General features: G+C 42.1%; 4 protein-coding genes and 8 long non-coding RNA genes across 45 annotated transcripts; 4 read left to right on the top strand and 8 right to left on the bottom strand.

The window, feature by feature from the left end:
• Window positions 1-3,027: 3,027 nt before the first annotated feature.
• On the bottom strand, window positions 3,028-6,893 carry RTP2 (receptor transporter protein 2). Its single transcript, XM_041731493.1, has 2 exons — window positions 6,627-6,893; window positions 3,028-3,544 (listed from the first exon to the last, which is right to left on the bottom strand). The coding sequence occupies exons 1-2, from the start codon at window positions 6,788-6,790 to the stop codon at window positions 3,028-3,030; spliced, it is 681 nt and encodes a 226-aa protein (XP_041587427.1). The 5' UTR covers window positions 6,791-6,893.
• A 21,234-nt stretch (window positions 6,894-28,127) lies between these two features.
• Window positions 28,128-51,601, bottom strand: BCL6 (BCL6 transcription repressor). 3 transcript variants are annotated; one of them, XM_041731473.1, is made up of 10 exons: window positions 51,457-51,601; window positions 40,765-40,803; window positions 39,760-39,931; window positions 38,015-38,236; window positions 34,979-35,950; window positions 34,239-34,423; window positions 32,625-32,792; window positions 31,403-31,533; window positions 31,145-31,282; window positions 28,128-29,345 (listed from the first exon to the last, which is right to left on the bottom strand). In XM_041731473.1, exons 3-10 carry the CDS (start codon window positions 39,918-39,920, stop codon window positions 29,202-29,204), a joined length of 2,121 nt encoding a protein of 706 aa, XP_041587407.1. In that variant the 5' UTR covers window positions 39,921-39,931; window positions 40,765-40,803; window positions 51,457-51,601; the 3' UTR covers window positions 28,128-29,201. The 3 variants fall into 3 exon arrangements, with proteins under 3 accessions (XP_041587407.1, XP_041587406.1, XP_041587408.1); XM_041731472.1 differs by lacking the exon at window positions 51,457-51,601 and adding an exon at window positions 41,987-44,238; XM_041731474.1 differs by lacking the exon at window positions 51,457-51,601 and adding an exon at window positions 43,395-44,238.
• LOC121477283 lies at window positions 44,499-46,229 on the top strand. Its single transcript, XR_005984172.1, has 2 exons — window positions 44,499-44,673; window positions 45,377-46,229. It is a non-coding gene; the product is annotated as an uncharacterized LOC121477283 (long non-coding RNA).
• Window positions 51,602-51,653: 52 nt separating the features above from the next.
• Window positions 51,654-58,754, top strand: LOC121477281. Its single transcript, XR_005984171.1, has 2 exons — window positions 51,654-52,153; window positions 58,139-58,754. It is a non-coding gene; the product is annotated as an uncharacterized LOC121477281 (long non-coding RNA).
• A 48,693-nt stretch (window positions 58,755-107,447) lies between these two features.
• On the bottom strand, window positions 107,448-119,667 carry LOC121477294. Its single transcript, XR_005984201.1, has 3 exons — window positions 119,313-119,667; window positions 115,321-116,343; window positions 107,448-107,976 (listed from the first exon to the last, which is right to left on the bottom strand). It is a non-coding gene; the product is annotated as an uncharacterized LOC121477294 (long non-coding RNA).
• A 68,686-nt stretch (window positions 119,668-188,353) lies between these two features.
• On the bottom strand, window positions 188,354-191,415 carry LOC121477527. Its single transcript, XR_005984283.1, has 3 exons — window positions 191,234-191,415; window positions 190,445-190,504; window positions 188,354-188,579 (listed from the first exon to the last, which is right to left on the bottom strand). It is a non-coding gene; the product is annotated as an uncharacterized LOC121477527 (long non-coding RNA).
• Window positions 191,416-200,499: 9,084 nt separating this feature from the next.
• Window positions 200,500-202,492, bottom strand: LOC121477526. The gene is made up of 3 exons (XR_005984282.1): window positions 202,288-202,492; window positions 201,983-202,073; window positions 200,500-201,395 (listed from the first exon to the last, which is right to left on the bottom strand). It is a non-coding gene; the product is annotated as an uncharacterized LOC121477526 (long non-coding RNA).
• Window positions 202,493-233,167: 30,675 nt separating this feature from the next.
• On the bottom strand, window positions 233,168-272,100 carry LOC121477525. Of its 8 annotated transcripts, XR_005984277.1 has the most exons (9): window positions 271,486-272,100; window positions 270,687-270,774; window positions 269,763-269,872; window positions 264,998-266,083; window positions 260,397-260,542; window positions 260,078-260,287; window positions 255,608-255,735; window positions 255,166-255,329; window positions 233,168-233,397 (listed from the first exon to the last, which is right to left on the bottom strand). It is a non-coding gene; the product is annotated as an uncharacterized LOC121477525 (long non-coding RNA). The 8 variants fall into 8 exon arrangements; XR_005984276.1 differs by lacking the exon at window positions 233,168-233,397 and having other exon boundaries at window positions 245,815-255,329; XR_005984275.1 differs by lacking the exons at window positions 233,168-233,397; window positions 255,166-255,329 and having other exon boundaries at window positions 255,531-255,735.
• Window positions 272,101-307,405: 35,305 nt separating this feature from the next.
• On the bottom strand, window positions 307,406-371,760 carry LOC121477256. Of its 2 annotated transcripts, XR_005984166.1 has the most exons (5): window positions 371,632-371,760; window positions 313,309-313,438; window positions 311,279-312,189; window positions 308,755-309,003; window positions 307,406-308,206 (listed from the first exon to the last, which is right to left on the bottom strand). It is a non-coding gene; the product is annotated as an uncharacterized LOC121477256 (long non-coding RNA). The 2 variants fall into 2 exon arrangements; XR_005984165.1 differs by lacking the exon at window positions 371,632-371,760 and having other exon boundaries at window positions 313,309-313,446.
• Window positions 371,761-406,123: 34,363 nt separating this feature from the next.
• LOC121477519 (LIM domain containing preferred translocation partner in lipoma) lies at window positions 406,124-1,073,215 on the top strand. 23 transcript variants are annotated; one of them, XM_041731910.1, is made up of 14 exons: window positions 406,124-406,256; window positions 454,720-454,843; window positions 471,166-471,288; window positions 575,653-575,716; window positions 576,727-576,782; window positions 627,424-627,631; window positions 696,659-696,771; window positions 731,923-732,048; window positions 818,307-818,996; window positions 904,504-904,630; window positions 951,047-951,216; window positions 1,049,045-1,049,223; window positions 1,054,894-1,055,014; window positions 1,057,957-1,073,215. In XM_041731910.1, the coding sequence occupies exons 6-14, from the start codon at window positions 627,439-627,441 to the stop codon at window positions 1,058,083-1,058,085; spliced, it is 1,848 nt and encodes a 615-aa protein (XP_041587844.1). In that variant the 5' UTR covers window positions 406,124-406,256; window positions 454,720-454,843; window positions 471,166-471,288; window positions 575,653-575,716; window positions 576,727-576,782; window positions 627,424-627,438; the 3' UTR covers window positions 1,058,086-1,073,215. The 23 variants fall into 23 exon arrangements, with proteins under 23 accessions (XP_041587844.1, XP_041587838.1, XP_041587837.1 ...); XM_041731904.1 differs by lacking the exon at window positions 576,727-576,782 and adding an exon at window positions 566,518-566,649; XM_041731903.1 differs by lacking the exon at window positions 576,727-576,782 and adding an exon at window positions 497,636-497,810.
• On the top strand, window positions 708,184-708,643 carry LOC121477521 (60S ribosomal protein L31-like). Its single transcript, XM_041731919.1, has one exon. The coding sequence runs from the start codon at window positions 708,229-708,231 to the stop codon at window positions 708,604-708,606; it is 378 nt and encodes a 125-aa protein (XP_041587853.1). The 5' UTR covers window positions 708,184-708,228; the 3' UTR covers window positions 708,607-708,643.
• Window positions 895,095-927,669, bottom strand: LOC121477522. Of its 2 annotated transcripts, XR_005984272.1 has the most exons (4): window positions 926,858-926,880; window positions 921,949-922,057; window positions 902,135-902,280; window positions 895,095-895,422 (listed from the first exon to the last, which is right to left on the bottom strand). It is a non-coding gene; the product is annotated as an uncharacterized LOC121477522 (long non-coding RNA). The 2 variants fall into 2 exon arrangements; XR_005984273.1 differs by lacking the exon at window positions 921,949-922,057 and having other exon boundaries at window positions 926,858-927,669.
• Window positions 1,073,216-1,153,433: the final 80,218 nt, after the last annotated feature.

Here is a 1,153,433-nt window from a genome sequence, read left to right as displayed (position 1 = left end):
TTGGGCAGCAAGAAGTGGGAAGGAAGGAAAAGAGACCAGAGGTACTTGGGAAGAACAATCAATAGGACACATTGATCCATTTGTGCAGGGGAGGAGGTAGAGCAGTCAGAGAGGGTCAGGAGGTAATTCCCAGATTTCTGAGAAGAGAGAGAAGCGAGTTTGGATGGCAAAGTGATGAGGTCAGCCTTGGTCATGCTGGGGGAACTCCCAGTGATCAGGTCGATTGGTCTGTAGGCCTGGAGCTTGGTGGCAGTGCTCCTAGAGCTGCAAAGACTGGGAGTTCCCAGGCACGAGAACCTACTATGTGAGCAAGTACTCATTATCAAAGGTGAACAACAGGGATCCTCGAGGAGAACCCCAGCCTGTAAAGGATTGGCGAGAGGGGGAACATCACAACAGAAAGGAAGGAAACAAAAGGGGGACGATGAGGCACACGTGCTGCCATGGAATCTTCCAGGAGGAGTTACAGGATGCAGTAGCCAGAACAGGTGACATACAGGCAGAAAAGTAGCCAACTGTTTGGAAATAGAACATGAGGTGACAGTTTTAGGGACTTGGAAATAAGACTGCTATGAATTAAGGAGCAAATTAGAGTAGAGAAAAATATATTCATTTGAGAAACTTGGCTTTGAAGGAATTTTTTTAAAATATATGGTAATATTTAGAGGGGATGTGGAGTCAGAGAAGGGTCATTTTAGTTAAATATGAAAGACACAGATATTTTTAGATATTCAGACTGAGCTGATGGACCATATGTTGACCTTCTGGATTTTTCCCAGATCTCATCTCATACACTCCAGGCCTTCACATTTTCAGTGTCTTTTCCTCACTTCCATTTTCCATTTTCAGTGGCTTTTCCTTCCTCAACTCCAGGCCGCACATCAGAGGTTCCAGCTTTCCTAACCTACTTAAGGCCTGACCTTCCCCCGACACAATCTCAATAGTCTTCCCCTCTCCCCACAAACCACAAGTTTAATAACAGATACTTCTGGTGCCACTTGATCCCTATCCTGTCCCTTTATGTTCCCTTGAGAGTCCCAAGGTAGACCAAAGCAGGGGGCAAACAGAACTCTGGAGACCATATGAGTCACAGGCTCCTGAAGTTCAACTTCCCAGAAGCCACCACTTGTCTACAGCACCCAATGGGGCACACACTGCACAGGCCCAGTTGAACATTTTCTGTAGCTAACAGAGGTGAACACAACCTCACAAGCCCCCCAGTCCACAAATGCTCCTGTCTATTGTTCTGCCTATACCTCTAGTACACCCAACCAAAGAGAGGTAGATTGTTCCAGATTGCCTGGCTTTCTGCTCCTACAAGTGCAGAGGGGAATCCAGACAAGCCACCAAGACCCTCCCTCTCCACCCCCTCCTGCCCCCGCTAAAGCTGGAAAAGCCTGCACATGCAGTGGAAGGTGGGACACTGTGTCCAAATCAGCTCACTTCTGGAAACATAGCTAGCTGGACGCACCAGCCTCGAACCCCATCTTCAGTTCTCAGGGACCACTTGGGATAGATGCTCTAAAGGTGGGCTATGGAAAGTTGTGAATGTCAGGGAACAATTAGGAGTGTGAGTAGGAGGGTTTCTGTTTCCTATTCCAGACAATAATAAACACAAGGTCATCTCACACCAAACCATGAGTCAAACTACTCAAGTCATAGCTATGCCTAAGGGAATGGGCACAGCAAATGCATTTCCCCTAATGGGCCAGTCTCATGGACTGGGAGAAGAAGATGCTGGAAGACAGGTACTGTCTGCCTCTACAACTTATGCTTCCCCTTGGTCATCACCTCCCCTCAATGGAGACACATAGCCCCACTGTCACATGAAAGATCCACATCCATAGATCTGTCTAATAGGCCCCTTCCCTCACCATCCCCAGGAACAAGAAAGGCCATAGAATCAGCTGCAAAGGTATTTCCATTCAGAATGGCTGAGGAACATCTCCCTGCATCATGTGTGGTCATAGCTCACACATTCCTTTAAAACACAGGAATGTATTCTCCAAGCCCCATACACACACACACACACACACACACACACACACACACAGAAAGAGAGAGAGAGGGAGAGAGAGAGAGAGAGAAAAACAACAGAGATTGAGAGAAAGTGCCATCATCTTGCAGCGAATTTTAACAGGTTCTCCTTCCTAGGAAATAAATTCCAATCAACTGACTGCCAGAAACAGAGGTTACAGATTCATTTGTGTATCTCTAACACACCACATCCCTACCTGCCTCTGCCCCCAGAAAGCTTCATGCTTTAAACCTGTGTCCCCCTCTTATTTTTATGAGTCTGCATCCATTTAAGTGCGAATTTCAAGCCCTAGACTAGCGCTGTCCAGTGGAAATTTCCACGATGATGTTCTATATCTATGCAGCACAACATGGTATCCACTAGCCACGCGTGGCTACTGAGCACTCGCTATGTGGCTTGCACAACCGAGGGACCGAATTTTCGATTTTATTTTAATTAAATTAAATTTCAATCCGCATAGAGCTAGTGACTACCAAATTCGACAGTGCAGCTCTAGCACCGAAGTAAAAACCTGAAACTTTCAGAATGGGGGGAGCACACTCTCCAGGAGAGGAACTGAAAACCAAGAGGCAGTGAGTACTGATGGATAGGGTGGGACCACCGCCCGCTCCCAGGGGAACCACGGCAGGTCAGAGGCACCTGAAGACCACCTTGAGCTGAGGCCAGGGCTCGACAGGACCTACCAGGGTCCTAATGTGGGGCGGGAGATGGACATGAAGCCAAAGGAAGGGTCGCAATGGAGGTGGAGAAAGGGGAGGAGAAGCTACCTCCCCCCCCCCCCCCGGTTTTCCTGCTACCACCAAGCCTACGTCCTCCTTAGATCCTCCCTGTAAATTTTAATGGAAAGACCATTAAGTATCCCCCGCAGCGAAGCCCCCATTCTGCAGAGGGATAACGGAGGCCCAGACAGAGCCGTGCAGAGCACAGCACAGGTGGATCTGCGGAGGGATCGCCCCAGACCCCCCCCCCCCGCAGCCCGGGAGCGCCCCCTACAGGAGCGCAGAGCCGCGGAAGGAGAGCTGCAGGTAGACCAGGAGGAGGCAGACGGAGGCCCCGACCAGGCACCAGCGAAGGGAGAGGAAGCTGTAGCCCGCAGCGTCCCGGGCGCTTGGCCTGGAGGCCCCTGAGATGGCGTAGGCCGAGGCCTCGTCTTCCAGCAGCTTCTCGCTGGGCTTCCAGTGCGCGATGCCCTCCTGGCAGGCCTCGCAGAACTCGGGGCGGTGCGGGCCCGCGTCCGGGCGGCCGGCCACGTGGATGCGGTACTGGCCGCCGTCCTCCTCGTAGCACTGCTCGCGCAGGCTGGTGATGAGGTTGTCCACCAGGCCCTCGATGTTCTCCTCCAGCATGCTCGACTCGTCCAGCCGCGCCGTGCCGCACTCGTGGCACAGCTGCTTGAACACGCGCATGCGCACCGAGCCCGCCCGCTGCGCGCGGTCCAGGTACATGTGGAAGAGGATGACCACGTGGGCCGACTGCCAGGTGTGCCAGCACCAGGAGCAGTGGAACCTGCGGGAGGGGAGGATGGAGATGCTCGGCCTCCGTCCCAGCAGGGGATGGCCAGCCTGCCCTGGAGGAGGAGCCCGGGAAGGAAGGGCCCTGTGTACCTGTGCCTGGAGGTCAAGGCTGCCCGGTCGCTGTCCCCTGGGTTTCTTAGCGCTCCGCAGGCTCTGCCTCCTTCCCGTGCGCTCCCCTGGGCCTGGAGCAGTGTCCTCAGGAGGCTGGCACTGGAACCATCTGGCTTCTAGCACTCTCTCCAGGCTGCCTCGTGCACACTTTCCTGGGGCCGCAGCTCCCCCTAAGCCTAGTGCACTCAGAACATGCACCTGTATGCTTCCCAGGGCTCACTCCCCCAATCTGGGCCTTATTTTTCATCTGTGGATGCAGGGTGATGAGGTCCCATAAGGCTCTTTTCACTCACACCTCCCCTGCCTCTACAGGTCTCACTGATGCATCCTGCCTGCCCTGGGGAGAAAAGGAGATGCCTCTAACTACTGGGCACAGACCAGAAGGTGTGCAAGCACTGGGTGGGGGAACAAGAATTATTCATCGAATAACTGTCAAGAATCCATCATATGAGGGCACCTGGGTGGCTCAGTGGTTGAGCATCTGCCTTTGGCTCAGGTCATGATCCCGGAGTCTTGGGATCAAGTCTCACATCAGGCTCCTTGCAGGGAGCTTGCTTCTCTGCCCACCCCACCCCCCCATGTCTCTGCCTCTCTCTGTGTCTCTAATGAATAAATAAATAAAATCTAAATTAAAAAAAAAAAAGACTCCATCGGATGGACTGGTGGTTGGGTGATGGGCCAACAGGGAGAGGACTGGGGAGTCTGGTCCTTATACCTTCACAAAGAATACTCTGTTACTCCTTGATAAGTCATCCCTAGACCCCAGTCTAACCATGCAATAGAGACTGGAAAAGTGGCTCCTAGTCTGCATCCTCCCCCATGCATACATGCACACTTACATACACACAGGCCGCACTTTAGACTAGTCAGCCTGCTAGAGTCCCAGCCTTAAGGATAGTGGAAAGAAGTGGTCTGAGACTCAAGTAGCCCAGGTCACTCCCTCAGCCCCCACCCAGTGCTTGCACACCTTCAGTGATGGAGCACTCATTACCTTCAGGACAGTTCCTTCCATCCTGAGAGGAACCTCTTCCAGGACCCTGTTATAACAGCTTTACAATCGAGGGTCTACTGGGCCCAGTCTGCCCTCACTGCTGACTCTCTCTGGGTCCCCAGTAGCATGGCCTAAACAATCTCTGATGAGGAACTCGATTCAGTCCAACAGACACCACCTAGCACCTACTTTATGCCAAGCACACACAGTCCAGGCTGTGGGGTAGAGAGGAAGCCAAACCTGCCCCTGAGGCCTGGATCCCACAGGCAACATTAGCACAGAACAGTAGCCAGCACAGTGCAAGTCAGGGTTGGCCAGGAGAGCAGCCTGATTGGTCCTAAGTCAGAAGGGGGTCCCCACTCATGTAAGACTAGAGTTGTGGGGCACTAGGATTGATGCATCCTATGACTTACAGGGACAGTGAGCCTGTGCACAGGAAAAACACAAGAGCAGCCATTCTGAAGGCCTGCCTGAAGCCAGCTGGGGGTCACAGGTCACCAGCCAGGAGTAGGACCAGCTGAGACCTGAGGCAAGGAGCAGCCACAAGCCTGTGGAGCTCAGCCCCTAAACCCCTGGGCCCAGTTCCTAGCGCTTTGAACTCCTCTCAACAGCCAGCTCAGAAGCTTCGTGTTTTCTGTCCCCTCCTTCTACAGCTTTTTAATAAAGCCAATCCAGAGTTCTTTCCTCACCCTCAAGCTAGACTTCAGATCTTAAATTTCAGAAGAGCAGACCTAGTGCAAGGGGACCTTAAGGATCTTCTAATTAACCTTTCATTTTATTGAGATGAAACAGAAGAAGAGAGAAAGAGAGTCATCCATGTATACAAAGCTAGCCAGAGACAGAGCCAGGACCCAGCACCTAACAGATGCACAATAATGTCTCTTGAATTGATCCGAATTGAAATAAACCAACCAGGGTCTACCTCTCTGTCTTTTGTCCCAAATACAAGTTCACTCTAATATTCACACGTCCTAGAACAAGAGTACAAACATAAGCTCCCCACCCCCAGCCTGCCTCCTATTGCCACCCTCAGCAGCTGGCTCCACCATACAAATATGCATGAATCACCCAGTCTGTGTGTCCAAGGCCTGCGTGTCCACACCCCTAGAGCACAGCCACCTGTTGGCCTCCCTGGGGACCTAGGGACTCAGTAGACTTAGGAAGAGGCCTGCACAGGCCCTGAAGATGAGTTTGAGGCAGCTGGGCAGGGAATTCAGTGGTCCTGACCCCAAATCACAGTCTAGAAGGAGAGGCATGTGGCTTCATATAGATATGACCCCTTACACTCAAGGACACTTTGCACCATGGAAGTCATGAGGTTCCTATAAAGTACAAGATGTTGGGCTTTAAGAACCTAAGGGGAAATCATGCCCAAAGCTAAGTCTTTTTGTCACAGACCGTAGACAATAGAGCCGGAAGTGATCATCTAAGGCCAGCTTCCTGGTTTTGCAAGATGTGAAAACTGAGGCCCAGGAAGGGAAAGGACTTGCACAAGTTCATAGAATTAGTTAGCTGCCAAGGCAGTTTCCAGAACATAGCAGATGGACAATAAATGTTTTTGTATTCAGATCAAATGGGACTGAGTTGACTAAACAGACCTAGGACCAGAGCACAGGCTCTAACCCTAAGCTAAAATTTTTCTCAGTGGACCTCATGGCCTCCTCCCCTCAGTCCCTTACGAGGGTTATGAAAATGTGAAAACATCTGAAGTGTCAGAGATTGTAGGGACATTATAGCTCTTTGTTTATTGTAGAAAACCAAGACCCAAAGACAGAGCACAACTTGTGAAGATCACCCAGGGAGCCAGTGGTACAGCTGGGATTAGAACCCATATCTCTTTGACCCACTTGGAAGTTCCTTCTCTGCCCCCTAACTTGAGCGACCCCAGGACCAGGCTCTCGGTATATCTTTGACTCCCCTTGGGAGATGTCCCCAAGGCTGCCTGTAGTCCTCTCCCCCCTGGGCTGCTTACCTGCCTGAGGCATGTTGCTCCAGATACTGCTTCCAGCCAGGGGCCAGCTCATTGGGCTTGAGGTTGGGGTCTATGATGAGTTCCCAGCTGTCAGCTGGCTTTGCCACCTCCATCTTCTCATAGAAAACTTTCTTCCACTCACAAGTGGTCAGGCTGGTACACATGGTCTTGCTGTCAGTGATGGAAGTTTGAATTCACCCTGAATGAGTACACAGAAAGAGCCCAGGATGCAGAGCAGCTCAGTCTCTGTGATCTGAAAATCCTCATCAACAGGACCAGGAAGAAATAGGACCCAGTAATATCCTTTGTCACCCTGGAACCTGTTACCATGGCAGCTGGGCAGAAGCCAAGAGCCAGGCCTGGGGAGGACGGAAGTCCCAAGAGAGAGTTCTAGGGCCCAGAGCTAGGCTTGGGAGGCAGGGCTGGGTAGTGACACTGAGTGGAAAGAGCAGGCAGGGAGGCTCAGGCCCAGATCACACCCACCCAGGCCTTCAGGGGTCTCCACCCTCCTGCTTCAACTACTGCTTCACCCTACTGCTCTTCTAGGCATTTTGCACTTTGTGTGCTATGGTTACTATGACACCCTAGGGAGCCAAGGAGAAACGAGGTCTGAGGAAATGCAGAGCCTGCAGCTCACGCACCCCCTGATGTGTGGGGACCATCATTCACTATGTGCCAAGCACCAACTGTTTGACTTGTGTGCTGGCCAAGGTGGGAATTAGAGCCTCATCCAAGACTCAGATCCAGCCCTTCCGAAACCAAGCTCATTTTTTCATTTATCGCAGTACTACTGAGCTCCTAGCAAGTAGAAATTGAGATAGAAATGAGATGCCCTTTGCTCAGAAAGATCTCAAGCCAGTCGTGAGATAAAATGCAATCTAATACCCTGCACGATGATGATGTTTCAGATTCCTAGAGTCATAGAACTGTTAGAGATGGCATTTGGTTCCTGGTCCCAGGCCACACCAAAGAAGCTGCAGGAGGAACAAGTTTGTTCTGTGCTGCACTGTCTCAGCTACTGCTGAGAGAGGCCAGGAATGGGGTACCCATGGCTCCCTGATGCCCAATACTTTAGAGACTCCAAATTTGCATAATTCTGATGAAGGTATAGATGTGGGAGGGAGACAATATTGGCAAGGAAAGGACCCGGTGGTTTGGCAATTTGTCCTGGTTCTGCAGCATATCTATTCAGCCTCAGAGCCCAGTGGTTTCCCTCAGTGGACTTCTATCTTCCCGCCTGCACAGGGGAGGCTGGCTGGATAATATCTAGGGCCTCTTCTAGTCATGATAGGCTTATGATGCCATTACCCAGAAACCAGATCCCTGGAAAGGTGGAGGCACACAGAAGGAACAGCATGCAGCATGGAAAAGGTTGCTGGGAACTGGAAGAGAATTTTCAGTGTTGAGGTCCAGTCTTGGCACTTGACTCCAAGTGGTTTTTGCATGGGATAAGGTCGAGGATGATACCTCTGCCTCATCTCTTAGAATGGGGACATGCTCTCCACTAGCTTTGTGCCAAAGACTTCAGAAAGGACAAAACTACTTCCTAGAGCCCTTGTTCTAGAGTCCCAGAAGTAACTCGTCTTAGAAACATGATTTCTTCTTTGACTTCTTTATCTCTTAACATTGAATTAAGACACCTGAAGCTCAGAAATGAGAAATTACTCAGCCAAGGCCTCAGGACTGGGCTGCTCACATCTCCCTGGTGTCAGCTACCAGCCTAGGAGAGATGGGGGACACATGGGTTCCCAGGAATTGAATGAATTGAGGAGATAATGGCCCAGGCTGGAGCCACGTGCCAGGAATGAATCAGAGAAATATTGTATCATTGTTCCCAAAACAAATGACAGAGAGAAGAAAACCAAAAAGATAGAGGGTGCAAATTGTCAGGGTTTATCTGTTTGTTTCTACCCAAATGATGCAATCCCCTTAGGCCTAACATCAGGTTTAATTTAGAGTGGGAGCCCTCTAAGCAGAGACCAATGTAATTCATCTTTCTGTGCAATAGCCTTGTTTTCTCAAGAAAAAACATGTGCTTACAATACAACCAATGAACAAAGTTACTACCTCAATTTTCTGCAATGGCACTGGGTTGCTCCAGAAGCCACAAATTAAGAGCTCACTAATGTAAAAATGTGTGCAGCTGTGGCCATATCACATACTGACAGTTTCATTATACATCGCTGCTGTCTTTAATCTAGATAATTTTTTAATAAAGGAAATTTTATTCTTTTATAAAGTAAATTACTATGCACCTGTATTCTATAAAGTCAGTAAAGGGGAGAGGGATAAAAGAACGAGTCTCTTCTCCAATTTGGAATATGGGTTAATAAATATTAATAAATACTTTTGTAATGTGTTCATTACTGAAATGTTACTTATTTGAATAATACAGGAGATGACAATGTGAAGTATAGAATATGAAGGTAATAAAGAGCTGGGAAGGTAAGTAGGTATCACTTGAAGGCTTTTGGAAATTGCATGTAGCCCTTACCCCACAAATTTCAGTACACAGTCTTGCAGGGGGATATACCCCCTCTACCCACTCCAGGCCCAGAAAGAAGCCCTGTCATTGTCATCCATTATTACTGATGGGAATATGTTGTTCCAGAGGTATTTAAGGGCCAAAGAAGAAAAAAACAGTTAAATAAAACTGACTTAGTGGTTTGAAATATTTCTTAACTAAGACACAAATTCAGAGAAAATTCAAGCTATGTCTGGTCTTCCCCTATCAATTCAAAGATCCATGGAAGGTGCTACAAGACAAATCGAAGATTCCCAGAGGATCTTTATCAATGGTGGTTAGGAAGGTCTCTCCATCCTCAGGATGTAGCACGTGGAGGGCAGCATGGCCCAAACTCTACTCTGAGCGGGTATTGACTCTGAATCTCGGAACATTCACACAATCAGAACAGCTCTCTGTGAATATAGTGAAACTACTTTCAGGAAATATTTCATGTTTCTCTTTATCAGTTGGTAGCAACCAGGACAACTGCTGTCAGGCTAGATCCTTTTCCTATTGGAATTCAAAGGTCCAAGTTCTATAGGCCATGCTTCAGACACTCCAAAGTCTGTATTACAAGTAGCCATATCTGGGATCCCTGGGTGGCGCAGCGGTTTAGCGCCTGCCTTTGGCCCCGGGGCGCAATCCTGAAGACCCGGGATTGAATCCCACGTCGGGCTCCCGGTGCATGGAGCCTGCTTCTCCCTCTGCCTGTGTCTCTGCCTCTCTCTCTCTCACTGTGTGCCTATCATAAATAAAAAAAAAAAATTAAGACAAGTAGCCATATCTACTGTCACTTTTTTCAAGATCTTATCCTAGACAAAAATTTTGTGAAGAATTGTCACACTATGTAAGGTAAGTATGTAAGTAAAAAGAGTGCTCCCTGCTAGGAAAAAAAAAGAAGAAGAAGATAGGGGTTGATTAAGTGAGTCAGTGGCTCAGGAAGAAAGAACACAGAATTCTCTGCTGAAGATGTTGAAGGCCTCCATCAGAGTTCCCTAGCTATACTCAGAGCACCTGCTAGTCTCTGATGAGCTGAGGCTCAATACATACACACATAAATAACCATAGCTCCTCTCTGGGACTTTCCCAGGCATCATGACAGAGTGATAAAGGAAGTGGAGAAGCTTATGTTAGTTCTTAAAGCTCCAACCTAGAATGACATCCATCACTTTGCCTCACATTCCACTGGCCAAAGCAAGTGACACAGCCAAGCCTGCAATGGTGCAGGGAAATATATCTTGCCAAAGGTGGAGTGGTGTTGGGAGGTTTAGGGAGTGGCCCTGAATATTATGAACAACAATAAAATCCATCACAGCACCCACCTGAAACAATGGAGCTGAACAGGTTCTAGGGTGCAGGGCTGTTATATATATGATATATATTTTTTAAAAACCAAGAACGTGATTGTCACTATGTCAAGATAGTAGTTAGCTCTGTGCAAAAGGGGAGAGGTGATTGTAATAGGGAATTATTATATATTGTGGATGGAAGGATTTCCAGGGGGCTGGCAAAGATTTCTCTGACAGGAGTGTGTGTTATGCAAGTTTTCAGTGCATAATTATTCTTTCAATTGTATGTATCTGTTTTTTGTGCTCTTCTGTATATATGATCTATTATACAATTTAAAAGAAAATAGATACCACCCCTGCATCTCCCCTTTGATCAGATTGTCCCAAGGTATCGGCATCTAGCAATGACTTGATGGCATCTGAACATTTTCATTTAGATGGTCATAGATCATAAAACTGGAAAAGGCCTAGGGAAACCATCATGTCCCTACCCTGAGAAAGGTATTAGGTAGATGAGCAAAGGAAGGTCAAAGAAAGAAATTAGGAGAGACAGTATCTAGCAATAGTAAGCTCTCAGTAAGTGTCCCAGGATTTTGAATGCATTTCTTTTATAACACCCACCACAAAAATCATTACATTCCCTCCACAAGACCGTCTTACTCATCTTTTATGTTTTCTCTGGTGAATACCGAAACCTCAAATTCATAGTAGGTGCTCAGGTAAAGCCTTGTTTAATGAATGAATAGAGGCGAGATTTACTGTGTATATCTTTTACAATGAAGGCTGACTGTGAACTCTAAAAACACAAGAATCATATAATAAGTCTCCACAGACCCCATAGCATATGGATTGGTGTTGTGAATTTCATGCAGTTCATAGCAACAAAGATTTATTTAATATCCATGATGTGCTAGGATGAACACTAGTGCAGCGAGGGACACATTAATACATGCTCTGCCCATAGGATACCCCTCAAATGCTGGGACGTAAGGGAAATTCCAACACTCCTAGCTTCTTGGAATTAGGTTTACAGTCATATATCTAGCCTAGAATATTATGTTTTCTGGCACTCTAATCTCAACATAATGCCCGTTATCAAGAAGAAGGGAAAACGTTACATCTACCCAAACTTACCCTCAAGGAGGATATCTAATTATTAAATAGACTTCTTACTTCATTCAGACATATCAGACACATCAGGCACCATTTTAAGAAATATCAGAGACCATAATCTGTATGCTAGGGCTGCAGACCAGTCATGCAGTCATGTGCTGGGTGATGCTATTTATTCATAAACCACTTAAGGAGATGAGCTTGAAAAGATATAATTCAATAAGTTATAAGTTCAAACTGGTTTCCAATGGAGTTTTAACAGTATTGCAAAAGTGTTTTTATCCCAACTGTAATTTCAGCATTTTCTTATAAAATGATGCTGTAAATTACTTAATGTAATATAAATAATTGTTTTGTCTCTCAACCAAAAGTTCATTAGCACTAGATCCTACTATTAGCACTGACTGTAAAAGCATTAGATAATTAATAATTAGATTATATCATTAATTTTTTGTATGTCCCACTGATTATGTACACTCAAATCACTTTATTTCAAGTGAAAAATAATAAAGTATTTATGCCTTGGTGATTTAATCACTTGTCTGATATATTGGATGCTTTAGTTTTATTTATAACTATTTATTGAGTACATGCTATGCTTCCATCCTTTTCTAGGTGTGGGGATAACATGGTGCAAAAAAGGTAGAAATCCCTTCCTTCGTGGTGCTACATTCTACTGAGAGAGATAAACAATAAAATAATACTATGGTGGATGCTTATAGGACAGAGGTTTGTTTTGTTTTGTTTAGAAATCAACAGAAGAGGGAAATCCAGAATGTGTGGATGGAGGAGGATTACAGTTTAGACAGTGTGAGAAGAAAAAATGTCAAATGGAAGCCACGTTTGAGAAAAGCATGAAAGAGATGAGAAGGGGAATCCTGACAATAGGAGCAAAGGCATTCCAGGCAGGGCCAACAGCAAGTGCAAAGTTCATGTGCTTGTTTCGTGAGGCCCCTGGAACAAATTACCACAGTCTTCATGGCTTAAAATAACAAAAATTTATTGCCTCACAGCTCTGGAGGCCAAAAGTATAAAATCAGTATCACTGGGCTATAGCCAAGGTACAGGGCTACACTCCCTCCAGAAGTCCTAGAGAAAAATGGCTCCTTGGCTTGTAGTCTCATCACTCCAATGTTCCAGGCCAGCATCCTGGAATCTCTCTCTGGTCTGTCTTCACATTGTCTTCCCTGTGTGTTGTAGAATTGCTCTCTGCCTCCCTCCTACATTATGTGATTGCATTTTGGGCCCACCCAGGTTATCCAGGAAAATCTCCCAGTCTCAAGGTTCTTAACTTAATCACATTTGCAAAGACCTTTTTGCTATGTAACGTAACATCCACAGGTTCCAGGGATAGGGTGTGACTACCTTCAGGGGCCACGTTTCAGCACAGTACAGCCCCTCAGTGGGAGAGCACCTGTGTGTCCAGGGAACAGTGAGAAGGCCAGTGTGGCACACTGGTTTGCTCACAAGCCAGTGTAGGAGTAGGAGAGATGGACCACTGCACACAGGGCAAAAGCCAGACCACATCTGGCCTTCTAGGCCCTTCATGAGAGTTGGTAAGAAGGTTTGGAGCAGCAGAGCAAGGTGATGTAACTTAAAATTTTTATAGAATCACCCATGAGCCAATTTAGGAGTAGATTGTAAGAGACAAGCAAGGACACAGGGGAAGAAATTAGGAAGATTTTTCAGTATAAGAGAAGACAGTCACAGCCAGAGTGACAGAGTGGTGTGGTCGGATACTGATGATGGCCAGATTCTACACACATTTTAATGGGATGGTACTAAAAGACTGAATGTGGAGTATGTGAGAGAGAGGAAAGAGTCAGGGACAACCCCTAAGTGTTTGACATGAGACCTGAGGGGCCATTACGGAGGGAGGAAGGAGGAGGAGCAGGTTTGTAGGAAGATCAAGAGCATGGTTTGGAAGATGTTAAAATCTGAGAAATCCAAGCTGATATGTCAAGTTGATATTCACATGTAGTTTGTTTGATTGATCGTACTATACAGAATACTGAAGTTCTGTAAAATTTCAGAATTTTAACTTGTACTTCTTATATGGCAATTGCTTCCAGTTATTGATTTTTAGTTGGTCACAGCATTCATTTAGTGGGGGGTAAGGAAAGATGCTCAGAAAACGCAGTGTCTCCCCATAGTGATGTCCAAGAGCCCTTCCCACTTGTCTGTAATGACTCAGTAGACTGAGACATTCAAGGTTTAGCTATGGGAATCCTTGCTGCATAAACCCCACCTGTGGCGGGGGTCGTTCACTGTCTGGTTCACTGTCTACGATGGACAAAGACCTTCTAGCACTGCTACTGAGAATCTTGGCAGATGTGGCACCCAGGTCTCTTGGTTTCAAACTTGGGGCAAGCCACCAACAATGTTATAGGCCAAAGAAAATGCAAGACATGTTCTCGAAGCACCCCTTTTCAGATATGTCCAGTTCGGCCTCAACTTTACAAAATCCTTTCTAATCTTGTCTTACTATGAAAGGTTTTACATTATCGTTCCTCCTTTGCAGCCCTACCAAGTGTTTCCTCTGAGCACAGAATGTATTTGGATAAATATGTGTACCACACATGTTTAAAAGAGGCTTCCAGAAGGAGTGCTGCATGAATAAAGCCTTGAAGAATCAGCTATTGCAACTAAACAAAGAAGGGGAATAAATGCATTCTAAGCCAGGGAACTATCAGCAAAGAATTGAAGGATAAAATCATCTAGAATCATTCTAGAAACTCTGTATAAGTTAGTACATCTGCATCACAGAGAGAAGTGAGAAAGGTTGAGGCCTGAGAGGTTCATCGGACCAGGATTATGAAGGACTTTTAAAAAATTTTAATTAAAACAATTTTTTCCAGGTATAGTTGATCTACGTCACTGTATAAATTTAGGTGTACAGCATGACAGTCTGGCTTACAAATAATGTGAAACGATGACCACTGTCAGTTTAGTCAGCATCCATCATCTCATACAGATACAATAAAAAGAGAAGACAAAAACAGGAAAGAAAATTTCTTTTCCTTGTAATGAGAACTCCTAGGATTTACTCTCTTCACAACTTTCCTATACCTTATATTGCAGGGTTAGCTGTAGTCACCTGCTGTCGGTTCCATCCCTTGTATTTATTACTCTTCTGATTGCAAGTTTGTATCTTTTGACCATTTTTCTCCTAGTTCCCCCCTCGCCCCCCACCACCTCTAGTAACCACAAATTTGATCCCTTTTTCTATGAGTTTGTTCTTCTGTATCTGTTGGGTATTTTTAAATTTTTCTTTTTAACGGATCCACATGTAAGTGAAATCATACGATATTTGACTTATCTCACTTAGCATGAGCCCTTATGTTCCATGATGTTGTTGCAAATGGCAGGATTTCCTCATTTTTTAATGACTGAATAACATATTTATATGCCATGACACTTCTTCATCCACTCATCCATTGATGGACACAGGCTTTTTCCATGTCTTAGCTATTGTAAATAGTGCTGCTCTAAACACAGGGATGCAGGTATCTTCCAGTTAGTGTCTGTGAAAGATCCTTAAACACCCTGTGAGGAGTTAAGATTTTGTCTTAAAGGAGATGTGGAATCTCAGATTTGTTTTAAGACTGAAGGTTGTAATCAGATTTGCATATCGGTAATGAGCCATTTTGAGACCTCACTCTGTCTCCCTTTTCCTCACAAATTGGCTGGTGTTCCCAATGCTATTCCGATAACACTCTAGCTCTGAGTTCTGATCTACTCAGTTTCTTGCAAATCCAGACCCCTCTGCAGGAAGGTGCAAAGTGCCTTCACTCTCACATACCAAACGACTCCATAGAGAGTTCTGTGGTGCACAGCCAATTGAGACCTACTGGATTAAGTATTGAGAAAATAAATAAGTAGTTTGTAGTACTTATATTGGAAAGCAATTAATACTCAGAATTTGAATATTAAATGTATTTAATGAGTTCATTTTGTCAATAAAACTTCTATGGACCATTTTCCCTGATGAAGTTCATATGAACAAGAAATGAGTGCACTCTCGCTTCTAAGTCTGCATTTGTCAAATGGATACAGACATCCTTGGGAGATAGCCATCCAATTGCCTTAAATCTCCCACCTAGTTTTTAAAAACATGATACAAAAGGGACAGGAAAATCTTAGGGTGGATTCATGCTGGTAGATCAGGGAAAGAAGAAATTTAAAAAGAACTCAATAAATAATATACAGGAGGGGCACCTGAGTGTCTCAGTGGTTGAGCATCTGCCTTCCACTCAAGTCGTGATCCTGGGGTTCTAGGATTGAGTCCTGCATCCGGCTCCCTGCAAGGGGCCTCCTTCTCCCTCTGCCTATGTCTCTGCCTCTCTCTGTGTGTCAAATAAATAAATAAATAAATAAATAAATAAATAAATAAATATCTTAAAAAATATATATGGGAGAGTATATTCTATGATAACGTAAAAACCACAGTTGCAAGAGGCATAATGGTTACTTACTCTGTATCACTCCTTACAAAGGCAATTAAGCAAAATCCAAGAGGGGGAAGAAACTCTAAGATTCAGTCCAGATGGTTTCAGGGTCCAAGGGGACCTACTGCTGGAAACTGGTCAGAGTACAGCTGTAAGCTCACGGTAGCAGCACTTTCCACCTGGGAGTTCAGGTCATCCTTCCAAGAGACTATATGATGCAAGAAACAGCAGAAACTGCAACCCACTTCTGGAGGCCCCAGGAACTGGGCAAGGAAACAGAGCATTATTTCCTCATCTTAAAAATTCACTGGGAAGAAAATCCTAATAAAACTTTATTGTAGTAAATGCGAATAGTGATAGAATGCTGACTTTGCATCACGAGTATTTCTGAGTACTTTATGTGTATTCATGCATTTTGGCACAAGAGCCAATGGGGTCGACACTGTAATTACTATTCCCATCTTACGGGGGAAGACACTGAACACAGAAAGGCTAAGTAATTTATACTTACTAGGTGACGGTTCCAGGATTTGAACCCAAACAATGTGGCTCACTGACTACATCTATCCACTAAGTTTTTCCCCAGATACAGTTTTAAAAGCAATAAACTCATTGCAAAATTTCAAGCGTTACAAAAATACAGTAACAAAGAAACAAAAGTTCCACCTCCTCTTTGCCCCACCTCATCCTGCCCTTCAGTTTTTGTGTCAAGTTATTATGGGTTAAAAATTTAGAATTTACTTGATTATAGAATAAATTTGATTTAAAAAGGATCATAATGTTTTGGTGTCTATAATTTGCAATGCTATGCAGCATCGATATCTTTTCATGGCAGTACCTGATGATTTATGAGACACAGAGCCTTGTTGTGAGTCTGCATCAGCACAGGGCTCCCAGATGAGGCCAGCAGCACATCTCAGCAGCTGTTTCCTATTGGAGCTCACCTACGGGACTGCAAGGCAACGCCTTGTGATGCCACCACAATACTGTCTCTGTATGAAAGTTATCCTTCATCAAAAGAAGGAGGAAACTGTTAAAAGTTGAAAAAGCAGTTAATTTGTGATGTGAGGCCATGTTTTGGGAACCCACGATGCTCTCTAAATGTGACTCCAGTAAAAACCAGAAAGCCTTTGCAAATACTTATGAGTTTTTGACTTGGGATCCAGGAAAATTGAGGCAGTATCCACTAGGAGGTCTTTTTTTTTTTTTTTAATGGCATCCATTACTAAACAGTTATTGCCTCCATGAATGCAGAGTGTCAGGTGAGACTATTGGGATGACCAAAGCACACTGTCTGCCCTCCTAAACTCAGTCCGGGATGGCACAGTGTCACCTTTGTTTACAGTCTAGAAACAATTGCACCTTTGCCTCATGGCATCCTGCCCATGAACCCTCGCTCCCTTGTGAGGATAAACTCCAATCTTCTTCTCTGACCCACAAATTGTTTAGAGGTAGATTTTTAAAAAATTTATAGACAAATGAAAATTTTCCTGCTCCCTTTTTATTATTGATTTTTCCCTTAATTGCATTGTCTTGAGACAATGTGCCTCTGTATGGTAGCAATCATTTGACATTTTCTGAGGCCTCTGTGGAATTATACTTTTCTGTGTTTAGTTTTTAAAAATTTGCATTGAATCTGTTTAGAAAGGTAGCATAATGTTATAAGAAAAGGTTTAAATTCTAGAGCAAGATATGGATTTTAACCTCAGCTCTGCCAGTTACTGTCTGAATAAAATTAGGTGAATATCTCATCTCTACATATGAAAGTAGGGGTATTAATAGAAATCATTGCAATGAATCTTTGAGGGGATCAATGAGCTCACAGCTGTATAGAGCTAGAAACAATTCCCAGCACACAGTGAATGTTCAATATGTTACTTACATTATTATGCCACTATATTATATTGATATTATTTTTTTAAGATCTTATTTATTTATACATGAAAGACACAGAGAGAGAGAGAGAGAGACATATAGAGAGAGGCAGAGACATAGGCAGAGGGAGAAGCAGGCTCCATGCAGGGAGCCTGACATGGGACTCGATCCTGGGTCTCCAGGATCAGGCCTTGGGCTGAAGGCTGTGCTAAACCGCTGAGCCACCCGGGCTGCCCTATTGCTATTATTACATTCCATGTATATAACAATCTTTTTAAATATTTATTTATTTACTTTAGAGAGAGAAAGAGTGCATGAGCCAGGGGAGGGGCAGAGTGAGAGAGAGAGAGAGAGAGGAAGCAGACTCCTCACTTAGCAGGGAGTCCTACATGGGGCTCCATCTCAGGACTCTGAGATCAATCACAACCAGAGCTAAAACCAAGACTCAGGTGCTTAACCAACTGAGCCACCCAGGCATCCCTCCATGTATATAACATTCGTTGTTTTGTTTTGTTTTGGCCAAGGCATATTCTCCAGTCTTGATTGATCAATCGATCTATCTATCTATCTATCTATCTATCTATCTATCTTTTTTTTTTATCAGTTTCAGAAGTAGCATTTAGTGATTCATCAGTCTTATTTGACACCCAGTGCTCATCCCCTTATGTGGCCTCCTTAATGCCCATCACTCAGTTACCCCATCTCCCCACTTCCTCCCTTCCAGTCACCCTCAGTTTGTTTCCCAGAGTTTAGTGTCTCTTTTGGTTTGCCTCCCTCTCAAATTTTATTTTTTTTTTCCTTCCCTTCCCCTATGTTCATCTGTTTTGTTTCTTAAATTCCACATATGAGTGAGATCATATGGTGTTTGTCTTTCTACGACCGGCTTATAACATTCGTAAAAGACAAAATTATACAGATGAAGAACAGTGGTTGCCAAGGGGTGGGGATGAAGGGAGAGGAAGAAGATGACTCAAGGGGTAGCACAAATCCGTGAATCTACACATGAGTAAAATCACATAGAACTACACACACATACACACACACACACCTATATGCATGCGCACATGTAAAACTGGTAAAATGTGAATAAGATTTGTAGATTTTGCCAACTGTGTCAAGTCCTGGCTTTGATACTGCGCTATTGTTACCTAAGAGGTTACCACTGGGGAACCAGGATGGCAGAAGGATACACAGGACTTCTCTGTGCTATTTTTATAACTTCCTGTGAATCTATAATTATTTAAAAATAAAAATATTTTTTAAAATCCTGTAATACTGTGAATGTTCAAGAAATGCTATTTAGTATTATTATTTTTGTCATAGCAATTTTTCAAGTTTTTATGCACTTCATATGCATTACTTTTGAAATAAAATAGTGATTTTTTTTTTTTAAAATTTTGCTGGGGCTCCTGGGTGGCTCAGTGGTTAAGCATCTGCCTTTGGCTCAGGTCGTGATCCCAGGGTCCTGGGATCTAGTCCCGCATAGGGCTCCTCACAGGGAGCCTACTTCTCCCTCTCTCCCTCTGCCTGTATCTCTGCCTCTTTCTCTCTCTCTCTGTCTCATGAATAAATGAATAAAATCTTTAAAAAAATTTGCCTGAGCAAGGTTACAAATTGTTAAATATATAGGAACTCAGAGCCCCTTGTGAACTGCTAAGTAGGTTGGAGTTTGTAATAACTGGTGCCACACCGTAAGCCCCTTCTGACCTGTGAAAATGTCAAGAGGCATGTATAGGGAAGCCCCAAATCCTGGGTCTCTGACTGTTGGTCTGGTGGATGCAGAAAACACTGGAAATAGTAGATGAGAAAGGGCTGGCCTCCTGCAATTAGAACTCCGTGATCCCCGTGAGTGATTTCTATGCCTGGGACACCACCAGCAAGAGCAATCTCTGTCTCCCAGTTACTTAGGATGGAAAAGGCCCCTTCTAGAAGATTCTGGAGATTATCCTGTGCAGTTTTTTCATGTGTAGTCAGAAACCTAGGACCGGGAGAAGCTTCCTGACCAAACTAAATGATCTTGAATCAAGGCCAGAGCTGCTTGACCAGGGACTCACTGCATGGGGTCCAGGCCAGCAGGGCTTAGATGATGCCCCTCCACCCTCATATACCTAGGGTCACTGAATATGATTGGGAGAGAAGAGTCGAAGGGGCAACACCAGGCCCTCAGCATTAAACAGGGGCGGCAAGATGCTCAGAGCGCAGCCAGTCCACACCTGGTACCACCATCCAGAGCTCCAGGCAGCACTCCGTTGCAGATGTTGAGCTGCGTGACATGCCCTGGTGGCTTCCTCTCCAATATTCAGAATTTGGGGGTTTGACCCAATGAGAACTCCAGTTCTGAAATTCTTTTTATTTTTTTAAAGATGTATTTATTTATTTATTTGAGAGAGAGAACTTGCTTCCTGGCAGAGGAAGGGGTAGAGGGAGAGGGAGAAGCAGTCTCCCTGTTGAGTGCAAAGCCAGATGTGGGGCTTGATCCCAAGACCCCAAGATCATGACCCAAGCTAAAGGCAGACACTTAACTGAGCCACCCAGGCATCCCTCCAGTTCTGAAATTCTAGACTTTCTCCTTAGATTATGCTGTTCAGTTGGAAAAGCTGTGTGCTGGGTGCATGAAGAAAGGGGCCACTTTTTGTTAATTCAACAGCCAACACACAGGTATCGGCTGTGCTAGCTGAGGCCCTGCCTGCAAGTCAGAAGGTAAATGTCCCATCCCTGGCCTCGCCTCTTATTAGCCGTGTGTTCTCAGGCTGGCTGCTCCGAATCCCAGTTCCTTCATCTGCCTAATGGGATCTTTTCTTCCTTCACTGGCAAGGTTGTGGTGAGGATTAAGAGAGCTCTTGGCAGGGAGGTCGGTGGTGATCTGTGCATTCGGTTCTATTTATTGTTAGCATCATCTCAGGAGACCCAGCCTCCCTCCAGAGCTCTATTAGGTCCTGCTTTTGCCTGAGAATTGAGATAGGACCTCTGACCTCCTTTCTCCCCAGGAGAGCTGCAAACCTGAAACAAAGGAATGGCTTTCAGAGTGGAAATTCATACACCCAAGCAGGTCTCAGAGAGAGAGATCTGGGGGCCAGAGGACCTCAAATCACATCCTATAGACCACCAGCCCATTCCATGGGATGGCTTCGCTGAGATGAAGAAGAGGGTTATAGGAAGGGAGCAGCACAAAGGCACAGAAAGCCAACTAGAAGAAATAGCCCTAATCCCATTTACAGCTTCCTACAGCCTTTTCCACCGGAAAGTGGCATCTGAGTGTTCAGCGCTTGGTGTACCCTGCCACCTTGCGGCTGTTTGCTAGACTGCCTCAAAAATGTAGGCCCCTGAGGAGCTCTAAAACCAACTGGAACCTTCACCACACCTCTCTGGCTCCATCATTCAACAAACCTGTACAGATGCACACGGTTGTTTAGGCTGAGGAAATTCGTGGATGGCTGGTCCTGAAGGAGTCCCCAGGGTGGAGTGCTGGGGGAGAGTAGAAGGAGGTAAAAAGACATGCTAAATAGAGGGCGTGGGGTATGCAAAAACTGAAGCCCGGATATGTCCACAATAGCCAAACTGTGGAAGGAGCCTCGGTGTCCACCGACAGATGAATGGATAAAGAAGCTGTGGTCTATGTATACAGTGGAATATTCCTCAGCCATCAGAAACGATGAATACCCACCATGTGTTTCGACGTGGATGGAGCTGGAGGGTATTATGCTGAGTGAAGTAAGTCAATCGGAGAAGGACAAACATTATATGGTCTCATTCATTTGGGGAATATAAAAATTAGTGAAAGGGAATAAAGGGAAAGGAGAGAAAATGAGTGAAAATATCAGTGAGGGTGACAGCACATGAGAGACCCCTAACTCTGGGAAATGAACAAGGGGTAGTGGAAGGGGAAGTAGGTGGGGGGGTTGGGGTGACTGGGTGATGGGCACTGAGGGGGGCACTTGGCGGGATGAGCACTGGGTGTTATGCTATATGTTGGTAAATTGAACTTCAATAAAAGTAATTTAAAATAAATAAATGAATCCTGAATCCTGAACCCTGAAAAAAATCAATATTTTTCCTTCACTTTATTATGTATAAAATATAATAGAGGTAATTATGATACATGAATAACAATATAAACTTACAAATTGCATAAGATGGAATTATAATCTTTATACTATAATGAATAATCTTTATTAATGTGAACAAACAAACAAACAAACAAACAAAAACTGAAGCCCGGTGTGTCTGGGAAGTGATACATTTCTCCATGTGACTGAAAAAGAGGAACCAGGTAGAAGTAGTGGCAGGTGATGCGTGGTTCCACCATCAGGAGATGAAGTGTGTGAAACCCCAATCCAGGGTGTGCTGGGAAAAAAAAAGACATAGACACAAGCCACCCTTGGAATGCAGGTCAGTTCAGAGGTACGGGAGCTGTCCAACCCTACACAAAATGGCCCCAGACCTGTGTGATCATGCCTTTCTTTCCTGAGAATCACAGCAGACCCATATTGCTGATGTCTTCCCATGATCAAAACCAGTTTCTCAATGGAACGGGGCCTGAAAGAACCTCGAGCTTGAAAGGGGACCTTAGAGCCCAACCCTTTCCCTAGGTCAACATCACTGTCCCCTTGTCCTGCATCTTCTGCTCACTCATCTTAGCAGTGAGCTCAGGAGCCCACCCCAAGCCCATTCCATCCCTACACATATGTTCAGAAATCCTTTCTTTTACCCAGTTGAGTTTTGCCTTTTTATAATTCCTACCCATGTGTCAAAGTTTTGCTCCCCTAGGGTCATATCAAGGAAATGATTAGAACTATGAAGATATTTGAGGAAGGCAATCATATATGGGCTTCATTAAAGTTTCTGGAAATAGAAAATCATGGCAACCTAAGGCATTGATTTTAGTGCACTAAGAACACTTGCTTAGGCATTTGGGGAGCTGGATCCTACTCCTCACATAATGTCTTTGCTTAATGTCACTTGGATTTCTTTCATATACGATACAAGGATTGGATTAGATCAGAGATTCTCACCCCTGGCTGTGCATGAGTGTCACTCGGGGAGCAGTTGGCAGTACACTTAAATGCTCCCTATGGCAAGAGCTGCTGCGTTAGACTATTAGTCTCCAGTCCCTGTTAAGGAGCCTTTTCAAACCTGTAGCAGTCTGGTATACACATTCTCAGTAATTCCTATTCCTAAGGTATCTATGTGGATCTAGATTTTTCTCCTTTCTGCTTAACCAAGGTGTGGTTACTGAGCACAATTACTTTGTCCCCTAGAGCTCTTCTGAGGTGAGCCCCACCAATGATATGCAGGACATGGTTGAGTGGAGGGGAAAGAGAAGAAGCATTGCTCAGCCTCAGCCAAGTGACCCAGTCTCTCTGCATCTCATCCTCCTCACCTAAGACATCCCTCGAGCCCCTCTCAGTGGGCTGTAATGTAGGTGACTGAAACCATGAGTGCAAAGCCCGGTGCCTGGCATCCAGAATCTCCTCCAAATCTCAATTCCTGTTGCCTTTGGGAGCAGGGAGAAAGTGCAAAGGGAAGATGGGGGTGGTGTCACTTCCAAGAGCATCTCACCATCCCCTCTCCTACCAACAATCCCTGTCATGGGTTGAACTGTGTCCCCTCAAAATTCACATGTTGCGATTCTAACCCCCAGAACCTCAGAATGTGACCTGATTTGGAAATGGGGTAATTAGTTCAGATGAAGTCCTTAGGGTGGGCCCTACACCAATCTGATTGATGTCCACATAAAAGCTGGACCGTGGGACACAGGGAGAATGCCATGTGAAGGTGAAGACAGAGACCAAGGTGATGCTTCTCCCGGCGTGCCAAGGATTGCCAGCAAACTGCCAGGCTCTAGGGGAAAAGACTGGAATAAGCCCTCAGAAGACACCATCCCTGACAACACCTTGATCTGAGACCTCCATCCTCCATATCTGTGAGACAATACCCTTCTGTCGTCTGGGCCACTCAGTTTGTGTGACAGCAGCTGTAAGAAACTAAGCCACCTCCAGAGGTGGCTCCGATTGGTGACTTCAAGGAGGACAGCTCTTTCTAGACAGGAGGCACTGCAGTCCCACAGGAAGAAGGGAGATGTGGGAAAGCCCTGAGAATGGTGCTGCTTGGCCTCCAGCTCATCAGGTGTCTGCCTCTTACTGCCCTGAAGGAGAAACTTGACATTCTGACAACCCTGCTCAAGCCCCTGCGTCCTGAGGACTGTCACTCATTACCCATAATGCTGCATCTCTTTATGTTTCCTTGTTATGTTACCTCCATATTTGTCCATGTTTTGTTTTCCCCACTTATTCACACACTCTTTAAAGGCTGGGATGATGTTATAAGCCAAAATGGGGTTCAGGAGCCCTCACTGATAAAAATTCTTGGTGTGGGGCACCTGGGTGGCTTAGTCGGTTAAGCATCTGCCTTCATTTTAGTGATCCTGGGGTCCTGGGATTGAGCCCCAAGTAGGGCTCCCCACTCACTGGGGAGCCTGCTCCTCACTCGGCTGCTCTGCTGCTGTGTTCTCTCTCTCTCTCTCTCTCTCTCTCTTTCTCTCTCTCTCTCTCATAAATAAAATCTTTTAAAAAAATTCCTAGTGTGACTTTAGGGATGTCCCTTCTCCCCTCTGCTCCTTCACCTGTCAGATAGGAACTTAATCTCTAAGGCCCCATCTAGTCACAATATTCTGTGATTCTGACTCTTAGCATTCTCATTATTTAACCAACCTGCTTGCTTGGGATGCAAAAGATAGGGAGACCCAGGAAACTCACCTTGAGATATGCCAACCTGCCAGCCATTTAGAATTAAATGTGTCAGACCCATTTAATGAGAGGACTAGACCCCAAGGGCTCAAGGGCCAATATAGTACTGCAGGGGCTCCCAGCCCCACTAGGTCCCCTTCCTAGACTCTAGGACTTCTCTCTTCACCACCCACCTGTCTATAAGGCCTCTCCCTTAGTGATTGCTTCCTTCTCCTTCAGTGACGGAATACTATATGTGCTGGATCCCATGCTCATGGCAGGGCTGGGCTCCCGGTACCTGTTAGAAGTTGCCTGTGGCTGCTTGGGGGGCCTGGAGGAATAAAACTGTCTTTCCAAGTCATTATAGTATTTGAGTAGCTCACTTGTTTTACCTCTGAGGGATCACAACATGCCTCAGCCTCCACTAGGGAGAAGTCTGGACCCAATCTAAGAGTCTTTAAGGATCTTCCTAATGGCAGATACACCAGAAGGCCTGAGCACCTGGGTAAATTGTGCTCTTTTGTTTCCAGGAAACAAGGACCCACGCAGACCAGTCCAAGTAATGGTGGGTGGTATAGCAGTAGAGGCAGGGACCTGATTGAAAAATGGTTATAAAGAGGGATGGAATCTTTTAGAAATCTAAGACCAGAAACTCCCACTCAATGACAAGCTTCACAGAACCAGGTACTAGAAGGTCATTCTACTTCCAAGCTTTCTCTGGGGACCTCACTCCAGTGCTCTGCCATTAAGACAACCCCACTACTCTCCAGGGATCCACTTCTATCAGCATTTCTCTGCTTCTCTTCCCCGTTCCCATGCTCTTAGCATTCTCTGAAGCACGTTTCTAGTAGAACATGAGGCAGTAGAAGTGAAGACACATGAGTGAATATTTTTAGTTTAAATGCGCTTAGCACCTCATTTATTTTAGTTTGTATTTGGGAAAAATGCATATCTAAGAAGTGTATTGATTTAAAGGAAAATAATACATAAATAATCAGGGTGTGATACTATAGCAAAATCATAGAGATGATGAAGTCTGAATCAAAAATGACTGAAGTCTGAGAAACACTGGACTGGCTACCTATCTCCACATTTCTCTGCAAATTCCCAGAACACACAGTCTTAGCGGTGGCCCAACCGATTAGCGCTTCCTATTTACATCACACTTCAAGTGCTGGAATAGGGCTGTCAATCCTCAGGGTGGTGAGGATCCAGTGTCCACCCTTAGACAAATCAGTGGTCAGGGAGGTAGGGTTGCATGATGAGGGTTGTGGCTGCCCAAGTGCTGGCTTTTCTGCAGGGACTGAGGACAAAGGAGTGTCTTTGGGAAAACTCTGTGGGCAGGTACAGCTTGAGGTGTTACTACAGACCTCTAGGTGTAGCTCTGGGGGGGGGCACTGTCTGGGAGTTTCTGAGGTGGGCGTGTGGTTTTCCATTCCCCTGTCACCTTTGCTCTGAGGGGTGGTTGTGAGAATTGAAGGAGATCATTGATACAAAGATACTTTGAAAATTGTCCACACTGGGATCCCTGGGTGGCGCAGCGGTTTGGCGCCTGCCTTTGGCCCAGGGCGCGATCCTGGAGACCCGGGATCGGGTCCCACATCGGGCTCCCGGTGCATGGAGCCTGCTTCTCCCTCCGCCTGTGTCTCTGCCTCTCTCTCTCTCTGTGACTATCATAAATAAATAAAAAATTAAAAAAAAAAAAAAAAAGGAAAGCATTCTTTAAAAAAAAAAAAAAAGAAAGAAAATTGTCCACACAAAGAGAAGGGACAGGAGGCAACTTTCCTCAGCTCTTCCGCCTCCGTCCCTTTGTGGGTCGATGACAGATTTGAACTGCATGATCCTTAGCATCTCATCCCTCCCAGCTCCTTTAGTAGTTCTTGATTCTAAGTTCCCGGTCTCTCCGAATTCAGCCTCCAACCACCAACCTGGTCTGCAGAAACTTTTCCTCCTAAATTCCAATAATAATAGAGAAGAACATCATGAGCCCCCCATTCTATATGTTAGCGTGTTTATAAAACGTGGCATTCATGTCACGCTTGCTTTTGTAATAAAAATTCTGTCTTCCCTTGCCCTAGTGTATCTGGTTAGAGATGTTTGCTTTTTTACTTACTATTGATTGTCAATTGGCTCCAGTTACTCTTTGATCTTCCATTTTGTTTGAACTTGAACGCCACCCACACTGTCTGCCCTGGGCTCCTCGTCTCTATTAAACAGGAATGACACATAAAGGAACCCGGACGCTCTCTGGGAGCAGAGGGGCCGCGGGCCAGCCTCCCTCGGGCCTGTGAATTGTCATTTCTGAAGCTGTCTGTTTTGTAAGTTCTTTTGCCAAGTTTCTATGGGAGCAGAGGGATCATCTTCTCCCTTTTCAAAGAGCAGGGTGAGCTAAGGCCTCGAGCTGGCAAGTCCTCTAAAGTCATTTTCAAAGGAAACCTGAACCAAAAGGCCATGTGGCTGGCAGAGGGTGGTGTGACTTTGTGAGGCTCTCTCTGGGGCTTTGGGTGCTCAGCCCCCACCAGCCTCTCAGCACGTGCCCGGAGCCTGCTGCAAAGGCCCTGCCAAGGCCACCTCTGTCCAACCACTGGCCCGAGGGCCCAGGGAGGGGCTACACCCCCCAACCCCACTCCACGGCCACCCAGGAACCAGAAGAGTGCAAATGTGGACTTTCTCCTCTGGCCAGGGGCCAGAACTGCACGTGTCCTCACTGTTCTTAGGTCTCATCAGTCAAACTTAATCCTTGGGGTTTTTTGAGGTGAAACAAAACTGGGTGCCAGAGCAAGCTAGGGTAAACTTACGTCTGAATCATGGACTCATAAATGATCTAGTTAATCTAATCCTCTCATGGACAGGTTGGGAAAGAGACTCAAAGGGGAAATGTTTGCCCCAGGTCACACAGGCAGAAATGGCTGTCTTCCACCAGGGTTCTTTGGACAAAGAACATTTCTCCAAGGATGAAGGTTTGTGTGACTGGTCACCATTTGTAAAGCTTTGGAGGCTATAGATAACCGTCAATCACGCAGCAGGTACAGAAAGACTCCAAAGGCATCAAGGCTGAAAAATGTGTAATGAGGCCAGACCTGCCTTCATACTGTCCCTTGAACCCCAGCAGAGGGAAATTGTTTATGAAGCCAAGAGGCAAGATAAGCCTTCACAGAATGGGCAAGTTCTCTAAGACCCAGAGAAGGAAAGGACACCTATACCTTTGTGCCTGAAGGGCGAGAACTGAAGTCACGAAGGCTCAGCCTAGAACGCTGAGCAAAAACAGAAAGACATGGGAACCAGCCAGAGAGAGGTTAGAGGTGGTCCATCCCACATCCCCGCACTGGAGCTCTTCACACACCAGGGTCTGGAGGCTGCAGCCCCTCCTGGTCTGGGGGCCCCCCGCAGGACCCTGCCCAGCTCCCTGGAGGCAGTCCCAGCCTTGGCCTGCCCGAGACCCTGGCGGCCAGCAGCCAGCAGCCACTCCTCTCCATGAGCAGAGGAAACCAGACCCATTCAAGTCCTGATCCCAACACAAGGAAAGACCCGTGGAACGAGTTGACTTGACTTTTCAACATTTTATTCTTGTATTTGTACAGCTATATTTTACAACGCGGTAATGCAGTTTAGACACAGCCAAACCCTGTCTCCGGAGTAGTTCTAACACAAGCATGACGCAGAATGTGATGAGACAAACATTCCCAAAGAGAGCTTAGTTAGCGACAACTTCAAGTCCCTGTGTCTGCCTACACTTCAGAAGGGATGGCGCGCTCGTCCATCACTGAAAACTTCCATGAAAAAAGGCACCGTAGGACACGTTGTACAGGTATATACAAACCGAAAACTAGAACAAAACTACACATTTTCCTTCGGCAGCTTTTTTTGTTCTTTTTGTGTTTTTTTTTTTTTTTAATACACACTTTGTAAATTGTAAACCTTCACTTGCAAAAAAATACAAATACACTGAGGCATTTTAGACAAAATATTTTCTTACTTATACAGATGCAATACTTAAAATATTCTCTTAAGTGCTCTTTCTCAATAAAGATTCTCAGATCCGTGTCTGCCTGCAGATACAAAATCGAGCCTTTAACGCAGTTTTATATTTTTAATATATCTTTTTTAGGTTTATATATATTTATTTTATATATATATATATTTATATATTTACAACTCTGCCATATATTCCTTCACCTTTGGTTAAAAAAATTAAAGCCCTCTCTTTGATAACATACCGGAAGTCTCTTCTTTTAAAAGAATGCACATTTACATACAAAAGAAACATCTGTCCCCACCAAACATATACATTCCTCATTTTGCAGACCAAGTCAAGTCAGAACTTTTGCATACTCCCCCACTTTGATATATAAAATGATTTTGCTTTTTGCTGACATGGTTTGCCTTACACATAGGAGAAGAAGCAATATTATTTTCTTAATGTTTTATGGCAGTGGGGGACAGGGAGCTGCTCTGGCCCCCAGTCCCCACGCCCCGCCCCCCACCCCCACCCCCGCTATGATTTGCACTAGTGGATGAAAGAGGCACTACATCATGGGATGAACATTGTAAAGTGTTACAGTATCCTTTGGGTAGATTCTGAGAAGGGACTCGAATGGAAAGCATCAACACTCCATGCTTCAGCAGGCTTTGGGGAGCTCCGGGGGCAGGTCAGTGGCGGACACACGGTATTGTACCTTGGTGTTGGTGATGGCGCCGTGCTTCTGGCGCAAGTGAAGACGCAGCTGGCTTTTGTGACGGAAATGCAGGTTGCACTTCTCGCACTGAAGGAAAACCAGAGGCAAACTGTTAGCTGTCATCAACGCCAGGAAACTGTCACTGCTCAAAGACCCAGAGAAGGCAGCTCTTCCCTCCCGAAGACCAGGTTAAGACTGGAGCACTGGGTGTTATTCTATATGTTGGCAAATTGAACACCAATAAAACATAAATTTATAAAAAAAAAAAAAAAAGAGTTCTGGCTCCAGCTAAGCGGTAAGTAAGCGTGGGGCAAATGTTCCTCTCCCGTTTTCTAAAGCAGTAAAGTGTTGCTCTTGCATTTCTCCACCCAAGCATATCATTTCTCTCCATGGGCCTTGGCTTTCCCTTCTGTAAAGGACTGAGTCAATACGCTCTGAAGGTCACTCTTAACTTGACAGTGGTGCATCTAAACTTCTAGCAAATATTAATTGTATTCTTTCTGTGTGCCAAGGACTATTCTGACACTTGAGTGAATTCGTTAACTGGACGCAACAACTCCACGGGGTAGGTACTATTATCAGGCTCATTTTACACATGAGGAAATAAGGGTATCAGAGAGGAGAACTAATTTGCCCAAGAACAAAAAGCAAGTAAGAAGATATTCACTCAGGGACTGATAAACAGGTGGATGAAAATAACTACATTTTGCAGGTTCGTATTTGTGATACGGGTTAACCAGTCATTGGTTCGTTCTTATGGTCATCACTACCCATGGTGATGCCACAAACTCACCAAAGTCAGTGTCATCAAACACAGTGGTGGTTCCCACACCTGTAAGCCATGGGTCCTTTTTTTCAAATTCAATAGAAACTCAAAAGGTTAAAGAGGCTGCGGGGTTGCAGAACCTCAATGATTGAAAGGGCACAGTTTGAAAATTACTCATCTACAGCATTCTTATCCTTTTACAAAAAAAGAAAATTGTGGTCCACTGAGAGAGGGTCAGGGCTCGCCTGTGGCCCTAGAAAGGGTTGATGTTGGAATGAGAATAAGAACCAGATATCCCACCTGCCCGGCCAGTATCTTTCCCCTCTGTAGCAGAGATGGGAAAAAGGTTTTTTACTGGGAAAGAGCCAGAGAGTGAATATATCACAATGACGATTGTGTCCCTGTAGTAGGAAAGTACCCACAGACAATATGTAAACAAATGAGCATGGCTGTATCCCAAAAAACCTTTGTCTATGGACATTGAAAATTAAATTTTATGTAATTTGCACATGTCACAAAATATTATTTCTCAATTTTTTTAGCCATTAAAAAATATTAAAACCATTCTTAGCTCATGAAATGTTCAAATATTAGCCCACAAGCCATAGCTGGCTGAAACCCTTCTCCAGAACACAATGATTCCAACAGCCTATTCATGCTATCGTGTTGTGTAGCTGGCCACCTGCTTCTTCTTCAAATAGTCTTTTCTCTGTCTTTTTTTTTTTTTCTTAAATCACCACATTTTTCTGATTTTTCTCCCACTCCAATGGCTGCCCCTTCTCAAACACCTTTGGTCCTCTTCAGTAGACATTCTGGCCCAGCACAGAGGCATATTGTAAGAAGCCAGTTAGCATGGAATAAATGAATGACTCCAAAATTGATATGTTTATGGTCCAGACCACCTAGCCCAATACCCCTACTTTACAGATGGACAAACTGAGACACAGCTAATGTCAAGCAGGGTGTGTCTCGCAGCCAAGCCTAAACCCGGTCTAAGGGCCATTAGTTCGGTGGTCATCCCACTGTGTGCTTGAGACTGGAGCAAGGAGTTCTGCTACCTGCCACTTCCCTGCCGCCAACCCCTCCCAGGCCAGCCAATGGCCACAAGAGGCTCACATACATGGTAAGGTTTCTCTCCTGTGTGGATTCGCAGGTGGCTCTTCAGAGTCTGAAGGTGCCGGAAACGGGTGCCACAGATTTCACAGGGATAGGGCTTCTCTCCAGTGTGGATGAGCACGTGGGCACGGAGGTGGGCCACCTGAGTGGAAGAGCAAAGCATGAGAGGTTCTGTTGGGGTGACCTGTGCCCCCCACCTGACCCCAGGAGCCCCTGTCAGCCTACGGAGGCTGATGGGTCTTTTCCCCAGAGCCCTGCTCACTTGCACAAATCGGGCACCACAGGTTTCGCATTTGTAGGGCTTCTCTCCAGAGTGAATTCGAGTATGAGTTTTCAGGTTGGCTGGCCGGTTGAACTGGGCTCCACAGATATTACAGCGATAGGGTTTCTCACCTATTACCGAAAGAAAGGGAACAAAGAAAGCCATATTTGATAGAGGTCTGCACAGTTCCAGGCTCCGGGATCTCAAAGCAGACTGTCTTTCCTGGACCACCTCAGCTTTCTCTCCGCTGGAAGGCGTCCGGGAGAGGATCCCAGGGCCGGCCACCATCCCCCATCAACACACACACCAGCACAGGCTGCGGGCGGTCAGGGTCAAGAAGCAGGCTAGAGAAGAGGGGAACACAACGGTGGGGTCGGAGCGGGGAGGGAGGGAGGTTCCCAGAGGCCTTGGAACCAGCTATGACATTAGGACCTCCTAACTGCAGACCTGGACAAGTCACCCCCCTCTCTGGATCTCGCCTTCTCTCTCTGGAAGTTGAGGGGTGAATTTAGATGACATAGTAAGGCTGTTCCAGCTCTTCCCGTGGATAAGACTGCTTCAGTAATCAAGCCCTTCACCAGGAAGATACGATCAGGCTGCTCTAGTTTCTCTCTTAGAAAAAACATACTTTTCCGCTTGTGGCAACTACAGCTGGATTCCATTTGCAAGAGGGCTGAGGGCTGAGTCAGAGGAGATGCTCGGGCTGCGGAAGCCAATAGAAGGGCTGAGCCTTCCTTCGTGGAAAGTTTCTGGGATAATGGACACTTAAAATACTAAGAGAGAGTCAACTTTGGACAACAATCAGGTTATTAGAAGCTACCTAGGAAAGGAATGTGAGTTGATAAGGTGCAAGCCCTTAGAGGAAATCAAGAGGCTTTTCTTTTTTCTTTTTTTTTTTTTTTCTTTTCTGGCTTTATAAAAAAGATCTACCTTGCCTCTCTCAGCCTTAGTTTCTTTCACTCATGTGTTGGGCTGAACACTCCTGACCCCAGTAGAGAAGCAGGACAGAGCGTCTCAGAGAAAAGACCAAGCACACAGGGAGTGGATAAGTCGCTAAGCAAAGACAGGACAGGGTTAGGCCCACATCTGGTTCAAAGCAGGGCCTGCTCGCTGCCTCAGCCCAATGGGGACCAGGGCCCCACACTGCTTTCTCTAGGGTCCTCCCCTCCATCCCACCCCCAGTAACCCTGGCCAGCTGGGGGGGGGGCGGGCAGGGCCATACCCGTATGGACGGTCTTGTGGCTGGCGAGGTTGCCCTTGTAGCGGAAGGAGGCCTGGCAGCGGTCACACTTGTAGGGTTTGTCACTGTGGGTCTGCAGCGTGTGTCTCTTGAGTGAGGCCTCCTCGGAGAAGCGGCAGTCACACTCATTGCAAAAGAAGGCCCCGTTCTCTGTTGGGGGTGGGGGGAGTGGGGGATACCACAGTCAGAACAGGGAAGGGAGGTAGGGCTCCAAGGCCACTCCCCTCTGCCGCGGCCCTCAGTGCAAGATTGAACGCCCCAATCTCCACCCCAACCGACATTCCTAAGAGCCTGGGGCAAAGGTTTCTGAGCATTTAGAGTCTGGGTCATGGAGGAGGAAGGAGACAGAGTTGAATACTAAGGTACAGAAGGGAAACCCAAACCAACAGGTACCCGTATGGCCTGCACCAGCTTCAGGAACGCTCAACAGGGCTCTTCCTTCTCTTAGAGACCTCTGAGAACTGACTTTTCTTATCAGTTCATTGTTTTATTTACATTCATTCACAGAAGCCCTCAAGCAAGACCCTTCACCTCTCCGAGCCTATCTGTGTCTCCATCTCCAAGATCAGGAGAGTCAACCCCAGTGCTGCCTACCTCACAGGAGCATACTGTGTATCACAAGGTATTGTAGGAATGTAAGATATAAAATTCAATGATACTAGGAGGTCATTAAAGGAGGAAGTGATGGTGAACAGGGTCACCCCATATCTCTCTGGGTTTCATGCCCCCCCCCCCGCAAACAGGCCAAAGCAAGTACGAGATCTTCTATGAGATTGGGAGAGCCAACAAGGATAGAAGTAGAAACGGCAGCCCAACAAGAAGGGACTGGAGGCAGAGACAAGGCAAATGGCCAGGGGGACAGATGGGGACAGTCCCTGCTCTCCGAACTATATGTCCACAACTGTGTGCCAAATCTCACAGGATAAGCAACTGATTTTTCCCTTTTGTTATAACATTTGGAAAAAGACATGTCATGGTGGCTCACCCCTGATTAGGAATGACTGGGCTATCCTACTGCAGCCAGAGATTCAGGGAAAAGATAGACCTTTCTATCAAAAAAAACCAAAACCAAAACCAAACAAAACAAAAAAAAAACAAAAAACAAAAAAACAAAAAACAAAACTGGGGATGCCAATCACAGAGCATCCAAAACTTCAATTTAATCATTCAGTTCAACTAATCAAATTCAGCTAACATTAACTGAGTACCTACTGCATGTTAGAAAGTCCTTAGGCTGTACTGAACCTACACGGGTCAGTACTGGCAGTTGGGTCCGGAGGGACCGAGGAAGCTCTGGGAGTTAGAGCCGGTCCCACAGGCTATCTTTCCTGGAATGCCACTGTAAAGGCTGTTTGGTCATTCTCTATTACCCCAGATTAACTCCAATATCTCATCCCTTGCTCAGGTCAGCCTGGTTCAAGAGGCCAAGGGTGGAGTGACGGGCTGGTGATTTTAAGTGCCAATGACCTTCCAATCAGGGACTTCTCCCAGTCAGTGACAATAGCATAAGTGAAACAGGAATGCAAACCCAAAGGAGCAGAAGGAGGGGCCTTCCTTCTCCCTGGCAAGGGAAAGGAAGGAGACAGAGGGACTCACCACAGCTGGAATCCGAGTACTCAGACTGGGTCTCCCCCATCTCCTCGGGGAATGTGGGCCCAGCGGTGTGGAGGCACATCTCCGCGTGCTGTGGGGACTGCGAGCCGCAGGATGTGCATTTGGGGGGGTGTAAGTAGAGCGGTGAGTGGCTCTCGCTGCTGCTGCGGGGGGAGCCTGTCAGGGACCTGTGGGCAGGAGGAAAGAGAGCTTCAGCAGCTGGAGAGGGTAAAGCACTCTACGCGGCCTGGATGTTGTCCTGTGCTCTGGTGAGCCCAGAGGCTGCAGCTGGACTGCCTCACTTTGCATCTGGGGCCACAGAGTTCTCCTTCAGCCCACCTCCAAATAGCATATGCCCTGAGATCACTGAAGGAGTCAAACTGGACCAAAACCCCAGCCCAGGCCAATTTCTTCCCCTCGGTACTACAGTCTCTTGGCCCGCTCAGGCCAAAGCAAGTACGAGATCACTGATCACTGATCACTGCACCACACCAAGACCAAAGGAGCTGCCCTTGGGATTCCCGGGATGGTCTTTTACCATCGATGAGAGGTTTTTTTTTTTTTGCTATGACAAAATACACAGAAGCCTAATATGCTTCCTTACTGAGGCTAATCGAGTCAATGGGTACTTACTCCACACCTCTAATATACCCAATATTCAGGCAAGAAAAGAACACATCCATCAGAAGCAGTGACCCCGTGGGAACCCCAGAACCCCAGGCCCTGACTGCCTCTGAAAGCACCTGTTGACGATGTTATTGAGCCGGCTGGCCTGTGGGATGGTGGAGTCCTCCCCACTGGCGCTGAGCTTGGTTGGGGACTGGAGGTCGAGGTTCTCGGGCTCCATGGGTGGCTGGCAGGCCGGTGGGGCGGTGTAGGCTCGAGGGGAAAGGCGGCCCAGCTCGGCCTGCTCGGGCCCCTCCGGTTTGGCATTCTGGTTGAGGCTGTTCAGCACAATGAACTTATATTTCTTCCAGTTGCAGGCTTTGGGGTCGGTGGGGCTCTTAGCTGGAGGTGACCCAGAGGTCTGGAGGATGCAGGCATTCTTGCTGCTGCAGGATTCCGTGGGCGAGTTGGGCTGGCAGTCAGACTTCTGGGGGCTCTGTGGACTAACCAGACCCTTGCGGTTCAGGGGTGCACTGGGGGGCTCGAAATGCAGGGCGATCTCATCCTCCGAGGAGGGCCTCTCTTCCTCCTTGCTGGCCTTGTCACAGGGGAAGTACGGGGCATTCCGGGCGGAGGGGACGGCAGGCTTGGGGCCCTCGGCCACACCGTAGTGCATGTCACTGTGTGTCTCCTCTGGGGCTGCCTCCTTGGGTGAGTAGATGCTGCTGTGGCACACACTGGGGGATATCTCCATGGCCGGCCGGCTGTAGTCACCAGGGATGGGCCTGGCACTATCGCAGGGGAGGGCCCGCTCCTTAGGGAAGGGGTTGGCCACAGGCATCCGGGCATCCCGCAGCTCCTCATCGGAGAAGAGGAAGCTGCTGACTGGGAGGTGGCCGTACACGGGATAAGAGGCCGGCGGGGTGGACAGGCCGCTGTACAGGCTGGGGGCAAAGGCTCTGCCCTCGCACCCAGGGGCGTTCCTCAGCGGCAGGTTATTCTCCACCACCTCGCGACCCCGATAGGCCATGATGTCTTGGGGCATCAGCATCCGGCTATTCAGAAACTCTTCACGGGGAGGCTTGATGGCAGGAACCATCTCTGCTTCACTGCAGGAGAAAACAGAGGAGACACAGGCCTCCAAATCAGAACTGTTGAACAGAGAGGACTTTCCAAGTGACACTGGTGTACGTAGCCACATCTGCGCTTGCTCAGCTACACGTGAGGGTTGTGGCTCTGAGGCAGGGAAATACTTACAGTTTATAAGGCTTATTTTGTTTTATTTTATTTATTCATGAGAGACAGAGAGAGGCAGAGACACAGGCAGAGGGAGAAGCAGGCTCCATGCAGGGAGCCGACATGGGACTCGATCCTGGATCCCCGGGATCATGCCCTGGGCTGAAGGCAGGTGCTCAACCACTGAGCCACCCAGGCTGCCCAGTTTATAAGGCTTTTATGCTAGAATCAGAGCAACCTAGATCACAGTGTGGAAGACTAGACTCAGAGAAAGGCCGCCAAGTCAGCCACACAATCTGTGCCTGCTCGTATATGACATCACATGTTTAAGCCACATATGTATATATGTGCGTGGATCTGTAATTCTTCAGATATCACAGAATGCAAAGCTTTCAGAGCCCCTATTTCATCCATGCAAAATCCTGCAAAGGAAGAAAGGTATTACTGTATCTGTTTGACACACATAGAAATTGAGACTCCGAGAAGGAAGAATTTATACAACGCAGACTCAGAGGGTCAGAGGCAAGCTGGTAGCCTCTTGAAGAAAGGACTTGCCCCGTAAGCTGACTGGAGTCATGGGGGAGTTTCCTTTGGAGGACAGTCAAGGTCTGTCAGTCCAGGAAGGCCAGGCTCTGAAGCAGCCAGACCTGGTTTCCAATCCCAGCTGTGCCACATAGCAGCTATGTGACCTGGAGCAAGTTACTTAACCGCTCCAAGCACAAGGCCTGACCCAGAGAAAGTACTCGTAAATGACAGCGATGGTGATCTTGCTACTGTTATCACCCACAGGAGACAACGAGCTCTAGCTGCACATATTTGAAGAGACATTATGTGGGCGAAAAATAGGCCAGCTCAACATGATCACAGTTAAGAGAGCTAGAACCAATCAGGGAAAGGTTAAGGGAGCCAGATTTCAACTTGCCATAAAGAGGAGCTTTCTAACTGTCCAAGGTAGACAGTGTGGCTCTGGGAACACTGGGTTCCTAGCTTGGAGGGGTTCAAACACAGGCTGCAAACCCTTCTGTTTGGTAAGGGAGGCAATCACCCTATGGGAGCTAAATCAAATGGTTCTAAAAAAGTCAAGCCCCGAGTTTCTGCTCCACTTAGCACAACCCTTCACTCGATGAGCTCTCTCAGGTTCTTCCCCTTTCAACGATGGTCAAGTCTGACCGGCCCTCGAGGAAGAGATTAGACCCGGTGAACTCAACTTGATTCAACAAATGTCCTGGAATGTCATGGATGCTGAGTAAAGCAGCCCAAGGCCTGGGAAGGGAACTAAGGCACGTATGTAAATCATTATACAAAAGTCTAAAGGGGAACTAAAACACACATGCAAATGCCTAAGAGAGAAGGAAGGTCTGAAGGACTGGCAAAAGTCTTAGGAATACAGAACAAGAGCCAAGGGAGGAAGAGTGGCAATCGTCAAAACATCCACAGAGGAGTCGGCTTCCAAGCTTGGCCTGGCAGGATGGGTGGGAGGAAAGGGCATTATCAGACGAACGGAAGAAAGCAAGAGCGGAATGCACGGGGCATATCTGGATAGCAGCGTCTGTCTGGTGTGCAAGAACTGAGGCAGAAGCGTGCAAAAACCAGTGGAAAGGGGATCCCTGGGTGGCGCAGCGGTTTAGCGCCTGCCTTTGGCCCAGGGCGCGATCCTGGAGACCCGGGATCGAATCCCACGTCGGGCTCCCGGTGCATGGAGCCTGCTTCTCCCTCTGCCTATGTCTCTGCCTCTCTCTCTCTCTCTCTCTCTCTCTCTCTCTCTCTCACTGTGTGCCTATCATAAATAAATAAAATAAAAATTTTTTTAAAAAATGAAAAAAAAAAAAAAAACAGTGGAAATGTAGGTGGTGGTGCACGACAGTGGATATGCATGCGTTATCAAGGATTTGGGATCCCTTCCACTTCCAGGGGCTTCTACCTCCGTGGCAGCTCACCTGGCCTTGATAAACTTCCGGCAGGTGTCCACCACATGCTCCATCTGCAGGTACATCGCCGTAGCCATCACGGCCATGATGTTGCCCTCCCGGAGATTGAGCCGAGACGTGTACATGAAGTCCAGGAGGATGCAGAACCCCTCAGGGTTGATCTCAGGATCCAGGTTGATCACACTAAGGTTACATTTCAACTGGTCTGTGAAGATGCTGTAGAACAGGCCACTGTAAAACAAACACACGTCTCACTGTAACAGACAGGATTTGTGATCAATTACAGTCAGTGTCAAGGCTCAGCTCCTCTCCCCTGGGCCTCGGTCCAGAATTTCCATGGCCATTAATAATAACTGCCATTTATGGAGAGCTTCCTAAATGCCGGAGAGTCATTAAGCACTTTACATACATTATCCCGTGTTCCTCACAACCTTGCAAGGTAGACATTATCACTCTCCCCTTTACAAATGGGGGGACACAGATCAGAAGTTAAATGATTTTCTCAAAGTCACAGAAGCTATTTTCCTTATAGTTTTAACTGCCTGGATTACCAGAGTGAAATTTAGCACTCATTTGCGGGAACCATTTTTAGTCTATAACTTTGAGATAAGCATTTCTCTTCCTAGTCCAACACATGATCCTTATTTTTAAAATGCCATTGTCTGTTTTTGGAAACAAGTTGGGTATTGATGATAAATAAGTAAAATAGTGCCTATGTCTACAGCCTACTGATTTTCTAAAAGTCTGAAGATTCTCCTAAGGTCATTATTCCTGGGAGACACAAGTCAAACCTCAAGCCTTGCCTCCAGGGACCGTGTTGTCTGGTCGAGGAACAAGTACTCAATTACAAGTCAGGATTTGGGGCTGGCATCTCGATTCTGCTCTTTCTGAACAGGTCGCCAGCTGTGAGCCAGCTCTAACCAGCAAAGTAGCTGTGCAACTTGGGGCAAGATACTTAACTTCTCTGCACCCTGGTTTCCTGAGCAATAGTGTCTCCCTGAGAGGGTTGTGCATGCCTGCCACAGAGGAAGCACCCGGTTAGCATTTTCTACTCCTTTCATATCTCTGTAAACCTCTGTTCGCGCCACTCTTAAAACACAGGTGCTCGCCGTAGATGTCAAGTAAGCTCTCCGCTGGCAATAGAGCTCCCCTGCCTTATATCAGTTCACGGATGTGGGCCTTCATTTTATTGTCTATAAAATGGAAGTAATTATGCCTGCATAACACGGAAGGCCTCTGCCCAGATCCAGGGAGATGATGTAATATGAACCAGCTCCGAGAACTCGAAATACTTGACAAATATGAAGAATCAGCTGGCTCCCTCTCCCTTACTTACACACACACATAGCCTGAGACACCCCTGGAAAGACAGTCACGGGATAAAATACATGCAGTTACAGGCTAAAAGGACAAAAGGTTTCACATTCACTGGCTTACAATTTTGTAAAACCCTCTTTCCCTTCTCCTTTTTTCACTGGTTAACCAAAGTTATTCTGCTCGTCCCAAACACATCCTTTCTCGAGACAGTATATGATTTCTCCTCCCTCCCTTCCCACAGAACAGAAACTCTTTCTCCAAAAGTGTGCCCATCCATTCGCTTCCTGGGAACCTACCCTGCCGGCCATGTGCTGGCCGTCTGGAGACAAGCGAGACGTAATTCCCAACAGAGCAAACGGCCCAGGCGGCCTGCCTTCCGGCCTGCCCACAGCAGCGCTCCCCTTTACACAACCACCTTTCCCCTCCAGACCCCTCACCTGCAGGCCATGAGGACTGTCTTATGGGCTCTGAACTGCTCACGGCTCACCACGATGACAACATCAGTCAAGATGTCACGGCTGCGGAGGCGATTAAGGTTGAGAAGCACGTCACTGGCATGGCGGGTGAACTGGATACAGCTGTCAGCCGGGGAGGCCATTTTGTCTCCACCTGGAAAGAAAAGGGTCAGAGTCTTGTAAGTCATCCAGAACCCGGTTCCTGCTTACCCGGGGTGTGAAACCAGGTGGCGCAGCCCGCTAACCTATGGCATGCGAACCGAGGTCCCTTGTGTTTGGTCTTTGGCCCATCTCTGGGCATTACTGTTCACATCTGTAAGACGGGGAAAATCATCTTTCTCTAACAAGTTGGAATAGAAAGCCCTTTCGGGGAAAGCAGAAGTGAATGAATAGCTGCAGCGTGCCTTTTCCCACATATCGAATACTCTGCCAAGCGTCGAGAGGCAGTGAGTGTGTTACAGGGAGAGAAACCACGTTTGGAAGGTTAGCACGCCAGCTTTATTTTATCTTTTGCTAGCTGTGTGACTCGGGGCAGACTGTTTACTCTTTCTGGGCTTCGGTTCCTCCAAATGGGAGGAGTAATACCTATGTGGTTGTAAAATTTAGAGATCTGTGCCTGGTCCATAGTAGGTTCTCAAAAATCGCAGCTATTCTCGGCAGGATCTCATTTCATTATCCCAGCCACCATCTGTTCTTTCCTCTTTTAGGTTTTAGAATGGTCTGAATGTACTTCGGGCACCTAGCACACTGCTGGTGCACAGTAGGTGGCTACCTCGGATCCGAACTGAGAAACGAGTGAAGGAATGAAAGATCACACAAGAGTTAAGATAGTCTAACACAGGGGCAAAGGGGTGAGGGAGAGGGAATCGGCTATCCTTTATCTCGGCTAATGAAAAGCGGCCAAGTTCACAGCAACACATGCATCGGCAAATTCAAAAGAAACAGTTTGTCCACAAAATTTTAAAGCATATAATTAGATTCACTTACCCAATGCCTTGATTCACAGTCCAAAATTTTGCTTAAAATCTGCAAGGAAGAGAAAAAAGCAAACAGAAATTGATTCCATGAATGTTAGATTGTCCACTATAGTCTTATTTTAGGACACACGTATTTAGTTTTACTTTGATAGCTGCAGTCTGCCAGCTGGAGCGGTTTTGCCACAAGCTAGCAAACATTTTTCCAGCTCTGCTCTTACGGAAACAACAGGCACCCGAGCTATGCAACAATCATGTTTTTGCCCTGAGTACTGGGGACACAACTGCATACATTAATTACAGGTACATATATACATATAGTCCCTTTCTCAAAGTAGAAAAAAAGCATATCATCCGAAGGCCACTTGTGTTTGTGGGAAAGAAAAATATAAGAAAAGTGATTCTTTCAATATTAATGAGAATGATCCTTCGGGGGCCTAAAACTCTGAGCAATCTCCAAAATCTACTAAAATATTATCTTTTAAGGCTTAGAATGATTTCTCGAGGTCTACTGGGTCAATATCCTAATCCCTATTTCTCTGGTGACGAAACTGAGGCTCACGGGTTCAAGTGGCTTGCTTAGGACAAAAAGCCAGGCAGTAATTCCTGACTGTCTGAATATTTAAGACTAAATACAGGATCTGCAGAACAAACCCAGAGATGGCGAGTCTTTGCTTTCCTTGGGTATTTTTGTCTTTTTTCAAAGTTTCCTCTTTCCCTCCTGGGTCTAAGACCAGATACAGTGCCACAAACTTCCAAGCTTGTGCTCCCCCTGCTGGTGAAATATTTAACTGCGCGCTTTAGCTACGAACTGGCCAGGGAGCACTCCTGAAATATGTACCGGCTCCAAATTGGTTTCTCTAAAACAAAATAATTTTAAAGCACAGGTGTAAGACTCTCATTTATGATCACATGTGGGCTGCAAAACAAAACAATATCTGAATCCTCTTCCACCACCAACCCTTTCCTTTTTTTTTTTTTTTTTTTTTTTAAAGCGTAGCCCTTTAGAGCTATTTTCCGGGTAAAGGGGCCCGAGGCCAGGGAGGTCATGTTGGGCCACGTAGATGGTTAGTGGCCCGGCCCTAGGTCTTCTGGCTCAAATTCCTGTGCCTTTTCCAAATCAGCCTACGTGCTGTAGAACATGCAAGACAGCACCCTAATGTGGGTGAATCTCATTTTTAAGTTTCTTCCCCCACACAAACACTTTGCCCCCATTCCAGGCTGCTGAATCTTACCAAATGAGCACTCTAAAATGAGAGGTTTCCTTGAGTCTGTAACCAAACACTCTGACATTTCTCTGTGGTCCCAAGTGCCAGTCACTCAATCCCATCGGCTTCAAGGTTAGTGTGTGCATGTGAGTGAGTGAGGATGAGGGAAGGGAATGGGGGGAAGGGAGAGGACAGAAAGAGACTGAAAGAACCTACTTCCTCCTCTCCCATCCTAACTCAAGATGGGCAAAGAAAGACACACCAGATGGGTCCTAACCAAAGTTCAATGATTATCTCTGTTGAAAAAGAATGCTGAAGACACATGAAAGTTTCATTTATAAACTGTCTCCTCTTCCCCCATGAAAGATATCCCGGAATACTTCTGGAATACCTAAAGCTGTCCTCTAGCCAGCTTCAACCACCAGCTTGCTTGTGAATTCCCAGTCACAGACTTTCGGAACCACAGGAAGCCCAGATTTGCCATTTCACCTTGGCAAGTGGCAGCGACTCACTCCATATTGCAGATTGAAACAAACAAAACATTCCCTATTCCCAGGGGTCTACTTGTCAGCCAGGCCCTGGGGCTGGGCGATTTTCATTCTCAGCATCTGTCCGGCTTGGTCAAAAGCAAAGGCACATACACCGAAGCCCACATCCCTATTAAGTCCACTCCTCCTTCAGCTAGCTCTATCTTAGGAAACCCCACAGCTAGGGAGGGTGTGTTATGGTAGATGTGGGAAGCCATGCCTCCCCCTAGATGCTGCAAGTGTGGAAGCACCTAACAGCTGCCTTGTTTCTCACAGACCACTCAGCCCTTTCCCATCCGTTATTGTATGGGATCCTTATAGCTGCCCTGATTTACTGGGAAGGCCACTGGGACTCCACTGGATAAGCCTTGCCCAAGTCTAAAAGCTAGTCTCCAGCAAAGTCCTGGACAAACTCCTTTACCTAGCTCGAGCCATTCCACCGACGCCGCACACAACACTCCTAACACAAAAACAACTGCCAAGATAACGGAGCTGTCAAAAGAGAATTGACAAGTGCAAGGGCCCAGACCTGGATGGCCCGACCCCAATCCCGCCCCCAGCCGCAGGAACCACCAAGCGACACCTAAACGTCGTCTTTCCGCCCACACACTTTCTCCCCGCTGCCTTTCGGGGAGCTCTGGATTTTCAATTAGGCACCTCGAGGAGAAGGCAGGTCTTCCAAAGGAGTTGGAGAAGAAGAAAAAAAGAAGGAAAAAAAAAAGAGGGACCGTTCCCTCTTTAAAAAAGGCAGAGAGGGAAGAGAAGACAGCAGCAGGAGAAGGTGGAGACAAGAGAGGAAGTGAGGGGGCACGAGCGAGAGCCAGCCGGTCCGAAGGCCCCATCCATCCCTCCCGCACACCTGCAGCCCCAGCCCTGCCCGCGGCTCGCGCGCCCCGACCTTACCGTACCTGCCCGCCAGGGACCGCCCACCCCCGGGCGCAGCCCCCGCCGAGGCCCCGTGGAGAGACCGTGGCAGCCCTTAATTTGGTGACATTCAAAGACAACGTTTCGTGCACTTCGGTAGCTAACATTGTGTGTGCCTTTTTTTTTTTTTTTTTTTTTTCCTGTTACGCTGTCAAGGCAGGGGCTAGTGAGGGGAATGGCACAGCCCTCTCATTCCCGGAACGCAGTCGATCTCAGCTCAGCGGATTTCACAGAACACTCTCTGCCTATCGCCGGCTCCAACGAGAAGTAACTTTCCAGGAAGCTGCCGGCCCCGACGGCCGCCAGGATCGCCGCCTGCGCCGCGAGGGCCGCCGGGGATTCACCCGGGAAGGGGGGGGGGGCGCCCGGGGAGCCGCACTTTCCCCTAAATCCCTCGCCCGCGCGGGTCCAGCTCTCTGCATCCACCCGGCCCGACCCTACCCGCCCCCCACCCCGCAACAGTCTTATAAATGGGGAAACTCGCGCAAGTTAGCAGCCGAGCCAATCTAGAACCCAGGAATCCGGGTCCAACCTGAGGCTCATTTCATGACTTCAAAAATTGCCCAATTCTGGCCTTTGCTCGCCTCGTGAGTCATGTGTTTATTTTTGCCTTCTGCTTGCCTCCGCCCCCTTTAAGAGGGCGGTGAAGCCGGGCGTCAAGGTCAAAAAGCAGCGAGTCCCCGCGCTGAGGGTCTCCGTCCTGCGCGCCCCAGCCGACTTGCAGGAAAACCAAACCGAAAGCCCCTTCCGCCTACGCTGGCAAGTAGGGGAACCCTGCTAGGCTCGGTTTCCGCCCCCAGGTCTTTAGAAAAGGAGCTGCGCGGCCGAACCCGACCAGGTTTCGGGATTTCGGAATCCGATTTCTCCGAAACGGTAGAGACGCTGTTAGGATCCCGCGCGCGGGCGGGGGCGCTGAGCCCAGGGCGCGCGGGGGCTCTCCAAGGATGCCTCGCGTTCTCGGGGCCTGCCTTGGGGCTCTAACCCCCGGGCACCCTGTCCTTGCGGGTGCCGGCCGTGGGCTCCGAGAGGAACCTCCCGGGGCGAGGGGCTGGGAGGACGCAGCGCCTTAGGCCGCAGTCCAGTCCTCGAACTGGCGGGGGCGTCCGAGCGCGCCGCGCATCCCCGCAGCCGCGGAGGCGGGTCAGGCCGGTCGGGGAAGACTGGGCCTCGGCGGCCTCGCCAAGTCCCACTCTGAGACTTCCTCATCCCTTCGCCCGGTGTAATAAAGGTGAAAGCGAAGGCTGAGATTTAATGCGGAGCGGGGTGAGTATCTAGGAAGGGAAGTTAAAATGAAGTACATGCACTTATTGGAAATGAGGGCTCCGTGGTTCCGGGAGCTCAGACCTAATCATGTCTTACCGCGGCTAAACACTAGAGAGAGCCCTCCATCAAGGCTTGAAACCGACAGGCCCGTGTAGCCCCGCCTCTCCTTCCCATTGACCTACTTTAGACACAGTCTCCAGATCTGGAGGACGCCTTTTGCACCCCCCCCCGCCCCCCCACCTTCCCCCGCCCCTTCTCTATCCCGGCCGGCCGCTGGATTATATTGGTAATCTAATAACTCCGATAACTCGCCGAGAAATGCAGAGGAGAACCTGGAAGTGCAAAGCACTGCTGAGGGGCAGGAACGAGGAATTTTATGGGGCTGGAGCTGCCGCGGTGAAACCGGCCAGCATCAGGGCCCCCGCCGGAGCGCTCCCCTTCTGCGCAGCAGCTCAGCTAACGAGCTGCTCCAGGCCAGCCGCGGGGCTCCGGCGCTGCGGGGTGGGGTTAAACCGCGCGGCTCTTTTCGGTTTAAGGGTGAAACGCTCTTCGCTCTCTTGACCGAGGGGCGGGAGGGCAGGGGAGACGGCAACACATGAAAGCCAACTTGATAACGCGGTAGCCTCGGCAGTCGCTCTGGGTGACCGAGGTGTTCGGGGACATTATGTCCTGACTTTATTTCTATCACGTTTCCTGCCAACAGCGCCCTTTCAAGCCTGCAAGCTTCTAGGAAATGCAATAAAATAGAGGGATGTGTTTTATCATCGTGATCTGAAGAGGAGCTGCAGAAGGGACGCTCCCCATGCCCCCGGCTCGCGACAGCCTTCCAGAAAAAGCCGGCAGACAATGCCCGCAAACCACGTCCCCGAGCAAAGCTATCTCGGCCATCCAGGCTGGGCTGGGCTCCGCCTTTGCAAAAAGGCTGCCAGGGGAGGGGAGCGGCATGATGTCCCCAAGCAAACAATGCCTTTAAAAATCCGATCTGGACGAAAGTCAGCCAAGGTCTTTATTCACGTTAATGAAGATGGAAGGCACTAACTGTCCTTGGAAAGCGATGAGTCAAACTTGACCGCTCTTCAAACACATCCCCAGATTCGTTTCCAACCCGAACAGAGGCGCGTTTCTCCGACGCGGCCTCCGACCGCTCCCGCAGTGGGAGAGGCTGAACTGGATTCCCTCGGGCCGGGACGCTGGGGACCGCAGCATCTCCCGCGGGCGCGCGCGCCGGGGCCGTCGCTAGGGGTCGCCGGCACCCCCGTGTGCCTTTGCCACCCTAAGTTTTGAGCTCAGAGAGGATAAAACTTTGCTTAATAAGAAGCTGCTGTGGCCCAAATTCTACGAGGATTACACTCTGCCTGTCCATATGACACCCCCCCCCATACACACACACACACACACACACACATGCACATGCACACAGCCCTGGGGTCCGGCCAAGCCACTAAGCAATCTGGAAGGAAGGGAAAGAAGGTGATTTCAGAAGGCCAAATGTGAGCCTCCTCCTGTGAAGCGAGGTACATCTCTGCAAGTCTAGGGACGGGGACTTAGGTACCTACTAACACCCCCCCACACACACACCCCTCAAAGGCCTGGGACCCCACCGCTCAGCACTACAGTAGGCTGTCCATCCATGCCTGTCACTGAAAATCTTACACATACTTTCTAAAAGTTCTCCAGGGCATCTGGGGAACTGTTTCCAGCTACGCTGACCTGAGACATTAAAATCCTGGCCCTCTCCTACTGCTGCTCCCTTCTCCTAGATACTTCAACGGACTGGAGATACACTAGCCTTTGACTCTAAGTCACTGACCTGGAACTCAGAAAGGCAAAAATCTGGTCCAGGTTAAGGTACTAAGGCACCGGCAACAGGCCCTCCCATCTCATGAGGCCGCCTGTTTCCTCAACTGTAACCAGTTTATATCCTATAGTTCCCCGCCCCCCATGTGTCTCTCCACTACCCACTTCACCCAGGGAGACGCCCAAACGGCAGATTGGGTGTGTTCAAACGGGTTATCTCATTAAAGGTTCTCTTAAGGAGGCGGATGGCCCTCTCTGAGCCTCGGTGGACAGGGCGAGCACCTGGAGGCTTCCTAAATTTTCATCCATCTTACCAAAGTTTTGGAAGCCACGTGTCATCCTCATTGGATGCTGCCCTCTCTTGTCAGCCCTAGCACCCGTGCGTTCGGGATACTTGGAGACCTGGAAGGTGACAGGGTCGGTCCACCGCCCCAGGCAAGGGGGGGGACTCGGCTACGATTTACCACTAGGTGGCAGACTCAGTCCGTTAGAAAAGCACCGCGCAGCCACAGCCTTCCACTACCGACTGCCCTCCGCTTTTTTTTTTTTTTTTTTTTTTTTTTTTTTTTTTTGATCTGTTAGCGGGAGGAGGTTGCCTCTATAGGCAACGCTGCAAAACATTTAATTTACTGGATGCAATTCCGTTCTTCCCGATGCTCACTCCTCTAGCAACCACAGCGCGGTCTCTGGAGCTGCGTTCCTGTATTATACGTTGATTTTTTTTTTTTTTTCCTCCTCCCAGCCCGAAAGGCTGAGGGTATCAGAAGGGAAAGGAAAGGGTGCGCTCGTCTTCAAAACCCAGGATGGCACTCGAAGGTATTAGCAGAGCTTCTTGCCAAGCGCTGGTCGACCAGCAAAGAAAGTCGGAAATAAACTCCTGATGCCCACGGAGAGAGGGCCTGGAGGCCAAGGCAGGGTCCCACCCAGGCTCCCAGCGCTCGCCGAGGCGGAGGGGGGGGGGTGGACGGGAGGGGGGGGCGAGCGCGGTCTTTCGGTGGGGCTGCGGGTTACAGACTGGAAGGCTGCGGGGGGGGGGCTGGGAAGAGCCACTGCGGGCTTCCAGTGGGGCGAAGAGAAAGGGGCCGCCTTCGCCACAACGCAGCAGCCTCGCTCAGATCGCTGCGGCGGCATCCCCACTTGTTGCGCAGTGCAGGCAACCGGCACGCGCACACCGCTCCGGCTCCCGGAAGGCTCCAGACCCAGCTACGCACCAGCCTACGGTTGCCCCGCGCCATCCGCAAACCTCCGTCCCCCCGCCCCCAACCCAGCCCCCATCCACACCACCATCACCGCCAGCAAAACTCCAGGACCGGCGATCACTGGTTTACACCAACACATTCCTTCCTCATCTCAGTGTCAGACTGGCAACAGAATTCGGGTGCTCCGAGAAGTCACGTCCAAGGGGGAAGGTGGCCATCTCCGGCTGGAGAAGTCACCTACTTAAGGCCAACTAGGCAACCCTCCCCACGCGCGGACGCGCGCGCGCGCACACACACACGCTCGGACTTGTCTCTTATGACACTATCCTAGCAGGAAAGCAACCCTTTCCCTCCCCACTTGAGAAATCACCTACAGAGGCCTTTTTTAGAAGTTAGTTTTATCTCCTCTTTCTAAAGTAAAAAAAAAAAAAAAAAAAAAAAAAAAAAAAAAAAAATCCTCATCAGGTCATTTCACAATGTTTTTCAAATATTTGACTTTTGCAAAAGGAGAGTTTCACCCACCAAGGGGTGGCGCTGCCGCACCGCCGCCTCTGCGTCTCCTCAAGTTTTTCACAATAAAGTGGGTTGTGAGTGTGGCTACCCGGCAGGGGAGGGAGGGAAGGAAGGATTTTGACATCTAGTCCTGGCTACCATTTACTCAACCAATAACTGGAACTCTTCAAGGCTCAGCAAACGACAGCTTAAGAGTTCCGAGTCCCATCCCTGTCCAGCACACTCAGAATAAATTGAAAAGTCTTTTCAAGAAAGCATGGGGCAAAACCCTTCTTAATGGAGCACAGAAGAAAAGGCCAATGGGAGAATTCCCCTCTTCTGGCTTCCCTCTCCTTCTAGCTGCCCGGTTTACCAACAGCTTTGGGCCCTTGCTGTCACTATCAACAGACCCTTAAAATCAGCCACTGCTTGGGCCTGCAGTATTGGAAAGTCTTCCAACTAGGATATTTGGAAACTTCTATTTATAAGTGGGGGGGGGGGGGAATATTTCCCATCTACAGGTTTCTATTTCAGCCTGACAACCCAACTGCAATCATTTTAGCGAGGGAATGCCCCATCTCCTGGTGCTCTCTTTCCATTTCCTCCTCCCCCAGAGACAATATTCTTTTCTCCTTAACCAAAAAAAAAAGTATATATTTTAAAGCAAGAATGTGATTTCACCTCATTCCTTTGAGCTCATGTTTGCTACCTCCAGGAATAGCGTGTGGACTAGGGCCAGATGAACTTCAACTTGGGCTGCAGATTTACGAGGTTCTGTTCCAGTGCCAAAGGCTCTTGGTAGTAAATAGTGAGCAAAATAGATACCTGTCTCCTGACAGATCTTGTCGGCCCCCTTCTTATTTTTTTTTAAAGTTATTTATTAAAACCACACACACCTTGCAAAGAAAAAGGGAAACTGGCTGTCTCTGTAGAGGAAGCCGGTGGCATCGCTCAGAGCCACAAACTGTATTTCTAAACAGCCCTTTCCCTGGTTCCCTCTCTCCTGCCCCAGTTTTTTTTTTTTTTTTTTTTTGATAGGGGAAAAAAAAAAGCATCTATTGATACTCACTTTACTCAAAAAAAAAAAAAAAAAAGTAAAGAGTTACAAGATTTTCCTCTTGGAAACTATATACTGAATGGAAGAAAAAAAAATCCATTAAAAAAATCAGTTTCCTGTGGCTGGTGGTGCTGGTGAGGTGGGGGAGAGATGACCAGCTCCCTGCGGGGGTCAGGGACCCAGTACCAGAGCCTGACTTCCAGTTACCCTATTTGGGGTCTTTCTCCCTGTTCATCTGCTGGACCCCCACCACCGACTCTTACCCATTGCAAAAAAGGGGTGCCCCATCAAAGGGGTCTTTTTCAATTCTTTTTTTTCATCGATTGAGTTGTGTTTTTGTTTTCCATGGGGGAGCTTTACAACTCATTGTAACACTAGCTCCATTTTTTTTTTTTTTTCCGCCAGAGTTCCAATAACACGGCATCATAAAGGCAACGCAACCCGCAGTTCCCAAGACGCCGGCCACGGTCACTACATCCCGCAGCGGGGTGGCCCCTAGCACCCGCTGCCCCAGAGCGCGCCCCATTTCCGAGGCTCCAACTCCCCACCCGCTCCCGCCCCGGGCCGCCGCCGCCGCCGCCTTCCCCCTTCCTTACTCCCTCGAGGAGAGCCACAGGTTGCAAATCCAACCAACCTCGCAATCCGTTTTTGCAAAATCACTCACAAAGATCTCCCTCTCGCGCCCTCGCCCCTCCGCCCGCGCCGGCCCCCCACCGGGGCCGCAGAGCGCCCTCCTCTCCTCCGGGTCGTGCACGTAGGAACGCGGGCTGGGGCTGTTTGTCTCTCCCCTCGCCCGGTGCAAGGACCTCGGGAAGCCGAAGCCTGACGTCGGCTACTCTCCCTCCGGCTTGCGGTCGTCCTTTTTACAAAGCTCGCACCATGGGAAGAAATAAAACAAAATTTAGGAGAGGCGGGGGAACAGCCATTGGGAGCTAACACCGAGTCACGCAGCGCCCAAAGCACAAACACCGCGACCGCCACAAATCCCGCCACCTTCCCGCTCGGCTGGGCCGTCCTGCGGAGGCTCCGGAGTCCCCGCACGCTCAACCGCACCGCAGGTGCAAACGCGCACCCCTTTGCCCCCCCCACCCCCAAATCCCTGTCCCGCCACCAGTCTCTCTCCCCAGGATGGGGAGACGCAGCGCGCGGGGCTCCCGACTCCCTCGACTGCAACCAAGAAAGAATAATTTTTCAAAGTATTCAACATCCCCGCCCCCCCCCCCAGGCAAGCTAAACCTCCCCCAAAACGCAGGGTAAGGGGACACCAAAACACTCGGATCTCGGCTCTAAAAGGAAATAGTAGAAACGATACTTCAACTGGGCTTCTGGGGAGGAGAAGGGAGGGGGGGGGGTTGTGGAGGAAAACAAAACCCGAGGAGTTCGCTTGCATTTTTCCTCCCAAATCTCGGCTCGGAGGCAGGGAATCGAGAGGAGCGAGGCCGGTGGAAGGGAGCCAGCGGGGCGAGCGAGCGAGCGGGCGAGCGGGGCAGCCTCCCTCCCCGGCCTCCCGGAGTCAGCCAGGAGGACGCGAGAGGAGAAGGAAGGAGAGGCGAGGGGGAGAGGAGGGAGGGAGGGCGGGCGGCTCGGGGAGGCAGGAGCGAGGGAGCGAGGAAGGCAGTTTGCAAGCGAGAAAAGAGGGGAGAGGGGAGGAAAAAAAAAAAAAAAAAAGCACAGCCGCCCGAATCCAGCGAGATCACAAGCCGTACGCAAGCAGCAGCAGCCAGAGCGCGAGCGCGAGCGCGCGTCCTCTCCGCCGTCTGGGGCCAGACAGCCCCAGCCCGGCCCGCAGCACCCCCGAGCTCTGTCTCGTCCCCTCGGCTCCGGCCGCCCCCTAACTCCCCTCCTTCCTCTCCTCCACCTCCTCTTCCAAAACCAAAACAACACCAGGGAGGGTGGCAAAAAGCCTCCCCAAACCGGCCGATTCACTTCAAAGACAACAAGAATAATAAAAATAATAATAAATATATAAAAATCTAGATCCTAGAGTGGGAGAGACGTGGGACTAATCTTCGGCATTTATTTTAACACCTGACAGCGAGAATAAATAAATATATACATTTATATCAATAGATACACATAGGAAACTTGGAGCCAAAGCATTTGGCAAGAGCGGAAAAAAAAAAAAAAGAATTAAAAGGTAAAATAATGATCATGAGCAGCGGCGGCGGCAGCGGCACCAGCGGCACCAGCGACGGCGGCGGCAGCGGCAGCAGCGGCAGCAGCAACAGCAATAATCACCTGGTGTCCGGCCTTTCCTAGAAACTTCTTGCATCACCACTTCTAAGAACCCCAGTTCTAAGAATCAACAGAGCTCAATTCTCGGAATTTGAGCTGCGGACTTTACCACTGCTACGCGGCAGGGGAGGACTCGGTGTCAGCTCCCCGGGACTTGCGGCCCCCCCGGCCCGCGGAAAGCCCTCCAAGCCGCACCGTTTTCGCAGTTCCCGGGCGACGTCGCGGTCCCGGGCGGCGGGGCGCCTCGGATCTGGAGGTTCCGGCCGGCGGCCCGAGGGCGCAGGCGGCCGCCCCCCCTCCCCGGGCCGCGCGCGGTGGTACGGCCCGCTCCGCCAGCGTCACGTGGGCGCCCCCTCTGTGACGTCGGCGTCTTCGCTGTAGCAAAGCTCGGCCTCTGGAATTCTGAGAACTAATTTGCTATTCGGTGACATAAGAGGGGGAGTGCGCTCTGCTTTCCCGGGGTCTGGGGCGCCTTCCTCCTCTCTCACCCATAAACTCCGCTCCTCGAGCTAAACACACAAAAGGGAGCGAAGAGGTTCGGCCCGTTGGAAAAAGTCTGTTATATATAGTAGCTTTAGAGGCGAGTAAGAAGGGGGAGAAAAAAAAAAAAAAGAAAAAAAAAAAAAAACAATAAACCCCACAGCTCTTTCCAGCTAGAATATTAGGCACCACGAGAAAAATATTTGCCAAGCAGTTTTCGGTGCGTTCATTTGCTTTATTTTATTTGGGACGGTTTGGGGTTTTGTTTTTGTTTTGTTTCCTTGTTGATGTGGTGGCTTGGGATTTTTTTTTTTTTCTGGTTGTATTTTGATGATTTTCGGATTTCTCTCTCTCTCTCTCTTTTTTTTTTTTTTTTTTTTTTTTTTGCTTCTGATTTTTGCCTTTTGCAAGTTTGTGGTGTTACGTAAATAGTAGGATCCCGCATCGGTTGGGTTTTGTTGTGTGTGTGGTTTTTCTTGTTTTGGGTTTTTGTTTTGTTTTGTTTTTTGTTGTTGTTCTATCCCTCTCTAATGTCTCCAGCGTTTTGAGAGAAGAGGTGTTGTTTTCATATTGATACGATTGAAAACAGCTTCGATTTTTGATCGCATGGAACAATCCCATCCCCCACTTTTTGGGGGTGGGGGTGGAGGTGGGGGGGGGAGTGTGCGATTTTCTTCTTCCCCTTGGACTTTGAACGGAGAGGAGGCTCTCCTGCACTTGAGGGACGTGTTCAAAGGATCTGTTTTGGTTTGGTTTGTTTCTTTCCAGGACAGCAAGTGGTGGGTTTTACTCTTTCTGTTATTGTTGACTGTTAGGAAATTTCTTGTTGAAAAGAAACGTGTGTGTCTTTGGGTGTGTGGACGCGTGTGTGCTACAAAATTATCTGAGCCAGATGCATGTTTGTGTTTTGCTTTTTTTCTGAAAGGGCTTGATCCTCCGCGCTCCCCCCCCCCCCCCCCCGCTGGCTTCAAGGTCGTGGTAAAAAATCTCTTCTGTCTGTGTTTAAGAGATGAGCCGGAGGGAATTCTAAAGGCCTGCGTGCCAGTATCACAGATACTGCGTGTATTTAGAACAGCCTGTGCTACAACTACCGCGCTCCGCACGCAGCACAGGCTTCTGAGCCTCGGAGCTCACTTGGGAGGAGGAGGAGGAGGAGAAGGGGGGGGGGGAGATCTTTCTTTCTTTTCTTTTTTCCCTTTCTTTTTAAAGGCAAATGCAGTGCAGAATCATTTCACTGTGGGCCTCGGTTTGTTTATTCAGAACTGCCAGTTTCCCTATTTAAATGTTGGTTGGGGTTTTTTCCCCTCCTACTCATCCCCGAATGAGGGAGACTCTTGTTTCTTTTATGTGTCTCTCTTAAAAGAAGGGTGTGAGGGGAAAATAATATTTCAGATTCCTCAAGAATTAACCCAAAATGTTTGGACCCAGAAGCAGCTCTCAAAGGTCAGGCTGTTCTGAGCCTTGGCTAGGAGAGTCCTTGAGGCGACTCATTAAATTACAGATGAGTTCTTAAAGGTTCCACAAAATTTCTGCATATGTTAATTTCCAAAAAAAAAAGATAACGTCCCAAAACAATCTACCTTTCCCAATCTCGAATTTGGGTTTATTAATGGGAAGTGAGCAGAGCTGTGAAGAGATTGCTGCGGGCCGTATCCTGGGATATTTGGGATCTCTTTCCCCGGGAAAAGTCCGGAAGAAGTTCAGATCTGTGGCTGAAAGTGTTGTTGTCAGTGCACTCCCTCCCTGCCCCCCCCCCCTTTAAAAGTCTGTGTTGGGAATTTTAGAACGGGGAGAGGTCCAAAGGGGTTGATTATTTTCCACCAGGTCTGGAGCTTAGGAAATATGCCTAAGTGTCTGTTCCTATGAAATCTGAATATTTTAATACTTATTGACAGATGGATTACTGCAGCCTCTGCAGAAAAGCCTGTCTTGTAAAGGATTTTTTGAAAAATATACATAGGCCTAATCCTGTCACTGTTGTTGAAATGAACATTTTACCCCCAAAGACACATGATATTGTCAAGTGCAGATTCATTCTGCCAGAAGGCGGACTATCTGCTTTTTTATTGTCTCCTTCCCCTTCCTTTTTAGAGTTTTAAATGAATTCCACTGGATTCAAAATGATACCCCGATTTTGCTGAAGCGATTTTCTCTGTGCATTTATAGGTGCGATGTTTTTTCTGTCTTTGAGAGCAGTAAGGACTGGAAGGCTTCTCAGGTGTATCTCTATATGGTTTGGAACGTGAAATGTATGGCTCTGCCCTGTTAATGATCGTACAATGGAAATTACTTTTATGGTCTTTGGTCACTTTTCTAATCAGAGTTGGCATCCTGCCTCTTTGGTCCCCTTCCGTCAGCCCCTACCCCAACCTTGAGCAGTTTGTCCCTCCTGCGTTCTCTTTGCCACTCCAATATTAGCCCCATGGGGGCGCTGCAGAGCAGAGGGAAATCTGCTCCCACTGGCAGTAGAACCAGCCAGAAGGGGGGATGGGAAGGAATTCGCCCTTCTTGTACCTCAGCCCTTTTAAATTCTTTGCAGGGAGCCCTTGGAGGGAAAACCCACCAGGCCTGCTTTATAGGTAATTAACCCCACCACCGGGGACCTCAGACCTTCTCAGCACATTATTTCTGGGCCCGAGTGCCAGAGTCCCACATTTCTACGACCGACCCGTTGGTTTTGTTTTTGTTTTTGTTTTGCCAAATCAGTGTTTACATTGAAAGAAATTAATCAGAAGGACACCGTTAAAAGAAAAACAATATTGAAAATATTGTGAAGATAGAGACTTACTTTAGGTAGATCCCCTTCTCCCTACTGAATGAACAGTGAGGAAAATTGTGCACCCACCTCTCAATCTCTTTTCAAATCCTAGGAGCGTAACTGTCAAATTTTATGCCAGTTGCATTTCTTCCAGATTGTCCTTCTTTCTCTCATTCTTGATCTCTCCCCATCAGTAGCCAGTTGGCATCACTGTGTGGGCTCCCTCACTCCAGCAGTGCTATGTTATAGGATTAAAGGAAGGATTGACTTGAATATATTCAAATTCTTTTAAATCATCCTTAAGAAGCTCTAAAGAGAGATTCCATGTCTGGGGTCTTATGAGCGATTCCTGTAGACTTGGAGGGACTGTGTGTCAACCAGTCCTATGATTTAATTGTCACTGGCTATTAATACTCAGAGTGGAAGACCAGGCCAGCCCCTTTGCCCAGTGGACTGGGCATAGTAATAGGTTCCTGATCGCAGCTGTGGGGTAAATATAAGCTTTGTTACGAATAAAATAGCCTGGTCCTAATATTACATCTATTTAAGGAAAGGAACGGATTTTGCATCCAGTTCCCCAAAACTCAGTCATAGCTGAAAAGGAAGCTATCCTTGGAATAAATACCATCTTGCCCTCTTTTTAAGGGGGCTCCAAACGGGAAGTCAGTTTTACCTGTCAGGAACCCCTGAAAGTTGGTAGATCTTTTAAGTCATCACTTCTCAGGATTACGGATTTTAGACTGGGAAGGAACCTTGCAGATCAATCACTCAACACCCCCAAGGCTTCCCTCATCAAGAGGACAGGCTGGCCCTCACCAGAGGCCTGTGTGACCCTGGACGCAACAAAATGGATCTGCATTTGATGGTCCAGCGTCATTTGAGAGAATGAAGGCCATCTGACTACCTGGCTTTGGAGGAGGGTGTCCTGTTTCCCGGCAGAATTGGGGAAAGCAAGGCTGCTGCTTTGGGTTCCTCGGAAACTGTAAATTCGTTCTCAGAACGAACTCCCAAGTCATAATGTTACTACTGAGTTTTGATGGACATTCGGGTTTGCTTAGGTTTGTCACCTGTGCTGCGGTCCTCGACACAGCTTGTGATGGGTGTGGGAGATGCTGTCTACCTGCTGTCTACAATTTTACTTATTCCTTTTCTCTCAAATCCTTCACTTAGAGTTTTTGTAAACAGGCTCCCTGTATCATCCTTGGAGAAAGAAAAGAGTTTTCTTGGTATATTTTAGAGAAATCGAGCAGAAAGTTTTGAGACCGTAAAAGAAAAACCAGAAGATGATTTCCAGCTACTACCTTCTGAAAAAGAAGTGTCAACGTTTAATTTTGATCCATATGCTGCCTGCTTTCAGCCTGTTTTATTCTGAGACTTTTTTTTTTCTTTAGAAACCTTTTCAGCCTAGCTCAGAGTACCCCCTCCCCGCCCCAAACACTGATTTTCCACACTTTTCTCACTTTTTTTTTTTTCAAATGGAAATAAATATCAGGAGCTTAAAATAGAGAAGTGATGAGGGGGGCACCTAATCATTTGTTTATTGCATTGGATCACTGTTTTGAACAGCAGGGTTTTCACTTCCTATGAAACTCTAGCATGAAGGAAAGTAGCAGCTGGACCAGGAAGGGATGAAGAGAGGAAAGCACTGGAGTGTTTGTAAACTCTGGGTAGCTGGCCCACCCTCCCTGCGGCTGCCTGCCGGTACTTAGCTGTCTTTACTACCTAAGGCTAGAAGTGGAAAAACTTGATTTGCGTGTTGTGCCTGCATTTTTTTTTTCTCTTCTTCTCCACACCGCCCTCTGTACACCTGACCATGCAGAAGCCTATCTGAAGCCGGCTGGATGGCAGGCAGAGCCGGAGAGCGGAAGAATGTGCGGAGGGAGGGAGTGCTTGGGGCCTGGTACTTTTCCATTCACATCTCCACAGTGGCTTTTCTTGTTTATTTCAACCTCCACCCGCAGAAACCTTTCAGCTGCCTGAAATTCGAGTCATTACACTGTTCCCTGAGGTCAGACTACAGATGCTTGGCGCATGTTTGCTACATGTCAGTGTCTATGTAACATGTACACACGCACACACAAACACACACACACACAAACACGTAACTCTGCAGGGGCATGGTGTGAGGTAGGAAGAAAAAAAAAAAAAAAACCCAAACCTGGATTTGTTGCCAAAAAACCCTTGGCTTCTAATTACAGTTCTGCCTGGAACTCCCTTTTGGAACCTGGAGCAAAACCACTTGTCAGGACTCAGTTTCCTCCGCCGTGTGAAGAAATAGCCCCGATGATTTACATGATGTTTATCTGTCCTAAATTCTATACTTTTATATCCAAATACATATTTTACATAACTTTAAGATGGGAGGGATGGACAGGAGCTGGATCTGTATGTGTACCTGGGATGGGGGAAGGGGTTAAAATTTAAACTAAATAAAGAAGGCAGTCCCAGAATCCTCACCTCTATCAATTTTTAACCAATTGTAGACCAAAGTCTGGGGTTATGCTGAGTAGGTCCAAAAACCAATTGAAGATTTTTAACATTGAGTTGGAGGAGACAGGTTCTAAGACCTTGTACCTTGGATCTCTAGCATTCATAATCAGTTGTGACAGTTCCCAAGTGTCTTTTCAGCACTATCGTTCTTCTTTTTTTTTTTTCTTCCTTCTGTTTGTTTTTGGAAACTGTCCCAGTCAATGATAGGAAGGAGATGACACTTGTAAACTGGGCAGTCTTTAAGCCACTGGGCCCCATGTGGATGTGAAAAATATGTCATAAGATTCACACACACACACACACACACAAGAAGGAAGGAAAGAAAAAAAAAAAAAAACCTAGAGAGAGATTCCTAGTAAGAAACTCAGAGGTAGTTCAGCCATCACTGCCTTAAAGGTAATTATTTGAAGTTAGAGGAAATAACAGATGAGGAGTTTGCCCTTAAAAAAAAAAAAAGAAGAAGAAAAGCCTTGATCTTCCAGAACAAACTTAAAGGCAATAAAAGAGATACTTTCAATCAGTATTTCCTATACTTTTTTGATCTTCATTCTTTTAAAGCAAAAGGTCTAAAGTTTCTCAGACCTGATTATCTAGATGAAATAAGGTCTTTAACAGACCTCAGCATCCTCAGGAAGTAATAAAACAGCTCCTATTTATTAGCAGAGACCTCCCTACCACCACCATTTCTCCTTTGGCTTAGACCCTCTGGGATATTGCTGCCCACGTACCAGCAGACGTGGAGTCAATTACACTCTCAGTGTAAAACTACTGGATTATAATGTGCTAGAACCGAGGGGTCCTTAGCAACAATCCAATCCAACGCTACGGATGTTATAGCATTGAAAACTGAGGCCCAGACAGAAGGCATTTTCCACATCCTCTGAATCCCTAACAGAGTCAGATCTAGAATTCTGATGCCCTGGTTCTAAATCCACTGTTTGTTTGTTTTTTCCATAGCTTATCATGGAAAGAGGAGATAGGATGGGCAGCCCTGCAAAAGAGCCATTTGCTGTGGCCTTATATTCAGAGAAGACTTCAAATTTGGACTTTTGATTTGCTCTCCACTGAGGTTCTGCTTCAGTCTTAATGGTACACGGACAGGATGGAAACAAGACCTTCACACACAAGCTTTGTGTGCAGTACCCACCGTAGGACCTAATGTAGAAGCCCTCACACTCTCCCACAGTGCTATGATTTCATAGTTACTGAATCTAGAATTATCTTATGAATCATGCAATTTTATTGTAATTGTGTGTATGTTGGTATTTAAAATGTAAAGTTTTAAATATATTTGGCCTAGAAGCAACGATACCATAGTAGCAATGAACACACCTAGTGCCCAGATTATACCGTAAAAGAAGGATTTGCTAAAAAGAAGAAGAAGGAGGAGGAGGAGAAGAAGAAAAGAAACCAAACAAGTACACAAAAGATCCCTACATTGACCGGGGGGGATATTTCAGAGATACTAGGGCTACCTGAAGAGCTCCCAATGGTCAAAGCTACAAATTTGAGCAACAATATAGACTAATATTAGATTATAACCAAAAGTATAAAATAAACCACAACAAGTTTACACAGATGAAAATAAATTATGGGAAAAATTAATAAATGGAAGAGAAGAGACAAATTTCTCATGCAGAAGAATTCCAAATAATCTATGTAGCTACTCTCCCCTGAAGGAGGGAGAGTATGATTCTCTTCTCCTTAAGTGTGAGCTGGGCAAAGTGACTTCTTTCTAAAGAGTGTGGTATGGGAAGGGGAGTGGGGAGGTAATTTTACATGGAGAAACCAGACTAACACTACATCAGCCATAATATCAAGGTCAACATCAACAATGATAAACCAAAAACAAAGAAACAAACAAATGATGATAAACCATGTTGATTGTATGTACCTTTGATATAAGGTGGTGAAATCATTCTTTACCTCTGTAGTCTTCCTCCCATACCTCAGTCTGTTTCTGAGAAAAACATTAGACACACCCTAGTAGAGGGGCATCCTACAAAATGCTTGACCAGAACTACTCAAAACCGTCAAGGTTATCAAAAACAAGGAAAGTCTGATGAGCTGCCACAGCCAAGAGTAACTCAAGAAGACATAACTTAATGTAAAGTAGTGTTTAGCCAAAAAAAAAAGTAAGTAAATCTAAACGAATATGAATACATGATGGACTTTAGTTAATAATGTTGTGTCAATGTTGTTTCATCAGTCTTTACAAATGTCCCATACTAAGGTGAAATGCTACTAATGGGGGAAACTGCATACAGGATTGTTCTCTGTACTATCTTCTCATTTTTTAATGTTAAAGATCTACAAATACACACATACACACACACATATAATCTCTTTCTCTCTTCTCCATTTCCTTCCTCCATACGAGAAGCCTCCAAAAAGTGACCCAGGCTTCTCTTGATATCTGAGAGATCCTGCCCCCAAAACAGAGTCTGGAAAATGAGGGAACCTACCTTTATTCTTTTAGTCTACTAAATTGGAAGCAATTTAGCTAATTTCTGTAAGTCATCATCTGGCTAGAGAACTGTCTGGAGACCACTAGAGAGTCATCAAAGGCCAAATGGCATTATAGTGGTAGATGACTCAAGCCACCTCATTGTTCCACTTATTCAACATTGTTCAGCGGAGATTCTTTATGGATACAAGGCCCTGAAAAATCTTTGCCATCAGTCCGTATGGGACATACAGAACTTGAGGATTCATAACTGAGGTTGGGGGAGCCCTAAGAGCTTCCCTGAATGTCTGCTATTTCATTATACAGCTCTGATAGAACTATGGATATCATCAGAGTTCTAACTCTGTGTGTCTAGATAAAAGCAGCTGACTGGACCCCACGCCTCTGTGAATTTGCCTTCCATCATCTGGATCAGACACTAAAATCTCTCCTCAGCCTTCAATCTATTAGTTCTACAGTTAAGTCCAGAGAGGGAAATGGTTTTCAAAGACCACCCCAAACATTAGTGGTAGAGTTGATTCCTGCCAACTAGTCCAGGATGAATCACTTGAATCACTGAATCACTTATTTAGCTGTTGTACCCACTTTAGTAAGCTGAAGGCTGCTACTACATTGACGTACATTACTTCAGGAATGCCTCATTGATTTCTAACCAGTTGTCAGTTACCAATGGTGTCTAGTTTCTATGCTGTACTTGAGTTTTAAGTGTCTCTTCCTTTTTTTTCTCTGTCTTTTCCCACATCGATCAACCTCCCTGCCAAGTGGTTATAAAATCTTTGGACCAATACTTATGTTCACCATGGAGGCCGACATTGAAATAATTCTTAGTGAAATGCAGTGAGATTGAATCCTGTCTTGTTACATTTTTGTTAGCATGACTCTTTCAGTGATCCATTTGCTCACATATCTCAAAAATCACAAACAGTCAGCCCTTTGAGTCAGTAATTCTATTTCTAGGAACCCATCTTTGAGGTGCATACGTTCAAATATACAGGAGGAAAATCTCTGAATGAATATAGGTATCTAAGTGTTATATCTAACAACAAAAAAAATTGCACAACCTCCATGTCCCAACTGATTTGAGGGAAATGGGGCTGGATGGAGAATGATGAAGTATAATCTGGCTAATTTTTAAAAATTGGAATTAGAAAATACTTATGGTAACAGGTAAAGTGAAAAGAAGTAGGATGTGTGTGTGTGTGTGTGTGTGTGTGTGTATGGCTTATACATAACCATGTTTAAAAATATTCTTCATAGAAAATAGACTGGATATAAACAAGAGTACACAATAAATGAAAACTTTTTTGGCTGTCTTAGGATTATAGGATTATGGATACTTTTTTCCTCCCTTTTTCCCCCTTTATATTCCAAATTATATAATGCTTATATATTAGTTTGATACCTATCTACCTACCTACCTACCTAATCTCACAAGCACACACCTAAGACACTGAAAAGTCCTAAATGAAGTCTTTTAAAATACAGTTAGTTGACTAGTTCACAGTTCTGAATGTTTGGTCTCAAGTTAATGCTGCCCACATCTTTAGGACCTATAGCAAAAGTGAGAGCAGCCCACTCACTCTAGAGAAGACCTTTTTACTCTGGGAGACACTTGTCTCCACAACAACAAACATCACCCTTGTTGAACACATTGACCCAAATGAGATTAGGTAGATCTGTAAATCTTTTATCTATCTCCCGCCCCCCTGGGTCTTAGTGTGCTTATCTTGTTTGTTGGTGTTTCACAGCATTTGCAAATGTCAAAGGGTTTCTTGTTACTTTGCTGTCTCTGTGAGGCCACCCAAGAACTTTTCTGGTAGATAGACTGCCTTTGGGATACTTTGGGGGCTATCGGACATTTATTTTTTATTCTGATAACATGTTTGGCTAGCGAATAAGGCAAAAAAACTTTTTAAATGAACTATTCATTTTTTCCCCTCAGGGAATCACAGGCTATCAGGGACTTTGGGGGAGTATACTATTATCTGAATCACTGGTTTTTGGAAAAGGGCCTGGGGGTAGGCATCAGAATCTAGAGGGTGAGGGTAAGGTCCATCCTTCTGATAAGCCCCTCTTCCCTGAAATCACTAATGCCATTCCTCACACTCAGCTCACCCTTTTCACACACTCATTTGTTCATTCAAACAACATGAACGTTCACTGACAGTCCTTTGTGAAGGAGACACTGTGCTAGATGATGGGGAAACAGATATAAATACAGTGTGGGACCCTGACCCCAGAAGGGCACACAATCTACTGAGGAAACAGAGACTCAGAAAAGTGCTATAACTTGCTTTAGGTCATGCAAAAGATAGTCTGGGAGCCAGGACGGAGCCCCAAGTTTCCTGATTCTGAGCCAAACAAAACTCTGTGCCTTCTTCTCAAATGCCATGTCCTAACCTCCCCACTCTGACATCAGTGTGAGGTATTGACATCCCCCTGGGACAGGTCCAGTCTCTGAATTTTTCACCCACTATTGATTAGAACAAGTTATAACCCAGCCATTTCAATGTGCCATCGAGTAATACCCAATACCCAATGCAGGAAGATCCACATGAGCCTGGGCACACACACAGCCTCAGCTACCTTCACTGCTCTAAACAGCAACTTAACTCAGTCTGCAGGCGAGAGCTTGGCCTGGACCTGATTTTTGTATCTTCTTGTACCAGACAGGCTCCACCATGAACAATCAGATCACCCAGCATCATGCTCTTCTAGAACACACAGTCTTAAGTAACATCTGCAGCCTGAATGTTGGAACTCAACATCATGTCTAGTAGGGATTGCACACTTAATAGGAGTTGATGCCTACTTAACTATAAGCCCAAGTTCACCTCAACACTCTGGGCACCCCAGACCTTTGGGTGATAAACAGGCAGATGACATCTCCAGGTGCCAGTCCCACATCCAGAACAGTTTTCCATAGCACTGTAGTCATCAAGACCCAGCACACCTAGGATTAGGCCTATCTGCCAGCAGTTGTCATCATTTCCTCTCTGTGGCCAGGCAAGGATGGACTGGATACCATGCAGTAATACCATGACACCACCAGACAAGATTATGGCAATCTTACAATTAGTCCAGTAGCTTTCACTGTGTAAACATTAGGTTGCCAAGAACAACCTTACTCTTTGGAGATGCTGGCACCACAATGCCAGCAAAATGTTCAAAAGAAAGTGAGACAAAAAAAGATTAATTCTGACATTAATAAAAGCCATACTTTGGGAAGGTGTATTAAGAAGACTTGATGGTGATGGCAAATCAAGAAATCAAGTGCTTAAGTCCCTCAAACCTTTTCTAGTCTTGTCTCCTACGACAGTTTTCTACAGCAGACTCCAAGGACCCAAGCACCTACCTCCACCCCACACCCCTGCCTTGATCTCCATCTTTCTTCAGTAGGCTAGATGCTCCTCAAGGCTAAGAGTAGTTCATTTTTGTTTTGTGAGACTTGTGTCCAACACATTGCTCATGTAGGGAATATTGGTTAAATTAAAGTTAGGTAGAACTGAAAGAGAATTTAATGTGAAATCTGATGATTTGGGTTCCAGTTAAAGTTCCATAACTGAGTAACTTCTGTGGGTCTCGGTTTCTTGTTCTCTAAAATGTTAATTACTGTTAAAGGACTACCTCACAGGGTTCTCATGAGAATCAAGGACAATGGCAGAGAGGGGAAGTACTTTGGATATTATAAGGCACAGTTCAAAGTAGCTGTTGAATGTTGAATGAACAGACACAGACTGATGAGTGAACTATCAGAGTTAAGCAAAGCCTTCAGGTTATTCCCTAACAGATGCTGTGACTCAGATTATATCTGGGGAACAGTGATTTAAAGTGTCCTGTCTTGACTTGGTAACCATCCTTAAATATATTAATTTCACTTCCCAAAATATTTTAACCTTTTAAGTACAGGAAGACATAAATTAACTGCTAAGGATTCATACTGATCCAAAGAGAATAAAAAAGATAATCAGAAAGTCTTTTTGTTCTTGAAATGCAGAATTGGAAATGAACCTTTTCCCAGTAGTGGGAACTGAAATCCAGTATTAGATCCTCCTTTTTGGTACCTTCTTCCTCTTTCTTCCTCCTCCTTCTACCTTAGCCCCTCCCTGCCCCTCCCCTGCACCCAAATGGAAAAAAATCATTTGTTTTAACTTCAGTCTTAGCAAAAGGTATAAACAAAGTCCAAATTTATCAGGGCTGTTTTCTAGGATCAACAAGGTGGATTTCTATAAATTTTTCGAGCAATTGAGTCTATGGACGGGTTACTACAACAAGAAGGTTGGGTAACTTTCTACCTAAGGCCCGATGTGAGCGACAGGAAGAGCCCTGGCCCAACACCAGCCCTGGATTCCTAAAAGAATCCTTACATCTATCCCTCCTGTCCCTGCAACAAATGCAGAGTGGATCTATGGGTGTTGAGGTGAATAGAAAGGGATACAGAGCAAGTTGTTCTTGATAGGAAGGAGGAGAGAAAATATGAGCACGGGTGCTGGAGAGAAGTAAGGCCTTCACTCTAATAACAGAATGAAGCAGGAATTCACCAGATGAAGCAGCATACCTTTGAGTCAAAAACTACTCAAAAGCCCAGATCTTGCTTCCTGCAATCTGTAACAATAGGGACCTATATGGTACAAAATTCCCAGTGGACTTAGTAGAAATAGGTGCTCAACAACCTCAATAGGGGCTGGGGGCAGCAGGTGGTAGTGGCAAGAGAAAACTTTCAGAATTGGGAGTCTGTCTGCCCATACTTGCCAGTTTTGCCAGCACCAAGCCCTTGATCAACAGCTCATTTATTTTTGGATTCCTAGAGGTGGGAAGAAGAGAATACTGGATGTATATGGCATTAAAAAAAAACTCCAACGTGGGTGAGCTGGGACGATGTCCAAGCTGTGCAAGGGCAGCCACCTCCCCCATATGGTTCCTTTTTTTTCCCTTTCCACCCCTCCTGTTCTTAACACCTCTCACCCAACCATACCTGTGGAAGCCACATTCCTGCACAAAGCTAAATGTGTCTGGGGTGGCAGGAGGGAGATAAAGCAAAGGGATAAACAGCAAGATACTTCCCTTCTCAACTCTAAAAACTAGGAAGTTTTAGTAAGACAATGGAGGAGTGCTGGAAGATTCTAGGGGTTAGGAACTAAAAAGTTTCGACAAATAGGACATAGTTGACTATTTTTCATTATTTTATCACTTATTTGGTTAGATTTTTTTTGGAATGGGATAAGCATCGTTGATATTTTCAGGTCTGATCAATATGCAACCACAAAAATTATAAATTCAGCACCTACTTGTGGTAAGCACTGGGGTAGACTTTGCATATACACAGAACAATTTCAGACTAGTCTTTGGAGGAGCCCATAGTCCAGTTGAGGAGACAAGTACTACACAAATAAATCCACACAGGAACATTTATTATAAATTATGAGAACTGAGATGCAGAAAATAAGTAAGGTACTGTAAGGTGGGGGAAGGACATCATTTACTTAGTGTATAAGCCTCTCTATTAAAGTAAGCTTTAAGCTGAAATACAAAAAAGGAGGATGGGCCAGACAGGCCAAGAGGGAGGGGTAAAGTGTATTGGGCAGAGGGAACAGAGGTCAAACAACTCTGTGAACCCATGGTGTGATCAGAGACCTGAAAGAGGCCAGCATGGCACAAGCAGAGAGACTGGTAGAAGATGAATTTGGAGGGGGGCACCTGGATGGCTCAGTTGGTTAAGCTTCTGCCTTCAGCTCAAGTCATGATCCCAGGGTATTGGGCTTCCTGCTCAGCGAGGAGTCTGCCTCTCCCTCTCCCTCTGCCACTCTCCCTGTTTGTGCTTGCTCTCTCTCTCTCTCTCTCTCTGTCAAATAAATAAATAAAATCTCTAAAAAAAAGAATAAGATGAATTTGGAGGGAGAATCAGGAGCTAGACCATGGAGGCCTCTGTGGACCATGGACAGGAATTTAGAGTTTATTCTAAATATGTTAAGAAATCATTCAGATTTTTAGGCAGAGTGATGACATAATCTGATATATTTTAAGAAAAGCACCCCAGCTATCATATGGAAGGTGAATTAGAAAGGGGCAAGAGTAGATTCTTTAAGAGGCTGATAAGAGAAGAAAGGATATAGCAGTGTAGGTAGGGTGGTGTGCAAAGATTTGAGGCATCCTTTCAAGGTAGAATTGACAAGATCGAAAGAAAGATTGGATTGATCAGGAGTAAGGGGTAAAGGAGAGAGGAGTATTAAGAATGAATCTCAAGCTTCTGATTTAGGCAATTGAGTGGAGGTGTTTCCACTTACTGAGTTAGAAATACTGCAAAGTAGAAGTTTGTGGGGAGCAGTTTCCGGGAATCAAGAACTTGGTTTTGAACATGGTATGTCTGAGATGTCTCTGATGTCAAAGTAGGGAGTTGGATATGTTGGATATGCAAAACCTGAACCCAAAAGATAGGTCTGGCTTGGAGATATAAATTTGGGAATCATCAAAATAGACAAAGTATTTGAAGCTAGGAGAAAGAATTGGTTTTCATATCAGGCCAGGCATTCAAAAAATAGAATTAAAAAAAAAAAAAACAGTAATTGTGAAATTATCCTGAGAGGTACTCTAGTCCAAACTAATTTCTCAACTGAGAGCAAACCAGGAGCCAGTGTAGTGAATCTATTGGTGGAAGCAGAGTTGATGAGAGATTAGGTCTTCTTTCTGGACCAGCACTTTCATTTGTTTCTTTTACAATGTTTTGTCAGCATTTGACATCAAAATGGTGGAGACTAAGAAATCTATAGAGCTCTCTAGATGTCTCTCATGGTGTTATAGTCTCACCTGCTGCATATAATCCACCTCACTCTCATTACTAATTTACTCCTCTCTTCCTTTAGTCAACATAGAACCTTTTCTCCTGGTTCCCTACTTATTGAAAAAGAAGGTGCAGCTATCCCAAATGGACCTACCTGTGCAATTTTATATTGAGGAAATCTAAGCCTTAGAGCATCCATTTGGGATGACTGCATCGTCTTTTTCAATAAGGAAGAGAGGAGCAAATTAGTATTAGAGGGTGTGTGGGGAAGGAGCGTATTCCAGACAGAGAAGAGTTGAAAGAATGGCACAGAGATTAGGTGTACACTTAACAGTACTTTATTTTATCTAGAAAGCTGTCTAGTTTGCAAGGAACTTTTTCAGCCATTCCTTAATGTGCTTCTCCTCATGACCCTGTGAAGCCATGATTATTATTCTAATTAGAAAGATGAGTAAATTGGGACCCAGAATGAGAAGGCACCAGCTGGGCTGGTAGCTATAGCTTGAGGTTCAAAACCTGGTCATTTAACTACAGACAAGTGTCTTTTCCCAGATTGAAGTATTAGCAAGTAAGTACATTCATTGCTCCTACTCTGAGCGAGGTCCTGTGTTAGTGTGTTCATACATGTTCTAATTTTGGCCCCACAACAGCCCTGAGAGGAAGGTGTTGTTACATTTCAAAAGAGGAAATAGTTCAAGTCTGCCTCTACTTGACTTTTTTTTTTTTTTTTTTGAGAACACTAGTGATTTCCTATGAGGCATGTTGGTTTTCAGTTTCATGCTTTGCCTAGTCTTTGGTCCCTGGGAACCCCTGAGGACAGAGTATTACCTGTGCATTAACACATGCAGCTTAACTGAGAATGGAAAATCCCAATTAATCTCTTTGCCAAAATCTTCAGTCACTCCTGTTTTTGGCCAACCTCTCCTGTGTGCTGAAAGTCAACATTTAAATATGAAACTCTGCATGGTTTCCAAAAATTTAATTGCATTATTAGGAATTGGTTGAAACTGGACTTTGTGAATCTATGAGGGAAAGGTGGGGAATAAGGCTGACCAGACACTCCAGACTGGCTAACAATTTGGTGCAATTGCTGCAAGGCTCGATGTAATCGGGACTGCACTGGCTGCATCACCAGCTCAGTGCACACTTGCTGTGTAGGGCATAATTCTAGCCCCTCTGGGGGGAGGATAAATCAGTGGCTAGAGAAGGAGATCAGCTTTACCAGGGATCTAGTGACAAGTATGTCAAATGCCAGAGAAAGACAATCAAGCAAGTGATGGTTAAAAATCACAGCCTTTGCCACAGCCTCAGGCACAAAGACTGAATTCTAGGGCATCCGCTTTGTTTGTGCATGTTCAGTCCGAGAACCAGATATGGAAGACTCTGTGTTCAGTCCTGTTGCCTTCTGGATTTGTTTAAGGCTCTTGGAGGGTCACGATCTTAGCCTAGAATGGCAACAGGGACAATTTAAAAGGGACAGTGAAAAGGAGAGATAAGATGACTAAAGCTTTCGGTGCAAGAGGAAGAATGGATGGAGTGAAAATTGGGAAGTTTCCACTTGATTTTCAAGGATGGGGTTATAATAAAGGGCTTTGTTTTTTAACACTGTTGTCAACCCTTTCAAAAGAGTCTTGCCGCAAGCTGGATGCCAAACTGGAGGCCTAGTATGATTTCTCTCGATGCCTCTTGCCCTGGTTTGCTCATTTGTAAAAAGCTACCACAAGGTATCCTTTTGAGGATTAAATGCCATGAAGCATAGTCAATGGCTCATTAATATAAAATGTGTAGAAAGTAGGCTGTTTGATGTACTGTCCAGCTAGCCCAGCCCTATGGTAAAAAAGAGAACTAGACAGTATCATTGAACAAAACCTTAGAGATCATGTGGCCCAACACCAAATATGGTAGATGAGGGAAAGGAAGAAGGCAGTAAGTGCCTTGCTCAAGGGTGTTGAGGGAGTTCGAGGCTGATGGAGTGTTTGCCAGTGTGGGGAGAAAGGAGATACTGAGATCTTCTGTGAACCAGCTACTCTGCTGAGCCCCCTACAAGGTAACCTTATTTCATACTGATGGGAGACACAGACAGGTGTCTTCATCTCCTAAGACAAGAGCCCTAGGTTCCAAATGGAAATAGCCTTCTGAGATCAAAGAGTTAATTCGTAGATGAGAGGGATTCAAATCCTGATTAAGTCAAATCTAAAGCCCATGCTGTTGGCCTTACACCATCCCATCAAGCTCTCTGCTTCCTTGCAAAGACCCATTTTTCTGTGTAGCACCTACCAAGAACAGTGTGGCTAGGGTTTGTTTATATTTTTATTTTTTAAAAAAATATGTTTAAGAATCACTGTGTAACCTCCTTTAGGAAGCTGTCTTGCAATCTAAAATGGCTAAGTGCGCAGGATGACCTAGGCCTCTTTCACCCCTAACAATATATTGGTGTGTTACACCAAGGAGGAAATGGCTCTCCTTTGCCTCCAAATCCAAGTAGTTCTTACAAAAATCACGTATTTAAAATCATCTGTTTACTTTTCTTACGACTGTCTGAGGCCAGTGGAGAGATATGCCTCTCATTTGCTCCCACTAGCATCCAGTAGGTGATCAATAAATTTTCTTACATAAATGTTTATTTTTTTTTAAGATTTTATTTATTTGTTCATGAGAGACACAGAAAGAGAGGCAGAGGGAAGGAGAAGCAGGCTCCATGCAAGAAGCCCGATATGGGACTCGATACTGGGAATCCAGGATCATGCCCTGAGCCAAAGGCAGATGCTCAACCACTGAGCCACCCAGGCGTCCCAGGTACATAAATGTTTAAAGCAAATATTCTGTCAGCATGTTATAGGCTTTTCTGTTTTATTTTTATTATTTTTTTTTGGCATTTCTCCAACTTGTGGAACCAGTATCCATCCATCTGTATAGCCACCACTGATCCAAACAAATTTACATACATAGTTACCGAAACCATACCTGTTACCATGTGTATTATGCATACATACAGAGATACCTGTGTATATTCACTGAACATTGGTTAAGTCCCATTATGTGGCAGATGACAGATGTGTTGCTGCACAAGTGTCACCAGTTAAAATCTAGACTGGGAGAAATAAACCCATGCTTATACAGTCAGTTAATCTACAATAAAGGAGGCAAGAATACACAGTGGGGAAGAGTCTCTTTAACAAATGGTGCTTGGAAAACTGGACAGCTCCATGCAAAAGAATGAAACCAGACCACTTTCTCACACCATAACCAAAAATAAACTCAAAATGGATTGAAGACTTAAGTGTGAAAAGGAAACCCTAAAACTCCTAGAAAAAAAAAAACAACACTGGCAGCAATTTCTTTGACATCAGCCTTAGCTTCATTTTTCTGGATGTCTCCTCAGGCAGGGAGAACAAAAGCAAAATAAACTGCAGGGGCTACAGCAAAATAAAAAGCCTTAGAATAGTGAAGGAAACCATCAACAAAATAAAAAGCCAACCTACTGAAGGGGAGAAGATGTTTGCAAATGATATATCTGATACAGGATTAATATTCAAAATATGTAAAGAACTTACACAATTCAACACCAAAAAACCAAACAATCCAATTAAATAATGGGCAGAGGATCTGAATAGACATCTTTCCAAAGAAGACATACAGATGGCCACAGACACATGAAAAGATGCTCTACATCATCAGGGAAATGCAAATTAAAACTACAGTGAAATCACACCTGTCAGAATGGCTAGATTCAAAAAGATAAAAATATAACAGGTATTGGCAAGGATGTGGAGATAAAGGAACCTTATTGCCCTGTTGGTGAGAATGCAAACTGGTGCAGCCACTGTGGAAAATGGTATGGAGATCCCCCCCCCCCAAATTAGTAATCTATACAGATAGATAGATTACTCAGCCATAAAAAGAATGAAATCTTGCCATTTGCAACAACATGGATGGATCCAGAGGATATGATGCTAAGAGAAATAAGTCAATCAGAGAAAGACAAATACCATATGATCTCATGCATATGTGGAGTTTAAGGAGCAAAACAAATAAACAACAAAGAGACAAACAGAAAAACAGACACTTAAATACAGAGAAAAAACTGTTGGTTACCAGAGGGGAGTTGGGTGGGAGGATGGGGGAAACAGGGGAAGGGAATTAAGAGTACACTTATTGTGATGATTACTGAGTAATGTAGAGAACTGTTGAATCATTCTATTGCACACTTGAAACTAATATAACACTGTATGTTGATTATATTGAACTTATAAAAATTAAAAAAAAATAGAACTACCAAATGATACAGTAATTCCACTACTGGGTATTTGCCCAAAGAAAATAAAAACACTAATTCAAAAAGATATAAGCCCTTTTATATTTATTGCAGCTTTATGTACAATAGTCAAGATATGGAAAGAACTCAAGTATTCACTGAGAGATGAATGGATAAAGAAGATATATATATTTTTCATATATATGTATATATATGAATATTACTCAGCCATGAAAATGAATGAGATCTTGCTATTGTGACAACATGAAAGGACCTAGAGGGTATTATGTTAAGTGAAATAAGTCAGGCAGAGAAAATTAAATACCATATGATTTCACTTATATGTGAAATCTAAAATCAAAACAAATGAATAAGCAAACAAACAAAAAGCAGAAATAGACCTATTAATATGGAGAACAAACTGATGGTTGCTGGAAGGGAGGGGGAAGGGGAGATGGGCAAAGTGGGTGCAGGGGAATGAGAGGTACAAGCTTCCACTATAAAATGAATAAATCACAGGGATGAAAGAGTACAGCATAGGGAATTCAGTCAAAGGTACTGTGATAGTCTTGTATGGTGGCAAGCGGTAGCTACACTCTTGGTGAGCATAATAATAACTAGACTTGTCCAATCACTATGTCTTACACCAGAAATGTTGTATGTTTGGAATGTCACATGGTGTGTTAACTATACTCCAATAAACAAGCAAACAAATAAATAAAATCTGGACTGGGATGCTAGTCATGTCATTTCTTATGCTGCTGCTTTTTGTAGGAAAAAAAAATTTCTGATGCTTAGGAAGACCAGTGGGCATTGTTTCCCTGTATCATTCTTATGCTTTTACTGAAAGCTTACCTCCAAATCTTGGTTTCTTCTAAATAGTTGCCATGCACTGCCATGAGAAACCATTCACAGCACAAGACAGTGGCCTAGAGAAGAGTTTAGACTTGCACTTGGCACATGGACTTTCCTTTTCACTTTTTGAATTATGTTTAATAGCTTAGAGTCTGCTTTCTGTGGGGGCCCCTGATGTTTTAAACTTGTGTGTTATTTACTTGCCCAAATTGAGGCCACTGAGGCAACACTGTCAGCTGTTGAGTTCATAGCATCAAAGTCCCTGCAAAGGCAGTTTATCGAAAGAACACAGAATCTCTTAAAACAAAGCTGATTTCTCTGGACTCTGATATCAAATACCTGTGTGACCCTGGGCAAGTTACTTAACTTCTCTGAACCTAAGCTTTATTATCTCTAAAGAAGGTGGCAGTAATACCCAACTCACACATGTATGTAAGCATGAAAAGAGATATAATCTCCAGGGCCTGGTGCACAGGGAACAAATAGCATCTTATTTGGACACAAGCCATGTCCTCAGGAAGGTACATCTTCCAATCCCTCCTCCCATGTCTCTCCCATATTCAAAAACCCAAATGAAGTATTTCTTGAATTAGTCACCAATTTGGAACTCCCTTTACTTCTTTCCTTGTCACTGAGGTAGATATCTATATGTGAGTCTGAGTGACTATTTCAGTGACATGCTCATGTATTTCACTAATCCCTACTACATGGTCCAGCTTTCAAAGTGTGAATCATTTTCCATCCGTTATCTCATTTGATCTTTACAACAGACCCCCTCCCCGCCACAAGAACACAAGCCAGTGTTGTTTTCCTTCTTTGACAGATGAGCAAACAGAGATTGAGAAAGGTCAAGTGGCTAGTCTAAGGTCACACTTCTAGATTTAGGTCTACGACTCTGAATTCCATCCATGAACTTTCTATTATACCAGGCAGCCATGGGATTTTTCTACATACTTAAAGACAGACACTAGGTGCTCTGGAAGAAATAAAACCAGATAGATAAAGGCCGATAAAGAATAAGGCAGTTAGTCTGGCCCTATTCATCCTGTGGGACACCACTTGGCCTCTGACCAAATGTCTCTTTCTCCTGAGCACCCTGTTGTCAGTCTCTGGTCCTCCGATCTTCCTGTGATTCAGAGGGTCACTCAAACTCAGGTTCCTCCATAAAGCCTTTGGCCAACCACCCCACCCATTTCTTTAACTATTATTTACTGAATGCCAGGCACTGTGCTGTGCTCCCACCCTTTGGAGTTTCCTTTTAGCAGGGAGAAACAGACAATACACTCGAGAGCAAATATATAATTGTTCTGATGATAATAAATGCTAAAAAGGAAAAAAGCAAGGAAGAGCAGCAGGACATGTGTTGGGGCAGGATGCAGTATGAGATAGGGTGTTAGGGAAGGCACCATTAGGCAGGTGGCACAGAAGACTGAGAAGAAATGAAGAAGGGAACCATTTGGATATCTACTACCTCTTGGTAGCAGACGAGGGTACTGTAAGCACCAAGGCCTCGAGCTAGAGCATGCCCATTGTTTGAGGACTAGCAAGGGGGCTGTACACCTGGAGGCTGGCACTCCTGCAAATGGCACTAGAGCAGAGTGAAGGAGGGCAGAGCAGTAAGAGAGCGAGGAAAGGAGAGTACGTTATATAAACTCCATTGGGCGCTGGAAGCATTTTCTATTCCTCTGGATGAGATGGAAAACCATTGACAGCCTGGACAAGATCCAAAGTTTATTTTCACAGAATCCCTCTAGCCACCCTGCTCAGATAGGCAAGGTAGGAGCATAGCGACTATTTAAGGATTTGTTATAATAATCCTGGAGGGAGATGATGGTGGCTTGGACTAGGAAATGATGAGGAGTATTCTGTATATAATTTTTAAGGCAGCGCCAATAATGTTGCTGGTAGTCTGGATGTGGGTTGTGGAGAAACAGGAATCAAGCCCGGCTTCATTTTCTTTGGTCTGAGCAACTATAACAGATGGAATTGTTATTTACCCAAAAAAGAAAGACTGCAGGTGGAGCAGATTTGAAGGAGTTTGGGGCACATCAGGAACTCTAATTTGGATGGCTCAGTTAGAGCAGCCAAATAGACAGTCAGAAAGTGGTGCCTGAGTGGGAGCTAGATTTCTGAGTCTGGTGTCCCAGAGAGAAATCTAAGCTAGAGATAGAAATCCAGGAGTTGTCAGTGTTGAGATTTTATTAAAACTGTGCAACTGAATAAAATCCCCAGGGAAGTGAACACAGAACAAGAAGTCCAATAGCTGAGCCTTGAGACACTCCTCAGTGGTTTGGGAGAGGAGGAGGTGCTGGCCAAGGTGAATAAGACATGGTCAGGGAAATAGGAAAAAAACCTTAATTATCCTTTCTGTGGGATCCTAACAAGACATGTCTATGCTCTTCAGGTCTTGGTTGATGTTTCCTTGATGGAAGCATATGAGAGATATCTTTAGAGTGAGACCCCTGTCAGTTCTCCACTCCGCACAGGGCTTAGCGTCTTAGAGCCCTTCAGTTAAAATTCAAGGGGTTGTCTTCCAACTGAATCATAAAATGATCTAGTACAAGAGACCCAATGAATCATCTGGCTTTGTGATTTCCCAACAGCATTCTTAGGAGCAAGTCAAGGAGCTATTTTCCTTCATCGTTGAAATAACTATAAAGCTGTGACCCTCCATCCCTAAAAGGGCTAATATCACAACCTCCCCCTTCTTTGGTTCTAGAGTCCAAAAGTCACAGTCACAACCTCACCCCTTCTTTCTAAGAAATATTTGTGATTTTCATCAGACCTCAGACATTTCAGAAAGCTCCAAGTGCATGGCTCTAGTCAAGAACAACCACAGGGCAGAGGGGCCAAGGAGAAACATATTGGACTCAGGGAACCTTGGCCTTGTTTCAGACTGATAGGAGAAGGGAAGATACCATCTGCCACACTCCTTTTGCTAAAAACCAACTTCTAGAGGCCCAGCTTCTAGATAGGGTCGTGGAGATCTCTAGTCCAACCACCTCTTAGAAAGATGAGGAACTTGGACCTAGAAAGGCCCCAGGATCATTGCTCAAAAACACACACCAAGGGTATTTGATCCAAGACTTAAAAACCAGGTCTCAACTTGAAACCTTCTGCTCAGATTCAGATTCAAGTAAATTCTATTAGCATTTGCCATATGCCTGGAAACATGCCAGGTGGTTTTACATGTTGTCATTCTTCATTCTCACCACAACCTTTAAGACTGATACTCTTATCTCCCTTTTATAGAGAATACTGATGCTCAGACAGGGCCGTGACATATCCAGGGTCACATGGCTGATATGTTGGAAGAGTAGGCTTAGAGCCCATGTCTGTTTGACTCCTAGTCTTGCACTCACTCCAGGAAATCTTCTGCCTTCATCAGCAGGGCTCATTTCACAAGGTCATGTATACCCACAGTCCAAATGACTGCCCCCCAAGACCCTGCCCTCCTACCAACAGGTGAGGCATCTCCAGCTTGGTATGTTAGTGAGTAACTTAACTTTGAGCCCAGAGCATGGACTCTAGAACCAAACTGCCTAAATTTGAAGCACAACTCTACCACTTGTTAGCTCTGCAACTTTGGGTTTTGTAGCTTCCCTAAGCCCCAGTTTCCTCATCTATAAAATGGAAACCAGGATATACTTACCCCCAGGGAGTTAGGATTAAGTAATGTAATACATGTAAATCACTTACCACAATGTCGGACATGTATAGCAGATGTTCAATAAATGTTAAATGTAATAGACAATGGATGACTTAAAAAAAAAAAAAAAACCCTGGAGCTGTTTGGAAACATACTGCCCAATGCCTCAAAGTTCTTTGTTGGAGTATGTCCAGGTAGGGAAGTAAGTTCCAAAATCCACATCTGACGGGTTTTAGGAGTTTTAGCAATATATTCTGTATCGATCAGCGTTCAATTAAGGAAGGAGAGCCACCACAATGATATGGAATTACACGAATTAGATCTTACACAACTGATAAAAGACCAAAGGTATGTAGTGATGACAAGTCCTAAAACCCATTTAAAATACCAATGACAAAATATTGAAGGCAAATATATATATATATTTAAAAAAAGGACTGGAAGGAAACTCACCAAAATGTTCCCAGTGGATATTTCTAAGTGATGGGATCACAAGAAGCTTTATTTTTACTTTCATTTATTTGCTTTCTAATCTTGTACATTACACTGATATTCAAATCAGAAATTATTTGTTAATATGCTAATTTATTTCTTACTATACCTAACAGCTTTTTTCTCTAAAAAAACCCTTTACAATTATAAAGCTAATTATGAGAAAGAGACGGGGGTGGAAGAAAGAGAATGGACATAGAATAGGAACTGAGAGTAGATAATCTACAGAGACTGGGTTTAAGTTAGTAAACTTACTCCTCTGGACTCTGAGAGTCCTGAACAGAAGATATTATCCAAATGAGAGCTTTAAAAAAATGTATGTGTGTATACACACACACACACACACACATACATACGTATATCCAGCATGGCAACACTATGGTGGAACAGGCACTCAACTGGGATGTTGGGGCATCTGGGCTGGAGTCCAGGCCCATCTGGGACTGACTGGGTCTTACACTCCCCATCTCCCTTTTCTCCTCTCTAAAATAAAAGCCCTCCCTATCAGGGGTTTCCTGTTGTGTCTGGGTGTTTCATTTGCCATAGCTTAAGGTCACTGGCAGAGGGAAGGCCTGGGGTGGGGTGGGGTGGGGTGGGATTGAGCAGGGATGCTGAGTGATCACAGTGAGACCTCTAACTACAATGGGGGAAGAGAGGCCACTCCCCTGCTCATTTCATCCTGGAAATCTTGGTAAGAGAGAGGCAAATCAAAGACAAGAAGCTTGGGCATCTTTTGGCATTCTTGGTCAAGCAGGTTTAGACCAGAATCTGAGATTCTAGGGAAAAATCAAAGAATGCCAGACCTGGAAGTATCAAAGACTATGCAGTTCAACTCTCCATTGGATAAATGGAGATACTAAAACCCATAAAGTCAAATCGTTCATACTTCTGAGACCACACAGAGCCTGGAGAGAAGCAGAGACTTTGCATTCCCAGCTGAGTATGCCTTCCACCATACCTTGATCTCTCTGAGATCTCACCTGGGGTTGATTTTATGATGCTGATAATGAGTGAGAGAGGAGGAGAGAGGGGAGAAAGGGCCTTTAAATCTCATTCTTATTTGGTAGGAACTGGAAAACACTAAATTGGTTAGTTTTATTCAAGATCCTGGACTTCCTAAGACCCAGCTCTGATCAACAATCATTATTTCTTCTCCCAGTATTCCAGAGGTGATCCAAGTGGTGATCAGTTTAGACTCTGCCAGACAAATATTTGGGGCGGAGCCACCTGGCTGATGTCTGTTCTATCTCTTACCCTCTCACTAGTAACAGATATGTACTTGACTAAAGTTGCTACCTGGATCTCAACGGAAACTTTATAACCAATCATTGCTTCCAGAAAACCTTCCTACCAGTAAACTCACCCATAGCTGGCCACTCAGCTAAAGCAAGTAATGAGCCAAAAAGAGTATGGTTTTGATATACAGGGTTTTATTACTGGCATTAGTCAAGTAATCATGGGCCAGTGAATTTTCAAAGCAGTCTTAACAAATAATCCTTTGCCTTGATACTCAGACACTATGCAGAGAAATAAGGATGAGAATATAATCTTTTCAAAGCTTCACTTTCTTAGTTCTTTTGGTAACTCCATAGACCCAACTCTCAAGCCTAAAGGCTTAATCTTAAAAGATTATTGTGTGAGAAGAGGCAGCAAGGTGTATGAAAAAACATGCTGAGCCTCAAGTCAGAAAAAATGGCTCTGTTTGGGGGTTTCTATCTATCATGTATATGAACCTGGGCAAGGCATTTCTCTTTCCGGTCCTGATTTTCTCCATGAAAAACTAGGATATTGTCCATACTTGTCCTTTCAAACCCTGCTGTTCATTCATAGAATCAACACAGTGGATATAAAAATGTTTGGATGTTATTATTCTCATTGATTGTAGTTTTAATGTTAGTTTTCGATAGTCTTCTCCACAAAATGAAATCAGTCTCCAGGTATCAAATGCTTATATTTCTGAATGGATTGGATAAAGAAGTTGGAAAAGAGAAATAAATAAATAAATAAATAAATAAATAAATAAATAAATAAATATCACTCTTTTCCTGGAAAGCTCTATTATTTAATCCTCTTCTTGGAGTGAAAAATCCCAGCCACACTATAAGGAACAGAACAGTCTTCAGTGATGTCACCACTCACCAAGGGCTGGTATCACTTCCCTTCTTTCACTAACAGATTCAAAACCCTTCTGTGTGGGCTTCTCCGGCAAAATGTTGATTAAATATATAAGTCCTTTGCTATAATCTAAACAACCAAAAAGGAAGGCAGAGGTGAAGGGAGAAGAAAGAGGGCAGAGAGAAAGAGAGAGAGAGAGAGAGGACTGGACTCTATGGAAGGAGCATGGTTACTGAGACTTAAATTTTAGTTTAGAGCCAAATAGTTTTCTTCAAACAATGAAGGTCTCAGCAATCCCAGACAGGAGCAGACAGGAGCAGAAACATGAGCCCTACTTTCCAACTAAGGGTGTTACCACCCATTTGTGGTTCTTTAGAGAGAATGCTGGAGTGAGCCAGGCCTTAACACCCTGCCCTGCAACAGCAAGCATGGACCTGGCCTTTCAGGTACAATCCTTCTAGGGATGGGTCTATCTCCCTGGCCTTGGGTTCTTCTGCCTGGAGCTAGGGTGAGTCTCGAAAAGATTCTGAACCCTTCAGATCCACACAGACCAAGCTCCTATGCCTACCAATGTTGGACCGCACTACTCCTTACCCCGGCCAGCAAATCAACACAAACCCTACAGCAAGCAGAGGGAACCAGTAAGATTGGGGGGTGGGTAGGTGGGTAACAGGACCTTCTAAAGAGCCTAAAAAGAGAGTTAGGGCAGGAAACCTCTTCGGTAGCTCCTTTACTATGCCATTTTTAAAAATCTTGAGTCACTATTCACAGCCCACAGTTCAACCCGAGACTCCACCAACTTACCAGATCTGGACAGTGGCTGCAAAGGCTGACCCTCGTAGGACTATGACAGTTTGACACGGTGTTCTCTCAGTTGCTTTTCCGATCTTCCCATGCACCTCCTTTCAAGCGGTCAGTTCTCAGCTGGATCAAGAAAGACCAGCCTGGTATAAGACAAAGCCAGCGATCATTAGCCAGTGTTTAGCCTTAAGCAGTGCATGTGTAATTATACTAATCGGTTGATTGATGCAGGTTCGGTTGGGAAATACTGCATTTTAAGGAAGTGCAACCTTTTAACTTCTGAGTTGGAGCAGGCAGCTTGCCAAAAGGAGAAGGATGAGATTAAATTATAGAATAATCCTTGAGCCATGGGCGCTGAGCTGGGTACAAACCAAGGCGGGTCTGGAAATTCTCAGCGGATCCAGGGAGAAGCCAGCAGGCAGGTAGTTGTCAGGTACTGTAACAACTGCGGGCAAGGTGATCCTGCCTCCTCCTGTTTGCCAGGTCCAGGTTTGGGCATGTCTGTCACCTCCGCTGAACTTTTTTGCACAGTGCTGCCATCCAAATTTAATAAAAATTCATTACCCAGAACCCGATGGCTCAGAATCCTGGAATATTGGTGTCTTTAGCACTAAAACACTCAACTGACTCATGTACAGCCTTCTCTTCCTCAATAGGTTTGAACAACTCCTTTCCCTCTCTCTCTCTTTTTTTTAATATAAACATGAAGGTAAAACCCATCACATGCATTCCCAGAATTGGCCTGGTAAGAGTTGATAGAACCGGAAAAACCATAAAATTTTGGAGCTCAGAAGGTCTTTATAGATCACTCCATAACTGAGTCCTTGACATAATAACACACCTAACAAAGTGTCCATTGGACTCCTAGCCTGGAGCTCTCGGCCTCCCAATGTGGCTCGTTCCATGGTTGGTTAGACTTAGAAACTGGACCATTTAAACTTGGATTTGTTTATTGGTTCAATTGTAGGAAAAGATTCACCACAGCAAAATAACACTTATCAAAGATATTTGGGGCTGTGTGTGACTGGTGACCCCAGTGGTGACTGCACCCCAAATCCCAACACCTACTGAAGGCTTGGTTAGGACTGTGCACAGACAAAATTGTATGCTGCATGTCGCATGCATCTATTGCTAGGTTTAGAGAAACCTTTGTAACATTTCCCTGTCATCCTTAGTCACAAAGAAAGGAACTTGTTCTGATCTACTTTAATTTTAGCTTTTAAGGAACATGTAAAAATCGGTCAATATCACTTTTTCAGACATGAGATGAATAGTCAATCTCTCCCACTACCTTAGTCATTTCTACAGGTTTTCTTCTTCTTGAACCTCTGCCTCAGTCAGAAAATCAGAGATTCCAGTGCCTAAGACAGTTTTAGAACTAGAAGTGATTTCTTCATCTTCAAACTAGGAAACTGAGGCCCAGAGAGAGGAGGCAATTGACCCAAGGTCAAGAGCTCTTTTGAGATGGAGCCAGGACTAAATCACAGGTCTCTCTACTTCTAATTGACTGCTCAACTCTTCATTTTTGATGATACTATGTTGAGTATGCTCAGGGAGTGATGGTGTCTCCAGTGTGCTTTGGAATCACAGAAAGTTCTATGGAACAGGAGAATGTGCCAGCCTTTCTGCAATCCATGTGGCAACCTCGTGGAGTAAGGATTGCTAACATGCCTTTTAAAATATCCATACACTAGACATAAATACACTGCAAACACCACCTAATTACATCTGTATGTAAATATACCAGAATTATCCCCCCTCATAAGAACTGCCCATTACTGAGCATCTACTAATATTCTAATGCTTCCAATGACTCTGTGAGGTTGATGTTGATATGATGGTTTCTCAGGTGAATAAACTGAGGCTCAGAAGGCACAGGACCAAGTGTGGCAGAGTCAAGATTTGGGGCCCAGTCTTCCTGGTTCCAAAGCTAGTGCCATGTTCACGACAGTTGCCACCTTCCTATAGCTTATCTCAAACCCACTCCTGTGCCCCATCCACTGACAAGCCTCAAATATCTCAGATGGCAGCCACTGGTGTGGAATGAACTTGAGATATTGGTGTGGAATTTCTTGACTGTTCAACTTACATATCTCATCAGTCAGTTTGGGAAGTATCTCCCCCATTTCCTGGTATATTCTTCCTATCAAATGCATCTCTTAGAAAACATGGCAAAGGAATACCCTGGCATTTCCTGGTAAGTTACAATGTTTGATATGTAAGCATAAATAAATAAATTAATTAATTAAAAATAACATTTTGAACATATTTATTCATTAGTCATAATTTTTAAAACTGTTATACTAAGACATGTTTCTATTAAGAGACTGAAAATCTTTTAAGTGATAGCCTCTGAGTTGTCTAGTGTATGATTCTTATTCTTTGCAACAGGAATATTGAATTAACAAAAAAAGGAAATCTACTTTATTATCAACGTAAAAAATATATATAGTATGAAAATCTTGTCTTTTCTTTGACAGCACTTCCAAGAAGTTAAGTGTTGTTTTGCTACTTTCAAATTTATGTCTTTGAAATTAATCTTGACTATTTAAGAGTTGCCAGTAGGAGAGCCATTGTTTTATTGATCAAAGCCTATGTAAAATGAGAGATTGTTTTTTGTGTGCGTGTATGATGGGACTAATCACTGAAAAAAAAAAAAACTAACTGCAAAATTTAAAATCAGAACTTTTTTGTAGTAAAGCAAAATCCAGCACTTGGTTATAAATTCTTTGCTTAAATAAATAATTTTAATGCATATATTTTTAAAATATTTTTATTTTTTTAAATAGGAAGAAATACGTGGATTAAGTCAATATTTGCCTTTATAAAGAAAGATCTACTTTCTAGGTTAGAGTAACATTTATATACCAAATATGGAAATCAGATTCTGATAGGAGCCCTGGTCTGGTAAAGTAAAAGAAAATGTAACCACTTGGCTTTAGCAGAATCACTCTGTGCTCTTCTTAAAGTCTTGTGTTAAAGTACACAGATGTGAAGCATCATGATCCATTTGGAGTTCTGCTGTGGGGGACCATAATATGGCAGTTCAGAGAAGCCAGCCCCTGGACTGATGGAAGAACTGTCATCTGATGAATAAAGCTTTCATAAGATGTAAGATGTATGATTTATACTCTTACTTCATACCCAAGTGAAATGTGAGCATCTTCTCTTCTTTCTAAAATTCACTGGGGATTTTTCAGTTCAAATATACAAACAATTAGAGTCAGTGATAGAAGCACAGTAAAAGTAGCAAATGTTTTGTGAGTACTCTCTATGAGCCAGGCATTGCTCTGTGCATTTTACAGCTTCATGAAAGTGGGATCACTATTATCTCCATTTTTATACATGCCTAAGTTTGCAGAGCTTCTATTTGAGGGAGCCTTTGTTCAGGGTGAGGCAGTGCCTCCCAGAGCCTGGGATCCCCTACCACAGTGCTGCACCACCTCAATCCAGCCCTGGCTACTGAACAAGTAGGTCCTCCACTCTACACATGGTAAAGCCCAAGTAGCAAGGGTGAAGCCTACTGTGGTGATTGTTTGAGCAGGATCTTTGTGGTTTCTCCCACCTCAATGCCACCATCTTCTTTATCAGACAGAGCTTCCTATTTTGATAGGTGAGTCATGCAGTTATTCTTCATGATCTTCAGCAGAATTTCCTCTTTAAGGGAAGGCTTCTTCATGGTTGGCACCAGACTTGTCCTTAGCAGTCGCCTCTGAAGTTTATGTTGGTCATCCCCTGAGCTTCAGTCCTCTTTACTCTGCCAATGTCTGTTCTTAGACTTGAAAAACACTAGCAGATTCTCATGGTATCAAAATGTAAGCACCCGGGATCCCTGGGTGGCGCAGCGGTTTGGCGCCTGCCTTTGGCCCAGGGCGCGATCCTGGAGACCTGGGATCGAATCCCACATCAGGCTCCCGGTGCATGGAGCCTGCTTCTCCCTCCGCCTGTGTCTCTGCCTCTCTCTCTCTCTGTGTGACTATCATAAATAAATAAAAAATTTAAAAAAAAAAATAAAAAAATAAATGTAAGCACTCAAAGACCAGGACTCATGGCTGATTTATTTTTTATTCCTACACCATCTACCTAGCACATAGTAGCCTTTTAATAAACCTTGAAAGAATGAATGAATGATGAGTAAGTGCTGAAAGAATGAGTGAATGACTCCCCTTTGAGAGCTTTCTAGACTCAGCAGTCCCCAGACATCTGTTCTAGGGCCGATTACTCAGTCATTAATTCAACAAATGCTCACTGAGTGGCACCACTGGAAAGAGAAGGTAAAGTCCTATGCTTGGAAGAGAATGCTTATGCTTTAATTTCTTCCTTCCTTCCTTTCTTTCTTTCTTTTTCTTCTTCTTCTTCTTCCTCTTCTCTTCCTTCCTTCCTTCCTTCCTTCCTTCCTTCCTTCCTTCCTTTCCTTCTCTCTTTCTTTCTTTGTTCATTTACTCCATTAATAAGTATTTATTAGGTACTTCCTATGCTAATAACATGCAATAATGGAAGGCATATATATGAGAAATGGATTTACACCTGAAATCCCCATTTTTCAACTTGACCAGTTAAGAGCTGAGTGCTTGGGAAGCTTTCTTGACCTCTCTGTTCCCTGTTTTCTCATTTACAAAATGAGGAAAATGGAAGTATCTACATCCTCAGTTAACTGTGAGGATTAAAGGAGTGCTCAATACATCTTAGCCACTGGCTATTATCATTTCCTTGGTAGATGAAATGAAGAATTAGACATAATCCTTCCCAAGAAAACTGAAAAATCACAAGCATATACATTATTATATGAGGCACAAATAAAAATAACTAGGGATGCTCAGATTAAGTAGACATGACTTACAACAAAGAAAATTGGAGATAACTTCTCTCCTGCAGGAGGTTGCATTTCAGCAGGTTTGGATGTATAGCTATGAAGGAGAAAGGCACTCTAAGAGGTAGAAATAATGTAACAAATAAATGGAGATATTAAAGAATAAGCCCATAATCTGGACTCTTGAGTGACTGGGTGATTAATTTGATAGGACTAGAAGAGACATAAAGAGTACACAGAGAGACAATTCTAGAGAGAAGCGTTGGGAAGGACTTTGAAAACCAGTCAAGGGTTTTGAGTTCCATGCTTTGTAGACTGGGTGTGTATCTGTGAATTTGTGTGCTTAATTCACTAGTTTCATTTTTGTTTTCAACTATGGGCGAGTATGGACAGCTGTATTTAAAACTTTACATTTTAACTTATTCCTTTATGTTACAAATTTGATCACATCCTAATGTGCTTTAGCACTTGTCATGTCCCCTGAGTGACTCTGTAGCCTGTGAAGTGGGTCACAGGGGGAGATGAGGAATCTCACATGAACAGGTAGGATAACCTGCTTGTGCCAAGAGCTGCCTGGATGGACTGGGATGTCAATGTCAAGGCTTCTAACTCCAAGACTTTCTGTTTTCTGAGGTCGAGGAATGCAAAGATACTACGAGAGGAGAGCTGAGGCCATGTTGCCTGCATGGTGGAGGAAAGAAATTTTGATGACAAGGGCCCTCCAGCCAAGGGACACTTCTGCCACTACTGGTGCTTTCTTCTGCTGTGATGCAGCAGTAAGTGCTATACAAAGTGATATCAGCTATAGATATTTCCTTTCTCTCCTGGCTTGGCCCAGTGGGTACCTCTCTGCTGGCCCCATCCCAGGTTTCTTAAAAGGCTTCAAAAGAAATTGCTATTGACTGAACTCTGGGGTTATTTATAATGGAAACCCAGTCTCTCATTCCTCCCGTCCTCCACGGAAGAGTTGGGCTCTTAATCTGAACCTTGGGGAATCAGAGGCCCAGTTTGCTTTATTTAGCTTTCAGGACATTGGATTTTTTTCTTTTTCCTTTTTTTTTTTTTTTTTGCCAAGTTCTACTGAAAATAAAAGTATCTATGTCCCAATGTCTTGACCAATTTAAGTAACTCATGTTATTCTCCAAATCCTATTCTTTTGTTTCCCAATGTTGCACATTCTTCCTTATTCCTTTCCTTAAACAGTTGTATAAAAGAGCAGTTCAGATAAGAACCAATTTTGAGCACACCCCAGAGGCAATTTACTTAAGTGGTAAATGCACACTTACACACAAAATAATTCAAGTGCATTTACCTGACAACTTATCTAGACGTTTATGAGGTCCAAGAAGGAGGTTCTGTGATTTTGTGTTCTTATTCTATAGACTTGAACACTTGTCCTTGTACATAGTAAGTGCTCAATCATTTGTTGGCCAATGAACCAGTAGCATGCAATGTCTCTCTATGTGATAAGGTACAGGCCTATACTCTGTGGTCAATTACAGTGGTTTTCTTTAGCTTAAGTTTTCATTATGCTTTTTTACCTGTTTTCCATCCCTTCTGTCTCTTTTATAAACACACACACACACACACACACACACACATTACTAGTTTTAACATTTTGCCTATGTTCTACTTTGCTAGATACTTTGACGGCTAGTGACTCAAGTTTTTGACAAGTTTTATTTTGACAGAAGTGGTATAAAGTAATGTCAAATATATTGTGTGTAGTTCTAAAAACTTGTGTCATTTTCACTTAACAGTTGTGTGACCTTAGTCAAGTCACTTAGGTGCTTTGAGTTTCAGTTTTCCCATCTATAAAATGAAGATAGTAATGGTACCTACCTCTTTATAATTAAATTAGATAATGAGAAATAGAGTATTTGGACCAGTTTTAGGGCACAGAGTATGTGCGCAGTAAATGTTTATTAAGATGACAACAGTTATCTTTTTTTTTTTTTTTGGTCTAGGGAAATGCATGCATGATATGTATGCATTATAAGCTATAAGCCAACTTCTTTAATGGAAAAAGTGAGACAAAAAATCCAATAAAATATTTTAATTATTCATGCCCTTATTATCTTAGACTACCCACTTAATCAAAGTATTTGAGGAGGCTTACAATAAAATAGTGTAAACAATATCATCATTAACCTTTGGATTAAGAAAATCACAAGCCGTTTATTAAAATCAAATAGTTATATGGTTCTTTACAGACTACCTGATGCTTTCTCAAACATTATCCATTCTAATCCTTAATTTTCACAACTCTTGTTATGGAGGCATTATTACTTATCCTGTCTGAGGGGGAGTGAAGTGACTCACTGTAGTTCTTATTGCTTAGTATGTAGTTAAGGGATTCAGAAATGTTCAGGAGTCCAGGATCATTGTGCCATCTCCCCCCCACAGCAGAAGAGCTAGGAGTCAATTACCCCTTGGTATTTACTTAAACCACTGGGTTACCTTTTGCAAGGTCAGAGCTGTGCCGAGGGGGCAATAAGGCAATAATCAGTTCTGGCACTAGATCTGATGCAAATCCTGGCCTTACTACTTTCTAACTGTGTAACCTGGGGCAAGTAAAACAGTTCTCTGAGCTTCAGTTGGTTAGTCTGTAAGGTCAGAATGACACCTTGCCAATTTTTGTGAAGATTATGTGAAACAGTGCTTACTGCGGTGACAGAAATGTGGAGCACAGGTCGCGTGACACCTGGCTATACACAAGCTCAACTTCAGAGTCTCAGTTATCAGAAGGTATGACTCAAAAAGAAGTTTGGGGTGGGGGAGGATTAAGGGTAGGGAAAGTGGGAAGAATGTCTAAACCTCCTGGGGGAGGTAAGAGGAAGAGGAGGGAGCTTATGGAAAGAGTAAGAGCCTGTGGCTACTCATCCCATGGGACCTGGAGGCTAGCCCAAGGGGTAGGGGACAAGAATGGAATGAGAATCAGGAGATTTGAGTTCTAGACTTTTTGTTGCTAATTTAATTGCATGACCTTCATCAGATTGCTCTCCTTTCTAGGACACAGTTTCTAGGAATCAAGGCTTTGTTGGAAGAAGAGAACATGAAAGGGTTGAACTGAGAAGTTGTGGGTATGTCTGTTTTGTTCCTAAATGCTAATCAATTTGAAATATTGAGCACTTTACATTTTGTGTCTAAACACTTCCCCCACCTCCACTTATATTCAAACCTTTAGGAAATAAAGATCATTATTCACCTTCATTCAATTCTATATCCTATGTGTAGCAACAGACTGGGGAAAAAATGTCATCTAAGTCAGGCTAGGGTTAGATCCATTAGCAACTCTTAGCTATCAGGTAATACAATAAGGAAACATGGTGGATCAAAGATTTCCAACTGGGCTGTCACTTTAACGATCAAACCAGATTCAGCTAATTGTGAGAATGTCTCAGTGATGCACAGTGGGGCTCCTACCAAAGCAAAGAGAGAACAGAGAAAAGGAGAAGGAGCAAGGAGAGAGAAGCAGAGGGATAGAAGGAAGGAAGGAAAAGAACGAGGAGGAGGAAAAAGAAGAGGAGAGACAGAAGAACTGACTCACGTATGGCAATTCACAGTTAACAAAGCACCTAAACAAAATAATATCCCATCTTGATCTTCATAATCGCCCTGTGATTATGATACTTTTGCTGAAGATGAAACTAAAGCCCGGAGAACTAAAGTGACTGCCAAGGCTGTGTGAATTGATTTCATTCCAGGGGTCTTTCTTTTGACAAATCTCTTTCTATGTCATATGACAGGTTTTGGGGTATGTGTGTGTGGTCTTCCTCACTATTCTGTGTGAGCACCTTAAGGACAAGACTGGATTACATTGAAGTCTATTCTCCCTACAAAGTCTGCGGTTCAACACCTCCCACATCGTAGGTGCTCAGTAGATGTGTTGTGAATAAATGAACAAATCCCCAAGTACAGAACCTAAAATCTGATGCCATAAGACTGACCTTCCCTGGTTCCCCTCTCTTGGTGATGGGCAGGAAAAGATGGGACTATTTACTTAGACATGCCTATTCGTCTTTTCAGGAATCAGCCTAAGGACTCAAGTAATGGCATTTAGTCATTTATGGAGCAGTTCGCATGGAGTCCTATATACCTAGAGAAGTTCTCACGCTGGTTATATCATGCCATGAGGTGGCAAAGCAGGGATTGCTTGTGACTCATATTTTGCTGAAGAGAACAACTACGGCCTGGAGGAAGTTAAGTGGCTTGCCTGGACTCACTCAGTGTGGAGTGGTTGAGCTCAGATTTGAAATCTCCCACTGAGGCTCTGGGCCCTGTTCTTGGTGTGCTTTTTCTTCTGACACCTCATGACATCTCAGCCAAATGAGCCCAAGCCAGCTGATAATGTGAACATGCAGAGACTCAATAAGACAGCCTTCCTATCTAAAAAGAGATCTTCACATCAGTATAGTAACTTTCATGGATGACACAGTTAGCACCTCTGCCTGTAAAATTGCTCACGTTTCCCAGGAGGACAGATATAAATCAGTTATTTGTATGTCTCTAAACATGATAGAAACAGCCCTGTGACGGGTGACAGGATAGGACTTCTGGCCCTTCAAGTCTCCTGAACTTCATCTAGTTGACTGCTCTCTCGGCCCTTCCACGCTGCCCTGAATTTTGCCATTCTTGGTAATGATCTCAGAGTGATCTTTTTTGTGGTCATTGTTTCTATATCTGAGAAAAAATAAAAATTTTTAGAGATTTTATTTATTTATTTGAGAAAGAGACAGCGTGAGAGAGAGGGAGCATGGGGCGGGGGGAGAAGGGCAGAGGGAGAGGGAGAAGCAGGCTCCCTGCTGAGTGTGGAGCCCAATGTGGGGCTCAAACCCAGGACTCTGAAATCATGACCTGAGCCAAAGGCAGACATTTAACCGACTGAGCCACCCAGGTGCTCCAAAAATAAATTTTTCTTAATTCAAATGATTGTGTCAGAGGGAGAGTACCTTGTTCAATAAAATAGTCAAAACATGAAGAAAAATAGATCACTCTGAATATTTTTAAATGAATATTTATTGAATGCCTACTATATGCCACACATACTTCTAAGCACTAGAGATACAAAATGGATGAATCCAATAGACAAAATCTCTGAGCCCAGAGAGCTGTATATTCTAGTGGGATGAAACGGACAGGAAAGACATGAATAGGAAATATAACAGGTGCTGAGTGCTATGTAGAAGAATACATCGGGTGAAGAGAAATAAGCCATGAGTGCAGAGCATTACTGTTTAGTAGAGGAGAGATTTGAACCAAGGTCTTTAGGAAGGAACACACCTTATTGCCATCTGGAGGGGAAGTGATGAAGGGGACATCTTTTGAAAAGATCTTGTCATGGGAGTGTGCCTGAGAATAGCAGGGAGGCCAGTACAACTAGAGCAGAGTCCATGAGGAGAAAGCGTTCAGAGATGAAGTCTGAGAGGCAACAGGGGAGCCTAATGGCATGCCAGGGCCTGAATGTGATTATGGCTCTGACTCTGAGTGAGACAGGAAGTCACTGAAGCTTTTTGAGCAGAGGTGTCACGTGACCTGACTTAGGTTTTAAATGGCTCACCTAGCTACTGTGGTCAGAATAGACTTGGTGGGGCGGGCGGTAAAGGGAGGTGGACATGAGGAGAAGGGAGATGGATAAATAGGCTATTCCATGAGTTTAAGCTTGAAATGATTGTGGCTTGAACTATAATCGTATATGACATTGGCCCAATATAGAGAGAAATCTCTGGGCCAAATTTAGGGATAATTTATCTTTAAAGACCTGAACGATGAATGAGAGTTCAGGAAAATGTAAACTCAATTTAAAATTATGTGACTCCTTCTACCTCTCTAGAGTAATGCAAATAAATATTATCTTTGCTAAGTATATGGACAATTTTTCCTTCCAACTGCAAAAACTAAAGTAACACTGTATATCATTTTTCTTGGTTCTTGTAGGACTTGAATCATTAAATGGGTTATGAATTGAATAATTTAGCCAATTGTTAAGTAATAAAGAAGCAAAAGAAAATAACTCTCAGGACTCTACAGAAGTTAATGATAATGCAGAGTAACTGTGATCAGAAAAGTTGAGTTTCTCTTGGGAATTTAAGTATTGTTATCTTAAACATAGGAAAGAGGTACCAGTCACTGGCTGTGGAAGAGAGATCCCATTTGTTGATAAAGAAACTGAGACTCAGAAAGAGGATAAAATGTCCAAGTTACAAAAAAGTTACTAAAATTTGGGCCAGAACCTGATCCAAACATGTCTCACATGTTGCCTCCTGCATAAAAAGTTTTCCTTATAAATATACCTTGCTGGTGATATGTAGAGGGGTTCAAGTAGATTATTTATGGCTGCTCCAATTAAGAACCCCAAGTTTGTCCATTTCTTTAGCATCTAACAAGAACTAGCTCCCATCTGTGCTGTCCTGACTGCACCATCTTGGTTCCTTGAGCTCCTCTTTCTTTGACTCACAGGCTTAGCCTCACGTAGCCCCATGGCAATTCAAGTTTTTCTGCTCTGTCTGATTTTCCTTGGGGAATCTGCCTGCCTGGCTTGTTTCCTCTCACTCTACAGAGAGGAAGAAGCTAGGAAGATAGCACCTGGATGTTCAGATGAGTTGGGGGAACCCCCAAACTTTATTCTCATGAAAAGGATTTATATCTTCAAGCCTTGGGATTTCACGATGTGACTTTGCTCTCCCACTACTATATATTCATCTATGCATTATTTTTCTGAGGAAAAAAACACAATGTGAATGTGCATGTCATTAACTCCATAGGATTCTTTCTTATCATGTTTTTTGGGTACCACAACTTTGAAAACCAAATTGAGAACAAGGATCAGTTAACTAGGAAAAGCACTGGAAAGCTGGCTGGCTCTAAGACGCAGTAGCTTTGACACTTCCATTAATGCCATTTCCCCCCAGGGCCTCTGCTTTCTGACCCATGCAATGAAGAGAAAAGGAGACAGGAGCTTTGCTGGAAGGATCTGCTGGGGGATCTCAGAGGCTCATTCCTAACATGACCATGCACCTGCCAGACTTGTTCTTCCCATCTCCCGACCCTTTATGAAGTCCCATCCTCACCCAAAATCCCAGCATCCCCCTTCATAGTTTTAAATTCTATGACTCCTGTTCACACTGGTAAATATTTCTTGAGACCTTCTCTTGTGCTCACTGCTGTGGCGGGCACTATGAAGCAACAAAAAAGAAACATGCCATTTCTTCCTTAAGAAAAACTAACTGGAGGGATGCCTGAGTGGCTCAGCGGTTGAACACCTGCCTTTGGCTCAGGGCGTGATCCCGGATTCTCGGGTTCGAGTCCCACATCGGACTCTTTGCATGGAGCCTGCTTCTCCCTCTGCTTGTGTCTCTGCCTCTCTCTCTCTCTCTGTATCTCTCATGAATAAATAAATACAAATCTTAAAAAAAAAAAAAAAAAAGAAAAACTAACTGGAAAAGAGGCCTTTGCATTAGTGAAAAGGTTGCATTATAGATTTTTTTTTAAGGAATGAAGTTTTAGTGTCTTTAGGCACCTTTAGTAATTCAAAAATAAGCCCAGAAAGTGCTGCCTAGGAAAGCACTTAGAGGAATGCTTTAATTAATCCACCAAAACGCTTTGAAATGAACAAATCAAGGGCTTCTTTGTAAATGGGGGGGGGATCAGAAACTCAGAAAACAATTGATTCTCTTCAATATTTTAAACATTTTTGTCATAGTTTTACAATATTAATTTGTTCTATTACAAGGGAAAAAATAACAGTCTAGAGATTTTTTGAGGGATCACATTTTCAGAATGATTGGAATCTAAAATCTGAATGAGAAGTACAATCCCTCTGCCTGGAATGCTTTGCTGCTCCTTTCTACTTGTCAAAATTCTGATGATCTTTGATGGCTGGGTTCGAATGTTGCCTCATTCAGAATAAGAGTAATTCCGTGTGGTTGCCTATCCATGCTGACTTTGAGCCCTCATGACCTGCACCTTACTTCACAGCAACTTGAGTCCATGCCACCTTTTTGTCCTGAGCTGGCCTCCCCAGACCAGGGGGAATGTCTAATTCACCTGCTCATACCATGTCTTGTTAGTAGCAGGGTTTTTCAATGATGCTGGAGCAGTGGTCTGGTTGCCATTCTGTGATGGATGACTCTGTCATGTCAGATACAGGTTCAGCTGTTGCTAGCAGAGACCTAAAATGATAATGGCTGAAACAAGCTAGAAACGTCTTACTTGTTTATATAAAAAATCACCCACAAGGAAACTAGGTCTAGCCAGGTAGCGCTAAAATATTTGGAAGCCAGGCTCCTCCTATCTTGTTGCTCTGTTATCTCGAGAACGTTGCCTTTATCTATGGCAACATGGTAGATTGGTAGATTATCTACCATGCTTGGATTCCAGGCCACTGGAAAAAGAAGAAGGGGAAGTAGAGGTCCCCCACTTCCATTTAAGGCACAACTGGACAGTTAATAATACAGTGCTTCCACTCATATCCCACTGAGAACTTCATCCTGTGGTCCCACTTAGCTGGGGATGTGCTAGAGTCCACTCGTATGGCATGTGAGTGGCCATTGTGTACTTTTCCTTCCGAGTCCATGTTCAGTGAGTCATGGTTAGTTGCTTAAAATTGGATATGAGAGAATGAACACTACAGATAATAATCAGGGCTTTTGTTTTTTTCCTTCTAGAAGAGGTGATAAAAATTTACCAATAATCCACTGCACCTAGCTGCAAGAGAAGCTGGAAAATATAGTCTTTTCCCCACACCCCCCCACACCCCCCGCCCATGACAGCCACGTTTCTAGCTAACAATTCTATATACAGGAACGAGGAATTGTATTTTGATGGAAGCTACAAAGGGATATTTGGAAACCATTAGAAGTCACTATAAACATGACATCATCTGGAAACAAGGAAAATGAAAATTGGAAAACCTGTTTTTAACTATGAGAGAACAGAGCTGCCTATAGGTGTGCGTAGGTGGGGCTTATCACTGCCATCTCCAGTCGTGAAGCACCGTGCAAGACAGAAGTTCAGGTTATTTGTGTGGACTCAAGTATAGACATCTGGGTGGAGGTTACATGAGTCAAATTCTGCCCTGACTGTTGGCACTGCCCAAAATGCAGCGCTGGTTCCCACCACTGCAAGTGTCTAGGCAGGAGCCGAATGATTGCTTAACAAGGTCTCCAAAGAGATTTCATTTAGAATGGAGGTTATCCTGCCCATTTCCAAGTTCATCCTTCAGTCTCAAGGACATTTCTCCTGATCCCTCAAGTTCTTAGGGCTTCCAGTACTTTCCTTTGGTCCACTGATCACAGTTGCAATTAGGAGCACAATCATTTGGTTCATGTCTGTCTCAACTGGACTGCAGAAGCAGCAACCCTGTTACTCCCATAGCATTGTGTCTGCCACATAAAGCAGAGGACCTGACCACGGAGGCGTTGGGAAAACGTGAGGGGAATGGGGGACACATGCTGTGCTTGTCAACTTGTAAGCTGCTCATGATCATTATTCTTTAAAAACAAGGTATTTAGATATAAAACAGAACAGAAAGCAAGTGAAGGAAGTGGTACCAAATACTACCAGACATTGAGGGGAACTGAATTTGATTCCAAGCTTCCTGGAAACGAAGTATAAAAAGAGAACACCCTGGGCTACTGAATTTTCTTTCTCTAACAGGACAAAACATGTGAAGTCCTCTGCAGAAGCCAAGTTTTCCCAGTGATTGATTAAAATGAGACTATTGTTTGCTCCCAGTTAATGTGTAAGCATGATCGAAGATCTCCTGACTCCAAATAAGACAGAGAAAGAAAAGAAACCTCCCTCCACCCCTCTCAGCAGCTGTCCTACGCACCCCAATTCCTTCCTACACTGTGCGCTGGCTGGGCTTCCTCATCTCCCATTCATGGCTCGCTCACTGCACCTTGCTTCGGCTCCCCCCTCTCCTACCCAAGCTGCCATCACGTCACGATAGGCAATAGCAAAGCTGTCCTGCCTCTGTCTAAACTGCCATCTTGGGCAGCCCAGGTGGCTCAGCAGTTTAGCACCTGCCTTCATCCCAGGGCCTGATCCTGGAGACCTGGGATCGAGTCCCACGTCAGGCTCCTTACATGGAGCCTGCTTCTCTCCTGCCTGTGTCTCTGCCTCTCTCTGTGTGTCTCTCATGAATAAATAAATAAAATTTAAAAAACAATAAATTGCCATATTTATTGCAGTAGACCTTTCTTAATCATTTGAAACTCTTATCCTCACTACATCATGTGTCTTGGTTCTACGACACCAAACTGTACTGATTTTCTTCCTATCATCCTAAATGCTGTCTTAATCCTTGGGAAGAACGGCTTGGGTTCTGTTCCTTTATTCATGTTGGAATGCCTCAGGTTTTCCAAGTTTTTTTCTTTGACCCTTCCTTTCTCACTCTACATACTCTCCCAGGCCAATTTTATCTGCTCTAATGGCTTTAATTACTGTCTAGATTCTAATGACTCCCAATTTTAGATCATCATCAGACTGGATTACCCACCCGAGCTCCAAACCCACATATTTAACTTCCTTGTGGATACCTTGTATGCTCCTCAAATGCAGCATGCCCCAAATCGAGTCAATATTTTCCCTCCTCTTTAATCTTTTATTCTTCCTGTGTTCCCCATCTCGGTGAAGGACCCTGCCTTCTACCCAGATTCTCGAGATAGAAATCTTGTCATCATCTTTAACTCCTCCCTCTCTCTGATTCCTCATCCCCTCACATTCAACCACCAAGTCATGTCAGCATGACTCCACTGATAGCTATCACCAGTGTCATGATCTTAGTGAAGGCCCCTGGGTTTCTGCCACAAATCTTACTTAACCAGCTATGCCCTGGACCTGCCCTCCAAAGTGGTCTTTCTGAAACAACTCTTGGAACTTGTACCTGTCCTACTTTAAACTTATCAGTGGCTCTCTATGAACTTCAGGATAAAGTCCTAACTCCAAAAAGAGGCTTAAAAAGTCCTGCCTGGTCTGGATCCTTCTTATCTTCCAGCCTTACCTCCTTATTCCCACACCCCACTCCTACACTCTATGCTCCTGCCAGCCGCACTGCATCTGCTCTCCATGACACTTGGCTCTCTCTTGCCTCAGGGCCATAGCATGCGCTGCCCCCTTCTCTATCCATCTCTCCACACATATCCTGGGTTACTCCAGTCACTCTTCCACACCTTAGAAGTGACTTTATTCTTTCATGCATTCATTAAATACTTACTGAGCAACCTACTGTGCACTGGACACCATTCAGGCACTTTTAATAGAACAGTAAGCAAGGGACATGTGGGTTCTGTCCTTAGGGTCCTAGCCCAAGAGGCTTTCCTTGGTTTTCCAAGATTGCGTAGGTCTCCCATAGAAACCTGTCCTCACCCCACATGGCACTCTCTCCAGTGCATTTTAATAACTTTTAAACTAGGGTATAAATTAGATCAACACACTTTCTGTAGAGGGACAGATGACGTAATAAGTATGGTTGGCTTTGCAGGATATATAGTCTCTGTCAGAACTACTCAATGCTGCAGCTGTCGAGGGAAAGCAGCCATAGATAATACATATGGCTGGCCCAAAGAGCTAAACTACGATGTTCTTACTCATTTTTGTATCTGCGTGGCAAGCGTGGTGCTAGACATAGAGGCTTTCCTATAAAAGTGTGTTGGACGAATAAGTGAATGGTAAATAAGCAAATTAGGACAGACCTGTTCACTCTTTCTCCTGTGACCATATCTCCTCGGTCACAATATGCTCCACATTCACTCTGTATAGTCAGTGGACCCTCAGCGGGATAGCTTTCATCTGTTGTGCTCAGCTAAACACTCGTGTTGAGCAAATACCGTGCCAGACATTTTGATTCCTTTGGTGGCAGTGGTCAAGATTTGAGTCCTGTGTCACACACAATCACTATTCACAGCACAGTGGATCTTTTTTTCTTTTCTAAATATGAGTTAAATGTTGGGTTATCCAAATACACTTCATCAAATTCATTATAGACTTTAGTCATTTTATTTGTGTATGTGTAGATGTATTCTTTCCTCTGCTCCACAACTATTTATCTAATCCTATATTGAAACTTTTCTGGAGCAAGTTGAATGTTAGAAAAAAATCCAGTTAAATCGATGCACAGAGCATCTATCATGCATAGAGCAGTAGGAGAAGCTTCAGCATGCAGTTGGGGACAAAGATAACTCAGATAAGGTACTGTCACTAAGAGGCTTATAGTATAGAGAAGAAATAGGAAATAAGTAGCTGAATAAATAATTCTGATTCAATATGGCAAGTGCTAAGTTTCCTGAGGAAGGGACCAGCAAAGTGCTCTGGGACTTTCATAAGGAGTAAAATTTCTATCAGCCAGAGAGATCAAAGAAGGCTCTGAGGGAAAAGTGTCTAACCTGGACGTGGAAAGGTAGGTATTTGGATACTGTGAACAGCACTAAAGGGCCTTCAAGACACAGGAAAGTTATAGGCATACCCACAAGTTACTAGAAAGCAAGTTTTAATGAAGCTATGTCCAGGGACTGGCTGATAAAAGTGCAGCCAAACCCCTTCAAGAAGGTGCCAAGTCCATTCTGGTCTGGAATGCATTGATAATTGGGACATTATGCTCAGAGACTGCAAATTGACATTCTGTCGTCATCCCTCTTGGAATAGAAACCCTGATCCTTTAAAGTAATTAGCACCAATTTGGAGCATGGGTGCAAAAATAAATCACAAGTGTCCAAAAACAGATACATTAAGTTCAATGGTTAAGAAGTAAACGTTCTTATTAGCTCCGCCTACGTAAACAAAATCAGAAGCAATTAGCATTTAAAAATAGAAAAAGAGAGTTCACAGTTCCCACTGGAAAATTATTATTTATATAAATGTCCACAATGATGACTTCCACTCGCCCTTCCTGATCTCAGTCATGTTATTTCAATGGCTAAAGGTTCAGTGTTCTTTCCCGGGAATTAGGAGAGAGAACCATGATTCTATGCATGTTTTCCTCAAGAAAACTGAGACGTGTGTGTCTGCTGGCAAACAAACAGGTAGGGTTTTATCTCCTCTGTCCTACTTCTTTTTTTTTTTTTAATATAAATTCAATCAGCCAACCTATGGCACACACTTAGTTTCTTATATAGTGTTCAATAATCCATCAGTTGCATATAGAACTCAGTGCTCATCATATCATGTGCCCTTCTTAATGCCCATCACCTAGTTACCCCCATCCCCTCACCCACCTCCGCTCCAGCAACCCTCAGTTGTTTCCTAGAGTTAAGAGTCTCTCATGGTTTTTCTCCTTCTCTGATGACTTCCCATTCAGTTTTTCCTCCCTTACTCTATGATCCTCTGCACGGTTTCTTATATTCCACATATGAGTGAAACCATATGATAATTGTCTTTCTCTGATTGATTTAATTTCACTCAGCATAATATACCTTCCAATTCCATCCATGTCGATGCAAATGGTAAGTATTCATCCTTTCTGATGGCTGGGTAGTATTCCATTGTATATGATATATTGTATCTTATTTACCATTCATCTGTCAATGGACATCTTGGCTCCTTTCACAGTTTGGCTATTGTGGACATTAGGGTGCAGTTGTCCCTTTGGATCACGACATTTGTATTTTGGGAGTAATACCTAGTAGAGCAATTGCTGGGTAGTAGGGTAGCTCTATTTTTAGCTTCTTGAGGAATCTCCATACTGTTTTCCAGAGTGGTTGCACCAGCTTATAGTCCCACCAACATGTAAGAGGGTTCCCTTTCTCCACATCCTCCCAACATTTCTTATTTCTTATCTTGTTAATTTTAGCCACTCTGACTGGTTTAAGGTGGTATTTCAGTGAGACTTTGATTTGTATTTCCCTGATGCCAAGTGATGTGGAGCATTTTTTCATGTGCTTGTTGGCCATTTATATGTTTTCTTTGAAGAAATGTCTGTTCATGTCTTCTGCCCATTTCTTGATTGGATTATTTGTTTTTTGGATGTTGAGTTTGATTAAGTCCTTTACAGATCACGAATACTAGCCCTTTGTCAGATACGTCATTTGCAAATATCTTCTTCCATTCTGTAGGGTTGCCTTTAAGTTTCGTTGACTGTCTCCTTTGCTGTGCAGAAGCTTTTAATCTTGATGATGTCCCAATAGTTCATTTTTCCTTTTGTTACTTTGCCCTTGAAGACTTCTTGTCCTACCACTTCATTGTCCCTCACTCCATCCTCTGGATGAATGAGAAGAGGATTTGCTGTGTCTTAAGATTGTCAGCAGATCTGCCCCCAGAAGCCTACTTGCACAAAGCAGAGTTGACCTTTGCTAATGAAACATATGCCTCAATTCCCCATCCTGAAGAAGGAGAGTAGTTCCCATGGACTGACCAGTGCATATTCTGGAGTGGCCCTTGACATGCTCTCTATGCTGTCCATAACATGGCATGCCTCAGTCAGGGATGAAGCCTTACTGATGGACCATGGATGTGACTATGGGGAGGCAAACTGGCCATGGAGCAGCTGAGGCACTGAGGCAGAGATATGGGGATATTTGATGAAGTAAATCTCACTGACAGCTGGCTTAACAGGACTCTAGGATGAGCTATGTCACTAACTTGCTATGGGAGCCTGGCAGAGCCAATTGCTCTTCTCGGCCAAATTTTCCCCATCCTTAAAATTAGGGGCTGAACTGGGTTAACTTCTTTCTCTATTCCATATAGTTTTGTTGTGGCTGTTTTCTCCCTTTTAAAGACATAATTCAAGTCTTTAATCTGCCTCTTTCCACCCACTTGCTTAGAAAGATGTGGCGAATGGAAGATTGGGGGGTGGGGAGTAGGACCCAAGTATTTTTCTCTTCTGGATATATAAAATGTGTGAAAATTGCCCCCATTCTTTCTTTCCCAAAAGACTGTGGCTTTAGGAACACAAGCCTGACATGGATAACACAGAAGCTTGGCAGGGGCATAGTGGAACCCACCCCATTGCTATCAATCTGAAAAATAACCATCACATTTAAAGTTGGTGGGACCTTGGAATAATTAAAGGCTAAAAGAGAAAGCATTTGCTCAGAGTGGTATGGTAAAGACAAATGTATTTCAACTTCTTGGTTCTAAATCCTCTTTCCACCATGTCTTTCTTCCTCTAGTTTTAGGATGTCTGATCTGGAATTGCGGTTGAGGGGCTGATAAACATATGTCCACTTCAAATAAAAATATCAGTAGAGTTTTGTAGTGGCTGGGAGGCAGGGAGTGGATTAACTCTTTGACCATTAATTTTTGTTGGGGCTTCACTCACTTTTTCATACTTCCTTTTCCTCAGGTTTTCTCTTTCCCCTTAGATTAATACCAGTTCCCCTGGCCACCTTGCACATATTTTTTTTTTCTCAAAATTTAAGAGCTCAAATATCTTCCCATCTGTTAATCAGTCTTTATTCCAACACCTCATCCATACTTCCTTAAGCAATTTCCTCAAGTTTTTCTAGTTCCCTGTGTACAGGTCCATCTCCTCTGTTATGCTGTAGCCATTTGAGAACTGGGAACATCTTTGTATCCCTATTTCCAAGCCCAGAAATTCTGCTCAGTTGTTTATTGAATAAATTAATGGAAGAAAGAGGCACTTCATCTATATCCAGGTTGTACCCTGGAAGCCCCCTCGGAGTGACGATAAGCTTAGTAGTAGCCTCCATTTTATCCTTTATGAGGAGGAATCAGGAAACATCAGAGAATTGGAAGATCTATCTTAGAAGCACCAGACGTCCTCTCTATGTCTCTATGGCTGTAAACTTGGTGCTCATCCATGACCACTCAAGTGTGATCAGAGTACACAGAGGGATCCTGTCCCAGCTTATGAGATGGAGAAAAAGAGCAAGAAGCCAACTCCTAAACTTTGGGTTGCCAATCTCAGCATGAGGGCATACCAGAGCCAACCCGCATTGGCTTTGGCCAGGGGCCTGAGTCTGTTTTCTGTGCATCAGCATTGGTCAACCTGGCCACCAGCAGGGGATCCTGGCATGGATCCAGCACAGGCATTGTACCTAACACAATTTTGAGTAAAGTGAGAGACTGTATGGCCTCTTTGCTCTGAGGTTGGAGAAGGAGAAGGAGGGTGAGATAATACAAAAAGTTATCTGACTTCTGTCCAATAGTGCAGGCAGGGGAGCAAAGGGGAGCCTTCTAAAATGTTGGTGAAAGAAGAGTTGACATGGGAGTGGGAAGGGAGAGGAAGAGGAAGTCCTTGTGGACAAAAGAGAGAGAAAGAATCTGGACTAAGGGTGGGAGAATGAGAGATAGGAAGGAGAACAAATCAACATGGAAGGAAGGGAAAGAGGGAAGAAAGGAAGGAAGGAAGGAAAAAACGAGAAAAAGAAAGGCACAGACATCTAGAGAGAACATCAGAACTAGACTGAAAATGAGATAAAAATTAGGGGACAGGAAAGAAAAGTGAGGAAGTAATGAAGGAGTGTGGGTACATGCACAAGACATAGATAACTTAACACCAGTCTGACCCTCTCAGCTCAGTAGACTTCCTTTTGTGAGCCTGGCACAGGGAAAATCTGTACACAGAGGAAAATGTGCTGACTCCTGCCCAAGGGCTGTCGGAGGATAGAACAGATCAATTAACCTGGGTGGGGCTCTCCTATGCCAGGCCTGGCACTGCCAGTTCTTCAGTACCTGGCCAGGCCAGGCCAAGGACTCTCACATGATCACTAAGCCATTAAAGGACCATCAGCTTCAGGGAAGAATCAGGTTTTTACTCTGAGAAAAACCCTTTTCCTATGCTGACGTCACCTCCGCTGGCATGGCCACCACCAATCTTCCAGGCCCAATCCTGCTCCTAGTGAGACCACGCCCCTTTAGGGCTTTAGGGAAACTGGTCTTCGGGAATCCAAACAGACTTTGTGGACCATTTGGGGGCCAGCAGAGCCTGGTACATCCAATTGATGGCATGATCCTGGGCATATTTGTGGGTGAAACAAGAGGCATCTGGAGCAGAACGTTCCCACAGATCTTGGGGGTAGAGGGTGGGGAGCATGACTGAAGGGCACATGTGAACACAGCCTTAGAGGTTGAGTAGGATCCACTGGGCCAGCAGAGAAAGCAGAGGGATCCTATGGCATGAGAAGCGCAGGTAAAAGTAGAAAGGCATATAAGTGCAGAAGGCTCATCTGGAAGATACATGGAAGCAGACACACAGGCCAGCAGGAGATAAGGCTGGGATGGTGGTGGGTACAGATAAGGGCAGACAGACATAAAGGCACAGAGACACCCAACATTTCAGCCGGAAGGGAGCCTGGAGATGATACAAATCATTTTTGTCATTTTATTCTTATTTTTAATTTTGTATGTGTGAGTATGTATGTGAAGTAAGCTTGGTTGAACAGTGCCTGAGTTTGGACACAGAGGAAGAGGCATGATAGCAACTCAAATTATTTTGAATGACATATGTTGTTCCTCTTCTCTTAAAAGACTGTTTTGCCTCGTGTGGTGGCCAGTTTCTCTCTCTCTCTCTCTTTAAAATTTTATTTACTTATTCATGAGAGACACAGAGAGAGGCAGAGACACAGGCAGAGGAACAAACAGGCTCCTTGCAGGGAGCCCGATGTGATACTCAATCCCAGGACCCCGGGATCATGACCTGAGCCCAAGGCAGATGCTCAACCGCTGAGCCATCAAGGTATCTGTCTTTTTAGTGGTTTTTCTCTATTAGGGGCCTTCCCTCCCATCTCAAGTTCTCAGCCACCCCTCCAGACTGCCCCCGGCCTAGTCAACTATCTCTGCTGGGCTTCCTCCAGGGACCAGTAGGTAGACCCTCCTATCCTCTTTCCTCAAAAGGCAGGTGTTCGTTTGTGTTTGAAAGCTTCAAGAGACATTAAAAGGTTAAAATTTCCCCTATTCCCTTATGTAGTTTTTTAAAATTGCATAATGAAGTAAAAGTTTCTTTGTTTAGTCTATTAACATTTACCAGTCAGGATATTTTCCTAATTAAATCAAATATATCTCCTTCTACATATATAAGCACGTGTGTTTATACGTGTGTATATATATACACACACGTTTATAGAAGAGGAATTATGCCTTATATATTGATCTGTTTTTTATTTTAAACTACATTGTGAAAAAATTTCCAACTTCATGCCTCATATGTGGTCTAGTCCATCGACTAGATATACCATAAGTTTTCAACTGCTTTTTTGTAAATAGACATTTATGATGATTCACCCTGTTTACTTTTACAAGGAATGCCTCTGCAAACATCCTTGCACGTGAATCCTGACGTACTCTTACTACTATCTCTATCAGATGGATTCCTAGAGGTTAGTTGCTAAATCAAAGAATATGCATATTTTACATCTTATTAGAAATCACACCATTCCTTTCAAAAAGATTGTACTATTTGATACTCCAACAAACAGTTGAAAGGAGTGCCTCTTCCACACTCACCCTCCTGCCCTGGAACTGCCTCATCACTTGATGGATGAAGAGATGCCATAGAGAAAATTGGCAGTTGTCTAATGATACCCACATAGGTATTGGCGACACTGGTACCAAGATTTCAGATCTGTGGTCACTATACAAGATAACGCATGTAAAATACTAAGGAAAGTGCTGGGCACAGTGTAAGAGCTCACTAAATATTGGTTGTTTCTCTTATTAAAACACACTGCCAAGGGATGCCTGGGTGGATCAGTAGTTGAGGATCTGCCTTGGGCTCAGGTCATGATCCCAGGGTCCTGGGATCAAGTCCCACATTGCGTTCCCTGCAAGGAGCCTGCTTGTCTCTCTGCCTGTATCTCTGCCTCTCTCTGTATGTCTCTCATGGATGAGTAAATAGAATCTTTAAAAAATTAAAAATAAAGCATACTGCCACAATAGAGACCTACCAGAAGCTCTAACAACTGGTTCAGCGTGAAAGATGAGCTGGAGAGGAGAGAGAACAGAGGTGGGGAGGCTCCAGGTGGCTCCGCCCAGATTGGGTGAATCGGGGGTTCTCCTTCTGTGCTCCTAGCCCCGTACTTACCCCTTCACATTAAATGTAATCAGTTGATTCATCATCGACCATCATACTGTCCCTGGGGGACAAGAGGTATGTTCTCTGACATCAGATAGTGATGACCTATGGGCTGGGATGCTGGAGTCTCCCTCAAATCCCCAAAGGGAATTTAAAGTGATAAGCTTCTGAGTTTGAGACTCTCTCACTCTATGAATTTTTAAATGCTGAAAGGTACAAGGAGAAAGAGATAGTCATTACACCGTAAATTATGTGAGTCTCCTCTCCTCAATTAGGATGCAGCCTCTTTAGAGGAGGAATCATATCTCAAACTTCTTTTATCATCTTTTCCACCCTGACAACCAGTGTGCTCAGGAAGCGCACAGGACACACACGATACATACGAAGTGGGGAAAAGGAACGGAACTGATTTTTTGGTGTGATTTAAGGAAACCAGTCCCTTTGCTTTACAGTCGTGTGTGCTTCATGTTGATGGGTTCAGTCACCATGTGGCTATTTACCTAAATGGCCATTTCACCTTTGCAAAGTTTTGGCTGTACTCTCAGGCCAGTGCTGCTGGCCTCTCTGCTGCACACACATTCACCCGGGCATGCCCTGCATTTCTTCAGCTGCAAATTGTGCACTCCTGTGGGCCAGAGAGGAATGTCTGGGGAAATGGGATTGTAGAAGGGAACAGCTACTGGGAGAATCTGGCCCCAAAGCTGAGGACTCTTCAATCAATATGCATGACTTTCAGAATTCCTATTTTAATCAGCGAAACGGAAATGAAATTCCAATGTAGCTTTTAGTTAAAAAAAAAATTACAAGTGGTATATGATATTCATGCATACCATTTCCTCTGAAATTCTTTTTAAGAATTGAAGAAAATAACCATATAACATACTGGAAAGAACACTAGCCTAGGCGTCCAGAGATTTAATTTCATGCCCTAAATTTATCACCTAGTAGCTATGTGATCAAAAGCAGTTACTTCCCCCATCTTACCTCATTTCACTCATATATAGAATGAGAGGTTTGATGCTATGGAAGTTCTCCTTGAGCCCTTGTAATAAATGAGTTCATAATTTCCTAATTATTGTTAAGACCCATCTCTACACTCAGCCATCCATTCATCCATCCATCCATCCATCCATCCATCCATCCATCCATCCAACCATCCATTCGTCAATCCACCCATCCTTTCCACAAATATTTATTGAATTCCTACTTGTGATATGTCCATGCAATTCAAGCCTTCTGCTTTGGGTTGGTAGATCATCCCCCTTCCAAGCACCCAGATTCAACATCTTGTGTAAATTCTGACCCTCTTACTGTCTCACCCACTTCACCTCCGACCGGTCTGTAGTGTTTATTCTTTCTCTGTGTATCTCTGGTCCATCCTATTCTTTCCATGCCCACTCACTGCTCCTCTTCCAACTTCCTCAGCTCTCACTTGAGCTGCTACAAAATTTCCTAAGTGATCGCCCAGCCTCAATAATCTTTCTTCCCAATCTACCCTACATGTCATGCCTAGAATTATCTCCAGTCTTTCATTGTAACCAACATCTTTTGAAGGTTTGTTGAATGTAGACACTGTACCTGGACCTTTAAAGAAGCTCACAATCCAGAGAAGAAGGCAGATAAAATCAAAGCGTAAGGACAATACTATGCTGGGCTGCCATGATGGAGGAGCTCAGAGGGCTAGATTTCTTCCTTTCTCCTGGTAAGAGCTTCCTCCTCAGTTGTTCCCTCTTCTATGCATCTCACAGTACTTTTCTTCATGCTTCTAGCCCCCTCACTCATAGCATCCTTTTACCATTCATTCTCCACTGTCTCTCCCTAACCAGACTATGAGCTCCTTGATGGCAGGGATCTAATCAACTGGAGTGCTCCTTCTAAGTCACAAATCTTGGGTGGCTCCCTTTTGCACTCAGCGGTAAGTCTACACCTTTATATTGGATATTGAAAGCCCTTAAATGTTTGGATCTATCTTTCCAATTACCTCTGCTAATCAGCCTATATTCAGTCCTATCCCAATCCCAAACCCTCTTCCTTCCACCCTGACATAACCTCTAGAATTTCCTCCCTTGGGTACATGGCAGCTTGACCACACCCGGTGCTTTCATATCCACTGCTTTTGGATAAGCTGTTCCCTCTTCTGAGAATACCCAATACATTTCTCCCCCTGGTTCCCCCACCTGCAGAGATTTGCCTGGAGGGCCCTATCCTCTCTTTAAGGTCTAGTTTAAATTCTACTTTTCCAAGAACCTGCATAGAATCAGATCTACTCACTCGGAATTTTTACCTGCTTTCAAGTATTTCTTACTGTAAATGTTCTAACATTGAACACCAAGATAGACCAAGGGTGGTCTATCTTCTGCAAAGATTTCTGTGAACCTTTCTGTGTACTTCCTATGTTATAAACTCCTGGGAACAAATGTTCATGTTACTTTGAATGTTGGGATCCTTTGTAGCACAGATCCTAGAACCTGATACAGGCTCACCCTGTACTGATCAGTTGCCATATGCCAGGTATCGTACAGGCTTGATGACATTTCATCCTCACAGCAGATTAGAAAATTGGGCTCAGAGAGAGGCTAAGTAACTTGCCCAAGGTACCAGTAGGTACATGATACAATTTAGATTTGAACACAAGCAGCCTACACTGCTTCTCTACAAGCGGGCACAATAAATGCTGACGGTTTTGTAGTCATTTCAAGGAGGGGTTGAAGATACATTTAACAAGTATATTCTGATTCTCTAGGGAGAATTTTTTTTTAGAATTTAAATTCAATTTAATTAACATATGGTGTATTATTAGTTTCAGGGGTAGAATTCAGTGATTCATCAGTTGCATATAACACCCAGTGCTCATCACATCACGTGCCTTCCTTAATGCCCGTACCCCAGTTCCCCCATCCCCCTAGCCACCTCCCCTCTAGTAACCCTCAGTTTGTTTCTTAGAATTAGGAGTCTCTCATGGTTTGTCTCCCTCTCTGTTTTCATTTTATTTTTCTTTGTTCTTTTTTTTTTTTTAAGATTTTATTTATTTATTCATGAGAGACACAGAGAGAAAGAGAGAGAGAGAGAGAGAGAGGCAGAGACACAGGCAGAGGGAGAAGCAGGCTCCATGCAGGGAGCCTGACGTGATACTGGATCCCAGGTCTCCAGGACTGGAGAGGTCTCCTGGGCTGAAGGCAGAGCTAAAGCGCTGAGCCACCTGGGCTGCCCCTCATCTTATTTTTTCCTTCCCTTTCCCTATGTTCATCTTCTAAGAGTTTTTATTATTATTTATTTCTTGAATGAGTTGGCATCTGATGTTGCCCTTGAAAACTAAATAGAAATTTGACAAAGACAAAAAGGTAAGAGTATTAAAATTTGAGAATAAAATTTGAGCTAAGTCCCTGATAAAGTGAATAAAGAGCGTTTGAGGGGAAAAGATGGGAGCTATTTACTGACTTACATCCACAACCAGACTGTAAGCAGTTGCGGGAGGATGTTCTGGTCTTGCTTGGGGCTATACTTCTATTGCACATGTCAGAGTGCAGAGCACACGCTGAATCAATATTTTGTATAAACGAACCTACTCGACAAATACTATCCAAGCATTTTCTGTGTTCATGTAATTTAAAACTCACTCTTGGCTAGAAGGCTGCACCCCCTCATTGCCTCTGTGAAGGCTTTAAAAGCCCAAACCCAAACTTTCAGACCCTGAAAGTGAAACCTCCAGGCGCTAGAAATTTCACTGACCAACCCAGTTTCACTGACTGAGTAAAAAACAAACATAAAACCAACAGAACGAGCTATGAAAAAATCAAATATGAAAAAAAAAAAAAGTTCAGTTCCAAGAAACTTAGGTATTTTCAGTAATGTGCCTCCTGCAGGGAAACCTGATTGCTTGGGTGGCATGTCAGTTTCATTTCCAGCTTTGACCTTCTGTCTCCTAACGAGAGAGGAAAAGCCCCTCCGCCCAGCAGCTGTGCAGGGGCCCTGGATCTGAAGACACAGAGGGGACTGAGGCAGCATCCATGAGCTTCTCAGCCACTGTACTGTTTTATATTAGAATAAGCTGTAGGCAGGTCTGTGTCAGTGAGCATATTCAGATCACAACATTTGTTGAATCAGTGAGTCAGAAAATGGCTTAAAGCAGAGCGAGTGAGCGGGGAGTTTAGCATGATCAAGTAGAAAATGTGTTCAACTTGGGGCTCACCGAGCCAGTTCCTTCTCCACCACATGTTAGCTGGGTGATCCTGAGCGGTCCTCGCCCTCTTCTGGGCCTCAGTTTCTTCTTTCAGTTCTGACATATTTGGCAGATCTTCATTATGGTAGGAGGGAGAAATGCATGCAAAGCATCTAGAGTTGTTTTTTAAAAGGAGACATTTCTGGAAAGCTCTCTATGTGCATGGGAAACTGGGGATCTGTGGGTTTTCCCCTTTACTCTCACCTGTAAGGTTTCCCAACCTTGGCACAGTTAACATTTTGGGCTAAATACTTCTTTGCTGTAAGGCTCTCCTGTGCAGTGGGGAATGCTCTGCATCATCTCTGATCTCTTCCCACCGGATGCCATAGCATCCACTTCCCTGTCCCTAGCTGCGGCACCTCAAAATGTCTACAGACATTGCCAATTGTTCCCTGGAGGCAAAATCATCCTCTGTTGGGAACCATCCCCCCTGAGTTGCATTTCCAATCCAAACTGACAGATTCCTTAGAGTAATGTAGCTGACAATGGACTGGGGAGGGTGTGGAAACCAGGCACAGAGGCTCCCTCCACATCTAAGGGCCTGGGGACAGGGCGTCCCCAGGAATTCAGGAAAGCTAGAAGTGCATGCGCTCTGGAAGCAGGAACCTGGCATCTGTGTGCCTGCATTATCACTCACCGGCTGTGTGACCTTCTTTATATTGCTCAACCTCTCTGAGCCTCAGAGTCTTAATGGATTCCAAGGAAGTAGTACCTCTCCTTGATGAATCCTCCTGTCATCCAACCCCCCCACCCCCCACACCACTAAAAGGTTGTTAGAAGGGCTGAAAGTAATGTATGTGAAAGCACCGTGGGCTAAAAAACATAAGACAAATACGTATGTCACTCTAAAGACTGTTTTCCTGAGAAAGCACAGAAAAAGAACTTTATTCCTGGATCATTTTTCCATCAAGAGCAGTTGTGGTGATATTGTAGGTACCACCACAGCAGTAATGAAGACACGTAATGGAGAACCTTCTCAAGGAATCTTTGAGTCCAATACCAGCTTTAAGGCTTGATATCTACTGGGCCATGAGTTAGCATTTTTCCAGTGAAAATGAAAGACCTCTTCCAAAAAGGCATTATGCTCTCATTAGGCCGAGGTGAGAACGTGCCATCTGCGTGTTCACATAGCTGGAAGTAACTGAGCCTATGCTAGCTCTTTCTTCAAGCAGGCTGTTGACGTGGAAGATGCCCAGGTGACTCACGTCTGCAGTAACTGAGCACTTCAGAACTATAAGGGGCTTCTGAATGGTGGCTGGTTCCTCAAAGTGGGAGTCAAGGAGCTCTGGTCACCATCAGGCCTAGAGTGGACAGCCCTCCCGACGTCAGATCACTCCAGGTCCAGGGTTTGATCGGTACTCTCCAGTTGTGGGAAGGCTCACACCTAGAGTAACATCCTCATAAGCAGATGAAGTACCAGGTCAAGGGGCTGATGACTGTCAGGATGCTTAATTAGCTCAGAAACAATCCAGAATTTCAGATCGGAAACCTCCAGGGTCCAAGGAACAGGCACAAGTTAGAAGGAATAATATAACTCACATTTGTAAATGGTTTGGTTTACGGACCACTTCTTCGTCCCATGAGGGTAGTACAGAGTAGTGGCTCGGGGCATTCACCTTTGAGCTCAAGTGTGTGTCCCGGCTCTGCTCCTTGCTAGCTGCATGACTGTGGGCCCCCAGCGGGTACAGTGCAAATGCTAGCTGTACATTCGACGTGCCACACGACCGCCCTCTGAGGTCAGTGATGTAATTGCCCTCACATTCAGATGTGGAATCTAAAGTTCAGATAAGAGCATCCCCACACAGCACCCCCATACCCCTTTGCCCCACTCTTTCTGTTAAGTCATTCTTCCTTCTGACTCTGCCACCTAAATGCCATCGGTCCCTGGAGTCAGCTCAAATGCTAGCTCCTCTACTAATTCGGCCTCCAGATCAGAATTCATCTCTGCTTCCTCCAAGCTCCCTAGCACTCCGTTCGCATCTCTGTGGCACTCAGTGGGCCGCACTAGGCAAGAAAAAGGGCCAAGTAAGGACATGACCATGCCCCACTGTAGACTGTGGTAAAGACCAGCAAGAGTCACAGGCGACCAAGGCAGGTTTCCTCCCTACAGCAAGCATCAGCGGCTACTCCTGGCCCACAGTCTAACACATGGTGAGACCTTTAAAAGCCCTCACCACACTCTGATTCCAATCAATGCTACCTCCACATATGCTCCCCCTTCCCAGACGTAGCTCAGTGGGCGGAACAGCGCAGGGCCACCTCGGCACCTGCCCCAGCACACGGCCCCGGGCTGCCAGCGTGCCAGGGCGCTTAGGGTGCTGAGCCTGGAGCCGGCTGACAGTAGAGCTGGTGCTGCGTGCCGCAGCGGAGCACGGTGACGGGGGGTTACCTGAATCGAAACCCAGCCGGCACAAAGGGTAATGTGTGCACCCTGTTTCACTATGACTTGAGTGACCAACAAGGGATCCACGAATCAGACCTAGAAACGTGGCCCACTCGCGGCTGGCAAACTGGAAAGAAACAGAGAATGGAAAAGGCATATGGGCGAGGCCTATCTTATCAGCTCCAGCCTGATCTATAGATTAATGCAGCTGTGGCATGTGGAAATACTGTTTTCCCTGCTGGTTAATAAATGTAACTTAAAAAAAAAAAGATGTATTTATTTGAGAGAGAGAGAGAAAAAGAGAGAGAGCATGAGAGAGATCACCAGCAGGGCCGAGGGGTAGAGGGAAAAGCAGGTTCCCCTCGGAGCAGGGAGCCCCATGCCAGGCTGGATCCCAGAACTCCGGGATCATGGCCTGAGCTGAAGGCAACTACTTAACCAAAGAAGCCACCCAGGTGCCCCCAAAGTGTAACTTTTTAAATCATTGAAAACTCTACTGTTACTGTTCATTGAGGAAGATAGAGAAAAAGTCCAAAGGTACAGATTTAAAAAGCCATCTCATCCTGACCAGTTACATTTCATAACAGTTCCCTTGTCCTACCTGGCTGATTTTACATAGTTGGGATCAGTCTGACCCCATGTATCTCACAATATGCTTTACTTATTTGTGAATAAATAACACATGCAGAGAGGACAAAGCTCAGAAGGTACCAAAGAGCAGGGAGTGAAAAGTCTCTCTCCCACTCCTGCCTTCCACCACTCAGCTTTCTCCCAGGTCCTTCAAACATCCTTCCAGAGGAGTCCTATGCTTAGCTCTGGACAGTTTTTGAATGAGTTGGCAGCCCTAATTGATCATTTAAGCTTCTCAGGAACCAAACATTGTCTATAAGTACAAAGTGTGTCTGTAATGCTGCGTCTCTGTGCTGATAAAAGATAAAATTTTGGAATGCCTGGGTGACTTAGTGGTTGAGCATCTGCCTTTGGCTCAGGCCATGATCCCAGGGTCCTGGGATGGAGTCTTGCATCAGGTTCCTCACAGGGAGCCTGCTTCTCCCTCTGCCTGTGTCTCTGCCTCTCTGTGTGTCTCTCATGAGTAAATCAATAAAATCTTTAAAACCAAAGATAAAATTTTACTACCTCCATTGCATAACCAGAATTAGATAGTGCATCTCCTTAAAAAGAGCATTCTTAGTTGACAGAGGTGGTTGGAGGTACTCAACCAAGACACAACCCTTTCATAGGCGTCTGTCCCAAAGATTCCCTGAGATGTTCCCAGTAGCCCCTACTGGTTTAAAAAACATAAAACTTGACATTGGAGTCTGCATGTGTCTGAGTTGCAGTAGCTAAGAAAGCCATGAACGCCAGGCCGTGTCCCTAAAGGCAGGCCTCTCCTCCTCCCCAGACCAGACCTGGCAAGGACTTCCTCACTTTGTCCTGCCCTAGGGTACTAGGCTGCGAGATGCGGGAAGAGTGGGTGGGGGAATTCTAGTTCCAATGAAGCCGTTTAAAGAAAGTCATTTCCACAAAAACTAGCTGAAAATAGAGAAAGCCCTTCTATACTTACCCAAACTTTGTCCTCTTCAAACTCACCTCCCCGCTCCACACACAAGGAAGTGGAGGAGCGGTTCCCAGGATTTTCCTTGAGATCTGGTGCCGTGTGCTGCCCCGTGGGCTCACATTGTCACAAATCCTCCTACTCTGAGCAAGCACCGCCCACCATCTCATTGTGGATCGTCTTCCCCGTAGGCAGTTTCCAGAGTTTTTCAGGAATCAGACTACAGTTTGGAAGTTTATTTACCAGTGAAGTGAATTTCTATCTGCTCTCCTTCCTCTCCTCCCAGTACCCATCTGAGGAAGTTACAGAAGGCATCTCGGATTCACAACACCCCCCGCCAACCCCCCACTGAATAACACGTCGTCTGGCAACAGGAGGCGTTTGATTACATTTGGATGGAACGCCTGCATCAACTCCAGTTGTCCCCGAATTGGAACTGATGGGACTCACGTGCTGCAGCCAACAGTTTGCCTTCACCCACTCCCCTCTCCGAAATGAACCTTTCTCTGGGAAAACAAGAAACCTACGTGCCATCCTGGGTGAGAGACGAACAAGAGCTGTGTCCCAGCGTCGCATCCCAAGCATGGCAGGCAAGAGCGCACTGAGGGGTTTCCAACAGGGAGCTGTGCTTCAGGCATCTCGGGAGAGGCCTCCGAACCAGAGGCCACAAATGTTCCCTCCGGGGCACTGCAGTCTGTGTTTAATTCAGTTCGTGGGCATAGAGCCCTCACTGTGCGCAGTATAAGGTGCCAGGCCACTATCCCCTTTAGCGAGCCTCCCTAACCTTCCTCCCCACACTCCCCCTTTGCAATGTCCCTGCGGGAGGCAGAGTAATGGCTCCCCCAACATACCCACATCCTAATCCCCAAGCCTATGACTATGTTCTATTACCCAGCAAGGGGGGACTAAAGTTGCAGACGGGATGAAGCTTGCTGATCAGCAGACCTTCAAAAATAGAGACTATCCAGGATTATCCATGTGGCCGCAGTGGAATCACGAAGGTCCCCACACAGGGAAGCAGGAGAGTCAGAACCAGAGTGGTGACATCAAGAGAAAGACTGGACCTACCATCGCTGGCTATGAAGATGTACTATGGAGCCACGAACCAAGGAATACAGGCTGGAAAATCGGAAAAAGGTAAGAAAATGGCTTCTTCCATAGAGCTTCCTTGATATGAGCTCAGTGGGGCCTAGTCAGACTTCTGACCTCTAGAACTGTAATATCTGTGTTGTTACACAGCAATAGGAAACCCAGACAGTCGCTGTGGACCTGCCATGTGCCAGGCCTGGGACCAGATGCCAAGGGAACATCCCCGCAGCATGTGGTTTGTACGGGTACCAGTCATCAGGGTCCAACTGGGGAAACAAGCCACTCTAAGAGTTTAGACACACGGAATCTAATGCAGGTCACTGGCTATAGAGGTGATAGAAGAAGCTGAAAAGTCAATCCATCTATTAGCAATTGCAGGGGTTGCTACTAGGCTGGGCTGGAGGGACGTAGAGAGGAGGCCATATTACCAGAGTGCAGAGGTCGAGGGCACCAGTGGAAGCTGGACCACAGTGGGCCTATCCAGCAGCTGGGAGCCATGGATGGGGAAGAGACCTGACGTATGTGCTCCTGAGGCTCCCCTTACCCCCTTTCTCCTGCCCTCCACTCTCCTGCTACGGCCTCCCATTGGCTGTTTCCAGGCAGAAGCTAGCTGACATGGGAGCTTGGGACACACAGGGGTCAGCCCTCCTGCAGCATGGAGCAGAGCTGGGGGTGAGCAGTCAGTGGATTAATGGATTGGAGGATGAATAAGCCCTAGACACCTCCTTTCCACATTGATTACCATGAATCTTGAAACATAATTTATTGTTCAAAATCTAAATTTTTTACCTGGCTTCTGAGTACCTGTGTAATCTGGTCCATCTGGAGCTTCTCTGTCCTCATTCTCTAAAGTTCTCCCTCATTCACAGTGCCCCCACCACATCGGCCTTTGCTCTATTCTCCACGCACCAGAGAGTCTCACCTTGCACTTGTTTGTTATAGCCGCTGCTGGAGAACAAGAAAGTATTATGTTTGGTGTTGAGTCATTACATTAGCCGATCCGAACTCAAAACAGTTCCCAGTGACAAAGAATTCTCAATGCCTGTTCCATAATTAGCCCTCAATCGTTATTAAGTGACTGAACTTTAGATACTCAATAATTATATGTTCAGGGATGCAGTGTCTTTTTCTTACCCTCACCTCTTCCCCCCACCAAGCTCCCTGAGGAAAGGGAAGTGAAGACTTACGTTCATCTCTGTACTTTCGGTGACTTTCCTTGGGCTTAAACCTTAGTAGATGCTCAAGGGGTATGTGTGGCTCTGAGTCTCCAGGCAACGTACAGGAAACATGACTGGCACAGCAAGAGCTAGAAGTGTGACTTACAGAAGTAGTTCAACATCGCTGTAGCTACCGTTTGTGCAGCTCTTTTTTTTTTTTTTTAAGATTTTATTTATCTATTCATGAGACACACACACAGAGAGAGAGAGAGAGAGAGAGGCAGAGACACAGGCAGAGGGAGAAGCAGGCTCCATGCAGGGAGCCAGACATGGGACTCGATCCCGGGTCTCCAGGATCACAGCCCTGGCCGAAGGCGGCGCCAAACCACTGGGCCGCTGCAGCTGCCCTGCGCAGCTCTTTTGAGTTGACCAGGGGCTCTCTGCTTTTTCCTTATACCAACTGTAAACAACAATAAAAAATTACTATTATGATTCCCACTTTCCAGAAGATGAATCTGAGCTTACAGGGGTTAATTATCTTGCTCAAGATCTTACTTTTTCAAGCGAGGAAGCTGGAATTAATTCATTATTCCAAAATATTTATGGAATGCCGGACAATGTGCTAGCCCCTGGCTCAATCTTCTGCACTTAGTAGGGGCTCAGAAAACACAGGAATTGAGAATTCCAAAGACATTGGAACGACTTCCCAGGAGATAAAAGGGAGCCCCCCCCCTTCCTTTCTGGCCAAGGACCAAAGACCAAGAGGATTGCTTGTCTCCTGCAGCTGGGGGTTTAGCTGGGACGCTGCTGCTGCTGTGTTGTGCCTTAGCACAAGTTTCTGGGTGGTCGGCCAGACGTGCCTGGAGGCCACAACATCACAGCAAGCCCTCTGCAGCTCTCCCACTTGCCCAGGCTAACAGCTCTGGCCTTCTGAGCCGGCCCCCTTCCATATATTCTTTCCTCTTTCCTGTGCCAAGATTTCAAGAGACGATTTACAGTGGGTTCCAGACCATTTAGCTCAGTCAAAAATGTGGGTGAAAGTTTCCTCCCAGCCATCCCAGGCCACAAGATAACCCATCAGGGTGTGACAGCCAGGGTGAAGGAGGGCGGGGGGAGAGAAACACCAGGGAGATTTTTCGGTTACAGGATTGGAGCCGGAGTCTCTGCAGCTGCTGCATTTGTCCGCTCTCTTTCTGGCCGAACAAAATGTGTCCGGAATGGCTTGGTTGGAAAGCTTAGGATGAGATGCCGCAGAGACAAATCTTGTCTAACTAGAGACGACAGAGGCCCTGGAGGGTGGCCCCCAGGCCAGGCTCTCGCCAACACGAAGGGGGCCAGCGCGGGTGTAGGAAGGGGCAGGTGGACGAGCAGAGAGGAGGCTGCGTGGCCTGGTCCTGCTGGGGCCCGGCCTTGCCCAGGCTGCCGACACCCCTCCCGGGCTTGGGCGCCTCTCTCTGTCAGCAAACCCAGGCCGCTCTTACGGTGCAGGATGTCCCACATACCGTACATCGGAGGTGGGGTAAAATACAAATATGCCTTTTCATAATAGCTTTACACCTGGAGCAGCAGAGGACCGGTTTATTACCTTGGTAAACAAAAGTTAGAATTCAAGCAGAGTACAAACTTTGCCCAAGGCACTTCTGACCGTGCACTTTGTGTTTGTGAAGTGAACTCGATATATATACAGTGTGAGGCAATGGAAGGCTGAGCTTTTTTTTCTTTCTCTCTCTCTCTCTCTCTCTTGTCTGATTTCCAAGGTTTAAAAGTTCATGTGAATGTGATGGGGGGGGGGGGGTGCAGAGAGAGAATTTACTTTGGCTCTGGGTTTTTTTTTGTTTTTTTTTTTTTTAGCATTCTGAAACCATGCTGTTTGGTGTGAAAAAAAAAAAAATATGTGAGCCAATTTATATTGTTTTCCAAAGAGAGCGTACTCCTTGCTGCTCTCATGGTGACAATTAGGGTTTGTGGGTGGGAGACAGGGTGAATCAGTTTGGGGAACACATAAAGGAGCCAGGATTTGCATTGAACTTAAACATTAAGGGGCAATAAATATTTATTCAGTGCCTATTTTGTGCCAAGCACAGAACCATCGACTTTTATAAACACAACCTCAGGGAACAGGAATTATTGATCAAAATGTCCACTTTACAGGTGAGAAAACTAAGGCTACAGTTGCTGAAGACATTCAAACCCCAGTCTCCTACTTTCAAATTCTGGGTTTTCTGTACTGCCCTCCAGTCTCTATTGGGGTCACAGACTATATCCTGTCCTGTCACTTGTTTTTTTGTCCTTCTCGTGCCCCTATTTTCCTGCCTCGTTCTCCGCCTGTACTTGGGGAACTGACTGATCTCCACTCTCGGATGCATTTCCGCTTGGAGGATTCTCCTACTATTTAGCAGCCACCTGGCCATCTGGACCACCCTCTTACCAACCAGCACCTCCATGAGTTCATGCGCAAAAGATATAAAACATGTGGACTAGGTTTCTCCTCAAAACGCACATAAGCTAAAACGTAAAGGTGGCAACGATGAAGCAAGAACACACCTCATGTTCTGTTGGCTGCATGGATGCCTCTGTGTTCTCCCATCCTCAGCTTGAATAATCAGATAAAATTCAGCAAAACCGTCTGAACTTTTGCAGTTCTTTTCCAAAACAAGCTTCTGAGCCTGAAGAACTTTGCCCATCTTTGTTTGCATGTTCGCTTCTCAAACGTTCAGCAGGGGCTTGCCTGTTGCAAAGCTCAAGCCAGGGAAATGTTAACTCTTTCCTCCACAGATTAATTCCTCAGCCTTCTATAAGCAGAGTGAACTCATTGGGCTAATTTTTTAAAAGAAGTCCATATGAATATATCAACTTGTGCCTGTCTTCACAGATGAAGGATTCGTTGCGGGAACATATTAAACTGAGGTTATAGAGAGGTGATGTCATTAAAGGCATTGCCAACTCAGCAGTTCCAAGGCGTCAGAGTTATGGCTGCTTGTACCTAGCAGGGTTTCAAGGGGAAGCCCGGTCTTCTTCTTCCAACTCCCCTCTACTCCTAACCCCCTATCATTAATGCATTTTTAATGGCAGCCACTTGAGGAATGCTTTTGGCTTCACTTAGTCTAAGTTTAAAAAAAAAATTATTGGAACACAAATACTCATTGCAAGGAAACAGATTTAAGTTGCAAATGGACTAAGCACAATCCCTGTGCTGGAGCCCTGGAGGGAAAAGACATGGGGGTCTCTGGCCGTGAGACAAAGCTTGGTAAAGGATACTTGCTTCAAGGACCCTGCTCTGAGAACCCAAATAAGCCAAATAACAGAATGGTAGCCCTTAAATGAACTTTAATGAGCATCTAGCCTAACCCCTTTCCCTTACAGAGAACACCGAGGCTCAAAGTGGACTCCCGGCCAGAGCTCATGTCTCTCCCCCATGCTGCCTTTTTATCCTGGCAGAAAGTGAGATTAGATAAAGACAAAACCTGGTCCTAATCTTGGCCTGGATCCACTTACCCTGGCTTGTCATCACTGCTTGTCAATAGTCAATATATGTCCGTATATTGAGTCTGTGGAAAGATGATTACCCTGAGAAAGAAGGGAGACAGGAATACTTCTGAGACACTGGTTGGAAATCTTTTTCCAGGTGAAGAGAACTGAGCATATCCTTACATGGTTATGATTATAGACCAGATAAGCGATGCTTAAAAGAGTTTATATTCCTTTCTACTTTAGTTTCATTCTCCTTGGCTTTTTTTCTGACTCTCTAGCTAGTGATCCTAAGTTGGCGTGGGTCCCTGTCATTGGGAAGTGTAGTTAGTCCTTATTGAAATAACTCCTGGAAGGTCACACCGTTAGGGCAAGAAGGAAGCTTAGTGATGCTCAGGGCCATATTCCTTGGTTTACAGATGAGTATGCTGGAGCTGAGGGAGGGCAACTGAATCATCTGGGATCACGCCACACCTTAACGGACTATGACCATGGATTCTCTCAACCACACGGAAGGAGGGTCCCTCCATCTGACTAGCACAAAGCAGCTTCCTTTGTAACACTCAAGTATCTTTTATGAATAATTGATGGTTTGCACCCAACTCTCGGGAGCTGAATGCTTATTGCAGCCTGGGTCTGACTAATCCACAGGCACCTCCATGAAGTAGGGATCAGGACTCAGCCTTGCCATCTATGTTTCATGGAAAGACCAGTACGCAGAAAAAGAAGGGAGTTTTCCAAGATTATGTGATGAGTCAGCAAAGGCTCTGAGACAGCATGCTGTTACAGGATGAGGAATCAAAAGACATAAATTCCAGTCCTCACACTATCTCCATCCATGTGAGAGATCATGGGCAACTCATTTCTCTTTCTTCGCCTCCGTTTCCCCATTCATGGAAGGGCTTTGCTGGACAACCTCTAAGAACATCTAGTGCTGATGGTTTGTGGGTCTAGCAGACAAGGCTCAGAGCTACTTCATGCCTAAAACATGACTGTGCAAAGTGGGAAATTGACCGTTATGATGGCATATCCCTGGGCTTCTCAACCCATTAGAATGGGTTCTGCCTCCAAAACAGAATTACAATGTCTTTTTGTATGGAATTTGTATGGAAAAAAATAATAAGTTCAGTTTCCTTTTTTTCCCCATGACTTTTTTTTTCTCAATCTCTTCATTCCTGTTATCACTTATCTGCTTTCAAGAGCAAATATATAACACAATAGACTAAGGACAGACAAACAGCAATAGGAAAACTTAGAAAGAGGTCTTTGTCATTTTCATGTTTTGAGGCCTAGTAAGGAAAATAAACAATATTGAACACTTACCATAGTTTATGAATGCCGTCTTGCTTAAGAGTTGTAAACAATTAAAAAAAAAAAGAGGTGTAAACAATCAATATTATCATGCCCCTTTTACAGAAGAAGGCACTGAGGCCCAGATATGAAACAATGTGCCTGGTATACACATACTTGTTAAGAAGTAAAGCCCATATTTGGAGATTCCAAAGCCCTCATTTTCCAAATTCCCAAGTTGTGAACATAAAACACAGCCGCGTTGTTTGCTAGCAAAATTACTTGTCCATAATAGAGGGAAAATTAAATATCTCAAGATTTTATTGTGTTTCAAAAAGACCAAGCCCATGGCTTCCCTGGGCTCCAATGTCTGAACATGTCTGAAAACAGGCAAAAAAAAAAAAAAACCATAAGGCATTAGTTTGACTTTCTCCAATAATTTTGGAGAGAGGAGATAACTATGTCTAGGAAAGGTCCAGTCAGGAATATTTATTAATATATTCAGAGAATTAAAGATTGGGTGGCTATTTCTTTGTTTAGAATTCATGTTACCTCAAAAAAAGAATTCATGTTACCTCAAACAGGCAGTTCTTGACATTCTCCCTCATTAATTCAACCCTGTAATCCTCCCGGGGATACAGGACAAGATTCGAGTGGGTTTGAGGAACCTGTTCTGGATTCAGAGTCTCCCCTATGAAGGAGTCTACTTGCTATCTCCCGAAAGCGGCCCGCACACCAATGCCAAAACTATGGAGCAACCAGGACCACTCTCACAGGTTCATTCATCCAATATTTACCCGTAGCTTCGGATGCTCCTGACACAATGCAAGGCTAATGCTACCAAGACAAACACAACTGAGCCTTCACTTGGCCTGGGACACCTGATCATCCCAGGCCTACGCCCCAGGAACAACCACGGGAGGCCACACTGTCCTGTACCTGCTTCCCAGATGGAGCGATCCAAGTCAGACGATGTGGCAAAAGGGTCCTGCATTTTCTGTTTTGACTTTCACTAGAATGAAAATTCCTGTGGCCCTTTTGTCTCCTGGAAGTTGCTAGAAAATATCAAGATCTGATATGACTTTAGAGATTTGGCTATAACTTCAGTACACATCCCTCCTTTTAAAGCAGAGCTTCCAGAGGGTGAAATTGTTGTCTAAGCCCCCCCCACTGAGAGTGGGACACAGAGGCATAGGCATCAACAGGCAGTCTCCTGGCTCCAGATTCAATACTCCTTTCACTGCTGCTGTCTAAGTGCCTTGATGCTGGCCAAGACATTAACCTGGAAGCAAAAAGTTCAGTCTTTGCTTCAAGAAAAATTATGGCCCAATGGATAGAGAGATCTGTACTTCCTCAAGCTACCATGACTTATGGTTATATTGGGCTGATTCCATGGCCTCATAAGATGAACACTTTATGCTGCAGTCACTACAAGCATCCTAAATACACCAGACCTATTCACAATCTACACACTATTCCCCCATTCTGGAACATCCTTCTCCTTTCTCCTCGTTGCAAATACTAATGCTTTCAGACCCAATTCCATCACTTTCTCTGTGGAGCTGCAGTGGATTTGTGCTAGGTCAATTTAGGTAAGCTGGGACTGTGTTCCCCAGACTCCCTTTCCCCGCATAGTTCCATAGCCTCATTGGCCACAAATGACATTTTGCACAGCATTTGGATTAGAGAAGCCTAGCTACTATGTTCTAATATTTAGTGGCTCACTGTGGGGCACAATGGGCATCATCACACGTGTTGTCCCTGATCTGCTGGCTCACCTGTTGTGATGGGGCAGCAGCTGAGCCCTCAGCTCCTGTAGGTCACACCGGACCTCTTCTGGCAGCTCCTCTGAACCCTGGACCAACCTGTGGACAATGTGGGAAGGACTGCATGTCTTGCAGCTCATTAGCATCATCATCTGGAGACAGTGAGAGGCAGAAGCGGGCTCTGGTTTGCCCTTGCTGGTTGCAGTCTGTCATCTGTTTCCCCACTTTATGTCCATTTCTCCCTCCTTACTGCCCTCCCTGCTGACTCCAAGCCCAGCATCAACTGTGAAGCAACAGCCTTGCACTGACTGATGAGCAGAGCTGGTCCCTATAATTGAGAGCCTTGAGCCCCGAAAATAAATATCTGGTTCTATATCACACGCAGTGGTTTTGCTCCTCTCACGGAGCCCTAACTGATGAGGAGTTCTCTGTGAATACCCCAGAATCAATCATTTCCCAGGTGTACCCTTCTATTAAAGCACACAACGTACTTGTTTGTGCTTTAATGATTGACAACTCTCTCTCTCTCATTAACGGAGAGAGCTGACATGTATTGCGTGCTTACTTTGTGCCAGCCACTATTTTGAGTTCCCATTTAATCCTTACAACAACTTGATGATGTTAGTATTGTTACAATTATTTCCATTTTGTAGACAAGACAACGGGGGACAGAAAAGTGAAGTGATTTACCCATGCCTCCACAACTTGGGAGAGGAAGACCCAGGACTCAAAACCAGGCATCCTGGTCCAGAGCTAGCTCTCCTACCCTCCCTTTGGCAAGCTCTTCAACAAGCAATTCCCATCCTATACCAAACCTTGGCACCAGAATGAACAAATGAATGAATGACCCACCTACTTCATCTGAAGAGAAAATGACTTTTCTACAAAGTCACTGGAAGGTTGATGAAAGTGGAACCTTGGAATCTAGGATCCTTAAATGCCATCCTGTACCTTGAATGCCATCCTTCCCAGACTGGAAGGAAAGATTCTGAATGGTTCATAGTCAAGGTCTTGTTAGTGGACAAGAGACCTAATTACACACCAAGGAGGTATCACCCAAAAGCCATCAGCGTGCTCCCTGGAAGCAATAAATACTGGCAATGCAGTACACCACCAGATGAGCCTGCTTTTCTCCCCAGTCCAGGCCGATGCCTCACCCAGGGTGGAGCCCTCTCTGCCCTATGAGTTTCCCTGAGTGGCTGAGCCTGGCTGGAGGGAAGAATTCCCACACAGGTGCCAGGCACACAATTAGTGTTTAACACTTCACTTTTTATATATAACGATAAAATATGACCTCAAAACTGTCCTTTTTTGGGTAGTAAACATGAGCTGGGACTCATATTTAATTTTCAGTGTGATTGTCAGCATCTAGATATCAAACTGGAATAAATATTCAAGTTTTGGATTTCAAACCAGAGTGTCTTGAGCAGAAGAGTCCATTGTTCAATACGAAGTTGAGTGTTGCTTCATCCCGTATCTGGAAGAGATACAGGGAAAATTATGGCCTCTATCTTATGTGTGACACACCAAAAGTGTAAAAAAGAAGAAGAAGAGGTAAAGAAAGTAGGAAAGAAAGGAAGGCAAAATAAATTGAAATATGTGAAGAAAATGGTAAGAGACAGAAATCAGTTGCAACAATAATTGCATCAAATGCCCATACTGCTCTTCCAGGACACAGAAGGAAGGCAGGTAAAGGTCTAGAAGCTCATGCAACTTGAAGTGTTCCACCATTCACAAAAGAAGAGCAAACCCTCATGAGTCAATGCATCATTAATGTCCAATGTCAATATTCTGTACATATTCTGAATTAGCCAAACCACAAGAGAGTTTGTAATTCTCAAATTCACGTCTTTTTCTTCTCTTTTTCTTTTTGTAGAAAGCATCTTTCTTTCTTTAAAAAAAAAATTCAATTAGCCAACATATAGAACATTAGTTTCAGATGTAGAGTTCAGTAATTCATCAGCTGCATATAACACCCTGTGCTCGTCAAATCACGTGCCCACCTTAATGTCTGTCACCCAGTCACCAGATCCCTCCATCAACCTCCCCTCCAGCAACCCTCAGTTTGTTTTCTGTAGGTGAGAGTCTCTTATGGTTTGTCTTCCCCTGTGATTTCTTCCCATTCGATTTTCCCTCCCTTCCCCCTTCCTCGTATATTCCACATATGAGTGAAACCATATGATAATTGTCTTTCTCCGATTGACTTACTTTGTTCAGCATAATACCCTCCAGTTCCATCCACATCAGTGTAAAAGGTAAGATTTCATCCTTTTTGATGACTGAGCAATATTCCATTGTGTGTGCATGTATATATATATCACATCTTCTTTATCCATTCATCTGTTGATGAACATCTGGGCTCTTTCCATATCTTGACTATTGTATATTGCTGCTATAAACATTAATTCTGCCTCAGGTCTTTACATTTGTATCTTTGGAGTAAATACCTAGTAGTGCAATTGCTGGGTCGTAAGGTAGCTCTATTTTTAACTTCTTGAGGAACCTCCATACTGTTTTTACCAGCTTGCATTCCCACCAACGGTGTAAGAGCTTTTATTCCAGCAGGATTAGACTTGGAAAGGACCTCTGAATTGATCTAGTCCAAAGCTTTCATTTCATAGGTAAGGGACCTGAGGCTCTGAAAAGAGAGATCCTCCCATTCTCACCTCCTACTAGCCACTTGAGATGAGGCCCAGAGCAAAGTCAGTCCTGTGTGGAAGCAGGGGAGTCAGCTGAGACCCAGGGCACCAGCCCCAGCACAGCACTCATCGTCCTTGCACAGGTTTCACTAAGCCCCATGGCACCAGGCCTCATGGATTCAGAGCGTGGACCCAAGGCCCTGCTGGAAGTAAGATCCTGTCACCCAGCCCACGGCAGGTCCATTATAATCCTCTGCCATTTTAGCCCATGCTCATAAGTCCTTTTCATACTTCCCATTCCTTCTGAGAGCTAGCTTTCCAAAACAGTCCCTGCCCCAGCCCCAAGTCCCTGAATTGGGACCTCACAAGAGCATCTTTTTCATGTCACATCCAAACAGGAAAAGAGGTCCAACGGTTGGGGACTGAATCTCTAAGATTTATTTTCGTTTTCCTTACAATTCCTCCCCCCATCCAGGAATGTTGTTCTTTAGAATAAAATACCACTAACTCAGAGGGCCGTTAGAGCATTCTAGTCCAATTCATTCCTTTATTGGATGAAACTGAGTCCCAAAGAAGGGGCATACCCTGCCTAAGGGCCTGAAGAGAGTGCAGCTTGCTGGGGCTGGAGGAGGCCTCCTGGGGCCTGGGCATGGCTCATCCTGCCAGGTGCAATAAGCCCAGCACGGGGGTGCATGGCCATGTGTGTACATGCACGTGCATGTGAGCGCAGATGTGTGCACAAGCATTTAGTGCCAGAAAAGAAGATTGCACTGAGAAATTTTTCTATATATCAGGGTGGGGTGGGGAGCGGAGGAGAGAAGCGAGTATGTTTGCAGATGGGGTCAAAACAATTTGCATATGGCGATGCAATTTCTATCTTCAACTGAACCAAAAATGAAGAGTCTGCCTCACGATTTTGCCAGCTATGATATTTGGAATAGTCATTAACTTAAAAGTAATATATGTTTATAATAGAAAATTTAGACATTAAAAGAAATGGAAAGGAATTAAAACTACCCATAATTCCATGACCTAGAAACAACCTTTGTCAAGGTTTTGGTTTACATTCTTCAGGAACTTTTTTAGATAACTGTAATTATATGGCATGTTCTATTTGGTAATCTAATAATTGTGTATTCTAATGAAGCTTGTTTCCTCCCAATACTAAATACAATAACAATGGGATTTTTTTTTCTTAGGACTTTATTTATTTGAGAGAGAGCAGGGAAAGGGAGAGAGAGGCTCAAGCAGACTCCTCACTCAGCATTGGCCTGAGCTGGGCTCCATCTCAGGACCCTGAGATCAGATCTGAGCCAAACCGAGAGTCGATCATTTAAGTGACTGCGCCACCCAGGTGCCCGTCTGTGGGATGTTTTGAATGGCTGCCTGACTATTACATTCTACTGGTACATCCATCCCTTCTACTCATTCCTTACTGTTGGACATTTTTGTAAGTCCTTTATTTTTTTTCCACATCACAAGTGATAGTGAGATAAATGTCTCTGGGTATCTGGTTATTTCTGGATGAAATTCTTAAAATAGAATTGGTAGAACTAAGAAAATGACACTTTTAAAATCTGACATATGTATTTCCTAGTCATGTTTTAGGAAACTTGGGTTTATTTACATTCCTAACAACAGCATAGTACATGAGCATTTGTTTCTCTATTACGTTTTGCTTATCATTTTCTGGAATTCCAAGGAAATTTAGAAATTATTTTAATCACTGGTGGGCCACCATTCACTGTTTTCCACTTGTTTTCTTCTCTTACAAAAATCGTAAAACTAAACAATACTACAAAATAAGGAACTGACCTACTTCTATGTTTACATGGTTTGAACTTGGTCTTTCTTTAAAAAATGAGTTTTCACTGAGTTATAACAAAATATATATAGGCAACTTAGCAGCCTTTCATGTAAATATTACTTTAGAATATTATAATGTGCATACTTGACATTTTAGAAGTATAAGAGATCTTTGAAGCACTGTAACGATCCATAGTGTATATATCCTGAGGTTTGGTGAGCCAGGACTCTATTTTGAGGATTTGAGTTGTTTTCAACCCAGTCTGAATTAACAGGTAGAGAGTATGAAGACTTTGCTAGTTCCTGCTGTGAGTTAGTATCTCACATTGAACTGTGCTCTATGCATCACTGGGAATAAAACCAGCCTCCATTATTGCTTCTAGATGCCAATTTTTGCAAAATTTTTATTTTTATACGAATTAACATTTTATTCCCCCCATCTCTTTTACAGTTTACTGAGATCATCCAAGAGGAAATTTTTTTAAAAAACATAAGGAGGTATTGAAAATATAGTTATGTATTGATAGGTACATTTTGAAACTTTAAAATTATATAACTAATATATGTTTTATGTAAAAAGTTACAGAATAAAAAAAAGGAAGAAAATTAAGTTAACATATAATCACATCATGCAAAGATAAGGCTATTAATGTAACAACGTTAATACCTTTCCTGCTTTTTTCCTACACACTGTTCATACTGCTTGCTTTTCTAACACACAATGATGTATTGTGAGAGTATTATTTTTCCAGTCTGCTAACAAGTACATACTTTTAAACAGCTTCCTAGGGGCACCTGGGTGGCTCAGTGGTTGAGTGTCTGCCTTTGGCTCAGGGCGTGATCCTGGGGTCCTGGGATCAAGTCCCACATCAGGCTGCCTGAGGGGAGCCTGCTTTTCCCCCTGCCTATGTCTCTGCCCCTCTCTGTGTGTCTCTCATGAATAAATAAATAAAATATTTAAAAAATTAAACAGCTTCCTAGTCTGTGCCAGGTACAGTGAGATGCAGTTATAAGCAAAATATGATCGGGTCCTCAGGGAGCTTACAGGCCAAAGTAGAAGTGGAAGAGGGGAAAAACACAGGCATTCTGAGCCCAGGTCTAGCAGCCTTTCTTCTGGTTTATTCTCATTACTAGCTTACGCTTATCTCCTTAGCATTCCTTTATTTTTTTAAATAGTTTTAACAATTTTAAATGACAGTTTTCTTTAAATTGTCTTTAGGCTGGGGCAGCCTGGGTGGCTCAGAGGTTTAGTGCCGCCTTCAGCCCAGGACCTGATCCTGGAGACCCAAGATCGAGTCCCACGTCGCGCTCCCTGCATGCAGCCTGCTTCTCCCTCTGCCTGTGTCTCTGCTTCTCTCTCTCTCTCTCTCTGTCTCTCGTGAATAAATAAATAAAATCTTAAAAAAAAATGTCTTTAGGCTGCAATGTCCTACCTATTTACTTTTGATCCATAAACAATTAAGAGTCCTGGTCACACTGCCTTTTATATTCAGTGAGTCCCAATACAACACGGCAGAGCAGTTCCCAGAGGTTGTGGAAGTACGTCTTTCGTGGCAGGTGCTGCCAGCAGTGTGACACCAGAAAGAGATCCTTTTTCTTATAGCATCTCTGTAGCAAGACAGGGACTCTCCTGCTTTCACCGAGGGCTTGCTATCTTTAACACCAGCCACAACCTGCACATGCTTCTGTGGGGTGGCTAGAGCTCTCTAGGAAGGGAAGCTGAGGCTCAGAGAGGGAGTGACGTGACTGAGGCCTGGCCCAGCAGACAGAGCAAGGCCAAGATGAAGCCTAGGCTTTGCGATGCCAGCACAGCACTCTTCCTACTTGACTCTTCCTTACTTCCACTAAAGGCATGGTTGACTTGACTGAAGATCTGAACAGGTCAAAGATAGGCTGCTGCTGTCTGCTCATCTCAAGCACACACACATGCACATACACACATCACTGAAACAGACACATGAACACACGTAAAACCAGGCAATCCCAACCAAGATGCTCCTGGGCATCTGTAAGTGCTCCCACCCTGGAAAGATCTGCCTCGTCTTGTGGTCCTTGCACCATTCCTGGAGCCTGATTCATACTTAACTATTGTTTTGACCAGACCACCCACAGCAAAAGGCCATCTCCAGACAAGCCGTGATCTCTTCCACTGGGAGTTTCCAGCCTTGCCCCACACACACACCCCAGGGGCATACTTTCCCCAGCAGGTGAGGGAGTCCCAGACAGCAGACTCTCGAAGAGCAAGATGCTGAGCTAGACTATGCAAAGAACCCTGGGACAATATAACACTCTAGAAAGTACTCCAAATACAGTATAATAATATTATCACTCCATGTGTGAGGCATTTTCTCACTTGCATAAGCTCTGCATGAAGGATATGTTATTAGTTATACTCAACAGACAAAGATACTGAGGTTCCAATAGGCTCTTATTGGCTGGCCCAGATCAGAGAGTAAGTGGCAAAGCTTGGACTTAAATCCCATTTCTTCTGACTCCAAAACCAATGTCTCCTCCAGGCCTCTCAAACATTGACCTCAATATGTTGCATGATTCTCAATTCTCTCTGTAACCCAGGAGGTCAGTTTGGTGAGGCTCCCTATCCTTATTTACCAGGTTTGGAAATAGGCTCTAAGAGGTGATGGGGGTTAGCCATGGTCACTAGGGGCCTTCTGATTTCATGTCTGGTGTTCCTTCCTCCTTACCTGGTCCTTGGTGTGGAATAGTTCCCCAGAGACCAGGAGATTGTGGACAGAGCAGTAAAAACAGAAATTCAGAGCAGACTACAAGCTCCCTAGAAGGTTTCAGGCAAATGTTAGGGGTTCATTTGCAGAGACCTGCCCTGGGGGAGCCTAATCCTGCCCTAATCCCTGCCCTGGGGGGCAGATGTAATGTATTTTGAAGTCATATACGGCTCCTCTGCTGTCGCCTGTGATCTTTCCTCTGACGTAGGCCAGGATGCCACTTTCTGTTGACCAAGCATAGAGTTCTACTTTAGAATGTCTAACTGTTATTCAGCAGTGTGGTTTCTTTAAAGAAAAACATGAACAGAACAAGGTGAAGATGAGGTTGGCAAGTGAGGACAACCACACATTGGCATTGTCCACTGTCTGATTTTGGAAAGTGTTGTAGAGCATTTGACATTGGCCCTGGCCTTTTCCTTTCATGATGTATAGAGCAGAGTTGGACATCACCCTCTTCATTTTATAGAGATGCTGGTGGGTGGGAACAGTTGGGAGACTATCGCAGAAACCCCATGGGATGTGACTGGGACTTAAAAGTGGCTTTAGGGTCAGTAGGTAGACAGAATGAAGAAAGATTTCAAAGAAAGAATCAACCAGTCTTAGGGACTGGATGGTAGAGAAAGGAAACTGAGGGAGATGGGCTTAGGATGACTTCTGGGTTTCTAAGTTAGGCATCTAGGAAGGTAAGCATGCCATGAATAGGGCTGAGGACCACAAGAGGGTACACGTCTGGAGAAGATTCTCATAAAGTTGGCAGTAAGGGAAGGTGCTCAGAAAGAGGTCCTGTGACTCCACCCTAGGAATTCACAGACATTGCTACAATTAACACTGGACACTGCAGACCTAACAAGGAGAAACTGAGGAAGGACTGGGATAGAGTGGGTTATGTTTATAGAATCCATCATGAATACAGGAAAGATACTGAGTAGGAGCAAGTAGGTTTCCATGATTCCCTATAGCCCATGATTTTCATGGATTGTTTGGTTGACAGTACTGGTGTCACAGTGGGAGTGTCTTAATGGAATGATTTGAGAATATTGAGTCAGAAGGCCTGAATCTGGTGTTATAAATTATTGGTTGTGTGATCTGGACAAAACAGTTATCTCTACTGGAATCTTCCTTCCTTCTCTATAAAATGGTTGTCTGGTGAAAATGCTGTGTAAATTGTAATGGGTTGTTCATTGGTAGATTATCAGTTTAATACGTCATACCAATAAGCAACTAATTTTATAACTGAAATTAAATGCTTACCAATTGGAGAAGCTGAAGCTTTAAGGAGGAAGTACTACCAGGCTGGAAAAACCCAGTGAATTTTTCAGGCCAAATTATTGGAAACCCTCAGAGCTCCAGTATCCTATAATGATGTCATTAGGGAAAGGAAGACTCAAGAATGGAAGCCAGGGGATGTCCTGCCAGTCTCCTCATCCCAACCCCCACATCACCAGTAGTGGTGATGTTTATATGGGATATTAATCTCTTTTCTCTTGTGGGTGCTGTGTTTGCTGTTGTGGCACAGCTGTATGTAATTCTGTGTATATCCTTGGGTCTCATACAGGATTTAGTTTGTCACCTTCTGGGGCGCCAGCTGCTTAGTATCACTCATCAAGCAACCACTTTAGCATTAACTCTTGAGGCCAGAAAAGGGGTATAGGGCATGTTCTTCAATTTAATTAAAAAACTGTTTATTGACTTTCCAGGCACTGGGCAAAATTATGGAGATAGAATGTTGAACCACACAGGCAAGGTCTCACCCTCATAAAGCTTTTATTCTACCAAATGTCAGAGCTGGAAGAGATCTTAGGGATTGTCTGGGTGGATATAATGGGAGAAGAAACCTGGGCTGATAAATAGAGGTCACACACAACCTATACAACTTTGGACAAGTTTATGTCACAGCAAAGTGAAAATGATGATAAAAATAAGAACTATCTTCCCTAAGTGTAGTGTGGAGGGAAAAAATGGTAATTCACATTATAATCAGCAAAATATTGAACAAATAGAAATTGCCAATTAGATGTTTTATTAAAAAAAAGAAAAGGAAGGGATCCCTGGGTGGTGTAGCGGTTTGGCGCCTGCCTTTGGCCCAGGGCGCGATCCTGGAGACCCGGGATCGAATCCCACATCGGGTTCCCGGTGCATGGAGCCTGCTTCTCCCTCTGCCTGTGTCTCTGCCTCTCTCTCTCTCTCTCTGTGACTATCATAAATAAATAAAAAAAAAAATAAAGTTTAAAAAAAAAAAAAAAGAAAAGAAAAGGAAGGAAGGAATACACTCAGTGCTGATGTGCATATCTTGGAAAAATACTAAATGCCTACCAAATTCTTTCTTGGTTTTTCTACCCTCTCTTGTCTCTCTATTCACACTGGTATCCTTTTACCAGCCAATGAATCAGTCAAGATGGTAATATTATTTTGTGCAATATAACCCAACACTGCTTTGAAAAGAGAGGGGATTTTCTTTGTGAACAGATATATTTTGATTTTTGTTACAAAATTATTGATAAGATTTGAGAGACTGTTTTCTCTAAAAATTCCATTAACTGATTAAATTTACTAATTAGTTTAAAAAAAGAAAAAAGAGAGGGGATTTATTTTCTACAGACACTTACATTACAAAAAATATTTCCAAGAAAAAGAAAACCACATAGGCATTAGAGGTTGTTGCTCTCATTCTTTTTTTTTCTTAATTTCAGGTTTTTATTTAAATTCTAGTTAGCTAACACATATGGTAAAATTGGTTTTAGGTGTAGGATTTAGTGATTCATCACTTACATATAACACCCAGTGCTCATCACAAGTGCCCTCCTTAATACCCAACATTCACCCACCTTCCTCCATCAACCCTCAGGTTGTTCTCTATCTTTAAGATTGTTGCTCTCATTCTTATTTTTATTAACAGAGTACCGGAGTGAGTTTCCTGCAGTCTGCTGCTTTCTGGCTGCTTCCACAGCCCAGTCACAGGTTGGGCCGAGAATTCTGATGTGAAAAGCCTGGAACGATCAAAGAGTGAAAGGTGTGTGAAGATAATAAGAAGGTACAGGACAAACAATAACATTTGTGTTCACTCAAGTCAGCAGATAGTAAATTCATCTTGTGGACAAAGAAGAGTGATTGTTTCAAACGAAAAAAAAATACGTGCAAATATATTGACAATAATTTTCTCCCGTGCATCTGAAAAATATCATGCATGCTTTGCCAATTTGCATGCATACAATTTGCAAATAAGTACGCCTTGTTTAGAATACCATAAATGAGAACATGGATTCTAGTAGCTTTCAAGTCATATTACTAAGGCATATTTTTCAACCTTATGCTTACATCTCTTGGCCTCATATTTGAGAAAATAAAATATATAGGTATGTTGTAAGAAGATAAAGGAAGCAAGTGATGTTTACTGACTACCCACTAAGTGCCAGGCACTACAGGATGCACTTTCTACATACATTATCTCATTACCTCTTTAATTCTCCCCCCAGGCTCTCTCCCATCTAGGTCTTTAAACATAGGACTCTCTATGGCCAGCATGTTTTTCTGGATCCCTACTGCTCCCTCAGTGGCACTTGGCTCTCTCACTCCACTCTTCTCCTAGACACATCTCCCCCTTCAAGATTCAGCTCGATCTGAGTCTGTCTCAGTTTTCCCATTGCACGTCTACTCAGTCTCCAGAACTTTGCTTTGGCATGCATGATCACAGACTGTAACACCGCAGCAGTCTACTTTCCTCATTCAAGGGCAAGTTTCAAGAGGATAGGGGCCATGGCTTTTTCACTGCAATGAACCCAGGGCACGAGGAGGTTCTAACCATACAGATTGCCTGGTTGAAAGAACAAATGAATGAGTTATTGAGTGAGCTAAATATTATTAGCTCCCAATATTTAGATACGAAAAATAAGGCTCAGAGAGGGTAAGTGGTCACACCATAGAGTAAATGTTTGATGCAGTGGGTCTAGGATTTGAACCACGTTGTCTGACTTGTTCTTACTTTCAACAAAAGTGGTGGAATCCTGAAGTCCCATGCTCATTTTCTCTAACCTCACTTTGTGGGTCTACAGCAAGAAAGCTCTACGGAAAAACCAGAGTCTCAAAGCACGTATGTCCATTCCATGGTGCAGAGGCTGGAAATTAGCTTGGAGCCCAGGAGCACCCCCAACCTCTGCTAAGGACAGAGAGTTGATGTTCATGATATTCAACATGAATTTTCTGAGGGTGTACCATGCGTTTCACCATGCTGTAAGCTGTGGGGAGTTTGGAAATAAGCACAAGATAGGGCCTGACCCTCAGCCTGCCTACCAGCTCTCCAAGGGTACTGAAAGGGGATACATGTGAATGAAGTAACCTCAAATCAGAGGAGGCAGATAAGTGGAAGAGAAAAGCCCCTGGCTGGAATCGGAAGGCCTGCCTCTGCCTTTCTCTCCCCATGACCTTTGGAGAGCCACTTATTTCCCTCCTGGAGTTTCAGTTTGCACACCTGCAAAATTTAGCAAATGGACTAGCATCAGGCCAGAGGTGATTCCCAGGTTTGTTTTTTGTCCTGCTTTGATGTTAGGGATTGAGTTGTGTCCTCCCAAAAATTCGTATGGTGAGGTCCTAATCCTTTGTATCTCACAGTGTGACCTTATTCAGAGATGGGGCCTTTACAAAGAGAATCAAGTTAAAATGAAATCCCTAGGGTGGGTTCTAATGCAACGTGACTGGTGTCCATATTAAACAGACATGCATACGGGGAGATTCCATGCGACCTCGAAGACAACCACCTACAAGCCAAGGAGAAAGGCCTGGAACAGGGCCCTCCCTCTCAGCCCTCAAAAGAAGCAGCTCTGCCAGGCCCAGTTGTCTGAGCCACCTTGTTTAGAATCCTCTGTGAGTTTGGCAGCCCTGACAAACTCACGTACTTTTGTTGCTGCTGATGGAAATGCTTTGTTTTTTGTTTTGTTTTGTTTTGTTTTTGCCACAATTCTCATCATTCTCCATGTTCTTCTACCCAGCTACTTGACCCATTTACTTTATCAACTGGTTCTTTAGGCACTTCAGTTTATCTCCCCTGGATAAGACCATCCCAAAGTCCTCCTTGCTTGCTCACCCTTCAGGACAGTTCTCTGATGTTCAAAACTAAGAAGCCAGGGTCATATCCCACAAGAAGTCTACTTTAGGACCTGGTAAACCAGACTGCATATGCCCAAGCCTGTGGCATTTGATCAATTCTCCTGGGGGAAAAGGAAAGTCCTAACTTGTAGGATCTGCCAATTTCCCACCACGGCCAATTTCAAGCCTTCTACTTGAACTCACTGAAAGTGGAGCTGAGGGATGCTTGAGTGGCTTAGCGGTTGAGTGTCTGCCTTCAGCTCAGGGTGTGATCCTGGAGTCCCGGGATCAAGTCCCACATTGGGCTCCCTGCATGGAGCCTGCTTCTCCCTCTACCTGTGTCTCTGCCTCTCTCTCTCTCTCTCTGATTAATAAGTAAATAAAATCTTAAAAAAAAAAAAAAAAAGAAAGAAAGAAAGAAAAGAAAGAAAGCAAGCAGAACTGAGAGGTGTGTGCCTTTGACTCTGGGAGATGATAGGGTGACTCCAGCGTGCTACTGCCACAGCTCTCCTGGCTCTCTCCAGTCAAACCCAGGGTCCTGTGCACCCGATGACCTAATAATGTCTGAGCCCTTAAACCACCTGAGTTGAACATCAGGAACCAAGGTCCTAATCTGTCCTCTTCTTTTGATTCACTAAATGATTTGGGATAAATCTCTAGGCCTCAACTGCTATCATTTCTAAAATGAAAATGAACAAATTAGGGGCTTCTGGGTTTGGTAGCTTGGTCACTGGTGTGGGAGGAGGCAAGCAAACTGGGCCCCCATACCCCACTTCAATCAAAGGCACTCTGCCTTTATATACTGTATATATTGGAGATATAGGTCCGGTGTGTTTGGAGGATAAAAGGGAGGAGGTTTTACAGCTTAGGGAAAAAAAAAAGATGACTTTTGAGTTCTTTCCTGTTGAAATGTTTTGTGCTCTTTCATGATTTCTAGACCAAACCCCTCAGCTCCAGACTTGGAAAAGAAGTAAAGAAAGAGACAGTTGAGGGAAGAACAGTCAACAGGGTGACCAATCCCAAAGAACAAGGTACTTTCTCTCCCCATGACCTTTGGAGAGCCACTTATTTCCCTCCTAGAGTTTGGGACAGGCCAAAATCACTAGATGGGCCACAGTGATGCTGCCTATTTCTTGAGCATGTTTCTTCCAAACTCTGACAATTTATATAAAGGGAGGAATATTTTTACCTGCCCTTGGATGGCATCCAGGTCTGGGGTGGAGGGTGGCAGCTGTTTAACAGCCCACAGTAACACTGCACAGCAATTAGGGCAGGAAGTGAAGAAGGCTGCATCGCCCAGGTGGAATTGAGGTCAAGAGAATGCAATACCTCAAAACTGAATTCAGTCTCCTGCCCAACTGGATGTCCTCCACCAATGACTGGGGCATCTGGGAGAGCAGGGGTGGTTTTCTTAGGAGGAAAGTCCTTAAGGCCATGGCCTGGGGTAGATACTGGTGTGCAAGAACAGGTCAGGAGCAAGACGATGCCAACCTCACTGTGCTTGGGGACTGCATTTCTGGTGGTAAGCGAAGAGAAGGTTGAGGAGGGATTTCTGGGTCAGGGGAACCAGGTAGCTGATTATTAGGATGGTCCAGGGAACAGATCATAGCCATTTCCTTCAGTCAGAAACAGTAGCAAGAACAGAGCTTTTTCTCAGGGGACCAGGCATTTCACAGGGAGTCTACCTTCTTGCTCAGAATTCCCTTTCATCATCACTTCTAGCCTCACTATTGTCCTTCTTGGGTAGCCTCTGGGCTTGGCAGTTCTTCTGATGGAGGGAAAGAGCCTTTTCTTTCTTATTTCTCTCATTTTGTATTTACACTTGGGCATGGAACAGGGTTGAGTCAACATCACCCCATAAACCTTGGGCCATAGAATGGAAGTCAAGGGACTTCATATTCATGTCAAGAAACAGAACCATTGAAAGAATTTGGATTTATTTTTAAAAGTAGCACAGTTGTCTCTCTCCCCATGCTTAGTGGGAAAGTTTGTGGAGGTGATGAGGGATTGTAGTGCAGTCAAAGGATTTTAGGGCTGGAAGGGGCCCTAGAGATTGCATTTGGCTTAAGGAAATTGTGCTGGCTCCACCTTTGAAATGCATATCCGGGTCTAATCACTTCTCACTGCCTGTAGCTACCCCTCCCTGGATGGTTGCAATCACTTTCTACCTGGTCTTCTTGCTTCTTCCCTTGAGCCTCTCAGTATATTTGAAACTGAGAAACTCAGTATATTTGAAACTCAGAAGTGAGAATGACCCTTTCGAAATGTACATCGAATCATTTCACTCCTCTGCTGAAATCCCTGCCTTGGTGTCCATTTCTCTCAGAGAGAAACCCCGATCCTCAAAATAGCTTACAAGGCTCTGCAGGGTCCCTCTGACCTTAGCTCCTGTAACCCTCCCCAGCGCCCGCGGATCACCATGGCTGGCCTCCTGGCTGTTCCTAGAGTAATTCGCTTCTCTCTCCGGGCATGCTATTCCCATCTAGCTGCTTCTAAATCCCCTCCTCTCCTTCAAGTCTACTCAGATTTCACCTTCTGTCTCTCTCTCTCTCTTTTTAAAGAGTATTTATTTACTTATTCATGAGACACACAGAGAGAGGCAGAGACCCAAGCAGAGAAAGAAGCAGGATCTCTGCAGAGCCAGATGTGGGACTCGATCCCAGGACCCCAGGATCACGCCCTGCGCCAAAGGCAGATGCTCAACCACTGAGCCACCCAGGGGCCCCCAGATTTCATCTTCTTGATAAGAACTTCTTTGACCTTTGATAGGTCAACCTGCAAGTCCCTCCCCTACCGCCCCAAACCTGGGACTTCTGCTCCCCTTCTGCTGCTCTACTTCATCCCCTATTAGACTTAACACCTAATACAAAAGGCGCTCTTCATATTTCTTGCATTGTTTAATACTCGTTTCTGCCTGCCAGGACATAAGCTTTGCAGGGGCATAGACCTTCCTGTCTTATTCAACGAAGTATGTCTGCCTCGTGGCCAAGCTGGCTGAATTAAAGAGGGTACAACTTTTTTAAAAAACATTTTATTTTGAAGCAATTTCAAATTTACAGAAGGGTCACAAAAACAGCACGAAGGAGTCAAACATACCCTTCATGGAGACAAGTTAACATTTTACCATTATGTTTCCTTCAAGATGTTTAATGATATGAATATTAGCATTAATCATGGTAAGAGTACCAAAATTCCTATGTTGAAATCATAGCTCCCGAGGTGATGCTATAGGGAGGCAGAGCCTTTAGGAAGTGCTTAGGTCATGAGGGAGAAACTCCCCTGAATGGGCCTAGTGCTCTTACAAAGGAGGCTCCAGAGAGATCTATCTCTTGGCCTTCCGCCACGTGAGGACACAGCGAGAAGGGGTCAGCTGTGAACCAGAAGGTGGGCTCTCACCGGACCACGACCACGCTGGTGTCTCGATCTTGGACTTCCCAGCTGCCAGAACTGTGAGAAATAAGATTTTCTTCCTGATAGGCTCCCCAGTCTGTGATGTTTTGTCATAGCGGCCTGAACAGATTAAAACACATGAGTAGAATTCTCTAGGTTTGCCAAGGGCTTTTTTTTTTTTTTTTTTAAATGCATTAGCCTACTGACTGCTGCCTATCTCCAAGCTATGGCACCTATAAATGGATGAGAAGGGTGCGGCTCATCAGGTTCAGGTGAGATCATGCTTAAAGTCACAGCAGTGGCCAGGGCAAGAGCAGAGCTAGGAGGAGAGCTGCTTTCTCATCTCGCAGCAGGCACCCTCACTTTTGCCCAGGGCCGACTGGGTGAGGCCCATCTCGCCCTCCTCTGCCCTTACCATGCCCTTACCATGTCGGCACCCTGGGGCAAGAGTGACTCTCTGACAAAGTGAAGTTAGCAGCTGCCTCCTCCAGGCTGGGGTGCCCCTCAGACAGCTGAGAACAATGCCACAATGTGGGCCTGAGTCACCGCATTCTTTTCCCTCCACCGCACGTGCTGCCTTCACTCAGTCCCTCTGCCCTGTGCCCGTGGCGTCCATGTAGGGGATGGGCTGCCAGCCTGGCACTGACCGCAGGGTCCTCAGGCGCCCTCCAGCCTGGTGACTGAGATACCATCTGGCACCCGTCGCAGCTGCAAGGCCTCTGGTCTGGCCCCAGGAAGCAGGAGGACTGGAGCATAGTAGAAGTCTGGAGAAGACTTTCTGCTTCTGGTCCAGCCTCTGTCACTTCCTAGAAGGGACAAGGACAAGGTCATGGTCCTCTCCAGGCCTCAGCTTCCTCGGCTGTAAAATCGAGAGAACAGATAGTTCTGAGACTGATCATGATTGCTTGATCCTGAATTGTCTCAACCCATGATTCCTATATATTCAAGGAAGACGTTTCAGGCCTTGATCCCCAAATAGGAACCCTGCCAAGCATGAGGATGCATCCATAGAGACAAAGGAGGGACAAGAAATATCATAAGGAAAGGGATCTCATATAAAAGCTATTATTAGGATTAAATGAGTTAATATGGGTAAAGCATGTAGCACCAGAGATCAAAATATATTTGCGATGATAGTGGTGAGAAGAGCATCTGCCGCTGAGTCTCTTTCTGTGCCTGCCGCCCCCCCCCCCCCCCCACCCCCACGCCAGGCTTTCATGTTCTCAATTCTGAAATTCTGCAGGGGCCTCCAGTGTAATCTCCTGGTGATGAGTACCTCCCCTCTCCAACCTAACCTGCATACTGCTATCTGAAGGGTTTCCCTAAAACACTGCTGTGTCATGCGTCTCTCTCCTGCTCAAAACCCTTCAGTGACTATGGCAGCTTCTTGAGTTAGGTTCAAATGACTCCTCCTGGAAGTCAGGCCCCTCAACAAAGTCCCAGACTCTCTTTCCAACTATCCCCCTACATACACATACACACTCATCTATCCAGGGCTTCGGTAAACCTATGGCCCTCCAGACAAACTGCCCATCCCTTGCTGAGAGAGATAAGATGGTATAGTAGTTAAGAATTGGGCTCTGGGGTCAGAGAACCTAAGTTTGAGTAGCTGTGTGGACTTGGGTAAGTTGTATGACCTCTCTGAGCTGCAATTTTCTAATCTGTAAATGAAGATGTTATAACGGCACCTCTTGAGGGATGTTTGTGAGGATAAAAGAAGTATGGAAAGCAATGGATATAGAGTAAATATTCAATAAAGGTTTCTTATTATTTTATCCTTGCACTGAACATGTCTTCTCTACTGCATGTCCCTTGTCTGCTAACATCTGCCTGCCTGCCTGATGAAACTCTCCTCATTCCTCTCACTCACCTGAGCCACTCCCTTCTTGCCCTTCAAAAGGTAACAGCTTGATTAGGCTTGATTTCCTCCCTGTAAAGTCCTTGGGGGCAGGGAAGAACCTGCCCCTCAGAAGTCTCTGGAAGACGGTGCCCAGCACCCAGAAGTTCTCAATAAGGCTCTGTTGGGTGACAGAATGAAGGGATGTGATCATGAAGGCTCAATGATGACTAAAGTCATGAACAAGTGAAGTCTGGGGAAGCCAACACCCTGATGTACTGGGGGTATATGCAACTTCCCAAACTGGGGACTCAGGCTGGCTGAGCATGGGCTCTGAGTAGGAATGCTCCCCTTTCATCACTGTCCCAGAGGTAAAGCTGCTCGAGAGCCCAGATCCAAGTGGCCTTCTCTGCCCAGGGCCCTCTTGTGCCAGAACAGGTGCAGGGTGTGATGGACAAGCCCTGGAAGAAACAGTGCGGGGGGCTGTCAGATATTGGGGCTGTACTCTGACACATCTCTAACTTGCTAAGGCAACTTGGAGGAATCACTTTTCCCAGCTCTCTGAAGGGGAAATTTGGGCCAGATCATGGTTCTTAAAGCTTATGCTGCAAAACAGCAAAATCGGGGTCCCCCAGGAGCTTGTTAGAAATACAGATCATCAACCTCACCCCAAAATTCTGAGTCGGCAGCCCTGCAGGGCCATCCAGCCATTTGTGTTTTATCCAGCCCTCCAGAAGATCTGAGGGCCACGCAAGTTTGAGAAACACCAGGCTGGACCAGTGGCGGCTTTCGAGGCTCTTCGCTAGTTTCTATTTGAAATTGTCTGTAATTGCAGTGGACCCTGTTTCTGTTTGATTTGTTTACTTCGTGTTTTCATAATGAAATCTCAGGCAGATGCCCGATATGTAAAGCAGCCTAGAGCAGAGCCTCCCTCTGGTTGACTCTCTGACTCTCTCCCCGCTCCGACTCTCCCCGTTATGCACACTGTACCCATCTAGCAGGCCTCCAGCCAGCTGAAGAGCACAGGGGTTGGAGTTTGTCAAGTGCGGTGGTGCCGATGAGCTGCACCTCCCGAGAGGGCACCCCCTGCAGGCTCCCTGCTCAGGGCCCCCAGTAGGCACTGCTGCATATCCAGAGGACTGATGTGGAGTGGGTCCCAGGCCTTGGGGAGGGTGGCACTGAGGCATGAGGGAGCCCCTGGTCAGGAGAGTGGCTGAAGCTCAGTGGTGCTGACCAGGTAGGCATCTGTCCTGTGACTGCTGAGCCCCATTTGAGCATGTGAGGTGGGATCCACCCTGAGGGGGATGGAAGTCATACTTCACTTCCTCGCTGGCTACTTTGGGAGACAATATGGTACTGCTCAGATTTTTATATCTTCCCTTTCATGAAGCTCAGCAGAAATACTCCTCATTCTACAATGGTTTCTGTACTTTCTACCTCTCCCCTCTGGCTATGAGGATAGATGAGTCACTTGAATTCTTTATTTCATTTTCTGAGGTAAAGATGATGGTGGGGGGTGGGTGTGGGGGAAGCCCATGATCAGAGTACTTCACATAAGAGGCCACACTGGTGGAGAAGCAGAAGGGAGAATGCTTCGAGGACTGTTATAAAGGGTAGATGATGGCTGGGATATTCTCTAAGGGCAGAGATCCAGACAGAGGCCAGAAAATACTTCCCTGATGTAAGGTGGCATCAGAGAATGCCTGCTTTGCTCAATAGCAGCAGGGGATGGGGAATGGGGGTGTGCAGTGGAGGTGGAGAGGAGAAAGGTAGGTGTTGGGGCTCCCCAGTTGATGTGAAAGAGGCCATCTTCCTGATTCCGTCCCAGAATATGTGTGCCTGGTGCAGGTGGGCAGAGGAGATCTCTGGTCTGAGGCACTGACCCAGACAGTTATGTATTGGTGGTGTTCTCAGAAGGAAAGAAAGGGCCATGCCATGGGCAGCCACTGAAGTCCTCCCAATGTAGAGAGACCTCTTCTTTTGGTCCCAGCACTACAGAATGGGACCCACGTCCCTTCAAATCACCGTACTTTGGTTTCCACTTCTGGAAATAGAGAATAATTGTAATATCAACTCACATCTGAGAAAACACATAAAGCAGGCGCGATCATGTTAGCAGCTACCGTTTGTGCAACGTCACCAGCTACAGCATGCTTCATATCTGTGATCTCATGTGGTCCTCCAGTCAATCCTGGGTGGAAATCGTCATCCTCGCGAGGAAACGCAAGACTTGGAGAGGTTGCGTGTTCTCCCAAGATCCCAGAGCAAGTCAGTGGTGGCACAGATTTACTGATTCCCAGTTCCTGGTTTTCTCCTAAGGCCTGCTGCTTCCCTGTTTGTGAAATACGAAGACCTTTCAAGAGAAAGATTACTCCTTAGTTGTGCCATTATGGTTTCCTGTTGCTTCAAATGCTTGTGATCTTCACAAACCATATTACATTTCCCCCTCCCCCACCTCAGCCTTTTCTCTCCATGAAGACTGGCCCCATGCTTCCCTGGGACAAGTTGGCAGGAAACTTGCCTGTGACTTTTGCCCTTTTTACCCCTTAGTCTAGACATAATTCCTTAGGATTCCACGGGGCTCGTTCCATTTTCTAGTCTCAATTAGAGTCAGTGGGAAACATTACTTTCCTATAAACTCCATTAAGTTCAAAGACTATTTAAACATTGAGATTGTATGACTTTATAACCTAGGAGGGTTAAACAAAGGTGTTCTGGGGGGCGGGGATTATTGCACGTGGTCATAAATCACCGAGTTAAGATGAGAAGTGTGTAGGCTCAGGAAATGGGCAGTTCTGTAGCTGGGGGCCTCTTCCCACCTGCTCACGTGATGGCAGGCCCCTCACCTGTCTCTGAATTCCCTTTTCACCACATTTCTGAAATAGGGGTGGTAGCAGCTGTCTATGAAATGCTTTGTGACCAGGCAGCAGGCGTTGTACTGTGGCCAAGTATTATGGAACAGATGAGCTTTGTCTGAACCCATCTCCCAAGGCATTCAAGTGTGGAATATTTGGAGGAACACAAAATGCCATTGCTGGAAGGGGGTTTTAGCAGTGACCTAGCCAAACCAACCACTCTCTAAATATATGCTCTTTACACTACTCTCATGGGAGGATGATCCAACCTTTGCTTGAATACTTCCTATGACAGCAAGCTCACTATTCCGTTTCTCTGTTGTCTATCACTGTTAGGAAGAGGAGTTTCAGAAAGATGGTTGTTTTAATTTCATTCCTTGCCTCCAGTCTGTCCTCCAGGAATACCCCAAATGAAATCTAGTTTCTACCTCCACTTCCACTCTTTTCAGGCACATGATGTCCTTGAGGATGGCTTCAGTGGTCTTTCCTTCAAGAGCCCCTTGTTGCCGTGTGGGCACCATGTTTGGTGGAGGTGGAAAAGGTGACATTGAGGCATTGGGCTCTGTCTTTGTCTCTTCCAGCCTTTGAGGACTAGGAACAAGGCCCCTCCTATACAGTCTCACATCTATGACTCCACTGGGTGCATGGCAGCCAGGCCATTTTACTATGTAGCTTATCAGTCAGAGTGCTATTTCTTGCCCCTCCGCATAAGGACACAGTCAAACATTAATAAGAAATTTAAAAAGGAGGAATGGATTAATTGACTGAGTGGAGGATGAAATATTTCTATGATGGTTGCTGCACTGAGTTGGAAAAGAAAGGCGCTTGCTCTGTGGTGCACACCTGTGGCCCTTGGAAGGGATATTGATCACAGATGGACTGGACTTCTGTTTAGTCATCTAGGGATTAGAAGCCACTAGTCCCTCCCTACCATGCACAATCTTCAAGACTGCAGGCTTACACAGGACAGCATTTAAAAAAAAAAAAACTGAAAAGGAGATTTATTCTACGTCAATGGCAAAGAGTTTCTGATAGCTCAAATGTTTGACATTCTAGGCTTCATTTTCTATCTCAGGAGCAGAGTGGAGAAAGATGAAGGGATTGGAGTCTAAAAGCCTGGGTTTGGGTAGGGGCTGTGTCACTGCTTGGTTAGGTGATTATTAGGCAATCATTTCACCCTTATGAGTCTCAGTTTTTGAGTCAGTAAAATGGAGAAAGAAAAATTCCTCAACTGTGGGGGAGGATGTGTGTGTGTGTGTGTGTGTGTGTGTGTGTTTGTATGTGTGCATGCACACATTATTTTCAGGATTAAATGAGTGGAAATTTCTTCTGTATACTTCATTAACTACCGTCACCTTTAGAATAGTCTGCCTAAAAGTCCCTTGCCAGTCATCCAAGATATCAAGTGCTTCTTTGTAAGGTGACAGCTTTTTACTGCATTCGGTCTTCTGGAAAGTTGGATTATATAAACACAAGCTTGAATCTTTACCATTCAGTCAGCATATATTAAAGAATATAACATAACTCTTAAGTGGTTCTACAAATGTTGGGAAATGGAAATTTTGTCTTCTATTTTGAAATCTTTGTCATATATTATAGATCCAGTCTCATGTATCTTTATAGTTTGTCCATCAGGTCACTAGGACAATGTCAATCATAAAGGAATCATACCCGGTCTAGGACCTTTGTTTGTTTGCTTTCCACCCACACATTTATTCATCCATTAATTCATCCACCCAGTGACCATGTTTACTATGTCTCTGCTATGTGCTGTGAAGGATCCAGTGTGGTCCCTTGGCCAAAGAGCTCACAGTATATCTGGGGATATAAGAAGTATGCACACATAACAGCAATATATGGCAGGATGAAGTAAGTCCTACATGTTATCTTCAAACAAGCTGCTGTGGAAACTTGAAGAGGAAGCAGCTAAATCCATCTCCCGATGAGTAGGGAGAGGAGGATGGTTTCATGTTAGCTTTACCTGTCAGAACAAGTAAAATGAAATTGAAGCACACATACAATGAAAGAGTGTGGGGCTCTGGAGGTTCCTGTCTCCCTCATTTCCTAACTGTGTGGCTTTGAGCAGTTCTGTCTCTGAGCTTTCTCATAATAGTATCCATCTCCTAGAATTGTTGTGAAGGTTAAATGAGATAATATGCTGTCTAGCATGTAGTAAGAGGCCGAGAAATGTTAGTTGATATTGTGATTTCACACAGGAGGTGGAGGCTGAGGTGAGACTCTATAGAGGAGTTAAAATTTTGAAAGAGTAATGGAAAGCAAGATGTTCCAGACAGAGAGAACAGTCAGAGCAAAAGGGGAAGAAAGTTTTCAGAGAAAGATGAGCAGCCCTACGTACCACACAGTGAGGGGCCAATCATCAGAATGGGTGGGATTGGTGATGGTTGGAGGAGATCGCCAATCCTGGAAGGCTAAAGAATCTGATCTTAGTAGGTAAGGAGTTTCTAATGAGGTGTGCGTACTTCCAGGAGAGTGTGTAAATCATACTGAAATCTTCATTTATATATATGTTTATTTACATAAGAGAAGTTTAAAAGTCCTATTATTTCCTATATGAATTATTTACAGGATGTTTGTTGGGGGTCAGATGACTTTATGTCACATCTCCAAGAAGCCTCCAAGAAGGCTCCAAGAAGCCTCCAAGGCTCCAAGAAGCCTCCCTCAGGCTTCTTCTGAGGGATGGGTGGTGGTTCTAAGTCCCAGAGAGCCCAGGAGGTATTCGTACTGACATTTTCATTTAGTTGGTTTCTTAAATTTTTGGATTCTTTACCTAGATTTAACTAAATAAACCCTGACAAAATGGACAACTGCTTTTAAAAAAATTCCTGCAAAAAAAAACAAGCAAACAACAAGAAAATGGCAGAGATGACTTTTCTCCTATTCTTGGTTTTCCACTGGTCACATTTCAGGGGTTAAAGCCAATGATGACCTAATCAGATGTAGCAAGCAATAGGCAAGAAAGAAAGAAAGAAAGAAAGAAAGAAAGAAAGAAAGAAAGAAAGAAAGAAAGAAAGAAAGAAATTCTCAGGAAGAGTGCTTGAAATATGGGTTCACATTCACTGTTACTAATTCACTGTTATTAATGATGAACTCTGTCTGGAGTGTTGATTGTGTCTTATGATGGTAGGAAAGATAGTATGATATTATGAAGATTAGCATACATTGTATTCTCTGTTTTATATTTATATCTTCTTTTATAATTGGTTTTACTTTATTTTATAGGGAGGAGGAGTCTGAAGAGAGCCATTAAACAACTTGGTTCTTCTGCTTTAAAAATGTTCTCTCTTTCCTGCTAAGGTAAACTGTGGACCACCTCAAACCACCAGCAGGAGCTATGATAGGATATGTTCTCAGAGCCAGGCTTTTCTCTGGCTGCCTGCACAGGAAGAAGACTGCCTAGATCATCCATCAGCTCACTTCCAGTCCTCTCCAGTTTCTACTTTCTAAGAAGCCAATCCTAAGCCAGTCCTCAGCTTTGACTCACAACTGAGGTGACTGAGCTTGTCATGGAGGTTCCAGGCTTTCCTACCTGAAGGAAGCAGAATTCTAGAATCATCAGAGGCATGAGCTCTGGAGTCAGGCAACCTATGTCCAGCTCTTCTAGTCATTCCTGGATGCACCTTAGCTCACCTTACCTTCATTATGCCAGTTTCCTCATCTGTGAAGTGGGGATAACCATCATACCTGGGCAGTAGTGTTGAGGAGTAAATAAGATAACGAATGTAAAAGACAATACAATCCCTGGCATAGAATAAATTCCCAAAGAATGTGAGTTCTCATTACAAAGGAATGAATTGGAGCATGGTCTGAAGGGCCCCAGGGAAAAAAAAAAGTGAAGGAGGCTTCCAGGAATACAGATCCTTTAATCTCCTTAAAGCAATATCCAAACAAAAGTATAAATCTCTATGGAAGCCAGCAAGCTCAGAGATGCCAGTTGGGGAGGGGGGGTTGGGATGGTTGCCTCTGAGTCATCTGTCACTTCCGTCATCTCTGGCTATTGCCACAGTTTCTTGTGAAAAATTATGAAATAAATGGCCTGAGCAGTAATGCCTGGGTGAATAGGTGAACCACGGGTGTGTGGCCAACCCTCTGTGCACTTTAAATATTCTTAGGTTTAGTGGACACTATGTGATTTAATTTCCTTAGAGAAAAGAAAGGCTAGTAATCCTGCTCAGGAGGCCTTACAAATGCAAAGTGAACATTCCAAAGCCTTAAGTACCGGGTGGGATCTATGGGATGAAAAACAATGGGGTGGGTGGCAGGAGGAAAGTCCGCTCAGTTGTAGGCACACCCTTTTGTTTCCCAGATGTAGGAGCCCAGTAACAAGGACAGGTAATTGTGGGAATAATATGGTTATCACACCAATAACTTTGCTTCTTTATACTGGGCCAGAGAATTCCCGAAGTGCTTTCGTATGTGATGACATCAATGAGGGTGATGATAAGAATAAATTCTTTCACTTGGCCCTTTATCACCTTCTTTCTCTTTCAATCTCCCAACAGTTCCTGCAGAAGTATTAGGATCCTTGTTTTACATGTGACAAAACTGAGCCCCAGAGACTTTGAGGAACCTGATCATAATCATACAACTTTGAAGTAGTAGAGTCAGGTAAAAACCCAGGTCTTTAGGTGAAGGCAGAGTCGTCTTTCTACCTTACCACTGCTACCTCCCCATTCTGCTCACATAATCTTCCTAAAATAGGCCAGATCCCTTCGGTCTGGAGGGAGCTTTCTTGTTCTATTGGACATTTTACTCTCACAGGCAGATCTGACCATTGCATTCACGTCGCTTTGTCAATTCCCCTATGACAGTGTGCATTACACCATATGGTGATGATCTTCTTATGAGTGTGTCTCCCACAGGACTGTGATCTCCTAAAGAACTGGGATGCAACCTAACTCTTCTGTATGTGCCCAGAACCTAGCTTGGAGTCTGGAGTGTGGTAGTTGCTTATTGATTGGATGATGCAAAATAAATGCCTCCAAACCAAATGTCCTCCTTACCTTTTCCTCCCTCTTCTATTCCTGTCTGTCCTTCTAGCCCCAGCTTAGGGCCCATGATGTGATCCATTGCTTCTGAACCTCTATGGAATCAGAGACTCTCAGCTGTATTCTTAGAGCATATGTATCTTATCTCTTCAGCCTCCAGAGTTCTTGAGGGTAAAGATTACATCTGAGTGTCCAATAGGTCCCTTATGGGATCTAGGCTGGTTCAAGGTGGAGTGGGTGTATGGTAAGTGTCCTTGCCCACATTCATATGGTTGCCTGCACTTTGGCAAGAGTTGGTGGGACAGGTTGGTGGCTGAGCCCAGGATGCCTTGGCAGAGACCTAATTGGTAAGGGATAGAAAAAGCAGATGGCCAGGAGCCCAGTCTTTACCTGGCTTATCAGTATGCTTCTTTCGCAATTACTGAAACTATGTCTCATGGACACTTTTGCAGATGCGGAATTCCTTGAAGCCAGACAATAGATCGCTAAAGTGATCAAGCTTCAGGGCAAAAAGTTATCACTGCAACTTATTTGTGTAAAGGAGATGTGTGAACCAGACATCCATTGTCAGGAAGGAGCATATACAAGGGACCCAGTGCACCAGTTGGATGTGAACAGAAACAAACCAGGGAACTGGGATGCTGTGCTAGTTAATTAGTGAGTTGGTAAACTAGTAAGTTAGTTTGCTTAAATGAGGAGGAAGACTGTGTTTAAAAATAAATTAAAGGAGGGTAACAACCAACAATTTCATCAAGTTGACCCAACAATTCCACTGTTGGAGATTTATTTTAAGAAAAAAACCCAAGACTAGGAAAAAGGATGGCAGAAAAGTGGCCAAAGCAGTATTATTGCTAATAGAAGTGAATTGAAAATAATGTAAATTTCCCATAATACTGTTGGAATGCTGATATAAGTGACATTATATTCACTAAAGTAATATTTTAGGCCATTCAAATAGGTCATTTGAAAGACCACACTGGAATTGTCCATTGTATGATGCTTAAGGAAAAGACTAGAACGCAAAATCATATTTGTGTTGCATGTCCAACTCTGTGAAAAAATATGCTTTTTTGGAAAAGAAAGAAAAGAATGAAAATAGATGATTTTAAAGATAGTAAGTTTGTGGGTGGCTTTTTATTTCCATAATCATGGTATTATGTTTTTGTATAATATAAAAAAAATTTATGTTAATCAGATGCTTAAAAGAAAAATACCTTAACAAAAGGTGTGTTGCACCCAGCAGTCATGTCAGAGAAGCTAAACATTAGACATGATCCTTTTTGTACTCTTGTCTTCAAACACGGGTCCAGTTTAGATTTCTTTTACTGGTAACAAGTTTGAAATTGCATACTTGAAAATCTGAAAGACTTGGGACAAGTAGTTATAGATATGAATATGGAGATGGAGATGGATACAGATATGGATATAGATTTAGTTTTCCCTTGAAAGACAGACCTCGTGAGCCCTCTCATGTATCACATGTCTCACGCACAACGACGCGTGTATATGAGAAGGAGAAAGATTATGATGTGCACATTTAATGCCCTTCAAAATGAATGAGAGCTTAAAAATCAGGGACACAGTGTTTAAGGAATCCAAGTGGGAAAAAGTTCTGGTCTTGTTTTCAAATGTTTGCCAGACACCCAGTCACCACCTGTCTTTGCCATGTAGGTCTCCCTGTCGATCAGTTCTGGGAGTTAGCCCTGCAGAGCATCTTAGCAGTTGGAAGACCCAGACATCTTTGAGTTCACAGAAGATTAGTGGTCTGGGTTCTGAGTAAATATCAAAGTCGACAATACGTCATGATAAAATGATAAACACTCCTACCATCCTAAAACACTTCGATGTGGGTCTTTCGGGAATCCTATTTTTCTAGCTCTTGGAAAAAAATCCTAGGTCTTCCCACTAGATTAGCTCATTTGCCCGCTTCCCTCTGACAGTAGCAACTGGAATTGTTAATAAAGTTATTAAAACAATACTTCAATTAAAAATGAACCAGTAAGTTTTACATACGACTTTTTAGCATTTTTATGGATCATATATTATGCAGTATCAATATCACAGAAAGTGATTACATATCTCTATTCCCTATGTCACAATTTTCACAGGCATTCAAAGTTCTAGTGCAGGCAGTATTTCTTAAGTTTTCCTCCAGTATTTTTTTTAAAGCTAGAATATTATAGCAAAAAAAATGAATACAGCAGTATATTGCTCGATTTATTGCAATTTTTCTTTAATAGACACCATACCTTGAACTATTACAGCCAGAAAATGGATTCCATAGTTAGTTTTAGCGTTATTTATATATGAATCCTCTCTCTCCTAATTTTCTTCTGATTTTGCTATATTTTATTGGAATATAATTTATATTGCATATTGACACAGTGGCTTTCAATTTAGAAAAACTGTTTTCTTCAAATAAATAAATATACCTTTAAAAGTGAACAGGTCAAACTTTGATCTGTTTTGTTATAATAGTTTGCTAACAGTATTAACAGCAAGCAATAATTCACACCCAATAACAGGAGATCAGGTAAATTCAAAATTAGTTTTATTTTTCTCCAAAATTAATTTTATTTATCTATGTCTAAAGTGTCAATCTTTTAAATAAATGACAAAAGCTGAAAATTGCTTTCTTAGTTTTTTACTTAAGTCAAAACCTGTTCTTTTTCATAAGAGATGTAAAACCAGTTAAAATGATCTTGACATTCTTGTTTTCCTATCCAGTATAGTTCAATGACATAAATAGCCATTGTGCAATATACTTGGAGCAATCAAGTTGTACTGGACAATATTTACATTTAAAAACTTTACATTTTTTTTGTACTTTATTACCCATTTAGTTAATAGTCTCATTGTGAAATTGCCATCCCAAATAATAAAAATTCATTCTGTTACTTTTTATCCGTGTCCATGTTTGGCACATTCCAATACCTCATTCCAAATAATTTCTTCTAGATCCTGAAATTTCCCTGAAAAGATTGCTCCATTTGTGCCATGAAAAGCATCATTACATTTGGCTAAGTATTGGCTAAGTAATAATTTTCTCAAAACTTCATATTAGCATTCAAGCATTTGTTTTGTCTTTTTTGTATCTTACCAATTGTTTTGTGGCTTTTCCCTGCAGTTCACATAATCATGCATAAGTATTTTTGTTGCAAGTCAGTTTGTTCACTTTCATGATTTCTATCTTAAAGATTTAAGCAGGTCACCTCTTTATTTCTCATATCTTCAATCTTTCTTATTTTCTTAGATCTTCCCATTGCCTTTTCTATTATCACCTAGATTTATTATTTTCATTTTCAATGATTTAAAACCGTGCTGTCCAATGTAATTGTCACTAGTCACATGTAGATATTTAAATTTAAATAGATTAGAATGCAATAAAAATAAAATTAATGTTAAAATCCCTCAGTTGTACTAGCCACATTTCACATGCTCAGTAGCCACATATATCTAGGACTATCGTTTTGGCAGCATGCACTGAACATTTTCATCATAGCAAGAGATTTTACTGGACAGTACTGATCTAAAGATGATAAAACAAGTTATTCATTTGCATTCAAAGTGTATAAAATTGAATATATTTCATTAAAAATGTAAACAAAAGTAAATGTAAAAAAAATTAAAATTAAAAATACTTTTCATTTTCAAAAATATTTCTTCTAAAATACTTTAAATATCAGAGTACTAATTAATGTATAAAAGGAAACTACAAATAAGTTATAATTAACATATCAACATTTTAAATAAAAATTATTTCCATAAAGCTAATTTTTTAATTTACTTTTTAAAAATTAATTAAATCTTACTTATTTGTTTGAAAAGTTAAACTATTTATGACAGCTTTTAATGCCTACTTTGTTGAAAATGTTATGTATCTGTATTGCACTTTTCATATAGATTATGTCTCAACCTATGTATATACACATTTAAGAGTAATATGAGTTGTTTTTAATTTTGCAAAATATTCCTCAGCTGCCATATAAAACAGCTGGAAATCCACGTTAATTGAAGATTATCTCCAGAGTCACGAACTAGAGCATAAAAGGAAGCAAGTAAATGGACACTAAGCACTACATTCTTATCAAGAATCTATTACACTTACTCTGTGTGAGAGGAAGGGATTCAGCATGTGAATTGTTTAATTTCTCTTACCTAAGTGCTGTAATGATTCAAATCCTCCCTGTTCTCCAAAGCAGTATCCATATGCAAAGTCTATAGTGGAATGACCCCCAAATTATATAACATCCAGATACAGTTGCCTTTTGTTTCAAGGACCTGGGGCAGAAGATCTGAAGATCAGGGGGCCTAAATGGTGCTCCTCACAAGAATGGATATATTTGGTTATCGTCTTGCTGTGCCAGCTCTGAAAACTGGATCTTGAATAACAAAAGTGTCCATGCTTTCTTTTTCAGATTTCTTTGTTTTCATGTTTATGGTATGCATCGGTGACCATCCTCAAAGGTAAAGCCACCGGCCCTCTGGCCTGGGCCTCAAGGCCATGTTAGTCAAGAGCCAGCCACATGGGTGTGTTAAGTGACAGGGCTGGGGAAAGCCAGCTGGACAGGCCTACAACATACACAATTGATGAAGCACTTCCAGGTACTACAACTCAGGTACTCTGCAAGGAAGCCCAGGGAGAAAGGCATTATTATCCTTCAAGCCCATTTTACAAAGGGCAAACTGAGGCCATAGAAGAGGGAAGTCACTTGCTCAAGACAACAGAGCTGATAAGAGGTAGAGCCAGGGTTCAAAACCAGGACTATTTGAAGTCAATGCTCTTTGCCTAATCCCTCCACAGTCTCTCCTAATGTGGACAGCTGGCTGAGCTGTGGTGGGGTGGGGGAGAGCCTTGGTTCCCTGGAGTCAATCCTCTGAAGGGAAGCCAAGAGCTTGGTGCTGAAACTACCTTCCTTTTAGGCTGAGGATAGACCTGAAGGCCACTGAGTTGAAGCCTAAGTGTGGATCCCTGGCAGGAAGGTGCTTGGGGGAGAGTTGTTGCCACCAGTACATGGGTCTACTCACATCTCTACTCTGCCCAGAACTTGCGATGGGCACCACGGTGCCTTCTGCACAGGCCAAATTCCATGGCATCTTGTTAAGAACATTTTCAGTCTTGCCCCAACCAACTTATTCCACAATCTCCCTTCCACCCCCACTGGCCTCCAGCACAGAGCCAACTTCAGTCTCCACGCACTCGGTTCTTTTGCCCCTCCTGCTTTTGAATGAACTGCTCCTCTGCCTAGAATGCCCTGATTCTTCTCACCTGTCAGGAGATACCTTACACATCTGTCGGGTTATACTTCAAACATCACTCCTTGGTCACTTGTTCCCAGATGCCCACAGGAGTTGGGTCACACCCTCCTTTGAGGCCTCTAGAACTTCATTCTGAGCTAAGTCAGAGCCCCATCCATCATCACAGCAGATTTTGTCCATATATCCACTAGACAGTGAGCTTCTGGGTGACAGAGGCTGTGTCATATTGATGTCTTCATTCTCTCCACCCCCATCCCATGTTCTAAGCACCAACCCTAAGATATAGCAGCCTCTTAGTGAGTATTGAGTGTTGAATGAATGAATAAATAAGAGCCAAGGGAAGATGACCTTGAGGGCTTGGTTTCCTGGGAGGAGATTTTGCCCTCAGCACCCACAGCCCCCTTTGAGCAATGTCCCATCCATGGCATTGAGCCACTATCTGGGGCCATTGCACCAGCAGGAGCTTAGGGTGGGGCTGATGTGAAAACAAACAGGGAAGACAAAAACAAGGGGTGTGTTGAAACCTTGAAAATGTTCTATTCCTTGGTGTTCAACCTTGCCACGCCTTCTAAGTCAGGTGGGTTCTTCGTCCGCTGCCCTGAGAAGATCCATTGTAGCTATGGGACTTTGGGATCAGAGCTGAGGGGGCGAAGGAGAGACAAGGGAATGTGAAATTGGCTTCCTTGTTTAGCTTTTCTCATTGTGTGAGTGTTTGTCTTTCCAGACAGAAGAAACCCTGACCTTCCCCGGCTTTAATTACCTAATTATTTTGACACCTTGGGCTGTTGCATCACCATAACACACTGCTTTGTCAGGGACACCGCAATGGGGTGTATCTACAGTTTGGGAGATGCAACTGACAGGAAACGAGTTTTGACAGTCTGGGAAATGTTGGGCAGAGGAAGGGTTCTGGATGGGGGGGAGCAGAGGAAGAGATGGGGGTGGTAGAAAAGGGAAGAAAGAGGAAGTGTTCGGTAGGGTGGGAAGAGAACATTCCAGGAAAGGGGGCAGCAAAGTTTGCAAAGCTAGGTGTCTCTGGACGATTTTTCAGGTAGAGCTTCAGGGAGCTGGTGCGCAAGCAGGCAAACTGTTGTGCTACAGGTCTCCGAAAGGAACAAAATTAGAGAACCCACATTCCCATTCTAGGGGCGACCTCTGGTTGAGTTTTCTTTACCCGAGACCTCAGTTTCCTCTCCTTAGGAATAAGGCCAGATTTGGACTTTTTCCTCACAAGCCCAGAATGCTTCTTACTGAAATATTCTTGAGACAAAAATGGAAGAAAGAAAACAGAAAACTTGACAAGTAGTACTATTCAAGCAGCTCATATTGAAGCTTCTGAAGACAAACATGGTTAGAGCATTTGTCAGAATTATGAAACACGGCCCCAGCCAAGTTCAGTCCCAGCAAAGTATTGGGTATGGAGGAACCAAAGAAGCACATGATGTAGAGAAGCTAAAAGACTGGAAGATCCAAAAACTTGAGGACAAAGCAGTGCGTTTCCATGGTCTCAGCCTGGGATGGGAATCAGGAGATCTGGGTTTTATTACTTTACATATGTGGATCTGAATCTCCCAACTCTAGAATGAAGGGGTGAATCCCTGTGGGGTTTCTCTTCCTCGGACTAGGGTGCAGGGTTACGTAGCAAGGTACTGGAGGCCAGTTAAGTATGACACATCTTCCTGGAACATCAATTTTACCTGATGGCAAACATTTTAAAACATTGTTTGTCATTCAGAAATCAATTTATGTGCTCGATAAATATTTATTGAGCCTTGGCTGTATGCCAGTTACTGTTTTAGGCACTGTTTTAATATCAAAGTAAATATGGGGAAATGTGCATAATTTATATGATCTAAGGTAAACAAGGGTCCCTAAAATTATTTTTTCACATGCAGGGGCACTTCTGGCTGTGTACATCTACCCTTAACCTCAAGAAAATCATACATATTTGTTCTTTGCCCCAGGGCACAGTGCAATGGACAGGTGTGCCTGTGGTCATTAGCCCCTGTCTGGTAGATATGGCCAGTACTGTTCTGACCACCTGAAAATAAGAAAAGCTTTCTGTTGGACAACAGGCTGGATGTTCATATCCAGCAGACAAAAGTAAGGAAAAGTAACTTTTAATAACTACCATCACCTGCCTATAGGTAGTAAGTGTATTAGCCTTTTTAAAACAATTTCATGTAACCTTCATAACCGTCCACCCGCAAATTCAGTATCGCTCTCCCCATTTGACATCTCAGGAGAAGAAACAGAGGCTTGAAGATGTATAGGAATTTGATCAAAGTCTCAGGACTAATAAATGGAAGACACAAGATTCCATCCTGCTTTTTGGCCTGGCTCTAAGCTAATCCCCTTCTCACTCTATGACCCCATCCTCTGAAGGTGACAGTGATCCTATTGTCTCTCCCCTTGCTCTCTCTCTCTCTCTCTGTATCTATCTCACAACAGGGCAATGTAGTCCTAAACCCAGATGCCTAGGATGCAGTATTAGAGAGAAAATGCACACGACCCCATCCACAGAACCACCAAATCTCAGAATTGGACAGGATTGTAAAGGTTGTCCAATATCCTTGTTTGCAGGGAGGAAACCTGGGGTCTGGGCCATAAAGCGAACATTTGTGAGAAGAAGCTCTGATGCTAGCAAGACTTATATCAAGGTTCAGCACTACACACACACCTCATCCCCGGGACCCTGAAGTCCCTTAAATCTCCCAGGATTCACTTTCCATCTCTATAAAATGAGATGAAAGAGTGAAATAATGCACACTCAGAAGGCTGTTGTAAAGCCTGTATAAAATCATGGACATGCACGTATGCCCTCAAGTACAGATGTATCTGGCTCACCTGATTCTCCCAGCACAGACCCAGTCCTCAGACAAAGGCATCCTGACTCCCAGTTAAATATCTCCTACTGACCCCAGTGCTGGAGACCATCCATGCTAGTTTTTTGTTTGTTTGTGTTGTGTGGTTTTTAAAAGATTTTATTTGTTTATTCATAAGAGACACACAGAGAGAGGCAGAGACATAGGCAGAGGGAGAAGCAGGTTCCCTGCAGGGAGCCCGATGTGGTACTCGATCCCAGGACCCCGGGGCCAAAGGCAGATGCTCAACCACTGAAGCACCCAAGCACCGCCCCCCCATCCATGCTGCTGCAAAGAAGCTGCAGCCCCCCGCCCCCCAGCAACAGGCTGACAATCCTTTGCAAAAGAGGGATGAGTGCACACTTTTATAACCCGAGAAAACAAAGCCAGCAGCGCACGGTCTGTCCTTACCCTAAGATGCTCCTTGTGGGAGGGCAACACACAACATAAATAGCATGGTTAAGTGCCTGGAGTGAGCTGGCCACTGTGCCCAGAGCAGCCTAGCTGAGGTCCTTCTCCTTCAGGAGCAAGTCCTGGGGGGCGGGGGGGGGGGTGAGGGAGTTTCCCCAGAGGAAGTGACTCACTCAGGGAGTGTCCCTTTGATAAGGCATGAGCCAAGCCAAATCTGTTTTGATTACTACAACATCAAGTAATATTGATGCGCCCCCCCACCCCCGCCGCCACCACCCCCAGTTTCTCCCCAGGCCCTCTCCTCTGAATCCACAAGGTAAATTTATGGGCAGAACATTCTGCAGGGTCGTGCCAAACCTGGAAGTGCCAGCTCCTCTGGGGTGCCCTCTTCAAAGTTTTCCAAGTGTGATCCTGCTATCACCACATCAGCCCCGAGAGGAGAAACGTGGGAAACATTCACCCCTTCGGGATATCACTGGAGAAACTAAAGCCCAGAAAAGATTCATTGTCTGCCTGTGAATCAGTATTGGAAAATACTGGAACCCAGGAATCAATCCTGGTTCCTGCTTCTCAAGCTCAGCCACCAGGCCCTTCCCAGCCCTTGCTTTGTGGCCTCCTGGGGAGCAGAGTCCAAACCTCCATCGGCTGTGGAAGCCCCGGCACCTGCCTGCCACCACGAAGGGCATGGCACATAATAGGCACTTGGCACAAATGTCGCTCAGCGACCAAGACGTCAACTCTTCTGTGAAGCTTCCTGGTACGCTCATCTGTAAAGCGTCGGGGTTATATTAGATGATCTCCGAGACACCATCCATTTCTAACTGCTATGCTTAGGCCAGCTGAGCACCTTAAGTTTGTAAATGGGAATAGTGCAAAGCATCACGATGACGAAAGGAGGTTGAGGGCCGAAGGATGGATGGAGGACCTACCGCTGGACGTGCAAGGGTTAAAAAATGAGGGCGAGGTATGAGATTCAAGCCCTGACCTCACAGGGCCCACAGCCTGGGGCAAGATGACATCCTTGCCAAAAATGAGATTGGCAAGCAGGGCTGCTCAGTGGAAAGAACCTCCCTAAGTTTGGGAGTCAGGAGACCCAGCTGCAAAACCTTTGTTTTGTCAGCAGATCCTGGGAAAATTACTTCCTTTCCCTGGACTTCTTTGGTTTTAAGTCATAACTGCCCAATCTTCCACAACGTCATGGAAGGGAGATCTTCTCTCTCTCTCTCTCTCTTTCTTTTTTTAGATCTTCTATCTCTTAACAGGGAGGAGCAGAGAGATCCGCCTTCCTACTACCTGGGATTCTTTCTTCAAAACATGGGTCACATGACTGACATTGCTCATGTTTACATGGAGATTCTTTGGAGCAGACCTCACCATGGTCCTAACCCCATGTGTAGAGAACTGTGTAGAAACCTGAGTATGTTGTAGACCTTGATCTCTAATTCCTCCCAACCTAGTCCCTGTCCCTTTTGTTTGTTAATATCTTAGCTCAGACACCTTGTACAGAGGAAATAATGGACTCTCTGGGCTGGAGGAGACCTTCAGGTCTTTCCATCTTAATCTTCTTTTATCTTGACATCCACACATCCAAGCTCTGCTGAGCATCCCCAGAAGCAAGGATCTCACTGTCTCCCATGACAACTAGTTGCATCTGGGACATTTTTATTTATCAGAAAAATTTTCAAAGAAAAGCTGACAGCTTCCTTATTTAAAATAAGCTTCAGTGCTGTCGGTGGTCAGTTCACCAGCTGATTCCTTGGGAGCTGTCTCCTACAAAATATTTGGGTGTTCTCCTAGAGGATTATCCTTCCATATGGATCATAGTTACAGAACGCCTTGGCAGGTGTTCCCACCTCCCGCCTCCCATGCTAAATCTTTGCCTTTACACGTTAGGCTTATTTTGACCATTCACAAATCCCATAGTAGCTTGTTGCTTGTTAAATAATGTCTAACTTAAGGGTTTGTTTGGTCTTTTTCTACTCCATTTTCTTTTGTTTTTTAAAATATTATTTATTTATTTATTCATAAGAGACAGAGAGAGAGAGGCAGAGACACAGGCAGAGGGAGAAGCAGGCTCCATGCAGGGAGCCCAACCCAGGACTTGATCCCAGGACTCCAGGATCACGCCCTAGGCCGAAGGCAGGTGCTAAACCGCTGAGCCACCCAGGGATCCCCACCACTCCATTTTCTTTAGGATAGTGTAACTCAATGGTTAATTCCATGAGCTAATTTCATACAATTGATTAGGTTTAAGTTGACCCTGGTCTTAGTCCTGGTGCCCTTGGTAGTGGTGTGACCTAGTCACATTACCTACCTTCTCTCAATATCCTAGTATGTAAAAATCAATAGTCCTTACCTCACAGGTTGTTAAAGGAATGAAATGAAATAGTACAGATGAGGGGTTAGTCCTAGTAAGAGGTCCTGTTAAGGAGACTTAATTTTCCCTATTTCTCATCTTTATGTAGAGTCTAAATCCACCTTGCGATAGCAATTACCACCTTCTTGGTCCTAATTCTATCCTCTGGGATGATGCAAAATAGACAGAAATCCCTCTCTCAAGTGGCAACCCTTCAAATATTTCCATTTCACCACAATCCCTTTACATGGCCCAGGGCCTCACCAGAGAAACTGAGGTGGGATAAAGCATGTCCAGGGCCTCACCACAATCTGGAAGGAGAACCAAGAAATGCTGACTTCCCAGGCCTGGAGTGACCACTCCAGCATCTGCCTCCAGGAAGAGCGGGGTGAGCCAGGGCTCCTGGAACACTCGATTCTGGCAACACATGATGTTGAAGTGTTGAAACATGCCACTTTGATGTGGCATTAGCTCATGATATTGCTTTATTTTCTTAATTTAGAAGAAAAGCACAGCTGCTAGAATTTTTAATGTAATAATAAGTATGGTGGTGCACCAAAGATTTTCAGGAATTTTTCCACAAGAGCACTGCACCCAGTTGTGTAATTTTTTTTATATCCATGCAAATTTGTTTTTTTCCTCTTATGCAAAGACCTTCATTAAATTGTTTTCTAACCTCCTGACCTTTAAACTATTGAATCCTTGAGTGACTAATGTAGCCTGTCTAGTTGAAACAATTTCTAGAACAAGAAAAGTTTAAATAAACAAATAGCCAAAATAACTTGCTCCATTTGTTAAATGAAGATCTTCAAAAATCTATTTGATATATTTTTACCTGTTTGGCATGTGACCATGATTTGATCTCATGTTTTAAACTCCTTGAAATGAAACTACTAGATACATGCAAAATATTATTCTCATCAGCCAGTCCTGTAATATATTCCACAGGTGATTTTCCTGTTTCTTCATATTGTCCAAGCTTGGACTGCTATGATTACAATTCCAGGGTTCTATTATGTTATTTTCTGAATACTGGAAATTTCTCTATCCCATGGTTGACAGCCTGGTCAAGGTAGAGCCAATCAAAACCATAATAATTCTTGCAATTATTTTTTATTTTCCAATCTTAATGCCTAATTCATTGATTATCATGCAGAATAAATCTGTTAACTGTTGTTATAAATCATCTTTCCCTATCTGTAAAACTTCTCACAGGGTGTTTGCCCAGTGGGCTCCAAGAGTGTCCAGAAATTGATCTTTTCAGTCTTCTGACCTGGCGTAGTTGGGGTTCTGAACCAGACTCCTCTGGTAGCAAGCAGCCTTGTCTGTTTGCCCCATTATAACAAAGAAATACCATCAACTTCTTTGTGTGCCGTCTCACGGGAGGAGTTGAGAAACACTGAGCTTCACTGGAAATTTTAGGCCTTTCAAAATATATAGTATAATTTTAATACTGTTGGTCATCCATGCCTGACTCCATTTGCCATCTGGAGAAGAGTAGCTATATGTAAGAAGACTTTAAAACCTCAGGAGCTCCATCACATAATATGGGCCAAATGTTCTCCCCGACACACTTCCCTCACTGCCCTGAAATAGGCTCCTACCTCAGATCCTCTTCATGCAGCTTGGATGCAATTTCCTCCCAGAAACCTTCTCTGACTCCTCACATTCCAAAGCACGAGTTAGAAATAATCTCTCTATTCTCTGAATCCCCACAGCTCTTGTTCTATCCTTATCTTACAACGTTTAGCAATTTTTCAATCAGTCGTATGATGATAACTCTTCTGGAATGTAAACTTTTGGGAGGTGGTATCTATGTTTTATTTTCAATACCCCTTAAAACATTCTTGACAGGACTTGAATTACACATGAAAGGCATTCAACCAGCTGAACAGAAGACAAATTAACTTGACACTTCTCTCTGCTTTGGCTGTGAGCACTTATATCCGATTAATTTGGAAATTTGAGTTTCTTAGGAAATATTATGGGGAGCATATGGAGGGGGCTTTCAAAAAAAATTCTGGAAGTTTATGGCAACTTATTTTTAATAACACGATCTAGACAAAAACAAAAACACATGGAAAGCATTAAACTTTGCTATTAAGCAAAGAAGTACAAATGAAAACAAATTTGAAGCACTATTTTTTTATATTAAAGTAGGAAAAAAAACTTCAAACAGTCAAAACTTGGAAGAGTTGCGGTTAAATTGGCTAGTGGCACTTTAAAATAAAACTTTTATTTTTAAATAGCAGCCAACAGTCATAAAGATGCCTGGTTATATTCCCCAGTCATGCCACTCGTAGGAATTTTAGAATTCATGCAAGGTAACCATTCAACAACAACAACAATAACAACAACAAATAAAATATGCAAAGTGCACAAAGATGCACATGACAGCATTCACTATAATAGCAAAAAAAAAAAGCAAACAAACAAGAAAAAATTTGAAGACAGTGCAAATATCAAAAAGTAGGAGGATAATTTTATTAATTATCATACTGTATCCAAAATTAGATTGTCTATTCATTAAAATGCAGACTTTAAAAGGAAAATGCTTATTATCTAATGTTAAGTGGAAAAAAATCAGGCCATAAAATGAAATGTGCATTATGCATGCATGATGATGACAACAGAAATAGGCAAGAATGTGCAAAAATACAAGTAGTTGAATGTGGTGTAAGATTTTGGCTTGTTTTCTGTTTTAAAGTCATTACATCATCTTTCCAATGACAGACTACATTTTAAGTAATTGAAAACAAAGTCTCATTAGCCTTGTCCTTGTACAAATGCCCAGAGAGAACACATTATTCTTACTCATTTCTACCTCTGCTACTTGTCTTTGATTTGGACCTGATCTATTCTCTTCTCCTACTCCTCAGTCCCACTCACTACATTAGGAAATGTCCCTCACCAAACAAGGAAGCAAAAGGCACCAAGCTTAGCAGAAGCAGGGTAGCCAAATCCACAAACATCAGAGGACAGGATCTGATAACTCTTCCCCGTCACTGCAAAGGCAGATCTAGATTCTTCAATGACCACAAGTGGCCTTGGTTTAACAAGCCTTGCCAATAAGGCACAATGTCCCTGTCCTCAGAAATAGTCCGGGCAGAGCTTCCAGGGGCCCATAAAAGTCTGCACTCCTGGAGGAATGTGACAATCCTGGCATCAAACACAGATTTGTCATTTTCTATAATAAGAGAATGTCCAGTTGTATCAGGCTTTTTTAGCAGGGCCAACACTCAGTAAAATGTTGAGGTTGGCAAAATGAACTTTCACCCAGCCTAAGATTCCTTTTCCTGCCGTCAGGTAATTCCTGCCTTCAGATGATCAATAAAATCACCTCACGTTACAGTTTACAAAACCCTTTCATATCCACTTTTTCACTTGAGTCTTGCATCAGCCCAGTGAGGTCAGTGTTCTTGTTAACTTCACTTTTCAGAAGAGGACATGAAGCTCAGAAAAGTGAAATGACTCCTCTAGGTTCACACAGCAAGTCAAGGATGGAATGAGAACACAAACCCAGCCGTGATGTGGGCTGGGTGCTCCTTCCACGCCACTTGTGTGCTGCCCCTTTTCTGCTCCAGGGGAAGAGCTGACCTGGTGCTTCACCCACACTATCCTTGGCATGTTGCCATCCCTAGAGATCTAGGTGTGAAAGAAGGCAGAATGGGAAGGACAGTGTGTCATCTGTGAGAAGGAAAGTTGAAGAGTTTCTAAGAAGATGCTGGACTAGCCTGAACTACTGACTCCTTCCCCCAAGATCAACTCTGGGGAACTATATAGGAAAAGCATTAAGTTGCAGAAAAAGCTGTGAGAACCTCCATGGAGAGACAGAAGCAGATTTTATCTGGCACGTATGTGTGTCTGGAATGATCCCAACCCAGGGCAGAGGCTATCCGGGTTGCTGCAGCAGGATAAAACAAGAGGGGAACTGTTGCTTCTTAGGGTCTTCATCTCCCCTCACCCATACCCACTCCCATTGCCTTGGGAGAGACGGGGATGGAGCTTAGGCCTCTTGAGTAAGTGCTCCTCAGGTGTGGGAACAGGGCTGTGCAGAAGTCCTATGCCCCAGCGGTGAGGACAACACATGCAGATTGACTGGTCTCAGGTGGTGACTTCTCTTTCCTTCCAACCACCCAGGGCCAATGGATTATAATCTCCTCTACTAGATACTAACTCTTCCTAAACTGAAGAGCATATTTGGTGGGGTGAGGAGTGATTAGCTCTGATTTTCTGGTGCCTGGACCCTGCAATTCTAGGTTCATCCCTCTCTTTGAACACATAAATGTCAATGCAGATGGGAGTCTGGCCTTCTGCCCTTCCACCATCAGCACTGCTGGATAGAGTAGTTCATAACCCCAGAGGAATAGAAGTTCATGAGTGAAAAGAGAAGTGCTCACATTTCCAAAGAAAAACCACAAACTAAGTTACAGATTCCAAAGGAAGCAGAGGTATTAGGACTGACAAATCAGGAATTGGTGTGTATTTTTAAGAATTTGTTTAATTTTTTATATTTAAAAAATAAAGGATGATATTAGCAATATGTAATGAAAATAAGAAACCACAAAAAAGAATTGAGTAGAAATGTTAAGTATGAAAATATAATAGTTGAGATAATGAATACAATAGATGGTAATTAGCAGAATGGATTTGCCTGAAGAATGAATTCGTGAACTGGGAGATCTGATGAGGAATTCTCCCAGCAGAAAATTATTTTAAAAATAGAAAATATAAAAGTTAAGCTAAAAAAGGCAAAAGTAGTCCCAGAAAGAAAAAAAAATAGATACAAAGGGAGAGAGGAAGTAATTGAAGGAATAATGGAGATAATTCCCCCAGAATTAATGAAAGATAAAAGACTCAGATTGAAAGGAAGCACAGACAGCATAAGAGGAGATATAAGGAAAAATCGTACTCCTTGACATAAATTATGTTGAGATTAAGAATATCAGAGATAAGGTAAAGTTGTAAAAACTTCCAGAAAGAAAGAGAGAAAGAAGATCACTTACAATAGAATAATACTGATATCAGATTTTTCAGTAGGATGCAAGGATACAAGAAAGCAATGAAGTCTTTTCAAAATTTGGAAAGTACAGAATTTTGTATCCAGTTAAATCTTTATTCCAATGTGAGGACATGAAAAATAATCTCAGACATCCAGTCTCAGAACATTTGCCACCCAAAAACCCACATATAAAACATTTTTTAATGATGTTCTTATATAGGTAGAAAAAAATCTAAGGGATGATGGAAGAAATATGTGAAGTAAAGGTGACAAAATATCTTTGTAAAGTAAAATATCTTTGTAAAGATAAAGTAAAATATCTTTGTAAAGTTTGTGATTGTCTTAAAAAAATAGCTAGAACCAAAGAAAAGAGAAAGCAAAAGCATATCCATAAAAAAAAATCAGAATTTGAGGTTGAGATGAACTCAGGATGGTGAAGTAGGGGGAGGCCAAGGGACATCAGAGAATATTAATGTTCTTGTCTTGTAGGAGAGAGAACACAGACAACTTTAAAACAATAAACAAAGGAGTAAAGAGTATAGAAAAAGGAACAAATTGAAATAAACTAACTTGCCAAATGAAAACCCAAATCCAAGCATTTGGTAGACATATTCTAAGGCAACATTGATGCACAAAATGAAAACAAAAGATGAAAATGATTAATCAGGCAAGTAGAACAAAATGAAGTTGATGTCAATGTAATAGTATCAGATGATATGAAGACCACAGCCTTTATGCCCAAAGCAGCCAAGGTCTGAGGTCTGAAGGAAAGAACAATAACATAGCTCTGCCACTTATTGTTATGGCTGTACAAATTCCAAATAAATTTTTAATAAATCAAATGAAATAGTTCATTAAAATTATCATACACCACACTGAGCTTTTCCCAGGTACATGAGGATAGCTTTTCAATTAAAAAATCCATAAACATAATTTACCAGATCAGCTAAATATCGTTAGCTCAATAAGAAAAGAAATTGGAGGGGTAAGAACTGAAAAAGAGGAAATAAAATTAGCATTGTTTTCAAATAATGTGATTTTTTTGGACCAACTTTCATAGTTGTTTTTGGTGAGAAAGGTAGTCATGGCTGGAACTGGAAGTTTGTAAAACCACTTAGACACAGTTTGATCTTATCTCATAAAATTGAACTTTACGGACCCAAAACTCAGCAATTCTCCTAGAGCTGTGCTTAGGAGAGGGCTTGGCATGGTGTATGTAGAACATAGAGCTACGGATGCTCAGAGCACTGCGGTTCATACTAGGAAACAAACCAAATCCCCATCAACACAGGAGCTGATGAATAGGTTATTGTGTATTCAAATTAAATAGACTCCATCAAGAAGCAGCCATATGGACAAGTCTTTCCAATATGATATTAATTAAAAAAGGAGAAATATCAAAACTATTTGTGCATGTTGTCCCATTTATAATATTAAGAACAACATTAATAAAATGTACCTCTAATGGAACACATCCTGATGAGATAAAACAATCTTAAAAAGAAAGGAAAGAAATGATGAACACAAGATTCATGATGACGGTGACTTTCGGTTGGGGGGGGGTCTCAGGGGTGGAGCAGGGCAGACCACAGAGGCAGAGGCAGATGTGGTCAAGTGACTGTCAAAGTCCTTGTTGCCACATCGAAGGGCCATTTACGAATGCTTGTTACATCAGATTGACTACGCAAATAAATACAATAGTGTCATACATGAAACAGGGATTATGATTAATCCAGTTCTAAGTCTCTGAGATAGAAAAAAAAAATGTTTCAAATGGGAAACTTCAGGCATTGAGGCCCTGGAGGTGATTTCTTTGAGTAGGAGAACTGTCTGAGTCATGCATTTTAGTGGCCATTTGTTCCATTAGCCCTGGAGGCCTGCCTAGTTCCTTAAATATAAGTACCAAGACTGCTTTAAAGATCATGGGCAAAGACCCTACATTTCCACACTCAGATGCCCTGACATTAGCCAGAGGCAGGCATTTGCTTCTCCATAGTGGTGGTATCTTGACCTTCTTCCCGCCTAAGCCCCGCCCTCTCTCACTGTTCTGCATACTGCCTCCCGGAGGCTCAGAGACTCACTGATAAATTGCAAAGCTGACCAGGCTTCTTTTTTCCTACATCACTATCTCTGGAATCAAGTCTTTGGCTGGGTCTTGTAGGACCTCAGTGATTTCCCCCCCAGGAAAATAACTCAGCATTACTCACCAATCCCTGAATATTTCCTGCAATTTCACACCATCCTGCCTTTGCTCATGCTGTTCAGTCTACCTGAAATGCCCTTACCCTCATCTGTTGACATTCCATTCCTTTTCAGATCGGAGTCCCTTCTTCCTATTCTGTGAAGATCTAGAGAGAAGGGGCAGTGGGTAGGAAGAGTGTGAGTATCCAGATGCTGAGGGATAGCTATAGCTTTACCAGGGACAAAGTATAGACATTCAGAGTCAAGCCAGTGACAGAGCCTGCAAATCACATCCAGGTTGCAACTGAGGCCTCATTCTGATGAGGTCCACCTCTGGCAGAAGGGCCTGAAACTCTGATCTCTTTCCCCGTCTCCCAGAGATGGTATCTAGACTACAGCATGGAAAGAGCTTGGGCTTTGGAGTGAGACTAACTCGAGTCATTCTGGATCTATCCTTTAAAGTACATCAAATCTATGGGACTTTAAACCTTAATGAGCATGAGCTGATACACTAGAATCTGTTGCTTATGTAAAACTTCATATTTTATTCTTTACTGACAAATTAAGGATTTCCAAGGTAATTTTGACTATGAGCAATGTTTACCGTACTCCCTCATGTTGAAGTCCTAGTCCCTGGGTGAGATGCTCCTCTGCTGTAGAAGCTTTGTGACTTTGAACAAGTCCCTAATCTCCCTGAACTTTGATTTCTTCATTCTTAAATTCTTCTGGAGTGTGACAGGTATATTTTCCAGACATCTGCCATCCCATCTGAGCTCTCGTCTCATAAAAAGTTGGATCTGCATTCCTTCCCCTAGAATATGGGTGGGCCAGTGACTTGCTTATAACCAACAGAGTAAAGGAGCACAATGTAAACTCGGAGTAAGGTCACAAAAGGTGACCCATATTCTCCCTTATGTTCTGTTTTCTGGAACAGTTGATTTTGGATCACTCAACCTCCATATAAAACATTCATTTACTCTGAGACCACCATGCTATGAGGAAGCACAGGCCACAGAAAGAGGCCGCATATAGGTGCTCCCATCCCAATAGGCAGTTGGCACTGCCAGGCATATGATGTATGATGCCTCCACGCGATTCCAGCTCAGAGCTGGTGAGCCCGCAAGCCTTTGCACCTTCCAGCCGAGGTCCTAGACATCATGGGACAGAAGCAAGCTGTTCCTTTAGTGACCTTTCTGAATTCCTGACCCAAAGAATCTATGCTTATAATAAAATGGTTGTTTTATGCCACTACGTTTTGGGGGTAGTCTTTAAAGTAGCAATAGAAACTAAACCAAAGATTTTTCTGAGGACTGACAAAAATAATTTACGTAAAATATCTGGCATAAAGCATGTGCTCAGAAAATAGTGGCTACCGCCAGTCTTGTGTCTTATGCCTAGTCTAGCAGCATTAGATCAGCATTCTTGTTTTTCTGTTTTTAGGAATATCTCTCTGAGTAACTCCAAAGTTTGTTGTGGGCATCAAATAGAATGATGGATGTGAAAGTATTTTGGAAACTGTAATGTTGTGTACAAATCAAAGGAATTCTTACATTTATATTATATCTGTCCAGTAAAAGCTCAAGATAGGAAACACTCTAATAATCTTTCAGTGGTAGTCAGTATCTGAAATTCTGAGATCAAAGGACCATGGCCTGAAGTCCCACATTTGCTCCCTATTAGAGATCATTAATTTCAACCATCCATCTAATAAAGCGGGCAAGGAGGTTGTGTCACATTTATTGGCTTCTAACAGTTAAAATGTGACACGTATAGGACATGTACAGGATGTTGAATTCAGCAACTCTGATGCAGAAATAAGCCCATCAACCATACTTCCTTGCAATGGCCTATGGGGCCAATTTTAGGGATAATAGAATAAAGGAGATCTTAGAAAACACTCTTGAGTTGTAACAAACTGTCACAAGTTGAGAGTTGTCATCTCTTTACATTTACAGGGTTGAGCGATGGCACTCCGCATTCATATAAATCAATAGGATAAGTATCACATTCAATCTGGCCTCTGAGATCCTAAGATATAGTTATGTCACCCAGTGCACTGATGATTTGGGGGGGGGGAGCACCACATAATAAGATTTATTTATTCATTAAATGAATTTTGAGAGATGATTATGAGTTACCTTTGAAAAGGATACGATGATGAACAAAGATTTTTGCCCTAAATGAACTTACATACTAGCCAGGGAGATATGGTACATAAATATAATTGGTCTTCTTTCCCACTGCTTCACTTTACAGCCTTGTGCTCTAGCCCAAAAAACTACCCATTCACCAGTCACCAAACTTTATGTGGTTTCCCTGCCTCTATCTATACTCACAGAATTTACTCCAACAGACTTCCTCTTGTCTCTCTTGACCATGTGTTTCCCCAAACCAAGTGCAAATTCAAACCTTCCCATGAAGACTTTCCCAATACTCCAAAGAGTAAGTGATCTTTCTCTTCTCTAGGGTTCTTTGTATTGGCTTTAAAATGTGATAATTCATGTTTGAGTTATTTATTTATATTCATATCTGAACTGGTAGATATGAACTCTGAAGGCAGGATTTGTATCTTTGAAGTTGCCGATCCAATCATGTCTCCCACCAGATTTAATCAAATGCAATAACATTGTGATATAGCATGGTTAGTTTCCATAGTAAGTGTTACTCTTATCTCTTCCTTCTTCTTTCTGCATATGAAAATTAAAGTGTGATTATGCTATGAATACCTGAAATAGATCCTAGGAAATATGATCCCAAAGTACAGGACACCATAAAATTCTTATGTTTCTTTTCTAATATTTGTTTTATGAGCCTAAGACCTGCAAGCATTCCCAGGCTTCCTGTGTCAAAGATCATCCCCCTAGTCTTTAAGCAAAGTCCTGTAAAGAATAGAAAAATTGGTCAATATTCTGCTATAAAATGTTGGAGCTTGAAGATCCTTTAGGGATTATTTAGTTTAATCAACTTGTTTTAAATATGGGGTAATTGGGCAGCCCGGGTGGCTCAGCGGTTTAATACCGCCTTCAGCCCAGGGCGTGATCCTGGAGACCCGGGATCGAGTCCCACTTCAGGCTCCCTGCATGGAGCCTGCTTCTCCCTCAGCCTGTGTCTTTGCCTCTCTTTCTGTGTCTCTCATAAATAAATAAATAAAATCTTTAAAATAAATAAATAAATAAACAAACAAACAAATAAATAAATAAATAAGGAGTGATTGAGGTTAGGAAAAATGATGAGGCTTGTCCAAGGTCACAAAGTGATTTGGGGACCAAACTAGACCTAGAATATGGTCTCGGGGTGGCCACAGCAATATTCCTGTCTATATATAAGACCAAGTTAACATGCTGACCCTGCTCTTGTTCAAAGTCTGTCTGAAAATTCTACCCCAAAAGAGCCTAGTCCGTTATAAGCATTACAACAGGCCTGCCAGAAGCTATGCTGAACAGATCATTTGCCCAGCCTTGCATGAGACTAAAGACCTTGAAGTGAGCTGGGCATGACTTGTCTTTAAGAGTCCCCAAAGAATCACATGGGGACCAACATAAGACTAAGCCCAAAGACAGAAGCCAGAGCTTGGAGGGAACTATGTCTTTAGAGTGCCAGACTCTTGGAACTGAAAGAGCCTTGGAGATCATCGACCAAAGGAAACAGCACTGCAACATGAAGTAGGGGTCTTGTCTTCTAGAAATGACCCTGTTATTTACTGCCCCTCTCCAGTCCTCAGTTTCTAAGTATACAAAACAAACAGGTTAGGTTAGACGATACCAAATGTCCTTTACAAATCTGATACTTTTCTAGTCTACAGAACATCCCATTTCCTAGTCTGACTGGTGAGGAAAAGGAGGCTTATGGAGGATCAGTAACTTGCCTAAGGTCACACAGTGTATTATTGGTGGCACAGTGGTGACCACAGCCCAGGCCAGCATTTTATCTATTGCCCCATTTAGCTATCAAGAATCACCCTTTCCAAGCTGCCCTGTGGCCTTGAGGGAAATTGTGTAATTGCTGTCCTAGGGCTGTTGCAATTGCCCTCTTCTTTATCCCCTTGAGACCTCTGGCCACATGCAAAGGGCTTCAGGAAAGGGATCTGAGCCTTCTCTGCCCTGGAAGTAGAGCAAGAATCAAATCAGTTCTTTTCTCCCTTTCGGTAAAAGGAAACCAAAACTAAGCTCCTTAACTGGGGGCAGAGTAGCTCCTGAAGAGGTGCCCTTCAGCCTCTGCTTATGCAGAGCTCTGGCACCATGGGCCTTGAGTGTGAAAGCCCTTCTGGAGCAGGTGGAGCTCCTGCTTGAGTCTTTGCAGAGTGAAGCCAGATGATAAGTGAGAATCAGAGGAAGACACTTGACCCAGGAGAAGCAACACTGGGGCCAGGATGTAGAAAGACCTCATCTAGCATGGCTCAGAGACTTATTTCTGAGTGACTCTGAGTCACTTCCAATCCCATCCAGAAATGGGGAAGGAAGTAGGCAGAAGGAAAAAGAATCATGCTTTAAGACTTACATTACCTTTGAGACTTACAACTGCTCTTGGGGCCAGAAACAGAAACCATTTTCCTCACCTATCTCCTTTGCAATACATTAGAAAAACTTTTTAAAAAGGGTAATTGAAGTGGGCCAGCTCTGAATATCAGACATGATAATTAGAAAATCTGATAGCTTTCTTATCTTAAAGACACATGTAACCTAGGTCTCCCACTTCTTCCTCAAGAGGAAGCCACAAGTCTTAGCAAATCCTCAAGCCAGGAGAACTCTAATTGATAATCCTGCTTTTGATGTGACTTACTCAAGGTCACAGGAGAGGCAGTAGCAGAAGCAAAAATTACATACAGATTGCCCGTCTCCCCGACTCCAGTTCTTGTTGTTGGAGGGACACAATGAAACTAAGAAAGGAAGCAGGTCTCCAGAGAGATATCATGCCTCTTCCTAAGTCTTTTTTAAAAAATAAGCTTCAGATAACCAGAAGTTTGAGGTCAGAGGATAACTTAAGGCCATCAGAAGTTGGCCAGATTGGACTTGGGGCCTCTAGAGAATTCTGTCCTTTTGGCAGTCAGATGCAGTGATGGACGCCAAGCCAGGCCTGTGATTTGGGCGCAGCTCCAGACTCCAGCCCCTCCAAGCCTGGGCTCCAATGAGAGAGCTCGGCAGCAAGCAGGGACCATCCCTGAACATACGCTTTTGATCAGAGACATTGGGACCTGGATGGGACCTTAGCATGATTTAATTCTTCTCACTTTGCAGATGCAGAAATTGAAGGCCAGGCCAGGGGACAGGACATGGAATGCTTGCACAAGCTCACATGACAATTTAGGAAACCACATAGTAGGTTGGAAAGGGGAATCTTTGGGGGGCTAACCAGGTTCCAAATCGCAGCTCTGCCACTTATGAGTGAAGATACCCCGGCTGAGTCACTGGAGCTCCTTGAATACCAATGTCTTAATCTGTAAAATTGAAGGGGCATAGCTACGTTGCCAAAATTACAGGACTGTTAGGATAATTAAATGAGTTGAAAAATATCAAAGTGATTCGTAAACAGGAAATCATTATTCATACTTTAATGTTGGTATTAAATTATAATAAAACACAGCCTGATAACAATAGTGCGTCCTCTTCTGAATACCCACCACATGCTAAGTACTTCACACACATCGTTTCTTTAATTCCTCAGAAGACCCAAGAAAGATTTTCATCAGTAAGTATATACTTGGAACAGAGTTTAAACAAGGTCATACAAACATAATCTCTCACACAGGACCTTCAACCCTGGGCCCATTCCCAGGCCACTCTTGGCTCCCCCTCCTCTCATTCACCCCCACTCTGCTGAATTAGCGGCTCTTCAGCGTTGAGGGCCGGATGTCTCCTCATGATTTTTAGCCCCAGGAGATATCCCAGTACTTTATACAAGGTAAATATCAGTTAAAAATAACTAAAATAAAGAGCAACCTGATAGATAAATTAACATTTCTTTTTTATAAATAGCTTGATGGAGGGATAATTGAAATGGAAAGGGTCTTTGGTTTTTATCCAGAATCTACCAACATTTGGCTAAGCCAGGTGGGGGGGTGGGAGGAGAGATCTTCCAAGATAACTGAGCCATATAGAAAACCTGAGCTTGTAAAAGTTTTCAAACAAGAAGATGAGTCTATAAGATATAATCTGGCAATTTGTAAAGAATGCATTCTGTTCACTTCCATAAACATCTTCTCTGTTAGCTTTTTGGCAAACTGATCAACCTACCCAGCTGTAATTTCAGGTCTTCCTGAGCATGCCCCCATCCTTCGTTAGGTCCTAGGACTTTGCTAGTATTTTTCAGGCTGTCTTTATGAGGAACTTGAGAGTCAACCAGAGACTGTGCTTTCTAATGAACAGCCTTGCTGCAGGAATAATGCCCCCTCCCGTCCCAGGGTTTGAGATCTTCCTTCCGACAGTGTTGCAGTCTTCCCTTCTTTGGCAGACTGCATATTCTGAAGATGGCTGCAACAATCTCTCCCATACCACCTACTCTTCCAGAAACTTGTCATTCCTCCTATCACATTGTCGGATCTGAGTCTCCTTTTGAATCTGGGTGGGGTTGTGACTTGCTTATAATCATTTCAATACAGTGTAAGTCATGCTGAATGATTTTTGAAGCCACATCATAACAAGTGATGAAGCCGATTTCTCTTTGCTCGCATGGAGTCCTGAGCTGCCGTGTAAGCAGTCCAGCTGCCCTGAGGCTGCCATGCTGTGAGGAAGTCCAATGTGAGCCACACAGAGGGATGATAGGAAGGAGCCCTGAGAAATCCCTGGCCTGTTCCCAACTGCTCCAGTACCCCCCTCCCAACTCTTCCAGCTTCAGCCACTGTCTGCAACCATGGCAACTAAGCCACTGAGCCAGAGAGACTTGGCCCAGCCCTCTTAAACTCTTAAACTACAGTTTAAACCACTATGTTTTGGGGTGGTTTTTTGCAATCCAAGTACCTGGAACACACCCTTTTCTCCATCCTGCTGCCCAATCTGATTACAGCAGCATAGACACCTGCCAGGGCATTGTTATTATCAGGAAAAACACTCAGTCATGCTCCTTTCATCTGCTCTTTGTTAATAGTAATGCATTTTGGCTCCATCATCTGCCACACGAATGCTCTTAGGACATCTCATGACATCTCACACCTGGATTCCCTCAATGGGAAAAGGGGAATAAGAATTGTTGCCCATGAGGATAATCTGAGGGCTTCACAGATAATTATTTTTATTACATTCTACAACACTCTACATTTTCCTGAGAATGTCCACATATACTGCCTCACTCTAATCTTTACACTTTGTGAGGTCACTGGGAAGATGTCACTATCCCTCCGGTTCAGTTAAAGAAAATGATATTCAGAGAGGCTGAATGACTTACATGGGTCTCAGGAGCAGCTGGTCCAGTTGGAAGCAGAGTCCAGATCTGTGTTTCAAAACCTGGCCCTGGTCTTATGTAGTATCAGGGTTTCTAGCTGTATTGGTTTCTTCTCCAGTCATATCCTATTTTGTTTCCCTAGGACTCTGCCCCATTTTTGCCTGATGCCCCTAACCATCTTCTCTTCATCTTTAGCTCTCTCAGTTTGGTATAGACTGAGTCTTTCATAGCTTCAAGGTGTCTCCTTAAATCATCACTCTCAAAGGAACATGAGATAGATCCTCTTGGGAAGGAGAGTTGGATTGTTTTGAAATCTCCACCAGTGAACAACAGTTTAGATTTCAGACAGTCAAAGCCCAAATGCGTTCAGAGCTTCCTTCCTTCATTACCTTCATATATCTGGGATTTAGTTCAACTCCACTAAACGGATCTCCTGGAAGTGAGAAATCCAGCCCTGGAAGGTTCTCTAGTCCCACTCCTGGTTTGCCCACAATTGTATAGTAAGATCAAGCAAAGTCTGTAGTCTTAATCTCCAATGGGTCTTAGCCTCCAGGAGTGTGGCTTCAAAGCCAACACTTGTTTAACTCCTTGCATTGGGCACAGGGAACAACTTTGCAAAAGCTCTGTTCACCACTCCCAGTGGATGCTGATCATCATAAAGCAGAACCTGGCAAAGAGTCAAGGAAAGGATTCCAGCTTCCCATGGGCAAGTCACAGGTCTCAATATACTCAGAACCTCAGGTATACACCTGAGAAGTACCACATCAAGTGTCCAAGGAAGAAGGCCCTGGAGTGCTATTCAGTTCTCTGGGGCTTGGAGAGTTCTGGAGTAACTTCAAAGGGGAGAGTCCAGACCAGTTATGTACTGAACCTAAATTGCAGAAGTTGTAGGTGCACTAAGCAAATGTATGATTTCAAAGCAATCAATTCCTCTCATTTTCCTTCCTTTGTAGTGGGATGAACGAGAAATGGTCTGGAAAGCCAACTACCACGTTCTACTCTGATGAGAACACAGATGAGCCCCAGCTTCCATATCTGTAAAATGGGAAAAGCAGCTATATAAAAAGTACTGAAAATTAAATTGGATAGTATGTATGGGAAAGTGTAGTCTTGCATCTTAGACTAAGTGGATGATAAATGTTATTTCCCTTCCTCCAGCTCCTTAGCCCCTGCATTCTAATATTCTCTGCTCTTTTGACCAAATTTACCAGACGGTTGCTTGATTTTTTTCTGATCTTAATCAAGTCAGAGAAGGTTAGTGAGGTCATGGTGCATAAACCATGCTGAGGGTCGAGGGCAAGTTTTAGGTAAATTGTGGTTTTAATGTATGAGAAAGAGCCTGTAACTAGTGGGGGTTTCCATTTTTCAGTGGTAAGATGCTGCAAGCATGGGTTTGCAGTAATGCAGAGCTCCTCTGCTCTCGGCAATCTTGTGGCTGAAAGATGTTTTAAGAGCTCCTGTGTTCAGATGACCCTGTTACTGATTAGTAAAGTGTCATTTCTATTTTTAGTTCCACAAAGAGAAAAGCAAGTGAAATTTTTCCCACTTCACTATCTCCAAATGGGCAATATTACTGAACAACTATTAACGTCCTCACAACATCTATTTTCAAAAATATTTTTAGGTCCATATTGAAACTGCAAGTTCATAGATAGTCCAAATATCCAAAAATCCAATGCCCAGTTGGATAGTCTCCATACAAAACTTTTTTCTCCTTGTCTAGAGTTAGTGTCTGTCACTTGCCACATATACCTGTTGAATGAAGAAGGGATTAAACTGGAAAATTCTATGTTTCTGAAATAATACTGGTGATGGTAATAGGAGTTCACACTTGTAGAGCATTCTACAGGTGGCCAAGAGCCTTCATTGCTGTCATTTTTCTTGAGTGTCCCAACCACTCTGTGAGGTATGCATGGAAAGAAATTTTATCCCTAATGACAGATGAGAGAATAGAAAGTCTGGGGTTTAAGTGATTCATCCAAAGTCAAGCTGTATATCCTGAGCTGGAGTGCCTCAGGAAGACCTCTGGTCAACTCAAGGCATGGAGCCAATGAGGTCATCAGTTATAAATCCCAGTAATGCATGAGCACCGTGCTGGCCTTCAAAAGGAGGGGAGCAGGTGGAAGAAGACTTGGGCACAGACCACTAGCCTACAGAGAAGTTACATGTAAATTAGGAGGAAGAAAATAGACTGGGAGTGGGGAGTACACAGGACTGGGGAGCTCCAGGTAGAGGAGGTGTGTGGGTTTCCTGTTGCTGCTGTAATAAATTATCACAAACTGGATGACTGAATGTAACATAAAGTTATTCTCTGACAGTTCTAGAAACCAGAAGTCCAAAGTTCATTATTCTGGGCTTTAAAATCAAGCTCTTGGGGGTGGAGGGTGGTTCTTACGGGGGCTCTAAAGGAGAATTTTTTTCCTTGCCTCTTTCAGCTCCTAGAGGCCACTTGTGTTCACTTGTGGCCCCTTCCCCTTCTTCAAAGAGCATCGCTCCAATCTCTGCTTCCACTGTCACGTAGCCATCTCTCTGGCTCTGCTTCTCCCACATCCCTCTTACAAAGACCTTTGTGATCACATTGGTCGCAAGCAGATAATATTCCCATATCAAGAGCCCTAATCATATCTACAGTCTCTTTACCACGTAAGGCAACAATTTCACAGGTTCCTGGGAGTAGGATATGGGCATCTCCAGAGCCATTCGTCAGCCCACTGCAGGTGACAAGGTGACAGGTGGATGGTGGCAGCCGTTTCTTTTACTGGTAAATGCATCACTTGCATGGCCGTGTTTGCCTGTCTGAAAGCCACACTCCTTGCTGCCACCTGATGTGTAGGGGCCAAAATAGAACACATATCTTCTATTCCAATTAAAGTGCTCTTTCAGGCACATCATACCCGCCATCTCAAAACTATATTTACATTCATTTTTGCAAATAGTTCACCGTTGTATAGATGGTAATTAATATTTGCATAATGCTTTAGAGTTTATAATGTCCTTTTTTATTTACATGAAGTCATTTAAATCCCTACAATAACCCTCTGAGACAGTTATTATTAACATATTTTACATATGAAGAAGCTAAGGTTAGAAGGGGTGAAGTGATTTGTCCAAGGTCACTCAGCTGGAAAGGGCAAGACCATAATGCAAATCTCAAAAGTTTCATCATGTGCAGCTCTAAATAATGAGTCTATGCTTAAGTCCACTTTACTAGAGGTGGTAGTTTATCTTTTGGGGATACTATAAAGGTGACTGGGATCTCCAGTGTGTTCTTGAGAGAAAATGAGTCAATAAATGTGAAAGTGCTTTGTAGCAGTATGACTCACTACTACAGAAAGTTATTGGTGGCATTATTATCGTCACTATCATCATCATCATCATCATCATCATCATCATCTGCCCTGGAGACCAAGGGAATTCAAACAGCTCAACACCATTAATTGCTGTGTTTAAAACACTGACCCCAACTGTCTCATAGTCCCTGGGGATAGTGTCATAATAACACATCTCAGGGTTCTGTGGTTTCTTAGCCACTGTGCAGGTGTAGCTAGTGGGAGCAGAGTCCCAAATGGATAAGCCAAATTCTCACACCTTGATGGATAAACATTGCTCTACAGAGCAGGAGTTCCCAGAAAAATCCACTTTGTGAGAAAGGACCTAACCCTTCCAGGTGCATGGTAATATTTGATAGCTTTTACTGATTTTTGCTTTTTTTCTCCTGTCTTTCTTCCTTTGTTTTGATGAGGCCATTTGCTCTGCATTTCAAATATGTCTAATTTGATGGGAAGGAGGGGTTGGGAGGTCATTGGTAGGGAGAGGAGAATGAGAGCAGAGCTGCTGCCTAGATCTGCCCATCTCTGGCAGGTGGAGTTCCATTTCTCCTCATTCTGTCCTCCCTTCACCTTTTTTGAAGAACAGCAACCAGCTTCTAAAATTTACAGCTTCAAAACCGGACCAGAGGCCTATTGAGAAGGAATAACCAAGGCATCCTCCAAGGGTGGCTGAGCAGTCAGCCGGGCCCCCACCTCATTTGAGTGAGACCGCCAAGAGCCTTCACGTGGGGCCTGGGCCGCAGGACCACAATTAGGAAGCACTCCCTGCTCCTCACAACGGCCACCCTCACCAAGCTGTGGCGGTGGTGGGGGGGAGCGGAAGAGAGGCAGGTGCATTCAAATCATCCTGGTTTGACCAAGGGAAATGAAGCACTAAAACAGCTTGGTCCCACAATGAGTCAGGATGGGGGCAGGGAAGGACATGCAGAGCCATCTGACCCTCCTTAGGAGCTAGTCCTGCTTATGGTTGCCTAGCCCCGGCAGTCGGCAGTCGGGCGTTTAAAGGGAATCTCAGTTCTTGCACTCCATTGCTACTGGGCAAGAGGCACTAAGCTGTCAGGGTCTCTTAACATCTGGTTCCACCTGTAAACACAGTTGCTTCTCGGACAAGTTCTCCCCACCTGAAATGTGTCCCTGTCACCAACAAACACCTCTGCCTGCCCTAATGCTACTTATACTTCCTGCCTAGATACCACCTCTTCCAAGAAGCCTTCCCTCATGCCTCCAGCAAAATCTAGAAATCTCCTCTTCCTGAGAACCATCACTATCCCTTTTCTCAGATACTTACGTATATCATTTTTTAAATGAAAATCTCTCACCTATTAAATTTCACACCCTGCTAAACACTTTCACACTTACTGTTTAATTTTCTGTTTAGATTCCCTTAATATTAGACAGAAACTCCTTGAAGACAGAGATTCTGACTCATCACTCCATCCAACCCCCCTTCCTTGCCCTATACTTTCAACCAACAGTTATTGGGTTAATAATTTTAGAAAATTATTTGAAAAAGTTGTAAATTAATAGAGACTTTGAAGCAAGCATGAATGACCGATTTGTCCACATCCCATTCAAGGAAGCCAGAGTGACCAGTAAGAACCTGCCTGAAGGGAACTCTGGCTGCCTATGGGGCTCAGGGTCTGAGAAGGGCCTGTAGAGTACCCATGGGCTATCTTGGGTCTTCATCTATCCTACCGCCCCCACAGAGTTCCCTGGGGACTCACTTGGTTCTAGAGTTTTAGGTACCATTGATATTCTAAAGTCTCCCGAATCTCTATCTCTAGCCCCTACTTCTTGTCACTACATTTGTCTTCCCAAATACACCTTACATCTCCAATGGGATGTTTTTGCCAACGTTTAAACTAGCATATCCAAAAGGAATTCACCTCTCCCACCTCTCACTCTAGAATGGCTAAGCCTGGTCCATGTTTTTTGTGTTCAGCTCCATTGATAGCATTTGCATCCTCTCTGCCTGGAGAACACAAAGAACACACATGAGTCTATTTATCTTAAAGCTGAAAATCACCAGGGCATCCTCACACACTTCCTTGCCTCACCCTCCACATGCAGTTATCCTAGGAGCTTCTCCTCAGAAACTCATACTCCTCTCCCAGCCTCTCCATCCACAAAGATCCAGCTCTCCTTAGCTTCCAGCAGGACCATAGCAACATCCGCTCTCTGTTCTCCATGTCTCCTTGGGTTTCCTTTTTCAAAAACAAATCTAGCCAAGATATGCTCTCGCTTAGAAATCCCTCCTGATGATCTACCACCTGTAGAATTGAGACAAAATCCTCAATGGGGGCATGTGATAACCTTCACTGTCTGATCCCAATCTTCATCTCCTGCTTCCTCATCCTACATGGTCACCTTGAACTTGCTCCTCCAACATACTGACATCTTTCACAATTTGGGGTTTTTGCTCATGCCATTCTCCTTTTCTGGATTATACTTTTTCCTTTCTCTGATTGGAAATATTCATATAGTATATAATATTCAAATAGTCATATTTCATGACCCAGCACACATTTTAGCACATTTAGATCTGTGAGGTCACCACTTACTTCTTCCAGACAGAACTTTTTGCTCTGTCCTGATCTCCCACTGCACTTGTTTATATCTCTGTAATACCACTGACCACACTCTACTGTAATTTTTTCTTCTCAGGTGTCAATCACTCCATTATAATTTAAGATACAAGAGGTTAGGAACCTGCACTTACTAATTTTTTATACCATTAAGATCTAGCTCAAGATCTGCTCATAGTGGGCCCCTAAACAATTATATATCAAATAAATCATTGAATACACTCAAAGGTTCTCTAGGCTAAAGAAAGCGTTACACTGAAGTGAACTTAGTTCTGGATGCCAGTCCCAATCAAAATGAAGATGGACTTTGAAGTCAAAGGTACTGGCATTCAAGTCTCACCTCTACAAATCACAAGCTATGTGATCTCAGGCAAGCAACTTCCAACTCTGTGTCTTAGTATTTTCACCTCCAAATGAGGATCACCACTACCTCAAAACATTGCCAAGAATTATATAAGAAGTTGAATGTGGAGTGTTTGGTACAGCATCTGGTACTTAACAAATTGCCTGAATGGCAATGATTATTACTGTGAACTAGCTAAACTGCCCTAGGTCAGCCCTTGCCTCTTCTCAGGTCTCCTTGGAAATCTTGTATGAGATGAAGATTTAAATGGGCATGTGTGAGGTTCCTTCAAGCACCATCACTGCAAGGCTTTGTAGTAGTTCAGATATACAATGATCTGCATTCAGCCCTGAAACTACCTTGCCTAGAAAGAAGGACTCTAATCATCTCTTGGGTATGAGCTTTTTCACTGCACTCAAAGTCAAAGTCATAAACCATACTGGAGACCCTTAAAGGCACAAACTACTGCCTTTGCTCTCCTGGAGAATCTGGCTCAGATTTGGGCTCAGAGAACTTACTCCAGTCTACTCAGAAGAAGCAGTGACAAGAAGAGGGCTAGTCTCTGTGAGGCCAACCAACACTGATAATAGGGACAGGGTAAGTGCAGATTTCCAATCACACAGTGTGCTTCTCACTTAAATGACTTCATGAACTTCTTTCGCAACCCTGTGTTTATCCCCAGTTCATTCTTATTAATGTCCTGTTAACATCTTAATTTGAATTGTGGCCACTGCATTTCACACAAAGAACACACATGAGTCTATTTCAAGTTTTTTGGATTCTCCCAGACAGGAGGTGTCTTTCTCCCACATTTGCACATTTAAAATTTATTTTTGACATCTTAATATGATTATTTTTGTTCTTGTAATGTCATGGAGTAAAAAAGAAAAATAGCTGGTTGGGTTTCTTTCCCCAACATTAAAAGCAGGGAAAATAGCCAATTCTTTGGAAGCCAGTTGTTTGGAGTAAGATTTGAGGTCTTGCTGAGTGAAATAATTAGGCACTTCTAAAGAATAAAGTAGCAAAGCATTGTGGGAAAACAGCACACTCAGGCCATTCAGCAGACCACGGGCAGCTTTCCCGCTCCAGGGCAATAAATATCTCCAGAGAGCCACCCAATGTAGGGGAAGGAACATGAGCATTGGGGGTCAGTCAGACCTGGATTTAACCTCATCCTTCCCACTTGCCAGTTGTGAGATTCAGACAATTTCTTCGCTTCTAAGAGACTCAGATTCCCCAGGTAAAATAAAGATAAAAATAGTGCATACCTTATGGTGATATTGAGAGAATCGAAAGAAATGTAGAAGCCTGTAGTGGATATCAGTAAATATTGGTTCTCTTCTATGCTTTGAGCATGGTACAAGTGGAGTGAAGCTACTTACCTTTTTACCCTACCTCTTCCACAAAGGAATCAAGACAATTTGTATGGATGCTTCTAGTAGAACAAAGTGAAATTAATGCAAGAAAAAAAAAAAAGACAATGAAAATGAGGCAAAGCAAAGTATGGTGATAGAGTAAGTTGTACTCAAGAAATCAGGTTGATTTGCAATATGCACACAGAATCCTGAGGCCATGACATAGGTGTGCGACAAGGTTCAGCAATTGCGACATAACCTGTCACTCAAGAAAAGTCTGGTCCCTCCTCACTGAAAAACAAAAAAACAAAGAAAGACTTTTTTCTTTTCCTTACAGCAAATGAGCAGCACTAAGAGACAAAAGACCTAATTTCCCTTCTCTCCTCAGCAGTTATTTTACTATGTGATTAGATACAAACCACATTACTGATCTGGGTGCCCATCTCCTTGTCTGCACCCACAGAAGGGTGAGCTCCAAAGCCCTTACTAACCCCTACATTTTATGACTTGACTCTCTTCTCAAAATGTCTACAGCTTCCTCATCTGCACATTTGCAATTCATGTGATGTTCTCGTTGAGATTCTTTGGTATATTCTGACAACACTCGTTCTTCATTTGGAAGTTCAGGCTTATTTCCTTTCAGTTCTGTCGTGAGAGAACTGCCGTTCTCTGTGATAACTACTTGTTACTTCAGTAAACCTTATAGTGGAACTATAAAAAAACAGTTAGTGCTAACCTGGCCAGATCTGGGTTTATTCAGAGTCCAGGTATTTTATTCTCTGCCTTCTCCATTCTCAGTTCCTAATTCTGTCAACTTTTCCTTAAGTATTTGGTATGAATTTTTCTGATAATTTCCTTTGTTCTCATTGGGAATGTCTAAAGAACTGATAACAGCATAGGAAGCAGCTGATGAAGTGGCTACTATACACTTTGCTCATGAAAATCAGTTGCTCAGAGGATGACTCTGGTCTGGCTCTTTAGCTGTAGCCCCTTGATCTGTATTCTAGAACCTAATGTCAACTCAGTTGACCTGGGTAAGGAGAGCTAGATGGAGAGGAGAAATATTTTGGACATTAGGAAAAGTCTATACTCTATAACATCCACTTTAACTACCACCTCCTTTCTGTCCTTTCTGAGACTGCCCTCTTGTAAATTCCTAACTTCTCTCTACAGGAAAAACTATGCTTCTCACCCACCGCCCCCCTTTCCTGGCACTACTTCTTTCATGCTCCCTACATTCCACCAGATTCTGTGTGCTATAGCTCAGGCTATTCCTCAGAACCGGTAGATAACTTACCCAAGAACATACAGCCACTAGAATATTGAACTGAGGTTTAAATTCCAATTCATATAACCCCAAAGCCTGTGATTTAATCTTCATGGTTAAACTGAACATCCGATAGAATTTTATTCTAAATTTTTCCATGAAAGAGTTCTCAACTTCTCTATTAAAATGTTTTTATTTGTTTATTTATGTGTATGTGCCTCCCAGTCCTTTGGGACATTCTAATGTGGTTTGTCCTTTAAAATCACCTGGGAATCTTTTTAAGACTTCTGAAGCCCAAGACTTATCCCAAAAGAATTAAATCAGACTCTCATCTCTGAGGGGATAGAATACAGCTTCTTAAGCTCCCCAAGAAAGTCAATGTACAGACAAATTTATACTACTGGTATACCTGGGTAGAACTCAGCCCTGAATGATAATTATTATGATTATAAAATGTAAGATACTTGAGAGCAGAAATCTTATTTTATTCAAACTTATGGCTCCCATAGGACCAAAAAAAAAAAGGAGTAGTAGCTCAGTGAATACTATTAAATAGTCACATTTGTCCAATTTAGGTTCTATCAATTTAAACAAACATGGACAGATCAAATGACAGGATTAGAAATCTCTGATGTTTTGGGATGTTTCCTGAGGTGAAAAAGGCCAAGGTGTTGTGACTGCTTAGGGTAAAACTAGAGGACGTTGTTAAGGTCCTTAACAATTTTCTCCAATCACAAGAAAAGTAGGAGATTGATGTGTCTTTGTTTTTAATCTCTGCTAAAGAAATGGGTCTCGGCTGCCGCAGAAGTTGAGTTGGTAAGACCTGAAGAGCCAACTCTCAATGCTCCAGAATGGAAAGTTCTAGTATGGTACCAAAGAAGTTCATAGACTTGTCTTCTCAAGAGGGGTTTAAGTCAGGATGAGACCACATATTGCTTTCAAGTTGTAAACTGGAGAGTCTGGATGAAACTTCTACCATGAACTACAAAGAGAATGTTATTTTTTCAAGCTGGCAATGTGGTAAATTCCTGATTCTTTCTGGGGATTACAAAACAATCCATTGTATGGGGCCCAGGCTATAAATTCAGGGTTGCAGATTGCTCAGAAGACAGTTCGAGAAAGCAAAAGGCAGATTGTCCAATCTGGCTGCTCTGTGTGCCAGGAGTTATTAATTACGTCTGTTCTAATAACAAGAGCTGGGAAGCAGCAAACTCAAAACATGCGGGGAAAACAAAACAAAATAAGATGGTAGTTTGCCTTAATGAGAGGAAGTGAGAGGCAGCAGCTATGGCAGCAGGCTTGGTAAACTGGGTACAAGCCCTGCCAGCAACAGATTTTTTAGCTGCAACTGGACATGATCACTAGTAGCTACAGAGGTCATGTAATCCCAATGGATTCTCTGACATCTGCCCAGTGACCGATGAGGTCACCTTTTCTGTGCTTTTCTGGGATGGGTGAGGGATGATGGGAAAAGTCATTGAGAGAGACAGATCAAGATCTGCTGTTCTGTGCATCATAAGTCATCAGAGTTGGAAAGGACATTACAAATCAGATAAATAGTCTAACCCTACCCATTTCTACACATGAAGAAACTGAGTTTCAGAGAAATTAAGTGACATAATCCAGGTCACCCAACAATGACAGACCAGGACCAGACTTTTCTCCATTCAGTTTCTTGCTGGTTAACGATAGGCTCCCTTTCCTCCTACTTAAGAAATTGACTTTCCTAAGACTTCTATCAGCTCCTTGAATAGCTAGCAGTCTCAATAGCACATTTGCCTGAGTGTTTAAGCCACCATCATAGGTGTGGTCCTGGGTCTGCTCTGCTCAGTCCTTAGAACAGTTCTCATGATCTAAATCTCAGAAATTCAGGCTCAGGGATGCTTTGACATTTCTACCAAATATTATATGGTAGTTTCTGCTTGGTAGGACAGTCATCATTTCACCAATGAAGTGTGCATAGGGTTGTTTGTACCAAAGGTCATCAGATTTTCCTGAAGGTGTCATCACCTGACCTACCCACCAGCATGCTGCCTGAGAGCTCTCTAAGATGTGGACCTGAGAGGCCTGTGCTCCTCTCTGACCCACTGGATTCTGGGCATAGTGAGAGCAGTAACTTGGCCTTACTCGTCTTCTGGAAGATACTCAGTATGTTTTAATAAGTGAATCAATCCAACATTTAAAGGGAAAACTTTACAAACTAGAACTCGGAGGAAAGCAATGAGGACTGTGAAATTTTGAATAAGATAAGGGATAGCTTAAAAAACATAATATTGAACTTGGAGAAGAAAATACACACTGGAGAATTCATTGTCATCTTCAAATAGTCAACAGGCTACCTTGGAGTAGACAAAGAATAAGACGAGCTACCTGAGTGGAGAATGACTTCAGATGAACATAAGCAGCAGCAGCTTTAGGAAAGGTAGTCAGCATCCCATGTCTAGAGAGGACCATCTCTTGATAAAAAATTTAAGGAAGGAGAGAATCCATAAGGGAGGGAGCTTGGTCCATGACTTTTAAGTCTAGGAAACCATGAACAACTTGAAATAGAGAATATTCGGTGACACTTTCATTAGAGGAACATTGAAGGCAAGGGGTATGTCTCTGTTGTAAACTGAACTGGAGACCATGGTAGAAAAAAATTGAGTTCAAGGGCAAGAAAAGTGCGCTTGGCCCTCCTAAGATCCCTCGTTTTCTAATAATAACAATACTGGTTTTTGAGTGCTTCTATTCGCCAAGAGCTGTATTACACTGTTAGCCTGACTAATGATAATTCTGATACAGCAACAATCAAGAAGCCCCATTTCATACAACTTCAACTTGAAAAAATAAAGGAAATTGATTTTTAAAAACATGCTGGCAAGGTTTCTGTGAAACTGGCACACTCAGTGCGAGAAACACAAATTGAATACAAATTGAAACAATCCTTTCGGAGAGCCATTTGGCAATTCTTCTCAAGAACCATAAACTCATCTAATAATCCCACTCTGAGGGATTTACCCTGAGGAAAATAACTCTGAAAAAGGAAAAAAAAAAAAAAACAACTTGTGTGCTCAAAGCCCTTTAAAATATCAAAGCTGGAAAGAATCCAAAGTCCCAACAATTTAGGAATGGTTAAATAATTTATGGTATGTTAACTCCATGAAAAATTATGTAGCCATTAAAATGATAAATGGGAAGACTTTGTGGCAACATGAAAGGCATATAACAAATAACGTTCAAAGATAAGAGTGGAACGCAAAATTGTACATGTGCTCTGATTATAACTCTGTAAAAATACTTATGAGTAGAAATTGAAAGGGACAACAGAGAAATATAAAAACTATTGTGTTTTATGAGACTTTGTATATAATCACTGTATACTTAAAAAAATGAAAACAGAGAGGACTTCTTGCTCTAGCTCGAGAAATCTGAGACTCACAGCATGTTAGTTAGAAAGCATCTCATGGGTCCTTGGCTAACACTCTCATTTTACAACTAGGGAAATTGAAGCCCTGAGAAAGGAGCCTGTCTGTCCCACAACTTTAGGGGCAGAGCTGGAACTAGACCATGGACGTGCAAAGTAGAGGATCCCTGGAAGTTATATTTCAGAGACTGATAATTTGTGGAAACACATGGAGTGACAAGGGCAAGAGGAAAAAAATAGGGTCACCTGTCATAAAAGTTCTCAGATGTGGGTAGTAAATTCAGTCAGTTGAGCACTTCCTCTGTCTACTGAAGACCAGCTACCATCTATTCGTTAAGTACATAATGGATCTGGGAAGGGAGGATGTTTTTCTGCCTTTAAAGGCCATCTCCTCTCCATCCTCATTACCACTTCCAAGGGTCAAGGTCTCATCAATCATTCTGTAAACTTTGTAGGCACCTGTTATGTCCCAGGACCTGTTCTGAACCTGGAGATACTATGACTCAGAGAAAAAAGTGGCTGAGAAAAAGACTCAGAGAAAGACTTTTGATAGTGCTCTCATTTTAGAGTTGGAGACAGTCAATTCACATGCAAACAAATAAATGATTTAATACCTTAATGAGTACTATTTAAAAAATAACAACAGGAATTTGTGATGAAGAGTAACCGGGCGGGGGAAGAGTCCTAAGCAAGGGGTTGACATGATCTGATTTATAGATTTGAACATTCACTGGCTGTCCTGTTCTTCTGGGACAATTGCAACAGACCCTCAGTGATCGTCTCCATCTCTTCTTACTGTGGCCAAAGAGGTCTGAAAAAGATGTAAATTTGATCTGACATTGCTCCATCTGAAAACTTTCAAAAGCTCCTTGTCATCCCCGAGATAAAGCTCCAGTGCTCCGCACAGCTATTGAGGTCTCTACGACAGGCTTCTGAAGTCATGTTTAGCCAGTCATTGCACATGTCCTGCACCCCACCCCATGCAGCCGCCTCCCGAGTCCTGCCGGACGTTCACTGGCCTCTTGGCATGTTGCCCACTCTCCTGAGACTGGGCATTTACACAGGCTGCTCTCTCTCTTTGACCCCTCTTCTCCCTCTTTGTTTGTAGAACTCTTCCCCTTCCTTTAATGTTTGTTTGAATGTCTCCTCTTCTTAAAAGTCTCCCCACACTCTTCCTGGCAGAGGTCAGCCACAGCCTTGCATGTGCTCATAGCATGCTCTGTTCACACTTGCATTTTAACACCTCACACTGAATCATAATTATTCGTGTATGTATGTATGGTGAGTAAGGACCATGTCTTAGTTATGTTTTTATATCCAGAGCCAAGCACAGGCTGGGCACCTAAGTGTAAGTGGATATCTAGCAGATGAGTTGGTTGATAGATCATTGGATGGAAGGATGAATGAATAGACTCTATTCCCCTCATTTTAAAAGCAAGGCAACTCTGATCTGGTTCATCATCTGCGAAATGAAGATGATGATTTTTAAGGTTACCTCCAGCTCTGATGTTCCAGGTTCCGAGAGTCCATAAATCATGACTGGTTATTGCCAATGGAATCAGAGAGCCCTCTTGGCGTGGCTGCTTGAGAAAACTCGAAGGGCTCCCAGGTTCATGATTAAGGATCAAAAAGCCTGTGGAGCCCTGCTGCACTGGGATAAATAAAAACTGGGCACGAGCTGGGTGTCCTCCTGTCCCAGTTGGCAACACTCACCATTACCCCAACATACCTGCTGAGGGAAGAAGCCTCAAGCAAAACAAGTTTCGAGCCGGCTCGGCAACAGCATAGCTATACATTCCTGTAAATTTCCAGTGCCATGCAAGGGCCTGGACAGGCCAGTCTGTGCCGCTATGTTACATAGCTCCAGTGGCTACCTCTGCTTACTGCATAATCTGTGGGTGTGGTTTTCAGGATAGACTTGTGTAGATTTAGGTCAGAGGTGAGGACCGAAATAATCCCAAACTCAGCTTTCGATGGAGGAGAAAAGAAGGAGTATACACTGTTCTCTCTCTGTCAGGCTAGAAAGAGTGTCTGGACATTCAGTTCAAGGCACAGGACCCATCTTGATGCCAGCCACATGTCCGGCCTTATGTGAGGTGCCACAAGGAATGTAAAGAGGGATGAAACGGGTCCTGTACGCATGGAGTCTATGCTCCAGTGAGGGAGATCAATAATCCAGTCAAGGTGGCACGGGTAAGTTCTTTGCAGAGCAGAGAGCAAAGAAAGCCCTTGTGGACACAGGTTTGATGAAGGAGGGAGGCAATATCTCACAAAGGAGGAAGGGTATTCAACAGACAGACATGGGCTTCACTGCATCGGTCAGGAAAAGTGCTTGGACACAGGTATGGGGCAGTCCGAGGGCAGGACCGTGGAGGAAGGTGGGCAGTGTGTTTGGCTACTGCGGAAGGTGTAGAAGAAAAAAGAAGGGGGATTTTTCACCATGCTGGGGAGGGGGTGGGACAGAAACAGCCAGCCAGGTCTTGAAGACCTGCCTCATTATTTATTCAAACATGTTTCCCCAGTGCCTCTCTTTGCCACGCCCTGTTCCTACCTTTGAGTGCATCTCCAAGGCTTAGAATGCATCCTCTGGGCTAAGGGGTGTCACTGGAGAATCCTGAGAGGCGACGAGGTAGACAGATGAAGAGCTTTGCTCTGACTGCTTCCCTTTCTTACTTACATGACCTCTGGCAGAAGTGGATTGGTAGTGACGTCACTCCAGCCTCACGGCAAGTTGACACATGACCTCACATGATCCCTTGATGGGAGCTATTGTAATCAATTATCTATTTGTAATCAGCACAGAGCTTTCATAGGAAATATCAGGCTAGCCTGTGCACACACGAGCACCCAGGCACAGAGAGAGATCACTCAGAGAAGCCTCTGGAGCCAACGGGATGTCATCTAGACGTCCGCGTATCAAAGGCACCTTTCTGGCAACAGTAATAGCAGGGGTTGGGGCCCTCGGAGCCAGCCCAGGCCCAGTCTCACGTGAGATTTCCCCTTCACTCCGGGAGGCAACAGAAACCCCGGCCCTCTGTCTTTTGTTCTGTGCAAACAGTGGATTTCCAGGCCCGCGATCCAAGGTAGGATGAGGGCACTCAGCATGATGAAAGGAAAAGAGACAAGTCAGAATTTGAAACTGCAGAAAAGAAAACACTTCTAAACCAACAGAGCAGCTCATTGGAAAGAGACCGAGTCCTGCCCTTCAAAAATGCAATCGGCATTAAAATCGTTGATTTCCTTCTTCCCCTTCCTACACTGGGAGGAGTTTACCGTAAATTAATTTGGAAGTTAAGTGAGTACAAACGTACCTGTGCAAGCACCGAGAGCAGAGAGGGGAGTGAATCCAGCTTAGAGCACAGGCAACGCAAAGGAAGATGCTAGGGATTGAAACCCGTCTGGTGCCTTTTTATGAATTGACTCTTGCAGATGTGGGGAGTTGTAGTGGCTCTTTGCTGTTTTTGAAAAGTTTTTATTTTGACTGGATCCTGGGGACTCCATTCGTCCTGTGAACTGTCTCAGAGCCTGAGCCTGGGCTTTCATACAGAAGGGGACTTTCAAACGGTCTTTGATGACCTTCAAGCAGTATTGATAATTGTGAGTTCCCAGAGTGTCTGCGCAAAGGGCATGTTTCTTCTCCATCTCTATTCCCCGCTGTGCGGAAAGTGCGTAATGCAGGAGTCAAACTGTTAAAAATCGCTCCAGCCTGAGCCCCAGTTGTTGAGTGCTCTCCCATCAACTCTAACCCTTAGCATCCACGAGACTGTGGCAGACTCCACACTCCCCTCTGGCCCTTCGTTTTCTTTTATAAGAATCAAGGGAACTAGGCTTGTTATTTCTGTGGCCTGGAAAGAATTGAACCATGAATTGAATTTGTTCAGATGCTAAACTGACCAATTAAATGAATCAGAATTCTTTTTTTCCCCTGATGTCCTTGAGGGGGAAAAATGCCAAAACAATAACTTACCATACGCCAGGTACAATGCTAATACGTTTGTTAATTATTTCACTTGCCAACAAACATATATCAAAGATGGAGTGATTCAACTAAACCACAGCCACTCCAGTGGCCTGGTTGGGAGTGACGATGGATGCAGCCCAATTTTCCACACCTTATGCATTTCCACCCAGGATCCCAGAAAAGGAGGTTACAATCTTAATGATGGTATTGGATGCTAATAGATCCTAAAGTATCTTACGAATTATCAAAAAAGAAAAAAAAGCTTAAACCATACCAACATATGATGTTAGTGTTCAGCAAAGTGTGTTGTAATTTACTTATTTGGGAACTATGTACCAGTAAATGATATAAATGGTAACCAGATGAACCAGAATTTTCCATTGCCCAGAATACCCCAGTCCCTAGCCATCTTAGGTAAACAGGAATTTACTATGGCATTAAAATAATAATAGCCTCCAAGGACTAGATTCTGGTAGTCTCAGGCTTGCCAACTGTCCAGCAATGTGTCAACTGCAGAGAACACTGTCCACTCCAGCTGGGCATTACCGGTACCCAATCAGACTCCATTTCAGAAATCATGGGCGGTGTTTCCATGGAGCTCTGCCCGAAAGGAGGTGATCTAAATCTTGCATGAGAGATGTACATCAACAGGGAGCTTTGCCTAGAACACTGTGACCTAAAAAATCATATTAAGGAACTCAGAATGCAGAGTCAGTCTCAGAGACACCAAGTGACCTTGTGCAAGGCACCTTGCAGATTGCCTTGCCTACTTGACTCCCCTAATGAATGGTGACTGCCTCTCTGAGTACCTGGGCCAGTGACACGCCCCAGCCAGGGGCAAATATTCTCATTTTCACTGCCCTATTTTTTTTAAAGGCAACCTGCTCCTTCTATTAATCATCTTGCTGTTTGTTTGTTCTGGGAGGCAAGCACTGATTCAGAGGAAAATATCGCCTAGTGGTTAGACTGGAACAGTATCTTTGCTGCGTTTCCTTTTGGAGCTCCTGCACATTTTATTTTTTGATATCTCTTGAATAAAGATGCCCATGATACATGTAAGAGCTCAGGGCCAGGAAGTTTGGGTTCTTCCCCTGCTCCCCCATTCCATGGCTCTTTCTCCCTTTACTACTCCCTTTTACTAGCACTGTGTAATACAGTGCATTTCCCTTTTTATCTAAGCTGCTGGGAAGCTCAAAGTCATGCTATACGCCTCATTAAAATTATTCTGCTTTTGAGTTTTCTTCCCCTTCACTGTCCTCTCCTCTCTTGATCATGTCTTTACCCTTTGTCCATGCTTTGCTGAAACTATCATCTCTATATCTAATAAGTTACTTTAAATACTTTTGGAAGTGGCAAGAGAATAAATCGATCATGTGGACTGCATGTTTCATTAAGTGCCTTGCAGATGGGAAATTTTGGAAGATTATTGGTGATCCTATGATGAAGTCTGAAATTTCACTTCTAACAAAAATAGAGCTTAATGTGGTCATAGCTATGAGCCTTTGTCTAGCCCTCACCATCTCTAAGGTGAGTGCCTTCAAACATGTGCTCTCATTTTGTGATTAGTGTTCACGTTTTACAAGTGAGAAAACTGAGGTTTAGAGAGCTTCAGTGGCCCACCAGAGGTCCAGAATTCATAAACGCAGATCTTTTGACCCTAAGCCAGGTCTTCTGCTGCTGCACCCCCAGCATCCTCTTGTTTCTTGACTTCTCACGTGAGCCAGTGTTCTTCTCATTGTCCTCAAACAAACTGCATTTTTTTTAAATGTGTCGATCTGATTGGAGCAAAAAGTCATCTTAGCGGTTATTTCTCTGCTGTGATGAGCTGCAGAAAGTCTGGAAACTACTGATTTAAGGTAAAGGATCAAGCTTGAAATGGTCATTTCTACAAGATTTGAGCCCCTTTTCATCATCCCAAGTTCCTTGCCTCAGTTTGACCACCACATCACCTGCAGCTGTATTTGAGATCTAAAGAGACAATAGGGAAAGTATGAACTCTAATATACCTTTCTTTTTAAATAATTTATTTAAATTGCCTCTTCTTGGCATCTCCCCGTACTTGACGGGCACACAGAAAGAATACCAAATCCACAGATTGTTGGGACGGTCAGGAAGAACAGCTCATTGCTTCTTAGAGCTTGCTGGAGTGAAAGCACACGATACCCTTTACACGCAGCCTCACGGTCATGTTGTTCCCCCAAGTGGGTCAGTCAGCCAACCTGCTTTAATGTGACTGTGAAAATAAGGAAAGCGCTGCATTTGTGTTTTGCTTTTCTCCCATTTCAGACCGCCCACCTACCCTCAACACTGCAACTGTACCAAAAAGCTTAAGGGATAGTTTATCCAGAAGGTCTGTTGCCTGTAGAAACTACCGGAAGGCCAAGCCTTCTAAAAGAGCTGTGCATCTAACAACCTTCCCTCTGATTTCCTTCTCCAGGTTTGGCCAGACTCAATTCTGGTTCCCCATTAGGCCTTAAATTCTACCCACAGTCTGGGGGCTAGAGAGGCTAATCTCAAAGGGCTAGAAATGAGTCAGTTTCCACGCTCAGCTTCAGGTGTGCGGCTTCCTGAAGCACAGACGAGGAAGCTCTAAATTTCAGAGTGATTGTTTTTTCTTTGCATACCATATCCGGAACTGAAACCACCAATTCATTTCACTTAAGCCCTCATATACTACACTCAGATCATCAATAACATTCCAAATATAAGATGCCAAGACTTCATCAACCAAGTCATTCTGTCTCTTCTGCTCTCTCTTCTTTTGGTGATGATCTTATTAGCCTCTTCATTTTCTTCTTCTTCTTTTTTTTTTTTTTAGTCCTGACAACACAGGATTTGGAGGCCTTTGTTTTCTTCACAGGTGTTTGTGAGAATTAGCAGCCAAATATCTAAAACTCTGCTAAGAGTTTGGCCTTACTCATAACTTTCTGCTTTCCCTGGCCAGTCAACTTGGCTGCGTATGAGTGTAAAGTCATTGATTCCACGTCCCATTCTAGGGGACAAGTGACTTTGCCAAGAGCTTCCACACATGAGTCACCACATTAACCCGTGAAAGTAGATAAAAGATGAGACCTATGGAGATAGTGATGCAGGCCATCTTCATGAAACAGGTGAGCAAAGGAAAAATCCATTCATCCTCCTGATGACCAGCCAAAGCATCAACACTTTAGGAGAAGGAAGGGCCTCCACCATTTATATAGTGCCTGATAATTTATAAGCCACTTTCACATCCTTTCTCTCTCTTGATTCTCACCAGAACTTGTGAAATCAGCCAGACAAGCATTATCCTCCCCAGTTTAGAGAGCAGAGTGCCCAGTGTTAATAAAAGTGGAATAATGGACCCAAACAGTGACAATGGGGAGGACAGAAATCCCCAATACGAAGTTAGGTCCAAGTCCAGTATTCCTGTAAGTCACATCTACCCTTATGTATAATATAATATTACATCAAAATCCATGACTTCATGCTACACAGTCATTCTTTGACATTTTTAAACTTCAGGTCTTTTGTAGGTCAGGGTCAATGGCTGTTGGTCATTACTTTTATAGAACTCCCTGGGCCTCGGCTTTCGTTATTTAAAAAATAGAGGGATGACATTAAATGCTGAGTTTCTTTCAGTTCTAACAGTCTGTTGGTCCCTGCATCAGTGACTGCCAAATCCATGGGATGACCCAAAGATGTTATCCAGAGTACTTGTTACAGAGCATTGGTCCCCAGGATGATAGTAGCATTAGATTAAAATGGTTGCCATGGCCAAAAAAGTTAGAAAAAAAAGCAAGATTATTCAAAATGAAACAGTTGCTTTGCTCCAGCCATCCTCGGAGCTTTTGCATGCAAATCTTCAGGGGAAGGGGGCTATGGATATGCAACAGTCCTCTAAGTTGGCCATAGAACATGGATCTTATGCAATTAGTATTTCATGGAGTGTTTTAAGAGTGGGACACTCTACAAGGATCCCATTGGTCTCTCAAAGCACCAGCACAAATATTATGAAAAGTTTTACAGCCACCTCAACATCACCACCCTCCACTGTGGTCCACACCAGTACTGTACTTGTTAAGCTGCGGAAGGTAGGCCTCCAAGCCCAGTACTACCTACCATTGGACAACCCAGCTGCACAGTCTGGATCACATCACTTTAGCCATAGAAGCCTTTGTACTGAAAAACAGAAACAAAAACAAAAGCAAAAACCCCTAATTCATCTGAAAGCAAGGACTTCCACATGTTGCCTGAATATAGAACTAGCAGCAGTTCCTTTTATTGCCTTGGAAAGTTGTTGCCCTTTCATTTCCCTGTGAGCAGGATCCCATTATTGTCCTATGATGGGAAAGAAAGGTGAGGCCGCTCAAGGATTTTCCATTCTGCCCTGCCCATCGTCTTTCTGCCTCCTACGACTCCCCCAGAATCTTTGCTCCATGGGAAAAGGAATTCTAGACTCTTGGAGAGACTTTTCAGGTGTGGCTGACCACAAGAGGCCCTATCTGGTCTGCAGCCCCTCTCAGCTTGACTCTTCTCCTTCAGCATCCCCCTCAATAGCCTCTGTTGAACGGGGGCTGGAGTGAGGAGCTTTCTTTCTCAGAGGCAACCTGACTCCAAGCTTGAATAGTTCAGATTGCTCGAAAGTTCGGAGCCACACTCTGTCTCGTGGGAACTTCTTCCTGTGGTTGACTCCAAACATGTCTTATCCTGCTTCTACAAGCATGAAATATGTCTTGCCAACCTTACAGGTGACTCTACTTGTCTTAAATCCAGATCTAAAAAGTTCCAAGAGCAGCGTGTACTTCCATTCTTGAGCCCAATTTATCTTGTGGATTAACCTTCAACCACCTCTCCCAGTCCCCCGTGCTCTAGAGGGAAAGCCTTTGTGGTGCCAAAGAAATTATTTACCTATTTGACTGGGGATCTTGTGCTCAGAGTTTAGACTTCCTGCCCCAGGTTTAGGTCAGCAAATGCCACCTTCAAGTTTAGTTTAGTGCTTCTGCTTTTGATCTCAGCCACACTTGTGCTCGTTTGAGAATTGTTAGCTGTAGGATAGACTGAGACAAATTATCTTCAGTTCTACAATGACATGAAGCTTCCTAGTACTGAGCTATGCAAAAAAATGAAAAAACAAAAACAAAACTTCAGGCTGAAAGAAGACATAAAGGCACACAGACAATTAAAATGGCCTTGGGACTTCTGTTTTATTTGCAAGAAGAAAATAATTCTTTGTTTTCTTTTGACTGGGCTAGATGTTCTGTAGTCTTTATCAACCATCTAGTTAGTGCTTTAAGATTTTATGTGAATATTTCACATTCATTATCTTATTTATCCCCATAACAATCATTTCAGGTCAGATACTATTGCATCATGTCATTACACTTCGTGAGAGTTGCTGGTGTTTCTGAGGCTGTGGTTAAGCGCTAGCCTTTTAATCTTTTGTTCTATTGCTAGAATCCTGGACTGCTGCAATTCAGAAGTCCTGGGTTCTAACCCCTGTATGACCTTACACAAGTCACTTTCTCTCTGACCCTCAGCTTCTCCAGTTGTAATATGGACGTGTGGGCAGGGTGAACTAGGTGAGCTCCAAGAACCCTAGTCCTGTTCGGCCTCTTGCCTGTGCTTATCCTTGTTGACAGTGTGAACAAAGAGAGACTAAAACCACAGCTGGATCCACGAAGGCAAACCTTTGCCCACGATTTGCCACACTCACGGTAAGTGAGAAATAGTGTCTCATTGTTTTTAAAGCTAAAAGGATAACATGCCCACAATCCTTAATTACAACAGGCACAGTAATGATTATGTTTTAATGTAGAAATCCTGCTTGACTGAAGTAAGAAAATTTCTGAGAGAAAGTTCAAGTTTTGAAACTGCTAATGCCTTCCTGTGATGGTATGTGGGACGCGGTGGGGGTGGGGAGCAGTGAGCCAGACAGTTCGTCTTAGGGATAACCTCTTTGGTTTATGTAAAATATATGAGTCAAAGCAAATTTATTCTTGTAGGCTGCTATGCCTGAAAGAGAATGAAGCCTCGCTCAAAAGAGACTGAGCCTTTCATACAATTAATCAGCCACATCTCTGTGCCGTATGTTGCAATGTCTACTTTCCAGAGGAAAGATTATTCTCAAACCACATAAATGATGATGCTTTTGGAAAAAAAAAAAAAAGAAAAGAAAAGAAAAGAAAACCCACCTCTCTTAAATGATATGAACTTGCCTATTGTTTTTATTTCCCACCCACAGTCTTGATGCCTATAATCTCTAAAATCATTTCAGTTTCCAAAAATCATTTGAAACACTCCTACACCCGGGGCTTTTGATAAACAGTCCAGCTTCTAAAAAACAGGTGTGTGTGTGTGTGTGTGTGTGTCTGAGATTGAGAGCCAAAGAACGAAGAGCAGTGGAGGACGGGGAGAGGAAGCAAGGGCACAGTTGGAAAACCGGGCTGCTTGGACACCTGTGAACACCCAAGTAGCCTTTACTATAGCAACAAAAGTGTTCTGTGAGCTTGGGTCTTCCCTCCACTGATCTCTCGTTAAAGACTGCAAGAAATTTTTGGGTCATTTTACTCCAATGTTAAGAACAAAAATAATGACTCGTGTTTTCGAGTGCTAACAATGTCCCAGGAACCTTTCTGAGGGCTTTAACACATATGAACAAACTCATGTAGTACCCACAACAAGTCTATGAAATTGATACAATTATTATCCCATTCTACAGATGAAGAAAAAAAAAAAACAAAAAACACCAGGATCACAGAGCAGTGAGCTCCCCAGTCTTTGGCTCTTTAACATTGAAATAAAGTCCCGCTGACCACCATGAAGACTGAAGGTGTCCCTTCCTCTGGGAAGTACTTTCAGTAAGATGGACTCTTACTCTCCTTTCAGCAACCAGAGCTTTCTCATGGCATTGAAGCCACTACCGTAAACTATAGTAATCTGTGCGCACGCCAGATCATCTCTGTAAGACTCCAGGCTCCTTATGATCAGAGTGATAGTAAAATCATCCCTGTTTTCCCACAGCCATAACAAAGTACCTTGCACTGCAGAGACACTTAGGAAATATCAGTTGAGTAAGTGAAGGAAGAGGCCCAAGTTTTAGATCTGAGTTCTCATAGCCATGTTAGAAAAATCATTACAGCCAGGTCTCTAGGATCAAAGCCAGCTGAATCTTGAGACAACTACCTGTGACTTTAAAATAAAACATTCTATTGGTTTCCAACCCTCTCGAGTTCTTTTTTTTCTGAATTCATCCTCACCTCTTGGATGGTTATGGCATGTGATCTGTCCATCTGGCCTGGCAAGTGGATTTCAAAAAAAAAAATTATAATGAGAGAGAAAGCTTAAGTCAAGTTTTGAGTTTTGTTGTATTCTCATTGCTGATCCTGAAGTTAACTTCAAACATGTTAAATGGATATGGCTCATCTTAGTTTTCAAGGAGTCCCTCATTCTTTCAGAAACAGAGCAGAACCCTCTGAGAACATAGGCCAAAACTTACTTCCAAAGCAAAGCAAGACCATATAGAAAAACTGAGATGTAGCGGGATGACTCTGGTAAAGGTACAATCTTATAAGAAGTTTGTGAAAATAATCACCCAAAAGTTACCTACTGTAACCCTCTCATTTGGCAGATGGGAATAATGTGGCTCAAAGAGAAAAAAAAAGAAAGAGTTATCAAAGTTGACAGATCAATTTAGTAAAAGCAGAGGGGATAGACTCAGGATAGGTAATTCCTAAATGAAGCAACTGTCCCTATTCTATTTTGCCTGCCTTTATGACTAGATTACAAGTAAGCAATTCTTAAAATAAAGTCTACCAGTTACATTTGGGGTAAAAGTTTGATCTGGGTTTGAGAAAGTCCATAGGCTCAGGCAAAACCAATTTTAAGGGATTGGATGATGGGGGTTGGTCTCTATTTTTGATCACATACTAAACGTTCATACCTACCAAGCCATGGCATGAAAAATTAGTTGGTTGGCATCAAAAGTGCATGAGTCACTGTTCTCACCAGCAATAAATCCAATTCTGGCACAGAGTGGATGAAATGCAAAATGACAGCTGAGATCGGAGCATGTTGGCCTCCCTCCATCCAGGGTTCTTTAGTCCGTGTCTATGCTGGAAGAAAATGTTTCATTGTCCTCACAATGATAGTCAAGAATTTTGAAGTAGTTATGACCTCTTAATGTTGCTGGTGGCTAAAAAGCCAATAAAAATAGACAATGCCAGAGCAGGTGGCATTGACAAGAGGTGAAGTCCCAGCTTTGATCCTGACCCTTTACATGAACCTGGACATGCCATATGTCTCTGTGAGCTGCATTTTCCCCATCTGAAAATTTAAGAGGTGGGCCATGAGATTTGTGGGGTCCCCTCCATTTCTAGGATTCAATGTGAGTCTAATTTATAGGTATATATATATATGTCTTCTTTCTCTAGTGTGGTTCTGTCCTGGGTGAACGGCAGCTGAGAAACTTGTCATTTCAGCTTCCAGTAAAGGACATTTAGAGGCTAGGAAGGCAAGCCAATCTAAGAATCAAAAGAATGGGCTTAGTCTAGGCTGTACACCTAGGCGATCTTGAGCAGTATCAATTCCCTTTCTGCATCTCCAGTTCTTTTGAAAAGTTCAAGTAATAATACCTACCTCACCGAGCTGTCTTGTGAGTTAAATGAGATTATGGATGTCAAAGTGCTTGTAACCTGGAAAGCATATGGAGCTGTGTGGGTGAGGACAAAGATGAAGATGTTGATGAGGAGTTAAGAACACTTTTTGATTTTCCACAAAGATACAAAGATACTATAGATTTAGATTTCAGGGTCAACAGATAAGGGTAAGGAAGGAAATATTCTCTCTGAGTGTCTGTGCTCTGCTCACCCTGAGAATTACACATTTCCTTCCTTCCTTTCTTCCCTGCCTCCTTCCTTCCTTCCTTTCCTCCTTCCTACCATCCCTTCACATCTCCCCAGGCCAATAGAAATCATCACCTGTCTTATCTCGGAGGCCTCCATCCTCCCCCCGCCCCTCCCTTCTCACTGCAGACCCAGCTGGAGTGTCAAATCAAAACCTCTGTACAGATATTTCACCCTCACTTCTTTAGTCCTCTAAATCATCTAAAAGAAAACAGCAGAGGCACTCCCTGCACCCACGCCTTTCCCTTTGTTTTGAGGGCCAACAGAGCCTGGCCTCCTCACGGCAGTTGGAGCTCCTGTTCCATCTCCAAGTCCTCTTGCCACCAGCGTTCTGGGTGCTCAGCAGGCTACCTGGCATCTTGCAGGTGGTAAAGCATGATGGTATCTGATAGGAATGACACACAGATTTTCACATGGATCCAGCCTCTTCCAGCACTGCAAAGGACATTAGGAATTCCCAGGTTCAACCCCTCATTGTTTACAGATGCACAAACTGAGCCCTAGAGAAGAGAAGCAACTTCCGTTCAGGAGTAGTGCTATAAGGGTGTTTGAAGGACATCTAAGCCAAACTCCCCTTTGGCCAGATGAGGGAACTGAGGCCCAGTGATGTTAACTAACTTGCCCCTGAGTTAAAGAGCTAGTACTAAAACACATAACCTCTGATTAAAAGTTCATATTTCATTTCATGATACCACATGTAAGGTACATACTGCAGAAACCGGGCACATGAAATCCAGGCTCCAAGGATACGAACACAAAACAATAGATTATTGCCTTTATGTAAATTGAGGTAAATCAAATTATAGCCATATTTTGGAATTCTCATTTTACTCTGCAAGAGCTGCATCATATATTCCCGTGTAGAGGATGTGATGAAGATAATAATTAAACCTGTGGTAAGGTTTAGGATATACGGGTATAGGCATAAAAGAACTTATTTTCACTCCAACCCCAAAGCCCAAAAGAGTTTAATGAAAGTCAATTTCCTGTCATCAGGAAGCAGCTTACCTGCAATGGCCCAAAGCAGGGCCCTACTGGAAAGCTAAATCTGGAAACAGCAAAGTCCATGTGTGTGTTGGGCCCTAAGCCTATTACTTACTGCAGCATTGTCCGACTTTGGGGCCAGGCCAGCGGTGTGCTGGTAAATGCTTAACGAGTGGCTCTACAGGGGGAGGGCTATGGTGAGGGGAAGCCCGCGTTTGTTGTGCTTTCCAATATTCTCTGTATAAATATTCCCATAGTGGCCACATTCACACTAGTCGTGCCACCTGGCCAAATGCAGAGTTCGAAAGAGATGCACAGAAGCACAGCACGATGGGATATTTCTAACATACAGATACAAGAAATACTGATGACCTCAAGAGCATATACAATAGAATGTCATAAAATAAGTAGGAAGTGGTGAATTTTGAGTATTTATTACCATTGCTTTTACTAAAATTCATTTGTATGTTTACATGATTTAATATTTAGTAACAGCCGTCCTTTCAACCAGTTCACAAAATTCCTATAATTAATTTGTTTTTTTTTTAAGACCTTATGTATTTATTTGAGAGAGAGGGCAAGTGCACGCACGGAGGGGAGGGGCAAAGGGAGAGGGAGAGAGAATAAATCTCAAGCAGACTCCTCATTGAGCATGGAGCCTGATGCAAGGCTAGATCCCAGGAACCTGAGATCTTAACCTGAGTTGAAGTCAGACACTTAATCAACTGAGCCACCCAGGCGCCCCACAAAAGTTCCTGTTAATTTAGCAATCAGCTCTTAAAAGCTGGAAAAAGTCAGCTCCCAGCAGAACTCTGACCCCTACAGATCTGAGTTTGAACTCTGGCCTATTTTTCTGCCAGCTATGTAATGTTGGCTGAGGTTTTGAATTTCTTTGAGCTTTTGTTTTTTTTTTTTTTTTTTTTTTCAATTCTGTAAGATGACATAGTAACAGTAACATCATGGGTTCACTACTGATGCTTAAATGAGATAATGCTTAGCAGAGTGGCTATACACAATAAATGCTCACCAAACCACTATTAGTGCTTCCCAAAGCCAGATTCTCTCACTTAATAAGCATTTTGCAGGAATGTATTTTACAGGTGCTTTCTATTGTATGTCGTCTCCAGTAATAGGTATTACACCTAAGCCTGGTAAAGAGTGCCTCAAACGTTATTCTTGCCCCACCCTCTATGAGTTCATGGTCTAGTAGAATAGGATATAAGACATGAACAGCCTGGGTGGCTCAGTCAGTTAAGCATCTGCCTTCTGCTCACGTCCTGATCCTGAAGTCCTGGGATCGAGCCCCACATCAGGCTCCCTGCTCAGCAGGGAGTCCTGTTTTCCCTTTCCCTCTGCTGCATGCTGGCTCTCTCTCTCCAATAAATAAATAAATAAATAAATAAATAAATAAATAAATGTTTAAAACCTATTAAAAAAAGACAGGAACACCAAGTAGGCATAGTCCAGAGCAAGTTATGATCAGCTCGTGAAAAAGCAAAGAGCTTGGGAAAGGCAGGAAAGGAAGAGAAGGGGGATTCATGGCCTTTACGTGTGAGCCATAGATTTCAGAATAGACTTGGCCATGCAGACAGGTCTGGGAAAGGGTGTCCCAAGAAGAGAGAGTAAAGGGAGCAAAGGCATAAATAAAGGAACATGGAGGCATACACCTGTAAGATATGTTGGAACAAAAAGTATAAAAATGGTGTTGAGGGGATTTTTGGAAAGGCAGGCACCTTCCAGGTCATGTTAGCCTTTGATGCTGAGGAATTTAGTTTATGTTCACTCGGTTAATGGTGGGCCTGGCGAAATGTCTTCCTCTGGTGAGTGACACACATCAGATCTTTTGATTATCTATCACATTATTTTAAGTGTTTGTTCACTGAATGCATTTTTATGGCCTCCGCTCTCTCCTTCAGCAGGAATAGTTAGGAGTTAACTAGATAGTGCAATATATTTTTAAACTAAGTCAATTTCCCCTGTGGAAAAAATTCCTGTGCGCAGGGATAGAAGGTGGCATTATAATTCCCAGTTGAAAACAAAGTCATTATTTAAAGCCTTTGATAAATATTAGGAGGGCTCAAGCCAGTGGCAGTATTTCATGAGTTTTGAATTGTCTACTGCATCCCTCTTGCATTATGCTTCGCACACAAAAAAGTCATATGACCTACATCTTTATCTGCTCCAGTCTTAAGCTTCTATATATAGGCTTCGGTTATGAATGTTTTTTCCTATGAAAAGGTCAGACCTTGCACATGTACCACCAATGCAAAGCCCTGCTTATTAAAAAGCAGGCAAGCGAGTTTGTAAAAGTCATTGAAATATTATTGATGTGGGGGAAAAGCTTGGCAGTTTGCTGAAAAAGAAATGGTCTGCAAACAGTCTCAGAGAGAGGACGGGGAAGCCTCTTTCTTGTGATTACAGAAGCACTTTCCTTCTGCCTGGCGAGACCTGTAGCTGTCTGCGGCACACTTTTACAGAAACAGGCTGGGACACTCCCGCCCCCGGCTCTCTCGTGCATGCGGGTGCACACACTCGCCTGTGTCAGAGAGACAGCAGGCTCTGTTAACTCCTCCACCACACCTCAAACCCCCATGGAACATCTGGAGGTGGAGCTGAGGAAGGCACCTCGGCTAGATAGATGCAAACCCAATTTGGGGTTTCCGGTCGTCCGCAGAGTGTGGCAGCCACCTTCGGCCAGCATTGCAGCACCAGAGAGAACGTGGGGACTGTTGAACTCTTACTTTTAAGGCAAAAGTTCACAGGTTCAAATGCCCCTCTAATGTCAGCTGTTCCCCTAGGGCTGACCTTCCAGTTTGAATGTTCTGAAAAGAGCAAGCCGCCTCAGGAAAGAGGCCTGTCGATTTAATTTGGATGCTCTCTCCCTGAGATCAAGCTCTTTTGCAGCTTGAATACGTAACCATTATGTGAACCAGACATGATACTCCCTTGCTTTAAGGGATAAGAACCTGACGTTCAGAGAGGTTAAGTGACTTGCTCAAGTTCACTCAACAAGTCGGTCTCCTGTTGATTCAACATGTGGTCAAGGAGTCAGTGCGGGGATGGGCAGTGTCGTCACATAAAGCAGTAGATGCCTTTGTGCCTATTCCCAATGGGTTAATGTCTATCCGCTAAGACAAGCCTCACAGGGGACCTTACAAAATAGGGATCACCGGGTTATAGTGAGTGAAGTAGTAAGTTGATGGTCAGAAGAACCTTGTTACGGTTTTAGATCAGATGTTATCAGATACTTATTCATTCACTCATTCATTTATTCATTCCATAAATATTTGTTGAGAGCATGCCAGGCCTCATTCTACACACTAAGGGTACAGTGTGTGAAAAAACCAGATGCGGTCCTGATCCCCTGGAGCTTAGACTGGGGAAGGGTCTCCTATGTATACACTGCAGATTCTTTACACATTTTTTTGCTCACTCCTTTTATCTGCTCTCCAGCAAGTGAGCCCCTCAGAAGCAGGATACTTGTCTAACCCACTTGAGAATCTCACTGCCTGGTACCCAGTGACACTGGTGGTGGTAGGGATGATCTATGAGATTTCCCCACTCATTCCTGGATCCCACTCCTTCAGACCCCCCACAAAGTTCCCTTGTTGACAACTAGGACAGGTTTGAGGCTGTGGGGGTTACCAACATGGTGATATGAGATAAAGAAATGCTTAAATTTGAATAAAACAGTGTGAGCACTTGTGGTTAAATAATCAGAAAAGCAAAGGAAAGGAAAGGAAAAGAGAAAAATAAAATAAAACAAAACAAAGAAATTCATTCTTGCAGTTGGAGCTGTCCAAAGATAACAGCCTGCTTCATGGAGTAAAGATTCCCCATCACTGGAGGGGTCCATCAGAGGACTCCACTCCAACAAGGAAGTGAAGACAGTCAGTCATGGGATGGGAACACATCAGTCCTGACTGGGACCAGCTCTCCATTATTCACCATTTTGAGTATCAATGATGTCCTAAATCCCTGAAATTTCATCCCCTTTTCCCAAAGAGGTCCAACTTGAAAAATTAACTTTGATCTAACTTTATCTTTACCAGTCCACAGACTATGGTAACCGTGCCCGGTCCAAGAAAAAATGGCTTTATTCTGTTTTATTAGCTTAACTCTCTTAAAATTCCACTTTTGATGCACCACTCACCTGCTCCAAAACCCTTCATACTTCCCTATCGACTCCAGGCTAAACTCCACCATTTCACCCTGGCATTCAAGATCCTTCACCACCAGGCTCCGAAACCTCTCCTTCTTAACCTTACCTTGAACTTCTCTTTATCCACTACTTAGTTCCTTAGTCTGTTACATGCAGAGCCTCTGGAACACTCCTCCTCTTTTCCATCTCCACATTTTTCTTTACATTATTCCAATGCCAGTCATATTTGTGGTATCTATTTCCTTATTCCTTGGAGTCTTTCCTTATTGGCTTATGCTTCTGTGTCTTCATCATCATTGCCCAGTGCCCATTCTGGCTCTCAGGGCAAGTTTATTGGCTGGAATTAACTTGGATTAGAAAACATTTTTCCATGCGGGGTGGCCGAAGGACACATTGGTTAAAAGCACAGATTCTGCAGCCAGCCACTCCGGGTGTGAGCCCTAGCTTTGCCACTTACTGGTGGGGTGACCCCAAGCGAGCTCCTTAAACTCCCTGGGACACAGTTTTTTCATCTGTAGAGAGGGAAAAAATAATAGCCCCTACCTCACTCATGTCAGGAGGGTTACATGACTGATTTTTATGAAGTGCGCACTTCAGCGTCTGACACACAGCTATTCACCTAGGTAGTGCCTATTCATTCTTTGAGGTGCCCTTTTATTTCTTCCTCCTTCATGAATATTAATTCTATTTTCCATGTATAAAGCACTTCAGAGTTTACAAAGACCTTTCATATGTGTTTTCACATTTAATCATCACAGTAATATGTGAGGTAGATGCTGCTATCCCCGGAGAGTTGGGGTGACAGGTAAAAGCAGGGGGCGGGGTGGGGGGGGTAGTGACAGGAACTCAGAGCTTCTGCTTCTCTGGCCCGAGGGTGTTCAGACACAGCATCTTGCTCCCAGCCTGGATCAGTGCGATTTACTGGCCTCACGCACTCCTGTAGGAGGCTTGGTGCTTGCAGTTTACCTCTGCTGCAGATTGTTCTGTGACTTTTTGCTCCATCTTTGTGTGCAAACCTTCTTCACTACAGGACACCAAATAAATGTAACAGCAGAACAAAACAATCAAGTGAGAAGGGATCTTGGACATCATTAAGTCCCATCCCCGGCCCCTCAAACCATTTTATAAGTGAGAACACTGAGTTCCAGGAAAGGAAATTATTTTTCTAAAGACCCACTAGTGTACTCGCTCCTCAAGATAGGGTCATGTTCAGGCACTGGAGAAATAGGGCAAGACTCTGGCTCTCAGGAAAAACATAGTCTAGTAAACTCTGTCCTACACATCTTATCTCAAATGTCTAACTCAGTGCCTAACACACATAATAGGTGCACATAAATGCCCCCCAAATAAATGAACAAATGAATAGGTGATAGATGAATGCCACTACCCGGTCACTGACTGAGCTATCCCTAGACCTTGGGCTCCAGGCTATCACCAAGGGCTCCCCACTGCTCCTTCCTTCTGCCTCCCCTACCCAGACTCACTTTATGGACCAATAGCTACAGACCTAGGACCTGCCCTGTGCTAGGTCAGTGCTGCCTAAAATGTTCCCGTGTCTTTGCTGTACAAACAGAAACCAGTATGTGATGCACATCAGCTTATGATGGATACCTTAACATGCTTCACATTTTTCCTAATTTTGCTCGTTTCATAGAATGTCCAAGCTGGCAGGTGCCTTAGAGATAATCGGGCTTAGTAATTCCTTTATGGGAGAGATAAAAAATCAAGAGTCAGAGGGGAAGATTGAGCAGCTCATAGTCACACATCACGTCAGCAGCCCAGACTAAACTTGCATGCAAGTTTCCTGGCGTCCAGTGAAGACATTCTTCCCATGCCCTATATTGCTGGATTTGGCATTGAGCCAGCAGACTGCACTAGCGCAAACTTCTCAAGAGCACAGGTTCCATATGACTTACCTTTCTGTCTTGCACTGTTGGCTGTTGGCATAGTGTTTGGCGCTTTACAGAAACTCCTTCCCTGCTCAGCACTGTGGAGTTCTCAAAGAGCTTTCATGCTTATCATGAGTCCCATTTTACAGAGTAGGGAGCCGCAGGTGGCCCAAAGGGACTAAGGACTCATGGCCTCAGAGACGTGGTAGTAGAACTTGAACCTCAATCTGCTGACAACCAGTCCATGCTACTCCCCACCCTCAACACTGCATAACAGTCCAATAACTATTTGATGGCCAAGTGAATGAATAATGGCAGGATGGGTGAATAAATGAAAGACTGACAAACATAGGAATCAATCACTTACTCTTGAGAATCAGATTTTAGGAAAATAATTAACTCCAGAGCCTTATTCTGCATGGATCCATGATGACCTGTTTCAGCTCTGTTGCCTGTGTTTCCTTCTACTGGACACCTGACACGTGTGTTTAAGGAAAAGGAGAAAACGAAGAACTCCAAAAATCTGTGTTCTTTAAGAGACACATGTCTCTGATGTTATCATATCCAGTTTGGATGATTAAAAAGAGATCATGAAGAAAGAACTTCAAATGACCCAATTACTATCCAGAGATTATACCAGTAGTTAGTATTTTATTGACCATCCATCCTTTTTTAGTCTTTTTTTTTTTGTCAAAGTGTATATATAATTTGTTCAATGGATTCATACTGAATTAACTGCTTAGTAATCTGTCTTTGGTATTTCATAATAAGTCACAAATATCTAGTTGGGCCATAAGTGGATCAAGAAGGAGAATGAGCCTAATATTTTGACAACATTTGATCTGTTAACACATAGATGTTGAGATCCCCAAACACTGCTTTCTAATGACTGTTTCAAGAGTCCAGTGAAACCATTTTACCAACCCCTGAGCTTTTCTGTGTCTAAGATGGCCATGGCTGTACCATTGTTAAGACATAGAGTAATTAAAAGAGTTCAGAGTAATACTTTTCAATTTGCTAATCTCTTTTATCCACACACATACACACACTCATGCACACTGGCACACACTGTTACAAGTCAATCAGCGTGTTCAGTAGGCAAAGAAGGAGACATCACACATCTCCTACATTCCTTATAACAACCCTAGAAGAGAAGCAAGGCTCGTGTCATTATTTTAAAGATGAAGAAATTGAGCTGCCAGGAGGATTACGCATACATGCCTTGGATTTTGTTTTGTTTTTTAAAATAACATCTGAAGAAATAAAATAAGTAAACCAAAAACGAGCCAGTGTTCAAAGAGGAGTTCTTATGGTTGAAGATGAGTAGAAGGTTTTATCCGTTCATGGCATGATAGAGACTTGAGCCCATCTTTGGTCTTCCACTCCAGCCTACTCTATCACGCCACACAGCCTTCCTGACTTAAGACACATTCAAAGTTTTGGTGATTTTAGTTCATTTCCTGGGATAGATATACACACACATGAACCCGCCCCGACTCCAAGAGCACGAGTGCTGACCGTGCATTCTGTGGCCTCTCCAGATGGGCTGACGGCCTGTCAGGTCCGTAAATGAGGTTTAATTTGATTAACGTGGGCCACTGGTCAGGACAGCCTCCCCCGCTCAGTGAGGCGCGGGCCACCCGGCACGGCTGGCTGGAGAGTCAGAGAGTGGTTGTGATTCATTTCTGCCCCAGGCACCCACCTGGCCGGCCTGGTGCAAGGGCGATGGGACCAGGGGAAAGTGACAGGCTGCAGGCACCCTGCCTTGTGAGCTGGGCCTTGGGAGTAATAGCGAGAAGAGGGGTGAGAGTAGCAGCTGCTGAGGTTGATATTTATATTTGACTCTCTGTGTTCAAGGCAGGAAGTGAAACCGAGGTTGTGCTGAAATACTTTCCTTCCCCCACACCGCTGCCCACGGGTGGCTCCAAAGGGGTGACATGGGGAGAACCTGAGCAGGGTAAGCCCAAGTGTGTGTGGAGACACGCCAGGCCCCAGGCCAGTCACTGGGATGTCACTGCCGAGGCTCTGTCTACTGACCCCAGGGGCTCCTGTCTCTGAGGACACTCAGCCTTCATGCCCTCCTCCATCCTCCCAGTTCCCTCTCATGATGAGGAGAGCCCTAATGTTGCTCTGAAGCTTCGCAGGAATGCTGTGAGGGTACAGAGATAGTATCTGTAAAATGCAGGGCCAACCATGCATCTCTGCAGAATTAGCATTAAGCTCTTTGTTGCTTTTCTGTGACTATTTCCAACACCATCACCCATGGTTTCTGCGGACGGTTGTTCCCTGACTTTTCTACCTGCCTCAAGTCAACTTTCTGCATCGCTCCTCTCCTTGCCTTTCAAGCATTAGTATCTATCTATTCACACTGCCTCAGGCTTCAGACCCTATCTCCGTACCAGTGCCCACCTTCCCTCTTGCTTAAGCCCAGGCTTAGAAATGCTATTCTTACTTGTCTACAATAAAAAGGTATTTTGATCTAGAGGGCATGCCTTCTAAAGAGCTTTTCCTATTCTGCTTCCAACCCTAGTACCGGAGACTATTTGCATCATGGTGGGGGGGTTCACAGTAAAAAAAAAAAAGTGAGAGAGACCTTAAAAATAATCCAGCTCTCTGCTTGTCAATGGGTGAAGGGCCAGCAGTAGCAGTGGCACCTAGGAGCTTGTTCAAATCTGAGGACCCTTTCCAGATGCACAGAATCAGAATCTGCATTCTCACAAGATCTCTGGATGATTCACATGAACGTTACACTTCGAGAAACACTGCCTTGGTCCAAGATGCTCATTAGCAGATGGAGAAAATAAGGGCTTAAAGAGGGAGCTAGACCTGCCCAAGGTCATGCAGCAGGAGAACACCATCGGGATGGAACTCGGTAGTCTCTATGGTTGAAGCCTCTTCTACATGAGGCCTTCACAGTCTCAGGCCAGCACTGTGAAACAAGCAGGGCAATATCTTCCTCCTTTTCATTTTTCAATTTTTACTCAATTTCATTAATGGGTATTTTTGCAATTTCATTAATGGGTATTTTTGCAATTTATTTGACAAATAGAAAATCAATACAAATGGTTTTCCCATACCCCCTTTGACCTCTTGCCTGGTCTCAGTTGCCATTCTAGTTGCCAACTTCCACGGAGCCTCTATGCTTAATTAGGGGTGTTCAGAATTTATTTGAAGGAGAGCCTCAGAATGCTGGTGAGGAAAAGGAATTGCATTATCAGATGTTTCCATGACCCCGGCATTTCTCTTTGAGGACTTTGCCACAAAGAACTATGCGTGATGGCATGTTTTGAATCACAGAATGACAGCACTGGAAGGGACATTAGATATCGTTTCATCCAACTCCTTCAAGTTCTGAGCCATAGAGAAAAATGACTTTCTCAAGTTTATCCAACAAATCAGTAGCATATTTGGATCAAGAGTTCAAATCTCTTGCCTCTCAAGTCAAGCCTCCATGCTATGTGGCTCCTCCCCACCACCTACCAACTAAATGGAATGGGCAGCCTTAAACAAATCAGATGGTTTTTAACCCCAGAATTCTGAAGTAAGTAATGGGTGGAAATGTGGAGCTATTGTTCAGACTGTATATATCCTCCTTAGATAGAGAGTATTATTAACTAAGGGGTCTCCAGAATGTAGAAACCATGGATTGGGTTTTCCTTCATCCATGTTTTAATCAAAGACATGGAAAAAGGGACACTAAGTAGGGAAACCTCCACTTTTATAAATGTCACTGAACATTTCTAGTCATCATGGTGCCTCCTTTTCAGACCTTACTGGTTTCATCATTAGTATTTTGCCAGATGCTCAAGGTGCCCCTGTGAGATATGCAGAGAAAGGTCTATTGCCCCTATTTGATTTTTTTTTTTTTTTTGCAATTAGCAAGAGGGTTTATTGAACGTTTGCGCAAACGGGCTCTCCGCCTCGCCTCCGAGGAGGAAGAGAGCCCCGATTAGCAATTACAGGTATCTTTTAAAGGTAAAAGAAAAAAAAAACCCGCTTAAAGACAAAAGAACCGCGGGAGTCGCATAGCATCCAGGTTGATTTCTTAGAAGGTCAACAGGAACCTATTCAGGGACATTCCAATCAGGGTGTGGGGGGGAAATGGTTTTCTCCTATTTGATTTTTTTAAGGATTTCATTTATTTATTTGAGAGAGATATAGAGCACAAGCAGGGGGAGCACAAGAGGGAGAAGCATGGGGCTTCATCCCAGGACCCTGAGATCATGACTTGAGCCAAAGGCAGACCCTTAACCAACTGAGCCATCCAGGCACACTCCATTGTTCCTCTTTGAGACCAGGAACCCAAGCCTCAGAGAGCGGAGTGTTTAATCAAAGCTTTCATCATTTCAATCCCAGTTGGACTTTACATCTAATGCTCTTTCCACTACATGGTATTGCTTCGAGGTAAAGAAACAGCACAAAAAAACAATAGCTTCTACTATCTGCCCACTCCTTCAGAAGTTGCAAAACATTTAGATAACTCTGTGATTTGGGGAGGAACACAATTAATTGTTAAGAATGTGGTGTGTGACCCCCAGGGGCTATCTTAGATGCTGTGCATGGTTGTTTCGTTGAACTATGGCAGTGATTCTTTGAAGTGGGTGTTTTATTTTCTATATCTATATTAGGAAACCAAGCAAGATTAAGCCACTCATCCACAGTCAGAGAGCTAGAAACTGATGAAGCTAGGATCAAATCCTCAGTGGATTTGAGTTCAAAGCCTGTGTTTTCAGGTCAAGTATTTCTATTATCTCAGTGTTACAGTAGAGGAAATGGACTTAGAGATGTTAATGACCCGAAATCATAAAGCTAATAAGTCACTGAGAAAGAATACAAACTGGAGTCCCTTGATTTTAAATCTCAGGACACAGAGCACTCAGGAGAATACCAAAAAGTCACAACAAAGCTTAAGTTTGGGCAAATACAAAGCACTGCTCTTGAGTATAAACTATACTCGTCTCTATAGAATGATAGACTCTGGTGTATCACAATTCAGGAAATGCATTTAGGTTTATTACCTTTCACTTACATAACCAGGTACTGAACATACTTTCTTGAGTCTCTTAGCAATTTTTTAAAGTATCATTTTCCTCTTTTTTGCAAAGGAAATGACTTGTCCAGGGTCACGCATAGTAAGTGGTAGGGCAGAAACTGATATCAGCTCTGACTGAACTCTGGGAGCTGCTGCCGCTGAGGTGCTGGTGGGAATGTTGGGTCTCACCAGAGTGAGTATGGTAATCAGATGGAAAGGCATTATCCCCCGTTCAAATGAAAGCAGTGTGTGGGCTCAGGAGAAATGTAGTGGTTCTATTCGTGGACCTTCAAGAAGAACTCAGTGGAATTGGGGGAAGCAGGGGAAAGACAGAGAATTATTCAAATCATCAATATGACAGAGTTTGTTGGAAAAGGATAGACAACAAGATTAGATTTTCTTAATCAAAAAAAGAGAAGACTGGGGCAGCCCCAGTGTCTCAGCCATTTAGCACCACCTTCAGCCCAGGGCATGATCCTGGAGACCCCGGGATCGAGTCCCACGTCGGGCTCCCTGCATGCAGCCTGCTTCTCTTTCTGCCTCTCTCTCTCTCTCTCTCTCTCTCTCTCTCTCTCTCATGAATAAATAATAAAATAAAATATTTAAAAAAATAGAAGACCGGAGAGATATGACAATAACTTGATAGAATGGAGCTATGTGCTTAACCAGCAAATCTCAGAAAAACAGAACTTTCCCAGCCTCCCTTACCCCATAGTTTAAAGGAAATAAAAGGAAGTATTACATTGCATAGTAGAGAGCAAACTTTTGAACCAAGCGATAGTCACTGTTTGGGGGTGCAGAGGCACAAAGGGGTTTAAGAAAGAATTATTTGGTTGCCATAAATACTCATAAATTACTCATGGGTTTATTAAAGACATGTGAGATCTTAGAGTCACCTGACCCAAACTGCTACCTCATGGATATCCACTTGCTCACTTCTAGTGATCAAGAGCTCACTCCCTCAGGACAAATCATTCCAGCTATTGACAGCTTTGCACAACAAAATGGTCTTTCTTAGTTTTTTTATTTTTATTTTTTTTAAGATTGCATTTATTTATTCATGAGAGACACAGAGAGAGAGAGAGGCAGAGACATAGAGGGAGAGGCAGGCTCCTTGCAGGGAGCCCGATGTGGGACTTGATCCCGAGACCGGGATCATGCCTTGAGCCAAAGGCAGACGCTCAACCTCTGAGCCACCCAGGCATCCCTCTTTTCTTAGGTTTAAATAATACTTCCTTCTGTTTATTATATCCGCATTGGCTCTATCTCTGCCTTTGAGATTTCACACAATAAATCTGAAGAGTCTTCCTTTTTACACCCCTTCAGGTATTTACATCCTGCTCTGAACTCCTGGAGTGAAGAGCCACATTTAAATACCTCAATTAGTGGTTGAAGTCAATGTCATGAGCAGAGAGATCACATTTAGCCAACAACTATTTTAGGGCGATTTTCAAAATTCTGAAAAAAGAATATACTGTGGCATGTCCAGCTGTGAGAAGGCTAAAGGAACAAGTACTGGCTGGAAATCAGGAGACCTAGGTTCTAGTTGGGTTCTGCGACTTTTTATATAAAGACTGTGTTACTGTATCTGCTACCAATTAGCAGGTGGATATCAGAGGCCAGAGACCACACTTTTCTAGACAATTTTCTCTCTCTCCCTTCTCTCCCCCCACCCTCTCTTAACACCCCCCTCCTTCCCTTTCCTTCAGTCATTTTTAATTGCCTCTTAGATATCTTTATTTTCATACCAAACGGAAAATTTATACTCAGTATGTCCAACACCAAATTTACCCTCTTCCACCCCCCCATGCACCCTGTTTCCCCAGCTTTATTGAGGTATAATTGACATATAGTATTGTGTAAGTTTGAAGTGCTGATTCCGTACACGTATATATCACATAGTGATTACCACCATAGCGTAAGCTAACACCTGTTGTCACGTCACATAATTATCATTCCTTTTTGTGGTGAGGACATTTAAGATCTAGTCTCTTAGCAGCTTTCAAGTATATAATACAGTATTAACTATAATCACTATGCTGTACAGTAGATCTTCAGAACTTACTTGTTTTAGAACTGGAAGTTTATACTTTGACCAACACCTCCCCTTTTCTCCCATCCCCCAAACTCCAGTCTCTGTTTTTATAAATTGGCACTTTTAAAAGATTGCACATACAACTGAGATCATACAGTATTTGTCCTTCCGTGTCTGACTTATTTTCCTTAGCATAATGCCCTCAAGGTCGTTCCATGTTGTCACAAATGGCAAGATTTCTTTCTTTCTTCTGGCTGAAAAATACTCCATTGTATATAAATACTACATTGTCTTTATTCATCTGTTGATGGGCACTTAGGGTGCTTCCATGTCTCGGCTGTTGTGGATAATGGACCACAGTTCTCTTAACTGTAGGATTAAAGAGGTTGAACAAAACGCTGTTTATTCTCCTCTGTGTCTACAATTCTCTGGCTTGAACTTAATTAACCAGTGGTGATTCTGACACCCAAATCCACTTCTGCAACTCCCTTCAACATACCGTCCCTGGAAAGGAGTTTTACCAGTTACCCTTCAGATGAACCAATACAATTGGGTAGAAATTTCGTTGACCATGATTATTAGTCACTAACTCCCCCACCCCCATTCTCTGTGAAAGTAGGTTCATCTAAGGACAGAGCAGATTTCATCAGAATTTTGTTCATTTTCAGCTAAGCTGCTTACTGATAGCCAGAGGCAAGTTAATGAGTAGAAAGCAAGCAACGAAGGAACAGTTTGAAATTTAGTTTCAGATCTTGAACCTGATCCATGGGACAAGGACCATTTGATAGACATTTTGGCAGGGTCAGTGACCCGGATCTTGACCCTATATGTGTGGAAATTACATGAGCGAGGTTTCTTGTCTATGAAAAACCGTAGAACATTGAAACATAGCAGATCCCCAGACATTTGTGCTCAAGAAGGTCACACTAGCTAAGGAGCGGTGCTGGAAAGCACTTAGGTTTCCAGAGATTTCCAAGGTCTCCCAGCTGGCTAATGGCACCACTAAACTAGAACAGCTCCTCTCGCACCTGAGGTTGTGAGAGTTCTGACTTTGTAATTTATTAAGCAGCTACTACCTGCCAGGCACCGTGCTAAGCTTATGAACACATGCTATCCCATTTAATCTTTATTAGAGTTTATATAATACAAACTCTGAGGGAGCAGAGACTTCAGCTGTCTCGGGCATGGTTTTATCTCACTCTCTAGAGCATCACCTGGCATGTAATAGAAGCTCAAAAAATATCTGTTCAATGAATTTGTTTTTTTAAAGATTGTATTTATTTATTCATGAGAGACACTGAGAGGGGAAGAGCCACAGGCAGAGGGAGAAGCAAGCTCCAGGCAGGGAGCCTAATGTGGGACTCGATCCTGGCACTCCAAGATCACGCCCTGAGCCGAAGGCAGGCGCTCAACCGCTGAGCCACCCAAGCGTCCCCTGTTCAATGAATTTAAATAGGCAAATTAATAAAGTAGATTTTAATATCCCCATCTTAAAGATAAAGAAATTGAGACTCAAATAGATAAATTGACTTGATGATAAAAATTTTAAAAAGGGTTTGGAAACAGCAGAGCTGGAGATTGCAACTAGGCTTTCTGATGTCAAGGTTAGCGCTCTTAGTAGAGCATAGCTGTCTCCCAGCTTAATCACCTTAAAAACCTAAAATAAAACTGGGGTTAATCTCTTTGAAATACAAGGGGACCTGGGTGGCTTAGTTGGTTAAACATTTGCCTTTGGCTAAGGTCATGATCTTGAGGTCCTGGGATCAAGACCGGCATTGGGCTCTCAGCTCAGCGGGGAGTCTGCTTCTCCCTTTCCCTCTGTGTTCTCCCCCCACCTCAAATAAATAATTTTTTAAAAAAAAACTTAAAAAACATCTCTTGAAAACAAAGTTAAATTTGTGGAACAAGCATACATTTCTTAATGCTCATCTTTTTGCCATTCAAATCCTTCACACGTAAGAGATGACTGACTGTAAGTTTTCTGCCCTCAAAAGCAACATTAGAGAGATTTAAAAGATCTCACTAAACTTAAAAAAAAAACAAAGCCAGGTTGCCCAATTCATGGAAACTGTGAATGTCTCTCTTATGGAGGACATAGTCCCCCCAGAGTTGTTCCTGTGGCCCCAGCAGAATATTGGCTCGGACAATGAGCAGAATAAAGACAGAAGCTGACCTGAAAGATGAGGTGGTCAGGAACAAGGGCCAGCATGTCCCATAGGGTACCCAGGGGTACTCAGGCTCTCTTCACCCACATGGGTCCTTCTCTTCCACCTCCATCTTGCAAGGGGATAGGAGGCAGCACTGGCCCTCAAGTCAGGAGACATGTGTTCTGGCCAATGTCCCAATAGTCACTGACTGTGGGACCGTGGATAAGCCCATTCCTCCCCTGACTTTAGTTCCCCCACATTAAGAGAAAGGAGTTAGCCAACATGACACCAGGTCCCTTTCCTCTCTGACAATCTCTCATCACGTTATTCCCTCTTTTCTTCCGTACTTAGGCACGAGCAGCACACTGGTAGCCCAGAGTGGCTTTGGGGACTCCCCACCACTGCCGCTGCTAGAGCATCCCCGGTGCAGCTGTTCTGCTGACCGCTCCCATTTACCTATGCAGATGAGGCTATGAATAAACACAGTCTGCCAAAAGTAAAAAGGTCCTCATTTTTCACATTCTCTTCAGCCTTTCACTTTCCTTAGGCCAAGAGTGGCCGAAGTGAGACTCCCTTTCCAATCTGACCTCCCTCCCTTAGGGACTCAATCCTGCCTTCCACCTACAACAGGTAGACTCAGTTTGGATAAGAAGGAAGTGCTTTTCATTTGCCAATAGGGTTTTCCTTTTCACAGTTTTATTTTAGCCTTCCTGCTCACCACACACACACACACACACACACACACACACACACACACACAACTGTGGGGCTTTTTTTTAGTTATTCTAAGACCTAAACACTGATCATTCAGTACCCATTGGTCTTGGAAAAGACAGGCCAGCCTTGCTCCCTAACTCAGTATTGTAGTCCCCTGTTCCCTGACCCAGTCAGGTTTGCCTGCCTTGCACAACCTCCCGGCTTTAACACCTTGTCACATACAACTTCTGGAGACCAATAAGAACCTGGCTCATTCTGGAAGCCTCTGCTTCATGAATGTGTTCTCCAAAGCATCTTCTGCATCCCTGTCTTTGCTTCTCCCTTCCCTAACTTAAAATTACCTGTTGCCTCTTCTAGAGGGCCATGGCACATGTTATACACATTCTTACACACATGCACACATTTGACAAGGTTCTCTGTCACGATTATTTGCTACCATGCCATCTTTTACCAAGTAGACTGTGAACTTTTAGGGAGCAAGAATTGTATCTTGCCCACGTTAATATTCTTCACTGGACTGACTCAAGGTAAATACTAACATGTGAATGAATTCAATAACTCTTGATGGTCAGTAGTGTGTTAAGCATTTTTCTTTCCATGTTTCTACTGTGGGGAAGACATATGAGGCCATTTAAGGGTTAATTGGAAGCCTTATGATTCATCTGGTCCCACCCTAAGATGCTTCGTCCAGCTTCTGTTGACTCCTCCTGTTACCAGGCATAAAACAAACACTGTTGTTTCCCTCATTCCTATTTTCCTGGTCCCCTGGGTTGCGCTTCTGTACCAGGCTCTTTTCTTTCTGATTCACCTTTCTTTGAGTATATTTATTTGCATTTCCCTCACCACAACACCATCAGTTTAGCTTGGTTTAATGGTGGACCCTATTTGAAGCTTAGAAGCTGGAGCTCTTCTGTCTCCTGTCCCAGCAAGCAATCATTCGCTTCTGTCTTTATTAATTCATCAAATAACTAAAAAGCAGCCAAGACACTGAGGAATACAAACTTGAAAATGATCCCTTTCCCCGACTGCAAGGTGATCTCAGTCTAGGGGGGAAGATAAGACACGCAAAGAGATCATTAGAATGGTAGAATACCAGGTAGACGGCAATAACAGAGGAGTCCAGCCCATCAGGTATGATATACGCTGAGACGTGAGGGGTCACTCCAGTGGGAGAGGGGAAAGGGCAGGACCAGGAAAGACGTCCTAGGGGGAAGTAGCATTGAAGTGGTCCTGAAAGAATGAAGGGGGATTTGCACTCCCAGGGGTAGTTAAGCAGAAGGGGGATAAAAAAAACACACCACCACACCAGCAGAGCCTGGAGATGGAAAAGTACAGGAGCAGGCAGTGTGAGTAGTTCACTCATCTGCAGCGCCACATGCTCAGGTGGAGACGTATGGCTCAACAGGTAGGTGAGATCCCTGTGGGGGTGGAACGGAGCAGGAGAGACTGGAGCAGGACTACGGGTTGAGAGGCGTTTGCAACCTTCTGGGTGAGAAGCGAGAGGGTGGTGGCAGTGAACGTGGAGGGAAAGAATGGGAGTGAGAAATATTTCAACAGAGATGCTTAAATGCCTCCAAATCTCCTTGACTAATTCTCCTCAATAACTCATACACCCATTTTCATGGCAGACGTCATATGACCTTCCCCACCCCCTCTTTGGAAGCTTATCTTTTTATCTTCCAGGTGCATGACTTTCTGCCCAATTACTTGTCTTCAACCCATCAGAGCAGGTCAACCGTGCAGCCCAGTAGTCTCACTGTCACACTTGGCCTATGTTGCTCCTGTGCATGTCTCGTCCTCTGCGTACTCTGAGGATAATTGCGCTAAGTCTCCCGTGGCCTCCCCTGGATGTTCAGTCAGACATTGAGACCCCGACAAGGGCTATAGCTCGGGATGGGGGAGGATGTGCAGAGGGGTAAAATGCAGCCCTTAGAGGACTCAGTTTCTCTACATCCCTCTCCTGGGAGAAGACCGAGTGAGGACTAAGATGTCAGAGCCTGGGCAAGGAAGCGAGATTGGGTGGAACCAAGAGAGACTCATTTGGGCCCGGGGAACCTACCCAGGTGTGTCTCTACCTCTGGTCCTGGGAGCTGCTGGCAGAGAAAACCAGGACTGGAAATGCAAAGGCAGTGCTTTGTCTCTATGAGCAAAGTGACCTTGAGTCTCTTTCTCTTTCTGAGCCTCAGATTTGTCGTCTATAAAATAGGAATTATGACATTCACCTTATTTGCCCCCATTGAGCTGTTGGTGAAGCTAGAATAAGGTGAGTATGGAACCACTATGAATATGTAAAACAAGATTTCATGGGTTTATTCTCATTCACATTCAACTCCGATCCCATTCATTAGGACAGGTAGAGATAGAGAGAAAAAAAAATACAGATGCCCAGAAAGGATGGCTGCGGGGTCCTGTTTTCCACATCAGATCTAAGATGACTGGCCATATGAAGCATCTAGATCAGTCTCCTCCTTGGGCAAATGAAGAAACCAAAGCACAAAGGGAAAGACTGAATGGTCTATGGTCTCAAGGTGAGTCAGAGGATGAACCCAGATCTTGAGGATCACAAGCCAGACCTTCTTCCACTCCACATCCCTGATTCTCCGAACTGAAGCCAGAATGGAAACCACTGGCCTGGATACTGGGCTTGCCTAACCTCTATATTACTGGTAAAAAGTTCCATAATCGGAACTAAGGAAGAACTCAGTGTGGATTGGATCAGACCCCATTTCTATGAAAAATTATGTTTAAAATCTTAGATAGTCATTTCCTAAGGTCCAGGGCATTCATGTCCTCAAAAGAAAGACTCAGTTCCAAATGTGGGATTGCCTGTCGCCCTTCTTGCTTTTCCTCGGGCATCAGTGGTCTCCATAGAAGAAGAAAGGTTGATTCCCCCTGCTTGCTAGCAGCTGACAAGTGTCAGGGGCTTTGAGGTGCCAATTCTCCAATAAATATTTACATACACCACACCTTATTTGGTCCTCATAACAACCCAACCCTAGGTGGGAAATAATCTCAGTATCCTCACTTTCAGGTCAAATAAAAAAGAACCTGAAACTCAGATAAGTCAAGTGTCTTTAGTCATCAGCGAGTGCCAGGTTCGTGTAGAGTCTTTTTCAACCACAGGGATACTATTCATCAGGGAGCTGCCTCCTCTGCTCCATATCCTTTTTGCATGGCTCCTGCTAAGTATTAGAACTGTGCAATGCTCCTTTCACTCAGGAAAGTCTATGAAATACACACTGTCTCTCTGCTTCATCCTCCAGCTCATATGTTCTGTCTTCCTCTTCATCACCACATGAGCATTTTCTGACGATGGCACTGTGCTGGAACCGGGGGAACTGACACACACCCTTTCCTTCGAGATTTTGAAGGCTGGCAAAGGTGAGGGTGGGGGGAGACACACAGTCAGACAGCTCTAATCAAAGAAAGACAGTTGTGTTGCCAGAGAAAGACACAGATGTGTATCTGGTGGTGTAGAGACAGGAGGGTAGAGAAGGGCACATGTCACATAACTAGGGGACCCATGGGTTCAGGGAAGGTCAAAAGGGATAGACAGTCTGGGCTGAGGGTAGGATGCAGGATGAAGAGGGGCTAGAGTTCAAGCCAGGAAGTCTGGGACTGATGTTCATAGGACTCTAAGGGACTTCTTTCTTCTGAGAGTTTACCAGTTCCAGATCAGCCCAGATGTGGTTGGAACCCATTTGTGGGGAACCTCAGTTTCTCCTTCTGTACAATGGAAGCCATGAATGTTGCCTATAAGGGACCTGTGTGAGGGTGGGGCAGGGGGGAAGTAATAGCAGAATGCATTGATATCCTCTAGGGTAGGGTGGAAAGGAAATGCAAATCACAGATATTTATAATTGCAGCAAACTGAAACCCAAAAGATATTGCTGTGGGCCGCCAAGCATTCCCGCTGGAAATCCTGAAAACCTGCTACCTTGAGGCTGTGCCCAGATCCCAGCTGGAAGTAGACTTATCTCTTCTCAGCTCCTGCCAGGCTGTTCCTCATACAACAAACACGAAGCTCCCTGCATAATTCTACCTACAGAGGAGGAAGCTCCGCACCCTTCTGTCTTCTCTTTTCAAAGAACTAAGCTGAGCCCTAAACTCTCAGCTCATGGCAAGCTACTGTTTTGTCCTTAGTGCCTTCAAGGCAGCCATGTCAAGGCTAGACCCCCAGAGTTGGGAGTTGCCGACTTGGGAAATATTGTGAGGTTCCACTGGTCTCCTGACATGGCCAGTGATTTATGGGGCGTCTCCTGTGGCAGGCTTGTGCTAGACCTCCAAAGAGCTCAGGGGAATGGCAGGCGGGCAAGGGTCTGGCCTTGGAAGGAGAGGTGGAGAACAGAGTCTTAATCTCAGCACAATTTCCTTTTCTACCAAAGGGAGGGAAAGACCACATTGATTTCGACCTTTTTCTTCTTTCACAAACATCAGCGGACCCCTTTTTCACATGTTACCTTTTTTGGGACCCCGTATATATAGCCAGAGAACACTTATGGGTGACCTCTTCAGGCATTTCAGAGGGACTGTAAAATAGTGCTTCTCAGACTTTAATGTCCACGTGAATCTTTGGTGGATCTGGTGAAAATGCAGATTTGACTTAGAAGTCTGGGGTAGGACCCTGTTGACGTTGATGCTGGTAATCCATGGACCATACTGGAAATAGCAAAGGTCTAGAACTCTAAGAATTGGTTGCAAAACCACTGATCTGACATTGAGACATTGAGTCTCCCCATACCTTACCCCTGGAAATCTTAAACCAAAGCTTCTAGATTAGATTCTCCTTCCTGGATTGAACTCAGCTTCTGCAATCAACTCCAAATCAAGATTTTAGGATTACCTCCTCCTTACTTCCCCTGGCTCTGGGTGCCTACCATCTCTACAAGGCAGTCTGGGAGCATTCCTGAGAGGTGTGGCCATGAGGAAGAGTTCTAAGCCATATCATTCTAACAGAGAAGTACAAAGGGTTAAGGTAAATCCTCTCCAACCCACCAACCACCTTAATACACAGAGGGATCAAGTCAGAGTTCCCACTGGCTCTTGAAAAGGATGGCCTGTGACAGCCACTTTCTCCCTGCCCTCTCATAACCCCAGCAGATGAATGATGGAAGTCATTTTCCTCACACAGTCCCTGTCCCTTAGGCCCAGCCCCCTTGGGACTGAGATGCTCCCACTGAAGTCAAAGGTATTTTTAGCTCTGCTCATGTGGGACCATGCTTGGCCAATCCTCCCTGGACCTCAATCTTGGATTCCAAAAATGCCAGCTCTTCTAATCCAGGAGGCACAGAGGCGACAGAGAAATCTGAGTGCATTGGAAAATGAAGCACATGGCCTTTTGAGGATTTTGTCCATATGCTGGCATATGATAAAAACAACAACAGTAACACCTAATGCTCAGAAAGCCACTTCCACTGGCAATTGCCTCATTGATCTTCCCAAGAGGCTTATGGGAATGATAAGGCAAACATGATTCTTATTGTATGTAAAGGAAGGGCCAAGTGACCTGGCACGATGACAAAGCTGGTAAATAGCAACATTGGGTCTTCAGTCTCTGGGTCCAGACTCAGTGCCCTTTACAGGACCCCCATACAAATCCAAACTTTTGCTTCTCCTGCTAGCTTTGTTTGGTTTTCTGATTAAATATTGTGAGGAGCAACATCTGCAGACTTTCATGTTGAAAGCTTGTAGTCAGAAGTGCTTTATAAAAAAATGGAAGACTGGAAGCAAGGAAGAATGAGACGTGTAGTATCAGTCACAGTCCTGGAATGAAGCAGAGGACACCCTCAAGAGAGGGTGACCAAAGACAGATTAATTAAAGCATAATTTATACAGGTGTGGGCAGGGTTAGGGAAAACCAAGAGATGGTGATGCACACTGGGGCTAACAACACCTGGCAGCTGCTACCGGTCCATTATCTGAAAAGACAAAGGGAGAGGCAATTCCCAGTATCCAACAGCCATGCTGGGAAGCTGCAGGAGAGGCCTACCGCTAGGAGCTATGGCCTTTGGGAGTAACATGTAGTCACTGGTAATATATAGCCAGCAGAGAGGGGGATATGGAAAGACAGATCCTCACTTCTCTCTCTTCCTACCCTCTGATCACCTAATTAGTGAGTCCAACCGGAAGCCAGAGAGCATGGGAACCTACTGATGTCCACAAGGTCAGCCTCCCAAAGACGGGAGATAGAGAAGGAGGAGGATGGATTTGGAAGGTCAAATAGAGAACACCAGGCATGCAGCTACTATAAGCAAGAAATTGGTTTCAGTGAGGGTGGAAGAAGGGCAAAGTCTGAGAGGTTGGATTTTGGGAGGCGACAATAGCCAGGTCCTCCCAGAGTAGAGTTACCCCAGAGCCCAACTGTCACTCCCTCGGGCCAATCTGGCCCTGAGTCTCAAGGGAGCACGCACACACACACACACACAGCAGACTAATAGCTCCCAAGAGGTCCCATCAGCCCCACAGGAAGGGTTGGTGGCCATCAAACCTGGGTTTAACTCCCAGTTCCTCCATTTTGCTTTGTGTGACCCCAAGCAGTACATTTAATGTCTCTGAGTCTCTGTGCCTTGCCTGCGACGCAAGTGCTGCCTGTCCCAGGACAGGTTGGCACCTCACACACTCAGAAGCCATGTAAGGTAAGGATGTGAGAATGTGGTTAAGAACACCACGTGATGCAATCATGTAAGAATGCTGTGGAGTCCAAATGGCCTGGACCACCCATGCTTCATTCGCGTTCTATAAAACCCGGCTCCTAATACCTGGACTTGGGACAGGTTAAAGCCAAAGAAGCCCCAGAATCACTGTGTCAACTTTCTGCCATATTAAAAGAAGAAGTGAGAAAGAGGTGGCACAGTTGTTGGCAGAGATGGGACCACAAGGTGTCCTCTTGCGGCCTTGTGGTGCGCCCCCACTGTCCTTTCCCCTCACACACGAGAGTCAGTGAGACAAAGGATGAGGAAATATCTTGTCAATTGTACCAGTGGTGGTGTTCATTACAGTTAATAGCCATCTTTCCCTTATAAACCTGTCCCGGTCTGGAAAAGTCCCATCATTTACCATGTCTTCCAGGGCACTAGAAAGTGTGATTAGTTGCCCAGGGTAAAGCACATGAATACCCAAGAGCACACCATCAGGGGTGTTCATCTGAGTAAAGATAAATGACACTTAGCAGAGGATGGGATCCAGAGGGCACAGGTAAGGCGTGATGGGCAGCAGGTGGTACAAAAGACCAGAGCTTGATATGCTCCCTACAAAGGAAGGAAAGCTCTGGTGGGGACCTGATAAGGGACATAAGAGTCCCAACCCCAACTGGGTAGAGGGGAAGTTAGGGAGAGGAGGAAAGCCCAGCCCTGAGCAGCTGAGGGCCTCCCCAAGTCATCCCTGACAGCAAGAAGAAGAGGGCCCCACTCTCAAGACCCTTCTAAAGCAGGCAGACCCTGTTGGGCAGGCTTCAGTAGACACCTCCATCCGTGGAGAGTTGTTACAGAGTGATCACGTGCCACATTGTGGCTTTTAATCCAGAAGCCATTGGTGCCTGGCTGGTGCAGTGGGTTAAGCACCTGACTCTTGGTTTCAGCTCAGGTCATGATCTCAGGGACATGAGACCAAGGTCTGCATCAGGCTCCACGCTCAGCGCGGAGTCTACTTAGAGTTTCTCTGTTCCTCTCTCTCTGCTGCTCCCGCTTGCTCTCTCGCACTCTCACTCTCTCTCTCAAATAAATAGATCTTTAAAAGAAATTTTACAAATTATTATTAGTTTATTTTATTTATCTTTTTACAAATTAATAAAAACCAAAATCTTAACTCCTAGTGAAGACCTCTAGCTTTCAGAATGTCTGGACCAGCTCACACCCCACGGAGCTGATTCAATTCTGCTTCTCTCATATTACCCATCTCTTCAACTGCTCCTCTGCTCCACCACTTTCAACTCTTCTTCTATACATTCTTTTAATAAATATTAATTGAGCACCTACTGTGGGTCAGGCACAGTGCTTATCACCGAGGATTATAATGAGGAACCCTATCTGTGGGGAACTGACCATCCAGACTTTGCTGAGACAAATGTGGGAGCAGAGACTGGCTCAGTCGAGAGTTCTGTGCTGAACAAAGCCCTCCGCTGCTCCTAGAAGGACCATAGTTAGCACAAATATTCAAAATAGTATATCCAGAGAGGCCGACCCTCTCTCTGTAAGGACAAGGGTAGTATAGGTTTGTGTCTCAGAACATGGGAGATGGTTGAACTCCCCGTGAACAGTTCCCAGCTCCACAGCCCAGTGTATGACCTTGGGTAAGTTCCTTAGGCTGTCTGTCTGAGACTCCTCTTCCTCCTCTGGGTAATGGCAGTAATCATAGTGCCTTCCTCATGGAACCACAAGGAAAATCGGGGTAATAGGACTCAAGCTCTGAGAACAGTTCCCAGCATGGCAGGCACTCAATAGTCACCATTACAGGTGACTCGAGGCCAAGGTGGGGGGGTGTCCGTGACTCACTGAATGTCTCTCGCCTAGTTAAGAGCAGATGCAGGGTTGGAACCCAGGTGCCCCGGTACCAGGCCAGTGTTCTTTCCACTACATCTACTACCTTCCCACCACGGAATCCACACATGAATTTAGCTATATCCCATTTGAATGTTTAAACAAACTAGGAAATTTGAGCTTGTATTTCCATACAGAGCCTTTCTTATTTGGGCCACTAGAAAGATTATATTTCTTCCACTCAAGTAACCCCATTGCCAACAGCCAATCATCTGCCTCACCCTCCTTGCTAAGGAAACTGAAGCCTCTGACTCCATGGCCAGCACTTAGGGCCAAGTCTTTCCTGTCGGCCACATCTCGCTGAATCACTGTACCCTTGTAGTCCAAATCTTCATGGTTACTTCCCCATCTCACTTCTTTGCTTCGATTGAGCACTGTTCTCACAATCCCACTGGGTAGAGGTGGCAAACAGGTGCAATATCTGCGAGTCCCTGTGTGAAGATCTGGGGCCCCGCAGTGGGTCGGTAGATCCACCCAATTCACGGTCAGGGTGGTGGCAAGCCAATGCCCAAACTCAGTGAAATTAACAGACGTAGGGGATTTGTGTCACAACAGCCCACTGATAACTCACAGCCTAAGCCCTAACCACTTGCTGATTCCACTGAATCACAAAGTGTTAGAGCCTGGTGCAACTTTAGAAATGATTTGCTCTGATCTCCCTTTCTCTTGTGGGCGTGCCTGAGTCTTAGCTTGGAAATTAGATTAAAAAGTAACCAGATGTTGAGGTGCAGAGTTTGGACCTGGTAGCCAAACTACCGAGGCTCAGTTCTGGTTCTAGCCTCTACCTGAGGCCTTGGCCAACCTACTTCACATCACTGTGCCTCATTTTCTCATCAGTAAAATGGACCAAAGGTACTTACCTTACAGGACTGTTATGAGAACTGAATAAATTAATAACTTACAAAGTGCTTAGAATAGTGCCTGGCACATATGTTTCTATAATTAATACACTAAGAAGACAGGACCTTCTGTGAGTCTCAGTCAGTTATACTCCCACTCTGGGCACTGTCAGATTGAATTAAAGAGTCTCTAGGAGCCCCTTTATTTTTCTACGGTGGTGATGGCATTCCGTGCTGGGATAGGTGGATCTGGAAATCCCATCCTGTGCCGCTAAGAGCATCTAAGAGATGACAAAACAGCTCTTGGGAAGCACCAAGGAGAACATGGTTGCAGAGCTGTAACTCACCTGGCTGAGGCAAGGATCCCTGTGGCTTTAGCCAAAGTCATTGCAGGAAGCTCCTCAGGAACTGGGAATGGAGACTGTGCCACTTGCAGTCTCACAAGGCTTAGGTCAGAAATCACTGTGCTGGCCATTGCCGGGCTCTTCACGGCCTGCCCTCCACCTTGTGTCTCTGTGATCCACCTGCTGTTTGATCTCTTGATGGTGAATGGGGACTCAGAATCCTCTCTTTGGTTCCACTCAGACATTCTCCTTCAGAGCCGGTTCCATTAAAAGAACTCTATGATTCATTTGTTCTGCTGCTTTGAGGGGTTGGGAGCGGAGACAAGAGAGTGATGGAGAAAGGGTGCGAGTTGGATGTGTACAAAAGGCCTGAATTTGGAGGATGCTCTGCTCAATGTGGATGAGGAAAGAGTGCCAGTCACTGCACTGGTGCCTGTCATGGACCTGAGCGACAGGAAAGCATCCCAGATGCCTGCAGAACCTCAGAGGAACACAGGCTGTCTTCAGACACCTTATTCTCTGTTTACTATGCCTTGATGGTGACAGCAGGGAAATTATGGACAGGTGTTCAGGCTCAAGTTGCTCCTCTCCCCCTCACCACCCCCCACCCTGACATAGTAAACTAACTAACTCCCCATCCTATAGCCGAGTCTCTCAGCCCAACCACTGGCTGTCATCCCACCTGCACTTGCTGCTAAGTTGAAGCCAGCTTCTCATTGTGCCATTGTCCTGCTCAGATTCTCCATCTCTCTGCAGCCTCCAGGACAAGGTCAAGCTCCTCACTGGCCCTAAGTCCCAATCATCTTAACCCCGTAGCTGCCCTGTCCAAACAAAACTATGCAGTGCTTTGCCACTCCAAGCTGTCATTGTTTATCCTATAGTGAGAATATCTCACCCTCCTACTTGAGTATGGTTTCTACCATGGGCTCTAATCTTCTATTAGCTGGGTGGCCTTGGGAAAGTTATTTAACCTTTCTGAGCCTCATGTTCTTTATCTACAAAATGATGCTATCTAAGAGGTAAAGGCTTTCACGAAGAGGAACTATGATACTATACAAGGGTTTAACACAGTACCTTGAACATGGTAAGAGCTCAGTTAAAGTTGGTTATAATAGTGACCATAGTAACAAAGATGATGGGCACGATTGTTCTCTATCTCAAGTCATCACAGCCTTCTGTGAGCTCCCAACCCAGTGCCACTTCTCCTTCATTTGAAGTCTTTCTGAATGTGTGACCATCTTCATATTCTGCATGGTGTTGTAGTGGTTTTCCCTATCTCTCCTTTTGGAAGCAGGAGCTATGACTGACCTCTGGATCCTTTGTCTTGTCTGAAAATGGATCCTGGTATTTAGTAGGTGCTCAGTAAAGATTTTCACTTGGATGTTCCCCTGGCTCTGGAAGGAAGGCCGGAGAAAGTCATTAGCGTTCCTGAGCTGCTCAGAAGCAATGAGTCGCTCTTTAGAAATGAGACAGAGTCACTCACTGTGGGACTCTGTCTGCAGGGACACGTGGCACAGCCTGGGCAGCCACTGGGACTAGCTCGTGAACTTCGCCCTCATTCCCCACACCCTACTCTTCAAAGCCTGGACCAGGGCTGTGGTTGGTCACCAGAAAGGTCAGGGGGAAGTATGTGCAAGAGAACAAGTGCTTTTCTCACTGAGAATCTGCTTGGGAAGTGGGAGAAGTAGAGGGGAAAAGTGCCTATGTTCTGAGACTCGCAGAAGGAAAATGGAAGTAGGGAGGAAGTGACTTGTGCTGTCCCAGGCTCAAAAGGAAGACACTGCTCCTGTACCTGGAGCTCATCAGGGAAATTCTCCTGAGTTACACGGAGCTCCACAGCTTGATGAGGGTGACCTCGAGGGCTCCCAGCTCTCTGATTCATCTGAACCTCAAGCCTTGGTTGGCAGGCACACACAGTTGCCTCTGCCCCAAGCTGACCTTGTTTGAAATTCCCCATGTTGCCATCATGGCCTGAGCTAAAGCCTGGTCACAGGACTTGGTCACCCTGGGCTGTAGGTCAGTTCACTCACACTAGCTGTCCTCTCTGAATTTCAATCTGAAGAGACAGGCTGGCCGTCCCCCACTTCTCGGGAGTCTGAAACCAAAGCTAGTCCCAGGGATCATGCAGTCTGGTCTGACCCCAGCTCTGAAAGAGAGGGTCACACCACTGGGTAGGGATGGAGCCAGGGCTCGAACACAGGGCTCCAGAGCCCAGTCCAGCCACTTGCCACTCCCCCAAGTTGCCCCTACTGGCTCTTCACTCTAAGGACATACCCCACGAAGAACGGAGGGGTTGTGAAATAGTTCCACTGGAAGCCTATGGCTGGCTGAAAGCCCAGATGGCTTTTTCTCATCCCTCCTAACCTAGTCTGAATTCTGCAGTTTTCATTTCACTCATTTGTGTTAACTCTTCTTCTCCATGAGGCCATGGCCTACCTTCCAATGAGCAGCTCCTGAGAACAGCTGAGCTGACTTCTGCTTGCACCTTCCCGGACACCTCCACTGGCAAGACCTTCGCATTGAGCAATCACCTTGTGCAAACGGACTCTTCCTTGCCCTTCATAATTACTCGGCAACTCTGCAAAACAGTAACTCAACTGTTTGTGTTTCAAGCTCAAGATTAAAAAGCTAGCTTTATATTTCTTTCTTTCCCTTGAGGAAGTTACTAGGGACCTAAGAGATTTCTAGTCTTTGACTCCTAACTAGTAGCTTAACACACCCTAATCTTCTTCTGGTCCCCAGTCTGTGCCAGGTGACACAGGAGGTGCCGGGGAGGAAACAAGATATTCCTCCAGAGGGAAGATGCCCCCAAATGGAGATTTACCATTCACTCACTACCACCCCCAACCACTCATCCCAATGGCCACCAACTGACTCTTGTTTCCATTACATCCAGCCAGCCTGGTGCGTTTATCTCCAATGTTTGTTCTAAAGTTTCATAGTTTACGAATCACTTTAGCCTCATTGCAAGTCATGTCCAGGACCTCTCTGAAGGATAAGCAGTGCAGGTTCTCACATTCGAGTAAAGTAGACAATCCTATATATTTATGCTTATATCTGGAACCGATCTGACCAAGTTTATGTGGTTAGAAAGCAGTGCACTCAGCCTCTGACCCCAAGTACACTGCCCATGTGGTCTTTCTTTTCCCAGCTGCTCCTTATTATCCATCTTGCATATCCAACAAAAGGAGCTTTCTAGAATCCCAGTTTTCTCACACTACCCTCGCATTCACAAAGGTTCTGAGACTCCTAACTGCCTGCAGAATAAACTTGCGATGATTCAGCTGGTCTTTGAAAGCCCTCCACGCTGTGACTCCAAAGTGTTTCCTCAACACTATTCTATGGCTTAAGCTTGGTGGATCTTTCTGAATTTCCTACAATGCCCTGTGTACTTTAAACCTTTGGGCCTTTATCCTGCTGTTTCTCTAGACCTCCCCATGCTTCAACCCAGATTTACCCTCCCAGATGCTGCTTCAGTAGGACTTCTTGCTGGAACTCTCTCCTGGATAGCCTCAGCCCGTAGTGAACACTACCTTGTGAAATTCCACAGCCTGAGTCAACCACACTGCTCTCTGGACTTAGGGAGCAAACCTGCATCAGATAAAAATTGAAGCTTGACTCTACCATCTGTCTCCCACCTCAGCCCCAGGCTGGGCTTTGAATGCTAGAAAAGGATCATCACACGCATCTTTTGATGGTTATTTATTAAATATTAGGTTCAAGAACAGTCTGGGGTAGGGTCTCCCTTCTTGTGACTAAACAGGAAGCACAATAGAAAAAAAAATTGGATCAAACATTTAAAAAGAACCTTCTATTCCATCACTAAAGTATTAAAGATGCACTTCTTTATTAAAGAAGGAAGAAAGAGAAAGGGAGGAGGAGGAGGAAGGCATAGAAAGGGATAGCTCAGGTTCAAGGAGCCTGAATCCCATCTCTGGTTCCTCAGTGACTTAAAATAAGCATAGAGCACTGGGAGTAGAGTCCTTATACCATCTCACATCAGAGGGTCAGTTTCCTCAACTGGAAAATGTGTGTGATTGCCCCTGGTCAGTCCATCTCCCTAGGTGACAGATATAAATGTGCTTTGTAAGTGTATCAGACCTATAAGAAGGATGGTTAATTTGCAAAGTCCAGGCCACTCCCTTCTTTCTAACCCTGTCCAGTGTCTTTCCTCTGCTAAAATCCACGAGACCATTTGGGTCCATAGAGGAATGAACACTCCCTTTTGTACCTATGCTGTTGACTGATGGCTGCCTGATGCTGGAAATGTCCCATGACCCTTGAGCTATTATTAGGGCTGGTTAAATTGGCAGAGGGAGAATATAAACAGGCAGCATGGCCATCACCAAACTTCTGGTTTCCCATTTCAGGAACCAGTTTCAAAATAAAACCTTTCCTTTAAAAGAGAGTGCGTTTTGGTAGTTCTTCCCAACAGACTGAAAGGAAAGGGAACTGTACTTTTTAAGATTAGGGAATTTGTCTTTCTTGAATTTGCTCACCCTCAGTCCTTAACCCTGGAACATTTGTTCCAAACTGCTACTTGAGCCTTGAAGTTCCGCCAAGTTGGGTGGACATCAGGGTGCCTTCATTGCCAGCTTGTCTGAACCTCAATGCCCTGCCCTGGGACAAATGGCCATGACTCCAAATGGGGCAGATTTTCAAGGAACAGCAATGAGGTTAGGGAGGAAGAAGTTTGGGAACTGAGGGGCTCTTGCTCCTGAGTCCATGCCCACCTCCAAGTTACCCATGGGAATGTATGTGTCCCATATTCTCATCTGAATACCCTTGGCTTTCAGACTCCCATGGCCCTGCAGGCTGCATTGAACCTTCTACATAACTTTTCCCCTCCCCTAACACACATTTGCAACCTCGCTTCATTTATCACCCCCCCAGCTCCTCTAAAGCAGCCAAGATATTTTAAAACCCTTGTTTTGATCTTCTTTGCATATCAGTTACACTATTTCTGAGCGTGTTTATTTTTATTTTTTTTTTCCGGTGGTGAGCCCGTTGCTTTGAGCCCTCCACTCGCACGTTTCCACTTCCTCTCACTTTCCTGCGCACTATTGTGGCCTCCCGGTGTGTGGCTCAGGCTAGGCTGGATGGTTCTCATGGGTCTGTGGCCTTTGATGGAGCCAAAGGATATGGGTTCCCCTACTACTGGTACTCTTTTGCTCCTAACATCTGCAGAGGCGGGATGAAATTTCAAATTATGTTGTCCCTGCCTCACTTCCTAAGGATGTAGCTCTGAATACCAGTTGATAAGGAGGGTGCCTGGACTGGGCATGAGGGAGAGCAGAGTTTTAGTTCCAACTTGGAACTGACCTTGAGAAAATCCTCTACCCTTTTCAGGTTTGACTTAAAATTTCTAAAGCTCCTCTGCCTCTAACTTTATAGGATTTTAGCCAACATATGGATACTGCTCTATCAACTAACAAAATAAGTTATTTATTGAGGATCAGCTTAGGGCCAGGTTCCAAGATGGACATAATGGATATAGGAGAATGATTGAAATATCCCACTCTCAGGGAGTGATGATTGAGATTTGTAGAGACAGCATCCCCTCACAATAGGGTCTTGTGAAATATATGTGATATGACTTGTGAGAAGCCCAGGCTAAACCCTGCCCAGTGAGTCATTACGTATGCCTAAGCCCACATGCCTCCCAGCATTTTTCATATCACAGCAAACGTAGAAAATGGTTATTATTTGTACAGCATACTAGGCAAATGAATAAGACTGCTCTTGCCTGGTGGCAAAAAAACCATTAATCCTGGCTGTACTGGGCCTTTCTTGGGGAGAAGGAAAGTCTGGGGAGACAATATTTGGGAAGCTTTGGTTCAGAGGATTAAGACAACTCTTTGTTTAACCAGAAAAACAATAGTGTTCTGACCTATAGAAAAAAAAAAACAACAACAACAACACAGAATTCTAGAGAAGACAAAACAGGTAGGAAGGTGAGTTGTGAAAGCAGATCATGGGACTCAGGTAGAGAATTCCACATTTGCCAACTCTGCTCCCTTGGGAAACACTAAAGCTCAGTTTCTCTGCCTTGGAAATGGAAATAATAGTATTCGTAACCTCTATAGGACTACATAAGGTAGCACACCTCAGTACATTATTACCTATTATTATTAAGGCTAGCAGAAGACAGGAAATTAAAGGTCACCTGATCCAATCTTCTCATTTGAAAGAAGAGGAAACTGGCTTGGCCAAAATCGTGCGACTTGTTAATAGTTGAGCTGAGACTACAGTCCAAGTCGTCTGATTTCAGTCCTGTGCCTTTAAATAATGAAGGGAATGATATATCACTTTGTGTTAAAAAGCACCTGACTTCCAAAGTATTTAGGGTGGGTTTTCCTTTCCTGATGACATTTTTAAAGATCGGACTATTCATATTTACTTCAAATGCATTTACCAGTGACCCTGCCTTAGGGGCTGGCATGAAGGAGATGACCTTCTAAAGGTTTGCCTCATGTTCTGAGTCAGTAGCCAAGGGCAAGGCTTCCTTGACTTCAGTAGTAATGGAAATGGGAATGGCTACACATCTGGCATCCAAGTGCCAAAAACACCAGGTCATCAATCCAGAAGTTCCATTTAACATGTGAACATACTGAATCTCGGTTCACTCAGAGCTGTACAACATGTTCAGCAACAAAACAAAGTCTAGAACTTGGATCTCAGACTTACTGCAGGTACTCTTTCCACAGAGCTCAAAATGGGAAATAGGATTTAAGACTCATTGTCTGTATGCACTGATCATGTCACTTAAACCTATAAACAACTGACTTGCCTTGCTAAGTCAATTATTCATTTAAATGTGTTTCCTTCCTTTCTTTTACTACCAGCGACAAAGGATTGAGGCAATTTATTGGAAATACAATAATGAATAATGAAGTGTGCATAAAAATAAACTCTAGTATCTTAGACCAGGATATCCAGGTCAGTGCTGTCCAATGTAGTAGCCATCAGGCAGGAGTGTCTGTTTATATTTAAATTAATACAAATTAAATACAATAAAAATTTAGTTCCTCGGCTTCACTGGCCATATTTCAAGTGCTCAGTAACCACGTGCGTTTAGTGGCTGCTTATTAGACATTGCAGATACAGAATATTTCCATGATTGTAGAAAGTTCTATTGGACAAGACTATGTAGACAAGTAACCAGGTCCTATATTCCTACACATTTGCAATCAAGCTAAACATTTGGCTTTGAGCTTTGTGCTATTAAGCCAAAAGAAAGAGAGAGAGAGAGAGAGAGAGAAACCAAATTGAAGTCAATTGTGTCATTATCAGTTTCTCAAGGGAAGCAGATCTCTTCTAGCTCTTAGATCTAGAAGAATTTCTCATACAGAGCTTTATAGAAAAGATTACTGAGTGACAGATCACATAATGTCTTCAGAAACCCCAGGGGACAATGTAGTCACAAATTTCAACGTCAATTTTCGTACTGATTCACCACTAAAGTTGAGGATATAATTCACTAGAATTTAACCGAAGGAAAACACTCCTCGGGGGGGGGGGGGGGGGGCGGGGGGCGGGTAGGGCAGGGGTAGAGGTGGAATACTCATTTACTCTAGAGAAGAAAACTTAGCAGTGTTGGTCTGGTGAATTTTGTCTATAGGAATGACATTTGCTCTGAGGTCAGAAGGACAAAATGAAGTAGTCTTTGGAGATCTGAAAGAAGAACATCCAAACAGAAGGAAAAGCAAGTGCAAAGGTCCTCAGGTCGGAAAGTTTTGGCAGATCTGCAGGAGGGAAAAAAGCCAGTGAACATTGTGGATGAAGCCAAGAGTGAAGGGAGATGATGCTGGACAAGTAATCAAGGTCCAGGCCCTGTAGAGTGTTAGAGTGTTATAACTTGTGGTAAAAGAGTTTAGCAGAGAGGTGACATTATAACTTACAGTCTTAGAAACACTATTCTGGCTACTGTGTGAAAGAGGAGTATAGGAAGCAAAAATCTGGACATGAGCAATGTGATGATAGCTTGGAATAACATGGCTAGCAGTCAAGATGATGAAAAATAATCTAAATTGATATATATTTTAGATGTAAAGTCAATAGGACTTGCTGACGGATTAAACATGGGGTTTAAGGGAAATAAAAATAAATTAGAATGACGCAGGTATTTTTTTCTGAACAAATATGTGGATGGTTCAGGACAACTTACTCCAATAAGGGAAGACTTGGAGAGGAGGAATTGGATGTGGGGGAGGGGCACATCAATCGTTTGGTTTGGGTGGTAGTTTGTGTGAAATGCTTATTAGATATACAATTACAGTTATCAAGTCCGGAGCTCAAGGGAGAAGTCTCGTGGAGATAGAGATTTGGAGTTATCTGCATATAGATGGTGTATTAAAGCCACGAGACCCAATGAGTTCATCTAGGAAGAGGGGAAGAGTATAGACAGAACAGAAACAAGAATCAAAATTTGATGTAGAAGAAGAAGAGCCAGACAAGGAGACAGGAAGGTAAGGTCAAACCAGGTGAGACTGGAGTCACAGAAGCCCAGAGAAGGAAATGTTCAAAAAAGTACCAGGGATCAACCATGTTCAATTCTACTGAACAGTCCAAGGAATTGAGTTCACGTGAGCTTTGGAAACAGGTAGATCATTAGTGATCTTGATAAGAGCTGCTTAATGTAGTGACAGGATCTGAAAAAAAATGGGAACAGTGTTGAGAGGATGGAGCTGAGGAAGAGGAGACAGGGAAAGTAGATCTTACTTTTGAAGATCTTTGTAAAAGCACCAAAGAAAGGACTGAAAGCTGGAGGATCAAGACAAGTAGGATCAAGAGAGAGTTGGGGTTTTTTTTTACGGTTATTATATAGGCATTTTTAATGTCACAGGACAAAGGAAAATGATGTTGCTGGAGAGAAGTAAGTTAAAGGAAGTAGAATCCAGAACACCAATGGAAGAGTCACCTTTATTTAGAAACAGCGCCACTACCTGTGGGAGGTAGTGTGGGGGGGTACAGATGCAGGTAGGTAAAGATGTTTGGTGATGGAAAGATGGAATAACTGTCCTGGAATAACAAGGGAAGTCATCCTCCTGGAGGATGGAAAGAATAAATCATATTGGAGATTTAGGGAGGGGATAAAGGTGTGAAAGTGTTGATTCAGAGACTGAAAGAGCAAATTTGCCAGAAGTGTTACAGGGCCCATTGGAGGGCTGCTGTCATAAATTTAAAGTAAGTGGCTTCCAGCATGGTATACCTTCTTAGCAACAATTTTGCTGCTTAGATACAAGCAAAGGAGGGGAGGATGGTTACATTTCACCAGTACTAGGGCTTTGTCCAGTGAAGGGAAAAGCAGCAAGGGGATCTAGCATATTGGCAAGAGAATAGTTATGGTAGAGCAACAGGAGTTAGAGTTGGAATAGGGGCCAAAGCTGGTCAGTAACACCACCTCACTGGGCTCCACCTAACTCCAAGTCATCTCCATTCTGAATGATCAGAATGACAAGAGTTACCCTTCCTCCAAAAAGGGAGCTTGTCACTAATTTGCTTTTGCCACACCTAGAATCCCCCTTTCAGGTGATGCTGAGTGTTGGGCGCCAAATTGGCTGGCAGAGTCACTCCCAAGCACAGAGGAAGCCATGCTCCCTGCTAACCTACATTGTGCAGCCAAGTCTCACCACATTGCTTAGACCTAGGGGACAGTGTGGCTGGAGGGAAACCAGCCCAGACCTGCAGAGAGAAGACCTGTGTGTTGGTCTGTGTCTGTTCCCCTTACCAGGGGAAAAGATTTCCCCACACCCCAATCCTCGGATCCCATTCATCATAACACTGGCCGTGCCTAAATCACAACCTGTTTCACAGATCTGATGGGATGGTGAGTGTAAGAGCATCTTGAACGTAAGGAATTCTGGAGAGAAATCACATCGTTATTAAGATTCTGTAAATTGGTCTGTAAAGGTAGGTCATCGTGGCTTGTAAGCAATTTGCCTTAGAACTGGAAACTGACGAAATGCTTACACTGAAAGGCAAGTGCATTTCAAAACAGAAGCAATGGGAAGCAACTCTCCTTTTTTGTGCAATATCCTAAGAACTCGTGGCTCTCACAGTTCAGGATGTTGCTGCAGCCCACAGCCCAGTGTGTTTGGAACCGCACAGGACTAATTCCTGAGTCAGTCTGTGATCCCGAGTTAGTGACTTAACCTTTCGAAACTCGATCACCTTCTCTGTGAAGTGGGGAGAATTGTACTGCCGCCCTACTCAGCTTACAGGGACATCAGGAAGATTTGAGTGTTTTTTTTTTTTTCTTTTAAGAAAACAAATAACTGGAAAGTACTCTGGGTTACTTTGAGCTGAGGTTGGTATAAATGTGAAGTGTCACTATTATTAAGTGTGAGGCAATCCTTCCCACCCCCAGCATGTCCCAGGGCTACAACGTGAGCTGTGTGACAGGCTATTTTTAAATCCTCATCTCTGGAAGCATATGGTCCCGCACAGTGCCAAAAAGAGAAAACTGACCTGCTTCTTGTTTGTTTGCTTGTGTGTTTTGACATGATGGAGCATTTTCTATGTTCTGGTAAAGGATTGTCTTTTCTACTCTAAACTTTTAAAGTGAGTGCTAAAGTTTTTCTGTAACACTGCTGAAACGGATCATGGCCACTTAACTTGCTTAGACAACAAGGAAGACCATCCTAAGATAAGGGTGTATTTATACAGATCTCCTTCCCCCCATATCAGTTTACAAGTTTCAGGGTTTTCCTGATTGATTATTATTATTATTATTATTATTATTATTATTATTATTATTTTGCATCTTATTAATATCAACTACTACTAAGCCCTTTTTTCCCTTAAGTATACACTCTTTCTTCATTTTTGCCACCTCTTCTAACTGACCTGACTCTGTCCACTCTATTTGCAATTTGGCAAGGCTCTTCTGAATCTGGTCAAACTTCTCATTCATTGGATTTGATTCCCGACACCAAATTCTTGGAAGATATCCAGTTCATCAGTTCAAAAAGGAAGGAGATGAAAACACCTATTTTACTAGTTCACGGGACCTGACTTTTGTGCAAGGTCCCCTCCCTCACCCCCCCCAAAAAATCCCCCAATTTACTTTCCTGAAGTAAGGAAAGAAGGATCTCACAACTAAGTCCTATTTGTTTATTTTATGTATTTATTTATTTACCTACTTACTTATTTATCCTGTAAGATCCAGAATCTATTGTCTTTGAGTCGAGTGATAAATAAAAACAGAAATGATGAGATTTTACAGCATTTTATTAATCCAATGTAAAAGGTAATTTATAAATGAGGTTGATGAGATGTATTTGGGAACACATCTTCGATCAGGCCTATCTCTTCAATTAAATGGCTGAAACCAGAAGATGTGAAAGAACTTTTAAATGTTCTCTATCTCCCTGGGGGCCAATAAGACAACCAGTCAGGGAAATTCATAAAAGTTCAAAATAAGAATATTGTGAAGTTGTAGGCATATCCAGTCCTGGGCAGGTCTTCTTCAAGCAGAAATAAACTCCCTGGATAGAAAGGTTTGAGAAGAAGAATGAGCATTTGCTGGAGATACTGGAGCAGAAATTCTGACATTGACCACCACGTGACCAGCTAAACTTTACGGTCCTCTCCAACTCTGAAAACCTGTCATTCTATGATTTAACTAGCAACTTCAAATCCTTTTCAATGGGTAGACAAATAGACACTGTGAGATCAATCTGGGTTTTCAAAAATCTTACAATATACATATAAAAACACTCCCATCTTTTGCCGCTCCTTGCCTAATTTAACTCGGATCTCAATGTTTAGACGCAAAGAGAAGATAAAGGGTTAATAACATGACTTCTCTCCCTACAAACAGGGTTATCTTTCACTTACATACATTTTTTTCCTCTTATTATTTCCATTGGTCTGGTGCAGAAGCACATCATCCTCCTGTTGTAGTCCCCTTCCCTCCTCTATCTCTTTACACGTCCCTCCTTCACATGTGAGGCCTCCCCAGTCATCATAACCTATGGTTGACCTGCAAATTGTTCTGACTTTCCCTTTTCCACAACTCTCCTCAAATACTTAAATCCATAACTCCAGCTTGACTGGGAGGTCTAACTCTAAGTAAATTGATTTACCAAGAAAACCCTCCATTAGTTGACTCAGAGGTGCCACACCCATAAAGATCTTCTCCATCTTCTCTATCTACTTCATCACCCAACTCAAGCCTTACCTCCTCCAAGAGGCATTCCCAGCTTCTGCAGCCTGTTAATGATCTCCACCTTCCGTACTCTTCTAGCGGTCTCAGAGTCATTAACTACCATTGAAGTAGTAAACACAACCTTGCATCTCTTTTTTTGTTTGGATGTGTCTTGGTTTCCCAACCCAGGCTTGTAAGTTTCCGGAGGGTAGGGACCACCTCTTACGTTTCTTCTGTAACCCACCTGGTGCCTAGTACACTGCTGGGCGCAGAGTGGTAGCAACAACCTTTCACCCTCCTGGCCGGCTTTAGAATTGAAACAGCATTTCCACATGTCATTCATTGGATACTCACAGCAACAAAATGAGGTCCACCAGGCAGATAATGGATAGTTTCATATGGGTGAGTAAACTGAGGTACAGAGAGCTTGTTATACCAGCAGAAGATTTCTAGTTCTGTGCTCCCTTAATCATAACTATTAGGTGAGGAAATAAATGAACAGCTCTTGCAGTTCAGAAGTTGTGGGTAGCCAAAGGGAAGTGACCATGTATTGGGCAAATGTCTCACTCTGTTGATGTAGGCTGACCTCCAAAATAGGCCAGAGAATCCACTTTACATGGATGAATTCAGTTGGAGAGACAAATGGCCCATGTCTCTTTGACTTTGGTTGTGTTCTGCTAATGAGAAGAGATCGCAGTGAGAACCACAAGTGTTTTGGTATGTGTTTGCATGGGAGCCTAAATGGAAACCAGCAACCTCAGACATTGCTCTGGGAAACCTCTGGGCCTGCCCACCTTGAGGCTCCTAGGGCCTTGTGACCAAGGTAGACAGTAGAGACCTGTCCAGAAGAGGCCTCAGGCACCAAATGATCCTTAGTGCCCTTCACTCCTCTAAAGACTAAATTCACCCAATCACATTTTAATAAATTTTAGAAGTCTTTGGAAATGTGTTCCCCTTCTTCCAGAAATTGCCTTTAAATTTTCTAGTAAAAAGTCTTCCAGCTTCCTTCAGCCAAGTTCCTTTTCCCCTTCTTTTCTTTGACAATAAAAGCAACTTTGGCTCCAATGCTCAGATCTAGCAGGTGTTGGATGACACATGTTCTATGATAAATGTTTATTATATAAGTTCATTCAAGCTAGCTACCATTGCTCTTAAGGCACCACTGCTGCCTTTATAGTCATAAAACTCTCCTTGAAAACCAGTAACCCAAGATATTCAATAAGGATCTATTTTTTTTCTTTCTTCTTTTAGATTCTCAGTGTTCTCTCCACATGTGATGCAATGGAGATAGGAGACAGGAGAAGTCAGAAGATAGGTGATTGAACCCTGATTCTGCTCCATGCTAGCTCTGTGACCCTGGTGAAGTCACCTCTAGGCTCTAAGCCTTAGATATCTGTTCCGTACAATGAAGAGGTGAGAGCAGGGACTGCCAAGGTCTCGGTAAGTTCTGACATGTACTGACGAGAACAAAGTGATGGGAAAAAAAGCTATTTCAATCAAGTCGAAACACATACTTGCCTTTCCTCATCCAGGATATGCTTTACATAACTGAATTTGCTTCCTTTTTTACTGGCTCATTCTCTATTCAGGAGCAGGGGAACAACTCTGCCCACACAGCTTGGAGAGGATGAACATGTGGGAATATATGTGGGGAGGGGGCTATGCTGCTGAATCCGGGAGATGCAGACATCACTAATACTTCTTCTTCATCACACTTCTTACTTCTGGGATTATACTATACTAGAATTACAGGACCTTCAGTATATTTAAAGTATAACAACTTGAAGGAGAAACTATTAAGAAATTTCCGATCCCACCATTGCTCCTGAAAAGGCATTCAGAAAACTAATTCTGCAAATTAGATTATTTTCTGGGAGGGAGGGGAGGTGAAGACAAGTTTTTCACATCAAGAAGAAAAAAAATGTCCCCTTGATATTCATTACCCCAAGACTTTCAACTAGCCCATGTAGAAGTATACTGTAGGTCTTTCCACGCATTATAGTTTGTACCAAAAAAAGTTCACACGCATTATATCACTTGACTTTTGAAACAGCCCTCTGAAAGAAAGCATTTTTCTTCTGTCTCCATTTTATAAGTGAAGAAACTGAGGCCCTAACAGGTCTAGCAGCTTGTTGGTGTATTCAAACCCTAGGTGGCAAAGTTGAGAGTTAACCCAGAACCCCTGCCTTCTGATCTGGAATTCTCTCTGCTAAGGCATTCTTCCACACTGTTGCACACAGAGCTCTTTCTGGCCTCAAGCACAGAGGTGAGTAATTATCTACAGGCCTGGAGCAGGGGTTTGGCTTTGTTCTCCAAAGGGCTGATACAGAATCACGGGTATCAGAGCGAAGTTCCCCCTATGTATCACCCAAGCCTTTTTCTTCAGCTGAGTACCTCTCTGGTACTCTAGTACTCTAATACTCTAAGACAAGTTGGTGGCAAAATCAGCCCTGAAATCCTTTCATTCCCTTCTTAGATTCTTTGGTATTAAAGAACAAAGTGATTCAGCAGACTAATCAACAAACAGAAGATCAAGAATTATGTTTTCAAGTCACTTGAGAGTCCTCCTGGTTAAGGTTGGAACAGTTAACTTTGACCTCAGTTTCTTCAATGACTTCCATTAACCAACTTCCCCGATATAATATAGAGGGGCTGAGGCAGAAAGAAATGTGACTGCCCATGAGTCATTAATTCTTGACCTTCAGCATGTTTTGAAAATGTGTTGTGAAATGCTTACCAATCAATAATTCCATCACCGGGCAGTAGAGAAGCTGCGAGTTGTGCAAGAGGGGAAGCAGGGCATTAATGCCAGTCACTTAGGAGGCTCCCAATTCCTGCTGAGGGCAGGACTTACAGCAGGACCCAAAGACACAAAGTCCCTATAACAATTTTTAAAGGAATCAAAGACAGAACCAAGGACAAAAGGGGAGTGAAAGTGGACTCCTTTCCTTGCACAGGATCAGTAAAGTAGGGCTAGCAATTGTTTGAGGACACTCCCAAGCTGGTATGTCTGTCCTTTTCTGTTAAGGTACAGCAACAAATGTTGTACCCCAGGCTACTGGAGGCGTCCCTTCTCTTTGCCCCAGACCAGTAGCCTGAGTTGCAAGTATTACAAGTATCACGAGTAAAGGAAGGGCCTAGTACAAGGGGAAAGATAACAAAACAAGGAGGCAAAAGACCTAGTCCAAGCCCGTGGCTACCACTTGCTAGGCCCGTGATTCTGGGACCAGTCACATCATTTATCAGATCTTCAGGCTCTTCCTCTCTAACAAGATGAGAAGGCATCTGTCCCCTAGACCATGCAGAGCACAGAAATGATTAGGGATGTGAAAACATTTTGCAAACTATACAAATCTGAGAACCTATTAGTAGAAACCCATCCATCTGATTTTGCAAGCTTGGACAGAAAGGGCCTCCTATTTAAGGAATGGCATGATCCCATGAATGGGGTATGACTTGTGGTTAGAAGAAAAATCAGCATTTGAAGATGGTCCCTCACAGATGACAGAGGAGAACTTCCGAACTTCTAGTTTGAGTCAAGTTACTATTAGTTGTAAGCAGTGATGTGCTGGTAAATGTTTAATGTCTGGTTCTCTGGGATGGAAAAGCCCTGAATTGTAACATTTGCTGACTTCCATGGTCTAGATTCTTGCGCCATGGCTGATTTCAAGCTAGCAATGTGACATCACTAAACCATGAAGTAAAGAAAAGATGCCTACCACTGGCTTTCCCTAATGGGTGCAAGCCAGCTACAGCACACCACAGAAACTTTGCTGACAGCTTAGATCAGTATGATGAACTTGGAAAGCCTTGTTGACACACAGGACTAAAGTTTTAAGAGAGCCACAGTGTCTGCTCCTCCAATAATTCCAAAAATGAGAATTCTTATTTTTATTTAAATTCATACTTGGCATTTTTATAGCAAATCATGAATTGTAAATTTCTTTACAGACATTGGTGAGCCCTCAAATATGGTTCTATCATTCTTAGTAATGTTCCTCAACTTTCCTATCCGATAACATAAGAGATCAGCGAGCGAGCAAGGCAGAATGGAATGTAGCATAAAACAGAGTGAGAAAACCTGACATCAAATGGTAGCAATTCCATCTGCGTGAACTTGGACAAATCACCTTGCTGCCTCCTCTGAGTCTCAGTTTCTTCCTCTGTAATATGAGAATAGCCCTGTTTCACAGGACTATTGTGAGATCACAGGAAATAATGCAAATCCAAGAGTTTTGAGAACATCAAAATCCTATGTGGCTGTGAATGATTTTTATTTATTTTGAATAGTGATTTGCTAGACATTATTTTTTTTTTTAGATTTTATTTATTAATTCATGAGAGACACAGAGAGAGAGAGGAAGAGATGTAGGCAGAGAGAGAAGCAGGCTCACCGCAGGGAGCCCAATGCGGGACTCCATCCTGGACCCCCAGGATCACGCCCTGGGCTGAAGGTGGCGCTAAACCGCTGAGCCAACTGGGCTGCCCTAGACATTATTATTATTATTAATTATCAGCTATGCTGTGCTGGCCAAGTCTTGCACAGGAGCTAGCATCTTCCATCTGAACAGCCTCTTATGTCTTTGCCAAGGACAGCCACACTCAGGTGAGGCCTTTGTGGTACAAAAATACTGCCCAGACCTGCTGGGGTTGCTCAGCTCTATTGCACCAGGCCCAGGAGCATTGGAAACTAACTGCTTGTACCCACCAACCTCTCCACCAAATGGCCCATGGAGGTTAAAAAGCAAGATCGAGCCCAAGTTCTGCCAATGTTGAGCAATAACAGTACCACCAAGGAGCTAGGCAAAGGGGCTTGCTGGAAAGATTTTCCCAGGCAACTTTGAGAACATCTTCAAGGCAGGGGTGTTTTGAGGGGAGAGCAGGAGGAAACTGGGGAATCTGCATTTTAAACAGTGCCCCCATTAATTCAGGTGCACTTGACAAAACTGTCTATGATGTGAAACATGATGGAGAGAAGCAAAGAACAGGTTCTCCACTGATGGCGTGCCAGGTGCTTGATAGAAAGCAACTTCTCTTAAGGGAAACCCTGGGTGTACAAGGAGACACCCTTATAATCCATTTCTTGGTTGGACTTCTTCCTTCCCTTAATATTACTGTCCCTACCCACGCACACACATACACACACACACACACAGGATGATCAAGGTATGCGGGTCACCAGGTCAGGCACACAGTAGGTCATCCACTGAGGGCTTTGCAACAGCAAAATCATTCATTGTCTGCCTCCAGAGCCTACAATAGATTACCACAGAGAGATAGATGATCTCAGAGAAATTTATCTGAAACGCAGTCCATAGACCTACTCCCCCAGATATCGTAAAGGGAGTTCTGTTGATCCCAGAGTCAACAAACACATCCTAGACTCTGCCTCAGGGTTCTATTTCTCCCTCCACCCATTTGGTCAACAAATACTCATCAGACTCCAACTGTGTCAGGCCCATGTACAGAGCTGGAAATCTAAGATGAGTGGGATTCCATTTCTGTCTTTAAGGATTTGGTATTGTTGGAGGACTCAGGAACTAAGCAGTTACAGCAGCACGTGGTAAGTATAAGTAAGATATCCCAGATGCTGAGGGCTTCAGCGGGGACAGAATCTAACCATGGGGATTATTAAAAAGGGATGAGAAAAGCTTCCCAGAATGGAGGACACCAGATTTTCAAAGAAGGGGAGGATTTCTAGGAAGAAGGAATAGCCTGTGCAAAGCATAGAGATGTGAGCTGGGGGAGAGGAGAGGTGCCCTGAGGGAACAAATGGCCTATGTTAGAGACTGGGTATGAGGTGTGGCAGCAGCGAGGGCTGGAAAGTAAGCATGTGGAAAGCCTCATCTGCCATGCCAGGCGTTTAGACTTCCCCTTGAAGACAAGGTGCAGCCTTGGCAAGGTTTTGAGAAAGATTAGGTTTGCATTTTTTATATATCAGTCTCTAGACAGGCATTGTGGAGAACAGGATGGAATAATAAGAAGGCAAGATAAGAAGCCATTGCAACAGCCCAGATGAGAGATGGGGTGCCTTGGCCCAAAGTAGTGATGTTGGAAGTGGAGAAAAGAGGAGGGATTTAAACAAAATCAAGGACACAGAGTCCACAGGAGTGACGGGGCATGGGCTGGAGGTTGGGGGGAGGAATCATCTAAACAAGGGGACATTTGCCTGGCAAGGGCAGCTTGTACATGTGATGCTTTACCAGAGATCATGAACACAGGGGGGTGAACTAATTTCGGAAAGAAATTAACAAGTTCGGTTTGGAAGATGTTCAGGTGACTCTGGAATATCTAGGTGAAGAAATTTCATCAGTATTTGTAATGAGCCTGGGGTTCAAAAAGGGAAATGAGATGGAACTATAAGAACTTTCCTGCATTAGCTGTAAAACTCTTGCTGTAGACATATTTATGACCCTGAGGGTTGCCCAATATTAAATTCCTTTTCAAAATTGGTACCAGAAGAAAAAATTCCATCAGGATACCCCTTTGAATCAGAAAAGGAAAATTATGTAAGTCATCATGTTTACTTTCTTGTCCTGCCTGCCAGGAAGCTCAGGGTTATATTTAATGATCAAGTGCAATAACTATACTAACTCTTATAACATATTTGCCTTCTCGCCATCTTTATGGCTTTAATTTTTAATTACAATGTAACATTCTCAGTCTATTTTCCATGTTATAAGTCGTCTCTACTTCTCTTGGGAAATAAAAAGTATATTTTCACCAAGGTTGGGCCCTTTCCACTTCAATTGTGTTTTAAGCTCCTGGAAAGGAGTTTTTCTTTACAATGAGAGTAACTATTTTTCCCCAGGTACAAGAAAGAAACCAAAAAAAAAAAAAATGCCCTCTTCAGAAAGGGAATTGGTCCTCAGGGACCAGTTAGGGCCAAGGGGCCCAGAAACTTACAAATCATTACAAAAAGCTAGAGCCACTGATTCAAAAAGAGCACCCAAAAGGTATGAGGAGTAAACCAGAGCAGACGAGTTCCAGCCCAGCCCTTTCTCACCGTTCAGCTAAGTGGCACTCTTCACTCCCAGCATGAGGCAGGGCCACAACACAAATAGCATCATAGAGGGTTTGGACAAATTCCTTTCAGGTTATTAAGGGCTACCTCTAGCCTTTGAGGAAAAAGAATATGTCATAATAATAGCAACGGTTATATTTTTTAAATGCTCTTACATCATTATCTAACTTAATCCTCTCTGGTGTTCTGACAGGCAGGTAGGGCAGGAACTGTGGTTATTCACACTGTTACAGCTTTGTGTCCTCTTGCATAATGTTTCTTGGAGCCACTTTTAGGAAAATAACACTGGGCTGGGCTTACTTCCCTCTGCTGAGACCATTCATAGTGAAGGCAGGATAATAACAGGAGTAAACATGATGATCCCTGATTTTCCCCCCAGCACTTTCAGCTTCCAGAGCACTGCCACCTCCGTCATAATAGTTGACCCTTAAACCACCCTGAAGTAAGCTGGGAGGGGCTTACTGTCTCTGCTTTGTAGATACAGAAGCTGAGCCTCAGAGAGGTGCGCTAGTAAGTCATGCTCTCTCTGAGCTGGATTTGTAGCCCTCAGGGGAGGGCACTAAGATCTTGAGCTGCTGACATGATCCCTCCCCACCCCACCAGTCCTCTGAAGCTTTCAGGCTTCAACAACTCATTTACTGGCATAGTGAGATGCTGATGATAGAAACCACCAAATGGACAGTTCTAGCTCATTTGAATTCCCTCTTCATTCATGAGTGCAGCCACTTGGTCCCACAAAATTAGTAGTGGGTTAGGACCCCTTCTTTCCTTCAGATAAAATCACCTGCTTCTGGTTTCACCAGATAACAGGCCTCAGAGTGGTCAGGCAATACAGGAGCCATCTAAACAATTTTCAAGGAGTCAATAACCATCAAAACCCTGGGAAATAAGTAAGTCTCACTGGGCCAGGCTCAGAAGATCTTCTTAGCCAGATGGCCTTAAGGCAAGTCACTTCACCTCTTTGAGCCTTAGTTTCATCTGCAAAATGGGTCAATAATAACCTCAGTTCTTCCTCAGCTCATAGGTTAGTTGTGAAGATCATAACTGTGCATTAATAGCATCTTATAAAATAGGAATATGACAGCTGCTGAATCTTCTCCACGCAGGAAGCTCTAAACCTGCAACTCAAGGGGCAGAGAGGTAGCATAGGAAGTGGGTAGTATCAGGTGCTGTTAAGCGTAGCATGAGCAACATGACTACATTAGTGAGAAGAGAGACTCTGGGGCAACACATGCAGTGACACAGTGACCCTTTCCACACACATCCAAGCTGACAGTCGTCATTAGAAAATACAATAAAAAATTCCTTTTAAAGAATCAGTTAGTGCAGGGGTGCCTGGGTGGCTCAGTCAGTCAAGCATCTGCCTTCAGCTCAGATCATGATCCCAGGGTCCTGGAATCGAATCCTGTGTCCAGTTCCCTGCTCAGCAGGGAGCTTACTTCTCTCTCTCCCTCTACTGCTCTTCCTGCTTGTACTCTCTCTCTCAAATAAATAAATAAAATCTTTAAAAAATTTTTTTTAAAGAATTAATTAGTTCAACCATTTTATTTGACGGAGGAGATAGAAGCTGTACACTTTCTACAACCAACTAATCCCAGAAACTTCTTGAAACTTTAGTTAGAGAATTTGCAAGATGCTAAATAATACACATTTAAAAAATGTGACAGACTAGAGGTGGGAAGGAAACACTAGGCCCTCTAATATACGAAAATGAAAACATCATCCTGGTGTTTGAAAGTTGTAAGGAACTATCAGTTTTCTACAAGGAGACCAGAGTTAAAAAATCACAGACAAGAGAGCCAGAAAACCTCTTAGAGGCCATTTTTCTCATTTATCTTCCTCCACCCATTTCACAGAGAAGGAAAGTAAAACTCAGAGAGACATGACCTGCTTCCAGTCACACTCAAGGTTAGAATCAAATAGGAAGCATGAAATGTGTCCCTTGCTGCATTGAATCCAGCACACATTTATGAAAACCTACTAAATTCTTGCTTGGGAAATGAGGGTGAATAAGCCAGAGAATCTACTTCCAAGAAATTGAGTCCATTAGGGGATATAAAAATTGAGCAGCTGATTCCTGCTCAAAATGCTACACGTGATATTAACAATGATCAGAATGCTATGGTGACACAGAATTCAGAGCACTCGGTTCTGCCTGGGGTTATCAGAGGAGGCCCCCACCCAGGAGTTGGCATTTGAGTGTATTGAGTGGAAAAGTATTCCAGGCAAAGGGAACAGAGTGAGCTAAGGCAAGGGGCTTCAGGAAGAACACAGCATACGCTGAGAGCCACACACAAATAGTTTGAAACAGCTGGAGGGTTTATAGAAAGTGCTTCAGGGCAATCCTAGGGGATGTCAACAGCTCTCAGCTGCCCTGCACCTCATTTGGCACGCTCCTGAGTTTGTGGCCTGTGTCCACCTAATGGGCCAGTACAACACCTGGCCAAGTGCCGATGGCATTGTGGGGCTTAATGAATTCCCTTTGAAGATGAGAGGACTGTGAGGGAGAGAAGAATTTGCCACTCAAGTGAGTCAACTGAAACGGAAGGTGTGTCTAGCCACTCAGGCCCAGCTCTCTGGCTAGTCGACCGGACAGCCAGGGTCACCTCCCCTGGGGCCGTGGGGTTCTACTAGGGAACATCAAGTTGTTGTTCTTTTTTTTTTTTCACCAAGTAGTTCCTAAGCCACAACACTTCTGGCTCACCCTTGCATTTGTAGTTTTACCAACATAATTGATCCCAGAGCTCAGTTTCTGCCATACCCATTGGTTTCCTAGGGAGTGATGGTATATTTAGGCCCCCTTAGAGCATCAGCACAGCCTGGCCCCCTGGGGATAGCATGGAGGGACATGTAAGATGCAGACATAAATAGTCCTGAGCTATGTAGTCATCCTTTTGGGTGCTCTGAGCTTCCTGTCCTAAGCTAAGTTTTTTCTCTTGGGGTTAACTGAGGCATTGAGAGATAAACAAAGCTTTAAAGGGACTCTCCCCATTGGAAAGCCAAAAGCATTTCTAAGACACTGCTTTGCCCTACCTTCTGATGAATGTGTCCAGCCTTCCCATGAGTACGCCCTTGTGAAGACTCTCTGAGGCATGTAGGGGGGGAGAAAAGGCCACTTGAGCATGAAACTTCTCTAAGGTGCCCCTCTTCATATGTTGTGTCTACAAAATGTCAAAAGAGCCAGGCAAATCATGCCAGGGTTCATCCTGGCAGTGGGCAACCAGTCACCCCTGATATTCAGTCTTGAGCCATTCAAACAACTCGTAGTGACTAAGGTTTTTTTCCACTTACACCAGATTCTTTTGCTCCCACCGCACAATTATATTAGCAAATGAGATCCTTGAGTAAGCAAAATAGGCCTTTCACAGACACATTCCTTAGCCTACTACAGGTAGCTTAGAGTCAAGGAACATTCATTCACATAAGCTTCTCAAAATACACCCCCAAGCCGTTTTCACCATGCAGTTGCTGTGATCTCAAAACTCAACTGTGTGCAAAAGCAGGCAGCCAGTAGCTTTGCAAGAGAATGAGAACTGGGCAATGAACAAAATTAACATTTACAACTTGTGTAACTGACAAAGGATTAATACCCAGAATATGGAGAGAGAGGGGGATCCATTAGAAGATGAAAAAAACAACAGAAGTACATTAGCAGACTATATGAACATGCACGTTGCAGAAAACAAAATGATCCTTAGCGTATGGAAAGATGTTCAACTTCACTAACAATCAACAAAACACAAATTTAAAAGTTAAGATGTTGCCACTTCACTCCTATCAGCTAGGCCAAAATTTTTAAGATCTGACAATATGAAGTGTTTATGTGAAGACATAAAACAATAGCAAAGCACAATCACACTGATGGTAGAACTGGAGAGAAATCTGGCAATTACTTACTAAATTTGAAGCTACATATACCTTATCTCACAGCTATTCCACTTTCAGGCATACTACTGAGAGAAATTGTTACACAAAGAGCTTTACACAAGGATGTTCACTGCATCACTGTTTATAGGAGAGAAAAAGAAATTTAGAACTTTGTTAATAGAGAAATGCTTAATAAATTATAACACATACATAAAAAAGGAACATGACATTGAAGTTAAAGTGAATGAAAATGTACCAATACAATTACACCTAAAACAAAAATATTGAATGAAAAAAGCAATTTGTTGAATAAATTGGTATTCTGTCATTCATGCAAATTTTAGACATGGAACTGCACTCTCTATTGTCTTGGACATATACTTAAGTACCAACCATGGACAAGATGGAGACATAGCATACCATCTTTGGAGTGGTAGCTGTTCTGGGAGAAAAGAAAAGGTGCTGGGAAAAATGAGCTGCAAAAGGACTCAGTTATCTTTGATAACGTTTGTTTCTTTAAAAAAGCTATTTGAAGGGGCATTTGCACCCCAATGTTTACAGCAACAATGTCCACAATAACCAAACTATGGACAGAGCTCAAGTGTCAACTGATGAATGGATAAAGAATATGTGGTATCTATATACAGTGGAATATTACTCAGCCATCAAAAAGAATGAAATCTTGCTATTTGCAAGGGTGTGGATGGATGGAACTAGAGGGAATTATGCTAAGTGAGATAAGACAGTGTCAGAGAAAGACAAAGACCCACATGATTTCACTCATTGTGGAATTTAAGAAACAAAACTGATGGATATGGAGGAAAGGAAGGAAAAATAAAATAGGATAAACCGAGAGGAAAACAAACCATAAGGGACTCTTAACTACAGAGAACAAAATGAGGGTGACTGGAGGAGAAGTGAGGGGCATGCGGTAACTAACTGGGCATTAAGGAGGTCACCTGATGTAATGAGCACTGGCTGTTATATGCAACTGACAAAATGCTAGGTTCTACCCCAAAATTAACAATACAGTACATGCTAACTTGAGTTTAAATAAAACCAAAAAACAAACAAATAAAATAAAAAGCTGTTAGTATTCTTAGAAGTCAGGGTGATGGGAATATGAATGTACAGGTCAGAATAGGTACGATTTTGCTACAGCAACAAAACCCTTAAATCTCAGTGACTTTAAACAACAAAGATTTCTTTTTTGCTCATACATGGTGGATTGCCAGAGGGGCTACGCTTATTGTTGTCACTCTGGAACCAAGACTGAGAGTGGCCAGTACCTCCTTGCTGTTGGCTATACCAGGGGGAAGCAAAGAGCAATTACATGGCCCAGCCTAGACGTGGCACAAGTTACTGCCTCTCACAACTAATTGGCCACAACTAGGTATATGGTCCTACCCTTCCCAAAGGGCCAGGAAGTATAATTACACAGTGAGCCCAGAAGTGGAAGAACTAGAAATTTGGGGGCCAATGACAGAAAGAGTTATTTTGCAATAGGTATTTGTTATCGTCCTCCTCATCTCTTTTTACATGTTTGAATTATGTTTCATATTTTGCAAAAGCAAGGTCGGAGGATGCTTTGACTTGGGAATCAGGAGGCTTGGGCTTCGGTGTGAGGACTAGAAGGCAAAAGAGGCAAGGTGGGGGAACAGAGATAGTATGACTGTCAGCTCCATATTCCCAGACCATTTGACATGATTCACCTACCCACCCTGATACTGCAATTATCCCATATTCAGAAAAGGACCTCCATGTAGATGACCCTGAATAGGTTGACCTTCCTTGCTTTTCTTTATTTCCATGAAGATTGAATAGGCAACAGGAAGCCTGATACAAAGAGATGCAGTGCATGGAGTATGGATCGTAGAGTCCAAAGTCTTAGCTAAGTACTAGGTCTGCCACTCACACACTTCCTGTTACCCTGGGCAAGTTACCATACTTCCAGGGTCTATTTTCCTCATCTGTAAAATGGGCATAACAATAACACCTACATCTTTGAATAGCTGTGATAAGCAAATGAGGTATGTAAAGTGTGTTGTAACTGTAACGTGCTGTGCAGACGTTCACTATTATTAATGACCTAAATTTTGCTGCAAGGGAAGCCTCAGGCCCGATTTACATTTCTGGCCGACAATGACTCATACAACTTCCCTCACTAGAGCCACCTGGTTGACAAAATGGGCCCAGGCATCATCCTGTGGTCCAACCGCTTGAAGAATCTATTGATTTCCTCTTGTGAAAGTGAGTGTGGGAGCAGGGATTAAGCATTATTGCAGATTCCCTAGGGAAAGGAAGGGGAAGGTATGATTCCTAGGAAGGGGAAGGTATGATTCCTAGGAGCAGGGCCTGGTTGGGAAGAGGTTGTAGGCCGAGATGGAAACCTGGGTCCCTGGGACTCATTGAATATTTGAGCTAGAAGAGTACAGGTAGAAGAGAACAGCTCTTTCAATCCCCTCATTTTACAAAAGAGCAAACTGAGGCCAGGAAGGCAGAAAGGATGACCCTCTTCTGACAGCAATGGAGAGCCAACAGAGCTGGCATTCACGCAGGGTCTTTAATTAACTCAGAGTAACCAGGGCAAGCTCCTCATGTGCAAGATGACGCATGAACCTTACCTCCCCAGTTATTTCTAATGTCTGTTGTTTTAAGAAAACTCAGTTCTATCACTTATGAAATGCAGTATAACTTTCCCTAAAAGTGAGCTCTAGGCTCCCAGTTATTGACTTTGCAGATCAGGCTCATAGGAGTTATCTCCTTGTCTCCCCACATATCCTGAATACCACCTGTTGGGCCTCCTCCTATCTTGCTAAAGGACTCCTTCTTGGTGTCTTACCCAATTTCTGTTAACCCTTAGAGCCTTGATGCTCCTAATTCTACCCTTACCTAACCAATATCCCTACCTGTTTGTGTTACACGTTCTAGGGATTGAGCCAGAAAAACCTTCATTGAGCTACAGAGAACATAGGACACAACTCAGGAAATAGCTCGTGGGCACCCGGGTCTGGCCCCAGAAGTCCCTCCCGGAGGATGCTTTGCACACCAGTATTGTTGCTGATAACACTTCCCCAGAGATCACAGGAAGCTATATAGCCAGATGCAAGGGTAAATCTGACCCTATAGCAGGTGCATCCTGCTCTGACGGCAAAGTGAACTCCACAGGAGGATCTCTCACGCCACATTACCTGGGACCTTGCCTCTGAGGCCATCATGGGCTCCTCCCCATGGTTGCTAAGTCATTCCGCCAGCAATTCAGAAGACCAGAGAAAAGACTGTTATCTCCCTCCATAGGAATAAGAGGTGGCCATTACACCTGAGAGGCACTTCACCTGTGAGGTACTTCTCAGTCTGCAAAGCACTTTCACACCCATTAGCTCATTTGATTTTTTTTTGAAGAACTGAAAGTCAGCTAGAGAAAGGATTATTCTCCTGTGTTCTAGATAAGGAAGCTCATGTGAGGTCCAGAGAAGTTGAAGGACTTAAGGTCAGATCTTTTGACTCTGATTCTCATTCTCTCTTTGTAGTACAATTAAAGTATTATCGTGATATTATAACATTCTATTAATGACCAAGCCAGAGGGCCAGTATTTAAATCACTTTCAAATATAAAGGCTCTCCTCGGCTTGCTTCTGCCCTTCAATAAACAGTTCAGGGGGAGAAACCATTTGTGAAACCAAAACGCATTTACATTGCGGTTTGTGCTTTATCTGGTTTCTAGAAGCCAGGTCTTTAGTTTCTTTCTGCCCCGTGTCCACTTTCACCCTCTACCTGGATTTTTATTTGAGTCAGTACAACTGAGGAAAGGATGATGCAAAGTAATTACTCACATGAGCCTCACTTGCAGGACCACTGGTGTGTGTGTGTGTGTGTGTGTGTGTGTGTGTGTGTGTGTGACCTTAGAATGTCAAAGGGACGTGCAAGGTGCAAATCCTTAAATCCTCAATGATTAAAATCCTCAATGATTAAAATCCTTAAAATCCTCAATGATTCCCTGTTGCTCAGGGTGGTCCAGGGATCAGCAGTGTCAGCATTATTTGGGAGTTTACTAGAAATGCATAACTTCAGGCCCCTACCCCAGACATACTTCATCAGAAACTGTATTTTAATAAGATCCCCTGAGGTCTGCATTAATTGTTGAGAAACACTGATGTAGAGAATATGACCCACATCACTGACCCCAGGGGTGAGGTCCTTACTCATCCTGGCTGCCTGAAAGCAACATTCACTGGTACACACACACACCCTCCCACTTCCCCTCTCACCTTGGCTCCTGCAATGATCTCTTCCTCTGGTGTTCTCTTGAACCAAATCCTTCCCATCGTTTGAAATCTGGCTTGAAATCCACCTCCTCCAAAAAGCCAAGCCTGATCATTCCACCAGGGAGTGATCTTCTCTCTTTCTGAACCCTAATACCCCAGGCCACACACTTTCTATCTTGAATTAAAATTTCTTTGAGCACAAATTCGCTCTCCAAATTATGTGCTCCTCAAGGTCTAGATCTGGTCTGATTCATTTCTATATTTCCCAAAGCCACACGTTACTTTGCAAAGTTTCTACCACAAACTGATTCTTTAATACATTTGTCTTTAATGTTTCTTTCTGTCTCTAATTGAGGTGTCCAGAGCGATTAAGAAATTCACATTATTGGGTGCCTGAGTGGCTTAGTCAGTTAAGCATCTACCTTTGGCTTAGGTCATGATCCCAGGGCCCTAGGACTGAGCTCTGCATTGGGCTTCCTGCTCAGCGGGGAGTCTGCTTCTCTCTCTCTCTCTCTCTCTCCCTCAGTCCCATCCCATTGCTCATTCTCTGTCAAATAAGTAAATAAAATCTTCCAAAAAAGAATTTCCCCGTATTATTCTTGTTATTTAGACAACCATTACCACATATGATTATGATCTAGACTTGGAAATGTTTGCCTAAAATATTCAGTCACTGTCACCCAGCATGTACACAAGCACACACATCCGCCCTGCTCCCAATGCACACGTACTTGGTTTACTATTTCACTTGTTCTTTACTGTAAGAAGAACAATTGGCCAGAATTTATCAAGGTAGCAGGGAAATGCCTTCTCTACACCTGATGTGCCAATTCCAGACTGATTTAGAGTCCTTCCAAAAGAGGAGAAAGAACGTGATCCTATTACACAATGGAACATAGTACCCAGATCCCAAAGTCTCTATCAGGACCGCATTTGGGACAAGCAAAGGTCCCCTGGCCCTCGTTCAGTAGCTTAATGGAGAAGACTCCAAAGACAGAATGCCACTGGTGTTCTTCCAATTATAGAGTCATCTGATTAGAATTACAGTAAATGCATAGCTCAGTTTGCATTGTCCTGAGGTGAACCGGGAACCAAGCTGCTATGGTTGGAGCATCTCATGGTACTGATCTCTGAAAGTCCACTGTCTCATCACAGTGGGGCACTCATGCAAGCGCTACCCTGGAAAGGGAACAGACACAAGTTAGGACACTCCGTTTCTGGGGACCCTGGAGCTCTGGAGACCAGAGTTAGATATATAACTGCATTAATGTTTGAGAGAAAAACTCCGCACACACTCCAGACATTAAACCAACCGAGACCTTTGGAAAAAAGGCTTGCCTTTGGGATAGTTTTAGAATTAATTGTTCCAGTTTATTTCTAGCCCGTTAGCATTGAGCCTTGAGAGGTGGTCTACAAAGTACAAGTTTTCCAAACCATAACATACTATTTTGGTCCATGCTAAGGGAATTTTCTTGTTCTGTCTAGCTGAAGAAGACGAGGCAGGCATTCTCTAGAAGAATCACAAACCCATCAATCCCCTTTCACCTATTCCACTTACAGTGTGAGGGCTGGGAATCGTCAGGGTGTCAGACCAAACCTGATGATTGTGTTATTGTTGCTTCTAATTTAACTACCAAACTGTTAAGAATTACTGCCCCAAACCCAGCTGGAGGACTGGCACCACGCTTTGAAGCCACCAAGTCAGAGTGCTATTGGATGAAACTCGGCTCTACTGGACCATGAAATGAGTTTTCAAAGGGACAGAGAATGACAGATGTGCAAGCCGTGACTAAAACTGTCTCACCAGAGTGGTAACACTCATAATAGGGCAAAAAGAAGCACCACCACGTGATGGGACTCTACCCAAGTCCCAGGTCTACCTGGGAAAGCCAAATCACAGACCAGAGAACACCTTGGAGATTAGCTCTGGAGCCTCTGTTTCCTCATCCACAAACCTCGCTTCACATGTGCACCGTGAGAGACTTAGGCAATTACATAGTACTCTTTTTTGAAGGTAGCCATTGAATCCAAGCACTGAAACGTGCTGGCTGGGTGACTTTCTGGGCCTCCTTTTCCTTGTCCACGCCCTCCCACCTCCCAGGGCTGTCATGCTCATCCAAAGAAAACGAGAGGAGTTGGAGGTTGCCCTGACTCAGGCTTTCTACTTTCTTACTTTCTCAAGCTCCTTCATAGAGGAGAGTTAAGAAAGCTCCCCAATACTAGGCTTTCTTACAGCCTAAGGCTTTTGTCAGTCTCCTTTCCTAATCTTCACAAACCCCTGGAATCAAAGATGTATCAAAATCAAGGCATACACAGGAACCAAATCATAGAAGATACTCATGCACACACCTGCACACACAATTGTAAATGTATTTTTAAAAGACTTTAACAAGCACATTTAACAAGCAAACTCTTAACTATCAGGAAAAATCCTGTTCAATTAGGAATAGGGAAGGAGACCATTGGGTCATGGGGCTGAAGGGGAAAGCTTTAATTACAGGTTGTTTGGAGAAAACCGCTCTGTTCATCCCTACCCTGGCTATTCCTGATCACGCTATCCATCACTCTCCATTTGGCCTACCCTGATTGATCACTGCACTACCTGTATTATAAATCAAACTTAATTTGGCATCAGTTCAGACTCACTGGGCCCTCACGAACAGAAAATCTTGAAAAGATGTAGAAGCCATCCACAAAATGCTTGTACTGAAAGCGACGTGGAGAAAACTTATTTGCAGCTTGGGATTGGGCAACAGGACAATGGCAAGAAAGAGAGTGGGTCCTTCCAGACTACAAATATAGGCAAACGGTGATCCAAAACCAGGTTAAGTACTACCCAGGGTCTTCCCGTGACGGCTTCAAGTCCCAGAAATACATCATTTCAGGCTGCGAGGACCCAGAGATCTTGGATCAACCACCTTGTTTTGGAGGTGAGGAAACCGGGCCTCAGCTGGGGGGAGTGGCTGTGCCCACGGTCACACAGCCGCTATGTGCCAGAATGGAGACTAGAGACCAAAATGCCTCCTGACATTCTGAAGACTGTCCCTATCTTTCAGGCTCTCAGAGATCAGAACTTATTAAATAGCATAGACATATTTTCTGATTTCCCTCTGATTCCCCTCTGAAGAATCTGAACATTCTCAGCCTCTTGTACGACAAACCAGAAAAGTCTGCCAAGGCTTCAGCTCTCGGAAAGTAGCAGCTCAGTGTTGCAGAAATCTGAATTCTACTCTCAACTCAGACATTAATGCTTGTGTCTGATGTGCTTTGGCTCCAGACCAAAGCCCCTTTGTAACGTAGGGAGAGGGTGCTAGAAATAAGGAAAAGGAAAAAATAAAATAAAATTTAAAAATAAAACTTAAAAAAAAAAGAAATAAAGAAAAGGAAGGGAGCTGTCTCTTCTCAGGGGCACCCCTAGAAGCACAGTGCCGGTGTCGGTACCCTGCATTTGTCTATTCAGAAAGCCCTCCTCTTCCTTTAGAGATGGGTAGAAACGGGAATAGAAAGCCACAGCTGTCTACTCAAGGCTGACAGTGCTAAGTCCTGTGTTGCATGCGTGCATGTCTGCGTGTGTGTCTGACGGACACCCCAAAGCTCTGTGCTGATCTTTGACCTCTTCTTCAAATTGTTAGTCCTTGAGAGGATGCCTGTAGATGACTTGGGTTTTGCCATTTCTTGTTAGTATCAGCATTCTGAAAGGTATGTAGGTGTGCGCTCTTTCACTTCATAGATGAAGATGTCGAGACACAGAGGTCACACAGAGAAAATCAGAGAAAATCCACAATTGGACGTGCTGAAAGATCCAAGTCCATGCTCAGCTGCAGCTTCCCAGGATGTGCACAAGGCTATGGGTTTGATAACCCCAACACGGTGCCACCAGCTTCCAGACCACCCTGCACTGTTCTTTTGCTGGAATGCTTATTATAAACATAACAAACATTGGTAGAATGCTTGTTATTTTGCTAGGATGCTTGTCTTCTCTTTATTAATGCCATCCTTCCGGGACAATATTCCCTGCCCTCAACACACACACACACACACACACACTCGCATTCTCCCATGCACACACTCAGCCTAATTACTTGTATTCATTTCTTCAGATTCGGCTCAAGTGATATTTCTTCAATGAGGCCCTTCCTTACCACTCCCCAAAACAGGTCTCCCTATTGCATGCTCTCTCATACCATCTTCTTTTCCTTTCTAACAGTCTTCAGAGATCCACAGAATTGTGACCGTCTGATCTGAGTCTCTAACCTTCATGTCAGCGACCGCTCCTGCATTTTCCTCTCCATCTTATCCCTGTATCCCCTAGATGCCCAGCACCTAGTACTGAGGAAGCAATAACAGGGGTGAATGCAATCAAGGGCTGATGGGTCAACAGAAGAATATACGCGTAGTCAAGGCTACAGTAATTCATCTCTTGCTAGTAGTGTTTTAAAAGCTTCTCTCTGCAACCCAACGACAACTACCCAACATCTCTTGCAATTCAACTACCCAATATCTGCCAACCCATGCGACTTCCCCTTTATCCCTTCTGTTTCCTGCAGTTGCTCCCACAGTATGCTTACAGTTCTTACAGTCCTCACTTCCCTTCCCCAGATTCAGCCTTCAATGTCAGCCTGAAAGTAACTCTGAGAAATCTTCCTTGAACTCTTCATAGAATATGAAATACTCCTTTCACTGTTTAATCCCTGCATCCCGCGATCAGTGTTGGAGCGTGCTAGGGCTGACGCTCTGAGTTGCCTATCTCCATAGTCCCCAAGGCTCTGCTCATAGCTGGTACTCAGAAAATACTGAAGGAATGAATCAAAGGATCAAAGTTTTCCAACATGAGATGTCATGTTCTTGAGAGAAGAATGCCTCTATTGGCTACTTCTGGCATAGTGTTTTGCACATAGTAGGCACTCACCAACAAGTTCGCTTCAATGCCATCCTCCCCCAAAGATAACACAGAGAGCAGAGCAATATAGAAGAAATAGTATGAGCTGTAAGATAATTCAGATATACCTGCTATGTGACCTTGGAGAAATGCTTAACCTCGAGAGCCTCATATTCATCTGCCCCCCACCCCATTGTGATGGAGAATGGATATTAACACATCTGGCATTTGCCTGGCACCCTAAAGTTGTTCCTTTTCCCCCCTTCCTTCCTGGGAGTCACTGAGACTGGCCAGCCTCACTCCTTCCTCTGTCTCCTGGGAAGAAATGGTGGTAAAGGGATTGGAACCCAGAGTCTAAGATACTTCCTCTTGTCCCCATCTGGCCCCCTATGCCCAGAAGCTCCTGCCCCAACCCTCTCTGCCCTGATGGAGGGAAGGTGATAGGAATAGGCTCAGTGGATGACTCAGCTTCAGTGACTAAGGCGAGGAGGTGGGGGTGGTAGGAAGGGCACGGGGGCTGGAGAGGAAATAAGTGAACACTCCATCTGATGAAGGATGACTCCAAGATAAAGAGGTTTGGCCCTGCTGGGCTCCTGACTCTGACACAAAGCAGACAAGTAAGGGCCTGAGTGCCTTTCCGGGGCACCCTCTGTTTCATTTCTTGGCAAACTCCTGCTGGCTCACAAGGGACCTTCTAGAACAAATACTGAGCATTTTTCTGTCTTCTGGAGCTTTTCAGCTCGAGTACTAAGATACATTTGAATATCATTCTTGATGAATTGGTTTTCAGATAGGGTTCCATCTCACCAAAATCAATGTGCATGGGTTATAATTCTGACAGCTACCTGACTTCCAACCTTGGCCTCTCTCCCGGGCTCCAGACCATTTCCTTCATCTGCACCACCACTTCGACATTCTCAAACATTAAACAAGATCAGGTCTAAAACTATATACATAATGGCTTCTGCATCTGCCTCCCTCAGCTCCTCTCCTGGTTGACTGTACCACCATCTACCCAATCACCAATCTTGGTGCTAAGACATCCTGCACCCTTCCTCCACCCATACTCACCATTGCTCCAGTATTCATGTTCCTGCCAGGTCCTGAATTTCTCACATCCATTTCCTCCTGCCCGTCCCCACTTCAGCTGGAACTGGTCAGGCCCTCATCATCGTCCATCATGACTCTTTCTGGCATCTTCCAGCTATCTCCTTATCTCCAATCCATTTTCCAGTCTGCAGAACAATATGCTTAAGCCTTACTTTGAATCTTATCACCCTGCTTAACATCCTTCAATGCTTTCCCAGATCCTATAGGAAACAGTCCAAACTCCTGAGTCTGGCATACAAAGCTCTTCTTGATCCAGCACCCCCCTTCCCCACCTTCTGGTTTTGCCTGTTGACCCCACCCTACAAACTCACGTATACAGAGACACACCCTAAATTCCAGCCACCACTGAGTCCCATATCACACTGTGCTCTTCTCACCTCTGGGTCTTTGAACATGTCGTTACCTTCTCATAGGTAAGCACTTCTGTGTCTCTGGAAAATTATTTTCTTCCCAGATTTGGCTCAAATGTCATCTCTGATGTATGGCCCTCTTAGACACCCGGAAATGAGTTGGTAACTCCTTCTGTGAGCTCTGTCAAAACATAGTCACTCATATTAAGCACCTAGTGGCATTGTGACTTTTTGTTTTTACATGTCTCTCTCCACTAAACTGGGAAATCCTCAAAGGTGAGTCCTTCCACAGAATGTCTACTCAACAAATATATTTTTTTTAATAAATGAAATATCAAAAATGGGTATTTAGTAACAAAAGTACTTTTGTCCCTTGATCTTCAGTGTTTCCATCCATAAAATAAGTCTCTGAACCAGATACATTACAATTCTACTAGCCGCAGATTTCATACTGCATCATCCTTCAAGTATACAGCTCATATCCTTGGCCCACTCAGTAGTAGTAGATTTTGCTGAGTTATTTTTCCCAAGGAAGGAGTGGGACTGTGGGTTCACCCACACAGCAAAATGGCTGGTCTCAGTAGCTCCGATTGAAGTCACAGAACTGCTCAAAGACAGGGCTCCACATAGAGACCCAGAAACCCAGGACCCACGCTGCCACAGGCCAGGACTCTGGCCATGTCCCTAGCACACTCATGGTTACTGTCCACCCACATGTGTGCTTGTTTGTGGGCACTCACGCAGGCATTGTCACAGTCCTCGGGCGGGCACAGAGGGTGACGCATCCGTGCAAAGGAACCACCCACAGAGTCTCACCTCCCCCAGGTCACCATCCCCAATGATCCCCACACCTCCAGCACCGCCTACACACTCACGTACCCACAGGGCGTTGGGTTGTCTGTCTGCAAATCTGGAGTTTTATACATTGGACCACAATGTCTTTCAGCCAGTGGAGACAGGTACACCTACCTATGTGCTGATGACTCTCCTCCTCTAACCTCCATCAGCACCTTGCCCCTCAGTATACAGCTTCTGCCGGTGTGCTGGCATGAGCACATCTGCATTCACCTCCCAGGTTTCTCTGGGAACATTAGTTTATCCCCCTGAGCCTCAGTTTTCTCACCTATAAAGTGGGACTAGTGGCCCTGCTTACCTTCCTTACATTGGTATTACCAAGATGCAATAAACTAATGCACATGAAGGTGCCTCATGAGCACAGTCAGGCACAATGCAAGCATGTAAGGTTCACAGGAGTCACAATAGTGGTAGACACTAGGTTCTGCTACTAAGAAAAAGCCCCTTTCCAAACATAAGGGCACAATTCAAATCCAGATATTCCTTGAGTGTATATTCTACGCCAGACACAGAGCAAGAGATTGTTGCCAACATTAACCATAACTATTCTATCACTGAATTTGATAGTGTTTTGGCTTAATACTTATATGGCTGAAGTCATATGTTTATTTTGAGGTTTTAATATTTGCACATGTTCATGAATTTTACACATATCGAAATAGAAACAATAGATAAACAGAGAGGTGTGTGTGTACGCATGCGTGTGTGTTTGAGAGAAAAGAAGACTTTCCCAGGAGTTAGGAATGAAGTATAATGAAAAAAAAAAAAAAAGTATAAGTCCTGGAATAAGACATTCATACATAGGTTCAAATCCTGACTATGACTTACCAGCTTTTTCTTTTCTTTTCTTTTCTTTTTTAAGATTTTGTTTATTCATTCATGAGAGACAGAGAGAGAGGCAGAGACACAGGCAGAGGGAGAAGCAGGCTCCACGCAGGGAGCCCAATGTGGGACTCGATCCCGGGTCTCCAGGATCACGCCCTGGGCCGAAGTCGGCGCTAAACCACTGAGCCACCCCGGCTGCCCGGACTTACCAGCTTTTTGATTCAGGAAAAGTTTTGAATTCACTGAAGCCTCAATTTCTCCACATTACAAATGGAAATAAGGAAAACTCTCTCATGGGTCTGCTGTGCAAATGAAATAAAATCCTGCACACAAAATATTGAACTGTGTCTAGCACAGAGAAGGCTCGAGAAATGTCACCACCCCTAGGAGGGCTGCCTTTCTTTCAGGCGCTATGTGACCTGGGGCAAGTCACTCAGAGCCTGCACATACTTCTCATCTATAGAAGGAGAGGGATAAATGTGACAATTCCACGGATTCCTTCCAGCCCCAGGATGCCAGTGTCATATATCAAATATCTATTTCACGCAAGTACGTGGATTTAAATAATGAGCATGGCCAAGGGGAAGCCCTTTCAGCCTGATGTTTGCTCCATTTCCAAAGCGTTTCCTTTCTCTGAACGTACCATTTGCTGGCTCTCATATTTTCAATACAGAGCCCATTGATGGCTAAGAAAAGAAATGTCCAGCGCAGCTGCAGGTCCACTTGAGCCCTCCCAGCGAGCGCCCTCAAGCCCACTCTCTGTGAGCTCTGTGTTTGCAGAGCCTGTTGTTGTAGCGATGTCTGGAATCCTCGACACCTGCACATCAGCTTCCTGGGCATTTCCACTCCCCTCCTCCGCCCCCCACCCTCGGCTTCCATTTGCATCTGAAATGCAGCTGCTGGGGCCCTAAGGAGGGGAGCCAAGTGGACAGGACATCTCCTTGTCTGCTCTCCCTCCCTTGAGTCAAACCGAATCTGAAGCGCCTCTGTGCGAGGGCTTTTGTTGCCTCGTCATTATGTTTAAATGAGCCTCATCTGCAGGAGCATTTTTTTTTTAAATAAAATAAAATAAAACCACCACAAAAGACCAAAGCAGATGACATCTGTTCTTTCGATGAAAGCTTTTTTTGTCCTGAATTAGACTAAAAAAAGAAGAAAAGAAAAATTGAAAGGGGCTGGGCCTCATTTGTACTGTTCCTCCCCCCTCCCCAAAACAAAACAAACAAAATGAGTCTGTGTGGGGGGCAAAGGGGTGTTGAATGGATAAGAAGCAGAGGAGAGACAAGGGCAAATAAAAGAAACCCTCCCCACTGCTCCAGCAGTTTTGCCATCACTCCACACTAGGAATATGCAGGCACCATTACTTTAAGTGCCACTGATTTTGGAAGGTGTTCAAATTTCTGTTCTCCGTGCTCATTTCATGTGCAAAATATTTAACAACTCTTTAGCTGCTATCCCAGCCTTCTCCTGTAGTCTTTGTTTATTATATACAGCAGGTGGGTCTGATGCAGGTGGTACCTGGGATATAATTTGAGAAACAGTGATCTACATCCCGATAACCCCTAAATCTTTTAGTTCTTGTCTATAAACTAAACCATCCACCCAGCTCTCACATTGAACTTCATCCTTTCTCTGTCAACACCTGCTTCTTGTTCACTGAACCCTACCTAGGCCTGAATCCTGGATTCCTTGACACCTCCTTTTTCCACAAGCACACCACATCCAACCCATGGCCAAGTCCTGTCAATGTTTCCCCAAAACAACTCTGATCCTTCCTCTTCTCTCTGCTCCATTGTCAATGCCTAAGTCCAGGCCACCTTTACCTCTTGCTTAACATGTGTCAAAACATGCCCCACCCAGGAGCCAACCTTGCTGATTATGATCACTCTTCAAGCAAAACACTTTATGATTCTTGGATAGGGTTTAAATCTTTCATCTTGGCTTCCCAGAAAGTTCATGAGCTGGCCCTGCCTACCTCTCTAATTTCCGCCTACTGCCCTCTATCCCACCCCAACCAAGCTTCCTCAAGTCCTCAACCTTACTTCATGCTCTCTCACCTGGGGCCTTTGCACATGCTGGTTTTTCTACTTGGAACACCCTCTGACTCTACATGTAGACTTGAGGTCTCAATTTAAATGCCATTCTTCTACGAAGCTTTCCCTGACCACATCTGGCCACCTCCCACCCAACCACCAAACTAAGTTAGTACCCCAACTAAGTATTCTCAACACTGTGTAATACCCCTCTCAGAGCATTTGCTCAATTCATTGTGATTACTTATTCAATATTCTGTCCTCCCCATTGAAAAGTCAGCAACAATGGAGTGGGTATCTCCCTTATTTTGTCAAATATTAACAGATAAACTTCAATGCAGCTTCCTGCAGCATGGCTAAAAAGACCACTTTCTACAAAAGGCAAATATATAATTCTGTAATAGAATTATTCCTTTGGGATTTTAAGTGTATTTCAAAATAGCACCATAAATCCAGACTCGAAAGGTTGTCCACAGCTTCAGTTTCATTTCCAGGCCTTAGTCCTGCACAACCAAACTTTGTTGTAAGTTCCAAAGATAAGACTCTTTCATGGACAAAATTAACCTGATAAACCTCCCTCTTGAAGTCTCTAAGACCATTTCCTCCTGAAGTTTTCTCTTTCATCTTCCTCAGAGTCCCTGATGCTTGTCAGGCTCCTTCCATAGCAAAGAACACAGAGGAATATGGGAGGCAGGTCAAGGAATGGAGCCAACTAGCCTTGACTGTTGACCAAGTGCCAGGCACTCTTCAATGCCTTCCATGCTCTCTCCTAATAGTTCCATGAGGTACACACCATCTTCCTCCACTCACCAATATGAAAACTGTGGCATAGGAGGTGAAGCCACAGGCTGTGGTCACAATTCTGTAAATGGCAGAGCTGGCACATGAACTCAGATCCACCAACTCAAATTAGTCAACTCTTCGATTCTAGGCTGGCACCTTTCAAGGAGTAGAAATCTCAGAAGAGGAATCTGGCACAGAGTAGTAAGTTATCTCCCAGCCTGAGAATCTAGCAGAACCCTACAGTGCAGACATGGGAAAGAACAAAATTAGCAGGGCCAAAAACTATTTCTACTGGAAGGCACACAAATTTGAAAAGAACAGACTAGAAACCAGGAGGTTCTCTCACCTTTTTCAGATGTTGCCAGCCTGGTCACTTCTCCCAGGCAGGCATCATACTGTCCAAGGCAAAGCATCAGTCTTCTATGAGTATCTCTCCACATCCTCATCCACTTAGCTTCTTGTGGGGGTAGGGACCTTACTACTTTAAGATAACTGACAAAAACAAAACAAAACAAACAATCAAAAGCCTCCATGATTGACAACCCAACCATTTTGTTCTTCAGGCCAACATAGCAAGCTTAAGATTTTAGTTTGATGGTAGGGTTTGTCCATAGTTAGGCTGCTGCTTGTTCCCTTCTGGTCGTCTCACATTCTTTCTAGGATTTTCTCCCTTAGGAAGTGGAAATGAAGCATGTTTGCAAAATCAGAAAGTGGGGTGGTTCTACCAAAGACTGCTTTGTTCACTAGACCGCTAGTTATGAATGAGTGGGGGAGATTGAATTTGCTTACCATTAAAACCCCTCCGCATACTGGAATTCTAGAGGCTGAAATCCAGCACATACACAGAGCTGAGATGGAAAATCCTATGTGAGGTCAATGCTCCTCAATGATTCATCTACTAAACACAACACACTTTCCCACTTTCTTGATGAACAGGTGGGCCAACTGTCATGATACTCTTTTCCCATCCTGGGCTAAAGGAATCTCAGAGTAGAATCTGGAGTGACCAAAGAAGGGTAGGGAGAAGTGAAAGTGGTAGATAAATAATAAGTGGACTTTGACTGAGCATTGAGTATCAGATACTGTAAAAATACTATTATATATGTGATTTAATTTAGTCTTAAATGCACCTTCAGATTGATGGTTTTAGCCACATTTCATAGATAAATCAAAGTTCAGAGATATTCACTGGTTTTCTGGAAGACATGACTCCTTGTGTTCTCACCTTCTTTCAGATTTCTGTATCCACTCTGGAGGAAATATTTGGACTGAAAAGGAATCAGAGCCATAGGTTTGGTAGGAACATACCTGAAAAAACTTTAGGCTCTGGCCTAGACTGTTTCAACATCTCTTTTAAAGTCTCCAAGATTATTTAGGCAACAAGAAATTCCTAAATAAAGGGAGACTTGTGAGGAGTGAACCTTGAATTGTTGATATATGTATTCCCTGTGATTTCCCAGGCTGGTTAAAAGCAGAGACAATGACTGGAGGGGCTAAAAGAAGGGAGATGCAGCAGAGATGCAGCTACCCTGGCCTGGCATGGGAGGAAGAACAGGGGCTGTGTCTAATCCCTAGTACGCAAGCCACTGAACTCTGAATGGAGGGGAAAAACAAAAAACAAAACTCCTGGTCTCACATTCCTTCCATGGCCAACCAATATCCTAACATCTCAAAGTTCTGTGTAAAACAAATGTCAAGTTGAATTCCATAGCTAGCTATTGAATAAAGATGACTATTCCCATTCTGTGGCTAAGGAATCTCAAGTATTATGAAAGTCAATGCATTGCCCATTCTTTCTTTCAATAAATATTAATTAAGCTCCTACTATATGCCCAGAACTGCGTACAGTGGCAAATCAAGCGGACATAAAGCTTATAGAGTAGTGAGTAAACAGTCATTAAACAACACTTTAGTAGAAAAATAAATATAAAATTACAAATTATCATATATTCACGAAAGGGAAAGCATAGGGAAGTGTGAAGAGACATAATAGAAAGAATGGCATAGTTTTCATCGGTGGGTCAGGAAGGGCCTGACGGTACAGGTGACCATTACTCTATGAGCCAGGATGGGAGCAGAGGAGCAAAATGCAGAAATAGCCTTTGCAAAGCTCCTGAGGCTGGAAAGCAAGTGGCCAATGTAGTAAGGGGGAGGGGAGAGAGAGAAGGTCAGAGGGCAAGAAGGGAGCATATTATATAGGTCTCATAAACCATGGCAAGCACTTTGAACTTGGTGCAATTGGAAGCCATTGAAAGGTTTTAAACAGAGAAGAGATGTGACCTGATTAGCGTTAAGAAATATCTCACTAATCCTGGCAAATGGATCAGATGAGGATGAGAAACTATTGCTGAAGTCCCTCTAAGTGCTGATAAATTAAGCCCAGGAAAACATAAGTCTTAGACCTTTACCCAAAGTCTTCTTTAAGAAACCATTATTTATTATTTATAGTCTCAAAATATAGATATCATTTTATTAAACAGAATCATACTTTTTCAAATTACTTATCAACTAAAATGATCTAAAGGGGTTGCTTCAGGGCAATGCAACAACTAGCTGGCTTCCCTGGTCACCTTTTTCTACTTTTCAAATTTTCCAAGAATAGAGATTGAGGAGGGTAGCCATAATTAAGGAATACATCTATAGGTCATTTGCATCTCATTCTCCTACTCAGCCTCAACTACATTACACAGCAGCAGCAACAAATGTCAGGGGCAGGAAGTACACAACAAGAAGAATTAACCACAATTTTTTTTCTTCCAAACTTACACACACACTATCACACACACATACAGTTGGTTTGAAGTGGGGTGGGGGGAGGTACCCAGCCTTCTCACATTTTTAACCAATAGGATCTCATGGCAGCCATCAAAACAACAGCTTTTCAGTCAGTTGACCTTTCGTGATGGAGGGTTTTGCGGGGAGAGGAGAGAGAAAGGAAAGAGAAAACTTGGGCTTTGCGTCATTTGTCAGTCTCACAGTTGAACACTGAATCAGTCTTATGTTAGACACATTAATTTGATTAAGATACAATCCATGGGTCATTTGGGCATATAAAGTACGCCTGCTTAATTGCAAAATTAACAGTGAAATAAGATAAATCATTACCAAACTGGAGGTTATTCTGGGACTCCTGGATTGCTCCCCACCCCCCAACACACACACACACACACACACACTCAATTCATTTTCTCCATCTATTGTTGTTTTTGACACTTAGAAGGAAAAATTCAGTCTAAGGCAACAGAACGTGGCATGCCAGCAGTTAGCTCCTAAGGCTTTGGTTGAGGGAGCTAAGGCTCACTCAAAACAGGAACTACTGGTAGACCCATCTCCCAAAAAATTCCAAGAGTCCCTCCAAAGTGTGCCTAACCATCTGAAATGCGCAGGCACTGCAGGAAGTTATCTGTAGCCTCAAGAAATTCAGTTTGCAATCTGAGGGCTGAGATCCTGGTTTCCATATTTACTACATTACTTCTCGCCTGCCATTTTGTTTCTTTCTAGAAGCAGGCTGATTTTCAGGCTCTGAGCAACTTCTGGTCAATTATCTGCCAAATATCCACTATGAAAATATAAAAATGAAGACTTGATCCTGCATCTGAACAAGCTTTCCCTCTACTTGGTCACTGGGTTTTGTCTCCCCTGTGACTCCATGAGACACACCTGGCTATGGCTTACTGCCCACTGACTTGCTGTAGTGAAGACATGAAAAGCACCGTGGGACATAGAAAAGGAAATTAATCAGATAGCATGTGGCCTTAAAAGGAATTAGGAGGAGTTGGTCATTCGGAGAAGGGGAGAGGAGGGCATTCCCAGCAGAGGGGACAGGATGAATCAAGGCAGGGAAGCCTGTGTGCACATGAGGTATGTGGTCATTACTGTGGTGTAGAAAAGCAACAGCCAGGTGTTTTTCCCATCTTGAAGGAAAGCATTAGTGGCCAAACATATACTCCAAATCTGGGAGAATTAAGCCCTTGTCCCATGCAATACAGAGGAAAGAATTCTGGGTTGGAACTCAGGAGACCCATTGTTCCTGCATCTAACATATATGTGACCTTGAGCTGGGTGTTTCACCTGTCTGTGGCTGGATTTGGCATCTGCAAAACGGGAAGAAAGATCTCTTTCACAGGGTCTTTTTGAGGGTTAAATGGGAAAATGTACGTGAAAGTTTAACTCCCAAAGTGTCAAATCCTTTTCGACTAGAGGGTAAATCATAGATACCAAACTGAAGAAGTTATTACTCTTATTTCCCATGGGCAGTGTCATGACACATTCAGAGATCAGCAAGCCCTCCAGTGGCTGCAGCATAGGGAGCATGGCTAAGGCCGGCTCAGACAGACTCTTGAACGTGTGTAGATTTTGTATCTCATTCCGTTTGGAAGCAGGTTTATCCGTTATTATAGTCACTTAACAGATAAATAAAACTGACTCTTACAAGATATGCAAAGTGAAAAATAGAACCAATCATCTAAACTACTTATTCCGTGCCCTTGCAAATGACCCTATCACAGCTTCCCCGTTCCCTCTCAGCCCTAGTGCTTCTTAACTATGCTGTACGTGGTGCTGCAGCCAGACCCCAGTACATACACCATTTCTGAGTTCCAAGATGCCAGAGTCTGGGCAATCCCACATGTGGCTCAAGGAGACTGGTGTTTATGTTATGGCGCTGACTGTAGACTATACACTCCCTAGAGACTTCATGAGATAATGCAGGGACATTCCTAGAAGAGCTTTCTGATGGAACCCCAAGCAATTTGGAGCAAACCAAAGAGAGAGAAGCAAATTTGCCACCCTGTGGAAGCAAAGACTTAGCAGTGTGTGACACCCAAGATTACGAGATGATGGAGAAAAGAAAATTCTAAAATCGTTGACTCCCCTCCGGCACTTTTATCGTGAGGCTGAAAACATTTTACAGACGTGGATGTGCACTTTTTTTCATCGGCAGCTTACTTCATCCTCCCAGAACGGCAAAGCTTCCCCTTCTCTCATTTTTAAGACATGTCGACCAGATCAAGTGAGAAGACCTTTGAAAACTGCCATGCCTGTGGTCATCATCGCTTAGAGACAGAGACAGAGCAGGCCTTGACACTTGTTCCGTTCATCCCAGATGGCAACTACATCTCTCTGTTCTCCTGCTATTACATGGGAAAGAAGAGATGGATGTGAAGGTGTCAGCTCTGCTGTGTGTCCTTGAGCAGATTAATTTACATTTCTGGCTTTGGATCTCTTTTCATCATTATCCTCACAAGGTAGACATGACCTCTAATGTTCCTTCCATTTCAAATACTTCACGAAACTAGGACTCTTCCAACTGTGCTCTATTAGCAGGGCCAAGAGCCACGCAGAAGATCATAGCTGGCACCTCTGCTTCCTCACTTCTAAAACGAGGGTAATAACACCTACCATGCAAGGTGGCTGGAAAGATTAGATATAATATATGCAAAGCTGCTAGCACAGGGCCTGGCACCCCGCAGGTGTCCTGTAAGAGGAGGTTTTTAAATCAAAACTTAAGGATTTCCAGGATGTACCTCTCCCAGCCTGATCTCTGTGGTCCCAGGTAGCTTGGTGGCTTGAGCACATGGCCCCTGACAGACTCTTGGCCACAGGGAGTCCCAGTCCAAACAACAGAACAGTGTTTTAGGCTCTTCTGTTCCATCTAGAAGCCCCATGGAAAGCCTGCCAAGTTTTCTATTTCCTCTGGCTGGAACCTTGTGGCCGTGACTGCAGGCTAGCTCCAAGTGTCTGAAAGGGAGGTTTTTCCAAAGGCCAGCCATTTGCTCCACTGTGCTGGAGCCTGCAAACGCTTTCTCCATCCCTTGCAATCGAGAGGGGAGGGAGTGCAGGGGACTGGGAGCCTGAAGCAGGACCCAGGACGTCCTTCTGTGTCTGCTTTGCCCAGTTGACCTCTCCTGAGCTGCGAAGCACTCGAGAAGGGTTAAGTCTTCCTCACGACAGTGACGTTGTCGGAGATACTGTGCAAACAAGAAGCCGTAGAAGTATGTCTCACTTGCTCCGAGTCCCCAACCACTGCAGAACCTGAAAAAAAAAAAAAAATCAGAAAATTCCACTTGCTTTTTCCTATTTAATGAGGTCGAACATTCTTAAGGAATGAAAAGCACAGCTCCAGCCTAGCTTTTAATTAGCTTCAGGAGCCCTTGTTTCAAACTAGCCTCGTTCCCAAAGCTATTCTCTCTCTGCTCTGAATGAGATGGAAATTCAATTGCATCCGCCTTGTCAAGTCATAATAAGATGCTCCCCCCACTCAAGGGCACATGGGGAAAGACACTCAGTAGCCAGACAGACGCTGTACTTTTTGACCTCAGCAGGGCACCAGAACCTGAAAAAGGGCACTTCAAAAACTCTAGTTTATACCAAACTTGGTGTTGTTTTCGTAACCCCATGATGTGAACTTGGGCCAGTTTTTCCACATGTCCAGGGGGAAAACATGGACTTTAGAGCCAAACAGACCCAGAATCAAATCCTACCCTCTCATCCAGGTGTCTGTGCCAGTTAAGTAAGCGCTCATAGCTCCTGTCCCCCTTGTTTGTGACACAGATGTTGCTGTTTGCCTTGCGAGATGACGGGAGGGACCAAATGAAATATTGTGAGTGAAGCACAATGCCCTGGATGTCATCGGCACTCAAACACTGCTCTTCCTCTTTCCTGCCATCTATAGAACAGGATTAATCGCCCCCACTTTGCCTGTTTCGGTGGGTTGGACTAATGACTCAAAGGGAGTATATGGAGAGAGGGTAGAAGCCTGGGTTTTGTACTCAGAAGTGAGGGGTCAAACCCCAGTCCCGCTCCCTGCTATCTGTGCCACCCTGGGCAAGGTCCAGGGCCTCACCGTCTGTTCTCATGGCAAGTGGGGTACATCAGTAGCTCCTCCCCGGGACCACTGCAAGGACTAAATGAGATAGTATCCAAAAAGCCCTTGCCTAGTGCCTGGCACAGGGTGAGCACGCAATAAGTATTAGCTGCTAACAGCCACCACCGCAGTCGAAGTACGCTATAAAATTTAAAATCCTCTCAGATGCCCATCTCAAATCCTTTCTGGAAGGGATGTGCCAGTGTTACCGATGCTTATGTAAATGTAAGTGGTTATTATTTATGTAGGAGAACATTACTGAGTCTTATTCAGGAAGAGGGAGAGAACAATGCAGAGGAAGGAAAAATTTACGATGGTCTTCAAAGGGGAAAGAGAAGAAAATCACTTCTCACCCAGCACCGTAGCAGCAGCCCCATATATTAGCTCAGAGCTGCCTGTCTGCAGAAGTTACATCAATAGAGTCTCCTCTGAAGAAAGAGAAAAGGGAGAGGGAAGGAATGGAAAAGAAAGGGAAGAAAACCTCATCCTATTTTCTCTGAAAGTCACCCGAAGGCTGTATTTATCCAGCAGAATCTTGCTAAACACCCACCTCAGGGGAGATGCTGTGCCCTGAAGCCCAGCTCGGGCCCTCGGGGAATCTGCAGTCTAATGAGAACCTTACAACAAGTACATAAATAACTAATTAAAGGTAGAAAGTGAAGTGTCATGAATCATTATCATCATCATTATTAGAAGTCGCTTTTATGGGATTCCCTGTAGTTGGTATGCCATCCTTTTTTCCAAAAAGAATTTGGGGCGATTTGTGACATAAAAGAAGATATACACTGAGCAGTAAACAAAACTAGAGCAAGAAACTTGGATTAGAGCGAAAAGAAATGGCAAGGCTAATACAATTGTTGGGTGAGGCATCAGATTCAGCTTCGGCTCTGAGCTTCCTGGGAGTCAGGGCAAAATGGGAAACTCGTTCTTATAATTTATCATTTCTTCAATGCGGATGCTCTCTTAAGCCATATACAGAAACCTACGCGAGGCCTACTTCACCAATCTTGTACTTTCTATTCAATCATCAAAATGCATGTCTGTGTAATTTTGAGACGTTCAGGTACGCCACTAATCATTATCAACATTTAAGACTATGATTTGGAGTGTGAATTACTATTTTGCTGCAGTTTCTCATTTCTGCTGGGACCATTTCTCAGCTAGCAGCTATGCAGGATGCAGGCTGTTTCCCTCCGAAGGTTCATAAGGAAAAACATGTATACTTTAAAACACGGAGCAATTTTTGTATCATGATGCTAGGCCCGCTAATTTTATTTTCAATGAGATTTCACTATTCCAGAGGGCTTTGATGTGTCACAGGACTCTCTTGGCTTAATTGCTGCTGTTCTCAAGTCATGCCCACTTAGACAGGTAGGTGGGAGTGAGTAGAATTAGCCAACTGTACAGAAAAATCAAAGACACTTGCAAGGGTACCTAGTTCTGAGAATTGCCATGAATTTTGCATGCCACTGACTAAGAAAGGAAGGAAGGAAGTGACATCTTGAAGGCCCCCGGTTTGGGCGGGCTGCGGTGAAGCCGACCAGCTGTTACTCTTTTTCTGGCTGGTTTCTGGCCCGTTGTGATGTCTTTTACTAACCTAGGAGAACTTGAACTTTAAAATCCGTTTTTAAAAGATTCTGTTTTGCCCTCTTTTCTAAATGCGATGCATGAAAGTCTCGTGAGTTTGATTAATGAGAATGAATTGTTTTTTTTAAATAAGAAACAAAAATACAAGGCAAGTAACAAAGAAGGGGAAGAGGTGCTGCACCAAGAGAGATCAATAAAGAATAGCCAAGAGGAGGAGGAGGAGGGAGACAAAGGCAGTCAGAAGGCCATGGTGTCTGGCCACTTCTCTGCTCGGGCCTGTCCTTCCCCCTGACAGGGAGTGCCCAGGCTTCGACCCTCTAGAGAGAGAGCCCTGCTCAGGGACAAGGCTGGACAGAGAGTCTGGTCACACGTGCCGGCCAATACCACACACATCTGTTTGATTTGGCACTGCTCACCGACCAGCTGCTGGCACAGAATCAGAAAGGGCAGGTGGGGGCGTTGGGGAAGGGGCAGGAAGGGGAGCAGGGATTATGCACAGTTGTTCCCAAAAGGAGAAAGGGTAGGGGGGGTCGGGAGGAATGAGTAGAGGGGCCCGGGGGCAGGCAGGGGCAGGAAGCCCACAGCTGTGGTGGTGGGCACTGCTGCTAATCGCCCTCTGCAGCAGGTGAAGTTCCTGAGTCAGAGTCCGCAGGCACTGGTGATGTGGCTTCAGTAGAAATTCAGGCACTAGGCCAGGTTTGGGCAAAGTGTCAGGAATGCTTTATCACTCTCCCCTTTGACCCATCTACTATCTCACTAACGGGGAGCCTTCCCAGGCTTCCAAACAAGCTGCCGTGTTGTCCCTCTTTTGCCTACAAGGTTAAACGTTTTGTTTCCTACCTCAAGCGTTTTGTTTTGCTTTTTCTTTCTAAGCTCACAAAGACTCACTTTCTCTAAGCTGTTAAGATCCTCCCAACTATCTAGAGAGAAAGCTGGAAAGAATAAGCCTTCCCACTTAACGGAGGCCCCAGAAGTGTAAGCAATATTCCTGAAGTCACCTGGCTCAGCCAATGGAAGAACAATTTAGGCAAATGCTGACTCCTCCACCTCAGCACCATTTGCTCTGCCAAAATTTGCTCTGGTCCAAAGTTTCAACCATGTGCCAAGAGGTTGAGTTGGTGAGTGGTGCATGGACTCACCGGGGGGGGAGCTGTATTATTATGTAACCTCAGTGCGAAATCTTCCACAAGCATAAATTCTTTGTTCACCATTTATTCAACACTATGTGCCAGAAACCATGCTGACTCTCAGGTAACTCACCATCTGGGCGATCCCTTTCCGGGTCTCTAACCAATGTCCATTATCTGAAGGGAATCCATTCTGGTAACTTCCGTGGGTTTGATCATCTCACACATTCATCACCTTTGTTTCTGAAAAAAAAAAAAAAATTCTTTCCTACAGTTTGCATCACATGTGACACAAGAAGCAGGACATCACATTGCAGCTGAGATTGATGACTGGGTCTGTTCACTGGAACAGTACGATCTGTTTACTTTTAGGACGCTCTCAGCACTCGGAGGTCAAAATAGCTTGAGATAGAATTACCAATATTCAATCTAAATGATGTAAAGGAAAGACCACTTCATATGGTTTGCCCTAATAATATAGGTTCTGGCTCTGAAGGGTGTCCAAGGTTCAGGTACTCCCTTTGCCACTTATTAGCAGGGTGAAATGAAATCACCCATGCAACGGCACGGATTTGGGCTACTAGCACCCAAGAGTGAAGAGGGAGGCTCGTCCCCCATAGATGGGACATCCATAATGACGGCAGCCCACCTCAATCTCCCATGGTTTTCCTTTATATAATACCCTAATTTTCCACTTTGTGCCACTGCCATTTAACACAAAAACACTAGGGTTAGGAGGTACAATTAAACTCTTCAAGTTGGGAAAGGAGCTTCAAAGCATAAACTATCTACAGATAGGCAAGAGTGGTGAAGTTAAGTCTAATTCCCCAGTGACCTACCACCAGTCAGGTTTCCCTTTCAAGCTTAGCCTCACATTAAATCCCTGGAGGTCCTTTAGATCCTTCCAAAACTGGACCTTCTTGATCCTCCAAAGGGAAGGTGATCTTCCTCTGGTTTTCTCTAGCACGATTTCTTCCCTCTCTCCCTCTGGATCTTATCCCTTATCTCACCAGCTTCTGGACATTTTGTTGTAGCCCTCCCCCAACAGCTCACTCACCTGGGCCTCCATCCTCACAGTGGCTGCACGGCTCCCCTCACCCAGCCTTCATGCCTTCCACAGCGCACAGCTCACACCAGCCTCTACTCTGCCAGTGAGTCACATAAGGTCACAAGTAATATATTAATTAAATGCATATTTGCATTTTCAAATTAGCTTCCATAGTCTGTATGATAGTTTTGAAGCATTGTAGACACCATATTGATATAAAACACAGATGTCCATAGTTATGTCTCACGTAGGGCCCTTTCTTGGGGACCCAGCTACCACAACCAGGACTGACTGGTATTTAGCTCTGCTTCAGGCTGGAGGCCATTTCTGTGAGCCTCCTGAGGTCTGTCCTCTCTGACCTCACACCCTAGGTCCCCCGATTCATCCCGGATGTTGAATCCCTGATTCCACAATCACCAGTGTCCTCATTCCCAAAGAGCTGTCAAGCCTCCCCAGGAACTACCAGCAGCCACCAGCAGCCACACATCCTGTCTGATTTGACAGCATAGTGGAAACAGATTCCAGATTTGAATTCTAACTCCACCGCCTCTTACCCAAGCAGCTATTTGATCTCTCTGAGCCTCAATCTCCTCATCTGCAAAATAGGAGTAAAAATACCCTAGCAGAGATGACCGTGAGACAACTTGTGACAATGCACAGGGCTAATCACAATGTCTCGCCCAGGGAACAGTAGCTGTTTTTCTTCAGATGACCATCTATCACAGCTGGCACGACGCTGACTGCCACCTGGCCCGTCACCTCCTGCAGGTCTTGGTATGCTGCTGGCGCTGCCCACACCCACACCTACCTAACAGCCTCGTCTGGTCTCTGAGTTCCAATTCTTCCTGCTTCTCTGAGTGAGCCCCGCTGTGTCTGTTCTGACTCCTGGCCGGTGGTGTGCTGGTCCTTGGCAGCTCTTCCAAATGCCACACTCCGTGACCGTCATGTTGGTAACTTGAACTTGGCCGTAGGGGGACTTTTTACATCAGAGAAATCAGCAAACCCTCCAATGGTGCCCTTTCCCCCTAAAGAGTCTCTTGTGAAGCATTTGCACCCACACTAGCATGGACCCTTCATCCTTTCAGTACCTTCTTGAAGCCTGATTGTCTGACCTGAACAATCACGTTGTAGTCTTTTTAAGGGCAGACCTCAGAGGTTTTCTTGCATACACAGACTGGCCTCACCTTTCAGCGAGAATGCTGCTAAATCCATGCCAAAGTCTACAGAGCGACTCTGGGCTTAGGCATGGAAACATGACACCAGGAAACAAAAAAGTCTAACAAATATACATTAACCTCAGGATTGACCCCACCACTAATGAGTTCTGCTCAGCACGGCCAAAGCGTTTTCTTCCTGCGGGGCTCCCTCCTGGTGATGCAGGCTCCAGGGGCTGAGGCCTTCACCTGAGCTCTCTGATGGAAACCTTCCAGGCCCTAAATGACCATGCCCTTCACGCCACTCCCTGAATGCTTCTGGCTTGGAAACCCTGCTGTCCTGTCACAAAGACGGTGCAGCCGAAGCTGAATCCTTTACAGCTAAAAAAAGAAGCCCTGCCTTTCCTTCTTGTTTTGAAGGCTCTAAACCACACATGTTTGGTAAGGTGTGGGAATTTTGAGGGCTCAAATCCAGTTCCAATGTCTGTTCCTCAGGCCTGAGCAAGTGTTAAGTTCAGATTTGCTGCACCTAGGACCACTTTTGGAGATTGTAATGGTTACTTAGTGCCAGGCCACACCTACCTATATATGCCCTTGAAGCAAATGGTGGGTATTTGTCATTTCTAATGGCTGAATAATATTCCATTGTGTGTGTGTGTGTATATATATATATGTGTGTGTGTGTGTGTGTAAGAAAGAAAGACTTATTAAGAAGATAAACATGCGGGTGAACATGCTGCAAGATGGGGTAGAAGAGGGAATTTTTTTTTTTTTTAGAAGGAAATGTTTTCTCATGGATTTCAGAAAACAAATCATCATCTGCTGTAGCAGAACCCTCTCCATCTAGGTGACTACCATGAGTCTCCTTTTAGCAATATTTTGTTCCTGCCTGTACTTGAATGGATTCCCACAGCCCACGTGGGGATATACCCCATCCATCTGTCCATTAAAACTTACGTCCTCTTTTCTCCTCACAGGATTTATAAATTCTACCCATTTTCCTCTCTTCACAGTTCCAGACCTACCAAACACAAAACAGTTCTGACTAGCCCACTTCCTCTATATACCTACCCCTTGACTTGCTGCCTCTTAAATAGATTGAGAGACCATGCTTTCACACTGACGTCTTTAATGATGATCTTCGTAGGAATATCAACAGAGAGTGACAAATGTGAGGGAGGAACAAAAGTCCCAGAATTTTCTCCTACATTCTTCTTACCCAGGTCTCTGGTGTACACTGAAATGTGAAATATAAACCCATCATTCTACTAACCCATCTTTGTCTCTTTCTTTTTCTCTCCTCTTGTCTCCAGGGCAAGGCCTCCTGTTTCATCTATTTATGACTAGTGTGCTTCTAGGAATGACAGCCATCATGATCTTAGTGAGGTACTTCCTAGCTTACAAGTCACTTTCTATCCACTATTTTGGTGAACCGCGGAACCTCCTTGCGACCTAGGTGTTGGTGTGACTGCCTCCATTTTAATGGATCAGTGAAACAGTAGAGACAGAGTGTCTGATGGATGCCTGGTCCAGCCCCCTGCATCTATCTCCCCTCATCTAGTTGCCACACAAAGAAATACAGTGATTAGGCACTGATTATATGTGACCCTTCAAAAGAATCTGATTCAAGAGATTTTTTTTTTCAAGGAAAGTATTCCCAAATTATGTTTCAACTCTATGTAATGAGGAAAGTCCACACATGTTTTGTTTTCCACTCCACTGGCAACAGCTTCTTGGCTAATGACCAGATCCCTCCTTTTGTTTTGACATAGTAGATCAGGGTGCTGCAGACTGGACATCCAGGTGACTTCTTACTGTACTTCCAAAATCAAGGTTTGAGCCAGATCTGGATCAAGATGAAAAATTGCCATTTTTCCCTGCTGTCTTTTTATTTCTTGCTTTATCGTTCCACACTCTCTTCCATATCTTCCTCCCAGATGATCTAATACACACGTACTCCAAGCCACAGAAGGTAAGACTTTCTTAATTTCTTTTCCTACTCTCCAGTCTAAATTAACTCAGAAGCATTTAGTTCTTCAGATACAAACTATCTACTCTTTACTCCATGTTGGAATAACCCAGAACTTATTTTAAACAATTTATCATTTTCACTAATTCTCACTGGCCTAAAGGAGCTGGCTTTTCCGCTCCACATAAATGGCTATCTCCAGTGCCTTCATCATGTTGACATTAGATTATAACATGGAGAGGACCAGGGAGCTGCTCAGGTCCAACCTTAAGGGGTCATCTTATTAATCAATTGGAAAGAAGATTAACTTATTCATTCAACACCTACTTATTAATCACTTAACCTGAACTCCTATAGTACTTGAGGTCCAATAGCATATACTTGTTATGAGTATCTTATCCACGCCTCCCAATTAGACTGTGAGGCCATTCGGAAGAATCTGGTCTTGGCTTGCCACTACCTGTCTTATGACATTGGGAAACTCACTTCACTTCTTGGGGCCTCAGTTTCCCCATTGTGGGAGGTGGGTAAACAGCATTCTAAATCCACTGACTCACTTTCTTCCCACACCACTCGGCAAATATGAGTGGAGTGCAAAACATAAGAGTTACCAGCAGAGCTCAAAGAAGGAAGGATCGAGTGCTATTTAAGAGAAATCAGTTCATTGTTGAGGCTGGGAAATGGTAACATAGAAGTTGGCTATACAGCTTTGTCTACTTTTTGTACACACTTGAAAATACCCTTACAATAAAAGAACAGAAATGTTAGAAGGCAACCTAGCAGGCTTCACACAGCAGGTAGCCACTGCGCAGAGTTGAAGCATGGGTAGGATTTCAATGAACCGACACTGGGTCAGGGGCCATTCCAGGCAGGGCACATCTTGAGCCAAGGCATAGCGACTGGAAAATACAAGGTGTTCACAGAGAACTGAGAGTAGTCATGTGTGGCCACAGCCGAGGGTGCACGAAGGGAGTGGTGGGAGATGGGATGGAAAGGTATCGTGGGGTCAGAGCCGGAAGGGCCTAGAGAGGCACAGTGCTGGATTCAGAGGAGCCTGTGCTGGATTCAGTTCCGAGGGAAAGTGAGCTCACTGGTTAAGGCCCAGCTGGCCCTACCCCTCCTCAGTGGCTCTGGGTGCAGGCCCAGGAGAGGGCATGTGGCAGAAACTGGCAGAGGCGCATGCTGGCAAGAACCACCCGGCTCGTTTCTTCACCAGGAAACAAGGTTTCCTGTAACTCAGACCATGAATCAGCATTTCCTCTGTCAATAATACACAGCAAGAAATGCAACAGCGCAGGGCTTGGGGGGAATGGAAGAAAGGAAGGAATATTCCATGACACGCTGGGCCCTGCTCTCCTTTCCCCTCACGAAACACTCCTGATAAGTTCCCAAATAACACTCGGGTTTCATGAGATAAGTCTCTCAGACGGCCTCGCAGTATCGTGTGAAGATTAAGGCCCACAGGATACCCAGCTCTCTGGTCATATTTTGTGTTTCTGACACCACTAGGACAAGCAGGGGCACTCTCTGAACCCCTTGCTTTCACGACTAAACATTGCTAAGGCAGTGCTTCATCCCTGCAGAGGCCTGGGTGTGTGTGTGTGATTTGCCTTGTAGTTCTTACACATCCCTGTCCAACATTTTATTTGATTCCCGTAATAATCCTGTGAGGGACACAGGGAATATTATACCTATTTCCCAAGTACAGATACCGCAGCGGGGACATGAGATGTCTCCTCCCATCAGATCTGTTTTGAAGAAGCCAGAACTGACCCCAACCCTTCAAACTCCAGTCCAGGCTTGTTTTCAAGGTCTTCATAACACAATAACACAAATAAAAAAAAAGACATAAATAACATAAATAACATAAATAAAAAAAAAACACAAATTAAAAAAAAGTTAAAAAAAGACACAAAAAAGTTTAAAAAAGTTAAAAAAAACACAAATAAAAACACAAATAAACACAAATAAAAGTTTAAAAAGTTAAAAAAAGTAAAAAAAAAAAAAGAACACAAATAAAAAAAAAAAAAAAAGTCCAGGCTTGTTTTCAAGGTCTTCATAACACAATAACACAAATTAAAAAAAAAGACATAAATAACATAAATAAAAAAAAAACACAAATAAAAAAAGACATAACACAAATAAAGCTTATAATACTATATATTACATAGATAAATAGATATACACACATACAGCGTATTTATTGAAAAGATAAGTATGGTCTCAATTCAATGTATCAATTACTATAGTATCTTTTTAAATAAGGTATAATATTTAATATAAATAATACAGCATATTTATTTAAAATATACTTAATTCTAATTTAATCTTAATAATTCACTTATCTAAAATATTAATAATAGGGATGCCTGGGTGGCTCCATGGTTGAGCGTCTGCCTTGGGCTCAAGGTGTGATCCCTGGGTCCTGGGATTGAGTCCCACATTGGGCTCCCTGCATGGACCCCGCTTCTCCCTCTGTGTGTGTGTCTCTGCCTCTCTCTCTGTCTCTCATGAATAAACAAATAAAATCTTAAAAAAAAATAAAGATAGACTAAAGTATTAAACATATATAGCATATATATATATGTTCTACCTAACATCTGAAAGAATGTTATTCACCCCCTCATTCCATTCATTCATTTATCAAATATTTATTGTTACTGTCTGCTCTCTGCCAGGCTCTGTTCTAGACACATTCTATACTGAACCAAACAGTCAAAAAGCCCTGCTTTCATAAAGTTTACATTCAGTTGTGGAACTCAGAAAAGGAATGAGATAAAAGTAAAATACAGAATGTTGGGAGAATCATATATGCTTTGAAGACTAAAGGAAAACAAGAAGAGGGTAAGAAGTGTTGGAAGTAACATAATTTTTTGTAAGATGTTCTGTGACAGTCTCCCTGAAAATGTGATGTTTACATTAAACCTGAAGAGATGAGCAGGCCAGCCATGTGGATGGATCTATGGGGCGGGGAAGCCTGCAAAAAAAAAAGAAAAAGAAAAAAAAAGTAAATGCCAAGGCCCTGAGGTGCTGACTCCTTGCCACGTGCAGGGAGTAGTGAGGAGCCAGGTGTGGCTGGACCTGAGAGAGAGTGGGGAAGGGCAAGAAGTAGGGGCTGGAGGCTGGGGACAGTCATGCAGGCCATTATTCACACTTGGAATGACGTAGAGAAATTGCTGTCATTTACTCAAAATGCAAACCAAACTGACCAACCAACCAAATGAACAAACAATTAAAATACAACAAGCCAAGGATGAAAATGTGAAATAAAACAAACCAACAGCAACAGAAGCCTTATAGAGGGTTAAGACAAGGAAAGAAAAAGCAAGAGACACATAGAAAGAAAGAGTAAGGGAAGAAGTGACCATATACTGTGTGTTTGTGTTTTACTTATTTCCTCTCTCTCTCTCTCTTTCTTTCTCTCTCATCTGAAATCTAGATCCAAGATCCAGACTCTGAAGCCAACTGTCATGGCCACTTCCCGAGGGAACCAGGCAGTGGCAAAGTCAGGCAGAGGAGCAAAATTACCAAAAGCTTGGGCCTGGGCCTCAGACCTCAGCTAGATTCCTATTGAGCCAGACAGCTAGCACTCAACAGGCCTCCTCTTGCTCAGGCTACAGGCTGAAAGCAGAACCAAATTCTTCTACGCCTCTGCTCCCCAGGCCTCCCAGGGACAGAGTGGCCTTCTAAGCAGAGCTCCCTCCCAAGCAGCAGGGACAGACCATCCAAGCTATCAAGCCCAGCTCTACAAAACTCCCTTTCTAACTCAAGAGTCCGTCACACACTTGCTTTTGACCCTGGCTCATCCTTGAAAATGGAGTATACACATGGCAGTAGACAGGGGTGTGAAGGAGGGAAGAGAATGGCCTTGCCCACACTCTACAAGCCAATGTTCTCTTGCTTTTTGTTCTTTCTCTTTATTAGTCCTATGGGCTTAGTGGGCAAGCTCATAAGCAGCTCATGCCCATAAATGCTCCACTACCACCTTCCCACTGCTTTGGAGAGTTTTAGAAAATTTCTTGGTGTAACTTCCCCAAACTTTATCACTCGGATCAATGATAGTTCAGTCGCACAAAGCCTCTTATAAATGTGTCCTTGACTTCCCTTCAGAAGCCACTGAGGCAGATCAGAATAGGACTATTCTCCAAGTCAAACATGGACACTAGGTGAAGTCCCTCACCATTCTTATCAAGTAAGTGAACAAACAAGAGTGATGCTATCACTCAGAGACATGCGAACAACCTCGGTCAACCAAGGCATATCATGATCAGGGTGGGGGGGAAGATAGCTAAAAGAACTCTCTGAATTTTTTCCCTCGTTCATGCCTTTCTGCATCACCTACCTCCTTCCAATACCATCGGCATCCTAGTTTGAGTCTCTTCTGAGCTTTTACTTTAAATCAAACTTTTTAGAGGTACTAGGAGTTGTAAGAAATAATACAGAGAGGAAAAAAAAAAAAGAAATAATACAGAGAGCCTGGGTATCCTTTGCCCAGTGTTAACATCTTGCAAACCCATAGTACAATATCGTAACTAATATATTGGTATTCCTACAATCAAGACAGAGAATTTTTCCATTACCCCAAGGTTCTCTGATGTTTTGCTTTATGGCCAAACCCACTTGACTCCCTCTCCCATCGCCTCCTTAATTAATCTCTGGTTAGCCATTTCTAAAATCTTATCAATTCAAGAATGTAGAATAAATGGAATCCTACCACATGTAACCTGTTAAGATTGGTTTTTTCCTATGAGGATAATCCTTTGAGGAGATTCACTCAGGTTGTGTAGGTATCAAGTTAGTTCCCTTTTATTACTGAGTAACGATTCCGTGCATCACAGCTTATTCACCCACCAAAAGACATTTGAGTTGTTTCAAGCTTGGAGCTATCATGAGCAAGCCTGCTGTAAATACCTGTGTACAGGATTTTGTGTGAACATGAATCTTCATTTCTCTGGAATAAATGCTCAGGAGTGCAGTTGCTGCAAGTATGGTGTTACTTGTTAACTTTTTTTTTTTTTTTTTTTAAGATACTGCCAAATTGTTTTCCAGAGAGACTATATATCACTTTACATTCCCACCAGCAATAATGTACCAGTGAACCAGTTTCTCTGCATACTTGCTAGATCTTGTTGTTGCTATTATCTTTCGTTATCCTAGCCATTCTAATAGGTGTAGTGATATCTTATATGTTTTTAGTTTTCAATTCCCTAAGCACTAATGCTACTGAATATCTTTCTATGCATTTACATGCCATTTGTACCTACACTTTGGTAGAAGGTCACCTCATGTATCTTGCTGATTTCAAATTAGATGTTTTTTAACCTTTGAGCTTATATATATATATATATATATATATATATATATATATATATATAGAGAGAGAGAGAGAGAGAGAGAGAGAGAGAGAGTATCTATCTATATCTAGATCTTAATTTTTTGACAGGTATTTTTCATTATCTGACAAATATTTTCTTTCCAGTGAGTAGTTTGCCTTTTAATCTTTCTGTAGAACTCTTTTATGGAGCAATTTTTTAAAAATGTGATGACGTCTTATCAATTTTTTTTCTTTTATAGATTATTGCTTTTGGTGTCAAGTCTAAGAACTCTGCTTAGTTCTAGATACAGTTCTAAATACTAGTTCTAGATCTAGGAGATTTCCTATTTTTTTCCTAAAGGTTTTTATAGTTTCATGTTCTACATTTAAATCCATGGTCTATTTTGTGTTAATTTCCTTCCTTATAAGGTGTGAGACTTAAGTTGAGGTTTGTTCTTTTGTTTGTTTTTTTACTTGTTTTTCTGTTTTTGCCTTTGGATGTCCAATCGCTCAAGTACCATTTGTTGAAAAAGTCTATCTTTTTCCCCATTGAATTGCTTTTGTACTTTTGTCAAGAAACAGATGGTCATATTTGTGTGAGTCTATTTCTGGGCTCTCTCTTCTGTTCTATTGATCTGTGTGTCCATCTCTCTGCAAATACCACACAGTCTTGCTTACTATAGCTGTATCATGTCTTGAAATGGGGTGGTGAGATTCTTCTCACTTGATACTTCTTTTTTCAAAATTGTTTTAGTTATTCAAGTTTCTTTACCTTCCCATATACATTTTAGAATAATTTTATGAATACATACCAAAAATCTTACTATAATTTTGAGAAGGATTGTGATAAATCTGTACATCAGTTTGGAGGAAATTGACAGCCTTACTAGTATGGTAGACAGACTAATAGCCCCTCAAAGATTCCTACATCTCAATCCCTGGAAACTATAAATATGTTATTTTATATGGAAAAAAAAAGGCTTTGCAAATGTGATTAAAGACCTGGAGGTGGGGAGGTTCTTGTGAATTATCCAGATGGGCTCCATGTAATCACAAGGTCCCCATACAAAGGAGGTAGAAGGATCAGAGTCAGGGGAAGAGACATGTGATGATGCAAGCAGAGAACAGAAAAAGGAATTGGAAGGTATATGCTGCTGGCTTTGAAGATAGAGGAAGGGGCCATAAACCAAGGAATGCTGGTGTCTTTTAGAAGCTGACAAGGCAAGGAAGTGAATTCTCCCCCCAGGTTTTCTGGAAGGAACCATCCCTGACAATACTTTGATGTTAGCCTCGTAAGACCCAATCTTAGACTTCTGAAACCCAAAACCATAAGAAAATAAATTTGGGTTGTTTTAAGCCACTAAGTTTGTGGTAATTTTTTATAGAAGAAATAGAAAACTAATGCAACTACTTTGAGGCTTCTAATTAATGAACAGAAGTAGTATGTCTCTTCATTTATGTAGATATTCTTTGATTCTTTCTTCAGCATCTTATACTTTTCAGAGTATAAGTCCTGTACATGTTTTGTTATATTTACATCTAAATATTTTATTTTTTGAATGATGGTAAGTGATATTAGATTTCAAATTTCAATGTCGATGTGTTCATTGCTAGTATAGAAAAATACAATTGATTTTTGTATGTTTGTTTTATATCTTGCAACCTTAATGAACTCACTTATTAATCTAAGAGGGGTAGTTTGTTTTGTTTTCAAATCCTTGTAATTTTCTATGTAGCTAATCATGTCATCTATAAATACATTTTTTCTTTCTCAACTTTTTCCCTTTCATTTCCTTTTCCCAATGTATTGCATTTGCTAGAACTTCCAACAATACAAATAAAAGAGATGAGAGTGAATATTCTTGCCTCATTCTTGATCTAAGGGACAAAGGCTTCAGCCTTTCACCATAAAGTATAACAGTAGTTGTAGGATTTTGTAAATCCTCTTTATCAAGGTGATATTTTCCTCTAATCATAGATTTCTGAAAGTTTTTATCATAAATGAGTGTTGAATTTTGTCATATGCTCTTTCTACATTGACTGAGAAGATAATTTGTTCTTTCTTCTTTAGACAGTGAATATGGTAGATTAACATCAAACAACTCTGTGGTATTGGAAGCAGTCTGGCATCTCTGGAATAAACCTTACTTGGTCAAGGCATGTAATTTTTTCATAATTGTCGAATTCTACTTAATATTTCATGTTTTTTTAATAAATATTTTCCCTCTATATTCGTGAGAGCCATTAGTCTGTAGTTGTTGTGATTTGCACTGTTTGTGTGGTTTTAGTATCAGGTAATTCTACCTTCATAAAATGAGCTGGGGATTATTCTTTTCTATTTTCTAGGAGATGTGTAGGATTAGTGTTAACTCTAAAGTTTGGAAGAACTCTTCAGTGAAACCGTCTAACACTAGATACTCCTTTTTGAGAGTTTTAAAAATTATGAATGCAATTTCTTTAGTAATTATAGGGTTATTCAAATTATCTGTATCTACTGTTTAAGTTGTGGTAGTTGTTGGAGGATTGGTCCATTTCACAAAGTCAAACTTTTGTGTGTAGACTTGTTGTATATGCCTGGTGTTTAAAGTTTTCTCTAATCCACCTTTTCAATCTTCTACCCCTCCCTTTCACTGAGGCCAAGTAGATCTTTATGAATTGGGATCTCAGTGAATTGGATTCTTCTGGGATTCCTCACACACTCCGTGCTTTTTCACTGCCGCATCTTGCTATTTTCATTCTCTATACCCGGAATACCCTAAGGTTTTATTTTTAATTCCTTCTCATTCAAGAGCCACTAAAAACTGAAGTCTATCTTTTCTATTTCCCTTTGAACTTTCCTGGCCTCTATTATCTGTGACAGTTTTGTGGTGTGAACCAGGGACTGCCTTGTATAGATGTTATTTGTGAGCATTACCTCCAGTAAGCTATAAAGTCTTTAAGGGATGGAACCATGTACAATTCTTCTTGGTTTCCTCCCTAGGCCCTGGCATGGGGAATGGCACAAAATACATGCATAAAGACCATCTAAGAAATTAACTCCTGTGGGTCCTCACATGAGAGTCCACCTAAGAAGTCTCTTACTTTCAGGTTTTTAGAGAGCTATTTCTTAGCTATTTTTCTGAGACATACACTTATTTATTTATACATTTAAATTTATTTTTTAAGGTAATATCTACACCCAGTCTGGGACTTGAACTAACAACCCCTAGATCAAGGGTCACATGCTCTACTGACTGAGCCAGTCAGGTGCCCTTCCCAGCTGCTTTTCTGAAACAGGGATTGACCTAACATTTGAGAGAGCTAGTCTCTTGAGTACTTAAAGGGAGTCTCTTGAGTATTTAGAGGGAAAGAGTCACTCTCAACACCAATTCAGATCTCAAGGGAAAGACACAACGTGTTTTTCAGAGTCCTGAAGACTGTCTCACAAAACTACAGGTTCATTATGAAGAGAAGGGACATAGCCAGGGATCCGGAAATCTACCAATTTACAAAAAGAACACCTTCTCCTGCCATCCAAATTAGTAGTTCAAATTCTCCTTAGCAGCACCACACAAAATGGACATGTATTAAGGAAGTGAGATGGAAAAGTGATCTCCATCTATTCCCAGCTCAGCAGGCATCTGTATCCAACAGTATTATTGAGAATGACTTTGCATCAAGAGGCCCAGGCTGGGAATGAATATTCTCCAGGGAATCCTCCCACCATCCCAAAATAGGAGCAGGTGAAGTGGCTGGGAAGGGAGGCAGAGGCAGGGATGAGACAAACTAGAGAGAAGGGGAAACATCCTCCACTCTTCTTCCTGTCGAGATCGAACTCTTGGTGATCCCATTGTCCCTCTCCTAGTTTGAGCCTCCTATCACATCTGCTGTTGTATCCTCTCATAGGATCCCTTAGTCTGTTTCCCTGCATCTGTCTGTCCTAAATACAGCAGCAAAGTGACCTCCCTAAAACTTAGCTTTGATTGTACCAGTTATATTTTCCAAGAAACCTTCACACAATCCCTAATGTACATAAATAATGTGACGTGCCTTCATCAGGCATTCAAGGCCCTCTGCATGTTAAAATTCCCTCTGCCAGCTGACAGTAAGCAGGCAAAAGCAGAACGGAAAGAATATAGAGTCTAGCATTAGATCTGAGCTCAAATCTAGCTGTTTTATAATAGCTTCATGAGTGGGGTAACTTATTTAACTTTGATGAGCCTCAGTTTCTTATCAAAAAATTGTTTAAAAATGATAATAACTCCGAAGTTTGCAGTGAGAAATAAATGAAGCAATGAGTGTGAAATACATAGCACATAATTGGCATTGGATAAATGGTAGCTATTTTGACTATGCTGAAGGACACTTAGTAACTTCCCAATTGCTATAACTTAAGACCCCTGAGTCTTCTCTCAGACAGAATGGCCCTGATAAGGTCATCAAATGTCCTTGCACAACGAGTAGGGATTGTCCACAGATGACAGTTGGGAATGAGGGAGCAGCCACATAAGGTAAGCTGCCCATTATTAGAAAGAAGCAATGACTTATTTCACTCAGCATAATACCCTCCAGGACAAACACTATATGGTCTCATTCATTTGGGGAATATAAAAAATAGTGAAAGGGAATAAAGGGGAAAGGAGAGAAAATAAGTGGGAAATATCAGAGAGGGAGACAGAACATGAGAGACTCCTAACTCTGGGCAACGAACAAGGGGTGGTGGAAAGGGAGGTGGGCGGGAGGTGGGGGTGACTGGGTGACGGGTACTGAGGGGGACACTTGATGGGATGAGCACTGGGTGTTATGATATATGTTGGCAAATTGAACTCCAGTAAAAAAGAAGAAAGAAAGAAAGAAGAAAAGAAAAAGAAAGAAAGAAAGAAAGAAAGAAAGAAAGAAAGAAAGAAAAAAAGAAAGAAAGAAAAGAAAGAAAGAAAGAAAGAAAGAAAGAAAGAAAGAAGAAAGAAAGAAAGAAAGAAAGAAAGAAAGAAAGAAAGAAAGAAAGAAAGAAAGAAGAAAGAACAGAGCTCAGAGAGGGGGCTGTGTATATAGCACAGGTGAGAGGGCAGGTCCAGAAATTCCTAATGGTCAGGCAGGGTCCAGCAGTTTCAGCACCTGGCTTTCTTCCTTGAGCCTCAGAACAAGCCTAGGCCTGCTTTTCCACAACTAAGGACACCTCTCCCATCTCTTCATGCAGCTCTATTTTCTGTGCTTTTTTAAGAGACTTATTTGAATGCTATGTGGGGCATGGAGGGGAGGCTGGCAGTGGGCAACAGGGCTGTAAATCTGAAGTCTGTTCACTATGGCTTGTATAGCTATCGTACCCATTATGTATGTGTGTTATTATAAGGGGCTCAAGGAAATAGTGTCAAGAGACTCACTTCATAAGTACGTTTATTATTATCTCCGCTGTTCAAGCCACACAAAATAAATGTCTGGCATTTCCAGAAATTGCTATCGATTCAGCAGCAGATTTTACAAGGCCAATCAATAACAGTTTCCTCTATACCCCCTCCCCCAGTGTGTATTTATTTGTGATCAGGCTTTCTGTTCCTCCTGTGCTTTCTAGTGCTTGTAATTGGTCCAGAATAAATGGATGATTTCATCTTTTTCCAGGAAAAAAAAAAAGAGGGGGTAAAAAAACTCTGCTATTAAAAATATCTCTCGCCCCTATCCAACAAAAAAAGCTGTGCATATATGTATATGTGTGTGAAGGAAAAGAGAGCCTGCATTCAAACCCACCTGCCAAAATAAGACCCTCAACACATAAACTATGGTGTATGGCCTCTTTTCCTTGCACCTAAGCCGTGTCGTATTAGGAGGTTAGGGACCCAGAAAGCCACACAGACCCTTCTGGTCATGGGTTCTTCTAACATGATGCCCTTACACCTTACCGTGTCACCAAGTGTATAGCAGAGTCTCAGAACAGGCTAGAACTTCAAAGTTCACCAGCCCAACCCCCTCTACTAAAAGATCAAAGCACAGAGGCTCAAAAAAGGAAAGTGGGCCGAAACTCAGGTCTCTTGCCTCAAAATGTGACCTTCTTTGGAGATAGAGTCTTTACAGAGGTCATCAAAATGAAGCTGAGTCATGAAGGTGGTCCCTAACCAATATGATTGGTGTCCTCATCAAAAGGAGAAATTTGGACGCGGATAGAGACACACATACAAGCAGAATGCCAGGTCAACATGAGGGCAGAGATCAGGACGATGCTTTTTCAAGCCAAGGAATGCCAAAGACTGCCAGTAAATCGCCAGAGGCTAGGAGAGAGCCACGGAACAGATTCTCCCTGACAGCCTCAGAAGGAACACTCTGATCTCAGACTTCTAGCCTTCAGAGCAGTGAGACAATAAGCTTCTGTTGTATAAGCCCTCCCGTCTGTGGTGCCTTGTTACAATGACCCTAGCAAACTAGCACACTCCTCTTCCTCAACAGCGACTGTTCAGGAGACCCAGGACAGAAGGACCCAGAGGTGAAAGTCAGAAAAATATTAGAATTATACAAGAGACTCAGAAACCATCTTTGATAACTTTACGCCAAATAAATACAGCATCAGGAGAGGGTACAGATGTTCATGGAGAATACACACACCCAAACTTCTACATAAAGCTACATAAAATCAGTTGTCTCTGCAGTAAAGTATAAGTCATGCTTCAGTTTGTTCTATGATAGGGTAAAGAAAAAATATGTGTCCTTCAAAGTAAAATAGAAAACTAAAGGAAATTGGGGGACCCTTGGGTGGCTCAGTGATTCAGCACCTGTCTTCGGCCCAGGGCTTGATCCTGGAGTCCTGGGATTGAGTCCCACATCGGGCTCCCTGCATGGAGCCTGCTTCTCCCTCTGCCTGTATCTCTGCCTCTGTGTGTGTGTGTGTGTGTGTGTCTCATGAATAAATAAATAATAGCTTTAAAAATAATAAATAAATAAATAAATAAATAAATAAATAAATAATAAAATTAAAAACTAAAGAAAATCTATGGCACCTTGGTGAAAAAAAAATAATGCTATGGGTTCATAAGGACTATTTCCCTTATCACTTCCTAGAGACACAGGAGGACATTAGTCACAGGAGTCACCCAGTCACAGGAGGCTGGGTGACTATATAATTCTGACCAGTGGACAGTAGTAAATGGAAGCAGCATAAGTGGAAGCACAGAGGCGTTTATGCGAACCTTCCAGGCTTTGTCTTCCCTCATCACAGAGGCCCTGGACATCACCTATTAAAAGAAGGGAGGCACAAAGTTAAAGTAGACCAGATTTCTAAGCCGCTCTTTGGAAGGGAGCTGCCTTAATGTCCACAATAGCCAAACTGTGGAAGGAGCCTCGGTGTCCATCGAAAGATGAATGGATAAAGAAGCTGTGGTCTATGTATACAATGGAATATTCCTCAGCCATTAGAAACGACAAATACCCACCATTTGCTTCGGCGTGTATGGAACTGGAGGGTATTATGCTGAGTGAAGTAAATCAATCAGAGAAGGACAAACATTATATGGTCTCATTCATTTGGGGAATATAAAAAATAGTGAAAGGGAATAAAGGGGAAAGGAGAAAAAATGAGTGGGAAATATCAGAAAGGGAGACAGAACATGAGAGACTCCTAACTCTGGGAAACGAACTAGGGGTGGTAGAAAGAGAGGTGGGCGGGGGGTGGGGGTGACTGGGTGATGGGTACTGAGTGGGGCACTTGATGGGATGAGCACTGGGTGTTATGCTATATGTTGGCAAATTGAACACCAATAAAAAGTAAATTTATAAAAAAAAAAAAAAAAAGGGAGCTGCCTGGGAGAACCATCTGGCCTTCAATGAAGCTTTTTGCGAGAAAGAAAAAAGACTGATACCTTTGAGATTTGGGGGAATAATCTAACATGGCACTATGACCTAACTCAGATCATGATGGTCTTCATCTCTGCGATCTGTATTTGACTAGCATACTATTCACAAACAAAATGAAGAATAAGCTATTTGAAAAATATTAGCTTGGATTTTCTCATGTTTCTTGTTACTAATAAACAGCCATTGGTAGACAACCCACCCCAAATATGTCCATTGCGATTTCCTCTGACAACACAGACCCTGGGCCCCACAGTAAAGGAAACACCTCCTTGGCATTCCTGACTACTCCTCCAGTGGGAGCTTGGACCATTATGGGTAGAAAAGCATTTCCCAACTCACAAGGCAGCCATTCTTGGCACAACTCTGATCGTTAGAAATTTATTCCCTAAGATTATCTATAATCAGACTCTCTGTTACTTCTACCCACTGACCTCAGTTCTGAAACCCTCTAGAGTTCTGCAATAACTAAGAACAAGTCCATACTTCTCCCTAGCTGCTCTTCCCCCAGGCTGCTGTTTTAATCAAAGGAGATTTCTTTCCAGAAGCCATGTTAATCAAACTATCACTAATAAGTCAAATCCCAATAGAATGTAGGCCCAAGCATTGTCCCAATTATTTTGTTGTGTTAGGATTTTATGACATCAAAAAAATATTTGAAATAAATGGAATTCCACCTGGGGCCTAACATTCTTTCAGTTATAGAAAGATTTGCATCACAGCAATATTTGTTTTATTGAGATTTAACCTGTCCGTTGTTCTGCTGAGTGCCTGAGTAGGAATGTGGGAAATAGCTTTCTATCACCATAAGCTCAGAAAAAATGTCAGTGAAATGCAGGCAAATAGATTATGATTGCATCGACAGCTCTTTTCATAAGCTAATGGGCTGTCTAACCTATTCATGCCTGCTGTCCCCCATAGGGTCTTGTAAGCACACTGCCAAGGAGCTTGTTGGATTTGGCAAATTGATACACTGGGCTTGTTTGACTTCTCATTTCTATGAATGATCGTTAGGTATTTTAACAATATGTGAATGTACTTGGAACGCCTAATGGGGCATTAGTTAGGTAAATAAGCGACTCAGTTGAGAGCTGTAGTGTTAACATAGACAAAAATCTATTCTCCTTTTTCTTAATAATGGATTCCCTTCATGGTTTAAGTGGAAAGTTTTAAACGCATACATACGCATGGTGTTGCTTAGTCCTGTTTGATCATCGGGACTCTTACAGAAGACGTAATGCACAATTTTACTTGAAGATCTAAAAGAATCAAAGCAGCATGAGGGCTAAAAAACACTAAAAAACTAGAACCTTACTAGGAAAAAAAATCTCTCTCTTTTTTACATTTTAAATTAGAATATCTAGCATTGGCATGGCTGCGGAAAACACTTTTATACACTCCTTGTGGGAGCATAAATTTAGACTGTCTTTCTGAAACACAATTTGGCAAACATAACAAAAGCCTTTAAAGTGTGCATACCCTTTGACCTAGACCCAGTGATTTCACTTCTAGGAATTTATTCTAAGGAAATAATACTGGGTGTGTGCAAAGATTTATTTACAAAGATGCTTATTGCAACATTATTTACAATAGCAGTAATTGAAAAACCCAAATAGCCAATAAAAGGAAATTGGCTTTTTAAGAAACATGATACATTCACTTACACAATGTTACATTGCACGGGCCTTAAAAATTGTGTTGTAGAAGAATTATTAAAATGAAAACGGAATCACAATATACTGTTAAGATGTTTTTAATACAAGTTTCAAAACCATATTTTTAGGATATCAGTTTTGCAAACACTTTTTAAACAAACATACCAAAAAAACATATGAAAGTGTAACAACGTTTATGTCTCCAAGTTGGGATTATGGATGGTTATTATTTCCTCTTCATCCGTCCTGAATTTTTCTAAATGTTTTATAGCGAACTCATAATATGTTTGATGTACAAAAATATTACAATGATATTGAATCTTATATGTAAAAGAGAGTCTAATTTTTCAAGATGCTGTTGTTACTAGGAAATCAGGCACATTTTTCCTACAGGCTTAACTCACAATGCCAAGTGAAACTTTCTTTGACGTTTCTAACTAATACAGAGCCAAACAATCTTCAACTTTTAAAGCAAGTTTGAAAACCAATCGGCAATTCCACAATTAGCCAAGATATCTAACTCAGATCTGAAATAAACAGATGTGGGGAATTTTTAAGCTAGAAATGGAACATTGTCATCACCCAAGAGCACTAGATGTGGAGTATCAGATGTAGAATCCCTGAGATCACACTCTAACTCTGACATTATCTGGTGACTCTGAGCAAGCCTCTTTGTCCTTCCATGGGACTCTCAGACAGGAACTATACATATAAATATTTAAATTTATTCATTTATAAACATTTAAATATATAAATATTTAAGAAACGTGATACTTTCACTTACACAATGTTACATTGCACGGGCCTTAAAAATTGTGTGGTAGAAGAACTATTAAAATGAAAACGGAATCAAAATATACTGTTAAGATGTTTTTAATACGAGTTTCTTACTCTCACTATAGTGAGGTTTTTTAAAGGAATATGGTCAATTTATGCACAATACTCCCAAGGCAGTCCCACCTTATACATTGCATAGCTTTAGCCAACTCTAGCCTATACTCCCAATAACTAACAACCAATTATGGTTCAAATGACACAAAGGAAGGACCTGACTTCTTTTCTTTCTTGACTTTTTATTTGTTTGATGTGAGTAAAATAAAGCACACATTAGTGCACAAAGTGCATGGGTCATAAGTGTACAGTTTAACAAAACATTGTAAAGTGAATCCCTGAGGAAGTTCCACTTATGGAAAGAAATGACCAATACCCCAAAGGACTGCATATGCCCTTTCCCTATCACACCTGCTTTTTTTCTCTCTCTAGAGTCACTGCCCCCCTAATTTTATTGTGATCATTTCCTTGATTTGCTGTATGGTTTTACCACATAAGTATGCATCACTACACACTATAGTTTGCTTGGGTTTATTTTTGAACTTTACATAATTAGAATCATACAGAAAAAAATATTGCCATGATAATGGATATTAAAAATTTTTATAAAGTGTAATGTATACACAAGTGAATGGTATCATTAGTAGTAATCTTATCAAGTAAAGACAGGGACACTGAATTTCAACGTTCCACAGCAGGTGGCTGGTTTCATGATTTTTGTGTCCAATAATTTCCAGTCAGGTTTAGACCACCTCATCCTTCCAGATAGTCAGCACAAGCTCACATTCAAGGACTCATCAGAGCTCTGTGTTTGTGACTTCTTATACCACCTGGATGGAAAAGTACTCACCGAAGGCTGAGGGGGTCTGTCAATACATGCTTTGTTCATAAATTAGCAGGCTTCCCTCTGTTGAGTGAGTTCCCCAGCTATTATCAAGGCTCTAAGGTCACATCTGGTTAATCGTTGGCTAGAAATCAATACAGAGAGAACGATGGTTTATGATAAGGGCTTATAATAAGCAAGTTCAAGTTCGAGAGATTGGCTGTCTTTATGTTTTTAGATGCTAAAAAGAAGCTGTTAATCCCCTTCCCTGCTGGAAAAAAACATAACCCCACTTACACTGTTACCTAAATCAAGAACTATTTAAATGTTTTTCGTAGGTCCCTTTCCCTCTTTGGCCAATTCATCATGTCCTTAGCTTCAGCTGTTCAAATACCATCTAGAATTTTTTTCAGTCCCAAGGAAATGCATCAACTTATTCTCTGGTGTCACAAGACCTCAGGGTCACAGCTACCCTTTGTCCCAGTTCTGGAACAATCCCGACACTCTTTGATGTTAGCGGCTACCTTGTGAACTGATCCATGGGGCTCCCAGTGCCTGAGGCTCAGTACTGTGGGTTTCCCAGCTGGCATTTGGCCAGTGCTTGCCATTCCTCCTGTGCAATCACCCATGCATGTGTACATGAGCACATGCGTGTATGAATGAGTGGGTGTGTTCAAGCGTGTGTAGGCATACTATCTACTCATTCCACGAGTAGACAGCATTACCACGGATTGTAGCAATAATGTAAGAATGCCTTTCATGTAGTAAATGTTGGGTGAATAAGTGAACAAATGAGCAATGCTCCACCTGGCTTCCTACCCCAACATTCCTCCTCTTTTCACAACTGAGGCCACTCAAATTTCACCTTTGGAATCAACACTGTACCATTCCTAGGACCAATTTTGGACTTAGTCAAACAGAATTTCAGGGGCCTTATTCCAGATTCTCAAAAGACTCAGAACTTAGTATACCTGGCCAATCCTCCCACAGTGATAGGAATCCATATTTGGATCACCACCTTGTTTCTCTCCCATAGTCATGCATGTGCACTCCAGTTTTAGTATCTGGGGGACTTGCTATGTATCCCATATCCTTACCAACTGTCTCCACTCCAACTAGAGGCTGAATGTTCCCCTCCAGTATCCCAGTAGCCAGGACCATACTTCCTGACCTCTTATGTTGCTCAGACCCTGCTGAATCTACATGAAACATTGTCTCATCACTGGTAGATTTTCTGCTGGAACCTCCACCATTCCTTGGTCCTTCCTGATTTTGAACTACAGTCACCTTTCACCATACTCCCTAGATGCCTATGTCTATCTACTGAAATTCATCACCCACTGACGGCTGGGTCTGCCTCCAGCTTACTACGATCATCATCTCTGATCTCTAGTCCATTCTTTTCCTGATCTGCCCTGTCCATTGTCTATGGAAAGGCCTTTCAATTTTTAGATTAAAAATAACAACAAATTTTAAGAGTGAGACATTATTAAAGTAAGCAAATAAGCAAAAAGAAAACAAACATAATCTAACCCCCAAACTTGGTTGAAACTTAATACCAATGAGGAAATATACCATATTCATGGATTGGAAGACTCAACATAGTTAAGATGTTAATTCTTTATGAACTGAAATACAAAGTTAATAAAATTCCAATCCAAATCCAAGCAAGTTTTTTTTTGTAGATACAAAGAAGCTTATTATAAAGTTTATATGGAAAGACAAAGGAATAGAATAACCAAAACTAATTTGAAAAAGAATAAAATAAAAGGATTCACTCTACTTGATTTCAAGACCTACTATAAAATAATCAGACAGTGTGGCATTGGCAAAAGGATAGACACAGAGATCATCGGAATAGAATAGGGAGGCCATTAATAGACTCACACAAATATGGCTAATTGATTTTTTATAGAGACACAAGGGCAATTTAATTTACTTTCAAAAACTCATGTTGGAATCATTGAACATCTATATGCGAAAATATGAACTACTCAACCTAAACCTCACATCTTACAGGAAAAAAATAGCTGAAAATGGATTTCAGATGTAAATATAAAATGTAAAATTGTAATGCTTTTATAAGTGAAATAAGATAGAATCTTCATGAACAAGGAGTAGGCAAAGATTTCTTAATTATGACACTAAAAGCAAAATACATAAAAGAAAAAAAATGGTACATTGATTAGACTTCCTAAAAATAAAAACTTTTTTTAATGAAACATATTATTAAGAGAAAGACAAGGTAAAGACTGGGAGGATATAATTTAAATAATATATCTGACAAAGGATTTGTGTGTAGAATGTATAAAGAGTTCTTAATAATAAACCATAAGAAAATACACCATCCAATTTTTCAAAGTGGATGAAAGATTTGTATAGACACCTCATCATGGAGGATATACAGATGCAAATAAGCACATAAGGAAATGTTCAACATCATTAGCCATTAGGAAATGATAATGAAAATCAGGATTAAGATGCCACTACATATCTATTAGAATGGCTAAAATAGATAAAAACAAAATAGAAAACAATCTGACAATAACTCATACTCGTTACCACTCATACTTTGGAGTAGGGAAATATAAAGGTAAAACACTGTAAAACAGTTTGGTAGGTTCTCATAAAGAAAAACATACACTTACCATATGACCTAACAAAACATATGTTTACTGAAAAATCTGTACACAAATGCTTATGGCAGCTCTCTTTATAGTGCACCCAAAGTGAAAATAGCCCAATATTCTTCATCATAAGCATGAATAAACCACTGTGGCACAGCCATACAATGGAATACTACTCAACGATAAAAGAAAGAAACTATTAGCACCACACCTTAAAGGCATCGTGCTAAATGAAAGAAATCCATTTTTAAAAGTCACATCCTATATCATTCCATTTATATGACATTCTGGAAAAGGCCAAACTAGGAACAGAGAACACATTAATGGTTGCCACAGATTTGAGTGTAGCCCCAAAGAACAGCACAAGAGTGTTTGTTTGTTTGTTTGCTTGTTTGTTTTGAAGCTACAGAACTGTCTGTCTGGATTCCTGTAGTGTTACATTAGACATGGTTAGAAATCATAGAACTATACTTTACAATATGTGGCCTTAAAAACTAATACTGAAAAAAGGTCTTAGCACACTTGGCAAATATTTTCCTATATGCGTGTACATTAATAGAATAATTCTGTATTAGATAACACTGTATAAAATTTTAATTTTAAAACATTGTAAATAAGTTGCAATGTAATTAAGTGTGTGTCTGCATATCAGTTTTTAATGGTTGGCTTGTATTTCATTGAGTGGAAATAATACATATTATGTAAGCAATCCCATGTTGCTGAAAATTTGGGCATTGTTGAGTCTGCAATATTAGAAATCATACTGTGATAATCATTATTGCAATTAAATATTTGTACAAATCCTTAATTATACTTTAGATAAATTTTTAGAAGTGAATTTGTTGGGTCAAGGTGTGAACTTTTTAAAGGTCTTTGACGTGTTTGTCAAAATCTCCTTCAGAAAAGTGATACCCAAATGCTCTAGCTCCCAGGAGACAATGAGGGTGCTCATTACCCCATAATACTCCCCCTATAACCTTGCTCACATGCTGCTATTATATTATGTCGAGGTAAAATTTCTTCAGAGTCCCCCTACTTGGGCAGCCTGGGTGGCTCAGTAGTTTAGCACCACCTTCAGCCCGGGGCATGATCCTGGGGACCTGGGATGGAGTCTCCCTTTGGGCTCCTTGCATGGAACCTGCTTCTCCCTCTGCCTGTGTCTCTGCCTCTCTCTGTGTGTCTCTCATGAATAAACACATAAAATCTTTGAAAAAAAGTCCCCCTACTTACATTATATTCATCTTTGAACAAAACAACCCACAGAGCCTAGCACATTGCCTGGCACATACAAGGCACTATTTAATATTTGTATTTGTTTGTTGGCATGAATAAATGGATAAATTAGTGATCTAGCTTTTTCTTTGGTAATGAATTTTCTTACTTATCACCAAATATTATGGAGTTACTTCACGCAACAATCATTAATTTAGCACATACAGCATAAACTGCGATATTTTTTTTTTAAATCTTTATTTATTTATGATAGTCACAGAGAGAGAGAGAGAGGCAGAGACATAGGCAGAGGGAGAAGCAGGCTCCATGCACCGGGAGCCCGATGTGGGATTCGATCCCTGGTCTCCAGGATCGCGCCCTGGGCCAAAGGCAGGCGCCAAACCGCTGCGCCACCCAGGGATCGCGCGATATTTTTTAATCAACTCTTACAACAAAAAATTTTAAACATTCATCCCGATATATTTATTTATATTTATATGTATAGACTCCTGTCAGTCTATACATTCAAGAATAATAAAGCTTTATTTCTTACGTTGATTTAAAGATAAGCATAAATGAGGCTCTAATATTTTCTTCTCACTCTCCAGAATGTTCTTTACATCTCCCCAGGCTGCTCACATTTTGCAGATCACTGCCCTAAAGCACCTAGATGAGCAGGGTTCTGCACTGACCACCATGAGGAGTACAGCAATGGATAACAAAGTCCTGCCCTTGGATTTCACAGGTAGCCTAGGAACAAATGCCATGAGAACTTCACAGATAACCAGAACACCTTATGAAAGGAGAGGAGGGAGAAATTTCTCCCTATTAAGGAGTTGGAGAGGAAGCCATGGGGCAGGTTACAAAGTTTACGTTCTGTACCCTGAGGATGCTCCACTTCGCCTAACTCCTACCCTGACCTCAGCAACGCTGCAGGATGGCAGGGTGGGGGAGGGCTGTTGAGTGGGGAAGAGTCTGTACACCTGCCATGTATGGCTGTTGGTGGGTTTTTGTTTGTGCCTCTTTTTCCTGTTTGCTTAATGTATATTTTTTCCCCTTGCCTTCAGGACACAGTGACACATATTTCAGTTTTGGCAAGGGACAATGCCAGAGGAGTGTAGGAAGAAGAGCCCCTGCAGAATTGTTGCCAAACTTTATGTCAGATGCTACTTCATTGTCTCTTTATTTTTAATATATAACAGAGTTCTTCTATGAATTCTCCATAGTAGCATTTAAGGCACTTCAAATTCTGGCCTCAACCTGAACACCTGTTACTTCCCTCCAATCTCCTGCCAGATACACCAAACCATATGCTCCTCCCTAAACATGGCTTTAGCCCCATGACAGCTCAGCCAGTTGTCACCCTGCCTTATCTAAGTCCCACTCACCTTCCTGTCCTAGTTCAAAAGTCATCATCTCTGGGAGATCTCTCCCTTCAAATATTCCATCTTCCCAGGCAGAATCAAGTTCATTCTCCGTCGAGTTCCTATCATTAGTTTTTTTCCACCATCATGCTTTTCTCAACCTGCCTTGGATTACAGTAATATGTGTCTGTTCCTGTCTCTTAGTTAAGACTAAAAGTTCTTAAAGGATGGGGTAAAAGTTGAATTATCTTTTCCTAGTACATAGCATATCACAGCAATGAAAAGGCAGGATTGCCAATCTGCTTTAGTAAACTGAGGCAATTTTCACCTCACCTAGAAAGCTGCTCAAATTTTCCTAAATCCCAGAAATTTACTTCAAGCTTGAAGAACAAGTTGAGCAGGATAAGAAGGCTTCAGAGTTTTATTTTGACTTCTTGGATTTAACAAGCTTGTGGCACTTTCAAATGGTGATGTCCAGCTGTTCAGACATACCTGGCTGGATCTGAGAAAAGGTAACAATTCATTATTCATCAGTATGCAGATGATAACAAAAATGATGAGCATCTGTGAGATTTCCCAGACAAGGTATAAAGTAAGAGGAGACGTATGCCAAAGACAGAACCTTAAGGAATACCAGTATTTTATAGATGTTGGGGGTGGGGTGGGGGAATGCCCACAAAGGAAAGCAGGAAATTGTAATAAAAAAAAAGAGATAGAAAGAAAACCAGGGATTTGAAAGTTTCAAAAAGGAAGGAAATAGGAAACGAACTGTAGAATGATACATAAATCTAATAAAGTAAGAACTGAAAAGTGTTCTTGAACTTTGGTAGTTGGAAAGGCCTTAATGATCTTAATGAAACAAGTTTTCATTATGGTTAAATTATCAATCAGTGGGATGCCTGGATGGCTCAGTGGTTAAGCTCTGCTTTCTGCTCAGGGCATGATCCTGGAGTTTAGGGATCGAGTCCCACATCAGGCTCTCTGAGGGGAGCCTGCTTCTTCGTCTATGTCTCTGCCTCTCTCTCTGTGTGTGTCTCTCATGAATAAATAAATAAAATCTTTTTAAAAAATTTATGAATCAGTATTAAGCTAACAGGAGGAAAACTGTTTCCAGAACTTGAATAAAAATGGAGTAAAGAAATGGGACAGTGGCTTGGGAGCATAGGACCCACGAAGCAAGTTTATTTGGTTCTCTGTTATTATTGAAAAAAATTGAGCACATTTATTAGCTAAAGAAAATAAATCAATAGAGAAAAAATGTGGAAGATACAAAAGAATGAAGGACTCTAAAACATAAAAAGAATCATACACCATGACCAAATGGGATTTATCCCAGGTATGGAAGGTCATTTCAGCATATGAATATCAATGCACCTTATTAATAACATAAAGGGGGGAGCCTGGATGTCTCAGTTGGTTAAGTGTCTGCACTGGGCGTGGAACCTGCTTCGGATTCTCTCTCTCCCTCTCCTCCTGCCCCCCTCCATGCTTTCTCCCTTTCTAAAATAAATAACATATAAGAAAAAAAGGATAATATGCACAAAAAAATCACTTGGTAAAATCTAGCACCACTTCATGATAAAGACATTTAACATATTAGGAATAGAAGATAATTTCTCCAACCTGATAAAGAGCATCTATGAACACCCATAGATAATAACATCATACTTAATGGTCAACGGCCAAAAGCTTCCTTCCTAAGTTGAAAGTAAGACAATAACATCCACTTATCACTTCTAATCATTGTAGCAGTAGAGATTTTAGGGGAAAAACTAGGCAAAAAAGAAAAAAAAATACAGCCAGACTGAAAAGGAAGACATAAAGTTATCTCTAGTCACAGATGACATGATCTTGCATAATGAAAAACCTAAGTAATCCACCAAAATACCATTAGAACTAATAACAAGTTCAGCAAAGTTGCAGGATACTAAGTCAATATACAAAAATCAGTTCTATTTTTATAGACTAGCAATGAAAACCTAAAAATAAAATTAAGAAAACAATTCCATTTTAATAATATTAAAAGAATAAAATACTTAGGGAAGAATTTAACAAAAGAAGTACAAGACTTGTTAAATATTATTAAAAGAAATTAAAGAGAATCTAAATAAATGAAAAGACATTTCAGTTATTAAATTCATAGATCAAATATTAAGAGGGAAATAGCTCCCAAACTAAGCTACAGACTCAATGAAACTTCTATCAAAATCCCAGATCACTTTTTTGCACAAATTGGTAGTTGATTCTAATATTCCTATGGAAATGCAAGGAATCCAGAATAACCAAAACAATGTTGAAAAAGAACAAAGTGGGAAAATTCACATGTCCTGATTTCAAAATCCCACTACAACCCTACAGTAATCAAGATAGTATGTATTGTCATAAGCAAGACATACAGATCAGTGGAACAAATTTGAGAATCTAGAGATAGTGCCTTATATTTCTGATCAGTTGATTTTTAACAAGAGCATCAGGACAATTCAAATGAGGAAAGAATAGCCTTTTCAACAAATAAGGCTGAGACAACTGGATATCCACAAAGAGAATAATTTTGGACTCCTAACTTACGCCATATATGAAAATTCAACCAAAATGCATCCTAGACCTAAAGATAAGAGAAAAACTCTAAAATTCTTAGAAGAAATATAAAAGTAAATTTTTGTGACATTGGATTAAGTAATGGTTCCTCAGGACACTGAAAGCACAAGCAACAGCAACAAAAATAGATCAGACTTAATCAGATTTTAAAACTTCTGTACTTTTAGAAGCAAAAGAAAGTAAAAGTGAAAAGACAAGAAGTAAAAAGACTATCCACAGAATGGGAGAAAATATTTGCAAATCATATATCTGAAAAAGGACTAATATCCAGAATATAGAATAGAATAGAATAGAATAGAATAGAATAGAATAGAATAGACTAGAATACAGTTTATCCAGACCTACAACTCAATAATAAAAAGATAAAGACTGACTTTAAATTGAGCAAAATATCTAAATAGACATTTCTTCATAGAGGATATACAAATAACCAATAAGCTAATAAAAAGATGTTTGGTATCATTAGTCATTAGGTATCTACAAATAATCAATATAGTGAGATACCATTACTCACCTACTAGGATGGGAAAATTTAAAAAGACAGATAATCACAAATGTTGGTGAGCATGTGGAAAAATTTAAACCCTCATGTATCATTTATAGGAAGGTAAAAGAGTGTAGTTGCTTTGGGAAGCAGTGTAGCAATTGCACAGAATGTTAAATATAGGGTTACCCTATGACCCCACAACTTCACTCCTAGGTATATCCCCAAGAGAACTCAAAACGTATGTCCACAAAAAAACTTGGGCATGAATGTTCATGGCAAAGTGGAAACAACCCAAATTCCATGAACTGACACATGGATAAACAATATATATTAGACTATTATTCATCCATAAAAAGGAATGAAATCTGATACATGCTACGTACAACATTGACTAAACCTTGAAAATGTCATGCTGACTGAAAGAAGCCACTTAGAAAAGATCATTGATTGTGGGAATCCTTTTATATGAAATGTCTAGAATAGCAAACACTATAGACATGGAGAAGAGGTAGGTGGTCACCCAGAGGTGGGGGGGGAGGGTAAGGGTGGAGAATGCAAATGACAGTTGACTACTAATGAGTGTCGAGTTTCTTCTTGTGATGACAATGATATTATAGGATTAGAGGTGCCTGGATGGCTCAGTCAGTTGATTCTGGCTCAGGTCATGATCTAAGGGCCAGGGGATGGAGCCCCCAACTATGTTCAGCGGGTAGTCAACTTGAGATTCTCTCTCTCTCCACCCTCACTCTCTCTTTCAAAAAAAAAAAAAAAGATATCATAGGATTAGCAGTGCTGATTAATTCAAAACTTGGTTGACAAATTTAAAAAACTGGATTTTATACTTCAAACGGGAGAGTTTATGGTACGTGCGATGTATCTCAATGACACTGTTACTGAAAAGAGGGAGGACGAATTTTGAGAAGAAGACCCAGAGCACATAGTAAAGATTAAACATCTGTGTCAATGGAAGACCTGACTTTGAGTGGCTCTAAGACAGAGAAAGAGGGGGGATAGGTGTGAAGTCGGGTTACTGGGGTGGGGGTTGAAGGTAGGAATCCAAGTGCTCCATTTTCTGGAAACAAGAAGTGATCCTGACTCCTGCAAGCAAGAAGATGGGAATTCTGAAGGGAACTTGAAGAAAAGATGATAATTCACAAATGTAGTTGAGGCCCTTGAGGACAACGCAGAGGAAGAATTAACAAAGGAAGGAGATTGGTATTGGCTACACCTTTCTTCCAAGGGCATCTGGCCTCCAGGTCAGGTCCAATTGTTCTCCTTTTCTTTCCAGCACCTCTGTGAGCTCCATGAGAGCCCGAGGAAGATGGTGGTGCCAGGAAACCACTCAAACAGGCCTCTCTGTCCAGCACCTCAGGCCTACACATGACCCCGTTTTCAACATCTCTTGCCAAAGGGCAGCAAAGCCAAGTACTGTGAATATTTGTGACGAGGAGGATTCTTTCCTCCAAAACTTGCCATGAGATTGTTCTGCAAAATATAAATATTAGATCAGGGTGATTGACAGTAACTGAAAATTCAAACACAAGCACTGCAGCCAGCGTCCTCCGTGATCCCAGCAGCAGGGGAATGGTGGAGTCACCACCCAGCCGCCATCTAAGAGACAGACTTCTCCCCCACCCATGGCTGGGATGGCCCAGAGGGTAAATTCAGTCCATGCCCCCCTAGCTCACTGCTTGATGAGCAGAAAGCTTGTCTTCAGCCACCCCTGTGACCCAGAAGCCTCCTCCACACCAGCCCATAAGGTACCTAGTGTCATATGAAGGAACACTAGACAGTGTTTTTACAAATGTTGATGGACGCACCGATGTCTCCGGGCAAAGTGGCCTATTATATGGTGTAGCAGGCCAAATAACTGCCACCCAAATATATCAAGTCCTAATGCCTGGAATTTATAAATGTTACTTTTTTGGAAAAAGAGTCTTTGCAGAAGTAATTTAATTAAGTATATTGAGACTAGGAGATCTCTCTGGATTATCCAAGAGAGCCCTGAAGGCCTTCACAAGTGGCCTCTTAAGAGACAGGCGAAGGCAGATAAGGCAGACAGACACACAGGAGAAAGGCCATGTGAATACTAATCAGAGAGATGCAGCCAACAAATCAAGGATTGCGGACAATTGCCAGAAGCTGGAAGAAGCAAGGAACAGATCCTCCCCCTAGAACCTCCAGAGAAGCACGGCCTTGCTGACACTTTGATTTAAGACTTCTGGCCTCTTAAACTGTGAAAGATTACATTTCTGTTGTTTTAAGCCACCCGGTTTGTGGCAATTTGTCAAGGTAGTCCCAGGAAATGAATACACCTGGCAGCTGTGTTCTCTCGGCAGCCCTAACAGTGCCTCCACCTGTGATCATGAACCTGCAGAGAGTAAAAGTTGGTAAGAGTCCGTGGGTGTATCATCTCATTTCAAGAGGTTTTGCAATCTCCTTTCTGGTGAATGCTGCCCCCACCCCTACGCCCACCCGCAAGATCCCACCGTTACTGGAAAAGAATATGTTAATCGGTTCTTATCTAGAACTCTTGAAAATTCACAATCAAGGTAAGAGAAACACCCAATTTGAAGTCAGAACAGGTTGACTGAGTCCTGATCTGCCACTTACTGGGTCGCTTTGGTCTTGGGCAGTTCACCTCTGGTTCACCACCTGAAAGTGGCAGTTGTAATTCCTACCCCCAAAGAATGACTTTTTGTGAAAATCAATTAAGTTCACGTCTGTTTCTTCACCTGGGTTGTCTAGGAAAAACCACATGAAGCAAAGCTTATATTAAGCACACATGCTGATGCATGCTTTCTTGCGGATGGGAGGAGGTGTAATAGCAAGATGAGGGGAGAAGACAAAGAGGGAAACAAAGGCCAAGAAGGTGAGCACCATACTAGCCACAGCATCACCACAAGATACAGTCAGTGATTTGTTTTATGATATGTCTCTGGGTAGGCGTGATGGAACCTTGCTATGTGACTACCACTGGGGCAGGAAGAGGACAGAGAAAGAGCAAGGGGATAATAGTCACTTCCCTTCCACTTCCAGCCTCTCAACGATCAAACTTCACCCATGGAGAATGAACTTGCCTGAACTCCCAGGTGATATCACCCTGACCTTCTGGGCAGCCACTGGGGTTCTGGGATCAGACTCATCTTTTAAGCCAAGAAACCTTGAGAGGAGACAAGCCTATGTGGTCCTGGTCCCTGGAGAGTGACAGCGGGGTTCCCACGCATTGAGTACGATAGAGGCCAAGCCAGAGCCCAGCTCTGGTGTGAGGGCCCCCGGAAGTATCTAAGGAAGCTGGCAGGGATAGGAAATGTGGAGGCACTGCTGTGACATTGAGAGCCCAGGGAGACACGTAGGGCCAAGCAAATGGAGCAGCACAGAAACAGGGTCAAGTGCTGCATGTGAAATGGATTTGGAAAATGTCACCTGCTACATGACTACTACTTTACCTATTTTCATTGCCTTCCTTTGTGACCTTTATTGCCTTGAGTGGATTTCAAGGAATGATCCACCATTGTCTCAGGTGCACCACCATGTCACCTATTTGGCTATGATTTGTCTCAACTTCAAGTACAGGAAGCAAATCTAAATATTTCTCTTTTTTTAATATTTTATTTATTTATTCATGATAGACATAGAGAGAGAGAGAGAGGCAGAGACACAGGCAGAAGGAAAAGCAGGCTCCATGCTGGGAGCCCGACATGGGACTCCATCCTGGGACTCCAGGATCGTGCCTTGGGCCAAAGGCAGGCGCTAAACCGCTGAACCACCCAGGGATCCCCTACAGGAAGCAAATCTAATACAAGTCTTTGGTGGGAAACTAGTTCTCACCTAGGCAATATGGTGACTGATTGTGGAGGACAGGGCCAACTAGGGTTTTACACATGTCATCCTAGTGTTCCCTGGGAAACAGACTCTGAGAGGGGACTTTGTGAGCAGGGAGTTTAGTGGGAACGGGAAAGGAGCAGGTTGGATAGCAGAAGAAAATTAAATGGTAGGCAAGGTTGGTCCGGAGCCAGCACAGCCCTTGACTGAGGCAAAGGGCAGGACTTTGCACCCGTATCATCTAGACATTGGATATGAACCATCTGAAGGATGGACATGTTGCCCCAGGTGAGACAGGACAATTCCTGGGAAGAGACTCAGCTCTGATGCCAGCAGTCCTGGCTGGAAAGAGTGCCTCTGTTCTGAAGGGGGTTGGGGAGGTGCATCCCAGCATCCATGACAGATGTACCTCTGGAGGGAGCAGGGGTGGGGGCAGGGGATGGGGAACATTGGCTTATAACCTTGGATTTCTTTTGTGGACTGATTCCTTTTGTTTTGTTTTGTTTTTTAAATATTTTATTTATTTATTCATCAGAGATACACAGAGAGAGAGAGAGAGGTGGAGACACAGGCAGAGGGAGAGAGAGAGGGAGAAGCAGGCTCCATGCACCGGGAGCCCGACGTGGGATTCGATCCCGGGTCTCCAGGATCGTGCCCTGGGCCAAAGGCAGGTGCTAAACCGCTGCGCCACCCAGAGATCCCCTTTGTAAGGAAAACCACGTCCACCATCCTCACGTATGAGGGGGCTTTCACCCCCACTTCCCAGTTCTCATTTCAAGGTGTGGATCGGACACTTTCAGGTGTTTCAACATCCCTTACTTTTACTCCATCCCCACCTCTAACTCCTACTGTCCCCATGGAGGAAGTCCCCAGGAGCCAATCTGGTAGAGGCCGTGTTCCATGTGGGCAGACTCTCTGGGCCAGCATGGCTGCCTGTGGCCTAAGGAAGGAATGGCTGGTCCTTGGCCTGTTGTCTCCTCACCACTTGCCTCCTTGCTGCAAGTTTCTTCTAGAGGTGTGTCTGGCCCCTCTCCCTTGGCCAGCTTCTGTGGCTGGGTGGGCCACTCAGGTGACCTATGACCCGTGAATTGCAGGGATGGAGTTGGGCGCCCCCACAGTAGCCTCACTTCCAAGCTGCTAAGCAGTTGACAAGTTGCGTATTAGAAATTACCAAACAACTGACAAAACTGTATTTTAATCTTCATTTGACTAGTGACCTATGTATCTGTTTTCAGCAGTTTTTATTCATCTAACACATACTTATGGAGCATGTATTATGGGCCAGGCCCTGTGCTAAGTGCTGGGAAAGTGGACTACACAGTGCAGATAAAATCTCTGCTTCTACAGAGTTTACATTTTACTGGGCACAGAGAAACAATAAATCAGCAAGCAAACAAACAGACCATGTTGTATCTTGGAAATTGCTTTCCAGGGACAGAGAGGAGTGGGCTGGGCAGCGTGCGGTGGGGTGGGGCATAAGACCACTAGATCTGCCAAATAAACGTTAATGTACGGAAAGAGTCAGACAAGTGGGGGAAGCATTCCTGGCAGAGACAGCAGCCAGTACAAAGGCTCTGTAGCAGGAATTGGTTTGGCAGGTTTGAGGAACAAAAATGCCCATGAACCTGGAGGCTTGTGAGCCACAGGGAAGGGGGAGACCATGAGGCAGAGAGAAAGACATGGGCCACATCGTAGAGGGCAGTTACGCAGACCCAGTACTTTCCGCAAAGTGCGACTCATACCACCAGCACGTACAAACATTTGGGGCTGGTGTACATGCACATATTTTTATTGGAATCATTATGAATTTATTTTTAGAGTATATGAGTACATTGGACAGATATAATTAGCACATCAAAACCACAATCTCCCAGATACTATTCACATGAAGCTACATTAAAAAGTGATTTGATTTAAAGAGAGTATTAAGTCCATCATAATACAGGGGGGTACGGATACAGCCGCATTCTCAGAAGTGGTACGTGCAGCATTCAAGTTTAAGAAAACACTGCTTGCCACTTAGAAACAGGAGGGGACCCCATTCACAGCCTCTGACACCTGATGGCTCAGACTCTAGGGGGACTCGAGAGAAGTTGTGCTGGTCGGCAGGGATGACCTGCTTCCCTCCAGATGTCCCCTCACTGTATACAGCTGTTCCCAAGGGGTAGCAGAGCAGCCAGGGACTGGACTGTCCCATTCACGTTAGTGTGAGACGATGCAACAGGCCTGGTTCTCACCGGCGGGATGCGGATGGTCTCTTCCAGGCAGACCTCTCTGCCTTTCCCAGCCTCCTGCACTGGGCAGGCCACCAGGAGAGAATGGACCCCACCTGCTCCCCAAGAGAGCATGCAGATCCAGGTGAGCGGGGACCTGGGATCCCGAATCACCATGTGGAAGAAGAGCACCTGTTGGCCAGGAATGGTCATGTAAGGGAGAAAGAAACTTCCTTGGTGTTAGGCTACTGGCATTTCTGGTTGGCTTGTTGGTCACCCAAGTTAGTTAACCCTTTATCTGGAATCTCTGTCTTTTGAAGGCACCACATCCAAAGAATATGACAATAGGACATAAGAGATGGGATGATCTGCAGGAAAAAAGGAGTGGGATGGGATAGAGTAGATGATGTCTTCTTCATCCACTCAGAAGGCCGTCTGCAGGGGAGGGTTATGTACCACATTCTGAGCAGGCCAGTCACCAGGAGTTACAAGAAAGCAGCTTCCATCATTATGCAGAAGACAGTTTGGCACTAGCACAGGACAAGATGGCCCGCACAGTCACACAAGAAGCATATGGAGTGTTCAAATGAGGTCTAAGAGACTGAAGGACAGGAAAGCCACCGGGGGTGGGCGTGGGTGGAGATTTAGCATTGACCAGAAGGGTGGCCCCAGGGCTCTGAGAATCTCCCAACTCTTCTCCTGCAATTCTGAGTCTCCCCATCTCCTCCCACTTGGGAAGGGAGGAGAGGAAGACCGAGGGAGAGGGTTTGATGGGGAAGCCCACCTGAACTGTCCCCCCTCCTGGAGCTCTGCCCCTAAGGTGACTGACCCACAATACTGTGAGATCCCAGAAGAACAGGCAAGGCGGGCTCGTCTACACCGAGGAGCCTGTCTTCCCAGATCGCAGGCTCCACAGCTGTTTTCTTCTGAAAAAATATGACCAGAGCCAAGCTCAGGCCCAACAGACCCACTGACAGATGCACAACACCCACGTTTGGTGACTTCACACCAGGGGCAGTGAATCCAGGGAGAGTAAGGGATGAGAAAGAGGCAGGCTTTGAGCCCAAGGAGGGTGGTGGCCCAGGCCCAGGAGTACAGCTCAGAAAGACCACACTGTCCCCAGACAAGCCTCAACTGCTGGAATCAAGATGGAGAGGCCTCAGAGGAGATCTCAGCCAGAGACTCTCAGGCACAAATGCCCTCAGGTCCAGGCAGGCAGATCAGTGAGGTGGGCCAACAGGAAGTGACAAGGGAATGTAGCAAAATAAAAAGTCAAAAAGCAGAAAGCAAGAGAAGAAAATAGAGGCGCCCACCTCAGTAGGCCTTCCATTTGGGAATGAGAAGGCAAAGACTCAAAGAAAGGATGGTCTCCCTGGTGGTCCCTCTGCTTTGAGGATGGTGTGAGGGCAGGGACTCAGGCCTCCGCTGTCCAGGCCAGCAGAGGTGGGGTGCCGGGCACAGTCAAGGCAGGAGTTGGGCAGCCATGGTCGCAAAGAGAGCCGTGATGGGCTCAGGCCTTAGGAAACTCGGACCCCGCACCAACTCTGCCCCCAACTCAGCAGCTTGGGGAGCAAATGCCTTGCCCTTCTCTGGGCCACAAAGACAGTTGAGTGTGTGGTCTTGAATGTCCCTCCAGCTCTGACATCATTCCTGGGAATGAGAAGCTCAAGTCACCAGTGAGACCCTCCTTCTTCCACCCATGTTTCTGATCAGACTCAAAACCTTTGGAGATTCACTTCTCTGTATCTCTTGAGCTCATCCTCTGCTTCTCACCCTCGTGGCCCAGCTTTGATAGAATCCTCATCCTCTCTCTCCTCCCAGGTGACAGCAAGAGCTTCCTGACCACCCTCCTTCCTCCTTGCTCCTTCCCATTCCGCTCGTCCTCAGCTGTCAATGCTACCTCAACAACAGAGTTGATGACATCACGCTCCTGCTTACCACCCTCTATGACTCCCCATTGCATTCTAGAAGCAAACCCAGACTTAACGCGATTATCTTGGGCCCAAGGAATGAGGCTTCATTTTCACTTCTCCTTCAGCTCTCCTCCAACTATCCCATGCCTCTTCAGACCGATTGCTTGCCATTCTATTAATACTTCACACTTGCAAGATTTTGCATATGCTGTTCCCACTGCTTTGAATGCCCTTCCTCATTTTGTATGCCAGGGAGAGGAGGAATCTAGCCCAGTCTAGGCAATAAGGGGGTAAATTAAAAAAAATAATAATTATTGGAGTTCAATTTGCCAACATATAGCATAACACTAGTGCTCATCCCACCAAGTGCTCCCCTCAGTGCCCATCACCCAGTCACCCCAACCCCCCACCCACTTCCCCTTCTACTACCCCTTGTTCACTTCCCAGAGTTAGGAGTCTCTCATGTGCTGTCACGCTCACTGATATTTTCACTCATTTTTTTTCTCCTTTCCCTTTATTCCCTTTCACTATTTTTTATGTTCCCCAAATGAATGAGACCATATAATGTTTGTCCTTCTCTGATTGACTTACTCACTCAGCATAATCCCCTCCAGTTCCCTCCATGTCGAAGCAAAAGGTGGGTATTCGTTGTTCTAATGGCTGAGTAATATTCCATTATATACATAAACCACATCTTCTTTATCCATTCATCTTTCGATGGACACCGAGGCTCCTTCCACAGTTTGGCTATTGTGGACATTGCTGCTAGAAACATCGGGGTGCAGGTGTCCCGGCGTTTCATTGCATCTGTATCTTTGGGGTAAATCCCCAGCAGTGCAATTGCTGGGTCCTACAGCAGATCTATTTTTAACTCTTCGAGGAACCTCCACACAGTTTTCCAGAGTGGCTGCACCACTTCACATTCCCACCAACAGTGCAAGAGGGTTCAAGGGGGTAAATTTTTGGTAGGAATTTAAAATCAGTAACAAACTAAGTGAAACTCAGCCTTCTTTTTATTGTCACCTTGCAACTAGCAAACAACTACAGGGATAGAACACCCGTCCTCACCCAGGCAGACCACTTTGAACAACACACTCCCGTGGAGCATCACTGGAACATGGAAACCTCCATCATCCTTCAAAATCCTGCATCCTTAGATTTCCTTGATTCTCCACCCCAGCCCTTCCTTCTCTACCCCCCAGAGGTAACACTTCTCTCCTCTGGACTGCCTACTATCCTGTGTCACATTCTTATTTTGCTGCTCTCATAATGTCACATTTCCCTTCTGTTTACCAGTCTCTCTGTCCCAGGAGATGCTGAATTCCTTGAAGACAGTGGCTATGATATATATATGCATTCCTGAAAGCTTAGCACAATGCCTCGGATATCCCAGGGGCTCAGAAAAGAGGTAATAAGCGAACAAAAGAGTGCAGTTTGAGCTCTCCGAGCACTGATTTAGGCATGATGGGTTTCCAAGTCACCGCCCAATTAAAAGGCTCCAATTTATGCTTAGAATGTTGCAGGTCAAGTCTTAATGTGCCGGCTGGAGCTCCTCTCCTTGCCGGGACACGACAGGAAGGTGTTTGGGTGGTATTGAAATGACTCATTGCCCCGGTGGCTTAACAGGATTACCAAGGGGCTCACATCGCTCAATGAAGCATGGTGGGAGCCCCAGCAGTGCCAGCCTGGTCAGAAGCTGAAGCTGTTATCTCTGTCGCTGCTTCTCTGCTGCCTGGGGACAGAGGAAATTAAAAGTCACCGCAGTCCGCTAGCTGAGAAGAGAAGGGTTCCAAAGAAGCTCAGGGAGTGCCTCCTCACCCTCACCCTCACTGAATTTCATCCCACTCTCTGTCCTCAAGATCGCAGAAGGCCTTGCTGGAAGGGACTTTGGATAAAATCTGGGTCAATCTCCTCTTGCAGATTGGGGAGCTAACATCCAGAGAGAGGCATCGACTCCTCAAGGCCACACAGCTAATAAGTGACAGGATTGAGAGCTGAGTCTGCACATTTTTGTTCCCCATCCGGTGAAGGAACACCGTGACCTGGAACCAGGCGGGGAAGTATATCTCGCAGGAAGGGTAAATTCATACCTGGCTGTGTTGGTTGATTTGGTTTTCCGTTTTGTTTTACTTTATTTTTTAATGGAAGTGGAAGTCACATAACATAAAAAGGACCATTTTAAAGTCTACCCTTTAGTGGCATTTAGTAGATTCACAACACGCAATCACCTCTATCCAGTTCTGAGATAGTTCACCCTTCCCCCCCCAAAAAACCCCTTACCTGTTGATCAGCTGTTCCCCATTTCTTTGTCCTCCCAGACTGGCAACTGCCAGTCTGCACTCTGTCTCCACGGATTTGCCTTTTCTGGACATTTCATATAGATGGAATCGTAGAGCATGTGACCTGTGGTGTCTGGCTTCTTTGACTTCGTTTAACGTGCTTGAGATCCATGAGCCAGCACTTTATTCCTTTTTTTGTGGCTGAGTAATATTCTAGCGCCGGTATGTACCACATTTGTTCTTTAAAAAACTAGCAAAAAAAAGATTTTACCTATTTATTTGAGAAAGAGAGAGAGAGCACGAGCAGGGGAGTAGCAGGCAGAGGGAGAGGTAGAAGCAAACTCCCCGCTGAGCAGGGAGCCCCATGCGGGGCTCGATCCCAGAACCCCAGGATCATGACCTGAGCCAAAGGCAGATGCTTAACTGACTGAGCCACCCAGGTGCCCCCACATTTGTTCTGATTCACACATTTGTTCTATCACACGAGGTCTGGGCACTGGGGTCCTAACAAGTCCACCAATTTAGTCACATACTAAGGGGTACGCTGCACTCTTGGAAGGCAGGCACAGAGCAAGGGCATCATAATGTCAACGGATGCCTGCCATGGGTAAAACTGCGTGAGGTGCCCACACAGATGGCCTGGCAGTGTGATGTGGGAAAGGACACACATGGAACCCAGGAGAAATCTAGGTTCTGGCTCTAGCTCATCAGATAATCAACCGAGTGTCCTAACACAGGCTCTTCCCTGCCCCCAGCCACAGTTTCCCTCCCTGTAAGGCAGGATAACAATGCCTGTCCTACTGCTCCTTTGTCAGGGTCACCAGGAGGCCTAAGTGAGATATCTGCAAGTGCTCTGTAAACAACTGGTCACTGTGTGAATTTTTATCTCACTAAAACAAAACAAAAACAAAAACAAAAACAAAAACAAAAACAAACAAAAACCACCTCCCCACTAGCTGCTTTCATCTTCCTATAAGGGCATGGTTATTCATAGTGGATGGAGACTTACCCGCCAGCACTCCTTTAGGGTGGGTATGTATTTACTTGAAGAAGATATCTGCACGGGCACAGAAGGGGCTTGAATATGGGGTTACTTTTCTTAGGGGGACTGGGGGAAATCAGTTGCTTCTTGCTCAGGGCAATGAGGCTAAGAAAGAGGGGTGGGAGTGGGTGTCAAGGAAGCCAAAGGCTACCCAGTCCATGATGAGACTCATCGAGACCCTTCGTCTTAAGGAAAGTTACCAAACTCACAATGTTCTGGGTGCAAGGGTTTTTTTGTGAAGACCAAGGAAGGAACTGGGCTTTGCTCCTTGAATTGCTCAGGACAGAGCTGAACATCACACTCTGATGAGAGGGCGTGGGGTGGAGAACACACCTGTGGGCACCCGTGGAAATGGGGCTCCAGAAATCAAAGCTCTTCCGAGGCTTGGCACTGGTGTTTGGGTCAAGTTTAATCAGATCTCCAAGGGCCTTGGCCAACAACTGGGTTGCACAAAATCTATCCCTGACATGAAGGCTGTGCCCATGGGCAGTGCCCTCGATGAGGGCCCTGGTGTCCTTGCACCAAGAATACAGTGACTTGCACCCTAGCACCTCCTGCGGCCCTCACCACTGCAGCCACAGGATAAGAACTGGGAGTTCAGTACTGGTTTGCTTTTGCCCCCAAACAATTGTTGGCTCAGAGGCCCTTATATGACAGCCACAAATGAACAACCTTTGCAAATAAGGCAGGCCCCTGGAATGGCACCCATGTATATTCTGCTGTCAAAAGTAGAGAACTTCTACAGTAATAGGTCTCTCTCTCTCTCTCTCTCTCTCTGGGCCTCATAAACCTCTGCTCTTCTGCTCAGTTGCCAGGTGACATGCTATTTACTGGCTGAGAGCACCAAGCCAGTCAGATCAGTAGGAGACGTAGAGCCCTGTCTGACACAGTTGGCTTTGTACCAGAGGCAACGCTGCTCCTCATGAGGGGGTCCATACCCTTTGGCCAAGTCATCTCCCTTCTTGAATTTGATTCTAAAGAAATCAACAAAAGCACAAAGCTAAATATCCTAAAATGTTCTTTGCAAAATCATCCATAACACTAAGCAGCTGGAGACATAAAAATTGCAACAATAGGTAGAAGCAAGAAATGTATTGTGAATCACCACGATGGCATTTCTGTGGCCATAAAATAGAAATTGGAGCAATATGGCAAGTGATTACAATATTAAACAAAAACACAGATTGTGGATAGTATGTGCAATATGATTGCAGCTACATAGAAATGTGTATGGAATGTGCACAAGAAGATTGAGGGGCTATGGAAAATAAAAATTGCCACAAAAGATGAAAGGACCACAGGTAACTTTTTCTTTAATATTATCTTCTCCATTATCTTCTTAGTGTTTCAGTAGCTTCACACCTGTATTCTTATCCAGCTGTTTATCTACATCTGCTTTCCCCGCCCAGCTAGATTTCATACATCTGTCTCCATCAAGACATTTATGGTTCTGTTTGTGCTGACTTGTTCCTACCTCACTTACCATGTAGATCCTTCTGCAAGTGAAACCCACATGGTATTGGGCAAGAAGTGCCCAAACAATAATGTTCCAGGGTGCCGTTGCTTGGGCGATGTTTAATTGATATTGTCACTGGGCTTGCAAATGCAGGATCCATTTTTCAGTTTGGACTCTGATCAGGAATAGACTCTTCCCACCAAGGAGGTTTTAAAGCCCTTCCCAGCAACCAGCGTGCAGAGACCAGAGCTGCCACAACTGATGACTCCTCGCTGGAAAGAGGCAGCTCCAGCACCATCAGTGAACAAGTCCGTGTCCCTGCATGATAAGTGAACAAGACAGACTCCCTGTGTGATCAGTGAGCAAGGCGATACTCCAGCATGATCAGTGAGCCGAGCAGTGCTCCAGCGTGATCAGTGGGCAGCTGCGGCGTCAGTGGAGCTGTCAGTCCCAGGGTGAGCAAGCACAGACTAAGATTGCCCTGTGATCAGTAAGTACAGGTCGAGAACAAGTGATGGGCATTTCAATTCAGCTCAGACCATGAGGAATTGGAAAAGTATGGCCCAAAGAAGAGGAGGCTAACCCCACAGAGATTCTTTCTTTAGCCCTAGCAACCTATGTGCCAGATGCCCCTTAGAGACTTCCTCATCTGGCACCTGAACTCAGAATTCAGGCTCTGTATGATTTGTTTTCTATAAGATCATGCAGGGGATGGTACTTAAATCTCATTCCAGAGAGTGTACTCAGGCAGCTTCGGCACATCGTCATGAAGGGCTGGGCTCCACGACATCAGAGATCACTCCATGGACACCAGGATCAGGTGAGGTCTGACATCTAGAATCAGCTTCAGCGTCCCAAGCCAGCCAGCCGGGGATAGCAAGTAGCCTTCGAGAATTTTGATTGAACAGGCCTGCCTCTTTCTGAATCAGCTATGCGCACTGGAAGAGAAAAGTCCTTATGGAAAGGCTGCAGAGGAGATTTGCTCATATGGCATTTCTCTGAATTGAAGACTGAACCTCAGCGATGATTGAAGTGGTGGTAAAAATTAAAAGGTATAGGGAGAGTCCTGCTTCATGTCACAGGACCCTCCGCATCATCTAAATCCAATATTTGAAACTCACTTTTTAGAGTCCAGAAAATCTCTCACCATAAATTGCTCACATATGAGCATTTAAACAGGAAGCAATCAATTCACGCTCATCAAATTGAGCTCATCACGCTCAATTCACAAATTCAAAATGAACTCCACCTACTGCAGGGTCAAGAGAGCAGTCAGTGCCCACTATGACTGGCCCCAACAGCACTTGAAATCCTGGGATCTAGGTGGCCATGTGGAAAGCTGGGCCTCCAGACGACCCTGGGAAGGGGAATGTGAACCACCTCCCCACCCCCCCACCCCGCCACAGCTCTGCTTAGGGAAGGAGCACTTTCTAGGAAGTAGAAAAGGATGCCTCTGCCTCCAGTCCCTCCTGCACCTGCCATCAGGTCCCTCCTACACCCACTGTGAGGTCTCGCTGAGTGAATCACAGCAGGGGTCACAGCTCTCTGAGGCTTGGACCTTCGGTGGCTGCTGGCTCTCTTGCACTTGAATCTCCTCTTCCCTCTGGCATCCAGAGCCTCTAGACGCTGGTGCTAAGCCATCTTCCAACCTTAGCTCCCTCCTGTCCCAGCTCTACACCCCTAGCCGTGCCCATCTCTCCACAGGCACCCAGCAAGGCCCCAGCTTTCTCATCATCCTGGGCTGGCTCTTGCCAGCCACTCCCCCATTTTCCAAATGTCACTCTATCAACTCAGCTTTGCTTCACCCCAAGTGCCATCTCTTTGATAAGACATTTTCTGGTCCACTGTTCTCTGTGTACACCTCTTCAAGAGGACTGTCTCTCTTGCCTCCACCCTAAGAGCATCTTTTCTGTGTTTTTGCCGTGACTTATTACTTTCTCCAGATTTGTTCATCGTGTGCTTCATAGAGCTTTGCCCTGGACAGCACCCTCGGTGGTGGGGGCGGGGGTGCTTGTGGCTGACACGCAAGGGGTCACCTGTAGATGCTGGAGACTTACTTGAGGGAGCAAGTTCATGGTCACTAGGAGAGCACCGCCGGGCTGAAGGTTGGCCACATTTCTTCCAGATGCAGAGCTGGCCTGGCTGACCTGTTTCCTTGTAACTCCAGGGTTTCGTGTATCTAGGAGTCTATGAATAGGCAAAGCAAAAGGCCACACTAAGCATCTTTTCTGCTCCTACCATAATCTCGGGTTCAGGGACATCCCTTAGGGACCAATGCTTTAAGTCAGCCCTCATGGCATGCTGTGGGAAGGCGCTCCGTCCAGGAGCTGACTAATGCTGACAGTCTCTTCTGTTGTTGCTTTCTGGGCTGCCTGTGTTTTTCCTCTGGCTCTGCTGCGACTCTCAGGCCCTCTGGCCTGCCGGACACAGGTAAGGAGTCCAAAGAGAGTCGCCTGTCCCCTGGGGGTGCCCTAGCAGCTCTTGCCCTCCAGGAGGGAGGTAGAAAAGGCCCCCCACGAGGCTTCCTCCTTGCCCCGGTCTCAGATCCTGCCTTTCTGCCCCGGACAGGGCCCAGGGCTGGGCGTCCTGTGGTCACAAGGAGGAGGAGAGGGACGAGGGTGCAGGGAAGGGAAAGAGAGCAAAGAGCGATCTCTTTACTCAAGCATCCTTCAGGGAACAGAGACGGAATTTGGCTTGAGCCTGCTTTCTGGGTAATCCGGCATCAAACAGCAATGAGGCCTGGGACCTTGCCAAGTCTTTGTTTTGTTTTGTTTTTTTCCTTTCCTCCAATCAGCCCAGGGCAGTGGGGAGCGGGAGGGTGTGGTGGGGCAGGGGGGCCCGCAGGCCCTGGGGGCCGGGGGACCGCTGAGCCCGCAGGAGCGGCCCCTCGAGCCCTCCCCGCCGCGCAGGGGCGGGTGGCACCCGGGCCCAGCACCACAAGGGCAGCTCTGTCCTGTGGGCACAGGGCTCCGTCCCAGCCCCACTGGCGCAGGGAGAACAACATTTCCTTATAAGGCCCCGCGCGCCTTGCCAAGGCTGGACGCTCCGACAGACTGTAGCTTTCCATTCTCCTTGCCCGGCTCCACTCGAGGCCCTGAATGTAGCCCTTGTTGTCAGGCCCCTCCTCTGCTCGGCGGCCCCCACCCCACCCACTTCCACTCCCTGCCAGGGCCGGCCCCACCGAACAGGATAAACAGCCCGAGGCCTCTCCCACGCAGGCCTGCCTCAGCTCAGGCCGGCTGGAGGCAGCACAGGGTAGCAGAAGGAGCCCCGGGCCCCAGGCTCAGAGGCCCTGCAGGCCCCTCGCCGGCGGGGCCACAGCCCAGGTCCTGACTCCTGCGGGCCGTCCCCTCGGCCTGGGAAGCACCCATGCCAGCCGCCACAGGGTCTGAATTCTTTGCATTGCATTCAAAGCCCTTTTGAGTCAGGCTACCTTGGCAGCTCCCCCAGGGCCAGGTCCCCCAGACTCCTCCCCTCGCCCCCTGGCCCCCTGCACCGTGTTGGCTCGGTGCAGAGGGAATGACCCTGTTCCATCCTTCCCAGAAAAGAGGAGTCCTTTCTTTCTCTTCCCAGGTCCTGTGCACCACTCTTAAAGGCTTTCCGTTTGGCAATTACAGTGATTTGTTTACTCGCCTTTCCCTTTATCTGATGATAAGCTCCTTGAGGCTCAAATGGTCTCTACTTCCTCTTTATATTCCTGAGCTCTCTCCCACACCAGGCTGCGTGCAAGGTCATTGTGTGGACGCCTGCATATGTACCGTGTTGGGCAAGCTCAAAAGAGACAACCGATGTGCAGAGACTTCGTAATCAATAAGGTGTGGAGGTGTGGTGTGCCTGTATCACGCTACCCTCTACCCCAAATTCTCCTCTTTATTATCCCAGCATAACCCCTTTCCCTGTCTACCCCGTTCCACATCCTGAATTCCGTGCTCACCGTAACTCCTCTGGGTCTTAACATCTGTCACGAAGACGTGACTGCCTCTCCATGCCAGTGTCAGGCCTAGAAGGGCCTTGGGAAATTACCCAATGGTCTCTACACTAACATCTACACGGATGTCACCTGGCCACACAAATGGATTAAGTGAAGGGGATCCGAGCCCTGGACCCCACTTCTTTCACCATTTATACATGCTAGGTGCCCACGGCATTCTCAGAAAAAGGAATCCAGTAGCCTTAGAAGTTAGAAGTACCCTGATTAATCCAATCTCAACATTCGACAGCTGAAGAAACAGACTTCCCTAAAAGAAAAGTGGCTTTCCTGACATCACATGAGTCACACACCTAATCCAGACCACACTTGGGGTCCCTAACTCTGGCCCACCAAAGCCCTCGCCCCCCTCATACGTGCCTACTTTGGGCAGACTGATGATGAAGGAAGCTACAAATCTTGTCAAGCTGAGTTCTTATAAGTCTGGGATGTGTCGCGTTCCAAATAAAGAATTTCAGTCTGAACCAGAACAAATCTTTCTGAAATGGAGATTCGGCAAATTTTCGGGTCAGTGATTTGCAAGCACAGCGCTGTGAAGTACTATAGTGAGACTCTATTCCCCATGATCCTAGCAACAATTTTAAAGAGAAAAATCTTATCCCAGGATGAAATACCGTGTTCTCCATCCACAACTCATTTTCTCAGAAATGGTGCTTGTAGAAGGAAGCCCATGGTTGATCACAGACTGCCTTCTAACACTGTTTGATACAGAGCCAAATTCAGGAAATAAGGTGGTCTGCCCTGGGCTCATCCAAGAAGACTGAGTTTCTTGAATACTAAAAAAAAAAAAAAAAAAAAAAAAAAAACCCTCACTATAATGAGGCTTCTCTTAGAAGATGCCCAGGGGTAGACACTGCCCAGAAGCAAAGTATACAAGGAATACTGGGGCCAGGGGATGGGAAACCAAGCTCTGCTCCCAACTGTACTGACTGTAAAACCGAGAGCAAGCCGGCTGTCTCTGTAGGGTCTTACTTTTGTCCCCCCAAAATGGGAGTAATGGTGTCTCCAAGATCATTTCCAAAGGCAATGAAAATTAGATCAATTACAATTATGAATATGAAAGTGCTTTATGAATGATAACAAAGAAACTATGTACCTAAATAAAGGCCAGTTATTAATAGGCAGTGCTTCTCCCCTTGAGGTTGTTCTTATGGGTAGAGAAGAGAAAATAACTTCCTTTTCCAGGATCCGGTAATGTTTGCTCCATCCTCCAGCTCCCTCATGGCCACTGGCAGCTACACTATTGCTGATCACTTTCCAGGAAATCAAGAGAGGGGTGGGGCTGCTCTTGCTAAGAAGTTGCTTCGAGAAGCTGGAAAGCAGACAAAGGGAGCCATTCTCTCACCCTGTGTATTCCCCTCCCCTTTCTTCCCAGGTACAAAGAGAAAGGTTTTGCCAAGTCTAGGCTCTGGACAAACTCTGGGTGAATTGGAGAAGTCATTTCTCTTCTCTGAGTCTCCATTTCTCTGTACTTAAAATGAAGAGGTAGGATAGAATGGTATTAAATTTAGGGGTAACAATGTAATTTATTGCCAGAAAAGAGAGACTTTTGAAAGTGAAGAAAATGTATTATTAATAATTATACCAGGATGACCACAGCAAATAGGACTACTCCAGGCAAACTGGATGTACAGATATTTTATTAAGACTTGTTTCAACTTGCACTATTACCAGGAAAACAAAATGCCCTCAAGAAGAAGAAATTTCAGTTCCCTTGGTGTTGTCTTGGCCACATTGAACTTCTGACTAGTTCTACTGGTTGTTTTTACACTGTTCTCGGTCACCAAGGGCAAACTCAGTAGGAAGTCACATATATAAAAGAGCCTGCATGTCATAAAGCATTTCTATATCCTTTATTCTCCATGCAACAGCCTTATGAGGCAAGCATACAAAGATGTCAATCCCATTTTTAAAGAGCCCTGAAGAAAATCAAGGATTTGTTCAAGGTCGTAGCACAGAGGGAAGCAGAGCCTTGTCCTGGACTCTCAGCCCTGTGCTTGTTCCACTGGGGCCAGGTTAGGAAAAAGGGCACTTAATTTGCAAATACTGACTGGCGTTAGGTTGGCCACCTTCCATTCAAAAAGTTCCTTCTCTATCTATAGCAGTGATACTGAAAGTGCAATAAAAATTTCAGACTGCCCCCTGCCCCAACATTCTAGAGCTTGAGATTTAAGAATCAGGTAATTTTTTTTAAATTTATTTATTAATGAGAGACACAGAGAGAGGGGGGCGGGGCGCAGAGACATAGGCAGAGGGAGAAGCAGGCTCCATGCAGGGAGCCCGACATGGGACTTGATCCCAGGTCTCCAGGATCAGGCCCTGGGCCAAAGGCGGTGCTAAACCACTGAGCCACCCGGGCTGCCCAAGAATCAGCCAAATTTACAAATGAGAAATCCAAAGTCCAGAGAGAGGGAGTTGCTGCGATTACCCATCATCCATTTGGACCTACATCCAAATGGAATTGAGATCCCTACGCTCCTCTTTTAGCATTCTTTCCATACTAACTAAACACAAATATGCTTAGGGAAGTAAACATAACTTAAGTCCCTTCACCACCTTCCACAACTCATGAGTTACCTTTAGGTTTTCTCATGTGGAAAATCGCAGGCTAGCCTTTGCTTCCTCTAGCTTGGAGAAGTGAGACTTAAGAGTATATAAGTCTTGGGCATTGCATCAGCCGCTTATTTCCCTTCCCTGCATTTCCAGTGAAGATCAAATTAAAGGAAGCTTCTTCACGGGCAAAGCTTGCACAATTCAAAACATTTACCGGAGTCCTGAGGGCAAAACCAAAGGGAACTTGCCCTGTGGGGAAAAGGGCCTGGAAAATGAATAGGAGGCTTGGATTTGAATTCTGGCTCCGCTATGACTTTGCAGGACTACCTTGACCAAGTTATTTCCCCTCTCTGGGCCTCAGCTCTTCAGCTGAGAAATAAAAGAGTTGGATTAGGTAATGTCTAAACATCCTTCCAGCTCTAACAAGCTACAAGGATCCAAATTGTAAATGTACATGTTTTGGAAAGGAGGGCTGATCGAATTCTTTTCTGTCCATGAGCCTCAGAAGAGTCACTGCCCAGGAGAGGTTTTGTCATCACTTCTTGCTGGTGGGTATTTCCTGCCCCTTTGCCCTCTGCCCTTTGCTTCAGTGCTGATTAGCACAAGTAACTACTGGCGCCAGCTAAAGGTGGCAAAGGGACTAGTAACCCTCTCCAGTACCAACCAGGGGTGCTGAGTTAAATCAGATGTATTAGCCAAGTTGCCTAATTGGCTGGGTCCTCATAAATTAATACAGCTCTGGCAAACTTTGCTCAAGCCCGATCATTTCTTTCCTAATTTATTACCTGTGTTGAGATCATTGCTGCATATATTTCTCTAAGGAACTGTAACTACAAGGCAAAATAATGACTCCATGACATTCATTGATGTCACTGTTTGAGTCCAAGTGTCCCTGAAGATGGAGGTAAACTTTCCGGAAGACAAGGCTTGTTTATGATACTGACAAGCGACAACACAGCTTTTGATTCTGAGCTGAAGGTCCAGAGCCAGGATGCCCATTCTGTCAGTCTTCTTTTTAAGTGGGAGGTGAAGCTGCTTGGAGTCAAATTCTCTGTTTCTACTTGCCTAGCACCTGCTCTCTTCTCATACAGAAAGTTCTTATTCAGTGCAAAACCCATCCCATGTGTTATGTACAAGACACTCTTCCCACATAGCCAAAGAGGCAAGCATTTATCCTGGGGCTGGTCCCCATGGAAAGATGAAGACTACAATAAAGGTAAATGTGAGACCGAAGTCATTCCAATTCCTCATAATGACGTTTCCACTTTCAGGAAGGATGATTGCTTTTCCCTGTTGGGTTTACATAGTTGATAGGATGTAAGTCTTACAGGTGACTATCTGCCCATATATGGAGGGAGCTGGAGAGATGGAAACTTGATGATACCCTCTGAACCCCTGGATACCGCTAGGCCTAATGCAGGGCCACTCATAGACTTTTTGATTACAAAGCTACTAAATCCCCTCTTTGGTTTAGGCTGGTTTAAGTTAGGGTTCTGTAATTTGCAACCAAAAGGAATCCTGACTCGTATTAGCTTTGTATTAAATTCTGCATAGAACCTTTTACTCTCAGAGCTAGAAGAACTACTAATGCATTCAAGTCCATTGTTTAGAAAAACTGAGAGAATCTGCTCATGGTTACTCAAGAAGTAACAGGACTAGATCTCTGAATCAGTCTAAAATATCCCTCAGAGGTCACTGAGTCCAATCGTCACGTTGACCCAAATGTCAGTTCTACAGGATGAAATGCAGAAAAGAACATGAACTTCAAGCATCATTCTTTTCAAGAGTCTTAGGAATGCTGGAGCCTTGAGCCTCCCCAAAATGCTCTGACCCTACATTTGTGTATCCTTTAATTTTTTCATAGTACTTTTATTGCTATTACATTTCTAGAATGAAATGCCTAGCTTCAAACCTCCTCCACTGGTTACTTACAAATTGTATGAACGTGGACAGGTTACTTACGACATTGCGCATCTATTTCTTCATCTCTGAAATGGAGATGGTAAAAATAGTGTTCACTTCATAGATCTAGTGTAAGCACTGGCAAAATTTAGGTAAAACATTCAGCCCAATGGCTGCCATACAGAGCTCAAGAACTGTGACTGTTACTATTAGCTTATGATTTTTGAAACAATACTAAAACAAGAGATCTAGATAAGAAAGTCAAGGACCAGAGAGTAAAAAGGACATGCCTTAAGGCAACACAGTAGTTACTGAAAGAAGCCCCAACTTACATGATTCTTACTTTGTTCTTTTCTGGGATGGGGGAGCAGAGGGAGAGATAGAGAATCTTATGCAGACTCCCCACCCAGCATGTGAACTCATCATGCGGCTTGATATCATAACCCTGAGATCATGACCTGAGCCGAAATCAAGAGTCAGACACTTAACCCACTGAGCCACCCAGGCACCACTCATGCTTTAAATTGTATTCCATAAACCAGTTGGTCATTTCAGATTATGTTCACTTGTTCACGCATTCATTGATTCTTCTATCGTTGCTTCATGTGCTCATTAATTCAGCAAATATTTCCTGAGAACCATAGGTTCTTTCCAGCCTTAGGCAAAGGCAAGGGACTTCTTGTTTTTAGGTACCAGTTTCCTCAAGAAATTGGTCATGATATTTCTATCTCGGCTCCTTCCATAGCAAGCTCTTATTTGCAGTCCTGAGTACTACATGCATGGAGGGTACAAGATGTGGTCATGTTGCATGCCTAGAGGGGTCCACAACCAAATGAGAAGAACAAATACAAATGATGTGTACTTGCTCTACCATGCTGGAGTACAACACATGTCACTTGAACAATGTTTCTTAAATAAATTCGATGTGGCTCCCACATGCCAGGGTTGATAGGAAAGTTGACCTCTGGCATATTCTGAGGGGCTCTCTCCCTGCCCTCGGAGAGATGACCATGTATAAGAGCTTCAAATAGAGTTGCACACTGGTGGCCCTTGGGCCCAATGAAGCCTTGCAAGTGTTTTGTTTGGCCCACAATGTTGTTGTTTTTTTAATAATTAAGTCAACTTTTAGCAGCTGGGAAGTTTCTCATTAAAAGTCAGTCTCCTCTTGAAAAAGCATAAGATCGAGCAATGCTGGCCTGACATCTGTACAATGGCAACTGACATCTTAGAGCTTTACTTTTTCAGAGGGGATGCATTTTTCCCCAATTAGAGGTCAACCTTTGACTTTATCTTTAACTAGACTGTATGAATTCAGGGAAAATGTCCATCATGGCAGCTTTCCTATCATGTGAATTTTTTCCCCCAAATGTTTTGGGGGAGTCTGAGAGAGGAACCGAATATTTTTTTGTAATAACCTGAAAAATACACTTTAGATTTGTAAATGTAAGTTTCTGGCCTTTAATTAGGTATTAATCTTAGCCTAGCCAGGGGCCAGCATGCTTTGATATTTCACTGGGAGAAATGTTTCATTTCCAGACAGAGACAAATCACTTACATATGTTATCTTCTTTTCCCCCAAAGGGCATTTGAGTTTGTGACTCTGGATCTTACTGTGATGTACTAGTGACCTGGCTCTCTGAAGAAAAGTGTCCTGATGTGCAGAGTTTGCCACATTCCACGTGGAGGTATGCCAACCATGGCCAAATGCAAGAATGGTCTCCCAGTTGGCTAGCAACGTTTCTGCAATTTTAGGAATTGGCCAACTGGCTCTTCTGACCCAGTATAAGCAAACTCAGCACACTAGGTCTATCTGATTCCAGAATATGGGAACATGAAAATGTTGTTACTTTCCTCTCTGAACTCTATGGAGGAATCAGAAGAAATAACGAAACATGAGCCATGCCTGCCTTGAGGAGAGTTTTGGTCTAGTTCAAGAGACAAAGCTAACACCTTAAAAAAACTTGTTTTTCGAAAAGAATCAGTGCCTTCTCCAACATTTCTGCTTGAACATCCAATAAGAATATCAAACTCACTAAATCCAAAATAGGTTTTTTAGATTTCTTCTCCAAGCTGTGCTGTATTTCCCCAATATCCTCATTTCAATAACTACTTCCACCCAGTTCTCACGCTAAAAGATAAGGAGTCACCCTTGATTCCTTCTTATTTCTCAACCCCCTTGTTCAACCCAGTCTTATATATCCACCTCCAAAATTTGTTATAAACCATTTACTGCCCTGCATCCCCCTGCAATAACTCCTCTCCAGCATCCACCCCTTTTTTTTACTTCTGCCCCCAGGTTTCTAAGTTCTCCACTCTCTCTCACCACCCACCCATGCCAGTAAATTTTTCTTCTAAATCCCCTGGGCACTCCCTATGGTTAGCTCCTTCTCATTCTTCAGAGAGCTGTTTGCATGTCACCTCCTTACAGAAATCTTCTCCTCCTATCCTACCCTATCTAAAGTAGCTCCCTCCCTGACCAGCAATTCCCCATTCCATTGATCTCTTATTTAGCACATACTTTGTCTACTTGTTCATGCCTGCCCCTTCTTGACACACACAAATGTAACTTCTATGAGAATAGGAACCTCTAATGCCTTGGGGGTTTTTTGTTTGTTTTTCTTTTTTGGATTTAGTTGATTTTATTTACAGCTTCTTTTTTTTTTTTTTTTTTTTTTACATTTCAGAGCATTACACAATTACATTTTCCCATTTTCTGACCTGCAAACAGATACCTTAAATGGAAATATTTTTTTAAAAATTATCAAATTAGGTACATCCAAAATGCAGTGATTATACATATGACAATTCACAAAGTGTAATTTACCAGGACGCATCCTAAGAATTTAGTAACAGCCAGTCAGGAGAAATCTGACCAAATTTAGCAATCCACTATTTACATATCCAAAGACAAACCTACCTAAACTCCCAAACCAGAAACTTGAAAGTTTTTGTTAAATCCCCATTGGACAAAAGAGAGTGATGCTTCAAACCTTGTCAGCCTTACAAGTCTTAACCCCAAATACCGGGCTATTTCCCCAGTTTGCACCTGAATAGCAAGCATCAGTTTGTCAAACACCTAAGTATCAAAGTCTTGCGCCATTATGCACATAGAAAGGCTAAGTGTTCATTAATTAAAAAGCAAGTAGTCATTAAATATCCACACTAGGTCCCTAATGCCTTGTTTTTACTTTATGTCTTCTGCCTAGCATAGTGCTTGACACATAGTAGGCATTAAATAAATATTTGTTAAGTGGATAGATTAATAAGCAAATAAATGAATCAAAGAGAGGAGGTGAGAAGATTGACATTTCAAAATTCCCTTTTGGCTCTAACATTTTGGGAATCAGTGGACTTATGATTGTAATTTTGTACCTTCTGATGTGGGTCCAGCTCTTGAAGTAGAGCAGAAGTTAGTGAGGAGGCAGATAAATAAAGGCACCAGCAATCAGCAGTAGTCAGAGGTGACTCCCTGGAAGAAATGGCAGATACACGGGGCTTTTCCAGCCTTCATAATTATACCAAAAAAAAAAAAAAATCTGTCACTTTACAAAAATTTCACCTTAATCTTTAGTTTGATTGTCAAGTACTCTATTTCAAATGTGACCATATTTATAAAAACTTGATGGACACACTTTTCAGGAACATCTAGTTTCTAAACTGTCCTGTCCTTAAGTGTGTGTGTGTGTGTGTGTGTGTGTGTTTATTTGGTTTAATTTGACACAGATAAGAACACGCAGAATTTGCCCAGAGGCCTGAAGACTCGACCCCCCTAGCTGGCTTGATATCTGAAGGAAGGATCTGTTCCACACCTCAGAGAAGACCCACTTAGGACAGGAAGTGAGTCATCTGTGTTCCACAGAGGACCTATCACAGTTTGGATTATACTAAATGTGAAACAGATTAAACTGGAACGAAATCATGACATATTTGCTCCCTCCCACACTGTGGGATATCTCATAACCTCCTGGTACTTTACCCTGATACTTTCAAGGCTGGAAAGGTCTTTAGAAATCACCTGTCTGACCCTTTTAGTCCATGGAGGTAAACTGAGGCCCAGAGAAAGGGGTGCCTTGTCCAAGTTCACACAGCATATTTAGAGCAGAGCCAGCATCAGATTCCTGTCCTGAATTCCTGTCAAATGTCTTATAGAAATGTATACATACAAGCCGGTGGTGGTGTTGTTGTTGTTGTTGTTGTTGTTGTTTTTTAGAGATTGAAAGAGCCAAAACCCATGAGTGGTGGAAGGGGTTGGGGAGGGGCAGAGGGAGAGAGAGAATTCCAAGCAGGCTCTGTGCCCAGTGCAGAACCCCACACAGGGCTCAAACTCATGGCCCTGAGATCATGACCTGAGCAGAAACCAAAAGTCAGATGTCTAACTGACTGAGCCACCCCAGCACCTCAATTCAAGCTGCGCTTTTAAAGAGAAAACTTATTGTAGTCTTTGGTTTAACCATTACTAGTAACTTGATGAACTATCTGTTGACTATTTGTAATTGAAAAATAAAATGGTACCTAGTGACCTCTAGTCGTATTGGGTCCTGAGACATCCCAAAGGAATCTGACCAAAAACATTAAAGGAAGTCTTCATATGATGAAATATAAAACAATACACACAAATTTATAACAGGAGGTAAATGTTAGTTTAACTCTCAGCAAAGAACTATGTCATTTTAAAAAACAACAAAAAGAACCAATTCTTTTCATTTTAATCTCTGTAGTGGTGATTTAGAGACCATCTCTTGCAGTTTCATCACATTTGTTGGAGGTGTGAAAGCCATGGAAGGACACACGCCAACCTGTTGAACTGTTACACATGAACTCGCAGAAACTGCGGAGTATCTATAATCTGAAGAAGAGAGAACGGAGCTTGTGTGAGTTTTTTCATCTGTCAGATGAGCAGTTGGAGTTTAAAGAGTCACAGAGTTTCAGGACACATACACTTAAGCATCTTGGTACCTGACAGGCAGACAGGAATCGCTTATTCAGTCCTTATATTTAGTCTGAAAAGATGCCTCCTGGCTCTCTCACACTGCAGGAAGAATTGAAAACACAAGCTCAAAAAAAAAAAAAAAAAAAAAAAAGGAAAAATAAACACAAGCTCACTCTTCACAGTCCCCCAAAACTCACCCTCCTGGATCCATCTTTCACCACATCCCCAGCATCCATGGGCCCCTGGTGTCATAGAGAGAGCCCTGAGCCTGGAATCAGGAGCCCATCCACAAACTCAAATGTGAATCAGCATCAGAACCTCAGACCGGTGTTTCTCACACTTGAGGTGTCTAGGAATTGCCTGGGGTGCTTTCTGAAATGTGGACTCCTGGGCCTACTTCCAGAGCATCTAATCTCGTAAGTCTGGGATTGCTCCCAAGAATCAAAATTTTAACCAGCACTCCTAGCTGATCCTGATACTAGAGGTGGAGCAAACATACCAACACCCTGCCAGCTGCAAGAAAATCTTCCTCTGTTCTCTGAGCCGTAATTCCCCTTGTGTGGAATGAGGACGCTGAACAAGCATCATGCCCAAGATCTCTTCCTGGTTTAGACAATGGAGATCTTATGACTCGGGAACCAGCTGGGCTCCTGCCTTGTTTTGGGTTACCCCAGTAGCCCAAACGGGCTCCATGCTTACACAGCATTTAACTCAGTATAGGTGTCCATTCACACTGAGCATAGAGTGAACCGTAAAGGGGTTCAGGGGCTCCCTGCTACTTCCTCCCCACCATGCCATCCACAGTGCGCTCTCTGTGACTCACTCCCTTCATGACTGCAGACCCTCAGATGGTACCTCCCCACCACACCATCTATCCTCAGGCAGGAATGTCTAGGAAGTGCCTAGCTCTCTATACCCCCTTTCTTGCCTTGGATCTAGAGCCCATCGCACCCACCCCCTCAAGCCCACTACGAAGGATGATGCTCCAGATTAACCAAACTGAATGACACAGAAAAAACAAAAATCGAAAAGAGAGTGATTTCTTTAAAGACAAGGGATGCTAGGCAGAGGAGATTTGGTTTTTTCTTTAAGGTATTCTAATGACTCCCTAAAGCCAGTACAGAATTTTTCTTTAACATTTGTAAACCTTCAAGACTGAGGACACAACTGTCATAGTTTGGCCCCAGAAAGAGGTTGTTCCCAGCCTCTGGCTCTCCTAGACAATGGATCTTCTAGTTCTTTCTAATACCCTGAAGCTATGACACTCTCTGGCCATAGCTTCTCCTACCTATAATTGTAAGTTCTTCCCCACTGGGCTCAGGTGTACTCACCAGACCCTCCCTAAGGTCAAAAGACTTCCACAATCACCTAATTACTTCTACATCTTAACTCTGGATCCTTCTTTTAACCCACTGAGCCATCCACGTGCCCCATTGGACCCTTCTTTTGAAGATCTCTTGAGTCTTGCATTTTAAGTTCCAGTAAGTTACTCAGCTTTGTTTGTTCATCTTCTCTCAACACTTTACTCCCATACACTTTCAGGTGTAGGTGGTAAAGCTCTTGACCGGAGCATAGAGCTCAAAAAGAGCACAGTCAAGACAAGTTTATTTAGCTCTTATCTGCTAAGAGTATACACTAGCCCTCCAATCTCAGGTAGAATTATTTATGATATGGTCTATCTATTTATCTATCTACATATAATATGACATGTTTTAAGGGGAAAAAAATCTAGAAATTAGGGTTAAAATGAATCAGCATTGTTAATAATTAACCCTGGGGTTAAATGGGGGTATACCAGAAATTCACTTTCATTTCCATTGTTTATGAGTCAAGGAGCTTCTAGTCAACAAGAGATATCCAGTGTTCCCAAACTGAGCTGATATAATATCAAAAGGAAAAAACAAAACAAAACAAAAAAAAAAACAAACAAACAAAACTGGACATGTTCATCAGCTTCTTTGGCTTTAACATTAATTAGTAAATGGACGCTTTCTGTTTGACTTTTTGAAACTGAAAATGTTTTGTTTGGTTTTTTTTAAGATTTTACCTATTTATTTATTCATGAGAGACACAGAGAGAGAGAGAGAGAGAGAGAGAGAGAGAGAGAGGCAAAAACGCAGGCAGACAAAGAAGCAGGCTCCATGCAAGAAGCCCGATGAGAGACTCGATCCTGAGTCTCCAGGATCATGCCCTGGGCTGAAGGTGGCACCAAACCGCTGAGCCACCCGGGCTGCCCGAAACTGAAAATGTTTTAAAGACACACTTTGTTGGTTTTGCCATGGACATCAATTTTCCTTCTTTCGGTCACAGCACCACTCCATTTCTTTCAGCAACACCATTCACCATCCCAGTTCCTAGACCTTTGCCAGCTCCAGGGGTAGGCTTAGACCAAAGTCAACCAGAGACCACCTCCCTTTCAGCCACCTAAATTGTTAACTGACACTGACCTTTGAGAGATAAGCCCAGTACTCTTGAAAAAGTTAGAGAAGAAATGGGTCTTCATGTACCCTTGGGTTGCCACCAGTCATATGGCTGCCACATGGAGGGTGCCTGAGCATAGCTCCAAAAAAGAGGGAAACAAAGATGAGAGATGAGGAGCAGAAGTGACAAATGCTCAAGTCCCTTGGTTGTCAAACCAGAAGCAAGCTCTTTCCCCAGTAATACCCTCCCCCCCTTTATTTTTGCTTTAGTCTGAGTTGGGCTTTTTGTCACTTGCCACCAAATGACTCTACTTCCTTCTCACCCCCTTACTACCTAAATAGATCTCTGGGCTCCAGAAATCCCTGGTTGGGAATCATTAACCAACTACCAAGGAGATCACAGACATGTGTCTGTTAGAGCTGTACAATCTAAATCCAGATCTAATTCAAATTGGCTCAACCTCAAATTCCTCAGGTCACTGATTCGTGTTTATTAGCACCTACCATGTACAAAACTCTCTCAGGATCTGTGGCAGCCAGAGGACAGCCAGCCTCCACCATCCTCAAAAGCTGGTATGAAAACTAAGAGGAGGACCGGGGAGGGACAGAGTCTTCTAGACAGGAATCTGGGAGAACTTCATAAAAGAGAATTTACTGGAGCTGAGTTTTTTTTTTTTAATTTTTTTAAATTTATTGAGAGACACAGGGGGGCGGGGGTGGGCAGAGACACAGGCAGAGGGAGAAGCAGGCTCCATGCAGGGAGCCTGACGTGGGACTAGATCCCAGGTCCCCATGATCAAGCCCTGGGCCGAAGGCGGCACTAAGCTGCTGAGCCACCTGGGCTGCCCTGGAGCTAAGCTTTTGAAGGGACTGAGCAAGTCACAGCTGATCTAGACCAGAACTCAAGTTCTGCCTCTGGGTCCAACATTCAACTTGAACCCAACAGGGGCGAGTACTACTGCAGTCTCACACCTGGAGGACTGCGCTGCTCCTATTGGTCCTCCAGGCCCCACTAATGGATATGTAGGGGCCTTGGGTGGAGATTGTGGCTCAGGCCACCCAGAGGTACATTGGGGGAATCATAAGACAAGGGCTGTGTGCCTGTAAATTCACTTCAGAACATCCAGGAATTGTCAAACAGTTGGATATCATAGAATGACAAAATGTCAAAGCTAGCAGGGACCTTAAGAATTAATCACCCTGCTCATTTGACAGATAAGAGACAGAAAAATGGAATCGGTTAAGAACTTGTCCGAGAACTCTCCTGCAGAGTCATTCCCAGGCCCAGGGCTCCAGGACTTTGACCAGCTAAAAGCAGATATCATCATAATTTTGATTCCATCCCTGCAGGAGTGAGAGGAGGAGTCTGGAACTGAATTTTGATAGAAGCTGCCTTTTATCGCAGATGGCTTCCTGTGCCTTGCCTTGCTTCAGCATATCCCTTCATTTTACCGTGGAATGAGCCTCTCCTGGGACTGAGTCATGGAGGCCGAGGGAACTTTCACTGGCTCTTATAGCCAATGATGGTGTTTCTTAGGCTTTTTAGCCAATAACTATAACATCCCCCATTAAAAAGTCCCAGCTGGGGATGCACTCCTCCCTGAGCTCCACAGGGGCTCCTAGTGAAATGTGGATGCCATCCTACAACGGTAGCTTGGGGATCAGGTCCCATTGCTTGCCAAGACACTCCTCCAGAGTCTCTGAAACATAATACATCAAAGAAATAATTATTCTAAATACAAAAAGGAAGGCAGGGTATACGCCTATGGGAAGGCTTTTAACCAAAGCACATGAAGGGCCCTAGGGTAGGGTGAAAAGGGAACTGCTTTATTTTCTAATAGTCTTTGCTTTCCATGGTGCATTTTATCATTCATATCCATTTTCATATGACTCTTTTAAAAATCTTGTGAAGGAGGCAAGACAGAGTTATATTATCTCCACTTCTCAGATAAAGTAACAGACTCAGAGCGGAAGCAACCTGTCCCCTGTCACCTAAGAAGTAGCAGAACCTGGGTGGTCACAACCCAGCCTGACTCACTAGCAGTGGGCACTCATTTTACAACATCTCCTTTCTTTCTGGTCCATGGTCAGGTCTGAGTCACCACCAGGGCTGACAAAGGATAAGAAACCTGGAGCCTTTGCAGGAGTAACAAAGGAGCTGAGACGGGAGGGTCCCTTGTCCTGCTTCATGGGCCACGCCTCATACTCAGAGCAAAGCTACTCCTTTTTTAAATCTCTGATCTTAGTAACAGGCCTGTCTAGAGGAGGTAGTGTTATATAATGGAAATTAGCAACAGACATTGGGTGATGAATGAATGAACAGATAAACGAATGAATTTGCTCATACATTAATTTAGTGCACAAATTATGCTGATTTGCTTCAGCCAGGCACTGAACCTGGACCTGAAACCACATCTAGGATCTGGGCTCTGCCCCAGGGAAACACACATTCTAGTAGGGGAAGAAACAGACATGCAGACACACCATGACGGAAGCCGGAGTGGGGAGAGGTAGATGCATCAAACCTGCAACCCTCTCTCGGCATGAGCTCCCCTAGGGTGTCAGGGACCAGCGTGACTCAGCTTCTGGTCCCTATCAGACATTACACTGGGAGCATCTGATATCACCAGTCAGTGCTTGCTGAATAAATTCTCCTAGAGGAGTTGTGAAAGATTCTGCAGTGCAGGGGACCTGTGCCATGTGACTGAGTCTGCAAAGCCTTCAAGCCACCCATCCAAGGTGGGACAAGGACCCCAGCCATTATAGCCTTCCCTGGGCGCCATGCTAAGATTCATCTGGCCCCCGAGTCCTCTCTCACCTGCCACAGTTATCTTAAAAGGTGGAGTAAGATCAAGGCACAAGGAACATCACAGTCACGGTAGCCCTGCTCATCCATCAAGGCTGGAACACTTCACCTTGAACAAGGGAGATAAGAAAATAAAATAACGCCTGACACAGCCTTATCACCTGATAATACAACCTCAGTTTTTTCCATTAAAATAACTGAGAGCCATAGTCCTGTACTTTGACTGATAAAGAGATCACAGGAAACAAAGCTATTAATTTTTATCTCTGCTGTGCAATAGCACATTTGAGTGAATACAGTATATCCAAGGGGAAAAAATACTTTTTCTGATGGCGGAAGTTGGATATGAATTTTTCCTCCTCCCATCTTTCATTTCTTTTTTTTCTTTTAAGATTTATTTATTTATTTATTTATTCATGATAGACACAGAGAGAGAGAGAGGCAGAGACACAGGCAGAGGGAGAAGCAGGCTGCATGCCGGGAGCCCGATGCGGAACTTGATCCCGAGACTCCAGGATCGTACCCTGGGCCAAAGGCAGGCGTTAAACCACTGAGCCACCCAGGGATCCCCCCATCTTTCATTTCTCTCATATTCTTCATCCACTAACCTCCGGGAATGTTTAATCCCAATGGCTCTGGCTATGCTGTAATGTTATGTCTCTGTCCTTGCTCTACTGCCATCCTTGGAGGACTGAGTACAAATATTTAGAAGACAACTTAAGGAACTCAAACTAGTTAATTGCCTCTCTGGTCCTCAATAGTCCCATCTGTAAGGTGAGGACTTAGACAGTTGGCCTCTGGGGGTGCCTGGGTGGCTCAGTTGCTTAAGTAATCCTGACCCAGCTCAGGTCTTGATCTCAGGTAGCCAACTTAAAAAAAAAAAAAAAAAGACAGTTGGTCTCCATAATCCCCTCTCAGCTTCAATACTTCAGTATCCCATGACTGAAGGGGACATAGAACATGTTAGTTTGATGACAAGCGCAGTCTTTCTAAGCATGAGGGTTGCCAGGTAACAGTAGAACCAAGCAATTGGTACAATCCATGCCTCAGGGGCCCAGCTTGGGTCTTTGCCATTGGTGGGAAAGTCCACAGGGCCCATGAACATGTGTAGCTGGAGCCCACATCTCCCTTCCAGAGCAAACTCTGGGTACCTGGGACCCTGAAATTTCCCACGCAAATGATCCAATATCTTTTTTCAGGCCCTCCTGTTCTCTCTTTTGGTTCTTCATCCCCAACACCTATCACAGTCCCAGATGCACACCCATAAGACTAGGGTGTGTTCCAAGGAAGGGGGCGTGCTTGATGCTCAGCCTTCACATCTTACTCTTCCCTGCCTTCAGAAATACTTGAGTAGAAAAGTTTACAAAACACTTGTCATTGGTGTGCCAATATCCACCAATGCCAGTGTGTAGCATTGCCGAGAATGGAAGAGAGTGGGAGGGTGGGGGTAGGACCAGAAGCCTCCATTTGCACTTTACCTGGCCTGCAAATGTTGGAGTTGGGGCTGGCTGCTGTAGCACAACAGGCTGAGAAGGACCCATGTGGGGAAGAGGGTGGGAGGAAGAGTGGGTGCTCTGTGGCCACTTTTTCTAAGCAGGAGCTGTCTAATGGGACACTTCACAGGCTGATGGGTAAACCAGGCTTCTTCCCAAACTTGCCTTGGGCATCACCTCTGTAGGAACTTGATTTTATATTTTAAATGTGAGTCTTAGTATCTTTTCCATTTGCTTTGGAATTAAACCATCTCAAAATTGGCTTCCTTGTCATTGATACCCTGTATCTATCTAAAAAACAAAAACAAAAAACTGAAGAAGGCTTAGAGTAAAACACCAAATGATTAAATATACAGACTTACCACTGTATGAGTGAGTGGAATTAATCATGCCAGGAACACCCAGCACCAATGGGTTAAGTGGTTTTCCCACAATTACCCAGTGGCAGAGTTAGGACCAGGACTCCTTCCAGCCTGCTCATTGAGCCTCCTGACTGCCAAGGCAAAAATAGAAAGTGATGTGCCATCTGGTTTTTATTATGTGATCAAAAGTACAAATACCTAATTTTCAGAGGAGATAATCTTTTCCTAGGCAGGAAATTTGAGGAAGAGGTTTATCACCTGTATGCTTATTCAGAGACCGGATCTTCAACAGTGATTTTGCAGGCAACACAGAATCAGGCTCCCTGCAACCATTTATTATATTGACACTTGATAAAATCTGGAGCCATGATATTTTTAAAAAATGAGGAATCATTGCTACAGGAACCTGAGTTGATGCCACTTAACTGACCAAAATAGGCATAGGAACATAACTCAGAAAAATCAAAACAGTGGACTAGTCAGACCAACACTTCTCAAACTTCTTCACCCAGTGAAGAGAAAAATGAAATTCTACCCTCTGGATTTGGAGATAGAGGGTCAGTCATGTCCCCCTCTACCTCTGGGCCAAGGTGAAATTTATCTTTAAAATGTCTTCACTTTTAGCTTGCTACTTGGAAATAGATTTGTGCTTTTTTTTTAAAAAATATAAAATGAATTTCCCCCACATCTGTGCCAAAGTTGATATAACTATGGCTTTGAGTATTCCCTGGCATTATCAAATATCCCAAATGTTTGGAAAACCATGGCTGGCTTATATTCTCTCTTATTTGTTCTTTATAATAAACTAATGAGAGTGATATTACCCATTTTAATTAATGGGAAAATTGAAGAACAGAGAGACTAAGTAATTATTCCAGTAGCCCATGGCACCAAAATACATAATACTTGAATGAAACACAGATCTTCTTACTATAAGGCCAGTCCTTTCTCCCAGCTTCCATAATGTTAATTTTATCATTTGGGAAATAATCAAGGAGTGAATGGGATAGTCCACTAAGGTTTCTAATGTTCATTACCGGAGCACAATACCCACTAAACCTGTAAGGCCACTGTACCAAGTTTCCAATGTCCCCTCATATTCCACTCTGGCATCGATAAATGTTCCTGACTCATTGCCAGATTCCTCCAGGGGATGAGTCAACCCTTGCTCAAATTTCTCTCTGTAATCAGTTCATACATCATCAACTTCATGAGCCCGGAGCAAGAGAGAGGAGTCGTTTCTCCCAGGGCTCCTCAGCAAGTATCCCAAAGTTTACAACAGTGGTGGTAAATCATCTCTTCTCCATAAAGCAGATCTTCCATCCTAAAGCTACATGATGCAAGGAGCAGGCTGGAAGACCAGGAGTCTGGTAACCTGGGTCCTGGTCCTAACTCTGTCACTGGGTAGTTGTGGGAAAACCACTTAACCCACTGGTGCCAGCGTGCCAGGGAATAATAATGAGAAACAGTGAGATACTGTCTGGGAAGCCCTTTGAGCTCCTCAGTGGCAAAAGGCTACATAAACACAAGGTGTTATTACTTCTTAGCCAGCATCAACCGAGGCCATCACAGTTAAGATTCCTGCAGAAATCTCCTCTCTCCTCACACAAGAAAGGACTGCCTGGTCCTTTGGCTTCTCATCTAGCTGAAATTCCCAAGCTCTGCAGGGTGTGGAAGGAGTTGACCATCTGGTTACAGATGAGGAGAGTCACTGAAGTGAAGACTTAAATCTTGAAATCACAGACCTTTCCGACTGAGAAAAGAATATTAGCAATTCAGCGCACACCCTTGTTCAGAGAAGAAGCTGAGTCCAGAAAGTTTCCTACATAATTCACATTCCCTGGAGGTCAGCTGGACATGAGAAAAGAGCTGGGAAAAGCAGTAGACCAGGATCTGGTCTTAGACTCTACAGAACTCTCCACCTAGCAGGGAACACAGTCACATTCATGATTTATGGATGATGTGATATGAGCAGTATCGCAAAGAGCCACCAGTACTGTGACAAAGACAGTGCCAAAGCTGTCCTGCAGCCACATGGACTTGGGCAAACCATTTCAACTTTGAGCTTCAGAAAAATGGAGGCAAGAGCAATGACATCACCCTCCAGCACTCCTATTATGTCTGACAGCAACCTAATAACGCCCTGATGACTGGCTGATTTCATCCTTCTGAGAAAGCAGAGAAAGAAGCATTGGGATTCTCTCTCCTGAGGGTTTGAGAGCTGGAATCCCAGCCATGTGGCCCCAACCTGAGTTCCGGATGGGTCACTTGGAAAAGAACTAGGGAAGTAACTAGACTGCAGCCCCCAGTGGCCTGCCTCTGTGCAGGTGAACATCCGGGGTTGAAAGGTCTTTAACAAAGGGTTGAAGGCTACCTGGTACTGAGGAGCTTTGGAGAAGTATTTGCTGTGATCAGAAAACCATAAAAGGAGTCCACATTTTTTCTCTTTAAACTCAGCTACCAATAAAACATTTCTTAATTCAAATGAGTTGACACGTTTTAGTAAGAATCTCATGGTATTTTATATGTTAATATTTTGAATTACACAAATAGAACGTGACTATATTTTTACTGCAAAAAAATTCAAATATCTAAAAGCAAGCATCATCCCTTTCATGGTCCCTCCTGATCCCAAACCCTCCTCTCTGCTAACTCCAAACTCTTCTGCTCCTCGTCCTCACACAGCACTTCCACTGTCAGCACTTATCATTTCAGCCTTTCACCCAGGCATCCATAAATGTGCACTAATTATATGTGCATAGAGAACTACCTCGATTCATTTTGCACTTTGTTTCTCACATAAATGGTCTAATGTTATATATATTGTGCTACAACTTTTAAAACTTAACACATGGTGAAAATCTAGCTATGTTCGCTGCCATAGATGTACTGTCTTCACTGATATTTCAGGATATCAATACACTACAGTTAAGCCATTCCTCTATGAATGGACTGTAAGTAGACTATCTTTTTCTCTATTACAAATAATGGCACAATGGACATATTTGTATGTGCCACTTTAGAATCACCCCCACACACATACTTTATATTGAATTACAAAAGATAATTATCAAATTTGTACTGATTTGCAGATTGGCCAAAGGTATACAAAAGGACTCATTTTTTTTATACCCTTGCTAAAACCTAATATCGTCACTCTTTCTTTTTCTTTTTCTTTTTCTTTTTTTTTTTGCCAATCTGATAGAATTACATTGTTGATACTAATTTGCATCTCAAATATCTTTTCCTTTAAAATGGGAAATAATAAAGTGTTAACACTTTAAAATGGGTTCATCTTCTTCAGAGAAAACATGACATATTGAAAGATAACAGTCTCTGGGGTCAAGGGACCTGGATTGGCTTTGTAGGCCTGCCACTGACAAGCCAGGGGGCCTCTGGCAGGTTGTTCAACTTCTCTGGGCTTCACTTTCCTATTTGTAGAATGGGGATAGGCCGTACTTTGCCTTCATCCATTGTCATGAAAGTCCTTTTAAGTGGTTAGCTCTGTGCTAGTTTTAGATTTTCCTGATTTTTATCAGGTGAATAAACTGATGCTCAGTGAGGTGGGTTGCATATTCCCAAGCATCAAGAAATTTCCTCTTAAAGCTGCAATAGCCCTGTCTTATGTTGAAATATGTTTAGTCAGACTTTCTTAGCAATCCGAAAGACAGGTCTGTTGAATTTTAGTTTGTTGGTTGGTTGGTTGGTTTTGACTTTTGTTTGTTTGCCTCATGTTTTATTTAACAGAAGCACATGCAGAACAAGACCTGGGGTGGCTAATGAACAGGAGGGTATCATGTTACCTAAACCCCAGCCCTTGGCTTCACCTGAGCAAATGTTCCACCCTCTTCTTCTTTTTCTTTCTTTCTTTTTCTTTCTTTCTTTCTTTCTTTCTTTCTTTCTTTCTTTCTTTCTTTCTTTCTTCTTTCTTTCTTTCTTCTTTCTTTCTTTCTTTCTTTCTTTCTTCTTTCTTTCCTTCTTTCTTCTTTCTTTCTTTCTTTCTTTTTTTAGATTTTATTTATTTATTCATGAGAGACACAGAGAGTGAAGAGAGAGAGAGAGAGAGAGAGGCACAGGCAGAGGGAGAAGCAGGCTCCATGCAGGGATCCCAATGTGGGACTCGATCCCGGGTCTCCAAGGTCATGCCCTGGTCTGAAGGCAGCGCTAAATCACTGAGCCACCCGGGCTGCCCTGTTCCACCCTCTTCTAAGTTCATGTCTACTACTGCAACCACATAGCTAGCTAGATAGCAAAGTGCTCCCCAATTCAGAGAGATGGAAGATTTGATAAACCTAAGACACACTCAAATTCATAATCATACCTAGAAGCACTGTGGAGGCACAGAGGACATTTTTATTTATTTTTTAGCCATTGAGCCCCATTTCCTTTTCCTAGTAGCACCCCCACTGTCTGTCCCCAGGGTCTGAGCAGCCCGTCCCCAGCCGAGGAGTGGACCAAGAGGCTCAGGCCTACATCAGTTAGAACTTCAAGATCTCCAGCCCCAGGGATTGGCCAACATCAGAACATGTGCTACAAGACATCCAATCAGAGTGATCCTTGGGAGTTTTGCAGAGAAGCTGAGACAGAGAACTTTGATGTTTTCCCATGGTGAATGATCATGAAAGGATTTAGCCCTGGAAATTTCTGGCAACATTCTTGTGGGAAGAACGTCTTGGAATGGAGGTGATATCAAGGAAGAGGACCTTAGTGATGGAAAGAGTGAAACCAGATCCTATGACTCCTTGCCATGGATGGATAGCTCAGCTGTATAAGCTAATAAGTGCCTCTGTCAGGCATGTACTCCCCCCCCCCCCCCCCCGAACCTGATGTTCTGTCATTTGTAATAACCGGCATGGTGGAACCAGACACACACATTCATGCTCAATGCTTCTTTCCATACATGGAAGGCAGGATGATGTCTTTGCAGAAGCCCAGATCTGGAAAGTGGGAGATCTAGGTCTGTCACTGGCTTTTGTCTCTTTGGGCTTCAATTTCCACAGCTGTGAATTGAGAGAGGTAGACAGATAAACTCAGGACACCTTTCTGCTCTGAAACTCTCTGAATCTATAAATCTGCAACTCTTGATGCTCCTGTGACCATCGGAAGCTGAGATTGTCAAATGCTGACTCTTTGAAGCATTTCATTCATTGTGTTAAAAGGAGGGCTTAAGTGGCCACCAATGAAGGGGATCTGAAGAACATAAAACAATTAGGTTCTCTGTATCTCCACCAGAATTGGCTACAGAAGAGGCTCAGGCTTTGCAAAATCAGAGAATATTCTTCCCTCTGGGCGCCTTCGGAAAAGCTCTTAGCACTATGGAGGGTGTTTCTCGCTATTCATGGCTTGCCAGTGGGAACAGCCAAGGAGAAGAGGTCACATGGCCAGGCCTCCTGCTGGCACAGGATGTTCTGTACCGCCAATGGCTGGACAAGGGAGAGGATTGCCCAATCCCCTACTGAGGCTTCCTATGAAAGGTGGGCCCCAGAGTTGCCAACATTTAATCTGCAATGATCTCTATAAAGGTTCCTATAAAGCAGGATTCATAGTCAACAATAGTTGATTGTCCTTACTATATGAAGTATTATGCTAAGCATTTGCATAGTCATCCTTTTTTTAAACCTCACAACAACCCTACTGCACCCTGGTATCACTGGTAGTTTATAGCTGTAGAATCTGAAGCTCAAAGAGATGAAGTCGAGGTGACTTGCCTAGGATCCCACAGCTAAAGAGCCACAGTTAATTTCACCGAGGACAAGATAAGGGTCGGTATGGCTGCTTTTACTTCACCTTCTCCCACCCCTCCACCATAAACAGGACCTACAAACACACAAGCCAGAGCATGTGTTCCAGTCCCTGCCCTTCTCACAGCTGCCTTTGTAAACACTCTGAGACAGAGTGTTCTGGTCATTTGTGTGCATGTCACTTCTTTGACCAGGCTGTGAGTTCTTCATCAGGGCCTGTGTGATCCTGTTGGTGGCTCCCACAGTTCCTTGTACAAAATAGGAATAAGAAAAGCAGCTCTTCCCTCTAGCCAGCCACTGGCCCCAGGGGAAGGTTGGATCCAGCCAAGGGCCACGAATTGGATGTACTTGGGACAAGCAGACAGTGGAAACAGAAGAAATTCCAAGCCAGGTATGAGAGAGTAGGGAGTGGTAGGAGACTGAGGGAACAAAACGTGCAGGACCCGCCTAAGGCATTCAGTTCCCAAAGTTTCAGAGACTACAGCCCAAAAAACATGCAGCCTGGGCCACAGAGCTAATGGTTATAGCACCTACTATGACTTCACCTTGACATTCAGCTTGGCAAGGAATTGATGTGCATGTTGCCCGCACTGTAACACCAGTCTTTCAAGAGGGAGACTATGGTTGAGAGGTTTCATACATGGTTCTCATTTAACATAGTGTGCAGCAGACAGTGGACATTTAATAAATGCTTGCTAAAGAAACTTTAAAAAATCAAATTAATGTTTACCCAAACCACTATAAGCCTCACCAAGCCAACACTCTATAAAGGAAACTATTGAATCCATTTCCACTGGTCTAGGAACTAGAATATTGATTATAGCGTTTGGGTGGGGGAACCACCCATACCCTGGTATGGGGAACCACCCAAACCAGGGATTTATTTGTGCCATAATACTTAGAGGAGTCCTTTAGGACAATAAAAATGATTCATTGAGTGGTCCTTATACTTTAAAATTAAAATAGATATGCAGTTCATGATTCTATAGGATATCCAGTCAATCATCCATTCACTCAACAATTATAGCACTAGAACCATAATGGCAAGCAAAAGAGGCACAATGCCTTTCCTCGTGGAACTGATGGTCTTGTAATCAGCTAATAACATAAATAAATGTAAACTCACAATGTGGCAAGTGCTCAGAAATATACAGCACTTTCAGTGGCCTGGCCTGGGAGAATCAAAGAAGTGATACATGATTTGGCTAAAGAGGGGAGAAAACAGCATATGTAAAGGCCCTGTGGAAGAAGTGTGGCAAAGAGAAGGATGAATGAGCTCAGACTCATCAAGCAGAGTAGGGAGCATATGGTTTAAGAGGTTGATAGAAGTCAGACCACTCTAGTCTTGTAACCTATATAAGAATTTTTATCTTTATCTATGATATTATTTACTCTGCTAGTGGAGAAAATGGTTGCATGATGCCATAGCTCTCCATTCCTCTCACCTACACCCTCTCTGCAAAGGCTGATTGTTGCCCACTTATTTTTATGGGATTTGAGGCAAGGTAGAAGAGTTTTAAGCTCTTTGGGATGGAAAAAATTATTTCACTCTTAGAGTCTCAGCTGTAAATGAGATTTCTCCTTCTAGTGTACCGTGACATTGCCACAGTAACACCATTAGACACCCTCTGGCAGCAGGGCCTCAGAACCCTGCTGTTAGTTTCACATAACCAAAGTCACATAAACCACTGGTCTTTCACCTTTTGGATTATGCAGATCGCATTTTAACCTGAAAAATACCACTTCTACTTGATATTAGTTTATACCTCTAAAATTAATGACCCAATCCCGTTTACACTGGCACCAAAAAACCTGAAATATTTAGGTAAACATTTAACAAAATATGTACTAGGTCTATATAAGAACAACAACAAAACTCTGATGAGAGAAATTTAAGATTTAAATAAATGGTGAACTATCCCATGTAAGTGGATTGAAAAATCAATATTGTCAATATATCAAATCTTCCCAACTTGATCTATAAAGTCAATGCAATCTCAGTCAAGGGATTAGTGATCCCAGAAAGTTATTTTATGTATATCAATTAAGTAATTCTAAAATTTCTGGAAAGTCTAAAGACCCAAAATAACCAACACAATATTAAAGAACCTAATGGGAGGATTGACATTACCCAACTGTAATACGTACTATAAAGCTACAATAATGAAGACAGTATGGCACTGCACCAAAAAAATAGACAAATATACCAATGGTACAGAAGAGAGAGCAAAGAAATAGGCTCACACAAATATAGCCAGCTGATCTTTGACAAAGGAACAAAAACAGTTCAATGGAGAAAGGAGTCTTTTCAGCAAGTGGTACTGGAACAACTGGATTTCCACATGCAAAAGGAAAAAAAAAAGCAAATTAAGCCACAAGTTTATATGTTTTACAAAAATAAATTCAAAATGGGTTATAGGTCTAAATATAAACCCAAAGTAGACAACTCTTAGCAGATAACATAGGAAGAAATCTTGGTGACTAGGAGCTTGGCAATGACTATTTAGAAACAGCAAAAGCACAATACCTGAAAGAAAAAATTGAAAAATTGGACTTCATTAAAATTAAAAACCCCTGCTCTGTGAAAGACACTGTTTAAAAGAATGAAAATATGAGCCACAGACAGAAAAACCCTTTACAAAACACGTATCTGATAAAGGACTGTTATCCAAAGTATATAAAGAACTCTTAAAACTCAGCAGTTAGGAAACAAACAACCCAATTTAAAAATGAGCAAAACTTCTGAACAGACACCACACTAAAGAAGATATATAGATATAGATATAGATATAGATATAGATATAGATATAGATATAGATATAGATGATATAGATATAGATATAGATAGATATATAGTGAAAAAAGTATATGAAAGAATGCTTAACAACTTACATAATAGGGAATTTCAAATTAATACAATGAGATACTGCTATATACCTGTTAGGATGACCAATATCCAGAACACTGAAAACACAAAATGCTAATGAGGATATAGGGCAGCAGGAACTCTCATTCATTGTTGGTGAGAATGAAAAATGGTACAGCCCCTATGGAAAAGAGTTTGTCAGTTTTTTACAAAAATAAATGAACATGGATTTACCAGAGAACCTAGCAATTGCATTCCTTGGCATTTTCTCAGATGAGCTGAAAACTTATGTCCACACAAGGGTCTGCCCATGGATGTTTATAGAAAGTTTTTCATATTTGCTAAAACTGGGAAGCAACTGAGATGCCCTCCCATAAGGGAATGGATAAGCAAACTTTATGGTGTATCCATACAATGAAATATTTTTCAGTGATAAAAAGAAATGAACTTTCTCCAAGTGACGTATTTCACTCAGCATAATACCCTCCAGGTCCATATATAAAAAATAGTGAAAGGGATTATAGGGGAAAGGAGAGAAAATGAGTGGGAAAAAATCAGAGAGGGTGACAGAGCATGAGAGACTCCTAACTCTGGGAAATGAACAAGGGGTAGTGGAAGGGGAGGTGGGCAGGGGAATGGGGTGCGGGGGACAGGGTGACTGGGTGACGGGCACTGAGGGGGGCACTTAACGGGATTGAGCAATGGCTATTATACTATATGTTGGCAAATCGAACTCCAATAAAAAAAAAAAGAAACGAACTTTCAAGCCATGGAAAGATACAGAGGAATCTTAAATGTATATTGCCATGTGAAAGAAGCCAATGTGAAGGGGCTAATTACATTCCAACTGTATGACATTCTGCAAAAGGCAAAACATAAAGACAATAAAAATATTAGTGGCTTATGGAGAAGAAAGGAGGGATGGATTGGTGGAGCCCCAAGGATTCTTAGGGTCATGAAACTATTCTATATGATACTGTAATGGTGGCTATATGTACACATATACATTTGTCAAAACCTGTGGAATATATAACACAAAGCATCATCGCTAACGAGAACTATGGACTTTATTTAATAATAGTGTATCAATATTGGCTCATCAACTGTAACAAGAAATTAACAACAGGGGAAAACTTGAAGGGGGAAGGGCCAGGGGGTATATGGGAACTCTGTACTTTCCACTCATTTTTTCTGTAAATGTAAGACCACTTTTAAAACCTGTGTGTTAATTTTAAAATTAATAAGCATCACATGCACTTGAGAAATATGAGTACATATGAGTAAAATATACCTGTCTTTTATAGTCTCTAGACAATCTTGTTTTCTTTTTTTCTCTAGACAATCTTGAGCACACACTGATTCAGAGATTCTTTTGCAGTAACTCCACAGGCTTAATAGAATCCAGGATCTGGGAACCGTTGCTGAGGAAGTCATAGACATTTCTCAATTTCTTAATTAATTAATTAATTAATGAAAGCTGCTCCCTTGGAAGAGAAGGAGAATGCTAACCACAGGTCAGTGCTGTCTAGGAGACCATAATACCTTTCTCATCATATAGAAGGGAGGAATAAGTAAGAGACTATGTGTAAAAGCATCTAGCATGGTACCTGGCACATGGTAGCTGCTCAGTAAACATTAACCAAATTGGAATCTGGTGTTATAAATACTAACCATCAAGTGCTGGACTGGATTGGCTCGCATCCAATGTCTCTTCCATTTGGATTTGTGACTCAGGCTCCACCCCCTTTTTAATACTTTGGCACCTCATTTTTATTCTAGGCCAAAAGTTTTGTCACTATGAGACTGAGTGTGGGGAAGAGCTACAAATAGCATTAGGAAAGATCGTGGGATGGCACACTATCTGAACCACTCTCCAGTTTGGCCTCGCGTCCCATTTTGTCATATGCTCCGAAAGTATGAGCTCCCAAAGGCAGAACTTTGGAGTGATTCAATATATCTCAGTGTTGAAGAAGAAACTAAAGCCTGACCTGTCTCTCCATAGTGATATAGCACCTGAAAAAATATTAAAGGGCACTCCAAAATCACAGTATTCTGGAGGAAAGAAATATATATTATGGACAGCAAAGTTTTAGCTGCACTTATTAATCCACAGTATGTATTCATTCAGCTCCAGCTGTGTGAAAGACACCAACTGTGTCACATGTTGAACTAATTGGCTCTAGTCTATGTGATGAAAATGTCCTTTTCATGCTGTTCCTTGTAAACTTGAGTACACAGAGATCTAACCGTTCTCACTCTGCTCTACCTCTAATCCTAAAGCCTCTACTTCCCCTATTTCTTGGTCAAAACACCGATTCTACCTCTGGAATGGTGAAAGGTCTGTTAACAGTGCCATGAGAGAAATTAAAGGAACTGAGAAGTTTAGGCTGGTAATGAGAGAACCCACTAGAAATGATCCTTAATTTCATAGATCTGAAGGACCATCATAGGGAAGGAGGGTTGGATTTTGTGTGTGTGTGTGTGGAGCCAGGAACCAGAATTAAAGAAAAGTTCTAGAAGTGACATTGTCATGGATGAATTCACTGATGACTGTCACTGATGTCAACTCAGCCCGAGAAAGTACTTTTTAACAGTGAGAAGTTTCCAAGTATGAAACAGACTGTATCAGTAGAGTGTGTGCTCCCCATTACTAAGATGTATTAAGAGGTCAGTTGATCAACAGAGAATTTGTAAAGGAGATTTTTTTTTTTTTTTTTTACCAAAGTTAGAAGTAGTGGAGCTAATCTTAATGACTTTACTTCTCAATCCAAATCTGTTTTTTATGAATGTTGGTTGTGTCCATTGATAGCTGCATTACAGATTGGATAATTCTCTACTTCACTTCTTTTTTATCTACACATTGCTAGAGTTTAGACTGTGCTTTCAATTACATTAACTCCTCAGGACTCATATTGAGAAAATTAATAGGATTATTACATTCATTTAATAGTTGAGGAATCTGAAGAAAGGAAAGGCCAACAGAAGCAAATCAATGATAAAATCAGAGGAAATTATCAGACGCTGATGGGGTTCTATACTCTTCCTACCATGGAATCACAGTTCAAGAACATTCATGTCATTCTCAGAATGAAGAGATGAAGAGTGTCAGAATCCAGACAAGAAAGGTATGTTTTCTGAAGGGGCTAAGAAGCTGTCACTGATATCCAAGATTGGGCATGACAGAAAGCAGAAAACACTGAGTCTTTGAAAGGAATGGATCAGCTTCTTCTCATTCACATCATGCTCCAGGATGAGATGATGCTGACCATGGACCAGGTGTGGAGCAAGGCTTTTGCCTCAAGAGTGGGAAATAAAGAAGAGAGAAAGTAGTAGTCTACAAATGATGTGAAGTCAGAAAGTCCCAAAGAATGGGCAGGAAATCAAGAACCACTTGTTTCTTCCTGTAAGAATGTGTTGCATCTGGGAATGCAGTCAACTGTCCCCCAAAGAGGGTACAGATTGAACAAACAGAGAATTCCCAAAGGCTGATGAAGGGATTAACTCCTGTGTAATAATATTGTTGTGTTCTTCTCCAAGGTCTTTCATCTGTAGATCTCAGCAGAGTTTGAAAATATCAATTAAAAGTTACAACATTCCTTTGAAGTGAGTATTACTAGGTCCATTTTCCAGACAAGAAAACTGAGAGTCTAAGGGGCTTGCCAGGGGCTACTCAACCAAGATTCTAGGAGGCCAAGTGCTTCCGATTTCACCTGTGCAGAGCTCTGGGTCTCACAGAGAGAGAGAGAGAGCCTGAGACAGTCTGCCAAAGTTGTTCCCAGGCTCTGAGAAGGAAGACCCTAAAGAAGTATTCCCCACAATGCTTCATGAGCTCCGTAAGAACTTTTCCCTTGTCAAAGGGACTGGCTCCAAGAACCGCAAGACTCCATGAATCATTTCTCAGCCTTCTAGTGGGATGTCATTTCTCCTCTTCAAAGCTGTCAAAAACCATTGTTGTTGCTTCTTTTATGCTCTACCTTGGGTTATAATTATTTATGTTGGCATCTGGTTTTTCTCTTAAGACTTCAGACAAGGATCTTACATTATCCCTTATGCTTGGTACATAGTACAAGATAATAAGTAAATATTTTTTTTACTTTATTTGAAGTGTGGTTGGTAGGGGGCACCTAGGTGGCTCAGTGGTTAAGCATCTGCTTTTAGCCCAGGATATGATCCCAGGGTCCTGGGATCGAGTCCTGCATCAAGCTCCCCACAGCGAGCCTGCTTCTCCCTCTGCCTATGTCTATGCCTCTCTGTGCGTGTCTCTCATGAATAAATAAATAAATTTTTTTAAAAAAATGAATTGTGGTTGGTGGGAAAAAGTCAGAACTGCAGACAGCTTCTGCAAGGTGAAGGATCAAATTGATGACATTTATTTTCCCCAGAGACAACAATAAGGCCTGTCTACAACCCATATTCTCATGTGAATAAAGGGACTTCTGGGTTTTCATGACTTCCAAAATCTCTATTTTTACCCTAGGAGTCAACATTCAATTGGGATGTCCAAGCCTGTTCAAAATTCAGGGAAGGGGCCTCATGGAGGGCCGAATATGTGATAATCATATGTGGTAACAGACTTTTATATGGGCATCATGTTTTACAATTTTTACAAAACATTTTTATAAGCACTTTCAAATTTGGTTCTATTAAGACAGTATACAGTGGGCAGTAGGAAGGTCATTATCTTATTTTATTGACCAATTTGATCAATAAAAATTGCCTGCTCTCAGTCACACAATTATTAAATAATAGAACCATGGTAGGAACCAAGAAACCTAGAGAAAGAGAAGAATGGACAACTCTCTATAGTCCACAACTTCCTTTCCCTTTTGGCCTCTCAGAACTGGAATTTTCTTTGTGCTTTCTTCTTTGAGCACCTCTGATGTTTGCAACCTGTATCTCAGCAAGGTCCATTCTAATCCACTTGTGGTCCTTTAAAGCCCTCGTCACCCTTTGGGCAGTGTCTCTCCAGCTGGAAATTCAAAGCTCACCTGAACATGATTTGATTTTCAAGGAAGGGTGGAACAGAAGGTGTGATTTTGCTCCTTGAGGAACCCACTCCAAAAAAGATGAAAAGGAAGAATGTCTCCATAAGAACTGTCATTTAAAAATATTTGGATATTTTGATGCAGTTGACCAAGCCCAAGATAGAGACACTCAAGAGTTTGGTTATAGTCCAGGTGCCACCAACCAACTGTGAGTCCTTATTTTCATTTCACAGATATTTAATGGACACCTACTATATGCTAAATATTGTGCTAGGTGCCAGGGATACAGAAGTGAAAAAGATTTGTTTCTTGCTCTCAAGGAATGAATAGTGTATTAGACAAGACAGACAAGCAAGGAGACCAAAACATTACAATATGATGTATACTTTTATGAAGATGTAACACTGCTGAGAATCTTCTCAGAAGAGAAAATCCAAGCCAGTGTTGACCCCTTCTGAGTGCAGGGCAGGGCACCATGGGACTGAACGGTTTGCACAAGGTCCATCCTGCCAACAGAGATCCTTGGGGTTGTATAGTTTCTCTCTTGGGGGAAGTGTGAACACAAGTAGGAATAATTAGTGGTGCAGAGATGGAGTCTTGCAGAGACCCAGGAGTGAGCTGAAGCCACCAGACAGGAGAAGTCATGGGACAGGAGAAAGGTAGAGTAGGAAGGCCATCAGACGCTGCAGGAAGAAGTACTGGCCACAAGAACAAGCTAAGGTACAGGGGTGCCCACGACGGGAGGAGCAGCAGTGGGCCTCCATGGGCAGTGGGATGGCCAGAAGTCACGGTGGCTGTTTTGGGAATGACAGCCCACCTTTCCTAATAATCTGAGACCCAGGCTCAGAGTCACCAAGAGGCCTTACTCTTAATTTCTCCATCATATTCAACTCCCGTAACCTGAGATAAACAGCATTTCTCTGACTCTGGCAAACTGGACAGAATGAATCCAAATATATAAAAGTGTTTTACATACTTATAAAACACCATGCTTTATGCAAGCGACACTTGCAGCTGAAAGACTCCACTAGCAGCCAAAACAAAGACAAAATTAGTCTTGCAGGTGGGTGAGGATGTAGGCATGGGCTACTCTTGACTGTGCTGTCTGCACCTTTCAGACACTCCTCCAAAAGTACAATCGTTGCACCCTCAAGCCCCTGCCCACTCTTCAGACACTGCCTCTGTTAAAACAGGAAGAAGCACTGACTACTTGATAATTGCATGGTGATAACCCAAGGGTTGGCCAACCCACTCCATGTTATTCCACAATAAGCTTTGCATCCTAAGCCTTTGGGCCAATCTGCTTTATTTTTCTCAACTCATTAGCATGCCATCAATAATTACAGATTAAACATCAGCAGTTTTTCGCCCTCTAATAACCCTAATATTCTAGCTCTCTACGAAGATAATTAACCTTTGCAAAGGAAAGTGCCCCAGGAAGTTTTCCTCGACACAATAGACAATTACCTTTGTTAATCACCTTTTCCTTTTATTCCAGTGTTAGTGTTCGGGTTAGTCCTCCTGTACAGGACAGTGATGGCTGTTCCCTGTGACGCTCTCACCATCCTAAATCTCATATGATAGTCATTATCGTCCCCAGCATGCCTCCAAGAAGTTGCTTTGTTCACGCTACTTGGCAAGCAATTCCAGAGACCTCCCTGGCAGCAAACTGCTCACGAGCCTGTCAGGAAGATCAGACGTGCCTCTCCCATGTTCTGATGAGAATAGAAGGAAAGTGACCTGGCCAAGGTCTTGGAGAAGGTGAACTCCCTCTCTTCAGGATCTGACCCACCCAACTATACTCCAGACACAATATGACTTAAATTTTCTCCAAGATGTTTGCAGAGTGCCCCCCAAGTACTGGTCCTCTGCTAAACCCCAGACATTCAGACAGGAAGAAAAGGAAAAAAGACCACACCAAGTTCCCAGCCAAGGCCAGGTTCAGCTACCCATGCTGCTAAAAGTGATGCTTTTGTCTGCTCATCCGGGAAGTATCTAGCAGAAACCTGTGTTGGGCCCTTTAAGGCCCATCCCCGCCCAGGGGAATTAAACTCTTCTTCAACAAACAGTCCTGTGCCCTGCAAGAGTCTGTCCACACTTCTGCCCTTCATCAGAATCACTTGTATGCTGTAAGGATATTTCTTACCCAGATCCATAGCCGCAGCAACAGTGCCAGGTACACAGGAAGCACTTAGTCAGTCTTGTTGAATTAAATAAATGCAAGATGTATGAGACACCTGATAGGGAGAGGTGACATTCCTATTGCCTATGGTCCTGGCTATTCGATAAATAAAAATGATTGAAACCAACAATAGCAAAGTAATTGCTCCTAAAACCTTTTGGTGTCTGTGCATCTCCTAAGACCCAGATTGATGTACTTGTGTTCTCGGGCTCTTCTAAGCAGGGTCACACTCCTCCTTTCCTGTTTGGATAATCTCACCATTGAGCTCTCACATCTATCCTGTTATCTCAGCCCCTCAGAAAACCTACGAGATAGGCCGAAAGGATGCTCATCCCAATTTCCCCCCAGAGGAGACAGAGAAGTGACAGGGAAGAGTTAAAAAATGGTCGAAAACCTGGGCTTAAACTCTCCATTCCTGGTTTGGAGTTCTTGGCATTGACCACACCTACACAGGACTACAAATCATAATAATTAAAGAGAGCCAAAAATCAACAGAGCTGCCAGTAAAAATGGGCTTATTTTTACTGTCAAATATTTTTTTTGGTAACTCCCGTATTGTAGTTGATTTGTATAGCTCTAAACTGGGCTGTATATTTGTTAATAGTGTAATAAACAGATGCAGTTGCACCACCATGCAAAGAACACAGGTGAGGAAGGGCTTGCTGGGACTTATTTGCATTTCGTTATCAAAATAAAATATGAAAAGTACCTCACGGGAGAAATCAGAACTTTTGAACACTGATATTTCACAGGTCAGTGAGTCCTAATAATTCTAGAGACATCGATGTCGGTCTGTATCTGCAACTGCTCTTCACACACACTTATATTTAGTTGGAGGCACGCTGATGGATAAATAAAAGCAAATTGCAACTGACACATAATATGGGTTCAGGTTTATGCTCCAACAGCTTGAAGACACTTTGTGGCCAAGTTTCTTTTATTGATCATGTCAAGTCTCCAATCTATTTCAGATTAGTGGAACTTTGTTGTTCAGTTCTTCAGCATGCCAAAAAAAAAAATTAGAATTGGACATGCAAACAGGTAAGCTATTGCATTTTAAATGAAATTAGTGAATATCATTTATAACTTTTTATAATAATCTGAAAGCAGGTAAATACAGGAGCAAACCCTTGATTAACATTAAATTCTTTCTTTCCCACTAGAATGTGTTGAGATTGATATGTGTTTTGGTCCCATTTCCCTCTCATTTCCTATCAAATTTAGAGGATTGTTATCTCAGTGTGAACTGCTAAGACAGTTATGGGCTAGAATAAATTTCCCTACCATATGTCTCTTGGGGGAGGGGGGGGAATCTTTTCCCTACTCTCCATTCTGATGGTTCCTTCAGTCTGGGGAGCTACAAAGGCAGGATACACCTGGCCTCTCCACACCCTTACCTGGGTAGAGAGAACCAGAGTATTCTGTGCTGGGCCTATGCACCTTCTTACTTCCCTTCCCTTTACAGCCTCTCCTCAAAGAACATGTGTTCTTGATTGTCCTTGTCCTGTTGTAGGCATGGCAATCAAGGCCTTGGACACATGGGAGGTCTCTACTGGTCCAACATTGCTCGGGGGAAGACAGATAAGTCAATATAATCCTGGGTTCAGAATTAGAAAGTCCACTTGCCCATGGGCATAAACCAGACTCTTCAAGGAGGTGAAGTGACACAACCATGGAACCCAGCAGGTGGGGCCAGCTGTCTCATCAGACCCAAGCTCCTGCTCCATAAGATGTGGACATCACTCTTTTTTTTTTTTTTTAAGATTTTTAAAATGCATTTATTCATGAGATACACAGAGGGAGAGAGAGGCAGAGACACAGGCAGAGGGAGAAACAGGCTCCATGCAGGGAGCCCAATGTGGGACTCAATCCCGGGACTCCAGGATCACACCCTGGGCTGAAGGCAGGCGCCAAACTGCTGAGCCACCCAGGGATCCCCATCACTCTTAATCCTCTAGCACCTACTGCCAGGCTTGGCACACATAGCAGGCTTTCATTATACAGTTAGTGAACGAAAGTAAAAGTCAGGGCAAGAACTTAAATGCTTTAATTTTGGCCTCTTACACCCCACTGGCTGCTGTGATCAGCAGGAAACACACTCCAGTCTGTCAAATACCACAAGCATGCCACAGGTATGCCACCTGGCATGCCACCTGTGGCACATTCCCACTTATGAGGCTCCGGGTTCATCCCACCCTCTTGTATGAACCAAAATGGCAGCCATGGGCTGTCTTCTCCATAAAGTTTCTTCTCTCATAGAGGAATTTTATATTTACCATACCTTTCCATTCTTCCTTTCCCCATTTCCCACTGCGATGGTGCTCATGGCTCTTTTGCATGCACAAACACAGCCTACCTGACCATCTCCTGTCTCTTTTTCAGCTCTTCCCAATGTGCCACAGGAAAATCTCTCTTTTTCCTTCTTTCTCCTTCATCAGCTCTAGCATGAATCCTAAACCACTCTCAGACTGACAGCCCTAACAGTAGAACTAATGATACCCCAAGTTAAAGGCAAAGAAAGACTTCCATTTCGTAGCAAAATTAACATTACAAAGAACCTGTTTCATCAGCCCCTCAAAGTCCTTGAAAATGCCCAGAAGTTACTTTGAGAAATTCTGCAAAAATCTCTATCAACATTCTCATGTTCCATTTTCCTCAGTACCAATGTGCCACCTAAAAACTCAAACAAAACTACCTCCCTGTATTTTAAATTACTAGAATGTGTTTTACTATTTTTAACACAAACATACTAGGCTTCAGTTCTGTTATGAGGCCCAGAGACTTTAGGGAGATGGGCTGGGGCTCTACTTACTATTTAAAGCACTATCTGATAGGCATGGCCTGAGCCCCAAAGAACCAAGTCAGGGATAAGCTGCTCATGCGTAGTGATCCTCAGAGAATTCCTCAAGGAGTTCTGTGATGGAGATGCAAAAGGAAAATGTGCAGGCTAATCATCTGGAACACTTTTGACCCTTTTTCCTAAAGACAGTGAATTATCGAATTTAAACAATTTTAACCAGTGTAGAGTATACATCTTAGAAGACCTTTAAATTGTCACATTAGCCACTGTCTTCCACTCTGATCTGGGTGTTCTCAGCCTTCCTCTCTAAGGGGCCAGGGTACATCTGTCAGGCCGTCGGCATGCCTGCCTTCCCACCTCCCTGGTCCGAGTAACGGCCTGGTAAATCTGCATCTGTGATGGTTGTGCACTAGGGGTCCTTTGTTGGCACATCTGTCATGCAGTAGGGCTCAGGACATGGTGTGGGTTTCTGAACAGAGTTTATCTGGAAAACTCCAAAGTGAAGTTCAGCAATAGGAAGCACAGGAACCAATCTCTGACTTGTCCATGGAGAGGCATTCTGGAGCCAAGGTACCGTGCTGGATCTGCCAATAGCTGCCTGTTCCTTTTTAAAGGTCACGCTTGAGAGCATACTTAAGCAGGTGGGGAACTGTGGATTGCATGGGTGCCAGGCTGTCTGGCTTTTATATTCCAGTGAGTTTCTATGTTTATAGGAATTACCTATGAAAGCCAACTATCTAGCACCTGCAAGCCCTGGGGAATCATAGGAACTCGGGTTCAGAAACAGACCCTCCCACCCCGAAGAGGAAACCTCTTGGCAGGTCTCACCTTCCAGTGGGTGCAGCTCCTCCTGCTGGGAGAAAGGGAAGCCTTTGGTCCAAAACAATTAGTTGTCCAGGGAATCCAGAATGTGCTCCCAGGGACAGGCTTAGACAATCCTGCTTGTTCTACCCAAGTTGGACACTGGAAGTAGTAAGAAATCTAATACTTGCCAGGCCCTGTGACTCTTTCATTTTCAAAGTTGCCTTTGAAAGTCATTGCATCTGCATTACACTATACGGCTCTGTCTTCCTGGCCACTCCCTCCCTCATATGTTTGTTCTCCCTCATTTGGCCCAGTGCACTCTCTCTTAACTCTTCGTCCTGCCTCTAGTCTCACCAAAACCACCTTTCTTGCACATCACACCAAGCTTAATCCTCCTAAAGTACAACCCTGACCTTGTTACTTGCATCAGTCAGGATAGGTTAGGCGGTGCTGCAGTAACACACAAACCCAACCGTACAGTGGCTTCAAACTTATTTCCCACTCTCTCTACGTGTCCATCACTTGGCAGCTAGGCGTTCAGTTCCATGTCATTATCATCCACACTCTGAGACCAAGACTGAGGGACCAGGCACTGTCTGAAGCATTGCTGAAGCTATAGAAGAGAGAAGAGAGAGAAGAGAGAGTTCTAGAGGATCTCACACTGATAATTAAGCGTTTGCCTAGAAGTGACAAAAGTCACTTCTGCTCACAACTCATTGAGCAGAATTGGTCTCATGGCCCCATCCACAGGTGGTCAGGACATACAGTCCTATCACACGGTCAGAAGATGTGGATGCAGAAATATTGAGTGAGCAACACTAATGACTATTGTGTTACTCTTTTGCTTAAAAAACAAGCAAGCAAACTGATAACTTCCCATGTTTTTCAGGATAAAGTCAAAATGCCTTAGGCGTTAAGATCTTCCACCCTCTCATCTAACCTCAGGTTACTAAACCAGCAATATCTCCTGCTTCCTACGCATTTCACAAGGAAACAACTGCTCACATTTCACTGCACAGATGGTCCTCGTACATCACTGCCCAGCACTCCACACCTTTGCTCCTGCTGTTCCTCTCATCAAGTTCTAGCCATTTCTCTAGGCCAAAGTCAAAAGACATTCTTTCTAGGAAGCCTCCTACGTCCCTCCCAACCAGAAGCAACCACTTCTCTATGCAACATCTTTAACAGGGCCCAATCTGTGCCTCTTTGTGGTAGTTAACACCATTTCTTTTCTTTTATAATGAAGAATATTTATAATTTAGTCATGAGGCTAAAAGGGACTTAAGAGACTGTCTAGTTCTTAAACCTTCCACACACCACAGCCAAGTCTTCCATCATCTGTTTAAAACTCCACAGTTTGGGAGAACCCACTACCTCCCACACAGCCCATTCTACATTTCTAAACTTGAACCGCTCTGATTATTTAAAAAGCAACAATAAGAGCACACTTAAAAGCCCTTTGTCATGTGAAGCTAGTACCTACATGTCTCCTTTCCAAACAAGGAAACCAAGGCACCTAAGAGAATAAAACCCTTTCTCTTAAGTAGCAAAGGAGAGTTCTGGTTTAATTTATCTCACTGTGCTGCTCAGAGGCTTCTCTGCTTCTGGACTATGATGTGGATAATCTCCTAAGAGACTGAGAGGGATGGAAAGACACCAAGGCAACCACCCTGTCTTGTTTACCAGAGAACTCAAGGGTGCCTTTTGCACAGCTGTGCCGAGTGGAAGTGTTTAGATAGAAGACTGTGTGGTCCTGGACAGATGTGGCTGGGCCACAGCTCAGTGTCAGACTCTCAACCTGAACTGCTGGGAACGCTGTGCAACATGCATCCGGAGCAGAGCCATGGAGGAAGCCTGCAAAAGACACTCCCTCCTTACTGGGCAAACACAAGGACGAAAGCCCACCTAGCATGCTGCACAGCCTGACTGGCTTCTGGTGGCAAAAAAACTCCACCTCTGTCTAGAAAGCATCCTTAGAATATTCTGGTCCCTTCTCCAGTTGTCCCATGGAAAAACACAACTCTTGAAAAAACGTAAACTTTAAAATCACTGCTACTCACTGTGTAGCACTAGACAAGCCACCTCACTTTTGTGAGTCTCTCCCGTAAACTGGGACAAATAATACTTTCTCAGAATATAATAAGGATCAAATGACCAGCAAAAAAAAAAAAAAAATGCCTTACTAGAGCAACCCAGGCCCTTGACCTGGTTGGTGTAGCAGGACCTCGCATTTTCAAAACCCTAGGCTGGCGCATCTCCAGGTGTTCTCCTCTCCACTCGGTGAGGCATCCCCAGGCCTAGGGGACATGCCCACCCAGAGTCATGATCAGCTTCTAGGATTCCGGAATTCCTTGTCCACATGGCTGTGACCCGCACCTAGGATTTTTGCTTCTCCAGGACTGAACTGTGAAGGGCAAAACCCGATGATAGTATATGTACCTCTAGGCCAAGGGACAGCTGAGTACAGTATGTAGCGATGGGCTGCGGTGGGGATTGGGTTACGGATGGATCTTTGTCATGAGGCTGGAGCTCACATGCATGAGTGTCAGACACTTATAATTCATTGGCAAACAGGGCTGGGGAAAGAAGGCAAAGCCGTAAACCGGGGACCTCATGTTGTACACTTGCCTTGGACTTCACAAATGTTAGGGACAGACCTCGTTCCCTCTCTTTTCATCATTCCTAATCCCTATCTACCCTAATCTAATGCACATTATTAAACCACAGCACTTCTCTCCTTTTTATGGCTGCATAATATTCTATCATAGGTATATGCCTCAGTTTGTTTATCCATTCATCGACTGATGAATACTTGGTTGTTTCCACCTCTTAATTATTGTGAATAATGTGGCTATGATCATTGCACAAGTATCTGTTTGAGTCCCTGCTTTCAAATTTTTGCAATATATACCTAAAGGTGAAATTCCTGGATCATTTGGTAATTCTACGTTTAATCTTTTGAGTGATCACCAAACTGTTTGGCAAACAAGGGGCTGCACCATATTACATTCTCACCAGCAATATACAAGGGTTCCATTTCCTCAACACTTGTTATTTTCCTTTTATAAAAGCCATTCTAGTGAGTGGGAGGCAGCATCACATTGTGGTGTTGATTTGAATTTCTCATGTGACTATGATTGAGCATCTTCTCATGTGCTTATTGGCTATATCTTTTTTGGAACAATATCAGGGATAACAATGAGGTAACTAACATTCTAAGGATAATGAAAGGAAGAAAGCTAAGAATAGGTTAAACTATTACTAACACCCAGAGTACTTCTGGGGCATCTAACTTGCTTTTAGCCTGTCTCCGTAAAGCCAGGGTAGCAAACTTCACACCAACAGAACAATCAGGCATCTCTATGCCTTACAGTCTGGGCCCACTATATACTACTTGCTCTACACAACACATAGAACACTCCACATACCCAATACACATAAACACACCCCTATTCTCATTTTCACCCCAGAAGGACATAACAGCAATTGGGAATTGGAGTCCCTTTATAGGATAGCCTCCACCCTCAGTGTGTGGCCTGGTCCAAGACCCCACAAAACTATTTCACAGGATGTACACTGCTCACTCTGCAGAGGCTGGAATACCTAAGGCTGGGGAAGTGAGGGACAGCCACCTCCCATCCAAATGGGCTGCCTCAGGCTCAGCCCTGCTCCTTTGAATCTGTCCACACATAACTTCTGGTACAGAGAGAAAGTGGCCAACACCCCTCCCCTATCTATTACCATATGGAGACACTGAAGCTCAGAGGGTGAAGCACTTGCCCAAGGTTCCTGTTCAACCCAAGTCTATAGCTTGGGTCCCCAACTTCCCAGGTTTTGCTCTTATTGCACACTGTGATACAACAAATGTATAAACATCCTATGCCAACATCACCAATTCGGGTTATGATTCGAGTCAATATTAATTTATTCTGTGCGTTGATTTTCTCACTGCAGTAAGAAACTTCCAATACTGCTCTAACTAATAAAGTGTGTGTGTGTGTGTGTGTGTGTGTGTGTGTGTGTGTGTATGCTTTGAGCTCACCGGAAGGCAGTAACTATATAAATATATGTGTATGTTTGTACTTACACTTTTTTTCTTCATGACCTAGTTGAGGTGGAGAAACATTTTGGGACTAGGTGAAAATGGCACATACTAATTCTACCTGTTTATTCCTGCATGATCTAGTCTGGTGTTCCCAGGTAAAACGGGTCCCTTTGCTCTAAAAAAGGAAATCAATTTTGTTCTATCAGGTGCACTCAAACCCCCAAGGGTGGGAGCCCGCCGCTGCAGTCTACATTTGTTACTGGGGTTATGTCCGTGAAAGTGACAGCAGAGGGAAAACAACCCGGCGACCTACCAAGAGCCCTTGATGGGCTCCCAGAGCCCAAGGTTCAGGGGTGAGTGGGCCCCCAAGAGTTGGAGTGGAACCTTGAACAAGTGACTTCCCTGCTTAGGGCCTCAGCGCTTTCATCAGCAAAATGAAGGCATTAGACTGGATTGGCAGATTTCAATTTTTTAACAGTGAGATCCTCTTTAAAGATAAAATGGGGGGCACCCGGGTGGCTCAGTTGGCTCAGGTCATGATCTCAACATGGAACCCCGTGTCGGGCTCCCTGCTCACGGGGAGTCTGCTTCTCCCTCTGCTCCTCCCCCCTGCTCCTGCACACGCTTTCTCTCTTTCTCTTTCTCTCTCTCTCTCAAATAAATAAATCTTTAAAAAATAAAATAGTAAAGATAAAATGTCACACAGATCTCTAATGTATTAAAGCAGATAAAAATGGAGCTGCTCTGACTGACAGAAACCTCCTCCTTCCCCATCCTCATCCCCACCGGATCTATTTGCTCAGCCTCCAGCTTATTGGAATCAAATTCTTCTAACTAAAACGTTGTATGGTTCTATGTCATGAGAGGAACCGGTCAGATGTAGGAATAAAAGAAATAGTCCAAGTAGGGAAGTAGGATGATAAGGACAGGGGCTGGGGAGGGAGGTGGGGCAGGTGGAGACAGAGTGGGAAGGGTTTGGGCGTGATGGTGTTCTTGGAGAGCAGCCTGCTTTTTCACCTCAGATTTCCAGAGAGGAAACTGAGGCCAGACAGCTAACATACAAACTTTGTAACTTTTTGACCCAGGAAATGTTGAGAATCATAAAAAGGAAATGATTATAGAGTGCTTTGAGCTCCTCAGAGACAAGCACTATTTAAATACAAGGTATTATTACCTCTACAGAGCTCTTTTGATTACCACTGTGCTTGAAAATGTGGGCAGACCACTTTTATTTTTCAAAACTCAGGTGTTCCAAAAAATATTCACATGTACAATACCTACCCTCTCCCCCTTATAAGCTAATTCTCAGCTTCCTTGTCACTAGATAATTTAAATGTTCAAAGAGATATTATTCTAGCTTTATCAGCTAAATTGGCAGTCCCCTATTAGAGACGTCTATCCCTTGCAGCTCACTCTCCTCCCATTATTCGAAGGACTGTTAAATTAACGGTGAAAATCATATTATATTTGGAATTTTAAATGTCAGTACCAAACATCATTTAACTGATACACTGGTAGGAATTTATCTACAAGAGACTGAATAAATCAGGTTAGCGCTGGGATATTTGGTTCCTTGAGAGGGGGCCTGCTGTTGAACCTCAGAAGTCAAACCCTTAAAATTCAGAATATTCTTTCGGGACTGAAAGGCTTAAGCACTCAGCTTGCCCTGGAAGAGCACAGGACTCCGAGTCAGGGGGATGTATGGTTCAAGTCCTAGCTTTACTGTGCATGGGCTGGTTTGACCTTGGCAAATCATTTCACCTCTCTGGTCCTCAGTTTTCTCCTCTGGAAACTCAGGTCATCTCCCTGTCCTGCCTGCTTCATTCGTAAGGCTGCTCAGAGACTCCACATGTGACGTGGAAAGCCCCACGTAATCAGCATGAGTGGAGGCTAAGGGCACAGGCTCTCGATGGAATCTGACAGACCTTAGTTCAAATCCTGGTCCTGCTACTTACTAGCTGTTCGACTTTAAATAAATTGCTTATCTTCTCTGCATTTCAGGTTCCTCATCGGAGAAAGGAGACAATTAATAGTATTGTTCACATAGGGTTGTTTTGAGAATGCAAAGCCCAAGCCTGGCTCACAGTCAAGGCTCAGTCGGTGTTGGAATCATCACAAAGCTGAGTCCTCCACGTGCCCAAAGGGGTTATTGTTGTTCCTCTTTAGTTCCGCTTTCGGTGACAACAGACCTAGAGATAACCATGCATCTCTTGTCTCTGAACCGCCTGGGTGCTCCTACTCGAGCAAAAGAAAAAAGGAAATACACTGTGGCCCAGAATGGGGCTCCAGAGAAATCCAAAATGAGCTGTGGTCTAAAAGCGACTTCTCTCCAAGCCTATTTTTAACCAGCTGTGAACTTCTCTAATACGTAAAGGGTGATGCTGAGCTCCCTGAATAGCTCTGCTGACGAGCTGCTGCCCGCTTCTGCTACTATGTGAATTTATGGAGTTCTGGTCTCACACTTCATTAAAGAAATATACGATGGTGCTGAGACAAGGGGCCAGACACCTCTAACTCTGGTCCCACTCTCCCAGTAGTAAATCTCAGTGCCTCACTCACCAGAGAGGAGCTGCTGAAGAGATGTCATCACCTGTTCCTTTGTGGTGGGCTCTCTTTCTGTAAGCTGTTTGCCACAGACAGTTCTATTAAGAGCTCACCAAACAAAAGGCCTGGCCCAAAGCACACCCCCGGTTTTGTTAAGAATGCTTTCAGTTGCATGTAACAGAAAACACAACGACAGTGACTCAAACACAAGGAGGTTTCTTTTTCTCACATTCGACTGAGAGAGGAAGAGGATTGAGGATGCCAGTGTAAAGGCAGTTCAGTTAAGCTGACGATCTCTGGGCTTATTCCTCATGGTTACATTTTGACTGCTACAGCTACAGCCATCATATATATAATCCAGTGAAAAGAAAGAAGGAAAATGGTGACATTGTTGTCAAGACATCAAAACATTTCTAGGACTCTGGCAGCAGTTTATTGGCTACCAATGAGTCAAGTGGCCACCCTTATGTGGAGGGCCACTAGGAAAAAGGGTTGGAAGTGAAAGTTGTACCAACCAAGAGTGTCTGTCACAGGAAGGAACAAAAGCGAATGATTGGATTATCACTAGGGAAACGGAGAAATGAATGTTTGACGCAGAGACCTTTTCTTAGACTGAGTCAGCCTGCCAGTCATCTTTTCTTGGTCCCCTGGGCAGGTATCACACATCCCCACCCCACTGCTAGCCCCAGGTTAGTCCCATAGTATCTTCTTTCTCCTATATTTAATTTTCTACTCACATATCTGTTTTATTGACAAGTGCTTAATCCCCTTAGTGGCAAAGTGTATGTCCCACTCACTACTAGCACAGTGCCTGGAATATACTACTTAATCTATAAATAATTGTTACTGTATGTGTTGAACACTTTCTCAAGAAAAATTTCAGAAAATGTAAGTGACTTATTGCTCAGCACACAGATATATATAAAGCCCTTCAAATCCCTCTTTTGCATTGGTCTATCTAAAAAAAAAAAAAAAAAATAGAACCAACGTTGTTTAAGTGCCATAACCAATGAAGCAATAGAGTATATTAGGGTAGTTTCCCATATTAATCAAAGAATTCACAGAAATTATTTTTATCCTGTTTAGTTTAAAATATTAACATATTGATTTTCATCATTAAATCTGTTTCAGGTTCTGAAGTCTTTGACCTAAACAAAGATTGATGTATTAAAACAAGAGAAGTATGCTAAAAATAAAAATTCCTAAGAACACTATAGATAGTGTGTTAGAGAGAGGAGGGTAGGGACGCCTGAGTGGCTTAGTGGTTGAGCATCTGCCTTTGGCTCAGGGCATGATCCCGGCGTCCTGGAATGGAGTCTCACATTGAGCTCTCCGTAAGGAGCCTGCTTCTCCCTTTGCCTGTGTCTCTGCTGCTCTCTGTGTGTCTCTCATGAATAACTAAGTAAAATCATTAAAATAAAAAGAGAGAGAGGAGTGTACCCAGATACAGCAAGGGATCCCTAAACTGACTGTTGACTGAGCTCCTTGTTTACCTTGTGATAGCCTCCAACCCTTCTTTCCAATTTCTCACTGACTATATTTCTCCCCCCTAGCTTAGTAGGTATCTTCACTACATTGGGCCTTGGAGGATAACTAGTATTCCGATATGCACATATGTAATGGGGATAGCATGAGGAAAGGCATGATAATGGGGATAGCATGAGGAAAGGCATGACAATAGGAAAGAACAGAATTAGAAAGGTTATCTGGGACTGGAGTACATAAGATGGCAGGGAGGCAGGTGAAGTAGGAGATAACTCAGGGGAACTGATCCTAATTAACCAGGGCTTTAAATTTGTAGCTAAAGAGTTGAGATGTCATTGCATGAGCAATAGGAAGCTACTTTTGTTCATAGAAACATATAAACTAAGCTATAGTTTTATAAATGTTCCTCTGGTAATAGCTGTGCATATGGAATAGTGGGCCAGGGAGATCCATTTAAAAGGTTTTTGTGATAATTGAGGCAAGAGGTCAAGTAGATCTGAACGAAAGCACTGGTAACATGAGTGTGGCTGGGGGGACAGCAGGAGAGTATATTTTGATGTAAAAGTAAGATATGTAACTGGTCACTCCACCAGGCATGCAAACCAGGCCAGCTGAAGTGCTGGCCAAGCAAAGGGAAATCTAGAATGAGTGGTTAAAGAGAGCTATAAGGAATGTAATTCTGGCTGGACCATCTTGAAAAAGACTCTGACTGGTTGAGCTTTTATCTCCCCTCATAGAAAAAAAGTGAGGGCATCTTATTTTTTTTTTAAGATTTTATTTATTTATTCATGACGGGGCGGGGGGGGAGGCAGACACAGGCAGAGGGAGAAGCAGGCTCCATGCAGGCAGCCCGATGTGGGACTTGATCCCGGGGCTCCAGGATCACATCCCGGGCCCAAGGCAGCACCAAACCGCTGAGCCACCGGGGCTGCCCGAGGGCATCTTGTTCTTTCACAGATTACTCCCTCTTGCCATATGAGAACCCGCTGTCCTAAGGATAATGAACAGATCTGCAAGGGATGTTTAGCAGTTGTCTAATACAGTCCACCCCTTGCACTAGGGTGGACCCTCTTGGCTCCACCGTGTTTCTTGATTCTGGTGATCTCTATAGGTACACACTGACAGTCTCCTGTTCATTCACACTGCTCGTCTCCCACCCTGGGGCTTTCTTATTAACACTGCTGCAGGACCAGGTCGCTATTGCCTAATATGCATGCATGACCTAGAAGTATGGGGGTAACACCCAATGGTGAAGCTACGGGATAAACTCCTCTTTTCTCTCCTCATTAATGGATACTCTTCAGATGCAGTTTCCAAGGCTGCTTAGGGGTACAGACTCACTTATTGAGCAACCAGTATCACTTAGTAATGACCAACTCAATAACCATTTTTATTTATTTTATTTTTTTTTAATAACCATTTTTATAATGACTCCCTCCTCCTTCTCTGCTTTGCTCCCATTTTCACTCATGTTGGCTAATATGGGATTCCTTAATAAAGTAAAATGATGTAATTGTTCTGACTTCTGGGGAATGTGGGCTAATACAAAGATTACCACAGGAAAAGTACTGTTCATAACATACACTAGGGGGATAGTCAAGGATATTTACTGCAGGGTTGGTTGGAGTGAGGGGAAGAACAAGGAGGAAGGGGAGATCATTTAAATGTCAAATGATTAATTCAATAAATATACATTCATTCAACTATTAGAAACAACTAAGTGTGTGTGCATGTGTAAGGCAGTTGGAGCAAGAACGCAAATTGCATAGCAGAGTGATCCTGCTTGTTTAAATAAGATAAGGATATGTACTTTCAACTAATATAATACCTGTGTCTATCTCTTGCAATTAAGGGTATCCATGTAATAAAAATCTGACTGATGGAATAGAAGTAGAAGTGTTGTATGGTAGTTCCTGGTAACCTGGCTCAAAAGACAATGAGTGTGCTCTTTTATATTTTCTGTTATCCCAATTCCCGGAACAATAACATGATGGCTGGAACTTTAGCCTTTATCTGGGACCATGAGTATAAGGTCCATGCTTCAGGGATGGCAGAGACTGAAGATGAAGGGCACAAGAGCTCTGAGAACAGGGCTTTTGTCCAGCTAAAGCAGCCTGCATTCCAACTTAAATGATTTCATTTGCCTCTCTGTAGGGGTTGGCTTCAGGTTTCACAGCCTTGTGTAAGGGGGCTGCATGTCAGGAGTGATGCACACCTGGGCTCCACAGTAAGTCTTTCCAAATGTGTGTCTTCTCTCTGCATCTTGAGTGCAATATACTCCTTCTTTTAAAGGATAGAATTTTTTTTAGAAGAGCCTACGTTGTGGCTCTTTCTCTTCCGCCATCTCCAAATGAGAAGTCATTTCAGGCTTGGTATGCATTTGTGGGCAGGGTAGAGCTTTCCCTCATGTTCCTCTGATAGTCTCGCGTCCCATTAAACTCTTCTCTAACAACCTTTGCTGAAGCAGCAGTGTGTCTGTGCAGTGTAAATACCCCTCTTGGGCCTGCTTTTGAGTTCTTCCTCTAGGGTGAGCACACCCCAGTGTGTTGAGAAGGAAACTCCTGCTTTTGCCACCTGGCCATCTCCCCATGGAAAGGAGGAGGTATTTGTTGTTAATCTGACATGGTCTACATGTCTTCACGGGCCAGAGTCTAAGCCACAGTTTTAAACAGGACCTCTCCTCCATCTGCCAGTGACTCAAAAGAGAAAGATCTGTGGTGCCCAATAATTCATGGTGTGGCCAGTGTTCCTAGAGTAGAGGATCACAAATCCTTCGGTGTGCCTTAAACTGCCTTTTAACCCACAGTTACTCTTTGCTGAAAATGGGTTTAAGATGAACACATCAATAGTGAAGCATCCCTCACTTAAGTGTTGTTTCAACAATACACGGTGTAAAGAAGAATATTACAATTATATAAGTATACTTTGGCCAAACAAATGGGTAGATTCCCACTGGTCCGCCTTGTGGAAAATCTGTAACAAATGCTTCTTTCCAAGCCAGTTTCTTTCCCATCCCAAGCCAGCTCTGTGCCATGGCTTCAGTAGATGCTGGTGTATGATTGGGGATTATCCACTATTTGTTGTCATTTGTTATATTTTTGCCACCCTCCTTCTGCCCTCTCTCTGTGTGCCGAGTGGGAAATTAACTATGATACTATTTCTACCTCTCTTTCCTGCACCCCCACAACATCCGCTTCAGAATGCCACTGTGAGCCCGACTCTTCTGCCAGAATCGGAAAGGAGAGCCTCAAACTCTCTCTAGGATGCTAATTTGGGCAAGGCACTCCCTACTCCCACTGGAAGGCAGGTCACCTGCCCGTCACCTTCTCTGCTTTCTGTTCCTCCTCAGAGTGGCAGGCAAGAGAGAGGTCATGGCCCTGCTCAGCTAGTTCTAGCTAAAGAGATCAGAAATGCCTTTGGAAGCTTAGGGGAGGCAAGAGAAAGGCAGGCTCCTTTCTTTGGAAGGATGCTAATGGGAAATGAAGCTTGACATGGGAGTGTGCAGTAGTAATAAAAAGAGATGAAAGGTGAGACGGACCAGTTCGCTCTTCAACTTCATTCTTCATCTCTAGACCTTGTTTCCCTCCAGTGGCAATCTAGCAGCTGCCTTTTTTTCCTCTCTCTCCTTCATTTCTCTTCTTTTCCTGGAACATATCTTAGAAAGAGAAAGACTTTCTAATGAGGGAAGACAAGCAGACATTAGCCCCTAGCACCAATTTTAGCACGAGCAGTTGAAAGCATCCCGGTTAGGCAGTGAACACTACCTGCAGGGCCCATCTGCTCGTCTTTTGAAATGTTTGGCCTTTGCATTGAAACTTTTTTTTATATAACCAAGCATTCTCTTTATCAAAAGGACTCTCTTGGGCAAAGGCAAGAGGTTGCGCTTTCTAAATATTCGTTTGCTCTGGGCAAAAAAAAAAAAAAAAAAGGTATACGATGTTTCCTAAATTTACAACATGAATTCCTCTGGATCATCTAGTTCTCGTGCCGTTCCCTTCCTGAATGTGGGAGATGTCCAAGGTGCTGGAGGGTAGAGACACAGAGGTGGGTTAGACACAAGCTAGTACTTTAAGAGTTTAGTTTGGGTGAGCAGAAAAAGGCACACACACAAATAACTTTAATGTAAGGTAGAAAGTGATTGCTACAGCCATCACCAAGGGGCAGTGGCAAAAGAGATAAGTACCAAGGCATTCTTTTTGGAATCATTTAAAGAGATTTTCAAAATATGTCAATCCCCTTTTTCACTTGATATTCTTATTCAGAATGATTTTTGTTTATTTCTATGTTGACTGATTGGTGGATGGGTGGGTGGGTGGATATGAGGAGCTTCAGTGCCTCTTGACAGATAGCCAGCTAGCTAGCTAGATAATAAATATACATATTTCTATATCTATGAAAACATAGATATTTGTATAAGCATGCAAGTGATATAGATATGGCCAGGCAACCACAGGAACTAACCAAGTGATATATTCATTCAGTCAAGAAATATTTCTGGAATGCCTACAATATGCCAGGCACTGTGCCCTGGTCATAAAATGGTGACCAAAAAGGACATAGACCGTGTCTTCATGGAACTTAAACAAAGTTTGGAGAAAATAGAACTTAGCCAAATAATTATGCAAGTAAATATAATTCCAAAAGAGAAAAATAAAATCCCAAAGGATCATATGGATATAGGGGAATTGTTCCCGCCTAGAATACATGGGGAAGGGTATCAAAGAAGATTTCATATATCAAATGCCGTTTGTGCCAGTTTTCTAAATTGTATAAGATTTGATATTGAATAGTGGTAGGAGAAGGGTGTAGTGTGAATGCTGGAAAGAGCCGGGTTGACTATGTTCTAGAAGAATGGAGAGTCACTGAAGTCTTCTGAGTGGTGGAATGATTAAGCCACATTTTAGAAAGTTCGTTTGACAGCATTGCAAGAAAGAAGGGAGGGACAGACAGGAGGAAGGTAGACCTTTGGGAAGCTACCAAAATATAAAACAGAAGAGCAGTGGCAGTGGAAATGGCAAGAAGGAAATTGCAAAAAGAAGCCTTGCTGATTTATAATCTTTAGGGTTTGTCAATCATTAGATGATGGGCATAGGGTGAGGGAGTTGGAGAGAGAGAAAGGAATAAAAAAAAATCTCAGTTTCTACCCTGAAAACATCGAAGTAGAGACTTTGGTAATGGAGGTGGGGGTAAGGAAGTAAAGTTATGGAGAAATCCCATTTGGGGCATACTGACTTATCAACACAGACACTCAAAATGAAGAAACCCACCTGATGGCCAACCGCTACCCTTATTTTCTGTCTCTTCTTATCTCACTCCTACCCTCTGTGCTCAACATCTGTATTAGAGGTTGTAAGTTGCCACCATTTTTGATAAGTTAGAAAACATATCCCAGAATATGATCAGTAAGTTCATTCCCATCCAGAGGCCAGACTAGCAATGAAAACTGACTCTGTGCAATTAAGCAGCCAACACCCAGCCCAGCACCTTTCGACACTGCTTCCTGCCATTCACCAGCTGTGACCTTGGGCAAGTCCCTTCACCTCCCTAAGCTTCACTTTCCTCATCTGGAGGAAATGGGGTAATTACCACTACTCCGTCTACCTCGAGAGAGTGCCAAAGGCTTCTGGAAGAATCCCGACAAAAGGCGATGAGCCTCTGCCTGCTCAAAGACAGTAGCAATTGGGGCAAGAGCGATAAGCTCTAAAAGGCAGCTAAGGGAAGAGGAATACTGAGAGCATGTTAGACCAGAAAGGAAGAGCAGAAAGACAGGTGGACGTCCCCCGAGCATCTACGTGTTCCTTCACTGTTCATCAAGATTATGTTTTGAGAGTAGAACTCAGAATCTTAAAAATCTTAGAAGGTGAGAAAGACCAGCATGATGGTGGCAGAGTCTGCTGGTAGCCTCTCAACATCCAGTCTCTCCTTTTCAGCAATTACTCTGGTTTTCCACTGAGCACCAAATGAGTCAGCTGGATTTCCCAGCCTCTCCTGCAGCTTGGTGTGCCCAGATGTCTCAGTCCTAGTTAGTGAGAAGTCAGCAAAAGTATGTGTGACTTCCAGAAACTCTTCTTAGAGAACTCTCTTAATCCTTTTTTTTCTACTCAGACTGCAGATGCAATGGTTGGAGCTCCAGCAACCATCCTTGTCCTGAACCTGGCCTTGAGAATGGAAGTCACACAGTAGAGCAACAAAAGAGAAGTTTGGTCCCTGATCCCTGGGATTGTAATTCCTTGTATCTCAGGCTGCCTACCTTAGATATCTGTTAGGTGATTTTATTAGGTTCTTACTGCTGCTCTGACAAATTACCATAATCTCAGTGGCTTAGAACAACATAATTTTTTTAATCTTATGTTCAATGCCTCAGAAGTCTGATAGGGATCTCACTGGCTAAGATCAAGGTGTCATAGGATACGTTCCTTTCTGCAGGCTATAGGGGAAAATCTGTTTCTTTGTCTTTCTAGCTTCTAGAAGCTACCTACATTCATTGGATTATGGCCTTCTTATTCTGTATTCAAAGCCAATTCTCCTCATGCTACCCTCACTCTGGTTCCTTCTTATGATCCCCTCTTCCACTTCTAGGGACCCTTGAGAATACATTGGGTCTATGTAGATAATCCAGGCTTATGTCCATATTTTAAGATCAGTTTATTAGCAACCTTAATTCCACCTGCCTCCTTAAACTCCCCTTTGCCATATAACCTAACATATTCACAGGTTCTGGAGATTAGGACACGGGCATCTTTGTGAGGCCATTATTCTGCCTATCACAGGGGTAGAGAAACAAACTTCTGTCTTGTCCAAACCACTGTTTTTCAGGTTTGTTTTTTTTTTTCTCCACAGCTGAGCCTAACGCGTTCCTGTGATAGGCAATTACTGAATATCCACTCTGTATATGGCATTGTTGTGCATGGTGATGCTACCTATGATCTGATAACCCTGGATGGTTCTGATACCCGTAATCCTCCAGAGAATATGAGACCCACCCCCCAATAACATCCGGCCCCAAAAGCACCCACATGCCTGCGATGATGTCACTTACTACCACAGGAACAGAAAGAGGCTGCACCCCTACCAACTGACCACAGCTCCTGCCCCCCAGCATCTACAGACCTGCCTCAGCACAGTGAAGGAAATTGAGTCCCAAAACCAAGAAAGGATGTGCCCAAGTTCCCACAGCAAGTTCATAGCACTGTCAGGACTCGAACCCACATCTCTGAATACCACTCCTGCATCATATCACTTCCTTTGAGCCAATCCAGTTTTTTCAAGGAAGGACATATTGGGCATACTCCCACAGCTCCATGGCCCCACGTACCCAGGTCACAAATTTTGGCACAAGCCAAACTCCATGTTTACCTTGTCGCAGTGATTCTAATAACACCAAATGTTTACAGCATTTGGTTGGATTTTCTGTATTCTCCTTCTATCTCTGAACATACATAGTAAGATTCTCTATCCATTTTCCTGGTCCTTACACTGTTATGCTTAATTTCTCATATTTGTTAAATAGGTAACATGGATATAAGAAGACTAAGTTGGGACACCTGGGTGGCTTGAGTTTCTGCCTTCGGCTCAGGGCGTGGTCCCAGGGTCCTGGGATCGAGTCTCAGTTCCCTGCCGGGAGTCTACTTCTCTCTCTACCTATGTTCTGTCTCTCTCTGTGTGTCCCTCATGAATACATAAATTAAATCTTTTATTAAAAAAAAAAAAGAAGAAGAAGACCAAGTTAAGGGCTCAGGCCTGGGAGGTTATGTGTCCCAGTGTCATTTCCAACTTTGCCCTCATCTCTCTGGTTGTCAGCATTTCCATTTTAAAAAATGGGAGACAGCCAATGTGCTTCAAAGCAATTGTAAAGAGCAGCTAATAAAACTCATTGTAAAGCACATTAGCACCATACACAGTGTAATCTAACTGCTAGTAATAAAACATTGAGCACTAGGAATCTAACTCACCCATTTGGCTCTGAGTCATACTCCCTACTAATGCTGAGTAAAAGTGAGGGGAAAAGAACCAGGCTAGGACACAGAGCTAGGAGATGCCTAACAGTCAACCTAGCATAGAGATGTACCGGAGAGCCTAGAGGCTGGGAAGACCTTCACGAAGCCACTTGATGAAACCCTTTGCTCTGCTATTCTTAAAGATCTGATTTCCCAAGCCCTCTTTGGTAACTGTTTCTGGGTTACACATCCCGGATAGTTGGAAAGACTTCCCTTATGCAATTTGAGTGAGTTTGCTTTGGCTCTGTCTTCAATGGGAATGGAAAGAAAGCTATTCACACACACCCCCATAACCCCAGCCTTACAGTAATATCCTTTCTGATGCCTGGTGCCTGGTATTGAGGTAGTCTTTCCGTAGCATTTCCCAATGCTTACTGTACATAAATGCAGTGGGTTTGGCATTGTTTTTCTTTTAAAATCTGAGACTTTTTTTTTTTAATTTTTATTTATTTATGATAGTCACAGAGAGAGAGAAAGAGAGGCAGAGACATAGGCAGAGGGAGAAGCAGGCTCTATGCACCGGGAGCCTGACGTGGGATTCGATCCCGGGTCTCCAGGATCGCGCCCTGGGCCAAAGGCAAGCGCCAAACCACTGCGCCACCCAGGGATCCCCAAAATCTGAGACTTTTAACACTCAGTAAAAAAATGCTTGAGTCTGAGAATCTTAGAACTAGATGAAGTCTTAGAGATCACTTCTTCCAAACATCTAGATTTTGCATATAGGAAGGTTGAGGTTCCAATGTGCCTGGTGTTGCTTAAGGTCATGGTCATAATGTTGAGACAAAGAACTATAAACAAGGCCTAAAAAATTTTGATGATAATGTATCACTGAATAATATTTAACATGCTAATTTCTAATTTTTGCATTCTTCACATAATACCTCCTGATATTTGCATGGTATGCTGATATTTATTTTGAGCATAAGCAATCATCTCCCCTTCTTGTATAATAGTTGTTTACTCTTCTTCTGTCAGAGAACTCATTTTCCCTCAATTAAGTATAATCCTACACACCCATGTCAACTTCTCTAATTTAAGGGGTCATCCTGAATTGTAATTCTACTTTATGTGGCTTCATCTAACATATATGGAGCAGCTCCTATAAGCCAGGAACTGTCACATAGGACCTCATTTGAGCCTCAAAAGAGACTTATCTTGAGGATATTAATACTCACATATTAGCGTTGAAATAAAATGTGACACAGGAAGGTGAACCTGCAGATGCAACATTGGCCATCTGCTGACACCTGAGTCTTTTGGTTTGTGTTCATGACATGACATCTAATATAATGTCAGCCATCCCACCTAATTTTCTTATAGTAATAAGTCAAGGAATGATGCTCTTTTTCCATTATCACCACCATGGATATAAATATTAAGTAGTGTAATTAGCCAAGGCTGATACAAAGAGGATGTTACACACTCTTCAAGTTGAAGATGAATGATAGCTTCAACGCTCCCCCAAATGTAGGTCAATGGGAAGAAAGTATTACCTTTTCTTTTACCAGATAGTCACTGATATAGAGGTAAGGCAGAAATGCAGATGGTAGAGTGTGATTAGAGTCTGGACCAAGGAGTGATCATTTCTGAAAGAATTTTATTTTTAATTTTTATTTATTTATGATAGTCACAGAAAGAGAGAGAGAGAGAGAGAGGCAGAGACACAGGCAGAGGGAGAAGCAGGCTCCATGCACCAGGAGCCCGATGTGGGATTCCATCCCGGGTCTCCAGGATCGCGCCCTGGGCCAAAGGCAGGCGCCAAACTGTTGCACCACCCAGGGACCCCAAGGAGTGATCATTTCTAAGGGAGGTTAGGGAAAAATGCCTTGAAGAAAGGGCCCAGGATTCCATCAACGGGAGGATTCAAGGAGGAAGATATTAGAGGAGAGGCAGTTGAATCAGAGGATAGGTACCCGGACCCAAAGTGAAGAAGGATTTGGGGAGAGGAGTGAAATGATACCTAAAAGAAGTAGAAATAATTCACTAGAAAAAAAAAAGTTCTAGGTTTCCATGTCTCTGAAGGACGATCCAATCACAGACAGTAGGACTTGCTCTGTGAACTTAAGATTCTCAATATCAGCTCAGCCACCAAGTCAATAGTGGTCTCAGAGAACCAGGATCACAGCCAAGAACAAGATGCATCTTTTCTAACAATTAGACTTGCTCGATAGTGTCATGGCTTTCTCTTGAAGAGATGAGAATCCTATCAGGGAAAATAAGCTGGTCAAAGCCAGGGAACCCACAGCCCAAGGAGCTGGGTTATAGAAAGTATCTCTGCTCCCCTGTGGGGGTGCGCTTAGATGAACTTCAAGGGCACATCCATTTCTTAATTTCTAAGATTCCAAAAGTCAAGGGACCAAACACAAGAAGGAACTTTTAAGACCTGAGAACTGCCCCAAAGGAGATACATCTCCTCAAGAGGACTGTCCTGTGCCAATGATGCTCTGCCTCTGTGTAGAGAGGACAATTTCTGAGGCATCTTCCAACCCAGGTCTTAAACTAGACCCAAGCAAGTGCTTTTGCATCCTGCATTTTTTATGCCAAAGAATTCTTCAAGAAAAGTCTTAGCATTCTTTCTAATCTTCTATCTTAAATTTGTATGATTGTTGCACTACAGATGGATTTTATACTAAATATATATGATTTGGCTAGCAAACGTGTGCTTTGATTGCATATACTCCAAGCGTATGTTTATTAACTAATTTTTAATAGTCACATATATATAAATTAGCTACTTTTAAAGTAATTATATCTAATCACATTTTTGTAGTCTTGTTATAGTTTCTGTTACTTATTCATGATCTTATTTAATTCCCATGCCATGGCTAGTGTTATTACTGCTCTTAGAATAAGGAGAGCAGGCTTATACTCAGGGCTATGGGAGCTTGAGGTCACCCTAGTGACCTGACATGCCTCCCCATAAAAGTCCCATCTCCTGACACCTGCTCCAGGGCTCCTTACACCCCCACTCTGGGCCTCCCACAGTGACTCAAGGCACTCTAGCATTGCCACAGTTTTCTGAGGAAGAAGCTAAGGGAACAAAAGGTCAGTTGATTGAGCCTAAAGTCACAGAGTTCATTTGTGACCGGGCCAGATCAGCTTTGAAAATGTAGGCACAGAGTCTTTATTTTTGAAAATCACTCATAACTCATTCCAGGTCATTCATCTACAGAGACCTGGAGTTGCAAATTCTCCAAATCCCCTAACCACAATCACTGAGTCCCCCATCTGTCACTCTGAGTACCAGAGATTCCCTACTATTAATAATAAGCCAAAGAATGAAAACCAAGATCCATTTCTTAAGAATATCAGTCATTTCCATATACCTCTGTACTGCAGATTTGCAGATCACACCTTGGCTGGGTTATTAAATATTGACATCCTCTTCCCAAGCATCTTATTTAGGTTCTTTGCTCCTAAAATTAATATTGGGTAAAATTCTCTAGTAAAAACAATAAAGGAAGTCAATTACAATGAAAGCATCTAAAAAAAAAAAACAAATATTCTATTTTTCTAGTCACTTCTCTGAGACCTCCCATCCTTCTGTGTTTCTGAAAAGCAGCCTACCTCTGTGCCCTAAAATACCCAGACTTTCCCACTTGCAATCCTCTATTCATGTAAGTGTCTCAGCCTGGAATGCCCCCTTTTCTGTATTCTCAGTCTGTAAGATCTTACTAATTATTTAAGGGCTGGTTCAGCATCTCCCTGTATGAAGCCTTTCCTAAACTCCCATTGGGATGAATCCCTCTTTTCCCCAGCTCTGACTTCACTCAGACTGCAGAACTGGATTTTCTGTTACATGTCTGTCTCCTATACTAGACCATGCCTTCTTGAAGACCCAAATCAAGTGGGATTCACGTGAGCCGGTGCATGGGCTCACAGCACGTACTTGACATATGTTTATTGAATGAATAGAATTAACATCCAATGCCATTTCCCCTTTTCCCTTTTCTTATCAGACATTCAAAGATATTCAACATCTCGGGTGTCTTCCTGCTTACAATCTGTACTGCCTTTTCTACAAATATTCCATAAGGGGTGAGCAAGCTGCTACTGTTATGAAACATTTGCCAGGGATTGCTAGAAATGGTGTGCAGTTCACTGGTTCTACTGAATCTTAAAGGTTTCCTTTCTTTCTTCCTTTTGTTTTTAAATTCTAATTTAGCATACTCTTTTCTCTCCTTTTTTTTTTTTAATTTTTTTTATTTATTTATGATAGTCACAGAGAGAGAGAGAGGCAGAGACACAGGCGGAGGAAGAAGCAGGCTCCATGCACCGGGAGCCCGATGTGGGATTCGATCCCGGGTCTCCAGGATCGCGCCCTGGGCCAAAGGCAGGCGCCAAACCGCTGCGCCACCCAGGGATCCCCTTTTCTCTCCTTTTTAAACACTAAGGCGAATGCTTGCAAATCAGAAATCACTGACTATCAGAGCCAGAGGAGCAACCGGGAAACTGAGCCTCAGAAAGAGGAAGTTACCTGGCCACAGTCAAGGAGCAAGTTCCTAGAGTGCTGAGACAGGATTGAGATCTCCCATCTTCCAGGCCAATGATCTTTCCAATTCTGGTCATTTGTTATATGGCTTAATTTCTAAAATCATGTATGGCCCCACTCCCTACTCCCAGCTGTGAATTCTGACTCTTCCAACTGAGAAGAGGGAATCTCAGCTTTGTGATGCATCCTCAGCTGTTTGCAAGGCCCTCCAGGGAGCAAGCCTGGCCAGCCCAGACCTCCTGTTGCCCCACTACCCTTTACCGAATCCCTGCCCACATCAGGCGGCCTCTCCTCCCACTGCCCTGACACAGATGCACGCACTTCACTCTAGTCTCTAGTCTCCAGGCCTTATTCTGGCTCCTCTGTTACCAGAAAAGCCCCGTCACTGTGCTTTAAATCCAGCAACTCATGTATGTCTCGCAACAAACTAATGAGGGATGCAGCAGTCTTATCCCTATGTGAGGTAGAGAGAGGTTAAGTCACTTGCTCAAGGTCACACAAGTTGTAAATGGTAGGCCTGCCAGTCTAGGTTGTAAGGAGTAGAAACAAAAAATGAGCCCAGGTCTTCCAGGCTCAAGAGGCCCCCACTATTTCACATTCATTCCATTCTATTAGGAGGTGACATCACTGGTTGCCAGATTTTTCTTTCTTGAGGACATTTGGGGAAACTGGTTCTGACCCTAGAGAGTCACATTCTAGGGTGATTAGAAGTGGCAGAGGTGGGTCTTCTGGTTTGGGAACTTTTGTTCCTGCTAAAAATGGCAAGCACAGTCATGATTAATACAAAACAATCTGTAAATGGTATATTCCCATTTCCTCATTAGAAAAATTCACCTTTAGCATAGAGTACTCTATGGAAAATTCCAACAGAGAAAGGACAATTTCTTAAAGAGCAGTGAGCAATTGCGAAGACGAATTTTGAAATAGGACAGGCATTTGGTAACCTCTTGGTATTTGTTACTGCAAATGCTAGGAGATAATAAGTTCAGAACAAATGAATGTGTTAGTTTAACTTAAGAGGGATTTTGAACTGGCTTTGGGTATAGACTTTCACAAAGAAAAGTGTCTGATGGCCTAGTTCTCTAGAGTTGTGTTCTTAGATGGCAAAGAAGCCAAAGGCGTAATAGAGCATATTAAATTAGAGGATGTATACCAGCTTTTAGAGTGAGGACACTCATTGTGTAATTGATGAACACTTGCTGCCCTATATTGGAAAATTCTAGAGGAAAGAAGGGAGGGAGGGAAAGAGGGAGGCAGAGAAGGAGGGAGGGAGAAGAAAATCACTAAATGCTGTTTCTCACCTCATCCCATTAAAAAATTCTCAACTATTACAAGAATAAATTCTATGTTCTACCCATAATATTAACTTTAGTCACCACTGCTCAAATATCCACACAAAATGAATCCAAGGAAGGATTAATATAGAGAATCACCCAAAGGAAGGCTTAGTCTGTTTCTCTGAAAACCTCACTGATGTTAGTTGCAGCTTACAAAACACCTGCATTTTGCTGTGTGCTTGGGGAACTCTGCATGGCTTCATGGCAGTGCTGGCCCAGCCTGGAGTGAAGGTGGCACTGTGCCTGACAGGGCTGGCCCGTTGTCAGCTCAGCTCTATCCCACAGCACAGGGTACTGTCCTAGAGGGATAGAGGGAAAGAGTGTATCCTCAGTGAGAAACAGGAGGTGAAATGTGAAGCCAATGAGAACACCATGTGGAGAGAGAAGGGACTGAGCTGCCATCTCAGCCACCACTGCGGCCACTGTGTCATTGCAGGAAATCACTGCCCCCCTCAGGTCTTGAGAAAATAAAGGAGCATGACCAGATGGTCCCTGAGAACCTCTCCCAACCCTACCACTCAGTGCTGTTTGTGATTGTAGTCCCATTTTTCCACTGTTCCCTCACCTGTGATGTGGCCAGGTTGGACCAAATGACCTCTAAGTGCCCTCTAGCTCTAGGAATCTGTGATTCTATGGCTAAATCAGGGCTCACTAAACAAGTATAAAAGCAGGGAGGCTGTAATTGCCAAAAGCATAAGGGCTATCAGGCCACTCCCAATGTTCTAGCTCAGCCTAAGGCAGGAGGTTCACTCCAGCATAGGTCACAAGGCAAAAGAATGAGTCTCTTGGCCATGTGAGCACAGAGTGGAAGCTTTCCAGATCTGCAGGCACCCTTGGAGCCCAAAACCCTGGCCTCTAGATCTGCTGTTCCAGCAACCTGCTCACCAGAAGATTGGTAGGCTTGAGTTTCACAAGTCAGGGGCCCTTCTAGGACCTCTGAGATCACTAACGACCAAACCTTTTTGCCTATGTATTCCTGGTAAAGAGTTTTCCAGCCTCTGCCTGAAGTCAGCCTGTTGCATCTTAGGGGGCTTTGACTACAAGAAATATCTTAGGTCAAGGTGTGGGGCAAGGTGTGTCTCCCTATAACATTGATCAGATCTCCCCTCTGAAACCTCCCATGACAAGTCTGTCCTCTCTTTTCCCATGGAAAAGTCACCAAATGTTTGGAGATAACAGCTGAAGCCTCATGAAGTTGTCACCGGGATTGGGGCCTTATTTCTTCCAAATGACATGGTTTTCAGCTATCCTCCTGTCCTAGTCCAAAGATTCTCCACGTTTTCAAGCATGACCTAGACTTGAGAGATAAAAGACCTAGCTTGGAGTTGTGCATCCACCAATTGGGCCATATTCCATCAATGCAGGGGAGTGAAGTTTTTATTTAGGGCAAATAAAATATTGCACACCGAAAGCTTATAAATGATAAAATGTTACATAAAAAATTATTACTGCTACTAGATATTACTCCTAAAAATAGCAGTTGCTCCTAGTAAATCAAGAGCATAATCCAGTTGTCTTCTGAGAGTACAGAACAGGAAAAAGGGATCTCCTGCCCTGATCTGGATATTGCATTCATATGCATTCAGTCTGATGCCATCATGGCTATTTCGGGAGGCTGTGTCTCAGAGGTAGTTCAGCCCGAGCTTATAGACAACTAAATACTACAGATTTATTACACATGCCATTGTCAGGCTAGGTTTTTCCAGCTCCTGTTATTGTAAACTTGCGGAATTTACATTTGTCTCTGACATTTTATCTTGTTGGTTCATTCTTTTCAGACACTTTTGGCCTATGATTCAGCCATCAATAATAGTGCTTTCCAATTCTGGCTTCATATTAAAATCATCATGGAAATTTTTTAAGCATGAATATTTCTCCTGAGCTCTATTTTCAAGGTTTTGATTCATTTGTTCTATGGTAGGACCCTGGAAGCTATATCTAAAACACATATCTTAGGTGGTTATTAGTCAGCACATCAGGCTGCACTTGGAAATCCAGGGTTATACCACAACCTGCCCTGCTTAGTTTCACTTGCATACTTGAGAAATATGATTTTTGGAGGGAACTGCCTGAAGGGTAAGGAGATATCTACATGGAACGGTGGGCAGTGACTTTCCCGTAATTTTTGCTTTTTGTTAATGCTGTTCTTTTTTTTTTTTTTTAAGATTTTATTTATTTATTCATGAGAGACACACACACACACAGAGAGGCAGAGATACAGGCAAAAGGAGAAGCAGGCTCCATCCAGGGAGCCTGATGTGGAACTCGATCCCAGGTCTCCAGGATCACGCCCCAGGCCAAAGGCAGGCGCTAACCTGCTGAGCCACCCAAGGATCCTCATTGCTGTTCTTTTATAAATCATGTACTTCCTCATTGTATAAATCATGTAGCTACAGCAGCCTATAGGTGAGCAGAGCATATGGGTTATCAGAAACACAGAAGCCTCAAAACATTCTGTTTCTTTTCCATTAGGCAACATCCTGCCTGCCCATTCTGGAGTCTACAATCTGACCAAAAGGAGCATCTGATCTAAGAGCCCAGAGAAGCTGCCTATTTCCTTGGTACATCTCTACCTTATTTTCTCACTGTTACCCTCAGTTTGAGTAATAGGTAAAGGTCCAGATACATATATCTTCTGGCTGAGGGATGACACACAAAGCTACTTGCTACTCCAATGCCCGTGACAAACATGGCTAATCAATCACTCTCCTTTACCCAGTGAAGCCCAGGTATGGCCTCTAAATCCTTCTCAAACTGGAACTTAATTCAGCTACTACCAATGTGAGCAGACATGTAATTGAAACTTGTTTACATCCTCAATCTGTCCAGCACTTTATCCTTTCGTTTTATAAGAAAGCCCCAAAGAGATGAATTCCCTTGCCAAGTTCACACCACACCACCTTATCTGAAGTGATCTGGGAGGATTCTTTCTGGAACACAAGAAAACCTATGTTTTCCTTATTCTATTCAGGAGTCACTCACTCAGCACACACATACTGACTGAGAATCCTCTATGGGCGAGGCAAGAACTGAGGACAGAGTAGAGGAAAGAAAGGGAGGAGACATAGTCCTTTTGCTCATGCTTGAAGTCCAGGAAGAGAAGACCCACCCACAACTAATGGCCCAAGGTGGGTGGGGATGGCGACAAAAAAATTCAAGGGAAGAAAGGTTAACGTGATCATCATTCTAAGGAAAAGCGTTCTCCTCTTTCAGTCAAAAAAGCACACACGAATCTGCCATAATATGAAAACATGCTACATTAAATTCACCTCTGTGTCCAAGGATCCCATCAAATCTCCTGCAAGGTAGGGACCCTGTCGCTTTTATTATCTCAATAACACTTAACAAATACTGCGCACACTCAGAATGTCACTCTAGCCTCAGTCTAAATCTTCTTATACTTACGTTCCGGGGGTATAAGAGCTCAATTGTGTTACTAAAGGCCTTTTAAAATGTCTTAGCTCTTGACTACTGGATTTCTTCATCTGTATCTATGTTAAAAGGCTTTTCCCCACATTACTAAGGCTGTGGTCTACTTCTTATATACCTCTTAGACAAGAGCCTCCTTGTTACATAAATCCAGAGATCATTCCTCTGGCTGTTCAAGCCCTTGGAGTGCCACTCTAAGCCCCTGATTCATTGTTCTCAGAAATAGGCATTACTGAAAACAAGTTGCCATTTTGTTTCTGGGGTCAGAGCTCAAATTTTTCTTATTGCCTCCGGTGAAACGATACTCTGTTCTCCTTCCTCCATTTAAGTATAAAACATGCCCTAAAGTATGTGCTAATTAATACATCTGTTTGTCTTACAGAGCAGTTGAAAAGCATCTATTTAAACTGTGATTCACATTTTTCCTTTCAGCCTGGCTGCAGATTTTTGTGCATGAATCAAATGAGGAGCTTGATTGCACTACTATTTTAAAGAGTCAATTAAAAAGTTCATTAAGTGATACTGGTGTGTTTTACTGCAGGTAATAGAAGTGTAAAGTTATACGTGGCATTAACAAGCTGGAAGGTATAGCTGGATTTGATGGCAGAATTAATTTTTTTTCACCTTTCTAAAATAGTCTTCTGGAAGAAAACTGGGTGTCTCTACTGGAGACAGGCAGTGGGGACAAGGCACAATCGGGGAACAGAAAAGTAAGCCATGTCTATGTACTCAGAGAGTTCAGTGACAAAGGCTTATGGTCCTCCCATTAGAAGAAGAGCTAAGCCTAAAGCACATGACTTGAGTTTTGTCACTCACATACTTGCTCCCAGGACTTTGACTCTTTAGTGACTTAGGTCCAAGAGGAGGAAATATTTTCAGGTCAGGCCCTTTAGAGCATCTACACATGGACCAGTCTATTCCTGACGTATGATCTTGGCTACAGGTCATGTTCATTGCCTAAACTCACTCTTTCGATCTCCCACTTATTTTGTCATTCTTCGTATCACTTTGACACAGTGACACTTTCACATGAAATAACCAGAGTCTGTTTCCGTTGTTTACAGTCAACAATCCTGGTAAGTTTTAAAGGAAATGGTTCCTTCATTAGAAAGTTTAACCTAGGGGATCCCTGGGTGGCTCGGCGGTTTAGCGCCGCCTTCAGCCCAGGGCCTGATCCTGGAGATCCCCAGGGATCGAGTCCCACATCAGGCTCCCTGCATGGAGCCTGCTTCTCCCTCTGCTTGTGTCTCTGCCTCTCTCTCTCTCTCTCTCTCTGTGTGTGTCTCTCTCATGAATGAATAAATAAAATCTTTTTTAAAAAAAGTTTAACCTAAGTGAATGATAGAAAGCTATCTTTTATTCAGTTATGGAGAGACTGTACGATGGTATAACTTTATAATCAATTACTATAAAAGAATACGGCCAGCTGCTGCATTAAATCAGTGCATTTCCAGTTGTAAGAAAAGTTGAAGAGAATACAACCATTTGTCAGAGATGCTCTGGAAAGGATTCTTGAATACAGCAGGAGAATGGACTAGAATCTAACCAACAGGTTTAATGCAAATGCCTTCCTCATACTAGAGACCTATAGTCCTTGTCCAGCTCTGCCTGTCAGCTGACTGTGATTCACCAAAGACTCTCAATCTGGAAGGTGAGGGATGTGGGCTGAGCATCAGTGGGAAAGGCTGAATTTAGCATCTTTCTTGGGTTTCCTCGATTGGGTTAAATCTGTTGATCGCTTGATAGTGAGCCCCATTTTTGTTGTGTTTGTGAGCCATTTTGTCTAGTTGGAGGTGCTACTTTCCAGTTGGTTCTCAGTAATGCCTTTTTTTTTTTCTTTATAAAGAGCAAAATCTTACTCTTTTCCTGGGGTTGGAATTTTTAATCAGATAACACACAAGGTAACTAATTCATAGGTATATAGTCTACAAGGTGGGCTAGACTAGCCCAAGGTGATCTCAGAGGCTGGGAGAGGGTCTAAAAGGCACATTTTCAGATCTAACCCTAAAGAACTAAAGTCTATAACCAATGGATGAAAGTCTATGATCATGCACAGGCCATTTTATTAGGTTCCTTAGCCACCTGCCCTCTCACATGCATCCTTTCAGAGCTGAGAAACTAGAGGCCTGGAAGAACCATGTCTTGCTCTCCATCACACTCTGAGCTGGGATTCATGTGAAGATGGTTGTGCTCTTCCTGGCTGTCTCCCATCACATTCTCTGTCACCTCCAGCCCCACCTGGCTGGCCGCTGTCTTCTCAGCAAAGGCTGAGAGGGGCTCTGCTTGCACCCCCTGGGAGAGGTGTCTGTGACGCTCATGTGTGTGGGGGAAGCTCTCACTTCAGTTCCTGCTTATGCCAAAAACACTCTGGGCATAAATAAAGGTCCCTGCTCTAACACCTTCTACTCATACCGAGTATGCACATGGGGAAGAAAAAAAAAAGAGTTTAAAAATAAAACTCACAGAAGTAGGGATTCTCTGCTATTGAAAGAAATTCCTTAACACACATTAGTCAGGTAATATTTGCTTTGACGGATTCCGTGGAAATTTTTTAGAGCTAGAAATAAGACCTAAGAAAGCACGTAGTCCAAATCCCTTTATTTACAAGTGGACAGACGAGCTCAGAGCGAAGGGCATTTGGTCAGCCCAGTGGGCTTTCCACTAAATGAGAACACTGTTTCCCCCTCCTCAGGGACTTCCTAAGGTGGTGAGGCTGTGCATGTACGACACAGATTACGTGGCTAGAGAATACGAATCCATCATTCTTTTGAACTCCCGTAAAGAAACTGAGCTACTTTCCCCAAAGTCTTTCCAGTCAAGTTGCTGGAGTGAAAGGCAGGGGCTTGGGGCCAACTTACCCCTTTGAGCAACGTGACTTCCGACAGTTAAGCTCTCAGAGCTTCAGGTTTCTGCAAAATCGGGAAATTAAACTGGCTGTCTCTATGGTTGTCTGGAAGATTAAAGAAGGCAGCTTTTGCAAAGCCCCAGGCCCACTGCCTGGCATACCTTCAAGATCAGTATAAAGTTCCTTCTCTTCCTGCCCTCTGACACCTCACTCCTCCCCACCTCGGCATATATGAGGGAATGAAAATAGGCGAAACCATGAGGAAATGTTTGCTTCTGTTAAGCCTGTCTCCTCAGAATAGAAGACTTTTGGCCAAGGGTATTCAAGACCCTTGAAGACCCCACCATAAAGACTGTTGGTAAAGCAGTGTGGCCAGAGGAAGGGCCGATGAATTTCGTCAGGCTAACTAATCAGAGCAAATGTTCTTGGTGTTCTAAGACTCCCGAATAAAGGCTTTCTCCTTGTTTGGGGAAACAGATGCAATAGGCCTCTTCTCTGGGGATGAGGTTTTTCAGAGAGTCAATAAAAGCAGTGATCCTCTCTTGAGACCAAGGACTTGAGCTTTTATAAATTTCCTTACAGAAATCTCAGATGTCAGATCATCCAGCCTGCTAATGAGTCCTGAAATCTCATCTGCACCATCCTGGACACCTTCAGGGACAGGTTGTTGATTTTATGACAGCAGTTAGGTTTTTAAAAAGGCATTTTTAAAGAAAAGGTACACTACAATCTATCTCTTACTACTTCTGACTCTTGATCCTGTTTCTGTACCTCAGGAGTCGACAAGGACAAATTTGTTTCTTTTCTGTGCTTTGCTTAAGGAAGAATGCCATTGCTTTTTTAACATTAGGGTGCAAGGATTTCTACAAGAATGTTGAAACACAGGCCGTTTCATTCTCTGAAAATTAAACATTAATCTTGGGTTATGGTGACCATGACAAGTGGGCAATCGTGTATATGTAGCATATAATTTTCCGATGGCTGGGCTTTGACTCAGCAGAGTTATCAATTCCCAGGCATCACTGGCCAGGGTAAAATATCTGGGTTTAGGATTCTTAAACTTGTGTTAGAGCCTTGCCCAGGCAATCTCAAACAGGCATGAGAGTCTAAGTTCCTCATCTGTGGGAAAATGGAGATTATAGTGGAGCTGTAGAGTCTGTGGTAAAGAAGTCTGGAAGTCTGAGTTTACATGTGTGTTTTGGGGGTGGGGATCATTAACTCACTTTAGTTTCTGTCTGTGAATGAACTGTGTGAGTTATGTGAGTGTCATGGCACACGCTTGTAGATTTCCCTCAGATGGAGTCTTAATTGGTTCTTTAATACTTAAAAATTGATAAAATGGAAGGTTGGGGCCACAGTCCCTGATCATTTCTAACTATGATGAAAAATTTGTTTGTTTGTTTTAAGATTTATTTATTTATTCAAAGAGAGCAAAAGAGAGGCAGAGACACCGGCAGAGAGAGAAGCAGGCTCCATGCAGGGAGCCCGACGTGGGACTCGATCCCAGGTCTCCAGGATCACACCCTGGGCTGCAGGCGGTGCTAAACCGCTGCGCCACTGGGGCTGCCCCGATGAGAAATTTGCATTTGTGGCTCTGCTCAGCTTTAACAGTTTTTTTTATTCCAAACCATAAGAAATATTGTAGCTAAAAGTATTTGGTAAACTATAAATTGAACTCTAACTATAAAGATGAGTATGAATCATGTTGAGAAATTCTTTATAAATCCTATATTTATATATCCTATATAGTAAATCCTATATAGTAGTTACATAATCTCCACAAAAAGCCAGTGCCTCTTCAATGAAAATTCTGTCTTATTACATTTTTTTTTTTCCAATATGCACTTGTGCCCACACTCTTATAATGGCCACTTTCACTTCAGATCCCTTTTACAAGGCCTGGAAAGCTTGTTAACCATCTAAATACCTTTACTGCACAAGAGCAGACTTTTCTTTCAATGTAATGCACTATGTGTATTAGCTAGCCTTTGCTGTGTAACAAACCAATCCAAAACTTATTGACCTAAAATAGATATTAGCTCACAATTCTCTTGGTCAGTAATTTTTCTGGGATCAGCTGAGCAGTCATCCCAATGAACTTGCCAGGTACACTCATGTAGCTACAATCAATTGGCAATTGGCTTGGAGCTGAATGGTGCTCCTTTCAGCAAAGCTGTATGTCTCCAAAATCTGTCAAACTAACTCAGTCTTTTCCATAGCCAACTGAATTGTAGACATAGCAAGAGAAAGTAGGATCAGAGGTTGCAAGGCTTCTTGGGGGCCTAGGCTAGAAGTTGCAAAATATTATTTCTGCTATATTCTTTTCTTGGTCAAAGTCATAAGGCCAGCCTAGATTGAAAGGGTGGTTAGTGAAACTCCACCTCTTTATGGGAGGAATAGCAAAGTCACATTACAAAGATTTATGCATACAAAACTGGTAAGATTATTGTGACAATTTTGCAAACATGTTACTGCTAGTAACTAATGCTAGTTTTTGCTTAAAGATACCACATTTGATTTTCTTACTCCCTGATACTTAAATAAGGTAGAGTATATAAGAAATTTAGTTTGGCAACCAAAATATAGACAAGTTGTAGAGAGATTAAAAATAATCTGAGTCCTTAATTTGTCTGTGCTACAAATTAAGATTAATTGATTAAATTATAAAGCTATAATTTAGATTATAAAGCCTAATCTGCCCACGGCTTCCTCATGTCTGGCCTGTGCACTCATGTCTCACTCACCTCAGGCTTGTTAGGATTCCAATTTGTCACATGTTACTGGGAAATGACCAGTGGAAGTACCTCTGCTGGGGCACTCTCAACCCATGCCGTGACATGGCTGGGCCAGGGAAGGCTTCAGAAATGTCCTATATTTACTGCTTGCTGATGGTTATGTGGTCTACGAAGTTTGCCACAGAAAGAAGAAAGTAGTCAGCTGCTACAAAAACATGAAAAATGAAATAATGCACAGAGTAGTATGGATGTTTTGTAAAGATCACAGAAGTCTCTGATTTTTTAACCTAAATCAATTAGTTCCCTTAAATGCCCTGAGAAATATGTAATACAAGTACATCCGTGTAGTATGCTTCATATCTGTAGGATTATGTGTATATTATTTTATATATTCAATTAGAAAACAAATCCTGGGTGCAGACTGTCGCAGGGAACAACAAAAGGTGAAACACATACTAAGTACCAGGCACTCTTAGTTCTTATACATGTTGACTAGTTCAAGCTCACAATAAGCCTATGAAGGAGGTAGTATTTATTCCCCTTTTACACATTAAGTTCATGATAGTAGTTTAAGTGACTTGCCAAAGACCTAACTTGTACATGGCAGAGCTAGGATGTGAGCTCAGGACGGCACTCCAATGCCTGGGAATCTTAACCGCTGTGTTCTACTAGCACAAGAAATATGTGACTTATGCTATAGTTCCTGCCCTTAACACAAATGTCCCTGGCTCTATATATGAACTGTGAGGTTTTTATAATTACAGACTCCCCTTAGATTCTGATTCCATGGGTATAGGGTGGGTATGCATAGAGTGGCAAAGGAAATAAAATGTGAACAGTAAAAAAAGTGTCATTGATTTTTTTAAAATAACAATAACAAAAATATAATAGATGAGGAATAGGAAAGATACTATAGGTATTCAGAAGGGGGAAATATTTCTGGCTGGGGAGCTAAAGATCTAGAAAGATGTTATAGAGGAAGAAAAATGTGATGTGAACTTGAGAAGTTTAGTTGATGTGTGAATATACTGAGTGATCACCTATGGTTGAATGAGTAAAATGGAATGTCTTCATCTTTATGCAGCAGTACTCACTTCTGGACTCTGCTCTGGTTTGGCTATGCCAAAGTGTCAGGAAAGGCCTCTCTTAATACTTCTTAACTACAACACACTTGAAAGTCAACTCAACAATCATTGATGTGAATTCTAGGAGATAATATGGGACTCATGTGTGTGGAAGTCATCCATTAACAGAAAAATTGGAAATAAATGTTAAGGTCTGGGTTATGGTAGATTTTGTGTTTCATATCATCCACAGTTTACAAGGTGGAACTATGTATTTAGTATATTAGCAATAAAATTTCCACCATATTTATTGAAAGTTGGCCATTTCATCAGAGCTGAAAATATACTTTGCGACTAAAGTAGTACTTGCCTACCTTAGAACTAGTGTATGAGAAAATATAATTGTTGATCTTTTGGTCATGATGATGGCTTCCTTCAGAGGCTGAGTCATGGGGACCCATGCACTGGTGGCTGGAAGAAAGGTTAATGAGGACAGCTGTGGCTGCAGAAGGCACATCTCTTGAGAAGGCAAACAGATCAGAGAGGAAGTCTTTGGCTTTAGGTTGTTCCAGAAAGAAAAAAATAATACTATAACAGAGGCTGGATGATGTGAGAAACCAGAAAGAATCAGACTGAGCACTCTGTAAATAATTAGGCATTATTGAAAATTATTGTATTTTGACATTATAATATTTGGACCACAGCAACCAAAGTCCCTACCAGCCAAATTTGGCTTTATCATCATTTTAAGATTATGGAAGGCTAGATTTGGAAGGGGCCTTAGAGAGCTCTTAATCCAAACTCATTTTGTCTAATTTTAGAGCAAACAGTTTCTCTGGAGCTGAGGAAACAAGTTGCCCAAGGTAGGATAGAAAGTTGTTCTAAATAAAGAGAGATACAACATGTTCTTTTGGTGTTTTTTAAAAAGAAACACTTAAGTATTTTCTTGGGATTTCTATTCGTCAAGCCAAAAAAGCTATTGATACTTAAGGCACTGGGTTGCTATATTAAACTAAATTCAAAGCTATGCTACACAGCTGACAAAAGATAAAAGAAGAAATGATATGATGTTTCCCCAATCTTCTGGGCCTTTCAATTCCTAGGACAAATTTTTGAAACATTCTCTTAATTAACTTTGATGCTTACTATTGTTTTTAAAAAAAACACAAAATTCCATGGAGTAAATTTTAAAGATTTTATTGCCTTTATTCAATGATTTGTGAATCAAGCAGCATTGTATCTAGCAGAAAGAAGGGAGCTCCAAGGAGATGTACAAAATGAAAGACTTTTATAGGCACAAGGGAGTGGGCACAAGGAAGTTTTATATGCAGAAAGTGGATTGGTCGTAGCAAGGTCACTTTCTTTTAGGGTGTGAGAGTATCTTCCAGGCAGATTACCTCAATAGTGCTGACCAGGTGATTCCTGATTGACTGGTTTAAAATTCCATTTTTGGGAGACCCAAAACTATAATTGAGTTAAGTATTAAGTCTTGGTTGTGTGAGGTGGGGTTTAGTATAAATGCCTCCATTTGGGGCCTGTTCTCTGTTTTTACAATCCTCCCCTTTTGATCAGACTCTCAACCTCATTGAGAGATGTGATCAAAATTTAAGGCATTAGCGTTACTAGCAGCTACTTCAGTTACTCTGAAATTCTCACAGTTTTTGCTGATCCTCCCTGTGGTGTTCCACAGGTCATGACTTTGGGCTCACATACTTTAAGTCAATTATTTTCTTCATTCATTCTCCGACATTCTAGTCTTAGGGAGATCATTTGCTTGGTGGTTAACAGCTGCAAACATGCATTTATAGCTTTTGAGAGAATACAGCACACCAGCGAGACTATTATGGTTTTTATAAGTAGGATAATTCCCAATGTCTGGAGAGCACGTCAGAGCCATAGCCTCAAGACCCAAAGCAATCCAAATCAAAAAAGTTGAAGAAAGACCCTGTTGAAAGAGTCACTTTCTTAAGCCAAGTGGATTGCTCAGTGATATGTAGCTGGGTTTCATCTTTTCCAGAAGTGTCAATTCAAGAGCACAAGTGGTGTTGGCCATAGCACAAATGCTTCCTTACTCAGCTAAGAGATAATTAAGGGCTATCCTATCATCAAGAACAACTTTGGCCAGAGAGTCTAGGGATCTTTGTTGGGCAACTGTTGCTTTAGCAGTAGATTCTGTGATATCTTCTTCAAGTTAAGAAAAGACTCCTAATCATAGCCTCTTTTATACTCACTCCTTACCAAGGAAGTATGGATCTGCCAAAGGAAGCAAATCCTGAATCATGAATGCCTCCTGGCAGTCTCCTAACTTGCTGATGTAAATTAAGGGGACTTGATCACTAAGTTATCTCAGTTTGATTGAGGACAGATAGGGACACTGCTAGATAACCTAGGAGGCATTTTCCAGTTATGTGCCAGTCATCTAGGCATTCGTAGGCCCAAGAAGAATGATAACCAACACAAAGGTAAATCCTCTCAGAGCACAAACTACTCTTGCTAAGGTGGCACTGTAAATGGATTTATTCATGGAAATTGTTGCGTTTGCCTGTTCAAACCAGAGATGTTTAGGTTTTTAGTGCCTTTGGGAAGTGAACCTCCTTGCTTGAAATAAAAAGTTGTTATACTTTCCTTCCAAAGATGGATGCTGCTGGTAAGATCTTTTCACAATTGATTGGAGGCATATCTGATTTAGATAATCACAGGAATGTGGGGGTGCAAATGTACTATAATTTGCATAGGTATGTGTGTCTATTTGGGCAAGTAAAGTTATAATCAGAAAAAGGTAAAAACAAGACACTGGATGTTCTGGCTGTAAAAGTTGGGCTCTCTAAGTAATTTCTGAAAATGGCCAATTGTAGTTTATTGTAACATCAGGAATAGAAAAAAAAAATGGTCACAGAAAGGATGAGGAAGTCTCTAGCACCATGGACACTTCAGACTTTTTGACAACAAATTCAGCAGTCCAAAAGGTCATCCCCCTTAGCAATGCCCTGGTAGATACATATGATGGTGTTATCTTTCCAAGTCAATACCAGACTAAAGGAAAGAAAGAGTTTTGCATTTTAAGTATAAAGTCTTGATCTGGCATCTTGGGTAGACACAGTCTTCCTTAACATCAGCTACTTATTTTCCTAGGCTAGTTGATGTGGAGTTCTTCAGTGTTTGCACAGGACTAGATGTCAGGAGAAGCCTTCTTCAGCTATGAAACAAGGTCTAATGCCTTCTAGTTTCTCAACAGGGTCATTTGTCAGGAGCTCTTGGTAAGTAAGGTACCTTCAAGGGCTGTCTTCCTCTGGTGACATTTCCAGAAGGCCTACTCACCAAGTTCCAGACCAAAACCAAGAGGATCCTTTGCACTGGAATCTGGGAAATCTTCTTTACCTGTTGAGGACAGGCTTTAGCATAAAATATTAAAGACTTACAGCAGCTGGAAGAGATCAGTGGAAGGTTGTATGCTAGTGGACATTGGCAGAGCAGTGACTGTTTCACAGGGAGTGAGTTCATGTTTCTAAATGCGAGTACTGCAAATAGTCAGAAGGACCAGATGGAGCACCGTAGGCCAGGGGAGTCCAGTCATTTCAGCAAGTTCAGAGTTTTGAGTTTGAGGATCTCATTTTAGTTTTCTCAACTTTGCCTGATGATTGAGCATGATAGCTCCAAAATGTTTGCAAGGTTTTCATCAGGGCTTGTATGATTTGCCCAGGGAAGTGGGTGCCTTAGTCCCCGAAGATTGTGGAAGATATACCCCAAGTGAGAAACACATTTTTCTCAGTTTCTCTGCCTCTGTGAGGGCTGCAGCAAGGGAAGCAAGCAAGGGAAGGCTTTGACACGTCCAGAGAACACACAGACAACAAGGACATGTTGATAAAGCACATTAGGTGGCAACTGTGTGTAGTCCAGTGGCAAAGGCTCAAAGAGCAGAGGTCTGAGGCCTCTGGAAACATATAGAGTTTTCCTGGGATTACCGCCCTAATCGGTGAGATGTTGGTGGTAAACTTTTTACAATTTTATAGAAGTCTCCTCATCAATGTTTGTTCATCATCTGAGTCACCGTCACTGCACCAATGGTGGGTGAAAGAATGTAAAAAACTGAAAGACAGAGTTTGCCAGGAAGCTGGGGAGAACCACCAAGTGACTGTCTCAGGTTTTCCAAGTGTTCCTTGAATTTACAATCATTGTTTGCCCACAGCAATCTCTGTGATGCAGGGGCAGACTGTTGCCGTGTGGCAAGCACATCACGGAGGCAAAAATCTGGCAATGAAGGTCTATATTTTGTAGAAGTAGAATGGACTTCACCCACGTGTCCCACAGACTTTACAGATTCTGTTGCTGCTGCCTTTGCACGAGGGTCAACCAGGGCATTTCCGTATGCTCAGGTTCACTCTTTATAGTGTGAGCATCATTTTTGATGACAGCAGTTTCAAAAGGTAGGAGAATAGCCACAAGGAGGTCGTTTACTAATTGTTCATCTTTGAATGGGGTGACAGTGGACATAGGAAAACCCCTTTGTTTCCATAACACCCCTAAATTCTGGATGGGCCCAAACGCAGACTGGTTGTCGGATAAATATTAACGATTTGTCCCTGTGATAGTGGCATGCTGTGGTCAGGGCATGGAGCTCTGCTTGTGGGGCTGATAGAGCTGCGGGGAGGCTTGCCCTCTCAAGGAGTTCATATCGGGTCACGGCAGCCTTGCCAGCTTGGAAGTTCCCTTTTTCATTTTTACAGTCTGACCCATCAACGTGCGGAGTTAGTTCAGAATTAGTCAATGGGGCGCCTCGTCAATCAGGACCCAGCGTCATGAAATGGGATATTACGACTTCAGGGTCATGGGGTTGACCCTCCTCAGGCAGGGGCAGGAACCTGTGGCAGGAGGAGGTGAGTCCTGGGGTTAAATTCACTGAGGAGCAGCCCAGGGCTTGGTTATCTCGTTCAAGCACACGAAAGGTGAAAGGCTTTGAAGAGTTAGGTAGCCCGAAGGCAGGTGGTTCTTGCAGTGCTTGTTTTAGTGAAGGAAAGCTCTGCCTAACAGATCAACTGGAGCTGAATCACACAGCAAAAAGGAATGTTTTTCAGTGAAACGACCCAGAGTCATTTATACTGGTTGAGATAAAAACGCTCCCTGAATTTTATTAGAGACTCCCACTCTAGAACTTTACTCCAAGGATATATGAGATGGAGTTTAAAGTAGGTGAAGCTCCAGTATCTACCAGAGTTTGGCAAGGGTTTCCATTATGTTTAACTTTAGTTTCCCCTTGGAGTTATTTTAGGAAGTTACTGGTAGCAGTTTGCTGGAGCATCTCTGAGAGTGCTATCAGCTCTGGGGGTGGGGGGGCACTGATGGGGGCCCTCCTTCAAGGATATGTAGCCCTATATCTACCAACATTTGAGTTGATGTTGAAAGATTTGCAGGAGACCTTGGAGGACAATCTTTATTTTTCTGGTGTCCTGTTGGTTACAAAAGAGGCACTCACCCTCTGGGCCACCATTTTGATGCCTAACAATGGGCAAGGCCCAGGTGTTATTTTAGATTTTCAACAGCCTTAGAGCCGTTGAAACTGTAAGGTTAATAGTTTGTCGGACTTTCGTGTGGGTCTTGTTTCAAGGTCCTTTCAGAGTGATCAGCTACGGTCACAAGTTCAGTCAGACCGGTGGCTTCCCATCATGTTTTCTGCCTTTCATCAATCCACTAATCTCAGGAGATAATCCATTTACAAATAGGGTGGCTAGAGCAGGTTGGGTGACATCATTATGGAGCCCAGAATGCCATAGGCCCTGATAAGGACTCTAAATTCTTTTTTTTTTTTTTTTTCTGTGTAGAAAGCATCTTTTTTTTTCTTTAATTTAAATTCATTTAGCCAACATATAGTACATCAGTAGTTTCAGATGTGCAGCTTAATAATTCATCAGTTGCATATAATACCCAGTGCTCATCACATCACATTCTCTCCTTAATTCCTGTCACCCAGTCACCCTATCCCCCTACTCACCTCACCTCCAGCAACCCTCAGTTTGTTTCCTGTAGTTAAGTCTCTCATGGTTTGTCTTCTTCTCTGATTTCTTCACATTCAGTTTTCCCTCCCTTCCCCTATGGTCCTCTGCACTATTTTTTTTATATTCCACGTATGAGTGAAACCATATAATTACCTTTCTCTGCTTGATTTATTTTGCTCAGCATAATACCCTCCAGTTCCATCCACATAGAGTAAATGGTAAGATTCCATCCTTTTCTTTTTTTTAAAAAAAGATTTTATTTATTTATTCATGAGAGCCAGAGAGAGAGAGAGAGAGAGAGAGAGAGAGAGGCAGAGACACAGGCAGAGGGAGAAGCAGGCTCCATGCAGGGAGCCCGACATGGGACTTGATCTTGAGTTTTCAGGATCATACCCTGGGCCGAAGGTGGCACTAAACCGCTGAGCCACCTGGGCTGCCCAATTCCATCCTTTTTGATGGCTGAATAGTATTCTGGTATATCACATCTTCTTTATCTATTCATCTGTCAATAGACATCCAGGCTCCTTCCACAGTTTGGTGGTTATTGTGGACATTGCTGCTATGAACATTGGTGTGCAGGTGCCTCTTTGGATCACTACATTTGTATCTTTGGGGTAAATACCCAGTAGTGCAATTGCTGGGTTGTAGGATAGCTCTATTTTTAACTGGACCTCGAAGTGAAAGATACCTGCAGCTGCAATGCTCTTATTTTAAGATGAAACTGTTCAGTAGTCTCTTCTGAGTGGAAGGGCAATTTAGATAGAGCACCAGTGGAATGTGAGTACTCAGGTAAAGGAGGTTAGAGGGGAGCAGAGGTGATGTCAGTGTTACTGTTTTTTTTTGTTTGTTTGTTTTAGGTACCTCTTGTGTCTTTAGTTTTTCATTAGCCTTTTGCAGTGAATCTTTCAATGAAGTTATTTTGGAATCTTGAAGCTTTGGGAGCTTCTGCACACCAATTAAAATATGTATCCCATTCTGTTTTATTTGGGAACCTCTGCTTTCAAGTGCATGTTTTAAATGGATGAGCTTTTCTAATTGGAACATTCTCCATAATGGCCATTGTAATTTTGGGTTACTTTCAGTAAGAGTTTTCCATTTTTGTAGATATCTATAGGTATAAGATATTTATATCTTAGACATAAAATAAGCAGGTGAGTTGGAAGGTGGTGCACCCAACTCTTTAGAACTTAAGGTTCCCTTGAGTCTCTGGAAGCCAAATTTATACCTAGCAGGGATATGCTGCTGGGTTTGGAATCATGTGGTGTTTACAGTGTACCTTGTTGCATGGAAGTTTTCTTGAGGTTGGCAAGTGACGTAGTGTCAATCTAACCCATTCTGTGACCACCTTATCCTAACAGAGGAGTCTTAGAGTTAGGTGGTGAATGCCCTACAAGCATTTACGTGCTTGACCCACACCCACTAATTTTGTGGCTTTGGCTTCTGAGATTCCCATTAGCAGCAGCCTTTATCTCATGTGCTCACTGATAGAAACCAAGAGCAACCAGGCCTCAAGAAGGCTTTGCATACCCCACCAGCAATCCGCAACGTGGAACTGGAGACTGGGGAAAGGACTGAACCAGCAGACCCCCACAGATGGGGACTGCGGAAGGGGATGCCAATCATGGGAAGCTGCAGACTGAACCAAGGGCTGGGGCTTGGGTTCTGGGAGGAGCCATCTGCTAGCTCAAACTGCCCCACTCTGGACTAGAGAGCTGATTAGATCAGGACCCCAACACAGAGAATGGAGCTCAGAACTGAGAGGAACTTACCTATGGCCCTCAGAAATGGCTAGAAAGATGGAGAACTCAAAATATTCATGGGTATCAGCCTGTGTTACTTATCATGCCCAGAGCTGTCAGGAGTTTCCTTCAGATCCTGCCACTGCTTCCAGAACTGCTAAAAACAAGTTCAACTGAGTAAATCTTAAGGATCTTATTGACTTTATTCAATGATTCATGAATCAAGCAGCATCCCATATGGCAGATAAAAAGGAGTTCTGAGGAGCTGTACAAAATGAAAAACTTTTATAGGCAGAAGGGAGCAGGCACAAGAAGTTTTACTGGCAGTAAGTGGATTGATTGTAGCAAGGTCACTCTCTTTTAGGGGATGAGAGGGGTCCATCAGGCAGATTACCTCACTGGTGCTGACCAGGTGACTCCTGACTGGCTAGTTTAGGTTTCCATTTCTGAAAGACTAAAAACTGTAATTAAGTATTAAGTCTTGGTTTGGTGACATGGGGCTTAGTGTGAGTGACTCCATTGGGGACTATTGTCTTTGTTTTTAACACTATACTCAAGGTGTTTTCAAAAGTCCAAAAGGGCTTGAGGAATTCACAGTACAGCAAAGGTATTAGAATATCACTACTACCATGACCATTATCACACTATTAGTAGTAACAACACTCATAATATGACAATATGAGATATAAAGTGTTAAAGACCTGAAGAGACATACAGGGAGTTGAAGAAGAGTTAGAATGTCACTGGTTCTAACTATCAATGAGGTCTTCATGGAAAGGCGTTGAAGGACTAAAGGATTTGTGCCCATAGACATTTTTGTTAGGCTGGGAGAAGTGGATTTCCCAGTAAGCAGACACTGAGATGGAAAAGTACGAAGTAGGTTTGTCAGAACACGAAGTGCAGGACGGGAACGGTGAGAGATTATGCTGGAAAGGAAGGCTTAGAGAAAAGATACAATTTGCTCTCTTGCTTTGGTATTCCCATAATGCTAGAAAATATTTTTGTTTATTTTTATCATCTATAATAATTAGCTCATTCAAGAAAACTTGAAAGTATAGACATTTTAAGAGAAATAAGAATTTTTATTATTTCATAATTTGCTCTATTTCCTTCCATTTTTTTCCCACAAGCATTTTTTCAAGCTTTGTTCTAATCATACTTTATTGGGTTTTTAAATTATGTTAAACCTTATGTGAGCGATCCATCCTTCAAGAGACATTTCTTATTATTTATTTATTTATTTATTTTCAAGAGACATTTCTTAATGTTCAGTTATATATAGCATTAGCCTCACGAGAGATAAGAAGCCATGTGAAAAGGATAAAAGGACCACTTGGTTCCCAGTGCTGCTGTGAGGCGGCACCAGTCCTCCCTCTTGTTGCAGAGACGTCATCCTGCTTGTTCAGGTTCGGGTGATACTGCCCCTCTCCTCAGGGACCTCCCAGCAAGGTGGGGGTTCTGTTGATGTCTCAAAGAGCAGTTTGCCAACGATTTAAACCATCCATTCTTGAATTCCTCTCTTTGGTTCTGTTTTTCGTCTGTAGAGTGTTTCTCACATGGTAATGTGCCTAGGAATTACCTGGGGATCTGGTTAAAATACAGATTATGATTCAGTAGGTCTGTGGTGGGCTGGGGATTCTAGGTTTCTAATGAGCTCCCAGGTAATGTCGATGCTACCAGTCCACAGACCACACTTTGAGCAGCACGGTCTTAAGAGTATTTTCTTTTCCATACTTAAGATGTCTCTTTGTTGCTTTCATGCAAGTAAAACAAATTTACTTGGTCAAAACCTTTCTCCCACAAATCCATATAAATATTGTTTTATTTACTTTTGAGATTTTTATTGTGGCCCAGACAGCAGAGGTCAATTTTTTTTTTTTTTTTTTTTTTGAGAGAGAGAGAGAGAGACAGACAGAGCATGCACCGATTGGGAAGGGTGGGGAGCAGAGGGAGAGGGAGAAAGAGAATCTTAAGCAGGCTCCGGAGTCTGACGTGAGGTTTGAGCCCACAACCCTTAGATCATGACCTGAGCTGGAATCAAGAGTGGGATGCTTACCTGACTGAGCCACGCAGATGCCCTAAGGTCAATGTGTGATCTTGATTTCTTCCTAGGTAAACTATTTTTGCCACCTCGATGTTTAAGGGATTCGTTGTGCTTTACTTGTATGCTTCAGACATTTCACCCTGATGTGTCTCAGTGTGAATCTCTTGTCTTTGACTTTGCCTTGAATGCAGTGGAACTTTTTGTTGCCGTACTCAGGTAAACTCCCTGCAGTTCAGGAAAGACTCCTCTAGGTATGCTCTTAATCACTGTTTCTGATCAATATTGTTTCTGACCTAAGACCTGCTTTTCCCCCAAGGACCTTCAATAATTCTCAGGTTGGATCTCTGACTCTTGTCTTCCACAGATCATTTTCCCTTTTTATTTTGATCTCTTTAGGCTTTTCTCTATAATCTAAAAAAGATTCAGGTGTATCCTCTGTATAATAGATCAGACTTTTTCCAGGCCATTTCTGCTCTGGTTCTGCCCTCAGTGAGGATGTTAATTTTGCTGTTATACTTTTTAAGTTTCCTAAAATATTTTCCCATTTTATCTATTTCCATTTCTGTTGTTCTTTTGTCTTTTCAAGTTAGACTCTTTCTTTATTACCTCTGTTCTTTCAAAAAGGCATTGCCCTTTAAGGTTTTAGAGACTGCCAAAACTTCTTTATCATTTTCTTCTGCTTCTTCCAGCAAATCATTTCCAGAACATTGTTCTCTCTTTGTATTCCCAGGCTAATGTTCTCTTTTCCCTTGTTCTGTACTGTAACGAACATTTGTCATTGTTTTTTATCTCAGCATCTGAATCTCCTCCTTCTCCCTTCCTATGCTTGGAGAATCTCCCATTTTATGAAGCAAAGCTTGTCTTCTGTATAGAAACTGAAAATCCCAGAAACTCAATGTCTTAGTCTCAGTTAGAATTAGAGGACACAGAGTAGGCTCCGCCTGTTAGATGTATTTGCATTGACTAATATAAGTGGTTCAAAAAGGCAGAGCAGAACTAGCTAATTCCAATTTCCAGAGGCAGCATGATGGCAGTTCTAAAGACAGCACCAAGTGTTGGGGATGTCAGTGGTATAAGCAATAATGTCCATCATCAGCTGTGGTATTAGGAATGTTACCACAGGACCATTAAATGGCTTCATTCCTGGTTGCATAGTCTCTGAATCTGTTCTATAGTCTGAAAACGGGCCCTGAAAGTTCCTCAACATCCATTTGATAAATTTATTTTCTGTTTATATTCTCAGGATCCAATTCACTTCTTATAACTAAGATCCCTGTGTAATACAATAAATATCTTTTATAGAGACCTCATAGTGGTCTTATTTTTTGCTTACTGTTCCTCAAATGAGTGACTATCTTATGATCTTACATGGTAGATTATTGATTCTACTCTATCCATCCAGATCCTGGTCAAACTCATTTCCAGAAAGAGCTAGATGTCATACTCCCTTTTGGCCCAATTCCTGGTGTCGTTAGGTTTTCATTCTGCGCAGGTCTGTCGGTTGGGGCTGGGATTTCTATCTCTGAAAAAGTAAAAATAGAGGTCTAATGGGCAAAGGGATAGTTACCCAGTACTCTGTTGGGTACATGCTTTGCCCAGAGGCTCAGTTTTCTCATCTATTAAATCAGATAGGATTCTGTGATCTCTAAAGGCTCCATACTTGTGCATGCATGCAGGTTGATCCAAAGGTGAGCACACAGATTTAAGAGGGACCAGAGACAGGAACCAAACTCACACACTCCCAGTCCCACTGCTTAGAACAACCATTCTGAGCACCACAATGGGCAGCCCACAGTTGCTCAAGAATTCTCCATGAACTTTGGAGAAAACCAATGTCCAGGGTAGATTGCTTGCTGCCCTGCCACACCCTGGTGCTTTACCCTGTTATTTTCTCTGAATTATGCTCCTTCCATACTTTGGTCCAAATTTTGCTAGCTCCATTGCCTCCTCCCCCAAAACCCATCTTTTCTTATACTCCCCACATTCTATGCTCAAGCCATAATGAAGTTTTTAATTCCCCAATCCTACAATTCTCAGTTTTTCCTTGTGCTATATGCTTTGCCTAGAGCATTCCTCTTTGCCCTACATTTCTTCACCTAATACCTACTCCTCTCTTGGGTTCCATCTTATCTATTGTTTCCTTCAACAGATCTTCTCTGCCCTCCTCTCCCAAAGACCTATGTGTTCCTCCTATGGGCTGACTCATTCTTAACACAAATCACTTTCTATAGTAATTGTGTGTGTGTGTGTGTATGTGTGTATTTATAACCCTGACTAGCCTCTAGCAAACCTCTTGGCTATGTCTTATTCCCTGTTGTTTTCCCAATATTGAGTCAAGTGCCTGCCTTGTAATAGGTACTTGAAAATATTTGTGAAAAAATATAGTATTTAGAAGTAACCTGGAACATGCACAGCACTTTTAAATACAATGACTTTCTTCTTTGTGTAAAGTATTTATAGCATATTAGACTCTGTTCTTTTAGAGTAAAATAGATGACTGGTGCGAGTAAATGCCATGTTCAGGAACTTTCACATTAATAGATACTTAAGAAATATTTGCTTAGAGAAATCTTGTGGTATAGGGTAAGCAATAATAAATACATACATAAATAAAAAAAATAAATAGTCCAAATGGGACCATTCTGAGAGTGAAAAATAGTGCTATTAATAACTATTCTGAGACAATAGGCATAAGTTGGGATTGTCCAGAGCAAGTGGGACAATCACCCTATTTAACTAGCACATCCCTTTGCCAGATCATCAAGAGTGTTTTGTAGAGTTTGATTTAGGATAGAAAGTGTTGGGTCAGGGAGAGCTTCTGGCATTATACCTACATTCTAGGACAAACTCCTATGAAAGATTATTATCTCCTAATCAAACAGCAAGCAGTAAATTAGCAACAGGGACAGATAAAGTGCCCAGGACTTTTGACTTTCTTTATTCTTTACCCCAGTGAATGCTACTTGCCTTTTGATTAAGTGGGGCACATGCAATGGGAGACATTGCAATTTAGATCATTTTTGAACTGTAATAATTAGTCATTATAAAATAGAAGGCAACAAAATCAAATCTGTTTCTTCTTCTTACCTCTGCCACAGTGATCAAGCATAATCCTTTACTTGTAATCAGAGGTGGGAATACAATGTCAAAGCCATAGTGCTTAAAAGAATTTAACTGGAGATCCATCTGTCATCCCAATGCAGTAAACCACTTCTTTCTTTCCGTAAAGAAAAGCATTTAGAGCATTTAGATATAAGGTCAGTGATCCTATATTTCAGATTTGATGCTGAAGAGTCTTTTCATCCATGCTCTATTTGGGGGAAATCAAGGCTCAATATATACTACATTTGGGTCAGTTTGTGGTTTAGTAGATCCACCATGAGTAAACACTGATGGCTGACTTTGACAGTAGTGTTAAAAAGATTGTGTGGAGATGGGAAAGCAATGCTGGGGATTATGAACTCCAGTATCAATAGTGTTACGGGTTGCTTTTATATTCGTAATTTTATTAGACCCATGTCATACAGACACAGAGGAAGATGGACAGTAGATCCCTTTCCAGTAGATGACTGACTGAATGAATGTCAGACAAAGGGCCTGGGGAAAAAACAAGTTCTCAGGGTCATATCTTTATTAGCAGAGTTGGAACTAGAACCCAAGCCTTTTGACGGGTAGTCTGAACATCTTCCACTGTGCTCAGTGATGTGGTTGAGTGCTTCATCTGTAGCATAAGGGACCTACTCGACATTTGTGAATGCCACTAAAAGCATTTGTGCTGTTTGTATTTCTGTTCAGAGTATCCTGCAGGGTTCTGATTCTTTGCCTGGCTGTTTATTAGGCCATGTGTTGTAGGAAAAGAGAAAGCAAATAATAACGTAGTCTGATGAAATGTAGCTAGATCTTTAGCCAGAGCTTTTCAGTGCCCTGCTGGTATTTGAGCCTCTAGGTACACCACAAGGTTGGTTTTGTAGAATCATCCTAATATTGTGTATTCAAAATGATTTGAATTTTTCTGGTGACCATACAGTGCAGCCCCATCTAATGTTAGTGTTAATGAGTGAAACAAAAACACACAGTGGAAATTGGAAATTTTTGCTTGAAATTATCCTTGAAAATACTTAAGAAGGTTCCATGTTGGAGCCCAACACAGCCTATTTTTCCTCCAGCTTTGGGACTAATTGCTGTTTCTCTTTTGAGCACCAGGAGAAGCACCTGGCTTTTAACTGGGGGCCATGTTGAATACAAAATGGGTATTTTTATTTTTATTTATTTTTTTATAGTTAACTGCCTTTAAAATTTTTTTAATAAATAATTTTATTATTTAGACTATAGAATACCCAGTGCTCATTCCATCAAGTGCCCCACTCAGTGCCCGTTACCCAGTCACCCTCACCCCCTGCCCACCTCCCTTTCAACCACCCCTAGTTTGTTTCCCAGAGTTAGGAATCTCTCCTGTTCTGTCTCCCTTTCTGATATTTCCCACTCATTTTTCTCCTTTCCCCTTTATTCCCTTTCATTATTTTTTATATTCCCCCAAAGAATGAGACCATATAATGTTTGTCCTTCTCCGATTGACTTACTTCACTCAGCATAATACCCTCCAGTTCCATCCACGTCGAAGCAAATGGTGGGTGTTAGTCGTCTCTAATGGCTGAGGAATATTCCACTGTATACATAGACCACAGCTTCTTTATCCATTCATCTTTTGATGGACACCGAGGCTCCTTCCACAGTTTGGCTATTGTGGACATTGCTGCTAGAAACATCGAAGTGCAGGTGTCCCGGCGTTTCACTGCATCTGAATCTTTGGGGTAAATCCCCAACAGTGCAATTGCTGGGTCGTAGGGCAGGTCTATTTTTAACTCTTTGAGGAACCTCCACACAGTTTTCCAGAGTGGCTGCACCAGTTCACATTCCCACCAACAGTGCAAGAGGGTTCCCTTTTCTCCGCATCCTCTCCAACATTTGTGGTTTCCTGCCTTGTTAATTTTCCCCATTCTCACTCGTGTGACGTGGTATCTCAATGTGGTTTTGATTTGTATTTCCAAAATAGGTATTTTTAAACAACAGAACTAGGAAGGTGAGAGACCACTCTACAGAAAGCAGGCAGAGATTGGGAAACCCGATGTGGGCAGGTTTGCATCTCACATCCCCTGCTCACAAAAGCCCTGGCGAAGAACATCACTGGCTGGCATTTGACTCCTTATCTCTCTCCTCTCTCTGCTTTTCATGTTGAATTTGTGAATGTTAAACTTATAAGTAAGTGATAGGGCAGCACTTTAATGAGAACCTAATTTCAAAGAAGGGGATAATGGGAGAGAACTTTTTAGGGAAGTATTGACCAGACTTCATAGCTAATAGGAGAGAGGAGTTGGGGAGAGACAGAAGTCAATAACAACCCTGCATTGTGACTGGGGAGGCTGCTGTATCACGGATGGAAACAGGAGGTGTGGAGAAGAGCAGACTGGGGCATGTGCAATTTGAACCCTTACTGAGCTCAAAGGCTCTCAAATAAAGGCAGAATAACTTATACAGGATACAACTTTAATCCACAACTCAAAAGCAAGACATTAAACTGTGAGGATTGTTTATAACTGAGAACCTCCAATTAAAATTAAATTTATGTGCAAAGTAGGAGAAACCTAGTGTCATTCAATTTCAAGTCTATCCCACCCTTCCCCTGGGATAGCACTAACAAAGAATGTCTTAATCTAATTGGGTGAGTGAAGGGCCAAAGGTTAGAAATATGGGTAAGAATCTCATTAAATATTTCAAAATAATATCCCAACACAAACCATCTGGCATGGGTTCCTGAGAAGATTCAATTGTCAAAAGAGGGATCGCAACTTTCCAAAATGTGTTGTTGTTTTTTGTCTTATAAAAAAAAAACATTTTAGGGATCCCTGGGTGGCACAGTCGTTTGGTGCCTGCCTTTGGCCCAGGGCGCGATCCTGGAGACCCAGGATCGAATCCCACATCGGGCTCCCGGTGCATGGAGCCTGCTTCTCCCTCTGCCTGTGTCTCTGCCTCTCTCTCTCTCTCTCTCTCTCTCTGTGACTATCACAAATAATAAATAAAAATTAAAAAAAAAAAACATTTTAGGGGCATTTGGATGGCACAGTTGTTTAAGTGTCCACCTTTGGCTAAGATCATGATCTCAGGGTCCTGGGATCAAATCCTGCATCAGGCTCCCTGCTCAGTGGGGAGTATGCTTTTCCCTGCCCCTTTCCCCTACTTGTGTGCATTCTCTTTTTCTCCCAAAAAAATAAATAAAATATTTAAAAAAACATTTTGTTGTCTTTGTGTTATTACAGACACATAGAAACATTCCAAATGTTTTTTTGTAAGAAACTTTAGATAAGTCAAAAGAAGAAATCATACTACCGTTTAAAAATAACTACTTTTAAAACCTTGGTTCATCATTTTTCAGATCCTTTTTTTTATACATCTGTACTTTCTTTTCCACTTTAAAATATCATGTACCCAAGAGAAATGAAAATATATGTCCACGCAAAGAATCATATATGAAATGTTAACAGCAACATCATTCATAATGTTCTCAAAATGGATAAAATCCAAACATTCAGGAACTGGTGAATGGAAAAACAGATATGGTATATCCATATAATGGAATATTATTTGGCCATAAAAAAGAACAATGTATTAATGCATGTTCCAACACAGATGAATCTTCAAAACACTATGTTAGGTGAAAAAAGCCATATGTGAAAGTTGACCCATTGCATGATTCCATTTATGAAATGTCTAGAATATGCAAACCTAGAGAGACAGAAAGTAGATTAGTGGCTGCCTGGGGCTACAGATTGGAACAGGGAATGACTGTAATTGGGTACAAGGTTTCTTTTTGAGATGATGGCACTGTTCAAATGTTAGAATGCAGCAATGGTTATGTAATTCTATAAATTCATTAAAAATCATGTGCATGCTTAAAATTAGTCAATTTTCTGATATATAAATTATACCTTAACCAAGCTGTCAAAATATATACTGTGGACCTCTTCATTCACCAAAAACTGTGCTTGAAAATACAATTTTTTAAAAAAAGATTTTATTTACTCATGAGAGACACAGAGGGAGAGGCAGAGACATAGCCAGATGGAGAAGCGGGCTCCCTGATGTGGTACTTGATCCCATGACCCCAGGATCACAACCCGAGCCAAAGGCAGACGCTCAACCACGGAGCCACCCAGGTGCCCCTGAAAATATAAAACTAATCAAATCCATATTGTTGGTCAGAGATGCTCTCTCTAGCGCTGATACCTGCTGTGATTTTCCAGAAGTGAGTGGGGCTGTGTATTATAACTATGAATGAGGCAAAGCACACCCTAAGGCCTATCCTCATGTGCCCAGATGATAAAGAACTAGCACACCTTCCTCAGCAGTCACATAACCCCACACAGCATTCTAGGCACCAGTGAGGCCATTAAGACCATGACTGCAGAGATTGAACCTTTGGACAATACCCATTACCTCCTTGCTGTTGCTGTGAAGACAAAAATGTGTGCTCCATGTTTGTGTTCCCTCAACAAGCCCTGGGGTGTATCTCCAGGCCCATTGTTTCTTGTTCCATTGGGAGGCTGTCAGCTGAAATATCAGGTCCCAACCATCCACTGAGAAGTCTCAGCCAAGCTACCTCACTGGCCCTTTCCCTTGGAATTGGTATGACATATTTCTGTGTTGGCACGTAGGATAGGTGCTGTGTCCGTTTTTCTCAACACTGAATTCCTAGACTTAATATAATTAGTAGGTGCAGAGTACACACTTGTTAGAATAAAAAGGTTTGTAAACCATCTCCCTTTATTTTTTGGAGTCTCTAAAACTTCTCATTGATAATGGACCCACGGAGCACTAAAGCACCATCCGTCAGCATTTCAGCCACCACAGACTGGCTCCCAGTCAGACTGAATTGACTGACCTCTGACCTCACTGGCTTCCAGGCATGGTCCCGACTCTTGTATATTCTGGGCTTACCTGAGGGTAAAAGCCAGCAGATTTGTGCAAGGGGCTGAGTCGGGATAGGCCAAATACATTCAGATAACGTGCTCCTGGATCTGGCAAAATGTAAACGTTGATTATGTATCCTACAGCCACTGGCTGAAGGCTAGGTTTGAAAACCGGGTAAAATTGTGCAGAAACCCAGGGGCAGATACAAGTCACTGTGCATCTGTATTTGCTGGATTCCTCTAAGTCAGTAGAGTCTGTGACACTATTCTCCCCCAAGAAAAGACCTGATATTCAAAATAGGGAGAGATACCCATTTAGGAAATCTGATGATATATTTGAGATCATTTTTTCCCTGTTGTACAATGAAGTGTGAAGAACAGAGAGTAAATAAACCTTTTGTAAATGGCTTCATTAGCTTTAATGCTGCATTTATGAAAAGCCTACCACTACTGTTTACCACATCAGGTTTTCATCTCTTTACAAAAGGCTGATGCTAAAAATAAAAAGGCTGATGCTAATATGACCTGGCCAGAGGTCATGTTTGCATTGTGCATTGATACAACGTATTATCCTAGGAAGAGAATTAAGTTCAATTATAGAGCAAGTACATCAAATATTAAAACCATCACTTGTGCCTAGTTTTTCCTGGAAAAGGTAAACTTGGGTGTTCAAGAATTTATGTGATATGAAGTGGTAAAATAACCATTGCTTTAATTCTGTATCTACTGCTATAGTAAAACCCTATCCTTACATAATTTCTATATGCTAAATATGGGAAGGCCTAGATCTGTGCATGCCAGGGCACGTTGTAATACATGAGAATTAACCATTTCCTTCTCCCTCATCCCTCCCAGCCCCTGTCCAGAGTCATGGTCTAAGACAACATGAGTCATCTTCCAGAGAGAAGGCCTCAATTACGTTGCTTTTCTAGCCAAGAGGAAGGATTCACTAATTTGCTCACTGGAGAGCGTTTGGTCACAAGTCCTAACTACTGCCTCGGCTGCTGGGGAAGAGAGATGAACAACACAGGAAGCCTACTGCAAAGGGTTTTATGTTTGAGAGGAAGAGATCAAACACACCTAAAAAATTTTGCAATTCAATGGGACAATCAAATATGTACATTTTCTAGAAGACAGAGCAATGATTTTCATACCAAGGGAATGAGCAACAGGGAGAAGACTGCTTGAGAAGGAACTGGCAAGACAGGTAACATCTGCATCTGTGGAAATGTGCCCAGGAAAAGTATTTCCGGAGGAGGAAACTAAATGAGAAACAGCTGGAAGCAAGAAGTGCAGGAAGCTCTCTGTGCATGTGTGTGTGCGCGTATGTGGTGGTGATGGTGGAGGGCTGGAGATGTGGTCTGTGGAAAAGCCCATTAGGACTTGATCACAGGACCAGGAAGGGACAACTAAAGCATTCGGGTTGAAGATTCAGTTGATATCATGGAACCTTTATAAGTTTCAGAGTATAATGGGGCCTGCTACCATTTGAGAAGATGAATTTGGTCAAGAGGTTGAGAGTAGCATTGAACTGAAGAGCTGGGACAGTGTACGAAGCATATCAAATCTAGAACCTATTGTATGGAGAAAGACATTGAGACCAGAGAGAAAGTGATTTGCCAGGAGGTTGCACAGCAGTTTTAGGGCAAGGAAAGGAGTTTCCTCTCCCGCCAATCCTGGTTCTATTGCCAAATGGTCAGGCTCCGGTTACTTTCTCAGTTCTTCTGGTCCGCTGACATCATGGCTCATCTCTTGAGTTAGACGTCTGACTTTATTTAAACACAGAGGTCCTATACCTCCTCCATCATCTTCTTCTGCGCTTGACCAGGAAGGATGAGGAAGAGGAGGGGCGAAAGCCAGTTGGATGTGTACAGTGATCAAGGCAGGCACTGTGTTAAGGACTCAGAGACAGATTAGCCTCAGTCAGCAGCAGAGAAGGACTCATGACATAATCCAGAGCCATATGGACTGAGGGTAAGCAGAGTGACAGGAACATTCTTTGGGGGTGATGCATCCATTGGAGGTTGTGGTAGGGGGAAGAAAAGAGGTAAAGAGGTGATATCTGGGGGGAGTCCAGAGAGGTTAGGTATGCAGTGCCAGGTGGATGGAGAAGGAAGGGCATGCCTTGAGAAAGAAGAAGCCATGAAAACATGGATGGGCATGGACAGGTAAGAAGTGTTTGGAAAACCACACGACCTCAGTTGGTGGTAGGATGGTGGCATGGGCAGGTCGGGCAGAGCTGAGGCTTAATGGCTGTGCTAACCACACCAAGGACTTTGGCCTGATGCGTTTAAACTGGTTAGAAGCAACATCAGGTTGGTGTTTAGCTTCCACCTTCCCTTGTCCTTAGTATTTCTCCAGTAGCCTCTTCATAGCTATTCCTCTGGGTCAGCTGTGGGAGGTTATGAGTTCTGCACACTGGAGTGCTCCAACTAAGACCAGATGGTCACCTGGCAGCAGGTGAGCTGGTGCCAGGCTGCCTGGGCTCAGGGGGGAGTCTCAGCTTACCCTTGTACTAGCTCTGTGTTAAGAGCAAGCTGCTTAACCTCCCTGGGCTTTACTTTCCTCGTGCGCAAAAGAGCAAAATAGAGACAAATAATAATGCCGACCTTAAAAAGGTTCTTGTGAGGTTAAGTACAATGCATATGCAAGATCTTCAGAATTCCCCTTGCTTATCCTAAACTCGGAGAATGGAGTGCCAGGAGCTACACAGAGGCCTCTGGGTAAGGGGCTGTAGCGGATGGAAGGAAAAGGTGGGATCACAGCCCGCCCTTCCTCAGTTTGGTGTGCCATCACTGCAACAAGGAGAATGCTTTCACAGCTTTCGAGCCACCCGGTGTGTGATCTTTGGGTCACAAGACCTCTGCCCCACCTGAAATCCGGGCTAGTCTCTGAATTGGTAATCCTGTATTTCTCTGCATAGAGTCTGCAAATTTACAACAGGTTTCCTTCTTTCTTAAGCCCCCGGAACACAGCAGGTTTTAATGGGCACATTGAGAAAAGTGAGAATACAAAACAAACCAGATCAGCAAATGCAAATAAGGCTTTTGATTTGGGTTTGCACTGATGACTACACCACAAGCCCTTGGCCAAGCATCCAATTTATGATTTTGCCTCTTATACTCCTGGTGAATGCCTGGTGAGTCGAAATGATCTTTCCTGATTAACTTTATATAATGCGTGTGCTAACACCATGCCCACCTGAGCAATTTCCTCAGTATTTCAGAAGAAGAAACATAGGGATCTTCCCCAACGCACCCATACAACAGTTTCAACATAATTAGTAGCATTTCTGGATCCAACACAACACTCTTATAATGTGTATGATGGAGAAAATAAATGACTCTAATTATACCTTATTAAATCTTATTAATCCTCATTAGAACCTTATTATTCTTTATAAGTGGGTTACTAGGGAAAAGAAAAAAAGAAATGCTGGTCAAGTCCCGTTATATTGGACGGGGACTGAGTGAACCCATCCTTACTTTGAGTGATACCAGTATTTTTTCGTATTAAACAACAGCATTTAGAATATGGGTTTGCGGAAATGTGGAAGACAGACTAAGTGAATTGTATTGTAATAGGATCTGATCTCTTGAAAACCCTAGGAAAAACTCTTTTAAGAGCTCATATTTCCTATTTCAAACTATATGAGTAGCAAAGAAAAAAAAAAAACTCATTACTGCATGGCATAGATACCCTTTCCTTATCTCTGCTTTTTTCGATTTCTGCAGGTGTAGATGGGAAATTAAGAGGAAGAGAGAGAGAGATTAAGTAACGTGAACTGAGGGATGTCTGAATTCAACGGCTTTGCACAAAGAAGGTGCTCAAGAAATGGTAAGTGCAATAACCTGTGTCTCTACGTTCACTTCTTAAATTCGGGGTTGAAAAATATCCCTTCAAATGCAAGAGGAAGCAAGTTCTGGAAGTTTCATGAACAGGTACTCCATCCAGGTCCAGGGATGGGATTTCGGGCCTGCTGGGAGTCAGGGCCTCCTCCTTGGGTGGAAAACACCTCCCCCACTGGTCATGTGACTTGGCTGGGGGGGGGGGAGGTGAGTTCCTGAGCTACCTAGCCCTTTACTTCGTGCAAATCACTTTACCTGTTTTTCATCCTGAGATGATAAAAAGGACTACAATTTATCTCACCTAACACAAAAACCTAATAAACCCGTGAAAAAGCACTTTTATGATGTGCTGAGGTGAGGGATTATTATTTTAGGTACCAGGAGGCCAGAAATAGAAAGAAACAAAGTCTACAGCCTTGGAGTGCCTTCCAGGCACTAGCTGCTGAACATTACAACCTTTTGACAAAGTAAATGGTGGTTTTCATGGTTGCTCATATTTACAAATGTCAGAGGGGGAAAAAAAAATCGTACTCAAACCTTCCAAGAACAGGCTTGCCTCTATTCAAACCAGTTCACCCAGTTTACAGATTTTTTTTTTTTTTTTTTTTTAAGCTATCAGTGCACAGCAAGCTTTCTGGGCTTCCGGACAAGGCTGGGAGGTAAATGTTAAACTGCTGGGGTTCCTGTGAGTACAGGACGGAGAAAGATGCCCCGAAGCAACTGAAGGTCACCGCCACTCAGGGCTCAGTCAGACCCTTCCAGGAACTGGCTGGGGGGCCAAGGGAAGCTGGAAAGCTCTTCACCGGGTGGTCCGCACGGGCCTAAGGACAGGTGGCCTGTTTGGCCCCCGCCCCCGACAGCTCAGTGGGGCTAGGCCCGGCCGCAGCGGCGGGATCGAGGCCGGGGCTGAGCATCCGGGGCCCGCGCCGCGATCCGCGCGGTGTGTGACCCTGGGCGAGTCATTGGTCTTCCCGGGCTTCGGCTCCGTCCCGTGCCAGGTGGGCGGGCTGGGAGGTCGACCTCGGCGGGCTCCGCCATCCGGTAGGTTCCGAGTCGCCAGGCCTCCAGGGCGAGGCTCGGGGCTGGATCGCGGGAGGCGGTTCCGCGGCGGGACGTGCCCGGCTCCGGCTGCGCGCCCCCCGCCGCGCTCCCACGGCCGCCGGGCGCCCCCTCTCCTGCAGCCCCTCGCTCGGCCCTTGCTCCTCCGCCGGCCGCTCCCCCTTGCTGGGTGCAGGCAGAGCCTCCGCACGCCCGTTCCCCGCCCCCGCTCGCAGCGCCCGCGCCCCCCCCCCCCGGAGGCGGCTGCCCCCGCGCCCACCGCCCGCCGCCCGGCCCCCCCGCGGCCACTCGCGCTCCCATACCTTACATGGGCAAATGCGTGCAGGCAAAGTCAGGAATTCAGGCCCCTGACGTCAGCCTCCAGCTCTCAGGGCACCGCACGGGAGCCCGGGGAGGGGGTGGGGACGGCGGGGAGGGAGGAGGGGGAGAGGCACCAACCAGCAGCCGCTCCAGCCCTGCCGAAGTTTCACTTTTTGTCTGTGGGTCCGCTCCCGGGCCCCGCGAGCTCTCCCGGGAGAAGTAGCGCGGCGGGAAGGGGCGAGCCGGGCGCCGCAAGGTAAGGGCGGGCTGCGCGGCGGGGCGCGGGCGCGGGCGCGGGCGCGGGCCGGGCGGGCGGGCGGGCGCGGACAATGGGAGGGGGAGTGCCCGGCGCCTCCTCCTCCGCCCGTGCCTCCGCCTCCGGCCGCCGCCGCCGCCGCCGCCGCCGTCCCGGCCGCCTCCTCCCCGAGGTATTGTTGCAAATCCTCCTTCCCCCCCGCCCCTGCGCTCCGGGCGCCTCGGGAACCCCCGGCCCTGCGCGGGCGCGAGCGCCTCCGGGGCCGCGGGAGCGCGGGGCGCGGGGCGCGGGGCGGCGGGGCCGCAGGGCCCGCGGGGCGGAAGCGCCGGCCGCCGCGCAGTCCCGGGGCGCACGCATGGGGGAGGGGGCCCCCGAGCTCCCGGGAGCGGCGGCCCGGGGCTGGGCGGGGTTGGCGCCCTCCGCCGAGCGCCCCCTGCCCGGGCCTTTCCGGGCGCCCAGGGGGCGGGGCCACACCCAGCCCCGAGCTTTCGCGGAATCTCAGTTGTCACCGTGGAACGGGCCTAGGAGCGCGGTCCCTCGAGTGCCCCCATTTCACAGGCGGCTCAGTCGAGGCCCGGAGAGGAGGAGGGCCTCCCCGCAGGGGCTCCCCAGCGGCCGAGCCTGATGGGCACGGACGGCCCCCAGCCCCCCCCCCCCCCCGGGTCCCGGGCGTGCGCGGCCGGGGAGGCTGCTGGGGCGCAGGCCCTGCCCTCAGGGGGCGCGCAGTCACCCCAGGCGCCCGCGGCGACCCCAGGCCGGAGGCGCGGGGGCCCGGGGAGAGGCGCGGGCGCGGTCCGCAGCTTCGGCCCCGTTGGGGGGGCCGCGCCGGGTCAGGGCTTGGGAGGATAGGGGAGGGGTCTCCTGGAGGCGCCAGCGACGGGAAGGCCCTTTGGCGGGGGGAGGGGGCGGGGGGCTAGAGAATACGACCTAAAACGTGGAGAGTGGAGATGAAACTGTGAATGGGACCGGTTGGGCGGAGGGGCGCGGAGACGAGGTGAGGGGCGGAATGGTGCCTGAGCACCGGACACGGCGACGCCCTTGGGACCTGGACTGCTCGGGAACTCGAGGCCTCTGGCTTCCCTTTCCCTTCCCCGGGATCCCCTGCCTTCCTGCCCCCAACTACAAAATGCAAACATTTAGGGTCATCGCTGAGCTACTTACTTTCCTAAGGGGACTCCCTTAACTTTGTTTCCAGTCCTTTTCAAAGTTGCTTGCCTGCTAGTGAAACTCACTCTCACCAGGTGTCAGTGACTTAATGATGGCTTAGCTTTCCCAGCACTTGTGCCTTTTAAGAAGGTCTCTAAGTACAAGGAGGGAAGGCGCCTAACTGTCCTCCCCCCAATTCCTCACCCTACCTCACTTTTACAGGTAGGAAAACAAACATAATGGCCCAGAGGAGGTGGGTGCTAGTTCTGGAGGTGGATGGTAGGGGGAGGGGCATAACTCAAAATAGGGTTCTCTCCACCCCACAACCAGCCTGCCTTCCTCCCAGGTTAAAAGGGGTCAGTTAAAAGGAAGAGCGCGTTTCTTGCCTTTAATCTTTCCAAGGCAGTCCCCCATCCAAAACACCCAGGCTTTTATGGTCTAGAATGTAGGTTCTAGATGGGAGATGAGTAGTTGGGGTTAGCTGTCCTAAATGGTTGAGGGCACCCCTTTGGGTCAGGCATTCACCCAAGCTCCTGCTCCTTCTAACATGGGTGGGCCTAGAGTTGGCTTTGGGGATGATCGGAGGGAGGAGAAACTGAGTTGCAGAGCTGGTTACCGTGGCTGGGACTGAGTAGGATCCTCTTGGTGGTGACATATTCTGGGGGGGAAGTCACTGTTCTGGGAAGGTGGACAGTCCCAGGCAGTGGTTGGTGGCGAGGAGGCTTCATTATGAAGGGAGTTTGGATGTGACTTGAAGTCCTCTTTTGAGGGTTTTGATCACGCTGGGACATGATTGAGAGGGGGAGGAACTGGCATTGGGAAGCTTCCTGCTGCCCAGTTCCAGCGAGAGGCAATAATTTGGCCTAAGAGAATTCTCAGTGGGTGTTCATTCATTTTCTTGGCATATATTACTTAGTACTTATTATGGGCCATTGGCAAATATGAGAAATTTGTAGCAGGTTTCTGTATTTTACTGAGACAAATAAATTTTATTTCATCAATTCTAAAACACACTTCACATTTTAATATGACTGAAATTGGGTTCTTTTATAATCACAGATGTGTCATAGCTGAGCAGTTTTTCATTCTAAGTTGATAATGGTACATCTTAACAGTTGATGGTTAGATTTGATAAAATTTGTTCATTATACCCTTTATGAATGTGCAAGGCTCTGCACGTTATTAAACAGTTTCCCATCAGATATTCCGTTTCGATATCAAAAAAATCCCCTGAGAATTGTGTCTGGTGACACTCATCTGCATGCGAACCTTTGCCCAAGGTCACACGGCTAATTAGAGTTGTGCTCAAAACTACAGCCCAGAACTTTGACTCTTGGTGTTAATATGTGACTTTATTTTACTGTGAACCTGGCCCCAATTAGTTGGGAACAGGGAAGAGTCCAATTGGATTTGATTTCAGAACTATAGCTTAAGATGCTGGGCTGAGGATGGGTTTTTGGTCAAGACGGAAGATGCCTGGTGACATGGTAAAAGCAGGGGATGGAGCACACAGCTAATTTTTACACAGAAAGGAGAAGAGCAGTGAGTGCATGAGGTTCACAAGTTCTGGAACTGGCTGGCCTGCCCGTGAGGAGCACCAGTGTGTGTATGTGTGTGCACGCACGCGTTTGCACGTGCTGTCATAAGGGTTTGTTTTAGCTGCTCGGCACTGAGGAGGGTCGACTTCAGGGAAACAACCACAGAGGGAGTGGTGTCTGGAGACAATCTTTAGGGCTAAGTAGGACTCACCCGCGTGGAAGAAGCCCAGGTAGGACACAGATGTGTTGGGCATATGCGGTCATAGGGAAGGCTCATGCACGAGGCCTTGTTTTGAATGAGCAGCACGAAGAGGGCTGTGGGAAATGGAAGTTTAAATTTAAATTTAATTTGCTAAGTAGATTTAAATTTATCTTGTAGGCTACAGGGTCATTACATGCTTCTCTAGAGATTGACTTGAGAACAAGCCGGGGTGGGGGTTCTGGAAGCATCCCTGGGATTAGGGATTTGGGTGGTAATGCAGGAAGCACATTTAGTGACTGTTTGAGCGAACCTGAGACTTTGACCCTGTCAGTAATGAGGAGTCCTAGCTGAGTGTGTGCATTGGTGGGTGGGTAGGTGGGTGTGCGCCGGTGGGGACGTCTGGAATGTGGTGTTGGAAGGTTGTGCCTTGCTGGAGGAATCCCAGGTGAGGAAGGAGGAGGTAAGGCTGTGCTGAAGCTGCTCTCTGGGTGGAAGTCTGTGGGCTGGTAATTGTGTGTGAGGGAGAGGTGAGGCAAGGGAGAAGGGAATGGAAGCGTGTTATGGGAGTCTGGTCCACACTTCCTGGATGCGCGGTGCGAGTGGCTGGGGTGTGCGTTCCTTTGCGGGTCACAGAACTGAGACAGAAGGCTGCCTTAGTGAGGAGGACTTCACCTCTCCTCACTTTCTGTGAATAGGGTGAGCGGGTGGCAGGAGGCTTAATGGGATTCATGCTTGGCAGCAGGTAAGCCACAGAATTGAAGCTGGAAAGCGTTAATCTTTTTTTTTTAAGTCATTCTTTCTTAATAATAATAGTAATAATAACATAATAATTATTTTGATGATATCCTGAGTGCTTCCCATGTGAGTGTGTAATTCTCATACTGATTGATTAAAGGAGACTTTATGATTATCGGTCTTATTTTGCAGATGAGAAAATGAGCTTTTGGTTAAGTTAGAGGTCACACAGCTGCTAGTGGCAAGGCTAAGTTGCAAGCCTTTACCTGAGCTATAGCTTCTTCACCATTCTCTGTGTCCATAGAATGGCAAGTGCAAATCAGTGGTGTTTTCCAGGGTTCTTCCTTGGAATACAATTGAGTGCACATGCACTGGGCCCTGTGGTTCAAGTGGAGTTTAAGTGCACAGTCAGGGGTTTAAGTGCATGAACAGGCTTCTCATTTCCCCATGGTGCTTGCTGCCCAGCTCTTCTCTCTTAAGACACTACCATCCCCTCTACCCTTTCGGTGTCTTCTCTCCCCAAACCCAGCCGCACAGAACAGAGCCTCTCTAGCACACCATCTGCACCTCTCCCTACATCCTTCCCTCTTTGGCCCTCTGTCGTATAAGGATTTGATTTATCCCTATAGAGAGGCAGTTGGGGCAATAAAATTACAAAGTAGGGAAGTGAGGGAGGGTCTTGATCCCTGACATTGCCCTTGACCTGTGGCTCCTCTGGATGTCCACAGTGCTGGATGTCCTCTGCACTTGAGCTGAATAGCCCCTGTTGGATCCTTCCTACCCTTCCTTGGGTCACACACACTCCTTCCTGCAAGATGGCCTTCTGGCTCAGGACTCTGAGGCATCGATTCCAGTTCTTCCTGTTATCTACCTGCCTCAGATGGGTCGTTTGCATTTCTGTGACTCAGAGATAAAGGCATTTTTCAGGTGAGGAGACAGATGCTAGAAATGGCACTCGGTAAAGTAAACAGGACCTTGGCTATCTCATCTTTGAACCCCTCTGGTGTCTGGTGCTCTGAAGACGTTCAGTACTGGCTGTTAAATGAATGAACAGCATTTACGGACACAGTGTAGGCACCAGTCACCAATTGACTTTATATGTTTGTTCCACTTTAAAATAAGCTCCCCGAGGATTTCAAGAATGCCTGCTTTGTTAATGGTCATATACCCAGGCCCAGAAGAGTGCCTGTCACATGGTAGGTGCTTTGGAATTATTGGTTAAATGAAGAAAGAGATCGATGTAGTTCACTGCAACTACAAGATAGTAGTGATGGGAGAGAGAGACTTTGGCTCACCCAGAAGCTTGGGCCTGTGGAGTCATAGGACTGGGTGCAAGACCACTTAGGCCGTAGCTGCCACAGTGGCATTGGGCAGTCCTGCTGTCAGGGTGAAGACTAGAGCCTGGGAGTGTAGAGGGGAGTCTCTCAATGCGCCATTCTAAGGGTGAGTGCATTTACAGCTGCCCTTTCAGTTTTCCTTCCATAGCCAGGTGGTTGTATTGACCTTGAACCTTCCTTTGTTTCCTCCATCCCTGCCTGTGCTGTTCTGTTTGCCTGGTTGCAGGCTGCCCGGAGTCTCTGCCTGTTGTAAACCTGTGACCCTTTAAATTCAAGGCCCAAACCCACTTTGTGCCATGAAGCCATTCCCGGGCTCCTTGCCCCCTTGTCCTCACATATATGTGTGCTCACATACACCTCAGTATCTTGTATTCAGTGAAGCTTGGGGGATTCACGTGTGCCAGGCACAAATACTGGATTCTGGCTGACGAAGACAACCCAGGCTCTCTCTCTATGGCTCTTTATTCCAGTATAGGAGAGAGACTAAAGTAGAGCATGGTAAGGCCCTACCAGAACGATGAATGAAGGAGCACTGAGAAAGGAATGACCCACCACCTGAAAGAGCAGGAGAATGCTCATGGAGAAGGAGACATTGGGTTGGGTTTTGACAAGTGAGTAAGAGTTCATATGGTGAACAGGGGTGGAAGAGTTTTCCAGATAGAGGGAGATCTAGGTATAGTCCTGAGGCCTTAACGTGTTTGGTGAATAGAAGTGTGTGTTTGGAGCTCATGGTGGAAGGTAGGGCTGGCTTGGGAAGGTTAGGTGTGAAAGGATGATGGCAGTTGAAGGGGGGCAGGAGGGCTTTTATTACTCTTTGAGCCAAGAAGAGCTTTGGTGGATCTGTGTTTCAGAGCGCTCTAGTGGCAGAGCGGTAGCAGGTCAAACCCAGAGGCAGGGAGCCCTTTAGGAGGCTGCTGATAAGTTCCAGGGTGGGTGATTGTGGGTCTGTACCAGCCCGGCAAAGAAGAGAGGGAGCAAGGGATTTCAGGAGCTGTTTGCTGTTAGAATCCTATCAAGCAGCTTAGTTCCTACTCTTGTCCTTCTAAATATTTGCCAGCTTATCAGCCTTGGCTGGAAAAAACTTCTATGTGACAAAAGCTTATAGGCTGTAGAAGCAGCAGCTGGGAGCCAGCAGCCAGTTCCTGCCTTAGAAGCGTGGGCTGGGCCTTCGTGGCTAGAGCAACCGGATCCCTCATTGTACAGGTGAGGAAACTGAGGCCCTGGGAAACGGGCATACTGCTGTGTCACATCCTTGTCAGCTGAGCTGGAGTTGGGCCACAGCCCGTACTCCCAGGCCAGATCTCTTTCAACGGTGCTTTTTTTTTTTAAATTTTATTTTATTTCAAAGGTGTTTTTGATTCTGTGTCTGCTGAGCCTGGCCTGACACATTGGTCTCTGCCCTAACTCCACCCCCACCCCCAGGGCTTTGCTTTGGAGAATTTGGAGGGGGCATAACTTGGAGATCATTGTAACTGGGCTTGAACCTTGTGCTTTGCACTTTGAAACAAGGTGATCAAGGTGGTTCACTTTGAGTGGGTGTGTGGTTGAGGATTGATTTCTTTTACTGCTGTGTATGCCCTTCTTTTCTTTTCTTTTCTTTTCTTTTCTTTTCTTTTCTTTGGGGAACCGGGGTTCTGACTCCATGTGTGTGACAGCCCCCAGCCACACCCCTCCTAGTTCCCTTTCATTTTTTACCTATTTTTTGCTTGCATAAAGGTTTTGAGGCTACCAGTATTAGATGCATTACAGGGTAGATGCTCTCGTTTTTCCCTTCCCTGTTAAACCTACCCCGTCACAACCTATCCCACAGAACCCATTAGCATTGCATTGCCTTCATAACACTTTTTATGTGGCAGATGCATTTTACAATCATTTTTATTACTTAGCTCCCAATTGCAATCCAAGAGATGGGTCAGCAGGGTCAGTCTTGTCTTGGAGAGTGTGGGCAAGAATTCAGGGATGAAGTACCTTCTCTCGGGGTGCTCTGCTTTAACTGGCAGAATGGGAATCAGACTCCCTTCTCCAAAGCTCTAGTCCTGTTCCTTACCTTTTTGCAGATAAGCATGAGAAATTGACTGGGAAGTCCTTAGCAGACCCTATACACAGGCATGAAGCTGTTAGTATTATTTCACTGTGTGCTAATTAGTATTCGCTGTCTGTGTCTCTGATTTTGGAAGGCAGCTGAGAACCAGGTTGGAGACCCCAAACCCTGAAGATCTGGGCTTTGCCAAGCTATCATTTGGCGTTATCATCACCAAACATTTTTGGTGTTTGAAAAGTAAAGACCTCTGTTTGCGCCACCCACTAGATCACAGTGCTGTGACCTTAAGCACATTCTGGAACATCTCTGAGCTTCGGTTACCTTCAAATAGAGATCTTCTATCTCAATGCACTTGTGAGAACCAGAGGAATTTCTGTAACAGTGCTTTATAAACCATAATGCAGTGTGCACATGTGGCGGTTTCTGGTGCTCAGCACGGGGTCTGGCACACGGCAATGATACCTTACCCTACCGGTGAAGATGGTGGGATTTAGACCCAGGCAGCTGCTCGAAGTTCAAATGGTGGCTGTAGTGCTTCCTGGGATGGTCCCAGGCGTGATTTACTTGACTTAGTCATTTTTAGACTTCTTATTGGTGAGGGCATCACTATTGAGAGTAGTGCACCTTGCAAAGTGGGCTGAGCGCTGCAGGCAGCCCTGGCTCTTCCAGGCTGTGTGACTTCCCTTCTTCTATTGCAACCATCCCACATTCTCATGGGGTTTGTGTGCTGTTTGCACTTCTGGGCCCCTGCAAGGTTTGCTTCCTTTGCAGGAATTGCGTGTGTCATGGCCTCACTTCAGAGCCCACTGTGGCTAAAATGGAAAGCTGGTATGGAAGAGTGGTGCTCGTCCTCCCTTAGAAGCTTGCGTGGGAACTGTTCATGGTGCAGGTCAGCAAGAGGATCAGGACAGGGTGGGGTTCTTTCACTGACCTTCAGGAAGTGTGTTTTGGCCTTATTCCACCCCTAGAATGGGCACTTTCCCTGCCATAGCCATTGTTAGCATTCCTTAATCACTCAGGCCATTAACCAGCAGATAACTGCCATGTCGAAGAGCTTTGGGAGATAGAGGTACCCACCTCCTTAGGAGAAGGTGGCTGTGGGCGGATGTAATGTGAGTTTTTTGGCACCGTTAGGACACCACTTTGTGGATGTTAAGGGATTCCTGTCCTTAATGTTAGCCTCGGTTTCTTGTCTGTTAAAGTGGCTGTAGCAACTGTATTTGGCTAACAGGTGGAGGGACTGAACTCTCTGGCCCGCCCAGCCCAGCCCTGGTTTGTGTCTGTGTCCTAGCGGGGGACTGCTAGTGACCCCCTCACTCCCCAGAGTGTTCTGATTTGGAGGGTAGATTGTATGGTTGCCCTACTTGTAGGTAAGAGTCGAGGGAGTAGGGCAAGAAATGGGCATGAGGCTAGGCCCATCATAGTGACTCAACAAATAGCCACTGTTTTTGTTAGAAGAGATGCTACACGCTCAAGAAATGTTGGTTCAGTGAACTACTTTTGTAAGGTAAGGTTTGAGGATTTTAGAAGATGTCAAGACTGCAGGCACGTGGGCTCTATCAGGGTCGATAGGAACATGTTGATGCCTATCAGAATGTTAAGAAGGTTTTGCCACAAGGGTGGTACAGTAGATGACGGATGGGGTGTGCAAGTGTACTGAATGTGTGTGGGAGCTTGTTGGAAGGACTGCGTCTTAGGTTAGATGTTGGAAGACAGGAGGCATGCAGTGGGGCAGCTAAAATTGCTCTGGCTATTAAAGCTAAAGAAACAAAATTGACTCTCTGTCCATGTCTATCCTCGAGCTGGGTTTTTGAATCATTAATTTTTCCATTCATTGGCCCACCTTGATAATGATCTCTGACACAACTGTGGAAGCCCAGTGCGGTACTAAATTCTGTGCCAAGAAGTCACCAGTGGAACCTGCACTTATCCTTCCTAATGAATTTCCACTGAAGATGGTTCTTAAGTTCCCAGGAAGAAAAACAAAAAACTTCGTTGGCACCTGGAGCTTTTGTCTTGTTTGGTATGAAAACGAATCATTTGCAAGAAGTGCAGCAGGGAGTTGCCACTAACAGGGCGGGGTGTGTGTGCCCTGACTCGTGGGAAAGGCAAACTGAAGGGATCTGGAGGGTAAGCAGCACCTTTTCTTAGAATGAGGTGAAAGGTAGGTCAGCTTTCCAGATGTCTGGCCATTTCCCAGCTGGAAACCTCTCTTCTTGACCACAGCCTTGCAGCTTTACTTGGGGGAATATTAGGGTTCCAGTATTGACGGTGAGGCAGGACCCTAAAAGATACATTTGTCCATAGATCTGGTGCACTCAGTACTCATTCATTGGATACTGTGCCGGATGTACTTGTGAATGAATGAGTGAAATTCTGGTCTGGGTTTTGGGGATGGAAAACGCATGCAAAAAGTATTTGGTGGTTCTCATTGGATGGTGACTGACTCTAGGGACCTGGGGGAAACTTGACAGATGAAGAGACTGTCATTTAATTGGATTTCGAAAGATGAGTGGGAATTTGATGGGCAAGAAGAGCAGGGGGCAGTTAGGTAAGGGAAATAACATGGCAGAGACACAGAGGTGAGAAAGTGCACAGTGTCTTGGAAAATTGGAGTTGTTGGGGATGGACCATCTAGTACAGAGGCCAGAGAAATGAGGGTGAAAAGGTGGGGTGGGGCTGAGATTGAGAATGGTCTTGATTGCTAAGGGGCTGAGGCTGCACTATGAGAGGAGTATCTATTAGGGGGCCCTGTGTTTTAGGAGGATCATTGGCTACAGTGTGCTGGATGGGGAGGGAGGGTATTAGTCATGGCATCGTGTCCTGTAGTAGTCCAGAGGGAAGCTGAATTGGGGTCGAGGCCTTGGACGTGCGTGGATGTTTTGCAGGTTAAGTAGAGGCCCCTCAGTCTTTTCATTTAAACAGAAGGAACCCAGACCTTGAGCAGGTAAAGCATGCAAAGTCCACAGCCCTGGTGCCAGCATGACCTCCAGGTGATCCCACCCTGTGCTCATTGTCTGTAGAAGGGTGACAGAGTGCCTGGTTGTGGAGATAGCTGTTTGTCAGGGGGAAGATCTCCGTTCCTTCTTATCTTTTAAGAATTCCATGAAATCTCTTAATTCTGGATGGGATTGGTTCTTTCTAGAGTTATCGAATCCCTAATCACTGGAGATATTCAAGCAGTAGCTGATTGGAATGTCAGTGACAACTCAGGTATTGATTGAAGACTTGTCGCAGAATGTTTTGGAGGTCTGCCAATCCTGACTTCTTTTTCTTATCCATCCCTTCCTTCCTTCCTCCCTCTCTCCGCCCCTCCCCTCTTTCCTCCCTTCCTCTCCTCCTTCCTGGGAGTAGCTGCTTGTAACCATCTTACCCGGGGGTCCTCTGTCCATTTGGCTTCTTAGGATCCTCTTAAGCTAAATTGGATAATGCGCAGAAGAAGTTGAAGATCGATGATTAGGCACTAAGAATGGTGGGCTGTAGTTCATGCAGAGTATCCAGGGAATGACCATTTTGGTGCCGATAGGTTAATATTCATTCACCAGGGAGATCTTTAGGGCCTGGACTGGCCTGCATGATCCTGATCAAAAGGGAATACAGGGGATCCCTGGGTGGCGCAGCGGTTCGGCGCCTGCCTTTGGCCCAGGGCGCAATCCTGGAGACCCGGGATCGAATCCCACATCAGGCTCCTGGTTCATGGAGCCTGCTTCTCCCTCTGCCTGTGTCTCTGCCTCTCTCTCTCTCTGTGACTATCATAAATTAAAAAAAAAAAAAAAAAAAAAAAAGGGAATACAGTTATGACTTTCTACCAGTTGCCATTTTTATAGGGCCTTACTGTGAATCTTATGTTTTCCTATGAATTACAGGTAGATCCTCACAACAGTGCTGTGTTATTTACTGTCCAAGTTTTACTGATAAGGATCTTGCAAGAATTTAATAAGTGTTTGTTGAGTGAATGTATGAATGAATGGATTATATAAACTAAGTAATAAATGAGAACTTGAGTTTTAAGAATATGTTTAGTAATGAAAAAAGCAAGTTGAACTCATGTAAACATTAATCAGTGTGTTATCAAAAGACAAAAAGAACTCATTAAGAATACCTTTACTCAACTACATTAAAAAAAACACACCAAAATACCTCCTACCGAAACTCTTTCACCTGAAAACCTCTCTCTTACCTCTTATAAGACCGCAGTCTTTAACCCCCACAAACCATGTGTCCACTTTTTTGTATGTGTACAGCATTTCCACTTAATATTATTACAAAAAAGTCTTTTTTTTTTTTTTTTTTTGGTCTGGGCTTTATAGTCTGCATAACTAAAGATTTGTTGAAATTGATAGATCGTGCTGTAAATATTACCTGTGTGGACAGTGGGATAGTTTTCAGCTTAAACAAATTAAATGCAATTCGGTATGTTAAAAAATTGCAGTGTAAACATCAGTGGACAAATAGCTCTCATTTCCTTCTACATTGTGTCCTAAAGACAACTATATGTTTTTGGCACTTCCACTTACCTGTGACAGTGATTGCCATCTTGTCCCTTGCAGTATGCGTTTATGTGAATATTTTTCTTTCACATGCTCTGGGATGCAGTAGAAAATGCATGGACGGTTGGAGAGGCAGGTTTGGGTTCACATCATGGCTCTGCCACTTGTTAGCCATGATAACCTTGCATTGGTTCCTTAGCTGTGTGAAAGGGGGTAATAGTGCGTTCCACGTAATGTGGTTGTGGAGGAATTCTGTGGTCAGTGTAGTAAAGCACCAATACCTGCCATGTGGTGCTGCTGGGATGTGTTATATCTGTCCCCTTTCTCTCTGTCAACCCACCAGATGATAAGACAACCAAGGTCTTTTCCCTGTATTTCCTTGTAGAGCGTGCCCCATAGCAGGTAGACCTTTACCAAATGTTTATTGGCTTGCTAAACAAGTTTTAGGCTCTTTGAAAGGGCAATTATCAGCACAAAATACTGAATATCTCTAATACTTTTCATACCAGTTGCCATGTAGCCTCCGGCAGAGTCATTAGCAATGTGTGAGTCTACTTGTTTCTCTATATCTTCACCAGTATTTAATTTTATAACTTGCATTTGTCTTTGCTAAGTTAATATGTAAGAAGTGGCATTTCATTATTCTTTTAATTTGCATTCCTTTAATTACTGAAAGAATTTCTGATGTAGTGGTTTAGAGGACGTATTTTCCTCTTATGTGAATTGTCAAATAGCAGTATTTAAGTGGGCTAGGGAAGCTTGGTGTGAAGGAGCTAAGAATGTTTAGTGTTTTGCATTGTCTGTTCTTTATTTATATATTAATTTATTCCATCGGTCAGTGTGTTTTGAGCACCTACTACACGCCAGACACTGTTCCAGGGACTACACATACTAAAACATAGTGAATCAAGTATGTGATCTGATATCCAAACTCCTCATTTAACATGTGTGGTATCTGAAGCCTCTGGAAGAGAGAAGTTTATTAACCAGTGCTGTATAGTGCTCAGTAGCAAAGCCAACCATTTCTTTTCACTGTGATTTCATGTGTTCTACATCAGTAGCCTTTTAAGCCATAGAAACATCCTAGAGATTTCAGAATTGTGACACCTAAATGACATCCCCAAACTTTATCTACATTGAGAAAGCAGAGACCTGATTTTTTTGTGTAGGAAATGCGATCACTTGGTTCTTCAGTCTTATATATATATAAACTCCTTCCTAGACTTTTTTTTGCCTCTTACATATATGTTTATTCTTAAATGAATAACCTTATTACTAAAGGTGCCTGGCTGGCTCAGTTGGTTAGGTGTCCGACTCTTAATTTTGGCTCAGGTCATGATCTTAGGGTCATGAGATCGAGCCCTTTGTGAGGTTCTGTGCTTAGCGGGATCTGCTGGAGAATCTCTCTTCCTCTCTGCCACTCTCCCCGTCCCCCCCTCCCCACATAAATAAACAAATCTTTAAGGCAGGACTAGAAAACAAAACAAAACAAAACAAAAAAACCCAATCCATGCAGTTTGGGCCAAGTGTGAACCTTTTGGACGTGTTTTTGGTAAACGGAAATAACAGATGACATATTTCTCTATCAAATAAAATAGTCAATTTAGATTTAATAAGGCAGTTCTCTTCAGGTAATAAAAATTCAACTAACTTGCCATAACTATCTTGTTTAAAGTCAATTAAGAGCCTCATATTCCTTACTTGCTGGGTAAAATTTAATAGAACTTCAGTTAAGCATTTATTGCTTATTTAATTCAAAATTAAGTTAATCACCACAGTTGGTAACAACCACTGAGTATTTAATTAACATTCAGCAAACTATCTTATTAAGTCTAAATTAGATACAGACAGGTCTTGTTTATCCCCATCACTCTGCAAACACCATCTCCCCACCTCCCACCCCAGAGGGCCTTGGGTTTTCCCATGGCTTTCCTCTTCTGATTTGTCAGCTTCGTTTTCTTCTGGTTGGTACCAATGTGGGCAAAGGAGAAGGGAAGGAAGTAGGAGTTCATTGTGTTATGAGGACTTTGGGCTTAGGGCAGAGGTGAAGAGTTTCTGTTCCATCCGTACTGTTTGATTCCATTCTTTAAGGATTACTGAACACCTTCTTCATGAAAGACATTCTTGTAGATACTTAGGAAGATCTAGAGGAAGTTACATTGACATATTTGGCTTTATTTTCTCATCTTAAAAATGAGATGATCAGGTTTAGTGCATTCATTTCACACATATTTGTTGACCTCTAGTTTGTAAAGCTCTTTGCTGCGTGTCGGGATGCCATGATGATTTGGAGACGGTCCTTGCTTTCAGAGAAGACACACAGTCTAGTAGGAGAGGTGTGGTAGGATAAATATTGGACAAGATGCTGAAGAGTCTTAGAATGATGTGATTCTGTGACCTACTATTTCCTCAAGTCTTCAGACTGTTCTATGAGAAAAAGGTCCTAGAGCCAACAAAGTTTGGTAAAGTCCAAATTAAACAAAATTAAATGGGTACCTTTACCATGGGACTCTCTGGGCCCCATACCATGACATTTGTTTCTCAAAGTTATTTGATCAGAGCGTCCCTATATTGTCGCCCTCCTCTTTTATTTATTTATTTTTTTAAATCCCTCTAGGACAAAGCATAGTGTTTCAGTGTGCTTTGGGAAAAGCTACTGTGAGCCATGGATCCTGTCTAAAGCGTCTGAGCCCAGGAGTGGTTGGAAGGGTTGGAAGTTCTACTGTGTATGGGAGGTATGCTGCCACAGTGGTTGATGTCAGACATCGAGACGTATGGCTACGGCTGAGGGTGTGAAATCAGAGCAGGAGGGCTGGGCTTGTGAAGGAGGGACAGTTGTGTAAGCAGAGGGGCCTGGAGGATTGGCAAGAGTCACCAGGAATGGGACAACTCTGAAATTCGGATGTGACTGGCTTGGTTGAGATGCCCTTAAGCCATGGACACAATTAGGACTGCTATTCGCCATAGCCTAAACCTGGAGAGGTGAGAGGCAGCAGAGTTTTTGGTGCAGAACTCTGCTTTAGACCGTGTTCCAATTGAGTGACTGCCCATCCGCACAAGCCATCGTTTCTGTAAGGTGTGACCCTTGTCTGGGACAGAGCCTCTTGTCTGTGAGTCCTGGTCTTCCAGGAGTGAGTCAGGGCTCGTCATGGATAGCTTCATCCCAGCAGGTCTCATTCCCATGTACCCTATCACATATCCTTTCCCTCTTATTCTGATGAGTCAACCATCTTCATTTTTCCTTCTTACTCTTTTGTTTCATCATTTTCATCTAAGGTGAGCTACCTTTTTATATTCTTCCTGAAAAGACATCTGTTTCATTTAAAATGATGCTACCAGTTTTCTCATCTGCAGTAGCAACCAGCAGATGGAAACCTGCTAGGTAAAGTGGAGGGCAATCTTCAAATCTGATCCATGGTATCATGGAGATCTGACCTCAGGCTGTGCTCCTTACGTCCGTATCTTATTACCCATTTCTGTATGGAAAGGAGCACAGGCAAGGAATGGGGAAGATCAGTGTTGTCTTTCTTTCTTTCTTCTTTCTTTCTTTCTTTCTTTCTTTCTTTCTTTCTTTCTTTCTTTCTTTCTTCTTTTCTCTTTTCTTTTCTTTTCTTTTCTTTTCTTTCTTTTTTCTTTTTTTTCTTCTTTTCTTCTTTCGCTTTCTGAAATGGGGCAATGCACTCCTGCGTTTTTGGCATGGATTCTCAGGGATCTAGGAAAGCTAGTTACCTGGAAAGCATAGGCTTGTATTGCCCACCATGAAAAGGCAGCTTCAGGGGCACCTGAAGTCAGTTAAGCGTCTGACCTTGGCTCAGGTCATGATCTCAGGGTCCTGGGATGGAGCCCTGTGTCGGGCTGCCTGCTAAGTGGGGAGTCTGCTTCTCCCTCTCCCTCTGCCCTTCCCACCACCCATTTTCTCTTTCAAATAAATAAATAAAATCTTTAAAAAGAAGGGAAGAGAAGAAGCAGCTTGCGTGTTTCATTCCACCATCCACCTGGACAGACACTTTGGTGATGAAAATGTCAGCAGGCCGCCTGGCAAGTGGCAGACCAGTGGGCCGGTGGTGCAGATCACCTTGAATGATATGGCAGGGAGCACAGGACACAGCAGAAGCCCCGAGAAGTCGTCCCCATGTGGAGAGGCTATTGGTAATGGCAGTGAGGTTTGGTTCTACTCCAGGAAACATTTTCAAAAGGTAGGAATTTACCCTGAGGGTTCTTTTGCTTCCTCTTTGTATTAAACACGAAACTCACCTTTCAGTCTTGGTGATTGGTCCTTTGTATTTCCCCAGTTACATATGCCTACTTGAAAAATCCAGAAACGTGTGGAAAGCTTTGATGTGCATAGTGCTTTCGAGCGTGGGCTCCAGAGCTGGACTGTACCCTGCTCGTACCACTAGAGCAGGCTCTACCACTAATACCCTACTTGTTACTTCCGTTCGTACCCGACCTGTTCAGGCCTCTGTTGCCTCGTCCGTAAAATGGGAATAACAAAATTGTCGATCTCCTTGTTGTGAGGATTACATGAGTTAATACTCATCGAACCCTCAGAACAGAGCCTGACACGTGCTAAGTCACCCATTCAATATTAGCTACTGTTTTTGTGTATTATCCTAATAGTCAGAAAATAGTGATTTGGTGAAAATATATTAGAGATGAGGGGATTTTGGGGGTCATTTTTTTAAAGATCTTGTTTTTAAATAATCTCTCCATCCAACGTGGGGCTCAAACTCATGACCTTGAGATCTAGAGTGGCTCGCTCTTCTGAATGAGCTAGCCAGCAGGGCACCCTCCTGGATCATCTTTTTAAACAAACTTTTAGCTCTGGGATAGCTCTAAGTTTACAGAAAAGTTGTAAAGATCGTACAGAGAATTTGTGTCTACCCCTCCTCCAATTTCCCTGATTTTTGGTGTCTTGCATTCTCATGGGCCATTTGTTAAAACTAAGAAACTGATATAGGTACTTTGCTATTAGCTAAATTCCAGACTCTGGATTTCACAAGTTTTCCCATTAACATCCTTTTCTCCAGGATATAGTCCAGGGTAGCACATTGCATTTCGTTGTCACATCTCCCTCACCTAGAATGGCTTTCAAGCTTACATCTTTTTTGACACCAAGGGAGGGGACTCTTGGGTGGCTCAGTGGTTGAGCGTCTGCCTGCCGGCTCAGGTCATGATCCCAGGGTCCTGGGATCGAGTCCCACATCAGGCTCCCTACAGGGAGCCTGCTTCTCCCTCTGCCTCTGTCTCTGCCTCTCTCATGAATAAACAAATAAAATCTTAAAAAAAATTAATAGCGAGAGAGGGATTCTTTATGGAGAAGCCTGTTAGAACCCATAATGTTAAGCAGAGAAACTAGAGCTGCTGGGGATGAAGTGGGACAGAGTGGGACCTACCTTTGTTGCCCTCTTCTGCTTCTGTGATTTGGAGGAGCCCTGGCAATGCGAGACTTGACTATCACCACGGTATGGCCTCCTTGTTTTGGGGGGAGGAGACTGAAGACCCAAAATGGAGAGTTGACAATGCTGGGCAAAGCTGGGGACCTAGGAGGGTCAGGAAAGGATCCTGGCAATGCCTTGATCCTGACTGACCCTGTTGTGGAATGGATGAGTGAGTAACAGCCAGGGACTCCTTCTCTGTAAAGTGGATTCAGTGGTCAGTGATAAGTCACAGGACTTAATGCCCCCAGAGGAGCACAGTTTTACCTTTGTGAAAATTAAGTGAGCCAAGGTGCTACCTTCAGGGGTGGTAGCCTGAAACACAGTAGGTTCTCAATAAATGTTTGAAAAAAGAAGCCCCCAAAATTAGGAAACTTTATCCTGAGGATGTATTTCAAGAAGACTGGGACAAATCACGACGGCACAGAGGACAGTCATTCATAAGGAAATCTGTGATGCTCAGGAGTGGAAGCAGTGTTTGAGTTTCTGATAAGCAGGATATACTGTCTGTTTTTATTCTTGGAGGCTTTTATCATACAATACTACATTATGTTGCAGTCTGACTTTCACACAAATTGGATCCCAAAACTTCTTACAGGAATTAAAAATACAAACTCGTGGGCAGTATGTGTTTTATAAATTACAGAAAACAGTCGTGTAAAGACATGGCATAGTAAGTGTAGTTAAGGCTGCAGCAGGCACTGATACCCAGGAGGGAGACATGGTTGAGGCAGCCGAGAAGGCACGGGGGCCGGGAAGCCGGATGAGGAGAGCAGGTGCACAGTGTGCTGGTCGGTGCCGGGAGAGGTGGAGGGAGGCCGTCTTCGGCGGGGCGGCTGGATGAAGAAGCTGGGGCAGTGGTGACAGTGTGAGTGAGCATCCTGGGGAAGTAAACCCTCTGTCTATCCCTAAGACTTTTTATTTTATTTTATTTTATTTTAAAGGTGTTATTTTTTAAGAATGGTTTTAGGTTCACAGCAAAATTGAGAGGGAGGTATAGAGATTTCTCATATCCCTCCTTCCCCATCCACACACCTAGTCTATCCATGTCCCCCACCAGAGTGGTAAGTGTGTACAGTTGAGGAACCTGTGTTTTTGTTTTTTTAAAGATTTTATTTATTCATGAGAGACACAGAGAGAGAGAGAGGCAGAGACACAGGTAGAGGGAGAAGCAGGCTCCATGCAGGGAACCCGATGCAGGACTGGATTGAGGGACTCCATCCCGGGACTTGATCCCGGGACTCCAGGATCACTCCCTGGGCCGAAGGCAGGCGCTAAACTCCTGAGTCACCCAGGGATCCCCAAGGAACCTGTGCTGACACATCATTATCACCCAAAGTCCGTCTTGGTTTAGTACATTCTCTGGGTTTTGGACAAATGTACGATGACACATATCCACCACTGTGTCATACAGACTATGTTGCTGCCCTAAAAATCCTGTCATCTGCCTCTTGTTTCCTACCTCCAACCCCAACATCTGGCAGCCACTGATCTTTGTCTCCCTGTATAACCATGTAGGATCTTGTAGAATGGGACCAACTGACTTTTGGAACCTCATCCCCATTGCTTTTGCTCACTCTTGCTTCTGTCACACCATTTTCTCAGTTTGGCTGTTCCTGCCATCATCACCCGCTTGAACTGACATTCAAGGTCCAGCACCTCCTCCATGAGGCAGGCCTTGCTTTCTACCTTTTGCCCCTAAGCAGGAAATAATCACTTCCTCCCAACATTCCTTTCTGCCTGGAATCTGGCAGACATATGGCAAATACTTGATGAATGGATGTACGGGTACACAGATGCGCAGAAAGATGGACGGACAGGTTTGACACTGCCCATTGTATGCTCAAATTTAGTTCCTTTAGAATAGGGCTTTAACTTGCTCATCTCTACAACTCCCCCCCCCCCCCCACAGTAAGAGCACTGAGAAGGTGCTCTTCTATTCATCCATCCTTCTATCCAACCCCCTGCCCACGCACCCCCCCATCCACATATCTACCTACCCATCCACCCACCAACCTATCCCTCATCCACCCACCCACGCACCTGCCATCCATCCACATACCCACCTACCACCCATCCCTCATCCATCCATCCATCCATCCATCCATCCCATAGGAGACTTTCAGGCACTTTCAGGGTTGTAGCCATGGATGTTCAGTCCATTTGTTGATATTCTGCATAGAGAAAGTAGTATTCTTTGGGATGTGTTTTTATGCCTGTAAGGTTTGTCTGTAATTTTTCTTTTTCTTTTGACACATAAGGGCTAAGGAAGAAATGGTTTGTTTCGTCTGCACATGTCATCGGTGTTCAAAGCAAATGCTCTCTCATTCCTTCAGCTGGCTTTGTGCTAAAGAGAGCTCACTGGGTTTAGAAAGGCACTGTCTCTCAGGGTATGTGGCAGTTCCTTAGTGACTTGCCTTAGGGATAAATGCCCGTTCCAGTGTTTTGAAAGATGGTGCCAGGATGCCACAGTGCTCCTGGTTGGGCTTCCTTGCTAATGTTTTTAGTTTTATTTTTTAATATAGTGACAGAATGAATACCGCTGAGGTGGTAAATGGGAAAAAGAAGTGCAGGGGAGTAAACTGTCTGTTTCTTGGGGCCTTATGTATTAATCACAGGAGGAAGCATCAGTCACGGCCAGATGAGAGAGCCAGGTGACTTACGTTCATGCCAGGTCTAAATCAGAGTGGCAAAATCGGGAGGAGTGGATGACGTTCTGCTGGGGAAGCTAAAGGTCCTCAGAGCAGCCGTGCTGGAGGATCAGAGACACCGTATAGCGCGGTGGTTCAAACCTAAAGGAGGCCGGAGTCACCCTGGAGGGTGTACCGCCTGACCCCACGCCCTCTGACTCTGATGACCTCACAGGTTGTGCCGAGGCTGATGGAACCACTGACCGAGGCCAGACCTCTGGTTTCTTTGTTTCTTAGAGATGGGGAAGTGAGACCCGGCGATGAGTGGAAAAGACTTGCCCAGAATCACACAGCTTGTCCTGCAAAGCTAGAGTCCAAACCAGGAGTCCTGACTTGCAGAATGTTCTATCCTGTCATCAGAGACAGTCCGGGAACTGTGGTATTTTTAGTTCTACTGCAGAGTGACAGCCCGGTTTCACCAGCTATGCCTGATCTGGTCATAGACTTAGTTTTCAGGGCCTCCCCTCAGCTCTCTCTGGCTATCTTTTCTTATGCAGTTGAACCACATCTGACCACTGCTGTGCCCTAGGAATTGCATTTTTTTTTTTTTTTTTTTTTTTTTAAGGAATTGCATTTGAACTAGAAGCGATGTAGCCCTGTGGTGGTCGGAAGGTGCGCACGTCAGCTACTCAAACCTTGACTACATGATGTAATCGTTTTCTCATCTGAGCACGAGGACAGTGCCACCTCCCAGGGCTGCAGGGAAATGCTGAGCAGCCCTCAGTGTACACTCTGGGGGTGTTAGCATCTGTTGCGATCCTTAGTACTAAAGAGGTTAACTGTGGGCCCAGGCTCTCCTAGTAAGTAGGGGGCTTCCTGATTATTGTAGAGGGAAGCTAGCGACATGGCTTCAGGTTTGGAGCACTGGGTTTCAAGTCCTGGCTTTGTTACTTATTTGCTGTGTAGTCTTGGGCACGTCACTGGACCTCTCTGGATGAGATTTGAAGCAAGTAGACTTTGTTTATGTAATAGGGCAGCGTAAGGAGCAAGGGGAAGTAGGGCAATTGGGAAGAGGTGGAGATCTGTCTACGGGGTATGGGTTTTGGGTTGATGGGGAATGAACCTGACTGAGCAGGGGGCCGGTGGAAGGTGCTGGGTCGCCTGAGGCTTGGTGTTGGAAGGAGCAGCAGGCCTGGGGGTGGTCCAGTGATGGTTGACGGGGCCGGCCTGCCTTGAGAGGAGCTTGCCCACAGTCCAGGAGAGATGTCATCACTCCCGTGCCAGGGTCAGTGGAGAGAGAGCCTCCAGGACTGCGAGCGAGGGGTAGTTGAAGTGAGGTGGGTACCAGTGTTGGAGCGTGACTGGGTAATCTGGCCAGGGTGATGGCATTTGCTTTGGACTGGGGCCTCGAGGCACACTCACGGTATGGGCCAGCTGAGTGATAAGACTCAGGATTGACCGTGACACCTTGGTTGCTGGGCTTAGTGAGCAGTGAAGAGATTAGATTAGAAAGGTGCTGAATATGTTGCTCCATCTTTCATGATGGGTTCGGTCTGGGAGAGGCCTGGCTACCAGTTGGGGTGGTCCTGGGGAAGGTAAAGATAAGATCTCCGCAAGTCTCAGTTTTCTCACCTGTAAAATGGGGATCGTACTGATGTTATCTCTTCTGCCTAGTTTAAGGACTGAAGTACAGTTGACCCTGGATAATACAGGTTTAAAGTATACAGGTCCACTTTTTTGAGGATTTTATTTTTTGATAAATACAGTACAGTATTGTAAATGTGTTTTCCTTCTGATTTTTTTTTAAATAACATCTTTTCTGCAGCTTTGTTGTAAGAACACAGTGTGTGATGTATGTAGCTTAACAAATACATGTTAATCGACTCTTTATGTTATCGGTAAGGCTTTTGGTTGTTTTGGGGAAGTCAAAAGTTATGCACAGATTTTTGACTGTGCAGAGTTGGTGCCCCTAAGCCCCGCATTGTTCAAGGGTCAACTGTACTTGTCCGTGGGAAGGCACTTCTTGCTTAAGGGGCACTAGACCAGTGCGTGTTGTCCCTGTTGCAGGGAAGCCCAAAGAGCAGGAGGTGCAGAGATACAGCTGCAGGAGGACGCTGGGAGGTCATCCTAGGGGGGAATGTGACAGCTGCTGCCGTAGAGGGTCAGGGATGCTGGGAGGGTGTGGGGTTTAAGAGCCCATGGAACTATTGCTCAGCTGGGCTCATTCAGTGCATACTCTTCTCCTTTCACAGTGGAGCTTTCGCCATGGCTGGGCCTGGGGACTAGGATGGGGGGACCCTGTGGTACCCTCAGTTCACCAGTGGAAGAGGAGCCAGGTTCTCGTGCTGTTACTTGGACAGAAGTATGTCAGGGCCTTGGGTGGAAGCCCCGCTATGCTTAGAGAGACCTGGGGATTCAGCTCATATCACCGATGGGGAGAGCCAGGGAGGCCTGGTGGGAGGTCTGTCCACAGCTGGGGGGCACTCCCCCGTCCCCAGGAGATGCCTGTACTCTGCAAGCCCCTCCCTGCCCACCTCTCCTCCTTTCTCTGGCTGTCCTGGCTCCCCTCCTCCTGCTGTACCCCAGCGAAGCCCACAGCCTGTCTCCCTTCTCCACACACCTTTGCTGGTCTCTGTTGCCCTGGGGGACTACTCTAAGCACTTTGGGGTGGGTGGCCCCTGTTTACTTGTCCCAGCATCTCCTTTTCTTCACGTCGTAACTCCAGACAATCCACGATCACTCTTCCAATATTTGTCTTCTGCCCACTGCCTCAAACCGCTCTTCCTTGGCTGGAGTTAAACTGCGAGTCATCATTTACCTCTGTGGTTCTTTTACCTGGGGGTCACACTGTTGGGCAGTCACAGGGAGCTTCCTGCAGATGCTTGGCTTTTGGCAGCCACCTTGTGCATTAGTGAAGGGCTTTTTTGTGCCTCCATGGTTACTGTCTGCCATTCCAGGGACTGGCTCAGTAGCTCATTGGTTCAGCTATCCAGGAGGCTGTGGTCTACGCAGGAAACAGACATGCAAACAAAATTGGGGCGCGGGTGACGTGGCGGGTGTGTGTGTACCATACGCAGAGGAAGTGTCCCAGCGGCAGGGTGGAGAGAGCCCATCAGGCTCTGAGGACATGCAGATGTGTCTGGCCATCGAGAAGAAAAAGGGACATTTTGAATGCACTGATGTGAGCTCTGTGTAGCCACGGTCCTCCCCATTCTCTATCATCGCAGAAGCGTGCAGACCCCTCCCGCCCCCCGTGGCTTTTGATTTTGTGCTGTCTTCTGAGTGAGGCTTCGGTTTGGCTCACACACGTACCTTGGACGGTACTGAAGCCCCTCCCAGGCTCCCGCCTTAGCCCTCTGGCTCATTGCCCTTCTCAGCCTGGTGCCCTGGTGCCACTGGGGCTGGGAGGATTGTCCAGACTGGTGTGTCTCCCTTGGTTTCCCCTGGGATTCCGGACCCCTGCCCTTCTGGGGTGCCCATATCTAGGGCACACTTGTCTCCCCAGTACATGCTGTGCACTTGTCCTTTCCTCTCTTGCTCTCGTTGTTTCCATTTAAAGCCCTCTTGAGCAGGTCTGAGTGTCTCCTGCCAGCAGCATTCCTTCTGGTTTACTGGAACCCCACTTCTCATCGTGCCAGGAATGCAGCCGTGCAGGGGACTTCGCAGAGCCACTCTGCAGCCTCTCCTCTCCGAGATCATGACTGCTGGCTGGAGCAGTGGCTGGCGTGGCCCTCTCTTATCTGACCCCCCCACACCCCCTAAGCAGGAGGCTGTCTTTCCCTTCGTCCTCTGTGCCCAGCCTCATCCTGCCTGTGTTCCATAGACGGGCAACAGCCCCTTCCGGCCAGCTCCTCTGCCTCACACCGGTGCCTTGCCCATCAGAAGCAACACAGAGGGCTGGCTGGGTCTGCTTTAAGGAGCAGTTCGACATGGTCTCCCAGTGCCTGGGACCGTGAGAAAGTTTTGGTTTGAATTCCCAATTAATTTTATTTCTGGGCAGAAATATATGCACCCTGTGTTTGGAGAATTTTTAGGAGACCTGCTTTGTGAGTGGAACCTAGTGAAAGGCATTTAGCTCTCGGTTTTCCTCCTGTTCTGGTTCTCATGGGCCTCTTTGATCCCTGACTATGCTTTAGGAAAAGCAGTGTCCCCCCGCCCAGCGTCCCACCTGGCCTCCCGCCTTCTCACTCACCAGCCCCCATGGCCTCTGGGGAAATCCTTTCCCCTGCTGCCCACCTCCACCCTGCCATGATCCCACCCTGCGCTGGTTCCAGGATGGTCTCCTGGCAGCCCCTTGCCGGTCCTATTCTATGCTTCTGCTATCTTGAGTGTGTTTCTGGGCACACTGGCTTGCACGCCTGTGTGTCTTAGCATGTGCTTTCCCGTTGGTCCCGAGGGCCCTTTGTTTCTGTCTGATGAACACCTGCTCATCCTTCAAAATACAGCACAGATGTCTCTCCTTCTCTTGAACCTCCTCTCAATCCCCCAGGAAGAAGTGAAAGCAAAAACAAACCTAAGTCTTATTGTGTGTGATATTGTTCTAAGAGTAGTATATGCTCATAGTAAAATATTTCGATGCAGAACCAAATAAAGGAAATGAGAACGACTCATAAATCTACTATTTAGATACAAGCTCTGTTTTTAATGATCTTGAGGAGTTCCTTTCGGTATGTTTTTGTACATTTGCATTTTGCTGACTTGATAGTCTTACTATGTATATAGTTTTATATATAGCCATTTCACCAAACGGCAGAGCATGAGCACCTTCTCATGGCATTAGGCATTATTCATGCATGTACTTTTTGCTGACTGCATATTATTCCATCTTCAGAATATGTCATAATTTTTAATTTTTTTTGTTGAGTAGCTGACATTTGAATTTCTAATTTTTCTTTATCGTAATTAGCACTATGATTGTAAATAGCACTGTCCTTTTTTTTTTTTTTTTTTTTTTACGAAATCTATTATCTGTGCTTCTATCACGTAGATTAGTAGGACATGAAATTGCTTGCTCCAAAGGCACAAACTTTTTTTATCCTTAATTTCAGAATAACTCATGGTCACTGAAGAAAATTAGGAACATATGGGAAAGCACAAGGACGAAAATAAAAACCACCTGTAGCTACTTGTAAAAACCAATGTGAAATTTGCTGTATAATTGCATGTGCGCATCTCTCTTTCTAGCTTGGGATCGGCACACAATTCTGTAAACGTCCCGATAGTAAATATTTTAGGCTTGTGGGCCTCATATGGTCTCTGTCACATATTCTTCTCTTTCTTTTTAAATAAAACTTCTAAAAAAAAAAAAAAACGTTCCTGGCTAGTAGGTCATGCAAATAGTTTGCCAACCTGGTTTTAGCCTCCAAAGTGGGACCAGGCTGTACATCCTATTTTGGATTTGTTTTCCTCCATACGGTAACTAACTGCCTTCTTACTGTTCCTCATGGTTTTCTGTTTTGTACTGCCCACATGGTATTCATGGTTTCTTGCTGGAATGCTCATGCCTCTGATATAGAATTTAAAACATGTTATATTGTGAATATTTGCTGAGATGTCTGTTTTTCACGTTTTATTTATCTCTTTCTTTCTATCCCCTACAGTGCCTGAGTGGTACTTAGGTACTTGCTCAGTATATCTTATGCGAGTGTACCCCTTCAAAGTGCCTGTGGTCAGGACGTTGCTTCTCAAGATTTGTGTCTTGTGCTGCTAGCATCAGCATTACCTGGGAATTGTTAAAAATGAAGAATCGCAGCCCCACCTCAGAATCTGCATCATAAGTTCCTCAAGTGATGTATATGCACATCAAATTTTGAGAAACAGAACTCGAGAATTCACTTCTGCTCTTTTGGGTGTATATGTATTTATAGGCATCCCCTCCCCATTGTTTTCATGGTTAGGAACCTCCTAGGAATGGACTTCAGGTATTCACTAAGTCAGGAACTGGCCTGGTGGGCTGGAACAGTTTAGGATGTGGCCTTGGCTGCCATCTCGCTTCATGGAACCTGTGTGGCTACCATGGCTTTTGGCTAGAGATGGATGTGATGGTAGGAGAAGCAGACATTTAATTAGTTGTTGTGTGTCAGGCCCCATGCCAGGTTCTTTACCCATGTTCTCCTAAGGGTGAGGCTCGATATTCTCAGCTTGAAGGAGACGTGGGGAATCTTGAAAGCCGCTGATTCTTTTATTATTATTATTATTATTTTAGAGAGAGAAAACACAAAGGGGAAGGGCAGAGAGAGAGAGAATCTCAAGCAGACTCCCCACTGGGCGTGGGTCTCACAATCCTGAGATCATGAGCTGAGCCAAAATCAAGGGTCAGATGCTTAACCGACTGAGTCACCCAGGTGCCTCTAGGCTGCTGATTCTTAACCTTCAGAATCAGCCAGGGAATTTAAGAAATGTTTTTTTTAACATTTAAGAAATGCCCAGCTCCTGCTCCAGTCCTGAATCAGAGCCTCTGAGATGCAGGCTTTGTCATGAGTACTTAGAAAAAATTAAGAACCAACAGTCTAGGCCAGTATCGTGTTGTATGGATGAGCAAAGTGAGCCTCGAAGTGCCCACTGAACCTCCCAGGGTCTTCTGGATTGTAGTACAAAACCAGGCCAGGATCCTGTGTCTTCCCAGGACCAGGTGCTGCTTGCTGGCCTGCAGTGGTGGACAGGAAGTAAAACCCCTTGACGAGGGAGCACCCTTGTCCTCAGGGTGCTGAAGCCGATGTGCCACAGTGTGGTGAATGCCTTGGCAGGTGGGGCATAGGAAACACACACAAAGTCACCAATCATGTGCTGTTTTCCCCCTCCCTCCTTCCTGGTACCTGTTTCTGATGCTCAGAAGAAGGGGCTCAAGCAAGGTCAACAGCTCTAACAGCTTGATCAAGGCAGTTGCTGTGACATCTTTAGGCCTCCTTCAGCTTTGCAGAGGGGGGGCAATGCCCTGAAAGACAGGGGCAAGAGAATCTATGTTCTCTCTGACTTTTCACTGGGCCCTCCGAGCCAGGGTATCTTAATGGGAAGCCTCGTTAGCCCCTGCTTCCAGTCATGCCAGCCAGAGGGAAATAGAATGGGATGTTCGCCGGGGCTTTGCAAAGACATGCTATGGAAGGGTGTGCAGACATTGCACAGAGGCCAGGGGTGTGATCAGCACCCTGATTCTGTGTTGGCTGGAATGGGAAGCAAGAATAGCCTAGTGTCCGAGAGGACTGCCACTTATCAAGTGCTCCCTATGCCAGGTACTCTGCTCGCATTATGTTTCTCCTGGTTCTTTAACAGCCAGAAGACGTTGGACGCCCTTCTCCAATGAGCCAGCTGGTATGTGAACCTAGTTCTGCTTGATTTCAAAGTCCATGGTCTTATTTGTCTTGTGACACTGCTTCCCTAGTTGGTTCTCTGTTGATTCCTTCTCACCTGCCACTCCCAGGGATTTCACCAAAAAGCCCACGGAGGTAGATGAACTCAATACTTCAGAACACAAAGAAAGAGGTATCAGAAAATGGGGTAGACTGCATCAAGTATTCAGACCTTTTGGCCAGTGGAAGTGTTTAAGGACTGATTGTGTGCCTCTCGGGTAGGAGATTGTCAGGTGGGGAGTCAATGGGCCAAAATGTTGTGAATCTAATTGGAGGAGCCAGTCATAAGCAATACAAAGTACATTAGATGGGAATGTATAGAGTGGGTACTGGGTGGGCGCTGAAGTCTTGATTTTGTGTGGCCTGCTTCTAGCCACAAGAGCTGGGGTACTTACTGAGGGTCTGCAGCCATACCTTCCACTTTTGGGGTGTCCTGGGCATGAGGGCCTGTCCACACGGAGCTCCTTGTCTAGTACAGGGTGGGGGGACATACTCCCTTGTAGACTAAGTCCAGACCTTGTTGGGGGCAGAGGATAAGAGTATGCCTAAGCAGCTTAGAAGAAATGGTGGGTCCTATGAGCAAGGAGGGCAGGTTGGGCCCTAGGGTCGAGGGCCTCAGATGATAAAGAAGTTGCAGAGTGAGTCCTTTGGGCTTCTTCCTATAGTTTATAGGATCTGCTAAACCAATTTCTTTGCAGGGGGGTGGAGAGAAAGCAGAGGTGCCTTCCTTAATTCAGTAATCATTTGCTGTGTGGCCACTGTGGGTGGAGGGGGCCGGTGCCAGTCTCCAACTAAGGGTGAGCAGCAGTGAGTTGGAAGAAGATGTCAGGGGGGGGCTTACTGGGAAGAGGGAGCCGTGTAGGTGAAGGTCTGGACCAGACTTGCTCATTCAGTGCCCTTGAGGTGTGGAAGGGTCGTGTACCCCTGTGCTCTCCTTGATCTTAACAAAGCTGACACGTCTGGATTCAATAGCTTGGTGTGTGGAGCCAGAAAGAGCTAGGGGATCCCCAGGTCTTTGGTTTCCTTCTAGTGATTGGACGCTGATGAAGAGTTAGAAAAAGCTCTTAGAAAAAGTTCCATTTGATCTCTATCTTCTTTTCCCCTCCTTCAGCATGAAATAGACTCCACTGTGTATTATTAACCTGCTGGATACTTTATCTTCCCCCACTTCTAGCTGGGAGATGTGCTGAGGGAACTGATAGTACGTTCTGGTGTTCCGTTTGAGCAGCCCGGGAATGCTGGCTTATGGGGAATGTGCATCGCTGCTGGTGTGGAGGCTGGAGACCAGGGGTGGATGGCCGGGTTTAAGCCATGGCCAACACTTTAATAATTTGCTTGTCCGTGCCATCCTCTTAGGTTCCAGGAGCTTCCAGCCCCGTATCCAGGAACTTCGCACGGCGTAGTGTCTATGCCAGCCAATGGCTCGGTACATTTTTGCCAGATGCATGAGTGAAGGACGTCCCTCTGCCTTCACATGCTCATCCTGTATGTGACTTATTCTTTCCCTCTTCTGTAGGGTAGGACCATTAAGAATGAGAGAGAGAATGCCTGGAAAGTCCCTTTAAATTTAGAGCCTGGAAACTTTTGAAGAATTCATGAAAAAATCTCTTGAGAGTCTCTGGGTAGCTGATAGCCAAGCGCTACCCTTGCTAATGTGGAGTACCCTTCTACACATGGGCCAAGGCGTGCCCCGACGGCTGTATAGAGGTAGCTCCTCTCAGAGCCGGCCTTGGTGCAGATTTCATGAGGTCTGAAGAAAGGGCTGGGAGCGTGCTTGTGTGCACAAAGTGTGTCTTGAGAGCAGCCAATCCGTGGACGTGACGTGGGGAGGACAATCTTCAGGCTGTGTTTTTTGTAGTTGAACCCCACGCTCTGGGGTTTGTTCCAGTACAGGATACCAAAGTGATGGCCCTAAATCATGGAGTTGCCTCTTGGAATGGGGAAACCGGCTCATCCAGGAGCTGGGTCGGATCTCACATCTTTGTTTCCTGACGAGGTCACAATTCAGTCTTGTTTGAAGCCTCCCCGCTTCCCTACCTCTTTTCCCTCCCCAGCAGAGGAACTTGGCCTCACTCCTGTCAAGTTTGTGGGGGAAAGGTTTTGATGGATACGCAGGAAAAATAAGCCGATGGACAGAGATCCACAGAAGGCAGACCACCCCCGGCCGTGTCTGGAGACGCCAGACACGACTGGCGGAGCTGCTTCTCACCCAGAAGCCGGGTGGTGTTGGCAGGGCCTCAGGTGGACAGATGCTGCCTCGTGAGACACAGGGCGTGAGCCTGGACTCCTGACCCTCCTGACCCTCCATGAACCTGGGTCATGGCAGTGGAGCTCACACCTGTATGTTTTGGTAGGTCGTGCCGCGGGATCTTTTCCTACTTATCTACCAAGGCCGGGAGCCTGTGGTGTGTGCGAACCCCTGGGAGCCAGACGTGGCACCAGAGCCCAGGTTTGCAAAGGCTCTAAACGCTGCGGGGAGGAGTTCCTAAAGCATAGGCCCAGGTGTGGCATGAAACTTCAGAAGTCCATGAGTGTTGCTCTGAGCTCTGAGAAATGTTTGCAGACGGTCACTGGACTTAGCCCTGCTGGCAGAGACACCTTCTTTGTCTACTCCTTTTGGTGGCACACGGAGAAAAGGCTTGGGTTTTAAAGCCCAGGAGACCCGGTTGTGAATCTGTGCTCCATTACCTTACAACTCTGTGACCTTGGGCAAGTTGTTTCCCCTCTTTCCAGATTCTTCCATCTGTGTAGTATGGGGAAAACATTCTTTCCCAGTGGGGGTTGCAGGGATTGGAGACAATGTCTGTCAAGCGTCCATGCTGGCATGTGGGAGGGTCCCCGTGAATGAGGCATGAAGACTCTTCTCTACCTGCCCTAATCCATCTGTGGCTAGCTCTCCTGCCCTTGCACAAGCCCCTCAGATTGCTGACTTCATGCCTGTGCTCGTGGAATCTCTACTTTCTAGAAAGCTACCTTTCCTTCTGTGCTTATTTCCATTTGCTCAAATCAAGCTTCCATGTGATTTCTAGGGTGCCCTCCCCGGGCATCCCAGCAGACAGTGGCCTGCTTCCATCCTTCTCTGGCGATGTGGCTTGTTTCTCATCCAGTGCTGTGTGCACATCTCACCTGTCACCTCCCTGAGGTCGGGGTTTCGGTGTGACTCGTCCCTGCCCTCCTACACGGTGTCTGGCACACAGTGCTGGGTGCCCAGGAAATGGCACTTGGGTGGCTGAGAAAAAGAAGTGATCGGGCGAGTGGGGGACACTCCTCTGCTGTTATAATCCAAGAGGAGGAGAAAATAAATGGTTTAGGGAACACCTGGGTGGCTCAGTGGTCGAGCATCTGCCTTCTGCTCAGGTCGTGTTTCTGGGATCCTGGGATCAAGTCCCACATCAGGGGCCCCCGCAGGGAGCCCGCTTCTCCCTCTGCTTATGTCTCTGCCTCTCTCTCTGTGTCTCTCATGAATAAATAAAATCTTAAAAAAAAAATTGGTTTAGGAATGGAGCGTTAGGCCTGCGGGTTCCTATTTCCTCATCCAGGGTGCGGGTTGGGATTGCCCGGAGCCACAGTTCCTTGAGACTTACCACCTCAGGCCTAAATCTGCCTCCTTTAATTACCTCCTTTCCAGGGAACAGGAGTCCTTGTTGTCTGCCCAGAAGCAGCTAATTATAGCTCCAACCTCCAGGCCCCGGTGCGCTTCTAGGCCACAGGACTGCGCCGCCTCAGCTGTCTGTTGACTTTGGGATTTCCTCAGGGATTCTTTATATTTTCAAGTTTTCATTAGGGGCTGCTTTTTATTCCAAGCCGGCAAAAAGAGTTGAGGGGTACGAACTGTTGAGAATTTTCTAGGAGGATGTTAAGGGAGAGTTAAAGATCTTGAGGAGAATGGGAAGAGGGGCAGAGTGGCTTTAAAAGGAGGCCTCACGGTACACGTAGTGATGTCCACAAGAGTGGCATTGGATAATGGTTTCCCCAAGAAAGCTGCCTCACATTTGGTGTTGGTGACCTCAGGGTCATGCTATTGCAGCTCTTCTGTTTTCCTTTGAAATTTTTTCTTTGGTAAAATTTTTTTTTAAGATTTAAATTCAATTAATTAACATACAATGTATTTTTAGTTTCAGAGGTAGAGTTTTGTGATTCATCAGTTGCATACAACACCCAGTGCTCATCACATCATGTGCCCGCCTTAATGCCCATTCCCCCAGTGACCCCCGCCCCCCCACCCCCTCCCCTCCAGCTACCCTCAGTTTGTTTCCTAGAGTTAAGAGTCTCTCATGGTCTGTCTCCCTCTCTGATTATGTCTTATTTTTCCCTCTCTTTCCCTATGATCCTGTTTTGTTTCTTATATTCCACATAGGAGTGAGATCATATGGTAATTGCCTTTCTCTGATTGACTTATTTTGCTCAGCATAATACCCTCTTGTTCTATCCACGTCTTTGCTAATGGCAAGATTTCATTTTTTGGATGGTTATAATGTTTACCCTCCCCCCTTTTTTTTTGAGATAGATTATGCACGAGATGAGGGGTAGGGGAGGTAGGCAGAGGGAGAGGGAGAGAGAGAGAATATTAAGCAGGTTCCACAGCCAGCATGGACCCTGTGGCAGGGCTTAATCTCACAATCCTGAGATCATGACCTGAGCCAAAATTAAGAATTGGATGCTTCATCAACTGAGCCATTCAGGTACCCTTTAAATTTTTTTTTTAATTTTAAAAGATTTTAAGTAAATATTCATAGTAAAAATAGAGTGAAATAATACAAAAGCGTTTGTAAAAGAGCAAGAATTATCCTATTTCTCTCCACCCTGATCTCATCCTTCACGTGTAACATTTTTTTTTTGTTTTAAATTCTTCCGGTGGTGGTTGTCATCTCTGTAAACAGTGTGCTTATATCTTTAGTGTTTGAGTTATTAGTTTTATATATGCCTCCTGACTTTTATGATAGGCAGGGATGAGCTTGTTTACACCCCAGTGGTACTTTGCATCCCTCCTTCCCAATTGTTGACAGTTGCATCACTGATTTACTCTCTCTCCATGTCCTTTATGAGTTTTCTTTTTTCAGTCTTTTTTAAAATCTAAGTTCAATTTGTCAACATATTGTATAACACCCAGTGCTCATTCCATCAAGTGCCCTCCGTAGTGCCCATCACCCACTCATCCTATCCTCTCTCCCTGTCCTCCCCTTACGTAACCCTTTGTTTGTTTCCCAGGGTTAGAAGTCTCTCATGGTTTGTCTCCTCTAATTTTTCCCACTTAGTTCCCCTTCTTTCCCTTATAATCCCTTTTCCTTTATGAATTTATATAATGTGCATAGATCACTATTTCTTGCTATATCAACTTTGGACAGTGTCTCTTCACCCGCCATTTTGTAAGATGAAGATGCTGGAGCTTCTCTTCACCTTTTCTGTCTCACTTCTGTTCATAATTTGTCACTTATGTTTTATGTGACATTTCCCTTTCTCTCATTTATAATTGGTAATGTAAAATGCACATGTGCATAGTTTTGTAACTATACTGAGTCTTCCATGCTGTGTCTGTGGGTTGATTTCAAAAGCTGAAAACAATCAACAACATTTACTTTATGATTTCTAGGTAAATATTGCTCAATACAGAGTTAAGTCATGTGCTGTGGTTTCATTTCCTTTTCTAGGGTTCTGAGGTCACCACCTTCAAGCCACTCACGGGGGACTGAACTTTCCCTTAGCATCACAATCTAGCACATTCTCCTATTTCTCCTCCAGTTGTTTAAAATTGTCCCAGGTTTTTGTTTTATTTGCACGGTGAACTTCTTGCCTTTTCTTCTTCTGGCTCTTATTCTTTAATATTCTTCGAGTCTAAGTTTTTTTTTTTTTTTGGTTGGAAGAAGAAAATTAAGTATTTTCTGCCATAACCCATATATCTTCTGTCTTTCTAATTGCTCTCTTGCTTGTTTGGAGTCTCTTCTGTGTTTCCTTTTGAAATTGATTGATTTTTCTTTTATATTGGGCTGGTTTCTCTAAATTTGGTCATGATTTCTCATGCCGTCCTTTGTTTTGTTCTGGAGTTTCTGATTGCCTCCTTCTATTTAAATCTCCAGCCTTTCTCGTAGTTTCAAGTATTTCCAGGCTCTCATGGAGGAATCCTGAGTCATGCTATTAGCTGTTAGTCATCATCATTATTTTTCCAAAGCAGATATATTATTAAAATATTATCCACCAGTATTTTCTTATACATATTCTTACTAGGCAGTTTGTTTGCTCTTTTTTTCTCCATTGAATATTCATTAACATTTCCAAATTATTTTATAATTCTTGTGTTTGTAATGGCTACTCCTAGGCCATCGATTAGATGTATATTTTCAAATTGAGCCATTTACATATTTTTGTATATGTATCATTACCAATCTCTGCCTTATAAGTAACGCTGTTATGAATATTTTAATGCATTAGTTTCTTTTATGAGTGCTTAGTAGGGAACGAAAACTGGGAAATCTGTGACATCATCTTTACAGACATAGTCCTGTGATTATGCTCACGTTGGATTCTAGTGAGGATCACTTGACATTTCTTATTAAGGAACATTTTTTGGGGGAAAGGTGCAGTAGGAAGGAGAGAAGTACTACCTCTGAATCAACATGTTGAGTTTTCTTGGCAGCTTAGAAAGATCTAGTGTGTCTTATTGCAAACCTGTTACTGCATAGAAATCCACAGAGTATTGCCCTCTTTAAATGAGGCATCTGGGCTCAGCTGTGGCTGTGTGACTTATACCCATGATGTTGCTATCACTCACAAGCTTTGTGTATTTTTTTTCTTTTTTGGCCAAGTATTATTCAGCATCATCACCTCCAGCTGGATCACCTACTTCCCTTATTCACTGGAACAGTCTTTCAGTGACTGTTGGAAAAATCAGAATCATTCTCAAAAACCAAAGAGGTACTCCCATTGAGAATATTCTACAAGACCTACAGCTGCTTCTATACATAGTTTCTAAAGAAGGGATTTGAGCAATGGCATGATTATTAGAATAAAGGGACCACTGTGAAAAACTCCAGTCATAAGAAGCCTAAATTGTGATCTGTTGAAGAGACTGCCTTATTGTTTTATTGTCACCCCACGGCTTTTTGTTACCATACAATTTCATCAGTCTGGCAACATTTGCTTTTTGGTATTTACAAAGTCTTTGTGACATAATTACATAAAAATGGAACCCTTGCCTTTGAAAAGCTTTGCAATTCATTGATGAACACTGATCACGTGTGAAAGGATACATTCCCAGTTGCTTTCAATTCTGAGCTTAATGAGTCAGAGTCTAATTGTTTTGGATAATGGGTGATGATACTGTACTGAAGGTGATGCTGAGACACATAGATCCAGAATATCATAGCCTGGAGAGGATCTGGTTCAACAGTCCCAATTTAATACAAGAAAAGGGGAATCCAGAGGGGAGATGGCCTCACTTAAGGTCATATAAGTAGTTAGTGCCAGAACCAAGTTTTGTCTCCATAGTTTCTCACTTCTGGTCTCTTGGATTTTCTTATACCATCTCATACAATTTAAAACATTTGCAATCTTTAATTTCTAGGTGTCTAGACTGAACTTCATGGGGCTGGAAATTAGAGAGATTCTCCATCGTGTAGAAAGATGCAGAATATTTAATAATGGAGAGAATACATTTGCCTGGAATGGAATGAGGGAGAATTTAAACTTTGAGACATAAGGAATCATTCCTGGGATGAGAGAAAGTAGTAGGCCAGCCAGTGCCCTCTGTTATGGTTTAATTGGAGCCATGCTGTTGTTTCTAATCATAGGGGAATTTGGGGGTTTGTTCTTGGTTAAGATGCTTCCTTTCCCTAGAATACAGATTCTACATCTATTAAACAGCAGAGTTGGACTTGGTGGGCTTGGCTTGGTGGACCCTGCAGCTCTGAGCTCCACGAGTCCACGATTCTGGGTTAGGTCCTATGTCCAAGATGAGTTGAGAAAAATAAGCAAGTCTGTGCTGAATCATGACGAGTATCACCTGCTTTGGTCTGGCTGGGAAGTAGGTCAGAGCTTGGCAGACATGAAAATGTGGTTGGCTCCGGCTACAGGTTCTGGCTAGGTCTCCCTCAGACACCTGCCTTAAAAGGGGTCTGGGGAAAAAAAGTGTCTGGGGGAGGGGCTGACACGTTGAGGGGGAGAAGAGCCAATTGTGGTCCTAGTGCTGCAGTGATTGACAGGAGAAGGAGCTGTGTGAAGGTGGGTGGGGGGGGGGAAGCACAGCTGGTAACTGGCACAGAAAGAGAGAAGCAGGCGTATATTGATTGCTCATCATGTATGGAACTCTGGCAAATACATATTTTTTTAAAACTACTCCCAAATACATGGGAAGTAGGTGTCATTATTTTGATGTTAAGGATGAAGAGACTGAGGCTTGGCGAAATTAAGTCATTATTTATTTTAAAAGATTTATTTATTCATGAGAGAACACAGAGAAGCAGAGACACAGACAGAGGGGGATGCAGGCTCCTGGCGGTAACCTGATGTGGTGGGACTCAATCCCAGGACCCCTGGATCACGACCCGAGACAAAAGCAGACACTCAACCACTGAGCCACCCAGGTGTCCCAAGATTGAGTTATTTGTCCATGGTTAGGTTGCTGATGACTGATAGTTCAGGGAGTCACTATTGAGTCTGGCTCCGTCCAAATTCCCTTTTCTTTTCTTGGTCCATGTGTGGCCCGATGAAGGGGACAGGCACAGTCCAAGGCCTCATCCTGCTTGCAGTCTGGGAAGTGAGACAGACAACAAACAAGTAAACAAATCTCTGCTGTCAGAGAGTGGAAGGTGCTATGCAGGAAGCAGCATTAGGGGACAGCGGGTGACATAGCTACATCCTAGTCCAACGCATCCCAGCACAATAAGATCATGTTTTACTGAGCTGGGCTGGCCCAGGAAACTGGACAGCTCTGGGCTGAGATGCTTGAGGTTTGACTTTAGCCCCAGCTATGCTCTGAACCAGCTGTGTTTCTTGGAGAAGTCACCTCCTCATTGTTAATATTGAGGACAGAAGACTCTGTCCTTCCTACCACACTGGATGATGAGGGAAGAGAAAGTGAACCAATGTGATACGCAACAATTTTTAAAACCTCAGTTGGTTATAAGAAAATACAAGGAATGTTTCCACTAGTTTTGGTTAACTTTTAAAAGGAGAACTCTTATGGGTACCTTGAGGGAACATGTTTTTTTTGGTCACTTCTGTAGTTCTAGAATGAGGACCCCAGGCCAATCTAAGACAAGTTTGGGTGAGGTTTGGGACCACTGGAACCGTGCAGCAGAGAGCTGGCCTGGGGGATGTGCCATTGGAGAGAGGAAGAGAGATGGGGGGACTGTGGCTGGGGCCAGGGAGGTGGATGGGATATTTGCAGGCGATGGAAGTCAGATTGGGTCCAGCTTTGCACACAGTAGGGCAGTGGGGCACGTGGACAGTAGGAACTTATTGAAGGCCTACTATGTGCCAGGACATGGCTGAGGAGCGAATGGCGTAGCAGATGTCGTGAATCAGTTCACTGATTGCCCTCTGTTGAGTCCTCTGGTTGCTCAGGGGTCATGTGCTTCTGGCCCTGAGGGAGCATCCTACCTAGTAATTAATCTGTCCTGTTCCACAGAGTGTGCAGATCAGCATTTAGTTTAGTAGGTGAGTTATCCATGTTGATGGGGATGATATTTAAATGTGTATAATACCCGGTACTGAAGGGACACCAGCTCTGCCAGGGGAATCTTTTTGTTCCCAGATAGGGGAGAGGTCCTGGGATCTTCAGGGATGGTTTGGGAAAATTGGGGTCTCATCTGGGGGCCTTGAAACAGAAGCTTCTTAACAGCAGGCAAAGAAACACTCAAATATTTTAGCAACATGTGTGACTGGATCTCTGTGAACTGGGAAATACCAGCCTTGCATTGGTGTCCAGTACCCTTCATGCCATCAGTGTACTGATGTGCACACAAAGTACGATGGAGAGAATGACGGGAAAGGCTTCATGGGGTCAATGATGTGGAGTTTTTTTTTGTAGTTGGGTTTTGTGAGATGAATAGGAGTCTGGTAAATAATTTTTGAGGCTAAAGGGAGAAGATGGGCAAGAGCACTGTTGTGTGAAACAGCATGGACCTTGACTGGTTGAGGGATTGGAGCAGAAGGGATTTTGTGCTCAGGGACCTGTGAGTGAGCACCATGGTACCGCTGACAGAGCGGGGGAGGAAGGAGGGACAGCAGGATGTCCACGTTACCCCTCTCACCAGGGAAGGGGAAAGATCTGGACCTGGAAGGAGCAGGTGCATTTTATCGTTATTTTTATTGTAAGTCATAGATAGTCGCCATGTGCCAGGTGTGCTAGCATGGTCTCTGATCTGCCAGCAGAGGTAAGGTTTTTGTCATTCCCTCATCTTACAGCTTAAATCAGAACTCAGCGTGTGCCTTGCGCAGTGTCACACAGTGGCATGCGTGCCTTTGAACTCAGGTCTGACAGCAAGGCCTGAACACCCCACTCCAACACCGTGTAGCCTCTGCGGCCTGTGACTTTGTAGTGACATCTATGAGGAACCGGTGTGTTTCTTGCATGGAAGTGTAACTTGTAACAAAAACTGGAGCCTCTGCCGTCGTTTGCAAAATGAGGATTAGAGTCCTTCCTCCAAGCAGTGGCAATGCTCAGGGAAGAGGGAGCCTCGGCTCAGCTGCCTTCCCGTCCCCTTGGCAAGACCATTGGTGGGGAGATGGCTGCTTCAGTCTACCTTCTGCTGCATATTTCTGGTCTTGTGATCTAGATCTTTCTCAGAATACCTCAGCAGCGTAGTTCCTGGTTGGGATTTGGCCTCTCCTGTAACTTTAGCGCAGGTGAGGGCACAGGTCTGTGTGTGGTCAGGCACAGAAGGGTGACACAGAAGGGTTCTGTGCATGGTCTGCTGGAAACTGATTGTGATGGCTGCTTTGCCGCAAGGATTTTACTGGCCATGGCCATGGAGAATGCGTGGCTGAGAAATACGAAATGGAACAATAATTTATCTTTTGCTAGTAGAACTGAGTTTGGATAAAATGACATTTGCCACAGAGTTTATCTGTTTTTGAACTTTTTCCTTGGTGGTGTTCTTGGCAACCTGTCTATCAGTAGTTTTATCTAGCTGGATGGGTCAGTGGGTATTTTTAATTTGGCTTTAAAAACTGGGGTCACATAAAGAGAAATAGCAAAAGATGTGGGTTCTGGCCAATAGGGTTAGAGGCTTTGCTTTGCTACTCACATATTGTGTTCCCATGGTCTCCTACCCAATCTCAGGGCCTTCAGACCTTCTTATTGGTCTTGTTTCTTTCCTGCTAAATTAGGGTGCTGGACAGCCAGGTGAGCACCCTCATCTCAGGAGTCTGTGACTATTCTTTACTCTTGGTCAGTTAGCCACACAGTTTTGAGGGAAGTTTTTACATCAGGTTTGTTGATAGTGACCCTGACCAGCAGAAAAAAACAGATTGATCATCTTCATTTTTTTTTTCCACTTGGCAGCTATGCACCTAAGAAGTCCTTATTTTAACTTTATGCCTTTTCTGATTCCCCCAATATTTTTGTGTTTTCTACTCAAAGCAGGATGAAACCAAATAATTAGTACCACGTACACATAGCTCTTGGAATTGGGTAGGGTAGGGAAAATATTTCACTATGAAACTCTAAGTGACGTACAGGGCATTTTCCATGTACTGTCTGTAGAGAGGTGATGAAGCCTTCAACGACACCATCTCCCAGGCATGGTCAGACCCTGACCAGCATTTGTCGGTCTCCTCTTTATAGGCAGGCTCTACCCAGTTCTGCGAACCTCAGAGTGTGATGACTCTGGGAAAGCCTAGTTGTTTTTCTCTAGGAAAATCAAAGTGACCATACCTTCTGTGGTTTTTGAAGGGAGAAGAGAAGAATAGTGATGTTGGAAGTTAAAATACTATGTTTATGTAGCCCTGCAGAGTTTTGCTTGTTTATGAATATGTGCGCATAGATATGGTAGTTTATAATGTTACAAGCTCATATGGCGTATATTTATAATATAAGGAGATTTCTGGGTGATACCTTTCTTCCGTATATTTTAGTGTCTTCACTAGTTTGAGTTTTACAGTGAGACTATGAGGTATGCAGAGTTGAGGTTATAGTTTTTGGGTGGGGGAAATGGAGGTTCAGAGAGGTCAGTGCTTGAGATATTTGTGACTCATTAGTCATTAGTGTTTCACAGAGTTGTTTTGCTCTAAGAAAATCAGACTGACAACATTTATGATTTTTGAAGGAAGAGAAGAAGTTTACAAGGATTGGAAATTATGCTGTTTATATTAATATTAAGCTATGCCAATGCTCTAGTCATAATATGACTCAAGACTGGGAATTTAAAGTACTATTGATAGAGGGTGAGAAGCCATGGAAAGTTCACAGATTTTTCTCAATGGATGACAGTCCATCCATTTATCCACCCATCTATTCTTCTATCCATCCATGCATTCATCCTTCTGTCCATCACCTATCTATTCATTTCATCATATATATATATTTTTTTTACAAAAGTATAATGTGCCAGCTTCCATGCTGAGCCCCGATTCATCAAAATTAAATCAGAATGACATGTGGCTGTTGAGGATTTAAAGTGTGGCCCATTTGAATTGAGATATGCTGTAAGTGTGAAGTATTTATCAGATTTCAAAGGCTTTATAGAATTAATAAAATACCTTACTAATAAATTTTATGTTCATTACTTACAAAGTGGTAATATTTTGCTTGTATGGGGTTAAATGAATTGTATTATTAAAATTAATTTCTCCGGCCTTTTTCTTGCTTTTTAAAAATGTGGCTTAGGCTAGCAAGTGACAAATACATTTATGGCTTGCATTCTATTTCTGTTGGGCAGCACTGCTTGGAAGCTCGTTGTCTAGTGGGGGAAGTGAGATACACACCCACATGTCCTTCTCTGACAACATGCCGTTCCCCCTCTTTCCTTCTTTGCCTGGTCTCGCCTTCTTTGGGCTTCTGAGCCCATGTCAGTCTGACGGAAGCCGTTCTTACCCAAGTCTGTGAGGGCCACCTTCATTTCTTTTTTAGCACTGTTCTGATCTGGCCCCCACGGTCTTGTCACTGTTGACCACTCTTGCTTCCTCCATTCTTCCTTTGCCTTTCTGGCTCCTCCTCACGGGTGCTTCCCAGGCTCTTGTTCCCCTCACGTCTCATAAACGTTGGTATCACAGAGCTTTGTCTTTGGCCACCTTCATTGTCTTTGTGCTCGTGACTCCCAGGTGGTTACATTCAGTTTAGAACTGTTGAGCCTCAGAGCCATGTGGGTAAGTGTCTTTTGGGCTCCAGTTGGAAATATTAAAGTTACCTGAGACTCAAGCTGTCTTAGCATTGTTGCCTTAACAAATAATATCACCCCCTGTCTATGGAGTCACCCAAGCCCAGAAACTGGGACACGTTCTGGATACCTGCCCCCTTCCCCTCACCTTTCTATCTTGTCATCATCCTCAGATCTTATCCAAATCAACCGTGGTAGACTCCTACCTGCCCCCCTCCATCTGCACTGTCCTGCCTCAGTTCCCACCCTTAGCATCTCTCACCTGCCGTGGCTTAATTATTCTGCCCTTCGTCCATCCCATTCCCCGATGTCTAGAGTGACTTTCCAAACATGCAAATCCATTCATGCCCTGTCTCTTTTTAAAATCCTTGGATAATTTCTTCATTCAGGATAAAATCCACAAACCTTTGCCTAAAGCAGAAGACTCTTGGTTATTTGACCCCTACTTCTTTCCATCATCATCTCACTAACCTCTGAGACAGATCCTGCATTCCAGGAATATCCAGGAGATTCTCTGTAGCCTCCATGACATAACACACACTGTTCCCTGGTAAGACATCGCTCCTTTCCCCCAGGTTTTCATGGTAGCTCCCATATGCTTTTTAAGATTGTGCTCTGATATCTCTGCTTGGAATAAACCTCTGACCCCTGGTAACTCCAATTCCCCCATTTTTAGCTATTTATTGAAGTTGGTAGCGTTTCCTTGAGAACAAAGCTCATTTCTTTTAATTCTGTATCCTCAAGTCCAAAATAGTACACAAGAGACATTTGTTGAATGAATCAATGCCCAAGAGCAAAGGGTAGAGGTAAATGCTTATAGAAGTTGCAGTGGGAATTCTAGTGAGGTAGGATGGGAGCGGGGAAGGCCCCAGGAGAGGTGGCATTTGAGCTCTGCCTTCAAGTCTGGTGGCAGTGGGTTGGGAGGATGCAGAAGAAACCCTGGTAGTCATCCTCTCCGTGCTGTGTTCTACAGGGGACAAGAATATAGAATAGGCCCCTCCCCTGTCCTCACTAGAGTACAATAAGGAGGCCAGTCTTAGGAGTCCATGTGGGCCAGTGTGTGTCTTTGGTCCTCAGCTTGGTTATATAACTCAGCAGAGCCTCCTTCCCCTGGTCCACAGCTGGCATGGCAGACAGGCGTCCCATCCTCACTCGTAAACTGCCCTGGGGGAAAGGAATCCAGGATAATGGTTTGCATTTTCATCTTTACTTCTTCTTTGGAGCTTTGGAGCTGTCTTTCTGGATAGCAGAGAGGTGACCTCAGCAGCCAGAGACAGGAAAGAGCAAAATGAGTCATCTCAGGCCCTAATGAGGTGCGTGAGGGACCCTTCCTGGGAGGGTCAGGCGAGGTTGTGCTGTGCCCAGGGTGAGTTTTTGCCTCGGGGCTCTAGGCGGCACTGGGGGAGAGCTGAGCTAATTTTACCCACAGGAGCTGACTGTGCTGAAGGGCAGGGCTTATGACATTGGATGCCCGGAGAGCTCCCAGGGTGCAGCCCTGTTATGTATGGGCCGATTTTCCTCCTCCAGATGAATACATTTTTCCATTTGGCGTGCATATCGGCAAGCAGGGTGCTCAGGTGCAAGGAACTTCAGATTTGGTGGGAGGCCATGGAGCTGGGTTTGGATCCTGCCCCTGCTCCTTGCTTACTGTCCTTGGACCAGTTATATCATCTGTCTGAGTCTCAGTTTCTTTGTTCGTAGAGTAGGACTTACACCTGCATCCTGAGATTGCTCTTAGGTTTACACACCAGGTGACACTTAGCCAGCGTCACCACTTGCCAGCCACTGTTGCAGCTGCTCTGTTTGTACTGATTCATCCAATCCTCCAAGCAGACCTATGAGGGAGGTACTGTCGGTATCTCTATTTTACAAATGAGAAAGCAAGGACAGGAACAGACCTTTCTGGAGGCCGACTCTGTGGGGCTGCACAGAGCAGATGGGTTAGTTTTGCAGCCGGCATGCCTTTGAGGTACTGAAGTATTCAGCGGCCATTCTGGAAAACACAGAGGTCAAGCCAAGAATTCTCGGGAAAGAGTCCACGATTATGCTATAAACGCACTTTGTTTTATAGGAATTAGAGTTTAAGTTGCCCATAAGCTAGTTTGTGTAGTTCTGATTAGCTCATGCCCTACAATTTACGTTGCTTAGGTCTGTTAGGCTCATTGTGGTGAAGTGAGCTCTTTTTCTCCCCTCCAGACGAGCAAGGGAGAAGGTCTTAGGTACAGATAGACATAAGTCTTACTTGAGCAGATCAAGAAGGAGAGGAATGGATCATCAGTTGATAGATCTACTGTATCCCCGCCACCCACCCCAGCCTTCTGTATTTTCAGGCTGAAAGTGCAGGAAAGATGTTCCACATAATTTAAGTGGAAAGGGAGTAATTTGGGGAAAGATGCTCACAAAATTGTTAGAGAGGCTGGAACAGTGGGAACAGTGGGAGCAGGAGGCTACATCAGCAGCTATTGAATTTCAGGATTGATTCCATAGCCACAGTCTGGGTGTGAGGAAGAGGGGATTAGGAAACCACTGCTGGGGCCCTTGGACTGTTCTCAGCGTTTTCATAGTGGATGGTAGGACACTGGGTTGCCACATGGAGCGGCATTTTGACTCAGCCCTCCATGATGATGGTACCTGCCTGTAGAAATAGTGGCAGGAAGCCTTAGCTTCTCTTCCACCTTGAAGGTCTCACTCATGTCCATCTTATTGCTGGGTGCTAATTCACTAGCTTCTAGGCCTTGTGGGAAATGTAGTTTTTAGCAGTTGGCTTCTGCAGAGCAGGAAGGAAGTGCTTTAGAGGTGGGAAGGAGTTCTGATGAGCCCATTGAGAGAATATACTCGCCACCTGCACACTCCTTTAGACGTGCCCATGCATTATTATCCCCAGACACTTAATATGTACCATCAGGTAATACCACAGTATAATTTGGTCTAATGGTCTGCTTAATGTTTGTTTATTTACATAAAATATATAACATAAATATACTTATTATCCCCCAAATGCAGGCCATTTGCCTAGTTTCAGTTTCTGGATTGTGTTCTTCTTAGTGTTTTTTTTTTTTTTAATTTCAGCATAGTTAACATACAGTGTTCTATTAGTTTTATTACAGTGATTCAACAGTTCTATACATTGCTCTCTGTTCATCATAATGGGTTCTCCTTAGTTTTGATAAAAGTGGTTGATTACAAATCTGATTACAAATTTTCCTGTTCAATTTAATCTCCTCTTGTGAGTCATGCCCTGGACAGTTGTCTTGTTTACATTGTTCACAAATGTTTATTAGATACTTACTATGAGCCTGACACTATGCTAGATTTGGTGCTGTGGGCATAAGAGTCATGGATGGAGCCCTGACTGGAAAGAGAATGACTGAGCCAGGGACGTAATAAGACTACACGAAGGTTATGATTGACGTCTGGACAGCAGGCTGAGCAAACTCAAAGAGAAGGGATTCCACCTGGATTGAGAAGCAAGGCAGGTTTCACGTAGGGTGACTGTGGTTGGGTGGTTCTCGGTTGGGGGGCAGTAACATCTCTCTCAGGGACCTGTGCAGATGTGATGGAGTGCTCTTTGTTGTCTCAATGCTGGAGGCCAGAGCACTATTGTCATTCAGTCGGTGGGGCCAGAGATGCTAGATGTCCTGTAATGCATGCAGCATTGTGGAAATAACTGCCTTTCTTCAACGAGCAATCTCATTCCTGTTGGGAATGACCACGCCTTGAAGGATATGTAGGATATCTATATTTGATCTTGGGCTCGGAATAATAGTAAGTCAAGCAAAGGGAACAGTGTGAGCTAAGAGTTCAGTTTGAGTCAAGCAAAGGATGTGTGCTGAGTGGCAGTGGAGAGAGTTAGCTTATGGTGAGAATAGAAGGTTGAGTGCCAATTAAGAAACTTGAGGTATTAGGTAAAGCACTTAGACTTACTCTCTTGTCATTGGGAAGCCACTTAAAATATTAGTGCAAAGTCTGTGGAGCAGAAACCTAGCCTTATCTTAGCACTGTGTCTCCAGTAGACACCAGTGACACCTTTTTGAAGGAATGAAAGCCCCAGGCAAGTCGTTTAGAGGAGTTGGACTAGTTGGCATCTGAATTTTTGCCAGATAAAGGATCCTGTGATCCTGGGAGAGCCTGGCAGGCAGCCTTTGGACTTTAGGAGAGTACACTGGCGGCCTGCTATCCGCACCTTGTCTCTACATCAAATGAGAGGGTGGAGCTCAGGCAGTAGTGCATTCATTGCCTACACTGCAGAGAGAAGCTGATGTCTTAAGCATCTTGAAGGAGATAGGGACTCTCTCACTGCCCTCCCTTGTGGAGCCCATAGGCCATGAGGCGCGTGAAGTGTGAACTGTGAGCCCGCATTAATGCTCTTGCCTTGCCAGCTTATTAAAAATCACCAGTCCCACCAGCAGTTTGCAGACAAGCTTCCTGTGCTTGTGACCATGGCTACAGCTGCTCTAAGGGAGCTCTTGCTGGTCTGAGTGGTGATGCTGTCATGTGGTGGTCCCTGCGCCACCCCGTAGAGTTCTGGGGGTCCTTTGATCTTTGGGTCAGTCCTCCTTCCTCCTTTCAGGATGGGCTTTGGGACTCGGGACGGAACTGACCGAACATGCGTGTGAGATGCTACTTTGTTAGCACCCCTCCAGTGTTTCATTCTGAAACCCTTCAGGAGGAGAGAAACAGGGTGTGGATGTATGGGATGCGGTGGTCCAGGGAGGGAGGGTGGTTTGCCTGGGTCACATAGCGAGCTCACCGCAGGCCAGCCCAGCACCTTTATGGCAGAGTTTTGATTGCACTCCGCTGCTGGGGGAGAGTGTGTAGTGACACAGGCTCCGAACTTTGCTACAGGCTCAGCTACTTAACTATATCAGGGACCTTCAGCTTCCTCATTTGTTAAACAGGTGTCATGGTCATGTCTGCCATTAAGCATTTAAAAAGATGGGGCATTGTGGAAAGATTGGTGGAATGCAAAGAAATACAGAAGTATTTCTTCTTCTTATGATATGGATGTTTCTGGACTAGAAATGGATGGGACCGTCGGCAGAGAAAGGATGGGGCGTGAAGACTCTGCTGGCCACACCTCAATCACAGAATACTCCAGTCCAGGGGATCCACTTCCCCATTGCACAGCAAAGAGATTTTGCAATCGGATTTGGAGGCATAGCAGTAGAGGGGAGACTTGGCCAGATCTTGGGGTTGGGAGGAATTGGGGGTACATTCTTGCCTGGAGTCAGGGATTCATGTAGCAATATAATGGGGGATGTGGCTAGAAAGATGGGTTGAGGGCTCATCCTGGAGATCCTGAATGCTGGTCCGGGGGCTGTTGGACATTATTTTTTGTGCAGTTCAGATTACTGGTTGGGGTCAACTGGGAAAACTGGGATGATGTGGGGATAAGCTGGCAGCACCTTCTGGATGTGCAGGGAGCCTGGGGCAAAACTCAGGCAACATACAGGGAGTCATGCTGTTGGAGTAGGTGCCTTAAGATGACTACATTTAGTTTTTGTAGTGGTTCAACTTTTTTACTTGAAGTTATAATAAAAATGATAATATAGGTATACAGCTGAGAAATTTTCAAGACTTTCATACGCGTTAACTCTTTGGTTCTATACAAATTAAGGGGAGGTACCAGGCAGGATTGTTCATGACCCTGTTTTATAGATAAGGAAATTGGGACCTAGAGACAGATGGGGTTTTTGAAGCCACTGGGCTGGTTGTTACAGATGCCAGAAGCTGGGACGCCCAATCTAACACTTCCTCCTGTGCCAGTGACCTGGGCCGATGGTTTTCTCAAGCTCACTCTCTCCACCCTTGACTCTCTTCATTGACTTTCTTGGAAGTCTAAAATGGCCTTGGATTTCCAAGGTTCCTGAGACACAGTGTAAGCTTTTTCAAAGATGAGCTGTGGAGAATTTGGGACATTAACGTTTTCCTCCGTCTAGCTCTTTATTGATGTCATATTGTTTATTTAGGATGAAAATGTCCTTGAAAGCATTGAGCCCCAGTCTTCCTGAGCATATTTTTTCTCTGGACACGGTGCTACCTCTTTTACATCTATGAACTTAGATAAAGTTATAGATGAGGCGTTCAATAACACAGTATTTATTCTAACATTTTACTAAGCAGCTTATGCACATTATAGTTCTAATGAAAGACTTATTTGGTAGGTAGTATTATTTCCCATTTTACAGATGAGAAAACTGAGGCTTACTGAGATATGAATAACTTCCTAGTTGAAAACACGTTTATTTCCCCGTGGGCTTGTTGCAGAAAGGCTGGAGCCTGTGTTTCTAACAACTTCTCCAAGGAGAACATCACAGGGCACATTTCCAGAACTGAGAGAATCCAAGGTTTTTTGCTTGAGAACCTTTTTTTTTTTTCCCCTGCTACCCCACGTATTAGCTGTCTCCCTGGTAAAAGCACAGAGCTCCTTAATTAAGGAGGTACAGCTCACCTTGGAGGTTGCTACCATCCAAGCCGGAAGGTACGGTGAAGGCTGCTGTGCTTTCCTGAGTAACACAGTATTGCAGGACTCCAGGAGTGGGGTTAGGGTTGGGGTGCTGGGTGGGGGAGATGGCAAGTGGGAAGAAAAGTGGGGCAAAGGGGTGCCCCAGAGCCCAGCCTGAGCAGCTCTGTTGCGACCTACTTTTACAAGAAAGCATTTGCAAAGCATTTTGTTTAAAGGAAAGTCTCTGCTGCCAGGGGAAAAAAAAAGAAAAAAAAAGTTTGAAAAACCACTGTGCTAGCCCAGTGTGTCTGTTCACCAAAGCTGAGAGACAGAGTGGCTTAGCACCCTTGACACTTGTAAGGGATCCTGCATTTTTTTCCCCCTTTTTCAAGGAACTGTGCATTGTGTTTACTTTGTCTGGAGGCCTCCAGGCACCTGGCTGCAGGTTCAGGGTCATGCAGCCTCAGAGTAGCTGCAGAAGCCTCAGGCTGCCCCAGGCACACGCTCCTTGACCTGTGTCCTTCACCTTGGCTGTGTCTCCTCTTCAGACCTGGGGAACCTCACTGAGATTAGTTCCATTTCTGTGAAGAATAGAATGGAAATGACAGCGTTGTCACTTCCTTGGCCCAGTCTTCAAAGACATGGCCTCACTGACTACCTGTGACTATTGGAGTGTTCATTGTATGCACAGTGCTGAGAAGAACGCAGGCAAGGTTCCTGACTCCAGGGGTCTTCTGGGGAGAGAGAAGCAAATAAGGAATACGGTCAACTGTTTTTGTAGGGTTATGCTTGTGATACATATGATTGTTATCTGTGATAGCTATGTGAGGATGACTTCATCTCCTAGAAATGGGATAGGGAGAGTCTAATAAAGAAAGTTAGAAGTTGGAGAGTGCGTTGTAGAATTGCAGGGGATTGAGTTTGCACTGGGAGTTAGTTAATCCTGGCCTTTCCCACTTACCGTCTCTGGAACTTGCACAGTTTGCTTTTTCTTCAAGCCTTTACTTCGTCATCTGTATAATGGATGAGATGGCCTCGGTCACAGGGCGGTGGATGGATGGGATTAAATGGAATGATGGTTGCATCCTGCTCAGTACAGTGCTCAGCACAGTGTTTATTCACTCATTAAATTATAGTTGTTGTTGCTGTTATGATTATTTGCCAGTGAGGAGTCAAAGAGACCATTTTTGAAAACCTGATCAGTGCTTTGCTTCTCACAAAAGCTCTCTGTTTTCAGGAACAGAAGCGATCTCATCACCTTAGGCTACAGTAGTTATTTGGCGTCAGTTTCCCTGGCTGAGTCTCCTGTTTTTGCCTCCGCTCATCTGCCCAGCTCTCCCACTGGTGGCCTACACACATAGGCTGGTCACTCGACATAGCTCTTCATTGGCTGGGCTCAGACCCTTCCTTTTGCCTGAAATTGTTCTTTGTCACTGTCCCTGTTCCACCCTCTTATAATACCTAGCCTGGAGGTCAGTGCCTCCCACTGAGGGTACCCTGCTGCAGTCTGAACTTCCGGAGTTGGCCACCTCTTGTCCCATGTTGCAGTCGTGTCTGTATCTCAGAGCCCCTTGCTGCGCCATCCCTGGGAATGCGGGCCCACACTCTTGATAGGTACTCACACATTTCTGTGATAAATTAATTTAGTGCCTTTCGCCAATGTGAAACACAAGGAAGCGGATGATAAAATGCAAACCTGAAAACAATCATCGCAGAGCTGCGTGCTCATCAGCCTTGGGAATGGATTTCTGGGGAAGGTCTGACCCCTCCACAAATGACATTGATAACTTGGATCTTTGCAGAAATTGAAGAGAATCCTGATGACTAGCGTGTTGGGAGAGGCCTGAAGGAAGCCAGACCAGTGACTGCACTCTCAGAGCTTCTTGGGTACCCTCCGCTCCCAGGTGATCTGCAGCTGGACCTCTGGTATGCAAATGGACCTCTCTGGGGCCTGGGATGCATGAATTCCAGGTTGAGCCTCAGAGAGCTGTGCTGGGACATTTAATAGGTTGCTGATTTCTATCTTTTTGGTATCTGCAACTTGAAATATCCCGTGCCCTTGGTTGGTTCATGCTTGGGAGCTTCCTTAGTGCTCTCTGGTAAATAGCTCATTACTGTATGTTATTTCCCCATGGGCTTATTGCAGAAAGACTGGAGCCTGTGTTTCTAACAACTTCTCCAAGGAGTATATCACAGGGCATGTTTCCGGAACTGAGAATCTCGGGGGGTCTTTCCTACGTCCCTCTCTATTACCTCTCTTTGGGTTGGCATTCTCCTGTCGCTGAAAAGGGAGCCTTGTCTTGAGCAGTCAGTCCTGTAGACACATGTGACTTGGCGGCTGAAAATCTGACAGTGGATGCTGGGCTTCAGCTGCCAGTGAGAGGCATCGAGACAGAACCCTGTGGAACATCAAATCATTTCCCTTTCATTCCCAGAGCCTTAATGTTTCTTTGTCTTGAGAATGACCTCACTGCTTTTTTGTATTTGTAATGGAATGCACAGTCATTTACCAGTAATCACACAATAATCCCTTACACTTTTGGACCGCCTTCCCGTTTTCCAGAGGGTTTTAACTCTCATTATCTCATTTGATCCTCATAACTGCTCTGAGAGGAGACAGAAAGGCTATTTAAATCTCTAATTTTCAGGTGTAGAAACTGAGGTTTAGAAAAGTTAAACAGTTGGCCAGAGGTCACACGGTTAGTATGCAGCCGAGTTGGAACTGGAATCCCAAGTAGTCTAACTTCTAAACCAGTGTTTCTTTTATTACTTACTGGTGGGGTGACCTTGGGAATATACTTAAGCTCTCTGAGCCTTCTCTTTCCTGTCATGAAATTGGGTATCATACTCCCAGTGGAGGTGCCAGTAGGGATTAAAGGAGACTGTCTGGGAAAGCATTCGTTACCAGGTAAAGCGTGCTGCTAACATGAGGCATCACTGCTGCATGTACCTTGGATCCAAATCGTGCCATCAGAACATCCTTCCCTCCCCTGCCATTTTGTAAAGACAATGGTGTCCAGAATGGTGCCCGAGTGTCAAGGATCATGAGCTCCCAGCCCTGTGGCCAGCAAGCTGGCCCTGCCATCCTGCCTGCAGGCTACTTTGTTATTCTGAGAGCTCTTTTTTAAAAAATTTTTTTCTTTTTCTTTTTTTTTATTTTTATAAATTTATTTTTTATTGGTGTTCAATTTGCCAACATATAGAATAACACCCAGTGCTCATCCCGTCAAGTGCCCACCTCAGTGCCCGTCACCCAGTCACCCCCACCCCCCACCTACCTCCCCTTCCACCACCCCCGGTTCTTTTCCCAGAGTTAGTATTCTGAGAGCTCTTGAGCTGGCAAAGCCCTTTTTTCCTGCAGAACTCTCTCTTAATGTTCCTTGGAACAACCTTGTATGTTGGAGACAGTTTTAGGTCTGGCAGGACAGGGAAGCAGGACTGGGGAGCTGGGAATGGGATCTGTGTCCCTGAGCTTCATGCACAAAGGGTGGGAATGTGGTATGGGGAGGGGTAAAGGGGGCCAAAGAATGGGTCTCAAAGGTCTTTCTCCTTAAGCCTCAGTGGCTGGGATTTAATAGGGAACTTCTTAGGAGTCCACGGGGCCAGCGGTCTATGTGCAGAATGGGTTGCTTAGTAGTAACACTTCCTGGAAAAACCCCAAACGATGGATTTCAAGTTGGCAACAAAATGCTTTGGGAGTTAGCGGTGCGATAGGGTCAGGAAACGGCCAGCATGCCCGAGGGTTGACATCTTGGCAGCTTCGTACATACTCACCTACAGAAATCCATACTCTATACTCACGTACAGAAATTCCAAGCCAGTGAAACACATATAGGTTGTTCATATGGTTGGAAGAGGCAGAGTGAGGGACAGGAGGTTGAAAGCCAGGAGCCAGATTTTGTTTCCATATAAGGAAGGACTTTCCTTTGGAAAGATGCAATTGGCAGAGTAGGAGATAACGATCATCACCTCCCTGGAGACTTCAGGGACACCATGGAAGGGCTTATAACCAAGGAGGCATTGGGTTTGGTGGCATTTATGGTCTTCTGTCCTTTCAAGATCCCAGAGCCAATGGCTTTCAGTGGTCAAGAGGATGAGAGGCACACATACATTAGGGAATGCAAGGCCCCTTTGTGGATATGGAAACTGGTCTCCAAATGCTATTTTGCAAAGTGGAGGGCAAATAGAACCTCTTCTTTCTTGGTTTTCATACCTATCCTTATAGTCTGCTTACTCTTTGGTTTTCAGAGTTTCCAGGCCATTCTGTGGGCAGCTATTTTCCATGGAATGTCTTTTTCCTCTGCTGATATGTTCCTGTTGGAGTATTGGAAAGGACTCTGAGCTCCTGACGGGATGGCAGTCTTTCTGCAGAACCACCAAGTCACATGTCTCCGTGTCTAGTCAGTTATAACAGAGGACCAGCCCTTTACCCTCTTCAGACCTGCCTCTGGAACCTCTTGGGAGTATTGCAGTGGCAGGAATTCTGTACTGAGTTCTGATTCTGGCATGTTGTGGAAGGTTCTTTGACCCTGTTTCCCTGCTTCATTTAATGGCCACTTACATTCGTGTTCGTTTCGTAAACATGCAATAAACGAGACATGTTTTCTGTTTTGCAGGTATTTATGGCATGCTTGCAAAAATATAAAGCAAGTAATCAGGATAAATGTGTCATGCCTGTTTGGGCGGACCAAGCAGAAGCTGCTTTTAGAGCACATAGTTGGACAGTTTCGGGCTGTCTACCTAGTTTGTAGATGACAGACTATAAGCTACAAGAGGAGAGCTGATTTCTCCAAAATCTAAAGGAGTGGCTCACCTGGGCTTAGGGCTTGGGTGCCCTGGCTCCCTGAGCAGTGCTGTTTACTGCTTGAAGATTCCCTGGGCATGAAAACGAGCAGCCTCGTGCAGGCCAGGGATTCTGAAAAATGGCTCACGTGACCTAGAAAAAGCCTTTACAGCCAACAGTAGAACAAGATCACTGTAAGAAGTAGAACCACTGGGAAGCCGAGACACGGATTGCCTTCTCTGAGCAGACCCCTCCTCCCCAGCACCCCATCTCCCTCCTTTCCCTTTCGCTAGAAGTCATTGTAGACCAGATTCATTCCTGACTGACTTTACTGGTCCAGTTGAGTTATCAAACACTTCTCGGGACGTTCTGATTAGAAGTAATCTTACAAATTAAATTGGGCATTCAACCCTCCTCCTCCCACCCCAGCAATGTTCTCCTGAAAGTCTGGTTTTATTCTGGGGTTTCCCTCCTGGTGTCTGTCCTGTGAATAACTCATGGAAAATGAAGTTCCCAGGAGGATTCTTGGCCCAAGGGAGTCAGGGTGTCAAGGGTGGGGATTGTTTTGGGGCTCGTCTGCCATCAGAAGAACCGTGGACTGGATCCTAGGTGGCCTCTTCAGGTACATCTCTGCCCCCCCCCCCCCCGCCCCCCGATGCCACTCCCTTCCTCTGAATTAATAGATTGACTCCATAAATGTCATTGCATTCTAGATGGTCCCATTCCTCAGGTGCACTTAAAGCCTTTCAAACCAGTCCCTTCCTTGTTTGGGCTGGGGAGCCTTTTTCCTGTGACAGGACAGCCTATGGAGCCGTTGAGACTCTACTTCTTTCGGGGTTAATCATTTACTTGGAGTAAGGAATTGTCATAAGTGGGGGCATGTTCCTCAAGTGCCAGAGGAGAGAAGGGTGATTTTTCTGACATCCTCTAGCCTGCTTCTCCATATATGGAAATGTTTACCCACCACACTGATCTATTGGAAGGGAAGGAGGTGACTCAGGGTTTAGGCAAAGCAGGATTTGAATTCTTGTTTCCAGAAACAAAGTGGCCCCCGTCCCCCCACCCCCCACCCCCGTCCCCTCCATTCCTTTGCCCCTTGTTCTGGAAGCTGAAGAGAGAGTGTCTCAGTGCTGTTCAGCCTTGGGACACCTCCTTGCAGTGGGACTCAGGGTGTGTGAGAGGGAGTGAGGGCCAGCGGAGGGCCAGCTGCCTGTGGGGCCTGACTCGCGTGAGTACATCATTACTGATAGAGAGAATGGCATTTCTGCTCCGACCTGGGGCTCGCAGCCCTGAAGGCTTGCATGGCGATGGGTCATGTTGCTGGGAGCGCTGGCCACTTTAATTCGGGGTGTGGACAGCTGCTTTCCCAGGGGAGTGCTTCTCACAGTGGGATTTAGAGACGGACTCTGCCTGAGGGGAAATTCTATTTGTACGTTAAGAAAAAAATGAGACAGATATTTCCTCCCACCTGAGGCCTGGCCAGAGTTGGGTAGAAAGGTAATTTGGGAGTGTTGTTGCCTGTCTGATTGCTAGGGCTAGAGCCAGAAGCCAGAAGGATGTTTGTGGACGCTTGGGGAGGGACAGTTTTAGCTTGAAAAGCAGAGTTACGGTTGGCCTTAAGAGCATAAAATTATTGTTACATATGCAGCATTTGCACAGTCTCCTCAGCCTGGAATAGACACCCAGTGTGCAGGACGTTGTGTGGGCTGATGGACTGTTAGAGCTGGACGGAGCCTCAGAGGTGGCTGGGTTGGTCTGCCTCGGTGTGCAGCACGATGGTGAGCAGTGGAGGCCCAGGTAGCATGGCTAACTCGTCCTGTGGGTACAGGGCTGATTAGTTGGGATTAGAATCCTGGTCTTGTGGCTCTCGGATCCTTCCTCCTCCTCCTACACTTCAGCTGTCCCCGTAGGCAGAGGTGGAGAAAATGTGCCCATTTTGCAGATGAGGAAATTGGGACCGGGATGCCAGAGTGGCCCACACTTACTGATCTGACTGGTGAGACGGAGAGCTAGCACCTAGTTCTCCCAGTTCAGACCTCTTTCTATCATGTTCATGGGCTCAGACGCCTGAATTTGTTACTTGTAAAATTTTTCTTTTTTTTCCCTTTTTCGGTTTCTACTTACTTTTGTTCTGTTCCCTGTCATGCAAATGTTGTTTGAATGTGAGTTGCTGCCTTCTGATCGGCTTTGCTGCCTGTATCGTTTTCTTCCCTGGAAGGGGATGAGAGCTTGTCCAAGATGCAGAACTTAATAGTGGAGGCCCTTATTTCAATTTCTCTCAGGCGGTGGAAATTATGCACGGGCCTTGAAAGAAACTGAGTTGGGCTTTCCATCTTAGCTTCTATCCCTCTTCTTGAGGCTGCCAGAATTTGTGGGTGTCATTCCCATTGAAAGGTGAGCCGGACTCTGAAGGGATTTCATACACAGACACACAGACACACATAGATACACACAGATACACACTCATAGATAGACACAGACAGGCACATACAGACACACAGACACGTACAGACATAGACACTCGTAGACACAGACACACACACAGACACATGCAGATACATACTTGTAGACACACACACACACACACACTGCTAAACACATACACACACTTCTTTGCCTTCTTCGATACCATGGCAACTTTTCAGAGAGACTAAGAGGGCACCACCCTCTCTTACAGTCCACCCGATATCACGTGGCCATGAGCATTCTCTGTAGTCAGTTTGGTTTCTGGTAAACCTGGGGTTCCTGTTCTCCAACTGAGGGAAGATGGTGGAGATGTGTCTTGGGGAAGCACTTTCATGTCAGTGGCATTAGGTGACAGATCATAACAGTGCAAGAAAGTGCTCTGAGACCTATGTCTGTCTAGTGTTGAAGGGAGCGCAGCCAGCTCCTTAGGCTGCTCTGAAGCACCGGGGAAGCTCAGGACCCCTGGAACCTGCACACAGCATGTCGCCTGCTCCGTGACTATGATTGGGCTTCTTGGAAGCCCCGCTCACTGGTTGGGAGGAGGCTGCTTGAAGTAGGAAGGCTTGGGATGTTTCCTAGCTGTGGTGGGGACATGCAGGGTCTCCCTACGAGGTTAGGGCTGCTGGTGCTGGTGTGCATGCTGGTACTGTTAAGAAGGAGAACTGACATGAATTGATTGCTTTCTGGGTGCCAGGCAGTGGGCTTGATCTAAATCAGAGTTACTACTTGATCTAAATCACTGAGTCACCATTACTGCTACCTGTGAGTAGGTGCTAATTTTTTTTTTTTTTACTTTATTTTACATTTGGTAAGACACACGTAACATGCTGTGGCATGTGTCAGAATCATATATGTACACACCATAGTTTGTTGACCCACTTAGGAACTATTGTTGATCCTCTCCATTTTAGAGAGGAAGAGCCTGAGACTTTGAGGGGTTAAGTCACCCAGAGTCCCGCAGCTAGCAGTGAGCTAGGAGTTGAACCCAGGTAGTGTGACGTCAGAGCACATGGGGTCAGGAGGAAGCTGATATTTGGTTTTAGTTTGAAGAGTGGGACAGACTAGGGTGATTCTTAACTGGATGGTGTTAACTCCTCACACCTGGCTGTGACATGTCAGTAACCAGGTGTTCCAAAGGGCCACATGTACAGATTTCTGTCCATGTTCTGTCCGTCTCTGGAGCCATATGTGAAGCCCACCTCTGGAAAATGGTAGGAGATGTATGGCTCTTCTCGTTTATAATCTATGTCTCTTCCTTTCACCTTATTTTTCCATCTCCCTCCCCAGTTTCTTACTTGTAAAAAATCCGCAAACTATATGCGTCTTTGTTAGGTACTTCAGCTCCCTTATGGGATAAGATGGAACATATAAATTGGTGACATAATATTGGGTCTATGGAAGAGCTGGTCTGCAGAGCAGTGGATAGACACTGCAGATGTGATTTTCTGACCTGGCTATGTTGCTAACTCAGTGTTTCACTTGGGCGATGATGGGCCCCTTCTGGGCCTCATTTTTCCCACCTGGAAGATGGGCTGGTTGTCCACAATGGCACACATTCCATCTGTGCTGAGCCCACATGAGGCTTTCTACGTGATTGATCCTTCTATTCTCCTGGCACCCTGCAGGTGCTGTTATCCCCATTTTACCTGAGAAAGTAAGGTCTAGAGAAATGGGAAAACTTGCTTAAAGTCCTACAGTTCCTGAGTTGTGAGCATCAGGGATCCATATCTGACTCCAAAGCCTAGACGTTGTCCATAGTGCCGGGCAACTTGCCCTTTAGCGATCTGTACAGTTTCTTTCACTGGTGACATGTATTCATCTAATTTTATTAAATGTTTATTGGATTCCCACTTAGGTGCTTCATACTGTTCTGGGCACTGATCCAGCACCGGGTTTGGAGTGAAGAAAAAGACAGATAGAACAATGATTCCTTGAAGCTTACATTCTAGTAGAGGTGTGTGGAGGAGGCAGGTAATAAATGAACACGTAAATAGGGAATGATAAGTAACACTTAGGAAGATTCACATGGGGCACTCAGACGGTGAGTGAATGCGGGAAGGGATCTGGGAGGTGATATTTTAGCTGAGATCTGAATGACGAGGAGCCAGCCATGCAAAAATCAGAGGGGAGAACCATGTAGAGGTGCAGGGGCCACTGTCAATGCCAAGGCTGTGGAGTGAGAATGAGTTTGTGCTTGAGGAACAGATGGAGGTCAGAGTGCTCAGAGGTCGTGGGCTGCAGAGGGAAGAAAAGCATGGTAGGAGGGCAGGGCAAGGGCTGCTGGGTGTAAGTAAGCTGGAGGAGGGGCTTGACCCGAGTGTAGGGGTGATGGGAAGCATCTGAGTGTTTGACAAGCATCATTCTGCCTGGATTGCAAGTTGGGGAGGCAAGGGTAGAAGCAAGGAAGTTAGGAGACCCTTGCTAGAATCAGGTGGGAGGTGGTGGTAGCTTTGATTAGGGCAGTAGAAGTGGGGCCAGAGAGAAGCGACTTGGTTTTGGAGAGATTGTATACAGGAAGTCAAGTATAGTTTCCTTCAGAGAAGCATCAAGGTCAATGGGCAGGTATCTGGGAGACCCTGATGGAGGTGACAATATGTAGTGGGGGTGCATGGACTTGCAGCTGATTCAGACTAAGGAGCCTGTGTGCTCCCCACTTCAGTTTCTAACGAACTTCTGGCCAGGGAACAGAGGGCAGTGGCTTCCTGCCTCTGACTTCCTGGCTGAGAGCTGCTGGAACGCCCCAAAATAAGCCCTGAAGAACGTGCCGCTTCCTCTGCTCTCCCTGGGTATTTGTATAAAACATTCTTTCCCACCAAGCATACAGAACATTCAGAGTGATGTTGATTTTGTGGGCCACATTTAACATATTGTTTCTCCTTGATATGTTGTAGGGATTCCTTCCTCCTGCAGATTCTCTGGTGAGGAGCCTTCAACCACCCTGTAAGATGGCTCTGGAAGGTTCAGTGGGAGCCCAGAAGAGCTGGGACTTGAGAACGCTGGTCCAGGGGTACCTCCTAGACCTCCTCTTTCATTTATGTTTGATTTCACGCCTCCTGGCCCTTGCCTTCCCCTCTATAATTCTTTCTAATGTGCTGGACTTTCCTGTAAACCCTCCATTTTTCAGTGGCATGGAGAAACTGGTGTCATAGAAGTTAGATAATTTGGGGGTGCCTGGATGGCTCAGTAGGTTGGGCATCCGACTTTTTTTTTAAAGGATTTTATTTATTTATTAATGAGAGACACAGAAAGAGAGAGGCAGAGACACAGGCAGAGGGAGAAGCAGGCCCCATGCAGGGAGCCCGATGTGGGACTCAATCCCTGGTCTCCAAGATCAGGCCCTGGGCTGAAGGCGGCGCTAAACCGCTTAACCACCAGGGGTGCCTGGGCATCCAACTCTTGGTTTTGGCTTAGGTCTTGATCCTAAGGTTCATGTCAGGCTCTACGCTCAGTGCTACTGCTTCACATTTTCTCTCCCTACCCCGCTGTCTCCCCACCTGCCACATGTATGTTCTCTCTCTCTCAAAACAAATAATAAATAAATAAAAAAAAGAAGTCAGATGATTTGGTCAATGTGAGGCTGTGTCTGAGTCAGGCTGGAATCTAAGATTCCTAACTGAGCCTTGTGCTTCCTCACCACCAGGCCGAAGTGACTTTGCATGGAACCTCGTGCCTCTGGATATCTCATGTCAGTCTTTCTCATTCATTCATACATTCATTCATTCATTCATTCGAGACACAAAGAGAGAGAGGCAGAGACATAGACAGAGGGAGAAGCAGGCTCCCTCTGGGGAGCCCGATATGGGACTCGATCTCAGGACACCGGGATTATGACCTGAGCTGAAAGCATATGCTCAACCACTGAGCCACCCAGGCGCCCTCTCATGCCAGTCTTACACTCTACTGGCCCTGAGCCTGGGGATGCTCAGAGATCATAATCTAAACCTAAAATTCACTCCTGAGGCTTCTTCACACACTTCTCTTCAAATGTTTTGCAGACTCTATTACCATTTTTTTTTAAAAACTCTTGAACATTATCTCTTAAAAACAGTTTTGTTTTTGCTCATTTGAATTTCTTTTAAAATTTCTTTCATATTACCCATTCATTTAGTCAACAAACATTTATTGAGTTCTTACTGTATGCCAGGCATTGTGCTAGGTGCTGGGGATTGATTCAAAGATAATTTGGAGGCGTATGGAAGGGGAGTGCATAATTACAGCACAGTGAGATAAGTGCTATAATAGAGGGATATGTAAAGAGCTAGAAATAGCACCATGAATAACATCTCCGAACAAATTGCCTTCTTTTTTCCTTTTGGATTATTCCCTTATGTATATTGCCCAAAGTGGGATTACTGGGTCATTTAAAAGATGAAAACAATTTGGCACAAAAAGATGTAATGACTTGCCTGGGGAATACAGATCAATTTTCAACAGGGGGAAAATTGTTGACAACTCCAGATTTAGATACTTCACCAGGAGGATTGCGCCGTTTTTATACCACCCCTATCATCATGGTGGCTTTCAGGGGGAGTACCTATTCTCAACATGTCAGGCTGCATGTAGAAACACATAACCTTATATTTAATCTCAGAAATTAATTGTTAATTCTCACCAGAACCTAGCTATATAAGTATGATTGTTCCCATTTTACAATTGAAGACATTTAATTTCATTAAAAGGAAGTGACTTGCTCAGGGTTCCATAGTTCATTTGTGGAGAATCCAAGAATCAAGTTTAGATTTTCTCATAGGACCCCTGTCCTGTTCTCCATGTTCTGTTCACCAGGCAGGGTACTTGTGCTCCAGCCAGGGCCTGGAATTCATTTAATGACCTGTAGGGACTCTTTGCAAGAAGGTCAGAATCTACAAAAGAGGTACAGAAGTTGTAACCTTCCAAAGTCCAGTGTTCCTCTGTGCATCGATCGGAAGACCCTAAAGGTCCATTATTCCTGACCCTGGCCCAGATCCCGGAAGGCTAGTGTGTGTGGCGTTAGCACTAAAGCACAGAATCCCAAGTAGGCTGAAACCTTGCCACAGTTCTGTTTGAAACATTTATTATTTTCCTAGTATATTCAGCTGTATGTACCTGAATGTAAATTTATTGATTTTTGCCATTGAGGAGTAAAAACTCCCGCCCGCAGTATCCAGCTCATCATAGCTAGACATAATGCCTGCCCGTTGTGAATTTCCTTGAGGCTTTGGCTCACTCATCCCTAAGACAGCCACGTTCCCTGCCATTTTCCAGACATAGCCTGCTTTTTCTCACCTTCATGCTTTAGCTCATGCTCTTCCCTTAGCCTAAGGTGACCTCTCCCATCTTCATCCAGAGAACTTTTGGTCCCCCTCTGCACTTCTGCACAGATGCCACCTTCTCACTGAGGTGACCTCTGATCACCATCCACTCTCCACCATCCACACTGCCTCACACCAGAAAGGATCTCTCTATTCTCTCTTCTGCTAACTCACACCACAGTGGGCTGTGGGGCAAGAGAGTATAACTTTGTGGTGTTGATGAGCATGAGAGCTTCATTGGCCATGACACTGCTAGATGTGTGATCCATCAGGTCAGTGAATCTGCTTGAGCCTGAGGCTCCTCATCCATCAAATGGGTATAAATAATCACACCAAGTCACAGCACTTTTGTGAGGATTTGTACTGTTATCTTTGCTTCTTCTCTGGTTACACACCATTTCCTACTTTATGTCTTGTCTCTCCTTCCAGAGTGGGAGCTCCTTTAAGGGCAGGAAGGGAAAAATGTCTTGCCTGTGCCTTTAACAAATGGGACCTGCCACAATGACTTCTTTAAGGGACAGATTCCATATGGCCTGACTGGTGTCATCAGTGCGAGCTCATTACTAGTTGGAAGCTCCAGTCACATGGTGCCAGGCCTGCCCAGGAGCACTGTGATAGAGAGCTTCGGGCACACACAGTGTGTGCTGGATAGGCCTCTGGCTCTTGCTTGGTAACAGGAAAGAGGCAGGAGCCTATGTGCAGCCTGTGTTCTGATTCATCAAGTTGGGTAGTGCTGGCATTTCGCTGAAGACAGTGGAAATCCTGCTTGGAATAGTAGTCTTGGTTTCTTCTCTGGGTCTTTCATGGGTGGGAACTTCAGAATACCATGGAAGTGTGGGTTTGGGGCACCACTGAGAGCTACCTCCTCCTCTGACTTCTCTGTGGGCCACGGAGAAGGGGTCCCTTCAGAGGAGGAAGCTGTCCTTTAGACACCCCTATCCCCTGCCTGTGCTTAGAAACTGACCATGGGAGGGGATTCAGTTCTTGAAGGCGTAGCTCTGCCATTTAACTTTCTCTTAAATCGTTTCCCAAAATGTAGTAGCCATGAGTCTCAAGATCCAAGTGTTTTAGCCTGGCACACAAGGTCCTTCATGTCTTGGCCGCAGCATTCCTTTCCAGCCTTGTCTCCCACCACATCCCTCTGTGCTCTGCCTCTGGCCTCACCAGATTAGTCACTTTCCCTAAGAATACCCTGAACTCCTCCTTATGGCCTTTAGAGCACATCGTGTTCCCTGGGCCTATTTTCCTTCTCCTCATTCATGGAAATCCTCTTGGGTGTTCAGGCTAGGTTGAGAAGTCATCTGCAGAGAGAGCTCTTTCAGACTCTCAGAACCACATTGAACATACTTGTGCTTTGCACACTCTTCATCCTGTCTTATGTATTTGAGCGTGTCCCCGGTGAGCCTGTGAGCTCTTTGAGAGTCAAGTCTGACTCAGCACCTCCACCTGCTAGGTCCATACACTGTGCCTTATTAAGGACAGGAGGTGCTAGCAAATGTCTGTTTTGAGCACCTGCGAATGCAGGGCACATGACATCGTGTCAGCTAACAGTTGCGCCAGAGGGGGTGTTGAGAAGCTCATTCTAGGGTTACCCGCGGTTTGTTTGATCATGAGCCCAGCCACTGGAATTCTGTTGAATTGGCCTGATATCAGCTCCCTGTTACCCTTTCTCAGGCCTGCTTCCCACATACCCAACAGATGTCTGCTTGGTGCCAGGGCTTGGAGTTTTTTATTTCACTTAAGAACATCGAGCAAGGTGGAAGTCAGGGAGGATTCTGTTTCTAATGTGAACATTTTTTAGTTTGAAAGTTCAGGCTTTGTTTTTTACCCCAGAGCTCCTTAAAATGTAAAAATAGTGGAAGAGTTTTTTCATATTTTCTGCCCTTAGCAGAACAGCTGTCCAGAGTATAGTTGTAACTGCAATGTAATAAAACCTGGGTTGTAGAGCTTGGTGTTGAGGACTTGGGTTCAGGTTTTGGCTTTATTGTTTGTCATCACCCAAATCCCAGGCAGTGGCCTGACCTCTCTGACCTTCCGTTTCTTCAGTGGACAATTGGGAAATTGTTCTTATTATAGGGTTGATGGAAAGTTTAAATGAGCTTTGGACATTAAATTGGGATTTTCATTCCTGTTTGATTCATAAATTGGATTTGAAGGCCATTTTTTTTTTTCATTAGATTTTTTTTTTCTTTAATTTGAGTGCAGTTGACACACGATGTTACATTAGTTTCAGGTATATAATATAGTGATTCAACATCTTTATGTGTTATGCTTTGCTCACTGTAAGTGCAACTACCATCTGTCACCAAACCTTGCTCTTTCAATATCATTAACTATATTCCCTATGCTGTGCCTTTTCTTCTGTGACTTACTCATTCCGTTACTGGAAGCTTATACTTCTCTTCCCTTTCATCTATTGTTGCCCATCACCCTACTCCCTCCTGTCTGACAACTCTCAGTGTGTTCTCTGTATTTTAAGTCTTACTGAAGGCCATTTTAAAATAGAAGTTCCAAAAAAGTTTGCTTTTGAAGCGAAATGCTTGAACATGTAAGGTTTCACACACGTGTTTTATTTTATTTTTTGAATGACAAATGGATTTCCACGCAGCGCACTTAGGGAACATACATAGCTTTTACAAGAGTCAGTTATAGTCTGCATCAATTAGAGCCACAGAATCATAAGCTTTGAGAAATTATGAAAACCTTGGAAGCCAAGGGGCCGAGCATTAATGCATGCTGCGTGTGGGCTCTGTGCAGTGCGTGCTGGAATTGGAATCCCCGGGGCAGGATTACTTAGACCCCGATGGGTAGGTGGTATTAGTGCTGTTTGGCAGACAGGGACCTTGAGCTCAGGGACGTTAAATAATTTACACAAATCCTGTATCAAAGCATTCAGCTTCATCCTGTACTCATGGTAGCCTCTAGAAATCCTTTCCCTTTCCAGACGCGACGAGGCCTACCTTTGTTTTGTGAATCCTTTAGCCTCTCTGTGCAGGAGCAGTCCCTGGTTCCGGACCAGATAGAGCAGTGGGAACTGGCAGTGTGGATATCCCAGAACTTGTTTCATTAATCTGGAAGAGTGTCTTTCCTGTTCCTGCCAAGGATCTGCTCATTTTGAGCACCTTTGACTAATCACTCATCAGCCTTTTCTTGTTCTTAGGAGAGAGCTTCGCCGTGGCCCTCTCTGGTTTTGAGGTCAGGAGTATATCTGAAGGCGGCTTCATATTTCCCCTAAAAAAATTACGGGTGGAAAATAAAATTCATTGAGTATTTCCCATCATCTCCTGCAAACACAGGGCGGGGGTTAGGAGTCATGGCTGTCATCTTGGGCCTGTCACTGACCAGGCAGAGAACTTGGAGCCAAGTCCTCCTTTTCGTTTTGGGACCTCAGTGTCTTCACCTGGAAGGAGCTGAGGGCATTCCAAGGTGACTCCTGAGATTTTAAAATTCTGCATGTTTTGTGGTGTCAAAACCATCAATTTCTGCTGAGCTGCATAATCCTGCAGCTGTTTCGCGGATACTTTTCAATCTTTAGATTTAATCTATTCAACAATGTATACTTTTTTAAAGGGAAGCTTTTATAGACGCTTCTGAAATATCAGGGTGGGGGGGGATAAATGGATGTTAAAAAATAGAAAACAACCAATTAAATAGTATATAGCATGTAATTCTCCTTGGAAACTTACCACGAAATTGAGGAGCACTTTAACAACTGGTAATTTAAATTGCATTTGAACTCTGCTAATGGTTTGTTTGCATGGGAACTTCAATCATTTCACAGTGGTTCTTTAGCAAAGCTCCTTGTTCTCTTTATGGAAGAGAAGAAAAAAAAATGATTAAAAGAGAAGTCGACTATGGAAGAGGAGACCACTGTCATTTGTGTGTGGAGGGAAGCCGCCAGGTGTGTGAGACATTGCCCTAAGGCCAAGGTGGAGAGCCTCACCTTCCAGTTTAGAGATCTGGCAAGTCCAGTGCCCTCTACTGCTGTTGTAGAAACTGCTCTGATTTCTATCTCCCTCCGCAAGGAGAGACTTAGGTTTCCAGGGGCTTGCAGGGGTGGTGGTGTCTATCTTTTGTTTTCTATGAGATCGTACTGTCTGCAGGTCTGGTGTTTGCCTCTGCAAAATCCGTTCCTCAGCAAGTTGGAAATGATCCCTTAGTCATTTCAGCGGAATGGCATTGAGAATTCTAAAGTCCTTGAAGACCATCGGGTCCCAGGAAACTCATTGCTTTGCTGGGCTCATCTTGATTATGTACCATTTTCCTGACTTCCTTTCTTTTTCCTGTTGGGCCATACCGACAGCTTCCAGTAGGTGGTCGGAGACTTGGATGTGGAAGTTGTGGTTTTGCTCTAAAGCTGATTGTGTGACCAAGGGCAAGTCCCTCTGCCCAGTGAGTTTTGGTGTCCTCCTCTGTCAATATGACTCTAACTGGGTCCATGGAGCAAGCCCTGGGCTCTCTGCCACTACCTGTGGCTCCTGGAGTGGCCACCTCCTTACTCTGGCCTCAGCTTTTCCCTCTGTCAGTTGGAACAGGTAAGGTGGGCCATTTTTAAGGTTCCTCCCAACTTTGAGCTGATCGCAGTATTTGAGGACTGAATGAGATGATATACACAAATCAATTTCATGGTTGGTTAAATAATGTTTAAAATGACAACAATGAAAATGTGAGTAGTGGTTTTTCTGGAATGTGGATTCCTCCTGCATATACAAAGCAGACATTTTTAACAGCCTACTGCCTTGGAACACTTGTCTTTTGGAATATGTACTGCATAATCCTTAGCAAAATAGTAATAAGTCTTAATGAAATAAAACTTGTAATGAGGGCTTACCTGGAAGTGTCAAGATTGTCCAGCTCTCTGTTGCTCACTGGCTGTCATTTTTTTAGACAGGAAAACTAAGGTTCAGAGGGGTCACTCAGTCCCACAGTTAGAAATTTGTCCCCAGGGATGATTAGATGGCTCAGTGGTTGAGTGTCAGTAAAATCTTTAAAAAAAAATGAGTTTTGGAAACAGATTTCTTTTTTTTTTTTTTAAGATTTATTTATTTAGTCATCCGAGAGACAAAGGCAGAGACATAGGCAGGGGGAGAAGCAGGCTCCCTGTGGGGAGCCCGATGCGGGACTTGATCCCAGGAACCCGGGATCACAGCCGCCTGAGCCAAAAGCTGACACTCAACCACTGAGCCACCCAATCTTTGTCTGCAGCTGAGACTGCGTTGAGATTTTGCTATTAATGTTTTCTTGGCTAAAGTATGAATATCTAACTATTGATCTCTTTCCCCACTGCGATGATGATGAAGTTGTTTTTTCAGAAAAGCTGGGTTGCCTGCAAACTCCTTTCAATGATTGTGTGACAGATTGGTGCAAGAGAAGTGCCAGGAGCTGACTGGGGGCTTAGCAGGTAGAGAGGGAAGCCATCAAATTTGTGGGCTTCAAGCCTGGCATCATTCCTCATATGGCCTAGTTAGTTCATAAAGCTGGAAAGTTCTAAAGCTGGCAAGTTCCTAGAGATTTGTTGTGTGTGTGTGTGTTTAAAGATTTATTTATTTTTAGAGAGAGGGTTGGGAGACCGGCAGAGAGAGAGAGAGAGATCCAAGAACGCTGAGATCAAAAGTTGAAATCAAAAGTTGGCCACTTCACCAACTGAGACACTCAGGTACCCAAGAGCCTAGAATTTATAAGCAACCCCCCTCTCCCATTTTCCACAGGTGGAGACATTGAAGCGCAGAAATACAACTGAAGACAAAATCCAGTCACCTGGTTCTCGTTTGAGGCCTTTTCTTATTGTTTTCCTGGGCACTCATCAGAGGGAAGGTATTTTTCCTCAATTGGTGAGTCCTATGAAGAACGGAAGACTTTTCTTCTATAAACAATGACCATGTTTAATGAGTTTAAAAAATCCATGGTTTCCATTGAACACATGGGCACTGGATGCCGGGATGGAGTAAGAATTAGAGAGGAAACACAATCTTCTTTCTTTTTATCTTGAGTTGCTTTCATTGACAATGGACAGAATAGAACAATGCTTATAAAATGTGTGGCAAAGCAGAGGCAGGACTCCGCTCTTGGAAGGAACATGAAGAGAAATTGGAAGAAAATTGGGGGTAGTGATGAGTTTGGATTGCCAATAATTGTTTTGCTTCCTTCTTTCTCCTTTGGCATGGAGGGAAGAGTTCTTGAAATTGAAGAACCAAAATCAAGATGTCAATGAACAGTGTTATGGGCGTTTGTGAGGAAAGAAAAGTTGTATTGTCGAGTGATTCTTGTTTACCTCCACATGAGATACTTCTTCTGAGATCTCAGTTTATTTTCACAAAAGTCCTTTGAGGTAGTAGGGGAGGCTAGATTTGCTCAGGCAAAGGGTGAGACCTGTTGTCTTAAGGGTCTGCTGGAGTTCCACTGGGATCCCGTTCCACACTTAGAAAGGGGGGTCGCGAGCAAAGGGAAGCTTTCCCTTCGGTTTTGAAATACTTCTGAGTTCCACAGGTAGAAGAGAACATCATGTTCTAGAAAATAGGAGTGGTGAAAAGAATAGCGGTGTGGGCCGCCCTTGGCTGGACAGAGATCTGAGGAGAACAATGAGAGAATTCTGGGAAAAGCTTCCATTTAGAATTTGCGATCTGTGATCTCCTTTCCGAGGACCCGTCCCTGTGTGCCCTAAGCACTGGCTGTATACTGGGTAAATAATATGCCTTGCCATGTTTATGGTATAGTTTTTCAAAACAGAGCAGATGCTGTAGTGATTGATAAAACCTAACCTTATTTAAAAGTGTGACAGAGTTTATGGTTACATTTTGTCACCTTTTCTTAATCAATGTCTCTTAAAACAACAATGACCTCCTGTGTGCCAGTAGATCTGCATAAGATAAAAGACTGGCAACTACTGCTTCGATCCTTAAATACCTTACTTAGCTTATAAATTTCACGCATGGTCTTGAATGTTTTGCCCTGAGCATAGACTTTAAGAATCAAATGTGAATCTTTGTTTCCTGCTATACTTCCTGAGTTTTTTTTCAGTGTTTAAAATGAAATTCTGATTAATATGAAGACTTTTACTTGGATTAAAAACCAACCAACCAACTCAGTGGTGATGACAGAATGGGAGAGAGCACATAAGCAGGAGGAAGCTGGAAGACACTCAGGAGTTTTTGTTGTCCGTAAGCTAATTGTGAACCAATAGTGGCTCATGTCTCCTAAAATGCCAGTGCAGCCTTGGACTGCGTGAAATAGAGTATGGCCTCTAGAACATGGTGGACGAGGGATTGTGCTGGAAACCTGCACATCCAGTGGTGAGGTGGGCTTCGGGGCCAGGACTCAGCTCTGTTTCTCTCTTACTACTCCTTGCTCTGCCTTCTGTGTGTTGGCTTCAACCTTGGATGTTTCATTCTGTGTTCAGGAGATGGCTTCCTGCTGCATCCTGGGCTCTAGGCCTCCTCTTGCCTGGAAGAGGAAGAGCCTTTTGTACCAGGTCCCCATGGCCCTGGGTTACTTACTGTGCATTCCTGCACAGTCACTGAGGCCAAGAGGATGGGACTGTGCTAAATGGCCTGTGCATTGGGCTCTCCTCTGGAATTGAGTCTGATGACAGTCACACGGAAATTTCATGGCAGCTACATGGCATAGAAGAGTGGTCCCTCAAAGAATATCTGGGTTCCGCTACAAGGTGGTGAGAACCACCATCTAATGCTATTTGGGTGATTGTGAGCTTTCTTTCTCCCTTCCTAACAGACCTCCTCTAGAGTGTTGGACTTTATTGCTTTGTCCTCTGAAGGGGACATTAGCCAGATGGACTGTCTACACAAGAAAGCTCTCAGGACTAGAAGTGATTTCTCACCAGGAACTGTTATAGGAATGATACTCCACTGGAGAGGGCAGGATGCAGGGCACACGTGATGATGGCCTTTGTGAACATAAAACCTGGTCAGAAGAGGGACAGCATCTCTGTTCACAAGGGCATTGGGATCTCTAGCACATGACAGGGGCACAGTGCATTTTCATGGATAGAAAGAATGAATCTAAAGGTAGTGAGTGTCCCTTTCTCTAAGAGCATTCCATCAGACCCTGGCCATTCTCTGTTGGGGAGTTTTAGGAAATCTAGCAGAGATGAGGCTGGCTGCATGGCTCCATGAGAATGAAGCAAATGACTGACAGAATGAGTCTTTTGGGGCAGAATGGCTCAAGAAGTTTGTGAATGCATAGAAAGGCAGTGAGTACAGCAGGGTGGGGTGTCAGAGGTCTGCCAGTTGTCAGATGTGCCCCCCGCCCCCAGAAAATCAACGTCCCCCTGCCTTCATTTCCCTGATCTGGGAATTAGGAAAGATAACCATTGCTCCACGTGCTTCTCATGTTTGCTTAGAGCACATGGGTTGATAGATGCCAACTTGTTTTGCGGACTATACAGTGTGGTACATACATGATAGATTATTACAGTTGTGTTCTTCTTTAGTTTAATGGCTCATCTTGAATATAATGAAAAATGAGACCATGTAATGTGTAGTCCCCAGCACGGTGCCTGCTACATGGTATATGCTCAGTGTATGTTCTTCCTTCCAACCTTGCAATCCCAACGTCGCCATCGGATGGCCACTGATTTGTCCTCAGTCTTGGAAAGGAGCTAGATCTGGAACCTTGCTTAATGGTAATGGTTGGAATTGAAATGAAATTCTATACTATTATTACCTTGCATATTTGATTTTGCTCTAGGGTAGCAGGAGGTGGAAGGTGGGAGAATTGGGAGACTGAAGAAGTCTCCATGCTTGAGAAATCCCTTAGAAATTACAGTCTAGCTGTTTGACTCTAGCTTTGTTTGATTAGATAATCACGAACTTTCTGCTCTAGGCGTCACCGACCCAGTGGGAGTCAGGAAGGAAATTATTTTCCTCTGTTGATACTAGTGTACAATTGTTGACGGCAGCCAAGGGCTTTCATTTTTAATATTTCCTCTTTGGTACTTAGAAGGATCAGGTATTAGTCTGTGCCGGAAGCAAAGCAACGGTCACTTCCGCCGGAGGTGAATGTCTTGGCTCCCTACAATTACTCGGTCAGGTGGTTTCTGGGCATGAGTGACCATCTGCTGAGCCAGCTTTCATTGCTTTTTATGTTATTGCTTCAGAAATACAAAAGGACTTGCTGGGTCTGAGCAGGAACCCATCCAGCCACCTAGGGTCCTGTGGCTGTTCTATAACCCAGGGATGTCTTGTAGGAGATATTTGCTATCCATGAAAGTTAGAGGTAGAGTGCTCTCTTCTCTCTCATTTCCTTCCTCCTAATCCCATATTCTTCTACTTCCTGACCTCAGTACAGTGGGGATACTTCTGTTCTGTGTTGTGTAGAGCCCTGGGAGGTCAGAGGAATTCTCAGGCTCTCCTACTTGGATTCCTGTGTGGTAGAAGGGCTCTGATGCCTAATGGATGGGGGGCCCCATGAATCCTTGATAGATCGCTGCCAAATATCTACCCCTGGTTCATAGACTCTGTGCTCGTGCTCTGCCCTGATCTACTGTTTGTCTGGAAGTCAGTAAACTTCAGGATCTTTAGGACACTACAGTGAATTAGGCACAGTTCCTAACCTGGAGAAGCCTATGCACTACTTGGAGAGAGAGATATACACATAAGAAAAGCACATTAGAAAGAAGGGTGTTGTTTACAACACACATTTATTAATCACCAAATCTGTTTCAGGGCCCATAGAGATGCTTGGGAAAATGGAGGTAACTTAGCCTTGGGTCTCATGGGGCTTATTTGAAAGGTTGGGAGGGTGGGAAGAATTGAGAGTGTTGAGAAAGGTTTCCAGGAGGAGGGGATCTGATCTCAAAACCAGTGAGTGAGCCACGGAGCCTTATAGCACAAGCTCAGAGTGCTGGCAGGGTACTCCTGTGGACATCACTTGGCCCCCTGAGGCTGGGCAGGTTCTGAACATATGTAGCTGATCGCACAATATGGTTGGGCAGGTAAGGAGTCTTTCACCTTCCAGGTGTGGTTCCGTCTCCATTTTATTTCCTGTCAACATGCTGCAGCCAGAAGTGTCATGTTGACTTCGAGCTGCACTGACATTATTTCTGTGGTCCTCTCTGTGTGGCCAGAGGATGCCTGGGTATGTGTCACCAAGTGGGAAAGCATCTCTGCATTGAGAGCAGTGAGGGAGGGCGGGCAGGGGTTTCTCTCAAGAATTCCTGATAGCTAATCTCTTATAGTCTCTTTCCGGGGCCTCCTGAAAAATGGTGGAGTTGGTAGGGACTAGGACTGGGCCTCTCCTACTGGGCTGCTATCTTTGTTATCTACTGCTGCCTAACAAACCCTAAATTTAGTGCTTACACAAGGACCATTTATAATCTCACACTGTCTGTGATTTAGGCCTTGGGAGCAGCTTAGATGGGAGACTCATAGCCTCTCCTGAGGTTGCAGTCTAGGTGTCTGCTGGCCTGTAGTCTCATCTGAAGGCTCAGCTGGGGAGGACCCAGCCCTAGGCTCACTCACAATCACTGGCACAGTTTAGGTCCTCATAGGTTGTTGACCTGAGGCCTCAGTTCCTTGGCAATGGGCTGAAGGCGGCCTTCAGTTTTTTTGCCACAAGGCCTTGCCATAGGGCAGATCACAACATGGCAGCAGCCTTCCCTCCAAGCAAGTGAGCAAGAGTGAATTCCTCAGATGCAAGTGCATAGCCTTTCTGTAACTTCATCCTGGAAGTGGCACCCCTTCCTTCTCCCTGATTCTGTTTGCTCAAAGCAAGTCACTAAATCCAGCCCACACTCAAGGGGAGGGATCGTACAAGGGCATGAATACCAGGAGATGGAATTCTAGGGGGCTGTCTTAGGGGCTGTCTACACAGATGCCCTAAATTAGACGATGGGAGCAGGAGTTACATGGAACCACTGAAGAAACTGAGCACACCTCTGTGGGCCAGCCTTACTTGAGGACTTTTGGGAGAGAACTCCATTTAAAATCTGAATAAAAGTGGTGATCTGTGACTGTGCAGGATGCAAACACGGCATGCATGGCTTTTCAGTGGAAGCACACAAGTTTTCAAAGAATGCTGTACCCTCATACCTCCACATTTTTACCCTCCCTAGCAGTTAGAGCTACTTTGGTAGAGGTGCTTGAATGTTTTTGCTTGAGCTTTTGCTGTACAGGTGAGATGCCAAGACCTAGAGAGGGGAGGTCTTTGACTCCCCTCCTTTGACTGAGGCTCCTTTGACTCTGGTCCGGAGCTTTTCTTCTACTTTCTGTGCACCGCCTCTGCTTTAGAATCAGTCCATACCAGTACTTGGCATATTTCCTCTGCTTTTTGCCACCTGTGTTCTGTCCCAAAAAACAGATTAGGTTGAAATTTGGAGTCTTGAGCCTCAGCTTGTTCCTTTAGTTAAATTTCAGGGCCTCCATCTCCTGTTGGGTCATGCCGTGTCCCCAAAAGTTGCATAAATCAGTGTTACTTGGCTCAGTGTGTCTCTGCAGTTTGAATAACATTTGTATTAAGAACAGTGAGCTGATACAAAACATTGCTGTGGGGCTGACAGGATCAGACACAAAACCTCAGCCAGTACCTTCTGTCTGGCAGAAAGTTCTTTCCTAGAGCATCTGCCCCCCCGCTCCCTTCAACTGAACTGTCTTGTATAAAACCAAGTGCAGCAGTCCATTTTATAGAAGATGGCAGGTTCCCTTAGAGTCATCCTTCACATTCCTAAAAAATTAATGGGAATGGAAGACTTAAAATTATGGTCAAGCTCATTAGTAGCCCTGTAGCCGAAAGAAGGAAAGCCTGCTTGGGTCAGGAAGACTGTCACTGGCCAGTGTTAATACTGCTCCCCAGCTCCATGACCCTTTTTGATTCTCAATTTTTTTTTTACACTATTAATGCTTTGACAGTGTTGCTGGTCTATTACTTAATTTTTACTGAAAGTCCATAACAGGATATAGTTTTGATGGGGTGACGGTTGACAAGGTACAGCAGAATTTGGAAGAGGAAGATTCTCATGTATTAGCTGCCTCATCTTACTGAAGCCACCTAATCATTTTTTAAACTGGTTTCCATCTTTGAAAACCTGGTGCAAATAGCAGCTGCCTCAGATTCTTTTGTGTTCATAAAGCAGCATAATGTACACAGAGTACCTGCCGAGTACAATATGTAGTGCATAGCTGGTTCCCGCTAAACATTAGTCCGTGCTCTCCATGAGAGGCTGTAAGTGCTGGAAATCACTCTTGGTTCATGCTTTGTCCCCCCTTTGCCCTGTCCCATTGGCTTGGACCAGACCTGCAGCATTTGCTTGTGTTGTCCCAGAATACGCAAAAGCCTTCACGTTTATACTTTTGCTCAATGACTCCCAAGACATAAATACAGACATCGTAACGTGCTCATATTTTCTGGTATTTGGGACTATAGTAGCTCTGAGAACAAAATATTCACAAAATGTGTCTCACGAGCAAGGACTTTTGGGCACCAGTACTTGAAAAGTAAATGTTGCTTTTAATGACAACAATGGTCTGGTCCAGAGGATGAGCTCCACTCAGCTGCCATCAGCCACCTCTTCGTAAGTGGAAGCTTCTCTGGGGCTGCCCAGCACTGACCGTCTTTGGTTCCTCTTCAGACTTCTTTAGGATGACATCACCTCACCCTGCTTCAATGGCAACTGACTTGAGTTATATCAGTTATTAAAAATGATCTAATATTTCCCTTTTAAATCTAGGGCCCTGGCTCATTCTATGATTAAGCTAGTGATTTATTTATAATATGGTACGAGACGGCTGCAGCCACTCTATGATGTAATCTAAGAATGACATGAAAACAAAATAGGCTTTTACATAATGAAAGTGTTCCTGTAATACATTTTATAGCAAGGCTTTTTTTTCCCCCATTGAGAATGGAGAGAGATTCTTGCCTTTCCTCCCACTCCTTCCTTATCTTCTTTTCCCATTTATAAGTCTTAAGGCCTTGAAGTCAATTAAAAAAAAAAAAAAAGAACCAACAATCCAGGAGCATTGGAAACACTGCACAGATTCTGGTTTGCTCTTCTCATCTTGTCTTATCATCTCCTTTGCTCTTCTCTCCATGGTCACCATGGCTGCTGCTCTGCCCAATGGCCTGTAGCCTCACCCTTCCTTTGCTTGTGCTGTTCCTACTACTGTTAATGCCTCCATGATCCTGAATTTTCTTCTGCTGAAGTCACATGCACTGTACTGGTTCCTACAGGTAGCAGTCTTTTGCAGACTGGTTCAGATGCACCTCTTTCTCTAAGCCTTCTCTGAAGCTTCTGTCCCCTACTTAGAAACTTCTGTCTTTCTGATAGAACTCCATGCAGTGGCAAGCTCCCCATCCCCATGTTAAGGCATATTCACAGCATATCAGAGTTAGAAGACACAGAAATGATTTAGGGGAATGGGGAAGGGGCTTCTGTAGTTCTGGTTCTGCCCTTGACACACTCATGGCCCACCTCTGATTGCCAGTTTCCCCCTCTGAAGAATGAGTGGTTTGTATTTCATTTCATACAGTCCCTTGGGGGTACTGGTAGTGGCTCCTTGAGATGATGTGTTGAAAGGATTCCGAAACTGTATCCTGATGGAGGGGAAATAGTCCACGATTGTGTAGCAGTATCTGCCGTGGCTGTGGTTGGTGAAAGGAGGGTGGAGGCATACAAGAGGTCTCTTGGTTGCTTTTGGACTAGATGATTTATGGAGATTTTTTTCTCTTTAACCTTCTGGGATGCTTTGATTTGGTGACTTGAAGGGGTGTCTTGCCCAAGGTCACACAGCTAGTAGTGGCTAGAATCCAATTTCAGGTTTCGAGATGGTTAAAAACATATATTCTAATCTCACATTTATCCATGTAGGCTGGCTGTGGGAGTTGAGAAGCTGGGATGAATAAGACTAGAGGGGCCCTGGTTTATTGAAGGCACAAGACTCCCTCAAATCTGTATGTCCTTGGGGTAGGGTAGGGCCAGGGGATACCTTTCACCTCTTTGTCTTCTTTGCTTCCAAAGAGTTGTCATGTCATACAATTTTATTTATGTCAAATGTGGCATTTTAAGGTCAAAGTAAGAAAGTAAGGTGACTTTTCTGGGGTCTTCTTGGGTCAGTGTTCACAGAGTTAGCCATGGAATCTTTTGGTTCCTCAGCGCCTCTCTCCTTGATCCCAGAGAAAATGCTTATCTCTCAGCAGAATGCTACATTGCCTAGACTCTCGGTCAGTTCCAAATGACAAAGGGTCCCTAGAACAGTGAGAGAGAGAGAGGGAAGTTTTGGATCGCTGATGGCACTGGAAACCAGAGCCTTTTGAGAGATGAAAGAAGGAACTGGAAGTGGTTAGTGTGGAGAGGAGAGAAAGGGGATGGAGGAAGACAGAGTAGAGTGGGACTCTGCCATGGAAGGGGATGCAAACTCAGTCTTTGTGACCTCAGACGGAGCTCTGGAAGCAGAGGGTGGAAGCAACAGAAAGACATATGAAGGAGGACTTAATATTATGGGGAGACCAGTGGAATGTGAAATGTACCATTTTGAGGTGTTTGACCTCAGGTTATGCTACAGGTATTTTGGTGGAGGCTGAGACTGATGGGTCCTTTGTAAAGGGAATAAGAGATTGGACTGAGTGTCCATTAAGGCTCTCCCTGTCCAGAGAGTCTGGATTTTTCTGGAGGCACGTTTTATGTGCCTCTAAATAATTCCATTTTAAAATGAAGACTTTATGGAGGAAAGTGATTCTTCCTTTCTCCATGGTCTTGGCACACATAAATGCTGACTTATCTTGGGCAATCTTTTGTTTCACTTAGCATTATTGATGAAGGAAAGCAGGCTGACTGAGGATGTCATAGTACTTTTTTTGTACCGAGTGTATTTTTGAGGATGATTTCTGTACTTTTTCAAGGTATTTCCAGAGATTCTGTTCTGTTGGCCTCCCTCAGTCTTCCCTCCCCCACTGTCAACGGTTTGCTTTTTCTGTACTGTCAGTGTACTTTGTTTATACATCCAGTGGAACATTCGTGTCACTTAGCTCTGCTACCTAAGTAGAGTTTCATTCAGTCTTCCTTCTTTACTAGATTATAGAAGCTTCTTAAGAGCATGAATCTTGTCTTATTCCTTAAGAGGACCTAAGGTGCCTAGGGCAGTGGTTTGCAAATAAAATGATGGCTCATTAATTTAGCAAGTATTTATTGAGCACCTGCTGTGTCATAGACACTATTCCAGGTTCTGTGAACAAAATCAGACAAACCTTCTATTTGATGGAGATAGACCATATATAGATTAATGCAAAAACATATAATATTTCAATTGTAATCTATATTCAGAAGAAAAATAAGACAGGTTAAGGGCACAGGGGTGGGGAGGACACAGATTTAAATTCATTGGCCTGAGATTGTTCCTGATGAGGGTCCACGTGAGCCCAGACCTGAATGAAGTGAAGCAGTAAGCCAGAGCTAAGAGGAGGAAGAATGTTTCAGGTGGAGAGAAAGCAATCGCAAAGGCCCTGAGGCCGAGGCCTGCTTGGTACACTCTAGAAAAACGAGGAGGCCGGTGTGGCTGGAGTGGAGTGCCCGGTTGGAACAGTATAGGAGAGGAGCTCACCCATGCTCATAAAAATCATTGCAACAACAAATACTTGTTAATAAGCACCTGTTGAAGATTCTCAGAAAAAAAATGCCTTTGTGATTTAGAGAATCCGCAGAAGTCTAACAAAAGGATGACAAAAGCTATTTCTGCTTTTTAGCTTTAAGATGCAAGGGCAGTAGGTGGGCGCTGGGACCTTAGCAGTGCACAGCTCAGAACAAGTCCAGATGCAAAGGGTCCTGGTTGCCCTGACAGAGGACTCTCCTCTTTGATTCTCTGCTCCTGTGACAGGCACACCTGCAGGGAGGCTGGGGCAGATGGGCAATTGCACGCCTAATCACCCATTCAGGCACCCACTTATTTGTTTTCCGCATGCAAATATGGGTTTTTTGCAGATGGATTTAATATATTTGTTGCTTCCTCATTTTATTTAAAACAAAACAAACGATCAACCATGTCAGTTGAGGGCAACAAATAGAAACATGAGTATTACGGTCTTGCTGTGTGTGCTGATTACACGGATGAAAGGGATCCTAGGCAAATCAGTGTTTTCTGTGCGCGTTGATATTATTATTTTATATTCTGTCATTATTACTGTCATTATTGTTAAACAAAAAACGGTTTTAAAGAGGGAAGTGGCATTTTTTTTCCTAAATCATTTTCTCAATATTTTAGGCTTCGTATTTTTACTGTGTGGTTTCCAGTTTGACCTTTTTATAAAAGTTTCTGAACTTCTGGACCATTGTTTAAAAAAGGGCATCGTGGAATCTCCAAAGGCTACTGGCAGGTGGTGCCTGCAACTTCTTTAGCCTGAAAATAAACAAATAAACAAGCACAAAGTAGGAGTATTTGCCCCTATCGATGCGCTATTATTATTTGTTGTGCAAGATCATGCAAAAAGTCACTTCCATCTATCTGAGAGCCCGTAGGTCGACAGCAATACCAGGTAGAGGTCTTTGGTGGGTGTTTGGTTTGATTTGCAATGACATTTCAGAGCTCTAGAGTAGGATGTCCGAATTCTTAGATACCTTGATAAACTCAGGGAAACTCAGGCCTGGGGAGGTAAAATGACTTACTCAAGGTCTCAGAGAGGGAGAGGTAGAGATTGGACTTGGGCAGCTGGAACTCTGGCAGATGGCTGCCCCTCGGGCCTGGGGTGATGAAGACATTGCTGGAAAACCCACAGGAGAAGTCATCTCAAGGTGAGGTCTGCGTGCAAATGATGTCTACGGGTCTTGTTTCTCTCTCATAGCCTAACTTAAAAAATCCTTTTGGTATCAAGCCTTAAGCAGAGAAGCAGCAGTGGAGAATGTGGATGTGAACGGCTTGTAGCTTGCCTGATAAGGCTATGGACTGTGTAAGAGTCAGTGTGTGTGTGTGTGTGTGCACATGAGAGCCTGGGGTGCAGATGGGAAGACTTGGAGGGAGAGGGCAGACCATTGACAGTAGGAACTTCTTACTTAGGCACAGAATTTCTGAGCTAGAGGGAAGGGTAAAACTTACTGAATTTGAATGCTTTATTTTGTAGAGGAGGAAACTGATATCCAGAGTGGTTGAGAGCCTTGCCCCAAATCATTCAACTTTAATTGAGTACTTAAAATATCAAAGCAGCAACATCCTTTGATAGAAACTTTTATTTGGGGAAGTACCAGTCATCACTATCAAATCATATTTACTATTAGCCAGTGAGCCTGCTCCAATGAGATGGAGTGTCTGCATTTTTTTTTTAAGATTTTATGTATTTATTTATGAGAGATACACAGAGAGAGGCAGAGACATAGGCAGAGGGAGAAGCAGGCTCCCTGCGGGGAACCCGATAAGGAACTTGATTCCAGGACCCCAGGATCACGCCCTGAGCTGAAGGCAGATGCTCAACCCACTGAGCCACCCGGGTGCTGCATGGGGTTCTTTCTTTAGATACAGTTTGGGCAGGAGGAGAATGTCAGGGGCTGCAAGGGCTCCAAATGTGGGCTTTCTCTCTTCTTGCAGACCTCACAGATACCTAATGAGGCATCACATAGATGCTTAATTCATTGACCTCCCCAATGGCAAACTTACAAATGATCCTCTGAAAAAATTAAGATTGGTGATCAAGACCAGTTAAGTAACATTTTATGGATCTTTTATGTATTCTTAAATGAATGACCTTTTCACCTTTATTTATTTATTTATTTCTGATTTATAAAAGAGATTTATTTATTTGAGAGAGAGAGAGAGAGAGAGAGAGGGAACGAGCATACAAGTGGGAGGGACCGAGGGAGAGGGAGAGAGAATCTCAAGCAGACTCCCCTGAGTGTAGACCTGGACGTGGGGCTCGATCTCATGACCCTGAGATCATGACTTGAGCCAACATCTAGAGTCCATTGCTACACTGACTGCACCACCCAGGCGTCCCATCCCTTTCACTTTTAAATGTCAAACATTAGGATGCTGGATTTATAGGGAGGGTATGTATGCAGAGACCAAGGTGGTATTTGTGTTGGCAGCCTGAGAGGAGGACGATCTCTATGTATGAAAAGGGCAAACTTTTGTCAGGGACCCACTGAGAGAGGCTTCCCGTTGTGTGTAGTGGCTGTAAGAATGATAAATGGCCCTGGGGACAGGCTTCACATGGAAGGCTTCTAGGGGCAGAAGGTAGCGAGTGAGGAAAGGACTTTTTTTTTAAAGATCTTATTTATTTATTCATGAGAAATGGAGAGACAGAGAGGCAGAGACACAGGCAGAGGGAGAAGCAGGCTCCATGCAGGGAGCCCGATGCGGGACTCGATCCCGGGTCTTTAGGATCACACCCTGGGCTGAAGGCGGCGCTCAACTGCTGAGCCCCCTGGGCTGCCCAGGAAAGGACTATTGACATGGCATGAGTTCAACCTGCTGTGCCTGCTGTCTGTGCAGGGTGTCCCCATTGCTCTTTGCTCTGATGTACCTGTAGGACAGGTTTGCTCCCCACTGTCCTGGACAGTCCCAGACACCGGTCGTAGCCTCTGGGTCTGTGTCAGACACGGCGTGTCGGTCTGTGTCTCGCTACATCTCGTGTTTTTTTCTCTTCTCCCCTACCAACCCCTCCCTACCTCCCCTTTGAAAAAAAAAAAATCATCCGAATTATTTGAAGGTTTATGTATGTTGATTTTTTTGTATTTTGTAACTAATTTGTTTCTCGTTCTATCTGAAGCTAATTCCGTTTTTGCCAGGCCACACTGTAATATACTTGAATTCTCTTTGGCCCTGAGTTCTTTTTTCTTTTACTTAAGAAAATGTTTTATCCTTTTCTCCTCGGACCTCCAGCTTTCTTGTCCACGTGGCCCAGCTATTTTTGAAGAATCTTTAGGGAGTTATTGACTTTGTTAGAACTACTACTAGAGCAGCAATTCTGAAGACCGAATCCGGCATTTAAGTTGCCTTTCCAGAAATAATTTATTTCTACTCCAGCTTCAAGGAGTAGCAGTGGGGAATAGGGCATTCTGAAAATAAGAAAAACATGCCAAAGGAGTCGCTGATTTCCAGCGGGGCACATGGAAAAAAGGTTTTCATTTCAGTGACCTCTCTGCTCGTTGGAAAACTCTGGGCTGGTGGATTTCATGATCCCGAGACTCTGGGCCACTCTCGAGTTACAGGGGGTGATGAGGGCACATCGCAGGGTGGAGGATGCTCTCCTCGGGCCCGTGGGGGTGTGGAGACATGCTGTGCTTTGGCATCAAGACCCAGCGTTTCTTCCAGTTGGGTAAGGTTTACGGACCGGCTCTACCGAGTGCCCAAGTACGCGGAGATGTACATAGTGCAGGGAGTCAGACTTAATATGGGTTAAGTTGTAGGGTGGCTGTCTGCCAAACCCGGTGATTCCTACTGGATTCGTTCAGCATATGGACAGACACAGGCCCGTTTCCCGTTCGGCCCTCCCCCCAACCCTGAGTTGACAGTGTCTTTATTCGATTCTTTCTTGCGCTCCCATCTACATGGTATTATTGAGAATAGCACACCTAAGAAGAGGCTGGGGATTGCTGAACTCCGACCCCGGCCCTGCCACACCACCTGTGGAACTAGTCACAGACATTTTCATTTACTCAACAAATATTTAAATGAGCACTTTTTACACTTCAGGTACCAGGGATACGAAAATGTGTAAGACACGGTTCTTACCTTCGCTGCTTTCGGTCAAGGGTAGAGAGGTCAGTACACAAATAGAACGTGAAGTGACTTCTCCTTTTGGGTCTCCCTTTTACATAGCAAAGGGCCAGAGCTGAATTAGATGATGGCCCCAAGGTCCCTTCTGAGGCTAATGGGGCATCATCTGTGCAGGATTCATCGAATATCCGAAGATCGCTTATTTAATGGAGAATTGGCCCACATTTCCCCCTTCTCCCCAGTTTATAGGGGGTGGTGCTGAAGATGAGGGAGGCAGTATCGACAAAGTGCTTTAATAAGCAAGTTACAGAAAGACATGATATAGGTTCGAGGCGTTATTATTAACAGCAAAATGAAAACAAGGGCTGATGTTTTTAGAGAGAGAACAGATGGTTCTTTTGTTTGGAATTTGAGTATAAAGGAGAGGAAAAAAAAGGAGATACTTGCCATATTGTTTAGGCCCTGAATGTGAGTGACTTTAAAATGCCAAAACAATCTGGTGAGGAAAGTCCCATGGATTCAAAATAGCTCCTACACTGATCAAACTATAATTAATTTAACAACAACAAAAAATGACAGTAAGAAAAATCCTAATAAGAAATGCCACGGTGACAATTGACATAACCTAACAAAAACTCCCGTTTTTGCGTCAGCTCTAGAAACTTAGTTTTTCCCCCGTGTTCAGGAGTTCCACCACACAGAGGAACAAATGAGTGGGAACTGATTTAAAACTGTGTTTCTTTCTCAAGTCGTCCCCCCCCCCCGACCCCCCGCCGAGTTATTTCAGTTTTCCATGACTCATAAAGGAAACCTTCAGGATTCGCAAGAAATTGGCAGTTCTCTCCTACCTTTGCTGTTGGATACTGATCGAATGATGGGAGCTGGTGTAGTTGAATGAGAAAGCAAACCTCAAAGGACTCTGGGGGCATCACAGAGGGCAGGGGCTGGGAAGGGCCTTTGAGAGGTGTGAGAGATGACCTTGAAATGACTTTCTTTCTTTCTTTCTTTCTTTCTTTCTTTCTTTCTTTCTTTCTTTCTTTCTTTCTTTCTTTCTTTTTCTTTTCTTTTCTTTTCTTTTCTTTTCTTTTCTTTTCTTTTCTTTTCTTTTCTTTTCTTTTCTTTTCTTTCTTTTTCTATCAGTCTGTACGATATAAGGTTAATGAATGTATCCTTTTGGCAGCATGCTTGCCCTCCGATGGCCTGTCACTCGTGAGCTGATGGAAAATGTCGACTTTGAGCATGAGCTCATGGGCCACCCAGCTGGGGGCATTTAGTAAAATGTGCGGTGAGACCTTTCTTCCAGGTGCTCTCTGACCCACGCTGTGAGTGGGCCTCAGTTTCCCCATAGTGGAAGAAAGAGGTCCTTAGCATGTTCATTCTGACACTGATCTGGATTCAGGTCTGCATCCTCTCCTAGAGAGCTATAGGAAGGCTGGGGATGGTTTTTCATATGAGAGTGTTTAAAAAACAAAACAAAAAAAACCTTCTCAAGACAACAAGAATAAATAGTCCACTTTGCTAAGGTAGGGGCCCTGTATCCACCATCTGAGCCTCCTGCCAGAGGTGGTTCCTCAGTCCGCTGCCTTGGATGGCAAGGTGGCATGGTTGGGCATAGCCAACTCGTTCACAGACCCAGGGGACCAGGGTGGGCATGGGGAGAAGCACCACCTAGTAGTGTGGAGTTCTGGGTGCCGCTTCTGGATGTCCCACTTCTGCTACCACCCATGTGTGATCTCCCTGAGCTTCTCCAGGTCTGATTTGCTGGTTGGCCTGTGAGTTATCGGTGGGATGAGATGATGTTCTGCATTCTGCTCCGCTCTCAAGCTCAGGCTTGGCTCAGAAGAGTCCCAGGGGCCCTTTCACGGTGTGCCGCGTGTGTTTCTATCAGACACCTATTTCCTTCTACCTTGTGTCTGAGTCAGAAGTGTTACTTCCTAGTTGTAGAGGAGCCCCTTTCCATGCCCTTGTGATAACCGAGCCCTCTTCTCTGAGTATCTTCCTCTCTTACAGCTGCAGGTGCGCACACCTCTCCTTGGGCATCACTGTGTGGTGCTTGTTCCATATGACGTGTTCGTCTTCCGCCCGGGTCTGTGAAATCAGCCATGTCTTGCACATTTCGGAAGCCTCTGCATGTCCCTTGGCACGTGGCAGATAGTAGTTTTTCAATAAATGTCAGCTAAATGAATGAGTGGTGGATGGTGATCCCTGGTTTACTCACCCGGTTGTTGGTTTCTGGGGGGCACAGGCTGGGGCTAATGAGGTTCTTTTCTTTCTCTGGATGCCCAGCCCAGGGCTTCGGACGCAGCATGTCATCGACTGCTGTTGGTCCAGTTGCATGAAGAGCGGTGGCGATGGGTCTAGAGCAGGGAAGGCACATTTAGAAATATGTCGTTTGGCTTGGTCACGGGCTGATGGAGGTCGTGGAGCATTTGCGGGTCTCTGATGGGGCACCATGGGGCGGGGGTGGGTGACCGCTTCTTCTCATTTCCTCCCTGTTGTACCGGGTTGCCTGGGCCTGCTGTGCCAGTGATGATGGGTCTCGTCCTTGGTCGGCTGTCAGTCTTCTTCTTTGCATTCATCCTTCAAGTCTTGAGTTAGGGTAAATTGTGTGCATAATTCCACCTCATTTGATTTTCAGCAGTTTGTGGGCAGGGCTGTTTCCTCCTTATTGTGTTCCCCACGGGTGCTGGCACAGGGCTGTCCGCAGAGGAGATGCTCGGTAAATGTTTGCAGACTTGAATTTCATCCTACTGACTTTGCTCCTCTCCCGCCTTTCACCTCCTCCTAGGAGCCAGCTTGTATGATAATACCACCCATACAACAAAGGCTGCAGAGTAAACTTAATAATCAAATAACAAACCGTGTTTCCTTCTTCGCTGTTTTTGTAGATCAAAATAGCTTTGCTTTTGGGTGTGTTCTGCTCTAATAAAAACAAAATAATGGCAAATATATTGTGTTACCGTTACTTCTGCCGTTTTCCTGTAAAATCTTAATTTGTGAGGAAAAGAAGACTTCTGTTTCTTTTTTTAAAAGAGATTTATTGGGATGCCTCGGTGGGTCAGCGGTTGGGCGCCTATCTTGGGTTCGGGTCATGACCCCGGGATCCGGGATCGAGTCCCACATCGGGCTCCCTGTAGGGAGCCTGCTTCTCCCTCTGCCTATATCTCTGCCTCTCTCTCTCACTCTGTGTCTTTCATGAATAAATAGATAAATCTTTTTTTTTTTTTTAAGATTTATTTATTTATTTGAGAGAGAGAGAGAGAGAGAAGGTGCAAGGGGAGGGAGGGAGAGAGAGAATCTCAAGCAAACTCCCAGCTGAGTGTGGAGCTCAATGCTCGGCTCCATCCCAAGACCCTGAGATCCTGACCTGAGCTGAAATCGAGAGTCAGTTGCTTACCTGACTGAGCCATCCAGGTGCCCCAAGATTTCTGTTTCTTGATGGTAATTGTTGAACTACAGAGCCAGTTTTCCGTTTTATTTCCTGACCGATACCATACAATGGCATGATGTAATGTGAGGATTTTCAGATGGAGAAATAAGTTAGAATATCCTTGGGTATTCTATCTGCTTCTTAATTGTTTTGTTATCTTGAGTAAGATTCTTTATTCCTCATTATTTCTTTATCTCTTAAAAGGGGATTATTGGGATCCCTGGGTGGCGCAGCAGTTTGGTGCCTGCCTTTGGCCCAGGGCGTGATCCTGGAGACCCGGGATCGAATCCCACATTGGGCTCCCAGTGCATGGAGCCTGCTTGTGTCTCTGCCTCTCTCTCTTTCTCTGTCTGTGACTATCATAAATAAATAAAATTTCAAACCACACAACCTTTAAAAAAAAAAAATAAAAGGGGATTATTGAAAAAGGCAATTTCCACAACTTTTTTTTTTTTTTTTTTTAACCCCTATTGGCATTAAATCCATGGTACTGGAGAGCTTTGGGAACAGACAAATAGTTCTAGGCATCTATTTATTTTTATGCCCTTTAAGTGGGAAGGTGAACCCTGAGCCCCTGTAACCATCAGCCTCAGTAATATTCAGAAGCCCCTGGGAAGCAGATACCCTGCAATTCAGTGCACTCACTTGGGATTAACATCCTCTGTCTCCCCGCCCTGCTTGTATCCCAGGCTCAGATTTTGATATTTAATTATGGGGGTTCTTTCTTTCTTGCGTTAAATATCTTGTTCAAAGTCACCAATCCATTTAGTGAGTTGATTTATTGACATTGAAGGCTTTTCTTTCCTTCTACCGTCTCAGATGAGAGATTGCTTTGCTAGAGACTAGTGACCCAAGGCCTAGAGAGGAGACTCTGGTTGCCTCAGGTCACCCACATGAACCAGAATAAGCACTATATTCATCTGTAAAGGCCCAACAGGAAGGTTTCTGACCTTCAGAAATCAGAGAGGTGTGTCAGCGTGGAGTGTGGAGTCCCCAGTGTGCTTCACCTGACCCTCTGTGAAATGAGGTAGTGATTTCTTTTCTGCCGGGAATCAGAGTGCTCTCTAGATGACCTCTGGAGAACTTCTACCCTGGGGTCTATGATTCTCTGAGCAAATACCACCCACACCCAAAATACTAGTTGCCAAGTACTTCGATGGGGAAAAAAGGGTTAAGGTTGACAGAGTGCAGTCCCTTTGTTAGGAGTGTAGTCCCTTTGAAAACTTAAGGAAGAGTTTCATGTATTATGTAAGAAGTTGATAAAAACGGATATTCACATATGTGGAGTACTTTAAAATTTATTAACTTTTTGCAACAGACTAGCAAAATTGGCTTGTTGTTTGTGTCCTTTTATCTTTGTGGACACTGAACCAGGGTGAGGAATAAAATGATGCCCTCAGGGTCAGTCTGAGGACACTGTAAAGCCGCAGATAGTTGAAACTTTTCCTAGAGCTTTGGCGCTGCAGAGAAATTTAGAATCTTCTAGGTCAGTGGTTTGTAAGCAAGGGTACCCGTCAACATCTTCAGAGGCACCAAAAAAGGAAAACAAACAAACAAACAAACATAAAACAACAAGAAAAAACTCCTTCTCTCAGATTCTCACTTGCTGTCCCAGCATCTGTAGGAGGAGCCTGGAGCTTTAGTCTTATTTTAAATAAGTTCCTGGGCGGGACACCTGAGTGGCTCAGAGGTTGAGCCTCTGCCTTCAGCTCAGGTCATGATCCCGGGGTCCTGGGATTGAGTCCCACATCGGGCTCCCCGCAGGGAGCCTGCTTCTCCTTCTGCCTGTGTCTCTGCCTCTCTCTCTCTCTCTCTCTGTGTCTTTCATGAATAAATAAAATATTTTTTTAAAAAAGAAAAGTTTCTGGGAGAACCACTGATCTGGTCTTGATCTTTGACCTGTGTCTTTGCTCCTGGGGCAGCACTGCTGGGCCATCCCAGTGAAGACTGCCGGAGGCCAGAAGCCCCCGAGACTCTAGTAAAAAGGCTCATATGTTCTGGGAGGCCCTGAGATAAATGTTGTGTAAAGGAAGAGAAGGAGTTAAGATTTTTTACAGGGGGACGTGCTTTCTTTTTATGCTTCTAAGAACATTTAAAAATGATAGGAAGGAATATATTTCATTGCTTTAATTGTCCAAGGTCTTTTTAAAGTATGTGCAATAAAATACCATTTAAGCTAACTGACCTTTATATTTTAATGCTTGTTGGAAGGGAACAATACCTAGTATTCAGCTGCAGTATATATATATATATATATACACACACACACATATTAAGTCAGCAGAGCCTGTTTTGGAATCAGAGGGTTGAGAGTTTTGCTGCCTTCCCATATATTTTACCTCTTTCTGTTTAAACATCAAGTTCCATTTGGTTGATGGTTCTTGACCTCATAATGTCTAACCTTCATATCTTTTTATTTTTCCTCTCTAAACTTATCTAGGAAGGAAACTTCAAGGGCCGATTCACTTATTTTTCCTTCTGCTGGGAAGTTCAGGTGTGTAGTGGAAGGCAGCACATGTGACCTGATCCATATTTTGACCGAAAGGGTGCTCCCTGCCCCGCCCCACTCATCCATTGGGTGATACTTAACCTTAAAGGTCACTGCTGATAGATTTTTAAAAATTGATGCTCGCTATTAGCTTGTTAGATACAGCTCATCTTCTAACTCTAAACTTGCTCTTTCTAGAAGGGAAATAGTACTCGGATTGCAAATGTGGTGAACTAGAATTTCAGAGGCTTGTGTTGACCTACAAATCTTGTAATTGTAGCCCTGCTTACATATCCACTGTGGCCTTAGATGTGTTAGGTGTAGTTCATCCCCAGGAGTTTCAGAAAAAGGAATTCTAAAATCCTTTCCCATGTTAAGAAATTAAAATACACAAATTCCTTTGTGTCGCTATGAACTACATGTGTATGTAACTATTATGTGGAATGAAGTACTTTGGGTTTAATTTCTTTCTTATTTTCAAATCCTGCTGAAAAATAGAGCTAATTTTTTCATATATGGTCTCTTTCTCAGTGGTTATTTTTTCTTTAATTTTTTATTGTAGATTATTTCAGATGTGAAAAAGTGGCAAGAATAGGAATAGTCCCAATAATACTCATATACTTTCATCTGATTCATCTATTGTTAATATTTTATATCATTTAAATTCTCCTTCTTCTTTCTCTCTCTTTACTATGTATTGTGTGTATGATTATTTTCTATAGTAATTGAGAGTAAGCTCCATGCGTCGTGATCCATCATGGTTGTCTACCACTAAGTAAAGTGTGTATTTCCTAATAATAGGGGTTGTCTCTTCATATTTGCACTGTAGTTCTCCTGTTCAGTACACTGACTCTGATTTGGTATTTTAATGCACTGTCTCTACTTCTGTTATGTCACTTTGTCCAGTTGACAGCATTTCCCCCTTCTACTACAGAGCCTAGCCCGGGATCAGATAATACACTTAGTTGTCGTGACTCTTATCTCTTTTATTCTGGAACATTTCCACAGCCTCTCTTTGTCTTTTATGGCATTGGCAGTTTTGAAGCATAAGTGCTTCTTCTTTTCAATACTGTTGTACTCCTTGTTCGCATTAGTCTGTTGTTTCTTCATGTTTAGGTTCAGTTGTGTGCTCCCTGCTAGAACGTTGCATAGATGAATCCTCCTCAGGGATTAATTACATTGGGAGCCTCATGATGATTATGATTGCCTGGTCAAGGTGTTGTTCAGTTTCTCCGCTTTATAGTTACTGTTTTTCCCTTGCCATTACTAAGCAACCCATGAGATACTCTATTCTTGCTCTTCGTCAAGCGTTTACCCTAAATTTTTGCCTAAACTAGTCTTTTCTGGATGGTTGCAGAATTGTGCTATCTTGTCTTCAGCCCTGCCTTCCCCACCATTGTGAGCGTTTCTAGCGTATGTGTTGCCAAAGGGAGCATTCCAGCATTCTGCATTCTGCTCTAAGCGAGAGTCCCTCCCGTCTCTCTGTTTCTAATATAGGGATGGACTTCCCTTTCAATCTTGTATAATTTATTAGCACTACGTAGTTATTTTGATGCTTAGATTGCCCCAGATTTGTCCCATGAGAGCCCCTTTAATCTGGCTCCTACCTCCTTGTGGCATGTTCCTGTCTTTGTTGTTGTGTTAGCACTTATTTACCTGCTAGAATAAAAAGATTTTCTAGTTTCATCTTGGGTCATCTCTGCTCAAGCTCTGAAATCAACCATTTCTTCAGTACATCCTGGTTCTCTGCAGCAGAGAATGGGATTAGGGACCAATACTTGTGTGTCAGGTGTGCTCGTGGCCACTGTGTGCCTTTGGTCACAGGTCCTTTGATGGCCAGAGCCAGGAAATCATACACATGAAAGTATATACATGCATTTCTCTGTTTATATCACCTGTATGTACACACATACCTGTAGCTATGGGGATGTGAATATAATAACACAATTATTAATAATAATGATTTTTTAAGCTCATACCACTGTACCAAACAAACCTGCTGAAAACAGTTCAGGATTTCCTTGGGATGCCCTTTCCCAACTTTAACCCTGCCTAAGACTGAAAGTTTATTGTCAAATACTATGTTTAGGAATTTTCTTCCTTCCTTCTTTTCTTTTCTTTCTTTCTTTCTTTCTTTCTTTCTTTCTTTCTTTCTTTCTTTCTTTCTTTCTTTCTTTCTCTTTCTTTTCTTTTCTTTTCTTTTCTTTTCTTTTCTTTTCTTTTCTTTTCTTTTCTTTTCTTTTCTTTCTTTTCTTTCTCTTCTCCTCTCCTCTCCTCTCCTCTCCTCTCCTCTTCTTTCTCTTCTCTTCTCTTCTCTTCTCTTCTCTTCTCTTCTCTTCTCTTCTCCTCTCCTCTCCTCTCCTCTCCTCTCCTCTCCTCTCCTCTCCTCTTTTCTTCTCTTCTCTTCTCTTTTTCTCCTTTCTTCCTCCCTCCCTCCCTTCCTTCCTTTCTCTTTTGAGAAAGAAGGGGGAGAGAGGCAGAGGGAGAGAGAGAATCTTGAGCAGGTTCTACGCCTGGCAGGGAGTCCAGATAGGGTTGAGATAATGACCTGAGCCAGAATGAAGAGTCAGATGCTTAACCTACTGAACCCTCCCAGGTGCCTCAAGGAATTTTTTTTCTTTATAGACTTCCCCCCCAGTCCCCTGTTGTCATTAGGTTGTTCATTTAAAATATATTTGGGTTTAATTCTTTTAGTTTGCTTTTGGCTTTAGCTTTCCTCCTTCCACCCTTGCCTTGTTGATTTAATTTTGTTTTTTGCATGTGTAAAACATTAACATGTTTCCAAATGTCCAAAGTAAATGAAAACGTATACCCAGAGAAGTGCTACTCCTTCCAACATTCCTTCCACCCCAATATTCCCTCTGCCTCTTGTAGGGAAGCAGTCTCTTTGTTTTCTTGGTTATCTTTCCTGTATTTCTTTTAAACCTGATTTATGTGTGTTTTCATACTGCTTTTTTTTCTTACATAAAAGGTAATGTGCTATAAAAATAAGCCTTTTTGCACTTTGCTTTTTAAAAATTCTTTTGTTCTTTCTGTTTCCCCCCTCCCTCTCTTCCTCATCTCTCCCCTTCTTAATTCTCTTCCTTCTATCTTTCTGCTGTTTTTTCCATCCTTCCTTCCTTCTCTCTGCTCTCTCATACAGCTGATTTGTGGTTAGACAGTGGAATGGTTTCCTGTGATGGATAATATTATTCATATTCACTTTCATATCAGTGGAGATTTATCTTCAGGCTATATTCTTGGAAGTGGGAATGCTGGGTCAAGGAAGAATGTTGTATTAGTTAGGTAGGGCCGAATTCTTCTCTGTGGGAGTGTCTCACCAGAATCCTCGACCACAGCATGTTGTCAGCCTTTGGAATTTTTACCAGTGTGACGGGTGAGAAATGATATTTCAGTGTAGTTTTAATTTGCATATATCCTATTTTAAATGAAGTTGAACTTTTTTTCATTTGTTTAAAGACCACATTTGTTAATTTTATAAATCTCATTTTTTGTGAATTGTCTGTTCATATATTTTGCCCATTTTTTTCAGTTGGATTTTGTCCTTTTTTCTGTAAAATATGCTTTATGAATTAGCCCTTCATCTGTGAAATATATTGTAAATATTTTCTCCCAGTGTATTATTTGCCTTTTGACCTTTCTTACAGTGCTTTTCTTGTCATGTGAAAATTTTTATATTTATATAGATGAATTTATCAGCTTTCTCTTCCATTGCTCGGTTTTTTGATCGTGGTTAGAAAGCATTTCTCAACAGTTATGTTCACTTGTGTTATTTTCCAGTGCCTGTATAATTTCATTTTTCACATTTAGATGTCTGATTCATTTGCAGGTTATTCTTGTGTATGATGTGATGAATGGATCTAATTCTGTCCTTATCCAAATGGCTATCTAAGTGTCCCAACACCAGTTGGAAAATTCTTTGTCTCTGTGATTTGAGATTGGTGGTTACTCTGTAACACATATCACGCACGACTAGATGTGAAGGGGACTAAGCAGTGGTGAACAGTGGAACAGGGTGATCCAAGGAGAATGGGGTATTGGCTAGCTAATGACCGTGTTAAACCTAAATTTGTTGACTTTCAACTCAGGACTCGGTTTCTGTTTTACAAGTCAACCTCTCCCAATCCATTTCTCTTATCGATAAATGTATAAATATATTTAACAGGAAAATGTTTATTTATTTAAAGATTTATATTTATTAGAGAGAGAGAGAGAGAACGAACAAACAGGGGAAAGGACAGAGGGAGAAGCAGATTCCTCGCTGAACAGGGAGCCCAATGTGGGATTCAATTCCAGGACCCCGGGACTATGACCTGAGCTAAAGGCAGACTATTAACTGACTGAGCCACCCAGGCACCCTATAGGAAAACTATTTAAAACGAAACAAAGTTTTAGGGATTGTCTGCGTTTTCCTTCCTGTCAGCAGTATCTATAACCACTCCCCTTCCCTGAAATAGACTGTGAGAACTTGGCTGTATACTTTTCTGGGAGCACCTGTGACTCTCTGTCTGCTGTCTCTAGCACCTGGTCACATGCTGATTACTCACTATGCCCTCTTCTGCCACCTGCCTTTTTTGCTGGTGCCTCTGTGGGTGTCCCATAGTCACATTGGGTGGGCAGTGGACTCTGGAACTTTTGGGGTTAGGAGGCATTCTCTGGTAATTTGGGACATATACCAAAGTCTCTGTCTCCTAGATTTTGGGAAATGAAGAATTCCAAATAGATTTTCCTACTTTTAAGAGTCAATACTTAAAAGTATGTCAATTTTTACAGAGAGCCTAATGAACATTCCTGTCTTTTTTTAAAAGAACCCATCTGATGATAATTTTATATCTTTGGCACAACCACTATTGTGCATTTTGCAAACTTTGTTTTGGTAAATGTTTGTTTTCTATGGTCTGTTGGTAGGTATTCCACAAGAAGGAGGGTTCTGTGGTCAAACACAATTAGGAAATGTAAACTTGATCAAATTTAGACATATTTCTTTGCTGTAGAGCTTCTTGGAGCTCATGTATGAATTCGTCAAATATATTTGATCAGGAACCAAAATCTGCCCACGCCTCTACCCATTAACAGCTTTGTTAGTTTGACCTACACAGTCAAGTTTATTAGGGCTGCAGTATTGTGTCCTGTAGTACCAGGATTCCACATCTACTTTTTGTTTTTATGATTTCCTCCTACATTCTTCCAAAGGTAAGCTGTGTAAAGGTAGGGGCTGTTGCCCTTTTATGCCTTACTGTAGTATAAATACCTACTACAATCAATGCCTGGCATATAGTAAGTGCTCATTAAGTATTTCTGAACTTGATGTCGTCATTTCTCACTTAGCTTGTTGCAGTGTTTCTAGTTTGGTTTCCCCTTCCAAATGTATGTTTTTAACAGCAGCTTCTAAACAAATCAAATGGACATATTTGCAAAGAATTATTTGTGTAATGTTTTCTGGCCTTTCTAGAGGTATAAAGCTTAGTTCTGGATCATTATTAAATAAATGATTTAGTGATGGCTGCTTGTCTCCGGGAATAGACAAATGGAATTGCCCCTTGGACAGGCAGCTCGTTCACAAGCCAGTGCCTGTGGTTGGGAGAGATACCCTTCTGCTTTTCCAGTGCAAGAGCCAGACCAAATGGCTATTGGTTTTCTCTGCCCCATGTGTCTTCTGTGCTTGAATAGCTTTTCTGATCAGCAGCTACTCTGATGTACTCCCAATTTCAGTTACTCCAAAAGATGACTACCTGTCTCTCAGAGTTTGTCTAGTCTTCTTCCACCCAACCAGGATCCCACAAAGGACTTGTATTTTAGGTTAGTCAGTATCAACCATACAAATGTGTAACACAGGCACACACGTACACTAACACAGACACACACATGGATTTTTGGAGCAAGGGATTAGGGTGTCAAATCTCTAGGTTTAGTACAGGAGCTCTTTGGGAAGTCAGAAGACTGAGGCCCTTAGTGTGCTTTATTTTCAACATTTTATTGGTGCTTTTTGAATTTATAAGTAATTAATTTTCATTGTAGAAAATTGGGAAAATAAAGATTGTGTAAGGAACAAAATCTTAGATTGCCTGGAATCCTATTTCCCTGAAGTACATTATAGTGAATAGCATTCCCATTTGCATGTGTGTGTGTATACATCACAGCCTGCTATTTGGGGGCTTTCTTTTTAGTTTATTAATTTAAAATTTTTTTTAAAGATTTTATTAGAGAGAGAAAGTGTGTGGAGGCACAAGCAGGGGGAGGGGCAGAGGCAGAGGCAGAGGCAGAGGCAGGAACAGACTCTCCACTGAGCAAGGAGCCCAATTTGGGACTTGATCCCGGGACCCTGGGATCATGCCCTGAGCTGAAGGCAGACGCTTAAACATCTGAGCCACCCAGGCCTCCCTGGGCTTGCTTTTTAAACCAGTTCTCCATTGTTAATTATGTCCTGTACTTTTAACATCACAATTAATATTTATAATACTTATGTATTGCAACACTGAATGGTTAACCTTTATTTCATGCCTACAAGGCCAATGATTATATGACACGAGTCAGTGATTGTATCTTATTTCACCTTTGTACTTCCAGGGTCTTGCTCAGGGCCATCTGTGTACATGTTTTTTGCTCAATAGATGCCTGATGAATTTAAGTGACTAGACATTAAACTGGAATTGGATCTGCCCACCTGCTTTTAAGAAATTCAACTCTGCAAATGATATATTCCACAACTACAAAAGAAGGTGACAGCCAAAGCAGATGAAGCCGCCCTTATAAGGGTAGGAAGAATTCAGTAAGACTACTGGCTCAGTAAGTGTTGCCCCTGGTGATTTGGAAGACTCTGGCAGTTATGAGACAGGGCTTCACTTGATCATGTGGTCAGTGCAGTTTGTATCTGGTCCTCATCATTTTAAGCCTGGAACTCCTCACCTCCCCACCTTTTGAAAATAGCAAATCAGGGCTTCCATGGTGGGATGGGGAGGAAATTGGTTTGCATTAGTCAGATGCAGAAGGCAGCCCAGGATCAACCCAGTGCCGTTTTCATACATGCCTGGGAGCAAGAGCTTTGCATTAATTGGCTTGCCAGTATCTGTGCTCTGCCTCAGATGCTGTGGAAATGGGATTGGTTGGCAGAGGCATTGCTCAGAGAAGGAAGAATCAGAGCAAAGGGTTTGAAGGATATAGAGAAGAATATTCCCTGCTCCACATGCATCTTCCTCTTTGGGGTATCAACAGACTCAGGCCCACCAGATGCATTGGGTAGAATTCCTTCATCGCCTCTCCTCAGGTAAGAGATGAGGCTTGTGTAGCTGAATGATCAAAAATCCCCAGGGCATCTGTTACTGAAGGTTTGTCGCCTTCCTGTGGTGTCACCTCCCCATAGGACTTCCAGCAGAAATGGATACCTGACTATTCAGTCCCCTGGAGGCCTTGTCTTTCTCAGCCACACTCACCGGTCATAGCACAGCATCTCTGTCCTCCGTGTCGTGCTGGATAAACACAGATAAACCTTCACATTCTGACTCACTCCTGCCTCATGCGAGGGAAGTTAGAAAATGTTTGGGTGGCTCACTTAAATATTATTCCTATCACGTTTTCTTGGGAAAGTACCCCTTGCCTTGGTGGAGACATGGAAAGCCTCCTGATTGCTTCAGCAACAGGGTTATAAAGCATCTCATAGGGCAGCGTGCCGCTTAAGCAGGCTGAGCCCATCCACCAAGTGTGTGGGTTCCTAACTGCAGAGGAGCAGAGGAAATCTGGAATGTCATATCCACAGCCAGGGTCCATGCGAGGCGCTTCTACTGGGCACCATGGACCATCTTTCCAACGTGCGCTCAAAATACAGATACCGCCCCATGTTACAGATGAGGAAACTGAGGTTCAGAGACTTTATGTTACTCTCCCAGGTCACAGAGGTAGTAGTCACAGGACTGAGACTCAAAACAGGATGTGAAAGGCCGTGAAATTTGTGGCTTTTCCTGTACATGCTGCCACCTGGCATGCCGTTCCAGAGCACCTCTTCCTCTGATGGTGTTCATAGATTCAGGGCTTGCAACTTGCATTTGGGGTTATGTGTTCTACTCTCTGGAAGTCTTCCTGACTCCCTGCTCCCATCCACACACACTGCATGTCCAAATGAGCACGTCACGGGTAGTTGCATTTTATAACATTAAAAAGAATGTCCATTAAGAACTTTTTCTTAGTTTTAGTTGTTTAATTCTACTTAAGTCCACAGATCTTTCCAGAAAGGGCCTGTTTAGGAATTTTTCACATGTTTTTGAAGACACATTGCAAGTAGGATGCCAAATTTGTGTCCTCAACATCTCATGATCAGGAAAACCTTCAAAATCCTGTACAGCAACATCAATTACCGGTTATCTTCAACACTGAGAAATTTCATATTTATTCTGGTATCAATGAAATTCAGATTCTGCTGCTGATAGATTTCAGCCCCAGATTTGGCTTAATATCGACTCTGACGCTCAGCTAGTGGCATTTGACCCAAGCAGGAAATAGCTACAAATTTTCTATCAGTGGATTTTTAAGCTTTTGTACGGGAAGGCAAGATGTAGGTGTCTCAAGGTCAGACTGGAACAAATGGTTTCCATGGTCACTACCCACTCGTTCTCTAATAATCCTTAAGGAAATCAAGGAGTATCCTCTCATTAAAGAATGGGAACCCACAGCTTAGAGAAGGGAAGGACATTAGTGTCTAGGGTACCTGGTCGTGGTGGAGTCTGAGCATCTGACCCCTTTGCCATCCTGGTGCATGGAATTCCACAGCTCTGGATTTTAGCCCTGACTCTAGTGCTGACCCTGGCACCTACAGAGTAAGCACGTAATTTCTCTACCACGTGTCTAATAAGAAGTGTTGGTAAACTCGTTAATTAGTGTTGTGTTTATGGTTTTATGCTATTGACTTCTAAGTGTAATTGAAATGGACCACCCTCTTGAAGATGGACATGCTCCTCTGGTGCCATGTGGCTCTGGCAAGCCTTGCATGGTGGGCAGATGGTCACTTCCAAAGACCTTTCAACTTTGCCATTCTCTCGCGTGGCAAAGGTTTGGATAGAGGAAAGGTGAGACCTAATGACTTTTGAAGTCTGAGCCAGTTTGTAATTGCCGAGAGGCCTGACTGAAAAGCAATGACTTGACATCTACGGTTAAGCACGCTGGGGTTGAGTTGACATTGGGAGTAGAAATAATACTTCCTCCTGGTCTGGGAGATGCAGGTTTGGTTGCCTACCACATGTATTTCTGGTTTTTGTCTTCAATTCCTGGTTTGGTGATGGCATGCCATCTTGGAGACAATTTCGGGTTGGTTTTATTTGCTTAATAATTATAATGATAATGTATTCACTGACATGTATTGCCTGAGCACCTAGCGTGGGCCAGACTGTGTACCCTGTTATTCCAAATCCTAAAAGAAAAACAATATGCAAGGCATATATTCTAATTCCTCCTTTGCAAGTAAGGAAATTTAGGCTCAGATTGATTAAAGCACTTGTTTACAATCACATAGAAAGTGACAGAGCCAGCGTGTGTCTAATTGCAAAGTTCCTTCTTACACCCTATGCTGCCATGATATTGACGGCTGGAGTTCGAGATCTACGTGCTCCTCCTTGTCCCCATCCCATGACAGTACTGCACAGAGCTTCGCTTGGGCTGGTGCTGGCTCTCGCTCTCCCGATGGCCTTCACTTGTGTTCCGTTGTGAGCACCCACCTTCACTGATTACATGATGCTGGTGACCCTCCCCTGGCCTCTGCTGTCAGGCTCAGGGGAACCTGATACTCTCCTATAAAGAGCTCACCCTGGATGCCCCCAACCAGGGGGAGAGAGGCCTTGAAAAGCAACCAGTATGTGATTAGGGGTTACTTTGAACTTGAGCCCAACAGGCTGTCAGTTCTTCTCATTTATTTGACCTTTCAGTTTCTTCTGAGCATTTTTGCCCAGACTGCCAGCAGTGACTCTCAACCCCAGCTGCGTGTTAAAGTCAGCTGGGGAGCTGTGTAATAGTGACTGTGCCTGGGACTCCCCTGTATGCATTCTGGTTGGAATAGGCCAGAGTGGAGCCCTGAGTATCTGAATTTTTAAAAAAACGAGTACCCCGAGGGATGATACTGTTCAGCAAGGGGGAAGAACCGATGTTTTAGGGGCAGAAAAGCCGTCTCTGCTCTTTTGCTCGCCTGCTTCCTTCCTTCCTTCTTTCTTCTTCTCTTTTCTTTCTTTTCTTTTTCTCTTTTCTTCTTTTCTTTTCTCTCTTTTCTTTTCTTTTCTTTTCTTTTCTTTTCTTTTCTTTTCTTTTCTTTTCTTTCTTTTTTTACTTTCTTTTCTTTTCCTTTTTCCTTCTCTTTCGGATACAGTATGCTTTTTTTTTTTTTTTTTTCCTGACCCTAGCAAACCTTCATTCTTATGATGTTATCATCCCATCGAGAAGGAGAATTTCCTCACCAAAAGCATTGGTGCTTCTTTGCGGTGGCTCAGGCTGTGGAGAGGGTGTCACAGGAATGGACACAGAAGTTTGAATGAGTGGCTCCAGAGCAGGGGATTGAGCCGCTTTGGCCTGGCTCACTGGGAACCACCGAAAGGCCGAGCCATGACTTCTGCTATTTCCCTCCTCATTCATTCTCCCCACACTCACCAGATTTTCATCACCGAGGGCATGTGTTCTCTAGTTTGGGAGGTATTCACGGTGACTCCCATCGATTTTACTTGGGAACATATTGTGGCTTGTTTATACTAACTTAGGTATTTGTCTGTCGTCTCTACTTTTTCTTCACTCATTTAATTTACTCCTACATGTAAAAGGATGGCTTCGGGTGAAACGGTTGCTATGGCACCTGGATGCACGTGGAGACAGTGCACCCCCCCCCCCCCCCCCCCCCGCCAAGCCAGTACACCCCAACTCCCTAGCTTGGTGTCCCGTATCCTCAGGACCGTCTGACACAGTCTTCCTCTCCAGAGTGAAGGCCACTCTTCAGTGCCCCTGGGCTCCGGCCAGCTGAACTGTACTCTGGATTCGGATCTGCTCCCCTCCTTGCCTTTGTTGGTGTTTCTCGTCCTGCTGAGACATTAACTCTGTCCCGAAGCCATCCCTCATCCCAGCAGCTAGAAATAACCTTTCCTTTCCTAGAACCCCCACACTGCTTTGAGCTGGAACGCTTTTAGAACTTATCACATTGTACCTTGAGCTATTCCTATTTATGCGTGTGTATTAATTCCTACCTTCTGTAGGTTTCTGGAGGGTGGGGCGGCCTCTTCATGTTGGTGACTCCTGCTGTGCCAAGAATATTAGAGGCATTCCCTAAATGCTTTTTGACTAAATGTGTTCCTTTTAGTTCAACTCAGCAGTTGTCCAAAATTAACCTCATGAGATATTGGTGGCTTTGGTGAACATTTGGAGAGGTACACTGGGATGGAGTGAAATCCGGTGACCTAGTTACAGAATATCCCCTGCAGGCTCACTGGTGAGGAAGGCTCATGTTTAAACTCTGTGAAAGGAGAGCCTGGCTTATTTATGGTGGTGGTTGTTTACAAGTCTTTAAAAATGATCTTCTGTGTGTGTGTGTTTTTTTTTTTTTTGGAAGTATAAAAGCAATGCATTCTCATGTAGAAGATTGAGAAAATGGGGAATGAGAGCCGAAGAAGAAAATAAAAATCACCTGTAAGACCCGCAGCTATTATGAATAAAACCTGCCCTGTTTTAACAGGATGTGATAATGTGGAGTGTCTTGTGCTTGGAGAAAGGAGTCTGCTTCTTTGTATTTTTAGTGATTGGCGGCAAGGCCAGGGTGTCCAGTGGGTGAGCTGCTTATGATTATGATTGTTGTTGTTGTTGTTGTTGCCATCGTCGTCGTCATCATCATCACTGAAGCTAAGCCATAGAAATGCGGTGCCCATCGCTACAGTCCCCCAGGAGGACTTCATGTCTGCTCAGTGATTAAACACCCTATATTGACAAAGTGCTTGCAGTCTTTTTTTAGCCGCTGGGCCTCAACAACAGCTGTGTGAGGGAAGCCACTGTCCTCACCGTACTTGTCACCACATAGTAATGGATTTCAATTAATTGGGGAAAAAAGGGAAAGCACCGAGTTGAAGGAACGAGGGGGGCCCCTACCCCCACAGTGTGCTGCGTCCACTGGCTGTGGCTGCCAGCGCAGGAAGATTAGGGTTTAGAAAATGTATTCGGGTAAGTGTAGGGAGGCTGCGGGGGTGAGTTTTGACTTTTGTTTTTTCTTCATTTTTAGGCTTTCTCTTGTCTTTTATTTTCAAATGCTGTAGTTTTATTATTTCTTAAAAAATGTTTGGCCGAAGAGAATTTAAACCGTGCAGAAGAGTAGAACAAACGCAGGAAAAGTTTCCTCAAATCCATTCATCAATGATAATCATTGTTAAAGTTTTGGAAAACACCTCAGGTGACTTAATTTAGTATGTATAGGGAAAGTCTAAAACAAAGGAAAATGATCTATGTCACCCTTTACCAAGGGAACCACAATGACATGTTATTTATGTATTTATTTTTAAATATTTTATTTATTGATTTGAGAGAGAGAGAGAGAGAGAGAGAGAACGAACAGGGGGGAGGGACGAGGAGACAGAAAAGCAGACCCCTCCCTTGCTGAGCAGGGAACCCCATGCGGAGCTTGAACCTAGGACCCCAGGATCATGACCTGAGCCGAAGGCAGATGCTTAACTGACGGAGCCACCCAGGCGCCCCCAAGTATGACATTTTATTTGTGGAAATCTGTTTTGCTCTGTAACCCCACATAGCCAGCCAACTCACCCTCCATACCCTAGTTTTTGGCTCTACTTTATAGAACATTTTGGAAAGATATAAGGTTAAAAAAATCCTATGTCAACCAAAATGCACTCGTATCTGTCTTGACACCCCACACATACCACCACACACACACACACACTCTCACTCTCTCTCTCTCTCTCAAATACAGGGCAACAACCACTATAGTTGAGAACCAGCCTCTTATTTTACAGATAGCAAAACTGAGGCCTAGAGCTTGTCAGAGGTGGCGTTTAAAAGAAAGTGGCAATCAACACCCAAATCCTGGCTGCCTGAACTCTGGCCCAGTGCTTCTTCCACCGTGATACCTCCTTACTAGGTCATAGAAGCAGTGGTAGAGAGAGAAAAGGAAAAACACGTCAGTTCTAAAGAGTGCAGTTTTTTTTTCCCTGTGTCCTTTAGCCGAGCTATTTTTGTGGCTATTCAGTACATGTACAATGCTGCCTTTCGGAGCATGAGGCTGGGCTGGGAGGCCATTCACCACCGACTGCGGCCATGCTGTCCCTCATGGCAGGCTCTGTGGAATCTTTGGCCCGGAAACCAGATCTGAACAGACTATTCTAATATATATACAAATATATATATATAAAAAATCAAATTGCAGGGTGTGAGCATACACAGAGAAAAATTACTGTATATCCTGTTGGACGGCGTACATGACAGTGAAACATTGATTTAGGAGCGTGTGGCTGGCCACGGTGGGGTGGGTAGGGACTGATGTTGAACTTGATTCATCTCTTATTCCCTAATCCATCCATGAGCTCTGATAAATCTTAGTTCACAAATGCAAAATATTCTCCCTAAATGTGACCCTCCTATTCTAGCTCCCCAAACCTTGAGTTGACTCCTTTTGCCTGTAGAATGAAGCATGGACTCCTTGGTCTGGCCCTTGGGGGCCTGTCCAGAGGATACTGATATCATATCGGGATGGAATAATGCAGCAGTGGAGAGCCAGACTTTGCAGCCAGGCTCCTCCACCACCCGCCAACCCTCTTATCTGGGGAGGTTATTGACCCTCCCTGGGCTTTGGTTCCTCCTATGTGAAATGGAAGTAGGGTTGTTATGGGGATTAAATGAGTTAGTATTTCTAAAAGCAAACCGGGGACTACATGACCCATCATGTAGCAAGTACTACAGGGTGTGAGTGTGTCAAGTGAATACCTCTCCATGGCCTCCAACGATAGTGTTTCCCTTCTGCACTAGGCTTCTGGGCATTCCTGAGTTGGGCCTCTCTTTTCCCTGCCTCTGTGCAGCTGTGATCCTCACCTGTGAACTGTTGGCTCTCTGATTTGTGCCCGTCCAAATCTTCCTCATCCTTTTGAGGCTAAACTCAGATACATCTTTATCCATTTCTTTATTTCTCCACTCATTCAACATACTCATTAATTCTTTTAACAGATTGTCATAGGGAGTCTACCGTGTTGCGGGTGTCCTCCGTGGGAAGGCTTCCGCAGTTCCTCGGGCTCAGGTGGTCTATCCCGTATGCTTCTCCTGTGACATCACCGTTGGCATCTCTGTACAGTTTCTGATGGGCCCTGTTAGAATATTAGCTCTTTCAGAGTAGGTGCTTATTAAGCTTTATTTAAAGATGAATAAATGAATGAATAAATGAATTACCTTTATGGGTATTTATTGTTTTCTTATGAAGGTAAACAATAGAAACAAAACTTGTGTGTGTGTGAGAGAGAGAGAGTGAGAAAGAGAGCGAAGGAGTGGGAGATTTAGAGAGAGTGAGAGAGAGAGGGAGGGAGATGAAGATTTTGAATGGAAGGAGGGCTCTTCTCTGAGGGCAGAGGATTACTTCCAAGTTGAAGAAAGGATGTGAGGGGGTTGCAGAAGTAGAGAGAAGCAGGATGAGAGAGTAAGGTTATTCTCTGAATCATAAAGCATTCACTCCAAGAAATGGTTTTCCTTAAGTGGTAGAAAATGTGAAGTGAATTGGGTCTCATTTTTCCTTTTCCTCTTTAGGAGGTTGGAACTCATTTTTTAAATGAGGTGGGGGAGGGAGGGCGGGTTTGGAGAAGGAAAGTGCAAACTGTTTTCTGAAGCTGTCTCTGCCAAGTAACTGTGGAGAGAAAGTTCAGGAGGTGGGACTGCCAGAGCTGACCAGCAGCACGCAGCCAGCTCAGTATTTCTTTCATCCTCGTCCTGCTTGCAGCCCCGTCCTGTTCTCCATCTCTAAACACCTCCTCCCTTCTTTCCCTTCTTAATATATAACTAGTTACAAGTAAGAAAATGGGGGGGGGGGATCAAAACAAAACAGAAAGTAGGCAGGTGATTTCAACCTATTTGATGGGTTTTAGATCTATTGACCTCATCACCTTGTCTGTTTCCCCTGGAAGTGTCCCCTCCTGTCACCCCCTCCTCACTTAGTGTCCCATCCTTCCACCCACTTCTGGCTCAGAGCAGGAGAGGAGACTTTAGCAACATGACCTGTTTGAGGCTGGAGAAGAGCAGCTCCCAGGTGCTGATTGTAGAGGTTCAGCACGAGCAAATCCCCCACCTTTTTTTTTCTGAAGATCTCTGAGCTGATTTTTTTTCTTTTCTTTTTTTTTTTTTGTCTTTCAACTTTTTTCAAAGCTAAAGGTGCTTTGCTGTGGAAGGCACAAAGGATCAATGATGGGCATACATGCACTTAGTGCTTGGTGAATGCAGCCCTCAGACTACTCTGGGGCATCCCGAGAAAGGTGCAGAGGACCAATGATTGCAGAGCACTCGGTACCTGGTACCTGCATATGCATGCACACTGTGGGTGCTTGGGGAGGGAAGATGGGCCAGGGAGCCGGCAGACAGGTGTGCCAACAAGCAGGGAGTACCTGGGGGCAGGCTGTCAAGTGATCGATGCCGGAGTTAGGAGCATGCGGAGGGTAAGGTGTCCATTGGCTGCCACTCGGGAAGGCTTTGCTGTGGGCGGCGACATTCTAGGCCTTGAAAGATAGCTAGGCTGTGATGAACGAGGGAGAAGAGTCGCGTCTTCCAGACAGACAGAGGGACTAGCAGAGGCATGAGACTATGTGGAGGAACTGGCCTGGGGGTGGTGGGAGGGTGGGTGGCAGGCTGCATCTGGAAGGTGCAGGGAGGTGAGGCTTCTCGATCAAATCATAGAAGTTTCCCGTGTCCCACTGCTGTGTTTGGGGCTTTTTCCCATAAGCAGTAGGGAGCTTTTATGGGTTTTGGAAGGAGCTGTGATAGGATTACTCTGATGAAGTGTGTGTGTTTTGTTTTGCTTTTACTTTTTCGTTTCCCGAGTCTTTTGAGGAACTGTTGGGCAGCCTTGACTCTGGGACGGGTGCACTGCCAGTCTTTATCTGTCTTCTCCCTCCTGGCCTGGCCCAGCTCCTCCTCCTCGGGCTTCTGGGGCTGAAGCGAGCCGTGCAGACTCCAGGGGCCGCCAGAGCCGGGCGGGCCCCTCTGCCTCTTCCCTGTTTCCCATTCCTCCCCTCCTCTTCTCTTCCTCCTCCTCTTTCTCTGTCACCACCCCCGCCGCCAGCAGCCGCGCTCCCCTCCCTAAAATAAATAAACCAGTCGCTCCAAAAGGTTCCAGGCACATTAGTCACATATCCCAGAAGTTTAATACAGAATTATTTTGACAGCGAGAACAAGAAGTGTTTTCTAGTTGAACGCACAGAACTTGCTTATTCCAACTGGGCTTTCTGCCGTACAGACAGATGATATGTTTTTTAGATGGATCGGCCACGCAGGAGGCTGTGTCGCTTCCCTTGGATGCATGACAAACTGCTCACTACCAAAAGTGGTTGGGGAAAAGATGTGAAATGAGACAGAGAGAGAAGAATGAAATCACATCCTTATTGCGAACATAACTTTCTCCCTGCTAACTTCGGTAAAGCCACCGAGCGATTTCTACGTGTGTATTTATTTATTTGGCTGCCTCTGGAGCTGCGAAGTCCCCTTTTTCAAGCCGGGCTCGTGCGTGTTCTAAACGATGAGGACAGATCGAGTTATTGCAATGCGGGTGGCTCTCCAAGCATTCCAGTTGAATAGCTCTTCCAGAAATATTTCTTGACTCACTTATTTAGCACTTTCTATTGCTGTTACTAAGCAGATTGGAGGGCCCTCCCTGTGCTTTTGCCAGACAACTCTTGGGTTGATGTGGATCCCTTATCCCTATTTGGCCTGTGCAAAGATGGAGGAATGGAGAGCTCACGTCCGTCGTCGTCTCCGAGGGCTTTCTCCCCCCCGAGTCCCCCCCGAGGTGCCAGCGCAGCATACGCATGGTCAGAGTAAGAGCGGGTGCTGCCCTTTGTCCAGTCCGCCCCCCTCCTCCCAGGTCCCAGCCCCAAGCGGGGAGGCCTTTCTCCTGGGACGGTTTGCCTGGGTGTGAGTCTCAGAGATGAGCACGGAGGACAGAAGGTAAAGAAGTTCCAGACCCAGGATACCTGTTCTGTCTAGCTCCCATGATCCTTCACTTCTGGCTTCTCCAACCCTTCTAGAGATTTCCAGCCTTCTGGGCGCCTGGGTTGATCTCTCTAGTTGCAGTGCGTGCCCTCTGGAGCTTTCTTACCTTCTCTGCTGGTTTCCCATCAGCCTCTCATTCCCAGGCCTTCTTCCAGGAAAGCTCTGTGTGGTCCAAGCATTTACTGGCTGTACCACTTTCGACAGCAGGCTCTTTGGGCCTCAGTGTCTTCAGACCTTTCTCCTCTGTACAGTCCTTTGTCAGACCCCTCACGACATGTGATGTGAAATCCCAGTAGGTGAGATAACCAAAGTGTAGTTATACGGTGGTGCTGTGGTTGGAGGAGTCAATAGGCTTCCACCCTGGGCCAGCTTGTGTTTCCAGAACTCTGTGCCTCTGAGGAACCTACTGTGAAAACCATGGTCCTGGAGGTGCTTCAAGACCACTGGCAGCCCCTAGGACCACAGTACTGTCTTCTTTACGCTTTCCACCTCCATGGACATCTGTCAGAGTTGAGAAAGTGGCACCTGTGTGAACAAGGAAGAGGGACCCAGAGGGAAAGCAGACCCTTGCTGTTTCCTCACATCGGCTATGACATTCTACGTGGTGAAGGCCTTTTAGCTTGGTCACTTCAGGTGACTCTTCCCCAGGCCTCCTCACCAGGGTCATGCCTGGCTTGTGAGTCAGGGCACCCCCTGGCTAGCATTTCATTATTACTCATTACTCTGCGCTGAGTGGTAGTTTGCAGCAATCCTTGCTACCATGGTAGGGTTCTGGGCCTAGCGTTTGTCTCAGGAACATTTATGAAAGGAGTAGCATGGCAGTCAAGCTATTTATAAGGAAACTTTTTTTTTAAACTCTAAATTTCCCTTCTTCAAAAAGATTTATCTATTTGTTTGAGAGGGAGAGAGAGAGAGAGAGAGAGAGCATGAGTAAAAGGGACAGAGGAAGAGGAAGAAAGAGAATTCCATTTAGACTCTGCACCGAGTACTAAGCCCAATTTGGGGGCTCGATCTCATGACCCTGAGATCACGACCTGAGCCCAAACCAATCATCGGATGCTTCACTGACTGAGCCATCCAGGCGCCCCTGAATTTGCTTTTTGTGAGGACAGTAGAGCATGGGCTGCCTCTTGTTCCTCCACTGGTATTTATGTGGCACCCACATTCACACGACACTGTTATTCCCCAAAGAAGGTTCTGACCTTTATAATTGTACTTTCCATTTTCACATTGCAAGACAATTTCTAAAGAACCTCTCTCAGCTAAGATCTCAACCACACCAGCGCAAAGGAGACTCCACAGTTAGGTTCACAGTTCACGGTTAGGAGGAGATAAACTGTGGGGATTTGAACCAGAGGCTCTTTGACTTTTACCATCTCACCAAACCACTCATGCGTCTTGTAGTAGGAATCATGAAGGGACATGCTATTAAGAGGTACAGTTTATTAAGTGCTTATATGTCAAACACTGCTAGGTACATGATTTGTAAAAAGCCCGTTTAACCTTTTTAAGTACCCCATAAGGTAGAAATGGTTATGTCCAGTTTGCAGATGAATCTCTAGGGATATTGAAAGGATAAATAACTTGCTCAGGTTCTGCTTCAGGGAACTGATGGACGTTGGATTCTGAGCAGGACTGTCTGCCTGCCATATAGGATGTGGTCCCTGTCCACTCTTAGTCCTCCCCGAGGAGATGGAAAGTGCACTCCTGAAAATCACAAAGCTAGTATGTGGGTGGCCATGTGCTGCAGTGAGGGTTGTGCACTGCTGACGGTTAACAGGGGGCTTTCTCTCTTTGCTCTTGGAGGTCATAAGGCCCTTCTACAGTCCCTTATGCTTTCTTTTTAGATTTTCTGTGCTCCACATCAAGACGGGCTTCGTCATACTGACCCTATGCCATTGGGCAAGTCATTTCTATTCTTGGGCAGCCTCAGTTTCACCCCATCTCAATGTAGCTCTCCTTTTCTGCCCTGGCATTGCTCTTCTTTTACGTTTTCCATGTCTAGAGGATGTGTGTGTTGAATTCTCTTTGTATAATTCCTTTCAAAAGTGTCGTTTGGTATTATAGATACTTAAAACATTTTTTTTTGTTTTAAATTGGAATGGCAATTGTGGATTAGCACTGTTTTCAAAGAGATTTTCTGCTTCTGAAACATAGTTTGCAAGCGTTTGAAAGTCAGACACCACATGAAGAGGTAACTAAGTCATATCAAGAAAGATAAATGCCGAGGACATGTTCTGATGGGCCAGCTGGTTGTGTCTTGCTTTATCAGTGTCATTTTGTCTCTCACGTGTGTGAGAGCAGTTCTCCCCCCAACACCTGTGTGAACATGTGCGTGCATGCACGCACACACACACATGCACAATTCTTGAGACAGAAACCCTCCTACCCTTGTTAAACTTGATACTTTGTCCCCAGGATCCGGTTAGCAAACCTTTGGGTGAGCAAAAGAAACCTCTTTTTCTCTGTGCCAAGTTCAGGGTGTGAATCAATTCTTCCTGCCTTTTGCATTTTAGTAAATGTTTCCTAGATGGATTCTTCAGATTTCCAGTAAAGACAAACAGCTCAGAAACCGGATTGTGTTCATACCCGAGGCCTGAGTTCTGTGACCCAGGCATCAGAGCTCAGTGCCATATATGGCAAAAAGAGGCACAGGGAGAGGGAGTTGGGAGAGAATACCAGACATGCAATGCATTCCTAAGAAATGTGCATTCGCAACTGACAAAATAGGACCCCACTGGTTTCCATCTTATGCAGAACATGAACTGTGAAGTTTGGAGAAAGAAGCCAATGTTCCAAGCATCTGCCACCGAGAACAGTTTATTTTCCCTTTTCTTTCAGTCACATGTAGGTTTAATTTGGAGTCAGTGTTCAAGTCAATGCTAGCTTGGAATGAGGACTAAGAAATTATTCTTGGAGTCAGCAGATGTGGGTTCTTAGCCCATCCGACCGCCATCCAGCTGTGAAGCTCTCTCTCTGGCCGTTTTTTTTTTTTTTTTTTTTTTCAGTCAAAGTGGCAGGGCTGGATCTGGTGATCGCCAAGATCTCTGCTATTTCTGTTTTCTTTGGTTCTAATTTTGCCCAAGATTTTCCAGTTTCTGTGGAATTCCCTGCGGAAAGTAGTTTCTGATTCTTCCAAATACTTTCTGTGGTTTGAACTTAAGAAGACAAAACAAAACCCTGGTCTTGAATTTTTCTTTGTGATTTCCTTAAATATGCCTTGGACGCATTATTAGACTTTGCTTGGCAGATACCTTCGTGCTGAGGGCGGAGATGAATGCGTTGACTGTGCCTTCCCGGTTGTCCCCCCACCCCCCCACCCGTGTCCCTCTTGCTGTCAGAGGAGAATTGGGCTATGGCATCACCGAGTTGTGGGAACAGGTGTGCACTTAGCACGGCCTCCGAGCGGCCTTGTTAGTAGTCTCCTTCTCTTACAAGTTCTGGCTCCCTCGTGGGAGAAGCAGGACCCGGAGGAGGCAGCCCCCACAGCTCCCTCACACCTTTGGAAAGGGAACGAGGGATGTGAAACTGAGGTGTTGGCTTTCCAGCCAGTAATTGGATGAGTCACTTGCCTGTCACGGATGCTAAGAAGGTTAGGAAGAGACAGAAATGCCAAGTTCTGGCCCTAGAGTGGACTCCAGTCATATTTCCTTTAGGAGAGAAGGCGTGATTTCTGATGCCCTTTGCCTTTCTGGGTTCAGTGGTGTGTTGTCAACACACTACAACGGTTATGTTGCAAAAGTTGGTCTTTTTCCATTCCTCATGGAAGGCGTTCCAGCCTAAGTGGATCATTCCTGTTTCCTTTCTGAAAGCAAGGCATTATTTTCTCTGCTGAGATAAGGGGAGGCTTCTTTGCTCCTTGACCGAAGCTTGCAGCCCTTGGGCTTAGAGGTCTTGAGGCAGCCCGTGCCTCTCCAGCACACTGCGTGGTTGTGGAAAGGCATTGCTCTGAGGAGGCCCTGGTGGAGGGGCCTTCCTCCCTGCTGGGGCCAAAGAGCCAGGCCCTGCCCTCCCCACCTGGCTGCAGTGGCCTCCTGGCTGGAGCTGGCCACTGCTCGGCTGCCGAGTCCGGGAGTAGGAGAGCGAGTGGGATGGGAGCTGATGATGTGGGAATGGTCGCTCCAGAGACGGTGAAAGCTAAGAGGTCTGTGTTCTGATGGCAGCTGGGCCGGGAACTTGCTCTGGGAGTTGGTCAAGATGCTTCAAGTCCCTGGGCCTTCATTTCTCCACCTGAAAAGTGAAGTGCTTATGGGTCTTGAAGGTCTCTTAAAGCATGAATGTAACATATTTCCAGATTGGCCCTTCATGTCTCAAATTTCTCTTACGGAGTGTCCCGAGCGATGCCGAGCTCATCAGCTTGCACGAAGTTCTGACTGTGCCATATCCTCCTTAACTTGAAAGAGAGCACAAACCGGATGCCCCCTCTGCAGACCCTTGCTCATTGTATATCCCAGCCGATATATATATATTTTAGTATAACATTCAGTTCCCTTCACCATCTTCTTCCACCTGGTGGACTTAGATTTTGGGATTGGGGTTTGCAGCAGCCTTCCCTTCCGTGGGTGGCATTTATCTTGACTGAGCCGCCTGTGGGCGCTTTGGTGCCATGGAGGTGGGTGTGTGAATGAGCTAAACTGCATGCAGTGATGAGGTGGTGCCACAGGGTTGTAAGTGGAGTTGAGAAGAATGCAGCAGGATTCCGGGTTTCTTTGATAGATCTACCCATAAGTTAGAGGAGATCTTGGGGAACCAAACAGAGTATGTCCTCTGCTTTGCTAAAAAGCATACATTTTAATAGTTATAAATGCTTAGTGCTATCATGCGAAAACCACAGGGAAGACCAGTCATAAAAAGTAATAATTTATTGACTGTGACTAACCCGTTGTGGACTGCGATATGTGATGTAGGTTCACCTAGGGCTCTACCGTGGACTAACTCCTTCCATGCCCCTTAACTCATCACAGCCTTACAACGGGTCTGTGATGGTGGCAGGCTTAGGAATGTTGCCCTCATTCTACTTAGGAGCCAAGTGATGCTTGAATAAAAAAAGAAGGGGCTGCCCAGCATCGTGTGGCAAAGAGATGGCACAGGGAGGATGTGTCTCATGCTCTTATGCCTGTTGCTGTTTTTTTTTTTTTTTTTAAGCTTCAGCCTGGCAAGTAAAATAGGATAGAACACACACACACACGTGTCCTCACCTCCTCCATCAGGGAGGATGGCAGAGACTGGTATTTAATTAGTAGTGAATTGTGTAAGCCATAGTATTTGGTGAGTCAGTCTTGGTGATTAGTGGGGTGATGTGTCAGTCAGCTCACTTTCACAGCTTAATTGTCAAGTAGGGCACCATGATGGCTAACAGAATTGAAGACTTCTGGTTTCTGACTGCTCATTCTTGCCTGTGTTCTTCATTTATTTTAGACAACAGAGAACTAATAATTATTGAACATTTAATACGTGCCATGCTTTGTGCTAGGTGCTGATCTCTAGAACTGAATCATAAACCACAGGTTGGAGAGGAATTTAAAATTTATGTAGGATACCCCCATCGTCTCACTCTGCAGTCCCTCCTCTGATGGTCTTGCTGGGTGATAAGTCCAAATGTACTTGATGATTTTATGCGATATTTTATTGCAGAGGGTAGTTGCTCCAAAGGCTATAATCTTTAACGTATATATGCAAACTATTTGTAAGTTCTATCGATGGTAATTTATGCATCTATGCATGTAGTAAGTGGCTTTATGAAAACTTCTCTCAAATTTATGTTTTCTTCTTAGAGTAAGTTCTTGGGTTGGCTACGTGCTCTCTCTCAAGAGAGATTATGAACTCATTTGTCCTAATATTTCCTCTTATGTGATTTGGGGCTGCCTATTTTCCTTCTGGAAATTGAAAATTGGGGCAATCAGTCCATGCTGTATTCTTTCTTTTCAATTCCATTTTTGGGACTAGAGTTAAACCTATATAATTGTTCAAATTTTGAGTCGTGTAGGAACATGTTCACGCACAGGATGTTTGAAACCTATTTATACTTTCCTAGAACCACGAAATCTTCAAGTGGGAAGGCACCGTAAAGGTCCTCTCAGATAGCCCTGCTCTGTAAATTCCTTGAGGTCAAGAGCTGTGTCGCATTTATTTCTGTATGTCTTCCTGGGGAGCCCCAAATACCCAGCCAAGTGCCAGGTGGCCTCCATAAACGAGTGTTCGATTGGATGGGAAGTCTCATTCTTAGTGCTTTCTTTGCCTCTTTTTCAACTTGTCTAGTCTTTGGGAGGAGGTGTGCAGACCCGTTGAGTGTGATGGACGAGTAAATCATGGGTTTTGTGCCTGTCCACTAGGGCTTTAGCTGTGTTTAGATTTAAGAATGCTGAGTAACTAATAAAAAGCAATTCCAAAGCACTCTGCAGATGGAAAGTGCTTCATGTGTAATAAATAATAATGGTCTCTCAAGATTAGGCACAGCCATAGACAGAAATGCTGACCTTGCAGCCTATGGAAATGTCCAATAGACCTTACAGTGGACTGGTGAAGCACTGGATATTGACCCTTCCTCCTTTTGTAATTAGCACTTTTATCTCCCAGTCACTGCATTCCTCATTATGGGCAAAGTTTACTTTCTGAACTATCTACAGATGACTCCTTCCAGGATCTTTAGGAGAGGGACTGAAGGGACACCGTGAACATTGGTAGACTGGCCTTCCAGTCATGACTTGAATCCAGTCCTTTCTGGATCCTGCCCTCCCCTCAACTGCTACTTCTCTTTAAGGAGTCTGTAGTCACCTCTGTTCTCAAGAGGTTGAAATTGGCACCTTTCTCAAAAGGAGTCAGTGGGATGGCCGGGGCCTTTCCTGGCTTTGGCCCGTTGGCTTCAAAATAAACATCATTTGCCTGGGTAGAATGCATTTCCCAGATGCCCTCTCTGTTTTTACAGAGAGACCCTCCTTTTTCTCTTGGGATTGTATCCGGGACAGCCTCCCTTTCCTTTGACCTTGAGTGTGGGTCAGTCTAATGTATATATGGGGAATATGTGGTGACTACACCAGGAGCCGTGGACTCTGTTTGCACCTGTGTTATTCCTCCTTATTTAAGTGAGTGGACTGAGCTGTTAACAGAGTCTTGCTCTTTTTTCCTGGTGACTGTAAAAGCCTCTTTCTTCTTAGTAACAGTGCCCCACTCTAGCTGGGCATTATTCATTCAATCAGTAAATATTTATTGAGCACCTACTATATTCCAGGAATGCCTCTTGGTTCTGGTCAGTGACCAAAACAAAGTTCTCTTAAACTAACATTCGAAGGACTTCAGAGGAGTAAGGTTTTTACAAAATGGCTTGAAGTATGCTTAAAGAAATAAATGCAGCAAGCCAAAAACAGCAGTTTCCTTCCTCCTCCTCTTTCCCTTGTCTTCCAGTTTTCTTCCTCTTCATAACCTGAGTCTCAACACCTTTTGCTCTCTCACCCTGCCTTACTGTGACATCTGTATTTTCTTCTCAATCCTCTCTTTGTCTCTTCTTTATGTCTGCTTGTGCTTTGCATGTGGGATGAAGCAGATGAAGTGTAATGCTGCCTTCATCCCAGCTTTGTATTCGTTCCCCAGCGTCACCTCCCAACATGGTATGGTGGGTACATACCGTGTTGGGAACCAGGACCTGGAGGGTGAGAGTGGCCGATGACCCTGGGATTTCTGGGTGCCCACCCAGCAGCGTTGCATTGTCAGGGTCCTGCTGGAGAAATGGATGTGGCCCTAGGGCCTGTTTGCCCTGGCATGCTGTCGGTTCAAAGAAGTCTTTTTGATTCTCTCTCTCTCTTGACTTTTTTTTAAAAGATTTTATTTATTTATTCATGAGAGAGAGAGAGAGAGAGAGAGAGAGAGAGAGGCAGAGACACAGGCAGAGGGAGAAACAGGCTCCATGCAGGGAGCCCGACGTGGGACTCGATCCCAGGTCTCCTGGATCAGGCCCCGGGCTGAAGGCGGTGCTAAACCGCTGAGCCACCCGGGCTGCCCTCTCTCTTGGTTTTTATAACGCATCTTTGCCAAAGAGGAGTTAAGTAAATTTTAGTTTCTTTCCTTTCTCTGAAGTCCTAAGCCTCTTTATCTGGGCTTGACCTAATGGGGCTTGTTCTTTAGTTTCTTGGTTTTTGTGCGTTGCTTACCTCTGTAGGAGCAGGTACTATGTCCATGTGTGTTAAAGTATGTTAAATGAACTGGGGCTGGAGGGAGCATTTTCCTCCTGTGAAAACTCGTTCCTTGTTTTGCGCTGAGGATCTTGCAGCCACACTGAATACCCAGAGTCCTAGAACTTTAGCATTTAGCTCAAATGCAGAGAGTTGACCTCTGTGCTGACCAAGTGGTTAGATTTCCATTGCCCTTGGATTTCCACTCAATTCTGTCAATTCTGAGGTTTGCAGGTGCCTCACCATCCCTGGGCTAATGTCATCCCAAACTGGGTTATTTGGGATTGGGGCCAGTGATAACTTCTTAGTAGTTGTAAAGTAGAACCTATGGGATAGATCTTTCCTTTTTTGTCCCAGTGATCTCAACCTCTGACTTTATGCCTTTACATCTTGCCATTTGTTTCTGCATTCGAGCCCTAGATCATGCATGCTTAGCACAATAACCCATGGTTGTCGTACACGTACTACATGGCAGGCTCTGGGTACCTTACTTTCCATACCTTATTTCACTTAATTCCCAACACCAGACTGTGGTCGATTCTAGTGTCCTCCATGCTGGATGGAGGAGGAGACTGAGGCTTAGTGAGATTTGAGAAACTTGTCCAAGGTCACATAATGCGTAATGGCAGGGTTGGGGTTAGAAGCCAAGTCTCTCTGCTACCAGCTTTTGATTTCGAGATCACTCTGCTCACCCTGTTTCCTCTCCTGCCCTTTTCTGGTGTGGTTCACATGGGAGACCCAAGGACCATGCAGGTGGCTGGGAGGAGGGCTCTGTCCTCCCCGCTTTCTCCCATTGGCACCTGCAGCCCGAGCCCTTGACTGTGTGCTGTGTTCTCCTGACCTCTCACCAGATTCTAAATCGGCTCTCAAGGCCGACTTCGCTGACAAGCACTTTCCAGCGGGTTCATTGTTTTTCATGGTTTACTTGGTTTATTACCAGCTAGGGACAGCTTGACATTTGCTTTCCTGCCTGCTGGATCCAGGCTTCTTCTCACAGTTCCTCCACACTTAGTGACAACTGTACGACCTGATAGAGAGTACGTTTCTGCAAATCCATCCTCACACGGTGTGTTACAACAAGGTGTCTCGAGGTGTGCTTGAGAATTTGAGGGATAGGAGGGTGAGGGTGAGAGAGAGGCACGGCTTTCACATCTGCTGGTGGATGATGGTGGGCACAGCCTGGCCGCTTGAACTCATCATGCTCTTCAGGGAACTGCCTAGCCTGGGCCACTCATATTATTGGTGCTTAGCATTTTTGTATTACTTTACATTTGCAAAGTGCTTTCCAGTGATTTATTAGCTGTTCTTGTTTTTAATAGCCCCTAGAGGTAAGTTGATATCCAGCCTTCTGAGAACATAAATGCAGAGAGAAGGCTCATCTCATCAGATATTATTGGATCTGGGGTCAGGACTCTGAACTCCTGGGATAAGGCCATTTGGGGTCACTGCCTCATGAGGATTAATAGGAGATCAAGTGGACTTAACTTCAGCTCCCAGAGTCTCCAAGGCAGAAGCAGAATGATGGCCGCTATTTAAGGAAATTGCACAGAAGCCATTATGACAAGAGCTGGATTCCAGTCCTAACTGCTGTTGGCCAGCTGCGTTGACCTTGAGCCTTCACTTTGCCTCTTTTTATTTTGGATTCACACTCTAGTAAAATGAGGGTTATTTCCTGCCCCACCCTCTCCCCTGCAGACCTCCTTCCTTTTAGGTTCAGCATTGTGTTAGATACTGATTCTATGACTTAGGACTCCTTCTTTGGAAGGGGTGGCCAATGAGCTGTGTGACAGGGAACACTGGGGATATATATTAAAAAGTTGCTCACCTTCCTCTTTCCAGGGTGCAAGGACTAACTGGCAGTGCTATGCCCGCAGACTCGTTTTAAGAAGCACGCAATCCTCATTCACTCTAAAACCAAGAGAGTGAGTGGGGCTGCTGGAGGAGAGTCAGACTGGAGCCAAGACCATCAATCCTGTATCTTATGGGTGTTGTAGAAAGTAATTAGCAAGCTTGATTATCTCACTGGTTCAACACACGTTTTAGGGATGTGATGTAATGCTAGGAAACATTTAGTTGTCAGATTTTAGGGCTGTATCAAATTTATTCTTGCAGGAAAAGTCTAGTTGTCCTGGCAACCTGAAATTGATTTTCTTTTTGCTCTTGTCAGCTGAAACTGGTCCCCTTTGAATCATTCTTCTAATTTAATATAGAGAACTGTGTGTCCCCACCTGGTGACCAAATCGTTCTTAATGACAGGTAACTCCGGCAAATGGTTTCTCTTTCATACCTGAGCCAGAAGCTATAGTTTATTGCTGCCTTCATCCTATGCTGTTCTCTTTGTGCTTATTTATTTGTCTGTGGAGTCAGGGGTAGAAGTAAAGTGGCATTCAGTTAATTAAGAGTTTAATCAGGCCTGTGGAGCAGTGATGTAATTGGCAGCCAATCGGGGCCTATCCTTTCCAGTTACCTCTTGGGTAGGGATGGGATTAGAATGGGCTCCAGAAGGGTGAGCCTTTTTTTTGTGGGATGTCCAGCATTCTGTAACCTGGGGAGTCATGGCACGGCCCAGATGACAGGGAAGACTACAGGCTGCGTGCCTGATAGTCATCTCCATCAAGGGAAGGGGGGTGATCTTTAAACGAGGGAAGGTGAAATCGGCATCATTCTGAAGGGACTGTTGTCGTGTGTGATCAGTGTGCTCGGCTCACTGATGGCACAGATTGTAGGCCACGCACACCACATCTCGGGATCTACAGAGGAGGACTTCTGATGGTGACCGTGTAACTGCTGCCAGGAATTTTGAGGAAACCTGGAAATCAGCAGAAATGCCAGAAGTGAGAGATGAGAAAGTCTAAAACGATACCAGGTATCCGGAGTCTAGAATCTGCTGACTCTCTTGTGATTCCTGGTATCATTTTAGACTCGCTTATTAGACAGGTGATTTGTGAGTCTTTGAAAGGAAGCTGTGTTCGTGAGGAGCCAGAACAGGGTCACTTAGCAATTTCCCTTTGTGTTTGGGTTGACCTGCTGGTGGATTAGAGTGATACCCTAGACACAGTGTGGACAGAGTAGGCTTTGGAGTCAGATTGGTCTGGGTTTAAATCCAGGCTCCTCTGCTTTAGTAGCCAATTGGCTTTAGGCAGATTGCTTAATTTCTGTGACTTAACCTCCTCTTCAATAAATGGCGCTGAGGATAGGACTAAGGAAGTATGCTGTGAAGGCCAAAGGAGCATTATAATGCATGGGAAGCGCTTACAACACCTTGACTATATTAAGAATTCAATAAATGGCATATCATTACTCAGAGTGGGAATCCATTTGAATTTAGTATGGGTAAGATGGAGACATATAAGCCTGGATTATGAAATAGGCTGTGGATGAATTTCTGCATCTATGAATGAATGCACATGTATCAGTAACATGGGTAGGGAAAGAGTCCATTTTTTTTTGTTGGGACAACCTTCAAAATTATATGGTAAGAGTGAGGGTGCAGAGATGGGGAGAGTTTGTGACCAGTTTTTGTGACTTACCAACCCCCATCCCGCTTCCCCATCCTTTCTTCTCCCAAGAAGTAACTATCACTAAAATTACTGTGTCTAGTTCGCCCCCCCTCCCCCGCCATAGATTTCTATTTCTGTAAATATATATTTGTTTTGGGGGGTAAAAAAACCCTCAAAATTATTTTTTACAAAGTTTATATTCCTTGTTCTTTCTTAAAATACCCAGACTTTCAAAAGGAAAACAGTCACTTGGGGCTGCAATACCATGTTTGACTTATATTTACTCATCCTTATATTCATAGGCAGAGTGGGACCTATCCTGTTTTCTCTTCTCACTGTGCCCCTTGGGAGACTTTACTTTCATTCTTTGTACATTCCGTCCTTGTATCTTTCTTTCCTTCTCCTTTCCTTTCCTTTCCTTTCCTTTCCTTTCCTTTCCTTTCCTTTCCTTTCCTTTCCTTTCCTTTCCTTTCCTTTCCTTCTCTCCTCTCCTCTCCTCTCCTCTCCTCTCCTCTCCTCTCCTCTCCTCTCCTCTCCTCTCCTCCCCTCCCCTCCCCTCCCCTCCCCTCCCCTCCCCTCCCCTCTCCTTTCCTTTTCCTTTTCCTTTCCTTTCCTTCTTTTCCCTTCTCATCTGTTCCCCACCCCCCCGCCCCCGCTATCTACCTCCCTGTCCTATCTTCCTTTCTTTCTTGTCTTTAGCTCGAATTGGATCTCAGTGACAAGTCATTTACATGACGCAGCAGGCCTTTGGAGAATCAGGCTCCAGCGACCGAGTGCCAGCTCTGAATTGTCAGGCCTCCACCAATATGCTATCTTGGGCTTATTTCCTTGTCTTTTGCACTGGAGGTTGTGATACCATTGTCTGGCCTCAAGAGGCCATGTTGGGGCAGGAGCCATACATGTCTTGCCTAGTTTCCTGTCCTGTATGCAGGGTGATACGAGGAGGTTGGCTTGCATATATATGCACGTTCCTTGGGCTTATGGAGGAGGTAGGCTTTATTTTTGTGGGGTACGCCTGAGTACAGTGAGCTCAGAGGCTTTGTCATGAGACTTGCCATGTGCTCTTCTGGCCTCTCCGTGTCCTTTACAGAAATGATATCCCTGCATGGGACCCCACCCAACCTGGCTTTAGGCTACCTTTCTGTGTGCTTTCTGACTCCTCCCTATCCACCTCGGGCTCATGCCCTCCACTCCTCGGGGAGGGCCATCTTGCATGGTGGGCTCTGCTAGGCACCTCCCTCCAGATCTAGCTCAAATTCCACCTTCTCAGAAACATCAGCTTTCTCACAGGGAATCAGTCTCCCCCCCACCCCCCACCCCCATAGTCCCTGTCTCATGGTTTGTACTTCCAGAAACATTTTCACAGACCACTTTGTGACTTAATGAGTGGCATCTGCTTCTAAGTTTTGACCTCCAAAGGGCAAGCATCTCAGCCTTTGGGGCCCAGCTCAGTGGCTGACAATTGTAGGCGCTCTGTAAATATATCTAAAGTTGGAGAACTAAGGAGGTCCAAGGGGTTGGAAAGTTAACTACAGTTGACCCCAGGAACTAGAAGAGGCCCCTGGGAACTGGTATAGGAACATTTCACTTTCAGTAGCATCTCTCAGCGTTCTCCCAGGCTCCTGCGTCTCTAGAGGCAGAGGGAAAGGCAGTGCCTGGGTAAGATACTGGTGACATTCCCAGAGAGATTTAGTCAGAATCTCTTCTAGCCCTCAAGTTCTAGAATATCAACCTTTCCTCTATCAGAAAAGCTACCTTTTGAAGAGGAGGGAGTGGTTTACATGAGGACCTCTAGATTTCCGACTGTAATGATGAACTTTCTTTAAAGAAGACTTTACAGCTGCCCCTGGTCCAAGGTGGACCTGCCCAGGTGCTGCATTTGTGAAACCGAGTGAAATTCCAGCCTTGTTTTGTGACTCTGACCTCCGGGAACAGTCCAGGGACAGACTGTGCTCACATGGTGTGCTTGACAAATCCACTTCCCACCATCACTGTGGGATCTTAACTCGACTGCTGCTTGTAAAGCATCTTCCCCTGATCCGCAGTTTGGATGCTGAATGTTCTGCTGATGTTGCTTCTAGTGGCTCATGCACAGGAAAACTCTCCATTTCCCACACCGTGGATTGGAATTTAGGTGGAAAGAAAGTGTGTGGCACAGAGGAAAGGGAAAAAGAGTGCACCTAGGCCACCTGGCTCTGGTCCCGATCTGCCAGAGACGTGCTGTGTGTGTTTCCACATCTGTAAAATGGGACACTAATAATTATTCAGGAAGGTTGTTATATAAATGCACTGAGATTATTGAGGGGAAGCATCTGACAGCACACCTGACACATTTCCACAGTAGAGTGTCTCTGTGAAGTGGTAGAGACTTGGTTATGAGCCTGGGCTCCAGCGGCCGGTGGAATGAGGATATCTATAGAACTGCAGTGGCACTGAGTTACCAAAGCTGCTTGAGTCCCAGTGTAAATGGGTTTTATTGGGGGTTGAATATACTGTGCTTGCCAAGTTACAAAGATTAGAGAACATTTGTACAAGGTCTACCACAGCGGTGTTTCTCAGCATCTGGCCCTGGGATTGATGATCATCGCTGCCCCAACTTCTCTGGAAGGGTCATGTGCTCAGTGGTGGACACGTCCATTTCTGTCTAGAAACCAGACCTGTAGGACAGACCCCGTCATGGAGACGCTGATTTTAAAAGGATGTAAACCATAGCATGTATGGAGAAGCGCAGCCTCTGCGGTGAAGGGTGTTTTGAGAGCTTTCCTATGAAGAGCTGTTGAAGCGCTGGCAGCATTTCACCCCGAGAAAGGTAGATTTGGGATGGGAGGAGATGGGAAGGTTGAGATGGGTGACGGAGAGAGGAGTGCGTGCCTGTCCAGTGTGGAGGAGGCCAGGCCTACCCCAGGACAGTGGCAGGTGAGGGTGGACAAGTTGGACTGGCAGGAGGGTGAGTAGAAGGGGGATGGGCACTCAGAGGCCCGAGGGGGAGGGGGAGGCTTCTGCTTAGAGCACTGGGTGCAGAGGCTGGGGACACTTCATGAACCACTAGGGTAGAGCCGCAGTGCTTTGCCGGGTGAGAAAGATGGGGCCTTTCTGCTGTCCCCATGGCTCTAGGTGAACCGAGGGAGGGTCTCACGCGTGTGTGCGTGTGTGTGTGAATGTGTACCAGTAACTGGACCAAAGAGGCCAGGGACTTACCCAAGGCCATACAGCTAGGAAACATCATTCATTTGCTAAAAGTGCTGACTTTAGTGATGACAGAGTGACTGAAATGGGCAGGGGGAGCCTTGAAATGGGTAGGGAAAGAACCTTGGCCCCATTTCCTGCTTTCCCCCCACCCCCCAGGCAGGTCGTGAGTGGGAGTTTTAAGTTTCACTGTTTGATAGCATCACCTCCTCTGCTTTCCCAGAAGTTATTCCTCGAAGCATGACTCGAATCGTTACTCTGTTGGGAGATATCTCCGTTCAGAGAGGACTTTCTGCTCCGGGTGTTTACTAGAGAAGTGGTGGCCCCAACGGTTCACGGTTCAGGGACATCAGAAGCAAGTGGAAAGAAGAGGGCCTTTGGGGCGAGGGGCCTGGGTCTGAGCGCCGGCCCTGCTTTTAGAGACCTGTGAGAACTGGGCAAGTGAAAATACTTCTTAGCGCCTTGGCTTTTTCCTCCTGGAAATCAGGGGATGATGGTTTCTTCTTGACAAACTTGTGATGGTGCTTTGCGATTTGTGGTGTTGGTAATGGTACAATAAAGATAAAGGAATATGTGGCCTTGGGCCCCACTTCTGTGCCTGTGACACAGTAGCAGGAGGAGGGAAATCAGTCAGCATGATGCTGCGTGTCTCTGATAGTGGGGGATGCCAGCCTTTTCTTTTTAGTGGGGGTGGGGGAGGGGGAGCCAGGAACATTTTGGTTAAGGACCACAGAATCTGCTGACTGCTTGGTTCCCTCCTGCCTGGGCTAGCCGCATTACCAGCAGTCCCCCTCGCCCCAACTATGGGCTGGAGGGTCTCCTAGGTCTTGTGATATCTTGGGGAGAGTTTCTGAACATGTAGACCCTTATTTGTTTATCTGCAAAAGGAGGAAATGGCTCAGCTTCACCTGCATTATGAGGGTTCACTGAAGAAAGGGATATGAAGACCCTCTGAAAGTTCCATTGAACTCTTTGTATTTGGGGAGCCCATTTTCTCTCTCTTCTCCCTTTTTCTGTGGCCATGGCCAAGGGACCTCTTTGGTCTTGAGAAGATAAACTGGTACTGAGGCAGAAATGGGGTCTTAGATAGTGGGAAGTGACTTTTCAAGGCCTGGGACTTTGGGCAGTGTTTTACAGCATGCCGCTTTCCAATATGTGCTCTGAGCCTGACTTTTCCATTCCTCAGACCCACCCAGAGGGAGACAGAAGCTTCTGGAAGGGCTTCAGCTCTTTGAAGCTGTATGGGGTGGGAGGAATCTTCTGGTGTGGTTACTGCTGAGCATGTTGAGGTTCCCTGTCACCTCCCTGCTTGTCCAGCGGTGACTAGTTACTGGAGTATTTGGGTTTGGGATGAGTCAACAGGCCCATGACCCAGAGGACCTGTGGTGTGCTGGAATTCGTCAGAAGGCAGAACTGCTTGTCCAGACCCCAGAGCCCATGTACTCTGCATGGATGAGAAAGTCCTCTCTGATCCTCCGTTGCCTTGCCCATAGCAGTTTCTGGAGAATAGGATTTTCTCTCATTGATTCAGAGGGTTCATATGGAAATCAAGGGATGGAAGACTCCTTTTGTTTTGTTTTGTTTTGTTTTTGTTTTTTGGTAAATAATATTGCAGTGTTTAGATATGACTCGTGTCTGCCACTTAAGACAGGCGGCTGGCTTCTCTTTTCTGCTCCCACCCAGAGTAAAAAAAGAAAACCGATTAAATTCCCGAGGACAGTTGGCAAACACTCTAGTCTTTTTAAACTTGACACCCGAGGTCCCTGGATTTTAACCCGGACCATTTCAAATATATATTGGGGCCATGGGAAGAGGGGACAATGTGAATTAAGGCACAAGGCCAAGGATCCCAGGTTCCCACCTGCCTTCTATCTACCTTGCCTTATGATACTCAGTTCTTCCTAGACACTGGGGCTTTGGTCTCCCCTTTGTTTATGTGTAAAAATAAACAGCATGGAGACTTGACCGTTGGCCTCCAGAAGGTCCCTACTTAAGAAACTGAGGCCTGGTAAGGCTGCTCATTGAGGAAATGGTAAACATCAAGACGAGAAGCTGGTTCTCTGGATCTTTGATTCCCTGTCTTTCTGCGGCATCACTCTTCCCTCCTGTCAGGTGTGGAGAGGAGCCAGATGGTTTGACAAATGGTTCTTGTTGCTGTCAAATCTGCCTTCTCTTCTCTCTCCGACACAGTTTTTACCTTCCCTTTGTTGGGGGGATTAAGTGGGGTGGGCAGGGAGGGAGGGAAGTGGCTGAAGGAAGAAAAATATTTTATTGCCTGGTTCTTGCTGTGGCTGAGATGACCAATACGTTCTGGTTTCTCTGTCAAGAAGCAAAGCTGAGGCAATGAGTAATCGTCACTTTGAATTTAAAGCACATAAAGGCCTAGAAATGGCAGGCCGTATTAGGAGACAACATTGATTTCATATATATTCATCTTTAAAAAAAACATGTTTAAGATGCCATATCCATAAATACTAATAAGGCTGTCTGATTCCAATTTTCAGGTGAGATTAGCATTTTATTGAGTATTTTATCTGTCAGATTCAATACTCGATGTACCATCCTCCCAGGCTTATTAGCATAATTGCTGTGCTTAAGCAACAATAAAAAATTCAGCAATAAAATAGCAGTTAGTGCAGGCAATTTGTTATCAAAAGCTTTTACTTAAGGACAGCTCCAGCCTGCATTTATTATCAAGTTAGGGTTATAATTTATTTTTATTTGGAAAAACAAAAGGAAGGGGGAAAGATTTTGCTTTTCTGTTTTGGAAATAATACAGAATTAAAAAGCATCGCCTCTTTGGAACATTGTCCGCATCCCTTCTTCCTTTGCTGAAAGCACCCTGTGATAGGAATAGACTCTACTTGTGAGGTTCATTGGCTCAAAAAGTCACTCTCCTTGGCATAAACTAGTAGTCATGCCCGTTTGTGTACGCGTGGGTCTCAGAAACGCTCTCACGGCTTTTTTGTTGTTCACATCTCACCCCAGTCCTGGGAGGGCTTCATTCTGAGAATAGAAGAGCCGAGATGCTGTGTTCCAGATGAGGCAGTTGGATGGCAGAGCCGAGCTGTGACACCCTGTCTTTCCGCCCCCAGGCCCAGCTCAGCATTGCGACCCCTCACACTGTTGCCCAAACATCCTGGTGCGGGTGCTCTTTACCTGCCCTGTGGGTGGTGGTTTCATCCCAGCTTATTTCCATGTATGCATGTGTGTGTGTACATAAACACATCTATATGTGCACACACACCTATATATGCACATACCTGCACATGTGTACAACATATACATACACACATTCGGACACATCTATATATGCACATACCTGCACACACACCTATATATGCACATACTTGCACACATATCTATATGAGCACACACCTGCACGTGTACAACATATACATACACAAATTTGGACACATCTATACATGTACACACCTGCACACATAGACACACCTATATGTACACACACCTGCATACATCTATACATACACACACCTGCACACACACCTATATATGCACATACTTGCATACACATCTATAAGCGCACACAGCTGCACACATGTGCACATCTGTAATGCATATACCTGCACACACATCTATATATGCACACATTTGCACATGTGCACAACATATAAATACACACATCTGTACACATGTATACATGCACACACCTGCACACACATCTATACGTGCACATACCTGCACACATAGACACACCTGTACATACATACACACACCTGCACACCGGCACACATCTATATATCTGTGCACCTGCACACACACACACACACACCCCTGTACATATACACACCTGTTCACACACACATTATACACACACACACACACCCCTGTACATATACACACCTGTTCACACACACATTATACACACACACTGGCGAATTTCCCCCCAGATTTAATGATGTACGCTTGCAGCTAGTTTTCCTTTGATGTCCTGGTCAAAGCAATTCTGCCGATGAATTTTCTCTTGATAACACATGTCTTCCATTTCTTGCATTTACAGTCCCTCTCTCTCCCATTCTTTCTTTCTCTCACTAGTGACTGACTCAGGAAAGCACTTGTGATTGCCATCTGTGAAAGACCTGGTACAAAATAAATGATTCTATAAGTAATGTGGCAGTCTTTGAAGAGAAGACAGAGATAAGACTTAAAAGTGTGGAGATCAGGAAATCATTTTTCTTTATTCCTTATGGAATGTATCAGAAATAAATAATATTAAATTGAGGCTTCTTCGTGTGTCTTAGGCTTCAATTATGGTTAATAATTTTCAAACTGAAGATAAAATTTGGGGTGGAAACGGATAAATGAAGCCCCCAAACTTTCAGAGAAGCTATCTTAGCATCTTAAATTTTCTTTCCTCGCTAAGTTCAGACAAAGAGCATGTAATCAGTTACTCTGAACATCCCTACTGTGCAAGGTGCTATGTGGCTCCGTGGGGTTTCCAGATTAGCTCACACAGGGCTGTGACACTCAGGACATCTTTAGGCTCATAGGATATTAACAATAAATGAATTGCATTTTTGTTTTTGAGCAGCTATTATGTGACAGGAACTGTAGTAGGAAGTTTCCTTAGATTGTACATTTAATCTTAATGTTTCATTCAATTATTCATTGGATTAGTTTTTGTTGAGCACTTATTATGTACCCATCATTGTAGTGTTTTAAGTGCATCATCTCATTTAATTTTAATAACAGTTTTATGAGATGATGGTGGGTGCTATTAGCATTGTTTTCATTGGTTAGATGAGGAGACTCAGAGAGGCTAGGTAATTTGTCTAAGTCACACAGCTAGCAAGTGGTGGAACCTCTCTGGTTCTGTCTCCTAAATACATGTTCTTTCTACTGTACCACTTGGCAAGAATTGAATGGACAGGCAGGTAAATCGTGCTAAGAATGATTAAAAGGCTGTGTGGTTTCTTGATGTCAGGGCTGATGCAGAACCTAGATGTTCGTAAAGAGCACTAAACTTGAAACTGGGCAGGGGTTCAAATCCTTGTAGGCTTCCTTGTGTTTGTAAAAATGTCGTTAAATGACTTCTTGGAATCCCAGTGTCTTCCTTTGAGTTAGAGATGATAAAATCTCCCCCCCAATGTCACTGTGAGTCTTAATTAGAAAACGTATGTGAGAGTCTGAAGGCGCCTGGCTCATGGTGGGTGTTCAGCCAGCAGCGGGAGTGGCTGTGAACGGGCAGGGTGATGTGCTGGATAGTAAAGGCTGTGCAGACCAGATCGCGGGGCTTAAGTCTGTCATCCCATCACATCAAATTGTATGACCTTGGGCAAACAGCTTCTTCTCCTTGTGCTCCAATTTTCTCATCTGTAATACGGTCTTCCCTCACAGGGTCCTTGTAAGGGTTAAGTAAGTGAAAAAGAAAATAAGAGTGAATGTAAAGCATGTACAACAGTGCATGGCATAGCAAGCCCTATAGAAGTCTTAACCTCTAGTATTAAATATATATAATTATATGGGAGTGTTAGCTCTGACAATCTCATCACACTGCAATGGTGAAGGAGACAGGTGCAGAGTGAGCACTCTAGGACTCTTTTAGGACCCCAGCCTATTTTCTCAAGGACAGGGAGCCAGTTTAGCCTCGGACTTAGAGGTTGCACATGCGTGGCCACTAGTGACCTTGGAAAAGTTCTTGGTTTCTCCACCCCTGACCTTTGCTTATCTGCAGATGGTAGTTGGGAGGGTAAACTTCAGATGGTAGAGTATGCGTGGGGCTGGAATGCATCCACGGCCTTGAGAAGCTGCTTCCTGGAGAGTTGCTGTGTGGCTACTGAGGGTCACTTTGCTGGTAAAAGATGGCTGGTAAGGGGCTATTTTTCTCCTGTCATGCAGGTTGGTTCTGTCCTCCCCTGGTCTGCATGTGCCTGGCTTGTGTCTTTAGAGCTGTCCCTTATTTTCCTTCTCTGTAGAAAGCATTGATATATTGGGGCTGTGCTTCCTGAGACCATTTCTCCTGCACCAGAAGGAGGTGATTGGGAGTTTTCATTCCACTTTTTGAAAGGTGAAATACTTTTTTTTTTTTTTAAGATTTTTATTTATTTGAGAGAGAGAGACAGAGTATGGCTGGGCGGGAGGGTGAGCGGTGGAAGGAGAAGCAGACTCCCTGCTGAACAGGGAGCCAAATGCAGGGCTTGATCCCAGGACTCTGAGATCATGACCTGAGCTGAAGGCAGACGCTTAACTGACTGAGCCACCCAGCTGCCCCTGAAAGGTGATACACTTAATATATTGCGCCCACCTTCAGAAAATCAGAATAAACTAAAAGACACTTAATCTTAAAGTCACGCTGCTGAGGATATCTCTAAGGCAGAAGATTCTTCAGGATCTTGTACTTTCTTGGGCTTGTCCTAAGAAGCAGTTTTCTTAACAAAATGTGTGTGTGTGTGTGTGTGTGTGTGTGTGTGTGTGTGTGTGTGAGAAGCTTCCAGGAACTGGTAGGGTTAATTTTGGGGGTGTTTCTTTGGCTTATTCAAAATAGAAACAGAAAGACAAAAATGTTTGTTCATGTAATTTAAAAATGTCTTTATAGGAAAGGACGTTAAGATAATACCTTACATTGTGTGTGGAGCTTGATAGTTCTCAAAGCCATTAAAAACACATTTTCTTATGTGAATCTTATAGCATCCCTGTGAAGTAGGCAGTAGCACAGCTTATTGTTTTCCTTTTAGAGATGATGTAACTGAGGTTCAGAGAGATGAAGTGAGTTTTCTCTAAGCAGTGGTGGATACAAACCCTGAATCTCTAACTCTCGGGTGCTTTCCACTTCACCAACCCTGATTTGAGTGTCATGAGGTCATTCTTAGCAAGCACTACCCAGGTTAGATAGACATGTAATAAATCTAAAAAAATTAGCCTTTCTTTTTTTTTTCTTTTAGTTAAAAAGTTAACTATGATTTGACATGACTTGTTTCTCCCCAAGTATAAATAGCAAAGAATCTCTAGGATTTCTTGTAAACCAGCATGTGCTTTTCAGAAATCAAATGTCAAAGTCTTTCCTGAAACTTGCTTTAATGAACAGTAGAGGTGAGGGTAAAAGTCTTCTTTTGCGTGAGTTAATTAGGAAACAGGATGTGAGAACTCGCTGTGGGAATTTAAAGAGGAATACTTATACTGATGTGCAAACTTGAGTATATTTTGGAGGGTTTCATGCTGGTAGAAGTTTTAAGTGCAAGAAGCTCTACATTAAGTAGTTCGTTGTTTTTGGTTTGCATGAAAACCTTGTCTGTTCCATGAGTTGGATCCAAAGGGGGTAAACATGTCTACACTCCAAAAATCAGAAGCATGAGATGGACTTTTAGTTTTGATTGTGAGGTGCCTTTATCTGGAAGCTCGAGGATGTTCTTTGAATACAGAACAGAGTACTGGAAGATGCAGTTGAGTTTCATAAAGACTGAGAGTCAATGCTACGCTTATTTGGGAGGAGGGAACGACTGAATCAAATCTTTGGCAAATGTCTTTGAGTCCCTTAGACACATGGCATCAAATAATCCCAGTGCTGTATTATTAGCCTCATGTATCGGAGTATGGGTTAGATTACATGTATTTTGGAAACCTATTACTTTCCTTCACACTACATGGTTTCTTAGACGGCAACTTCTGAGTTGCCAGCTTCCTGACAGTGTCTTGGCTGCTTTAGAAGGAGGCAGAAAGTTTCGGTTTGGACAGATGACTCTCTTTACTTTCCATCTCTGATGGTTTTCTAAGTCTACATTATCTGGTAATAGTACTGATGTGGGTGCTGAAGTTGGCTCTTATACCCCCACTTGTACCTTTCCAGGAAACACATAGCTATGAATTCTCGATATTCATGAAAATCTACCATCTTTGCTTGTTATATAATAATTAGCTTGCACCGGGTTAAAAAATGAAATCACTAGCATGACGAGTGAGATATAACAGGCTGAAGGTTCCCTTCTCTGAGTTTGTCTCACACCATTAATGCTGTTTAATCTGACATTAATTTTTCCATCTTGTGTTGATTTGGTCTTTTCTGCTAGGTTCTGAACTCCTGGAAAGCAGGTGTCACATCTTCTTAATCACCATGAATGTGCCTGGCACACAGTAGGTGCTTATTACGAAGTAGTGGGGTCATATCGTAAGAAGCTGAAAAAAGTAGTTTTTCTTGAGAGAGAGACAGTTGTGAGTGTTGCTCCTTATAGTGTATTCCAAGCTCTACTTGGCATCTTGGGGAAGACAGAGATAGAGATAGCACAGCTACTTCTGTAGGGAGCCACAATCTAGCTGCATCATGTCAGTGAGGATGCTTCCTAAACTGTGAAACAATGCACAGATGGGTCGTCCTGATGAGTTTTCCATTCAGAATGGCTTATGCTGCAAGTCTCTGCCAACCTCCTCCCACATTTAAGAAGTTCCTCCCACAGGGTCATTTTCTTTACATGTGTGAAGGGATAATCATGAATGGATCATTGAGGGAATAAGGAGATGATCTGTTAAACTGAGTGCTAAGTAATACGCTGTTCTGGTGTAGATGGGGGTCTGTTTTATTTTTAGAAGGTAGATTGCTGAATGGATAAGCAAAATGTGGTATGTCTGTAAAACAGAATATTATTCAGCAATAAAAAGGAATAAAGTCCTCATATAAACTATCAGATGAATGAATCTTGAAAGCATTATGGCAAGTAAAAGAAGCCAGTTACCAAAGACCACGTATTATATGATCCCAGTTGTATGAAATGTCCGTAATAGGCAAATCCATAGGGTTTAGGGGGACACAAAGTAGATGAGTATTTGTCAGCAGGGGTGGGGTGGGGCACAGGGAGAGACTTCCAATGGGTATGCGTTTCTTTTTGGGGCAATATAATATTTTTACGTTACATTGCAGCAGTCATTGTACAGCTCTGTGACTATGTATACTCAAAACTGAATGACAGACTTTCAATGGGTGAATTGTTTGGCTTGGAAATTGTATCTCAATAAAGCAGTTAAAAAGAAAGTAGATTGCTTTTCAGTCTACAACCTCGGAAGTTTGTTTCAGTGAATCAAATAGTGAGTACCAAGTTTTTCACTCATCTTGATTTGCTAGGGGCCCAGAAGTCATGCTTCCTTAACAATGGAGACCATGCCTACCGAAAATTTGGTCAACACCCAGAACTACCAAACTGGAAATCTATCACTCTCCCTCTAAATCCATGCACAATGTTTTCAGGAGCTTTAAAATTTTATACTTCCAGAAATGTTGATTAGTGAGATATCCGATAAGAAATAACAGGGTACTGACAGCCCTGATTGTATAAATAGGCGTTTGGGATTGTGTTCATGGTTTGCTTGTCAGTACAAGAGAAATGTGTGATTATGTTGAATGATGGTTAATTTCCTTATCCACCCATCTTAAAAATAAAGATGTATGCCTGGAAGACAGGTGCCCGGGGAAAGAAGGAGCCCTGTAGCTTTGATAATGAGCCCTGGGCGGGAACGAGATCTATTTGGGAGGAGAATTTTGAGGTCCTGGCCGATGCCAGGCAGTAGCTGATGAGTTAGGCAACTGAGGCTGTGCCTCTTGGAGCATTTTTCATTTACTCTAGTTTTCTGTTTGTCTGGACAGCTCTTCCTTGCTCCTCCTGCATGATCATTGTTCCCCCCTCTCGGACTGTGTTAACAGAGTTGTAAGAGCAACCAGTGGATGTACGCAGGCGCTGGAGGAAAGTGGTGCTTTCTAGCTTTGTATGGGAACAGTTCATACACAAACACTTCGCTTTGATTAAGTATCCGGTGAAACCAATTCACATGAACTCCAATTAAACTTTAATGAACAAGTGGGTGTATTAATATCAGCTGAGTAATGCAGGCAGCACAGATTCCAGTAAGTGACTCACTTCTCTGAGCAGCTCATCCCCCATGCACGGTTGGAGTTACTAGAAAGCTTTCAGCTATATTTGAGCCGGTCTGGTCTGGGCCTTCCAATTCTAGCAGTCCTTGGGCTTGTTATAAATCTAGTGACACAACCACAGTCATCCGGGCCTCTGTTTTCAGAGAGCAAGGATTGGGGTGAGGGGGGACTTGCTCACTTTGAGCAATGAGGCCTTTCATGGAGCAATGACATATGGACTTTTGTTTTCTCCCTCTTATTGTTTTTCAAAGTGAGAATTCTTTTTCTCCTTGAACCCAGGGGCTCTATAGCTGAACACCAAGGCAGTGAATACAGAACCCTTAGTTGTGAACTGAACTTAACCCCCTGGTCCTCACTTCCTGTCCCTGCTCTTTTGCCTCACCTCCACGAGCATCCCCATAGTTAGACCAGAGATGGCAAGATGCACTCAGAAGAGTGAGCCTTTCTGAGCATATAGATCCTGTTCCTTCTAGAGAATAACCATATCCACTTCCTGTATCTATTCATTAAATGAGATAATATTTAGTTTCATGCCTGGCGAGTAATAAGTCTTCAATAAACATTAGTTAACCTTTACCAAAGGATGAGGCCATGGAGATGAAGGGGGCTCAGCTCTTGACAACGAGGGAACTTAGGCCGAGCATCAAAGACTAAAAACTCGGAAGGGATAATGCACAGAAAATAATCCCTGAGGTTGGCTACATCTGAGAAGGTGGGGGATTAGGGCAGGGCGAGGTGAGGGCTTGGGAAGGTACCTGAGGATGAATGAAGAGTATGAGGCCCTGTGTGCCCATGCCATGAGGATGCCATCTGTGTGGTTAGAGTAGGTGATATGTCCAGGCCTGAGGAGGCTAATGAAAACTGAACTTAGCCTCTGCCTTGGCCCCCGAGTCTCAGTCTTGGCTTCCTTTGCTATCTTGCCTCATGTTCTTTTTTACCCATCTAGAACCTAGTTGAAAGTAGTGCCTCAGTCAATCAGCTGGAGATAACGACTAGGTTGTAGAAGGGGCTTTATGTCTGTGGCATCCCTAATTCAGAGTTACCCTCTTCCTTTCAGATAACCCCTGTATGTGACAGCTCCCCAGTCCCTACTGGGGACTTCTATGCCCTACTTCTATGCCTATAATATCCCTAACCTTGAGCAGCAGGGGGTGTCTGCTTCCAGCCATCAGGTAAATCCCAAGCCTGGGGGCAAGGGGCTGAGTGGCACATGTTCCGTTCCTTCTCTATACTCAACAGTTGGGTAACTCACTCATTCCTCCACTGAAGACAAGGCTGGTGGAGGTGACGGTCTGCTTGACAAGGCCAAAGGGGAGATAGAAAGGTGTTCTGCTACACCAGGCTCCTCACCCTCAGCCCTCACCCACATCCCAACATGGTTCCTTCAGGGGAAAAATGGGAAGTTGGAAGGGTAAGACAGGGCCATAGTTTGGGAAGGAGGGGCAGCTTTCCAAGCAGAGAATGCTGTCATTCAGGCTACAATTCAGGCTGCTTAATCCCCTTGGGAGACATCAATTGAAGACCACTCTTTTTTTTTTTTTTTAAGACTGATTTGTTAATAATTCTTTATTGACTAAAAATGGGTTGTAAATTCATGACATATCAGGAGATACGTAGGTCAGTTTACCCACCATTGATGATATTAAGCTTCATTAATTTCAGATGGTGGCTGTCAGATCTCTACATTGCAAATGTATACTTCAGCCTTTGTAATTAGTTGGCAGTCTTTTTTATTTTTATAAATTTATTTTTTATTGGTGTTCAATTTGTCAACATATAGAATAACACCCAGTGCTCATCCTGTCAAGTACCCACCTCAGTGCCTGTCACCCAGTCACCCCCACCCCTCGCCCACCTCTCCTTCCACCACCCCTAGTTCGTTTCCCAGAGTTAGGAGAAGACCACTCTTAGCTAACTCAGACTGGAGAAAGCAGGCCTTGTGTAATGTCATCAAGGTCTGTGGTGCAAAATTCAGCCCCCATTTCAGAAATAGCAGCCCCATGGGGATATTGGACTCTGCGCTTCCCTCCCAGACTTCTTTGTGGAGAAGGTCACAGGATAAAGAAATCCATAAAGTGAAGACATAAATTCCATGAGGATGATAGAGACGGGACAGCCGTATCAAATAGATAAATTCCATGTCTGGAATTTTGGATAAAGCAGAAGGGATTCTTGCAGGTCAGGAATTGAAGAGGTTCATGATGTAAGTTAGGAACTCTGTGTTGCTTCTAGAAAACAAAGGGATATATATTAGGTTTTAAACACATAAGTCAGTAATTTAGCAGTTAGAGCTAGGTATTTCATTATTTCACAACTCTCTAGGGCATTTTTTTTATATACTGCTGAGAAGAGTTTATTTCATTTCACAAATTAAGAAACAGTAGGTGGATATAAAGATTGTTATCTAAGGACACTTAGACCAAGTTTCATCAGCTATCCTATTCCTTTGTTTTATATTGGGGATTTCATATTGAAGTGAAACAATAGGATTTGCTTATAGAGATTCATAAGACAACTGAATTGCACTAGGTTTCGACATCAAAAGGAATCAGGAAGATGTACCTAGTTAAGCTGTCTACCTTGTTTAGCTGAAGAGATTTGTCATAGTTATGTAGTAGCCATGATGGATTATCCGTCTTTGATTTGGGGGCCTGTGACAGATTCCTTCCAATTTAGGATTTATCCAGAGCCTGTTGTTTCAACAATATTAAAGCAATATGCCATGGATATGCTTACTACTTTTACCTCTTGTTATATTTTTTCAAGATCACAAACTGCATATATTGTGTAGGTCAGTTAACTAGCCTTCCAAGGGTGAATGTCTTTCTGCAAACCTATCCCCGCAAAACCTAAATCCTGTCCCAGCTTCCCTGTTTACCTTATCCCTGGGCTTCTAAGTAGATCCTCTTTCTGGGAGATGTTTGACAGATTATGCTGCTCTTGTCTTGGAGGCCACGTTCTGGCACCTTGGGAAGCCTCACTGTCCCTCCAGTCACTCCCTGGTTCTCCCTTTGCTTTTGTCCACTGTGAACACAGGTTACCTACTGGCCACTTGATCCTCCTGGGGACTCTTGCCCAGGTACCTTTGGTGCTCTTGAGTGCCCAACGTGGCAATTGCCCAGTAACGAGCAGTAGTTTCTTAGCTGAGTTTGTGGATCGGCATCAGTTAGGGAAATTCTACCAGAATTCAGATTTTCAGCCTGCATCCCTAAATCTTTGGCTGTGGGCCTGGGCATTTGCATTTTTTAGAACCTTTCTGGGTAATTCTGATGGGCACCTCTCCTTACTAAAATCTCCTGTTACCAGCTTACTTATGGCATGCAGCGCTTAGAGCTAAAGATTTTTAAAAGACACTTCATCCATTGGTTCCAGGATGAGAAGGCCACACTCAGGGCATGGAAGAGAGTGAGAGGGTTCCTAAAAGGCTGTGGCCTCAGCTGGAGAGGGAGCTGGATGATGCTGCAAGGGAACAAAGGCTCAATGTCCTGACCATCTGCTTCTTTTATTCTCTGGGCTCATTCCCATAATGAGTATTTATTATGTCCAGCAACACTTGTTCCTACATGTATGTGTCTATGGGTTCTGCTCTAGAAGTTTCCACAGAAGGGGGACTGAGGGTAGGAGTTCTTCACTCAGCCCCATCAAAGGTAAGGCCAGTCAGTTTATTTTGTAGGTTGCAACCTTTCCACAAAGACTCAACTTCTTTTCTTGCCCCAGAGCCTAAGTGGGTCCAGCCTTTCCCTCTACATATTCCCTACATAATTAATCTGTCTTATACCTTTAGTAACACGCCAGATTTTGTCAGGTTCCATTAACTCTTTAGTCAGAAATCCAGAACAGATGAATTCTGGTGAGTTTGCTCACAGGGGGAGGTCAGGTGGGGGCCAGAGTCCCTTCAACGAAGGTCACCCTCTCCTCGGGCTTTTTTGAGTGTACTAAGTGGAATCAGCGTTACAACTTTGCAGTCATATCTTCCCCATTTTAAAACTGCAGAATTGATCTTACCACCTCACTGGGGAGCACACCGTCAGTAAATTCTGATGGAAAAACCTGTCTGATGAATGGAGCAGGAAGGTGTCACAGCAGTACTGGTGAGTCATCTCAAGACCAGCTAGATTTGAGCTGTGGTGTTTCTTCCCCTGCTGACAGTAACCCTCCCTCAGCACTCTGTCGCCTAAAGCAGCTTTCGAATCTTTGTCTCGGATTTCCTTATCTAGGTCAGACTTTGTCTTTTTAAAAATTGTGCCTGGACATCTCCTGAATAGATTGGACTGGTCCCATTAGGATAATTGGCTTTCTACATTTATGAGAAGAGCAACAGTGAGACATTTTGTTGTTCTGGAACAGAGTCTTGCCTCCCATTGTGGGGCAAGATACTCAGGGGCCCAGGTGTGCTTGTGTGTAGGTTTTCTCTTTGTGTTTTTTTGTTTTTTTGTTTTGTTTATTTGTTTATTGGATAGGATGTGATGTTGGTACTTTGGGATAGTTTTGGGGCACAAGAGTTTTAGAACCCCTGTCAGGAAAAGAAAAACAAACAACTCAGAGACCAAGTTATTTCCTTAGGTGAATGGTCATTTTAAAGAAGGCTGTAGAGCATCAGGCAACTTTGACTCATGTGTGCTGCCCTATTTTGCTATATGAGCTTGATTGCCTGCTTGTTGATGGCGATCCTCAAACCCATCTCTCTGAGTTGTTGAATGGATCAGATGAGTTCATGCATAGGAAAATACTCTCTAAATGGAAAAAACAAACAAGCTACTCTTATTTGTCTTCTTAGCACAGGTGCTGGTCTTTTTCCTAAGACAAGATAACCTTTTCCAGTGATAAGTATACTCATTTTAGAAAATGAAGATGCCAAAAAGTATGGAGAAGAAAATTAAACACCCATACTCACCATCCAAGATAATTACTGTTCTATATTTTACATATAACCAGATATGTGTAAAATATAGAACCGTAGTTATCTATATAGATATATAGATAACAGTGGTTATATTTATACATATTTATACATATATATGTATATACATTACATATATGTATAAATATTGTTATCTATACATATTCTATCTATACGGGGGGGTCATGTTATACATATTTATTTTTACCCGTTTTCTTTATATAACATTATATAAATATATATAATATATTATATTGTAAGCATTTTCCAGTGTCATTGAACATCCTTCAGAAGTATGCATTTTAATCATTACATAGTGTTTGTCTCATATGAGTAATGTGTTTGCATGTATTGTGATATATTTGATCATTGTTTCCATTTTTCCATAGCACAGTAAACAGTGCTTCCTATTTACCAAGAAGGGAACCTGCTGTAAAACAAGGCAGAGAGGCAGTTGACACTATTTTTGCAGTTGAGGAATTTGGCATATTTTATTTCATCCTAAATTAACATGCATTGGGCTGCAGTTGAGCAGTACTTTTAGTTAAGATCTCAGGCAAAGTAAAGTTAGACCTGTAGAATTGTTAGTTTAAAGAAAATTCTGACTGCAACAAAATCTATTAGGCCAAGTTCTCTTAATTAACATAACCTTAATTAGAGAAACATTGAAAAATAGTATGGTTAATCTCACGATTGCACTGTGTTAGATAAGTTGTTTTATGCCTTCTGGATTACTTTTTTATATTCTGTTATTAGGAGGATGTGGTAAATTTGTTTTCCCCAAAGGATCCACTTTCTGTTGCTGGACACATATATGATACTACAGTTACCACATTTTTTGGATGTGATGATATAATGATGAAGAGAGGCCTTTGGATATTTTTAAATGGAGATTTAAGGAGCACCAGGCTAGGAGAGGGAATTGTGCTTCTGTTTCAGTCTTGAGATTGATTTTTTTGTCCTGGAATTATGTCTTTGCCTCTTTTTTTGTGTGTGTTTTGGTATGTCTGCTTAGCATCTTGCCATGGACGTTTGCCTGAGTTCCATCCCTCCATTTGTCCATGTGCTCACCCGTCCCCCCTCCCACCTGTCCATCCAGTCATCCATGTAATCATCCATCCTCTGGCCATTCTCACCTTCCCCTCTCATTTATCTCTCTCCACCTTCATCTGTTGCCTGCATCCATCTACCCGCCCATCCACATCTATCTGTGAAATGAATGGAGACTGTTTTGATGGGAGCATATGAGTTTCTTTGTTGCATTTTACAAAGGGAACACAGGGGCCAAGGGCACCAGAACCAGAAAGTGAAAATGACTGGAACTTGACCATTTTTATTTTACTTGGAAATCCTGAGGAATGTTCAGAACTGACCTGATAACCCGTTCTGTGATGCTCATCAGGATGCTGTTAATATAATACATTTTGGGGAATGTTGTTTCATCTATTATTTTGCTAGAAATCAGTCACCAGGAGATAGAATAAACAAGAGCTATTATATCACTTCCGAGTAGTAAATTCAGAAGGGAAAATAATTTTCTTGCGTTTGAACTAAGAAAGAGTCAAAGATGTAGAGATGCCATCTTTCCAGACTTATTGAGTAAAAAAAAAAAAAATATTGCAATGCTTTTGGGGAGTTTATTATGCAAAGGTATTTTTGAGGTGTGGGGACCAGTGTTGCACTTTTTACTGGATAAAATGGGAGGGGAGGAACCAACTCTTACAGAAGACCTATTTTCTTCTGATTCTGAGAAAGCTGCTTTGCACTTAGCTATCTTTAGGACTTACCTATCTTACTTCTGCCCTGCGCGGCTTCCCACCCCCTCCTGCGAGGTCCCAGGCTCTCGTCTCTCCTAATTCCCCCGTGACCTCAGAGAGAGGCCCTCCCTGTCACCCAAGCTCATGCCCTGTCCTTGCCCACCTGCTTTACTTTATGACATTTTAACTGGCTATCTCCATTTATTTGGATACCTCACATTTTCCACCCCCACCAGAATGTAAACGCTCTGAGGGGACAGACTTTTCTTGTTCCTTCTCTCTCCCCACCATGAAGATTAAGCTTCACCTGGCATATCATAGCTGCTTAATAAAATTCACGAACAGATCTCACATCAGCCCTGTGATGTCACTTGTGTTATTCCCATAATGTAAGACAGAGACTTGTGGAGGCTGAATGATTTGCCCAAATTTACAGGGGTAACAAGTAGTGAAGCTTCAGTGAAATCAAGACTTGTTTGAATCTAAAGCTGTTACTCTTTTGCAGTAAACCACACCACACTGTGCTTGTAAAACCTTAGCTGTGTATCAGCTCTCCCCTTCCAGTTTTGTAGTAACTTCGCCTCTGAAAAGCAGCCTGCAAATAGCACAGCTCTCAGATCATCTTAGTTCTTTTTGTGAAAGGTGAGAGGGTTTGCATAGAGACATGCTGAAGAAGACATTTCTGAGGATTAGATATAAGATTGAATCTCTAAACTTGACTTCGGTGTTTGACAGAATGAGGTTTTCCTCATCTGCAGCTGTGTATTTCTGTGTTCAACTTAACTAGAGGTTTTTTTTTTTTTTTTTTTTTTTATTAGCTTGATCCAAAAGGTGCAAAGATCTCTTCTATAAGATGCTTCTTAGGGAGGCCAACAAACCAATGAAATACAGAAACAACTCTCCCCAAACTTTTCTAAGCTCTAGAAAGCCAGCAGGACAGCTATTGTAATGTATTTTTGCCAGGCCAGCTGTTATAGTCACAAATGAGCCTGAAATAGGAACGACTTTTGAAGACATAGCAAATTTATGTCGTTCTTAACTTTTCCATAGCCTTGAAAGCTTGCCCCCTCCCTTTTTAATCATGCTGAACTGTAGCATTGCTAATATTGTTCCATCCTGGATTGAAATTTGTGTTGTATAATGAAGACAAAAGATGGAGGCTGCATGAAAAAGGTTCTGCCATAGGACCTGCTTTATATGATCATATTCTCACTTTCCACCTTTGTTTTATTCTCTAAATATCTATTAATTGCCTACTGTCAACCAGGCATGGTGCTATGTGGGAAGGATATACTAGAACAGGGGTCAGCAAACTTTTCTGAAAAGGGACAGATGGTAAATATTTTAGCCTAAATATTTAGGTCCATATGGTCTCTGTTGTAGCTACTCATTCTGCTATCTGACAATAAAAAGTAAATATAAATATTACAGTATAAAGAGTAAAATAATTAACTCTGTTATTGGCAATATGTAAATAATCGAGTGTGGCTATGTTTCAATAAAATTTGACAAAAACATTCAGTGAGGCAGATTTGGTGTGCAGGCCACGGTTTGCCTTTGCCTGTGCTAGAATGTCCATGAAAATTGGGAACTTTATCTTGTTCGGTTGCTATGTCACCAGTGCCTAGAGTAGTGCCTGGCATATGGTAGATGCTTTACAAATATTTAAGTGAAAGAAAGAAAGAAAGAAAGAAAGAAAGAAAGAAAGAAAGAAAGAGAAAGAAAGAGAATCACACCCCATCTAATATATATATATATATATATATATATATATATATATATATATATATGTGTATATATATATATGTGAGATTGTTCAGGGTAGTAGAATCGGGTGCTATTTTAACTGGGACATGAAGGATAGGGAAGTGTGTATCACCCGCTGGAGACGGGAGAAGCACAAGGTAGGCAGAAGAAGCACACAAAAGGGACAAAGAAGCAGGGTGTTTGTGGTGAGGAATGATAGTTTGCATGTTCTGTAACAGGATTTCCCTAACTTGCCTGATGATTGTAATCACTTGCTATTAATAATACAGATTTCTAGTCCCCTCCCTAGAGCTTCTGATTTGATAAAGCAAGTCTGACCAATACTTGTTTATAAAATAAAGATTTGAAAGGAAGTAATAGTGGGAGGTGATTTGGAAAGATACACGGGGTCATTTCTGATGGGCAACAAAGTTCTTACTTTCCCTACCAACTGAATCAGTACTGACTTAGGGCAGTTGGACCTAGAATTATCCTGTATCTTCTATGCCATGGAATGGAGGGGGAGCCCTGGTGGAAACCTACCTGACTTATCTACATGCCTTCATATTTTCCCTATTGATCCTATACATTAGCCTTTATGATGAAACGATGTATAATTTAGTCATTCATCTAAAATATAAAGAAGATACCAAATTCTGGGTAGCTACTAGACTCATTGCTCTTGAAACTCTCAGTTGACTTACATCTAAGGGGGCAAATGGATTCAAACAACACAGTAGAGCACTTGCTTTCTCTTGCCATAATTCTAGTTCAGAAGCTTATTTAATTTAATACCCAGGTATTAAATTAGAATAGAATGTGACCACTGAGAGGGCCGTCTCTCTCCTTTTTAATGTTGGGGGAAACTGAAGTCTGAAGTGTAGGCACTGACTTGCTCAAGTTCTGTCACCAAATTATTGGCAAAACCGGGATTATAATGCAAATGCCAAGTTACTCAATTTAGTTTTCTTTTCATAGTGCTATGCCACATTTATCAATAGAATTCCTAATTTACATAATTTCTCTCCCCCTTGAATCTCATAGCCTTTTGCCTACACCTCTTCTATGCTGCTTATCATAAAGTTCTATCCTAATGTTTTCTCCTGGACCAGTACCCCACTGTTACCCCAAATAAAGACTGAGCTCTGTTTCCTTGGAGAGCTTAACATATTTCCTGGCACTTAGCATGTGTTCAGCAAATAATTGTAGACTTGAAATATCTCGAGCATCTTTTTCTTTCTTGTGTGTTTTGACTCAAGTTTCTTTGCACTTATATTGTCAGAGAAGTCAAGCTCTTCTAGAATTGCTGAAATACAAAGCTACTTTCCTTTAAGCTTCCTTTAGAAGAAAAAAAGTTGAATTCCCCATTATGGCTGAGACCTTTCGTAACAGCTCTTTTGATACTTAAATGTCAGCAACTTCAAAAAAAGAAATGTCAGTAAATTATCAGAGAAAGAAATTGCATATTTATTTGGGTAGATATATTTTAATTGACCACTGAAAATACAGATTATAGCAAAATTCTGAGAAATTTCATATCTTGTACATTTCTCTCATCTGCCAGAACTTTTTTTGTTTGTATCTCTTAGAAGATTTAATTTTACTTTTTTCTGCATTATGGTTATGTATGTACATTTTTCCCCTCCAGTAGATGGTGTGCATCTTGAATTGAAGTTTAAAAAAATTAATTCCTGCATCCCTACAAAAACCTCACTTCATAGGGTACTAATATTAAAAAGACATATACTTAAATATGGTTAGGAAGTAGTCAATCTTACCTTCACTTACTCACTTATTTTTGCATCTGACTATGGGCCATGTTTTGTGTTTAACATTGGTGATGGGGCTGGATTGTGGTGAGTACATGAGAGTGAATAAAAGATAATTCTCTTTTCCAGAGAATTCTAATTTGGTGGAGGTGTTGACATATAACACGTGAATAGGATCTGAAATACAGATCTAAGGTACATACATGTAACCTGTTTTAGATTCTGGTGGCAGGTTAATTCTGACAAGGTGAATCAAGGGAGGCTTTAACAAAAAGATAGTGTTTGAAATGAACCAGAATGTGTCTTCATCCTTCCATTTCAGTCACTGGTTTTGATCTTTGTTAACACAACACATACACACATGTACATACATATAGTAACATGGTTTTCTTTTTGTGATCTGTTTGTAGATTTAAAAGAGGAGCAATCTTTACATGGGAGAAAAGAAAGAGAGGAATAGGTTTCATTGAGTAATTTGCAGATTTCTCAGTGTCTGAAAGACCCAGTTGCTAGAAGTGTATTGGGATGGTCTTCACCATTAGTGGAATGAACCGCAAGTACATTGGCCAGAGAGATGTACTGATCTACAGTGATAGTCTTCTCTCCAAGAATTGTCCCATCTAGTTGTTCTCCTCAATAGTTAAATTACATAAAATAGTTCCCTAGGTGGAAGAAGTTTCAGCTTGGATGTCAGAAAGTTCTGGTTCCATAGCTAACTCTGCCATGTATTATTTATATGCCCCCGGACCATTATTTATCCTTTCCCATGTTCAGTTTCCTCATCTTTGAAAGTGGTGATAATGGAAAGTACCTCTCAAAATTGTGAGGTCACAGAACTCATGTTTGCCAAGCTCCTAGGGCCAGGTAAGTTATGTAAAAGAGTGAACAGGTGGCATGCAAAATTTATGCTTTTGACACAGACACACTGCATTTGCATAGTTAACATATAGAACTAGCCTAGACTTCCACAAATAAATACTTTCATTGTCTTCTTGAAACACGAAGCCCTCTTAGCTAGCTTTCCTTTTCCTACTTGGGAGTTTTGGGTACAGGTAACATTTTGTTCACCTCTTTACTGTAGAGAAGCTAACAGTGCTGACGTGCCACTGAAATGTATGACTGGTCCTTGGCCACAGTCAGTGTGTGCGTTTTGGGAAGAGAGCTACGGGGTGTGGTGGGGGACATGGATAGCTCGAGAGGATTCTCTCTGGAAAATGTGGCAGCTGCTTGGTGCTCATCAATTCTTGCCTGTGGGAATGCATAGCCAGATTGTTTTTTAAAATATTTTATTTATTTATTTGCATGCGCGAGAGAGCGCATGAGGGGCTGCGGGCAGAGGGAGAGGGGGAAGCAGACTCTCCACTGAACAGGGAGCCCAACGTGGGGCTTGATCCCAAGACCTCAGAATCATGACCTGAGCTGAGGGCAGATGCTTAAACCCACTGAGCCACCCAGGCACCCCACATTGCCAGATTTTTATGTGAGGTCTTTAGGTCTTTAAATGTTGACAATTCACTCAAATTTTTAGAAAACACTATGAGAGATAATTTCCTCATGGTAGGAGAGAAATGCAATTTGTGATCTCACTCAGTAACATCAGCTTTGGCTCTTAAAAGCAACAACAAGGCACCTTCAAAGTCCACACTGTACATGGCAAACACTTATTAAAGGACCAAATTGGATGTACAGCCCTCTACTGTGCATCTCCTGTGCATATTTTTAATCAATAAAGATAACAGTACATAATGGCCAACACTTACTGAGGCCTCTCCATGTGCTAGGCACTCTGCCTTAGATATAACATATATCATTTAATTCTTAAAATAACCCAAAAAGGTGTGTATTACTTACTATTATGATCCTATTTGCACAGATGAGGACACCAAAGCTCAAAGAGATTAAGTATCTTTCCTGAGATCACACAGATGGTATATAACAGGTGGGTTTCAAGCTCAGGCCTGTTTACCTTCAAAACCAAGCATACCAGTGGTTCTCCACTCTAATTAGAATCACTGAAATACCCTTAAAAACACTGTTGCTCAAGCCCATCCCAAAACTAAGTAAATCAGAATGTCTGGGGGTGAGATCAGGCATGGGTATTCTTTTAAAAGCTCCAAATCAATGGTTAGAAGTAGAAGTCGCACAGATAACAACACCTCTCCCCACATTAAACACTCCCGATCTCCTATACCCTGTTTTATTTTTCTTTTAAGCATTTATTGCTCTCAAGAAATTATGTGTTTGTTGACTTGTTTGTGAATTTTCTACCTTTGTAGGCTCCAGGAGTGCATTTAGTCTTTTCTCATTCTTTGCTGTATCTCTACCACCTAGATTAGTGCCCGACACATAGTGGGTGCTCATTAAATATTTATTTGACTGAAGAATTGGTCCTTCACTGCAGAAGGCTTACAGTATAGTGAGGGAGAAACAATACCTACTTAGTCCTATGAGATAAGTTGATAACAGTGATGGTCAAGCCAACTTCATTAAAATTTTTAAGACCATGTTTATCTCTTAGATGCTGATAGGCTAAATTGTCCTGACCTGTCCTGAATGCAGTGTGGAACATTTTTAGCCATCTGCAGTGCTAGACTGGCTCTGCTCTGTGCTCTGAGCTGTGTGTGTGTGTGAGGGGGTGGGTGGGTGAGGGTGTGGGTGTGTGTACATTGAGTAATAGCTAACGCACTCATGTTACTCTGGGCGAAATTTCCTAGTGAGGCAGCTAGGGATTGCAAGCAGAGCATTCTGAGTTTTGTTATCCAAACGTCAGGCCATGGAACAAATTCAGGACTGATGGTGGAGGTTTACCCAGTCATTAGGGAATTTAGATATTATCTTCTCTTTCTAGGAAAGCCAACTTCTGTAGGGCACTCTGCTCTTCTTATCTATGGCAGTAGTCCTCAGCCTTTACTTGTCAAAGTCTCTGACAGTGGGTTACGTTCATGTAACAGCACACCATGGGCTGTGACGGAGGGAAGGCGGGAAGAAGCTAAGTGGATTAACCATAGACCCATCCATATCTCTGCCTCTTCATCTTCCACTTAAGGAGGTAAATGAAGGTGTGAATGACAGTATCATAGGGATAACTTTGGGAGAGTGCTGGTTTCTAAATAAAAAACAATTCATTTGGAATGTTAGGACTTTAACAATGACTAGTAATAGGTTGCCTGGGACGCATCTGACAATTGATGGACCCTAGTAATAGTGAATATGCCTAAGCACCAGTATGGCCCAAGCCCTGAGCCATCAAAACCAACAGCTGTGCCACCAAGTCCAGGCTGATGGGCAGCCTTCCTGGTGGAGTCATAGTGTGTCATGAAGAAGCATCTACAAGTCAATGATGTACAGAGGGCTGAGGGGAACTCTAAGCAATTCTCCTCAGGGCAGCACAAATAGTAGAAAGGGCCCTTGCTCTAGAGCAATAAAATATGGATCCTGCCACTTACTGCAGGAGGCTCCTGGGCAATTCACTTGCCTTCTTTGAGCCCAGGTGTCTTCTAGACGTAGTGGAGGAGAAGAACCTTGGCATTCCCTGTCTACCAGGCTTGAGAGGATGGTTAAGAACCTGTGAAAGAACTGCTCAAGAAGTTCCAAAGTAAGTAACCAAAGTAAGGCTGAGGATTAAGGAAACTGCCAGGGTGACTGACCAGTCCTGATTGCTCTGTTCAAATTTAGCCCAAAATGAAGGTTGAGAGGACTCTAGGGGAAAGAGGAGAAAAGCAAAGGCAGGACTGGGCTTTCTTCAGTGCTTCTCTGGGACAGTCATGTCCTGTGGAGTCCAAGGACAAACTTGGGGCATTTTGGTTTCATGCTTGAGATAGTTAAATGCAGAAAACTGTGTCTACATGGGCTCCTGCCTGTGCGATATTCATGAAAAGTACCGTGCTTCAGGGGGACTGGTTGTCTTAAAAATGGGCTGGTTTTGACAAAGGGGAAAAAGTCGGGATTCGTTTACTGTAAATTGCAAGTAAGAAACAACAGAAAGTTGAATATTAGAAGAACTTTGCTATTGCCAAAACCACACACTTTCACATTAGTAAAACGTGGAGTTCTATCGGAGTGAAATGTGAAACTACTTGCAGACCACAGAGAGTAAAAAGTACTTTTGTTTCATTATTAATACCATTGTCCTTATTTCCTTAAAGGAGAATTGATAGCCACCATAATAGAATCTTTCTCAAAGACCAAACACAGCAAGAAAGAAAAATAAAACCAAATAAACACACAAAAACCTCACTGCCACCATCACCACGAAGAAAACCCAGTGCTCTCAGGATGCATGGTCTTCATCCATTGTGAAGTCATCAGGTTCTAGAAAGAGCAGCCACGTTTAGTTCTATCAGGATCCAGTCTTCGTTAAAAGTTTTTTTTTTTTCTCCTCTCCCCTCTCCCCTTTTGGAAGACTGACAAAGTTGGCCTTTTTGTGACACAGCCCAGTGATTTTGTCCTCTAATGTGTATGCGAATCTGAAGAGGAGGCCTTGTGGGTACCAGGACTGTCGGTGCTCACCAGGGAGTGAGGCCGGAGTGGCCTGATGGAGGGATGTGCTCTGGGCACTTCAGAGTGAAAATGGAGCTCTTGGAGGGGAAACAAGGTAACCTGGAAAAATGAGAGGCCCTTGACGTTGAGGGAGAGACCCATTCCTTGCCAACCAACGTGTATAATTTTGTGGTGCCAAACCTATATAATGGAGGTCAATAGACTTGAGTTTTCACCTCTTTCACCAGTTCCCTAACTACAGAAATGCCTTCTCCACTTTGGTTATTTAAGCTATCCTCTGCTCATTCCTCAGCGAAATGTGGGAGTTGAAATATGTGTTTTCTTGTTATTCTCCTGACTGATGTTTAGAATTGGTCATTATTAATCTCAGCTCTTTCTTCGTGGGAACTTGAAGTGTTCTGGCAATGAGACGGGAAGTTGAGACCAGAGGGTGGGGTGGATATTGGGTTTAATGTATGCGGATGAACCAAACAGCACAAGAGTTATTATTATTATTATTTTGAACATGTATTCCTTGCCACACCTTGGATTAGTGCTCTATATTTGTTATCATACCAAATTTTGGCAGCAACTTGTTGAGGTGTAAATTTTAGCTTTCTGTTTTAAGCTGTGGAAACTGAGACACTGTAGGAATGAAGAACTTCCCCGAAGTCAAGGCTCTTAAGTAGCTGCATCAGGCTTCAAACCCCAGCCCCTTTGTCAGCCTCATTCTGATAGGCCACAGTAAATGGCAGAGCTGGAAAGACGTAGACCATCTATCTAGCTGGCTCCCTTTCCTTGCATGGGACGTTCTCATTGGTGCTTTGTTGTCCAGTCTTTCTTTAAGAAAAACTAAAAAATAACTGATTAAGGAACACAAAAATATAGTGTGAATTTATAAAGGCACAAAACAGGTATATAATGAAAAATAAATTTTTCTTCTATCAGGGTCTCATTCTATTTACTTCTCCTACCCAGAGGCTCACACTGTTATCAGTTCTTGTATCTCTTTCTGGAAATAAACTGGGTATAAACAAACATATATTTGTAGTTTATAGTCTGTTATGTTTCCATGCTTATAGATATTTAGGCAAAGAGGAACATGCTGCATCTTGCTTTTTTATATAATCATAAAGCTGTATGATCATTTCTGTATCAGTGTCTTATGTCTGGTATCTTACAGTTTTAATTAGCATTTCTGTTGCTGTTAATGACTTTTAACATCTTTTTAAATAGGATATAAGCATTTTTTTTTCTGCTTTTGTGAATTCTCCCTTGCCTCCTTTTCTATTGTACTGTTGAACTTTTTTCTTATTTTTTACAGCTATACAAATTATTCTTAGCGTGTGATAGATGTTGCAACACCCCACCATTTTGCATGTCTTTTTAATGTGCATATAAATTTAAAAAAATTATGTAGTCTCTTCAATCTTTGGTTTTTGGGTTTTGTGCAACACTTTGAAATGCCTTCTCCGCTTTGGTTATTTAAAAAAAAATCTTCCAATTTATTTGTTTTTCATTTGGTTGTTTTTCCTTTTTCCCTTTCTCTCTCTCTCTATTTCTATCTCTGTCTCTCATCATTGATTCACTGAAATAATATTTTGGTAAAAGATGTGAGGTATGGATCTACTTTGATATATATTTTTAAAATTTATTTTATTTTATTTTATTTATTTATTTGAGTGAGACAGAGAGAGAGAGAGAACAAGTAGGGAGAGGGAGAGGGAGGGAATCCCAAGCAGGTTCCATGCTCAATGTGGATCCTGAGATCATGACCCAAGCTGAAATCAAGAGTTGGATGCTTAACCAACTGAGCCACCCAGGTGCCCCCCACTTTGATATTTTCTGGTTCCACCTGTCCAAATACTATTTATTGAGTAGTCCATCTTTTCCACACTGATTTGAAAAGCCACCTTTAATATATATTCCATTTCTTGATTCTTAATTTAAGAATGCTTAATACTTAGGAATTCATATCATTTTGGGGAACTTCTGTTCCATTCATGTGTCACTTCATGCACCATTTTATTTTATTTTTTAAGATTTTTAAAATTTGGGATCCCTGGGTGGCGCAGCGGTTTGGCGCCTGCCTTTGGCCCAGGGCGCGATCCTGGAGACCCGGGATCGAATCCCACGTCAGGCTCCCGGTGCATGGAGCCTGCTTCTCCCTCTGCCTGTGTCTCTGCCTCTCTCTCTATCTCTCTGTGACTATCATAAATAAATAAAAATTAAAAAAAAAAAAGATTTTTAAAATTTATTTATTTGACAGAGAGAGAGAGAGAGAGAGTGAGTGAGCACAAATAGGGAGCAGCAGGCAGAGGGAGAAGGAAAAACAGGCTCCCCTCTGAGCAAGGAGCTGTATGTGGGACTTGATCCCAGGACCCTGGGATCATGACCCGAGCTGAAGGCAGACACCCAACCAGCTGAGCCACCCAGGTGGCCCCATGCGCCATTTTCATACTTTCAATTACTGCACCTGTATAATGTGTTTTGTTATCTGATGGGGCTACTCCAATCTCATTAATTCCTCTTTTTCTAAACTTTACTGTCTTTTAAGGTGCTTTGTTTCCCCACGAACTTTAGAATGAATTTGTTCAGTTCTGAAAATAATGTCCTGTTGGTATTTTCATAGGAATTGCTCTAAACTTATTCACTTACATTATGCACTGCAAACATGTTATTTCTTTTTCCTAGAACACAATACCTTTCCAGTTGTTGGTGTCTTGTTTTATGTTACCAGGAGCATTTAAAGTTTTCCTCACGTAGACAGTGCATAATTCTTTTTAAGTTTATTTTCCTAGGTATTTTTTGCTTTCTCTAGCTAATGGAATTGTTATATCATCTGTTTGTACAGGTGTGTAGGTAGCCTCTTGATATCAGTATATTGATTTTCTATCAGCCCCTTTTACTGAATTATCTCATTATTTGAATGAGTTTTAGGTGAATTTCTTCGAGTTACTAGTTCAACAATCATATAATCTGGCAATAACTATAATTTACATTTTTTCTTTCTAGTTTTTATAACTCTTACAGATTTTTCTAATCATGTTATCTGCTACCTCTACAAAAATAAATATTAAGTAGCATTAGATTGAATGTCCTTCTCTTTTTCCTGACTATAATGGGAATGCTTATACTTAAAATGTTCCCTATTAATTGTAATTTTGGCTTTGGCTTGAGAAATATACTGTGTTAAAAAAGTGTCCATCTCTCTTTTGAGAGTGTTTTTTATTTTTAAAATAGAGACTCGCTGTTAAATGTTTAATACCTTTTTGGAAACTAGGGAAATCATCATGTGTTGTCTCCTTTTCTGTTTGTTGAGAAAATATCTTAGATTTTTATCTTTTGTTCTGTAATTTTGTGAAATATATAAATACATTTTTCAAACATGAAATCATGCTAGTGTTCCTGGAATAATATCCACTTAGTCATAGTTTATGCATTATATTTTTAGTCTTGTTGGAATTTAGAGGTTAATAATTTATTAACAATTTTTGCATTAATTTTCCTAATTGAGATTATTTGAAAATTGTGAAGGTGGGTATATGTGTCTATTTGCATTGCCCAATTCCACTATAAAAGTTATGCTTAAATCATCATAAAATAATTTGGAGACCTTTTTTTTTTCTTTGCTTCTTTTTGAGATAGTGTGAATACCACTTAGATGATCTGTTCCTTAAATATGTGATAGAATTCCCCTGTGAAACTGCCTTGACTTGGTGCCTTTTTTGGAGGGGTGGAGTTGTTTCCACTTTGACAAATTTTTATATTTCTCCCATCCTAATTGGACTAATTTGCTTTTATATCTCTTCTGTGGTTATTTTGTTAATTGTATTTTAGGAAAGTCACCTATTTCAAATTGATTTGCATGGAGCTAAATAATTTCTTCCAATTTTTTCATTTCCTTTGTGTTTATGGTTATTTCTACATTATTACTGAAAGTTTTGTGGTTTTGTGTTTTAGTTCTCTATCTCCTCTTTTGATTAGTTTCGCAGAGTTTAGTTGTTATTTTTTCAGAAAACAGCTCTTGCACTTATTTATCGGCTCTACTGTTCTTAATTTGCTCCTAAAAATTGTCAATAATATGTTTCTTTTGCTTTGCCCGGGCTCATTTTGTTGTTTTTCTAATTGTTTGAGCTTGACTCTTAATTCATCTATTTTTGTTTCTGCTTTTTTGTTAATGTAAATTTAAAAAATGCGAGATCCAATTAGAATAAGCCTCACCGGACAAGAACCTTGTCTGTTCACTTCGAGACTACCATAATGCCTATCACATAGCAGGTGCTTAAGCAAAATTTTTGTATGAATAAATAAACCCCTGTGAAATAATTATGGGATTTGTGTGACAGCCCTAGTTCTTCTCTGCTGTCTTTGGCCATTCTCTCTAGGCATCTGCTCATGTGGAGGCATAAGAAAATATTGACATGCTTCACATTACATTTTCAGAGTATGTTATTCATGTATTTATTTGTAAAGTCTACCGATACAATTTCCCCCCAATCAAGTAAAACTAGGTAAAAAGATCTCTGCAAAGATTAGCTGAGGAAGAAACATATGTGAGTAGAATAAGAATGTTAAGAGCTGACGGGTTAGCAGATAGCATGCCCATGATTTTTGTGGGTTTGGCCCCTTTGTTGAAGCTAAATCTTACAGAGAGGCCCAACCCTAGAGGTAAAATGATTAAAACAGATGTGCTGCAGTTGGCGGGGAGGGTGCTGCGCCAGGGGAAGCCCAAGACTGCTGCTGGCTGCCTTCCCTCCTGATCTTATCCCATGTCTCATTTGAAAACCAATAGTTGAAAAACTCTCAATTTTCAGATGAGAACGAAAACAAAAATGCAAAGAAGGCAAATGATTCATTCAAAGTTACTCAGTGAATTAGAGCCATCATGTGGGAATACAACTCTGGCCTTCTGTTTCTGAATCTAGTGGTATTTCCAGGCTCACAGGAAGCTTCCTGTACCTTGCTCCACTGTCTGTTTTTGGATGGCCCTGGTGTTTGATTACCTCTCGTGGCAGGCCCAACAGCCCTTGCTAAGGCACAGACTGCATATTTGCTGATCCCTGAGGGGAAAGCTGTGATTCAGACTTTGAGGTCTAAGAATTGCAGACTTAGTTTCTAGTCTCCCGATGAAACTGCTAATCTGGGTGCCAGTGGTGTTTCTGCTACACGGACACCTGCCCACACAGCATGATTAGAAATTATAATGATGACGGCGATGAGTCTTCCAGGACACCTACGTTCTTTGCAAGATATTTCTGCTAATCGTCTCTACCAGAATCAGTTGGAGAACTTTTTTTAGTTGTTTTTTTTTTTTTTTAAATTTCCCCCTTTCTAAGTCAAGTAAAAATACTAGTTTAATTCTGGTGTAGGGTAATGATTTGTCCTCACCATTACTGATGTGTCATTTTTTGCTCATGGGATCCCAGAGCCTCAGATCCATGGGGTGATGATGGAAAGCACCCTGGGCTACATGTGAGGAGATTTGGGTTCAGATTGCAGCAGTGCTCCAGACCTTGGTAGCAGTGCCCCAGATCTTGGTAGATATTACTTCCCTTCTTCGTTTGCATCTTCGTTTCCTCTTCTTTTCAATGGGCATCCAATTATGTTGTGTCTAACTTACAGAGTCACGGGAATCAAATGAGGTAATGAGTAAGGAAATGCTTAATTTCTCTACCCTATAAATTGAGAGGGTCATCACTGAAGATCTTTTGCACTATTGGTATCTTAGCTTCTTAGGGTTTTATTGAATGCACAATTGAGTGTGAGAGCTGGGAAGGTAGTTCAGATGAAGGACTAAAATAAAGCCTGAAATGTTACCATATATGGGTTCCACCTTGAGCCAGGGAAAAAGGCTGCCACGAGGGGTTGGCACACAGGGGAAAAAGGTAGATCCAAGGAATTGGGAGTCTCAGTGGAGAAGTAAAAGCAAAAATTAGAGGTGGAAGAGGAGGAGGCTAGAGTCTGGTTGTGTGACAGTGGAGCTATAATCTAGAGGTGACAAGAGGCATCAAAAAAATGCTGGCACTGGCTTTGAACCCTGTGTATCTGGAGTGTAGGGGGTCAGGAGGGTGCAGATAGAGAGGCTGCAGGGAAACCCGTGCCCTCAGAGAAGAGCCATGTCCAAGAAGGCCTGCCAGATGCCCTCAGAGTCAGATGGAAGCAGTTCCAAAGCTTCTATCAGAACAAAGGGCCAGGAAGTGCCTTGTATTCTTTGTCTTTGTATTCTGTTATTTAGTGTGGTACTTTATTCACAGTACTTGCCTTTTTAAAAAAAAATGTTTTTGGTTTTGCCTTTTAATTTAAAGTCTGAATATCTGAAGGAATGTTTAAGAAGGGTTCTGATGGGAAAGAGGCAAGTGGGTCATTCTGTTTCTCTTTTTTGATTTACTGTTTGCTCATCCAAAAAATGTTGATCTCCCTAGCTTGATTTCGGTAATGCTCACTACCTTTGTTGGAGGGCAAACATTTTTCTAAAAGTAGGATGAGAAAAAAATACTTGGCAAATATTTTGATATTATTGTTAAGAGTGTTGAGGGTTCAGGAAGGAGTAAAATGTTTTTAAAAGTCCATTTCCTTTAGCAGAGGACTGGAACTTATAAATTGGGCTTGAATAACTGTAGCTTTTATTCTGGTTTGTCTTTCTGCCTTTCTTTTCTTTCTTTCTTTCTTTCTTTCTTTCTTTCTTTCTTTCTTTCTTTTTCTTCTTTCTTTCTTTCTTTCTTTCTTTCTTTCTTTCTTTCTTTCTTTTTTCTTCTTTCTTCTTTCCTTTCCTTTCTTTCTTTTTTCTTTTCTTTCTTTCTTCTTTCTTTCTTTCTTCTTTCTTTCTTTCTTTCTTTCTTTCTTTCTTTCTTTCTTTCTTTCTTTCTTCTTTCTTTCTTTCTTTCTTTTTTCTTTCTTTCTTTCTTTCTTTCTTTCTTTCTTTCTTTCTTTCTTTCTTTCTTTCTTTCTTTCTTTCTTTCTTTCTTTCTTTCTTTCTTTCTTCTTTCTTTCTTTCTTTCTTTCTTTCTTTCTTCTTTCTTTCTTTCTTTCTTTCTTTCTTTCTTTCTTTCTTTCTTTCTTTCTTTCTTTCTTTCTTCTTTCTTTCTTTCTTTCTTCTTTCTTTCTTTCTTTTTTCTTTCTTTCTTTCTTTCTTTCTTTCTTTCTTTCTTTCTTTCTTTTTTCTTTCTTTCTTTCTTTCTTTCTTCTTTCTTTCTTTCTTTCTTTCTTTCTTTCTTTCTTTCTTTCTTTCTTTCTTTCTTTCTTTCTTTCTTTTTTCTTTCTTTCTTTCTTTCTTTCTTTCTTTTTTCTTTCTTTCTTTCTTTTTTCTTTCTTTCTTTCTTTTTTCTTTCTTTCTTTCTTTCTTCTTTCTTTCTTTCTTTCTTCTTTCTTTCTTTCTTCTTTCTTTCTTTCTTTCTTTCTTTCTTCTTTCTTTCTTTCTTCTTTCTTTCTTTCTTTCTTTCTTTCTTTCTTTCTTTCTTTCTTTCTTTCTTTCTTTCTTTCTTTCTTCTTTCTTTCTTTCTTTCTTTCTTCTTTCTTTCTTTCTTTCTTTCTTTCTTTCTTTCTTTCTTTCTTTCTTTCTTTCTTTCTTTCTTTCTTTCTTTCTTTCTTCTTTCTTTCTTTCTTCTTTCTTTCTTTCTTTCTTTCTTTCTTTCTTTCTTCTTTCTTTCTTTCTTTTTTCTTTCTTTCTTTCTTTCTTTCTTTCTTTCTTCTTTCTTTCTTTCTTTCTTTCTTTCTTTCTTCTTTCTTTCTTTCTTCTTTCTTTCTTTCTTTCTTTCTTTCTTTCTTTCTTTTTTCTTTCTTTCTTTCTTTCTTCTTTCTTTCTTTCTTTCTTTCTTTCTTTCTTTCTTTCTTTCTTTCTTTCTTTCTTTCTTTCTTTCTTCTTTCTTTCTTTCTTCTTTCTTTCTTTCTTCTTTCTTTCTTTCTTTCTTTCTTTCTCTTTCTTTCTTTCTTTCTTTCTTTCTTTCTTTCTTCTTTCTTTCTTTCTTTCTTCTTTCTTTCTTTCTTTTTTCTTTCTTTCTTTCTTTCTTTCTTTCTTTCTTCTTTCTTTCTTTCTTTCTTTCTTTTTTCTTTCTTTCTTTCTTTCTTCTTTCTTTCTTTCTTCTTTCTTTCTTTCTTCTTTCTTTCTTTCTTTCTTCTTTCTTTCTTTCTTTCTTTTTTCTTTCTTTCTTTCTTTCTTTCTTTCTTTTTTCTTTCTTTCTTTCTTTCTTCTTTCTTTCTTTCTTTTTTCTTTCTTTCTTTCTTTTTTCTTTCTTTCTTTCTTTCTTCTTTCTTCTTTCCTTTCCTTTCTTTCTTTTTTCTTTTCTTTCTTTCATCATCTATCTATAATCTATCTACCCAACCATCCATCCACCTACCCACTCACGAGGGTAGATAGACAGTCTACCATCTGTGCAGGATGGTAGACTTTAATTTTTCTTATTATTTGATCTTTGATTGGTTTTGCTGAATCAAGTAACCTGAATTGAAAATGAACTGACTTTTGAAAGAGAGATTTGAGGAGAAAAAAAAATGTATCCTGATTTTTTGAAAATAATTTTTCCCAGGCTAGGTTATATAGTTTCACTAACACTTGGGGTGGGAATGAAAAGGTCTAGATACATTGAATCTCTGAAAACCCTGTGAATGTTGTTGGCTGAACTTTTTTCCCTTAACGTCAGTTAAATAGGGACAATATTACTATCTGAAACCTTCAACCATGATTTGGGAAGATGATTCTCTATCTTTTGCTGGTCCAAAAATAAAACAAAATTTAAAAAAAATAGCAAAAATGGGAAATTTTCAATTATAATTTACTTTTTGGCAAAGCCAGTCTTTCTCATTCTGTTCCTTTCTTTATAATTTAAAAATATCTTTAATTCAGTTAATTCCTAGCTTCCAGTGAACCTTTTAACTAATCAAATGCATTTGAGATACTTTTTAATTTATTATAAGGACAATACAAGGCGAGAAATCATTTTGTGTAATGTCTTTTCTTGTTGTTCAGTGTTGTCAGCTCTTTTTCCTGACAAGAGTTTCAATTTGGCTGGAAGCAGCCTGAGGGTATTCATCCCCGGTAATGTTTACCATGTTGCTGTTGGTGAGTTACAAAAATAGTAACTAGCAATAGTAACTGGTAACAGAGTCCCTGTATGCCTTCACCTAGCTTCCCCTAATAGTAATATCTTGTATAACCAAATATATCTGTCAAAGCTAAGAGATTATGGCTGGTACAACACAGTAAATTATACTGCAAATGCATTAGATGCACCTGTTTCTCCATGAATTCCTTTTTATCTCTTCCATGGTCCAGTTCAGGATTTATTCAGCATTTATTCATTGTGTCCTTTTAGTCTCCTCTGTCTGTAACTGTTGCTCGACCTTTCCTTGTTTCTCATGACCTTGATCCTTTCTGAGTGTCCTGGGCAGGTATTTTGTAGAATGTCCCTCCGTTTGGGTTTGTCTCATGTTCTATCATGATCAGAGTGGGGTTGTCGATTCTGGGGAAGCCCACCATACAGGCCAAGTGCCTTTCCTATGGATTCATGTTGGGAAGTACGTGATCTTAACCTGAGGTGATCCTGTTACAGAGATGTTAGCCTTGCTGGTGATCAGTTTTGTTTTGTTAAGTTTTAACTAACAACCTTGGTCTAAGAATATTAACACTCTGGCACTTTGGCAAATTAGTGGTGACAACTGCTCACTGGTCTTCAGCCTACTAGCTTCATTGTGGTGGAGGGCTTGCACTCTCAAAGCAGGCAGCTCCCACAGCTCAGTGAGGAAATGTGGTGTGGACCTGAGGCCCCTGATCAGGTTTGCCAGTCTGTCCTGTTTTAACCCTGGGGCCTGCCCGAGGGGAGACCTGAGCTATAATGCCGGTTTTGTGGATTCTTAGTGAACTGCACAGGAATCAGGTGCAGTTCTAACTGCATAGAAATGAAGTCTCCAACAGAAAGGAGAACACTAAGGAAAGCAAGTGGAAGTGAGAGGTGGGCCTCACCTGTCCCTCCTCATGACTTCTGGAGATGATCCTTCCCTTCATTACTATGGTGTCATGGATGCCAGCCATTTACGGGTCAGATAGAGTCACCTCTCCTCCTGTCATGAAGGAAGAAGTATGGAGAGTGATGGAGGGAGAGCTCTTTATCATTTGGTGAGGGAACAGAACCATGGACCAAAACCAGCTTCCCAGTGGGTAGAGTGGCTAAGTTGCTATTTTTTTGGTAGTAATCCTTGGTCTTGTTTGGTTCTCTTCATCTTTACATACAGGGTAGGGCCATTTGCTAGCAGTATCCTGCAAGCTCTTGATTGTGAGATTTAAGACTTAGAGAAATAATTGGCAATATTGACTGGGTTGGGTCTGCCTGTGGGAACCTATGTATCTTGATGTCTATTGTAAAACCTGTCTCTCTGTCTCCACCAAACGTTTTGCTTTGTTCACTTACTGGGAGGTAAGGAGAGGCTGGGGATGTGTTATCCAGTGTGATAGCCGGTAGCCACATCTGACCATTGAGCACTGGAAGTGTGGCTGGTGTCAGTGTTAAAAGGGTAATATTTTGTATATATTTGTAAGATAAATCTTTCTCTATTCATTTCTATTATTTTAAAATGTAACTACTAGAACATTTAAAATTGTGTATGTGGCTCACATTATATTTCTGTTGGATGGTGGTTTGAGCCTGGGAAGAATATGGAACACAGTAAATTGACCTTGTGTTCTTCCCTGAGTTCTAATAATGTTGGCATTAAAAGGAAAAGCTTCAACAGTCATAATTTTCATTAAAAAAATCTGATTCAGAAGAATTGGCTCATTTTACATTATTGCTTGGACTGGAGAAGAATCTGACATTTGGTATTTTCATAATTGAGAACATAACTTGCTGACTTAAAAAAAAATCACAACATTTTGTGCTTGGCCTTAGGTACCAGACTTTGAGCTCTTTGAAAATAGGGATTGTGCCCTTCTCTCTTTCTACCATCCTTTTCCCCAAAACCACACGTTAGCTAGCACATAGGAGGTTAGCTGGCATTTGTTGAGAAACAAAATAACATTTAAAAAAGAGAAAACCTTATGAAGCTACCCTGTATTTATGGCTGGAAGAGACAAATATCTACCTTTATAAGGCAACCCTTCTTCTTAAGTCAACCACCCAAATTAAAGAACATTGATCCAAGTGTTTATTTACTTCTTGATTTGATTACCATTCTCATCAGGTGTCCCTGTCAGCTCTGCTTGTGATAAAGAATCTTTTCAAAATGCTTAACCTCATCACCCCTCTGGGGAAGGGGAGACAAAAAAGGATGCTGCGTACACATATTAATCTTCACCTTGTTCAGACAGTATATTTAAGGCCCTGAAGACTGGATTATTCTTACTTTCCCTCATGTTTGATTCTTTCTAATATCTACCGGTACAATGGAGGATGTGGGAATAATAATGAGAGATGAGTTTAAGCTTGGACTACATTAACTTTTCATTTGTTTGTTTTTCAATTTTTATTTTACTTCATAACAAGCCAAAGCCTGTATGAACTCAGGACTCACAGGCCTTCAGTGTTCCATTATATGTACTCCCCTGATTCTTTCATCTTTGGTGCAAGTCCTGGGGCTGGGTGAGGAGACAGTTTTTCTTAGATGTTGTTTGGTCAGAGACCTGTGCTGGGAAATTCAAGAGCTTCCATGACTCCATGTTAGGCATGGTGCAGATTCTACTGATCTGTGAGTCCAGCTGTAGTTAAGAACATGTCACCTTGGTCAGGGGCAAGCCTTGTAGAGTCTACGATGGCTGTGTTGCTCACTACTCCTGGAAGCGACCTCTTGAAAGAGCCCTTTTGGTTATACAAACCAAATAGTTGGTTATACAACTATTTCTTATATTTCTTATTTCTTTTTTTTAATTAAAAAAATAAAAACTTTGTTTTTATATATTTCTTATTTCTAAGAAATAGTTGAAGCTTTGATTCTTCTGCAGAACAGGATGGAAGATCATGGGTTCTCTTGGAAGTGTACAGGGCAACAGTAATGAGTGGAGAAAGGATTGGCCTTGGAGTCAGAAGGCCTGTGTTTACTTTCCGATTCTCCTATTTTCTGGTTGTTGGATTCTGGACAAATAACATACCGTCTCTGAGCATTAATTTCTTCATCTGTCCAAATGGACAATCTCTGCTTCATGGGATCATCATACGTTAATGTAAAGGGAGCACCTATTTTGGGGACCGATTCTTGGGCTTTATAAACACTAAATGGATTGTTTTTTTTTCACACAAGTCCTGTGATTTTGTTGGTGAAAAACCAATAGCCGTCATCTGTCTTCATTTTGGAGGTGGAGAAGACGGTGCTGGGTAACCGGGGGGTAAGTTCCACTTTAATTCTAGCTTTGAGAAAAAGAGCAGGGAAAATGTGGTAAGCAATTGCTTCTAAAAAGCTGGGACTAAAAGCACTTGATGGATTTGTGCTGGCTTCCCGGTAGACTCATCTCTGCACTGCCCGCATAGCACAATTAATAGTTATTACTCAAGAAGGAACAAATAAAAAAAGCGAGAGCAGGCATAAAAACATCCTTTCATCTTCCTGACGATGGTCCCCTTTGTCAGGTCTGTGGAGCCATACCTGTGAATCATCCTGGGAAAGCACAGTGTGGGTGATTAGAAGGAAGATCTTGTGGCTCATTTCTTACCCACTTCCTGGGCTGGGGAAATGTCTCAGCTCATCTTTCTTATCTACTGATGTCTTGTCAATATCCACTACCGTTCACCATGCATCTTCACAAACAAGGGCCTCTTTCTCACTCCAAACCATCACCGTGTAGAGAGCCAGTTACACTCTCTGCAAAGTTGTAGAGCAAAACCAGAATAAAGCTGAGAAGGTAAGAACGGGGCCATGGAAGAGCCCTGGAGTGTGGGTACAGGACAGAGTCTGAGCAGGAGCATGAAAACACTCAAGCTACGCTTGTGTTGTGAAGCTAGGAAATGAGTCACGTTCTGCTACGGACCGGGCACTTGACCTTGCGTACTTCACTCTTAAGCTCCCAGAGTCCATGAATCAAGTGTTGCCACTTGCAGTCTGGAAGCTTAGTCAGAGCCTAAGGAAACCCTGCCTTTGAGGATGGGTACCCCAACCGGGCATCTGCTTCTGCCATAGATTCAACTTTTTAGGCACAGTGGAGGTGAGCGTAAGGGATTTCACAGTATGTTCCTGTGTTTGAATCTGGCTGAAGCAGGAGGGACTTTGAGTAAGCTACATGGGGTTTCTGAGTTTCACTTTTGCCCTCTGTGGGATAGGAATAGGGTTGTTGTCAGCACCGGAGACCTTGCACTCTGTAAGGGACCTGGCACAGGTATATTTAGAAATGTGACAATCATTTGAAGAAACTCTCAATAAATGATTGGTATTGTTGATATTATTCTTATTATTATCTGTCACCACAATCATTTCCTTGGCCCTATCTCATCGGGATAACTGTGGCCACAGGAAGTATTCACTGTGAAAGTGGTTTGCACTAGATAAATGGGAACTGCACAGTGAATAATGCAATTAAAGAAAGCTCAAAATCAATTCCACCATCTTCTTTTTTATTTTCACTCATGGGTTATTTGTCGTCAAGTCTTGGACTGTATCTCTTTTTTTGCCACCTCCCTTGGATTTTTCCCTTCTTCTCTCTTCTACCTGCTATTACTCTAAGCCGAGCACTCATTGCCTCCTGCTGTACTGGTGTTCCTGCCTCCAGGCTCTCTGAGAGCCTGCTTCTAAAGTGTGGTTCCTGGGCCTGTGGCACCACCAGCATGCCTCACAGCTTGCTGCAAATACAGCATCTCGAGGCCCTCACAGACCTGCTGAATCACAGGGCATGTTCATCACCCTGCTGTGGGGCCTCCATCCAACTCATTCGCTCAAGAGTAGCTTCTTACCAGTGTGTGCGTGTTCTGCCTTTGGACTATTTCCTGTCTCTAGTTGCTCTTAGTGCCTCTTTTGCAACAGGTGGTCGAGAGGGGAAGCATGGGGCCATGGAAAGGCACTGGAATAGGAGAATAGTGATTCAATCCAAGTTACCATCCATGACCTTGACTATGACAATAGAGTCTCTGAAATGGTCTCTATACTTTTATGATTTCCCTGTGTTGCCCTTCTCCACACCACATGATGAGATCTTCTTAAATTGTTAATTGGATCACATCTCACCCCCTGCCATATAGTGGCTTCTTGGTATCTAGAAACATTCAGAAGACCTTCTTGTGGCCTGCAAGGCACTGTGAGGTGGGCTTCTCTTGTCTCCTACTCCATGATCACTTTATTCAGTAAGGTAAGGACACATGAACCTTCCTTTGGTCCCATGTATAAGCCAGTTTTGTTCCCACATGACCTTCTTCTGATTCTGTCTATGACTGGCCTGGACTCTTCATTCCAGGCTCAGTACAAATGACATCTCCTCGGCGAGATCTTCCTTAACCTACAGCTAATGTAGCAAACCTCTCCCCTCTCCATCACTTTCTCCCTTTATCTTGTTTTATGTTCCATGCAGCGCCGTTCTCTGGAAGCATGGTTACCGTGTCTTTGCTTTCTTCTTGTATATTGCAGACTCTTTTGGTGAGGGATATCTTAGTTCAAATAATGATGGTCATGATTTGCTGAGTGCTCACTATGGGCGAGACACTGTGTATAGTGCACTCTAATGGATCAGTTCATTTGGATTATTTCATTCTCTTTAATGGATTCTTTGTGTCTTTGTCTACCCTGGTCTGAGGGTATCAACTCCCAAAATGCGGTGACAGTATCTATTTGTTGTCAGTCTGTTCCCAGTCTGTAGAAGATTGCCCACCATTAGGCATAGGAGTAGTGCTCAGGAAAATGGTTGTTTAGGAGATGTATGGATCCCAGAAGATTATTGCTGGGGAATACGTCTACATGGAAGGAAAGAGAAAGAGTCCCTCAGCTCCTATTCTGGGAGGAAATAGCCTTGAGTTCATCTTTATCTTTAGTCTAAGACAGGGAGCAGGCGTTGGAATCTGAGTTGGGGTTTGCTGTTGCAACCTTGGGTACAGAAGTGGATCCTGGCAGTCTGGGAGAGGGGTTCTCGAGTGGCACCTTAATGAGAACAAACCCTTGCTAATACTTTCGGTTTAGTGCATAGTGTGGCTGGAAATACAGGGCCTTATGACTTTTACGTTCTTTGCGCGCACGCTTTCGATGTGCGTATGTGAGCCTTTATTATTATGGACTCAGCCGGCAGTAACCATGGTGAGTAGACCTATCACACAGCATTTTTCTGAGTCAGTTTAAAATGCTGACAATTAAATATACCGTACTCTTTTAAGCGATCCATCAGTCTCCCTTGTTGTCATGGTGACCGGAGTATATTTAGAAATGTGACAAGTACACTGAGTTCAATTGCACTTTTGCCAAAACATAGTTTTGCAGCTAAAATTGAATTTCCTGATTGAAGATCCAAGTGCTGTTAAGGGGGCATAATCGTTTCTATACATTATTCTGGAAGCATAACTTACATCATCCTATTAAATCAGCAGTTAAAGTCTTACTGGGCTAGTAAGATACTGACACTTGAGTGGTTGTACGTAGAGTTGATGAAATGAAGTAAAATAAAGGCGGCATCATGTTTTTTCCTTTAAAAATTAAATTGGGCCTCACCAATATAACTAGTTCAATGATTAATACCTTTATATCTTTATAAAGAAATTGTAGGTAAGCGTGCATGTGTCTGTTCTTCTGGATTGTATTTTTAATTGAAAGAAATTTATTAGGCACCTCCTCTCTCCTACATACAATCTATTCTTAGCAGTATGAGGGCATCTCTTTTTCTTTGGTTTGACCTCGGATTGACAAGCATCCTTATTTTTCCCCAGCCTTGTTCCTGCTGGGTTCTTCATGGGGCAAAGAGATGAAATGAACATGACTTTTTGCCGAAACAAAAGGAAAAGTCAAAGTCCCCTCTCTTGTCTGGTTGGGAACTAGGTTTGGATTCTCAGTCCCTGTCTGTCCTTTGACCTGCCTCTGCAGTGCTAGGAGAATGGTGTTGACGATGCACTCCTTCCTTGTTCTTTCCACCAGAGGAAGTTGAGGGACTTATCCAGTGCCTGGTCATTATTACAGCCCTGCTTCCATTCCTGGCCAAAGACAGATTGTTTTTGCTTTGGGGATGAGAAATAACAAGTCCTGGATACTTTTGCCTCTGAGTTTTCATGGAGCTGAATGTGTCAGCAACTGGGATAGATTTTGAACCCTTGATGCTATATGGTTAAATTGTTTTTATTTCTTTCATGTACATTGCAAACAATGATGAGATATCCTAGTTATAATAGGTGGGTAAGATTTCCTGAGTTTTTATTATATGCTTGCATGTAATAAGCTTTGTATGTATGTATGTATTTGAGCACACACACACACGCACACGAGCAGGGGAGTTGGCAGGTAGACAAAGGGAGACAGGGGGAGAAGCAGATTCCCCATTGAGAGGAGAGCCCAATGCAGGGATTGATTCTAGGACCCCGAGATCATGACCGAGCTGAAGGCAGATGGTTAACCAAATGAGCCACCCAGACGCCCCTGTAGTAGGGATTTAAGGATCATTTCAGTGGAACTACACAGTAAATCTTACGACGCACCTCTATTGCCATTCTTATTTCACATTAAGGAAACAGGTATAGAGAGATTTTGTCTATTGACCAAGAGTATACCTCAAATAGCAGTGGAGTCTGGATTCTGATCTCAGTGCCCTACTAACCAGTGCCTGCTGGCCTACCCCGTGGTGAAGTCATATAGATATTTCAGTGTTTCCAAACGTTCACTGATGTGGCCACTACATAACAGTAAACAGGTAGCAGGGTCTGAAGGCATTGCTGAGCTGCCCTGTGTCTCCCCTAATGGTTTAGAACCAAAGGGGTTTGGTACTGGGCAGAAAGGGAACGTACATAAGTCCTGCCTAAGCGCTATGGTTTGGTATCAGGACCTCTTTATGTTCTTCAATGAATTTTTGTTTATGTGGGTGATAGCTAATGATACTCATCTTAGAAGTTACAATGGAAATAAAAGATTTTAAAGAAAAATGTTTGTATAAAAATAAGCACATTTCCCAAAAGAAAAAATAGGGGAATAACAATGTGTCATGACATATATTTTTTAAAGATTTTATTTATTTATTCATGAGAGACACAAGGAGAGAGAGAGAGAGGCAGAGATACACAGGTAGAGGGAGAAGCAGGCTCCATGCAGGGAGCCCGATGTGGGACTCAATCCCGGGACTCCAGGATCATGCCCTGAGCCGAAGGCAGGCGCCAAACCACTGAGCCACCCAGGGATCTCCACGACATATGCTTTGATTAAAGTTTATAAAGAAAATCTAGAATTTACAAGGGTTGGAAAAATGAAGTAGAAAAGATGTAATTATGGATTTTCTTCTTTGAACCTACACCAAAACTTGACAAGTGGTAGTTTCCTAATGTGCAGTTGCAGCTCATATCAATAAACTTCTTTATACTCTGTTATATTAAAATTCACTGATCTAATATTCACTTTGAATCGATCTCCACTTCTGTATAACACAACAAATTGGTCATTTGGAAATGCTGCGTTACTGAGTTATACGTATCTTCCAAATGTTGACAAGTTTCATTGTGTAACAACAATAGTAAATCACATTCATTAATATCACCACTGCTTTCATCAAAAAAGTATTTCAATTATTAGGAATATGTCATGTTGGGCAGCCCGGGTGGCTCAGTGGTTTAGTGCTGCCTTCAGCCCAGGGCCTGATCCTGGAGACCCATGATCGAGTCCCACGTCGGGCTCCCTGCGTGGAGCCTGCTTCTCCCTCTGCCTGTGTCTCTGCCCCTCTCTCTCTCTCTCTCTCTCTCTCTGTCTCTCTGTCTCTCATGAATAAATAAATAAAATCTTTAAAAAAAAGGAATATGTCAAGTATATAATAGTAGTAGATGCAGTGTTTTTGAAATTCTAATTTTCACTCTAAAACTGATTTTTATCATTTGCAACAAATACCGTTAGTTGTTTTCCTTGAAATGATGGATTCTCTTGGTTTATTTTTGAGACAGTATCTGGCAAGAGCAAGTCTGAATGACCGTGGTACGTCAGTCATTCTTTCAAATAAAAATGATGTTTCACGCAACCTGCTGTTTAGCTCTTGATTCAGTCACACAGTGCATTTCTTTGAGATGATCATTGTAGTTTGGGATTCAACAGAAGGTCTTTATGCCTACTTTCTATTTTGTCACATAGAGTATTTAAAAAGACGTGTTCAAGGATTGAGTTTAATAAAATAAGTTTTAGTGCATGGAGGAGAACCTATCCTGTTCTCCTGTATCCTGTTGTATCCTGTTGTAAGTGAACCTATCCTGTCTTCCCTTTACTGTGGGTACCTGGTGGTGAAAAGTACACACACTGGCCATTTTTCTTTAATTATTGAAGTACAGTTGATGTAACACAGTTTTACATTAGTTGGAAGTACACAAGTGTTCCAAGGATACACATGGTAAATTCAACAACTCTGTAAGTCATGTCATGCTCACAAGTGTAGCTACCACCTGTCACCGTACAATGACGTTACAACATCACTGACTATATTCCCTATGCATGTCCCAGCTTTTAGATACTCATACTGTTTCTAGTATTTAACAAAGAGAAGTGGGTTTGAGAGAGAACTTTAGAGGAAGGAATGGTGGAAATCTAGAAAGTGATGTGGAACGGGTCATGGGGGAGAATATAAGCATCCAAACTTAATGAAGTGCTAAGAGAGAGGTAGCAAGAAGTGAAGGAGACGGAGGAATTAAAGCTACCCTTGAGAATCATTGTGGTGCTACTGCTTGATTCGTGTTAAGACTCTGGCCATTTTTACCCACTCTTGATTGCTTTTGCACCATTGGTGCAGATGTCAACACTGTGGAAAACACTCATCATGGACATTGAGAGCCAATGATCTAATCCTGTCCTTTCATTTTTCAGGTCACCAGAGCTGAAAGGGACCTAGCCAGGACCACAGCACTGGTTAGTAGCAGTGCTTGGACAAGAACCCAGATATTAGTGAATTCCTCTTTTCTTCTTTTAACTTCCTGTGCCAGTTTTAGGAATCTCAAGGTAGATGTTTCTGAATTTTGTGAATATGTGGTGCCCAATATATATAGTTATTGAATTTATTTGGAAAGATCTCCATTTTTTTTTCATGTTAAGCCTTTTGCGTGTTTTCCCCGCTCTGTGCTCACCACCACACCACTGTCCTCTTTCCCACTTTTCAGTAGTGACCGCTGCTGCTCTTTAAACAGAACAGGTTCTGTCTTTGCCAAGACCTGAGAGAAGTTGAAGGAGCGGTTCAGTGCTTGTTCATTTTCTGGTTTAGAATTCCAGCTTTGCGGGGCTGGTGGGGGGAGACTCAGGGAGTTTGGGCTGACATTGCCACTTCCTTCTTCACCTGGACTCACTCATAGTCACAGGACAAGTTCCTGCATCCACCCATTCCCTTTTCTGTCACAGGAAAGTCATCTCACTAGAAGACCTCCACCTCCCACTTCTCTATTATAATTCTGTTATCTTTTTCTTTTATCTTTCATGTAGGAAGGAGGTCATGCAACCAGAATTACCCTTTACCTCTGCTTTTGCCGATGTCAATATTTTATGTGATCTGTTTCCTTCAGTAAGAACTGGTTAGACTGACATGGTGCTGGCGGATGCTGGGAGGGGCTATAGCACTGGACCCTGGTAGCACATTTTCTCTTCAGGACCCCTCTCCTGTTGACAGTGAATTTTTTTGGGGGGATCATCAGGTTGAGATAGGTTACATTATATGAAAATGAGTGAATCTGGCAGACTGTGAAACGTGGGTTTGTGCACTTTCAAATGGATCCTTCTCTCAATTTCCAGTACGTTGAGTGTTCTTTTGTGAGATCTCCTTTGTTCCTACTTCTCATTCAGCATTGCACTGCTCTCTCCCACCTGGGAGCTTTTTTGCCTTTTTTTTTTTTAAACTTTGTTTTCTAACATTCTTCTTCCTCCATGTCTGTCTGGGTTTCCCAAAAGTGAACTATGATTTGACCTTTGGTTACCCCTGTGAATCAGCTTTTCCCTAAACTTAGGCCTTTGATGACTTCCTTTTCTAATGGTTTCTGCCCTTGCTTCCATTTCAGTTTTTCTCTTTCTTTCTGATATTCTGGTTATGGCTCTTGTCTAGCCATTTATTAGGCTCACTTATTGCCTACCATTAGTTCTGTTTTAACTCTTTAAAATGTGTTCTCCTGTGAACTTCTTGAGCCCAGGCACTTGTGTGTGGCGCATCCCAGCCGCCCCATGGATGTGCCGAATGGATTCTATTTTTACCCAGGGGTCTCTTCTTCAAAGGCCATTCTTCAAATTTGTATCTGGAGATCTGAGCTGTTGTTTATCTCTCAATATTGGGCAGCTAAATCTCTGAAACACAGAGCTGCCATGGCCCATCTTTTAATGCTGACTCCCTCCCACTGCCAGGATGTTACACATGCCTTCCCCGACAGATGGCCATTGAGCCTCCACTTGAGCACTTCCAATTCTTTGTGAGGCAGTTTGTTCTACTGCTGGACAGCTTCATGTTTCATGCTCTCCTTTGCATTGTTCTGAAACTGGAGTTTGCACGGTTTCCACCCTAACAGTTTTAGCATTGTATATTTTGCAGAAGTGTAACGTGTCTTATACATGACCAGTTCTCAGATTCTCAAGGGTGGCTTTAATTTTTCCATGTCTTTCACTTGCTGCCTCTCTCCTAGCACTTAAACAAGTTTGGATGCTTATATTCTCTCCCCTGGTCCCCATCACTTCTAGATTTCCACCATGTTCTCCACCTCTAAAGTTCTCTTTCAAGCCTGCTTCTCTGTTAGACCCACAAACTCACACTTTTTCCAGTATCTAAAAGCTAGAACATGCATAGGGAATATAGTCAGTGATATTGTGATGTCACAGTGATACTGTGATGTCATTGTATGGTGACAGGTAGTAGCTACGCTTGTGCTGAGCATAGCATGACTTACAGAGTTGTTGACTCACCATGCATATCCATTGAATACTTGCATACTTGGAACTAATGTAACATTGTGTATCAACTGTACTTCAGAATTAAAGAAAAATAGCTAGGATATAAATTCTAGTATCATAACTTACTAGGTGGGGGGAACTCAATCAGATTACTTAATTGTTCTGAGCCTTGGTTTATTCAGATACAAAATGTGTGTAATAATGACTTCCAAGAACATTTTTAAGGATTGAAGTATGCAAAATGCTTAGCTCAGTTACAGAAACATGGTGCGTTTAATAAATGTTACTTTTTGCTTGATTAACTCTTTTTGTGTTTAATCTTTCCAATGATTCTCTTTTGAAAATTTTAATTCTAGTATAGTTAACATACACATAACATACAGTGTTACATTAGTTTCAGGTGTACAGTATAGTGATTCAGTAATTCCACACGTCACTCAGTGCTCCTCGTGATAAGTGTACTCTTAATCCCCATCACCTGTTTCAGCTATCCCTCCACCAACCTCCCTTCTGGTAACCATCAGTTTGTTCTCTATAGTTGAGTCTGTTTCTTGGTTTGTCTTTTTTCTTTGTTCTTTGTTTTATTTCTTAAGTTTCACTTATGACTGAAATCATATGGTATTTGTCTTTCTCTAACTGATTCCTTTCACTTTAGCATAATACTCTCTAGCTATGTCCATGCTGTTGCAAATGGCAAGATTTCATTCTTTTGTATGGCTGAATAATATTCCATGCATATATACATGGAATATATACAAATGTATGTATATATATGTGGAATGGAATATATATATATGTATTTCCACATATATATATGTATGTATATGCTGACTCCTTCCCACTGTCAGTCAGGATATTACACAAACATGTGGGAAGGAGTCAGCATTAAAAGATGGGCCACTGCAGCTCTGTGTTTCAGAGATTTAGCTGCCCGATATTGAGAGATAAATAACAGCTCAGATCTCCATATATATGTGTGTGTGTGTGTGTGTGTGTGTGTGTGTGTGTGTGTGTGTATACATATATGTGTATATGTACACCACCTTTTCTTTATCCGTTCGTCTATCGGTAGACACTTAGGCTGCTCCCATGATACGGCTATTGTAAATAATGCTGCAGTGAACACAGAGGTGCATATATCTTTTCAAATTAGTATTTTTGTATTTGTTGGATAAATACCCAGTACCATTACTGGATCATATGGTAGTTGTATTTTTAATTTTTTTGAGGAACCTCCATTCCGTTTTCCACAGTGGCTGTACCAGTTTGCATTCCCACCAACAATGCAGGAGAGTTCCTATTTCTCCACAACATTTCCAGCACTTGTTGTTTCTTGTGTTTTTGGTTTTAGCCATTCTGACAGGTGAGATGATATCTCGTAGTTTTGACTTGAATTTCCCTGATGGTGAGTGATACTGAGCATCTTTTCATGTGTCTGTTGGCCATCTGGATGTCTTCGTTGGTGAAATGTCTGTTCATGTCTTCTGCCTATTTTTTAATTGGATTGCTTGGGTTGATTGGGTGTTGAGTTGTATCAGTTCTTTATATATTTTGGTCACTAACCCTTTATCAGATATGTCATTTGCAAATATTTTCTCCCATTCAGTAGGTTGTCTTTTAGTTTTTTTGATTGCTTCATGATTTCTTTTTCCTTTTAAAAAATATGACTGACTTTAGAATTATTTGAAGAATTTCTCCCTTTCTCCCTTTCTTCCTCTAGTTCTTTCTTTTTAGATTTTATTCATACCAATCCTAAAAAAAAATATAAAATCCTATTGTTTCTAGATTCATTTCCCTTTTACTTTGTAAGTTTGTCTATAACCTAACAGGGTTTTTTGGCAAATACTATTTTTATCTACATGAATTTTTTCAACTCCTGCCTACATTTCTGCTCATGTATTCATCAGCTTCTATTATTCTTCCTGAGGAAAACATTTGTCCCCCCCTTTTAATGGGTTAATGATGACTGGGCCATTGCAGATTACTTAACTCCTCATTGAACTCCTCACTCAATAGCTTTTAGAGTTTTTAGTTGAATAATATATTTTTAAAATTAAATATTTAATTAACGTCAGTTCAACCAGCATTTACTCAGCACTTTTTTTTTTTTAAAGATTTTTATTTATTTATTCATGAAAGACAGAGAGAGAGAAAGAGAGGCAGAGACACAGGCAAAGGGAGAAGCAGGCTTCATGCAGGGAGCCCGACGTGGGACTCAGTTCCGGGTCTCCAGGATCACACCCCTGGGCTGAAGGCAGGCGCTAAACCGCTGAGCCACCCAGGGATCCCCTACTCAGCACTTCTAATATGACATGTGTTGAGTGAGGTGCTCTAGGAATTACATAAAACACTATTTTAATTTGTTCATGCATTCATTCACTGAACATTTTTTTGACTCCTAAAGAATCAGATTCTGGGTTTGGGGTTCAAAAAAACTGAGTTAGACAGGGTTTCTCTCCTCAAAGCACATAATGAAATAAAAGTGATAAGACAGTGTGGTAATTTCAATGATCTGGGAATGGATCCATCCAGGCATTGTGAGAAAGGCTACTTCACCAAACCTTTCTAGATTGGGAAAAGCTTCACAGCAGGTGGGATACTTAAAGATTGAGTGAGGGGCTTAAAGTCTACTGGAAAGATAAGACCCCTGCTAGGGTTTGGGTTGTGTTTGGTTATTAAGCCAATTCTGTGAAAACGAACCACTAAGTTCTGTGTATTATCCTTGACTCTCCTATTCCTTTCAATCATATTCACACAACACTTTTCATTCTTCTGTTTATTTTAGGGGCTTTAGAACCAGCAGAATAACTGAAAGATAGATGTGATGATATTATAGGTTTGCTTCTGGGACCTAATTACTGCACAAATGCATATTTCTGCATTCCAAAGTAGCAATAATAACATAAATACGTAAAAATAATCTCATGATAGTATGACACATTACAGAGTGTTTCTCAATCCATCATTTCATTTACTTCTTATAGAATAGCTTAGTGCTTGTGGGTTTCCTGAGTGTCTTCAGCACTGTTACCGATAGATAAGAGCCTAAGAGTTAGCAGTGAATAATTATGTAGGGAGGGTTTGCAAAGAATTTTTTCTCTCTTCATTCCAAGGTGATCACGCTGCATTTTCTGATTTTACTTAGATCCCAAGACCAGGTCTGCCCATTATGAGGCCACTAGGAAGGCATCCTTTCACCACTTTGTGTCTCAGCTTTGTTACTTGTCAGACAGGAATATTGCTGCTGTTACTAACAATAACACCGACTTTGCCTCACTGGATTGAGATGAGGAGTTAAATCATTAATTTGTGTGAGTGCAGAACGTATATAACCAGTCACAATTATAAATCTAAAATGCACCTTTTGAGTGACCAGATTATCAGCTGCTTCAGTCGAAATAAGTTCAACTTAAGTTTTATTTGTTTCTGCATGTTTTCTAAGGTAGCTTCATGTTGTACTCTCCTCTGTTTAGCTCCAAGTGACTGCAGGCAAGTGCTGAATGTTCAGTAAGCACTTGTTGAGTGAAGTTTTTTTTTTTTTCCTTTTTTAATACTGACCTTTTAAAGTCCAGTGTTGGATATTTGTAAGCTACTTATATTTTTGCTTAGGATTCCTCAAGCCTCTCATTTAATTTCCAGATTATAAGTTCCACTGATAGAACCCTTATAAATATCACATTAAGAAGCTGAGCATTACCTTTAGGCCAAAGCAATTTACTTTTTAAAAATCTGATTAATTTCAACACAATCAGCCGGGATGTCAGAAGATCTCAGTGCCTCTGATAGATGCTGACAGGTGAGGAAATTAAAATCAGGGAGGGAAGCAATTAAATACTGGCAAACATTACTTTAATGAGACAACCAAATCATTCATAAGCCATGGAATATGTTGTATTTTTGATAAGTATCTTAGGGTGGTGGGTGAGAGAGTGCATTTAAAAATGCTCTTTGTACGGGATCTGGTGATGAGAGTAGAGGCCTTTCTGTGTTAGTTACCTATTGCCTTTGGCCTGGTCTGACATTTCCATAGTTTTTGGAGACAGACTTCCTGATAATTGTATTAAAGATTATGCCATTGTTTAATTTAAGCAAATCTAGTATATGATTTAATTTAAATAAGTAAATAATTTAAATCAATCTTACCTCTACCACTACCTTAAAATTCAGACAGAGACACCTGGGTGGCTTAGTGGTTGAGCCTTTGGCTCATGGTGTGATCCCAGGGTCCTGGGATCGAGTCCCGCATCAGGCTCCCCGCAGGGAGCCTGCTTCTCCCTCTGCTTCTCTTTCTGTGTCCCTCATGAATAAATAAATAAAATCTTAAAAAACTCAGACAAATGCACAAAATCCATGACAAAGTAATTTTTGGCCCTTTCACAAGTGATTTAGGGGTAACCGCAGTCAGGACCTATAAAAAGAGAAACCTAGAAAAAAATGCATATTTTATACAACTTCCAATTCAGAAGACTTGGGAATTAAAGTACAAGAGCAATACCTAGGCACTCTAGGTATTGCACTCCTATTAAGCTCTTCTTTTCAGGATAACACCCCTGTATTCAGGAAGGACATCTGAGACCAGAATGCTAACAAGTTACCCACTTGTTGGCTCAGTGCAAGTTTCTACAAGGCTCTGTTATGTTGCTCATTGGTACTGTAGCACTTGTAAAATATCAAGTATTAAGAAATATCTTTACATTGACCATAGTGATTCTGGTGTTGGTTGGCTGGAATTTGTGTTCGTAATGTTAGGATCATCATTGTAGAATTGTATTGCTAAAAAATTGTCCTGGGATGCAGGGGTCAGTTCAGAAGATACCATGGTTTGTGAAATACCTGTTTTCTCTGCTCTCTTCATTTCTCATATTCTTACATTCCTTTCTGCCTTTTTCCTTGTTCCCCATCATATTTCTTTCTTCTCTCTCTTTTTCATTGCCTTCATGTATTCACTGCTGTTTTTCCCAAAATACAGTGTAAATTATCAATTATTCTATACTGGTTCCAAGTTGACTTGGTGAATCTTGCTTTTGCATATACTTTAATTAATAGGTTGAAGTTTTGCAAATTAAATGTTGAGTATACAGGTTTCTTTATTTTGGGTTGAAATTGCTTCTGAAGATGAGAATTTTTTTTTTTTTTTGAGAGAGAGGATGGGTGGTTTGACCAAGGATGCAGACTGCCAGGATCTTGGTCAGCACTTATAAATACAGAGGCGGCTAAGGATGACTGACTTGCTTTATTAACCAGATGCTACAGTGGGGTTTGCCAGTTGTCCAAGATACCTTTATGAGTCTAGTGGAGAACTCCATTACATTAGGTAATACCCATGAGTTTTGGGGGATGCTTGACACTCCAATCATGTGAGGGGGATGATGAACTTCTTAGCTAGGAGGCTTCAGCTTTTGTACTGCTTAACATGAGACTTCTTGATGAGAGAGAATTCAGGGGCGCTGGCTTCTGTTGTTTCTGTGGCTTGTGTTTTGAGAGTTTGCCAAAGATGTTGCATCTCTGAAACTATACTGGGGAGAGCTGAGAAAGTCTGCATAGTAACCCTGCATCAAACACTCCTTTTGCCCTAGCTTCATAATGTGTCACTTCTGGTTAGACCACAGATATGAAGTCTTCTCTCTCTCTCTCTTTCTTTGCTTTCACTCACTAAAGAAACAGGGCTCAATACGAAATGGCTTTGGTGCCTTGACACTTTTGTATGGTATGTGCTCCCAAATGGGAGACTGCATCACGTAATAGAAGGGTGCTTACTGATTTTGGTGTCCAGATTCAAGGTTCCATTTTTATCTGATCCATATTAACCATATAATCTTTGAAGTTTGGTTTCCTTATTGGTAAAATTGGCAATAAAGATGATTAATGTTTTGATTTTGGTGGCCTATGCGAGACTTTCTTGCAGGCTGCATTATCAACCATGTTCTATTTTTAACCTTATTTGAGTCCTATATGTTCTTCAGTTGGAAGCTTCATCTGAGGGACAAACTTTAGGCACAAAGGCACAGACTTTAAAATGATTTGTGATGTATCTGCAGTTCCTTCACCTAAAGCAGCATCTCTTGCTTTTGGGAGTTGAGAGGAAATTTGATTTTTAAATTTTGAGGTGTTGCCTTTTGAAACAAACATTCTTTGTTTCAAGAATGTTGTTAGGTGAGGCCATGGGAGATACACATTGATAATTATTGCAGTGTTTTAAAACTAGGCATATGAATCAAAGAAATTCCCAACCCAGAGATATTCTCTAGCACTGTGTGCTTCTAATGTCATTCTTTGATCAGATAAACATGGGCTCATTGGAAGAAATATTAATGTTTTGTATACCACCACTGTCCTTATCTATAGATATGAAATAATGGAGGAAAATCTTCCAAAAAAAAAAGTGTGACTGAGTTTGGCTGTGAAGTAGATATTAAAATCCTTATTTACATATAAGGAAATTGACACTCAGAGAGTTTAAGTAATTTGCCTAAGGACATTGTTAAGAGGAAGACCAAATCTCCAAATCTCACAAGGTTCTAAATCCCTTGTGTTTTTGCTGCTGTCTCATGTCAATCAAATAGTTGGTCTTATTTTACTCTTCCCTCCTCCACCCAGTCTACTGAATTAAGTCAATGAGTTGTTTCTATTTTCCTAACCTAATAGCCCAGGACAGACTAAGCTATAAAGGAAAAATCACTGAAACAACAGGCGGAGTCTGGAGAGTCCAAACTTGTACCCTACTACGTATTATACTGTGGAGTCTTGGGCAAGTTACGCACCTTTCTGAACTTTAGTTTCTGTATCTATAAAATGACAACAGTAATAGTCATATACAATATATTTGTGAAGTTAATCATGAGAAATATGCTAGTTCCTATCTCCTTCTGTCTTGTACCTCCACGAATTTTTGTTTCCTCACCTGTGAAGTGAGTAGACCAATCTCTTCCTGTTTCTTTGCTGGGTTGTTATGGATTGAAGCAAGATAATGAATGTGAAAATGTTTTGCAGAACAAGAAACTGCTATATATGCTATATATATAAGAGTTTATGACAAGATACAGATTAGTACCTAAGAGTAACGTGTACCTATTTCATTTACAGACGCTGGCATTGTAGTTTGCTGAATCTTACATCCACTGACCATTCCAGGAGCTAGCTATCTGAGGTAAGAGAGGATCGGCACCTTTTTATTTATGAAATGCTCCTTAAGTGTCCTAGCAATAATATTGAAGGTTGATTTTACTCCCAACAAAGAAATACAGAAGCATTTAATGAGCAGCAAAACCTGAAAAATGGCCAAAGCAATGAACTACCAGCTTTTTATCTCTTCTTGATTTAATTTCCCCTTTCAATTTGTAGCCTTCATGGTTTAATTCCAAAAGCACAAAAATCCAGGCAACACAGGAAATTCATATTTACCAAGTATTTTAGTGTCCATAATGTGCAATGTTCTTTTTTAAAAATTTTATTTATCTACTTTAGAGAGAGAAAGAGAGGGAGAGAGGGAGAGAGACAGAGAGAGAGAGTGTGCAGTGGGGGCAGGGGCAGAGAGAGAGAGAGAGAGAGAATCCAAAGCAGACTCCCCACTGAGCATGGAGCCTGACATGGGGCTCCATCCCACAACTGGGAAATCACCATCTGAGCTGAAACCTAGGGTCAGATGCTTAACCAACTGTGGGACTCAGGTGCCCCCATAATGTACTATGTTCCTATCTACTGCCTCTTTGTATCCGTAGCTAGCCTGTGGCAGGAGGGCTTCTCTCCAGTGTCCTGGCTCTTGTTTGAGTGAAATTTTCAATACACTGGGCTGCCAGTGCTTCCTGGCTCTGAAAGGGACCAAACTCCTCTTGTCAGCTCCATCACTGTCTTTTAGCTGCCCAGAAAAGATCTGAAAAAGACATAATTCAAGGCTATAATGACAACAACAAAATGCTAAGAATACAGAGAATGAGCTAGAGGTTTTTGAACTTAGGACACATGGTATCTACAGTGCTGCTCTTCTGGGGGGCCAGTGCGAAGGAGCTAGGCCTTTGGTGAATGAACATTCTCATCGTGATTTTGTCAATAAAATAGAGGCAAGAAGAAAATATGTAGAGGAAGCATGATAGTAGCAAAACTTGCAAGATAGGAGTTTTCTTTTGTGGCTAACTAGCCAATATTTGCACTTCCCATTAGGTCTGCAGTGTTCTATGTGGTCTTTGAGAAGACTTGGATGAAAAAGAAGTGAAGAGGTCAATATGGTGTTCCTAACTACAGGTCCCAAAGTATAGCAACTTTGTGGAAGATTTGATGTCAGCATTTAAAATACTGTAGACATTTGTTTTACCGAATATTTCAGCAAATATTTCATGTTATTTACATGATCTTGAACTGCCAGTGTGACTTCGGTTACACAGACCTTTGAAAATATTGAAGTTTGTTGTCATGTTTGTCAGAGTTAACAGTTGAGAATTGAGTAGACATTGTGGTGTTATATTGATATGATTTTTTTAATTAACGTGGTTTTTAAAGCTAATATTCACCGTAAGAACATGCCATGTAGGGCAGCCTGGATGGCTCTGTGGTTTAGCGCTGCCTTTGGCCCGGGGTGAGATCCTGGAGACCCGGGATTGAGTCCCATGTCAGGCTCCCTGCATGGAGCCTGCTCCTCCCTCTGCCTGTGTCTCTGCCTCTCTCTCTCTCTCTGTGTGTCTCTCATGAGTGAATAAATAAACTCTTTGGGGAAAAAAAAAAGAATATGCCATGTGCAAACAAGGGGGGTCATGTATGGACTGTGAAACGCCTCTATAATTAAATAAGACAGAGTAGCCACTTATTGTTTAGATTTTACTCTCTGTCCTACAACAGAGAAGGTTATAAAAAATGGTAGTGACCAAAAATACAGGAATGATTCCTGCCCATTTTTGGGTCCCTCTCTAGTCCGTAAAATACTCCAGCAAAAACTCCTTTCTAATTTATTTCATGTATTTTCATGGATAAATCTATCAGAAAAGAATGTCCTGTAGACATGTAATATAGTTTTTGATAGCCCTGTTAGGCAGAGAGCTAAGTGGTTCCTTCAGAGAAGCTGCAGGTATATTAACTTTTCTCCAAATGCCAGTTGTTAAATATTAATAGAGTAAGCTTTGAAACTATGTAACCATGCCCTGCTTCTGCACCAAAACCCATCTTGAAACTGCAAATTGGAGTTTAAGCAAGCCTTGGGAGGTTAAGAAATGATTGCTCCTGAGACAGAGGGGTTTCATCTATATCTGTTCATCCATCCAGCTGTCCATCCATCCAGCTATCCATCCATCCATCCATCCATCCATCCATCCTTCCTCAATGTTTTGGAGGTGGGGATTGGTGGGCAGGAAGGATAAAAACTTCTCAAATAACCTTTAGGAGGTAGAGAAGTAAATATTCTGGGGGCATGTTGTAGAAATTTAAAATCATCTTGTGGTAATAATTGGTATCAGTGGCAGTAATGAAGAAAGAATAACAGTTTAAATAAATAATTAGACTTGACAGTAGATGTGTCAACAGGTACCCACTTAATGAGTGTAATCATGTTTTTCTCTGCTTTCAACGTTGATCCACTGACTGTGGTGTGTTCCCCTGTTCCATTTCCAAACCAAATCTATTTAAAGCTGCACTTCATGGAATCTGAAACAGTATACCCTGTTTACTATTTAGAGCTGATACCCAATGTTCTGGAATAGGCAAGATCTGTACTTGAACAAGAATAGGCTTCTGGCCTCCTGTAGACGGTTGATTATCCTTGTTTTCCACAGGGTGATTCATTAGCAGGGATGAATAATACTGAATTAATTATCATGGACTTGTCTCTATTGCTAGAGTGGATTGTTTATTATAATTTGATGGAAACAGCCCTAGTCTACCTTAAGTCAAATTAATCAGTTACTGCTTTTTTTAGGTGGAGGTTGAGGCAGTAGTTATACATGAAAGTGCTTCTTAGTTACCTAGATAGAATAGCATTGTTTTGGGGAGCGAAGCCATGTGTTTTATGTTGTGTTGTGTGAACCAGACGCCGTGAGAATCTAATTATAATCCCCGCTCTGGCTGTGTCACCTTGGCAAGTCACTTTCCCTCTCCAGGGTCCAGTTCAGTATCTAACAACAGATGGAGTTGGACCAATTGATCATGGCATTACTTCTAGTCAAATGTCCTATTGTCTGTGTTTGCATTTCTTAGCCAGTCTTTTCTTCCTCCTGCTGTTACTTTTCTGAAGTCATAGGAAAGTCTTATGACTCTACCACAGAACCGGTGCTTGGAAGTAGGTATTTCTCTATTAGTTTTGTGTGTGTGTGTGTGTGTGTGTGTGTGTGTGTGTGTTTACATACAGAAGAGCAGTTAATGATTTGAATTATATCTACACTAGGGTAGGATGTTTATGCACTGATCATCCCTAACCTCCAGCAACATTCAGTTTCTGGTTAGAAAGGAAGAAAAAATGCCCATCTTCCTCCATGTTTCTCTACTCCATCATCTGAGTCTCATTTTTAGAGGCTTACCCGCTGGTTAGCGTTTATGGGTTCTTCTTCTGTTTGACTTCTGTAGGTTGAGTCATTGACCTGTAAGGAGAGGTCAGAATGTCAAAACCAGAGGAGACTTTAAGAACCAACCTAGCCAGGTTACCTCATTTCAGAGACTGAGATTTGGAATCAAGGTGCTAGTGGCAGATCCTGGCCTAGAACTTTTCTTCTGACTCCATAGTCGTATCTCTGTTTTAGGAGAGATATCTCTTTCTATAAACTGTCCTTTCTCTTCCCAGTATTTAAAGAGCCATTGTTTTTCAGGTAAAACCTGTCTCAGTGTCAAAGCAAGAATATGAGATGCTTTTAAAGCAAAAATGGATTCCAGCCATCTTTGTTAATTCCGTGGGGCAGTAGAATATTCTTACTGGCTGGCTTCTGCTGTCTGTTTTTTATTAGGAGACTATGGATTCCCCTGCAGTCCTTCCTGTAAGGGATGACTTGACCCTGACATCACCTCTGTTTCCTCCACCCGCCTCCTGCCCTTTTTTGATCCAGTGAATTATAGGAAGCTGAGGATGAGCGCCTAGCTGGCTGTTTACTGTGCATAGTGGGGAACATTAATAAAGAGAAGACAGATGAAGGATTAATAAGCAAGAGGACAGGAGAGTAATAGCCAACACAGTGAAATCTAGTTCAAGGCCTGTAATTCCCAGGTGCAGTGCTACAGGAGATTAATAGCAACATCTCTCATTCTTTCAGACTGTCTCTCTGCCTTGTTCTTATGGGACTGGGCTGGGACTGAGAAGCAGCTGGAATGATCTTTGCCAAAACCAAACTCATGTTTTCATGAGATTTCCAGGTCCAGAGGAGAGAGTCGTAATTATCCATCATTTAGAAGATAATTTAGAGGCCACTGGATCTAAGCACATATTTTGGACCTTCTGATACTGAAATACAGAGTGTGGAAATCATTTTACCCAGTCTGAAGTTCAAATTCTGGCTCTAATTACTATGCCTCGACTCTGTTGAAGCAATGACCTCGCCCCGAACCTCAGTTTCTCCATCTATGCAATGGGAAGAGAAGGGGGGTGGAATAGATGATGTCAGAGGTTCTCTCAGTTCTGATTTTCATGAGTCTCTGATCAGTCCAGGGTCCCATAGCAAGTGTGCATCTGAGCCAGGTCCTGAATCCAGAACCGCCTTTCTGTGGTTTGGAGTGTGCATCATCAAAGCTTCTACTACCCATAGGGGCGTTAAACAGTGTATTTGCATCCTTCAGCCTTTTAAAAATTAAACACACCCTTTTTTTCCCCTTCTGTTGACAGGTCTCTTTTTGTCAAGGGACTTGTCTAAGGCAGTAGTTTTTAATTTGTGTGTGGTACCTATGTGTGTTTATGGTGGACAGTGTAGGGAAGAGGATTATGGAATGTTTAAAAATTTAGGTGAATCTATGAAATAGTTAAAAATGCACATCTGCATAAAACGTTGTCTATAATTTTAGGTGGTTTGTAGACCTTCTGAAGGCCAATGTAGATTCTAGGTTAAGCAGAAGATGTTCTTCAATATGGAAGGCCTGAGGTGACATTTGGCTGACATACATTTCCTGTTGCTGTTGGATTTTTCCACAGTTCACCTATGGTTCTACTCTGAGTGTCAGGCTCATTTATAAGCATGACCCTGGACAGTTAAATATCTCAGACTGTTGAGTTGAAACTGCTATTCTGCTCGCTTCATTCACTCACTCAAATTACTTTTAAACCAGAATCAGTAAATGATAACCATTTTAATATATTATTTCATTTAATCTTACAAAACAGAGAATTATTTTTTTTCCATTTTTCATGTACAGAAGCTGAGCTCAGAGTGGTTGAGTAATTTGCCCAGTCATACTGCTAATAAACAGCAAAGTCTGGATTCAAATCCAGATCTGGTCCCAAATATGTGATTACCTCCAGAGACCATACTGAATATGAAGAGGGACAATGAAAATTCTATAAATCATAGAAATCCCTGGTAGAAAATGGTCAGTGGGACCCAGAAGAGTTCAGAGAGGGAAAAGATCACATGTCCTGAGTCATTTAGGTGATGATTTATTAATTAAATATTTATCTGGTACCCTAAGGCAAACTAAGAAATATTAGACAATTGTATAAAATGCATTATAAGTAAACTTATCTTTTTTCTTTTTCTTCAAACCTCTATCAGGTTAGTGGTCTCAATTTCTTCATTTTTGTAAGTGAGATGAGGAGGAGACAAAAACCGATTAGAGTCATAGTACCCTGATAACTGTGAGTTATCAACTGGATTGGAATGTCAATGCTTTGGGGAATCCGTTTGTTGTTTTCTCCCTTGTTATACTGAGCGTGGGAGTTTTTAACAGAGACTCCTGACCATGCATGGATCAGCACAAATGCAGATGTGAGCAGCTAGTATTTGGATCGTGCCAAGATGTAATGTCTGCCACATGTGTGAAGCTAATGCTTAACGCTCGGCGACCCACTGTGAATGTACGTGCGAGCCATGAGAGTGAAAACTGGTGCCAGAGGTGAAAGAGGCCTCAAAGATTGTCAGGTGCACGGCCTTCACCTCACCCGTGGGGAAACAGAGGCAGAATAAAAATCCGACTTCATACCAGCCTCTATGATAGTGTTGACCTCGATTTTCTGTCTTCCGCTGGCTCACACTCACATAGCCCATGAGCTTCACAGGTCGATACACCTGGATTGGGAATGCAGCATAAGTAGTTGCATGACCTTCGATACATTACCTGATTTCTTTGGGTCTCAGTTTTGTTGCCTGTCAAATGGAAATCAGGACTGTTGTGAGGATGAGTTCAGTATACAGAGGCATTATGGTTAATGTGATTGGTAATCCCCGTCATAGCCTGAACACACAGGCTGGTTGTCCTGCTTTGACAGATATTACTTCCTGATTTCATCTTAGTTCTTCTTAGGCCCTTGCTTGTCAAAGTTTGGTCTGAAGACCAGGAGCATCGACATCACCTGGGATCTTGTTAGAAATGCAGACTTCAGGCCACCCTCCAGACCTCCCGAATTGGAATCTGCATTTTAACAAGATCCCCAGGTAGTTCATATGCTCATTAGACTTTCAGAAGCATTGTTTTATGCCTGAGATCAATGTCAAGGCCATTGGCCATGGCCTGGTGCCAGTGGCTGGCATCCTGCCAGCCTTTTGGGGGCATGCCTTACCCATGCCTTACCATGGCCAGAGGGAAGCCTGTGAAGTCGCTCCCTGGGAATCATGGAAGGCTGGCTTGAAGGAATCCAGCAGCCTTTATCTTTTCAACGCCTTTCATTTCCTCAGAACTACGACTCACAGGGGTCAAACTGGGATTGGATCCCAAAGCCTTTCTGCTCACAAAGTCCATGTTCTTTTCATTAAACTATGATGTCTCAGTCGAGAGGCACGCTGGGCTGTGCGTATGAGAACTCCCCATTCCCCCATTGTGTGGATGTTTCCACACTGGCTGTTTTACTCAGTTACTCAATTCCTAGAGGGGAAGAATTAAAAAAAAAGAAAAAAAAAGGCAAAAAGCTTGAGTTGAAAGCCAGGATCCTGCAGCTTAATCAGTTATTTTCGTATTTTAATGAGGATGACTATTGTGAAATAAGTAATTATTAATTACTCAAAACTAATGAAATATTTTAGTTTCCTTGCTAAAAAAGCATATGGAAGCTAAAAGAAAGCATATGGGTGTTTTTCGGGAAGCATATTGGTGAATGGACAAATTACAGTGGTGCCAATATGCCTTTGCTGTCTGGCTAGGGCCATCACTGTGTGTGCTGGCATCTGAGTCCTCGTGTGTTTAAAGAGATTTTAAAAAATTCCCATCTGATGTGTGTGTTGGGTTGCCTCTGGAGTTACACAGCTCTGTCTCACAGTTCTCCTGCCATGATTTCACTCTGACCTTGCTTGTTGAGTGTCCCTCGTACACAGCCTCTGCCATCGGTGGCTGCCACACGCCTCCCTCCCAGATGCTGGAGACTCACAGGGTCTCCCCCGCCGATGGCTGCGTGTTGAGACTGTTCATCCGATGGTTTTCTACAGCAGTAGAAACCGTACCCTGTTACGCTGGATGTGCACGCTCCCCTGGGGAACCCGTGTGATACTGTGGGCCAGCCATCGGTTTCTTCCTTATGACGCTGGGATGATATTGCGCGTGCCCCTCCACTCACAGGCACGGCTGTTTATCCAGTGTATGGTCCTTGCCCTCTGCCTTTCCTCTCCTTTCTTTTCTGTCTCTTCCCTCTTGCCCCATAGGTAGTCAATCTGGGAAATAGTTTGATGGATTTGGAGGTGGTTGAAACTGTTTCCTCTGCTCTGGGGATTGCACACTTCTAGGCTTGGAGTGATCAGAGGCAGCATGGTATGTTTGAGAAGGTACTTGGCCAAGTGTCAGAAAAGTGATGCTGTAGACCAGCCTGACCTAATAAACATTTACTTGGCACCTACCGAGCAGGGTGGGTTGCTAAGAAATGGACAAAGGGAGGTGGCAGGGATGTGGAGGTGAGTTTGAGTCAGGGCCAGCTGAGACTCAGTGTGATGTGTGAGCTCAGTGCTCACACTCTGTGAGTCAGAGAATTTGAGGAGTTCTTTCTACCTGGGGGTTTCTTATAGAAACTGGATCAGAGTTGCCTTTGGAAGATGGTTACATGGACTTTGATGGGATGTCACAGGAAGTGGAAGGGAAATTTCTGGCAGGCCAGAATCGGCCACCGGCAAGACCGGAAGCAGGTGATTACCAGCCATGTCCAGAGAACAGGAAGTGGCTACCAGAAATATCCATTTGGGAGAAGTCACTTCTTCTCTGGTGGGACTCAGTCTACTCATCTGCAAAACATGAGCTTTGGACAAGAGGGTTGTCAAGCTTCAACTCCAACTGGAATCCTTTAAGATCTCCGATCCCACAGCCAGATAAGCCATTTAGCTTGACTCTGCCAGCTGACTATGGCCATGGACAGGGCCCAGGGCCCACATGTCCTGTTCCTTAACTACTACCCCGTGTAGCATCCTGATGAGGGGTGGGTGGGGTGATCACTATTATCCTGGCCTTTGTTGCAAGGAACACAGAATGTTAAAGTGATCTGAGACATCAAACAACTAAGACATTTAACCATCTAAGGTACTGATGACCCTTCTGCACAACTCCTCTAAAATGCCACCTCTTTCCATGTCATATGGGCCTTGCTGTCCTGCCTGGAGGAACAGCTCAAAGCCCTCTTCCTAGGAAAGCCTTCTCTCTGTACCTCTTGGCTCTGAAATACAGTCTTAGCCTTTGACTTTGTTTTATAATGAAACTTTCTTTTGATGGCTATGTTTTCATGTTTCCTCACACACACCCCCGCCCCTCCTGCACACAGATTATAATGGTTCTGAATCTAAAGATGACTCTCTGCTTCTCTGAATTTCATGTAGCTCCCAGCAGTGCCCTAGACATAATGTTCAATGAAGAAGCACATAACTATATTCTTCAACAGTTTTTCCCACTCCATGTTGCTTGGGTTTAAGATGGATATGAGACATATATAGAGGCATCTAGAATTGCAGAACTGGAGAGGGACTTAACAACTGTCTGTAGCCCTGGGAAGAAATGACTGGCCACACTTCACCCCCTCAGTTAGCTGCAGGTCTGAGAATGGCATCCTTATCTGGCTAAGTGATAGAGGGACAGAGTTCCTGCTTACCACCCAGGCCTTGACTGGGTTCCTCGTTTCCCTGATGACCCTTAGGAATAAAGGTGGCACACAGGACACTGCCGCTGTATGAAACCGAGAGAAACGAGCAGACATTTATTGGGTATCTATTATGCGATGGGCCCCGTGACAGATGCCTTGGCAGAGGTTAGCTTGGTTGGTGGTCATAAGCTAGAATTTGCACTCTGCATGAGGGGGCCAGGTTGTAATCAGGATGTTTAGCAAAAGCCCTTCCTTAGGAGCTCTGATGAGCGTACTGTAGTAGATGGGCCCTTACCTCCCGGAATGTGGGCATAGAGCTCTGCAAAGTTGCACACTCAACTTGTTTTAAGGTTCGCTGACTGTGAAGATAAGTGGAAGCAAGCCAGCATTGTGACCAAGACTGGGGTGGGCGGACCTGTGTCCTCCCAAGTGTACAGATGAGTCTCGGGAGAACCAGACCCGAGTGCCTCACACATGAGTGTTGGTAGTATTGGCTTGTACCTGCTCTTATTACATCTTCCTCCCTCCTCTCCTCAAGCCTCCCACCCACAGACTGTGTATTTCTGCCCCCGATCTGTTTTCTTTTCCCTGTCTCTCCTTCTCCTGAGCTAACCCTGGGTGGCCTGAGGTTCCGAGGGCTCTCTGATGCAGAGTCCTCTGTGCCGGACTGTGAAAATGCTGGCAGGGAAGACGAGACACAAATCTGTTAAATACATAGTAAAAATAGCTTATGATCTATGGGACTTGGTATTAAGCAAGATGATATTAACGAGGTTTGAGCGCTGCTCTGAAATGTGGCAGCTGCACACGCATATTGGCTGCTTTTCCTCCCTACCTCTGGCAGCTTGTGAGCAGTGTTGCCATGACAGTCCTTGGGCTCTGTTTAGATCAGCTATTTTCTGAAGGAGCCCCTGACCTTCCCCACAATAGAAACCGTCGATGTGGTCATGTCAGTGCCTCTTCAGAAGCCGTGTGACTGGTGAGCCCCAGTTGTCACTTGGAAACTGTTGGAAGCTGTAGGTCAGGACACAGACGTTGAACATTTGGGAGTAGGACGGGCTTTTAAATATCCTTTACTTATTTGCTGGGTGAGAATACTGAGGCCCATTGAGTGGCAGTGACTTGCTCAAGGTCCCAGAGTGACGTAGAGACGAGGCTGGGACAGGAACTTGGGTCTCCTGATTTCCATCCTGTTACTACTATGTCATGCTTCCCCTGCTTGAGGGCCCTTTTCAGCCCAGGAGGCTGTGGGTGGAGATGAGCCAGGCCTGGGGACGTCTTGGTCCCTAGGAATGGGGAGGGGAAGTGAACGGGGGAGGAACTCCGTGCAGAGAGAGGAATGAGGAAGTGATGGGGAGTTACCGATAGGATAGTGTGGGGCTGATAGCTGCCCAGAGTGAATGTCTGAGGTGCCACTCAGCTGTGACCATCAGCAGAAACTCTTCCTATCTGATGCCACAGATGATGTCATTGAGAAAGAAGTAGACGCTTAAAGGGGCAAGGGAAAGATGTCTTGTTCTTTTTTTTTTTTTTAATTTTTTTTTTATTTATTTATGATAGTCACAGAGAGAGAGAGGCAGAGACACAGGCAGAGGGAGAAGCAGGCTCCATGCACCGGGAGCCCGACGTGGGATTCGATCCCAGGTCTCCAGGATCGCGCCCTGGGCCAAAGGCAGGCACCAAACTGCTGCGCCACCCAGGGATCCCAGATGTCTTGTTCTTAATTGCCCTGAACCCTTTCCTAATGTCTTGTAGGCTCACCGAAGCCACTGTCAGCACCATCCTTTCTTGGCAGGTACTTTATTATATGGTGTTAAGCATTCTGTAGATAGTTCAGATATGAGGCACTGTCTCCTTCACAAGATTGCAGGACCCTAGGGGTAGAAGGGATTTTTCTTCTTTTCTTTTTTCTTTCCTCTCCCTCCTTTCCTCCCTCCCTGCTGCCTTTCAAACATGGCATCTGGCATAGACCTAAATCACTTATGATGACCATACCATGAATCTTTGTTGAGATAAACTAGGTTGAGTTCAGATGACCTCTTAAGATATTTTTTTAGTTGACAATGAAAGTTGGCAAATGATGATTTTGGGGAACAGCATTGTCACCAATTTGGATTCTGTGTGATTTCTCATAAGTTCTTAATTTCCATAAAACTCAGTATTATCCTTATTCTACAGAGAAGAAATGAGCCAGGCACCTGCCCAAGTTCACTTCAAGTAATAAATGGTGGAGATTTGATTTGCATTTAGGTCTTCTGTTTTCAAATAACGTAATGTTACTTCTATTCTTCACCACTACTTATAGAGAGAGTGTTGTTCCATAGAAAGTGGTTCAGCCTTCTCTCGAGGAGTCTCTATCTAGCCTTTTAAGGTTGTAACCCACATCCTTAAGAGTGTGGAAAAATAATTGAGGCCTCAGGTTCAAACAGTGATTTCTCATCATGTTTTGGACAAATAGTGCATTTACATATTCTTTAATTTGTTTAATTTGAGATAAATTTCAGAATAGAGTATAAGAATTTTTAAAGTTTTAATAAATTTGGATACATCTAGCATAGGGGGATAGAAGACCCTCTGTCCTAAATGAATTGACTAATTTAGCTAAGAACAAAACTAGACCACTATTTTTGGCTACAAAATGATATAAGAATCTTTTTTTTAATGGAAATTTTAAAAAAGATTTTATTTATTTATTCATGAGAGACACAGAGAAGGAGAGAGAGAGAGAGAGAGAGGCAGAGACACAGGCAGAGGGAGAAGCAGGCTCCATGTAGGGAGCCCGATGTGGGACTCGATCCTGGGACTCCAGGATCACTCCCTGGGCTGCAGGCGGCCCTAAACCACTGAGCCACCTGGGCTGCCCCAGGATATATGAATCTTTGAACGCTGCAGCAGAAGCCTAGATTTTGGTTGATATTATTTTATAAGTTCCTCTCAACATTTGCCATATTCAATAGATGATATCCATTATGCTATCCAAACTTCTGTAGGATTTGGATGAGTTTGATAACATTCTACATCCCTTTTCAAAAACTATCAATATGAACAGTCTTCTTTTTTATCTATGTGCTCAGGAAGGATACCATTGCCTAATTTAAATTTCAGAACAGAGGCAAATCTTATTTGTAGTGAGTATAATCTCATAATATATCTATATATCAATATCTACATCTATTTCTATATATCTCGTGTTTCCTTTTTGTATCTAACTCTCCAGGTGTGTAAGGAGAAGGGTGAGTTGAATAATAATGGTATAATGTCCAGAGACAAAGTTGAATACATAAGACAAATATAAGTCTATCTCTGTAGAGAGTGTATGTGTGAGTGAGATTAGCTTCTGGGCCTTTAATAAAGCTGTGTATACTTTGAAAGTATGTACTAACTTTGGAATTATCAAGGGAAAAATTGAAATTTAAACTTGAATGTTCAGGGAGATGACTATTTTACCTTTTGTTCTAGAGTTGTAGGTAAAATTGAAAAGTTAGAGAGTTGTATTGTTTGGTATTAAATGGAAATCGAACTATATTTTCTTCGAGAAGAAAGTTTGTCTTGGGTATATGAGCATTCTTGCAGTCATTCTAAATTTTTGAGCCCCCCCATGGGTGCCTATACTTTAATTGAGCTGAATCAGTTTACTCTAGCAATGGCTAAGAGAACATGTTATTTACTATAAATAATGCACCCTAAATAAAAAGAAAAGGAAAAAGAAAAGCAGCACTTTGTGCCTTTCTTGTATGTTTGAAGCAGTTTACCTTGCTTTAGAATTGCCTGTGTGCACGCGTTTCTCTAAGTAGATGGAAGCACCCTGAAGACAGGAGAAATGTTTTCTGTGCGTTGGTGATGATGATTTTGCGACTTCAGGTGCAGTAAATTAAAACATCTTTTATCACGTCCTTTGCTTGATGTTGACAGGCTTATTTGGAATCTCTTTAGAAGTCATCCTATTGCTCTTGAAATCCCTCTGCTTCATTCACTTTCTGGGGAAATGAAGAAACATTGTCCATCTGCCTACTTAACAAGAGAAAGGGGTGGTTTAGGAGTGCAGTAGCCTGTTTACACACTGGCCCAAACTGTTACTGTAGGAAAAGGTTTCATATATTTCAAAATGTTACAGAGCTAGGAAAAATATACACATGTAATATATAGAGTGCATATATATGTACATATATATATGATCTGTTCCTTGTCACAATATTTAACCCAACGTGCTATTTACAGTAATGAATCAAAATGTCAGTTTTTAAAAATATGAAGTGTCAAAGTGTTCCCACATTGCAGGAAAGTTTGATGTGACAGTTTGTTAATCATGTGACTATTATATCAAATGTGTCTCACAATGTTTTTGCTCAGTGTTCTCTCTTGTAGGCTCCTCACACTTTTTTTAGTGAATTCCTAGTTCAAGTTACTAACCCAAGGAGCACATTTAGGTTACGTGTCTCCCACACCTCACAAATGCTGTGTTTTTCTGTACTTAAAACTGAATGGATTTCACATGATTTTTGAGTGGTTTGATTTCGTGCCTGACACATTTATGTATAGTGGCTAAAAAAATAAAACAAAATTCCCCTACTGTAATTTTGTTGTTTTCACTGCAGAATCAGTACTTGAAACTTTAACACGGAGAATGAATGTTTTGTGTTTCCACAATTTGGGAGCCCCAGGGTATAATTTAAGGTGTCCTTATTTGCTATTGACCACTCTTTAACCTTGGATGCATTTTTAAATTTTGTTTGGCACAGTGATTATACCAACTTCTTCATCCTATTAAAAGGGTAGAAATCATAGACCATAAATGTTTTACATTTTGGAAAATGCGGTATGATTTCTCTCGGGAGAATTTATGGCTGTGCTACTTGGTAACTGTGTCCGTGGGCTGCTCTTAATCTCTGGGCCTCAGTTTTCCCTGAAGAATTTTTAAGTTTGAAATTAGATTAAAACAGTGAACTTTTAATCTATGCTTCAAGGAACCAGCCTCAGAGTCCAGTGGCCTCGGATACTGGGTTATAGGGTGAATAGTGAGGACCCTGGGCCTTTCTACCTGAGTAGCTGCACTCTTGAATTTGTTTTAATTTAGTTTTATGTGCTATTTCATTTAAGTAGAATGCTCCACTGCTTAAATAACCACTTTGGCTACCTGTTGGCACTGCTCTACTAGATGGACCTAGAGTCAGGGATTCTTTGGCCCTGTGGCTCATTTCCTGTGAGTTTTTGGTGGGCAAGCACACCAACAGATCTGGCACAGACCTGACCTTGGGTTCAGCCTTGTGCATTCAGGAGGCCTGCATGGAAGTCCTTTCAATGGCCAAGGGCTCTCCATACTGAGATTCGAAGGAGGGGCCACCAACTGAGATCACATCTGTGTTTGACTTTAATCCTTACATATTTCTAGTCTTAATAAACTTACTTTCCAATTCAGCAGCTTTTCGGGTCAGCAAAGACCATGACTTGCCACAAGTCTAGGCAGAGGAAGGGATAGAAGTTTGGCAGGTATTTTGTGTGCTTCTGGTCAAGGATATGAAAGTTACTCTTTAGGTTAGAGACTTTCAGCTAGTTTGGAGGGGGGTGTTTACCCAAAACTTGGATTTTTAATTTATCCATTACTTTCCCCTTCCTCCACCCCATTCATATGTAATTGCCACGACCTCGATCCACTGTGCAGGGCAAGTTCCTGTGTGTACCCTCGAGAATGGTGTGGTAGGAGAATACAGAGTTGTGGATTAGCAAACCAAGGCAGAAACTGCAAGAATGACAAGTGATTGAGGCACGTGACTTAGTAACACTATAGAAAAGCCTTTAAGTATGAGCATAATAAAATCAAATTGGAGAAAATATTTCTCACAGATAAAAAAACATGTCCTAACGATGGCAGAGACGATCAATGTCTATTTTGCTAGATGCAGAAGCATCATTTTCAAAGTTCCTCAGGACTCAAATTATGGGATTAGTTTGATTTAACTCTTTTAATAGCTGAAGTCCTGAAGGGAGAGAATGGTCCAGTCTCCAGTTCTGTGCCTGACACTTTCTTCTAGTGAAATGCCTCTCTGGTAATAAATCTCATAAAAGCGGTGTGAGTCCAGAAGCAGCAGCCGAGTGCCAAGACAGAATGTTCTTTTATTGAGTCACATATCAGCCACCGGGGATGCACCTGGGTTTATTTGGATGAGGGAAGGGATGACCCAAAATGCATGCGTAGGATCATTAGGAAAAACCCCGGAGTGATTCCTGGCTCATTCCCTGAAGAAACTGGTGAAATCAGGCAAAATGTTCTAAGCAAATGTTGAGTTCTAGAAATATAGTTTCAAATCATGCGGGAAGCATTCTGTGTATACTTTTCATCAACATGGAATACTGCAAGGGATTGTTGGGATGGAGGGAGGTGACATGGGATGAACCCAAAGCAAAAGCACTCATCTGTCTTGTTTGTTTAGTTATCTTATTTTTGCATCGACTCCTTTCTGCCTCCTTTTTCTCTTGCTAGAGTGTAAGGACCTTGAGTTCAGACCCTTGTCTGTCTTTGTTTCTTATTTGTCCAGAGTCATGCCTGGCTCATTTATGAGCTGAATAAATATTTACTGAACAGATGAGCAATACTGAAAGATACCATTATTGAGGGAAGAAGCATGACTGAAATCTGGAAAATTCTGACCCAGCCACTTCTACACTCCCTGGAACTTTTACTTAATTAATGCTTGTTGAGTTAGGTATTATTGTGAGCACTCAGCATCATCACCTCACTCAGTCCTCATAGCCACTCTCTGAGGAGGGTTATTCCTACGTTTTCACAGAGGAAAAATTGAGAACCAGAGACTTTACACAGCTTGCTCCAGGTCCCACGCTCATAAAAAGGAAAGTCAGGACTTGAACTCAGATCGTCTGGCTCTAGAAACTGCTCTCTTAACCACTAAGCTCTATTGTCTCTGTGCGGCGAGGATGATTATACCTGCCTGTTCTGTCTTCCAGCATGCTGTGAGGCTGAAACGAGATGACAGGAGTGAAGTGTTAGGGGAGGGGTTAACCACAGGGTGAAGGGGACACAGCACACAGATAGTTATAAATTAAAGTAGAAAGTAGAACCTTGAAGAGAAAATTCAGAGAAGGAAAAAAAAAAACCCACTGCTTCCAACTGGGATGCAGGGCAGGAGATTCAAGGAAGTCTTCATGGCACCAGTGACATTTAGGTGAACCTTGAATGGATGGGATTTTGGTAAAGGGAGATGCCTTTGAAGCAAATGGGATGAATGATAAAATTGAGGTACCAGTGTGTGCAGGCTGGTGGAGCATCAAGTGTTCAAGTGTTGATTAGGTTAGCAGATCCTGTGTGTGGAGGCAGGGGGAAAGGAAAGGGGTCGTGAAGGGAGCCGAGAAAACCGTGAGCAGGGTGGTGAATGGGAAGATGATAAAAGTATAACAAAAAACCTTGAGCAGCCGCACATTCTTTCCGGGAGGTGGCTATAGGCAGGTAGCTAATGCCTGCCTCCTCTATTATCATGCCTTGAGTCATCATTTCTTCTGCATGGTCCATAAATACCTGTCCAAGTTGATACCACTCTGAGGAGAGTGGTCACACAAGCCTGGGATATGCCACATACTCTGGCGCCCTCTTAGGTACTGACAATGTACCTGAGGCTCTTTTAGGAAGCCCTGGGGGACAACTGTTGTCTTGTTTTCATTTGACTCTGGAACTTGGTTTTTGCCTTTGAGCAACCCTAGTTACCGCCCCTAGGAGACATACACTGGGTGTGGTGGGGAGACCCCCCAGCCAACCAGCTGGATGGATGTGTGGATTCGTGTCCCTTTTCTGACAGATCATCTAAGTACTAGAGCTAAGTCCATTCTCAGGGCAGCCGGAAGTCCCATCTGAAAGAAGAAGTTAGAGCACTTTTGCCTGTAGAAATTACGTGTCATTGAGAAGGAGAGCTGCGCTCAAGATAAACTTGAGAACCTGTGGCCTCTCTGAAAAAGTAAGAGTGAGAAGCCGGAAGTGAAGGAGCCTTGGGTCTTGAAATGGAACGTGCCCCCGTGTGTTGCTTACACCAACCACAGGAACTCCCCTAGCAGACTGCCTTGTGAACCTTTTTTGAGAAAACAGCATCAATGGCAGTAGCTCACCACATATCCCCAGAGAGGGCTCCATGCTAGGGTCTTTCTTTCCCCCTCCATTGGCCTGACAGGGAAAGGAAGGTGGCGTTGAGCATCTGCCCTGTGCCAGACGCTACGGGAGGAGCTGCCTTGTAAAACTGCCTCACCTAATCCCCTCAACCATCTGACTGGCTCAGGATTATGAATTTTCTTTTTTTTTTTTTTTTAATCTCCCAGACCTTTGCCATGTTCCTTTCCATTCTCATGTGCCTGGTGAACTTGAGTTCCTCCGGGTTGTACAAGAGTTTCTCCTCCTAACAGTCTCTCAGCCATGTGTGGCCTCTTGTCTTGAATTGCATGGTGATCTTGTTCTTTATGTGTGCGTGCTTTCTCTCCAGACTCAGAGCTTGGGCTGAGTGGCTGTGGAGTCCACGTGCTCACAAGGCCCTGGGTGGCTGCATTGGGCATTCTCTACAAAGGAATGTGTTCAGACCCAGTCCCTCAGGGGATACTACTTCTCTAGTCCGTTGTTCTCAATCTGCTTTGCTGACATATTTTGAGTTTTCTAGATTCTAGGCCTCCTTATTTTTAATGTCATTCCCCCACCCCTAGAACCGACCCATTACCTTTTTACTTATCCAGGTCCTTGTCTTAACTTTCAAGCAGTACTTTTCAAATTTAGCATACACTGGTAACACCTGGGAGGACTCAGTTGCTGTAAAGTGATATACATTAGAGAGGTAGATTATACTCACTCTCAGAGATTATGGTCCAGTAGGTCTGAGAGCATAGTGTGGGAGAATTTGTATTTCTGATGAGCTTCTGGATGATTATGAAACTGTCAGTTTGTGGGCTTACTTTCATTAGTATGCCTTTTAAGTACAGTTCAAGACCCCTGTTTTCCAGGAAATTTAACTGACTGTCTTAACCCAAAGTAGTTTCTTTTTTTCTCTCTTTCTCTTTCTTCTTCTTTTATATTTTCATGGAACCCATCTCAAACTTTATCTGAGTTAGGTAACTTTTTCATTTATATAAGTCTCTCAGGGGCTCCATTACTGACTTCTGGTATCTAAGTACACACTTTCAGATAAGAGAAACAACATTGTATAAATGAACACAACTTTGGATGGAGATTCAGTATCTTGAATCCTGAGTTCACATCTTGTCATTGCCTCTATGAGCTTTGTGTTTTGGAGATAAATCATATCTTGTGGAGTTGAGTTTCCTCATATATAAGACAATTATTCTATTTCTTGTGTTGCAGAAGCTTGCAAAGAAGAGCAAATGAGATAGTGATATCTCAAGTTCTATGCAATACAGTTATGTTCATAGTCAATTATTGTTTGTATTTTGTAGAGTTGACTCATTCACTGTATCATCAATGATGAAGTATGAAGGAAACGCGATTGTTTTAATGAAATGTTGACTGGAGGGATTCTGGGATTTCAAGAAAGCACTGTAGGTTCCTGGAAATGATTCTTGCACCAACAGTTGAGAGCCTGTGCTCAGGACAGAAAAGCGCAATGTATGTTTTTACTGTTCTGTCTTTAGGTAGACTAGGATAACAATTATGAAAATCGTGTTCATGTTCTGAGCTGTTCAGGGAAAGTTGAGAGTAGTAATGAAATATTGATAGTGGTTGTCATTTATAGGGGTTTGTAGGGTGATCGCTAGTGGGTAAACTGTTAAATCCTTAAATTTCAGTTTTCTGTAACAAGAAAGTATTCTCTTCTCATTTTTTTTTTAAGAAAGTGTACCCATCCCCTAAGTGCCTACTATGCAAAGCCTAAACTTGGCACTGAGGAATAGAAATATAGGTAAATGTGATTTCTTCTTTCCTGGAGTTTACAATCCAGTGGGAGACCCAAACACATAAATAATTAGTTATTTCACTAAGCACAACGACAGAGTTGACAACGGAGAGATATAGGCATCATGCTGAGGGAGCCTGGAGGAAGGTTTCAGTGGGTGTGGAATGGGGGAAAAGCTTTCAAAGGAGGTGACATTTGAGCACACCTTTAAGAACTGGAAGGATTGCAGCAAACAGACTTATAGGTTGGAATAAGCCAGATGAAGAGACCGTACGTTAGTGCTCTAGGCATTTCCTACCGTGTCCTTTGGCCAAAGCTATGGGAAAAGTGTCAATGCACAGAAACATGAGAAGATCTCCTGCTGATATTCTGGTCCAACTGACTATGCTTATTTTATTTCTATTAGTACATGCGTCCCTTCCTTCTTCACATGATGTTCCATTGCTTGAGGTTTTTTTTTTTTTTTTTTTTTTTTCTTTCTGGTTATTATCCTGTCTTTCCTGCACGGTTGGTTTACCCTCACTACCATACTCCTTTGAACTACCTCATTCTCTTATCCCCAAATACTTTAAAACGCCCTTCTATCTTTTACTCCTCAGCTCTTATTTTCACATGCAACATTTAAGGCAGCTTTTTAATTTCCTTGTATTGATTAGATTGATGTGTTTGCAATATGAAGAGACTACTTTCTCTTCTCTGGGCTTTGGATCATCAAGTCAGTACTTACATGTGTATAGTGCCTTTGCAGCCTAGAGGAGATAAGGTCACAGCGAAAGGAAACAGGTTGTTAAAATCTGTTGGAATGAAACATCAGGTGCCTGGCTTGTCTGAAAACTCAAGGTAGACTTTACATTCTGTGGCTTACATGTTAGCAACCGTTGATGTTTAGAGCCTTACATTTTGATACTTTTAATAATGTAATATAACTTTACATCAACTGAATCCAGGCAATTTCACCATCCACTACATTATTAATTCCAGATGGGAAAATTCATTAGGGTTCAAATTTTGTTTGAGGCCCAACTGTTTCTTAAATTATTATTACAATTATTATCTATTTATTTTTTTACAACTGATGGGAAGGGAAATTTAACAGCTGTGTGATTAGCAGGGCATGAAATTAAAAATGTTTTGCACAGAATCAAGAGGTTGTTTACTACAAAATTCCTCATCTGAGAATTAAGTATCATTAAGATTGGCCACAAGATGCTCTCTCTCCCCATTTAAGTTCGATTTTTCACATCTAGTTCTTTGCTAAAAGGCCTTTAACCTTTTCTGGAAGGAAAAAGGCTGGTCAGATCATCACAAGGCATTTCTAATGTTTACAGTCAAGGTAACAGCCACGTTTCTATCACTCACAAAGTACCAGCGTGACGAGAGATTCAGCCTCACTGCTCATTGCGAAGATTAAGTCCCAGATTGAGGAAGTCTGGTCAATTAGAAAAGGCTGCATCCCCATCAGTGGCTTGAGTCTTCTGCTCTCAAAATCCAGGAGTGTCCTCTCTCTGTGAATGCAGGTTCAGACATCTAGAATGTGATGTTTACCCGTACTTTTCCCTTTACTGATAGGATGTCATTTCTTAGGCCTTTTTCCAGAAATCCTTCCTTTGGGTTATATAGAAAGTACCACATGCCACTTCCTTCGTGTGGGATGTTGGCAAGCCTGCCGCAGCAACACTGGAGCAGGATGGTCCGGTGCATTGGCTGGAGTCTCTTTGCTAAGGTTTGAAGCCAGTTCTGCTGTTTGCTCTGTTGAGTTGCATGCTCTCTCTGCAAATCATTTGCCTCATCCCCTTATTTAAAAGAGGTGAAAACTCTACCACCTCCAAGGTTACTCTGAGAATTCTAGGAGTTAGTACCTGGGAAATGTTTAAGGTCCTGCGTGACTTAGAGTTTATGCTCAGTCACTGTTGTGTTTCTTAAGTGACCCGGCATTGTGCGTGTGGAGGGCCTTAGCACACATGCGACACAGCCTTGCTGAGCTTTCAGCCTGGAGTCTTTCATCTGTTCCTGTCTTCTCTCGAATAGAGTCTTTCCCATATGATAATTATTTATATACTTGTCTTAACTCTTTAGACAGGTTTTATCTTTATATTCAATGAATTTAGCTTTACCCTGTCTCTGCCCTTAAGAGATTTTTTGGGGGAGGAGAGTGGGTTGGTCAAATTAATGCAGGTGACTCTTATTGGAGAGAGAGTTGGCTCGATAAGAGCTATGATATTTAGGTAATATCCTCTGATATAGGGATTTGTGTCCACTAAAGGAGAGATATGTTAGTTTTGGTGGGATTGGAGACAAATGTGGTGAAAATGAAGGAAGTCTGCCTGGAGGAAGAAACATGTGAGGCCTGAACATTGGGTGGAATTTGACCTGGTAGCAAAGGGGAAAAGCCTTCCCAGGCTAAGTGGAGGGTGTGAACTACACCTGATTTTCTTTGAATTTCCCATGTGCTGCCCTCTGGGCACCATCCAGGCCCTTTGGAGAGCTGCTATCATGGGATGGAACCTCCCCTGGAAAGCCAGTGAGTTTGTGAGTGAGGTTCTGAGTTCTGTATAAAAAGTTGACAGAGGAGCCACCAATCCCCCTGCCCCCTTATTTTCTAAGTGTCTCTGAAAGGGGATTTGCTTTTAGGTGGGAATGGAAGAGAGGAAGACTAGGAAGTATGAAGACAGGAGATCTTGGATGCTTGTAGAGGGATTATAATGAAAACTGTTGAGTGCTCTTTATCTTTTTCTCTCAGATCACTTTTAGGGGTGATATAAGCACTTTTGCTTTTTTCCCCCCCTTTAAATATCAAAGTATCCTCCCCCCCATCTCTATTTTTCTTAGGAGCCAGTATTAAGATGACTCTTGTCTTCTGCCTTTAAAAATAAATCTGGGTGGGGTCATGCAAGAGAGTGTTTCCTGGAATACATTACTTGCTTGGGCAATAGATCTGGGTGTTTAAATACCTTTCCTGTAGAAGAAGGTCATTGTAAGTGGAAATGCTACCAGCAGCCCTGTGGTGGTTGAGGAGTATGATTCCACACTGGCTGCTCTGCGTCAGCTCTCTGCCATGTCAAGGTGGTTTTAAATTTACTGTCACTTTTAGCAAGTGACCCAATGAGGCACCATAATGTGCCTGTGGCTGGCCAAATATTACTTGGTGTGGTTGAAAAATACTGAGCCTGGAGTTTTAGCAGCACCCTGGAACATGCCCTTACAAGTATTAAAGTTATCGAAGCAGTGCTTTTTGTGAGGGTGCCATTCCAGCACAGGAAGCACTTCTCCCTGCCCTTGCTCAAAACATCCATGTCATTGCCTGCAGAGGTAATGATGAACCAGCCCCAAAAGTCAAAGAATCATGAAATGTAAGGCCATGAAATCCACTTACTTCATTCTGAGTGTGAGAAAACCAAGGCCCTGACACAAATACTGTTGTGCACGGCAGTCTTTTGCTTAGATGGGGGAGTATCAGATCTCAATTACCTTGTGAGCTCTCTGCCTGACAGTTTCTCATTGTCTCAGAAAGATGATGAGAAAATGCATCCTTAAAGAAAATAGATTCTGAGTAAAGCCTATAAGTAATTAGAAAGAAAGAGAGAAAGAGAAGAAGGAAAAAGGAGTTCCCTTAGCATTGCCTGATATCAGAGTATATCTGTAGCATAGGGAAGACCCAGGCCTCTTGGGGTGAGGATCCTTCTATATGACAAGAAAATCTCAAGAACTGGAAACTACTTTGACTGTCAAAGGCTTTGGTTAGTTATTGTTGCATCTGTTATAAAATCTGGGGTAAGTAAAGGTAGAGTTAAACAGACAAGCTTCTAGTTGAGTTGTAGACCTTATCCTTCAGGGATAGAGATGTTGCCAGGAATAAAGCTTTGTCCTTGTCATAACCCATTGTCATTTGCATGGCAGCACTTCCTGAAATGTGTTCCATGGAATACTAGCTCCACAAATGGCCAGATCCATTTGGGAATCGGCTATTTTTATAGCCACTCGTCTTAGGGATTCACCATGCATCTTCAGCAGGAATGACTCGGAGAAGTCCTGTGGATAAAAGCATTAGCCACAACATTCCTTAAATTCAGGTTTTGTCAAATTTATTTCATAATGGAATCATTTTGTAGACAGTTTTCCAGACTCGAGTTTTGTGGAACATTCTTTGGATAGCATGACTTTATTGTTAAAATTCTTAAGGTTTACACTGTCATCTTGTAATGATCTCCTGTGAGATATAAAGTCATTTGGAGTACAGTATAGATCTTCGTCTGCCCTCCCTTCACCATAGGAGGAATTACAGGTTTATTTCAGGATCAAACACTTTGCAAATGAAATGTTGTTAGGAGAGGAGGAAAAAAAAAAAAAAACCTTTTAGAGCCTAATAATTGCAGAAAGAAGACAGTGTTATACCAGCCAAACCCAATTTTGTGAATTAGGGCTTTAACTTGGGGAGTTGTTCCTGAAAATAGCTTGTTTTTAAGCAAAACTTTGTTGGCTTTTGGTGGTAGGCTTTTTTCACCATCAAAGGCACGAATATGGGTGATTTTAAACTGTGACATGTTCCTTGCATTCAAAACCAAGGTTTATGGAGGAAACAACGCTTTTTAAAAAACTTTTCTGAAAAGTTGGTTTTGACTATTATGGCATTTTCTTCTGTTTATTTTGGATATTAGCTTGCTTGCTTGTTGCTTGCTTGCTTGCTTTATTCTTCTTCTTCTTCTTTTTTTTTTTTTAAGCTTGAAGAGTCCTTGTTGATCTGCCCAAGCCTGCACTTGACAGATGAGGAAATAAAAGTCCTCAGAAGGCTTTGGTAACCTTTCTTAATTCACTGTCCTAGTCAGTGACAAAACCAGAACTAAAATCAAGGTCTCTCATTTACCTGTTTCATAACTTTTTTTTTAATAGTATACTCTTAAAAAGAAAGGAGTTATTGGGGCACTTGGGTGGCATAGTTGGTTCAGCATCCAATTCTTGGTTTCGACTCAGGTCATAATCTCAAGGTTGTGGGATGGGCTGCGTGCTCAGTGGGGAGTCTCCTTGATACTCTGTTTCTCCCTCTTCCCCTGCTTCCCCCACTCAAGCACTCTCTCTCTCTCTCAAATAAATAAATTTTTTTTTTAAAGAGAGGAGTTATTTGCTTCTTTTGATTAGATATAGATAGGTAGATGCATCCATGCATAGATACGTACATACATGGATGAAAGATAAAAGCCTGTAAGTAGAAACTCCTTTACTTTTAAGGTAAGAAGACCCTTCCTAGTCCTTTGGCTGTCATCCAGGTCCAGCCGGTCCTTTGTTACTTTTCGCTTGAAAAATGTATTCACTTCAGTGGAGGAGATATGTGTGAAAGAGAGGCTCATGCCCAGTTTGTCCTCTCTTGGTCTTATTTCCAGCTGAGGGATTCACCCCTGCGAGGTGGTAGTTAACTGGCTCATCACCAGCTGCCCTGGGACTATGGCTTAGTTATCAGCCACCATGTGTTATTTGTCTCCTTCGCCTCCGCTCCCTCCCAGTTTCAGCCTCCTCTTTGCCCAGCACTCATGGCTCAGCAGGAAGGCCATCTCATTCCACAGACAGGAGAGAAAGCTTGGCTCCAAGGAAGACATTCCTCCTGCTAGGTTTAAGCCAGCTGCAGCAAAAGCAAAAGGAAATTCTCATGCCATTGAATTTCTTCCTTTAGGTAAGAGGATTTGTTAGAGTAGAGATCGTGGGATTGTTCCCATTAGAAATCTCTAGTCTGGTACTAGCTGTTACCTGTGCTGTGGAAACATGGACAGGGAAGAACACTGGATTGGGTGATGGGGACCATGGGTTTTGAGCTGCACTTCTCTGCCCCCAGTCTCTGGGATTCCTGGGGAAACTAAGAGACCTCTCTGAGCCTCATCTGACCCCATCTCTGCAGGGCTTGGGGGATCATGATTCCTGGAGTTGTTGAGAGGATTAAATGAGATAATGGATACAAATAGGCTTTGTAAACCACAAAACACCCTATGAATATGTTATTTATTCCGGCATCATTATCCTCAGCGGTGATAACAAACACATGCACGCTGCTGCCTTTGAGCCAGGTACCATTTTAAGCATCTTCCCTCTATTAGCAAACAACGTGGCCAGCAGCTCTGTGTGCTGGTGAACAGCACCCGGCACCATGGGTCAGGGGGCCTGGTGGTCCCCGGGATCAGTAAGGTGACTTTCCCAGGGGGTGTGGGTGTGTCCCTTCCCTCCCCGGGGCCTGAGTTGTACTTTTTGTAAAAGAAGCACTTGGACTCTGGTTCAAAGTCGGGCACTTCGTGTTCTGGCCTTTGTGGTCCTGTTAGGCCGTGTTCTGTTTCTCCCAGGCTTAGTCACCGATTACTAATCAGAACTCACATTTGACCGAAGGCTACCATAATCTTCACTTTACCCGTGAAGAATCACATACGCACTGAGAGTTCAGGAGCTTTGCCCAGGCCGCACAGCCCTGCGTGTGGGAGGCGGGATGCCCATCCTGCAGGCCAGGTGCCCCCGAGGTGTGGCGGCGACGTAGATCAGCGATCGTGGCTGTGCCATGCCGTCGGACTCCTCATCTAATCAGCTTCTCGGTTTTCCTTTCTCCCTTTAGGTGTGTGTGTGGTGCTTGCTGTCATTTCCCTGCCGGATTAGGTCCCCAAAATCTTGGCTGCGAGGTTTTCAGGCCAGGCCCACGTCTTGCAGCATCTGACGCGGGGCTTGGCACACCGTAGCATCCCCCTTGACCAGCACAGCTCTTCTCTCCACCCTCTAGACCCTTCCAACCCCTCAGGGAGGTCTGCCGCTGGCATCTATTGAAAGTGTGTTTGGCAGAATGACCTTTTCACATCCGAAGCTGCTTGAGGAGGCTGCTGGGGCCCCGCGCTGGACAAGTCTCCACAGGGGAGAAGTGTTTCAAGCTGCAGCCTGTTTGTTTTCTGCAGGGCATGGGCACTCTGACCCTCTCCTGGTTGCTTAACTCTGCCAGTCTTTTGGCTGCTCCCGCTTTGGTTTTGCTTGGAGCGATTTTATTTTTCTAAAGGCCTGGTTTGATTTGATACAGCACAAGATTTGTAGCCTCGTTGCATCTGGGAAGGGAGTCCCACCCATTGAAGTTGGGAGAAAATGGACTCTTAGAACCCCAAGGAAATTGACATCAATCTTAGACTGTGGACGTCTTCCATCCCTGTGTCTGCCTTCCTTCTTTGTGTGGTGCTGTTCCAAGATCTCTTATTGGGTCCAGCTTTCTTGGACGGTTGCCTTTAGCTCCTAATCCACTCAAGTGGATTTTACCGTTAATATACCAAGAATAATGTGACGCACTCTGCAGTTTGTTATTCATCCACCTGCATGTGAATTATGTGATACTATCTACCTATTAGATACTGACCCAGGCACAGTGGGTGATACCAAAATAAATTAGACACAATCCCTGTTTTCAAGAATCTAATACTTTGAGCAAGGAGAGGTCATTAATTCAATCAACGACTAATTCTTGAGTGCCCACCATGACCAGAACTGTGGATACCAGGCAGATACAAGCCCTCTCATTGCAAGAATGACAATGACCACATTCATAATTTCACAGATAATTATGTAATTGTGGTTGTGACACATGCCACAAAACAAGATACATACTGGCTGTCATGGGAATATTACACACTTTTTGTTTTCTGGCCTAGTTTGTGGGCAAGGTGTGTTTCTCCCAAAGAAATGGAGTTAGCCAGGTAAAAGATGGGCAGTGGAGAATGGGCTTGGTCATAGACACCTCTCATTAGGTACAAGATGGTCAAGAGTCAGCTCAAGTGTGGAAGTTGAGAGGAGGAAAATTTTAAAACCTGGGTTGATGCTAAAATTCTTCTTGGTATATATATTTTTGCTGTCCCCTCTATACATGGCAGGCTTTTTAAAATTATGACCTATTTTAGTAATTGTAAATTGACTTAAGGAAAAAAAAATTCTGTTTTTCCTTCCTACTTAAATGTGTTAAAATAATTCACTGTATTTCATATGTACGCCCAAGGTCTTTGAATCCAATTAGTAAGAAAAACATTTTTTATGTCATTGTTGAGAAACACAAAAATAAATAACTGGTAAAGAGAAACCCAAATATGAACGCCTTGGGCTTTCTGCCGGAACCTGGGAGTGTCTTGTTAGACATATTTTCAGACGTATCATTTTCATTCTGAAGGTATTAATTTATTTATTGAGAGTGCCTCTGTTAAGTATTTTACTGGACTGTTGGAGGTGAGAGGAAGGGTAAAGGCAAAGCTGCCACCTACTGCCATTCAGATTATGTTGTGCTCCATGTCAGGAGAGCAAGTGGAACTCAAGTCCTACCCTCCCTCTATTTGCCAACCCAAGACGAGGTGTGTTTTTTTAATGTGCACAAAAGAAACTAATGGTTAGCAGAGGCCTGGCTATGGAAATGTCTTGCACAGGTTTGTTTTTCTCTGAAAGCACTCATAGTTTACTGGGGAGGCAGACATGGGAAGAACTAAACATAATTATATTGCCAGCTAGAATGAGAGATGTTAACCAGAGGTACAAATAATATTCTAAGGGAGCTCAGTTGAAGGATTTTTAACTCTGACAGAATGGGGAGAATAAATTTATATAACATTTGAAGAGCCTACACGGTTGGGTACATCTTTATTTCTTTCTTTCCTTTTTTCTTTTCTCTCTCTCTCTCTCTTTTTTTTTTTGTTCTCGTTTTTTCTCTCTTAATAAGAGCTTTATTGAGATCTAATTCGTATGTCATACAATTAACTCTTTTAAAGTGTACAATTCAGCAGTTTTTATTATATTCATGGAGTTGTAGAGCCATCACCAAAATCAGTTTTGGAACATTTTCCTCACTTCAAAAAGAAATCCACGCCCGTTGGCAGCCATTTCTTATTTCCCCAAACTTCCTTCATCTAATCCTGAGCAGCCACTCATCTGTTTTCTGCTCTGTAGAGTTGTCTATTCTGGACATTTCCTATAAATGGAATCAGATGATCTTCTATAACTGATTTCTTTCACTTAGCATAGTATTATCCAGTTTCATCCATGTAGTGGCATGGCAAGTAGGTTTTTGACCGCAGTAGAGTGGAAGAGGTTCACCCCAAAATGAGGTATTAAAGTGTGAGCTAAGAGAAGGACCTTTTTAAGAAAGTATGGGCTATGTTTGAGAGGTTGAAAGTAGAATATTGAGTAGAATCTGCAGAGTAGGGCCTATGGGGGGACATTATGGGAAATGTAATTGGAAATATAATTTGAAATCAGATTATGAAGAGTAGGAATAGGTTTGAACTTTTTTTCAAGATGCAGTTGTTTTTCAAAGGGGAGTAACATGACGTAATGGATGTAATATGAAGAAAAATTGATGGTTAAAACCTGAGGTCGCCTAGGTTGGCTGTGGTGAGCCAGGTATGAAATTAACTATACCTAATTCCTGAATATTTTTCTTCATATTCCATTGCTCTTACTCTGTATTTGTTAGCTAGAGTGAGTAGAAAAAGCGCAGATGACTCTGTTATAATTATTTTTTTTAGATTATTAGAATTGTATGGAAAAATAAACCAGTATAGGTTATATAGTTAAAAATGCTATTCTTTCAGCATTTGGGATGAGGCAGCATTTTTCATGGTAAAGCAAACTCTGTATATTTGATCACATCATGAGGAAATAGGCCCTCCCTTACGCATTTGGTTGTCTCTGTAGGCATGCTGTTTTGGATAAAGAGTCTGTATTAGTCGATGTGGGCTGCCATAACAAAAGGTCATAACCTGAATGGCCTAAACAACAGAATTTTATTTATTTGCTTATTTATTTTTTTGTGGTTCTAAAGAGGCTAGATGTCTGAGATCAGGGGTCAGTATGTCCAGGTTCTGGTGAGAGCTCTCTTCTGGGCTTACAGACGGCCACCTTCTCACTGTGTCCTCACAGGGCAGAGCGGGGAGACAGAGCAAGCTCTCTGGGATCTTTTCTATGAGGGCACGAGTTTCATCATTCGGACCCCACCCTCATCAACACCTAATTATCTCTCAAATGCCCCACATCCACATATTGCTTTGGGGGTTAAGGCTTCAACATACAAATTTGTCGGGGGCACATTTCAGTCCATAGCAGTGTCACACTTTGTTTTGATTTCCTTTTGATTCTTGTCCTTGGATATATTCCTTCTATTCATTTGACAGACTTTTGCTAATCACATGGAAGTCAAAGGTATCCTCGTGTAGCTGGCTTACGCTTGCTTCTCTTGACGCCTACAGAAATCCTCAGTGCTTGTTTCTGTGCTGCTCACGTCACAGGCTTTTGCAAGAGAAGAGATTTTAGAGATTATCTGGTTTAAGGACTATGAAATGAAGGGTTAGCGGTCCATGAGCCTCCTGGAATTGTTTGCATAATTCTGCATATTTGGACGGGTGTATATTCTCCGCACCCCCATCTCCATCAGACTGTCAGAAGGTTTCTGTCCCTCTAAAGAGGAAATTCTCTTTTATGCTAATCATTTTGAGCTCCTTACTTTATTTCATCAAATCTTTACAACTCATCTTCATGGATTAGGAAACTAAGTACAGAGTTCAGTTAATTTGCCCAAGGTCACAGAGCTAGTAGGTGACAAAACCCAGGTTCAGACTGTGTGTTCTGACGTCAGAGGCTGTGGTCCTTGCTCTCATGCATTCTTAACCCACATATCCTTTGCATTACTCTCTTCTACCTATTTTAGACTCTGGAGTTGGTTGGCCCTCATTAAATAAGTAAGTAAGTAAGTGAGACACAGAAACATGTCCCTGATGGTGCTGTGATTAAAAACACATAGCCATGAACATGTGACAGTGATATAAACCCAAAGTCAAATCATGACACTTCAACACATATTTTTAAATTAAATGAAAAATGCTCCATTTTGACTTTTGGTTCTGTCACTGAGTCCCTTCTTGTCTCCTTTTCTTCCTCCCCCTTCCTCTCTCCCCTTTCTTCTCTCTGTTTCCTTTCTTTCTCCAACAAAGCACTATTGAATGAATACTCACCTCATCCAGAGGATGGAGTTATTAGTAATTGGGTGTTTTACTGTTTCTAAGATGGTTTTATGAATGGGAACCTAGGGACTATCTGACTCTTCTGTAGCTTCTGGAGCATCCTCGAGGGAGCTGTCCTACATGAGCTGTTGAGGGAAGGCAAAGTACCAGAAACCAGGGCTTTAACCTAGTACAGGGTAGGCTCCCTGATTTCTGATTTTGGGGCCTAGATGGTGCCATTCATTCAAATAGGCAGTACTGAATGGAGCTCCACATTTACGTGGGTATAGGGTAGAATGAGAGGTTTTAAAAAGCTTTTCAGACTTGAAACTTCTTCAAATGAATCGCTGAATAGGGGTGCCTAGGTGGCTCAGTGGTTGAGCGTCTGTCTGCCTTCAGCTCGGGGCGTGATCTTGGATTCCTGGGATCGAGTCCCACATTGGGCTCCTCAAGGGAACCTGCTTCTCCCTCTGCCTATGTCTCTGCCTCTCTCTCTGTGTCTCCCATGCATAAATAAACAAAATCTTAAAAAAAAAAAAAAAAGAATTGCTGAACGTTCCAGCCTGGAGTTTAGAAGAAAGGTCAGGACTAGAGTTGGGAGCAGTCAGGATATGACTAAAGCAGAGCAGTGGATGAGCTTGCTCAAGGAATCTGGAGAGGAGCAAACCTTCTGCATCCCTTCCTTCCAGAGCATGGCACTTGCCTCATTTGCCTGGGTAGCCCTTCCTAATCGTTACTAACTCAGGTGGTGTCCCCAGTCTCTGGTCTCCTGGAAATGCCTTTGTCATTTAATCTCATGTCCACCCAGGCCCCTGTATATTTAGTGGAGCTAGAAGGTAGGTGGCATGATGCAGTGGAACTCGTATTTATTTCAAACTCTGTAGTCTGGTTTTCTGAATTCAGGCTTTGTCATTTGCTGTTTGTGTGATTGATTGATCGATTGATTTTCTCAACATCAAATTCCAGGTCTAAAAAATGAGTTACTAATATCTGTCTTGTCTTTGTCACAGAGTTGGTGTTCATTTTTTAATTACCATAATGAATACAAAAGCTCTTTAAAAGGAGTCTTTAAAGAAATCTTTTGGGGTGCCTGGGTGACTCAGTTGGTTAAGTGTCCAACTCTTGATCTCAGTTCAGGTCTTGATCTCATAGTCGTGAGTTCAAGCTCTGTGTTAAGAAAGAAAAAGAAAAATAAATAATCTTTTCCCCCATTTACATATAGTAATTATGATGTTTATTTTCACTCTCCAGGTAAACTCTCTGGTCTTTGGGATTTATGTACACTTTTTCTTTTACAGCCTCCTCAGTACCTAAAACAATATGCATGTTAGATGTTCATTGTATGGTAATAACTAGGGTCTTAGGTATTTTTTTAGGTTGTTGTAGAATTTTTTTTGTTTTGGAAGGGTTTTTCCCAGACGGTAATGGGATGTTAACTTCTGCTTACAAAGTTTATTCTTTGACTATACTGGTCCCCTCTCCTGTGTCTTACCATCTGCACCTGTGCTCTCTTCCCACCATATATGGTCATGTTCTTACCTGGTATTCTTACTCTGTCCCAGCACAGGTCCCATTAATGTGTCTGTTGACACTTAAAACCCTGTAGGAACATAGGGCTTAATTGCCTGATGGAAAACTTAAGGCCCAGAGAGCGTTCCATATTTGGTTCCAGTCGGTATGGTGCTGGTTTATCAATGATGCAAATTCTGTGCTTCCCACGGAGGCTTACTGGTGTTTAGCTTCTTGCTATTCTATTTATTTTTATTTTTACTTTTTTAAAGTTTTTACTGTGAAATTATTGACTACTATCAGATACTCAGCTTTATGAGGGTTCTGTTTTTGAATCCAATCCCATTCTACTGTACTTTCTTTTTCAGCCTGTTGTGGTATGTTTGTTCTTAGTCCTCATCAGGGATGACACCAGACCCCAAAAATATTTTGTCACGTATTTCTGGAAAATTTAGTATGTGTGTTTGTTTGTTTGTGTAGACCATGGATAGTATGGACACATGTAATACATTTGAATTGATATTTTTGGTAAATTTTATCCTCAGTTTTCTCCTCACCTCCTTAGCATGGTTTGCCACAAATAGATATACACTCTACCTAACAGAAGTTATTTTCTTTATCAGGCACTGTGTAAGATGCTTTGTGACTTGAAAACCTGAATATTGGTTCTGCCTAAGATTCAAGGACCTTATTGGCAGATGTAATAGGAAAATTATAACACTAGTGGGTTAGGATACATCTAGCATTAAAGGCACAAAAGTATGTATTAGGGGTATGTGAGGGGAAAAGATTAAAGTTGAGTCAGCACTCTCCAGAAGTTGCAGTTATACTCATCTTTCATTGTAAATTTAACACCTAAATTCTTTCTCTCTGCTGATGTTCTTTATATATAACATAAAATTATATTTTAATTAATTATGAATATATTTCATATATACATATGTATATATCTGCTTCTATACTATATAAAATGTCACCTAATATCTGCCTCACTCCAACCCCTGACCCTTCAATTTTTATTTTATCAAGATTTGAATAGTATCAAGGTAGAATGAAAGATTTACACACTTTTTCAGAAAGTGACCAAAAAAAAAAGCAATTGGAGGGATGATTGATATGTATCTCAATGTTTAGAAAACCGTAGGAATTAGGGAGAAAGGTCTGTGGCATATCAGGAAATAAGAAACTATCTTGCCAGTTGCTGGAGATCATTGCTCAGACCCTTGGAAAATGTACCTTCAATAGATAATGCTTAAATCATAGTGTGTGTGTGTGTGTGTGTGTGTGTGTGCGTGCGTGCATACACACGTACGCGCACACACAGAGTCTCTTTGCCTTATTAACCATTTATTCTTAGTGTCTTTTATTTGATGATTTCTTTTACCCTATTCCTTTCTAAATATTACCTCCACTGGGACCTAATTAGAACCCCTCAGAATTCACCGAATGTTCGAATATGTGTGGGTTCCAAATGTTACCTTTAGACATTGTACAGTATTAGAAACTAATTATGGTTATCTATTGTGTATCCAGGTATATAAACACCTCTCTGCCAAATGTGTTGTCAAACTGCAGTGAGGAAAGTCAAGGAAGTACTTCTCATTAGCTTTAGAATTTTGAAGGGATTTTCTCTCCTGGAATGATAATATTGCACATCGAGACCTCGTAGGTCCTAAAGTGAATGTCCGAAGCTGAAGTTTATCTTTTTGTTAAGTTACTGCTTACTTTAGCACTGAGATTGCTTTGTAACTTTATGAGGACAGTACTACTTCTACAAAAGCAAGCTTTGTAGAGAGCAAGCTTTTGTAGAAAAGACATACGGTTGGCCCTGGAACACCACAGGTTTGAACTGTGTGGGTCCACTTGTAGTGTATTTAAAAAAAAAATACAGCACAGTATGGTAAATAAATGTGTTTTCTCTTCCTTATGATTTTCTTAATAAGTTTCCTTTTCTCCAGCCTCCTTTTTTTGTAAGGATGTAGTATATAATACATGTAACATACAAAATACGTGGATTTTCCACTGCTTGGGGCACCAGTGGCCCTGACTCCTTAGTTGGTTAAGAGTTAACTAGACTTCTCTTCTGTGGAACAGCCATATTTAGAAAAGAAGCTTAATTCAAACTCCAGCCAATCAAAACATTTTGTAAGATTCTTAAGGCTGTTGCTCTCTTAGAGAGGCAATTGAACATTGCTCTTTTCATTTACTGACTTATAATATGTAAAAATATTAAAATGACCCCAGAGTTGGTTTTGCCCCTAGAAAATGACCCCACAGAATGCTGCATAGAAAGAATCCCACCTCTGAAGTCTTGAGGCCTGGGTTCTAGGTCCACTTCTGCCTATGAGTTGATCTGTGTGCCTCCGGAAAGCTGATGTGCTTGCCTGAGCCTCATTTTTCCCCTTTAATAACAAAAAGTTGTAAACTGTTGATTTGGAAGAAACCTGATAATTGGTCCCCTCTTTTTAATTTTTTAATTGTATAAATAATGTAATATTATGTAGGGCTTAGAACATGTAGTAGAAAGAACTGTCACCCATGATTCTACCACCTAGATACAGGTATAATCTATCATTCTTGTGTATTCCCTTGCAATCTTTAGCTATTAACATAAATTATGTATCACTTGGCATCATACATTAAGTATTTTCTGTATCACTGCATATTCTTGAATGATTACAATTTTAAAATCTGTTTAATATTTCATTGAGTGGTTATACCATATCTTACTTGATTATTCCATTATTTTTATGTATTGCTATGATTATCCATTACTTTATGTATTGCTATTATTTTTGTGCATAAATATCGCTTAGTCCCTCAAAAATTTTCAACATGATGTCGGAGGTTTAAGATATCGGGTCAGAGGTTAGCTTTCTATGGTTATTCAAATCCCCTGATGACTGCTATTCTAAAAGTGATTTTTCCATAACTGCAGCTGGAATGTGTGAGTGAGTCAGTATCTTGCCAGTTGTACCAACATCAGATACATCCTTTCTTTGGTATTAGCATTTCTTTGGTTATTGTAAGGTTAAACATGTCTCTTCATGTTTCATTTGCAGTTATGTTTTATATATGGCATTTTAAAATGAATACTTTGTGATCTTTGGGAACCTATTCACCCTAAAAGGAAGAGAACTTAATATAATTAGGCGAAAGATTTATACGATCTGAAGAGAAACCAGAGTATTGTATGAAGAAGAGGTTCTAGAAGTTCTTGAGTCACATGAAGGACCCCTTGAATAAATGGGAAGACACACTTTATTCTTAAATGGAAATACAGAGGTTGTTGCATACTTATTTTCTTCTACATTTCCCGTAGTCTCAGCGCAACTTTCAAGTTTATTGTTCTCTTGTCTTCACAAAAATAAATTCGAAAACTGTTTTGATAAAAAAGAAAAAAGGCAAAATAGCTAAGAGAAATTTGACAAACAGGAGTAACGAGGAATGAGGGCCAGCCTGGCCAGATGCTAAAGCACATTATAAAGCAACCCTAATTGAAATGATGGTGTTGGTGCTGGAATAGGAGACTATTGCAGTAACAGGACCAGCAGAGACAGAGCATCTGCACGTGGAACTGAATATGCAGTAAAGCGACAAAGCAACATCTCGAAACATTCAGAAAAGGGAGGATTATTCTAATGGCCTTGGGGTAATTGGTAGGCATTAATGAAAATGAGTTATATCATGAATATGTATGTATCCAAGTAGACTCTTACATGAATTAGAGGTCATGTTAAACAACAACAACAACAACAACTAGAAACGGCTTAAAAAAAGGAGAGAACGGATTTATTGTATCTGTAGTAATTGGAAGCAGTACTTTTTTTGGTTTAGAACTGGGGTTTGCAAAATTTTTCTACAGAGGGTCAAAGAGTAGCTATTTTAGGCTTTGAGGGCCAGATGGTCTCTGTCACAACCACTCAACTCTGCCATTGTATCACCAAAGCAACCATGGACATCAAATACATGTCAAATAAATGCACAACATGTATTTATTTATTTATTTTTAAAGATTTATTTATGTAGTTTTAGAGCAAGTGAGTGGGGGGAAGGGGTAGAGGGAAAGGGCAAGAAAATCCCCAGCAGACTCCCTGCTTCATGGGGAGCCAGATGCAGGGCTCGATCTCTCGACCCTGAGATCATGACCCGAGTGGAAATCAAGAATAGAACACTTAACTGACTGAGCCACCCAGGTGCCCCCACGATATGCATTTATAAGAAGAAACATAGTATTTTGAGTGCCAGTTTCCCCTTATAGCTGTTCCCAAAGCAAGTATATCCTTTAATTTTTCACCACACTGTGTGTGAAAAGTACTATCTCATTGTTGTCTTAATTTGCATTTCCCTCCTATCAAAGTTGTGTACGTAGTAGGTCTATTTTATTTTGATTGATTTATTTTTGCTATATTTGTTTGCCATTGAGGTCTCCTTTTTGGTGAATTTACCTTAGGGTTAATTTACCTTGCTTATGTTTTTAGCTCCTTGTCACTTGATGTCCCACGGCCCTGGAGATCTATTTCATGACTCCAGCCCATGGCAGACCAGTAGGGTGCCATTTTGCTGTGTGGAATGTAACTCTTGTGACTTTGCGTTTACAGGTCTGGGGCCTGATTTTCAGCTCAGACCTTAAACCTGTGTCCCAAACTGGCTGCTTTCCAGTAGACTGCTTTCCAATTGTCCCTCGGTCCTGCGTTCAGATTTTGTTATGTTGACTGACTGCTTAGGCTCTCTCCACGTCCTTCAAAGTTAAGTGTTGCCCAAATATTACCTGAGCCTGCCTGTGCCCCTGGGGTCCCAACATCCAGCCATGGGCAAGGTCTGCCTTTGCATTTCTGTGCATCTAGGTGAGCAAACCTAGAGCTTGAGTCTCGCTCCCTATCACTGTGCGGTTTCATAGAACTATCAGTATTATGTTTCACTCCTGAGTTAGGAGCGATATTTCCATTTTCCAAGAGATATAGCTGAGAAAATGATGAAATCACTTGCACGCAGCCACACAAACATTCTTAGAGGACATACACTGTGAGATTATTGTAATTACTGAGGTGGAAATGTCGCTTTCTGGGTCCAGCGTGTCCATGGCCTTGGTGTGCCGCCGGCACAAAGGCTGTCCCTGCCCCTCCCTGCAATCTTTCCATTGTTGTATGTGCTACAGGAACTGAGACAATTATGACAGAGCTGAGCTGGTTTCTCTTCTCTTTTGGACATGATTGTTTGTCACAATTCTGATCACCATTTCTTCCTTCAGATTATAAAATCGTAAAAACTATGGCTATATTTATATTTCCTTTTGCTGCTTTGGGCTTGAAGAGTGCCATTCATAGCTTTTGTTTGAAATCCCTTTATTAATAATCTTTCTTCACATACATCATCTGCTGTTTACGGAATGCTCTCGTGTTCAGAATTTCACCTGAAGTCCTTAAGTACCTGCCAAGTCATCAGAGCTGGGAGGGTTGTCTCCATTTTGCCGGTGAGGAAATTAAGGCCCAGTGTGGTCCGAGAGGTGCTGGCCTGAGGCCACCATGGGAACTGATACCACAGCTGCCCTTCGATGTATGACTATGTTTCTCCTGACATTTTTCTTTCTGTCCGCAAACTGCTTCTCTTTTATGAGCTTCAGAGATTTTTCTTGTCTGGGATGTGAAGAAATTAATGACTTTTCTTGAGAGATCTAAGCATTTGCCTGTTACTTCTTTCACTCTGTTATGGGCCTGAGTACTTTCAGAAAAGAAAAGAAATGTAAATAAATATTCCCCTTTTCTACAGACAGAGAGCCAGGCATTTCCAAAGGAGATAGAGATGCTGTGAAGAAGCTGTGCTTGTTCTCTGGTAACACCATTGCAATCACAATTTTGGATTTTTCTTCCTGCAGCTTTCCAGCTCTAGGCTGCCACTGTGCATAACATTTAGGGTCACTGATTCCTGTTCCTATTTTAACTCTACGAGTTTTGTGTATTATGTGACCTTTGTGTTTTGACCTTCAGATTTAGGGAATTGGAAATTTAGGAAGTTTTGTTAGGACTTATATCCAAGTAAATTCCCAAGTAAATTCTACAAAGACCCGTAGAGATGTGGAATGTAAGTGTTGAAGGGGACTTTCATCCAATTAGCCCCCTTAATTATAAAACATGGCCAGTTAATGACAGAGCCGAGGCGAGGATGCTGGTTAGATGAGGCTTCCTATGGGTTTGCTTCAAATCAGCACTGAGTGCTGCCTCCACTGTGGCATGCCTCTTCCCACCAGATTCGGGGCTCTCAGGGCTGGTGCTGGGTCAGCTCTGTGCATGGTTCCGCTCAGTGCACGGTTCTGCTCTCTAGCGATAATCTGAGCTCTTGCATAGGCACTCAGGATTTGTTTGCACCATGAATGATTGGAACCTGTCCCTTGTTGATATTATGTCATTACTGTTATTGGCAAACAATTTTAAGGATAATGTGCAAGGCGGGGGTGAGGGTGGGGTGGAGGTGGTTGTGATTTACTACAGGAAGCAAACCGCTCTAGGTATTTTAGGCAGGAAGGATTTAATACATGGTGGCAGGTGCTTCTAAATAATTGGATGCATTGTATCCAGCAGGCTCAAGCCTGAGCTTCCAGTAATGAATCCCAGAACTACACAAGATGACTATGTTTTCCACAATCAGGACAGCAGCGAATCATGAAGCTGTTCATCAACCCAACTGTTGGGTTGAGGAATGCGGCACTGTACTTGTGATTACGAAGCCACGGTCAGGAAAGTAGCAGCCAGACTCTGAGACGTGGAGTCTAGCCACCCCTCTGCTGTAGCTGCTTCCTGACAACTGCAGGGCTACAGAGGAATATGGGAATGTGGATGCAGAAAAATCCCAATTCCATGGCCAGGCTTCCTGAGGAAAATGAGCCAAAGCTGCGGGAGCATGGCCTTTGTCTTACTTTTGCCTTCCAAATCTCAAGCCGGTACATCTATTTTGGCAGAATCTTATCTGCGATCAAGCCCTACCTGCAAGACAGCCTCTGCAATATGGCGAGTTTGAGTGCTAATCCACTGCATCCAACACAGTAAAGGTCACTGGTTTCACATCTTGGGCATGTCTTCCATAAGCCTCTGTGAGCTGTAGATATGACACTAAGGATGGATTAATAATCATGTTCTATGAGACCTCTGTCAGTGCAATTAATTATATAACAGAAGGTAATGCAACCACTTTACTTTAGGGAATCCCTAAGGGAAATTCCTATTTATCAGAGAAAATGCCATAAGGAGGGAAGATCCTGAGCTGGGAGAGTATTCTAAACTGTTTTGGTGTTAAACATCTTGGAAAGTACTACAAGGAGACATGCAATATTATGATATAACAGTGCTCACCATGTCTGGGGGGAGTTCCATCTTTGGCAAGGGTTGTCAACTTTCCATCTTGTATGCTTCCTCCCTTTCCCTGCCCCTGTAGAATATACATTTAGAATTTGCAATGGAAATCAATATAAAATAGTTTCTTTAAAATAAATTAAATAGACTTATAGCCTGTGGGCCTGCATTGAATTCTTTTCACTTCATCTTCCTTAACTCTTGTGTAACCCCTATTTAGAAATGTAAGAGAATTATAAGCAATTGCCTTCACCTTTACTCCTGTACCCTAGTGAATAAATTGGGACACACTTTATTTCAATTTCTTGTCTGCTCCCTTATTTTTCCTGTTTCAAATGAAGAATCAGGCCAACCTATTGTTCTTCTACTTGAAACTTAGTAGACATGATAAAATCACTGGTAATATTGGTGGGGGTAGGTGGTAAAGATGTAATTGATGTAAACTGAAGTAAATAATCTGGTTTTCTTTAAAAAAGCAATATTCTTTCTTTCAGAAGAAAGGCTAAGTGAGTAGGATTGTTGATACTAGTTCCTGCTAGATTTCTGCTGTAGCTTGCATTCTTCTACTCCTGCAGAATCCTTCTGGTACATTCTTTCCTTCTCATGGGGAAGTACATGCTTCTGGAGCAGGAAAGCCTGAAAGCCTCCTTTACTTAGCACCAATAATTGCTTTGTCCAGTTAGCAACAGGGAGGCACGGGAGGTCTTTGGCTATATGGAGCCTTTGGAGAAGGTCCTTTCACATTGAGAATTCTCTTGAACTCTGCAACCAAAACCTCATTATCACAGTGTTATAAGTAAATGACTGTATATAAGTTATCATCTAAACTGGGACACCTTTGAGAGTGAAAAGGGACATTGTTAATAATTACATCAAAACAACAAGCGTACATTGGGTGTTATGTTCACCCTAATTATAATGAACTGTGGAGGACGGCATATTGAAATATGAAGTAATGTGGTTCAAAAACCGATCTTAACTCTTTATATTCCCAAACCTTTAAGTTTACCTTCTTTTTTATGTAATAATCACTTTCTGAGCACTAATGATGGGAAGGGCTCTGTAGTAGGCACTAGGAAAAAAAAAAAAAAGAAGATGCCATCTTTGTTCTTTATTTACTTGCAGTCACTATTATAATATTAGAGCAGCAGGTTTTCAGCCTGGGTCACAGCATGACCCTCCTAGGAAGGCTAGGGAAGTAGTGTGCTTTGGACTCCTCCTCGCTACCCCCCACACAACAAAATGGAGTTTGCCAAAGGATGAATATTTAAATAAGGTGCTAGGAACTGTTCTATCAATTTGTTTATTTTGTTCTTGGGAGTTTCTTAAAAATTTGGCATGAGGAAGCATTCATTTATTTACTTTGCCAAAGAAAGTTTGCAAACTACTGGTTTGAGATTTAAAATTTTATGTTATTCTAAAGTTGTAAGGCTGGCTGTAAAAAATAAAAGGGGGGTGCAGTGGTTGGACTTTTAAACTTGGAACACAGAAACAAACTGAGGAAAACAAATTAATCTAGAAAATTTAAAAAAGTAAAAAAAATAATAAAAAAATAAGCTAAGAAATTATTTTAAATATCTGGAGGGCTGCTGTGTTTCAGAGGGCTTGTGGTTCCAGAGCAGAGAGTTAGGACTGATAGGTGGTTTTTATGGGAGCACGTAATTTTTTTTGGCAGTTATAGCTTTTCTGCTACGGAAGGGGCTGCCTTGTGAGGTGATGAATTCCTAGTCATTAGATATGTACAAGCAAATTCACAGATGGTGGTTAAGTTTCAACTTCAGAAGAAATATCTTCCTAAACAGTTAGATGCTTCTTGGATATTAAACTTTTGTATCGGTGAATGATGTTGTGTACTACCTTATAGATGTATACAGTGGTGCGTGTGCGTGTGTGTGTGTGAGAGACAGAGATTTCCTGGAATATTAGCCAACTGAGTATTTTCTTCATTCGTTGCATTGTCTTTTTTGCATGATGGCCAATAATTGATAAAAATGCAGAAGACACAACATCAATACTCTCATCGAGGGAGATTTAAAAGGGAATAACATTCACTGATGTCATTCTGAAACTGATCCGAAACAGCCTGGCTCGTTTTTACTCAGCTGCCATTGGTCACTGCCTCCACAGATTTTTGTCTCTGTTTCAAAATCTTGAAATAAAAGTGGAACAGCTTCCAACCTGACTTAAGAAAAAGGTCACCAGTTGAAAATGGTTTCAATTGTTTCGCTATTAAATGTGAAATTGCAAAACTAGCCTCTCTTACATAATTTGAATTTATAACACATTCTAATGAGAAGCCTGTCTGTTTTTCATACCATTTTAAATACTGAGAAATTTCTCCAGGCTCTTGGACTGGTGTTGAACAAAGATTATTATTTCAGAGCGTATGATGATGCATGAAGTTGAAGTTGAATCTCTTTCTTTGTGTTCTAAAACTATCTCGTGGTGCTTGAAGGTTGAAATTCTGTATGTCTCCACTCTGCCTCTTTATTTGTCCAATGTCTAGGTATTTTTATTTAATTTTGCAATATCCTAATATTTCAACCTGAGAGTGAAGAAGATTTGGGATGTGAAAGGAATTTCAGATGAAAAGTAATAGAGAAAGGAAGATTACATTGGAAACTTTATAGTAATGTTACCAAAACTCAGTAACAGTAATTAAAACTGTTAGTTTGTTAGTGTCTAAACTGTGCAAAGGCTCTAAGCTAATTTTTGAACAGTTGCTGTGACCTTAGGATACAAAGAGCATACTTGACAGGTGACAGGTTTTTGAGCAATTTCATGTTCAGGAGGCTGAAGCATAACAGCTCTGTGTCTTGTTGCTATGATTCCTCTTAGGGGGTTGTATGGCCTGAATAAACTTTGCTTCACAGAGTCACATGTACTATTGTCAGATGGAAATATGGCCGGAGATTTGTCAATGGTGAACTCGTGTTTAGTGAAGACAAAAATTAAATATTTCACCTTTTCCAAGTTATATCTAAAATAGATTTGTTTTCTGTTATTATGTTTGTTTTCACTAGGATATTAAAGTGAGTGTTTAGTAAAGTGCAAAAAAATAAAAAAATTGAAATCAATTAAGACATCCTTCAAAGTGCTAATAAAATCCTATGACCTGTCTAATGGGCATGACGAACTTGTAAACACATAACTAAAACATAGCATTTACATATTTGATTACAAGTTGGAACAAGTTGTCAGGGGAACACAGACAAGTGAACAGCAGTTAACTTGTGGACCTACTCACTTGGTGGTGGGTTTGGAATGAGAAGATTTCAGGTACCACCAGAGAGATGGCTAGGCCTGATTAGAGATTATATATGTGACTTTTCTATACTTATTCTTTTATCCTAGTAGAGGGGCAAGACATAAACAGGATTTTAGAACCTTTATGAAGCAGGCACTCAGAATCTCATCTTTGTAAATTCAGATTTCCTCTTTTAGTTGATTCTCTGAGCTCAAAGTCTCAAATTATTGTTTGCCCCTTTCTTTTAGCCTTGGACATTAAAATAGTCTGTTAGCATCAGAGACTTAGGAGAAACCTCCTTAGGAACACATTTTTTTGTGAGCCTGGTACACCTCATAGGCATGCTGTAGCATTATAGAACATAAAATGATGTTGTGAGAGGGGATTTTGGAGATCACCTTCTGATGGCTTACTATTGTGGAGCTGGAGAAACTGAGGTCCAGAGAGGGTAAATATTTTCTTGGTCACCTAGCCCAGTAGAACCATTGGTATGGAATGTGACCTGAGGGTGAGCTTGGGGTCACATGACTTTGGTGCTGATTTTCCACTTACTCTTGGAAGAGGGATTCTTTACTCCTCTGTTTGCTTTCATACCTTTTACCCACTCTTCTAGTTATCATCCAAAAATCAATAGACTTACAGGCTTGTCTGGTGAAACTTTTCTACTGCAAATGCTTTGTGGAAGCAGAACAACTGGGTTTGAATGAATCCTCTGATATGTTTTAGCTGCTGTGTTACCTTGGAAAAGTTGCTCCGGCCTCTCTAAATCTTGGGTTTTGAATTTTCTGATTAGAAGGAACAAATCAGTCCGTATGATTTCTCACAGCTAGACTCTATGACCTCTTGGCCATTGGACCTCTTGATCCTGGCTTGTTGTCACCCATGTCTATTTTCCTGTGACTGATGGAAGTTGTGGCAGGTAATGATAGTTAGCAATTGGTTTTGGTTCCATTCTCCTTTTTACCTTCTCTTGGGTGTCCTGGTCTTCCAGTGCTATTGTTTCCCTGTCATGGTCGACTGTTCCCATATTGTGTGATGTTCAGAATCTGAGATGAAAGCTCAGTCAGTGTGGACACATATCTCTGTTCTGCCTCACTTTTTTTTAAAATCAGAAGCAAATGTTTACTTGTTTGGGCTGATGCTTCCCTCACTGCTGCTCTTTAGTTTACCTGGGGTCCAGGATGCGATGGGGTGTTTCTTGTCACTAACAGTGTTGCCAGCAATAAGGATTGCGCCTTTACAGATGAATCACTGACCTCTACCTCTGAAACTAATAATACATTACATGTTGATTAATTGAATTTAAAGAATAAAAAGATAAAAACAATAAAAGCTAGCTAGGTTAAAAAAATCGTAAGCAATCATTAAAAAAGAGAGAGAGAGAGAAAATAGTATAACTATGTGTGCTGATGGATGTTAACTTATTGTGATAATCACTTCACAATGTACACATGTATTGAAACATTATGTTTACACCTAAAACTGATACAATAGTACATGTTAGTTATATCTCACTTTTTTAAAGAAAAATAATTGTATTGATTTATTAGGCAGAAAGAGAGAGAGCATAAGCAGAGGGAGAGGGAGAAGCAGACTCTGCACTGATTAGGGAACCCAATTGGGGCTTGATCCCAGAACCCTGAGATCATGACCTGAGCTAAAGGCAGATCCTAACCAACTGAGCCACCCAGGTGCCCCAATTATATCTCAGTTTTAAAAAGGATTTGCCAAAGCACCTGGTTGGATCAGTCGATAGCATATGTGACTCTTGATCGTGGGGTTGTGAGTTTGACCCCAATGTTGGGTGTAGAGATTCCTTAAAATAAAATCTTTGAAAAAATTAAAAAAAGAGATCACACCTTTAGCATTAATGGATATTCATACTAACTCTGTGCAAGGCAGGTTGGCATTATATGTGTGGTTTCTTGTCCTGCCTCCTTTCACTTTACACTCCCTGGTCAGTAGGACTTAGAGGAGTTGAGACAGGTTTGTAAGCAGCCTCAGCTCAACTTGAAGACTTGTTGGAAGAGTCATGGAACATGAAAGGTGGAATGAGTGGCAGAAGGCATCTAATTTTTTCTTTACAGATAGGGAGAGACACTGAGGTTCAAGGAAGTCAACAGACTAAAGTCATCATCAAGTCAATTAGTGGGTAAGCTAGAAATTACACCCGAGTCCTCTGCATTTAAGTCCAGAGCTTTTTCCAGTATTTCCAATTGTGTCTCCGATAGCCTATATAAAGGTTTGGCATTTCTGCAGAGTTGTTCTGTAGTCACCCCTTCCAAGTAATGCCAGCTGTCCATGCGGAGAATGGGGCGCTTAGCCAGTGCTGGGCCAAAGTTGCCTGTAGAGAGAAGTTGAGTGAATACATTGACATTTTCAGCCCATGGCAGATCCTGCTTTGCCCTTCCGGCTCTCATCTGACCTGATGCTTCAGAGGAAGAGTGATTACATTTGCTGTTCAGCTAACAATTTGTGTCATTTCCAGCCTGCCTTATTCTTTAATGTTGTCTTCCCACGCTTCCATCACATGCCACAGTGTATCTGCTTCATAATTACACTGGTGGGGACTTACCTACATCACTTGGAGAAGGTTTGCCTGAAGTACTTATTTACTTGTGCATAATAAATCTTGATTGATACCTTGGTAATCTCTGAGATCAATCTAAGATTCCCTCCCACAATGGTGAGAGGAGGAATGGAAGTAAGGAGACAGGGAAGCAGGTGACCAAAAAAAGAAGAAGAATGAAAAAGGAGGGCTGTGCTTTATTACTGATGAGCTCAGAGGAGAACTGTACATGATCTGGAGTTGCCATGATTTTGCTTGTTTGAGGCCTGTTCTACAGTCAGGGTCTTCCATGGGTCAGAAGAGTTTGTGAGTAGGGTTGTTGTTACTCATCGAATCCATCTAATCCCCCTTTGTTTTCAGAGGGGGACAGTGCTATCCCAGACAGAGGGAAGGCTACGCTGCAACCTCATGACAGAGCTCCGCCTGAAAGCTGGATCTAATTCAGAAGACAAGGCATCCTCCAGCTCAATACTGAGAGATAGAAAGGATGAGTAGCTGTAGCCCAGAGAGGGAGGCACATGGTACCATTTCAACAGATCATTAAGAAAGCAGTTTTGAAATTGTAGATAGGTACTGACTTTTAGATAAAGGGGAAAGATAGTGAAACACCTCCAAAGTTTAGAAAAAAGTATTCTTTAAATCTTTGTTGCTTGTTTTATTATTTTATCTTTCTAAAGATTAAAAAAAATATTAGAGAGAAAGAAAGCATGAGCAGGGGTTTGGGCAGAGGAAGAGGGAGAAAGCAGACTGCTGGCTGAGCATGGAGCCCGACGCGGGGCTTGATCCCAGGACTGTGAAAGCTCAGCTCAGTTTTGAGCTGAAAGCAGACACAACCAACTGAGCCACCCAGGCATCCCTATTGCTTGTTTAAAGAAAGAAAATATTGCTAAGGGACATGAATTCTGAACTTTAGTATCCCATCAGCTACTTCTGATCTTTAAATCAGCACCTCAGTCTCTCAAATTTTCTACCACTAAAATAGTATGTTAAAACTTGTCTCTTCCTTCAGTATCATTCATTAATTAGCAAACATTGACCAAGAGCCAGGCTCTGGGTTAACTGGCAAAAGAGATTTAGGGACTGATGCAACATGATTTAAAGATTAATATAGATGCTCTAAGACAATTATTTTCAACCCTTCAATCAGAACACACACAAAAAGATTCCTCAGATAAGTCTAGTGTATAGGTAGTCTTGAAAATTATACTTTAAGCTTATAGTACTTGGTGTTAGATGATGCCATGGAATGATTGGTTGGTTGGTTTTAAATTTTGATGATCTATGTAAATGTTTAAAGAAGTGTACGATATTGACTTTAGGAAAGAAGAAAAACTTGAGCAAACACTAGTTAGTTCTATTTTTGTGGCTGACAATGACTTGTCATTCACACAGTATCTTTAGAGAAGCTTAGTGGCTTTTCAAAAAAATATTAAATCTCACTTTACATGTAGCCCTGTTTTCTCACCTGCAGAGGAAAGGTCTTGGTCATCATATGGCCTTTTGTGGCTGTTTGTGCTCTGTTGTGCTTTGCTTAGTTTGGTCAGATTCTTGGCTTCATCAGTATGGGATCCTGTGGCTCATGATGGTTATTTGGTGGAACAGAGTAGAGAAGACATTATGGCTGAGATCCAGGAGCTAGGAATGGAGATAAGAGCAAAATCTACTTTGGATTGTGGTGTGTGTGTGTGTGTGTGTGTGTGTGTGTGTGTGTGTGTATTTCTCTCCAAACAGGAAAGTGGTACCATGATGAAGACCATGGATTTGAGGTTGAAGATCTGTGTCCAGGCTTCAGCTCTGCTCCTTGTCAGTGTGTATATCTTTGAGCAAATTATTTAACTCTTCTGGTCTTACCTTTCCTGATCTGCTGAATGTGCAGAATGATGACCCTACCTTGTATAATAGTCAAGACTGTTAGAAAATTGCTTGGCATATAGTAAGTCCTCAATAAACTCTTGCTATTTATTGTTAGGCCATGGCATTTTTGTACCCATTGAACAGCTAGAAGGAGAAGACCAAGAGCGTGGAGTGGAGAGAGGATAATAAGTGAAGCTCTTTAGGTTCTTCTTCATCACTTTGCATGTGACAACAGTTCCTGAAAGTCCAGTGCTCAGGGGGCCCAGCTCTCAGCCTCCCTCCAGCAGTAGGCATTTCACTCAGACCAGGCCCATTTCTCTTGTTTGCCTCTCTTGTGATGGTGTTTGCGTATTTTTGCAGCCCCTGTGGAGATCTTCCCTTTCACTTCTTGCTTTCGCAATGATTGTCAGCTTATAGTGAAACTGACCTAGAACCAGAGGAAGTAAGAGCAGGGTGAGTTTTGGTCCAGCAAAACCAGCTCTCACCACTGCTTATCTTTGTGTTTATGTTGGTCGTTCTTGAAGAAGCTGAGAAACCCCAACTGACATGTGCTAGTTCATCTGTTCACTAACCTTGTGAGCTTTCTTCAAACCCATGTATCAACATAAAGGGCTGTAATTCAGGTTTCAGAGAAGGAAAGCACTGTAGAGTATTAGAGCTGATTGGGACTTTACAGACATTCATTTTGCAAATGAGTATCCTCTGTTGTTAAAGGTCACAATGGCCAACTTGAGACTAGAACTGGGGACCTGGAGACTCTATGTCTGTGCAGTTGTGTTTATCATCTTCCTTAGATCCATCCTGAACCGGTTCATGTTTCATATATAGAGTTTTTTCTCTTGTTGGATGACTGTTCAAAGATTAAAGTTCTAGCTTCTTATTTCTCTGCAGAAAGCCTTTAAAAAGCAAGCTCAATTTATCTTCCAAACCTTTTCCCCAAATACTCTCCATAAGTCCCTCATTTTAGTACAACTGGTCTGTTCCCTGTCCTATGGAAAGACCTTGCTTCTTCCTTGAGCTTACATTATTTCCAGGCATTATCTTTGTTGCTCCATTTATCTTTCTGAACCAGCCAGCTTTCAAAGTCCTTGGCAGGGGCAACCCCTCCCTATGCTAGCTCCTGTCACACACCCCAGTTCTTTTTGTATGCTGTGTATTGCTTTCTTTCTCTTTTCACATATATAAATATCTCTTCTGCAGGTAGGCTTTAAGCTTCTTGAGTACAGGATGAGAATCTGATTCATCTCAGTACAGGATGAGAATCTGATTCATCTGGAGCTCAGATGCCAGGCAAATAAAGTTATTCATTCATTAAATTAACAGACATTTTTATTGAGTGTCTATCATGTATTAGGCCCTGGGACTTGAGAGTGATAATTCTTTATGCTCTTAAGGATCCAAGAGTTTAGTTTGGGATCTAGGCAAGCAGAGAGACAGGGTAATGTATTCTGTTACTCTGAGTACAGTATCCACTTGAACTGGATGATAGAAAACATGAGTTATGTCTTTAAAGATTAGTGGGAAGTGATGCTCAGGATCTAAATGCTGCACAGTAGATGAGATATCATTTTTAATTGAGAGGTAGCTAGATGGAAATGGAGGGAGAGCAAACCTAGAAGAATTGGATAAATTTCTGTCAGAATATTGAAACTAACCTCACAAGAAGCGTAAGGCAGCTACAGCTATCATAGAAGTTCCTGGAAATATGATTAAGATCTGTTATTAAAGAAAGTATCACATCCAAACTTTACACTAAGTTCTGATAAACTTTTACAGATCAGATAATTTTAATCTCATCATTATTGAACAAATCCAAACAGTAGAAATGGATGTAGAACCCTCATATGAAACCTAATAATGATAAGGAAAACAATTAGAGAAACAACACTATAGAATGATCTTACTCATGATTATGTGTACAAAAATTCTCTATAAAATACCATGTTTGATTCATCACATATCAAAATACTGTAACTGTGACTTAGTAGGATTTTTTCTAGAAATGCAGAGATGGTTCAATATCTGGATTTCTATCAACATGATTCATTACATTGCTAAGGTAACGGAGAGAAATAGAGATGACTGTTTCAGTGGAGGCTAAAGAAGGGAGATATAGACATTCTAAAGAGGGATGAGTAGCTGAAAAGATCAACATTCATCCATCTGCTCCTTTATCTGTAATATAGCTTTCTAGAGGCTTCCTAGCCAGGCATTGTGCTCATTTAATGAGACTACTCAGAAGCTGCCACGTTATTGGGTCAGTCCATGTGAATTGCTTAAGTGTGATACAAGTACTAAAGAACCTGGAATTAAGCTACTCATTTTTTGGGGGGTGGGTGGTGAGTTAGGGACGTGTTCACAGCGTCAGAGACATTTGAGCTGGGTCAAGATAAAAACAATAGGGCTTGGTAGAAAGTGAAGGGATGGAAATGGCAGTGTAGATGGTGGGTGCAGCAGGAGTAAGGCTGTGGGGTCAGGAACATTCATTACAAATGTTGTGAATTGTGTTACTGGACCACTGTGGACACATAGAGGAATGGTACAGGAGATGCCATTGAGGTCATCTGCAGACAGATAGATGGCCAGACCCTGGTACTCTCAAGAGGTGGAACTGAGGGTATCTCCATGGGGAAGGCATTATCAGGGTAATATGAGGTATTGGGGATAACTGTAAAGATGAGTCCATTATTTGCATATCGATGCTTAAGTTTTCATTTTTTTATACTTTCCCAGAAGTTGCCTGTTCTTTTATATCTGTGGCATATCTGAAAAAGCCAGGATTCTACAGTCAATTGGCAATGTAGAATTGATCTGGAAATGTGCCTCTTTGCTTTAGAAATCACTGCATCCTATATTAACCCATTTTTTTAAAGTTTCTATTTTGGAATAACTTCAGATTTATAGAAAAGTTGCAAGGATGATATTAACCCATTTTTAAAATGTACAAATAAAATTTATACTGCAAATGTGCATGGCACATGAAAGTTTTCAAATCTTTATTTTATCCTACTTGGTGCTGACCTATGCTCACTTTAGTCATGTTGAAAGCAGAACAGACACTTTCATCCCCTTTCAGTAGAAGACTAAGACTCAATTAAAAAAAAAAAATACATACACAAAACCTAGTGTTTCTCAATCCTTAAGAGATGTGCTTTTTTTTTTTTTTTTTTTAATCTTCTTAAATGATTATACATGTGCAGCCGGGGTTGAGAACAATGAGTAAACCAGATTCATGGTTGTTTTCTATGTTGGTTTTGTGCTGGGCCTTCATGGTGATTTTAGGAATATGTAAAATACGGTCCTTGCCCTTTCAAGGAACCCACAGCTTAACAAGTGTCTGTACCTTGCCTGTGCACACGGTACAAGGGAGGAAGAAGAAAGGCAGGGCCCTGCAACCAGAGTGAAAGTCCCTGTCCCCACTGGCTCCAGTAACAGAAGCCTCCAGATCCCTAGGTTAGAGCCTTCCTCTTTGATCCGAGTCATCCCCTTTCACTGGAAAACTACACTCCAACTCCAACAGTTTTCTTTCTCTTCCTTTGCATACCACTATATAGGATATAAAACCCTTTAGTAGTGTTAGCTCATCGGTTGTCTTAAAACTCGGGAGTTAGGGAGAACAAGGTTTTGTCGTAATTTCAAGGGAGTTGGGGTACTCCAGGCAGTGCTGTGGGGGAGGGGGCTGGCTGTTCAAGGTCAGGGCCCTCCCCCCTGATGCTACCTTAGCCAACGCCTTGCCCCATCCCTCTTTGTCACCCGTCTCTCCCTGGCCTTTATTTTTCCCTGCATTTCCAGTGTTCTTTGTCTTTACAGACATCTGGAGGTAATCATGTAGCCCTCTCAATTAATTCAGTTCAATTAATAAATTACTGGGTGGATTTGGGGCTGGGAGCCAGTGCAGGGTGCCTTCCGGGCCTCCCTGTGCTGGAGAGCTGTTGCAATCAGGCTTGGAGAGCCCTCCTCTTCGGCAAGCCTTCTGGGAGGCTCAGCCCCAGCCTGCAGGCTGCCTGGAGGGGTGACTGGCTTACCCTGACATGCAAGACAGCATGTTTCTTTCCTCATACAGTGTATTGTAATATGATCAGAACTGCACTTTGGCTGGGCTGCTTTGCCCGATCTTAGTTTTTCACAGATGTTCTCTAGTCCTGGGGGGCTGACCTGTTCATCATAGGTGTTGAATATTGCTAGCCCTTAGCTAGTAAGTGCCAGTGTGGTCCTAGGCTTTGTGCAAACAGCCCCCCCCCCCCCATTTGCAAGTGCCCCTGGGTGGGGAGCATAACTGCCCCTACAGAGGGATCGTCTGAAAGCATCCTGATGGGCGCTGGTTAGGCCATTGTTTCAAGAATAAACTTCTGGTGCTTCCTTGATGCTGACTGATGACGTTCAGGTTCCCCAGGCTAGAGTGCAAAGCTGTGTGTACTTTGGTTCCATCCCATGTTTTACTTGTTTGCTAGCTACTTCTCCTTCTTCCCTCCCCAGTCACACCAAACGTTAAGTGCTGTGTTCTTTGCTGTTCATGGTGCCACGTTGTTGACCTGGTTCAGGCTGACCTCCGCTCAGCACTCAGGGCCCCATCTCAGGGACATCTCATTAATGAGATCTGCATCCTGTGCCCAGCTGGAAGTAATCTTACCTTTTTTCTGCATCCTGGAAACACTTTTATTTATTTTGATCCCTCTTAGGCAGTATCACCTTACTTAGGTAACTTAATCATGATTTACTTGATGTGTGGTATCCCTTTTAATAGGTTATTAATAAAATTGAAGATTTTTTTCCAGCCTTCCTGGGATCAGTCTCCTCCCATAGAAACCTCTTCTGGGGGTGCCTGGGTGGCTCAGTGGTTGAACATCTGCCTTCGGCTCAGGTCATGATCCTGAGGTCCCGGGATTGAGTCCCTCATTGGGCTCCCTGAAGGGAGCCTGCTTCTGCATCTATGTCTCTGCCTCTCTCTCTGTATCTCTCATGAATAAATAAATAAAATCTTTTTTTAAAAAAGAAACTTCTTCAGGTTAGGGACCATTTCTTATCATATCTATTTCCCGAAGAGTGGTAGACACTGAATAGGTAATTGTCAGAAGAGGTGCTCAAGATTGGTGGAGGGGACTGTGCTATTTTCTCCTCCAGTGAAAGTCAGTTTTTCTTCATCTTCCTCCTTCTATTCATCCTCTCTTTCACTTTTTCTCTCTTTGTCCTTCTCAGAGAGCTTTGTCAAGGTTTCACTAAGTATGGATTAAGATGAAAGAATGTGGAACTGAGGCCGGCCGCCTCCATTTTCATGCTTTTGTAAACCGACTGTTTATTTCTTTCTAGTTCCAGATTCCAACGATGTCTCACCCATCTTGGCTGCCACCCAAAAGCACCGGTGAACCCCTTGGCCATGTGCCTGCTCGGATGGAGACCACCCATGCCTTTGGGACCCCCAGCATTTCGGTGTCCACACAACAACCACCCAAGAAGTTTGCACCAGTAGTTGCTCCAAAGCCCAAGTACAACCCATACAAGCAGCCTGGTGGTGAAGGTAAGTGGGAGGATTTTAGAGTCGGGTATCCGAAGTGGGAGAGTTCAATATAATAAAAGCGATTTATTTTCATGATGTTTTGTTGGGAAAAGGTAGCTCAAGAATTCAGTGTGCTTATCATAATAGACTGTCAGAGTCAAAAGAAACATCTAGAAACCACCAAAGCCAACATTTCTTTTAGGGATAAAGAAAGTGAGACCTCTTAGGGGTTCTACAGCTGTGGTTATTCAGTGACTTAGGGCTGTAGCTGAAACTAGAACCCTGGTCTCTTTGTTCATCTCAGTTCCCTTCTACTCTGTTATCTCCCACCCCATCCCATTGTCTTGTGGCGACTGTGTGCCACCCAGTTGCCCCTCCCTCTTGATGTTAGACATGTGTCCCCACGTGCTGCCAAGAAGTGCTCATCAGAGCACTCATTTGAAGTGAACCCCCTGAGGCACCTGGAATTGTGAAGACTAAAATTGTTAGGACTCACCTAGGCTGCTGTAGCATAAAGTTGTCTGGAGACCCGTGTGAGATCCGCATTTGTTGGAAGTGTCAGGCAAATGTGAGCGAAGCCTAGTTCTAGGGGTTGTAACAGCAGAACATTCAATTTGCATAAAGCGGAGTTGGATGAGCCACGTGAGCTCCGCATCTCAGGTGTGCATGTACCTGTATGTTCACACACTGAGCCTCACAGGCAGCATGAGGAGTGCTGTACTGTTTGGTTGAAGAGTTTCCATATTTTTACCAATCAGTGTCAGCAGCTCATCCAAATCTGCGAAACGATGACATAACTGACAACAGAGGAGTAACGGTAAACTTCTGGGAGCTGAGAGTGAAGAGACAGTGAAAGGAGATTGAGCACCCCTTTCTCTGTTTTCTCCCTCCCCCCTCCCCCCCCCCCCCCCAAAAAAAAAGACCTTACGTTACCCTCGCCAGGCATGATGTATCTTATTACTTCTTGGGTGGCATGAGTGTGTTTCTTTCCGCAGTGGTTGTGAGACTCTTTCACACTCTGTGGTATAGTTCAGCCTGTCTCTTTTCCTCCTAGTCCTCTCCCTGCCCCCAAGAAACACTTCACTCCTCTCTTGGTATTCTCATTAGCATTGAAGGACTTTTGGAGTCAACGCCTCACGCAGGTATCTGGTTTGTGTGAGGGGGCTGGATGCATAGGCAGGTGGTAGGGAAGTCAGGCATCAGCGTGCACTCCGGAGCTGGGGCCATGGATCTTTGGGAATCCTTTTTTCCAGAGAAGGCAACAGCAAGACCATCAGAGAGCTACTGTGGAAAAACAGGAAGTGGCACTCTTGGTGCTCTACTAATCTCCATGGCAGTGTCTGAGTTTTACAGACCTTGAAGGAAATTCTCTCTACAGTCAGTCCAAGACTTAGCAGTACTGGTTTTCTTTGTTCTTCAGCGGTGGTGCTTTAGTGATTGCAGGACTCATGTTGGGATTTGGAAGAGAATCTCCCCTTACCAGGACAGGAGAGACCATAGGTTGGCTTTCTTATTTGTTTTCTCAATATTTTCCCTGCTTTGCTTACTGGGGGATGGTTATTTTGTCTCCTCATCTTTGGGGAGAGCTGAAGTCAACTTCCTTCTAACATGAAAGGAAGAAGATAGGTTTCCTCTTGGAGCAGGAGGCAAATGTATGGGGAAGGCTTAGTCGTTGTGATGACCGCCCCCCATCTGAGGGGTGGCGTGGAGGCAGGTCCTATATCAAGTAGGCTAATCCATAACATATGGGAGATGGAGGAGCATGTTGTGGTCTCCTTTCAGACTCCTTCATCCTTCATCCTGAATGCTGTGACCTGCAGTGGGTTGGCCCCTTGGGTGACTGGCTCTCTGCTCTTGAGATGCCCTGCTCTCCTTACTGGATTCTGTGAAGTTTGCTCACCGCCTGTTCTCTGGGGACCCTGACAGCCTGTGCAAAACTCTGTAGCCCACAGCCATTTGCTCTTTCTCAGCATTCCACACCCACCCATTTTGTCACCTGTCAACATCCTACTTGGGTTGCCCTCTCCAAAATGGCCAGAGATGGCCTACATCCAAAGTAATCATTCCCTTGCCTGGGGTTCCAGGTACATCTGATTCTGTGACTCTCACGTTTCTGCTTTTTTTTTTCCTGCTCTTGCTCTGTCATAGTTCAACACGTTGTAGTCTACGTGAGATGCTGTGCTGCTTCACTATCATTTTATGTCCGCCTCATAGAATCCTATGAGGTAAGTCTATGTTCTTCCCGTGGAAAATGGGAAATGGGAGTTTAGGGAGGAGAGGTGACATTCTCTATGGTTTTGTGGCTCTTCAGTTTCTGAAGCAAGGCTGTTGTCCTTACCCAGGTGCTGTACTGCTTGTTCTTCTCTTCTTGGCATATGTGGCATGCACGCCCCATGTGATGGGGATACTTCCTTGTAAGAATGTAAGCTTTGTTTCCCCATTTAAGCAACAAGACATGGTTTCTCACTCGTCCTTATGTTCCTCTTGGCTCCTATTATGCTACTGTGTTTTTGGTAGGAAGGATTGTGTATGGTCAAATGTATGTCTGTATGTTCTCATGTATGTATATATTTGGATGGATGGCGGATGGCTGGATGGGTGAGTGCTCTGCTCAGTGATTCTTCTCTTGCGATAAACAGTTTGGAATGTGGCATCCGCCTTTGAAGCAACTCAGTCTCATTTAATTTCTGAAGTCTTGATTCTTTCTTGCAATTCTGCCAATCTCCCTCTCTCTCTCTTTTTTTTAATATAACCTTTTTTGAATACGTGAAAGAAGAAATTTCCCTTGCATATATACATTTTAAAGATAAATATGGGGAAAGGTTCATGGATATTCAGACTTTGTTTTTAAATGAAGCTGCATCTCTTCATCTGCTCAGTATTATGACATGATATTTGTTGGAAGTGTGAGGTTTGCTTTACTTTCTATTTAATTTAAATGTTAGAAAAAAAGAAAAAAAGAAAAAAAGAAAAATAATTTAAATGTTAGTGCATTCTCTGCTATGCTAAACACTTTCATCATTTGTGTTCGTTTTTGTTTAAATCTTTATACATTTTTTTTTAAGTTTATAAACATTTTCCTTTTCTTTCTTCTTTTTTTTGGGGGGGGGAGGGTATCCATTTCGAATGTCCTGTGCCATTAGCGAAGTCCCCAGACAGTAGGTAACACAGTTTTTATGTACTGAAGATGCCAGGGTCGTATGCCTCAGCTCACCTGTTCTTTGCCATTAGTAATGCTCTCCTCCATTTCTTGCCCCTGGAGTCTTTTCCTTCATAACTTGGTTCAGAGCCTGACGTCTATGAAGCTTAACTGCAAAGACATAAGAGTTAGAATTAGCAGAAAAGATACAGTCTACCTCTCTCTGGTGTAAATGTGAGGAGCACAGGGCAGAGGGTAGAAGTTATTTGCTCAGAGGTATGTGGTCTGCTCAGGGCTGAGCTTGGGTCCTTTCTGTCTGAGTCCAGAGTCATACAGGACCTTGGACCGTATTCTAGTGAGGACTCTTTCTCACTATGCCATAACCTCTTTATCTACCTCATAGAGTTCTTAGCACAATGTGCCTTCCTTGTAAAAGAGCCTGTCTCCTTCAGTGGACCAGGAGCTCTTGGAGGCAGGGATGCCTGGCTCATGCCTTTGCTCCTGCTGATAGCCAGCAGGATACCTGTTACATCCTAGGTACTCTGCAATGCTTAAGCCCCATAGCAAAGTAAACCTGCTTCTTCAGGCACAGATCCCCGCTGCACAGCTACCTATCAGGTGTTAGGGTTCTATAGCTCCACCTACCTGTTTGGATTGTTTTTACTCTCCTGTACCCACTCCTTAAGCTTTTTCGTCCAGGAGTTGTTAAACCACTGCTGCCTGGAAGCTTTCTTTCTTTAAAGATTTATTTATTCATGAGACACACACACACACACAGGCAGAGACACAGGCAGAGGGAGAAGCAGGCTCCATGCGGGGAGCCCAACGTGGGACTTGATCCCGGGTCTCCAGGATCACGCCCTGGGCTGAAGGTGGCTCTAAACTGCTGAGCCATCTGGGCTGCCCTGTCGGGAAGCTTTCAATTCTGTTTCTTACCTTGGCATTAATAATGTCTGCAATGTCTGGGGTTTGCTTTCTCATTTTTAAATTCTTTTTTTTTTTAATTTTATTTGTTTATTCATGAGAGACACAGAGAGAGAGGCAGCAGGGAGCCTGCTGCAGAACTCGATCCCAGGACCCTGGGACCACGACCTGAGCTGAAGGCAGACACTCAACCACTGACCACTCAGGTGCCCCTCATTTTTAAATTCTAAGAGTGGCTAAGTACCCACATGTTTGCACATCAACTTATATTTATGGGATCCCATATGTCATGATTTTTCTCTCTTTTTAAAAATTTGTTTATTTATTTAAGTAATCTCTACACCCAGCTTGGGGCTTAAACTCACAACCCCGAAATCCAGAGTCAGGCTCTCCCAACTGAGATTGCTGGGAGTCCCACTGTCATAATTTCCTTTTACAATGTATTCTGCTAATAACCTTTCTCTAAAGGGCTTTGGCACACTGAGAAGTGGGGGCTCTTTTTCCCAGTTACTTGCTCTTTAGGCCTTCAAATACTTGTGTTTTGCTACCATTTTTCTCAGACTTTCCACAGATATTCTTTAAGAATTTGTATCTCCTCAGTCCTCTCTGAGTGACCCTGCATTTCCAAATGCCTTCTCGTGTTTAGTACTATATGATTATGAGCCCATATATCTTTTTTATTGTTTTGCCTTCTTACAAAGTTTTTACTGTTAAATGCCTGTATCTTTTTTTTTTTTTTTTGTGGGATGGTTGCTATGTATGTATGATTTTGTCTCATTATCTTCTATTTTAGACTGATGAGGACAAGAAGATAATGCATTTTTTTTCCTGGTCTTTCAAGTACTAGCCAGTAATGTTCTATATCCTATAATCTGGGTCTTCTGTCTTCTCCAAATTTGCAAGAACAAAACCAAACCAAAAACATAAAGCCTTAGACTTTGATGGCAGGACAGGGTATATAGATCTTTCTTTTTCTATTCTTGGTAGATACCAGTGAGCCTTCCTACTTTGCTAATACATTATTTTCTTGAGATGGTTCTGAAAATTTCCTGTCATTGCAACTTTGGGAATTGGAAATACACACACACACACACACACACACACGTACACACAGTCTTTTTCTCTTTCAATACTCTGGTCGAATGAAATGTGATAATTACAGTCGATTCTCATACAGAATCACTTGTAATATTTCCAAATTTGTAAGTTTTGGGTTGTCCTGTAGCCTGAAGTTTATTTTCTCCAATTTCTAAAGTTCCTTTGAAAAATATATTTTTTAAAGATTTTATTTATTTATTCGCAAGAGACATAGAGAGAGAGGCAGACACAGGCAGAGAGAGAAGCAGGCTCCCTGCAGGGAACCTGATGTGGGACTGGATCCCAGGACTCCAGGATCTTACCTGAGCCGAAGGCAGAGGCTCAACCACTGAGCCACTCAGGCATCCTGAAAAACATTTTTTATATAAGATTTTTAGAAAAATCTACTGCCTAAGGTACAAATTCAAGAGGACTGTTTCAGTAGAATCCCTTTGTATTTGGACAGCCCTTTATAGTTTATCCTATACTTCCATACTCACTGTCATTTCATTCTCCAAAGGTGATTCTTGCCATGGCTCTCTGAGTAAGTTGTAACAGATGTGATTGACATTTTGCCAAGCAGTAAACTACTAGAAGTGAAAGAACTTATTTTTTTTTAAATTTTTATTTATTTATGATAGTCACAGAGAGAGAGAGAGAGAGGCAGAGACATAGGCAGAGGGAGAAGCAGGCTCCATGCACCGGGAGCCCGATGTGGGATTCGATCCCGTGTCTCCAGGATCGCGCCCTGGGCCAAAGGCAGGCGCTAAACCGCTGCGCCACCCAGGGATCCCCGAAAGAACTTATTTAGTTGCCTCGCAGTCAGTAAAATAATAGAGCCAACCTCTGCTTTTCATGTCTGGGGCTCTTACTGATGTTAAAGGGTTCTATTTATTGGAAGTTGGGATAGACAGCTTCCTCAGCTCTAACTCCATTACTTTATTATTACATGATTCTTCTTGGAATTAATTTCAAAATGTTTGCTCTTCTCATAAACAATTTCTACATGTATTGCCTTCTACACTTGTAGGTAAATACATGTAAGACTTCTGCTTTCGAGCTTTGCCTACATTGGCTCACCTAGACGTGAAAAATACAATCAGAATAAGTGAAGTGAATTCTATTCAGTGAGGGTTCTAAACCTGGAAGTTCGTGATTAGATCTCTCCATGCTTTCTGCTCCTCTGAGGTTATTCACCCGTTTCACGGAGGCAAATAGTTACAGGCAGTTTGCTAATCTCCAGTAGACGGAGGAGCTAGAACAAAATGCCGTCACATGTAACAGAATCCCCCATGGAGGAGAAGGCAGCCAGTCTTCCTTCATTTCTGCCTTCATGACAGAGCCATTCTTCATGCATTAATTGCAAAGTCTTGGAGTGGCAGAACTAGAAGAGTTTGACGATCATGTATTCCAGTTCTTCCATTTGTCAGATGTGAAAACTCTGTCTAAGAGGGAAGGGAATGGCTTCTCAAGTGTATCCAAGGGTTGGGGGCTGAGCTGGGGTCCACGTCTGGGTTTCCCACATGTGCTCATCCCACTGCATCTCTATTGTCTCGGATTGGAAGAGGCAAGACAGGCTTGGCTCCTAGGAATCGATGAGTCGTGGATCATTGATAATTTGTAGATAAGTAGCCGGTAGTGATGTGAAGTGAGGTAAACTGGTTTGGTTGGACATACTTATTTTCTCAACAAAAGCTAAAATGTGAGGGAAACAGATGGCCACCAATGGCAATATAGTTAAATAACATAGCATGGGTTTTCCCTACCATTTTTGTGTTTAACCTACAGGCAAATTTGGTGCAGCTTCTGTTCCTATGGTTAGTAAACTTTTTGTGTGTGTGTGTGTGAAAACAGAATAGTAAGTGGCAGAAAATGGAGGAGTACCGGTTGTGAACTCTGAACAGTCATAGCTAAGTATTTATTTATTTGTTTGTTTGTTTATTTAAAGATTTTATTTATTTATTCATGAGAGAGAGAGAGAGAGAGAGAGAGAGAGAGAGGCAGAGACACAGGCAGAGGGAGAAGCAGGCTCCATGCAGGGAGCCTGATGTAGGACTCGATCCTGGGTGTCCAGGATCACGCCCTGAGCTGAAGACAGGTGCTCAACCGCTGAGCCACCCAGGCATCCCATAGCTAAGTATTTAAACTCACGGTGTGCTAGCTTGTCTCTGGAGTCCTGTAGTTTCTGTGCCCTGCTGTGAAACAGGTGAATCTGGCCTGCGACTTTGCAGGTACAAATGGGGAACATCTTCTTTCTGTGGCCCTGACAGTCTCATTAAGTTGCCAGCAATCACACAAGAGCAATTGCAGATTCTTAGACATTTGTTATAATTATGCATGGTCTGTCATAAGGACAGTCACAGAGTCACTGAAACATCAGGGACTCTAATGAGGCTTGGGTTTGACTGGCATGCCCCTTTTCTGGTACAGGGTAAGCATGTTGAGCCTCATCTATCACTGCAGAATGCTGTACATGAGTTTTAATTCTCAGACCCTTGGCAGAGGGGGAAGGGGGGACAAGCTATTCATTCATTAAAGGGTCAAATAATAATTGTATTAATTTGATCTTCTCATCACATATTCCTGAAGAGAAAAGAATTTGTAATTTCTTGGGTGACATTAGATTTTACCAAATATTCACAGGCCTTATTGACACTCCAAAAAGCCAAGGTTCATGCTGACTTGGGGGTCAGGGTATTTACAGTCAAGCTCAGGGTTCACCACCTGAACTTGATAATGACAGTTTTCTATTCCACATTTCTTTAACTTATAAAATTAGCTGGAGATATTAATTACCTTACAAGGTTGTTTGAGCATCGAATATAATGATGATTATGAAGATTTTTTAAAAGATTTGATTTATTTATTCATGAGAGACAGAGACAGAGAGAGAGAGAGAGAGAGGCAGGCAGAGACATAGGCAGACGGAGAAGCAGGCTCCCCATGGGGAGCTTGATGCAGGATTCTCTCCTAGGACCCCGGGATCAGGACCTGAGCTGAAGGCAGATGCTCAACCACTGATCCACCCAGGCACCCCTGAAAATGTTTTATAAGCTAGAAAATACATTACAACTCTAAGGAATTGCTCTGGTGCGCTTATTCAACAATCATTTACTTAAAACAGATTTTGTGCCAAGCTCTCTTCTAGGGGCTGAATGAATGGCAATGAACAAAACAGGGATTAATTCTTGCCTTCATGGAATGTGCTTCTTGCTATAATAAAGATAACTAATTGTTTTTATTCATAATAAGTAATATTGAAAAAATAGTATTTTCACTAATACATTTCTGGAAGGTGTCAAGCCTTTGCCCTAGGAGTGCTATAAATAACAAATAAAATTGTTGAATTGAAGGCAAGGGTTATTACCCCAGTTTTAAAGGATCCAAGGTCAGGTGGCTTATTCAGTATTACAGAACAGTGAGGTTGATCCTCGGGATTCCTTCCATGGTTACCACAGTTCTGTGTTGCTGATGTGTTTTGAGTGACTTGTTTAGAAGCTCCAGTGATAGAATTAATTTATGTGGACAGAGTGGATCAGATGTTTTAGAACAAAGAGAAGTTTGTTTATTGTCAACAAAATTTCTTTTATTTTGTAACCTGTCAGCATCATCAAGTGTGGAAGTAAATTCCTTAAGAAGGTAGTGGACTTCCAGAATGGTGAATAATGCTAGTTTTTTTGGTGAGGTGCTCTTTGCTCTTTAATATTCTTTATGTTTAAATTCTATAAATTTACAGTATTATTGTCACTCCATATTTTAAATTTAAACATAGCTTAATTTCTTTTTTAAAGATAAAAGTAAATATAGAAATGCAATAAAACATAACTACACATCTATTAAAAAGCTAAGATTTAAAAAAAAAAAGGCTGGTAAAGATGTGGAGAAACTGGATCACTGCTGGTAAGAGTATGTCAAATGGTATAACCACTCTATAAAACTCTTTGGCAGCTTTTTCCCCACATGTACCAACCATATGATTCAGCAGTTGCACTCCTGGAGATTCAGTTCAGAGACATGAAAAGTTATGTTCACACAGAAACCTGTACGTGAATGTTCACAGCAACTTTTTTCGTAATGACAAGATACTAAAAACAATCCAAATCTCCTTCAGTGGATAAATGTTTCAACAAACTCTGGTACCTCCAAACAATGCAGTGATACTGTTCATCAATAAAAAGGAATGAACTATTGATATATGCGACAACCCAGATTGACCTCAAGGGCATTATGCTTGATGAAAAAAGCAGTCAATCTCAAAAGGTTGTATATACCGTATGATTCCATTTATAAGACATTCTTGAGATGACAAACTCTAGAGATGGAGAACAGATTAGTGGTTGCTAGGGAACAGGAATGAGGGATGGAGCGGGGCAGGGAGTGGGTGTTCATACCAAGAAAAAGCAACAGGGAGTCTTTTCGTGTTGGTGGAGCAGTTCTGTATCTTGGTTGTGGTGGTAGTTGGGTGACTATACATGGGATCAAATTGCATAGAACTGTATACACACACAGATGAATGTAGGTCGAAAAAATGGTGAAAATGGAGTAAGAGCTAGCTAATAGTAATACAACAATGTCCATTTCCTGGTTTCCATTTTGTGTTCTGCCTGTATTGGATGCTACCATTGGAAGATGCTGCATGAGTGGTACCTGGGAGTCTAAGAACTTCAGTTCTTATAACTTTCTATGAATCCATATTTCAAAGTAAAAAGTTTAATAATAAGAAAAATACATACATACAGATTTCTACATGATTAATAAGAAAAATACATACATACAGATTTCTACATGATTTCTTCTCTTAAGTGCCATCTTACATGGACACTGAATTGTCTGCACCGTACTTTGATGATTACTGTTATAATGTATGGTTTAAACATTAGTTTTCAAAGCAGACCAGTCATTAGAAAGATTTGGAGAACATTTTTTTAGATATACTTATTTGAGAGAAAGAGGTAAAGAAAGCATGAGTGGAGGGGAGGGGCAGAAGGAGAAGGACAGAGAGAGAATCTCAAGCCGACTCCCCACTGAGTGAGGAGCCTGATGCAGGGCTCAATACATGACCTTGAGATTATGACCTGAGCTGAAACCAGGAGTTGGACACTTAACTGACTGAGCCACCCACATACCCTGGGGAACATTTTTTAAAAAGAAAAAACACATCAACTCTGGGTCTCATGTCACCACTACAGATTTAGCATCTCAAGGCATCTGCACAGAAACAAAACAAAGCTCCCCAGATAATTCTGATTGTGGCTCAACGAAAGTTTGGGAACCATTCATTTATTTCAATAACTCCAGGGAATGGTGTTTTAATGCCTTTTGAATCTTCTGCAGGTCCTGTGGGTACACACTCTTCTTAGTTAATGACAGTGGCTTTTGAAGTCTTAAGTATCCTTTATCATGTGAACAATGTAGAGGTTCAGGGACTCAAATCATTCTTCACCTTGCTGTGCTTTTCCCTCTGTGCTTTCATCATAACAGAGTTTTCTGCATATGTCTCAAGGAATTTTAATTGGAATCCTAAGATGGAAGTAAAAAGATTTAAAAGAAAAGATTCTTCTAGAATGTCTCAGCAATGCCCAGGCTTCTCTGTTATAGAGCACTTCCTATTGTGTTACTTCAGGTAGTGATGCCTGAAATCTCAGCTGATTTTGGGTCATGACAGGCCTATGTAAATCATCTATAAATGGATTCATTATGGATATTATAAAAATAAATCCGACACTTGAGCCTTTGGGCAAATATACCATATAAAGAAATCATACCCTGGAATACTGATTGACCCTAGGAGCTGCAAAAGAGAAAAAAATATCATGGTATTATATTTTTATCATCTTTTCTTAAAATTACTGTATCTAGAGACTGGAAGTCTGTGCATAGCTCTAGGGAGAGAAGAGTACAGGCACCTGAGATGTGATACCTCAAGCTTTCTAGCACTTTGACCACCAGTATTTTCCAATACTATCCGTTCTTTACTTTGTATATTGCTGATCTCAAACAGAATAGATGGCTTGCTACAGGGATAGACATATAATAGGCACCATATCTCTGTAAAGGTCTGTAAACTATATGCTGTAAAGGAATATGAAGGATGTGTTATAGGAGAAATTGGGAAAAGCTTCACAGAGGAGGGAACATCTGAACAGAGTCTTAGAGAATGGGTTAGTTATGTGCCAAGCAGTAAAGGGTGGATAACAGGATGACACCCCAAGCAAAGGGAATAGCATGTGCAAGAGTCGAGAACGATTCCCATTCTCAGCCTCGTGATTTTGGCAGCCTTTTGCTGATGTTTTTAGGCAGTGAATCTGGGCTTCTGCAAGTCCCTTTGCAATAGGAGTACAGGAACTTCATTATGAGTAGACTGAAAATCTAGTATGCTCTAAAATACAGTTCTAGGAACAGCTCCAGAATGTTGGAGAGCTACAAGGAGGAAGCACCAAGAAACAGGAGCATGCTGGCCTTATCACACCATGGCAAGAAGCATCTTCCTGCTGGTCCTGGACAGAAAGATCATACCATTTCTCCCCAAGTGTCTGTCATGCTTGAGAGTGAAATATTTCTTTGTAGATAGATGCTAAGACAAAAAAGAAGGGGAAAAGAAGCACTCTGCAAATTGGATCAAACCAGCCTTACTTACCTAGTCAAACACGTGTGAAGTGAGGAAACTTGAAATCTTTTTGTTGTTTTGTTATGTGTTGCTTTCTTACTTATCTCTACTTTGAGTGATCCTGAGAAAATAGGAAGCAATGAAAGAAGGGCTTTATTATGAAATATTCATTACAAAGTGCCACTTTAAAGATGTGTGTGTGTGTGTGTGTGTGTGTGTGTGTGTGTGTTAATTCATTTCAGAATCCTTTCCCACATAATATCTAGTTCAATCACCACAATATGTTGTAACATTATTATGGTTCCTACATTATTACAGTTCCTAAAGACAAATGAAAAATCTAAGATCCAGAGGACCCCCCAGTGAGGCTCATAAATGAAGAAGCCACATGTTACCAAATTTTTGTACTTTGCCTTAAGTAAAATATTACTAATATTAATAACCACTGTGTAGTAATCACTGATTATTACCATCACTAAAACAATTTCTCTGGCAGAACATTGTCAAAAGGATGGGAAAAACTTTTAGTAGTTTTATTAGCCTATTTCATCTGAAAGCCACTCTGCTTTACGGTTAACCTAATTTTTTTTAGCTATGTTGTAAATGGTAGGTATCATCAGCCTTAATTTGCAGAGAATATAATACAAAGTGAAACATCCAGCATAGGGCAAAGCTGGCATTTAAATCCCTGTCTCCTAATTCCATGTATAGAGTTTTTTCCCTTAGGACTGCTCTGCGTCTTGTGTTAATGCTATTAGTATTTTGTATTAAAAGAGCAAAAACTGATCACTGTTATTTTCTCCAATTACTACCATTCATTGCTGTTTGAAAATTGAATTCATCCAAATAACATGCAAAAACTACCTGTGCATGGGTGTATACAGAGGTATAAAACAGCCAAGTAATCTTAAGAAGTCATTACCAAGAAATTTTTTCAGAAAGTTCTTGAATAACCATTTGAAATGTCCATTAATTCAGGTGAATTATATCATCTTGCTTAAACTTACTAGGTATCATTGGTAGTTTTATTGGCATTAAAATTAAAATGACATTTAAATTTGCTGTTTTTGTTATTGATGTATGTTCATATATGTTATAGCGATTTGGATTTTATTAGGTGCTTCCTTTGTAAAAATTATTTACTAGGAATGATGGCCAATACATGATGTGTATCTGGAAATAACACCATTTGACCTTGAGGTGTCCTACATGCCCATTTCACATGGTCCCTGCTAGATGGATTTTACTTTGTCGAACCTCACCCTCTGCATTTATTCCAATTCCTTCAGCAGGGATGATTCTGATACACCTCATGCCGTTTTTATTGAATAGGGCTCTCTAAGTGGTAGGAGAAGAGTACAAACACATCCTAGTCCTTCAGCAGGTTATATTTTTATTAGAAACTTGACATGAAAAAGATGAGTTACCTAACAATATTAGCTGTAAATTCTGTGAAGTGGTTCTATAATTATTTTCCTGGAGGTCCAGAAAGAAGAATGTACTTGGGGCCAGGACAAAATTGGAAGGCTTCAAGAGGGAAGACTCAGGGCAGGCAGTGCTTAAGCACGGAGATTCCAGCATCAGATAGATCTGGGTTTAAGTTTGATTTTACCCCTAATTCTCTAGGAACTTTGGCTAACTAGCTTAAGATGTCCCAATTTGTTTATATGTGTGTGTGTGTGTTTTTCATCCATAGATTTTTAAAAAATCATTATTGTCCAAATGTAACTCTTGGTGGCTGTTTTTGAAAATAATCTTAGTTTTTGGGAGTGCCGGGGTGGTGTAGTCAGTTAGGCTTTAGACTCTTGATTGGCTTAGGTCATGATCTCAGAGTTGTGAGATCGAACCCTGCTTTGGGCTTTGAGTTCAATGAGGAGTCTGCTTGGGATTCTCTCTCCCTCTCCTTCTCCTTGCTGATGTTCTCTTTCACTCTCTTTCAAATAAATAAGTTAATTAAGAAATAAGATAATAACCTTAGTTTTATCCTTTTTTGTTCCATGTTCATGTTTTATGATTATCTTATTTTTTCCCTGCTTGACTGCTGATGTGTTGATATGTCCTATTTTGAATTTGTAGAACATATTTCTCAGAGACTTTACTTGAAGTATGTTGTAAAAAAAAAAAGATTCATATTTGTAGTCTATTTAAGAAGGAGCATTTTTATTATTGTACTATCATTATGGATGCTAATGTCAATAAACATCATATAAATCAAACTATTTAAACTAGTGATTTTTATTAATTTTTAAAATTGTTTGTTTTCCAAAACATCAAATGAGGCAGAGAGAATTTTTTTATTTTATTTAATTTTTTAGAGATGTTATTAATTATATTTTTAGAGGAAACAATCATTAATTAGAAATTTTATGTTGGTTCCCATTCATCTCTGGCATTCATATTTGTGATTTTGCCAGTCTCCTGGAGTTGTATTTACATTTGGTCCATGTGTACGTCTTTTTCAGGGAAAGGGTCTATATGTCATCAGATCCTCAAAGAGATGCTTAACTCACTCATTAAGAAAGTTAACATCCCTTGCCTAAGAGGTCACCAGTGTCTTAACCCAGTTAGTTATATTGATGCTGCTTAATTAAATAAAAGTCAGATTTCCATTTTTCTCTTACCAGAGTTAAGGGAGACGGTTTGAAGAGAGAATGAAGTATTTCATGATGGTGGTGGTGGTGGTGTTTCTGATAATAATATCAGAAAATATAATGCTTATACGATACATTATATACCATGCATGCAATTATATCATGATGTATGGTTTTGATATACCTTCCTACCATATATGTTTGCACATCTCCTTTGGGCAGTACATATGCAAAGCACAGTGTGGAGATGGATAAGGCATGAGTTCTTTCCCCTCCAGGCAGGGAGAGTGACCCCATTTAGTAGTTGTCGACATCAAGTCTCCATGTTAAGATTGGTTGTACCTGGTCTTACAGGTAGATGGTAGTCAAGAAGAGATGCAAGAATAACTCTTCTGAACCAAAATCAGGTTCTTTATACTGCAGCATGTTTTCTGTTGCTTAGCATAGAACTATTACCCATACATTTTTACTTATTCCTCTTATATGTGATTTTAAAATGTCATATTTGTTCTGCTTCCATTATTGCAGTTTTGAATGATGATTCATCAGTGCAGTGGCCTATTTTAGTGAACCACAATAGCTTGGGTAGAAAGGAAAAAAAAAAAGATTCAACATACTCAGGAATGGAAAGCAGCCATCTTTTTATAGCTAAAATTGCAAACATCTGGCAATTACTCTATTCTACCTCCCTTCAGAAAAGAAGAATCGTCCCTTCAACTGGAGCCTGCCGCTGTGTCTAATCAAGACAGCTATGCGAGCCTCAAGGAGCAATAGGTTTTGATTCAAGGAGGCCATTGCCTAACCCAGTTGGCCAGAGTCTCTTTGGAAAGTACACTATTATTTAATGCTCCGCATATGGTACTGTATTATATAATGATAATAATGGTAATATGGCAATTAATGGCTGTAGAAAATCCCCTCTTGCTTTTCTGCCCTGGCTCATTTGTGGTGGCTCTTATGGCAGCTTTTATATTTTGAAAGTTAACTGTTCAGGTCAACTTTGCCTCTGTTCTCTGAAGCTTTTTGTGCTCTGGAACAGAAGGTTCAGCTACATCAGTCCAACCAATAATTACCAGCTTGATTTTGTTATTATAAACTGGTCTAGTAAAATGTTCAAGGAACAAATCAATTTCTTTTTAAAGCCTGACAGTGATCTTATAGTCAAAAAGCAATTTACCATGGTTATGGTCCCTTTGTACCCCACCCTTATTTCTTATTGAGATAATTGTTTGTGAAACTAGTTCTTCCCTCGCTGGCAAAAGTCAGCTCTGCTGGCAGGGGAAGTGAGAATGGCTGGTGGTTTGCAATATGGCTGAGAATCAGAACTTCTGCATTTTTCTCTTGGGGTTAATGCCAGCTTTCACTCTGGCCTTGACCAATACATTTACCTTTCTATTCCCCATTTACCTTTCTCTTCTGCTAGGCCACTGAAGGGTAGAGGTGGACTTTTCCTTTCCTGGGTTCTGCCAACCTTATTACCACTCTTCTCTTTAGCCATGGGCAATCTTGGTCAGTGATCCTCAGTAATTTTGAAGGAACGGAAAAGCTCTAGTAGGAAAAAAAACAAAAAACAAAAAAACCCAGCAAGGTTCAAGTATGGTGATGTTCAAAAACAACCTCAAGTACTAAAAATAGGCTGTTTTCTAGTGTTAGCATATTATGGTACTTAGAAATCATAGAAGTTTTGTGGGGGCCCCCGAGCTTATTTCATATGCCTGTCTTTTGCTTTTATGCCTTGGGTAGAACTATGTTCAGTACTGAAAGCCACAGCTTTTCCCTTGATACAAGAAGTTTGCTAAGTACTGTCTCCTACCAGTCTTCCCAAAATCCCAGTGAATTTAGCAAACATCTCATTAACCTGAATGCAGTGTTAGAAGAGGTAAGAATATAACCAGGAATGTTCTGGGGAATGAATGAATGAATGAATGAATGAATGAATGAATGAATGAAAATGAACAAGTAGTCCTAACAACCCAAAATGGGTATCTTAATCCATATGGTTATTCCATGCAGAGCCATAGTGATCTCTGGAATTCCAAGTGCATGTCCCCTTTGCTCTGTCTCCATCCGATGTGTTCTTGGTAGCTCTAGCCTCTCTCCCTCATAGAACTCATCGTAGAGCTTGGAACTTGCTTATTACAAGCTAGTATTCTAGCTCATTTGCTTTTCTCCTTGAGGACTTTGCTCATGTGGAAAGGGTATGCCAGGGTCCCTTCCCTTTTACTTTAGGGTGTCAAGTCTGCACACTTCTGAGAATACAGACAGTGCCATGTTGCAGGGGACAAGGGGCTTTAGATGTCTCTCAATGATTCTTTACCCTCACTACACTTACTAGTCATCTGGGACCTCCAAAAAATACCAAGGCTTGGGCCTCATTCTCAGATATTCTAATATCATTGGTCTGGGACTGGCACCCTTTTTGTGGAACCCTTCTCAAGTTTCGGAAAGTACTGAGGTGGCCCAGTCTCTTACCTGATACTAATCACCTGATATACCATCGTCTTTGGACAGCTCTGATGTGTTTTGAAAGTTTACCTTTACCTTTGATTTGAAATCTGCCTTCAGAAAATGTGGGCATATCTCTTAGTCACATTTATAATCTCTAGCCAGAGTTTAGTTAGTACTTAAAGCTATAAGCACCTGTCCTCCAAGCAAAACAACAACAACAACAACAACAACAACAACAACAACAGAAAAGCAACTATGGCAATGTGGTCACATTTCTCCAATTGTGACCCAGTCCTCATTATATGGGACCTCTCCCTTTACCACTTTTGAGTTATAAATCTCTGGGAAAGGAACAGGAAGGGCAAAAATATCAACAAAACAGGTACTTACTCTGGTGAGGTAATGTCAGAGTTACCTTGTCAACTAGACAGTTTGGCTTTGTGAGGAAGAACGCTGTGCTGGTCACCATTAAATTCACAATGCCTAACATGGTCCAGGCACAGAGGAAGCATTCCATGCATAATTATTGAATAAATAATAGTTACGAAGTTTATTAAAGGTGACTCAGTTCAGATTAAATATACAGAAACTGGTAGTTTTAAACATTTATTTGTTTCAGGGAAAGAGAAAATGTGAGTGGGAGGAGGGGCATGGTGAGAAGGAGAGAGCAAATCCTCAAGTAGACACCCCGCTGAGCACAGACCCTCCCTGCCCCGCTCCTGAGAAGGTCCCTCCAGGACCCTGAGATCATGACTTGAGCTGAAGTCAAGAGTCTGACCCTTAACCGACTGAGCTACCCAGGCACCCTCCAAACTGATAGGTTTAAATGTAATAATACTGTAGAAAATATAATGGGTGAAGTTCCCTTTTGCAGAGGGAATAAAGCTTAAAATACCTACTCACAAGTTTAGTAAGAGATTTGAAGGTTCTCTATCCAAACAACAATAGCAAAACTAAAATAACGACTCTGAACTCCCTGGAGGGACATGGACTTCATAGCCATCCCCTGGTACAGAGATGTCCTCTTAGGCAGGTTTGTTTTGGCTTGAATATATGGTGGAGGCAGGGACAGATTTTATTTATAGTGTCACCTGCATTACATTTAGATTAGAAAGATATTTCCCCATATTTAGGTGGAGGCTGCTACTACTCAAATCTGCTTTTGGTCCTAATTTTGCCTTTGAAGCTTGCAGTCCCTTTTCTGTATGAACCCTTCCTGTCTTTAAGATAGGGATCTTTCCCTCATCTCCCTCTTCTCCCCTCCTTCAAGCTCGACAGTTCCACTGTAGTGTTTCTAAAATTTTAAAAACATTTTTTTTAAATTTGAGATTTAATTGGCATCTAGCATCGTATTAGTTTTAGGTGTACAACATAACGGTTTGATATATGTTTATATTGCCAAATGGTCACCACAGTGAGTTGAGGTAATATCCATCACCACAGGTAGCTACACTATTTTTTTTCCTTGTGAGGAAAACTTTTAAGATCTAATCTCTTAGTAAATGTCAAGTATCCAATATGTTATTATTAACTATGGTCACCATGCTGTATGTTATATCCCCTGGGACTTATGTATCTTGTAACTGGAAGTGTGTACTTTCTACCTCCTTTAATTATTTTTATCCACCCTATCCTGGAAAGCCTCATCTGTCAGGACCCAAAACTGAATGTAATGCTGTTGCATCAGTTGAAGAATGGCAAAATTCTCCAAGAGGATTCTTTTTCCTAAGCCAAGATGCGAATACCAAGAATTGCCATTACAATTTGTCAGGCTCACTTATAACACTGTTCAACTTAAAGAAAATACTATATGTGTATGTATATTTACTAATCTATATACACATATATGATACATATGTACTAATAATGTGGTATTTTCACAGTGACTTTTAAAAAATCATGTATATATATATATTTTTAAATATGATTTTCCCTTTACTGTACATGGAAAAGAGTATAGGGTGTTGGACGGTAGTAAGGTCAAAAATGAATTTAGATCTTTCCTATTATTAGATTAAGTGGCCTGATTAGAACAAATAACATTTACAGATTAATAAATAAGTTGGTGTTCTTGGAACCCGAGCAATTCTAAATTTTGAGGAAACAAACTGGAAAAGCTAGAGTGCAGAATGACAAATAGTAAAAGCAAAGCTCTGGTTATTAAGAAAATTATCAGAATGACTTATATGATGGGTCTTTGCAACAGCTCTCCCTGGTGTATTTTGCTTGCAGGTTTAAACTGTTTTACAGCTCCTTAAATTTTATGCTCACTTTCTTTTTTTTTAAGAAAGAAGGATAATCTCCTGCTTGGGTCAATGGTTTATTTGGGTGTTGCAGTTACACGCTACCACTCCGTGGTTGTAGTGTGTCTCAAGCATAGATTCATTGGAAAAGTGAACAAAAACTCTTCACACCTTACCTGTACAGTGATTCAACAAGTCATTTTACAGTTATACTCACCTTTGTGATTTGTGATTCCATGTGTTTGTTCAGGATGTAAAGAACACTAGAGTAATAGAGGCAGGTGATTCAACACTCATAGACATCTGGAGAGGAAGCACTGGCAAGATCGTCTCCTGAAAACTTCTAAATATCTTTCTGTGCCAACCTGAGAAAGCATAGGCATAATTCAAAGCCCACTAGATGAGGCCACGTTCAGTAAAAATAAAATCGTTTTTATACCAGCACTGGTGACTTTGAGTCCTCCCTCCATCCCGGTTTAGATATTTTTTGGATATAGGTTTTATTTATTGTGGTATTTTTCTTTCAATTAATTGAACCATGTCAGGCATAATTAAGGTTTTTTTTCCCCCTCTCAGTTTTTTCTTTTTTGATTTCAAGTGATTTTGTTTCCTAATTTTTATTGTTTTATTGCTTCAGCCATATTTCCTTTTAAAGGTTGTGTTTCTGGAGGCAAGGTGTTTTGCTAGTCACGGATCTATACCATTCCTAAGCAGCTTATCTCTTGTAGTTTGCTCTCTACTTGATGTAGTACAGATAAAAATTATGAAAATAGTGTCTGTTCTAGCTTGAAATTGTCATTGCTAATTACCTCTTATCCTGGAAAAAGGTGTTGATCCAAGGTTGAGAAAGGAGATGTCTTAGGACCTGTGCCCATTTTAGGGTCTGCCAAAGAATTTTTCTTCTCTGGAACAGCTGCCAGGACACTTGTTGCTAATAGACCAGTGCATTAACTGGGCATTTTGCTGGAAGTAGAGGAAGGGCGAAGCTAGAGCCATAGAGGGAATTTCAGGGCGAAAACCTCATAGTTAGAAGCTGGGCACTATGCTTGAAGTGCCCTTCAAACATCCTGTTTTCAGAAATAAACCCAACTGTCATAGCAACTGTTATTTTTTCCCCAGACTTGGTATAAAGAACCATGATTCCTAGTTAGTAGCTAGGATCTATTGCAAAGTTTGACTTTGTTCTGAATGCAGTCTTAAAACTGTGTGCCGAGACTCCATTGAAATGGGAGAACCAAAGGGCCTCCTGAAATAAAGGTAATTTTACCTTGACCACACTGAAAGGAAGTGGCAGCCAGTCAAGAAGGCAAAGCCTTCTTGATAAAAGAGCTGACCAGATGGAAGTGTGTCCATGGGAAAGGATACTTGCTGTTGCCTATTGTGGCCTACGTCTATCACTGAACCACCCTGGGTTGGGTTCCTCAATTGTAAAACAATAAGATTGAACAATATTATCTCTTCACTTCCTTCCTGTCCTAAAATTATATGAAAGTATGATTCAGCTGCAGAAATTGCGTAAAATTGGTTACTCCTGAAGGGCATGACTAAAATTGTTCCCATGGAATATTATAAATTCAGTTAGGCTGTGGAATGGGCCATCGGCTCTCCATTCTGTATTCCTTCAGCGTGTTCCTCTGCTGCTTCCGTACCCTCTTGGTTCTCTCATTGGAGGCTAATACCCTTGAATGTTCTTTTCTGTACACCAGAGTAAAGTAAAAATTGATGTTCTTAAGTACGTACAGTTAATATGGTAACTAACATTTTATTTGTTCCTACCATATGCTAGGTATCTGATGTATCATCTTTATAGCATCATTTGAAATTTGGTACTAATATTTCCAGTATTCACATAATGAAATTGAGGCTCAGGGAAATTATAGTTAAGTGGCCTGATGGCCTGTGGCTAATCATTAACAAATCTTTGATTTTAATTCAGCTCTCTCTAACTCCAAATTTCATAATCTTTCTGTGTTTCTATTGCATTTTTTAAAAAGATTTTATTTATTCATGAGAGAAACAGAGAGAGAGACAGAAACAGAGACAGAGACAGAGACACAGGCAGAGGGAGAAGCAAGCTCCATGCAGAGAGCCCAGTGTGGGACTCGATCCCAGGATTCCAGGATCACACCCTGAGCCAAAGGCAGATGTTCAACTGCTGAGCCACCCAGGCGTCCCCTCTATTGTATTTCGTATGTTGACTCTCAAACTCCATACAGGAAATATTTGTTAAATGTATACCCACTGAGAAACATATGTATATATCTCTGCCTAAATATATATACATTTTTTATCTATCTTATTTGTCTGTCTATCTATCTATCTATCTATCTATCTATCTATCCATCTGTGTATCTATTCCATCAGTCAGAAAGAGAAATCTATATTTTTTATAGTATTTAAAACTGGAATTTTGGTAAAAGGACTTCCATTTTTAATAGAAATCAGAACCTTAAGGCGAAAGCATGACATTCTAATGGTAAAATTTTAGGTTTCACTCATGGAGGATTTGGGAATTTGGGGAGCATGATATCTTTAGAGATATGCTATAGATGATATGCAAACTTGGCCTTGGTAAGAAAAGTATTAAAATTTTTGCAAGTTAACCTTGTGGTAGGGAGGAAAGTAAAATACATAAATGAGTGTCTGGCTGGCTACCTAATTCTTCCGGGTAGTGTAAGGGAAATACAAACTAGGGATGGATAAAGATCCAGAATCTTTTGTTACATTCTTAAATTTACTTAAAAAAAAAGATTCCTTGTCCATTTGGAGGGCATGAAAACCTTTAAAAAGGAACATATAACCATTTCTTTTTCCTTTTGCTGAAATGTGTGGGTGGGGAGGAGTGGATAGGAGCCTCAAGGAATGGGAAGAAGAACTTAATCTGGGCACTAATCATTTATTCATTCAACAAACATCTATGCCAAGAGCCGTACTGAATTAGAGGTAAACAGATGTGAACTTTACTTTGGGTGTGTATGCCTGAGAAAGAAGGGGAGACTGGAGACCCTGCCTAAGAAGCTGATCAGGGTTTTCTAGCAGCATTGTCATTCCTTATCCAAGCTGAGATTATCCAAGCTTGTCCAAGCTGAGATCCAACTCAGGACTTTTTGGGTTTTTTTTGTTTTGTTTTGTTTTGTTTATTCTTTTTATTTACCTGTGAGATATATATATATATATATATATTATATATATCAGATTTATATATAACAGAGATGGCATGAAGCTTTGTTGAAATGTATTTCTGTGTGAATATTGGCTTCTGTAATAGTAGATGCAGTTCATCTGTCATGACCAACGTTTTAAAGGAAGATCCAGAAAATTCTTAGACCCTTCTAAAACAGAACTTTGGACATCTTAGTCTGATGGCTGTGAGAGGGTTAATAGAGCCCGTCGTTTTGTAACCAGGCCCAGCGATCTTGTATGAGCCATGTCAGGGTGTTGTCTGCACGCTGTCTTTGCTGATCACAGTAATCGGGTCATAAGAGAAAGAGAAGTAATAGAGTGTCTCTTAGCAACCAACCCCAGGAGAAAGAGAAAATTACTCAAAGCCGGCCATCCAGCCAGGGAAGTAGAAAGTAAAAATGTTCTGAAAGTCTGTTGAAAGTGCCCAGGGACATGACTCCTATGTGGTATCTCCTATAGGCTGGCTTGGGGTCTCTCTTATAACAAAGGAAAGAAAGAAAGAAAAAGAAATAAGTGAACAAACAAAGAAGACTCCTCTAAAACTGAAACTTTTCTTTGCCTTCCTTCCTCTCTCTTTTGGTAATTTTTTTTAAAACTTATCTCAGAAAGTGGGGGAAAGGGGCAAAGGGTGGGCGGGGACCAAGGAAGCCTCGTTCCCTAACATAGGACTGATAGTCTCAAGCATGAGTATATGTCAGGGAGGAATGTGGTGGCTCTTCATGGTACCCAGTATTTTCATTTGAGATCTGGATTGCTCTCCCAAGAAACAGGAATGCAAAATCTAGAGGTGATGGATAAGACCTGCTTTTGCCCACCCTTCTTGTTACCTATGTGGCACTCGGTTCTGTAGCTACTCATGTTTATCATTACAGACTTAGGTCCAGGGGAGTAGCTTTGAAATTTTTTTTGAGACAAGTGGCGGTAAGAAATACATTTTACATTGAGATTCCACACATGCATGTGTACCTGCACACTATATGAAAGAAAATTTCACTTAACAGTGTAGGCTCTTACTTGAAATGATACGCACTGATGTTTCCTATTCTACTTCAGTTTTAAAAAATACTTTTGGAGGGGCAGCAAATTGATTTTTTGACCTATTAATGAGTTGCTTTTTACAGTTTGAAAAGCACTAGGCTAGGATCAGCATTTGCCTTCCATTTTAATTTTATCAGAATGATGCCAAACAGCAAGTTCAGTGATGGTGAAGAGCCCTTGGCCAGCATTGTGATGTTCAGAGTAATGGTTATTTAAGCTAATATTTCCTTGTCGTCTGTCAAGTAGATGTATCCTGAGATCCTGGCTTGAAGTTTAGGGAAATAAACCTGAGGCAATTGTTGGACTGTCAGCAATTTAAAAAGGTACTATATCATGACCAAGAAGCACTGGACTGGACTCAGGCAACTTGGTTCCACTTCGACACATCCTTTTCTCTCCTGGAGCCCCTCGTTTGCTGGGATTGAATTAGATAATGCCATAAATTCCTTCTTAGTGTAATATTTGGAATTTATAGCTGGAAAGGGTCCCATAAATCATCCAATAGAATCTCTCTGTCTCCAAGATTCAGTCCTCGAGAAGGACCATGGATAGATTTCCCTACATCCTTTAAGGTTCTATGTTGTGTTAGGAAGAAAGATCCACTGAAGATTAAATCCTATTCCCTCATTTCAGGTATCTCAGTAGTATGGGAGCGAAGACAGGTACACAACTAAGTTCAAGGAGAGATACAATTTGTTAAACACTACAGTTAGGGTAAAATTAAAATCAGGAAACTCAGAGGAAAAAAAAAAGAAAACTCAGAGGAATGGATTGCTTAATCTGACTGGAAAGATGACGAGTGAAGGCTAAACTAGTATAGGAAACTTCTGGGCTGGACTTTGAGGAAGAAGAACTTAATCTGGGCACTAATCATTTATTCATTCAACAAACATCTATGCCAAGAGCCGTGCTGAATTAGAGATAAACAAGATGTGAACTTTAGCCATCCATGCATGGAGAGGTTGATGATGGTACACCATTGTAGACACACCACACTTTGTAAGTCACGAGAGAGGACAGTCTTAATTGCCTCCTCTGAGTTGTTTTTTGACCTCCCTGAACTCACCAGACTTGATTTTTTTCACCCCCAAATTTTCATATTTTATGGGATTTTTTTGTTTCTTTCCAACTAACATGACACCTTGATAATGACCCATTGCTCACTGCTCAGTGATAAGGTAAAGTTTGATTAAATAATATCTTTACTGCATTTCCTGCTACTGTGAGACATGTGCTCATACAAATACAGGTGTTATTACAATGTTTTTCTCCCTCCGGGGTGTCAAAAGTAAGGAAATACAAATTAATACCTGCGATCTTTTTAGAACAAATAATGCTTGAATATAAATATACATATGTATTTTTCCCCTTTAGACAGATCTTCATATAGTTTTGTTTGATCTTTAATAGTTTATAAACCATAGAAATACTCTCCATTATTGGGGATACTGGGTGTAATGTTCTCACTGATGTCACTTTCTGAACTAGACTGGCTTGGTTATTAAGTCCGTTAAGGGAAATAAATGCAACAATCATAATGGACTTGAGAACTTTTTAAAAAAGATTTTATTTATTTATTCATGAGAGATGCAGAGAAAGAGGCAGACACATAGGCAGAGGGAGAAGCAGGCTCCCTTTGGGGGCCCTTATGCAGGTCTCGATCCCAAGACCCTGGGATCACGCCCTGAGCCAAAGGCAGACGCTCAACCCCTGAGCCACCCAGGTGCCCCATGGACCTGAGGACTTTGTAATTTTGCTTTGGTGCCTTTCCTTGAGGAGGCTCCAGGCACTCACGTACAGAGATACATTGTTCAGTCACCTGGTTCTCTAAAGTTTTCCTACTGGCAGAGGAGACAGAAAGGTGTGTGGCGGTCTTGAAGTTCATTTATTGATCTGCTTCCTCTCCACAGGCTTCTTCTAGGGCAGGATTCCTCTAGCCTGTATTCCCAGCACTTCCTCTGTTCCCAATCTGATTTAACAATGATTGGAGTAAATATATTTCCCTAAATCTCCATGACATTTTACATTTGTAGCACACCTTCACAGCCATTATTTTATTTGATCTCTAGAACTCTTTTTTGATACATAAGTGGCAGGAGTACCTACTCTCACTTCGTAGGTGACTAAGCTGAAGTATCCAAAGTTGAGGTCACCTGGTGTCGCTCACTTATGAAATCATGGTGCCAAGAGCAGAGTGAAGGGATCCTAACTCCTTACCCCAAGGGAGAGTAGTTAGGTCATGGAAGGTCCCTGCTGGGTGTCCAGCTCAGATGGTCTGTTTGAATGCTTCTCATTTTAGATGAAAAAACTGGAGGCTGAGCAAAATGGAGATACTAGTGTTTCAGAGGTCAGTACACAGAAGCAGATTTTCGATTCCCTGTCTTGGAGGTGGTTAGTTAGCATCACATCTCACAGATTTAACGCTGCCAGATTCCCACTTGTGATCGTAGCAATGTACAGAGCCGTTGTTACCTGAGAAGTGTTTGTGCTTTTCATAAATAACTCCTGTTTATGGTTGGTATCGTAACTATGTACTTAATGTTCTTTTAAGCCTGTATGTACTTGGGGCCCGATATTTGTCCAGTACTATTAATTGCCTTGGGAAAAAAGAATAACAAAGACTTAAGATCTGGGATTTATATATAAAAGACTCAGAAGTGCTTTGGGGTGAGATTTAACAAATAATGAACTAATTGGAAAATAATCAAGACTTTACGGTCAGTAGGGATTTTGAAGAAAGTCATATATTTTTAGGCCTGGATAGACCAAGGAAAGTGGGGCCTGAAGGCTGAAAAGTACAGTTGACTAAGAGGTGAGGGGTAGGGAGAATGGTGGTGGGTGGAGCGTGTGGGGGTGGCCAGCTGCAGTGGAGGCATGTGACCATGATGGGGATATGAGAGGAGATTCACAGGCCAACAGGGAGTTCTAGGTCTGCCAGGTGAAGAAGGGGTGATCAGAGGGAGGGAAGGGAGACTCTGCCGGACTTTCAGCCTGGAGCCTGGAACCAACCACAGTGTGGGGTCAGGATGTAAACTCCTTGGAAGTCAGCCACTTATATAGCTGCTCACATGGTCATAATTAGAAATTAAGATGATGCTCTTTGAAGTTAGCAACTTTCCTAAATAGCACTTGATGCTGCTGATGAATGAGACTGAGGCACATGACTTCTTTTGTAGGCTTCAGGCTAAATGGATCTGGGAGGATATGAGAGCTTCCGTTCCAAAGTGCCTGCGTTTGACTGACACGCTAAGTAATGCCTGGATATAATTTGGGGAGTACTTGTGTATCCTTCAGAAGGAAAAGTTCCTGCTATTAGGATAATTTGTTATACACTTGAAGTTTTCGAATATATTTCAATCAGAAAAAATCCTCCTTGGATATTTTTTTCTTTGTGAACGTAGGTAAATTTGAAGACTTTCCATACATTTCAAAATGTGCACAAGCTATTTTATAAGAACAAGAAAATTCATTTTGAAAATATAATCCTCTTGCCCATCATATCAACTTTTTTCTTTATTTTTAAGATTTTATTTAATTATTTGAGAGAAAGAAGGAGAGAGAAAGGAGAGAGAGAGAGAGAGAGAGAACACAGCAGGAGAGTGGCAGAGGGAGAGGAAGATGCAGGTTCCCTGCTGAGTAGGGAGCCTGATGTGGGGCTTGATCCCAGAACCCTGGGATCATGACCTGAGCCGAAAGCAGCCACTTAACCAACTGAGCATCCAGGCACCCCTCCATTTTCTGTGAACTGATTTGTTCTTTGTCAATCTGCATCCCTAGTTTTTATAGTATGTAATTGAGGAGAGATATAATTTTTAATTTTTCTATTTAATGTTATAGGGTAAGAATTTCCCTCATCGTATTAAGTGGTGACTTATAGTCCTTAGAGAAGCTATACTGGAATTTATTTAATTTTTGCCATACTGCCTGTCATATGTGTTGCTTCCAGTGTTTTTCTCCTGTAGGACATAGTGAGGGGTTCCATGGGTACTGCTTTTTGGGGAGGTAGCATATTGAAGAAATTGGGAGCATGTTTGTTACTGGCTGATATTTGGCACTTGCCAAATCTTCTCCTGAATCTCAAATACTCTTTTGTTAAAAAAAAAAAAAAAGAGAGAGAGAGAGAAGAGAGAGAGAGAGAAGAGAGAGAGAGAGAAGAGAGAGAGAGAGAGAGAGAGAAGAGAGAGAGAGAGAGAGAGAAGAGAGAGAGAGAGAGAGAGAGAGAGAGAGAGAGAACACAGCAGGAGAGTGGCAGAGGAGAGGAAGATGCAGGTTCCCTGCTGAGTAGGAGCCTGATGTGGGGCTTGATCCCAGAACCCAGGGATTATGACCTGAGCCAAAGGCAGACACTTAATGGGCTGAGCCACCCAGGTGCCCCAGAACTATGCAGTTCCTGTGGTACTTAAATTTTTCTACCTTGGAAAATTGGTAATTTATGTTCATGTTTTAGTTTCTCTGCAGATTTTTTGAGTAGAATCAGTATAGAAACTCATTTCTGGGTCAGGGTGATCTCCCCTTTGACCTCTCCCTTCCTCATCACCTCTTCTTGCCTCCTAGCATAGTGCCAAATGAGTGGTGTCTGTTCGTGTGTGCAGTAAATGCCAGCTGTGTGATCGTAGGCAAGTTGATGATCTTCTCCTGAATCTCAAATACTCTTTTGTTAAAAAAAAAAAAAAAAAAAAAAGAGAGAGAGAGAGAGAGAAGAGAGAGAGAGAGAAGAGAGAGAGAGAGAAGAGAGAGAGAGAGAACACAGCAGGAGAGTGGCAGAGGAGAGGAAGATGCAGGTTCCCTGCTGAAGTAGGGAGCTGATGTGGGGCTTGATCCCAGAACCCAGGGATTATGACCTGAGCCAAAGGCAGACACTTAATGGGCTGAGCCACCCAGGTGCCCCAGAACTATGCAGTTCCTGTGGTACTTAAATTTTTCTACCTTGGAAAATTGGTAATTTATGTTCATGTTTTAGTTTCTCTGCAGATTTTTTGAGTAGAATCAGTATAGAAACTCATTTCTGGGTCAGGGTGATCTCCCCTTTGACCTCTCCCTTCCTCATCACCTCTTCTTGCCTCGCAAAAACGAAGAGAGAGAGCAACCAAGGAGAGTGAGAGAGGGAGGAGCAAACTCTTCACTGAGCAGGGAGCGCAATGTGGGACTCGATCCCAGAACCCAGGGATTATGACCTGAGCCAAAGGCAGACACTTAATGGGCTGAGCCACCCAGGTGCCCCAGAACTATGCAGTTCCTGTGGTACTTAAATTTTTCTACCTTGGAAAATTGGTAATTTATGTTCATGTTTTAGTTTCTCTGCAGATTTTTTGAGTAGAATCAGTATAGAACTCATTTCTGGGTCAGGGTGATCTCCCCTTTGACCTCTCCCTTCCTCATCACCTCTTCTTGCCTCCTAGCATAGTGCCAAATGAGTGGTGTCTGTTCCGTGTGTGCAGTAAATGCCAGCTGTGTGATCGTAGGCAAGTTGATGAACTTCTCTGAATCTCAATGTACTCTTTTGTTAAAAAAAAAAAAAAAAGAGAGAGAGAGAGAGAGAATAATAATTCTGTCTTCCTAGGTTGTTGTGAAGGTTAGGAATTAAATTGAAAGTTCTTTTAATAGTGCCTGGCACTCGGTAAGCACTTCCTAAATGGTATCATTAATAAATGATTTCACTGCTGCTTATGAAGCGGTAGCATTTCCTTCTAGGATTTTCTTGTCGTTCTTTATGATTGATAGAGAAGAGACATGCAGTCTAGGATTTCACATCAGCCTTCTTTATATAGGAAACTAGATGTAAATATGCTGTTTCAGTTGTATACATCTTGCATTCTTGTATGATTGCTGACAAACCCACAAGTAAAAATTATGCTACCATACTCCCTCAGTGTCAGTGCATGGTGTCATTAAAATCTCAGAATTTTTCCAGATACTGCTGACGCTGATTTGACCTGAGGTTAGGTTAATCAGTGTCCTCATTGAGTAGTGCAGCTTGATATTTGGGGTTTGCCTCAAGTCCTTGGTCCTTGGTCCTTTGTTTATTCTAGCTGTGAGCAGAGGAATCAGGCAGCAAGACTTTGACATCCTCTGACCTACCTCTCCTGTCTTCTGCTGGCAGAGAAAATGTTGCATAAAGAAGGGCAGCAGAATGACTGAAATTGCTGTGATGAAAAAAATTGTAGCATAATGGGAAATCCTACTATATGTGCATGTTTATATATATTTTCAGGTATATGTGAATATATGTGTTTATATATATATATCAGATTTTGATGTCGACACATTTTTATGTATAAACAATATCTCCTTTTCAAATGTGTTTATAGTCTGTTGTCATTGAGTCTTCATAAATCCATCCTGTCAGCAGAGATTATGGTCTCCATTTTATTAATGGAAAAGTTCAGAATTAATGATTAGCATGTTCTAGAGCAAAGATGGAACCCAGGTTTTCACAATTGTTCGTCAGCCATTTTTTACCATGATCTGTACCTGTACCTGTGATCTATGTTTCTGTATCTCAGAAGGTAATATAGAAGCATGGATATAGGTTCAAATTGAACATTCACTTCTTTTGTAATATTGTTTAAGTTTTTTTTTTAAGATTTTATTTATTTATTCATGAGAGACACAGAGAGAGGCAGAGACATAGGCAGAGGGAGAAGCAGGCTCCCCACAGGGAGTCTGATACGGGACTTGATCTCAAGACCCCGGGATCATGACCTGACCCAAAGGCAGACGCTCAACCACTGAGCCACCCAGGTGCCCCCTGTTTAAGTTTTTAATACCAATAAAACTATAGCAAAGCTCATTTGTCATCACTTGGGGCCCTTCCTGTATCTTCTTGGTATCGTGATTGCTTTTGTCTGTGTTCCATAACTGGCCCCTGGCAAGTGCAGTATCAAGAGTTGACCAGATGCTCCCCAATCCTCCTGAACCTATCCATTGTGGCACTTAGTGCACTTTGTAGTGGTGTATGTGTGCAATGATGTGATCACTGCCTTCGTCCCAGACTCGACTATAAACTTCAGAGGGGCACCATGGCATAGTAGGGGTCTGAGCACAGTGGATGGCGGACAATAGGTGATTCGTGAGCTACTGTTTGATGAGTGAACGAATAAATGAATAAGTGAGATGTCCAGCCTTGCAGTCCCGAGTGTCAGTGCTAGAAGGAGCTTTCTAAGTTCTTTGAGTTGAACTTAAGGGAATACTTCTAAAAAATCTCTGTTCAGCCACTGATAGAGATGCCTAGGAGTTCATAGAGACAAACAAGATATGTTTTTTGTTCTCAGAAACTAATGATTTAATGGGAGGCATTTAAAATATGTGAAATGAATTGTAACAAAGCTCTAGGCAAGGCCTGTTGGGAACGGTGGAAAGAGATAAGATATTACTTCTGATCAGGGACATTAGGCAAGGCTTCCTGGAGATACATTTCATCTGGAGCTTAGAAAGGAGACTTTCCGTGAATGGAAACAGTGTTAGGAAAGAACAGTGTATTTAGTGAATGGGTCATGGGGATGAGTCACTGGGTCTAATGGAGAGACTGTGGGAGCCATGAGCACTGATGTCAGGCCTCAGCATGACTATGCAAAGTGAAATGGGCTCATTACTCTGTCTCCTTTCCCACCAATTCTTGTGTTTCTTTAACCCTTCTTTCAGCTCTCCATGCCTCCATGCTCCTTTCCTCTTCTCCACCCCCTCCCCCCATCTTTCTTGCCAAAATCTGAGATTTAGATGGTGAATAGTTCATTGCCCAAACTGTCATTGACCATACATTAATGTGACAGATGGGTGATCTGGGGAACAACTCACTTTCTGTAATCTGTAGCATGAGGCAGAGTGAGGTGCTTCCCGAAGTAGGTTTCTTTTGCTATTTTTGCTCAGATTGTGATGTGGCCATGGCTTCAGTTCATACTTTCACTGTGGGGAATTTCTAACCTTGCAAACCAAGCTCTGTGCATGCAGTTTTCATATCAGCCCTTTTTTATGGAGACTGCTGTGCCAAGATGCCTAGTGATCCCTGCTGTCCTGCACCAGACTAAGGTGCTCTGTCCTGAGAATGCCACCTGGCTGTGCGGAGCTCTCATCGGCTCCTGGGGGCCTCCTGCCTTCAGGAACACACCGAACTGGTTTATGAGTCTCTTCTAAAGCTATTTTGGAGATGACCAAAAACACTCTAAGGAATACAGGTTTCACTTCTGTTTCAAAGGCAGCTACGGGTAGAGGCCCATGGAGCAGTCACCAAGGCATGTTTGTGATCTGTCCTCTCAAAACTGGATTTTCACTACTTGAACTTCATATTCCATGCTCTTCTGACCAACCCACCTTCACGCAAATGAAAACGGAATACTTGTTAAAAGTGCAAGAAGCCATTTCCATTCCTGGGCTCCATTTAATGGTGCATTGATTTGCCGTTATTTGAACAACATCAGTGGCACTCCCTGTTTGTTACTGAAAATAACGTAAGCAAAGTAAAAGAGCAGAAGCAAGGTCTTGCCTATGTGAGCTGCTGTTTAATGCAGCATCGGATAGTGATAAAGTACTGGCCTGCTCTTGGGGCCTGGCATCATCACTTACAGGCTCTGTGACATGGGATAGGTCACTTACCCTACTTATCAAATGGGGATAAACAGGATTGGCCTGTGTTTCCTTCTACTTTAAATGATAATTGTGTGCAAAAGTGAATTGTAAATTGTACGTGCTGAACAAATATGAAGGGCTGTTATTATTTCACCCCCTGGCTAAGGAGAAATTGGTGGCATGAATCTTACGTACCTTTCTTTGCTGTTTTGATTCAGCAGCACGGAGAGCTTCAGAACTTCTTTTGCTGACATTCCTAATTAGCAATGCCGAATCTCAGCATTGTATCAGTCCTCCCTAAGCCTTACGATGGGAACAGGTGTTCCTGTTATAGCTCTACCACGTGCACGACAGGAAAGAATCGTGTTGCCATCAGAACCTTAATTTATCAATCTCACTGACTTATATTTTAAATTTGCAAGCTTAGGATGATTCATTATCAACGTATTTTTCATGCCTTAGCTTTTCTCCAGAGAACAAAAGGAAATGGCTCACACCAGCACTTCTGATAAGCTCTCATTCAGCAAAGGATGGTGTGCCCTTAATTTTGTCAGCATGTGTATAAAGAATGTACTTTAAGTAGAGATTCTTTACTCTGCAAATACAGTGCATAATTTTCAAATATGCCTTTAAATCTGCCTCAAACCTCTTCTGAATCTGTGTTTTTTTCTCCCTTCATTAAAATGTTCCAACCTGGAAATTTTGTCTTTGGGAACTCAGACACTTTTCACTTCTTCTGATGAGAACAACCAAACGATTTCAATACTTTTAAAAACTACAAGGGTGGGGATCCCTGGGTGGCTCGGCGGTTTAGCGCCTGCCTTTGGCCCAGGGCACGATCCTGGAGTCCGGGGATCGAGTCCCGCGTCGGGCTCCCGGCATGGAGCCTGCTTCTCCCTCCTCCTGTGTCTCTGCCTCTCTCTCTCTATGTCTATCATAAATAAATAAATAAATATTTCAAAAAAAAACCTACAAGGGTGTCATATTTTCGACCTGCGCCACATTGGTATGGTTGAGCTGTATTTTTCTTCTAATGATACAGATAATCTATGTGTATCTATGTGTGCTTGGTTTTTGTGTCCATGCATGAACATTTTGAAAAGAGTATACAGAGGTAGATTTTGAGAAATTAAAAAACAATTATGGACAAAATTGTCTTATCACTTTAGCAATGCATCTAAATTCTAAACTCGAAACCAAAAGGTTGTGTCTGCTTCTTTGATTACATACTAGGAAATATAACTAGGAAATCATATCTGTTATACCTGAACTAAATTGTTCTCAGGATTTTGTGGAAGAAAGGATGCTAGCATCAATTCATTATAGAAAAGAAGACCGACACCCATCCATTCATTTGTTCATTCATTCATTTAGCCAAGGAGTATTTGAGAACCTAGCAGATGCCAGACACTGTTTTTGATCTGAAAGTAAGCAGTGACCAAAGTCCTTGCCTTCCTGGGTTTTATTTTGTAAAAGGCAGGAGGATAAGCCCTAAAGAAATATGTAAGGGCTCAGAGTGGTGAAAATCAAACATGTACACAAAGACACACACACACACGCACACACACACACACAGTGGGCTAAGAGGATTGAGATGTAGAGAAGGTGTGATGATTTGCCATTAATTCCACCATCCTTAAAGGCCTCTCTTCTTATCATGAATTCATCTGCTCCTTCCATGTCCCACCTGGTGGGGAGTAGGGGTTGTGTGTTATTTTTGCACCCAATTCTTTTATTTTTTGGTGAAGATAACTTTTTCATTCTTGGCTTGAAGGTAGTGACCTTGCACGTGTGTTTTGTGCTTAATAATCTCAGGAGAGTTCTGTCCACAATGCTTACCTTAAAAAGGCTGCAGGGGTACCACTGAAATGACTGGGAACAGCTCTCTTTAGTAAGCATGCTGGGATTGTCTCATCGTTTGAAGTGAGCCTGCAGGTTTGGCTTCCTTTTGCCACTCAAATCTCACATGGCCTTTATGAACCAGTGAAAGTAGCAGGTGGCCTTTAGCTTTTAGTTTAGTTTAGTTTTTTTTTTTTTTTTAATCTGTCTCTTTTGGCCACTCTCTAGGCTCTGTGCCAGTGGGCTATCAGGGTCAACTCTGCATGAAATGGACCTTAGACCATTTCAACTCTTCCTCTGTGAAAGCTTCTTTGTAATTTGTTAGTTTCTGTAGATGACATTTAACTTTCTTCGACTCCTGAAGTGATAGCTTTGACAGTGTGATCTGGAAGCTTTTGTGGGCTTTTTCTTTTGTTTTTATTACTATTTGTTATTTTCATTTATTCTTTAATAATCAAAACCCATTCTTCTTGTCAAACTGAATTTCCCCAAGTTTTCTTAATTTTGCACTTGCTGGCTGATTAAAATGCTGTGCGTACTCTGAGCTGTGTCCGCTTCTCTTCCGTACATTGAGCTCCTTGCCAGCCTCTAAGTCCTGGCTCACCTTCTCCCTTTTCCAAAGACTCTTTGCTTGTTAACACTTACATTTCCAAAATGGCAACCAGGGAGAGTTGTCCAGAGTAGGACTGTGCAGTTTTTATTGCTCTTTTTACCTTTCCCACCAAATCTTGGTTAGCCCTAATTCTTGTTTCTAAGCTTTCCAGAAATGGCATATTTACTCCAGAATTGCTGTTTTCATAGTTGTTTTCTAAACTGCTGACGCTGGTGACCACATGACTATCACAAGAGATGGTGTCTCTCCTTCAGCTGCTGGCATTACAGAACATTCTGGAAATGTGGAAGCTTCAGAAAGCCTGAAGTGGGGGTTATGGCCTGAGTGGTCTAACTCTTTGATTCTTTGGGGTGGAGAATCTTAGCCAGTCTTGACAAAGACCTCAAGGATCACCTGGGCCATTGACTCTGCTCATATCTTAAAATCAGGGGGAGAGGTTTTATAAAACACAGATGCAAGATACCTTCCTTCAAAGACTCTAACTTAATTGTCCTGCAGGGGGTCTGCAATCAGTGCTTTATAGAAGTTTTCTATATAATTCTATGAAACCAGGTATGAGAACCACTGAGTTCATCTCACCACCTGATTTTTTTTTTTCACCACCTAATTTTATCGGGAGAAGATAAGGTCCGAAGAAAAAAGTGACTTGCCCAGACTTTCACAATGGTGTGGCTGTCGAATGGGGAACATGTATCTCTTGATTTAGAATTAGCACTGCTTCTACTACATTTACTACCATTTATTCTCATTTGGTATTTCAGAGCATCTGCTGTGGTCCTGGGTTGCAGGGATAATTCCAGAGCCCGAACCACAGAGGAGAGTAACTGGAGATTGTTCAGTGCTCACGCCATTGAACCTATAATAGGTTGAGCTTGTCGGCTGTTGACTCAAGAAAGAAGGGGGATCTGGATGACTGGATGTATTCGGGTTCCCAAGGAGAGGGTCAAAGGATTTAACTTTAGGGCTTGGAACTTCAAAATGTGATTGTATTCATAACAGGTATCTGTGGTATGTTGTAAAAAGTATCTTACTTATTGGCAAATGTCTTGGGTTCAAATTATGATTCTGTCCTTATGAGGTCTGGAAACTTGGAAAAACTCTGGTCCACTTTGAGCTTTGGTTTTGCCTGTTTTTATAATGGACGAAGTGCTCCCATCTCCCTGGTTTTAGGAAGTTTCCTGGAGATGACATATGTCAAAGCTGACACATGATAGATAGTGTTGATTTTGGAGTGAGGTGAATCTGTCTAACATTTGCTACCACAAATGAGATAGTACTAGTATGTAGCCAAATCAGAAGGGTGATTTCTGTCAACTTTGCCTAGGATATTCAGTAGGACTGAAGTGGAAGACTCTAGCTTAAGTCCCAGCTTGTGAAACTTGCGTGGTGTGTGGTACCAAAGGAAGGAAACAATCGAGATTATAAGGCGAGTGCTAGTTCTCTCCTCTCCACATTTGTATCACAAGTGCATCTTGCACTATTTCTTAGTGTGCCTGATGCTTTTTATGTTCATAAAGATTGTAGTGAATCCTAGAATCATGCATTCCTGAGAAACCTTGGCAGTTAACTAGTTCAGCCTCCCACCCAGAACTTGCATCCTGGATAAATGGTTACATAGACTGCTTGCACATCCAAAGTCCAGCGACTCTTATTCCTTGGAGCCTCTTTGTTGAATGGTTCAAAAATCAAGATTTTGAAACATATTTCTTATATTGGATTCTGTCTTAAAGTTTTTTTCCAATAGGCTTCACACTCAGAATAAAGTCCAATAAGGTCTTGAACTCTGGATCCTGAGATCAAGACGTGAGCTGAAATCAGGACACTTAACCAGCTGAGCTTCCCAAGTGCTTCTCCTTCTTAAATCTTTTGCTTTCTGAGTTAACACAGAGAAAGTCTGATCTTCTCTCCCTTCTGAGGACCTTCCTTAGTTAAATAGTGTAGGAAAACAGGAAACACAGACTAATTCACACTAGCCAAGTGAAGGTGGTTTGCTGTATGTTAATATACCCAAGAGAAGTTGAAAGCCATGAAAGTGGGAACCAGAATAGCTTCAGGCTTCTTAGAACCATGAGTTTCGAGACTCTCACTATATTGAATTTCCTTTGAACATCTTTGCCCTTTCTTCCTTATGAACATCACATGCATTAGACCGCATGAATGGTATGACTCCAACGCTGGTCAAGTTTCATTGTTGGTTCTTGCAGAGCTTCTCTCTTGTTTTTGTTTTTATGTTTCTTTCATTTTTTTTTTCCTTTGCTTCATCCTTCATCCTCATTCCAATTTCCCTTCCACCTCATAGATACCTGCTCGAATGTGTTTGGGATCTTCAGAAATATATACTATTTTAATTTATATAAATACACATAATAATAATGCCCAACACTTTTTGTCTGCTTCCCAAATACTAAGCTTTCCTCCAGGTCCTTTAAATGTATTAACTCTAGTGGTTGTCACAGCAGACTCTGAAGGAGGGAAAATTATCTTACCTGGTTTATAGATCAGAAAAGGAAACTCAGAGAAAGTAACTTTCCCAAGATTCCATAGCTGGTGAGCTCGTAGCTGAGCCAGGATTCAAACCCAAGCATTCTGACTTTGCCCATCTCACTCTTGTTTACTTTGCTCTTGTGTCTGTAGACATAAGCACATGTGCTATGGACCAGGTCCTATTTCATATATATACATATATTTGCTGTTGTCCAGCATAGTCTTTATTTGGTCCTCAAATTAAGCAATAATTGTATTATGAACTATAATACGTAGATAACACTTGTTGAGGATTTGGGTTGTATCAGACATTCTTTGTATGGGTTAGATTGTTTACTTTGAATGACTAAGATATTGCTATTATTATTATTTTTTTAATTTTTATTCACAGGTAAAAAAATTGTATACACTTCAAAACCAGTCAAGCATGTGTGAGATATGTGGAGTCATATACATAAATAATGCTCACTGAGCATATAATGGTCAGGACTCCTGCAGTATCTCTGATGCGCACTCTGCCCACAGAATGTGCTTTACTATTGCTAATGGGTTTTTTTTTTAATTTTTATTTATTATTTATGTATTATAGTCACAGAGAGAGAGAGAGAGAGAGGCAGAGACACAGGCAGAGGGAGAAGCAGGCTCCATGCACCGGGAGCCCGATGTGGGATTCGATCCCGGGTCTCCAGGATCGCGCCCTGGGCCAAAGGCAGGCGCCAAACCGCTGCGCCACCCAGGGATCCCCTGCTAATGGGTTTTTAACAGTCATATTAATGTGCACTTGTCAATAAGATCAGCATAGTCTTTTAGAGATCTAGTAGTTTACTGTTTCTGACACTGCAGAGTATTCCAAAGTATGTATCCATTGCATTTCATGGATTTATTTCCCTGGTAATACACCTTAAAGCTACCTCCAGCTCCCCCTCCCATGAATCTGGTTATGATGAACATCTTTGTTCAAGTGTTCTTAAGGATTGGAACAAGATCACACAGAGTTTGTAGTGAGGTGTAGGGTTCTTGGTCATAGTACATTTTCATACTCAATTTCACTAGATTTTGCCAATTTTTTTTTCCATAATGGCTGCACCAGGGTCCATTTACCCCAGGAAAACATTAGAATTCTTGTTTTCTCCATGCAGTTCCCAACACATGGTATAATTTTTGTTAATGTGATGGGTAATAGGGTGGTAGCTCCCAGTTTCTGCATCTGCCCCTCATGGAAACATGTAAAAATTGAATAGCAAGTGCTAATAATTGAATAGCAAGTGCTAATAATTATTAGCAAGCACAATTCATGAGAAGTAGAAGTAGTGGTGGTATATAATAGACATGATTGATCTATTTATGCTTATTTGATACAATCATATAGGGATGCTGCAGGTCAGGGAAGTTATAGGATATGGTAAAGTAGTGGGGAAGAATATTGAGATAGAATAATCTGCAGGGACCCAGAGGAAAGAGGAAATCTGATGTCCTCAAGGAATGGAAAGGCTGGGATTGTTTTGAGGGCTTTTATTCATTTATTTAACACATTTTTATTGAGTACTGGCTATGGTCCAGAACAGCACAGGGGATAAGTGCGACGAAGCTAGGAAGAGGGGGGCGGGTGGCACACAGGGCTCTATCATGCACTCATCTGCCTTGGATTTTCTCTAATTCAAGCAGCTCTTGTTCCATTGTTTTGTTTGTTTGTTTTCTTCGGTTTTGTTTTCAATAGTCTGATTTCAGATCTTTCTTAACTTGTATCTAATTATACCAGAAGATGGTACAGTTTGTCTTGGGCCATCTTCAACAGAGGCCTACAGAACTAGGAGGAAGATTTTAAGTCTTACATCCAGAAGAGTTGTATTCTTGACATAACTAAACAGCAAACATCACCCCTTATTTTGTTCTTTTGCCATTAACCCAGCAGTGTATTATGTGGTCTTCAAGGGCACATGGTCTGTTTGTGCGGAATTGCTGTAAAAATAGTTAGCCTTTGGGATCTGAGCTTGCTGTTTAGTAGCCTGATCCCTACAGGTCTTGTTTCTTCATTTTCCCGGAAGGACTACACTTGCTACATGACAAAGTCAGACTATTGTCTGCTCACTCGGTGTTGTCAGGCAAAGTGCTTAAAAGCTGTTTATTTTTCTTTTGTCTGAGTCCGCTGATGATGAAATCTCCTCTTTTTTTTTTCTTTTCTTTCGTTTTTTTGTTGACATGTGATGAAAAGGAAAAACAGCAAAGAAGAAAAAGACCTTGGACAATTTTCACCCACTTCTGATTTTCCAACCTTATAACTTAACCTTCTGTACCTTCTACTTTGGCCCCTAGCCTCAAAATCTGTGAGGGGAGAATGGCTGCTTTCAGAGGGAGATTTTCTATTGGCCCTTGTTTCATTTTCTAAGGGATGAGACGGACATAATACTGATCCATGATGCAAATGATGCAAATTTTGGGCTAGAGACCACAGCCTGATTTTTGCATTGTCTTATATATTTGATGATGTTGGTTTGAATCCTGTAAAGAGCCCCTTATTTTGTCACATTTTTGTCATATTTCACTATTTCCTATATCTCTTTTCTTCAAGTACTCCCTCATGCCTGACTCCATCTTGATTATAGGTCTTTAGCTAGACATAATCTCACCTTTTAATTCATCTCAGATGTTAAGTCAGCTCCCGTAGCCATAGATGGGCATGGTTCTCATTTGTATATAGTGGCCTACAGGACGTAGATTGTAGTTAGTTATTTAAGATTCCTCCTTAGATGGGCCGTTCCTTTTGGATTCTCTGGTTTTATCTCTTTTAAAGCTGCTTCTCCTGAGGCATCTATTCCTGACCCAACACGCAGAAACATGTTATTTCTCCTTGCCTCTTCCTTCTTCTCAGGTATTGAGATCCATCTGTTCTGTGTCCCCATCTTTTCCACCCTTTCATGGCATCATGCCACTCCATTCTTTGGCAGATGATTCGTTTAGACCCTTAATGTACTCTGAAACTCCTTGTCTCCAGGTTCTGGGCTTCTATTCACTCTGCACCTTGCACTCTGTTTCTTCTACAATATTGAACTGGTCCCATTAATGGCTTCTTGAAGCCTTTACTGGACCCACAGTCCCTGTGGGAATAAGTTCCAGTCCAGCCAGGAATCTGTGATCCCTTGCCAATTGAATTTGCTTGTTTAACTTCAGCACCAGTGACTTCCCTTTACACCCTTTGCACTGGCCAGATTGGACCGTGTGCTGTTCTCAGAAAACATGCCATGCTTTCCTACCTGTGTCTTCATTCAAATGGTTCTATTTAGAATGCACTTTTCAATGTTTCTACTTCCACATGTCTGTTCTACGATCTTCATCAAATTAGTACCTTCTCTGTGAAGCCTGCTCCACTTCTTTAGCTGAAAATTATTTTGATTCCCTCTGGGTTTGTTACATAGGGGTACTTCTGTGTCTTAGCATTCTACAGGTGATAATCAGTCTCTGTAACTCCAACTTACAAATATCGCAGATAGAACTGTAGGGGTTCTAGCTTATGTTCTAACTAAAAATGCCATACCATCATGCCACATTCTTCCCATTTCATAAAATTCATATAATTCTACCTTATATAGTACAATCGAGGGCAGGGTACTGGAATAATGTCTACCTTTTACTGAGTGCTTAGTATATTTCAGATACTGTTGTACATATTTTATGTCTATTTAATCATCATAAAACTCCTTAAAGCAAGTAATCTTATGATCCTCGGTATCCATCTGAGGAAGTGAGGCACAGAAAGGTTGAGTAACTTGTCCAGGGTTGTTGAGCCAGCAAGTGGCAGCCAGCATACCAACCCGGTCAGTCTGGCTCCACAGCCCATGCTCTTAACTGCCCTGTGATGCTGTGGATAAGGAGGAGCTCAAAATAGAAGCCTAAAGCCACTGAAATTTTCAGTTGATATTATTTGACAATTGTGGGCTAAAATATTTCTCAAGAACTTTTCTCAATGGAAAGCCAATGTGTCTCTTTGATAAGGTCTCTCAAGACCTTATTATTTTAAAAGATTCCCCTGTTGTGGTCACTTGAAACATGTAATTGGAGATAAACTAATTGCTAAATCTTTGCTACCTGGAAATAATTCAGCTATAAAATATTTGTGTTGTTTGAAAACAACTCCAGTTTTAGGCATTATATACAAGGAGGAGCTAAGTACTCATGTTCTAGAAGGTATTCAAAATATATTGATGGAAAAACAACTTCCCTTAGTACTGAGCATTTGGAGAAGTATCCTTTATACCAGTGAGATGACACAAATTGTCAATGCCCTGTTTCTACATTCAGCTTTACAAGAGCTCAGCAAGAAGAGAATCATGGTTCTCAGGACAGACAATTAGAGTGGAAGACAGTTTAATGGATAACATAGGTGCTACTTCATCAAGTTGTATGGTTTGAGGGCAGTTTATATAACTACATTCTTAGTTGAGCACCTGATGAAATCTCAGAATATTATTAATAATAACATTTGAGGACTAGCAAAGTGCTACCATGATAAGCACTGACATAGAAAGAAAAAGGAGGTATTGACCTGATATTCTTGGCTTTCTATTTTGAGGAAGATTCTTCAATGCCTCGTGTGAAATAGAATCTACATACACTCAGGAAAATGTGATTTTCCTGAAGTGGGAGACCAGGTTTTGCACATTTTTGTTAAGAAGTCTCAGTTAATGTTTGGAATGAATGAAACAGTCAGAGGAAAAATGCTCAAATCGTTGGTTTTCTTGATTGGTGACATAATTGATATCATTTATGAGATTTAAGTCAGTGGAATTTAATCACTCACTTGCTCTATGTAAGACATAGGCCATGAATGAAAACAGTAGATAATGTATATTTGATTCTAGACTGAGGCTGAAAGTAAACTCTGTCATTATATACTGACTAGAGAAGGAGAAGGCCAATGTTGGTAAATTTGTGAGAACAAAAAAAAAAAAAAAAAAAAAAAAGAATGTGACCTACACTGGATTCGGTAGAACCAGCGTTCAGTACTCAACCTGTAAAGAGGATATTACTTTTGTCCAGAATTTTACAGGGATCTTTTAATTTAGGAGGCAGAGAGAACTACAGTTGCCAAATATAGCTGTAAAAAAGTAAACCCATTTTTGTTGGCTGGCTCATCCATTCATTCATTCATTCATTCATTCATTCATTCATTCAGCATTTATTGGCACTATAAGAAGTCCTGTGCTGTGTGCTACAGAGAGTGTTACCAAGTGGGTCACAACCAATGGTAGGTCCCAAATCACATTACGAGGTTGTGATATGACCAACAACAATAAATATTTCATATGTAGTTAGAGTAAGTATTGTTTGGGAGACCTTGTTTCTGTTTTCCGTGTGTGTGTGTGTGTGTGTGTGTGTGCACATGTGCACACGTGCACATGTATTTATGTATGTGTTGGATCTCAGTGTAAAATATATTTCTTATTCTGTATCATGGTAAAAATAATAGCTGAAAACTTGCTATAGAAAATTATCACAATTTCCATCAACAGAGAGCTCACGGGTAAGTAGGTGTGGGTACACTTACAAAGTAGAAAGTGGTAATGCTTTAAGGGAGACACAGATTATCTACTATGGGAATGCAATGAAAACCAGATAATTTGAATGAAGAAATCAGTCTTAATAGAGGAGATGCCCTTTGTGCTGGACTTTGGTTAATTCTTAGCAGGGTTCAATACATGGGAGTCAGGATGAGGATTAGTGTGTGTTGATCTATTTGGAGGCACAGAATCATTCCACGATATTTCTAAGAAGTATTGCATTTCTTTTGGCCTCTAATGGCAGAGCCAACCTTGGCTTCTGAGTTTGAGAAGAATGTGAGCACACTGAGCAAAGAAATCAAGTAAGCAAATGGAGCTGGGGTGTTAGGAAATGCTTGCTGGTTTATGAGAAAAGGAGCTAAGTCCAAGGAAGAAAAGTGCATGAAGTGGCAGGATAACAGTCTAGAATTACTTTTATGTAGAGGACGTGGCACTCATTTGGTTCCTGAATCTTTGGAGGAAAGGGCAAGAGGTACCTAGCTGAAGTTACTCTTTGCAGAAAATTAGATAGGTCTGGTATTTGCATTAACTCTTTAGAGTTTGGTACCCAAACCGGAAGTTAACTAAAGAGTTATAGAATTTCACATCTGGAAGAGAATCATTTGAGAACCATTAAAAGGAAGCATTACGGTTTCTCTATGGACATTCATAATACACATGGGTGGTCAACTTGGAGTACTGGACTCTTCTCCAGAATTTAGTCCTTGTTAATAAAAGAAAAGGAGCAGGGTTCTTCAGTAGGTGCTGAAGTCTTAGTTGAGTCTGGGAACAGTACTGCTCTGGGAATCTAGGGGAGGAGCTACTTCAGTAGGGTAAGAGGTCTGTGACATTGAGATCTTTTCTTACTCTATCTGCAGTCTCCCCTTCTAAACTTACCATCTTGTGCAGTTAAATCATGGAATTTTCAAAAGTTCGTAGGACACAGAAACAAAATGGACTGGGGTACCAAGACATTAGGGTGCCAATCTTAATTCCAATTACATCTTATTTTTTAAAGAGAGTAAAACCCATTAACATGCCAGATTTGCCTAGATAGAATTTCCGCACTGTGAGTGAAATGTTAGCTCTTTGCTATGATGGGTCTAAGCACATGAACTGTGCCCATGTTTGGAATCACGCTGTCGAAGTGCCAGTGCTCTCAACACTTGCATTCGTCAAGGGGGGATGATTCGAGAATTAAAATCTGGAAGTGTTCCCTTTATCTTTAGAGGTCACTGGTTTAGTGCTATACAAATAATAATGGTGTTATTGATAGTAACGTGCAGCACATTGGTATTAAACTACGAGCTGCTATACAGAGCTGTAGATATTGTATTTTTAGTTCATTTCCTTAGGCAAATGCAAATATTGTACTTGCACAGTTACCTCGGGCGTTCACAAGTTGGATTTCCAGTGCAAACAGTTTCCAGTAAATATGAACCAAGTGGTACTATTAGTTTTGCATCCACTAGGCGCCTTTTTAAGCTTCTGAAGAGATAATTGAAGGAGAATTCAGATATGGGGTAAGTGGTGTATATGTATAAAAGATTCAGCAGGGATTTAAGGCACTTCCAACCCACATGAAACATTAAATATACTGGCTGAGATTAGCCTGAAGATGAGCTTTTTCTTGATCCTGAAGAGTTGCCTACTTTTTTATTTTATAAAACAAGATGAGGGCAGTGCATTTCCCTAAGAAAGGAGGTGAAGACGCATTACCTTTCTTTGCCTTAGGATGGTGGGGGTTGCTGTCATAACTTTTAAAAATATATACTTCACATTTTTAAGCGTTTTACTATGGAGAAGGTCAAACGTATACAAAAGTAACAAGAATTCTATTATAAACCTCCATAAATATATTTATCTGGCTTTGGCAATAATTTGCATTAAGGCCATTTTTGTTCCATCTATATACCTATTTCTTCTCTTCATCCAAGACTATTTTGAAGCAAAGCTCAGATATCATATCATTTAATTGCTATTATAAATTTTAATCTTTAGTAGGCGTGTCTGCAAGATTTCTAAAAGATGAAGAACATGTTTGCAGGCCTTATTTGAAAGACATTTATTGATCTTGTGGCTTTTACACCAGTATAGGAGTGGCTACTCTTTTATAGAGGAGATTAGAAAATGCAGTCTTTTGTTTTATCTGTTTCTCCATATTCTGGATGTAGTCTTAGCTTTGGGGACATCATATGGTAGTGGTATTTGATAAGGGTTTAAAATGTTCAGTGGTGTATTTGGTTGGGAGAGATACCAGGTTTGTCTAATTTTGTTGTAATTATTGATTTAGATAAACTAGATGAACATTAACCATCCTTTTTTTTCTTACTTTTTTTTTTTTTAAAGTAATCTCCACACCCAGCATGGCGCTCGAACTCATGACCCCAAGATCAAGTGTTGGATGCTCTACCTACTGGGTCACCAGGCTTCCCAACCATTAGCCATCCTTTTGCATGGAAGCCCAAGCAACTAGTATTTTAAAATTATCTAGAGTATCTATTTATAGCAAGGTTCTTGTCGTAATTTTATCTATCTATCTATCTATCTATCTATCTATCTATCTATCTATTTATTTATTTAGAATTTTGTTTATTTATTCATGAGAGATAGAGAGAGAGAAAGAGCCAGAGACATAGGCAGAAGCCGGCTCTCTGCAAGGAGTTGGATGCAGGACTCAATCTCAGACCCCGTGATCATGGCCTGAGCCAAAGGCAGATGCTTAACAGCTGAGCCACCCAGGTGTCCCATGGTCTTAATTTTAAAAGTATTATAAATTGTAAAGATACTGAAAGAAGCCAGGTTTAGCACATGCTAATCGTTTACTGCAATGAATCCTCTGGCTCCCTCAGCCCAGGAAGTGGGTCTTTGTGTACCAGGCAGAGTACAACATAAGTGTTCCTCTTATACTAGATTACTTAGGAAACAGAGCCTGGGGCAAGAGCATATGTTGCTTGATTGGAGGGACCAGGCCCAGGGAAGCAGGAAAAAAGGAGTGAGCCCCGGAAGGAGGGAGAACAGATACAAAAGGGAATAATACCAAGTTGTCCAGGACTTGCTAACAAGTGCAACTGATTGCTTGGTTTCACAGCATGTGTTCACAAAACCCTCCACACTAGTGAGTCTCAGAATGATTCATTAACAGGAGGAAGGGAGATGACGGTCTGCGCTGGTTCCTCATTCCACATTGCTCCAAGTGTTACCTGTTCAGTATTGACTTTCCTAGGAAACCTGCTTTATTAGCTGTATTTTCCAAAATAGTTCTCTTGAGTATGATTTTAGTTTTTAAAATAAAAACCACGGAAAAGAAAATTCTGGGACTTCATTTCATTGATGCCTTTCTAATCAATCTCCTGTGGCCTCAAGGGGAAGACAGGGTTTCCTCATATTCCATACCAAACTGAGTTCTGAACTTCAATATCTATCTGATTATTATGGTTGGAATCTGATTAAAAGTATACTTATTTCCCTCTTAGTAACATATATTGATTGTTAATTTGGGATCCTTTGTTTTGAGATCAAGAGGATGCCTCAGTTATGTAGATTTTCATGTCCATGCAACCAGTATTTTAACATGGGGAACTGAGGTTGTTTTCAGTTTTTTAAGGCTTTTTTTTTTCTTTAACAATTTTCTGCTTTATTAAAGTCTTTGAATATGTAGCTTCCCCATCCCCTCCACCCCTTCTCTGTCTTTATTGTTCTACCCAGTATCAGGTTGATTATCACGTGTGGACTTATTAGAGCAAGTGATAATGATACATTTTTAATGCTCTAGATTCATTTGTAGCAAAACTTTATCCTAAAGTTACCAAATTATACTACCACTAACTGCGTGATTGTGCTTATTTAACCTTATGCTGATATAATTCTTTTAAAATACCCTGGTTTTATGAGGACATGTTTCTTTCTTTCTTTCTTTCTTTTTTTTTTTGAATTATTGATATGGCAAGTTTTTTTTCACATACTTGTAAACCAGTTATACATTTGGTATATGTGCTGCCAAAGTGAGCACAATCAGTTATACATTTGGTACATACAGTCTGTCACTGTGTTAGATTCTGTCTACACGTTCTCTCTTTAAGTTAACTTTTAACATAGATATATTATAGTTATGATTAAACTGTTGTCATTATAGTCAGTGTTAATATTCTCATTTTTCAGCCAGAGAAACTAAGAAACAGAGAGGCTGAGTGGTGTGTACAATGTAATGAAGCTAATTTGTGGCATGTTTGTGCTTTACTCTACATTGTATACTCTTCAGCAAGATACTCTGCTGCTTCTCACATGTACATCATTTTGATCAGATTGATTTAAAGGAATCATTTATATATTGTTGTGTTCTCATGTTTAGCCGATTACTGTGAGCTTTATATGTAAGTGTTTCTGTTTTTAAGATTTTATTTATTTGGGATCCCTGGGTGGCGCAGCGGTTTGGCGCCTGCCTTTGGCCCAGGGCGCGATCCTGGAGACCCGGGATCGAATCCCACATCAGGCTCCCGGTGCATGGAGCCTGCTTCTCCCTCCGCCTGTGTCTCTGCCTCTCTCTCTCTCTCTGTGACTATCATAAATAAATAAAAAATTAAAAAAAAAAAAAAAAGATTTTATTTATTTATTCATGAGAGACGCACAGAGAGAGAGAGAGAGAGAGAGAGAGAGAGAGGCAGAGACATAGGCAGAGGGAGAAGCAGGCTCCCTGCGGAGAGCCCAATGTGGGACTTGATCCTGGGACTCCAGGATCACGCCCTAGGCCCAAGGCAGGCGCTAAACCACTGAGCCACCCAGGGATCCCCCTATTTTGGGTTTTGTTGTAATTTGGAACCAGGCACAGACAATTCTTTTTATAAGAAAAATATTCCACTTTTAATCAGATTGGAACTACTTTTGGTTTAAGGCAAGGATCTAAATTAATTTTTTAAATGGATTGTATGTTTTTCAAGTTACGTTTATTGATTAATCTTACATTCCTCAATAATTTTTTTGTTTGTTTTTAAGATTTTATTTATTTATTTATTTATTATTGAGAGACAGAGAAAAAGAGAGAGAGACAGTGGCAGAGACACAGGCAGAGGGAGAAGCAGGCTCCATGCAGGGAGCCCGATGTGGGACTCGATCCGGTCTCTAGGATTGTGCCCTGGGCTGAAGGCAGCGCTAAACTGCTGAGCCACCCGGGCTGCCCCCATTCCTCAGTAATTTTGCTTTCTCTTCTACTATCTATGTGTACATACCTGTTTTGTCCCATTAATATCTGTCCATTCTTTTTTTAAAGATTTTATTTATTTATTTATTTACTTACTTATTTACTTATTTATTTATTTATTTGAGACACAGAGAGAAAGAGAGAGAGGGGCAGAGACACAGGCAGAGGAGAAGCAGGCTCCACGCAGGGAGCCTGATATGGGACTCAATCCCAAGTCTCCAGGATCATGCCCTGCACCGAAGGCAGATGCTCAACCTCTGAGCCACCCAGGCGTCCCTGACCATTCTTTTATAAACACATCCCCTCTGCCAATTTCATTTGAGATTTTCTTAGCCACCTGGGTAGTAACTTTAAAAAGACAGAGGACCTGCATGAATTCAGTTCTGCTTTCCTCTGTTTCCAAGGATATGGGCAGCCTGCTGCTGGTCATGGCTAGGATAGGACATGAGTGGAAACTTCTCTGGCTGCATGGTATTTTTGGTGTTCTACCTTTTGATGAGATGAAAAATAGGCTTTCACCAGCTTATGTTCATTGCCTGATCCGTGCCTAGCTTTCCTGAGAAACTTTTACATCCCTGAAGCATGAGAACTGGCTTGTGGACAAATCTGTCCCAGGATTACTGCAGGCCCATGGCAGAGCCAGCACTGGCCCCTGGGGCTTTTCTCTGGGATGCTTTCTCCTTTGCATTATACCAGTGCATGCTGAGAAAACTGTTCCCATGCACAGTCTCCCCTTGTGATTGTGCTTGACATAGTATTGAATTTGCAGTTTTGAGAGAAAGGCATGGTTCTTCTTCCCAAAGAATTTTAATAAGAGTTAAATAAATATGTGGTTCCAGTTTCTGGCTCTTAATGTAAAATCTTTCATAAAGTTTAATTAATTAATAAATTTTATGTCACCTTGAATCAGACAGAAAAGTTTGATTTCTTGCTTTTGTAGCAGTTTTTTTGGGGGGGAGGAGATGGGGAATGGAGCAAACCATGTTAAGTGTCATATGACTAAATCTGCAAAGTGTGATTAAGTAGGTAGGAATTTGAATTTGAATCTAAATGAATTAAACTTAAACAGAAGTAGTCCCTCATCAGTGGCCACATTCCAAGTGCTCAGTAGCCACACAGGGGACAATATAGAACATTTTCAAAATAGCAGAAAGTTCTACCGTATAGCATTGGACTACATAGTTTACCAAATGGAAGGTTTGGGGAAAAAGAGTAAGGGTCAAGGTGTGCTTTGTTGGTTTCTGTATGTTTTAGTGCAAAAAACCCTGCCCTAAAATATTATTTGTGATTGATAAGACATTGAGATACCACAATGTCAAAAACATTAATCAATAGAGCAGTAAGATGACAAAGTATTGACCATAAGAATGGATTGTATACTTATTATACCTATTTTATAAATGAAGGGATTATTAGACACTCCACAGCCCAGGCCCTTAAATATGAGAGAAATAAAGGCTGAGTGTGTTTGAATGAATTATCAGGAGTCCTGTTTTTAGAAATGTTAGTCTTCTTATGTTTTATGTCTGTTGGTTTGGAACGAACTACCTGCCACTGGGAGTCCTTTAAATGTTAAGGAAGCTTAGAATGGGACTCTTCGAACTCTACAAACTGGTTTAATTGCAGATCCAGATTCTATGCAGAAAAAGCCTTACTACGAAAACTACGAAGGCTTAGAGGAAAACAGACTAGACCCCAAGTGGATACCGTGATCTTTTATTCAGTTAAAAAAGTATGGAATCAGAACGTGTGGTGTGATATGTTCCGGGAATTTATTTATTGTCTTAAGAATGTCCCTGAATGAAATTTAAATAAAAATAAAACCAAGAGCATATCTCCCCCATGTAATGATAGATAGAAATGAAACCTTACTGAATTCCATTTCTGGAGGACTCTGCTTTCATTTTCATCCGTTGGTACTTATCCTGTGTGTGGTTTGTGACTAAGATGAGTGGGTGGGGGTTAACATGAGAAATTCCACAGTGAGTGAGTTAGAACCATTTGGTGTCATGGCCGAGATAGCTCACATGTCCTAGTTAAGGTTGTGCGAAGTGAACTGGACCCTCCTAATGTGGTGGCCCCAAAGATTGGGTTTAATCCTCTGGTGTGACAGCATTCACAAGTCTTTTCAAGAGCCTAAGTACCATAAAATACTCTCACAAAAGACTTCATTCCAAAGAATGTGTGCATCGGCTCTTGTCAAGAGCTCTTAGCAAAGAACAATGTGCCTAAAGCCATAATCTAATAAACAAACAGATAATCTAGTTTGGTTTTGTCTAAGTAATATAATGTCTCTATCAAACTATTTCCTGCACCTTGAGCTCTATTCACAAGGAGAGGGTTCAGCGTGGGAATGTGTATATATTTTCTCTTAACAGGAGGGCATTCAGCTCCTGTGACTGGCTGTCTTGTTTTTCTCTTCTGGGTAGCTCTAGTTGTTTACAGTGGGGATTTTCCGTCTTGGTAATTTGGTATTTTACTTTTTTTTTTTTTTTTAATTGTGAAGGGTAGAAATGTGTACACCTGAATTTAAGAAATATGGTTGCCTCACCTCCATCTCGGTTCACAGGGGTTGGGTCAGAAAGTTCTCACGTGTTCTGAAGTCTTTCTTCCAGACCTTTATGTACCTGTTAAGTTAAAGGGAATAGGCTGTTTTCATGAAGAAAGTTTATGGGTTCCTTTGGGGGATGGGTAGGATGGGCAAAGGGTTGACAGCCTAGGTGTCCTCCTTCACACCACTAGGTCAGTACCCATCTGTCTTTTGGAGAATTGTGGCCTGATAGTGAGTAGAACATAGCTTGTCAGGAAACTTGGAACATAAATAGCTTCATTTTCAATGGGGCAGTGACACATGGTAGTCAGGGTCAGACATGGGTATTATTATCCACATTACAAGTTGCTTTTTGTCTGATCTTGCCTGGAGAATTATTTTTATGTCCTTTTCTTGGTAAGCACCTACTTGCAGTTAAGGTGACTGTCCAGTCATGGCACTGGGGGGCATTTTCTGACCATAAGCATTAAGAAAAGCCTGAGTCTCTCATTGTCATTAATTGGCTCTTAGATTTTGAGTCATGGAATCAGAAGCTATCAGTGCTGTAAGGGCCCTTAAAGGCCATTTACCAGGGATTCCTAGGTGCCTCAGTGGTTGAGCATCTGCCTTTTGCTCAGGGCACGATTTTGGGGTTCTGGGATAGAGTTCCGTATGGGGCTCCCTGCAAGGAGTCTCCTTTCTGTCTGCCTATGTCTCGGCCTCTCTCTGTGTATCTCTCATGAATAAATAAATAAAATCTTTGAAAACAATGCCATTTACCAAGTTACTTGGATTTATAAAGGCCAAATCTCCTTTATAATATTCATGTCAAGTAGTCTTCTTGCCTCTACTTGAACATTTCCAGGTATTTGGCACTCACACATTCTCAAACTAGATGATTTCTTTCTTCTCAAATGAGGTGGTTTCTCTGGTATGCCTCAGGTTCTGTAATTGCAGTCACACTCTGTTGATAGATGTTCATTAATATTTCTTTGGGACTCTTCCTATTTTTTTTTCTAAACAAATATAATTTTCCTTTCTATATCATAAAAACAGTAGAGGCTCTATTTTTATGTCTTTTAGCCTTAGTTATATTTTTGTCTGAAGTGGTAAACATACTTGAAATGAAACATTTCTATCATCTCAGGTATATGCTGTATCTAGCTCTGCTTCTTTGCTAAATCATAACACTCATTTTTCTCAGAGTAATAGATGTATCCATTCCCCACCTGCTTTAAGGGCATTGACATATAAATCATCACAGAAACATGACATGGTGTCTCTCATTCTGTTTATGAGATGCAGAGAGATGAAGGAACTTTCTCTGGGCCTTAGCTGTGGTCTGTGTGAGAAGGTTTCTGGTCTTTCTGAGTCTCCTTATCCACAAAGTGGGGCTTAGGAGAGCAATCCCACAGGGAGCGTATGTGGGTAGTTTTGTTGAGTTCTCGTTCAAACTTGCTTCTCAAAATTTCTAGCCTAAGATCTAATAGGGTTTTGTTTTGTTTCTCTTTTTGTAAATGTGGCATCAAGATGCTAGTTGCAAAAAATAAAGAACAATGTGTTTGGAATCCAGTGGAACTATTTTTAGTGTGTGTGTGTATATATATATATATATATATATATATATATATATATATATATATAAAATGAATATATATATAAGTACACTAAAATATGATGAAATTTTCAGAAAATTATAGAAAATTCTAGAAAACTTGTGCCATGAAAGAGCTTTTGCTCATGTCTACACAGTGGCTCTTGTGCTGATGGATTATCTTTTGAGGTTTGTAGCACTGTGTGCATGCTTCCTTTCTTTACGGCACCTTGGGGTTAGCACACTAATGGACCCCAAAGACGTTCACTTCCTAATCTCTGGAACTTGTGAATGTGTAGGGTTATATTGCAGAGAGGAATTCAGGTTGCAGATGGAATTAAGGCTGCTAATCAATTTACTTTAAGATAGGGAAATTATCCAAGGATCTGAGTGGGCCTTAGACTGTGGAAACAAGAGGTTTTGGAGTGATATGAGAAAGAACTCAGTAGGCTTTGCTGGCTTTGAAGATGGAGGGAGAAGGTCACAAGCCATGGAACAAGGGCAATTGTAGAAGCTAGAAAGACAAGGATATGGATTCTATGTAGAGACTCCAAGAAGGAATGCAACCCTGGTGTCACACTGATTTTAACCTCGTGTTACCCATGACAGCCTTCTGATTTTTAGAACTGTAAAGTAATAAATGCATGTTACTTAAACAATTGTACGTGGTCATCTGTTGCAGAAACAATAGAAAACCGACACATACAATATTATGTTGAAATTCTCTGTTTATATGTCCGTTCTCCCCTCTAGACAAATAAATTTCTCATGGGCAATGATATTTTTCTAAAAAAAAAAAAAAACATCCTAACACAGTTCCACATTTAAGAAACATAAAATTTCCTGTCAAACACTAGAGAGAACTAGTATTTCCTGAGTGTGTATAAACCATCTGCCCGGCACTGCCTTCGTTACTGTGCTTTTGCAAATTTTACTTACTCCCTGAGAACATTGTTTAACCTTACTGAGTCTCTCTATCTTCTCATCTGTAAAATGAGTTTCGGGACTAGATTGGGGTTGGCAAACTTTTCGGTAAGTCTGGATAGAATACATTTTAGGTTTTGCTTGCTAAAATGTCTTTGTCTCAACCACTCAGGTCTGCTAGCAGAATACAAAAACAGCCATGGATGATAAATAAATTAATAACTGTAGCTATGTTTCAATAAAACTTTATTTACAAAAATAAGAAGTGGGCTGGATTTGACCATTTGGCTATTGTTTGCTACCCTGCGGACTAGCAGACCCTCCTCCCTCCCCATTCTCATTCCCTTCTAACCTGATGATTTTGTGGGTTTATAAAGTTGTACCATTGATGCCAGTTAAGCCATGAAAGTGCCAGTAGGACTTGGAGAGGTAACTCAAGTGATGGGATGGGTCTGTTTATAAGAAGCAGCATAATATTGCAGACTCCAGTGCCAGGAAGGGAACTGCCACCATGTCCTTGGCAAACAGACCTGGGACAAATGCTCTTAAGATGAGACATAAGGAGATCCTTGAATGCCAAGGCTGAGCTCACTGAACTTGAAACTCTGAGAGCTGGAACTACGGTTGGAGAAATGAAAGGGAGCAATACATCCATTGCCCTCTGGAATGAAAGACCTTCCGAGGCAACTGGCCAGATGAAGCAGGAGGGGAGGGGACAAGTTTCTCACTCAGCTAAATTATGTCTTTGGGCAGCCAGACCGGGTCTGCTAAAATAACAAGGTGCCTGAATTTCTGCCCAGAACACGTCACCAAGCTTTGCATTTGGGACTGTCTTCCATCACATGGCTTCCTAATGGGAGGCAGTGAAGAAAGCAGAATGAATGAAGTACAAGGAATGGGGTTTTTCTTGGAGTGCCTCCCTAGAGACAAAACTTGATTTTTTTTCAGAGATTACTTTTTAAATTTTCAGTTCTCATTCAAAGAACATAAGTTCACAGATGATAACCATCCAATAGACTTTGCAGGCCTTTTGATGTTTGCTACTCCTGTGGGACATGCCCATGGTAGTTGGGGTGGGGAGTGGGTTTGCCAATCACAGTGGGCAAGGAAGAGCCCATCCAGAACCAAGCAAAGGGTGCTGGGATTTGGAGATGTTCTTGTTGGCCTGACTGCCTGGTTGTGCCTGTTTTGGTTGTTTTTGACTTGGCTCTTTCACTGGGTTTTGAGGACAAAACTGACCCTTGGATTGATTCGTCACAATAGCTGTTTGTGTCTTAAAAATTATTCAGGAACAGTTTGTCCATTAAAAAGACTGACCTAGTAATACTTCCAGACCCAAGGAAATGTTGGGTTAATCAGTCGCGGAAGTACTTGATGTGCCAAGATAGTGCCACCTTAGGGCTCCTTACATAGTTCCTTTCCAAGATTTCTAAACATTCCAGGGAGAGCACAATATTTGTTTATTTTGACTGCTAGGATGTCATTTTGCTATTGTTTTAGTTACTCATGCTCCTCTCTCTCTCTCTCTCTTTCTCTCTCCTTCTTTCTCTCCCTCTGCTTTTATCCCTAACTCTTTGGAACCATTGTATGTGAAGAACCATATTAAAATTATAGTGTTTACCCAGTTAATAATTCCACTTTTTATTTGAGTTTCTAAATGTGAAGAAAGGTTTTATGGTCAAGTTGCATCGAGAGTCACCTCAAAGTAAAAGTAATTTATATTTGCGTAGGACATTATGATTTTAAAATTATTTTTAACTTTTATCTATCTGGTCTGCACAACCCTGGGCAGTATACAAGACAAGTGCTGTTACTCTCATCTGACAAAAAAAATTGAGACTTGGAAGTTTCATGATTTGGCCAAATTCATATGGCTAGTAAATAGTTTAGGTGTGACTGTAAGTGATGTATTTTAATACTGCAGTGCTATTTCTTTTATATTTCTAAGTCAGCTAACCGAGTCACTGTTCAATAGCATGTTCTGTTTATAGAAATCATCCCCATGGGGATGTTCAGTTGAATTTCTTTCTCAATCTTTCAATCTCTCTCATGCCTCTCTGTCTTTAAGCCTCTCTCCCTCACCTTCTTTCTCCCTCCCTCTCTTTTTCTTCCTCTCCCTCTCTCTTTTCCTCTCTCTCTCTCTCTCTCTCTCTCTCTCTCTCTCTCACACACACACACACACACACACACACACACATGCACACACACCCCACATCATACCACGCCACACACATATTTTGAGAATGATAGCCACTCAGTTTTTCAGGTTCATCTAAAGGATAATTTATTTGGGTAGGATTCAACTTGTAGTTGTCAAGAATTCAGGCATATACCCACTTGGCAAATATTTTCTTAACTCTTTTCAATCTCAACTCTATGAAGCATTGGAAAGAGGTGCTATTGGGTTAGAGTGCTGAATCATACGTGCGTGTCCTCTCAAGGAGCGCACAGTAAAGTAAGGTGAATGGCTCCTATATTCTTAACAAGACACACCGTGGAAGTGCTTTAGAGGTGCTGCAGAGGGTGAGAGGTGGGAAGGTGCCCTTGTCGGGGGTCAGCCAAAGAAGGCTATGTGGGGTTGGCAGGTGGCCTGGGCCTCCAAGAATAACTTGTGTTCTGCCATGAAGACATATTAGAGAGGGAAGTCCTGAAGGAGACAAGGCATGAGCAAATTCTTGTAGTCAGGGAAGCCAGGAGAAGCTGTCAGGCAGATTACTGGGAATGTGGTTTAGGAGCTTTAGCATTCTAAAGTACAAACCTGCCAGAGCTGCTGTGTGCAGCAATAATCTCAAGGAATGCATACTCACCAGAGCATTCTAGGAGAGGATAAAGTGAACCGAGCTTGTCAAGTTTCTCTCCATTGCCTCCCAGGAGGCCCATCCTGTTTAAGGACACTGCCGGGCCAGGAGGAGGTCCTGTCAAGTCTCAGGAAACACATAATACCCCCAAACCATAATTCTCCAAGACTCCAGTAGTTGCCATAGACTCAATTGGCCATATACGGAAGGGCTTATTTCTAGGCTCTTGTGCCATTTCCATTGGTCTGTATGTCTGTTTTGTGCCAGCACCACATTGTTGATTACTGTAGCTTTGTGGTGAGTTTTGAAATCAGAAAGGGAGAACCCTCCAACTTTGTCCTTTTTCAAAATTTGTTTTGGCTTTTAAGGGGGACCAATGGATGTTTTCAATCTGGCCACAGTATCTAAGATTAGTCGGAACGAACTAAGTAAGGAATAATGGAAACCATTTAGGTTGTTTATTAAGCCTCGCTAAGAGGTAATGAGGCATTGATTATTTTGGTGGCAGGAGAGGTGGAGAGTAGTAAATGGACAATTTGATATAATTCAATAAAGCTTGCTGTATTCAGTGAGGGTGGTGGGACAAAAAATAGAGAAAAGGAGCTTTCTCCCACCCTGTATGATTAGGAAAATCATAATAAAGGAAATAGAAACATAGAAGACACAAGGGAAGGTAAGCAGATGTGTGAGTTAGGATATCTGCCTTCAGTTTTGAGCACTGAGCTAGAGATCCCAGTAGAGATCAGAGATGCAGACATGGAATAAGTGGGTGCCATGATTATTCTGGGTCTTATGTTGCTTATAACTGGTATATTCATTTAGAATTGCTTTTTCAATGTAATGCATTTATGGTTACCATGGTGGCAAGAGCCAAATAGAAGGAAGTGGTTGGGGACAGCGGCAAAGATGGAGATGTGGTTAAAGGTAATTTGTGAAGCTTCTGTGCCTTGCCTTAGCTAAGAACAAACAGAATGCTAGATGCTGTTGACATGTGTTTTATTTTGAAGTGACTGTTATTACTAGGGTCTGAAATCCTTAGCCTTGATCTCTTGGAGCCTAATGTTCCTGTTCTCCAGCTGAGAGAGTAATTCACCATCTTGTGTTGTAAACACTCACTCATTTTTACTGATTACACCTCCAATGATTCTCAAATCACTAAAATTACTAATTGCTATTCCTTACACATCAAAGAGTGAATCCTGAATAATTAACCCCAAATAAAATTAGATGAATTGGCCCTTTTAATTAGAGTCCCTGCTGCTGTTTGTTCTGAGCTTCCTTTTCTTACTGTTAAGAGACTTTTAGAATGATTAAAACTGTTTAAGTCTTAAACAGCCAGTGACCTTTTAATACAATATAAATCCGTGAAAGCAATATTTCAGTTAGCAGATGGTGAAGTAAATTTTTAGAGCAAGTACCTGTCAGCTCTAGTACTCCTTTGGAAAAAAAAAATCGTGCCAAAAAACAACCACCTTGAAATGAAATGAGTGTCTCTATTTGATTATTTTTAAAGCATTTATGCATTTGCTAAGCCTCAGTCTAGATGAAATGGCAGGGTTGAAGGAGAGTGAGTAATGGTTGGCATCATTTTGTATAAATAGTAACAAGAATTTCTCAGTGAGAAGAATTTGAAGTCCTTTGTGCAAGAAAAGATGAAGACTAGAGAAATCATAGAAAGTCCCTGGTGCCATGTAGCCATTCTCATCCTCAGGGAGTCTCCTGAAGCAGGGGAATGGGTCCAGAGTGGGAAGCAGGAAGCTTTATGGGATTTCGCTGCTGCTGATCATCAAGCTAAGATTACTGGCTTATTCAGGTTGCAGTCAGGCTGGATTTAGTTGAAGACGTTTTACATGTTCCTGATCCATCTATTCCAGGTCTCCTAAATAGTAAGAGTCCCTTCTCTTCACCATAGTCTTCTGAAGTTATAGGAACAGAACAAATTTCCTTCTTATTCCCAACAGGTCTCAGAGTCTCACACTATCATTTACTGTGGCAAATGTGTCCTTATTGGAAGTTAGGATATTTGGGGTCACAGTGGATTTTTTTGGTGTGGTTCTATACCACTTGGGAGTTTCTCTTCACTACACTGGTCCTCCATCTATAAGATAAAGTTATCAGACAAGGGAAGTTACTTTTTCCCCCCTAAGGTTTAAAAATAAATTTGACTTCTCATTCCAAAATAATATTAGACTGTAAACAAACACTGAAAAATAGTATGAAGGGTTTTCGCTTAGTCTTTCCGGTTTCCCAGTTGTTGACGTCTTACACAATCATAGTAAAGGTACGAAAACCAGGCAATTAATACAATGACACAATGCTAGTAACTAGTGTGTAGACTTTATTCAGATTTCATTAATTGCCCTACTTAATCACCTTTTTTTCTGGTCTAGAATCCTATCCAGAATCACAAGCTACATTTTGTTATCTTGTCTCCTTAGTCTTCTTGAACCTAGGCCAGTTCCTTAGTCTTGGTTTTTCATGCAGTCAATAACTGTTAGGCAGGGCTACACATCAGAATATAGGGAAGCTTATCAAGATGCTTGTATCTCCATCCCAACCCCAAAGATTCTGATTTAAGAATTCTAGAGTGGGGCCTGGGTGCATGTAGTAGAAGAAGGAAGTGCCCCCATGAGATTCTGATGTACTCCCTCAGTTAAAAGATTAGTTTCAGCACGAGGACTGACATTTTGAGATTCTATCCATGTGACACTCTCCCCCATCTTCCTTCATTTCCCTGTTCCTCCATTTCCATTTCTCACTTATGGGAAGAGTTCTGAGTTCAAAATTCCTGGAGGGTTTTTCAAGAAGTTTTGAGATACCTTGTTGGATATAGATACTGTAGATATGAGACTTATCTACAAATCTTTTATTGCAGAAGAAAGACCGAGACAATACATGTGATGCAGGGTTTCTGGAGGCTAGGATGCCCCCATATGCAGGAGATGACTTAGGAATGTGGACTTCCTTGACTGTATCTTGAGGATCTCCTCTGAGTAGGGTAATGTGTAAAAGCATCACTACTACCACCAATAGAAAACTCGGTGGCTATTTTAAGACTGATGTTGTTAGCACCTTGTGGGACCTATGGCCCATCAGTACTGTACTGTATGCACCTTTATGTCAATCATTGAAAAGGGGCAAAGTTTCCTTGGTAAAAATACATGTGCTCATTTTTTCAGAGTTCAATTCAGGTTAATATAATATAGATTTGTAATAATGATAATTTACAAAAACCATATTACTACCATTTGCTATCTCCTATATGTTATATATGCTCTATATAGAGATCAGTGAAACAGAGTCTGTCTTCAAGGAATTTTGAGTCTGGTAGGAGAAAACAATAAATATGTCATTAAACTAACAAAGAGCAGAATATGTGTTCTAATAGAGCTAAGGCAGGAAAGAGAGCTCTGTTGTCTTCAAAGTGGGCATGGTTTACTCTATCCATATACAGTTCCCTGGACCGTTGCCTCATTCTCTGTCCACAACATGAAATTTAATTTTTTAAAAATATTTTATTTATTTATTCATGAGACACACACACACACAGAAAGAGAGAGAGAGAGAGAGAGAGAGAGAGAGAGAGAGGGAAGGCAGAGACACAGGCAGAGGGAGAAGCAGGCTTCATGCAGGGAGCCTGACGTGGGACTCAATCCTGGGTCTTCAGGATCAGGCCCTGGGCCGAAGGCGGTGCTAAACCGCTGAGCCACCCAGGTTGCCCTGAAATTTAATTTTTATTTCAATTTTGAACTGAGAGAATTTCACTTTTTGGTATTGGGGCTGAAGATAGTTCAATAGGTGGTAGAAGACTGATGCTTCAAGTTATTTATTAAGCCATTGCCCTATTCATTTTGAGTGCCCATCTTTGGAAGTCAAATATATGGTGTGGTTTGTTGTTTGGGTAGCAATTAACATGTTTTGTAGGACAGATGACAATTGGTGGATTCAGAATGCTAGTTCTGGTTCTAGTCCATTTATAGAACCAGACTGTCCTCCTTAGTTCATATTCCTTGAAAATCATTCAGTGCTTTTGTCTAAGAAATTAAATTTGTTTCCAACAAATGGAAACCACAGAATAATAGAGGCATGCAGTATGTTTCAATGTGATGCACTCAGGTGCTTCACCTTCGTACAGACAATTTAATTGTGGTGAAGCACGAGGATTGCTGAATTCCGTGAAGACCCAGGGATTCTGTATTAGTGAATTGAAGAGTGAAACCTTTGATTTGAAAATCAGGGAGACTATATCCACTTTAGTATAAATAATTCTTCTTGCTTTTAATTTGAGAATCACAATGAACATTTCAAGCTAAGTTATTTAGAAAGATGACGGAGACATTACATTTGGGCTTGGGTAAATATAGTGGCACATTAAAATTAAACACTGGGTTTGAGTAGATTCTGCGATTCATTTCACAGTGTCTTCCTTCGACTTTTAAAAAATGCATGTCTGTAATTCACATTTCTTGTATAACAGTTGAACCAAAAGGAGAAGGATTAAAAAGAAGAAAACCACAACTCATCCCTTAAGCTCTAGACAGCCATTGTTAGCATACAGGTTTCTACAAAAATAGGACCACGTGATAAATACTATTTTCCTCACATAATATGTCAGAAAGTTCTTCATGTTCTTCTCCTAGATACTCCATGACTCACTCCCTCGCTAGATTTAAGTCTTTGTTCAAATACCACAGTGGGGAGGCATTTCCCAACCTTCTTAAAAATTGTGGCATTCCACCCCCACCCTAGCACACTCACTTGACTTTCTTGCTCCGTATTTCCATAGTGCCAATCGCCATTTGATATTATGTTTTATTTAATTTATTTTTAAGTACTCTTATCCTTCTGATAGAATATAAATTCCATGAGTGCAGCACTTTTTATTTTATTGTTTCTTTGTTCTTGCTGTTTGATTCCCCCCTCATGTCTAGAATAATGCCTGGTACATAAAAGGCACTCAATCAGTGAATAAATAGATGTCAGATTTAGATTAAAATCATTATTTTGGTGGCTATACAATTTTCCAGTGTGGGATTGACCACAGTTGATTTTTTTTTTAACAGTACTTTATTGATGAACATTCTGATTATCTCCATTATATTTAATTGTATTGAAGAATCTTTAACATGGTTTTCTATATACTCTTCAGTTACTTCTTTTGTAGAATAATTTCTTAAAAGTGGTGTTGCTGCATCAAAGTATATAAATATTTTAGGGCTCTTGATACCTGTTGTCAAATTTTCTTGAAAAAAGTTTTATCCTTAACGCTGCTCTATTTTTATATGAATAGCATAAAGTGCAGATTTTCCTATTTCATTGTCAGTATTGTGTTTCATCACTGTTTTTAATCTTAATCCTCTCATTTAAATGATCTTGCTTAGAAGATTAAGTACTATCAGAATCAACAATCTGTTTTTTAGTTAAGTAGCAGAAAATAAAAATGGAAGGAAAATAGAAAGGTTAATTTTCTAGTGTGTAATTATGTATAATAAAAGCCTGAACTCCAAAAATGTCTAGTGTGAGATCTAAGGAATTAAAATCACTTGGTTAAGGTCACGTATCTTCTCATTTACAGATGAAGATGCATCATTTAAGGCGGGCTGCTGGGGTTGCTATTTGGTTGGTGAGGACAGGGAACTGGGAATGCCCTGCCTTGCCCTGATAATTATCACTTCTCCCAGAGAGTTCTCAAAGGGGCTTGCACACTCAAGGAACAGAGCAAAATGGGAGTACACGAGCCACTTTATTAATAGCTCCAGGAGGCTCAATGTCTCTCTAGGACAGAGATCTGAGGTCACCCTGAGATGGTACATAGGCTTTGGCTCTAGGATAAGCAGGCATTTTATCCTCTCTACTACAGACTACTGGTTGACTAAGTCAGGGCAATTCTTTCATATTTTTAGTTGTGACCAATGGGTAATAAATAGATTGAGAAGGCTGAGAGGTGATGCATTCAATGGGACTTATCCTCAAGGGTTTCTTGACCTCTGCCATGTTCCAGTATTTCCTGGCGGTTTTTAAAACCTTATTCAGCTCAATATTTGCAGATGACACATTGCTAGGTACTGAAAATTTCTCTTTGGTTTTGTGTATATGTGTTATTTTTAAAATAGCATATATTTTTCCCTCCCTTCCCCTATGTTCATCTGGTTTGTTTCTTAAAGTAAGATGAAATCAGGGAGGGAGACACACCATAAGAGACTCTTAACTCTGAAACAAACTGAGGGTTGCTGCAAATGGGTCATGGGCATTAAGGAGGGCACTTGAGGTAATGAGCCCTGGGTGTTATATGCAACTGATGAATCTCTAAATTCTATCTCTGAAAATAATAATGCACTATATGTTAATTAAATCGAGTTTAAATAAAAAAATTAAAAATAGCATAAATTTTCACTCATATGAAGCAATTTTAGAAATAAAATAAATGAACAAAGGAAAAAAGAGACAGACCAAGAAGCCAACTCTTAACTATAGAGAAAAACTGATGGTTACCAGAGGGCAGGTGGTGTTGATGCACTATATTGTATAACTGAAACTAATATAATAACACTATATGTTAATATTCTGGAATTAAAAAATATAAATGGGTAAAGTAATAGGAGGTTTAAATTTTATATAATGAGAAGTAAGTTTCTTTTCCACTCTTGTTCCCTAGTGACAAAATTCAACTTCTTCATAGAGGCAACTTGCTGTTGACAATTTCTTTGGAATCTGTTTAAAAGATAATCCATGACAATGGATTTTAATGTGTATATGTTTTCATGCAAATGTTACCATTATACATGCTGTCATGCTATCCTCTACCATGAATGTTTCTTCTTTTTTTTTTAAGTAAACACACCCATTGTGGAGCTCAAACTCAAGACCTCGAGATCAGGAGTTGCATGCTCTGTAGACTGAGCCAGCCAGGCACCCTGTGAATGCTTCGTTTATTAAATATTCCAGTCAATGTGCTTTCTGGTGTAGTTTCCTTGGTGGCAAATGTATTTAATATAAAGTGAAGATGGAGTTGAGGATGAAATTGTAAAGGGCCTTTAATTGCTTTGTTTTGTAATAAATTGTCTCTCATCTCTGAAGAGAACACTACAAGAGTGATGCTACTCAAGTTACCTAGGGAAACTGACCCCCCTGTTACCTTTGCTTTGTCATCCATTCCATCTTCCCAACCTATTCAGAGAGCATTGCCTTCTCAGACTCTGTCTCTTGAGTAGGCAGCTTTAGACTGAGTTGCCCTCTTGTGCAGACGTGGAAAGCAGCAAGAGTCATCACCGGTTATGTAGATATTATACAAGTCACATGTAAATTAGCTTAGTCATGTTTTGGCTGGGAGTTGAGGCCATTTATAGGTCACAATCACTTTAGTTGTGGTTATTCCATAACCAACACTTTTTAGACAAATAGATCTCATAGAAATTGCCCTATGCATTACATGCAGTAAGTATGGTTTCCTGAGACTCTTGTTTCGGTTACATACATATTTGGATATGTCCAAGTAGTGATATTGTGTCATGATATAAAAAGGTTGTTTCTTTACTCTGGGTTGTGGTCAAAAAAGATTCAGGATCACTTTTTAACTGCTTTGATCTGCAGAGTGACACAGGGAAGTCGATATGGTCATCCACATTTCATTGGTGAGGGAAGCTGAACATGAGATGGTAGTATTGAAATGAAGGGTAGAGCTGGGGTTTGTGTTTCAAGTTTTAGGGCTGGGGTTTTGTATTATTTTCTTTTGAACCTATTTCTGTTCTCTATTAGTTACTATAAACAGAAATGAATCTGTTTTTACTGGAAGCTTATGATTTGGTCACTGTAATTACATTTTTCCGTGTGTGTGTGTGTGTGTGTGTGTATGTGTGTGTGTGTGTGTGTGTGTGTGTGTGTTCCAGCCCAATCTCTTATGCACTCATAATTTAAATAATTAATCTGAGAAGCCCCTAAGTGGTTTTATTTATATTTACCTTAATGTTTATTTCCTTAAACCACTAAAATGTATGCACCATAAGAAAGTTGGAGAATCAACAGCTGCCAATTGGAAGACCCCTAAAAACAGCCATGTGTCTCCATGTACTGTGCATGGATCTGCAGCCTCATCACCTGGCAAGCATTTAGAAAAGCAGAATCTGTGTGGCTCAGTTGGGTAAACATCTGCTTTGGGCTAGGTCTTGCTCCTGGGGTCCTGGGATCGAGCCCCACATCAGGCTCCCTGCTCAGCGGGGAGTCTGCTTCTCCCTCTGCCCCTTCCCTTACTTATGTGCTTGTACACTCGTGTTCTCTTTCTCTCTCTCTCAAAGAGATGAATAAAATCTTTAAAAACTGCAGAATCTCAGGCCTCATCCCACACATTCTCAGAGTCTGCATTTTATCAGACTCTGAGTCTTTTGAACATTGATATTTGAACAACATGTGAGGCATCAGACTTTTTTTTTTTTTTTAGATTTTTAAAATTAATTAATTAATTCATCCATTCATTCATGAGAGACAGAGAGAGAGAGAGAGGCAGAGACATAGGCAGAGGGAGAAGCAGGCTCCATGCAGGGAGTCCGATGTGGGATTCGATCCTGGGACTCCGGGGTCACACCCTGAGCCGAAGGCAGCAGACGAGCTTAACCACTGAGCCACCCAGGCATCCCTGCATCAGACCATTTAAAAACAACAACAACAACAACAACAACAGCACATCAATTAAGTAATTAAATGACTTTCTGTATGTTAGTTATTCAGCCTACGTTTACTGAGAGTGTAACCATGGCCGAAACTTCATGCCAAGATGTGGAGATAGAAAGAAACTGTAAGTGGGCTTTACTTCTTAGGAGCTTCAGTTTGCAGGAGGAGAGAATGGCCATAAACAGCTAAATGCAACCAGGTATTATAGATGCTGTGATAGATCTGAACTGTGTACGAGGCACAAAAGGGGCTGCTGTGTGAATCCCTGTGTATGTGTGCAGCTGTACATGGATATACTTGAAGAAGGAAAAGAACGGTGCTTTTTTTTTTTTTTAAGTGCAGAAAATTAATTCAGACTTCACTGATGATCTGAGTTAATTATTCCCTTGTGCTTTTTCACTACAATCACATATTAACTACTCATTTATCACCTCCTTTGCTAATAAATTCTTGTTATTTTTCCCCGCTGATGGGGGCTTTTATTTTATAAAGAGATAAGTGAGCTCTTCATGCAGGTAGGTAGATGCCTTTCATACATGCCCAAACCATGTTCCTAGGGCAACTGTAGAGGGTGAAAACTCAGCTCCCAGCATGTAGCCATATCTACTTCTCGGTGCTACCATCTTTGAACTCCTAGACTAGCAAGGTAGTCTAGGAAGTCTAGGCAGTCTACCCTTTCTGCAGGGTAGCTGCAGAAAGTATGCATACCTGGGCTTTTGGCAGATTTGCTTCACTTGCTTTTCAAGTTAATGCCATGCATTACAGGCTATTTTATGGCAGTGAGTTGGCATAAAGAGTGTTTAAGAGTCAGGAATATGTACTTTTACACCACTCACTCTTTAGCTGCCTCGTGGTGCTACGTCTGGCACAAAGCAAAAATCTTTTGAATATTTGCAGAATTCTTTGCGATGATACGGAGTTTTACCTGGCAGGCAAGGGCTAAATGTATTTTGTATGTGGGTAGGCTTTGGATGGTGAGGAAAAGGGTAAGGAGGAAACCAAGTTTGTAGGCATGTGGCTGGAACTACCCTCTTTCTTCTAAAACTAAATGTTTCTATCTTAGATTTTATGTATCCCTGAATTGTTGCAGTTTCCTGATGGTGTGTTTGTTTTTGGCTTGCCTGCTTGATTTATTCAATGCCCTGTTAACTCACAGGGTCTGTAAGTTCCATTTGGATTTCCCTGGCAGGTGGGGAGGAGGACAGGCCATGCACTAATGTGAAGGTTTACAGCTTAGCATTGCTAGTTGCAAGGTACTGCAGCTGATTCTGTTCGGATGTTTTTCTCTAGCCGAATCACCACCTGAGCTGCTTCTCTCTCTCTCTCTCTCTCTTTTAGGATTTTATTTATTAGAGAGAGAGAGAGAGAGAGAGAGAGAGAGAGAGAGAGAGAGAGAGAGAAAGATGAGTGGGGGGTGAGCCAGAGGGAGAGGGAGAAGCTCCCTGCCAAGCAAGGAGCCCCCCTCCCCCCCCACCAACCATGGTGCTGGATTGGATCCCAGGACCCCGCGATCATGACCTGAACCAAAGGTAGACCTTTAACTCACTGAACCACCCAGGTACCTGAGTTTCTAAGCCCGGTGCTTTCTCATTGTTTGAAAAAAAACTTTGAGAATGGAAAGGATCCCACTCCCCCAGCAAGTTCAGAGACACAGACACACACACCACATGCACTTTGTTCTTTTGTTCTTTCTATTTTGCCCTCTTCCTTAAACATGGAAATTTGCCTTCTCTCTCAAGTGGACTTATTTTTCCTGCAACTAAGAAGCATTTTCCTTTGCTTAATGGCTTGTTAAAATGGTGAACCATAAATCAGAGTTCTCGAAACAGTTCTTAGTCTGATTTAAGGTAATTAAGAGCTTTTCATTCTAGCTATCTCAACTAGTTATGTTTCCCTCCAAAGGACCCATTTTCTCCCCCCGCCTTTTGTTGGACCCATTTTCTATCCTTCATCATGTGTGTGTCTGTTTTTTAGACGTTTACCTGCTCCTCCACACCATTTTAAAATGTGAGATGCACTCCGAAGAATGAAGGAAGAGGCCTATGATGGTCAAGCTTGAAAAACTGAAAATTATGTGATAATTATGAGCTTATTACTAGGGCTTTTAAAAAATCTCAACCTAATATTCACCTGGAATAGACAGTCTAGATGTTTGTTGTTTTTAAGTTATTTCTTTTAAAAATACAATATGTCAGTCTTTTGTGTAGTTTCACCCTTCCAAGACTGTCGTCAGTCTGTGCCTCACTTTATATTCAATTTTTGTGTTAGAAATATAGGAAGGAGGGAGCCTTGGGTGGCTCAGTAGTTGAGCATCTGCCTTTGGCTCAGGTCGTGATCCCAGGGTCCTGGGATCGAGTCCTGCATCAGGTTCTCTGCAGGGAGCCTGTTCAATGCTTCAGCAGTCTCTGTGACAATAAAACGTGGTAAAGTATAAGAAGGAGCTCAGAAATCTCTTTTAAATTAGGTATGAAGAAGACATAGGTCCAGAGAGAACATTCGAACCAGAAAATTAGGCTGTGCACTAGAATTTGGTAGCACCAGCCTCCATCAGCCTAGACCTCCTATGCTGATGACTTAAGATCTCATTGTGAGGGTTCTTTTCATATGTTTTGACGTTTCAAGGCAGAAAAGAACTTGGTGACAATTCTTTTTTATTTAACACGTGTTAAATACTTTTTAGTGCGGTATTCGATCAAAGGAAGGCTAAGTTAGTTTCTTGATTCTGACTGCCCATTAGACTCATTTGGGTTTTAAAGGAGTACTGACACCTGACCCCTCCTCCCTACTTTCTTTCCCCCATTCCCAAGATCCTGATTAAATTGATGTGAGATGGAATTTGGGCATCGGCATTTTTAGATACACTTTCTTGGTGATTCTAGTAAGTAGCTAGTGTTTAGAACCAGAGTAGAGTTATTGAAGGTTTATGTGATTTATGACCCTAATAAGGATATGGATAAAAACATGTCTCCAGATATGCACACCCAAAAAGGTAAGAGAAACAGAAATGTTTCTATGTGATATAAGTCATTTAACCTTTCTAATCCTATGGGGTCTAAAAATAGGACTAAGGTAATACTTAATGCAGTGGTTCTCAAGTGTGGTTCCAGGACCAATAGCATCAGCATCACCTGGGTGTTTATTAGAAATGCACATTCTAAAACCCCACCCTGGACCTACAGAATCAGGAGCTCTGGGGGTGGGACACAGCCATCTGTGTTTAACTAGATCTTTCTGAGATCCTAGTGTCCTCTAACATCTGAGAACAATCAGCACAGAGGGTTGGAGGACTAAGAGGTAACCTTTAAAAATTTTAGCAGTGATTGGTGTATAGTACCGGTCCATAAAACACAATACTCTAAGTACAGTGCTGACTGGTTGGTAGTCTAAATATAGTGGGGAGCTAGGTTGAACAGCTACTCTTCCAACTCTAAGACTATTATTTATAGGGCAAATAGGGCCCAAGTGAACCATCTCCAAGGTGTATCAGAACAATGAATCCAAGCCACCATCCTTCCACTATGCCGTTTAGATTCTTTTTTATTGAAGGCCTACATCATAATATTTTGGTCTTATCCCAAAGCAGCTCACTGAGTGATAGAACCTGCTGCCTTCCCATTAAGTATTGAGCATCTGAAATGCAAAGAAAAGCTACCTATCTACAAGTATTATTTATTATTGTTAAAATACTATTTTTAGAAAGAAAGAGACAAATAGAGAATTTTTTTTAAACAAAGGAAATTTCCTTTTCCTAATAGGATTTTTTGCAAAGTATTTTTTTAAAAATTCCATGCCGTAAAGCCATAGAGCTCTTAGTCCTATATCTGCACCTCAAATCTTAGAGATTAGATGCTCTCTCTTACAACAGCATAACATTAGTATGCCGTTCTGTTTGGTCAGTGATCTTGAGGTTTCTTGATATGCTAACTCCTCATAACTTCCTGCCTGGATTGTATATAGATTTCAAAATCAGATGTTTCTTATTCTAATTTCTCCTAATCTCTCCTCCATGTACTTCTAGATTAGTCTTTAGTAAATCATATTGCAACCAAGTTTCTTTTTTTTTTTCTCAGAAATGCTTGGTGGATCCCCACTGTGTACATGATAAAATTTAAACTACTGACCGACGTGCAACATACTTAAAAGTTTTTTGTTGTCACTGCACGTATTTTTATTACCTAATAGTATGATTTTACATTCCTATATTTATGCTATCTTAATAACTTGCTCCTTATTCTCCAGGCCCTGAATTATTTTAACCTATGCCTCTGTTGCTGGTCTTTCTGCCAAGTAGGCTTGCTGTCCATATCAGAATGTTCAGGGACCATTTTCATGCTGTGGTGAAGCCTTCCTTGGTTCCTCCACCTAGACATGAGCTTTCCTTTATCTTAGCTCCCAGAAGAGCTTGTTTCTCCATCTTACTATATTTTATCTTGTATGGTCTTTATTTATGTACATATTTTTTCCTCCTCTACTTGATTAAAACATTACTGAAGATAAGTACCAAGTTTTACACACCTCAGCAATCTACTCCCTGCCCCCAAGCACCTTCCCTATTTTGGCTAAATATACATGACTCCTTTAAACCAGCTTTTTTTTTTTTTATTTATTTATTTATTTATTTTTTAAACCAGCTTTTATGTCACTTCTGAGAAGCAACTCTGGTCCTCATTCTTCTCAAAATTAAGACTACTAATTAAACTGATGAGAGCTAGAATAGGGAGTAATTGCTCCACAAGACAAAAAATTATATGTCAAGGCCAATGAGAAAGCAGTAAAATGGCAGCAAATGTATGTGTTTTAAGAGAGCTATACAGGGACACTTGGGTGGCTCGGGGGTTGAGCATCTGCCTTTGGCTCAGGCCTTGATCCCAGGGTCGTGGGATCAAGTCCCACATCAGTCTCCCTGCTCAGTGGGGAGTTGGCTTCTCCCTCTGCCTGTGTCTCTTCCTCCCTCTGTGTCTCTCATGAATAAATAAATAAAATCTTAAAAGAGAGAGAGAGCAAGAGAGCTATACAGTTGCATGTCTAGTAACTTCATGTGTGTATTTCCTTTCTGTAGGTGATTTTCTGCCACCACCCCCTCCACCTCTAGATGATCCTGGTGCTCTTCCATCCAGCCCTGGAAACTTCCCTCCTCCACCACCTCTTGATGAAGGTACTTTCAGGGCACAGGTAAGATCTGTGGTTGAAGTCATATTAATAGGCCATGCTAGGAAGCTCATGAATTCAGTGATCGTTTCTGTGGTGGATAAACATTTATCCGGAGCCTAAAGAAAGCTTTACAACTCACAGAGAGCTAAGGTACTTTAATGCAACATCCCCAGCTGAAGCTTCTCAGAGTTCTGCTGGCTTGCATTCTGAAGCTCCGGAAATCCTTTTACCTACTAATTTTGTTTTGAAACTGCAAGCCATTTTTTTAGGAGTGTCAGTTCTGAATTCCACATTTTCTTGTTGGTCCTGGGGACCCAAGCGTGCTTTTTTTATTGCTTTGTTTCTCTATCCACAAACAGTACCTTCTACATGAGTAAGAGTGGTATTTTAAGATTCTGATTGGTCACCATGGGTCCTAATCGGTCAGCCACATCTTTCTAGCCTAAGCACCAGCAAACATTCTTGGGGTATTCTTTTCTGAGTGAGGTCAAGGATGCATATTACAGTATGTATTGATTATATACAAGTCTTGTGCTCCAGAAAGTGTTGATTGTAAGTAACTCAGGGTTGGAATCAGAAGCAACAGTGGAAGTACTTAGCCTTTGATCATGTAGAGCCACTGGTGACCAGATGCCAGCATTTGGGCAACTAAATACTATTCATATCAGGAAAGAAACCTAAATAACAAACTCATAGAATTATTGTTGTGTTTTATGGGTGATGATGTTACTATAGATATATAGAAAAGAAACCAGTCCTTATCTTTTAGAGAAACGTCAATATATTTGGGAAGGAAATTAATGGTGTCTGGCATTTGCCTCAAAATAAGAGTAAAGGACTAATGTGTGAGAAAATAGGTGAAAGAAAGATTATTTATGAGTTGGTAATTCTTGAGTGCATGGAGGTTGATTCTGTTATTTGGTTTACCTTGATATATATTTACAATTCCCGTAGTAAGTTTTAGAGAGGAAAAGCCATGGGGACTGCCTAAATGGTTTAGTCCACTGACTGGCTTTCCTTCTCCTAAATTTTAGGTTGGGAGAGACAAAGGAAGAAATGATTCATTAATTCAGCAAATATTCCGTGTGCCTCTGTGTATACCTTTATAGCACTAGGAATTCTATAGCAAAAAGACAAGGTCCTGCCCTGCTGAAACCCACAGGTTAGTGAAACTGGTTGATAGAAACAAAATGCGTACATTGATACAAAGTGCATTGGGATGAGATACAAAGTGAGATTGGGCTGTGGGTTGGAGGAAAGGTGGTCCAGAGCCTTTGCTGAGAGGGGGACACCTAAACAATGATTTGAGCAGGGGACGGGAGTAAACCATGTGAGTTTGTAGGAGTATATTTTCATATAGGAGAATCTAATGGAAGAAGCTTTTTCTGGGACACCTGGGTGGCTCAGCGGTTGAATCTCTGCCTTTGGCTCAAGATGTGATCCCAGTTTGGGGATCGAGTCCCACATTGGGCTCCCTGTGAGGAGCCTGCTTCTCACTCTGCCTATGTCTCTGCCTCTCTCTGTGTCTCTCATGAATAAATAAATAAAATCTTTAAAAAAAAGGTTAAAAAAAAGAAAAAGCTTTTTGTACTTTTTTTTTTTAATTAGTGTTTTCATGTTCTTTGGGCAAATACCTAGTAGTGGAATTGCTGGATCATGTGGTAGATCTATTTCTATTTTTAAAAATATTTTATTTATTTATTCATGAGAGACACAGAGAGAGAAAGAGAGAGAGAGAGAAAGAGAGAAAGGCACAGAGACACAGGAGGAGAGAGAAGCAGGCTCCATGCAGGGAGCCTGATGTGGGACTCGATCCTGGGTCTCTAGGATCACACCCTGGGCCAAAGGCAGTGCTAAACCGCTGAGCCACCTGGACTGCCCAGCTTTTTGTACTATTGATAAAATTATTAAGTTCCAGTTATAACCAGCGACTGCCAATTCAGTTTGGCGCCTAGATCTTTTAAATCTATTTAAAAAAATTATGTCTTAGATATATATGTCATGGATTTCCTACAAAAATCTTGAATTTCCTATAAAACCTTGCTGATAAAATGTAGGAAGCTAGTAAAATCAAAGCTCGGATTCCACTAATGGATAGGAGTCGTGCAAAGTCTATATTTCATGCAACAGATAGGTCCTCTGGCAAATAGAAATAACATGACCAATTTTACTTATTTTTAGTCATTTTTTATTAACAATGGAAAAAAAAAACACCTCTTAAATTTGTCTTTTATATACCTTTGCTTTTTTGGTCCCAGGCTGTTCTTTGCATATTATTGAATTTACATAATTAAAAACTTCACTCAGTCTATTTGCTCTCTTAGAATATAATGGAAACTATTTTCTTGCATTTTAAATCTTCAGTTCTAAAAAGCTTGTTTGACCTTGAGACAGAAGACTTGTGTTTGACTGCTAGTTGAACAACTTACTCTAGTTATGTGTGTGTGTGTGTGTTTTAAAGATTTATCCTTTTATTTTAGAAAGAAAGAGTGAGCATGCAGGGAGCAGGGGCAGAAGGAGAGGGAGAGAGAGAGAGAGAATCTCAACCAGATACTATGCTGAGCTCAGAGCCTCACAAAAGGCTTGATCCCAGGACCCTGAGATCACAATATGAGCTGAAACCAAATGTTGGTATGCTTAACTGACTGCACCACCTAGTTACAGAGGCTCCCCTCTAGTTACATGGTTTTGAACGGATCACACTAAATCCAGCTTTTCTCATAATTGAATTTTTTTTAATTTATTTATGATAGTCACACACACACACACAGAGAGAGAGAGAGAGAGAGAGAGGCAGAGACACAGGCAGAGGGAGAAGCAGGCTCCATGAAGGGAGTCCGACGTGGGACTCGATCCCAGTTCTCCAGGATCACACCCTGGGCTGAAGGTGGTGCTAAACCACTGAGCCACCCAGACTACCCCAGATATTTTGATGTTATAACTATTTGTATATAAAAATAACAACAGCAATAGTAATACGGTTTCCCTAAAAGGTTTAATTAAGAAAAATTCAAGCATGAGCTTTCATTAAAATTACAAATGCTTTTCTTCTCTATGGACCTTGTCCTGATAACTATGGGAAAATCATGACTTTGTTATTTATTTGTTTGTTTGTTTATTTATTTATTTATATGATTTTATTTATTTTACTGAGAGAGTGAGAGAGAGCATGAACAGAGGGGAGGAGGCAGAGGAGAGAGAGAAGCAGACTCCCTACTGAGCAGGGAGCACTGATGTGGAGCTCTATCCCAGGACCCTGGTGTCATTACTTGAGCTGAAGGCAGACGCTTAACCTATGGACTCACCCAGGTGCCTCCATGACCTTGTTTTTTAAAAGGAAGGAAATAAAAAACTGGTTGCCATGTTGGCTTATGATTTTTGCAGAATAGAAGGAAGGAAAAAGAAAACACCGATGGCAATGGCAATAACCCATTGCCAAATGGGAAAGGACAGGTCTGATAGGAGAGGCATGCTATTCTTGAATATATGGAAGATCGTTGGCAAGTTCAAAAGAAAACCGGCACACCCTTCCCTTGTGTGAGCATGATAGTGACTTGGCCCTGCTCTGGTCAAATTTAAAGCACCTTGGAATAGGAACTATAATAGAGCCGAAACTAATATAATTACCAGAGAAGATTTTGCACTTATTCCTGTCACCTGTGGTGAAACCTCATGTTCCCAAGTCCAAATTCTAGCTGGTAAGTGTGTGTTTTTATGTAGAAGCCTGTTTATGTTTCCAGCCAAATTTTCAGGTCTGAGTCAAAAGTCTGACTATAAGAACTATTAAGGTTTTCAGGGCCAAAGGGACCTTAGAGATCATGCAGTCCAACCCTGACACCAGCCATTAGTTAAGCCATTTCAAGGACTTGCTAAATGAATTAATTTCCTGTGTTTGCATATGGGGGAAATTGAGACTCTAGAAGGTATGGATCCTCTAATCTATATGTGATCTTGAGAAATCTAACTTCTGGATTTGTCCTCCTGTTGTAACGGATGACATTGCACAAGATTTTGCTTTAGTCCTGTAAGGCTATAAGGTTCAGATGGGGGGATTACATGCTTTTATTTGGAAGGATCAGGTGCTGCTGGACTTTTGCTTGGTGCCCTGAATTTTTTTGGTCTTCTGAATTTTTGACACCTGCTGTGCACTTTTTTTCCCCCAAAGGCAAATATTTAGTGTCAAAAATTCCTGTTTTGAGAATTATTGTTTTTGTTTTGTTTTGTTTTAGAAAAAGAATGAATCTTGGAAAACAAATGAGGGCTTTATCTTTCCTTTTCTGTCAGGATCAATTTGGTCTCAATACCTGTGAGGATTGGAGTGACCCATTTAGTGGCTACTTCATTCATTCATTTAGTCTCCATTTATTCATTATGAATTGAATACCTTCTGTAAGTCAGGCACATAAAACTAGGGATTTTTTTTAGAGCTATTTTATTTATTTATTCATGAGAGACAAAGAGAGAGAGAGGCAGAGACACAGGCAGAGGGAGAAACAGTCTCCATGCAGGGAGCCCTATGTGGGACTCGATCCTGGGACTGCAGGACCATGCCCTGGGCCAAATGCAGATGCTCAACTGCTGAGTCACTCAGGCATCCCTAAAACTAGGGATTGTGGCCTTAGAACATGGCATCATGGGTTGGTGCCCTGAGTTTCGACCTTGGGACTGTATAGTATTATTCTCATCTGATGCCACAGTTGGTAATTTCTTCTAATTTCAGCCCACTAATGGGCAGGTCTGTAGCATTGCTTAGAGTAGTTTCACAGGGGAGAATGCCTCATAGAATTTCAGGTTTACAAGGGAATTAGAGATCATAGTTCAAGTCCGTTTCTTTTGTTTGGACCTCTTTTTTTTTTTAACAAAATATTTATGGGTGGCTATTGTAGGTGAGATGATGTTGAAAGATAAGAAGATGATGGATCACATGCGGTACCTCTGAAACCCATTTGGGAGATTTACACATACGCAGCTCTTAGACTAAGGTGTCCCGTCGTAAATTACTTCTTAGTCACCATGCTCTGATCAGAAGTACAGTCTAGGTCCTCAGGTGTGGTAGAGGGTGGGGGATACAAATTAACTGGCTGGAGATCTAGGAGGATTCTTAGGAACAGTTTCAATCCAACTGAACTTTGATGGCTGGGTGGGACTTAATTTTCCCATGGTAGGGAATAGATCTTTCAGCAATAAAGTAACACAAATAAAAGTACTGAAGGAAAGCATAAAGTAGTGTGATAGGCCTGTATTCCAAACTGTAGACTTCACCCTTTATTCTGAAATCATCAACAGTTTACTGCAAGTGTTTGTTAATATTTTAAATATAAGGGTGACATCCCCAGATCTGTTGTTGGATGCCATGTGGTGCTTTTAACACACCAGCAGGCATAACCTGTTGCGTTGGTGGGAAACCCCATGCAGACAGCTCTGAGTTGCCTGGTACACTTCCTTGAGCTCCTCCCGGACTTGTCTCCTGATTTCTGATGGCTTCGAGGTCAGGTGCCTGATATTTAATGTCCACTTTTTGTGACATCTATGTTTGACTTTTCTTCGTGACCTCCTGTTAATGTCTCCTCTCTCTCTCTCTCTCTCTCTCTCTCTCTCTCTCTCTGACCCAGTCTCCAGGGATTTGTGTTCTTTGAGTTTTCATCTCCCCCTTTATTCTGGCAAGATGTGACTGCCATCACTCAGGTCCCATCACCTTCATAAACAGACCGTGATGGCTGTTGCCTGTTACTCCCTATGTTAAAATCTTTATCTTACGGAACTGAAATTTGTCTCTTTATGATTTCTTCCCAGTGATTTTCTTCCTCCCCCCATAGATCATGGTTTATGTGCAAAGGAATAGTTAGGCCAGGGAAGGGTTAAGTGAAGTCTGCCTCAAGACGTTGAACATTAAGAGCTGCTGAAAGAGGTGACTTTTCTGAGGACCAAGTAAGAACAGAGTCCCGTGAGCTGTGCACTGAGTTTGGGGAAGTTCCCAGAGTTAATTGAAAAAAGAAGGAAGAAAGGATACCTCTGAAATCATTTATGGTCTTTAACAGTCTGTCGGCCAGTTCATTTCTTGTACAAAAACATTTTCAGAGCTCATTTATGCGTATGGTGGATGGCGTATTATTGTCAGCTATCCACTTACATCAATAATAATTTTAAAGTCTACTGTAGTGTTAACAGAGTTGGCACTGGATTCTGTGTCTTGGGACTCTTGCTCTAGTACTATCAGGGTCATGGGGGTGGAATGACAGATTTTTTACTTGTAGGTGCAGAAGACTCAGATCCACAGCCATGGCTAAGTTCTTTCATGCACCCACAGATATAGGCAGCAGGACTTGCTTTATATGGCTTTGGCCTACCCTATTCTAGAAGTCAGTCCTTCCAACTGCCTGCTAATAGGGTGCTCAGAAGGAGGATTCTGAGTAGAAGAGGAGATCCAGGCTGGAAAGGCTAAGAGTAGAGGTAACATGCGGTCCTGTCAGAACAAAACCAAAATAGTCAGAAGCTCGAATCCACTTGGAAGTGCTTGTCTTTTATGCCCAGTGAGAATACAGGAATATCTGGATCCAGGAGAACAGATTAAAGGACTGCTTCTTTCTGGCCCTTTACCTTGTTCCTGGGCCTTGGGTTAGCAAACCCTAGTTGGTGTTCAGGGTGGTTTGCGACCCTGGTGACAGCAGTAGCTTCATGACTGTCCCCTCCTGTTCTGGTCTGCACTGGTAGGTCAGTGTGTCGTTAGCAGAGCTGGTGGGTCTTTGGTTTTGGTCAGTGTGACTTTTTACAAGTGAATTTCAAAGGTTTCCTATTTGCTTTTCTTTCTGAATCATCATCTCATTGGGTATTTGGATGAGCCAAGAGAGATATTTTTGGTATCTACACTCATAAATGCTTCTTTGAAAGTAGTAGGTCTAGAGCCTGTAGGGGGTATTCCAATATTTCATTTAGCAATTTGAACCTTTTTCATGGAATGTCATAGTTTTCTTTCTTTCTTTCTTTCTTTTTTTCTTTTTTCTTTCTTTCTTTCTTTCTTTCTTTCTTTCTTTCTTTCTTTCTTTCTTTCTTTCTTCTTTTTCTCTCTTCCTTCCCTTTCTTTCTTTCTTTCTTTCTTTCTTCTTTTTCTCTCTTCCTTCTCTTTCTTTTCTTTCTTTTCTTTCTTTCTTTCTTTCTTTCTTTCTTTCTTTCTTTCTTTTCTTTCTTTCTTTCTTTCTTTCTTTTCTTTCTTTCTTCTTTTGATTTTATTTATTTATGAGAGACACAGAGAGAGAGGCAGAGACACAGGCAGAGGGAGAAGGAGGCTCCCTGTGGGGGCTCCATCCAGGACCCAGGATCATGACCTGAGCCAAAGGCATATGCTCAACCACTGAGCCACCCAGGTGGCTTATTTCTTAAGGACCTTTTTAAAGAGGTAAATATTTTCCTGGGGATCCATAATGGAGTGTATGTACCCAGACATGCTCATTCATACATATTAACCCGATCACCACTGCTGCTACCATCTTCAAGTAACCTAGGGCGTTTGCGTGCTTTCTATAGGGAAGGATTGTGGAATTGCTGGATAAGAAGAGTCCTGTGTGGAAATTGGTTGTGGCCAGTAATGCTGTTGGATGTTAGGATAACCAAGGAGGTCAGGTTTGCTCTAGCTTTTGAGCTTCTTTTTTTTTTTTTTAATTTTTATTTATTTATGTATGATAGTCACAGAGAGAGAGAGAGAGAGGCAGAGACACAGGCAGAGGGAGAAGCAGGCTCCATGCACCGGGAGCCCGACGTGGGATTCGATCCTGGGTCTCCAGGATCGCGCCCTGGGCCAAAGGCAGGCGCCAAACCGCTGCGCCACCCAGGGATCCCAGTAGTTGGTCTGTTCTGAGTCAGTGGAAGTGTCCATCCCATTTTGCCTCGCCCAGCGAGAATCTTAGTGATTTCTTCAAAGCTGTAGTATGCTTAGTATTTTTTTTTAATATGCTGTGTCTCCTAATGTAAACCAGTCAAACAGTGTAGATCAACCATTTTCAATCATGTTTCTCTATCAAGGAAAAATTATGATATCTGCACTTGTACCTCTACCATGTGAGGTCTCCTTCCTGAGGCACCCAAAGAGTTAGGTTAGTAAGACAATTTGGAGAATGTGCTGTAATATTTTAAACTTTATAACTTAACCTCTTTTTAAAGAATAATTTCTCACATTAAATTTTATCACCACAGTATTGATAACCTCCAACTTTTACTTGTTTATTGCAGTGTGTCTTGTTTGCTGTTTCTCTTGAATTTATCATCCTGATTGTTTTATGTTCTTTTTTTTCCTCTGCCGTTAGTACTTTATCAAGTGATTTTTTTTTCTTTTTTTTTGGCAGGGAGGAAGCTTGCATGGATGACTTAGGTCCTAAGTTTTTATATATCTGAAAATTACTTATTTTTGCCTTTATATTTAAGTGAAAGTTGGCTACAGGTAGAATTCAAGAGTCAAGTTTCCCTTGTCAGCATTCAATGCAGGTTTCTGTACTATCACTTTAATATCATTCACTGTTGCAAGTGAGAAATCTGATTCCAGTCTGATTCTTTTTCCAGTTTTTGAACTTTTTTTGTTGGATCTGCTGGCCTTATTTGTGGGACTCCTGGTTTCACTGCCCTGTGCCTTGATAAGGGTCCCTCTCCTCACCCCAGTGTTTCCTTCCAATCAGCATTCAGTGTGTCTGTTTGATCAGATGAGTCAAGTTTTTATTTAGCCAAGAGGGATTTTCTTGTGTTATTTGGGAAAAAGCATGTTAACTTTTCTTTTGCCATTTTCTTTCTTACAGAGCCCCTGTTTTATGATTTTGGATTCCTTCTCCATTCTTCCTATTTGTATTCTTTTTCAGGACTTCTGTCATATGGAAGAAACTTTATTCCTTGCTTCTTTTCTTTATTTTTACGTTGTTGTTGTTGTTGTTGTTGTTGTTGTTATAGTCTGCTCCTGACTCACAAATGCTACCTCCACCTGAATTTAGGGGAGGAATGTGGTGGGAGTGGCTGTGGATCTACTGTTCTGGTAGAGCTCTTGTACTCCAAACTTTATCTTTTATCTCCATCAGGAATATATAGCCCTTTAAACAGCATGGTGACCACAGAGTGGGTATTTGCATCTGGTCTTCACCTTCTGTATGTAATTGGGGGAGACAGGCCAGTGAAAGGGTTTCCCTGAGATACACAGACCAAGAGCAGACCAGCAAGCTCTACTACAGCCCTTAAGGCTGCTTATTAGCTATGAGGATCCACAGGCGGGTAGCAAAGCCCCATTTGTGCTTGCCATATATATGCCAAGTAAGGCAACAGCAGGCTATGGGGTGGGTTCTGGTTGAGTTCTCCTGGCTTATAGGTTCCCTTCCCATTTCCTCATCCAAGTTTCTCAATGACTGTGTTACCAGGAGCATCAGGGAATGTGGCAAAGAACTTTTTATTAGAAAGGATGAACTCACTAAGTGATTTTACTGCTGTTATGACATTCTATACTCCAAACATCCTTTCCCAAGAGGCTCCCCCACCCCCTCACCCTTCTTGTTGTGACAGCTCAGAGTCAGCTATTAAAGTCAGGTGTTGCTACCTTTTGTTTTTTATCTCAAGCTCACTCTCCTGCCCTCGAGGGCTTCACCACAGAAGAGCCCTCTTGTTGCATCATCTAAACCAAGTCAAGCTTTAGGGCTAATACAGTATGATGGCGAAGACTGTAAGCACAGGGTCCAGACACCTGGCCCCTCACTCACTAGCTGTATGCGTACGGCTCACCCTCTTAACCTTTCGACACTTCAGTTTGCTCATCTGTAAACTGGGTATAGTTATTGAACCCACTTCTTTGGATTGCTGTGAGGTTTCAAAGAGATGATGTGCATAGAGAATATTGTAAGTGCCTGACATATCCCAGTGCTTAGTAAATGTTTACTGTTGATGTCATCACTATTGGGCAATTCTGGGCCAGCTGGCCTCTGTGCTGAGTTCTAGAACAGTTGTTACTGTCTTTGGTTTGCTTCCCCAAGGTTCACCGGTATCCCCACTCCTTGCTCCTCTCTATTTGGGGATTTGGGGTCTTTTGCTAAAGAAATACTTCCACAAACTCCTTCTATAAAATGAATGTTTAGATTAAATAAACTTTTTAGATCTCTTATAGTTCTAAAATTTACTGCTTTGGTAATAAAATATCACCTCTTTATAACTTCACAGTGATTTATAACTGACAAAATATATTATCTGATTTTCACATATAAAAAAAGAAACAAATATATCTCAACCGATTAATAAAAAATTAAGGTCCAAGTTGTTGAGGCAACTCTTTTAGATCTCACAAGTGTCATGGTAGCAGTGATTTATTTTTAAATGGACAAAAACAAAAACAAAATGTATTTTGGGGACTTTTAAGCCTTTTGGCTTACTACCAATTCCCTTACAAATGAGAGAAGACAGATCATTTTGAATTCTCAAAAAGCAGCCAAAGTCATCAACAATATGTGTTCATGGCTGGTGGCCAGGGGCCACTGAGATAGCTTTCTGTGCAGTTCTTTAGTGGAAATAAGCACATCTTCCATCCTAGCCTTTGGCATATTCTCTGACAATCCCCTCACAGATCATACCATGTTCTTCTTATCCGTGGATTTGGTAGGAGGCTCTGTTGGGCTCACAAATCCTTTAGTTCCTTTGTAATTTACATAATCCACTCAGCATGGGCACAAAACAACTTGATCTGAAAGAAGGGGTAAAAGAGGGAGTGGAAGATGCCAAGACCAAAAACCTAGGGCATTAACTCAGATTTTATTTTTGAAACTCTCAATGTTTTGGGAAGATTTTCTGTGCATAACTGATTTTACTTGATCCATTGAGAAGTGAAGTACTTATGCACCCCTGCTAGATAATTTACAATATATTATTGCATGCAATACTTATACCAGTTTTGAGGGGTCATGCTATTCTTATCGTTATTGTGTCGTTAAGTTTTGTGAGTGTGATCTGTCCCAGGTCTGCAAATTCCATAAATTCCAAACTTGACTTAGAGTGTTTTTTGTTTTGTTTTGTTTTGAAATAAAAGATTTTCATACCACTTGATCTCACTTGAGCCTTTAAATAACTTACAAAAAGGGAAGAGTAGAGATAATCTCCATTTTGTGCAAGTGAAGGAGTTCAGGCTCAGAGAAGCTAAGTAATATTCCAGGTTTCCATGGTATTAAGTGTCCCAGGCAGGGATCAGACCCTGAGTCCTATCAGTCCATTTCTCTCTCTCTCTAGCCATCACTGCTTTATTGTTACTTTTTCTTTATATCTTTTCTGATGAAAGGCACAAAATCCCAATTGTCAATTTTCTCTCTACATACTCACGGAAGCTCTTCGTCTTAGGAGTTCTGTTGTAGAAATCTCTATGGAAATAATGTCTTCAGACCCCCCCCCCCCCATTGTCTGTATCTTAATGGATTGTATGAATGTACTTTGGTATTAAAATATGGGAAAGAGCCTTTCCAACTAGGGCCCGGCAGAATGGCTCCCGCAAAGAAGGGTGGCGAGAAGAAGAAGGGCCGTTCTGCCATCAACGAGGTAGTGACCAGAGAATACACCATCAACATTCACAAACGTGTCCATGGAGTGGGTTTCAAGAAGCGTGCCCCTCGGGCACTCAAAGAGATCCGGAAATTTGCCATGAAGGAGATGGGAACTCCAGATGTGCGCATTGACACCAGGCTCAACAAAGCTGTCTGGGCCAAAGGAATAAGGAATGTTCCATACCGTATCCGTGTGCGGTTGTCCAGGAAACGTAACGAGGATGAAGATTCACCAAACAAGCTCTACACGCTGGTTACCTACGTACCTGTCACCACTTTCAAAAATCTACAGACTGTTAATGTGGATGAGAACTAATCGCTGATTGTCAAATAAAGGTATAAAACTGCAAAAAAAAAAAAAAAAAAAAAAAAAGGGAAAGAAGAGCATGTGGGGGGGCTCAGTCAGTTAAGCGCCAGACAGTTGATTTCAGCTCAGGTAGTGATCTCAGGGTGGTGAGATCCAGCTCTGCCTTGGACTCAGTGGGGAGTCTGCTGGAGAATCTCTCTCCCTCTCCCTCCACCCCCCTCTTAAATAAATAAATCTTTAACATGTGAGAAAGATATTTATAAACCTTTAAAATGGAATTCTTTCCATAATTTTTTGTTGGCTGTTATATTGTTTTACCAATAAACTTCAGTAAGGATAACAATTTTTATTATGGTGGAAAACAAGTAAAATTGGTTGCTGGTGGATCAGTTGTTTCTATGGCCATTTTTTAAACGGGGAAATAGAAATTACACAAGACAGGAAGATTCACACGGTAAGAAATGTGATCTAGGTGTTGATTTTTATAAGTTAAGGATTTGGTTAATGAGACCCTCCTCTCCATAAAATAAAAGAGGAGAGAGAGAGAGAGAGAGAGGGAGAGAGAGAGGCATAGAAGGTGCTCAGATTCCTTTCTTTCCCCATAATTTGTATTATTTCTTCCAGTGCTTTAAACAGTCTGTGTCTGCCCTACAACCACCTTCTGGTTTGAATTGTGTATGATATATCAAGATGGTATGTAATTTGGAGCAGACCATCCCTCAGAACCAAATCTCAGTTTCTTTTGCCATAAACTAGTATGATGCTTCCTATCATCTGTGTTTGTTTTGTTTTATTTTTCAAATGATCACATAGAAATAACCCATTTAATAGCACTGTCTAAAAAAGTAGGTATTTATCTTAAAAGTCCTTTTGTGGGGTGGGGCTAATATTGTTTCAATATCCTTGAGCCAGTTCTTTCTGTTAGAAATTATATCACCGTCACATTTAGAGCAATGAATTACTGCATGACCTTTCAGTGTTGGAGTTGATGTTATGGCGAGTATTTAGAGGAACATGGCCAACCATTTTCTAAGCAGCTGTCACTGGCTACAGGTGCACTGAAGAGTCAGGGTTCTGATTTTGGGAGACCCAGAGCTTCCTAGGGTACCTGGCTGACTCAGGCTTAGGTCTTTCAGGAAGAGACTGTCAAACAAGTAAATACAAAACATGGCTGCCAGAAGAGTATTTCACGATGCACATTCAGGAGAGTTCATCACTTTTCTTATCATTTTACATCAAGCCATTTTGTAAGTCGAAATGTGCCTGGAGGATTATTTTCATTTCCTTTTCACTTGTTGAAAATTGTACAGTGTCACTTTAGCAATTTGTTCCTGACCCAGTGGGGATAAAAACCAGTTTTGGGCCATGGCAACTACAGAGAGGTATTTTCATAGTTACAGATTCATTAAATGAGAGTCTCTCGTAGCCTTCCCTCCTTGCCTGCCATGTTTCTCTCTGTAAACTGGCACATAAGCCACAGTCTTAGCATCAACTAAAGTTATTTCAACTCTACTGAAGTGGCCCTTCGTACACATTTGCCACCTCCTCTGATCCCCCAATGATCACTCTTTTTTCTGACATCTTCCACCTTTTTCAGGCAGGTAACACTTGATGTGAACCTCCTCACTTCCTCCCCCAGTTTTCACTAAACAGAAGTCCCTGAGTTCCCCTGCTGTATCTGCAACGATTCCTTTTCTCTTCTCTGTACCAGATCCCTCTTCTTTTTTCACCTCCCCCTAAGTTTTGATGCCCACTCAAGGTTCTCTATTTTGACCTTCTGTCTTCTCTCAGTAGAAGTCATAACTCTAATAGAGTCACCTTTGATCTCTGTCTATTTAATGACTTGTACCAGTTATGACTTTTTTCCTTAGACAGCTATTATACCATTAATCAGTGAGTTTTTCCACAGGAAAACCTTCCGTCTCTTCACATTTGGTATGTCCCAGAGCTACTCGTTGCCTTACCCCAAGGCTTCCACTCTTTAGAAGTACCATCATATTTTCTATTCTTCCAAATTCTAAACTTCAGTCATTGCTAGTATGTCTTCATTTTTTTAATATACTTGTTACCAACATCTCATATTTTGGTTCAAAAAGGACTCTCAGTTTTACTCTCATGTCTTCATTTTCCTTTTCATTGTCCTAACATCTTCCCTCTCCAAAACACACTAGGCTCATTGCTTTGATTCTTTTTTTTTTTTCTTAATTTTTACTTTTTAGGTTATTGTCATTTTTCATTCCAGTTGCATATCCCTAGCCAATTAGTCTTCAAAAAATGTTATTTTCTTCCTTTGGTTTGTTATTATCTACCACATTAAATTTCTTTTCTTAGTTGATTTGAAGAATATTCCATGTTCTTCCTCACCCTTTACAGCACACCTCATCTCCTCACTGTGCTCTTTCCAAGTCTTTGCTCTTGTGAGACTGATGTCCTCATTGTCAGCTTCCCATGCTGAGTTAACGTTCTTTGTATCTTTCTTGCTGCCTGAAATACCATCATCTCTCAACTGATCAGAAATCTTTCCCATTTTGAACAGCCACATTCAAATCTGAGTTTCTTCCTCGTAACTTCTGATAACCACCAGCTCACCCCAGTCCCTTCCTTCTGTTTCCTCTGACTCTGTTGACTGAATAATGTGGTCCTGTGACATGACCCCAGGGTTTAGTGCCAGGAAGCTCTGCTCTGTTGCTTACCAGTTGCATTATCCATCTTCGCATGCAAAATGGGAATAATAACACACTTTTACAAAGCTATTTTGAGGATTAATTAAGATAAGGAGTCTAGAGTATCTAGTAGTATCTAGTTCATAATCATGGCTACAATGAATCAGTCAATGGTATTTCATTTTTCTGACATTTAATATATGTCTCTTTGTGGACTGATGTAATGCCATATACATTAATGTTACCTCCAAACTGTGTTTTACCAAGCCAGAATCAAAATATAACATGGAAGAGACCTGTAGAAATTATTTAACATCACAAATCCTAGAGACTCAGATTTGAAAGGGTCCTAATCCAGCCCATCTTTCTTGTGTTGAGGAAATGAGGGGAGTACTAGATTTTTTTTTTAAGTGAACCACCCAAGTGACACAGTTAGTATGAGATCTGGCCCCAACCCCAGATGCAGTGTTCTAGACTCAAAGTCCTAAACACATTCTATTATACTCTTGTTCATTCCCCTTTTAGAAATGGCCTGAAAGCTGGGTCACAGTTCATATTCCTGTATCACCCATGGTGTTTATCTCATTGAGAAATATCTGGTTGATACGTGTGGATTGAATGATTCATTCATTCATTTCTTTGTCTTGGCAATTGGCATTTTCTGGAAACATCTATGGAATATGCACTATACATAGGCCTATCACTCTTTTGATGCTTTTGATGCTGTTGTAAACAAACAAAACTGTTTGACATGTACCACTTCTGTGTACTGGCTCAGGGTGGTGGGGAAAGGAAGTGGGAGAGGAAGTTATATACATCTTGAGCAAATCAAGCTTTTCTATTTTTAGTCCTTGCTACTGTTTGGAAAGTACAGCCCCTGTTCATGGCAGTCTGGCATGCATTTCCTCAGTGCCATTTCAAAAAGGGGAAAAATAAATATGGGAATTTTTTGTAGTGAAAATAGTTACTCAGTGAAATCACAGAAGTTCCTTCTTTTTCTCTTGATGAAACCTCAAACCCACTAGGCACAGATTCCTCAACCTCAACTATGCATGTCAAAGGCTCATGCAGAGTAGGAGACTGGAGTCAGCAAAACCTAGGTCAGCAAGATGTGTTGTGGAGAGTCCAGCAGAGAAGGAGGGGGAGGGGATAGTGACAGGCCTTCTTGATCAGTGGCTGGTGCGGCTTCCAAATGTCCTCTGGAGAAAGTTGAACCCTGAACTACATAGACATAGCTATTCCTTCTGCCTGAGTGTTTCTCACTGTCTCCCTCTCTCTGCTCTTTCTTTGGTACAAATTCCCTGAGGGGCTTGCTGCCACTCCCCTAGTTCAAATAGATGGATTACTTCTCTTCAGTAGTTTGTTTATTTTTAGATTTTATTTATTTATTCATGAGAGACGCACAGAGAGAGGCAGAGACACAGGAAGAGAGAGAAGCAGACTACCTGCAGAGAGAGCCTGATGTAGGACTCAATCCCAGGACCCCAGGATCATGGCCTGAACCAAAGGCAGATGCTCAACCGCTGAGCCACCAGGCATCCCTCTTCAGTAGTTCAGATGACAGCTTTGGGGATTTTCTCAATCCCGAGGGTAGTTATCATCAGGGAACGATAACCTTTAGAAGGAGAGCGACATTCCCTGATGATCCCTAATCAGACGGTTTTCTACAATATAGCAGGACTCTACTTGGGGGAAGTGGGAATGGTAGTCAACTGCAGGAGGCTAATGAAGCAGATGAGGGCCTGAATCACTGGGGCAGTGGTCACCACCCTGGCAAAGGAGACCTGGAGTTTAGAGCCATTTGGAGAGAGAAGGTATGGGAAATAGAGCATTCCCAGATGCTTGTAGCATCCTGCCTTTCTTCAGGGGACAAAGATTTGCCTCTGGTCCTAGAGTTTGCCAGATAGGGAGGATCCCCTGAAAAATTGTTTGAGACAAGTGTGATGTGAACTTTACTAGAGGAAATGCAGATGCCACTGAGCAAAAATTGCCCTCATTAATGAGAGGGTCTATGCGATCTCTAGACATAAACAGCTTTGCCTAGATCAAATTGTGGCAGCAGGGTGAGAAGAATACAGTGCTGTAATTAATGCTAATTGTGGATATTGCTGTATTGTTGTCATTGTTTTTTAATTGAATATGTATTAAGCTCCAACAGGGTGCTATGAATAATGCCAACTTATTGTTGATTTATCAGAACACTCTATAAACACCAATAAATGGGAACTCATAGCACCCCTTCGAGGTGGTAAGTGCTGTTGCCATTTCTACAAATGAAGAGAAGTGAAGGAGATTGTGTTTGCTCCGTTGGCACTGTGGGTGAGAACAGAGTGCTGTCGGATGGGAGACAAGCATTTTCCCTGTCCCCGGGAACTGGGTTAGAATACATTAGTAAAGAATTCTCCTTCAATGCGTTCAGAGTTGTGGGATTTTAATTAAATTGTTCCAGTTATTGTTAGCACTGCATTAGCACCAGGCAACCAAATTCAAGGCCAGCAGATTTCAAATTTAATGTGAAAAAGAATCGGTGGGGCGGGGGGAGCGAGGGAATGAAACGCTTGTCAAATGCACACTGCTAGGCCCTGCTCCCCAAGGTTCTGATTTGGTAAATGTGGAGAAGGGACTAAGAATTTTTCCTTTGAATGAGTGTCTGAAATGTCCTTGTCCTTAGAAGAGGCTCAGCTTCCCTTCACATTCCTAATCCTAGCCATCTTCAGCCACCAAAATCTAGCCATTCTCTGAGACCACAGCATTTCGTTTATTATTTGTAGGCTCTCCTAGAACTCACCTAATATAATTCTGTAAGCTTCTCACTTACAGGACACACAGCCAGCTGGTGTCTATAGAAAACCTACAGTGCATTTGCCATTCTGCTGGACATGCCATTCCCAGACTTCATCCTACTGGGTTTTCAGAATGTTCCCTATGGGGTTTGTATTATTTAATTGCCCTATTTTTGTAAGAGGGCATAAAACTTGAGAAGGGACGTGACTTGGTCAAAGACATCTCACCACTTTCAGTCCTTTTGATTTAAATCCAGGTAAGGATCCGGGGTCTGCCCAGGTTCTACTTTGAACTCCAGATGGGAACAGAACCCCTAGAATTGGTTAAAGTGGAATATGTCATAAAGAAAAAAGTTCACACCAGAATAGTGGGGGTCAGGGAGGAAAGGTAGGAATGGCCAATTCTGATTTTCCTTATTCCTTGGTTACTTGTCCTGGTTATTTTTTTTTTAAGACTTTATTTATTTATTCATGAGAGACACAGAGAGAGAGAGGCAGAGACATAGGCAGAGGGAGAAGCAGGCTTCCTGTGGGGAGCCCTGTGTGGGACTCCATCCCAGGACCCCGGGATCATGCCCGGAACTGAAGGCAGATGCTCAACTGCTGAGTCACCCAGGCACCCCTGTCCTGGTTCTTTAATGTAGCGTGGGTACGGCACTATTGCTAAGTAAATGCTATCGGTTTGGTTATTGCTTGATTCTTCTGTGAAAAAGGAAACATTTCTTGGGAAAGCCTGAGGCAAGGCATGAGCAGAATTCCAAAGTCAAAAAAGTCTTTTATTATTATTTTTGTATATATATTTTTTATTGGAGTTCGATTTGCCAACATATAGCATAACACCCTGTGCTCATCCCCTCAAGTGCCCCCCTCAGTGCCCATCACTCAGTTTTAAAGTAGAGATGAGAATGGTGAGGCTTGGGACAGCATGGTCCCTTACTGCATGCCCCTCCTGCTTTCTGTTTAGGGAAGTCCTCCTTTGCATAGATCGCTGTTAACTTGTATTTCCGAGGGTGGACACATAACTGCGTGCCAGCTTGTAGATTCACACTCATTCCCAATTAAGGTGAAATCAACAGCTTCCTGATATAGTCCCATACTTACTTTTTATCAATGGCAAACTTTTTTTTTTTTTTTATAAAAATAGGAATTCCTGCTAGGAGCATCGTTAATGTAAGTTGTCTGTGCACCGCCTAAAATATATGTGATTCATACCATGTGTTTGTTCCCACATCAACACTGCGTCCCTAGATACAACCACCCCTGCCCGCCTTCTCCTTCATCACAGGGATGTGCTTACCCTTTGTAGGTCTATGCTCTGGATGTGGGCCAAGCGCCCGCCTTGCAGAGCTTGCACACCTGCACTTTCTGACCACAGCCGATCGTTTGAGCCTGATCTTCCTTTATTTTTACCTAAAAGAACATTTGTATTTGCCAAGTGCTAGTACAGGCTCAGTGCTCCTCTGATGTCTTTATGCTCTTGTGGTAAATATCTTGAAATATCCTTTCTCCATTCCAGATCTTCTCAGTTCTCTCTGAGTCCATGCAGCCTTTTCTGATTTCTCTGTTTTTGTGTTCTAACATCTTGGGTTTCATATACTTTAATACTTACCTGCCTGTATTCAGCTCCATGATTCAATTATTTGTGGATAAGCAAACCTTTCTAATGCAACTGTAAGCACTTGGAGGGCAGAGAACCATTCATTTCCTTTTTTGTTTAAATCTTTGTCCTTCATATCAATGGGGCAATATCAATATTTTTGGAAAAATGAATGAAAACTGTACTATATGGGGAAGTGGAAGATGAAAAAGATGATTGGAGTTTGATTTCTTAACTGTAGTATAGCCATGACCTAATATATAGTAACCTGATAGGATAATCACAATTTGATGCTTGAAGGGAAGACCTGTCTCTTTTGCATCGCTGGCTTGGTGTTATGGAAAGTGCCAGAGCTTGCATTTTGGAGTGAAATTTTTGGGTCCCAAATTCTAATTTTTCCCATTTTCTGCTGAGTGACTTGGAAAACTCTTCTGACCTGTGGTACCCTCTTTTGTAACATTTTATTTATTTGTTTGTTTATTTATTTATTGTTTTTATTTATTCATGAGACACACACACAGAGAAAGAGAGAGAGAAAGGCAGAGACACAGGCAGAGGGAGAAGGCTCCACGTAGGGAGCCTGACATGGGACTCGATCCCAGGTCTCCAGGAACACGCCCCGGGCCAAAGGCAGGTGCTAAACCGCTGAGCCACCCGGGCTGCCTGGTACCCTCTTTTCTAAAACAGGAATTGTATCTACCAATCTCTAGGACTCCCCCTACCCCCAACCCTCATGGACAGGAAACTGCCTGAACAATGCAATGAGAAATATTCATGCAAGTGCTCTTCTAAAAGTCAGGCACTTCTCTGTTGATAGTGGTAGTGCAGAAGGAGCTATGATTTCCTTCCCTCATGTTCCCAGTGGTAATGATGTTCCAGGCTGTGGCCAGAGTGAATGGAATGGCTGCTCGCACTGGTGATGTTACTAGCTCGTAGGCGATTTTCCAGAACCATCTTTGAGCAGCACGTCTGACCAAGATAAAATGATGAACAGCATTGGAACAATGATTAGGGAGAGGGTGTGTCTTTTATTACTAGAAAATGTGATTCCTGACATTTTAGGTAATCCTCCCTCCCTGTATTTTGTCCATTTTTAGCCTCTGAGGTAAGAGATAATGTGTGTTTTGTCTTGTCCTCTCCTGACTATTTGCTAGGACATTGTCTTTTTCCTCCCTGTCTTTTTCCATTTCCTGTGATCAACTGCTGGCTTTCCAAACAATGTAACTGAAGGCAGCTTCTTTATAAAGTTGCTATCCATGACCCTACTTTTGAAATGGGTATTTCACATTGTATCTTCTTAGTAGCTGCTCTATATCTTCTGTATTTTCAACTATCAAAGTACACTTAAACTAAATGGAAACAGAGTAATTTGGTTCCAGTAAGTGGCTGTAAGAGAGAAAAAATATATCAACAACAATGAATAACTTTAAATTCCTTGTAACTGTAAGTAGGTTGCGCTTACATAACTGTGTTGGAATAATAGAACTTTTGAATCAAAAGAAACCATTCACATCAAGTTTAAATCCATCACCTTGCTGGTGAGCAAACGTAAAGTTGGAAGAAGGTGATTGGCCCAGTGTCACCCAACAAAATTCTGGCAGAACCAGGACAAAATGCCTAGTTCGCTATTTCTCTACTCTCCTTGCCCGCATATCTGCCTCCCTGTTCAAAAAAGAGAATTCTGTGGTTGTTCTGGGTGGGTAGGAAGGCTCCCTTTTCTGGATATTAATATTCAGTCATCTTCTGACATCAGCAGAAATTGTAAGTTTCATAAGAGAAAAAAAATAATACTGTCTCCTTTCACTTGATAGTGTTGCGTTTTTAGTGGGAGGACTGGGACCGGGGAGCATTGATGATTCAGGTTATCCTGTCCCATCCTTATCACTTGGCTGTTTGACCATTAGCAAATCACTTAAGCTCTCTGGTCCTTTGTGTCCTTTTTGGTACATGACATTGTTACAGGTGCTAGTTAAGTGTCTCCACCCATTCCGGCATCTCTCTTCTAGGAATTTCTCCAGCTCTTGCTTGCACTCATGTGAGTATTTTATTCTCAACTGGCTTGGGAATGACTCTTCTGCCTTCCTTTTGTTGATCTTGTCTCAACAGTCAACTGGAAATCCTTGGGGAGTCCTCTGCTCCTGTCTTCTGTGAAGTTTCCTCATCTGCAGGATGGGACAAGAGCAGTTTTCTGCTTAAATCATAGGCTTTAAGAACAACAGTTGAAATAATGTATGAGTTACTGCTTTGGAGATGTCTCCTGGTATAAGATGTTCAGATTCTAGTCCTGTTTCAGCCCTTTCACTTAATTATTATCTCACACATCTAAATCACTTCTTTGGGGGTACTTTTATTATCTTTAAACAAAAATGTTGGGATAGCTCCATTAACCTCCCTTCCAGTTCTAATATTTCATACATCTGAGTTACCCTTTTCGTGCTAGTCGTCTATAATCTAGCCTCTCTTTGCCCATGCCTCCTTTATGCACAAGTCCTGATTGATGGTGCTTAGCACATAGAATCAGAACCACAGTTATGTAAGGGAGTGTCTCACTCCTTCTCCACTTGGATGGCACGCCCATTGTGTTATAGCTCTGGCTATCTGACATGGCAGCCTTCACATGGGAACTGAATACTTTCCTTGGTTTTCAATTTTGGTAACATGTTGAAGAGTCATGAAAGGATTCGAGAATAAAGGTTGGAGGACGATGAGCTGATATATGATGTTAACATCAAATTTCTAAGTATTAACACATTTACTTTTGGTTAATTCTATCATGTGATGGAGGAATGTGAGAAAGTAGCTTCTGATATTTATTATACCTTACCTCATTGACCCCGTAGAATCAAAATGCAAAAGAAGAAAACTATCTTCCATAAGGTTTTTTTTTTTTTTAATTTTTATTTATTTATGATAGCCACAGAGAGAGAGAGAGAGGCAGAGACACAGGCAGAGGGAGAAGCAGGCTCCATGCACCGGGAGCCTGATGTGGGATTCGATCCCGGGTCTCCAGGATCGCGCCCTGGGCCAAAGGCAGGCGCCAAACCGCTGCGCCACCCAGGGATCCCCATTCCATAAGGTTTTAAAGCAAAATCAATAGCAAAAATATCTGGCATGGCCTGTTTTCTACTACATAGTTTCTTTTCTTTTTTTGTTTAAAGATTTTTAAAAATTTATTTATTCATGAGAAGGATAGCCAGAGAGACAGAGACATGGCAGAGAGAGAAGCAGGCTCCATGCAGGGAGCCTGATCACATCCTGGGCCAAAGGCAGGTACTCAACCACTGAGCCACCCAGAAGTTCCGACTACTGCATTTTTTTTTTCTTTTCCTTTTCCTTTTTTTTTTTAATAAAGATTTTATCCATTTATTCATGAGAGACACAGAGAGAGAGAGAGGCAGAGACACAGGCAGAGGGAGAAGCAGGCTCCATGCAGAGAGCCCGACATAGGACTTGATCCCGGGACTCCAGGATCACACCCTGGGCCGAAGGTGGTGCTAAATCACTGAGCCACCCAGGCTGCCCCCCTGCATATTTTCTATAGTGAGGACCAACAGTATTTTTAATTCATAGGTTCAAACAATTTTTTCTTCTCCCCCTGCCACGCCTCAAATGAATGTTTCCTTAATGGAAGAATCAAACAGTTTCTTTTTTCTCTGCCTTTTAAAACTTGTATTATTTTTGTATTAATTGTATTATGCAAAGTTTCCATGATCCCAGGTGACTTTATGGATACCCATATACATATTTCAATCGGATGTGCAGGCATACCTGGTCCTTTATAGATATTGCACTCTTAAAAAAAAAAAAAATACAGGCTATAGTAACCCTGCATTGAACAAATTAATTGGTCCCATTTTCCCAACAGCATTTGGTCACTTTGTGTCTCTGTCACATTTTGATAATTCTGCAATATTTCAGATTTTTCATGATTATTATATTTGTTAATGGTGATCCATGATCACTGATCTTTGATGTTCCTGTTGTTTAGGGTACTGTGAACCCTGCTCATATAAGATGACAAACTTAATCCATAAACGTGTGTGTTCTGAATGTTCCATCAACTGATGTTGCCCCATCTCTCTCCCTCTCTAGTCCCTGAGACACAGTAATATTGACATGGGTCCAGTTAATAATCCTACAATGACCTCTGACTGTTCAGGTGAAAGGAAATGTTGCACATCTCTCCTTTTAAATAAAAAACTACCAAGGATTAAACTTAATGTGGAAGGCATGTTGAAAGCCAAGATAGGCTGAAAGCTAGGCCTCTTGTACAGTTAGCCAGGTTGTGAATGCAATAAAGTGAAACACAATAAAATTCTCGAATAAAATTAGAAGTGCTACTCCAGTAAATGCATGAATGATAAGAAAGCAAAATGGGCTTATTGCTGCTGATGTGGAGAAAAATACGACAGTCTGGGTAGAAGATCACACAAGCCGCAGCATTCCCTTAAGCCAAAGCCTCATCCAGAGCAAGGCCTTTACTTCAGTCAGTTCTTTGAGGACTAAGAGAGATAAGGAAGCTGCACAGGAAAAGTTTGAAGGTAGCAGTGGTTGGTTCATGAGATTTGAGGAAAGGAGTCATTTCCATAATGTAAAGGTAAAGTAGAAAATGCTGATATAGAAGCCGCATCAAGTTATCCAGGAAATCCAGCTCAGATGATTCATGAAGGTGGCTACCCTAAACAGATATTCAATGTAGACAATACAGCCTTCTTCAGGGAGAAGATGCCATCTACAGCTTTCATAGTTAGAAGTCAATTGCTGGCTTCAAAGCTTTGAAGGCTGACTCTCTTGTTAGGAGCTAATGCAGCTGGTGACTTTAAATTGAAGCCAGTGCTCACTTACCATTTTGAAAATGGTAGGACCCTTAAAAATTATGCAAAATCTACTCTCTGCTCTATAAGTGGAACAACAAAGCTGGGATGACAGTACATCCATTTATGACATGGTTTACCAAATATCTTAAGCCTACCATTGACACCTACTGCCTGGGGTTTGGGGAGTGGATTCCTTTGAAAATGTGACTGTTCACTGCAATGCACCTGGTCACCCAGGAGCTCTGATGGAGATGGGCAATGAGTTTAATGCTTTCATGCCTGTTAACACAAAAACTATACTATAGCCCATGGATCAAGGATTAATTACAACTTTCCAGCCTTATTTAGGTGAATACATTTCCTAGGGCTATAGCTACCATAGACTTACCATAGACAGTAATTCCTCTGGGCAAAGTTAATTGAAAACCTTCTGGAAGGGATTCACCATTCTAGATGCCTTTAAGTACATTGGCGATTCATAGGAAGAGCTCAAACTATCAGCATTAATAGGAATTTGGAAGAAGTTGGTTCTAGCCCTCATGGATAGACTTGGAGGGGTTCGGGTCTTCAATGGAGAAAGTACTTGCAGGTGTGGAGGAAACAAACAGAGAACTAGAATTCCAAGTGGAACCTGAAGATGAGACTGAATTGCTGTGATCTCATGATAAACTTCAATGGATAAGGAGTTGCTTCTTGTGGATGAGCAAGAAAGTGGCTTCTTGAGATGGAATCTACTCCTGGTGAAGATGCTGTGAGGATTGTTGAAATGACAGCAAAGGATTTAGAATATTACATATACTTAGTTGATCAAGCAGCAGCAGGGTTTGAGAAAATTGACTCCAATTCTGAAAGAAATTCTGTGTGTAAAATGCTATTCCATGCTACAGAGAAATTATTCACAAAGAGAAGATTCTGTCAGTGCAATGAACTTCACCGTTACCTGATTTTAAGGAACCACCTTGGCCACCCAACCTTCAGGACATTTCCACTCTGAGCAGTCAGCAGCCATTAGCATAGAGCAGGAACCTCCACTAGCAAAAAGATACTGACTTGCTGGAAGCTTAGATGATGGCTAGCATTTTTTAACAACAAAGTATTTTTTAGTTCAATTATATACCTTTTTTCTTTTTTTAACATAATGCTATTGCACACTTAATAGATGAGAGTACAGTGTAAACATGACTGTTAAATGCACTCGAAACCAAAAAACTCACTTGACTTGCTTTATTTGATATTTGCTTTATTGTGGTGGTCTGGAACCTTTAAACCCCCCCGTATCTCTGAGGTCGGCCTGTGTCTCTTTTACACACACACACACACACACACACACACACACACACACACACACACACGGAGTACAGAAAAGGCAGTTTGGCATATAGCGTTTGCTAAAATGTGTATGTGGACTGACTGGCAGACTGTCTCCCAAGGATCCGGTTTCTTCATGTAGAGCTTGTCTGGAAAGTCTGCAGCAGTGATTTCTGAACTCTCCTTTGTAGCAGTGCTTGAGGGGACACTACTGGAGACAAAGGGAGGCCCCACTGGGTGAAACCCCAGGCTTCCCCTGCTGTACTTGAACCAGAGCAGCTCTGTTTTTATCTGTTGAAGTCGTGGGGCTCTGTGTATAATCTCATTTTTAGCAGAGGATTCTTCTGCTTTAAGAAGGTGCGGCAAATGTTTTATTTTACTGTCAAATAATCTTATTGTGTTTATTATGATTTGCATTTTATTGACAGATATTTTTCCATGTTATATAGCTATTCTCATGCAAATTGATCTGTATTTTAATTGTAAAGAGCTACTTTAAGAGGATTATCAGTATTTTGATATTATTTTTACTTTATAAGATTAGAATTCAGTAGAAGTAACTCAATGAGTAGGTGAATACAGTGGAGAGAGTAAATTTTTTGGGATTTTGTTGCTTTTGCTTTCTTATCTGCATAGAACAGTGAGAGAAATGAGGCTGCTTGTGTGTACTTGACACAGACCACTTTGCACACCCCTACTCTTACAATCAAGTTGGCTTAAACTCCAAATAGGCCTGTCTTGGGTAGGTTTAGATCTGGTTGCAAGTGAGCAACAATGATCATGATAGACAAATTGTGAAATGCCATTAGAGATCCAATGAGTGAACCTAAAAATAAATAAATAAATAAATAAAAAGAACCTGAAAGACTTATGCCCCTCATTTTATAGAGGAAAAAAATGAGTTTCAGAAAGCAAAAGTCAGTGTTTATGGTGTCACTGGTAGACCTGTCTTCCTGCTATTGTCCTTTTAGTGAACAGATCTTGTGCTGGCTTGCCTTAGTCAGGCTGACCAGGGAATGGAGACCCCACTGAGTATCTCCACGTAAAGGAGTTTATCTCAAGAATCCATGTGGATGGGATGCGGCACCAGAAGGCCCAGGGCCAGAGCCATCTCTCTTTGCTTTTCAATCCTCCCCTCTCCTCCCACTCCTCCCTCTTCAATTCTCCACCTCTCCATTATTGGCATGATTATTCTCTACCTGCCCCTAGTAATTGACTTCTTAATTCCTCGTGTGTTTTGACTATTAGTAATTAGCCACGATCATCATCTTCTTGGCTTCTCATGATCACAGTTCATCCTCATGGTGGTTTCATTTCATGTGTCTTCTCCAATTTATAAGGGAAGGAGGTTTGTTAGCCTCACCCATCTTTTTGTCATTGGCCAAAGGTTAGGTTCACCAGCCTATTTGTGTACCTTTGGTCTGGTGACCAGCCTTGCTTCTCTGGGTCACTGTGTTTTGAAGTGGAATTACATGGTCCAAAGTATGGATCTTTTGGCAACAAGGAATAGTGGCAGGACTGTTTCCTTTGAAGACATGTGGGTTGGCCAATCATGATCAACCTTGGGTGTTGAAAAGTATGAGATGATACGGAAGGTGAAGGAAAAGTACTGAGATATGATTTGAGTTTTATCTTGATATTTTTACTTCAAGTATACTAGAACCATGGAAAACTCTCATTGTCTCCTATTGTTGCCCTACTTTCTGTATATTCAATGTCATGTTCCCTGTTGCCAAGCTGTTATTCTGTTTTGAATCATAAAAATGTTGTCTCTGTTTTGAATGCAACAGAATTTGCTCCAAAGATGGCTTTTGGTGGTGCTTTCCACCACTGTCCTTCACCTGTGGGGTAGTTGAATCTTTTTAGATGCTAATCTTTTAGACTGGAGTTTTAGACATTTGGTTTTGCATATTAGAAAAGTTGAATTGTGTTGCTGTCAGCCATTGTATAATAAGCTTCTTAGGGAAGGGGATTGTTTTTGTTTTTAAATCTCAGTCTCTTCCATATGGTTTTACAAGCTGTCTCATGGAACACAGTGTATTTGATATTACTAGGCAGATATGAAGGTAACTTTATCCAGTAGACTATCAACTTCTTGAGGTTGGGGATCAAGCCTGCATACTACTTAGCACAAACCATTTCATTGAGCAGCATGGGAGGAGAGCCATTTGCACAGACCAACAGTGAGAGGTACGCTATGAATATTGCTATCATACCAGCCAGTTATCAAGCCATTAGGTTATCAGTAATGTCTTCAAGGAGGAGAGTACATTTGATAAGGTAGATGGGTTTCAGAAAGGTAAGCCCTTCAACTAAATGAGTGGGAAGGAAAGTACACAGACATGAATTAAAGCATTTTTTCCCCTCTTCCAGCAGTTTGAGTCTCTTCAATAAAGTGACATGTCTATTAGATAAAATAGGTCATATTTTCTGTAATTTTCACTACTGTATCCTGTCGACTCAACATTATCAGAATCAGTGTGATAAGGGGAATTGTTTTATTATTATAGCTTGGAAGGTGATATTAAGAAGCAATGTTACTGTTTCCATTTTACTTTTATCCAGGTCTTAACCATTATTTGCATTGTCTCTTGGTATTTTCAAGGCACACATAGACAAATAGACAGACACACACTCACACTTACCCTTTTAAGTAAGTGTTCATTGGGTTAGAAATCTACTTAGAGGGGATCCCTGGGTGGCGCAGCGGTTTAGCGCCTGCCTTTGGCCCAGGGCGCGATCCTGGAGACCCGGGATCGAATCCCACGTCGGGCTCCCGGTGCATGGAGCCTGCTTCTCCCTCTGCCTGTGTCTCTGCTTCTCTCTCTCTCACTGTGTGCCTATCATAAATAAATAAATAAATTAAAAAAAAAAAAAAAAAAGAAATCTACTTAGAGCAGTGGTTCTCAATGTGTTCTCCTCAGACCTGCACTGTTGGCATCCTTCAGAACTTGCTAGAAATGTAAATTCTTGGGCCTCACCAAAGATACACAGAAACCGAAACTCTGGGGGTTGGGTCCAGGAATCTGTGTTTTAACAAGCTCTTCAAGTAGTTCTCTAACAGACTAAAGTTTGAGAACTCCTAATCTAGAATTGGGTTCTTCATGGTTAATTCCTAGGACCAATAGGTGTTAAGAAGCCCAGGAGCCTCATCTAACTGAAGCTCCAGCAACTGAGTTTACTTTGAATCAAAATACTTCTAAAACTTACATCCTCACTGTAACGGTGTCAGCCAAAACATTTATTTTGAGACTGTGGTCAAGGTAATAGTTGAGTAGCTAATGTTTATTGAATACTTAAGCTGTGAGCAGTACTTGGCAAATATGAACTCGTTTAATCCTAACAGCAGCGTGAGGAACTGAGCACCAAAGAGCTTAGGTAGATTGCTTAATGTCACCAAACTGGCAGGTGCAGGTGTCTAACCCCCACAAGGCTGACTCCAGAGGCTCTGCCATTACTTTTTGTGGTAGGGGAAATTTAATAAAAATGATCATGAAGAAATTCATGGATTATAATCTTGGATTCATTAAAGATAGAAAGATGTTCATGATGCTTAGTTTTGTTCCTTATAGACAGTACAGCTTTTTTGTATTCCTTTTGTTATCACCAGCTATGTTCATTTTTTCATTAATGCTGGAAATAAGGAAATAATGAACTTTGCTGACCATAAAGGAAAATAAAAATGAAGTGAAATCCATGCTTTATTATTTATATTTAATTCCATTGAAAGGAAAATCAAAATTGCGTGTGAAAGAATGCACTGTTTTGTGTTCCTAGCCTTCTAGGGCTCCCTGAGATGAGATCGTTTTATATTTCTAAGCTATCTGGGAAATGTTTTTTTTTTTGTTTTGTTTTTGTTTTTGTTTTTGTTTTTGTTTTTGTTTTCTAGTGAATCACAGAAAGCAGCCCAAGCTTGGGTCCTGTTGAAATTACACACAGAGCCTTGGTGTTACACACAGGGCCTGCTCAAGTTCCCTGAGCTTTGGGAAATATGGTTCAAAATATCATAGATTTAGTACATCTAACATCAGCTTTTCTCTCTGATGATTTGATTTCGTTTTCAGGTGTGCTTTTGAGCAGTCACATAAAAATCTTGACTCTCCAAACCCCCCGTCTGGTGTTGTGTAATTGTGATTGCTTGGCTGCCTTAGAGATTCTGGACATTGCTGAGGATGAGGTCAGACCCGTGCATAGTTTGAGTGTGAAACTGGGCATTGGCTCTAATTCTAGGAAGTAAACTTCCTAGGGCAGACAATGGTTCTTAATTAACTAGACCATTCCCCTTTTGATCCTTTTGTTAAGTTTCTCTTAACAGCCTGAATATGAACCCTCTTTTTAATAATGTTGATTTGATCAGGCGGTTCCTGATGTTTTTTCATAGCAGAAGACATTGCAGTTTGTTCTGCTCCCCTACCTCAAAACGGAAATGAATACTTATACTTAACAAGTAACTTGTTATAATGCTAAGCAGAATGCACTTATTTCCATTCATTAATAACGAACACCGTCCTCATTTTGCAGCCACCAATGCAATCATCAATTCAGGCGAGGACCATCTCTGGATGCTAAGGCCTTTGGGGGAAAGGTTCTTGATGAGCAGAATAACACCAGAGTTTTAAAGTGTCACCTCACAGATAATTTATTGATTTAAAAGGGAAGAGAGCAACCTTTACAATGAAGAAATCTGGTGGACACCACTTTAATCAAGTCATCAAATTTGATACCAATAAACCGAGCCAAACTGCCTTCCTGAGCTTTTTGATGTGATGCAGTGGGAAGGACACAGCATCGTGCACATAATATTCTTGCCCAACTTGTTTTTATCCAAGTCTAATCATCAGACAAAGCAAGATTGTTGAACTTTTTATAAGACACCTGGCCTGAATTCTTCAAGTCAGTTTCATGAAAGACAAAAATAGGTGGCGGGCAGGGTGGGGAGAGCCTAAAAGACCTGTCTTCTCAATGTGTGATCTTTGATTGGATTCCAGATAGAAAATAACAACAATAAATAAAAGGACATTCCTGTGATTGCTGGTGAATATGCGCATGCGTGCACAATAGCAAATTCCACACCCTGGGGCACCTGAGTGGCTCAGTTGGTTGAGCATATGACTCTTGATCTTAGCTCAGGTCTTGACCTCAGAGTTGCTAGGTTCAAGCCCTTTGTTGGGCTCAGTGTGATGCCTGCTTTAAAAAAAAAAAAAAAAGGAAAAAAAAAGTTCCACACCAGTGTTACAGTTCCTGGAGTGATCATGGTATAGGTTCTTAGGAGATGTGAGCTGAAGTATATAGAAGGGAAGTTTCTGCAACTTCTTTCAAATGGTTTAACTATGAGAACAAATGGAATAAATAAATCTATTTGTTACGAGAGAGTGTGTGAGAGCAAGTAAGTATGGCAAAGTACTGGCTACTGATCAATCTAGGGGAAAGATGTGTGGGTGGAGTTAATTTTACTACCTATTCAACTTTCCTGTGAGTTTAATTTTTTTTTTTTTAAAAAAAGACATTTGGATATAGAGAATGAATAAATACAAGTGAATACCCTTTCCTAACTCAATACTGTTTATGACTCCTTGTCTATCACCTATAGTTAGTGGATAAGTGGTTTGTGGACCAAAACCCATTTAAAGTTGGACTCTTGGAAATAGCCTCCCTTACATGCTATACGCTTTGGCTCTGGGCTCTGCTTTATATGTGTGGGGTTTTGTTGTTGTTGTTTTGTTTGTTTGTTTTTATTCATTGGAAAGAGAGACAGAGGTTCCCCAGGAGCCTTGATCCCAGGACCCCGGGATCATGACTTGAGCCAAAGGCAGATGCTTTGCCACTTAGCCACCCAGGTACTCCTGGAGTCTGCTTTAAAATCTGTTCTTACATATTTGCAGTGGGGAAGCCATCACCCTATAATTCTGCTAGTGGCGCTAAGAAGTATGATTTTCCAAGTTATAATAAGCATCAATTGTGGTTTGGTGAGCTTTTGTCACATACATTTTTATTGAATGAATGGAAATAAACATAGAAAATAGTATCTTATAGATGGCTTACTCATGGGGGTTTTATAGCTCTTAGTGAAAGGACACAGTCACTGACACCATTGGTATCCAGCCTCTCTTCCCACCGGCACACACCAGCTACCGCCCAATTGACCACCTCTGCTTGGGCATGACCTAGCAGCACCTTGCCTCCACTGCAGTACTTGTTTTTCACTTTCTGTCCTGAAGATTTTCTGCCACCATCTTATGTCTTGAGATGAGTACGGTGCAGTTTATAACCCACAGGCCTTAGGTGGGGAGACCCAAGGCATGCTTCACGGGGCTCCTTAGAACCCCCCACCCCACTCCCACCCCAGGAGCGGGGAGCCCTAGTCATGCACCACACTGGCCAGCTCAGGAACACATCTTTGATTTGGCCTTCCCTCCTCCTCTGCTTAAATCTTCCAGCCCCCAGTCCTGTTTTCTGAGTCATTCCCCAAATAATTGACCCTCACCCCAGATTTTGTCTCAGGCCTCATTTTTTGGCAGAACCTGGGCGAAGACACGGGAATCTCTCTAGTTGTGATGGAAAAGCATGAGAATTGTTAGTATTACAGTGACCGCTTTACAGGAGGCCGTGTGGAATCTAGAAAAAGCATTTTAAGCAAAATGCCAGGGGAATCTCACTCAGTGTTACTGTTCCCTGCATAGGTGATGGTAAGGCTGCAGTGATAGGAAGTTAGGAAGATATGTTGCTCAGTGAGTACCATTCTGTGAGTTGGTTATAAGTCGAGTATAAAGCGTTGAGCGTAGCCAGATGGTGCCTGCATCTCTAGGTTCTCCCTACAGGAGAGGACCAAGAGGAGCCCTGGGGTTAGATGTGTCAGGATTTCCATGATCTGAACTGAGGCATAAAATAGAGATGCAGCAGTGAGGAAGAGACCTGTTCTCATCTGTAATGGGGGTTGAAATATGGCAGCAGAGAGCAGAGGTCAGTCAGGGCAGCAAGGTGCTGGGGGTCCTGGTGCGTAATCCTCCAGCATTGGGCTGGAACTTGTTGCATTGTGTCAACCTAACATGAGAAACTAAAGATGGGGAGTAGTCCCGACTTGGAGGGAAGAGAGGAGGAGGCTGGATACCAACCGAAGCCTTACGTGTAGGCTGGTTAAGCACTGTAATTACTTGTTTTATTGTATAGTTCAGGATAATTCTGTGACTTTTGAGTCTCTGTGGTTAGATATCCCAGTACCTAGAGCATGGGCAGTTGATGTACTTTCTACTCCAGTATAGATGTTGAAGACCTGATTAAATTCTGTCTCTTTACTGATACCCCAAGGGGACACTTAATGAATGATGCTCCCTTTAAGAAGAAGAATAATTAACAATAGCTATATTATTCATATCAATTTATAGTTACTGGTTACTATAATTAATGCTATTTAAGAAAATGATCATAATTATGGCACTTTACAATTTACACAGTATTTTCCCATCCATTTCCTTATCTGAATCTCATAACATCCCTCTGGCTTAGGTAGGGCAGGTGAGGGGGAGGACACTATGGCCCAGAGAGGAATTTTTTTTAAAAGATTTTTTATTTATTAATTGAGACACACACACCCAGAGAGAGAGAGAGAGAGAGAGAGAGAGAGAGAGAGAGAGGCAGAGACACAGGCAGAGGGAGAAGTGGGCTCCATGCTGGGAGCCTGATGTGGGACTCCATCCAGGGTCCCCAGGATCACATCCCTGGCTGTAGGCGGCGCTAAACCACTGTGCCACCGGGGCTGCCCCCCAGAGAGGAATTTAACCAATCCCCCACTCTTACCAATATATTATGCTGTCTGCAACAATATGGAAATACATGTAGGATAATTATATTCATGTAGTTCTCAGATGCCTTCCAATGTCCATCTTTCCATGTTGTACCGGGATCCATCCCCCAGAATGTTCACATGAATGTTAAATGTTAAAAGGATTTTATTCTTTATAATGCCACCATATTTTATAGTTATTACTGCTCCAGGGAATAAAGATGAGATCACCTCTGGTAGAGGGATTAGCACTCTGAAAACATATCTTCCTAGGATAGAGACTACAGGCTATGTAGAACTCAACCACATTGGAAATTCAGACTCTGAGAAAACACAGCCTACCGGCTATTATATTGCTTTCTGTTTTTGGCTATGGCAAGAGAGCAGAGGAGAATCTCTCAGTTTTCTCAAAGGCAACCTACAAATCTGGGCCATACAACATGGACTTTATAGATACATGCAGGTGTGCACAGACATGCACCCTGGGACTGTGAGTCCCTTTCTAGAACCTATTCTATCTTCTATATACTGGAACATCCAGTGCTCCTGTTGTATCTCTAGATGTGTTCACCCGAAAGATGCGGATATGAAAAAGGTTGCTGGCTGGACCTATGGGCGAGTCTGTCTTACTCATTCATTTACTTAAAGAATTTATTGAACACTTCCATTGATCAAGGACCAAGCAAGATTTTGGGTAAATAGCAAGGAGCAAAATAGACAAATTCCTGTCCTCGTGAAGTGCTTGTTTTCCTGGGTAGACAGACAATAGACAGCCAAATGCATATAAAAGGTAAGGTTAGACAATGATAGAGATGAGAAAATACACAAAACGGTGTGAAGGGTCAGAGTGCCATACAAGGGTCATGGAAATACATTCAGAATCAGAAAATGACAAGGAGGCTGCTTTAGATAGGATGGGATCAATGATACTCATATTCAAACAGGGCTCACAAGTAAGCATGCCACTGCCTCTGGGGCAGACAATGGTCTGGGTCTGGCTCTATGGGGCTGGGCCATGACTTCATAGATGCTGATGTTATCATTGTGCCTGGGACAGGTCGGGTCCAGACAGATGAACCCAACATGGACTAAATTCACAAGAGACTGAGAGACACACCGGATCCTATTAGATCTGTTTTCTGCAGAGACTTAAATTTAAGTTCCAGGACTCAGGAATGGTGGGTTGGTGAGCAAGCTACTAGAGGAAAAAGAACTAGTGGTATTAATAGGCAATACTGTTATGCTATCCTTCCGATGCATCATACTCACTAACAAGATACATTTACTTCGAGAATTATAAGATTTTATGCTAGCTTGTCAAGGGACCCTTTTTTGTTGTTGCTGAGGATATTCTGGTTTCTTGGCTAATGCTTTTTCTAAACACCTTCACACACTATCCTGATATTTAATGGCCTTAGTTCAACAGAGTTGATTAGATCATGATAGTTTCCCATTTCATTTTGATTGGGTCTCACTATAGATAGATACACTTTGATTTCTTGTTGGAATCATAAGAGACACTCTCAATACAGTCCACGATCAGTATTACTTTGTCACCTTAAAAGATTATTTTAACTCACCCTGCTTGCAAATCTTAGGACCATCTCACTTTTTGTGTTCTTGCCTTAAGCTCTAGGCAAACTGTTTGCTTGTTTTCCCCAAGCCTGCTCACGAACCCTGGGAATGCCCTTGTGACAGTGTCTTGCCCTTTACTCACCCTCTCTGCTTCCGAGTGTAGGTGGAAGTTGGTGCTTGTGATAACATGGGGTATTGGCATATGCATGTGAAATCTGGAGATCTCTAGCTTCATAATCAGTGACCACAGCCACAGGCTTTCTCTGCAGCTCCTTGGCCAGAACTCTGAGCAGATGCATTCTAGTGCACTTTGAAGGTGTATTGCTTGGGATGCAGTGCGTCTCTCTCACAGACACATCTAATACCCACACTTAACCTGCTGCTTCCTCTTCCTAGACCATCAGTCTCCTGCCCATGCCCCTTCCAGCTCCAACTCAAATGCTGTCATTCTGTGTGATGGTTTCTGCACGCAAAGCCCTTGTAATATCTCCCCAGTTGGATCTGCTCCTTAAGCACAGGGGTGGAAACATTTATTTCCTTTTACTTTGTATACTCATAAAAAAAAAAAAAACAGCCTCTAATGTGTGTGATTTTAGGCAAATTACTTCATATCTTTCAGTTTTCTTGTTTGTCAAAACAGGATTATTCTACTCCAGATTTTGTAAAAGCTAAAATAAATGAAGTGCAGAAAAGCTTGGACAAAGCCACACTGTCACTTGAGAGATTTGCACGCAGAGTGGTATCACTAGAAACTGGAGATTTTTTTTTTCTTTTTGGAATAACATGTCTCCATTGCTTCTAGCAGGGAAACCCTGGAGGCAAGACCCTCGAAGAGAGACGTTCTAGCCTGGATGCTGAGATAGACTCACTGACCAGCATCTTAGCAGACCTTGAGTGCAGCTCCCCCTACAAGCCTCGGCCCCCACAGGTAAGAGCCTCCTATAAATGTCCCCACACTGCTAGGCACAGAGCCTCCACGGTGATCTGAGACAACAGGCTAAGTCTGGTTACCCTTCTGTTCTTTTTGATCTTCTCAGACTCAATGTTATACGTTCTTCTTCTTCTTCTTTTTTTTAATATCAATGTATGTTAGTTGCCAGAAACTCGTTCAATTGAATTTACTAGTGTTTTTTTTTTTCCAAAGAACCCAAGAATGTTATATAAAAATGTTGTGAAAATTAAACCTTTTCTTATTTTATTGCCCTGTACTTTTCCTGGCTTTCCCTGTGAGGGTTATTTTGTCATTTGCTGGTATAGTCTTCACAAATACAATTGAGCATGGCTATGTTCAAGTTAAGGTGAGGAGTCTTGTGTAAAGAAATCCTTTAGGTCGGGTATTGAGGTAGCTTCCATTTTTTGGTTGTTTGTGTGAATAATGCTCTGAGGGGCATGTTCATGTCCATTTTCTTTGGAGCTCTTTTCCTGTCTCAGATGCCTCAGGGTATGGTTTCTACATTGAGGAGCATGACCACTTCTTTTATTTTTCTTTCCAAAGGTTGTGAAAAGCTTATACTGGCATCAACACTTTGGAAATATAGTTTTCTCAGCCACCTTGCCAGAGTTAGTGATAGCAATTAGTATCTGCAAATGGAGACCTGCTATTAGCTCTTCTGTGCATTCTTCTGCTTACTTTGGGGCTTGGCTATTTCTCTGCCGCTTACTTTATTGTCTGTATTGCAGAAGCTGATCTTTCACTGCTGTCCATTATTGTGCCTCTCTTGGGTCTCAAGAAGGTAATGGCAAATCTCTTTCAGGGCTTCTGAGTCCTCAGAAGACAGCCAGCAGAAATCTAGGTGCAGACATGGGATTGGCACTGCCGTCACAGTTGTTTGACTCCTGTGCTGTTTGCTTGACTATGTGACAGTGCATCCAGTGTGCTGAGGCTTGCTCTGGTTCTTGAGCAGCAGCTCCTCTATTCACGGTGGTCTCCTTCACGAACTAAAAACCAGTCCTGCCTCTCCGTTGTCACTCATTTTCACACATACAGTGGCAGTGCTTTCCTTGTTAGACATATTCCCATTACCTTTTCTAGACAGATAATGGGGCCATCAGCCATGTAGGGGCACAAGGCAAAACACTAGAGCTTGGTTGTTCCTCAGCTGTCTTGGCTTTAGCAGGCCTGCCAGTAACAAAAGTGAAAATGCACTTAAGTTCTGTAAACATGTGCTGAGCAGCAGATAGGCAGCAGATGCTATGATCTTTTGGGGGAACTGTTGGGAGAACGTAAGTGAGCAGTTGAAAGGGAGAAAAAGAGAACCACACCACCATCTTCCAAGAGCCCATGATTTTAGAAGTTAACCTATGGCAGATCTGGTAGGAGCCCGTGAAAGTGGCAGACCCTGAGAAGGTTTATCAAAGACCGTGCATGTTCAACTGGAGGGGTGGGTGGCATTGCAGTGTTGGGGACCAGAGGGGAAAACCATCTGAACTGTAAGCCAGGAAGGTCCAGGGTACATTCAGGGAGCTGCAAGCAGCTGGGTGGCCATGGACGAGGTCATTGAAGGCTCGAAGTGGGCTCTAGGACCACAAGGTTGCCTACTGAGAACCTGTGGACATGTGTGAATGCCAGATTAACACTCTGCCTGCCTTTTATAAAGACAATAGTTGAAGGTTCTCAAGAAAGGGAAAATTAAAATTCATTCAAGAAGAAAACAAAAACAGGAACATAGAAACAAGACCAAGTCTGGAAAGATACAGGAAGATGCACCCAAGTCTGAGAATGATTCTTCAACAAGCCTTGCTTACTACATGGCTCCTGGCCATTATTTGATGTTAAATATTTTTCCATTTGTACCTAACTAATACCTCAAGCCCAGTGTCTCATGGTGAGACCACTAACTTTACAGCTGGACTCACCTGTCCTATGCTCAAATACTTCTATACCCCACCACACTGAACCCACCCCCTTTTTGTAATAGGACTTTTCTTTAATCTTTGCTTTTAAATCCCTTAAATTCTTAATACTTTCAATGTATAATGGTTCTGCTTACAGGTTTTTGCTTAATATAGCTTTCATTCTTTAAGGCTGTGTCTGTGCATGCCTCCCATAAATCACTGTATTTTAATGGGTTATTCAGCAGCTCCATTTTTGTTTGAGCCATCTTACTGTGCACACAAACTCATAATCACTGATGTCTGGACAACACTTTACTGATTGTAGAGTAGTTCCACATGTGTTCTCACTTGAGTAAGATACAGAGGAGGGTATGCGTAGTTTGTGGATGAGGAAAACTTAAGATATGGCAGGTAAGTGATGGGTCTCAGGACATAGGACTACAGTGTGGGCCCAGGTGGACCTTGACATTTTTATGTTTGGTTTTAAGTTCTAAAACAACATTGAGGATGCCAGGATTTTTGTTGTTGTTATTATTTTTTTATGTCTTTTTTTTAACCAATGGCAAAACATGAAATCAGTCATATGAGTAACAGTATCCTTTAAATATGGCCTTTTCATGAAAAATAAAACTTTTAGAAGGTTAAAAAAGCTTTAATAACAGTAACCGTTAAAAAAAAGTTGAGGATTAGGAGAAAATCTACTTTCAATATGCCTATTCCATTCAGAAGTTAAAGAGTAATCCTTCCTAACTATTTTTTATTATTCTGATTTCGGAAAGCAAGAGTTAATTGGGAGGTATATCTCATTCCTCTGAATTACCTTCACTCTGGTGGAACTGAATTAGATGTGTTAGTATTTATTGGTTAACATAATTATATGCTGTGAGAACAATAATCACACACTTAAAATATTAAAAAAAAATGTGCCAAGAGAAGATGATGTCTGCAGGAGACTGTGTTGTGTTGTAATTAAAAGGTACTTGGAAAGTCCTAGAAATGCAGACTGTTAATGCCCAACTTTGATGTTTCCATTTTTGATCCAAAGCAAATTGCAAAATCTGTTGAGTCACCTGAATACTTAAAGTAAGCGAGCAGGTCTATGATTTCTCATTATTTAAGCATGTGTTGTATGCTTACCCAAGCCCAATTCTGAATCACCTTTGTAAGGCTGCTTTGACTCATGGATCTAAGGGAAAATGATGATTTGTGTGGAATATTTGCAGAATGAGAGGTCCAAAGGCGCTCTATTCAAATAACTTTTTTAAAAAATGAGCCCTTGAAAATATATTTTATGGGGCATTTGCCTCCTTTTCCCAAAGAAATATTTCATGCTCTCAGATTTCCTAACTTTAAATCTGTGTGCTATTTATCTAGTTTTTAATTTGGGAAATTTGGCTTAATTCCACATATCCATTCACTCACCTAACATTTATTAAGGTCACATTGTGGATTAGGTATTGGAAACATCAAGATCAGTATCAACATGTCCTTGCTCTAGAGTAATTCTTAGTCTTAGAGAAGAGACAAGCACTTAAGCAATGCAAATGGACACTGAAGCACTTCTGTGTGCTACTTGACATTATCATGTGACTCATCAGGTGTTGAAATTGTTGAAAAATCAAAAATAGGAATTTCAGCATTATACTTTATACCTTCTAGGGACACTTCCCTAGTGGGGCGGACTTCATAGACCAAGTAGCATTGGAGTTTACTTGGCTGCATATGTCATGGGAAGACTGTGGGATTCAGAGTACCAGGAAAACAAGAATGAGGGATGTCAAGGGATGCTGAAAGTGAATGCCTTGTTTGAAGAATGCATTACGTCCTTTGTGACATATAGGATATGTGAAATACAAAGGAGAATGGCAGATGAAGAAATCATACATACTTAATTCCTAGGTAGCCCTTTTGATGCCCAAGGACTCATAGTAAAAGGAGGAATGCACAGTGGTGGTAGTGGCCCGGGGTAGTGGCTAGGGGGTAGTGGCTAGGGGGTAGTGGCCGGGGGGGGGGGGAAGGGGGGGGTTGTCACAATACTGCATCTGACTATCTGACTATAGTGGGATTGGGGATAATGTTTTAAATAAGTTTTATAATATAAAAATACACATTTGTGACACTGCACAGAGTTAATGCAATTAATCCACCTTAGTGTTTGAAACTAAAATTTCTAGTCATTTTAAAATGTGTGTATTAGGAAATGGTTTTAGAAGAACAGATGTAAGAAGGTCAGAGGTGGTTATGGGGTGAATCACAGACCCAGTATGCATCACAGAGATTCTGAGCTTAAGTGAGCTTTTGAGGTCAGGTAGCCAAACACTTACTTTATAGAAGGAAAGTTTTTCCCCAGAGAGGGAAAGAATATTGTTCAATGGGGCTCCGTTAGAAGCAAGATGAATGATTCTATTTTTCCTGAACCATGGTATAATGGTTCTCTGTGGATGATAACAACAACCAAGGGACAATTTGGTTCTTTTTAGCATCTCAATTAGTTTATTCCACAGTGTCTCTCTTTTGTGATACTTTCCCTAAAAATATGTCTTGGAAACATAACAAAGGAGTAGATAAAAAGCATACTTCAAAGGTAAACAGAAAATTTATGACCATATATAGCATCTGTGAATTAGTATATATCTAGACTTCACCCATAGACCTCACCCATTTCATTTCTTGGAAGAAGTGCAGCTATGCAGGGGATCAATTGCAATTCTGTCAATTTCTTAGATGACAAAGGATAAATCATGAACTTTCTTCTTCGCTTTTCTTGGCAGAGTCAGAGCTAGAGTGCTGGTTTTCTCATTCCTAGTATAAAGCTATCTTTTTCCGGGCAGCCCCAGTGGCCCAGCGGTTTAGCATCGCCTTTGGTCTGGGGTGTGATCCTGGAGACCTAGGATCGAGTCCCACGTCAGGTTGCCTGCATGGAGCCTGCTCCTCCCTCTGCCCATGTCTCTGCCTCTGTGTGTGTGTGTGTGTGTCTCTGTCATGAATAAATAAATAAAAATCTTAAAAAAAAAAGCTATCTTTTTCCCACAAGGAATTTGGTAGTGTTGGAGCTGGTCCCTAGGATCTCCTGGAAGAATTTTCAAGATATTTTATATTAATAGTTCATGGTAACTGGGGCTTTAGTAACTTTTGAATCAAGTTGCTTTTAAATTGATCAAATGGGGTTTCACTGTCCTCATTTATGCTAGTATGAAAATCTATTAGAGATTTTGGGCATAAGGATAGGGTTGGACATAGTTTGATAGTTTAGGCTCCAAATTTGCCAGAAGACTACTGTCTTCTCAATTCCATGTGGATACATCTCTAGGAAGAGCTTCATTTGTGTGAAGTATCACATCACCTGGCTGAGCTTCCTTTCCTTTATTTCTAAAATGAGCATGGTAGCTACAATTACTTCCTTTTGCAGAGATGCAATATTGTTCTAGAGCTACAAGAAACAAGATGTTGGCTCAAAGTACCCGTTCACTCGATTCTTTCCATTTTGATTTTTAGCTTGTGTCTAGAGCTTGCTTTAAAGCTTTGCATGTTTGAAGATTTTGAGCTCATCCTTCCTGAATGCTGTTTAGCCTCTAAATAACATATTTTTCTTCCTAATTTAAGACATTTTAAAATTACTGTAACTTCTTAGTCTATTTGGAAACTGAGAACATAAATGCTGTTTGGTCACATGAGCACATCTTTAATTGCAGTCCCTGGGCTCCTACACTAAGATCTTTTCACAGAGCAATAGTCTGTGAGGCAAACTGAGAAAGTATTTCAGGTGTGTGCGTGTTATATGGAAGGCTTTTTATTAGGAATTCATGTGGCCCAAGGGCTTGGAGACAGTGTAATCAGGGTGGAGCCTTGTGGTGCCATGGATCTTCTGTTTTCTTGTGCACCCTGTTCTAGCTTGCAAAAGCCATGAGCAGCTGCTGGCGAAATTAATTAGTAATTAAATTTTTAATATTTCATATTATTCCATGCAACCCAAACATGTAGGCCACTGGGGGATGAAAGCTTTTTCACACTGACACTTTGGTGGGGTGCAGGCTATCCCTGCACACTGGGGCCTTGCTGCTTCTTCGTTTGGCTTCTTGAGAATTGAGATAGGAGCTGGGTCTTATGCTGTTTGAGAAAGGAATAGGTGTGGACAGTGTTAACTTCCTTTTCCTCTATTATCCTGGGAAAAATTTAGGACAATGCTCTGATTTTCTAGGGAAAAGAAAAATCAGAGTTGTCTATATATCCGTATTGTCTGTTTACTAATAGCTTTCTTTGAGAGCTATGGTAAAACTTGAAACACTTTAGAAACCTCATACATATAAGAGATGAGCTGGAGTATACAATAAAATAAAATGTGTGAAAATCCCATTTGAGAAGAAAAATAGATCTTATTATTTTCACTGTCTACATTTAGAAGATCTGGTTTATTTTGGATTAGTCTGTACCTGCTGGAAAACTTCAACAGTTAAAGAACAACGATATGGGGGTGGAAGAGTAGTTAGCTGACTCAGACCTGCATGCCATGAGTTTGATGACGGGCAATTAATTTTTAGATTGTATATAATTGCATCTCAATAACATTTATACCTCCTCTCTTTTTTTTTTTTTTTTTGGAAGGTGATGCTTCTGTTTGTGTCATATGTGACAAATAATAATAAAGTTAACTTTTAATCTTTGTTTTGAGTGCCATGAAAATGTAACATTCTCAGGGTGGAAAGTTAGGCCAAAAATATACCTTGATTCTACCTCTACAAAAGTTTTGCACAAAAATGTCCATTTCACCTACCTGCCCCAGTGTAAGAATGTGCTCCTACTGTATGGTCTAGGTTAGCTCTTAGCAGTGATGGGAGAGGGAGCTGAACAGGCCACTACCTGTGAGCACCATGGAGAAGCCAGGTCCTGCTAGAGCTCAAGGTGGGTGGGGGGTCATCTGTGGTGCCTTGGCCATGGTCCTAGGGTAGCCCTTTAAACAATTTATTTACCAGACCTAGATGAGTCCTTGGCTCAGAGGTGATTGGCTTACATTACACTGAATCACTCAATCCAGACCTTGGTTTAAAAAGAAACACAAAGCTGACTGCTAATTTTCTCCATTTTCCAATAACATCTTAGTGGAAATGATGAACTCTGTGTCCACGTGGAAGCAAATTTAAAGAGCTTTCTGGTCAGGATTAGGTTTCCTGTTTTTTGTCCTCCTCTCCCACTGTTTAAATATGTATTTTGCGAGTAGCCTTGGTCTGAAACCCCATGGTTGTCCCCCCCCCCCATTTTTTTCAATTTAAAAAGAAAATAATGAAATACAAGTCCAGCTATGTTTTTTACTTAAAATGGTTAGACTTTACTATGGTAAATACATAAGAATATTGAGTTTTAAGAGAAAAAGGCATATCTCAGATAAGATATGGTCATTTTGTCCATTTTGATACCCATTTCCTTTATATGCTTCAGCGCCGAACTAAAATATAATGAAAATAATGGTCTCTCTAGACGGAAGGTTAGAGGTGGTTAATAACCGATCCTACATATCACCATTTGTCAGGGTGAGTAACTGGTCTGTCCTCCGTGCAAAATCTCACATTAGAGTATAATTGTTAAGGTTCTTTTCACACTGTGAAAAACTACCAGGGAAGTCATGCATTGCCTTTCAGGGAATCCATTAATTACAAACATAAAACCATAATTTGTTGTGTTTCATAGGTTGAGCATACATATTTCCTTATAAAACTCTAACCTGGAGTTTTATTGAACTGCAAGTTACCAATTGGGCACATACTTCTATCCAATTAGCAGGTCTAGATTTCGTTCGTAAATGCAGAGAGGGCCACTTATGAATTTTGGAATTTGTCTCTACTTTGGCCCCTGGGCCCTCACCCAAACGTACCCCTCAACTATGCTGTCATATCAAACAAAGTTAAAGGCCGTAGAAGGGAATTGGATTGTGTTTTGCTGTACTGAATCACACATTACTTAAATGTAAAGTAAGACATCTTACAGCTGCACTCCCAGGGTATACCTTACTGAGACAAAAATGTGTAATGCCTTAAGCTTGACTAGCAAAGAAACAATTGTGAGAAATACCAGACTAGGAAGTCCTTGAGACAAGATTATCTTTTGTTTCCTGGCACACAAGAGACAGAAAAATTCGTATTTACTGACTAAATGGGTAAATATTGTCATCAAGTTCAGAAATGATGTAAGTATCCACACTCTAAAGGTTTGCCAGAGAATCCAACCTGGATTTGACATCGGGCTCCTGCAAACCAAAGATAGAGCCACTTTCTGATTTGTCCATACTGAATATGTATTTGCATCAATACAAAATAAGCACAACCGAGGCAAATGAGTTTCATTAAGGACAGCTTAATGATGGCTGTTGATTCAGCTAAAATTTCCAGCTTTATCCCCTGGATTGTCTTTTAACACGCAGAAGCAGTGTACTTGGTTGAGAAGATGATATTATCTTAGGCTATAATTCAATAGAATACCATTCTCTTATTATTGAGATGGTATAAAAAATAAACATCAAGTTATTTTCTGTGTCCTCTTTAGAATTGCTGAAATGAGAAGACCATTATATTACTCAGTATTTCATAATACAAAGATCAAGGTGATAAATTTTTTGAATTCAGTGATAGGAGACAAAAGTTACCTAACTGATGAACTGATAGATATTTCCTCTCTTCAGGAAAAAAAAAATGTAGAATTTTGCCTGGGTTTCTATGATTCATCTTCTCCTTCCTTTGCCACATTGTTTCTGATACCTTCTGACCAATATTTGAAATGTCATAAATAAATGCCAGTTAGAAGCCATTTCAAAACTAAGTAATTTCCTAAATCTAATTCATGCTTTTAAAATGAAAATAAGTTCTGTATCTGTGTACATATGTGTCCCCATAAACATTCTTAGAACTATGTAAACTTCAGACTTTTTAAAAAGAGATCATTTAATTCTAAATGGATTCATTGTTTATATTGATGGTAAACAATGGCTCCATTAAAGTAACATATTCGCTGATATAAATAAAATATAAGATTTAAAGTGGGCTAAGGAGATAGCATATTTATTTATCTCTTTTAAGAAATATGGTGCTTCAGGAAGCTGGAAGTACTAGTAGTCATATGCATTAAGCCATTACCTGAATCATTTGTGAAGTGTCTTAGCCTCTTCCTAATTTCTTCTTGATATTATACTACTTATATGAAAATAGTGGAAAATGCTGCTTCCTAGATGCTGCAAGATGTGCTAATAAGCTCCTTAGCAATAAGGAATCTTCTTGGCTCTCTCTGCCACCCAACCTACACAGAGTGATGTTTTATTTCCCAAATGGCCAACTTATGTTAAATTGATCCTTACCCAAGCAGTCAAAGTCAGGAAACAATTTTTATAAACAGCATCCTGGATGACATAATATTCTATGTAATATTAATTTTAGGCTCCTTTTCTCATCAGCCAACCTAGCATCACTAAAAGTTATGATGTTTAACTTTGTTTATGGCAAAGGCTATTTTTACAGTCACTTGAGATCAGACCTCACAAACAGCCAAGGGGGAAAAAAGAGAGAGAATTAGGGTGGTCTGCTTGCAGCTGTGTTAGAAGTTTCCTGAAGTACCTTCTGAAGAAAGGGTGTGAATGGAGCTGTGTCATTCAGACCATCACTCCTCTACCACTATCCATCATATCGGATGAGAAAACAAGAAAGAAACGATAGGACTTACTGCTGAAGATGTAAGAAAAAGACTAAAACATGCATTGCCAACTGGAACTCAGGAAGGGTGGCTTTATGATCAAGGAAATGGGATCCAAGAACGTGATGGACATCGTATATGATTTTCCCAAGAGCTGCTTTGATGTTCTCTCTATTGATTGATTGGTTTGTTCGCTAATTTATTCATTTTTTCTTCCTGGTCTGCTAAAATTGAACATAAAATTTGTGTTGTAGTATTGAAAGATACTGAAGAAGGCTTAAGTGAATGGAGAGTCATCCTGTGTTCATTGCTTGGAAGACTTAATATTGTCAAGATGGTGTGCTCCCCAAATTCTTGTACAGATTCAAAGCAGTCCATATCAGAATTCCAGTTTTATTCTTTGTCAGTGTTGACAAGCAAATTTTAAAATTCATATGAAAATTGAAGGGATCATGAATAGCCAAAACCGTCTTTAAAAAAAAAAAAAAAGCAAAAGACTCACACTTCCCAATTTCAAAACCTGTTACAAAACTATAGGGGTCAAGTAGTGTGGCACTGGCCTAAGTATACATATAGATCAATGGGATGGAATCGTGAGTTTAGAAATAAACCTTTACATTTATGACCGACTGTTTTACAAGAGGGATGCCAAGACATTCAATGGGGAAAGAATAGATTTTCAACAGATGATGCTAAAATATCTGATATTCACCCACAAAAGAATGAAATTGGACCTCTACCTCAGATCATATACAAAAATTAACTTACATTGGATCAAAGACATAAATATAAGAGCTAAAATTATAAAATTCCTAGAGAAAATATAGTAGTGATCTTCATGACCTTGAATTAGTAACACCAAAAGCACCAAACAAAGAAAAAACAGATACCTTGGACTTCTTCAGAAGTAAACACTTGATGGCGCTTGGGTGGTGCAGTCTCTTAAGCATCTGACTGTTGGTATTAGATAAGGTCAAGATCTCAGGGTCCTGGGATCTGTCTGGCTCTGCTCTCAGCATGGAGTCTGCTTGAGATTCTCTCTTCCTCTTGCTCTGCCCCTCCTACTTATGTGCATGTGCATGCTCCTGCTCTCTCACTCTCTTCTCTAAAATAAACACATAAATCTTAAAGAAAAGTAAACACTTGTATGCCTCAGGTGACACCATCAAGAAGCTGAAAAAACAACCTATAAAGTGGGAGAGTACATTTGGAAATCATATTTCTGATATGGCCTGTATTAATATTCTTACAACTCAAGAAAAAGACAGATAATCCAATTAAAAATGGACAGAGGATCTACGTAATTTCTCTAAAAGTAAAGATGAGGCTAGCATGCATGCAAAAAGATACTTGACATCATTATTCATCTGGGAAATGATCAAATGAACCTACAATGAGATACCACTTCATACACACTAAGATGGTTGTAGTAAAAAGACAGACAGTGACACTTGTTGGCAAGGATGTAGTGAAATTGGAACTACCATTCACTGCTGGTTGATTGTACAACAGTGCAGCTACTTTGGAAAAGTGCCTCAAAAGATTAGACATAGAGTTATCATAAGACCAAGACATTCGATTTCTTTTATATCCAAGATAGTTTAAACACATATCCACACAAACCTGTACATAGATGTGCATTGCATTATTCATAGTAGCCGCAAATTGGAAACAACTTAAATATCCATCAAATATCCATTCATCAGAATGGATACGCAAAAGGTAGCTTATCATTGAAATTATTACTTAGCTGTAAAATGGAATGGAATACTGGTACGTGTTATAACATGGGTGGACCTTGAAATCATTGCGCTATATGAAAGAAGCGAGACACAGAAGACTTTGTATTGTATGATTCCTTTTATATGAAGAGGGAAATCTATAGACACAAAGATTGGTTACCAGTGGCTGGGTGGAGGGAAGAGTAGGAAGTGACTACTGATATGTACTGGAGTTATTTTGAGAATGACTAAAATATTCTGGAATTAGGCAACGATATTGATTACACAATCCTTGAATATGTTAAGAACCACTGATTTTACATTTTTAAAGTAGATTTTATGGTATGTGAATTATATCTCAATTAAATTTTTTTTAAAGCTCTGTGTTAAACAGTATGTGTGGAATACACATATAAAATTGTCCATGGCTCCTGCCTTAAAAAAGCTCACCATCTATTGGGAGAACACAGACTGACAATTATAGCAGAGTGTTCATCCTAAGGAAGAAGCACTTATAAGTTATTGTTTCAAGAAGAGGTAGTAGAACTTTGCCTGGATTGTCATGGAAGCTGTTTGTGCCTCCTCTTCCTACTCAGATAGGAATCTCACAAATAGGATGAGACTTCTGTGCAGCTCAAGAGAGCAGAAAAAGAATCAGTATTTAGAAGCCGAGAAAAGCAATCAGCAATGCAATATAAGGACAGTATCTTTCTAATAGTAAGGGCAGATGAAGTTCAAAGTAGGCTACCTTAGAAGATGGCAAGTTTGCCTTCATTGGGGACATTGGAAATGATCCAAGTGCATTTTTTTAAAACTCTCTAAACGTCAGTTATGAATCTGAGTTAATAGCATAAATCAGAGTTGACATGAGGACCACATGAAGTAATGGGTGTGTGTCTAACGTGTGAATACACTATCTTGCACGTAACACTGTGATCACTGTCTTTCTCACCACCATCATCATTATCAAATGAATTTTGGCAAGAATTCTGGGAAAGGAATTCAGGCAACAGATGGGAAAAATTGATTTGAATGATGCTAGTATTTCATGGTACTCTCATTCTTGGTTACACGGCTTGGAGTTTTCTGTTCCCTAATATAAAATTTGGAAGGAAATACAAAAGACCTTGATTCTATTCCAGGTCCTTAAATTGACTATTTCTGTTTCTAAGACAAACTACTCAGTCTCGATGATGGCTTTGTGCTGTTTGCCATGATACCTAGTACAGATGTGTGATTTATTAGAATTGTTACTGACAAGAATCTCCAGTGACCTTGGAATATGGTCTTTGTGAATATCAATAGAACTCTGGTTGACACTGAGATGGGTTATAGGTGAGATTCTGTGAGGATCAAGCAGAAGGAGGATCCTTCCTCAACCTTGCAAAGAGTATGTCATCTCTTAAAAACAAAAAAGTGAAACAACTGAGTTAGACCTCTGGAAACATCATTTAAAATGTCTTCAAAAGCCCAGAGTTTCTGTAATTGGCCAGGATGTCTAGTGGATAGTTACTGCCTCTCTCTGAGTCTGTTTCAGTATCGTAATTTGGACCCAAGGAATGAGATGATTTCTTATGGTGATTCTTGCTTTGATTTGGTATGGCTTTTGCACTGTATAACAGGAAAACTATATTGAGTTTCCTTTCTGCCCTTTTATTATTTCACTATAGAAGATTTTTCTTTAAGATTGGTTTGAAGTTGATGGAAGTCATTATGTGCAACCCTAGGGAAGTTTCTGCAAATTGAAACACCAAGTTCTTGTTTTTTTTTTTTTTTTGTAGGATAATTTGAACCCAAATTTGTGGTGTCCAAGGTGATTTGGAACCTACCTCCTAGAGTTTAAGAGAATTTGAAAGGCAGCATATCGCTGTCCCTGAGCCTTTGTCCAGTCCTTGCATTTCTTTCCATGGCTTCTAATGCACAAACTCAAAAGCCAAAGCTAGAGCAGTAACCAGTGTTGTCCTTTCCTCTGACATATGCATGAATCATCAACATCTGTTTCTGCACATTACACCATAATCCCTCTTGTAATTGAGCAAGGTTCACTTTAAAAACAAAAATCATGACTTATGAACTTGTCACAATTTAATAAGCCTATCATTGGACTCTTGGTGTAATTTATTCTCATTATATCTCTCAATTGCACAGAGACTAAAGTGTGTAAAACCATGGGCAAGTTACTGTTCTTCAGAATGCCCTAGAGGGTTTGTAAAGCAGATTGCTGGACTCCACCCCCTGAATTTCTCCAGTGGGGATCAAGAGTTTGTATTTCCAACAAGTGTCCAAATGGTGCTGATGTTAGGACCATGCTCTGAGAACCTGCAAAACTGCTTGTCAACCAAATGTTTTGTAAGCAGCACCTTCTTCCTCCTTTCTTTCATCTCCACAGCTGTCTGCCCTAAAGGCTCTGCTCTTGTCAACAACAGACACTAGTCTAATGTCTTCATTTTCTGGAGGAGGAAACCCTAGCTTAGGGAGGTGTCTTCCTCTGGTTCCATAGTAAATTGACAGACCCTGGCAGATTTTTGTTGTCATTCATTGAGAATGATTTGCATCTGTAGTTCTTGTGGACTCAGCACAAGATTTAGAAAACTGGAATTCCAGTTCCAGCTCTGCTATGCTGGGAAGCATGAATTCAGTTGTTTTAATCTCTGAACTTCATGTTCCTCATCTATGATATGAATATGCTTACCAAAGGGTTTTGTGAGTGGTGAATGGCACACTGTGCATTAAAGTGCTTTGTAAATTATGAAGTGCTATGCAAATATTTTTCAACCTCATCCTGGCTATCAGATGCAATATCATGTTAAACATTATGTATTTAATGATAGGCACATCCTTCCCCCACTCATCTAGGGTAAATACTGACTTTTCTAACTTTTCTGGAGGAAGTAGTATAGTATGAGCTTGTCACCTTTTGCATCCTTTCATTTCCTTCCTATGTTGATTTCTCTCCTAATCTGCCTTTAAAATAAGCAGATAGAACTTGTCATTTAACTATTTATGTATCCAAATACATACATGCATGTGAGATGCGGTCACATGCATATTCACATTATGAATGTGAATTTTTCTCCTAGTATCCTGGTATCCTGGTAAGATACACTACAAGTCACATTCATTAAGAATAAAATAAGAGAGTTGCTATTTTGCTTGAAATTAATCTTTTTTTGGCATTTGCATTGGAAAGAAAACAGAGTTGCGCCAAGAAAAATGGATTCTCCTCCCAGTTCTGCAATTAACACGTTGTGTAAAATAAGTCAGTTCCTCTCTCTGTGCCTCAGGTCCCCATTTGTAAATGAGGCTAGTTCTTACTCAGTCTTTCCACTCTCAGTGTCTATGATGTTGGAGTTAAGGCAGTTTTTAAATGATGTCCCTCATTTTCCTGAGAAACTCTGATAGAATATGTATGTTGACTTGGGTCTATTCTAGTAAGATATTTTCCCTTTTCCCTTTGATGTCTGAGGCCTAACTGACATTTGCTTTTGTTTTGATACACTAAAGGTCCCCATACCTTTCCTTCAGGATATGGCTGGTCTCTAGGTAGTGTTTCTTAGGGCTGTATTTCTGTTGATACAGTTGGAAATAGAAGAGGACTATGTCCTTTTTTTGGTGCCCTGGGATGGGTTTGTTAGGGGCAGAGTGGTGGTAGCAAAGGTTTTCATGTTTTTAGTGAGCTTTTCCCTTCTGTAATATTCAGAGGATCTCTCTTATGAACACATAGTAAAAAGCATTAGTTCTCTGTTGCTGTGCAATGAATTGTTTAAAAACCTAACAGCTTAAAAAATCCATTTTCATGTATTTTTCTGTAGACCAGAAATCTGGGCAAAGCTTTGCTGGACTATCAGTTCTCTCTCAAGTCTGCAATCAGGGTATTGTCCCAGACTCTATGGTCTCATTGGAGGGCTTGACTGGGGAATGATCTGTTTCTGAGCTCAGGGAGTTGTCGCCAGGGTTCAGTTTCACTTGGGTTGTTGGACTGAGGGCTTTAGTCTTTAGCTGGCTGTTGGCTGGAGACTACCATCAGCTCCTCACCATATGGACCTCTTTAGTATGACAGCTCATTACATTGAAGCATGGAAGCTGCGAAGGCAAGGGGTAGAGTCAGCTCATGAGATGTAAGTCAGAATCATTGGTAACCTAATGGTGGATGTGCCATCCCATCACATTTGCTGTATTGTTTTTGTTAGGAGTGATTAGGATCAGGCCACACTTAAGCTGAGGGGATCGTACAGGGCTGTGAGTATTAGGAAGTGGAAATCATTGGTGGCTACTTTGAAAGTCTACCTACCACAGAGCAGGGTACTACTTATGGAACCTGGTGGGTGTGTGAAGTGAAGGAGCGGAAAGAGCAGGTGAGGTATTCAGAGAAGAATACAATCTAGGAGAAATAAGAGGCTATGAAAGGCTCTAACAGATGTAGGAGGAATTCCACACTCTGACAGCATTAGAGCTGGATTGGAAATTTTTTGATCTAACTCACTTCATTTTCTCTAGGAATCCAAAGCTTAAATAGGGGGTCTTGATGAAGCCCAGATTGTATCTGAGCCAAGAATTGGACCAAAGTCCTCAAATTCCTTTCTTCAGATTATCAGGTTGTTAAAATGGAAATACTTTGGACTGGGAGTAGAAAGATTTATTTTTGTAACTTTTTATTTGCTTCTCAGTAGCTATGTGACATTGATCAAGTTAATTCCTTGAGATATGGTTACTCAGTCTAACATGAAGCTGTCATTTGTCATATATATTTATTTATGTCTCATGAACACATTAGCTCTTGTTTGTGAAAATTCTTTATAAACTTTATCAGCCTTCAGAAGAAAGCGTGTTTTTGTTGAAATTAATGATGTATAGTTTGAGGCAAAGCAAGCACTTCCTTTTGCCACAAAAGATGCATATCTTTATAAAATGCAGATTATTTTATCTATTTCCAAATCTGTGTAACTCATCTATTGGTACGCGATGAACTACCCCCAAAACATAGTACTGTTAATATACTCAAGAATCTTCAACTTTAGTAGTGTTCTATGAGGATGGCTTGACTTGGAGCTCAGGTGGCTTGACTTGGAGGGTGGATAATTCACTTTCAGATTAGATGAGTAATGGCCAGCAGGCTGTTACTGGGAGGTTGGCTGGAGCTGTACATGTGGAACCATGATTTCTCTTCATGTGTGTCTCTCCACAGGTCAGTGGGGCTTCCTTATAAACATGATAGCCAAGTTACAAGAGCAAATGACCCCCCAAAAGATGGTAGAAATGCATGGAAACCTATAATACATCATTAGTTTCAGATGTAGTTTTCAGTAATTCATCAGGTATTCATCAGTGCTCATCACATTATGTGCCCTCCTTAACGCATGCATTTTTATAAACTAGCTTTAGAAATCACATTGAGTGCCATTTGCACAGTACAATGTTGATTGAGGTATTCACAAAGGCTTGCCTAACTTCAAAGACAGGGAACACAGACCCCCATCTTTTGATGAGGTCATGGCAAGGTTCTAGAAGAAAATGTGAGCAAGAGACACTGTGGTGGCCGTCTTTGGCAGATATAATCTGCCACTGTATTGCATTGTACTCTGTTATGCCACAGTTGATCATAGCATATGAGAATGGTTTACATTATACTAGTTCCTATTATTAAGTAATTATTAAGGGCCAGATATAAGTTCTGTGTAATTCTCATAGTCTTTACCTAAGTGAATTGTGAGTTAGTCATTATTCCCATTTTTACAGATGAGAAAACCAAAGCATATATATAAAAGCACAAATATAGATGTTAAGGAAGTTGCCTAAGGTCAAACTAGCTCTTAAGTGGAAGACTTAAGATTTAAATCCAGTTGATTTAAAGGAGCCCCTATATTTAACCCATCTGCCACATTGCTTCTGTTTTTTTTTTTTTAATCTGTGTCTGTATCTCAAATCATGTACATACCATTTCTCTTACCCACACCTTCTGCATACTCATCTGTTTATTTCAGCAAGAGTGAGTAGAGAAAGCAGCAGACCAATTAGGGAGGAATCATACACAGTAGTAGTAGTAATACCTGTGGAAAGGATGGGTCTGAGCCTGTCCTTAAGTACTCCAGGGGCTAGTGCCAGGAAGCCCCAAGAAAGGACACGACTTAACATGCCACTGATTCCATAGAGTTTACAGGGGCCATGATATTGACTTTGATTTAAAAAGACTTATCAGAGTCTAAGGAAATCCAGAGAAAACAGCTGAGTAAGAAGCGGTAGATCAAAAAAAGAAAATGGGACCAGGGGCCAGTATTTGAAAACTAAAGGAGGAGTTGAGAAGCATCTATCCTTCACTGCCTTCACAGGAGTTTAGCTCGGCATCTTACTGGATGATCTACCTAATAATTAAATCCTACTGGTTTCTTTTCTTTTTCTTTTTTTTTAAAGATTTTATTTATTTATTGAGACACAGAGAGAGAGAGGCAGAGACATAGGCAGAGAGAGAAGCAGGCTCCATGCAGGGAGCCTAACGTGGGAATCGATCCTGGGACTTCAGGATCACACCCTGGGCTTCAGGCAGTGCTAAACCGCTGCACCACCGGAGCTGCCCATCCTACTGGTTTCTATATAGGGATTTTTTATTTTTAAATCAGAGTCCAACCCACAAATTGAGAAAAACACAATTAGGTTTTGTGCTAATATGTATCCATTTTAAAAATTTACTTATTTATTGAATCATATGCTTTCATTCAACCAGCAATTGTTAAGCTCCTTTTGAATGTAGGGCACTGCAGATTAAAATCAAGAGAGGGGATCCCTGGGTGGCTCAGAGGTTTAGAGCCTGCCTTTAGCCCAGGGTGTGATCCTGGAGTCCTGGGATCGAGCCCCACATGGGGCTCCCTGCATGGAGCCTGCTTCTCCCTCTGTGTCTCTCATGAATAAATAAATAAAATCTTTAAAAAAATAATAAATAAAATCAAGGGGGAGTACGCCTGGGTGGCTCAGTGGTTGAGCATCTGCCTTTGGCTCCTTGTGATCCCAGCATGCTGGGATCGAGTCCTCCATCAGGTTGCCCACAGGGAGCCTGTTTCTCCCTTTGCCCATGTCGCTGCCTCTCTCTCTGTCTCTCATGAATAAATAAATAAAATATTAAAAAAAATAAAATTAAATCAAGGGAGAACAGTTTTATCCTTGTCCACTTCACAAGGTACTTCTAATGTAGGAAACAGAAGAGCAAACAGATGACAGGACATATAATAAATACAATGATGAATGAATGAACAAGCCTCTATGAATTCATAGACGAAGGTGCTCCAGTCCTCTTCTGGAGAGGTCAAAGGAGGCTTTTTAGAAGTGGCATTTAAGATGATATATTAAGGAATTAGAAATAGTTCAGTGTGTTTAGAGATGAGGGTATATAGGGCAAGTGTCATGAGATAAACCTGGAAAAGAAGGCAGGTAGATACGTTTTTGCAATAAATTTCCCACTTCTGTCTTCCTGTCTGCCTTATTTATGCATTGATGACTCAGTACCGAGAATCTCAGTCAACAAACAACAAACAGACACAATATTGCATTTCTCTGTCATTCCTCTACCTTTCTGTCCTCAATGCAAATATCTCAATGGTATTTGCATCTCATCTGAAAACTGTCCGGATGGGGTCTGCAAAGTCTTATGTCCCATCAGGGTAAAGTCAAACCAGCCATAAGTCAGTAAGGACTTTGTGGTCAGCCTTCTGTCCTCTCCTATCACTTCTTTATAAGCTGCCAGGCCTGGGTAGTGTTGTCATGTGGTGACATTCATGATTCAGAAATGCTTCACTACAGACAAAACACTCACACTGTCTCTTGTTTTACTTAGCACACGTGAATTAGTTGTTACACATTTGTTATATTATAGGACCGAGGCCCCAAAATGTGGTGAGTGAATTTTACCAAAAAACATAAACAAACAAACATCCTAGAGAATCCAGTGATTAAATTTGTTTTTCCTATCTCCAATTCCCAACATTTTTCTAGTACATCAGTGGTTCTCTGTAGCTGAGAACTGTGTTCAAATGAAATCTGAACTGGAAACTTGATACGTGGAATAGCTAATGTGGAACAGCTCTTTACTGAAATACACACTTGGACTCTGGAGCATTGCTGGGTACCACTCTGCTCACTCTGGAGGCCACTCTGAGGCATCTCTTATCTCTACTGTGAAAACCAGTCCTATTCTGTGAAAACTCTTCATGTTGTACCTTGGAGCTTTCAGGAAAGACCTAATGACTATTTTATTGCCTAGGCTGGGGTTGATATTATAAGGATGTCACTGTCTATGTGCGGTCAGCCTCACCATTCTCCCACTCATCCAACCACAAGTTTCTGTGGCTCAAAGCCAAGCTTGTAAGAGAATAAAGGAGAAAATGAAAGAATCAGAAGAGGATGAAGGCAGCATGGTACAGTGGACAGAACATGTGAATTCTCATCTTAATTCTGCTCCTAACTTTAAGTGCTTTTTAGCAGGCGACCTACTTCTTTCTTTCGCGCCAGCATTTCAATTCATAATACTAAGGGTTTGGACCCCAGGTCCCCTCGGGTTCTAATAAGAAATATCCCATGAAGTCTTGATTCCCTGAAGAAGACACATAGTTTGTTTCACCTCAGACCCCAAAAGGAGGATCAGTCCTACTGTTTCACACATTCTTTCATGACCTGGTCTATAGGTGTTTTAGAAGTTTTATATGTCATGGACAGAGGGACTATGACCTGTTGAGTTGGATGAGTTATCACAATAAAGGAGTTCAGATACTTACTTTTTATCCATGATTTGGTTCATTGTGCTTAAACATTTTATTAGATTTCCTGCCTTATTTTTCTGCCTTAAATATGGGGATAATAAGTGAGGAAATCTTTGGGGTGAAGAGGAGGGAGAGAAAAGACAGATAGGAGGAGGACTATGTGTATAAAAGTTGTCAGCAACTGTGTCTTGTACTAGAAGAATCAGGATAGTTTTGATTCAGATCTAAAAAGTAGGAAGAGGGGCAAAGTAGAAACCAGGAAAGGCATAGATGCTATTGACTGGCAGAGTTTTTTGTAAAATGCGACATATGTCAACTTGCCCTTGTCCTACTCTCCAACAGGGGATGGGTCCTTGGAGGTCTTCAGTATCAAGTCTCACGGTCTTACAGAGGAGGGTGTTGAGGCCTGGCCAGGGGACCGAATTCCCCACTCATGTTGCTATATGCATCCTTCTCATAAAATGCCCTCCATTGGGAGGCAGGGGGTATGGGAGTTAAGTGGTCCTAAGATGCCCCAGCACTAGTTTGGCCTCCATCCTGGGTTCACCTAAATCATCACTAATTTGCTTGACTCTAGGGATTAGACCTAGTTGAGAAGAAACAAAGCCCTATTCCCCCCCACCAGGAATATCAGGAAAAGCAACCCATGGGCATGATATTTTTGCTTAACAGTAGGGGCCACCATCATTCCTGGAATATACATGCTTGATGTGTTTAGAGGTCTTACATTTAGGAAAATAATAATGAGATGTTCCAATTCAGAAGTTTCCCATGCCAGCCAGATATCGATGGACAGTTTAAGAGAAGTCTATGTTTCATTGTTTTCTTTTGTTGTACTCATTTGTGATTATATTGGGGGGTGGAACATATTAAGGAATGATTACAGCACCAGAATATATTATCTACCATATATATTAAAGCTCCATATCATTAGTTTAAATCCAAGAAAGATATAAATTGATAGAGCCTCACTGTGTTGCTTCTACCTATTCAAACCTTTTTCTTTCTTTTTTTTTTCATGCCATGGATACTATCTAAAGGAATTAGAGGAGTTGGCTTGCCCAATGGCTCAGAAACCTGTTAACAGTGATTAAAAAAAATAATTTTATATAGTTTATGTGTTTTTGGTAGCTCCAAGCCTGATTGCCAGAACATTCTGCTTTATAGTAATGCTCTGTCTCTACCACTGAAAGCTGTAGCATTGTGCTTTATCTCATTATCTCTAGAGTGCAGCACCTGCAATGTAGAAAAGCCTGATAAACCCAATAAATATAAATCCAGCTTACCTGAGGCTCAGTAGCATAGGGATCTCCACTACCACCCATTTCTTCATGAGGAATAGGTTTTGTTTTTGTTTTTTTAAAGATTTTATTTATTTATTCATGAGAGATGTAGAGAGAGAGGGAGGCAGAGGGAGAAGCAGCTGCCCTGCTGGGAGCCTGATGCAGGACTTGATCCCAGGACCCCAGGATCATGACCTGAGCTGAAGGTAGACACTCAACCACTGAGCCACTCAGATGCCCCTCCCATTTTTAAAAGATTTTATTTATTTTTTCATAAGAGACACAGGGGAATAGTTTTGTTTTTTTTTTTAATAAAAATTCAGCTTACACTCTTATGACTACCTCACACCCTTTCTCAATGTGGGTAAGAAACCTGTATGGGCTCACACATCTATTCTTGTTCCCTGTTTTGCAATTTCAGGGAAAAAAAGGTCTTACAATAGGAGTATAGATTCAGAAATTGAATCTGAAGATGTGTCATTACTGTGGTATGAGATATCTAATTGCCCTTCTGCTGGTCAGGATATGTATTTTTAGAGATATTATCTGTCAAGACCTTTATTTTTATTTGTAATCTAGCTTCTTGCCGTCTCCCTGACCCTGTTGTCTCTGTTTTTGCCTTCTCTTCCTTTTCTGGTTTTCTTCAACCCCTTGTAGGCACACAAGTGTACACACGCTGGCTTATACGATAGCATGGCTGATATAGACGTTGCACTTATGTAGATGTGTATATATACACAGTTACACATATACACACCTATGCCATGCACATACACACATATACATCCCCCACATACTTACACAGTCACACATGTGCACATGTACACATATAATGTATGCACACACAGCTGCCCAAGCATTCTGAACACTACTTAGAGGTGTGATGTGTCGTGTCTAAGGGTGTAATAGTCCTAGTTAGTATGATCTAAATTCTAATTATCAGGATCTGTGCTAAATGTTTTGCATGTGTTATCTTAAGTAATGTTTACACTTAGGAGATGGTATTAGCCCTATCCCTATTGAACAGATGAGGAAACTGAGGCTGAGGGGGACTTAGTAAGTTTCCCAAAATTGTATGTCTCATAACTAAGTGGTGAATACAGGAAGTGGTGAATACAGCTGGGTCTATCTGGTTCCAATGCCCACACTCCTATCTACTCTACAGTAGTATTCTGAAATAGTACCCACAAAAGATTTGGCTCCGTAAAAGAAAATATCTTCAAAATTAGATCAGTTCTTTGTACAATGCAATTTCTATCATGTGACTTCTCTAGACAAGGAGGGGACCTATTAAGATGGAAATAATCCAGACTAGAAATCAGAGCATGTAGGTCCTTCTCACTTTTTCTGTCACTTCCTGGCGATTTGGGGCAGGTCCATAAATGGGGGAAACAATGCAATTTATAACCTCATAGAGGTATGATTAAGTTCTGTTGAGATGATGCCAAATAAACCTCTTAGAAAATACGCAAAATTGTCTGCATTTGAGATATGGCTACTCTTGTTCTTTACCTCTTAGACCATCCTCTCCTCTTGTCACATTCACTTAATCATTGGCTCAGGGAGGGAAGCCATCTCAGATGGCATCTCTGGCCTCTTGTTTATTCTAGCAAACACCTGGACTGGCTTCAGTATTACCTCATTGCAAGGACATTCAGAGCCAAGAAGTAGCTCTTTGTTCATGTGTGCACTTCCACTTGCTGCAAGGGCCAGTATCTTAGGCCTTCCTGGCGGTGTCATTCCCACAGCACTACCACGCATGTATCATCCATGCTAGAAGCAAGAACACGGAGATGCACAGCTGAGTTACCTTTGAGAGGTAATATTTAGAAGATAGGGACTTTAGAAAATAGGACTTATTATTACCAGTCAAGTTCTTTTTTTTTCTAGTTTGTCATTCCTGCTTTGGAAGTTGATGGACATGTGGAGGTTCACGATTGGTGAGCGTTCAAATCTTCATGCTAAATGTTAATGTCTACTTTTTTGAAAGTAGTGTTTGTGATCTCTGTCACTATTTACACCATCAGTTTGTACACTGGTCATGAGGGTTTCCTGAACTTTGTGTAGGCCTCAGATTATGGAGTATTTTGAGAAGGTGCTTGGACGGTAAGAGAAGTGAATGTGACTGAGATACTTCAAAGGCAATCTTATTTTATTGAGATCTTGGGAGAACCCTCCCTCTTACATTTGACTGTCTCCATAACTTCTCAAATTGAACAAGACTCCTGTGTTATAGTGATTTGTCCAAAATTTTAAAAGTGTAGTTCAACATAGAGCAGAATAAGAAATAAAGCAGCAGCCAGCAAAGTGACAGTTTTTGAAAAAATAAAGCAAACAAAACAAATCTTTGTGCCAGCCCTATCCTAAGCACTCATTTATTTTTGGCAGTTGAAATCTTTGAAAAACACAAGTTAGCTGGTCCATTGCACTTACAGGCTTCAGATTACTGGCAAGTTGACTGGAAAGGCTGTTGGTTAGGAGTGGCAGGACACATAGATCATGGTAAGAAAAATTGTGATGAACTAATATCCCTTACTTCTAGAATAGAGGCAGTGGTAGCTGTGCTGCCTAATTTCATGATGTTGTGTATTAGATGAGATATCAGTGAAAATGCTTTGTTACATTTCCAAACATTAGCTGGTATCCATGTATCTTTTGGCAAAATGTCTCCTTATGAGCCTCAGGGAGCTTGCTGTATCTGGAGAAAGAAACTGGGTCATAGGATTTTTCAGTAAGAATCGCATAAATTTCTACATAGAGAGGTAGTGTCCAAACTATGAACTCTTATAGAGAGTTCATATTCCATTATTAAATTTAATAATAAACCTAGTTGCTTATAAAGCACCTAAGTATTTCCAAATATTTTAAAATATTTTGGCTCCTCATCAAACTAATAGATATATATGGAACAGATTCTATGTTAGTTACCAGGCTGTAAAAAATAAACCTTCCCTTTAGGAGCTTACCTTTAGTAAAGAAATTATAATATATGCACTAAGAGAGAATCTAGAAAAGTATCCACAAGAGGAGAATGGAAAATATATACCTTGTGTGTGTTGGTGGTTGGAGGGATGGTGATGGCTGTTGAAGTTACTTTCTGCTAAAGAGATTATTCTCTCCTAAAAATGTCCCACCTGCACCTGGCCTTTATTTACTGATCAACTATGGGCATTTAATAATGTCAGTGGGAATGATGCTCCAGGAGCAGAGATGTAAGCAATTTCAGGGAAGCCTGTGCAATTTAGCTTTGTCTGGGGAGTAGAGTAGGCACAGGGAGGAGTGGCAAAAGCTCAGATTAGAAAGATGTGATACCATCTTGGAGGTCCTTATACATCAGGTGGAGGAGCTTGTGTAAATAGTTTGAATATTAACTGGTTATCTGAAGGAGAAGTGTATGGTGTCTGTGAAGCCTTCCCCTACTTGCTGCTTCATTTTCTCCATCTGTCAAATGAGGGTTTTTACTTTTTAACTTCCAAGTTGTGACTCTGATCTCTGATGTTTCATAAATCTTTGAATTATTACATTTTAGCCTCCCATGGAGATTACTTATTCAGTACCTATAACTGCAGTGGTTTCTGTTGTAGATGGACAGTAGTATTTGCTAGATGCTAGGGACCCATTAGTGGGTAAGCTCATGTTCTGAGAAACGCAGTATGAACTAGAGCTGGGAAAATAGTCTTGTGTTGCTGATTTCAGTATGATCTGGAAAACTCCATGAGAAGTAAGTAGAGAAAGCCTTAAGGACCATCATCAGCTCATGAAACTCATGAGCAAAGGCCAGAGAGTGGGAGTGAGCTTGGCTGATGTATTAGTTTTCTATTATTCCTGTAATAATACCACAAATTTGGTGACTCACAACAACACATTTCTTTATTATCTTAAAGTTCTGTAGTTTAGAAGTCCAGTACATACATGTCTCTTCACCTAAAGGGGTTAGCAGAACTGTATTCTTATCTGGATGTGCTAGGGGACCATTTCCCTGGCTTTTCAAGCTTCTAGAGGCCCACATTCCCTGGCTTCTGGCCTGTTCTTCTCCAAAGAAATTCCCAACCCTTCCAAAGCCAGGACCATTGCATCCCTCTGACCACAGCTGGAAAAGGTTCTCTGCTTTCAAGAAGTCATGTGATCAGACTAAGCCCACCTAGATAATCCGGAATAACCTCTGCATTTCAAAAATCTTTACCTTAATCACATCTGTGAAGTCCCCTTTGCCAAAGTGAAGTGCCATATCTACAGGTTCTGGGACTGTGGACATCTGTGGGTGGATTGTTGTCCTGCCTTCCACAGCCTGTTTACAGGAATGTAAGTAATTACATGTTGTTAGTGCACAGATACTGAGGGTGTCAATGAGAAGAGATGAAATAGCCAGATCATGAAGTGTGTTTTTTTTTGTGCTTGATGTAAAGAGTTCTGAAGTTATTCCAATGGCAATAGGGAACTGTTCAGGTCTTTTCAGCACAGGGATATTTCATCTGTAATGAACTACTTAAGTGAGCAGCTCTGTGGTACCCCAGAACCCTTTCCATTCCTTTCTATGGGAAAATTAAATCTATCTTTTGACTCAATATACTGGGACACAATTCAGTACCATCTGCATATCATTAATATCCTGTCCCTTTTTGCCATGTTCTTTTCTACATTATCTCCCTACTTGGTTTATCTGGAGCCTAAGGGAATGCCATTCATGGCCTATGATTTGTTGGGTAAAAAGTTCAGGAAGGTTTTCATTGGTCAAAGGTGTTTCAGGTTTTGGAATCTTGAATTCGATTGCAACAAGAGGTATTTAGGAGGAAAAAAAAAGATGCCTGTTCCTTGGAAGAGCGGCACATTGCATCTGTGCTTTCTGGAGCTTGACAGAGCCTGAGTGAGGAGAGGGATAGCCTCTTCATATACTCAACCCTGGTGTAACACCCAGTTTTCTCTGGGGTCCCCAAGGAGCAGATCTAGGATGTCTAATGAAAGAATTGGCACTGACTCTCTGTACCGTGAACGTACGAGTGGGCAGTTGATGTGTGTGCTTGTGCTTGTTCAAGAATGATTCGTAATGCACAGGAGGAGCTGGTGAATAGAGGAAGCCTAGTAAATTGAAAGATTCTCCTGATAGAACAGGGAAATTGAGATTTATTGTTCAGTCAGTTCCAATTACATTGTTGTGTTGCAGAGGGAAGCAGCTAAACAGGACATTGGCTTGTAATACCACCAATGTGGAGTCAGCCTCAAAGGAGATGATTGTCAGAGCAGTGTTCAGTGCCCGAGCTTCTACCAAATGAGTCACTTATGAGAAGATATCTTGACACAGCATCAAGGTGCTCGCATTATATCTGATCACAGAAATGTTAATGCAGAATAGCACACTGGCTTTGATCTTCATGGGATTGCAGGCTGGTGAATAAAGAGCGGGTGTATTTTTAAAGGTCATCTCTACTACTTAGGAGGAAACACATTTCGTGCATGTGTGAGATTGCCTATCAAGATGGGAAATGAGTCCATTTGAAGGAAAAGTGCAAATTATTTTCTCAGTGTGAAGTTCGTGTGTGTTTGCATGTTTGCGTCGGAATTTCATGTGTGTGCATGTGCAAGAGTCTTGTGTGTATGTGTGTATGCACATGTGGTTCTGGAAGAGTTTAGCATCCTTAATTGTTGTTACTTCTGTGTTGTAGCTGATCCTGTCTAACACCCGCTGTGGTACGCAGTGAGGAAAAACCTATCTCCCACTTTAGATGTTAATGATGTGGCATAATTTTACAGAAGAGGCACACGATTTCAAATGTGACTTCTTTCCTAACTTGTAAGTAGAGTTGACAGCAGTGAATTAATCTCCTCTGTGTAAACTCAGAAGGAGTATCTTGTGAATGAGTGGTAGTTGACTTTATACCAGTGAACGTTAGAGAGTGGAGGTGAATCATTCTGTATTTGGATGATGAGGAACACCCCGTAGGGTTGAGGCCTCTTGTCCGAGGTCATGCAGTAGGTCAGGAGCACTGCCAGGACTAGAGTTAGCATCACCTGATTCCCGGTTACGTCCTAGTCCGGCACAGCTGCCTCCCACGTTTGACAGTCTGTGACTCACAGTCCAAATCTATGGTGATGTATAATATTTTACTTTGATTCTAAATCAACAAGCCACTTTTAGAAGTGCTTACACTGCTGCATTACATTTCACGCTATTCTTATGGATTCTTCAAGTTGAATCTTACTTCTAGAACTCCAGTAGGAGTGACCAGAGTACAGCAGTGCCCCCCTTATCCATGGTTGTGCTTCCCGCAATTTCAGTTACCTGTGGCCAACATTGGTCCAGAAGTAGATGATCCTCCTTCTGGCCTACTGTTAGGTCAGTAGTGTCCCAATGTTACATCACAATGCCTATGTCACTCACCTCATTTCATATCATCACATAGGCATTTTATCCTCTCACATCATCACAAGAAGAAGGGTGAGTACAGTCCAATATGGTATTTTGGGAGAGAAAGAGAGAGACTGCATTCACATAACTTTTATTATAGTCTAATGTTACAGTTGTTCTACTTTATTATTTGCTATCATTGCCTATCTCTTACTGTGCATAATTTATAAATTAAACTTTATCATAGGTTTGTATAAATAGCAAAAAGAAGACATGGTGTATATACTGCTCAGTATTATCCGCAGTTTCAGGCATCCACTGGGGGCCTTGGAATGTATCCCCTGTGAATAAAGGGAGGATTATTGTATTATGACAAATATTTTATGAACACCCATGAATGGCAAGCTCTTTAGAAGGTGAAGGTGTAGGTTTGAATAAAAGAAAATGTATTTCCTTAAACAACTCATATCACTCTGGGGAGAGAAATAATAAGCAGATAAAGAAGTAATGTTAAGTCTGATGGAGCTAAGTGTTGTAGAGGAAAGATAAGATAACCAGGCTGGAGGAGTACTTCAGTAAGAGTGCGGTAATCCTTGCCATTTTATATAAGGGAGTCAGAGATGGCCTGATGAGGGGGTGATATTTAAGCAGAAATCTCAAGTAGGCAAAAGAGTGAGCCACACAGGTATCTGGGACAGAGGGACGTATGATCCAAGCAATGGAGAGCACCAGTGTGGAAGCCCTGGGAGAGAGGAGCATGGCAGTCAGCTGGCCTGTTTCAGAAAAAGTGGCCAAGGGTAGCTGGAGCTGAGTGGTCTTCAAGAGAGTAAGCAAAGATGGGGTCAGGGACATATCAGACCCTTGCTCATCACATAGGAGCTTATAGGCTACTGTAAGCACTTGACTCTTCCTCCCAGTGAGATGGGAGCATTTGGAGTCATGTGGTCCAACTTATAAACACTCTGGTAGCTTTGTGAGAGTAGAATGTAGGCTCCAGTGACTATGCAAACTAGAAATGGTATTTGGTTGGTTGGTATGGGGCAGTTGCTAAGCAGTAGTGGGGGTCTGGATGTATTTTGATGGTAGCGTCAACAAGTTTTGTGGCCAGATGTCATATAAAATACAAGAGCACAAGAAAAGTCAATGACTGTTAGGTTTTTAGCCTGAGCTATGAACAGAATGGACATGCAGTTAAGTGAGATGCTAGGAGGACAGCAAGAGAATTGGTTTTGGTTTTGAGTTTTTCCATTCCAAATCAGAAATTTGGTTTCAGATATGTTACATTTGAGCTGTTAGACTTGCAAATAATGGTTGAGTAGATGGTTGTGTATTTGAGTCTGGGGCTCAAGGGCAAAGTCTTGACTTGTTGTAGATTTAAGAGTCCGTAGATATGAATTTAAAACTTTAATACTGCGTGACATCACCTAAGGTGTTGGATTAAACCCCGAGCCAGTATTTTGATGTCTCAGGGAGTCACAGAGAAACCATTAAAGTAAGTCATGAGCAAGGACATAAACGTAGAGGGAGAATCAAGGAAGAGTCCTCTCCAGAAACAGAGCAAAAAAATGTGCTTCAAGACCGAATGAGTGATCAAGTTCTCTGCGCAGTAGGATCAGATGCCAGGAGGATTGAAGCGTGGACCACTGGATTTAGATCTTTGGTAAAGGTTGTCTTAACATAAACAGGTCTCAGCACTCTTCTGAGCTTTTGGCTCACACTTGCTTTGCTTTTCCTTTGTCCAGGGGGAACCCACGCTAAATAATGTTTAGCTGCCTGGGCTCTGGAGTCACAATGCCAGTTCCATATTTCTAATCCTTTAAGCTTACACAGCTTATTTGGCCTTCCTCTATGGCTTTTTTTTTTTTTATTTAAGATTTATTTATCTTGAGAGAGAGAACATGTGTGAGCAGAGGGAGGGGCAGAAGGAAAGAATCTTAGACTCTCCACTAAGTGGGGAGCCTGATTTGGGGCTCAGTCTCAGAACTCTGAGATCATGACCTGAGCCCAAATCAAAAGTCAGATGTTCCAGTGACTGAGCCACCCAGGCACCCCTATGCTTCTTTTTTTAAGAAAGGAAATGACCTCTACCTCATGGTGTTGGGAAGATTGGATGAGATAAATGCTTAGCGTGGTATCTGCAATATCGCAAATGACCAATAAATTGTACCTCTAGTGATTAAGAATAAAACAATCAGTAAAATTAATGTAAATGAACCTGCCTTATATTTTCTTTTTTATCCTCAAAATCACATATCTCTCTAGAGTTGCATCTGAATTGGATATTAGCCTATTTTATGTCCTCTGTTTGTTTTACTTTGGGGCATTTTCTCATCATTACATGAATTGACCACATTGTAATCTACTAGTTCTCTCCTCTAAATTGTGAGCTCCCTGAGAAGCCATATGCTGCCCATACCTCAAAACTTAATGCAGAGCTTGGCAGATTTGGCACTTCAGACTTAAAATAGTGTCTGAAGGTCCTGGTGACTGATCAGAGTGTCAACTGCACAGAAGTTCCAATACTCAATGCAGTAATACTGGAATAGCATCTTAATTGCTGGAATTTCTTACAAATGAATTTTGATTTCTTAAAATAATTTTTCAGTATCTTTTTGATCTATCTTTCCCTTCCTCTATAGATTATTTCCCAAGTAAGCCTTGTGCTTTTCTCACCCCTATAAGGCTCCTTGAGGTGTACTATTCAGGACAATTGACTTTTGGGGTTGGCAGTTTTATTATGTGATGGACACTTACATGGCAACCACACATTCTTTCTCTGTCTAGTACCTAAAACTTAAAATAAGGCCTTTATTTTGAATTTTCCCTATTCATAGCTCCAGAGATTCAAATAGTGATATCTTTATTTTAGAAGTATGTTTGTGAATTGGGGGGGGGGTGAAAAGGGAGGGGGTGGCTGATAGCTGTTTCCGTTCTGTTCTTTGAAATATAGGAGTAAAGATAACTCACTCTTTACAAATCTGAATATGTGTTTGTTGGATTCTTGAAGCAGGGTTTTAAATCTAAATCAACTCTGGGTGAGGCAGAGTATGGTAAGCAACAACTACAGCAATGGGTGGTATATTTTAAGAGCTCTGTCTCTTGACATAGTGAGATACCATGAACAAATATCTGCTCTAGTCCCAGTACCTTCCTTTCCCAGTTCAGAAAATGTTAACATGTGTTTTTTGGCTTTTTCACATAGCTCTAGTCTACGTGGCAGAGGTAATATGTTCAGCTTCTCAGTTTGCAATGTCAGGAGTAGGAAGTTTCTACTGAAAAGACTGTGACCATACTTCCCATTAACCAACCCTTCCTTAGAGCACTGTGTAGCCTGTGCCCCTATCACAGGAGCTTGGCTAACATGACCACCTGAGTAAGGATAAGTCAAGAAGAACCTGAAGGAGGCCAGAGATTGAGGAAGTCTCAACTTATTGTTGCTAATGCCATGATTTGTTCAAGTGTGTAGAATTGTGCTCATGGTGTTCTGGTATCCTCTTCCCTGCTTGTAATCATGCAATTAGCAGAAAAACAGGGGTCATGAGAATAGCCCAGTTTTAGTACTTTAGTCAGAAATTGTCAAACAGGTGCAGAAAAGCGAATGGACGTGTGCAAGATCTCACAGTCCAGTAAAGAATGGATATTATCAATATTCTTTTAAAAAAAAAAAGATATATCTGTTTATTAGAGACAGAGAGAGCATGCTAGGTGGTGGGAGGGGTAGAAGGAGAGGGAAAGAGAAACTTGATGGGGGGTTCAATCTCATGATCCTGAAATTACAACCGGAGCCAAAACTAAGAGGTGAATGCTTAAGTGACTGAGTCACCCAGGTGCCCTATCGATATATTTTTTCAAGTTTTTATGCAAATCCCAGTTAGTTAATATACAGTGTAATACTAGTCTCAGGTATATAATTAGGGAATCAACACTTCCATACAACACTTAATGCTCATCATAACAAGTGCACCCCTCCATCCCCATCAATTTTTTTAAAAGATTTATTTGAGAGAGAGAGAGTGTGGGGGAAGGTGCAGAAGGAGAGGGAGAGAAAGAATCTCAAGCAGACTCCCACTGAGTGAGGAGCCCATCACAGGTCTTGAATATCAGGACCCTGAGATCATGACCTGAGCCAAAATCAAGAGCCAGATGCTTAACCACTGAGCCACCTAGGCACCCACCCCCATCAGTATTCTTAAGAAGAAAGCAAGCCAAGTGTGTGTGTACACGTGCTTGTTTACTTCTACATAGACAGACAGACCAAATATGTTCTCCAGTCCTAGCCAGTAAGTTCCTTGCCTCCTTCTTAGTTCTTTTGTTCTTCCTTAGAAACACAAGCCTTTGTCTTAAATGGACTCTGTAATTTGGGAAAAACTATTAGATACTAGGAGTATCAGGATGAAAATCTGTATCTTCATACCTAATTTTTACACCTGATGGTGCTACAGTTTACTGAGTTCATAATCCCTTCTACTGCACACATCTCCAGTGGTCTCTCTAATTTCTAGCTCTTAGTCTGTAGCTACCCATAATGCCTCATCACTATCTACCTGCCATTCTCATCCTTGGGACTTGTCTCCCTCCCCATCTGACTTGATGTATGCATTTCTTCTGGCACTTGTCATGTTCTGCACTCTGGTACCATGAAGGTCAGCTGTGTACCTTCTCTTCCTCTGATAAGAGATACTTATAAATTGTGGGGAGAGTGTTTATGTGTGCTTCCGTTTCTGGTTTTCCATGGTATCTAACACATTCTGACTTAGTATGGGTTAGGCCCTCAGTGAATGTTTGCTGAACAAATGAAGACAATTGGGGGAAAAAATAAGACCCTCAATCCTTGCTGAACAAATGAAGACAATTGGGGGAAAAAATAAGACCCTCAATCCTTAAAACAAGGCAGTGAATAGAGTTACCAGAACTGCTAGGCCATAGTTATTTTGACATTTTTACCTCCCACTTGCTGTTCTAAATAAAAGCAAAATAAAACCATAGGTTCTCTAAATGTCAAAAATGAATATAATGATCTAAAGTACAATGGGTCACACTGATTACATTTGATTAACTTTCTGTCTACTGAGAGACATGTATATAACTGCTTTTCTCCGAGTAGCAGTGCCTTTGTTCTATTCTGAATTCAGGGGGGAAAGAGGAGTTATTGATAAAACAAAGATCTTGACTTTGTCTCAAATAGAAGACAAAGAAGGTATTACAGAGATTTGGAAGCAAAATATCTGGATTCTAGTATACGCTCTGCCTCTATCTGGCATTGTGTCCTTCAACATGTCCCTGTTTCTGCCTGGGCCTTAGTCTCCCCAGATGTCACATGCGGAAGCTGAAGTGGTATAATTGTCAGTGCTTCTTCCAGCCTGGAATTCTAGGCTGGGATTGAGAAGTAATTCCTTCCGATGACATATGGCCCAACCTTCAGCTCTTAATTGGCCCACCATCATGATCACAAGTACCTGATTATTCACACACTTTTGAATATATGAATTGCATAAAGCTGTTCAATGATGGTGAAAATTGAGTCCTAAATATTCTATCAGATGTATATGTAATGTAACCTATTCAGGATCTCATTAGAGTGTAAAATGATATGTGAAATATGCACCAAGCGAGAAAAGACTTAGAACATTATGATAACGGAGTAATACAATTTGATTTTTATGAGTTAAGGATGATGGTAATAAGAGCTTCAGTTATATGAAGGCTGGAGTTGAAGTATGTAGAGCTGTGTCTAGTAGGGAAAACCAATGAGACTGCGTTGTTTTCATTCTTGTCTTTCAGTATTCACAGAATCAACTATTTCACTCAGAACTAGAAAACAAAGCTGCTTATTAGCTTCTTTGTTTGAGCCATTCTGACTCTTCACCCACACCAGTTATATTTATACTTATGCATATTTTATTATTCTTTTGCCATGCCAGTACCACAAAGAGAAATATTTGTATTTTGAGAAAGGTACCCAGAATCCCCCAATTTTGCATCAGAAAAAATAAAAACACTTACCTCACATAAACTCACTTCAGAAAATGTGAATGTAACACTGTTCCTCAAACCACTTTCTCCTCTGAATACCAGTTGTGCACACAGCAGCTCTACTGACCTCCCGTGTCCAGTATCTGAGACCCTTACCATCTACCTGGCTGGGGCTGCTGCGGGCATTTATGCAGCCAAGCAGAATGAGCTCATGCTTGCACTCTGCTGTCTGGGACCTGGATTCTCCATCTACCACTCAGCAGCTTGTGAATGCTGGAGGGATGCTTAACTTCTGTAGATCCTCATTTTCCCATCGGTAGTAAGAGAGGAATAATTTTGTTTACATTATGACATGGCTAGAATTACGAGAGAGAATGCATAGATGGTCTTCAACTCGGGGACTGACTCCTAGTAGATACAGCTTTACTTCTCCTCTTTTGGGTTGCCTGGCGTGTCTTTCCCCTGGTTTTTCTCTGTGTTATGCTACCCCCCCCGCCCAGGGTCTTCCACTGTTCTGAGAAGGAGAGGAAAATAGCCTACAGTCAGCCTGGAGGATTCCTTCTAGTTTAATGAGGCCTCAAATCACTACCCAGTAATCTCTGCACTCCATTTCCCTGTGTGTTTCTTAGGCTTCTCTTGTTTCATAGTCTCATACGAATGGAGTGTGGGATCCCAAAGACCTGGATTCCAGTCTTAACTCTCAAAATTACCTACTTATTGATCAATGCCAATTCATTTCCTTCTCTATATTGAAATGAGTCCTATCCCTTAAGTCTCTCTAGAGCTGCATGGAGTGTTCACATTCATTCACTTAACCCTTAGTTTATTAGATGCTCAAGTATTGAGGGTATCCATTTCTGTTTTCTTCCTTTTCTATGATTCAAAATTTATATATTCCCACTGTTACCCTGAAATAGTAAGCATTTCTGAGCCTGGCAGATCTAGAGGCCCTTGGAAAGCTGATGTTCCTTCTTGGTGATGACAATTTAGTGCTTTCACTTAATACCTTAATATTTATAGAATTTCTTCATTTATTCATTAGTGCTGAAATCTCACAATAAGTCCTGAAGATGGGGATTCTTATGTACATTGTGAGAGATGAGGAAATAGGCTGAAATATGAAATGATGTGCTCTGGGAACACCTGGGTCATGCATTGGTTAAGCATCCAACTCTTGATTTTGGCTCAGGTCATGATCTCAGGGTTGTGAGTTCGATGCCTGCATTGGGCTCCTTGCACAGCAGGGAATCTGCTTGAGATTCTCTCTCTGCCCCTCCCTGTCCACTCTCTCTCTCTCTCTCGCTCTCTCTCAAAAATAAATAAATAAATCTTTAAAAAAAGAAAAGAAAAGAAATACTGTACTCTGGAGTCCTATAGTAAGTTTCACGTAGCCTAAATTTCATGCAGCAGCCTTTTCCCCATCTAATACCCTGACCTCTGTTCTGAATGTAAATGGGACTTCCAGCCTGAGTTAGGATGTCTGTGTGCTCCTTAGTCCCTAAGAAAATCTGTCTTTTCTTGCAGGAGAATGAAATGAGACTTGGAAGCATTTTCCTAAGCCTATAGGATCTGCATTTGCCTCCCTTTCTAATATATATCCCTAACCTTAAATTCCTTCTTAAGCACCAAGAATATTTTACTCAGTGTAGAAATTCACCATTGCCATTGGCTTCTTCAGAGCTTAGTAGTGCACATTTTTTCATCGTGACGGGCAAGCAGTCACTGTAAAAGAAAGTGTACTTGTTTTAATGAGCACTCTTGATTTTTTTCCCCTTCTTTTTAATGGAATGCCATCTGTATGCATTGATCCATTGAGCTTGTCAGTACATGTCCCTGTCACTCCTCAAGGTGTATGGGAACAGCATCTTATAGATAGACCACTGGACAAATCAGAAGAGTGGATTCCCAACCCACTTCTTCCACTAGTTATTTGACTTTGGGATATCACTTCACTTCTCTGAACATCTAGCTTATCTTTTATGAAGGAACAAACTAGATCATTTCTAAGGTTCAACTGCAGTGTTTGGTAGATTCTCCAGCCTGTTGATCTCCTTCCTAATTATTGAGTACCAACTATGTGCAATATAATGAAAGCATGGTAGAAGTTTGGAGGAGGAAGGCATCCAGAAAAGGAAACTGTATGAGTAATGATATGGCAGTTTGAAAGTAAACATTCTGCTGAGAATGGAGCATCACTGAGTATCTACAGTGCATGGCACTGAGCAGGTGGACAGGAGATTGTGTGGAAGGACAGTTTGGGCTGAGTTTAGAGGACCTCCATAGTATGTACTGCACATGAACGGACACACACATACATTACCCCTTTCCAGGATCTCCTGACTATCGCTCTTCTTACTTTGGCAAGCAGATTAACTGCCAGGATTAAGTAGATTTGTACGTTTGAGAAGGAATTCCTTCAAAGAGATGGGGTGCATCAGGTGGACTAGAACTTTTGATCCCATTATCAGTATCATTTTGGATTTTAAGAGTTTATCACCCCTCTTGGCTGTGACTTCTTGCAAGACAGGGATTTTTATGTATTCTTTCTTGAATTTCCAACAGCAAGCCTCGTTCCACCATAGTTGGTGCTCACTAGTGAAAGCTTGTTGCATTGAATGGCTGCCTAGTTACATTCCTAGGGGGAAAGAAGGTAATTTTTCTCATGTACAGTAAATAGAGGAATTTTGTTTAAAGGAACTACCAGTAACAAAAAAACTGCAGTGGAAAAATTGACAGCCTGGATCTATAATCTAAGTGACCTGACAATTAAAAGAACTTATTACTGTGTCAGCCTGCCAGATGGATCTCCTTGAAATGTAACGTGCAGTGCTTCTGAACACGATTCAAGTGCAAGCTTCCTTTTCTCCTCGCTTCATGTTTGTTGAGTTTGGGAAAGAAGCAGTTTTATTTGAACTAAACCCACTCATCTCAAGTGTGTTTAATGACAGCAGTATGTGACAGATAAAATAAAATCCTACGGCCTCATTTGATGTTTGTTTTAATTCCAGACCTTAGTGGAAAGAGACAGGATAAAATGACGTGGTTCAAATAGAGGAGTTAAAACAAATTATCTATTATTCCAAACTTATCTATTTCTCTCCAGGGAAATTTAAAAGGTCAAATAATATAGATAATAATACTGGTTGTAGTTGAGATTAATGGAGTGCTTCATAGCTTGTAGAGTGGATATGTGTTCTTCTTACTCTACCTTCACATTGAGTCTGTGAGTTTGCCTGGCCAGACACTATCATCCTGGTATTACACGTGATTTTGAGTGAGTGCCCCAAATCCTAACTGGGTCTCATTCTTGGTCCTTTTGATTTTGAATCCAGTGATTCCCTCCATTGATCAGTGATGGCCCACCAGTCACATGTGTGTGCAGTACATTGGAGGACATAGGGTCAGTCGTGTTTCTTAACTTTATGGAAACACTATAGGTATGGAATATGTGAATAAATTATCATCACAACATATTCCAGCAATCATAAGTATGTAGAATAGAATTTAAAAGCATTCCTTCACTTCCCACTCTGTTAACTTCTGCTCTACTCTTCTCCAACTCCATTCTTTTCCATAATCAGTATTGTTGGTTTGTCATGCATCTTTACAGTCTTTTAACAGTACATAAAGACACATGCCTATGAGCATGACTATATAGGTAATATTTATTTTAAACACAAATGTTATATTATCTCCAATTTGCCCTTTGCTTCCAGATCTTTTCGTGCCATAAACAGATTTGCCATATCATTTTTAATACCTGTCCTCTACCGCATAGCATGAGTATACCATCACTTGTTTCTTCTACTGTTGGGCATTAAGGGTTGGCATTTCTTTATTATAAATATTAAGATGAGCTTTCTTACATGTATATCTTTGTGTGAATCTAGAATTAGGCATCCAGAACTGGAACTACTTGTTTGGTTAGGTTTTTTTTTTCTTTTTTTGACTTTTAAAAGATTTATTTACTTATATGAGTGAGACAGAGAGAGCTTGCAAGCACGTGAGCTTGAACTGGAGGAATAGGGAGAAGCAGACTCCCTGGCTGAGCGGGGAGCCCAAGGAGGAGCTTGATCCCAGGACCCTAAGAGCATGACCTGAGCCAAAGGCAGATGCTTAATTCACTGAGCTTCCCAGGTGCCCTGTATCTTCTTGTTATTTTGAGATTTATTAAAAGTAAGTTTCAACCATCAGCCCCAAATGTTAGAGTCTTCATATTAGCTACCGTTATTGAGCTGAGCTTCTACTTCGTTACTTGGGGATGTGCTGTTCAGACCAATCCAGATACTTCTCTAAACAGTTACTTGTGGCCACGAGAGTAAATATTGGGGGGAGGTTATTTTCCATGGCTCTGTGGTTTGGATACAGGTGCTCGCTATGGAGGAAGAGTAAGATATTCTTCTGACAGTTTTGTTTACTTAAAACAGCCACATTCTTCACTCAGCTAGAATAAGGTATTTAGTACAATAAAAATGTCGACTTTAATCACAAATGAGAAGGGTACAATGCACTAAAAAGACCTTTAGCTTATTCTTTGTTAAGAAACAAGAGTTTTGCATAATCAGGCTTGAAAAATATATGATTCAACCTTTGATACTGTTTATATGATCTAAAGGTCCAGAGAGTTCATTCTACTCCCAAGCTTCCTACCTCTTGCCACCTTTCCTAGCTGCTTTGGACTGGAGGTAATTAAAAGGAGCTAAAACCTGAAAATGTGCCATGGAAGAGAAAAGAGCTAATCTGAACAGTTCGTATGGTGTTACAAGATTGCAAGCAGACATGCAAAGTAAACTGTCTCTGTCCCCTTCCTTCCTTTTTCCTTTTCATTGTGTTCAAAGGCTTCATTATATTTTAAACCATGATATGCCAATATGGTCAGAATCATGTTTGTCTAACTTCTTTTAAAATAAAGAAATAGTTCCTCGGGTCTGTTGTAGTTAGGTTCTTTCAGGTTGCTGGAAGCCAAGTTGCGTTCAGTGTTACCTTGGTTGACTTTACCATGTCAGCAGCCAGACCACCAAGCCGCACGGAAACCCAGAATATCACCAAGGACACACCACTAGCTGTTTTTGTCATCCCTCAAGAGTAAACCCCCAGTGTTTCCTTATCCAGTGGGTCTCCACTCCTATGGCCTAGCTTCTCTCAGTGTTTCTTTCTGTTTCCATTGCTGCTCCTGTCAGCGATGCTCTGTAGCCTTCTTTTGGACAGGACACCATGATCTTCACTCTGTAATGTCCTCTCCTGCCTCAGAGCTAAGCAGCTCTGTGTATCTCTTGTTTGCTCTCCATTCTGCTTCTGCTACCAGCAAGCTATGCCGTGCCCTCAAATGTGTGAAACAATGAGGCCCATTATTAGAGCTGGTTCTTCTCCAGTACAAATTGGGAAGAAATTCTTCCTCCAACACATCTTCTGTTGCCGGTTTGGGTTCAGTCTCTCATCTAATTAGTTGTGGCCAGAATTCTGAATTACCTATTACAAAGCTGTGGGAAATGTATTTCTTAAAAACTAACAAACAACTTTTTGAAGCTCTTAACCTTAAACAGAGCTGCGGATGTGGTAGAGACTCAACCTTTCTGTGTTCCTCTTCTATCACAGTGGGTTTTTAAGTTGGCCATATGGAAGGTTTTCAGGATGTAGGATTCAAGTCCATGGGTTCCAGAAACTCAAGAGCTGTAGATTCTGTTTCTGACATGGTTCTAACCATGGTGCAACATTCTTTGAGATTAGCTCTTCTCTCTAGGCTTTATGTTTTTCTATCTTTTTGGGAAGTTTGTGATTTAAAAAAAAAGGGGGAAAACTAGCTTCAGAGAAGAGAATTAAAGCTGACCTCCCACTACTCCCAAATCAAAGTGAGATTTGGGTTCAGGTGCTGAAGGGGAGGGTCTCATGGACTGGGAGCTGTGTAAGATGCTAGTGAGTGTGGAGGAGGAAGAGAACAAGGGAATGCAGTTCTGGAAGGGGCAGGAGAGGTGGGAGCAAGGACATGAATGGGAACACAGACATAGGACATCTCTTCCTCTGTTCCTGCACAGAGAGGAGTCCCTTAACAGAAACAGGTTATTGTACAGAGGGTCACTAGAGGGGAAAATGTATGCTACATAACTTTGCTCTTCTGAACAGAAGAAAGGGAAGTGAGGTGCACAGAAGTGGGCCTGAGCGTGTGTGAAGACAAGAAAATGTAGATGGACCTTTTGAGATATGCAATAAATGGGCTTGTGTAAAGGTGGTGGCGCCACACTGAATCCCCCCTGAAACTTGATCGTCAAGTTTGCACCATTTCCTGGCTTTTTCAAGAATACATAGAACCCCAGAGCCACCAGAAAGAAAGAAACCAACAACATCAAGAATGACTTCAAGATAAAGGTCAGCTAGAAGGCTGAGTGAGCATTAATTACTGTGCTTTCAAGGGACACACTAAACAGTGCCACTCCTTTCTATCCTTGTTCAGAAGCTATTGAGAAAGAGAGGAGGCAGACAGATGGAGACCAAACTGTCAGTCTTGGGACCAATAAAACTGCCTTGGCTGACTTCATTAGCTTTAGGTCAAGAGAAATTACTGCTGTTTTCCCTCTGACTGGACAGATTTGCCCTCCTGAGAGTGGTCAACACTGGTCCCCTGCAGGCTCCTCTTGAGGTGGGATTGCCCCACCTCCAAAGAGCTTGGGAGTCTGAAAAAGCAGAGAAAAGCATGGTCTTGCCTGCAGCATGCCAAACAATACCTGCCCTGTTCTTGTCCTCAAAGTTAGCAATCACTTAGGTCACTGGACTGACTCCTCAATGAGTTTTTCATCAGAAGAATGTGTGTGGCACAAACATGTTATGAATGTTTCTCCACAGAAGTCCCCTCCCCGTGGAAAACTCTAGAGCAAAGAGTGAACATCTCCGCTGCATTTAGTGACAGCAGCACTCAAGGTAGTGATATATGAGCCTCGCCTCCAGCCTGGTACAACCAAATAGGACTTCGGGGACCAGGTTAAGGTGGAATGAGTCAATGTCTTATAAAGGCAAAGAGACTCCCGATGGCTAAAGGTAGATGACTAAAAGGACATATCCTAAGCTCGGGTGGTGATATGTGGAGGTGAGTTCTGGAATGTAGCCAGGTGCTGGGGATTGCTGAGTTGACATGCACGGTCAGTGTAGTTGGAAGGAAGGAGGGGTTATGAAGTCAGGGTGAACTGAATATCTGAGATGGGATTTCTCCCCCATGTTCCCAAGTTAAAAAATTCTGTAATGTAGAGACTTGTTCCTTTCATTTTCCTATTGCCTTTTCCTTGGCTCTAGATCTATGTTTCATCAATACTTCGTTTTCACTGACTGTAGTTTCAAAAGTATAACAGATCTACTCCAATGTTGGGTGGCACTGTCACCAGGTTTATGTTACCTGAAAGACAGCATGGCCCGTATAATTACTCCTAATGTTTAGATTTCCACAAAAGCTCACATGGGGTTGCCTCCAGTGTATCAGTATCACGTCACCATCCTGTTCCCTTATCTGCACTGAGATGTGCTTACTGTGACAGAATCTAAAGTGATTTTGTAAAATCATCACTTTGGCTGCTCCAGACAGTAAGAGGAATGCTTTCTGATGTGTAGTTGTGGTGAAATTTAGTTAGCATGTAACATGGAAAATTTCCCATAAGAGACAATTAATGGAGGAAATTACTGTCATTAGTAAAGATTTATATTTCAAGTAATGCGCACATCTTAATGACTCTTTAAGGTATGTAAGAACAACTTTTTGTACTTACCTTTTTTACAGATTATAAAACTAGCAGCCAAAGAGATTTAGTCAAAGCTCATATAGTGAAATCCTTGCAGGAGAAACTGGCTCCCTTGACACTTCTACATTGCTTATACCATCACATCAAATGTCAAATTCCTCACAGATGCCCCTCTATACACAAACACACCTGAGCGTATAGGGCGAGTATGCTCCTGTCCAAGTAAGCATTACTTCAAAATGCCAACATCCTTTAAAAGAGATGAATTAGCAATATACACACATTCATCATACTTTACAAACTTCTGATAAATAGAATTAATGTAACAGTGAGCCCATTAGAAAGCAATTGTGGGTATTATTAGAACCTTTAAAGGGTTTTGTTCTATTTCTGTCTATTCAAAGCTAGTATTTCTAATAGTTTTCTTAAGACCCTGAACAATACTTTTATTTGTTTATAAACATGTTGTCAAGTACATATTGTGTCTCTTGCATTTTGGAGAAAGAATTTGAAGAACCAAATAGAGTAGAACACATTTAATATTAATATAATTGAAAGCATTCAATATTTGATGACTCAGGACTTTTACTATGCCTCAAGGTTATTTTTATTAACATTATTGGAAAATGTATGGAGTTTCCTTTACTCACAAACTTCCAGATTTTTGCAGATACGGACAAAGCTGTTGGCCAGAATATACAAGTCATTTCTACCTGCTACTGAGAGGTGGTGTGGGTGGAGGATTATATACTGACATGCAGGATTTAGAGACAAAGCAATTCTGGAAGAGTTCTTAACCTGTATGTGAGAAAGGAAGCTTTTATAGTGTAGTTAATAGAAATTTTCATATGATTACAAATGGATTAATAAGGTTTTTTTATATTCTCAGTAGCTTTTCATCTAGCCAAGATCTCTGATGAACAATTAGACAATTATAGAATTGTGTTTCTTTTTGATCTTTTCTTACATGATGTTAAGGGATTTATGTCTTGATTTCTTTTCCAAATAATAAATATGTTAGAATTCCATGGATCGTTTGGAATATCACATGTCTTGACTTTCATATGGAGGATCAGGACACCTCAAGCAATTTTTCTGTGTTTGAAGTGTTTTATATGTAGAATAATATTGTTTTAAAATGAGCATTGATGGTGACTGTATGTACTCTTTTTAATCTGTGTCATATTTCATCTCAGCTTTATTAACTATTTAATAATCAAGTTTTGGTCATATTACAGTCACATCTCTAAAAGTTTCAGTGTTTCAGCTTTCCTCCTATCACAATACATACTGCATCCCTGGATTTTTCTGCTTGGCTCGAAAAGCCATGGTATCTCATTATGTAAGTTACACCAAGATTGCCACTAATCATATTCGGGAAGCTAACGATAACATATGCTTGAGTTGTGGGTTTGGGTTTTTTTTTAATATCATGCCATGAGATATGATACCAAATCAGATCTCTTTTTTGCTTTTAATTAGTCAGCAACATTTATTTAATGCCTAGTAAGCTCAGAGCAAGGAGAGTGGTGAGTGGAGATGCGCAGAAAGTAGATCTAAACACAAATAGATGATCATTTCCAGAATAGCTTTCAGTGTCTTTATGAATACAGAAAACAGATAAACGAAAGGATTAAGAAAACTTAAAAGCAAAATCTAAATGAGTGCAAATTGGTCTGGTAAAAACCAAGTTATATAATTGCAAAGAGGATGCAAATTAAGGAAATGTCTAAAACTGTTCTCTTTCTACTTTTATTTTCATAATACTTTGCCATAAGGATTATTAGAAGTCAGAGCACCAGTCACTTCAGGGAGGAGAATTTCCTGGTTCAGTTGTATCATTTAGAGAAGTGAACCTAAATCTTGATAATTCTGGGAGAGTTGAAGCTCTAGAGCTTTATGAATCCCTCCTTGTTCATCTTTCTTTGTTATCATTAAAAATCTTGTAACCTTGAATAAGTGACTTAACCCCTCTGTGCCTCAGTTTCTACATCTATAAAATAAAGATGGAAATAGGACTGATCTCCTAGGATTGTTAGATGAGTATTAAATGTAGAAAACTGTATTCTATTCTAGGAAGTACCTTTTTTTCCATTAATATCTTTGAGATTGAAACACATCCTATGATTGGTATGATGAGAAATCATCGTGTTAGAGATTCACTGGCGCCAATTATTTCTGTCTTCATGACAAAAACATAATAGCGCATTTTACCGTCAAAAGCATCATCATGCCTGTGTAAAGTGGGCTTATTAGAACAGAGCCTGGCATACAATAGGTCTTACAGAGTGATACTGTTATCAGTATATGAGTACCATACTTGTGGTTTATAAGATATTTGTTCCTAATATTAGGGATTTCTGCAGTAAGACAGATATATTTATGATTACCTGGTCTATACTCAAGTAAATAGGGTCTGGAAGACTTACTAGTGACTTCACAACTGGTGAGTAACAGATCGAGGTTATAAATTCCAGTTGTTTTATGTATTCTTCATTCATGACAACTAAGTCCTACTATGTTGTATGAACTTTGGGTACTGGGATTGATTAAAGGATTAACTAAGGCAGATGAGCTGCTTTCTCTGGCTGATGGTAGATGCTTGAAGAGAAGCTAGGAGAATGTAAAGACATAAGCAAGAAGCCGGTAAACAAATTTGGATAGTCAAACAGGATAAAAGGTACAAATGGGGTGGGTATTTGGAGTGATGCTTACTGAGAGGGTCAGGTAATTCTTCTCAGAGGAACTGACTTCTGAAATGACACCTCAGCATCAAATTGATAAGGCGCATTTGCAGAACAATTCATGGGCTGGAGGGAGCATGGATCCTTTAAGGAAATAGAGTGAGCCAGGATGGGCCATGAGAATAGATGCCTTTGGTCCTATTGATAAGAAATAGATAGTTGGGGGGATCCCTAGGTGGCTCAGCGGTTTAGTGCCTGCCTTCGGTCCAGGGTGTGATCCTGGAGTCCCGGGATCAAGTCCCATATCGGGCTTCCTGCATGGAGCCTGCTCCTCCCTTTGCCTGTGTCTCTGCCTCTCTCTCAGTCTGTGTCTCTCATGAATAAATAAAAAAAATATTTTTTTAAAAAAAGAAATATATAGTTGGGATTTTAGGCTTCAGATTGCATATGCTGAGTTTTATCTCTGAGGAGCAATGAATTTGGTTATTCGTTAACCATACTATATAAGCTTCTGTTTGCAGGTGGTACTTCAGGGAAGTCCTTGCATTATGAAGAGACATGTGAGCACATGGACTGTTTTCTTTTCTTTTCTAGATGAGTATGCTGAAAAACAGAGATATAAAATTATTTTCCCTAGTAAATTTTCCAGTATCATACAGTACTAGTGATATCTAGTTGAGTCACATACTTACTCCTAGGAGTCAATTTTGGAGGGTTTTTAAAAGCTTAAAATCTTCCAAGTGGAAATTTCCAATACTATGAATCCTTAAGTGGTAACTCTTCATAGTCTATGGAATTGTTCCATAAAAGAAATCATTAGTGATTATTTTCCACTTCTGTGGTTCTTTGGTGTTGCCTCTTGTGGTATCAGCCATTTAGAAATATCAATTCTGTCTTGAAATAGCCCATCAAATAGTGACTCATATCAAGCCAAGAGTTTATTTATTCCTCTTTTCATGATTAGCAACACCTGTTTAATATGATCGTGTGTGTATGTGTGTGTGTGTGTGTGTGTGTGAGAGAGAGAGAGAGAGAGAGAGAGAGAGAGAGAGATTTATTTCCAAATATATTTCTAACTTTTATTTCTAGTATTTGGTGTGTGCACAGTCCATACTCCTAACTCTAAATCTGGCTTCAGCTATGATATAAATCTAAGTCAGATACCCTTAATGATATTGATTTGGTAGCAGGTATTCTTTTGGGATCCTATCTCCATGATCTTGCATAATTTGCTTCTTTTACTGAACCGAATTTTTTTACTTATAAAATGTGAATGTTGAAATAAATGAATTTTCCAGCTCTATGATTTATGATATCACTATCAATTTACCTACTGAGGAGCATCATATAAATTGGTCATTTGTGGAAAGTGTTCAATGGCTCAGAATCAGGCATAACAGTTTACTTTTATGAAATTTGGGCAAATATAATTGGACATTTTATGTGCACCAGGATACATATTAAGGATGCAAGCAGTAAGACCTTTGTCCAGCAACTGGGAAGTGAAGCTTCAGTGAAAAGCACAGATTGGTAACTCAGTCTTTTTGTATAACAGACTTTTTTTGAGATATAATTCACTTACCTTATAATTTCCAGACTGAAATTATTTCTAAAGGAGGTAATCAGTACATTCACTCAACAAATATGTATTGAGCATCTGCCATGCACCAGGGATTTTCTAAGTGCTGGAGTTATAGACACAATAGATGTATAAAACCTAACCTCTCACAGAATGTCCCTCAATAGTCTATTTTCCATATGGTGTTAGAGACATATATTCAGGATCAGCAAAGGGTACTCTGGGAACACATGAGGTAGATCATGAAAACCTAGTCTTGGTAGACGTAGAGACATTTCTGAGACGTGGTCATCTCTAAACAAAAGTCTGGGAAACCCATGGGAGTTTGCTAGGTTGATGACACAGGAAAAGTAAGGTGGCGGGGTAGGGGTGATTCTGGAAGAGGAAAGAAAATGTACCAAGGGGTCACCTGGGTGGCTCAGCTGTTGGGCATCTGCCTTCAGCTCAAGGTGTGATCTTGCGGTCCTGGGATCAAGTCCCACACCAGGCTCCCTGCATGCAGCCAGCTTTTCCCTCTGCTTTTCTGTGGTTCTTTGGTGTTGCCTCTTGTGGTATCAGCCATTTAGAAATATCAATTCTGTCTTGAAATCGCCCATCCAATAATGACTCATATCAAGCCAAGAGTTTATTACTTTTTTCATGATTAGCAACACCTGTTTAATATGATCGTGTGTGTATGTGTATGTGTGTGTGTGATTTATTTCCAAATATATTTCTAACTTTTATTTCTAGTATTTGGTGTGTGCACAGTCCATACTCCTAACTCTAAATTCTGTCTCTGCCTCTGTGTGTGTGTGTGTGTGTGTGTGTGTGTATGTGTGTGTCTTTCATGGATAAGTAAGTAAAATCTTTAAAAAAAAAATGTGCCAAGGCACAGAGGTGAAACATAAGTAAGCCACCATAGCTCAGTAAGGTTAGAGCATGGGACGGGGGCAGTTTGGAAGGACAATTTTTGTGGGGCCAGAAGGGCAGAGAGTCTGTCAATGTGTGCTTTTACAGAGATGTGTTTATCCTACTATGAGGTCATAGAGAAGGATGATGTCAACTAAAGAATGTGACATTTGAATTAGGTCACAAAGGATATCTAAGAGTGTTTTGAGATAAACTACACATAGTCCAGGCAAAATGAACTGCAATTGCAAAAATAAGTGTGTGTAAAAGAATGGTGTTTTCAGCTTGACAAGGAATTTGAAGTAGCTGGAGAATGAGGTATGTGGAGCAGAGAAAGAATATAGTCAAAATAATACATTGATGAGGTTTGGAAGGGCAGCTTATCAACGGATGCTGTGGAATGCAGTGAATTTGTACGTTGGGCTCTTAACCTGTTGGCCGATGAGGTTCTTAGGAGCAGCATTCTGGGAGAAGACTGGAGCAGTGAAGGTTTTAGAAAATACATTAGAAATTTGCTTTAGGGGCACCTGAGTGGCTCAGTTGGTTAAGTATTGGACTCTTGATTTCATGATTCCAGGGTCCTAGGATCAAGCCCTATCTGACTCCATGCTCAGTGGGGAGTCTCGCCCTCTGCCCCTCCTCCTACGTACATACTCTCTCTCTAAAATAAATAAATAAATAAATATTATTTTAAAAAGTATGCTTTAGAAAGATAACTTATTCTGGATATACTTCAATTGGAGCAACTCTGGATTGTGAATGGAACTCAGAAGTAAGTCACTGTATTGTTTAGGATACAATAGCTTATCCTAAGATAAGCTTATACTAGCTTATCTAGCTAGTGTTTTACAAGAACTCTACTGATCGGTTACCCTTTGCAACAATGGCTGATCATTTTCAATATTAAGAAAGTATAATTAAATAAAATGCATGGGATGATAACCATCAGGCATTGAGAATTTACTGTCAATACTTAATTCTTACTACAACCCAGTGAGGCTACCTGACATTTCCCTCCATTTTACAGATGAGACTATGGCTCAGAGAGATATAGCTTGCTGAATTAGCAAGATGCAGAGCTGGCATTTTAGCCAGTATGGTCTACCTCCAAATCTAAATATTTGAATTGATGACTGAATGCACAATGAAAAATACTAACAGTAACTGTGTTTATGAAGAGAGATTTTGGGTAAAAGGCCTTGTTTTGTTTTGTTGCAACTCACTGATTCAATGATGTTATTTCCATTACCTTGATCTAAGTTTAGAACATTTCTTTTGCTCCAAAAAAGAAATTTCATACCGATTTGTAGTCAATCTCTCTTCTCCCCTCCAGCCCTACGGTAACCTCTAATTGACTTTAGTGGAAATGTCTTTAAATGAATGTAACTTCGGTTTAGTGACAGTTTGTTTTGAATAGTAGCAATCTGAGAGCCTAATTCGCTAATTTAGGAATATAAAACAGTTTGAACTTCTAATTTCTGATACTTGCATGCAGTTAGTGTTCTCTATTCATAATCTGGGGCAGAGAAGGGTACAAATGCCAGGGCCTGTACAAATCACTGGTCATGTACCCATGAGTAAGACTGTCCCAGACCCCACCCTTGAATTCTTTTGGAGAGACAGACATATAAAAAGACAAATTATTGAATGACATTGGGAAATGGAATTCTTCTAGAAATCCTGATGCATTTATTGAAGGACTTGTGTTAAACTTCTTTCTGCTGGAAGTCATTGAGTTGTTTGTAAAAATCTAGTATATATGAAGCACTTGGAATGCTTAGCATTTTGAGAGTAAAATCCACATCAATTTAAAATATAATAAAACTTCCCATCCAGAATAGAGTGGTAATTGTCAGGCATAAAAGAGCCCAGCTTAGAGTAGCTTGGAGGACAATTGGTCTCAGGCAGACCTTACCAGTTAGGACACTAGTACACAAGTAACCATAATGCCTGAATTACTGTACCTATTTGGTAGCACATATATCTACAACAGCTTAAAGTAAAAATTGCAAATGCACCAGATTTGATCAATCTTAGTTTTTCTTTCTCTTATTCTCCCAGACCCAAGTTAAAAATAAAATCTGCCTGCCTCATTTTCCTGTGTGTTAGTAGGATTAACTGGAGTTCTCAACAGGAGAGCAATAGTTGTAGTAGACGACATTGTATAGTGGGTGAGAGCCCGGTAGAGATAATTATACAGTCACTCCCACTGTATTACCCTTCAAAGAAACTGAGCCTAATATTCTCCAAAGCAATTTAACCAACTTCTAAAAAAATGTATAAGATATTATTTAGAGAATGAAATAGCTACTGTATATAATCAGGAGGGAGAATTATAGCAAATTATAATACTCATTTGATAAGTGTATAAAGAGCTACACTCAAAGCTCAGTATTGTACCTCCTAAGTAATTGTTCATTTGTGCTAACTGTCCTTAAAATAGGAGAAGAGATAAAGAACTGCTAAAAAAGAAAAAAAAATCAACTGTTAAACTTGTTCAGTAAGATTTTCCCCTCTGGGCATAGATTGAGTCTAATTTCATGCTCTATGAGGATCAAGCACACATTTGGTCTTCATATTTAATAGCAGTAATTTCTTTGCCTTTCCAAAGATAACGTCCATGTAGAAACATAGACATAACTAAGACTAAATGTGTTAAAAATGTGTTTGAAGGTCTATCCCATGTTCATATACATATGGATGTTACATATCTGTGTTCACTGCACACATATCCCAATATTTTCAGAAGATAGGCGTATCTACAGATCTTTCTAATAATTATTTCAAGATAAGCAAAAGGAGGCCCAGACATCTGCTAAATTATCTATTTATATCAAAAGGAGTTGGCAGTTATACAAAGGTCAATTTAGCTTTGGTTTGCTTTAAACAAATAAGAAGCCCAATATGTAAACTTTAAGAGACTTAAATCTTTGTACACTTTCTTTAGAGAGTTTTGGTAGTTTTGGTGCCCCCACTGTTGGGGAAAGAAAAAGCTCATCTAATTACTATTATGAGATGCCTGACCTCATATTTGCTGAGAGCAGTTGCTCTAAAGATGTCAACTACCTCAGACAGAAAACCTTAGAGCCTCCACTCACTAGTGTGTCCTTCAGTATGCAGATTGATCTCTCCAGCCAGACTCAGTTCCTGGTTTCAAAATGGTTATAATAATACAGAGCCTGCCTCATGCAGTTGTTATGAGGAAAAAAATCAGCAATACATATACATAGTAAAGCACGTTGTCTGTAGCATACTTCTAGCTCATCAACTGAAGTCCTGTAGTCAGAAATTAGTGATGAATTTCTGTTACTGAGGTGGCAATCAAGGCATGAGTGTCATTGTCCCACATGAACATCGAAACTTACTTGGAAGAGAATCCTGGAGACCAGTGACTTTGGTCATTGCCCTTGTAGGCCCAGAGAAGACAATGTGTGTTTTTATGTGAAAAAAACAAAAAACAAAAAAAAACATGGAAGTCCCATGATTTTCATTTGAAAAGTGGTTTAAAGGGTTGAATTTGAATAAGAAGAAGCTTTAGGAATGCTTCCATTTGTTTCAGTTATACTTTCCTTTTTAAATAAGAAGTGGGTGACAGATGATAAAAGAAATACTATGTCTAAATAACTTTTTAAGACATTTCTTTAAATAAGGATATAATAAAAATGCTAAGTAATAATAAAAATACCATGTCATCATTTTTGTAGTAGCGTTTCTTTGTTTCTGGTAGTGCAGTAACTGATGGTATATTTTATAGCTAGTGGCATCCTTTTTGATGAGATATTATAGGAAGTACTCAGTAAATGTTAGCAATTCTAATTAGGTTTGTGTTAAAATTAATGTAGTAGCTACACTGTCCAAGTTAGGAGTCCTAATGCCTTTGAATTGGAGTAGAGTGTGTTGAAAGAATACCTTGGACTGACCAGAAGTCCAGAGCACTGGACTTGTACCTGTATCAGCACAACTGTCTGAATACGTTCAGGTGAATATGCACTAAGCTGGGCTGAAATTCACATCTGCCAAGTGCATATACCTTGCACTTTTCTTTTGATTATGAGAATTAAATTTGAATAATAGAAGTGAAAGCACTTTGCAAACCAAAGTAAGACTTATCAGTTAGGGTAGCCTAAGTAATGCTCTTGCAGCAAATACTCTCCAGATCGCAAGCCTTATAACAAAGGCTCATTTCTTGCTTATGCTACTTGTTCACTGTGAGCCAGAAGGGCTTCTTTGCAAGCTAAGGAACAGACACTGCTGATCCCCACCTCAGAGTAAAAGAGCTCTGAGGATCTTGACCTTGCAAGTACATGCTCTGGCCTGTAGTAAGTAGCACAAGTGGGCTTCCGTTCACAACTTGTTACCCACAACTATTCATAGGAGTCCCCCTTGCTAGGAGAGTGGTAACTATGCAGAGAGCAGCACTGATGGCTCTTACACTTGAAGTAATGGTAGTTGGCAGTCAGTGAGTATGTCCTATCTATACCGGGCACCATGGTAAGTACTTTCCATGTGCAGGGTCTGTTAAGCCCTCATGCAGGAAGGCATGCACGTGATCTCCATTGTACAAGTGAAAAGCCAACGCACAAAAAGGTAGGCTAACCAGTATGTGTGGAGGAAGCAGGACAGGGATTGCTCATCTATCACATTGATACTTGCATCAAACTATAATGGACTTGAATGCATTTTTTAAAAAAAAACTGGGAAGTTAAAAAGGAACATACAAATATAGTGGAAAATTCTTCTGTTCTGAAAAACAGGGGAGTGGACTAGGTGACCCTTAAGGCTCCCTACAATTTCACCTGAATCAGCTTAAAATGACCTGCCAAAAATAAAAAAATAAAATAAAATAAAATAAAATAAAATAAAATAAAATAAAATAAAATAAAATAAAATAAAATAAAATAAAAAATTCCCATGTTTCTTTTACAGCCTCATCTTCAAAAGCCAGAGACCCTCCTTTGGCCAGCACTTTCCTAGTAGCTCAAGAGAGGGGTGTTGTCTCTACTGACAGGCTGCCCGGGTTTCTGTGAATGTTCCCCCTTTAACTTATTTGAACTGTCTATTAGGGAGATTCAAACATATGTGAAAGTCCAAGGTTATAGTGAACCCAGTTTTATTAGTTATCCATACACAATTATCAGTGCACACCCAGCCTTGCTTGATTTAGCTTTGTAAATTAATCTGGCCCCCTATCAAGCAGAGCTTTGAAGGCAGACTGAGCTCTGTGGGCTTGTGGAACGCAGAACAGGATTCAGGAAACGGAAAGCCGGTGACCAGCCAGGAGCACTGTGCTGGTGGCTCAGGCAGGGCGTGTGGAGGACAGGGTTGAAGGGATCAGTGTGAAGAGAGGACATCACTCATCAATACCGTAGACAAGTTTTCGGGCAGAGGATAAATGATGTGACGGTATTTCATCACTCATGTGCCGCTCTTGCAAGGTAAGGGGGGCGGGGGGGAAGGAGAGATTTGTTGTTAACGTATTATTGTAAAATGATTGCCTTTCTCCCTAGCTAAAACTGTAATCTTGCATGCCACTGGGGTAGCTAATAGGAAAACTGGGCACGCGAGGTCTCTCAGGGGACTGGATGGCTCTGGGTACTGGGCCCTACCACCTGGCAGAGAAGCTGCTGAGCTGGAAAGCATGCTGCCTTCAGCACCCCGGCCTGTAGCAACATCCAGAAGGCCCGGGTCACTGAACCTCCCTGTCTTCTCTCTGAAAGACGTGTATACTCACCGTCTGAGTGCCTCGCAAACCTATTATAGCATTTAATTAACAAATGTTCCTCAAATGCTTTGAGCTCCCCGTTCGGATACATGTGACTGAAATGTAAAGTACCTTTCACTGCCTTATTTATTGCTCCAGCGAACACGCTATATGTTGGCACCGTTTATCTTCATTTTAATTTTATCTCCAACAAATATAGGCATTAATTTAAATCACATACAGAACATAACAGTTTTTATAGAGGCAAACTTATTCCAGTGTGCTGCATTTTAATATCGCGCTTTACCATCTTTTCTCACTTGATTCAAGAATAGTATCTCTTCCTGCCTCAGCATTTAATCTTAGGACAACAGAAACTTTTTTGTGTGTGCGCATGTTCTTGCTCTCAAACTTCGTCTTTCTGGCTGCTTTGCCGTTTGCTGCCTGGAAGTCCTTTTGCGAGTGCGGGCACAGGTGCGGATGATGGGTGGTGGTTCTTTGCCAGCGGAATGTGTCCATGTGGGGGGCGAGGGGTGGCATGGGGGACAGACGACCCAGCAGGGTGGCTTTTTCAGCTGAAGATCATTCTTGCTGTTCACCTGCATTCAGATCCCTGGTCTAATAGAAAGAGAGCCAACGGAAGGTGCCCACCCACCCACCCCCGCCCCCACCCATCCCCGAAATTCACACGTTCAAAGAATCTTTTAAAGTGCTCATTTTTCTTTCTGGTCCTGTTTTTCACTCAAATGGAAAAATTCCCCCTTTTCTTCATAACTGTTACTTTAGCAGTGGCTGAGTCTTTGCCCCGAGGGGAAACTGCTAAATGGGCCTGCTGTATTTATGGCTCTGAAACATTCCAGTTAGCTGTTACACCCTAACCTAAGCAAGGATGATTTCCCGATCCTTAATTTGTGGCCTGAAAAGTTGTGTCCCTCCTCAATTAAGACTTGCCGAATTGCCTCTGACAAGACAGCACATTCCCAGAAGTCAGGGCCGTGGGGACGGTAATAACATGACCACAAGCACAAGACATTGTGATTTTATAAGCCATTTCGGGCCCTCTTCAGAAGCTTCCAGGGTGCTTTCCCTCCAAATTTGTGAAAACAACAAACTCCTTATTTCTCTAGTTTTCTAGGCCTCCAGAATATCTAGATTTAGGGGCATCTGTCCTGTTCCCTCCCCATTTTTTTTTGACAGTAGGGGTTAAAATGTACCAATTACTGTTTAAACTACCTGTTTTAGCCTTGTAACAAACCTTTGAGCCAGATACCATTATTATGCTCGTTTTACAGAAGAGGGAGCAAGGCCTGGAGAAGTTAAATATTTTTTTTTTTTCTTCTGAAATCATACAGCTAAGACGTGGCAGGGCTGGGGTTTTGAATTTTGCCCACTTTAACTAATTTGCTTTTGGTGTAGTTCTCTTCAACTAGAATTCCTGACCTCTTGTTTGATGCTGACTTTTCCCAAACCCTTAATCTTTGTGCTGCTAGGTGGATTTTATCTGTGGCAAGAACACAGTTACCCTGGAAACCCACTAGCTGTAATGGCAATCCAATTATAGCACCACCGCTCTGGTTTTATTAAATTAGCGTTGCTGATGACGTGGACTTCTTGATTGAAGGATGCTGAGAAATGGGTTCTCGTCAGTTGTTCTTGCTTCTGAGGGCTGCTTGGGGTCATTCCCTTCGACTCCGCCAAACCAAACCAAACAAAATTATTCTTTGGGGTATTGATTGGATTTGGAGGGTAACCTCGGATTATCTTTCTGGACCACTGGCTTCCAGCAGTGACTGGAGATGCATAGAAGTGCATAGAAGGAAGCTTGACTGAATTCTTCCAACCTTCTGAATAGCCACTCCCACCCGCACCCCGACAACAGGCTGTTGATTTAGGGCCCTGATCTGAACAGCTGAGGCTCCGGTTGGTTGCTGTTAGAATGGTTCTAATTTGACTTCAGGCCATGAGTTTATATATACCCAGAATTTGTTCAGGAAAAGTCGAAGCTCTTTGATAGTTTATGGCCCTTTACAGATTTCTGATGGGCCAAGAATTTGTTTTGGTTCAAAACGATTAATAAGTTTCCTTTAAATATGTAGGATTTAAGTAGACTTGAGTGAATATGGGCACTGCTCAGTCCAGTGATATGGACTTAGAGGAATGACATTATTGCTACTACTTGGCTGTTGGCCCACTCCCTGAGATGGTAACTGGCAGGCTGGCACAATGTGGTCTTAGCCCCTTGCACATACCGAGCACCAGGCCAGGTGTCTCACCCATTACTTGCCATTGGTCCATCCGTTCTATTATTAGCTCTGTTTTGCAGAGGAGTAAAAGCATAGCTAGGAGAGATGGCTTACTCATCTGCAGGGCTGTTCAGTGAGGTTGACTTCTGAGTATGGGTTCCTAGCTTGCAGTCCAGTGTCCTTTATGCCATAGTGCCTCAAGGTCAGTCTTCTTTATTTCAGATAACAGAGCAGACTAAAACCACCGAATCTGAACTCTTGAAGTTCCAACATCCTGACTGTTTTTGTCTGGAAAAAAAATTTTGTAGACATATCCTTTCTAGAATGATAGGAGTTGGAGGGGAGAAGGGCTGCATCTACTATACACCCCTGAAGAGGTGATATTTCCATCACTTCCTCTGTCACCAGTGAGCAGATTTTCAGAATCAGAAATTTAAAATGATGAAGAGAATTACATGTCTGCACAGAACATTATGTATTCTGTGTTAGCTTTGCCACCTGTAGAATAATCTGTTTGAAGACATTCATTGAAGTTCTTTCTAGCTCCATCACTTACTGGCTTGGTGACCTTAACCAATGTGGTTGATATCTTTGAGCCTCTTGTCCCATGAGAAAAATGGAACAACAACATTGGATGAAAATGTTGAGTTACAAAGAAATAAGCCAGAAGCATTTTTTGCAAAATGGTAACCTCAGTGTAAGTTACGAATGTTATTCTCGCACTCATCTAGTTGTCTCTCGATTCTCCTCCTTTCTCTACCCCAATACTTTCTGGTTGTGTAAATGAATCTGGAATTCTCTGCGATATTCCTATGTATAACTGTAGGGTCTTAGGTTTAAAAATCCTACTTCTGTTTTTATTACTTTGACAATTGCAAAAAAAAAAATTCTTTTTTGCGTTCGTTTTCTCTATGTGAAATGGGAAGTAACACCATCCACATCTATTATATATTTTTCTTAATTAGATACAAATCTCTATATTTTCTGAATTGTGACTCATATTTTCATACCCATATAAGTACGTATGCATATTTTAAAACACTTAAAGGGATATATATACTCTGTTATTTCTGGGGTTATGGGAGATACTACTTCTTCTACTTCTCTCTATATTAAACTTTCTATAATGAGCCTACTTCTCTTTTGTTTTCTATGTATACCCAATGTATATAAATATTTTAACCATTTTTAATATGTGTACTTTTTATAAATTTGTGTAAATATATGTATGTAGGTTTGTATACACATATATGATATTTTGGCAGTATGAAGCACCTTTTAGCAATACACATCTATAAGGACAAATTTATTTATTTATTTATTAAAATATTTATTTATTTATTCATGAGAGACTCAAACTGAGAGAGAGGCAGAGACATAGGCAGAGGAAGAAACAGGTTCCTCACAGGGAGCCCGATGTGGGACTCGATCCCGGATCCCGGGATCATGACCTGAGCCAAAGGCCGCCCAACCACTGAGCCACCCAGGCATCCCTATAAGGACAAATTTAAAAACTATTATTAACTTTTCTCTCCCTCTTTCCTCCCTTCCTCCCTCTCTCCTTTTCTTGTCTTTATTTTTCTTTTTTTTACCTTTCCCTTCCTTTCTTTCCTTTCCTTTCTTTCATCTCTCTGCTTACCTTTCTCTCTCTCCCTTCTTTCCTCCTCCTTTCTCTTGTCATTGCCCAGCGTCTTTCAGAATAGAAACTGAAACAATTTTTGTCTTAAATATAGTGTGTTAGACATACAGAATGAGTCTTTCAAGAAGAGATGACTCTTTCCTGCATCCATGTATCATTGTGGTACTTGAACCTATCTCAAAACAAAAGTATAACTATGATTTTTAGCACTATTTTAAATATTTACTGAGTAGAGCTGCTCTTCTTTGCCAACCACCCTGATGAGAGAGAGAAAAAGAACACTTATATACAAGTCCACTATTTATAGTAACTTACTTCCAAGTTAAGTGACCTTTATGATTCCCAGTGACCATTATGATTTCTTTGCAAGGTATTTGCAAGATCTGGATTCATTAGTTTTTTTGTAGCAACCAGAAGTTGGGTTCTTAGTATCTAAATTTTATGTACTTTATTTTGTCTCTCCAGATGTCCGCTAGGGGTTTGAATTTCATTCCCTCTCCCTAGACTTTTTCTTTCTGTGATATTTTCTTCATCAGTCTGTGTTATGCTGCTAATTGTAGCTATTATGATATTAATTTAAACCAGAGTGAAGATAGCCAGTGTTTGTGTGTTTCTGTGAATTTTTTAGGGGGGGGGGTAGTTCTCACTTTAAGGAGATTGACTTTGGCATCCCTCCCTCCCTTTTTCAGTTTGATCTGTCCAAGGAAGGAGACCACATTTAGTACTTGCTAGTTGAGACGTGTGGTCTACAATTCTGAGTTAGTTCCTCCTCTGGCCCTCTCTCCCTGTGGTGCACTGAGTCACAATGCGATCACCAGCTGCTTATGCTGTTCCTACACACAGCATGTTAGATGGCAGGGTAGCCAAGAATCTGCCTGGGAAGTACTTTCAGGAAATATGGAGACCCCTTCAACACCCTGATCATCTTTGAGTGGCTTAGTGTAGCTGGTATTAATGTTATAAATGAACATCCCTAAATTTGTCTTAGTTCCAGCCCAGATGGAGTTTTGATTTTAGAAAAATCATTCAGTGAAATGTATTTCCTGTGCCTGGTAGTCAATGATCACTTACCAAAAAAAGGGGGTGGTAGGAGAACAAAAATAAACTTGTGATAATTCACATACACTTAACCTTTACTGAGTGAGTAATACCAAAAAGGGAATGAGCGGGCTCTGCTGACCAGCATTTACAAATGGATTCCAGGAATGCTGTTAGAGTTGCCAAAGCAATCTCTGAGTCCTGCCAAAAGCATCCCGTGGGATTTTGCTAAGGGTAGGGAAAGCGAGGGATATGGAGGTGTGCATGCGAATGTGTTTTAAAGCTTTCTTACCCAGCAGTGTGTAGTAGAAAGAACGCTGGCAGAAATCTGGGAAACCTGCTTTCTAGACCTGGTTCCACCTAATCTCCTGATACTGGAAAGTTTATCTACCTTCCTTGGAACTTCAGTTACCATGTGTAAAGTAGGGATGCTGGGCTAAGATCTTTCATCATTGACATGCTGAGCTTCAACTATCCCAGCACAGAAAGGTCATGCATGTTCATTATGTGTCTGTGTGAACAAAACTAAGCTAAACTAAAAAACAACAAAAACAATCACAATTTAAAAAGAAAAAAAAGGGCAGCCTGGGTGGCTCAGTGGTTTAGGGCTGCCATCAGCCCAGGGTGTGATCCTGAAGACCCCAGATCGAGTCCCACATTGGGCTCCCTGCATGGAGCCTGCTTCTTCCTTTTCCTATGTCTCTGCCTCTCTTTGTGTGTGTGTCTCTCATGAATAAAAAAAAAAAAAAAATCTTTAAAAAAATAAAATAAATAAAAAGAAAAAAAATATATATGGTACTTCCGGTTAATGTCGAGCTTCATTTAACAGTTCTAATTATACTTTTAAAGACTTGGATTAAGAGCTCAGGTTCAAAGCATTTTTTTTTTTTAAATTTATGATAGTCAGAATGAGAGAGAGAGAGGCAGAGACATAGGCAGAGGGAGAAGCAGGCTCCACGCACCGGGAGCCCGACATGGGATTCGATCCCAGGTCTCCAGGATCGCGCCCTGGGCCAAAGGCAGGCGCCAAACCGCTGCGCCACCCAGGGATCCCCAAGAGCTCAGGTTCAAACGATGGCTTATACAAACTGTAATACTATATGCTGTACAAGTGACACAGTACCGAGAGATATCTTACCGAAAGGTAACACCATTCTGTCCCATTTCCTATGAGAATAATACTACCGAAGTTGTTTTTTCAATGGATCCTTCCTTTCCCGGTTTTTAGAAATATGGTCCAGTGCATTCACTATTTACTTATAATGGCAGGCAGATATAAACTATAAAGGATTGATGTGTCAGTAATATCTACGACTTTAGCCTCTTCGTGTTTTTTTCTCCATGGTTATTATTACACCTTTTGTGACCCTCTTCCTGATTTTAATTATTTCCTATGTAGAGTATTATGACACTTGGGGTAGCTCTCTCTACTATGTAATTGCTTCCCCCTCCTTATGTGACAGCTGGAACCTTCCAAGGGGTCCAGGAAGTCCCTGACTTATTGAAAGGCCCTTAGGAAGATATACTACTAGTGTTACTGGCTTTTTGTAGGAAGGTGTGTTTCTTCAGAAGCAAGCTCACAGTTTTGTTTAGGGTGGAAACCATAATGCAGCAAGATGCATATATATGGCCTATATACAGTCATGTAGTTACATTGGCAGCCCTTGTGAATGGTTTGTTTTCCGCCTAAAGTTGGTGATCAGCCAGGGTGTGACTGATTATGCCTAGAGAGGGTATTTTAGTTAATGTTTTACCAGAACCAGTAGGAGATAAAGAGATTTAGTTAATGCGATTGTGTGGACTGGCTAAGTAACCCAACATCCACAGGCTGGAATTTTGCTACAGATCTGATACTACTGTCCGCAGGTGGAATTTATTCTCCTTTAAAGGAGCCTCAGCTCTGATCTCAAGGCCTTCCATTCCAACTTTCAGTCAGGCTGGCCCAGATTATTTATGATCATCTCCCTTCCTGAAAGTCAACTGGTTATGGGCTTTCATCACATCCGCAAAGTACCTTCATAGCCGTAGATAGCTTAGTGCTTGATTGAATATCCGGGAGCTGGAGGGCCTAGCAAAACTGACCATCACAGAAGGCTAGCTATTTCCTACAGAAGAACAGTGTAAAGTAGAGAAGCCATGGGCACTTGATGCTAAAAAGCAGGAAGAGCGGAAAAGGTGCAGGAGGAGTTGTGAGAATGCCAGGGTCATCTTTGGGAATGGTGGCTGGAAGTGATGGTAGACACAGACGACAGTAAATGTGGACAGACTCGTGTTCTGTCTTCAGCATGTGGAGACCTGAAAAGCTTTTGCCCACCTGCTCTGGGAGTAGAGCTGTTGTCTGTCAAATAGTTCCTCGTGTTCATTCTAAGTTAACGAACAGCAGAACTGGTGGTAGTTTCTCTTGCATTCTTGAGTTGCAGTTTACTAATATGTGCTTCTTCAGTGTGGAAAGCATCTAAAACACAGTTTCTTCCACATTGCTGTCATCCCCTAGTCTCCTGGCCCTAGCTGTCACTCATTGACCACTTGGCATATGACTCACTCTCTCACCTGTGTCCCAGATTTCTGTCTTTTTGGAAGATCTGAGGGCTTAGTACCCCAGCTTCTGAGCCCCTTGACCATTTATCTCCCGTGACTCTTAATCTCCACTCAGCTGCAGCCACCATTCCCCAGATTACACTCCAGGTCTTGTCATTTCTTGGTTCGTTAATGATAAAATTGGAACAACAGAAACCAAAAACTCCCTCTGAGCATAAGCCCACATTCCCCCATCTCTCAGCTCCTAACTCTGGTCTTCCTCAGGGTCTTGGCCTTCGGTGACCTTTACTTGCATTGGACCACCAATCTTTCTTTCTTTCTCTATCTAATGTAGATTCTGTGGTTCAACCCTTGAGCCCTATCTCCTCACTGCTGACCTTCTAGAGTTTCACTTAGTCTACCTGCCCTGTTTCAGCAGGTACTTTCGGGCCATCTCGCTAAGTTTTCTAGGTTTTTCTACTTTTCTGAATAATTCCTTGTTTCCCGATCTTCATAGCTCCTCTCTGCCACCTCCCTTTGGATGTTGGTTTTCCTTGGTGGTGAGGGGGTGGGAGCATCTTTCCTTGAGTCTGTTCTTATTCTACTTCCCATATTTGATTTGTTGACTCTCACTTCTCTGGCTGTATTATAATGTCATTCTATAAATCCATTTCAGCAACCTTCTTGTATTTAAGATCCAGGTCTTTCTTTTTCTTTTTCTTTCTTTTTTTTAAGATTCTATTTATTCATGAGAGACACACACAGAGTGAGAGAGAGAGAGGCAGAGACACAGGCAGAGGGAGAAGCAGGCTCCATGCAGGGAACCTGATGTGGGACTCAATCCCGGGTCCCCAGGATCAGGCCCTGGGCTGACGGCGGTGCTAAACCGCTGAGCCACCCGGGCTGCCCAGATCCAGGTCTTTCTAACTGCCTATTGGCCAGGTGCATTTGAATGTATCACAGAAAGCTTAACCTCAGCATGTCAAAATATATTTAAACTTCTCCCTAGAATTCCTTCTACTCCTGTGTTGTTAAATGGAAAGCTTAACCTCAGCATGTCAAAATATATTTAAACTTCTCCCTAGAATTCCTTCTACTCCTGTGTTGTTAAATGGAATGGGGTCACCATCTAACTAGCTTCCCAAGCCAGAAGTCTGAGTGTTCTTTCTACACTCCCCTCTTTCCCTTACTGTCAGTTTTACCTTCATGATACTTCACAGACTTTTACTTCTTTCCATCTGCACTGACTGTAAAGGATTACAAATCACCATCATCTCACATGTACTGCATGGCTATCGCATTGGTAATACCCTTCTAACTGGTTTCCTTGTCGCCACTCCCCTTGTGCCCACGTTTATCCACTCAGCTGCGTCTAAGATGCGCATCTCATTATACTGCTTCCCTGTCTAGCACCTTATCTCCTTAGCCCCATAGTATAAGAGAATGATGAAGAAAATAGACTCTGAAATCAAACAGAAATATGTCGATATCTCACTTCCATGCTGCGTGAACTTGGACAAGTAACCATTTTTGATTCATTCCCGTATGTAAATCTAGCACCTTATCTCCTTAGCCCCATAGTATAAGAGAATGATGAAGAAAATAGACTCTGAAATCAAACAGAAATATGTCGATATCTCACTTCCATGCTGCGTGAACTTGGACAAGTAACCATTTTTGATTCATTCCCGTATGTAAAGTAGAAATATTAATAGCACTTTCCTTTTTAGATGTTTTGTGCCTCTTCTGATTTCTTCTCCTACAAGTTCCCCTCCAGTGCTCTGGCCACACTGGACTTCTCTCAGATCCCCAAGGGCATTGAGTTGCCACTGAACAGTCACATGCTATTGTCTCTGCTTGGAACACTCTATTGCCCCGGCCCTCTATTGCCATGTCTCAACATGGATGTCATTTGCCTTGAGATATATTCATCAACCTCCTCTGCTCCTACTTAGTTTTAACACACTTATTTTTAGCATTACTTGGAAGGAAGTTTCTAGGTATATAACTGAGGAGCATTCATGGAGAGCTGCATTTCTTTTCTATCAAGCTTTTGGGGGATTTTTTTTTTTAACAGTTCTCTTTGCTGAAAGAAAGTTCATAAATTTTAAAAGGAAATGTGGTCCTTTTCATTAGCTCCCTTTACCTCATGCTGAGTCATGGATGAGAGAGAATTTGTAGGCGGCTGAGCTGCAGGAAAAGTAATACTGTCATTTACACTCGCAGGCTGTTATGCTTTCCAGAAAACTTTTTCCGTAGGTTGCGAAAGTGATTAATCTGCTGTTAAAACTGACAAAGAAGGTTCTCTGATAAGAGCAAGAATTAAATGAGGGATTTTTTTTTTCTTTAAAAAGTAAGCTCCTTTTTCCAGTTTTAGACTAGAAAAAAAATAGGTTTAGATTTTTTTCCTTTTTTTTTACTTTTGGTCTTTTTGTGTATACATGCAAATTTTGTCATGACATAAAATAATCACAGGATATTTTCTATTTAAAATATGTCTATTTATTGGGATGATTCATGTCTCATGTTTTATATCTGATTATTCTATATCCTGTCCCATTGCTTGTTTTTTTTTTCTTTCATGTTTTTGCATGTGGGCCTAATTTTTAATACTTCCCACATCATCCTACTTCTCAACCCCAGATCTCTTCAACCCACTTCTTTTTTAATGTTAAAACTGGTGAAGACAGTCTAACTTACTTCTGAGATATAAACTCCTGCCTCCCTGAAAAACTCCATCCATGCAATATTTCTACAACAGCATGAAAACTTGAACACAAGTTATTTGGCATTATTGAAACAAAGCATCATTGCCATAAGAGGCTAGAAATTATATTTTTTTCTTATTTCTTATTTTAAAAATGACTGAAATGTAAAGCATTTCCACTGAGTTCTAGCAAACATACCTGTCATTCGATCTTTTCTCTAGGGACCTGACATTTCAGAGAACCTAAAGGAACAAATAAATAAATCATTTGACATAAGTTTTTTTTTTTTTTTTTTATGATTCCACAGAGAACTGGTGACTCATTTAGAGAATCAGAGTCTTCAGAAAGGTAGAATAATATGTTAGAAGTTTATTGAACTTGTTGCCTTTGACATTTTAATACTTGGTTTTCATAACAAGTTCATAGGAGTTGTAAATTGCACTGGCCTGCCACCCTCTTCCATTTACATTTTTCTCTTCGTATGCCTAACATTTTGATCAGGGTATATCAGGTTATGTTACCTTTTTCTTTTTTCTTTTTTCTTTTTTTATTTTTCTTCTCCTTATTTTTGAAGACTGACTTCTGATTTTGAGCCTTTTTCTTGGTAACTGAGTGTATTTGTGAGAGACTGCTCTCAGAACTCTGGGAACTCTGTTGTCAGTGAGGAAGGAAGAGACGAGAAATGCCCCCTTTGCTCCCTCGCTGGCCTGACCAGCATGAGGGACTTGGCATTCCTCTTTTAGTCCTAAGGTTGATGCATAGACACATTGCTTTGGCCCTGGGGCTATAGATCCAGGTTTTAAAATTCTCAAGTGGAGGATGTCAAAACTGTTTATAACTGAAAACCTAGTAACTATTACTATGTATTTACATGAATATTTCAGAGAGAAAAACATTTAAAAAACTGTAAGTGTACTTGTTTTATATCTGAATTGCCAAGATTATTTCTGTTCAGATACACACACGTATATTTTATATGGAGAGAGCAACATTATTAACATTGTCCTAGTGTTTCTTAGTCCATCCTCCCGGTGCTGTCACATGCAGTTCCTGGCTACATCTTGTAATAAAAGATTGCAGTTTGGGGGCGGGGGTCTCCTTGGGGCAGGATGAGGTTTGGAGATCCTTTGCACTGTGCTTTTAAGTAGAGCAGGGTCATCGGTACCTACAGAAGTGGCTGTTTGCAGATTTGTCTCTATCTTCATAGCAACATGAAATAACTTTTAAACCAGAAGGGGGAAAAAAAACTTCTTTTGTTGCTGTTTTTTTTTTTTTAAATATTTTTGTTCTTAATGTTGTTGAGATTAGCTGTCGTAATTTGACGGCAGTATTTTTAAGTTAAGGGTGCTTTGATTTGACATTTTTAAAAGGATAAGGTTCTATAGGTATTATAGAAAAATCTTTTTCTTAACTAAATGCCAGGGACAAAATTTAGACCAGAATGTAGTCATGAAGCCACGGTAATGAGATATGATTGTGGTTTAGTGGAGGAAGAAAAGCCCCGCAGGGAACAGTACAAGTGCAGTAAATTATGAATCATTACTAAATAGGTCTCATTAGTCCACCATTGACTTCGTTTAATTGACATTAGAAAGGAATCTAGAAAACTTTGGGAGTATATATAAGAAAACTTGGTGTTGAACTAATAAAAATTATTAGTGTCTGTTTTAAAAAATTAGTAACAGTTGGTTGTGCTTTAGGCCCCACAAAGCAGCAGCCCTCTCACTAACACCTGCTTATAGAAAAGCCCTGTGTATCTTAAGAGAAATGGACCACAGAATGCTGGCTGATGTAATACGTGACAGTTTGCGATGAGTTTGTCCCCTCATCCTAGATATTTCCGCAAGATATAATGGACCTTAAATGGTGTTCCAAAGTTGACTCTGATGAGGGCTGGAACACAAGAGGGCATTTAAAGTGATTATTTTCATGCTGTTGCTCTACATGGTCTGCAAAGCCTGAGTGCCAGATGCTAAATTCTATCAACATAATGTATCTTTAATTAAATATTATATTTGCAATACAATTAATAATGTGGCCTGTTTCCATAACTTTATTAAGAAATTACCATAATTTTTGTGTAATAAGCTAATAAAAAGGCAGTGTGTTTTGAAACAGCCTTTCCTAAAGTGGTTATGTGCTTTGTGTCTGTTGAATTTTGAATTTAGATTAAGAGATTAATGGCCAGAATTATCTGATGCAATGCACTCAAGAGTCTAAATTAGTGAGGAATCTTTTAGGATCTAGTATTATTTTGTTTCCTTTAAAATAAAATAGATATGTTTTCATTTTCAGTGGGCTCACTAATTAAGAGGCTTAGGGGATAATTCATTTATTTCCTTTATGCCCTCTCCCTCCTCTCCTTTTAAAAACCCAGGCAGTACCAAAAAAGTACCCCAAAATGTTAATTTCAAGTATTTAGTACATTGAACCGTGATGGTTTCTAATGAATGGGAAGTCATGCTTCTGGTTCTGTGGCCATTGTTGATGTGGTTTTAATTTTCGCAATGTGTTAACATGATAATTAAATTCCCCTGCTTGTCCTGTGAGGAAAGAATTTTATATGGCGCCACACATGGGGAAAAAAACTTTGATATTTGAGAATAATATTATCTTTTAAACTGAGATCATATGTGGATACAGAATATTGTGTATATTGCTATGACAATAAGGCTTTAATAACATTTCGTAAGCTGCCTTTTTCAAGACTGTTTGAAAATGTCACCCTCAGCTAAACAGATGTGATTTGCATCAGAGCTGTGTATGTCCTTACTCTTAATGAAACAAGAGTCCCTTTCTTCAGAGAGTAATTGTTCTTGCAACGTGTTCTTTTTTTTTTTTTTCCCTCAGCACTCAGTGTTCCTCCCCTGCCCTTCTTTTGCCTTAATATTCGTCCCTTAATTCTATCAGATTAGTTGTCAACTAAAATTAAAGGCAGGTGTTAGCCTTCACAGTCTCTCCTGACCTAATTGTACAGCCTCGATGTAGGTGCTTGCTTTTAGTACAGAAGAGGCCAACAGGGCAGCTTTGGGATTACGAGATCCAGATTCGGATACTAACGTGAGACTGTGCTAGAACCTTGGACAAGTTCCTTCATCTCACCCTAGACCTCAGTTTCCTAATAATGTAACGCGGGTAGGGTGATAGGCCCTTCCTCAGTTATATGTCAAACACTAAGATAAGGAGCGAAGCGTAGTACGATCAGCTCTTGCTAAATTCCTGCCCAACTTGCTTGTTCTCCCAGAGTGCCCTCTCCTTTTGCCTGTGCCTCTCTGCTCACGTCATCTGCTCGAAACAGTCCGCCCTCCTGCAACACAGGCGCACGCAAGCCCACCACAGGAAGCCGTCTCTGTGTTCTAATTCTATCCCCCCAAGAAGGCATCGCTGGGAGAGCCTCCTCTCTGCCTGCCAGTTTGGGAATAGTCCCATCTGAAACCTGAGTCACTTCTCTTGTGCTGCTCAGCGTTCCCAACGGCAGGCGCTACGCATCCACCAGTGTTACCCTGTCTCTTTTGCACTGTGAACTCCTTGAATCCCGGGAGCTCTATCGTAAATCTCTCCCTTTTCCAAAGAGCCCCCGTACCTTGTCATCTGCTGTGCTTATTTTATAATTGGGGGATGCTTTCCTTTACACGAGTCTTATTTCAGACAGTTTTCAATATATACGATGTGCTTACTTTTGCATTAATCCTATCACTTCCGGGCATTGGCAAAGGTCAGAAAATTAGGAGGAACAAAAATACATTTAGTTCGTTTAAGCAATATGTAAGTTCCTCTTGTGTTTCCTTCCCTCAGCGCCCAATACTTTTGCAAAAGAATGACTAATTCCTTATTTAAAGGAAAGTGAAAGCAGATCTGTTACTTCTATTGTTTGAAAGGTATTTTTTTATCCATGGATCGATAGAGTATTTACATATTGTTGAAGCACCTTACAATATATTTATGGAAACTCTCAGTGCCTGTATGTTGTTTCCTTGTCATGTTCATGTGGGTTAGAGAACAACAATTACAATTTGAAAACTCTAATGTTGTTACATCTTTAGAATAATTGTATTCTGAAATGAAGTTTTAGTGCCCTGTACTCCAGGACCAAAGTCATGTTGCATTATTACTTTACTGTTGAAAACTTAGGAGGCTCAAAATAGTTTTATCTTTATACATTGAAGCTTAGGATCATTAAACACAATAATTTCACTAATTCTATCGGCTATTTTATTTGTGGACTCTTTGAAGACTATAGACTTTATTAAAAATTTTATGAATCAAAGACACGGATTGTTTGGTTTGTATAGCTCCATTTGAACACGAGAGGGTTTGCTATTGTTGTTTGCAGCATTTATGCTGGAGTTTATCTTTGCTCTGTTACTACTGTTTTGTTTGCTGTTGCAGTGCTGTGGGTGGCCTGCTTCTGTTTCTGCTGCCCCACACAGCACTCTTTTTACATAGACTTACGTACCCTCTTTGGTTCTTCAATGTGGAACCGTAGTTCATTTTTTCTGGGGCAGTAATTACAATATCACAGATCCGGGTAAGTCGACCAAAGCTGACCAAACTTAATGGTTTGTTTCATAACAGTATTTGAGGTTATGTTCTGTCTATATAGATGCTTCTTATTTATATAGATGACACATAAGTGTCATCTACACTGTGTTCCATATTTCCTAAAGCAAATCATTCATTTTTTAAATAGACAAGTTATTACCAAAGAAGTATTTCTCTTTACCCTTGATCCAAGGACAAACCACAGTGAAGCAAGGAGACAAATGGTTAGTTGATGCTAGCGTCCGATTGGAGGATACTAGGGAGTGGTGAGGCTTGCAGCAGCTTTGACCACGGCTACCTGTGGTGAGGTCAGAGCCAGTGTTCCTAGACACCCTTGACTGAGTTCTTTTGGATGGCCCATGACCTTTGAGGCCCTCAATTTGTGAGATTCAGCACTGAAACATTCAGTTTAGTGCTTTGTTTGACAAAGCTAAATTGATAGTTCCTTTCTAATTCTGAATCCCAATTTTAGTTACACTAGTTAGACAAAGCCTAGGAAATATGTAAAATATGGTACAATTTGGTCAGTGTGCTAATGCTCCTTTCTCCCTTTCCCCTGAGGGCTCATTAAGGAGTGTCTGCCTTTGGCTCAGGTTGTGATCCCCGGGTCCTGGGATCAAGTCCTGTGTCGGGCTCCCCATAGGGAGCCTGCTTCTCCCTCTGCCTGTGTCTCTGCCTCTCTTTCTGTGTGTCTCTCATGAATAAATAAAATAAAATCTTTGAATTTTGGGCAGAAGTAACATCATTTAGGTCATTTGTACCCATACATGGTGCTTCCCCACAAAACTGCCCCCTCTGTAAGACATATGCAAGGTGCTGTGCTGCACAGATTTCCTAAAAGCAACAAATCACTCTCTTCCTTAAAGGAGCCATAAACTACGAAGTGTTGATAGTGTCACTAAAATCTGAGTGCCCGAATTGAGGCCTTCAGTCATGACAGCTCTATGCCGTGATTCTATTTCTCTTTGTTCTGGTGCCCCAGTTTTATATTTGTCTTAACACTTAGTGTTTCGAGCGTATTTGCTTGGTTTCCACTAAATTAGCTGCACCAGAGGGTCTCATTTACTTCAAATCTATTCGTATTTGGAAATATCGTTGTACAGGGTAAAAGTTGCTAGGAAAATGTATCCAGAGACAATCTGTACAAGTATAAACTCTTTAGTTAATGCTCTAGGAGACTTTTCCTTCAAACTCTGGCCCCTGTGAGGGCCCCATCTTTTCTTTCCTGGATTGTTGCAGTAGCTTCTCGTCTGGCAGCCTTTATGCCCTTCATAACCATATGGCTTCCAGATTAGTATTTCTTCAACACAGCCCTGGTCCTGTCATTCTGTATTTGGCTTCCTAACAATCACATGTTACAGAGATAGAAGGAATGCAGTAATTATAATGGTAATAATGGCAGTAACAATAATATTAAACAAATGCTCTTAGATGCCCCATCTCAAATATCAAATGTCTTGAGACAACAAGACTTTTGAAATTCAATATCACAGGGTTTATCATTGAGGTATTTGGCATGGGTCTGAAATGCATGTGTATAGTTTGGCTGATGGAAAGATCATCTGATAGTCATGAGAAGTGAGTAGGTGGGGAGCTGACATTTTGTTAGAAGTGCATGCCTGGTATTTTGCTGTACCGTTGCACCTCTTCAAATCGTTGTTATCAGAAATAAATTACCTTGTGAAGAGACTATAGCACAATTCAGGACAGTGGGAGAATATTGTTTCTCATCTTAGTCTTGGCTTTGCAGTGAAACATGCATGGTGAGGAGGTCCCTTGCCTTTGTTCCCATCTGTGCAGGCTGATTGACTACTTGGTGACCACACTGTAAACAGCTTTTTTGAAGAATTTTTCAATCCATAATCCATATGTGATATGTTAAATGAAAAAAAAATGAGATATTAAATTGCTAACCAATGAGGTTCACCTTTAAACACCAGTACTCCTATGGACTATGCATATACACACGTACACACTCACGTACAAATGTACATGTAAGTGCATAGAAACATTTACCAAATATAACAGTTATTAACACTGAGGTTTTGAATTATGGATGTTGCTATTTTCTTTAATAATCTTGTTATCTCCCATATTTTCTGAAATGAGTATTACTATTTTAATGTAGAAACTGTATCTTAACGTGAGGATTCACCCAGCATTGTCCTTCACAGCTCTGAGAAACAGCAAATACGTTGTTGAACCATCACTAAAAAACCATGGAGTGACAACAGAACAAACACAAAGTTGAACTATCTTTTCTTTGTTTTTAGATTTTATTTATTTATGCATGAGAGACACAAAGAGGCAGAGACATAGGAAGAAGGGGAAGCAGGCTCCCCATGGGGAGCCCAATGTGGGACTTGATCCCAGGACTCTGGGATCACAACCTGAGCCAAAGGCAGATGCCCAATCACTGAGCTACCCAGGTGCCCTGAACTATCTTTTTTCTAACAGTAAAATATCTTCTTAAGTATTTCTGTTGTGTACCATCTACGAATGGTATCCTGGGAAATTTTATGTTTTGCTGCCTTTTTGTTTTGTTTTGTTGTTTTTTAAAATTGTACTTATTTGAGAGAGAGAGAACATGAGACAGGGAGCAGAGGGGGACGAAAAAGCAGATTCCCCGCTGAGCAAGGAGCCAACATAGGGCTCGATCCTAGGACCCCAGGATCATGACTTGAGCCAAAGGCAGATACTAAACTGACTGAGCCACCCAGGTGTCCCTGTTTTTCGCTTTTTAACTGCTGGGGTATTGAGTGAAGAAATATAGAAATAAAATGACTAGTCCATAAATTGCACCTCTGATGCCTAGGATCATTTGTGATTTTTTATCATTTTTTAAAGTGATTTCCTCTTTTCCTACCAAATAATGATGTTGTTCACACTACCTATCATCTTCTTTGTATTTCTATAATGCCAGTCATCCCAGAATCGCAAGGGCTCACACACACACACAGACTAAATACAGAAAATTAAGAAAACAGGGGATGTTTACACTTGAATATATTCATTCATCAATGCAGTCATTCCTCAATGAAGCTTTGATAGCCTTCTGTAGCTTAATCCTTGGGCTACCATAACTAAATGAAAGGATGAATAATGAATATTAGAATATGGTAACTTCTGGAGTTACATAGTATTGAAGTACAGTTCTCTAACTTGAGAGTGCGTGAGAATTACCTAGGTGATGACATTTATTGGAGATACATGGGATATCAGGAAGAGCAGACCAGGGGAAGAAGCTCGAATTCAGCTGCCCATGTAAAGTGTGAAAGACATTTTTAGCCAGTACCTTGAAAGGGAAGGAGCTAAGCAACAGAGAAGACAGGAGCTCACCTAATGTCATCCAGTAGTCAGAGTGGGAGAAGGACCCTCCTTCTCAGCCTCTTAAGCCAGTGTTCTTTGGCTGGCTGGAACTCAGTTCTGTTTTAAAAAATGAATGGGTTGCTATAGAGCCCTGTATTCCAAGTAGAGTTTGTCAGACTTCTGGGAATCTGAGAAGTTTCCACTGGTTTTCTGCCTGTTTCACCCAACTACAGTTGAATTCATTGAGGCTAGGAACCATAACTTGTTACCCAGCAGTTGGCAAAACTGCTGGTATTTAGAAGGTGGTCAGTTAATGGTCAATGACTGTATGAATGACACCATTTTTAAAAAAGAAATTCTAAAGTCATGTATTTAAGGCAACTAATATCATATTTCTTTGCTTTAGGGTGGTTTGGGAAGATGCAATGTGTTCTTTGAAAGGAAAAGATGTTTGGAGATATGATTGTTTTTCTCTGTACATAAAGCTATTTTATTTTAAATACAAATACAATGCTTGCATTAAAAGAAAATGAAGGAAGAAAAAGCAAAATACCTATATTTCTAATACTATAATAATCATTCAGATTTTTTTCTCATTCAGATATTGGACTCTAATCATGCTCTTATTTTCTTTTTTTAATGTTTTTTTTAAAAGATCCTATTTATTTATTTATGAGAGAAACAGAGAGAGAGGCAGAGACACAAGCAGAGGGAGAAGCAGGCTCCCTGTGGGGAGACCGATGTGGGACCCCAAGATCATGCCCTGAGCCAAAGGCAGATGCTCAACCACTAAGCAACCCTGGTGTACCTACATCCTCTTATTTTCATGTAACAGTTTAAAACAAAGGGGTTAGCATTCTGCAACATATATAGATCTTGAGATTTATTAATATGAATCTTGAAAATAGTATCAGAATGAGAATGGTCTCAGTTTTTATGCCATTCCAAAGGACCTCAGGTATCAGAATTTATCTGAGATTGAAGGTGTTTCTTAGCTGTTTTAAGCTACCAGAGATGTTTACAGTTTCCCAAGCAATCCCTTGCTTGTAAAGAAGGCACTGAAAACAACATAAGTGAATTTGTTTTGACTCAGGACTTTCAGACTTTATCTCAATTAAAAACTGGGTCCTTGGTCAGCCCAGGTGGCTCAGCTTTTTAGTGCTGCCTTCAGCCCAGGGCGTGGTCCTGGAGACCTGGGATTGAGTCCCATGTCGGGCTCCCTGCGTGGAGCCTGCTTCTCCCTCTGCCTGTGTCTCTGCCTCTCTGTCTCTCTGTGTCTCTCATGAATAAATAAATAAAATCTTTTTTAAACATTGGGTCCCAAAGAATATTTATTTATCTTTGGATTTGTTATTGCTTGGTATTTTGTAATTAACAAAACAAAACAAAACAAAAGGTCAAAACTACTCTTCATTTTATCATCAGAAGGAGGTGCCTCTGGAAGGAGGAGTCCAGAATGATTGAACTCTATCAGCCATTTGCACCCCTCAGCTGATAAAGGATTTTAGTAGTGGTGCTAATACCTTGCTCTTGGTTTAGCCACCCTCCCCTTGCTCATCCACAGAGCTCAGTCACCATGTATCATGGCCAAAATCATGGTGATCTCTCCCCCAAGCCATCCTCAGATTTCTAGCTGGCAGTGGCTGTCAAGAAAAGAGAAAACAAATTATTACTCCAAATTCTAGCATGTTTTCTGCACTGCACAGTCTAAAATATCACATAGACACTATCAGCAAAGCTTTCCTCAGTATAAATGGACAACATAGCAAGGAGTGGTTTGGGGGATCATTCAAACTAGGACTGTCATTGCTCTTGTCATTACTAAGATGACTATCCATCTATTGCAAGCACTTTGCCCATTTCCCTTCACCTCTGAGGTGATAAACTATTCTCTAAATAGTCTCCTGGAGAGAATGGGAAAGGAGCTACCTCCACTGTGCCCTCCGGGAGTGAGGAATGAAGACTGGTGGGAGAGCAATCGTTGTTTCCAGATTGCTCCATTGCCTCACCCTTTTCAGGCAACACCAGCTACCAGAAATGCATCTACTCCATGTGGTCATTGCAGGATTTATCTGGGCATTTGCTGAACCTGCTCGCAATTTATTTTTATTTCTTCCGATAGACGTGGATTTGGCACAGGAGAGTGAATTCTTTCTGGAACAGCAGATGTGCCTGGTACACTCGTTTGCTATAACCATTTGTGCTGTGGTTGAAAAAAAAATTTTTTTAAGAGTGCAGAATTGTCGAAGGGGGAGGGTTAAAAAACCAGAACCATTTTAGCGATTATGCAAAGTTAGAATGTGAGTAATTTTGCTGCAGTTAGTCATTATGGGCTTTCATAGCTTGTTTTACAAGGATAAAGGGATATGTACAGGTTTGGTGAATAGAGCTCTTATTTGTCCCTAATAGTCGCTTTTTATGAAAACATTTTCTTCCCTTCCTCCTACTCTGTGGCGAAGTGCTCTCTCCTTAGAAATTATACCCTTCTGTGATTCACCCCCTTTGTCCATCTACAATAAGTGGACAAACAGTCTCCATTTCTGAGAACAAATATGTTCGAAAGGAAACTTTATTTTCCCATACAATATGTAATATAAATGATGTACATTGAAATCACAGAGATACACTGATCATTTAAAAATGAGCATGTTTTCTACAAGAAAAGAAAAAAAAAAAAGCCACCAGAGCAACCATCTAGTGACTTTGCTATGAGCTTAATGTGCTGGGAATGTGATGTCCTTTCCATCTTTTATTTGAAGTATCCGGGAGGTCTTAGCAAATCTTGCTTATAGAATCCCTAAGGACTGTGACACAGAACCTATTCCTTTTTTGCTTTGCTTTCGGTCACCCAAATTCCTTTGGAAATATGTGAACGAAGGTCTGTTCGTTTCCACTGTAGCAAATATAGCCACTTGCTCACACTGGTGGCTTCCCTTACTGAATTCCACTACTATTTTGGAAACTCCTGTATGAAAACACAGCAACCCAACTTGTCCCCATCAAGCCTTCTTGGTGATTCCACGCAGTGCTGCCTGGTATCTATCCACTGAGGTTCACTTTTGTCAAAAAACAAAACTGGATTTGTTGCCTTTTTTGTAGGCTTGTTGCTAAGTCTGGTCACTCTGGTGTAACGGCAGGAACGCTGGTCTTAGAGTCTGGAAAACTGAGTTCTAATTCTGACCCTGTCAAGGCCTGTCACTTGGGGTGAATCCTTCCTGAGCCCTGTTTCCTTGAGGAGAAAGTAGAAGTTCGTGACATTTGAATTCCTTCAAGCTCTAATATACCACAGTTCTGTAAAGGATATTGTATAATAATACATAAATAAGCCAACTTTATTTCCTCTTTCTCAAAAATTTCTTTGTGCTTCCATCTGCCCCAGACAACTCTCTTCAGACTGTGCCTCAAAGGTGGTTACATTTTAAATTTTACCACCGACATGCAAATTTGAGCAATGAGAAACCCCTGTACGACTTGGGGGTTTCCTGAGAGAAGGGATCCCACTCTTTTATTCATCTCTTTGTACTTAATGGCTTCTGAGTAACACTAAGAGACTGGAATGGTTGGCTCTGTTATAGTAGTTGATTATAACCAAAAACTACTGAACCACGCTCCCCGCATTTCCTGTTACCTACAGCTAAGAAACCTAAAACACCTAGAGTAACCCAGAATATCATTTTAATTAGATTGAATTATAGAATCCACTATCATACTTAAATACTTATTACTTAGTTATTCATCTAACTAAGGCTTCAGCTTTACAAAACTGGGAGGAGACCAAAAAGAGTATGGGACAGTTATAATTGAACCAACGGCTGCCATTATTGTTTTGTTTTGTTTTGTAATTAAACACCTCCCTTGCTTACAGCAGTTGTCAGTTATGGAAATCACACTTACTCATTGAACCAGTGCTATGGAGTACGGGTTTGTTAGATGCTAAAAACATCATGTTGAATGAGAAGGACAAGTCCTCACCCATAGGAAGCTGGGAGGGGAGGTGGGAAGAAGGTTAAAGAATTGCAAAACAATGGACGAGGGTTATCATATAGGAAGTTCAATCAATTGAAGGGAAACCGGTGATGGACACTTCACCTAGACCTAGGCTTCCCAGAAGAGGCATCATTCATTTGAAATCTAAAGGATGAATATTTGTGAGGAGTGGAGAAGTGGGAGCAGGCTGGAAAGTGTTCAAGTCAGGTACCCACAGGATGGCTGGAGCATCCAGCCCTGGGGAGGGAAGAGAGGAGACTAGGAAGCTGAGCCCTGGCTCTGTCAAGAAGGAATTTGGATTTTTTTCTAAGAGCAATGACAATCTTCAGGAGATTTTAATAAGGGAAGGAGATGATCTGCCTTGGGTTTTAGAAATATTCTGGTTACAGCGTAGAGGCTGTATTAGAGTTCAGTTTTTTTTTAAATATACATATAAAAGCATATGTCTACATGTATTTGTTATATGTATTGCAGTGGATTAGGGGACCAGTGATCGTGGACTGAACTAGGGTATCATAATAAGTTGGCCTTGAGAACCGGAAGGCTGCACGTAATTAGGCAATAGAACCAACAACCTTTGCAATACCGAGGGGAAAAAACATTGTATGGCTGTATTAAAACATCGAATCACATGACTATGTATCTTTAAGATACCCATTAAGCTTAACATGTTACTGATTCACAATGGTTCTGTCCCTGTATATATGCACTATTATTTTGCTTTTCTTTATAGACTTATTTTGAATACATGTTCCCTTGCTTACCAGCTGGGAACATTCCATCAGATCAGTGTGCCATGATTTCTTAAAGCGTCCTCTAATAGTTTGTAAATATGCAATTAACATAAGTTATGGGCGTTTTAATGGCTTTTTACTGCCAGTTTACCTACCAAAAGAATTATTCCAATTTCCAGTGCTACCAGCCATGTAAAAATATACCTATACTATTATATTCTCACTGAGACTACATTTTATTGTTCTTTGGCTAATTGGTTCTGTGCTTGGTACTTTTCACCAAACCCCGGCATGATTAGACAAGAACACATAGAAGGGATGATTCCATGTATGAGGTAGTTTGCTATGGAAATAGGTTCTTCTGTCACTACGTTCCTAGACTACTGAACACACTGACATCAAATTAACCCTCATCATAATGGCATTTTATCCAGGGCCAGCCACATGCATGCCGGGGACTCAATGTAGTGTACCGTATGGGGATTTGTATAAAGAGCAGCCTCGGAAACCTCTCAAGTTCAAAAGTGATGACCTACCATCTCATTTCACAGTTATTTGGGGAGAAAATTCACTTTGAAATACTGGCTTTCTTGATTTTGACATGATGACATGATAGTTTTATCAATACATGAGTGCAGGACCTCACCCAGATAGTTGCTTCCCTGTCTGATATTTAGGAAGTAAGAAATGAGGGCTTCATGGGGTGCCTGGTTGGCTCAGTGGTCAAGCATCTGCCTTTGGCTCAGGTTGTAATCCTGGGGTTCTGAGATTGAGTCCCATATCAGGCTCCCTGCTCAGTGGGGAGTCTGCTTCTCCCTCTGCCTATGCCTCTGCCTCTTTCTCTGTGTCACTCATGAATAAAGAAATAAAATCTTAAAAAAAAAAAAGAAAAAGAAAAGAAATGAGAGCTTCCAAGGTTACATCTTGATGTTCCCAAATGATTTTATTTCTGGGCAAACAAGCTAGACATACTGGCTTTGGTGTCTTCAGTAGTCCGGGAGCCACGTGCCTTCAGAGTCGTCGTCGTCTTCTTCTTCTTCTTCTTCTTCTTCTTCTTCTTCTTCTTCTTCTTCTTCTTCTTCTTTTAAGATTTTATTTATTTATTCATGAGAGACACAGAGAGAGAGAGAGAGAAAGAGGCAGAGACACAGGCAGAGGGAGAAGCAGGTTCCATGCAGGGAGCCTGACGTGGGACTCGATCCCGGGTCTCCAGGATCACATCCTGGGCCGAAGGTGGCGCTAAACCACTGAGCCACCCGGGCTGCCCCAGAGTCTTCTTATACATATTCTAAATTGTTGAGAGAAATAATTAAATGGAAAAGCTTCTAAGACAAAAACTGCTCTCGAGTGCCACACCAGACCCTACTGATTCTGCTGTATCTACCTCTGACGCTGTTCAGAGGAGCCCTCTCACTAGCTGTAGCTCATGTTGCAGAATGCTGTGCTGTGAAGTGAACAGGTGTTGATACAGCGCACGGAAGTAAGAGATTTATGTCTGCATCTCTCTGACAAGAACTCCTGGGGGAGGGTGTGCATGTGTGTGTGTGTGTGGCTTGGTGTGCAACAGCTGAAAATTTGTGTACTAGTAGTGTCCCTGTATTGGCAGTAATGTTTTGAACTCTGTGATACCAATTAAAATCCTGTGATTTTAATTTCAAAAGTAATTATTGAGATCATTTTAACCATTCACCAGTTTTCAGCTACCATTTCTGAGGTGACTTTTTTCTTTCGTGTGGAAAATATGGAAAAAAACTATGAAGATGAAAACCTAAATTTCTGTAAATTACACCTGCTGATGCAGTTTTGCACCTTTTAAAAATATTTTTAAATCATTTTCAGTGTCTATGTTCCTATTTTTCTCTATGGACACACACATACACAAGTTGGGAGACTATGCTATTATTTTTCGGTGTGTGTCAATTTTTTAAGTAATTGATATTTTTCATATATATTATTCAAAAAATATAAATCTATATATATACACACACATGTGCACACACACTCTGATTTAAAAAAAGTAAATTGTGGTTGTGTTAGAAACTTTGGAAAATAGGAAAAGCCTACAGAGCGCCTAAAACCACTCCCTTAAAATGCCCACTGGATCATTTTGAGGATATATCTTTCTAGCCATATGTGTATGTATCCATGTATGAGAACTAGAGATAAATGCAAATACTGATTAATGGTTATAAAATGTTTCCTAAACTGACTTTAAAATGTATAAAATTATTGATTTTTTTAAATTGATTCTCTTTGTTTTGTTCTTTTTGCCCATTTACTGTGTTAAAGTATCCAACAAAATCCACCATCTTACCCATTTTTGAAGAATACAGTAAGTGTATTAATGTTGTTGTGTAACCATCACCACCATCCATCTCCAGAATTCTTTTTTATCCTACCAAACTAAAACTCCATACCCATTAAGTAATTACTCGCCATTCCTCCCTCCTCGGCCTCCCTCGTGACCACATTTTACTTTCTGTCTTGGTCAATTTGCTTACTTTATGCACCCTATGTAATTGGAATCATGCAGTATGCATTCTTTTATAAGTGGCCTAGTGCATTTTTAGCACAATAGTTTTTTTTTTAAGATTTTATTTATTTATTCATGAAAGACACAGAGAGAGGCAGAGACATAGGCAGAGGGAGAAGCAGGCTCCTTGGGGAGGGGGAATGATGCAGGACTCGATCCCAGGACCCCTATCATGCTGTTTTAAGGTTCATTCAGTTGTCAGAATTTCTTTCTGAGTAATGCAATATTGTATACATAGAGCACCTTTTGTTTATGTATTCACCTGTCAGTGAACACTTGGAATGCTGCCGCATTTTAGCCATTATTAATAATTCTGCTATGAATTTGAGTGTGCAGTGTCTCTGCTTTCAATTCATTTTGAGTATATATCCAGAAGCAGATTGGTCAGTTGTTGATCGGTTTTGCAATATTTAACAATATGATTTTTAATTGCTGACTAGTATTCCATTATATGAATGCACCATCATTTATTTTAACAACTCCCATATTCATTATTTAAATTGTTTATAAGATTATAATCTTTCATTTTTATATGAACATTTCAAGAAACTAAAAGTATGGACTTTATCAGGACTTCTGGTACACATATCACCAAATTAACCCATAGATAGATTGCCCATAAGGAGTTTAGAGAACTAAACAAATACTGCATTGGTCCCTAAGTCTAACTCATATAAACATTTTCCTTTGAAGATAATTAAGGTAACCCCTTCTATTACTCCTGCCTCCCATCTCCAGGTATACCTCTTTATTCTGCTTTAATAACACTACCTAAGGATGCAGTTGTGAATTCTGGGTTCAAAGAAGAATTATTTGCTCCTTTCCTTTTTAATTTCCAGATTTCATTCTCTAAGTGGGTGGACAAAAGATAATTTTTATTAAAAAGCCTCCAAAGATCCTTTTGTGATGCCAGATTTGAAAAATGCTTGTCGAAATGTACAGTAGTATGTTCATGTATTATACTCTTAGTCTGTTAGATTGCTTTCTAGCTCATAGGGTCATCTATCAAGTGAACAATGTGAGTAGCCCGAATGAGTAAGAAATCTATTTGCTGGGGGCACTAATTCTGAATTCTGGGCTCTGAGTCGTGACTGGCTCAATCGGTAGATCATGTGAACTCTTTATCTCAGGGTTGTGAGTTCAAGCCCCAGGCTGGACGTGGAGCTTACTTAAAATTCAATCAATCAATCAACCCTAAATTTTGGAAGATAATTGCTAAAGGGACTCAAAAACTCAAAATTAAGTTATTCCTCAATTAAGGACCTGAAGAAAGCAATGAAGTAATTTTTTTATTAAGCAAAAACAAGTAGCAAATATGAGGAATGCTTGACAGTATAACTGACATAGGTCAGCTCTGTTTGCATGTTTTTCTAATTCTATAAACTTAGCAACCAAGTCTAGCTATTTCTTTATCTAGCTATTACCAATTCAGTACCTACCTGGTATGAATTTTTAGTGATGAGAGCAGGCTCTTATTGGCCACTAAAACTTATTGTAAATATTCAGAATTTACTCTTAGAATCACTAGATTGTTCACATAACTGGAAATAAGTGTATTGAAAATAAAATTGAAGTTGAAATGCCCAGAATCCATTCCAGCAAATCAACCATTCCCCTTTCCAGAGTTTATTTGTTCTTTGTCTGTATGGAAATAACATTTCATGTAGCTTCAATCATATTGCATATATGATTGGTTTCACATTCTGAGTTTGTCATTTAACATTTACATTTTCATTTACTGTCTTAGGCATTTTCCACATCACTGTAATAGCTGGAATCAAAATATATGAGGGGGCTCTGACTTTAATATAGTTGCTTTCATATAGGACTTTAACTTTTGAATATATTCCCCTTCTGTTACCTGAGAAAGCTTTCTTTCTTAGTAGAAACACTTTTACTTATCACACCCAGATTTGTCCAAAAAATGTAATTAATAATTATCTGAGTGCAGTAACTCTGCCTTTGTCTTTTTGTGCCTTTAGCAACCAGCTCAGCAATTGACAAACAGCAGAATTCAATTTTTTAATTGAATAAATAACTTTGATTAATTAAATTTCTAGAGATCAGGGTATTGTGATTACTTGGTAGTCCACATGCATTTTGTCACAGTACATGTTGTTAAAGATTATTTTTAAATGCATTAGTCTCCTTTCTTTCAAAGTTTATTTAAAATTTTGCCCCTGACTATTTCTGTAAGAGATTTGAGCCAGCATCAAGTACAATTTGCATACATAATATAACCATCAAAATGAAAATAAGCATCTCAATGTTTCTTTGAAAGAGAGTAGTAGTAATAAATTCAAAAAGTAAAGTCATTGAACTATTTAGAGGAAGGGAGAGACTAATGAGATTACTGTAATTAAGCATACATTAAATGCATGACAGAGTTTCTTGATTGTCAAGTAATAAGAAAAATGAGCTAGTTCTTATTTTGCATGTTTGGTTATAATCTGACAAGAGAAATGAATGTTTCATGGAGTCTATTGGTCATTCGTTCATTCATTCATTCAAATGTTTGTCTAATGCCTACTAGTGGCTACGGTATGAAAAAGCCACTGGGGAAGCAGGAGTGAATAAGAGGGACCATCTCTAACCTTGTGAAAACAGACAGGTACAAGTGTGACATGTGTAGAAGGGGAGGAGTAAATAGTGCTTACTCTGCCAGAGAATTCAGCAAAGGTTGCCGAGGAGCCAGATACTCAGGTTGAGATTAAAGGGGTTCTTAGGAATTAGCTCATTAGAATTCAAAGAGAGGTGCGGAGCCAAATGGGTATAATCCCTGAAATGAGAGAGAGCCAGTGTCAGAGAGTGATATAATGTGTAGCTCTTGAGGAGAAGGAGAAGAGCTAGAGTCCAAACCATTCCCTTAAGCCACTGAAAACTTTTAAGCAGGAAAACAGTGTGATTAAATCTGCATTTGAGAGAAAGCACTCTGTCTACAGAATGAAGGATTCACTGAAGTGGGGAGCAAGAGTATATTCTTGGAGACCAGTCTGGATGCTGTTGGACAATTCCTGGTGACGGGTGGTGGCATCTTGCAATAGAGTCACAGCAAAGGAAATGGAGAAATGTGGAAATATTTGAGAGTTACAGAACTCCCTATTTGGGAAATAGAATCCACAGGATTTAGTACTTGAAGAGGATGTGAGGGAGAGGCTCAAGAATGACTCCTAGTGTTCTCATTTGAGCAACACCTGTGTGGATGAGAAAACCAGACGACGAGAAGCATAAGCGCAGATTCAAGGAAGATGATGAAACAGTTTTTACTGTGTTGAGCCTGAAGAGCGTTTGAGACATCCAAGCAGACCGTGAAATAAACAGCTGAATATTTGGGCCTAGTATTCAGAGTATTGCTGAATTCTGGAGATAGGCACTCAAGAATATTCAGAACATAGAAGGCATTTTAAATTATGTCTATGGTCCTGGAAAGAGTTAATAAAGAGACAGAGAAAGCGAGAAGAGAAGAGGTCCCATATCAGATAAAAAAGATCATGATTCTGGGGCTATTGGGCAGTATGTTCAAGACTGTCCTCAGTAGCAATTTGAAAGAAAGATTAGTAAAGTACTTCTAGCAGAAACCTAGAAAGAGCCTGAATCCCTGCTGTCACTGTTGAGCAGACATATTAGTTCTTGGCTGCCTATTCCTGGATTATCTATTATAAAAGACAAATCTCTGTCTGTTTGAGATCATGATAATTTGACTTTCTAGATCTTACAGCTTGACTTCTTTCCAACTTCTAAAACATGCAAGTCAAGTATTAAAACACCATAACATAACCATTTTAATGAGGTTATGTACAAAGTTCATGGGGTATATAACTGAAGGACCATAGAAAAAAAACCTCAACATACTTACAGGGGAGTCAGGAATGACATTACAGAAGATGCACCATTTGATCTGAGACTTGCAGAATAAGTAAGCAACTGCCCAGATGGCTATGTTTGAGCAGCAGGGGAGCAACGTGGTAGAGAGTTGGATAGAACAGATCAGAGACTATAGAAGGAGGGCCTGGCTGACAGATATGAGTACAGACATAACTGTGTGATCTATTCCAGTCTCTGCATCAGTCTAAAATTGCTGGAGTGTGATGTGAGTGATGGTGGAAAGAAGGAGGTGGCTGGACAGGGAGGCAGGGACTAGACTGGAAAGTCTTTGTAAAATATATTTTAAAAAAAACACAGTGTAGAGTAATAAAAAGAGTTCAACACAAGGCAGAGTCATTTGCAAATTGGGATCAGGCTCATATGGTCATGTTAGATGACTGGCATTATTGAGGAAGGAAAGTGAGAAAGAAGTGGAGTGAGTTGATGGCAATAAATAGCTCAGGGACATGGTGATGAGGATGAATAGTAGGGAAAACAAAACAAGACTGGAGTAAAGTACAGGCTGTAAGAAGTAAGCAGGGGTTCCAGAGAAGACAAAGTAGTAGATTAGGGAAGGGGAGTGTGTGTGTGTGTGTGTGTGTGTGTGTGTGTGTACACAGATGTGTTCAGGGAGTGAGTGGGCAGGGCCAAGAGAGACTGAGGAATAAGACATTATTCTGACTTGGCCATAAAGCAAGTCAAGGACCTGCGCCACAGGGTGAGCACGAGAGACGTTCTCAACATCCCTTGTCTGTTGTTGTCTTATAGACACAGCCAATTCTTCCTGGTAATGAGAACATCCATTCAACAGCAGCTGATTCTGTATTCGCCCCTCTACCAGACTAGAAACTCCTGAAGGACGGGGAGACATGCATTCACTGTTCATCCTAGGATGTTACCATTCTCCCATTAACCTCACAGAGCTTTTCTTGTCAAAGATCTTGAGAGAATAATTAATGGAAAAATAACCACACGAGAAGACTATTACAGAGATTCAAGTCTCAGGGGGAAAAATATATCTTTATATATATATATATATGTATATATATATATATATATATAATTATAAAATGTGCTTGATTTTCAAAATAAAAATGTTAAATCATGATAAAACTTTAAGAATTTCTGCAAAACAAAAAAGAAATGATACGCCAAAAATAAATACTCGGAAGTGCCAACTAATTCAGTGAGTAGAAAAGATTCACTATGTATTTAATTGAATATGTGGGCCAGGAAAATGTTGCCATAGCTTTCTTTAACTATAAAGAACATAAATAAATGTGCTTTAAAATGATTCCTGTTCTTTACCCCTTCCACCTCCAATGAGGTAAAGAATGTGAAATTGCAAAGGAAAAAAATATATAGATAAATGTGCTATTTTCACTAACAGAGTTATGATATAGGAAGTACTCAGAAACATGCCGGCACATATACAGCGGAATTCATAATAAAGTTTTGAGAAACCTTCTTATGCCCCAAAGAGAGCTCTATTGGCGATGTATTTCCTAGAAGAAAGCCATGGCTACTGAATCTGTGCCCTGATGCATGCCATCAAAGATGTTAGGGAAGTTTAAATTGTGTGTGTGTGTGTCTGTGTGTGTGTGTGTGTGTCTGTGTATTCACAGAGAAAGAGAAATTTGTTGGAAAAAGTTGCTTCTAAAGAGTTAGATCTACATTAAGTCTTTTTTGCTTATTTTATCAATGTGATTGGCTTTCATTTTCAAATCTGTGACTTTTGAAGGATCTGCTCTGGGGGCAGGCTTCCTTACAGCTGCAGCAGAGTGTATGCTTGTCATTAGCCAGTTGCTCAGTCACTGTCTCCATTTATAGTTGGGTTTGTAAAGTGTTCAAAATAGGAACTCTGGGTTTCTGCTGATCTTGAGTCATCAAAGAAAAGAAAAGCTTTATTCCTTCTTATATTCAATTCCATCTATGCTGACATTTTTTTAAGACTGACATGGTTGACTAGGGGAAAAAAAAAAAAAACACCTGACTTTGCCTTTTTTTAAGGTTCAAACTGACTTTACTGTGCTTTCTACTACAGAATGTTAGGATCTTGATTGTTTATTTATGTAGGAATTTCTTCAGGATATATATTTTAATAAGCTGCTAAAAAGGAAACTGAATCTCTTTCTCTTGGGTACTATTGGAGCCATCTTCTTGCAGAAGGGAAGAGCGACTCTGCCAAGACAAGATTACTCAAGTTGCTTAAATTACAAAAGTAGATGGCAAGTTTGTCCCCTGAAAGGCTAGTATCAGAAAAGGAGGGAGGGGAATAAAAGATAACTGTATTCAACAGCCTCCTGTAACTTAGAGAACTAAATCTAGAATTACAAATTCCCTAGGAAAGTAGACAAAATTTGAGACAAAATGTGGAAAAGAGAGCTGTAATGGTCAGGATCCCAAGAAAAATGGTAGCACATTGATTTATAAATGCACTGTGTACACAGGCCCACTGGGATAGGGTGAAGCCTGAAAGGACAGAGCAATAATCTGGAGCAGGCAAAGTCAAAGTTGTTGTGTCCTCCAGACTCAAAGGGACCAAGGGGAGAGCAGTTATTTGAACCAAGAAGTGGAGAGTGTTGTAGAGGAAAGATGCTAGAGGGGATCAGTGACGTCCTTGGCTCACATCTGGGAACTTCACAGGTAGGTTGGCAGAAGAAAAGTGGCCAAAGAATCTGTCATCTTTTATCAGGAGCACTGTTGCCATCTGGGTTCGACAATGCTGTGTTTTACTGTCTGCCCATGTAATAATAATAATAATAGTATATCCTAATCACTGTGACAATCAAGTTATCCCCACTCATTCCCAATCTTCCCTGGTCAGTAGGTGGTTTCCTCTCCAGTTGAGAATTACTATATGTTAACCAAGTAACCAAATTTTAATCTTCAGATCAGCGTAGATCACCAGAAGGCTATCTTCAGAAAGCTATATATGTGTGCCAGTAGACTTGCATATTACAAAGGGGGGAGACAGCTGCACAGTCTAGGACCCCACATCCACATATCAGGCAAGAAAGAGGGAATTGGCAAAGTAGGTAAGGATGAGTTTTAGTTTTCCCAGAGATGCTTAGTATATATCTCATTGGTCAGAACTGTGTCCCATGGCAACTCCTACCTACAACGTAGTTAAGAGACATATTTTAAGTTTGGACACACTGTCACCCTAGATAGAATTACAATTCTTTGAGTAATGAAGAGGATATGTGGGCATGAAGAGGCAGTTAGCGGCATCTTTCCCCTTATCTCTAGTGGTTTGGCGTGGATGAATGACACTAGAATAATATAAGGCCCTGCATTCTCTCCATCGATCCATACATTAATTTGCATGGAAATTAATAACAAAATCAGGGTGTGGTCATTCATTTGTTATAGCAACAAATCTAATAATAACTCAGAGTAAAATAAAAACATTCTGTCATTGGCATATTTGCAGATTCCCCAGTAGCCTGATACTGGAGGACAGAAGTTTAAATCTTCAAGCCTTCTCCGAGCCTTTATTTATCTCCAGCCTAACCAAGGCCTCTCATAGTTTGGCAGTGAGATCTTTTCATCTTTGTGTCCTTAAACATTCTTAGGGTATTCAGTAAGTGTTCTGGATTGAATGAATGAATGCAACAGAAATGGAAAAGCTAGAAAAGGAGGAGCATTCGGCATTTGAATTATCTTTGGAAAATCACTCTTTGACAGGAATCTTTGATCTAAAATTTAGCATCTTCTTGGTTGTCCTCAGGGTAGTTGTTTCTCTTTGCTTTTCTTTTTCTGTTTTCCTTGGCCTGGTCCTTCTCTTTCTCTGGTACCTCCTTTTAGTTGAAAGATGACTAAGTCTTTGGTAATTTGATTGAGATCACATTGTTCAGTTTATTTTTGTTGTTATTGCTAGTGCTTTCAGTGTTATATCAAAAAAGACGCCAAAGCCAATGTCATGAAGTTTTGTTTTGTTGTTTCCCCTCTGCTTTATTATTCTTTTTTAAAAGATTTTATTTATTTATTCATGAGAGACAGAGAGAGAGAGGCAGAGACAGGCAGAGGGAGAAGCAAGCTCCATGCAGGGAACCTGGTGTGTAGTTTTAGTTCTTATATTTGGGGCTAAAATTTTGGGTTACTTTTTGCTTATGGTGTAAAGTAAGAGTCCAACTTCACTCTTTTACATGTGCATATCCAGTTTTCTGCACCATTTGTTGAAAAGATTATGCTTTCCCAAACAAATGAATCTTGAAACCCATCAGAAATTAATTGTGCATGCATACAAGAGTTTGCTTCTGGACTCTCTGTCCTAGTCTGTTGATCTATGTGTTTGTCTTTATGCCACTATCATACTGTTTGGATTATGGTGGTTTTGTAATAAATTTTGAAATTACACAGTGGAGATCTACAGTTTTGTTCTTTTTCAAGGTTGTTTTGGCTATTCAGAGTCTCTTGAGATTCCATGTGAATTTTAGGCTGATATACTTCTCTTTTTATAAAAAAAAATGCCTTTGGAATTTTGATAGGGATTGTGTTGAATCTGTACATTACTCTGGATAGTATTAATATCTCCACAATATTAAGTCTTCCAATTCATGAGCACAGGATGTCTTTGTATTTATTGATGTCTTTAATTGATTTCAGCAGCATTTTTACTTTTTAGTGTATATAAGTCTTTTGCTCTTTTTGGTTGGCTTTCCTCTGAAGCATTTTTCTTTTCATTCTGGTGTAATGATATATAGTCATTTCCTTAAGTTTTTTTTTTTTTCGATTGTTCATTTTAGTACACAAAAGTGCCTATGATTTTTGTGTTAGTTTGTGAATTCTCAGAAGTCAGGAACCATGCCTTATTTGTATTTTGCAAAGTTAATATGAGATAATAATAGCCGTCACTAATATGTGTTTTTATGTTTCATTGACAGTAATCTCCTTTTTTTTTTTTCCTTTTTCCCACTTCAGGGCTCTACTAGTTCAACAGCCTCTCCTCCAGTCTCCACCCCTGTCACAGGACACAAAAGAATGGTTATACCAAACCAACCCCCTCTAACAGCAACCAAAAAGTCTACCTTGAAACCCCAGCCTGCACCCCAGGCTGGACCCATCCCCGTGACACCGATTGGAACACTAAAGCCCCAGCCTCCACCGGTCCCTGCCTCCTATACAACGGCGTCCACCCCTTCAAGGCCTACCTTTAATGTACAAGTGAAGTCAGCTCAGCCCAGCTCTCTTTACATGGCTGCTCCTTCATCAGGACAATTTTATGGCACAGGCCCAGGACCCCAGGGCTATAACACTCAGCCAGTTTCTATCTCTGGGCAGTGCCCACCTCCTTCCACACGGGGGGGCATGGATTATGCCTATATGCCACCGCCAGGACTTCAGCCTGAGCCTGGGTATGGGTATGCCCCCAACCAAGGTCGTTACTATGAAGCCTCTTGCCCAGCAGGGCCTGGCTATGGGGGCAAAAATGACTCTGATCCGCCTTATGGTCAACAAGGTCACCCAAATACCTGGAAGCGAGAACAAGGGTATCCTCCTTTTGGAACAGGAAACCAGAACCCGGCTGGGATGTATCCAGTTGCTGGTCCCAAGAAGACCTATATCACAGATCCAGTTTCAGCACCCTGTGCATCACCACTGCAGCAAAAGGTAGGGAGCTCATTAATGTAGCAATGAGGCTGAAGGAGTGTGTATCTTGGCCTGCTTTCCCCAGAAAGCAGAGCCTAGGGCAAAAGTGTACACGCTACTTTTATGCCATTAGGATGTTCAGTCCCAGGGAAGTATGAGTAAAACAGGAAAGTGGGGAGATGCTATGTGGGCTATGTTACCAGTAAGGCTACTGTTTAGTATCAAATATAACCAGTTGTTCAGTTTTGAGGATCATCTTCCAAAAGACTATATATGAACAAATCAGGACAGTCTGTTCAGGAAGAGGAAGGGAAAATAATTTAGCTTCTAGCTCTTGTCTCCTGTTCGTCAAAACTTCCCTCTGTGGGTAAGAAACTTCCTCACACTTAAGACGTTACATTTACTTGGGATCTGAATAGATCTGCAGGACCTCATATCTTAATAAGGGCGAGAGGTTCCCAGATTAGCAAGAGGTATATAAGGCAACTTTAGGTGAAGTGCTATCAGGTCAGGCTCATGTAAAGCCAGTTAGAACCCAAGCAAGTTGGTGCTTTGGGTTCTGCCTATGGCAGGACAAACCTAGGGCTGCTGGGATAGAACAAGTATCCAAGAGTGCAGGAGGTAGGTAAGATGCAGGGGATTCAAAATAATGCAGACACCTTGTCTAGTTTCCTTTGGGAAGGAGCTGTAGTAGCTTGGCACTTGTTTATTACCTCTTGTTCATCGCCATTACTGATCCTTCAGGAATTATCTTCCTCTCCAGCCTTTAAGATATTAAGAAATTTTTAAAAATTGTTTATGACAGTAGTTGGATTTTATTGCAAGCATACATTTTAAGTCAACATGTTCAGTTACTTCCTGCGAATAGTTAAAATACTGCGCATAGCTACTCAGCTACAACTTGGATTTTCCATGAGCACTAGAACCAACATAATGTTTCTTCCCACCCTATCAAGAGGAACCAAGGTGATCTACTTGGAAGGAATGTGAGGGAGAAACCAAGCTAGTTTCCAGTTATTGGGTTGGAACTGAGCCCACCCTTTTAGAGCTATGAAAATTCAGAAACTGGAGAGCCCTTGATTAGCTGGAAGTTAAATGGTAATTATTGAGATGGATTATGGAAGTGTGTGTGTGTGTGTGTGTGTGTGTGAGCGAGCAATTCTTTTACCCATTTGAGATTGTCAATTCCCAGGCATACTTATTCACATTTTCAAAATTATACCAAAAATTTGTCAGGTCCTTGCTCTCTAGATAAGGTATTTACTAAATCATGATTCTCACATGAAAGTGTCTGCTCTATTAAGTATGTTCCAAAGGAATTTTAGGTTCCTGGTAGGGCCTGTGAGTAGCTAGAGGCACCCACCCATTCACCTTATGAAGGCTCATTACATGAAAGCTGACTAGCCAAAGTTATTCTCCAAGTCCTAATGCTACGTGTTTTTGGAACATTACTCTTGGAAGGCCTTTCTTTTCAAAATCTCTCCATGCAAAGTTTTATTCGGGGTTTTTTGTTTTGCCTTGTTTTTAAATAAAGTTTATTGAAAATAGCCAAGCCAAAGGCCTGGCCTTTGTTATCATTACAGCACGTGTGCAGTAGTCCCTCTTGGACCAGAAAACAACCAGGTCAGAAAAAAATGGGGTTATTCAACTTTACCTCACTTGGATATAAGTGAAACAAATTCTCCTATGGAAGATGAAAAGCCTAGGTTGGGAAAATTGCCATCGCCATTTAAGCTCATCTAGGCATGCAGTGTTGCCTTGTCTAGAGCAGCTTGCCTGATGTTCCCAAGGGAAAGAAATGAGCCTTGAGTTTTTTCAGGATCCCATCACCCCACCTGGGAAAACAGACGCAAGACAAAGTAAAAGTATGTCTAGGTAGAGAGAATCATCTGGTGACAGGTACGGAGCCAGTCCTGTCTACCCATCATGTCACAGAGCACTGAAGATAGCCATTCTTCAACATTTTGAACCAATCCAGCACTGTAGGGGGAAAGAAAAAATCAGCACCCACTGCAAGACTTGGATCTACGTTGTCGGGTCCAGCCACATGACTAGCATTTGGTCGGCCATCAGCAGCCTAGTCAGGGTGCTGGAATCAGCTTTGATCAGCCAGGCACCAGAAAGCACAAAACATCATTTTCCTTATTACTGGAGTAAGATGATCTACTTCAAAATGATCTACTACATTATTACACATTCTGGCTATCGGTAGATTTCCTGTCATTTGAAAATTTATTTTCGAGAGTGTCATGCATTTTGACATCATCTTGTGCATTTTAAAAGTGAAACTTAAATCGTCTATTTTTGCTGGGATTATAAAGGAGAGTGGTTAGGGGTTGGTGTTTAGCCATCTCTCTGTTTTGGGAAAGGGGAAAGAGGCCGACAAAACTACAGATATTTCCTGTGTGTGTTGTGGGGGCACAGGGGGTGGGTGTGGGGGCTCTTCCATAGCTGGTCTTTGAGCAGGACACTGCTATATTCAACTGCACCTGTGTACAGAGGAGCTCATTGTCCCAGTATTGACTCTGAGTGGCTTAGTGATGTGACTACTGGCTTGAGAAATGAGCTCCTAATTCTAGTCCCAATTCCTCCCTTGACATTCCTCTTTCAGCTTGGGGAAAGACTCTAGACCTTTTTATGTCACGCTCCCAGCCTTCGTAAAGTGGAACGTCATCTTCCCTAATTAATTAATGATTGCAGAGGGCTTGGAAATTTCCAAGCGCTGAATAATTGCCAAGTGAGGACTATTCAACTTTCTTACCGCCTCCCATTTATTTCCACTTTTTTTTTGTTTTTTGGGGGGAGGGGTTTAGTCATTAGTGGAAAACGTACCTTCATACCTTAAGATAGTTCTCTTTTGTTACATCGAGAAGTTTGAAGGAATTTTGACATTGGATACATTAAGGAAAAAGTTGTTTTTGTTAAAGTGAAAGACATAAATCTTCCCTATATCTGAGATGAGCTGCTGTAATTTCCTTCCAATAGGAAAGAAGAGGAGAAAGTAGAAGGGGAAAGAAAAGGAGAGGAAAGACAGGAAAAAATGCAGAAAGGAAGGAGACAGCCTGAGAACCTGCAAAGTGCGGGGGATCATGATTATATTTATGTTCCCATAATGTGCTGAGCAGTGAATTTGCATGCTGCAGTCGACCATAATGTGTTTCCTGGACCATCTGAGCTGAGTTCCTTGAAAAATATTGTTATAAGCAAGTCTTTATAAGAGAAATATTCCTTTTCCCACTGGAAATCCTCTTAAAGACACAGTGGAATCTTTTCTTTTGGCTCCTTTATGAAAGCTCCTAGCTGCTGTGCAGTTCACAGAACTCTTGTCCTTGCATTATCTCCACACACCAGTGAGGCGGGATGTGTGTTTTCTCTAATATTCAGATAAGGCGAATCAGTGTGAAAGTGCTGGAGCCAAGACCTAGAGGCTAGTTATCACTCTTGGGTACATAATGACCCAAGGGCAGGGCAGCCTTATACTCCTTTCTTTGCCATCAGCCTAATCTGTGCCAGTCTCAGTTCATTAAAGACAAATGGCCCCACAGTGTGTGAAAGGCACTGATGCTGTGCATCCCCGGAAAACTGAGGGGACCCACCTGGTCTGGGGGTTGGTTAAATTCTAAAATCATCTACTGTTAACATCTTCTTGGAAAATCCTTCATGCTGGTGAGAGTGTGGAGATCAAAAAAACACTTTCCAATAAATCCCAACATGAAGTTTTTCATATCCAGAGTTAGAACAAATCACTGCTTTTCATTTAGCTTCTGAATCTAGGGGATACTTAATAGTACAGAGAAGAGACTGAAGGCAGTGGACTTTTGGGGTCAGTCTTAATTTGTTAAGATTCAGAAAATATTTGAGAACAATCATATAGTAGTATTTCAAACATTCAAATAGTATCATCAGCAACTCAGGATCCAAAGTAGTTACCTAATTTCTCACACTCACCATTGTGCTAACATTTTACATTCCTTCTGGAATATGCGTGAGTACATGTATGCTATTATGTACACGGTCTTCCTGTTTTCCCCACTTGCCAAATGTCCATGGAATTTGTTGATTCATATTCTTTAATCAACCCTTTGAGGTTTAATTTAAGTACAATGAAGTGTGTCTATTTTAAAAGCATGTAACAGTGAGCCTTTGACATAGGTATGCACCTGTGTAACCACCACCACAGTCTTGAGAACATTTCAACCACCCCACAGAGCTTCATCATGGCCTGTGACATTCACTCCCCTTTACCCTCAGCCTCAGGTAACCATTCTGCTTTCCAGTATAGGTTACTTTCCTCTGTTCAGAATTCCATATAAATGGAATCATATAGTATGCACTCCTGTGTCCGAGCGCCTTTTACTCACTATATATATATATATTTTTGCGATCTATTTATGTCATTATGCATATCAGTAGTCATTCATTTTGATTGCTAAGCAGTGTTCCATTGTATGGGTATGCTACATTTTGTTTATCCATTAACTTCTTTGGACACATTTTTAATTTCATTTTGAATTATGAATAAGGCTACTTTGAATATCCATGTACTGGTTTTTGTATGGACATAGTATTTATTCCTCTTATAAAATACCTAGCAGAGGGATTTCTGAGTCATATGGTTAACTATTTAACTTCATAAGAAACTGCAAATTTTTTTTCCTAAATGCACCATTTTACATTGTCATCAGCAAAGTATGAGAGGTCCAGTTGGTCCTCAGTCCTGGCAACACTTGTCAGTCTTCTTAATTTTAGCTATTTACATTTTATAATAATTTATCTAATTGTGGTTTTTATTTACATTTCCCTTTTGACTAATGATGTGGGATGTTTATTATTTATGTACTTATTGGCCATCATTTATGTTCTTTTATGAAGTGTCATCAAATTCTTGGCCCATTTTTTGATTGAATTGCTTCTTCTTTTTATTGGGAGTTATAAGTGTACCTTGTATATTCTGGATATGAATCCTTAGTTATATGCATTAGCAATATTTCTTCCAGGTCTGTGACTTGGCTTTTCATTTCCTTGATGTCTTTTTCTGAAGAGCAGGAGTTTTTAATTTTGATCCAGTTCAGTTTATCACTTTTATCCTTTTATAGTTTGTATTTCTTTTCCTTATATTTTTGCCTCTTCATGGTAACAAAGGCTGTATTCTTTTTTGAAAAAATGTACATATAGGTAAGTTTAGGGATATAATTCACTCCTTGTTAATTTTTTTTTGTGTAATGTTAGATAAGGTTAAAATTCATTTTCCCCCAATGGCATATGCAGTGTTTTCCAGCACAATTTGTTGAAAAGATTTCCCTTCCATTGAATACCCTACACACATTTGACAAAAATCAATTGGCCACATATGTGGGGGTCTATGTGGACTCTCTCTTCCATTACACTAATTTACATATCTTTAAGTCAGTTCCACACTACCTTTATTATTGTTTTTTATAGTACATTTTGAAATCAGGCTGTGCAAATTTTCCATCTTTGTTCGTTTGAAAGTGTTATCATTATTCTAAGTCCTTTCCATTTCCTTATAAATTTTAGCATCAGCTTCTCAGTTTCCCCAAGTAGCCTGCTGTGATTTTGTTTCAGACTTTGTTGAATCTATGGATCAATTTGAAAAGAGTTTATATTGTAACAATGTTGTCTTCCAACACATGAACATGGTATGTCTCTCATTTGACTTTTATTTTTATTAATTTCTCTCAACAGCATATTATAGTTTTACACACATTTTAAGTTATTCCTAAGCATCTCACATTTTGAATGCCATTGTAAATGATATTTTTTAAAAACTTCAATTTGTAGTTATTGCCTGTTCATATGTAGATTTTTTTTTTTTTTTGTATTGACCTTGTATCATATGACTTTGTTAAATCTAACAGTTTTACGAGCCTGTTTAAGACTCCTTTGGCTTTTTTACCTAACCATTTCATCAGCGAATAAATTGTTGATTTAATTGTTTATTTCTGTAATGGATAACAGTCTATCAACTTCCTGTATTTGGAAGATGTGCTTTTTGGTTGAAGAAAAAACAGTTTCTCACAAACCTGAAGAATGTAAATTCGAAAAAATAATAAACCTTCACCCTCCGCTTCTCTTTACTAGCATACCGAAACTGTCAGAAGTCAACTTCAGAATTATTATATCATAACTCCTAAAATTTACAGATAAGAACACAGAAGCTAGAAGTGTTACAAGGATTTGAAGAGTTAGTTATATAACTAGTATGTGGTACATTTCAGTGATGTGATGAGCACTGGGTGTTATACTTTATATTGGCAAATTGAACTTAAATAAATTAAAAAAAATAATTAAAAAAAACTAATGCCTTTTTATACCACAATTCCTCTGCATTGGCTCAAGACAAGTATGATCAGAAGTATAAAGGATCTTTAAAAGATGTGATAATTATTTCCAAAAGGAACTTACACCTACCTTTAGACCTCTCTATCAGTTTTTAAAGTTCTTTTAATCACAGAAAATGGCTTCCATTTCAGTGTTCTTTGTTCTGTCTCATGCACAGTTGTTCCTCCTGCGGAAAGACTTGTTCTTAGGGTCTATATGATTTTGACTCAGTGCATAATTTCTTCTTCTCCTGAATTTAAAATTTATCATCAAAATAGATGTCTTCATACACTGAGAAATGTCTGTGAACATTATTCATTTTACTAATTCTATTTTTTCAGGGATTTAGATGTTTAGAAATACCCCTGATCCTTACTTTTTAGAAAATTAAACAAATCACTTTAAACAAGTGATTCTAACAATATGTATTTTTTTGCATTTGTACAACTAAGAGAACTCCCTTCAGTTTACCAGTGTTTTATCTTTGTTCTATTTCAGTTCTATAATATAAGAACTACTCAACTAAATGATAATGTCCCTCTAGAAATCTCAATTTTTTTTTTCTTGGCCAGCTGCAAGCATTCATACTGTCCTGTCTCAGAGGAGAGATTATAGTTGTTCTTTTCCCCAGAAAACAAAGAAGTTTGCCCATTGTTGACGTGTAATGATTAGTGGTGAGTATAACAACTTTTAAAGATTTTATGCGCAGGGTATTAGGAAATAATCCCATAGTGAAAGTCAAATAGTTGACTTTTCTAAAAGTGCCAATGTCTCAGTAATAAAGATTTACTAGTTAGTTTAGCTCTTTGATTTTCTGGAATTTGGAAAACTCAACTTTTAGGTATAGTCTTGGCAAATAATATGGTGTTTGCTCTATTTTATCCTTAGAGTTCAGTGAATATTCTTCAGAAAATAAATTTGTATTTTCTGTATTTTCGGGTTACTTATTTAAAATATCATTTTGAAATATGTAATAATAACATGTAACATTTTTATAACCACTTATAAAATTCGGCATTTTCATATATGTGGAAAACTCTGTATCATGTCCAGAGGCAACTTGCCTGGTATCCTACTAATAACAAATACCAGAGATAAGGTGAGAAGGTGGGTTTTCTGACTGCTGTTAGCCCAGAATTTTTCTATTCCATAGCACTTTCTTCCATTTTCATAGTAGATATTCAAATGTCAAACATCCCTTGGACCCAGAAGTTGAGAGAATACAACTTTAGAGTTGTATTTCTGAGACATAACATGTATTTAACATTATTTGAACCCCAAGATTCAGTCAATATTATTTGAAGATTTAAGCAGTTGAAACTGTGCCCTAATCTAAGTTCAAGATAACCTTGTGTAAAGCTGCTGGACTGCTTTCCAATGGGGTTATACCATTTTACATTCCCACCAGCAGTGCATGAGCATTCTAATTTTTCCACATCTCCCATTGGATTTTCATCATATTGGATTTTCATCACATTATATGTCAGTCTCTTCAAGTAGACATTTCTGTTCTTCAAGGGTGTGACCTGTGTCTACTTTAGTTTTGTTTCTTATATACCTAACATGGTACAGCACCTGTAACAGGAACTCATGAACGCATGAATCCATCAATCCATCAGTAAGTGAAAGGACATGAGTTACCAAATTGACGTGAATTTGCATACAATTCCCATTAGTGAGAATTGTTAATGTGGTTTTTTTAAATGGGTGTGTTCTTTTTGGTGTTCTGTTTTGTTTTGTTTTCTTTTAATTCTGTGTTCCCAATCTCATCTAGTCTTTAGATCCTAGCTGTGTTGCCAGTAGATTAATCTTCATTTAGATGCACTCTGTTTTTGTCACTGAAGTTAATGTCCCAGCCTACATCATTATAGTTTTTTCTCTTGCTGTGGTCTACTTGAACTGCTCTTGTTAGTGGATCCAAAATGTTATCCCTTACCACCTTTTCAGCCCGAACTGTGGTTCGGCTGAAGCCCTGCCCCACCTTGCCCAAGTCATTGCATGGCCACCTACTGCTTTATCTTTTCCACCCTGGTCCCACTTTGCCCTATTCTCCACATAGAGTGATCCTTGAAGGCTATATTGTTTCACTTTCCTGCTCAAAACTCTCCAGCAGCTTCCATCTCAACTACGTCCCCTTAAGAAAAGCAGGCACAGTGTTTACAAGACCCCACTTTGTTTCTCCCCATTAACTCCCTGACTTTATATATCTTTCCCTCCGTCATCCTGTTCTAGCCACGCTCCATGCAAGCACACACATGTTTCAGGGCCCTTGTTTTGCTGACCTGTCTGGAATGCTTTTCTCCAGATATCCACATGTTTATTCTCTTACCTCATACAGGACTTTATTGAAATGCTACTTTGCTGGAGATGTCTTCCCTGACTACGCTACAAAAAATACCCCCCCGCCCTAAAATGCCCTTATCTACCTTTACTTCCCCTCTGCAATATTTATCACCGTCCAGCATCAATTTGTGGATCATTTGTTCTTCATTTCTGTCCCCCCGAGAATGTATCATAATAGCAAAGATGTTTGTCCTTGATGTTAGCTGCTGTTTAGTGACCATTGGCTGACAAGCAGTAAGTCCTTGGAAAAGATGCATTAATAAGTGAATGAGTAAGTGCTGAGCACAGAATCATTCTCTCTGATAACCTTTTATTCAGATTATTGTTATGTGGGAAAGGGCACAGAGCTCTGAGGTCATCCAGTGTATGACTCCCACTTTATGTAGATTTCCCCACATTGTACATTCCCCATTATACCCAAGCTTCCCGGCCCTCCTTTCCACATCAGGCACTGTCTGTTTTTTTTTTTTTTTTAAGATTTTATTTATTTATTCATGAGAGACACAGAGAGAGAGAGAGAGAGTGGGGGGCAGAGACAACAGTCAGAGCAAGAAGCAGGCTCCATGCAGGGAGCCTGACTTGGGACTCCATCCCAGGTCTCCAGAATCACACCCAGGGCTGAAGGTGGCACTAAACTGCTGAGCCACTCGGGCTGCCCCGCACTATTTTGATATGGTCTACAAGGTAGAGAGACTTTGGAACTTGAAATCAAATCTGAATTTGAGTTTCAAACCAAGAAGGAAAGTTGTATGTGATGACAGATGTAGAGGTACTTTTCGACTATAAAATATCATACCTGTATAAGAGGTTATTATAATATTTGGAAAGGCTTAGGCTACAGGAGGGGGACTAAAAGTCTTAAGTGACAGATGGGACTATTAAATATTTTCACAGTTTGTGGATTAATAGCTGCTAATATTGATTGAGCATTGATGTCAGGTACCATGCTAAGCACTGTCCATGAATTAAAACACACAATCTTCTCAGTAACACTAACACTTTTGAAAAGTGTTATATTTTGCTGATTAAAACTGAGTCTTGAAGAGATTAAGTAGTTCTCTCAATCCAGAAACTTTCTTTTATAAACTTTCATGAATATAAACAGTTAAGTGTTAAAGCAGGAGAATTTACTGCCACTGAAAACAGTGGCTTTATCTGATCATTTGTTCTCTTATTAAAAACTCTTCATTGTCCATTTTTTGGTGCTGGGGTTAGAGGCAGAAACAGAATAAGGTTGCTTTCCTCTTAAGGCTTATATTCTAATAAGTCTTTCTCAAATTATAAGGAATAAGATAATTTAGGCATGATACTGGCTCAGTATAAAATAAAAAGAAGGATTTTAATATTGGGGAATAGAGTGATTTAGGTAGCCAACTCAGGAAAGACTTAAAGAGGTGACCTTTGAGCTGAAACCTGAATAGTGTAGAGGAGCCTAAGGGTCTTCTAAGATCTGGATGAAGAACATTCCAAGCAGAGGACAGCAAGGATGAGTCCTCTGACTTGAAATTTACAAGAACAGAAAGAAAGCCAGGGTGGCTGGAACATAGTCGGTGGAAGAGAATGGAGTTCAATGAGGTAGAAGAGGTAAGCAGGGTCTAAATCTTATGGACCACAGTAAGGAGTTTGTCTTTATTTGAAGTGAAATAAAAATCCACCGGAGCATTTTTAGCAAGGGAGTGTTAGGGTTTGGTTTTGTTTTAAGATAATCCCAGCCACTGTGTAAGACCAGAGTAGATATAGAAGGATTTGTTAGGCTCTGGTGCTTCTGTAGTTTCCCTTAAAACTATTGAAAAGATAGGCTTATGAACTTTCTCATTTGCAAATAGAAGGGCTTTTATATTAAGAAACATGAAAGTATAGGTGACTTTCTTGGTATGGAGTTTATATCTACAAATTCTGTAGTTGAATACTGAAGCCCTGTAGTTGAATACTGAAGCCGACTCCCAGCCTCCAGCTCTAGGGACAGTGGAGGGGTATGGTTATTGAATGAGAAGTGAATACAAAATACATGCCACTCCCTTTCTCAAGTGTCAGGGAGTTTTATGCAAGCAATGGAATGTAATGCAAGCAGTAATGGAAGCAATAATGACTTGAGATGTGTAAGTTTTGGGGATGCCCTAAATAGTCACACGTTTTTAAAAATTTCAAATTTTAATTACTTAGCCCAAAAAGAGCATAGTCTGACATGACTACATTTTTTAATGGCACTTGAGCAATTAAAAACTGAATTCTCTTAAGTCAGAGATGGTGTAAACATGGGTGAGGGATGGAAGTTTTACCTACTTCTGTTTCAGAGGCAGGATCAGTAGGTTCACAGGACCATCTTCTAAGCAGCAAGGGAGCCATCTGGTCTTCTTATTCCATCTCTCCTCCCCCTCCCTCCTCCACCACCATGGAACTTTAACCAATTCAAAAGAAGCACATGTCTTATCAGCTCACTCTACCCTTTTCAAGTTATCCCTTTGCCTTAAAATAACCTCTGCAGTACTTTACGTTCTCCATAATGGGTCTTTGTGTAAATGGCCCAAAGTATATGTCAACAGAAGTCTGCTTTCCCAGCACCAATATTGGGACATGTTAAGGGTTTTCTGAGCAGCTCATGTGTTTATTACAAAGTAACTCTATTTAGACAGACACATAAGTAGTTTATCGACATTGTTTATTCCACTAGTACCACCAAGCATATATGAGTTGTGTAGTAATTTTTTTGGGAAAAAATGTTGATGAGATATATGGGTCTTAGTTATAATTACTAATGCTAATATATAGCATAAAATTATTTTCTTAAAATTCTGTTTTCAATAAATAACACATACCATCCAGATGCCACTTTTCTAGATGCCAAAGGACATGCAGAAACCAATTGAAACTTAGCTCATTCTCAAAGAGCTTAAAATCTGATAGGGAAGATCACATATGTATTACTGATGACTGGCCTCTGATCATTCTTAACTTCTTATTCTTTAGTGTGAAGTATTATTTTTAAAAATAGAGCTAAAAAAGTAGAGCTAATATCCCTGCTTTTTTAGAGAATAGAACATTTCCCTCCATGATCAGATAGATACATATGGACCCAGAGCTCTCATGAAGCAAATACTGTAAAAATGCTAAAAGAAAGGCCCTGAGAAAGTTCTAGTAGAGGTAGAAAGAGTAGATCAATTTTACAAAGCTTCATATAGGGTATGACCTCTGTTAGTCTTGAATCAATGGTGATGAGGAGTGGAGAAAGTAGACAAGATTAGTATGTATAATTGTCAGGATCCTCTAAAAGCTGGAGAATCAAAAGATCTTCCTTAACTTAGATTAATTTCAATATTAATTGACTGCCTTTCTGATTCTCCACATTTATAGCCATCTGCCTCTAAAAATAAGATCAATTTCAAAGCTGACTCACCACTTATATCTTTGCATGTGATAGCATAAAGACAAGCATGCATAATGAAGACCCTAACATAACTTTTTGTTACTGACCAAAGTTAGTAGGTAAATAACACACCTAATTCAATATTATATATTCTATAATGGTGAATTTTAGTGACTTGGAGCTCATGTCCCCTTAGGAAGTAATTTTAAATCCATTGGGAACCCTTATGTTTAAAATGCTATATATATTAGAATGTCCACACATTTTGAACTTTTAAAACCTGCTTTTTTTTTTAAACCTTCTTTTAAGTGTGAATGTTAGGAATCACCCAAGTTAAACCATTATTTTTTTATACAATGCCTTCATGTGCATTGGTTCACTTAAACTTCTCAAAACATATATGAAGAAAATACTATTAATATCCTGGTTTTTTTGTTTGTTTGTTTTTTGTTTTTTGTTTTTACTGAGTGGGGAAGTAGGATAGAGAGGGATTAGGTTACTTGCCCAAGACCACGTGGCCCAAGCTCTTAGCCATTATACCAAACTGACTCTTTGTAAAAAAATATTTACAGATATTCACACTAATGTGTAACTATCCAGCTTTAAATCTTAAATCTAGTTCTCTTCCAATCTTGAGCAGGTCCCATTTACCAAGCTGCTGAGGATTCCTCTTCTAAAATGAAAGTATTGTGAGATTATCTTCCAGGAAAGCTTCCTAATTATTTTTTTTTCTAACAGAGAACTTAAGCTCATCTCTTCATTTTTTGTCTGCTAGTCTGCCCTGCCAGGCATTTTTGAAGCAAGTGGCAGAGTGAGATGTATGATGGGTGACTATGGAATGGAGTTAAGTGAATGCCTTTAACCTCAGAGAGGAAGGTAGTACTACTGAGTTCTGAGAGATGCAAGACAAGCTGAAGACCTCCTTAGAGTCAATGCACTGCCACAGCACAGTGAGAAGACTTGTAGCAAAACCAGCAAGGGCCAATTTCTCAACAGTGATGAAATGTGATCCAAACGTGTCCACTCTTTGCCAAACGCCAGGAGTAACATTGTTTTATATATTTCCATGAATAATTTACAACATCATTGATTGGCTGATCAGGAAAAGGTAAGGGGAAAGAAACTCTTAAAATAAGCTGTAAAATCCAGCCCATTTGTATCTGAAGTTGAGTCAGTCAAACAAAACAAATGTTCCATATGCTAACAGCATTTGCCATTAACTCAAAATATGCCTGTTCTGAGAAAAGATTGAATAAATAAATAAATAAATAAATAAATAAATAAATAAATATCTAAAAGTTGCCATTCTTGAAACCCTTGGGTAGAACACTGAGTTGTGTTCCTACAGGAGAAATGCCAAATGAGCAAGCCTAGGCCAGGTTTGTTTGGAAAGCCTTATTTGGAGAACCATGGAAGTGTGAACTTGATCATGTGAGAAGCCTGGGACTGTTCAGCCTTCTGTGGTGGTTCTATGAGTTCTAGTACCAGGCTATTAATAGGGAGTGTGCTGCTGCTTTGTTGTTGTTTTTTTTTTTTTTTTAAGTTCATGGATCATATTTAGAAAAACCCATTTCTTTAGCAAAAGGTTTTGAGGTGAAAGAGTCATTGGTTTGCATTGTATAGCCTTCTGTTCAATGCTTATATCCTTACTTAATGTTCACTTCTCCTATTAAGAAACAGAAGCCTACTTTTCCATTTTGAATAAACTAATGGCAAAGTCAAAAAGAAGTTCTAGAAATTAAATGAAATTTAATGAATAGACTTCTGGAACATAATTACCCTGACATGTTTGCTCAGTGACTGGGGAGTTCATAGATTTTTAGATGGTTGGAGATCAAATAAACGTGTTGCCTTTGCTTTTCTAAGAAACCACTGTGCACATTCACAAGAAACCAAGATCCAGAGAATATCCAAGGCTTCAACAGCAGAGGTAGGACTTTAAATCTGGGTGATCAAGGATAATTCTGTATCTACATTGATTGGTACTTTATGATTACCTTTAATAAAACAACAGGGAGCATCTTAATCCAACATATTCCATATTTGTTGTTTCATTTGCTCCTCAAAAAAGAACTTGAGATGGACAGAGAATGAATAATAACCCTCTTTTACAGATGATAACAAAATTGCAGAAAAGAAAGTCACTTCCCCAATTTTGCACACTATATAAATCATAGAATCCTCGTTCCTTGTCTATAAAAGCCATAGCATGAAACATGTGGAACTAAAAGAAATTACAGTTCCCAACTTTTCTGTTTGCAGAATGCCCCTTTCTGTTGCTTAACATTTAGATTGAAAAATAGGAAATTTGTTAAACAAGACCCTGAATAAAAGGTTTGGGCTGATATCTAGTGAGATCTAGGCATTATTTAGTATTCTGAGAAGAGTCTGCTCATAGTGACTCTATACATGATAAGGTTACACAACCCTTAGAAGCCAAATAAACATTTTGATTAAATGATTCAATTCTATTAAGCATGTGATAGGTACTACAATATAATTGAGTCTTCAACATGGAAAGTGTTTATAAAGAAGTACGTATAAAATGCAAAGATGTTTGACAAAATGGCATTGACTGTAGCTACTTCAGTTAATACACCCAGGAGTGAATAATGAGATTAGTTTGTGTGCATTTGTGTGTGTGTATCCCACAAATTTTGTGGGATATAATGCTTTGGAGCCTATAACTTTAGGGGGACCTCTTTAAAAAATATAAAATTATGGCCTAAAAAACTGTTGTACTAGTTTGTCAGGACTGTCCTAATGAAGTGCCACAGGCTGGGTGGCTGAAGCAACAGGAATTTATTTTCTCACATTGCTTAAGGGTAGAGTTTTGAGATCAGGGTATTGGCAGGTTAGGCTTCTGAGGCCTCTCTACTCGGCTGGTAGATGATCTCATGTTTTCACATGATGTTTCCTCTATGTTGTTCTGTGTCCTGATCTCCTGTTCTCATACGGACATCAATCCTACTAGATCACACCCAGCCTACTAATCCCTTTTTAATTTAACCACCACTTCAAAGGCCCTATCCCCCAATACAGTCACATTCTGAGGTACTCAGAATGTTAGCACCTCAACATATGACTTTGTGGAGGACAGAATTCTCCCCATAACAATTATGTAAGAAACGAATGCTTCTTATAAAAGAGAAAAGCAATTGTGAGTATTTTAAATTGATAAAAAGCCATAAAATATGATAAAAAGCCACAAAATTCAGAAAAAATATATTTTAATTAATAATTCGTTAAAAGCCCAATGACTTGTCTTATATTTTGTGGCTGCATGCTCTCTGGTTGTTTCCCCATGCAACCTAATTTTGTAATGTTTTCTTTAGGGAGAAAAGAAAGATAATTTCAGTCATTCTTCTAACATTGTTGGTAGAAAGTTATTATTACTATTATGTCTTTATTCTTAAAAGTTTGGAAAGCTTCCTTTCATCTGTACAACTTTTCATCAGTAATGTTGTAAAACTTAAGGTGATTGTCATATTTGGGGAAACTGCTGTCCGGTGTCTCTCCTTTGTCAGCTGTTGGAAAAACGCCTGTGCTGTTGCTGAAAGCTCGTACACCGACAACGCTATGTTGTGAAATTCATATCCAGGAGGGCAAGTCAAGGCAGTGGTGCATTTATAATTGCTTCTGGTCCATTGCTGAGCATATTCCTGGTAAGAGAAAGCAACCCCTTTTGCATCATTGAGTACTGAGTAGCCCTCCCTGCATGTATACTTTTACACATCTGATGATTGGTAGAATGTTCGGCCAACAGCTTCTAGCTCCACACATTTTCACACTCTGCTTCTCTCCTCTACCGGCATAATCCACCCACACACTGGATGCTGTAGGAAACATTGATATCACAGGATTTCTGGCTCCATATCTCTGAGTCCCAGAACTAGGAGAGCCAGTGGGCCAGGGGCATTTAAAGTTTTCCAGGAAGTCATCACTCCAGTGGTAACCGGCAATGGCCTAGGTGAATACCATAGTGACTGCAGACTATGTAGATGTATCACACCATACTAAATGTATCCTCCACAGAACTTCCCCTAACCAAACCACAAATTTCCAAGATCATTTCAACACTGCCCACATGAGTGTGTGACAGAAAACAAAGTGGAAAGACATGGTGGTGAAGGCATTGCTTAGCACCACCTCCCCTTCCAAGGCCATTTGAAGGGGCCAAAACAAGTGAGAGGCCCTAAAGCTTCCTTCTGTGCCATTCAACACATATTTAAAAGTATTTCTTCTTCATTGGGTACTTGCTTGGACAGAGTTCTTCCTTCCTTCCTCCTCTTCCTCAAGCATTTCTTTAGTGCATAGCATATCCCAGACATGATGTTGGGAAAGAGAAGACACATGTGATGAAGTCTACAGCACAGGTATAAAATGATGGGTAACCAAAGCTGTTAAAGATAGAACCTACTGGATAGCCAGGTGACTTAGCGGTACATTCAGCTGGCCTATCAGGGAAGTCTTTAATGAGGAAGTGGCATTTGATCTGGCCTCAAGGATGTCTAGGATTGGAATTGGGGATTCTGAGAAGAGAGAAGAGTATTCCAGAGGGATACACACATACACACTGTGTGTGGCTGTGTCTCTACAAGACATTTTCTGTATCTTAACATTTCATGTTAAGGTTATAAAGTCAAGACAAATAAACTGAAGGGAATCCCTGATTTGGTGGCCACCTCAGTGCCTTTGAGAAGTATCCTCCAGGATTTGGTGGCTCTTTCAAGGCTCAAGGTTCAGAACATCTGATCACATCTCTGCTCTGGAAACCTGTAGGTAATTTCTGTGGCAACATCTGAAGTAATTAAGCTACAAGTTTTTACCTACCCCCCAGAAATATACTTCATACACCCTCTTTACTAAAACCATGTTTTAAAACCAGCGCCCAAGCCCCGGTGGCACAGCAGTTTGGTGCCACCTGCAGCCTGGGGTGTGATCCTGGAGACCCGGGATCGAGTCCCATGTCAGGCTCCCTGTATGGAGCCTGCTTCTCCCTCTGCCTGTGTCTCTGCCTCTCAGTCTCTCTCTCTCTCTCTGAATAAAATAAATAAATCTTAAAAAAATAAATAACTAAATAAATAAAATAAAACCAGCGCCCATTTTAAATGGAATTTATTCTTCAATGATATTTGATATCAATGTTCATGCTCCACTTTTCACACAACATTGACTTGTTCCTATTCTCTCTCGCTAGTCCTCACCTCTGCCAAACTTAAGTATTTGCTTTGTTGTCTTTTTTCCCCCATTCCTCATTTGATCTTTTTGTTTGTTTGTTTTAATGCCAGATTGACTTCTCTTTCCCATAAAAGACATCTTAGGTATGACCTTCTTTCTGAACTATACTTGGCCCAGGAGAGAGGAATCTAGCAAAGTATCTCATTCCTATGTAATCTGAAGCAGGCCATTGGCCTCGCATCACCCACTGTGACCTGGTGACAGAACCAGTAGGAGGGTATTTGAATGTTCAATCTTTCCATGATTTTGCCAAATCATGTAGTTCTGTTAGTTGTTTCAATCTTTGTGACACGGGTACTTTGTCACTGATATACTAGGTTATGAGCTGCTTGAGGGTAAGGAACTATGTAATAATAAAATACACTATCTTGATGACTGGTGGTACACCGGCACCAACCAATGTAAACAGAACTCAGCAGGGTTGCCTCCCCTTCCATTGCTGAAAGACAATTCTTTGCACAAAGTAAGTATTCAGTAAATGTTGTATTGTTGTGGCTTCCATGACTGTTAACTATAATTTGAGGAGTAAAAGTAATGAATCAGTTGCTGACATAACTGGTATTTTAGGGTTTAATGGTGGCAGATAGCAGCCCTGTGAGTCCTGTTAATATTCCTCTCTGGTGGGAATGACTGTCTATATACTGAATTATTAGAAATTATAACAGGAAGAACTGTCTAAAGACTACTCTTTCACTAATAGTGAATGAGCACACTTGTCTCAAACACATTTAGATCTCACATAATCTTACTCCCTGTGGTAATTTTATTCCAGATAAGTTATTTTAATAGCATGAAATATTAAAATAAAATTGGGTGGGTGAGGGGAACATGCCAATAAAAAGAATCAATCATTCTTCTGACAAATAGCAGGCGATACAGTCACAATATTTACAAGTAAAATGGCAGGGATATAATTGAAAAATATATCTCTATATCGTTCAGTAATTCTCCAAAGTATCACAGATCCATCTTTAACTGATGCCTTGTCCGTGTGTTATATAATGTAATATAGTACTCTGCCTTTTTACTCTTTTGCTTTTGGTTGTGAGAATTAATTTGAAGGCTTTTAACTTTCCAATCTCATTTTTTCCTTTGTTCCAGACACGGCTAAATCTGTCTGCCACAGAACTATCAGATAAACTGCATAGCTTTCTTCAACCAAGACTGCTCTACCCACTGCAGTCAGCCTAGCAGTTCAGCATAAGATACATTTTAAGGGGATCTGTACAAAAGGCTGAATGAAAATGTTTCACATAAAATGTAGTTACATAAATCTTAATAAAAAGAAAGTACCAGGAACCACTTAGTGCCTCAGATTCTGGAATCAAAGCTTTCTTCTTTTTCATTCCTTTTCTCAGACATTCAAGGGACCGCCCTAATGTTTTCTTGGTGGCACTAAGCTTTAACATGGAGAGTGTTTATATAACATCTAGTTTGAGCCCTCAGTCTTCTCATTGGTTCCACAGACATTTATTGGGCATTTACTATATGTGCCAGGCTCTGTGCTAGGTGTTGCATATACCAAGATGGAGAAGAAGCCATCCCTGCTCAAAGAGATTTCAGTGGGATAAGAAATAGGTGAGGAAGCTCAAGCCAAGGCACTGGCATAGAAAGTAGAACTGAGATGGGAAGATCTCCAAGCGCACCATTCATTCAGTTCTGGTTCTCCTTCATCCCTCCATGTCCCTAACCCAGAACACAGAGAATTAGAGTTGAACTGAAGTAATTCTTGTTCCTGGTTAAAACATGGGACTCTGTTTTGAAACCCTGTGTTTGAAATATGCGTTTTGTGTCTAATAGTAATTCCATAGAATCTGGAAGGAGAAAGGACAATTTCCTGACTTCTCTAAGCTTTTGGAAGCCTCTGATCTCACATTCGAGGTTGCCAGAAAAGTTCCCTTCAGTGATAATGCTTCTCAAGCAGCACTATGGGCACTTTGGAAAGCTTGCAGGTGTAATTAGACATACACAGAGTTTAGATGTGTTTCTAAAGCTCTTTCATTTGAATTGTGGAGCATAAGCCATAGAAGCCAGTTTGTCCTCAACAGGTTGCTAGTATGTTTGGTTCTAGCCCCACCCCAGCCCCCCAAATATTGTGAGAATAGGCTTTGTCAGACTGTTTTGACATGCTCAGACAGGATGTTCTGAGCCCTTTGAGAGCTGGATATTTGCATACACCGGAAGTACAGATGGCCCTGCCTGCCTTCCTAGGATGTTCCATTCCACATGTACAGGGAGTGGGGATTACCTCACTAATCAGCTTCCATATACCATTTTCGATAGATCAGAATCTAGCATCCTGAGTTCTAATCCCAGTTAATAATTTATAAATTGATAAGACGAGTTGACTCTCTCCTTTTTCCTCAGTTATATAAAACAAGGAGATTGGACTACTTTCTTTATTGTGAAGGCCTAAAGAGCTTATGAAATATACCTGCTTAGAATTAACTCATAAATTCATAGAATGCCATGGAGGTATGGATAGAGATGATTCAGATGACAAGATAGTCAATAATCTTTTGCTGCTTTTAGGCAAACTCCAGGTTTGTATCTCACCCCCTTTCTCTTTCTAGCACCTGTCATATTTCCGAGAACCTAGCCGGCACGTGGTAAAGATTTATTAAATGACTGCAATGAAATGAGGTAATTGTTATTGTGATCTGCCCCCATTTCCTAAACACAGACTATATTAGACTATGTTGAGAGGCAGCTCGAAAGTGACGGATGCTTTTATTTATTTATTTATTTGAAACAATATGTCACCTGCTCCACCCAGTGTCTGGCCTAGATCTTTCAAATGAAAGTTGAATTGTATTATAAATGGAGAACTAGATCTCTAATGACATGTCATGAAAGTCACCTTAAAGGGTAAAAATCGAACCCATTCCATGTGGTTAGCTCTTTTGCAGCAGAAATAATGTGTGCAGACCCACTTCTGATAGCAGGATTCTCATTGCCTTCCCATGTAACTCTTCAAGACAATCGCATTTTTTACCTGAAATCAGTCAGAATGGCAATAACTGATGACAGGGGGAAAAAAGTGCTAACCTCAGATCAGAGACCAGTCTTCACGGCCATACCATGCCAGAGATCGTTGATAGCCAGAGATTGCTTTTTTCAATGAAACCTTTCCATCCAAGAGTTACTGTCCATTTGGGTTATTCCTCCCAAAACAGTCTAATGCCATAAGGTGCTCTTTTAGAAACAGTAGAACATGCTGTTAAAATGATAGGAGTGCATACTCTGTCTCATCCCAGTTTGTTCTAAATGAGTAATCTGAAGTTAGTTTCCTAAATGTCACCAATCTCAAGGGAGGAGGGTACATTTGCAGTGGATTTTTCTCAGTAGGTTAAATCTAAAGAAGTAATTAAGACTCCGCACTTCTGATTTGCAGGAAACAGTATTATGCATTTCCCTTGGATAAGAATAAGTAAGGAGGATAAAGGAAGACTCTCAAATTGCAGTCTGTGTGACCTGTTTTTGAATAAACATCATCATATTCCACAGTCAATTATCTCCAAAGTACAGTGTGTTCTCTAGCCAGAGAGAGAGAGAGAGAGAGAGAGAGAGGGAGCGAAAGAGAGAGAGGCTGTCAGTTAGAAGTGGTTAGAGAAAAGGACACATGCATTGGAGTGTACATTAATCTATTGTCCTCTGAATAATTTTATACAATTTGGAAAGGGGTAATAGGGAGGATTATACATTATTTTTATGTGATTTCATAAATATCAAATTGCAGTCATCAGTGAAAGAGACAAGCATGACTAGGGAAACAAAATGAGGTATGTTATGTTCAGCACAGTAATAGGGCTCCTAATACCAAAGGAAAAACAAGTCATTAGTTACAACTATTGAATGGAAGTGGTCTAATCGGAGCAGCAGGATAAGTATCCCATTTTATTATGGCTTCGTTACGTGTTTTGCAAGACTCTGGCTCTCCATTAAAACCATTTTCTACAGCAACACTGTGAGGGTTCAGAACCCAGGAGCTAACTATTATTTTTGTTTACACCATGCTGCTCTGCTGGGAGAGTAAATAGTATTTTGAGTTTTGTTTGTTCCTTTTATCCTTTTCCTTTCTCTTCACCTATGAAAAAGATCAAAATTATAGAAAAATATTTGTTGGAGAACGATCTTAAAAGAGCCCTGGATTTGATCAAAATAATGTTGGCCACAGTGAAGACAGGTACATTACCATTGCCTCTATAATCATTTGGGGTTGTTTGTTTTCTTTTTTCTCCTTTTTTAAATATATATATATTTTTTATTTGAGGTAAAGCTGACAGCAAAGGGAGGTTTCAGATGGACAAAGTACAGAAACAATGCTTGTGTCAATTCTCATGGAGACTGGGCAACCTCCCACAATACCTGTGACATTTGGCCTGATCTAATAGAAACCTCCTTCTTTCTGTGTAGCCTGGGATTTGAATCTGGAGGCCTTTGATCCTTGGCCTCTCCTCTGGCTGGCTGCTGGGTAGGGTGGCCCTCATCATTCATTCTCCTAAGAAGGCCTATTTCCATCAGAAGCAAACCGCATCCTTGTTTTTATAGCAGTTAAGCTTGATAATTATTGGTGATACTGGCCTCTGCCCATTCTTTTTTTTTTTTTTATTCATAAGCCTGAAGTATTAAAAAGAAAAAAAAGAAGCTAACTTCCCACTTTTGGGGTGAAAAGAACACCCCCTCACATTAAACCCAGAGGCTTACTACAGAACACAAACAGTAGAATGTCTTCCTTCTTGTTGTGCCAACAAATCCTCATAAATTATTTATTTCCCATTTTAGACGTTGGACAATGACTCAATGTGCCCTGGAAATACTATCACCGTAGTAATTTTCTGGTGCGGCTCAGCTTAATGTTAGAGAAATGGGTAGTTACAAGTCCAGATGCTATAAAGATGGAGCTAAATATTCTTCTAAAAATAGGATATTTGGTTAACATTCAGTAGTCAACAACTTTTCCTGCAGCCACACACAGTGCCGGACTGCGAAGTGGAATAAATGTCCTCATGTTTGGTAAGATCTCTCTTTCAGAGATTAACTTTGAATGGTTTGGGATTCAGGACGCATTGGCTTCATCTTTTAGTCTTGTTATATGGCCTAATATGGTGTATTTAACTTAAAGGATCAATAACTGGGAGCAAATACTATGGTTGTAGATGATGGATGGCATAAAATGGACTATAACAGATTCATTAACTCAGCAAAAGGACCACTAGGTCTTCTGAACCTTATATTTGTTGAAAAGATCCATTCCTAGGTGGTTTTGCCCTGGGGGTGGGGGGGGTCCAGAGAAGGAAGGGAACAGGAAGAGAAGGAGTAGCATAGATTTTAAAATCAGACAGAACTGGGCTCAAAATGTCTTCATGTCTGTGTTATGTGTTGAGTTACTCAGTCTCTCTAAGCCTCAACTTTCTTGTTTGCCGAGTGGTATAATAGCGTCTACCTATCAGATCATGTTAAAGAATAAATGAGAAAATACATGTAAACATCCCAGTTTGATACATACTTTGTACTCAGTAAATGGTCATTTTAATTATTATAAGCTTAATGATTCCTGGTGATTGAGATGCTTATTACCTTCCAAAGCAATTCATCCCATCTTTGAAGAGATCTTTTCTGCTTTTATTATGCTGAAAATGGTTTCCCATTATTTTTAAACTCTGGCTATACTTTTTAGCCCTGGGTCTTTTTCTGATATTGGAGGAAGGGAGGGAGGAAGGAAGGAAGAGAGGGAAGAAAGGAAAGGAGGAAGGGCTTACCTGTCTATGTGGCTTTCTTTTGTTATATTGAAGGCAGTACTCACAAATGCCTTCAACACTCCCTTCATCTGAATGGCCATTATCAGGCCTTAAACAATTTTTTATTAATATGGTTTTTAGGACTATCTGTATTCAAGCTATTGCCCTCATACCTGGTAAGAAATATGTAGCTTACAGATGTCATCCTGGAGGTGTGGACTCACCAATGGAGTGAGCTGTTAACTTTCTTTGTAGGTGATAGGTGCCCAATAAGAGCTGCTGTGTAGGAACCTGGGTCCCTCTCTCTAACATCCCATCTCATCTAACATGTGGTGCTTTGCAACCAAGGGTAGCTTAAGAGAAACCTGCTGAGCCCTTCTTTTCTTGCTCATAGAAAAATATTTGTAAAGGGATAGTACATTTAAGAGAAATTTGTTGTATGCTTACTTTACCCTGAACGGATTATATAGTTCACTTGCACTGAGTGTCAAATGCCATTTCTTGAACAACAACAACAAAAAGGGGGAAGGAGAAAGGAACTCTCCCCCAAATTAAAAAAAATAATTTAGATTTAAAAAATGAGCATGGTTCTGAACAAAATTTGCAGGAGCAAAAGCGTTTCTAATTATTAGGTCAAGGAGCACTGAACTTATCTTTATATCTTATAGATTTGCCCAAAGCTCCCAAAAGTTGGGTTTCAGTTTTATTAAATTTAAGCAAAGAAGTAGAACTAAGTCATTTCTAATATTTCTTCCAATTTTGACATTGTATGTGTTTTCTCATTTGTAAAGTGGAGAAAAACATTTTTTTCCTCTATCAGAGGGTTGTTTATTGAAAAGGAATGGCATTGTTGATATGATAAGGCATTTTGCTAGGGAAGTATACTATTAGAGCTTCAGTCATTCACCCTAGTAGCCTAGTATCACTCTGCCCTTCATATTCCTTTGGGATTTACCCAGGGGACTAGCCAAGGATGGCCATGAGAACCTTAATTGGTCACATGGAACAGAACACCTTAGATAGAGCTATACCCAACATTCTGCATATTGGCAGTGAATTATTGATCCGGAGCTCCAGATGCTGTCCCTTGGGGAAGCAGGAGTGCTGGTAATACCTACAAAATCATTCTTTGTATACAAAGGACTATAAACTCATTAGGTCCTGCAAATCTGTGAGTTTGTTAAGTCAGGTTTATTATTGCCTCAGTTGTATTTATGAGGCAACTGAAGCCCATAGAAATAAGGTTGTTCATCAAGGTGACCATATCTAGTAGGGTTGCCTGTGGTAACCTGATATGTTGTGGTACATGACCTCAAAACCACTGGTACCTTGCTGCAGTTAGGTGCAGAAAGCCCCTTGAGTTCCACAGAACTGGAGCATTACAAGATCTGAAACATTGCTTAGAATTCATCTCATCTGATGCCCCCATTTGGCAAGAGAGGGCCCAAAAAGCTTCTGAGCTGGGAACAAAACACAAGTGCCATTTGCTTCCCATTCTGCTGAGGACTAGATACATAAGCCCAGGGAATCATCAGGGAACTATAAAAGCAAGCACAGTCTTTGAAATCATTGTGACCTTGGTACAGATCTCATTGCCACTTCCTGGGCATTTCTGTCTAGCTAGGTCACTTCCCATCCCTGAGGCTCACTGTGAATAACACATGCCCAAGTACAGTATTGGCATTCATTAAGCAAGATAGAGATAGCTAGCAGTGCCTGGCCTCATATTTGGCCTGCAATGGATGCTCAACTAATACATACTTCCTTTCATTCATTTGTTCCTCCTCATGCTATTGGGGCTAATGTTCTGTACTATTCATTTCTACTCTGGATTTCCCTATGCAGCTTTACTTGGAGAGGAATACAGTGTACCCCCAGGCCCCAACCATGACAGCTCTGGGTTTATCCAATGCAGGACACTGTCTACCACGGGATGCTAGCAGTGGTCCTCATACAGGGCTTCCTATTTCTGGGGACCTGGACCAATCTGGCCTAGGGGCTTCTACTACAGAGCCTGGTTGAGGGTGCCTGCCTAATTGGGAGATAGGGCTTCATGAATGGATCTTTCATTAGTAACAAAATATTTGCCAGGAGGGACTATAAACAAATAGAAGACTTGATTCACTTGCTCCTTTTCTCTTTGCCCTCCTTTACTTTTTGTTTAATTTACTGTGTTTATACCTGAGGACACAGCTGGTACTGAAGCTCTTCCAAGGTTAAGAGAAACCTCTCTCTGCCATCCCCCATGTACCCCCAGATATCTTTAAAAGACAACAAAGGGGTTGATAGATGTGAGACAGAACATGTGTTCACCTGAGTCTTCATCATTCTGGGGGCCCCAGACAACCATCACCTCTACTCTGTCCACAAGGATTTAATAGAGACCACCGAGCTTACCTCAAGCACATTCTTTCAAGTAGAGAGTCATTGCCGGTCATTTGCCTCATGTCTCACTGGTGTCCTGGCCTGTTCTTCTGTGCTCTACCTTGGCCTCAGTACCATATTTTTCCCTTTTCAAAAAGTGTTACTCTTTCATAATTAGAGATGAGGCAGCTCCAGGTGAAGCAAGCTGCATGGTTTAGTGGTCAGCACACTGGGCCTGTGGTCAGAAGATAGGGCTTGAGTTCAAAGCCAGTTGGTCTTACTTGGCCTCAGTGTTTTGATTTGGAAATCTGGGGGAATTATATTTGTCTGGTCTATTTCATTCTGCTTTTGTGAGGTTTGGATGTTAGACTCCATAAAAAGTGCATTGTAGACAATAGAGCATGATATAAATAGGACATTTTTTTAAAGATTTTATTTATTTATTCATGAGAGACCCAGGGGGTGGGGCAGAGACACAGGCAGAGGGAGAAGTAGGCTCCATGCAGGGAGCCCACATGGGACTCGATCCCAGGTCTTCAGGATCAGGCCCTGGGCCGAAGGCCATGCTAAACTGCTGAGCCACCTGGGCTGCCCAATAGGACTTTTTTTTTATTGGACTTCCCTCATGTTCATTAATAAACTGATACTTTGCATTGTAATGGTAGCTGATCTGAGCACATGTTGCCGTTGACTTCAAATTAAACTTTAAGAATTACTTGGAGAAAATTAGATATTGGTGTGATTCTATGGGCTTTGCAGGCTTTGCAAAAGATGAGTTACTTCCACCAACAATATAGGCTTCCAAGGGATCGTGCCTTATTTCCACCCTATAGATGATGAACCCAGGCCCCTGGAAATCCATTGAGCTCACAGGTGGTTTACACAATGCCAAGTCAGGATGGGAATTTTCCTCCTAGTTAGTACTTATTGATGGCTTATGGAGTCTTTCTCTTCAGATAATGAATATCCACCAAGTAAGATTGGTGAAGAATGTGAGATATTTGTTTGTAGCTCTGATTCAGCTCTCATCAAGGCATCACCTTGTAAAAGGCAGTAAAAGCTTTGTCTTTGTCTTGCTACCTCTTCTACTTTATCCGTCTGTTGCCCTCTCCGGCCTCCAGAGGTCTTGAGCCATCTTCCGAATGGTACTGTTATTTTAAGTAAATGGTAGCCTCAGTGGGATATTTGTTTCCAGTGTTCCTAAGGCTGGGAGTTTTCTCCAAAGTTTACTGATGACCAAGCACCGAGAAAATTTCCGTTGGAGGTGGATCTAGCACTAGAGGTTCATTTTTTCCCCTATTTTATTGTTGGCCAGTTTGGGCCAGCATGTTGCTAAGTCGTGTTGGTTTCTTAGCTCTTGTAACCAAGCTAAGATGTACATGTCAAAAAACATTTTCTTTTTCTTTCTCTTTGAAAAGGTCTTCCCTCTTTTCTATAATGCTTCAGGATAGGAAAAGAGTGTTTGCTTGACTCTGATTCTGGCATATGAAGTGTTTGCTACAAAATGTTTTTATCACTGTGTTATCTTGTCAAAGTACTATCGTCATTGTCATTTTCAGCTTAATAGCAAGAATGTTCTATTTGTACCAAGAATATTTCATATTTTAAGTAAATTCAACAATGGAAATTTCATATGCAAAAAAATGATATTGAAGACGCTAATTAGTTTTATATTCTCAAAACCCTAAAGTTAAAATAGCTTTTAGCTTCTAGCACATCAGGCTCTGACAGTACCATTTACAGGTAAAAGATGATGCTTAACCCAGCCTATTGTTGCATTGTAACTGCTCAAGCCCCTTCTTGGAGGAAGGGAGTAGTACAATTTGCCAGAATGGCTTCTAGGTTTTGGATGACAGTTGAGGCACTTTGATTTAATGCTTCTCTAATTTCAGTGGTTGCAACCCAAACCAGCTTACATCTCAGCTACCCCAAGAGACTGGTCTTGGCCATATGAGAACCTAGAACTCCTGCACTGAAACCCAGTGCCCTGTGGGGAGTGATAACCACAGATGAACCTGTGAGCTAGATAAAGAGTATCTTTCTAGTACTGAGCTGATAGCAAAATCCCTACATTCCTCTATCAGGCATCCAAAATCTTTTAGTCCTCAAATAGTTACGGAGGTTTTTCACTGTATCAAGCCTTGCGTTGAGCCATAGAAGAAGTGCAGTAGGGTCTCAGAGATAGAGACCTGAGTCAATTGTGATTCTTGTCCTCAGGGGACTCATAGTTGAGGAAGAGACAGAAATGTACATAGCTATTCCCAAATTTATAAACTAGGTATGATAAATAGGATACCAAGGAAGCAGATAGGAGGCTTTGATGAATTCTTCCTGAGGGAATTTTGCTTCAGCCGCAGGTCATCATTATTAATTTGGGTTCCACCATGTCCTTTGTCTGTATCTTTTTTTGATATGAGTTTCCACCTAGTGGTATGTTTCAGATTATCAAATATTTTTCAGCGGATAATGCAGTCTGACTGATACTTTGCATTCAGCCATCCAGCCATCCATTCTATAGAAGTCCATAAACTTGGTATGACAGACATTTGCTATATCCTAGAGGAGATACATAATTCAGTTAGGCAGTAACATGTAATTTAGTAATGGAAACAAAGACAGCTGAGAAAATGTTATTGATCCATAAAAAATTTTAAAAAAAAGACATGGAGAGCTTCTTGAAAATGACATCATTATAATCATACAATGATTATGGGCAGTCCCTGCTGATAATGGTGTCTGGTGAGCTGAAATCCTGTTTTCTCATCTCTTCTATGAGTTCACTGTGTTCACTGTGCATTCACTCCATGTCAGATACTATCATAAAGTGGGGATCTATGATCTTCTGATATCTGGAGACACTACTTCTAACTTGGATGCTTCTCATTGTGATTGGACCTCTGCTTTGGCCCATCCTTGATAGCCAAGGGATGTACATATTGGCTCTACTGTTTGTCTTTCCTTTTACTTTCTGCCTGCGTGGTTGGGTTTCAGTGGACGTATGCCAAGTACTATCAGAAGTGAGAAACTAAGGATCCAGGTGCATAAGCATTTTCACAAGAGTTAAGCACTTGGTTGTAGCTTAGGATTGGCCATTGAACCAATAAGGCGCTTGATGCATAGAGTTTAACATTCTCTAAGTGACTCGGAACTATTGGAAATAGGAGAAAGGGGAATTTGAGTTATGTATCTAGAACAGAGGTCAGGAAACAAGGGCCCATGGGCCAAATCCAATCCACTACCTGTATTTATAAATAAAGTTTACTGGAACTCATTCATGGCCAATGTGCTTTTGTGGTTTTGGTAGCTGATTTCTCTCTACACAGCAGAGCTGAGTGATTCCAGCAGAGACTAAATGTTCCACAAATCCTACAGTATTTACTATCTATCTCACTCTCTACAGAAGTTTGCCAATCTAGGAAAACTTGTGAATCTCTGAAAGAGAGCAGACAAAGGAGAAATACTCTAGTGCCCTAATCATATTTTTTTTTTGATTTATAAATAAACACATGGTTCAGTCAATAAAATTCAGGAGAATTGAAAAAAAGATTAAAAACCTGGGCTAAGAAATGATGGGTAAGAAATCCATAGACTCTATCCCTTGCCCCTTCTTCAACCAACTTGTTTCAGGAATTTCTCCCAGATGCTGGATATTCAGACAAATACAACACAATCTGAGCTCCCAGTCTGTTAGCAGAGACAGACATGCAAATCAACAAATGCTTCTTCCAGTGATAGATGCTATACAGGAATTAGAATAAAGAGGCAGAGCAGGGGCAGCCTGCCTTCTTAGAATTCTGGGAAAGATATCACGGGGTTGTTGAAATTTGACCTGTGTCTGAAAGGATGAGCCTTGAGAGATGAACAAGGCTAGAAACAATTGGTATATTTTTAGAGGCTTCCATCTCTACCTTGAAATAATTTGATATGCTAGTAACTGCACTCTGGCCTATAAAATACTGTCTCATTCATAATCTCTTTGGTCTTTACAATGGATGTCTGTTACAATAATTTTCTACATTGTATTAGGAGCTAAGGCTTGATCAGGACACTTAAGTTACTTGCTCAAGGTTGCATTGCTTGTAAACAGTAAAACTGACCTGACCCTACTTCTTCTGACTCTAAAGCCACAGGACTGTCTCCCTGAGTCAAACTTCCCTGGCCTAAGTCTACAAATACTCCCTGGAACTTGTAATTGGTCTAAAACACAGGAGAAAAAAGGGCCTTTGATTTTGCCTGCACTAGAGTAACCTGCTATTTCAGACTTGCCAAGAGGTGTTTTTTGCACCTGACATTATTGTGTATGCTGCAAGTTGAAGTAATAGTGACCTGGACTCCATATGCCTTCTGCTCTACATGCATGGGTGCCCTGATTAGATAGAAACTTTCTCTTATTCTTAAGAGACATTTCTCTGGTTTGTTTTCCTTTCCCTTCCTTGTCATGGGTACCAGATCATAGACCTTCTACAACATTGTGCTCCCTCATCACACATTTCCCTCCTTCAGTAATGGAATTGTGGACAGAGGGGTGGGCGAGAATCTATTCCAATGTCAATACCCCTGGTGTGTGAGAGAAGACGGAAGGCTCCTCAAGTTCACCATTCAGCAAATCCCATTATTCACCATACTAGTTCTGTGGGCGTCCATCCTTAGGCTCACTCCTTTTACCAGGTACTGTTCCAGATGCCTGTTCTACATTGATATGTTTAGTCATCATTCCAGATCCCTAGCTCCAAATGTTCAAGATCTTCACCCCCCAAAAAACCTTTATTTCCTCCTTTTTTCTCTTTCTTAGGCCATGGAAACCACTGACATTGTTTTGGGGGGAATGTCTCTTTTCCCACTACCTCTGTGCAGCAAGAGAAGGAACAGATTCTACTACCAATTCTTACCCCCAATGAGAGTGGTCTCAAAAAGAGATAAGTTAGAGCTTTCAGTGCATTTTTTTTTTCTTAGCCAGGAGTGAGAAAGCATAGAGGGTAAAAGATGGGCTCTGGAATCAGTTGGCAGGATTCCAGTCTTGCTGGTTCATTTACTAGCCCTGGGTCTTGAGCACCTCTAACCTCTCTAGCCTAGGACTTGTAAGGATTAAATGATCACATATTAAGTTCTTTGAACACTTCCTGACTGTGTGAAGTGTCAGTGATTATTATTGTTATTATTCTCATTACATTTTTTTCTGTACTTGAACTTTGCGTGCCACTTCTTTATTTGGGGTTCAGTAAATATGGTTAACATAATCATAGCTTTAATGGAATTCTGGATTAGTCTTGGAAACTCACATCTGATTATAGCACTGTTTTTATGAGAAAATTAATTATTAAGTTACAAAGAAACCCTTGGACTGAAGTCACACATCTGTAAGAGAAGGTCCAGCTTGAAGATGGAGCTTGGTGGTTAAAGACAATTGAAAGTTTGCAAAAAGAAAAAAACAAAGAAAAAAAGAAAGAAAGAAAAAGAAAAAAAAAGAAAGTCTGCAAAAATATTGATACAAACTGTATGGTACTTTTGAATTTACATTAATAAGCATTTCTTTTTTTGAAGATTTTATTTATTCATGAAAGACACAGAGAGAGGGAGGCAGAGACATAGGCAGAGGGAGAAGCAGGCTGCCTGCAGGGAGCCCAATGTGGGACTTGATCCTGGGACTCCAGGATCACGCCCTAAACTGAAGACAGATGCTTAACCGCTGAGCCAGGCATCCCCATTAATAAGCATTTCTAATGCACCAGACATAAGCCAATCAGGGTCATGTATACAGTCCTGAATCATTTGGTTTATGAAATAAATTTAGTTACTTGTTGGTTTTGCTTCTCTGCATTTTGACCTTATCTGTTTTATCTTTTATTAGTTAAGAAATTGCAGTAGTTGGGCACCTGGGTGGCTCAGTCGGCTAAGCATCTGCTTTCAGCTCAGATCCTGATCCCAATCCTGGGGTCCTGGAATCAAGCCCCACAGCTAGATCCCTGCTCAGTGGGGAGCCTGCTTTTCCTTTCCTCCCCTGCTCTTGCTCTTTGTCTCCCTATGTCTGTCTCTCAAATATATACATAAAAATCTTTAATTTTTTAAAAATAAATAACAGTAGTTAGCTGGTTACTGTTTATGAGTCTTGGATGTAAAACTGACAAATCTAGTTGGTTGGCCTATCATATTTGTCCTTGGGCTTGTAAACTAGGCTCACTTCAGGATTTTGCCACCATGGCCATTGTTTGGTAGTAGAGTGTCCCCTGTTATCTGGGAACTCAGTGTCACTGAAGGTTTTTGCTTGCTTTATAAAATGTCGATGACCCCTATTTCAGATTTTACAAATTGAAGTCATGAAAGATTTTCTGAGGATCCCACCATATGCCTGGAACTAGGAGAAGTACTGTGGTTTATGCAAAGAAAGATCCAGGTTGATTTGCACCAATATGTAAATGGGTATAGAAAGCAGAATATATTAAGTTCCAGGAAGAGGAGCGATATCCACTGGGAATTGAGAGGAGTTGAGGGGGAAAGAGGAGTTCAGAGAGAGTGGGTCTTGCCTACTAGCTTGGGCAGTTCGTGAACTCGGTGTAGCGAGCATTAGGAGAGTGATATTTCTGATAGAGAAAATAATATGAAAACCTAGGGAAGTAGGGGACTCGAAATTAAATCTGTTTGTGCTCATTTGTGCCTGAAAAGTGGCAAATCTTATTTTACTTCAAGATCCCCACATAGTTTTGGGCCAATGTCAATAAAACCCTTACAATGCAGACAAACTCTTTCTCTGTGAATGGCGTGTGTACATGCACACATGCACATACACAGACTCTCCATGTTTCCACAAGTTGATGACAATGCGAAATGAAACAATTTTCCACAATTTTCTGCAAATAACTGCATGTTTAAGCCCCGCACTCAGCAAAATGATGACGTCCATCAATATTTCTCAGTCCTGCTGAGTTTCTGCGTGGTCTCCAATAGCTTAGCCAGTCCTTGCCTGGATGTGTGGTTGAGGATAGGAGATTCTGCATCTGTGAGTACAAGGACCTCAACACAAATAAATTCCAGACCAGTCTAACCTGCTGTACCTTTTGCCAACAATTAGGAAGATAGCTTCAACTTGGTTACACCAGCAGAGAGGAAATAATCCTGATCATACTCAGAGGACAGACCAATAGAATAGTCTCAACCCCTGAGTTTCATGGGGTTGGACCAGCATCCTGTAGAAGGAGAAAATTACCCTGGGCTGGGGTGGGCCAAGATAGATCATTTATATGGAAAAAATGTATATTTATAAAATAAAATGGCAGAAGTTATTAATCAGGTAAACATGTATATCATTGAGAGGCCCACTAGGAACAGAAGATATACAATGAACTGGTTTTAGGCTTATGTTTTGTTTTGCAGTGAAGAGTATCATGCACTGCTATTCCTTTAGCCCAAATGGATACATCTGGATGATCCAGTCACCAAATATCTGTATGGGTCTAAAATAGATCACTATTCCTCCTTTAACTACAAGGTAAGAAGGTGCCCAGAAGAGAAAGTCCAGTGCCTCGCGGTCTCTAGAAAGAACCAAGAACCTGGTTATCAGTCAGCACAGTAAGGAGAACACGATGAAGGAAGAGACATCAGAAAAGACTGAATCACAAAACTGTACAACTGAAACTGCTATCACATGGTATGTTCAGTAACTGGAACTTAAAAACTTTAAAAGAGAGAGAGGAAAGGGTAGAGCAGTTCTGCTGGACTTCAGGGGAGAAATAACTTTCAAGGTGGGTTTTAGAAAATGAGTGAGACAAGATTGTCAGACAAAATTAAGAAGATTGCTTACTACACATCACAACATAATAGTCATGTGTGGAAGTTGCATGGGTGCATAGATTAGCTCGCTGACAGGAAAGCCAAAATAGAGCTGTCTGAATGAAGACTCCATTGCTTTTTAAGGTGGTTGCTGTTCTGGAGAGGCTGGAAGGTTACGGTGGGTCTCAGTCCTCAAGTGAAGCCCACCTTGAGCGCTGAATGGATCATCACAGTGGTTGCTTCCAACACGAAGCTTCTAAACTTTAGCAGTTAAAACGAGGTGTTCTCAAAGTATAGAGAAAGATCCACTAGATATTAGACAGAATTGGCCCATCAACAAGCTTATTTAAATTAGATAATCCTGACGTTGCTCTGAACTTTTCAAGCAAAACCTCCTATAAGCAGTTTTTAGCTGTGACTTTGGAAAACATCAGCCTGCGATGTTGGTGTTTCCTTTCACAAATAGCAAGCAGTGAAAAATCTCACATTTCGACAACGTTCTGATTTTAAGAAGAGCGCCCATGCCAAGGAGCACCCAAGGCGCTGCCAGGCCTCCAAGTGAGGGTCCTGAAGACAAACCTGAGTTCTCCTTCCACTTGCAAAGCCTGCAAATATTGGCTGCTTTAATGCTCACAGCCTGTGACAGCTCCTTGGTTTCATTTCTTGAAGCTGATCTTCAAAGCCGTGAAGCAATAGCAAACTGTTTGAGATCCCAAATCAAAGAACAGATTGTGTAGACTCGGAAAAAAAAAAAAAGCAAACAAACAATTACATTTAAAAACAAAGTGTTGGAAAAAAACAGCGACAACCTTTTTGCTCACCTGCCAAGGCCTCGCTGCTGAGCTTCTGTTTTTGTCAAATTATAGCAAATGACATCAGACCATGTCCTATACTGACAGGTGAACTATTCTAGTAGTTGAAGCTGGAGGGGTTTTGGAGTACTCACTTGTAACATGACTTTCCCACTGGCTAGAGTTATGAGATTGAGCAAATCAAGCTCATTTCTCCATTTGGGTTGAGGGTGCCTTGAAAGCTCTCCACTTGAGGCGGTAATAGTGAATGATAACTAACACTGGCATCAGACATTCACTGGAAAAAGGCCCCCGAGGGTTCACAGCAGCCCTATGAAATACTCGAAGGATGTGGGGATTAGAGAAGAGACTCCGTCAAGTTCACAGGGCCAGTAAAATACAAAGTGAGAATTCAAGCCCAGGTTTTCTAATATCACATCACTTGTTCTTTCTCCTACACGATCCTGCTTCTCGCTAACCACCCATTCAGTAGCTCTTGAAAAAGAGATTCTGTTACCCCCTTTGAAGATAATACTACATCTCTACTTTCCCACAGGGCTTTCCATGGGATATTTTGCAAGTTTGGGGGTATTTTATTTATTGCCTAACTGTTGGGGGTATTTAGGTTGTCCCAGGATATCATGTGAATCCACTTATGTTCCCCTTCCATGTGCGCATTCTCCCTAATGCTGGAGTGATGTATTAGCTTCCCAGACCTGCCAAGGAATGTATACCCCAATACAGAGAGAATGAGACATTTACAATAGTTGTTTGACTTTGATCTCAGTAAGAAACAGTACAAAAAGTCAAAGAATTTGATGTGGCTATCATTATAGCCTTAACTTCAAAAATTTTTGCCCTGATATTATTTACTACACTTGGCCTTCTTCAGTATTTTAAATCATTGATCACAGGCTGGTATAAATTTAGCTTTACTACTAGTTATCTTATTTTTTATATGCTTTTTCATTTTGCTTTAGTCACTTTGCTACTCATTAATTTAGCTTTGAACAGCTTCCCATGTCTATGGAATCAATTATGTACTCCAGATCCTGATATCCGTCGTTTTTTTTTTTAACCTCGCCAATTTTTTTCCCAATATTCCTTCATATTCCTCACAGTTTACATAGTCCAAACAAAGAGCTGGTATGCATACTAATGCATTTTGTCCATTCCTCTGCTTTTAATCAAATCTTCAAATTGAAGATTTTTTTTTAAATCTCAATTGGATATCTTCAGACACCACCTTCTGTGATAGCTTTATAGATTCCTCTAGATAGAAATAATAATTTCTTCTACTGCATAATACAATACATTTTTAAAGTGAACCTCTCCTATAGCCTTATGAGAGTGTGTTCTGTAAACTGATCAGTGACATATAAAAATATATAATGGTACAGCTTCCATGAGTCCAATCTTAATATCTTTACTAAATTTTGATCCCCTTGCCTTCTTCAGATGTATTTATTAACCAACACAAAGTGGCAAAGATGATGAATGAACAATTTTTCTGATCATTTAAACATATGGATAAATGTTTCATATTTTTCAAGTTTGTGGGGTTTTTTATTAAAGTAATACATAATCAGAGCTTAACAAATCTAACAGGACCAACAAGTGTAAACAAACACCATCATCCCTTTTCTGCCCACCCTCTCTACCCTCCCCACCCAACTCCCCATCCTACTTGGGAGAAAACACTCTTAGTGGCTTCTCCCTGGCATGTTTGGGGAAAAAACAAAAAGATCATGTTTTCTGGCTGTGGATTCATGAATAAAAGACAGGATCTGTGGATTAACAATACAAAATATATATATATATAGATAGGCCATCAGTGTGTGTGTGTGCGTGTGTGTGTGTGTGTGTGTGTGTGTGTGTGTGTGTGACTTTTTAGAGCCTCCTTTTTTTGGAGGCATTTCCCCTTCTCCCTCTGCAGTCAGGAAACGATGACAGTCAGATCCTGTCTTGCCAGGCCTCATTATTGGCCCACTGACCCGGTGCTTTAGGGTAATTGTGTTTGCCTGAGCCAAAAGAGTAACTGAATGATCCTCTAGGGCCCCGTTTCCATACAACACTTATACTTGAAAATTGCAAGAGTGGTTGTAGTGAAATAATGAAAGAACACCTCGGAAATTTTTAACATCCTTTCAAAGAAATACAAGGAGCTCTTGGTGATCACAGAGCCGGCCGCCTATCCTACATCTCAGCTCTGCTAACAAATACGGTCTACATGCTTAATAAGTATTGATAAATAATAGTGTGTTTTGATGGGTTCTTTATGGTATAAAATAATCTGTTAGGTATCAGGCATGATTTTTTCTTCAGCACTAGATTGGTTATATATGATGTATTTGTCTGCCTCCCAGAGGCTTAATGATTGTTGTCTAGAAGTGGTTGGAACATGTCACAGTAGGTTATTGAAGTCTGCAGACCTGGACTCAACTGCTTTGTAGCAAGGCCGCCTTCACAGGCTGCATCTTCTTTCAATGCTTCAGTGTTTGCATCTTTAAAGTAGGATTACCAGTCCTCCTGGGGAAACATTTTTGTTTAACAATCAAGCCAGCTAGCATATTTGGTTATCTGTGTAGCTCACGAGTTGCTATGCTAACAAGGAAAACTAGGATGACCCTTAATATATTCTTTGCCATTCATTTATTCATCTCAGCAAATGTCTCCTCAGTTGTTTTCCAGAGTTCAGTTTATACTAAGCAAATCTGGCAGACGCGGGTCAGTTGGTAGTATGGGGTAGGCCCTGTTGGAACCCAGAAGTACAGTCTTTGACTTGTTCCTTACTTCTCCCCCAAGATTGCTCCAGAGCCTTACTCCACCTCACCCTCCACAGGGGTTCTTGCTGTCAGGCTTCTTGCATGGAGCCTGTTGCACAGGGACATATTCGATTAGTTTATTCAGTTTTAACTTTATTTTATTGGTTCCACTGGCAGATTGGATCCTACACATGCATGCCTCACCATAGACACAATACATACAATATACAATTTGAGAGCTGAAAAATGTTTTGCAATCCATTTAATCTTTATTCTTTTTTTTTTTTTTTTTTTTTTTTAGATTTTATTTATTTTAGAGAAGGGGAGAGAGCAAGGGGAGGGACAAAAGGAGAAGGAGAGAGAGAGAAACTGAGGCCGATTCCCGCTGAGCACAGAGCCCACTCAGGACTTGATCTCAGGCTCCTGAGATCACACCCCGAGCTGATAACAAGTCAGCCACTTAAAGGACTGAGCCAACAGGCATCCCCCTCTTACTGTTCTTAATCTCTTTCTCCTCATTCTTCATCTCCCAGTCAAGTGGTTTTCACTTTACCTATAACAGAAATGAGTTGATTCTGGACTACATTGTTTGAGTCTTTTAAGGCATAGGGCTGTGAAAATAAATAGAAGTGGAAGGGCATGTGACACAACTCCCATATTTGTGCATTGTGTTTTACATTCTCAACCTCCTTCCTTTTGCCTCTACCCTCAGGAGATGAGAAAGATCCCTGGAAGACCACCAAGGACAAGGTTGTTACTCCCCAGCCCAATTTTAATGCAAATAACGAATGCAGCAGCATGATTATTTGTCCTCTTTTTGTACATGCAAACAGTAAACTTAAGGTCTTTGGAGCCAGTTCTTTAAGAAAGCTGCTTCAGTGCACCTCAATTCAGAGCCATTCAATAACATGTACATGCTTTAAAGTGTGTGGATTATCTCTGTGTCCATCAGCTCATTCTCATGCTCACAAAACTCCTTTGTGGGTGGGTATTTGGTCCCATTTTACAGATGTGGAGATTGATTGTTAGAGGGTTGTTAAACAGCTATTACCAATAAGAACTAAGAACCAGGAGTCAGATCCATCCTTTCTGTCTTAAAACCCCCTTTCCTTCACTTGTTATAAGCTCTAATATTAAGCATCATAAGACTTTTTGTCCTTCCCAGCATGAAGTAGGTTTCCAAAGATGCGGTGTGTGTGTATGTGTGTGTATTTTGAATAGACTTTAATTTTCAGAGTAGTTTAAGGCTTATAGCAAAATTGAGCAGAAAGTTTTTCAGAGTCTCCTGCCTACACACACACACACACACACACACACACACACACACCCTACCCTACTGTCACATCTCAACACCAGACTAGTGCATTTGTTATAACTGAAGAACCTGCACTGACTCATCATAATCCCCTAGGTCCATAGTTTACATTAAGGCTCACTCCTGGAGTTGTGCATTCTGTGCATTTGGAAGAGATGTATAATGGCATTTATCCACCATTATAGTATCATACAGAATAGTTTGCTAAAAATCCTCTGGACTTCACCTGTTCATCCCTTCTTCCCCCAGCCTCTGGCAACCACTCATGTTTTTGCTATCTCTATGGTTTTGCCTTTCCCAGGATGTCCTATAATTGGAAGTGTACATTATGTAGCCATTTCAGATGAGCTTCTTTCACTTCATAATATGTGTTTAAGTTTCCCACGTGTCTTTTCATGGCTTCATAGCTCGTTTCTTTTTAGTACGAAAAAAATATCCCACTGTCTGAATGTACCACAGCTTGTTCATCCAATTACCTATTCAAGAATCATCTTGTTTGTGTCCAGGTTTTGGCACTTATGAATAAAGCTGATGTAAACACCTATGTGCAGGTTTTTGTGTGTGGACAGGAGTTTTAACTCCTATGGATAAATACCAAGGAGTGTGATTCTTAGATTTTATGGTAAGAGTCTGTTTTGTAGGAAATTGTCAAACTCTTTCAGTGTGGCTGTACCATTTTGCATTTTCAGAGCAATAAATGAGAGTTCCTGTTGCTCTATATTCTGGACAGTATTTGATGTTCTTAATGTTTTGGATTTTGACCAATCTAGTAGGTGTGTGGTATATCTCATTGTTGTTTTATTGCAATTCTCTAATAACATTGGATGTTTAACATCTTTCCATATGCTTATTTGCTCTCTGTATACCTCCTTTTGTGATGTATCTGTTTAGGTCTTTTTCGGTTGTCAGGTCATCCATTGTCTTATTGTTGTGTTCTATGAGGTTTTTGTATATTTTGGATAATGGTCTTTTATCAGATATGTCTTTTGCAAATATGTTCTCCCCATCTGTGGCTTGTCTTCTCATCCTCCTGACAAAGAAAAATTCTCGACCAGCCATATCTGCTACAATTTGCTACTCTCTGTCTATGGCACGTCTTGCAATAGGTTTAAGAGATTAATTTGAGAGCAGCTGGTTTTTCATAGGAACTATATTCCTTTGTCTTTCTTTTTGTAATAGAAAGCAGCCTTGGGGAGGACACAAGAATATTCTGATGCTTAGTGAGTACTTGATCTTTTTTTTTTAACTCTTAAATAAAATTTTTGACTATTATTGCAGTGCACTTGTACACACATGCTGACATTTCAACACCTGCTATTAGTGAAGCTAGAAAGAGCGGGGAGAGAAAGGAAAAAGGAAGAATCATTGGCTCAATCCTCTACTTATGTGAAACAATAACAGTATTTAAATAATTTTTCTCAGTTATGCAGGCATGGTGCTTGTTTATTTCTTCCTAAAATGTGAGCTCCCTGAGAGGAAGGGATTTATCTCATAGAATCTAAGAGTGCCCAGCAGGGAATAGACATTTAAGCAATGTTAGTTGAGTTAAACTGGCTAGCCTTATTTATTCTGAGATGATATGGCGTCACTGGGCTTTTTCTCACCATCTCTATCTCAATGGGCTCGATTGGCACAAAAGCTTAGAAGAATTTGAGGGAGCCAGATGGGTGGTGGGTACTATGCATTCTCCGAGTTTTAGTTCTTTCATTGCATGTACTTGGAAATCCTTCCTGCTGGCAAGGTTATGTAAGCGATGGAGGACTGATGGATCAATTAATATTTGTTTCATTCATGTTTGTTTTTATTGTTCTGAAAAGCATAATAGAAAAATCCAGCTTAATGAGATAACACATAGAGAAGAAAAACTTTGAAAATTGCACTCACTATTTAAAGGTTAATATTACTGTAGCTGTTAATAATCTCAAACGTCTTATTAAAAACCCAATGTTTAATTACATAAAGAGCTTCTCATTGCCTCTCCCATCCCCCCTTCCTATATCCCTCCCCCACGATGCAGACACAAAAATCAAAGCTATTTAGGGATGTGTGAATCAGCATATCGGCTATATCTGATTTATGTCTGCACAGTGCATACATTCCTGAATTTCTCAAAGGCATGTGGCTTTCAAGAATTCTTTAAATATGTAAATAATATTATAAAGCCCCTGATGAATTCGAAACACACTATTATTCTAGATGGCTAAGTGATGCAAAGAAAGGCTCATATTCCCTGCTGAATTACCCATTTCACATGTTACATTAATAAACATCAGTCTGCTTGCAAGAATCATGTGTTATCTGAATTTAATGAACTTCTGAACTGAACAGAATGCATCTAATTGACAAGGTATCATCAAACAGAGCAAAAGACAGTACAAGTCCCTTGAAGAAGCAAAGAGAAGGGAGAAGCAAGGGGGAGAAAAAAATACCCAGGCAGACTGTGGGAGGTGGGGGGGGGTGCAGATCACTGGGAGGCATCTCTATTGGAACATGAGGCTGTGCAATAATCTGCATTTGTGTGGACATCCTCTTCTTGTATATTGTGCAGGCATTTTCAGATCGGGATGATTAAAGGGCCTCAGTGTCTCTGGCTTTTAACCTTTACATTTCCTTTAATTGCACTACACAAACTCAGAAAGGAGTAGAGGAGCCTTCCATAAAAGATAATCCACAGTGAAGATCTCAAGCTGTTAGGTAAATGAAATGTTTCCATGGGAGAGTCTTTTTTTTTTAACCTTCTAAAACTCTTTGCACCCAATAAATTAAAGACAAACCCTCTCAAGCAAGTTTTTGCTATTTTTCCTACCCTCTTCTGTCTTATTAAGTATCAAGCATGTCACTGCTTAAAACGGAAGCAAGTAGGGTGCTCTTACACTTGGAGTGTGTGCACAAGGCAAATATTACACATATATTCAGAACACAATGCTATGGCACTGTTTTCTGATGCAATAAGAAAAGCTATCATGATGGGGAGTCTGCTTCTCCCTTTCACTCTTCCTATTAAATAAGTAAAATATTTTTTTTTAAAAGGAAAGCTATCATGAGTGGAAAAAAAAGCAAAATATTGTCATTTGTATCTTCTGGATGATGTTTCCAAAACTATAATTGGGACAAATAATTTTGTAAGGTATTATAGTGGAATTGGCTGTAGAATTTATACCATTAAGTGTTACCTGCTATGCACACTAAACCCATTACAAACCACGTATCGCCACATGCCATGCTGAGACAGAGTGGCAAGGAGGGCAGAGCAGGAACATTTTGTTTTCGGGTGCCAGCATGCCTGAGAGCCTTTTCAGATCCCAGAGCTAAAAGTGAATGTACCTTCTCTGAATTCCTGTGCCCTTAATCATACACCTTTAATGGAAGTTTCAATCTTCTACTTTATATTAAAATTATTTGTGTGTCTTAGCACCCTTCATAGATATAAAGCTCTGTGAAAATGAATTTTTTACTGACTCATTTTTGTATTCTGCTAAGTGCATAACAACTGGATGGTGTCCCATAGCCTTATTAGAATGAATGAACAAACAACATCATCACACAAGGTGTTTCAAGTTGACCTATTTCTTTGACTATCAAGAGACTTCTGCATTTGTTAAAACAACTGAAGCTCAGGTTCTGTGTATTCTAACACTTTCATATACTCAGTGGCCTGCTCAAGAAAGTTTCTAAAGTTCTACTTCGACTTGCCATTTGAGAAAGAGAGAGAAATAGAGGAGAGAGAATGTGTGTGTTTGGATGTGTGCATATGTGTGTGTGTGTGTGAGAGAGAGAGAGAGAGAGCCCATTGACCCATTGGTTCAGTCTTCTAGTTCTGCAAAACAACCAAAATGTTTAAATAATTTTAAGACTGTCAGTATCTTCTGTTTTGTGTTAGTGATCTTATTGATCAAAGATTGAATTTGTGTGTGAAAAGTGTATTAGTCAGGGTTTAGAGAAACAGATCAGTAGGATATGCATTTGTATACGTGTGTGTAGATATATACGTATACATGTATGTCTGTGTATATGTATGTATGTATATGTATCCAGATTTATCATAGAAATTGTCTCAAGCAATTACGGAGACTGAGAATTCCCACAGTTTGCCATCTGTAAGCTGGAGACCCAGGAGGGCTAGCTGGTAGGTGTAACTAAGTCAGAGTCCAAAGGTCTGAGATTCAGGGTAGAGGGGGTCGTGGGGTTGGTAGGAAGGACAGGTGGTGCCTGTCTAGGTCTGAAAGCATGAGAACCAGAAGCGGTGATGCCAGAGGGCGTAAGATAGAGGCTCCAGCTTCCATGGAAAGCAAATTCACCCTTCCTCCGCATTTCTGTTCCATTCAGGGGATTGGATGATGCCCACCCTCATTGGGGAAAGTAGATCTTTCTTACTCAGTCTGCTGATTCAAATGCTACTCTCTTCTGGAGACACCTTCACAGATACACCCAGAAGTAGTGTTTTCCCAGCTATCTGGCATCCCTTAGCCCAGTCAAGTTAACACATAAGTTAAACATCACAATAACTGTAGGAATATTACTGGGGATCCAGATTATGGAAAAGAGTGGAGAGTAAATTAAGATATAGACTACAGTGCTGTTTTTCAACTTGTGCTATTCACGATTAGGGCAAGAGAGTCCCCCATTTTTTTGGCCGTGTCCAGTGCATGGCAGGACATGAGTATGCCTGGTCTCTACTCAACTAAATGCCAGTAGCACCTCCCCGCACACACATTGTTAGAGCCGAAAACACCCCTAGTGCATTAAACCCCCTGGAGGACATCCTCTCATTCCCCCATCTTTTGAGAACCACTGTCTAGATCTGTGGTCCACTAAGACTGTGATTCAGGGTTGCCTGAGGATTGTGTACTGTTTCTCTCCTCTAATGCCTCAAGTTCAGATTTTTCTGCTCTGTGCCCTGTTTGCCCTACATAACTACCATTTAGTGAAATTGCATATGCTGAAGATTGTTGTGAAGGGGTGTGCTGCTTGTCTTTGCTGAAAATTGTTAATCTCTAGAAAATGTAAAATTTACAGATAATCTGAAGGGTAGGATTTTAGGGCAAAGGAAAGAAGGGTTCTGGTAAATCACTTTATTTTCATCATATTTCCTACAAATCATGTTTGAGTCGTTACTGTTTTATTAGAAAATTGTAATTTCCTCTCCAACCATAGCCAACGTATTATTTTGTTTCTAAATACAATTTTAAAAATACATGTCTTGAGGCCAACTTGTCTTTTCCTTTGTAACATGGATCAGTTTTGTTGAAGAGGTGGGGAACTACAAATTTTGCATTTAGTGCATAATTTTTTCTTAGCCTCTGCCTTATTTGGCGGGCCCTGACCCATCCTATAATTCCACAATTAACGTTTTAGCAGAAATGCAGTCATTTACATTTATCCTTCTAAGATTTCATCATTCTTATTTATCTATCCAGTTGTTTCATCTCAGAATGTCAACATTGCCAGACACTATCGAATGCTGGCCAATTCATTCATAAGTGGGTGAATAAGATAAGTGTCCTGACTTAAGAAGCTTATAAATTAAGCATCATAACGCTAGTAACATTTCTGTAGTGTTAGTAAATATTTCTGTAGTGTTTTGTACCTTACAAGGGCAAAATCATCTATTTCTGTTTGTATCCAGGAGACCTGAGAACACATTTTTTATTTCACCATTTACTCACTTCTTTTTGATCCAGTGACTCTCTGAAGTATCATATTATCAACCCATCCTTATAGGTATGGAACTTGAAAGGTTCACAGCCTTGTCTATAGTCACATGAGTTAACCTATATATACCTTTCAACTAGTAAGATTCCTCAAAGCTGTATGGCTTTAGTAGAAAGAATAGGGAACTATAAGTCAGGATGGGATCAACCTCAGGCACTCTCTGGATATGCAAACTTAGGTAAGGGGTTTAATTCTGAACACAGCATTCTCTTATTTGGTAAAGAGAGTATACCTCCCAGATCTCTAGAATAGTGGTTTTTCAGCAGGAGAGAGGAATGTGTTTGAGTGGTGAGCCTATCACATATTCAGTAGTCATTGAATAACTATCTCTGAGTGCCTACTATGTGCCAGTCATTCTGTTAGGCATTGGAGATACAGTATTGAACATCATGGTCAAATATGTGTGCCTCCTGGGCACTTATATTCGGATGGTATTATGTTATGGCCCCAGCTTTTCAAAGGAAATAGTACCTAGTACCTTGCCAAAATTCTAAAATCTTCACTCTACTCTCTTCCAACCCACCCACTCTACTTAAGAAGTCTTCAAAGGGGGGCCACTATTTACAGTGATTGCATGTTATATCCCTCAGGTGTGCTCGCATATTAAAACTATTGATAAACGTGATCATCACAAGTTTTTCTTGAGATTTTCTGAAGACTCATGTCCATTATTAGTGAATGAACAAAATGAACATTTTGTTCTAATCACAGAAGATTGTTTTAAATGTAGAAAAATCTCTTGAAATTGAAATTGAAGGTGAGCAAAACCTTTCCCTTCATTTAATCATAAAGTGAATTAGGCTGAGGTATGAACTTTAAGTATTGTGATAGGTCCTTCATCTGCTTTGGACACCTGCCACCCTGACAACTCTGTGCAGCAGTTATTGATAAGCACATTTTCCAGATTTGGCAACTGAGGCTCAGAGATGCTATGGAGCCAATTAGTAGGGGAGTTGAAATTAAGTCTTAAGGCTCCCAACCAGCCACCCAGTGCTACATGTGTGTTCTCTCGGGACACAGATCATTTGTGACCTGTTGACAGAGAATGAGTTTGTCCACTGTGTTAACTAGGAAAGTTTTCATGGCTTTTCTCTTCTCTATGTTCTTAATATCAATTTAAAACACATACAGGAATCTGAAAAGAGAATTTCTGAAGAATGTGTGCAGCTCTTATTTCAAAGAAAAGATAGACTTCTCTCGGTAAAGCCTTGATGGTGGCAAATTTAGACAAGAATGGAAAGCAAAACAGCCTACTCAAGGTTAGACAGTGACTCGAGTCATTCTATGCACTTAAAACAATATTTAGGATGACCCTATGTAAACTCACATTATCACTTAAAAGCCAGTATAAAAATACTACCCATCTGCTGTGCTAGTCCTGCTGCTGCTTGCCACATTCCTCTGACAAGCTGTTACCTCAGTATAGAGAGAGAGTATACATTTTGGAATCCGGAGTTTGAGTTTGAAAAAAAATGGTATCTGGTACATATGGACTAGATTCTGTTCTTCCAAATGTAGATTTGTAACCTCATTTATTCTTAAAGATGATGTGTTAAATTAGGGTGTTTTTTTTTTTTTTGCTATTTCCTCTTTTTTTTGACTCTGAAGATGGAAACTCTTATAATTTTATGCCTGTGACATGAACAATGTACAATGGGAAGTCATTTAGTTCACACCCGCCATGTGATGTGCAGAGTGGGTGTGGGGAGGTGTTTATAGCAAACACCATGTCTAAGTTCTCAGCCGCCCTCCATGGCGTGGTTGCTCTGTGAACTGTGTAACTTCTCAGGTATTAAAGATTTACCGGATGACTGAGGAAGTGCAGTACGTGTTATCACTTCCCAACAAATAATTGTCAGTGCGGAATGACTCTTCATTCCAGAATTACCAGCGGCACTGGAATAGCCAAGAAATCTCCTCCTTAAATGGGTATATGAGCATGAGAGGCAAGACTGGAAGTTAGATCCCTGGGGCTCCTACTTCCCTCTCAGAGGCATAAGTTTTTGGACGATGCCTTTAGCTGGGATCACAGTCTGGCCCAGAAGTGCAAATTGCCGAGTGACTTGCTGTTTTTCCAGGAGACAGTTGCTTCCGCTTTTTGTGCCAACTCCCAAGAAATATCCAAAAGTAAAAAATAACAGGAGCAGCAATGTGTGATCTTCCTTGATATTTATTATTAACATTTTCTCCAAGATTTTTCTCGAAATTCTTTTTGATAAGTATCACCTGCTACTTTGCTCAAACATTCTCACATTTCACTCATTTCTTCACTTTACAAATATTTCTTCAAGATCGTTCTTTGCAAGACCCTGAGTTAGGAGTACCAAATAGGAACATGAGTCCAGCAGAATATAAAAATGGTGTAGAGGCTACTAGAGAAGGAGCATGTGAACATGTAATTTTAGGGAAACTGAGAAGTAGGGAGCCTTTTGATAATGGACAGTACCAATGAGATTATGATACGGAGGAGGCCATTTCAAATTCCAAGTCTGCCCTCAGGTGATAGTAGAATCTTACCTGCTCACAGCATGCAGCATATGAAGTTAGATTATTGATGTTAAAAGACATATCCTAAATCCTCTAGTCAAAGCTCCTTGTATACAGATGAGAGAAACGAGAGTCTGTGTGAGGAAGAGATTTGCCAAAGGTCATGTAGAAGTTTAACATGATTTAATACAAAACCCAGGATGGCAACCTAGGTTTGTCATCATTCAAGGCAAAGTCTTTCCACTCTTTCAGTTTTGTATTTGTGTCCACAGTTACCCAAGGCTACTTCAGGCCAGCCATTGGGGTTTGAACCAATTCCAGATGAGGGCATTTTTGAGACAGAGATCGCCTGTTGAACTAAACTCACCTCCATGTTGGCACACACATTACTTCCTCTCCCCCTTTATAATTTTGCTATTGGATTTAACCCATGTGGTTGGTGCTAAGGTTTTGACCACAAACATATTTGAAGATTATACTTATTTTTGGATGCAGCCTCCTTTGCCTCCAAAGTGGGTAGGGTTGGGTACAGGAGGCAGGAGGGAAATCAAGAGATTCTGAACTCTCATATTTCATGGCAACCGGCTATCTCTTTTGCCGGGTACCATTATTAATGCTGTCACCACTGCCATCCTAAGCCTTCCATAATTGTCTTCGTGGCCTTGGCTCCCACTGTTGCTCAGTGTCAGTTATGTGTTTCTAATCTAATGGATGAATTTCACCCCCCTCCCATATTCCACATAGATCGCCTTTTCTCCACATATTTGTTCATGCAGTTTAGCTCCTCCTGGATTGCTCTCTCCACCTTTTAAAATCCTTCCAATTTTTAAGTCTCAGATCAAGTACCTCCCAGCTTAAAATGGGCTCTGCCTTTTTTATGTCATTTATGAAATCCTGCCTTGGATTATAGTTATTATACTGACATGGTATTGAAAACTTAAAAAGAGAAATAGTTTGTATTCACAGTGACTGTCCCTCTAGGACATAGCACTGCCTCTTTCAGTTAATAATAATATGAGGAATAAATTATTTTCACCTAATATTCCTTACCCCTAAGAATTTCACATGACTCCCTTTGCAGTCAAGTTAAAAACTATAAAAGTTGACATCTAGATGTGTTGGCAGAGCTGTCAGCCTTTCTTCAGTTTATCACATTTCAATATTTACTTTATTGAAATTGAAAAAAAATTTAAAAACACCAGCCATTTTCTCTACAGAAAGCACAAATGCAACTGATTAATGCCTCTACCACTTCCCCCTCACATCAGCAATATGAAGCAATATCTTCACGTAATAAAAGGAGACAATCTTTTGTTAATATTAATAGTTTGTCCCATTGCCCCCTTCACCCGTATATTCATGAATTCTAAGAATCTGGCGTTGATCCACTCTTCAAACTTCAGTAACAATGGTGCAAAATAGGTCAGGGAGCCCTGATCAGTGTTGAATCTTGTAGCGTCTTCATTAGAACTGCCCTATTAGGCAATGGGAAATGAAGCGATGTGTTCCAAAACTGTAAATTTCATGCCACCTGAAAAGAAAATTGGTCAAGAGGGTCATTGAGGCTCCATGCATCATAAGTAGAATAGTAAGGATTTTGGATTGATGTCATTGCTAATAATAAATCAAGCGTTCTTAGCCTTCTCCTTCTAGGTGATAGCTAGTATTACAGACCTCAGTGGCCAATCTGATTCCAGTCTCTTGAAGGGGTGTCTTTGATCTTCCAGCTTCTTAGAGTTTGTGTAATTTTTTTATCTAATCATAGGCATACCCTTAATTTCCTATTTGGACTCTTAATGCAGAATACCACAGTGCCTCACACATAGTTGACACTCAATATGGTTTGAATGAATGAATGTCCTCACAGCAGTGGAATTTGACTTAGTTCATTGGTTGAATGCCTCGAATGCTGCTGCCATCCCTACTTTCCATGTCTACCTTCTTCTATCCCTCAAGGACCTACTCCAGAATTTATTGACTTCTACCATGTGGTAGGCATCCTCCTAGTTGCCACAGTGTTCACTCTGGCAGTGAACAAAATAAACCCTGTTCTCGTGAAGCTTAAATTCCAGAGGGTAGAGAAGGACAATTAGTAATAATAACAACAGTAAGCAGTGGGTTCAATGCTAAGAAATACGAGGAAGAAAAATAAAGAATAAGAAGATGGAGTACAGATGCAGTGGGATAGATTGTGGAAGTGCTGTTTTGATTAGATGTCATCTGAACTGAGCCTGAAATGAAGTATACATTGTATGAAGGATCTGGGGAAGAGCTTTCCAGGCCAAGGAACAGAAAAGCAAGAATCTGAGGCATAGGCATGTTTGAAATATGCAGGGGCAAGAGAGGCCAAGTGGAGAGGAGTGGCAGGAGATGAGCTTGGAGAGGTAGCCAAGAACCAGATGCCGCAGGGTTTTATAAGGCAGGCTAAGAACGTGGATTTTATGCTGAGTGAATTGAAAAGACATCAGCTGACTGAGTTTTTTAAAGGGATGACTGACTGGGAGCTCTCTGGACCATAGACTGTAGGGGTAAGGCCAGAAGCAGGAGAGCAGTTGAGAGGCTGTTATAGCAGACTAGGGGAGAGCTGATGGTGTCATGGACCAAGGTGGTAGCTGACGTACTCATATACTGGATATATTTCAGAGGTTGACAGAATTTGCCAGTGGACAGGGTGTGGAGTGGGAGAAGATAACAGAGATATCGAAGATGTCACCCCTTTCCATGTGCAGTAGGCTGGCATCTTATTCTGAGCTTCTGTTGTATTTTTCTAAAGATGCTTAAGATGACTAACCATTCTCCATCTACTATTGTCAATATTGAGTTTTGGAAAACCTCTGGGATAAAATATAGCTATGGCACCCAGACACCCTATATTAAAGCTCACATAGTAGTCTCGTCTCTGTACCACATACTCCCGCATGGACTGTGTTTCACTTGTGTCTTTTGATTCTGCGTGTGATATATAGCATGTCTTTTGCATGTAGAGGTCCAATAAATATCCCGTGAAAGAAGGAATTAATTTCAATACCCATGTGTCATCTAGTTTTCAAAAGAGACGCTTGGTAATCTGCCCGTGCCAAACATGATTTTCCTTCTGAGGTGGAGATAGCCTAATTAACACTTTTATTAAGCACGTATATGCACATGCATGTGTGCCTGTATGTGTTTGTGTGTGTGTGGATGTGGATTTAAATAAAAATAATGATTTCGTCCAAAGTGATCAAGAGGCATTTACTTTAAAATAAAATTAAAAAAAAAAAAAAAAAAAAAACTTCTACTAAGTCTCTCCTGTTCCTTATTTGCATTTGAATGTAACTGGCATGGTGGGGTTGGCCCATTCTCTCCTAAAAGCAAATTTAGACAAATTACTGCCATAGGTCCCCACATGCAGTGGAAGTACAGCGCCCTTCATGCCCAGAATGGCCCTAATACTGGAGGTAACATTTGAATGTAACATTGACTAATTATTTCACCGTAAGTGACAGCTCTGAACATTGTGCTGTTTTTGCATCATTTACTGCATTTGTGGGATATCTAATTATGAAAAAAAATAAGTATTCTTCAGTGGCCCTAGCAACATTGCCACAGAAGAGAAAGAACACATTCTGTGCAAAACAGTGTTTAAATAGAAGTGCTTGAGAATCCTCCATTAATCTTCATTTTTGCATTTTGAATGCTTCCCTGCTCGCACTTTAGGTATCAAGGGACTGAATGAGTCTGAACTGACTGTACAAGAATTTAAGTAAGAACTGGGAGGAGCAGAAATGAGGAAGCTATTTGCATTCCTGGAAGGCAGAACTCAGGTTTATTATAATCTTTCATGGTTCTAATAAAAGAGAGTCTATTTTCCAAATGCTGTTTATAGTGAGCTTTTTGTCTGTAACTTTTAAATGAGACTATTTCTTTTGTTTAAACAACGTTTTTGTTGTTGTTTTGTTTTTGTTTTTTTAATCACCCATTGCAGAAATACATGAAAGGAAAAGTAGAAGGGCACTCATATTCCCTCCACTCCCCAGGGCTCACCTGCTGAGTGTGGCGCTTAGTCTTCCAGGCTCTTATTTTGTTTTCCTATATATGACTTTTTTTGATGGATTGTTGTTTTGTTGCTGTATTTGTTGCTACTGTGTGGAGATAGTCTAAAGATCCCAGGAAAACTGCTATTTGCCTTTTGCCTCCTCCTCCCATTTGGAGTGTGTACCGACAGGGGGTGGAGAGTGATTTTACTGGCGCCATTTTGTTTCTGTTTGCTGTTGCCCACTGGTCCTGAGCTTCAGGCAGACGCAGAACACGTGTTTCCATCTCCCCTCCCTCCATACCTCTGATGGCTTTGTGCCTTCACCACTCTTGAATCACCTGTTCTTTCCACAGAAAAGTTGATTCATTGTCTTCTCTGCTTTGAAAATATCTTCTTGGCTTGCTCTCTGAGCTGCCTAAGTGAGTAGCATGTTCTCTTTTCTAATCATCTGGACCCTGGAAAGAGAGGAACTAGAGGAATAAAGTGGATGCAATATATGAATCACCATATACCTCAGTAGCTCAAACTTCTTCCCTTGACGTTTTAATTTCTATATCCAAGGGTAGAGCTAAGTTCACTTTTTATTTTAGTTTTTTTGTTTGTTTGTTCTGCTTCCATTCAGCACTCCTTTACTGAGAATCCTCAAGCTGTCTTAAGCCCCATCCAAGATGCAACATGGAGTGTCTGTTCACATAGAGAAAATGAAATAACATATAAATAACATTCCTGTGAGTAATAAGTATGCTGAGGGAGGTACAAGTAAAGCAACCTGTGGCGGTTCAGTGAGAGAAAGCTCATTTCTAGCTAGAAGTTCATTTTGAGTTTGCCAAATTTATGATAATGCCCTCTTTTATTATTTTTACTCTGAGAGCCTCTGTGAGTTGATCGGTTTATATCACCTCTTGAACGATTGAGGGCCCTACACATGAAAATGAACAAACAAGAAACCACTATGGAATAGTGTCAAGGGAAGATGGAGACGTGTTCACTCATGTCAACATTTGTATAAATTATTAATGATTTATAAATGATTGGGTAACATGCAGCCTCCATAATTAATGGACACAGCACGTTTTCTATGATACTTTTTCATTTTGAATTAGCTTCGACCATATCAATGATGATTAGACTTATGTTTTCCATCTCCCTGAGGCTTTTAAAACATCATGAGGGGAAGCCATTTAGCAGAATTTACTTACAGTTAAGGGTTAATTTAACCCACTGATCCCCATGATTCTAATTCTCCGTGAAGCTGTGGTTCTGATTCTGTGCACTCTCCTGCCCATGCTGACATTAAAAAAAAAAATCGACTGGTTTGTTGCTTCTCCATATTGAGGACTGGAAAAGAAAACTTAGCATGCTCCACTGAAACTGGAGGAGTCAAGCGGGGTGGGGAGGCTGTTTATTGGTGGAGTGAATGAAAAGAGACAGATTGGAATATGGCCAAGACCAACACCCAATCTCTTGAGAAAAATTAAAGCCGTTTTTTTTTTTTTTTTTTTGGTAATTATTTTTTTTTTCCTTGTCTTACCTTCAAAGAAGATTGAGTCAGGTTCAGTCTCCTCAGGAGATAATTCAAGAAATACACCCTTGGGTCATTTGCATCTCATTCCCACGTAGTGTGGAGAAGAACATTCCCTACCCATTATAGCCATGGGCATGTCCTAGCAAATACAACAGCAGCCCTCTGGAATATATTATTGAACTCTGGGTTTACTGAATTCTCCTGAAAGCACTTTTTATTGAATTGGCTCATTCTGAACCGCTCATATGTGGTTCAACATTTATATAGTACATCTGGGGACACTACGGGTACCAGAGCTTACAAAAATGTAGCTGGGAACTTTTTAACGCCTAATTTTGGCTCCGAGGAGTTCCCAACTTTGAAGCTCCTAATAAATCTTTCTTTCTACCACTGTTCAGCTCATTGTTTCCCAACTTTTTTTCTGTGAAAAATTAGGGTAAATTTTTACTATTTTGTGCTTGCTTTCTTTCCCTTCTCTCTTCTCACTTTTCATTCACAGTAGAAATGGCTTGGCTTTCCTCCCTCTTCTCCATCCTGCCTTTAATACACAGGAATGCATAATCTTTTAGCCTACCACAATATAATTTAAATTCGGAAACTTTTTATTTATAGACCTCAGTTGGTTTTGTTGACACAGTTGTGTCCAAGTCCTGAATGAACTTAATCCCTTACTTTTATGAAGGGGAGGAAGAAAAGCTAATATACGGTGAGTGGCGAGGGGGCCACAGGCATCGGGCTAGGCTTCTTCTTACACAATTTCTCATTTAATCCTTATGGGGACCCTGCTAAGGATGGATTACCATTGTACTTTGCAATGTGGATCTCAAACCCAGATATATTAAACACCTTGCCTGAGGATGAGTGGCAAAGCTGAGCTTTGAATTCTGTTATATCTAACTTCAAAGTCCATGCTCTTTCCACCTCATGGAAAACCTTCAGAAGTTATGACATGTTTATTACTTCAAAATTTATAATCCCAGACCATGCATGAGTCTTTAAGCAATTAGAGGTGAGTAAATGAAATAATAGTGTTATGCTATAGAAGGTAATGACAATACAACATCTTGGTGCCATTCTGATCCTGGGCTGTTTAGCATTATGACGAGTGTGAAGCCATTGGAGTAATCCAGAGTATTTTTAAGCAATCTCTCCATGCCTAGCATTAAGCTTAGTTATTTGTATAACATAAAAGCAGGGGGATAGTCCTTCCAGATGGCAGATAAAATGATGGAAGAGTTGAAACAGTGAAATAACTTAGATTCATTTATAGAGATGAGGCAATGTGTCAAGTCAGTGTTGGCTGGAGTATACTGAGAAGGTGCCACACGTGTGTGTGTGTGTGTGTGTGGAAGGCGGGTACATTGTAACCAGGCCTAAGGGAGGATAAGATCTGAACAGGTAGCCTAGTCTCTACTTCTTCCATCTGGCTTCCTTCCCTGTTCAAAAAGTCAAGCAAAAACATAAGGAGGAAGGGGGGAAGGAGAATGGAAGGAACAGAGTCAGAAAAGAGAGACTGAATAACTCAAGCAACTTGGAGACATAGCTTCAAGTCTGTATTGCCTGGATCATATGTGCATGTTTGTATACAAGGAGAAAGCACATCAAAAGTAGTGGGAAGATACGTAAGCTTAGATATCAGTATACCATAATTCTGGTTCTGGCTCCACCATCGAATTATCATATAGCCTTAGGCAAATCACAGAACTCTCAGGCCCCTAGTGTCCTTGTGGAATCTTAGGAATTAGGCTGTATGATCATAAAGTTTTATTTCAACTCCAGCAAATTAAGTGATTTTTAAAGTTTTTAGTGTGCTTTGATTATCGCTCATTGAATTACATGGACATACATTAACTACTTTAATATGCATCAAAGGAGGTGTACTCTTTCTCTTCAAAAATGCTGAAGGCTAACCTTGTTATAGAAAACACTCTGGAATCATACATTCAGAATTCTTAATCCTGAGTTTTCCCTCTTGTATTTTAGTGTCTGTGCTGTTACGGTCCTCCTCCTTCATTGGAAGCCAGTTTTAAGTTTTAATGATTAACAACCCCTTCAAAATTCTCCCCCCCCCCGCCTTTTTTTATTAAAGAGAAAGAGTACCAGGAGTAAAAGATTACTCATCTCTAATTCAGAATTTATCTTAACAGAGACTAGACAAAAAAATAATATTTTTAAGGGGAATTAAAAAGGAACATGTTGGTGAAAAAATAAGTAGCAGTCACTACCATATTCTGGTGGAATGCCATCCTTAAATATCTGTCTATTCATGAAATGCTCTAGATAAAACCCCATCTTATATTTTTTGGAAGAACACACTAAATTATTGAATCAGCTACACTTTATCCCGAGAACAGGTTGCACCAACTCCCATTAAGTGTTTTTATTTGTCTACTCTGTGTATCCCCACTTCTTAGGTGATTAAAGGTAGACATAGGATAGGCCATGGGCACCAAAGTTGAGTATAGGGCTGGACTTCAAGACAGGAATAACACATCTCAAACCCCACCCTGCCCCCCGACTTTTCTAACTCTTTCTAGGGCTTATACTGTAAAGGATTTAAAACAACCACAACAAAAGTGTTTTCTCCGTTCTTTATCATATTCCTTTGTGCTTGACAAAGAAAATATGCCTTCTGTTTCAAAGTAATCATGATGGCATATATCAACACCAGAAGTTCCTTCTCAGTCAGCAAAGGAAAACTCCTCTCTTATCTTTAAGACCAGAGTGACCTCACAGAGGCTTACACAGATGGCAGAAGATGTCATGAAGGGAGAGAGACTTGAAGGTAGCTCTCAATTTTCCTCATCTCCTGGTATCCACACTCTTGGATATGGCACTCCTCTTGAATGTGGGCCAGACCTATGATTTGCTTCTAACCAACAGACTAAAGCAAAGGTGATGGGATATACATGATTACTTGTATGAGATAATGTTGGATAAGATTATAGTGTTGTTTCATCCATCTTACAAGAATACCTCTCCCTTGGTGGCTTTAAAGAAGCAAGCTGCCGTGTTGGAAGCTGCTACATGGAGAGGGCCACCAGGAAAGGAGCTCCAGGTGGAGCTTCAGGTAGCCTGTGGCTAGAAGGAAACTGAAGCCTTCAGTCCAGCAGCCTGCAGGAACTAAATTTTGCCAACAACCGTGTAAACTTAAAAACAGACCATTCCCCAGTAGAACCTAATGTGAGACCACAACCCTGCCTGACATCTTGCTTACAGCCTATGTGACTCTGAGGCAGGGGACCCAGCTAAGCCTTGACTGCACTCATGGCCCACAGAGACTGAGATCATAAATGTATGTTGTTTTACCCTACTAAGTTTTTATTGTTATCCAACAATAGGTAGCTAATATAATCGTTATTTTAGAATCCATCAGTTTCATCTTTGATTCTCTACAAAACAGTTACTAAGGGAAAGTGGCTTGTTACCCCATCCTCAAAACTGTGAAGGGTATTTTTTTAAGAGCTGATTTATCCATGACTTTGTGTGGGTCATAAATGTACCTCTCAGCCTGTAGTATCTCTTTAAGGGAGATGCCCTTCAACTCTACAAGGGAATTGGTTAAAGTTGAAAATTATTCATAAATACTTTTTGAATACAGTTGAATTATATAAAGATGAGTTTCTCTGAAAGGTTTTTTTTTCTTCAGATTTTATTAATTTATTCACGAGAGACGCAGAGAGAGAAGCAGAGACATAGGCAGGGAGAGAAGCAGACTCCCCACTGGGAACGCTATGCAGGACTCAATCCCAGGACCCCCGGGATCATGCCCTGAGCTGAAGGGAGAGGCTCAACCGCTGAGCCACCCAGGTGTCCCTGAAAGCTATTTTTAAATCTTCCTGTGGCTGTGTCATAGGTGACTTATCAGAACTTCTGCTGGGAAACAGGGTGAGGAGATGGTTTTTCGAGCTTCTCTGTCATCTGAAAACTAGTGGAATTAAGTTAAAAATTACTAAAAGGAGTCTTCAAATGAAGCAATTATTTCACAAGATTACTCTTTAGCCTGATGAATATGAAAGAAGCAGAGCAGGTAACCTAACTGGCCAAATGACAGAGGTGTCTGTACGAGTACTGCCTCTTCCACCATTTCCTGGGCCTGAGGGACGCCCAGTGTAATTTACTGGAAGACAGGGGTGTGACAGCATGGAAAACATAGAAGATCCTTAATACCCTGAAACAAGTGGTACACCTAAAGCACCCCAAACATGGCCCCAGTGTGGTCATGCTACTTCTGACTTCTAGGGGAGATTGCCAAACCTTCCACCAAGCTCTCTGGCATTTCATTAGTCACTCAACCAACTAGAAGAGAATGAGGGCTTTATGAAGTTCTTAACTTATATTGCTTCATTCTAGCTTTTGCTGCAACATCATCAAAGCAAGCCCCCCTCTTTGGAGCCTCAGTTTCCATCGTGGTGCTGTTTTACAGCATTTTCTCCTTAATTCCAAATGAAGAAGTGAATGAATGAGCAAATGAGGATGCTTTAAATGCTATTATAACGAGCCAGTCTCTTCTTGAGGGATGTTGCATTTGATGTAGCTATATATAGCTCAGATTTATTTTTATGGGTTAAGCATTTTGTTAAACCATTCCTAAAACATTTCTGAGTGGGTCTCCCCAAAGAATGGGGGAAATCAATTGGACTGTAACCTAACCAGGGAAGTATTGATTATTTTCGGGGCTTAGAGTATGTCATATAGTGCTGCCTAACCAGTGAGCAGAGAACCCCTGAAGGTTATAAAGACTTGTCCAAGGACACATAGTTCAAGTACAGCAGGAAAGACATAAAAATCCTAGTCTTTCTGGTTCTAAACTTTATCCTCATCCCATTATACACATACCTGTATTTAGCAGACATTTTCCACGTACTGCCTCTGTTCCCTGTACACTGTTAGATATGATGAGGGATATACAGATGGATAAAGCCTAGAACTTTTCCTTATAAGGAAAAAGATAATTAAATAGGTTAACTTCTGAGTTTTATGGGAAGAAAGAAAAAATGAACAAAAAGAAGGCCAGGCTCAAGTGAGTGCAATTAGATTATAAATCTGCTGGTGTCGTTCAGTATATTGACCTTTTTAAGAACTTTTCTTCAAGTGAAGAGTGGGTGTTAATAATCTCTGTTTCACAGGTTAGTTGAGGAAACATGGAAAGTGGCTGGTATTTAACAGCCTTCCAGAATAGGGGTAACAACACGGACTTTTGGGCATGTCAGGTAGAGAAACCCCCAGCTAAGGGAGGTGGAGCTAGGCAGACTAAGAAGCATATGGGGTTCCATATCAATGAACCTGGACTCCAGTCACCCAGAAACATGTGGCTGGCCTGTAGCCACATGGCCTTGCAGCCTCCTCAAGGGGATGGAGTTTGCTGGAAGGTCCACCTCACCAGTTGGTTAAAAGCAGATAATGGCACAAGTGCAGTTATACATCAAAAAAATCTGTGGGAAAATCTCACTCGATTTGTTGTTGGTGGTGGTACTCTCAGGAACCTAAAGAAGAGCCCCCTTCTCTAGGATTTTATCCTTTCACCTGTTTTTAAAATCACGGTGTTCTTTTGCCTTGACTATGTCCACAGTAGCCAAGCAAATGAGCATTTAAGTCTTCGTCATTATCTTGCTTTAGTCTGTCAAGACATTGCATGGCCTCTGAGTGTGTGTGGTGTGTTTAATTAGTGTTAAAAATGTTTGGCTTCCATTGGGAACTGGTGAATTTGCATGTACTTGTGAAAGTGTTAAATGGATGCTCTGTGTGGTCATTGTACCCTTTTACCTGACTTTTCGCCAAAGCTTAAGTGTTTTCCTCCATCAGGCAAAATCAGTAATAGTAATAATAAACAATTGTATTGACTTTGGTGGAACCCTTATTAAAATGCATTTCACATTTCTCCCATTCCAGAGAGGCCATTCTAAGCATTTGAATTCTCTTGATGACTCGGGGTCATCCACATGACCATCTATTACTGGGCTCTGCTAAAATTCAGTGACTTTCCTCTCCTGGCTGCTCAGACTGTCAGCTGCCATCTCTACTGTCACTGCACTACCTCTCACAGGCTTCCCCACTACCTTCTGATGTTTATTGGTTCTAATCTCCGGTGTGGGGAAGAAGCAGCCAAGCAGTCGTTAGAGTGGTTGACGTATATGAGTCAATAAGCACTGAATGCTCATTGCCCCCAAAGGAGCACCCATCAGAGGGAGGAATGGTTTTGTTCTGATGCTTTTTAAGATCACTCTTTGATCCACACAGAGCAGAGGCTGTTCCTCCTTCTCCTTCCCCTTCATCATCCTTGTTTTGTCTCCCGACTCTCAGGGAAATCAGAAATGTGGGCCATGACTATATGCCTTCTTACCCTCTCCTTGGATTCTGTTCATAACCCGTAACAATTAGAGGAGTTTCAAGATTGGATCATTTCAGATGGTCTCAGTTCTCTGTGGCTTTAAGAACACGCTGATTTGAAGCCACATACTGTTGGCAGCTTTCATCCATTTATTTGGACTATCAAGCAAGAATGCTCACAATCTTTCAAAGGAAAGAAGACATCTTTATTTCCAGTTCACACCCTTCATAATAAGAAGGGTATTTGAAATAAAGCCAAAAAGCATAACTTACTTCTCGAACTTCATATTACAGATGCCTACAGTGACGGAAGAACTTTTTTTTTTTTTTTTTGCTAACACGACCTTACCCCAGATCAGCAACAGAAAATGACAGTGAAGCATTCAGACTCAAACAGCAAAAAAGAAAGGAAAGAGTCATTTGCTTACATTTGTGGGAAAGGCCTCAGCTTTCTGGAAAGCCTTAGGAAGAAGGTAGAGCTGCAGACCCAATGCGGGAAGATGACTTATCATTTAACTCAGAAATGGTCTTTGAAAGGATCATCGTGCCATTGTTACCGAAAAGGAGCCTGTGTTATAGTTACCCAAAAATCCGGAAGTAGGGAAAAGCACATTATGAAACACAGATTTCCTTTCACTCTGGTGAATACCAGAATGTGGAGGCAGGAGAAGTGAGTTTTTTGGAAGAAGTGAGGACTTTCTGGTGTGGAGAAAATGGAGCTGAGGACATGAGTGGGCCAGTCGTCCACCGTGGAGGGAGCAGGTGTGCTTTCCTCGTGTGCATGGCCATGTTAGGGTACCTTCCTGTTACTCCTCTCCCCCTGCCTGGGACAGCCCTCCCTGCCCCAGGCACCATACCTTGCTCACCTCCAGGAGGCATTTATTCCCTGAGCTGCTTCTCTCCCACATGGAGGAAGTTCCATGGCATTAGACCTACACCTGTCTGAGAAGGCTTTTATCACTGTGTACCTAGGACAACAGCAGTTTCTGTAGTGCCTCGTCTTTATGCCATCTGTAAGCTTCCTGTGGGCAGGATCTGCTTGTAGTTAATATGCTTCCCATATGGATCTGTACCCTGATGGAATAGTCTACGCATGCCCTTAACCAGTGTTCAATGGGATAAAGGAAGGGAGGAAGAGAGGGAGGGATGGAGGGATGAAGGCAGGGAAGGAATGAATTATTACAACTGCAGGAAGCTTCTCTCTAGGGCCCTAATGTAATAATGGTAAATAATACTTTTTACTTGTATGACATTTTACTACTTAGTTTTTGGGGTGTTTTTTTTGTTTGTGTTTTTTTTTTTTTTTTTTTTTTTTTTTGCGTCTATCTCTTAGGCATCATTCTGCTATTGTGTGCGTGGATAGATAGCCTGTATGTGCACATGTATCTTTTGAGTGTATGTGGATTGCTTCTCTCTTTTCTCGTTCTCTCTCTTGCTTTTCACATGCGCACTCACACGTTGCACATGCACACAAGTATAAGCTCTGTGAGAGCCACGACATTGTTGTATGCATGTCTGTATCCCCGGCTCCTTGAACAGTGCCTGAATGAAGGAAAGCTCAATACATGTTTGTCAGATGAATGAATGAAGGTATGACCTCATTTGATCTTGACCGTAACCTCATGAGGTGAATACAACATCCGCATCCTAGCCTCCTGTTTTGCAGAGAGCCAAACTGAGGCCTCACCACCTGCTCGAGGTCGCGTAGCTAGTTACTGGCCAAACCAAGACTTGAACTCCGATTTTCTATTTCTATATTCCTTTCATTCTCTCTTCTGGGAATTTGCTATATTAATAGCAAAGCAAGAAATGTCACACAAGGAAAATTGGTCTCCAAATTTAAATGCATGATGCATACACAAGAAATTACTGACTTCTCAATCCAACGGTAACACAGATTGTGTGATTTTTAGGAGGAGAAGCCTTTCTTTCCCATCCCCTTGCCTTTATTAGCGGATGTGTCAATGCACACACATGCACGCTGTGCAGCTCTCCACTCAAACTTTTCCAGTCTGTTTTTAATTCCTCTCGGAGGCTCTTCCTGCCCTGACCACCCCAGTTCCTGTCGGGGCTGCTGCTTGGGCAGGCCAAGGCCAGGCGACCTGCCGCGGGATCTGTCATGGTTACTTTGGCAGATGCAAAGGGTTTGAGGGAGGCGGAACAGCGGGCATTTCAGGAGTAGGACCAGGCTGGGTGGTTGTTGTAAACCTTTATGTTCGCCCTAATTGTAGCTCACGTGGGCAAGCAGCGTAAACATCCATGCAAATTACTAAGTTGTACTCAGAGTCCAAGGATGTCAGTAATCTCCGTGAAATTCAAGTGGAACCGAAGCCAGGCAGCCCACAGGGTTTCCCCGTATCACTACAGATCTGGCATGGACACATCAGCCGGGAAAGGGCCTCCTTTGGGTCCTGGTGCCAGGAAGGAGCTGGTGACACCCCTGGCTTCCTTGGTGGCCACGTGCGGAGGCGTACTACAAAGGGGCATAAGGAATACAGTGATAGGGGATCCTACTGGAAAGTAGAAGAGGAAACAGGCCTTCATTTTTATCTAAAGCTTTGGAGGGGGGATGAGTCAGTGCAAATGGTACAAAGGGGGATCTGAAGTCATATGTTGTCACAGACTTCGTGGCAGTGGCAGTGAGTAGCCCCAGAACCCCGCAAAGCCTCTTCTCCTATTCACTCAGACAGGTGGATTGTCAAGTCTAGGATTCTCTAGGATTCTCAAGTCTGCTGCTCCATGTGACCATGATTCAGGCTGCCGTCCAGGGACTTGGGCTTCTCGGCGGCAGTAGGACTCATTTCTTTCCCTTTTCCTTTCTCATAAATGACTCAGGAGGGTCCGTGGAGAACCACGTGTGCTCTCTTCCCAGAACTGTCATCGTGGAAGTGCATGTCCTCTGAGCTTGCTGGCTTTGCCCAATGAGACATGCCTCAGCTTTGCTTTCACCTCCTGGATGTGGTCTGCAGGGATGGGCTGCTGGGATTTCCCACTGGTCTGCAACTCGAAGTTTCTATTTCCACATTTTGACTGCCCGTTCTATATTTGCGCAAAATCCTGCTTTTTGCCTGGTTTCCTAGGGAGACAGTTTGTAAGAGCTCCTGTTTTCTGTCCATCTGGTTCGCCTGCCTGGGTTTTTGCCTGTGCACCCAGATTATTTCCTAATCTGACAGAAAGGCACTAGGTCCCAAAGAAGGGGAACTCCCTCTACCTTGGTTAAAAATAACTTTATGAAAATGAATGGTCAGTTGGGAAATCCCTCTTGTGCAAGGGGAGGAGAGGGCAGTGTGTGTGTGTGTGTGTCTGGTTGTCTAAATGTTTACAGCCTGTGATAATAAGAAAGGCAAGGTAAGTGAATTGTAGGAAGGATAGGAAATCCTATCCTATAGACACAAAGGTCATACACAAAATATAAACAGAGGCATAATAACATCCCTGCGAAGACATTCCAGCTATAGAGGTATCAGCTATGACATAGTTAAAGTAACATTACACTTGATGTCAGGGAACCTGAGTGACTGTATCATTTTAACCTCAAGCCAGGTCTTTCCATCAAGAAGAGGACTTTGTTTTATTTTTGAGATTTGGGTCCCCTGTACTGAAGGTCCTTCACAGCAAACTGCATTTACAAAGCACATGTGCATCCCTGTCCGTTTTTTTTTTTAATTATTTGTTTGTTTGTTTGTTTGTTTGTTTAATTATTTATTCATTTTTTCATGAGAGACAGAGAGAGAGAGGCAAAGACACAAACAGAGGAGAAGCAGGGAGCCCGATGTGGGACTTGATCCCGGGACTCCAGGATCATGCCCTGAGCCAAAGGCAGGTGCCAAACCATTGAGCCACCCGGGCATTGCCTCCCTGTCCATTTTTATGCTCCATGGTGCACATGCATTGACCGGCCAGAACTGTGTAGAGTGACAAGACCAGGGTCACTGCGCCGAGTTGATAATCTAATAATCAACAGCTTAATCACTAATACACGCTATGAACTTTTAGGTCTCTAGGCCTCTCTAGGCTCCATTCTACAGGAATCATGGACACACAAGGCTCCAGGAGCAGCAGGTTGAGAACCGTTAATTTAGATGATTTCTGAAGACTTTTCTGGGTTTTTTTTTAAGATTTTATTTATTCATAAGAGACACAGAGAGAGGTAGAGCCATAGAGAGAGAGAGAGAAGCAGGCTCCATGCAAAGAGCCTGATGCAGGACTCGATCCCAGGACTCTGGGATCATGCCCTGAGCCAAAGGCAGACACTCAGCCACTGAGCCACCCAGGCATCCATTTTATGGGTTCTTAGTAGCTAAATTCTGCCTTAACCTTTTCTGGGGAGAGGAAGGTGGCAGTGAAAGAGGGAGAGAAGTGTGCTTTCTTACACTATGAAACACCTATACTCCCTTCGCCCATAGAGTTATGCTAGTGAATCTACTACCCATTTGGTTCTTGCATATTCCTAAGATATTTCTGTAGTCCAGACATCCCAAGTGAGCCAGGTCCTTCATGGTGGCTCATGGGTGGAGCCTGTCTTGGGATGAAGGGGTGCAATGTCCATGCAGGTCTCACTTCAGGACATTGTCACACACCTCGTGCTGGAAATGGAGCCCCCAACAGATAGAATCTGTTGTTTCATTTAATTACTTTTCAAGATGCTATTACCAGAAATTTTTATGTAAATACATATTTTATTCCCTGAGGCATGTTAATATGAGACCAAAATTATACAACACTGAAAGGAAAACAGAATGTCCCTTTTTACCAGTTCTCTCTATGTGTTCTTGGGAACATGCTATAGGATAGCAAAGGTACTCACTTAGTCAAAACCACTTGCTTTGGTATCCAGCTTGCAGAATCATTGGAATGCAGTATTGATGCCCAATAGCTTAACATAGTTCAATTCAGTGACCATTTCCTGTTTGCCTTCAGGGGTCGGGTGCTAAGACCATGCTTTGGAAAGCACAGGCACCATTAATGAAACAGACATTTGAGAATCCCTATAATGTGCTAAAAGCATATAACCACCCTACTGGCTAGACAGTAATTGGTGCCTCAGAGGAGGCACTTATTTATTTACCAAGTACTTATATTATACTTATTACATGTCAAGCACTGTTCCGTATACTTCATTAAGCCGTATCATCTTCAGAACAGCCCTTTGGAATGCGAGCTCTGGTGTGCATGCTCTTCACCACGATGCTGTGCTCGGAGGGGTCATAGGAGGAAGGGGTTACTCTGGCCTTTAGTGTGGATCAAGGAATGAGGCATCTGAATTAGGATGTGAAGACTGGTAGCATCTATAAAGAGGTGTTTGGGAACACATGGCTCTTGGCATTCATAGCAGTGGACATAGTAGTGGTGACCGTGGTGACCTGGCAGTGGAAAATGGGCTCTGTGGCTGTGTTAAGAGAACAGTAAGTAGTGTGTTCTGGAATAGGGAGTATAGCTAAGGGGAAGGTAAGATGGAAGACAAAGCTCAGTGCTGGAGTATAAGGGACATTGAAAGTCAGAGGAAGAGAGCCCATCCATTTCATCTAATTTGTCCAAGTGGGGCCACCGGGAAATTACAAGTCTGAGACCAGTGTGGCAAGAAGACCATGCCTTGTGTCCACAGCAGCACCCCACTTGAGGTCAAGAAGCCAGCTGCAAAAACCTGCTGGCCCGAGAGAGCACCCTCAATGCATTAACCCAATTAAGCAAGCTGGACCATTTCCCTAAGAAGTATCCATTTTTGTGTTGGTGAAGGAAGCTTCCCAAATTCAACGCACCCACTTGAATACAAGTTTGGGGCCCTTCAGAGCCAAGGAACTTTGAGTTGTATACTTTTTTCTTGCTCCCTTGATCAATCTCCTCTCTTCTTGTTAAAGAGAATTTCTGGCGTATTCCTAGCTAGGCAGGGACAAGTCTCCTCTGAGGAGAAGAGAGCCAGGAATAAAGAGCCCCCTGTAGGAGCACCCTTTGGCAGGGCAAGTGCTAAGGGAAGCATCTTTGCCCACCTTGGCATCAGTTCCAACCCCCCCCCCCCCCCCCCCCCCGCCATAGCTGCAACTCACTGCCTCCCGCGTACAGGGCATCTGATGAACCAGCAAGACGAACGCGCTGACTGGAGGCTGCACAGCTCACTTTGTTAGATGTCCCCTGAGTCTTTTGGAAAGACATTAGATTCCAGAGCCTGTGTTGAGTTTAGCTGCTCGTCCTATCACCTATGCTTAAAAATTTTATAAATTTACCAACTGATTTTCTTCTAAAGATTTTGAGCGTTTCTTGTTTCCACCAATCTCCTTTTCCCTGCCCAGTCTGGCTTTTATTTAGGCCAGTGTCTGGGGGTATTTTGGGGAACATAAATAGGTCCAGAGGAGGACTTTTCCCTCTTGGAGTCAAATGTTCACATCCTGAGAGCCTCATTCTCCCTCCACCTTTGTGAAGACAACAATGCAATAAGGGTATAACCACAGCCTAGTGTGTATGATTCCAGGCTTTGGAATCAGGCAGCCCTGGACCGGACTGTAACGTGCATTATTCACCCCACTGGGTCTCAACTGTTTCATCTGTAAAATGGGTATATTTGTGTACCTGCTTCACAGGGACTTGGGGATTATTGCATTCAATTATCTATGTAAAATATGCATCTGCACACAAGTGTCCAACAAGTGTAGCCATTATTACTCCTCATAACAACATGAAGCTCTGAGGATGGATCATGCCGACCAAAGTACCTGGTTCTTTCTCTGGATGATGTTATCTGATGGAGCCATGGACCTGGACCAAAGGCAATAATAATAAATGGAAAGTTCTAAGTTCTTTTGTCCTAAGCTGAGTGGCTCCAGCTTGTCCCCACCACCTCTTCTGCAATTCCATCTCTGGGGAGAAATCTGATGGGCACCACGGATACAGGGTGGTTGCACGATTCCCCACGGCAATGCCAGACAGTTATAAAGAAGTTAATTTGGTGTAGGACCACCAGTGTTTAAGCTAGTGCTTGTTCTTGCTCCCTGTGCTTATCAGAATTATCTGGGGGAGCCTTCTAACCATGCCAACTCTGGAGCTTCAGCCCCACAGATACTGAGTTCATTGTTCATGGGTGGGAAGCAGAAGGATGAGCATGATTTTTTCAGCTCCCCACGCGATCCTGATGGGCAGCCAGGATGAAGAACCTACGACTGACAGGATGGGCAGGCCCAGGGAGGAAATGGAAGTGCTCCAGAGCGACCATGAGAAGAATTGATATAAAACAGCCCCAGCAAGTGTACGGCTAGCTGAGGCTTTGTTTCTGCCCTATCTCGTCTCGGTGTGGCATTTGCAGGCAGTACAAAACAAGAGGAGGAGTGGGCCTCAACATCAAGGATGTGAAAGCTGCTTCTAATCTTCAAATAGATAGTAGGCAGCGGCCTGAAGTGTGTAGCCTGAGGAACAACAAAAGCACCTGGTCTATGTGGGCTGAGGTGAGGGTATGTACTGATGTGAGAGCCTCAGCGTCAGGCTCTCAGAAAGGATGGAGATCTTCTTAGCTTTGTTTCCTGTCATAATAATAAAGGAATTTGGTGGTTTCCTTATGAGTCTTTAGATTTCTGTGCTTGGTTATATCTTATCTCTTTTCCCCGTGCTTTCGCATTTGTAATTTCCAAATTATGAGAGATCATCTAGTTCAGTCCCAGCTGTCTCATGTTACAGATGAGCAAACCGAGTGATGCCTATCATCTCACGGCATGGTAGTGGCAGAGCTGTCCCCCTCCCCTTGCATGACACATCCTGGTCTGTTCAGCCCTGAGTTCAAGGGTGGGAGGGCTAACTTGGGAGTATCTCCAACTTTCCAATTGGCTCTGGTTTCTCCACCAAAGCCCCAACTGTTCCCATGACACCCTGGCTGACCAAGATCTTGTTTGCAAAGATGGTGCAAATTTCTTTATTTTGAAAACATAGTTCTTACCTTAACTGCCCCAGGCACTACTGCAGAGGCACCACGACCTTGCCGAGAGCCGCTGCATGCCAAATGAGACTTAATTTTCCCTAAGTACTTAGGAGAAGAAAAACAATAATGTATATGATGGGCTTTTGGCCTGCACCCATATCCTTTAGAAGATGGAATTTGGCACAGCACATATTCTGATTTAAAGAAAAATGTTTTCTTCTGATGTAATTTGTCTAATTAATAGTTAAAAAAAAAAAAAAAAGATTGCATTTTCTTGATGCAATGTCATCTAGCCTTTGGGATTGTAGAGTTAGATGGCCCAAATCAATTGTCCTGTCTTCTGCGAAGCTTCCTAATGGATGAATCTAACCTTGGTGTTCACAGGCATTATTATATTCATGGCTCACATATAGTGCGGATCTAACCCCTCTCATATTTGTATGTTCACTCAGGAACATTTTTTTGAATGCCACCTATAGGCTAAGGTAGTTGGAGGATATGGAGGTGGTTGGTACACAGAGGATGTGGGGGGGAATGAATCGTGAGCATTAATGCTATGAAGGCAGGAATGCAGAGCACTTTTTTTAAAAAGAAGATTTTATTTGTTTATTTGATGGAGAGGGAGAGCACAAGCAGAGAGAGCAGCAGAAGCAGAGGGAGAGTGACAAGCAGATTCCCTGTTGAGCAAGGAGCCCACTACGGGGCTTGATCCTAGGACCCCAGGATCATGACCTGAGCCGAAGGCAGACGCTTAACCAACCGAGCCACTCAGGCACCCCTGTAAAGAACTTTTTAAAATAATTCTTGGATTAGCAAAGAGCAGTTAGCAGAAGTTTGTGAGCACTGAAGAGTAACATAATTAGACTTGTATTTTGAGACGGAAAACATCTGATTATGGTTTATCCATTCAATAAACACTATTTGAGTACCTTCTGCATGGCAAACACCATGCTTGGCTCTGAAGATACAAGAATTAAAAACGGTCCTTGCCCTCAAGGAGCTCACAGTCTATTGAGTTGCCTTTCTGACTTTCCCACTAGATTGTGAGCTCCTGGAGGGCAGGCACTTTTGTTCACCTGAAAAAAAGTGTAAGTCTCAGAGTTCAACCTGGATTATATTAATATTATATTAATTCCAGCTCTATTCTTTTTATTCTGTTCACCTCAGTTAACTGACCTATAAATAGGGCCTAATAGTGCCTAGCTCACTGAGATGTGGAGAGAGTAAATGAGAGAAAGATAGGATGCACTGTATGCTTCAGGAACTCTATAAGTCCAGTTCTCTTTACATCACAGTGCCTGGCACATGGCAGCCATTCAATACACCTCTGCTGCCTGGCTGGTTGGAAAGCCTCAGGTTTGGCAGGATTGCAGCCTGGAGTCTGTAGCTAGTAGGCCCCTTCTCAGCAAAGTGAGTTGCTTACTCCAGGATGTGAACTACAGTCAGGGCCAGTGTTAGGTTCTGGAAGCTCAGTTCCTCCATCCCAGGCATGCATGTTGCAAAAGTCAGAACCAAAGTCAAAAGAAAATGACGAAATTCCCTCTCTGGCCAAAATGCTATTATTTCACAAGGGCAACAAATCTTCTTGGCAGGGGAAGTTGATTTGCCTGTGCTCATGCAATCAATTGTATTTGCAGGTGACAAAGTCCTTCTCACAGTGGTTTAAAGAGGAGGTGTTGGCTGTCTCCGGCCTTTGTTTGACATTTTATTATTTCCAGAGCATTTCCACAATTCATGATCTCACTCATTCTGAATAAAGTCTCTCTGAGGTCCCAATGTAGGAATTAGTGCCCTGCATTGTAGTCATTCAATCACTGGGGAGATTGAGATTCAGGGAAGTAAAGTGACTTACCTAAATCATATAGTTTCTTGTGCTGTAAGAGGTTTGCTTTTATATCAAAGCAACTTTAGAAGGATATTAGTACTTTTTGTCTGGTTAGCACATGACAACATGTCAGGAGATCTGAGCTCATTTATTTGGCTCAGTGAGTGAGATTATTAGGAAATTCAGAATGGGATTCCTAAGATGAATTTGCTTTTCTGACCTGTGAGATCACTGTGTCTCTTCCACTGATCGTAAGGTAAAGCTATCCCATCATAGGCCATGTCTGCTACTCAAGGTATTGTAAATATTTACATTTGACAAACTCTTAAAGATTTATATAGTGCTTCCAAGGGTAGGCATCTTCAAACCTACCTTGGGAGGTATACATGGAACCTACTTGGTCCAGAATAGGCAAGTGAAGCTAGAGGTTCTGTGACATATGCTAGGTCATGTGACTAGTATGTGGCAGATTTCAGGCTTAAATCCTGTTCTCTGGTTTCTTGATCCAATGTTTGTTATAGCACATGGCACCCCAGTCTCAGATCTGACCTTTGGAGGTTAGATCTTGGTAAACCTAAACCTACAAGCTTCCACATCTGCCATAGTAAGGCTAGTAGGATGTACCCTTTGGAGTGAAGTGTGTTGCCTCAAAGGGACTGCTCCACTTGTTTGGAGAGAGGTTTGTATTTAGTTCCCAACTATACCTCCAATTTTTCTAATGCCCCCCCCCCAAATTGTTCCAAGTCTCCCTTTAATCTACAAGTTGGAAGTGAGAGCTTGGCCTAATTTCTTTGTTCCCGTCGAGCATGAGCAATAACACATTTTAAAGGATGGTAAAGAGCAGTGTGAAATATAGATGGGTTCTATAAATACCAAAATCCCTGTAGTCAGAACCAGGTAGAAGAAGAGAATGGCCAAGGCACTTTTTCTCCTTCTATATCATCCACCCTCTTCAGGAGGTAGTTTGGTAGTTAAGAACACGAATACTGGAGCCAGACAAGTCTGGATTCGAGTCTTGCCCTCTTCCTGTACTCCCTACAAGTCTGTAGGCAACCTGTTTAACTTTCTTGGGCCTTTGTTTCCTCAATTGTAGAAGGAGATTTAATTATCTTACGTGTAACTTGTAGAACAGCCGTTTTATACAACACCTGAACATTTGTAGTTGCTGATTATTGCTACCTCTTGTCACTGTTTTTTTTTTTTTTTAATCTTCATCTAAGACCCTTTCTTTTACCCCTTGAGATACTTACATCCATGTCTTCTGTAGGGGGGAGACAGTATCAGCTACATTTAATGTCAGTTTAAGATACTGTGTTACCGGGTCCCTTGCATTTCTCATTTTAGCCTTATCTGTGTAATCAAAATATGACGACTGCAGTATCGGCCACCCTGTGCCTGCCCAGGAAATACAGTTTGGATGGACCAATCTTACATTCTAGTTATGAGAGCAAAAGAACAACACAGCCAGAAATTTAGAAGGTAGAGAAGAGAAAACAAGGTGCAACACGCAATGCCACATGTGGTGCGCCATGGACGAGAGTCCTGAGTCCTGGCTTTAGTGCTCTGAGCACTCTGCATACAACTCTGGCTTCCATTTCTTCCCTGGTGAGTGGGAGCCATAAGAGTAACTACCTAAACAGGTGGTTGAGGCGATGAGGTGCATTTGAAGCATTTAAAATAAGGCCTGGCTCAATAAATTTTAGCTGTGATGATGATGATGATGGTAACGATGGTTTTTGTGTCCACATTATACATGTTGCTGCTCACAAATTACTTGGGTAATTTTTTACTTCCCCTTCTCTCTTTTCTTATCACAAGAACTATGTGCATTAGGAGACTGAAGACCATAGCCATTGGAGGAAACCAGGCTCAGAGAAGGGAAATGACCAGAGAGCCCCGGCCGCTCTCAGCGTAGAGGGACCTAGAACTCATAACAGCCAGGCTGTTCTGTCCTTACCTTCTACTTATGTTCTTAGCCAGAAAAAGGAATTCTTGACTCTTAGTTACTGAGATTGTGGATTCAGTTACAGAGGCAGGAAAGCACACCGAGCTCTTTCAGTGTGACTTTTATAATAATGCTGGCTTCGTGTGACAGGTGCCTCATCTCCCCTGGAACATAGACACGTAAGAAGCAAATAGAAAGGACTCCTGGAAACTTGCAGGCACACTTTTATGTAAAAACAGCACATAACACAATGGAACCTGCAAAAACAAACAAGCAAACAAAACCAGCTTCCAGGGCGCCCCTGATCCCTTATATGGCAGTTGGCCCTTGCAGCAGAATCCCAGGGCAGCCATGTCTCTTCACCCTGGCCCTCCTCCAGGCATTGAGTTGTTAGCACTAGAAATCATCACACTTTGTGGCTCACTTTCTTCAGCCTCTCAGTAAAGCAACTGTTTTTTTTTTTTTTTAAGTAAGCTCAATGCCGAATGTGGGGCTTGAACTGACAACCCCAAGATCAAGAGTCGCATGCTCCACCGACTGAGCCAGTCAGGTGCCCCAAAGCAACCATTTTTTTTTTTTAGATCAGCAGCAGCAGCAAAAAAATTTTTTTAAAAATAAAAGTCATGTATTTCAGTGTACTCAGTGTGTAGTGTTTGCCCGAGTCTAGACCAGCTGACTTGCTGTCCAGGGTCCCGGGGCTGATCTGCAGACATGTTTCCCCGGTGGCCTCATATATGGGATGACTGTAACAGCAGACAGCTCCCTCACTTTCACTAAAATATTCCTGACATCTTCATGCACAGCACAGACCATGAAATCATGGGGAAGAAGAACACAGAGAGACATAAGAGCCAGAGCTCAGTTACATGTGCTTTTACCTGGAATGAAAGGTGGTAACTTTTCAACCTGACTCGCTTGTGTGCGCTCTCTAGGGTCTTCACCTGGGATGTCATTCTTGTTACATCTCTGAATGTGTGAATTCCATCTTTGTCTCAGGCATCACCCTCCCCTATGAGGGTCCCCTTCATCTTCCCAGCTTAAGCCATCTCCTCTGTGTTCTGGCACCAGTGATTAAACCACTGTACTTTGAATATTTTATTTTTGGATATTTCCAAGAGGCTTGTATTTCCTATTATACTCCTAGAGGGCGGGACCCATATTTCAGTTATTTCCGTGGTGCTAATAACATACTAGGCACACAGCAAATGTATTTGGGACAAATGTATTATTTACAAACATCTCAGTTGTGTTGGGTTTTTGTGTTTATTAGAAGTTTTCTAAGTTGCATCTCATAAGTGAAAGGACATGTTCCATGCTACTGTAACATCTAGTTACTTGTTTGCCAGAAGACTCTATATTCAAGAAGCACTGAAGCCTGAGTGCATAAGCCTTGTCCTGAGGGTTGAGGCAGGCATTGCTGAAAGACCTGGGTCAGTGACTGTTTTATATTCCTTAACTAGAGTAGGAGTCAAGTCAGTAATAACTTGCTTCCCACCTATTACCCTGGAGAGTTAGAATGATAGAGATGGGCAGAGTTTATGAGGATATTTATGTTGGTATTATAATAACCATCCTTTGTATGTTTGAGGCACTTATATTAAACCAGTGCATTCTGATTGGAGTGACAATTTGGGCCTCATTTTTCTGTGTCTTCATCTCTAGTCGCTGGAACCTGGGAGAAGGTTTCTAGGATCAGAGTGCTTGGGTCCAGATCCTAGCTCTTTCTCATACCGGCTCTGTGCCTTGGGGCCCATTATTTAGCTTATCTCTGTGTTTCCTCCTCGGTAAAGGGAGGTAGCAGAAGTACTCATGTCACTGGATTACTTCAGAGGTTAAAGGAGAGAACGTGTGTACAGAGTAGTGACTCCACAGACGTTATTGTCGTCATCCTCAGGCATTGTGTAAGACCCCAGGTGAAGAAAATTCTCCCCATGTGACAAGTATCTCTGAAAGGCATGCCATTAGGAAACAGTAGCTAAGACAGAGGAGAGAGGAGGGATTAAAGCCAGTCTGAGTAAGACTCTGAGCTCACCTGTAGCAACGGGAAGCTCAGGGGGTCTGTATAAACTGAGGAGAAACACCCTTTGCTAAGTCGAGGAGAAGGCGCCTGCACGGGGATGGTACCAGCGGAGCCTGACCAAATCCTCTGTGGACCACATCTGTTTGTGCCAGCTGTTGTCAGCCTGTGTAGGCTCGCTGAGAATAACAGCAATGATTTTCACTTTATAGCAACTTCCATCTTGGGATCTCAGAATGCTGCATAAATGTAGATTAGAGCTCCCAAAATTTTTGCCAAGAATGAGCGTACTTTATAGGGCATCAAGAATGCATCGCTGTTCTCAGTGCATCTTTCATGATAGAGTGAACTCACTCGGTTTGAATTAGACTTGCTTCCCCGATTTGAGCTTCCTTCCTGACTCTACCACTCATTTCCTAGGTGACCTTGGATGACTCAGTTTCCTCCCTGACGCTCAGTTTTAACGTCATAAATGAAGGGACTCCTCTACCACTCAGTGACCTCCAGTGTGGCTTCTGTTTCTAAAATTCGCAGAGTCTGCAGGGGATCTGGAGTTTCCTCCCAGGTAGACTGCTTGACACATTTTGGAAAGGCTTTGGTGCTTGTCAAATGGAATACTTTCATAGAAGTTTTCTTCATGGTTAGGCCATCATCCAGCAGAAGAGAATATTACTTTGGTTGCTCGAAAATGGCATCATCTCTCAGTTTTTCACATGAAAGTATGAAAGTGGATTCCTATCTTCTACATGAGTTTCCTTTAACCCACCTTTAACTACAATGCTACTTATCATTTCCTTTTACTATTTTAAGATCTGGCATTAACACACCACCTTGTATCAGAGACTGATGAAGTAAGTAGTCTTTTTTTTTTTTTTTTTAAGTAAGTAAGTAGTCCTTTGAAGAGCAGTTCTCCTTCCCTTGCTGAATTGTGAGTGAAGATCTCAGAAATGACCATGCCTCTCAAAGTCCTATACTCGGTCCATCTGCAGCAGGATTATCCTGGGTGCTTACTATTTTCTCAGTTGCCCTCTTTCTATGAGGAGGAAATATTGCATCATAAAATGTAGTATTCGTGCTTTAGAAAGGTTCCTTTGATAGTTCAAGACTTTGTAATAAATGATTAAATTCCCCTAAAACATCTGGGCTCCTGGGAGGCTCAGTCAGTTAATTGTCCAACTCTTGGTTTCGGCTCAGGTGGTGGTGTCAGGGTGGTGAGATCCAGCCCTACATCGGGTCTCAACATCGGGGGCTCCATGATCATGCTTAGCAGGGAATCTGCTTGAGATTCCCTCTCCTTCTCCCCCTGCCCTTCCTCCCAATGCCATTCTCTCTCTCTTTCTCTCTCTCTCTCTCTCTCTCACACACACACACACACAAATAAATACATCTTTTAAAAAAATTCCCCTAAAAAGTCATAAAATCCCACTAATAAAATGCAGATGGGTTGAGCAGCTGGGAGAGATTGTGTGGTTGGTTAAACGTGCACTTTCTGGAGTTGATGACTAGATTCAAATTCCAAATTCCCATTTCTCATCAGGGGGATCCCAGTGCCTCAGTTTTCTCATTTGTAAAATCAGAATAGTAATCATCTAATGGGTGGGTGTGATGAGTAAATGAGTTGATGTAAAATATTTTGAGCACCACTTGGCCCCCACTGAACACTCAGTGGTCCTTACTAATTTTCAGTCTCGTCAGCTATAAATCGGTAAATATCATAAATTAATCACTTATGCATTTCTGTCAGAGTTTATGGAAGGGTATATTCCTTCAAGGGGATTACTATTATTTGAATCATGGCTGATGAGCAGTTAGCCATGTTAAAGCTGCTGGTCTTTACATTTATAGCAGAGTGTGCTCGTTTCTCCTCTACCACAGTACTGATGAATGACACTGACTCATTCATATTCCCTGATCCACCTTCCTGCCACATTTGAAAGACATCCGTAGCTCAGATGTGACAGACTGCTTGTGAGCATTTAATACAAGTCATAAGCGGCTGTTAAATATTAGCACATACCGTGTATCATTTTAGGTATTACTCACAATGGCCCTGACATGGGGCATTCCCCCTCTCTTGCCTGCCCCCAACCCCATTTACAGATGCAGAAGCTAATGCTAAGAGATGTTTTTTTTTTAAAAAAAATGTTATACAAAAGAAGCAGTATAGCTTGGTATTTGCACCAGCTTTGTCTGTTTCTGAAGCCCACACTTTCTCCATTACACCACAATCAATGTTTCTGAAAGTAGAAGGGGCCACATTGGTCTCCAACCTCTGATATAATTAGCATCATGCTTTAATCAGTGAGGTTGACTGTCTTGATTAACCTTTATGATAGATCATGTAAGTTTCATATTTCTAAATGAATATATAGAGGCAGCTGTAAATTAGTGGAAAAACACTGAGCTTGGATCCGAAGACTCATGTTTAACTCCTGGCTCTGCCACTCATTATGGGTGTGATTTTGGCTAAGTCACTTAACATAGTCACTTAAGCCACTAACTTGGTTTGTTTCTTTGTACAGAAAACATGCTCTCATGCTTTGGAAAGTATTAACTAAAATCTAGTTTGTGTGTGAGTGTTATGCTGGGGTTCTCCGTTGGCTGTAAAGGAGCATAAAACTACAAAGCATTTTCTTTCTTTCCCTCAAGTCCTAAAATCAAGCCCCCTGATCTTCTTGATATGTTTTTGGTATGCTCCAGTCCATTGTACCCTTTCTTTCCTCTGAATCCATCTTATCCACTGATCTGTTCACATGATACTTATACCATATTTTTAAGGATAGTAATAATTTCTTAACTAGTGCAAGCAGCTAAATGATTCACATGGACCTCCTTATTGAACTCATGAGGTAAACTCAGTTGATGCCATTTTATGATTTAGGCAACTAATAGTCCCATGAAACATCCTGCCCTGGGTCACTCTGTTGGTAAGTAGAGGATGTGGGACTTGAACCCAAGCAAGTAAGTAGCCCCTAGAGCCTATATTCTCAAGTGTCTAAGCCATGCTCACTACCATCAACAGTTCGATTCTTTGCTTTATTCTTTTATTTCTCCTTCATGGAGATTATGAATTCCTTGAACCGGGTATCTCTCAATTATCTTGATGATTGCCTTAATACCTAATTACTAGTATTTGTGGATAATTTAATGTAGATTTCACCAGAGGCTACAGTGTTCCTCACCTCTCGCATACCCTGCAAGCAAGGACTTTTGACTCCCTCTTCTTTGTCTCCAGCCAGAAGCTCATCTTCCCACAGTGTTGAACTACTTTGATTTGATTTTCACAGGTCAAGCAGAAAACCTTTTCTCTGTTATTCTTGTGGAGACACTTTGCCTGCCTTCCTGCCAAGGCCCAGAAATCCACTATGATCAGTGCGTCTGTCAAAGGGTATGCTCGTTTGCTGCCAGTGGCATTGTTACTGAACAAAACACATGGCCTTTCTTTGCATCCAAAGTGCCTTGGATCGCTGAGCAAGACTCTTTCTGACTCAAATGAAAACCACCTTGCCTTAGGTGATAGATGGGGAGTTAACCATTTGTTGGCTGGCGTGCATTTCCCACGAAAAAACTCAAAAACAGCAATTTACCTCAGCCATGGAAAGTGATGTGCCAAGCGTCATATTTGCATATTAAAACCGAAAAACTGATTTGCATGTTATTTCAGTGTCTTGTGTCACGTTCAGGCATCTGTCAAGCCCACTAGATAAAAACAGCTTGTACAGTAGGAAAGTGTTTCTGTGCATATCGGGACTGAAAATCTAGGTGCCTTTATTTTTTTCAACAAATTGTCCCCACCTGAGGTTCTCCATTCCCTTTTGACTTCATATGTGAAAAGAGGAGAGAAAAGACAGAAATTCCATGTTTTATAAAGTCTGCTTATTATTTTCTAAGTCTCATCCATTTTTAACCATATTCCATGTAGATAATTTTAAAATTATTAGGAAACAATTTAAAGTACTCATTATCCTACTATCTTAGCCTGAGCTATTAACATTTTGGTGTATTTCCCTCTAGTAACTGCTTTTTTTTTTTTTTTAATACCTACCTGCATAGATACGTACACTGGCCCTGCCCCTCTTACATATATGTTTTTAGACATTTGGAATTATTAGATGTACTATTTTAATATCTTGTGAATGGCAACAATTATGAGACAGTCTAAATAACATGACAATGGCAAGAATTATGAGACAGTCCAAATAATAAGAAGGAATTGCAAAATTCCCCATCTTGAACATGGTGGATTAGAACCACAGTCAGGGCTGGAGCCCTGGTAAAAGGCACACTGTGACGTCTGATAGAAGTTTATTAAAATGTAGCTTCTGAAAAAAAAAATAATAAAATAAAATAAAATAAAATAAAATAAAATAAAATAAAATAAAATAAAATGTAGCTTCTGGTTGAGGATGACTCTTCCATGGGACAGTGCACAGAAATGAGTATGTTGTGGTTAAGACCTTTCTTCCCAAAGTTGGAGCAACTAGCTCTTTCTATTGTCCCAGGCAACCAAATGAAGATGAATGATCTTCTCAGAAGTCACTGTAGGCACTGCCAGTGGGGTATAGCAAAGACCAAGACCTGGTTTAGTTTGAAAACAACCTGGAAAGACAGCTCATTCCATTCATCAAACTTTTATGTCTCATGTCTCATCGAGGTGAAACCTGCCAATGGAAATAATGTCTTGTAATTATCCTGCCTTTATTGCAGCTAATCCCTTAGATATAACATACTGGAGGCCTGATTAATAGGGGAAAAATACATGTGGGTTTTAGCTGTCATATAGTGGAAATAGCTTCTTTTAGCCTTGGGTACAGTGTATTTTAAGAGGGGAGTAAAATGAGAGAGATCTTATCACCGCGCAGAGGCAACTCACTTTCTCCCTTAAGGAGGGCCGCCCAGGAGCACTAACATGGGAAATGTGGGTTAGGTTGGCAAGAGAACTTTGGTCTCACTTCTTCCTGACACTGATGCTCTGGGTTTCCTGCCTCTCGTCTTTCCTACTTCTTACCTACCAGAGGGACAGCGTCTGTAGTTGTGCTTTTTCTGCCTAAAATTCATCAAGGCAGGAAAGAGGGCAGCTACCTTGTTCCAAAGAACCAAACATGAGAGCCCTGCTGTACAATTTATCGTTTGGTGTCAAAGGCTAGGATGTGGGAGAGTTGACCGTTCAGAGAGCCAGCGAAGTAAACCTTCACTAATATTGTGTATTTCAATGTTTATAGTTAAAGGAACTCTGAGTGATTCCATCTCCTGCTCACACAATTAGTGTGCAATTCAGATACACTATGCTGAAGCACTTTGTCAGCAAATATGGAGAGGAGTTTGAGAGAGAATATTACCCTGCAGACGTTCCACTTCCAAGAAGAAAATCATCTTTTTTAGTGGTTTGTCAGCTGTCCCTCCTGGTAATTAGAACTGCCATTTATGTGATCTTTAATATTTTACAAAAGTTCTTCCTATGAATTAGATATTATTAACTTCCAGCTGATGGATGAGAAAATCAATAATAGAGAAACAAATACCGGGGAACTGAAGTGGTGCCCTAGATATTAGGCCCAGGAACATGCATGCTCCAAGCCCAGGCACTCTGGAGATTACCTGACTCAGAGTGGTGAGCATGGAGAGGGGTCACTTGCTCTTGGTTCAGCCTATATCCCCATCGCACCCTGTGTGCAAATAGCACAAAGCCCCTTAGTGGATGCCCGCCGGTACTTCCCCCTCGGCTGCAGTAACATCTACCATGCTAGAACTCGGAATCCTCCATCCTTGGCTATGACTCCTAACTCGACTGAAGAGAGGTGATTTAGAGGCATAGATGCATGGCACAAAAAAGAGCCTATGAAAAAGAGGCTGTAAGAAAATCAAGCTTTTGAAAGTTGAAAACTAACTGGAATGGGTTTCAAAACTAGAATCAACTTTTCAAGTCAGCATTGCTGGGTCATCTTCTCTGTGGCCTTACCATTCATTCTCCAAGAAAATGGAACTTAAGAATAGAAGAACTAAGAGCACGCTTTTCTGCTCCTCTGCAGCTGTGAGGGGTGTTCATTTATGGGTTTCTAGTTGTTAAGAGGCAGTTCACCCTGCCCTTTCCTTTCCTGTGGCCCACTGCTTTTAACCTGAAACAGAGTGGGTATACAGTAAGTCTTCTGCCCTTGGCCTTGAAAGGGTTCTTCTTCCATTAAAAGTGAGACGTTGAGAGTGGAGTATGATAATTCAGTGAGAGTCAGAAAGTAGAAGCAGCCTCAGGAAATTGCAAACTGCAAACTTGACATAGTTAAATAGAAGGTGGGGGGGAGAAGGAAAATATCAGAAATATATATTTTTTTTTCTGGCAGGCTTTCAGCTCCAAAATGGGGCTAATTCTACCTTTTGAAAGAAGATAATTTCAATGTTTCTTTTTTCAAGAACACATAATTGAAGTTATTTTCCCTCTGAGAGAAGGAACCTCTTGTACATCATTACAAATGGACAAGAAAAGTGAACAGCTCTGGTCCCGAGTGATAGAGTATTCATTATCATGTAATCTCTCTGAATGTCTTGGCTGTCTTTTCCCGGTGTTTATCTGCCTGGGCGGTGCTTTTCTGGTAAAGTTCAGATCTGTACTAAGTTCAAGTTCTCTAGCTCTTTGTAACTAGGAAGGGAATGGTGGGTAAGGACTCACAGGAGAAAAGTGACCCACACTGAGGTCACTATCAGAGTAATTTAAGAGGCTGATATGTGGATGGCCATCTTGTAAAATGGTTCCTTTAACACATATATTTAAGTGCTTAAATTGGTGGTAACAGAGATTCAAGGTGGGATGTGTTCTCCTTGGGATCTTCACTGTTTGCACCCCCATGCAGGCTATTTGCTGTGCTTCCTTTTGTATTTAGAAGGGATAGGAAAATTCCTTCTCCACCCAAGGAGGGGTGGTGGTCAGATAGCGTGTTTAACCTTTGTTTGTTCTTGATTTTCATGCCCCACATGTAGTGAAAGTTCAGTAGGCTGCAGAAACCCTGTGACCTGCCAGCTGCTTACTCAGATTCAGAATGCTGAATGAAGTTCTAGATTGTTTCAGGGGATGCTGACAAGTAGTTCAAATCCTCCTGTAAATGGAAATCTCTTTAATGATGATGTTTCCACTTACTCAGTGTGTGTCTGTTTTTATAGACTACAAAGTACCCGAAAATATGAATTATCTGTGATTTCCCTATAAATATCTGTAATGATATGTGCCCTGCATATTATGGGCACAAAAATAAGATAGGGTAAAATCAAAGGAATCGTTGTAAACATCATTTTGCACAGAATGCTACTGAAGGCTCAGGGAATAGAAATGATTTGATCAAAATTACTGGACCAGTTAAAGGCAAAACACAGATTAGAGAGATAAACGGGCCCCTCTGTGCTTCTGGGTTCCTATGTAAGAATATATAAAACCCTCCAAATACTGTCAAGTGTTATATAAATATGATGATAAAAGTCCTTATTTGTGCTATTCTTAATCTGGCAGTTACCTTGCTCACTAAGGACTCTGTCCATACTCTGTTTGCAGAAACAGCCCTGAATTTTGCACAGTCTCATCTGTAATTTTTATCAGGGACCTAGATCCCAATTTGGCTACAGTAGTCACAATAAGCCTTCTCTGGAATAATATCAGCTGGGCCACTAGCAAGAAGAGAACCATGACAGAGAGGAACCAGTGGCAGATGCTTGGACATTTTCCATTTTCTGACACTTTGGTGTCAAGAGGAAAAAAAGAATGTACTATAAAAAAAGAGGGAAATATGGGAAAATAGAAAGAATATAAACTACTCCCCCATCACTTTCAACCGTTAGCCTTTGAGCATGTTTCTTCCCAGTCTCCCTTCTATAGCAATCTGAGATAGGCCAGCCTAGTCAGTGGACAGCTCTCCACAGAGTGTGCTCCTCCTTTCTTGGGCTTCCAATGGTCACATCTAACTGCAGGGAAGAGTGGAAGATGGAGCCCAGCTGTGTGCTCAGAAAGAGGAAGTCAATTTTGGTGAGCAGTGAGTGGTCTCTGCCTCACTTAGTCAGTATCAGAGTCCTTAAGCATTTTAGCCATTAAATTCCTCAGAAATACCATGCTGTCTGCTTGCATTTTTTAAGGCACCCTTGGACGTGGTGTTTAAAGATGTTGAACACCCAGTTTTAACTCTCTGGATGATTCTGTATTGCCTGTAATAGTCTTGCCATTGACTACAGGTCATTTCTCTAGCCTCATCTGGTTCTGTTCCTCCTCTATTTCTTAACATTTTTTTTCCTAATATGCATATTCTTTTATACATTCTATTCTGGGAATGTCTTGTCTTCTCTCTCTCTCTCTCTCTCTCTCTCTCTCTCTCTTTCTCTCTCCCTCTCTCTTTCATTTGTTGAAATCCAATTTATCCTTCAAGATCAAACTAAGAGGTAATATCCTTACTGGTAGCCTTCTCTCACCTCAGATCACTGAATTCATCTCTGTTTTTTAGTATTTACACTTGATTGTGCTTTTCTATTTTCACATCTCTGACTTCCGAGTTGTCAGAGGCGGGAATAATGAATAATTTGAGTTTATAATGATAGTGCTCAGAACTTGGCAATTTCTTAGGAAAGGTATGTTTAAGAGAATTTTGAAGCAGTCTTCTGAAATTCAGTTCTCAGTAACCCATCTGTAGGATATACAATGTTTTTTTGCCTCTTCTAAGGATTTCAGGCATTTCAAAGAACATACATATTAGTGATTAATATTGATACTTTTGGACGGTCTTTTTCTTAGAAGAGGCTAGATGCTTTGTTTATATTTGCTTGGCAGGACTTTCATTTCACTATTTAGCAGTAAACCTCTACTCTGGAAAAAAAAAACAAAAAAACAAAAAAACCCAAGTTCCTACAGAGGGATAGAGTGGAAGGACTTGTAGATGAACCCGGCACTGAGGGGAGCCACTGCTGTATAGCTGAGCCATGCCCGACCCAGTACAGCCCGGTGGCAGTCAGGGCTTCACCGATTTTCAGGGGTGGTCCTCCACACCAGGTTGCTCGCTTTCTGTCTCCAGGCCTCAACTTGTTCACTGTTAAGGAGGACTACTTGTTACACATGGCTGTTGCATAAACATTTGAGATTACCTGTGTGTTGTGAACACAGGCCCCTGGAAAAGCATCACAAAAATTCAAGGAATTATTATTATGCCACCATGGCTATGCTGTGGATACTGTGCACATCTCTGCATTTGAAGAAATAAAAAACAAAATAAGGGAACCCATCCCTTCCAGGCCCCCACCCCACAAATGTTCAGTCATGTTCTATTACCTACCTAGACGCAATGCTAGAAGCTGCTTATTTAAAAGATAAATTGGACAGGTGCTGCTTTTTCTTAGGTCATGTGGAGCCCTGAACACTGAGAAAGAGAAATGAAGAGGGGGTCTCTTCAGCCCAGTGAGAAAAGCCCTAACATAGTTACAGGACTTGAACCACAAAGAAAGTCCTGGACCGATCTTCCTTCGTGTGGGAGACATGCCGACTTTAAAGAGCCTGTGTCTTTACCAATATGTATTCCATGGATGTTAAGTTTTGTGCACTGTTTGGGGTCAGGGTCAGGGTGGTGGGCGTTGTGTTCACAAACCCTGGAAGAGATGTTCTCTTGGGGTCTTTCTTTATAAGGAAAACCGAGAATCCTAGCACCTTGGGTGGCTCAGTGGTTGAGCATCTGCATTAGGCTCAATCATAATCTTGGGATCCTGGGATGAAGTCCCATGTGGAGCTCCCTTCAAGGAGCCTGCTTCTCCCTCTGCCTTTGTCCCTGCCTCTCTCACTTTGTCTCTCATGAATAAATAAATAAAATCTTAAAAGAGAAAGAGAGAGAAACCAGGAATCCACATTTAGCATTTATATGGGATTAGAATGTAAAAGAAGAGGAAAGCACCTTTCCAAATGAGTTCTTTCAGAAACCGTATCATGAGCAAATTGGAAGTTTTGAGAGAAAAAAAGGAATGATATATTTTCCTTAAAATCTTTGAAGTCCTAACAATGTAAGTGCTTTGAAAGTAGGACCTCTACTTGTAACATAAGCGCTAAGGGTAGAATCTGAATTGTTGGCAGAGAACAGACGTGGCCTTCTTGCTGCCTTTGTTGACATTAAAAGGAGAGCAGATATACTAGGCCCAGACAATGATAAGTCCTGTCCATTCCCCGAGAGTCTACCCTAAGACTGGGAGTGGGAATTATCAGATTTTCCTTAATAGTTGTTGATTTAAATTAAAACAACTAATGCCATTAATATTACAGGTAATATTTCATATATTTCTCCACTTCCTCCATGGGAAGCAATGTTTGGTTGGAAAAAAATGCATGGCAATTGGAGTCAGATGACAGCCTATTTTGAGCTCAAGTTCTCTCCTTATTGCAAGTCTAGAAAACAAGATGTAGGTCATTTTTCCATCCTTGTCTTTAATTCGGTCATGTGAATGGGGATTATCCCTCCCTCGGAGGTGGGTTGCAGATCCAAAGAGAGTCCTTTTATTACCCTTTGAAAGTAGTTAAGCTGTCTACAGCATGGGATGCAAGCTGTCTGATTTTTTTTTTTTTTTAAGATTTATTTAGATATTTCAGAGCAAGAGCATGGGAGAAGGGGCAGAGAGAGAGAATCTCAAGCAGACTCTCCAGAGGGTGGAGCCCAATGCAGGGCTTGATCTCACAACCCTGAGATCCTGATCTGAGTCAAAATCAAGAGTCAGACACTTAACCCACTGAGCCACTCAGGCGCCCCCCACCCCCACCCCGCCCAAGCTCTCTGGTTTTAATCCTCACAGCGACTGTGAGGTAGCATTGACAAGCCCATTTTACAGAAAGAAATCTGAAATCATAAAGAATTCACACGCTCGCTTAAGGACACGAAACCATTTCCAGATTTAAATCTCTGTCTCCAACCATAATGCCACTGGCACACAGTATGTCCCTTCAATCTCTGGCCACAGATATTTTAGGATAAGCTTCCCACCTCATTCCAGTCTCATGGCTCTCCTGTCCTCTCTCAGCTCCAGAGAGAACTTTCTAATCGGATTAGCTCACCTCCCAGCTAAAAATCCCCACATAGGTTTCTGTTGCCTGTACGTTCCTACCTGCTGAGGGTCTTTAGATACATTCCTTGTAGCCTATGAGCTTCCCAAAATTGTAAGTAAATTCAATGTGCATTTTTATGGGTGCCAATCTCTGCCAAAAGGGAAATGAGTTGCCTGTGGTCTCATACAAGGCTTAGAGGCCCTGGCCCATAGAGAAGCACTAAGCACCCAGTATGGCATGGCAATTGTTAGCTGGCCCTTCCTTTCTCTTGCTTCTTTAGTCCTAAACGCAGAACCACTTGCATTGTTCCCCACTCACATTAAATTGTGACCCACCTTCAGCCTTTTGCTCCTTTCAAAGCTCCCACTTGACTTGGGTTACCCTGTTCCATGGCTTTGCTAGTATCCAGCAAATCTTTATCACTTGAATTCACTGCATTTGAAAAGTTGTGTTTCATAGATTGCAGAAGTCAAATTACACACTGTAAAAGAAACACAAACTTAGAAATTAAAAGGCCTCTAGGATTCCAAACCCAGAGATGATCCCCTTTAACACGAGTCTGTGTCCTCTCAGACTTTTTTTTTCCTACTTGTATATAGAACTGTAGATAGAATGGGACCATCAGTTAAGATTCCTATTCTGTCTCTAGATCTGTTCCTTCAATAACATGGCTATGTCATTTTCTCATACTTGAGCAGATAGACTTATAATATACTCTATAAACGTGTTCACATTCCATTGTATGTATCTAGCATTGTCCAGTTAAGTGACCTTTTACCCATGGAACAATAAGTAACAAACTGTTACTTTTGGTTCCTCCTTTTTCCAAATATAGTTTCTGTGACTAGCCTTGGTTATAAAATTTTATGATTATTTCTGCAAAAATTTCCTAGAAGTGGATAACATGTGTGCCATTGAAAGTTTAATATTACTAGCAAATCACTCGTCCAGTATTCAAATGTTATTTGCACTTTAGAGGAGGCCTTAAGATTTAACACTTAATGTTTATTGAATAAATGAAGCTAGGGTGGGCTCTTTTGCTGGGCTTATCATGACTAGCCCTGCCCTGATCTTTTTGGGCATCAGATTTCTTTATCTCACTATGAATAAGAGATTGTGGCATGCAGCTCTCTATTTTTTGTCTTTGTCACCAGCTACATGCCATAGTTTATTCACTGTGTCCATTGTCCAGTCCAAGTTGTTCAACAATGAAATAGAATCCCAGGGTATGATTATGAACCAACATAAAAAATTCTTGTCATTCTGGCCTTCTTTTGTCTGTACTCCCAACTTTCTATCCATTTTTTAAAACCTTAAAAAAAAAAAAAGAAAGGAAAATAAATACGGAGAAAAGTTCGAGTAGGTGCCAGTTAACAGCTTCACATATGTTTAGATAGCATTTTATGCCTCAGACATCACACAGATAATTAATAGGCATCTTGCAGTGATTGAAATAAATGTGGGTAGTAAGAATGAAACATTTGTACAGGGATTTATACTTTACAGGATTTTCACATCCAAGACTCATTTTCTGGAGTGAGGATAGCAGGTGAATGAATATGCAGCTTCAGGTTTTGTTGAATTGATTCTTGTAAACTGTTCATGAAAGGAAAAACTCTTGATTGACAGCTTAAGAGTACATAAACATTCTCACAATCTCAGCTCTCCACGTCAGCCATTGTGGATGTCCTTTCTTAACTTTTTGAACATTTTTCTCTTACAAACCCTCTGATTAAATGTGGGGATATGATATTGGAAATGGCCAAAGTTACAATATAGGCAAAGGAAAATAAAATAATAGAGTCCCTTTTATTTCCATAGTGCAAAGCTATTTTACATCTGGCCTTCCTTCTTTCTCTACATACTTCAGATTCTTGGTTGAACATCTCAAGTAATCTTTCGCTGATACTTTGGTTCTCTGAGATTGCTATAATTCTGGCTCACCCACCTATTTAAACACCAGCCTAGTAGCAGTACTATCGATGTACCTTCCCCATTTGGTATGTGGCTATTTGTAGTACTAGGGGAAGAAGCTACCCTGGAACACAGGGTCATTCACTTTCTGCACCCCTGTATTCCGTAAGATCCATCTTGTCTCACATCTCAAGCTTTATACGTGGTGCAGAAATATTCCACTGCCAGGAGCTCCTTATGCCATTTGGCCTTTTTCTTTCCTGAATGTAAAAAACTTCTACCATAAGTTTCCTGCCCTTTTGCTGAGTAAGTCCTAGTCTGTCTCTCCTCTTGAATTCTTCCTTTCAGGCTACAGGAGAGGTCCCTTATGTGCCATGGTTATGTACTTTCTGTAGTTGCTTTATCCTTGATTATTAATGAGCCTGAATCTCTCATTTGTCCATAAACTCCTTAAAGTTGGGGGGGTGGGGACTCATTTATTCATCTTGTTTTTATAAATATACAAGTGGTACATAGTAACTGCTTAGCAATTTTTGAATGACATGAATTCCTACTGTTGTAAACATGGATTTCTAAAGCCCAGTAGAGGACTCATCTTGATAAGACAAGTGGATCCTGTAAAATGGTATGTCCCAGGTCAGACACTGAGGAACTGATTAAACTGATCATAATGAAACCCGGATTTCTTAGTAGTCGTGTCCAATACTTTTTCCTCTCTAATGAAAACACTATTTGACTGTCTTGAGTGTCTAGATTGCGTTTAAAGAACTATGTATTCTTTGCCTTTCAGGGTGGACAAACAGGGTCCATGGGGCCTCCAGCTGTTCCCCCATCATTCCGCCCTGAAGATGAGCTTGAACACCTGACCAAGAAGATGCTGTATGATATGGAAAATCCACCTGCTGATGAATACTTTGGTGAGTGGGGACTAGAGATGACTTCCGAAGTAAATGCCTTCTGTTTTTCTTAGTTATTAATTAGGAGCTTATCAGCTCTGCTGGCAAGGGTTTGAGTCTAGACACATTGGAATTGATATGTATCTGCACACAACTGAGTATTCTGGAAATTGCTCTGTGAGCTTGCCATAAGTGTGATCTCTGTTGCACTTTTAGCAAGGGTACTGTACAGTTTCTTGAGATACAAATTCAATTTTAAAATGAATTTTGTCATCATATAAGCTTCTCCATAAGCAGAAATAGGGCTTCTGTATAAGTTCAGGTTCCTTACTGGTCTAAATATTTATATACAGAATATGGAATTGGATAGTATCTAATTTCTTCACTCTCAATTTTTTACCTACACGAATTTAGGAAAAGATGTTCCTATTGTATTTTTTTAACCTTCTCCCCTCTCCAAATCTGTAAATAATTATGAATGGTTATACCATCCAGTCCATTAGTGTAATGGGAGTTTATGAACTTTAGGCCAATTATGAGGTGTTATGGATGCATAACCTGTCCTCAGGGAGGTTGTAATTATTCAGGAGACATAAGGAAAATACATAAATAATTACTAATCTTGGTAGAAAGCCGTAAGAGGCATAAGAGAGGGATGTGTGAGATACTATAAAATGTTCAAGCTCTATTCATCAGAAGCATCGGGAATCCCTTACAAAGGAACTGGTGGTACCTGAACGTGGATGTTTCAAGGCAGTGCCTCCCAGATTTTCTGTGATGACAACTATTTCCTCCTCAATCTGTTGGAGACTGACATTTGTCTAGAGCACAATTGAAATTACTTACTTAAAACATTGAAATCAAAAGAATACAAAATGGAAGGCCAAGTTTTACCATTATGAGATTTAACAGGAATAAATTACTCTATCAAAGTGTTATATCATTTCCTAAATACTCACGCTATGTTTTTGTCCTGTCTCATTGCGAGGTGATAAATATTTTTTAGACACCCATCCATGGACCACAGTTTGAGTAACATCACTTTAAGGACATGTAGAGAAAAGAGACTACATTTGGGGGACAGCAGGAGCAAAGGCATAGAGGCAAATACATCACACAGGGCTTTTACTTCTTTAGACATTTACTATCTTCATGTTTTCCCCTTGCTCCCTATTGGGAATGGGTAATATAGCAGGTGAACTGAGGCACTGGTCCAAAGCTATGCCATAGATGGAATGGGATAGGGCATGAAAAACATGGTATTGATTTGTATATAGATACAGGTCAGCAGTGGGAATAAAGAATTTTGGTTCTGGTCCTTTCTGTACCCTTGACTAGCTAGGCGGTATTGAAATATTCCCCATCTGCCTGAGCCCCATTTCCCACCTTGGTAAGTCAAAAGTGTGGAGCAAATGTTTCCTAGAATTTCTTTCGACACAAGTAAGTTCCCATAGAAACAGCATTAATCCAAAGAAATACAACAAAGCTAAAAGCTAAACATAAATTGATAGGACAAATGCATGGAGAATATTTTTAAGAAGTCTCTAGTTATATTAAAGTATACTAAAAGTGTATCATGCTCTTGTTACTGATGTGGTAAAAAGCTTTATATTGGAATCTTAGGTAAACTTTTTAGAAGAGCGTGCTAAGAGCAAAAACTAAGGTTACTGTATATGTATATTATCTGTATAGTGTATATGTATATTTTAAAAATAAAAAGCAAACTAACATAACAAGTATATATGCCTCAAATATCGTAGCAACTAAATACACGGCAATAAAGAAAATTGAACATAGATAGTAATTGTGTTAATGAATATGTATTAAGCCTTCTGGGAAACAAACATAAATTAAATTTCATCTTTGCCTACAAGAACTATCCTAGCTATGATACTTACTAGCTTAGACAACTTGAACAACTTACTTATGCTCTCTCAATCTTTGTTTTTGTTTCACTTTATCTGTAGTATGGAAATAATCGCTAGCTCATACTGTTATTTTAGTATTGAGTGAAATATTTATAGAAAGCACTTAGACAAGTTCTTGGCATATAGAATATCCTCAATAATCAAAGTTATCCCATGCTTTATTTAAGAAAATAAGATATGCCCATTAAAAATCCATTAATATTACCTGATTTAAATTTAAGTTCCTTGCAAAAATAGAACACATGTCACCAATTGGTAAATAATCATTGCCAAATAAGGATTATGAACCATGAGAGAGAATGTGAAATAATGATTAACTTTTATTGAGTGCTTATGATATGGCATCACTATTTTATGTACTTTATAGGAATTAACTCATTTCATCCTTATAGAAAATATATAACCCTGTAAATGCTATTATTATTTCCATATTAGGAAATTGAAGCACTGAAATGTTAAGTAATCTGCTCAATATCAACAGCTAATGAATTGCAGAACTTGATTAGAATCCACACTCCACTCAATACTTTTTTTTTTTCTTCTAAAAACCTTTTCCCTGGCTTTATTGAGATGTACAAAAAACAGCTGCATATAAACAGTGTCCCTAACATAGTGGGTTTAGACATGTGTATACCTTTGTATTGCTGTCACCACAATCCAGGTAATAAACATATCCATCACCTCCAAAAGTTTAGGCTGGATAATTATGGAGGAGATCGGCTTTGGATACACAGAAAATAGAAGGTTATTCTCTTCTGAGTAGATAGAATGAACAAAATTTGAGTTGAGGCCAGAATTATTTAAGGAAAATTTACTTTAGGTGGAAAATATTCACCAAGAGCTTATAATATACAAGCTATTCTATTAAGTAGCGTGAGGCAGAGAGATAGGCAGACATGGATCTTACCTTTAAAGGTGCCTATAGTCTAATAGAGAATGTAGACAGAGTGATGATGTTTAATCCTAACACAAGACTGAAAGTGACAAGTGACTTAATCGAAGTGCAGCCAAAGTTCTTTGAGAATTCGGAAAAATGAGACTAGACATCCCCAGGCAGGAATGGAAACATGTTTATGGAATGGTTAGCCTTTGAGTTACATCTTTAAAAGTACGCTAATAAGAGATTTGGAAGAAAGATAATAGTACAGAAGCAATGTCATTTCTGAGGAGGGAAATTTTAACATGATACAGAATAAAGTCATTAGAGTGAATCACCAATGTAGAAAGGAACAAATAATGAGAAATAAAGTTGGGGAAGAAGGCAGGAGACCTGATTAGATTCTGGATTTAAAAAAAACAACAACTCTTTAATATTTGGGGCAAGTTTAGAAAAGTTTGAATATGAATGTGGCAGTGGCATTGTGGTTACACGAAGCAGTATCCTTGTTTATAGGAACAACGTATTGAAGTATTTAGGGTGACGTGTCATGGTGTCTGCAACTTACTTTGAAATAGTCTAGACAGATGATACATCAATCAATAGATCTACATATATAGCTAAGATGATATAGATAGATAAAGATATTGTGAGGAAGGCAGTATCACTTTAGATTAAAACAGCTAGAGATACCATTACTAGGACACCCTTCTTCCCCCAAAATGTATTGAAGTGAATTATTTTAAGACTCCTTTCTTGGGTGGGAGAAATAGAGAGAGTTACATTCCTGTGCCTTCTAAACTCGAATATTTTATTTTATTTCTTTAACGAGACACAGGCAGAGGGAGAGGGAGAGAAGCAGGCTCCATGCAGGGAGCCCAACGTGGGACACAATCCCGGGTCTCCAGGATCACACCCCGGGCCGAAGGTGGCACCAAACCCCTGGGCCACCGGGGCTGCCCTAAACTTGAATATTTTAATGATTACAGTGGATCTTTGATATTTCCCCCTCTTGTGTATGTTTTCTTGTTTTCTACTGGATGCATACCTTTTCTTCTGCTGATGAGATGATAGTCATTAGGGTGGCGATGATGGGAACTGATATTTATCTAAAGCTCTTTTCAGAGTCATAGTCTGACTGACAGGTCTGGTGATGATATCTTCATTTTTTAGGTCAGGAAACAGTCAGAGAAGCTGAATGAGTTATTCAAGATTACATAGCTAATAGGATTCAGGATTTGGACTCCTTCTTCTCATCTCAAGTCCATACTGATTCATTACCATTATAGAAAGGCATACATTGTTCCTAGAGCTTGTCACTAGTTGGCTGTTCCGCCTCATGTCATCCTTTACCTCCCAATGTCATGATCTTCAAGTAAGAGACCATCTGTGCCCAGGGCCATAAGTTGTGTAGCTGGAACTTCAGTGTCACTGGCAATATATCTTAACTCTGTATAATGCCTGAATTAACTGCTGTGACACTAAGCATGGCCTTTTGGCCATGGTTCAGATACATACTTAAACACAGGACACCCAGTGCCTTCCTATCAACTCTGTTAGCTGACTTGTCCTTCTGTTGACCTCAAGGAGAGGCAAATTGCTGATAACTACGGCACATCTTGTTTTCTTAAGCCAATCCTTGATAAATATTGCAAGCAGGAACCTTCAACTGAATCTCAGCCGGGTATATATATTTTTTTATGGTTTCATCCAAAAAGGTGTTAGTTTTAGTGTTTCAATGCTCTCTCTCTTCCATCTTCCTCAAAATCAGGAATTGTTGTATGACAGTATAGGCCACAAGGAATGAACCCATAACACGGCAGATGGGTAAGTCCATATCTTAATTAAAGGAGAAACAAAAGTCTCTCATGCTGTGAACACTTTCCATCTACTTAGGCTTATGTGATTGAGCTATAGGAGATTCCCCAAGTATTTTTTTCCATGAGCAGTGGAGTCGTTGAGTGGGCCTCAAAACACTACTCTATAAGGAAAAGAAAGGAAACATAAGGAAATGAGATGTAGAAAATTCTCATCTGCTTCAATAACCAGGCAGTGGTCTTTGGCCCAAATCATTTGCAGCAAGGCTTGCATTTTAGAGCAACCTGTTTCCCTGGGCAACTAGAAAAGTATGTTTATACTAAAGGAGATTCTCAGTGTCAGGGATAGATGTATAGGAAGAACAAGAGGTGATGAGCTGTGAATTATTATGTTAGGGTAAACTCCAGAACTTAAAATGAGAGGGAGAATTTTTAAATTAGCTAGTAAGATGAATGGGAAGAAAGGTACCATTGCCAGAATATTCAGGAGCTTGCAAGCTAGTTGCCATCGTTGGAGTTTATATTTTTCAGACGGTTATAAGGGGGAAATGTAATGGAAAGTGGAGTTTGTCTCTAGGTAATTTTGCCACATATTTTGAATTTATCCAAGAGTTTTTCCATGTTGATTGACACACCCAGAGCCTCCAAGTTTCATGCTTCCATTCATTTTGAAAGAAAAAGTAGGTTTGTGTACAAGAGGTTCCACATTGGTCTATCCCTGTATCCATGACACAGTTCTCCCCAAAATAATGGCATTCTGGCTGTACAGACCCTAAGACCCAAGACAATACTATTAGAATATAGTATCTCTGGAAATGAGAACTGTAATGTATCTGAGGATAGAATGAAAATATCTACCAGCTTATTTTTAAGCACAAAGCTGTAATTATCTTGGCATTGCTTACATAGTGTTGTCTTATTCCTTCTTTAAAAAAAAAATGAAGTGTGTGAGTCTCAAAATTGTTTAGGGAGCTATTTGAAGAATCTCAGTGCCTTCAGAGCAGCACTAGGTAAACTCTTGTCACAGAACTTGGCATTGGTCTCCGAATTTTGTTCAAATACTCTCCAAGTATTGTTATTGAGGTATATCGGGAAATTTTGCATAAAGCCGGAAGTTTGTTCTGAGGGAACTAGGATGGTAGAACAGAAGTGGAAGATAAGAGGCAGGAGGGACCTGGCATGTGGTAAGCCTCAAGAGAAGAAAGGCCTGAGTAGACATGTGCTATAATTACTGTATTAGTTAAGCTAACTCACCATACTTAGTGCAATGTAGCTTCTCAGTTGAGAGCAACATGGATATCCAGTGAATGTTCAGGAGTTGAAACAGAGTGCCCCAGTCAATGAGGATCAGTAGTCTGTTTGTCTTTGATGCAAGTAAGACCAGTTGATAAGTGAGCATGTGTGGAGGACTTGGACTGTGACGCTTAGGAAGCTGCAAACCACTATTTGAGGTATGGCTGAAGGTATGGAGGAAAGAAACCTGGAGCCCAGGTGCCTCTGGAAGACAGCCATGTGGAAAAGAATTAAACTTGATATCCATATTTCCAAAGCTAGCAACAAAGCAAGGCAAGTGAGGAGAAGTGGGTGATTCCCATTCAGTATAATGAATTAACATTTTGAGCAGACAGAAGTTCTTGGAAGAGTCTGGCCCAACATCCAATAACCACCACTGGACAAAGTGGGGAAGGGTGGTGATATGTATTCAAGAGTCTCATGGACAATGAGATTGGATTTGGAAAGTACTGTCCTACTCTGATGTTCAGTGACATGGACATCTAAACTGGCCTGGGAATCAGCCTCTTGCATCCAGTTTCTTTTTGACCCCCAGATTGTCATTACTATAACGTGATTATAACTGACATCAATATGATGATTTGTAAAGCACTTTCATTCTTGTTATATCATTTGAACTAGACAGCTGCCCTGCAAAACAGACTATTTTTTCCCCATTTGACATATGAAGACATACAGGATCTGAGTAATTAAGGGACTCCCCACTCTCCAGGGCCACCACCCACCCCTAACATGTCAAAGATCCCAGAAGCATAGCTCCCCTAACAGCAGCACTGCAGTGGCACACCCAGGCCTTTACTCCAGATCCTATTCTCTTTCTTCCCCATCACACTCTTCCCACCATGTTGCTAGAGAGTCATGAACTGGGAGGTAGATCAGTGAACATGCCCTATGCTTTAGCTTTTTCATCTGTACAAGGAACAATGTGTCTGCTTTGAAAAGTGCTTAGGGAGGTCTCAACTGAGAGGTGCTAAATAATTTGTTTTTCTTTGTTGTTATTATTTTCTGTCAAGAAAACAATTTCCAAAGTGTTCCTGTCAATTACAAACTGGGAAATGACTCCAGGTGGGCAGTTGCCTTTGGTACAGATGGAAGGAACCTGAGGCCTTAGGAATCTTATTTTTGGGAAAAAAAAAATTACCTAATTAATTAAAAACCCCCAAAACCACAATGGAAGAAAAATTAGAAAATGAATGGCTTAGAGAAAAGGTTATATTGATTTGGGAAAAAATGGATTTCTTGGTTTTGTTTCTCTCCAGCTCTTTGTTTAAGATATCTGTGGGTCGTGGGAATAGAATGTTTTCTAGTTAATGAGACATATTAGATATATTTCCTTTTGTGGTAATGATTTCTGGTAAGATGTTTGCTTGGGGCAATATATGTTTACAGCACTAAATAAATAATCCTAAGCATTTATGTGTTCCATCTTAGCACACGTTAATTTTTAATTAATTTGGCTATATAGTGTGTTTTTAAGTATTGATTCGAGAACCTAGACTTATAGTGTCATAAAGAAGAATTTAATCTTAGAAACTATCCAGAACAATGTTCCGTTTTCCAGAAAACTGAAGTCCAAATGACTCATTCAAGGTCATACAGTTGGAAGTTTTTAAAATTCAAGGGTCAGAAGTTCCTTTCTGAATAAAGAATAAAAATTAGTCTCTGCTGGTGAGAAGAGGGATGGCAGGGCTATTCACAAAGGTGAGGAAGTGGGTTAGCCTGACATTTTTGTGAACCCATCCCTTATTATTATCCACACCTTATTCAACTTGAGTAAAGAATGCATTGCCCCTAAAAATGATAAAATAAAATCAGTAACTAGCAAGGACCTTTGTGTATATACTGTCCTGAGCTCCTTGATTTTTAGATAAAAAATTACTGAAGAGATTCTCAATATCTTTTTTTTTCCATTTTCATCAAATTGTGTGTTTGTAATATTTCATGTCTGTTTTCCACACTAGAATGAAAGTCTGATTGAAGGCAACAGTTTTGTTTAGTTCACTTTTGTGTTCACATTTTCACTTCTAGAACAAGGACTGGCTTCAATATGTTCCATATTTGTTTAATTAATTAATGGACATATAAATGAAAATTGTGAGTAGACATTGCATATCCCCTGTGGCAGGACATGGCATACAGCAAATTACAGAGGGAAAATACTTCATTCATTTAACATATATTTATTTAGCACATTATGGAATCATAAGGTTAGAGCTGGGGAGAATCAGAGACTATCTAAGGAAAATCCCCTCCATTTTAGAGATGATGAAACAAATGAGTTTTCTAAGTTGCAAATTAGTGATAGAGCCATGGATTATAATTCACTTTCCCCCTTTTTAATCACTTAAAGGTTCTAGAGAATGTGTAGAGTAAGATACAATTGCTATATTCATTGAACTTCAGTGAAAATTAAGTTGATACCCTTGAACTTGGTCTCTTTTGCATGAATTTTCTATGAAAATTAAGGGTTGAAATTGGTCAGTTGATGGGTTACATAGTTGAGATGTTCTAAGCTGTTAGATTACACTTTCCCCATTTCTCTCATTTCCTACTGTGGAGTTTATAGTCTTTGGTTCCCAGGCCAATCTCTTAACTCCTCAATTTTCTGCTATTCTGATCTAATCAGGTCAGATGAGCAGGGCATCACATTGAAAGAAACATCCTTACCCCATGTTTATGTGTGTTTTCCATAGCAACAAGCTGTGAAAGGTCATTCGCTTAAACTAAACCCCTTCCAGGCTGTGAACCACCACTCAGAATGGCTGTTTCATATAGTTTTTATATCAACGGCAGACACCCACTTATTCAATTACATTGAAATCATCATTCCCTTCATCAGAGAATACAATGTAGAAAATAGATTCCTACTTCATAATGAAACTTTTTTTTCTTTTTCTTTCTTTCTTTTTTTTTTTTTTACCTAATAACTGACAGCCATCCTGGCATTCTGGGAGAAAATGAGCTGGCAGAGCACACGTTGTATGCCCCCCCCCAAAAAAAAAGATTCCAATTCATAAGTTGTTATGGTTGTGTGCTGAACTATGTGGCTAGAGTTGAGATCTGAACCAGCAAGTGCTAATTATGCATTTTTCTGATTTTAAACACACAAATATAGATAACTGTGAACTCTACTCCCTCTACCCTCCAAACATCCTTCTTCCCCCTCACCTGCTCTCTCCCCACAACTTTCTCTAAAACGCACAGATAATCATCTCCTTCCAGACTTTGAAGTGACATTAGATTTGTCAGAAGGGCTAATTAATTGACTGTCAGCAAAGCCATTGTTTGAACATCTGTGGAGTTCTATTTGGTAGATACCTATTGTACTTTTAATTGAATATGTTCACTCATCTACAAATATTTATTGAGTTCCTACTATACACTATACACTATACAATCATTGTAGTGTACACAACGGGAAATAAGAGAATGGAATGTAATGGCGAAGAAGATAAAGCATGGTTAAGTCCTGTAACATCAATGGCTTTGATGGTGAACTGATTTTATGACTGGCAATGGAAAATACATTGTTTTTCATCCAGGTTCAGGGACTTTTCCCACTATTACCAGCTGACTTGGCCAGATTAAATGTCACAGAAATTCACATGAAGAGACACCTATTGCTAGGGAGTAGACTGATTGGTAACATACTGTCTGTGATCGGGATTCTCAACAAAGACAGTTGAATCCTTTTAAAGAAAAACAAGCAGAAAATAACCAAGACCAATAAACTGGGAAGACCCAGACACAGGTCCAGTTCTCTTCCTAACTGACTCCAATGTCAGTCATGTTGTATTGAATCCTCCCAAATTTGTTACAGCACTACACAGCTCCGAGTTCAGACCTCGGTTGGTTCTCTGGCCATCAAACGTTGAATCTCTCCAAATCCTGGACTCAACTCCACTTCTACCCATAAGTGAGATCATGTGTTCACTTCAATGAGAAAACAAAAATGTGCAGAAGTGACTTGTTCAAGGAGGCTAAAAGGATGCAATAGGCCAGAAGTACTAGAAAACAATTAATTAACCTCCACTACCTCTCTTTCTCTCCTACTTAGCTTTAGGATCATGGCATAGTTAGAGAGGTGCTTAGAAATTATCTAGCTTCAGAACTTCCCATTCTGTGGTAATTGGAGACACCTTAATAATTTTTACCATATTCATGAACTATCTGGGCTATGATTTGCCTAGTATTTTTATTTAAATCAATGAACTTTTTAGCCTACTTTATCTTCATCTATATCAATAATATCCATATTTTGATATTATGGGTGGAAATAGGTGCTCCTATTTCCCCCTAAAAGACATTAAATTAAATTCCATATTTAAATTTTAAAATGTTCATCCATGAATCCTGTAACGTTCAAAGTATGGAGAAATGTGGATATAATTTAACAAGAAGACCATGATGGAACACCATGATGACATAATTGCCTCAAGGTCACCCATTGACTTGACTTTTACAAAATAAACATTTTTTTTTCCACCCAGAGTAATTATGTTAGCATGAGAGGCAGAGAAGTGGTGTAAAGAGCCAGAAATCAAGCATTCAGAGGCCAGAGTCTGGGCCTGACACTATCCTGAAGAGTTGTTGTGACCTCTCCATCAGCCCTTTTTCCAGGGGGCTCATCTTTTGTGTTAGGAGATTAAACTAAACGATTTGTAGGGATCTTTTAGCCCCTTAATTTATTTGGCCTCAAATACTTTTCATCTGTTGTCCTCCACATACCATTAAGACATAGGTGGATAGGAAAACAGCTCTTGCTTCAGACTTCCACAGAAGAATTGGAAAATAAGCTCAAGAATTATATTCCCCAGACCATTTTATACTCTGCTCCGTACTGTTCCTCATTTCTTAAGGCTTATGAGAAGGTTCACTGAATTTAAAGTAGCTTTAACTGTCAGTTAATAAAAATAAAATAGTATTATAGGATATAAGGAATTCTTTTTCCTGTGGTGGATACTCTCAGAGCATCACTGTTTAAGGATTTTCCTGGGTCAGTAATGTTGTTCACTAATGGTGCTTGGCATACATAAGTGAAATTAATATTAGTAACCATTAATGTAACAGTGATCTTCAGTGTAGATAATATAGCACTGTCATAAAAATGAAGAATTCATCTTTTGTTACATGGCATCGGGAAACAAGCACTGGACTTCGAGTCAGGAAGTCCAAGTATAAGTTCTGTGTCATCTCTGTATGACATTGTGGACATTTGACATTTGCAATGTGCTCTAGAACATTTTGGTAAACATTATTTAAAAACCTTATTTTGGCACTTTTGAGGTTAGAGTTACCATTTTGCCAAAGAAACCAGCTTATCCAAGGACAGGTTAAGGGATGGAATCAAATTCTTTATTTAGGTTTTCTCTTTTAAACTCTGTATATTTTCAGCAATTTTATTTGACCTCTTAACCTTTTAGAGTTTCACTTATTTCACCGATTAAAGAAGATCATTATTCCTATTTTATAAGCAGATTGTAAGGATCAAATAAAATCAATAGATGTGAAATGCATCCTAAATCAGAACAGATCAAAAATTTAAGAGCTGTTACTATTGCTTCCCAGTGCAGCATCTGGCTTGATTTATGCCATTTACAAGTAGTGTATATAATAATCAACCTCTCTGAATTTTTAATGTTAGTGTTTGTCTCTCTTTGAATTAGCACATTGTGTGTTCTTATGGTATTCTCTTGTTAATGGAATATCATTAGAGGATACAGAAAATGTTTTTCAGTTGTGTGTGAGAAACCAACACACAAAGACATACCACAGTGTCCTCATTTGCTGAGCAAACTACTCTTGCTTTTTAATGTGGAATGCAGAAGAACTAATTGAAAAGAGACAAAAATGAATTTTGACTCAGATTGTGCAGGATGAATCATAACCCACTTTCTCATCTGAGATGTGAAGAAAAAAAATTAAAGAAAACTAACCACCACACAGCTTTACTGTCAGTGTCAGCATAATCAATAGAGTGTTTTTAGCAGAACAAAGAGTGCATTACTACCAGGCTGAGAATTTCAGGTAGTAGAAAACCAAGTTAATTTTCCTTTGTCTATAGTCTGCTTGAATTTGCCTTTCTTTCTCTGACTTGGTTAAAATATCATAATCAAGAGAGTTTGGGACCTATCAGCAAATTTTGCCCAAACCATTCAGAAATGCAGTGATCTCTATTGAACAGTTAGAGGCCAATCAAAAACTAGACAAGCTTGAACAACATTCTATCCTAGTGTCCTTTTGTCAGGCAGTAGGGAACAGGGAGACAGCAAGGCAACAGAAACTTGGCCACAGTGGAATTTCTGCTTCCCTGAATTTAACTTACTTGAATTGTTGATGTGAATGATTAAAGAAAAATGAAGATTTTGTCCTGCTGGAGTCTAGGATCCAAATATATAATTTACTTGGCTTGCAAATGTAGCTTTTTAAAATTTTTTAAAGGGTTTGGTACAGAGAGGCACTATAGACTATCCTAGGACATGGTCTTCAATTCCTAAGTCAGAATTAATTTCTTTCTAATTTTTATTAATATTATATTTTATTGAGAACTTCTGTGGCCTTTATTTCTCATGTGTGTATATATATATATGTAATACACATATATATAATGCATATGTTTATGTCTGTGTCTCCTACTTTAAGATCACTGAGAGGAGAGAACATACCTTATCTTGCCTCACCCTGAGATGCAAAATGAAGAGGTAGAGCTAAATGAATCCTTAAATCTCTCAATGCCACTCCATCAAGACTTTTACTTGCAATAGAGATTCTCTAGTCTGGCTTGATCCCTGATATTCCCACTAATGCTTCTGCTGAAAGCAAGATTACCAGATTTTGACCACTTGCTACATATTACAAGTTTTGCATGCATTTGTTGACTATAGTCAGTGTTTGTGGACTCTAACCCTATGATGGGGATACTGTTCTTTCACAGATGAGGAAGTTGAAGCAGAGACAAGTTAAATAATTGCCCCAGAGTGTAGTAACTATTGGAGTTGCAGTTTGAGCCTAGAGCCCAGTTCTGGACCCCCAGATAAACTGTACCTGTGACTACAGTTTGCAGAAGGTCTGGTAGAAGTTGGGGCCCTCAGAGTCTGTGCTCATCATGTGGATTTTCTGACAAATTCCATTTTATTTGTCCTTCTGCATCGCTCAGGGGATTTTTCGGTGTGATATAATTTCCTCTGATTGAAAAGTCTTACCACTAATCAGACAGGGGGTAGAAATCCAGGTGCACTACCACTCAGTTTGTGCTACACCAGATGTCTTCAGGGACACTGTCTTGGTTCTCCCATAGAGTAATAGTGCCCAGCTGTGCTACATAGTCCAGATGATTTAAGACAAGTGCTGAATATTATGCTGTTTATGATAGCGGCACTTAAATCTACATCTCTATTCCTCTTTTCTCTCTCAAACTGGAAATCTGGTTCTTGGGATTTTAGCAATATCTACATCCACAAACTCCCTTCTCCCAATACTTCATCCCAATCCAGGGCTGCCTTCATTCACACGTGGAAAAAAGTTACTTAATATTTTTATCAATCCACCATCCTGGCATCTTCTAGTCTAGTGAGTGTTAGAGAAAAGCCAAGTCCAGTCTCACTGCCAAAGTGGAAATGAGAGAGAGCAAGGAGAAGGGAACTCATCTTGAAAATAAGGTCACCCTATTGATATATCATCAGTCAGAAGAGTTCAATGCAATAGCTAGCAATTGGCTCGCTCAGTCGGAAGTTGATGCTATTTTAGGCCATCAGCAGGAGTGTCAATGTATCTGTGAATTTTGGCATTTTATTTCATTAAGGTGGTTCAGGAAGCCAGACGCTGATTAACTGATTTCTTCAACTTAGTTCCCACTCCTAATTTCGGATGTGTGGTGTCTTCAGGCAGCTGTTGTGACACCCTGATTCTAAAGAAAACTTTCTGTGCTTCTAAAGCAACCTTGGGAACAATCTACCCCACATCCTGCTATCCTGGAATCTCCATGCTCTACATCTCTGGTCACAGGTGGAGTGGAGATACTGTTGCTTCTAGTTCTTCTCTGGCAGATCAAGGAAATACAGCTCAGATGTGTGCATCCAGCTGCCATCCAAAATTTGTACTAGCAACATTCTCATGGACACATTAAGCTCAAGGTGGATTTTCATTCGGAGATCACGTAAGAAGATTTCTATGGAAGCAATGCTTTCAGCATTGCAGTTACTTTCGAAGTCAAAAGATTCCCTAGACAGGCCACGAGATTTGTTTAGGTAAGAATAGGAAAATTCTAAACTTTTTGTTGTTGCTGAGGGTCTGGGATTTGAGTTCATTTATGAACATGCTTTAAATGAGGATGAGGATTTCCAGATAGGAAATGTAGGATATTTGTTCCTTCATTCCTTCATAGTTATTGAAGGCCTGCTATGTGCCAGGAACTGTGCTAGGCATTTCCAATCAACATTAGTCTACAAAATGGAGACATATGTATTTACAAAACAACTCAGTGACAGTATGATAAGTGTGTTACAGGAGTTAGGTGAAAATTGCTACAAAAGGAAAAAGGTTAGAATGGCTTACTGTGATTGGAAAAGAGGGAATGGTTTTGCAACAGGTCTAACAGACTGAATGTGAATGGAATTTTCCAGGCAAACTATGAACTTAAGGACATTTCAGACAAACAATTCAATGGGTACAGAAAGATTGGAAAATTGCACAAAGTAAAACATGACAAGAGAATAGGAAATTGGAGGTAAAATGAGACCAAAGAATGACCAGTGGTCACATCAAAATGGCTTTTTCTTTCCTACTAGAGAGTGTAGAGTCTGTCGTGAAGGCCCTGAGAATCTATGAAGGATCTGAACAAGAGGATGACATGACTTGATAGACATTGATTAAAGATCACTCTGGTACCTCCAGGGGGATGGGTGTTGAACAGGAGAGGGTTCAGTGACTGGAAGTCAGCCTGGATGTCATTTACATTAGTCTATGGGGAACTATAGGAGCCTAAATCAAGACGTTCATGTGGTGACAATTCAGGAGAGAGAGAGAGGGAGAAATTGAGGCTCATCCTTGGACTTCTGTCTTGGTTTGGTGATGACATCATTATAAAGTGAAGTGAGAAAATATAAGTTCAGTAGTGACGTGCTGTTGATTCTTAGAGGTCATACTTATTGGAAAACAATTGAGTTCCATTTATCAATGCTCATTGAGCACCTCTTATGTGCTCACACTGCTGAAGGCATTGGCACAACATGAGTGATTAAATTAAACAAAAGAGCCAGTGTTGTGGAGCTTTCATTCCAGCAAGGAGAGATAACACATAAATAAGTCAAATCTATGGCATGTCAGCTGGTGGTATATCCTACAGAGAAAATTAAGCAGGAGAAGGGGGATAGTAAGTGCTACAATGGTGGTGCAGATGGAAACACAGTAAATAATGTGACAAATATAATCATGAAGTTCCTATTGTTGGTGAAATCTGGACTGCCTAATTTTGTTTGCTTTCCATTTGTGTTTGTTTTATAAATTATTATTTCTCCTAAACAGCAAATAGTAACATAAACATTTACAAACACATAGATGTATACACAATGCTTTATGTTGCCAACATATCACATGGCGGAAAAACAAAAGAAAACAGCAGTTAAAAAAAAAAATAAATATCCAAAAAAAATATTTTAAGGGGGGAGAAAGATGGAGGTTCTTTCAGATGCTCATCCTTGTCATTGAGATCACTGGATAGTATGAATTACAAAGTCACAGACAGGAGAGAGAAAGAGAATCCGTATTTGAGCCAGCTTAATAATTCTGATATTCTTGATGTAGGGGAACCTCGGATTTAACCTAAATCCCTTATTTTAGACAGAGAAACCTTGGCTCCAGTTAGGAAGCAGCTTATTGAAGGACTCCCAGGCAGGTCTAGAAGTGAGGTTCCCTGCTAGCTCATCTAGGGATCCTACCATTACCCACCATAGCAGAGAAACCTAAACTTGAGTCTGGGATCTGGCTTCCTGGGTTTGAACTTCTACTTTACCACAGTGACCTTGAGCAAGCTTCACCTCTCTTTGCACCAACTTCTTCATTTGCAAAATACGGGTGATTACAATAGTATTTATGGTAGTGTTTTTGAGGTTTAAATAAGTTAATGGTAATACATGTACATTACTTTCCACAGTGCCTGTCATACTGTTAGTGTTCTGAAAATGTTCCCTACATTACTGTAATACTGAAGGCATTTGAACAGCAAGATGTAGATTGTTTGGGCTTTGTGTGTTTGAGCACAAACTTGAAACCAATCTCTGATGAAGGCTACACATGTAAAAAGACCTTCTGGAATTTCTAATTAAGATGTTAAAATATTAACTAGTTTTTGGGGGTCATTGAGTAAGTACAAAACATATTAAAATATCTGATATTTGTTTCATTCATTGACGTTCTAGACATTCCATCTTAGAGCTGAGTTATACGAGATTCTAAACCAGAAGTAGAGCTCTAGCCTTTAAAGACAGGGACATGTCTTACTCACTTATGTATATCTAGCACAGATTGGCCATATCATGGTTGACAGCACCCCTTTACTGAGTACTGACTATGTTCCAAGCACCACACTGAATGCTTTACATAGCTGGTCATATGTAATCCTCACTGCAGGGAAGCATTTGTATCAGGATTTTACATATGAGAACATTTAGACTGAAGGCAGTTCGGTACCTTGTCTAAGGTCACCCAGATAAGATAGTAAGAGGCACAACCTAGATTTTCATCAGCCAATCTCTGTTTCTGTTTGCTCAGCATATCTGCCTTCAATGGTAAACTTTTTTCACTTAGCTACTTATATTCTGCAATTAATATGAGCTTTACACTACCATCCTTTCTATGCCATTCCTACTGTTCGTTCACAGAATTATCAAATCATAGATGACTTTTTGCTGAAAAGACCTGGAGGCAGTTTCCTGGTTCTCAACTCAAAGACTTAGAATCACCTGAGGGAACTTTATCACTGTACCAACCCACCTACCTTGTATATACACTGTGGTTCTCATATAACCCTGGGTAGGCCCACCTCTACTGAGGAAATGCTATCAGTCTGAGAAAATTCAGCTGATGGAGTGTTCCATATTCCCCAGGTGTGGTGGAAAGGGGAAACAAAATTTTGAGAATTAGTGGTCAGTTTTCATATAATGAACATTGAGAAACATGGGGATTCCTGGGTGGCTCAGAGGTTTAGCACCTGCCCTCGGCCCAAGACGTGATCCTGGAGTCCCGGGATCAAGTCCCACATTGGGCTCCCTGCATGGAGCCTGCTTCTCCCTCTGCCTGTGTCTCTGCCTCTCTCTCTCTCTCTCTCTTTCTCATGAATAAATAAACCTTAAAAAAAAAAAAAGAAAAAAGAAAATTGAGAGCCAGAGAGTGACAGTAACATCATCAAGATCACAGCTAATTCATTACATTATCTACATATAGAACCTGGGTCCTTCTGACATTCAGCATTGGACAGTTTTCTTGGTTGGTCCTCAAAACTGCCTTTGTGGAATGTGCTGTGTTCTCCTTGATGGTTCTAGAGGAATAGATGGCCAAAAGAAGAGTGTGAAAATTTGTCTGGGAATCCCATAACAAATCAGTTGATCAAGAACGGATAAATAAGTTGATTATGCTATTCTACACCTAGTCACTTGGTTCTAGTTAAGTAACAGCTCATCAATATGGAATGCACACTTTCGTAATAGTAGGTTTGTGGGTTGCATAGCTTTTTTGTGTCTGTTTTCAATTTCTGTTCCTTTGATAACTAAACAAATAGCAGACATGGTGAAACTCAGCAGGAGAATTATCTCCTATGATTTTTTGTGATCTCTTTTCTCTAGTGAGTCAGTGTGTCTAGTAATGACTTGGTAGATTATAAAGTTATTTGCTTTGTTTGTTAAATAAATACTTGTTGAAAGCCTAATATGTCTGTCAGTGACCTAGGTGGAATGAATCAAGAGTTGCTATAAATCCTTTCTTGGGGACAAAAAAAAAAAAAAAAGATGTTATAATTAAGAAGTCTCTGTTCCCAAGAAATACACAGACTACTATAGACTAAAAGATCAAAAATATATACTGATCCTTTTACCATGTGATAGATGTTGAAAAGGAGCTCTGTACAGAATAGCCAGGAGGTAGAATGTCTGGTGGCCCTGGAGAGAGTGCCTCCAGGTGACATCTGAGCCAAGTCTTCAAGGGGGAACAGAATTGTTCCAAGTAGAGAAAGAAGGAAAGGATGTTACACAGAGAAGAAACTGCATGTGCCAAAGAATAGAAGGAGGAAAGCATGAGGTCCTGGGAAACAGTAAGACATTGCAGACTTGATAGCGGAAGTTGTCTGGGACTAAAGCAAAGTCGAAGTAAAAGTGGGAGGACATGGAAGATAAGAGGGCTCAGGGTCGAGAGATAAAAGAGCTGATGTGATATGCCATAAAAAAGGATCTTTTGGATCTTTCTCTGTGCAAAATGGGAAATCACCGACTACTGATAAATAGAAGGTAACATCAGATTAGTGATTTTTGTTTTCAAATGAGGGGATAGCTACTTGTATTGCCATGTAACAGTATTAATGGTCTGCATAATGTTAGAAAACCAGTTCACAGAGGTAACAGGGGCTGGACATTTCATGAGAACGGATTTAAGGCATTTGTGGGGTGAGGGAAAAAAAGCACTGCTATCTTTTTTCTCATAGTTCAAAACAGGAAGTGCCTAGGTATGCAGAAATGCAAGTCAAGTCAACTATGTTTTTAGTAAGTTTTGCATGTATGTTGACTCTCCCACATCAGCAATAATCCTGCTGAATATTACTATCTGAATAATCCACCAAATTCAGCTCTAGGGGGAATCATCAGATTTTCAAAGTGCATACTGTGAACAGATTTAAAGGTTATTTTGTATTTTCAAAAAAAATATTAGGCAGATCCTCAGAAATCATCCTGTGTGTATATATGTACATGTGTGCATATGTGTTCCTTGTGCTGGTCCCACCCTCAAGCAGAAAACATTTCAAGCTCTCCTTGCCTACTTAATAATTCACCTGTGCTTAGGGTGATAAATACCTTGAAGTCATCTCCTAATTCTGTCATTCTTTGATGAAGAAAATGATATCCAGAGAGAAACAGCAGTCTAAGCCATAGCTACCAAGTGACAGTGCCCAAGCTAAATCCTGTGTTTCCATTATCTCTGGAAATCTCTTTTCTTTTTTGTATCACATATTTGCACACTGTTGGGTAGTCATGAATTGAGTGAATATCCCAAAGTAACAGGTATCTTAGTGTACTCAATTAAAAATGTAGAGACAAAAAGAAAGGACTATTTGGGACATTTCATAAGGAAGTATGATTGGATCTAATATGGGTAACCTTAGCTCAAGTCATCTTTCAAAAGGGATAGCTGATAGGGCAGGGGTGTGCCAAGCATGAGAATACATTAAGCCTCCCCCCCACCTTTATTTTCACGCTCACATTGGTTTAACATCATAGGAGAGGGTAATCTATTGTCTCTAAAGGATTAGATAACATTAGTCAATATTAGTTTGTGATGCCTGTATTAGTTTTCTATCGCTACTGTAACAATTACCAAAAACTTCCAACACATATTTATTATCTTACAGTTCTGTAGGTCAGAAGTCCAACATGGGACTCAATGGGCTAAAATCATAGTAGTAGCAGAGATGCCCTCCTCTCTGGAGCTTCCAGGAGAGAATCCATTTCCTTTGCTTTTCCAGCTTCTAGAAACTCTCCACATTTCTTAGCTTATGGTCCCCCCTTTCCATTTCTAAAGCCTGCAACATCGCATCACAGACCATTTTTCCATAGTCAGGTCTCTCTCTGACCACAGCTGGAATAAGTTCCCAGATTTTAATGACCTAAGTGATTCGATTGAACTCGCCTGTATAATCTCACTGTTCCTAACTTAAGATCTGTAACTTAAACACATCTGCAAAATCCTTTTTGTCATACATGGTAACATATTCATGGTTTCTAGGGATTAGTATATGGTTGTCTTTGGGAAATCATTATCCACCCACCACGATGCCCTTCTGGTGAATTTCCAATGGTTTTCTAAGGATAACAATGCCAGACCTGTTTTAGGGGCTATGCATGGAGGTGCCCCCCAAAAGCCTCCTTCTTAAGGGGCTCAACTCTTCCTATATATTCTAATCTTGAAGTAAAGGAAAATTTGATATTTGCTTATAAATTTATGCTTTATAACCATATGAAGATTTTAGAATACAATATGTTTGCTGATTCCCTAGTCCTTTGATTGGAACATTTAAGTTTATAAGCATTTAAAGGCCCAACTGTAGTTTCTCCCAACAAATTCCATTTTGGTCCAACCCTTCTCTTAATGTATCTAGGCTCTTCCTCTCCTTCATTCCTCCCTTCCTCCTCCCCTCATCTCCCTTTCTGTCCTTCATTTCATTTACAGAGAAGTACTGGAAGAAAGGAAGCAGAGGAGTAAGGAAAGAAAGATGTGGGAAAATAACTGTGTTAAAGAGTATGTAGGTAAAGAAAAGAGGAGAAGAGTTTTTCTATCCAAGAGTATGTAGGTAAAGAGAAGATGAGAAGAGGTTTTCTATACAAGGTTTCCACACCAATCTTAGGTAGTCTTATGAGACAGTTTTATTTTCTGAAATAGTTAAGATAGGAACTCAATAATTGAGGAGTAGTAGCAGTAGCTCCATGAAAGACTAAAGGAAATTAAGGAATTTGGGGCTGATACCATGGAAAAGGATACGTTCGTCAAAGCATCTCATTCTTTCTGAATTAGAAAAAAAAAGCAAAATAACAAAAAAACATGGCTGCCAAGTGGAAAAATTTACTTCTAAGGATGAGAATCAGGTGAGATAGAACTCAGATTCAAATGAAGTTATTCCAAGATCTGGATAGTAGGAGAAATAAGAGAATGTGTTTTAATAGCCCTAAAGATACATATGCATTTACATTCCAAAATTCCCTCTTCCAGGAACTACTCCACACTCTAAATTGCCGTACTAATGATAATTGATTATGATAATTAGATTAACCAGTATTGATCATAAAAGAATATCCTACTGAAATGAGAAAAGATAAACATTCTTAAGTATTTGGTTCAAATTTCTTCTTTAGAAAATGAAGGTGAAAATATATCTCCTACAGTGCTGTGATACAGACCTAGCTAAAATAATATTAGTGAAAATGTTCTTTAAACTACTGGAATTGTAAAAATTCCTCTTCCTGCTCCTCTATTATTTTACCTTAGAGATAGTTTATATAAGTAAAGGGAGTCTTCCTATTTTCTGTGATGTGGTTGGTTATGTCTACTGTAAAGAATTCTCAACTATCTCAGAAATTTTGTTTTCCTTCACCAAAAAGTGTGTTTGTGTGTGTACATGCTAATAGGCTTCAATTACAAAAACATCTGTAGAAAAACCAATTATGTAATTCTTCTGAAAATAATTTACTGTTTGCATGTTGCCCTGTAAGTCTGTACTCACAGGACATGTCCCCACAAATCTGTACTAAAGTCAGTTTTTAAAAATTAGGCTTCCCTGTGGTATTCTCTCCCTTTATTTGCAATTTGTGCCCTTCAATACATTTTTATAGATTTTCATCTAAGTCATATGCTTTCTCTCAATAATATTATTTGAAGATTAATCAATTTTTGTTGCTGTTACGCAACCATTCTGTTTGTGTTTTTTTTTTTTAAGATTTATTTATTTATTCATGAGAGACACAGACACAGGCAGAGAGAGAAGCAGGCTCCATGCAGGGTGCCCGACATGGGACTCGATCCTGGGACTCGATCCTGGGACTCGATCCTGGAACTCGATCCTGGAACTCCAGGATCACACCCTGAGCTGAAGGCAGGCATTAAACCACTGAACCACCCAGGGATCCCCTCTGTTTCCATTTCTAAGTGGCTATTGCTTCTATAAAAGGAAGCACTTGACTTATGCTTACTTATCTAAACACCTTATTTATGTTATTTGTTCTATAACAAACACTTTTGTGGCAGTCACTTGGATTCTTTTCAAGCATACAGTGTTATTTACCAATTTTATCTTTTCATTCTCAATGTTTACATTGCTTATATCATCCTCTTATCTTACAGTTTAATTACAAAAGATTGAAACAATTTTAATGATAATGATAATAATGGACATTGCTACTTGTTACTTATTTTAATAGCAATGCCTTTAGCATTTCATCTTTTTATGTAAAAATGTTAGTTTTAGTCAAATGCTTCTTTTCTTATAGGAAATTTCATTCTATTTCTCCCTTACATAGATTTCATAAATTGGAAACGGCCATTAAAGTTTATTAGATTCTTAGATTTATTCAATCTTACTTACATTTGTTCTCCTTTTTCCTTTTCTTTCTTTCTTTCTTTCTTTCTTTCTTTCTTTCTTTCTTTCTTTCTTCTTTCTTTCTTTTTTTGTCATTTAAATGAATTATGATAGAATTCCTAATGTAGATACATCCTTACATTGTAATCCTTATTTTATAATATATGCTACTTAATAATCTGGTAACTTCAAGTTGTTAATGTTATTCATTTAAAACTCTTGTAACTATGTCCATAAATTTGAATTGGTCTATCCTTTTCTATTCATATGATATTTTGGTGTGAAGCACAAGATGACCTTCTAAAAATCAGCTTGAAAACTCTCTGTTTATAAGGTCTAGAATAATTTGAATTACTTCGAAATTATGTCTTCTTTAAACATTAGGATAAACTGGAATTTAAAGCCATCTATCTTTTTCATTTGTAAATCTTTAACAAACTTTTTTGAGTTTCCTCAGTGGTTATTTATTGGACTGCTGAAGTTCATGTTTGTTTTTGTTTTACTTCAGTTGAATCCACTTGGTAGTTTGTATTTTGTGAGAAAAATATTCATTCCATCAAGATCTTTGATAGTGTTAGCATGATGTAGGTATATTATTCATAATTTTTAGAATATCTGTCTATGTTTATATCTCTTTTTATTTTGTCTAATTTTCTGGTTTTCACTTTAGCTAAGTCTTTTTAAGAGTTTTCTGGTGTGTCTGTGTTTTGTGCATGTGGAGTTTGCTTGTTTTCTAACTCATTATTTCTAGTGTTTAGCTTTATTAATTTTTACTTCCTACTTTGTTTTAGCTTATTTATTCATTCATTTGTGTAGCATCTTAATCTGAATGTTCATTCATTCTCTATATTTTTGTTTAATAATGAAAGCATCCTTCTGGCTTCATCTGTATCCCATGGATTTTGATACATTTTTTTAATTTACTGTAAATATTTTATAATTCAGCTGTTCTTCCACCTATGACTTATTTAGAAATTTATTTCCAAGTTATTTTATCCTTTTTGCTATTTTTCCAGTTTTATAATTGAAAGAAATTAAGCCTTGAAATTTATTACTGACATATAAATTCCTGACTGAGCATTATACAACTCGCCCTGCTCATTGCTGAATTTGGTATTTTGTCAGCTGGGAACACTAAATACCCCCACTTAACTTGATATTTGCAAAGCTCAGAGTAGCATTGGGGTTCCTGTACACTTTGGCAATTGCCCCATGGCTAATTTGGCCAATTTCCAATTCCTCAGGGAGAGACAAAGAGTTGTCTCATTGCCACCTGCTATTAACTAAATGCTTAGGATTCAGTGTCCTAGGGGTGACTGGGAGACATGGGAATGGATTATTGTGGCAGCCTGTGGAACCTCCTTCCCTGGGGAATTTTGAGAGCAGCAAAGAACCATCTGTCTGGGGTGGTTTTAAGAGCAGCCCTGCCTAAAGGCAGGTGCATGGATTAGATGACCTGTGAAGATTGTTATCCATCCCAGTGACTTCAATGCAAAGGATGCATTTGCTGAGTTTGAAAAGAGTCCAGGAGGAACACTGATAGGTTTGGGGAGCATATGGTCAAGAGCCTGAAGGTTTTCAGCCCTTCTTGAAATTGGAGCTATTCAGTGTCACCCTGTGCCCTGAATTCAAAAATGTCATCTTCTACATGTGAATCTGGCAGTGAGTTATTCCACCCTTGTAAGTTATTCCACCCTTGTATATGCACATGTAGTTCAGATTGGAGTTCTTCAAATGTTTGATCATAAACAGTTATATCTTAACAGATAGCTCAACTGATCTATGCCTAGAAATTTAGATACATCGTTGAATCTGATTCTTTTGGTTAAGCCCTATCATCATGCTGTGGCCTACTGACCTTGACTTTTCTAACCTTGTTCCTCAGAGGTGATTCCGTGCAATTAATGTCCTGATTAATCCCTCAGTAGAGCTATCCTAAGCATCTCAACAATAAATTTATTATAGGTGCAAAAGACAAAATGCTTTAATAAATTAACCAAACTAGATTACCTTCATTGTGATCATTTCCACCATGTGTAATATACTAATCTACTTTAAAGTCAGAGAGAAAGAAATTCCCCGAAATATTTTCAGAATGATATGGCAGACATAAGGATTAGAATTACAAACCAACAGTTGGACAGTTTTCTGCACAGGTGACAAATTGGCCAGATACCAAAGGTAGACGTGGGATAGGCCAACTGATTTCATTTAATTATCCCAGGAGAGTTAGAGGAATTACAATTTAGGATAGCCCTGCATGGGAAAGGTTGTTTGAAAAAACAGGGGGAAGAATGGACTAATTAGGATAGGTAGACAGGGCCAGCCACAAACCTTTCCTGAAAGTTTAAGCTATTTTATTTATTTTTTAAGGTTTTTTGTTTGTTTGTTTGTTTGTTTGTTTTTTATGTTTAGGTAATCTTTACACCCAACACAGGGCTCACACTAACAACCCCGAGATCAAGAGCCACAAGTACCACTGAAAGTAAGCCAGGCACCCTGAAAATTTAAACTATTTTAAAAATAAGGGTAATGAATTATCAAAGGAATTGCACTTTCAGAGGGGGGGAAAAGCCCCTTAATTTTCACTATCTACCCAATCCAGAAGGATTAAAAATTTCATGTTTAATAACGGACATGTCACAAACTAAAAAAAAAAAAAAAAACTACGGTGAGGGGTGGCTATCTGGCCCAATCAATAGACCATGCAACTCTTGTTCTTGGGGTTGTAAGTTTAAGCCCCATGCTGGGCATACAGCTTAACTTCAAAAAAAATTTTTTTTTAATTTAAAAACTAAGGTGAAATGTAAATACTGGTTTAATATTGTGAAGCGATTTTCTTTATGCCTTATATGTAAAAACAATAGGAACATTATAAAATAAATTATCAATAGATTTGACAACAGAATTTAAAAGTATATAAAGTCAGATAAAATTAAGAAGCAGGGCAGCCCCCGTGACTCAGCGATTTAGCGCTGTCTTCAGCCTAGGGGCTGATCCTGGGGACCAGGGATCGAGTCCCATGTCCATCTGGCTCCCTGCCTGGAGCCTGCTTCTCCCTCTGCCTGTGTCTCTGCTTCTCTCTCATGAATAAATAAATAAAATCTTTAAAAAAATAAGAAGCAAATAAATGGGAATTATATTTGCAATAAATATGATAAATAAATGATATGAAAATGTTCATGCAGTTGCAGAAATCTCAGTAGGGAAAGACAAAAAATGGATATAATTCTTAAGGAGTAAACACAGTAGATAATTAACTTAAAGAAATGTCATTGTCACTGGTATAAAATGGAAATTAAAATAACCAAAGTAGTTTTTCATCTATGAAATTAGCAAAGATTTAGGAAGAGAAACTACTCTCATTTGCAGCTGGTGAGAGCATAAATTTGCCCAACTGTTCTGGAAAGTTATTTGGCAATATTCCTTAAGAGCTTTAAATGTTTCATATCTCTCAACCCAGAAAGATAGATGGACAGATATACATATAAAGAGGTGCACCTATCTATATCCTAAGAGAATAGAAATTTGAACAAACATCTATCTGCTAAAATGTTCACTAAGGAACAATTTTTAATGACAAATAGAAAGTCTAAATGACCAAAAACAGGGACTTGTTTTATAAAAAATTATAGACCCCAAATGATAGGATATTATTAAAATACTATATTTGAGGAATTTAATATATTTTTAAAATGCTCTTCTTTGGGGGAAAAATAGATTAAACTTGTGTATTTGATATGCTCAAACCTGCATTTAAGATATGTATAGAAAGTCTTTAAGAGAACACATTGTTTTTAAAATTTTGATTTAGATTCAGTTAACATATAGTGATTTATTAGTTTCAGGGGTAGAATTTAGTGATTCATCAGTTGCATATAACACCCAGTGCTCATCACATTACCTGCCCTCCTTAATGCTCATCACCCAGTTACCTCATCCCCTCACCCTCCTCCCCTCTGGCAACCCTCAGTTTGTTTCCTATGATTAAGAGTCACTTATGGTTTGCCTCCCTCTGTTTTCATCTTATTTTATTTTTCCTTCTCTTCCCCTATGTTCATCTGTTTTGTTTCTTAAATTTCACATATGAGTGAAATCATATGGTATTTGTCTTAAGAGAGCACATATTTTAAAATGTAAAGACTCTTTCTCAGTAATTAGATTATATGATTATAATTTTCTACATCATTTTCCTTAGTTTTCAAATTATCTATAATGAACATGTGTTATTTTTATAATCATAAAATTACTTTTGAAAAAAAAAAGAAGAAGAAGAAAACTAGCAAAATGAGAATGAATGGAAGAACAAGTAAAGGAAGTTTTGAGCCGGACAGTGATGAGATGCCTAGATTGAGCGTCAGGGGCCCGAGATTCTAGAATCTGGAGAGATTGGTTGAAATCATCTCTTCTGGCCCAAATATTCTACAATCCAATATTTTACCAAAGAGCCATTCCTAGCGTACCCATGGGTCTGCCAGTCCTGGTAAACAGGCAAACACAGATTGATTTTCCATGGATGCATTTCAGAACTCTTCCCCATTGATCACCCCTTTCACTCTTTTGGAAGAGAATAAAGGAATTACTAATGCCCTCTGCCTCCTTCCCACTTGCCATCAGCAATGAAATGGGGGAAGCAATGTTTTGAGTCTTAGGGGGTTCTAGGCCCAAATACCACTGAAACACCAGAGTGATTTTTGACTGACTTTAGCTATGGTTTTGTTGTTGTTGTTGTTGTTGAATATACTCCTCATGAACCTTTGAACTGTTTTTATAGCCTCAGGAAATGTGGTAGTGCCCTCTAGGTATGGGACTGAGGAAGTCGTCATGCACCTTTTCCAACCCTGTGATTCAGACTGATATTGTAGTCAGAGTCTCTAGGAAATCCTTGGTCCAACCCTTATTCCAAGATGTGGCCTGTTCCACTTAACCAACTTGTTCTCATTTGTTTTTGTTTTTGACTTTTAATTCCAGACATAAATCAGAATATCTTATCTGTTATAATCTCCCTCTTCCACTTACATTCTCTCTCCTTCCCATCTTCTCTACTTTTTGCCATTATTAGTTTTGGTACCTGTATGGTTTTATTTCAGTAGAGTCTTGGAATGCAGTTGTGTTGTTAGTCCAGCATCCTGATCTGTTATTTTTTTTAAGACTTTATTTATTTATTCATGAGAGACACAGAGAGAGAAAGGCAGAGGCAAGGCAGAGGGAGAAGCAGGCTCCATGCAGGGAGCCTGACGTGGGAATCGATCCTGGGTCTCCAGGATCAGGCCCTGGGCTGAAGGCAGCACTAAACCGCTGAGCCACCTGGGCTGCCCCTCATCTGTTATTATAAGAAAATAAGATTTTATAGCAAACAAGTCCTCAGCAGCGTTGTTTCCAAATTTTAAGGATCAACACTTAAGGAATCTATAGACTCTTTGGCAATAACAGCAACAAAAAAGGTGGTATTTATTTATGTTCCCAGGTGGTATCCAACACTCTTCTCATGCATTGGCTTAATGTAATTCCCACAGCGGCTCTAATTAAATAGGTACCATTGCATCCATGTTTTATAGATGAGGAAACTTATTCCCAGATAGGTAGGTGACTGGCCCAACAACACACAGCAGGTAAGTTGACAGAGCCAGGTTTTAAAGACAGAGAATGATTTCAGAAAACTCACTCCTAATTGTTCTTTTTTTCAATATAGTAATATAACTTAGACTATCTGGACAATTTTATTCCACCCTAGTAGTGAATTCAGAGCTTTTCTATGATGGTACTTACATAGGTACACGAGATCCCCATTTCTAAACAGTCACTTGATAGAATGTGGGCTGCTTTTTAATAACAAATATAAATAGCTTCTCAGTTGTTACATCATGCTTCTGGTGTCCCCTAACTCTTAATTATGAACATTTAATTGGATCCCTGGTGCTATGTATATTTGTCTTTTGTTGTGAAAATTACATTAATTTCATTCCTTCATTTGACATGGGCAAGACATATTCCATAATAAAACTAATTAGTGGTACACCTTTCGGCTCTTACTAGGAGAATGTTAGCTGGCGTAAGTATCAAACACTTTTCTTGCAAAGACTTGCTGTCCTGAGTTTTAAAAAAATTCTCAAAAATAGTTATGTGCCATTGCATATACTTATTTGAAATCTTTCTCATATCAGGCTTTGGTTGAAATCCACATGGAATATATCAACAAATGTGCAAAGTTTTTACTGAAAAAGTTTCTCAATATCCTGTAGGGGCGATGAGACAGGTAGGCAAATGCCTGTAGCACAAAATAAATGAATAGATTGTCTGAAAAGAGTTAAAATCTCCACAATAATTTGAAGAAGGGAGATGTTATGTATACTGTGAAGATACAGAGAAAGTTTTCATGGACAACCAAACAGAAAAATGGGCCAGAGTTTTAAACTTGCAACTGACAGAAGGGGAAACATTGCAGTATTCATTAGAAAGAGGGAAAATAGTAAAAAGGAAACTAACAACCTGGCTTCTAGGAGAAAACAGTATTTGACACAAGTGTTAGATAATAATGTATGGTTGTGACTGGTGAAAATGGGATGCAGGCCATCAGGAAGTTAAGAATAACTTAAATAAAGATGTAGAGGTTGGAAAATGTGGAGCATTTGAGAAGCAGAAGTCATGAGGGAAACTCACTCATTCCCTGTAAGGCTGAAGGATTTGCGCAGGTTCTTAAGAGATGTATAGGGATCACACTTACATCTGCAAAGAAGGGCTTCAAATTGCAGATGTTGTGTCAAAGCATATTTTCTTAAGAGGTCAAATCTGGGAAAACTGGGGAAAAGGTGATAAGATAAATCTAGAAGTTCATCACAGTTGGATCCCATCTGGGAGAATGGGCCTGTAACTACAGATGGCAGTTAGTTACCTCAGGGTCACAGTATCTTTGATAAACCAATTCTATATGGATGTAACAGTCTTGTCTATGAGCCTCATAAAGACCAGAATTTGCAGTAGGCCTTGGAGTTGTGGTCATCCTACCTTTATCTCATGCTAAACACCTGTATTCAGAGCTACCTCTTAAATGCTTTTTTGATAATAACATTGTTTGACTGACAGCAGGGCCATTTTATAGCAATCTCTGAAAGCAATCACTTCTTGGGTCTTCTGTATCTAACATTTCTGGAAAGTAAATGATCAATGACTACATTCAGTCGCTGTCATTGCCTTGAGTTTGTTGATACAAAAGAGGTATAAAAAAATTGTCTTTTGCTTCTCAGGCTGAATGTCCACAGAAATAAGCAGTGGTGATATCCATATCAACCCAAAGCCCAAATATTCCCCATATGTACTAACAGACTCTATAAGGTAATTTCCTCCAGGTTGTCATTATGAGAGCTAATGTGGACATTAACACAGGCACCATCAAGCCAATTACTCTGTTGCTGTAGTTTACTAAATGTTGCTTTTGCAGTAGGGGCTGTGTTCCCTAATGGGCTCTGAACTTAATTTGCTCATGATAATAACAGTGAGTAAATGGGTTTGTCTCTGGACTTCAGAATACACTATTGCATTTTAGATCTGCAAGAAAAAAGAACTATGTTTTATATTTTGCTACATTCATAGTTTCTATTAGAGCATACCAAGCCCAGTACCTGACACCAGTCTTCATAAAGAGAAATTACATTAATTGTGTCTCTATCCTTTTACATTAATCCATTATGAATATTTTATTCCACAGAGTTAGAAAAATTACACTCACTTATTACTGAAGAACATTTCTTTATAAGGAGTGCTTTATGCTTTAAGACCTCATAACTTTAAATATTTCAAGCACGATAAATGGTAAGAAATGAAAAATAAGCCTGAAATTCATAGGGTAAGAACCATTTACAAGTCTTTTGTCTTCAGACTGTGATCATACAGTTAAACTTATTTGATGTGCTTAGCAGGTTGTAAAATTCATATCTTTCTGTGGTGATCCATAGGAGATGACTTCATCATAATGAAACACTTTTAAATTTGATTTTTGTAAGTTGCAAAATGATTATCATCTTTCCCCCACCAGGAAAAAAAAAGTGTTTTTCTTTGTTTAACATCAAAAAATAAGATACTAATTCTGATCTCTTGACAAAATGAAAAATCTCTCTGCTGATCCTCTGCCACTTCTTAGTTTCTATGACCATGCACAATTATTGGTTTTGGCAAATAAACACATTTGAGGCAAAACATTAATTTACTTTACAAGGTATATACGAACACCATTCTGAAAGAGAGAAGAAATAAAAAGCTATTAGTGTGTTTTACAGGTATGCACCATCAGAAAAAAAATCAAAATATTAGCTTTTAATATCTTCATAGATAATTTGATATTAAAATGCTATGTATTCCTATCTTTGTGCCAGTACCCCACTGTTTTAATTACTGTAGCTTTAGAGCAAACCTTGATACCAGGTAATGTAAGTCATCCAACTTTGTCCTCCTTTTTCTAAAAGTGTTTAAACTATCCTGCATTCTTTGTATTTCCATACAAATTTTAAATGAGTTTGTCAGTGAATGCCAATAAAATTTGTAGGATTTGCACTTAATAAATCAAATAGGGGAGAAATGAGACCTTAACAATGTTATCTTTCAGTGCATGAGCATGGAATATCAGTCCTGTTACTTAGATCTTCTGTAATTTCTCTCCAGCAATGTTTTTTGGTTCTCACTGTAAAAGTCTTGCACATATTTTCAACCATAGACCTAAATGTAAAAACTAAAATATGAAACTTTTACAAGAAAACATAGAAGATCCTCATGATGGTAGGGTAGGCAAATATTTCCTAAAGAAGATACAAAAAAAGTTAAGCAAGGAAAGAAGAAAAAAATTAACTTCTGCTTCTCAAAAGATGTCATTTAAAAAGTGAAATTACAAGACACATACTGTGAGAAAATAAGCACAAAATATATGTATCTGATAAAGGACTTGTGTTCAGAATATGCAAAGAACTCCTACAAAAAGAAGACAAACAATTAAAATGAGGCAAAACATTTGGACACTTTTCTAAATAAAATATAGAGGGAACCAATATACAAATAAAAAAATGTTCTAAATCTTTAGTCATCAGAGAAACGTAGACTTAAACCCTATGAGGTATCTCTATACGTTGATTAAAGACAGAAGAATGACATTATCAAGTGTGAACTAGATGGTAGAGCAACTAATTCTCCTAGATTGCTGATGAGGATGTAAAATGGCGCAACCACAGTTTGGTAGTGTCTCAAAAACTTAAATGCATATTTGCCATATGACTCAAACTTTGTCGACCCACATATTGACCCAAGGAAAAAGAAAACTTTTTTTTTCTATAGAAAGACTTGCATAAAAAACTTTATAGCAGCTTTATTTGCAATGGCCAAAAACTGGAAATTAATCAATTATTTATCAATAGGTGAAAGAACAAATTGTGTGACAGTTTTACAGCCAAACGTTACCCATTGGTAATAAGGAAATGAACTACTAATGAGTACAGCAACATGGAAAAATCTCACAAACATTTTTCTGAGTGAAAAGAGCCAAACCCCTCTCCCTACCCCCCCAAAATGAATATATATTATATAATTCCATTTTTATGAAACCCTAGAAAAGGCGAATTTACTCTAGTGGGGCACAAGGGAGCTTTTTGCCTTAATGGGAATGTTCTAGAATTTGATCATGGTGGTAGTTACAAGGGCCTATGAATTTATTAAAATTTATTAAAATTCACAACTTAAATGGGCTTATTTACTGCATGAAAAGTCTACCTCAATAAAGTTTATTTTAATAAATAAACAACAAAAAGCATATTTCACCATTTAAAAAAACGTGGCCAAGCATATTTGTGTAAAGGCTGTTGGCCTTTCACCTTGCATGAGTCCTAGTGCATAATGTCATAATGAGTCCACTAACCATTTCCAGCTTGGGCTCTTTTAAAAGAGAGGAAGAACTTAGACACTTGTGAAACAACGTGAGTGAGAATGCTTTGTGATGTTTAAGCTTTTTAAATTTTTTTCTGATAATTGGTTGCTTATCGATACCTAATTGAATAATTTATCTTCTTCCTAAGTACATTGTCTTTATGGAACTTTCCCCAAAGCATTCTACTTAGATTTTATTTTAAAAAATTAAAACACTTTCACTCTTTTTTGTTTATCAACTTAATAGTTAATTGAATAGGATAATCACAATAACAAATTCAAATGGTATGACTAGATTTGGGATCACAGACAGCTGACTCTGGTAACAGGTTGGAGCAGGTGTCAGGCTGTGCTCCTAGAGGTTTTGGTTGGTTGTGCAGAAAGACACACACCTGGGGGGCCACTGGGGCGGAAATTGAGGATTGCTTCTTTTTGATACAGATTATCTGACACCTAGTAAATCCTCAGTACCACTGTAATTTGAACGTTGATCTTCTACATGAGGTATCAGGAGTCTTTACAATCGGCAGTTAGGTGCTTACTAAATATTAAATTGAATTTATTATTTGCAGTCTTACAGGGAATGACATGAGTTATTCCTTTGCTAACATTAATTTTGGCTATCCTACTTTAAAAGTGCATTTGGAAAGTGAGTTCCTCAGGGGCATAACTGTCTTTCTGCTGTATCTGCCATGTCAGCCCACAGTAGTTACTCAGTTAAACGTTTTCTGAAAGAATAACCTCAATGCCTCTGCTGCCTTGGCAGGAATCTTATGAACAGGAGTGGGTCTAAAACCAATCTCTAAAAATACCTCTTAAAACTTCGTTAAGGGGGCTTCCTCAGTGGCTCAGTCCATTAAGCATCTGACTCTTGGTTTTGGATGAGGTCATGATCTCAGGGTTGTGAGATCGAGCCTCCACTGGGCTCCACGCTTGGCGGGGGAGTCAACTTGAGATTCTCTCTCTCTCCGCCTCTGTCCCTCCTTCCCCCAAACTCATGCATGAGCATGTATTCTCTATGTCTTAAAAATTTTTTTTAAATAATAAAACTTCATTAAGGAGACAAATTTCTTAGGCAAACATTCTTGTCAGTAAATTTGCAGAAAAAATATTCTGAGGAAATGGATGGTATAGGGATGATAGGGATAAGGGGCTCTAGACAGTCACCACTCCCCTCAGCCCTTCTTCCTATTTTCCGGATTCAATGTAGCTGAGTCCTCAGGACCCTTAGTGATCTTTCGAGCACATTCTTAAAAGCTCTGATTCTGGTTCTCACTCTAACTTACAGAAGAGGAATCTGACGCCCAGGGTGGGTAATTGACCTCCCTAAGGTCACCCAGCTACACATGGTAAAGTCAATCCCTACACACACATCTCTATGAATATCATCACTTTTCCATCCACCCTTCTGTTCCAAGTATGCTGTGTCCCATGGATAATATCTTCTGTGTTTGAATTTTTTTTTATTTCATAGCAATCTTTCCTTTTCTTTAAGATACACCACCGCTCCCATTTGTACCACCTGCAGCAAGCTAAATTATTCCTCAGTGCTTACACCTTTCAAATATTTATAGACCGTCATCATGGCACTCCTTAGTCATCCTCCAGCCTCGCTGTGTGTGCATATATGGCTCCTTTAATCTTCCCATACGAGTCCGTCTCTCTTGTCCTTCATCGTGCACACCATCCTCCTCCCTAGTGCCTACAAGAGAACAGTCTGAGTATATTCCAGATGGGAAAAAATAACCCCAACATGTTGTAACAGGGGGGAGAAAAACACACTGAATAGATGAAAGGAACAATCTACAGGTTAATTAGTAGTATGGCCACAAATATGTGCACAGTTTTGTTTCAGAAATAAAGCAAGCTGTATTTGTTGTAACTATCTCTTCTTTGAACTTAACAGAATGCTGATAATGCCAAGCTGTGTTTACAGTCCAAATTTTTGCTAAAGACCTTCAACTTTGCACTCCCCCTGTGTGGTATCTCTTGCCCAAGACAGAACTACAAATAAAAGCACTTAGCAGGAGCTGATGCAAGAACCCATTACTGAGCTTATCTGTTTTTAGGCAGTTTCTGTGGATTTATATGGTTTCTGGGAGCTCTCCCCATAAGCGTTAGAAGGAAGAACCCTTGTGTTATCTCTCTAGTTATTAGGCACTTGGGCATTAGTCATCCTATAAAAATTAAATGTGCTTACCGAATATGATAATCTAAAAGTGGAAACTACGTTAGTGCAAGAGGATTCGCCCAGAAATACTCTGCTGACATAAATAGAACATGCCTATTGCTCCATTTCTTGTTTCTTATATTTAATAGCTTTTATAGTGTTTCAACCATTTTGGAGTCTTAAGGGCTATCTGGAGATAACCATGGAGGAGGTTCTCCTTACCCTCAGGCAGGCATACTCTAATTTATCTGAGAATGAAAACTTGAAGTTTGGGAAGGTCCTTGGAGAAACACTTGATTCCGCGTATACATCTTCTCAGAGGAGATAGGGACGATCTGCCCTTCCAGGTATATGGCAGGAAATGTTCCAGTTTTTCCAAACTCTTCTCTGGTCCCAAAACTGTTCCTTCATTCCCAACCAAATTCTTCCTGTAGAACTTTCTGAGACTTTCTCCTGCTGTTCTCTCCTGATCCCACAGGGCTATAAGCTCCTGCAAGGAAGCAATGCAGTTTCTAGCCGTGTTCTCATTATAAAGCCTTGTGGCACACCTCAGAAATGATGATAGCCAGCAGAGTTTATTAGAACGAACTGTAAACTTGTCTACTTCTAAACCCAGTGAATCTGCTCATCTGGAGGTGGCAAAGAAGGGTGGCTATTTTTTTCCTCTCTCACACAAGGCAAGATTGTGAAGGAACTTATTCTCTGAATGAAAGGGGAGAGGGGAAAAGTGGGAACCTTCTCATGTTTTATTCAGATGTTAACAAAGAAAATTGAGAAGTGTTTCCTTAAAATTGACACCATTTTTATCCCAAACATTCTGGTAAGTGATAGCAGACGACTGTTGAAGCTTCTTGAGAGAGAGGGGAATTTTTTTTTTTCAGGAGCATAGTCCCGGTGGGAAGTATTACCTAAAAGTCATACACTAATTGCTCTCAGCCTTGCATATTTCCACATACTGTGTGCATACATACATGTATTAATAACTGTTCCCAAGACGTCACGCTAACACTCGCAGAGCTCAGTGTTGCTATGCAAGTGCCAGAGACGGAATCGATGCAGACTGCAGTTTAGCAACGGGAATTTTACAGACGCGCGAGGGCGGACATGGAGGTGGCCGCAGGTCTGAGATGTGGTGGCAGGGTCTCCCTCTGGGCCCTGATGTGGCATCATGTGTCAAGTATTCATGGCATCCATCTGCCCACTCTACTGAGAAGATGAACAGCACTGCCGGCATTTCCAAGGAGCTTATTAGAGCCTCAAAATCCATCCACTTACATCCAGGACTGCATTCCATCTTGTGGATTTGCACAGGAATTCCTTAGAATATGAACTCTGGATGAAAGCCCAGATATGGAAGTACACTGTGCTCTATTGTGCATGTGATTTATATCAACGTTCATAACAGAAATTTATTTTATGGTGATATATCTTGGAGGAGTTCCATACATTTTCTTATTGTTTATGATTTAATATGTAAATCCCTTCTGGGATCACTTCAAGTCACCAAGGGCTGGGATCATGGTTGAGTTACGTAGGACTGGCTCAGGTGCAGGAGGTGACTTGCCCAAAGTCATAGGTTATATATATATATATATCCTGAGCCAGGATCAGAACCCAGTTCTAACCACAGATCTACTACTTATCCCCCTCGAGTGTTTTTTATCCTTTAAAAAAAGTAAATTACAGAAAAAAACAGAAGACTTTTGTCAAGTGTACGTTATGTAACTCCAATGTACAGAAACGAATCCAATCAGACCAGGTATAGTCACACACAGGGAGCAGAGCCTGCCCTTTTTTGGCCTCAGGGTATCTCTGCAAAACCCACTAGCACACATACTGCTGCTGGCAATCCCTTTGATTTTTCAGAACACCCAGGTGGAAAACTCCAGAACATGCCAGGGTGTTTCAGAAATGGATTGGTTCCACTGTTTGAATCAGTAACGTAGTTAACCTTGTTCTGGAATCCTGCAGGAGCCATCCTCGTGGACTACCGTGGCCCACAGGGCACTCATGTTTGCAATGAAATTTCACCATATGTGGTGGGAGACATTCCTTATGCTCGGGCAACAGCGCCTACTAGTGGGCAGAAGCTAATATTTGCGGTGGCTCACCTGGGAGCTAGAAGAGCACTATGCTGAGAGCCTGCAGGCCTGGATCCAGGTCTCATCTCTTCTGTCAAGGCACAGCCTCTCCCAAGGCTTTGTTTTTTGCATCTGTAAATGAGGTTGGACCAGATGTTTTCTAGCTTTTCCACATGTTCTTTCATCCTTAGACTCTTAAATCCTCTTAGCAGTATATTAAGGACATTTCAGCACTCAGCAAAAAAACCAACGCTGGGGTGTAGCATCAGGTGAGAATGTCCCCCCACCTCGGAGTTCAGCACCATGAGTGCACATAATGTGGTCCAATTCAAAGACCTCTAGACTTGGAGCCAGATGAACCCCACCTGATATCCAGCCTTGCTATCTACCTCTCAGGTCATGCACAAGATTCTTCTTTCATTTACGAATGAAAGCTAATTGCCTTATCTAGCTTTTAGTTATTGTGAGGTTAGGTTCCAACAATATGAAAGTGATGGAGTTTTATGCAAACCTGCAGGATACGATCTTGATATATCAGAAATTTAAAAGTAATGTTAGTTATAACTTTCTTCTCACTCTCTATGGTATCATCAAGTAAGAAAGCACATTTGATATCGTAAAGTACCGTATAAATATAAGGAGGACTTAGTAACATCCTGAGAAGATGCTCATGGCTATTGTTGGGCACTGAAATGCTATAGCTTAAGAAACACCCTCTCGAGTTACCTCAGGGTTAAGTTTGCTCTTAAATAACTAGAATACATTTGGAGATTTCCCATCACAGACACTAAGAGTCATTGGGCAAATCAAAGTATTTTCAGCTTGGGATGGAGCTTTAGGGAAATATAAATTCCCGCGAGAGATACCATAGAGCAGATCATGAATCAAAAATAACCGTTGCAGGGATCCCTGGGTGGCGCAGTGGTTTGGCGCCTGCCTTTGGCTCAGGGCGCGATCCTGGAGACCCGGGATCGAATCCCACATCGGGCTCCCGGTGCATGGAGCCTGCTTCTTCCTCTCCCTGTGTCTCTGCCTCTCTCTCTCTCTCTCTCTCTTTGACTATCATAAATAAATTTAAAAAAAATTAAAAAAAATAACCGTTGCAACAGCAGTTGTAACTGTACTAGTAAATATTGATTTTTTTTCCTGTTAACAGATCAATCATGAAGTGAATTTTAAATATAGGAAAATAGGTTAAGAATTCAGGGGAGGGGGTATGAAAATGTCCATTAAGTTGAAGAGACAATTTGGCTTTAGTCAGAATAGATGCTGATATTCCTGTTAGGGATGTTGTGAGGTTTATTCATTCATTCATTCATTCATTCATTCATTCATGAGAGACCCAGACAGAGAGGCAGAGACATAGGCAGAGGGAGAAGCAGGCTCCATGCAGAGAGCCCGATGTGGGACTCGATCCCAGGACCCATGCTGTGAGGTTTGTGCAAGCTTCCCGCCAGGCTGGATGTTTTTAGGAATTTTAGAGTTCTGAAGCAATAGGCCAGGTTAGACGACAGGTGGAGCGGGCTCCAAAACCACAATGCTTGGGCCCCTCTTGCCTCTTTTTCAGCTCAGTATTTCACTCTGTGGCCGCAGGCAAGGGACTTACTGTCTCTAGGCTGCCATTTCTGTAGCTGTGATGGAGATGATGATTGGACCTACACCAGCAGGTCGGTGGAAGAATTACCCAAGATGATATATTTAAATACTTACAACAATGTTTGGCAAATACTAAGCGCTGAATAAATGTTGACTTTTATCTTCACTCTGGGGTCCCCAAGTTCCTGCAGGATTGGGGTTGAATTTGTAGCGCTAAATTGTCTAAGTAACGTTTCGGTGAATATAAATCTTACAGAACTGCCTCACAGATGCAGCTGTGTCTCTATTATCCTCATATTGACTGTCCTCTTTACAGATGGGTCCAGAACACACATCTCCCTGCTTGTGCTTTCAATGAGCTCTCCATTTGAAGTTGAGCTATACCTCCTACAGCTGGAGAAAGAATCAGGACCTGTTCGAGCCCCTTTGTGGCTTTTGTGGAACTTTGTGGCCAGACAGTGAAGGCAGTCATCACTGTCCCCTTGGTACAGAGGCTGAGAAAAGGTTACTGCTGCACGAAGTACTTAGCACAGAATGCACACTTCCTAAGTGGGTTTGTCGAGGGGCTTACGGAATGACTGGACAGATGACTTGGCTGAGACCACCTGATCCTTGATGGGGGTCTACTTATTGCTTGTTTTGAAAACACGTGCCTCAAGCTCTGAAAATTTAGGATATCTGTCCAGGTTCCCGTGGCTCATAACAAAGGCAAGACTCGCAGTTCTGTTTGATTTCCTTTACACCTTTATATATAACTTTGTCAACGGGTGCCATGTATTACATTCAAAACTGCAAAGCAGTGTTGTTTTTTGTTTTGCTTTTGTCATTATCTGATTTTTGCTTTTACTGGAGCCGTGTTACCTGAGGATGGAAGTTGCCAGAAAATAGTTGCCCTGACCTACACACTGTGCATGTGTATGTTACTTAGTTGAGTGAAGGTTGGGACTAAGGTGCTTGGTATCCAATTCACTGCCTTTCTGAACACAGCTAAGTGCAACTTACTAGGATATAGCTCTGTAGGGCTAGGGCTCTTAGTCCTAACCATCCTTGTTTTGTAAGAATTCTCTAGAACAAACTATATTGTGGACCACATAAACGTGTCGTTCCTTTTAGAGCAAGGCTTCTCAAACCCACTGCACATTAGCATTGTTATGTCAGGGCCCCACCCCAGACCAAATAAATCAGAGCCTCTAGAGGTAAAGCATGAATATCAGTATTTTTAAAAAAGCTTTTGAAATAGGAAGCCAGAGTTTGAGTTTCAATTCTTTAAAATCTTCTCTGAAGGACCCCCCCACCCACCACCAACTATATACTAATCTCCCTACCTGTCGAAGATTCTGATGTTTACTGAGAGCTCCCAAGATTTGGAGGTCAGAGAAGTGATGCTATATTGGCTCTTCTTTCCCTGGGTGTGGGAATGGCCCACACTCCTAACCAACACCAAAGATGTCAGAGTTACGATTGAATAATAAACTACTCAGAGAAAAACACATGCTGATCAAGAAGATGGGCTTTTGAAGTCTGAGCTGGTTCCGATCTCAGCCTCACCTCCTTCTGTCTCTGAGACTTTGGCCAAGTGACTTAACCTCAGACATCTTAACTATCAAATAAAAATAGGTAAGCATTAGAGCACTATGAAAGAATGCATGTGGAGTGCTTAGGGCAGTGCTTGACATAGAGAAAAAAACACAGTAATTTTCTTCTGTATTTTTGTTAATGCTTTTTCACATGCAATATAATTAAGTCAGTGGAACATGCTTGCTTTTGCAACCCCAGGTGGGACTCCCCCTCCCAATCCACCCCCTTCCCTGAAGGTCCAGCCTAAGCAAATATGTATCTATAAATGAATCACCTCATGGCTAGACTTCATAATGACTTCCTTTAATCAGAAGGATTCAGCCTTTACTCCATCTTATCAGGTTTGTGGCCCTGGCCTTTATCCACCCACTCCTATACTGTTCTCTCTGACAATTTGGGGTGGTTTTTGCTTTGTTTCATTCTGTTCCTCTAACTTAAATTCTTATTTTAATTTCTTTGACTTTTTGCTTTTAATTTCTCCCAAGGCTGCTTATGTCTACCAGTGATCATAGCGCAATAGTAGCCACTGCTCGTTTGCCTGCTGTGTCTGTGCACACATGTGTGTGAGAGAGAGCACAAACACGTGTGTGTAGGGAAGAGAGAGAGAGGAACTGCCATCTGCTGCCTCCTCCCTCCCACCCAAGTCCCCATTGAATGTGCAAGCATCTCAGCAAGGATCATCTCAGCGACAACATGATGAACTAGTATAATACCATTGTATATACACAGCAGGGTGACAAAACTAGGTTTGTCCTAAAGTCCAGCTTTTAAGATATGATAAGGATTCCATTATTCATACGGCTAAATAGCACTAACCGTGGGAGACTCAATATGTTATTTAAAGGCAGAGTTCAAGGAAGTAGGAAAAAACTGAATTTGATGTGTGATGTGCTACATACTATCACATCTTAAATGTCCATCAGTTGGCATTCTTGTTAGATTCTGTATTGTCTAACACCATTCAGCAGTGCCATATGATATGTTCATTTACAACACAAAAGACTTCTGTAAGAGTGCTTCTAATTAAAATAAGCGAACTTTTTTCAGTGCTAGCAGAATATGAGACAATTTAGCCAATTCTGTTCTTGTATGTTATCAATGAGTAGAAAGCCATTGAAAACTCTTCAAACTAAGATTTAAAAGAGACAGCATTAGGGTGAAAAGTCATTGGTGAAAAGCAGAACTATTTTCAGCCAACTTGCTCTTAATGGTCTGTCCCTGAACTGTTTTGAATGCAGATAAAACAAACCTATTTGGGCAATGCTCGTCAGCTGTTATCGTGATGAGCAGTACAGAAATAGGTACCCCTAGGAAGAGTGGCTCAACTTGGCTGAACATGAAGAATCACCAGGAGACCTTTTAAAATTCCAATCCTAGGACATCCCTCCTCAGACCAATAAAATCAGAATCTTCTGGAGCTGGAACCCAGAAATCAATGTTTTTATTTTTGTTTTTGTAAGTACCCCCAGATTGCCCAATATATTGACAAGGTTAAAAAATCACTGTCCTAGGACTTAAGTAGTTTGAAAAACAGGATGTCTATTATTACATGCATTAATGCTCCAGGTTTCTACAAAGCAGAAGGTTTGGTGATTAGAAAATGCCATCATTCTAAAACCTTCAGTGAATGTCATATGCACCTGTCACAAAAAGAATGCAAACTTCTTCTATTATCTTTCTGTAATTTCAGTGGAAGATAATTTCTGAATCAGCTTAATGGAAGCTCTGCTCTAGGAAGATAATCCCAGTGGCCATATGTAGGATAAATTGGAGCAATCTTTGTTTCTAGGAATACTTTACCATGACTTCATTACCCTGATATAACTTGATTCAACTTTCCAAACGGGACTCTGTTCAGAATATTTTGCAGAAGGTGCATAATAAGAAAGCTGATATATCATACAATTGGCATATAAGGTTTCAATTCATTGTGATATTTAAAAATAGAATATTACTTTTGCTTGTGCCTAAAATTTCAGTTATTAAAGTCAGATAGCAGGGATGACATGAAGACAAATGTGACCTGGCTTGATGCCTGTGTATGCATACAGTTTCTATTTTACTTTTGATGTTAAATAATGCACAAGTTTGGGAGTATCACCAGCTTTCAAATGGCTATGGACATTTTTTATCCTACTTCAAAAACAAGCAGTGTTTGCTAAAGAGGGCCTGTGACCTATTACACTAATAGTGCAAGGATCTCACACACACACACACACACACACACACACAAACAGTTTTCAATAAAAATATTATTTTCACATTAAATATGTCCACATTACCAAAAGACAAAACTGGAAGCAATAAATATGAAAACCAAATCCTACTACTCTACTCCCTTGCTCAACCTGTTATTTGCCTAATAATGTCATCCTCCACCCATGCCATTTCTAAAAATGACTTGTTCAAATTCTGGATAACCTTTCAGACTTAGCTCAGTACTAAGACTTCCATAAAGTTTCCCATTTATAAGAGTAAATAGATCAGATACTGGAGCAGTCAAGAAACCATTGGAATGGCCCATGGAAGATAATGGATCCTGATTTGGGTAGTCGGAGTGTGGTGGAAAGAAGCCTTTCAAAGAGGCTTGACTCCAAACGTTGCTATAGTTGTGACAGGATACATCGGGAAGGGATGAGAAGAACCCGTGCCTGGTTCCACAGTAAATATGAAGCAATATACATAGCAAGTGATAATATATAGGCAAGCTTTGGAAACAAGTGCTTTTTTTTTTTTTATTCAGGCATCTTAATTCACTATCAAAATTCTCTTCAGACTGATCCTCTGTCATTGGATTTTTTAAATTGCTGTGCTAAGCTTTGCCAGCAAGCTCCTCATACCAGCCCTGAGTCTGAATGTGAGCTTCCTACCAGCCCCTGATCAACTCTTTTTCCTTCATGCTCTGATGCCTTCAAGTCTAGTACCATTCCCTTGGTTTTTCACATTTAAAAGTACTAAGATACTTGTTCGAAAGATGGGCATTAAGATTGTAGTCTGCTTTTAATGATATGTAGTGTACGCCCCTCAAGGGGCAAGGATGTACTATGCTTGAGTAACTTTCTTTCCATTGTGAATGCTTCCCTAAAAGGCATAGTTTGTAAATTTTGTTCATGTGAAAAGGGAACATTCGGGCACCTTTTCTGTCCTGCTGATGTGTAGGGCTATTTTTATTTTTTGTTCTTAGCTTTTTTTCTGTGCTTGTGATTTTAAAGGTGCCAGACTGACTGCCCTCGAGCCTGTGTCCCCGATTTCTCCCAAGAATAGGAAAAATACGGGAGGCAGCAGAGCTGGTCATGTCTGGGTCCAGCATATTAGCCTGACCTACTCTGGAAGAATGTTCTCCAAAATATAAAGGAGAAGATTGTTCCTTGTGAATACAGCCCATCTGCTTTCATAGTGGAGAAGACAAATTCTTGTTGTGCCAGCACCAAGTTACTGCAGAGGTTTGGGATCTAGTCAAGCTGAGCCACTCATTCTCTTTGGAAAAAACTAGAATGTTTTTCTCTCTCCCATCTCCACCTGTCACAATTCCATCCTTGAGTTGGGCTCAAGTGCCTCTTTCTCCACAAAACCTTTCTGGACCCCTCTCATGTGATTTTCCTTCCACAGCCCCATAGCACTTTCTCCTATGGCACTTGGCACCTTTTTTCATGTGATTGAAGAATGGATATCATCTTGTTAAAGGCGCTGACATTGTCTCATCCATTCCTGTATATCCTCACACAGAAGCAGAGTATAGTACTGGCAAAGAGTAGATACCTGGGGAACGTTTCTTGAACAGAATAAAAATTTCAAAACTTGTCTTTCAACCTGACCTTTAGGGGTCTGCCCTTTTCTTTCTCTCTGATCAGTGATTGAGATTCTCCTCCAGAGCCTCAGGGTTAGCTAGCAAACTCTCCGAAAACCATGTAGACTCAAACTTTTGGGTTCCAGAAATTATACTTTGGTCCAGCAATGGTCTGAATCAAAATAGCTACCTCCAGGTATCTTACAGACCACCATGACCAGCAAACTATAACATTTAGTCAGAATTTTTTTTTTCCCCAAGTTGTGGTTCATCCATTGCTAGTAGTCTGGTGGACCATCAAGGAGCCCAGTTTAAGGTCTAGAAAGAGAAAAAGTAATAATTAAAAATAATTCCATTGACCTGAATTTAACAGATTCGAAATGTAAAATTACAGTTTTCACAGGAATCCAGTGTGCTTTTTTTAAAAAAAGGTTTATTTATTTATTTTAGAGAGAGACCAGGGGCAGGGTGGGGGGAGGTCAGAGGAGAGACTCTTTAAGCAGACTCCCCACTCAGCACAGAACCCAACACAGGGCTCAATCTCATGACTCATGAGACCATGACCTGACCTGAAACCAAGAGTCAGATGCTTAACCAACTGAGCCACCCAGGTGTCTCAGGAATCCATTATGCTCTTCTTAATAATCATTACATTCTTAAAGATTGCACATATATCACAGACCCCTATTGATTGGTATTATTTGACCAGTGTTCACCAACAGTGCCATGTAGCTCAAAATATTTTCATGTCATTAGTATATTTATTCTGCTGCTGCTAAACCTTTATTTTTCATTATCACTGTTGTATTGCATTATTTCTTTAGTTCACCAAAATAGAACAGTGATTTCAATATGATTCAATAAAGGCAGGAAAAATAGTAATAAAGATAATACCATAAATACCACTTTGGATTAATCTTAAAAATGTAAATTTTGGTGATTTGCACAAGCAGTTGAAAAAGAAAGGTTTGAATACTAAGAATGATGATGGCTCTTTAAAAAATAAGACTTTATGAATTGGTGATCCACTTGCCTGTGATCCCAGTGTGTTTTTGTGATAAAATGACAGATAAAATAAAGCTTTGAGAAGTTTAGCATCAAGTTCAAATATAGCACAATGAACTTTTTAGTAAACCAATTAAGCTGTTGGGTTGTTTGGTTGTTTTTTTCCTGAATAATCAGAAAACAAATACCATACACAATGACCTAGTTTTGTTACTAAAGGCAATTAAAACCCAAAATTTTAAAGGCAACTTTCTAAGGTTATACACATCTCATGATAAAAACAGTTGCAAATTTAACTCTTGGGTAGAAGTTTGTAAAGCAAGCCACAAAGTTTATTACAAAAGTTTTAATCAAGTGTGAAGAATATGACACCAGGACTTTATAATATCAACTACAGTGGAGGCAGCTCAGTTTCCAAGAGTTTAACTCTTTTTCCAGTACTTGATACTTCTTGTTCCTTAGGGGGAAAATGATCTGTAGTTTGGGTTATATTTTAAAAATACATTCAAGGCCTGCAACAGAACATATAGAAATATTTTCCAGTGCCAATGCAACCAGAGAGGATTAGAAATATATTTGCCTCTTTTCTCCCAAGTTGAAACATTTAGCCCTCCCATTTTTAGGTGTGAAATGATTGTCAATCCAATGTGATGGAGTGCTGAAAGCAGTCTTCAGTGAGAAATCTCCCCATAATGTCAGCTCTGTGTTCAATCCTGATGCACGACACTAAGCAGAAGCCAGACAGCATAGTGGTTGAAACCATGGACACTGAAGCTAGATTAGTTGGATTTGAATTTCATTAACCACTTTAGTGACTCAGTTTCCTCATCTGTGAAATATGGATAATAACAGACCTATGACATGGATGGTCATAAACAGGAAATGAGTTAATGTGTTTATGAAGCCCCTTAAAAATGCCTGGCACACAGGAAGCACTAGGTTTGCTACAGCTTATGTATTACAGCCCCCAGATTCTTGCTGACATTCCCAGTAACCTGTGATTATTTGTTAAGACTTTTTACTTCTAGAAATAAAGAAGAAGAAGGAAAACTGGATGTGGATCTGATCCCTGACTCAAGATTCCCATGACGGAACCAGATAGAGATACAGACTGTGGCCAGCATAGTGCCTCACACTGACATAAATATTTGTCTTGAGTTATGCTTTATTGTTCCTATTGAAAACAATGAATTTTTGAAAACCTCAATCTGATGTCCATATGTGGTCCAGATGCCCAGTAAATCATTTTAAGAATGCTGAAAGCCCACAGAACACTGGGCTGGACAGTGACAACCAGGACCATCAGGACTCAAAGCCCTATAGTATGTGGAACTGTTGGCAGGTTTTAGGGATGTTCAAAGTATGATCAAACTTGGAGGCAATACTAACTGAACTGTAATAACTTAAAGGGTGTCAGGTATAAAAGATGAAACTTATTTCATGAGGCCCTAGAAGACAGAACTGGAAGTACTGGGTAGCAGTTAGCTTGAGGAAGCAGTCCGGTTCAGTATGAGAAAGAACTTTCTAGCAGTCAGAACTGTCAGGAAATAAAAGGGACTCCCTTTTGATCTGTCCGTCACTGAGGGCTGGATGTAGAGATTTTATAACCTGGGCTTTCCTGAAAGGAGTTGAAGTTTGATTTTTTTACCCAGTGCCCTCACAGTCTAACTAGACAAGTAGACTCTCCAAGCAGAAAGACGTTGCCTAGACCGTGCCTTCCACTGCTACCGTGCTGAGTCACGTTCCTCAACCCTTGGTGTGAGATTAGAGGCACAGCACTGGCCTCGACATTGGAGGACCTGAGTTCTACTCTGTCACTTTCTGTAGGTCCTTGAGCTGTGAGGGTCCTCTCCACAAAGGCCGCATGTAAACTCCCCATCGTGGAGGCCTTCCTCGGGCCAGTGGTGGCTGTACTGGCGATCTGGCTCCTGGTGGCCGTGACGGTGGTGGTGTTAAAGTCCTCTTGCTGCGGACATGATGAATCGGCTGTCTCATCTGTGTTGGCTTTAGTCCTGGGAGGACTGAAGGTGTTCCTCGGTGTGTTCTTAGAGGAGTCCATCTCTTTTTTCTTTTAGGCCGCTGTGCTCGCTGTGGAGAAAATGTGGTTGGGGAAGGGACAGGATGCACTGCCATGGATCAGGTCTTCCATGTGGATTGTTTCACCTGCATCATCTGCAACAACAAGCTCCGGGGACAGCCCTTCTATGCGGTGGAGAAGAAAGCTTACTGCGAGCCCTGCTACATCGTAAGTTCACATTCTGCTCTGCTGCTTTGCAGAGATGTCTTCTTTGGCAGAATGCCAATCACGCCAGATAGAATATAGCCAGCAGATCTTTATTTCTCCCCCGATTTCAAAGTGTGTGTGTGTGTGTGTGTGTGTGTGTGTGTGTGTAGGTTGGCATATCTTAATTTTTTCCAATTGTCCCCTGTTCATATGAGGTCAGAAAGGCATGTTATGTTAGGAAGATCTGCTTGTCATCAATTAGTGGTCTGCTGGGAAGATCATCCCCCTTGTGCCTTTCCAGCATGTATGTACAAGCTCACACCCCACCCCTGCACAGCAGAAGGCTTCCCAAGTAGCAGAGCCATACCTCTTATTATTAGGTCTCACTGTGCATTTGAATTTGCCAGGATTCATAAAGAAACATTGCAGGGCCTCTAGACTCCTTAATGCTCTTTCAAATTTCTGAGCCCTTTAAGTCACCTCTTATCTTCCCAAAAGATTTCTTACCTACCATACCCAGCAGGTTTTCAATGATGCAAACAGATAGATCCTTTATTATACAGGAAAATGAATAGTAATGCTGACTGAGCTAATAATTCTGTTTTTTTTTTAAAGAACACAGCAACTATATTTTAATAACATAGCTGGGTGGCTAATAAATACTCACACTATCTTCATTTCTTACCGGGCTACTTAAATCTACACATTAAGCTATTTTGTGGTAGAGCAATTTGATGAAGGAACATAAACTTTTTTAAAATTTAAAATACATATCTTTGCTCTCTTTCTGCATGATTTTAATCTGTTTAACACTTATGAGTGGAAAAATCGGTGCAGTGGAAAGATTGGTGCATTTTTGCAAACCCGCAAAAGAGACATGGTTTGGCCTCAGTGCCCAGGCATTTTAACATAAAAGAAGCCTTGGGTGCAAGGTCCCAGGAGTTTTACATAGCTCTGCAGAACACGGAGGTTCAAGTTCACTGCAGAAGCTTCTGGCCTCATTGGTATCTTCCCATGACCTGAAGGCTCTACTCATTGCAGCCCTGGAGTCTGTGGCGCAGACCTGAAAGTTCTTGAAGATGAAGATCTTGCAGGGCTCAATATTGTTTTGCATCTCTTAGGTTCCATTTGATTTTGTTTCTCTCCCCAAAGGCGACTTAACTTAAACACATATGGCATCGTCATAGCGCCTCACAATGCGGGAGCTGGGAACAGATTCCTCTTTTTAGAAGTGAGAACACAGAAACACAGAGAGGAGGAAGATGACCTCTTCCGTTCAGTCCTTGGTGTCACAGCCAGGGCTATATTCAGTTGTTCACACCCCTGGTCCTATAGTCTCTGCTGACACCACACATTTTTAGTTTGTTTAGAACATAAACACAAACACCATAATGTCCTATTGATCTGGAAAGGAGCTGTTACATATGAGAGAAAGTCTACTGAATGAAAGCTTCCCTCTTCAGGAAATAAGAATATTTCAAATCTCACCTTTTGAAATCTTTCCTGAAAAGGGGAAAATTACAAAATCCCCTACCTTTGTAAACAGACTGTATGGACTATCGTTCACAATGACTTAGGGCCACTGCATGAAATTATTTACCGCAGTGAGCTCTCTGACGATGCGATGAGGTCCGCAGAGCCTCTGGAAGCAGCTGTGGCCGTTCGTCCTTATATGAAGTGACCACACACCGCTGTGGTTTTTTTTGTTTTGTTTTGTTTTGTGTTTTGTTCTTTGTAGCTCTATGTCTATTTTTCATCCTTTTGGGGACTGTATTGTTGATTCTTGCCACTTTAATGGTGCTCTGGCAGTAGCCTCCTTCATTTTTTCTCATGTCCCTCAGGGCTAGGAAGCATTGGAACAATATTGGGAAACAGTGTAACATGGTGTGAAGAACATGGCTTGAATTTCATTTCATCACTTAATGCTTTGTCTCCTTGAGAAAGTTACTCGATCTTTCCAAGCCCCTGCCCTCCCCATATATATAATGGGGGTGATTGCAGGATTCTCCCCAGTGGCTTCTGAAGATGAAATGAAGCAATCCTGTAAAGCACACTTGGCCTGCCCAAGGAATGGTAATGGAATGCATGTTATTCTGAGATAAATTTTGGTAATATTTCTGACATATTTAGTATTTCTGAATATGAGGACATTACATGTGTCGTGAGACTCCTTGGGCTCTAGCAAATTGTTTTAACCTCTCAGGCATACCCCTGTCCCATTTTTAAATGCTTTTCTTGCCCTTTTGAGGGTGTAATGAGACTGAAAAAAAAGGTGTAATCAGGCTAAATTATGGGTTTCTACTGTGTGTCGGCTCAGGTTCCAAGCTCCATGCCAGGCATAGGAGCTCAGTGATTCTTCAGTTGGTAATTCTCTCTGCTTTGGTTGCCTACTGTCAGACTGTGCTTATGACAAGGGGAGAGTATCTGGGAAATATTTAATCACATCCTTGGAAGAGCTGGGTGAAGTCAAACAATGGAAATTCTTACCATCCTTTTTGACTTCTCTCCCTCCAAAGAACCTTTAATCAAGATTTTTCTTTATGAGATCTATCCATGGTGACTCTAAAAATGTAATTTAATTCTTATCAGAATTCAGTTAAGCTGGATTCAGAGACCCTTGTTCAGTATTGATTTCAGAGTTCAACACAGCCCTCAAGCTCTAGGATGGATGTGTTAGTGTTTTAATTTCTTTGGGACTTTTCATTAGTACAATAAGCTGCCGCACCAGAAGTGTAAAAGTTTTCTTTTGATGAGATTTAGGGAAGCTGGGGGACTAAAAGGAAACAAATTGGTTTTGAAGACAGAGTGTGTAGTAAGGAGGAGCATGTGTCTTGGAATCAAAACTCTCCAACAGAAGCACCTGTGATGCCATCCGTTCAAACTGTCTCTTGTTTTGTTGGTGGAAACTGAGGTCCAAGAGACATCCTGTATAAAAAAAAAAAAATGGAAAAAACCCAGGCCCTGGGCCTCAGTCAGTATGTTTTTTTTTTTTCAATAGAATCAGAATATTAATGATCATGGTTTAGTTCATTATTTCTGTGTAAAGACCATCCATGTATGATGCTTTGAGTTTAGAAAGAAGACTTCTTATATAACTTTAATTTGTTCTTGCCTAAATTGATTATTGACCAACTTAGATCATATTTGAATTGACCTTTTATATAATTTAGAGGGAAAATATATCAGTTATGTCTTTATCTTTGCTTCACTGATTATTCTGATTTTCCTGTTGTCTCTTGAATCCTTAATCCTTACACATACATAACTATAATTAAACCAGTTTGGTTCTCTGGGCACTTTAATTTTCTTTAATCATTTTATACGTGCTTTCTTTTGTGTTTTCTATTGGTTGACTTAATAAAATATGTATATAGCTTTCCATTGTTAATAACCTCTATTTTTTTTATCTTTTTATCTGTTTAGTTTTACATTACATTTGTATACTACATTTTAAAGCTGTTTGCCACTAGAAGGATATTGGGCATTTTTTATTCTTTCAGTATTGTGAATAACATGCCAATAAGTAGCTGAGTAAAAGTTTTATATTATTTTGAGTTTTTTCCCTACAAAATTCTTTGATTTATATTACCAAGTTTACTTTGTAGCAATTTGGAGAACTTTTGCTAGATTTGTTAAGAAAGATTTTTCAAATTACAGAACCATCAGCAATGTGAAGCCATATATTAAACTATAACTTATCCAGTATTGAGATTTATTTATATTTACTTTGAACAAATTTAATAAGTCTTACATAATAGTTATTTTTTTAAGATTTTATTCATTTATTTGAGAGAGAGCACAAGGGAGGGGAAGGGCAGTAGGAAAGGGAGAAGCAGGCTCCCTATTGAGCAGGGAGCCCAACACAGGACTCTATCCTAGAACCCCAGGATCATGACCAAGCTGAAGGCAGATGCTCAACCAACTGAGCCACCCAGGCACCTAGTTATTTTATTTTTTAAAAGATTTTGTTTATTTATTTATTTGAGAAAGAGAGAGAGAGAGCACACTTGAGTAGAGGGAGTTGCAGAGGGAGAGGTACAAGCAGACTCTTTATTGAGCATGGAGCCTGATGTGGGGCCCCATCCCGTAACCCCAAGACTGTGACCCAAGCTGAAATTGACAGTCAGACACCCAGCTGACTGAGTCACTCAGAGCCCCCTGTAATAGTTATTTTAAGTTTATGTATAGTTGTTAGCAAAATCAATGAGATGCTTTTGTACTTTAGTGATCTCTTAAAAGCTGTTTTGATTATTCTTATGGATTTGTGTAAACAAATCAACAGATTAAAATGATGAGCACTAAGCTTCCTTAAGAAGTAAGGTGATATAAACAGAATATATTGCTTCTAGACCTTACCTTGGTGTGACCTTGGATAAGTCATTTAATTTCTGAGAACCAGTATCCTCATTTATAAAATGAGGCTTTTCTTATGAAAGGAAGATATTAGCTTCTTCTTTGTCTTCTAAGACTAGGAATGAACAATTGTGATGTTTTTTACATTACAAAATCCTTTACTAATATAAGGGCTTAATCCATTAATAACATTGTTATCATTGCTTTTTCCCTTAGCATACTCTGATACAATTTAGAAATCCTCTATGTTTGGGGTAATTTCATAGCTACAGTTGCTATGGAAATACTGAAATAAATGGACGTCATAGAAGGAATATGAGGACATACGTGAGAAGAAGAGGTTCATGCCTTGCTTAAGATTTTTATGTTGGTTTGAGTATGAGAGGCAGTAGCTGTACCTCCCATTCATTGTTCTTCTGTCCTGAATGAGACATGCCATAAGTATAGATTAACAGAAGAACTGCTATGTCCTTAGCATTGCCAAGCAGTCTGGGCCTGAGACATAGCACATCCGAGATTCTCAGTCAAAGTCTGTTTATGAAATGGCAGCCAAAGATCTTCCCCTAAACCAGGTCTCTTACTCAGAGTGGATCAAATCCAACTTCTAACTCTCCCAACAGTGGAAGTTGGTACATTTTTTATTAGAGTTAAAATCCAAGTGATTAAAAGACCTCAGGAAACAGGAGGCCAACTCTGCAGGAGACTAAACACTGTGAGGTTCCTGAGCTTACACATTAGTGGCCAACATGCTAGCAGCCTTTTGCTCCCTTATGTCACTAAATGGCCACAGTCTCCTACCTCTGCAGGAAAGTTGTCCTTTAATACACTCAATTCCTCCTAATGGTGTTTTAAAAGCAGTTATGGCCAGTGCTTTATGTGGGCGTTGGGAAAGGAGCTCAGTTTGGACAAAAGGTGAAAAATCCATGTGAACTTCCCTTCTCTTTTCTCAAATGCCCACACCTGCTCCCTCACCTCTAAGGAGTGTCTGTCTTTCTCCCCTCACATCAAGTGCACCTGCACACATACTTCCTTCTTGATGTTACGTCATTATCCCTCAAGCACTCTCTCAGAAAGGAGAAAATGCTTCAAGAAAGAGGGACATCTGTCAAGTATCCTCTAAAGCGATTTCACCATGCTAACTACTACTGATCGTTCTATCTGCACCCCCTCCTTACATTTTACAATGCTCCTGGGCACCTCTCATTGCATGTTACCATTTCTACCAGAACCTTGTGAAATAGATGGATGTGGAGGTGGGGGATGGGGAATTATTGGTCCCACCTAATAGTGGCTTTGTATTTTCAAAAGGAAAGACAAACTAAGGCTAGAGACAGATCTTCTAACTTGTATTTGATTACTAGATCCATATTACCACCTGGAAACTAATATTCAATTCCTAAAAATATGAAGACACTGATAGCCCTCTGCGATTAGAGCCTTCCATTTCCAACATTTGAATTGATGACCACATAAGTCGTGCCTTCCAGCATTCCAGAACTTGAAATGCTCAACTTCTGTTGGCAGAAAAAGTCAAGCCTTTCTTTTCTTGAATATTTACATGTGACTCTCCCTGAAATACCTCAAGTTTCAAGGAAAACACTTCTTTTTATGGTTAAAAATAATAATAATAACATTTGTTTAGTGCTCTAAATTTTATAGAGGACTCTTCTTTTATTTTATGTCACCTATAATGATCCTAGAAAATAGTATGATCATTATTGCCTTCCTTTCCAGTAATAAGAAGCTGAGTTTTAGAAAAAGTCAACATGTTCTGTTCCATAAAGCATGAGCATCAGATCTGAGAGTTGACCTTGGCCCTTGATTCTCAAGTCCAGCTCTTTTCATGCACCCAACCAGTCACTGGAAATCTCATCTGTTATGAATAGGTTTCCTTTCTCATAATTAATTTTTTCTCTATTACCATTTTTTCATGATGTCAAGTTTAAAAAATACAGTTAACCTACACCCTGAATTTTATAAAAATTTTTGCCTTATTTCTGGACATATTAGAACAATATCAAGCTCAAAATATCCTTTCTTATGGTATTCATTCTTAAATACAACCATGTTTTTAAGTATTATATGCTCATTAGAGAAAAATTAGAAAATGTATTAAAATATGCATAGTTCCCCCATCTAATTGATATAACAGTTTATATTTTACCACACATTCCTTTTTCAATATATCTGTGTATAGATATAATCATACATCTATATACATGTGGTTTACACATGTGTGTACACATACACACAAATGGGATCATACTATCCATACTAATTAGTAACTTGCTTTAGTTACATGACAGTACATTAAACTTTGCCTTCTCCAAAGGGCATTCACATGATGTGATGAGCAGTGGGTGTAAAGCTATATGTTGGCAAACTGAATTTAAATAAAAAGATAAATCACACACACGCCCACACACACACACCCAAAAAAAGAAAAGAAAAAAAATACCTTCTATGGGCATTCAAAAAGAATATATAGGGGATCCCTGGGTGGCGCAGCGGTTTAGCGCCTGCTTTTGGCCCAGGGCGCGATCCTGGAGACCCGGGATCGAATCCCACGTCGGGCTCCCGGTGCGTGGAGCCTGCTTCTCCCTCTGCCTATGTCTCTGCCTCTCTCTCTCTCTCTCTCTCTCTCTCTGTGTGTGTGTGTGTGTGACTATCATAAATAATAAATAAAAATTTTAAAAAAAAGAATATATATCACCTACATACCTTCCCCCCCCCCCAAAAAAAAAGACTCAAAGAAATATTCCAGCAGACAGATAATCAAAATAAAGTATGTGGGAAATCCAGGACTAATAAAATGGTGATAAGCAATGAACCAATGCAACTAATAGTTAAAGAGAGAGGAAAAGATAAATAGCAAATTCAGGCTAAAAGAAAATAATATTAATCACCTATTAACTACAATATTAATGGCAAAGTACAACTCAGAACAAAACTATTACATAGGCCAAAATACATTACTTTATTGATAAATGTCACAGTTCTAGAAAAACAGCCCTGAGCCTTTCTTTGTTAAATATCATTACATTGAAACATATAATACAAAAATATTGATGAAATATAAGACGAAAATGGTTAAACCATATGCTTTATAAATCTTTAACACATTCTGTGCAGTCTTTGACAAACCAATTATGGAAGTTGAGTAATATGATTAATGTGATTGATTTGATCCATATAAGCAAAGAGATTGTATCTTCTTTTCAAATCTCTGTGGAAGACTTAAAAAACATTGTCTCATAGTCTAAGAGGAAAATATAGGCATTTTTCTACTTTGGCTCGCAGAGTTGCACGTAGCATTACAATAAGACAAGAAACCTATCAAAGGATAAAGAAATAAGCATACTCGTGGGTTAAAGACTTCTTAGAAAGTAGTGCTGATGGTAATGCTGCATGACAACCAGAATGAGACTCAGCCAGAGTTGAATTCCAGTACAGCTAGGATCATTAACTGCAGCAGGAAAGGATGCATATATTTTCATGTAAAGGCCTAGAAAAGGACAACCAAGTCAACCTGCAGGAATAAGGAAATCATTAAAGGCAGTTATTGATAAACTGAGGAATATTAAAATTTTCAGGTCCAGGAGATGATTCTTTGAAAATTTAAAAATTAATATTGCACTTAAAATTTTATAGAAGAGACTATGACCTGTGCACACTTAACATGCAGAGGAAGAACACCTGAATAATTCCATGAACAGGGGTAGAATGCAAACCTACTACCTGAGAAAGCACCTGGAAATTTCACCAAAAGGACTTCTCAGGTCTTTAAAGAACAAATGATTCCTGTGCTAGTTCAACTTTCAGAGCTCAGCAAGACAAGATAAGCTTCTCAGATCATTTTAGAAAGCTAACCTGATCCTGATCAAGAATACCTAAACACGGTTGCCCCCAAAAGAAAAGTCTGCTCATCGGACTTTCACGCATGCAGAAATCCTAAACGAAGTATTAGCAAATTGAGTGCCATGTAATGAAACATCCCAGGTAATTCAATGTTAGGACAATGTTAGGAACACTTTAACATAATCCATTACATAGATATCAAATGTTAATAAATTAGTCATCTCCATAAATGCCAAGAAGGCATTTAATGACATTTATCGCACATCCTTGTTTAAAACAAAAGCAGTTGCAAGAACACAAAACAAGCTGTAAGTAAAACAGAAGAGGAAAGAAGATATATGTTTAATAGAATAAAATAAACTAATGGCCAGCCTTCTTCCTATATTTTGCTGGATGTGCATAGGATCACTGCTATTATATTAATATTGTTTTTAACATTCTAGCCTTCATTATGGGAATTGGGAAACAAAAAGTCTTATATAAACTTTAGTGTCTGTAACTTTTTCTTTGTTTTGTATGTGTATTTCAATTTATTGTGTTATATTTCTAACACACAAAGATAGAAAGCATAATATGATGAAATCTCATGTACCCTTTATCCAGTTTAACAAAACAGAAATTCCATTGAAACCCTTAGGTTCTTGTTCCTAATCACATTCCCAGAACTCTTGTACAGAGGTAGTCATTATGTTAAATCTGTTTTTATCATATCCATGCACTTTTTTATATTTTGCCTACATATCTCTAAAAACATGGTGTCATTGTATGTATAGTGTTTCTCAATTTTAGATGAATAGCGTTTATCATACCTATTTTTCTGAGACTCTCACTCAAAGTCCTAAAACTAGGATGTATCAATATTTATAGATGATGTGACTATTCTAGAAAATCTGAGAAAATCTAAAGTCTTAGAATAATAAAAGTTTAGTCGGTTGACAAAATTACAATTATAAATTTAGGTTTAGAAAATACAACAGGAACAAAAGCCCTATACAGAAGCAACAAAAAGTATAAAATACTGAGATAAATCTTTAAAAGCATAAATGATCTAAGTGAAGAATGCTATAAAATTTTACAGGGATAATTAACCCGTGAGCAAAATGATTTGGGGATTGAATATACTTTGGAAAGCACCTCTCTCTTCAACAGGCATTCATATCATTACCCTGTAATTATACAAGAGCAAGGCTGTAGGGGAGGGGAGATAGTTACTGCATTGCCCTTTGTAAAGGTTTTTATTTAGCCCTTTTTCCCAACTAGCCCCCAGTCCTCTGCTGACCAAGGCTGCTGCTCACCACATCCCTATAGGCTCCAGGCCGACCCTTGGTGAGGGTAGGCAGGCATGACCTGCAGGCAGACTGCCCAGAAAAAGGAAGAGGCTAGCTGAGTGTAACCTTTTTTTTTTTTCCAGTTCCGATCCCAAAGTATATTTATTTTTGATGTTATAGTATTAGAATGTATTTCAAAGGCCAGAAGGAAGGAACCTTAGAAATTCAATAATGTCAGTTTACAGCTGAGAACACCTAAAGCCCAAGAAAGCTGACTGATTTGCCTGAGGTTATATGGTTTATTAATGGCAGAGGCAGGAATAGAAACTATGAACCTTGATGATGCCTTCAAAGATCTGCTTTCTTTGGGACTGACATGAAGAGGTTTAATCATATGTGGCTATAGACTCCAGAGAAACATCCCTAGAAAATGTTGGATTCCATAAATTTTGGTTGGAGAATGTAGAAATAGGACAGGGTTTGCTTCAGCTCCAACCAAGATGGAGAGTCTCAGATTTCCAGGTTAAATGCCTCTGAAACTTTATGCTAGAACCTTCCCACTGCCCTAGTTTGTTTATTTTTAAATCAAGCATGAACTCACCACTCGGTATTTGCCAGAGTTTGGATGAATGTCAGCATCAGGCCACTGTAATAATGGTTTAAGATTATTTAATCCTATTACTTGTACACTTCATTAGGCTGAGTGAATTGTTGGCAGTGGTTCAGTAAACTTCCTACTTTAGAGATAAAAGGATGGAAAGAAAACAGGGAAAGGAGTCTGTTCCTCATTTTCTTTCCTATTTATCGTTTGTCTCTGAAAGGATAAAGGAATGATAATTACCCAGATACAGCACATAATCTTGTATTAGCAGGGTCTCCTGAACTGCTCTGTCCCCTCAAAAGAGAAAAAGTATCTATAACCTTATGTTTCCAATTAGAAGAAAAGGACTGGGACAGAGGGGAGAGAGAGAGAGAGAGAGAGAGAGAGAGAGAGAGAGAGAGAAGAGTGTTTATGCTTTAAAATCAATGTTAAAAATAAACCTGAAAATAAGAGTCAAGAGTCCTAGGTAAGACATTCAATCTTTCACTTAGCAGGCCCAGTGTGAGGCAACAAATGATTATCAAGAAAAATCATGGAATGTAGAGTCCGACTGGTTCACACCCAGCTTGACCAGCTACCATTCTATAGTCACCTCATTTATTTTACCTTAAACTTCCCCCATGAATAGAATGGAAGTAATATTTCTTACCTCAGTTGCTAAATAAGGGTTCAGAGAGGCTGACAGGGCTGAACAAAAAATCAAAGTGTGGGGACTTTGAACAGTAAATAACTGCAGAGGGCCAAGCCCTACATGCTACATGCAACAGAATCAGCAATGGAGAACTTTGCTTCCCTTGAATCCCCACAGGGCAGTTATGAGTCAGCATTGCAGTCTCCAGAATGTTGCATGTTGCTGGTTCGAGAGCTCGTAGCATCTGAGGGGCAGTGACGAGTCATGAGACTCTCAAAGCTTGGTTTTCCCAAAATGTATGAGAGGTCACCTGCTTTGGAATCACCCTCAAGTCCTCATGAAAAAAGTAGAGTTCTGGACCACTCCCCAGAATCTCTGCGCAGGGAGCCGAGACATGTGCATCTTCTACAAGACTCTTGAGGGAGGTTTTTGTGCATGCTCAGTTTGAGATCCACGTGTCTGTATTTCTAGCCCAGCTCATCTAAGAAGTAGTCCCAAAATACTTCACTATCTCCCATCTCTTTCCTTCACATTCTTTTTACCACACTTGCCCAAATGGGACTGTCTTCTCCTGGACGTTGATGTTTTACGCTTCTGTCTGTGCTCCAGGCTGCTGTCTGCCTCGTGCTTTTTCCCATCTCCATGGTTTGAAAATCTGTATCAACCAACCTTAAAAAGCTTTCCTGGAGCTATCCCAAATAGATGTGGCCTTTTCCGATGCCGTGCTTTTGTTTCTTCCTTTCTCCTATGACTTCACTCTCTACAACTGGGATTGAAGTCAGTTGTCTTTGATACATTCTCTTGCTGTTTGAACCCAGTAGAGAGTGCACCATGTTGGAATCAGGGTATCTCATTTTGTTCCTCTTTATCTTTTCCATGATTCTTGTCACAATAGGTGAGCCATCCCTGCTTCGATATTTATGGGGGGTGGGGGCAGAAGGGACCTGGTTTCACTCTAGATTCTAGTGTCTCATGAGAAGGTCTTTGACTCTTTGCCCTTTGGTACACCTTGGGTTTGAGACTCCCTGTGCATATAAGAAGCAGAGAGGAGAACTTGGCTCTGGGAGCCTGTGAGCAGTCACTGCTGAAATGTAAATGTAAAAGATTGAAGAGAAAGATGTGAGAGTGGAGCCAGCTGTCTAGCTTCCAGTCGTAGAATTATCATAAGAGCTGGCGCTCTCAAGGTCAAACACACAGACCTGACTCCGGGATGAAAACTGCCAGAGTTTGAATGGGGGTTCTCTGATGTTCCGATGACTTTGAATGGGCCATGGTAATTCCCTCTAGCCAGGGAAGCCAGCTTCCAACCAGGCTTACTTAAAAGAAGAGAAGAGAAGAGAAGAGAAGAGAAGAGAAGAGGAGAGGAGAGGAGAGGAGAGGAGAGGAGAGGAGAGGAGAGGAGAGGAGAGGAGAGGAGAGGAGAGGAGAGGAGAGGAGAGGAGAGGAGAGGAGAGGAGAGGAGAGGAGAGGAGAGGAGAGGAGAGGAGAGGAGAGGAGAGGAGAGGAGAGGAGAGGAGAGGAGAGGAGAGGAGAGGAGAGGAGAGGAGAGGAGAGGAGAGGAGAGGAGAGGAGAGGAGAGGAGAGGAGGAGAGGAGGAGAGGAGGAGAGGAGAGGAGAAGAGGAGAAGAGAAAAGAAAAGAAAAGAAAAGAAAAGAAAAGAAAAGAAAAGAAAAGAAAAGAAAAGAAAAGAAAAGAAAAGAAAAGAAAAGAAAAGAAAAGAATCTGCTTCCAGGATCTCTCTTTTGCTCACGTCCCCGCAATCAAGTGATGCCAGCAAGGTTGGCATCGTCATAACATGGGGAGTGCTCTTTTTGAACACTTCATGATGACAAGGGTCTGGTATGCTGTAAGTCTTCAAAAATGTTTACTTTTAAAAAAATTTTTTTAAGTAAAAAAGTTTACTTTTCTTAACTTCAAGATTGTTTAATAAAACAGTCTTTTACATTTATAATATGGGAAAGCAGGATGCCAAGAAGGGGGAAAGACATGCTCGAGGGTATCACAGGTGGATGGAGGTGCTTAGAACTCTTTAAGCCAAAAAAAAAAAAAAAAAACCTCTTTAAGCCCTGAAAGCCATGAACACACATATGTAATGAGTTTATAAATTATATCAAAATATTGTTTTTGAAAGGAGAGTAAAAATGTCTCCAAAAAGCTATTTTTCACCTTATGGGCTGGCTCTTTATTAATGCTGAAAGGTATTTGAGGCAGCTTACATTAAGAAAGTCACTGGGACACATTAGTTAGAATAAAACTGAACCTTCTAAAACGTATCCCTTTAAAAAGTCAAAATTTGTATTTTTAGTCTAGTTTAGGCAGACTCTAAATTCTATTATAAAGCATAACAAATACACAAATAGGTTTTCCACAAAATAGATTGTAAGAAATGTGTCAGGGTCTCCCAGGAGAGGACTGGGGGAGGAGACTAGGGACATTTTGGGGGAAACAGGCATTGATAAGAAAGTCTTCATGGAGGAAGAGGCATATACCATGGTGTCACATGGTAAATCTGATTTTCTCCTAATGCCACATAGTCAGTCTTTTTCCACTCTTGACAAGACAAACGGGAATTGTTACTATTCCTTCCTTTCTACAAATTAACAAAATGAAGGCTTAATAAACCAAGGGCTTTGGAAAATGAGGAATTAGCCTAGGATTAGAGCAGAACTTTGAGCTACTTCCTGCACTCTAAATCTTAGCCTCTACCTTTCTCTTGAAGTAAATTCAAGCTAACAGATGGCTTGTCATCAGATAGGATTTTTTTTTAAATCAGCAAGTCTTTTTTTAATAAACCTCAGACCCCAGTTTGGTTACCACTGTTTTGAGAATCTTTCCCTATGTTCTTCTAAGCTGAAGACAAGCACTCCACTTGTCCTCAGAACTTTTCTCTCTACCTTGGTTTTACTCCTTCACCTTTGTTTTAAGACAAGGAGCACTTTATGGGAGAACACATCGTTATTCCAACAGCCCACCTTTCTGTGCCCACCTTATATCAGCTGGCATTCTTACCCTCGTGGATTCTCGCTCATCATTTTTTTCCGTTGTTTTTGGTGCCTCTTTCCCCTGCTCAACCCCAGACCTTACCCTGCATCACCCAAAATAGTGCCCAGAGCAATACCTCTCTCCCTGAAGGCCAGTTAGTTTTGGGTTTGTGCGTAAGTTTGGGGTTTTCATTGTTTTCTCTTTCTTCCCTTTTTTTTTTTTTTTAAATGAAGGTACTAGTCTGCTTGGGATACTATAAGAAAATACAGTAGACTGAGTAGCTTAATGACTTCCCCAAAAGAAATTCATTTTCATAATTTTAAAGACTGCAAGTCCAAAATCAGGATGTGTGTATGGTCAGATTCTGATGAGATCCCTCCTTTCTGGCTTCTTACCATGTCCCCAGGAAACGGAGGGGGGAAAGAGAACAGCTCTGTGGTGTCTCTTCTTATGAAAGCACTAATCCCATCGTGAGAGCCCACTCTCATAACCTCATGTAAACCTAATTACCTCCCAAACACCTCATCTCCAAATACCATCACATTGGGATTAGAGTTTGAACATATGAATTTGGGGGGAGACACAATTGAGTCCATAGCAATGGATTACATCTTTTGGCCATATGTCTGTGAGTGCATTATCTGCCCTGGGTAATGGGGTAACAATTAGAATATCCTGTGTTTCTGGGTATAAAAGCTGTGTACTTAGGTAGTTAACAGGTGTTTATGAAGCATCCTGTTGCCTTTAATTTTTTTTTTTTTTTTTGCTACACTCTCAGCACAGCCCTATTAGTGTCCAAAACATTGCAGAGCCATGCTGCATTTTCCCTTAAGGATATACTTCTACCCACTAGATCTTACTTCATTTTTAAGACCAGAAGGAGAGAAAGACTTGGTTCTTTACAGGGTTGTTGTGCATTCCTATTAGATCATTAGGAAATTGGCACAAGTGGCAGGAAGCCCGACTGGCCTGAGTCTGGCCAGGCAGTGTCTGCAGGTCATTCCAGCAAAGCTGTTGGAATAACGATGTGTTCTCCCATAAAGTGCTCCTTGTCAAAGTCTTTTTTGGAATTAACTCCTCATGCATGGATCAATAAACCTCACCAACTTGCCAATGTAATTAAGAGGTGGAAGGTTAAGCATTACCATTAATTAAGTTCAAAGTAAAATAAAACGAAGAAGGTTGTTTTTTATGAAATTGTGCTGTCCCATTCTGCTCAAAGGTGTTTCTGACTTCTTATAGAGGAGAATCCAGAAAATGGAGGGGTCATGGTCTCCACTGCCTTGGTTAAAGCAAGCATTTGAACACATGTTACTTGAATATTTTTAACTAAAGAGTAAACTCTTTGCCGATTCTAAGAGCCGATGAATGAACACCTGAGGGCTGAGTTCAGTGCTGTGGGGGCTACAAGCAGCATGAGACTCAGCTATGGTTTCACCGAGCCCTTAGCTGAATGAGAACTACCAGACACGCACACGACCATAACACAGGGCCGAATCTATCTGGGAGAGAGATTCAGGCAGTGGTGGGAGCTCAGAGAAGAGGGTGGGGGTGCAGGGGACCAGCATCAGAAAAGATCCCCCAGATGGTGCAGCATTTGAGCCAGGCCTGGAAAGTGGAGTAGGATTTGATAGGGGGAAGAGGAGGAACAAGCACAATTCACAATTCCAATTTCTGAATATTTATTTTCCTTGTTGAACTTTACAATTTCTGGAATCAAAGGAAAAGAACTCAGCCTTGATGGTAAGTAGGGATTTATTGAGCATTCGTTGCCTGTGTGCTCTTCCGTGGAAAATTTGGGAGTGAAGGAGGTAAAAAGTATCTCCAGGTGCATAGGTTTTTCTGTATACACGGCAGACCATCCTAGACTCATCACCTTCCTCTGATGACATCTTAAAGGGATTCATCACAAAGGCCAAATTCCTTTGTCTTGAGACCATAAGAAACAAGAGCCAAGGGAATGGTCTTGGTGATACTACCCTTCCTTTTCTAAAGGAAAAAAAAAAAAAAACTAGCAGAGAAGCATGTATGTACTTCTAGACAGTTTAAATCCATTTTGCTGGTAGAATTGAGTGACAAAGGATTTAGCCATTGAAGCTGGAAGGGACCTTGAAGAATCTCTAACCCAAGCCCCTCTTTCTGCAGATTACTAAACCGAAGCCCCGTAGGAGTACGATTTTTCCAGGTAAAAGAGAACCACGCAAATTTCCTAAATCAGATGGCAGCCAGTTTGTTATTCAATATTTATGTTACCTTTACATGGTAGAAGATGATTATTAGGCTTTTTCAAGGAAGAATAACTTGATTCTCAATTCTCTGAGTCACCGTTGTATGGAATTAGGCAACTTCATTTAATGATCTACTTGTTTTTCAGCTGTGTTAATTATATATCTTACAGCATTTACCACCTGTACCAATTGCTTAGCCTAATAATACCTTACACTTACATGCATGTGCCCAAAGTACTTTTATACTTGTTTTTTATTTGATGTCCACAACAGTCCCACGAGGCAGGTGTTAGTCCTAGATTAAACATGAGAAAACCAAGGTCCAGAGAAGGTAGCCCATATGGCAAAGAACCTGAAACAGGGCTCTGACCTCCATTTTCTGCCTGAGTCGAGTTTTCTTACTCTGCCTCTCAGTTGCCTGCCTAAATAGTTTTCAGTCACTTATTCATCCAGTGAATATTTACTGAGTACCTTCCATATTTCCAATAGTGTAGGGGATTGGAAATTGAGGATATGAACTTGAGAAAGACAGGATCCCAGTCCTTGGGGAGCTCACTATCTGAAAGAGATAGCCATCCAAACAGACCAACACAAAGAATGCTAAGTGCGTAATGAGCATAGCAACAGTGTTTGGGAGTTGGGGTGACACAAAAGATTGAGGGACTAATCTTGTCACTATTTGAGCAGGTTACATCCCTGTCTCCCCTCAGCCTCCATGAAGGCTCCTTGCCCAGGCCTCACACTGTGCTGGCATTCAGTTCACATTTGTGGATGATGGTACTGATGATTTTTTCCTCTGACTTCCACGACACTGGAGAGGTTTTCTGCTGCCCATTGGGTATAATAGATTTTAATTTACAATTTGAGTTTGCCTTTTAAAAATCGTTTTTAAGGAAACTAAGCAACTTTACGAGATAGCTTCCAAATACCACTCACTGTAGTCATGATACTCTGTTTTAACCAGTTCACGCCCAACATTTGCAGTCTAGAGGGTTGTACTCATATCAACTATTCTCTTAAATCAGTGAACTGTAACTTTCATTAGGGGCTAACACATCAAAAAGGACTTTTAATCAGTCTTTAAAAAATCTAATTATTCCCAAGTATCTAATCATTACTGTTTCATTGATGTTTTAAGTGGCAGCAAGTATTTCAACTGTTTTTCACAGGAAGAGGATGGATATTAGTGGCAAAGAACCCCGTATTTTCAAAGTTACAGGGTAATTTTTCCTCAGAGCAAAGTTGTGATTAAATCTGTGAATTGCACCAGCTTGGAATCCTGCTCAGTGCTTGCATCTGGACTGATTTACATTGGCCATATATTAAAAACAATATTTCCCAGCACATTTATATACATTTTCTGGCTTTTGAAATCTTATTGCCAAACTTTGTAAGCAAATATTAATTTTCAGAGCTACTAGAAATGAAGTGAAAATTAGGTCTTTTCTCTCATCTATCTAAAAGAACTTCCTTTAATCATTAAATTCCCCAGCTGTAATTAGTCCAATTCTGCTCTAGATAGGAGCTCATTATAAAGATCCTAGGTGAGCAGTCTCTCTAGCAGAAGTGACCTTTTTTTGGTTCGGTTTCCCAGCGTTTCCTAAAAATCTGGTATACAGGGTGCATTGCCAGGTAAAGGAATAAATTAATCTTGTTTTGCCAAACACCAAGGCACACAGCCCTGTGTGCATACAAACACAAGTACACGCTCACACCAAAGCCAGGAACCCTGTAACACAACAATCTGCATTTACCCTCAGGGGAAATAAAAATATATGCCTGCTACATTTTTTTCTTAAATAATTCTTTTAAGAATTATTTTCTTAAAAAATGATATTGAAATTTATAATCAGACACTACAGCTCTAATTTATCAACCAAATCACAATTTAAATGGAACAAGAAAAGTGAAACTGTAATTTAAAGATTTTTGAGTCTGGTATATGTGCACACACGCGCATGTGTATGTGTGGATGTGTGTGTGTGGAAGTGTGTGGATGTATTGAATTTGAGAGTAATTTATGGAAAGTGCTGCCAGCATGGTATTTCAAATGCTCCACAATTTGAATTTAAACTGCTCAATGGGATCATTAAGATTATTATGCATGTTTTCCAAAGAGTTCGAATTCAAATGACAACTTAAAAAAAAGATGCCCTTTAAAAACTGAGGAATGTTATTGCACTTATAGAAATTCATGCAGTTTGAAGTAATTTGCCACCTCCCCTTCTAAAAAAGTACCTGATGATAATGTGCTCAAGAGATCAGGATGCTGGAGAAAGTGCATATCACAGACACATTCCCTTGATGACTAAAACTGGATTGTAAAGCAGACTTAATGACAATGAGTTATTTCATCTAGTACAATTGACAGAAAATCCAGAAGGGACGTGGATCAGAGTGGCTCAAGCACAGAGATCGGATGATGGCAGAGGCTCACTGACTAGTAGTACATAAAAGGCCCCTTCAAACTCAGTAAATGTGCCATTTGGTTCTCTTTCTCTGGGTGGGTCTTGAAATATGGAGGTCTACTTTCATTTAGTGCCAGTTAACCAAGTGAACAATTTATAAATGAAGTAAACAGAGGAGTGCTTGCCCACTTTTCAAAAGCAGTCTTTTTGCAATGAATTTTGCAAGGTTATTTTGCAATGGATTTACCATTATATTCTTTTAAATGAGCAAAGTTCCAAGTATGGGAAATTTACTAGCTCTTCCTTTGTTGAACTCTCTAAAGGTCATAAAGTTACTTCTTATTTTGATCCCAAGTCTATTTCCTTACAACATCATATGTCCGCAGAAAAGACAACTAATACATTTTCCCCTTACAAGCCTTCTAGGTATTTAAAGAAAGTTCTCAAGTCCATCTGAATCTTCTCTTGTTCTGTCTAAATTCTAGTTCCTTCATCCATGTGTTGTCTGTTGTGATATCAAAGCCTTTCAGCATTCTCATCACTTTCTTTTGGATTTTCCAGCATGACAATATCATTCTTCAGTGTTTAGAATTTCCATTGCCTTAACTACGGAAACTGACCAAATGGGACATGTAAAACCAAATTTCACAGGCAAAGAGCAACAACAAAATGGCAAGAAGATTCAGTTATTCTACATGTATTAAAGTCGAAGGAAAAGTTTATAACCCATTTCCAGATTCTAGTGGAGTCAAGTAAGGTTGTGTATTAGATCTTGTTTTATTCAATCTATTTTAAGCAGAAGTGGAATGAGATTTATGACATTTATCATTCTCTAATTTACATTAAAGTATGTGTTTCAGAGATGCGTGGGTGGCGCAGTCAGTTGAGCGTAAGATACTTGGTTTCGGCTCAGGTCATGATCTCAGGGTCATGAGATCAAGCTCCATGTTGGGCTGCGTGCTCAGTGTGGTGTTCACTTAAGAATCTCTCTCGCTCTCCCTCTGCTCCTCCCCACGCCACTGCTCGCTCTCTTTCAAATAAATAAATAAATCTTTGTTTAAAAAAAGTACATATTTCATCTCCATCCAGGGATAATTTGGTAATTTCTTTGCACCTTTAGCACTCAACACTGTCTTGGTATATCTGATGTCCCTTGATTGCTGGATTAAGAGCCAATAGTAGTAACTATATACTGCTTGCCAGTTTGTAAAACATTTCCAATCTAAATTTAAGCACAGTGTACAGGTTTACTTTGTGTGTTTATTTCTGCTTTTGTTTTTAGTGTGAGGATGTCCAGGTCCTAAGGGGTTGACCTAAGGGGTTGCCCAAGCACACAGAGCTGGTCAGAGGATTTGAATGCAAGGCATTGATTGTGACCCCAAACTGTCATTTAGGCTAGACCATCACTAGGTCGGATTGTGTCACCTCCTGGGTTTCCCCCTGGTTAGGATCTATTTGTAAATGGTTCGTTGGGAGGGAGAGCTTCTGTGTTTAATACCTCGTCAGAGGTGCTCAAATTCAAGGACTTGGTAAATTTGAAAGCAATCCTTGGGGTTTCTAGGAGAAGAGCATTTCTTGGGAGCATTGCAGTCTCTCTGTGCAAAATGAATCTGAAATAGCATGTAAGAGTAAGTAGTCTGGGAGGGCCAGAACTAAGGCAGCGAATGGAACCCTCCAGAATATTCCAGAGGGAGACCCATTTTGTATCCAGATCCCTAAGCACACGTGGGAGACAGGAGTCTTTAATGAGGAGGGTGATGTTCCTGAAGGAGTCAGCTCTAGAGTCAGGGAAAGCCTTCGGGATCAGGGCTCCTTGTCTCCCAGCAGTTTCTCCAGCCAACTGGATGCAGTCCTACAGAAGCACAAGCTGATGCTTATTCGGCAATATTGGTAAAGATCCAGTGCTTCTACCGGTTTCTCCCTTCTGAGCGAACCTCCTCCTCACTGCCTCCTGGTCCTCACCACCCTCACTCCACACCCAGCCCACTTCGGGTTGCCCCTGTGCCTTCTCACCTACATCATTCTGTCTCTGGATCCCTTGCCTTATCAAATAGGACCCACTGTCCTTTTGAGAAGACTCCTGAAAGTGTGCACATTTCATTAAATGTCCCAATCCTCACATCCCTTTCCAGTAATCCCAACACTGGACAGCCAATTCCAGTAAAGGAAGAGACACTTTCAGCTCTTAGGCAATGGGTTACACTTTCAAAAGTGATTGAGCAATACCATCTGCAAATTGTACTTTAAACCATGAGTCTGGATGCTGAAAGGCCCTTCTGGACCCAGACTGACAACACTGGCGAGCTTTTGGGGGAAAGGGCAGTTTGAAATGGTCCTGTGTGTATTCATTGGGCAAAACTCATGGGAGAGGTACACAGGATTTTCAGTTTCTTCCTTATGTAAAATAGCTATAACAATATTTATAAGGGTTTTGTGAATCTCAATACAAATCCGGGGGCAGTGGCTAGTGCCATTCATGGGACATATTCAGCCTTCAACAATATGTACTACGCTAAAGGCAAGGTGGACACTTGAGAGATATCCATAGAGATTAGACACACGGAAACAGAAGCATCTTGCCACTGGAAGGAAAGGGGCAGAGACAAGATGACCACTTATCAGTGATGCAGTAGACAGGACTCTTGTCAAGGTTGGGGAAGTGGAAGAGATGACCTACACTGGGCTTTCCACTAGTATAGTTGAAAGCAGGAAAAGAAAAGCCAGTTTGTACACTCCTGACACACTTCTGCCCATGGCCCACATGGTAGATTAGTTATTCGTGTGCCCTGGACAAAATAATATGGTAATATTAGTCCATGCCTTTTGCAATTAAAAGGTATTTGGTTTCATCTGCCATGGCAAGCTCATGTCAGGAAACATCGTGATGCAAAAATCCAAACTCCGTGTCTCATGACATTCAAAACTGTCCTTGCTACTTGGCTCAGTTTCCACATACTTGCAGACTGTAAGGCAGCACACTGAACTCAGCCTTTGAATCAAGGAGACAGGGATTTAAACCTAGAACTACTTCCTACTTGGTAACAGTGGTCACAGAGTTTCTTCAGTTTTCTGCTTCTCATCTATAAAAGGAGGTTGATAGTACTTATCATGTGGGACCACCAGAAAGATGAAATGAATTCGTGTGGGGTAAGTGCCAAACAGCAGTGCCTGCCTCCTAATAGATGTTCAATACATGCTAGTTATCATTCCTGATATTCACCGTGAAGACCCTGGTCATGCCAGATCTTCTCTGGCAAATAGATTCTATAAATACACCATAAAAATTTATATTGTGATATGTTGCCTCAATCCTTTGTTTTTCTCTCCTGTCACACTCTCCTGGCAACACTGCAGTCTGGATGAACCCAATGACTTGTCTTTGTTCACCAAAGAACTTAAATGTTGTGGGAGAAAAGCACACAGGCACATCGAGAGTAGTAAAATTGTGACCCTACTCGTGGCCAGTATTCTTAACCCTGCTCTCAAGAGAATTATGCCCAGTGGAAGGTCAGTCCCAATAAGTTACATACTGTGTGGTTCCATTTGTATAACATTCTTGAAATGACATTGTAGAAAAAAGCAGAACAGGTGAGTAATAATCAGGGGTTAGGGTTGGAGGAGGACTCAGCTTAAGGAGGGGTGGGTGTACATGTGGTTATAAAAGGCAACAGGAGGGAATTGTCCTGGATCGTATTCAGGGTGGTGGACACATGAATCCACACATTGATAACATTGCCTAGGACCAGATACGAGTGCAGGTGCATGTGTGAGCACGTGGGCGTGCATGCACACACATCTAAGCTTTGTTCTCTCTGCCCATCTCCCTTCCTGCTCACAACCCAGAGCCTGCCACCTGACTTCTGTCCCCACCTCTGTATTTATGCGGCACTCCTCAACAACCCCAGCGGCCTCCAATACACTGAGGGCTTGTCAGTCCTTATCTGTCTTGAGCCCTCTGAAGCGTGGAAACCTGTTGATGCTGGCTCTTTGAAACACTTTCTTCCTTTGGTGTCTGACACTGCCCGCTCCTGGATATTTGTCCTACCTCTCGACTCGTAACATCCTACTCTTTTGTAGCAGAGTTTCTTTCTTCTCTTGACTCCTTAAATTGAGTGTGTGTGTGTGTGTGTGTGTGTGTGTGTGTGTGTGTTTTTAAGGGGGGGGGGATAAAAAGTTAGTTTTAGGGGGTTTTGTTTGTTTGTTTAGTCCTGCCCTAATCCCTCTTCTGGTCTCACTGCACACTCTTCTGGTAGTTTCATCTGCCCCCATGACTACAAAGATCATCTATGTGCTGAAAGCTCTCCGGCCAAAATCTGCAGCCGGGATCTCTCGGAGCTCCAGGCTATGGATCTGTCAACTGACCAGACAGTCTTCATACCTAGGTCTATAGGCCCGCAAATTTCAACACTTTCAAAACAGAACCACGATTTTCTCTTCTGTTCCTGCTCCTGCCTGTGTCCCTGGTCACTGGTTGGCACCACCCGCTTGCCCTCACCAAAGGCACAGGAGTGGTCTATCGTGCATTCCAGCCCTTTCACTCTTTCCTCTTACTAAACACGCACTCGCCAAATTCTGATGGAATACTTTGGCTTTCTTTATGTCTACCTTCGTTTTTATAGCAAATGCCTTCGAAATTCTTCAGTGACTTTTTATTGCCTTCAGGATAAAGTCCCCCCTCCTTGGATCGGCATATAAAAAGCCTATGGCCTCACACATGCACAGGTGTGTGCCCACGCGTGCAGACAGACACACACATTTCCAAAACAGAAAGGTTGCTTGTTGCCCCTGGGACTGGGCAATTACTTTCCCTTCTTGGAATGTGCGGCAGCTTTCTCCCTCCATCTCCATCACCCAGCCAAGAATCCTCCGCCTTCAGGCCTTCCCCGTGTGGTATGAGAACATCATCTGCTTTACCTCTTTCCTGCCAGTTAGGAGATGGCATTTAAGTTGCTTCTTTATTTCTCATGTCCCTTACTAGCCGTATGGGGCGCTATCTTCTTCCCCAGTACGTCCTATGGTAAGCCCCCTGTCTGTGTTTCTTGACAGATGGTTATACTGAATGGAACAAGGATGAGGGGCACCTGGGTGGCTCAGTGGTTGGGCGTCTGCCTTTGGCTCAGGGTGTGATCCTGGGGTCCTGGGATCGAGTCCCACATAGGGCTCCCTGCAGGGAGCCTACTTCTCCCTCTGCCTATGTCTCTGCCTCTCTCTGTGTTTCTCATGAATAAATAAATAAAATCTTAAAAAAAATAAGTAAATAAAAATGAATGAAACAGAATGAGATGGTGGACTAGCCAGCTGAATGTGTCAGCACTGCAGGGGCGGCTGTGGGGTAAATACCCTGCACTGGATAATAAGGGCTTCCAGTTTCTGCGACCCTGCCACACAGCCCTGATTGCCAGACCTTTTAGTCACTTCCTCTGAACCTTGCCAGCACTCTTTTCGATTGCTTTTCAAGTTCTTTCTACATTGTATGGACCGGAGTGACTCAGAGTCTAACCAGTGCTGACTGTAAGTGTTGCGTCACTGGCCCATGGGGCCCCTCCTCAGTTTCTGTGGCTGCTGCTCTGCTGGCACCATCTCATCACAGGAGGAGCATGTGGAGCCTGCCAGTGTGTGGTCCCTCTGAACCCGGGTAATAGATCCCAGTTACTGTGCCATGCCTGGCTTAGTGCAATGTGCATTCAGCTGGCAGCCAGGAAACCAGGCCCACCTGGCTCTGCCACTGACCAGGGCCTGCCCTGGAGCACCTGACTGTGCCTGTCCATTTGGTTCACAAAGACCCACCCAGGGTCCTTTTTAAAGACGCTCTTTGTGTTTTAGGGCAGTAAGCATTTATCTCATTGTGACCCACTGTATGGACAGCTTATGTATGTATGATGATTTGAAACATGCCAGTGAAGACATCTTTATAAAATAGAAGAATTCTGTGCCTGCAGGGCTTTATGGTTCTCAATGTGGTTCCACATCCATTGTCTCGTTTCATCCTTACGCATTTGGAAACTGAGGCTCAGTGACTTATTCATGGGAACAAAAATAATAGCCAGTGGAGCCAATCATTTTGAGTCTGCATAAAGATTTCATAAACATTGATCTAAAAAGTACCATCCATTAGACAACAAGAGTGAAGACATCAACAGGAGATTCAGAGAACAGACAGTAATAATAGCTGATAAAAATCTGACAGGAGGTTCCCTTTATTTTATTTATTTAAAGAAATGCAGTTTAAAATCCCATTTTCCATTATCAGACTGACCACGATTTACAAGTTTGATACTTGGTTTTGGCTAAGATGCGGGGAAACGCGTACCCTCCTATACTTTGGATTGGATTACAAGTTCATACAACCTCTTGGAAACAAAATTTAGTATTCTCTCTCAAAATGTTAATTGTATATATATTTTGACACTAAAATTCAAATGGCAATATGCCATTTGACATATTTGCACAAGGGCCCCCAGCAATACCTCTTCAAGAATACATGTAGTGTAATTGTTTGTAGTAGTATAAACAGACTGGTAAATAAGATAACAAAATAAATTAAATATGGCTAATTCATATAATAACTTGGCAGCTATTAAAAAAACAAGATAAATTTATAGGTACTACAAAAGATACCCAAGAAAAACTGGTTGAAGAAAAGATAAGATACAGAGCAGTACATAAAATCTCATTTGTGTTTAATGAAAAAAACGTTTATATGTGATGAGTGTGTGTGCATGTGTGTGTGCGCATATACATGCACACACGTATACAGGCATAGAAAAATTATAGGAACAGTCAAGTTTGGTATGCATACCTCTGGGGAGGAGGTTTACTTTTTCACTTTATAGGCTGCTCTGATAATTAAAATTTTATTTTCATTTTTTTCTGGCAGTTAAAATTTTGAATGAGTGTACATACATACATTGAAAAACTAGAAAAGTTACATGCAGTTGAAATGCTTTTATTATTCCCTGAACTACGGTGTAACTTATTGGTTTGCCCAACTTCACTGACCCAAATAGAAAAACTTTCAAGGAAAAAAAAAAAAACAAAACACTTCAGAAGCCTTAGGTTTATATGACTTTTAAAGTAAAAAAAATATTAATAATCCCACTCTGTAAATCGGAATTCCCACCATCAGCCTCAAAACATAATAGCAAGCAGATGACTCATCTTTGGTATTTCTTACACCTCGTGATGTGTCAGCAGTCGTGGAATGTAGGCCTCAGCGTGGAAGGGCCCCACGAGGCCACCCATTACCTCTTAACAATAGTAGCCTCATTCTGCAGAACAAGAGAGAAGGGGTGCCCATACACTTTTTCTTTCCAGCTCCTTTGGCATCTGGATTCCTGTACTTGACTCCTACCCCAACATATCTTCCTTAAAGAGGGATGAATGATCTTTCTGAAATTCAAACCTCATCATGTTGCTCTTCTATTTAAAACATTTCAAGGGGTTCCTCTTCACAATGCCCCCTGTCACTAGTGATTCTGTGGATAAAAGCAAAGCTTCTTAACCTATTTTAATGTGCCTTTGCTTACGTGACCTTTTGTCACTGGCCGGGAGCCGGGGATGCCTATGCGGCATGAATGAGCTTCCGAGACCAGGTCTCTGAGATAAGACAGACCTTTTGTATCTCTGCAGCCTCACCTCTCCACTCTGTGCTCTGATCCCATGGCACTACTTTCCATCTTCCAGTTGCACTATGTTTGGCCTATCCATTACTGCTTATGTCCAATCTTTATCTAGAACACTCTTTCCTGGGCTTTAGCTTGGCCAACACATTCTCACCCTCAGGTTTCTGCTGACTTTTCACTTCCTCTGAGTTCCTGGCCTTGGGAAAACTGTCCTGCTTTCTGGCCAGCTCATGGGGCTCTGTGAGTCTCCCTTCATAGCTTTCACTACTTTTTAGCATGGATTTGGGATTTGTCTGCATCCTACTCTTTGAAAACAGGGGTCGTGTTTGTCCTCAGGTTTAATTGAGGATGCTTTCTCTCCCCTGCCGTAACCCAGTCCATGCCGCATTAGTAGGCATCAAAAGAATGAGCTCTAGACAAGACAGATCCTACAGCTTCCAGGCCCAAGTGCCCTGCTTTTCTCCTGGACCAGGCTCTCTTCCCTCTGCCTTCCCCTGTTCTATTCCCTCGGCCCAAGCACTGTGGGAGCCTAATCATGTATGGCCCACTGGAATTTTTAAGACAGGAGAGAATTTGAGAATTTAATGTCCTTCAAGATTTTGTTTAACAGGGTAAGGATAGGATACCTGGCATTGCTCTCACTTCAGAATTGTTTTCTGTCTGTCCTGGTTTCAGCTTCAGCCAGATAGATGGGGCATGTCCAGTCAGCATACGGCTTTCAGAAGTAACACTGTAATGACTCTTTGTCCTCCCGCCAGATGCAAGCTCACTCATTGCCTCCAACCTCAGACTGTGCTGGACATTTCCAGTTCTGCCACTGCTGAGGAGTGAGGCCCTGAATCCCGCCTTTCTGTTTAGGGTGTCAGTAAACTTCTCATTAAACATCTTGATACAAGAATCTAGATTTGCACCAGCAGAGTTGCAGAATTGCTCCTTCCTTCTTCTGCCAAAGTGCCACTGTTCCTCTGTTAGGACCAGCTTCTCTGGCACAGTGCGGAGCAGTGGAAGCCATCTGAAAGTCCACAGATTTCATCTAGAGTAAACAAACCTACCAGGGCGACCCTGAGCAGAGAAGAAATAGAAAATGCGAGCAAGAATGGATGAGATGAAGGTGTCCCTTCTTTTCTCCACTCACTTGTAATGTGTGTTGAGATCAGGAATAAAGTAAAATTAAGGTTAGTCCCTCAGCTCAGCCACCCCACCCTGCTAATAAGACCTTTGGGACACATGAGGCACTGGCACTCAAGTATCAGCTGAATGGATAATGTAAGATAAAGATGATGCTACATTTAATTTAAAAGTTCCCCATATTTTGACCTGAGGGAAGATTTTTACAAAAAGTAGAAGCAAGAGCATCCTGAAGCTTCTGTGGAAGGGGAAGAAGTCAGGACTGTGAGTGAGTGTACCTCTAGTCCCTCTGGTGGGCACTGGTCCACATCACAGGGAACCCAGCTGTGGTGGCTGGTAGCTTCGGTGGGGCTGGCAAACAGCAGTCAGAGGCACAGAGAAGTTTGTTTTTATTTAGAATCCTAGAAGGCAGCAATTATAAAGATAATGGAGTCAAGTCTTACTTTTCCATTGTACCAATAGGGAAATTGAAACCCAGATGAGAGCTCTAACCCATCGCTTCATTGACATTCTGAAGCCAGAGTAACCACCCACCTACCCTTTAAGTGAGGCTTGCTCTTACAGGAGCAGATAAGCTTTATTGATTAGCAGAGGGGTATCCAGAGCCTGTTGGGACCCAACCCCTTTCCCATTTGGGTGAGTGGGTTTTTCTAGTCCTCTATCTAGCTGGGCTCAGAACCTTTAAGGAGAACTTGCAGCCTTGGGTGCTGGGCCAGTATTAAAGGTGTTGGGACAGAGCCACAAACAAGATACTCTGGTCCTTGCCCTAATGAAGCTCACATTCCCAGGTCTGTAAGGGGCTTTGGGCTTCTCCTGCATAATAAACACTGTGACTTGTTGGTGTAATTTCTTTTGGAAGTGGTTTTCAGGACATAAGTTCTTGCCTTAGGTGACATCCAGCCAGGCCTATCTCACCAAGACTCTTCATTAGCTTCCAACTTATGGTACTCAAATAATGAGTGACTATCATGACAAGAAAAGAAGCTTTTCCTTTCCCCAGGCAACGAATTCAGTGTCATTTCAGAGGCTGTTTTGGACAGGTATCTTTGTAAGCAACGGTATATTTACTCCCTGTGGTATTACTGTGTGGATAATTTATATTAATAGCTGATAAGTGGGGGTATATTTTACTCTTTTTCAACTCTGGCTGAATATTTGAATTAGAATCACCAGGAGAATTTTTTCTTAATTATGATGCCCAAGTCCCCACCCCAGAACAATAAAAATTCGAGTCTTTAAAAGTAAGACCCAGACATTGGCAATATATTACTTCAAATCACTAATAATGAAATATCACATAAAAGTCTGTCTGAAGGCTCATTTGTGGGGAACTGGAACTCCCCAGTCTCCAGGTCCCACCCCCATATAAGTGAATTTAATTTGGGGGTTTTGTTTTAATTTGGGGCATATTCTGCAGCTATAGCTTAAGTGACTCTGGTGGTCCTCACCACTCAATCTTGCTCCCAACATATTTAGCTGGATTCATATTAGAAGCTAAGGAGGGAGAGATGGAAGAAAGTGATCTTTTTTAAACTCATTTTTTTAAGTGTTAAGAGAATCATTCATTAGAAAAAGCCATGGAGGAGGTTTGGACACAAAGAAGAATTTCATGACAATTAATACAGGCTGAGAATAGCTAGCTCAAGGAGTCCTCATGTGCTCTCTCTTATGAAAGTCTTGGGCTGAAGCTGTTTACAGTCTGCATTGACAAGGCTTGCCTTCTGCATTGGCTCAGAGCTAGACAAAATGGCTCTAAGATCCTACCCACTCTTGGGAATCTACAACTGCTGAAGAAATGGAGCAGCAGAACTGGATAGAAAAGCCATATTAGGAGATTTGATGCATCAAACCTACCATTTAATGCATTCACCTCAAGTATTATCAAGAAAGATAACTTAGAAAACAAATATAATTTTCTTAATGTCTGACTTCATGTATAATTTGGACAGAGAGTGCTCTGTGCTGTAGCAAACACACCCCTAAATCTCAATGATTTGATACAGTAATTTATTTCTCTCTGATAAAATCCCCTTGGATATTTGGCAGGTGCTTTCTACTTGAGGAATCAGGCTCTAGCTTTTTCCATCCCCTGGCTTCATCATTCCCTGGAGCCTGGAGGTCCTGTGCTAGATTCTCTGCATCTGACAAATGAGGGCAGAGAAAGCTTGGAGGAAATCAGGAGGTGGGGCGGGGTGCAGGGAGACAAGCAGCTGGTAGGGGGACGGGGGATGGTTAAAGGCCAGACTGTGAAATGTGGCATAATGATCCCTCTACTCACTTTTCATTGGCCAGAATTCAGTCACTTGGCTATAGTTGCAAAAAATGTCTGGAAACGTAGCTACACTGTGTGCCCCCAAAGAAGAGGAAGTGGTTTGGTGTACATCTAACAAGGGTCTGCCAGACTTGCATCGTTGTCGTCATCATCATCATCATCATCACCATCATCATCATCTCAGCTGAATTTGATTCAGTTTACTTTCCTGGAATTTCCCAAGTCAAAATTTTAAGTTATTTAGCATAACAAATTATGTAAAAGACACTTTTCCTATATATTTTTATCCTGTTAGGTGTTTTCTATCTTGGTCTGATTTAAAATAAAGACTACCAGGTTCAGTTTGCTCCAGCTAGATGATTTAACCTCTAACTCCTCCATGTCCACAATTGGGAGATGTACCAGATTTGTTTCAAGGAAAAGAATATGTATTAAGATATTCAACAAATATTGTTGAGAGCCTACCACACGTTGGTCACTGGATACTCAGTGGTGACCCAAAACAGACAAGCAGACTGTTCCTGGGAAGTATATGTTCTTTTAAGGAAGATGGACAGAGTATTTTAAAAGAAGAGAGTATTGTTCTAAGAGAATTAAAACAAAGGAACGAGCCATAGATGGAAGGGCCAAGAAAGCATTCCTGGGGAAGTACAATTTCCCTGAGCTCTGAGGAATGAGTAGTTCAGACATCTCAGACTGTGGAGCATGCGTATTTAAGGAACTGAAAGAAGGCCAGTGTGGTTAGAGCTCAGAGGTTGAGGGAGAAGCATGATTCAAGACACGTTTTTAGAGATAGACCATGAAGGACTTAGGCCACGCTAAGGATTTTGGCCTTTCTCCCAAAAGTAAAGGAAAGCCCAGCCATTTCATTACTTCATACACCACTCATCCATCACAGGTTTTTCCTGAAAGGCCTTGGCAATAGGGGAGATAGGGAGGCAACATCATGAGTAAGTAAACAGCGGAACCTCTTCCCTAAGTGTTGTGGTTTGCAGCCACACACCATGTATTCTCCATCTCTCCAGCCCTCCTCATTGTTTCCTAGAGCTAAAAGTGAGACAAGTTCCAAGGGCACACGGTCTGGTTAAGAAGACAACCTGAAGAGTGAAAGGTTTTTCCTGTTCGAATTGTGAGCCATTATCTGCATTTTCTAGTGTATGAGTTAGTAGAAAGACACCTATTTCCAGGCCTTTCCACTGCTAGCCAATTCCATCATATCAGCAACTTGCCAGAAGTCATTTTTCAGAAATGGGTCAAGATGACAGCCTTCTGATTCCTAGTCAGCATACTTTATACTTTTACACAAAGATCCAAGCATCATTCTCCCTTCTCCATAATCTTAGAAATATCATTTCTGATTGAACCAGGTCACTTATTCATCCCATTTTTCCCCCACTGAGATGACCTTTGTTTTCCTTCTAAAATTTAAACTAACTTTAATATTGGAACTCGTGACTCCCATCTCTACAAAATCTGCCCCGACAACGAATTTGTTGACTGTATCGTCCTCCCCCTGAATAGAAAAGCTACTTGAGGGAATTGTCTTCAGCTATATTTCTTGGAAACACAACACTGGGATCTCGATTGGTGAGTGTGGGCTCTGGTGACTTAAGAAAGCAAGAGAAGGCAGTTTCTGATAGGGCATGCCTTTGTTCTGGATTCACTAGACAATCACAGTCAAGCTATTGAGCGCTTTCCCTCGGTTAATACTTGGGCTGATGCATCCTGTGTTAGGATGCATATGCAGTAATACTTCCCATGCAAGAGAGTTGAGGTTCGTGATGAATAAAATTGTGGTAAGGCATTTTGCAGTTATTCTGGTCCATCCTGTCCATGCTGCCTAATGAATGTTCATTCCTACAGATTAACTGTTGCCTTAGATTAAAATCAGGGAACCTTCTAGACTTCTAGATATAGAAGAGCTGGAGAGATCAAAGCCTTGCATGTGACTGGAATTATCAGATCTCCTCTCATTTCACACATACTAGACTCCAGCCATCCCGACCTGCTTTGTATTCCTCAAAAATCCCCACCTTTTTGTGACCCTCTGCCTTTGCTCGTTCTGTGCCCTGCATTGCAAAGCCTCTCTCCACATCTTTGTATCAAGATCTTACATGGCCAACTCTAGTGCCATCTCATCCCTGAAGCTTCTCTTTGCCTCACTTTTTGAAATCAGTCCCTCCCTCTTCTGCTCACTTTATGATATAGATTATCCCTATTTATATTCTTATGCATTTATTTGTGCGTGTCATATTCTCTATAAGAGCAGCCTTTGAAGGAAGGGCCTGTAATGTATCTTTGTATTTGTGTTTCTTAGAGCTCCTTCTAGTGGGAAAAAGTGTTTTGAGGTCAGTAAAAATTAAGTTCAAATTGAGTTCTGTGATTAAAACATCTCTTTATGACTTTGGACAAGTTTCTTAACCTATCCAAACCTCCCAAATGCTGCACTGGGAGAGTGGGGGATATCTCATCAGTAAGGAACAAATAAGAAGACTTATAAGAGAACTCCCAGTGTGGGGCCTAACTTATGATCGATATTCAGAAAGAGTACTTTTTATATCCTGCATACATTTATATGTCTGGTTGGTATTTAATGTTTGTGTGAAATACGGTCTATCTTATAAGCAATAATGATAATTTTAGTATTCAGTGCACGGGGACATGGTACATTTCATTGTCATGGGGTGCATACTCTGATTCATTCTATTTTATGGAAGATAAAAATGAGACTTAGAGAAGGTTAGTAATCTGTCCAAAGTTGACACAGATGTTGAAGGAGCTAGCAGTAGAACTCAGGCAGTCACACTCCAGGACCTGTGCTCTTGGCAGCTTTCTTCATACTTTCTCCATCTTGAATTATCACCTAAATAGACAATGCAACTCGTAAATCTACCCCTCCAGGAACATAATAAAGTCTGTTCACTCTCCCACACATTCAAAGATAAATCTTTGTTCTCCCCTAAGCAGCCTTCTCTGCAAGGTAAACAATCTAAGCCCATTCCATATTTCCTCACAGGTCAGATTTTTAGCTCTCTGCCCTGGATGTGCTCCAATTCTTTTTGGTGTCCCCAACAGATGAGATACCGTTGCTTTGGAATACTACGCAGCGAGGTGACAGAAATAGTAATCCCTGATGTCAGGGGACACTTTCATGGGACCCTCATATAGCCACAAGCCCTCGTAATAACATGGGAAGCCCAAGGTGGGAAGATGCTGACAAGAAATAGGAGCAAGGCGTGGAAGGGAGATCCCATTCTCTGTGAAGTCTCTGCCTGTTGAGATTTTATGAACTCTGTCACTTGCTGGTGAGCCTTCTTGCTCAGTATCTTAAAATCCAGCTGCAATTTGGGTTCCACCCTCTTCACTTAAAAGGGTGATTAACTATTTGTGAGGGATAATTATTTAATTGCCAGTGCAGCTAGATGTGTTCAGTTGTTTTGCTTCTTTCCCCTTCTGTGTAAGCCAAGTCTTCTCAATAATAAAAATAATCCGGAATTAGTCAACTGCCTTTTAACAGGTTTTCCTTCAGTCTGGCACAGCGAGAAGTTTCCAATTTTACAACATCACCTTTACCTTAAAGAAATAAATAAAAGATCCTGCTCTGCCAGTTAGATTGTCAGCCCCGCAGCATCGCCCATAACTGTTAATACAGCCATTACCTCATTTTGAACGTTTTACTCTATCTTTGGATAAAAATTTAATCAGAGAGAATTACTGCTCTCTTAATACCTGTTTAACCTTTATCTTCATAACAGATACAAAAACCACTTAAAATTTAAACCTCTCTGTGAGGGCCTGTATGCTGATCCAGTTTTCCTCAGAAGGTGTTCTCCCCCCCAAGGGCTGTGGCCGCGTGGCACAGGGGTGACTGAAGTTCCAGGCACCACTTTGCCTTTCTGTGTCCTCTTCACCCTAGTAATTATTTTAGCAGCGATTTGCTGTCTCAAGGACATTCTTTATTAATTCAGCTAAGTCCTTTTTTATTGTTGTCAAGATCCTTTCTCTCCCCGTCGTTAGATGTAGTTGGTGTTTTCTGTTTTTGGATTGTATAGGTATGGAGCTCCCCATAAAGCATGCCTGCCACCTTCATTTTACAGGCTTTACCAGAAAAAAGGGAATGTGAATGGGGTTCAGAATAGCCTCTTGCACTTCATGTGTAAACTCAGGCTTACATTTCCTCACTCAAGAGGTTTATATGGAGAGAGGCAGCATGCTAAGAGTACAGAGTTCTGGCTGTTTTGATTATAAAAATAGCCCATCTTCTAGTAAAAAGTCAAATTATGCAGAAATATCTAAAATAGGGGTGCTTGGGTGACTCAGTCGGTTGAGTGTCTACCTTCAGCTCATGTCATGATCTCAGGGTCCTGGGATCGAGCCCCGCATGGGCTCCCTGTTCAGTGGGGAATCTGCTTCTCCCTCTGTCCCTCCCCCTATTTATGTTCTCTCTCAAATAGATAAATAAATAAAATCTTTAAAAAAGAAAGAAATATCTAAAATAAAAAGTGAAATTCTTCCCAACAGCTGTCTCTAGAAGCCACTGTTAACAGTTCTCAGTATCTACCTCCAGAATTCAGAACTTTATGCATTATAAACATGTGTGTGTATGTGTGTGTGTGTGCATTTATACCTTACTCTTGTTTTCTCCCTCACCATGTGTGTTTGATATCTTTCTGAAAATGGTAGTACAGGAAGCTCTACCCTTTGTCTTTTTAATGGTGCCACAGTATACATGGATCATAGTCATTTCTCTACAGGTAGGTATTTACATTGTTCCCATCTTTTGACAGTACAAGCAAATATCTTTGGGGTGCCTGGGTGGCTCAGTCAGTTAAATATTCAATTCTTAGCTTCAGTTTGGGTCATGATTTCAGGGTCATGAAGTCAAGCCCCATGTCAGGCTCTGCGCTGGATGTGGAACCTGCTTGAGATTTTCTCTCTCCCTCTCCCTCTGCCCCTGTGACTGTCTCTCAAAAAAATAAATGATTTTTTTAAAGAAAACAAATATCTTTATGCAGTGATCTTTATGGAATTTTGAAGCTTGCTATAGGATAAAATTTCTAGAATAAGCTTGCTAAGTCAAAAGTATATGTGCATTTCTATGTTGATTCCCACTGAAATAGCCCTCCAAACAGGAGGTCCCAGTTAACTAATCTCAGGAGTATATAAGAATACCTGATTGCACATACTCTTACTAACCTCGTACATGGTTAACTTTTAAATTTCTGCCAAAAAGATTGTCAAGAATGAGGTACCATTGAGGTGGATTTTGTTTTTTTGCTTGTTTGTTCGCATTTTTGTAATTTGGGGTGGGTATAGGATCATCTCATATGCTTGCCTATTCCCATCCTGTGTTCAAGGGGTTGGAGTATTCATGTTTTTCTTATTGAAGTTATATATGAGTTTTACCCTTTTGTTAGTGGTTATTTTGAAACTCCTTCACAGAGTCCTGTAGATTCCTTGACAAGGCCCTGAGTGAGAAGTGGCCTGGCTGGCAGGATCTCCAGCCTCCTACCCACTTCCTTATCCCAGCCACATAGAAACATTGACCAGAGTACCCCAACTTTTACCTGCATTTCATGTTGGGCTTTGAAGTTAAACAAAGGCTCTTGAGACTAAAAGGATATTGAAAAAGCAGCTCTATGGGAGGAAGAGCACCAGATTTGTCATAAAGTAGCCTGTATCAGGCTCTACAACTTAGCACTTTGAAATCAAAAGAGCCGGGCAAGCCTAGATAGCTCAGAGGTTTAGTGCCACAATCATGTTAACTACTGTGAGTATATGTTGATATACATAAAATGATTGCCTTAATATGGATATGTATTTTATTCTTGATAATAGCTTCAACATATGTTTGAAACTCAAAGTATGCATATGACTATAGACTATGCACAGGGCTTGTTATTATTATTTTGATTCTTATTACTATTTAGTGTATTTAGTCCATTGCTGATTTGTTCATCTGAGGACTCTCCTAACTCAAGGCCCAGCAATAATCTACTGCAATAAGAAAAACATGAATGGCTGATGGAGGCCAACCTGTCAAATCTGCAGGTTTTGGCGCTCACCCTTGGTGTCTTGGCTTCTTGTGCAGTGTACTTTTCCCCACTTTGCTCTTCTTTGCTGATTAATCTTGGGCAAATTTTCCTGGCATTTCTGGATCTCAGTTATTTTCTCTCTCTTTCAATGAGAGGACTAATGTATGCATTGACATTCTGACTAAGGTAGAGCTAGAAGGATAATGAATGTTCTTACCTTTTATGAATAGCATAGTAACTTAGAAAAATGTGAAGAATAATTCAAGTATCTATGGCCCTTTATTATGGTGTTAAAATATAGAATTGCCAGTTTGAACAGCAACTACAGTAATTCACTATGTTTTGTTTTTAGCATATTCCCAAATCGAGTAGACCAGTGTTGATATTTTAGCTCTTGTATCTTCTGAAATGGGCTTGATTTTTCCTGGATTAATTTTTTCGATTTGAAAGGAAAGAATAAATAAATAAATAAATAAAATGTAACTGCATGTAGCTTTATTCTTTCCTACTCTCTGAAATAAGAGCAGAGAAATACCTCTAAATGGTCAAGGTAGTAGCCTCAGGGCATTCTATGGAATTCTTCTTTCTGTATTTGTTCATTTAAGAAGGGCCTAATTTCTGACATCATCTACAGGCCTCTTTTCTACCAATTTAATTGTTAAATAAGGCTTGTTATAACAGATTTATTCAAAGACTTATTCAAAACAGATTTTTTTAAATGGGAAAGTGGTGGGTATTTATATTACAAGATAATTTACTCTTGCATACTCAAAAATCTTCTTTATCCCTTTTAAAAATTGTAGTTATCTAGAGTTATTTTATAATTACCCATTCAGTTCTTTCTGCAGATATTCTAGGATCTTTGGCTGCATCAGAGAACAAAACAGCAGAAAGTTCTGTCTTCCTGGTGTTTGTATTCTAGCAGGGGAAGACATATATAATAAATAATAAACCTAACACAAAAATAAATTATGTAGCTTATTTGAAGGTGATATATGCCAGAGTACAAAACATGGGGTGCCTGGGTGTCTCAATCAGCTAAGTAAGCATTCAACTCTTGATTTCAGCTCAGGTCATGATCTTGGGGGTCATGAGATAGAGCCCCATTTTGGGCTCCACACTGAGTGAGGAATCTGCTTGGGATTCTTTCTATCTCTCTCCCTCTGTCCTCACCCTGCTCACATTCTCTCTCTTTTTCTCTCTCTTTCTCTCTCTCAAATAAATAAATACTTTTAAAAAAAAGAGTACAGTACAATTGGAGTTTACTGTTTTCAATTGGGTAGTCAGGGTATATATCTTTGAGATAATCTTTGGGCTTTGAGTTGAAAGTGCTCTCTGCTAAAGACCTCAAGTCAGGAATGTTCCTTCAGTGGGAAGAACATCAGAGGGTCCAAGTAACCATGGAGAAGTGAGCAAACTGGAAAGTAGTACAAGGTACCAGAGAGGTAACTTGAAGAGAGCACGAATCTTTTAGAACCTGATAGGCCCTTTTAAGAATCCATTTGAGAAGCATATTATTATGTGAAGTTCAACACTTCATCCCAAATTACAGAATCAGTGATAGACATGCAAATTATGTATTCCATGAATTCCCAGTATAAAATATCCAACCAACTCAGTTCAACCTAAGAAACGTGCATTGAGTACCACTTTTTTTCTCAGCAAAGAGCCAAGGTGGTCTAATTAAAGCTTCTTAATTTATATCTAAAGAATTGAATCACAATGGAGAGAAATAACTATCAAATGGCATTCATAGAGGAACCCAGTGAGTGTCTTTTAAAAAAATAATACTCGTATTATTGTTGTATAACATACATACAGATAAATTTATGAACCATATATATATAGTTGGCTGAATTACCAAAAAGTGAACATGCTTTTATGATCAGAACATTAGCAGTTCACAGTGCCTGAGAAGCTCCCCTCTGCCAACTAATACTGTCCCTTTCCTCCTTCCCAAACAAGGAGTAAAATCCCCGCTATCCTCACTAATGAATGCTACATGTTAGTATTAACTATTTTTGTTATTTTTGCTTTTATCCAGTTTTCTTTCATTCTATGCTATGATGGTATAGTTCTAAGATTTTAGGTATAGCTATTGTTCATTTCCTTTTAGAAATTTTATAGCTTTGGTTTTTACATTTACATCTACCATCATTTTGAGTTAACTTTTGCATACAGTGTGAGTTCTGGATCAAGGTTTGCTAATATTCCAGCATCATTTTTGAAATTTAATTAATCATATGTGGATTGTGAACCGTGTAAACATACGGGCCATATAAACCAGAAACTTTCTGTTGTGTTGCATCAATCTACAAGTTTGTTCATTCTCCAGTTTGTACACCGTCTGGACAGCTACAGCTATTTATAGCAGTAAATATCAAAATCAAGCAATGTGATTTGTTCTGTTTTTCCAAAATTGTTTTTCTTTAATAAAAAATCCTACTGGGATTTTGATTGGAATTGTGTTGAATCTGTGGATTTGGATGAGGAGAAATGACATCTTAACAATATTGAATCTTGCAATACATTATATCTTCCCATTTATTTAGATTTGTAATTTCTCTGATCATGTCTTATAATTTCAGCATGGAAGTCTTGTGCATATTTTATAAGATTTATAATGAAGTATCTTGGGTTTGGTGCTTTTTTAAATACTTTATCTTAGAAATTTCAATTTCCTTTTTTTTTTTCACTTATCAAATTCCAAATTTAATTTAATTTAGTTTTTAAGTAATCTCTAACTCCAAAATGGGGCTCAAATTCACAATCTCGAGATCAAGTGTAACATACGCTACTGACGGAGCCAGCCAGGTACCCCTCAAATTCCACATTTTATTTTTTTTAATTAATTTTTATTGGTGTTCAATTTACCAACATACAGAAAAACACCCAGTGCTCATCCCGTCTAGTGTCCACCTCAGTGCCCGTCACCCATTCCCCTCCAACACCCGCCCTCCTCCCCTTCCACCACCCCTAGTTCGTTTCCCCGAGTTAGGAGTCTTTATGTTCTGTCTCCCTTCCTGATATTTCCCAACATTTCTTCTCCCTTCCTTTATATTCCCTTTCACTATTATTCATATTCCCCAAATGAATGAGAACATACACTGTTTGTCCTTCTCCGATTGACTTATTTCACTCAGCATAATACCCTCCAGTTCCATCCACGTTCGTGCTTCTATCAAGGTAGGAAGACGGGAAAAAAGAAATAAAGGAAATTTCAATTTCCAATTGTTTGTGATTTCTATATAGTGGTAAGACTGATTTTTTATGTTGACTATGCATCCTGTGACCTTATTAATCTAGTTTATTAATTGTAGTTGCTTCTTTTTTTTAATGTAGAGGTCATTTAATGAAAAAAAATGTCTATTTTCTGTGAATGGAGACAGTTTCATTTCTTTCTGTTGAATCTATGTCTTTTCTGTTTCTTGTCGTATTTCACTGTCTAGGACCTCCAGTGAGATGTTCAATAGAAATCACAAGAGTGGACATTCTTACCTTTCTTGTTTTCAGTGTTAAGAAAAAGCATTGAATCTTTTGTCATTAAGATTATATGAGATGGAGGTTATTGTAGATGTTCTTTATCAAGTTGAGGAAGTTTTCTTCTATTCCTACTTATCTGAGAGTTTTAATCATAAAAGGGTGTTAAATTTTGTCAAATGATTTTCTGCATCAGTTCAAATGACAATGATATTTTTCTTCAATAGCCTTTTAATATGATGGATGGCACTGATTAATTTTTAATGTTGTATCAGCTACATTACCAAGACAAACCCCACTTGGTCATGTACAAATCATTTTATGTATTGCTGGATTTAATTTGCTAGTAGTGTGTTGAGGATTTTTGCACCTGTGTTCATGAGGGATATTGGCATATCATTTTCTTTTTTGTAATGTCTTTGTCCAGATTTAGTAGCAGGGTAATGCTACCAAATGCAGGTATATTTCATAAAACGTGTTGGGAAGTGTTTTCTCCTCTTTGATATTCTGCAATAATTTTTGAGAACTGGTTTTATTCCCTAAATATTTGGTAGACTTTATTGGTGAAGCCACCTGAACCTGGAATTCTCATTGTTTCCTTTTTATCTGCAATTTTAATTTATTTTTAAGTGAATTTTAACCATTTGTATTTTTCAGGAAACTGGTCTATTTAATCTAACTGGCTGCATTTATAGACACAATGGTGATTCCTTTTATTATCACTTTTATGTCTGTAGGTACTATGGTGTTTTACCCTCTTTTGTTCATGATATTTATAATTTATGTCTTACCTAATTTTTCCCCTTGATCAGTCTGGATATTTTTTTCCTTAAAAGAATCAACTTTTGTCTCCATCAATATTGTCTCTATCGGTTTTCTGTTCTCAACGTCATTGATTTCTGCTCTATTATTTCACTCCTCTTTCTTGCCTTGGGTTTAATTTGCTCTTCTCTATTTTCTTAAAGTTAAAGCTTCAGTCATCGATTTGAGGTCTTTTGTCTTTTCTAATATAAACACTTAATAAGCACTGCTGGCGCTGCAGCCTAACAAATTTCGGTATGTTGAGCTTTGATTTTCATTCAAGTTATTTTTTAATTTCCTTGATGATTTCTTTTTCACTCATGGGTTAAATAGAAGCAGTTTCCAAGTATTTGGACTCTTTTTTCTACCTTTCTTTTACCTTTCTGTTAATAGCTTTTAGCTTATTTCCTTATAGTACATGAACATACTTTGTATTACTTCAGTTCTTTTACATTCATTAAGGTTTGTTTTATGTCCCAGAACATGAGGTCTGTCTTGTGAATGTTCCAAATGTTTCAAAAGTGTTTGTATTCTCCTGTTGTTGGATGGAGTATATAATTGTCAATTAAGTTAAGTTGACTGATAGTATTGGGTTTTGTTTGTTTGTTTTTTGTTTTTGTTTTTGTTTTTTTAATTTTTCATGAGAAACACAGGGAGAAAGACGCAGAGACATAGGCAGAGGGAGAAGCAGGCTCCTCGCAGGGAGTCTGACATGGGACTCAATCCCAGATTCCGGGATCCCGCCCTGAGTCAAAGGCAGACACTCAACCACTGAACCACCCGGGGGTCCCGATTTTTTTTCTATTCTTAGTGATTTTCTATCTGCTTATTCAGTCATTGAGACAGGGGTACTGAAACCATGACTATAATTGTAGGTTTGTCTATTTCTCTTTTTAGTTGTATGAATTTTGTTTGTGTATTTTAATGTATCATGAAGCTCACTAAATGCCTACACACTAGGATTATTAGATTTTTCTTGACCCCAGAATTGATCCTTGTATCATTATATGATGTGCTTCTTTAATTCTATGATATGAATATATCTTTCTTTGATTAATTAGTCACATTTCTTTTTCTGACCATTTATTTTGTTTGTTTCCTGTCAATGTCTTTATATTTGAAGTGGGTTACTTTTAGACAGCAAATAAAGTTGAGTCTTATTTTTTTTTAATCCAAACTGGCTATTTCTATATGTTAATTTGCACATTTAAACTATTTATGTTTAATGTGATGATTGGTGTGCCTGAATTAAAATTCACCAGTCGGGATCCCTGGGTGGCGCAGCGGTTTGGCGCGTGCCTTTGGCCCAGGGCGCGATCCTGGAGACCCGGGATCGAATCCCACATTGGGCTCCCGGTGCATGGAGCCTGCTTCTCCCTCTGCCTGTGTCTCTGCCTCTCTCTCTCTCTCTCTGTGACTATCATAAATAAATAAAAAATTAAAAAAAAAAAAGTCTTTATTAAAAAAAAAAAATAAAAAAAATAAAAAAATAAAATTCACCAGTCTTGCTAGGTTTTTAGAATTTTTCTATCTGTTCTGTTTCTTTTTTCTGTCTTTCTTTGCATTGTGCATTTTTCACAATCACTTTATTTCTCCTATTTGTTGATTATTTATGCTCTTGAATTTAGTATTAGTGTTGCTTTTTGATTTGTAATATACATCACTAGTTAATCAGGGTCTACCTTCAAATAATATCATGTCACTATATGTACAGTACTGGGACATTACAGTAGTATACTCCCAGTCTCCTTGCTATCTCTTACGCTTTTGCCATTCTTTTGACTTTTATATATGCTACAAACACACAGCACACTGTTGCTAATTTTGCTTTAGACAGTTTGGAGAGCAGTTAAAATTATGAGAAAAAAATTATTTAGGCTTTTGTAGTACTCTTTGTTCTTTTATATATGAATCCAGTTGTCCTATTACTGGTATCCTATTACTTCTGCCTGGAGAACTTCCTCTAATATTTTTTGCTATATAGGTCTGCTGGAAATGAATTCCCTCTTAATTTTTGTTTTCCTGAAACAGTTATTATTTATTTATTATTATTATTATTTTTTTAGATTTTATTCATTCATGAGAGACACAGAGAAAGAGGCAGAGACACAAGCAGAGGGAGAAGCAGGCTCCATGCAGGGATCCCCATGTGGGACTTGATCCTGGGACTCCAGGATCACGCCCTGGGCCGAAGGCAGGTGCTCAACCGCTGAGCCACCCAGGTGCCTCCTGAAAGAGTTAATTCACCTTCATTTTGAATGGTAGTCTTGCTGGGGAATAAATTGTGTTGACAGCTTTTTCATCACTTTAAGATGTCCTTCCATTATCACATTATTCTTTAACTTGTGTAGTTTCTTTTTTGGGGGACTGGGGCACAAGAGCGGGGTGGGGGTTGGGGGAAGGAGAGAGAATCTTTAAGCAGACCCCATGCCCCAGGATGGACTCACAACCCCAAGATCACAATCTGAGCTAAAATAAAAAATCAGGAGTAGGACGCTTAACAGACTAAGCCACCCATGCACCACTGCTGTTACTTTTGACTGGATGTTGGAAAAAACAGGAAGATGACCTCTGTTTTGTTTTAGCCTCAGTTTTAGGGAGCTACTGGGTCTCTAGGTCTCAGCTTCCCCCAGCTGGTTTGTTTTCTCCACCCCAGGCACAGTGGGTAGAAAAGTACACACATCTTAAGTGGCCACAGGACATCTTTTAAATTCCAACATGCTAGATATGTGTATATTCACATACTCAAATATTAACTGAGAACCTGTTCCATACTTAGGCACATCAGAAATGAAAGGTAAGGGAGAAGTCACTGCCATTAAGGAGTTTCAAAGGTAGGATGTGATCAAGTACTGTATGAAAAAAATGAAGGGAGAGTAATCATAACTGGCAAAATCAGGAAAAGCATACTGAAGATGCTATTTGATTTGGATCTTTAAGTATAGTAGTGTAGATATCAGCCTAGAACTGGACTCTGGGCATTTGGGCTTGACTTCTAATTCTGCACATCCTAGCTGGATAAAACTTAATCTTCCTTTCTCTAGAATAGAAATCATCATAATATCGACATAAATTAAATAATGCACCATCAGGCACATCTTAAGTGGTCAAGAAATGTTTGCTGCCATCGTCATTGTCATCATCATCATCATCCTATATCGATTTTACCTTAGAGCCATCTTCTTCGGAAATTTCATAGAGCTAGGAGTCATTATGTCAGGAAAGAAACCTATAGCCTTGTTTTATAGGAATTGTTGAAGCTATCTGGGTCTTTTGCCTTGGTAAAAATAATCTTAGATCCTTCCTCAAGGAATGTGTAGGACCCTTGAGGCCCAGAGAGAAGGAACTTGTCCAAGGTTGCAGTCTACTGAGATAGGAACTTGTCAAAGTCCCCCAACGATCCTCAAAACTCTAGTAGTGGAACGTTGTCTTGATTATCTTACATTGTCCACAAAGCCTACCGTAGTGCTCTTCATGGATCTTGGCAAAAAACAGGAAAGAATTCCTACTCCCTTACATTCCTCTTGGCCCATTCAAGGGCAAGAGTGAGCAAGTTTTTAAATATTTTGTAAATATGTTTTGTTGTTTTTCCTAAATCAAGTGTAGTTTATACAGATAACGATCTAGGCAACAGGGAATAAAAGTAGAATCTGGAGGATCCTGCTTATTACTCTCTTTTTCCTCTGTGTGTTTTCAGCTACAAAATTCTTCATTATAATACTTCTCAGTTCCTTTTATCGGTGCCTACAATGCCAGTGGGTAAACGGCATTCTTTGTGTAACCAGAGACTTCTGCAAGCTTATTTCTTATAATGAGCATAAACTTCCATCTCCACAATGGTAGCAGTGGTGGGTTTTACCCAGTGTTTTAATAGTGAATATAATCAGAACATGACAAGATCTAAATGCATCCTTTGAAGGAATTTGCAGAGATGACTAGGACGACTCAAAAAAGCACAATTCAGTTTGTTTCTTTCGCATCTGTGTTTATTTTTTTCCTTTCTCTTGTGCATATTGAGGAATTTTTGAGATTATATTTTAAAAACCAAATAAATAGTTTCCAAAATGTTCTCGGATGGGGTAGATTAGTGTATTCTGTGTAGATGTGATTATTAAATAATTTATAGGGCTAGCCCCAGACTGACATTTTTTCTCCTTCTTCATGGGTAATTTTTAAGATTCCCTCCACTCCCCACCCCCCAAAACTAATTATATGTTATTATTTTTGTATATTATATCTAATAAATTTTAGCTCCAAACATCCAATGTTCCAGGTACAGATTTGACTCAAGAGAAAAACATGCACTTCTCTTAGTGTCCTTTATGTTCTTAATGTCTCAATTGGTGAGGGCAGGGGAAGGCAGTGGGGAGGATGAACCCAATTAAATAGGGGGATTGATGGGTGATTTTGAACAAAACATAGCCTCTGACTCGGTGTGAAGTTTTCTATTTTTTTCCCTCAATTTCTAGAGCCAATCCCAGCCCCAAATATAGCATTTAGAGTTTACACACTTGGGCCACACAGATATATACAGAATTCACGAATCAGATTTTAAAATGGTCTTGGAATAGTAGAAATTATATGCTGTGTATAGTGTCATACAGTTTCATATGAATCTATTAGTCTCCAGTGAGATAACAAATACCTTGGCTATTTAATTGCAATAACATCAATACCTGTGTATTCAATCACCCATGTCCCTCTGGGTTCTTCAGGAACATTGCTTCATGCACGCTTCATTTTGTGCTCATTTTTGTGCTGAACATTTGACATGCTGGATCTTATTTAATCATATCAGTGATGTTTTAAATTATTACTATTTTTATGGCAGTTTACCTGATACCGAAAGAGAAAAGTAGGATTGCTGCTAAGTTAAAAGCCTAGTAGATAGCAACAAAATTGAATTCTAAGTAGTGTCTCCAGAATAGGAATCCTTAGTCTGTATTTATTGGTCATTCTTTTAATAGATCTCTGCATGCCTGCTGTGTGCCAGGCAGAGTTGTAGGCCCTTTTCTAGTTGCATTGTTAACATCCCAGCTAGATGACACCAGACACCCCACAAAGGCTACGCTCTGCCCCTTGGAACTGCCAGGCTCCACAGGGTTAATGCTGTTGCAGAATTCAGGCCCCCACTTGAGCAAAATCCAGTTTATTTCAGAGGAACTCCTTCCCCCATAGGAATTTGGTCATGACTGCATTAAATAAGTATCTGTCACGGGAAGTGCATCCCAATATCACCTTAGAAGATGCCAGCAGGACTTTTGGGAAGTCATCTGGCCCAGAACTCTGAGTAGATGAAAAGGTTACCCAAAAATGTACACTGAGATTATAATGGAGAAAACAAGACACAGTAAGGAGTTGGCTTGGGAGCAGTTTCCTACCTTCATGTTCCCAGTATCATTCATATGGCACTGAATCAGTTTAGAAGTAGAGGTGAGGCTAATTAGTACCCCAGGAGTTTATTTAATATCTTCCCTCCCCCTTCTTGCTTATACCCTTGTCATATTACAGTCCACTCTCGTGGATATGGCTCGGGGTTAGAGGACTAAGCTTTTCTATTCACTTTTAGTAATTGAAAATCCACTCAGCTGCCCCCTCACTTCGATCCCCTAAATTCCCTTTCAAATAAATTAAATGGATTCCTCCAGGTCAAGTGGGATTAGGAGTCCTCTTTGTTATTCCCCAAATTCTTCTTTCCTCTCTTGTAGTATCACATTTATTCCAGCTGAGCTGAGGGTTGTTTGTACACGGGTGCTGTAGGCAAATGGCTACATTTGCTGAATGAAGCAAAGCCAATAGATGAGTTTATTGCAAGGCACTTGATCTGCAAGCCTGGGAGATTCAAGGCTCTGTGAGCGGGAGGTGTTCTGATTTTCTCACAGACTAAGGGACTCTTGTGGGATCAATGTGGAAGTCATTGGGCTTTTTCAGCTGATTGGTTGCCTAGTGGTCTTCTTTCCTATTTGGATCAGTGTAGCTGAGTCCAGGGAATAAAGAAATCCAGAGATGGTGTGAGCAGACTTGGCATTTGGAATTGGCTGGTGTCTTCTGCTGAGCTCTGAAAAGAGCTGTAAATTTCTATAAAGCCAGGTTAAGTTTCCTTTATGCTCCTGCAGCGACCATATCCATTTTTTCCCTGACACAAGTGTCTCCGTTTTAGTTTAGTTGTAGTGTGTTCCCCATGCCTTCCCTACTGTCTTGTGCACACACACACACGTGCGCGCGCACACACGTGTGCACTTAAATGCAGACCATCTTGTAAGTCTCTTGGAAGATAGAAATAATGTATGATTCATCTGTCACCTGCTGTGCTCACTGTGGGAAGGCCTGCATTACTTCAGTTCCTCAGCCTTGAGAGGCAATACAGCAGAGTGGTTAGAGGCAGGGCCCAGGAAACAGACTTGCCTGTCCATGAGCTGCAGAGCTTTGGGCAGATTCCTGTACTCCTTCCAAGACTTAGTGCTCATATCTGTATAATGGGGATGATGATGATAACACACCCTCCTCCCTTTGGGTAAATGTGATAACTCAATGAGAAGACTCACACCAAGTAGCCAAACCAGTGCCTCGAACACAATAAGAGCTTAATCAACACTGGTTATTATTATCCTCAGCCAACATGTATTAAACATCCACAAAGATCCAGGCACTAAATAAATACTTGTTCAATGGACTAGAATTTAGTGCCACGAACACTTTACTCTGATATCTACCATATGGATAACAAAGCTTTATTATGCCATTTGGATTTAGTTCCAAACTCAACTGTATCCCTTGCATTCAAGCCAGTTCCTAGGCCACCTGGATAACTTTTCTGGCATTTCGATAAACACAGTGAGTGATGTGATACAGGCATAATTAGACTTTGCATCCCTTCCCAAGGGTACTTTGTGAGGGGAGCCAAGATGTTCAAGCACTATAGAGCCAGGTATAGGTTTGCTATTAAAGCACTTCAGCATAGACTCATTTCCTTTTTGGCTGATGTTGGTTATAATAATCTAAGTCTGCATTTAAGAATATATCTCTGAATGAGACAAAATAACAAGGCATTCTAGCTGCTTTAAAAAAAATAAAAAAAAAAAAAAAAGAAGAAGGAAAAAGCAATAATTGACTTCTGTTTAGGCCAGGACTCCACAATGGATTTGTTGAGAAAAGCAATTGTTTTCATGATCACGTGTGTTCGTTTGGATTTTCTGTTGTTGTCTATTTTGAAAGAAGACTTTGGCTAATCATTGTGATTTCCCAAGCAGCTGGTCTTCTCCTGGCATTGTTACAGGGTCAGTCTATTTCCCCTAATCCTACCATAATGTCATAAAACGCTGACTGTTCCCTTGGCAACTGTTCAGGGCAGGCTAGCTGCTCTCTGCCTTGAGCCAATGGTGGGCTGCAGGCAGGTGCCTACAGGCCACAGGGAAGCACACTGCCTGAGTAAGTGCCTTTGCATCAACAGATCATTTGTGTTATTTTCATTCTGTTCAAGGAGAATCCAAAAGTAAATTTCACAAGAGAAAAAAATATATATATATATGCTACTCAAAATGATTTTTTCTTTTTTCTTTTTCTTTTTTTACTGAGTAAAGTTTCTGCCCACTTTTGGCCTTGTTTTCAAATGAGATAATTGATATAAAATCAGAAACTATAATTGATAAACTATAAAATGCTCTAGAGGCACTTTTGTATCGCCTAGTCATTTCTTGTTCTCCCTTTATCTAAAACGGACCTTTGATGTCTCCTCCTCATCCACTAGGAAGTTTTTTTGACTTGCTCTCCCACTTCACTTTCTAAATCACCCAGAATTTATACCTCCCTTCATATCTATTAAAATCAGTTTGAGACGCCTGGGTGGCTCACTGGTTGAGCGTCTGCCTTTGGCTCAAGTCGTGATCCTGGCTTCCCAGGATCAAGTCTCGCATCGGGCTCCTCACAGGGAGCCTACTTCTCTCTCTGCCTATGTCTCTACCTCTCTCTGTGTCTCTCATGAACAAGTAAATAGAGTCTTTAAAAAAAAAAAAAAAATATTGGGATCCCTGGGTGGCTCAGCGGTTTAGCTCCTGCCTTTGGCCCAGAGCGTGATCCTGGAGTCCCGGGATCGAGTCCCGCATCGGTCTGCTGGCATGGAGCCTGCTTCTCCCTCTGCCTGTGTCTCTGCCTCTCTCGGTGTCTCTCATGAACAAATAAATAGAGTCTTTAAAAAAAAAACATATTGGGATCCCTGGGTGGCTCAGGGGTTTAGCTCCTGCCTTTGGCCCAGGGCGTGATCCTGGAGTCCCGGGATCGAGTCCCGCATTGGGCTCCTGGCATGGAGCCTGCTTCTCCCTCTGCCTGTGTCTCTGCCTCTCTTTATCTCTCTGTCTGTGTCTATCACGAATAAATAAATAAAATGTTTTAAAATTTTTTTAAAAAATATTAATGAAGCCTTTTTGAGATCTTCTCTCTTATTCTCTCCCTTTTCCAAAATCCTATGCCATTTGGCTTTATTTCCAAATTAGTGTGCTGCTGTTGTTTTGTTTTAATTTGCTTCCTGGAGAGTGAACAGAACATGGATATACTTGGAAAGCCAAGACCAGGTTATATGAAGTAACTAACCTTGTGTTCCTAAATACTGCAAAAATCTTGTATATTCTTTGGCACTTAGTATAATACTAAACACCAGGTATGAGTACAAAAGATGTTACAGTAATCTGAATTACTTATAAATCATTGACACAACTCTTTAACTGGTAGAGGAAAAGCTACTTTTGATCTTTCTTCTCTGTCAAAATTAAGCAAGCAGTACCATGGTGTGCCTATGGGGTTTTTGTTTATTTGTTTGTTTTTGATTATTGTGTGAAATCCGGCATTTGTAAATAATAGAAAAGGGGAAATTTGACTCCTTGAAAAGACATGAATGTTTTCAAGTAAGTTTGAAAATGAACTAAGACGGAAAACAACACAAAGTCTTTAGGGCACATGGGTCTATTCTGTCATCGCTTCATTCATTGTAGTTTGCAGGAACGCCCCATGTCATGGCCCCTGGCTACCAGTTTGGCATAGATGCTGGTTCAGTGCTACACATCCACCCCCACAACCCTTACCTTGTTTACACTGAAGCTTTATCAGAAGTCTGTGCAACTGGTGCATGATGGGCAATGACCTACCAGAGGACCATTTTGAACAAGAGCGAGTTTGCACCAATGGACAGCTCTGCATGAATGGAAAATCCATCTTCAGATTTCAAAAGGACTGCTAACATACTTGGCTCTGGAGTATAGAGATGCACGAATGAATATAACAAACTGGATGCCTCTTCTGCAGCTGTTTCTGCTAGGATGCCAGGTTTTCCCATCTTTGCTGCTTCTGGCAGGCCGTCTTTTTCTGCAGCATATCACACCTTCTTTCATTTTACAAGTATTTTTCCTGCTCCTGCCACTCCCCACCCCACCAGAAAACCCAGCCCTGTTAGAATTCTTGTGGGCTGTGGGGTGGAGAGGAGTTTTGCCTGAATTCGAAATGGTTGTAACTTCACCTTGTAGAGACAACAAAAATGGAAAACCAGATCTTGTGTTTGTCTCACAACTGAAATTCCGAATCCTAACCTGAAGTGAAGAAACAGATGCTAGAGTGCAGTGGGATGTCTGGGCTCACTTCAAACAAATGCAGCGAGGGAATCACTTTCAAACGCCTATTTTAGGAGTTTACATTTTTGTTCCTCCCTCTGATTCTTCGTACCTTCAGTGCGCTAGAAATAATACTTTTAGGAAAGAATGTGGATCATAATGGGATGTACATGGTCAGAGTGCAAGTATGAGCAGAGTCTCTCATCCTTATTAGTGAGATCTGGTAGGTGTATCGGTTAGTAGCCTCAGGCTTCTAGAACACGAGAACTAAATAAAGGATGCATGGGAAATCATGCATTCAACCCCTTCATTGAACAAGTGGGCAAAACAACACCCCAGCAAAAGGAAAGACTTGCTCGAGATACCCCAGCAAGTTTGTGGTTTTGTGTACTAAAATCCAGATTTTATGACATACTACCAATGCTCTTTTGATCTTTCTAGTACATCTACTGATTTTTTTTTTTTTTACTAAGGATTTAAAGAGGGAATTTTTTTAAGATTTATTTATTTATTTAATTAATTTATGAATGAGAGACAGAGAGAGAGCACAAAGACAGAGACATAGGCAGAGTTTGGAGAAGCAGGCTCCTGCCGGGAACCCAATGCAGGATTCAATCCCAGGACCCCAGGATCACGCCCTGAGCCAAAGGCAGATGCTCAACCACTGAGCCATCCAGGTGCCCCTACTGATAGTTTTCTTGTGAACAATAGCACACAGTGTGTGTAATTTAACAGAACTGTTTAATGCTTAACAGAAGTATGTTTCCTCTTGTTAATAATTCTCAAGCTCTTGTGAGTGCTATAATATCTTCTATTGCTGGTTTTTTCTCTTGAGTGATTTCTTCCCGTCAGTCTCTAAGCAGTTGCCAGGGTTTTGTGGTTCCGTGTCAGTTGGACAGGTGTTACTCTAAAACTCCAAAAAATATATGTATAAGGTAGCATGAAAATCACTCTCTCTTTGCTCCTCAGCTACATTTTCAATTATGTATCTGGGAGCAGCAGCTTGGTAGCGTGGAAAGGGTACAGATTTTATAGTTCTGCATCCCAAAGTTTATCCAGTTTTCTAGCAGTGTGGCCTTGGGCATATTTTTAATCTTTCTGAGACTCAAATTCTTCAAATAAAAAAAAAGGATGTTTCCCTTGCAGTGTTACTATTGGATTATATATGTGAAGCACCTGATTCCTTGTAAACCTGTAGTACATGCCAGCTTCCTTCCCAGCCTTTTATGGTCAGCAATCTGTTTGCAGCTCAGCTCGGGTTGTATGGAGAGAAGATAATTTGTCATGAAAATAATTGTCTAATAATTATCGTGAGAATTTAGTGGATGATAATTTAAGGATATGTTTTCCCTCCTCTCTAAAGAGTTGCATCACTTATGTTATTTATGTATGTAGATAATTTATTAAATTTGCGCCATGTCTGTTATTCCTATATGACTCTTTGGTCTGGTCTTAAAAATCCAAATATATTTTGAAAAATATGCATACCCATTCTGTGAGTCTCTGTAGGGGCTACAAACACCCCCACAGCCAGGCTCTGTCCTCTGGGAGTTTGTAAAGGGAAGGAAAAACCTTTAACAGTTTGCAAGATGGTAAAAGTTGAATTTTTAGGGTGTCCTGAGAGAAATACAAAATTAGGTGAGAAAGGAATGTATTCTAATGAAGTGGTCAGGGAATACTTTGTAGAGGAGGTGGGAACTGGATCTTAAAGACCAAGTAGGATCTTCAGCAGGTCATGTTGAGTTGAAAAGTAGGAAGAGATTGGAGAAGCTGAGCTGAGGGAAGTGCAGAAGTTCAGCCAACGCATGGGGCTAATTTGGCCACTGGAGCAGCAAAGCAAAAGGGCAGAAGGAGAAAACAGGCATAGAAAGATCATTTGGGGCTGCTGATTCACAGACGGTCGGGAATGATACACTCCTCACTGATGGTCAAGGGGAAGGTCTGGAGCATTGAAGTAGGGTGGCCCTATATGAAAAGGAAACTTTGTGCCTAACTTGAAGCTGACCTGAGGTTTGGAAAGGTTGCATAGTGTCTGTGACTTCTTCAACTACTCAAGCATACTCCATAGGACTCGAGTTATTTTCACTGTTGTGTAATAGGATCAGTTTTGTTTTTAGCAGATTCCCCCAAGGAAGTGTGGTAAGCACATTTTTAAGGCCATCATATTAAGTGCTGTTAGCAAGAAATCATTGCTTCTGTGTTAAAGGTCAAAAGTTTTCCCCCCTTAGAATTTCTTTACTCCCTGTTGTGTTTTGCTGTCCTGTAAACTTGTGTGTATACGTGTACGTGTGTGCGTGCATGCACCCTCAGGCGCGCAATTGTGTAAAGACCAGAGGACACTCAAGTTGATAATTTTAAGTTCTTGCAAGTCAGTGTTTGTAAGTACACTTTGGAAATGAGCACAGAAAAACCCAAGAAGTTTGTGTGTGTCTTTTTGTTTACATCTGTCTGCCTCTGTGTGTGTTAATTGGTATAAAAGGCAGAAAGCAGTTCTCAAAAGTTTACATCAAATGCTTTTTCAAAAAACCTACTTTCATATTTGCTGATGTGAATTATTACATTCTTTGTGTTTGCTTCTTCCAGCTGCACCCCTATGCCCTAGTATATCCCCAACTTAAATTATCTAAATCTGGTTAATTTGCATGTTGGAAAATGCTGAACTGGGAAATTAACCTTTGCTGCAGGTACACAGAAGTTCAACAGAAAGGACACATATTTGTGTTTTCAGTGTTCTTGAATAATCCTTTTTATTATAAAGACATACATTGTCACCTATAGTAAGCCCAGACTATTCAGCTTAGTTCACCACTGAAATGTTTTCATAAAAGTAAAATCTAACACTATGTTTTGCTTTTATTTCTACCTTTGACTTTTACAAGAAGTTAGTATAAGAAGCTTCTATAAGAAAAGGTGTCTGTGTTTTTTGTGAAACTTGTTAATGATGGTTTCCACCCTGTCAATGAACATACAAAATAATTTCCTTGTAGAATTTAGTTCTAGAAATTATCATTTTTATTTCATATTAAGTTTCCTCTTTTTCCTGATTGCCAGGGAGCTCAAGCCTAAATTTAATGTTATGCTTTTATAACCTTTTTTGTTAGGTTTCTGGTACTATTTTCTCCTCCATTCCTTTCTGTAGTGTCTGGTGTTTTTTTGTTTTGTCTTGGGGGATTTTTCTTTTTCCATATTGTAGTCACAATAATCCTAATGAATGTAACTTTAAATTGCAATGCAGGTCAGACTCTTTTTTGAACATGTGTATTTCCAATAAATAAGACATATGGTTGAAAGGAAACATATCTTAAAAACAGTGGTTCCCATTTATAGCTAAACATTAGAATTATCTAGATGCTTTTAAAAGTGATACCAAAGCAGCATCCCAGACCACTTTAACAGAGTATCTGGGGATGGGTCCCAGGCATCAGTATTTTTTAAAGCTGTTTAAGTGATTCCAGTGTTGAGAATTATTGGTTTAAATATTCTTTTGTGATGATGTTCACCATTTTTACACAAACATCTTTAAAAGGGTAAGAATATTTAGATTCACCTAAAATCCCATAATTCACTATTTAATCACTGTAAGTAAGCATTTTGTTAACCTACCATTTTTCTTCTTCTTTTAAACAAAATTCCAGTCATATGTATACATTTGTATGTGTGTATATATGTTTGTGTGTAAAGATACAGTACCTATGTGTGTATACACATGTATACGTATACTATAGATATATACTAAATATAGTGAATTTTATATATCTCTGCTTATATATTTGAGATCTATTCATATATTTACATGTAATTGATTAAAATGTACATGCATGTATATTCCTAATCTGTTTTATTTCCAGGAATACTTTCCCATATACTCCAGAAACTATTTTCTAATAACCTGGTTCTTAATACTTGTGTAACACTTATATGGTATACATGAATATACCATGGTTTATTTATTTCTCTATCCTTACAAATTAAGATTGCAGGAACATTGTTAAACAATTTGTAAGGGTGGGGGCATTCATCCAATTTTTACCTTGAGAATAAATCAAGTGATCCCTTTCTGTGTTGGCTGAGTTTTGCCCATGAAAGGAGAGTAGTAGCCCCCTTTGAGCTACCTAGAGCTTCATTTCTTCCCAGTATTTGGAGGTGTGGCTATTTTCTGCTCTTCCTCAAGACACAGAACTCCATACAGATCTGCTCCAGGTTTTAGAAGAAGCATTGAACCCTAGCATTGCAAAAGTCCCTACTAACTGACAAAGTTATCTTGGGAATGATGGAGTATACCTCCTCCCCTGGAAGGAAGAGACAGGTCATGAAATGATGACAAGGACTCTTTGAATGTTGAAATATTGGGCAATGTAGCAGGCAAACACTGTCTTCTCAGGCATAAAAAGTAAAGGTCACTACTTTGGCTGGGGAAAGTGAGCCTGAATTTGGAGACTTGAGGTTTCAGGAAGATCTGGGCCAAAATCTGGGACAAATGGGTCAGATGTGATAGAGGGAGCAGCAGATGGATAGGAACACTGAAATCCCACTGGGATTTGGGTCATCTAAGATGACATGGTGTATGTTCACCAGATGTTGATGGCCTGCTTGCAAGTAGGCAGAAATAAAACATCTGTGTCATGACCTGAGTTAATATATGATTATGTTTAAAACTCGGTTGTCCAAAGAATGTCCCAGAGTCCCCACTCTTCGCCACGCCCCTGCTCTGCTCATTTGCCACAGCCTCGTAAACACTTATTTCTGTTCTTACTGCCTTACCCTTTCTGATAACAAGGATCAGTGTTAGGCCAGGGGAACATGGGCCGAGCTTATCACTGTGCCTGGGACATAGTGGACATTCAGTAGATGCTTATTGAGTGAAAGAGGCAGACACAATCGGAGCTTTCTCCCCTGGTGATCTGCTTTGTGATAAAATTTCCAGGAATGCATTGTGTCTAAAATTGGGGACCACATGTACAAGAAATTCTTTTGTCGATGTGTACAAGAAAATCTTTTTTTTTTTTTTTTTTGTCAACTTCAAAGTAAATCCCCTTTCACAGTTTTGTGTGTTGGTGGGGTGGGGGGCAGTATTTTTTGTGTTGTGTGTGTTTGTTTTCTACAGAAAGCTACAAACTGTATCCTAGAGCAGCTCTTTTGAGAGAGAGACACAGTCCTGCACAAAGGCTCAGGCATAGGTTAGGTGGCATGTCTTTTTCTGTAAAGGTCTTCCTTGGATATTTCATGATTCAATTACTTCCTTCTGAGTGCCCTATTTAAAATTCCAGCCAATTTTAAGCCCTCGAGGAGCAAGCCAGCATAATAATCAAGATAATGTGGCAAAGAGGTGTGAAATTTCTCAGCCTTTCTCAAAGAGAACAGTGAGAAGAAATGTCTTCAGATTAGAAGCAGCTTTCTGTAGTGCCGGAGAGAGAGCATCCCCAGCCCTGTTCAAGCTGGCCCTTTGCTGTTGAAGGACCCCTTCCTAGTGCTGTGGAGGCTTAGTGGGCTCTGATGGCTGTAGGGTGGTTCATCTCACTGTTCAACAGTAAGTCCATCCAGGCTTCAGTGTAAATCTTTGTTTTAAGGAAGGTTCACCCAGGGATATAAAATAAAATGGGATTTGAATGGAAACTTGGCATCCCAGTTTGGAAACATTTTTTATTGGGTACAGATTTGGGAGGGGGGAGGAAAAAACAAACACAATTTCTATGTTGTAAATGTTAATAAAAAAAGAACAAGTAAAACAAATTAAAATGTTTTGTTTTGCCGAGGCTTATTTGCATTCCCATGACTCCAAAATTCTTCTGGATTTTCTGAAAATCTGTATAACTGCTTTAGTATAGAAACAGGGAAAAAATGAAGTTAAATGAAGTCAGAGAATAACAAGAGGTAAGATGTAAAATTATCGTGGTCAGTTGTTAAAGATTTTAATGGGTTTTTTACCATGTTTTTGGTTGTCCGTGAAGATTGTGCTATTATAATTTTTAATATAGGATTCCCACATTATGTCTTCAACTTGCCAAATTCTGTTGTTAGTGATAAGCTTTTACATCCCACCCTATACGTGTCAACCCAGTCCCTGTTGCTGAATTTTTGTTGTTGTGACTATTGTTAATTTTTATAATCAGTAGATCTTATGTATAGTCCGCTACCAAAGTCATTGAAATTAAGGAGAAAATAGAACGTTAATGGTCATGACTCATCTCACAATAATCTATTTATTTGTGTCATACTTTAATCTCAGAAATATGTATTTAAGTGGAAGAAGAACTAGAGCAGTCAGGAGGTTTGTGTTGTAATCCTGGCTCTACTCTGGAATGGCTGTTTGATTTTGAGCAAGTAGTTACCCTGTATAGCCCCAGAGTTGTCCTCTGAATATTGCATTCACTCATCTGGGTTATGAGGTTTATTTTTTTTTATTTTTGTGGGGGGGTTGGAGATGACTGGCAGTAGGACGAGTAGGACCATGATCCATGGTCTACATGATCCAGAATGTCACTCTCCAGTATGGCAGCCACTAGCTGCATGTGGCTTATTCACATTTAAGTTCATACAAATTTTGATTTTAAGCACCTTTTAAATGCATACTGTTCACATATAGCTAGTGTCTACCATATTGGACAACACAGAACTATTCCATCATCACAAACCCCTATGGAGCGGCACTGTTCTAGAATGGCACTCCCTTCCCTAACACTGGGAATTGCTGCTTGAGGTTAGATGGTATCTCTGAATTGTTCTGTGAACTGCTGGGGACAGTACAATCCTTAGAGACCTCTGTTCCTTCCCTTGAGGAGCGACTGTAGGACTGCAAACAGGGCATGCAGGAGAGAGTGCTTACTTTGTCTCGATGGCATGTCAGCTGCATCATCACAGATGCAGAATCAGTGGGCCTGCTTATTCTGAATTCTGTCAGAATCATTTTTAAGTACCATATGTCCAGTGTCGTCTTTGGCACATTTCTCTGACTTCATCCGAGTTCCAAAATGAAGCCTTACGGTCCCCTTCATAAATTTAGCCATCAAAGGGCAAGGCGATGATGGCTTGCTGAGCTCCAAAGCCTGAAGTGAAGTGGGATAATCGTGCCGGGAATGGGGAGTGAGGGGACATCTGAGAATCAGGCTGGTGTTATGGATTGGCAGAAATTCATCTTCAGTGACCAGAAGCAGCTGCCTAATAAACAGAAGGCATTTGTCCCCTCTGCTTATAATTTGCTGCCCCACCACATTCTATATAAATGTCTGATTTTGAAAGTTCTTTACAAGCGATAAAACCATATACCAAAGTTAATACTGATTATTATCATCAGTGATTTTTTTTTTTTTGGCAACACTACAATAAAGGCATAGTGTGATGACCGTCTCTGCTGCCATAATCATCCGAGGTTCACTTCTAGATAGATACAGCGATGCCTGACTTTCTCTGAGTGGTGTGTCTGTGTCTGTGAGAGTATGCTTTTTTCTTCAGGCATGGTAGTTTCACCTACTTTTTTCCCCATCAAGGACTCTGAAGCTGACTGTTCAAATCCCAGTTCCTCCACAAACTAGTTAGGTGATCAGGACAAAGTTATTTATCTTCTTTGTGTTTTAGTTTTCTTACCTAAAATGAGGGTAATAAGGGTTCCTATAACAGGATTGGTATGTGGAATAAAAAAGAGTGTGTCTATATATATAAACACATATTCATGCATATATACTCATTTACATATATACATACAATACATATATAAATACATACATGTATGTGTGTATACACATGTCTCAGTATAGCTCCTGGTGCATTATACATGCTATTTAAGTAATAGGTAGAAATTAGCCATAATTACTAGGACACTAATATGCCTACTAGTGGACGTACCAAATCCATTCTTCTTTCTTTCCCAGAGCCCTGTGATCTGCAGGATGGAGGGTGATAGCAAGGTGCCTTCCTATCCTGTCTTTGCAGAGTGTGAGCCACTTGCATTGAGCCCTTCCCTTGCAGGATATCCACCCAACCCTCCAGTTGATTGGATGCTGCCTTCAGAACTAGTTAACCCCAGTGCTCTGGGACCTTCACAATACCCCCCTCTGAACTTCTGCACTGTGAGAGCTCTCTTCACCACCACACTCTAGTACCACCACTGGCAACCCCCTCATACACATACATACATCCCAGCTTGCTTGCTTGCTTGCTTCCTTGCTTGCTTGCTTGCTTTTTTGCCATATACTTAAGATTTAAGGGCCCTGGATCTCTGATCCCACCTTGACTGAGGCACAAAGATGGCCTGTTCCCATGCTGTTGATGTTGACAGAAGTAGGGCACGTTTTTCCTCCATGTGCTGCTGAACTCTCAAGCAGAATGTACGAGATGTTTTCTGGTTACCAAGGATACCTGGTGACATAATCATACCTAGCCTTTCTTTCTTCTCTCCACCCCCTCAGATTTCCCCCTTACCCTCCCCTCCCCTGGGTCTTTATGTGCCACTCTCTGCGGAGTACAGCTCGTACTCTATAGCCTGTACTTATTTTGGTGCAGAAGCAGCTGCCCAGGACTGACTGGAGAGATCAGTACACTTACAAACACTTCCAGACTCTCTAGTGGACAGGCTACCTCTTGAGAGAGAGAGCAGCTCATGCTTTCTTATACACTAAAGTTTTTTGCCATTTTAGAATGCATCCAATTTATGTTTGGTCTGGGTAAGAGGACTAACAAAATACTCGCTGTTTTCTGTAGATTGATTTATTGGAGCCATCCTGCCTCCTTCAGTGTAGATCCTTATCCTACTAACTTTCAGCAGTAATTAGTTCAAGGTCTTATCTGGAAAGTTCTGGCCTTATTAGCCCTACATGGGTAGTGTGTCTTGGGATAGACATTTTATATTCTATTTGCCTATGTTCTTCGTAGGTAGAAGACTACATACAAACAGCTTAATGAGCAATGTCAAATAACTTCTATCACATAAGACCTAGATATCTTAGACTGGCGTTCTAGGCTCTCCATGATCTGACTTCTAACTTGATATCCTCAAACTCCTTCTTACTCCACTCACATTAGCAATAGATTTTCCAATCACTCGGTTTCTGCTTGTATTGCCTCTGCCTAGAATTCCATCACTACCTCCATCATCTCCACCACCTTTGCCCCCTTCACCACCACCACCTCCATTATTACCACTGCCTCTATCACCACTCTCCTACCATCACCATCTACATTACCCCACCACCACCACCACCCCTGCCACTGCCACCATCACCATCACCACCACCACAGCCACCATCACCACCATCACCAGCAGCAGCATGTATCCTCTCCTTTAAGACCCACCCCAAATACCTCTTCCTTTGAAAAAGTATTTATGCTGGCTGAAAGTGACAGTTCTCTTCTCTGAATCCCCACTATTTTCTCTCTACCTCTCTCTTATGACATCCTCATACTTCAATCACATTCTATCTTGTGATATTTGTTATTAGTTGAATAGGCCATATCTCTACTAATAGATATGAAATTCCTTGATGATGGCATGGTCCTGTCTTATCTCCTCCTGCCCTCTTCCTGGTTAGGCTTAGGGCAGGCTTAGTTCCACACATACTGTAGCTGTTCAAAGAGTACTTGTTGAGTAGATGAATGAATAAATGGCGGAAATCATGTGTAGAATGCTGATGCAAGTAGTTCCAATGACTGGAACTATTGAAAAGAGATTGATTATATAGGAGACATGAAATATTTTAATATTAATGGGATGGAATATTAGAGTTGGCAAGAACTCCCAAATAATCTGGCCACTACGTCCCGTCCCATACCACCTTCATTTTCAAGTGAAGAAACTAAAAGTTATATGTGATTGATCCAGATCACATAGTAAGGAAATAATAGAGCAAGGATTGTAACTCAGATCTGGCATCCAACCCAGCATGTTCTTTGGAAACAAAGCTAGAATAATGGTGACATAAACATTCTATTGCCCAGACACATGAATGTGAGAAGATAATTTTTTACACCACAGCACATCAGCCCATACATTTATTTCCTTGCTGGTATAAATAGCACAAACAAAATAGCAGCAACTTATGATGGAAACATGACTACTTTCATCATATGGTGGTTCTGCACAGCTGAATCAGAAACCCGGGTAAGGAGATAAGACAAGTCTTACTCAATTCCGTACTTCTAAAAGACTTAATTACTGAATTTTGGGCTGCCGGGTCATAGGCAGCACAAAAGGAAGTGGGGGTTGGAGCTGGCTGACATTCCCTCAACAGGGAGGGGAGGAGAGAGGAAAATACTGGAAGTCCTGCACTTCAGCCCTCAGAAGGGGTGAGGGTAGGAGCCAAATGGTAGGGCGGGGAAAAGATTCCTTTCCCCAGCTATGTAACAGAGCATTACGTGAGTGAATTCAGAACTTTGAGTGTGTTCTGAGCTGAGTGCCTGCTGGAATGTGGACTGTAAATCTCTCTCATCATCCTTCTCCTCACTGACCTGCAAACAACCCCTGTTCCTCCCATCTGCCTCCCGACCACCTGCTTCTCAGTCTTTATCTACATAACATTTTCCATTCTCCTACCTTCCCCTCTCTCTACCTTTCCATGGTGCATCTCACTCCCCCTCCAAATGCTTGCATCTGGCCATATTTTCCCCTAGCTGTGAAACAGCAATAGGACAATATGATCTCTTTCCACGTCTGCTCAACAAATATTATTGAGCACATACTATGCCTCAACCATCTTGTTGAAGATCCAACAGTAAACAAAGCAGTGAGCAAAACAGACAAACAGTTCTGCCTTTGTGAAGTTTACAGTTGAGTGGGGAGACAATAAACAAAATAATTGGTAAGTTATATAGAATAGTAGAGGTAGCATGTGCTGGGAAAGAAATAAGCTAGGTTGCAAAAGGGAGTGTAGGAGGAGAAGGGGCTCCAGGTCTCAGTCTAGAATTGGACAGCCTGGGCTAGAATAGAAACCCTAGCTCCATCCTTCGCGGTCATGTGACCTGGGCAGGCTAATAGACCTCACTGTGCTTCAGAGTCCTCATCTGTATGTCTGGAATCACAAGGGAAACTGGTATCTTCCTGAATGGTTTAGGGGATTAAATGAAATGATATGTATAAAGTATTCAACCCAGGACCTGGCTCCCTAGAAACACTAAATGATTGTTAGTTTGTATTATTTGCAATATGATGCTGTATATAATAGTGTATACATTTCATATATCACATATAGGGTGTGTATATACATATATGTTATAGGCATAGTATATATTAACTTTGCACCCATAATATTCCATTTTTCTCAAAAACCTGTATTTTCATCTGTGTCTCTTTTTCTGCTATCTGTGCACTTTTGAAGGCAAGGACCACATCTTGATGACCTCTGTATCCTCCATAGTTCCTCAGCACATAGAGAATTCTACGTTTGCTTGCTAAATTAGAAACAAATCCAATACCCCTTTCCAAGGCACCTGCTCTGCTCCTCATCCTTCTCGGGTTGTCGGGTCCTACCCACATGAGAGCTGCATTCCATCCTTCTCCCCTGCTTGCCTCTAACCACCAATTCTTCCCACCTCTTGCAGAATGCCCAACTCCTTCCCCTGGCTCCCTGACCCTCCCACCCCTCTGCTCCTTCAGAAGCTTTCCAGAGATTATTTCCTGTGGATCCAGCCAGTTCCTGTAGCTTTGTTCTACCTCTACAGAATCTTAAACTATTTCTGTCCCGTGGGCTCCTTTGTGTGGCTCCCCTCTCAAAACCTGTGTGTATGCCCTGAATCCTTAGTGATAATGCACTTCTACAACTGTTTTCTATTCTCTAGTGGAAGGGATTTCATTCATTTTCTCACGTGCTTCTTACAATAACCGTGTGAGGCACAAACTTCAGGTATTATCAGCGACATGTTTCTAATAAGGAAACAAAGCTCAGAGAGGAGGAGTGAAAAGTCCCAAGTTCACATGGCTAAAAGTGGCAGAGCCAACACCTGAATTTCCATTATCTCCAGGAATCCTTGTTTGGAAAAGTTTATGCTTGACACTTGGATGAATTGAATTCCCACCCCAGCATTTTTGTCTACTCATACGACCCTGGGAAATGCCTTGGTTTTCACTTTTGTAAAATAAAAGTAACTCTTGCCCATCCTGACTCACAGGCATATTTTGAAGATTAAAAGACATGTTAAGAAATTTCAGAAAGTATAAATTTTCATATATAAATGTCAGAAGTATGAATAAGCTCTGTAAAAATATAATGACTGATGTATACGAAGGAAAGAAGTGGACACTTTGTGATTTCCACACACCCAGAAAAAGAAAAGCTCTTTAGAATTTTCAGGCATAACTAAGCATTGGCACTGCTGATAAAGAATATAGGATTCATGAAAGCTTTTTTAAACATATGGGTTAAAAAATAGAGTATGCACAACCCCCAGAGCACAAATATTATTTAAAAATAGCCCCCTCCCAAGGAACACACGCTCGATAAACAGTGAAGGAGATAAGTTTTTTTCCATTGTACTAAACTGCAAAGGTGTTTATATTGACCTGTAAAATTCAGTGATGCAAAGTGTTGTGGTGATCTCTTGTCATAGTAAGAGGCTCAGCATTACAGGCCAAGTTCATTGCAGAGTCCAGGAACCTATTCACATTCTATGGTTATCCTGGATGGTTGTTGAACTGATTGCCACAATCAGCTACCCTTTGGGACTTGGAAATTCTGAGGTTGTATAGAGATTTTTGTGAAACTTCAAACCTCTTTTATGTTTTATAATAGGCACCCAATAGAGGGACATATAATTAGACTGAATAATATTTGCAGCAAGGATTTGTGGCCTGGATGACAAAAGTCATCTGCCCCTTAAGTGCTGAGATTTCTCTATCGTCGTCTTGCTATGCTCCCCCAAAATGTACTAGGGACTACTAGAAGATAGAGCCAGACAAGAGCTCCATGTTTTAGTGAATTTGGGTCCAGATCATCAGAGTTGGCGGGGATGGAGAGGAGGGAGATGAGTAATACATCCTCACAGACATGGCCGCATCCCTATAGCTTTGAAACCAGCCATAGTGCAAAGGCTAAAAGCTCATGGAATACTATGGATAGGGCCACGTAGACATCTTTCTGGGGAGCCAAATTAGGGATTAGATCTAAAGGGGCTGAGACATAGCATTGGAGAGAGGGGGGTTCCTTGGTAATAGCTGTCCCAACAGCTGCTAGAGATTCCTGATCCTTTTAGGATTGAACGTTCAGATCTCAACCCAGTCCCACCTGCCTGGATTTAAAATGCCATTTTTGGCCTCTAGCTGGATACATTCCCTCTCAGTACCACCTGACAGTGATAAGCTTTCTGCACAGGGGGCCTGAAAGGTGACCAGAGAACCCTGTGGACCTGCCTCTCCAGCCTCCTGCTTCTTGGTATTAGGCATACACTGCATAGAAAACCCCAGAGTGGAAAGGAGAAAAAATGAGTGGGAAATATCAGGAAGGGAGACAGAACATGAGAGACTCCTAACTCTGGGAAACGAACTAGGGGTGGTGGAAGGGGAGGTGAGTGGGGGGTGGGGGAGACTGGGTGACTGGCACTGAGGAGGGCACTTGATGGCATGAGCACTGGGTGTTATTCTATATGTTAGCAAATTGAACACCAATAAAAAATAAATTTATAAAAAAAAAAAAAGAAAAGAAAAGAAAACCCCAGAGTGGAGACTCAGCTCTCTCAGCACATAGGGGGTTCTCCTCCACTTAATTTTAGAATCTGAACATTCGGACATGGCCTGCCCAAAGTCACACATTAATAAGTCCATGGATGATAAACTCTTTTGAGTCTCAGTCTAGCTCTATGATGAAGCAGCACTTCTTTCTATTATAATAATGTATCAAGCTACCTATACCTTACTATGCTTCATAAAGACGACTTTTGCAGACTATCTGGGCTGAGCATCGTACTCTCTGGATATGCACTACTGCCTCCTCCCCTCAGAACAATAAAGGAAAGTCTCATAAAGATGATGTTAAGTATGTGTCTCTTAGATTTTGATGAGGCTTCAGTGGATGGAATATATTTATTCCGAGACACTGGAAGACAAGTTGCAAAGGATCTTAGAGTTAATACAGAGTTACTTCTGGGGGACAGGCTGTAATGTGACAGTTCCTGCTGTTTACCTATTTCTGTAATCCCCTCTTTCTGTGTGCAGGCAGGGCCTGCAACTTGCTTCTAATCAGTAGAGGATGGCAAAGGCATTGAGATCAAACTCCCACGATTACAGTATATTGTATCAGAGTCCATCTCAGCAGATTGGTGCAAGAGACGCTTCTAATAGGCTCGAGGAAGTAAGTAACCGTGTTGGAGAAGCCCATGAACTCTAAGGCCTCTAGGAACTGTGGGCTAACTCTAGGAGCTAAGGGAGTGGCCTTCAGCTAACAGCCAACAAATAGCCAGAGCCTTACAGCCAAAGGAAATGAATTCTGTCTACAACCTGAATACTGTTTGAGACCAGATTCTCCCCCAGTCAAGCCTTCAGATGAGCATACATCTCAGCAACACCCTGATTACACCCTGAGGCTCTGAGCAGAGGACCCAACAAAGCCATGCATGAACCTCCAGAAACTATAAGATTAAAATATGTACATTGTTTTAAACTACTTAGCTTGTTAGGCAGCAATTGAAGGCTAATACAACACTCTTTTATAAACAGATGCTATTTAGAAAATCCTCACCCAATAAAGGAGTCACCTACAGTTTTCTAAATCAGCATTTATGAAGGTTCTGCTTTAACATCTTCAGTGTTGGGGAGCTACCATTTCGCAGGGCAGCCCATTTCAGTGTTAAACAGGTTAGCATGCTGTCCAGTCCCACTCTTCTAAGGGAAATACAGTGTACAGAGGCAGCTTGCAACAGGCCATGGATCCTGGGTAGGCTGGGGCATTGTGGGGGGGGGGGGGTCCCTGTTCTCTCAGTCCTGGACTATCCCAAGTGGTTAACAGCCCATGTCTGCCTGCTTCACCAAAAAAAGGGCTGGAGGGGAAAGCTGTGACAAGTCTACAACACAGGATCTCCTGCTCCCAAATTTTATCGCTCGGCAGTGATGTTAACTTTCACCCCGTTAAATAAGTTAATGAGGCCTGCCTTGCATACTTTTCCTCACAGGGTTATGGCCATCAAGTGAGATAGGGTTGGTGAAAGTGTTATTGGCTGTAAATCAACAAATGATTGCAAATGGTGATTACCACTAAAATCATAGTCATTTGTCAGTAAATATTTGTTGAAGCTGGTCCACACTTATGGAGACAGGCTCTCCAGGGAAGTTGCTGATGTGAAGATAAGGAGACCAGCCCCAGTTTGGAATTGCATCACCAACTCTGGGTTCCCAGTGGTACATTTCAGGTCTTGCTTCAGGAATTTGTTTTTTGTTTTGTTTGGAAGGAACAAGAAGACCCTGGAGCCAGTTACGCTGTCATCAAACTTGGTTGGTAATTAGGCTCCAAAGAAAACCTGTGGCAGGGAGACAGCGTTGAAACTTGAATTCCTTTCCACAGGTGGAGGGGGTTGGATCCTAGAGGCAGTGTATCCAGCTTGGCTATTTTTATGCTTCTGCATGCAAGAAGGTTCAAGAGAATCTGGGTAAAGCAATTAGCGTCCCACTGTCTGTAGGCAAAACTGGTTTGAACATGTTTCCCTGTTCTTGTAGGGCTGTTGGAGCCTTGGCAGTTTATCTGATGAAAGATTTCACTAAGCAAAATGTCCTCACTTACAAATCCAGGCCCTTTACACTGTCAGCCCAAAATTCGTTTCTTTTCTTCACCATCCTTCCTACAACTGTGGACCATGAAGAAGTAAATTAATCCCCAAGAGCCTGAGAAATTATGGAGGTATTTAATCGATCTATCTCTGGATGTCCCAGCAAGCCCTGTTAACTCTTTCTGTATGGACAATCTACGTGTTGTGATTCTCCTCGTTTGGAACAGAATGTTTATATTTGTATTTTTCATGAAAAATGGTTCATATCTACATTTATATTGCACTGTGCACATTACCACTGAGAGTATCGTTCATTCACTGTAGATTAACCCACTTTAGGAAAAGTGAGACCAAGATCTCATTATTAAAACCAAAAATCTTCACAGAAAGTCCTCCTTTTAAAAAGATGCCTTTAAAAATGTCCACAGTTAGATTTGTTTCTACAGAAGTAGTCTGAAATTTTACCTGTCCTGTACATGTCCTATTGTCCTGTTGGGATGATGACACATTTGGTGGCATCAAGTGTCAGAAACCCACAGAAATGTGGTACCAGTGCTGCTGTTTTGTGTCTCCATCCTTCATCAAACCCAGTTCTTATCTGTGACTTCAGTGTTTGGTTTTTGGTCGCTTCCTTTGTTTGGAGATTTTATTTGTTTGTTCTGTTTCGGGTTTTGTTTCTGTTTTCTAATCTAAGCCTGAGATCCGGTGCTAATTTGAATACTAGCATGAAATATTTGAGCCTGATTCCTTGGAACTCCTTTGGCTGGTTATCTTAGCAGCTCAGATGTCACCCTACCAGACTTCTGAGGCAAATTGCCTGCTTTCTCGTCCTTGATCCCTGAGAACTTTTCACCAGCCAGCCATAAAAGTCCACCATTGAAACAATTTTTACCAATTGAACACCAATTTTTTATTTCATTTTGCCAGCATGTAGTATAACACCAGATGCTCATCACGTCACATGCCCTTCTTAATGCCCATCACCCAGTTACCCCATACCCCCACTCCCTCCCCCCCCCCAGTAGCCCTCAGTTTGTTTCCCAGAGTTAAGAGTCCTTCATTGTTTGTTTTCCTGATTTTTTCCTCACTTAGTTTCCCCTCTTTCCCATATGGTCCCTTGCACTATTTCTGATATTCCTTGTATCTGTTTAATTCCTCAGTTTCCCGCATTAGGTGGTGAGCTCTTGCAATGCAGAGAACCTGTTTGTCTTGTTCATTATGACCCCTCTGCCTAGCACAAGGTCTTGCAGAATCCTGATGTTCCATAACTATCTATTTCATAAAGCGAAGAATGTTCATAGGTTACATTTTTCTCAGGAACCAGATAATGCAGTCCTAGATCTTGCCATAGTATCTGAGACACTGAGTGAGAGGATTTGAATGATCTGTGAAAATCCATGTGGGCAGCTCCCAAATTATAGATGGATTGTGTCCCAGTAGTTCAGAGATGAATGAGTATTACAATTCACAGAACTTGACGGATACACTCATTTTAGACTTCCTGTCTCATGGATGTAGCACCTCAACCCTGAGAGGGGCCATTGCCTTACTGGAACTCCTGGAAAGAGTTTATGGCTGAACTAATTTCTACCTGTTTCCTTGTGTTTTCCTTACTGTCTTTTCTCATTGTATGATAGGCACATATACCAATTAGTTGCATCCTTTGGCCCATGAGGAAGCACATTTAACCTAGTTTTAGATATAGTGATTATTCACAGAGTCCTGACACTACTGGAGAATAAGCTCTGAGACAAGCAGAAGTAGCCCTAACCAGCAATCAGTAGTGGCTTCCAGAAAGAAGATCTGCTGCTGTGGGGAAGGGTCTCTGATCACTGTGATATCAGTGGTGGTATGTGTGGGCAGGTGGCTATGTGCATTACTATGTAATGGCACAGGTGTCCATAATATGGTAACAGTTCTTGAATCAATGGTAAGGCTTATCCCCAGTTTTCAGAGGCAAGGACAATGTTTTTTTCCAGAGAAACCATTATAATTGTCTCACATGTGCATCTTTTCCCTATGAGCATCCCTGCATTTTTTCTCTTTTCTTTCTTCTTTCTTTCTGTGTTGTTTTTGTTTTTGTTTTTGAAAGAGAGAGAGTGCATGCGTACATGCAAGCAGGGAGGTAGGGAGGCATGGAGGAAAAGGGAGAGAGAAAATCATAAGCAGCCTCTACACCCAGCGCAGAGCCCCACGTGGGACTCAATCTCACAATCCTGAGACCATGACTTGAGCCGAAATCAAGAGTTGGACGACTAACCAACTGAGCTACCAATGCGCTCCCATCTCTGCATTGCCCTGGAAGCAAGGGCTTTGTTACTTATTGTGTGAACACCTGTCAGCCAGGATTTAGAACAAATGCTTTCAGGCAATTTTGTCTCTTAGTTCAGATAAATTTATATATTACTTTCTGTCCAGAACTGTAGGGTCATGTTAGGATGTTCTAAACTCCAGGAAATGTTTATTTTAATTTTCTTGAAAGAAGTGGGGAGGATAAAGAAAATGTATCAAAAGCTTCTACTGCCAAACTACTGTTTTGATTTCTCTTTGTGTGAGCTTTGGCTTCCCCACATGTGAGCCCTAAACTCTTTGATGTTGTCCCTTTAAGCCTAAAATAAAAGATTATTTTCTTTAGTGTACAGGCTTGGAGGAGGGCAAACATGAAACATTCTTGTGTGTTCATCTTCTATAGAAATAATTGATGCCAGTCTTAGGGCTGTCACATTTGCCTTCGCCTTATACAATAAGCATTCGGTGCTCCATGACTCTTCAGTTTTGTCAGTTTTCCAATCCCGTATGAAGTTCCTTCATATTGTTTCCATGTGAGCAACTTGACAAGGCGACATCCATGATCTGATTCTTCCGTCTATCCCTGCAGGGCTCATAATTATGTTTTGTACATAATAGGGGCTCAATGCATGAATGAATGCATGGATGAATCTTCCAGTTTGATTCCATGAGCTGCTTAATTCTATCAGATGCACTATCTAGATCTTTATAAGACATTTCATGGGCACATATTTCACATTGCTTTTTAATACTCAATACACAGTTTCTGTTACTTTCATTAAAAGCGTCAATGAATAGAAATCAGAATATTTTCAGCTATAGAGTTAATGTTTAGCATTAACTAAATGCATAGCATTGCATCCAGTAGATTCAATTCCTGAGTTTCCTGGCCAACGTAGTTGCCTAACTTTGTGTTCACGTGGCCTAAAATCCTCAACTCCCAGAGTTACCCTGGCTTTCAGAGATCCTATCGAAACGCTTATCATTTACAGATGAAGAAGCAGACATAGCTGCTTACTTGAGAGTTACTGAACGAATTAGGAGTTTGCACTATCCTTAATCAAGCTAGTATGTGTATTTTCACAATATTTTGATCAATATTTTGTTCAATATTTTGTTTGCTCTATTTTGTAACTGTTCCTAGACTGATTCACAGACAAGCGCTTGGAAGTAATCAGGATGACTTGCTTAATTTCCAGTGTCACTGTTCCTACTGACAGACAAGACCTTTGTGCTTATAGCTAAACGGGGTTGCTTTTGGACAGGGACAAGAATAACAGTAGCCCTCCTCACAACCAACTGGGAAATCCAGTCTGTTCTGCTGACCTTGTTCATATTGTGATAAATCTTGAAATTGCAAGATTTGATTTGATATAAAGTTTGATGGCCAGTGACCACATATTCAAGCCATCATTTGCTTCTTCTGTGCTTACATCACTCCTTTTCAGAATCTTTTCCATCTTTAAGGTCTTTCTAAATATGATCATTACCTGAGAGAAAAATAAGAAAACATAACAAGGATAAGTTAGGAAATATAAAGGGGTCATTCCTCAAGAGTCAAGAAAAGGAAGCAGCATGGTAATGAAATGAGGAGAGGTTTTATAAGATCTGTTCTGAATCCTAGTGTGGCATCCTCTTAGCTTAATGATTTTAGGAGAGTCAAGAACCCTTATCTGTCTGTCTATCTAGTGTGGGGAAACATGGAACAGCTTTGGAACAGAGATTAATCTATGCAAAGGCATATTATTTTAAAAAAAAACAGGCACGTGCGCACGCGCAGACACACACACACACACACACACACACACACACACACACTACCTCCAGCGGTTCCTATTCCATGTCTTTTTGGCTAGGCAGTTTGGTGAATAACAATTTCAATGATGGCAAATATTTATTTAGCATTTTATGGCTTGCAAAGAACTTTATTATTTTGTCATTCTATTATTGCTAATATTATTTAATGTTGTTCTAGCATGAAAAGCAGTGTTCTCTTTAGTATTCTGTTACTGTTGGATTTATTATAATCTACATTTTACAGATGGCAAAAGACAGATCCTAGGAGGATAAAGGACCGCATGACATAAATTTGCTTCTCAATAATGGGAGACATTCAAACACAATTTTGAAACTCATAAACTCGTGTTCTTTCCTATGGCTTTTCCTAAACACTAGACATAGTCACCTAGGAAGGTTTGGCTTCTCCGTCCCCTTACCCCTTATGGTCTCCTCTTTCTCTCAGAATTCTCCAGAAAGAACTTTGCTCCCTGGAAATATACAACCTTGGATTGGAAGCAGTTCTGTTTCAAAGGAGAGGTTTTCATTCCCATTTGAAAATCTGAAATGCAATATCTTTATAAGACTTTGGAAGTTACAACTGAGGGAAAGAGGCCACAATTAGCAGGAGTATCCCCCCATGTTTCTGCCTTCTCACAACTGGATAGGACTCATGAGAGGATTTCCATCTTTACCTGAAATTCTCCGGGAAAGAGACAACCCCAACTACATGTACAAGCAGGAAAAGGCACTTGGGCTACACAAAGCTACTTTAAACTCTGAAACTGGCGGACAGTCTGGTGTACAAATAGGGAAATGGCTCTCTTGGTGCTATAAAAGAGTCTTATCTAAATATCTAAAAGCTCTCTGTAAGCATCAGTTGTTACTCTAGGTTAGATTTCAAAGCCCACAGCTCCCTTACGAGGTCAACAAGGATAACTGATGTTTATTCTATCGTTAGAGCCCTCAAGGCTCCAGCAAACATTTTGCACATCACTTCTAGGACTAGCAATCAATGTGGGATTCATTGCCAAGACCGGGCTAGCACATCTGCTAAAGGGGTTATTTGAGTGAACAGCAAAAGAGAGGCCGGAAGAAGCCAAAGGAGCAAATCAGATGGGCCTGAATATAAAACCCAGCGTCACCACTAAAATGTCACGTTCCCATTGAGGATAAGTACTTTTCTGAACTTCAGTTTTACCATTCACAAACAGTAATTTATAAATTGTTACTTTACCTATAAGTTATGAAAAAAATGCTCCAATCCAGTTAGTTTAAGGTAATTGGCATTATCCAGTCCTAGTTCCCAGAATGCCGAGAGACAAAGATTTATCATTTGACAGAGGTGATAATTCCTAGGCATCATTTTTTTCTATTGCCTCGTATTCTATGAAATTCAAGACTCCCTTCTTCCTTTTCCTAGCTATTGGTAGGCACAGGAGGTGATATGTTCAGATCTTTGTGGCACTCCGTGGCTTTTTGGGAACCAGTGTCTGTGAGTTCAGGGGATAGTTGGGGTCACTGGAGGCTGTAATTCACCCCTACACAACCACATTTTCCTCTCAGACCGAGAGGGCCAGATATTGAATATGGAGAAGGAAGCCATATTGCTAATCCCATGAGTGAGGAAAGACCTTATGTCACCTCTTATGACAGTGAATCCCTCCATTTGAAGAGGGTTGGACTTTGACTTCCACCATCTTATCTCATTTTGTTCTCTCAACCCCAGAAAGGAGCATTATTATCCACATTTTACAGATGAGGAGACTACCGTGATGTGATTTGCACATGATACGAAATGGCATGAGCCAGTACTAGCACACTAGCACATTCTAAAATCCAGTGACATTCTTTTCCACCTCCAGCCTTGTTTCTGGCTCCCTTGGGCCTCCAGAGCAAGCTCGGGCTTGGTTTGTACTAAAGATGAAGCAATCCGAAGTGGCAGACATCCAGACCACTTGGGAAATGATGCTCTTTGGGGACTGGCTTGTCTTCTTCTCAGGCCCCAAGCAAGGTTGCTGTGGGCTCTGGGGTCAACAGACTCTCCCTGGGCCATCAGCAGAATTAGGAGGGTCTGGGGCTGTTGTGCTCTGGGTTCTTCATTGAGACCAACCTCATGATAAAATATGCTCCTAAGTCACAGTCTTCATGGGTTCTATTTGTCTTTCATATGGAAGGCATGTTAGGAAAACAATATCCAAAATTTGTTCCTTTCTGCTTCTAATATTTATTCTTTGTATAGTGTTTTATAAAAGTTCGATGTGGAAGGCAGGTGAGGTTAAAGACATCTCTTCAGGCCCTGGGACAGCGTGTTATGGTAAAAAGAGCTCATCCTGAGAACTTAAAAAACTAATTTCTAGTCCCCTTTTTCCTGGGAAAGTCACCCTGCCCTCTCTGAATCAGTTTTCTCAACTACCATTGTGTTTGAGCCAGGTGATTTCAAATATCTCTTCCTCCTCTGAAATTGTTCTTTAACTTTTCTCTGTAAAGAGTTGATTGAAAGAGCCGCAGATTCCATTATGAAAAAAAAAAAGGTTAAGTTATAAATAGGAGCTATTTAAGGCAGCAAAGAAATAGAGCATCCCTTTCTAATGATATTCATTCTTAAAAAAAGAAAAGACACAATTTCCATTTGTTTGCATTTAGAAAGTCAGGCCCTTGCCTAGTTAGGGCATTTATCTTTGTGAAATAGGCCATAAAATTAAGGTTTTCCCTATTTTTACCTATTTACGTACTTTATATTTATCTCTATTTTATTACTATATATTGGTATATATAACATGATGTATTTATTTATAATATCACTTAATATAGTTCTCCTTGTTTTCTTGCCTTTCTCTCGTTTTTAACTGAGGCGTGATTTACATTCACTAAAATACTCAGATCATGAGTATCTCTGGTGAAGGCCTGTACGCTGTTGATGAGATTGGACAATTGTAAGACATCCCAGAAGTTTCCCCCATGGCGCTTTCCCACCAATTCCCATCTGCCACCCTCAAGAGCAACTATTTTTGACCCCTCTCACTATAAGTTCTTTCAGTCTGTTTTTTTTAATTCCGATACTTGGAACCACACTGTGTTTATGTTTTACGTGACTTATTTCATTCCACAGGCCAGTTTTTGAGATCCATCTGCTCGTCGGTGTCATTAGGTCAGCGATCTGTTCCTTTTTTTTTTACTTATCAGAATCCCCCTGGCTGAATTAGCTCCAAATAGTTTACTCATTATCCTCTTTTTGGATTTGGACCTGTGTTTATAAATGTAAAAAACTTGGGGATATAAGTAGTGAATCCTTGGGTCAGACCCATCTTCTATTCTGTATCCCAGGCCTCAGGTATTTGCCATGAGGAGCCCTGACAGCCACCAGTACTATAAAACAGATACCTTTGCTTCGTATTCCTCTGTTGTTTCCACTGGTGTCTTATGATGTGGGAACACACCAGCCTGAGAGCCAAGAGACCCAAGTTCAAACAGCTGCCCTGCCCCCCACTTAGCAGTATGAGTGGTCACTTCATTGCCAGACCTCAATCCCTCCATCCCTAAAATAGTCTATTTGGATTGTATAAACCTTCGGCTTTCCCATCTTGGAGCTCCTGTGATCCTTTGCAAATCCCTCCTCTAGGCTCTGGACACCTTATCTCCTTCAGTCAACCCTGGATTTCACTCTTTTGCATCTCTGTGGTGAGGTATCCAAAGCATCAGATCATTTGAGAAAATATCTCTGGCCCCTCCTCTCCCGTGCCCCATACTTCCCTTTTCTAGACGTGGAGCACAGAGAAGATACATTGTCTAAAGAAGATGCTGCAAGAAAAATTTCCCTCAAAGTGTTGGGTCTTAAATTTTTACCCATTTGTCAGACTCTTACCCTGCTATTACTTTGCAAAGTAATCAGGGTTATTATACTACTTTATCATCCTTCTTATCATACCACATTATGGTTTTGCTCTTTCTGTCTTCCTCACCCCTCTGGTGGTAGCTTCTAAATGGCTGACTCAAGTTCTGTCCTGATCTGTAGTCCTGGTTGTGTGATCTGATTTGGAGCACCAGATAGTCAAAGTGCTGGCCTACCTATATTTCAGCTGCTCCTGGGCTAATATTCATTTGACAATGTCTATGTTACAGTGTAGAACTCAACTTATAAATACCTTCTCTCCTTGTCTTCACAATTTATAGAAAAGGGCCTTTGAAATACAATCCCTCTCCCTCTGGGAAATGCTGTCTATGAATTTCTTATTTGAAAGGCAAACTTGCTTCAGTTAAAGAAGTAGTATCTCTCCCTAGCATGAAATAAACTGAAAGTAGTTGAACAGTGAAGGAGGATATTTTTCAAGCTTCTCTTAGGTCAATAATATAATTATTTTGGATACCAAGAGAGTTTAGAGGCTAGTATATTTATCTATATATAGAGGAAAATTCAAAATTCTGTTTCTAAGCAAAAATGGATTTAGGAAATATCTATCATTTTTTTTATCATCCATCTCCTTGGATATATTCTTTGCAGCCCAGTGGGTGGGAAAGAGCATGTGGACTTACAGAATCAGAAAGGCTAATTTTTTCCTCTTGGTCCACCTATGTTCCAGGTGAACAGCTTTGGAAAATCACTTAACCTCTTTGAGCTTTTGCGTTCTTACTTATAAATTGGGAATGGTGATGTCTATTTTTCAAGGTTGTTTTGAGGATCTCAGATAATCCATGTAAAATTCATGGCACATGAGGTAGGAACCCAATAAAGGTAGTAATGCAATTACTTTGGAGTTGTTACTCTTGCTACTTCTCATTATAACATTGATATTAAAGCCTGAAATTAGAAACTCTACTTTGAAACTTCCAGAATGAAGCATAAACTTTATTTTCACATTCACAGGATCTGAGTCCTCTCACTATTGCTTATATCTCTCCAAATTGTGATTAGATCCAGGAAAACATATTTCAATGACCTGGTGAAGTGAAGGACCAGGAGGGACATAATCAGAATGTTCGTTACGTGACCGCTTTGTGCTTCATGGCAGACATAAGACCTCTGTACAGGAAGATATGTCTCCTGATTCTGCAGCTGAGACTTGGACAGCCCTGGAATCTGGAAATCATCCCTCTATCTCTAGAAAGCGTGGGAGAGGATGGCAAAAACCTCAAGAGAAATTAAAAATTTGCTGAACGTGAAAAGAGGACTAGTGATCCACTAAAAATCCACACTATATAGTGTATTTTCACCTGCAGGAGACATGTTACCTGCTAGAATTGTGCACTGGTCCCCTCTTCCGGTAACGGTTTGGAGTGGCTCTACTTTGTTCTCCTTGATCGAACGTGAGAGAGTGAGAAGCATAGCTAAACAGGTTTCATGGCCACCTTCTTTCATATGTTTCCTCTGGTGTATATGCTATGTGTCTGTGGCAAGGACAGCACTGTTAACCGAGAACTTATGCTCTGGAACTCAGCACTAACGTGGGAATTGGGAGTTCTTACGTCTTTTGTTTCTGCCAAAGCCTGGCTGTGACCTTGGAGCAAGTTGACTCATGCACAAGGTGAAGGAGATAATATCCGCACTGCGCTGAGAGCTCATCCGAGAAAGATGCTCCATGACTACAAGGTGTTTGTTATTGTTGCTTACCTCAGATAAGGAGAATGGCTATAATTGTTGCCTAGACTTCTAGACCATTCCCTTTGTGTTCTAAACCCGCTTTCTTCTTTGAAGTCTGGTCTCACCTAAGCTAGATGAGGATTCACACTGTTTACCTTAACAGAATCCACTTAAAGGCTTTTCAGAATTTGTGCTTCTGTTCAGTCATCCATTAGCCAAGGAAGATTTATTGCACGCCTACTGATTTGTACCAGACAGTGTGCTAGGAGATGCAAGAGATGGGTAAGTCTTGGTCCTTTCTCAGAGAGCTCAAAATAGCATGGGGGAGACAAACGTGTATACAAAACTAGAACACAGTGTAACAAATCCCACAGAATATACCTGTAAAACTACTATGGATGAAGACAGAGACAGCAACCAATGTGCACATATGGCCAGAACCTAGAGTTTCTGGTCAGAGATGAAATGGGAAGAGCACTGTGAAGAGCGGTCCCAAGGGGGAAAGTGTAGGACATGTTCAGGGAAATGCAAGCACTCTGATTTGGCTGGAATGTCTGGCACATAAGAGGAATGTCTGAATGTCCAGCAGTCAATATTGTGCCAGTTCTCGCTAGGCTGCCAAGGAGCATTTCTCTTATAGTTACGGTGGATCTTTTCATGATTTTTAGGCAAAGTAGAGAGACCTGATGCTATCTTCATTTAAGAATTATGCTCTGACAGGGTAGCAAGGATGACCCAGTAGCATAGGGCAGAGGTCACACACTGGCTGCTTTGAGACCAGATACTCTCAGATGTATTTTGTCTGATATTCAAAAGATTTTTTAAAAATTTTAAACTAGTTGCAAATTTCGATGATTTGTGAGAATGCACATAAACATCTAGATTTACAGCTTTTGATCAAAAGTAGACTTCACAGTTTCTCCCTGGGAACAACCAACTGGAACTTAAAAGGACCTTCAGTTGGCACGTACATCCTGCAATTTGCCAAAGTGCCCCCCGCCACTGTTTATTAGGTACTGTTTATTACACAAAGCACATCATTCATTGATGTGGTTGTTCTAGGTCTTGTGTTTGAGTATGAGACTTTTGGAGTAAAGCGAATCTGGTGTCCGAAAGATCCTTGATGAACGATGTTGCCATTATCCATCCAGGCATGCCAAGAATCTGAACCACGGTGCAAGCATTGTTTAGATGTGTAAAGAACAAGAGAGACAGAGAAGTCAAAGAAGAATGGGGTTTTTACTTTGGATAAGTGAGTAGCATTCCCATAAAATCTCAAACAGAATGAAGAGAGGTCTTTGGAAAGATAGCGTTGTATTTAATGTCCTTTGTAGTTCAAGGCTTTGGAAAATATCAATAAGACTGTTGAAAATATACCTAAAAGTCAATAGCCTAGTTGTGCTGCAGGATGAAAGCTTAACATTAGGACCCAAGCAGCTGTATCCTTTCTTTTTTTTTCCATTCTCTGTCTCATACACACTATCATGAACTCTAACAAGTTGTCAGGCAAATACCCATTCTTGAAACCAGGAAAACCAGTAAGGAAAAGAGATGTATGGAATCCCTAGGCTGGTCCTATAACCGTGAGTGATATTTCACACTGGTGACAGCAGAAACAGTCCTTAGTTTAGTGGATGTGAAACAAATGAGTGATGTTAAGATGCCGATTTCAGATGGCATCATAAGATGCCATTCTTCATTCCATGAGATTCCATGGTTGTGATTACTATTAATCACTGAGGATTTATAATCTTGTCTAACTACTGTGTATGTCCCCACCATACAGTGATTCGAGCAGAACAGGCTCTGGGTTGAGGCTTATGCAGACCATCAAAGCCCTAAACCTGGTCCCATGAGTTTCCAGGTGGGGCTGAGCTGCCTGGAATATCACTGGAATAGCCAATAATAGGCAATGGCTTGATAGCTGTCTAAACCGGCAATGTGCACAGGATAGACCCCCTCACCCAGTAGCTTCTACTGATATTGGTGTAGCAATCAAAGATTTTGAAGGACCAATCACTAGTATATCAGCATGCCAAACTGCTAGAGGAAGGAAGTTTTGGTTTGTTTGTTTTAATATTAGGACTGGATTATTTGTTTGCTTTAATAGCTTTATTGAGGTATAAGTGATATGCAATGGCACATATTTAATATATACAATTGGGTGAGTTTGGACATACGCAAACACCTGTGATGCCATCACCACAGTCATAATAGATACATCCCATACTTCCCAGAGCTTCCTTGCTTCTCTTTGGTTTGTTTTGTCTTTGTTTTTTGTAGTAAGAACACTTAACATGAGATCTGCCCTCTTAACAAACTTCAAAGTGCACAAATTGTTAACTATAGCGGAACTCTAGAACTTACTCATGTAGCATAACTGAACCTTGACGCACATTGAACCACAACTCCTCATTCCCCACTCCCCCATCTCCTGGCAATCACAATTGTACTACGTCCATCTACAAATTTGACTATTTTAGATATGTCACATGTCACGTAAGCAAAATCATGCAGTATTCGCCCTTCTGTGACTGACTTATTTTACTTAGCATAACATCTTCCGGGTTTATCTATGTTGTTGTGAATCACAGAATTTCCTTTTTTTTAAAGGCTACTTAATATTCCACTGTATGTATGTACATTTTCTTTGTCCATCCATTTGTTAGTGAACACTTGGGTCATTTCCAGATGTTGCCTGTTGTGAGTAGTACTACAGTGAACAAGGGAGTGCAGATCTCCTTTCGAGACCCTGATTTCAGTTCCAAATCTTTTCTTTATGGCTTGCCATTTAGTCACAGAGAATATGAGGCCTGAAATAGACGTTTGGTATTATTTACCCCAACTTCTTTGTTACGTAAATAAGAAAATGGAGACACAGAAAAATAAATAGCTGGACTTGAGCAAAAGCAAGTGTCTTAGTTAGGGTTAGGACCAGCTAGAGTGACACAAAACAGTAATAGTGACAAAACAGGTAATGTTTGTTTCTTTTTTTTTTTTTTATTTATGATAGTCACAGAGAGAGAGAGAGAGGCAGAGACACAGGCAGAGGGAGAAGCAGGCTCCATGCACCGGGAGCCCGACATGGGATTCGATCCCGGGTCTCCAGGATCGCACCCTGGGCCAAAGGCAGGCACCAAACCGCTGCACCACCCAGGGATCCCTGTTTGTTTCTTTATCACCGGGGAAGGTAAGGGACCCAGGACACCGGGGAAGGTAGGCAGGGACCCTGTCAGCTGCTGTGTTCCTCTGCCATGAGCTCAGCACAGCTTCTAATGAAGGGTCAGGATGGCTGCTCCCGTATTTCAGTGAACTGAGGGCAGACCCCTTACTTCTAAGGATGCATCCATTCCCCTTTTAACTCTTTGGCCAGAATTCAGGCTCATGGCCAAACTTAGCTGCATTGAAGGCTGAAAAATGTATTATGTATTCTGGACGGCTGTGTACCTAGCTAAAATTTGAAGGTTATAAAGAAAGAAGAGAAGAACAGCTGTAGGGAAACAACTATCAAGGGGTATCACAGCAAATTAATGACATTTCCAGGACTAGTGTTCTATTTCCAGACTTCTGGTCAAATGCTCTTTCTACTATACCATAGATTTTCCTCATGGAGATGTGATCTTTAATTAAAGCCTGTAAGATCACTTTGAACATGTACAAATTCATCACTGTACATCCACTGTATATCCATCCATAGAGTGTCTCTCCTTTGCTTAAGAAATGTTTGTATTTATTAATCCTGAGGCCTCATAGATAGGAGTCAAGCAGATGCACATTTATTGTGTGTGCCAATTTATGACTTTGGGTACAAATGAAGAAAAACTCTAAACTTCAGTTTCTTCTCTCAAATAGTGATATTATCATTATCCTGACATTGTTTTAAGAATTAAATGGGAAGGACATCTGAGTGGCTCTGTGGTTGAGCATCTACCTTTGGCTCAGGTCATGATCCCAGGGTCCCAGGATTGAGTCCCTCCTCGCAGGGAACCTGCTTCTCCCTCGGCCTATGTCTCTGCCTCTCTTTGTGTCTCTCATGAATAAATAAATAAAATCTTAAAAAAAAATTAAATGGAATAGTATCCATGAAAGAGCCCAGCCCTGTGCCTCGTACAGAACAGGTGTCTGTTGTTGGCAAGTGTCAGCTCTGTCTCTTTTCTCCTTCCTCCCTCGGAGTTCCTCCAACCCCAAGACAATCTCACTCCCCAGAAAATAATTGCAAGGAATCTAAATCCTCGACTCTTCTCCAGGTACCCATAGTAAATTTGTTCAGATGCACTGTTTGTTCTTTCTTGCTTTATAAAAACTCAAATTCCAGCCAATCCTGAAAGATCAGGAAGGTCTAGCACAATCATAGAGCTTTTTAGAAGTTACGGATACCTGAACTCCGGTCCCGGAGGTAACAATTAAATAGGTCTGGAGGTGACCTGGGAATCAGAAGGGAGTCTGATGGGCGGGTGTGTTGCGGGGCAGATCAATGTGAAAGACTGGGGTTGGGGAAACGGGAGGCTAAGAGGCCAGTTAGGAGGCTATTGTCATCCATTTAGATGGGATGGAACAATATGGCAGTGATAGCAAATAATGGGTGGAATTTAAATTTAGTGGCAAAACGATAGGACTTGGTGCCTGATGGGATGTAGGAAAGGTGATGTTCAATCTGATGTCAAACATGTTTTAGCAGTAGCAAAACTATAGCTCTTGAAGTTTATCTGACCTGAACTTGTTGCTTTGAGGTAAAGGACAGAAGGAATTGGAATATATAAAATATGATCATTAACATTATGAAAACCATCAATTATCTGGCACCATGACCCAAATCCAACAACATAGGGTCTAAGTAGGGCAAAAGCCAATTTTGTTCTTAGCTTAAAAATTAATGATACAAGTATATATAAGGGTCATTTAACTTAACAGATGTTCAGGTAAAAAACTAAAGACTTGCAGAGGAGATAGCCTGACCCCAAGATCATTAATAATATATAAGACCACAGAAAAGTAAACGTTGTCTTCCACTGTGCCTGTATAAAAATGAGTGTGCCAAACAGGGAATGCAGTAGTTCCTAGTGTAATGTGTTCGTTTCCGGGGCCCACACATTGAAGGGAGCCTGACATCCTAGAACTTGTGCAGAGAATGATGATTAGGAGGAGAAGATGACAGAAATCATGTTCCATAAAAATCTGTCGAAGAGATTTATTCAAGTATTTATCCCAATAAAAACTACACATATCCAGGTTGCCTGGGTGGTCTGCCTTTATCTCAGGGCATGATCCTGGGGTCCTGGGATCGAGTCCCACATCAGGCCCCCTGCAGGGAGTTTGCTTCTCTCTTTGCCTGTCTCTGCCTCTCTCTCCGTGTCTCTCATGAATAAATAAATAAAATCTTAAAAAAAAAAAAACTAGTACACATGTCCTCCCCGACCGCACCTATGCATAGCGGGACTGTCTGGGTTATACTGGAAAAGGAACGTGCAGGATGGGATATGTGTTGGTGTTGTCATCTTTGGAAAGTGGACTTCGTGGTAGCATTTCCTACAGCATAGATACCCCTATATGGGGTCCCTGCTAGAATGACGGTATGAGCAGTGCTGTGCAGTAACAAAAGTGGAGGGAAATGATTAATAAAGGAGGCAACATTCACATGTTCTGGGCCTGAAAGTTGAGCCATGTAACTTGTAAAGAAAAATGTTCAAGGCAAAGGCATCAGTGCATGCATAGCCATACAAGGACAAGAAGCATGAAGTGTTAATAAGCATGGGTTGACAGGAATGAAGACTGCCTTGGGGGAATGGTGGGATAGGTGCCTGGAAAGGACAGGTGGGACAATATCCTGAAGGGCCTTGAATGTTGAGTTAAAGAGTCCAGCACTGGGGAAGGGTCCCTGGCTTTAGAGCACCGCATAGAGCATGATCATCTAGTACAGTCTCTCCCATCTACATTATTTCCTGCCTTTGATAGTAAACATACCATCTCTGTTAAAGTTTGCTTCCTAGCTTAAACTGAACGCAGACTCTAAACCATCAAATCACTTTAGATTTTCTTTTTTTTACCCACCACAAACAACTCTAGGGTGGCATGCATTTGAACAAATCAAAAGTGATTTCGCTCTTCTAATTTTCAGAGCTTTTGGCTGAATGCAGAGTGAGAAATTCATACCTTTTTCAAGTAGCGTGGGTTCTTTTTTTCCCAATTCCTCCCCTCCATCTGGTTCTCTGGAGGTCTTGGAATCCAGGAAAGTGTTAGTTCACTGTGCTGAAATCCAAAAAAGACTGCTAAACTGTGAAAGAAAATTTGCATTCCAGAGACACTGGAAGAGTTAGCCCCCCGCCCTTTTGCAGCAGTAAAGAGAAAACATCTGTATTTTCTGTCCCCTTTGTCTTTCAGCAGTTACAGAATGGAAAACCCTATCCTCCTGTCTGTGCCTTTCATACCTCCTTCATGTAAACCACTTTGGGCTCCTTGGGGACGCAGAGAGGAACCAAAACATGGAATTATTTTATTTCTGGTGTCAGAAAATATTACAGCCAAGACACAGTTTAAAGGAAGTAAATCACATTGCCGACTTCCCTTTGTGCTCTTCAAGAGGCTGCGTTCCCGTGAATGGGTTCCAGAGCCGGGTGTTTGGAGTTCACGTCAACAGCACTCTGCTCAGAAGGAAACTCCACAGCCGCAGCCATGATGTTGGCATGTCATTAATGGCCTTTCTCAGCCATGGTGCTGTCTTTTGTCTTCCCGTCGGCAGAACTGTAATTAGAAGGGCTTGTTTTCCACAGAAGCCAAATCATTGCCAAATTTGTTCAACTGATCTCTAGAGAATCGAAGTTAGCTCATGGCCCTCTGGCTGTTCTCTTTGCCACTCCCAGGAGTTAGAGGCTTAAAGTTTTCCCTTTCTTTTGAAAGAGGATCAAGTTTGGTTCAAACAAGCTTTTCTGTCATCCCCAGGAGTACAAGGATAGACCTTCTATGACCCTAGTTGTTTGGCTCAGACCACTTGTGGCTTGTTATAATTTAGGAAGTAATTGCAATTCATAAAGCCAGGTAGAAAATAAACAACTTGGCAGAGCTGAGTTTCAGGCAACTCTGAAGGGAGCTGACACGTGAGCAGAATGGTATTGGGAACATTTCTAGTTTCTGCTTGCAGATCCTGACTTTAATGGATGATTCACAATGGATTTAATTCAGATTTGAAATGTGCAGGCAGGCAGTCATTACTATGTATACATGTAGCTGAAAACATCATTGCTTAAACCCCTAGTTTTAGGTTTTGCCCCTGGATGGGTCAGTTACCCACAGTTGACAAATGCCATTAAGTAAAAGACCATTGCTCTATCTATGCTGTGTGATTAACTTCAGATCGTGTGTTTTCTTAGTGAAATTTGTAGCATGAATTTTTTTGAGAAATAGACTTTTGTTGAGCTAGAATCAAAGAACCCAAGAGTTGGAAGAGACCTTAGATGTCAGATTAATGTCGTTTACTTTTCTCATTCAACAAACACTTATTAAGTGCTTGGTATGTGTTAAGCATTACTCCGAGACTGTGAATGCTGTGGTGTCTCAGCCTGGTGGGGAAATAAACAATAAGCATGTCAGCAACTACATGCATGAGGTGATATCAGACAGTGATGAGGCTATAAAGAAAGTAACAAGGCAATGAGATCGAGTCTGGCAAAGGAAAAGGGGGCTACTTGATAGAGTGGTGAGGGAAGGCCATCTGAAGATTGTTAGGGAATTTCAGGTGTGTCCATGCTAGTAATGTGCTATTGGATGACTCTGTGGAGTGTTCACTCCCAATCATTCATTCATTTTCTTAATTAAATATTTATTGAGTTTCTTCTGTATGCCAGCCATTTTTCAGTGAACTGGGGTTGAAGCAGTGAACAGGACAAAGAGCACTGCCTTGTGGAAACTTCTGTTCAGTCCTCAAATCAATCACAGAGCTTCAAGAGACCAAGAGTTTTATTTCATAAAGTCTCTTATTTTATAGGTATAGGAATTTAGGCCAGAAGAAGCAAATGCTTTCCACAGACCTCACTGCCAGTGTCTGGCCTTCCAAGACCAGGCACAGCTCTTGCCTTAGGGTCATTTCCATGTCACAATCCCATGCAGGAGTTCCATAAACATCTATTTCAGCAGTCCTAGTTTCAAACAGTGCTGGACTTAGTGTTGTGATCCAGAGATAAATCATTTTCCCAATTGAGGCCTCCTGTCCCTGTAAATTAAGGGTAGTCAAGATGGCACCTCACAGGCACGGGCATCAGGGACTTAGTTGAAGAGTCTGTGACAAATTACACCTTCTTTGAGACTTGTGCATGTGCACACACACTCTAAATGCATAATATGTACCTGTTCTATCATTTATTAGGTGTTCCATGTATGTAAATGAAAGAAAAATGTAACAACGCAAAATGTCTGTTGACACCAAAAGAAAACTGAAAGGAAAAAAAGGAAGAAAAGCATACTGTATTTTCCGAAACACAATATGCATGGGATTATGGATGTCTCTGTGTATATCTCATATTATCTTCTTTCCGTAATAAGAGTGGTAGAAAGTAGGCTCAGTTGATTAGAGACTGAAGAGCCAAGAATTTGGGTCATTCCTCCTATGGAACAGTAATTTTGCCCAGGGAAAAGAATTTTATAAAAATAACTTTACAGGGACGCCTGGGTGGCTGAGCAGTTTAGTGCCTGCCTTTGGCCCAGGGCGTGATCCTGGAGTCCGGGATGGAGTCTGGCATTAGGCTCACTGCATGGAGCCTGCTTCTGCCTCTGCCTGTGTCTCTGCCTCTCTCTCTCTCTCTCTCTCTCTCTCTCTCTCTTTCACTGTGTCTCATGAATAAATAAAATCTTTTAAAAAAAAGAAAAATAAAAAATGAAAGGTTTTCCCTCAAGAAAAAAAAAACCTAGCAACTTTACATCTCTTTACATTCTTTTTAAATTTTTTTTTGTATTTTAATTCCAGTATAGTTAACATCCAGTGTTATATCAGTTTCAGTTACAGTATAGTGATTTGACAATTCTATACATTACTCGGTGCTCATCATGATAGGTGTACCCTTTAATCCCTATCACCTACATCACCCATTCCCCTCCACACACCTCTCTTCTGGTCACAACCAATTTGTTCTCTAGTTAATCTTTACTTTGTTAAGAGTGCATTTTACATTTCTTATCTCATTTAATTATCAAAATTCTATAAGGTAGACAGGACAATAATTAGTGTCCCATTCTAAGATGAAAACTTTGACACTCAGATAATGGAATTTTATTCAAGAAGCTCTGAAGTTCCAGTTACTCTAGAAAGCGACTACCTCAGTGGAACCTTATCTGAGTTCTGTTAGTAACCTCCATTTACAAGTTGCAAGTAGCAGGAATTATGAAAAGTGAACCTAATACATGCCAGGAGGCTGAGGATAGGATTAGCTGAGTCACTGGCCAGAGGGCCCCCATACTTACCAGTGGGAGATGCCTTGTTTTGACAGTGGCAAAAACTCAAGTTATGTCAAATACTCAACTAATGGTTTTTCATTGGTCATATAATTATGTCAATAACTAACCAATATTAGTTGTCATATGTCTACTGCTGACAAGGGTGAGAACACCAAAGTGAAGTTTTGGTACTCCAAAATGACCCAGCATGGCATCTGGAAAAAAGCGCTATATAGAAACTGGGGCATTAGGGCCCTGAACTCAGCTCTTTCCCTAGTTTGCGACACTAGGCATTGACTTCCTTGAATGCAATATCCTCCTATTTAAGGGGAGAGAGTGGAACAAGATGATTTTCATATTTTTTTTCAAGCTCAAGCAAACTATGTAGTTGTAAGCTATGGCACAGCAGTTTACTAAAAATTCATAACTACATTCAGTGTGACTGGCATTACGTGAACTAGATAGAGATACCCAGGAGGACAGTGTGAAGTAGAAGAATGAACAACTTTGTCTTTGAACTTAGAAGACATAGGTTCGGGGGATCCCTGGGTGGTGCAGCGGTTTGGCGCCTGCCTTTGGCCCAGGGCGCGATCCTGGAGACCCGGGATCGAATCCCACATCAGGCTCCTGGTACATGGAGCCTGCTTCTCCCTCCGCCTGTGTCTCTGCCTCTCTCTCTCTCTCTCTCTATGACTATCATAAATAAATTAAAAATTAAAAAAAAAGAAGACATAGGTTCAAATCCGAACACATTTATAGTCCTGCAGCATGTAACCAGGACAAGAATTCTACTGTTCTACCTACTGTAATACATTGTTCTAGAGATTAAATGAGGTCTTGTTCATGTGCACTTCATAAACTTTAAAAACTCAAGCAAGGCAAGCTGTCAGTTTTTGTTTGGGGAGCATAAAATAATATAAATTACTTTTAAGAAGGACTAAGAAATGTATGGGTTTGAGGTACAATAATGTTTACATAGAAAAGTAAGAACAGCTCTTCCACAAAATTCTTAGGAAGCAGAAGGAATATCTCTTAGGAATCCAGAAGCTCATTTTATATTATGATATTATCCAGTGGTCCCAGAGTATTATACACAGGATTCTTTAAATACTCCATTTTTTAAAAGAAAGTAGATATATGAAAATACATTAAAATTGATGGTGAAGGACAAATTAGAAAAAATAGACATGTAGTGCTTATATATAGTAATTCAACTAAGTGATCAAGGAATGACAAGTGAATTAAATATATGTCCTAGACCCTTCGAATTTGTAAGGAGAATGACACAAAACAAATTAGTATACAGCAGGCACTGGGCACTTGCTTTCATCTGTGGATCTCAGTGCTCACAGTACTACAATATAGACATTCTCAATCTTATTTAGTAGATGAGCAAGCTGAAGGCCAACAAGGTCAGGAACACTGCCTGGACTTCCCAGCCCAGGTCTCTTGAATCTATCACCACTTCTCTCACTGCATATGACAAACGCTCTCCTCCAGTTCCTGAGTTGACAAGTCCCAACAGACTGTACCTTGAAGGTGTTGTAAAGGCAAATCTGTGATCTGACTTGGCTGGGAAGGAAAGGAATTCTGTTCTTTTTTCCCCCTCTCACAATAGTCTCCACGGAGTGCCGTGTGATCTTTTAATTTTGCTCCTGGCATGAAGGTCTGGCACACTCAACAGGGCTCAGCCCCCTCCGCCTTCATCCTATGCCTCAAGGCTTCTGAGACATACAAGAGAAGTGTTTAAGGAAAGCTAGCGTACTACAAGGGTTACACAATTTTAAGGTCAAATACCACCATTCCAGGCTTTAAGGTATAGATAAACTAAATGTCCTGTAATGGGATTCTTTTTTAATTTCCCAAAGCTCAGATAATAATCCCAAATTGAGTGCTTCAGAAAAAGCAACAGGGCTTTATTTACTTGGTGAAGAATGTGACTTGTGGCTCATGGCAAAATTGAATAAAGTAACTTAATTGTTCTGTACTTTCTGTCCTTTCCATCAGCCTTTTTTCCTGTGGCTTTAGGACATACTTCTTAATTTTAAATCCAGTTTATTTAATCCAAATATACACGTAAAATTTTGTAAGAATTTTTTTTCTAAATTCTACATTAATAGTCCTACACATCCTTTATGTTAGGTTGATGCCACAGATGTTCATCTCTGGCAATGTTGAGTTCCCCTTCACCAGTGCTGCTTACTACACTGATTTTGTAACAGACTCTTTCTGTGAAAGGAGTTTTGTTTCATTGTAGGTATATCTGCGACTTAGATAATGAAAACTCTCCTTATAACACAACATCAATTCCAGAGAGTGCCATAATATCCTTCCCCCACCCCCAAAACCAACTCAAATCCCACCCAGTTGGCTTCCCAGCATCACACACCACCGCCATGTTGCCTGTTCCCTCACCATTCAGTAATTACTCTCTCTTCTCTGTGTTTCCATCCCACATTACTCATTCCTCCATAATAGCAATGTGTTCTGCCCCTTGCCTATAGTTAGTTATTTATAGAAGTGTCTGCTCCTCCTACTACATTGGGAACCTCTGAGGGCAGGGATAGTATCTTTGTTCTCTCTGCCTCTGTACCTGCCAGGATGTTGAACATTTTGTTCCCCTCTCTAGACTTTCTGTAATGCTAAATTAAATGGGAAGGCCGGCTGCTCTGCTCATCACAAAATCATGCAAAAAGTTTCTTTAAAGGGGATTTATATGAAAGCTGAGGTAATACAGGCATTGGGTGCAAAGAGTTGTGCTCAAAAAAAATAGCGGAAGTGAACAAAAAATACGAACGTTGAGTTCTTTTACTAAATTTCCAGTTACATGTTTCATAGTTGTCATTTTTGTGTGTGGGTAATGACATCAAATACAACACATTCTAAGAGTTTGATGCCATCTAATAAAGTGACTCGAGAATTTTCCAATCTGTAAAAATAAGAACTCTCATCTATAGAATAGGAATTTTTATTCTGATTAAAAAATCACAGTCATGGGCATGAGATGACACTGGGCTTACCATTATTATGTTTTATCTGTTTCGAAGCACATATTAGATACAGATACAAACAGAGATATACATAGTGATTTAAAAATACGAAAATAGGGGATCCCTGGGTGGCGCAGCGGTTTGGCGCCTGCCTTTGGCCCAGGGCGCGATCCTGGAGACCTGGGATCGAATCCCACATCGGGCTCCTGGTGCATGGAGCCTGCTTCTCCCTCTGCCTATGTCTCTGCCTCTCTCTCTCTCTCTCTCTCTCTCTCTCTGTGTGTGTGACTAACATAAATAAATAAAAAATTAAAAAAAATAAGAAAATAAAAGTTTAGATTAAAATATAGATATATGGGTGGGGACTCTTGGGTGCCTCAGTCGGTTAAGTGTCCAACTCTTGGTCTCAACTCTGATCACCATCTCAGGATCATGAGATCAAGCCCCATATCAGGCTCTACATGCTGCAGGGAGTCTACCTGAGATTCTCTCCCCCTCTCCCTCTGCCTCTCCCATTCATGTGCATGCATGCAAATCTCTCAATCTCAAGTAAATAAATAAATAAATCTTAAAAAAAAAAAACTACATATAGGTGAAGAACACTTGGAAAGTCAAAAACCTCTTAATTAGAAACCTGTGCCAGGACACCTGGGTGGCTCAGTGGTTGAACGTCTACCTTGGGCTCAGGGCATGATCCTGGAGTCCCGGGATGGAGTCTCACGTCGGGCTCCCTGCATGGAGCCACTTCTCCCTCTGCGTATGTCTCTGCCTCTCTCTGTTTCTGTGTCTCTCATGAAAAAATAAATAAAATCTTTAAAAAAAGAAAAAAAAACGTGCCTCACTGGGAGGCAGAACTATAGGGAGATGTTGTACCATAGTATATTAAGAGAACTACCAAGGTAAAATGATGTCTTCATCTACAGGGAAACCCAAAAGTACTGTCATCATTTGGGAAGTCTTCTTGATTATCAAAATCAAGAAAAAGTTTAAAGTACAAAATTAAGGTAGGGAATATAATTTTTGAGTTTTGTATAATGTCACTGGCTTTTCCGTGGAGGTGTGCTGAGTCATAGCCCTCAGCTCCTCTTTACCACACCGCTATTTCCTTGTGAACACCAACACTTCATATGTGCTTCACAACCTCCTTTACATCATGGTCCACGTGGGAAAGGATGGCACTTACTCAGCATACTGGAATCAGTGGATGGGGCTTCTTCTGACCCAGGGTAACCACTCAGGAACTATGGAAACCCCTGGCCCCCTCTAACCCCCTAAATGGTACACCTGGGACCCAGTGAGGCACACTGTGTCTCACCCTGCCTATCAAAAAGCTCTGGACTACAGAAGTGTTTTTCCATGGTTAAATAGAATAATTTCATGTTATGTAAAGTCCATATCCAGAGTTTATTAATTCATCATCTAACCAGTATTTGGGGAGCACCGATTTTATGCAAGGATACAGTGGCAGATGCTGGGGATGCAACAGTGAGTTTTGTCCCTTACCCTGTAGGAACCCATGAAGTTGACTGTAGACAAACTTGTGTTAAGATCTCGACACATATCCTCTCTATATTTATATGCGTGTAACTTGTGGGTAGCCAGCCTGAACGCCTTATATTTGTGATACGGAGTGTGTCTGCTGAGATACAAAATAGGCATAGTGTGATGCGGCAGGGGATTAGCCACAGAGGGGAGAATTAGGAGACCAATATTCTAACTCCAGATCCACTACTAGGTGTTTCCCCTCTCTGTGCCTTAGTTTCTAGAATCTGGTAGTTGGACTAGAATCATGGTTTTTTAAACTGTATAATATGGGCACCCTCACCCCCAGCACCATCCTTTCATGCTCTTCATCCAGAAGTGATTGGGACTGTTTTAGATGTGCTTTCCTGGTAACTGTTTCCCTGAGTGAAGGATTATGGGAGAAGCAGGCAAGAGAGGGGAGTTGAAACTCCTGGACAAGAGGAGTCATCTCTAAAGATCTTAAAGGCCCAGTAACTTCAAACTTCGTTTTCTTTGTTATTCTTATCCCAACAAGACCAAAAGTATATCTAGAAATGAGATGTCACCCTCGTTTTTTTCCAAGAGTCTTTGCTGTTTCAAAACTGCTTTTGTACCTAAAAAAACAATAAAGATTGAATGTAAGATCACATTTTAATTTTATGAAATGAAAATTTTAACATTTCTAAATGGCAGCACTTTGTAGTCTTCCGAATCTTCAAATACTTACGTGCCTTGATTTAAAATACTCATCATTGAACACGCATACACACCTATGCAATATGTAAATTTTGGGAATATTTCCCTATCATCTTACTAGTAGTTAATGCTTATGTTACCTATATGCTTCATTTATATTCAGATGATTCTTCTAGCTCTCTGCCTGTGAATTAGACAAGTTATTTATACAGTACCCAAGGATAGAAAAGATACAACCAGATTGTATCTCTAATTTAAAAACAGTTACATTTGGGAGTTTCATGTACAAGAATTGATTGTGGTTTTATTTTTATTTTCACTTAACTCTGTGCTTTTAATCACAATTGTATTGCCATCACTTTGGAAACATTTATAAGCTGTGCCTTTTAGTAGCTTTCTTGTTTTCTCTGCTACTCTCACATCTTCTCCCTTTAACCATACCTTCATTGGAGTAACTGCCTAAGACAATTTTTAAAGATTCTAAAAAAAACCTCAAACAATGCCTAGAGTGTTTGAAAAAGAAAAGAAATCTAGACTCTTTGTTCAGCTTCAGCTGTAAGGTACTTCATAGTTGGTCATCAGTTGCCGAAGTGTGTGTCTGGAACCGTGCAGATCCTGGGCAAGGATGGTTATGGTGTGGATGCTGTGGTCCAGATCCTCCTTCAGGACCTAGGCTTTCATTTCCCTGTTTACCATTCATAGCAGAGTTCATTCTCTGCTAATTACTCTCAGTTGAAAGTAACCTCTTCACCCAGGATCACTCTCCTCCTTAAAAGCCTCCTATATCCATTGGCTGGTAGATGCAGGGGTAGATGAAAGTCCTACCCCCTATTGTCCAGGAAAGACAACTGTGCAGACCACCCCAGCTCCAGAGGTCTCCAGGGAACTACGAGTCGCCTTTGCTGTGACTGCATCCTAGTCCAGGTTCTCCCTCTGCCCAGGGGCTTCCTATACTCTCACAGGTACTGATCTCAATAACTTCCCACGTGCAAATCTCTGTTTCAGAATCTGTTTCCTAGGAAGCTTGACCTATGACTATGGCTTCCTGTAGCAAGAGTGGGGTGCTCACTGTTTTTGGTAGCAGAGCTTGAAGTAAACCATAAAATCGAGTATGTTATAGCAGTGTCATCAGAGAAGCATCGTATAATCCTATGGGAGTGGAAGAAAAGTGACTTATTTTACTTAGGGTACAACAGAGGGAGAATTAGAAGTGTTTTGCAGAAGAGGTGACATTTGAGCTTAACTTTGAAGATTGAATAGGTATTCTCTAGGCAAAGAAAGACGTGAGCTATTCTGGGCTTGTAAAAGAACATAGCTTATTAAAGAGGTGGCAGAGAGAGTTCAGAGTAGCAGCTGGAAGGTGGGGTCCATGGAAAAGAGCAGCTGAGATGGATCCAGAGCCAGGTCATGAAACACTCTACTGATCTGGATGGTTCTTATGCTGGAGTGTGCTCTTCCTTCTTAACCACCACCAACTCTTACCTTCTGCCCAATCAGCCACAACACCCCTACTACACACACAAGATGCTTTTGAGTAGACAAACTTAGAGATGACCTTCTTTCACTTATTTGCTTGAAGACTTACTTCTTTTTCTATTTTCTTAAAAACTATTTTATTTATTAGCCATTTCATTTTAACTGACTTTAGAAGAGCCTTAGGTTTATGCAAAGAGTCATCTTTTGGTCTGGCTTTAAAATAACCTTCTATAAGAAGACATAAAGATCTTCCTTCATCATGCTAGAAAATCTACCACTAGTAATTTCTGGAATTTCAAGTGGTGAAGACATAGTAAAGATTATACAGTCCAGGTTCCTAACACATGAACTTTTCAAACGTTAGATGAGAGGTTACCCAGTTATTTTTAGTATATTTCTAGTAATGGAAACATTGCCCTCTTCCCAGTGTTGTTCATTCTGACCCATCACAGAGCAATATAATAGCAGAGTTAAAATTAATCATTGTTTTACAATTGAGAAAACGGGTCCACAGAGAGAAATTATTTACCCAAGTACCCATATAGTGGGTGTTAACAAAGGCAGAGGAACAATCCCTATTCTTTATCTAGCAACTTCTGCTCCCTATGCCAACACAATTAATTAATCAGGTCTGTATATGAATTAGGGAATTACAGGAACCTGGGGTATTAGTTCCTCCTCTGTCCCTAATGAACCCCGTGACTCACGTCCAACTGTATTAGTGCTCTGGGTCTGTTTTTCACCTGTGAAATCAAAGGCCTAAATTAGAGGAACTCCTTATTCCCTCCTCTCTAATGTTGTAAAAGCCCTTTACTATTTTATTTACTTAATTATTTGTTTTTTAGAATGCATCTTTTTTTTTTTAATTAAATTCAATTTAAGGGTACCTGGTTGGCTTAATCAGTTAAGCGTTCAACTCTTGGTTTTGGCTCAGGTCATGATATCGTGGGTCATGGGATCAAGCCCCGCATCCAACTACATTCTCAGCAGAGAGTCTGCTTGAGATTCTCTCTCTGCCGCTCCCCTCACTTGCTCTCTCTACCCCTCTTTCTCTCTCTTTATTCTGTAAAAATAAATAAATAAATTATAAATTCAATTTAGTTAATATATAGTGTATTATTAGTTTCAGGGGTAGAATGTAGAGATTCATCAGTTGCATGTAACACCCAGTGCTCATCATATCATGTGCCCTTCTTAATGTCCAAAAGCGAGCTACCGCATCCCGCCCCATCCTCTCCAGAAACCCTTAGTTTGTTTCCTAGAGTTAAGAATCTCTTATGGTTTGCCTCCCTCTCTGTTTTCATCTTATTTTTTCTTCCCTTTCGTCATTTTGATGTTTTATTTCTTAAAATACACCTCTGAGTGAAATCATGTAGTATTTGTCTTTCTCTGACTAACTTATTTTGCTTAGCATAATACCCTCTAGTTCCATCCATGTCACTGCAAATGGCAAGATTTCATTCTTTCTGATGGCTGAGTAATATTCCATTGCGTGTGTGTGTGTGTGTGTGTGTGTGTATACCACATCTTCCTTATCCATTCATCTATCAATGTACATCTGGGCTCTTTCTATATTTTGGCTATTGTGGACATTGCTGCTATAAATCATTGGGGTGTGTGTGCCCCTTCAAATCACTACGTTTGTATCCTTTAGGTAATTATTATTATTATTATTATTATTATTATTATTATTATTATTATAAAGTATAGCTGATATACACTGGTATATTAGTTTCATGTGCACAGGATAATGATTCAAACTTCCACTAATGAAATTAATAAGTCACGGAGATGAAGAGTGCAGTACAGGGAAAAGAGTCGATAATACCGTAACAATTTTGTATGGTCACGAATGGTAACTACACTTAATATGGTAAGCTTCATAAGAGTCTTTACCCTTCTTCAAAGAGAAGATGTTTCTCTGGCTCCTAGTGAACCAGTTAGAGTTAGAAAGGAGAAGGGGGGCAGCCCGGGTGGCTCAGCAGTTTAGTGCCGCCTTCAGCCCAGGGCGTGATCCTGGATACCAGGATCGAGTCCCACATCAGGCTCCCTGCATGGAGCCTGCTTCTCCCTCTGCCTGTGTCTCTGCCTCTCTCTCTCTGTTTCCCTCATGAATAAATAAAATCTTTAAAAAAAAAAAAAAAAAGGAGTAGAGTACAGTAAAGGGAGCTGACCAAAGAAGTTTCATATGTCCTCCATCATTTGGTAGCCCAAGCTTCCAGTAAGCTGTATACATAGACACTTTATTTTCTGATTTGTGGGCATTTTATAGTAGTCTCACTTTAGGCATATTTTACACTGTTTTTTCCTTTGTAGCATAAATGTTCAGATTACCTGTCCTTTAAACAGTGCTTCCACAGACCATAAAGTCTTTCCTTAGAAACTGACTCAACCTTATATGCTGCTGCTGGTTTTGAGTAAATGGACTAAATCTTGTAGCCAAGCCTCAATGCAAACAAAAACATTCTCTGGTCAAGCATTTTCTGGTTTGTTCAACTCCATTACAGGGCTGCCTTTAAAAAAAAAAAAAAAGTTAAAACCCACAGAAGAGCAAAACACAAGCCCTGGGAAGACAGTTTGCAGCCACATCAGCTCAGATCACCAGGATAGAAAAAAAGCAGGGCCCTCATTGTCCAGAGCATCATTTTCTCCAAACTTTCATCTTATGTTCTTCTGCTATTTTAATTTCACCACTTCAAAATGGGGGGAAAATAGGTTAATAGTTTCCATGAGTTTAGACTGTGACCAGAGGCGTACTAAGCAATTTCAGAACCTCCAGCAACCACAGCTTTGAGGAGAGGATGGTGATGAATTTACCAATTCATTTTGGTATGGATTCCAGAGTCAGAAGAGTCAGACCAGTCCAGCAATTCCCGGGTATGATGTAAACAGTACTCCTTCATTCATTCTTTTTGCACACATTCATCCTAGACTTAGTTTTATTCTAGGTATGAGACAGCAAAATACATTCTTAAGACATGGTCCCCAAGGCCTGTATTACATTGATACCAAAACCATTTTAAGACACCACACACAAAAAAGGAAACTACAGGCCAGTATCACAGATGAACACAGATGTAAAAATCCTCAACAAAATATTAGCAAACCAAATCCAACAACACATGAAAAAAAATCATTCACCAAGATCAATGGAATTTATTCCTAGGTCTCAAGAGTGGTCCAGTATTCACAAATCAATCAACATGATACATCACATCAATGAGAGAAAGGTTTAAAACCATACAATCATTTTGATAGGTGCAGAAAAAGCATTTGACAAAGCACAACATTTATGGTAAAAACCAACAAAATAGGCTTAGAGGGAACATACATCAACATTATAAAGGCCACATATGAAAAATCCACAGCTAGCATCATAGTCAGTGGTAAAAAAAAACTGAGAGTTTTTCCCCTTAGATCAGGAATGAGACAAGATTGTCCAGTCTCACCACTTTTATTCAACATAGTACTAGAAGTCATAACCATAACACTCAGAAAAGAAAAAGAAAAGGCATCCAAATTGGTAAGGAAGAAGTAAAACTTTGATTACTTGCAGATGACATGATAATACTACATATAGAAAACCCTAAAGACTCCACCAAAAACTACTGGAACTTATAAACAAATTCCTTAAGGCAACAAGTGACAAAATCAATATGCAGAAATCCATTGCATTTCTATATACTAATAATGAAGCAACAGAAAGAGAAATTAAGAAAATAATCCCATTTACAATTGCACCAAAGATAATAAAATACCTAGTAATAAACTTAATCAAGGAGGTGAAAAACCTGTACTCTGAAAAGAATATAACATTGACGAAAGACACTTAAGATAACACAAGTGGAAAGATATTCCATGCTCATGGATTGAAAGAACAAATATTATTAAAATGTCCATATTATCCAAAGCAATCTACAGATTTAATGCAATCCCTATCAAAATATCAACAGAATTTTTCACAGAACTAGAACAAAAATCGTAAAATTTATATGGAAACACAAAAGAGCCTAATAGCCAAAGCAATCTTGAAAAAGAAAAACAAAGTTGAAGGTATCAGAGTTCCAGATTTCAGGTTATACTGCAAAGCTGTAGTAATCCAAGCAGTATGGTACTAGCACATAAATAGACACATAGATCAATGAAACAGGATAGAAAGTCCAAACAAAAACAAAGCCACAATTACATGGTCAATTAATTTTTGATAAAAAGGCAAGAATATGCAATGGGAAAAAGTCTCTTCAAATAAATGGTATTGAGAAAACTGAACAGCTACGTGCAAAAGAATGAAACTGGATGACTTTCTTACACCACACACAAAAATAAGCTCAAAATGGATTAAACTAAATGTGAGATCTGAAACCATAAAAATCCTAGAAGAGAGCACAGACAGTAATTTCTCTGACATTGGCCATAGCAATGCTTTTTTAGATATATCTCCTGAGGCAAGGAAAATAAAAGCAAAAATAAACCATTGACTACTACATTAAAATAAAAAGCTATTGCACAGTGAAGGAAACAATTGACAAAACTAAAAGACGACCTAATAAATATGAGAAGATATTTGCAAATGACATATCCAATAATGGGTTAGTATCTAGAATATATAAAGAATGTATACAACTCAATACACACACACACACACACACACACACACAAGTCATAATCCAATTTAAAAATGGGCAGAAGGCATGAACAGATATTGATCTAAAGAATACACCCAGATGGCTGACATAAAAGATGGTCAATATCACTTATTGTCAGGGAAATGTAAATCCAAACTACTGTTAGAATGGCTAAAATCAAAACACAAGAAAGGTAAAGAGGTGGAGAAAAAGGAACTCTTGTGCCTTATTGGTAGGGATGCAAATGGTGCAGCCACTATGGAAAACAGTAGGGAGGTTCCTCAAAAAGTTAAAAATAACACTATCCTAAGATTCAGTATCACACTACTGAGTTTTTACCCCCAAAATACAAAAACACTAATTTGAAAGGATACTTGGTCCCCTAGGTTCATTGCTGCATTATTTACAACAGCCAAATTATGGAAGCACCCCCAAACAGCTATCAATAGATGAATGGATAAAGACAGTGTGAGATGGGTAGATGATAGATAGATATATGATAGATAGATAGATAGATAGATAGATAGATAGATAGATAGATAGATAATGGAATATTACTCAGCCACAAAAATAATGAAATCTTGCCATTTGTAACAACATGGATGAAGCTAGAGATTAAAATGCCAAACAAAATAAGGCAAAGAAAGCCAAATACCATATGATTTCACTCATATGTAGGATTTAAGAAGCAAAACAAACCAACAAAGGGGAAAAAAGAGTTAGCAAGAAATGAAGAAACAGACTCTTAATTAAAGAGAACAAACTTTTGGTTACCAGAGGAGAGATGAAGGGGGGGGGATGGGTGAAATAGGTTAGCACATTTTTCAGGATGAGCACTGTGTGATGCATAGAATCATTGAATCACTGTATTGTGCACCTGAAACTACTGTAACACTGTATGTTAACTGCCCTGGAATTAAAATTTAAAAATTAAAAAAGAAAGACATGGCCCCTTCCCTTAAAGAAATTAACCTAGTAGAAGAAATAGACAAATGTGTAAAAAAATGTTAATAGAATGAACACTGTAAGTGCTATAAGCAATGTTAATGGGGTGCTTGGTAAGGGTGGAGAAAGAAGCAATGATTCCAACTGAAAGCCTTGAGGAAGGCTTCACTGGAGAGTTGCCTTTTGGCCTGTACCTTGAAAGGTCAAAATGACAAATTGTGGTTCACACTAGGTATTAGCCAGTGCACAGAAGTGCGGAAGTTTCTTAAAGGTTTGAATAAGAGTGAGCAGTCTGAGACATTAGGGAAATCTGACCCTAGAAAGGGAGGTTGAAATGTCAGGCAAGGAACTAGCTCTTTTCACATTGTAGAGCCGTAGAAGTTTTTGCTAACAGCAAAGTTACTTGGTCCCATCTGTGCTTTGGAAAGGAAACCAGAAGTCACTTTGGGAATAGGGAAGTGTTACAGGAGGAGAGATGCAAACAAGGAAGCCAATCAGAGACTCTCGCTATGGTTGAGACATCAGCACACTAGTTATCTACCAATAGGCATTACTTGCATCATGGCCATTTAAAAGTTTTCATGGTAAGAGGGCAATTCCAGTCCTGTATCTTTCTAATCAAATCCCCATCCTGGGTTTATTCAAGATTGCAAACTGAATCGGTCTAGACATCTCATTTGGAATATAGCATATTACATGTGAAACATGGTTGTTTGGGAAGACAGCATGGGATTCTGGGGCAGGATGGAAATTAATGGCTAATTTTAACAGTCTTCCTGAGTCCTGACTCAATATATAGTTTCCCTTTTGGGGAGGGCTTTGGTTTATTGTTATTGTTTTTAATTTCAGCGTATTTTTAAAGCCAGAGAAATTGACTTTCTTAATTCACTTCCCAAAACGGCAACCCCTCTGGGTTCACCATTTCCATCAAGAGCTCATCGTACCACACTTGGGGTTGGTATTCAATTCAAGGCTTTAAATCATCAAAAGCCTCCTTGATTATGTTGAGCTCTGATTGGCTTCTACACCTGGCACCCTCTGCGAGTCTCCATTGTCAGGCAGACCACTCTAAAATCTTAAGGTCCTTGGTGACCTCATCAGGTTTTTGATGTCTAGTCAAGTTTTAGAAGAGTGAAGTGTTCTTCCAGGGGAGAACCTGGGTTAATGTAGTTCAGAGTTCAAAAAACTACGGCTGTAAGCTCAATCCAGCCTGCTTTTGTCAACAAAGTTTTATTGGAACACAGCCTGTTTACATGTGTGCTGTTTACAACTGCCTTCACACTATGACAGCAGAACCAAATCGCTGCAACAAAACCAGAAATAGCTACTATATTTGCCTTAACAAAAATGTTTGCCATTGAGCCTTCTAACAGTGGTAGAAGAGAGATAGAAGTCAGAAGACATGTGTTCTAGATTTGCCACCTACCACCTGGGTGAATTTAGAGAAGACACTTTATGTGTTTCCTTAATATGTTCTCTGCCTTCTTCCAAGCACTGTGATAGGCACATAAGCCAATGTGTCTGTAATGGTGCTTGTCATGCTGTAAGGGACTAAATACATGGAGCTTCTGCAAGATCCAACTTGACGCTGGCATTTTTCTTTCCCTCCTCAGAACACCCTGGAGCAGTGCAGTGTGTGCTCTAAGCCCATCATGGAGCGGATTCTGCGAGCCACCGGGAAGGCCTATCATCCTCACTGCTTTACCTGTGTGATGTGCCACCGCAGCCTTGATGGGATCCCGTTCACCGTGGATGCTGGTGGCCTCATTCACTGCATTGAGGACTTCCACAAGTAGGCAGTCTATTCTGTCCCTTCCGGCCTGCCAGTCCCCTTGGGAGTCTGTTCTTACTACCTGATATCTGGGCCACACATTTTTCTTTCTCAGAGCCGTAGGATCTCAGGATTTGGTGAGACCTTATAAAGAGCTTGCTTATCCCCCTCCTCTAATGTGGGAATGGGTATCACTTAATCCAACCAGTCCTCCAGCCTGGCTTCTGCTTGAAGGCTCCCCTGGAGATGATCCGTCACATCTTCATGTGGCTCTGGTTCTGAGAAAGTTGACTCAGCTGCAGAGTATGTGCATTGGAAAGAGGAAGGATACTGGGTTAGCCCTCCCTGGCCTCAACATGAACAAGATGTGTTACAGTGGACAAACTGCTCAGTGCCTCTGAGCTTTTCAGTCTGGTCATTAGAACAGAGCCTGTTTTAAAGCTCCCGAGGTGTCACAGCCATAGAGCTAACCTCTACATCTTTGCCAGTCTATAGCAAGGAGGTCACAGGGAGATGGACATGGGCACAGAACAATTCACTTCCTCTTCCAAGTACAAGCCTCTCACATTTTGGGGGCAGTTTCATGTCATTAGCAACATATTCACATCCTCTCATGACCTGTTTGCCTACCCAGGCCTTCTTGTGCTCAGGACACTTGCTAATAAAATTAACGAATGCAGTGTAGTGCAAGTCTTTTGAGGAAGATTGGAAAGTAGAGTCTCCAGGTCAAGACCACTTACTCATGGGCCTGGAAAAATGTGCCTTATTCAGTTTTCTCATTCATCGGGTCCTCTTTCCTCTATGACAGCTGTGGGATTTTCATGAAAATCACATAGTTTCGTGTTTTGCTTCTTTTGATTTGGCCCTTTTGTTAGTTGGCTGATGGGTTGATGACATTTGTTACATATATTTAGGAACCATATGAAAACCCTAGAGGTGATCAGTAAGTGGTAGACATGGAGGCTTCCTGGCTTGCTTGCTGGGCAGTCTGAGTCTTTGAGGACAGTCCAAAGCTCTCACAGGAATAAAGCTCATGAGGCTCATCGGTTTGGGTCTCCATTCTATGGCCTCCAGTCTTGCGGGTTAATTTTCACCGCTCTGTTGATTGTCAACAATCAGGAGGAACTTACCACAAGCAGTCTGGGGACCTGAGACTCCTCTATTTTAAAAGTGAATTTCCTGACCACTTTCCAAGTAGCAAAGAAAGTGAAAATCTCACTGAAAGACGTGAGGCTGAATGAATTAAAAAAACCCCAGAGGCAGGAATTCTCAACCTGAATTAGACAAGTAAGGGCTCACTTTGAAAGGGCAGTCACAGCATAAATTGTACTTCACGTTGTTGATATTTTTAGCTTGTAATTACACATGAAAAAAAAAAAAACCTGCATCTATTTAAGGGAAGTGAAAAGATACCGATGGGGAGTGTGTTTCTGTGGTTGTTTCTCTCCTTTCTTAGACGTACCCTAATCCAAGAAAGACTGGTAGATGTAATCAGAGCACACGTGTTTCTGTTGCTGGAAAAGACTGATCCATGACACCCCCCCCCCAACCAATTAAAACAGGAAATCAATTCTGACAAATGGAAGTTTATATCTATGCCATTTATCTTTCATTTCTAAGAGTGAGGAGCATAATTAGAGACTTGGGACTGGTGACGTAAGTGTGGGGGTCTCAACACTCCAGACAAGCAGGCTTATTAGCCCCTAAAGGGGAAAAACTGTCTCCAACCCCCAGCTCCACCCACCCCCACCACCAATCAATGGCATGTTAAAACACAAATTATTTTTTAAAAATAATGTCTGCTTGATTGGCAGGTATGTAAGAGGGGAAGCTTTTTTATCTTTTCACCATTTCCCAAAGGAAAATAAGAGAGAAATTCTACAGAACTCTGTGTCTGAGCCTCGAACGTACCAGAACACAAAGCAGCTAAAAGCCCCACCCAGAGTGGGCATTGCAAGGCTAAGGAGAGGGTGCATAGGGGGATACGGCCTCCTTTTGCGGACTGTTGGGGGGGCACTTGTTCTTGGTCTCCCTCTGAGCTTTTAGGAAATATCTTTCCATTCCAATTCAACCACATCTACCAAGAGCCCTCCGTGTGCCCAGTGCTAAAGGAGAGAGATACAAGGAGAGAAATTGCATGGGTAGAAAATGCACAGACACACAGAGAAAAGCCCCTGTCAGCAAGGAGCTTGCCAGGAGGAGGGGGGGACAAGCGCAGAGCATGTGTGATACCAGGCAGAAGGGGCCAGACACGATGAGACAGGCACAGGCAAAGGCTCGAGCTGTCAGAGTCAAAAGAGATTACTTGGCCCTGAGATCTGGATAGGCTTCTGGAAGCAGAATTTGAAGAGTATTTTAAGTGAGAAACGGAGATTCCTGACAGCAGGAACAACTCAGGAAATAAAGAAGGCCACGAAGTGAGGAAGGGCTTCTCTCCATTCCAGGAAGATTTGCTTGGCTGTAACTGGAGCAGCCTGGGAGTGGAAGTTGCTGTGAGATACAGAAGGCCCATGAGAAGGGATTCATCTCGCCTGCTTAGCATCCTGTCTTCTAAACCAGCGCTTCCCAAATGTTAATGTGCTTACAAGTCACCTAGGGATCTTGTTAAACTGCAAATTCTAATTCAGTAGGTCTGGGGTGTAGGACCTACAGTTCTGCATTTCTGACAAGTTCTCTGGTGGTCTTGGACTGCACTTTGAGTAATAAGCTTCCCAAATACTATTTTTAAGGCCTTGTAAAAAAAAAAAAAAGGCCTTGTAAATGGGCCACCCCCTGTATAACCACCTTCAGACAAGGTTGGCCCAAGTCCTCCATCCTATTAGGTAGCAACTCTTTTCCCATATGTTATTTCAGATGACTGCTCAAACTAGTTCCCTGGCAAACTGTATCTCTCATCAACACACACACACACACACACACACACACACACTTTCGAATTTCACCTAAATGGCCATCTTTCAAATGCCAACTCATTTACCACCTCCTTGGAGAATGCTTCCCTGACCACAGCCCCTCCCTATCCCCCTGTTTGAATTTATATCTTTCTCTATATTCTGCAGAGTTTTGTAAATCAGGTATGCCTAGTACTTAAGCATAGCCTGATTAATCATAAAGAACACACACACACACACACACAAACACTTTTACCCTTACCACCTTAGGTCGTTTCTGCAATATGACAGGATGTGTATATCTCAACTAATAGAACAGTTGCAGAAATATATAGAACTTCCTCACCAGTCTGATTGCTGGAGTCCTAGTTTATTTCTATATTCCCACTGCCAGGACAGTGAGCTCAGAAAAGCTGGCTTATTTAGCTGACCCTTTCATTGCATTTGAGCCTTTATTTCACTATCTGTGCTTTCTTATCAGAGACATTACACTCGTCCACTTATTTGTTTAATCAGCACCCATTTGTTGATTGCCAGAAATGTGCCAGGACAAAGATGATTAAGACCGGCCCTCTCGGAGCCTTGGCTCCCATGGCTGTGAAGCAGAAATGATAAAACTATTTCTTCATAATGTTGCTGTCAGTAAAAAAATGAGGTCAAGTGCACAGAGTGCTTAACAAGCCTTGGCATATAATAAGCACACAATATATGGTAGCCATTTGAACCATCAAAAGGGTTTTTTTTTATCAGATCTATTTTTATTATTATATTATTATTATTATTGTCTGCTTAGTGAGCTGAGCCTTGAAACAGACCACCTGGGATTTAGAACAGTCTTCAAAATGCCGGCCAAGGAACACTGTGGGGACTGTGGAAACCACTTCCTGTCTCTTCACATTGTTTTTTCCCCATCATGGAAATGAGGCCAATGGGTAGGAAGCAATCATTACTCAGCAAGAATACAAGTTATGCCTCTCCAAAGAGGAAAGACCTTGAGATTGAACATAAAGGAAGGTCCAACTCACATCTTTTTATAGAGCAAAATGGCGGACAGTTCATTTCATTAGAGATAGCCTGAAATTCTGCTGTCTGCCCTGGTCACAGGAGTTGGTTTCTGGAGATTCAGAGGTTGAGCAAAACCTGCCAGCTGGAAGCTCACAGTTTAGTGGTCCCCAAAGGTGTGCGAATAATTACTACTAAAATAGGCAAATTCAGTGAGAGATATTTTATCCTAAAGAAATAAGTAATTCTACTTGAGGAAAGAGGGGCAGGCTCACAGTTCAATGATAGGCAAGACATACTTTTGAGTTTACAGTCCCGATAGGCTTGGGGAAAGGAAATTCTGCACTGGATTCCAGAAGCCTGCTTATTTCACTACTGATGACCCAGATTCAAAAATAATCAGGTAGTCCAAAGCAGTTTTTTTTTTTTACCACTGAGTGTAAACTTCTCGCATAAAATGCCAATTATAACAACTCTGATTACTGCTGCAGTTGTACCATGATCCTTTTAATTTTTCTTTCATAGCAATCAATTGATCTGCTGCTTAATTCATATTTATTTAGATTGCAGCCACACAGATGCCTTTTGGGTGCTGCCAAGAAAATTAATATGTACATATAGAGTATAATGTATGTAAAAATGCTTTGACAACCATAAAGTGCTCTGCAAAGTATTAGATTACTATCATTATTTCTTTTTAAGTCTCACTACAAATAGATAAATTTTAACGTCATTAATCTCAAAACCATTACCATGAAAAAAACTGACTTCCAGAGTCTGTTTCTCCTTTTTTTTCCCCCCATCCTTTCAGTTTTTATCCCTGGCCATTTCAAATCATGTCTCATTTCACACCTTCCCAAATGCCACCCCTAATTTCCAGGAGATGCAGATGAATGCACAGCCTGTATTTGCGGCCTCTTAATCTGTTATGAGAAACAAATTTTAGGGCCGTTGGTCATATTAAAGAATACTAAGAGATGAGGAAATATTAAAATTCCTCACCAACAGCCTCAAAAGCACACATATATGTATATCTACACGTGTAAATGCTCATACCTTTTAAAGGTGCTAAAACCCTCTAAAAAATAAAGAACTTGGCAGCTTTTGAACTTTTTTCTTTTCAAACCAGAGTTTCACACAACCAAAACGTAGGAAGTCCAGACATGGTCATAGCAAGTTTGGTGTAAAGTTTGGCATATTTAAACTCTCTGACCTCTGCTGTTTTAAAAAGATAAGGGGTTGAGATTTCTCATGTTAATTCCTAGAGCTCAGTTTCAGAGAAAGAGGCTCTAATAAGTGGGAATGACACAGTCACCAACCTCAGAATATTTGTGTAGGGCCTGGAAGCACTCTAGGAGCCGAAAAGCAGAGTCTAAGAGCAGAAACCAAACAAGACAAAATCAAGCAAAAGAAACAAGTAAGGGCCCCAGGACCCTGCCCGAGCCCAGGTTTTATGTTTAGAATCTATCCACAAGTGACTTCCATGGCACCTACCAAGTGGCCAATAGCACCTAGATGTTCTTCATGCATAAGGGGTACACACGCTAACTCCCCACCTCCCCAGATATCACAGTATTTATGGACTAGAAGGACCTCAACAGTCACCCAGTCTATATCCCTTATTTTACGCCAGAGGAAGCAGACCCAGAGAAGGAAAGGAACTTGCTCAGGGTCACACAAGATGGCAGAGCAGTTGTCTTGACCCTCGGCTGGCTCCTCTTCTTCTCACTTCTGGGTCGCACCCATTTGTCAGTTTAAATACTCAATGTCTAACCAGTACCGTATTCTCCATTTTCAGGAAATTTGCTCCCCGATGTTCTGTGTGCAAGGAGCCTATCATGCCAGCCCCAGGCCAGGAGGAGACTGTCCGGATTGTGGCTCTGGATCGTGATTTCCATGTTCACTGCTACCGGTGTGAGGTCGGTCTGTGGTAAATGCTCCCACACCCTGTCAGTTCACAGCAGGCATTGGAGAGGCTCAACAGAGCTGGGTTTTCACAAAAACAGCAGTTATTCAATCTGGAAGGCCTTTGCTCACAGGACTTGGGTGCCTGTGCTCACAGGACTTGGGTTTTAGATCTTAGGCCTTCATTTAATGCTAGTGATACTGGCTAAGTCACTTCACCACCCACTCTCAAATTCCCCACCTGTGAAAAGGACTCAAATTCTTATTAACCTCCCCAAATATGGCTGAGAAACTAAAATGCAAAACTGTGTGCTAAAGGACGTTGTAAATCACAAAATGCTAAATTAGTGACAAATGATATTCTTGTTACCATTATGATTACCATTACACTGAATCTTTAACCATGGCTCTGCTAGTCTATGGGAAAGAGATGCCATTTTCACCCCATTGAGAAGGATAAGAATTCACTCCTCTCAAAGGGGTGGGAACTTGGCGCTCCAAGTCATGGAGACTGGTTGAGTTACAAGCACTGACTTAGCTCAGAAGACGGGTGGTCAGGCGACCGCTAAGGGCTCCGGGGGAGATATGTGTGAGTGCTATGGGAATACACACAAGAGACTGGTGATTCAGGCTGCAGGTGACAGGAAGGCTTCTTGCCGAAGAGACAATAGTCCTTTCCATAGCCAAGAGCAGTGGCTATATAATCCCCTATAATCTGCGTATCAAAAGGGCATCACATTCAGAAAGTGAGTTTAAAACATCTTCTTATCCTGGTTCTAGTTACCCAGAGCCCCCCTTTGGAAGCAGTTTCCTTGTTTTCTACTAGCTCTCCTGAGGGCGGTGGTTATCAGCTCCCTCTTCTCTCTGCAAAGGGTAGTAGTAATTGCCTTACCGTCCCACCCTCATGACAGTAGCTCATCTAGTCCCACTGGGTGATCTTCCCAAAACACCCAGGCCGGTGGGGCTGCCACTGGCTCTCTAGAACTGTGCTCATGGCACTCACTGCGTTAGTGGAAACTGACTACCTGATTTACGCAGGGCTCTTTGTTTGGCCCTAGAGCCCAAGCTATGTCTCTCTGTGTCCTTAACATGAGAAAAGATAATAAACTAACAGCTTTTACACCAGATTTTATGACGACAGAGGAACAACCACCTCCAGCCTTAGAACTGGCCTGAATCATAAGTGTGAGAGAGCAGATAGATGCTTTCAAGGTCATTTTACAGATGGAGAAACTGAGGCTTAAGCAAGAAAAGCTTCCGACATTGCTCACACACTTGCTATGCATACCAATAGGCTTTGACTTTTCGTGGTTTGGGATTTGGCGCCCAGAGTTGCAGAAAGGGTGCCTTTTTCTCCTTCCAGATTAAATGAGAGCAAGTAAAAAGTAAGTTTGCTTTAAAATCCCATGAGTTTTTTGTTTTTTTTTTAAAAAACAATGCTCTAGAATGGGAGGAACTCTGGGTTAGAAGAGGACAGACCATCATTCTAGTCCTGCCTCAGATGCTGCAGGACACTGGAGAAATCACTTCCCTCTCTGCTTCTCACTTCCCCACCTATACAAACAGGGAGGGTGTCCTGGACACCCCAGGTGGCCCCTTTTGGCTCTAAGACGCAAGGAGTGGATGGTTCCAAGACTGTGGTTGACTCTAGGCTCTTCATGGCTCCCAGGTGATCATAGATGTCAGCTCATTAAATAATTACACCCATATCATTTAGGAAGTTTCCTTCTTTCTTTATTGCGATGAAGAGTTCATCTAATTCCATTGCTCAGTGTCCCAAATGCCTCTAGAGCTGCAGAATATCTGCTTGCTCATTTGTGCAAAGCCAACTTCTGGGAAGCCTGGCTCCTGAAGCCACTGGCGCTGCTGGGGTATTGTAGGTGATACCCTTTCTGAGCTTCCATGTCATTGTTAGTCAAATGCAGACATGAGCCCCAGTGACCTCCTTGCTCTCTTTGTAGACTACAGAAGCAGGGCATGCAGTGGTGGTGGCCTTTTAGAAGAGTTCTCCTAAAGTTAGCAAGGGCACGCACTTCCAGATGAAGTACTGTGTTTTTCTTTGCAAAGAAACTTCCATTTTCTCCAAGCTAAGGACCAAAATTTGGCTGGCTGTTACTTGACACTTTCCAAAATGGAGCTGCAGAGGTGCGAAGGACAGTCATATGGTCCTTTGATCCTTTACAGCTCTGTAGCTCCTCGAATTTGTTTCGAAGTATATTCACATCCATTTTCCTCTTTGATCCTCCCAACCCTCGGTGAGGTAGGACATGAGGAATTATTTTCAGTGACACTGGGGGAGAGCTAAGGGATGCCCCATGGGTGTAGGGGTGGGCTGTCTCCCCTTCCACCACATTCCTCTACACCACACTGTCTCCTTCAGAAAGTGCAGCAAAGCAATACTCCCAGCACACGTTAGGGTTTTATTTTCCCACTACAGCTTGAACCAGGATGCAGAGCGTAATGTGGGCCCTTCGGCCCTTCTGCTTGGAAGGAGGCCTTCTACAGCTTTGCCACTGCCCAGAAACAGCCCCGGAATTCTGTCGCTGCACCTGTGCATTCCTTTTGAGAGATCCTTGGACTCATGATAAAGGGCAAAGAGGACTTAGCCGTTAGGGATCTCTTCTTGTCTTATTTTCTCTTGCTCTTGCTGTTTTCAATGCTTAGCCGAAAACAAAACCAGTACCTGGGGCTCCCAGATCCTCAGGTTCTTCTCTTTTTGGACTCGCATTTCCTATGAAGCAACCTGAGGGGGGTGTCATTTTACCCCGTGTGTATTTATGTCCCCAAATCTCTTATTGGGTGTTGTATCCTGGGGAAGGACCAGAGGGGGCTGATGGTACGGGGAAAGGAGAGTTAGTGGCCATGCTGTGGAGGCCTCAAATGGCAAGCGAAGGAGCGCAGTCCTCACGCACGTTGCTTCCAGGTGCACTCACAACCCTTGCATCTGTCTTTCCAGGATTGTGGCGGTCTCCTGTCCGAAGGAGATAACCAAGGCTGCTACCCTCTGGACGGACACATCCTCTGCAAGACCTGCAACTCTGCCCGCATCAGGGTGCTCACCGCCAAAGCCAGCACCGACCTTTAAATACAGTCGCCTGCTTAGCTGGTTAGTTGGTGGCCCTGAGAAGAAGGAAACACAAGAAAAAGATAAGAAAAGAAATGGGAAAATACAGGAAAGGCAATCAAGCCGTGGGATAGTCTCTGTTCTTCCTCTAATGTTAACCTTTCTTTAGAAGCACATAGATGATGAGATTTTTTTTTTCTTCTAAGTTCTCACGAAATACACATTTCACATTTAATCATGCAGGACCTCGATGGGCCTTTGTTCCCCAGGACTTCCACATTTTTGCACGGATTATACTCCATCCCATTCACTTCTGCATTCCTTTAACTTTTAATCCCTGTGTTTGTCTCACTTTTCATCTGGTTGAATGGCTTTTTTTAGCGTGGTATTTGCTGTCGCACAGTTTTTCCTGGGTGAGTCGGCCTACTCACAGGTGCTTTGAGGCTTGAAGGTCCCATCCTATCAGCTCCCCGTGGCCTGGGATCAGAAAGGATAGCCATTCTTTCTCTGTGTATTGAAAAGCGCATCTTGTTGCTCTAAACCAGCCATGCCCCTTGGGGGGTTAGTGGGGGGAAGGTGCGCCACGTGTGTTAGGCTACAAAGAATTTAAGCTGTAAATTACATAGGTTAAAACAAGCCCCAATTTAATTTGCAACCTAATTTGATTGGAAATTCAAAATCTCTAGTGACCAGTGGTCAGGGCTCATTTGTAAACAGATATTGGTGAGAGAGAGCCAAAATTCACTTTTTTTTTTTTCCTAAAGGAATTACCAGTGGGACACGCTGGAAAAAAAAAAAAAGCATTTGGGGGTATTTTGAAAATCCTATTATTATCCCACAACACCATCTTCAGAATTTCCTTTTCCATGCCACCTAGATGTAATAATACAGACAAACTTTGTTTTCTCTGGAACGTAACATTTCCAATACTGTCCCACTTTTCATCTCCGAAATACTGCCATGTTTTTTTTTTTTAATAATATCCAAACACAACTACCAAAGTTGAGTTTTCTCTGGAGGAAGATGGTTGTAAAGAACTGTTCTTATTCTTTTTTTTTTTTTTTTTTTGTCCCCCAGGCCCAGGTCCTTTTTGCCTGACAACTGCAAATCAGAGCACACAAAATAAAATTGTGTAGTTTTGTTTAGTTTACTTTAAAAAGACAGGAAAGCTTGAAAAAAATGTGAAACCATTTCATTACTACCGTAATCCTGCCGCAACTCAAATTGCATATCGTGGGGAGATGTTGTCCTATCATGGATGTGACATTTACACCACACTTTCAAAGACAATCGCTGAAAAAAAAAATTGCTTTTTTTCTGAGCTAAAAATATGCAGAGTCTCTGCCTGGAATCTTTATTCAAACTCTTACTGGGCATTGAAACGCTTGCTTGCCAACTACAGAACCATTCTAGTGGGTTCTGACTTGTTTCTTTTAAAGAGAGACACCCATCTTTGTAACGGCAGGTTGCCATTTTGTAAACTAATCAAATATTTTGGATTGAGATTTCTTAAACGTTTCTTCAAATCTTCCACAAGTATATACTTTTAAATTATGAAGTATTTTAAATAGACACAAAATATAAATAATAATATAATGAATCCCTGTATACATAACACCCAGTTTAAGAAATCAAATATAACAAGTAGAGTTACATTCCCTTAGGCGCCCTTCCCTGAGTCCACAAATACCTTTTTCATGATTATAAAGTGATAAAGTCGATTTTCTCTTCTGACATTTACTTTAATTTTTTATTTTAAAGCTCAGAACAGAAATGAAAAGTTATTTGTGCATGTTTTGATTTATACCCCGTGCCTCAGGAACGCCAATTACATTTATTTTACTTTAGCAGAAATGATTGTAAAAATGGTTCTGTTTTCTTTTCTTCTCTTTTCTTTTTTTTTTTTTTTTTAAGAACTTCTTAAGCCTATGATCACTAGTTCATCTAAGTTAATTTGTGTCTCTTTTGCCTTGGTCACCCAAAGTGACTGCCAAAGTTACAGCTTTGCAAAGTTTTCTTGGAAAACTTTGTTTTTTCCCCCTTACTTTGCTACTCTTATCATTGGTCTTATATTTTTCTTAATGTGAAATACAATGGGATTCATTTTGGGCAGCATGTGAATTTTTGGATACAATAGTGAAACTATATTTCTGAATTTCTGTCCTCCAAATCCAAGATCAGACATGCTGATTACCTCAAAGAGCACTGACTTTCAGACAATTGGAGAGAGAATGTAATTTGCTTGAATGGCTTCAGCAGTTTGTTTTCTATGAAATACTTCGGGGGAAATCATGTTTAGGCCCAAAGCCCAATTTATTGAGAGATGGATTTTATCTCTTGAAGAGCAGTCATAGTATTATGAATTTTGCTAAAAGAGGAAAATGTATGAAATATTTATACTATAAAAATGCAATGACATTCTACTTGTTTGTTACATTTAAGTCCTCGTGTAACTAAATGTTTACAAGCCAAAACATTTTAAAGAGAAAGTTATAAGAAAATGCTGTCACATACCCATCACTGTGGCATTGCCAGAATATTGCTTGCTTTCAATCTTTATAGTACATTTTTATCACATAACCTCAGAGTATCTTTACCAAAGAGTTTTAAAATAAATCTCTTTTTAATATAGACTTATTATACTTTTATAATAATGAATGTGCACACACACATATGCAGAAATATCTAGATTTAGATTTCTTTTCTTTCACAAGGTATAATAAGGAAAGGATCCTACATATTTTAGTCCAGGATTTCTTAAGTATATGATTTATATTGCTTTCTTATCTTTTCTATTAATCATTTGGTTGAAACAATGCCAAATCACTCTTTACTCTTTTAGTTATGTGAAATTTTGCCTATAACAGAGACAGAAAGATGATATGACCTTAACAATTATAATTCTTTTGTCTTTGAGTATATTGTCTGGATTATTATTTAAATTCATAAATAATAGAAAAATCAGAGTTTATAAAAGAAAGTTTGTTAAAATATACAGGCTTTAAAAAATTGTCAAGAACACAAATATTTGGTAATTCTGTGTAATGAGAGACACGGAAAAGGAAAAAAAACCCACTATGTCATGGGCTCTGCACACGGTTTCAAAATCAAATTTCTTCACTATCAGGATCCCTAGCTCACACTGACTCAATGTGGAGTCTTATTTGCAAGCAAAATTGCATTTAACTCAAATAGCATTAAACTCAAAACTAAGTCATGTGTCCCAACATAGGACATCAAGGCTTTGAGATGCTGGACATCTCTGCAGCTCAAAGATGTGGGTTCTTTTTCCTGTCGTTGATAAATTGTTTTTGTAGGGGCAACTTCTCAAATCAAAATTATGTCATTGGCTGTATGCTGACTAATGCAGCAGAGTTAACACTAACGCTGTTTTCTCGCCACACAAGATTCTGCAAAGATGTTTATGGTGATGTTTAAAGTATATAAAACTCTAACTACATTTAAACAAGTGTTTTTATTTGGGTTCAGAGGAAGAAAGAGAGCACTTTTACAATGGGGCTCTAGAAGAGGGTTCATTGAATATAGACAGGACTCTAAAAAACACAACTTAACAACAGTTTTCCTAGTTAGTAAAAACCCTATTAATGTGAACCAGCCATGAATAACAGTGTTATTTCTATTTGATATGGTTTGGGCTTCTCTTGTCAAATCTGTGCTGGCTGCCCCCTGATCCCTCCATCATCAAGTTTTGAAGGGTGTCGGGGAAATTATGGCAGCTGCTAGGGAGATCAGGGAAACACTGGTGTGACCTCCCAGCCTCTCACCACTCCTCTTGGCTTGGAAAGGCTTCTTTTTCTCATAGACATTTCTAGAAATATTGCCATTCTACCTTAGTATTTCACATTTGTAGTTTAAACAAGTGATTGTCCATCTGTTGCCTAGAGCTGCAGTACATGTGTGTTATGAATGAAATATGACAGCATGTTCCATACCCTGCTTTAGCCATCTGTAGGAAACCAGTAGGCTGAAAAAGATGTACCTCTGCAAAATGTGCCTGAAGTCCCTTTCTTGAGATCGCTCTCTCAGTGCACTTTCATGGGAGACAATCAGAGAGCAACATGTATGTGTGCCTTATGTCTAAAGAATCTCTACACTACTACGAATACTCCAGTGGAGAGTCCATAACATTAGCAATCATCTCCCAAATTTCCAAGATCCACTCATCAAAAAGGAAAACAAAATCCAGATAAATGTAAACTCTTTTATCTTAATGTATTTTAATAGTGTTTCTTTTCTCCTTGTCTCTCGGAGAAGTACCTTATGGATTCCTGAATTAAGAGAACACTTTTATGCCAGAAGGTGATGTTTCAGATGTTTAGTGATTATTTTTGGTCTTACTCTGATCTTAGTCAGATAATGAAGGCAGACTTCAGTATAAGCCTTTACCACCATTCAGCACATATTTACTTTTAGTAATTGTCATAGCTTTTTGGCTTGTCTGTGGTCTTAATTTAATAGTGGACAGAACCAGTTGGGAGCAGGATTGAGTTCTGAGTCATTATTATGGTACGTACAACTGTGGACATTTCAGGTTGTTATTTATGTGACAGATAGCTAGAAGGAAACTCTTCTCAAGAGGCTGTTGTTTGGGGTAGCTTATTCAAACTTTAAAAAAATTATCTGATTAAAGCTCCGTGATTTGGTGAGAATTCTTCCTCTTTTCCTCTTTGCCTCTTTTTCTCCTTCCTTCCCTTTTCATTCCTGCCCTCCTTTCTTACATTCTGTCCTTCTTTTCATACTACCTATTAATGATATTGTGGCTTGGATTTTTCACAAGTAAATTATATCAGTGCATTCTGCTCTTTACGGAATTATGATCACATTAAGGGAAGAAGACGACTACCGTCAAATATATATGGCATCCATAAACCCTTCCTTTTAAAAAGGGCATATTTTCCAGATTGTATTTATTCATAAAGCGAGATGAGATAATAGAGTCTTTCAGTTTTATTTTAATGAGTTTTCATCAGGGACTCAGATCATAGAGTTCTTGGCAAATTCACTTATGACTGCCCTACTTTTCTCAGCTATATGCAAAGTGATCTTTCTAAGATTAGGTTAAGAATTTTTTTTTTTAAAGTCCGAAGCATTTTGACCGACAAAACAATCATATTTTTAAGTGGTGTGGCATGTTATTTTATTCCTAATGAAACTTGGTAATTTTCCTGCTGGCAAGGAAAAACTATCATCCTTCTGGAATTTTTACACATATCAGCATTTTGCCTATGAGCATAATATTAAATCCTAATAGTCGGATCACAGTATTTAACGAGGGTAGGTCAGTGCCAGAGTTTTTCCTAGATCACAGCTCACAGGCCTATAGTATGTTTATAAAAAGCAAAAAAAGCAACCTGAGAAGAACAAGTCTGGATCTCTCAGTAAAGCATCTTGTTAAAATTCAGCTTTGAGATTCTTTTGAACTCTGGCTAGTACTGATAAAAATATGCCCTCTGTGTCCATTTCTTTTTAATTTGTTTGGAAAAAGCTTATAATTCTAGGGATATATTTCTACTTTGCGTCTCTGCTCTCACTTCTACTTTCTTTAAGTTTTCACAGGATTTACATTGACTTTCCTTTTTGAAAGGGTCATGTGTGAGGAAAGCAAAACATATTTAATATATAGTTAATTCAATACGTAAGTGAATTTGCCAAGTCTCGGTGGCTATGTTGTTTTGATACAGAAACAGAGTTTTGTGTGGTTTTGGTTTTCGTTTGTTCGTTTGTTTGTTTGTTTTTAACCTGTCTCCACGTAGAGTGGGATTCAGAAGACAAAGGAGGGATTTAAGAAAAGGGACAGTCTAATTAAAATGATGGCCGGAGAGTTTTTGTAAAGTATAACTCTGAAAACATCAGAGGGGTTTTAGGGATCAGCAATTGTAGTTGTTTGAACAAGTAAAATATTTATACTTCCAAGTTTACTATGTATTGAAAAATCACTATAGATAACAATATTTTTTTCCCTTGTCAGAAGAAAGTGAAATGACAGCAGCTGCTAGGCCCCACAACATGGATCAGAGCTACTCCAGAACTTTATAATGCATGTCCTTTCATCCCCTCCAAGAGAGGGGCATAGCTCATGCTCAGCCTGAAAGATGGTGATACATATTCTTGGACACACCGCACTGCACCCTAAGCATCTCTGAAGGTTAGAGGTTTCTGCTTTCACTCATGAAAGGTTTTATCCCTTTCCAGTACTTGCCTGATGATGACAGTAAGTAGAAGCTTTTAGATCTGTGGTTCTCTTGTTGAAACCCAATCATCCACTAATCTGTAATGCCATCCCTAAACATCCAAATTATAACTTATTTAGACTAGTTTTCTCTTTTTTAGTTGCAAACACAGAAAATTAACTTTATCTTACTAACTTTAAAAGAAAGAAGTATAAAATGGCCTATCTTCCTTTAAAAGGACACTTATTCCTTTCTCTATTTTACTTTTCTGCCCCTTGTACAAAAAGTTATAGACACTATTTAGTTATCCAACAGGCATGTGTGGCTTATTTTGTGGAAAGTGGTATGGAAGATGCATTTTTGTTAAATTCATGAACATTTCCCCTTAAAATCACATAAAAAATTACTAAAATCTTTGGTCTTTATTTCTGATTGTTACTTAATTTATCCACAGTCTAACCACACTAATACATATCTCTATTTCCAAGTCTTTGTTATAAACAAAAATTAATATTCTGCAAATGAAAAGTTATACATACTAGAGAGAGGAGAAAACCTATAGCTAATTCTTTTGTAATAATTTAAGATACTGGCATTAATCTTTCCTTACAATACACCTTTTTAAAGTTTTCCAAGCTACTCATTAACTTAGGGGCAAGAGAAAACCTTATTCATTTAACTCTGACAGACATTTAACTGACCCAAATGGCAGCCTTATTAAACAACCCATATAATGGATTCAGTCAACCTGTCACTGACCGTAGCTTCTAGTTCACTTCTAAACACCAGAAGTAGAATGATTTACCAAGAATAAGACCGATGTCGCTATATCGTCTTGTGTTCTACACTAGCATTGAGGGTTATAGCTGACCCCAGACATCCTTTGGTGGTGTTGCCAGACAAATATAGAATCATGGGCCTTTTAAGAATCTGAATCTCTTCTGTTATTTTGCTACCAAGTCACCATCTCATTTCCTAGACCTGGCCAGTATGTAGTACTGTTCCCAGCAGTCCATTCTACTATTATGGCAACTCTTTTCTACAAAAGTTCTTTCTCCTGCTGCATATAATTTTTTTCTGCAGGGCTTTGCAAAAACGATTCTAATGTCTAAATCTTTACTTCAAGATCAGATATCACTAACTCTTTCAACTCTTTCCCATTTATTGACATGATGTCAAGTCCAATCACCCTACTGCTTCTCCTTTGAACAGTTGTATAAATAGTTTCTAATTCTATTTCACTCTACTTGATGAGGCTTAGTAATCACCTTGGGTCAGGCTAGGTGGAAAAACTTTGTTCTGGAGTTGAAAAGTAAATGGACTTGAAGTCACCCAAAAGAAACTGATAGCCAATGTGGAAATTTCCACCAAGGACTCAGACTCAGGAGAGTGGAAGGCAGATGAGGCTAGATCTTCCATGTGTACAAAACAGACCTTTTACTTTGTGTCCTATTTTTGATGTAGCCAAAATTAAAGTCATTCTGAAAACAAGAAGCAAGCTAACTTGTATGCCATCCGTGAGATTCCCACTTCTTGGTTAATGTTTATAAAGTCTCTTTAAACCTACTCTTCCTTTTGTCTCTGTCTTCTCAGAAATAACACATTTTTTTGCCCATGTTCCCATTACTGAATGCGGAAAAAGAGTTCTGGCTACTTTCTAGGTTTAACATAAATACGTACTTGCTAATTGGTTTTGAGATTCACTTCCATTCTTTTGTTCTCCGATGTTTGTACCTAGAGATGTTGCACTTTAGACCAGGCAAACAGCTTCCCTACATGATCAATTAGGAACTATTCTTAGGAATCCGTATTTCTCTTTATTTTGTCTTTTTAACCTTTCTAACATGTAAGCCTCTGTGTATTTCCTAGAAGCTACCCTACATGGCAGTCCAACATCCCTTTCTCATATTAATTTAATAATTACTATAATAGAATCAGCCCCTAAGTAACTTTGATTCAGTCCAGTTGCAATAAGATCAAACAGGTTCAATATGTTTCAGGACGATAGCATTAAGAAGGGTACTGCTTTCTAGTGGCATCAGTAGGGCTTCGTTGAGGAGGGAAACTTGGTAAGAAATATTGAACTGACTTATTGAGTTAATGTGGAAACGCTGAAGGAAGACTATTTAAGGCACTAGAAACAACAGAAAAGCACAAGCTATCCTTAGAAAAGACCCTCTACTTTAAGTATTATGGATTCTGGAATTTCCTTAACAGGAGAAAAACTTTCCAGATATTCAGGGTCAATGGGAAGGTAAAAGACATAGAGGAAATCTAATTCAATTGCTATTTTCTATCTTGCCTCTTTATAACTGGAAGATAGGACGACTGCCAAAATATAAACCAGCACATACATTATGAACAGGAGGCTTTATAACAGATTACTCTCGGAGCAAACACATGTGTCTTTTGAACCCTGCAAGAGAAGAAGCAAGTCATCCTTATTTTCCTATGGCTTTAGGTCAACGGTTGGAAAGGACCCAGCCATCATCTATTCCACTTGGTGTTAAAATTCCCTTGCCAATTCACTGCTAAGTGACAATCCAGACTCTGCTGAAGCATCACCTACATCAACAAGCTCATGACTTCTTCTCCCAGGTGCCACACAAAACTAATCTTTAGTACACAGTAAAATGTTCTTCCTCCCTTCATTTTCCTTCCACGTATACTTGTTTTCATCTTGGGAACATATTACTTTAAAAGGGAAACCTTCATTATTAGCTAAAGATGACAAAACCTTTTAAAAAATCCTTAAAAATGGTCTGAAGGATTTTCTGAGGGCCAGGTTTTAGAGTTTATGAGTATTTTGTTGTTGTTGTTGTTGTTATTTTCTAACTCAAAAGACAAAGTGTTCCGACAGTTGGTAAGTAGCTTTTTGGACTCCCCCAGTGACCAACTCATGAGCAGTCCACTCCAGTTACCTGGCCTGCTGCTAATGACCTTGAAATGTTGAAACGTGCCCGCCCCTGATCTCCACTTCTAAAAAGGAAGAAGTCAAAAGCAAAAGAGAGTAGTTCTGTCGAAAGTCTTTACTTCTGTCCAGTTGTTGTTTGCCAAAGGAAATTCGTCCCTGGAGGAAGGGGTGACATTATGTTCTGGTCTTAGGCAGAAGTGTACAGATTCTCTTATCAGCACCCTGGGTTCCCATGCACCGCCAGTAGTGCCCCTCCCCAGCTTTGAATTAGAGAGCCCTGTCGGCAGAATCTGTCATCAGTCTCCCGGGCAGGACCTGGGGGTGGCTTTCTGAGCTCTAAAATAATAATTCCTAAGAGAGCTTACAAACTGCTTTCACACATGAAACAGCCCTGGGAGGAAGGTTATTAATAGCCCTATCCTAGAAGAGAGAGCCGAGGCTCGGAATCGTTAAGTGACTTGCCAAAAGCGATACAGCTGGTAAGTGGCAGATCTGGGGACACAGCCAGGTCGTGCAAGTCCAGTGCTCTCTCCAGTGGCCACTCTCAGGGCACAGACTACCTCAGAGCACAGTATATGCTTCACACACAATCGTGTGCCCTGCTCAAAGGCAGCCAGGGCAGTTCTCATAGACCATTAGAGACCTCAGGTGGCAAAGCCACGTGTGCCCGGTGCTGCCTTGCCATCCTGCGTGCAGGGTCTGTGTCATCCTGTGGGAAACTACTAGGCATTCTATCATCTGATCCGACATCAGCACTGTGATGATGTCAGTGGGGGAAGGCCACCGCCAAGAACAAACAGCTGTGCCACCGAAGCACACTGCAGCAAATTTCCCCGGAGACGGTTGGTTTACTTTACATTAAGGGGAAAACTCTGGAACTGTGAGGTTCAGCATATCAACCAAGATTGTATCATTTCGAATGCGGCAGAGGGCAGAGGCGACTCGGTCCTTAAGACAGTCTCTCTCCCGGGGGTTACGATTTATGCCCCACAGAGATGGAAAGTGCTGGAGGTAAGCAATGCCTATTATTCTCCTTCTCAGTTCACATTTATTGAGGCCCCACAGAGTATGTCACTGCACCAGGCATTTCCCAACCACCTTACCAACCTATGACCTTGAAATGTCTGGGAGCAAAGGCAGCAGGACCGAATGCAGCCTCCCTATTTGGTGTTTGCCCTTTGGCAGACGGGGCTTCCCAGGCCATCGTGGTTTTGTGATCTGTGTGTGCTTACTCCAGGGAGTTTGGTACTGTGTTGTCCCCAGGATGCTCGCTTGTAAGCCACTGTGTATATTCTAGAAGCTACCCTACATGGCAGACCAACAACCCACCATTCCTTCCCTTGAGCTGCATCTCTCAGGAAGATGTGCCTTTTGATGGGTGCTCTTAGGTTTTTATTTCCTCCCATTTCTCATTATAGTTGTTTGGCTTCAAGTTAAAGTCGGTGAACTGATTGAAAGATGTTCTCTCTTCATCTGAGTTAAATCTCCTGCAGGAAACCTTTAAAATGATCTCATCTAATAAGCTTTCTAGGCTTTTCCCTCCCTAGAAGCTACCATCCATCAAGCCACTCTCACTGTCCCTCTGCTTATTCCCTGGGATTAATGAGGGCCAAGTTAAGTCACAAATGACCTCTCACTCCTTTCCACACTTCACACCTGGAATACAAAGGACGTGCCAACGGGGCCAGCAGGGTAGTACCCTTGGCAGAAATGGCAACAGTCAGAGCTTGGAAAAAGGAGCCTTGTCTTCCGGTGAGGCTTGATCAATGCTCTGGCTGACGCAGTGGAGAGCAATTCTTGTAGGATAGATGGAGTATCTCCACCCAAGAGCGGATGAGTAGAGAGAGAAGAATTTTGAGAACTCTCGAGAATTATCTAGGTGAGTACACCTAGGTAGGGACATCCATGTGTGGAACCTGTGACATCTCCTCAGCAGGAACAAAAGGGCAGGGAGGCAGTGAAGATGAAGAAGCAGCCCTTTAAAAAAAAGGGGAGTCACAAACCCTGATCTCCCTTTACATAATGTAAAGAAAATTATGAATAAAACTTTTCCTTCCTCCATTCTGCATGATACAGTCCTCCATATGTAGGGAAAACACAATTGCGTTGTCTTTAAAACACACACCCGTGCACGTGCGTGCACACCCTCTCACACATATGCACATACAAGCATCTTCCAAGAAAGCTGATCCTTCAAAAAAAGAAATCTTATTTTAAAACACTTGGGTTTTGCAGGCCGGGAAATTAATAATTCCTAGACCTGACCCATTTTTGTGGCTGCCAAAAAGGAAAAGAAAAAGCTCTTTAAATTTTGTATGGATCCATTTATCTCTTAAAATATGCCAAAGCAATTTGAGGTGGGGGTGGAAACGAAAGTATTTATCACTCCTGCTTGATTCTCTCTTTACATCTCTATCTGTGGGGAAAAGGGTAAAGACTCTTCCTGGGCCGTTGTTATTGATGCATCGTGTTATCACCTTGGAAGATGCCTGCTTGCTCCCTGCCAAGAGGAGAGTATCACACTTGCTCTCCTAACTTCATTTACTCTATCACAAGGGAGTAAATATTAAGTCTGGATTTCTTTCCTCACAAAATTATTTAATGCCATTTCTGAACTGCTTTAGAACATGCAAAAAGGGGAGAGCTAGTTTTTCTTGGATACATGTCTCCTTTCTTTTCGTTCTTGGGAGACTTAAATCCAAAGGGGAAAAAAATCCAATACCTTCTCATCTCTTTTTCTCTGTGGGTGACAGCTGATGATCACTTAGGAACCATAAGCCAGAAGTAGGAGAAGAGCATAGCCGGGTTATGATGTATCTGCCAACGTGTTTCATTCCTTCAAACACAGACTTCAGAGGAAACGGGATTCTTAGCAGTTAAATGCCAACAATAGAAATGGCCTGATTTTAATTTCAAATAGTAAAAGGCAAGTTGATATTTAGGCAGTGTTTGCATTTTACTAACCCTTCTGCCGATTTTTTAGATGAATGCCAAGCACATCAGTGTATCAGGGAGAAATTGCCAGAAAGAGCCAAAGTGCCTTAGACCTCTCTCATTAGGTTGAAGCTGGTATGCACCCTACCAGCCTTCTCACTGCGCTGAAATGTCAGAATTGAGATGCATCCTTTGAGGAAAGAGACTTAGAACCCTGGAAGTTAAATCCTGTCACCAGTACGTGTAGCAAAGTAGTTGCAAAATCACGTTTCAGTGACTTTCTCCCTTTTACTCCCCATCTATTCTCTTGGGAAAGCTGATAAGCAAATTATCCAAGAATTATTTCCTTATTAAACAAAGTTAGAATCTCCCCGCCCCCCCAAGTCTGAATTCTCCCCTTGTTCTTTTTCAGGAAACATGAAATAGCAAACAGAACTAAAGATGCCACTTGATTGTCTGATCCTTTGGCATGACTAAAATTATCCTGTGATTGAATGTGCCTTAAGTGAAAATTTAAACTTAGATGCAGAATTTTCACAGCTGGACGCCGTGTTAATTTCTGCCAGGTTATCTGTGCAGGGAACTACTTTGTTTTTGTTTTGTCTTTTAAACTCCACGTTTATCATTAGTTTAGCAGATTTGGGGCTCTCTCTCTCTACTGGGAATGTGTGCAATTGTGAGACGCACCCAAAAAAAAAAAAAAAAAAAAGGAAGGGAAAGAACTTTCTGAGTGGCAAATCTGTGCCATGAAGGAGACGTGACATGGAGATGCAGAGCCCGAGGATAGTAATTTCTCGGAGCTGCACACACGAGCTTTTATTTCATGGCTTTGTCACCGGCTTTTCTCCTTCTGTGCCGTCACCTTTGAGAAATACGATGCCACCTTCTCCAAGTCTGCCTTTTTAACAGCTACAGTTGAGTTGGCAAGACTTCCCCAGCTCTGAATATAGCCATTTGCCGACTCCGGCCTCTTTGCGAGACTGACTCAAATCTGTGATCTTCTGTTCAGCATACACATCAGCAAAGTGAGAAGATGAGCACTAAATATAGGCTCTATTAACTTTACTTTTAGACTTACTGCCTTCAAAAAGTGCCTATTCTGAGAAACATAAACGTTATTCCTACATATGTATGTACACACGGTACCCAGAGTCATACTGTGCAGCCTTCAAAAACATACCATCTCGAAGAGTAGGTGCTAAGATAAGGAACGCTTGCCAAATGGAAGAAAGTCACTCATTTCCAATATCCCCTCTCGAGTGGCACCGTGGAACAGGCTGCAAACACATTCCCTGAGCATTCCTTGCTGATACAGCCACTTTATATTTATATCCGACTGGATGGTGGCATACTGCTGAGGCTTCCTGTACTCTGCTACCAGGGAGTATATGCTGCATGGAATTGGAATATTTAGTCAGAAAAAAAAAAAACGACATTGTTTAAGAGAATTAATAGAGCCCAGGATCTGTATTAGGATATGCGTCATATGTGTGTTTTATAAACTAAGCATTGGTGGGTTTAGAATGTCAGCACATTTTTTTCCTCCTTTTATCTCACAGGCTAACATCAGTGAAAAGGGAAGAAAAGTCTTGGCTGTGAGGATTGGAGGCTCAGGGGGCCAAATGTCCTTGCCAGATCCTTAGAGCATCTTTACTTTGACTCCTAAAAATAGTAGCATATGTTATCGAGTGGCTTTTGTTTCCATAGTTCTGCCATGGGCACTGCAAGCACAGATCCTGCTGATGGAGCAGCAGCACAGCCTAGACCGAAGGACTCTTATCCAGGTGTGGCAGTAGGAGAGGGTCCAGGGAAATAGGACGAGGTAGACCGTGCATGATTTTAGGAAAAGGGTTGAAGGGAGGACGTGCTTCCAAAAAAGATCTTTCTCAATGTGTCGTCTGACTCAACCAGCTGGCAAATTACACTTGCCAAGTCGCTCTCTTTCCTTCTAAGTCATTTGGCTCCATGTTCATTTGAATACGCCTCTCCTTTGGGAAAGAGAGATGCCTCCAGTTAGCCTCTCTCCAAGGAAGCTCTTGACGTCGTCTTGGTCACAAAGTTATCTCCTGCCCCACCCACTTTCACCAAAAGGAAGTAAGGAGGGACGAGCTATAGGAGACGGTTTCCATGGCACTGCAGTCAGCCACCATTCTGCCTTCCATATAAGGAGCCCCCCTACATACACCAGGGATGAGGCTGGAACAGATTACTGTTGCATAATCTTGAGTGTGGACCACCCTGCTTTAGCTGTCATTTTATGAGACCAGTTGGCTCCTTGGAGAAAGAGTGATACTCTTCACTAAAAATGTCTACTCTTCCTGTTGACGTTCGTTTTCTGTTTTTACCTTATCCAATTTCAACACTAGTCATTTTCTATTTTTTAGAGAATCAGATGTTAGTGCTAGATAAGGGTTGAAGAATCTCTGTGGTATCAGAAGTATTAGGATACAGGGTTTTTCTCCTTGGGAACAAGATAGATGCAAGGGAAGAGACAATAGAGTTCTCTGTCCAGGTTTCAGCCTGATGACCATGACTATGAGAGATAGTTTTGTGTAAATGTTAAGTGGTACTTACAAGTGGACAAAGAACAGAGAAGGGGGAGACAGAGAGAGGCCAGATTTTCTCTCTACTAGGAACAAGAACTTCATGAGGTACAGCATAGCCCCACCACGATCAGCTGCTAATCAGTAGAACATTCCTTGACTTAGGGAAAGCCACATGAAAACCTAGAGGGAATATGCCTTTTTTCACATGTGTGCTACTGACAGAGCCATGATATTCCTAAAATATAGGTTTCTCTTTCTTATTTTATTCTTAACAAATCACATTTCTCCACTACATCATGAACCATCACTGACATCCAAAATAACCCACATGATTCCTTATGAAAATAAGAGCATAAAACCTGTTATAAGCAAGTGATTTGGGTATTTTCTTTGTATTTACGTATTATCCAATTATATGAAAACATTTCTATTTACCTTCTGTTTTTCTCAATTATGTTTTTCTAATGCTCTTTAAGAATGAATATGAAAATGATATTCTTTTTTTCTGTAAAAGAACTGCTTCTCCTTTATTATATTTAGAAATCCAATAAACTTCTTATTACATATACTTGTCTTTGTGTGGAATTCTTTTTGAGTTGGATAATCCTGGTTTCCTTTCTTCTGACCCCTTTTACTGTGATTCATTTTTTATATCATTTGCTTTCCAGATGGTCTTCTGAGAAGGGAATGCCTCTCAGAGCAAAAATGATGCCAACAAGAGTATGAAGGCACCCACTCTCCTCCACTAACAGCACAGAAGATCTTAAGGTTGGACATGTTCTAAAATTACTTGACCACTCCTTGTCTTAACCTTACAAGTAAAGGGTTTTTTTGCCTTTAAAGCTGGATACAAGCAAATGGGTCCCTACGTATGGGGGTGGGAGGTCTCCACTTAGCACCAACCCTGGCTGACTTTTCCTCACTTCTTCTCATATGTACTGTGTTTTCTTCTCAAACACCAAGAATCTGCTTTGTACTAGGCATCTTGAAGGATATGGGTATATATCAGACAATTCCTGCTTTCAAGACTTCTATAGTCTACTAGAGGTGATAGATATGCATACATATGGGGAAAGGAAAGAAAGACTAAGGAAGGCACTTGAGAGAGTAATTTAGCATTTTCAAAACTTTCGCTGTTCATTGTATCATTTTTAACAGCTCTGTGATCCGGAATTATTTTTACCTTCATTTTAAAGATGAGAATGAAAGACATAAAGTTAATAACCCAACATGACCATTGACTAAAAACTTTTTTTTCTTTTATTAAGCAACAGGTCTATAAGAGAACCCAGCCCACTGCTTTATCCACTAAACCTTAAGTGTGACTAGGAGAGAGAGAGAGTACGTGAAAGTCTTCCATAAAATTCAGAAAAGAGTATCTCTCCTTCCCACTTAGGCCTTAGGTTTCTTCTCTCCAGCATCACGTGTCAGCCTACTAATGCTGGGGGAATCTGAGAACACAGATGCAAGAAGCCTGCACACAAAAGGCCACTATTAAAAAAAAAAAAAAGGATTTATCTGAGAGAGAGTTGGGGGAGGGTTGCAGGAGGGGAAGGGCAGAGAGACAGACAGAATCTCAAGGAGACTCCCCACTGAGTGCAGAGCCTAACTCAGGGCTTGGCCTCACAACCCTGAAATCATGGCCTGAGCCAAAACCAAGAATCAGATGCTCTACTAACTGAGCAACCCAGGCACCCCAAGAAGCCACCATTTTTAAAGATGCCGGACATAAGATAGTTTTTTGAATAAGTGAATAATAGCCAAATCACTTGGATTCAGAGTATTATAATTTCTTCCAAAGAAAATTGTAAATAATAATGAAGGGCATATAACATATGATCTTGTCTTCTCTTTCCTTTTCTCCTATTCCTCATTTTCTGTTCTTTTTTTTTTTTAATTTTTATTTATTTATGATAGAGAAAGAGAAAGAGAGAGGCAGAGACATAGGCAGAGGGAGAAGCAGGCTCCATGCACCGGGAGCCCGACGTGGGATTCGATTCCAGGTCTCCAGGATTGCGCCCTGGGCCAAAGGCAGGCGCTAAACCACTGCGCCACCCAGGGATCCCCTCATTTTCTGTTCTGTGGCCCCCTTCTGCTCTCTGTATTCTAACACTAGCAACACATACATTCATTTGTCCTATTCACAGACTGTGAGAGCACAAAGGCCCCTTAGAGCGCTTTTACTCTGATCTTGTGAGGGAATACCAAGTCCCAGAGACATGAAGGGATTTATTCAAGATCACAAAATAATCTAATGTCAAGGCTGGATCTTGAATCCAGTGCTATCATACTGATGATTTTAATGATGTGGAAGAAAGAAGAATGTTCTATAATTTACATTTCTACGAAAAAATAAAGACATTAGAAATAAAAACAGAGAAGGCTCAATGCCCGTAGATCCCAATAAAAGAAATTCTAAAAGAAAATAAACCAAGAAGGAATATCAGTGATGCAACAGGGTGATGAGCAAACAAAATGGCAACCATATAGCTTAACGTCCAATAAGTTAGGTATATCCTAGGAATTATGAGGACAGTTGAACTTTAGAATATAATTTATAATTGTAATATTATTTGCCACTTTCACAGAACAAAATAGAAAAGTCTTGTGATCCTATCTCAATGGATGCAGAAATAGGATGTAATAAAAGCATAATTAAAAAAAAAAAAACTTTAGCAAACTAGGAATAGAAACTTCCTTCACTGAGTAAAGACTATGAAAAAATTACCCCAAATAGTGAAACATTAGAAGTAATACTAAATCATAAACAAGAGAAAGATATCTACTATCACCACTTCCATTCAGTTTTGTACTGAGGACTTTAGTCAGTACAGTTATATTAGAAACATGGATGAAATTTATAAAAAATGGAATGTAAGAAGCAAAACCATGATCAATCATAGATGATATAAGTATAGGAAATGGGAAACCCAAAACAGGCATATAATTAGCATTCAAAAGCTTAACAAATTTTGCTAGCTATAATGTTAATATACCCAAAAAATGCGTTTTATTTCTGTGCAACAGCCACAAAAAGTTAGATGATGTATTTTGAATAAATCATATAAAATAGTCACAAAAAATGTAAAGTACCTAAGAATATCTTTTTTTAAATGTAGAATACCTTAATGAAGAAAATCATAAAATTTTACTGAAAAACATTTAATGAGATCTAAAGAAATGGAAAGTTAGACCATATCCAAAATAGGGAAATATCATAAACATATAAACTCTCCTTAAATTGATCCACAGACTTAATGGAATTCTAATCTAAATCCCACCAAATTTTTCTATTGACTTTGACAAGCTGATTATAAAATTTACTCAGAAAAACAAATGCTAAAATACTTGAGACATTTTTGAAAAATAAGGATAATTTTCTTTACCAGATAAAACCTTACATAAAGCTGTGGTCATTAAGGAGTATATTATTTGTATTAAAAAAGACAAATATACAAAAAAAAAGACAAATATACAAATGGACCACCGTTAAGAATCCTAAAACAAAACCATTAATTTATTGTTACTTAATATATGACATAGATGATACTGCAGATCACTGTGGAAGGAGTAGATGCTGAGATAATTGGTTTTTCATGTGGAAAAAAATAACATCTCATCCCTACCTCATGTAAACAAAACTTTAAGATCTACTAAAAAAATCTTTATGGCTTTTAGGTTACAAAGGATTTCTTGAACAACGTAAAAAACATTAAAACTATAAATAAAAGGACGGATCATTTAGACCTCACTAAAATTAAGAAATGTAGTTAATCAAAAGATTCATAAATAGATTCAAGCTGGGAAAAGCTATTTTCCAGACATGAAACAAACAAAGGGTTACTATCCAGAAACTACAAAGAATTCCTAAGAAAAAGAAATTCAATAGAAAAATGGGCACAAGAACAGATATTATTTCATGGAAGGGGAAACACACATGGCTAATTGACCTATGAAAGAACATTTAAGTCAGTCATTAGGGAAATGCAAATTAAAACCAATGTGAGTTACCATTGTATATCAACCAAATCAGCAATAATCTGAAAGTCTGATAATGTCAAGTATTGGAGATATAATGTGGAATAATGGTTATTTACATGCAATATTGGTGGGAGTGAAAATTGTTAAAATCACTTTGGAAATCAATTTAGCATTATCTAATAAAGATGAAGACGTGCAAATCCTATAACCAACAGTTCCACTCATGACCACGTACTCCAGAGACAAGTATAAAGATATAAAAAGTGCTGTATGGTTTATTAATGGCAAAAAGCTGAAGATAATACAAATGTCCATCCTAGGCTGATTAATCAGTAAATAATAGTATATCCCTATAATAGAATAATATATAATTGAACATCAATGAATGTACTCTAGGCTGAGTAACTTGATATGGTCAGTCTTCAGAAACATAATATTAGAGGGAAAAAACTATTTTAAGGGACAAATATATTCTTATAATTTATCGAAAATTAAAAAATAAGCAAAACTAATAATACTGTCTGAGGGTCTATACATAGAGGAACAAGATAAAAGGAGGAAGATGCGATTGGTGAAAGACATAGGGGAACTTCAGGGGTGTTATTAAGAGCAGATTCCTTTAGTCGGGTTGTGGGTTCATAGGCGCTCATTGTGATACATCATACTATGCACTCCTTCTGCATCTCATAGTTCATAACATAATAGTAAAAAGAAAAAAGGAGGGAAGAAGTTTTCTCTGGTAACTCCACTTTCTACTCCAGCACAGAGTCAAGTGCTTAATAAATCCGTAGTGACCAGCACATATCTGAGATTAAGGCTGCCTTCAGAAATGGGCTAAGGGAAGTTTCCTCTCAGTGCTTTTTATACAAGATCCTAGAATCCACTTCCTTAGTTAAATGTAGATGAGGACGAATGGAAAACGGAAACTAGATCAAAGCTCTCAGTGTGGGCCATGCGATTACAGGATACTTCTCTTATCATAATTCCCTGCCCCTGACATCTCCTACCAAGACTTCCGTAAAGTCTCCACTACTTTTTTATCGAAACTAACTAATCCCTCTCCCAAGTTCCCTTTATGGTGCAAACTGGCATACCATCTCCCCTCAGTTTTGTACATTATCTGCATATCCAAACAATTATGTGGATTTTTTTTTTCTGAGAAGGGAAAAGTCTTACTAATATAAGTGCTCCCAAAATATCTTGCACAGCCTGGCACATCTCGGATCCTAATTGAGTTATCATCCAGTGGAATTAAATTGGTGGTCTTTCAGCTTCACCCTAGATTCATGCCCAAAGCCAAGCATTTTGCCTCTCTCTGCCTTGGCTGTTATGCTTAGGAAATAAGTAAAACACTCATTACTTTCCTATGATGAAGTAAAACTAACAATGGTAGAGAATTCGGCATGAAGCATGAAGTACCCCAAACAACTTTCCTGAATTCAGGTGGGAGAACCTCCCTCCCAACTCTCTTATTAAGGGCATGAGTTGGGTAAGTAGGAAGAAGGAAGAAACAAGCACACTACCATCATACCAACAAAGTCTGCCAGGTCCACTGAGTCATGCAGAATCCATACCCAATTTGGTCCCCAAAACCTCCCTCTCATTTACTCATCTAATGGATCCCCATTCTGATCCCATCTCCTTAAAGCCATCTCCCTCACTTTGTCCACCCTGCCATAATCCAGGCTTTCATTCCTGTAGGAAATCATTTCAGAGTCCACACTAGTCCCTGTCTCAGTCTTTGAAGCAACCACCTCAGCCCACGTCTAAACCATCCTCCACTGTGGCCAGCCTAATTCCAAGCCACAAATGAGACCACACTGCTCCCCTGATGCTATTCTTGATGATTTCTTCATTGCCCAGGACACAACACTAACTCCTTGGCATGAGCCTGAAGACTCTAGGTTACCCTTCCAGATGTACAGTTCCCACTGCTCCCTCAACATACCTGCCATTAAACCAGGCAACTTTTCCAAACCAACCAAACCTTCTCACTTCTCCATGCCTTTGTAGTCCCTTCTTTGTGTTTAGACTGCCCTTCCTCTTCCTGTCTGGCGCCCACTGAGAAATATGAAAGGACTCCATCCAAAGGCCTACGCTGAGATCTGACCAACCCTGGCAATAGGCCTCTGACCCCTCTTTCTTAGAACACTGACTTTAAAAAGCTTACAATTGCAAGTACCTCCTCTGTTCCTTTGAGACGTGTGTGTGTGTGTGTGTGTGTGTGTGTGTGTGTGTGTGTGTGCATCTACAGCCTAGGAATATCTCAAGGAACTGAAAGCCATTGCTCTGAAATGTAATCATCAGAAAGGCTTTTGTCTGCCAGTCTCTGTGGGAGGATAGAATCCTGACTTCGTGATTGCCAGCTAGCAGACACAGCTGGCCTAGTCACTGTCATACTGACCGACTCTCTTTACTGGCTTTTTGTCATCTTTCACTTCCCTGATTCAGTCTACTCCCTTCCTTACTACGTTATGCTCCCTTTAAAATGCCCAATTCCCCCTGCACAAGTGGAAGTGGAGCTTTGTCCTTTCCCCTACTGTCAGTAGTTACAGAAGAAAAAAATGTTTTCCCCACTTGAACAAAAGTCTAGTTCTGTTTACCTTGGACATTATTCATACTCCAAGACCCAGCTGCCATGTGACCTTCCCCAGGAAATACTCTTTCCTTGACTTCCAGGGTGGTGGCTGTCACTCTTCATATGTAAGCACATACAACTTTGAGCAGATATATGCTAGGACACTTCTTACGTCAAACTAAAATGAATTTTTCTTCTAGTCAAACTTCCATCCATACTAAAATCCTGAAGGTTGGAAGTTGTGTTTTGCTCCTCCATATATACACTGAGCCAAGTATGCAACAGGCCTTGAATAAATGTATTTTAAGTGGACATGAATGAATGAATGAATGAATGAGGGCTGGCATGCAGGATTGTAAGGGTTAAGGTGTACTCTCTTTGTAGAGTTGTCCCCAAGGGAAAAATGGAGAGTGAGAAGTCTGGTTGCTGAGTAAGAGGAAGGCAATTACACTTTTCCAGGAGGAGAGGAAGATCAACCCGTATAGACTTGTTCTTTCTTGCCACTGAGATTTTCCACTCCATTTTCTCCCTTCTCAAATCCTTCTAAATTTGTATGTGAAACTTCTTCCCCTCAAGGGCTGTGAGGAACCATTTTGTAGGCTTTACTGTGTAATACAGGGGCGAGAGAGGACTCAAATGCCTTCAAACACTGGACAAAATTTGCCAACTGAAAGGGCTTCTTCTTGGGCCATAACCAGATGCAAATGTGTGATGTCAAGCCAACCTAAACTATCCCATTGTTTTCAAGTGTGACTAAGTACTGACTAATATTACTTCCTCTGGCACTTTTTTTTTTTTTTTTTTTTTGACTCAGTAGAATGGAAAAGTTCCAGGCCGTTGTTATACATTGCTGTCTGGACAGAATGACTTCCTGCACATCATAACCACTTGAGAGAGGGGGAAAAAAATGGAAGAGGAAAAAAAAAATCCTCTCAAGAGTTCCCTTAAGTTTAGCAATGTTTTGTCATTGTTGTTGTTGTTCTTGAATTTTATTTTATTTTTTTTTTGTTTTTGCTGTTCTGTGTTATTCACAAAAGCAAGAAAGAATATCCAAATCCAAGTGAGAAAAGACCTTGTCCAGGTCATCTAGTGAGGAGCCAACACTCTCTCTGCCCTTCCTGAGATCCACAGTGTCGCCATGACATCCTCACCAAGCTGTTCAAGCATGATGTAAACACTCTTTTTCTTCGGGAGCTCCGTCCCTTCCAAAACAAGTCCTCACACCTTTGGGCTGCCAACAGTTGCTTCTGCCTCCCTGTAGACTATTCCTCATAGTTCTGCCTTCTGGGAAACAAGTTGTGTTTGCAGACAGTAAAGAGATTCAGAGCCTTGTTCCATGTGGACTAGATCACTAGAGACAGGATTGGTAATGACTTCTCTCAGGGAGAAAATGGAGAAATGAACAGGACCAAAACTTTGGGAATATCTTCAAAAAGAGGAAAGAGAGAAGAAGGACACCCACTAAATGTACCTTTGAAAGGTCAGAGAGTTCCCTCCTCCCTCATCAGTGGCAGATAACAGCACATATTATTTAACATAAGTCTTTCAAAAAAAAAAAAATAACATAAGTCTTTCAGACCAAATGGAGTCCCAGTATTTCCTCCACTCCTTCTTTCCTTCCAAAATCTTGGAAGTCAGCCCAAGATTCTCACCTGGTTCCTCTTGATGCAGATCTCGTTAGTTTCAGCCTTTGTTCTGAACAGCTAGAGGCTTCAGCTTCTCTCTCCCAGCCAGTCCAGTGGCAGAAAGGATTGACCGACCCATATTACAACCCAGAGAAAGCCTGCTAGCCATGGGCAATGAGGAAAATCTCCCCTCTCTGAAATCCATTGCCAACAATTTTGGTCACTTTTCCCAGGTTGTGAGTCATTTCTATAACCTCTGAGTTTCTACCAATTTTAGGGTCAGATGAAAAGCCAGTCCCCACAGGGCCTTTTAGTTCCCTGGGAATTAGGAAGAAAGATTCATTATATGGCAGAGATGATTGCTTTTTTCTTTTCAACTGCGATTGGTGGCCCCGAAACCACAACGATCAAATGCAGAGGCTCTGCTAAATCATCACTATTTCAACTACTAATTAGTTCTAATGTTCACAGCAGAGGAGTCTGTGGGGGCAATAAACCACTTCTTCAAGTGATTAAACTTCCAAGTGAACACACTTTGATTACCACAAGAACCATTCCTTTGCAAAAGTTCTCCAAGGCAACTAACTGCATCCCCAAGACATGGCTCCATGAGTGGAGGATTAGTAGCCTGGAACGTGGATGTGCACAGGCCTTCACTCTGTTTCCTGTGGTCAAATCCCTGCTCCACCTGCGGTTCTGGTGACATGCCTCAGGGTACCACATGTGACAAAGTTAAAGAAGTTTCAGTGAACTGCAAGTTCGCTGGGTTGACTGTGAGATAACACTGCCCAAAAGCATGGGCCATCAGAGGGAGAATGCCTAGAAGCACAGTCGGGGAGACAGTCATCTGCTATGTCTAGGATATCAGGGCTCCCCACCCTTGGTCCTGATTTAATAAAGGTGTGGATTTGGAGAAAAGTGCTATGATGGTCAGGAAACCTACGGCACTGTGCCAAGTACTTGCCCATGACTTCTCTCATAGCAAAAACAAAGGCAATTATTTGATCCAGATCTTTTTTCAGAAGTGTTCACTTAATGTGCTTTAAAAAAAACCCAACCAACCAAACAAACAAAAAACAACTACATGTGAACTATAGGCTCACTGTAGAAAAAAATAGAAAATACAAACAAGCAAAAAATAAAGTTCTAGTATTCTGTAAGCTCCTCCTATAGAGAAGGGTTTTTCAAACTCAGCACTACTGACATTTTTAGTTAAATAATTCTTTGTTGCGAGAGCTGTCCTGTGTATTGTAGGATGTTTAAAAGCATCCCTGGCTTCTACCCCCTAGATGCCATCACCACACTGTCCCTCCATCCCCAGAGTTGGAACCAAAAATGTCAGGAGACATTGCCATATGCCCCCTAGTGGTTAAATCACTCCCATTGAGGATCAGTGCTCTGAAGATAACCAGTAACACCATTTTTCAGTCTTTTTTCTTGCATACTTACTAATAAATTCATATTTTAGTGGAGTTAGAGCATATATATTGTTTTGTATTTTCATCATTTACCCATAATTCCTGACCAATTCCCCATGTTGATATCTGTTCTACAACGTCATCTTAACCTTTCATTCTGCTCCATTGCGTGGTTGTGCATTGCTTTATTTCATCCCCACTTAGGGACAATTAGATTATTTCCAAGGATAGTAAGAGTATAGTGTGAGTATTAAAACAAAACAAAACAAAAGACAAAATTATTGTGTCTCTTTTGCCTTCTAAAATGGAAAGAGGTTGGCATAATGCATATGAATAGGGAAATAAATCCTTATGCTCTATCCTTCCACTTATAGAAACCACTGGGGAAAAATGAAAAGGACGGAACTCTTAAGACTCTTCCATGCTGGGGCACTTAGGTGTCTCAGTCGGTTAAGCATCTTACTCTTGATTTTGGCTCAGATCATGATTTCAGGGTCATGAGGGTCATGGGATGGAGCCCCGTGTCAGGCTCTGCTGGGCATGGAGCCTGCTTAAGATTCTCTCTCTCCCTCTCTATCTGTACCCTGCCCCCAAAACAAAAAGATACTTTCAGGCTGTTAATGAATAAGACCCTGCATAGAATCCACTCCTGAGTCTCCAGGTAGGATGGCATACAAGTTGAGGAGTAGAGAGCCAGATGAATTTGAAAAATATAAGGGAAAGGAAATAACTTAGGAGTGGGTAGACAAGGAGGCCAAGAATGGGGGATCCTGGAAAACAAAAAGAATAGATAGAAAGAGGCTTAGAATGGGGGAGGGAGGTGCTGAGAAAGGTGGTTGTCTACTGGGCATCAAACCCCTCCCTTTCAAGCTCTGAGTAATATTTGACCACATTTCTTGCCTATGACCAATGTACCCAGAGGAGTAAAGGGCATTTGGGGTGCATGATATTATGCAAAGTGGTACATTGCAGTAAAAAGACAGCAGGGGCCCATGCAAAATACCCAGAGACGATGGAGAATTAAACAGATCTTGGAGGCAGAGGCAACTAGGAGAATAAGAATCACCAGAGACACTGGGGTAGGGGTCACAGGGTTTTCCCTGCACATGGGATGAGTGTCTGAGCCAATCATGTTTTAAAATATTAAAGGCCAAAATCATCTCAACAGGATAAAGAATTTAAGAAATAACCAGTCAGCACAGACTTTTTTTGGGGGGGGGGGGGGCTCTTATAAACAACACTGCATTGAATACTACTGTTGTTAAATATTTGCCAAAAAATAATTTTTTCTTTAGGCTAATATTGGAAATGGAATTGCTCAGTCCAAGAGAATGCACATTTTTAAGACTTCTGATACATATCATCAAACAGCCCTGATAAGGTTTTCATGATTGCTATTTTACTGTAGCACCAACGGGGTATGACAACAATGGGTCTTCTCCCCATTGTTTCACCAACACTGGTATATGTTCTTCCCATTTCACAGGAGAGCTGCATAAGGCTTGCCCATGTTCACAGAGCAGTGGAGTTGGAACCAGAGCCCACAGCTCTCTAACTCCAACTCCTGAGCTGGTCTTTATCTACTGCTGGGAGTATTCAATCTGTAGAAGACCCAGCCTGCATCATCCCTGACCCTGTTACTTCTCCACTTAAATCACTGATCACTTTTTTAAAAAAATTAATTTATTCATGAGAGACACAGAGAGAGGAAGAGACAAAGGCAGAGGGAGAAGCAAGCTCCCCTGCAGGGAGCCCGATGCAGACTCAATCCCAGGGCCCCTGGGATCTTGTCCTGAGCCAAAGGCTGACTCAACCACTGAGCCACCACTAAGCCGCCCCTTAACTCATTGATCTTAAGTTAAAGTCCAAACTCTTTCAGTGGCTTGGAAGCCCTTGGAATTCTAATCCCTACTTACCTCGCTATCCTACCCCTACCTCGAACTCTGAATTCCCACCAGGGAAAATTAAAGTTCTCAAATGTACTTTGCTGTCTTGCCTCAGGGTCTTTGTACCTGTTCTTCCCTTTCTCCCTACCCATCATCTTCCCCTGGGTAACTTCTGCTTATCCTTCAGATGGGACTTAAATATCAATCCCTTGATGACCTTTGAATTCTGGGTTCTAAGCTTGTACCCCTACCACTCCCATGTGCTTCTCAGTACCTTTTACTTCTCCCTGATAAAACCTATTAACTGTGCTTTAACTCTTGTCTAATTATTTGACTTCCTCATCAGTCTTTAAGCTCTATAGGACAAGATCCATGTCTATAAAACCCAAGATCAGTTTTTGCTAAGTAGCATAATCCCCTTTAGACTAGACAGGTACACTCTCGGTTATCAAAACTGCAAACATTTCTGAGGGTTTCATAAACAGCCTGCCTCACTCCTCTATGTTCCCTGCTTGGCATCTGTAGGCATTTTGAGTGCACTATTTTTGCAACAGACATATTTCCTGTTAATGCCAGAAAGAATCTTCCAGTATTAAGAGTTGTCCAACAATAGGGTAGGCCCTCTCTTTCTTCATGTTGCAAGAAGAGCTTCTGTATGCGCTTCTTAGTTAACAGCCCACCCTCCCAACATGACTGGAGGGGCCAGGGTTCAGGAATGAGCCTGCTGCCCTCCTGACCAGCCCACCTTACATGTGCCAGTGGTCTCTGAATGTGTATAGAGCCAAATTGAACTAAACGACTTTCTTGGCAACAGATAACTTTCTAAGACTCAACAACCTGCTTCCAGCCCAGCCAAAGGCTTGCCACTCTGAGGCAAATGTCACTGTGGTGGAGTTGTCTTAATGAGAAGGCATGCTTGCTTCTCTTCTGGGGGAGTTTCCTAGAGCGATGCTCTTAGAAACTCCTTGGCAGGAATCCTGAGCCAGGCTTGGCATTGACAGCGTCCTCCTGCTGGCATTAACAAGCCTCTTATTTAAATGTAAATGAGCTCTCAGTGCCAGTTTGTGAGCGAAACACATCGCTTGTGTTAAACCAGAGCTGGGAATGCTACAACACACCAAATGTCGGCTTGCTTTCCACTTCCCCACCACATCCGCAGTTCTGAGTGGAGCTCTCTGTGCCTTGTCTTCTGAGTTGGGAGTCCTCAGACAACAGAGAGAATTTATGGAGGGAGTCCAGGACCCTAAGTATAGCCCTAAATCTTCTTCCATATGACCTTGATAGAGTTACTTACAGTTACCCCCTGCCCCCCAAAACAACCAAGGTGTTGTAAAGTCGACCCCACATCAAATTTCACTCAGCAAAGGGAAACACAAGGTTCATCAGGCCCAGCAGAGGGTCTGAGCTGCCCTTTCTGCTTTGCTGGCTGTGTCAGTCCCACTGTCCTGAGAATCTACCTATGTTGTAGTGGCTCTGATACTTATGTATGTTCTCTTTCTTCCTGGCTTGGTTCTGTTTTCACCCAAATACATACCGTTTGGTGATCTTGCCTGATGTCTGGTCCTGTTTAGCCATCTGCTTCCCCACTCTGTTTCCTGGCCCTTGTTTGTCCAATATTATATTCAATTTCCTGTTCTGGCATTTCCCCTATGCATTTCAGATCTTTCTGGAGTTGACTTGTGCTCCTCTGATATCTGGATCCTGAGCATCTCTTCCCTAGAAGCCCCAGTGGCTAGCATTTTTAGAGCATGTGTAATGCTTGACTTTTTCTGTTTGCATGGGTCCATTACAGTTGGACGACGTATGTACCCTGAAGCCAAGGCTTGAGTCTTATCTATGTTGGTGGCTCCAGATCCTAGACTAAATCCTAACAAGTGAATAAATGAAAGGGTAGAGGAGAGAGTAGGGAAACCTGTTTCCCCACTAGGATCCTGATGTGAAGGCCATGCAGGATTTTGTTCCATTTCACCATCCTTTGGACTGGCATAAGAGCTTTAGCCAAGTGATCATTTTGGCAAAATCCATGTCATCAAAACAGTTGAGTTAGCCTCTAGGGTGTGCTATAAAATCAAAACATATGTATTATGGGGGCCTTCCATGAGAAGCACAGTGAGTTGCATCCAGTGGCCAGTTGCATCCCCAGTGGCCCAGTGGTTTAGTGCTGCCTTTGGCCTGGGGTGTGATCCTGGAGACCCAGGATCAAGAGATCCTGGGATGCAAACCATAAGAGATGCAAACCATAAAAGGAAAGCCCCAGAGAGAAAATAGGCAGTCTCACCTGGGAAGCTTTGAACTTAGCAAAATACCTCTGTTACAGAGAAGCATGGTCATCAGGTTTGTTGTCTTAACACCTAAGTTGCTGTGTTGCTTCAGCCCAGGTTATTAATGAAAAGTTACAGATCTGACTGCCAAGCCTAGGCTAAAGTAGCATGACCCTGCAACCCACTCTCCCAGGGCCGGTCCGCACTGGTGTCCCCACCCAGACTTGGCTAGGGGCTTGTGCTGGGGAAGATGATTCAGAGTACCAATGGTACCTGCTGTTCCAACCAGTCCCCGGGGTGGATTTGTGGCTCCTGTGGAGAGGAGGGCTGGAGGCTGCTTGATCTGGAGGATTTGCAGATGCTTTTGCGAGACTGAGCACAGACCACAGTACATAAGGCATGGGGGAGGGACGAGATGCTTTCCTTCCTTCTTCAAGAAACCAGAGATAGTCTTGCATTCCGCAGACTGGGAACTGTGACAGAAGCCCTGACACCAAGCTTGATATTCTCCCGATGGTGGATGGAAGCAGTGGGTCTCCACAATTGATCCTGCAGAAATCCGGTTATGGACAAGTGGGAGTAGAGGCAAAAGATTAGAGTGGATGAGTTGTGGCTGTTGCTGACACTGTGCTTTGTGGGTTCATGTGGCTGTCTTCCTTGGGGACTCCCAACTATAGATGGGAGCTATCTTAAGGGAAGCCAATTTCTGGAAACCTTTTTCTTGAGTCCTCACAGTCTGGTGATGCCTGAGGCATTTCTCTTACCCTCCACTAGGGGAAAAAAGAGAACAGCATGGAAAGGGCCCCAGGATTCCTTCCCTGGAGTGGAAACCTGGTGTTTCATTGGGCCTCAGCTTTTCAGGCAGAGTGTGATGCTGAGCAAATTTTTTGCCTCTGCAATTCAGTTTTTCTTATCTATAAAATGAGGCAGTTGGGCTATATAAGGCCCAAGAAGAATATACCAGAGAGCAGAGTAGAAACCAAAGGTTCATTATTCATTCATGTAACAGCTGTTCAATGCTGCTCTGAGTCAGGTAAGGGCTGGGCTCTGCAGACTTGCCTAGATGCAAGTTCCAGTGAAGTGGATGAGACGACCATTAGTTAAAGGATTAAACAAAGATAAAATTATGAATGTGATAATGCTACGAAGGTGAGAGAAATGGCTCTCCCAAAATGTAAAAAGAAAAATGGATTCTAAACAGCACATGTACCCTCAAGCTCAGGATGGCAAGAATCTTGGGAATGGCATAAGGAGACAGAGGGTTTCAGGGGCAGGTGTGTGGGCAGGGCTGGGCGAGCCCTGATCCTAGACCCAGAAGGTGGCATCCCACAAGCCGGGAGAGGAGAGTTTGGGGAATTTAGCCATCTAGTAAGAACCTGGTAGAAAGGGCTGTGTTTTGCTTATCTCCTTACCCCCACCTCGCCCCCTACACATGTGGCAGCTAGCCCAGAGCCTGGTACTGAGTGGGTGCTCCACGTATGCTTGTGGAATAAATACATTTTTCTCAACTGTGCCGAAAAGCAAGACTCAAGGAGTTACCTGGACTGTGCAAAGTCACCTGGTCGGCTGGTGGCTAGTGATAAGAGTGAAATCCACCTTTAAAATCATACAGTGTGGCAAAGCGATCGTTTTCAGAGCTGCAACCTCGGAACTGACTCCATAGCAACGAGGTCAAGTGCAACCGAGGTGCCAGGACCAAGGGATCATCGGAAAGACATCCACACGTGTGCATGCGCACCTGCGCCCGCCCGCCCCCCCCGCCCCCCCACCCCCCGCCCAGGCACTGTCACCTTCTCGGTGATGTCAGGCTGCAACTTCGCTTTGTTCACACAGACAGAGAAAGAAAAGGACCTTGCCTGAGACAGTCTCTCCCTCTCCCGGGGTGCACTTCTTCTCGTCCTAAACGGACACTGGAGAGAAATGCTGTCTGGAAGGCTGACAGCGGGGCGGTCATCAGATTTACTGTGGCACTAGAAGAGGTCAGAGGCTAAGTGGAAAACTGTGTAGATGTAAAACATCCGCTGCCTTGAAATATTGTCTTCCTCTGTGAAGTGGACAGAGGAAGTGATCTATTGTTCTTTGGTTCTCTTCATTTCAGGACTTTCTGCATTATCTTCTAAGGGCAAAACCTCCAAGCAGGATGCTGCAGACACTTGCAGGCTTGCGGGGCTGATGGCTGGGGCCTCTGTGTGCTCCCGTAAACAAGGGCAGGAGGAGAGCAGAGAACTCACCCCCCGGGGCGGGGGCTGGTCTGAGTACAGCTGGGGCTTGGGCTGCCCCCTTAGCCTTTGGCCTGAGCATTTGGAAATGGATTTCACATCTGTGGCGTTCATGCCTGCAAGACTACAGAGCAGCCTGGTGCCTGTTCCGTGTTCCTGGAACAGCCTATGCTTCTTGCACTTTTTAAGATCAGGGAAGATGCAACTCTGACTTGACAGCCTGAAAATCTATCCCATAGGTAATTGTATTTTCCAGTTACTTGCATGACGCAAGTTAGTCATTTATTACCCGTGGAGCGTATATATGTATGTAATGTGGACGTCTGTAGTGTTGGTGTACAGCTAGGCTGAGTTCATCCTGGGGTGGAGATCTGTCTGCAGAGGACTGGAAGCTCTATAAGGTAGGTCAGCAGGTGGACTATTCACGGTAGTGACCAAGAAACCTGCTAGGAGGGAAGGTTCCTAAGGGACAAGAGAGTATGGAGGCCTCCAACCAGGGTCTACAGAAAATGGGCCTTGGGGAAGGAGAGGGGCCATTCTCAAGATATTGTACCCATTTTTCTCCTGGTCTGCCTGCTGTTTCTGTGGTTTCATTGACATCTGTAAGGATTAGGAGCCCCAGCCAGCTTCACTTTGGGGCCCATGAAACATCATTCTAGAAAACAGAAAGGCAGCACAAGGTATGGCTCTAATGCTCTGAGGGCGCACCTATGACAGCTACCTGCATTTAAATTTGGGGCAGCAGCATGGAGGGTGTTTCCATAGTCTGTTGCCAGAGTCAACAGAAATAACTGGAGGGAGCAAAATGAAACATGCCAGAAGATGCTGTGTATGGGAACACACGCGAGTCACTCCCTCAGGTTGCTCAGAACTAGTTTGAGAGAACTTTATAGGGATTGTAGATGTACAAGTGTGGATAGGGACCAGGACAGGACTGCTTGGGGACTAAGATCATGTCCCCATACTCTGCGAGACTAGTGTGGTATATGGAAAACATGGGATTTGTCATTATTATTATTATTATCATTATTAATACATAAAAACCTAGCATAGAATAGTCAATAAATGTTATGTAACACCATAAAAATTTCTTTTTTTAAAAAAAGATTTTACTTATTTATTCATGAGAGACACAGAGAGAGAGGCAGAGACATGGGCAGAGGGAGAAGCAGGCTCTCTGTAGGGAGTCTGAAGTGGGACTCTATTCTTGGATCCTGGGATCATACCCTAAGCCAAAGGCTCAACCACTGAACCATCCAAGTGCACCAAAATTTCTAATACACAAAAATACTGTAAACTGATTATGTTGTCTCAAACTATGAGACATTATCTTCATTTAGGAACTATGTACCTTCTCTTCATATAAAGTATTGATATACACATTTTTTATATATATCTTTATATATATTCACATACACACATATGTAGAAATTCACATTTATACACTCCTAATAGTTTCTGGAATGCTTTTCGTATATCCTCCCACTAGAATAGGAATGGCTCCTCTGGATGATCTACGAGGAAGATCAGACATACTGTCTTGTATTTCCTTTTGGAAGAATGTGCCTGAGGCTCATAAACTTTAAAAATTGATGAGCCTCACAGTATCACAACTCTCTTATGCCTCAGCCTGACATCCTTCCACCATTTTTCCTTTGATAATACTTAGGGTAATGGGCAAGAAAGGATGATTTTCATGACAGCCATGTGATTGTCACCATTTAGGGGTAATGATCTCCTTTTACCCAACATCTGCCTCTCGTTTGGTGGAGTGAAGAGGGGTATAAACATTCCCGATACATCAGAGATACTCTCTACACATGTTTAGAAAATTTTCTAATATCTTCCCTTCTATTTCCCACATATCACCCAAAAAATGGAAGGCCATGGTATAGGACTATATGAGGAGTAGGGGCCGAGTATCACTCAAGAACCACCATGTACTAACTCTGGCCACAGCTCCATCACTTAGCCTCTCCAAGCTTCAGCTTCTTCCCTAGCAAGAGGAGATAATGACCCCAGGCCCCGCTACTTTGCAGGATTGTTGTAAAAACTGAACTAAATAGTGAATGTGAGCATCCTTTGAAAGCTATCAATAAATGCAAATTATTTCTGTTGGAGGAGATGCTTCAAGAACATTTGTTCACTGTTTGGTATTATAAGGGTGTGCAGCTTCCATTCCAATAGAGGTGCTCCTCCTTGATTATCTGGTGCTTCTTGTCAGGCTGAGCAGGTCAACATTTAAAATCTGACACCTGAGGGTCCACTACTTGCACTCTCTCCTACAGCACATGTCCTAAAGCTGGGCCCCAGTTTTGAAGTGTATGAGGCGGGATCCCTGGGTGGCACAGCGGTTTGGCGCCTGCCTTTGGCCCAGGGCGCGATCCTGGAGACCCGGGATCGAATCCCACATCAGGCTCCCGGTGCATGGAGCCTGCTTCTCCCTCCACCTGTGTCTCTGCCTCTCTCTCTCTCTCTGTGACTATCATAAATAAATAAAAAATTAAAAAAAAAATTTTGAAGTGTATGAGGCATTCTCAGAGTTGGAGGGCCCAGCACCTCTGGGGAGTCTGAGGATTGGGCTTTTCCCCTTAGTTTCCATGTTTATCGGTTCTTTCATGCTTTCCCAGATAAGTAGGAAAAGGTCTCAGTTTGGATCCTGCCATTGTGTGATCCCAAATGAGTCACTTCCTAACTGGGTTGTCTTGGCTTTCTCAACACATTTCTGACCTTCTTCTTACATCTACCAGAGTAGCTCCACATCTGTGTCTTTCTACAAAAAAAGAAAAAATAATAATAAATTGTATTGCTAATTTCTCTAAGCCTTTTGGACTAGATCTTTTTTTGTGAACCACAGCTGATCTTTGATACTCTTGTTTCTTACATGTGGATTTTATAATCTCTTTTGCAAAGGCATGTAACCAACTATAAAATGGGGGTGTTGATACATTTTTAATTAATAGAGTTTGAAGTAGTGGCTGTATAAGTACCATGTGAAGGATTATTCTTGTCAGTGGTTTTTCCATCGTGTGCTTAGAATGCACTGAGTCTTGCCAAGAAAACTCAGAGGATAAGCTCTGCTTTCGCAGCAAATATTGAGATGTGTTGACCTCAGATGGTTGGTTAAGCTTTGTCTTTCCCTCAAAGTCTGGCATCAAATCCATTTAGCTTTCTGAGGCTTACCCATTATAAACATTTGGCAGATTTCACTGGCTACTGTGGCAAAGATATAGAACATATAGAATTTGGTATAATGAGTTAGTGGTCCCACATTCAAGAAATGACTTATCTTCCAAGGAACAATCAAGTAAACAAAGTACCAGCAAAGCCCACCATGAATAGTTTTGGGGTCCTTTAAGACTTTATTTTGCATAAGAAGATGCAGGAAGCCAGGAGGCCCACTCTCTTGCCTCTAGTCTAAACTTGGTCTATGATTCTTTTTAACAGTCTCCTGGAAATCATGGCCTATGGGCACAATGAGACACCGTGCATAGCTGAAGGAGAAAGGCCAGGATCTTCAAGGTTAGCACATCTAAGCTCATTTTCCTTGAAGCAGAGACAAGTCCTTGCACAGGAACTAGGTGTCTTTGGTCCTTTCCTCATGCTATGAAAGGAAAGAGACCATGGTCAGAATCATGGAATTTCACTTTTCGAAAAGACCTAAGATGTCAAACTGTTCAACTTTTACTGGCAGCAGGAATCCACTTTAAGCATCTTTTCTGAATAATTGTTGAGCCATTACTTGATTATCTCCAGTGATGGGAAACTCACTTCTGATGAACTCTACTATTGAACAACTTTACAAAAAGTCACTATTTTTATGCTGAGCTATAAGTGACTTGAATTTCTACTGACTGATTCTAGTTACATCCTCTGATCCCACAGAGAGGTTATTTCAACAAATCTATCCCCTTTACCCAATGGCAACCCTTCCTCAATTTGGACATGGTGAACATTCCCTCTTAAGTTAGGGAAAGAGCCTTCCACTTACTCCTACCATATGCTAGATTCTACTATTACCCCCTACTATCCTCACTATCATTGTATGGGGTTGGGATTGCCAATGTTCATTAGCCCACTGAAGCTCAGAGAGGTGGAATTCTTCAAGGCCACCCAAGGTGACACGTCAGGAATCCAAGACCAGCCCTGGGAAACCCAAATGACGGTACCTTCCATCATTTTCTGTTGCTTCCCAGTACAAAGGATCCTGGCAAGACCTCTGGATGCTCCTTTTCCCATTACCCACCTAAACACCTAAACACAAAGAAACAAGAGAAGACATGTAGCATTAAGTGTCAGTCTTGAATGCCTATCTTCATGCCAGAGACCCTAAGTGTGAGGTTACATCCAGAACCCGAAGTTCTAGAACTAGGCAGGAAATTCAGACACAAAACACAGCTCTGAGGCCAGCCCACAGGGTTCCATTTCCGAGACGCACTGCTGCTCTACAAGGCAGCAATCATTCCATGGCAATATATTCAAGAGACAGTTAAAAAATATCTCTTCCCCATTTACTGCTTTAGAAACAGAATCCACTGCCTAATTGAGAATCCTTTCTGCCTAATTACTCCATTCCCGATTTTTTTTTAAGCAGCAGAGTTGCTGTGGAATTATGTACTGTATAATTTCATCATTTAGCAATATGTAAATCAGGAGAAGAAAGGAAGAGGAAGGGAGCGACAGGAGACGCTGATCGTCGTCTGAATTTCTGTGTGCAGAAATGGGCAGCGGGGTACGTGCACACAGGAAAGGCCCACCCACTGAGCAGAGCCGGGTGTGAGTTCCAGTTGCCCCACAGAACAGCTCTGTACTGCTTGGCAAAACCACACTGGCTCCCTGAGCCTCAATTTCTCCTTCTGTCACATTTTGCACATGCGTTGCCAGCAGCACCCTCACAGCTCCTGGCACAGAGTGATGCCCTGACAACCTGGTGACCGAATGAACGAGAACCTGGTTTGCCCCCCTCACGGAGCTGTTAGCAGGGTGAAGTGAGGTGATGAACACGCACACTTTGAGTAAACTCCAAAATGCTGATTGTCTATAGAGAGCTCTAAGCGCCAATGGAGAAAACACGGTCTGATGCCCTTAATCCGAAAACACCTCTCCTTGCCTTGTGCGTTGATCAAACAGTCTGCTTCTTTAGAGGTAAAACAACAGTGTTCCAATGTGCTAGTGTCTGTCACAGATGAAGTCACTTTTGATCCCTTTGTCTGTCCCGTCATGCTCTGCAGAGGAGAAAATGGTGGACTCGAACTGGTGTTTTCCAGTGAGTTTAGAGAAAATCCAGTTCTACACCCTTTATCCTCTGGAGGCTGTCTAGATCTGGGACTTGTGGGGTAGGTGTTCCTGGGAACATCACTCTCCCAGGCACTCCTCTTTGAGGGGCCTAGCCTGTTTCCAGCCTCCTTGCTCAGGTAGAGGCACCCTATGGCTAGAGGGAAGAGACTACCCAGCTGCCATGCTCACTCTAAGGACTCTGGCTTCAGTCTCCCCTCTACCACCTCCCCATGGCGTCTTTGCTGCGGGATGTGCTCTGAGAGACCTAGGATAGTGTTCTTCGCCATTCCCCAAGAGAAGGGGCTCTTATTCTACGTTGTTTACCAATTCCAATTTTCCCTACCAGGTCAGGGAAAATGCAGACCGGTGTCAACCCTTTCCAAGGCAGAAAATCCAGCTTTGATTGCCCCTGTGTCTTCATGATACATGGAGTAGTTAAAACACAATGATTTAAAGGTTTAGATTCGGGAGAACTGGGGAAGCCACCTCCTCCTCTGGGTTTCCATGTCTCCACTTCCTTGCAAAAAAAGAAAAGTGGCTAATATCTCAGTAGTCCTTCTCTATCTTCTACGATAACATTCTCTATCTCTGTGACCAGCATCCCTGGACCTATGTTTTGGCATAGTTGGATTAATCTTGCATTGGAAGAGGGAAGAATTAAATGTTAGCATAGAAGGCTCAGACTGAAGATTGGAGAATTTGTCTTACACTTTTTTTTTTTTTCATACAGTACAGAGCTTTACCTTTCCAGTGGCTAAGATGTAATGAAGTCTAATGGGAAAGCAGAACTCTTGGGATCAAGAGACTGGGATCCTCTGCCACAGTCATGCTGTGTGACCCTGGGCAAATCACCTTACCCTTCCAAGCTTTGTGTTCTCTTACCTGTGAAATAAGATAGCAATACCCCACAGGTGGTTATGGGATCCAGAAAGAAAATACACTTTACAGTCTTCAACAACAACAACAAAAAGGAATGTTATCAACATTAATTTTCCACAGGTTTGAGAAAAGATTAGGTTAGCAACTACATCAAAAAGCAAGGCACTATAATAATGTTGGGGACTTCAATTTATATTTCATTTCAGAATCTCCAAGATCATCAGAGGTATATGGAATGGAATGTGTAACTGTATAGTTAGAAGAGATAGGAATTTCTTGGAAATCATAATAAAAATCATGATTTTTATTAGAAATCATCTAATCAAGTCTGTTAGAAATCTTCTTACTCCCTAACCTTCCTCTAGTTTCGAGGTAGTCAAACCACTCAATAAATATTGAGTACCTAGAACATGGAAAAAGCAAAACACTGATGAATCAGACAGGCAGAGTTCAGGCCCTCAGTCTGTTCGTGTTCTAGTAGGGGAAACAATAAGTACTAAGCAAACGCATACAGAATTTTATGTACTCTCCTTTTGCTATAACAAATCTAAAATAAGGTGATGGGCATGTTTTATAGCTCGAATGGTCAGGGAAGACCTTCCTTTAAGAGAATGTGATACTTAAGTAGAAACCTGAATGATGAGAGAAGGTAGTCATGGAAAAATTTGCTCAAGGTCATACGTCTCATCAGAAACTGACCCAGGCCTAGCATTCAGGACTCAGGACTTCCTCTCCACCCTCCCTGACCCATGCTGGTTTTCCTCCCTAATCCTGAGTCCACACATCTGCCTAGATTGCCAAGATCCACCTGTTTCTGGCTCACATTTTCTTCTCTTCTGCGTCTAAGATGCCTTACTTCTCCCTGGGGCCGAGGCTGAGCTGTCTATCTGTAAGCTCTCATGGTCTATTGGTTCAACGTGCTCATACCTCAGGCCTCATTATTTTAGATCTCTCTGCTGCAAATCATGAGTCATCAACACCACTGAAGTCAACAATGATCATCTATGCTTGCTCACTTGAAAGGTATCCATGGGTGGTACTCGGAGTTTAATAAGAAGAAATTCCTGCCCACAAGAAGGTCACAAAATGTCTACTTATTAAAAGGTAGGAGAGAGAGGAGGGGACAACATAAGTGCACAAACAACCATTTTTATCGATTTATCCTGCCTTCATAGAGCACTGGTTGTGTGCAAAACATTATGTCAGACTCTAGCATGCTCACAGAAATAGATCAAGCAGTATCTGCACTCTCAAGAAATTCTGGGTTTGGAGAAGAGAATCTTAAATACACATGGGATTATAATACAAAGTAACAGATACTTCAGGCAGAGAATCATAAAAGAAATGCAACCAATGGTAAGGGGTATTATTTCCTTGAGGGTGAACCATGGAAGGCCTCCCAGAGGAGGGGGTGTTTGAGCTGAGCCTTGATGGGAAGGAAAAAGAGCAATCTAAGTGGAAGGAAGGGTAATAAGTCACAGAGACAGGAAAGTAGGAGGGTTTTGGGGGGAACATGTGTGTTTGGAGAGAAGTAAGCCAACAAGCCGAGCTGTTTCTTACCTGCTCTTCTCTGCCTCTGCTCTCAGGCCTGAGTCCACGCAGGCCGGCTTCAGTCACAGGTATACAGGGGCACAGTTCTCATTCCTTTGAAGACAGCATCCACAACTGCTCCCTCATTGTGACATGTGGAAGTGTTATGTCTGAGGATCACCTGTCTGGGGGTAGTGGTGGGTCGTCTTGTTATGCTTCCTTCAATCCTAAGAACTGGAATTTCTGGGCAGCCCGGGTGGCTCATTGGTTTAGTGCCGCCTTCGGCCCAGGGTGTGATCCTGGAGACCCGGAATCAAGTCCTGCATCAGGCTCCCTGCATGGAGCCTGCTTCTCCCTCTGCCTGTGTCTCTCATGAATAAATAAATCAAATCTTTAAGAAAAAAAAAAAAAAGAACTGGAATTTCTGCCATCCTATGACAAGTCTCAGAAGCTTTCTTTCTTTTTCTTTCATAGAAAGTACATGGGGTAGAGGGAGGGGCAAGGGGAGAGGGAGAGAGAGAGAATATCAAGCAGGCTCCATACTCCACACAGAGCCCAATGCAGGACTCAATCTCACCATCCTAAGATTGTGACCTGAGCACGGATATCAAGAGTCAGGGGCTCAAGTGACTGAGTTACCCAGGTGTCTCAGAACTCATTTTAAAAACTTATGTTGAGCACCTGGGTGGCTCAGTGGTTGCACATCTGCCTTTGGCTCAGGTGGTGATCCCCGGGTCCTGGGATCAAATCCTACATCAGGCTCCCCACAGGGAGCCTGCTTCTCCTTCTGCCTATGTTTCTGTCTCTCTCTCTGTGTCTCTCATGAATAAATAAATAAAATCTTAAAAAAAAAAAACCCACTTATGTCAGCTGTGACCCTTATAGCAGACAAATGGATGGCAGTCAGATATGGGGGAGCCCTGATCTCTCAGTTAAGATTCCATTCTGAAACTCTGCCTACCTGCTGTCATCTCTACCTGGAAACCCCTCAACACCTTGGACTCAACAGCTTGTGCTGAATGCACCGCCTTCCTTCATCAAGTTTGTTCCTTTGCCCGTGTACTTCTTTCACTAATCATTCATCTAATGAGCCAACGGTTATCAATTTGACGCAAGGGTATCAATTCAAATTAATGCACTTATAGCTCCATCTCTTTCAGGTTTCTCATGTCCTCCATAGAGTCATCAAATCCTGACAAATTGACTTCTCTAGTGTGTCTAAATCTTCCTCTCTTTACCAGAGCCATTACCAATGGCTTAGCTCATTATCTACAGGCCTGACTATTACGGCAACTTCATACTGGTCACCTTGCCCTCTCTTGCATATCCTAGCTCTCTTGTACATTGTCCATGCTGTTACTAGAATGATCTTTTGGGAAGACAGGACATTTCTAAAAACTGTTCCAGGCCTCCCTCTGCATAAAGAACCTAAAAGTTTTCATAGTCTGGCCTAGATGATATTCTTTACCATGCTTCCTTCCCGTATAGTCCTACATTCCATTTTCATCAGGTTCTTTTCCACCATTTCCTCTTTTTTTTTTTTTTTCCCTAAAAAATCCTATCTATCCTTCAGGACCAGTCCAGATGTTATCTCCTTTGTGATGCCCAGTTGAGCCTCTTATTGGAATTCATCATGTCTTTCTTTATACTCCCAAAGCTTCTAACTGCTCCTTCATAGGTGGCCCCCAGTGAAGCCCATGTCCTAATTCCTAGAACCTGTAACTATCTTACTTAACATGGCAAAAGGAACTCTGCAGATGCAATTAAGAATCTTGAAATTGGGTCAGGGGTGGCACATGGATGGTTCAGCTGGGCATCCGACTCTTGATTCAGCTCAGGTCATGATCTTGCGATCCTGAGATCAAGCCCTGCATTGGGCTCCCCACTCAGCAGAGAGTCAGCTTGAGGATTTTCTCTCTCCTCTGCCCCTCCCCTGCTTGCTTGCACTCTCTCTCAAATAAATAAGTCTAAAAAAAAAAAAAAAAGAATCTTGGAGTGGGAACATTATGCTGGATTATCCAAATGGGCCCAATGTAATCACAAAGGTCCTTATAAAAGGGAGGCAGGAGGTGGGAGAGGATGAAAGACACTATGCTGCTGGCTTCAAAGATGGATGAGAGGGGCCAGCTGCCAAAGAATGCAGCAGCCTCTAGGAGCTGGAAAAAGTAAGGAAAGAGATTCTCCCCTAGAGCCTCCAGAATGAATGCAGCCCTGTGGACCCATCAGACCTCCAGAATTGTGTGATAGGAAGTTTGTGTAATTTTAAGCCACTAAATTTGTGGTGATTTGTTAGAGCTGCAATAGGAAATTAATATGCTCTACTTAGCATTTATTTATTTTTTGCCTGGTATTATCTTGTCCTTCATAATACCATAAATTCTTGAAAGCAAAAACCAATCAGATTACTTGTCTTATTCCTACCCTGGGAGCTTCACACAGGGCTTTGCCCATGGAGACCTCTGCTTTGCCTTTCAATTAAATGCCCTCTTTTGGGTATTTTAATTTAAGTCAATGGTCTTTTGGGTGAAGTCTCAGAGGTAGATTGAAACTGTTGTACACATGAGTCCAGGTGGGCTGGAACTGATACATGGCCATCATTTCAGGTGGTTAGGATCCTTTATCGGGTTAGTAACCCTGCCAAGGCCTAATGGGAGGAGGAAGGCAGCTGTGTGGCTTTTATTAAGCAGCCCATCTCTGTGATGCCTTGGGGCTTGTGCTGCTGTTTCACCCTTTGTCATTCAGACTCCACACTGTTGTTTTCACTGCACTTTCCAAAGAAGTAAATATTAGTGGTACATATTAACAGGAGAAGGCACATAAAGACCACGTTCTTGGTACAAAGGAGCAGGTGGTTTCAGTCAAGAGTTGTGCTCAATGTAACCCCAGTCTCAATGCTAGGTGTCTCCTGATATATTCATCTATTCATTCCTTTATGCATGCATGAATTCAACATGGATTGAACAATAGCTATGTGCCCAGCAATGTAATAGGCACCAAGGATGCACAGAAGGCAAAAACCAAGCCCAGGCCATATGGGATCTCCCATCAGAGTGGGAGATGGGGTGGCGGTGGGGGAGAGGGGACAGACAAGGCAAGGATGTGTGACCTTTAAGAGCAATGCTGGACGTGTGTCTATTCAGTGGCTTCTTTATTCTTCTCCTCTACCTGTCCTGTGGCTTCTTTTTTTTTTTAATTTTTTTTAAATTTTATTTATTTATGATAGTCACACACAGAGAGAGAGAGAGGCAGAGACACAGGCAGAGGGAGAAGCAGGCTCCATGCACTGGGAGCCCGATGTGGGATTCGATCCCGGGTCTCCAGGATCGTGCCCTGGGCCAAAGACAGGCGCTAAACCGCTGCGCCACCCAGGGATCCCTGTCCTGTGGCTTCTGTCATGAAGTTGAGGACAAGGCAACGGTGAATGTCATTTGGTCTGTGCTCAAGGCCCAGAGACCTGCATCTCCCTTTTTAAAGTGCTCCTCATAGGTCACATTCCCCAGGAATGGCTGGATCTCTGAGATTCTTGACTTCCTATTCATCAGTGTGACCTTCCAATGTTAGTTGGCCCCAGAAGGAACAAGGAGATGCATACCTTTCAAAGGGAAATCAGTATCCCTCTTTGTTGGGACTTAGGCCCAAATTATTCAGCTTCCCTCCTCTACTCTCCCACCTCTGAATCCTGGCCACTCTACAACTAAATTATTCTATGACTTGGACAACCCACTCCTAATCTCTGGACCCTAGGTTCATCTTCTGTAAAATGGGTATGATTGTCATTCCTTCCCTGTCTCTCTCCTATGGGTTTTGTGAAAAGCAAATGCAGTAATAACAGTAAAGAATTCCAGAAGACTCCAAACTGTTTATGTCTGTTAGCTGTCCTTAATAGTAGTTGTTATAATATTTATGCTTATAATGATTGCTGCTATTTGTATTATTTTTATCACTATTATTATCGTGGGAGAGTTGTTAGCTGCTTCTAAGAATCAGGCAGCTGTCATGGCCAAGTGACTCAATCACCATATGATCGAAAATTGGCTAAATGAGAATGCATTCGAAGCCCCTCATACAGAGCTATGGCCTTGCTTAGAGCTGCATTTCCCACTGCTTTCTCCCTCTCAGGATCACTCTAAGCCAGATTTCTGCCTATTATGAAAGTGTTCATTGGGGAGGAGATGACCCAGGCCTGAACCTCCCCTGGCCATGCACCCAGATGGAGCATCTGCCTCAGGCTCACAGATGACCAGATTCTTCCAAGAGTATGTCCTTGGTCCCCTGGCATTCAGTCTTAACCGTACTGCAAGCCTTGCTGACATTAGCACCTGCCACATAGCTTTAGTTTGGCCTTTGTCATTTATTGCAGGGCTGGATCAGACCTATTTACTTTCTCAACACCTCAGGGAGCAGAGGGGGCCAAGCTGGGGCTTCATGAAGTTATGTTCCTCTTCCCTTCACTGACACCTCCAGTTGCTGCTGGTTCCTCAAGATACCTTTGCTCCTAGTTTATTACAAGTCCCCGATTGGCCTCTTTAATGACTTCCATTCTCCCTTGTTGATGAACGACAATCAAGGAAGTTGCAATGCTATTTGTAATCTTGCAGCTTAGCAACAGCGGTTCTCTGTTACTCACCACTGGAACGGAGTCCGCAAACGGCGACTGATGAGAGTGTGGGTGCTCTCAGGTTAAGGGATAACTCTTGGTTACAGGGGTCCCTGGCTGGGGGTCCAAACACTGAGACCAAGCTGGGTCTTGGCACTCCCGCTGATTGGACTGTGTGGCAACTCCTTTATCTCTGTGTCTTCTATAAAAAAGCATATACAAGCATTCTTCACAGTTACCACAGGATTATATGTGTAAATGTGACTAAATAATTAGGAAATGCCATGGAACAATCAGGTAATATTAAGAACCTTTCTGTAAGATTTTAGGGCTGAAAATAAGATAGACGCACTTACTCATCATGGAGCCCTCCCCTTCTACATCCCTACCCAGCGCAGAGCAGGGAGTGGGCAGCAGTGAGGCTCCTTGTGAAGACCAAATAAGACCACGGATGTGGAATACGTGCTTGGGGTTCCAACAGCTTGGTGCTAATCACACCTTGTCACTTATTCTGGCCTCTTGTCCAAGTGCTTCCTTTTCCGAGATTCCATTTCATCACGTGAAAAAGGATCAGCTCCTAAAACAAAGCAAACAAATACTGGTCAGAAAACCATTGGACTAGGAGGCTATTTCTAAAGTCCCTTCCAGCTGGATGATAGAATGACTTAAATATCTTTAAGAAATTGGTGTACTCGATGAAAACTCCACCCTGAAGTCACGTCACTATCCAGTTAGTCAATAATAATCCGAGCAAATCTGCTGAGGGAACTCTACTGGTCATCTTATGATTTTAGAAGCTCAGTCCCCAGCTTCACACCTTATCCATCATCCCACAAAGGTGCATGGGTGCATGGGCCAGTGCATGGGTCAGGAGACCTGGCCAGGAGTTCCTAGTAGGACCCTGGGCAAGAGGAGGACTTCTCTTCCTTATCAAAATAAAGGGCACGCACTCAATGTTCTCTGAGACAGTTTTCAGTTTAAAAGCCTATGAATCTAACTTCTCTGAGTCTCACTTCTAACAAGTCCTGGGCACAGGGAATCGGGCTGGCCTCGTGTGTGTACTGAGAGGCGCCTTGTTAGAGCAGATGGAGTGTGTCTATCATGGCGGCGGCGTAACCAGTCTGGTCACTTCAGATGTCTCTCCAATTAACACTCATGGCGGCGGCCAACTGCTCAGGCAACAGAACATGCTGGTGGAGAAGATGGCGGGAACTTCTGGGCGGGCTGCCACACCTATTATCCAAGCCTCAGGGTGGGAGGGGCCAGCCAGACTTTGCAGTGTGGGGGCGCTGGGGGGAGGGGTGGTAAAAATGGGAGGTGAAATGTGTGCAGGGAGATTTCTTTAGCTGTGGAGTCCTAGAAAGTTAGAAATGGAAAATGTTCATCTACTCATGGCCCTTACTATGTACTTTGGTTTCACTTCCCTTTCTTCATTCCCATTGTGCCTGATGCAGTTTCTCCCACCACGACATGACCTCTTGCTCTTGCTTCTGGAGCCATCTCCCTGCCTTCCCTTCCTTTCCCACTCCAAACCACCCCCCATAAGACAGCCAGAGGGAGATTTCTAAAATACAAACGTGATTCCGTTATCACCCTGCACTTTGGGGGTTCGCTATTGCCTTCAGGGCAAAGAACCCAAACAAAACTAAACCCCGCAGCCTGATGCACGCAGGCTCCCGGAGATCTGACCTACCTAGTCTCTTACTTCCTCTTCCCTTCTCACCGCAGTGTCTCATCATAGAGGAATTACTTGAAATTCTTGAACTTACCATCCTCCTGTCCATATTCCTCCTTCTGCTTCCCTTCGCTTCTCTGTCTTGTGCACCACCTTTAGAATTCAACTTAGCTGTCACCTTTTCTGGGACACATTGAAGAGCTACCCTCTCTGAATCCCCATGATAGCCAGGTAACTGCAAGTAAAGCATTGCCATGCTGCCAGGTGATTGTCCTTCCATGTCACTCTCCTTTATTACACTACGAGCATTCAGAGGGATGATATGTGCCCAACACATTTCTTGTACTGAGGCAAAATTGACTTTGGCATCAGATACTCTAGTGATCTCCAGAGTTAATGTGTCTGATGTGGCTTTTGTGCCATTCCTTGAGCTGTGACCTTGGTTAAGGAGAACCAATTCATTAGAGAGTAGGTTCTTGGTAAATGTCAGTTGAGTGAGTAAAGAACTCTCCCCCACCCCTGCCTTCACGGTGAGGAAAGAGGAAGTGACCTACCAGGGCTCACATGGAGGGAAGGTCAGTTGCTGGCTCTAGGAAATGCATCTCTTGACTCCCAATCCAGTGCTCATTTCACTATCCTACACTCACACATGGTTTCAACTAATCCTCTCGTGTGAGAGAGCAGCAGAGTGCTCTCACCTGGTGGTAAGTGTGCACAGACAGGAAATCGTCTGGATTTGCACATCTTCAAGCTCGTATGGAATGCCTTAACCTTGTGGGCTGAATATTGAGAGACAACTGTGCCATAGCACAGTCAGGTTGAGAAATGGTAGAGCAAAACCATTTAAAATATGTCAGGAAGCCTAGAGACTTGGCAACACTTGGAGGTATTTTTGAACCAAATGAAATCACAGTTGTGATCCATACGTACTGATTCGGGCGTGGACGTTATCTGTGTGTCTCACCGGCCTGGCATCGGCCTAGAGCCGGCCAAAGCCTTCATCACCCAAGCACGTCAAAAAATCCCTGCCTGTGTTGTTCTTGGGAGGGAAGGTTTGGCTTTGAGCAGTTTTTCCTGAAAATTCAAAATAACTCCTCCGAGTGGGCCCAGCTTCCAGGGGCAGCCTGGGAGCTTGGCATGCTTCCCTCAGCCTGTGTGTTAGTGTGCGGGTTTCTGGAGCCCAGAGGAGCATCTGAAGGTCACGCAGTGGGGTATCCAAACCTCTGAGCCTGATTTACAGCTCAGGGCCTCAGACCTCCTCCCTTCCAGCCCACATCACCCCCCAGTTTCCTCTTCTGCGAGCCAGCCACTCTTCAGAGCTGGAAAATGAGATCTAACCACTGGCTTTTTCTGGGCTTATGTATGGATTCTTCCCTGAGAGGATGACAGAAAGGAACAGAAGTGGTTCCTGAAAATGTGGGCAGGAGAGCATCGTGGTGAGTCAGAGCCCAACAGGACTGAGATGGTAGGAGACCATCTAGCTCAGCGCTCTCATCTTGTCTTTTTTCTTTTCTTTTCTGTTCTGTATCCTCCCCTTTCCCTTTATATTCCCTTTCTTGGGATTGCTACCTAAAATCCAAATGAAACTCAACATGTTCAACTTAAAAATGGAAGTGTTCTCAGCAATTCTGGGTTGGGGCTTCTGGTCTCCCTTTCGGAGCCTCGCTCTTCTCTGACACCCTGGGCCCCTCCTTGGGTCACTGGGCTTCACAGACCTCTGCTGTGGTCCTCCAGCCTCATTTCATATGGGATGGGGTTGTGGGGGGTCACTAAGGCCCAAGGAGGTGAGGGGATTTATCAAAAGTCAAACAGGGATTTAGGATGGAATTGGGCTCTGTAGGCCTCCCCTGGCTCGCTAGCTTTCTTCTAGTAACTTATACCAGATTTCATGTAGGCCTTATAGAGGCTCAGCCTGGCCCTAGGTTCTGCAGTGTGTGAATCTTGTTTTTATTTAAAACGAAACAAAAACAAAAAAAAAGTCAGTCACAGTGTAAGAGGCCCTGGGCCAGTGGTGCTGGGAAAGAAGTACCATGTCAGTCTTGGCCCTGGTGCTATGATCCTCTGCCTAAACTTAGAACCTGAGTCCAATCCCACTCCTCCTCTCCCCCAGGCCCTGCCTTTATAAACTCTTGGAATGGGATCCTATCTTCTTACTAATACCCTTGTCTTTCTTATGTTCCCCACCCTAACAGGACCCAGCCTGCCCCTGAGCCTAGCCCAGGTGTGGGAATGTGTATCTGCTTCTAGGTCCCCCAACCCCCATCACTACCCGAGTCTCTGTTCACTGCTCAGCCCCAACCATGCTGTCATGCTCTGCTTGCCCCCCACGACCCTCCCAGAACCTTCCTGAGTTTATGTGGCCTGGCAGGCTTCACTCTTTGCCTTCTCTCTCCTGACAAGTTGCTTATGCCCCCAAGCCTGGACTTTCTTTTGCCTCTGGGGCTGGGGAAGTGGAAGTGGAAGGTGTTGACTGTACTTGAAACTTCCAGGCTCCCCTAGTCTGGTCAGGACACCTTTAAATCATATGGTTACCACCTAGTCCTTCTACTGTGAACTCCTGGGTTTGTGCCTGAGGAATTTGACAGGACTCTGCCCATCCATCAGTGGCCTCTCCTGACTGATCTCAGAAAGCTCAGGAGGAGAGAGTGTGAGCTTATTTCCAGAGACTGCAGGGAAGGAAGTGTCTCCTGCTGTTCTCTAACCAAGCCTGACCATGCTCCAGGCACCACCAAATCCTGTTCTTCTCTCTCAGTGCCAGAATAGACACACATTCTCTCTGAATAATGTCTGATTCAGTTTAGTGTCCGGTACCCTCCAAGACACTTTGGATTCTGAGGCCTGAAATTCTGTGACTGCCCTCTTTTCTGCCTGTAGCCTCTACTCTGATGAGGGAAAGATCCTACCAGTCCCCAGCCTCAGGTATCCCTCCCTCCCTTCCTTCCTTCTTTCCTTCCTTCCTTCCTTCCTTCCTACCTTCCCTCCTTCCTTCCTTCCCTCCTTCCTTCCTTCCTTCCCTCCTTTTAAACAATCTCCATGCCCAACATGGGGCTCGACCTCATGACCCTGAGATCAAGAGTCACATGCTTTACTGACTGAACCAGCCAGGTGCCTCCTCCAGATAACCCTTTGAAGCCTGCATAGAGAGGCCCAGCCAGGACCTCTGCCTTCCCTTTCAAAATGCAGGTGTCACAATCCAATCCCTAGCAGCCCACTGCCAGGGGCCAGGGCAGCCAACCTACTTCCTCTCTGCAGGCTCCAAGGCTAAGGACAGAAGAGCCCACCTGGTAACTTCTGTTGTCATCCTCCATAGCAGCCATGAGCCTGGGCCTGAGTGCTTTACTGCAAGTCTGCACCAGAACCAGGATTGCCCATGGGCCTAAGGTTCTTGACTCCCCAAACCCAGATCAGGAAGCCTCAGGCTGTGGTCAGAGAAGCAGAAGAAGCCTGTGAACTGTGAAGTGCCCTGAGGGCCACATACCTCCCTGTGACCCACAGTGGGAGCTAGAGGGCCCAGGGACTGCCCAAAAGCATAACTGTAAGAAGTGGAGGTTCCTGGGGAGAGCAGAGGCAGAGCTGCCTCTTAGGCCTGTGGAAATACCCATGCCCTTGACCAGCAGGGGAACGTTTTCCATCTGGGATCTCAGCTTCCTCCAGATCCATGGATTCAGTGAAATTCCTGGCTTAAGGGTACTCTTGAGCCAAGTATCCTCTAATCTTGAACTGGAATCTCTATCATCAAGGTAGAAAGAACAAACTCTGAGACAAAGATTGCAGGGCCTCCCCAAATCCTGAGAGAAGAGAATACTTGCCCAACCTCCAGGTTGACAGCTTACTCAACTCAGTCTCGTCAAAGGCCAAGAGACCCCTTCTGAAACCTATTGTAGATATCCCCAGGTGCCTACAGTGCACTCAGATTCTCTCAGGTGAGGCCATGGCCAGCTGGGAAACTCTACAGGCCATGTTCACCCTGCCTGGATGAGATTGAGGTGGGCATGCCAGCTGGAGAGGGTCTGCTCCCGTAGAGAGACCCCTGGAGATTTGTCACGAGTGTAACAGTCTCATGTGAGGGCCCCCCAGAGTGGAAAGCCAGAAACAGACATGAGAAGGTGAAACCTCTCAACATCTTCCTTAAGGCTGGCCGTACTACTATTGCTGCGTCAGAGAAGCCCTTCCTTGGAAGCCTCTAGAACCTTCTTGGAGAGTGAATGTTTATCAGGAGTGGGGATAGATTATGGTGTGTACCTCTGGTTCCACCTCACTGGGAGTTCATATGCTGGCACCGTTCAAGTTGGTTTCCTGGCCCCACATCCAGTCACCGTGACGGTCAGGAGCTCAGACAGAGATCTGGGCCTTGAATTGTGTGCAGGCTTGCATAACTCCCTTCAACCTTCTCAACCTCCACCTTCACCTTAAAAATAGGGAGATAGTAGTGCCTGCCTCACAGGGCTGTTGGGATTCTGGTAAATGCAGTAAGATTTCCCAGAAATAGTAGGCCCTCAGTGCCTATTTTCTGAATTTGCCTCTGAAAGGTTCAACCTGGGGAGAAACCATAGGTTGCAGAGAGTCAGCATGACTGTCCTCCAAGGGTTCTGCAGGGAGGGCCTGGAGGGCAGCACATGGGCCCCTCTGGGTCTGCTTTTAAAGATAACATCTACATGATGCATTCTATTCTACAGCATTGTGCTGGATTTTAACAACGGGGACAGGAGGCTGGAGGCCAAAATTCCTCCCCTAGGTGCTGAGTTAGCTGCTTTGCGACTCAAAGTCCCAAGCCAGGGCAAAAAACATTTCTCCTTCTCTTTCCAGACCAATGTGTGACAACAAAAATCTTTCAAAATATACAACACCTTATAGCTCCCCAAACTTTTTAACACCCAGTATCTCCTCCGATGGTCACAACCACCTGGTGAGGCTGGCAGGGCAGGATTTTGTCCTCCTCTGATTGAGGAGCAGCATCTGGTCCAGTCAAGTGACTCATTCAGCCACTGGGCAGCACAGGCAGGCACAGAGCACACATCTCCTTCCTTCCACCCACTGATCTTTGTCTCTCTGCTCTAATTTCAGCCATGAACATTTATTTTGAACTTCTGCTTAAGTTGTGTCATTTCCAGTACAGTAGCCATCCACACTCACCCTCAGTGCCGGACTAATTGGAAGTCCCGTGGGCATGTCCTGGGCAATTCCTGTTAGATCGACCTGGAAGAACTGTCCCTCCACTCTCTGCACAAGATGGGGGTAGTCTGGGGGCTCTGGTGTACTCTAGATACAGGTTTGTGACCGAACTGGTGGGGAACGATTTAGCAAATAGTTCTGGAAGACACTGTTGAATGTGTAAAAGGGCTGTGTGCTCCCCTGTTGCCACGTGTTTATTTATTCCATTTGGCCTCATTATTTTAAGCTCCAGGAAGGAGAATGGAAGAAAGGGCTCTTGATAGAGGTGTTGGTCCTTTGTTTGCGCGACTCAGAAACCACAAGTCGCAAAGAATGTAAACTGATTTGTAAAATATATTTAACGTTCGGATTTTTGTTAAAGTAATACAGCCACATGGTTAAAACAGGTGCAGACACAGGGCCTTTGTGCTGTGGGTGGTTTTCCATTTTCAACAGGGAGGGTGCAGTTTTTGCAGGTAGGAACATTGAGAAAAGGCTTCAGTCGAGTTAGGAAGACTCCTCCCTGAAATCAAATACTCCAGAAGGCACATAAGGAAGGCAGCAGTCTCCTGATTCATGCTCGTCCCACCGTGAGTCATTTCACTCGGAGGCAATGACTTCTAACCATCCTTGCTCTAGTTTTTATTGTGATTCTCTAAGTAATACACTTATTAATATTATTATTTCTTATTTTGTTTACTTTATTCAACAGTCAATATATATTGAACACCTTCTGTTTGCCAAGCTCTGTTCTGGGCAACCAGGGAGCTTATATTGTGAATTAATATTTTACTAAAATAGATGAAGACTTAGCTCCCTTGGAATAACTCCTCCACTGAGTATAGTGATGTCACCAAATTCATTTTGAAAGATGATCTTTGAAAGAATCAGGCAATTTATTGTGTAGGGCAAAGGTGATAGGGTGAAGGAGTGGTTTAGGATTGGGGCATAGTTATTTCTTGAAGACCAGGGAATTGGATTAAAAAAAAAAAGAGAAATTGAAGGTAAGTCTTTGAGATGTCACTAGAGAACACTGAAACATTCTGGAGTGTTCTGGATACTGACACACTCTGGAGTGAATAATTCTACAGCTGAGACACCAGCTTGTACTTCACCAACTGTGGCTGGGGTGGTGATGCAGACAAGCCTTCTGTACAAGGACCCCAGAGGCCTGATGAGGAAGCTGCTTATCTGAAAACTTTATCCTGAGGAGGCTCCTGAACCCTGGCCGTGTGTCTTAGTTGGTTCAGTCTGCTGTATCAAACAGACCATTGGCTAAGTGGTTTGGATAACATATATCTATTTCTCATAGTTCTGGAGACTGGGAAGTCCTAGATCAAGGCATTGGCATTCCCTTTGTCTGATGAGGGCTTACTTTCTGGTTCGCAGAGAACTATGTCCCCATAGGGCAGAAGACGTGAGGGATCTTTTTTGTGTTTTTTTGTTTTTGTTTTGTTTTGTTTTGTTTTCCATAAAGGCACTAATCCTATTCATGAGGGCTTCACTCTCATGACCTAATCACCTCCCAAAGACCCACCTCCAAATACCATCACCATTTGCATAAGGTTCCAACATATGGCACAGCCATTCAGCGGACAGCACAATGCCTGGGAGGAGAGAACCCAGGATATAGTCAGGGGTCCTCAGTCTGGACCCAACTCTAGTAGTGAATAATTTTGTGTCTCTTTGCCTGTCTGGTCCTCAGTTTTCTTTTCTGTAAATTGGTGATGAGTCCAGCTTTTCTGTGTCGGTATGAGAGTGAAGTCATGTTGATGTACCAACTGTAAAGTGCTATCAAGTGAATTTTTATGATCACGGATTATGTAAAGGATGCCTGAGAGTCCATAACTACAATTCCATGATGCATTATTAATTCTCCTTTCTAAAAATCAATGGCTCCTGCCACTAATTTATCACTATAATGATGCTTATTCATATGCTAGATAGTGAGAGAAATCACAATCACACTTTCTGGTAGAATGATGCCTTTAGTTAAGTACATCTCCAGATGCTTAGAGCTGACTTTTCCCTCTGGCTCTCAGAGATTGATGGCTTGTGCTGTGTTACAGTCACTGTAGGAAAAGTTCATTGGCTTGATTAGCTTTTCGGGTGGACTCTCAACTCAAAGCACAGTCATGAAATGATTCCACTGTGCTATGTTAGAAGCTCAATTCAAGTAAGCTGAAATTTATTGAAAGCTTCCTCTCACTAGGAATTGTTGATGGACTGTGGGAGTGTTCTCAGATGAATGTCACCTTCACCCTGCCAAGTAGGGGCTCACCTTGGTGAAAGGAGAAGACACACATGCACAAGATGATCAGCGCTCAATTCTAAAATAGCAATATAATTTCATGCAGTGGGAAACTCAAGCAAAAAAAAAATACTATTTCTGGATTGGGGGTATCTGGGACATACATGTGGAGAAGGTACAGTTTAAACAGCCTTGAAAACTTGCTAGAACACTGGCAGAGTGAAAGGGGAAGGGACTAGCCTGCACAAAGGCCCAGGGCAGGGAGTGATTGGGGAAAAGCAGAGTCTGAGGTGTGATGGAAGAAGTGGTTGGAGCCAGTCCAGGGTGGAGGACCCTTGATGCCTAGCCGAGGTTTGGTTTCATTCTGCAGACAGCAGTGCCTCGGGAAGTGTCAGAGTAGATCAGACCAGACCAGTGGCTTTTGTGCGAGTAATGAACCAGCCATAGGCAAGTGTGCACACTATGCTTTCTTCCCCTGCCCCACAGTGGGGCAGGCAAAGCTGAGCAAAGGCTCCTGGAATAGATCTGTCTGACTGGCCCCTCCCAGGAACTGCTCCTGACCTTCTTCTGTAAATTCCCAATTACCTGTTCATTTCCCCAATTACCCAATCAGTGAAATCAAATCAATCGCTGTTAATTCTAACCTTAATAAACATACTTCAGTTTACATATATGATGCTCTTAAACCATAAATAACTGTATGTGAACTTTGCAAGGGTAGTTTAGGTGGAGGGAAAAAATAACATTCAATTAACAAGCTTGTCAGAAGCTGAGTCATTACAAATGACAGGAAAGCACATTTGTGATATCAAAAAAAAAAAAACCTCATTAGAATCTCTCTTTTCTAGAAAGTGATTCCATATTAATAAGAGGATAAAAGCCCATGTATCAAATCCCAGAACAAAGTTGAAGGGACCTTTGTGGGTTAATAATATCCACAATCAAGGGAAGCACTGTAGCGTGGTGGGTAAGTGCAATGTGTCGAATGGCAACCTGCCTGCGTCATATCCTGATTCTGCTCCTGCGAGCTCCGGGACATTGGGTGGGTACTTAATCGTACTGAGCTTTAGCTCCTATGACATGAAGATGAAAACAGTTGTTATAAGGGCTAAATGAGCCAATGTAATTAAAGCTCCAAGAACAGATCCTTCTATATCTTCGTAAATGCTGTAAAACAATAGCTGCTATTACTATTATTATTATCATTACTATTACTTCTCTCTGTTCCTGCGAGGAAGGAAGGAAATCATACTGAGGGACTTACTATGTGACAGACACTTTCACATTTATTACTTCATTGAATTTAATATCGAAAGCTCCTTTTGTAGGTTGGTGTTACTAGCCACGTTGTATGGATGAGAAGTTAGGTGGCCTTGCTGGGAGCCAGGGAGTGGCCCACTGAGACTAGAACCCAGGATGATCTGACCCCAGGTTCCCATCCATCAGAATGAACTCTCTAATTTTGAGAACCTTCTAGGCAAGGTTGGTTGATCCAGTTTTCTCAGACGAGCTTGGCTGTTCTTTGTTAAGGAGTACCAGTGGCGGGAAGAAGTCGGCTTTCCTTCCCTGTCTTACGTGTTCTAACATACGTGGTGCAAATTGCTCTCACAGACTGGAGGTGCTGACCAGCCTCATGCTCCATAGTTCCGGTGTCGACACAGGCAGAGAGCAGCCAGCCCAAGAAGGCAGGTGACAGCCTCTTGACGCACTTCATGACACTCAAGGAAAATGGAGCAGAAACTGAGGTAGAAGAAAATCTACCTGGTGGGTTTAGTCAGTGCATGATTATAATCTCTGATGTGTGGAGAGCTTGAGAGTACAAGGCCTTTTCCTATATGCACACAACAACCTGAGGATGCTCAAGCAAGGATCATCCCCTCGTTTGAACGCTTGATGAAACTGAGGCCCAAGGAAACCAAGAGGTCAGAAGGGTGACTTTTGAACCCCAACCTTTTCTCACCCAAGTTTGCTGCCTCTCGAGGTAAGGAAAAAACTATCTATACTGAAGACAAGATATATAATTTTGAAACTGAGACAAAATGACAGGCTTTGTTTAGAGAGGTGGAGGGAGGTGCTGTGGTCCTGACCCAGGGCTGTTCGCCTTGCATGAATATTCTTGCTCCTGCAGAAAGGCTCGAGCTACACACTTTGGGGTGTTAGAAAGAACAGATGCCTTGTGTTGATGCTCAGCCACTAGGCAGGCTCCCCTTTTACCTCCAAAGGTATCTCTGGGGGGGTCAGAGTGTGGGCCAGGCTTCAAAATCACTCGCCCGTGATAATGGAATCCCCTTCTCCCCTGTGCTTCTTTGACTCAAGTGGAAGGTAATTCTAGAAACTTCTGACCCTGTGTCCTTGTCAGTAGTAATTTTAAAAGCTTCAGTCTTGGCGGATCTGCGAGGGGTGCTTCTGCCGCAGCAGGCCTCCTGAAGGAAGCAGCTGGTAGAGCTCTCATCCTGCCTTTGTCTTTCTCCTTCAAGGAAAAACTCCTTGAGAGCTAAGCCCGTCTGCATCAGTCTGGCCTCACCCCTCTCCAGGCTTGGCTCTGGATGACTGGTGAGAAACCATGTTCTCTCTGTCAACTGTCATGACCAACTACCCATGTGGTACTCTTCACCTTGAGAAATTCCTTCACATGAGTCTGGCACTTGGCTGATTTTCCTCATTATTTCAGTTTGGAAACACTTAGGGGTGTAATCTTACTGTCAGTCAAACAAAGGTTTCTACCGTCGGGATAATTTTTTCTAGCCTCGTGTGTGTTTTTGTTTTTTCCTCAAGTCCATCATATGCTTGATAAAGACACAGGGTGCAATGAGGCCAGGAGCAATTCAGCTGTGACTGCTTGGAGCGGGAAGATGGGAAAGAGTTAAGGTGGAGTAAGCTCAGACTACAGACACTGGTTGGAAGAGCACAGTGGAAGGAGAAAGTGTCAAGATCTTTGAAGTCGAAAGGCTATCTTTCAGGATCCAAGAGCAATGGTTACACATGTGCCAACAGTTGAATGGCTAGCAGGGTATGCCTCCGCTGTCCAAGATCCAGCAAAGAGGGCAGAAACAGGGTGCGAGGCTTCCTGGAGGATGCTGGAACCCCTCTTCTGAGGTCATTGTCTGAAGCTCAGGCTGAGACTTTGTGCAGGAAAAATGGGTGTGTCCCAGGGAGTTCTCAAGGGAGGCTCACCAACTCCAGTCCACACTCGGGGCAGGCGTCCCCTAATCCACATCTTAGCCCCCATCTTCTTTCTGCCTGGTATTTGCCATTGATGGCTTGTCAACCCCTCAGACACCAGAGGTCCACATGAAGTTCTTTTGCTTTGTTCATTCCCACACCACTCCCTGCTCTGCTGTGTGTGCAACCTCTGCTCACAGCTGCCCCCGCCCCCCTACTCTCCCAGGTGGGAACTTGAGGGTTATTGTTGAATTCTCCTTCTCTTTCTCCACACATGTAACTCCATTCACTCATCCTACTGCCATCTTTGATCTTTTCTTTCCTACTAGGGCTGCCCTGGTCAGACTGCCTTCATTTTTTTTCATGATCACTTTAGCAGCCTCCTAATTAGCTCTTTCTCTCCAGTTTCTCTTTCTACCGGGCAGTCCTTCCTAGAGCTTCTTGAGCCACTTTTGTAAGTTCTAGCTCTAGTCATGTTATTTCTCTTCCTCAAAAACCACTGATGGTTCTCACTGCTATTCCTTAGCTTGTCGTTTGTCACGAATACTGCTCTGCTCCTTGTGACCACGTCAGTGTCTCCTGTCTGTACTTTTCTTCTACCTGGTTATGCTGTTCCATGCTTCCAGAATTCTCTCCTGTATTTCTCTTTGTCAGAACCCTTTTCAAGGTCCTGGTCAAATTCTACTTCCTTTGTATGTGTGTATCCTCTAAACAACTTTAAAAATGCCCTCTGCACCCCTGGGCATTAGGCACTGTTGTAGGTGTTGGTCATAGGAGATACACATGAACAACACACACACACACACTGTTGCTTTTAGTCTTGCAAGAGTAGACTTTACACAAATAAACAGACACATAAATATAAATAATGAGTTTCTCTATGTGTTTTGAAGAGAAAGAACATGGTGCCCTAAGGCAGAATGATGCAAAAGAGAGGGAGTGTTACTCCACATCTCTGGAGTTAGAGAAGGCTTCTCTGGAAGTGCTGGTACAAAGATAAATAGGTAGCAATGGAAAAATGGATGTGAGGGGCCCTGCAGCAGGAAGGAAACAGCTTTGCCAACCCCTAAGGCCAGAATTGACTGCTCTGTCTCTTCTGTGCTCACAGAGCCCTTGGCACCTTGGTGACTGCATGTATTGACACCTGCTCTGTATTAGAGAGAACTACGCAATTTTGTGTCTTCCACTAGACTAAGGATTCTGTTGGGTAAGGACTATGTGTTACTCACTGAATTCAACAATTCATTCATCCAACCAGTATCTCTGTGCACCTACTCTGTAGGCACATCTAGTGTGTGGGTGTCAGAGGCAGAGGTCAGTACAGATAGACAGTGATGAGCAAGATATCCCATGCTTCCTACAGGGATCCAGTCTCTGCCTCTCTAAGATTTGACATTGTACCAGTCACACAGTAGGGGCTTGGGGAAAATGTGGAATCAAGTGCCCAGTAATATGTGCTTGTGTGATAATAAGATGAGCTTGGTTTCCAATTGAAACACTCTGCAAATGCCCCCTGAACAGTCTCTACTATTCTAGGAGAGAAGTGGAGACCAAGGCTCCTCTAACCGAACATCCTGCAGAGCCTAGAGGACACACCCAATCCTCCATTCCAGTCCCCTGGATGCTTGGGCACAAACCATCCTCCTTTGAGAGCAGACTCTGCCAATTTTGAGTCGTTTGACCGTGTTCTAGTCTGAGCTAATTTTGTAAGTCAAATTGCTTAAGAGTGAATATGAAATCTTTGACTGAAGCCCAAATATATAAATACCCATCACATTTCCTTCCTCCCCAATTTTGCAATCATCCAAAAAAGCTGTTCATGTTGTCCAGCGTAATTAGTTATTTATACACCCTCATGTGGTCCATTGTTCAGAATTAAATTGTCTGGTATACAGAATTTCTCTTGCAAGGCTTGTTTTGCCATTTTACCGCTTTTTGGAAGCTGTTTGTAAATATGTCCTTGTGGAACCCTTCGGGATACTTCTGAGCAGATCCAGGATTGATGGGGGGAGCAGGGGTGGAACAGTCTAGTTCATGTAAGCAAATATGCCCTCTGAGGTCTCGCACTGTCCTCTGACTTCAAACACAAAAATTATCAAGAATTATTCATCCTTTCCTTGAAGACCCAGGGGACTTAGAATGAACACAAAAATAGCCACAGAGAGGTAGAAGTGGAAAGCATCTTGGGAGATCTAGTTGTAGGTTCTAGTGACTCCATTTTGCCCAAGAGGAAGTTAGTTCCCAGAAAGAAGAAGTGAAAAAGACAGGCCCACAGCCTCTTGTGGGTTAGTGGCAGAGCCATGCCCAAACCCTCATCAGCTGACTCCCATGCTCTTTCTACTAAACCATTAAGTATACTAGTGCAGAGTGCTTTGTTTCTGGGCATTTCTGGGCTTGTTACCCTTCGCACCTGAACTAGATGGCTCCAGATTGCTTGCTTTGGGTCCTTGGGTCCATATTTTATAGCTGTTTTGTCTCCTCCCAAATGGTTTGGCAGCCAGTTATTACTGAAGAGCGTTACCCATCGTGAAGCAATTCTGCTTTCTCTTCTGTCATGCTATGGTCAGAGACTCCAGACGCTCTATCAATTTTATGTAAAATGAGACTTTTTTCCTGAGTGAGGGTCTGAAGATCTCTCCTTCATGGGAGACATCCATAAGGTTTATGACCGAGGATATGGTCTATCTTGAGGAATGTTCCATGTGCCCTTGAAAAGAATGTGAATTCTGCTCTTGTTGGGCAGAACATTGTAAAATGTCAGTTAGATCCAGTGGTTGATGGTATTGTTCTATTCTTTATCCTTGATGTGTTTCTATCCATGAGTTTTAGTTTGTGAAATTTGTAAATGGGCTTTGATTATTCAGAAGTCTTTTTTTTTTTTTTTTTAAGATTTTATTTACTTACTCATGAGAGATACAGAGAGGGAGAGAGAGGCAGAGACACAGGCAGAGGGAGAAGCAGGCTCCATGCTGGGAGCCCTACGCCTACTCCATCCCGGGACTCCTGGATCACGCCCTGGGCTGAAGGCGGCACTAAACCGCTGAGCCACCCGGGGGACACCCTATTCAGAAGTCTTTTAGGTTTTCTTTCTGTATGAGAGTATACGATCCTAATTCTTATCTTAAGATGGGACTTGCTGTCCTGCCAGGTTAGGAGTCAAGAGTTGGGCATTTCTGAGATGGTTGGCCAGGGAGTATTATGCGAAGAACCCCGAAATCTTCTAACACACATATATGGACTGTCAGTATGTAAATCAACCACAGTGGTCTTATATGAATTCTCACTGGAGTGAGACCTGTTATACCTGAGAAATATCACATCGTAACTTTTAAATAGCTAACATCATAACTTTAAAAACTCATTATCTTCCTATTACTCATAAAATCCCCAGATTTTCTATAATGATTATGTTAATATTAACACAATTAATTTTTAAACGTATTTGTCTTATTTTAAATTATTAAATATGTTTAAATATGTTTGCCATATTTCTTTTTTCACTCAAAGAAATCAAATGTAACACACATAGTTAAAGCTCCCATCTTCCATTTCCTCTTCCTCTTGCCTTCTTTCCCACCTATTTTCTATAAAGGAAAACACTTCTGAATTTGGTGGGTATCCTACCCATGGATGTTTTGGTGCCTTCACTCTAAGCAAATGTCTCTATAATTTATGGCCAAGAAGAATTGCAGGGTTATTTATTTTATAATCAGGGGAGAAAAAAGAGACTCATCTGTCATGTTCAGAAGGGCTAGGTCGATTTTAATCTCTACTCCTTTCAACTGGATTTTGCTTTAATCCTGGTTTTATGTTCTTTTTCTGGTGATCTTCCTACCCAGCTTTATTCCCTCCTAGCAGAAGTCTTATTTGGCTTTTGCCAGAAATGGTAGGTTGGACTCCTGTGATTTGGACTTTCTGAAGCCATGGTCTCTCTGCCTTAGGCATTGCCCACTTTGAATCCCTGTACTCTGGCCCCTAGGAGGAAAATCTTTCAGGCTCCTGCACCTGGATATCCTGTTGCCTTCCGCTCCCCTTGCCTGTAAGAGGATGTAGCTACTGTTGCCAGACCTGAGCTGTCTGCTTAGCATTCCAGCATTTCAGGCAGATTTAGTTTCTATCCTGCCTAACCTGTTCTGCTTAGATCTTCCATGTTTGGAACACTACCCCTTGAAAGGACATATCAGGGGAAAGTTAAGGCTGGGAAGGTAGAGGATATTGAGTATGGTGATGATGACTGATGATAGCTACCATTTTTGAGTAAATTAATCAAAATCTTAAAACCTGAGGTATAACAAGTATTCAGAATGTAATGTTCAAGATAATAATAGAATACCTACTGCATGTCAAGTACTGAGCCTTTTAATCTAGCTTATTCTTAAAAATAATCCCATATTTTGTAGATGAGGAAGCTGAGGTATCGAGAAACAGTATGCCACAGTGAAAAATTATGGGATTTAGAATATGACAGACTGGGTTCAAACTCTGTGTCCACCACTTATACCATCTTGGAACAATTCCTTAACTTTTCTGAGCTTGGCACAATATAGGCCCTTGCAGTGATGGCTATTGTTACTGTACAAGGTCTGGCTTCTTGCCCCAGGTTACACAACTAATGTACAGTAGAAGCGTCTTCTTCTCTCAAAGTGACCCTCTTTTCAGGGAGCTAGGAATGTTAGATGTTATAATATGAATGATACTCCATTGAAAGGGAGTGTCATGGAGTTTGGGACGACCACCAAACCTTGAAATTAGAAGTCTTGAGTCCTGTTCTCTGTTACAAATAAACCAAGAGACCTTGGACAATTCATTTCTGTCTCTTTTTCCTTGGTTTTCTAATTTAAAACACAAAGGCATTGAATTTAAATCCCCTCTAGCTTCTGTTTGTTCCATCTCCAGCATTCTGTGCCTCTGATCAAGAAACACAGGTCTTGAATGGTCTACCCAAGAGAGTAGAAAAAAGGCAGTGGCACTGATAATTTTAAAGAAGGTGAGGATAGGAAAGTAGGCAAAGCTTCTATCAGCTAGCTGTTTGTCCCAAATCCTTAACAACTGAAACCAGTTGGATTTCTTTTCTGCTCCCAAACTTGAGCTGGGAAGGGCCCCAGACTATGAAAGGTATGAGAAGACAAGACTAGTTGCCCACACTCATATCTTTCTTGGGTAACTTCTTTTCTTCTCTCTCGCTCTTCCTTTCCTCCCTTCCTTCCTTTTCCTTCCTTCCTTCCTTCTTTCCTTCCTTCCTTCCTTCCTTCCTTCCTTCCTTCCTTCCTTCCTTCTTCCTTCCTTCCTTCCTTCTTTTTCTTTTTCCTTTTTTAAGAAGGAGAGAATGGAAAATAGAAGAGGGCTAACTAAGGTAACTAGATAAGATATGGAGAGTTACAGGTGGAATTTTATTTCCACTCCAGGTTTCTTCTTTTACCTTTCTTCCCAGTCCTTTCTGATTTTATTGTCTAAAAATAGATATATTTATTTTCTAAGAATAGATGTGTTCTGTACTCCTGTTTAGCCACCTGTTTGCTGAAGTTAAGGGGAGGAGAAACCTCCTTGGGGACCTGTTTGACCACTTCTAGGCCACTCTGGTGGTCCTTTTGGCTTTAGGATCAAGGAGGCATATCCTTGTTTGGTGAGTCCTTATTGAGCTCCTACTTTACGTAGTCAGCCTGGCAGGCACTAGGGACAAGAAAGGAAGGAAAGACTCCCATTCCCATATCTTCTGGAGCTTATATATCAATGTGAAGAGCAGAACACAAACTACACAATGATGAAATCTCAGAGGTGCTGCTGAAGGAGCTGCAGAAATCCGCAGTGTCTGCCTCTCTAGTTCTGGCTCTGGAGAAACATGCCTCCCCTCTGTCTCCACTTCCACTACGTGAGATTTTGCAGTTTGACTGTGAATCATCATCCCGACACTACCCCTAGCACATCTGCCCTCCATGTCCTCAGTGAGGATCACAGGACCCCGGGGGCTCCCTGGGTCTCGGCTGCCTGGCCTCATCGCTTACTTCCCGGGCCATGTTCTGGGAGTGCTGGCATGGGTGTGCTTCTCCCACACTCCCCTCCCAGGGCTACTCTGGAGTCTTTGCTCTCGGTGATCGCCTTTACCAGGAAGATCTCACCTTTGTCTTGTCCAAGACCTGCTCATTCTCCCAGGCTCTGTTCATGCTCCTTTCTCTTTGCTACAGTCATTCTAGAGCTCCTCTCCCCACCTTGGGGTCTCTGTCTCCTCTTCCCTGATACCTCCTGGCATGATTTATTAGCTAATCAGTGCATCCATCACCAACTGCCTGGTGTGCTATAGTTTTTTTGTATATCCAGCCTAGGCCTTACCTACCTAGCCACACCTTAACAGCATAGATATCATTTATCTCTGCATCTCAAACAGGACCAGGCACAGCTAATAGACCACAATTGAATCAACACCGCAATATTAAAGTCAATAATAAAACATGTCCTATATAGTTTTATAAAGGGTGTCCATGTATGCTATCTAAAATACTCCTCAGAACAACCCTGTGTGAGAGAAACCGTCATAATCCTTTTCTACAGATGAGGAGATGAGTTATTTACTGAGTGCTGGCCCTCTGCTAGGCATTGTGATGGGAACTTTGCATACATTACACCATTCAATTCTCATTTAATTCCAATGAAAACAATAATTATCTGTACTAAGCACTTACTCTGTGCCAGGCACTAGTTTTAGCCCTCTGCACCTGTTAACTCATTTAATTTACGCAATACTGTAATATAGATATGCTTAGTATCCTCACCATATATGTGATGAAGTTGAGGCATGTGGAAATTAAAAACCTTACCCAAGTCCCATAGCTGAATTTGGATTCTAAACTAGGTGGTGACCATAGAGACATACATATGAGCATTTCCCTCCTTTTCTGGCCCAACACCGCCAATGCCCCTCAGTATTGCCCCTGTGAGGTGTAATTATGCCCATTTTACAGATTAGAAAACAGAGACCCAGAAGTATTAAGCAACTTGCCAATATACAACTGATCAGGGTAGAGCCTCATTGTGTACATGCAAAGCAAAGATACGACCACTCATCTGTGTTGTCAGATAGATGTGACAATGGCCAGCCTAGGTATATGCAAATTTCCTCAGCCATGTGTAAGTTTTATGATTCTTCAACGTTTCTGTGTGCCTGCTATGCCCCGTGCATTGGGCTGCACCCTCTGTATGTTGATTCCGATAGGGACTTACAGAGACTCAGATACACTCCTTGCTTCAAGGAGGCAACTTAAAAACAATTAAAATCTCCTTAACATCTATTCCTTCATTTTTCAGCATAGTACCTGATGCTCCTTTATCCATATGTCCTGGTAGAGATCATGAGGGGACTGGGGAGACACAGGGATGCAGTTAGTCCAGAGTGGTTAGCAAAGATGAGGAGGATGTAGATCGGTCCAGCAGGTGAGTGGGACTGGCCTTGTTATTTGAGGTCCAGAGCAATGAGGGGCTTGGAGACTTCTGGTCCCAAAGATGGCAGCTGTTCACGCTCAGTTGTATACTGTGGATTAGGATGGAGGAGGCGGCATGGGACCCTATGGGGAGAGAAGGCCAGCAGCCAGGTAACCAGGCCCCTTAGAGCAACCTCTCTTTAGGACCAGGTGGATCCCTGTCCCCCCTTGGAGAGCACAGGGCAAGAACTGGGCACAGCTCAGGACCGGGGTGGGAGTCCTGGGTTTGGATCTCAAGTTGTGTCCTCAGAAGCAGATGACTGTGAGCAAGTTGCTTCTGCCCTCCAACCCCTCTGTAAAATGGGTACACGACTTTGTGCTCATGTGGCCTGGATCACGTGGTGACGTTCCCGGGAACACGCGGCTAACTGAGTGCTAGGTGCATGGGAGATGCTGAGGAGGAAGAAGAGTCTGCGTTTTGCCTCATGACGGGATTATGCTGACGGAGGGCCCACCAGATTGACTCCCGCCTAAGTGGCAGGAAAATGGGCATCCCTTTTAACCTTACCCGGTTTCCAGGCCTGGAACTTAAACCTAGCAATGAGCATCAGTTAGCACTGGCAAGTTTTCCCTGTGCTAGTGGGGTACGGGGTTGGGGGGGGGGTGTGCGGGGGGTGGGGGGAGGTGGAGGCGGGCAGGGGATGCTCAGAGGTCAAGGATGCACGCCTGGAGTTCACGGGCACCGAAGTGAGTGCAACCTGCTTCGGGTCCCGACTTGGTGAACTTGGTAAAGGAGCAGCTAGCTTGGCCCGGGCCCAGCACGCGCCCCCGGGGGGGGGGGGGCACATCCCCGCTTCTCTCCCAGCCTCAGGGTCTCCATCTGTCAGCGACCTCCTACTCCCCGACGGCTTGCGAAGGCGTGGGGGTTCTTCCCACCCACGGGGAGGCTCCTAGGCACGGGGTGAAAGGCACGGCAGGCGGCACCCCGTCTGGCTGGGATCCCCGAGCCAGGCCTCTTAAGCCAGGAGCGGAATCCACCTCCGCGCGGAGGCAGGAAGGAGCTCGGGAGCCGCGTCGTCGGCGCGCGTGTGCGGGGCAGAGGGCTCTCCTCTCGGCGAATCCCTGTATCTGGCAGCGCCGCACCTGCTCCGCGGCCTCCCCAGGCAGCACGAGCACCGCGATCATTCACAAGCCAACGCGCTCCATTCACGTCTATAATTAGCCGCGGGCTGCGGGCTGGGCCGCGGGGCGGGGCCTGCGCTAGCCCCGCCCCCTGCGGCCCCGCCCCCTGGTGGCCCCGCCCCCTGCGGCCCCGCCCCGCCCCGGGGTGCGCTCGCCGCAGCATCCCTTCGGTCCTCGCCTGGGCGCCCGGGCCGCGGTCCCCTCCCCCGGGGATCACTCTGGCGCCGTCCCAGCACCTTGGCCGTGCACCTCCAGGAGGGCAGCTATATTTAGCGTGGCATCCCCTCACCCCTCCCTCGCCCCTCGCCGCCCAGCCCGCCCGCTCCCCTGCCCCTCCCGCCACCTCTCCCTCTTTGTCGCATTACATAGTAATCGGAGATGCATTGGAAGAGCTCCAGGGAACAGAATGTACTTGGCAGAGACGCGGGGCTTGATGTCTGCAAAATGTCGGAAACGCAGCCAAGAGCTGCTAACTGGGTCATTAACCTCCAAAAGCTAAGCGAGGACTGTAGGCCCGCTCTGCCTCCCTTCATCTCGCCAATAAAAGTGCCTCAGTGTGAGGGGAAGAAAAAGCCCAAGCTTGGCCGCTTTGATTTCTAGGCACCAAAGGCAGGCCCGGCCCCTCCTCCTGGCCCGGGCCCTCGGGCCGCCCCTGCCGCTTCGTCCCTGTGGACATGTGGCCTTTGAAGGGCCCAGCGACCCCACGGGGCCAGGCTCGCGCCCCAGGAAAGACGGAACCCGGCAGCCCTTCCCTACCGCAGGGCCTCCTCGGCCTCACTGTCTTGGATCGAGGGGAAAAAGGAGACTGAGAACGTTCCGGGCCCACCTCGGACCCCACAACTAGACTGAAGGGTTTTGCCAGCCATCTACTCTGATTCTCTCCTTTCTGACTTCTTCCCCCAACCCACCCCCCCACCCCCCTTCCTGCTTTGCCTGCTCTGCCTCCGTCCCCTCCTCTTCGGCTCCCTTGCCTCCCTTCGGCCATCAGGCTGTGGGGTTGGTGTGTGCTCACATGGCCTGGCTCCAGGAGACAAGCTCCTTCACTTGCTGTGTGACCTTGGATGAGTCACCCCTTTGTCTGCTCCTTAATTCCCTGATATGTCACTTGTTCACAGCAATAACACCTTCCCGACCTAGCTCACGAAAATGTGGGTCCCACATTGGAAAGTCTCTTGCCAACTGCAAAGTTGTGCTCAGTGTCAGAGACACTCTACCTAACTACCTCGATTTACATCCTTCCCCGCCCCAAGGTCCAAACTTCCTCTGGACTTATGTGCACTCCTGGAAATGAGGGATGTTGAGTGGTCTCATCAGGAACTCCAAAGGTTTGACTGCTTACCAGGGGATAGCCCCTAAAATCCACCCCCCTCAAGCTGTCTAGCCCTCAGGATTGCCAAACAGACACTTCCCCCTAATGTCCAAAACCCACTTCTCCAGCAGCTGGATGGAGAGAGAAAGTGCTTGGTACTGAAACCAGAAGAGGTCCTGCAGTTCCTCAAATGATGAGGCTGCCTTGCTTGTCGGAGGCAGGACAGTTGGCCTGCTGAGACCAGCAGCAGCTTATGTGATGTGTCTGGACGTCTGCGTAGTCTCAAGGGATGTCCGAGGCCACGGACGCGGATCTGTAGAACCCCACTTATGCTCCCTGGTGGTATCCACAAAACTAGGACCAAGTCCAGCCGGGCCTCAGTGCCCTTTGTGCCTCATCCCTCCGTGATTTCACTACACCTCCCTCTGCAGCCACATCAGATCTGCTCTGCTCCTCACCACGCCTCATAGAGGCCTATGCTCCCCTGCCACAGAGCCATGGCTGAGGCTTCTTTTTAAGTTACCTTGAAGGCTCTTTGGCCTCTCGTTGCCACACATTCAAATCTTTTGCATCCCGATTCTCAAGTGCCAATTTTTGTCTCGAGAGGTGTTCTCTTTCTCCTTCAACTCTTCTTGGGGCTTTTCCATAATGTCTTAATATAAGCAGCTAGCTTTGGGTCATGTCATCTGGGTGCTTATTATATCCTTCTTGTGGAGGAGAAATTTCCCTGTGCGTAGGGCCCTTTTCTTGTTGACCTCCACTCTGAAGGTTAAGGAGAACATACATCCTGCTTTGCCTTTCCAGTTTATGCCTATTTTTTTGGTATTATGATTAATAGCTCTTTTTTCACCCTTAAGTGCTCTGGTTTAGATGATACAGTATTTGTTCACCTTACTGAGGGTCTCTATCCCAGTACCTGCCACATTAGTAGGACTCAGTAAATGTGGTGACCTGCCATGAAGAGCATGTCAGAGTTGTTTCTTACCCACATTCTGGGGGCTCTTGGCCCCATCTCTTTCTCCAGCCTGGAGGCATACTCCCAGGTGTCCTTTCTCTTCCTTGGGGAAGAACTACAGAAGGACCCAGTACCATTATTACCATTGTCTTTTTGACATGCCTTCCATTTCCAAAAGCTCTAACTTCACACAAAATTGCTTACTCAACTCTTCCCATTTCTCTGAGTTCTTAAACAGGAGGACCACCACTGGATGTTGGAAGTAGGTCTCAAACTCCAGAGATGGTCACCTGGTCTGTGGGACGAAGCCCTCACTTCCAACTGGAACTGGATTTTTGGTCTTGCCCAATTTCTTTGACGGTTCAACTCCTCAGAATTACTTTCAGATAATTATGCAGTTGTCTTAGGAGGAGGTCACCACCTGAAAAGCTCAGAGCTGCTTTGTTATAAAATAAATAGTGAACATTTATCACAATAGTTTTCTCAAAAGTAAACCCGTTGGTGTGTTTGTTGACGTATTTTTGAAAATATCAAGGATTTGGAAATAAGAGCAGGCAAGATGCCTGGTCTTGCGAATGGAGCACCAGCATCAGGAAGCCTGGGTCTTCTTTCTACTTCTCCTCTGACTCACTGCTTTCTGGAGGATGAATCATATGCCCTTTCTTGGCCTTGGGTCTCACTTCCTTCGTCTCCCCTATAAAATGGGCGTATTTGCCATTCTTACCATATAGGAGGGGGCTGAGGCTTGAAGAGGCCTTGGTAATTACGCAAAAATATTAAAAATAAAAATGTGCTGTCAGTGTGCTTTTTGACTCTCTGGAGAGGCACACCTGAAGGGTATGTGAGGCCATCTTATGATTCTGCTTTAGTTTCTGAAACACCTCCATTCACTGAGAACAACCTCTCAAAAACTAGAAGGAATCAGTCTTAGGAGTTGGAACGAGTCTGGTCTGAGTTGTGTGAGGAGTTGTGTCAAGAGTTGTGTGAGGAGCACACCAGCTAGCCATCAAGAAAGGGAACAGGGAGCCAGGATGAAAAAGCAAATAGGATTGTTATCTTCAAGGCTCTGATGCCAGGCTGGGACACTTGGCATTCTCTCCCCAGGGCCTGTTTGTCCCTAAGCAAGTGGGCAGTCCCTTCCATCTGAGCTTCAGTTTCCATCTTTGCAAAATAAGTGGGTAAAATGCCCTGGATAGCTCTGACATGCTATGACCCTACAGTAGAGACCACAAAGAATCAGCTTGCCTGTGTGTGTGTGTGTGTGTGTGTGTGTGTGTGTGTGTAAGAAGTGGGAATGAAGCCACCACTCAGTAGACACAAAGCCAGGTCTGGCAGCCTCATTCTTGAGGGAGGAAGCCTGACCAGTCTCGACTTTTCAGACCTGAATGACTCCCTATGCATCCAGAGCCCAGAGACCTTTCTTTGGGTCCCCAACACGGGACATCTGAACTTTAGGGCCTGGTCAGCAGCCTCTGTCTAGACTTGTCTACTATCTACTTCCTAGTCCGGCTGAGACAGCTGATATCAGAGGAGACTGCACTGAGGTTTCTGCTAACCAGCTGTTCTTCAAGATGCTTCAGATCTACCCCCATCCTGTATTAGGTTCCCAGAAAGCCTTATACTATCCAGGACTACATGATTTGGGGTCTCAGACCCATGCCTGGGAAGTACAACTTGACAGTATAGGTTGATGTTTACCTAGGCGCACTAAGACTGTCATGTAGAAGGTTCTTTATTATGAGGGTGCAATTGGCACATTGTCTGTTAAATTATTTAATAGCTCCTATGTAAAGACCCATATAGTAAATCCCTCAGTGAAGTAAGTCATATAGTCAAAACAAAAATCATTAAAAATTGGTTTTGGTCATTCTGGGGTTGTAATATTTCCTTTAGGTCTCAGGGATAATTGCATTCATACTCCTGTTTTGTGGGTGGGTTTGAAAGTACTTATGCTTTTTTACTGTAATCTTCCTTAGATATTTTTTAAAGTTGGGGCTACATAAATAAATGAATCACTAAAGAAGGGTTTGGATGTAAATTAGTGTTTGAAGTAAAGAAATAAGCCCACTTATGATTACTGGACCGACTGAAGCCCTCCTAATTATAGTTGAAGCAAAATGTCCAAATTTCATAACGTCACTCGGATGATCCACTTAGTGCTTCTATGTTCGAGTTGCAGTTTTGTGTGAGAACGTTTGACAGGATTGTGATTATCTGTAAGCAGTGCAAGGAGCCAATGATAACTGGAGGAAGAAAATTTAAATAGTCCTAGTGGAGTTATGGGATTAGCAAGTGTGGAGTTTATATGGTAGGAGATACAATTAGCCTATAAGGATACCATACTCCAGATTTATTCTACCAATTACTGTATTGCCTTGAGATGTGTGTCTCAGCATTTATTAAATGATAGAGTGCTTCTAGTGCTCATTTTCTATTTGCTGAAAAGTCAGAGTCTGCACGGGTTGGATGCTCAAATTCCACAACCCACCTTAGAGCCCACACACCAGACGAAGAAACCGATGCCCTCACACCACACCCCCACTGCTGGTGGCTGAAGGGCATAAATAAATAGGGAACTTTCAGATTTGAGCCATTGTCCTCATGAAGGATGTATGTGTTTACTGAATAATGACTGAACAAACAGAATTACCCTGAACCTTCCTTATGTGAATTCCTTAAAGAAAAGTTAAATAATAATTCTAAGATGCTGGTAACCCATATAGACTCAGGATACAGAATGAGAAGTGAATCTGGCAGATTGTGTGGTTCAACTCCCTCGCTTGATAGATGAGGAAACTAAGGCAAAGAGACTTGCCCAAGGGACTTGGCCCAAGACACAGAGACAAGAAGTCTCAGAGTCGGGGCAGGAGCCCAGATATTCGCTGTTCCTTGGTGCTCATTCTTTTCGGTAAGAGCTGGAGCTCAGTGCCTGGGTTGCAATGGATAAATTTTTTGCTAGGCAGCTCAGTTGCCAAGGTTTGATTACATCATTCTTGGGTTCAAAATCTTTGTGGATTTCTGCTCCCCATTCCTAGTTCAAAGTTCATTTTGAGTCTCACCACCTTTTAAAAATTTGTGAATTCCCTTGTAGATGTGAGGTAGGGAGAGGTAGACAGGCGATCTTGCTTATGCTGATTTGACACTCTCTGACACACACCTAACCTGGTTCACCTTTTCCTGATTTCTCAGTTCTTAGCAACTTTTCTGTGCAATTGCCTGGGAATCACATTTCTTACTCATTTCTTATCGCTTGAGGATCAGTTAGTCACTTTTTTTTCTTATAGTGGAAAGAGAGAGCTGGAAAACAGGGTGTTCAGTAGATTTCACTGGGCTGTGAGCAGAATTCTATAAAGCAAGGCCAGAAGGGCCAATGATCTGTCCTACAGGTCAGCACAGTAGGCTCAGATCACACCAAGCCAGCCCTCTGGTGAAAGAGGTCGAGATTGTCCTCCCAGAATTTCCCACCACCATCAACCAATTGTACTCCAAGAGCGCCCTCTGCTGGATTGGAGCAGGACCCAACAGTCTCAACCATCTTGGAAGGATGGCCAACAGGAGCCCTATAAGGGTGAAAAGGAAGATTGGGGTTTCCACGAGAGAGGAGTTCCCACTCAAGGAAGCTCTGAGCTGCCTCTATTTAAACACAAACTCAAAACAAGATGGGTCCATTCCAGGAGGTTCTCTTGCCTCCCACTCTGGGAAGCTCCGAGCTGCCCCTATTTAAACACAAACTCAAAAGAAGATGGATCCATTCCATGAGGTTCTCTTGCCTCTCCATTTCTCATTTCCTCTATTTAAATCTCTGTCTTTTGCTTCATCTTTGTATTTATGGAAATAATTCACGGTGGCAATTAATCCCAAAAGATCATCTTTGAAGAGATGAAAAAAGGGGATTTACAGAAGGGAAAGTGGGCATAAAATATGAATTCAACCTTCCTCTTGAGGCCTAATGGCTGGGTTACAAAGAGCAATTTCTTAGAACAATGATTTCTAATCTCAGCTTGTATTGTTCGTTAGGTTGAAAACTTTCATCGGCCACTCGTTGCCTACTAAACTAAGTCATCATTCTTTACGTCAACATTCAAAGTATATTTGTAAATTCATAATGCATTATCTTGTTTGCATTCATATATCAAGGCTAATAGCATGCTTATATTAAACTAGGACCTTACCTTGATCTAGTTTTTAGAAAATGAAAATGTATTGAAATTTTTAAAAGCATATTTGAATATCAAAGTCATACATTTCACATTAAAATCAGGCTCAGCAAATACTTAATCTGCCCATAATTTTGAACAAGGTAGAAGACCCTGCTTAAATAATTAGTTTTTTAAACAGAAGCAATAATTGATAGATTGAATGCTATCTTTTGCACTGAAGTTAGTCCTAACATATTTTTTAGGAGAAAACCAAGGTGAAACTTCTTTGACATAAAGAAGTGCTGGGGGCATAACCTTTCAAGCGCCCTGTAGACAATGGAAGATGCAGCAGTTAGGAATGCACTTACTGAATAAACAGAGACAGTAATGTGGTAACTACTGAAATTGTGCCAAAAAAAAAATGATTAAAGCTGGATGAAACCTTACAGAGGACTCTACCCTTTACAACCCAGATGGTAAAACAAGATGTAGAAAGAAAAACTTCCCCACAGGTGCATAGGCAGTTAGTGGAGGAGCCTGACTTGAAATCTGGGTCATCTAATCCTCAGTCCGAAGCTCTCACCACTCTCCAACACAACATTCCTATAATGGCATGAGAAAGGATGAGGAGGTGAGGGACTCTAAGGTGCCTTTGGGAACCACTGCCCAAATCTCAGTAAAATTAAAGAGCCTCCTAACTCAACCTCTGTCCCATTCCACTATATCCTTGAGGCTGAGAAATGGGGCATTCAGATCCTTTCCTCCCTCTGAGCCTTCATTCTGTTTACACATGGGTAGACCAGATGTTAGAGAAACAAGACAAACATTTGCAGCTGTTATGGGGGGAGGGGGGCTGGGCGGAGCCCATGAGGTTCCCAGGTTTTGATCTAACACATCAGAGCACATTTGATTTTTATTGCAGGCTTAGAGTTTACTACCTTCAGCTCCTTCCTCAAAGCCTGGAGTTTGCCGCTTCATGTTGAAGCCTATACCAAGAGATGCCAAGGGTTTCTGGAGCTAATTTCAGCCCATTACCACAGCAGTCCAGGTGACCAAGGCAGCTACTGCTCCACTACAACTTCAGGGGCCCCCTTCTCTCCATCCTCTGGATTCCTTGATGCGAGGTTGTTGTTTCTCCCTAGCAGGCAGATGCCAGGAAGGGCACTATGTGAGAGGCAGCGCATTCTAGTGAGCAGAATGTGGACTTTGCGATTATGTAAGACCCAGTTTGATCCTGGCCCAGCCATTCACTGGCCACGTGATTTCGAGTTAGTTGCTTAACTCTGAGTCTTATTATGCCTGCTTTCTTAAAACACGGATACTTATTTTTCAAAGTGAAAGGATTTAATGACACAATGTATTTGGACTTTACCAATGTGTGTGCAGGAGTGTCCAATAAACTGTAGCTGTTACTATTATTTCCTGATCGGTTTTTCATCTTCTTGGAGCTTATATGAATGATGTAGCTACTAGTTGGTGAGGATCTAGGGGAGAACATTAGGAGTCTTGCCTTTATGCTGTTTCCTCAGGGCTCAAAAAAAATGTGATGACATTGTTATTATAAGTAATAATCTATTGCATCTATATGTGTTTAAAGCTTTTTTTTTTTTTTGGTAAACACATTTACTTAATATGGGGGGTGGGGTATTGCTGTCTCTGTCACTGTGTATAGGGTGGTAGGGAGACAATGTTTAAAGCTTTTCAAAGCATGTTTTTTCCAATTTACTGTGAACAAATTTTAAATCTATATCAAAGATAAAATGATTTCATAACATTTATATACCACTACGCAGATCCTACCATCAACATTTTACTGAACTTGTTTTGTCATTTTTATATCCATTTATCCATTCCTTCATCCATCCACTAATCCACATTTTAATGTATTTCAAAGTACTGTGCAGACCTTAATACATTCCCCTTAAATTCTTCAGCATGAAAATCATTAGCTAGAGTTCAATATTTGTTTGCTGTTTTTCTTTTTTTTTTAAGATTTTATTTATTTATTCATGAGAAACAGAGAGACAGAGAGGTAGAGACACAGGCAGAGGGAGAAGCAGGCTCCATGCAGGGAGCCCAACGCGGACTCGATCCCGGGTCTCCAGGATTAGGCCCCGAGTGGAAGGCGGCGCTAAACCGCTGAGCCACCCAGCTGCCCTGTTTGCTGTTTTTCTTTTCATATATATTTATATACAATGAAATGCAATCTTAACTATGCATTCACCAAGATTTGACAAGTGCATACCTCTGTGAATCCCAAGCCCCTATTAGGATATGTAGCACATTAGCATCACCCTGTGAATTTCTGTCCCGTCTCCTCCCAGGCAACCAGGATATTCTGGTTCTTTTTTCCATCATGGATTCGATTTGGCCGGTTCTGGAACCTCATATAAATGGAATAACATGGTATGTACTTGTCTGTATAAGTCTTTTTTTCACTCAACATACTATTTTTGATACTCATTCTTGTTACCGTATGTATTGGCAGTTTGTTCATTTCCACTAGACTGCTATCTTTAGTGAGTGGTTTTACATACCTCCTTGAGATTGCTGAGTTGGTAAAAACAAAGAGCTTATGTGTGTATACAAAAAGAAAAAAATCTGGAAAGATAATCACCGAAATGTGTATAGCCTTTACCTCCGAGATAAGCAACTGGGGCAAAAGGAGGAAATGGGGAATTTTGCTCTTGAACGTATATACTTTTATAGCAATTGAATTTCTATACATATATAGAGAACACAGAAAAGTATTTTAAGAACAACAATTTAACTAAGCTCCTTGTGGTATGGGAAGAGGTCTGAGGGTCCCGGGGTGCTGGAGCCAAGGAGCCTCCAGAGCTCCTCCAGCCAGAGCTTTCTCCATGCTTCTGAATAGACAGAGCCTGGACAGTGAGTGGAGATGACAACTCTTCATGAGAAGGTTACTCAGCAAAAAGATGCACCCCAGGCACAAAATATGGGTTTGAGAGGGGAAAAGTTCTAAAGAAAGGCATTCTAAAAGAACACTAACAGAATAGCCCGGCCAGTAGTCCTAGAATCCTATAGCCATAAACCCATAAGGTTTCAAAGGATGTTATTGTGACTCCTTTATTTTGAAAAGTGCAAAATCAGGTTCTACTTAAGCAAATTATGGGTGATCTCACTTAGCAGATCTTAAAGATCATCGAAGCTCCTTGGGGGCTGGTCCATTTCTGTTTCCGGTCAAGGGTGCATGTACTTATGTGCTATTTATTGGAAAGGTGAATCTAATCCTAGACCCCATTTTACAGATATGGAAACTGAGACATGAACTGACACTTGTTCAGAAGAATACATATCTTCCCCAGAGGATAATAGTCAATAGTCAATGTTGACCAGTCTCCACTGAGACACCGCAATAGGAGATAGATTGGAATTACATTTGAGGGCTCAAGGTTAAATATAAGGAAGACTTTCTTGGAAGAGAGGGTTGTGAAACTTCTGTTTCTTAGAAATATTTAAGAATGCAATACAGTCTTGCATGTTGAAAGACTTTAAATGTGGCACTACTTGCTAGGCTAGATTTCTTGTTTCCTCACAGTTGAGGGGGGGTGGGGGTGGGGGGAAACCCAAGATTTTGGTTCCTTCTTGCAAGTCTGACCCCTAGTGGTCACCATCTCTGGGTTGGGCCCAAGAGGAAAAAAGCCAAGAAAATGAGGACTACCAGACTTTGTTTTTAAAATTGGAAGTGAACCTTAAAATTTCCTAGTTGAATGATCTAATTTCACAAACAAGAAATCTTAGACCAAAAGAATAGAAATGATTTCTTAACATCAGTGACTTTGTAGTAAAACTTGAATTAGAACCAGCTTTTGCTAGCATTGTAGGTTCAAATTCCAATTCCTACATCTCCCAGTCTTTGACCTTCAGTGAATCTGGAAGCTGAAATCTGGCTAGATATTTAGCCTCCAAGTATCCTCATGGTCCTGTTCACTGGCCACTTAAAAGAAATTATTTTTCTTAAGCCAATAGATCATAAAAAATAATCTGTTTGAGCACTGTGTCATGGACACAGATGACTTGAGACCAACTGCTGTCATCTCTGAGTCTCAGTTTATTAAAATGGAGTAACCATGTGATCTATAAGGGCTTACCCAGCTCAGCTATTTAAAGTTTCAAGCATACATTGTATCTTGGCTGCAAATTCTTAGCAAAGTGATGAAACTATTACCATTAATAAAATACTCCTCCCTTTTAAGATGAGGATCCCTAGTCTAGGATGGTCAGACTCCTACAGGATCCAGCTTCAAGAGAAGATCATGAACTTTCTGAAGTTGCGTGGGGTTGCCAATCATCTGTGCATTTTCTTGGAGTGAAACCTCTTTAGATTTCATCAGAAGGGTCTAGGACCACCTCAAAAGGTGTAAAAAATCACTGAGTTAAAATGGTTGAATGAGGTTTCCAAGAAAGTGAAAGACCCCCATCTCTGATCCTTAGCTCTAATGCCACAGAGCTAGACTGGTGACTCTTCAGCCCCTTGATGACATCAAGACAGCAGTTTATATAACTCATGGCTTCTGCAAAATTCAGTTCACATTCTCTCCTCTTCCAGGTTGAGGAACATCTGGTTATTAAGTACATGTAACTCCTCCCTAACTGACAGAAGCCCTTCATTCCTTATGTAAAGGTTCTGACTGATGCCCCTAGCACACTAAATATTCGTGGATACCAGGCTGCTCTCCAGTGTCCTTATGTCCATAATCTCCCACCAATTGAGCTACATGCTTATCAAAGGCTGGTTGATTCTCTCCCCTTACCCAAAACCTGTTTATGCCAGTTGTAGTACTTAATATAATTATATAATTTAAATATTATGCAAGCGGATCAATTATGAGTGTGAACCTAAAGAGATTTATTTCAATGAAAACGAAATTAATTGCTTTGGAAAGGCTCAACCGGAATTAGTTACTGAAACATACTCTAAAATTTGTTTGTGGGTGAGGCAACTCTAAAAGAAGGACAGTAATTTAAAATCTGGAAGAGTTCTGCAAGTTTTGAAGTCTTCCTTTATTAAAGCAGCAAAATGAAACACCCGGAATGGGAAATAATGGAGGAAATAGGAATTGGGACTTGCATGCTTGAAGATGAAACTTTGCCTGTAGAGTGGCAAATGAGTGTCTTAAGTTAAAATATATGCATTCATATGAATCGCAGGTTTAGCCCACTTTTCTGATTAGTTGACACTGGTGACTGTGTTTCTTTAGTATTAAGATTAAAATATCAAAATGAGATCCAAGAGAACTGGTTTACTGTGTCTCCCAAGTGTTACTCCCTTGAGGTTTTGATCTTTTAGAAATTCCCTTAAGATCTCTTTTTATTCCTATAAGTCAGTTTCTTGTAGGCACTTCTCACAGACCTCTTTCCCCTTGACAGTTAGTAAGCTTTGCCTCGGAATCAGGCGCCAAAAATTCAGCATTCGAAACCTCTATTAAATTAATGTTTGTTCACCTTAGCAAACTAGTCACATTCACTCAAAATCTGGAACCAGATGCACTGTTCAATGTCTTAAGATTTCAACAGTGCAGGGCCATTTGTGGTCAACCATCAATATTACACTCTCCCTTTTCAGAGAGTATGAGCCACAAACATGGACCTGCCCTTTGCCTTAGCTTTGCCTTCTGGGGAATGCATGCTCTAGAAACAGTGTGACTGATTAAAAAAAAAAAAAAGTGAATGGTGCAAAGATATTTATTGCAGCATTATGTAACAGTAAATCCACCCAAAACTACTTAAAGTTCAGCAACAGGGTCATGAGTTAACCTGGTATTTGTTGCTGGTTGTTTATGTAGTCATGAGAAGGACAATTATGAAAAATTTTAGCAATAATTATTGGCAAAATGTTTATGATAGTAAATTAAGTGAAGAGAGAAAAAGTGCAAAATGAAACTAACCCCATGATTATAAACGTAATAAATGTATATGTGAAATCAGTAAGTTGGGGGAGAGTTGGGGTTTTTATCTTTTGCCAATTTTTCACTTACAGTTCTTTCAGTGATTAGAAAATCCCACATTATGCAACGATTCACCAGTTTTTCAACCTTGGTATCTCAAGAGGCCTTGTGATGTCTGAGGTTTGACATACAGTTGCCCAGAACCACAGAATTACCCCCCAGAGGAGAGAGGATTAGGCAAGAGCGCACTCAATTATAGATGGACTGGGTTGGAATGTGCCTTTGAGGTCATAGCGGTCCCATCCCCTCAATCTACAAATCAGACTTATCATCGCATTTACCAGCAGTTTGCCCTGAACAAGTCACTTATGCACCATACCTCAGTTTTGTCCTCTGCAAAACGCAATGATAAACATATGTATGCCCATGGGTTGTCATGAGGTTTAAGTGATAAAAATCCAGGGCGTGACACAAGAAAGCTCTCAATAAACGTTTGTTATTAATATCACCAGAGTTAGTGGCGGAGCCAGGGCTCCAATTCAGGCTTCCCGACTTCCTCACTAGGGCTATTTCTATCATACCACATCATAGAACTTTCATCTTAATCCAGGCTGGAATCCCTTGCTGTGCTGAGTACTGGGCAAGAAAAAGGCTTTTCTGATAATATGAGGGATACTATGCCTTTATGTAACTCTTGCCTATCAGGCGGCCAGCAGCATACACTGTAGTCAGGACTAGGGATGAAAACTGTCAGGGATATTAGAAGATGACAGTCCCTGCCAAAAGGAGACTATGCCTTTAATAAGACAGAGCTGAGTTCAAGTCTATAACCACCTATGTCTCCCTTGACTTCTTGATCTGTACTTGCTTTTAGGCAAGAGGGGGATTAACAGAAACAATCCTTCCTGTGAATATGTGATATAAGTTGCTGTATATGAAAAAGCTTTGTAAAATATAAAGTGGAATATAGTGCAAAGTGGTGATTTTGTTTTCTAAAATTATTTTTATTTTCAAAACTTAAGAACACTTACATGTGTTCTATGTGCCAGGCATTATTCCAAGGATTTTACAAGAATTAATTGAATGGACTCTCTGCAGCAGTCCTATAAAGTAGGTTCTGCTAGTATCCTGGCTTTACTCAGGGGGGCCCAAGGGGTTTAAGGAACTCACCCTATATCACAGAGGCAGTAAGTGGTGGTGTGGTGGTCACAGAGTCCACGCACAGCTCTGATGCTGCTTGGTTATCACCGAAAGTGCCTTGACCTAAAAATGAAGAAACTTGGGTTCTGGGATTGGTTCTCCTTTTTCACAAGGTTTCATTCAATATAGTCCAGTCCAAAGCAATACACTCCAATGCAAACCCTTCCCATCCAATCCCATCCTGTTCAGCTTAATTCAATTCAACTCAAGGAATACTCTTCTGGGGACGGGACACCTAGGTAGCTCAGTCGGTTGAGCATCTGACTCTTGATTTCAGCTCAGATCATGATCTCAGAGTGGTGAGATCAAGCCCCACATTGAGCTCCATGCTGGGCATGCAGCCTGCTTAAGATTCTTTCTCTTTCCCTCTCCCTCTCCCTCTGCCCCTCCCTAACCTGCCGCCCTAGCGCCCATTTTTTTAAGAGAGAGATCTCTCTCTCTCTTAAAAAAAAAAAAAAAAGTAAATGGTCTTCTGAATGTTTAGTTTGTGCTGGTAATCACTGCACTAAGAGCTAGCCAGGGGAGAAGGACCAAAGAAACCTGGGTTCTGATGGCAAGGGGTAAGTCAAATATAAAAAAAATGATGATAAAATTCGGAGTGGGAATAAGGCAGTCTCAGGAAAGACTGTCAAATCTGCAACTGTGAGGTCAGAATAAAAGTATCTCCTCTTAGAACACCTGGGTGGCTCAGCGGTTGAGCGTCTGCCTTTGGCTCAGGGCATGATCCCAGGTCCAGAGATCGAGTCCTGCATCGGGTTTCCTGCATGGAGTCTGCTTATGTTTCTGCCTCTCTCTGTGTCTCATGAATAAATAAATGATATTTTTTAAAAAAGTATCTCCTGTCTACTGTTCATTGAATAAAAAGTGGCCCAGCCAGTAGGGTAGATAAAGGTCTTTTGGAACCACACACCTGTGGTTATTCCAAGGATTTTACAAGAATTAATTGAATGGACTCTCTGCAGCAGTCCTATAAAGTAGGTTCTGCTAGTATCCTGGCTTTAGACCCCTGAAAAGTAAGTGGCCTTCAGCTAGGTGTATATCTTCAACACTGGGCCATTGCCTTCCATCTGGTTCCAGACATGTGGCCAGCAGCCTTTGGCTGCCATTTTAAGCTAAGGTGAGTCATCCCAGTGGCTTGGTGTGTATGATTCCTTGTTCTGCTTCTCTCTCTAAGAATTCCAAGGGAAACCTGCATATTACTGGACTCGCTATATTTTGACCATTAAAATAGATAGTCTTTATAAAGCCACCGGTGTACTGTCTAGCCCACAGTTGGTACTCATACGGTGGCAAATATTGCCATCATTATCCTAGATCTTTGTAATGTGACCACTTTTCTGTAGCTCCCTCTGAGAAAGAGTCGGAATGGCCTCACAGGCCTGACTCTGGATGACAATCATGTGTCTCTTTTAGAGAGTTCTATTTTTCTGTTCTAAAATGAAAAGTGGGACAAACCAGGTTAAGCATCACAGATCATGCTCCTACTTGTCCCGTGGTCACACTGCACAGAATATGAGTATTCCCCATGGGTAAACTGTTCCCTTACACAACACTTTTGACGTTACACAATTAAAACGGCTTACATATTAAGATTTGAGGCAATGTGAAAGTACCTCATAATTAACTGCTGTCTATTTAACCAGACAGCTCTAGCAAGTTAATTTGATGTCTGTTACGAGACTTAATAATTGTCAGTGATTTTTAAAAACAATTTACTGGTGTAATCATTAACTACCCCTAGATTATCTTGTCAAATTGATAATTAAATGCCTCAAAAATTCATTACAGAGTCAGTATATTAATAGGAATATAATTAAGTAATGTTTGCTTATGTAATCTAGAGTTTATTACCTGCACACTTATTTATCTTTTCTATACTTATTAAATCTTTCTAGGGGCCTTTTCAGAATCAATGGAAAAACCAAGAGTCAATAAATGTCTTATTAGATCCAAATGAGCCACTTAATTGAGAGACCATGAAATAAATATGGATTCACCATGTCTGTGGAGAGGGAGGAGAGAATATTCCTGTTTCACAGTAGGATTATCAGTTGGGGCAAGAGAACCCCATTGTTCCCTTATTTCATTTCTTCCTGTGTCCTTTCTTTGCCTCCCTCCCACCTTCCCTTTCTTCTTTCTTCCCTCTCTCTCTCTATTCTTTTTTTTCCTTTCCTTTCTTCTATCCAACATGCAAGTGCCAACTATGTGCCAGTCATTGTGTAAGACACCAAAACTATATAAGGTCTCATTTGAATCTGATGTAGCAAAGAAAAAAGACATAAATAATTGCGATGCACCGTGTTTAATGCTACCCTAGAGATGTGTACAAAGTGCTAAGGGGGCACAGAGGACTAAACAACTAACTCTACTGGTAGTCAGGGGAGATTTCCCAGAGGAGGTGACATTTGAGCTTGCCAGAAATCAGGATGTAGGAATTCTCGAGGGAGAAACAGTATAAGAGAGGCATTCTAGACAGGTACGAGCAAAGATATAGGGCCAGGGAGGAACATGGGCCACTCAGGCACTAGATGGAAAGGGATGAATTTTAAACTGTGGAGTATCATGATTGGAGCTGTGATTTTCAAAGGATGACTGGAGGATTGTGTTGGGGTGACCGTAGCTCTCATTTACACTGTCATCATGTCCAAGTCTTGCCTTGATATCCTTGAGTCTTCGGGATATGCATTCAAATTGCAGCCTGGTTGGCTTGTCTCTTCCACAGCCTTTAGTCCTGGTGGTGATCATCATATGCCCAGGATCTTACAGGTTGCATGGGATTCTACTCTGTTGTTACTGTACAGATATTCATACGTTTCAGATTACATATCCACAGTTTGGGTTTGATAAGTAAGATCACGACATATTTCAATGCAGGCCTTCCCAAAACAGGAATCCATAGTTCAGTTTGCTTATTCCCAGAAGTTCTACAAACACCCAAAATCAAGGATGGTTGATTGTATGAACAACTCTGGATGAAATTCAGAAGGGAAGAGGCCTTAAATCTAAATGAATCATTTTCAAACTTCTACATAGACATTAACCTTCTTATCCCTCATAATCACCGAGAACACAAGAGTAAGTTGTAATAATTTTTGTCCTTGACCAAGTGTCAATGACTAGAAAAGTAACTGTCTGCATGTTTCCTCTGGCTATATGGTTGGGTGCCTTTTGGTGAAGAAGGAAAAGTGGGAGAGACAGAGAGAAAGTAAAAATAAAAAAAACCATATTCTGATATTTAAAAAGATATTGGTTGTACTCAGCAAGTGAAAAATGTGTTCAAAAATCTCTGAAGACTCTTTTTCTTAATGCTCGGAAATCAATTTTATATCTTAAGCTCAGGGGCCCAGGGAAGAATCGGCTTGGAGGTCTCTCTTTGCCTCAGGAAATAAGTATACTGCATTTCTGATACCCATATGCTCTGCATGTGCCAGGCCTCCTGAAGTGATATGCACTGTGTACTGTGACTGGCAGTGTTTTAAAATGATCACATTAGATCATGACATTAGACAAGGTCAGAGGGGATTGAAGCCAATAGCTAATTTATCCTGAAAGTATGAAATTCTCTAAACTCTGAGCCGAGAAGTGTTTAGAATTAAGTGACAAAAGACAGTCTACAAATACAAAGTAGCTTTATTTTTAAATATAAATAAATAAATAAATAAATAAATAAATAAATAAATAAATAAAGTGGAAAGCAGAACTTCCACATCTGCATGTTTGACCAGAGGGGTAATTCAGTTTGTCAAAGCCTCCGGTCCAAATGCTAGATGATGTTTTCTCAAGGCCAGGTATTAGTGAAGCCTGGACCCCAGTCTGATGACCTGGTCTGAAGTCCCTGGTCTGCTACTGCTGAGTGGATGACTCGGGACCAGTACCTTTCTCAGGGCCTCAGTCTCCTCGTGTGTAAAATTGTCCCAGGCCCACCCACCTCTCATCACTGTTGGGAGGATCAAATGAGATGATGAGTGTGAAATACCTTGTAAACAGGTCATAAAACCCTTCAGAAACCTGGGGGGTAGTATTATGATTAGATCTAAAAGGCTATAAATATTTCAGAGGAAAATATTCAGTATTCAAAGCACTTGGTCAAAGTTAGGTACTGCCTATGAGTCCAACCCTGCCTCCAGGCGCTCATCAGCAAATTTACAGATTTCTGTTTTCTGAGAGGGGTTATTCTTCCCAGGCACTCCCCCATGGAGGCAGACATTATCTTTGCTTCTTGACCTGTCTTGCATCCTCAGTTAGCCTGTGAGCTCTGGGAGCGTCAAGAGCCTGCCCATCATACAGGATTTAGGGACAAGCACTTAGGCCAGTCCTTCTTCTGGCCCTGGCTTTGCCACTTACTCACTGTGTGACTTTGGGCAAATTACTGAACCTTTGCAAGTCTTAAGTTTTCTCATCTGTGACATGAAGATAATAAATATTATCTTAGGGACATTAAAAAGATTAAATGAGTCAGTACATGTCAAGGGCTTGATTTAAAACCTGGAATGTAGAAAGTGCTCAAGGAATACTGGATATTCATTACCGTTATTGCTCTTCTTCCTCCCTTCATATCTCCAGTGCCCAGAATAATGTTTAGCATATAACAGGTATTCAGTAAATAGGTAGTGAAAGAATAAAAAAGAAAGTCCCTATCTCCCCAGATAGGGACGCTGAGATTAATGAATCCTAAAGGTCATAAAAAATGAAAACAAATTGAGTTATGTGGGTGACGGTTTCAAAATTTGGGGCTATTTCCACCTTTTATTTCCACTGGTGACAAGAGCATTTCTATTTATGCTGGAAATGTGTAGTATTGGCATAGCACTTCAGAGTTTACCAATGATTTTTAAGACCAGTGTCTTATTGGATTCCCACACCAACACTCTAGGGAAGGTGTTATTATATTACCCACTTCACAGATAAGAACATTGAGGTTCAGGGAGGGGAAATGTCTTGCCCAACCATCACACATCTGATAAGTAGAACTGCTGAAATTAGGTCTTTTGGCTCATTGCTCTTTTCTCACTCTGGGAAGAGACCCAAGGCTATTTCACCCAGGACTGGGTTTTTGATCATAGCCATGGACAGTATGATGCAGAAGGGCCTGGTTTGTCTCTCTGAGTGCAATGACCAACTTAGGGGAGTAAGCCCCTAGATGTCTTACTCTGACCCATTAAGAATCTCTCACCTGTCAGTTTGACTAAAACCTTGTGAAGCTTATTAGTCTGGCTTGTACTTTGGTTAAACCCCAATTTCCTTGGCGTATGAAATGTATTTTGCCATCATTGTGCTGGGTTTTCCCCTGTGAGAGCTAAGTTGCCACAACTGGTCCCTGCTCTGAAAATGGAAACCAGAAGCCCTGGAGGTCTTTCAACCTAGGTCACTCAGGCAAAAGCAGACATAGAAGTGTAATTATACCATTACTCAACTTCATAGATCCTCCAGATTGCCTGAAGAGAAAAGCATTTCTCTTGATAAATCTGAAACCCCTGATAATTTCCTCTGAGGAATTACCAGCAGGTTGCAACACCAGCATGGCTATCTACTGCCTGACTTTTTCTCCAGTTCCCTTCTGCTATCTCTCTGCCACATTGCATGCTTTTGACCATCTTCCCTCCAGCATTTCCTGAGACTCAAGGTTACTCTGGTTCTCCAACACCTCCATGCTGGCCTTTTCCAGTTCTTTCACAGCCTCACTCTGGTGGGCTCTTGCCTAAGGCTAACCCTGCATCCTCTGTTTTCTCTTCTTCTCTCCTCCCATCAGCTCTGGTGTCAGCTTTTAAGGGAGGCCCTCAGTGTACAAAGATGCACAAAACATGGTATCTAACTAACCTCCAGGAACTGATAGTCTGGTAGAGGGAGAAGAATGGTAAAGGCAGGCCTCTAGTTCTAGAGAAGTCTGGTGTTTTGACATGGCTGGCTGGGCTTGAATGTGGAGAGAGGACAGTGAATGGTACCAGGCAGGAAAGTCCCTGTGGGAGGAGTCTTCAGAGATGTCTGAGAAGATAAATTGGTGCTCCTCGTTCAGATAAGAAAAGGAAGGCCTTCTGAGATAAGAACACAGCTTGTACAAAGGAACCAAAGAAGAAAATGAGTTTTCTTTTCCAAATCAGGAAAATGGGGTTAATAATTCTTAACTTGCAATGTTAATGTGAGCATTGGTGATAATGTACATAAATGGAGCCTGGAACCAAATAGAAAATGAATGAAAGACCAATGATAAATAACAATCCCCTTCCTCCCTTTCCCTTACCAGTCCCGTTTCCTTTTTCTTTTTTTTCCAAAAGATGGGATTGGACTAGCAGATTTTTCAAAGACTTTCTGGATCTGATATCCCAAGGTGCTTTAAAATCCTCCAGGGAAGTTTAACAACAGTGACGTCCTCCATACATTCTGCTACTGCTGCCAAGCCTCGGCATTCTCTCACCTCTGGACACACAAATCAGCTACTCCGAGGACCATCAATTTTACAGACAAACAAATGCTGCCTCATTAGATATACTTCACCATTGCATGGACTGTCTGGCTTTGCGTTGTTCAGCCTTACACATGGGCTTAGCTTTTCTTTTGTTCTTGATTGTAAACCTCTCGAAACAACAATGGGTCCCCTTGGGCTTAGAGCAGAAACAAAGGATGCCAGTTCTGGCTCTGGTACCTACTAGCAACCAGAGCTTGGCTAACTTAGCTAACCTCCATTTTCTCATGGATTAAATTGGGAGCATGACAATGGCCCACTTTTGAATCTTTTCTGATATTTAAATGAGATAATGCATTTGATGGTACTTTGCAAAGTATAAAACATTATGAAGGTAGGAATTTTATATTACATTTGTATCTGCCCCTGTATTAACCAGGACTTACTTGATTACAACTAACAGAAACCTAACACAGAGCACACTGAGTATGAAATCACAAGTTACTGGGCACATAACTGAATAATTGCAACAGGTATCAAGTAAAAAAATCAGAACTATGCTTCTCTCCTTTTTTAAAAAAAATATTTTGCTTATTTATTTGACAGATCCAGAGAGAGAGAGAGAGAAAGAGCAGGGGAAGAGAGAGAGGGAGAAGCAGACTCCCCACTGAGCAGGGACCAACTTAGGGCTCTATCCCAGCACTCCAGGATCACGGCCTGAGCTGAAGACAGACGCTTAACTGAGTGAGCCACCCAGGTGCCCCAATGCTTCTCTTCTTTTATCAGCTGTGCTTTTCTCTGCATTGGCTCCTTTATCAGGCAACTGTCAGTATTTCTCAGCAGCTGCATGTTTATCATGTTATTAGTCCTATCAGTTGAAAAAACTTAGCCAAAAAATGGGTCCCCCCAAACCAAGGAATTTTTACAAAAAGTCCACAATCAGCTCCCAGTGGACTGATGGGGGCATGTGCCTCTCTATAATTCAGTTACTGTAGCTAGAGAGGTTAGATGTGCTGATTAACCGAGCTTGGATCTACTCCATGAATGAAACTGAGAGTCATAAGGTCAGTTCCTCATAAACCACATGGTGTGAGAGGGAGGAGTGGTTCTTTAAAGGAAAAGTGGAGCACTATTGCCAGAATAGGAGAAAATGGGTGCTAGAAAGGCCAAAACGACAGAGATACTCTGCAGCACCCACCATGGCAGCCTTATCAATCAAACCCAAGAGAGCTTAAGAGGGCTGATGCCCTAGGTGGTAATGCCACGCACACCCGGGAAGGTAGGTACTGTGATGAATCAAAACCCATGTCATTGGAAGCATCACAATTCATTCAACAACTGCTCTAAAGAAGACAGGTTGTGGAAAGTTCCAAAGCAGGGATATTCACAGGGCATATATTGGGCATCCAACCAATGTTAAATTGCTTTGATTTTGTTGATTTCAAATTGGCCTAGTTTTCTTAAACTGGCATCAGTAAGTATGAGGGCAAGAGGAACAGAGAAAGTCCTGAGACCATATTTTTAAACAAAGTCTTTTAAAATAAAACATTCACTCATTTGAATACCTGTCTGAAAGCGGGAGGGCCTCTGATGAGTTCACCCCAGGACACGCTCACTAGGTGCTATGGAGCCAGGCTGCTGGGAGGCCGGAAAGGGCTGAGCCCACAGCGTCTCCTGCCAGCTGGGGCTGATCCCTCCTCCCACAAGTCTCCAGGCAGCAGGGCCTCCTGGCCTTCATTTCTTTTCCAATGGGTATGGTTAGGGGGCTCATCTGGGTGCTCGTGTTTGGTCCCTTGGTCCTAGCTCTGGTGGCAGCTGTCCACATTTGCAGGCAGTCACTGCACAGAACCTAGTGAGAGACTCCGGAAATGCCAGAAGTGGCTCCTAACTTTGTGCAGCTGATCCTTTGGGAAAATGGACAAAGCTAAAGGAAAAGAGGGTTTTTGACGTCTTTTTTCTCTTTCTCCCCTTCCCCACATCTATCACCAGCCTGCTCCTCTTTCAACTTTTTCTGCTTTCTCTCCCTCACATTTGCCCCTTCTACTAGGATAAAATCCCCCTAAGGACAATATTTGTGTCTTAATTATGGACAAAGCCCTAGTTGGGGGGGAAGATATTAAGACAAATAAAATGCAAATCCTTTCTTTCAACTTTTATTAAAAGGAGAAGCCCCACTGACAACAAACCCAAGGTAGGAAGTGGTGACCACCCATCCCCCAAAGGCACATGTACTAATTTGGGAGTTCAGCAGCAGAAGTAATTTTGGCTGGAGATTCACAGGATTCTGAAAGAGGTTTTACTTAAGTTAGGTCTTAAAGGCCACTCGTTGAACAAATACAAGTAAACCTTGGCAAATAAACACAGGACATGGATAAAGACACAAGAAGGGCCCAAGCTTAATGCACCAATGTTTAAATAGTTTGCTGATGGGCTACAGTCATTCACTCAGAGCTTGATTAATTTTAATATATTAAAACCGCCAATTAATATGGTTACAAATACATATGAGACCAAACCCAGCAAATTAAAAGTGGGAGTAGGGGCTGGCATGAGCAGACAGCTGAAAATGCAGAGAAGTGCAAGGTTGATGGCTTGATAAGAAGAGAGGAGACAGGGGATCCCTGAGTGGCTCAGCGGTTTGGCGCCCGCCTTCAGCCCAGGGCGTGATCCTGGAGACCTGGGATCGAGTCCCGCATCAGGCTCCCTGCAGGGAGCCTGCTTCTCCCTCTGCCTGTGTCTCTGCCTCTCTCTGTGTCTCTCATGAATAAAATCTTAAAAAAGAAGAGAGGAGACAGAAAGAAGAAACCCTACCACAAATCCACAAACATGAAAAAGAATCACTGCAATCTGAATTGAGTGTGGAAATCAAGCAGTCTTTTAAATGTAGAGTCCTCTACTAGAATGTCGTGCATTAGAGTTTGAGGAAGAAAGTGACAGCCTATATTGCCCCTCTTCATCAAAAAGGCTACATTACATTTTTTTTATGCTTTGTTTTAGAAAATAGACAAACACATAATTGATTTTAGCCAGTGTTCCATCCCAATTAAGTTACCATAAAATTTGTATTAAAACCTTGAATCTTTAGCATTTGGAATGCTACCTCCTAGGGAAGGACTCATTTGATTTGACTTTTAATAAATCCAAAAGTGCTGTGGGTCATTTTCTGTCATACCCCCTACTTCCAGTCTCCTTATCATTTCTGTGCCTCCCATATTCCTAAGGTTTCTTTTCCTTCTTTCCTGACTGTGGCTTTCAGCAGCACGCCTGCCCCCAATACCGGTGTACTGAGCTGTTCTGGCCCCCCCTTCTGTGGCATTTCCAACATGGTGGTATGGAGGAGGACTTCTGAGGCAAGGCCTGGGGACTTGGGTACCGGGCTTAGCTTCCTACCAAAGAGATGGAGATTTTAGAAAAATCACACTTCCCCTTTGAACCTCTGCTTTCCCATTTGGAAAAAGGGGATAATAACCCTTATTCATGGAGTTGTGAAATTCAAAGACATTACTTGATGGGAGATTGGTCAACTGAATGGTGGTTCCTTTCTCAGCCTGTAACTGCACTTATAACTACTCTTACCCCTAATTATCATTGGCATACACATCTAGCTCCCTCGTTTGATTGTTACTTATTTGAGGCTGTGTTTTTCTTGGATATTGGGTTTGCTTCTTGTTTGTTTTGGTGTCTCCTTGAAGAAACATATCTCGAAATGCTTGGCAGGTCACGTGTAATGCACAACCGTGGAGGAGGGGCAGCATCCATAGACCCACCACGTGAATAAGGGTCCTCTGAGGCTGGGTGGTGCAGGGGCTCTGAGGAAAGTACCTGGCCTGCTGTAAATACTTTAATAGTTAAGTCCTGTCCTGGGGATAAAATATTGCTGAATACTGGATTCTGGGCCCCAATTGAGTATTTTCCCTCCATTAGCCAGTTTCAGCCCCAGCTTTCAGCCTCCATGTTATCTTTGCTTGGGCTGGACTGGCCATGCCCTTGCCAGACTTCTTCAGCCACACAGGTTTCCACCACAGGTGAAGAGTTTGGGGATATCAGGATTTCCACGTAAAAGTAAATAAAAACAAGTAATACCTTGGCAAACCTCGTGTTTAGACGTTAGTGTTTTAGTCCCAAAACTTTGTAAATGAGGACATCTCAATAGTCAGGGCTGAAAGGAGGGAGAAAAAAAAATCACACTCATTTCTCCTCTGCTCCCTTATTCACTCCAATCATTATGGAGATTTCATAGTATCCTTGAAATGTTCTAGCCTGATCTCTACTTACCTCTTGATGGGCTTCGGTCTTCCTCATCTGCATATTGAGACTAATCCTGTCTACTTCCTAGGGTTACTAAAGAGATGTCACATGAACACATCCGGACATGGAGCCTGTCCCCTATTATGTGCTCAGAAATGGTAGGTGAATCTGAAACCATGGTGGCAAGAAGCCCTACTCTTCCTCTACCATTACCATTTTCCTGGTAATAGTATTGATTGTCGTGTAGCCTTGACATAGACTGTCTACCTCGTAAAGAAACAAACCAATCTCTGTGGAACTTCTACCTATGAGACCTGTGGGCAAGGATGAAGTGTTTTCCCGTGTTCCTGGCCTCCCCACTAGTGAGGACAGGCAGCGGAGGGCCGCTGCGGTCAGAGGACTGAGGAGCCAGACAAGCCTCTGTGGTTCCACACTTATTTATTTCCTTATTTATTACTTTTGCAGCTAACATTTTTACAATCGTGTTATTTTGTGGTTTATTTGCAAAATGCATCAGGAGTCAAGTTTGCTTCCAAATGTTCTCTGAGTTGGGGAGCCCGTGAGAGGTGGGGGAGGGCAGGAAGGCAGTTACAAAGACATTATAGAATTGATTTATCTTTTAATGATCTTTTCTTTGTCATTAGGCTATACGAGGCAGATGGAGAAATGGAAGCTGGGAAAGCATGACAAGCTCATGGGTAGCAGCATGAACAGACTCTGTAGCCTCAGAGATGAAATGTAAAGGGACGAGACATGGGGAAGACAACCCAGGAGAGAGACAACTAATTCCTGCTTATGGGCCCCCACGCACCCAAACTGCATCTTCTGAAAGACTTTGGGAGAGAGAAGAGGTTGGCTATAGAAGAGTGATGGATAATGAGTTATTCCAAAAGTATTAGTATTATAGAGTTTATTATAATTAGTTTTTGAAGATCTTAATAAAAACGAAAACCCAGTTTTCAGAGATTAGCTAACATGGGGCTCAAGAGACACCCTGCCAGAGCAATTTTTCCTTTTCATTCTATAGTCTTCCTCCCTCACTCCCTCCCCCCCCGCCCCCAGGTGACAGTAGATTCCTGAGAGGGCGCCCAGTTAGTTGCTGAAGACCATTTTGACTGTATTCAAGTTTGTTCTTGTATTATTCCATCTGGTGGCTCCCCAAACCACTTTCTTTTTTTACTCTCCTTGTAAATATTTACAGAAGAAGGTTCTTGCAGGATCCTATATTGGCGGATTGGTGCAAAGCAGAGTCTTGACGTGTTTTATTCCTTTTACGAACGATTTGGTTAAGTGGATTCCCTTCCAGCTCATTAAAAAAAGAAATCCTTTCATTTTAATAACATCATCAGAAACCAAACAGCATCAGAGGGAAAAAATAAGTTTGCAATGTACAGTCTCGAGTGGCAATCTCAGAGCGGCTTCTAGCTGTTAATGGTTGGTGCAAGAACTGGCGATTGTAGTTAATGGCTGGAATGCCACATGCATTTAAAGGCCTTCTCTCCCTGGGCAGGAAGGACAAGGGTGTGCGGTATTTTCTGGGTTGTTTGGGGGAACAAGAGATCAGATAACTGAATCAGGAGATCAAGACGTGGTTCATAAACTTCAGACACTGGCTCATCTTGCCACCCTCCCTAAGGCTCTGTCTTTGTTTGCTTTCTCTTCTCTGCCCGCCTTCTCGGACAAGTTCATCCTTGCCCACAGCTCTAACTGACGCCTTTCCACAGGTAAAATCAAACCTCTCTCTTTAGCTTTGGCTTCTTTTATGAGCCCCAGTTCAGTATTTTCAGCTCCTCCGGACAATTCAGCATGATAACCATCACTCCCCTGAACCAGTAGGACCAAAGCCAACTGCATCTCCATCTGGACTGGGTCCCACTCTGGCTCCTGGGAATGCAGCTTCCACCCCCACCCAAAGCAGCATCGTTCTCTGAGACAGTTAGTTCCTAAATCTGTCACCTTCGACTACTCGCTCCCTCTTCCCCAAATCTAATCAGTCACCAAGGCCTGTTTTTAATATCTCATGAGACTTGCATGGATTTCTCTCTGCTTCTATCCCACCTGTCGTTATCTGAGGTTTCTTTAAGCTTTATATACATTTATCCTTATGTTCATTTCTTCAACACACTAATTGTTTAGGTGCTTCCTACGTGCCAGGCAGCAAGCAGGTGCTGGGGACCCTGGAGTAGATAAGATAAAGAAGAGGCAGAGGAATTAAAAAGAACATTAAAAATTTTTTAATTGTTAAACAGAATGTTCAGGAGGAAAATAGGGGAAGTCACAGTTCTGTCTTCCTTCTCTCCTGAGATCCAGTAACTTACCGTTGCCATATTTACCTAATTGTGTCATTTTCCCTCTTAAATGCTATCGATGCCCTTTGCTACTCCCTACTCATTTCAAGCCATTTATTCATCCATCAGTTATATAGACTTATGCTTCTCCTTCATGCCATGCTGATAATTGTCTTCCTCTCATGGTTCCTTCTTCTTGTGTTACCCTCTTTTCACCTCAGTGCAGCCAGCTGTTCTTTGCTGGGCTAGCTGAAGATGCCTTCATCAATGCAGATATCAACATTTATGGCAAGATCTTTTCACTCCTAACTGAAGTGTAACAAGCTCACCAGCTTTTTTTTTTTTTTTTCATCCTCTCCTTCCACCCTAAGGGATCTATTCACTTGTATCTTTAGCACTTGATACTGATTAATCAGTCTGTGAATTCTTGGTTCTGTGATACTTGCCTTCATCTAAATTTGGCATTTGTAGCACATCTTCCTTGAGTTGAAACCTCTGCTTTCCCTAGCATACTGTCTTCAATTTGGCTGATCCCTCCTGGCCTTTGTCCCTCTTGCCTGGGGTAGAGACTGCCTCCTATAAGTTACTGTCCACAGAAACTGCCAGTAATCCTGGTTCCTTGGTCAGTACTGGACGGTGCCAGATTTATAACAGACAGAACAGGTAGTTTCCATATGACAATTTATTATATGACCTGGGACAACATGGTATATTAGACAGCTGGGCAGTAGCATCCTCATGAGAAATCGCTGCTCTGTGTTCCTTCTTTCTCTCTCCAGTTTACATACAGGAAAGGGCAAAGTTGGAAGAAAAGCCTATTGTACATGCTATAATGAATCAGAAGAGATGATTGAGATGTTAGAAATAAGATTTTAGGGGATCCCTGGGTGGCTCAGCGGTTTGGCGCCTGCCTTTGGACCAGGGCGCGTTCCTGGAGTTCTGGGATTGAGTCCCGTGTCGGGCTTCTTGCATGGAGCCTGCTTCTCCCTCCCTCCCTCCCTCCCTCCCTCTCTCTCTCTCTCTTTCTCTCTTTCTCTCTCTCTCTCGTCTATCATGAATAAATAAATAAATCTTAAAAAAAAAGAAATAAGATTTTATGAATACAGGTTTCAATACTTGGTGTCCTGGATTTGCATGGATGCAATGAAAATTGGTTACCTGCTGTGATATTTTGGTCCAATTAGCTTACGATGTTTTGATTCCCATACATTGAGTGTCCCCCTTATCTCACCTCTTTTCAAAAAAGAAGACTGGCCTTCCTGAGAGCACAGAACATCTGCTGTGGGGACGTTGTGAGCGCCAGAGTAGCCCAAGGCTGCTGAGCAACACCTGCCTGCAGCTGGGCCAGAGATGACACTGGTTTCTGAGAAAGACTTTGCACTCTCCCTGTTGGAAAGGCAGACATCACTTCGGGAAATATTCGATACAAAGTTTTTGAGACACAGAGTCCCATTCATGGTAAGAGAGATCACAGGAAGCTGATTTCCCTCTTAAATTTTAGGTCAATCCGGTAGGATGCTCTTTAATGTAACTCATAACTGATTATTTTGTTGATCACATTTCAAAACCCCTGCCCTTTAAGTAAGTTCCCAGAGTAAATTGAATGCAATTGTGGCAAGCTTGACTTAAATTTTTTTTTTTTTTATTTTTTTGAGATTCGAGGGAGAGGATTGCAGGAGAGGGTAAATGAAAACCTGCCCAAGGACCAAAAAATAAAAGGGGCTTGGAGGGGTAGGGATGGATAGAACAAAGAAAGACAAGAATTCTGGGTCAGAAACTCTTGCTGAATGAGTCATCCTACAGGACAAATAAAACCTCACTCATCACCCTGTCTTCCTTCTCTGTAGAGAGAGAAGCAAACAGTGGGGCCCTGGAAAAACATCGGCAACTTCTCGTAGCATCTGTAGGTGGGGAAGTTTTCCAAGCCACAGAGAGAGCGTGGATGCATTTACCGGGGCCCTAGTTTTTCTCAGCCAAATAGGAAGAACCTCCAAATTGACCTTGGAAAAACACACTCACTGAAGGAAAAATATTCTAAGCTCCCCCTGTGTATTTGTATTAAGAGATTTTTTTTTTTTAAAGAAACAAATAGATTGCTTTCCAGTTTTCCATGAAAAGAGTTTGAATGCTCTCAGACTCACAGTGGTGGAATCCTTAAAGTGGGTTTTGAAAGGCCTTAGAGAGGACTTAAGCCTTGTCCCTAGTTAATGAACACAAGGTCACCCACATAGCACAACCTAGTATTCCTATTGAAAAGCCTAAGGGGAAAAGCATTCTTGCCACTGCTTTCTGCGAAGATTGCAATTAGCATTTTTATGAAGAACATAAACTCTCTGTGTATCAAAGATGCACTTTTATTACTCTGAAACTGGCTCAAATAAGCATCCCGCAAACGTTTGGCTCTTTCCCTTCCAGGAGGAGGCCAATTAAAGCACAGTCTGTCTGGCTGCCAGCCCCTCCCCACCCCTCAGTGGGACAACAACAATACCGAGATGGTAGCATTGGCACCCTCAAAAGTGGCTTTTCAGTTATTGGGCACCTCGAACGAAAATCATGATTCCTTGGCTGCCATCACACACGTACACACAAAAACAAAAACCCAAGGCTTATTTTGCTTTTCCCTCCTGACGCCAGCCCTGAATTGCTTGGTTCAGAAGGATGACTGAACTTGCCACCGATTGTGTCAGCTGCTGCCCCACCTCTGACGCAGCAAGGCTCATGGGAGAGTGGCAGTTGACCATGTCTTAGTGGCGCCAGCATGCTTTTACCAACTGTACTGCCCTCTGGAAAGCAGCCTGTGCCTGTGGGCCGCTTTCTGGAGCAGAGGCTCACTTTGCCCAATTTCCCCACGGCTTCCAACTCATGGGGCCGTGTTATGTTGTTTCTTCAGGTATATTCTGATATGACCAGTGGTTTTGCTGTCAATGATGGATTCCCTTTCATAGCGTGGGGCAGAAAGTGAAAAGGACAGTGTCTGGATGCTTTTTGAGCCAAAGGCAACAGGCCAGATCTGACCTCACTCCTTTGGTTCTATTTGTCAGCCAAATGGGTCTGGCTAAAATATTTAGTCTTTATATACACAATAAACAATCTTGAATCAGCATGAGGAAAAAGTATAAATAAGCCTAATATCCCTTTCTTTTTCAAAAAGGATTTTATTTATGTATTTAAGAAAGAAAGAGAGGGGTCAACAGAAGACTCCCCATTGATTAGAGAACCCTGAGCAGGGGGCTCTATCCCAGGACCCCGAGATCATGACTTGAGCCAAAGGCTGACGCTTAACCAACTGAGCCACTCAGGTGCCCCCAGTCTAATATCCCTTTCAGTGGAAATGGTACCAAGTTCCAAGCACAGTGTAAGTAGACTAAGCTCAGTAAATGTTTCTTGAATGAGAAATTAATATGACAAGGCTAGGAAGGGAGTACTTTCTATCAAATGACTTTAGATACAGTTTAATGGTATTTTCCTCATGTACCTCTATTCCATTTCCCTGCGTTTTCTGATGTGATGAAATTCATTCTTCTGATTGCTACACTAATATATTACCTCTGCGATTGAGTCTTCCAGATCTCAGACAAAGAATTGGACTGACTTCATATGAAAACACATCATGCAATGCTTGGAAACGTTACAGTTTTGATGCTTTTGGCTGCAAATAAGAATACCTGTCAAAACTAACTCAAACAATTCAGTTTTATTAATAAAAGTGACAAAGCAAGATGTTCAGAGATTAGCAGTTCTCGGGTTGGATCAGCAACTCATCAATGTCAAAGGTTAAGACCGATGCTCATGGAATTTCCTTTTTCATTCTTCCATGCTTTCAAGACTTCTGTTACCATTCCAGGCATCATGTCTTCCTAGAATGATATCTAAAGCACAACATAAGAGGCTTCATCAAAAGACCTAAAAGACTACCTGTTGTATCTAATTTTTTATAGCTGGGCCATATGCAAAATAAAAACAAATTTCCATGGCTGACTTTGACCCAGTGTATTAGTTTCCAGGGCTGCCAAAGCAAAGCACTACAGACTGGCTTACACAACAGAAATTTATTTTTCTCATGGTTCTGGAGGCTAAACATCCAAAATTAATTTTAGCGGGGTTGTTTTTGTCTGAAGCCTTTCTTCTTGGCTCGTAGATGACTTTCTTCTACCTGTGTATTCACATGGGCATTCCTGTATGTGTGTCTATGTGCTCATCTCCTCTTCTTATAAGGACAACAGTCGTAATGGATTAGGGACTATCCTAATGACCTTGCTTTAACTTAATTACCTCTTTAAAGATTCTCTCTCCAAACATAAGTCACATTCTGAGGTAATGGGGATGATCTGAGTTCTGGGGGGATGTAGTTCAGCCCATAATACCCATCATGATTAATCCTCTGGAATTTGGCATATTACCGTTCAGGCAATTTTGGGTTTGGTTACTAATAAAGAATGAAGAATGTCACAGATATCCTTACTTATTAGCATTATTATTTTTTTATGTAATTACCGTTGTGATACTTTCATTTCCCCCAAAAGGAACCAGTTTTTGAAGAGGCTGGTGTTAGAAATGATTCAGAGGAATCAAAGATCAGGATAACTGATCCCCTCTGTCTCTAGCTCTGTCCCTTGACCCTAGGGCTAGCCAGTACCCCGAGTCCATACACTTTAGTAGCAAGTGCATGGGAAGGGAAACAAGTGGGTTTTCTTAACAAATGGCACAAGGATTGTTCTTAAGGAAGAAAATATCTTGGGCTAGAAAAAATCTTGACAAGCTGATTAATGAGAAAGTGATACTCAGAGGTTCTAAGCTACCAGAACCAGATGACAAAAGAGAAGGCTAACGTCCTTTGAATAAGTGATGAACAAGGATTTAGGAATTGGGGGGAAAGATGAGGGGGTAAGAGGGAAAAGACAGGTAGCACAAAGCACAGGGCCTTTACAGGGGTAAGCCAAGATCTCAGGAGAAAAGTGGGCGAAAATAATATCCATTTGTGAGTGAAGCAAAGAAGTCTGGTGTTTGGTGAGAATATATTTTTGTTGGTGTGATGTAGTCCTCTCCTTGGCCACCTTTCTCTGATTGTCAGTAAAACCCACGAAGTACACCCCTATCTCATGATTGCAGAGCTTCAGGGAAGGGCCTAGGCTGCAGCATTGAAAATGTTATTAGCAGATCTACAGATGATTCACACATGGAACTGATTCATCCAGAGCAGGACGTCAGAAACACAGGTATCTGTGAGCTTGAATCACTTTCTACTCCTACCT

This window comes from Vulpes lagopus, chromosome 17 (assembly GCF_018345385.1).
Source record: "Vulpes lagopus strain Blue_001 chromosome 17, ASM1834538v1, whole genome shotgun sequence".
Lineage (NCBI taxonomy): Eukaryota > Metazoa > Chordata > Mammalia > Carnivora > Canidae > Vulpes > Vulpes lagopus.
The sequence above is the reverse complement of the archived record's forward strand: the minus strand, read 5'-3'. Positions and strand labels throughout refer to the sequence as shown.

What these genes read in the sequence shown, in the direction of transcription:
- LOC121477519 (XM_041731895.1), top strand. Translation starts at nt 627,439, where the DNA reads ATGTCTCACCCATCTTGGCTGCCACCCAAAAGCACCGGTGAACCCCTT. An exon ending in ACCTGCTGATGAATACTTTG is followed by an intron (nt 904,631 to 951,046) that starts GTGAGTGGGGAC and finishes TTTTTCTTTTAG; the next exon opens with GCCGCTGTGCTCGCTGTGGA. An exon ending in TTCACTGCTACCGGTGTGAG is followed by an intron (nt 1,055,015 to 1,057,956) that starts GTCGGTCTGTGG and finishes CTGTCTTTCCAG; the next exon opens with GATTGTGGCGGTCTCCTGTC.
- LOC121477521 (XM_041731919.1), top strand. Translation starts at nt 708,229, where the DNA reads ATGGCTCCCGCAAAGAAGGGTGGCGAGAAGAAGAAGGGCCGTTCTGCC.
- RTP2 (XM_041731493.1), bottom strand. Translation starts at nt 6,790, where the DNA reads ATGTGTACCAGCCTGACCACTTGTGAGTGGAAGAAAGTTTTCTATGAG. An exon ending in GAGCAACATGCCTCAGGCAG is followed by an intron (nt 3,545 to 6,626) that starts GTAAGCAGCCCA and finishes CCCCTCCCGCAG; the next exon opens with GTTCCACTGCTCCTGGTGCT.
- BCL6 (XM_041731473.1), bottom strand. Translation starts at nt 39,920, where the DNA reads ATGGCCTCCCCGGCTGACAGCTGTATCCAGTTCACCCGCCATGCCAGT. An exon ending in ACAGTCCTCATGGCCTGCAG is followed by an intron (nt 38,237 to 39,759) that starts GTGAGGGGTCTG and finishes TTTGTTTTACAG; the next exon opens with TGGCCTGTTCTACAGCATCT. An exon ending in CAGGAGAGAAACCTTACCAT is followed by an intron (nt 29,346 to 31,144) that starts GTATGTGAGCCT and finishes GTTTTCCTTCAG; the next exon opens with TGCGAGAAGTGCAACCTGCA.